Source organism: Drosophila miranda, chromosome 2 (genome assembly GCF_003369915.1).
Source record: "Drosophila miranda strain MSH22 chromosome 2, D.miranda_PacBio2.1, whole genome shotgun sequence".
In the NCBI taxonomy this organism is placed as follows: domain Eukaryota; kingdom Metazoa; phylum Arthropoda; class Insecta; order Diptera; family Drosophilidae; genus Drosophila; species Drosophila miranda.
The window spans coordinates 8447792-9508388 of record NC_046675.1 but is presented as its reverse complement, the minus strand read 5'-3'; the positions used below and the strand labels follow the sequence as shown (position 1 = coordinate 9508388).

The following is a 1060597-nucleotide window of genomic DNA, read 5'->3' as shown; positions in this document are numbered from 1 at the left end:
ATAATTGGATTTTTTGTTATTTTTGCAGCCATTCGAATGGCTGAGTGATAGCCCAGGTAAAAAAAGCAAAATGGTGCACTTTCGTTTGCCAATGCATTGGCATGATTTAAAATGTTTGGCTTATGGTCGCCAATAACAATTATAAAAGTTGTACGAACAAATGCGAGCGGAATGAACCGCCGAGCTCCCAGAGACCCCTGCTAAAGTCTAACTATTCCTGACATCCAACAAAAGTATCTCGTAATGTCACGTAGAGGCTGATAATTAAATTGTATCTCTCTGATGGGAAATTAATTCAATTTTATTTCCTCGAGCGAGCATAGAACACTTAAATATATACGAGCAAAACGACACACACAAATAAATGAAAAACATTCGAAATGAATGCCAAGCCAAAGAAGATGACAAACGAGAGATGTCCGGAAAGTTTGTGGGGAGCGGGAAAGGAAATATTGCCAAGATTAAGATTATCCTTCAGAAATTATTCCGCACCCTAGACCAACAACAAGTGTTGTTTGACGAAGCTCGAGCCATACAGAATGTCCTGAAATTAATGAGACAACTCTCGTGGCAGGATCCTTTCGGTATGCGCACTTTTATTTGATTTGTCGTGAAAAATAAACCACACGCTGCTCACTTTTCTCTTGTTTCTCGACCTCTTACCAAACACCGTCGTGCTGCTACGCTTATTGCAATTTACTGACTGCGCACGTGACAAACGAGCCGCACGTTCCCCCCATTGTACGCGACCAGCTCCATATCGCACATACGCAGCGTGGTCCCCGCCAGGAGAGAGTGTGGCTTGCTTGGGGCCAGAGCCAGGCCAGATCTAAACGAGGAAAAATCACCCATGTCTTGCTTTCTTGCAGTGTAGTCGCAGACATTAATTTGGGTAGCTCGGTCATATTGCAAATTGATTTTATCCTACGCATTAATTAAAATCATGTTTAAGCCCAACCAGAGCCTGGCGCACAGATAGAGATAAATCACAATGGAAAATTACTTAGCCTGCTAAGCATATTTGATATTTTGACAATGCTCATGTATGTCCCGATGCTCATATATACACACCATATACAAGCATATGTAAGAGTACATACTGGCAGATTGTTTGCCGGCTACTCAATTTATTCTGGATTGCTTGCATACTCGTAGCTGGAGAGGACAGCAGGGAGCACCGGACAGGACGTAGCACACAGCACACAGAAATGCAAACATGCATCAGCATCTTTTGCTAAGCTGTCATATGATAGGACAAATATGGCAACTTGCTTGTTTGTTTGCCTTGGCATTGACAGGACCCCCTACCGCCACCCCAGCCCGACCCAGCAGTCAGCAGTCAGCAGTGTCTCTGACTGGAGAGTGAAAATCATTAATTTGTATTACGGACTGCAGCTGCAGAATACTAACTACGTGCTCGAGCCAGCTTCGACCAGCTCAAAAAACATTACCCGGCCGCCGAGCAGCTGAAGGCGTTCTTAAATGGCACACTAATAGTCACGTTGCACGGGTCTCGTCGCCCTTCCCCGTCCCCGTCCCGGCATTGAGCATTACCCCCAGCCCCCTCCCAACAAAGCACAAAATAAAAATGTTGCCGTATCCGTGTTGGCCAAGGGAAAAGAAAGAAATTGGCCCACTATTCCGAGAGCAGAGAACGTGTAAATCGCCGGGAAATAGCGAATACAGCGAATACAGACGCGAAAAGTCACGGAGCCGAGAGGCGCGACGCGGCGGCATGTGTCGGAAATATATTGCCCAAGCAGCAGCGAAACGGAGAGAAACTGTTGGAGCGGCACTGGATGGGGCCAAGATGGAATTTGAAAATGGAGGATACCCAGATGAGATTGACAAAGAAGATATTGAAAAACAAAGCCAGAAACGCTTTAAGCTATGGCCAACAGATTAAGTTAACAAGAAATGGGTTTGCTTCAGATTGAAAGCTCATTTTGTGTTCTTTGGCGATGGTAAACTGATAAACTGATATATAAATATAACATATATAAAACTTCGTTGTTGAACCATCGAATCAGAGATTTAATTTGGCTGAAAAATGTCTGCGTAATTGCCATATTTCCCCATAACTTTAGTTGATGCTGATTATAGGCTTCTAATAGAAAAATTTTTTTAAGCCAATCAAAGACGTTAAGTAGGAAAAAAACATTTCTAATCAAATTTTAACTTTTTGGAAATGAAAATAAATTCAAAAAAAAACAAATAGCATTTTAAAAACACACTCGACTGCCGAAATGCCGTCAAAGAGTACGAGCGCCAGTCAAACCAGAAGGAAGCATATTCTGATTCAGATGTCGCAGCTGGCGAGCCAGATCAAGGAGTTGCGGGACACCTATCAGCGGGTGCACTTGCAGCTGAAGCATCTGCGAATGGTGGCAGGCCAGAGTCAGCAAACAAACAAGAAACGTACCCGCAAACATATCCATCTGATCGTGCAGCAAATAAAAACAAAGCTGGCCCAAGAGCAGGGTATGCTGTCTATGCAGACGTCTAACAGACTGAGAAAAAAGATGAAAATGCTGAAACAAGTGGCCCACAAGACTCCTCAAAGCTGGAAGTCTTTCAAGTACGTCATCAGGCGCTTGGACTTGGCAATGTCTGGTCTGCTGCCCATAGAGCTGGCTCTCAGCACGGCCCCCAGACAAAGTGTCAAGCCGAGGGCATCAACTGATGTGAGTCTTGGACACTATCGTGTGCCGTCACCAGTAGATAGAGCCAGTCTGCGCTCTTCTTTGCCACTGTCCATAGGTGTTTTAAAGGAAGCTACTCCTAAGATCCGCTCCGTTGAAACATCTCTGACCACGCTAAAAGAAGAGCCCAGGCGGAGCCAGACTAAAGAGAAAAGCTACAATCGCCGGCGAAGTCGTAAACGAAAGTCTAGTCCCAGGCCCAGAGCCAGACCCAAGAAGGCTGAAGTGAAGATAGACAGTGAAGTGCCTCAGGATATCACGGTGAAGGCGAAGCTGGAACGCAAGAAAAGCCGCAGCCGAACCCCGGGTCGCATTCAGAAAGATTTCAAGAAAAAATCCCTCTCAAAAGGGACTAAGAAACACACTAGAAAAAAAGGATCTGCCATTACCGCTAAACAAATCTCTCAGTCATCTATTTCTGACACGGAAAGTTTTAGAAAGTATATGAAGATTCCAAAGATTCGGACCATTGAAGTTGAGCCCGAACCCGCGAAAACTAATGCAAGTGTCGCATTTTATATTGATCCTTATGCCCATCGCTCTTACAACGCGTCTTCAAGTTCCTACAACTCGAATGTATCAGAAGCGTCTGCAATAGACTCTTACATTAGCTCTATTGGTTCCGTACAATATTCGAGCAAAGGGTATAAAAAGCCGTTTAATCTCAATAGCAGGTTCAGCAATACTGATGCTCTTATAGGAGAGACAAAGACAGGGTCTAAAGAAAGTCTTCACAAGCCTTTGGACATAATGGCCTGTATCCGAAGTGCCATCACCATCAGCATGACATCCTTAATCAGTAAAGTCTCCGTTAATTCCGAGGTCGATGATGATTTGCTGGAGGAGGACAACCTACGCGCGGACAGGATTAAGAAAGAGTCCCATCAGCGCCAGAAGCGACTTCAGCACTCACCCAGCCTCACTTATCATTCCAATATCCAAATAGATACAACAGTACCCGAGCCCGTGCACGAGCAGCCCGAACTTAATGTGGCAGAGCTGCGTGAAGGCTGGGAACGATATTTCGCTGAGCTGGAGAAGTCACCCATGGAGCTGTTGCTCGAGCAGCGCCGCAACGAGAAAGCCGCCCTTGAAGTCCAGCGACAGGAAGCCCAGCTGAAGGAAGCCGAACGACAGAGACGCCTGCTCGAAAGGCAAACCAAACCATGGCGGAGGAGGCGGACAAAGAAAATGGTCCAAGACGACGTCCCGACGTCTGGCCTCGTTCCTCAATCAGAGAAGGCGCATCACGAAGTGTGCCCAGAGTGCGGAATGTCCTTCTGCTACTCGGAACACAATGAACGCCCAATTATCGTCACCAAAGGCATGATCAACAAGTTTAAGTATTTCCGAGCAGGCTGATTTTGTGAAGTTTTAAGATTAAAATTAAATTGAGCGTTGTCTGATTTAATTGATTTTTGTGTATTCCTGTTGCCTATGGATTGGCCGGTTCATCTAAAAACTGATGGGTTATAGATATGCACATAAGGTAGAGCCTTGCTGATCGCTGTCCTAAAGCATACCGGCAGCCACCTTTTTGCTCAGTGAAATCTATAGATCAAAAGAAATAAATTTCGCAACATTTTTACAACCGGTATTTGAGTTCAGGGTTTAAAGATGTTCATATCGCAGTCAAAGAAAATAAAGCAGGTGTGTCTTTAAAACTTCCAGTCAACTAGTTCTTGGAGATTTATAATGCTTATACAACCCAATTTTTGGTCGTTTAAATTGAAATATCTCAACCAGATAATAATATCAGCTATCATTGTCGTATTGCAATCGAAATTGGCCCTTAAATTCCAATAAATATAGGTTTGACTTGTTGCCAGGAGAATTTTACCTTCTTCAGCTTCATACAGCTTTAATACAATACAGATTTATATTTTGGGATCGTACCTCTTGCACCCATGGGAGCACAGATGAAACGACAAAGCCAAAAAAAAGTGTGCTGACCATGTCTTCAATCAGCACAGCGGAGCAGAGAAGAGCAGAAGCGAAGGATGCGGCTGAGGCAGCGACGTTTTGCACTAAATTGAAATACTTTTTACGACTTCCGGTGTTTTGCTGAGCTGCAAACAGTTTTTTGTGCTGTGGATATGTGTGTGTGCTTCATGACAAATAACGGCTTATGTATGTACTTCTTCCCTCTCCAACACACACACACACACACAGAGAGACTTTTGACCCGCCGCTCTGGGCCACAGCAACAATGTGTCTTCGTTTCCGTCATGGCTGCCATTTCCGGCTAGCGAATTTCAGTTGAGCTTTTCCCCGAACGTTTATTAAAAAAAAACAAGAAGGAAACCAGCCTGAATATAACGCCATGAATGTGGGGAACTATCAGTCTTTCGTTGCTCATATGTATTCATGTGTATGTGCCTCTGTGTATCTGTGTATACGTATCTGTATGAGAGAGTAAATTGATTGAAATGACCAGCGGCGGATGTGCTCGGGGCTCTGGCGCCCAGCGGAAGGAAGGGCCAACAACTTCAGCCACTGCCTGTTCATTGCTGTTCACTCTGCTTCTTGTATCTTGTATCTTGTATCTGGTTGCTTGTTCCTTGTAGCTCTTTAGCTCATTTTCAGTTGGCTTTTATTTTCATTTGTCAGCCAGTTTATTGCCTGGTCTGCCCGGCCCGACTCTGTTGATTTTCTGTGCGCTTTGTCGGCATTTTCTTGAGGCTCAACATATATTTTCCTACTCTTTTTTCTTTGCTGTTGCTATTCGTTATTTTCTTTGTTACTGGGCCTAAACGTGGCTGTCCAATTTTCATGATTGCCATTGATGTGTGTGGGTTTTTGTTGTTTTGCTGTTGTTTTTCTGTTTCCGGTTGCCTGGTAACTACTATCATTATCGTCTACTGGCCAACGACTGAGAAGGGGGACCGGGCCGGACCGGCTGAGACTCGGATTTATCAGACTCCAAGTTTCGACTGCTTAATTTGTTTGGAATTTATGAGCTTTGATTGTTTGTCCTAGCCTCTTGTAGATGCGGCGGCCTTCCAACACAGGATTTGTTCGAAAATTAATTAACTTTGGCTCGTATTGTTGCTGTTTTGGTTCGATGTCGATTTATGCTAACTGCCCCCAAAAGCCCAGCTCAATTAGGGGGAGCCCCGCAAATACTAGATGTAAGACTGAGTTTTATGGATAAACAAGAAAATAAACAAAAATAATGCTAAAACTTTATCGTTGCTTTGCCATTGCTGCAGAGGCAGATGCGGAAAACTCAATTGAAAAGTTTGCTGTTCATTTCCGGGTCCGAGTGCTGGCTCCAGAGAGGATGCTGGCGCGGCTGCACGCGGATGCTGGAAAGCGGCAGCCGATGGCGATGCCGATGCCGATGGCATTGCCGGAAACAGGAGGTGTCGACCGGCAGGGAAATGCATTTGAATCTAATATGGCGTTCAGTTTTCCGCTTTCAGAGTTCAGAGAGCGCCAGAGGACACTACGTGTACGAGTGTGTCTCCTCTGCTCTCGCATTGGGATCGGGAGGCTACATCCTCGTTTGTGTCCGCCCCGCCGCTGTTTCCCGTTGTGCATAAATTAACTTTGTCCCCTTTTATTCGCTTTAAATTCAGTTTTTTCTGCGTATCTCCCACAACGGACATCGTCGACGTCATTTAGCTCGTTCCCGGCGCTTTGTTAATTCAAAAAGTTTTAATAATTTTACTTTTAGACAGCGCTGTGCTCGTGCTCGTGCACTACAGAAAGTGAGCAACAAGTGGAGTCTATCCTGTCTGTCTCCTGCCCCACGTTTTGGCTGGCTTGTTTTGCATATTCTAGTGGGGCTCCCGCTCCCTTTGCCCGGCTAGTGCGTATCTCCTGTGACGACTTCTGTGGGAGTATCTATTAAAGTAGTCGCATAAGGAAACTTTGCCAGCAACAGCAAGAGAACTCGAAAACAAATGCGAAAGAAAAGTGTCTTTGGGATCTAGCTTTAACCTTAAAGCCCTCTCTTTCTCTCTGCCGTAGAGCACTTGTACTTGATCCATCAGTAAATGAAAACACTTGACAAATGTGCTTCCACTGACAGGCTGATCCATAAATGCCAGCCACTGACCACATGAACGCCCCCAGCCCTCCTTGGCTCTCGCTGGCCACTCAAGTTAATTCCAAGCGAAGGCCCACACACATGGACATACATAAAAACGACAACGAAGCACTTGAAAGGCCCAGGGAGGAGGAATAGGAACAAAAGCCAGGGCTGGAACTGAAACTGAATGTGGACGTGGCAGTGGCAGTGGAAGTGGAGCATCTGTTCGCCGAAAGTGGCTGCCACTTATGTTAGTGTCGCGTGTTGTAGTTGTACTGTTTCTGCTTCTGTTTGTGTGGCTCTTGCTACTTTTTATTATGCTCATAATTTGTTAGAGTTAGAACAGTAACAACATGACAGTGACACACACACACCCCATCGTAGTTGTTGTTGTTCACGAAACAGTAGCCAACATCGTGACCCAATTGGCTCTCGGTGGGGCCATACTGAACAATCAGACATTGATTAGTTGATCCAGCAACCACCACCCACCCACCCACTGGTGGGTGCATCGGCCGCAGCGCAACTCAATCAGCAATTAGTCGGCTCGAAAATCCAAAGTTCATAATTCAAAATTGGCACACGCAAATACACGCGTATACATCCGCACTAATGGAAATTTATGGCGCTGTGGTTGAGTGCCTCGCGTACTCTTTCCAGTGCCAGATCGCTGGAAACCCATAGAAAATTTTGCAATTTACAAGGGCACCCTGCACGGACTACAATGCTGATGATGATGATGAAGTGGACAATGCAGCCCATAAAGCACATCGTGGACCATAGATTAGCCTCCAAGTGCCCGAGTTCCGGCAGTAAAAGAGCTCCAGATCGTTGACAAGCTGAATTAGGGCTTCAGCTGGTCAGTGTCCACAATTGTCCAACCCGAAATGCCACTCTCAAACCAACTGAAGTGTGGTGCCCCTGCAACTCCTTTCCATGCCCACACGTGCACTGCCTTCGCCCGAATTCATTCCATTATCATTAATCGATTTATGCAAATTTTCGACCAAAATACAAACCCTTACCCTTGGAAGAAAAACAAAGCTGCATAATATTGTATTGTTGATTGAACCGCACGTCAAAATATACTTTGCAGAATTTATTGCTTGGCCAGTGCTGTCATAGGGTTTGGCTTTTTAGCTCAAAATCAGCTTGATTTTACTTTACCGAATACCTATAAATTGAGGAACATATTTGGCTTAAATTCCCTCGGATGTGGTCTGCTGCTGGCCCATTGATTTCCACTCACATCCGAGCTGGAACATTGCCAATTTCATTTTGAATATAATATGGTTTTTTATCCAAGCTACTTTCCAAGTACACAAAACCGGCATCGCTGGTTAGATAATTTCCTCTCCTTGCGGACTGTTTCAGACTCCCATATAATCCGTTATACGCAGCTGATGGCCATTTGTTTATGCATTGATAAAAAGCGAATGAATTCTAAGAGGACTCTTCGGGTGTTGCCATTTTTGCGTGGCCTTTGCATATTAAGCTTATGTTTTATCGTTTATGGCGCTCTGACACTGACACACGCATAAACGTATGTATATTGCCCACATAATTTAACAAACATTTTCATTTATATGCGTGTCTCACTTTGGCCATGTGTCTGCGTATCTGTGCCTGTGACTGTGTGAAACATTTATTGCCACCGACTGGTCAAGACCCACAAGCCAGGAGCCATGCTGCTGGGGTCTCAGAGCTGGGCGGCTGCTGGCTGCCGGCTCCCTGCAAATGGATAATTCCGGAGTATGCGTCCGGGCCCACCAATGAGGCGTACTTAATGATTATTGCATTTGTTACTTTTATTTATTTATATTTATTTATCTCTTGCGCAGGCCGAGGCCGCCGCCGGCACTCGCTTTGTTTTGGCCATTACTTTTATGGCTCAAAGGGAGTCCAAGTACATGGCCGGACTTCCCTTTGTGCCCATCCAATTGTTGAGGCCCCCGCGTTATTATTTTATGTATTTGTCTTTTACTTTTTGGTGCGGGGGTCCCGGCTCTAAGCGGCTTAGCTTAGCTAGTGCCGCGGGAGATTTGGGCCTACAGAGCATCGACATTTATTGCTGTCTACTAATGTCGTGTACCCATTTGTTGGGCATTTAAGCTGGCGCAAGTTAGCCTATCCGCCGGTTCCTCTGGCCGAACAATGAACTCCGCAGATACGTACTCGTATTAGCCCCGCTGACCTCTTTCGGTATACGAGATACGAGAAGCTTATAAATGCTTCGAACAAATGAGCAAAAATTGCACACAAATGGCCGTGGCTTCCGTCCGAGCAGCAAAAGGATAGTGCGGATATGGCGGGGACAGCTGGCTCTGGCCAAACATGTCGCCATCTTGGTGGGCACTCAAAATAAATTTGAACAAAAAGCACAGCAAAGCAGAGGACAGGACCGACCGGACCGACCGGACCGGGGTCCCTGACTCATATTTCGGAGTCCCAGCACAACTTGGGTTCTTCCCACGACCCCGCCCCCGCCCCCACCGCACGCCACACGCCACACGCCACACATGTCACGCCAGGATGACATGGCCATACGAGTATAAGAACTGCAGAAGTGCAGTCGTTGCTCTTCATATAAAATTTCGGTTTGGAGTTTTGTCTTCTTTCGGTTGTGGTTTTTCTTCCTCCGCTCTCGAGACTCGGGCTATCATTTAATGTTGCATTTCTGTGTCTGTTCGTTTCTTTTGTGCAACCAAAATTGGCTTAAACTGTTGCAAGTTCATAAAACAAACAACTAAATTTGAAAAGTTGCAAGTGGCATCCAGAGCCACAGCCAGAGCCACAGCCAGAGCCACAGCCACAACTCCAGCTACAGCAAACTTTCCCATTGCCGACGACGACGACAATGATGTGGCCTGAACTTGAAATTTACGTTATTTGAATTATCAACTTCAGCGCTGTGGCGACGTCTGGCCAAAAACTTTCATAACAAAGTGAAATTTTTCTCTTATATCCAAGGAGTTTTCAGTCCACTCCATGGGGAAGACTTGCAGCAAGCTGCTGCACTGCCAATGCTCTGTGTGCATATATATTTTAAAGAATATGCTTTTCATACCTGTTACTCATGGACTACAAAGGTGTGTTAAGTTTGTATAGATAAGAAACACAGAATGGACTTTCAACCAACCTTTTCGAAGTCAATGGAGATTTCCCTGCTTGTATACATTCTACTACTTCCTAAATTAAATTTACTGTGTCCGCGAAACTGGATCATTTCTTTGGTGACAGACTCTCATTTATATTCTTTCGTTTCCTTTCCTGCATCAAAAATAAACTTGGTTCCAACTGCTAGGCATACAGGCGGGTACCTATTTTTAAAGAAAATTCTCTGAAAAGTACTCTTACTACTCTTGTACGTATGTACAAATATGTAGGTTGCCAGTAGCATTATTTCCCATTGGTGCGATGTGTGGCACAAAGTATGCCATAATTCGGCAAAGCAAACACAGTACAAAGTCTCGCCAGGCTCCGACTCGTGTGTGTAATTTGGGCTTAAGATGGCCAACAAAGTAGCCGCAAGAAGAATTGTGTTAAGCGGTTTAAATGTGAAACATTGTTGACGTCCAGCTTCAATTATTGGATTTTCCCGTACACTAAGACTAAGGAAAAATTATGGTCAGCTGGCAGCGACATTTGTGGCCGACTTTGCTGGATATCTAAGCCGCTTAGCCGCAAATTATTACTTATAGGTTTAATCGAAATGAGTAGCTTACTGTGAAGATACTTTAAAGATTCTAGGAACAGAGACTAAATTGGATAATTTGTACACGGGCTCATACTATGTAGCCGTTCTTATTTATTCATTTACAAACATATTCCTGGCTTTATTTATGTTGCATTAAACTATAATTTAATAGTACTGAATACATAACAAATCAATTTATAGATTGTATAAATTGAGTTTAAAAGGTGTTTTATGTTTTATGTTTTTGTTATTTGTTATTGCCAATATATGCACACCAACAGTGATTGTGGGAATTTAGGGAACGGGTATGGTATGGTATCGTGTACGGGGGAGGCATTCACGAGTATGGGCATTGTCGGGTGGGTGGTTAAGCAGCGTCTGTAAATACTTTAGAGTAAACTAGATTAAATATGTGTATGTCTATATTCATATAGAAATATAGAGGGGGCTGTATAGTAGTTAATTCTATTCCTGATTCAGGTTTTTGATCACGTAATTAACAATAAGGGCAAATATCGCAAAGCAGATGACGATCACCAGGTTCGAATAGACAGACTGCCAATTTAGATAGGAATTGCGCGGGCTGTCCAGCAATGGCGCTACACTATTGGCCACCTCCCTGGCAAGAGCATCAGCGCCATCGATGCCGTTCGCGCCATCGTGAAAGAAGGCCGCGTTGGCTGGCTGGTTTGGATTGGCGAGCGCAGCTCCTCCGTTGGCCATGCCATTGGCTGGCTTCGATGCGTCCGATGTGGATGCGGTGGCAGCACCACCCGCTGATGCCGCCTGGGTGCCCTGTAGCCGCTGCTTTATCTCCTCGACAATGTCGGGAAAGAGCTCACAGAAATTTGTGTTGCGGAGGTTAAATGCTAGCGACTTTTGAGCAAACACTTGCTTGTCGTAGTTCGATGACTCAATGGAACCCAAAGTTGGAGTGCTTTCCAGCTGGAGGACATGCAAAAATAGTTTGTTTTAGACTCCGATCAGTCGCGGCATTTCACAGACTCACCATGAAGCTTAACAGACCCGTCAGAATGGTGCCCACACACCAAGTGGGGTTCCAGGTGTCCGGATGAAAGTCTGCACGGAGGAAACACCATGACTAAATGAATCCAAATTGCTTATATTTGTTTATAGCTACCCGATATGCTCAAGCACAGTCGAGTGTTGGTCTTGAAGCGTCCGTTTGGGGTCGTCATGTAGATAGATGGCGGCTTGAAGGGGAACTCGCGTGGAAACAACAGTGTTCCGTGGTAGTAGCCGCCATAGTAGGGCGAGTCCTCAGGCCCCTTCACGCAGTAATGCCACTCCAGTATGTTGTTGGGCAGCGGCTCGGCTGTGATGTACGGCAAGGGATCGCGCTTCAGGCGCATATAGTCCTGCTTCATGCGCGACACGGCTGTGGGCTGTTTACGGCCAGGCGCGGACGACGAAGTCATGCTGTCTATTTAATTTTTAGAGTATTGGAATTTCCTGAAATGAAACTGATGTATCGAACACAAAATTAGAATTTTCGAACACAAGCACACTTGTTCCTTGGTGCCAGATATGTAGATAAGAGCAGGGCCAACTGAGACCGAAACAAACACGTGGCCCCCGAGTTATTGCCATTGAATCGAATTGCATTACTATTATACAATGTACATACGTACCCTCCTCCTACAGCCTACAGCAGAGCTGCCCACTCCAGTGCTCGAGTAATGGGACTCGTCAGGGGGCTTCTTCGGATCTGTTTACTGTTCCGCCGTGCATGCAGTCCAGTACGGCTCGCGTCCCGTCCCGCTGGGGCTTGCTTTGTTGATGTCAGTGTTGCCGTCGCCGTCGCTGTCGCCGTCGGAGCTGGGCAGTGCGATCTCCGTTGTTGCTACTGTTTTGTTGCTAATTGCAAAGAATTACAGCTGCTGCCTCAGCGAAATTGTGTGGGAGAAAACAGCGCACTCACACAGACAGGCCGTAAATTATAGCTGGATTTCGATTTCTGCGCGGCCCGCAACTGCACTGCTGTCTCTTAGTTGGTTTATGATTCTAAATACTGCAGTATTAGTATGCGATTTTTAGTTTTGGGCGATTTTCTGGCATTATTTTCTATTTTTGTTATAATAAATTTCTCCTGACGTGCTATTGTCAGTGTGAGCGCGGATTTATCGATAAAATATACCGTCCGACCCTCAGAAATATACCGAAACATTTTAAAAATATACCGTAAATATACTGACGAATTCAAGTTCTATTTTACATATTCCTCGTTTTTGATATTCCGTCGAATATTACTAGATAGATAAAACATTTTGCCATGCCCACATAATTTTATACGATTGATAAATCAATTTTCTATTTAACTGGTGTATTCTTAATACTTGCTTTTATTGCATTTTGTGTAAAAAGAGGTTTTAGCGAAATAAGTCAATCAAAACAAACGAAAAAGGAAATTGCTCAATTTTGATATTTCATTGAATAATGCTGACTAACTAAATCTCTCAGGATGAATAAATTTTCTACAAGATTGGATAGTTTTTAATTTTTTAATTTTGATATATACGTTTTATAGTGACATCTAAAAGGAGTGTGTATACCAAATTTGGTTACTCTAGCCTTAATAGTCTCTGAGATTTGTGGATGCCTCAGATTTTCGTCCTTTGCGGGGGCAAAGGGGGTGTGGCGAAATTTTGACACAAAACGGTCAAGGTCCGATATCACAGGAGTGTGGATACCAAATTTGGTTGCTCTGGCAAGATCTGAGATCCTTGAACTCATATTTTGCAATTGGCAAAACCGACCATGAAACCTGTGTGTTAGAGAGAGACAGAGCGAGAAAGAATGAAATTGTTTTCTTGATTCTGGCTATAATAATTATACGATCTATTTCAGATTTTTCCCTCTAGAAGATATAGTCATCCTCTACGATTCAGCGATTTTCTGTTTTCTCGTATCTTTGAAATTGTGGATGCCACAGATTTTCGCCCTTTGTGGAGGCGGAAGTGGGCGGGGCAAAGTTTTGAAATATTTTCGTAACAGTGACATATCACAGAAGTCTGGATCCAAAACTTATAGTCTTTGAGCACTAGGCGCTGATAGGGACGGACAGACGGACAGACGGACGGACGGACAGACAGACAGACTGGGCTCAATCGACTCGGCTATTGATGCTGATCAAGAATATATGTATATACTTTATGGGGTCGGAAACGATTCCTTCTGGACGTTACACATATCCACTTTTACCACAAATCTAATATACCCCAATACTCATTTTGAGTATCGGGTATAATAATTTGTAATTTTATTGTATTTAATTGAAATATTTGGACGTTTGGTGGCTTCAGTGCCGACAGCATCGAAGATGCGAACAACTAAATATACTTCAATGTCTCACATTAAGATATAGGAATCAATGAATTATTGTTTAATTAGTTTATAGTTATGGTTTAGTTAGTATGACATGAGCGTTGGAGTTGGTGCAGCTTTAAATTTAAAGTAGGTCAGCCTTTATTGAAAAAGAGAAATTATAAATACAACGGAAACCGGTGTCGTACTATTAAATGATATCCCCAGTACGAACGCCACGGCGAATGGCCCAGTGGTTGGGATTCTTGATTACTTGTAAGGCGCTCAAGCCATAGCCAGCAGGAAGTACATGTGACTTCTTCAGACCTTTCAGCAACGGTGATTCCTTTGGACGCGGCGGTATTGGCATATTTTGTTTAAAAGGTGATACATATTCCTCCTTCACAGGCTTGGTGTGACGGAAATAAGAATCCAAGACCAAATCAAAATGTTGACGAGGCGACCAATAGCACTTTGGCTGAGTGTTCTGGGAGTTGTCAGTGTGCAAATTCTTTTGCTTGGCCTCATCATGCCGGTTGGTGTTGGCTACTATGCCTTCTTTCAACATCGATGGGGCTGGATCCATACTGAACACCTCAACACTGGGCAACTCATATGGCACTGGAGGCAATTTTCGGAGACTGTTCTTCTTCGAACACAGCTGCCAATTAGACAATTTGTTTGTTACTTTCTTTCGTTCTATAGATTTCGATTAACTTACAGGAACTTCATCTTCACTGCCGGAGTCACTGCGACACGACGACGAAGCGTAAATAAGATCGGACATTTCGCTCCCATTGAAGGAGTGAAAGGAAGAGTCGTCTGAGTCGGAGTCACTCATGTTGGCTTTTGATCGGATATAGAGTTCTTTTAAATTCTAATTCAATTACTTTGCGCAATTTACGGCGTGTCACCAGCAGTGTGACCGATCCTTAGAAATATACCGTTTAATTTTCAAAATATACCGTATACATACCGATGAAAAAAGAATTTAACCCACTTGCATCCTCTTGAGTTCAACCGCGAAAAATAATACTAAGAATAATTATAATAATTGCAGGTCCATCATATCCTTCATCTGCACATAAAAATAGATCGCGATATCTTTCACCTAAACTGCGCCAAAATTCTACAAAATTCATAATTTTCGTGGGTAGTATTTCAATAGCCGATATTCGGTTACATTAGTTTATCCCATTGATTGATTTTCTACAAGATTTGAAAATTGTAGGGACTTCTTTTATTGGATTTGAGTATATTTTTTATATACTCTCTAGGTTTTTTTTATTCTTTTATATACCTTTATAAATGAAATCACTAACCATACAGAATATACTGTATGGTTAGTGATGAAATTTAATAGATTGATGAAATATACCATTATATACCTACATATATACAGTAAATATAACTTCACTAAATTACGACGTCAAATATACTGTAAAATGGATATATTTTCGATTACCTACCGGTGCTAGCGGTTAGCGACCGTTATCTTCAAAATTGTGAAATGGTTTTGAATTTGACTTTGATTTGCCAGAGTGTGCTCCAGAGTGTATGGAATACATACAGAATGCCCCACTTAATGAACAAAACATCTGTGTGACTTCGTCACACAAGCAAAACGAGTGAAAGAGTTCCAATCTCTCGCAGTTGGTCTTTCAGCTGATAAAAAACACACACACACCCAAGACCCCATATAGCCGTATGAACCAAACGATAAGCACCGATCATTGGGTTTGCTGTTTGCACTTCCAGAGGGTGTAAAGAGGAATGGGGGTAGGAGATTGCCTTATCAATCTACGCGGCGGCGGCTTGTTTTTGTTAACAATCACAAAACAGTTGCTGCTTCGAAGGCGCAAAGTGCAGTCCGTCCGTGATTTGATATTTGAAAATGGCATCGATCGGAAAAATCGGATTCCTCGGGGGCGGTAACATGGCCAAGGCCTTGGCCAACGGATTCCTCTCAGCCGGTGAGTAAGGTATTTCGCCACTGCCCCGCACTCTTGCAAAATATTGTGCTCCGCTCCACGCAGGTCTGGCCAAGCCGAGCGGAATGATTGCCAGTGTCCATCCCGCGGACAAGGTCTCCCTGCAGGCATTTCAGGCCCTGGGCGTGGAGACCGTCGTGCAGAACGCCCCCGTTGTGGAGCAGGCCGAGGTGGTCTTCGTGTCCGTAAAGCCACAGGTGGTGCCAGCTGTGTTGAAGGAAATCAAGCCGCTCAGCCGCGGCAAGCTGTTCCTATCCGTTGCCATGGGCATCACCCTGCAGACGATCGAGTCCAGCCTGTCGCCGGAGTCGCGTGTGATCCGCGTGATGCCCAACATCCCGGCCGTGGTCCGCTCCGGCTGCTCGGTGTACGTGCGCGGCAGCCAAGCCAGCGATGCCGATGCCCAGATCACGCAGCGCCTCCTCGAATCGGTGGGCACCTGCGAGGCTGTGGACGAGTCACAGCTGGACACGGTCACGGCGCTGAGCGGCAGTGGGCCTGCCTACGTCTTTGTGATGATCGAGGCCCTGGCCGACGGCGCTGTTCACATGGGTATGCCGCGGGACCTGGCCTACCGACTGGCCGCGCAGACGGTATTGGGCGCCGGGCATATGGTGCGGGACAGCGGCATGCATCCCGGGCAGCTGAAGGACAGCGTAACCAGTCCGGGGGGCTCAACAGCAGCGGCCCTGCGGCAGCTGGAGCTATCAGGTAAGTGCGAGTGACGTCGAGAACGTCAGCGCTGATAGCTGGCCCTCGCTTATCGCCGAACCAAAGCTCAACTCACCCTCACCTCTCCTCAATGCCGATGTTGTTTCTAGGTTTCCGAGCAGCGGTTGCGGGCGCCGTGGAGCAGGCGACGCTGCGCTGCAAGCAGATCTCCGGCCAGCAGTAGACGTAGACGCATTAGATTTGTTTATATTATTTATAGGCTACCATAATTCGCATGATTCTGTACAATATCGAAGGTCTGTCTGCGGTAGACAGAGCCGCAGAAGATTTCCTGATAGTAAAAAACACTTTGCTCCAGTCATTGGCTACTGGTCCTCTCCTACTTTTTGCGCTTCTTCGAGCGGGCCAGCTCGTTGAGCTCGCCCTGCTGCATGGAGGCCTCCTGGTAGATGCGCTTGACCTTCTCGTGCCGCTCCTTGTCGCTGTAATTGGGGGAAAAATATATGAACGGATTATAGAAACTGAATCGTAAACTTCAAGGACAAACCTTTGCAGCTGCTGCTTGAGCTTGAGCTCCTGCACGAAGGCCGTGTCGCGACGAATCTCCCGGATGGCGCCCTTCTTTTCCCGCTTGATCTTGTGCAGCAACTTGGCGCGCTCCTCCTTCTCCTTGGACATCTTGGGTCGCCGCTTGTCATCGTAGACGGTCTCGAATCGCGGCTCCAGCATGCGCAGGGCCTTGGGCTTCCTCTCTGCAAGAGCCACGGGCTTCATTTTCTGCTCGGCCAACTGTTTCGCCAGCTGGCTGGCCTCCCTGTGGTGCTGGTGCACATGCTCGGGATATGGCTTGAGGCGCAGGCGGGCGAGCAGGGGAATGAACGGACTGGCCAGATAGCAGGCACCCGTGTGTTGCCCCACCAGCTGCAACGCCTCCTGGATCAGGCACAGCGCCGTGTCCAGGGCGCGCACCTTAAAGTCCAGGGTGATTGTGTGAGTGACCAGATCGGCGGCCTGGAGCTTCTGGTGCTCCAACGCCTTGCTCTCTGCCGTGGCCGGAATGGCCAGCAGCTTGCTGAAGGGTCCGTCCAGGTCGAAGGGGGGCGTTACCACCAGCTCGTCGGCGTCTCGCTTGGGTATCGCGATGTAGAGGATGCCCTCGAGGAAGTTGAACACGGAGGGCAGGAAACGCTTTGACTGGGAGCCGAATTCCAAGGCAATGGCCACCACAAACAGGCCCATGGCAATGTCCTGACGCGTTCGAACCCGCGCCCTGGACAGGATGTGCTCCATGAAGACGTACGTGGGCGTGGCCACGGGATGGCGAAAGTCGGAGGTCGAATACACATTGGAGACCAGCTTGAAGTAGATGAGTGTGTCCAGCGTGGGATATGTCTTGCTGTTCTTCCGGTGGTCCCCGAACTTCTCCTTGATCACGTCCAGCAGGGCGCTGGACATGCGCTCGGGGTTCATCTGGGTGAGCGTGTACAGGTGGGGCATGAGGCGCGAGAGTAGCTGGAAGTGCTCCCGGATGTCCTGCTCGCTGGCATCCTCAAACAGATCCTTGACGTACTGCAGCAGGAAGCAGTAGAGCTTGACCACATTCTCGCGATTGACGCCATCCAGCTTGGGGTCATTGCACTTGATGATCCGCTCCACAATGGTGGCCTGCTGGGCAGCAGCGTGCTTGGAGAGCAGCTCCGTGAAGTCCTCGTAGCTCTTGGGCATTTTAATGGTGAAGGGTATGCTAGAGTCCTCGGTGGTTGCCGGTGCCTTCGGTTTCTCTTTTTTGGGCTTCTTTTTGGTGGGCTCAGCGGAGGCTTCCTCTGTCTCGGATTCGGCCTCAGACTCGTCCAGATCACTGTAGTTCTCCGCCTCAGACTCACTGTCGTCCTCCGACTCCTCCTCTTCGCCATCATCATCACCGTCCGCCTCCTCATCTACGTCTCCGCTGGCCTCCTTTGCCGGCGCCTTGCCATTCAGGTGCGTGCCCAAATTGCCGTCCAGATCATAGGTTAGGGTGTCGTCGCCGTCGTCCTCCCCACCGGCCACAAAATATCCATCATCCAAGTCATCCGCTGATCGATGCTTGGGCTGTGCACTGGCCGCCGGGTCCTCCTCGCCCTCCGCTCGCATGCGACGCAATCGCTCGTTCTCCAGCTTCTCGAGACGCTCCGCCTCCTGCTTGGCCAGCTCGACGGGATTGATCAGCTTGTCTGTGACGCTGCCGCGCGGCTCGAATATCATTTCCTTCAGCAGCTTGTCATAGGCATCCGCCGGGGGCTTTGCCTCCTGCTCATCCTTGGTGGCCTTGGCCACCAGCGGCAGCAGCAGCTTGTAGTTGGCATCTAGTTTTTCCGTGAGGTCGTATACCTCATTCTTTTCCTTGTCGATTTCGTTCTTGCGACGCTTCTGCTCGGCAATCATCTCGTCGATGGCCACCTGACGATCATGCGGGCTGGTCTCATTATCATCGCCACCGAAATGAGCAGCAGATGTAAAGTCGGCTAAAAAGGACACAGGAACACACATTTCAGTTAAAAGAGGCTGTGACAACCTTTTGGTTCTTTTTACCATCCAGAGCCTCGTCGTCCAGCTCTTCGTCGTCGGAACGCTCGTCGCGGTACTGCTCAATCTCCTCCAGCGTCTGTCCCCTGTGCGTCAGCAGCTCGTCGTCGTTGAGATTAAACTTTTGGGCCTTCTGCGACGTACGCACTTGGGACATCTTCTCTGCCAGGTAGCGAGCATTCATCACCGACTCCGTCAGCTGGTCGCCGCTCAGGTGCCTGCCAATCCGGTTATCCTTGAATTTGTTCGTCTTGTGCTTCACCGCGAACTGTTGGCCCAGCGTCTGGGTGCGCTTCTGCAGCGCCTTGGAGCGCGCCACGCCTGGCATGCCCCGGTCATGCTTGCAGATGCGTCCCAAGATCTTGAACTTCTCCTTATTCACATGCACATCGAATGGATTCTGTCGCTTCGCCGATTGGGCTGTGGCACTGTCGAAGGGATTGCTGGACTTGACCGTCTTCTTGGCATACACCGCATCGGCGTTGGCCCGTTTATTCTTCGCACCCATTGCTTAATTTTTACGGGAGTTAAGTCGAGTTCATTTGGAGGAAAACAAAATACTTGCAGCACACGTGCAGGTTTCAACGAACTTAACCCACTTAAGCCCCCTCTATTTAAACAGTGGAACAACTTAATACCGCGGCAAATAATTCTGTTTGTAAATTCTTCTTGTAGATCCATCCCGTTTGCTTTACATCGAAAAAAAGGACCACGATATATATAAAATATGTATATATATATAATATAATATTATCTCTATCTTTTTTCACCGCTTTCCAGCACTCAATCGATGTCTGAACGTGTATATGCCGCTATCAAAGATGGCGTCACTTCTACGGTGTCTGTGTGAACGATTCTAGCTGCCGCTGAAAAAATTAATATTTCTCGCATAAAGTTTAACTACCGGCCGCCTTACCCAATCGAAAAGCGTTAATACATACTTCCGGTGTGATTTACAATTGAAATTGTGCCTGTGCGTGCGCCAGTCGCTGTTAAATCCCAACGCAAAGGATTGTGTGTGTGCATCCAGAGAATTTCGAGGTGTGTGCATTGCAGCGCTTTTTTTGTGTGTCCCCATAGTACCCCCGCATCCTGTTCAGTCGTGTGTACCCGCAAACATTGTGCTAAATTATATAAAAATAAATTGGCGAAAAAGGAAACAAAAAAGAAAAAATTCTGCTAGTGGAATGCCATATAGAGCGACAGCGAGAGAGAGAGAAAAAGAGAGGGAGCGTGAGCGTGAGAGAAATCGATGACGATAGCTTTGTTTAGCTATCGCCCTCGATACACCGCTCTGCAGCGCAGTAAAACGGTGGCGTCAAGGAATCCCTTGCAGTATGACCGTGCTGTAGTTAACCAAATACACCGAACGCTACTGAGTGCGAGAGAAAAGAGACGCCGCGCAACAACAATTCGTGGTGAGTTAACCGCTACTCAACTCACCACGCTCTCACCCAGAAATCTAGCACAGTGGTATCGAAATTTATGCCTTTTAAACCAATCTTCCTCCGGTTTCATCGCTATTTGAAATATGTAAAATGAGTGCTCAGGATGTGGCATGCCACTGCATCCTCTATTCCCGTTGTTCAATCGTGTTAGAATCGTACATGTCCCAACTGAGGCGGTGTGACTCGTCGTCGGTGCGTGTGTGTGTGTGACTCCTCTGTGAGCAACCCCAAAACGTACCCATTAATCTGTACTACAACATTTTTTCGCTACTTTTACTATGTCACAACAAAAACAAAAAGTTTGTACAACAATAGCAATGCAAAAAATATTTTCATGAACTACTCGTTTCGCTGTGTGTGCGGTCGTTCTCTCCCCATAAAGTATATACACACACATATAGAAGAGAGAGCCCAGCGAAAGAGAGTGGGAGAGAGCCTGAGAGTGAACGGCAGAGGAAAAAAATATATCGTCTCAGTTGCCGTATGCGTATGCCGCCTTCGGTCGTCGGTTTTAAAAGATATAGAAATCTTCTATACCTCCACACACTCCACACTCTCTACCCGCCGCCGCATAATAGAGCGCAATCTGTTTAATCGGTCTTAACAGCAGAGAAAAATATCAAGTAAATCACCCAAATCAGAAATACAAAAGAATACCAGTAGCAAATAAATTTGTGGTGAATGCAAATTTTTCAAGTGCGCAGTATAGCGGCGAAATTCCAGACGCAATTTGGAGTATTCCCAAAGTTTTAATAAATAAATAAATATGTAATTACACACTCAAACACTCGAATGGACACACAAGCCCAAAATTCAGAGAGAGTGTGTGGCTACAATTGAGTTGATTTTTGGATTTTATATATGCATACCCATACATGCATATATACATGTATATTTTTTACTTATATTATTTTTAGAATATCGATTTTGTTGGCCGCCTCTAAACGAGTGTCTGTGTGTGTTTTGTGTCTCTCCCCTGCCTTCGTGCGGTTGTGTGTGTGTACGAACTATACATATTTGTGATAAGTGTGTGTAGCATCGTCGGACAGTAAAAATGTGTTAAGAATTATGTTCATATAGACATAAGTTACCTAATCTAGTGCAGAAGAAAGAAGAGAAACTAAGAAAAATCAAGTAAAGCGAAATAAATGAAAGGAGAAAAATGCCTCATCAAAACAGCTGCGCCGCTCTCTCTCTCTCGCTCTCTCTATCTCGCTTTCAAGTCTCACCTCATGTCTCCCCACACTCGAATGTCTTCCTCTTTCTTTTCACACACGCACTCACTAACTCACACACACACACACACCATAGTGCGCTTCTGCTTTGTGCTTTTGTGTGCGTGTGTGTTTTGCCTTAACGCCACATCGTATTTACATGTGTTGACCCCACTTGGACCCCATCTGCCTAACCGCATCTTCTTCCGCTCCCCTCCTTTCCCCATCCCACCACGCGTTGCGCTGTGCAAAAAAAAGGGGAAAAAACTACAGTTTTAATTCAATTACAGTGCTCCCAAAACCAACGATAGTTAAATAACTGCTAACAAGAAGAGAGTACACTGCGCTACGCCATTATCTACCGTGACGTCGTATGCCAATTAGTGGGAAAAGCGAGACAGGTACGACCTACCGGAATTTGATAAATAGCTGTTAATCGAAGGAGAGAGAGAGATAATGTAAATAAATAAAAATACGACCATGGATATCTCCACTCTACTCTCCAGTTCAATAGCTGTTCATAGAAAGAGTACTCTACTGCACTCTGCTCTCCAAGTAAGGGCAGAGCGAGACGTGGACCCGTGGGCCACAACAACGGAAGTTTACATCCATTTTTGGGTCTCCAATCTCTCGATTTGCACGGCCGAACAAAGAACTGGTTCTAATTGATTGAGTGATTGAGTCGCTGAGTAAGGGGCTATATGGGGAGACACCACTGTGTGGTGCGGTGTGGTGTGCTGTGGCGTGGTGTGGTGTGGTGAGGTGAGGTGGCGGTTCCAGAACCTGCTCGACAAATTAACAAGTTCTCCAATTGACACATACAGGGGCACATATTGTCCGTTCGTCGAGCCTACTGTTTGAAATTAACATAAATGTGTCAAAATGGTAAATAATGTCCAGGGGGGCAGCCCCCTCCCCTCACCATCCCACATTGGACAGGTGACAAGGCCCTTGCAACAGACCAATGTTTGACAATATAATTAAACCATTAACCATAATATATCGCTCGCTCGCTCTCTCTCTGTCTACACCCGGATTAATTATAATAATTCATGATACTCCGAAGAGCACATCCCAACCCAAAAATTGAACGTGACTTGTATGCAATTAAGGTGTTTCTTTGGAGCTCCGTCAGAACAATAAATACAACGAAAAGAACGATAACGAACGAGCGAACGGAACGTATGCAAAAGGCAGACAATTTCCAGTTTTTTTTTTAGCTGTGCGATCGATCGATCCCCGGGATCCAAGTGTTTTGTTTGCCTAAGCGGGTTTGTCACTTGCTATTCCGTGCCGCACTACTGCCCCACTGCATGTCTCTGTGGCTGTGTGCGTGTGTGTGTGTGCTTGTGTGTGTGCTTCTCTCTCTCTCTCTCTCGTTCTGTGGCCCAGACTGGGCTTTGACGTAAAAAGTAGATACGTAGACAATTGAAAGCATTGATTCGTATGGGAAAATACAGAGTATTCTTTTGGCTCCCTATAATCCTATTTGCATGAAATTTTTATAAATTTCTTGTACTCTCCCTTTAATATATCTCGAGGGTAACCCACATTCTGGGTGGGGGGGTCTCTACTTCCAAGTAATTTAAATGAATTAACCAAGTCGGTCAACTGAAATAAATGCCATGCCATCAGCATGACTCCCCCGTTTGTGCCACACACACACAAACACACACGCAGAAGACAATTTGCGTTTCCATTGGAGATTTCAGTGAAGCGGAATTTGTGGCCATAAATGCCTTGGGAGGAGCCACGTATGAAAAGTGCTCCACATTCTCCAAAGAGGAGCTCTATTAAGTCCCTCTCCTCCACCTCCATCTCCTCCCGGGGGCGACCTGCTTGCCGTCTGTTCACCTTCTCTCACGGATGTTCATTTGGTTGCAACTTCAACATTTTCTGCCTGGCTGCAGCGGTTAAAGAGCGTGTTTAAAGCCCCCCCTCTCCCCCTCCATGCCCCATATGCCTCTCTCTCTCTTGGTTGCTGTCTGTTTTGACACAACTGACCTCACTTTTTGCCACTCATTCTGTTTGTCTTTGGATTGCAGATGCCACATGGAACAGCAGAAAGACCTTCTCTGGGTCTCTCCACCTGCTTCGTGTTTTCCCCGTCTGTTTACATCGTTATAGAAGGGCGATGGAGGGGGAGCCGGAGCCGGAGCCCCTTGTCTGCTCTAAAAATAAAGCACAAACTCCATTGCAATTGACTTGATTTACACAGTTTTCTCCATGTTTTCGCATTGCCTGGCATTTTCCATTGAATTTTCTGCAAATATCTATCAAAGTTCTTGGCTCAAAATGTGTTATTTAATCTGCAGCAGAAGTTCTTTCAATTTGTTGGAAAATATTCGATTCGGATACCCTCTGGGAATAGAGCTCCTGTTTGTTCAATCGAAATTCTGTTTACTTGTTTGTTAGAGAGATGAAAAACACTCGTAATATTGGTAGAAACTCGGAAACAGTCGATGGAAAAAGCTAAAAACATACACGATTTTTCACATGGAGATAAATTCACAACCGCCTGAGCGCAGAGGGCAAATGTTTCTCTCGTTATAATTAGATGATTGCTCCCGCCACGCCCCCAGATTTCTGGCACGTCTCGCTAACGAGTGGCACAATCAGCTGCTAGTGGGGCAGTGGAACGTTAAAAGGCCTCCAGATTGAGAGACCCCCAACGGCAGCATCCAACAGTTTTCAGTTCCTCAAAAGTGGATCTTTTGGTTTCCTTCCTGTAAGAGTTCTTGTAGAACCCCCCTGAGGAACCATTAAGGAAAACTATTCGTACATTCAGTCCGACTGCCACAAACTGTAGAAATATTTTTACATTTTCTGTCCCAGACACACTCGAATTTTCAGCTTTTCCTTTCGCTTTTCTCCCGCTGCTTTCTACCTTTTGCCGCAATTAATGACGTTTTTCATCGCTCATAATATAATTTTAGACGCGGGGGAACATTTTGAGTGCCAGTAAAAAATCTTTTTGCTGATTTTTTCTTTCCGCTGAAGAATTGTGGGGAGGGAGGGGGTGTGTTCCGTTTTTCTGCGGGGCATCCTGTGGCGAAAACCCGTGCGTCGTCGGTGGCATCGTCGTCGTCTCAAGTGCAGTTCAATGTATTTTTGTAATGTTCTTAATTTATTTTCAGTGTTTATTTATAGCATACAGAATATGGTAAACGGAAATTCCACAGCTGTGCATGAAATCATTTGACCTTGAATGGGTAGGATTCAATAGTATTTCAATGACTATTTAGGGAGTACCCCCTCCCCCCTTCTGTTGGGTTCCTTCTGTTTCCTCGAGTGGCGTCATGGCCGTTAAATCAATAAAAAACAAAAAAACACTCGGTGGAACAGTTCGACAGACAGACAGACAGCTGCAGCAATTAAATAAAATCGCACATTGCACAATTAATAATTAGCACTTGTTTGGCCACCAGCGAGGGCCCGAGAAGTGAAACAAGTGCACCTCCACCCCACAGGTGGGCCAACAGCCACTGGTCTCCCTCTCCCCTCTCCCCCTCCCTCTCCCTCTCTGTTTGTTTGTTTCTTTTTGGTTTTTTCAGGTGGCAAGAACACCTACCATATGGCTATCTTATCTTTCACCTGAGATACATTTTTACTTATTTTCTGCGCTTGATTGTCTTTTTTTGTAGTCCACTGTTTATGCGACATTCATATTTTTGTGCTGATTTTTGATTAGATGGGTGCCACGCCCACACACACACAGAGGCATACAGCCCCCCGACTGGTTATCACAGCTCAAAATCTCTTAATTAAAAAATAGAAGAAAAAATACAGCCAATAGATTGCGAAAAGAGAGAGAGGGAGAGGGAGAGGGAGAGAAGAGAGATGTGGGCAGGGCGCTTTTTAATAAAAAAAATTTTCCATGCTTTGGCATTGAATTTGCATTGTGGCATATATTTTACAAAAAGTAGTACGTAAATCTATAAAATACCTGCTGCCTATATACATGTATGTATATAATACATATATACATACCTACCTCTATGGGTGACGCGATAGGTAAATGAAATCATTGAACTGAAAGGCGGCGTCTGAAGAACAGAAAATAGAAACTCTAGAGAATGATACGACTATTGGGATACCCATTCACCAAAAGAAGTAAACGAGTAAAGAACGCAACAAATAATCTCCCCCTCCCCCTCGCGTTTATTTTATTTCAGACCGCAAAAAGCTTAGGCGCTGTTTACACTACATGGTTTCTGTCCGAATGCAGGGAAACTCCACAGCCGAAAAAGCGGTGTAGTGTAAACAGAGCTTTGGTTCTCTCACAGAAGATCAGGCGATAGCGGTTTGTGCGAGAGAGTAACAGAGAGTGAGAGGGCGACATTGCAGTCGCTTGCCGTGTGTTTGTGCATGTCTGTGCATGGAAACAGGGAGAAGGAGGAAAACGAGAAAAGGAAGAAACTAAGCTGCTGCTGGGCGGGCGAGCCAGTCTTGAGGGCAAATAGTGTTTATACGAGGATCCGATTGTGGGGAGAATAGGGTGGATATATTATTTAATATTCCTCCCACTTTGCGTTCCCCTTAATATTATGTTTCCTTTCCTTTTCTTGTCTTTCCTTTTTTTTTTAATTAGTGAAAATGTTGTGTCTACCCGACAACGCACCGTGTCTCAGCGTTTAATTATTTAATTAAATTGAGGAAATTGTTGTGACTGCTGTTGTCTTGTCTCATCTCTCGTTCTCCTATCCGCTCCACCCTCTGCTCTGCGCTCTCTGCACCGCGCTCTGCTCCGCCTCTCTACACCGCTCTCTGCTCTGCCACTCTGCTCCGCTGCTCTGCTTCGCGCTCTGCTCTGCTCTGCGATTTGGTTCGTCTGCTTTTCGTGTGTTTTACGGTTTCGTCATATGTTTTGTGGCTTTGGCTTTTGGGGGCCCTATTCCAAGAGGAAAAAAGGAATGAAATATTGTTACACCCCCTCCAATGCCAGCAGCAGCACATAACAGTCGTCGGCTGATGCAATTAGCTTTGTGCCTGTGCCTGTGTCTGTCGCTGTGCCTTTGGCTGTTGTCAACTAATTTTGTGGCTTTCTACTTTCCATTTCCATTGGCACTTGGCGTGGCTCTGCCTGTGCTGCCAACACCAACAATAAGTTACATCCAATGTTATGTAAACCCTAGAAGACAGATGTTATGACAGATGTGTGTGTGTGTGTGTTACTTGACGACTCTCCGAAAAAGCCCATCCACTCGATAAGAACTGTTTAGGCACTTCGAGGCCAGTACCAAGGCAGGGCCAAGGGCCAAGGGCCTCTTTTACATGCAGGATATAACCAAAGCTGTCCTAAACGAACGGCCACATTCGCTTTGAATGGCAAGCCATTCACGTGTCATGATTGCATGTGGAATACGCCGCTTAATGGAACTGTTGCATTAGACGTTTAGTAATTGATGATATTACAATAACTACAACCCATAACGACTCGTAATTATATTAAGTATTCGCCTGCGGTAGGGTATTTTATTGTAATTTTAAAAATTAAATAAAAAACAACAGATCCATTGTCTAACCTTCTCTAAAACAGTACCTAGAAACTGCACCGAATACCATCTTTTTGATGATGAATCAACGATTAAATGTTGTGAATGCTGTACCATAGGGTGGGTGGGGTGTTTGGGTGAACCAATTGATTCCGTTACTCTCTTCCATTACCTCTGCTTCAAGGGTTTTAGTTAGTAGTTCCTTTGAAGATGGGCGATATCCGCCAATTAACGGGAACTCTTCTTCGGGCATTCCATTAGCCAAATCTTCCAGGGAACCGGGACCACTCCTCATCTGCTCTTAGACCCTGCCAGTGCCTCTCACTCGGCTTTTCTTTAATCATTTACGAGGAAAACACACATCGACATTGCTGCTTGACCCCATTGGGTTTTTCCAAGGAAACTTACTCACGGCTTTCCCCCCCTCTCTCTCTCTCTCGCGAAGAGCTTTCCATTTTCACTCTCGCCGAACGCATTTCACTTTGAATAATTAAACATAAATACGTGTACATGGAAAATCGTTCAATTTTCAAGCCGTGTTGCATCGCACTTGGCTCTTTCCTGACGTCAACATCCGCACGTGGATCCGCAATTATAATTGCCCTTCTGCACGGCTGCTGGAAAATGCGTTGCCAGTCAATGGCTGTGGGTGGGTCGACCGCCTCTCTGACGTACTCGCATCGGGCTTGTGGATTTGAATCTGGCTTTGAGTGTGCCACTCCAAAAATAGATGTAGAATGTTCTGCAGTTGTCGGTTCTATTTTTGGTGGCCCATAAATGTCGGCGGGCCCCCGCTATGACACTGCTTGGTCCCCCTGCATGTGTCCTTTGCAGGAGCAGTGTGTTATGACTAAGAATATCCTTTGTATATCCCTGGCAAAAGGCGAGGGGGGGGGCATTATGATTATGAACGAGAAGGATGTGTTTCTGGGGAGACACTTTACACAGATCCTTCGTCAGCTTGGGCACATTTGTGGAATGTACGAATTTCCCCATAAGCGAACGGCCACACATTCGTTTCCTCTGAAACCACAAGAGTTTTCGGATATTTAACGATAAAATCACGAAGAAACATTTCCGATTCCTATGGCCCTAATGATCCCATAAGGTCATGATCCAATGGTTTGATGTTGGATCAAAAGAAGGGATACACATATTCCATATATAGAAATAAATATTCTTCTGTAGGGGGTATCAAATGCCTCGAATCTTGTTATTTCTATTTTCATTTGTCGCATTGCGTGCGTTGATTACATTTCCACATTTTTCAGTGACAGAGGGCTAAAAGGTGTGGTCTGGTCTGGTCTCCCTTTGGCTCTGTCCAGGTGTGGCACGTGGCAGCAACGTGTGGCAGCGTTCAGCGTCAAGTGGTGCCTATCAATAAATTGAATCCTCTGCTTGTCAATTGTGAATTACTAAAAAGCATTAAGCCCTCGAAGGTGGGGAAAAGTCCTTGAATTGCTTTTCTTTTGTTTCCATCTCCCCCTCTCCCGTTTGCTCACCTTTTATTCCATTTCCCCCCCGTCCTGCGGATGCCATTCCGCTTTCTTTCTACTTTCTTTCATTTGTTGGCTTCATTTCATTCTGGATGCCATTCGTATGCGTTGAATGCAAATTTCCCATAAGCGAATGGATACACTCTCCATCTCTCTCTCTCTCTCTATCGTTTCTTGGATTGGCAGGACACCAATCGATAGTTTGGCCTGCCATTTAACTGTGAAAACTTCAACAATTTCCAACGAGCTGCCAACTTTTTTTGCCGACAGTTGCCTCCCCCTCCCCCTCCCCTCCCCTCCATCCTTTCCTTTGGGCTGTTGTTTTCGACTTGTGCGACTCCCTGAGTGCTGTAAATATTTAAAATTCATTTTACTTGCAATATTTACCCCCAGGAGGAGTGACCCAATTCCCATTGAAATCTAGATCTTATAATTTTGTTAGAAAGGGGGCTTTTCGGTGTCTGGTGGGGCCTGCAAAAAATAAAAACCAAATAAAAAATGCAGGCACGCCAACGGAACGACGAGTGGGGCATGAAATGTAACCGAAAAGGGGTTGGGAGGGGAGGGGAGGAGAAGCAGCAGCCGCCATCTTCCAGTTTTGACCACCCACCCGATCCACCGTCCTACTCTCCGCCACTCTGCCCCTCTGCCATCCACCCACATGACATTTACAATGTGTTTTCCCTCGATGTGTGTGTGTGTGTGTGTGTGTGTGTGTGTGTGTGTGTGTGTGTGTGTGTGTGTGTGTGTGTGTGGCGTGGCGCCTCCTGCCTTGAGGGCACACGCAGCAGCAGCAGCGGCAGAGTCGTCGCCGCGAGAGGCACTTTCGTGTGGCGAAAAACTTTCGCTTCTGTTGCAGCTCCATCCTCCCCCAACCACTGCTGCCTCTTTCTTGTGGATGCAACAAAATCGTATAAAACTTATTGTTCCATTTCCTTTAGCTTTATGTAAATTAAACAAGGCGCATTTTTCGCAGCAAAGACTCAAAGCTGCTGCTGTGGCACGTTGCGTTTTTCACCGATGATTTTTGGGGAAATAAAGAAATTTTTCACCAAGAAAATATTCAATAAAATGCAATAAAAATCAACTTTAATAATGCCAGAATGGGAATATATTTAAAAGAAATATTTCACAATAAGTGTTTCACCGATGCTTTTTGGAGAATGCAATAATAGCGAATGCAATTTTTCACCAACGAAATATTCAATAATATGGAACATAAATCAACTTTAATGGAAATATATTTCAAAGAATTATTTCCATATAAAGAAATATTTCACAATTATTTTTCCACCGATGCTTTTGTAATTTTTCATCAATTCAAATATTTCATCGTTGAAAGAATAACATTTTTTTTTGTATGGAAACAGTATGTTTGGTATTCAAATATTTCATTGAAGGAAATCACTATACCACATCATTTCCAGAGCACAAAAACCTACTAAGACCGTGTGAATATCAAACGTTTAGGTGCCTCGTACCTGCTGAGAATCCGACGATAACTATCGGTAGTCGATGGCAGTCCGCGGAATGAAATAAACTCGATTATATTTCAGTCTTTATGGCATATTAAATTACAGAAAAGATTAATAGTTCTCTTCACTTTATGCCCCTACAATCATGGGATGACAATGGCACCACAGAGTCGCATTGTAATATCCATCGATAGCTATCGAATGATTTACCAACGCGAAAAAACCCCGCATAGCAAAAGGGCCTTCAACAAAGGATACCAGTGGGTATGTGCGATGTCCTACGTGCCATGAGATACATGCCACATTTCCCCCCCTCTCTCCACCACCTCTCCCTCTCTCTCTCTATGCATATGCAATGTCGCTGGCTGGATGCTGATTTGATTGATTTAATGATATCAATACAGCCACAGAGCCACCACACATAGAGGGAGAGGGGGGTGCAAAGGGATGGAGGGAGGAACACGACCCAAGGGAGGTCAAGGTTTTGAATTTCCAGTGCGCATTGGATGAAAATTCTATTAGGACCGTACGGTGCCGCCCACAATTCCATCGATCGAATGAGGGAATGCTTTCCTCGATAATTGTTGCCTCTGCGTGGAAATGGAAATCAATTTCATGCATGCGAGATTATGATGGGATGATGGAGATTGTACGAGATGCTCTCTCTATCTCTGCCTCTCTCTCACGAGACACGCAACGGAAGGCAGCCTGTAATTTTATCGGAAGAGAGAGGAGTCCCTCCTGTGAAAACTGTTTAAGCATTTTCCACCCATTCTAGTCACGCATTGCTGCTGCAACTGACGAGAAATGAAATTCTCAACCGTCCATGAACTCTTTTTTCCCCCCGCCTTCCCCCCTCGTCGTGTGAGGATTTTCTGTTTGGGGTGTGAGATTCCTCCCATGGACAACGGCGCGATGTTTACTGCGTAGTTTTTCCAGCATTTTCCTCGCATGCAGTTCCTGAGACACGTTTCAAGTACGCAGCGAAAGCGAAAATGAAAACAGTGCGCAATTTTTACCCCCACACGAGCCACCCCTCCCTCCCCAAGGCGGAACGAGGGGCTAGATGGAGGAACCTTTGTGCTTATCATCTCTCAAGCGGACATTATCATTGCTTTGCCTTTTCCCGTGCAAAAAGCTTAGACTTTTCACCTAATAACCGTCGCAAATATGATGAAAATGTCGACAGAAATTTCACTGAAGCGGCACAAAAAATGTAATATTTGTTAGATGATTAAACCGCATTGGAAAAATACAAGAAAAATGGAATTTAAATATGTTTTTAGACGATAAAAAGCAATGAATATTTATTTAACAAAAGCAAGTGAGGAGGTTTCATTTTCGCAGGCTTTTCTTTGTGTCAAATAAACACTCAAAATTGTAAAATACCCACGGAAAATATTCAGCGAAATACGAGTAGAGCAGCGATGTTGTTTTTGGATTCGTGGGAACGAGCCTCGCTTCCAGACTTGAGTCTCACGAAGGAATACGCCCAGTCATGCACACGCCTGAATGTTGTTTTGTGCTTTCACGAGGTCTGGGCATTCTCCGAAATTTCGGCTGGCTTGAATCGGTTTTCGAGGAACAAATCTGGGATTAATGGAAGCGATGGCGAAGCCTCCAAATCGTAGAGGGAATGTATTTTGCTTATTTTCGAATCTTTGTTGCCACGATTATTGATACAGAAATACGTATCAACTTTCCATACAACCTACGTAGGTATATTTACATTTGTTTGAGTGGAAATAGCAAATAGTTGATTCTCAATTGACACCAAACAGCAACTGTCGAAGCAAATATCTATTCAGCTATCAATTGAAACATATTCATTAAATATTTGCACTTGACGCCAGTCCCGAGAACACTTAAGGAATAATCAATAAAGAAAGACGTACATTAAAAGGGGTTCCCTATAAAGATTGTGGCACTTGAATGAGGAAAGATCATTAACAGATGAAATGCTAAACATTTTGATACTCATTCGAAGATATTTCTTTATGGTAAAAAGGTTGAGATGTTCCTCAAAATGCATCAAAAATTGTGCCTAAATATGGAAAAAACTTTCGATTGCTTGAGTTCTTTGGACCAATAAAAACCAATAAATCAATAAAAAAAAACGACCAATAAAAATGGTCTTCAACGGGCAGATTGGGTTACGTGTAGGTCAGGGTTTTGGCCCGACATTAAACCAAAACAAAGCGACAATTGACGACAATCGTTGGTAGCATTTCCAAGCCTCGAAACAGTTTTATGGCTTATTGATTGTCTTAAAAAAAAGGAAGAAAAAAGACACGCAATGGACATGCGTCAGGAATACATCGTAGCCATCGCGCCCTGTGGCATGTGGCATGTGGCATGAAGTGTGGAAATGGAATAGAATTTCCACCCCGGCGTGAGTGGGCGACCGACCGACCGAGGGTCGAGGGTCGAGGCGAGTGGCTTAGTCATTAGATGGCCTGGCCGAAACGATGAGTGGTGGCCCACTCTAAGCGGCGAAAAATCGTACAAATGCCAACACGAAAACAACAGCGAAACAAAGCAAAACAAAACAAAACAAAAGCGAAGAGGAAAATAGAGAAAGAGAGTGAAAAAGTGGCGAAAACTTGTCTCATTATATATTGCAAGAGGCGCCGCCCTGTGCCGAGAGCACCCTGTGGCACAGGGTATTATGGTTTTTGGAAGGTGTTTGATTTTCGATCAGCAAAAGCCAAAGCCAAAGTGTGGCATTGGTCTGTAATATCACAGATCCATTACCCAACGTTCACATGTGAATGCCAATAATTCGTAAAAACAGCTGATTGCGTGTTACAGGTGTTTTTTCCCCCATATTGATGCCTTTTTTGTGGTTTCCTTGCAAAATATCCCGAATCTCTCTCTGTTTGTGTGATTCGAAACGAATGTATCCGTTCGCTTATGGAACATTTTGTGCCTCAAGGGTATCCAGCGATTCGGCCATTTCCTCTTGGGTTTTTGTTTCTTCTATGATGAACTTTTTTGGCCCTCACTACAATGTTTTATTGTTGTTTTTGCTGTTGAGTAAATAATGTCATAAGGTCACACACACACACAGAGACACCCCCTCCCATTAAAGGGGGTGGGCCCCCACTCCCAGGCCTAATGGTCAGCCATTCATCGCGCTGCCAATGTCCATGCCGATGCCAATGCTGTTGTTGGTCATTTGTCTCGGGGCTGGGCACACCCTCCTCCCCCTCCCACCTATCATTTTATATAAAATATCATGAAATAAATGAATGGAATGGAATGGACGCTATCTCTCCCGATCTATCCGATATATTTAATGCCACGATGGGGTTCTCTGTTTGTTGTTTTGTTTTGGAGAGGGGCTCGACCTCCCACGGCGAAGGTTATTCAGATAAATTAAACCAAAGACACTGCGAAAAGCAACGGCCACACAACTTTTCTGTGTAAACAAGCTGATGAGGTGTACGATGTACATATATGTACATATATATATGTATATGTTTACATAATGTATATGTATTCTGTGGAAAATTCAATTCAATCGCATGGCGAAAATTGTGAATCGCAAAGGCGGGGGGAGGCCCAGGGCTCGACTTTCAGATACCCAATATTTTATTGTACCTATTTTGGATACATTTTGGATTTTTTACATCTGTATCTTAACAAAATATTAGATATTTTTGTTTACAAATATGAAAAAAATGTAAAGAAATGTTTTTAAAGTTAAAAAAAAAAATTTTCAAAACTTAAAAAAAAAACAAAAAGAATTTCAAAATTTAAAATAAAATGTCAAAATTTAAAATAAAATTTTAACAGTTTAAAAAAAAGCAGTAAAAAAATTTTATTTTAAAAAATAAATATCAAAAAATCTTCAAAAATTAAAAAAAAAAAATGTAATATTTTGGAATGATTTTTGGAAAATATGTAGAGCAGATAATAGTTTTCTTTTAATGATAGCTCCACTAAAAAGGAGCCATTTATCTTTTAAATGGTGGAAACCACACATATTTTTGACATTTTTAAGTCCTAAAAATTGTCTGATTGTGATGATTTTTGGCAGATGGGGGGATAATATCGTTATATGAAACGCCACGAGAAAGAAAGAAGGTTTCTTTGAAATGAAAGAAATTACAGATATTTCAGTCTTTGCTTTAGAAACGAATACGAAAGAAAGCTCGCAAGAGGCCATTATATTTTGCAGCTGGAGAAGGTATTTATGGGGTAGGTTCTGGTCTTTAGGGGAATCGAACAAACCCTCGCATCGCGTGGATATACCCAGCACTCTCCCCTTAACGCTGTATGGAAAAAAGGCAGCTGGGCAAACTTTTTCTGTGTGTGCCACTCTCTCTCTTCCCCCCCTCTCTCCAGCCAGTTCCGGTTGGCCAACACACACAAACACACGATGTAGCGACGCGCCCACGCAGCAGCGGCAGGCAGGCAGGCGGGCGGACTGGCAGGGAGGCGGACAGGCAGGGAGGCAGCTGTTGGCCAAGTTTGATCGCATTTACCTGTTTGTCACTCATACGCCTTGTGGTTCCTGTCTCTGTGTGTGTGAGTGTGTGTGGGCCATGTTTAACATGTTTTTCACTTGGGAATCGACTGCAGGCCATGGACTGCTCGCATGGCATCCGAGGTGTTTGACTTGCAGTTTTGTGTGCCTCCCGCGTGTCCCTCCCCTCCACTGCACTGGAAAATTGAAGTTCATGCAAATGAAGCCTGCTCCTGGTGCGTCCTTCATTTCTGGCTTCATTTCCGCTTTACATTTCCTTCGCGATGAGACAGCCGCTGCCGCCCCCACTCAGTGTTTCCGGTCAATGGCTTTACCGGGGGAAAGGCATCCTAAATGAGAATCAAAATGGAATGTGTAAATTTAATTAAACGCCGCGGCGTCTGCTGCCATTTGCCGCAAGGACTGAGCGGCTCCTTCAGCCATTTGCCGCAAGGACAGAGTGGCTACTGCTGCCATTTGCCGCAAGGATTGTGCGGCTCTGAGGCAGACTTTTCCCAGTTCCAAGAGGGGCATGTTAATTGTCAGGACTCGGGCCAGTCACCAGTCAATCATTCAAAACCGTAAGCCTTCGCCTGGCAACCCCAACCCGTCGGGCGGTGCTTCCCTCTTCTTGGGGCCTCTTATCCGCCTATCAGTTATCTCTTATCTGTCAGCACAAAGAAATCAGAAATCACAGTCCCCGAACACACACACACACACACCTGTAATAAAAAAGAGCTACGATTAGATATAACCTTCATATATTTTATATTTTTTTATCAAAGTTCTGCCTTGGTTTTCGGGTTTGTGGTTTTTCCCCGCCCCTCCTCCCAGCTATCTATCCGACAAGCCTTTTAATGTCAATTCCGTTTACTGTATTTCCATTTGCAGTGCATGTGATGCCAAATCAAAAGGAAAACACATAAAATATAACCAAGCAGCAGCAAAAGCCAAGACCGCAAAAGGCCAGTGTCCGCAGAGAGAGAGAGACAGAGGAATATGTGAAGGATTCAAACCATTAATCGATGTGCCATTCAGGAGCAGAAGCAGCAGCAGCAAAACCTAGAAGCTAAGCCGAGACGCGAGAGTATTATCCACAAGAGAAGGCGCAACAGTGCAACAATCCCTCCAGCAACAAAGAACCTGAAAGCAGCAGCAGACAGCAGCAGAAGTGGCAGCAAACAGAACGTAAATCTAGAAACAGGTGAGTGCGATTCTAAAACGTTTTCAAGGGGAAAAACTAATGAATATATTCTCATATTTTCGTGCAGTGTAAATACAACTGTAACGAATTTAAAGCAAGAAAAAAAACACACTTGATGTCCCCCCCAGACGCTCGTTGATAGATGCCAAGATAAGTCGCTACCGTCTCAACACCGCCATCAACATCACACAGCAACAGAAGCAGCAACAACTGCAACAGCAACAGGCGCAGCAGCAACAGCAACAACAGCAGCAGCAGCAACAGCAGGGTATACAGAACAGAGAGAAGCATCCGCCATCCCATCAGCATTTGTTGCCATTGGAGGAGCAGCAAAGGAGCAGCAACAGCAGCAGGACAACAGCAGCAGCAGCAGCCGAGCAGGAGGAGCTCTGCATAGGCGGCACCGCAACCGGCAGCGGCAGCAGCAGCTTAACCAAAGGTCGAGGAAACAACTGCAAGACGCCAAACTCTACTGCAAAAGTCGCCAACATAACACATAAAATTTTCGGTTGGCTACGCAAATCGCGAAACAAACGGCCAGTCGAGATCCTAACAAGCGATTTCGAAGGCGAAGACGGCGACGGCGACGAGGGGGAAGGAGGAGCAGGAGCAGGAGTAGGGGCAGGAGCAGCACCTGGGAGTGCAGGTGGGTCAGGTGCAGCGGGTGGTGCAGCCGATCATCAGCAATTTTCAGTGGCAAACGTTCGATATAAAGCCGGCAAGCTGAATACCACACAGACAGCCACGGAGACCACCACCACCGCCATCGATTCAAACGAACCCAAATCTGAAAAGATGTCATCGGGGGGCACGTTTGTGGATCGAATCGACCCGTTCGCCAAACGTTCACTCAAAAAGAAGGGCAAAAAGAGTCAAGGTTCCTCGCGCTACAGAAATTCACAGGATGTTGAGTTGCAGCAATTGCCGCCGTTAAAAGGTACGCTGATCGCTGATCTCTGATCCCGTAGGAAGTCCTGGTTAATAATAATTCCCTGCCTTTTCTTTTGTTTTGTGTTTCCGATAGCCGATTGCTCCAGCCTCGAACAGGAGGAGCTGTTTATACGAAAGTTGCGTCAGTGTTGCGTATCATTTGACTTTATGGATCCCGTGACGGACCTCAAGGGCAAGGAAATCAAGCGGGCGGCACTCAATGATCTATCCACCTATATAACGCACGGGCGCGGTGTGCTCACGGAACCCGTTTATCCGGAAATAATACGCATGGTACAGCCAATCCGGAGGGGGGGGGGAACTAATCTTTTATAAGGAAATATCATATTAAATCAAACATTTTTGTACACAGATTTCTTGCAACTTATTTCGCACACTGCCGCCCAGCGAGAATCCAGATTTTGACCCAGAGGAGGATGATCCAACATTGGAGGCCTCGTGGCCACACCTACAGCTGGTGTATGAGGTGTTCTTGCGCTTCCTCGAATCGCAGGATTTCCAAGCAACCATTGGCAAGCGTGTGATCGATCAGAAGTTTGTCTTGCAGGTGCGCAGATCTTTTCTATACAAGATCTTTCCTCTATCATGACTTGTTCTATTTGACAGCTCTTGGAACTATTCGACTCTGAGGATCCACGTGAGCGTGACTTTCTCAAGACGGTGTTGCATCGCATCTACGGAAAGTTCTTAGGTTTACGCGCTTTTATACGAAAACAAATCAATAACATATTCTTGCGATTCATCTACGAGACGGAGCATTTCAATGGTGTGGGCGAGCTCTTGGAAATACTCGGCAGGTGCGTTCGAAAATTAGTTTATTCCTTCCCTCCTCCCTTACTAATGGTAACCCTCTGATATGCAGCATCATCAATGGCTTTGCCTTGCCACTGAAGGCCGAGCATAAACAGTTTTTGGTCAAGGTCCTGTTGCCGCTGCACAAAGTCAAATGCCTGTCTCTATATCATGCACAGCTGGCATATTGTATTGTACAATTCCTAGAGAAGGATCCATTCCTTACCGAGCCGGTGGTGCGGGGCCTGCTCAAGTTCTGGCCAAAGACGTGTTCCCAAAAGGAGGTCATGTTCTTGGGCGAAATCGAGGAGATACTTGATGTGATCGATCCGCCGCAGTTTGTCAAGATCCAGGAGCCGCTCTTCCGGCAGATTGCCAAATGTGTCTCGAGTCCACACTTTCAGGTACGCGACAGGACATCCCGAAATTGATCGTAGACTGAACGTATTTTGATTTGCAGGTGGCTGAACGCGCTCTATATCTGTGGAACAATGAGTATGCCATGTCGCTGATTGAGGAGAACAATGCGGTGATTATGCCGATCATGTTCCCGGCCCTATACCGGATCAGCAAGGAGCACTGGAACCAGACCATCGTGGCGCTCGTCTATAACGTATTGAAAACATTCATGGAAATGAATTCAAAGCTGTTCGATGAGCTCACCTCCAGCTACAAGGCAGAGAGGCAAAAGTATGACCAAGTCCCTCTCGTTGGAATATATATATTAATAATATTTGTAATTGTTTTCGCACAGGGAAAAGAAACGTGAACGGGATCGCGAGGAGCTGTGGAAGAAGCTGCACGAACTCGAATCGAATCGTTCCAATGGGCGCACCGCAGGCGGCAGCGCAGCTGCGAATGCATCGAACAGCGCATCATCATCCAACGCGGCGGCGTCCACGTCCTCCCAACTGCAGCCACCATCTATCAGCACAGCCGCCATTAACTCTCATCAGCAGCAGCAGCAGTCGAATAGCAGCAGCAGCGGCAGTCTGTCCAGCGGCGGCGCCGGCGGCGATAATAATCCTGCGACCACAAATGCAAAAATCAAACAGGATAGGGCGGATAACTAAACGGGCAAAGCACAAGCGAACGCAAGGCATGCGCCCGAAAAAACAAAACTAACAATAAAGAAACGAGAGCCGTAGAGCGCAGTCCGTCGGCTAACACGTAAAAGCATCTCTGTCGTTCCACATCCCACACGTAAGAGACAGACAGACAGACAAACAGACAGAGAGAGGGAGGGAGGGAGGAAGGAAGGAAGGAAAGAGAGGCGATAAATAGTTATACTAAAAACAAAAACACATACATATGCTAAACTTTAAACACAAGAAAATATGAAACTAAACACTAAAAAAAAATGTATACTCGATTGACGAAGACACCAACCAAGCGGACATCAGCGGAGGAGGAGGAGGAGAAGGAGGATGCTTGAGCGGCTGTTGAGAGGAAGAAGGATGGAAAGGAGTGGAAAGCGGAAACGGAAGTGAAAGCGATAGCCCTGTCTGTGTGTGTGTTATTTTTAGAAAGCCGAAGCTTCGTCGAGTGCGGCATCAATGGAAATCTATATAAATAATATATCTTACACCTAAACAAACGACACGACACACACACCCACACTCACACCACACATAAACACCCGCGCACACACACACACACAGACACACAAACACACCCCCACAGACACATATAAATATATATATATTATAACAAAACAAAACAACAAAACAAAAGAAAGAAAATATTATTAATTACGTTTAAGCATAAAAGAAAAAGAAAACCCAAGTTGAATAAAGAGAAAAAATCATGTTAGTAAGTGAAAAAAAAGCAGAAGAGAGCCGATAACTATAACTATAACTATGATTGATTGATTGATTGATTGATTGATGATTGATTGTTGAAGTAGATGAACGAGCATTGAATTATTATTAAACTACTAAAACATACTACTGCTAACTAGAAGACCCTAACCCCTACCCTAGCATATAGATCAGCGCCATCCCATCCCATACCGAATCAATACCCAACCCCAAAAAACACTTACTAAATATATATATATATATCACCTAAATGTTCACTGTGTGTAAAATAGTTGAAAGCTGCGCTGCTCTGATGATTGATTTTCCTGATTTTCCAACACACAGATTTCCATAGAACGAACGAACGAACGAACGGCGTGTCTTAGTCCCTGAATTGTATATAAAATGCAGCATCCATGCAAACGAAACTTTGTTACTTAGCTTTAAGTGTTGCACACACACACACACACACACACACAAAAACATACGCATAGCCACTCCGTGAAGACTTCTCTCGAACATACAGAAAATTCCAATCATTTGAAAGCCCCAGCTTTTAGTACGTTGTTTTAGGAAGAGCAGCTGGCAGAAAATCTATGCATACGATTAAGTACAGAATTATATATATCCCCCCCATAATCGATGGATCTATATAGAGATGTATGTAAGGGAGGGAAAATATTATGAATTGTAAAAAACAACCAAGCAAATGTTAGTCTATATAGAAGAGCCACACGGTTATGGAAATTGAAAACTGTCATCTACTAAACGCGATATCTACATATATCCTATATCCATCCTAGACACCTAGCACACACACAAGACGTTTCTCTGTGGAAAGCGGTCCAGCTTCATCTTCAGGAAAGTCCTTTCGTTTCAATTTCTTCGTGGAAATGCGCACAATTGTCATTCGATTTGCTAAAAAAAAAAACAAGAATAATTTCATTTGTAAATAAATCTAGCTAAGGTGGAAAACAACAACTGTGGGGGGATGGACAACCAATGGACTGCTTTCCCCGGCCTCTCAAACACACACACACACACACACACATACACTCACTTAGGCGCACTCACTCATATATTATTGAAATAAAAAATATATAAAATTTATATATTAACAAAAAAAAGAAAATATACTATACATAATGTATGTTTGTTCATTCAACTCTCACGCCCATTGCAAAGTATAGAAGCATGCATTATAGTACATATAGGAAGGAAGGATGGAAGGAAGGAAGGAGGGAAGAGAACTAGGAGAGACAAAAGGAGGCGCAGATGAGATGCAAGTTCTACTAAAGAGGAATGGAATGTATCTCGTAATCGCGTAAAGTTCATATAATATTAAAGATAATTGTGTCTGTGAATCGTGAGTTAATATACACCATATAATATAATGCAACAACTAAGAAAAACCTAAAAGAAAACATACAGCGTTAGCGTTATTATTATGAAAAAATATGTTTGTAAAACGTGAATGAGAATATGGAAGCAGCAGATAGCAGAGTGAGGGGTAAACCGAATCGTATAAAGAGCGTCGCAAGAGCAGGAGAAAGAGGGGAAATTGAGGGAAGAACCTATACGGCCTAAATACTAAGCAACGTGTGTAAGAAAGTTTTGCATCTTTATATTAGCGTGTAATTAAACGAAATTAAAACCGAAAGCTAAAGAGCGAAAGCCCAAGGATAGCCATTGACAAGCAATAGACACTGAAGTTAGGTCTTAACTGCCTTTAAAGACGGAACACACAGAGACAAACCAAAAAAAACCAAGAACAGGACCACAGGGAGAGTCCACACAGCAATATCGCGTAATTCCTAAACCATAAAACACCCAGACACCAGGCACCACCATCCCCCCGTCTCCATACCATGGCATGGCCCAACCATCTCTAGTTAATGTTTGAAGAAGCTCACATAGGATGCCAATCAGAGAAAAAAAAAACAAAAACGCAGCATTATTATATAGAGAATGATGAAATGTAAAAAACAAATGTTGAAATGAAAAACGGATATAGAATTGTACTCGTTAAAGTCGAGCATAAGTGTCCCTTCATGTAATAATTTGCGTTCCGTTTTGTATTCTTGTGATCGTCGTTTTCCGTTGCACCCTGAGTTAATCAATCGGTTTAGTATCTGTATCTGTATCTGTATCTGCTTTCAATAACTTGTATGGTAAACTTAACTATAGTTTCTATTATTGTATTTATATGTACTATGTATAAACAATAAATCGAGCATGTTAAAATGTAGTAGCCAGTATGTAGCTATGCTTAGGATCGGACAGATGATGATGATGACAGATCATGATGATGGTATAAGCAAAAAATGCAAAAGCAAAACTCGTTAAGTACTTTTAGAGACAACAACAAAAACCCTGTACTAAAGAAGTGTACTAAAAGAATAAAGTCGCATTAACAACGTTGCAAAAGGTAAACAAAAAAATTAAATAAAAAAATAACTTAAAGAACAAAAAACCCCAAACCACAATAAGAGCAAAAAAGATAGTTAAAGCGCTTAAAAACAATTTAAAAACAAAAATACTATGGATACTAACAAATCGGATAAGTGGATGATGGATAATGGAAAAATGGAAAAATATATGTGAATTATGTACGTATTTTCTTATGTTCTAGACTTGTATAAAAGAAAAGAAAACCTATCTTATATGATGAATGAATATGATGACACATGCTATTATTATTAATCTTTTAGTTCTGTTCTGCAGGACAGTGTTGTGCGAGGATATTTCGATATGTTTTCATGGATTGAAGGCACACTGTACTACACACACACACACACAGCCAGACACACTCACACATACATACACTCACTCATACAGGTACACAATCAATCACTCAATCACACAACTAAACAAAATCTTATGCTGAGAGTAAATATAAAGAGTAAATTATAATTACACACACGAAACAAGATATGAGAAAATAAATGGGAATAAATATATATATATATGTAGGTATACATACATAAATATATATTTAAACAAAAGTATATATACATTCGAAGCATTCGAAAAAACACACAAAGTTTTTTTAGTTGATTTGCTTTCGAGACTCCAGAAACAAAATGAAATGAACGCGAATGAAGATGCAAAAACCTAAGGGCAAATAAATGCGCAGCAGAAGAGCAGCATAAAAGTAAAACAAAACAAAACAAAATTGCAAAAAAAAAATATTTAGCTGCAAGCAGAATTAACCAAAAAATAAAAGGAATAAATGGAAAAAAAAAAAACAAAAATTAAAATATAACATGAGAAAAACACACAAGCAAAATGCATGAGGATGGACATGAAAGCGGCGCGAAAAGAAGCAAAGAGATCAATCAACAATAAAAAAATTAATAAATAAAAAATATAACAATTTATTTCGTTTTATTTTGAAAACTGTACAAGCGATGAGATGAGATGGTTGTGTGGCGGTCAGCTTTTGTATTTGGGCCTGAAAGCTTTTTATACCCTGTATTTGTAGAGTCGAACGGGTATAGTCGTTTTGGAAGAAGGTTGAAACGAATGTGTCCGTTCGATTATGGGCTATTTGTACAGCTAAACAATGTCATTGGGTCATTGGAAGACCCATCTAAAATTGTATAACTGTTATGTCGAATCCGGAGGCGGAATCGTTTAAGCCTTGTTTTAGAGATCATTAAAAGCCTGTGTTGGTAGCCTTATGGGTTGGCGCTTTATCTAGCAAAATACCAAAAACCATAACTTATAGATTGCATTTCCTTTTAGAATATAGTATACAAAACAAGTCAATCTTTATTTCCACTAACCTTAAGCTTTATCTGACACATCGAAAATATTTGACCAATAGGTGGCTCCCATTCTAGTCGCTTTCATGTAGCATTTAGCTTTTCAGCTTTTGAGCTTTTGCAACATCGCCACAAAAGCCAGCAAATGCAGTTGGTCGCTGCCGTTGCAAAAGTGCAGTGCCGTCAAACGCAAGGCGAGAAAAATCAATTTTCAAAGTTTCCACCAACTCCTGGGCATCATCCTTGATGAAGTGGGAAAACTATTGTGATTTCGTGGCCGGATGCTTTGGAGGTAAGTAAATTGAAACAGCAACTATGAGGGAAATCCAAGGAGTTGGGAGATGCACAACGAGAGATGCGGAACGGATGACGCAATGGCTGTGAGCCAGATGTGTGCCACTTGTTGAGAGAGCACCAGCCAACGGGCGCCATGGTCAAGTTCACGTGCGGCGCCCCTGATCCGCGAGGCTTATTTCTGTGTGCGGTGGTCGAATTTTTTGGCAGGCAGCAACATGCAACATGCTACTTGTGAGCTGGTCATGCGGCATGATGGGAATTTTAATGAACATTTTATCTATGTACGGCCATCCGTTTGATCTCATCCGCACAGGTGCCTGCGGCGTGGTGGTGGCCCATCCGCTCGACACGATCAAGGTATGGCAGCAGGCATCCAATTCCTCCGTCCAGACGGCTGTCCATCAGATCTACAGACGCAACAATGGGGTAAGTACTTGGCAGATCGCAGGAGACTGGCCGGTCAGCAATCCTTTTAAAGATCAACGGTTTCTACAGGGGCATGTTCTTCCCATTCATCTCGACGGGGGCCATCAACTCGCTGCTCTTCGGTATCTATGGCAACCACCTGCGGCAGCTGCGGAAGGTGTGCCACAGCGACTACCAGCGGGAGCAGCTGGAGTACCACAACATGTTCCTCGCCGGATCGGTGGCCGGTTTCGTGCAGTCCTTCATCGCCTGTCCCATGGAGCTGATAAAAGTTCGCCTGCAGACGCAATGCTGTGAGTGCTGCAGTCATTCCCATTCGGAAAGAGTTTGATAAATCCTTCTGTTTCAACAGACTATAATGACTATCTTTATGGCCAGCGACGTACAGCCTTTGGCACATTCAAACGGATTGTCAAGACTGATGGCCTTTCTGGTCTCTATCGGGGTCTCCTGCCCATGATGTGTCGGTTAGTACGAGAAGTCCCCTGAAAATGCTTCATCTAATCCCTGTTTCTCACAGCGATGTCCTGCCCTATGGCATCTATATGCTGGCCTACCGTCAGGCCGCTGATTATCTGAACACACGAGACTTTGTGCGCAAGCGGCGTAGCCATCCGGATGGCTCGAACGTGAATCTGTTGATCACCACATTGGCCGGCGCCTGGGCCGGGGTTATCTCTTGGGTGTGTGTCATTCCATTCGATGTCGTGAAGACGCTGATGCAGGCCGACGAGAATCACAAATTCCGCGGCATCTTCCACTGTGTAATGGTCAACTACAGAGCCTACGGATGGAGGAGCATCTTTCGCGGCAGCTGGATGCTGGTCGCCAGGGCTGTGCCCTTCAATGCGGCCACCTTCTTGGGGTACGAGTATGCCCTGGAGTGGTGTCATACGTACGATAAAAGGAGCCTATTTGCAAGTGATTGAGAGCTTTATCTAGTTTTTTAAATATTTATATTCATATTTACTGCACATTTATTTTGCTAATAAAACGATTTGAAGCATAATTTGAATTCAAAAGACAGTAGCAGTGCTGCAAAGTGCCTGTTAATGGCTGTTTATCGATTATCAACCAATTAAGCAATGAACCAATATCTATCAATCCATCAATATATCAATTTATCAATCAATCAATCTATCAATCAATCAATCAATTAATATATCAGTCCATCAATCCATCAATCTATCCACCAATTAATCTATTAATCTAATCCATTCCATCAATCTATCAATCTGTTAATCTATTAATATATGAATCTATCAATCTGTCAATTTATCCATCTATCAATCTGTCATTCTCTCAATCTTTCAATCTCTCAATACATCAATCTATCAGTCTATCAATCTGTCAATTTACGAATCCATTAATCTATCAATCTGTCAATCCATCAAGCTATTAATCAATCAATCTATCAATCCATCAATCTACCAATCCATCAATCCACTAATCTATCAATCTGTCAATCTATCATTCCATCAATCTGTATATAATATAATATTGTATATGGATATAAATCTTTCAATCCATTAATATATCAATCCAGTAAGCTATCAATCAATCAACCAATGAACCTAGATTGATAGATTGACAGATTAATATATTTACATATTGATAGATTGATGTATTGACAGATTGATATATTGAAATATTGATAGATTGATGGATTGATATATTGACATATTGATATATTGGCATATTGATATAGTGATATGTTGACATATGATAGATTGAAAGATTGATAGATTGACAGATTGATGGACTGATAGATTGACAGATTGATAGATTGATATATTGATAGATTGATAGATTGATAGATTGATCGATTGTAAGATTGACAGATTGTTAGATTGACAGATTGATAGATTGATATATTGAAATATTGACAGATTGATGGAATGATAGACTGACAGATTGATAGATGGATTGATGGATTGATAAAATCAATGGATGGATTGAAAGATTGATGGATTGATTGGTTTATTGGTTCTTTTTTTCATTGGTTCATTGATTGATTGGTCATTGGTTCATTAGTTGAGTGGTTCATTGTTGTGCACCAAAATCGGGGCAAAACCAATCAAAGCAATCGCCGTAGTACGAAAACAAGTCAAGTGTTTAAAACTAGCTAGTCAAGTAGAAAATTGATTCATTAATCGGATAAAATTATGTGGGCAGGGCTGAGAGATCTAGATAGCTAGTAATATTCGACGGAATTTCAAAAACGAGGAATATGAAGAATTCATCAGTATATTTTGAAAATGAGACCGTATATTTCAGTATTTATTTGAATCGGTTATAACCGGTAGGCAATATAAGTCCCATTCTAATCGTATAAAACTATGTGGGCATGGCTAAATTTCCTATCTAGCTTGTAGTATTTGACGGAATATCAAAAACGGGGAATATGTATAATAGAATTCGGAGTTCATCAGTATATTTACGGTATATTTTTTTGAATTCAATGGTATATTTCTGAGGGTCGGACGGCATATTTTGTCAAAAATTCTGCGGTCACACTGTAGCCAACAAAAACAATTTGTACAAAAAAATTTTTCAAGACGAAAACATCGCGAACGCATATTTGAAGATTGAAGATAAAAGATTGTGAAGAAAGTAAATAGTGCACGGTTCGTTGTTTTTTGCGCTGCGATTAACGCGTGTGCCTTTAATGATGTGTGTTAAGGCATTTACAGCGCAATTTTCATGCGGTGGTGCTCGTGCCCCTCCAAAACTTAACAGAAATCTAATGCAGAGGCAGCAAGCAGATACTTATGCCTGCTCCCTGCTGCTGCTAAACAATTAATCAAAAAATAATGATGACTGCCCAAGGTGCCAGTGGAAGTGAATCGAAATTATATTGCGCACAATCATCATTATTAGTACGAGTATTATGTGCAGTTGTCTGCGGAGGCGCGCAAAGTACGGCCAAGAAGTCGTGGACAGCGGAGCGCTGCTGCTGCTGCTCGACATAAGGCACAACGGTGGTGCGTCGGTGCACAAGAAAGGCAAAAGAAAAACAAACTAAAACAAGGCCAAGAAGGCCAGAGAAAACAGAAAAGGAAACAAAATACACAAAGTGTTCATCATTATCGAAGTGCTTCGCATAGTCCCCCCTAAGAACGCTACACTCCTCCCCACTCGATTCAAATTACGTGGCTCGTGGCAGTGGACAAACCTGCTGCTGCAAAAATCTGAATCTGGATATACTGTACCGCGCACCCACCCCCGTGAACGGCACATAGCTTCAGATCCAATAGGAAAAAAAGGAGTACAAGAATCCGAGGAACAACCACCACCGAAATGTCATCGCTCAAGGTTGCCGTGAGGGTTCGCCCCTTTAACACTCGGTAAGCGGCGGGATTAGAGTAGAGTGTTAGAGAGTGTTTGTCCAGACCAGCGATAAAGTGGATGTTTATAGAACGCCCCCTAATGCGTGGGCGAACTGTTGCATTTCCTCTGATTAAATTGAGATTTACATATGGCTAGAGTTCCCTCAATAGGAGCAGCTTTTCGATTTGCAAGGCCGTCGACTGCCACGGGATTGCCATAGAATTTATTATTGGTTAGCCAACTATTACTTGGGAGAATGGCGTGTAATGGCCTGTAATGGCGTGTCTGAAGTGGGCTTGCCCAATGTGTCTGTCTGTCTGCCTGAAGCCCCATTCTAGTACCGCTCTTTTGTTGTTGTTTTAATTCTTCGAACCGCCAGCGAACATTTACCTTTTTTTACTCTTTCTGTTATTGCTGTTGTGTCTTTATCTTGTCTATCTGTGGCGCAGCGGTCATTGCTTTTGGCACAGTTACTTGCGTACAAAGCGAAAGACAGACAGAAAGAGAGGACAAAAGAGAACTGCTGCCAAACAAAGAAAGATGGAAGGAACCCGTGTAATGATGTCATTCATCTCCTCGCACATTCGATATAAAACTCGCCAAAAACATCACATACATAAGCAAAATATAAGCTATTTTTTTATAGGTTTTCTCTCGTGTGTTAATTGTGCCTGAAACCGACCAAACAAACAAAAAACTGTAATTATAATAGCAACTCCCGCCGGGGGCTCCGCTTTGAAGTTGTGACATCATCGTTATCGTAGTAGTGGACTTATGCAAAGCACTCCACTGTTGCCCAGATCCATCCATTGGATTCCATTGGTTCATCTGTGTTTGGTTAGCCTCCAAACGGGCACATTTCCACGGCTCTCCTCCATCGCAGTCATGCAAGAGTGCCGACTGAATCGACCGAGTGTTCGCAAAACAAAAAAAACAAAAAAAGGAAAAACCTACAATAATTATCTACAAGTACGAGTATGTTTATTGCACCCAAATTTGATTCGTAAAAACACTCGCACACACATCTACGAGTTTTGAGCGAATTTTTAGCACGAATCCGAAACCAAAACAAGTTCCCATATTTCTCTCATAATGGATTGTATATGCCTCATGACTCACGGCTCAGACAAACAATTTTTGTTCGTTTTTAGTGGCTGCATGAATGTTTAATTTGAGACATGAATCAACGCTGTCGTCTCTCGGAATTGTCAGTACGAACGAATGCACAACCCAAAATCCCGCTCAAGCAGCTCTCATTCCTGTAATCTCTGGCTCTGGCTCTGGCTCTGTGGATGGGATGTCTGCTCTCAACAACAGGCCAAAGATTAACGAATTAAAACCACTCAAACGCACTGAGAACCGAAAAGTGCCATAGTCACAGCACAGCAGAGCAGAGAACGGCCAAGTGGAGCAGCGCAATCATGCCACGCTATGGGGCAAAGAGAGGAATGACCTAAAACTGCCGCTTGAAATGGGACAAGACATTGCAGTGACTGCAGAGAATGAGAGTGAATGTTACACCGATTCGTAAATACCCTTGTAATGGTCGAGAATGGAAGGAATGTTTGCTTTGGAAAATGGATCGTTTCGAGGCGGAAGTGACTGGCAGCCTGGGTTTCTTTCAACTGCTAGCTATTTTGGTTTTCTCTGCAATTAACAACGAAAAAGTCTAGCAAAAACTCTCACGTCTCTGGAGAGATGTCCGCTTAAGATAAATGATCTTGAGAGTAAAAAATATAAATGGGGAAAAAGAGATTATTTCTTTCAAACAATAAAGTAATGCCTTTTTCTAGTCCCCAATATAAATATGTATTTGTTTACTTTACGTACTTGTGTAATTCCCATTTCTGGGTAAGCTTATCAGCAATTAATTCATCCTTCAAATGTTCAGAAAAGTATGATACAAAAAAAATTGATAAAAAAAAAAAATACTAGAATGATACAAAAATAGCTCTAAAGCCGAGACGAGATCTATTTGTTAGAAAGCCTATTAATTTTAGAATTAAATGATTTAATTCATTTTGTAAATAATAAATAATTCTAAAAATACTAGCAAAGGACTAAAAAGCATTCTAGAATCGTACTTGATCACTACTCAAATAATCCTAGAAAAATACTAGAAAAAATTACTAGAAAAACTACTATAATCTTACTAAGGAAATCTTAAAAAAATTCTAATAAATTCTGGGTAATAAAAACCGAAATAAACGTAGAAAACTACTGGGATATTGATACCAGAAAACTCCTAGAGGAAATTATATTGGAATAATACTGCAATAATACAAGAATAATACTACAATAATACTAGAATAATTGTAGAAAACTACTGGGATATTGATACCAGAAAGCTCCTAGAGGACATTCAAGTGGTACCAAAAGGAATACTAAAATAATAATAGAATAATACTGCAATAATACAAGAATAATACTAAAATAATACTAGAATAATTGTAGAAAACTTCTGGGATCATACTCTAACAAATTCTAGTCGAGATGCCATAGAAAAAGGGCTTGGGACAATTGGATCTACATATATACTAGAAATCGTATACTTTTTTCGAGTCTCTCTTTTCCAATAGGGTTTCCTCTCTTATTTCTGATAGATATGACCCCTATGATAGAATAGAGTTCTGAAGAGGCAGCAGAATGCTCTCTGGCTATCATTCCATTGAATTGTTTGTGTGGCATCGCGGATGATGGCTCTTCTGTTTATTTTCTTGAATACTCGAGTATATACCATGCATCTGTGTGTGTGGGGGTGCCCCTATGAACTCAAGTCAACCGGTTCCCCGTTTCCCCGTTTCTCCGCTTTGCCCGTTTCCCCTCCATCTTGGAACGAACGAAATGTTCTATGCCTTGTTTTTCCGTCTCTTTCATTTGCGTCGCTTTTCCTTTTGATGTTGCAATCAAGTTTTCCAGCATTTTATTATGCCCTGCAAACCGGATTTTCATTTATAATTTGTAGCTGTCGCCCGATCACAGAGCTCCAGAGCTCCAGCGCTCTAGACTGTATTTGGAGCTGCTTGTGCCACTGCCAGTGGAATATGTCAATTGGTTTGCATGGCAGGGCAGGGCAGGGCAGGGCAGGGCAGGGCACCTCCAACGGGTGGCAGAAAGGGGTGGGAATTTGTTTAGGGCATGCAAAAATCGTTAATAGGAATATTTATGAGCTGCTGTTGTTTTTTGTTGAAGTAAAAATAGCTTTATTCCGACACGGAAAGTCGTTAAAATGGGGAGATGGAAGTGAAGGCAGGGAGCCGGTCGGAAAGTTATATAAAATCGCAACAACCAAGGCCGCCAATTATTTCAAACAGATAATAAATGAAAATGTCATCCGCTCATCTCTCTTTCTTTGTTGCAGCGAGAATGACATGGACGCACAGCTCATCATGGAGATGGAGGGCAAGAAGACGCGCCTGATGAAGCCCCGGCTGCAGTCGATCCGCGATGCCGGACGGGACAATCATCATGACTTCACCTTCGACTACTCGTATTGGTCGTTCGATGCAGAGGATCCGCACTTTGCCACCCAGGAGCAGGTGTACAGCGATCTCGGCAACGATGTGGTCGATTGTGCCTACGAAGGTGAGAGACGCTCCACCCCGCGATGGCACCCCGCACCCCATTTGGATGGTTGTCTGTCCCGTGACGCATTAACCTCCGCCCAACTAATTGCCCCCCGTTTTCACGGGGTCTGTGCCACATGACAGCTAGATTTTTCCCATTAGCCACACACAGAGACACCCACAACAGCCGAGAGTTTTCTCTTTTTTCGCTTTTCTGTTTGCCTGCACTTACGGTTTTGTTTACATTTTCTTTGTGCGTCTGCTTATTGGCTTTGCCATGGCTGAAGGTGGGGAGGGGGAGGGGGAGGGGGATGGTTTCCCCCAAAATGTTCCTTATTGTAAACAACATTTGGGTCTAAAAATAGGAGCTCCACTGTACACACAACCCAAGACCAAACTTCGACTCGAATGAATCTGTATGCGCCGCTTTGAATAATCATGCAAATTTCCGGCTGCCGGCTGGATGCCACTCGAGTGGTGGAGGAGGAGTCATCAGGCTGGGCGCCCCTCTGGCGGCCTTGGGGGCTAGATTTGATCGATTGATGGCCACCGCCGGAGGTGGGATTCGGTGCCTGGGTGTCACGTGCCTGGCAAAGATTTTCCCTGCAATTAATGCGTAGCTTTTTTTAACGCGCTTTCACTTGAGCAAAAACTAATTTATTATTTCATTGCAAACCTGCAAAGGAAGGCAGACTCTTTGGATACCCTTCCAAAGACTATGAGCAACTCCTTTGTTATGGTTTAAGCCAAAGAAAATCAAAAGAAATTCAGAAGAAAAGGCACGTTTTATTCAGCAGGAAATGGCTTCAAGGGTAACGAAACTAAGCAACAAATAAAACTAAAACTAAAACAAAAACAGAAACAAAAAACAAAAACTTTCGCCCACAACAGAAACGGAAAATGGCAAGCGAAATGGAACAGCTGTCGGCTGCTTGAATGTCGGCTGCCTGGCGTCTGCTGTTTGGCACGCTTTCAATATTGAATTACAAGCAGAGGCCGAAGATTGGCCAACAGGGAAGTGGATGGGGCATGGGGACTGGGGAATGGGGCATGGGAATGACAAACATTTGAATGAATTATGCAGTTAGGAAAACAAGCCATAAACAAACTGCATAAACTGCAAGTGGCGTCCCACTGCCTCCGATGACTCGTCTCGAAGTCTCCGCCATGTGGAACGAGGGGACTGCCTGCCTAAACGCTGGACAGATGGCCAGTTGTTGTTGCGCCACTTGTGCGGTCTCAGATGACACGATGGAAAAGCTAATCTTACACACCTGCCTGAGCGCACTTCTGTTAACCGCCCAGTGGGCGTGATATGTCTGTCTATCCCCCACTCCACGGGGCGCCACGCCACGCCATTCCACTTTCTGTTTTTCTCGACTCCCTGTTGACGGACACTTGATGCCGCAAGCGGGGGGGCGCCTAGGCGCCAGAGATTTCGTCACGACTTTTTGAATGCAACATCTTTGACGGTGAATCATCAGTATTATGACATCAACAATGCCATTTATGGTGCCGCGAACTCACAAAAAACACTATTAAGTGGATAATTATCCTTGAGACTAGCAGCGTCTGCTATAGATAGAAGAATGCTTGGGGGTTGACCCTAAACTTTAATGGGATCAGTGTCAGTGCAGATAATTCAAATCTCACAGTCACAAAAAGTGGAAAATCAGCTTATCTGCCATTTCCACCTTGTTCAAGTTCATTCCAGCAATTTCCAGTTGCAGCAGAGACCCCATAATCGATCTGTCTGGAAGATCAATACTCTCTAGAGCTGAGGTCTTTGCTGCCATTGAGCAAAAGAGCAGACATTGCGTGTGAATGATCCCTCCGCTTGCAACAGAGCTTCTCCACTGACATGCGCTGACAGAGTGGGAATGTGCCATTCCCATGGACACGCTCGAATGAATGGGTGGTAACCTTTTAACATTTGCTTCTTGCAGGCTACAATGCATGTGTGTTCGCCTACGGACAGACGGGCTCGGGCAAAACCTTCACGATGATGGGCACGCCGAACAACCCGGGACTGATACCGCGCATCTGCGAGGAGCTGTTCAATCGCATGCGCGTGGGCCAGGAATCGGGCACGGGCTATCGCACGCATGCCAGCTACCTGGAGATCTACAACGAGCGGGTGAAGGATCTGCTGGCGGCACAGAGCACCGGGCATGGGCTGAGAGTGCGCGAGCATCGGAGTCTGGGCCCCTACGTGGAGAATCTGTCGCAGCATGCGGTGTCCGATTTCGATGAGATTCAGGTGAGTGAATCTTGAGTGGATCTTTTAATTATACTCATTATGTACGTCCCTTGCAGGAATGCATTGCTCGAGGGAATGCGCAACGCACCACGGCCAGCACAAACATGAACGACACGAGCAGTCGCAGTCACGCCATCTTCACGATCACATTTGTGCAGGCGGTCTTCATGAATGACATGCCAAGCGAGACAGTCTCGAAGATCCATTTGGTCGATCTGGCGGGCAGGTGCGTAAGCGGAGCATGAAGCTCTAGAAAGCGCAATGACTCTCCTCTCCCCCTTCTTTATTTGGTATTTAGTGAGCGTGCCAATGCAACGGGTGCGACGGGTCAGCGCCTGAAGGAGGGGGCGCACATCAACAAGTCCCTGGTGACGCTGGGCAGCGTCATATCCGCGTTGGCGGAGCAGACGAGCGCCGCACACAACAACTCGACGTTGGCCACAACCCCGAACAGTGCCAGCAAGCGGGTGCTGTACATACCCTATCGCGACTCCATTCTCACGTGGCTCCTGAAGGACAGTTTGGGTGGCAACAGCAAGACAATCATGATTGCAGCCCTGTCCCCAGCGGACTGCAACTACAGCGAGACCCTGAGCACACTGCGGTACGCCAATCGAGCGAAGAACATCATCAACAAGCCCACAGTCAATGAGGATTCCAATGTGAAGCTGATTCGAGAGCTCAGGGAGGAGATCAACAAGCTCAAGTCCATGCTAACGGGTGACACAGTAAGTCAGAAGTCAGAGGACGGCAGGATGTTTCCGATTGGTTCTGATTACTCTTTTGTTCTAGCAATCATTGCAGCCGTCTCTCAAAGTATTGGCCGATCTCCAGAAGAAGGAGGCACAGGAGAAAGTGCTCACCGAAGAGTGGACGGAGAAATGGAAGGTGGCCCAGTCGATTCTGCAGGAGCAAAAGAGCCTGGGTCTGCGTAAGTCCGGTGTGGGCGTGGTCCTCGACTCAGAGATGCCGCATCTGATTGGCATCCACAACGATGTGACCACCGGCGTGACCCTGTACAGCCTCAAAGAGGGAGAGACGCGCATTGGCACCGAGGAGGCGGAGCTGTCGCAGGATATCGAGCTGGCGGGCGATGGAATCCGGGCCCAGCATTGCAGTATCGTGCTGAAGGGCGGCGTGGTTACGCTGCATCCCTGGCCCCTGGCCCAGTGCTGGGTGAACGCCCATTTGATTGACGAACCCAAGCAGATCTCGCAGGGCGACATCATACTGCTGGGACGCACGAACATCTTTCGCTTCAACAATCCCGCGGAGGCGGCCAAGCTGCGCAAGGACTTAAGTCGTTCGCAGCTGGACATGTCGCGACTGTCGCTGATCACGTCGTCGAAGGAGAACCTGCTCACGTGCAGCATTTATTCGGACGAGGATGGGGCATCGCCCTATAAGCGCCCCGAACGGCAGTATTATCCTCAGCGTCCCATGTCGCGGGACGATCCAGAGTTGCAGGATGAGAATCGTAAGATTCTCGACACCATCGAGAATGCCTTGAAGCAGCTGAATGTGGTAGGTGGATGGGGCGAATGCAGTGAAGCCAAGAGAAGGTGATAACCCATTCTGTTCTCATAGGAACGCGTTCAGATGCACGACCAATACAAGACGAAGGTGAGGAAGCTGACAGAGGAACTGATACGCCTGGAGCAGGAGGAGATGGATGGCTTGCAGCTACTGAATTGTCGCGAACAGGAGCTGGTTGCCCGCAAGGATATGCTGCTGTGGGAGAAGACCAACGAGAAGGTTCAGGTGCGTCTCCCGGATCCTTACTGTTGCATGCAATCTGAATGGATTGATCTTTTGCGTGCTTGTTATGTGCCTGTCTATCTCTGGCTGCCGTCTCTTTTCTCTCTCTCTCTTTCTGTACTTATCATTTCCTATGTTCTGGCTTTTGTTCCTTATGATTTTTCCGTTCGTTCCATTTTCGTTTTAGATCGACATTGTGTGTAGACAAATTTCAGCGTTTCAGACGCAGCTCGACTCTAAGAAACGCGATTTCTCCGAGTATGTAGCGAAAGAATTGCAGGAACTGCAAGATTGTGGCAAACTGGATGAGGTTTGTTCTTTGTTTTTGTTTTAGAACTCGTTTGCCTTGACCTACAGTAGTTAGTCGTAGAAAAAGAAACACCTTAAGTGTCCAACCAAAAATATTAATATAAATGTTTTATAGATGGGCATGAAGATCGAGGAAGGCACTCCTCTGAATGACGAGCTGCTGTTGCAGGTCTCTGATTCGTTGGATCTGTTTGCCGCTCAATTTATTAAGGACACTGTTCGCAGAAATGTAAGGCCCACTTTGAAAAACCCCCCTAAATGTATATGAATCATTGAACCCCTTTACAGAATGAGGAAATTCGTAAACTGGATGAGGAGATAGCCGAAAAGGAGCGCATTCTCAATGCCAGCACCAGCAAGATAGCCAAAGTGGATGAGACCATGCTGGAGATCCAAGCTCAATTGGAACGACTGCGTCTGGAACGCGCCGAGAGCGAGGCCGAGGCGCAGGCGATGCGTGCCAGGAAGCAGACAATGAAACTGCAGCTCAGCAACAAGTCCTTGTCCATGTCCACCTCGACCAGCACAAACGAAGCAGACGATGTGTCCAAATCGGACACTTATGAGACCTGTGATACCTTCCATACCGCCCAATCCAATTTCTCGCTTGTCTCATCGCCCACCATCACGGAGGGCCAACAGACGCCGCTCAGCAACTGCTCCTGCGAGGCAGAGGATGAGGCGGAAGACACGCGCAAGGATGACGACATTTCAGGCAGCAGCGAAGATGCCTCACGCACCTGCACTGCCGGCCCAAGCAGCGGTAGTGGCAGTGGCAGTGTCAGCACTGGAGGTGGTGCACCCAGTGGAACGCCCAGCTCGCAGGCTATTATGAGCGACAGTGGCGTGTGCCTGGACAGCCGAACACAGGCGCTGCTCCAGAATGGACACTTCAACAATTATAAGCAGAGCGTGCGCACCAGTGACGAGGATACGGGCTCCTGCTCCTCCTGTGAACTAGGCCGGCACTCGGATATCTCGCGTCCCTATTGTCCGCTACACTCGCTGCGCCGCAAGATTGCCGCCCAGAAGGCATTGATCATGAAGAACCTCGAAACGGACCTGAACAAGACCCAGTTGGATGAGCAAATTGCAAATCTGCAGGATCTGCAGAGACGCTACATTCAAATGGAGCAGGAAATGCTCCAGAGCGTGCAGGACTTGGAGGCGCACGCCCAGTGCTGTGCCGACGAGCGGGCCGGAATGGAGCGACAGTACGAGCTGGCGAGCTCCATTATGCGATCGAGTGTGATGAGTCCCACCAGCATGGAGGAGTCCACATCGCAAATCTATCCACCCAGCATGACAAGATCCTGCCCATCTATGCGGGAGTTTCGTAAGTAGCAAAGTCTGTCTCTTCCATGGACTTTGGACTTCAATGTGCTCTTCTGTCTCTCCCATTCAGCGGCTGACGGCGATCACTTCATAACGATACCCTCCTTTGTGATGCGTGGAGCTGGCAAGCAGACGCACTACGAGTACGAGGTGCGTATCGCCCTGCCCGATGGAAAACTGAACATTCTTCGACGCTACAGTCGCTTCCGGGAGCTGCATTTATGCATGAAGCACTGCTATGGAGCCAAGGTAGCGTATCACAACGGGAACAGGCATACAATTTACTTATATTATTCGTTGTGTCCACTGTAGATCTCTGCATTACCATTTCCACGCCGTGAGCTCTTTGCGTCGAACAGCGAGCCAGTAGCCAAGCATCGTCGACGCCTTTTGGAGCTCTACTTACGTCGGCTTTTTGTGGTCTGCTCGAAGATACCACAATGCCCGATATATGAGGGACCTGGGGGACCGGGCCTCACGCGGGCCTCTCTCGTCCAGCTGTCGTCTTTTTTCAAGAAGGGCCTGTTCGAGAACGGGAAGCATGGGACGGGATAATAGTTAACCTACTGCTGAATTATCTCCTGCCTACAGTGTGTGTTTTTATTTATTTGTTCTACCTGTTAAGCTATATGAACGACAACATGGACCTGTTTTGAGTAGCTATCTCCCAAGTATGTACTAAATAGAGTAATTATAGAAAAGAGCGAAATAAATGTGTAAGTCCTTAGAATTGTAAGACCACCAGTGTCCTTTCAACCACTTTTTTTTATACATATATACCAATCGTTATTATTATGAACTGTAACTGTAATGGAGCTTTATATTAAACACACACACACACACTTGAAACTCTAAAACTCTAAAACTGTAACTGCCAGTGGCAATGTGTTGCAATCACTGAGATAATTACTAGAACTAAGTGCAAAAATATGTCTGTTAAAATGTCACGTTGAGAATTGTTTAGATTGGTTTGGAATGGTATGGTATGGCAGGTTGGTATGTATTTCGATTTTGGCCCAAGCACTGTTTTGCTGGCGCATTTTAATTAGTTAATTATTCCTCAAACGATAGTTAAATATACAAATACTTCCGAAAGTTATTCCAGTTATTAAGTCTGTGATTATATCAATTGAAAGTTATCAACACTGAATCTGTAACTGAATCTGTATCGTGTATCCAAGCGAACACAAATCCAACAACTGACAAACTCTACAATCTACTTAGGCTTAAGATAAATGTATAAACAGGAGCACTGTAGACGGGTCTAGGTGGGCAGATATTTGGCAGTAGGTTATACGATTTAGCATGTAAGAGCATTTACACTTAAGTTGATGATTGTCGCAATTATTTAGTAAATTAATTATGAGTACAACTTCTGGAAAATGATGAAACAAACATGAAATGTTCAATGTAAGGAAACGCGTTTAGATACAATACTTTATATACACACGATTTATGATATTATGATGATTGCAATAAGTGAAACAATAATAGCGTAAATCCCCTCTCTCGGGCAGGCCAATCCCGATTTACCGATGACAGTAGGTGTGCGGGTGTGCTGGCCCAAAAATATACACAATATACGTAATTATACACAACAAAAAGTGTTTAAATATTGTTTTAATTAATAATACGCGTATTTTTTTGTTCATTTTACATACACATGTAGATGCAATGTAAAGTACATGCACACGTACATGACATGTAATCTACATAGTATTTGAAGCTTAAAAGCTTTTGCTATTATTGAGATCGAAGCGACCTTTTTCCTCCGCCACGGCCTGAAATTTGAATTGCACAAGAATTATTGTATAACCCAGAATGGTGACAATCAGCTGAAAAATAATTGTTAAGAAGGAAGCTCTAAACAACGTTATATATCCAATGTAGTACCCCGCCAAAGTTCTTCAGATTGATATCGAAGAAACCTCCGCAGGTAAAGAGCAGTCGGAGGTGTTGCAGCTGCAGGCAGTATTCCCGCAGGCCCATGGATAGTACGGGAAAATTGTTTGCCACAGACAGGCAACGAATCTGATGGAGAATGCGTGGAAAACTATTGTACTGAAAGGGATTGAGAGATGAGGTTCGGTTCAGGTGGAAATTTAATTATAAATACTCACGGCATTGACGCAACGCTGGCTGAGATAGCAGGCCACTAGAGGATTGATCAGCAGCAGAACACAGTTGCCGAGTCTCACTATAGAAACGACAGATTTTCAGCTGAAGGAATTTAGTAGATACTTAAGAGAGAGACTTACCGTAGCGACAGCAATCAGCCGGATTGAATTGGTTGATATAAGCCCAGTTAACTACGTGCAGAATGGTAAGACCGTTGAACAGGAACAAAAACATCATGGGCAGCGTAAAGTACTTCTCCAGTTCGCCCACCAATCGCCAGACACGGCCGAGTAGCTGCTGATTGCGTCGCAAAGCCACGCACAGAGCCTGCAGCATGTCGCGCTGATTGCAGTCGGCCAGCTCCACCTGCAGCTGCCTCAGAGTGTGACGCAGGCGGAGCACCAGCTCATAAACCATCACCACGAACACGCAATACTCCAGGCACTTCAGCTGCAACATTATTAGTACCAGCTCAGAGAGAATTTTGCTGGGCCAGGACACAAACGGACCCATGGCCTCAATAGTGAATCGGGGCATCAAACCGACCAGCGCGACGAGCCACAGGCCACAATTGGTGGCCAAACGGTAGCGAAAACTGTTATGCCCCGGCTGTCCGCCAAAGCACTGGGAGGCATCATCAATCTCCATTTCCAGATCTGCAATATCCTCATAAATGTGGCCCAGTCGACGGTAGTTCAGGAGCATGTTCAGATGAATGACAATGCCCATGGAGGCGAGCACAACCTTCTGCACTCTGCCCATGGCTCTGGTAAAATCTTCCAGCTTGAACTGTTCGATTTCCGCGTTCAAGGCCAACACATTCACATACGACATACATATGAGAATCCCAAGGAAAAACAGCGAATAAACTCCATATCCCACAATCAAGAACCGCCTCAGACGCCTATTTGTGGTCCTGTCAAAGAAGTTGGGCGGAGGCGTCAGCGCGAACACGGAGAATATCTGCAGATACGGACGAGCTGCGGCCAGCAGACGGCGACGACCCTTCATGTCTACCAAATCCCAAGGAACTGAAACAAGCTTCAAGGTGGGCCAATCGAGTAATGTGCAGTACATTTCTTTAATTAGTCGGATAACGCGGCGCAATGATCGATGGTGGTTTGTGGCTCTATGGCCTTTGAAGATCTTTATCCCAGTGCCTGTCCCACTTCCACATCAAAATGCTGGTAATTTCAATTTTCCTTTCCCTGCAAATGTGGGTTAAATTGTTTTTATCTTGGCTGGGCAATCAGCATTGCGAGTGTGTCTGTGTGTATGTGTGTGGGTCCCCTCTATTGCTATCCTTTGCATTGCAATTGCATCTGCATTTCAATCCCCACTACCCAGCCCCGAACTCTACCTCTAGCTTCAGCTCCATCTGTCGCTTTCAATTGCTCCACTTTCTTGCTTCATTTTCCATTTTGTGCACATAATTGCACTTCTTGTGAGCTAAAATGTGCAAACATTTTCCCATCATACCCATCCACCTATGCACCAGACATGGCCCCCCATTCATGGAAGGCAAATCAAATGAAAACACCCTCAGACACCGTGGCAGGGACCAGGGACCAGGGACTGGGGACCGGGGACCCGCCTGCTAATCCCAGTGCTCGCTGAGTCCCTCGTCGGGTTTGGCAATACATTGACTGGATTAAGTATCCTTTTTAATTTTTAACTACTTCACTTCACTTTGCACAGGGAATGAGAGCCGTACTCGTATTCGTTTCGTCCATCTATGGTTGGGTGGGGGCTTGGCTTGGGTTCGTTTTTTATTTTACTTTGGCTGTGCCATGCATGTGGCCCTTCGAGTCCTTTTCTTTTAAGCTTGATTAAGCACTTTGTGTAACTCTATGACAGGGACATGCATTTGCATGCTGGACGGCCAGGACGCCGAGCCAATGGCATTTTTAATTTTCTACAGCTACATATTCTGATCCAGCTCGAGAGTGGGTCGTCTCCCATGTCCCATTTTGCACTCTCTCTGGCTGAAGGACAGTGGAAATGGCTATGCATTAGCATCTACAGAGCTCTCGTGGCAACAGCACGGTGCTCGCTCTTTCAACGTGCATGATTCTCATTTATTATGCACTGCAGGGATGTAACAATGACTTTGGATTATTGTTTCCTCCCAGCCGCAACAAACAATTGAATACACAATAAAATTAAATAATTTTTAACAAGCCACAGGAAAACGGAAGTCCTCATCCACACACACACACACACAGTCCCGACCATAATAGGCAATCTCTGCTCGTGGCACACAGATACGAATATTGTAGTCAATACTCGTATGTGAATATGTAAATATATACATATACGAGTATGAGTATGAGTACGAGTATGAGTATGACTACTCGTATGTGCCGTGCCTTTGAATATATAGTTTTTTCCATTGGCTTTTATCATTCTTACTATAAATATATTGTATATTGTTTAAATTGCATTAAGTCAAATAAAAAAAACCAATATATACGAGTATGGATTTATTTTATTCGCAAAGGTAAATAAATTCATATAGAGGCAATGTGTTTAAGGCCGCGTCTGTCTGTGTATGTTTCTGCGTTGTCTGCGTGCAATAAACAAATACAATTTTATTATTTATGTATTCATGGCCATTAAACGGATATCCGGGAGCACATTGCGCATTAAATTGCACTGCAAACCCATCCATCTCTCATACCACACCCACTTCTCAGACCAGTCCAGAGGACCCGACCCGACTCGACCAGGCGGCACCCTGCCAAGGCACTCATTGTCGTCTCTACAGGCATCCACAAAGCGGATCACATGGCTGTTGCCATGGCCACCACTGTAATGCACATGTGCAGGCCGAAACAGCAAGGATTCACCGCAGCTTAAAGCCGTGAAAACAAGAGAACAATCATTGAATGCACTTTTTTTTTAAAACTTAAAGTATTTTTATTATTTGTATCGGCTTCCAGAAATTACAGATTTATACACCTGCAACGTTTGTGAAGTGTCTTTCATGATTGAGGCTTTCCGTTCTCTCCGAGCTAGCATCCTTAAGGCTTCCTCCATTCAGATACTGTGTTAATGAGCCCCGAGTGCAGCTATGATTTAATGAATTTTTATTTCAAAACTTTAGTGTTTTCTGGGAGTTTTGAAACTGCAGTTTCCTCTTTGTTCGCCTACTTGGTTCAATGGTGTACTGGCTTGCTAATTACTATACCAATACCCAGCTAAAACTATAGCTAACTAAATTCCCGCAGAGGACTCCACCATCTGCGATAAGCTGCCCCAGAGCAATAAACATTTTGTTATCCGTAGGGGAAACACTTGGCCCAAATTCGATGAAGTTTCAGGAAATATCAATTGACATGGATAAGCAGCCTGGCGGAATGGTAGCGGTGTCTGGTTGTCTGGCTGTCTACTAGTCTGTTCTCGATTCTCAGTTCGGATCTCGGCTTGCGGTCGGTGGTTTTACTTGGTTTGACTTGGCGCTGGTGAAGGTCTTAGTGCCTGCCATCGCCATCAATATGTAATCAATGCTTTCAAATAACTTTGCCATTCGCAACAAGGCTTTGTTCTGTACAAATCAGGAGATGGAGCATCGAAGCAGTGCGCTTGGAAGGAGCTGCGAGTTGGGTGCGAAGCGGGGGTAATGGCATCGCCAAAGCCAGATAGCAAAGGGAAACAATGCAATACTGCGATACGTGGAGTGGAGTGGAGTAAGGATAGGTGCAGGAGTTGAGTGTGTCTGTGGGTGTGGCGGCGTGTGCGGCATGCCCCAGGCGCACAAAAGGGATTTCAATAATACGCGCACAATCTGTGCTGAAAGCTTAAACAATAAAAGTGAAAATTCCACCAAAGCCTTTAGATACCGGGAGGGATAAGAATATTATCAGTGTAGGAGTCCATCCATCTGGCTGCTGCCACTGGCGACGAGGCCTCCCAAAACTCCATGGAAATCTGGGCTCGTGAGGGGCTTCCATATCACGCGACCATCTTCAGACACAGCGCTGCGGCTGAAAGGAGCAGGACAATGCGACATGTGTATCTTCTTCCCTGTTACGAGACGCAGACAATGCAGATTAGCCGGCACCGGGCGGTACCCACTCGAGACCTCTGGGGCGGACTGTCGGGACGCAGTCTAGGGCTGAGACAAAAGCACTTGGCTCTGATTTTAATGAATAACAACATGGAAGAACAAGTGTGGTTCTGGCCAAGTTTAGAAGGCGAGCGCAGGGCAGGCAGAAAGGCAAGGCATCCACATCAATTACATTGCGGTTGGCTGTCATTGCCATGGACACTCGAATGCCAGGAGCACACGGTCGCATATGAATATGAAGCTCACACACACACACACACACAGACACACACACATAGATACAGATACAGGAGCACTCGTGTGGCTGGCTGTACGTAGATATATCGATGAAAATCAATTTCATTGTCATTTTGGAAATTTCTCAATTGGTTGAGGCTGACAACTGAAAGTTTTGTGTTTGTGGCACTGAATTGTCAATATCAGCTCAAGTTGATTTTGTGCCATTATCCTGCAACTGTCGTTTCCGTACGATCCCCGTACGGTTTACCTTTCTGACCTCTTCGCCTGCGGCTTATTGGGCAAATTAGTTTTGCCTGATTGCAAATTGTATGCCCCAGCATGTAGCTCCTTCTCCTGACAGGGCCTAAACGTATCATATCGTATATTATGGCTTCATGCTTTTGACATTTTTAAACCCACCCAGAAAGTACTCCTCCTCACCCTTTTTCCTTTCTATAATCAGGCCAAACCCCTCACATCCTTCCTGTTGATTTATGTTTATGGGCTTGGCAAATATTTGCGCCACTTGAAAAGCATTATGATGATTATTAGCATTGTTTGCCATCGTAGTAAAACTGTCATACGTGTCTGGCTGGGTGGTGCCCAACATTTGCTTGCAATTCAACAATAAAAAAAGAGCAGCAGCCAACAGTCGGCAGCCAACAGCCACTGGGGCTCCAACTGTAGCACTAACTGTAGCTCTGTAGCCATAGATGGAGCTGTAACGGACCAACGTGAAACGTGACCGACGTGATGTTTATGCGAAAACATTTTCCCATCATCCAAATAAGTACGAGTCTCCCCGCCTCCCTGCCCTGAAAGCGAGCAGCATTAGAATCTGACATATACGAATATACTCGTCTGCACATCAAGAACTCTTGCTTTTGGCAAAAAGGAAATTAACTAATCGCAAAACTGAAGCCTAAGTTAGGGGCATCGCGCTTAAAGCGAGGCTTCTTAAACAACATCCTGTCGTTGCCAGATGCTGAAGGGATATGAAACACCATTGGGGTTTATACATATTCATATGTACATATTCTCGTACTATATCATATATATCTGAAGAAAGAGCGCCCAGACAACTGCGTGACAATGTCGGATGCCTCCGTTCGGGACAGACCCACGAGGAGTGGCCTGAAAACTTTTTTAACCTCCTCGAACTCCCCCTAAAAGCCAGCAGCGGCAGCACGGTGGAAAACTTGTCGCGCATATGGTGGCTCCAGCCAGCGACAACAAAAATCGCACCCTTGCCGCCGCCATTTTCAATGTAAATATTTAAACAATAATAAGTTGGCGGAAAAACGCTGAGAAAACTCCTATGTTGCCAGCGCGCGGCAAAGTGTGGCAAAACTTTTGTTATCTTTTCACCATGAAAATGGCACGAAATTGAACAGGAAGGCGGCACCGCCTCTGCCAGGGTGCACAAGGTGGCAAGGGAGTCTATGTGTACATTCGACTGACAGTTGAGAGCATTGCACGTGCACTAATCAGGAGGGATGGCTGGAATGGAGTGCCCATAGGAGCTGGCATATCGCATTTCAGTTTTCAATTAGTGTTAATGTCAAATCAACGAACAAAGAACAGGAACCCCAACTGGAAGGAGCTACAACTACATACAGTCCGGCATGGGATGGGTTACTAATTTTCGGCTCTGTACAACGTACCCATTGGCGTTCAAACAAAGGCATGTTAGTGCATCAGCAAACAAAGGTGGAGCTAGTCTGTGTATCAAGTATCATTGTCTATCCAAACTGTCTATCAGTTCATAAAAAACACATGTTCTATAAAAAAAAGGATAGCTTTGGGCCTGATACACCAGAAAGTGTATTCCCACCTATGTATACCAGTAGAATGAAGTGAAAACTGCAATCTGAGACGTTTGGATGGATTTTCATAAAATTTTGTATGATGAAAATATTCTTTTACGCGATAATTTTCATAATAAAAAATAAAAACGCTAGGTGTGTAATTCAGTATGGTTTAAGGGAATCGAGCTATACCTACTAAATATTTAAGTATTTAAATTTTCCAAATTAATTCTATAAATATGAAATTTTAGAATAGTTTTTCTAAATAACGATACCGAAACAACTTGGGTGACTGCAGTTTTGTATTTTAATACGACGAAAAAAAAGGAGTGCGTGCGTTCGATTTCATGGATTTTTCTCGACTTTCTTAATATATTAAAAAAATTTCTTCTGTGCCTACCTTACCTACGGTGGCAAAGCGGGGCGAATTCGCCAAGAGCGAGAGAGCGAGCTTTTATTGCGCTCCCGCTTTGCCCTAGCCTAACTTACACTAGACTTCATGAAATACTATCCTAATAACAATTATTATTATCCAAATGGCGCTACAAAATATGTGTAAAAAACACCTTAGCCACCTTACCTTCGGTAGTAAGTTAACTGCTTTATTCATACCATAACTGCTCTATAAATATGATCAGAGAAGACTTGCCCTAAACCCAAAAAATGTCATTTGCATAAACGTCAATCATACGCCACGGGTATGTGGGTGCTGATGTTCCACCTTGTTTGTTTCCGCTTCACTGAGTGTACACATACTACACCACACAGAACACAGCATATAGTACGACCCCCTCGAGGACCCCCCGCCCAGGGCAAGCCAGCCATCGGATCCCTGCCCCAACATATGTTCAATGGCATTGGAAATTCAGCTTCTCGATTTGCGTTTTATTTCAAAAATTGAATTTCAGCACTGATTATATTTTTCCTTCTTTTCTTCCGTGCGTTTGGGGGGGCTAGTGTTGGTGGGTTCTGCACATGGAGCTTTGGTTTAGGGGGCTCTCGTTGTTTGCACTCTCTGGATGGCTGCCAAGGGGTGCATAAATAAGCGCCACTCAATTATGCAGACTGGGGGTTGAAGCCGAGCAACCATAATCCTTTATCCCCCTACGTATACCTGCGATACGTGTCGATTTGATTTGCTTTGCAATTTATTTTTGAATTATGCTGACAAGAACCCACCCAACCCATACACCTCGGCACAGTAGAGTACAGCACACACACATCACACATATGGCATCTCCATCTCGTATATAATATTGCGATTGACAAAACGCTTTATTTTTATGCTAATGGAAGTGGAAGCGCGATTTTCGGATATATTTGGATGGTACATATGTACTATACGCACATATATGTCACCAAAATCGATTTTGTTCCGACAGTTACCTTGCGACTGCCGCTCCAAGTGCTTGGATTGAATTTCAAAAAGAATCTCCCTTTATTTTAGGTCTTCTTCATTCGCTGTTAATTGAGCCTGCAATTAGCTGCTCGATAAGAAATTTGTTTTCCGCTCTCTGCGTTTTTTTTTCCATCGTCATTAGCATGGAATTTAAAACCTTTTTTCCGATGTCAAACTTTTGGGGTCGATGCAAATATTTCATTTGAAGTGACACTATGCTGGAAATTTGTCTGAATTTCGCCTTTCGGACTGTTCTGGCTGGGCTGAGGGATGTTCGTTCGAGTATTTAAACGTGGCCCATTACGTTTTATATTGCCATTTGCCTTTGAGGTTTTGTGTGTTACATTTAATTGCAAATTTCTGTTGAAAAAGTTCCACTCCTGTCCTGTCCTGTCCTGTCCCGGTTTCCTGCCTTTTTCGTCTCGACTCGTCTTCATTTTGTTCCCTCATTTCATTTCGTTTCATTTCATTTTGGTTTGGTTTACATTTTCCGTTTGTGCTGCTTCAAATGTTCAACTCATTAAAAAGTAAAACAAAAAACTGCCTCGAGAAGAAGCGAGAAGGTATCTGAGGCATCCATTCCCATTCCCAATTATTGGTTCTCTTTAAATATGGAAATACCTGACGGAAAATACGACAAAAATGTAGTTGGGAGTACCGTCGCCCATGGATAAGTAAATAAATAGTGTATTTAAGCGGCAAGCCACAAAAACTGATTGTCATTTGATTTTCTTGCTCGATGAGACCCACCCCGCGTCCCTACCCTGCGTGCTGAACGACAGGATAATTATGTGTATTAATTACATTTTTATTGGTGTTCTTTCCACACAGAAATTAATTTAAATTAAACGAGAACGGGACAGCGTGAGCAGTTGAACAAAAAATTACTTCGAGTGTAATTAAAAAAAAAACTCCAAACAATTATTCAAAAAATATGGGGAGAAAACACTTCAGTTCGGCGCATGAAAAGCGAATGGAAAGGCTATTAAAAAATGCATGAAATGCCAATGGGGATTGTCGATCGGCCGCCCTGATGACACGGGAATTTGCTCGGCAATTGTAAATCGAAAACGGAATTTTCTTCGCCCACTCAAATTGATGGAAAAATGTCAGCAACAGTTGCTGCCGCTAGTCGAAAATGGAAATTGTTAACGCATTCACTGCCTTAACTGCGAATAAAATTAAAATGGCGAACGCACTGAAAAAATATCAAGTACGCGCACAGTCTATATAGGAGTGCTGCTCTGATATATACGTACGTATATGTACGCATATGTAGGGTGCACATTGTACTTCTGATGGCATAATTTCAATTAAGTTGGCAATTGTTGGTCAAGTAAGCACCAGCCTCTGCCAGCACAGCTGGCCATCGTATCAGGAATCAGCATATTTGTTGGCCACGGCTTTAACCGCCTGGCCGCACATAATTAGTGTCATTGGCAGTCTCCCGCCTACTAGGAGAGGCCAGGCATCGAGGCCAGAGCAAAGCCAGCGAAAGGTAATTTGGGAGCCCCGCTGCAAAGACAATTGCACTTTTGATAAATTACGGGCCTGGCAGCAACAGCTGCTGATCTTATTACCGATGTCGTTAATGAAATATTTCCCAGGCCATTGCCTGTGTGTGTGCGTTATGTAATAAACAAGTGCAAGAGCGCTATGGTTATTATTACGACTACGGGATACCCTTTAAGCGGATTTACTTTTCTCACAATCAGTCAAATCTGCCGAAGGTAATTTCATTTGAATTACATTTAATCATGGAAACTATAATTTATGGAACTTGTTTTCTTCATCTTAAAACAGCTTAGATAACTATCAATGGATAGGTAAATAATATCCTTAAAAGGAATTGTAGCTAAGCGGATTTGGATGCTAACGAGAATGTTGATAAACGAAGGAATCTCAAAAGTATGTAGAAAAAATTATTTGTGTCGCTAGTTTTTACCGGAAATCCAATACTCGTTCTTTAAAGAAAAATAGAGAATATGTATATGTAGCTAATAGTGTTCGAATCTAAACATACAAATACAACACCCTTCAATATCTTTGAACTCCACAAATACCGTGTATCGTTTGTACATTGCGTATACGCACATGAAAAATGTGTCAAGTATGTTCAAGCCTTGAGGGAACAAAATTGAATTGATTGACTAAATATTTATTTATATTCATTTTCAAGCATTCAAGCAATTGAATTAAGCAACTGTCAGATATTTTTTTGAATTTTCTGCTGCCTCCTTCAAACAGCAACAGCAACAGCAACAGCAACAGCAACTTTGGTGTTGATTGAGTTTCTTCCATTTCCGTTTCCGCTGTCCCACTATTTGTGTTAGCATTTCTCCCCGGCACAAAAGAGAGAACTTTTGTTGGCTTTGAAGCTTTCTCTTTTTCGTTGATTTGCAGCTTTTTTTTGCGGAAGTGAAGTGAAAAATGCATTGGCTATAAATCGAGGCGAGGCGGTCGTTCGTTCACTTTGAATGGGTCGCGCGATTGGGCGCTCATTGGTTAACCCAAATGGCAACAAATTAGAGCTCCAACTGTTTTCAGCTTGTTCTAATTCTTCGCCTCGCTGCCCGTTGAAAAATCGAAATCACTCTCGCTGCCGCCTGCGGCTGTGGTTGTGGCTCCACCAGTTCCTGCTCCTGCTGGAGGTGGTCCAGAAGTGGGACCCAGGGCCGGGGCTGGGGCTGGGGCAGGGCCGGTCGCTGAAGCTGCGGCCGGGGCTGGTTTCGCGCTTGAGCTATCATCCGTTTCGCTGCTGTCAACGAAATTAACGCGCTTCTTCTTCTTCTGCTGCTGCTGCTGCGCATCATTAGGCGCTGCTTGTTTGTCTGTCGTCGAGAGTATCGACGTGGGCTTGACAGGCTTTGAGGCGACGCCGACGGGTGTGGTGGTAGTGATGGCGGCTGTTGGCTCCACTTTCGTCTCGACGGGCGGTGCGATGGCAGCTGGAGTGATGGCCAGGGGCTGCAGGCTCTGCTCCAGTTCCATCCCACTCTGGCCATTGTCATTGGTCATGGGATACGCTTCCTGTTGTTCCTGTTGTTCCTGTTGTCCCTGCTCCTGTACCTGTGCCTGCATCTGTTGCAGTTCCTCTTGCGGCGACTGCTGTTGTTGTTCGGCATAAGACCCATAGTCGTAGCTCGCGGCACTGCCATCGTATTCCTGCCCAGCATAGCTGCCATCCGGCGCGTACTGAGCGGCATTGGGATCGGCTATGTACTGGCCTGTGGCTTCATCGTATATGTAGCCCGGATAGGCATTGGGATCATAGCCGGCCGCATACTGTCCGGCCTCGTAGTTGCCGTAATCAATATTGGAGTACTCCTGTTGCATTGCGCCCGCCTCGTCGCCATCAGCACCACCAGGACCACCAGCAGCAGCATCTGTTTCTGGTCCTGCTGCAGCGCCAGCTCCAGCTCCAGCTCCAGCCTCTGCACTGGCATCCGTTGTATACTGCTGATAGTCTGTGGGATTTCCGATTTCGCTATAAAGCGGCTCTGCCGGTGCGCCTGGTGGCTGCTGTTGCTGCTGGCTGGTGGAATCAATGCTGGCGTATATGGGCTCGCTGGATTCGCCATAACTGCTGGCATCGTATTGGCCATAATCGGTAACCTCTGGCTCCGGCTGACTCTCCCTCTGCACCTCCTCTATCCTTTCTAGTGTGTGTTGGTCTGCCTGTTCTTGCGGAGATGTATTGGCTCCCAAATTCTCGAAAAATCCTTGCGTTGGCGCTCGTGTCACAGGTTCTGCCGGTACTGCTGCTGGGGATGCTGCTCCTGTCGCAGTTCCTGTCAAACGTTCGCCGTAAATGGCATTTTCAATATTCTCAATCGACACTCCGGGCTTTGGGTTCCACGAGGAGGAAGAGGCGACGGCGGCGGCGGCAGCCGCGAGTTCGTTGTTGCCGACTGGCGGCGGCAATTGATTACTTCTCGCAAGCTGCTCATCAACCGCAGCCGCTGCTTTTGCCAGTGCCGCACGACTGGCTATGACTTCGTCCAGCAAATCGTTGGTGAGGCAAACTTTAGCTCCCACGGATATGCCCTCACCTACATCTGCATGGCCCCCCTCACCGGGACGCACGTTTTGTTGGCGTTTGTCTCCGGCCGGGCTGGCTGTTCGTCCCATGGATTGTGATGGTGATGGTGATGCTCCTGGCTGCCAGGGCTCATCGATTTTCAGCTCACCAAAGTACGCTTCAAAATTGTGATGTTGTTGCTGCTGCTCCTGGTGCTGCGGATGGAGCTGCTGCTGCTGTGGATGGGGCTGTCTCTGGCCGGGCTCATTATGGCCAACGACAGTTGGTGATTTTTCATACTCGACTTTAGTCACGCGTGAATTTGTCCAGGCAGCCATGTCTGCCACCCCCTCGTGCTCGTGATCCTGCTCTCGACTCCAGCTCCTACGCATCTCCCGGCCTCTCTCTGCTGCAGCTCCTGCCATTTGCGGTTGCCCGCCAACGTCATCGACAGCAGTGGATGCAAGAGTCGTCAGTGGCATCTCCGTTAACGTCATCGAGGAGGACGTCTTTGGCAATTTATCAAATGTCAACGACGATGTTGCCAGTGTCGAGGATGTGCTGCTCAGTTGCCGTGCACCTTTGTCTTGGCCTGCCACCGAACTGGATGTTGTCGTGGAAGCTCCTCCTCCATCTCCACCTCCTGCTGATGCTGATGCCGATGCCGGTGTGGCCCTGCCACTCGCCTCTGCCTGATAATCGCCTGTCAGAGCAGCCTGGCTGGATGTGGCTGCGTTGAAGTGAGTCATGCGCTCCGGCAAATCGGCATTCTCATTATCAAAGGCGCGCAATGTGGCGCGCAGATCGAACAAGTTGGAGGTGCCAAGTGGAGCTGTTCCCGTGGCCCCATACATCTCTGGGTAGTACAGGCCCTGCGGAGGCATGGGCATGGGACCAGGAGCACCTGCACTTGGCGTTGCGAACTGGGGCGTCAGCAGCATGCCCCCATGTGTGGGTGTGGCCATGGCAAGGGTCCATTGTGGAGGAGCTGCTGCTGCAGCCATTGGCTGTGTTGGCATGCCCGCTGCTGCTTGGGGTGGCACCAGCACTTGGATGGGCATGCCGCCACCCACTGCCGCTGCCCCAACTCCAACTCCAGCGCCACTTGGGGCCGTCGCCTGCGTCGCCTGCTGTTGTATGCAACGCAATGTTTGATTCTGGACCAATTTCGCAAAGTACATTTGATATTGCAGCTGCACATGGACATGTCAAAGGGATGCATAGAGACAGAGAGAGAGAGAGAGAGAGAGGGAGATATAACTCTATTATTGATTGACTGGAGTTCATTGAGGGTTTACCTTCATCATCTTAAGCCTCTCGCTGCGCTGCGACATGGCAACGGTTTGCTCATCAATCCGCTCCAGCATATGGACGAGCTTCTTGTTCCGCTCGTTGCGAACGGTCTGCTCCTCGAGAAACTCCTGGTACTTCTGGCGGCTCTTGAGGCGCACGGACTTGTCGCTATGGGAGATGCGATGCGGTTGGGTTCGGCTTTTGGCACACTATCAGGGAATGACAAAGGCTACTTACAGGTCGCTGCGCTTTTGAAGTATTTTGTCCAACTTGTGCTCCAACTGTTGGCGATTATCCTCACTATGCAAAAGGGGAATAGTCATATGTACATACATATATGTATGCAATATATAAGGCGGAGTGGAATGTTATTTGTGAACGAACAGACAGAACGAGAAGCTTATGGAAAGCTGTCTTCCTCAAAGGAGGGACTGCCTGTGACTAGCCGCAGGGCATATTGTATTCCGTCTTAGGAGACTCTCCTCGTGTGCTGTAATTACGGTAACAGTTTACCCTCTCACCTGCGTTGCAGCTTCTCCTGAAGCAACTCCACCTGCAGCTTGTAGTTCTCCAACTCTGCCTGCGGAAACATGGTGTTTCACTGTTGAGGTATTCCTTCGTCTTGGTCTGTTTCTTGGACTCTCTGGCCTCGAACCGATACCTTTGGTTGCCTCGACTCGACTGGCCAAAGGCACTCTCCCTCATTGACACAGTTCGCTTGGCACGGGACCATACCATAAATGCGACAGTGGATTCTATTTTTAAAGGAACCCTACTCGTATTTGAATAGCCGCATTATACTCGCACTCTTGCACCTGTGTTCGATTGGTGGTGTGTGTTTCTCTCTGCCTGGCATTTGTTTTGTTTCGTTGAGGCACGTTGTCATGGCTGCCACTGCCACCGTTTCTTGATGGTTTGGTTCCTTTATTTAGTTTTTTCGGTGGTTGCTTGGCATTGGCCATAGGAACAGGACTGGCAGCGGCAGCTGCTATTGATTTCCCGCTGGGGTTCGGGCTCGCCCAATGTGCCACGCATTGCGAGAGGGGAACTTTCGATTTTTCGCCTCATGAATTCTACATTCCATTGTTCCAGGGGGTACGGTTCCACTAATTACACAGGCGGCCAAGTAGGTCAGTTACATGGCTACAATTCTTAACTTTTGGCTCTGTTTTTTCTTTTGGCTCCCCCCATACAACAAGAAAACGTGAAGAGTCGTCGGTAGATGGGGCCAAGCCGAGAGACAAGGCATTTATAATGCATTGCACGGGACTTGCCTGCACGAGCGACCGCAGCTTCCTTCACTCTTTCAGGGACAGTCGGAGTTCCACATCACCCATCCGCCAACCCTCTCCCGGATGAGTGTAAGCACATGTTGTTGTCGCACCCTCCGCCATCTCCACTCCCACATACACACACACACATACACAGACCCGACACTACCAAAACTTGCTCGGCCAAGCGTGCGGCACCTGAATGTGAATTAATGGTAGCGGCGTCTATCGCTCCGCCGGCCGCAGACAGCAGCAGCAAGGACTCGCACACTTACCGCCACACACCGCTGGCAGGCATCACCATCTCCTGCCCAGCGACAGCACTGACCACTCTCCCTGTTCCTGCCACTGCCACACACAGTTCCGTGTCCTGCTATGGTTCTGCCACTGGCACTGGCTTTACCTCTGACCCCTGCTCCGGCTTGGCATATGCCGGTGCTGTCACGGTGTCGTGGTTGCGGGCCGCAATATAAAATTTTTTGGTGATTTACATGTAACGGGATAACAAACGTAGGCCAGAAGGGTTGAGAGACAGAGTGAGTGAGCGAGAGGGAGGATGGGGCATGTCATAAGTGCGGCGGGTTATCAAAGCGGTTCCACGTTGCAACGTATCACAGTAGAGCAGAGTCGTAGCTGGTGGGGATGCCAGCCCAGCTTCAAGCATAAATCCTAAGAAAATACGCGTGTCAGCCTTGGGGAATTCAATTGATTATCCATCAATCATTCACAAAATTACCTCTCAGGCTGGGAGACATCTTGAAGCCCCCTGCTAGCCACCAGCCCTGACCTTCAGCGGGAGGGACTTGAAACTTGTTGCCAGGCGACAAGGACACACGGCCATTTCTCCTCCCACTGCAGTCGCTAAGCGGCGGCTAAAAGTACGGAAAATGCACACTGCGGAAAGGGTTTTTTGCTCGCCTTTTCCGCGACATGCAAGCGTTGACAGAGCCACAGACACGACCGATTGATTTTCCATTATATATGTGGCAAGCATTTTGAGGTCCTGCCCCAAGGCGGCCAATATTTGCGTATTTATTATTTAGCGAAAGCAATTTGCGGCAAGACCTTGGCGCTATTAATAGTACCCCAAGTTTCGAGTAGGAGGAGTAGATATTGGAATACAAGTGGAATGAAAAGTTTGTCATAATCGAACATTTGCATTGGCTGCGGGTTCTAAATGGAAATTGAAAATTCCATCGGTACCATTTTTCCAGCACAGAATTTATGTGTATGACTTTATGCTGCAACCTTGCATGTGTGTGTGGGGTGTGTGTGTGTGTATTCGAGGGTATGCTTATCAGGCGCTGCACAGCGTCCTCTTTTTCGGGGCACTTAATTTTGGCTGGCATCTTCAGGGAGGGACGAAGAAGGAGTGGAGTGGAATGGCTTGGGAATTTCGCGACCCGAGAGCTTCTTTTCCCGATTTGCAGTCAATGAAGTAGAAAACTGAAAACTTTTCTTTTCGAGTCTATTAAAAATAATGGCAGCTAAAGGCAGAAGCGACCGACAAGTGCGAAAAGCGCCCCATGCCGTCGCCACATGAGTGTGTGTGTGCAACTGACTCTCTCTTCAGTTCTCTTTCTTTCTCCACTTGTGTGTGTGTGTGTGTACGAGACATTGGCGGGCATTAAATTAATGTCGGCCCTGCAATTTCTCACAGCGGCCGGGTCGCAGACCCTGTCGGTGCATTGACCACCACTTGCGGTTGCCTTTAAAATGCTCTATTACCCTTAGGATATATTCATAGGGGGTTCATAGGGCTCATGTTGGCTAATCATATATTATACATAAGTCTTTGTCCGAAATGCTGTTTGACTGATGGACAGATTAGCTGCTTCGTTTTTATAAGTGTATTTTCAACTTTCTTCAACTGATTCGAAGGTACATTCAGACCATGAGTATCATTCTGCCAAAGAACTTCCCATATTTTCGAAGTATTTTCTTAAACTTCGTCAAAACAGTTGCTCTTTGTCTCTTAGGGTACCCTTTAGTCTATACTTGAACTTCTATGTCAAAAAGGTCCTGTACTTGTTGTTTTTTTTGCTGTTGAAACAGTCACTGCGGGCATGCTGGGAAAAGTCTCTGGCCCTGGCCCGAGCACCGCGATTCGTTGAAGCGGAGGAGCAGTGCCGCCGCGCAGGTTTGGCGGTTAATGCGATAATTTAATTGTAATGCGGGTCTGGGAGTCCTGTGAGTCCTGCGCGCCAATAATTTAACTTGCAATCAGCGCGGCATTTATTGGGTTAAACATATAAGCCGGCACCCATGGCGGGGTTAAAGTGGAGCCAGGACCCGGGACACAGGGCACAGGGCACATACTTACATGTACCAAGGAGTGAACGAACCCCAAGGAGCGACTGCAGAGCCAAGGATAACCAAGACAGAGAGAGAGAGCCGGAGAAAGAGCAGGAGCAGCAGCAGGAGCCGGGCAAATAAATTCAACGATTTCTGTGCAATAACGGGGACGAAGCAGTTGGTACGGCATTTTTGCACGTAAGCAACGAGGACGATGACAGCAATGAAATATGCAAGCCGACGCCTGAACCCTGGCATTCTCTTTGGGATCTCCATGAGTCAGTGGCAGTGGCAGTGGCAGAGATGGTCAGGGGCATTGGGGCGCGGTGCGGGAAAATCTGATTTCGAATCGAAAGGCAAACATTTATAAGCTGCTTCTCCTAGCAACAGTTGCCGGGTCAACCTACAGTGAGTCATATTGAGTGGCCTTTGGACACACTCATGGATAAAAGATATCCGCTTCAGTTGCAATGCCAAGAGGATACACCGAGGAGCAAGCGGAGGAGCTGCGGCGATTGCTGCTGCTGCGCAGCTACAAGGACACCTTGGACAAACTGGTCCTTCAGCAGCGGGCTCAGCGTCTGACCGCGCCGAAGCCTCTGTCATTGCCTGCATCGTTGCGGCGACGCCGCAGCTCATCGATGGACCCAAAGCCTCCACCTGAGCGTGTCCTGATCACCGGCAAAATGCTGCCACGCCTGGAGACGCTCTTGGGCAAGCCAGAGGACGAGACTGATCAGCTGGACGAGAGCCTGCTGGATGCCCTGAAGTTTGAGCGGGATATGGACGCACTTCGCATGGTCTTCGAGACAGCAATGGATCAATTGAGGCCAAAGAAGGAGAAAGCAGAAGATGAAGAGGGGGAAAAAGAGGAAATGACTTTGGACCAAGCCATCAGTGATCTGAGTGGCAACAACAGCGAGGAGTCGCAGGCAGTCAAGCAGCTGCAGGAAGCAACGGAAGAACTGAAGCAGCTCAATGAGGAGCTGGAGAAGCAGAAGCGCGACTGCCAGGCTAAGCTGAAGGACATCGAAGAGCGTACTGCCGAAACCAAGTACAATCTCCGTTGCGTCTCGCGGGTCAATGACCTTGAGTACAATCTGGTGCAGCGCTGGGAAGCAGGTCGTATCGCACAGGCTACGATCTGGGGCGAGAACGCCGAGCGGGCCTACCTCCGAGATATCCTGGACTACAAGCAGCGTCTGGCCCGGGAGGAGCGGGTCAGCGGCGAACTGCGGGCCTTCCGGCAGCAGGAGATCGTGGAGCTGCGGCAGTGCATCAAGGACTGGCAGGGGCGCTACACCAGTGACATGCGCCACGTGGAGCGGGAAGGAGAGGCCTGGGAGCTGCGGATCCTCGAGCAGCAGAAACTGCTGCAGCGGCATCGCGAGGTCTACGCCGAGCGGATGGAGTTCGTCCAGGAGTATCAGGCCAAGAAAGACGAGGAGCAGCGGCTGCTGGATCTGCAGGTGCATCGCATGGAGTGCGCAATTAAGCTGCAGGCCTGGTGGCGGGGCACGATGGTGCGGCGCGGCCTGGGACCATTTAAGAAGAAGCCCAAGCGTGGCAAACGCGGCAAGGGCAAGAAGTAACTGAGTACACTGAGCGAAACGATACAGAATAATGTATTTTTAATAAAATTAAAGTTTACTGATGCGGCTTATACATGAGACATTTTCAATCGACGCATTTTCCCTGCGGGGTATCCACCGGAGTATCGTTGGAAAACATATCCTGTAAACGGAACTTTACCATCAATCGACGGAAAGCCTTAAGTGGGCATAAAACTTAATGGATCTGCCATGAGAAACGCATCTCATAAAATGCTCGACAGTGCTTTCTCTCTGTGCACTTTGAGTGGTAGTTTTTGCAGCTCTTTCTGTCCGCTTTATGGAAATTAACTTGTGACTTAAAACCAATTAAAAGTTGGACGCTCTGCAGTTAACACGTCAGCGGTCAGCTACTGACGTCGGCCTTAATGACATGCTGCCATTGTCAACGGGATCTGGCCTGGGTCCGGGTCCGGGCCAGGGTCCGACTACAGCTCCTACTCCGGCTCGGAGCATTGTTTTCGCCGAGGCGATAATAATGGTCAGATGGGTGAGTGCCGGGGCTCTTCGGGGATGTCCGAGAAGTGGCAGGGACTGAAGTTGGAGTTGCATCGGGAACTGGAGCTGGAGCTATTTTGTTTTTCCCTTTTGTGTCCGTTTCTGTTTTCGCTTTCCTTCACTCCTGTGTATTTATTTATCTTTTATGCCAGGAAATGGCCAAAGTGGTTTATTTGTTGGGGCCGCTTTCATGGCCAACGGAATTGTTGTGGGAATTGGGCGGTGCAGCAGTGGCAGGGAGGAGCCGGCTGATGGTGCTTGTTTTCCCGGTGCGTGCGGAGATAAACTGCGACAATTTGCCCATTGAATGAGTGGAACTTTTTCGCCATCAGCGGGCAGCACAAGAAACAAAAGCAAAAGTTTCCCAGGGGATTCTCTCTCTGGATTTTCATTCTCTCTCTCTCTGTGTGTATGTGTGTGTGTGTGCGTGTGGACATTGCAATTTAAAATATAATTAATGGTCGTTGCCGTAATTTATTGAATTTGCATGGCACCAAGGCTGCGATGCTGTCATTTCTTGTTTGCCGTTTGCCAGTTGCCGTTTGCCATTTGCAGCCTCCGGTGGAGGCTCCTGCTGGCTGCCCTCTCATGGCGAGTGTCTGCACATGCACTCACTTTTGTTTTAATACACCGTGCCTGCCCCTGCACCTACTACTCGTGCTCGTGCTCCTTCGTATAGCTGTCGCCTGGGTCCCCGGGAAAACAACAGAAACAACCCAATAATGACTGGGCAAAAGTCCATTTGGTGTGGCAAGGCCTTTTGTTTGCTTGGCGGCGGATGAATTAATGGAAGATGGGGCTGACCAAGGCGAGAATGAGGGCAACAGGCAAACAATCTTTCTCGCCTTTTTCCCCATCATTTTTCTTTTCTGTTTTTCTGGCTATCTCTGGTATGAATGCTCTCCCTCTTCCCTCCTCCCTGCCTGAGATACAGGCGCTTTGTGTGTTGGTCGTGGTGCCTGGGCCATCGCCAACTCATTCATGCTTCCTGCACTTTGCATGTGCCCCCCTCCACCACACCGCTCCGCACCGCACCACACCGCACAATGTTTGCAACTTGAAGAAGGCAACGCTCCATAATGGCTACGAAGCACTTTCCCCCGTCGACCATTCGGCTGTCCCCCGTCCCCAGTCTTGTGTCATGTGCGTTACTTAAAACATACAAAATGGCGTTTGGCCGGGAAAATCCTTTAAAAAGCGCCACGCAACTTCTTGGCCCCTGGGATCCCCCGGCGGTAAGGTGGGAAGCGTGCGGAGCGGTGATGAGAGGCAAAAGGGCCAACTGGGGTGCCCAAAAATTTACATACAAATTAGGGTTAATGAGCAGTGAAATTGTTATTTAACTTCAGTTGGCCCGTTAAGCGCTTTAAAGTGCTGCAGCACGCAGCACTTGAGCGGGAAGCAGGAGCTAGTCTTCAAAATATCTGAATATCGGAGCCACTTTGCGACACGTTTTGGAAATTCTCTTTAGCCTCTGGATAGCCAAGTGACCTTTTAGTGTCAGTTTCGTTCAAAGACACCCACTCATAACAACCCATACACACCCACGCACCCACACACACACACACGTACAGAAGAACAACAAAAATTTAATTAATAATTGTGCGCGCAATTCATAAATTGAATATTGCGCATACGCCACGTGTTCTTAAATTAATTTTCATTTACATTTTTATATTCATTTTGCACTTTTGACTGCAGCATTGGGGAAATGAGGGAGCGCTTACCGTTTCGAGTTTTTATTTAAAATTTAATCAAACACTTTAATTTGATTAACAGCGCACGTCTTTCAATATAAATTTATGGCCGCACGACGCATAATCAGAGACCAGCAAGAGAATTGGGGTAACCGGAGGCGGGAGACCGGACAGCTGGACCGGAGAAACGGAGCACCGGAGACCAGAGACCGAATGCCAGAGTGCTCCACTGACCAGCAGCAGCCGTAAAAAGGGTTGACTGTCTGCCCCGCTTTCCTCCACTCGCACCCCGGGCCACACTCCCACTCCCACACACACACACACACACACACACACACACACACACTCGTACTTCTACAACACTCGATTTCAACTCCCGTCTGGGCTTTCAACACATCAACGCCGTCATTTGATATGCGTGCGTGTGATGGGAGCAGGGGCCAGGGGCGTCTCTAATAGCAGCACGTACGTTTGATAAAATATTTTATTGGCATGTGTGGGTGGCGCGTCCTGACGCCCTGACGGCCTGACGGGTCCAGCGATTTTATAGATTTTTTCTAATGCCCTGAAGCTGAAGGGGTTTCCGTCAGCCCTAGGCGCAGTCTGCAGCATGAAAAACGAATGAATACTCAGCGTATACCCCTCCCATTCATCATTCGAGTAGTCAGCAAGAATTTGTTCATTATAAAATGATTGCAAACCCCTATACCCAATGGTTTGTTGCCTGCTGAGACATAGACAGGCCTTCTGTTCGAGGCTTCTTCTCAGTTATTGAATTTTTTATTTTGTTTGCGTTTTCTCCTTGCATTTTTCATGAAATTAGTGCATCATGTATGCCATTCATAGGCCGATCAGCATTTTGGGCACATAAATCATTTTAATATACAACTTCAGATGCCGTTTTTATTTGCCTACGTGTCTTTTGTGCGAGGCCGGAGACGGGGCCATCGCTGTTTCCACAACTCTATCTCGTCAGGCGAATCTGAAATAAATCTTCCATTCCATTTCTGGTGCACGGAAGTCACGGCCACCGGTCAGCAAGTTTCGGATTTCAGATTTCGGATTTCGGCTTTCGGCTTTCGGCTGGGGAAATGTGTACGACAAATGCCAAACAGTTGAATGCTCTTGGAGCCGCTCTCCTTGAGCACATTCTCGATTTGCTGTCAAATTGCTGCGAGTCTCGAATTCGCTCCGATTTCCCGTTCCATCCGTTCCGCATGCCTCTCTTCTGCTTGGCATAATTCCACAATTAGTTCGAGTCCCGGGAGCATCAAATTTATGCGCACTCGAGGGATCCGTGGGGTATGATGTCCCGTTCATTGAACCTGTCCACGGAGCATCCAAAAATCAACGCACGGCCCACTAAATTGAATTCTTTGTTTTGGCAGTGCCACTGGCAGTGGCACTGGCATCACCAGAATGGGAAAAATAACTTCAAAAAGCAAAGCAAAAGTTTTTAGCAAACGCAATATTCTGTTATTTCATTTGTTTGTTTACTTATATTGCTGCTGCTTTTTGTACACTCGGATAAAATAATCGACATTTGTATTTTCATCATTAAATATTAATAATTTCCTTTTGGATATGTTTAAAGATTTTATAGAAAGTTTAAAACTGAGTTTATCGATCTTTGCTAATTTTCAACAGAAACATTCCATGGCTTTTCTCTTGGTGTAGCTGCTGATGTTGTTCTTGTTGCTGGGGTGCCCGTTTGGAATTTTAAATATGGCGTCTGTTTTGTTTGAAACCGGAAACGAGTGTCTGTCAGTTTATTTGTTTGCTGCCGATGATGTTGTTGTCGTCTCCGTTGTGTCGGCAGCCCCGAAATGAAGTCAAGCAACTTTGCCAAAGGAAATGCCGCCTAATGTGTTAGTTTGTGTGTGTGTGTGTATCTGGGTGTGTGTGAGTGTACAGATGGCAGCGGCTCGGGAAAACGGGGTCTAAGGGTATTACATTTACCAAAGGTTTGATTTTGCTTTCCACCGATGCCATATCCCGAGAGAAACCCGAATAGAATACGTTTTTGGAAATTTTCAATTTCCCGATGGGATAACCCGAATGAATAGGATGCTTCTATGAGTATTTTTTCATAGAAGCACCTCTCGTGAAACTATTTCAAGGACCTTGAATCATGGTTCGATGGTACTTAGCTACCCCCTTTTGCATCTGTGGCTAGCCACAGCTCTGCTTGCTTAGTGGAACAATGGCACAAAGCCGGGGCACACTCAAACGCCCAGAAATATGTACTCGTATACATACAAATGACACAAATTTCCTTTGGAGCTAATAAAGTTGAGTTAAAATTTTAAATAGTCTATACTTTTCGGCACAATCGTTTTAATGCTTATGACGCTGCTGTTTGGCATGCAAAATGCCAAAATGCCGACCGAGTGGAGTGACAGCATCCTGGACCGAGCCCAGTTGGCCGACTTCCTTCCCTTTTGGCCAACTACCTGACATGGTTGCCAAAAACTAGATTTGCCACTCATTATGCCAGGCACAATAAATATTTGCCTATCATTTTGGTATTTGCATTTGGCCAACAAAATTGATGAGAATAGGAATAGGGGTGCTGTGCACTCGGGAGTGCTGCCACAAATTGAATTGGAGCAAGCAGGGGGCCATTAACAAAACGGAATATTGCTTATCGCCATTCGCAATGGTGGTTTTCCCCATGCCGGACCACACCAGAGCAGAACAGAGCCTTCAGGACATGGCACAAACACAAATGTACATTTGATATTTATGCAGATTTTCGTTGCTGTGGTAGGTTCTGCTGCCCTGCCTCGTAATGAGTAGTAGATAAACAAGGCGATAAATTACTGCATTTTTGGGCATTCATTATTTACTATGTGCCACACACACACACACGGATAAATCGAATGCCATAATGTAATATCTACACTTGCAAAAAATTGCATTCATTTCAAACTGATAACGAGAGATCTAGTATACGATATTCATTAAAAAATAGTAGAAATGTATGCTGAATTGATCTTTCAAGGAAAGTATGTTATTGAATTATGTTATACTCCCATTATTTCTTCTCTGTGTAAATATGTACGCTCTTAAATCAGAATCGTCCTTGCTGCTGTCATAGGGCTGCTTTATGGCCGCATTTCCCGGCAATTCAAGCATTACTCGTACAACAAATTTTAATTAAATACAATGTGCAGCAAGCAATGTGCATATGTAAATGCAAATGGCTTGAATGCTTGCGGGGTGGAAAAAAATAAAAAAAAAAACAAAAAACACAAAAAAAAGATAGGGAAAACCAGAAAGCAGGGCATAAAAAAGACGTCAAAGTATTTAGCGCACAATGCAACGGAATGCTGCCGACCAAAGCGCAGAAATAAATGAAGAACAAAATTAAACGACATGGCCACACCATTAAGCGGCACTTGCTCTCTTTATCCTCCATTTTGCCATTGTTCTGCCTCTCTCGCGCTCGCGCTCACTCTCTCTCTGTCCCTGTCTCTGTCCGTATTCTGCTGCAAATTAATAATTCGCACTGACAATGCACTTGCTCATTTGCCATTTGCTGCGCATTCAAATTTGTTTCTTATTTCTTGCAAAAATGTGTGTAAAACAAGCCTGGGGTGGCGGTGGGCGGCAAACGAAATACGAAACGCATTTGACAACCTGCAAACAAACAGAGAAAACTGGAAAGCGGCGAAAAACTGCAACTGGAAATCATACAAATTGCAGCATGTTTGGGGTAGAAAAAAAATTAAGTTTTTGAATGCTTGTTGCTGGTGCCAGCCCGCTGGCGGAGAGTTGTCTCTGCCTGCCGTGACAGATGGGTGGACATTTTGTCAGCGTGCATGAGCAAGAGTCGGCAAAAAACGCAAGAAACATTAAGTTTAGCCAACAAAACGATACTCGAATGCTCTTCCCAAAAGATGTGGTTTGTTTGAGTAAAGAAATCTACGAGAAACACGCAAAAAAGCCATCAAGTTGTTGGTCTCTTTTGATATTAATAGCATGTGTGGATTCGTTTGCTTTAAAAAAAGGAACGTCTCACCTTAAAACCATTATTTCATGGGGCTTCAACCAGTAAAAAGTAGCTTATTTTATTGAATGTCATTCGAGAACCGATGACGGACACCCAATAAGCCCATTAATGGGATCGTATTCGTCTGGATGGCAAACCAGATCATATAGTTAAAATTACTCCATCATAAGGCTCTTACGAGCAGCAAAAAACAAATTGTTGACGCCAGATACAAACAATTTGCAATTCAACAGCTAAAGGGATCAGCAGGGACAAGCGCATTTGCAGCTGGGCGGATGGTATCCTATATATGAATGGGATGCTGGGATGGTTGTATGGTTGTATGGTAGCTGGAGTCAGAGGATTTGGCAGTCCTACACATGTTTGTGTCGAAGAGAGTTCTGTTGGGTTTTGGTTAGTGTTTTGGGTTTTGGGTTTTGGGTGTCTCTGGGCGTTATCAACAGCTGTCTATCTGTGCGTTCCACTTCAGTTGTTTGCTTGTCTGCCTGGCCATTTTTTCGGATGCTGGTTCTTACCATTTGCATTGCACTTAAAACACATTTGTTTTTGTGTCGATTCATCGATTGGTTGTCGCCCTGCCCTCTGCCAGTTCTGTGAAAATTAATGAATTTGTTTGCATGGAATTTGGGCCTCACAAGGACAGGCTTTGAGCTCGTCGTTAACTCTCGGTAAAAGCCAACAATTCAGAGGAAACCCAACCATCTTCATTTAGTCCTAATTACCCGATGCCGATGCCGAAGCCGAAGCCAGTGATTGTTTCTTCTCCGTTAATTGGTCGAGAATTTGTGCTCCCTTTGGCCTTGGTCGTTGAGACCAAATCTCAATTAATGCCACATGTGGCAAACACCTGGCCCAGTACCCCCGCAGACACAGAGGTCATAATTAATGGCTTATTAATTTATATTGTTGCGTTTGCGTAACTTGCGGACTCATTATGGTCAATCAGCAGGCGTCGACTTGTTTTCTCCTTGGCAACTCCCAGCCATTTAACATTTCATTAACAATTTGGAGTACTTAAGCAGTGGATACGAGCATCTTTTGGGGTACTTGCGGAGTGGAGAACGTGGCCAAAATGACTGAAAAGAAACCACTTAATGAAAATATTACTCGAATGCGGGTAAATTGAAAGCCAAATGCATTTTAATGCCGCATTTTCAACTAAAATGAAGCACAAACATCCACATCAGCATCACATCCGCATCCGCCAGCCGGAAGCCGCAATGTGCAATAAAGATTGCAAAAGGGGGCCCAGTGCGTGTTGGTGTTGGTGCTCGTGCAGTGGGTGGTAACGCTGCTGCTGCTTCTGCTGCTGCTGCTGGGGCGGATGCTGAAGCAGAAACTTTGAGCCAGCAGCACGTAAAGATCGTTGCCATTGATTTATGCGCCGCGTGCCACGGCGAGCGTGAAGCGTGCAACAAGCCCCAAAGAGAGAGGAACGACAAGAATGGAGTGACCATGGTGCTCCAGCTCCTGCTGCTTGACGTGTACTCCGAGGCCAGCTGGTAAATAAGTGTGTCAACGTTGGCCCTGGCCTCTACTTAGCTCTTGTTTCGCCAGTAGCCCGTAGCCAGCAGCCAAATGAAGCGCGCCCCAAAGTATGCAACGATTTTTGTTGCTTGTCCCGGAAAACGTGCCCGGAACGCCCACTACGCCGCTCGATGCTGGTGCTGCTGGTATTTTGTGCTGCGAAATTTGATTAAGTCCACGTTGGCGACGAGTTCATTGCGCTCACAAAATGATTCGCTTTACTCGGAGAATCTGCATAATGGATGGAACATGGACATACCCGCACCAGTGCCCATCACGAAGCCATCGAAAGCCACGAACATGGTAATTAACGCACACTGGCAACTCGCTCGCGGTAGCAGTGCGAGTAGTTCCTGTCCCAAAACCTAAACCAATTACAATTGCTGGCCAAAGTTGTGTCTGTCAATGGCATCAATGTTCGATTTTTGTCATACATGACATCCAGCGTTCCAGTTGGTGTGGTGCCACTCGCGAACATTGTCAGGAGTGTCAGGACGCAACTAGAGCGTTGATTGCTGAGCTCACTTATGTAGCTGCATGCAAAATGGAGGAGGCATGGAGGAGGCATGGAGGAGGCATGGAGGAGGCATCGAGGAGGCATGGGCGAGGCTTGCCGAGGCACGGAGTCTCGGCAAACCAAATATAAAATGCAGTCCGTGTAGTTCTGCGAACTTATACCGAACACATATTGAATGTTGTGTCAGCAAACGTGCCGGATACATCGATGTCCTTGTGCCGAGCCGAACTTTCGAAGAGCGGCTCGGAATGTGTTTTAATTAGCCTGGATACCCGGTATAGTCCTGCACTTTAATTATTCATATCTGCCGCAGTGGCCTGGTAATAATATAATGAGCACAAATAAATGATAAATTATGCAGGGGTGTGGGGCGGGGGGCAGGCGCCATGAATGCCAAGGAATCTTGTTAGCCAGGCCAGCCGCCTCAGTCGGGCAATTTGGCCAACATTTGCAGCTGTTGTCGCCGCTGCATGATTTGCATTAGCCACACCCAGCACCGTCTCCGCCAACGATAAGAAAGCACCAGCTCCTTCGATTTTCTTTACACACTCCAAGCACTCGTTTTTTGTGGCCCATGTGATGGGGTGGCATTTTCGTGTTTTTTCTTTTTTGGTGGTCGTGGTGCATGTTGCACGTCATGTTGGCCATGTTGCAGCTGAGCACACAGCGCGCCCACTGATTTATGACCCCTGAGTGTTTATTTGCTGCCTGTGTCCAAAAGTTGCCTCGCGCAGATTTATGTGCACCGAAAGACAAACCGCATGCAGCATCTTAAGGCAAATAAACTGCACTAATAAGTGAAGGAGCAGCGTCCAGGAGTGGCAAGTAGCAACGGGCAAGTGGCAAGTGGCCGGGGCTGCCGGAACTGCCACAGAGTACAAAGCAATAGACAAAACAAATGTTGGCAAAAGTTCACAAAGTTTTGGGGCCAGTGGCAGCATAAATCGCTTTATTGAGCGCGTCAAGCAAAAACTTGCAACAGCCAGAGACTCGTTCGAGTCATAGCCAGTACGAGAAGAAGGGCTAAGCTAACAAGGCCAATAAAGCGTAAAACTTTTGCAGAGCCCAGCCCGAAAGATCCGAAAATTGGCAACAGAAGGCACCGCTCAAATGTCTGGGCTGCTGCCCTGGCCAATTGTTAATGGCTAATTATTTGTAGCTAACGCTTTTCCAATGCCTGCGCCTATAAAAACCGGAGACAAAACCAACAATTTCTTGGCAACCCAACGGGATATTTCTCAACACATTTCACACACACAGAGTGGACAGGCCACGAAAAAAGAGACACCAGCGAAAAAAAAATGCACATAAATTTTACTTAGCCAAGTTGCAAAGAGTTTCGCCTGCCAAGTGGCAAGGAAAGAATTCAAAAGAAGTGCAAAGAGCGATAACAACAATAAGTTGCTAGGATTCCCCAAATGCACAATGCACAAGTGCCACGATAGTTGGCCCATAGTTTTTCCAATGCCAATGCAGCAGACAAGAACCATCCAAAAATTGTCCTCCCCCCACACCCCACCAGCCCATGGCTCTCTGATGAAACGCTCTCAATAGTTGGGGCCCGTTTACTGTCAGCCTTGCAGGGGGCTAGGGGTATGGGTACGAGTGAAATTTATGCCAGTTTAACAAGCAGCTAGCAACAGCCAGGTTCCGTTACAGTTTCTTGCAGCAAATAGGCATAAATTTGCATTTAATGTAGTCGACAAAAACGGCCACAAGAGGCATAGTACGGGACCAGGACCAGGACCAGTACCAGGGCTTGGGTGAAAGGAAAAAATGATCAGCACAAATGCCAAAAAATTATTCTGCTATTTAGTATATAATTTCCGGGAATAGTCTTGGTTGGGTGTGAGGCCGGATCGGGTCGGGTAGCGTCTGTGGTGTGCTGTGGTATGGTTAGGTCCGGTCTGGTTGCAGTCGCCAGGTGCCATTAAAGCCGCATAAATTTTTTAAACTTTTGCAAATTTGCAATGCAAATACCTCACACACAAACACACAAGCAAACACGTATCCATATGTATGTATGCAGCAGGCGTTGGTTGTATTTTCGCGTTTTGCATGTGGTTCCGCAAAGCGTTTGGGTCAGTCTATTAAAATGCAAAGAGCCGCCACTCTATACGTTCTCTCTCCCTCTCTCCCTCTCTCTCTCTCTCTCTCCTATTCTGTATGAGGCTCTCTCTTGCCGGGCGGAAGTCCATTTTGTCTTGTCGTTCACATCATAAATATTGCCGGGCAAAGGCAAATGGCGGCTCTGTTTATGGCTTAGTCCTGTCGGTGTGTTTGCCTGTCTGAGTGTGTGTCTGTGTGTGCTGCCGCTTTTAATGACAATTTGTTGAGGTTTGCATAATGTTTGAACGAATTTCATTTGGCACATATTCCCGAGTCTCGACTCCGTTCAGTCGTCGTAGCCTCCGTTAAGTTGTGGCTCTTCTTTTTTACTCAATTTTTCCTTCTTCTTATTTTCCCAGGGCATAAATTTAAATAATTTCCCCTTTTGACGCGTTCGTTTACAACTTGCCAGTGAAATGGTATGGAGTGTGTGGTTTATGACAGGTTCGGTCGTCAGTGGCGTGGGCCGCCTCCAAGCAAGAGGGGGAGGGTATGCCTGTCTGCTGCTACGAATGGACAGGGAATGGACACCCAGAGTAGCTTTAGGGCTTAGGCCATCACTCAACCATCCAATTTTCAATCAATCTAATCGTTAGAAAACCCCCGCATTGGCCAGGCCGCACCAGCCGCACCAGCCGCACCAGCCACAACGTCGCGAATGTCTTATTCATGGCCTGCGGTTATTCAATGATAAATTTATGGGCATTGCCCCGGGCCCTGCCAACTAATTTCAATGTCGCCGCAAAAGTATTGGAAATCAAAGTTAGTCCATAAAATATGCTGAAAATAGTGGGTAAGATATAGTTATATCATAGTTACATACACTCAAAAAAAAGTAAGCCATATTTGATCAGGAAATTGATATGAAAGTTGTTGACATTACAAAGTTTTCAAGATAAAAAAATGTTAAAAGTGTGTTTTCGACTGGCATATTTGAGCATTAAAGGTACGGTGTTTTTTCAATTGAAAAAATCATGAAAAAATACAACTTTTTTCGTTGCATGCAGCACTCGTATGCGCGGCCACACTTTCATTTTCAGTGCGGTCGTTCTTCTATTTTTTGGTTTATTATTTTCCACACGAATGCTTCGCAATGACGAAAATTTACTAGTCGAAAAAGACACAACAAATAAATAAAAAAAGAGAAACAAAAGAAAGGACTTGTACTAGGACTAGCAAGAAGACGAAGACATCGACAAAGTTGTCGACGCGTCGCCCTCGCTGCTTGTCACTTAAAGTGAAAAACAATTTTTCTCTAGCTGGATAACTGTGTGTACGGGTATGTGTGTGTGGGAGCTATCTGAAAACCAATTTTCGTTGCTAAATTGATGTTTATAGCTATGCTATGTAAGATGACGACAACGATGAGAATGAGAATGAGGATGACGATGATGCGCCAGTCGATGGCTATGATGGGCTTGTTGTGGCCACCGTTCGTCGCCGCTCTCTGATGAAGACAAAGTGCCAGTGCGAATAAACTAAACGCCAAGGCAAGCCAAAAGCAAGTCAAGTAGCTGCTGCAAGGAAGTCTGCCCTCAGAAGCCGGCAATGAAAATCCTTTTTCGACGCGACTCGAATCAACTCAACTCTACTCGACACGAGACGAGGCGAGGCGAGACGACACGACATTACTCCCTCTATCTGGGAGCTGGAGCTTGGTTTGACAGCATTTTGATGCTTCCGCTTGTAATTTATGTGACACTTGCAGTGCCATAGATCAGGGGCTGCAGGGCTGGGGCCAAGCCATGACACGGCTGTTTAGTGTGGTCCTCGTTTTTATGAGGTCCTTTGTGCCAAAGCTTGATTTCCTTGAGCAAATTTGATCAATTGAAATAAGCGATAAGTGAGTGGCAACGACAGGTATTCATGCGCCACTCAATGGACTATTCAGTTAATTAGATGACAAAGGAAATGGATATATATACATACATATACTCGTACGATATTGACTGTATGTATGTTTGTAGGTAGTGCTTAACATGTTCAACAATCACTCTGCTGACGCGTGATGTTGCACTTGCCGCGCACAATTCGAGTTGCATATTAATTGAAGCTCACACACACACATCCATGGCAGTGAGCAGACATTTGATGGGTGGGTGGCGATGAGGGTTTGGCGTGGTGTGGTGTGGTTGGAGGGTTGGCTGTTCAAGTCACGCCTCAGCTCCTGCCCTTTACCGACTCAGTCATCAGCTACTTGCCACTCGCCTTCTTACTTCTGCCTCGTGCCACTTTCCACTCTTCATTGTGAGTAATTTAAAACGTTTGGCTGCGTTCCCTCCACTTCCATTTCCACTTACCATGAATGCATTTGAACTGCTTTTCTCCTGCATACAGCCCGATGCGCTCGAGTCGCACCCCAAGTTGAGTGCAGCACTACCACTGCCATTGCCACAGCCACTGGCATTGCCATTATCTTGGGCATATGTCTAAGTCAGATCAAAGCCATAATGCTGGCAGTGCTGCTGCGAGAGGGGCATAAGTGCAAATGACAGAGATATTAGAGGCAATTAGGTGTCCTCCTCTGCCGAACAGAGTATCCAGGGCCAAATGAATGGCTTTTATGAGAGATTGCTGGAAAATCTGATTTTGCGGTGATCAAAGGGGAATTCCCCCAATGATAGCTACCGTGTTTGGGCATAGAATGTTATCATTATTTAGAAGAAAACAATGGCATGCGTCACCCGAATTACCAAGAAAATGATGTCAAGACTTTTTGTCAGCTGCTTAAACAGCCGTTTCTTTCAATTAGATTCAGTGTCACGCAGTATTAAAATCAGCTCTAGAGCTCAAGAGACAAAACTGAAATGTATCTACCACTCGTTAGACATTTGATCGGATCCGCTTGCAGCTGGCGGATAGAAGGAAAAGTACCAGTATTCAATGAATCTGCTAATCTGCTGGATGTGCTTGGGCCTGGCCGTTCTCGACTTCGGCATCGGTTCCATTGCCCCTGTGAGTGGCATGTTCTTTGAGCTGGCGGACAGTAAGGACAATGATTTCATGGGCGGAATAAAGCAATACCTTGGCAGCCTCACTGCAGACACTCCAGACACGAACTCCAGCCACAACAAAACAGCCGGTGGCCCCGTGGAGGAATCATCAGGCTTTTACGATGAAGTGGACACGGCACTCGAACATGCAACAGATACCGTCGACGGTCTCTGGCAGCAATTTAGAAAGGTAAAACGAGAGCGAGGAGTAGTGGAGTAGAGTGGAGGCATAAACAGCGAGTTTTTTCCGTCTTTACAGGGTCTGCTTAGCCTAATGGGCAGTTTCAGTGGCGGTGATGATGGCAGCGATGGCGATGTTCCAACGAGTACGCCCAGCTTGCAGCAAATGAAGCCAATTTCGAATGAAATTTTTGCTCTTTCAACGGAGGCTCCCATACAAAAAGCAACAACAGATATTCCAACAACAGAGCCACCAGCAGCAACAACAACATCAACCATAGCTGCACCACCAGCAACAACAACAACAACAGCAACCATAGCAGCACCAACAGCAACAACAACAGCAACCATAACAGCACCACCAGCAACAACAACAGCACTAGGAAGTTCATCGACAGGCGCTCCACCAACGACCAGCACATCTGGCCCAATATGAGTAAAGCCTGGTCTACCGCTTGGCCTTCACATCGGATATTGCTCGTCATTGTTTGTTTTTCAAAAAGGTACGTGTACGTATATTTGTACATGAGAAGAGCAAATATATAGAATTTGTGGAATTAATACCGCTATTGTTCTCTGAACTCTTTATTTGCCCAAATGTCGCGAGAGCCCAAGACACAGACAACGTCAACGCGTTGGTCCCATTTCCATGACCATTCCCTGATCAGACATGATTCGATATCGAAGGTGCTTGTCTGCCTTTCTTGTGGTCTTCCACGCAGTGGAGTTTGTCCGATCGGCTCCTATTGTTACACCGGTGGATCTGTCAGCTCGTTATATTACCTTCGATTTAGCCATTGGCTCAATGGCGGATGACTTACCACCAGAATTGGAGATGAAACTGCTGCAGGATCTACTCCGACAGAGTGGTGAAATTTTTTGATAAATTTGAAATTTCTCTCTAACAGAGAATGTTTTATAGGAATGGATTTGATTCGCATGCAGTTGCTGCAACTAAATCTGATGAAACTGTTGGTCGTCTTGGACATCTTCATCTGGCTTTGTGTCTATTTTTACGCAGTCAGCGTCTAATTGGATTATAGATTTACTTATCAAAATACCAAGATACACAGCCGGTCAATAAAATAGACTTAATAATTCTCATTTGTGAATTATGCTTTCGATGAATTGTTGTATTGTTTATTAGAGCAGTACAGTTGACACTTTGCTTTGCCCTATGCCGAAAAATTGGCTTTTTATGCGATCATTCGAATAGACTCAGAGGCTGCGGTTTCAGTTACTGATAAGCTGTACACGGTAAAAGCTGCATTTAAATACCTCTTGCAGTTTTAAATTATTTTAATATACAATGGGTAGTGATAAAGCTCGAACAGTGGCAGAAAAAGCTAAAATATTAGCATATCGAAGGAGTAAGGCAATTTGGAAGTTATAGTTAGTATAGCAACTGTGGTCCGCGTAATACGAAACGCAAACATCTTAAGAGATTAAAAATAAAAAAAACCACCATTTACTGGTACCGAACCCCTTTTTCTGATGAAAAACGCATTAATTTGGATGGAACAGATGGGTTTAATTATTTCTTTCATGATTTCAGAAAAAAGGAACCTAATTTGACCCGTCACCATAGTCCTGAGTGGGGTACAATGGTGTGGAGTGCCATATCTGAATGCCATTCGCAACAAAGAGCTATTCCAAATGTCATTTCCCTACTTTTGCAACATCTTTGAGACATTACATTGGGCTTTTCAGCAAGATAATGCCGTAATACATACTGCTAGAGTGGTAAAGAAATGGATCTCTGTTACAAAAAATTAAATTTTAATTATTTCACTGCGTGGACAATTTATTCGAGCTTTTATTCGCATTCCAATGTGTTTACTTTAGTGCACACCTAATCAATGAGGCCATTATGTCCTCTGCCTATTTAAAATAAACAGTTTTCGGATAATTATGGCCCCATTCACGGCTGGCCGGCTTTTGTACAGCACCTGCCCAGTCTGCGCTAACATTCACCCATTTCCCTGTTACTGTCCACATTCCTAGAGGAAAATGCATTGCTAAATATCGACAGCAGTTTGCTCTATTCGGTTGTTTGTTTGTTTGTTTGCCATTTGAACTTTTAGTTCATAAATATTAACGGCTATTAAAACACACTGAAATAGTCGTCGGACTACGACTACTGCCGGATGGCTGCAGGCCAGGAATTAATTTTAAATTTTAAAACTAACTGCATGCAATTTACGCGCAGTTTTGTTGGCTCTGGCGATCGTGCTGGTCTTGGCCAAAAAGCGATTGCAATGCCAGCCCAATCATCAGGTGGTTGGTGGTCTGAGCAAAGGGCCAAGTGTGAGTCGTCTCGGCCTAATGTTCGTTTAATTAAAAGCGGAAATTGAGCAAGTGAGCAGGGAGTCGGGAGTCAGGAGCCACTGAGTAAGTGGACCACCAGTGGCCAATGACCAGGCAAGCGTCGAGCCGTGGCCAAGTGTCCAGAGTGTGCCGGGCCGGCCTGGCCCGGCAGCAGCAGCAACTTTTTCCCAAGTTGTAGGAAATATTAAAAACGGAAAACACTTTGGGGCAACTAATTCTCTCTGGCTTGCTTTCGCCTGCCCTTTCTTTCTGCTCACACTTTTGCCCTTGTTTCCACATTATTTTATATAAGGTTTTTTTTTTTTTTTTTCGTTTGGCAGCTTTCTTGAGCTCAAGTCGGTGCTGCGCTGTCTGGGGCACTTTAGGAGTGAAGAGTGGAGTGGCATGGCATGGCGTGGCGTGGCGTGGCATAGAGTGCCAAAGGAAAAAGGAAGCAAGGCGGCGCAATTAGCAAGTTTACTGCATGAAATTATGAAACGCTTAATAAAAGCATGCTAGCAAAAAAAGGGGCAGCAGAATATTCGCACAATATATTAAAACTCACTTCCCCATACAAGTGCTAGCAAGTTAATTAAAAGGCTCGCATATTTGAAAAGTTTCCCCCAACATTTGCCTTTGGCCTGGCCATCACCATCATATCGTCCTGGCTATCCAATCCACATCATCAGTGTCAGCATCAGCATCAGCATCAGTTTCGGGATCGGGGCTGCAATTTAATCATGTAAGTGCTGGCAAATTGCTGGCTAAAATTAGAGCCAGACAAATATTGCGCATACGCCTAGTATCCGCGTTAAAAGGATGTGTAGCTTTGTAGCTTCCTCCTCCGGCTTATGCTCTCGTGTTCCCTTCCGTTCGTTGTTTTGTTGTTGCTCCTGTTGCCAAGTTTTATGCTAATGGTTTTCGTTTAAAGCCAAAAGTAATTTATTGTTGTCAGCGAGCGCCATCAAAAATGTTGCTGCACATTCATTATGCCCCAATGTATGTATGTACTCGTATGTATCTGTGTTTTTTCTCTCGTAAATGCGGGAGTCAGTGTTTGTGTGTGTTTTCGGATGTATCTGAGTGTTGCGGCCTGGTATGCATTAAAATTTTAGCCGAGAAACAATACCGGTCCGCTGCCGCTGCGAGCTGAAAAACTTGCATTGAAATGAAGATAGCCAAGGGGAAAAATACAGGAGGCTCACAAAATTAAAAAAATATTTCCCTGCATGTCTTTTGCCGCATGGTTTTTTCCCCATTTGTTGTTTGTTGAATACGAGGTTTTTTTAAGACGCAAATAAAGCCTGGATCCGCATTGTTTAATCCTGTACCAAATTCGGAGTCTTTTTCCTTCTCACCAGCTCGTTCAAAGGTTACTCAAACAAAGGCCGAACCGAATGCTCTGCCTTTGAGCTTGTTTGTACAGAAACTAAATTTAAATATTTTACTTTTTCCTTTAGTTGGGATTGCCAGTGCCTCCCCTCGCTCCATTTTTCTCTCTATCCAATGTGACACGTTCTCGACGTTTTGGCCTGGTTCTCGCCCAGCTGCCCCACAACTATGCCACAAGATAAAACAGCCGCGAACTTTGCAACATGTTTACGGTAAAAACGTGATTTTCGGCACAAAAACGGAGCGAAGCGAGCGCGGGCCAAGCGCTTGACCAAATGTGGCCAAGAGGCGAACTCCGGCTCGAACTGAACCCTTTGCCAACTGTAAATAAGTTGAGTTAAGCGGAGAGGCACGCGCGAGGAACCAGCCACTAGCCCCCGGCCACCGGCCAAGGCGAATGCCCTACCACAGCCATAAAAATTAAACATTTGTAGCTTTGTCACGTTTGTGTTGACACTTTCTTATCACAGTCGGGGCGGGGGTGGAATAAGGGATCTCTCGCCCCCACTCGACCCAGCCTAAATATGTGCGTGTGCGTGTCGGCTTTGACTGCCACTGTGACCCCCACCTGACCCCAGCTGGAATAAAACTTCAGGTGTGTGTGAGAGCCACAGAGCCAACCCCAAAAACACGCACTCGCACTCCCTCACTGACAAACACATATAGCTCCATATGCTGTGCGATTTCATTAAAATCGGGCAAGTGCGGCAACGTGTGTCGATTTGAGCCTTGGCCGCATGACAAATGCGAGCCTTCTGCGGCATAATTTGCGTTTTATAATTAAAGGTGAAGAGTGAATCGGGTTCCCGGCAACCGTCAGCGGCATGATCTTCGGTTTAAAAAAGGTTTCTTGCGTAAAAGAAATCAAATCAAAGCGAAAGGCCCCTTTCTATACTGCCATACTGTGTGGTAATTTTTTTTGCATGCGTTGTCATATTTGGCTTGGGAGCACTTGGACCAACATTGCCAGACCATTCCCATCTCAGTTTCTCTGTTTTTCTTTTGTGGCCCCGCACTCGACACATGCGGCCGAGGGCCTGACCATATTCCTCGGTCTGAGGCACAGGCGCAGACACAGGGACAGGGCACATGCACTCTATTCTGACCAGCTCTCTCGGCCAGAGCTCGAGAGCACCTAATGCGTTGCTCTTGCCCCAAACTGGGGCTCGATAATTTAATTTGCATTTTGTATCCCGGATACTCTAGCTCACATGCTGAGATACATTTTGTGGCTTGAATTTATGACATGCCATTTGAGTTTCGAGTTTGTGTTTGGAGTGGTAGGGTCAAAGTTGGGAGTTGGGAGTTGGAGCACCGAGGATCAGGCTTAAGCTCAATCTAAGGCAAGTTGTCGGCAACTTTGTTGCCATGCAACTTTAATGAGTTGACGCACGAGACTACAGAACTTGACACCCAAAGGCCTTAAATTGAAAAAGTTTAATGAGCATGCGTATTTGATTAAGGCAGCAAGACACTCTCGGAGACACACTCTCTTAGGTGAGAGGCATTTTTGTGGCAGGTGGTTGGGGCATGGTTGCTGTGGCTTCCTTTGTGCCCGGAGGCAATAATGAAAGTTGCAGGGTGCACATTTATTGACAATTCAGAGCTGGCTGTGAATGCTGCCTGCCTTTGACACATGAGACCTAAAAGAAAAAGTGCCCTGGCCAGTAGAGAGAATACCTCATATATCTTTTGAATTTTCTGAAAAGACTGAGCCACGGGAAAACCATGCCGTGTTTACCCGTTTCTCCGATAGGTACTGCCACCCCCCTGCTGTGAGTGGAAGTGTTTAAAAGTGCCAAAGGAAGCTGCAGGGTGACAAAAGTCCTGGGGCGTGGCATTGCCTAGTCCTGGCAATTCAATTAAATGCAGAGCTGCATGAAATACACTTTGAAGGCGAGCAAGGATGAGGAGTTGCCCCAGGCCAGGGGCTTGTAAGAAAGTTCCTTCCCCATTTTCCAGGGGATTTTTTCTGGCTACGAATAAGAAATCCATAAAATGCATCACATGCCATCAAAGGCTCAAAAGTTTTTTCGCCATGGCATACGAGTGCGAGTGCGAGTCGAGAACGAGTGCGAGTATAGGTGCCAGGACATTTATTATGCGGCAGGCGTAGTGCGGATTTTCGGGGCTCGCACAGTACGACGAGTATTTGTCTCAATTGCAATCAAACTTTCTGGTTCTTTCCATTTTGTTCAGTTTCATTCTGTCTTTCTGCAGTCTTTTTTTCGTTTTTTTTGCACGCAAATTGCACCAAAGTTGGATTGACTTGGGCGGGAAATTAAGTTGATGGTTTCCTCTTTGCTAGTCTCCCAGTCTCCCAGTTCTGGGTCTCCAGATCCTGTCCTCCCTTTGTCAGTTTGCTTGAGTGTTTGTTTTATCCGTGGAACTGCTGCTGCTGCTGCCGTTGAGTTGGCAGTCAGTTTCGCCGCCTTTCCAGACTTCTCAGCCCTGTCTGCCTTGTACTTACTTATTTAACTTGCAATTTTGTCAAAATTTCGCTAGCATATTAAAAAGTTTTCGGATAGCTTGTAAGTGGCGCACTTGCCTGAAATAATAGCAGACTCCTGGCAAAGGATGCACTCTTTAATTGTCGGAGCTTAAGGAAATCAAGAGTGCACACAAAACACAGAACAGAAACAGAAGCAGAGCTGAATAGCAAAAGAACAGAACAGAACAGCACAGATAAAGCTGGGCTACAATGCACTCAAGCGCATTGACTTCCAACCAGCTTTGACTTGTGCCAAGCCAAGCGGAGACAGGGCCAAAGTAGCTCTCGGTTGACAACGCCAAGCCAGAAGGAGGTTCGTTCGGTTCAGCCCCTTCTCCATGAAAATCAATTGGGCAATGTGCAAGATGCCACTGCATCTGCCCTTGGGCTCTGGCTCTGTCTCTGGTTTGGCCATGTTCCCCTGCTGGGCTGAGGTCCCAGGGTGCCTGTTTGTCTGAGATGCGGGCCGCAAACCACTCTGAAAGCTGCCTTTCGCATTTTGCTGGCTCTCTCGCGTGGCATTATGCATACGTTTGGTTCCTGTAAATAGTATCATGGGGGAAAAACTGCAAGTCAACTTCTGTTTCCGCTCCGGCTTGCTCCTGTTTCCCCTCTGCGCGGCTTAATAATATATTGTATCGACAGGCACACTAATTGCCAAAATGGTGCACACGTTGCGTATACGCAACATTCGGTACGAGTATCTCCATTCTGTATCATCATACAATAGTCTCATGGAATGCGCCGTTTGTAGCGCTCAATGATTGAATGAGTGTTTGTTTGTTGTTATAGGGCGATTAAATTACGTTTTGTTTGACTAGGGGCATTCCCGGTGGGTGGAATGTGTGGATGAGTGGGTGAGTGGGTGAAATGGTGCTATAACACACAATGCAGATGATGCCAGAGATGAGGTGAGGTGTGGTGTGTGCTGTGGTTATGTGTGGGAGGCGGGTAGTAAATCTAGTACATTTGCCATTTGCATTTCCCCCGTAACAGTTTGTTAAGCTTTGAACTTTTGCAAATTACATGAGTCCTGCCACAGGATGTATGCTGTTTACTGCACTGCCCTTCCTCCTTGTTGTTACCCCATGTTCGTTACGGCTGCCAGTGTCTATGTATGCAGGTGTTTGTCTGTGATAATGTGTCACAATCTGCATTGGCGTTAAACCCTCAGCCAAAGCCCAGTCCAGTTCAGCCCAGCCTTTGGTCACTACTCAGGGCAGGGCCGGTACGAGCATTTGTGCATTTGGGGTTCGTCTACAGTTCTGACACTTTGAAATTGAATTTGTTATCAAATTAGTTGCATCAAATTACCATTAGGCGGCAATTTGATGATGCCACTGCCCTGCGACTGTTCTGCTCCTGTTCCCATTTGTTTTAACAGATTGAGGCATACTTAATGTGTGTGTGTGCCCAGAAAGGCAGGGACGTCAGGGAAGACAGGATAGAAAAAACAAAAAGATTTGCTCAAATAATGCCTCCAGCAATGCTTTGCCTGTGCCATGGCTCCATTTCGCTCCATTCAGACAATGCCAAACATATTGCGGCAGCTGTCCATGGCCCCATCTAAAGACCACACCCCACCACAGCCCGTGTTGGGTAGGGTAAATAGGGCGCGCGCCTGGCGAGACAAGTGCATTACAACGTACTGGGTTATTGATGTATGTTTGCATAATGTTTGCCGACGGAACGGAACTATACCGAAAGGAAAGGAACTGCTACTGCTTCCAGTGGCCCGGGGCAGGACACAGGACATGACAGAAGGATGGGACTGGTAGACAAGAAGTATGCTAATAATGTTTGTGCTTCAATCACATGGAAAAACAATATTGAAAAATACAACTTGTGTGTGGCATCCACGAGGCAATCGTTTAGGGCCAAAGCTCTTCTTCCATTGTTTATATTGCCAGACCGCTTTGCTTGTATTCCTGCTGCTCTGCTGCCATGCTTTCTTCCTTCCGTCCTTCTTCCAGATATATAAAGAGTTATGACAATGTTGTGTCAAAGTGTTATTTGCCCTATTTTGTTGCGGCCCACAGTGGCAGCAAGCAGCAGCAGCAGCATCACAAGCGCGTGTAGATAGCTGGCAAATGATCCCATTCGTTTCGGGCTAGGCGGCCTTGCGACGGAAGATGGAGCGGTTTCTGGTAGCTGCGGTTGATTGAGCAGTTGTCAAGGTCCTTGGGAGCACCACCGACAACCCAGCAGAAGGGGGCATAAGAGAATATGGACATTTTGCTTTGCCGCACGTCGTGCTCCATTCAATGTTTTGTAAATGGTATCCCAAAATTATTCCGATTTGGCTTTTGGCTTTGCATGTTTTCATATCCATGCGGAAAATCTTAATCTTTGCAAAAGCTTTTTTCAAATTAGTCTCAAAGAAGTTCAAGCCCGCAATTTATTTAGATAAAAGCCAAGAGACAGGCCAAAGACAAATTTCGACCCACAACTTCAAGTTTCGGTGGGGCTGGGGGAAAACTGTTTGCATTCATATAATAAATGTATATATAAAATAAATTTAGACAAGCCTGCCAATCAGACAGGTCCTTTCTGTGTGTGTGCTGCATCTGGCTTTCGTGTGCATGTTGATTGGGGCAAATTCATCAGAAAATATGAAAAACATAAACAAATTGCTTGCGAAATTAATTAATATAGCTGTATATGTATTCAGTTCAAATGCAATCGGAATATTGAAATTTAATTGAAAACTCAAAAACATCGCCAAAGATTGCAACACTTTTCCCACCCCACCACGCCACCCCCTCTTAAATGGGACTAAAAACTGCTCTCAAGAGCATTTAAAAATATTTTGGCAGCGGGTGCTGTCTGGAGCTCGGCCAAAATTTCTATTTAGTGGTGCTAATGCTAATGGTTCTTGGCCAGCCAAGCTCGAAAGAAAGGAAAAGAAAAGAAAGAAAAACTAGTGCGAAAATTGCATAGTGTCTTCAGTTCTTCCCATTTCCCGTTCCTCTGCCGCATTGTGTAATACCCGAGCTGTGGGCGGAGGAGCTGCAATTTATGGGAACCGAACCCGGAACAAAGATCAGCCAGCGATTTGCCTTCCAAATGCATTCGGGGTGACAAGTGGCTTCAGCTCTGAGCACACAACCTGTCTGGCGAAATGCAGGTGGCTTGATGTCAGCACATAGATGGGGAGGGCTAAGAGAAAGCCGGTGCAAAGCTATTTGAAAGCCAGAACCAAAAGGCAGGACGAAACATGCGGATGCTGGGAGATGTCCTCTGGCAGATTCATAAAATGAATTTTTTGCTCTCAAAGCACTAGATGCCCAGCAGTATGTTGATGCAAACAGAAAGAGCACTGAAAATATGGCAATCTCTAGGGCTTGTGGGGATGTTTCTGCCACACAATTGCCGATCAAAAAATTAAATACGTGCAGTGCTTTCATCTCGTCTGTTCAAATTTTTCAGCATTGCAGCAAATATTTACACAGATATTAACTGTTTAGTTCAGGTGGTTGATTGTCTGTTTCTTTCTGCCACTGTGTCTTTTTGTTTCTGCCGAGCAAATATAATTTCATTTCAATGGAAAAGTACGCCCGTACTCTGGGGGTACTGGTGTACTCGTGTACTGGTACTGGTGTACTCGTGTATCCAGTATCCATAAATATGGCAAATCAATTGTGCGGACAATTGGCATGGCTCAATTTGCTGTTGACCTAGTTTTAGACAGTTCCGCTTAGAGCATTGGCTGGATTATTGTTTTAATTACAGCTTATTCCACAAATAAACAGGTTATATAAAAAGCTGTGGTCTATTTTTTCTGCTCCTTCCTGATGTTGTTGTTGTTCGCGATAGTTGGGGAAAGTAATTAAAGTTGAATAGCCAGAGGGCTTTGCGCATCATCGAGGGGTTAACTGATATTTGTTTGGCCCTCCATCTGTGAGAAATAATTACATTTTTTGTTGCGCCATGCTTTTAGTTTGTTTCATTTGTTGCGGGGGGTACTACTGACCGATGGATAGATGCAATACCATAATGTAATCGATTGATAAAAAGTTGACACCAGCTTTTTGTTGGATTTGTTTTATTGTGATTAATTTGATAGCTTTGGTATTGCACGAATCATTTGATTCTGCGTTTGGTTAATTGTAATGTCACGCATCGCGAGTGCATTCATGGATGGTTTGTGAATGGGGCATACATATTCATGTCATGTCCTGCAGCTATTATGCCACTTGTCCTCTGCCTCTCACTCGACTGCACCACCTGTCCGTCTGCCTGTCTGGCTGTCGGTGGCGCTATGTTCGTATAATGAACAAACAGATGCCAGAGGCCAAGCGGACAAATATTGTTGCAACTGCTTTCATTTAAAGCAAGGCTCGGTAGCCATTATAGGACCTATTGAATGTCTCTGATGCTGCTACTGAGCGTTATCTATTGCTTATCGCTTGCTCCACGGCGTGCTGCAAACATTGCCCATCCACGCACACGAGACCGGGAATGAGTTTGCCCTGCTGCCAGGTTGCAGTTTGCCTGATTGTGGGTTATTTGTCGTTAATATGCAAACAGTTTACTACAGCCACAACTCATCATAGAGTCCATGTTTGTGTGCGTTCATTGCATGGCTTATCGGGTCTCAACCCTGGCCGTGGCCGGGGTTCAATCATAACCGGAAGCGGAAGTTAATTGTGCACATGTTTAATGCAGTCAATGGCATGGCTGATGGCTTAAGCGCTTTCCGAATGACAACAACAATTAGCGAATGCAAATATTGCTTGCCCCGCGTTTTAGCAGAGATTACAGCCCCCTTAAAAAATTTGTCCCTGCCCTAACAAAAACCCAAAAAAAAACCCGCCTCATAGGAAAAACCGGCAGTCATGTGCAGCAGGCGGCTCTGGCAGAAAAAAAGTAATTTGTCGCTAACCAAGTGTGTACTAACCTCATTTTACTAAAAGCATTAAAAATAAAATGTAATCACATGCTTCATAAAAGTAATAACTACGCATACAGGCACACACCCGAAGGCACACACACTTGCACACATACTCGTAGATACTCTCTCTATCATAGACAGACTCGAGCGCTTCCTGCACTTCAGAACGTGGCAAGCGACTGCCTCACTACGTGTCGCTATAAAAGTCCTCGAGCATGTGTATGCGTGTGTGTGCATCATTGTGTGCTCTACATACGAGCATCTGTATGTGTGCGTGTGTCTGTCACTGCCAAGATACATGAAAGCCATGCCATTGTCTATGTCAAAGAACTCAGGACAGGGGCACTGGCACTGGCACATCCTATGCATTAATGTGCGTGAGCACATCTGATTTTTATGAGACGATTATGAGTTGCTTTTTATTATTTGCCATTGGGGCAAAGTGTTGTGGCAAGAACATTTTCCGTTAGATTGTGATTCGATCTAGAAGCTCTAGCCCAACCCTTAGCCCTGGCCTGGCCCATGGCCCAAGTCTTTGCAAATTCTCGAGCATTAATTAGTGTGACACCAGAAGCTGCTGCCATTGAAGGTGTGTCATCAAAAAGGCTTCTCTTCTGGTGTGTGCAGCTGTCGTCTCTTCGGAAAAAGGGAAATCCTCAATGATGCTGCACACTGTCTGGGAAATGCTGATAAATGCAGTTTCGATGAATGCAAGCCTTAGGGCCAGTAGTACCAAATTTGCCTGATAACCAAAGTGTCAAGTGTCAGAGGGTCAGAGAGTCAACAGCAAATAGAAAGATGGATATAGAGAGAGTCCTGTCATGTTGCATATGACAGCAAAACAGTTGAAGTTTTAAGGAGCTTCCATTCAACAGAGGATTGAGTATTCTGTTTTTCTCAAATTTACAGTAAGCCCCAATGAAAAATTGCTGCTGATTAATGAAGTGCCCTACAAGTTTAGGATTTGCCGCATGACCTGAGCTACGTTTCGCTTCGATTTATCATCAAGTCAAGGCAGGGTCTACTCGTGCGGACATATGAAGAAAGTTGGAAGCATTATGCATGCCCACTTGCGCAGGAATCTGTGCGTGGCAACAATTGCCAGAGGGGCAAACTTCAAACACACAGCCACTATCCACCACCCACACATATCGTAGTATAAGTAGGCCCATGACAGATTGGCCATGCGTGGCCAACAAACCCAAAACATGGCCAGGACCAAGGACCGGGACCGGGACCAGGACCAGGACCAGATCCCTCCCCTATTCCACAACGGTCAGTGGCCGTTGGATGAACTTTATAATAGAATTTTTAAGCATGAATAATTATGTGAAGAAGACTTTTTGCCAGCTGCTACTCCTCGGCTGCTGGTGCTGCTGCTGCTGCTTCTGCTCTTGGTCTGGCTCTGATTGGCCGTTGTCCTTTTTTGATTATGCACGAGCAGCCATCAAATTTGCTAATTAAGTTAATTGGCTTTAATTTAATAAGCACACGGCTAGACTGCCAAGCAGTCTGATGCCCTACAATCGATTCAAATTGGGGCATCCGTTACAGCAGCTTCTGCTGCAAGTTTCCTGGAGTTACTGGCATTAAAGTTCAGGTTAAACTGAATGCCAATCACAATGTAGCTGATCATGCCAAAAAGGAACTGTTAAGAGAAGAGAATTAGAAGAGAATATGTTAATCAAGTAGCCTGCTCACCGTCCCCAACATTTCTGTGCTGATGTAAGCGAATCCTCCGGCACTGAACTGGTATTTCTCCTGCCCCAGCTGGATGCAAATGCGGATCAGTGCGGCATTCAACTGTCCGTTGCGGCGCCCCGTGGCCAGCCTGTAGAATATCGAGCGAAACTTCCGCTGCATCAGGTCACAACGGGAGCAGAGCCAGCAGGGAACAATGATTTCCATCAGCTTGCAGAACTCCTCGGTGGCACAGTCTGCAAGAACCAAAGAAAATGAAGGCAAGAAAGTGTAGAGGATTCTTTAGACTGATACCAACAGTATTGGACGGAGACGCTTGTGTGCTGGATTTTGCTCAGGTAGAGCCAGTAGGGCAGGGCAGCAGTATCCACGAAGAACTTGAGCAACATAATGGACAGACTCCGCTGAAAGTTGCGCTCAATAATGCGGATCGTTTGCCAGAGGCGGCCGTGGATTTGCTGCAGGCGTGAAAGCTTCTCCAATGTGAAGCGGCGCAGGGGCCACAGGTCAAAGCGGGTCAGGTGGAGCTCCACTAGGAGACTGGAGCCAGTCGAACAGAGCTCCTGGTGGAAGGCCAGCGCCACGCCGCAGTAGAGGCTGAACTCAGTGAAGCGCAGCTGCATCACCGCCTCCGAGTACATTGCAGAGAAGACCAGACCTTCGTTGTTGTACACAGCCACACCGAAGAGCAGCAGGAATCGGCTGATCAGGGAGCCATAGATGGCATTCGAGTAGCGGCGAAACCGCTTCAGGCTCACCTCTCTTCCCAGATGGACACGCAGGTCGTGGAGGATCTGCTCCATTTGCTGCTCGATTTCAGCACTACGGTTGCCCCAGAGTATCTCCATCACGATGGTGAAATGGGCGGACATCAATACCAGGAAGTTGGTCAGATCGAGGATGCGGGACATGTGATCGTTGAGGAAGTCGTAGGCGAACTCATAGTTGAAGCTGAAGCGCCAGGAGCTGGCAGTGCCGATCACGAATACCATAAACAAGTTGCACAGAACCTTCAGATAGAAGTGCTGTCCAAAGGGTATGATTCCCAGACATTTCATCGCCCGATGCATTCGGCGCAGCGAGCAAGAGTCCAGTTCGCCCGACATTAGCCTCATGACTGGCACTGGTCCTGCTGCCTTGAGTGCCTGGAGTGCCTGGAGTGGCGGCCACTCGTATCACTGGTCGATTATTTAATTCGCTAATTGAATGACTTTCAATTGCTATCTCCGTCATCTCAACAGTGCATACTAGTATTCCATTAAAAATATGAATTTGCTGTATCCGATTATGACATTAATTTATAAATGTTTCGCTTATGTAATTTCTCACCCTCTGAACTTCTTTTGCTCCTTTGAAACTTCCCCCAGCTGTGCCGCCTGCCTGCCTGCCTGGCTGCTGATAAGCTTCCGTTGTAATCACTTCAAATGACACAATTCCCATTCAAATTAGCATCAAAGCGCTGCCAGAAATAAGTGGAAGCAGATGCCCCTGTGCCCATAAGTGAAATGATTTGTTAATTTCATTACAGAAGGAGTGGGAGAGAGCCAAGGGAAACTCACACACAAAATCTCACAAAGGACGATGAAAATTGCTTATCAAAAATATGACAGGATAGAATGGGGCCAGGGGAAGGAGGCACTCATAAATTTGCATGCCTTTATTGCAACCACAACGAAATGCGAGGGCAGGGAAGAGCAAAGCAGAGCAGAGCAAAGAGAGGCTCAAGCAAACAAACAGGGAAACACACACACACACACACACACACACTTCGACATCCACACTGACGCACACGTTGGGGCACACACTTACATCCGCTTTACTGGTTTTTATGCAACCGCCGTGGCACTTTGTTTGCACACTTGTAAAACACCTGCAGAACGAACGCCTCGCCCTCAGCTGCTGCGGCAGTATGTATGTATATGAAGTAATGACTTAATTGCCTCGCTCTTGCCACACACGCTCCCACAACCCTGCCCTTCCCCATCCATCCGATTGATCCAGCCGGGACTCTTTCGGGGACTTTGCATACGAGTGCCCGAATGAAAGTGGGCTTCATAATTCCGTGCAGGTGTCGAGGGTGCTTTGTCTTTGATTGTTCGTCTGGAGCGACTCTAATCTCTGCCAGCCACAGCCCGCCATCATCCACAGCACAGGCAGCAGCAGCAGGAGAAGGCGTAGCAGAAGTAGCATCTTTAGCCTTGCCACTTGAGGCAGGATCTGTAACTGGAGCTGGCACTGCTTCTGCGTCTGGGCCTGGGTTCAGTTGAAGCAATTGTTCGGCGTTGATTTGTATAATTTCGTAATTTGTATACCAAATTGTGGCCACACATGGGTGTGTGTCTGTGTGTGTGTCCTGGTGTGGGGGAAGCCATTTTGAGGGTAAAAATGTATAAATAAATTAATATGTATATGCAAATACAACGGCTCTGTTACTGGGGAGTTTAAAAAGTTTGCACAGTCCAGATATGTTGTATTAAAATTTAAAATAAATTTGCCATTAATGAGCTAGAGTTCCCCTCCCACAAAACTTTCTTTTTCATAAAGATATTTCCACAATTAAGAGTTAGAACTCTCTCCCTTTTTGCATACTCGTGGAACGCCCCAATCGAGCAGCAAAACAGAAGCAGTTGGTAAATGTAATTATCGAAATACTTGCCACAAGTATGCCATACAATTTATGTAAGTATATATGGATATGTATACAGCTTGCACGTGACCACAAGGATGATGCTGACTTGGAGTTTCTAGGGAGAGTGGTATGGCTGTGCTTATATAACTCTGATTCTGTAATGCTGATGGCTAAACATCAGACACGTGCCTCTGGCACAGATGCTGGTGACGACTAACCCTGGATGGTGTCCTGGCCCACTCCTAGCTCTCATATGTGGCTCCAATGTAAGTCATTTCGTGTTATCTGATTTTAATTTGGCGCAATTTCTCTTTTCGCACCTGTTGTGACCTGAGACTCCCTCCCACCAGCCTCCACAGGCAGCCCCATTAAAAATATGCAAATATAAATATGCTAATTTGCTGAAAATTGATTTTGCAATTTAATTGAAAATTCCAGAGCTGTCTGTGTCTTGTTTTTGTTGTTTTTGTGGTCGTACACGAGTATATGTATGTATGTATGTATTTGTGCTACATGTGGTAGAGTTGTCGCTGCGGTTGTTCGAGCAGCTGCCACAAATTGCATATATACGAACAATACTCGGAACATTTCCATCTTTCGCACATCATTTGCAACTTTTTGATGCTAGGCTGCTTTTAATGGCATTAAAATTGCCAAAATTACAATACGAACACCACACACACATACACACACATATTTGGAGCGGTCCTAAAAATCAATAGGAACAAAGTTCAATAAGAGTCGTTGTTCGAATGGCAATGGCAAATGTCCCAAGTTCGGCATGGGGACATCGACATCGACAGGCCCTGCCTTCCTGACAAAGTGCTGCGCCTGATCTATGGCGCCGGGCCCAGACGGCCTCAATAAATTCCGTTTCGACTTGCAAAATCGAGTCGAGTGTGAAAGGGGCGGGGCGGGGCGGTGCGCGCAGCAAAACATGTGTGATAAATGTGCGGCATTTTTTGAGAGCAATGCAAACATGGCACCTTAAACTACAATCAAAAATAATTGCATTTTTCACAATCCCTCCACACATAATCATTATGAGATATATGTCAGCAAGAAGGAGAAAAAAAATATAAAAAAAAACGACAAGAAAAAGTCAGAAGTCAGAAGTCAGGACAATCCCCGGCCAGACAATTGCAAAAAGTCAGCGGAATGGCAGCTAACATGGTCAGCCAAGTGATAACAACATACAGGCGAGCACACGAGTATCTGTGTGTGGTGTGTGTGTGTGGACCAGTTTGGCAACATCATTTATCTTTTCTTGGCCTCTGGCACACCCAGAGATTCCAGAGTCCGGAGTCGTCTGCAGTCTGCCGCTTGGACCAGGACCTAAACTAAAAATATATATTTTTTCTCTATTGCTATTTATTGCTGAATTCACTTATTTTCGGCATTGGAATGCTTGGACTCTATTTTTCACATTAATTGGCATAGGTTAAGCGGGAATGAGAATGTAGCGGAGTAGGTTCATTGAAATCATCTGAAAACTCAATTGATAGTCGATAGCAAAGGTCACGACGGGTACAATTATCACAACAGCATCAAAAATTAGCACAATTTTTTTTTATGCAGTAGACGAAGGCAATAACGGGGGATTTGAAGCGTAGTGACAGCTCTTGGGTTCGTTTTTGCGTTTTGGGTTTTGGGTTTTTGGTTTTTATGTTGGCCAACTGGCAGACGGCGCAATTAGGCCGTCAAATGTGGCGAGCAAAGGACAGCGACTCTGTATAGTCCCCCAAAATGAATGTCGACAAAGAGCAATCCTCTCCTTTCAGCACTCACAAATATATGCCACACTCAGACATGAAACGCTCTGTTGCCTTTCTGGCAAACAATCGAAGATTTATTGTCCCCAGGCGGATTCCTTGGCAATGTGCGAGTTTTGCAAATTTACGCTCAAATATATTCCTGCCGAAAAGTTATGTGTAGGCGACGCATATAAGTACGCTATACTTTGGCCACAAATCATAATCGATTCAGTGACAGGCGGCCTTTCATTGTCCCATTGGCTCTCTGACCCAGTCCCAGTACTGGGGTGGCTTTAAGCCAGGGACATTGTCACAGGGGCTACCATGCAGGCCTCCATTGTTCCCAAAATTTCATTTCAATTCATTCCAGAATTCACAAAAACTTGTTCATACACGAAAGTCTTGTAAAGTCCTGTGAAGATTTCTCGGTGTCGTGTCTGACTATATAATTACACAATTTGCAGACTTGCTCGATTTAGCTTTACAAGCACGAAACAATTTACGTAGACAGGATTAGTCGACTTAGGAATTGCCTGCTCAGTGTTTTCGTCAATTGTCCTCCTCGATTTTGTTGTTGGTGTCTTCTGGCCAAGGCCAAGGACGAGACAATCTTTTAAGCCGATTTTTATACATGTTTCCTTCTACCTTGCCAACCTCCGAGGGCCGTGTTCCAGTCTGCCCATGGCCCCCAGAATAGCTGCCAATACTCGTAGGATGTTGTGTGAAATTAAGACAGAGATACGTTGAGACAACAAACAGCTCAGATGACAGCCAAGGTGATGGCATTATATTTAGGTGCTAAAGATTTTTGCATGAACAAATGTACGACCATGTAGTGGTAGTGCACACAGAGAGCGAGCAATACGTATCCGAGAACTTCAGTTCATTTCTCTTGTCGAAGCTCTTGCCGGAGCTGAGCAGAGCTGCTTATTGCTGTTTACCATATTTGTGCTTATTTGTTTGTCGACTGTGGCAAATATTTGAATTTGAATTCAAACGTGCTTGACACATAATACTCCGCCCGGAGCCGCCTCAGCCTTCGTAGCCCATTTCGCTGTGCAAATATTTTATGAATTTCAATGCGCCACAAGCACTGTGGAGCAGTGGATGTGGATCGAGGGGTGCGGTGCACTCTCTCTGGCATTGGCACTGGCACTGATTCAGACACTGACTCTGATTCAGAGTCTGGGTTTTGGGTCTAGGATCTGGCACGGGCAGGTGACACAAATGCGCCAGCGAATAAAAGGCAACAAAATGTGAAATTAGTTTGACACGTGTACAAAAATGAAGCTGAAAAACAGCCCGTAAAGAATACAAGTACAACATCATCTGGGCTCAGACAGCTCCAGAGATTTGTGTGCTAGAATCATGTCGTTGCTTAGGCGGAAATGTGCAGATTTCGCGTGAATAATGTTCACATGCTGACGGAATAATCCACAGTAAATCAGAACCACGGCCTACGTTTCTTGGACACAATTAAGTTTAGAGTATCAAAAACCAAAAGATTTCTCATTACTGCAATATTTTCTCGTGTTCTCGATTTCTCAGTTCGATCCTTTTGCAGCTTAATTGTTCTTTTACCTTTTCAACTTAAATGATATACACAATATATACATATAGTATATGAGTCTGATTCCATTTAACTTAAGGTGCTTGGTGCTTGGCGAAAAACCTCTTTGCCCATCGCCCACATACACATACATGTATAAGGGTAAGCCTCCGCCTTTGTGTGGGTTGCTGTAGCTGTTTGCAAGGAAATTGCTACAAGGAAAGTCGAGAGCGTGACGGCCTCGCTCTCGCTCGGGCCTTCTCCGTGGCCGTGGTCGGGGCCGGAAGTGTGTGTGTGCTATATGCGGACGGACAATCGTATAGTCTCGTATGTAAACGGATCGTGCATGCATACACATTTCACCACAAATCTACTTAAAACGCAATTAAGTTGAATGCAAATACTGTTGCCGAGGAATGCTTTTCGCGGCAAGGATGGGCAAGGACAGGCCTTGCTTGGTTCCGGACCCAGGCGATGCAGCCGAAAACGAAACGAAAGCTGGCAGTTAAACAATGAAAGACAGAATAAAGAAGCCGCTGCAATTGCAGTCCTTCTCTCCCTCTGTGCATCAACCGACTAACGTAATTTTCACAATAAAAATATAAAAAAATATTCCATGAAGAAAAGAAAAATAATAGCACAGAAGCTGCCGCACTTGGTAAACAGAGAGGTGGTGTGGTGTATCGCTAAGAGGAGTTGACTTGACTACGGATTGGGTTCGTAGGTCGCCCCTAGAATGGGAGTCCTCCGTGGAGCATATGGCAGTTACCTGGAGGTATTCTTCCACTTTCCACTGCTCCTGCTGATGCTGCTGCTGCTGCTACTCGTGCTGCTCCTGCTGCTGATGACTTAAAAGTTAAATTTGTTTTTGAATAAACTTGAATCAACTTTTGTTGAGAAAGAGAGGAACGAAACTGGATGCAGCATGCTGATGGGTGACTGGTTGGCTGGAAGTTTGGAGGAAGCGCAACACTTCAAGGTTGTTTGGCAATTTGAGAAACATGGCCGGGTAATTGATACAGCTGCCAAACAAAAAATGAGGAGAGAAGTCTCGCAAAATATGGTGGAAATGCATATGGCAAATGGTTTGGCGAGGGCGTGCCAGTGCGTGTGCCCCTCACAAATTAATTGTGCGTGCTCCCAAGCCATGCCACTCCTCGGCCCCGACCTCCAACCTGGCACATGTCAAACTTTTGGCTTTGGCTTTGGCTTTCAATTGCAAAATTTCTAGCACACGTCGTTGTTGGGGCTCATTAGGTACTCGCACTCGTACTCGCACTCACGCCCGTACTCCCTCCCAGGGGCTCTTCTGGGAGTGCGAATTTGAGTTGGATATGGAGTGCATTATGCCTGAAGTTTATAAAGCCGTACACACACACACACACACACACACACACATACCAAGTGATGGTAGGAGTTGGAGAGCCACAGTTGGAGGAGGCCTGAGGTAGAGCCGGAGTCTCAGTACCAAGACATAAACAAACGACCAGGAGTGCAGCCGCCTTTTCGGGCAGCAGAAGCGAAAGGAATTTCCTTGCCATAAATTCACTAAAAGCTTTTGCAACGAGAATTTGTTGCTGCCTTCCGCTGACAACATGGCTCACCTGTACAGGTGCCAAAGGGATGCGGTATGCTGTAGGGGCATTGGCGCATGGCCATGTGGCGAAGGAACCACAGTATCTTGCTGCCACCACGGGGTGCCTGTTTCGTTGCAGTCGGACCATTTTTCTCGCCCCAGCAGCCACCGGTCGGGTCGCTTCCAGCCAACAGCCAAAGCTAAATTTACGCCTCTACCTTCATTATTATTGCACTTTCCCCACAAACAATTGTTGTACGAGTAGTAGTTGAGGAGGAACCACCACTTCTATGGCGGGGTCGGAGGTAAGGACGTTACGTTCCATGGCTGGCTTTCGCTACCGCAGACAATTTGGCAAACGTGCAAAAGAAGTTCCTAAATAAAAGTGCAAACTAAATGAGCATTTAGTGTGTGCGCTCGTCGTAAATTCCTGTTGAAATATTTCTGTCGTCTTACAATTTAGCTGGCAGCCGTGCTTCTTTTACTCGTAGGAGGAGGATCTCCTCTCTTCCTCTCACTCGAGGCCAAGGCCGGAGGGCTGGAAGGCCGGACGGAGTTAGTTTAAAGCTTTAAGGCTTTTTATGGCCACACGGCGTATGCGTTATGTGGAGCCAGAGCCATTCCCCGCCATGAATATGTTTGCATTTTGCATTAATTATGTGCCAGAGCGAAAGGCTTTGACAATGTTGTGCCTGGCACACGGCTACGGCTAGGCACAATAAAATGGGGTAATGAGGCGCAGCTGCCATTGCCGCACACATACACAGATACCCTTGTACATATATGTGTACACCTTTTTATGTGTCTGACAGTCGTTTGGCCCGGATCTGGACCTCAACTGGTCCAACACATACACGCCACACATTGGCGCATGACTTCATTAGTGTAATGAAAACAGAAACTGGCAGCAAAAATGTCAAGGTTGATGCCCCTTCCCTTCCCCATCCATCCATCGCTCCATCGCCGGCCTGTTTCGTGCAAATCGCCGCCAATCCAACGGCTGGTCCATTTTCGAAGGCTTTACGCCGGCCGGGCTGTGGCAGCCGTGGAGCCGGGAAAAAGGTTAACACTTGCAAAATGGCTAGCAAGGACGTGCCCGAGTTTCGTTTTGAATAACAAATTTAATTAGAATTAATACATGCGGGCTTGAGCTACAGCCCAGCAGAAAGCAGCAGAATGGCAGGAAAGAGGAGAAGCAGATGGAGGAGATGGTTCCAGTAATTGGTAACTGCTGCTGAGCCCAGCAATAAGGAGAAAAATGTTCTTGGAATATGCCATTGCCATGCCACTGGGTGGGCTGCTCCTTCATTATTTTTTCCCAGCCAAGAGGCATACTCGTCTGAGAATCAATAGGAATTTGGGACTAATTTGGAAATTACTTTTCGAATGATGATGGAGCTGCATATTTATACGTGTTAATAGAGGATATTATTCTCGTGTAAATGTATGAAAATTACAAATAAGAGCATAGCATTCCAGAGCCCATTTTTGTCTAGTTTTGTAGCTACATCTTGTGGAGTGCTGGGTATTTTATTGTCGAGGCTCTTGACTGGATCATTCTTACTTATTTTCTTTTGAATTTTATGGAATTTTGTGAAATTCAAATGAAAAATACTAAAATCAACTACTAAAACTACTCAAATCTCCTAGTCAAAAAATTTAATTGTTGGCTTCTGCTGCTGCTGATGCTGCTAGCAGCTGCGGACATTTGTCAGAGCAACGCCAACAAGACAAATACACAAAATTAAAGTAAACATGTTAAAACCATAAAAATGCAGCGCCGCAGAAGAAGCAGCAGCGGCAGCGGCAGCAGAAGTAGAAAAAGTGTGTCTTAGTGCACAGCCAGGTCCGACAAAAACTCTGTCCGGGCTTTTCGCTTCGTCTGGATGTTCTCTATCCCACACTCACGCACACACACATACTCCTATGGGAAGGCAATATTTTTTGTGCTGTGCAACGTCCAACAATGGCGGGCGGTGGGTTGTGGGCTGTGGGTTGTGCGGAGCAAAATATGTGAAATCATGAATAAACTGCCATGTGCACAACATTCAACATTTTCCATTGCATGCTGCTGCACAGCACTCATTTCTCCTTTTTGCCTGCATCCTAGGATTCGCCTTGCTCTTTGTGGCAGCTCCTGCTCCTCGTCTCCCCCTTGGCCATGCTTTTGTGCTGCCTCGTCGTGAGGGCGTGTACCGTGTATGTAAGCAAACGCTGAGAGTAATCGCAATAGCCGCGCAGCAGCAGCCCATTGTACGCGGCAAATGCAGCGAAGAACTTGACTTTGCCGCCGCGGCCGAAGAAGATTCTAAGCTGGCTGACTACACAGTCAGTGTGTGTGTGTGTTGCATGCCACTTTGTCCCCAGCCAGTAAGGGGACTGGGGGAGGAATAATTGATGGAAAACCTTTACATTTCTTTTGTTTAGTCGCTGCCTGCCGAAAAGCGAAATATTGATGCCTACTGCCATCATACAAAAGGGGTTTTTCTTCTGGTCGAGAACTTATTGACGCCCTGCCGCCTGTCGGGTGTCGGCAACACATGCTACGCTACCCATGGTAGCGGCGGTCTCTTTGACAGCCTCAAATCACTTGCAGCTTGACGTTAAATCATCCCCACGCTAATACACACACACACACACACACAAGCAAATAAAAATACAAATATACAAATGGGAAAGGGGGAGAAACCGAGCAGAAATACACACAGTTCACACACGCACCCATCCGCATAGAGATGCAGTGCAGTGCTGTGCAGCATTTTGCGTTTGTTCAGCAGTCTGCCTTTTTCCGGTCCTGACTTTTCTTTTTCGCTGCTCTTTTTATGGCTTTTCTTTTTGCCTCGCTTCTGCTGCTTCTGCTCCTGCTCCTGCTGAGCTTTGGTGATGAAGGGTGCAGCTTAAAAATGAATCATTTGACTTTTTCTTATTAAATAATTTATAAGAATTAGTTGAGATTTGCATTTTTTGCTTCCCTTCTTTTCGGGTCGGTTCGGTATCTGCCGGCTGGCTACCCATCCTCCAGCAGTTGACTGTGCAAATTTCTATTTAATTCGAAATTTATTGCATACAATTTTCCTTTCTTTCTTTTTGTGCATTCTGTAGATTTTTATGCCTGGCCTTAAAGTGGCCTTCGTGCCTTGTGCCTTGTGACTGCAATTGAATTGTAGTTTTGTATCTCTACCCCCACAGTCGAAAGTAGTCGAAACATTTCGGTTGCCTGGTGGCTTACTGCATCTGGGCTCTGATTTCCTTCATTAGCCATACGGAGCGTGGCAAGAACAGGAACAGGAACAGCCGCAGAAGCAACAGAAATAACTATAATGCATCACACAAAAAACAGAACAATCCATCTTAAATTGTATACCAAATTGTTTTTGATGCTGTTCCATTTGGTATGGATAGTCGTCTCCGGTCGGCGGTGGTTTTCTATGCATGCGAAATGCGCGTTAATTTTCATTTTCATTTGCATTTGCACCCGCCATTTCCACTGGCTGACGAGCTGCTGCGCCCGGGCCCTATTCGGAGGCGTGGTCCGTGGCTATAAGGACATCATTTATATTTGATATGCTAGCTATTGTTGCATCTCAAGGCAGCTTAAGCTGCCATCAGGGCCGCCATGGAGTGGAGTACGCTGCATCATCGCCAAGGAGCATGGAACAAGGAAGTTTTTCCCCAGCCTGCCTTGCTCTGCCCTGCTCTTTTCTATTGCTGCATCCGTCAGTTCAGTTTGCTGAGTAAGTTTTCAAGTGAGTTAAAACGCATGTACTTAAATCATTGTAATTTCATACCAGACAGCAGGCAGCACACAGCAGACAGCAGGCAGGAAAATAACTATTTGTACCCCACACTCTCTTCCTGTCTCCTGTTAAGTCATGCTGTAATTAATTAACTTTGCTTGCGTAGGAAATTAAATACAAATAACTTTGATATTTGTATGCCAAAATGGATTAAACATCCCAATTTACGGTAAACGATGTTTAAAACTCCTCTTGAACTTTGCACACATCAGACCCCTCATATTCTCGGCAGAGCCTCCTGTAATTGTGCGTTTGATTTCTGTGAACTCTGCACGTCTTGGCTTTTGCACAAAACTGTCTCAAGATAATTAATGTTTGCGGCAGTTATGTGCCTACACTTTGGATAATCAATATTTTAATGATTGAAAAATATTTGAGCTTGACTTGACGGCTTAGCTCCAGATGGCAGGGCAGGCAGGCAGCAGCACGAGTTCGAGTAGCAGACAAATTAAACCTTTGAGCTGTTCAGGGACCGGTTGATTATGGTTCGAAATGCGGTCAGGAACTTAATGTTTGCTGCTGCATTTCCATTATTATTTTTGAATGGGCTGTGGACTGAGCTCCCAAAAATATTGATAAATCTTTGTACACACATTACCATTCTAAATTCCTGGTGCCTTTTGCTGATCCCTGCTTCTGCTGCTGCTCCAGCTTTATGCACAACTCTTCGCCAGGCACTTTGCACAACAAAAGGCAACAAAAGCTGAAGAGTCTGCTGGCAGTCACAGTCACGTCAGCAGATGCCCAAGGGAGGAGGAGGTCCTTTCCAGGGACCTACCTTCTGGACAGAGCCAACTGCTGTTGTTGTTTATGGCTTACTTTCTATTCATTTCATTTCAATATGCATTTTATTTGCTGAAAATGTTTAATCGATTTTATGCAAATCATTTCCCATTTCTTTGCTGCTGCTGCTGTTGTGCCACAGCAAACACTCAAAAACCATTACAAAATAATAATAATAATAAAAATCTTGGCTTGGTCCTTTCGTACTGGCCACAAATAAATTATTTCTGATAGAAAGCCGGCAGAAACGACAGAGAGCCAGAGAGGAAGAGAACGGAATCATCCAGAAAAGCAGGCCGGGCAGAGGCAGAGAGAAAGGCATGCAAATGTATGCAAACAAAGAAAACTTCCTAATGGAATTTTCCACATGTCGGACATATGCATAAAACCTTCTAAACAAACCCGGTTCGGTCCACATCAGGCCAGTGGCCAGTGGACAGTGGACAGTGGCTGTGGGCACTTTAACGTGACCATTTTGTTTGAAAGCACTTCTCACACGCTTGTCAAAAGCTGTGTCTGAAAAACGCCTGCTTCTGCTCTGAGCGCTTACACAAAAAGAAATTTGGCAAAAAGATGGCGTCAAGCTGTGCAATTTGGACAACGATTCGATTTCGTTTCGGTTTTGGTCAGAAGCGGCTCGGTTCGGTTCGGTTTCGAGTGGCTTTTCATTATGATCCAGATACACATTCACATGCATCCGCATATGTATACGCCATGGGGTCTCACACTCACTCCCGAATGTGTGTAAGTAATTTTCGTTGTTGTTGTTGCTGTTGCTGCTGTTCTGGGATATGCTGCATTGCGGTTTTGGTGCAACAAGCTAATGAGTTTGTGGTTGCCAGGACACTGAGCATAATTGCTTTTAATTGCAATCAGCAAATTATGCATACTTGTAGCTGTGGTCGGCAATGCGAAGGCTAAAAAAATGCCCCAGAAAATTTCAATGCTCTCGTAGTATCTAATGAAGCTGCTCCACTAATCCGTTAGGGATCCAGGTACTTTATAAGCTTGTGCGGGATTCAAAACTATTTGCTACCTTCTGTTCACCTTTTTTTTATTTTTTACTTTTTATTGGAATAACTTTTTAACCCTTTACACAAAAGTCCGCAGTTATTAAAATATAAATATTTTGATCTGAGCCCTTCATACCCTTATAGCATTATTCTTATGTCACGTAGAGTAATATTTGAACTTTCTGTACTACTTTCTGCCACATTTCGCATACGCCATGTTGTCCACTTCGCCACAACTAAGCCATATCATCCTTATTTCTATAAATGGCATTTCCTGCGACCTTACCGCCGACGACTTTAATTGAAATCCCGACAAATCAAATTAGACAAACGCAATTAGCTAATCAGACTTAAAGTGTGGCCGGGACTTAAGCCCGGGAAGCACCTAAAATGTGACAGGCGGCCAGCGGCAGTATTGGCCAACTTTTCGCCGGGCTGAACTGAACAATTGAAACAATGGGCCCAGCCATAAAGTTTCCCACCAAATAGTTTGCCAACCCCCCAGTCCCACTTTCTGCTCTCTTTCATTCATCGTTCAGCCTTTCAGCCGCTTAGGGTTTGAGTAATGGAACTTCAAAAACGCAGCCGCCACAAAACATGGAAAGTAAAGCCGCTTTTGTTTGTCCTGGATGTACATATCTCTATGTGTGTGTATGTGTGTGTTGGGGGTCTGAGGAGTGTGATGGCAATTAAGGGGGCACAAACACAACCACAATAGGATTATCAGTTTGTTGCAACTGGCAATAAGCGGCAATGAGTAATCAAATGGGATTTCCTGTTCTAATTGTTATGGCGATGAGGAGACACAAGAGGCTATGTGGATGCTATGTGGACATAGAAAGTTTGTATTAAGTTGGGGAATATTTACCAGGGCATTGATAACTCTTGCACAGACTCTGAAAGACTCTTATATAGAAGTTTTCATGGAACATGGTTTAACTTTACTTTTCAATTATATAAGATAAGTTCAAAAATGGTTTCATTTGTTGCCCTAATTGCAAGTCTCAGACACATTTAAAGCTTTTCCTACGTTATCGTTTCATTGTGCGCCCCTCTGGCTTCATTAATCGATGTCTGATTCTTTTCGCTCAGATAGTAATTGGCACTCATTCATCATATTCAGCGTCAATTATTCCGCCAGTGCATCTGCCAAATGCATCTATCTTCATTTACATTTACAGGGCTCCGGCTACGGCTACGGCCGCCCCCTTAGGATGTTGAAAGTTAACCAAAAAAAAATAACGTCCTCCATAATCTGAGGCGTAATCTACAGTAATTGATTTATCGCTTGGCGCCTCAACGGCAAACAATTAAATTACATGGCCGAAAAAAATATGGAATTTTGTTACTTTCATTTGGGGTTTTCAGCTGGGGGTTACGGGGTTACGCAAACGGCCAGAGAGCGGCAAATCAATTGCATTTGTATTATTGTTTTAATTCACCCGCTCGAAATTTATGAATGCAGGATACTGGTAAAACAAAGGTAAACAAAAAGCTGAACACACATTTGCATTGAAATCCGCGGAAATCCTCGAATAAGTCCATGAAAAATGCAGTTGAAAAATAACTCGTAATGCATTCCAATACAATCGCATTTTATTTTTGTATTCTGATTTCTGCTGTTAATTCTGTTGTGTTTTTTAAAAAAATATTTTGATTATGGCTGTCTGTCGGGTTGAATTCCACTAGCTTTTTTTTTATACTGTTTTTCCCTGGTTTTGGTGTTGTGTAAACATATTTTTTCCCATTCCCTGTAGATATTTTTTATGGTTTGTGCTAAAGGGACTTCTGACAGCCAGGGGCATTGGCATTTGCATGTGTGATTGTAGTTTGTTTGCTTGTCTTTACATTCCACTGCTTTGTGCGTGTGTGTGCGAGAGTTGGGCAAACAGAAACACGTACGCGGATAACCACACAGATACAAACACACACACAGCTACACTCATGTATGGAGCAAATGCTTAGTTCATAAACGTTGACAATTAATTCAGCAAAATGGCAGCCATTCAACTAATTGGAAACGCTTAATGCGAATGTGAAACCAAAGCCCAAACGGCCGTAGCAGACTAATAAAATTATTTGTAGCAATTATATGGGACCCCAGGGGGTGTTTCACACATACGAACATAAGGAGAGGCGATGGCTGTGTGCCCCGATGGATATACTCCGATTTATTTTTCCAAAATTTTCCTTTGCAAAGCGCTTTGACAGCAGGGCATAATGTAAGAGCTACCCCGATCCCTTAGAGATTGGGAATAGTTCGGTCCAGCTGCGATTATTAGCTCCAGATACGTGTTGAAGGCCGTCAGGTCGAGGCAACGCCACCTGGGGCAGGCGCTGTTGTGATGATGAGGGATCTTCATGTCGTAGACCCAATGACGCCTATTCGGATTCTGCTGCATATTTTCTGAAGAGAGTGCCCCATTGATAATGGTCTGAACTGCGGGAATGTTGTGCAGCTCCTGCAGCTCCTCTCGAATCGAAGTTATAAACTGAGTGGGCATCAGTTGAAATTGGACTACCTCCATGATCCCCGAGGCATACTCTTTCCGCTTTGGCCAGTCGTGGTGTAGCCAGCGCACCGCACTGTAGTAGATCTCCATCTCAGAGTTGACACAAATATTGTAGTGGCCCAGTATTTCGCAGACAGCTTCAAATTCTAGGCGGAGGTACTCCTCTGTTGTGACTGCCGAGAGGAAGAAGCGACGTACGCGATTTAGCATCAGACTTTGCAGCTTGCTCCGCCCGTATGAGAGACACTCCAGATAGATCTGGAAGGCCATGCCATCAGTGACGAGAGTCTCCTCGTGAAATAGACTCCACAAATTTGTCAGCAGCTCCGGCATCTGCATGTACTCTGCTGCCATGTAAAGCTCCACAATATCTTTGCGCTTCAGCGTAGAGTCCTGGTGGATCATCCAATCGTAGGCCAGCTCAAATCCCTTAGCTGTGACATCCTTATGAGCTATAGTTAAACCATTCGGGAAGCGTACGTCTTTGGCCAATTTCGTACAGGTCTTGAGCACGGCAAGGTGGCAATTGAAGTTTTGTCCGCGGATATAGACCACGATGTCAGGCTTCTGCTGGTTGGAAATTACCGTATTCATCTGATGAATAATGTACTCTTTGTAATCAGTTTTGCTACACAATTTCTTATCAAAGCCATCTTTTGGCTCACGGTAACCCATTTCCCTTAGCGAACAAGCCGGAATTGGCGTCGTTTCTTCATCTTCGTTTGAGGCATCATTCGGTTCCTTTTGCGTATCCAATGCAGCCATCCATTCGCTTGTCTTTGCTTCATTCTCCTGATTCATATTTATAGTAGTTTATAACAAAATTGTTTGGTAGATTGGAGTGAAAAATCATAGCATATTATGTTTGTTCGCTACTGGATTTGCGGCATTAAAAGGATAATTTGCGGCTTCCAAAAGCCGCAGGTAAACAACACTTAAACTGCATTTAAGGATTGCCCTGGACATGCCGCATTTAGGATTCTAATTCCTGGCAGGCCAACTTTGGGTTTTAAGTGCCCGAAGCTGAAGCTGAAGGGCTTAGTTTTGGGCTTCCGAGAGCGGCTGTGTTTATCTATGGCCCGGCAGCAGTACTCTTGGAGTGCCCTCGCTCATCCGCTCATCCTCACGTCCTCGCACAATCCTCAGCACTCCATCACCTTGGCTCATATTGGAGCCACCGCAAATTCCAGTCATTACATGCAACGATTGCGAGCTGGCCAAGATTTTATGTACCAGCAACAAACAAACAAGTCGAGCAGACAGTCAGGGACAGACCGAGGGCGGGTGAGTGGCAGGAACAAGACTTCTGAGGATTGGCAGATTGTAAGGGGGTAGGGGAAACAGGAAAATTGAGCTTAAGTTGCAATTAAGCAATTGCCTGGCCGACTGGACCGATGTGAATCCTGAGGCTGCTGCTGCTGGTGGTGGTAGTGGTAGTGGCACTCCTGCCTCTGCTACTGAGGAGGGCTAATGGGAGCAAGCAACTCAAGTGGCTGCTAACTCGGCTTTCAATGGATCGCCGACTCCGATTCAGCTGCAAATAATGCAAAACTGCAATGAAATGCGGCCAGCTGTTGGGGTTTTGTGGTCCATGAGGTGCAGTGCCTTGCGATGGGAATTCTGCTCTTCCCTCTTTCTATTTATGTGCAGTTGCTTTCCAATCACCAGCCAGCAAACTTAATACAATATTTAAACCACAAACGTAGCACAATGTAAACCAAAGTAATCTCGAACTCGGCTCCGGCTATGGCTTGGCTTTCTCTGTGGCAAGTGGCACAACTTGCGGCTAGAGAGAAAGAGAGAGAGAGCGAAAAAATAAGGGAAAACAATTTCAGCATTGAGGCAACTTCGCGTTTTTTAAGTGAAAAACTTTCTCCCTTACATTTGGCCGTGGGGCCTGGGCGTGGCCGTGGCTGCAATGAAGCATAGAGTGTGACTCAGATGCAGTTAAAATGTGTGTCTGCCAGGGAATTGTAATGATTTTCGTGGCACTGGGATCTGACCTATAGTGGTATCTCCGAGTTGTACTCCTACTCGCATTGATAGGAAAACTCGCATCACAAATCAATTTTGATTGAATTTAAGCTTTAATGTGTTGGCTGCAGTGACATAAAATGGAGAGGACTGCCGTCCAATGAATTTCAAATTACCATAAACAATTGAATGAGCGCCAAAAATATACTCGTACGCACTCCCCCACACACCCCTACGCACATCCTGCCCGTACTCACCCACACAAATGCTAATCAGCGTTGCTCTCTGAGCTTTATGCTGTTCGGTTTATTTGCGTTGCTCATACGCAGTGTGGGCCGCCACCACCGCCGCCGCCGCCGCCGCTGCCATCGCCGTCGCCATCGCCTCATCGCTAATCCCGGCACGCAGCATCAATAAGTCAAACACGTCAATGGCAAGCAGTGCGTACGAGCAGGCAGAGAAACAATAAGCGACGAGGAGGGAGAGACAATAGAAGAGACAAAGGCCAACAATTTATTGTTGCTCAATGTCGCATTTATCATCACTTTATGCCACTTAATCGAGTCCTCTCGCATTGTGCCATTCGGGTTTCTGGCTGTTTCCGCTCCCACAGAAGATGATTTCAATGTTTACCCTCATCTTAGTCCGACGGGAGGATTTGGTTGCGGAGGGACTTCTGCTGTTTGCTTATTGTTTTTCGACACACATCCGTGCACACACACTCGAGAACTTTTCAGCGTCTTTTTATGGTTTATGGCGCCATTGAATTTTTCGTTTGCTTTCTTATTAAATTATAATTTATATGTGTAGTCGCATTAGACGACACGGCCCACAACAGGAGTACTCTCGCACACAGGCACTTTGTCAATTGTTTAATAGAAAACAAAGGAGATCTGTTTCCCCGAGAGCAGGAGAACACAATTTTGTTATTTATACATGCGCACGGCGTACTCCATTACGACTTTGAATGTTTGTTTGCAGGTCTGGACGTGATGGAAACTGCGATAGTAATATATTAAAGATGGCAGATATCGAATGACTGCCGCTGGAATACCTAACCATTCTATAAGCGGTTAAAGGAGGTTTAATGGTGAAATTTTGAATGACGCTGCTTTTACGAGTACAATTTGATTTTTCCAAACTGTTTGAAACAGTTGCAGTTTTGCATATATTTTGTTATATGCAAATTGACTATTGCTGCCGAGAGAATTATTCGCTGCTTAAAAGCATTCAATGCTAATCCAGTTTGATAATTCAATTGAAATATACAGCCAGTGCGCTCCAAATCACTGCCAACTTCGCTGCTGCTCCATTGCAATCTATGATATTCCCCAAAAACTATTTCATTTTCACTAAATTCAACTAATGCACATGAATCGCATGCAATTGACAAAACAAAAATCTACTAAATGGACCCAAAAATATTCTGATAATAATTAATTGAACAGCAGTTGGTTATGGATTTTATTTTGTCGGTTTTCCATTTCATATTTTATGTAGACCGTTGGAGGGAGTCGGCCGTTAAATCGAAAAAAAGGCACACGAACACACACACCACACAGCATTCTAATTCATTAAATTTGCATACAACTTTTAAGCATATTTTATAAATTTTGTACACACACACTCACATGATTCATTGATTTGATAGGCAACATTTTAATAGCAAATTAAATTGCCATCGGGCAGAGCATAATTTGCGCTCCACCAAAACTAGCAGCGGACAATGATAGAGGAATTAAAGAAGTCTAGTTTTGGATGCCGAAGGAGTGGATACCTTTACAGATCGATCGTTTTTCTGCCACTGATCTTGAGGAGTAAAACGTATTCATTTCTGTTTAAGGTATGGTACCCATTTTTCACAGAATATAGAAGCGGTCGATACACGAAAGGTCCTTCAATGGAGATATACCCTCTACAAAGGGTGTCCTAACCACACAAGCAACAGCTGGCCCGAATTTTACACTTCGTGGAATTATCGAATATAAACACAATAATTGAAAAATAGCAACCAGATAAAAAAATGTTTTCTAAATTTTAAATATTTGTACAATCTATTCAATTTTTGTTATATTCTAAACAAATTTTAATTAACTTCCAAAAAGTAATAATTGCGGATGAGTTCTCTCAACGCAGATTTTGGACTTGACAGCTGCTGCTGCCGGCGTGTAGCATTGCGGGGATTTTTATGTTAATTAAATCTGCGGCCACGGCGGTCGTGATGCCGGTAGCGGTCGGATCGGTTAACCCACAAAAATTTAAGGCCCCAACCTGGTGCTGACATTAATCATTTTACCTTTCAAATGCATTTTCATTAGGCGTGGGCCAAATTGAAAGTTGTCTCAGTGCACATGCCCCCGGGAGCCGTGGCTCATTAATAACCGACAAGAAGGCATAATTCTTTGTCTTCATCTGGGTAACATTTTCTTCTTTTTTTTTTCTTTTTTATGGTTCTTTTTTCTTTGCCGCTTCGGGCGATTTCACGGAAAATCAAGATGCCAAAACGTTGACAGGCTTCCGAATGCGGTGGATGTTCTTAGAAGCACACCTTTTACAAGGGGCGGCGTCATTCAATGTAGAATATTGACCAACTAACGAATTTCCCACCGAACTTGCCAAATGGAGTGCCTTAAACTACGGCCCGTCTGAACTTTTCCAATTAAATCCGTGGCAAAAGTTGTGTTTTTCTCCGTGTGCTAGTGGGGAAACAAGCAAAGTTCTAATGAGTTTATTAATCTGCGATAAATTTGGTCCGCCTATGCATATGCGGGCGGGGGCGTATCGTCGAAAGTTTTATTAAAAGAAAAACCTTGCGATAGTTGTCATAATTTCATGTCAGAGGTGTTTGGGGCCATCAATTGCAGCTCCCGACAACTAGATCATCATTTAGCTTAAGGCCAAGTCTTTAAGCCAACGTAGAGCAAAGGGACATTCAAGCCAGCATCTGGAGATAATTAATCTGCAAAATGTCAATTTATCAATCCAGCGGCCGATGAATCCAATTGAAATTGAAATCCAGTTGAAATTCAATGCCAGTCAGAGACCTAAAATGACTCTTTCTTTCCCCTATTTGGGCCATGAGTATATTGACAGGCTAAACTCAACTCAACAAGCTTTTAGAGCCTGGCCATGTCAAATAACCCGCGAAAAAAAAAGTCAGAGACCAGAAAAAAAACAAAAATTACATCAAAGGGAACGCTAAACGTTTGGAGAAAGCTCATTTAATCAACCGTTGCCCTGGCAACCAACCATCCAACCCCAACCCCCCGGCGCATTGAAAGGAAAATGTCAACTAATTATTATGACAAACATTAAACATCCGCCCCGTTGGCCCATTAGCATACGGGTACTATGGCTTAACTGCTTAGCGAAATTAAATTGAAACGCGCTGTCAATGGTATTATTACAGCCAGAGAAAGAAGCTCTGAGAATCGAATATTAAAACTTAGATTGAAAAATGCATGCCAATATTTTTGCACCGAGATTTTTAGATCCAAACTAATTTTATTCAATTTCACCACGAATATATATTTTAAATATGGGTGTTTCATTTTAGCATGACGGGTTTTTCTGAGTGTAGTTGGAATAAAACCCCATATAAGATATGAATATGCATTTACCCGCCGTGAAGATAAAATCAAACATAAGCAAACAGACTAACATTTAATTTTTTTAAACAATAATTTCGTTGCATTATCCATTTGAAGGAAAATCTTTAGATCAGGATATTTTCATCAAACTGGGGATAAGTGGGGCTAGCAACAGGGCTTCCTGCTATAACCACCTGCATTATGATGGGTGGTTTGGTTGCAATACGCTTGATGGCAATCAGAAACGACTTGATAAGCCAGGAACAGCCCAGCAGCAGGATCACAATAATGTTGGTCAAGACGACATGATCCATGGACCGGCGCATGTCGTGCCAGGAGCCTTGGTTTTGCACATAGAAACAGAAGTAGAAGCACATGACATCGCTAATTAGGAACATGCAGATGAAAACGGCACGGCTATTTTTTCGGGCATATGCCGAAAAAGTGTATACACCCGATATGACGATAATGGATGGAATCAATATCTTGAGTATGATGAGAGCGGTCATTATAAATGGGGAATAGTTAGATATTAGCAGGCGCGAAGTGGTCGGCTTGAAAGCAAAACTGAATAGCCAGTGTCCTGATCCGAAAAAGGATAGATAGAAGTAGAACAAAATGAAGGCGGCATAGTGGTAGGATAGCTTCAAGTGTTCCAGGGGAGTTGAGGGTTTTTCTTCATTCTTCTGTGTAGTTTCGCTCGCATTCTCATTATTCGAATCGGACTCCGGTTCATCCGTTTCTAATATTGCATTATTCTTGGCTTGATTGATTTCAGAATGAATTTCATGGCTCAGCAGAAACTCGGTGATCATCATTTGATTGAAGAGCGACCCCGTTGACAGGGAAAGCAGAGCATGAACCGCAATTAGGTTAAACGAAATCAAATGTAGGCGGCTTTCTGGGGTGTCCGCATTGCTGTATGGCACCGATAAGAATGCATAGCCGAGAAAAGCCCAGAAGGCAACCTGTAAATATAGTGGAACCTGCAGATTATTCTCGGAGAGATAAATGCCGAAGATTCCAATCAGTAGAATGAACGAATTGATCAGCCAAACGCGCATCTGATGCTTGTGTCCCAAGATACATGGTAGGAAGACGGCCAGACACATGCTGAACCCTAGGACATATTCGCTGGGCATCAATTCAAAGCTGTAGTTTTGCTTGACAATCATGAAGCTACTTGGAAGCAGAACGGCGCCCAGCCAGATGAAGAACTTGAGAGTGGGTCGACGGAAACCGTGCCGATTATAGGCAACCGCAACCCCAGCATACATCAGACCGACATGTCTGTTCATAAATGATGTCGCTATCACCAATCCGGCGGGAATCACTGTCCAGGCCAAGTGTGTCAGAGGGTACGGAATGGACATGCCATGCAGCGGGCGTTCGGCCAGAGCCATCGTCCAGATACCGATGGGTAGCAGCAGATAAAAGGACGTCAAGCAGGGCACCCGCTGAAGGAACAGCAAACATTCGAGCACGATTCCCAGTAGCAACATCAGAGCCGTCACCCATGTTTGGAATCCCATCTTCGGCTGCGGCTCCTGGTCCGAAAATTCACGCATCAGCCACACCACCAGACAGAATAGCCAGCCCAAGAATGAGGCACCTATGGCCACTAGCAATGGAGTGTGATAGTAGTCCTGGTAGTAGTCCAGGCACTGCCGGGCCCACCAGGACACTTGCAGGAGAAGTTGCATGGCTTTTTTGACGTACCCTGTCGCTATTAGGTGCTCGATTTCAGTGGGAAGGCTTGCGATCCGTGCCGTGTCCAGTTTCTCATATTTGGGCAGCCATTTGTGAAAGAAGCTGCGTTCAAAGCGCAGCGTCACGCTCTTGGCCTGTGCCAGTAGCTGTAGGACATTCAGGAGCAAAGACTGCCGTTCGTACTCTTCGCTCACATTGAGGAAGCCCAGGGGCAGTGGGGCTCGGTTGTTTATGGGCGGTGGTAGGCCAATCAGGGCTGAAATGAGCGGCGCCAGTTGAATCTGGTTGAGTTCTTGCAGCGGCAACTGGAGTCCATGATCGTTGGCTGTGAAGTTTTGCTCGGTTGGGGGTCCCTGGCGCTTGATACCGGCACCCCAGAGGAAGAAGGGCATTTCTATTTCCGGATCAGTTCCCCCGCCATGGTAGCCTGTGACAAAAAAGAGAAAAAGTTATATATTCTTTCGATGTCTCAAGAATATGCACATACCCGTGTCGGACATGCCATGATCAGAGGTCATCATATAGGCGGTACGACTGTCGTTGAACGCGCTCTCAAACAGATCGTACGTCTTCCGTATTTGCTTCTGTGTTGCATACAGCTTTTTCCGGAACTCTGGCTTGAGCGGTGTGAACACATGACCGGCCTTGTCTAGATCAAATAGATACACCAAAAACACCACCTGTGTGACATTCTGCAATTGTCGGATATTCTCATCGTTGTTCAGAAAGTCGCGGGCCTTCTCGTACACCCAGGTGTCGGTCATAAATCTGCCACTGAAATCCGCTCCTCGATACGTTTCGAACATCGGGGGCTCTTTGCTGAAGCGGGTGAAGTACTCGGCTACCGTTTTGTGTACCCATCCAATGGCAAGGCGGCTGCGATTGAATATCGAGTCGAAGGGTGTGAGATTCCACTGGAAATTGGTGATGGCCGCCTGTGGATCCTCGTTGAAGCCAGAAAAAATGGCAATATGTCCTGGTCGGCTCATTGTCGGTGCAATGCCACTCGATATACCGACCAAACCTTGCTGCTCGAGCAGCTGCCGGATGTGTGGCACTCCGCTGCAGTTATCCGAAAAGAACGACTCTGCCCGCAGGCCATCGGCAATGAATACCACCAATCGATCGGCCGGCGGCTTCAGCCCCAGCTCTGGCAGTGTCTTTTGCGGCTCCAGGTTCTGCACAATAGTTGATTGAAAATATATGTTCATCATGCAGCCAAGCAGCAAAATGTGCACGATAAAAACTTTAAGCTTCCACATTCTTGTGGCGCGTTATTTATTACATAAAATATTCGACGTTTTTAGGTCTTTCTCTAAAACATAAACTCAGTAACTAATTGAATGTGACTGAAATTCCAGGGAAACTCTGATTCAAAGTGCTCGGTCTGAATAGAAGTGTAGGCCTCGAAAACGGAGCTTTTTCATGGGACTAGAGCTCTGGCTCGTCCTTGTCAAGCAATTTCAATTTTCCTCTTGATTTGTTAGCTGGCGGCAAATGTGGCACGCGTCTAGGTTTGATTTACGCGGCTGCAATTCAAATGAGCTGCAAATTGCAGCAGTTGTTGCTTCTCAGAAGACTTCCAATTTAAGACTTTAAGACCATTGACGATGCCACGGCGCGCCGTTCCGCAAATTAAGTGCCTGCCATAAATTGTCGAGAGCTCCGACACCATCTTCGACTCTGTCTGCAATTGTCGTTCGCTACCGTTCAGAGTTTTTGTGTACTTTGATTAATTTGAAACGCTCTCAGACATTCCAGGTGCTTCTTCAAGTGGGGCAAAGCAGCCGCTACTTCAAGAGTACGAGCATTTTGATGGCCAGACACAAAATCTGACAAATTTTGATGTGCGCGCATTTGGCTTTTCGTCGGCAATGGGCTCTAAAGCTAGTTAGACCAAATGGGTTAAAGTCTGGTCTGGATCGCATTGGAGACAAGCGTCTGTGTCTGCCATTTGTCAGTCGAGTCCCAGGCTAAAGTCTAATGTCTAATGTCTGCTAATGTTTCGGCCCACTGACAGTTGTAAGCCAGTCAACAAATGGCAGGTTGTATGGCTGTCGGGCCGACGAACTGCCTGACATTCTGCCCGACTGGCTGACTGACTGACTGGCTGACTGGTCCATCGGGCAATTAAAGGCCTTGTTCTGTGTCTGGCAATGGGCTCATTTAACAGCGAACAAGAGTTAGGCGTTTTATGGTCAACAGTCGCGTGTTTGAAGCAATTGAGAAATTCTATTGAGTAATTGGCCAGGAAAGTCGCTACAGCATCGCCTCTTCTGCTGCATCCAGAGCGCAGGCGCTCTCTCTTAGCTGACTCGTGTCTCGGGTCTCGGTCTCTCTCTGGGTCAGCAACATGTTGTTCTGGACCTGGCCCAATGTGGGTTATCACGGACAGAGCGCCTGCCACAAATTAAACGAATTGTGGCGCAGCATTGGCAACATTTGTTGCCACAATGACCAGAACAGGCAGCAGGAAACGAATAAAATGCCAAATGTTTGTGGTTTGGGGGCTCTTGAACTGCCGGCTCGGCTCTCAAACCTAACCAGCTGAGAGATGTTGGCTAAGGACCTACCTACCCAGCAAATGGCACTCGACATTGCAACAAGAACCCGAGTGGGACTAATCTATGCGAGCCCTGATATGTTGGATTTTGACAACCCAAAGAGAAGCTCTTTAAAAGGGGGGACTAGCACAGCAAAAAGTGTAATTGCTTAGCTCTCTTCACTTCAAAACCAATATCAGGCAAATCAATTACGGCAGCAGCTCGTTTTTCCCCAATGCAGGTTTTATTTTTTTGTTAGCCCTGCGCTCTTTCATAGACAGCTGCGTTTTGTGTTGACAGAACTTATCAACAATTCAATTTCAATAAAAACTCGTGCGTTTCCCTCGCTCGCATATTGTTCGATGCATTTTTTAACACAAAATATTAGGGTCTGGGCGAGAGCAGGTGCGCGGTGGGAAGGGGATCCAAGCCGGGCCATGATATACGAGTATTTTGGGGTACTACGCCACTGGCCTTGGCTGACGTTCGCCTGTATGCGTGCTGAATTTTTGGCATTTGAATTGTCACATCTGGTTGGTGGCTTCAAACTCATCCATCAAATGCAGCCCAGACCGGTCGATGTGCTCGCTCCTCCACAAGGACTAACCCCCTCCATTCGCCTGTCAGCGCTTGCCAATGCAATCATTTTTATTGTGTGTCTGTGGCGGTGTGTATCTGTGAAATAGCGCGCATAACCACAGCGACAAACCGAACGGGGAACTCCCGCTTCGCTTTTTTTCAAACGTTGTGTGTTTGCTTAACGAGGCCCTGACAATGTGAATGTGTGTGAATGTGAGTGCGAAAGCGGCAGTGAATGTGAATTCGAGTGCGAGTGCGAGTGTGAATGCTGGCCAGGCTTAGCTGCGGCTGCGGCTGAGGGCATTGAAAGGCAAACACAATGCGAATATAATTTACGACTCGGACCCGTTAATAGCGTTTTTTTAATAGTTGGCTTTTGTCATGCGAGACCTCTGTCGACCTCTTTCTTGTAATTCAGCGAACAAAATCATATCGAATTAGTTATTTATGACTGGAATAGCTACTGACATTGGCCAGAAACTGATTATTAGTAAAATATATGAACAAATAAATAGATGGAAAAAAATCCAAAAAATTTTCCTTCTTCGCAAAATTTGTATTCAACAACTTCTGGTTGTGCTTGTGCTTGTGCATCGATTTAGCCATTATCCTAACAAGCCGTTAACAAACTAACGAGTTGATAGGAAGTCCTTATGTAAACGCCATACCGAAAAAGTCTCGTCTCGGATGAAACTTCGGCTGACACTCTGGCCAGTCAAGTAGGTCAAAAATCCAATGATTTGGATATTCTGCCACATTTGAGGCTGAAAAAAGGCAACTATGCAGCACAATGGGGTGGCCTCGGGGGACCGGAGCTGAGGTGACATTCACTTTTCAATAATGCAGATTTATGTATTGTGCGCAGAAAGGCGCTTTTGTTGTAACAGAGGCAGAGCCAAAATACATACAGATTCATAATTCGACTGAAATTTAGCAGCAGCACAAAAGTATGCAACACTCAATTGGATTTATTTTTCAGTACAGTCTACTGTGGCAGTGGCAGTGGCAGCCATAACTAAAAGAACACTAAACTATGTGGAAATTTTTGGCCATAGCCTGTGTCATTTCAGGAATTCATTTAATTATATAACTGAATTAAAAACGAATGGTACTATATTCATGCTTCATTTCCCAGGCAGGACTCGCGAATCAAGTTAATTTTGTGGCACATATGTATGTACATTGTACGGATATGCATGAATTGTTGGATGGATTTATTGAAAACTATTTTATAGACGAATATATCCTGTTAATTAGGATCAGGCGAGTGGCAGCCCTTTCTGTTGCTGACGTTATTTCATTTGTTGCATTTGCTTTCGTTTCAAAATTTAATTGGTTATTTCATATAAACTAGTTGCAAATGTTTTTGCCTAGAATATGTCTTGACTCTATGCGCCTCCCCTGTGCACCGCTCGCTCAGGAGGAGCAGCTTGTCAGGGCCTTTGAGCGGCAAAATAAAATAGCACAGCAAAGTGCACTGCTTTTAGTTTTTTGTCCTTTTTTTCTGGCAGCAAACAAGCCGTGGCTGGCAGGGCCATAAGGTACAGCTTCCTCTTTGGGCTGTCAGTGGCATGTGCAGAGACACGCCTCCTGCTGCCGCATGCCGGTACCGCTCCTGACCCAGACCCAGAGTCGGAGTCAGACCGAGACCTCAGACCCATTCCTAGACTCTATCGCATCCCATTCCCATCCCATTCAATTCGGTATGGCATGTGCAAAAGTAAAAACGAAGTTGGGCAAAACTTTTTAATATGCTTGCGAAATTTTATCAAAACTACAAAATTGCAGCAAAGTGCCAAGTGCCTGGGAACTGCAGAAGGAACCAACGACGACGACGACGGGGACGGGGATGGGGAGCGTAGACTTTGGCGACAGCGACAGCAAAGGGCGCAGCGCAGTCAAGCCCATGGAGTTGGCCAAACAAAACACAGTCAAGCGAAACCTTCAACTCAATTTGGCAATCGCATTTCTTGCTCTACTTCCGCCTATTCAACTTGACTCGATTTGCGTGCCGGGCGGCGACCGTCAGCTTCACTCCACGATTACATATGTGTGTGTGTGGTGTGTGTGTGTGGGGGGTGCTGCCTTCCTGCCTGCTGCTCCATGCTTCGCCTTTATGTGTGTTTAAGTGGCAATGCAAATGGCAACATTTTGGCGAGCACTCTTCACTCTTCTCCGACTGACAGTAACACGACATTTTTACATTTTTTTATTTTTATTTTTTTTCAAACTTTTTGTGCCAAATTTAATTGCAATGAAAATGTTCATGCGCTTTCAAAGGCAACCCCATGAAAATGGAAAATGCTCCTCTGTGACAGTTGCCATTGCTTGAGGGCAGAGCTACCAACTGCACATTGGGGGACCAGCCACCACATACTTGTTTGGTAGATGGTTCATGGGAGACAGGAGATGGGAGATGGCGTGGCTGATTAATTGTGCAAATTAATTTAGCATTTACATGCCATGAAAAACTTGCATTTGCGTGGAAAATCGTTGGCCCCAGAAGTGTACTGCAAGTCGAAAGAATGACAACTCTTGTGGGGCTTTGCCTTTTGAAACTTTTCCAACAGTAATTTGATTTATGAAGTGAAATTTGAAACCGCTTCAACTCTGCTTTTGGCCTTTAAATTGTCCTACAGCTTCACGAGAGAGGAGCCGGTTGCCTAGTGAGCCTAGTGCTTCCTTCTTCCTTCTCCCCTAGGCGGGATAGTGGTATGTCAAACGTCAAATGTGGTGGGTGTCTAATTAGCCAGTCAGTCAGGCAGTCAGTCATTTCCTCAATTGTTGCGCATACGCCACGTTGCACGCCCTATAAAGGCCATTTGGCCCACGTCAAATTAACTGAGCGCCATTTACTCTCTGCTTTGCTCTGCTATTGCGATATTGTCCGCCCAGCCACGTTGTAAATAACAACAGGGCCACAAAGGAGATGAACACCCAACGGCTGTCGCTGCCGCAGCTGCTGTTCTGCTGTTTCTGCTGCTATGTGGCATGTGGCATTCATTGCTGTGTTGCCTGGCGCGCTACAAAACACAAAGCAAATGCCGACGTCAGCCAAGTGTAAATCAAGCGCAAAGTTCACAAGACACGATTGTAAATTATACGAGAAGCTCAAGCTAAGCATAAAATGTGACAAAGAAGAGGCAACTATGGCCCAGCCCCCCCCCTAGCTTATTGCCACTAAGGACATGCTGGGACATGCTTCCTCATCATCATAATCATCATATGCTATGGCTAGCTGATCAGCTGCAAACTTTTGGCCAGCCAGTCGCACTCGCAGTCGCCGTCTCACCTTTAAATTCCAATGACAAGAAAAACACCTTGTGCCAAGTTTGTGTTTTGTGTCCTTGTGAAAATAATGTAGCAAACTTTGCTTAGCCAAAACCAAATGGCTACAACAACGGCACGACGAAGAGGCGACACAACTTTTGTATACAAATTTCTATCAAAAGATTAAGCAAAGACAAACAAGTGAAAAGAAGCGACTGCCCCTGCCCCTGCCGCTGCCGCTGCCGCTGTCCCTGCCTGAGAGAACTTGCCATGAAGTTTCCACAGATAACTTTAAATATTTGCCTGTCCTGTCCCCAGCGCTAGTTCTGTATCCATCTGAGGGTCCATCTATATCTACCATTCCATAAGCCCTGGGGCTGTGGCTGTCCCTTTGGCATGTGTCTCGTGTATCCTCTGGTCTGAATTTCTGGCTCTCGCCTTTTTGTTTATGCCCGTTTTATGTTTTGTTAGTTTGACATATCAGTGACACTTTTGCGTTGCAACAATATTTTATTTTATTGCATGGCAAAGTTCTGAATTCTAGGTTCTGGGTCTCTTTGTGCTCGTCATAAAAATACAATTTTTATTCCTGCCCTGCCTGCAAGTTGTAAACATAAATTCTGCAAAGCCGAACAACAAAAAAGAACAGCAACAGAAGCAGCACCAGCACCAGCAACGTGACATAAAATTGAAAACCGCTCAGGCATTTTTTTCTTGGCCGATTCGATTTCTCATATTTTCTTCGAGTCGGAAGCAGGAGTCGTGTATAAGATCTCGTGGCGCGGGGCAACTTTGTCAGCCAACCATCCAGCCGGTCGGTGGGGACAGGTGAGGACAGGACAGGTGCTTGCCAAGTTTCCGCCTTTAGCCAGCAACTTTTGCTGGTAAAACTTTTGGCATACAGGTTGTTAATTTGCCAATGAAAAAGGGCGTTTGACTGTGGCGGCAATTCCCTCTTTCAAACTATTCTGAATACACACAACCGTACTATAATTATTTAGTTAGAGAAAAAAAAAGGTAATGGCAAATGAAAATGAAATATAATTACACGCATGTCAAATGAAAACGACGCAAAATTATTCCTCAAATGTAACAATTAAAACAAATTTTAATTTAATTACATACATATTTATGACAAAGGAAAATTGATTTAAAAATTGATAAAACACACAGTCATTAAAATCAATTTGTATCAGATAAAGCTAATCAGTTAAAAAACGGTGCATAAATCTGTCAGTAGGCGTCCTAGACATGGTCCATTATCTGTTCCAATTTAAAGCGAATTTTTCATGTTTAAGCATTATATTCCACTGAATAATTCATCGGTTTATGTGATGGCGACTTCAGCCGTCATTCAGGCATATCCCAGGCATATCGTATCGCATCCGCGGTCTATATAAATTCACATTCATTATAAATCAATTGTCTGTGTAGTTGGGAACTGCCTTTCCCCAGAGGCGCCACACGGACCCTAGTGATAGAGTGGGGGGCTATGAATCCGTAAGTGTATGGGCAGGAATGTCTGTCTGTCGCAGTCTCTATCTCTTGTTGACACAAATCAAAGCAGCTGCGTAAATCTTCATCAAACAATGTTCTCGTGGCGCCTCCTTTCATTCCCCCCCTAGTAGTGAATCTGGCTCAAGCTCTGTCCGTATCTCCATCTCCATCTCTGAGTCGTCGTTGGCGGTGTCGGCAAAAACGAATGAAAAATACGCCAACTCACGGTCAATTGCAATTAAATTAGACGCAATTAGTGCCGAGGCACGCATCGGGGGATATTCATGCGAGAGTGTGTGTGTGAGATAGCTAAAGATACAGATACAGATACAGATACAGACACTGACATGCCATAGATTACATAGTTAGAAGAGCTGTCGGAAGAAGAGGATTGGATGCAGGATGCAGGATAGGGGGCGATGCGAGGCGATGGCCAGTCATGATTTGCAGTTGAGCTGTGTGCGTCTGCTAATGGTATACTTGCAGATGAAGATACATCCACATCCACGCAGGCGGCGGCGTCGGAGGCGGCAGAAAAAGTATCTCATTAGACGTGCAGCTACATGGCAACGGCCGCTTAACTCATTCATCATCATCAGACAAGGGGCGGGTACGGTATCGGAATCGGGTTCAGTATCGCTCTCGGTCTCGGATCTGTTGGGCTGGCCATGCCATAGACACTAGACACAGAAACAGATACAGATACAGCTACAGATACAGTAGGTTGCAGGCAGGCTGTCCTGCAGCAACATGCGACTGCAGCTTAATTGCAAAATGACCCAATGAGTTCTTGTTGCTGGCACCACGAGTAGTAGCCCCGACTAAGCTGCAGCTCTTGCCTCGGGTAGTGGGACTGGGACTCCTTCTCGTTCGTGTTTAATTAGTCTGAGCGCTGATTCTGTAAGATACACCGAATACATATACACATGACGAGGCACATAATTGGGCCATCTCATGTTGCCAAGGAAGCTCAATCCCCGTGTTCGCTCGCTCGCTCGCTCGCTGTTTGATTTTCCTTTTCATTGGCTTAATATTTCATAGCCCATAGGATGACAGTGGAAATCTGCAGGGGTGCACGAGTATTATAAAATTACAGCACATACACGCACTCAAAGTCGCATTTTTGCCGTGCTCAATCGGGCGTGTCCAAGTGGAGGCACATCAGTCAAAAGGTTGAAGCTGAAGTGCAGCCATCTGACAGAACAGAACAGAACAGATCAGAACCAGGGAGTTTAGGAGGACAATGGGCTGAGTCAGCGGCAAGAAGAGTTTGAAGGCTGAAAGATGAGGGCAGGAGGAACGGGTCCAATAATCACATTACTCGGTATCATTTAATTTCAACAATGTCTCAGCCAGGGTCTCTGGCGCATTTAATATTTCACGATTTGCCGCACGAACGAAGATACAAATACTTGCTCGCACACAAAGATACAAGATACAAGCGCCAGTCAGCTACTTATGACACTTAAGCCCCTATTTATTGCTCGTTTACAGCTGGCCAAGTTCGGCCGCATCATGCTGCCTGCCGCCAGGACTCCTTCTCATTCATTTATGAGGCATGACATCCACTTACAGTTGAAGGCTTCTTCTTCTACTCCGCATCTTCCTGTCATTCGAGAGGGGGGTTTTCCTCTGACGTAGGCGTGTGATGGTTGGCGGTGGCATTACAATGATTAGCCGTAAGTTTCCGTGACACTGACAGCTTTCGCAAGCCCTTACCGAAAGCGAACCAATTTGCATTTGCTGTAAGCCACTTTTGGGAATTCGTGTAGTAATTATTGGTTGAGTCGCCATCAAATTTCCATTTGGCAAGTCTCTAATTTGACTCTTCACTCGACTCTCACTGCTAGTCTCCCATTGCCCCATTTCCCCAATTCCCCCCTGGCATTATCTAACTAAAGTCTCGGATTGCTTTTTAATTGACTTGGTTATCTGCAGTCTGTTTCAATTTAGGCCTTTCGTTCAAAGAACTTTCATTTTGGCATGCCGATATGTCTATCATTCTATCATTTTGTCTCCAATTTTTCATTTCTGTGGGGATTATTTTTCTTTCTCTTTTCTCATATTTTTTTACCAGATGGAAAGGGGACTGGCTCTTTGTTTGCTCTTATGACTTGCCGTTTATTTGCCTGTGCACCGATTATTATATGGGAATTTCTGTACATTTGTCACACACAGAGTACTGTGTGCGGGCCTGTTTTTTGTCATGGCGCTTTTGGTCGAGTGACTGCCACGCCCCCCTGTCAGGCAAACAGATAAAAGAGAGGGCAAAGAGAGCGAGTAAAGGGGAGAGGGGTGAGGGTAGAGGGTATAGGGAGCGACATGTACAACTTAATTGCAGTTTTACATGCTGCAGCCCAGTCCTGTGAACGGCAACAGATGGCGTCGCGTCGCCACAAACTGGGACTGGGTTCTGGCACTGGGAGTCGATTTCCCGCCCAACGAATCATTTTAAAAATCCTGTAAATATTTATGCTCCCCTCGTGTGTAAGCACTGGGACACCTGCCTCTGCCTGAATCACCTGAATCGCGACCATTTAAGCGTTGGCAATATTTCAGGGAGTGCACCGCCGCCCACTGCCCCGCCCCCCAGATTGTAAATGCAAATTTTGCATTTAGCGATTTTCCCCCGCCTCACCGTTTTTATGAGTGATTTAATTCGTTTGGCGCTTTAATTTTTCAAGTTGTGCTGTTCGCAAAAGCGCCATGCCATGTATTATTTCTGCTCTGATTTCGACACTGTCCAACACGGTCGAGTGGTCAGGAACAGAGAGAGAGAGAGAGAGGGAGATCTCTATGGTAGTACTGTGGCACAATGGAAAACGCATGCAGACATAGAACGCCGGTAGATGCTGGATGGCAGCGCGTCGAGTGGGCGAACGAAGGCGCACAAAGACCAAAGTAGCCCCAAATCGGGGGCGTGAGGTCAGGGCCAACGTGATCAAAATTTAGAGAACAAACAGAAGTGGAAGGCGAAGCGAAATATGTGCCAAAGTAATGTGCTGGCAAATGTATGCGTTTCGTTCGGGTGAAGGAAGTGTGACTACCAAATGGCCAATAGTCGGACTCTGCTGCCGGCTTGCCTCTGCCAGTTGTCGCTGCTGTCGGTGTTGGTTGTCTTGGTTGCTTGCCATGAATATTTTTGCGTCAAATACAAAAACCTCCGGGAGTATAATGCTGGTGGGTTCTAGTGCTTTGGCTTTGGACTCTGCGGCAAACTGAAAGCACAATGCGTGCTGTGCAGTTTTCCCCACTATCCGCCTGTTTTGCCCGAGCTCGTGTTGCCTGCCTGCGACACACCACAAAAGGATTGCTCGTGTCTTTTTTCTCTCTATTTGTTTGCTAGCATTTTTGTTTTTCTCTTTTCGTGTGCTCTTGGAGAGGGCATAGTGCTTTTGATTATATGTTTGCTAGGCAAAGCAAGGAAGGGCTAAATTATAAATTACAAATAATCAGCCTGCCACTTTATTTTGATGCGATATCATTTCGAAACTTTTGGTTGTATATATTTTTTTATTGTTTCTGGCATGTATTTTTTTTGTTTTTCTTTTGTTTTCATAGAGAAACGATCGATCTTAAAGAGTATCAACAGATTTACGTTCCGATGCTAACTTTTTCTTTATTTTATGTTGTTCTTTTCTTCTAGTTTTAGCTGGCCTCTTGTTGGCCTGATCTACTGCAGGGCATTGGGCCAGGGGCCTGGTGCCAGGGGTGGGGGGTGCCAAAAAATCCCTGGTCTACTGCTGGATCCTGTCATTGTTGTTGGTAGCTGTAGCTGTAACTGCCTGGCATGGCACGCAGCATATTTATGGCCAGTGGGTCAGTCTGTGAGTCAGTCCGGGGCTGTGTGAAGAAGATTTGTAGCTGCAGCAGTGAAATTTGAAATTGAAAAATAGTTTGACTTTTATGAGCGGCGACCGACAAACGGCAGCAAACCGGCAGCAGACCCAAAAACAGCACAGCATTTGGCCCCAGTGCATGTTGTGGGCAGTTTAATGTTGTGGCCTCATGAGGACACACTCCCCGGAATCCCCGTCTCTCTGTTTCTATATTGCGGCTGACTCTTTCTCTCAATGGGTTCGTGCGTGAGTGGAGTGCACAAGAAGCATTGCCTGGACTGGGCGCCTTTCCGCAGTGTTGGAGTGGCCCCTACATTCCACACATCAACCATCCATCCGTCTGGGGCAGGCACTGTTTGCTTAGCTGCGAATGTATACCGATTCTATAGCGATTGCCTCGGTTGCAGGTATAATTGGCTCCGACTGGAGCTGGTATTAACTTTTGCTTAATGCGACACTCAATGCGAATGGTATCCCATATTTCATAAGCCCTTAGGTCCCTGGCAGCCACAGAGCCGTGCAATCGTCGCGCGCAAACAGGGCTCATCCCGGGTCAGGAGCATCAGCACAGTACACAGATACAGATACTATTATGTACCACGGTGTAGCACAGTGGTTTTGCGCTGGTGTACTGAAAAATCCCTCAGTGCAAACAACACTGGTGCTGGGGGCTGGGCCCCGCCCTCGATGTGGAGCAGCGTGTTCCACTTTTCACTTAATCAAAAAAGGGAAACACCAGCCAAGTTAACTCATAAAAATTGTTGGGCCTGTTTGCGGAATAAAACATAAAGTACCGCCACGGAGTATAAAGCAAAACTGAGAGGAACTAAAATAAATAAAAAACTAATGAAACGAATCGGAGTAGAACCACATACTCTACCCTGTATTCGAGGCCAAAACTAACCAAATTTTAAACTTTGTTAAAAAACAAAAAAAACAATAATTTTTGTTCCCTCAAATCTGTTTATAAAATGACATTTTAATTTGTTATGTGGCACATATACTCCCAGAGGAGCCGCTGCTCCACAGGGTACATAAAAATCTCAGTGACTTTTGCAATTAATTAGCAACAAAATTCCAAACAAGCTCGAAAAAAACTTTAAACTCAGAACGAGCGCGTTGATTTTGCGCAGCCAACTTTTGTTGTTTGCAGTTGCATATATATTTTAGCAGAATATATACATATATAAATATTTTATGGCAGATTTCGCGCCCACTGTTGCTGCCGCCGCCTCAGAGTGCAGCATACTTTCCGGGGCTGCGGTTGCCTCTGACTTCCGGGAGTTGCGCTACAGACGAGTAATTATGTTCCACTAGCTTAAGCGCAACGCTGCCACCCACCGAACCATCTACCCACCCGTACACACATTCTCTGGATGCTGGCAAAGTAATTAAAACGCTTGGCCCATTAAAAATTGTACTCCACGGAACTGAACTCGAAAGTTGAGCCTCCGACTCCGACAGAACTCCCAGCTCTGAGCTCTGAGCTCTGAGCCACGAGATGAACTAAAATAAAAAACAAAACAGCACAGTACAATACAAAACAAAACAACTTTAGACGTCTGCGCAGTGGCTTACATTTGACTTTAATTAGCTGCCACGCCCACCAGGCGACCAGCCCACCAGACTTTTGGCCCGACTTCTGGGTCTGCATTTGTCAGAGATGGCTGCTCCTCCTTCTCTGCTCTGCTCTGTTCTACTCTGCTCTGTTTTTTAACGGTCCACTTATCAGGTCAGTCAGCCTTTTAAATGGCTTATGAAAATGCCAAAGACATTTCCAATATTTCAAGAATTATTGCTGATTTATGAAAATTCCGTTGCATCGCATCGCAAGTTTCTTTCGTTGCACTTTTTAGCTGTGTTTAGCTGCGGGGCAAATCTATTTTTCATGTTGAAGACTTTCAATGCCAGCAGTGGAAAAGTGCGCACAGTAAAGTAGAGAAATATGTGGCAAGGCAGGGCAATGAAAAAGAAAAAAAAAATAAAATAAAAGAGAAGAGAAACCGAATGGGGGGCGAAGCGAATGCAGAGTGGCAGCCAGAGCTCAGCAAAAAACTTTGTATTTCAATCTGTGCAAGAAAGTTACGGGTGCTGTGGCGCTGGCGGAGCTGGCAGCGGAGTGCACGGCAAAAGATTGAATGAGTGTTAATCAATGGTAATGCGTGCTGGCAGCCGAAGGAGGTGGTGGGGCTCTTAGGTAGATCTTCCCAAATATAGCCAGAGGGGCAAAAAAGGTAAGCTGTAAGAGAAGTGTGTGGTGGGTGGCAAGAAAAGAAAGAAAAATACAAACTTGCAATCAAAAATTTTTACCATTTTTTTGCACAGAGTTTTTCTTTTTCACATTGCTGCCGGGGCAACACTGTGAATGTGTGCTGCATCGGAGAGTGTTTGCATTCTTATGCCAACTGTCCGCAGGCCTGATCCAAATTTCCATTTGCATTTTCTTTCTACTTTAGTTTTAACCTGGGAGAAGCGAGCTGGGAAGAGGCTCTTCTTTAATTACTGCAATATGGAATTTGCATACGTTTTCAACTGGCGCTGGCAATTATGCCAAATGACATATCCATATCCATATCACAGGCCCACTCCTCCGAACCATTTATCATCATAAAGGGCACCAAAGAGAGTCATTTCGGTTCGATTGCGCCAAAGTCAGCCTCCCATCCACTCGACTAGACTCGACTCGACTCTGGAATGATTGTGGTGCCATAAATTGCAAACGGACCCGCATCTCTGGAGCAACCACCGCAACAGCTACAGCTCTCCGTCCGTCTTCTCTGTGTGGCTCGTTTCGGGTTTCGATTTCATGGCCAGAGGCTGCCAGAGTCTGGGCCTCTGGATGGTTGTCTCTGTTCTCGGATTGCTGCGCCTTATTGAAATTGGATGCCATTTGTGTTCAATTAGGCTGTACTAATTTGCTGCAACTATCAGAGACGCATGGAGTGGCCGCATCGGGTGTCACCGAAAGAGTTCCATCGCTTTAAGGACTTTAAGAACCTATCACGCCTGGGTGGCTGGTTGGCTTCCCTTCCCCTTCCCCACTTTGCGGTTATTTGATTTAGAATTTAAATGAAAATATTTCACAGCTGACATATTAGCAAATAAATGACGTGCTCGACTGACCGATGTCCGCATTGACAAGCTGATTGATTGTCCTGCGAAAAAGCCACACAGAAAATACGAAAAAAAGCTATCACAAGTTTCAATTGTGTTTCGTTTTGTTTGCATTTCATGGCGAAGTACTAAATATTTTTGGGAATAAATTGCTAAATTCAATTCGCTGCCATTTCACATTGTTTATTTTTAGGCAGATGCCCTGATGATCCCCCTTCCCACCACTCCGCCATGCCAATCATGTAAATATTATATTTTGTCAAGAAAATTAAAATTGAATTTGCATTTAATTTAAGCTTCGATATATATGTACATATATCCTTTAAAATAAATATATTTTATTTATTTTAAAGTATTTTATATTTAAAGTAAAAGCCATAATAAATTAATGTTTAAATCGAAAAAAATTCGAATTCATTTCGCTAAAAAATCGAATATTAAATTTATTAATTATGTGTGTGTTTCTTTTCACTATGCCATTTTTCCCTGAGTATACCTCTTCTATGTCTTTTATTTTTTTTGGGAAGTGTTACATTGTGGTTAGAAATTGAATTTACGCAGTGAATTCAGTGTGAACTATACCCGTACGCTTTCATTTTCACAGATGTATGTATGTTCAGTAGTTATGGCACAGTCGACTAATTATAGCAATTTCACGCTGGATTTTTGCATTTGACATAAATATTGCGATGGCCTGTCAATCAAATCGAATCGCAAACCGAAACGAAATCGCGTCCCATGCGCTTGATTGCATTTCCTTCTTAATATCATTATCAACACGCTGATGCGTTTACCGGCGATAAATTTGATGACATGGATATCAGAGTCGGTGCGGATGCTAACGACGAGTTCAATTCGCTTTTAATTGCATTAATATTGTGGCCGGGGCCAAGAACATTCAGCTGCGCCATTGCCATCGTCGTTGAAGTCGTGGATGCCGCTGTACCCTCTGCCAATCTGCACAATTCAATTTGTCGCCACCCAAGTTGCGGGGCAAGGCAACCAGAGATGGGGCAACCAGACAGCCCGCCCAAAACTCTCAATATCAATTTCAATTTAAGAAAATCTTGCCAGAGCAGAGCAGAGAACTCGCTCTGATTTTCACAGCGAGAAGGGTCCAACTTTGTAGGCTCGAATTTCGTTTTGCGGAATTATTCCAAGATATTTGAGATTCCTCTTAGATTTTGCAGCAGACATGGAAAGAGTTAAATTCTTGGGAAATCTAAGTCAATTCGAACTAAAAGAAGACTTTCCACGGTCCACTAACAAAATGTTCCTTGTAGGATTAGGAGGCTGGAGCACCCAAAGTTTTCGTCGAGGGTATATAAAGGTTGGGTGTATAGGCCCACACACCGATTTCGTTGCCCCTTTGTCGCCATTAGACCCACGACTCAATATTCAATTTCAAGCCAAAAAACACTTTAATGCGCGAACGTGGCCACGGGGCTCATTGGCTGTGACTGAGACTCTGAGTGGGAAATGGAAATGGAAAAGCGGCAGAGAAAGGAAAAGGGAAGCGGTCGCCTCATAACCGTTTGGTTGTGGCGCCGTTCCGCCCCCCTTTTTTAAATTTGGTCTCATTTTTGGCAATTTTTAAGCAATTCAATTTAATTTTATTAGTTTTGGCAAAACTCAAACAACTGGGACAACAATAACAAGGTGCCCCTGCCTCTGTCCTTGTCCCTGCCCCGACATCCACCCTAAAAATTGACCCCATAGAACCTGAGGGAGTATGCTGCATAGATACACAGATACCAATGCAGAGATACCGATTCAGATACATATTTATATGGCATTTGTTATGCTTCTTCATTCGCTGGGTCTATTTTTGGAGATTTTTATTTGTCTCGTCCTTTCTCCGTGCCCGTCTCCATCTCTGTCACCATCACCATCTCGCCATTGACATCCGCTCTCTCGTCCGCCACATAAGTTTTAAGTCATAAAAAGTCCATAAAATGCATTCGTAACTTTTTTTCCCCTGATGTTTTTAGCTGGTTTTTGCTCTGTTTCGGATTCCCCTGACTTAGTTTAGTCCAAATGGTCGTCGCTTCTTGTCACACACTGATATTTGATTTTATTGTTACGATTGACGAAAATGATGTGCCAAATGTGGGACCCAAAGGACAGCGAAGTCTATCTTGTGTGTGTCTGGACTGTCGCCACTGGCCTCACTGGCCGCCTGTCCATCGGCTTATCCCGTTTGGGGTCCAGCAGGCTCCAAGTGAATTATGCTCAAAAGTTCGCCACTTAAGCGTCAATTACTTTTACAGCTTAATTATGCGAATGCGATGTGCGACCCGACCCGACCCGCATGGAGCATGGTCTGAGAGTCATCTGTAAAGTCATCAGCTTGTTACTTTATTCAGAAACGGTCGGATGCCATGTAAAGGCCACATAAAAATCGCATAAAATTAGGCATTATAATACCCCGCGAGTGGGGATGAGTTGGGTCGTGGAACGGGTGGGGGTGGGAGTGTGGATGTAGTGCGTGAGGGCGACGCATTAAAAACAATTTGAAAGTCTCCGCAATACGAAAGTTGCCAGTGAATGCACAAGCCAGAATGCAATTAATTAATGGCATTTAAACGGTTGCACACAGAAGGGGACCCGGGGATTGAAGCTCTATGGCTGCGTTTGTAGTTCTCTCAACTTGGCCCGTTTCCGGTTTTGTTTGAGAGAGAAAAAGAGAGAGGGAGAGAGAAGAGATGGGAGTTGGCATACAACGAGCAAACATTTTTAACTTCCGCACGAAAGCACGTACAAGTTGCTCCGAATGCGCTTTTCTTCTATATAATCCATGTGCAGGTAGAGTAGTGGCGGGGTACATCGTACGGAGGGTAGGGAAAGTATTTATCCATTGCATTGAAATAAATTGTATAAGAAACATTATAAAATAAAAAATATATCCTGGTTATTGTTATTGAAAGGATTTTAATTTTTAATTTTTTATTTCTTATTTTATTACTAAATACCAGAAATGTATAAATATATATATATTAAATTAAAAATGTACCATGAAAATTATGAAAATTGTTTTTTCTTATAAAAATGTAATGTTTTACTTGTTTTATGCCAAACTGGTGAAGATATAGCTAGAGCTGATTTCAAATCTGTCAATGAAGGAAATGAGAAGTATGGAAGTGTAGATCACTTTTTGATTGATCTGCTCTCAAAAGATATTTGAATTTAATTTTTAAAATTTGTTTATACAAATTTTTTTCTTGTGCCAGGATACTCTTTGAAAAATTGGTGTATATACATTTTTTCATTCACATAGGGCAGTTTTTTCGACTTGAATTTTTTTTTAAGCGCATAAATTACTCTTGTTTGCAATATGTGCTATTAACCGACACACCTCTCATACAATATACCTTGGTTGGGTCTCTTCTATAGCCCATTGTTTCAATGTTTGTGCTGTGCGTATTGATTTCGTGGCAAAACTTTGTGTTAGGCTCAATGGCTGCTGCTTCCGGGGAGCCGGGGATTTATATGAAAGAGCAGACTGAAAGCGAGCAATCGGCCGGCAAAAAATAAATCAGAAGACGGCCGAACAATACAGGTGAATAAAAATACAAAACAGCAATTAGCGGATAGAGGCAAGGAATCAATCAACAATGATTTTCACAGGACCAGCGAATGGCGTATGGCAAAGCTCTCCCCGAACCTGACTTTGGCTTGTCCAGCGGCGGGGACTGTCGCATTTCATTTAGCAATAAACTGGACTTTACTCAAAATGAACGAGCGCCAGGCCAGCCTGCCAATGCAATAAAAATGTGGAAAAAAGAGAGAAATGAAGCTCCGGCAGAGCAGAAACCAAAGCCAGCAAGCAACAACGAATCGAATCGAATGAAACGAGTACGAGTGCGAGTCCGAGGCGAAACCAAACCAGACCAAACCAAACCGCCAAGCCAAATCAATGCCCACAAATGGCACCAAACAACAAGGGTGTGGTCTGAAAGAACAGAATAGAGAGGATATAGAGATTTAGGACATCGGAATACCCTGCCAATCGTACAAGTCAACGAAAGGAAAGGATATAGAATGATAGAGCCATGATTACACTACCAAAGCCCGAAACAACAGAAATTTGTACAATCAGAATATACCTGACAATCGGCAACATTAGATCTGCCAACAGACCATCAAAAGTTATAGGTTAATGCCAATCTAAAACGTCCATTTCCAGGCATTCCAGGCAGGGAATAACTGAACAACCGCCGAAATACTCAAACCGAACTATTGGAACTGGCACATACATATATTGTAGGGATGGAGAACGGAACTGAAGCAGAGAGGGAAGTGCCGTCCAGGCAATATGCAGGTTCGTAAATTCAGAGATAAACATAAATCGAGCGTAATTCGGGCATAAAGCGCTGCGCTGCAGCTGCTGTGCCAATGCGACCCCGGCCAGCAGCTGTCCACACGAAAGCGGCGGCCCTGGCTGACTATTTGCACAGATCGATTAAAAATTGAATAGCGGCCATCAGCCGGGTGTGACCCAAACCCTGAATCACACACACGTCCCCTTGACCGATGCGAAATAAAAGTGCGAGTACGGAAAGGAAAGGAATCGATTGGGATCGAAAGGGGATAGGGAATGGGTGGCACTGCGACATGGCCATGCCCCAATGAGCCTGTCAGAAGTCAGAGCGAGGCAAGGCCTGTCGCAATGGGAAATATTACGTGGATGGTCATGGTTACGGCGTGGCTCTGTGTCAGAGGAGTCCTTGGCCCGAACAACAGGTGGCCGACTGCGTCTGTGACTGATTCCAGTGCCCCAGTGCCTCCCAATCCTTTGATGTAGCCATGATTCAAGACGCACCCAATTCCGCAATCGGCTTAAATTGATTGCTTTCCCTTTTTGTACAGGGTCCCAGAGCTTTGTTGGCATGGCCACGCACTAGAAGTACTTATAATTCCCGTTGGAAGCAGCTCAGCAGCAGCAAGAGTCCGTCCGGACTACGGACTACGGAACACTGGGCCAAATCGAGTAGGGAAATGCCTTTAATTACAAATTCTTGAAATGGTTTTGTGCGAAAATTTGTGTGTATGCCACAGCTATGCAGGCAATGTTGGTTGGAAAGCCCAAAGAGTGTGGCAGTGTGGCAATGAGTGGCATCCAGATGTACATACATGCTGCAAGTCTTTAAGGGCTGTCCCTGCTGCCATCAATAAATATCCCCTGCTGACCGTTGCAGCATCGTTTCCGTTGCACGGGCGGATGCCCCAACATCCAATGGCAGTACGATCCAGTACGTTCCAATAAAACGATTTTAAATAAAGGACGTGGGACTGGGACTCCCACTGGTGGCACACCTGCTTGAATTTCCCGTTTTCGGTTCCTCGGGGATGCGCCTGCCGCCTGGCAGCTGCCGCCGCATTGTGTAATTAATTTGGCTGTGATTATGGCGAACAGGCGGCAGCAAAACGATTTGGCACATAGGCATAATATAATGAATGTCCTTGAAATCGAACCGGCAAACATTGCATTATCATCGTCGGGCTGGGCAGCAAATATTGCAATTAATATTGAGCCGCAGTTAAGTCCCGGCACGGCACTCTCGGTCGGACTATCTATCTATCTGTATCTGTATCTGTAGCTGTAACTGAGCCCCGAGGGGTTGCGCTCCGTTTTGTTTGTGTGCCACTTAATGGTGCAACTGCACGCAGGGCCAGCTGTCGAACAGTGGCTTCCGCCCTCAGCCCCGTGGCTTACTGCATTTATGAGTTATTTGGAAAGGACCATGCGACTATAACAAATGAGTACCCGCCTCCGTCCTGCTCCCTGTTCTCGTTGGCTGCGCTTTGTGACAGGAGTCCGTAAAATCGTTTTGGTCCCCTGCTAATTTATCTCCAGCATTTGCCTAATTTATGTTATTGCCGAGTTGTTTGCCCCCCGTCCACGTCCCTAAATCATATTGGCGGACGAAGCAGAGCAGAGCAGAGCCGAGCAGAGCCGAGCAGAGCAGAGCTGAAAGCCAGGCCAAAAATCGTGGCCAGCTTTAAAGCGTCGAAGGACAATTAAAATGGCTGCAAGGGCCAGCAGTACGTAGGTTAAAAAAAGGCAAACTGGGAATAAATAAAATTAACTACGAGTTGCGGTTACACATTCCAATTTGCTGTTGTTGCATTTTATGCGGCTGTGAAAGAGGCGGCTATGAAAATAAAGTGGCCGCCCCTGAAAGCCCGCCTGGACTCCCCCCCGCACTTCACTAGCGGTTCGGTTCATTCACGGCAAAGGCAAAAAACAAAGAAAATACAAAAAAAAACTGGGAAAAAAACACTGGAAAATTCCAACAAATACAATGCGCAATTGCAAAAGCGTTAAAAAGAGCAACAATGTTGTGCCCATGAAGGGGGGGGGGCCATGAGAGTGGAAGTGGGATTGGGGCTGGGGTCGGGACTGGTACTGCTGCTGGATGGAGAAAGGATGCGATGCGGGTTTTGGGAAACCCAAAGGGCATAAAAGCGTATACGGGGAGCTATGGTGTAGTATAGGTGAAGCTCCCCCTTTCACTCTCTCTCTGTCTCTCTCTCTCTCTCTCTCTAGAGTACTCCATGTCTTTGTTGCCTTTCACAATAGTTTGCGTTTTAAACAAATGGAAAGCGTAGCCAAAAATAAAAGCAGAAACAATTTTATTGAAGATTGCGAAACGCACACAATCGCAGAGAGAGATAGAGCTAGAGAGAGAGAGAGAGGGATAGAGAGGCAGAAGCACGCACAGGTATGCAAAATGGAGAAAGGTACGCAAAAATGTTGCCAATCGAAATTCCCTGCCTGTGATACGAGTATTTTTTTCCATTCATACTTTGCATGGGCCATCTCCTAGTGTCCAGGTGACAGGGGGTGAATTGGGGGTAAAAGGGAGTATTACGGCCTTGGAAAGCAGCCACCAGAGCAGACCAAACCATCGCGAATTAAGTCCCCACTTCAAAATGTTCCAAACATTCCTCCCATAATAAAGTGCGTTTTGGCCAGCATTCAAAGTTTCAATTTCCACAGTGGATGATGGCCTGGATGGATGGTGCATGTGTGCTGCACTGTGTTCTAGTCGTAGGTGTAGTTGATTTTTGTTGGGGATGTTGCTCCCTTGGCAGTGTGCTGACAGTGTTTGAGTTATTCCAGCATTTTCGCTGAGCGAGCAACAGACAGGACAGCGGGCCGTGGCAGCAATACGAGCAGCAGCAGCAACAGTCCAACGATGGCTATAAAGTTGCAACCATCCTGAAATTGTTGAGCACACAGGAACACAGCCCCCCCCACACACAGCACACACGCTGTGTGGTACACAGAGTAAATTTATTTGCAGCAAACATCGGTCGAAGCGGAGCGTATGCCCAAAGGTTTCCTCTTCTATTCTGTCAGTGGTTTATTTTCATAAATTTAGATCAAAATTCAAAAACAAAAACAAAATAAAAGCAGTCCAAAGCGTCAGTGTGTGAGGGTAATCATGCGCTGATCCTTTGTTCCTACATGTTACTCGGATGTGTAATATGATAGTAAAAGTTACTCAATTTCGTCCCTAAAAAATATATATTTTTTACCAATTCATTTTAAAAAATAGATACAAAATGAATAATATAAAATAGAGTTCTATGTATGGAGTGAAAAATGTATGAGGTTTTGTCAATTAAGAACGGCTGGTCCGATTTGGCTCAAATTTTGTTCATTTGTTCGTATTTGCTAGGAAAAGGTTTTAACTAAAGAAACCAGCCTGCTATCGCGAACAAATTGATTTTAAAAATTGTTTTTTAATATATCAGCCGTAGTAAGCGAAGAGGCAGTTCCAAACTCGAGATATTATTCTCCATCGAAGAAACAGTCAATTAAATTATTCTCATTTCTTATCCGTGCAACCACAAAAGTACGCCACAGCGAAACGTGTCAGGGCCCTCTAGGGTTTATATATAAATAAATAATTAAAAAAACTAATAATATATATGAATACTTAATTATATAGTAAGTACGACTTAATTCGAATTTTAACTTGGCCATTATAGCATTTATTATTTATTAAAATATTTAAAGAATACGGTTATAGTAATATTTTCATATTTTGTAAGCTGATTAGTAGGAAGATTTAATAAACAATAAAGTAATAAAATTGCCAACTGATAATCTCAATACTAAAAAAAACGAATCAAGAGAAACAGTAAACAGGGACGTATTTTTTCCAGTTGTATATCCTGCACGTTTTCCATGGGAAAGAACAACCGCAATGCAATGAAATTTCAGTTGTGCTCACAAGTTTCCCGGTTCCCCCATCAAACCGCACGACCAAACACGCAGCTCCAGCTTCCGTTCCTCTTGGATGGTGTGGTGTGTGTGCCGCTCCCAAACTTTTATTTATGGATGGGATAGCGCATGCAAAACTATTTGCGGCCAGCAATTTGCACACTTTAAACACACACACAAATGTTTGTAGCCAACACACGCACGCAGCGCAGGATGGGAGGGGCAGGGGGATAAGCAGCAGCAGCGTAAGGGGCGGATGAGCAGATCAACAAGGAGTGCAGTGCCATCACGGCCAGATAAGATCCGAGTGGTCATTAGTGCCATGGTAAACAAAGTGCGAGGCTGTTTTCTATACACCGCCACGGGAGGCAGACCTCTGGAGGGGGTGGCGGAGAAAAAACAGCAAGAACGAACCACTTGACCATAAACAAACTTCACACCTCGTGCTACACAGTGTACACTGTACACTCTGTGAAGAGAGAGACCTGAAGTGGACTGAAATAAACACTTGGCAGGACGGCAGGAGGCGGCGAAGGGTCGTCGCATTGTTGTGTTGTTTGACAAAGGCGCAGGACGACAGTCCACAGCCAGAGGCGTGGCCACGGCCAGCACGGAAAGACTGACAGACGGTTGGTCCGCCAGTCAGCCAGTCAACCACTCGGATATGAAAAGTCAGGCAGGACAAGGAGTGAGAGGAATGAGTAGGCACCGCTGAGCGGCACTAATGGGGCACAGGCCAGCAGGACTCGCACGCACACTCTGACGAAAGAAATAGAAAGGAAAGGGTCGACGAGGTCACTTACCATTTGGACCTGGTTATTAGCCAGCTGAAGTGCCACGCTCCCTCTTTCTCTCTTGCCCTAAACTGATCAATTATCGGTAATTAGGCGCGCGTTTTCAATTAGCCAACTGCATTGCGAGCGTTTGTGGCTAATGAGCAGCACCGCACACATACACTCACACATATCCGAGCTTCATCCACATCCCCGACTTTGAAAAGTGTGAAATTATCAGCGAGAGGTCGGACAGTGACAATTGGCAGTGACATTTATAATTACGAGCAGAGCAGCGTAAAAGCGGCACAAAGGACACAAAGCCAAACACTCAGACGCACTCGCTGGCAGCTACAGAAATCGCTCGATAAAAGTTACCGATTGCTTGCCACACACACACTTGATGAGCACTATGGACTGGGACAGGGACAGGAACAGGGCCACGGACTGGGACACTCCCGAAAGTCTCGATTTATAATGAACAACCGTGCCGAGTGCCTGTGACAGGCGGCCACGCAGGCTATGGGACGAGAAGAGGTGCCCTGTCACATCATCGGCGAGAGAGTGGTGTGACTAATTGTGAACACATTGAAAATTATAAAATCAATATGGCGATGGGTGAAAAAAATGCACTGACAGGCAGCCAAAACACAGGAGGGGGGATCCCTGCAAGGGATGCTCTGACGATTGACCAACCCCAAAAGATTTTTTCTGCCGAACAATCATTATCATTGCAACACAGAAATTAATTGTTTCTTTCATTCGAACTTACAGTTTGTCTAATGTATATGTTCTTTAGCCGCATGGGAACTTTCCTCCCCAATCATCTGCGCCGTCAGTGTATTTAAGCCATCATTTATTTCCCAATATTAAGATCTTTCATTATAATATCAGTCCTCTGCACTCTCTCTCTTTCTATGCTTCAATCATTGCAACAAAGCCATTATTCCTTTCCAAGATTAAGATCCTTCACTTCAATAGCTTGGTAACTTCTAATCCGTATCAGATTCCCATTAATTTGGCAAAGAATCTCTCTCTTAATCAACTCTCTCCTTTCGAATTTTCCCTTAGGGTAAGCGTATGCAGGGTTCATTGATCGCCACACAATATTTCCGTTAGTATCTCCTCTTTTTTCTTTATAATGTGCAGGCAAATGGTTGCCATATGGTGTGGAAGTGCCTGACAACCTTGTTTGTTGCCGTTGCCGTTGCCGCTGTTGTTCCTGCCACTGCCCCAGAGGTTGTCGTTGTTGTCCGTTCCGCTTTTGACACGCCAACATGACCGCAAATGAGATTCTGTTCTGTCTACCTCTCTGTATCTTGGCCTCGGCACAATACACCAATACACCAACACACAAACAACAAACACAGATACCATATACATACATAAAGCGACTGTTCGTTTTGTCTTGCGTTCAGTTTTTGTTGTCGACGCCCACACGCACCTATCGGGCGTCCTGTTTTCAGAGCATCCTGTCAATGACTTTTCATAAGGTTCATTTTGTTGACAGCTCATATTACAGATTTTTCTTTCCCATGGAAAGGTGCTCTGTGGAGTGCGTGGAGTGGACTGGAGTACACGCTCATCGTGCAAATTGAATGTTTAGTGGGGGATGCTCATCAATAACTTGCAATTAAGGAACCCCCATATCTGTTCTGTTCAGGGGAGGTGTGAACCCATTGGCCCATTAGAAAGCATTTTGAAAAGGCAAACAAACGAGCACCACCAATTTCCCTTGCATACATTCTCTCTCTATATCTTTCACTTTGAGAGATTTGGATCTTAGGTCGCACATTTCCCTCATACGAGTATGTATGTCCCACAATCCCCTTGCGGTCTTCCACAGCTGCCCCCTGGTGTCCCTGGTGCTGTCTGGGGTGTGTGTGTAATTTAGATTTATGCGCCCCTCAGCCCTCGAGCTCTTCGCTTATCTCTACATCTTGTATCGGATCAGAGTCCATCTATAACAAGTCAGGCAACGCATTCCGCGTTGATTATGTTTGATTTATATGACAGCCGGGTCTCCCAGTTCTAAGCCTCATCCCTATGAGGGTTGTCGAAGCCTTTGTTGCCCCGTTCCCTGCTTAAAGAGAGAGATGTGTTAATCCATCGGATACTAGGTTGCCAATGGTTTTTGTTTTCCGCTTTTTATCCCTCTCTCTCTCTCTCTGTCTGTCCCTGACTTTTGACTCTCGCCGGCTTCTGGTCTATGGTTTTAATTGAGCTCGAAAGAAAGGCAAAGGGAAAGGGAAAGGCACCAGACCAGGCGACACCCACATAGATGAGGCGACCAGTCTGTCACTCAGTCAGTCAGTCAGCCACAAGGTCCAGCCGTCAATCATTTATGTAGTTCGGTGCGTAAAAAAGGAAACGACACTTTAACGGCAGCTATCACAAAATATATACGAGTATCTTGCGGAGAGAGCGTGCCTCGATTATGGGGAGCTGCTACCCTTTTAAGGGCTTCCAGGAAAACTTCATTAGACTTCTGGAAAAAGGCAAAAGCAAAAGCAAAGGCGAAGGCAAAGGCAATGTAGAGCCCCGGGGCCGAAACGGCAGCCGCTTTTAATGAGCCCTCAACTCAGATTGGATAGGGGATGAGTGGGTGTGGAATGATACGGTGGCTGTGGGGGATGGCGGGGCAGGCACGTGACATGACAGTTGGAGATTTTCTTTATTTTCGGCGTCAAGCTGTGAGAAAGCCTGCTGTTGGATGTTGGGTGTAGGGTTGGGTTGGGTGATGATTTTTTGGGATTGTGAGACATAGAGGAAGTCGTTCAGAGTTGAGATCTTGTGATGCATTAAAATTTGCAAGTTTTGACTTTGGCTTTCTGTGTATGCGCGCATTACTGTGTGCGTATTCCACTGTGCGTGTGCCTGTGCGTGTGCGAGTGTGAGTGACAGTTGTGTGTCAGTGGCACGCGTTTGCCTGCTTTTGGGAGCACTCTCTCACCAAACACACCCACGAAGACACTTTATGCAAATGTCGCTTTTCTGCGTAGCTGCCTCGCGTTTTAATGAGCACACACAGACACACCGAGAGATGCATGCATGCATGCATACAACCACATAAGTTGGGGCAGCCCACACTGCAATCTCATCTTCCTGACGCGCCGTCCCCTGCCTCTGGTTCTCTGGTGGGGGCCGCTCTCCGCCACTGCAACTGTGAAGCAATTAAAACGAAATAAGCAAAGTTTTTCGCCTGGCAAACAATTTTCCAGTGCAACATCCAAGAAAAACGCACAATTGCCACCGCCACGGCACACACAGACAGAGGCTCAAAGAAAATGAAAGGGAGAGTGGGAGTCAGAGTAAAGTGTGCCATGGCTATGCTTCAATTAGCTGCAACTCCTCCCCCTTCATCCCTACAGTCCTCTGCAGCATCTACCAGCTCTATTTTAGGTTAAAAGCCCATTTGCCACTCAATCAGTTTGGATCAAGTATTGTTTTAAAAGCATTTTCCCGCATCATTCTCCTCTCTGTTCACTGACTGCTACCCTTTCCCAGCCTTGATCCTATTTGCGCTTTTCCTTTCAGTTCTGTTCTGTTTTTTCTGCTGCTGCTTCAAGTGGAAGTGCAACACAAAACACCATGTGCATAGGTGTGAAGGTTGCCGCACGCCATGCCACGGGCGTTGTAGCATCAGCATCTGGAGCAGGAGCAGGAGCAGCAGGAGCAATGGCAAAGGGAACGCACAAAAGGCTAATGCCCCGGGCAGAGTGGAGACTGAAATGGCGGCAGCTTCGCTTACGAGGTGCAACAGCCTGCCAAGTGAAAGTATTACAGTAGAAGAGTCAGATGTACGACAACGTGTTCCCATTTAACGCCAGCGCGCTCTTGTTAGAGAACTTGCAGAAGAAGTAATCTCTTAAAGCACTTCTTATATGAATTTTCTGTATTTATGAAACTACATTTTGTGTTGTTTCCACTGGATTTATGGTGCAGTGAAACGTATGTAGGGAATATACTTGCTTACTAGTACAATATTCATATTTATGGAAAGGTAGAACTGAAATCAACGCGTGATGTGCAGCCCAAGTGTTGCATGGATGCGTGCTTCTTATTAAATTCAAATATTATCAATTGTAAATATACTTTTAATTATTATAAGAAATAGGAAACGGTAAGACCTATGTTGAGATCGGAAACAAATTCCTATTCCTACCGTAATCTGAGACCTATTATGAAGAGAGGGATTACACATTGTACACATTGCATATCTAAAGATATACCAGTTCAGATATATCATCAGGTACTCATCATAGAAGATAATTATTTGTTAATTGTTTATTTATTGATTATTTATTGTGGTTAATTGATAGAAATCCAATCTAAATCATTCCGAAGTTTCTTATTGCCAATGATGCACAAACCCAATGAAACAGAGTATATTCCTTTAATTAAATGTATCCCTGACCTTTTGATTCTTGTAGTAATATGGCTAATATAAAATTAAGAGATTCGGTCACTCCTCCTTATTATTAATTTTCAAAGGTGAGAAAAAAGTTAATATTTGTTCTTATATAAGATACAAAAAATGGTGAAGAATCGAATAGTTGTGCCCTAGCTTATTTATAAATATGTACATAGTACAAACATATTATTTTCTTAGGAACAAACTATGTTTCAGCAAAAGCTCTATAAAATGACTTTTCGCAGTAATTTTAAAGAGATCTTATGTATATCCGATAGAGTCGATAGAGCTTTGTCTGCCTGTCCGTCTAATTTGACTCCTAGCTCTCAGATACTATAAGAGATTGATCAGCCAAATTTTTTAACCAAACTTTTGTGATATCACCCTGAATAAGTTTGTTTCACAATTTTGCCTCGCCCTTTTTCGCCCCCAAAAAGAACGAAAATCTGTGGCATCCACAATTCGGAGGATACGAGAAAATCAAAAACGCAGAATCATAGAGAATGTCCAGATCAGACGATGGCATGGCTACGCATTGTGCTGTGTGGTCCCTCTGGCGGAGGGAAGCGAGATAGAAACACACACACAGTGACTGTTTATCGGGTATAAATGTAGAGCAATGGAGGCGATGGCAGCAAATGTTGCCTGCCATCAGTGTGCCACAACACTTAACGAAGGCATGTTGCCAGTGAGCTGCCAACCTATTTGCCGCAGCACCTAACGAAGGAAACATTTGTTGACTGTGTCATGTTGCTGGGCTCCCGTAGTCAGACGGAACCCATTTATTCTAGATATTGTATCCCCAAATAGGAGATTATATACGAGCCTATGCATCCCTAGAACTGGAAACTAAAATAATTTTCGATTAGCAAACTAGAAAACTTAAAAGAATGTATTTGAGTTAAGGTTTCTGCAAGTTTTAATTGACATTTTATTTTATTGTATGAATAAGTTGGAAGATAATTTGCCGGAATGGGCCGGAACAAACATACATATTTGCATATTATAAGCCATAGGAGTGCAATTCTTTGATCCTCTTTATTAATTAATTATGCTTATTTATTACTCAGACAATTCCCTTTGAATCCTAAGCTGATTATCACATGTTGGCGAGGCTTGCGCAAAATTAAGCCTCTGATTGGATGGACAAAGAAAGGATCCCACCTGATGGTGTTATCAGGTGACAATTGATGCCTTAAGATGACCGTTTATTGCCAGGAGGGGTTAACAAGGCTCAAACATACCGATGGTCAGGGGATGGCTCAATTAGGTGGTTAGTTTTGGGTGGATTATGGTTAACCTGCCCCATGCCCGCGGGTTTAGGGGCTTAGTGACCCCATGGCGTCGCGTGAGCTTCGACGAAAGGCTTGCGGGCCACTTGGCTGTCAAATTAGTGCCTTGTTCTAGTTCCGAGGGCACATAATTGGCCTGGCCGAAACTTTTTACACGCAGGCATAAAAGATTTATGGAAATTATGCATGTGTTTTTGTTTATGCTGCTCTCAAATAGAGCCGCAGAGGAAGCTGGGATTTATGAGGGGTCCTAATAAATCACACAGATACACACGGGCACACACAACGACGACTTGAGGACTCGAGGAAGCGCCTCGCTTCGAGTTGTCGCCCATTAATTGGCTGCAAACAAAACAACATTCTGGCAGTTGCCAAAGGTCACGTCTTCGATGGCCGGTCGGTCGGTGGAGGTGGTTGCTGCAACATGTTGCTGGCGGCATTTTCCGACCCAAAACGAGAGAACGAAGACGAAAGAGAGTGTCGCATGCCGAATCTTGTGTGAGCAACGAAGGGCGGAACGATGTGAAAAACTGTGAATGATATGCCCAAGCAGGCAGCTTTGCCCGGCCAGCCACAGCCTTCGTAGCAACAACAACAAGGGCACAGCCAGAGCAAGAGGCAGCAACAGCCGAGCAGCGCAGCAGTGGCAGTGGCAGTGGCAGTGGCAGCTGCTGCGATATGTTCAGTTCTTATCCGTTGCTCGTTTCGTGCTGTTCGCCGTGCGGGTGTGCTCCTCTGCTCGGCCCTTTTCCAGTGCAAGCATCGCATCGCTCTCTGTCCGAGAGATGATAATACCACCAGAAATAAAGCAGAATTTGTTGTCAAAGCTACTTGCAATTTATGTCTCTAATTAGACGACAGCAACGAGAAGAAAAAACAAAAGAAAAGCCAAGACATTACTGCGTGGCGTGACTCTCGGATCTTGTGGAGTGCTGCGCAGCGTTCAGGTCGCGTGGTACCGGGCCCCCACCACCCCCTGACAATCCCTGGCAATCCTGGCCGGTGCCGGGTGTTCCACCGCCTCTTAATTTCGCGTAAAAATAAACACGCGTCAAGCAAAACAAAACACTCGAAAAACGGGATCCTGAAATCCGGTAACGGTGGTGAGCAGCAAAAAAACCAAATAAGAATTGAAATTTAGGCCAAAGCGGATTACCAGACAGCCCACAGTGGAAAAGCGGAAAATAAAGCAAGCCCAAGTACAAGCCGGGAGCAGGAGGTTTTCCTTCAAAGGAAAAGTGTGCGAAAAACGGGCAAAAAAATCACCCGACAAAAAAAAGACACCAAACAATCGGTGTGCGTGGAAAGTGAAAAGTGAATTGCGGAAAAGCGGAAAAGACAGATAAACAGTTGTGAGTGTGTGCAAGGAGTGGGAGGGTAGGCATTAAATCATATGGAAATTTAAGCCCGTCATGCGGACTCATTAACGTTTTTACAGTGGAGGAGCCGCAACCACAGATCCAGCTACAGCAACAGCACCACTCGAGTTGCGTGTGGGTCATCAATTAATCCACTGCCAGCGGTACCACCAACCACAGCAGCAGCAGCAGCAGCATCAGCATCAGCAGTTACAAGCCACAGCTACAGCTACAGCAACAAAAGAGTGAGTTTTCGCACTTAAGTGCCAAAAAAAAGTAGAACAAAAGGCAGCCTCAAAGCGCAGAAAGAGGCAAAAGATATTAATGACACAATAACACACTGCGGTTTCATTTGTAGTGGTAAAAAGCATCTGTATCTGTGAGTGTGTCTGTGTCTGTATTGCAGCAGAGAGGAGAGTGTGGGCGCAACAGTTCGTCGGGGTCAACAGTGGATCTGTCTGTCGCGTGGCAGCATAATTTATCACAATTGTCATCGAGTGAAAGTGCAGCAGCAGCATCCACCAGATACAAATTGTTTATGCAGACATCCTCCCCCTCCGCCCACTTTCCACATACAAATAGCATGTACGGGTCAGTGCATTAGAACAATTGGAACTACTCGTAGTGGCTTTAGAGCGAAAAGTTTTCCTTGTTTTCTGGTTTCTGTTTTGTTGATAAAGGAAAAGCATAAATTAAAGTTACCAACTTGTTGTCCCAGAACAGAGGAGAGGATGAGGCCTTCAAGGTTCTTCTGCCTTTTGGATTAGCACAAGAAACTCATAGACGGGTGGGTGGGGGTCAGTGGGGTGTCAGTGGATGTGGTAGCCCTTTAGCTTACAGCTTCTTCAATTTGCAACTTGCTTACACAACTTGAGAGCCGTTTGCTTATGATGCCAGAGACTTGTTTGTCTTTCAAAATTTCTAGAAAATATTTTCGAACATGAGAATAGTGTATCTGGGATCCAATGGAAATTTGGACACTCTTTACAGCTTTTAAATTGAATACTGATCTCGTCTAAGTCGGGCTAAGGCTCTACACTCCCATGCTCTGGCTGAGGCTTAAAACAATCATCTATCTCGGCAAAACATTTTCTGAGTCCAATCCCTCTGGTTCAAAGAAATTTTCATCCTATCCTCCCTTTGCCAGCCAAGAGGTAACCTTGGCCACAATCCGGACAAATCTTTGGATAAATTTCTGTAAGCGCCTCTCGGCGCCGTATGCTTCATGGCCCAAAAAAAGTGTATAGAAAATAAACCGCAAAAAAAAGAAAAAAAAAAATCGTACAAAAAAAACTGGTATGCGTGTAGTAGAGCGGGTACATATGGCACACATAAAAACCAAATCACAAAATCCAGTGCACCGGCCTGTTCTCTGCTTTCTGCTTCGCCCTGCTTTCCCCCCTGAGACCCAAAACATTATAAACTCATATAAATGCGACCCGCCGCAGGATATTTGCAAAAGCTAGAGCCGTGAACCGGCCCCAGTTTTTGTATTACCCGATCCCATTCCCGGCCAGAGCTGTAGCTATAGGAAGAGTCAGAGAGCTATAGCGAGAGTCGGGACGGGACTGTGAAACGTATGGTCGTATCGTGCATATATGCTGGCATGTCCAGAGCGCAGTCTATTAAAGCGAATAGAAATCCAGCCAGCACCCGCACACAAGCAGAAAGGAATGGAAGGGAAAGCCAAGGAAAGCCAGGAGCACCATAACGCACCCACTCACTGAGTGGAAAATGCGAACAAAACAAGGAAAACCCGAAATGAAACAAAGCGAAACGAAACGAAGCGAAGCGACATACAAACAATTTGCGTAAATAAAGTTGTGTGTGGGAAAAACAGTAAGCAACAAAAAATGAAATTTAGTTAAATTCATAAAAAAAATTCAATTCTGTGTGTATGAGAGCGTCAGTGTGTTGTGTGCGAATTCATATAGATGTGTATGGAGAGGGACAGAGAGAGAGCGAGCACTAGTTTTGGCAGAACAATAAAACTTTCAATACATATTTTATTTGACTTTTCTGTTGCAATTTTATGCATAATAAATCCTCGACATCCAGACGCTGCAATATTTGTCCCAGAAAATGGGAAATATTTGTACTCGTACTCGTACTATTCCTGTGTCCTGTGGAAAATCGAGCAGAGAGGAAAACAATCTGGGGAAAATACTCTCATGTGCGCGACTTATAAATAATGAAGAGATTTCATGCAAATACAGATTGTGGGATAAACGAGTTGGATCGCCTTAAGCGATATCCATTTGCAATTCTATTAAAACAGAATGAAATTAATCCCCGACCGCCCCTCCCGTCCACACATTGATCCATTGCTTTTCTTGGCTGGAATAATTATGGCAATATGCTAATTGCCCTTCGCTTTCCCTTGTGTGGTATCCACGCGTGAGGTGCCTTGGCTATGTATTTTTTCGGAATAGATGAAAATCTATGCACATTTCCCAATTAACGAAAATTACAAAATGCCGTCGTGTTTGCCCCCCAGAACGTGGCTAAGCCGTGATATTAAAACGGTGGCCATTGAAGGCACGTAGAGAGTGCATTGCATCGAGGAGCCTCGAGCCCCAGGTGGATCTGGTGGCTGCATTCTCACGTACCATGCAAATTGTTGCAAATTATCGGCGTAAATTGCATTTGGCTTTAATGAGTAGAAAGCGTCTGAGGCAGGGCTGTCCTGGCTCCTGGCTCCCAGCTCCTGGAACATCCTCCTCCCGTTCCCGACGCCTTCTCCACTCCACCAGTCCATCACCACTCCACTGAAACTCAAAGTTCAATTATGCTGCCGCATCGCCACCCCCATCATAGGGTGTTTCCCAGTCCGACCCTGTCGCCATCGTCGTCGCTTTTTGCCACTGTTTGCATTTAATTTCACATTTCTGCTGCTGCTCCTACTCTGATTTATGTATTTTTCCTCAGCGAGCAGCTAGCAGCCGCCGCCTGTGGAGCGAAGCGACTTTACATATTTATTTTGTATCTATTTCCATGTGGAGGCGTCTCGTCTTCTTGTAGGCTTCGATTTGCGTGTTGTCACGTCGCGGCTTTTCAAGTTTCGTTGCCCTTGTCATGTGTGTGTGTTTGTGTGTGTGTCTGTATGGGTGTGTAAGTGTGCCTGCAAGCATGCCTATGAGAATGTAACTGTGTGCAAATACTCTGCCTCAGATATTTGCGATTCTAATGCCTTTAAAGTGCTTCGCGTGATTTGCATACACATCGATGTAGATGAAGGCTTTCGCAGACTTACGTTGACCTTCCCTCTGGGTCCGAGACTAGGACTGGAGCTGGAGCAGAGGCTGGGCCATGTCTCAATTACAATTCCTTGACCTCTGTCCCTCTGGGAGATCGCTCAATCTCTCTCGAGTGGTCCGGCTTTGTGGGGCCTAAAATTTATTTTGATAATTAGATAATAATGTTATGTACCGCTTATCACATAATGCTAATTGTTTTTCCGAGCTAATTGCCGGCAATTGTTGCAGCCATGCGATGCCTCCAGACAGACGGTCCAGTCTCCAGCCATCCGTGAGTCCGTGGATGCCGCTCTGGCAGCAATAATTTATCAATTTGCGCTGTACGGAGGAGCTCTGTGTGTTGCGGGAGCAAATGAAGCGAGCATGGAAAAACGAGCTTATCTCATGTCAAACATACTTAAGCAGGGGGCAAACACAGCCCAGAGACAGAGGTTGGTAGTGAGAGAGGATACGTATGGCTAACATCGGGAACAATGCTTGTAAAATTTTATTGGCCTTTAATGCAATAGAAACACAAGCATAAAAATATCCAACTGAATGGGAAATATGTATCAACATGAGCATCCTATATAGAGAGCAAGAAAGACAATTGGCCATGGTCGAATGCGATTTTTGCATTAAGCACTGGCTCTAACGATTGCGATTGCATTTACCAGGCAACAATTGCCACACCCACCAAACGTGTGGTGTGGGTGGGGGTGTGTGTATGTGGGCTCCACGATATTTCCACGATATCTGGCAGGAGCTTCGATTAATGTCGGCGTCGCTTAATTGGCTTTCTGTGTTGCGATTTCACCTGGATTGCTGTTGTCGCTGCTGGGTGCGCTCCTTCTGGCGCTCCTCCGGCACTCCTCTGGCGGTGCGATGCGGCACGGATGCTCCGCTCAAGGATGGAGCAAAAAGCACACCAAGAGCATTTGCATTTAGATTGAATTCGGCTGGCGTTTGCCTTTTTTTTCGGCTGTCTCTCTCTCTGTCTCTCTCCCTCTCTCACTTTGAGTGATGCAAGCTGAGGAAATCAAAATCTCACCCACACACACACACACACGCAAAGGCAGAGACACACAAACAAGCGCACACAGATACGAGTAGACAGCTGGAACAATGGCGAATCCGCCATCGATGAGGAGTGGGATAAAATAAAGGCAAAAAAAGAAAACCGCAGCTATCGCAGAATTGTAGCCCCCCACCCCCCCAGGCCGCCGCTCAATTCGACAGAACGTGGATTTTTGTGGCAAATCTTAATTAAATGCATAATTCGTATTTATTATTCAAATGTTTTTGATTTATGCAAAGCGCGTCCTCGTGCTCGTCGTCGATGCTTTCTGTCGTTCATAAATATTAATTCGAATATTTTTAACCCCAAATGTGAAGAGGATATTTGGTATGCCATAGATTTGAAATTAAACAACTATTATTTGCAGCAACTAGTGCGGGAAAGTGTGGTCATAGTTGGAGTGGAGCATCCGATCTCCTGCCATATACACTCACACGAATATCTCTGCGATTTGGCATGCAGTTGAAAAGTGCTTGTATCCCTTTTGAATAAATTAATGTCAAAAGTACTTTGGCTTTTGATATTGATTGATGATTGTGTGCGCCTGTATGAGCAGCGGAACCTTAAAGCTTCTTCCACTTCCATCGAAACAATGGCAGAGCAAAGCAAAGGGCAAAGCCAAAGCCAAAGTCAACCACTTGCTCCACCCACCCAGCCAGCCCCACTTGGAGAGCTTCTGGCACACAGCCTTGCCTCGCCTTGCCTCGCATGCGAGTGAAGTGGCTGCTCTGCTGCCTCCTTGCTTTGGTAAGCTGAAGCTGCAGCTGAAGCCCGAGAGCGTGTGTGCATAGAAATTACGCATAAATAACCAGCCATGAGAATGCCTTGCTTCCGCCCATGGTCCATGCCATACCCCATACCCCATACACCAAACACCATACCCCTTCCCCGTGGCTGTCTGTTGCAGCTTTTGAAAGCGGTTGCATCATCATCCTTGTCATCATCCTCACTGCTGCACCGTTGACAACGCCAATCCGCAGTCAATGACAGCCGGCCCTGGCTGTTGGGCTCTTGGCCTCCTGGTTGCTGCCTTGTTGACATGGCTCCGGCTCTGACGCTGGCACTCGGTCTGGCTCTGGTCTATGCCACACGCACGTGCGTGGCAATATGATGGAGGGGGGCAGCGGGAGCCTTTGTCCCAACCACAGACGCATCAATCAGCTGTGCTCCTTAGCTGCCTTCGATGATATAAAATCATGCGAGAGGAGAGCCCCGGCGAACGTTGCCTTTGCCTTTGTTTTCTGCAACTCCTGGCCTGGGCGTGGCCGTGTAATCAATTACGTGGCTTCATTAATCATGCAAATACCAAAGGCAGATAAAGTGGGAAAAGCAGTGAGAACTGAATCAACAGCCGCATACCCATTATTGATTTTGTCAAGCGTGCTTTTCCTGCTTATCAGCTAGAGCTGACGTCAAAGTCTGTTGTCCTGCTCCTGCTTCTGCTCCTGCTACGCTCTGTTCTGCTTAAAATTAATAAATTTTTCCAACCGACGAAGCCACAAAAGAGGCAAAGACACGACTGTCAGTCAGACAGACGCTGAGTGAGTGAGTAAGTTAAGGAGGTAGTGGGTCGGTGTGTCTTATCGGGAGACATCCATTGTGGCTGGCTGGCTGGCTGGCTGGCTGGCTTGCTTCCCTGTTGTCGAGCATATTTGCATAATTTACCCAGAAACGGCGTCGTTTTGACAGGCAATGACGCCTCGCCTTCTCTATGTGGCATATTCAAGGTTAATTTGTTTCGCCAAACAAACTTTCGACTGCTTCCAAAAGTATGCTAATATTTTTCTCTCTCACTTCGACAACATTTTGAGGCCTTCATAATGAAGTTTCATACCCCTATGCAGATACGCATTAAGCGCACTCACAGATACTCTACGCATGTGTGCGTGTGTGTGTGTCTGCCACATCCACACATATGTACACTTCCATTTGGATTGCGGTTCGTCTCGCTGGGGACACCACATCCAGGGACCAGAAACCAGAACCATGGACCAGAAAGATGTGGGATCAGGGGGGGCTGGGCTGCATTAAAAATGAAAGCCTTTGGAATTCGCTTGTTAAATAAAATTTTATGTAAATGATTGAATGAATTGAATGGAGGAGCGTGTGGGAAGAAGAGGGCCCTGCTCTGAATGCTCTGTCGTTAAAATGCTTTTCAGAGCTGGAGCTCTTTTCTGGCAAAAAGCCTGTTGTTGTAATTGATTTTATTTTGCTTTCAATTGCTCTGCCCGAACACTCCCACACACTCCTTTGAAAAGCCGTTTATCGTGGCCGTGTGGCTGTGTAAATCCACACCTCGATGCACATTGTATGACGGCTCTGCTGCCTTTAAATGTATTACTTTTGGCAGCAATCCCTTAACCGATTCTGTTCTCTCTTTTCATTAGAGACTTCCCCAAAACTTTCTACTGCCGCCAGCTTAAAAGCCTCCAAGTCCTGCGGCTAGTTTTACAGTCCTTTGCCGTGTCCTGTTTCCTGTTGCGCATGCTTTCTTTTTCTTTTTTTTTTGGCTCTTTCGCGGATTATCTGAATGGCGGTGTCTCTGTCTCCTGCTGAGTACTGTTTATGCGACTTAAAAATGCAAATTTACGTTGACATTTAGCGGCACAGGAAGAAGGTAAAGCACTACCACACTTAGGTATGCTATGGCATGAGGAGAGAGACATGGAGGGCGGGTTAGTTAAGTGGACGACCTAACGCTAATTACGTGCAGCCCTCCAAGTGCTCGCTGAACCCCCTTCTTATCTGCTGCCGGGCCACAATACGGCTGTACGGCTGTACGGTTGTATACGCCGTGCCGTTGAGTGCTGGGTTTTACGACTCGCTAATCTCCAGATACTAAATTCCCAATGATGTGAGAGGCAGTACCAAAGTCGAGTTGGAGACGCGACAGTTGTCAGAAATATGCACATACATATATCCGTAATATACGTAGCGTACAGCGTTTGCATGTTGCCTGTACTCTTCTTGTGGCTAATGCGATTTCTGTAAATTGACAGCTACGTGACAGTCCTTACGACTTTAATGACAAGAACAACATGCGTCTGACGGCAACGGCTACATCGATGACAAGCGGGCAATATTTTATGGGCTGGCTGGGAGAAAGGGGGCTGGGCTTGGCTGCCACTCCAGACTGCTTCCCACAGAGATCAGCAGAGGCTCAGCTCTGACGCACAATGTTGGGGTCTGGGGTCTGGGGTGTGTGGTGTGGGAGCCACAACATGTGCGTCTCACATGCAATTTTTGGGTTGTTTCAGACAATCAGCATTGACATTTGACATTTGTGAGCTGCTGGCGCTTGACAGAGTGAAAAGCCGAAGCAAATTGAGGATGCTGCAGCCTCTTCTCAGACGATTGCAAGTGATTGCAAGGGAAAGGAAAAGAAAAAAAATGATAAATTGAAAACTCATAAATTATGTCAAATTATGAAAGCAGAAGAAAGCTGTCCAGATCCAGTCCAAGCCCGCATCCTCGCTCCCTTCTTTGCATCGCCATTCGCCTGCCCTTCGCTGATGATGACGACGTTGTCTGTGGCGTGGCGGGCAGTCGGTGTCAGCTTCGAGCTCGTTGCTCATTTTGTCAGTTGAGTGGAAATATTCTTGACATTTATTAACATTTTCCCTCTAGAGCCGGCAATTAAATATGCCCAGAATGTAACCATTTTTAATGATATTTATTAAAGTAGGTGGTAGCTCTCCAGCCAAACATAAATCATTCTCCTTTCCATATCTCTGTGGTTTTGCAGACGTATCTACGTTCGGGATGTGCGCTTTAAAGAGCATTTAAAAGCAACCTGAATCCGGCTGCTGACCAAAGACTGCCATAACTCAATGTCAATTTGAGAAACGGCAAAAGAACAAGGGCTGGGGAGGGCAGGGTACGACAGGAATGGGGTCTGTGGTCGAGGAACCGCAAGGCAGAAGCCGATTGAACGGGAGAGAAGATGAAGTTAAAGTTGCGCCCGACAGTTGCCAGTGCTTTCCCCTTGACCAGAATGGAATCAAAATATATATATTTGGTATTTAAAATGACGAGTCTCCAGACTCCAATACCCGAGTGTGCTCCAGATACAGCTACAAATACAATACACATGTAGCCGCATCTTGTGGATTTGGGACTCTGGGCATTCTGTTTAGCACGTTGCGATGAGATGATGATGCCGACGACGTGGTGTGTTTTATTTTCGGTAAATGGAAATGGAAATTCTATTATGTAAAACATTCACTCAGATGTCTCTCTCTCTCTGCCGGTCCCTACTGTGCTGTATCCAGCAGATACATTCTGGTCTCCGCTTTGCTCTGCTCTGCGGCTGATGCTAATTTTGATTTATTTAAATATTGTTTCATTTCCTTGAACTGATTTGCTCGAATCTGGTTATTTATTTGGTTTTATTTTTAAAGTGTTTGCATTCTCTCCCGTCTGATAGTCTGATAGTCTGATGGTCTGATGGTCAGTCTCTGTTTGTTTCTCTCTATGGTTTGATTTTAATGTGTTTGCCTGCACTTGAAAGCCTATGCAAATAAATATTTTAATTCGGGCGGCTGACAATGCTCGTACTGTTGCTGCTGAGGTTGTTTTCTCTTCAAAGGCGACAGAAGAATTCCAGCAACCTTGGGGAATAGCCGCAGAATTCTCTTTGCGAGCATATTCCATTTGTAAATTCTGGATAAATGCCTTGCCTTTTTTCTTTTCCTTTTCCTTTTGGGGCTCCCTCGCCGCAGCAACATTTGTCTGGCTTTCCATTTCATGTCGCCCCAGAGGTCTAAATTTATACCAGACGACGCGTCGATTTATGGGGCCGGTGATGCAGTGTCAATTTGAGGACTGCAGATGGATCGACTGAACGTTTCACAATTCTCCTATATGTATACTAAATATATTACTATTCTAATGGATTTTTAGATATTAATTAAAAGAGTAAAACAGGCTGCAGGGCGGGCGATGCTGACAAATGAATAAATGAAAATTTAAGTGCGCCAAAATGTATGGAATAATCATTGTTAATGCACCACGCGCCATCTGATGCATTGTATGCCAAAACAACGTGCAACATTGCCACAATTGCCATCAACAGCAGCAGCAGCGGCAACATCAGCTCATCCGTGGCTCAGCCAGAATTTTAAATGCGCTTTTTGAGCAAATGTTGTAATTAATTGAAAAATGTTTAAAAAATACGAGCCATATGGAATTTGTGTGTTGTGTTGTGTTGAGCTGTGTTTTTTTTATGCCTCTGCATAAATTGAACGTTTAATTATGCGGTGGTGTTGTATGGCAGTCCTCTTACACCTAGAGAAAAGTTTTGTGCTGAAATGAAACATATCCATATTTGAACTAAATATGTTAGTTGTTTTTTTTTTACTGACAAATGAAGAGAAATTAAATGGAATTCGCTTTGATTTAAAAACAAATTTATTATTAAATTAAAATTTGAAATATATTTATCCTAAATATGAAAAATATTTCAATCGAATCGAAGCTCGGTTCAAGAATATTGCTGTATATTTTTTAATCTAAGTGCCACTATTCGGTTCTCAGAGATTTTTTTGTGTGCTGGAGTTGAAATGTAATGTAAATTTATTTTTAAATTTAAATTAAGTCTAAGTGCCACTATTCGATTGTCAGAGATTTTTTCTCCAAGTGTGTTTCTTTGTGTGTTGGGGTTATTATGCAAATTATTTATTGTGTGAATGAAATGTAAATTTTTAATTGATTTAAAAAAATCGTGCGTGGAGCCGTGGGGGGCTCTGCCTCTCGTTCTTATTTTATAGTGAAACTCGGTCACATGTCGAGACACGCGATTTTTGCCATTTGTCGTGAGTTGGGAGGTCCTGCCGGTGGCGTTTTGGGGCAGGACTGGGTGGCAGTAACCGTAACTCTAACTGTAACTGCATCCAAACTGTTGACATTCACGCACAAATTGGATTTACTAACGAGTTGGGGCCGCTCTCCTGGAGAGCCCGGGGGAGACGCTACGCTACTGACGGTTGCCTGCTGTTTGTCACTTTTGGCACTTTTTGTTATCGCATCCCCCTGCCCCCGCCCTTGCCACTCTTCTTGGTTGTCAAACACAAAAAAGGCCACAAAAAAGCGAAGGGAAAACGCGAAGCTTTCGCGCCTGTTATTTATGGCTTCGATTATCCCCGCACACAATGGCCAACAAAGAGGAGCCGGAAAAGTGTTTGCCCAAAGAAAAGGCACAAGCAAACGGCTTGGCAACGACGAGTCGGTTCGTCGGCTCGTTGGCAATAAAACAAAACGCACACGCGTCCCATTCGGGGCTGCGAGCGGGTGCGTGTGGGCATGGTCGCTCTTCGGCTATTTTGGGGCGGTGCGTCCCACATTTTGGGGGTCAAAGGCAAAGCATCGAAATCACAGAAGCAGCACAAGGACATGCCGCTAGGCAGCCAAAGCCGACCCAACCAACCAAAGAGGCTTTACGTATTTTCAATAGTTGCCATTGTGAACACACATACATGCAACACACACACACACAAACGTCCGACCAGCAAACCAGAGGGAATACTGCAGTTGTCTACAGCCTCGACAATGGGATACCCGGTATTTAGTTTCTAAAATCGGAAATCTAGTGTCTACAAGTGATAAAAGTGGAACGATGGAAAGCCAGAGGTTCTGGGAGTCCTGGATAGAAGAGGTAATATATAGTGAAGAATATACTAAATGGCAGAGCTCGGATCATATCCTAATATCTGCGAATTGTGGATAGGATATGGTGTATTCTCTATTGGTTCTTCTATAGCTCCTGGCATCTCTGAGTCTTATGTTATATTCCTTCTGGCTATTGCACATACTCGCACATACATTTGCATGAATACAATATACCCTTGTTTTCAATGACTAGCGGGCATAACAATCAGAGTGAGGGGGAAAGCAACTGGGAAACAAACACACATACACAGACACATGTGACACACAGGACAGGGAAAATCTGTGTATCCTGATTTCAACGTTTGAATTATGATTTTCACGAGTCCTCGAAGTTTTAGTTTGATTTTTGCCTCGATTTCGTCGCTTTTGTGATTGTCGTGTCGCCTGGTTTCGGTCATGGGTGTGGGTCTCGGTCCCAGACTCGCTGTTTTCGGGTCTATCCGGGAAAATTTATACGATTATGGTTCGCCCCACTAATGCGGGCACTTAAACTACACAAACAAAATGGCTTCGCTGGCGCTGTCACTGTGTCCTTTCTCTCTCTCTCTCTCTCGCTCTCTGGAGACTTTTGACCCAGGCCATGTGAAAATGAATGAAATCGTATCGAATGGAAATCAAAGGTCACTTTTGGGATCAATTCAAAAGGAATTGCCGCATTCAAATCGCTCTGAGGCACTTGTGAAAACATCGAGAGGAAGAGGAAGAGGCAAAGAGAGAACAAGGGTGGTATATGCTAGGAGCCACATCTGTACATATGTACATACTCGTATGTAGACGCAAAGGAAGCGGAGGATGTGGCTGCCATAGATATTCAAACTAAATGGCGTCATCTATAACATGAGGGCACATGTGTGTGTGTTGTGTGGGTGGCTTGTCTCTGCTGACTGTCGATAGGAAATGAATTTTAATGATTGCCCGACCAAAACTTTGGCCGTGGCGGATCGGATGGCTTGTTTGTCCCGGCCACGAGCACGGTGGCTGGATTGCTTGTTGTTCTGTTCGAGGCAACCGAAAACTTTGCACATTAAACTGTTTATTTTAAGTAGCCGATAACTGAGAGGCAGCCGCATATTATCTGGCTTCAACTTTGGCCCACGGATGAGTCGCGCAGAGCCGCCCATATGCCTGACACTCTCCCCTGCCTATTGCGGGAGGAGCAGGCAGGCAGGCGCTCGAGTGTTGTGGAAAATGCAAACAATTTTCCATGAAGCGGCACGTGCTACGCCTCAGCCATTTCACTTCTCAGCTGTTGGCAATCTGTCAAGAATCCGCGAATCCGTTCGCCCCTTTTGCGCTCTATTTTAGGCCTGGCTAATTAAAAATCTGCACTTTCGACTCTAGAAAAACTAGAATGCCCAATGCAGAATGCAGAATGCAAAAGGCAGAATGCAAAAGGCAGAATGCAAAAGGCAGAATGCAAAAGGCAGAATGCAGTTAGCCAAATGCAAATGCATTTGTGTCATTTCGTATTTATGACTATTAATTAAATAGCCGAGTGCATTTGCTCCTTGGACATTCTCGTATATATTCGACAGCCGAAGATGCTCCCCCTGCTAATTAGGGAGAAGCGTTCGTTCCCCCTGCTTGGATCGGTAATTGGTTTTGGCTTTTCCGAGAAGAAGGTCGCCCCTGTACCCTTTCTGCTCCCTGCTCCCAATTTACTTTTAATTTGATTTCACAGCGCTTGGCGCTTTGTATATTTTTCTAATTAATACGAAAACAAGTTGCAAGTTGTTTTGTTGGCCAGCAGCCAGGTATTCGCATGCCCCAGCTCAGTGGCACGTATTTTGACCACACCTCGGATTCCCAGTGGTACTATAAGTGGATTAGCACAGCTCTCACTTTCACTTTCACTCTCACTTTCTCCTCTGTCTCTATACAACTGTTTTTATATGTGGATACACCATACGTCGTGTGCTTTAAGAAGGCATAATTAATTAGTTATGGGAGATGGGTTAGAGATACATAGTTGCTGTGCTTTTTGTCGGCGACTCTATCGCCCCGACCCGACCCGAAACGAGCCGACCCGATAAGAGAATAAATAATGAAAGATAAACACAGAGTCAGTCAGGACAACATAAACAGGCCAAAGGGACATCATCTGGTTACAGATTGGGGAGCGGGATGATGGGAGCGTCATGTGTTTGAATGAAATAAGCCTCGTCACGCCTCCTATTTCGGTCTGGCTGCCAGGACACCGCTCTTTTGTTCAGGCAGGTGACCAGCTAAAATCTTAAAGCACACTCTCCCTCTCCCTCCTCGTACATTGTTTCCTTTCTGCCTTTTCCTCGCTTGCGGAAAATTTAATTATTGGCAATTGCAAGTCGGGCGCTTAGTTTTAAGGCCCCTGTTTCCCGGGTGGGGGAAGTCTTGATAAATTAGATATTTAATTCAGAGAATTCAGGAATATAAAAATGGCAGCCAGCGCTCCCCCAAAAGAGAGGGGGCGTTAAATAATTGTTTCTGACAAAGAAAAAAAAAAAAGATTCAACCACGAAAAGGGTTCGCCGACCAAAAAACAAGAAAAAAAGATCCAACAAAACTTTGGGCCACATTTAGCACGTTGTTGTTGCTGTTGCCGGGCGGAAAAAAGTTAAGAGCTGAAGATTATTAATTGAAGGATTAGAAGGCGTTCAAAGGGAAACGAGACGAAACGAAACGAAACGCTCTGTGGCTTACTGCCAAACTAACTTCAATTTAAATTCAAATTTTTTGGGCAATGGCAGGGCAACAGAGGAAATGGTGGGCGGGGCTGGACCGTTGACACGTGTAAATATTTTTAGAAAACTCAAATCGTTTAATTTAATTGCGGCAGCTGTTAATTTAAATTGGTAAAACTTTTGGCGCTGACAAATGCGTCGACATCAATATTAAGCAGAGTTCAGCCAGAACAACAGCCCCGAGCACAGAATTAAAGCCACCCGGCAAGAAACTGTATAAATAAGTAAAGCTTTTTCCACTTTGATTGACGGATGAGCGAGGATGTGATGGGAGAATTTCGCAGCTCAAGGGCCACACGGTCTTGTCTGGCCTAAATGAAAATCTGCGTCAGCTGCGTCACCTGTGAACCAGGCGCATGTTGTCAAATTTCAGGTAAATTTGGTGGCAACCACAGACAGGGCCACAACGCCACGCCCGGCAAAAACAACGTCAAGAAGCCGCCACCACCGGCGCTGCCGCCACGCTGTCGTGCCCGCCCATTTGTTTTATTTAAATAAAGCTGTCAGGGCGTTGGACAGGACGAGGAAGGAGTCTGTTGTGGTGGCGGTGCCTCCTCTGTGACTGACAGCACCAGAGGGTAGGGCAGGGATAGAGATACTGGAACTGGGAGAGCGTTTGTGTCCACCCTTTCCCCAAGGGCCATGTGCGTGCCCCAAATTAGTCCAATGGAGTAGTTTTTTATGTAATTTTTGCTTTGTGAATTTCGGATTTCGCAGGAGAGCTGCTGCCGGAGGGTCCAGTCCAGTCCAGCATCCATTTTCCATCGCTTTATGAATATTGCAGTTAAAACTTTAACTTTTTTTTATCTTTAAGCAGCACACTCCATCTCTGTCTCTCTGCCTCCCAGTTTCTCAGTTTCAGTGAAATCAAAGCCAGTTCTCTTTCAGCAGAAATGAAAAATGGAAGCGCACACATTGTCATACATTGCGACTGGGATACATAGGGAAAAGCACATAAGCGCTGTGCATATAGCACGAGGGCATATAGAGTTTTGCTCCTTTGTTTGGCTTGGCGGCCTGCCCAAACATGAGTCAAACATCCGCCCTGGAGGAGTCGAGTGCGTGCGGATCTATAGGGAGAAACTGAAACGCATGTATACAAAAATTACAAACAGAAAAGAGAGAAAAACTTCAATCAATGCAAAGGACAACGACGCATTGAGGCCAAAAGGTCAGCGTCCGGACGGCCAATATTTATTTAAATAAGAGTCAAGTGTAAAACAACGTGTACTGTGTGCAAAAAAAATCATTTGAATGAAAAAAGATATTCAACGTGAACTCAGACCCATGGCCCCCCTGGTGATTGGAGTAAAGCATTTTTGCATACGCGCTTTGGGCATTAATTTTTAATTTTCATTACAAAGGCCTTCGGCCACAGAAGGGCCCCCTGCCTGCAATACCATTATCCTGCTGTCCTGCCGCTTGATGTCGTGGTAATGCCAATTATCTTGCGAAAAAATAACAAAGCCCTCGACTGGGCTAAATAAATTAGGACAATTATATTGAATTGTCTGATTGATTTGGCTTCCCTGCACACGAGACGATTTCCGTTTTTGCCGGCCTAATTGGCATTTTCTCTGGCCGCTTTCTGCTCTCCGCTTGCTGCTTGGAGGCTGCTGCTGGGGGCGATGTTCTGCATTAATTTATGTTTTTTCATAAGATGCCGGCTGCTGATGTAATAAACGCATAAAGGATATTAATGAGCTGCTGTTTGCTTATCCTGTTCGCACTCTCCACCGCTCTCACGCGCCTTCTCCTTCTCCTTCTCATGCGATTTGCTTTTATTTCAGCTGAAAAGGCAACTAATTGCTTACTTACACACACAAACACACGCACACACATATGCATGAAGAGGAGAAAAGAGAACAAAACTTATTGCTCATGCTGCCAGGCACTGTTCTCGCATATTTCACAAATTGCGCATACGACATGTTAAACGTCTCTCACGCCACGCACATGCACATACACGCTCGAAGTCAGGCCGAAGAAGTCGCCCAAGAGCGCATTATCAGGCCATAGATGGCAGGCAGGTTGCTGTTGTTGTTACACTACTCATGGACTCCATTGTTGAGGATATCATGATTCTGCTGGGCGACTTGAAGCGCGGAGAGAGAAAGAAGAAAGCAAGTCGATAGAGTCTAATTACGCTAAGGATCAGTACCGCTAGGTCTAGAGATAATTATAAAGATATTCCAACAAATCATTGGATAATTCAGTTTCATTTTATAGACTTATAGTGCTCTCCGTCGAATCTTTATAGCCAAAGCCTCATATGGCCTCCTTCGTAGCTATCGATCTAAAAGGGCATCTAACGCTTCGTCCTGGAAACCACTATTTCCTTCATGCTGTTGATGTTGTCTCTGCTTCTGGTCTCGCACTCTAGTTGCCTGCATGCCTCTGTCATAATTCAACTTTTATTTACACACACACACAGAAGTACACAAACACGGGGGGGACACGCACACAATGAAAGTGAAATCTTCCTTTGAGTGGCGCTAAAAGTATGCCGCGTGGTGTAATAACACGCGTCGACGACGGAGAGGAGCTTGAAGGTGGAGAAGACACGGGAAAGAAGAGAGAGCCTTCTGTTGATGCCGCTGCTGCTGCTGCCACTGCCGCTTCTGTGACAGTGACAGCAGCGGTGCTTATGCTTGTCAGACGCATACTTATGATATATCACACGGACACACACACACTCGCAGGGGGAGAGAGAGAGAGAGAGAAAGGGATTGTTGTCGCGCCCTTCTTAAAGCCCTGAAATCGCAGCAGTCCTCCGCAGCATCCACAGCATCGTATCCTCCTCCCTGTCGCCTGATAAGAGGCTGTCTGTTAAATTCGCACTACGTCTATCTGTCGCCTGCATGCGCTGCGCTGACTGACTGCAGCTGAATTTATATACCATATTATATATATTATTTATATTTTATTTTGAAATTTATGCCAGCTGCCAGCAGCCCCGCTTCGCCGCTCCTTATCCGGAGAGTTATGCGTCTTTGACTTTATTGAGCATGCGAATTGCACAATGCATGAGGCAGGGGCCATAAGCCGTGGCCATGGAATTCCCATCCCATTCCCGTTCCCGTTCTCACACACACTCAAGCCCAGCATCAGTCCCAGTCCCAGTCGCATTCCCCGTTCCATTACCATATGGGAATGTTCTTTGGGTTTTTATGCGGCGTTAAATCTTGAGGAAATTGTGTCACATTATGATGAACATTTATGGCAAAGTTGAGCATTTGCCCATAAATTTGTGAGCCTTGATGATGCCCCATCCCGAGTGGGTGTATGGATGGATGGATAGATGGATGGATGGATGGGTGCGGATGTGGGCCCTGGCATAACGATGATGGAGTAGCTGTAGTAATTTGACAAGGCTCAAATCTTCAGGGACGCTCGTGTCTAGGCCAGGTAGACCAAATATGTGGGCCGCAAATGTTGTAGCCGCCCATTTAGGGAGCACCAAACACCTGACCGTGACCGAAGAAACCAATCAATAGGCAAATAAGCAAATAAACAGCCCAACAGCCGCCCGCAGCCAGTTACCAAAATAGGTTACAGATCAGCGCCCGGACCCGACCGAACCTAATTCGATTGGGCCAAACTGTTTTATTTTCGGCACAATATTCGTAATAAATTGGGCAACTAATTCCTTGTTTGCCAAGACTCCTTACTGTCTTACAGGAGCTTAAAGCAGAGCTCCTCTAGGCCCAGGGCGCACGTCAATAGTTGTCAATAGTTACATCATACTTTGCGCACACCAGCAACAACGCCATGGCCAATGGAACTAACTTTTCTCTTCTCCTGAACTGGCCTTCTTGTGTTGCTCTTTGACTGCGCCGTTCTGTGGCACCGACAAACTTTTTTAATTAGCAAATCTTCCACTTGGTGTCATTAAAGTTCAGGTCTGATGCCGGGCAGGGGCAGGGGCTCCCTACACAACACAATACGAGCGCAGTTTGTATCTGCTGCAATCACTACCGAGAACACATTCTTCTCTCCTCTGGCCATCTTCAAGTTAATTAATCAGCAATAAAATATGCTAACCGAATGACATAAGAAGAGAAGCAGCAGTAGCAGGAGCATTGGCAGGAGCCAGCTACCGCTACCCCTTGGAGCCGACAGATGTACCTTTCGTGTGTATGTTGCTTGTCTGAAATTTACTAATGAGCAAAGTTTGACTGGCAATAGCCCTACCAAATGCGTACCGCCCACCCATCTCCCATCTTGTTAATTTATGTGCAGGGCAGAGCCAGGGGACGGAGGATGGTGCATGTCTGTAGGAAAAATGATATATATGGAGAACGGGATAACACAGCCAAGGGCTGAGGTGAAGGATGCGGCCGAGGGCCGCCCTCTGAGGCGTGTCGGCAACAGAAACATCAGGAAGACAACAGACAACAGCGAGCACACACACTCCCTTCCCATTCTCTCCCAAAGTTATTATCTTTTAATCAAAAAGCATCAAACATGGCTGTTGAAAGTTCATAAAAATTTATGAACTTTTTTTGCGTGAGTTATATTTTATTTATGTACGAGTATCCTTGCCTACACACGCCTTACACACTCATACACGCGACAGTCTTGCAGTTGCTCATTAAAAACAGCCCACAACACAAACAGAGGGAGAGTGAGGAGGTCCCAGAATCGGGAACGGAACCCAGTTGTCGCATGGCTGCCGATACAAAATGTTGCATAATTATGTGAGCCGAGCCGAGTCGAGCCGCTTTCTGGGTTAAGGGTAACCAGGCATCGGGGACTCGTCTTCACCCCATTAATGCAACACCATTAGCCCAAAGCCAAACTAACCATGACACCCGCCCAGAGCGGTGGCCACTCGATGAGGGGGATGGGGATGGATGCGTTGGCCAGCTCCTGGGTCGGGTTCGGGGTCGGGGCCGGGGCCGGGGGTGGTTTTATCAATTTTGATGCCTTGTTTAATTGTCGGCACTCGTGTTGCCGATGACGGGGCCAAAACACGCAATTAAAAGGCGCAGCAGCAACATTTGGCTAGGTGATAAAGCCGCACTCAATGGGAACTGGAAACTGGCTATTATTGGCCGATATACAGAAGGTGGGGGTGGGGGGAAGAAGAGGTGTTCAGTTCTGCAGGAACAGTGCGGAGGAAAGGTCATGCCTCAGCTGTGGCTTTGTACATAAATCTACTGCCTTAATTACAAGTCGCCCCTCGAAACGCGCCATTAATCACACTTCATCGATGCGATGGGCCACACATAAAACAACCAATTTCGAGGAGTGCGTCGGCCAAGGGCATTCCCCTCTAAGGGGGATGTAATGGTTGAAGGGGGAAATCGGTTTCCCCTTTTTTCTCTTCTTTTTTTGGTAGTGGTTTACGAGCTCAATTTGCCTGATGCGCAATGCCAGTCAATATATAAAAATTTTATTAGCACTTTTCATATTTCTGCAAGCAGGAGAACAACAGCCAGAGAACAGCAAGAGAATGGCTGGAAATGATTTTCCATCCCACAAAAAACAGCATTTACTCATGTTTTGGCATTTCTGTTTTCTATTTACAGGACAGTGGACCACGACCGGCGCCAGGACCAGCCTTAAATCCCGCCCAAAAAGAAGGGCCATAAAAGCGCCAAATAAACATGTAAAAGCACATTAAGAGTCGGTGTGGGACATTCGCTCGATTTAAGCAACTTTAACTGCGCGGAAAGCAACTCGAACTGATCTAAGTCGACGGTTGACGGTTGACGGTCGACAGGCCACAAACAGACATGCATACGTAAATGGCAGTTGAAATGTTCTTTTTATGGGCCAACTCCGAGCCAAAGAGTACATTGGCGCTTCATTAAAGCCAACGGCGGAAGCGGAAATAGCATTCGAGCAGAGCAGCCATAACAACAGCAGGACCTGTGTTTATTGGCGCCACGTCATCGCAGCATACACAGAAACAAACACACAAACACAGAAGCAAACGCAAAAAACCAACACAACGAGCGGTCGGTCTGCACATGTACAACAACAATTGCAGTCAATTTCGGTGTTGCTGGTGCGGGTGCTGCGGCAATACTCTTTTTTGCTCTTTTGTTTCTTTGACACTTCGGTCAAATTGAAGTTTTTTATATAAATGACGAGACGTTCTCGCGTTTGGCACAACGCACCGCAAGCTAAACGAAATGACAGCCATGCAGTTTTTATTAACAACAACAGTGACAGGAGCAGCGACAACTGCAAGAACAACCAGAACACCAGAAACCAGAGCAACACCCACATCAATGGAAACTACTTCGACACATTGGCAACCGAAGGAACAACCGCACAATTCGCATCGAAAAACACGAACGAGATGCACGTCCGTGTCGAGGTCGTCGCTGTGGATGAGTATGAGAATGCGAATGTGGATGCGGATTCGAATGTCGATGGCGGACAATGGGAGAACGATTTGGGTTGTCGGCTGGATGTTGACACTCTTGATTTGCCTGCAGCTGAACACGGCACTGGCGGACGAGGAGTCTCAGGATTTTCAAAAGAACAGTGAGTATCCATCCGCAACAAAACCATCTTAATAACAATAACATCAAACGATTGGGGGGGACTTCAAACAAATGTAGCTGCAGATACTGTAACGAGCATTGCTTTCTCCTTCCAATTACCAACAAAATAAACATGGAATTCCCTTATGTTCTCACCTGTTTCCAATACCATCTGCGCATCTCGAATATGAGCTGATGGATCTGACCAATGGAATGTAAATGGGAGAAAAACCGGAGGGGGAAAAGAGGAACAAAAAAAGGAAAAGAAAACTATGCCAAGAGGTCATCACATTTCCGCTCACCATATTCGCCCACGTCTGCACAAAACGTCCATCTACAAGACGTATCTGGGAAGCATTTTGTGCAAACTTGCAAATCATGCGACGACTGCCAAAAATCCTTATCAATGTGCGTTAGATAAAACGTGCAGAACTTCTCTTGCCGCGGCATTTTTCAAAAGGAGACCAGAGCACACACAGAGCAAACTTGCAAGCCATGGCCCCACGGCCCCACGGCCCCATGGCATGGCGCGAAAGAGTCAGCAGTTTTGCCCAAACAACTTTATAATTTGCGAGGTCGAGTCGAGGATGTGTTTTGGGTCTTCTTTTGGCCGTCTACGAGTGATGGGATCCGTGCACGGGTGCCTTGGGTGCCTTGGGTGCTCGGGGTGTTTGGGTGTGCTCTGGTGCCTTGTGCTTTTTACGAGCCTCTCAACTGGTTGTTGTGAGTAGTTTACGTGTGTCCCCTCTGCCCCATGTGACCGGGTAGACTTGAGGGCAAATCTCATTTCCCCAGTGTCTGCCCGATTCCCCCATCAGTGTAGTATATAACTTTGGCTCCCACTCCGGCCACGGCTCCTCCCCAGTCGACGACACAAAAACAAATCATAATTCGGCATCGACATCAGCATATTTTCCTTAGGGTTGGTTGTCTGGTTGTCTGCCTTTTGTTGTTGCTCTGCTCCCTGGGATGTGACGACTGGTTCTGGGTCTGGGTTTGGGTCTGGGGGCCTAAAATTTATGACAGGATTTGCCCAAAATCGAGACACATTTTCCAGTATTTTCTATTTCGCTGGGGTCCGTCGATGCATGGGATTTTGTACTAAATTGAATTTCAATGCCTGGATTTAGACATTTTCGGCTTGGCGTCATGCCCGTTTGGCTTTTGTCTGAGCATTTTGGCATTAAATTTAATTACGCCTGCTGCTTTATTAGCGACGGCGACATCCTTGGATGGCTCTGCCTCAGCATTTGCATGGGTCTGAAGGACGCTTTTCCAGAACGGTTTTTGCGGCTCTCTGAAGTGCTATTGAACTCGATCTGCGATTTCATGGATTCCCCGACACCCGTGCGTATCCATCTCTCAGGAACAGCATGTATCCAAGGCTTTTCTTGCCTTGTACTGCCAAGCACACTGTGATGACGCTTTAAGTGGAATCCAAATGTGCTGTGTATCGTTGGCACATAAACAACTCACACCAGTGAATATTCTCTGATGTGTGTGTGTGTGTGTGTGTGTAGGGGAGTCGTCCCAAGTGCCACTCCTGCTGGCGCTGCTGCTGCTACCACCAGTGGCAGGGGACCTGGCAGCGGCTTCCGTTTGTCGCATGAATATTTTCATCATAATCGTCGCTATTTTTATGTTCTGCTGACGCTACAGCCACAACTACAGAAAAAGAACGTTTTCTTTGGTTTTGTTTTGGTTTGGCAATAGTAGGGGATTTCCATGGGGTGAGCACTCATAGGGCGGAGAGTGCCGTTCCCTATGCAAATCTCTTGCTGTGCTGCTGTTGCTTTGGCCTTGGCTTTGCTTTTTGATGGGCAATCAGCACGCTCGATAGCAGCAATACAGCCGTATCAAGAGTGCTTCGACAATAAGATACCCGGCATTATTCAGTGGAGGCCATTTCGGATATGCATGAGCTACTGAAATTAGCTCTATCTTTAAACTAAAAGTAGTACACATATTTATGGCTTATCGACGATTTTTTGTATTGTTTGTTACTACTTCCTGGCAATACAAAAATATTTCATATTTTTATTGTTAATAGAAACGGGTCATTTAAGATTATCCAGAAATTACATACCCCTATTTTTATAGGCTTTCAAGCTTCTGGCTGTTTCTTGCATACCCTCTTTGAGTACCGGGTATAAATATTCATACGAATATTGCCAAAGAATCAACCCTAGGGTTAACAGAAGGGGCAGCAGCATGAATATGAGGCGTGGCGGCTCAGATCAGAGGCACGCCATCAATTGCAATGAAAATATTTACAACGGTCTCAAGAGCTCAACAGAGAGTCAAGATGATGGTTCTGGGATGAACTCCAGTCGGCACTTGGGCCTCCTCATCAGCGCATCATTTGTGTTGTAAATTGATTTTCTGTTAATTTTTATGAACTTCAAAGGAATGGAAAGGCAGAAGGGTGCAGCATCCACGCAGCAGGGACAGCGACACATGCTGTTCAGCCCTCTTCGCATCCATCCAGTGGGAGAGGGCGCTGAAAAATGTCTCGAGCATATTTCCATATATATTTTATTTATAAACACGCGCGCGCGTTCGCAGTGTCAAAACAGCGTCATAAGCGGCGCTGCATGGCGGTCAGAATGGATGGGATGGGGCAGCATGTGTGGCAAGAGGGCAGAGCAGTGTTTTGGCTACAGGAGAAGCGCCACAAGTCAAGTGCAGCAACAGCAGCAGCAGCATCGGCTCTGGAAAACGAAAACTTCGTTGTATCTCTGGAGTTGCGACGCGACGCAGCAAGATGCAAAGTTCAATTTTACATGCTGAAAATGGTAGCTACTGCGGAGTGCGGGAGGGGGACGTACGAGGCATGCTGCAACGTGGTGGGGCACAAAAATACAACAGAGGAAGCACATGTCACACTGCAGTACGTGTACGGATGGAAATGGTAGGAGCAACTGGCGCTGGGCCGTGACAGACGGCAGCGACACGAGAGTGAAAAATAAATGGCATTGAGGAGAGAATGCCGGAAAGGAAGACGAAGACCCAACCAGGGAGGGGGCCACGAGCACGAAAGAATGTCCACCCAAGGTAGAACATGAAAGGGATCCAGGATCCTAACTGAAAGAGTATGAAAAAAGGGGCACTAAATAAAAAAAAAACCCACACATACACACGCACACATACTCGTAGTCGTTGAGATAGCAGAAATGAAATTGTTGTAATCATAAAATGCAACCTCCACGGAAGGGATCGATGGGGGAGGCATTTCGAACAACTTTCAGTTAAAGTTCCATTCAGACAACTCCATTGTTCCGTTCCCATTGTTGCAACAGCGAAAGGGATGGGTAGGGGAGGTGGAGATATGTTGTAAGCGAAGACAATGACAATTCCCTGGACAGGGGCACTTTTCTTTCCCGCCACTCCATGTTTTTCGCACACATTTCGAATTTTCTGTGCTCTTAATTTTCTTTTGCACTTTCCTCCCCCGACACACAGAGTGTTCCTCATAAATATTATTGCATTTTCGCATCTTCTGCTGTGTTGTTTATGAACTGCATCTCGCACTGCCACTTGGCCATGTGCTGGCATCCACCCAATGCTGTCTCTCTCTCTCTCTCTCTCTCTCTCTCTCTCTCGTTGCCATCCCCTGCCACTTGTGGGAAAAGGAAAAGCTTTCAGCGCGAGTTCATTCTACACAACTCAAACAACTTGAACTGGCCGCAACAAAAGCGCTGGAATGGCCACATCCTGTTTAGCGCGAAATTTCAATTATGAACAAACATGACCACGCCCCACAGCATCCCGCCCCCCACTTCTCTGTCGCAGAACGTCTTCCCCAACAGCAAAAGAAAAGATAAAGTAATATTTGCAAGTTTCCTTTCCTTTCCATTTTTTGCTCTACTTTTTTTATTAAACAGAAGAAATCACTTTTGCTCCATTTTCATGGGCATTGGGGCGTGCACTCATGCAGCTGTTTCATTTCTGGTTTGAGGGTATGGGTATCACATCTACATCTACATATATATAGGATATATATGTATCCGTATGTTTGTGTTTTCGTTTGCGTTTGCGAATGGGGGTATTCAGAGTTATAAGTTGGTGCGCGCCCCCGCTGACTACTCAAACGTGACTGGCCAAAGTTTTTCAATAAACTTTAACAAGAAAACATTAAAAAGCCACAACGATGGCACATTTACATTTCCAGTAGCCCCATTTGGCGGTCAGCGACGATGGGATGCGATGCGATGCGATGGGATGCTCTCTCTTCTCTGGCAAAGAGTCAAAGCTTCAACTCCATAAAAGCGGCAAAATAGTTGTGTGAAAAAGCAGAACAAAACTGAACCCATCCTTGGATCCTGTCCTCACTCTTTGGGCTTCGCGGAGGAGGGGCAGGGGCAGCAGCTCGAATATAAATTTCAAATAAAAAGCAAATCTAAGGAACTTCTTCGTCTCCCGCTATGGTGTCAGCTGCTGATGCTGCCACTCCTTCTGCCACTGATGCTTCTGCTGTTGTTGTTGCTGTTGCTGCCACTGCTGCCGCTTCTTCATCATCGTCTTAGGGTCTTGCGCTTATGCCACCCGCGAGGCTGCCACTGGCAGGGTCTTGGTTCTGGTCTCCGCCGCCCCGCTAGTGGCGCATTACGCGGCAACGAAATGAAATAAATATCATTTTATGACTTTTTAACTTGTTTCTCTCGCTAGCGCTTCCCTTTTAGCCGCCTTTAACAAGCGCAATAAATGCAACACTAAGCGCGTCGATGAAGGGGGTGGGGGCCCCATTGGGGCATGGTGCATGGTGCACTGTCGGGCGATAAAACTGTAGCGGGGGCATCAAAGATCTGACACTTGCAGCTGCTATCCGCTTTTATAGTCCCGCAGTTTCCCCTTTGTTGGTATTTTTAGCATTTGCATTTTTCACTTGATTGAGTGCTCGCTCTCGCTCCCGCTCTCGCTCCCGCTCTCGCTCTCCCTTTTCCTCCTATGAGTAATGCTTCCGCTAATCAGCGCTCCATCTGGAACCCCAAACCACGCCGCGCGACTCTCTGCCCGAGTCAGCCAAAAGTCAAAAGGTGCAAATCAGTTAACATTCAACATCGCTCTTGCTGCTATACGAGTATATCCTCTACATCGTTTGCCCTTTTGCACTCTTCCCACTTTCCGGCTTTCCACATCACTTCACTTCACTCCGAAATTAACCCTTCGGGGGCATGGGTTTCGTTACTCATAAAAAATTCAATTTTATGACGCTTTTATTTGTCCACTCCTTGGTTGGTGTCTGCCGCTCCTGGGGGTCTGAATCAGCAATCCTTGCGATAGGACAGGGTCGAAACTTTGTAGTTTAAAGATCCATTCCATTTCGAGGCGTGGCATTTCTATGCACCTGAAATTGTAATCACTTCGCGTCCTTTGTCTCTGTAATCGTAATCTACCTAGTCCCTAATCCCCAAGCGATTAATATTGTATGTATCACGCAGTTAGACAGAGCCGGACACGGCCGGACAATGCATTGACTAATACACGCTTGGGCGCACACCTAGCCATTGGCGATTGGGGGGCGGCTTTTGGGGGGTGTGAGAATTTGTAATTTTTATCGCCGCCTGGCACGCGGCTTTAGAAGATTCCGGAATGGGAACAAGGGATCTTTGTCTCCCTCTCCCGCTCTCTGGTCTTTGTTGCAGAGGAGGAACCGAAGCACATGGACTGTAACATGGTCGGGCGGCCTCTGTTTATGTTTGGACAACACGCCTTTATGATTTCCCTTTGATTGCCGCCAACGACGGTTGGCCGCCCTCCCACAAGCGCCATTAGTCACACATGGGTGTGGGGTGGGGGGGCTCGGACAGGCCTGTACCCTGTTCTCAGAGCCAGGGTCGTGGGGGGCGGCCGGCGAGTGTTTGGCGTTCAAGTGGAAAATTGAATTTATCACTTGAACATGCCAAGCAAACGTTTGCTCGCCCTTTTAGCCTCTGTGTTTCTCTTGTGTTTTGTGTTCTGTTTTCTGCTTGATTTTTTCATGGCTAATTCGCAACAAAATTCCCCGAATCGGTGGCCAAATCTATCCGAGACACGTAATCAACTCGTTTGTGAATATTTTACAAGGGCCCACCTCCGGGATACTATTGTCTGCCCCGGCGGGACGCGCCGTCTGCTTTTTATTTGCTCTTGCAACATTTTCCACTTGGCAGAACGTTCAACCCCTTTTGACTTGGACATTTTTCTGTCCAACAGTTAATTGAAAATTAGTCGGATGGGCGGTGTGTCCGCTAACGGAATTGGGCGTGGCGTGGCGTGGCGTCCGCCTGCAATTTTAGATAATTTGCATTTTTATTAAATTTGAATTTAAAGAACCGCCTGCAGGCCCAGCAAATGGCTGGCCGTCACACAGTTGTTGTCGTCGTGTGCCCGCGCGGTGATTAGTCGCTGGATTTGCATAAAATACTGCCATAAATTGTTGTAAATTGAAAATGGCAAAAATACTCGACTCGTCCAGCAACAAAGCCAGAGAGAAGAGTGCAGAATGCCATAAATTGCATTGGTCGGAGTAAATAAATTAGAACGAATTACATTTGCAGCATTTTAAGGCTCGAATTTCTCTCCCCCCAGCCACCAGCCACCCGCCGATCCCGAATCCGATCTGAATGTCAGTTGTGGTTCGGCCTTTATTTATCGCCAGCGAGCCATAAATTTCTGCAGTTTGTCAGGGGAAGTGCGTTTAATTAAAACAAAAATTATCTAAATTATGACCAGAGCCCAGAGATTCAGGGAGTATTTATTTTATTTCAATTCATTTCATCTGCATGGAGCACCGAGCACGGAGTGGCATAAATATGCACAGATATGGACATATGTATGTATTTTTGTGGGGGCGATAGAGACAGAGACAGAGCGCTCCTGACCAAGGGCAAGGCAAGTCATTTTGGCATGCACATGAAATAAACTCTATTGAAATCGCACTTGTAAATCTAAACACACACACACACAAGCACATAAAAATACACACAGATACACACACACACACTCAATCTTGATGTGGGCCATAAGTATGCAATGCTGCGCATAAAATACAAGCTCAAAACTTGTTTGCTGCTGCGCTTCCTGATGCTCCTCCTGGGGGCTGGGTCCTGGGTTCTGGACTCTGGGACTGGGTTGGGTCTGGTCGTAAATTTACATATTTTGCATATAAATAAAACGGATTTTGTCGCCGGGCGAAGCCAGCGCTGAAATGTCACAGCATAAAATGGCGAAAGAATCGTCAAATAAATACAAAATAAAATAGCTACAAAATGGCCAAAAGAGTGCGCAATAGTTGGGCGAGCAGCCAAAGGGCAGAGTCGCGTCGAGCCCTGGGCCTGGTCTCTGGGCCCTGGGCAGGGGTCTGAGGTGTAACCCCTCCTGCCCCTGGGTGTTGCCAAGTAAGCAAATTGAGTGCGCCACGTCTGAGTTATGGCAGTCTGCCGAAGACGATACAAAATAGCAGCAGCACAAGCAGCAGGAGCAGGAGCACCGATAGCAGAGATCTCAGACTCAGACGCTGGGCTTCTTGGGCGTGGCCGTAAACTAGCGCATATTTGTGATATATGGACGATAGCAGTTTATGCCTCCGAAAGGAGGAAAGAGCCCACTTGAGCCTGGAATCGAACTCTCGTCGCTGATTTGGTTTATGGCTGTGGAAATTGAAAGGCGCAAGTGTCATGTGCACACAGGCAAAGCCGAATGGCTGCAGGCTGGTGGGGGCAACCAGAGGAATGCCCTCCCCTCCGTAATGCTCTTGTTTGTTTTGCTTTCACAAAACGTTTCCATGGTGCCCGGGCCTCCATGAGCAGGAGGAGGGCTCCGGGACAGCACTAAATCATCTAATGCTCACTCTCATTAGCAATCAATGCACAGAAACACAAACACAAACAGCATCAGCATCAGCGATGAGAGCAAAAGGCTGCCAACACTTCACACTCCATTGGAGCCCTCTGCCTTTGAGACATAGGGAAAATGGCGCTAAACACAACACATACATACATATACTCGCATATAGTGAGGGGAGCGGCATGCGGGGGTGGGGTTGGGAACGATTAACAAGCAAATTAGCATGAAATTATTTCAAAACAGGCGCACACAGTAAATAAATCAATTAGGCAAACAGCAAACAATAAAGAAAGAGCCGATTCGGGGAACGAAGCATTGTATACACTCATGCCGATCCATCATCCGACAAGACTTTGTCGGGGATGTCTCAGCAATATTTACTTTGGAATGGATATTCTTTTGGAATCAAAATAAAAGACAGAGAAGTGCATTTATCAGATGCAAATCATATTTCTATATTATACAGTCATAATTTATTATTCTATCACCTATCACCTATGTGGGAGTCGAAAATCTTAAAGATTTGATGGAAATTAAACTGATCAAAGAACGAAACAAACTAAGAAGTTTCGTGGTGTTCCTATAGGTGTAATTCCCTCTCTGTAAGAGTATCAAATGAGCAGTCATCAGCAACAGCAACATCGCCAAGTGATGACTCTTGTTGCTGCCTTCGAAGGAGGTCGGGTCCCGGATCCGGGATCACAGATCGCATATCGCGGGCGGACAGCCGACAGCTGGCTCATTGGTAAACAAAAGCAGACAATTAAAAGCTTTTCCAGCATATGCACAACACATTTTGAGGCACTGCCGAGAGGGGAATGAGATGGCTGGCGAAGCCAAAGCGGGCCAAAAACTGGGCCAAAGTGCAAGGAAATTTGTTTTGAGTTCCCATGACTTACTTGCCTCTGGATCTCTGCATCTGCAGTGCATTTGTCATGGGGCAAAAGCTGAAACTGCTTTTTGGTTGCGTCTCGCTTGATGGCAAACACAGATGCATTTGCAGCTACAGAGCCCCTCTCGTCACATTATTTTAATTATTTGTTTACGCAATGGAAACAACAAACTTGCAGGCGGCACTTGTCTTGTCTTCTGTTCTGTTCTGCTCTGTTCTGAGGCATGCTTCATGGATCGTCGTAAAAAGTTACGAGCTGGAATTCTGGGAAACTGTTCCGAAAACAAAGCCCAGGCGGCTCTTGCGGCGCCTAATTAGCCTTCGCTGTTGCACTGCAGTGGCACTGTCGCAGAGAGGCTTTGGCGTCATGCGAATTTGTCAAATTAAGCAGCAGAAGCAGCAGCAGCAGCAGAGACCTTCAATGAGTCAGCTGCTTGGCATGCCAGTGTCAGAGTTAACGGGCCCGAAAATGTGCAGGCAATTATCATGCCCAGCTGGCAATCCTTGGAATCGGAGTGGGAGTGGGAATGGGAGTAGTCTGCAGCTTGGACTGTGCCAAAAAAAAATTCTGGAGGAGCGGAGTAGCAGGCTTTTTGGCAGGCAGCTGCCAGACAAGGAGGCTGAGTGGCGCCACGAACAGCAGGAGTAGCAGCAGCAGCACCAGACGAATGAAATTAAAAGTCAGAGCCAAACATCCAAGGGACAGCACGCACTGGGCACAGGACCCACGGTGGGCCCGAGGGCAGCAGCGCTACTGAAGCGACACTGATTAAAAAATTGTTTGACAAGAAATCAACGCGACATTTGTCCAACGAGAGAGAGTGGAGAGTGAAGGCTGGAGATTGTCGACTGTCGACTGTCGCCTGTTGACTGTCCCTCGCAAAAATCCAACAAAAACGAGAGAGGGAAAAAAGATAAATACAGAAACTGAAGTCTTGCTGAAGTGTCGCTGTTAATTCGGCGTAAATTTAATTGCCAGCTATAATTAAATTGATTTTCACGCCGGTAGCAACTTCTGCTTCGGTGGCATCAACATCGAAAGCGGCAGAAAGAAAATCAGCAGCAGGAACAACTGAACTGCTGACTGGAGGCATTATTCGAATGATTGCCGTGGCACGGGGCTTTTTTTTCAGCCTGAAGTGGCGCCAAATCAGCTTCAATTTTCACTTTATTTATTTTTGGCGTCACTGGAAAAGGCGGCCCGGCATTTGTCATTCGTTCATTACGGAGTGAAATGTGATTTATTATTTGATGTATAAAAAACCCTGTGAAAATGCAAATATTCGGCATTACTCGGCTGCCTATGACAAATATTTACGCATTGCTGCTGTTTCCGAATAATCCCAAAAAATATATGTATATGTGTCCCTGGGCGCGCCTGGGTATCCCCAGAAGTCTATACATAAGAAACGAAATTAAATTGCATTAAAAACAAATAAAAATAAAATATTTTTGGGACCCCTGTGTGTGTCAGGGGGAATTTCTCGCGGGCAACAACAAAAGCAATCAAAGTACATATAGATTTAGTGTGTAAATATGTGTATAAGGCTTGTGTGTTGTCTATATTTGTTGATGCCAGTACCTAACCCAGGGGCGTACACATTGGGGGTAATTCGGCAGAAGATCCGCTTCAGAATTACTGGAGCTTGACCACATTGAGGCCCAAATTGTTTCCTTTAAACCGATTTCCCTTGGTAATCCCCTCTTGTATGGCTACGCCCCTGACCTTCCTCCTGCCACAGGGCTTCTGGGGCCATGCGGCTCGTTTCTAAAACGGAAAAAACTGGCACAAATTCAAAAATGATTTTTACGCAATTTTACGACAACTTGAAAACGAACAAACTATAAATAAATGGCCCCTTAGTTCGGGGCGAACGGTGTGTCCAAGCTATTTGTAGCTGGTATCTGTAAGATTCTTTCTACTGCTGCTGCTGCTGCTGCTGCTGCTTCTGCCACTGACATGAGTCAGAAAAGTCAGGCGAGGTGCTGCCGTTGTCCCACGTTTACCTACGAAATTTGTGCTCTGCATTTTAATTGAAAATAATAAACACGCTTGTAAATAATGTGCCATGCCCCATGTCAGACCCACAATGCAACGCACAGACCCCCGAGCAGAGATGCTGATGCTGCCCCCAGCTGCCAGTGGTGTCCTAGTTTCGAGGATGCTGCTGTTTCTGCCACTGTTCTGTCTCCTCTCCCGCTGTCCGAGACCGTACATCCAGCTGGAACTACAGCTACAGCATCGGGTCATGTTGCCCAGCATGTGTTGCATGTTGCAGTGGCAGCATCAGCAGCAGCAACGACTGTGCTGCGCTTGCAAAATTATTCTGCAGCAAACCCGTTGCCATATTTTACTTTTTAAATGCCGTGTGGCCGCTTTGTTGGCATTGCTGCTGCCATTTTAATTTATTTGCTCATTTTCACCATTTTCGCCATTTTCCAGCTTCCAGCTTCCAGATTCCTTTTCCATTCTTCTGTGTCACTTCCTCTTTCACTCTTTTACTCTTTCTGCTTTCAACTGCTGGCAAGTGTTTGTTGCAGCTGATTTTGGGGCCAGCAACCGAGACATCCTTCTCCAACAATCCATTCTAGAAAGTTTTGTTACCATTCCATTTGTTACCACCCCAGAAAGCGTATTCGGTTTTCGTCCTGGACATACCACTGGGCCTGTTATTTTTGCATTTGGTTCCAAATTAAAAGCGCATAAATTTGTATAATTCATGGACATGGGGACACATGTAGCAGCTGGTGCTGCCGCAATGCCAGGGGCGGCACGGCACACATTCTTCGCACCCGAAACACTTTGTTGGTATTTGCCTGTTCGCCATAATTGAAATCAAGTAATTTACGCGCCATTAGAGCGACCTGCCGAACCCTTTCGAGGCCTCCTGCGCCCAGCCCAGACCCTGCACTGCACTGCCTGCAATTAACATAATATAAAATTGCAATTTGCGAGGATCTCCCGAAGTTTTTGCTGTTGCTGTTTGTTCTGCTGGATGTTTACTGTTTGTGTTTGCTGTAATTGCGGTGGCTTGCCATTTTAATATGGTTCAAGTGGCATTCAATCAATGGCAATTAAAAAAACTGTTTAAGCCCATAAATATTTAAAGAGATACATGGCCCGATGCACCACTATAAATCAAGTAGAAGAGCCTACGCCAAACATTAACCAGAGCCACAGCTAATTTGCGTATAAATAATGCACGCGAATGCATTTTTGCAAATGCTGCCTAATAGGATTGCTGTTTAGAGAGCACTTTGGAAGTACGATATTTCCGCAGCCACATTTTTATTTCGTTTAGAATTTAATGTGCTTAAATGTTGGGGTGTTGCCATCCAGATTCACCCAGACAGAGGATTGCGGCCCCGAAATCTCCAGAGGCAAGCAACAGTTGCACGAAAAAAACCGAATCACACAGCGAGCATCGAGAGGGCTGAGAACAGCGAAGGAAAGGCGGCGAAAAAACAGCCACGTAATGGCCGACAAGGAGGACAACAAGGAGCGCTGACTGGAATATTTTTCGTATTTTATTATTAAATCACGTAGCCAGTGCAATACGGCGTCCAAAATGACAGCGAACGCATTTTAATTGAAAGCCAAGCCCAGGCTGGCAGCACAGAGAAGGTCGAGAGCGAAAAAAGCTGAAGGCAACTCGAAGCGGAGCCGATGATGAGGCAGAAGCAGGTTCCAGGCACAGTCTGGGAGTGGGTGGGAGTGGGAGTGGGGAGAGCTGAGTCGGGTTCTCTGCAAAAAGGCTTTGGCCAAGAAGTTTTCTAATTGAAAATGGCGTAGCAAAATTTAATTTGAAAACTTTCACTTGCCAGGCTGACCCACAACGACAGCGACAAAGACTCGCCGCCAGATTTGTGAAAAATCGAGAGGAAAAATCCTCGCGAGAGAGAGAGAGAGCAAAGTGCTTGGACATTTTTCGCACTGTGCCCGGAAGAGACCCGTGTGGCGCCACACACTCGCTTATTATTAATCAGCCTGCGATAGAATGTTGAGGAACATTTCGTGCTCTTTCATTCGTGCCGGGCCCCTTCCTTCAACAGGGGCCAAAAAATATTTCGCCTAATTGACTCGCGAACATTTGTTGCTGCTGCGACTGGGCTGCCAGTCGGTGGCGCCTCTCTCTGTGACACTGCCATAAACATTTGAAATTATTTTTAACATTTCTTTTGGCCTCTTTGGCATCTTAATTTCTGCGCTGTGCTGTGCTCTGCTTTTGTTTTTTTTCCAAAAACGGAGTATTGCGAGCAAAGTGCGCAAAAGAGTCGTGTATTCTCGCAGTCGGCAAGTTAGTTAGGTTTATTTCCCCCCAAAGATGGTGGCATTAGGAACACACACACACACATCAACAGTAAACACAAAGGAAGAGAGTGGGAGAAAGTTAGATGGAGAGAGAGAGAGAAAGAGAGACGGGGAGAGAAAGCCAGAAAAAGCAAAGTCAAAGGCTGAACTAAGAAAAACAAAACATTCTGGCATTTCTAATTATAAGTAAATATTCATACTCACATTACCACCATGTACCGTACTGTACATACATATGTGTGTGTGTGTGTGTGTGTGTGTGTAAGGAAAGCACTTTGAAAGTTATTTACACACACACATAGACTCTCAGAGAGTAAGAGGAGCAGCTGTGTGCTGTATGCTGTATGTTGTATGCTGTATGTGGGGGAGGCAGTCATGTTGGCAGCCCGTAATGCATGCTAAAAAGTGTGAGAAAGTACATTAGGGTCACTGACGACTTTGACTACACTACAAAGAGGCGTGGCATGGGGCGTGACCCGGCAGAGGCAGAGGCGGAGGCGGCGGCAGAGGAACGATGCCTGTCCGCAATGGCAACCACTTTCGCTCTCTCAACTTGCAACATTTTGTGGCCATGCAGGGTCGAGTGTGTGCGAGAGTGTGTGTGTCTCTCTGTGTGTTTGTGTTTGCCATAATGTACAATTTAAATGTAAACAATTTGCCCCAACGCGGCATCAGTAGCAGTACCAGCAGCAGCATCAGGAAAAAAAAAATGAAGGAAAAGTCAGAGAAAGGAAATGGAAAAGCAGAGTCCAGCCAACAGAGACAGGGCACAGGCACAGCCTGAACTCGGGCCGAATCAAATATTTAGAAGCCAGCAGTGGACCCATCGAGGAGCGTCAAGCCAGAGGTGGAGTCGAAGCCGCAGCATATGGCAATGTAGCATCTGCTGCTACTGCTACTGCTGCTGCCGCTGTGAATAGTGAAACTCAAATATTTATCTTGGCAATTGCCTGTAATTTGGTTTAGTTCCGACTTGGCACCGTTCTAAATAAACTTTTCATTAGCAGCACCTGGGCGAATCGAGTCGGCTCGTCGGTAGGGGTTGGCCTCCGTGGCACAGGTACAGATATACATTTTTGCAGAGCCAGCACTAATTTCGTTTAATTAACCAACTTATATTTTGCGTAATTGACTTCCATGTGCGTTTGGCTAATGTTTCAATCAAACTCTAACCAAACAGAAGCCGCTTTGGCCACAAAAACAGAGGGAGAGAGCGAGCAATTGTTGGCTGCTTCATTCTCATGTTGCAACAAGCAACAAAGAAAACAAAGCCACAACCGCAGAAACAGCAAAACCACAACGCGCACAGTGCGTACGACGAGTATTTGTATGCGTATGCGTATGTGTAATGTGTCAACCCCAATGTCCCACATCCACAGTCGATCCGAACCGAATCGAGTCGAATCGAATCGAATCGCGCGACACTTTCGCTTTAAATATCAATTGAATAGAACAATTTGGCCAACACATATTTAAACCAGAGATTGCGTAGGTATATTGAAAGATTGCCAACATTTGTGCATGTTTTTCGTGTTAGTTCTATCAACTATTTATTGCCAGTGGCACGACACGGCACACTTAGTGGACGGACGGGCGGACGGACGGACAGCCTTTGAATTTTCAGTTTATTTAGCAAAACGCTTTGTTGATTTTCTATTAGTGTTTTTGCCACACATTTTTCTCGCGCTGGCAGTACAGTGGGCTTTTGTTTTCCCTAAAGTTCATTGAACTCTCGGACGATAGCCAGCCAGCATTTTGCATTGAATGAAAATTACAAAACTTGATTCCTTTAAGGCGAGAGAGGACCCTCAGCTTTAAGCAGCAGCCGCAGCCGCAGCCGTAGCCGCAGCCGCAGCCGAGGCAGCAACAGCCACAAACCGCGTGCAGGCCACTGCATAATTAATGCATCGTTGTCTTCAGGCTGTGGCCTCGCAGGCTGGATGCTGTTACGTGTAACTAGGACTGCTGTGGCTGTTATTCCGCCGTGTTCATGGCCCTAGCCAAATGGGGCACAAAACACTGTTGGTTGCGCCCATCAGGGCTTCTGGTTTATGCATGCAAAGTAACACGCTGCGTATGCGCAATGTTCGCAGTAAACTGAAGGCTTTAAGAGGCCCGAATCGAATATTAGAAAGCCCCATATGGCACGAGTACGCGTATGCCAAGGGGGAAATCAAATGCAACTTAATTATCGTGAAATGCGCTTCCCCATATTCACTTTATTTAAAAATTCATTGGAAAACTCCCACTCAACATTTCCTGCTCGTCGGAAGCATTGTCTTAATTGGAATTAGAAAACAGCCATAAACACTTAGCGCTCTCAACGCATCCGATGGAAATTAATTGATCCGTGTTGAGGGCCTGTCAGATGCATCGATGCACAATGATGCATGATGAACTACGTGGAAACTCCCTTTTAGGCAGTAAAAATTCCGATTCCGATTCGGATTCCCAATTGGAGAGGATGAGCTTGCCTCGCTCCCCATCTGTCTTCCGCTGCGCTATCTCTGGGTGCACTAAATTACAGAAAAACAGGCTAAAAATATCCACGAATAATGCGGTGTGTCAAAACATGACATCAAAAACGAAAGAGGGGGCGCAGGTAGAGCTCAATGCTCTCGGGGAAACCTTAATATTTTGGGGCCCTGATGGTGGCATGGCATACATCAAAGACGACGTCGCTGGGCTGCCAATAAAAGAATTAAATGTAAGCGTAAATCATTAAAAACGAGCAGACGATTGCCGCTAACAACTAGGCAAATGCCAGCGACAATTATAAATAGATTGGTGGAACTCTGGGGAGAGTGGATTGTGTGGAGTGTGGCACATCAAACGAGGCCCTAACAGATCTTTATGAGTTGCTTAATTGGTCCAGATAGGAGACCAGGAAACAACTGCAGCACAAGACCTTTCGTTCTCTCTCTCCGTGTTGGAATTATGTGGCACACTGCCATTTGCCTAGCATATCCTGTCCCATTCATAAGGATTTACGGCTAGGTGTCGTCTTCTTGCACGGCCACATATTTGCTCTGCTTGCCGCAAGCCAAAGCGTTGACAAATTGCAGCAGAGGCAGCAGCAGCGTCGGAAGCGTAGCCATGTTTGCCATTTTGCTCAAGTTGTCAGCGCGAGTGCACGCCGGAAAGTATGCAACGCAATATAACAAATGGCTTGCGGCTTTGTGGGGCAACGAACACAGCTTAGAGGCAGTAGCAGAGGCAGCCAGAGTGTGAGCAAAAAAGAATCCGGTCCAGAGCACAAAGAGCGAAAGTGTCGAACAAATTTCAATAATTTGCTAATACTTTTTGCAGATTACGCGGCTGCATACATTCTGGTTTCATCCGTAATCCTGGCCAGAACTCGGATCGGAGGGGATGCACTCCACTTCTCTCCACTCCGCTGTTGTGTTTCGTTGTGTGGCGCTGCTGTCGAAAACATTTGAACATCAAAGTGCCACGACAACAGCACCAAAAAAATGCCTTTTAAAATTGTTTGCGAAATGAAAGCGTTGCCGAAACACTGGCTGGCCTCTGGGATGGGGATTGAGTCTGGTGGTAAAACCGCTTAAAATTCAAAGTTGAGTGGATTGAGTGGGTCGTGGGTTGGAGAAGGGGGATGGAGTTCGTCCAACTTAAATTGCATTAAACAGAGCGGCAAAATATTGCATGGAATATATTTAAGAGGACTTTAAGGCTGAGAGCCAGGCCAAAGAGCACCCAGCACAGATGATAACTAAATAGGCAGCCCCAAGACGACGCCCCCACATTATTCTTTGCTGTGGGATTTCTCGGCAGGCAGGCAGAACAGAGTACAGAAATAAAAGAAGCCGTTCAGGCGGAAACAATGTGGAAATTTTACAGGTTTCTCTGTCAAATAAAATAACACAAAACAAGGTCCACGGTACACGGTACACAAACAAAAAATTCACAAGAAATCATTTTTCACTAAGAAAAAAAATATAACTGAAGGAGGAACCAAAAAAAAGAAACATCAAATTCAACATCGGCAAACGGCAAACGACGTCGCTGGTGACGGCAACCAACCGGCAACCGGAAGCAGGGCACAACGACAAGAAACATTCGGTGGAGGTGAAAGTGGGTTGGGTATGGGTGGGGTTCTGCCATGAATCGCAGGCGGAAGCTTTGTGTTAAAATAACAAACAATCAGCCGAATCATGCAGGAAGTGCAAATAATAAATAAATATATCGCGCAGAGAAAGCTATTTCTTCTTCAATATCAACCTGGCAGTTTCGATTGCTTTCTCAACCACCCACACACCCGTCCATCCACCCAATCATCCCACCTCCTCCAGTGGGGCGGGCGTCAGTTCTCATGCCTTGCCAATATAGAAGGAACCAGAAATATATATATATATATACATACGTTGTACGAGTATTATTACTAAACTTTCATCTTTTGCCATCTTATTCCCTGTTTCCAGTACCCGCCCGATTGGTCTGGGCCGCCCTGGGCAAGACGGTGGAGCTGCCCTGCGACCTGACGCCACCCACGCCCCAGGACTCGGTGAAGCTGCTGCTTTGGTTCAAGGACACCACCGGCATACCTTTGTACAGGTGAGTAGGACGACAGCAAACTAGCTGTTTGGCTCAGGGAAAATGGAGAAAAAAGGAGGGAAAAAGGGGCAGGGCACAAGGTGCGAGCAAGTGGTCCGTAATCATCCACTCCCTGGGCCTACTAGACAGCCATCCATCAAAAGCGTAAAATAATCGTCAACATCCCTTTTCTTACACTTTACGTGCGAGTTTTTTCCCACTTTTTTTTTCATTTGGCGTGGCAGTTCTCTCTTTTGCGCTCCTGCGCGTTTTTGGCTTATTTCCGGCAGCTGCCAGGACCCCAGGACGGACCACATGTCCTTCTGTGTGTGCCAGCGAATGTTTTCGGGGCAAGGATGCGCCCCGTCATAATCCACTTTGTTATAATAAATGTAAAGCACATCCGATTACAGCTGTCGTTGCTAAAGTGTAGCAAATTTTCACGCATACACGCATCGGCCACGCCCCCCATCTGATGGGGGAGCATACGGATTTTTATAAATTTACGCTGATAAATTTTCAATATAAATTGCGGCAAGAACGGTGTGTCCTGCATGCCAATTAGGAAGTGGGTAATGCCTTCGACTTTGCGTGCCACAGCACCGGGAACGGGAACACTCATTAGAAGTGGGAGAGGGTGGCAGGACAGGACAGGACAGGATCTAAGTCAGCCCCATGCACCTGAAGTGAAGTGGCCGGCACTCGATAATCATAAACAGTGCAGTGCAACAGTGGTAGCGGCAGCAGGGCCAACATCGGTGCCCAGAAATAAACAACAGAGTAATTTGCTAAAACAGCAACAAATTACTGCAATTTGCGCAAAGCTGGCAAAGTCGCAACGTGGCACGAAGCAACAGAAGAGCCAGGGGCAGTGGATGTACTCGCAGTAGCACCCTCAAATGCACACAGACAAACGAACAAACACTCAAGTCGAGTCGAGTCGAGTCGAGTCGAGTCGAGTCGAGTCGAGAGTCGACTGCCAGGATGATGGCTCATGGCTCATGGCTCATGGTGTGCAAATTGAGCGTCATTTTTTATGGACGTAAATTATGCCAGAAAGAGAGGGAGAGAAAGAAAGAGGCGGATGGGTGATGGTGGAAGGTGCCGCAACCTGGGCTTCGGGGCGCAACTTATGCTCTCTGCATATGTTTATTTATGACATCTAATAATCGCTACATGCCCCGCCCATTCACTTAAACATACGACTTTCTCCTTTTGTTTTCGCACAGCCTGGACTCGCGTGGCGGAAATGTGAAATTGGCCCCACATGCGGCCATAGCTAGCGATCTGGGGCAGCGTCTGTTCTTCAGCATCGGCGATAATCCCAAGGATTCCCGTCTGCAGATAAACGATGTTAAGCCCGAGGATGGCGGCGTCTACCGGTGTCGCATTGATTTCTTCAACTCGCCGACGCGCAACTTCAGGCACAACCTGACACTAGTGGGTGAGTGCCGCAATGAATTCATGGCTCCTCGAGTGGCAAATTGATTTCCCCCATTCCCCTCCCTTTATTTCCAGTTCCGCCCGAGGAGCCCCGCATCTTCGATGCCCAGGGCAAGGAGATATCACAGCTGGCGGGGCCGTTCCGCGAGGGCTACGAGCTTTTTCTCTGCTGCCAAGTGAGAGGAGGTGAGTACAACCGCCTGCAGGTTGCAGGTTGCAGCTGACATGCCGTACGCATCTTGCCGCCTGGGCGGGTGGGCTGTCTTTGCCGGAGACTCAATCCGACCGCAGTCTGCCGCATTATTTGCTCTCCCACCGAGAGACACTTGTGTCAGCCCAACGGCTGTTGATTGCCAGCAGCTGGATGTGATGCCCGCATTGGCCCGACCGACACATGCGAGTGTCACTCATAACGCTCCGTACTTATGTGTGTGTGTCTTCTACCTTCCACCTACCTGCAGGTCGTCCTCCGCCCAAGGTCACCTGGTGGCGCGACGACACCGAGCTAATCGGCACCAGCCACACCTCCGTGGAGGAGGGAGCCACCGTAATGGTTAATCAGCTGCTGATTGGCACCACCACCCGCGACTTCTACGGGGCGCGCATCGAGTGTCGTGCTCAAGGCACCCGACTGGTGGATCCCGTCCGGAAGGATGTCACCGTGCAGGTTCACTGTAAGTCCACCCCATCATGAAATTCACAGAAAATAAGTATAATGCGTGTCTCTACCTTAGTGAAACCCGTTCGCGTGAAGATTGTCACACCCAATGATCTACTGACCGCCGGCCATCCTGTGCCCATTCGCTGCGAGTCCTGGGGCTCGTATCCGGCGGCCAAGATTGCCTGGCTGCTGGACGGCGAGCCCATACGAAATGCCGAGGTTACTGTTCACAGCGACAAAGAGGTAAGTACTGCCCCATGGTGTATTCTATGTGGCATTGGCAGGCCCAGTCTTTCTGCCAAATTGGCCTAAATTGTCTGGTGATTTTCGGAGTAGGGCACAAGAAAGTTTTTTATTCTGTATTCTTGTTACCCCGTTCCCAGGACAAGGAAACTTTCCAGCGTTTGACATTTGATAGTTGGCCGCAGTGCTGCTGCGAACACTTACACTTACACACACTCGCCTCGTAGTTACTCTCGTATAACTTTGGGGGCAAGTACGCTGTGCTGTGCTGTGCTGTGCACCGCTTAATAGCTTCAGAGGCGGCGGCCACAACAACAAGGGTGGCCCCACTGAGGCGACCACTGGGTGACCCCAAAAGCAGGGAAAACTTTTGCAGCAACCGCAGACAAACAGAGCAGACACGAGCTGACTTCCCTCCCACACTGGCTTCACCCTTGGCTTCTTTGATGAACTGCTCTGCACAGAAAGTTTCAACTTTGCTCCAAGCTGCACAAATTTGCACTCCACGGTTGAACATTGATTCCGGCTAATGTGCGAATTTTTATTTGGATTTACATTTCTCTTGGGGATGGTCTGAATTTTTTTGCACATCTGGTTCGCATTTATCAGTTTGCATGCAACACGTCTCTCTGTTGAAGCATGTGAATGGGTAGGACAGCTCAGTTTGTGGCATCCATTAGTGCGCTCTGCCACTGCCTTTTTTTGGGTTTCTAATTATGCCATGTAAATGGATAGAGACATATCGGAGCTGGGGCTGGGGCTGCCAAACGTCGCCAGACATTAGTCAACTCGTGCATAGCCGATTCCTGGTGCCATGGCCATCCCAGAGATGGAGTGCATGGATAGGGATAGGGATGACAGAGAGAAGCCCAGCAGCCACTACTCGTTATACTCCATCTCAATGTCCTGTCTCTGGCCTCCGGCTTCGGCTCCGGCTCTGGCTCCGGCTTCGATTGTTGCCAAAACGATGCCTGACTCTGGCTCTGGCTCTGTCGTAACTTAATACCTCGTTTGGGTGCATGGGCTTCCACTGCCACTGCTGTGTTTCTGCTCGATCTGATGCACAAGGCCAGGACAGTCTCGGCTCAGCTCGAAACTCGACTCATTATTTTGGAAACCCGAATAGAGGAATGCAAGTGGAGAGGCCACAGCAGAATCCACAGATAACGAATCGATGCTCATCTAAAAAAAAAACAGGTCATATGACGTTTTATCATTTGGGACAATTTTCATCTTTAATTTAGTGCAATTTTCGGTCAATTACATTTGCATTTTTCTTTCGCAGGATGGCAACATCACGACCAGCATCCTGACACTGAAGGTTACATCGGAGAACGACAACGCCGAGCTGACGTGTCGCGCCACGAATCCTTGGTTCTCTGGCGGCGCCATCGAGGACAAGCGTATCATACGTGTGGCATGTAAGTAGAGTGCACATATAGATTTGCTTCTGCTTCTTCTGGCCGACAGGTGAGCCTGCCCTGCCCAGCCCCTTCAATTATGTCCACAAAGCAGGCACCGAAGGAGTCAGGTCTGCTTTGTAACTGGGCCTGCCGTTGGGTCTGGGTCTGGCTTTGGGTCTGGGACGGACTCTGGGGCCATGGCCAGGGCATTGCCAACGATCAGCTTTGGTGTATCCTTTACACAAACGGCCCAAGGCTTAGTCATCCTTGTGTGGGTCCGGGTGTGTGTGTGTGTGTGTGTCTGAAAGCACTCTCCTTCGAGGAAAGTCCAATTAGAAGCATATTAGGGCCAGAGCCAACATAATTTTATTAAGGGAAAAGGAGCTCGAGCTCGAGCTGGAGCTGGAGCTGAGGCCAAGCCGCTTCGGGGCCATCTTCCATCCACCTGTTGGCCATGCCATGCTCCCCCGCTAAGCTGCTTATAAAATGCAGTCGAGTCCTTGTGCTGTCGCCGTCTTCGACTTGCCTTGATTAAATTTTCACTGTTATGTTTCTATTGCTCATTTTTTGTTTCCTGGCATGGCCTCCATAATATTTGCAACATCCGCTTCCGGCTTCCGTTTTACATTATTCCGACCTTCTCTGCTTCTGCTTCTAGTCCTCCTTCTCCTTAAGCTATGACGAGGAGGGTGAGAAAAAAGCAGTGAGTGCTCTCTGTATTACCTGCACTCAAATCAGGCCGGAACCAACCTCGTCATCTCCAGCCGAGTTCATTTTGGTTTTCATTTTCTGCGGCTTTTTAATAATTCACCCATAAACGTCAGCAATTTTTTTTCCTCTTCTGCCCAGACCCCGCCATTGACATTTGCCCTAAACTCAAGACGGTAGAACGGGAGGCATAGTTTTGTCCACCCTCCCCATCCATGGGGACTGCTTGGGGCCAAGTGGCGCCGACAGTCTCCGACGCGTATTAGATTTTTACAACCGTAACTAATAGTCCCATTTGGCGTGTGGTCAAGAGGCCGTGTAGCAGCAGCAGGATGAGGCCCAAAGGATGTGTACGGGCGGCCCACAACAAAAGGCGCCTGCCCTGCCCTGGCAGCTGGAGTTAAGTACATTACGCAATGCCGTCTGGATCGGACAGGGCTGAGATTGGGGTGGGCGAGGACCAAGGCTGCTGTGTACCGAGAGTTCACCTTATGAGCCATTGCCGTTTATTATTTTGACTTTTATTCAGCAATTTGTAGCGCTCATTAAGTTGGATGCCCCGCACTTACTAATCCACTGTACTGTGTTCCCACTCCAATCTAAAATATTCTCTCCTCTCTTTCTCCCCACAGATCCACCCACCGTGTCGGTGCACTTGGCCAACGAGGATCCCAGTCGTGTGGTAACGCGCGCCGAGGGCCAGAATGTCACGTTCAAATGCCGTGCGGATGCCAGGCCTCCGGTTACCAGCTACTCCTGGTTCAAGAATGTAAGTACTGATGTGGCTACTGATTCTGTCCCCTACCACCACCTAACGACCAACAGCTGACGTGTATCAGCAGACACTTTTCTTATTTTTTTTGGAAATTTTATTATCAATTTTTGGGGCTCCGCAGGCTCTAGGCGTCGGCATTCCTGCGGCATCATAAGCAGACACTTTTGCGGCTTAATTTCATTTACCAGAACTGCCACGCCGAGCTTTAAGACCGCCTCGAATTACTCGGGGGAGATGGCCTTGTGGCCAGCGTGGAACTCCGGCTAACAAATGCTGGACTCATTTTTCAACTGTCTTATAATTGGCTCATGATGTCCATTGAAGTCCATTCGTGTCGCAAATTATTTAACTATTAATCATGCGACAAATAAACCGAAAGAGATTGAGACTGCCGCAATCGTTCGTAGCTCTCTTCGCCGGGATCGCAATCGGAGGAGCCTTTGTTGGCGTGGCTTTGACTTTGTCTTGGGTTTTTATTATTAAACCGCATGATTCTGACATCCTTTGACAGTTTTGTGCACATGGTCACATCATCATTTTTCATAACTAGCAAAAACCATAAACCCAAGTTCATATTTTCTCTCTTGGTTTTACTTTTGCTTTTGCTTTTTCTTTTCCTTTCTTATGTCGCTGCCCTGTCCTCTGGTCCGAGGCATTTAACAAATTGCCAAAATCGTTTTGTCAGGGGACGAGGACGAGGCTGGCCACAAGAAAACTTCTCTTCTCTTCTCGGAATTTGGGGCACTTTGATTTTTGATTTTCAGTTTTTCCATTTTCCTTTTGTCCTGCTTGGCATTAATAGGCAGAAAGAAAATATTTTGCGGGAATTATGAGAAACGAAGCGCCAAATGTGCGCAAAAAAGTTCCGCCAAAGAACTGCCGCAAACTTTGTCACTTCAGGGAGGAGTGCGAGTCCTTTGACGACAGTTGGACATAGAGAATCTCCTTATCGGCTTCGGCTTCTCTCAAACTTTTCGCCTGGTCAACTTTAAAGTTTCCTCAGCTGCAGATAGTGGTCTTAATATTAATAATAAAAATGAAAATGAAATGCCAGGAAGGAATTAAATAAAACGACACACAGAGTTTTGTTACGCGACAAAATGGATCGTTGCACAAGGGCCAGGCCAATGCAATTATAATATTGCTCTCCATCAGCGCTCCAATGCGTTTTAATGAATTTTGCAAATAATCAAATGATGCAACATGGCCAATTTGTGGCGGATCCATAACGCGACATGCAACAGGACGTGCCACAGGGAGTCACACACTCAGTGTAGCTGTCAATATTGTGCGGTGCGTGGGCGTGGGCGTGGGCGTGGGCGTGGGCGTCGGCGTGTTGCATCCTACTTAAGCCATTTAAATTGCATTATTATTATGAATTAATTAAATTCATGCGCAAACGTCAACCTGGATGCTGCAACTAAATATTTAATCGAATTATTTCGAGAGTCAAGCTGCGTTAATGCAGCATTTACATTCGCTTCCGCCTGGAATCGCATCACTTGTCGGCAGCAGTTTCCATTAAAATACTTTTGCACACTCGTCCTTGTCCGAGTGCGCCGAATGCCAAATGACAAATGCCAAAACACACAAAATTAATTTGATTTAATATATTCATTTAAGCTCTGGGAGCCACTAAGTGACCGCATTAGGCCATGCCAACCGCAGCTGCCGTTGCCCCACTGCTACACTGCCCCACTGGCAAGAGCTTAGCATTCAGCTCCATTGCGGTTGCCATTTAGTGTTGCAAGTGTCACAGTGCATGTGTATGTGAATGTGGGTGTGGCCATGTGGCCGCTGGACAATGCAGCAGAAACACCACAAATGGCGAAAAACCAGAAATCATTTATTTTCAAGGCGTAGGATGCAAGTCCTCCATGCATCCTCCATTCTAGTCCATGGATCAATATGGCTTTGCATGGCACTCATAATGATATTCCTGTTCATATCTCTTTTCAGGGCATGCGTATGTCGGGCGAGAGCACGGACATAATGCACTTGACGCAGCTGGAGCGGGAGAGTGCGGGTGCATATGCGTGTGGGGCCACCAACACGGAGGGCGAGACGCGCAGCTCGAGTTTGACGCTGAGATTGCAGTGTAAGTAGATCTCTCCTCGAGATTCTTAATATGAAATACTCTAGACACACTGACACCCACACACACAAATCCATCCATCCAATAAGAGTAAAAGCAACAAGATGAAATAACATGGCGCAGGCCGGAAGCGGAAGCTACAGAATAAAATCAACTTGCAGCCAGAGCGGAGCGCAAATAAAAGTTGCCAACTTTCTGGGGCAGCACAGCGGATGGGGAAATTGCTTAGAAATGATGCATGACCGACCGTCTCCAACTCCATTTGTGTATCTGTATCTCTATGTACCGGGCCCTGTTTACAATTGTTCAAATTTTGTGCTGTTGCCGCTGCCGCTGGCCTTAACAACCGCCATTGATTTACTGACAAAAGTTTTGACTATAAATCCAGCACGCAATTTTTACTCTGGCAACTTTTCCATAAACTCCTTTCCTCAGGGGAGCAGAGCCGCAACAGCACAGCGGCCTTTGGCTATTTTCTGCTGTGATTAATGTGGATATCATAAACCCGTACTACAAGCGATTTGGTTGCATAAACGAGAGAGAAACCTCAGCCACTACGCCACGCCCATCGATGAAGAGTGAGCCTTAAATACATCTCATGTTTCCTTCCAAGCACATGAACATGAAATCGCACAATAAAGGACTACGAGTACGTCTTGTTCCGCCCACTCTTTTGTGGGGCAGGCATTCATCGAAGAAATATTGTAAGGAGTTTTGCGTAGCCTTTGTTGCCTTTCTGACATGGCTTCAACATTTATTGTGTTGTCAACTTACATCTACAACAAAAAAGAAAGCAAGGTCCTTTCATAGTCCCCCCACAGTCGGAGCAGAGTCCGGACTGCCACGTTTCGTCGGCAATCATCGAACCGAAAAGTCGACAATCTGAAAATGCAGTTCCCCTCTCCATAAGCTATACGACAGTTTAAGTAGTTTATATTTGAAATTATGAAAGTTTCAAGTTTCCGTCGCTGCCAGAGAATGCAGGAGAGAGAGAGCGAGAGAGTCTTTGCTTTGAGTTTTGGGCTTAAGGTAACTTTTCTCCACATTTGCACACAGGCACACAAGCACACCCCTCCTAAGCACACACACACAAGCAACAAGTACACAGATACAGACAGGGACTTAGACACTGACAGATGGCTTAAGTATTCGACGCTGAAATGCAGTTGACTTGTGATAAAGGAACGTAGTAATAGAGGTTCAAATGCTTATCTGCCTCGGCGTGACTTACATTTTAAAAGCGGCTTTCAGCGCCGAACGAGCTCCGCACAGGGATGCTGCTCGAAAGTATTCAAGCGCACAGTGTGGCACACAGACAGAAAATGCCTGGGGCCACTGTGCCACTGCTTCCGCATATCTGCCCTCATTTCCAATGTGAGAAGAGAAGTGAAAGTAAGAGCAGAGTCGACGCGGAGCTGCAGGAGTATTGCTTTCCTCCAAAACCACCTGCCACATGGACTTACCCGCTAAGCAACAACAGCGCCAGCAGCTCAAACCCCTCCTCCTCTCATTCTCTCTCTTTCCCTCGTGAAACGGAAACATGTTAATTACTATGCTCAAGGCTATGTAGCTGTAGCTGCCTCGACTTCCCATCGGATTCCATCCTCGTCTTCTTTCTTGTTTCATATTTTTGTGTGTTTTTGCGGCGCCCCCCGAGAGAGAGACAGAGAGAGTGGGAGATTGTTTGCTCTCCGAGGGGGTGGCTCACAAGAAATTTAAAATGGAAACTTTTTGCTGCCTAACAACTCGGGGGTTTATATACTCGCAGTACATATATATTTATGAAGCTCCATCTCTTTGCAGTCTCCCCGCGCTGTAAGCCAGGCACTGAGCAAACATCCATTGGAGCCATCAACATGCACTCGATACAGGTCAAATGCGAGGTGGATGCCGATCCACCGGATTCGGTTCGATTCAGCTGGACCTACAACAACACCCGCAACGTGTCCCCGGTAAGTTTTTTGGCAAGTCTCCGGCAACGGGGGCAAAGGTAGAGGTAACTAGTCTCGAACCCAGATAGAACTTATTGTGCCTGTAATTATGCCTGCGAAACGTGCTGCAACTCGAGAACGGACCCCGGGTTGTCGCAATTACTGCCAGGGATAGAAACGAAACAGGAACCAAGTTCGAAGTCGGTTCGGTCCGCTATTAGCAAAACTTGTGCTAAATACTTGAGGGTTGTCTGGTCTGTCTGGTCTGGGATTTCGTTCGACAATGCTCGTTCGAGGCAAAGGCCAACCGGGAATCGGAATCGGAATCAGGCACTGTACGTGACTGAATTAAAATTTAATCAAAATGTATAAATTCGTTCAGTCCGAATCGGGGGGTGGGACACAGGGTACGAGTCAGCTCTTTGGGAACATACGTACATTCGAGTATGTATATTAAAATGCAAACCGTTTAGGTGTAAAGCACAAGGACCGACTCCGACTGCAGGACTGCAAAGTTGGCATGAAGGCAAATAGATAGATAGATACTCCTTTAGATATAAGAGCGCGGGAGAGACCCCGGACCAGACCGGACCTGACCGATCCGTGTGTGTGTATGTGTGTATGAATAGCTGAGCAAACGAACCGAAAGACATGCATATGCGACTGGGACAGCTGTGCCCAATAAATAAAGTAATTCATTTACCACAAAAGTTATTTGAAAATCTGCACGAAAATCCGTAGAGCCACAGGATGACTTATCCAGTCTCCAACTCGTTTCGTTTGCTTAGCAATAAAAACTTATTTGCCTTCAAATATTTATGCTCGCCTGCCTCCGTTTGGGTGCCTGGGTCGTGGGTTCTGGATTGGGTTCGAGCGCTGCATCTGATTCCGCCTACGTCTGCACAAAGGCCACCCTCCCATGCCCCATGAGAGAGCGAAGCCGAGTCGTAGACCACTCTAATCCTTGGGCTTTGGGCCCTTTCTCTCCCTTACAGGTGCTCAACTCGAGGATACAATCGAATGGACTGGCCAGCACGGTGACGTATCTGCCGCAAACCGACTCAGAGTTAATAACGCTTGCCTGCTGGGCCAGCAATGCGGTGGGCCGCCAGACTACGCCCTGTCTGGTGCACATTCTCCCTGCAAGTAAGTAGAGGAAGTTGTTGCCCGAAGATGCCGGCATTTACCTCCATCTTCACCGCAATTTAAACAAGACGCCAGGAAAGACGGTGATGGTGATGGTGTCTGTTTGGGTGTTAGTTGGTGCTGGTGTCGGTGTCGGTATCCGTGTCGGTCTGAGTCTATCTCTTATGCACACATAAGGATCTACTTACATAATTGGCGAGTGTATGTGCCGAGAGGTGGGGGGCCTTGGCCACTGCAAGCCCTGCCCCCTGCTCTGCTCCTGCTGGGCTCTGACTTTGGCCAAAATGTTGCCAAATAATCGTCGGGTTGGACTCCCTGCTATTACGGGGGAGTACTGCGATGATGCCAAGACTATACCGAATCTGGCTGTTATTAATGCAAACTGAGGGCGTGGCACTGCATCGTGGCAAGCCTGTGCGCATAGTATTTGCTGCAAAAGTGGCGTTTTAAGGCTGGCAAAATGTGGCTCTCTAACGGGAGAGCTGCTCTTAAATGCAATTACGGGTCTGCGGGCCCATTAAGCCACGGCTTCACTATGACTATGACTAACTGCTATCTGTGACCTCCTCTGTCTCACTATCTCTGTCTCTGTCTCTTTCTCTCCCCACCGTAGATACGCCGGAGGCACCGAAGGCCTGCGAATTGCGCAACGACACCATTCTGGAGGTTGTCTGTGTGGCTGGCAGCGATGGCGGCCTCTCGCAATACTTCATGCTCGAAGTTGTGGGCGGAGATCTGCTGTACTCCAGCGACTCATCGACGGGCCTGGGCCTGGGCCTGGGCCAGGGCCAGGGCCGGGGACAGTTTGGCGAGGCCGTTGGCCTGGGCGACAATGAGATATCCACGCTGAACGATCAGGTGAGTGTGCAAGAGTTCCTGTCCCCAATCGAGTTATCCTAAGTTGATAAGTTCTCGTAACGAACCTAACAGGCGCATGCAAAACTGCAAATTGCTCAATTAAATTAAAATTTACTTACAATTCAGCACACAGCCGGGGGGTAGAAGCAGAACTAAAACCAGAAACATCAGCACAACCAAAGAGGGTTTGGAGCACGGGTCCGAACAGCAATAATTCACTTGATATCCATATGGTCAATTTGTGTGCATGTCCTTTGACTTTTCTGCTTGAATTATTAATAAATATTTAGGGGCCAGTAGTCGCTGGGTTGGGATGGGGTCGGAGTGGGTTATGCTGCTACTCAACTCAAGTGTAAAAGGGACAACATAATTAATGACAAGAGTTCCCCCCTCACAAGGCAGAAGGCGAGCCAAAGCCCTGCACTACGATGACATCTCACTGCCCCAGTCCCCTCTCCCTTTATGGGAGGCAATACCCTTTTTCCCTTTCTGGGCGAGCCAGCCGAATGCATGCTGAGCTATTAAATTATCCCTGTCACTCGTAAATGAGAATATCATATGAAAATTTCATTTCGTTTCATTTCGTTTGGCTGCTTTCCGAAACTGGAGTCAGTTCTGGTCCGTGGGCAGTACGGGCAGGATGGTCCGAGGGGTTTGACGGGGGCTTACTGATGAAGCGCTTGCCGGGGCGAGTTTATTAGCAAAGTAGCCAAGCGCAAAGCTCATCAGGACGATGATCACGATGATGATGATGATGTAATGATGATGAGAAGTCCCACTCAGGACTCTGGACAGAGTCTGATCCACGCATTGGTCCGTGGGTTGGCTGCTTTAAAGTTTCATGCTAGATAAAAGACACACACATCCCCACTCACATCTGTATATGTATACAGAGACCCACAGCCCTACAGCCGCACTGGGGAGGGGAGAAATGGACGCCGAAGAGTGTGGTGTGTCAAGTGTAGAGTGTGGCGGGGGCGGAAAAGTGCCGCAAGGACAACATAAATTACTTACGCTTACTTGAGTGGGAATTTGTGCGTAACCAACGGAGCTCACTCGATTGTGTCCCATTACGGCAAACGGATATTCAGTTTAAAATTTCAGACACTGTCCCTCCGACTCGGACTCGGACTCTACTCCTGTGTCTGGTCCTGTTTCGGTCAGCGTATCCTCCTCTACCGGTACAGTTGTGCTTTTTGCTGTGTGGCTGATTTGATATTTTTTAGGCATGAATAATTATTTATGCGCTGGGTTTCTGTTTTGGGCCCCCCAAAAAGTTAAAAATACAAGACATACTTGGCAGAGTCTTCACATAGGAGCTCCTCCATATGGCGGGTAAATTATATATGCGCCCGTTGTCATTCGCATCCCAAGTAGACGTGTACAAATGTATCTGTATCTGTATGTGTATCTGTATCTCATTTCAGGCGACATCTGCACCCATCATGCGCATGCAGGAGAACAGTCCACAGTTTCGTTTGAATAATTTAGAGCCGGGACGTGAATATCAATTTTTAGTTTACGCCGTCAACGCCAAAGGACGAAGCGAACCGCCGGTGGTGATTGAGCGCGTACGCGTGGCCGCACAACTGGGACCATATGGTGAGTATCCCCCGAAAAAAACAAGAACCAAAACCCGTTGAGAAAACTAAGCAGAAAAAAGAGAGAGCTGCCAGCCACTCGTACTACTAATCACATAAAGAGTGAAAGAAATGTGCACCCGGTTACAAGTTTGTGGGTCACTTTCTTTTCTGGGGCTTGGCCCGGCCAATAAAATAGCCTGAGAAGGGGCGCCAGATCCCTGAGTCTTTGAATCGGAGCTTGTGTCCCAACCAGCTGGGGACGGAACTGTCTAATTCAACGCTTGACTGCATTTTCAAATCAACGCAAGTTCGGGGAAATCGTCTTCAATCAGCCGCCGCGAAAACTTCGCACATGGCTACCCAGACACACACAAACACACTGACACACACAGAGCGCAAACCTGGAGGAGCATCTCCTGGATGCCAGAAGTCCTTCTGCCATCCTCGCTGACAGACAGCCAGACAACCAGACAACCAGCCAGCCAGCCAGCCAGGCAGGCAGGGGGGTTAGCCTAAAGGATGGGCCGCCCTTTTCTAATCCACTGACTGAGTTATGCAGTGGAGCGTAAAGCATTTCAGCATTTTCCATCAATTCGTTGAGTGGGGCACACGCATATTACGTATACGCAGGGGCGTGCCGCAACAGCCTCTTCATTTTGCCCCAGCCTAACGACATAATGTGACTCGACTCTCTCTCTCTCTCTCTGTGTATGTGTGTGTTTCTGGGTGAGTGGCACATGTGTGGCACTGTGTGTGTGTGTGTGTGAGTGAGAGCGAAAAAGCGTAAGCGGAATTGCTTCAATTTTCGTTTTGCTTAACGGCCACCGTAGACACTTTTCTTTTATTGTTCCTTTAACATTCTCCATCCGCATTTGCCGTCTCTTTCTCACTCTCTTTTACTTACATACTTTCCTACAGTCTCCCGCACAAGTGTGCGTACACCACTACGAATGCCAACCAACAATGCTGTCATTATTTTCATGTTGATTTTTATTTTTATCTGCATTTCCATTACCATTTCCACTGCCATTTGCTACTGCCTGTCTGCTGCAAGAGGAACCGAACCAAACCAAACCGAGCTGAACCAGGTTTTTGGTCCATTTTTGGCCATTTTCATTTTCGTTTGTGCGCCGCCCCGTACCACCCGTTAACCATAAATCACTCATATTGGCCCGATTTAATGGCGCTAATTGCGTTTGATACGCAAATGTTCGATTAAATGCGTTTTCGTGCGCTGACCAATCCAATCCGAGATTCGATTCAATGCCGAAACTTAGTTACAGAAAACAGCTGCCGAGAATCGGCCCCCAAATACAGTTAGTCCCGTATGTTAATGCTCTCGGCGGAGTCCTCTCTCCCTTTGTTTGTCCACGGCTGAACAACACAATGGCGGCTCGTAAATTCAGCCTCTGAGCAGTGGCTGTGATTACATAGAGCAAGCGCCGGAGACTATGGACTCTATGGATGGCGCCTCTGTCGGGAGGAGGCTGTCCTAATTTATGCGGAATTTTAACAGCTGGCTTTGGCCCAGTGCCTGTTCCTATGCCTATTCCTAGTCATAGCCCACGCAGGCGTTTTTATTTAGGTGGAAACATGGTGCCTGGGGATCCATTCCGATCCCCCCATCACCCCTGCCACATATGTGTGGCGATAAATTCAAGCAAGGTCGGACGAGCAGTAGCTACCTACCTAACAAGATTTTGCAAATAAATAAGATGGAGGCAAATCAGCTGACGCTGATTTAAATCAGTTTACGCAGAACTCATCAGGAGAATTTATTACGCTGCTCCTCGCGGCGAGCCAGGGCAAAGAAAAAGTGAAAAGTATCAAGCAAAGTGGCCACTTCAGCTGGGAAAGCATCTCAGCATCGGCCATCAAAGAAGAGCGGAAAAGATCCAACAAATAAATAAGCAAATGCTCTGCTCTGCCTGTATAATGGAAGTACAAAAAGGTAAACCAAAGCCGAGGATGAGCCTGAGACTGGGACTTGAGCAGAGCAAACTGATTAAAAAACAGGCAGAGATGATGACGAAGATGCCGTGAACCATGGCAGATCCGGGGGGCCAGTGGCAGGGCAAAGGCCAGGCAATAACAAGAGGCAAGAACAAAAATTAAATTGAGCCGCAGGTGTAGGCAATTTCCACTCAAACGCTCACTTCAAAAGCCAAAAGGATGGTCCGTGCCAGGTCTGCCAGGGCCTGGCTGCATGATGTTGGCAATGTTTCAATTCCGGAGCCGTTGCTTTGACGGCCCGCAAATGGAGCGGAAATGTTGCTCTGCCAAGGAAAGAGCACACCAGAGCCTGGCATTAACGAATGTCTGGCATAAATCTTTCCCGGGGATCATCTTACAATCAGTTCGCCTCCCTCTGAGAGGGAGCAATGGCCTCCGGCTCACTCGCACACACATTATGTTGCAATTTCCGCCTGCTGGAAATCCAATAAATATAAACAATGGCTACTCCCCCGCCTCACATGTGGCTCGTAAAATAATTGCCGCAGATTTTCGTGGCAAGTGGCATCAGCTCTAATCGTCAGTAATAAGCGGCCAAGGGTTCAGCTTCGAGTTCTCTTGATTTCCATAATTCCTTATTCCTTATTCTCTTCGTAGTTTTCGTAGTCTCAATTTTCAACAAAATTTCCCACTGAAGCAAGCTGAAGGCCATGGGGCATGGGACGTGGGGCGAGGGCGCAAATAAACAAGCAGGGCGTGGCATACAGTCAAAGCAATCAGTTAAGCAACGGAAAACGTAGCGACAGAACAAATAAATAAATAAACGACGAGTGGAGAGGCAAACACAAATCAGCATCCAAATAATTTCAAGCAAATAACAAATCATTGAGAGTCGTCCCAAAAACTATCTGAAGCTTCCCACCTATGGCACACAATCTACGTACGATTTAATCTCCTCTATTCCATCTCTTTCCCCAGATGAATCGCTGCCCGACGACCCCACGCCCGCAGAAACCACGCATCATGGAGGCACCGGCCCGGGGGGCAGCAGCAGTGCCGCCGGAGTGGGCACTGGCGCCAGCATAGGCAACGGGCCGGAGAAGCAGTCCACGCTCCTGATACTCGCCGCCACCGTTGTGATAGGCGCCGTCATTGTGACGTCAATTATCGTGGCCGGCATCGTCGTCGTCTGCCGGCACAGGCCGCGGCCACCTGAGCCCCAGGAGGTGCGCAAAAGCATGCGGTGAGTCCTGGTTCTTCTTTCCGATTCCTTGCTTCCAGCATCTGTCCTTTTGGTTTCTATCTAGCCCGTAGAAAAACTAATAATGAAATTGTTTGCTTCTGGCATCCGCTAGTATCTCTCTCCGTCTGTGTGTGTGTGCAGAAATAATTACGAAATTATTTATGTGGAGCACGTGACTGACAGCAGTTCGCTCCTTCTTCCCGAGAATTCCACGGTTATGCTTATTACTGAGAATGTAATGTAATTAAATGACGGCCGGACCGCACCGGGCAGAAAGGAGAAATGGAGGCTCTCAATCAATTTCCAGCAGGCCTCTCCTTCTTTAAACTCGGGGCCACATCAAAGGACGAGCGAATCAGGTCCGGCTAATGTCAGGTTCATTAAAGACGATCGCCTAAACAGTTTGAGGGGTCAATCGATTAGCGTGGCAATGGGTGGGTGCCAACAAAGGGCACGCACCTGCCCAGTAAATTATGCTTAGTCTGTAATTAAATTAATTAAACCTGCACCTGACGCCCACGACTCACCAGAGGACAGAGCCAAACAGAACAGATCCTAGAAAAGGCCAAAGCCAACCCGAACGAAGAGAACGAGCACCGGAAGCAAAGGCAGCCGCACAAGTGAAACTTTCCATTTAAGATAGGAAATCAGCGCGGAAGGGTCGTCGGTCGTCTCCCATTGTGGGTGGGTAATTAAGCAGCTGCTTAGCTGTAGCTGTGGCCGTGCGGTGTAGAGCAGTGCCATGATGTGGCATGGATGGGTTCCGGGTGGCTTCGAACTCTGTCAACTGTCTGCCCGGCTAATGAAAGATAAACATGCAATATAGCCAGCATGCCTCAGACCTCTATTGTATCGATGGTGCAGGTTGATGATTGCCCGGATGATGGCATGGTCCGGATCCGGACCCATACACAGACACATACACAGACACAGGCACAGACACAGGCACAGACACAGGCGCTGCTCCAGTTGCGATGACTTTTTTTCTTGAATTTTGCTGCTGCGTCTGCTGATTGCTCAATAATGAATTCAGGCGACCGAACGACCACTTCAAAGCGAAACAAACCAGCGAAATATTAATTATAGTTTCTGAAAATAATCAACCCGCCGCCAGTCACATGCACATCAAAGCGCGACAGCCGCATGCGGGTCATTAAATGGTCATCCCAACTGTCAGACGCCCTTCCTCCTCCTCCTCCTCTCCACCCCTTTACCGATTCCGGTCTTTGCCTGAATAATATTTCAGCATCACCTGCTTGCAGGTTAGCCATGGCTGCCTCTCTCTCTCTCCCCCTCCTCCATTGCCTGGTCCCTGCCGACGATTCCCATGTGCGTCTGTGCATAAATTTTAATGATTTGCCTTTTGCGGCAAAAGTATTTGTGCAAATATTTGACGCGTGCGTATGTGTGTGTGTGTGTGTGTGTGTGTGCATGTGTATCTTTGCCCCGAAAGTCCCGACTGATAAGAGAGTGTGCCCCCTGTAATTAGCGTTCCCAGTGGCAATTGGGGGCTTATATCTAATTTACTACGTACCATCGAGCGGGCTGATTGAAATTAGAAAGTCCCAGCGAGAAATGGAATTATTTTGGCAATATTTATTATTGCAGTGTGGTAGATTGCTGGTGGCATAAATTCATTAAATTCCGCTTCAAAGAATTGCAAATAATCCGCATATGCAGTATGCCACGGCCACTAAATAAATTATGTTTTCATTTCCACCATTTTCCACTCCCATTCCCCCGTTCCCCCCATCGTTGGGAAAGTTTCTGCTGCAGTTGCTCCCCAGGTGACTGTCGGCTTTGAATGTTGCTGTTGATATTGAATTTTTGGGTTTCTGGTTTAGTTTTTTTTTTACCAAAGTTTGCCAAGCTGTTTTTCATGCGACATTAAAGCGGGGGCTCTGCCTTGGGAACTATTACCAACTTGCCAGAACCGACGCTCCGGGCAAGGGCGTGCAAACTTTTAATAGATTTGAATAAATTTCTGTTTTTTTCTACCCTCTCTCCATTTCTGTAGGCCTGCTCGGAACGATGTGCCCAGCATGTACATTGAGGAGGACGAGCTGAATGAGCTGGAGGAAGGCGGCGGTCGAGCGGCTGAGATCCGAGCGCGCGTAACGCCCGTTACCTCGCACCTCTGCGGCGGCGGTGGTGGCGGGGGCGGGGGCGGGCTGATGCCAGGAGTCGGCTCGAGTGGCGGTGCCATTGTGGGCGTGGCTGGGCCACATCACTACATCTCGGAGAGCTTCATCCAGTACGCGCAGCCCAGTCTAAACGGTACTATTCCAAAATCTATACTCAACAAGCTGTAGTTCTAGCTGTAGCTGGTAGCTTAAGTTGTACTTTTACTTGTACTTGTAGCTGTAGTCAAGTAGCCATCAATTTATCTATCCATCCACCTATCTATACATCTATTTTGTATGCATATGTCTGATAATGCATCCCACTTGGTTTGCTCAACGAGTTTTCAGTTTGCAGTGCAGTATGCACTCAATATTAATTTGTATTCGTAGTTTTAGTTGATTGATTTGCCCAATTGAATTTGCTACCATCTGTACATACATACATACATAGTTCTCCTGCACACACACACACACACACATATTGCCTGTATATACACCATACACACTCTCACACAGAAATACCACATAGACAATCTTTGATTCTTTTTGTTGTTTTGTAGCCAATATGTAGATTAACTTAACATCTCCTATTCGGAATGCAGCCAAACGAAACGAAACAAAATGAAAATGAATAAATGCGAAAAGTGAATGCAATTGGAATGCAGAAATACACACATACTTTTGTTTTGTTTCATCTGACAGACAGTTTGCCCGTCGGTTAGTCTGATATAATTATTATTTATTTGGTTTCATGATTCTGGTTTTATGTACAGGAACTAATTTCGCGTCAAGTATTTTTGCATGAGAGTGGCTCCATTTTGACGGATTTGCACATTTTCCCAAATGATTTTGAAGGGGATCTACGTATCTATCAGTTACATATATACGAACTGATTTTTTTGGCTTGAGCTGGCGCTAATGATGCGGTCAAATATCGAGTGGGTTGCTAGTTGCCAGCCGGCAACAGACACACATGTAAAATGAATTGAAAAACCAGTTGCCCTTTATTTAGCATCCGCAAAAGTAGCATTTGACACACAATTTTCTAATTAGCGCTGATCAAAGTACAGTATTTCATTTAGTTTCATTTAATTTGAGTTGAATTGAATTGGAATTGGATACGAGTCACACAGCAATTGGAAGCGATTAGTTCAAGTATTTGGAAAGTTATTTCGCATTAGCAACGGCACCTGAAGTACGAGTATGCTCTCCTCTCCACCCACTAGACGACACAGCGTCCCCTGTAATGCCTCCTCGTAGCATATAGATCTCTATCTCTCTCTCTCTCTCTCTGTCTCTCTCTCTTCTTGTCACACTCCTTCTCCCACTCTAGAATGTATGTATGCCTTTCTCTATCTGAGTATCTTTATAGATATATTGCTCTGTTGCTCCACCACCCCATAGGTAACGAAACCCTTTCAACTCACAAGCTGTCCTAATCCTCAACTTGAAGTTGTAAATACCTAGCCCAGTACTTAAACCAATGTAGTCCCCCCAAAAAACATATACGTACAGCGTTGGGCAGCAAAGTTACTCCCTGTAGTAGCTGCTACGATGCGACTAACGAGACTCACTGTGTTCCTGTTATCCTGTTATCCACCCAGGCGATGTGCTCCTACCTTTGCTTGTAACGTCCAGCCAGCCGGGCAATAGCGGCTACCGCCTGGCCTCGCCCGGCGTCTCCACCACCATCTCGAACGTGGTCGTGGCCGTGCCCCAGACCCAGGCCCAGCCTCAGCCAATTGCCACAGCTGCTGCTGCTGCTGCTGCTGCCTGGCCGCCCAAATGTATGCAAAGTAAATTTTATGTAACTAAATCTGTGCAGCAGGCTGAAAGGCAACAGCCCCCACTTAAGCAGAAACTTGCCCAGAAACAGAAACAGAACCAGGCCCAGGAACAGGAACAGAAACAGAAACATAGCCCGAACCAGAAACAACTGCAGTTGCAGCTGCAACTTCAGGCCCGAACACAGATGGGCTGCCATGTCTAAGCCATGCTGCTGTCCGCTTGGGGCATTGGCTGTCGACAAGAGCTGGAGCTGAGTCCCTAAAATATATTTAATGAACCATTCCGAGACCATGGCATAGCTTCATTTTTGCTTCATTTCACATTTTAATTTGTCGTCCATTTAGAATCCCAGCTTATATTCCTTGTTGCAATGCTGCTTGCCGCTTGCTGCTGCTGCAACATTCATGCATCCACATGTCGCTCATCCAATTTCCTTTATTACCTTTGTGCATCCGAAACTATTCTGCCAGATTCCTTCTCATGGTTTATCTGCAATGCAAATGAAAGAAAAATTCCAGAGAATTTTCATTCATTTGCTAAATTTAGCAATGATTACTGATGGAGCGCCCTTTGAAAGCTGCAAACCAGAACACTAGTCAGATGAAGGTATACCGAGATATAAAATAAAAGCTAATTGAAGTTTATGAGTTTTTTGACAGCCATTTTTTGGCCAAAAATAAGACTTGGCCTCTAATGCAGGAGGTGTGGGGGAAATACGAACAATAGCATCAGAGGATGCAGCAGCCAAATATTTTGTTTAAAAAGGATAAATGCTGAAGATCCCAGCTCCAAACAGAGGGGCAAGACGATGACAGTGACGAGCCATGGGGCATGGGGCTGTTTGTGCAGTCTTTGTTTTTCGTTGACATTTGTGTTTATTTCTCTCTATTCTGTCTGCCTCTATCCTCACTTTCCCCCATCCTCCTGCAGTGGCAAGCCTTTTGGACGTTTTGCATAAATTTTTGAAGCGCAGGACACGCCGGGGTAAACAAACATATGTACACGACTCTCTCTCTCTCTCTTTGCCTCTGTGTTTGTTTGTGCCTCAGACAGCAACAAATTTAGCAAATATTCTACCGTTCCCACTCTCTGTGCCCCTGTGCCCCTCTGCTTGCTGTGCGAGCTCATGCAGACTTTGTTTTAACTTTGAATTGCATAAATTTTAATTATTTCGAAAGCACTAAATTAAAACACAAAAATAAGCACAAAGGCACACACACACTCGCACTGGCACTCGCAAATAGGAACCGAGAGAGAGGGAGAGAGACATGTCGACATGCTGGCAAATGCAAATATTATTTAATGGGCATATGTGTCGTATACGTGATATTATTGCTAACACAACATGGGGCCCCACCTCGCATTCAGCCTAGCCCAGCAGCCCCGCAGCCCTGCTGCCCTGCAGTCCTGCGTGGGGTTCAAATGTCACAAATTAGCTAAATTTGATTTTGTCAGCGATTTAATTTTATATTTTCATTACTTTTTCCCCCCGTTTGTCTTCTTTTTTCCTCCGCTTCCGCCTGCCTGACAGCCTCCTTAATTTATGTGTGTGCTCGGGGCATGCGGGGGTCTGACACGACACGAGTCAACACACACACACTCATACATTTGGCTGTCAGGCGGTGTAGCAGGGTGTATGCATATTCGTAGTGCCCTTAGAGCGGTCTTCGTCCCCTCTCTCTCCACCCAGCAGCACATAAACCAAGTCAACTGGCTTACAAGACCCTAACAAGTGCCCAAGTCAGGCTGAAGTGAACGCTGTAGAACGAGTAGCTGTTACACCAAGACGAAAACTAAAGGAACACACAGTTTAGGGGCACTTCTCGATGGGGATTACACTGCCCCAGAACGCTGTCCCTGTCGCTGTCAACATCTCCTGTGTCCTGTGTCCCGTGTCCTGTCACTTGAAGCTGAAATAAGAGCTTGAGTTGCATTTCTGCATTCTCCAGCACCCACATACAAAACATCTTCAAGTATTATGCTATATTTAAATGCATATATTTGTATTTTTCTCTTTCAAATGCTTCTTCACCATGCTGCAAAGTGAAATTGAAATAAAGAGCAGCATACATACCAACTTTCGCCGCTGTAACTCGCGGCGGGGCGGGGCAGGCAAGTAAGCTACTGGAACGACTGCCATATACTGCCATCCTTCCATCTTGGCAGTGGCTGTCATTAGCCAACATTTTTAATTGCATATGCTAGTCCCTCTTGCCCTCATCCTCTGCTCGCACGATTCAGGTGCTGCTGGGACCCCCGGCCCACCCCTTGGCTCAGTCAAATTCGTTTGACTTTTTATGCCCCACAGTCGTCCCTGCCACGCAGAGTGTACGAGTGTATGTATGTGTGTGTCTGGGTCTCTGCGTGAGAGATAGAGGGAGATTTTTTGTTTCATCGTTTGCTGTTTTTTTTTTGTGCACATTTGTTTCATTTCATGCTGCTCCATTCATTTTGCTCGGCATCTTTTTTGTCTTATTGTTGGTGTTGTTTGTCTTGCCGTTTGTTCTGTTTGTCTGTGTGCGAGTCAAGAGTCGCGACGTCGACATCCCAGCGTCTGAGCAACATTTGTATAGCCTTCGTCCTTGTGCCATCCCCATCGTGTGTGCCTGTACGTACGAGTATTTGTGTAGTAAGTAATGTGAGTGGGTTGTGTAGGTTGTAGGTTTCTCGTGCACTTCAGCGGCACTCGTCTAATTAGACAAAGTTAAGACCCAGCCACACACAGACACACACAGAGAGAGACAGCAGCCACTCGAAATGAGCACACGGTACCATTTTCTCTGGCCTGGGAGTGCGAGCATTATCTTTAAGACTCCTTAAAGCATCCCTTCAATGGCGGCACACACGCTTTATACTCGCACTTTGATGTCTGTGTCGTCGTAGTCCCGCAAAAAATGCCACAGAATTTGCTTGGGCAACATTGTTTATGTGGCCATACGCACCACACTCTCACCCACATTCTTCCCACTTTTCCTCCTGGAGACGCAATGTCAAACGGCGTTCATTCATTTGTCGCCTCACTTCCGCTTCCTCTCTTCGCACCACAGTCTTCATAGAGATATCCATACTCTGCGAGGAGGTACTATGATGTGGTCTATGCACAGGAGGATGCACCTTGGAACCATCTAGAGGTATATTGTACATTTGTACATATATTATTGATCAGTTTTAACTCGGATGAGTCTTTGTTGTCATGAAAGTCTGACAATCTTCACAGCTTTCTGTGTAGTTTCTGTTGACCATAGTGTCTCCCATAGAATCGATCAATCGGTAAGTGTATTAAAAGCTACTGTTCTTGGTTTTTGTGTTTCTACCACTTTGTTGGATGAGGCCGGGACATCCAGGCTGGCAACATTTTTGCGACTTTTGACATTTTTTAATGCTGTCAGGCATGGCGTGAAAGTAAACGTGAAGGGCACAACCCACATACACTCGGGGGCCCACACAGGCCACACACACGCATAGTAGGGCTGCCTTAGTTTGTGCGTCTTTATGACTCAAAGACGCCACACAAATGTGACATAAAAGGCGATAATAATAAAATATCACAGGACAGGGTGCTCTCGCTCGCCAAATAACAAACTGCAAAATCGTAAACGACAAGCGGGCTGGCGCTCAGGATTCACTTGTGCCTCGTAGTCGGACCACAATAAAATGAATTCCGGCATAAATTCCAATGAAATGTGCCATAAAAATTAAGAAATTGTTGAATTATTTTATGTTTACGAGCGCGGTGGGTGGACAGGGGGCAGGGGACGGGTATGGGCATGGGTATCGGTAGGGACGTTTCCTAGTAAAGTGAATATTAATATTGAAATGTTGTTCTGTTGTTCCGGTTGGTGCTGGTTCCTGGTGCTCGCTCTTGTTGTTTGTGTGTCGTTCGATGTTGCTGCTTTTATTAGTTGTTATTTGTTTTCTTATCAGCGCACAAATGGTCACGCTTTTGATATGTAATCGTAATCGTATTGTGCTAATGGCTCTCTTTTCTTTTGCTGCTCAAATAATAATTTGCAACTGTGTTGTGATGTCATTTTGCAAGAAATATCAACATCCCAAAAACGAAACAATCCAAAAACTAATCGGTATAAACATTTTGCTTTTGTTTTCCTAACATACACACTCGACCATTTCTCACTCGCATAAATTTACGTCTCTCCCAACCACATTCACACACACACACACACATTCTCAAATACATATGCTTCCCCCATTGCTGTTGATTTTGTTTTATACCAACCTACAAAAGTGTATATTGCAGACCCGGATCTGATATTGCCGCGCGGCGAATTGGAATTTACGACCCTGGATCCCACGCTGAAGTAATTGTAAAAAGTAATAATAAATATCCGCCATAGTGAACAACAGCCACAATAGACACACACACACACACCCACACACACACAGAGATACTGTTACAGATCCGCGGTAAGGCCTCATAATTCACGGGCATTTCATTTAACATAGCTGTAAATTTTTAGCATTAAATTTAAATGCATTATCGCAAGAAGGTAAAACGTACTACGTACTGGTATCTGCAAGACGTGCTCGAGGGCATAGGCTATAGGTCTAGGGATAAGCCACCATTTTGTAATTGTCAGCCATTTAAGTGTCATACGAAACCCAGAATCAAAACCGAAATCGAAATACTGCTGCTCTATAAATAAGCTATAAATTTGTAACAAAAATCAAAAGATTAAACTTGTAAATAGTATAGACAAGACGACAACCATAGATACCACCCATGCATCTAGAGGGATTCAGAAACGGAAACTGTTGCACCATCAATTGTATATAGAGAACGGGCAAACATTAATCAAACTGCATTTAAATGTTGAATATTAACTGTAATTAATGAACAACTAGTCGATAAGCAATTAGCCAAATAAGCCTTGTGTATTTAAAGTGTAATTAGGACTCCCAGAGCTGGAAATACTGGTAATAATCAATGTAAATGCCAGGGCCACCTCTCTGCCTCGGGGCAATACTCAAACGATGGACAGTGCTCGTGTGTAAGAGTTTGCGAATCCAGCAGCCGTTTAAACAGTCTATGTATGTCTGAATAGCGATAGTAAAATCCATTAGTCGTTAATGCCACAACTTGTTACTGGCCAGCAAATTAAAATGTTACCAATGTGTATTTCTGGGCCCCAGGTCCAAGCCATTCCGACTTACTCCGACATTTTTCCGCTCATCTCTGGCTCATCTCTGTACGAGTGTCTGTGGGCCAGTTCCAGATGCTATTTATACCAATTCATGAATATTCTATTACCATAACAGGCTGAATCGAAACGGAAATGAATAATCAAGACAGCACCAGAGAAAACACATAGAAAAACCCTATGTGGGGGCGATGTTCAAAGGATAATGAATAAATGCCGAATACATGTCGAATGGCAGCATCAAAAGAGCCCGTTACGAGAGCATCGAACCACAAAAAGAACTACAACAACAGCCTGCAACTATAAAACTGAATTCATTGTAAATGTTTTAAATAACTAAGGTAACCGAGCAGAGCAGAGCACAGCGGAGGAGAGGAGAGGATAGCAGAGCGTAGATAATACTCGTTATAAAACTAATAATAATAATTGTAATAATAGTACGGCATACAGTTTACACAATACTCCAATGTAATTCGAATTCTTATTTCAAATATACAACAAGAATAAAAGCAAAATGGCAGACTAGAAAAAATATACAGTGCGTATGCGTAATAAAATAAATTGATATAAATATACATATATATATATACAAGAAAACAGGGTGGCGGGGCCGCCAGTCCCCACCACCCGTTCTCTGTCTCTGTCACTCTGAACAAAACCAAACTGATTGTTTTTAAGCAAAAGTTAGATATAAAAAAAAATAAGTAACAAATAAAAAAAGAAAATAAAAATGAAAAGAACAACACAACTACGAAAGTGAAATACATTAGATGTAAGTCGAAACTACTGAGTGTGTTAATAATAATAATGAATACTGAATAAATAAACGAAAATTCAAGATAACTAAACATTGAAATTAATTCCAATTGCGGCACTCGATGGAACATCAAAGCGAAGATTAATGCCGGAAAATGCCGATGCCGACGCCAACGACGACGCCGACCCAATCCAGTTTGTCCAACTTTGGCCAAGGGTTAAGTGTTATTAATGCCGAGCAAATCCTGTAGCTGCAGTCCTGATTGCCACTTGAGGCGCGTAATCGAAACATTGCCCAGGCGGTGGGTCAATGAAGACCCGCCTTCATTACTCTGTACAAGCATTATTCGCTCCTGCCCCAAAGCCAAGCCCCCTCAGTGCACCTCCTCTCAAAGCCGATTTACGGCTATTCAGCTATACAGAGAGCTTCAGGGGGAATGGGATTGATGCTGCCGGTGAAAATGGGTGGGTGGCCGGGGTGATTAAAACAGTTCCAGGGAAATTCGACGTCGCCTGCGCCAGAGCCAGTGCGAAAGAACAGAGCGGGCAGCCGTGATCCGGGATCCGGCTCCTAAGAAGGCAAAGTTTGCAACGAAACTTTCTGCGAATGCAAGTCTGTTTGCCTTAATTTGTTGCACACCTTTCACAGAGCAGAACTTGTGGAGGATTCTTGTACCATTCAGCTTGAAATCTATTGGTAATGGAAGTCGGTCCCGAGTCTCCACGAGAACCTTATGAGTTCCCGGACATTATGAGGCCGCAGCTTAATTTGGAAATGTTACTTTGAATCTGCATTGTGGTCTTCGAATCCGAATCCCAATCCTCTGCTGAAGTGCTGTTCTCTGTAATTTGGGTTGGCACGTGCGGATTTACTTTTCACTCTACTTTCCAACTCACCTTCGTTTCTCGCTGTTGCTTTTGTTGTCATTTTTATGGCTGGCTACTGGCAGTTGGCAAGAGCTTTGACTGCAACTTTCTGGGGCAATTGCCAAGGAATTTGAAGTGCCACCCAACCCTAAACGCACTTTGCAGCATCGAAGCTAAAAATAAAGCCACATAAATCCGAAGATTTGCCCTCAAGTGCGCAAATCGAAATGGAATCCCTGGGTCGCTTGCCTCTGCTCCTACTCCTGACCGTGTGCCCTCGTGCCCCGGACAGAGAGTGACTGCTTAGCCCTCAACGTGCTTAAATAAATTAAACGCTGTTCGGTCGACGGGGCCAAATCGTTGGCATTCATAGTGGGCGGGACGGGTAGCGTCGGCCTGTCACTGCTCACGGAGGCATGCTTAGCCCGGACAGTGCTGTTGAAATATTAATGCCACAAGCGAACCAGCCCGGACATGGACATTTCTCGATGCCACTCGCGAGAGATCATAAAAGCCAGTTTGGAATTCAATTAGCAGCTGCACAAAGGCTCCCTGGCTCCCAGGCTCGATGCTCCCTGGGATGTCTTGGTGAAACTCATAACGCCATCGCATCACACTATCGACTGGCATCGATTGAGTGCAGCGATTATTGCGATCGCTCGCTGACAGCTGCAGTTGTAACTGCCACTCGGAGAGGAGGCTGTCAGTGTGCCGGGTGCCTGGTGCCTGACATTCATGGCTGCCATGCCATAGGAATGCCATCCTTTCGCGCAAGCCTCCAACATTGGGGCGGGGGCTACAGAAATCAGTGGAATGCCGTAAAAATGTTGGCTCTCTTTTTTTTGTGCCAGCTTGTTTGCGCTTTCCTTGTCATCGTTGGGGGCTCTGGGCAGATGCTGAAATAATGATACCGGCGCCTGCAAAGCGAGCAATCATCTCGAGCGTCGGCTGTGCGCCTACAACGACGAATCTATGCCAAGGACATATGTAGCCTGCCACTATTGTTTTGGCCACGTTTGCGCGGCTGAGTGGTTGTGTGGCTGTGTGCCTTTGTGGCTGTGTGCCTGTGTTCTTCTCTGTGTTCGGTTCAAGAGTGCGTTTTTGTTAGTGAATAGAATCCCTGTTTCAATTTAGACATTTTCAACGTTTATTTAGCGACTGTTTTAGACTTAAATCTACGCGGGAACGAGAACTGCGAAACTCTTTAAATGCGAAATTTATGCATTACACTCTTATAATTTGATATTTAATGAAATCAGTTTAAGGCTGCTCCTGTTGCTGCCACTACCACTGCTCCTCCCCCAGCTCCGGTGCTCCTCGATGGCTTATACAATTTAAAAATCGCGACGCTTTTTGTATGCGATGCAATTATTCTCCATTTACAATGCACTCAGCGCGAAAGTAAGCAAACAGACAAACAACGGCTTCAATGGTTGGCTCTTTCAGAAGAGAGGAGGGGGAGTGCGGTGCCGCACCGTACCGTACCGTACCAGCGCCCTGCAGTACAGGGTCGCGAAAGCAGACAAGTAAATAAAATTGCAAATAAAGTAAAAATGTTGAAATGCCAAAGAAATGCACGGTACATATTTTACATTTATTCATTCGCTTAGTCTGATTCTGAATCTGCTTCGGCGTCAGCTTCTGCTCCTGCTTCTGCTGTTGCTCTTGGTGCTGTTCCTGCTGCTGCTGCTCCCGCTGCTCCTGGTCCGCCTTCTCTGGTTTTTCCTCCTGCTGCTTTTTGTAATGTTTGAGTACAAAAGCGACGATGGGCGGCATGTCCTCACGCCTGTCGCCTAGTCCTGGTAAGCCGAGCGTTAATAACAACGCTTATCTGTGGCATTAGAAGAAGTATACCAAGCAGCAGTAGCGGCCACCCACCCCCACAGAACCCCACCCCAGCCCAACCTCACAGCGACAACGACAAAGAATGATAATGAAAAACTGAAATAAAAGCGCAGCGGCAGCGCCAGCAGACAAACAAACAAGCAAACGCAAAAAAAATAAGGAAATTTTAAAAAAAGAAACAACCAAACAAAACAGAATGAAGGAGGAGCCCTCGCACCGGGGCCCGGGGTAAGAGGAGCACATAATTTAAGCTGCCGTTACTGCTGCTGCTGCTGCTGCTGCTGCTTGCAACGCTGCTGGCGTGACAACTTCAACTGACAGCCGCAGAGCAGCGCCATCATCCATTATCAGCAGTTGGCCATCTTAAAGTGCAGCACGGGGCAGGATCCACACACGACTCGACTGGGATATACCCCGGAAGTGGTCCAGGGAGCAGGAGTGCAGCAACGCCTAATATGCCTTCTTCAACCTCTTCTTTTTTACATGGTTTTCCGCCAGCAGCAGTACAGGAAACAAACGAAAAAACGGCGATGTACAGCGGACAACGGGTGGTCACAACAACAGTGGCAGCAGCAGCAGCAGCATCAGCGACACAAAATGTTGCAATGGCATTGTTTTAATGCATTTGCAGCAACAACGCTAGCAGGGGACGCAGGGGGGATGCGCGGTGCCGAGGCCAGTGACGAGGGCTGATGGCAATGGCAATGGCGGACTGTACGCACTGTATGCCACATTACGTATACGGGTATGGCGAGGCGGCTACTTGCCGCCTGGCTCGCCCGCAGTATTCCCGCATTGCTGCTGGTGCTGATGCTGCTGCTGGTGCTGCTTCTGGTATTGTTTGTGCGACTCGATGGCACTGCCGTGCCCCGAGGAGTCCTTAACTGTGAACGTCACATAATAGCGTTTATTGCTGTCCAACTTTTCCGCTGGCAGTGAAATTAGTTGCTTATTCTTGCCATGTGACAGCTCCAGAGCAACCTTGTGGTTGCAGCGGCTGCCACCGCCACCGCCACCGCCACTGCCGCCCATGCCGGCGGCCCGGCCGCTGGAGGCACGCCCACTGGTGAGTATTTTTGGCAGAAAGAAGCTGCTCACGCTGCCGGTCTTCTTGTACTGTCCAAAGCCAAACTTGGGCATCGTATGGTGATTCATCATGGGAACTGCAATATCAAGATGGGTAGACAGACACATTAGATTAATGATCAAGGGCGATCATTGCCACAACTGGGGGCACCACTCCGCTCCAGTGCAATGAATTGCCAGCTGCCAGAGCTGTCAGAGGCGCCTCCTGTCAGGTGGCGTGGACAACACTCTGCTAAATTGCATGCAATCGTAAAAACTAATAAGAGAATGGAGCAGGGTGCTTCAATTTCACATCTGGAGCTGTTTCTGCTTCTTCTTTTGGTCCTGCTCGTGCTACTCCTGTCTGACACTCGTCGCTCACAACCCATTTTCGTTTGCCGGATCAAAAGCGTTCTCAGCTGGGGATTAGTGTTGCCTCGACTTTCTGCTACTTTCAACAAAATAACAGTATATAAACAGCAGCAGCAGCAGCAGGAAGTGGCAAGAAGGACAGGGAGGGGAGAAGGGAGAAGCCCGGGGCAAACAGACGGGGCACAAATGAATGCGTTTTTAATTTGGCATAAGCCGGACGCATCCTTTTGAAGAAGAAAGCATCCATCCACAGAGAGCGAGCGAGTGAAAGATGTAATAAAAGTTGAAAGCCAGAAAGCCAGAAAGCCAGCAAGCCAGAAAGTCGGTGGTCCCGAGGATTTTTTAATTTGCCTCGCACTGAATAAACTGCTCGTAATTAGGATTTATATTTTTATGCCCCCGGCATCTGGGGCATATCTGCTTTGAATTCGAGTGTCCGCCATATTCGCTGCGACCCCACGCTTGACCCACTGCTGGCAGCGAGGGAGAGGCCGAGGAGGCAGTGAAAGTGTTTCCAGCTCCCGGCCAAGCGATTTGACTCGGGAAGTCCCATTCTGAATGCCTTGGACTGGTGCCATTTTTCACGCTTGCACACAGCCGTTTAAAGCCCTCAGGGGTCTCCTCTCAGAAGGAGCAGTGAGAAATAAGAAGCGAGAAGCGAGACACGAGACAACAGAGCAATGAGAAGAAGCCTCGTTTTCTCATTCACTTACTGTAGGCGGCACAAGGAATGCCCGTGTAAGCGTGTGCTGCATGGAGGCACCGATGCGTCTTTGTGGTGCACTGTAGAGCCTTCTCGTAGGCATTGTAGTCCGGACTGAGACGTCTCTCCGCCTTCAAGGAAAAGAGAGGAAATGCATGAAAGAGTGTCCACCAAAAGGAAACGGAAAGAAACTGTAGCACACCTCCTCGTACACGTCGTTGATGTTCTGAAAGTTGTTGGTGCCCGGCTTCTGGAGTCCCTTGAGCGTCTCGTACAGGAAGAGTTCAAAGTTCTTGAACGTGTACTCACTGAAGTTGTAGCGCCGCAGCCTGGTGCCCGTCTCGCCGTTCAGCAACACACACGATTTGTGGTAGTCGTCGACCGCCCGCTTCACGAGGACCGCCTCGTTCAGCTTGCTAGAGCGTATCTGCAGCGACTTGAGCTCCAGCAGATGCTGGAAGATCTTGCGCTCCATGTAATATCTGCGGATGTACATAAGAATGAAAAAGCAATAAAGAACGCTGCCAGCCCCAAAAGAAAAGCGCAGCCAGTGGCACCCTCTGTCCCATCCTTATCTGTCCCAGCCCCGTCAGAATCATCATCAGTATCAGTATCATCCTGGAGCTTTGCGAGCAGCTAGCGCACAAAATAAATGTTGGCAAATGTACGTAAATTGTCATTTTGATATTTCGCGAGGCAAACAAAGACACAGCCGCCTGCTGTGCCCCACAAAGACCTCGAGGAGGTGGTCCGCATCGCCCCCCATTTTAGCCGGCTCAGAGGCCAGAGGCCAGAGGCAGAGGCCCGCCCAGACAATGCGCGAGCGCAATAAAAGGCATCATGTTATTAAAATTTCAAAAAATACTAAAGTGCGTACGCGGAAAAAATTCTATTAATAATTGAGCGGGCAAAAGGCAGAGAGGGAGTACAAGTAAAATTAAAGCCAGCAGCGGGGCTAGGGGGTGCCATAAAATGTTATTAGAAATTATATTAAAAATTAGGCAAATACGAAAGAGAGAGACAGGGTGAGAGAGAGAGAGAGAGAGAGAGAGTGCATACTCGTTTAAACAGCATATTAAAGGAAGGAATGTGCAGCACTCTTTAAGCACTCGAAAGTTGTTCCTTAAAACGTGCTCGGAGGCCGACAACTTTTCCAAATCAACTGGCAGCATCGTCGTCATCGTCATCGTCATCCGCATCCTCAACCGGTTGGCAGAGAAATGCATTTTACCGAAAAAACTAAGCAAATTTGTCGAGTGCACTCGGATCGCCTGCTGCTGCTGCCGTGGAGCGTTTTGAAAATTGTTTATCCAGCGAGCGGTAAGGCTGCCAGCGGAGTCGGAGGCGGAGGCGACCGCTTGACACTGCTCGCCACTTGGCTGCGCTACGCGAATTTGTGCAAAACAATTTGACTTTGAAACAAAAGTTCATTGGTCGCCGCGCCCTCGCCACCGAGTGGGCGGGCAGGGAGAGCTGAGAGGCAGCTAATAAATAGCAAGAGGGCCGCCAAGGTAAGAATGCTTGTGAGCCAAAAACTGCGTAATAAATTGGCCGAGGGCCCAGCGAAATCCCCGGAGCGGCTTCAAAGCGGCCAGCTCTGGGCCCTGGGCCTTGTGCCGCTCTGCTGGCCATCCTTCAGCTTCCGCTTGTTTTGCTGCTGCCACTGCTGTTTCCCTCTCTGCTGTTTCGTTCTGTGGTCATCTGCAGCACCATCTTCATCTTCATCTCCATCTTCATCACCATCTTCCATCTTTATCTTGGTCGTCATCGTCATCGTCATCTTCATCGTCATCGCTTGTTTGCCGAAGCGCTTTTCAATTTTACGCCTCGCTTTTGGCTCATCCATTCGGTTGTGCCTGAGTTATTTGCAAGTCTTTCTCTTTGTGCCTGCGCCACCGCCTGTGCAAATACTTTTTGCCATGCTGCTGTCCTTGGCACATTTTTTGCTGCCGCTTCTGCTTCGCACCTCCTGCCTTTCCCTTTTGCTGTTGCTGTCGCTGTCGCTGCCGTCGCTGCTACTGATTTCCGTTTCCGCTTTACGTTCGCTTAGTACAACTTTCATTTCGTTTTCTTGTGCGGCGTTGATTTTCTGTGCTACATTTGCAACTGCAACTGCAAGCGCTTCCAGCGACCGACCAACACAGATGTCTGTGTGTCCGACCGACCGACTGACAGCCACACCCACGCCCCCGCCCCCACCCCGTTCCCGGCCCAGCCCCAGCCTCAGCCCACGTCTTCCTGTTTGTGACACAAATGTGACAGGCAAAAAGTGCACGCACCACCAAAGTGGATGAAGTGGAAAGCCCGCCAGCGGCAAAGTCAGCACAGTTGATACTGGCAGAGGCTGAGGCTGAGGCAGAGGCACAGCATAGGCATAGTGCTGCTCTGCTCTGCTGGAGCGCTGACAACGCCAGTGACAACAAAATGCAAAGAAATTAAGCGCTGCACAAGTTGCAACAACAGAAACTGCCCGCCCGCCGGCAATTTGTGCGGCACAAATAACAAAAGCGAGGCAGAACCTTTTGCCAAGTGTTAATGGTCCGACAAGAGGCGGCTGCGGCATCAGGATGAAGACGAGCACGTGGCCTGCATACAGCTGCATGGCTGAGCAGGTTTCCAGGCTAGCAGGTGAGAGAATTTTGCCTTAAAATCGATGACCGCCAACCCGCAAAAAGTCTGCGGCTGATTTGAAAGTCGCTTCGCTGTCGACTTCTTGGGTTTCCCAAAAAACTTTTCCGCTTCATTTTTCATTACGGCTATGTTCCTGAGCTCAGGCTTCAAACTTTCGCAAGTGCCGAGGCTGAGAGCAGAGCCACTGAGAGCTCTGAGAGCTTTATCGTCTGCCTCTCCAAGTGGCTGAGAATCTCCAAACACTCGAGGAGGGCGAGCCAAACTTTAAGTAAAATAACGTATTTTATTTGCCATATTGCACGTTAATTAAGTCCTGGATAGTTTTGCATAATCAACGTTTAAAATCGGCCAGAAAATATGCCTAATTGCGTAACGGCCGGAGGAAGAGAGGGAGGCAGGCAGGAGGGAGGCTATCCACAAGGACAACCGATAAAACTCGGGGCCGAAGCCCCGAAACGAAATCCAAATATTTAACAATGTCAATTACGTGAGCGCACATTATAAATCCCAAATCTCACCTGTGCTGCTGGGACACACAACCGCCCACCGACACTCCCACACTCCCACACACCCACACACACACGCACCGCCGGTAAGTTATTTGTTTAATTTATGCGTCAGATAAAATTTTAATCTCTTTGGAGCCAAAAGCGAGGAGGGAAAATAAAGTTAGGCGAGCAGCAAGACCAGCATTCATACCAGGACCAGGACCAGATCCAGGTCCAAGTCCATGGAAAAACAGCATGCGAATGCAAAATATACGAATGCGAATAAAATGAAAAACAAAATCTCTATTTACACACTTTTCATAGGGAGTGGAGTGGGGGCATATTCTACTGGGAGCTATGGATTATGGATTCACTTTTTACTTCATTTTAGACCATCGCATCCCATCGCCTTGGCCCCAAGTAAATTCTATTTGGGTTTTCTTTTTTCCCCCAGATTCCTTCTGTGTGTTTTTCAAGAATTAATTGACTCACTCTGTCGACTTGTTGAGGAAGTTGTTCTGGCAAAAGTTGCCGGCTCAGAGAGGCTGGGTCTGGGTCTGGGGCTGGGGCTGCGCTGTGCTGTGCGAGACACTTGTTTGACTTTCGGTTTTCGCGTGCATTGCGTATACGCCGCATGGTGCGTATTTGCCGAAACCTTAACATGGAACGCAAATGGTCTTGTTCTTGGCCTTTCAGCTACACAGTTTCTCGTGGCTCTGGTTTCTGGTTTCTGGTCTTCTTTCCGGCTTATGCAAACAGCCGAGTTAAATATTTTCATTAGTCAAGTGGAAAGAATTATTTATGAAATGCGCTAGCCGGCCGGATTTTGCTTTTGTTTTTGTTCTGGCAGAGAGTTTCGGTTTCTGTTTCGTTTCTGTTGCTTTTCCTTTTTTCGGTTTGGATGTTTGCAAATTTATTCATGGGCTACAAGGCAGATTAGCAAAATTAATAAAAGTCAGCTTACGCTTTTTAATTAAGTTTTGTGTGTGGCACGGCTTATGCAAATACCACAAATAAATACAATTGACTTTTAAGTTTGAGACTTGAGCGGCGCCCGTGGCTCGTGGCTCGTGGCTCGGGGCTTGTGGCACCAGAAGAGCAGCGTGTATTGATTCGCCTCAAACAAATGACAAAAATTCAATTAAACCGAGCACACGAGAGCATACCGGCTCTAGGGCAGAATTTCTCTGCTCTACGCATCGCTAGTGGCGGCTTATGGCCAATTTCGGGGGCAAAATCCTTGGGGGCACAAAAGGATTTCCGGAACAAGCACGCCAACGAAGAGCGAACACAAATGGTAATTGCCCTGTAGCCTCCTCCCAAAAATTCCCCCGCTAATCTGCACTAATTCCATTTACAATTAGCATTAGCGAGTTGTAAACGGAGCCAGAGACCGGGTTTCTCTTTGGTTTTCACAAGGACTCCAGTTGCAGGCTTTTCTGGCTGGTTCTGGCTCATTTTCATATTTTGTTCAAGTTTCTGCATAAACAAAGCAACACACCGCAGGTGGGCCGGTCGGCCGCTTCTTGGGGAGGCGTGTCTCGTGTCCCGTGGCCCGTGGCCCGGTCCAGTCCAGTACTGCCGTCCGTGCACCTAATTAAAATGCGCAACTCTTTGCCGGAAATGAGCATTTCGGCTAATGACAAGGGCGGACGAGATTTGGCGGGAATTCGTTCGTTAGCACTGAAATTCTCGTAAATCAGGAGGGATATTGCGAGTAGTGAAGTGGAGGCTGGAGGTGGGAGGCTTTGGATGCCATGCTGCTTGGCGTTGACCTAATTATGATATACGTTTGGCGGTCTTCTCTAATCGTTTGACCCCTTGGCAAAGAATCAACGGAATACATTCCATTTCGTCTAATTAAGTCGCCCGAAAAAGACATGAAACAGGATAGAATATTATTAAGTACTTGTCACACCGAGACGATGAGGCCAATTAATTTGTCACAGCCACCAGCCATACACACACACTCCGTGTGACCCCCACCTGTTACGGTTAAGCGTTGAGACGGCTGCCGCAATGGGCTTGGGCTCGACCCCGACAGTGGGTCATAGTTCATGCTCAAGTACATGGAAAATGAACATTAATGCCGCGTTTATTGCCTTTAACCGCATTATAATAACTTTAAAGCGCGCATTTTTATGGCGAACGGAAGCCGGGCAATTTATTTACTGACCAAAGCAGCGCAGGGCAGAGCAACAACAATGGCCGCGAAGGCGAAGGCGGCGCAACGGCTATATCCCAGCTCGTAACAGAAACCCCAAAAAGGGAAGAAATGAGAAATGTTGCCCAGGCTATTAAATCCCTGACTAAATTAACTTTAAGGCGGCCTGGCTTGGCCTGGCCTGGATGGGGCGGCCTCCAGGCAGTTTGATTACATTAAAAGGCCACGGAGCTGAAGTGCGCGCGTGATACAATGCGGAGCGGAGCCACTGGCCCGGGCACTGGGACATTCAAGTTGATTAAAATCAAGCATCAAGTAAATAAATCTAGAGCCGAAAAGGCAGGGCAGCGCAGGACGCGTAGGTCGCCACTAACTGCCTGGAGATTAATTTAAATGAATGAATCTTGCCATCAAGCAACTCTCATGGCGAAGCGACAATCTCGGCCACTCACTCACTCACTCACCTTCGGATGTTGCGCTGAATGGACCTCGTGACGGCGGCCATATCGCAGGCGCCCTTATCGCCGGGCTTACGATTCTCCAGGCGACTGCTGCAGGACCGACCGTCGAGGGTGGCATAGATGGGGCGCCGCGGCATGGCCGTGTGGGCCGACCGCAGGGTGGGAATTTTGCTTCGCTCCGCCCGCGGACTGGGCTCGAAGCCCGAGTCCTGATCCTTGCTGGTCAGGACAGCATTGCCACCACTGTCGCGGGTCTCCTGGGCATTCTTCCAGTTGCTGCGCGTCTTCGCACCGCTGCGCACGCGCTTCTTAAGGCGACGCTTGCGTCCGTTGGCCATCGCATCGTAGACTCCAGCGGCTCCAGTAGCATCACTGGTGGCTGTGGCGCCATCTCCTGCTGCCCCACCCACGCCATGACGATTGCCACTGGTCAGGAAGCGACGCAGAGCACTGTCGTGCTCCGGGTCAATGCCATCGATATCGTCGTCGTCGTACTCCTCCTCATCGTATTCCTCATAGTCGTAGTCCATCTTCTCCAGCTCCGAGGCACTGGGCAGCTTGGTCGCTGAGCTGCCGTCGGCCACCACTTGAAAGACTTGATTGTTGTTGCCGCTGTAGTCGACGCTCCGTCCGGGGCGCGCTGCACGCTCCAGGTCCCCCACGGATTCGTCGCTCTTCAGCACATGGAAGCTCGATTTGCGTTCAGTGGCTAGTGGTTCGTCGGAAGCGTTTGCTGCGCCCTCAGGGGCTCCAACTGGGTCATCGTCCGCCGAGTCGGAGGGCAGCAGTGTGAACGAACGTCTCGACTCCTGCTCCCGTTGCGGCTGCTCCTGGGACTGGGTGCCGGCTGGAGACTGCGCCGCGACTGGGGCTGGGGCTGGGGCTGGCGCAGGGCGTGGTTGCTGTGCGGTTGGCGGTTTTTTCGGCTCAACCTGCGGCTTGGGTGGCTCTGACGGGGGAATGGTGGAAGCCGTCATCTCCATCTGCTCTCGATTTTTGCCAGCAGATGCTGTTGAAGCTTTTGATGACTCCTCAGCTTTTGGTGGCTCTGGCTCTGGTGGTGCCTCTGCGGTTGTCTGTGGCTTGGGCGTTTCTCCCCCACCACCACTGGCTGGTGGCGGTGTGGGCGTGGCAGGTACAGGGGGTGTTGACTCTTTCTCTGGCACGGGAGTGGGTGGGGATTCTTTTGCCACTTTTTCAGCTTCATCTTTAGGAGCTACATTCTGTTCCTGGTGCTCATCTTTCACCTCTGCTGGCTGCTCTTCGGTGGAGCTCTTGGACTCACTGCTCAAGGCAGTGGCTGCTATTTTGATGACCTGCTCAACCTCCTTGGAGACCAACTGTGTCTCCTCCTCGCTAAGCTGCAGCTTGGCCTCCGGCTCCTGCTCCTGCACCTGCTCGACCTCTGCGGCAGGTAGTTCCTCCGACGACTTAGATGTCAGCTGCTCGGCATCGTGATGGACATCGACTTGTGTCACCACGGACTTGGCCGTCTCTTGCTCCTCGTCTGTCAGCTCCACGGCATGCGATTCAACCACCTGTAGAGTCTCTGGTTGCACGGACTTCTCGCTCTTGGCGCTCTGGGGCGGCGACTTGATGAAGGTTCTTTCCTTGTTGGCTGTGGACGGTGGCGTTTGGAGTTTGACAGCAGATTGGGGACGATCCTTGGCACTACCCGACCCTTGCTCTCTTGCAATATTTTCTCCATTGACTTCAATCTGCTTCCTCGAACCCTTCACTGGCGATGCGTTGGACTTGTTATCCTCACTGCCATCATCCGCATCGCTATCATGCTGCTCTTTCGATCTTCTGGAAGATGTGGAGCGCTTTCGCGACACCACCCGCTCCTTCCGCCGCTTGTGGTAGCAGCAGTTCTCGCAGGAGTCCTCGTCGTCCTCCTCCTCGGCCTCCCAATCGCTGGAGCTGGCATACCGTTCCCTGGACTTGCGGCGTCTGATCTCGATGTTGCTCTTGGAGCGGCACAGATCGCTGCACTCCTCGTGCTTGGACTCGCCACAGCTGCTGGTGCGTCTGCGGAGCTGCCGCCTCTTGTGGCGTCGGCAAACGTGCTTCAGGCGCTGCTCCTTGCGGTAGGTTTCCTCCGCACAGCTACAGTCCCCCTCCTCTTGGCCGTTCCCATTGCCATTACCATTATCCGATTCGGATCGCTTTAGATACACGACATACTTCTTGGAGCTGCGCAGATCTTGGACCTCCTCTTTCTCCACATACTTCAGGGGTCGCACCAGATCTGCAGCGTTGGCTTCGTGGAACGGATTGCCCCGTCTGGTGGTAAGCTTCACCTTGTTCGAAGGCTGACCGCCATTTGCCTGCAGGAACTTGGCCGTCGAGCGGTGTCCTCGCTGCAAAGCCCCATCCAAGGGAGTCAGAACCAGGCCCCTGGAGTTGCGGTAGACGGCATTCACATCCCCTCCGTAGTCGAGGAGGAGCTTGCACATGTCCGTGTAGTCGTTGGCAGCCGCAATGTGGAGCAGACTCCTTCCATCGTTGCTGGTGGTGTTCACCTGCTTGGACCTCTGGGCGAGCAGCCATTCCACGAGCTCCCTCCGACCGGAGGCAGCTGCCTCGTGGAGCGGCAGATCTCCCTTCGCATTCCTGAGCCAGAGATTCGCTCCTCGCTCTTTGAGCAGCTTCAACGTCTCGAACTGTCCCTTGGCGCAGCCACAGTGGCCGGGCGTCCGTCCCTTGCGATCCTGTCGATTCGGATCCGCCTCCAAGTCCAGCAGACGGGCTGTGGAATCGGCATGGCCCAGGGTCACGGCGTAGTGCAACGCCGTACAGCCGTTAGAGTCGATGAGGTCGGTCGGGGCGCCGCAGAGGCTGATCAACGTATCGATACACTCGGTGTGCCCACGCGAGCCGGCGCAGTGTAGAGCCGTGAGTCCATCTCTGAAAGAACAATATGGGATTTATTATTAGAGCATCTTTGGGGACATGAATCCATTGAACCCACTTATCGGCACTCTCCACACGGGCACCCGCCTTCACCAATGCAATCATCGCCTTGGCCGATCCCGCCGAAGCAGCCCACAGCAGCGGCTGTCGGCCATCCTTGTCCTGGACATCGACACTGCTCTGAGGATGGGCCAGCAGAATGCCGAGTATCTCTAGGGCCAGTTTGCTGGAGTTGGACTGCTGCTGCTTGCTGTCGTAGCTGGCCCCGCACATCTGGGCGGCATAGTGCAACGGAGTCCCGCCATTCACATCCGGCTGGGCGACGTTTGCTCCGGCTGCCAGGACAGCGCGCAGGGACTCCACCTCGCCGCAAACTATGGCAAGATAAGTTAAGGGATAAGTTTATCAAAGTTAACATCAATCATTCTTCCGGGGAACTCGGGAACACTCACCAGTTGCCCAGTGCACCACCGAGTGACCCTCATTGTCCACCGCATTCACATCGGCTTTGTTCGCTAGCAGCAAATTGACCATGGCCAAGTTGCCCTGAATAACAGCCAAGTGAAGCGGCGTGAAGCCATCTTCATCGGCGGACTCCAGCAGCTCGGGGGCTGCGATGGCGATGCTGGCGGCCGCCACGAGGTCTCTTGTCTGTTCCAGGTCCTGCGCGGCACAATAATGCAGCGCGTTCCGATTGCTGCGGTCCCGTTGCCGCAGCAGTTGGGGCTGCAAAGGATGGAAAATGGAAGATGGATATAAACGGAGGTAAGATCACTGTAACGCTTATTAACAGGTTTTCCGGCTCAAAAATTAATTATTCCGCTCAGCATTCACTTGTCGCTAGTTGATGATGGAAAAGCGTTTCCACCTGCGGAGCCGCCAACCGCCTGCAGCCACGGCAGGCGCACCCGATTAATAAACTAATTAAAATGTCATTTGCATATTGCATCAACTTATGCCTCATCCAATGTGGCAGCAGAGCGACATTTGCTTCCGACATGGTCTCTCTATCTCTTTCTCTCTCTCTCACCCTTGCGCCGTTTTGCCGATGCCGTTTGGTGCCGGTGTGCTATGTTTGATAGATCGCGTAATTGTGGCGGGCCAAAACCTTAATTGCCAGCAAATATTTTTACAAAAAATACTTTATATATAGGCTTGTTGTTTATTTAACCGGCCAAGTTGTTGTTGGTTGGCCTGATTGGTTGTCCGTCTGCCTGTCTGGCTGCCTGCCTGGTCGGTCGTTTGGCTGGTTGGTTGGTTGGTTGGGTTGATTGGCAAAACGAAAGCAATTATTTTTTCCAAACATATCACGCCCCTGGCCAGGAACGACACTCACACGCGTTAAGTGCCGAATGGGAGAAGTACTCGCCAATTAATAATTAAACCATCCAGATACATATATTCACGTTAATCATGTGGAAATTATTACCCAAAAGCAATAAAATAATGTGCTGAATGAAAAACGCGTCCGATAGCCCGCTGTTGGTCAGTAACTAAAGCAACAGCACACAGGCAACGGCAACGGCAACGGTAATGGTAGTGGTAATGGCAACGGCAAAAGGTAAACAGACGGAAAGCGTCGCCTGGAAAGTGCAAGTGTCGGACGCGACGCCTGGAAACGGCCAAAAGCGGGTTGGAAAACGGTTGTTATGGGCAACGTGGTGAGTTACCACTGCACTTGGAGAAACTACTAGTCGATTCTCAAGGATATCGACAGGTGAGTACACCATTCTCCCATTCTCAAATGGGATATGTGTACATTTTTAATGTTGGCTATATTTTCTTTGTATCAAAAAATACATCCTTTATTCTTGAGTTAACTGCAGTCTGACGGCAATGGAAAGGTGCTTTTTGCTGCTACTTTTCGTTGAGGGCTCACCAGATTTGCGTTTGCATTTTTGGCGCGCAAAATCACGTCAAACTCCAGGGGCAACGAAAACATGTTCGCCGAGCGACCGTTGGAGTCGTCGCCATTTGCCGTGCACTTTTCTGGCGTGTCAAAACATGTCAAGTGCACAAAAAATACTGTCGCCGCCGCCGAAAAGTATGCTAAAACTTTGCCCCGCTGCTGGCAGGAATTCGCAATGCGACGACAGCGACGCGGACAGAGGCAGTGGCAGTGGCAGTGGCAGTGGCAGAGGCAGCACGCAAATGTAAAAGTGAAAATGTTGGCAAATCGTCGAGAATTCACATGACTAGAGAAAGACTGAGGGAGTAAGTGAGTGAGTGGGGGAGTGGATGGGATAAGGAGAAGGATAAATAGACCCCAAGAGAGAAGAGAGAGTTTTACCCCCGACTGCCTCTCTCTGGCATGCGGGTGGCGCTTATTAGGCTTCCGAACAAACTTTTGATGCGGTCCTGGGCTAAGTTTTGTTCTAATTTCTGGCCTGCTCCTGCGACGCCAGTTCCACTTTCATTTCTCCGTTTCCACATTTTCCCATTTCCTGCCACTGTTTATCTTTCCGGCTGGAATGAATGATTGACTGTGTTGCTTTTCTAACCAACAATCAATTTCTACAATCATTTCGGGCACGCCGGATTCTATTTATATCAGGCGCCAACTATCGCGTGACTCTCGTAAAACTGTCCTAAAGAACCACCACCCGCCAACCCACCGACCCACCGACCCACCGCCCATTCTTCGATGGCTGCCCAATTTATTGCAAATTTTATTGTGGGTCGAGCCAGGAGTTCGATGGCTATGAAAACTAAGGCAAAACTCTGCCGAAAAGAACAAGAAACTAAAAGCAAAAGCGTTAAAACTTTCGACTCTTAAGACATTCCGTATTTGCGTGCTGCACAGAACAATGGCATGGCATGGGCGTGCTTACCGAAAGGGGATAAGAGTGTACGTCAAGGACTCTGAGGAATACCCTAGTTTGTTCCAGCGCCTCAACAGGTCTGATGTATACCGCATTGCCAACCGGTCCGATATACCCCCAAACTGATTTCTGATTGCCTGTGATCTGGTATTTGACTTTCTGGGGAGTTTGAGAGCCAACATCAATATTTAATGTTTCACTTAATTTGCAGTTGGCATAGGACTCGGGGAATGGTTGGCTTGGCTTTTCCTTTTGGATCCCTCATATTTTGGCCTTTGATTGAATCGAATTTGGTTTTTGCGGCTGTGGCTTCATTTCCTTTTGTTTGCCCCAAAAAAAAACTTTACGTTGCCTGATTTCTTTCGCAGCAGCACCAGCAGCGGAGGGAGGGCAAAATATTTACAATGAAAGATTTTTATTTTGTGCTTCCGCTATCTGTTCTTGGCCCTGGCCCTGGCCTGGCCCTGGCCCTGTCCCTGGCTATAGCCCCTGTATTGTCCGGGTCTGCTGTTTGTTTCTTATGGCGCGGCGGACCTACGCTGCTGTCCGGATTATGAATAATTCAAATAAACTGAAATGATACCTAAAAACTTTGACAGCCCGGTTGCCCCTTCCTTGTGCCCTTCCTTCGCCTCCTGTTGTGCTGTGTTGTGTTGTGGTGTGGCACAATGAAAAAAGAATGATGAGGCAAGATGGGAGTCGGGGGCAGCGTCAAATAAAGTTCTCCTGCTGCTACCGCTGCCGCTGCCGCTTGCCGTTCTCTAGCTGCTGCTGCTTTTGTTATTATTATGATGATGGTTGGTGTGATTGTTGCCACATCGCATTCTCTCTCCCCCATCATCATCATCACCATCATCATCAGCATCGGAGACTGGAAGTCCAGTCCAACTTCCCCCATTGCCTGCTTCTGTTGGTGTCATGCAAATTTGCATTCAACTTTCTACATTCACCCAAACACAGAATGAAATGCGATAATCAAATACGACCAACAACCACCACGGGCTCAAAAGGGAACAGCAACAGCAGAACAGAACAGAACAGCAGCAGCAGCTGCTGCTGGCCCCCACCAGGGTCCATAGATAGATAAAACTTTGGCATTGCCAGATCCGAGCCCCAGTAACAGCCTCCCTCCACCCATCCGATTGCCCATCGCCATTCGCTGTTTATGCCATTTTAATAGTTCTTTAAACAAATAAAACGTGCCCTGGCCGCACAAGCAGAAATACAGGAAAACAAAAAAACCAGCAAAAAAAAACAGCAAAAACAGGAAAAACTCTAGAGGCAATAATACAGATCGAATTGTCATAACCAATGGAAAATATTACCCTGCCAACCGCTGAATGAAACAACATCCTGCTGATGTCGTTTAATCCTTTAAAACAAACGTTGGGAGCTCTTGATTTTCTTTTTTCATTCGCAGATAAAAAATATTAAAAATAAAAGAAGAAAAAGAAAAAAAAACTGGGTCATGGTGGCCCTAGCCGCACTTTTAGTTTCAGCAGATTAAGGGCCAAATGAGCTACAAAACAACCCAACACAAAAGGTGAGCATTAAAACCTGGAGGTAGGATTTATGATAGCCATCCAATATCCAACATCCAACTTCCAACATCCAGCAAATGCAGCAACAGTTAGGCCCCCCTCCGTATGGACATAAAACACGAATTTTTACGGCCCTGTCCAGGTCCAATCCTAAGCTGGAATCGGCACGTTTTGTTTCTGCTGCTGCTGCTGCTGCCTTTAGGACCTTCCGGGCATCCGGGCGCACTCTGACAACCAAACTTAAAACTTCCTTTGGGCTTTTTATGCCCAGCAGTCTCCCCGTTGGGGCTTAGGGGGGGAAGTCCTCACTCGCATGGTATCCTCGAGAGTTTATGAATCTAGTAAGCCAGCCACAAAGACAGAGGGAAATAATTTGTATTGGTCTGCCTAAAAAAAGAAAAGATATTCAGTATTTGCATAACTGAAGCGACAACTGTCGTCGTCAAAGGACTTTCAGGATATGAGAAATCAAAGCCTTCAAAAAAGAGGGCGGTGAAGTGTGAGGATGAGGATGTCTCTGTTGTGGCCAGTGGTCGCGCTTGTGGCATGACTTATTATTCATATATCGTAATCCATTAACATAACAATGAGATGGAAGCTGGTCACAGAAGTCATGAACTCAACTCCTTTGAATATTACGCATACGATGTGAGGACCCCCCCCCCCCCCCCCCCCCACCGGAAAAAGAGTATGAGGTTTATTGTTTACTCGGAGGAAGTGCGTACAAATATAAATATAAACATAAAACATAAATAATAATGAATGGAGACGCAGCCGCCACTACAATAGCAGCTGAGAGAGCACCTCCTAGAGCTCCTGGAGCCTGGACTCGGCACAGGACTCTGCACAGCACTCTGCTACATGATAATGCATAAAAAATAAAATACATGCATGGCCTGAAAGCCATGAAAGGGCACAAATGGCAACTGGCATCCGGGAGCGGGTCGGGCTCCCCACAGACCGAAAGTAGGGCCAGTAAGGAAAGCACAGAGAGCCGAGAATTCGAGTTAACGCTTCGTTGGCCAGCACATCCGCCATAATTATGTGTGACGCGACAGCAGAATGGCACATTAAAAGGTTAGAGCAGGCCGGAGAGAAAGAACAGAGGGAGCACAAGCAGGAGACATGCCTCTGGCTAACCCCCGGGGAGTTGCTGGAGCCAAAATACCGGAAACTCTTTTGCAGGCGCCTCGGGGTCGCCCTGTGCTGTAGTGTCCTGTCCTGTCCTGCTTAAGATGTCAAGTGACCACCACCAGAGGCCACTCACAGACGGCACTCAATGGCAAATTTATGCGGACAATGTGCCATTCATATGTTAATCACATTTACCCGGCCACTGAAGATGTCTTTTAATTAATGTAAGCGGCCAAGTGCACAGGTAGGGCCACAGCCCCAACAGCAGCAACAATGGCCCATAAAGAGAGCACCTGCAATTCCATTGGCAGACATGGGGCGTGGCAACAGCGTCTCAAGACGCCAGACTAGCGTCTGCTACTGCCTCTGGCCCTGCCTCTGTCTCCCCCTTTTGCTGCTGCGTCGCTCTTGCAGCAACTATAATTTGCATGCTCGACAGACAATGCTCCAGCCACAGCTACAGATACACCGCAAAAAGAGATAGACAGAGACAGTGATAAAAGAGAGAGAGAGAGAGAGCAGATGAGAGAATGATGCTCTCTGTTCTCTAACTGTTGTTGTGGCACCTTTTATACTTCTAATTAGTGCCACGTTGCCGGCTGCAGCAACAATGGCGGCTGCATACATTGCCGTTGCCGTTGCCGTTGCCGTTGCCTCTGGATTCAGACCCTTTGTTGCGGCTGCGGGGCTCCCTCTCCCGCTGCTGATCCTTTAGGAAGCGTTTCACGGTGCAGCATTCTTAAGTAGTTTTGGCAATTATTTACAGCTACTTTGGCTCAGAGCCCCAGCCATGCCCCAGCCGTGCCCCCAGCTCTGCCCCTGCCCCTACGCCTGCTCAGCAGCACTTTCTCCCCCTTTCATCCGCTTTAGCCTGAACTCATCAAAAGGTTTGCCGCACGGATTATTATTATGCTATGTGCCATGTGGCGGGGTTACTGCTTCCAGCTTCCAGGTTCCGTGTCTCGTGTTCTGGGGATCCATGGGATTTCGTGTGCTTCGTGCTGCTGCTGTGTAGGTAAACTTTCGCATAGTTTTTATGCCGTGCAACGGATTAACAACAACGGCAAACTTTCATTTTGATCTACAAACTTTGTTGGCGGTTCGAGCTGCCCCACCGCTCCACTCCATCCATCCATCCGCTGGCATCTCCATCTCCATCCCTATCCCTGTACCGCTAACCAGTCAGCCATTTCAATCTCAGGTGGTAAACTGTTTGCTAAACATCAACAGCAATTTCCATGCTTTAACAGCAATTCAATTCCCGGCACATGCCTCATGCCTCATGCATACTTTAAAGAGGGGATCGGATGCCAAACATGGGCTCGATGCCGTGTCCATGTCGCCTGCATAATTCATTGTCTAAGTTTTTGTTAGTTGTAAGTCATGGCTCAAGTTTTTTGTCTAAATCGAATTAACTTGTAAAATATTTGAGAAACTTTCATCCGGCACTCCGTCCGGCATTCCGTCCGGCACTCCGTTCGCTCTTTCACTCTGGGATGTAAACGTGGCTAGGGTCAATTAAAAATTATGCAGAACCGACCCCGGATCCAAAGTAATTTCCGCAACAGAAACTTTCTCGGACTCGGACTCGAGCTCGGACTCAAACTCAGACCCCACTGTGCACCGAAGCGCATTAAAATTAGTAACAAGCCATGCTCATTTGTGTCAACTTTGACTGTCATTATGCACTCGGAGCAAATATTGTTGGATGCCGAGGCAAAAGTTTTTGGGTACCCCATTTGGGCCGCCCTTTACCGCTCTGCCATTTGGCCTGCCCCTCCGCTTGTGATTAGCCTGCTGGGCATTTCCTTGAGCAAAAATGTTGCAGCAGGAGCATACAAATTCATATGCGGATATCCTATATGTCCTCTAGTCTGTACTGCCACTCCAGCTCCACTCTAACTTCGGCCGGCAACTTCGGCCGGGAACAACTTCTGGCAACTGTATATACGAGTAGTAAGTGGAAAGCGGAATGGAAACTGGCGGCAACCGGCAGACGGAAGTCATTCCCAAAGCCAAACAACAGTGACAGCAAACCCAGGAACCCCAGCATCACAGCATCCAAGCATCCCAATGTCTAAGCATCCAAGGCAGCCGCATTGCAAGACAAATTTCTATGATTTCAGTAATTAATTTTCCATTGCAAAGTTTGACGCACAACCGGCCACGCAGCCACCCAGCCAGCCGGCCAACTGGTTAGCCAACCAAACAGTCTGGCTGTCCGGCGGTCTGGCAGTCTGACGGAGAGTCATCCTCGTCATAGTCCGTCTGCTATTTCTGGTGGTTTCTAATTAATTGGACAGCTGTCCGGCTAAGCCGCCGCATATGGATACCACATACTCTCGTCCACCGTCCACCCACAGCTCAGTGCTCCAGGCAAAGTTGGTTCCAGCCGATTGGAAATGGGGTTTTGTGCTCAATTAGCCACTGACGCTCATTTGGGCCCCAACTTTTTGATGATGACTAAAACCTCAAACCCTTTGGCCTTAATTTAACTGAATGGCAATGGCAATGGCGCTGACTTTTATTTGGACATTTGTGTGAGGCCATGGCGTTTAATTAATTGTATTCCGACATGCAAAACTGTCGAAAATTTCGCTCGATCTCATGCAAATGCCAGAGGTCAATGGGTGAAAGAGTACGCGGCGCTCAATGAGCCAAAAGAAGTCCGCCGCCCAATCAGGACGGGGCAGACTCTAGCACTGATTGCATTCTAGTACGAGTATCTGGGCTGTTGCAGCAATTTGCTTTACCTGGTTGGGCAAACAGCCGAACGATTAATTAAAAATTCAAATGACTGCAACTGAAGGTAAATAGATATTGTGAAATAATCTGACTGTCTGGGGAAGGGAGGCAGGCAAATCAAATGAATGGATGGCAACCAAGGAGCGAACGAGCCATTGCATCGACCGATTGAACAGGGAAAAAGCTACTCCTCTGAATAAATGCGGCAAGGCGGTGGGGTATGAGGAGGAAGAGCAGGAGAAACGCAAACTTTTTCGACGTCATTTTTAATGAATTTTCAACAAAATGTGCCAAACGTGTTGAGCGCCGCCCGTCATGGCACCCGGGTGCATGGCAGGGGGCGGGAACTAAAGTAAAAATTGCAATTAAAATTACCAAGCGAATGCCGGAGTCGTAGCACACGGAGCACAGAGCACGGAGCAGAGCCAAGCAAAAGCACGACACAACGATCCCAAAAGTACGGGGAAGAGAACTCGGCCAAATTGATAATAATTTGCATATTGATTGAAGGGAAAGCAAAATGCCAAAAAGAAAGTGCTCTGAGTGGGTGTAATTAAAAAAAATGTTCACTACGACGACGACTTCGACGGGGCCTGCGACTGCGACCGAAGGTCAATCAATCGAAACTAATGGAAAACTGTTGCAATGGGGAATACATTCTCTAAGCTGTTGTGCCATTCTTGGAGCCTCGAGCGTCAAAATATGTGCATAAAGCATCCCGCATTCAAAGTTTAGCTGGAGCAAAAAAGTGCGTACAGAATTTCAAATTAATTTTCCACGACAACTTTTCAACCACTCGAAGAGGAAAAGCCAGCGCCAGCGCCACAGCTCCGCGAAGACCACACAGAATTCCCATTCGCATTTCCCACTGGTCCATCATACCCTGTAGAAGTGCTTGCCCAAAGGGTATATGGGATTCCTTTAGCCAACAAAAGAGTAAACCTTCCAAAGTTCTTCCATGCAAATACGAGTAGAATTAAGTGGTTTAGCAGAGGGCATGGCCTAGGTCCAGCAATCCGGCAGTTGTTTCGCCCTGGGTCTAATATTATTTGCAACAAACAAAAGCCAACCCATGCCTTGGCATCTCCTGTGGCTACCAGAGCCAGAGCCAAAATCAACTTCTGCAGCTGACTTTTGAGCGAAAACTTTTGCTTAAAGCTGTAAAAGCGAATGGATGGCTGATGGCCAAGCTGCCGGGCTGAGTTCCTGGATAACTGGCCGGCTACCGGCTACCGGCTGCCGGTTGCCAGCGCGCCTGCCTGGCAACGAGGGCCGCAAATCTTAAGTGAAAATAAATAATTCACACCTGCAGCAATCTAGGGAGCCTCTGTTCGATGCTGGGGTATGGCAGGGCAGGGCAGGGCAGGGCGGGGCAGGGCAGGGCATACATAGATAGACATACAATTACCAACTTGTGGTGTAAAACTTCAGTTTCGAACTCTTGGGTAAATTGCGGTTTAAACTTGAAGCCGGCAAAGGTAACGAGAGCAACGAGTGGGAGTGAGCCACCAGTGACCGATCCCGGCGCGGAGGTGGCACAATTACGCCATTAACATTAACTAAAGGCAGTGGCAGTGGCAGAGGCAGAGGCGGGTGCGGTAAGAGAAAGAAAAGCTGGGGGAAAAGCATGAGAAATACACTTGCACAGAGGCAGAGGCAGCAGCAAACAATGCCAGGAGCCAAAAAGTTTTATTTTCTAAGAAATTAAGACTTAATTGGTAAAAACAGCAACAACAACGAAACAATAAAGACGGAGGACAAGATATTGAAGGGAGGTTGGACAGAGTGAGGAGGGAGGGGGGAGGGGTCGCCTGGAAAAACCAACATCAATGAAAAGTTTAAGCAAAACAATAGCAGGCAAGTAAACAAAGTCGATGGATGTTGCCTGAGTGCCCTCTCAGCCCTAAAGAAGCTGAAAAGCCACCATCGACGTGTACTACCAGTGGTACGTACTTATGTATGTATAATCGTACCTACATATATACTGACTCACACAAAAGCCAATGCCGTGTCTACACTATACACTCGAGGAAAAATTATATCTTTTTCCACTTTTATATATATTTCCATATGGATTCAAAGTTGAGAAAAGCTAAAATGGATACTTTTCAACATTTGAAATGAAACCTTAAGAGTAGTTTTCTTCTACACTTTTTCTCTGGGTTTATTCAGCAATATATTTACGTGTCTGTGAGTCTTTTGTGTGATTGTATAAAGTAAGAAGCTTTTACTGTTCCGCTAAGAAGTGCTCGGCAATAGTTGTTACTCATACGCCATGTTGAACACAGAAATAATATCGACAACACAAGAAACCAATAAAACGAACACAACTAAGACAGCCGCTCAAGTGAATTCGAGACAATTGAAGAGTACTCCAGCCATAATTATATCAAAAAATATATATATTTGTATGTATGTCTAGGAGAAATAAAAACGCGAGGCAAACATCAGCCAGTCAGCAAGTGAAAAAGCCACCAGCCAAAACAAATAGACGTTGTTTAATTATTCCACAGAACAGAAAAAAAATACGTCTGCACTCCGTCCGGAGTCCAGAGCGAAAGACGGCAAATTAAAGACATTAAAACTTTTAATAGCTTAGGCGGCCTTATCGAGGCTGACACCAGAATACCAGAGAGTGAGAGAGAGAGAGTGGGAGAGCGGCAGGACGACAGCCACAGACATGCAGAGACAAGAGACAAATTAAAACATGTCTTACAGGCACAAGATATAACTGAATAAACAGCCAGGGCAGCAATAAGCAGAGCAAACAACGATACCACAGTAAACGAACATTAATAATATCAGTCAGCAACTGGCGGCGTAATTACATTCGGATTTACAGAACTCTCTGGGATTTTACCTGGAACTCAAAGCTCTATCTACCTGTATTTTAAATATTTAAAAAATATACCATAGACAGATTGGATTAGATAAAGCTAGAAAGTTGCAGGGTTTTTCAGATGTAGCAGCGGAGTACCTTCCAGCCAAGAACCTATGGTAAGGGTAATGTACATTTGCATAGCGCATACGCACTGCTGCCCAAGAAATAAAGTTGCAATACCAATTTTCCCGCCCTAGGCCTCATTTCTTTCATTTGTTTTTCAGCTGGCAGCCACTGAAAATGCGGTCATGTTGTCGTTGTTTATGGGCCACATAAAATAGGCGGCACAAGTAAGTAATAATCGCCAGCATTTGCCATATTTCACAGGCAAATAAACTGCTTTGCCAGTGGGTGGGTGTGGGTGGGTGTCGGTGGATCAAGGTTAGGCAACCGAAATGTCATTTAGCAATTATATAACCAAGCAAACTGCCGCAGGGTTGAGGCTTGGGGGCGTTCTCATTTAAGTATTTGCGCAAAAAGTCTCTCGCGAACATTGCGCAATGCTCGGGCCAATGGCAATGCTAATGCCGGGCAATTTCACATCAAATTTGGCGTCAATATCAATTACCAAAACGAAGGCACGTCAACTGTCCGGAAATGAAGGCATTTGTCAGGGCTCACAATGGGCGGCGGGCATTCCAATTCGAATACTGGAACTGGCGAATAATTGCAAAACTAGCAACATCCTCCAAAAAATAGGAGAAGGGGAACGTGACGAGACTCCGGACAATGCCAATGCCAATGCTGCCTTGAAAATTTATCTGTGTTCAATTAAAAACTTTTCAAATTTCAATTAAATGTAAAATTGGCATATTTAGCCGAGACGCTTGACGAGTGAGTGAGCGAGCGAGCGAAGGAGCCAAAGAAGGACGACCGAACCGGACGAAATGGAATCAAATCCTGGGAACGAAAGGGAAAGGCGAACGACCATAAAGAAGCAGGAGAGAGAGAGAGCCAAAGGACCATTTACCATTCAGCATTCACCATTCGGCTGGCATAACTAAGCCTGGGGGATTATTTTGTCAATTTTAAATGTCCTGCCATTTACAGCATTCAAATTCAACTCGCCTTTGTTATGCCCCTTACGCCCCAGCTTGTTGTAGAAATGTTTATGAAGCAATTAGGGGCTCTGAACTGTGAACAATGCGCCGAAATGACTGCAACGGAAATTTAAAGACCCCCAGAGCTCCCATACCCCAAAATCCAAGTGGCAGGGGCAGGGGCAGGGGCAAGCAGGAAGCCGAGGCATAGTCCTTCCAAAGCACCGAAAGGGTTTCTGTTTTGGCTTTAACCATTGTGCCGGCTCATCGTGACTGCAAAAAGATTAAAATCTTGTTACGCCTTTGCCTGATTTGGGCCTTTGTTGCGGCACAAAGATGACTGGCTGGTGGCCGATGGCTGATGGTGTGGCTGGCTTTCATTTTTGGGATCGGATCACCCTGCTCTGATCCGCCCTGCTCCGCCTTGGAGAAGTCAACTTTTCCATGTTTTTACCATGACTGCCTGGCCATTATCTGGCTCAGCTGCCGCTAGCCACACTTGAAGTTGGCTAGTTTTTCCCGCTGAACCTTAACACGTGTTTTGGGCAAGCAATGGGGGGCAGAGACGGGCTTGGTGGGTGAAAGATTTCATCTTACCTTGGCGCGCATTTGGGCGAGCACTTGGACAATGTCGCCGCGCTGACACGCATACATAAGAGTGCTGCAGCCCTCGGCGAGACGTCTTTTTATGGCCGACGACTGTGACACTGAATCCTGACTGAATCCTGGTTCGACCACTGGCACTGGCACTGGCACTGGCTCTGTTTCTGGCACGTCCACTCCAACTTCCGCTGCCGCATCCGTGCCCGCATCCTGGCTGTTGCTCGGCATAGCAATGACTTTGTCTGGATGCCCCTGCTGCTGCCTCTTCTGGTGGTGGTGGTGCTGCTGCTGCTGCTGCCTGGCGCGTGTCCGACGTGGCAGTGGACTCTCGAATTGCAAATGCTTTTTCGCGGCCTTCAGACGAGGCGGTTTGGCCGGTCCCTGTCCCGGCCCAGTGCCCGACATCGTCACGCGCTTCACTTCCGCTTTCGGACGCTTCTGCATCCTCTAATGCGGTTTATATTTGTGTTTGTTTCTTTTTCTGCTCCTTTTGCTCTTGGTTAGAGTATACTTGTCTTTGTGTTGGCTGTCGATGGTTTTTTCACTCATTTTTTGCTGCTTTGATGCATTTTTGGGTCCTTTCTTCGAAGTTTAATGAATTGCCACTTGGTTAGTTTGCCCCACAGCTTGACTGCTGGCTGCTAGCTGTTGGATGCCTGCTGAATGCCACCGCCTATGTATAATTAAACACTAATTTGTTTGCTCACAACTGCTTGGTTATGGTTTCGTTGATGCGGGCTCTTCTTGCCGCCGATAGTTTGCGGTTGACGTTGACAGTTTTGCTAGTTCAAAGTAAATACATTTTGGGCTTTTAAGCGTAAACGGAAGAGGGCGGAAGTGCGCGTACAAGGAAGAAACTCTTCGTGTCGCTGGCGTGTGTGTGCTAATATGCGCACGGCTTTCAGTCGAACGCCTTTTAAATTTTCCGCAGAACGAGGAAACGGGAGTAACGCGTGCGCCAAGCCGCGGCAACGGGCTCGTCAATAATTAATTTCGGTTTTTATCAAAGAGTGAGCACCGCGAGGGACAGAGGGATACACATGCTGGCTGACTGGGGAATAGTCGAGGGCCGACAGTCGACAGCGAAATAGACAGCGAGAAGCTCGAGCTCAAGCTCCAGCTTCAAATCCCCACCCAGCAGAACCACTCCACACACACCCTCTGTGCGCTCTGTGTCCTGTGTGAGTTCAGTGTGACGGGGGCGTTGACAGGAGCTGCGGCATGTCGCGCACTAAAGTATGCTATGAAAAATTCACTGTCCCTGCATTTGATTTAAATTTCCCTTTTTCGCACACAAGCGCCGCACAGTTCACGCAATATCAAAGTGAATTTTATCTGTTAAATCGCGTGGAAAATAGTTTTCGAAAAATTAAATTTTTTGGTTATTTTTGGCCACAAATTTCTGTAATCATTTGAATGCGTTCAAGGTGCTTAAGCCAAAAGAAGCTCTACGAAGCAGCCATAGCCATAGCAGCAGTAGCAGAAATCTGCAAAAACCTATCGAACTGATTGCAAAACCAAAATTAAATTATATAAACACAAGAGCGCCAAAGTGAATGGAACTGGGATGGTGAAAGAAAGTGGGAATTGGGATGGTGATTGGAGAATGGTGAATGGGAATGGCATTGAGGAAGACAGGCGCTGCATTGATGGGAATGGCGATTGCCGAGCATTAAACTCGGAACGGCTGCGGCTTATTCCGAGTCTGTTTCCCGGCTTCGATTGTTGCCTTTCAAGCGATTTCCCATCCTCTCCATGCTCACCATCCTCCGCGGATTTACATTTCATTTGCCGACAAGGCGGCTGGCACTGCCGCTGCCACTGCGTTGGAGTTGATGATGATTTTGGAAAGGTTTACGAGGCGTTGAGCAGCCGCGGCGATGGCGGCAATGGGGCAGACGACGGGAATCGGGCTTTTAATAAATTAATAATAAAAAAATCCAAAAAAGAAGAAGCAGCAGTGGGCAGGGAAATGCAATAAAATGTTACTTTTCTCTTTGCCAGGCAACAACAAAAGGCAGTTTGAGTCCATTAGCCGGGGAGGCCAGAAAAACGATGATAAAGCAATCATCAGAGAAACGAGAAGAACGAATCAAGTTTTTCTCTGTTTTGTTCTTAGGCAATCGAGTACATTTTGGAAATTGAGTGGCATCCTAGAAGTGCAAATGGCCCGGGCCTCTGATAATGGAAGTGGGAGTATATCTCCGGGGCGCATTCGGGAGCCCTTCTTCACCATTCGGAGGGAATAACATTATTGCAGAATAGTAATTAAACTGCAGCTGGCACACACACACATACACATACACGCAGTCATTACAGAGGTTACAGTTACACAAATACTTAGTCCTCTCTCTCTCTGTCTCTCTGTGTGGATATGGGCATCATAATCATTAAACTATTTGATGGTGTTGCCATAATTATTCTATTATTAAGTACCACAGCATTTGTCATGCACGCAATGCCAGGAATTTCCTAGGCAATTCCCCCGCCATGTGGCTGCTGCTATAGCTAAAGATATTGCTGTTGTTGTTGCTGCTGTTGCTACAGTAGTTGTTGCAGCTGTTTATAAATGATTAAGCCTGACCCACGTTGCGCCTGCAGGAACGGAGCTGCTTGCCTTGGCCATGGTCCTGATGCTGTCGAAATGTATCTTTGCGGGCTCACACAATGTCTGTGATTGTGTGGCGGCGGCAGCCTCAACTATTCAAGTGTGTTGGTGTGGTTTTCCCACCCACCCACTTACTCTGCCACTCTGTGCGTATCTGTGTGGGCTGTGTGGATGCTGTTAAACGCAAACTTAGCCGCTTGGCAAATAAACATTTTAGCAAATTTACTACCAAACTGACAGCTGTCAGCTTTATAACCACCATCACAAACAATAGCAATAACAAGCATACGAACAGGAGGAGGATGTTGGCAAAGGTGTGCCCAGACCGCAGCAGTAATAGTATTCGCCAAGAGAACGACAAAGAGAGGGAGAGAGAACAGCGACAACAACTAAATACATACACACACACACACACAGGATGGTAGCTAAAGTAGCTAAGCACACAACAACACCACCCTACATTACACCACACACACACACAGGGACACGAAGACACATGGACACATGGATGGGACTGCTGCCAGGCAGTTTCACCCACTTAACACTTCATTGAAAAACCACTCAAAAGCCACTCCACCCACACGAGTGGTGTGGGCAGTGGCAGGAGTAAGCCTCTAGCCTCCTGTACAGCCGTGCAAATAAACGGTTCCGTGTGTGGATTGGATTGTCCTCGACTACACGGCTATGCGACTATTTTTCCCGTGTGTTTTGTGTGTGTGTGTGCGGGACACTGGAGAAGCTTCAGTCAGTCGCTAGGAGATGGGGCCAGTAGTGCAGCTGCTTTATGATCCGAGTATGGAGAGAGAGAGAGGTAACGGTAATATTCTCCGTGCCAAAGGCATGCCAGCTAATTTTCCTTCAGCACAAAGCATTCCATCTCTTAGCAGGAGAGAGCCAACGAGCGTGCGCGTATACTGTCCGCCGTATAAAAAATATACGAGCGAACAACAACAACAACAAAAATCACACAAAATGTTTGACATTTTCCTGAGAAATATGCTACTGCTGCTGCTGCTGTTGCTGTTGCTGCTGCTGCGGTGCGTTTGAGTCTCTGGTTCGGCCATTTCCCATGCTCGCCCTTGGGCGGGATAGAACGTCAAGTGCAGATCTGTTTCGTGCACGGTATTCGGGGTTAATTACACACAAATTTTTGCACAGAATTTATATTAAATTAAGAAAACCGAGTTCCTTTGGCACTGGACTGACTGGACGTGTACATGGCCAGGCACACAGGCTCTACTGGAATCCACTGCACAACTGGCTGCCGCCGGCGCACAGGTGTGTCCGTGGCACAGTGTGAGTGCGTTTCGGACGGGGATCTGGCCGGGTGGGTCTTGGTCTGGTTGCTTGCATGAGTGTATGAGTGTATATTGTATGATTGGTTGAGTATGTGTGCTGTGTGGTCGGTGCATGCTCCGTGTTATTGTGTTGGACGCGACAGTTGCCATGGCGATGGACGATGAGCGAAATGGCCACTCGACGGGACATGCGTCGGTGGTGCTGGCTGCTCGGTCCTTTGCGTGTCAGAGTAGTCCAATCAGCGGGGCAAAGTTTACAAAAGTTCGGTGGCATAATTGGGTTAATACCCATGCCTTTTATTGGTTTTCGATTCGATGGAAATCATGGCCGGCTGGCCGCAGTGGCAGTGGCAGTGGGGCACCCAGCACGGCCATGCCCAGTGAGTGCTTAATGCAACATTGGTGCACTTGATTTACGTGCTACAAGTTGTAGTGGTGACGCAAATTGAAATGGCAAACTGTCAGCTACATGAAGCGCTGGCGCTCTGCTGGCTCTGCTGTTCAACTGCCAAAACAAAGGACTTAACTGCTGACACACTGAGGGTTAAACGTTTAAATTTCAATTAAGTCGAAAGCCCCACACACACTCCACTCTCCACACTCAACACTCCACTCACTCGAGACCAAGACCCCATCAGCTCCATCAGCAACAGCAACAGAAAACGTTACAGCTCATAAATTTCTTGACTTGTGTCGGGATGTGTTAGTTTGGCCGACATACTACCACTCGTGGCAATAGCAGTAGCAGTAGAAGCCAAAGCCAAAGCTAGAAAAAATTTACCAGCAGTCGTGGTGCACGTCAAAGGCAGGAGAGCAGAGCTGCTGGCAGGGGGAGCAGCAGCAGCAGCAGCAGAAGCAGAAGCAGCAATAACCCTGGCTAAGGCGGCCAGTCACTTAAATGCCCCAGAAATAAACTGAAACTGCACACAATGTGCACAAGTTAAGGCAACTTTTGGCAGCTGCATTTGAACACTCACAAAGGGCAGTATTATGTTACGAGCAGCACGAATATCGGATGCCCTTACCCCAAATATAATTGGCAGAGAATTGATGGCTATCCTTGAAGGTTCTACTTCACATTTCCATTGCTGAAGTATTTGACGGAAATGGAATGTAACATCAGTTTTGGGAACCATTTCTACAAATTTGTTTGGTATAATCCAAATAGATAACATGAACCGAAAATGCGGTGTACTCTGTGGGAGAAGAGGACGCTCTTTTGGGGCATGCTTGAGGCGTGGCCACAGCGCTGACATTTTCCGGGCAGCTCGCTGCAGTTCCTTTAATTAAAGTGGAGCAGGCATCCATCCTCTCGCCAGCCACCTTTTTCATGTGCCCCATGATTATCTGGCTGCCCACCTGCCATCGCCCTGCCCACATATGCGTGCTGCGGCTTATGCATTTATGCGACTGAACCTGGCATCTCATTGTGGACTCCTGTACTGGCTTTCCTACCCGTGCCCCTACTTGATGCCCATACCCGTACCCGTGCTCGTACCCGTACCCGTACCCGTACTCGGCTCGTTCCCAGTGCCTTGTGTACTTGTTGATGATGTTCTGGCTAGAGCTGGGGCAGGAGCTGGAGCGCTGGAACACGGAGCATTTGCATGTTTGGTGCCAAGCGAAAAACAACAGACACCCGCATACTAGACACTCGCATACTAGACACTCGACTCGACTCGACTCGACTCGGCCTAGTAAGACACATGCGAAGGACTCCATTTGTTTGTTTGCCTGTCCGCTTGCCATGGGAGGTGCTGGTTAGGTGCTGGTTGCTGGTTAGCTGGTTTTCTGGGTTTCTGGCTGCTTTCTTGGTGGTAGTTGGGGGCTGTCAAGTTGTCAGTTGCCGGACTCAGGAACAGAGCCAACTATGACGGTTGGGTGGATGACTTAAAAGCTCTGACAGGTGCACTCAGGCACGCACTTGCCGCATGCATACGTATACGCATACGCCTAAGTATGCGTATGCCTTATACGTCGCTACTTTGCTGTGCTAATCCTATTGGCACGATGTTGCCACCCTCTGCTATCAGCAACATTGTACCGTATATTCATAGCTCAATTCATGCACTTCCGCAGCGACGCAAACAGACTCCATCACACACCACTTCCCATTAATCCCCACCCAATCTGTCGCTCTGTTTGTCGTTTCATCAGTCACTTTCCCGCAGGAGAGAGTTCCCATTGTCTGACATGTGTGCTGTCAGTTTTCCACCTCCATTTGGCCCTTCCATAATTGGATCAAGGCATAATAATTACGTAGATCAGTGGCCCGATGTTCTGATGCACCCTCGCAGCGAAACGACTTAATTGAACCGAAGGGAGGAAGGTGGCAAACTAAAAGATTAATTATCCCCTACATGCACACACCTGCTCGCTGGGCGCCGCCGATAGCAATTGCCCTGTGGGAAACGCCAAGTGCTGATTTCACTTAATTGCTGACACCTTTCAATGGGGTTCAATTGGGACCCGCTGGGCTCCCTCTGTATCTGTCTTTGTATCGCTCTGGCTTTGTGTCCTCCTATAGCGCTGCATCTTCACTGGCGACACAATTAATTTTCCCTGGCAGCCGTTGCAATTAAATTTTTTCATTAACGTGGGTGCCCCCACCCTGCTATCGCCCCAAAAGCCCCGCAGCCGCAGCAAAGGCGGCCATGCATCGCTAAGCGGCTTTGTCTCATTATCTCCAAGGTGCACGTATGTAAAGGGCGAGCAAATTAAGTGTTGCAATTCCATTGAGATTTTAATTCTATTTCCGCTCACACACACACACACACACACACACTCCTACACAAGCGCATACAAAGGGCGTGCCCTTACCATCTCTAGCTTTGAAGTTCCTTCGGCTTTTTGCTACTATTTCGTACTCGTACTCGTCTCGTACTCGGTGCGGTTTATAGTGCGTATCGCCATCAAAAATAGTTAACAGCATTGAAATGCTTTTAGCTAAAATGCGTTGCGAGCTCTCTCTCTCTCTCTCTCTTTGACTGACTGCGTGGCTATGCGTAAAAAGTTCCAGCCAGAAGAGCGAGACCACACAATCCCCCATCCACCATGCACCCTCTCTTCACGTCTGGTTTAATGCGTGGCAAATAAAATTATTTTAGATTTTATGCTGGGCACACCCATTACACGCCCATGCCCCAAGGGGGCCGCCAACCAGGTGATAATATCGCGCTAAACGCCTCTGCACATCTTGGCAGCGCTTTAAATATCCTGCCACACAGCGCTCCCCATTTGCCCCACCGAATTTCGCAACATACTTATCGGGCAACATAAAGCGGGGCGACTGGGGAGAGAGGCAAAAGTTTAAACTGTTCACAATTTGCTTTGTTTTTTATTCGTTGTTGCCGACCGGCCGGACGGCCCACTTCTCCAAAAAACGGAAACTTTTATGAGAAATTGCAGCGAGCACAATAAATATTTCGTTTGTGTGTTTTTCAAAATATATATGTACGAATGTGTGTGTGAAAATATAAGTTTTTTTTGTGCCATAAATTTTATTAGCATAAAATTCATAAAGCGCTTTTCGAAGATTTTTTTCTTTTTGCCAGCTGCCAGCTAAATTGTTGTGGCCCAGGAGCTTAAAGAGGAGAAATATTTGAAAGATTTGTAGGTTCTTTAAAGGTTCGATAATTATATATTAGGGAGGCGTTAGCCAATCGTATGGAAAATTGATTCCTTAATCGAATAAACTTATTTTTCCTGTAACAATCGCGATGGAAAAGCTCTTTAAACAGCAGTTAACTGAAAAGTAATGGCTGTCCGGCACTGTATATTTCTAGACAAATGTACTTAGATCTCTGAATCTCTGAATCGATGTTTTCTATTAACGAACTAACCCTCTTAAATATCTCTAGCCTTTGTTTAGTTATATATTCAACCAAATAATCACTTTAACTTACCCTGGGAAACAGGTTAAAGTCCCTTTAAAGATCTCTCTTTAATCTTTCTTCAGAACGTGAATGCCATACCACACACTCGTCGGTTGTATTCACTGGTAATTGCTTTTCCTTTCAGACATAGTGTGGCAGGATTAACGCTTCCTCTGTCTCGTGAATGTACAGGACGTGGCTCCTTCTTTGTAGCTTCTGTGTGGGGGGCAACAAACAAAAACTCCCAATGAATTTCAGGGACGGAAAGTCCCGCGAATGAACGAAAGTCGACCGCAGATCTGGGTGGAAAAATTCGGGGAAAACCGCAGCCCATACGAGTGCCAGGAAGAATGCAAAACGAAAAGCTGAATACAAGGGGCTCTTCCTCAGCCACTAAGCCAGCTGACAAGGAGCAGGTGCGACGATGACGCGTCGCGTTTCTGGCCAACTTCGAATCCAAACTGACCGCAAAACATTTGCACTTTGGACTTTATGCCAAGAAGTCCACGACGATGGAATCGGCGGCGGCGGCGATGGTAAAGCCAGACGACGTCGACGGCAACGTCAGCTGCTTCAGCACCAAATAATAACAATAAAAAACCCAACCAAAAGGCAGTTAAAGCCAAAAACGCGAATCGAAAGCAGAGCCTCCTGCGATGCAAGTGTGTGTGTGTGTGTGTGTGTGTATGTGTGTGTGGGGCAGAGGCGCAGTGTTGCAAAGGAAATGATGGACGCGTTGTTGGTGCCACCGCTGCCACTGCTGCTGCTGCTGCTGCTGCTGCTGCTGCTTCTCCTACTGCTGCCGCCGCTGTTGTTGTGCTAATTTGTGTTTGCGGCTTTCGCACATCAAACAACAGCAACAACGAGAACAAGCAGCCAGCAACCGCCTGTTGTTGCTGCTTCTGTTCTGTGTTGCCCCATCGTTGTGGTTGTCGGTCAGCACGAAAAATGAAGTTGACCTGCTTTCCGACGCTTTCAAATGTGGCACAAAGCAGCCATGCCCTCTCCTTCCCTTAGCCGCACTCTCGCACACACATACACGGCCACACTTTTTCGATGGAACACTTCCGAGGAAAATTTGCATAGGCTCGGCCAAGAAATTATGCATGCCTCTGTTGATATTGAAATGCCGAACAAGTTGAACTCAACTCAAAGCCACCCACTCGACCAACCGACAGTCGACAGTCGGCAGTCGAGAGTGGGGCCAAAGCCAAGTTAAGAGAAGTTAAGGAGAGCAAAGCCCCGGGAAAGCCAGAGGCGAGACGGCTTTCACTTTTCCCAAAGAATCGCCATTTGCAGGCGATAAACACGTAACACGGAAGGCAAGCAGAATAAACAAGGCGGGGTCGCAGCGCCGTCGACTTCAACTTCGACGTCAAAGTCAAACAAACGTTAACGCAAAAGGCGACGCCGACGACGGCATGCAAATTTGGCCAAGACGTCTGCTGTGCAGTGCAGTTGACGGCTCGGTCAACGTCGCTGCCCAGGAAGTCGTTAGAGCGGGAAAGGACACGGCAAAGCGGCAACCTTTGTGGGTCAAAAGTTAGGAGCGCCAATGAAACGAAAATAAAAGCGACCAGAAGTGTGCCACAAAAAATAGGAAAAACCAAATGCCAAAGCTCTCAATACCCTTGCAAGAGGAATTCTTCTCATTTTAGTAGGAACACCCGCTTTGCAGTTTTCGCGACCGATCGTTGACAAATCGAGGCGTCAAAACCTAAGAGCTTATTTGAGAGAATGCAGATCAAGAATATGTATACATATATGTTTTATAGCGCTTCCTTCTGTACATTTCACAATACCCTCTAAAAGGGTACAACAATGGAAAGAACAAACAGCGACAAAAAAATAAAAGCAGTGTCCCGCTTTTGACCACGAATAAATCAGTGAGCCAACATTGTACAGGCGAGAACTTGGCACAAATCCATTAGCATTAACACTAACATTTTCAGTCGCATGCATGGCACGAATACGACTATAGAATAATGGAAATCTATTTAGGTAAACTTGGCCAACATACCAGGCCGGGCCGTGCCGTGGTAAGAAAAGCGTTTTGCCTTTGCACTCTTTCACTTTTGTGGCTGTTGCTTAACAAACTGGGCTTTTAATAAATTCATTACTCTGGCACTTTATGGCTACACTCTCCAGCAGCAGCAACCACCCATGATGGCACCACTCATTCCCCCATCTGTGCAGTCTGGTGTGCAGAGAGTCCTGCATTGGTTTAGTGCAGTGCCTGACATTACGTATACGCCCCGTACATTTATGAACAATCAACTTTATAGCCCCACAACGACTTTGTATGTGGCGGTCGTGTGTGCACGACGAGTATATGTATTTCCCCTCTGGCTGCTCCTCCCCAGAGCAGTCCCTGTTTTATTGGCATTTGCACTTGTGTTTGACTTTTCTAAGATATTTTCAATTGGAAGTTATGTGTCGCAGGGAATTGTCTGTGGATCTATGGGCGTTGTCTGCCGCATCCGCATCCGCATCCTCATCTCATGGATGGAAGGGAGGCGCACAGCAATTTAATGGATGGCAACTGACGGATGTTCCTCGGGAAAGGAAAAACAGAGACATCTAACGAGTGCTATTGAATTGTAAACACACATAAATTCCTGCTTCGTGGAAAAAACTTTGATCAATTCAATGGAAATCCACTTAAAGTTTACCAAAAATATACGAATATATTCCATTTTCATTTAATATATAAATAAAATATAGGTTTCTGGGTTGCTTATTGCTTATTGATTCTGCTAGAATTGGAATAATAATAATAAAGTGTATTTAATTTCCCCCAAAATGACATCTAATTACCCATTTGGGCCATTTCCGCCATCCACTTACATCATTTTGGTGCAATCAGAGAGTCGCTCCAAGGTCGGCATTGTCCAAGAGGGCATTTAAAAATGTGTTAGCCGGACAATAGAGAACAGAGCGCAGAACAAACGACACGACAAACTAAAATTTCGCCCGATTAAATCTTGAAATGAAATAAATTATTGTGCACATCGCAGCGTACTGACCCAAATACAACACAAAAACAAAAATGGTGAATCAAGAATGGAGAATGGAGAGTGGGAATGCGAATGCGAATGAGATTGGGATTGGGAATGGAAAGGCGAAGGACCAACGACAAAAACGCTGATTATCGCTAATTGTGCCCAAGGAAATATAAATTAAACGAGCTGGGACAAGCGATACACAAAGAAGGGAACGGAACGGCTTTTGGCTACTGGCTGGCCACTGGTCGACCCTCGCTTAAATTAATTTGAAACGAGTCTTTAAATATTCGCTGCAATTTATTTGATCGATAATTGAGCAGGGCAAGGTTGACGATTTGCGGACAAATTGCCCGGCCTTTGATGAGCAAGAGATTGAGATTAATTGAGGCAAGGCACAAAAGCACGAGCCCAAAAATGGGAGCAGTAGTATTTCCTTTCAATGTCAGACAGTCTCGTCTGGTCGGGTCCATGCTCAGTAAAGTAGTATAGTAGGCAGAACCAGTCAAACATCAACCGAGACGAGTCTCGCTTTAAAAATACAAACAAAAAATTTAGCTATACAATTTGGAAAATAAAAAAATTATGAGCCAGGTAGGCAGGCTATGACAATTGGATCAGACTTTCTGAAAGGCTTGAAGGCTTTCACTGACATCATTTTATTTCTGATACCCAAATAGAAACAGTCGGAGCCTGCGAAGCTGACCAAAATTTCAGTATTACGGAAAATGATAGGTTTGGACAAAAAGAAGCCAGCAAAAGACTACGTTGTACCCAACAATTCGGTTCAGAATCTGGAGAAGCCGGGCTTCTACGATCCCACAATCAACGCAACGGACACAAAGCTCAGCGGCAACATGACACACAAGTGCGCCTACTGCCAGAACTTGGCCAAGAACTTTCTCTACCTGGAGAGTCTCATCCGGAACAACACGGAGTCGACCAAGAAGTGCAGTGTCTGCAACGCCTCTCTCAAGTACCTGGAGCATGTCAATCGCAATGTCCGGCAGGTGTTTGGCAGCTTTGAGTCGGTTATAAAGGCGGATCGTGCGTTGGCCGCAACGCCGCCAAGCCTGCCCAAGTACTCGGTGATGCCCATGCAGCGGGCTGCAGGCGGTGCCGTTCTTACTTCTCAGAAATCGCTCAAGACTCTCAAGAAATCGAAGTCAAAGACTAAGGCCGTAAAGGGACAGAAATTGTCCAAGTCGTTGAAGCCACTTAAGTCGATGAAGTCCTTGAAGTCGATCAAGTCTGGAAAGATAAACAAATCGCTCCAATCATCCAAGTCCAGCAAGAGCATGGGCAAGAGCAAGCACCAGCTGAAGACTGGTCCCAAGAGCCAAACCGGCCGCGGCAAGATGATTCTCAAGCGGAAGTACAGGAAGACTGCGATCAAGCCACCCGGCGGCAAGATGTCGAGCGGCGGAAGTCTGTACCGCAGTCTGGCCGCCAATCGCTCCAAGATGGCTGCCAGTCGCTCCAAGATGTCCACCAGTCGCTCCAGGATGTCAGCTAGTCGCTCCAAGATGGCCGCCAGTCACTCCAAACTGGGCCTCAAGGGCGCCAGCAAGCAGAAGAAGCTGCCCAAGAAGAGATCGGAGGGATTACCCACTAGCATCAACTGGAAGCTGCTGAAGCAGAACATGCCGAAGCGGGTCCCCCTGGTCCATTAGAGGGAAAAAACACTCGGCAGAGACGTAATACTGGTCTTCTTTCCTAAAATTCTCAGTCAAGAAATAATATATACCACTAAATTTAAAATCTAGTATTACTTTTATTTGGGTTTTGGGTGGACGTCAGACTGCAATGAAAAATCACTCATATACATAGGACTCAACTTATTGTTGAGTTTAGTCATACTAATTTTTATTTTGTGAACTACAGAACAGCATCTACAGAACGACTGCCACAAAATGGCTGATGATGATAAGGATAAGAAAAAGGAAGTGGTGGGTATCCTGATATACGCAAAATCATTGCCCCGATCCCTCATGCACTCACTCCACACAGATCGACAATCGGCCCGAGTTCTTTTGGAACTATGTGTCCAAGACCATGCGCCTAAAGCTGGAGAAATGGACCAAACTGATAACCACCAACGAGTACAAGGTAAGCGCTACACCGACTAATTGTTGCCGTGTTGCTGTGTGGTCTCTCAGGTACATAAACGCATGTCCAGTCGGAGGGAATGGTTACATTTCTCCGAATGAATAGAACAAATGGGTTTTGGCCTCGGTGGGGTGTGCATGGCTGAAAAATAAATGTATGTGTTAATTGTCGGGGGAAAAGGTCTCGTGCAACAGATCCTTGCTGCGAATATTCAGGGCCTTTTCAGCGCCTGCGGTTCATTTGACGCCACGCGGCCCTTGTGGCATATTTGCTTTGATTTTGGCGCATTTACAGTTTGCATAATTTTCCTTGGCTGCCGCGGCTGGAAAACGAGTTGTCCCTTTTAGAATTCATAATTTGAAAAATTATGCACCAGGTGACGGTTGTGGTGGTGGTGGCCTTGGGGAACCTTTTGTTTGGTGTACCTTTTTTTTGTTGGCCTGGCCCCTTTTCGCATTTGAATTGCTCGGAAATGTTGGCCCTTTTGTTGGCGTTGGTGCTCTTTTAATTGTTGCAAATATTATTTTTATTTCGGGTGTTGACAAGCACGCAATTAGCGTCCGCACAGTGACTGCCTCGTTTGACCCCGTTTGTTTAAAGATTTTCACTGCGTGCCACCTGGAAACGGTCAAATGGCCAAAAACTAACTTCAATTTTCATTTAACGACCAACCAGGCGCTGGCAGGAGGCAGTCGGCAGCAGTATGTACAGCGTCCAAATATTTTCACAATTTAAATGCTAGTGCAGTGCCAGGAAGGATAGTGGGTGGTGCAGGCTCGGGAAAGCGGCTAAGCAGATTGCCAGCCTAACTGACTTTGGGGCCGCGGCCGGCAGTTTGACAATTTTTCGCCATGCGCGCTCAAATATGCCGCAAACGCAGCTGAGGCCCGAAACTCGCTTCGACCCTTCATTTGTTTATGTCCCACCTTCATGGAGGAGAGGACCTCCGTCAACCAACATCCTATATCGTATATTCCACTATAAAGGCCCACCGCCCAACAATTGTCCACTGGCCAAAATGCTGGGACGTGGGTGCCTCTGTGTTTTTGCGTGTGTGGGTGCACGCTTCGTTGGCCATTTGGACAAAACTTATTAGACACAAGTGTATTTAGCCCATATGCGTATGCCCCGTCTGTCTCTGCACATTCCTCCCTCGCTTTATAGGCTTATGTAACTAACTGCGGGCCAGTCGTCTCCGGGCGGACTGAGATATACAACACACAACGAGAAAAAGAGGATTTTTTATTTGATTGAGTTTTCGTTTTGAGTATTTCATACACAATTTACAAAACTATCTATAAGCCAGTATAAGATCGAGGAAATAAAAGGATTTGTGCATTATACATATAGCAACGGGAATGTGTGAAGGAAAAAAAATTGTATAGGATAAATGAAACCATTATCTATAAGATTGTATAATTTGTATTAACTTATTTTATAGAACTTTTGAAACGTATTCGCACATTTCTTTTTTAATGAGATATGTTCTTTTAATTTTTCGACAAGGATATTTAATATCAAAGTACCTGTAATGGCCGCCAAATCGCATGGAAATTCGCAATATTTACGAAATATTTTGTAACACTCAAAAAATTAATTTCTGCTTTTTCCGAGTGCACGCATCTACATACATTTATCAATCGGATGCCCCGCAGCATTGCCGTTCTCGATGGCGATGTGCAGTTGAACAGAAATAATATTTTGCTGCCATTGTCGAACGGTACAGTGTCCCTTGTCCGGTCCGCCTGGCTCCGGGCTCGTCTCCAGTGGCGACTATGGGAGCCTGGAGTAGGATAGTAGGAGCAGGGCGGTGGACCGGCAACTGTGCGACGTTGCCGCACAATTCCTTTGTAATTAGATAACGTAACAGAGGCATCAACATGGCGACCGCAGCACTTCCGCTCCCGTTGCACGTAGCAAGGAAGTGTTCAGTATTGTGGGGGATTTTAGAGGCCAGGAGGCGTTTACAGGATGCCTAGCTAGGCACTTTTGCCACGCCCCAAAGGCCGCCTCCAATGCACTCGATGGGCACTGCACACATTTTCCATGCACATTTTCTGATTATTTTGCAAAATCGCAACATTTACCGCTGTCCTGCTGTCCTGCCCCTCCTCCTCCTCCTCCTGCTGTCGTTGGCAGTATAATTAGCCACAGTCCCAGCCTGCAACGCGACCCTACACGAAGAGAGAGTGAGAGAGACACCAGTGTGGCACGCCTGCCCACAATCCCCTTGTCGACTTTGTCCAATTTCCCCCAACGTGCACACTCGAATGGTTTTTAAGCGATGCGTTCGCAAATTCCTCTTCGACAGGATCTGATAATGGAGTTCCTGAACGATCCGAAAAAGCATCGCCTGATATTTACCATCAATTCGGGCGGACAGCTGTATCCCACCTACAACTTTCCGGTGAAGCCGCGCTCCAAGGTGGCCTACTTCATACGGAACTATACGCCCCTGACCCTGACCGAGGAGAATATGCTTGACGTGAGTTTTTCCCACATTTTCTAGAGCATTAACCGATAACCGATTTCCATTGTCTCTTAGTCCCTGATGATTGGCGATCTGCTGCCCAATCCATTGGCCAATCTATCAGTGCTGTGCGATGAGGTTTTCTTTCCGCTGCTGAACAACGTCGTCAATCAGGTGGGATGGACCAGTGTGATTGCCAACGACATGAAGACGGAGTCCCAGGAGATGCGCAATGGCATTGCCCAGATGAAGGGACTGGTCATCAATCGGACAATATTCCCCCTCCCCATTTGTATGGATGAGGTCATGGAAGCCGCACCGTCCATCGCCGCTGGGTTCGTGACGCAAATTGCTCTTTTGATTACGCCTCGTCAGAGTTGCCCTTTGCCTCCTTTTTTTCTTTCCTTTTCCCTGCAGGAACATTTCTGTGGTTGATTCCGTGATGAAGCATTCACTCGAATTCATGGTTGTCAAATGGCTCGATTCGGTGGAGGATCTGGTCAATATCAAGCCTGGTGACAAGATATACTCGAAGGAACAATTTCCACTGCCGGAGTCTATTTTTGCCTTCTGGGAATCACGTCTGGATAATCTGGAAAATCTGGCTGATCAGTTGGGCGATGCGCGCATCAAAACGATTGGCTTTGTCCTCGAGAAAATCCAATCAATATTTGAACAGTCCTATCGCCGAATAGTGGAGCTCGTCCTCGAGGCACTGGCCGAGGCCAGGGACATAACGAAATGCCTAGCATCCCTGGTAAGAGGGAGATTTACAAAACAGTCGAAAGGTATCCAACTAATATCCCTTTCAGAAAAAGAAAATGGAAAAGTTTGAGGCGAATGATATGGATGACAATAGATCCGAGATCCGTCCGCTGATGCTGACGGTGGGTCTGGTGTGGGGACACTCGCGGTACTTTCACACTCTCGACAATATGACGCTGTTCTTCAACGCCTTGCACAACTCCCTGATTGAGTGCGCCATACGCACCATAGAGCCCGACTCATTGTTTCAGGGCGACATAGACGAGGCGTATAAGAAGATATCTACGAATATTCAGCATTTGGAGTATTACAAGTGGGTTTCTGTTCACATTGTGGGATGAATTCCCAATACCTTACCTCCTCTCAACTGCAGATCCATCTACAAAGAGTGCCGCAACTCTCTGAAAAAGTTCAAAATAGGCACCACCTTCAACTCCCAGGACTGGACATGGCATCCCGAGAAAATCTTTACCCGATTGGATGCGTTCATCGAGCGCCTACAGGTACTGAAGGAGATGTTCAACACGGGCCGCGACTTCATCAAGCTGGAGAAGATTGTGATGGGCGGCCTCAAGGGACGGCAAATCACTGCTGCACTCGAGAAAATCCTGGATGAATTCAACACTAACTACCGCGAGTGGACCAACATACAGTACAACCCATTGGATCCGAACGCTGAGGGCTCGCAATTCGAAGAGGATCGCTTGAGTTTTAAGGAAAAAACGGATACTTTGGAGCGCATGATAGCGTTTCAGTTTGAGAAAGCCCTCGAGGACACACATGACTTGCTGCTGGGCGGTATGCTGTTAATGCGGCCTATCATCAAGGCGCACATGGATCCCTTCATGCACGTCATAGTGGATGATTTCGAGGAGGAGATCATGAATGTAAAAGAGGACTTTAATGAGTTCAGGGGCATATACATAATGAAGGGAGTGGATGTAAGTAGATCTTAACGGAATTACATTTTTCATTATCTAAAGTTTCGGTTTGTTTCCACAGGAACTTCCCACCGATGATTGTTTCCCAAAAGTTTCCGGCGCTGTGTCATTTCTCAAGAAACTGAGATATCGCATAACCGCCATGAATAAAGAGCATGAAATGTACGAGTATCCGTAAGTATTTTAGCCAGGATTTCCAGTAGAACATCACCCTTATTATATATTTTTTTTCCTCACCTTTTTCTGCAGACTTTTCGAAAACGAACGCGGTGCCAATGTCATGGAAATCTACAATCTAATGCTGAATGAAATCGATGAGTTTATTCAGCAAATATTAGACAATTGGATGGTGGAATGCTGGCAAGGCATTCAAGAGGATATGGCTCTGAACCTGCTGCTGAAGGACGAGGAGGGGCTTATCAGTGTTAATTTTACCGATAGACTGAAGATAGCCTTAAAAGACATCAAAGTGCTGCGATTACTCGGTTGTGAGATGACTCCGGAACTGATGAATTTCTTCAGCCGCGAAGAGCAGCTCTGGGTGGGCAAAATTAATAATAAATTATTGGATTTTTACAGGTGCTAATTATGCTATTTCCTCCGCAGCAAGCCCGCATTAAGCTGATGCGCATTGCCGAGTGGTACAACGACACCAATGAGCGTGCCCATCCCACTGAAAAAGGTCTGATTGCTGCAGAAATGTCTATGATTGAGCAGCAAATGGCCCCAATGATTGAATCAATAACATGGAATGAATTCAGTAAGTTCCATCAGTTAAAATCCCGTTAGCAGATACTTAGTCTGTACTTCGCATAGGTCAAAGATTCATCGTGATGATCTTCAAAATGGTCAAATATCTGCACGATCGTCTGGTGGCCGCTCAGGAGAATCTGCAGGCCATAAAGGATAGCATACGCTCCTGGGGCAAGGTGCCGCTCTTCCAGCGAAAGGATCTCAATCCACGCCTGCTGCTCCACACAGACCCACGGGAACCCATCCTGGAGGAGCGTGCGATGTTGGCATCCATTACCCAGCGACTCATCGACCTGCTCATGTACGTCAATCTGAAGCTGTTCTTCGACATTCCACGGCGCTACACCCTGCCGCCTGGGGAGCACGGCGAAGAGGAGGACGACGGTGATGGCATTTGGCCGCCGCTTGTCAGTCTGTCCGTGATGACCACGGTGCAGGTTAAGAAGAAACATGACGGCGAGGAGGAGGAGGATGAAGAGGAGGTCGAAGAAGAGCAGTCGGAGAGTGAGCAGGAGGTCATCACTCCGTTCCATCGCTACGAGCTCCTCAAAGGCGTCAGCGAAGAGGAGCGTCAGCTGTTCCGCGAATACGAGTTATACGTCGACACCATTATTGCGGAGAGTCTGCTGGATGCCGTTATCACAAGCACCACATACCTTCGTATGGAGGTTGAGAATCGCTATGAGAACAACTCTCCCATCTTTGAGATATTCATGGAGCTGCAGGAGCCGAATGTTGTCTACTTTCTTAACCTGGATCTAGCCTCCAAAGCGGGATTTTCGGTCTTTGTGGACACGATATTGGGCAACATTACCGATCAGATGCGTCTCCTATATCGCGTGGCCCAGGATCCACCAGAAATCACAGGGGAGGACGCAATGAACTTCTTGGGTGAGTCCAAGATTGATTGATTTAAATTCATAATCTTAATCTTTAATCTTCCATAGATGAGTTGGACGACAAGCAAGATCTGGATAGGCAAATCAGTGATATAACCAACAAAGTCAAGATAGCCCTTCAGGCTATTCGCGTCCATGGCAAAGGATATATGGAGTACTCCTACCTCTGGATATGGAACAGGCAGAACTATCTCATGGAGGTGAAGAAGTACGGCCGCAACCTCACGCTGGACGAACGCGATGCGGAGGCTGAGCTGGAGGGCAGCTCGGGTGTCGCTCCTTTGGGCACGGACTTCCCACCGCTCTCTGTGTACAAGGAACAGCTGGATAAGTTCATAGCGTTGCAGGATCAAGTACGCACTTGGGACACCTATGAGGACTTTTTCGTGTTCTTGCGCCTGAATATGGGGGGCTTCAAGACGTCGGTGCTCAATTTAGTGGGTCAGTGGATCAGCCTCTTCAAGATGGATCTCATCAATCGCGTCAAGGACTCGCTCAAGGAGCTGCAGGACTTTGTGGACGAGGCAAATATAGTGCTCAAGGTGGAACTGCAAAAAGACGACTTCGAAGGCCTGATCAAGATCCTTTCCGTCCTGAATCAAATCAACGAGAAACAGTTTATCTACGACTCAATGTTTGAGCCCCTCAAGGAGATCATCGATCTGCTGAAGCAATACAACTACGAGTTCAAGGACACTGAACTGGCACAAATCAACGAGCTGCCAGATGCCTGGATGAAGGTCAAGCGTCTGGCGGCCACCACAAAGCAGCTGATCGCCCCCATCCAGAGCTACCAGGTGGATCTGATCGAGAAGCGCATTATGCTCTGCGACAATATGGCCAACACTTATCGCAAGAAGTTCGTGCTGAAGAAGTTCTTCAATGTCCCATGTCCCAATTGCTACGATTTGATCGATCAGGCCGACTTGGAGATCGTTGCCCTGGAGGAGCGGCAAAAGAGTCTCGCGGAATCGGCTGTTCTGTTCGAGCTGCAGGGTCCAGACCCAGCCAAGATCGAGCTGTGTCGCAGCGATCTGAAACTGGTGAAGATCATGTGGGACTTTGCCATCACCATTCAGTCGACGATCAACGACTGGCAGAAGACCCCGTGGAAGAAGATCGACATAGAGACCATGGACCAGGAGTGCAAAAAGTTTGGCCGCGAGCTACGTGGCCTCGACAAGACCATGCGTACCTGGGAGCCCTTTATCTTCATGGAGGCTTCGCTTAAGAATCTTATGACTTCTCTCAGGGCCGTCACAGAGCTGCAGAACCCCGCGATCCGCGACCGTCATTGGATCGAGCTGATGCAAACCACTAAGGTGAAGTTCAGCATGGACGACTCCACAACGTTGAAGAATCTCATCGACCTCAATCTTCACGAGTACGAGGAGGATGTGAAGAACATCGTGGACAAGTCCGTGAAGGAGATGGCCATGGAGAAGCAACTGCGCGACATAGCCACTGCCTGGGCAACCATGGAGTTTGGCAACGAGATACACGAGCGCACTGGCCTGAAGCTGCTCAAGGCATCCGAGGAGATGATCGAGATGCTGGAGGATCATCAGGGGCAGCTGCAGAACATGGCCTCCTCCAAGTACATTGCCTTCTTTGAGACCGAAGTCCGCTCCTGGCAGCAGAAGCTCTCCAATGCGGACCAGATCATTGGCTCCTGGTTCGAGGTGCAGCGCAAGTGGCAGTACCTGGAGAGCATATTCATTGGCTCCGAGGATATCCGCTCACAGCTGCCGGAGGACTCAAAGCGCTTCGACTACATAGACAAGGAGTTCAAGGCGCTGCTGGCCCAAATGAATTCCGATCGCAATGTGGTCCGCTCCACAAATCGTTCCGGCAGCAAGCTCTACGAACATCTCGAGGGTCTGCTGAAGATGCTCCTCCTCTGTGAGAAGGCATTGAACGACTACCTGGAGACGAAGCGTTTGGCCTATCCGCGCTTCTATTTCGTGTCCTCTGCAGACTTGCTGGACATTCTGTCGAATGGCAACAATCCTGCCGCAGTATCCCGCCATCTCACCAAGCTATACGATTCGCTGGGGAAGCTCAACCTCATTTCTGGGTCCAAGAACGCCGCTGGCATGGTGGCCAAGGAGCTGGAGGAGTACGTGCCGTTCCTGGACAACTGCGACTGCAGCGGCAAGGTCGAGGTATGGCTGAATCGTGTCACCGACAAAATGCGCGACACGCTGAGGGATCAGCTAAAGCGATCCCTCACCACCTACGACCACAAGCCACGTCATGTCTGGATCTTCGAGTGGCCCGCCCAACCGGCCCTGGTCGGTACACAAATTATGTGGACGACGGAGACAAACGATGCCTTTGCCAAGGTTCAGCAGCGCTACGAAAACGCCCTCAAGGACTACAACAAGAAGCAGGTGAATCAGCTGAATAATCTGATTATGCTCCTGCTGGGCGACCTCACGGCTGCCGAGCGGCAAAAGGTCATGACAGTGTGCACCATCGATGTGCACAGTCGTGATGTGGTGTCCACGATCATTGCCAAAAAGGTCGAAGTGCAGACGGCCTTCCAGTGGCAGAGCCAGCTGCGTCATCGATGGGATAACAAAATCGACGACTGCTTTGCCAACATCTGCGATGCGCAGTTCCGCTACGACTACGAATATCTGGGGAACACCCCGCGTCTGGTGATCACACCGCTCACAGATCGCTGCTACATCACGCTGACCCAATCCCTGCATCTGGTGATGGGTGGCGCCCCGGCTGGGCCCGCTGGAACGGGAAAAACAGAAACCACGAAAGATCTGGGACGAGCATTGGGCATGATGGTGTACGTCTTCAACTGCTCCGAACAGATGGACTACAAATCGATTGGCAACATCCACAAGGGCCTGGCCCAGACGGGCGCCTGGGGCTGTTTCGATGAGTTCAACCGCATCTCCGTGGAAGTACTCTCCGTGGTGGCTGTGCAGGTCAAGTGCATACAGGATGCCATCAAGGCGAAGAAGCAGACATTCAGCTTCCTCGGCGAGCACATATCGCTGCGTAACACCGTGGGCGTGTTTATAACCATGAATCCTGGATATGCGGGTCGAGCGGAGCTGCCCGAGAACCTGAAGGCACTGTATCGACCCTGTGCGATGGTGGTGCCCGATTTTGCACTGATTAGTGAAATCATGTTGGTGGCCGAGGGCTTCCAGGAGGCACGTCTGCTGGCACGCAAATTTATCACCCTCTATACGCTGTGCAAGGAGCTGCTCTCGAAACAGGACCATTACGATTGGGGTCTGCGTGCCATCAAGTCGGTGCTGGTCGTTGCCGGTGCCCTGCGGGTGAGTCCTCGTCTAACCCGAAACCTAACCCACTCGTTTACTCCTTCACTCTTTCACTCGCTCTCACTCGATTCTGGGAGCCATAATTAGCTGCGCCAGTAAAGTGGGAGAATGACCTACAATAAGATTTAGTGTGCTCTCATGCAACTAAACTTAATATTTCACGTACATTTAACCTACGGTACGGGTACGGGTACGGGTACGGGTTAGAGTACCGGTATGGGTAAGGGGTACGGGTTTAAATGTCGTAATTTTCCCATTGGCAGCAGTCGCTCCTCCACTTCGCTCCTTCGAGGCACTGCACGAATGTTTTACTGTTCCCCAAAGTTTGTCTCAATTACGTGCGTGCCAGACTGCCAGTCAGGACGCTGCTCATCCGCTCAGTGGTGGCCGAGAGCCGAATATTAAGACTGTAGCGCATTTCTCAGCGAGCGATGCGACCCGCAAACCTCGCATCCCGTTTGTCATTGGCAACTTTTTAATTAAAAGTTTCATCCGAGTAATGGGATATTTGCACTGCGAAATGCTACGAGAACCACGGACCACGGACTACGACTACAACAACGATACGTACCTCCCACAGATACTTGTGTGCAATATTTGTGGGTGTCGCTATCACTATCGCACATCGCCCATCGGCCATCGTCGCCTTGCCTTGCCTTGCCTTGCCTTGCCTTGCCTTGCCTTGCATTGGCTTGCCTTTTCCTTTGGCTCCTTTCCTTCATTTGCTACAAGTATCTAATTGCCAAAAGGATTTGCAAAACTTCGACCTTATATAACGGACTGGGATTGACCTCCCTATCCCTCTCTCTCACGCCTCATTCTTCCGCTCTTGTTGGTGTTTTTAGCCCCGGCAAACTTTTTGGCCAGCAATTGCCAAAACTATGCCCAAAACACACAGACTACGGCAGGGCTACGGCTACGTGAGTCCGGGCTAATGAGCTGCAAAAGTCACGCGCACAATTAGTTGGGTAAAGATTTTAATTAAAGGTCACATCGATTTCTTTTCCCCTGTATCTCCCCTTTAGCGCGACGATCGCCAGCGGCCGGAGGATCAGGTGCTGATGCGAGCACTGCGTGATTTTAATATCCCGAAAATTGTGACCGACGATGTGCCCGTATTCATGGGTCTAATTGGTGACCTGTTTCCGGCCTTGGATGTGCCCCGAAAGCGTATCATGGAATTTGAGGCCGTCATCAAACGATCGGCTCTTGACCTAAAACTGCAGCCCGAGGATGGATTCATCTTGAAGATCGTTCAGCTGGAGGAGCTGTTCGCCGTGCGCCACTCTGTGTTCATTATTGGCTTTGCCGGAACGGGAAAATCTGAAGTGTGGAAAACGCTGAACAAAACGTACCAGAACCAGAAGCGAAAGCCCCACTACAACGACCTCAATCCCAAGGCGGTGACCAATGACGAGCTGTTCGGCATCGTCAATCCAGCCACGCGCGAATGGAAGGACGGTCTGTTCTCGATTCTGATGCGCGACCAGGCCAATCTCGGAGGCACGGGACCCAAGTGGATTGTGCTCGACGGAGACATTGATCCCATGTGGATCGAGAGTCTCAACACGGTGATGGATGACAATAAAGTGCTCACGCTGGCGAGTAACGAGCGCATTGCTTTGACCAAGGAGATGAGACTGCTCTTCGAGATCGCTTCGCTGCGAACGGCTACGCCGGCCACCGTATCGAGGGCTGGCATTCTGTACATCAATCCGCAGGACTTGGGCTGGACACCGTTCATCCAGTCGTGGCTGGGAACCCGCACCAATGCCAGCGAGGTGGCCACACTCAATGTGCTGTTCGACAAGTATGTGCCGCCACTGCTGGACATCTTCCGGAATCGACTCAAGTCCATCACACCCATCTCGGATATTGCGCGGCTGCAGATGACCTGCTTCCTGCTGGACAGCATGCTGACGCCACAGAATGTGCCCAACGATTGCCCCAAGGACTGGTACGAGATCTACTTTGTGTTCAGCATCGTGTGGGGCTTTGGGTCGTCACTGTTCCAGGACCAGATCATCGACTGGCGCAACGAGTTCAGCAAGTGGTTCCTCAACGAGTACAAGGCCGTCAAGTTCCCGTCATCGGGAAATATATTCTCGTTCTACATTGACAACGAGACCAAGAAGTTCTTGCCGTGGACCAATCTGGTGCCAGAGTTCGAGTTGGATATGGATATGCCGCTGCAATCCAATTTGGTAAACACAAATGAGACCACACGTCTGCGATTCTTCATGGACACCCTGATCGAGGCTGATCACCCGTTGATGCTGATCGGACCGCCTGGCTCTGGGAAGACCATCCTGATGAATGCCAAGCTGAATGCCTTGCCCACCGAGAAATATGCGGTGACGAATGTGCCATTCAACTTTTACACCACTTCGGAGATGCTGCAGCGCATCCTGGAGAAGCCGCTCGAGAAGAAGGCCGGACGCAACTATGGTCCCATTGGCAACAAGCGTATGATCTACTTTGTCGATGACATGAACATGCCCGAGGTGGACAAGTACTTTACCGTCCAGCCGCACACGCTGATCCGGCAGTTCATGGACTATCACCATTGGTACGATCGCCAGAAAATGACTCTGAGGGACATACACAAATGTAATTTTGTGGCTTGCATGAATCCCTCGGCGGGTTCCTTCACCATCGATCCACGACTGCAGCGACACTTCTGTTCCTTTGCTGTGAAGTGAGTCACGAGAAACATTACTCAGATTATTTGTTCAATTGATTGATTTTTCCTCCTCCTGCCACACAGTCCACCCAGCCCGGACGCCTTGTTCCACATCCTCAATTCGATACTCTCTCAACATTTAAACAACCCCGCCCAGAAGTTCGACAAGACAGTCGTCCGACTGTGCGAGAGCATGGTCACAACGGCCATTACGCTGCATCAGAAGGTGGCGGCCACATTCCTTCCCACCGCCATTAAGTTCCATTACAATTTCAATCTACGGGATATAGCCAATATATTTACGGTGAGTTTTTTTATAGAAGACTGCAGGAAAACATGTTGCATGAGGCACTAAAAAGCAGCACTAAGAGGCACTAAGCTTGCTCTCTGTTCTTCAATGAATTGGTCAGCTGATTCGGTCCGCAGAATCCAATAACAAAATAGATTGGATCTTGGTATTTTATAGTCTCTGATAGAAAGAAATTCCTTTCACGCGAAGACAAATATTCATTAAAATTTACATTCTTATTCAATTTTGTTTTGAATGAATTTATAGACATCCTTAGTCGTTAAAAAGGGTATAATTGCAGCTATTAAATTAATATTAATATCTGTTCTTTCCTCCAGGGTATTCTGTATGCCAACAACGAGACGTGTCCAAATTTCAATTATATGATCCGCCTGTGGGTACACGAATGCTATCGGGTCTATGGCGATAAGCTGGTGGACTACACGGACATTGGAAACTTCAAGAAGATCGTCGCTGATTGCGTGCGCAAGGGCATTGAAGGAATTAGTGAGGAGGTGATTTATTCACAGCCGCAAATTTACTGTCACTTTGCCAAGGGATTGACGGATATCAAGTACATGCCCATACCGGGCTGGGAGAGGCTTAAGGCACTGCTGGAGGAGGCCCAGGATCGCTATAACGACTATGTGGGTGCCATGAACCTGGTACTGTTCGACGATGCCATGTCGCACGTGTGTCGCATAAGTCGCATTGTAGAGTCCTCCAGAGGATATGCCCTGCTGATTGGCGTCGGCGGTTCGGGCAAGCAATCCCTCACTCGTTTGGCGGCATTCATCTCATCGCTGGACGTGTTTCAGGTGCAACTGACAAAGGACTACAGTGTCAATGACTTGAAGGTGAACATAGCAGGTCTTTATGCGAAAGCTGGCGTCAAAAGCACAGCCTGCTGCTTCCTGATGACTGACTCCGAGGTGGCGCGCGAGCAGTTCCTTGTGCTGGTCAACGATCTGCTGGCATCCGGAGACATTCACGAACTCTTCCCCGACGACGAGGTGGAGAACATTGTGAATGCCGTGCGCAACGAGGTGAAACAGCTGGGTATCGTGGACAGCAAAGAAAACTGCTGGAAGTACTTCATCGAGAAGGTTCGCAGTCTGTTGAAGGTGGTGCTCTGCTTCTCGCCTGTGGGGGCCACGTTGCGAGTGCGATCCCGAAAGTTCCCAGCTCTGGTGAACTGCACCACCATTGATTGGTTCCACGAGTGGCCGCAGCAGGCCCTCGAGTCGGTGTCCATGCGGTTCCTATCCGAGATAACGGTGCTGCCCAAGGAACTCGCCTTTCCGGTGTCCAAGTTTATGGCCTATGTCCACAAGACGGTCAACGATATATCACAGGTTTATTTGGCCAACGCCAAGCGCTACAACTACACGACACCCAAGTCCTTCCTCGAGCTAATTGCTCTCTACTCGAAGCTGCTGCACGAGAAGGTGAAGGCCAATCTGGATCGCCGCATTCGTCTGGAAAACGGCCTCATCAAGCTGGCAAGTTGCACCAAAGAAGTGGATGCCCTGCAGGATGTCCTCAAGGTACAGGAGGTCGAGCTGAAGATCAAGAACCAGGACGCCGACAACCTGATTGTAGTGGTCGGCACAGAGAACGAAAAGGTGTCCAAGGAACGAGCGTTCGCCACCAAAGAGGAGAAGAATGTGCGGCAAATCGAAGAGGATGTCACGGCCAAGGCCAAGCTCTGCGAAGAGGATTTCCTGAAGGCACAGCCAGCCCTGCTAGCTGCCCAGGAGGCGCTCAACACCCTCAACAAGAACAATCTGACGGAATTGAAGTCTTTTGGCTCTCCCCCAGATGCTGTGGTGAGTGTCTGCGGCGCCGTCTTGGTGCTGTTCGCCAGCAAGGGCAAGATACCCAAGGATCGCAGCTGGAAATCGTGCCGTGTCATCATGGGCAATGTGGACAAGTTCCTCGACAATCTCATCAACTACGACAAGAAGCACATTCATCCGGACGTCATCAAAGCCCTGCAGCCATACATTAACGATCCAGATTTCAATCCAGAAAAGATCATATCCAAGTCCTCGGCTGCCGCCGGTCTCTGTTCGTGGGTCATCAACATCAATCGCTTCTACGACGTGTACTTGATAGTGGAGCCCAAGGAGCGGGCCTTGTTGGAGTCGGAGAAGGAGCTGCAGGATGCCCGCGACAAGCTAACGGCCCTGAACAAACGCCTCACCGAATTGGAGGAGCAGCTGAATGTCCTGCAAATGGAGTACGACGAAGCCCTGGGCGAGAAGCAAAAGTGCCAGGATGAGGCCGACAAAACGGCCTTTACCATCGATATTGCCAATCGCTTGATTGGAGGCCTGGCCAATGAGAAGGTCCGCTGGACAGAGTCCGTCAAGAGGTAACACAAATTGCAGCAACAAAAATTACATTTAATCGATTTCATTTAATGAACTTTCTGCCGCGAATAGCTTGACATCTGGCATCCGACAACTTCCTGGAGATATTCTGATAATTTCGTGCTTCATTTCGTATGTGGGTTGCTTCACCCGCGCCTATCGCACCGAGCTCCAGGAGAAGATGTGGGCGCCAGCCTTCAAGAACAGTGAGCCACCCATTCCATCGACGGACGGCGTCGATCCCTTTGACATGATCTGCGATGATGCCCAAATCGCCGAATGGAACAATCAGGGACTGCCAAGCGATCGCATGTCGGCGGAAAATGCCGCAATCCTTGTGCAATCGGAGCGCTATCCGCTCATGATCGATCCGCAGCTGTAAGTAGTAGACTACCCCTAAGTAACATATTTCATCTAATAAAACTCTGATCCACAGTCAGGGCATCAAATGGGTGAAGTCCAAGTACGGTGCTGGTCTAGTCGTCCTGCGACTCACACAGCGGGGATATCTCGATCAGGTGGAGAAGGCTGTTAGCAATGGCAGTGTTCTTCTGATAGAGAACATTGGCGAGAATGTGGATCCCGTGCTCAATCCGCTGCTGGGACGACAGCTGATTAAAAAGGGCACCATTCTGAAGATCGGTGATCGTGAGATCGACTTCAATCCAAAGTTCCGACTGATTCTGCACACAAAGCTGGCCAATCCCCATTACAAGCCCGAAATGCAGGCTCAGACGACACTGATCAACTTCACGGTGACCCGCGACGGTCTCGAGGATCAGCTGCTGGCGGAAGTCGTGAAGGTGGAACGCCCCGATCTGGAGTCCATGCGTACACGACTGACCCAGCAACAGAATCACTTCAAGATCACACTGAAATTCCTCGAAGATGATCTCCTGGCTCGCCTTTCATCCGCTGGCGACAATGTGCTGGAGGATGTGACTTTGGTGATGAATCTGGAGAAGACCAAAAAGACGGCCGACGAAATCGAGATCAAGGTGGCCGAAGCAAAGATCACTGGTGTCCAGATCGACTCGGCTCGTGAGGCATATCGCCCGGCTGCGGAGCGTGCCTCCATTATCTACTTCATTCTGAATGACCTGTTCAAGATCAATCCCATCTACCAGTTCTCCCTGAAGGCCTTCACCGTGGTCTTCAACAATGCCATGCTGAAGGCCACGCCCGCCGAAAAGCTCAAGGATCGAGTGGAGAACCTTATCGACTCGATAACCTACTGCACCTACGTGTACACATCCCGAGGCCTGTTCGAGCAGGACAAGCTCATATTCCTCACCCAAATGTGCATCCAGATCCTAGTGACGGCCGGCGAGGTGGAGCCCATTGAGCTGGACTTTCTGCTGCGATTCCCCTACATGCCCAATCAAACATCCAACTTTCCCTGGATGACGAATCTCGGCTGGGGCGGCATACGGGCGTTGAACAATCTGCCAGCGTTCAAGGGTCTGGAGAAGGATATTGAGGGCTCCCACAAGCGCTGGAAGAAGTTTGTCGACTCGGAGAGTCCTGAGAACGAAAAGTTCCCCGGCGAATGGAAGGGAAAATCGGCCATTCAGAGATTGTGTATTATGCGCTGCATTCGTCCTGATCGCATGTCCTATGCGATGCAAACGTTTATCGACGAGAAGCTCGGCTCCAAATACATAGATGCACGATCCGTGGAGTTTGCCAAGACCTTTGAGGAGTCCAGCCCCGAGACGCACATGTTCTTTGTACTCTCACCAGGCGTGGATCCACTGAAGGATGTGGAGAAACTTGGAAAAACTCTTGGTTTCAGCTTCGATCACGAGAATTTCCACAGCGTTTCGCTCGGCCAGGGTCAGGAGATCGTGGCCGAGAATGCCATTGAGACGGCCTCACAGAACGGCCACTGGGTCATCTTGCAGAACATTCATTTGGTGGCCCGCTGGCTGCCCAGCCTTGAGAAGAAAATGGAGTCCTCGCTGAACAATGCCCACGAGAACTACCGACTCTTCCTAAGCGCCGAGCCCGCTGGCGATCCACTGATGCACATTCTACCACAGGGCATCCTAGAGTCGGCCATAAAGATAACCAATGAACCGCCCACGGGAATGATGGCCAATATCCACAAGGCCCTGGACAACTTCAGCGATGAAACCCTGGAGATGTGCTCCAAGGAAACGGAGTTCAAGGCCGTTCTCTTCTCGCTGTGCTACTTCCATGCGGTCGTCGCCGAGCGCCGCAAGTTCGGGCCGCAGGGCTGGAACCGTAGCTATCCCTTCAACGTGGGAGACCTCACCATCTCCGTGTATGTGCTGTACAATTATTTGGAGGCCAACACCCGTGTGCCGTGGGAGGATCTGCGCTACCTGTTCGGCGAGATCATGTACGGTGGCCACATCACAGACGACTGGGACAGACGCCTGTGCCGCACCTATCTGGAGGAGTTCATGCAGCCGGAGCTGATCGACGGCGAGCTGGAGTACTGCCCGGGCTTCCCGGCACCGGGCATCCTCAAATATGCCGGCTATCATCAGTACATCGATGACAATCTGCCATCGGAGAGTCCCTCTTTGTATGGCCTGCACTCGAATGCCGAGATTGGATTCCTCACCACCGTCTCGGAACGTCTCTTCCGCATTGTGTTCGAGCTGCAGCCGCGCATGTCCAGCGGCGGAAGCGGTGGCGGCGAGTCCGTCTCCCAGGAGGACATCACCAAGGGCATCATTGAGGATCTGCTAGACAAGATACCCACACCGTTCAATATCCTGGAGCTCATGGGTCGCGTGGAGGACCGCAATCCATACATAATTGTCGCCTTCCAGGAGTGCGAACGCATGAACATGCTGATGGCCGAACTCCGGCGATCTCTCAACGAGATCGATCTGGGCCTCAAGGGCGAGCTGACGATCTCGTCGCTTATGGAGGACCTCATGCTGTGCCTATACATGGATCAGGTGCCCGAGCAGTGGACCAAGCTGGCCTATCCCAGCTTGCTGGGTCTTCAGTCCTGGTTCAGCGATCTCATGTTGCGTCTACGCGAGCTGGAGGGTTGGGTGGCCGACTTCCGGCTGCCCTCGTCCATTTGGCTGGCGGGCTTCTTCAATCCCCAGTCACTGCTGACGGCCATTATGCAGCAGACGGCGCGCAAGAACGAGTGGCCTCTCGATCGCATGTGCCTCAATTGTGATGTTACGAAGAAGTTTAAGGAGGAGTTCACGTAAGCGAATCTACCTGATCCACTGATCGAGCAAGGGTTTAAGTGCCTCTCCACAGCTCTGCTCCACGCGAAGGTGCCTATGTGAATGGCCTGTTTATGGAGGGTGCTCGATGGGACATGAAAATGGGCACCATCACCGATGCCTTCAACAAGGAACTGTTCCCGGCCATGCCCGTCATCTACATCAAGGCCGTCACCCAGGACAAGCAGGAAACGAAGAATATATACGAATGTCCAGTCTATAAAATTCGGTATGTCCCCCTACCTCTAACCACAAACGATGGGCCCGGCCCACTCCCACTCCCACTCCTCTCTTCAGTCCACACTATTCACTGCCCAGTGTCCATCTCTAATCGCCGCCGGATGTCCGCATAGAAATTTGCCTCCATTGTTTTTGTGTGTTTCTGCTGCCGGACTCTCGTTATATTTGTCGCTGGGTTTTTTTCGGGGGGTCGGGGGATCCCAGGGGAATCTGGGGGTATTCTTTTTTGTTCGAGAGTAGAGCTTCGTTGTTGTCAGCATTCGCTTTCAATTTCCTCATCCACTCGAACTAACATCCTTCCGCTGACTTGTCGTCATGGTTGCTCATTCATGGCCATTTTCGCAGTGTCTGCGTTCGTCGTCCTCGCTCCGCTCCGCTCTCTGGTTAGGGAGGGGTGGTGGGCTCTCTGCTTCTCCGGTCAATCGTCAATCGTCAGCAGGGCCGCCTGTCCGTGTGTCAATCAATTGTGAATTGTTTATTGAATGTTATCGTTGGACTGCACACAATGCCACTAACAGTCCCGTCCAGTCCAGACCAGTTGTTGGCACTGGATCTGGCATTGCCTTCGTTTGGTTTTTTCCTTTCTAGCCATCATCATCATTTTTTTTTTTTTTTTTTTTTTCTTTTTGTTTCAACTCCTGGCAGTGGGGGAAATCGGCGGGGACTTACGGCTGGGACGACTGGCTACTAACATTGTTTACACTGTCAAACGCTCTATTTTCTATTTAGCTTTTTGTCTAGATTGTACAGATGGAAACGGCGGGCGGCGGGCGGCGGGGTGGTTGTCTCCCTTTCTATTTGCACGCTGATCGATTTGTTCTTCAGTCTGGGCACGGGCATTGGGCCTTTCATTGAGTGATTTGGCTGGGGGAAGTGTCTCTTGTTATACCCTTTAAAGGAAGACTAGTCCATCCCATCTAGGTTTAATCTGCTCACAAGTACGTTCCAAAAATATCCATAAAATACTATCCATAAAATTGATGTAAACTGCTAATATGTAAGCACTCTATCAGATAAGATCGATTGACCTTTAAGGGTATCAAAAGCCGTTTTGCCATCATTCCTTTCATGTTTTAAATAGATACTGCAGCCCAATGGTCTCATAAATTTTGTCCAAATGGAAATGGCCTTCGTTCGTAATGAAATAGTGTTGACTTTTCTCATCCACACACACAGACACTCATTCATTGAATCGCGGGTCCTTAACAAATGCAAGAGATTGCTTTTAAACGAGAACGACGCCATGCAGTCTGCTGCCCAGCCTCGCCGTGGTCTCCGCTGGCAGCCATGTGATGATTTGTTCGCCCATAATGAAACTCATCAGCAGCTATCGAGCACGAGTATATCCAGGCAGGCAGTCGGGAGTCGGGAGTCCTGGCAGTCGGGGCTAAAGGGTTTATCCATAAAGTACTACAAGTTGTGCGCCCAGCGATGCAGCCAAGATCGACGCTTGGCATAAATTCAAAAAGTCCCAGCGGCAGCGGCAGCGGCAGCAGCACGACTGCCACTTGCAGGGGAAAAGCATAGTAAAAGCATTTTACAGTTTCATTTTTCATGGCTCAGCGCCGTCCCGATGTCCGATGTCCGCTGTCCGCTGTCTGACGTCCGCTTGCTGCCCGGCTTTTGTGCGATTTACTTAATTTGAAGTATGCCGGGTCCAGGGCTGGGTCCGGGTGCCGAGCGCCGAGGCCATCGAGCAATTCCTTTTAAAATCAATTTGAGGTTTATTTTTCTTGCGGCTTTCTTCTGGCCTGGCCTGGCCTGGCCGCTGCCATTCTGTCCCCATCGATTCCATTTGGCTTCCTTCGTTTTCTTTTCAATGTTTGACTTGGACTGTCACACTATTTATGCACATCCCTACATCCTTATATTCTTACTCTTTGCAGACTCCGAGGACCCACTTTCGTTTGGACATTTAATCTGAAGAGCAAGGAGAAAGCCAGCAAATGGACCCTGGCCGGCGTTTGTCTCCTGCTGCAGACGTAAGAGTCTCCACCAACCAGCAATCCCAGCAGCCTATTCCCCCAGCAAAGTAAACTATGTAAAATAATCTGCGTTATTGTTAAATATATATTAAATTGATGGATGAAATGTGCGTGTGACAGCAGCTTTTGTCAGCCTCACGGTCCAGCATCAGGGGTAAGGGGGAAGAGTAAGTTTTAAGCTGAGGGCAAACAGCTTGTGCAAATTCATTAACAACAGAGCCCTTCCTCATTCCAAAAGACCCATTCCATCCCAGCACAGATTTCAACCGCCACAGAAGGAAGCCCGCAACAGTTGCGGTTGCCTCTGGAAAATGAGGGCAATGCATTTGCCCCGAGGGCCCCAGAGAGTTCCCAATCCAAAGCAGCGGGTTGCCAAGCCCTTGTTTTTGATGTGACGCTGATATTTAAAAGTGGAGTTCACATCAAAGTTACACAACGAACGGTCCGTCCCCATCCTACTCATCATCATCATCATCATCATGAACAGCAGCAGCATCAGCAAGCAGGCCACCACACAAAAATGGGGTATACATAGGGTCGTATATATGGCAGGGTGACTATATTAGCAGCATTACCCAATGGTTTTTGTATGAAGGTGTCCAAAATCTAACCACTCGTCGGTTGGGGAAAACACTTTAGTTTAGTTTCCCCATGCAGGATAAGCTACTTCTGAGGGTATGCCTTCCAAATTATTTCAAATTCTTCAATGGAAAGAGCAAATCTTCAAGGACCACGACAGGGCATCCTTAGGGTCGGTTCGAGTGGCATCTGGGGCAAGTGTTCCTGCCTCTTTCCATGTGCAGTACTTGCAGTAATTGCGTAGCATTTTAACTGTGCTGCACTCATAGCCTGCTACTGCCACTGCCACTGGTACTGCCACTGGTACTGGTTTTGGCTTTGTTGCTGCGGGTGCTTTTTGCAGCTGCAACTGCAACTGGAATTGCAACTGCAACGAGTTGCTGTTTGCTGCTCTTACTTGACACATGTCAGTCAGTCACTCAAAGCGCTTGACTTTCGAGTGAGAGAAGCCAGGCGATGCGGCAGGCGACTGGGATTTGGATTTGGATTGGGATCCGAGCTGAGATCGAGATTACGATTGCGAGGAGAGTGTGAAGCCATAAATTTAAGTTAATGCACAGCAGAATAGGGCACTTAAACTGTCAGTTATGAGGCCGCCATTCGATCAAAGCCGAACATTAAGCATACGCCATGATGTACGTACGGGGCCATTGGCCATCCTCATTATTTACAGGAATCTCTCAGTAGCACTACCGCCTACCCTCCCATCCGGTCGAATGCTGATGTTGACTTATGAACTTGCAGAAAACTTGCAGCAGCAAAACGGAAATTACATTTCGCTCACTTCGTGTGCAATTAAAGTCGAGCGGGGCTCGCACGGGAGCGAACAGAAACTTTTCCCTTCTGAAAGCGGCATTTTGCATTTGCATTTGCATTTGAAAACGCGGCGGCACACACTTTAAAGTGTTTCTGTTAATTCGAATTTGAAGTTTGATCGATATGTGGGGCGTGGATGGCATGGCTGGCAGCGGCTGGTTGCGGCGGCCGCCCAATGGCCGCCACCTGGCCCGGCCCACTCGCTACCGGATTCCATTCCACCCGGCATTAGAGGTCACACGGAGCGGCTCATGGGCACCCCAGTCATTTAGACGCCATACGCCGCGGCGAGCTGTTTGATTTTCTGCATCCGCAGTCGGAATTTCCACTACGACCAACAGACCAACCGACCAATGTCCGATGCGGCCGGTCTGGTCAGCAGCGATGAGGAAGGTGGCCAGCCCATCGGCTCCATGGGCGGCGATGGGCTGCCGCATGGCCAGCGGGACTATAGCGATGCCCGATTGGAGCGTGTGGCCGCCTACACAACGACCACAATGCGCCTCAAACCGGATAAATGGACCAAAATGATGGCCAGCGATGAGCTGCGGGTGAGCGTACATTTTACTCTGAAACTTTCTTTGTGTGCATCCATCCATCTGCCCCACAAACCTGCCATCTGTAACCGCAGCGCACTGTTCTGGACTGGCTGCATGGGCCCACACGCGTCCTGGTCATGACGCTCAGTCCGGGCGGTGATCTGGTGCCCAGGAGCTGCCTTAGTGACTTGTACCATCAGTATACTCTCCATCAGAGTTCGCGCGGCGCCGCCACATCCTCCTCCTCCGCCTTGGGGCCGCTGGAAGACGATGCCATGGCCACGGCAACGGCAGCTGTGTCTGCGGTGGTGGCCGTCACACCCGGCGCTCTCCTAATACCCCTACCGCCAGCCTCCTCGAGCTTCACCACGCTGGACGGTGTGCCACGTGGCAAGTGTGCCTACTTTATACGCCGCAGCAGTACGGGTGCACCGCTAACAGCGGCTAATTTCCCATCCAGCGTGCTCTACGGGGACTTTCCGGTGCACAGCAAAATCGAGACAATGTCGCTGCTGTTCGATGAGGTGGTGCAGCCGCTTCTTGAGAGGGCCCAGACCGAGTGGCCGCTGATTGTGTGGAAGGATCTGCAGGCGCGCATAAAGGAAGTCCGGAACACACTCACAGAGGTGCGTGCAGAAAGTGTAGAAAGTGTTCAAAGTGGGGGAGGCAAGAGGGTATCGTTGCCCAGCTGCCACAGATGTGTTATCTCATCAAATTAATCTAATTGAGTGTAGTGGGGCAAGTAGTCTTCGAGGGGGGGGACTAGACTCGACTCCACTCCACTCCAATCCATGCCCGGCCATTGTCTTGAAAGTATTTCGCTTAATTGGCAAAACTTTTCATGTGTCTATAGGGCGATACACACAAATACATACCAACAAATACCAATACATATATACTTTATTGTTATCCCCCACAGATTAAGGGGAAAACCAACAATCGCACAATTTTATCGTTATTAGTTTCGCCAACAATCGTCGAGGAAGTGTTTGCCCACGTGAACCAAGGGTAAGTTCAGAGCCCATTCAATGGCCATTGTCTTTGTCCCATCTTCATCTCCATCTTCGACTACGATTCGGAGTCCAAGTCTTGGAAATGTCGCCCCTACAGCGATGTTTTATTGTTTATAGAGGAGAGACAAAGAGAGAGAGAGAGAAGGCTTATTAAATTGAATTTCATTGGACCAACTTTTCGCATGAATTGCTGCAAATTTATTTGGTTAGCAATTTTCCAAGAGTTTTCAAGAGTATTTACCCCTTTGGCCACACACAGAGATGAAGACGTGGTGGCAGTACACAGTACTCGTACTTTGATTACCAACGAAAGCCTAATGGTTTTTCCTCAGTTGCAAAAGGCTTTTAATTAAATTACAATTATTTAAGAAAAACCTCGTACCATGGCCAATCAGGGCACTGGACGATAATGGAATTTCCAGGAATTTTAACTTGCATTTTAGTGAATGTTCTCTCAAGCTTTGTGCCATCTCTAGCGCGATGCGAAGTGGCTCGTTGGCAGCGATATATATATCAAGAGGCAGTTTTCCATTCACTTGAAAGGCCAATCAATTAGGCCCAAGCAAATACTTGAATTACTAAAAACTCAATAACCAGCAGCCAGGCCCAAGAGCCAGAGAACACAGCACAGAAACTGAACAGAAAATAAACAATAAAATCAAATTGATTGAGATCAAATTTATATTAAAAATTGCATATAAAGAGAATGATAGAACCAGGTTTTGCTAACTAAAAGCAAACCAAGGGGTTGCTGCAATCCAAGTGCAAATTTGTTTTCAATTGGGTCAATATAATGTTTTTTTCTCATTAAAAAAGTTTCCCCCATTTGGCCAAAAAGTTGGGCATTTAATGGGATTCCAAATAAAAGCAATGTCCCATTCCCAACCCCATTGCCTTTGCAGGGACTTGCTACCCGCCCTGGAGCCAAAGTTTCGGAATCTGCTGGAGGAGATGTTCATCAATTGGACCACCCAAATGCATGACATTGTCATTGAGCGTTCCGAGTGCCAGGCCATCGGCATGGCCGCCCAGTCGCAGGCCAAGCACATCACGGTGGTGTCGATGCCTGCCCAGGAGATTGGCTTCTGGACGAACCGCAAACTCAATTTGCAGAACATCTACGAGCAGCTACGCGAGGCCACACACAAGACTCTCGGCCAGATCCTGGAGCGCATCGAGTCCGTCTACCATCAGCCGTATGCCAAGGCATTTCGGCAGCTGGTCGCCGCCTGGGTGGAGGCCCAGGATGTCTCGCTGTGGCTGCAGCCCCTTCTCCGGCAGACAGCCGCCTTCAACTCGGTGCAGTTCAGCAATGGCCACGAGCTGATTGCCCCGCTCGTTCATGTGGTGCACCTGGTGTGGAGCAATGCACGCTACTATCGGAGCACCCAAAGGATGAGTGTGCTGCTGCGATGCATATGCAACATGCTGGTGCATCGGGCCGCCGAGGACCTGGAGTTCCCACTGCTCTTCCAGGGCGATGCCGACGAGGGCCTGTTGCGTATCAATCGCACCAGCAATGTTTTGGAGTTTTTCAAGTGAGAACCCTCCGGCATCTGTCTGAAGTTTTCGTTAGCTTTTCCCCATTTCCCAGGCAACGCATGCTGCAGTACAAGGAGAGGTATGCCAGCAGCCAGGTTCTGTTGCCAGCCCTCCCTGGAGCCGGTGCCACCACCCACTCGCCACCGCCCGACGATTTGCAGCAGTTGTGGCGCTTCTGCAACGAGGATGTGTTTGGCCAAACACTCGATGGCTTCTTGGCCCAGTTGTCGGAGTTGCGGCAGGTGTTCGAGGCAGCGGTTCAGTTTCAGCAACTGGAGAAACTCGAAATTGGCGGATTGCGTGGCAAAATGCTCACCGAGCGCATCCGAGAGGTAAGACAACACTCTTCAATTACCGAGCACCGCCAAGTGGCAGAGTCATTTAACAATTTCCCTCTCTGCGCCATCGCCATAAAGATATTCAACGAGTTCAAAGTGCTCTTCGAGCAATGGAGCAACGTGGACATCGATCTGACGGCCCCGGCAGCCAGCAAATGGAAGTGCTTCAAGCGCGAACAGGCGCTCTTCTTTGAACGCATGCAACTGCTGGAGCAGAAGTTGGCCACCGTCCTGCTGCAGGCCTTCGAGCAGTGCCACAGTTGGATGCACCTGCTAAAGCTGTCGCTGATGTTCGGCTGCCTGCTGCAGCGCAGTGCCGTGCAGCCGGAACTGGTGCGGATTCTGCCCCACATTCTGGCCATCTACGACTCGGAGCTGCAGCAGCTGGAGGGGAGTGTGGCCGAGGTGCTGCTCGGCTACGAGATTCGTGGCCTGGCTGCCCTTCCAATGCCCTTTAATTTCCCCCCCATTGCGGGGGCCATGATGTGGCTGGAGCAGCACATCAACTGCTGCAATGAGCTGGGGGCCAAGGAGCTGAATCAGCTCATAGAGAAATTGTAGGTATTCCGGGCCACTAAATAAGATATCCACCTAATATCCCCTTTGTCCAGGCTGTTGGAGAAATCAGAGCTGCAGAGGATGCCGCTCAAGTGGGACTCTCTGCTCTCCCGTCGCAACATTCTGACCACCAAGCTCAGCAATCTGCAAATGAAGATCTGGACCACTTGGCAGGGGGGCATCGACAAGCTCATTCTGAAAGGACTGGATGAAGCAGTCATCGCCCAATCGCTAGATGACCGACAGCTGCATCTGAATTTCTCTGTGGCTCTGTTTACCCTCTTGAAGGAGACAAAGTATTTGTCGGCCCTGCAGGCCACTGGTTGCCTGTCCGGCGATCTCTTTCAGCTGCCGAAGGAGCTGCTGTCGCTGTACGCCCAGCGGGATGCCTATTGGGAGCGACGCATCCGCCTCATAAAGATCGGGGAGTTCTACAATGGGATCCGGACGGGAGAGTGTGCCGCCGCCGAGCTGCAGCTGATACGCAACGAGCTGGCGGCCATCGATGAGCAGGTGGCAGTGGCCTGCGACCAGTTGACTTGGCGCTGCTACGGTGAGTACTTTTCTGTGGGAGGAACCTTAACATTCCAGCCGGCCATTCTCTCCTCTCAGATGAGCCGCTTATAGCCAGCATTTTTGAGCAGAGTCGTGACCTGTTCGCCCGTCTCCAGCAATCGCATGACAATCTGGATGCCATCCTGGCCAGCATGCGGCGCTGGAGTCGAGAGCCGCTGCATCAGCGAAGTCTCTATGGCAGAAATCTGCTGGATTTACGCCACCAGCAGGAGCGTGTGCGTCTGCGGCTGCTGCAATGCGATGAGACCAAAATGTTGCTCAATCGCCTCTTGATAGCCAACTTTTGTTTGTTTTTCAACTACGAATCGCAAGAGTTTCAGCTGTACTCAAGAGATCTGAGTGTCCAGGAGGTGAGTGAGTCACTTTAAGAGTCGTATACTAGATGCAGGATGTTTGTCTCTCTGTTTCTCTGTGTATCCAGTTTGTTAGGGAATTCCCCGAAGAGCAGCGACGGCAGTATAACAAATATTTGGCCAGCGTTGATCAGTTGATTGTCCGCGAAGTGCGACAGGCCATGAGAATCAGGTTTTACAAATAACAATACATATACCCCCGAAATCACTACCATCCATCCATTTTAAAGCCCTTCCACTTGCACCAGCCAATAGCTAAGCAGGCAACAAATTTATTAATTTCCGACACGCTGCCAGCAGCAGCTCCTTTTATGTCTCATCAAAACTAATCAAGTAAATGAGCACAAAATTGCACTCCACCCAAAAACCCAAAAAAAACCGCAAATACGAAAAGACACCTTTGCAGAGAAAGCAGCAGCAGCAACCACACCAACATGCAACATGCTACATGCAACAGCAACAGCAACAACAAAAAGCATTCATGCGTCAATTGCATGTTTCACTTAACGGCACTTTTCGTGATTGCATGCAGACGCCAGTCAAGCAGAGGGTGGCAGAGGTGCCATGAACAAACTGAAGACTAAATTTAATTTTCGCATTACTCATACGCCGTGTAATTCAGTTTAGAGTATTTGTACAAAGAAATGACAGCAACAGCAACAGCGAGGACTCCTCCGTTGTCTGTGGCGGAGCCAGGGGCCACTTCAGCGACTCCAACTCCGTCTCCGACTGCGACTTGCACAGCGAGTGTGGCAAGGTTAGTTCTACAGCAAATCACAGTGCCACAAGCGACAGCAACCGCAACAACCGCTACAACAACAGCAATAGCAACAACAACAGCAACGACAACAACAGTCAACGATGCTCCACTCTTCGAGGTGAAATTGGAACTGACGGAAACGGAAATACGCTTTTCGCCAGCCTTTAATGCAAGTGTGGAAAATAATTTTCAACAAATTGTCGAGCAGCTGTTGCTCGATATAAAACAGACATGCGACTGCATGCCAAGAATTGTGCCTGACAATGCCCTGTCAGAGGATGATGAAGATGATAACGATGAGAATGATGATGATGATCCGAAGACAATGGAGGAGGTCGAGGAGAAGGACAAGCACCAGACCGTGCAGTTTAACCTGCTGCAGGCAGCCAAGGCTTATAGCCAAAAAATGGAATGCCGTGGTATTACACACCTCCCCTCCCCCTTGCATGCTTTTCACATTTTCAACGTCAACGTTCCCTCTCAGTGTCCCCCGCAGAGGCAGGCTTGGATGACTTGGAGATGCTGGAAAAAGCCATACGCGATGCTCTGGATGATACGGTTCGAGCCGCATTGACTTATGCTGCCAAATTCAACGCCTATGCATTCCTCTGGACCCAGCAGAGCGGCGATGTGTTGGCTGCGTGCATGGTGGCGGCCAAAGAGCAGACACAGCATGTCAGCGGCGGCGGCTATGCCATCATGGAGACATTCAAAAAAGAGGTAAGCCAAATCCCCAATAATGCCAAAATATCCGAGGGACAAAATGCCAAGAGACACACAAGATTCCGCTCCGCAGCGGAAGGAAAAACATATATTGGTAAGAGCTAGAGTCGAAGAAGAGGGCCAGAAAGACAGACGAACAGACGAACAGACGGACGCTAGAGACCGAGTGGGTCGCTCGATTGGCAACCACACAATTTACGTTGTGTAGCCCCTGAGACCAATAACGCTTGATAAATGCTGACCATTTAGGGTCAAATGTGTTGTGTGCGGCCGGGCCAGAGCCAAAATCTGTGCTGGAATAAGCACCAAAAAGAGATGCTTGGGCCGCCACATGGCGTCCGTCGCTGACTTATGCCCGGATCCTCCAGCAGCAACAGCAGGCAAATCGCCGACGTATGCGTAATATTTTCTTTAAACAATTATCAAACGCCCCGAAAAGCATCCAATAAATAACACAAAAGGCGCACCACACACACTCGTGCATTCATGCCACATCATGAAGGGGAAGGGGGCAGCACAACAGAACAGGCAGAAGAACAACAAATCATGGTCAAAGTGCATGGACATGGACGTGGACATGGAAGGCAAGGCGTGTGAAATTGGGTGTTGCCCCAATAAAATGAGAGAGAAGTTGCCCCGGCAAGAAAAACCGCCAGTAGCGCAAGAACGAAGTCCGAATGGCCTAATGCTCTCAACATTTCATTTAATTTCCCTTTCAAAAATTAATGCCAAACACGTTTACCCTTAACGTCTCTAAATGGAAGTAATCCTTAGGAGGGATATTAGCTGGAGTGGAAGGGGGATATCTTATGGAGGATATACGAATGTTTCCGACAGGCTTCAGGCTTTAATTCAGTGAATCATTCGGGAATTAAGTGGATTTCTTATGGGAAAATTCAAGAATTCGTGAGATTTTGGTAGATTTTTCACACCAATGACAAGTACCATCACTAGCACAGGTCCATTTTAGTAAGTATTTACCGAACAGGGCTTCCTATTTGTTTTGTTTTAATTTTTATGTTGAGTAAAGATCTTGAAAAACCTAGCAAAATTTGAGTTAATTCAAGATATTCCTGTAGACAAAAATACCCCCGTAGAACACACGCCCGTCTTCGTTCGTGGAATTCAGTTGCGTGTCGCAGTAGGTCATATATTCAACGATACCCTAGCCCAAGAATAGAGCACGAAAAATCACTGACCGGCATTTTATTTATGACTAGCCATTGAGCTGCCTCTGGGGCAGCTGGTGCGCTTAATAAACCCACGCCACTACCAACAATATATACAAAACACCGTATACTATACAGCATCCGGGGCTTAGTGTTGGGCCGCATTGTGCGCACACATATGTGGAAAATTAGCAAATAAATTAGGATTGGGGGGGCCAGTCAAATGAAGTTGTCAACGCCCTGGAGCACCCACCGTTCTTGCCCCCACAGATCGAGCAGTACAGCGAGGTGCACGAGGCGATTGACCAGATGGAGAATCGGGAGTGCATCAATGGCTGGCTGGCCCTGGATCTGAAGCCCCTCAAGTACGGTCTGCTGAATCTGGCCTGCAAGTGGTCGCATCTCTGCAAGCAGTGGCTCCTCCGCTATGTCCAGGGCACCCTCAAGGTAAGTCGCACCTAAAAGGGGCCTTGAATATAGCTAAAACTTCCTCCATTTGCAGGAGCTGAATGCCTTCATTGCGCGCGGCCATGAGACGTTGCAGCTGCATATTGCACGCCAGGACTTTAAGGCGCTGCTTCGTGTTCTGGCCATCATGGCGGAGATACGTCAGCGCGAGCCGTACGCGGATACTGTTTTCAAGCCGCTGAAGGACATCATGGCCCTGCTCAAGACCTACAATGTGGAGTACGAATCACAGCTGCTGCGCAGCATCGAACAACTGCCGCAGCAGTGGCAACAGCTGAAGCAGTGCAGCAGCGTCAAGCAGGAGGCGCTGCAGGACACACGCTTCCACCAGCAGCAAAGAGTCGCCTCGCTCATTGGCCTGCACACGTGCCACTTGCAGCACTATGCCAGGCAGTTCCAACGCATGCCGGTGGGCTGTCTGTCTGTCCTGCGTTTAACAATATCTGATTCTGAATTCCTTGCAGTTCTTTCGAGTGCCCTGTCCGCAGGTGTACGATGCCTGCGACGAGGTCTACGTGCGTCTCCATCGCTTCGGCAGACAGCAGCGTCTCTACACGCGTTGGGCGCGACTCCTCGACATTGCGGCACCCGATACGACCACCCTGCAGCTATGCGAAGTGGAACTCAGGCGAGTAAAGGTATCGCCATCTGGAAGATAGGAAATTAAACACGCGGCTTCATCGCGGTGATTGAGTCATACATACGAGTACATGCTCCTAAATATCCTCTGTTTTGATTCCCCCTCTCAGCAATTGTGGGACTTTGTTCGTGTCATCGAGTCGTGCATTGTTGATTGGCATGCGACACCTTGGCTGCTCATCGACACGGACGATATGGAGCACGAGTGCAAGAAATTCACGCGCGATTTGCGCACCCTCGACAAATGTATACGCGACTGGGCGCCCTATGTCTACATTGTGGGTGTCCTCCGGGAGCTGGTGGCCTCCCTGCGGGCCATTACCGAACTGCAGAATCCAGCAATTACGGAACGCCATTGGCTGGAGCTGATGCAACTGACAAAGGTAAGCATAATGGACCGACATCAATGGTGGGGCGAGGTATGGGAATCTATGCGGTGTACGTTGTGTGTGTGTGTGTGTGTGTCTTTCCAAATGATTGAGCGACCCAACAATGGAGGAATGGAGCTTGCAATCTGCCCCGACTGCCTGACTGCCGGCTGATGTCTCTCTTTGTGTGTGTCGGTGCGCGGCCAGCAGCAGCAGCAGCAGCGGCTGCACAATGGCGCACATTGGGCAAACACATTAGCAGGTGATGTGTTGGCAAACGCCAAACGGCAGGAGGATGACAGGAGGAGCTGGAGCTGGAGCTGGAGCAGGAGCTGCTGCAGGCGAGCAACTTGTCACATCGAATGACGCAGCGTTAACCATGTTGTGGAGCCGACATAGACATCATCGGTGCCACTCGATTTGTAAGCCAACAGTGGGATAAAGCAGCGCAAACAAATTCGGTTGCACGGGGGAAAGAGTTTACTCAAGGATATACATATATACATATGTATGCATCATCGGCTTAGAGGCAGCTCAGTCAATTCAAATCAAGACGAATAATTGAAATGAATCACTAGCTAAACTCCAATCAAATCTCTTTCGTCTTCCCGGTCTTCTCCTCGACTTGTGAGCAGCTAAGTGGACAGCACCGAATGGAGGAGCTTGTAAGTGTATATCCAAATCAAAATACTAATCCTTAACCTTAACAGACGCCCGAATGAACATTCAGTTATCAAAGCATATGCCAAACTGCTGGCATTTCTACGGATTAGATGCATTATTTAATTACCAAACAGCCATTGGACCGAGCTCTGAACAGAACTTACAACAGGCTTAGCAAGGGAGTGGTAGATTCGATCCTTAGCCTCGGGCCGACACAGGAATGCAGTCTGGGATGCTGCTGCTGCCTCTGTTGTTGTGTTCTAGTTAATTAAGTCGGTCGGAGAGCAGTCAAAATATGCGTAATTATAACGCATATATTATGTTTGGTTTCGAAATGCATCTCCAACAATTATATACAGCAATTATAGGCTTGTTAATGCCAAACAGAGATATGAGTACTCTAATTGTAGTGCGTTGCAAGCCCTGCCAATGTACTCAAATTACTGATGAAATAATTAAAATATTCGCCCGTTTATGCACTCACCCGCACAGCTCTCGTACAAATGCAACAAGTCGACGAGCCTCGCCCAGCTGCTGAGGCTGCAGCTGCAGCATCATGAGGAGGACATCAAGAACACCGTGGATCGCGCCATCAAGGAGCTGACCGTGACCAAGGTGCTCGACGAAATCAAGGCCACGTGGGCGCATCTGGAATTCGAGCTGGAGCCACACCAGACACGTCCCAGCATACAGCTGCTCAAGGTGTCGGAGGAGCTCATCGAGACGCTGGACGACAACCAGATGCAGCTGCAGAATATTTCCACATCGAAGCACATCGAGTACCTGCTCGACAAACTCGGCCACTGGCAGCGTGTCCTCAGTGGCATCGACACCCTGATTGTCAACTGGCTGGAGGTGCAGCGCAAGTGGATTTACCTCGAGTGCATCTTCATCGGCTCGGCGGACATCAGAGCCCAACTGCCGGCAGATGCGGCCAACTTTGAGCGCATTGATGCCGACTTCACGGTGCTGCTGGCACGCGTCAGTGGAGTGCGGGTCGTTATGCAGGTGGTGCTGCGGCACGAGGACGTCCTGCCCCAGTTGCTGCAACTGCAGCAGCGTCTGGCCATCTGCGAGAAGGCGTTGAACGATTATCTGGAGACCAAGCGGCTGGCCTTCCCCCGCTTCTACTTCATCTCGGCCGCCGACCTGCTGGACATACTCTCCAACGGCAACAATCCGCAGGTCATCGATCGCCACCTCATCAAGCTATTCGACTCGATTCTGAGGCTCCAATACGAGACCAACACCACCCATGCCGTGGGCATGCACTCGAAGGAGAACGATGAGTACGTGCCCTTTGTGGCGGAGCAGGATCAGCCCGCCTTCATCGTCTGCAGTGGCCGTGTGGAGCTCTGGCTGCGCGCCATCATCCAGCAAATGCGGAGCACCCTCCACGAGCTCTTCCGCAGAGCTCTGCGCGCCTTTGGGGAGAAGCCGCGCGAGCTCTGGCTCTACGATTGGCCAGCCCAAGTGGCCCTCTGCTGCAGCCAGATCAGCTGGACGGCGGATGTGAATCGATCGTTCAGCTGCATGGAGGAGGGCTACGAGGGCGTCATGAAGGAGCTCCACAAGCGACAGATGGCCCAATTAAATGCGCTGATCAATTTGCTGCTGGGAGAACTGTCGCCGGGCGATCGCCAGAAGATCATGACCATCTGCACCATTGATGTGCACTCGCGGGATGTTGTGGGCAAGATCATATCCTCCAAGGTCGACAACTCCCTGGCCTTCCAGTGGCAGAGCCAGCTGCGCCATCGCTGGGACGACGACCAGGCGGGCAGCTCCAGCGGCGGGGCAGGCACCGCCATCAGTGCGGGCGGCGGCGACGAGGATTGCTTTGCCAACATTTGCGATGCAGAGTTCCGATACGCCTACGAATACCTCGGTAACACATCGCGACTGGTCATCACACCGCTCACAGATCGCTGCTACATCACCCTGACGCAGGTGAGTCGCGTATTTACTTTCACTCTGCACTTAGGAAATCGATTTGAAGTAAATACGAGTCGTCTGGCGGAGAGGGGGCGTTAATGGGTTTAGCAGCGGAAATCCGCTACACATGAAAAGTCCATGGTCGGCTTTGAATGATTGAAAGACCGTCTCCCGTTGCTTCTGAAGTCCATTCAAGAAACAATCAACCAAAGAGAAAGCGAGTGAGGGGAGTGAAAGAAACTGCCGGAAATTCAATAAATTTGCACATATTTGCGCGTGTAATTACCGCCATTTTTTATCAAACAATTGCATATTTCACGCAGTACGCACAATCAGATTTTATCTTTTTAACTCCCATCCCATCCATAATTTATAACACACGTGTTAAAAATATAAAGGGCAATGTCTACCCTTAAACTCAGGCTATGAATTATGTAAATATGTACATATGTATATGGAAGAGTATATCGTATATTGTACTTAAATAGGGCCATTTTCTCATGTTCGATTTAGGACTTACCAATCAATTTTCTCAAGTTGTGTTTACATTGATATTAAGAGAAAACATAGGTTCATTATCCTGTTAAATATATAGTACGACATATATATAATATACTTGAACACAAAACTCAACTGATCCTGCACTTCCAGGTTAATATTTTCGCGATCATTTTTAATAATTTCACAATTTCCACGCGGCTTTTTGTTTATTTAAAGTGTGGCCAGATCTCCGATTTATTTTGCATTTTCTTGGCGTTGCCACAGAGTTCAAAAAAGATCTTTGCGACCAAAGAGAAACAACATCTATGGTCGTATGACATTAGCCTTTGATAACTGACTATTCGCAAAAACACAGAGAGCCTGATGGAAAGAGCATGCAGTGAGAGCGAGAGATATATATGCGTCAGCTTGGCTTTCCAGTTGATCTGGGACTAGCACTGCGGCAGACATTATCAGATCCAATTTTGCTGGCTGACTGGCTTTGTGTGCTGGAAAACATAATTTTGTCAGAAATAGAGCCTCAGTTCTTCGACTGATAGCCGGGGGACGTGTCTATAAGCGGCTATGAGAACTAGTTTTGCGTTTTGTCTCTCATGCTATCTCTCTCTTCGTCGCAAAGTGGTGTGGAACGGCGTGATGTTATCTCTGCTATCTCTGTCTCTGCATCAATGTTAGCAAAGTCTAATACATATCATACGTCTATAAATCTAATTGTTCCATAAGTCTAATTTCTTCATAAATTTAAGTGGATTGGATGACCGAATTCTTAAACAGCTTTCGTGCTTAAGTCGAATTAATGAAGAGGTTTTTATAGTCTTTGGTATAAACATCTTCTTGGCGTTGCCACAGAGTCCCAAAAGGATGTTTACGAAATTCGTGACCAAAAGAGAGACGAAGTTTACCTGTTGCTGCAAAAAATCCAAGTGGATTCCATTCATGGGCATAATTGTGTGTGTCAGATATAGCCTTGAGACTCAACCAAGTATTTTCCAATTAAGCAATAACTTTCAATTGATTGCCAAATATCCTGGGGCTATTTAAAACAGCCCCACAGACCGGACGACCGGCCCCTGGAAGCATCCATTAACAACGCACCTTACCTTCCGTTGCACGCTGCAAATTAAACAACTCGTTAGTGGAAAATAAATTTCCCTTGCAATTTACATATGCCACCTTTCTCGCCGCGCTGCCGCATCTACCAAAATTGCGGGACGATAGTCCTTGCGACTGCGACTGGCGGGTGCAACCGCTGGACCTGCCGGCACCGGGAAAACGGAAACGACCAAGGACCTGGGACGCGCGCTGGGCGTAATGGTTTATGTCTTCAACTGCTCGGAGCAAATGGACTACAAATCTTGTGGCAACATTTACAAAGGGCTGGCCCAGACCGGTGCCTGGGGCTGCTTTGACGAGTTCAATCGCATCTGCGTGGAGGTGCTGTCCGTGGTGGCCGTTCAGGTGAAGACCATACAGGACGCGATAAAGGTACTGGGCCACGAGGTGGCGACGAGGAGCGTTTGCAAATTGATTTTACCCACCACCTATCCTATCCCGCTTCTTTGCCATGCTGCGCATTGATTACTTTTCCTTGGGCCACCTTGTCCGTCCTGTTGTGGATGCTGCTCCTGTGATGCTGTTTCTGGTCCTCCGCTGTGGACCTCTCGTTCCTGGTTGTTTTGCGGCCACTGCCTCTGTTCTGTTTACAGATGCATAAAACCCAATTTATCTTTATGGGCGAGCGCATTTCGCTGGAGCCGTCGGTCGGAATTTTTATCACCATGAATCCGGGCTATGCCGGCCGCACGGAGCTGCCGGAGAACCTGAAAACATTGTTTCGCCCTTGCGCCATGATTGTGCCGGACTTTGCTTTGATTTGTGAGATTATGTTAATGGCCGAGGGCTTCCAGGATGCCCGTCTCCTGGCACGCAAATTTATCACCCTCTACACGCTGTGCAAGGAGCTGCTGTCCAAGCAGGATCACTACGATTGGGGTCTGCGCGCCATCAAGTCGGTGCTCGTGGTGGCCGGCACACTCAAGCGCGATGACCACAGCCGGCCCGAGGATCAGGTGCTGATGCGGGCGCTGCGTGACTTCAACATACCCAAGATTGTGACGGAGGATGTGCCCATATTTATGGGCCTGATTGGCGACCTCTTTCCTGCCCTGGACGTGCCACGGAAACGGGTCTTTGAGTTTGAGAAAACCATACGGCGGGCGGTGAACGAAATCAAGCTCCAGCCGGAGGAGGGATTCCTCATGAAGGTGGTGCAGCTGCAAGAGCTCCTGGACGTACGCCACTCGGTTTTCATTGTGGGCAATGCGGGCACGGGCAAGACCAAAATATGGCAGACCCTTCGCGAGACCTATCGCATTCAGAAACTGAAGCCCGTTTGCCATGTGCTCAATCCCAAGGCTCTGTCGAATGATGAGCTGTTCGGGATTGTCAATCCCACGACGCGCGAGTGGAAGGATGGCCTGTTCTCTTCGATAATGAGGGAGCAGGCCAATATGCCGCCAGGAAACCCAAAATGGATCGTTCTGGACGGGGACATTGATCCCATGTGGATCGAGAGCCTCAACACACTGATGGACGACAACAAGATCCTGACGCTCGCGAGCAACGAGAGGATTTCCCTGAAGCGCGAGATGCGCCTTCTCTTCGAAGTGGGACACCTCAAGGCAGCCACTCCTGCCACAGTCTCCCGTGCGGGTATTTTGTACATCAACCCCCAGGATCTGGGCTGGTCGCCGTGAGTATAAGGACCTCTTTTGAATTTTGAAATTTATGTGTGCTTTCCCTGCAGCTATGTTTCGTCCTGGCTGGAGACGCGAGTGGATATGATTGAGCGTGGTATCCTCACGACGCTGTTTGAAAAGTACTTTCCCTGTCTCATGCAGCGGCATCGTGACTTCCGTCGCATTACACCCATCACGGATATGGCCATGATTCAAATGACCTGCCATCTGCTGGAGTGTCTGCTGGACACCGATGACAGAGGTGGAGCAGGGAATGGGGCCACTACTGCCGTCAATCCTCACAGTCTGCACCATGGCGAGATCTCGCACGAGTCCGCTGAGATGGCCCTGGAGACGATATTTGTGTATGCCACCGTCTGGAGCTTTGGATCGGCCCTGCTGCAGGACATTATCATCGACTGGCATCGGGAGTTCCACAAGTGGTGGACGGGGGAATTTAAGGATGTGAAGTTGCCCAATCAGGGCACTGTGTTCGACTATCAATTGAATGTGCAAACGCTAAAATTCCAGGCATGGTCCGAGCTGGCCGCCCATGACCAGCAGCAGCTGGATGGTCAAATCGATGCCGAGATGCCATTGCAGGTGCGTGCTTGACCCATTTGCAAATAGGAGAACTAATCATGCACAGTAAGCCTCCGGGCACACAGAACGTGCTCATTTCAACTGCAGAGACCACACGCCTGGCCTACTTCCTCAAGCTGCTCATCGACCGCAATCTGGCCTGCATGCTGGTTGGCAGCTCCGGCTGCGGCAAGGGCGCCATCTTCCGTGAGCTCTTCAGCAAATATGCCAGTGACCAGGAGCTTCTTGAAATCGCAGTGACTGCTGTCACAGACAGTCATCAGCAGCAGCAACAGCATCAGCATCAGCATCTGTCCAATCCCCCATTAGGCGCAGGCGGTGGAGGAGCCTCAACTGGAGGGAACGTACGCCGGACGACATCCTCCTCGACACCGCTGCTGACCACAGTGCAGGCGACGCACTTCAACTTCTACACCACATCGGAGATATTCCAGAAAATGCTCGACCGTCCGCTAGAAAAGAAGTCTGGCCGCTGTTATGCCCCCAGTGGACCCAAGCGACGGCTTGTCTACTTTGTCAATGACCTGAACATGCCGGAGGTGGATGAATACGGCACCGTGCAACCGCACACAATTATGCGACAGTTCATGGACTACAGGCAATGGTAAGAGTGTGTGATAATTCCTCCACCGCTGCTCTGATTACTCGACTTTCATCCATTTCCATCCACTACAGGTACGATCGCCAGAGGCTGCAGTTGAAGGATATTCGACACTGCCAGTTTGCGGCCTGCATGAATCCGACGGCTGGCTCCTTCACCATTGACCCACGCCTGCAGCGCCATTTCTGTGTGTTCTCCGTGTCGCAACCGACCGAGGACATGCTGCAGTACATCTACTGGAGCATTCTCAACGGTCACCTCGAGAGTCCGACGCAGGGCTTCAGCAAAGAAATACGCACGATTGGCAGTCTCCTGGTGCGTGTGGGCATTGCCCTCCACCGACGCGTGGAGTACGCCTTCCTGCCGACGGCCGTCAAGTTCCATTACCTTTTCAATTTGCGCGACCTCACGGGCATCTACCAGGGTCTGATGAACAGTGTGGGTGCGCCGGCCTCGGCGGGCGGTGGGCCCACAGCAAACGTGTATGGCGGCACCGTCTGCAGCAGGCCCTCAGAACTGATCCGGCTCTATGTGCACGAGGCTTTTCGGGTCTATCACGATCGTTTGGTCGATCCGTATGACATCAAGTCATTCAAGTCTTCGATTCGGGACATATTCAAGAAGGACTTTGAGGACTTTGACGAAGAGTTTGTGTTTGCAGAGCCCCTGATCTACAGCCATTTTGCCCAGTCGCTGGTGGACCAGAAGTACATGCCGCTCAAGAGCTGGGACTCGCTCTATCAACTGCTGCTGGAGGCCCAGGCCAGCTACAATGAGGTGGTGGGCTACATGAATCTAGTCCTCTTCGAAGATGCCATGATACACGTGTGCCGGTAAGTGGAGCACCCTCCTCCCTACTTCCCAATGGCTCAGCTGTATTTTTTTCAGGATTAATCGCATTCTCGAAAGTCCACGGGGCAATGCCCTGCTCATTGGAGTGGGCGGATCTGGAAAGCAGACCCTCGCTCGCCTGGCTGCCTTCATCTCGTCGCTGAGTGTCTCCCAGATTCAAATCAAGCGCGGCTTTGGACTGCTCGATATGAGGGAGGAGATCGCCAGTCTCTATATGAAGGTGGGCCTCAAGAATCTGGCCTCGGTGTTCCTCATCTCTGATGCCCAAATACCCGACGAGTCCATACTGATGCTCATCAACGATTTGCTGGCCTCCGGTGAGATACCAGAGCTCTTCAACGATGACCATCTGGAGACCATCATCAATGGCATACGGAATGAAGTGAAGCAGAGCGGCACCCTGGACACCAAGGACAACTGTTGGCGATATTTTGTTGAGAAGGTTCGACGGCTGCTTAAAGTGGTTCTCTGCTTCTCCCCCGTGGGGCAGACGCTGCGTGTGCGGGCCAGAAAATTTCCGGCCATCATCAGTCGCACGGCCATCGACTGGTTCCATGAGTGGCCAAAGAGCGCTTTGGAGTCCGTATCCCAGAAGTTTCTCAGCGAAATCAGCAGCATTTTGGAGGTTCGTATTCAGTCTGGGCCCCGGCCCTTATTTATGCGTCTGTCGTGCACAATTTACAACTGAAACCTGTCACAACGGACACTTAAAGTCCCCCGTTTTGCTGACCTCCTGTTCGTCCATTTATACACACAGCCCGCGCTGGTGCCGCCCATCGGTTGCTTTATGGCTTACGTCCATGGTACCGTGAATCAGATATCGAAAATTTATCTACAGAATGAAAAACGCTACAACTACACGACCCCAAAAACTTTTCTGGAATACATTTTCCTCTACCGCAAACTGTTGGTGGACAAAAACGGGGAGTTTGCCGAGCGCATTGCACGCCTCCAGAGCGGCATGGCGAAACTGGCGGAGTGTGCCCGTCAGGTGGACACCCTGAAGGTGAGTAAATGATGGAAAGGGGCACACGAAATGGATGGATGCCACACGGTTGCACATATGTACACTATGTACCATGAATGTGCCATGCGACGAATCCGACTCACAGACGATACGGATGAGTTTATGCCTCGAATAATATCCTGAATAGGGTATGCTGAAACAGATCGAAAGGAAACTTCAATTCGGGAATATTTATAGTAGTTAAACCGATGAGAACTTCCGCCAGTTCTATTCATTTTTACTGGGTACTCGTTGAATCGATCATTTTGTTATGCATCAGCATCACTTTTCCTGGCGGCTTTTCCTGGCCCGCACAATGGAGCCACCCGATCCGGTGCCAAGGCGTTGTCGGCCATTCAATTAGTGCGCTTAATTGAATTGTTGTTGTTACAGCAAATCTGCTGTCCATTTTCCACGGCAACATCAATGGGTGTAACCGGAGAAGCGGAAGGCTGGACACAGAGCTCTCTGTCGTTCTTTTGAGAGTTTTCAGCGTCGTTTCCGGTTACGTTGCGTATACGCAATGGAAAAGCAATGGCGTGGCGGTCGGAAAAGGGGTGCCAGAGCGAGAATAGAGCGCAGCGCGGCCAAATGTTATTTAAACTAATTGAATTAAATTGAATTTTCGCTTCAATTAAACAAACGCCGGCTCAGTTTTTCCCGTGCGCATGCTGGGTGGGGGGCGCCCTATCGGCCCTGTCGATAGTCACATATACACGGATATATAGTATATACTGTTTCGAGATTGTATTTGTCTGGATGCGCCCGCAATTTGTGCGCAAAAGTTGCCTTTAAGTAAATATTGAGCCATCGTGCCGGGTCTTTAATTATTTTTCAAACAGCCGGGGAAAACTTTTCAGCTTACTCTGGTTCTGATTTCGATTCCGAATCTGTTCCTGAGTTTGGGTTTGAGTTTTTATTCCTAATTTTACCCCCATGCACACAGCATCAATTGGCCATCCAAGAAGTTCAGCTGGCGGGTAAGAATGCGGCCGCCGACAAGCTGATTGTCATCGTCAGTGCCGAGAGCGAGAAGGTGAAGCGGGAGCGTTACATAGCCTCGGAGGAGGAGAAGCGGGTCCGCATCATCGAAGAGGATGTCTCCATCAAGACCAAGATGTGCGAGGAGGATCTGCGGCAGGCGGAACCGGCCCTGGTGGCCGCCCAGGCAGCACTCAATACCCTCAATAAGAACAATCTCACCGAACTGAAGTCCTTCGGCTCCCCGCCCAAGGGTGTGATCAACGTGTGCGCCGCTGTGATGGTGCTGCTGGCCACCAATGGCAAAATACCCCGCGATCGCAGCTGGAAGGCGGCCAAGCTGATGATGGTGCGGGTGGACCAGTTCCTCAACGATCTGCTCAACTACAACAAGGACAACATACACCAGAATATCATAGAAACGCTCCAGGAGTATCTCAAGGTAAGCGCGAGTCCTGTTAACACTCCATCGATTACCACCAAGTGATTACTTCACTGCAGGATCCCGAGTTCAATCCCGACAAAGTCGTGCAAAAGTCAGTGGCTGCTGCTGGTCTGTGTGCCTGGGTCATCAATCTGTATCGCTATCACCAGGTCTTCCTGATAGTCGGCCCCAAGCAGCAGGCCCTGCAGGACTCACACCAGGAGCTACTGGAGGCTCGCGAGCGCCTGCAGTATCTCAAATCGAAGATTAACAACCTGGAGGCCAAGCTCGCGGAAATTCAGGCCGAGTTCGAGCACGCGGTGGCCGAGAAGCAAAAGTGCCAGCGCGAGGCGGACAAGACCTCATTCACAATTGACCTGGCCCATCGTCTGGTCAACGGACTGGCCAACGAGAATGTCCGCTGGCGCGAGTCCGTCCAGAGGTGAGTGTCGAGTGCGTCGGTCTGGGTGCGAGGGCCAGTGCGGGTGTCCGAGTCCGTATCCGCGGGCACCGCGAGTGTGTTGCATTTATGCGTAATCAATTATTAAATTTAATTTACATTCTGTGTGCGGCCGCAATCGCAGTAATTGCTTTGCTTTCCACGTCCCCTACCCACCTTCCAGCGCCATCTGTTGAAGGTAGTGGCCTGAACCGCGGTGTGCCTCCTGCACCGCCTCCTTCGGCTTCTGCGGCAACGGGAGTTTCGCTTACTTGCGGTCCACCGCAGCAACAAAAGGCCGTAAATGTTATTTACTTGCGCTCATTTGGGGCACTACAAGGGTCCCCGACCCCGGTTCATTCGGTCGATTGCAGGCACCACTCCATTGGAGGCAATGAACTATCCGCCATTACACTCCGAATTGTGTGCTGCGAAATGAAATGGATTTACGCTGCAGCATGCAGCAGGCAGGAGGCACAGACATTGTCAACCCGAGTCGCGACTTATCCCATCTGTTGCTCGCAACATTCTCTGACGTGGCGTGATACCCCGCCATGTGCGCAACGGTTGCCCAAATTCCATCAAATTGCAGTTGACAAGCGTGAAAGCACGGGGGAACGGGGGGAGCTCAAGCCAAACAGCGACACAACTTCAGGGCTAAGCCCTTCGCGATTTGAGAACACGTCAATAAAGTTTGCATTTCCCTGAGGAAATTCCAAAAACTCATCATGAAAAATTTACTAAAAAGTGTTTTCTAATTGCAAAATGATCGGTGAAGTCGGTTATGTTTTGCCCACGATATGCCCAACTTTAGGGGGATTTTTAGCTATTTTTAAACCTCATCAAAATCTGAATTTCCATTGATGCAAAAGCATAAAAGCAATAGTAGTAGTTGTGCACTCCCCTACCCCGCAATTACGTAAACGTAAATCTGAGCCAGGGCAGAGCACATGCAATAAGCACTCACAAAAATCGTAATCAAATTCAGATGTCAATAGCAATAGCTGGCCGTGCACACAACACGCACTCCGACGCCTTTGGCTGCCCATTGACTGCCTGACTGGCCAAGTGCACGGAAAGAAATTATGATATGGTAATGAATGAACAATGAACATCGAATTCGAAGTTTTAAATAAATAAATTGGCATCTCTATTATTTTACTACCCAAACCCAAACCACCTTCAAACAATTCCTTTCAAAATCGCATCCGTACAAATAAGCTACACCTTGATCTAATATAAATTCATATTATAAATTTTTAATATTATTATTCTTATCAAATATTCAGATAACAACAGTTTGCTTATAAGCTGATTACTGTGTGAAATGTCTATAGCTATTTTGAAGGAAATTAATATTTATGAAACACTATATTACCTCCTGAATATCTGGATAATTTTGAATGGGTTTTTTCCCCGTGTGGCTCGACTGGCTTTCTGGTGCATTCATTGAAATTCAATTGAGTGCGCGTGCAAGCCAAAAGAAATCCGCAAAGGGCATGGATGATGATGATGGTGGGTTAGGGTCTGGCAACGGGCTGAGGTGTTGAATTTTTCGCACCTAAATAACTGCAAAATTCACACAAACACAAACGTGTGTGTGGTCAGGGGCCGGGGCCGGGGCCGGGGCCTGTTCCGGTACGACCAGAAGACCACACAATCGGGCATCGTCAGCAGTTAAATCGGCAGGGGAGCGGAATTGGAATGGAAATGGTTATGGGGTATGGGGTATGGTATGCTGTAAATGCATATAAAATACGTATTGAATTATGAAAAATGAAAAATTTTCACAACTTCCACGCCTGGCTGCTGGTCTATGAATTTGTGGCATGTAAACCAAAAGGTATGTGGGTATGTGTGTGTGTGTATGTGTGTGTGCCTTAAATATACAAACTAATGCCCCATTGAGTGCTGCACTGGCAAAGGAGCAATAGCCTCCGTCCGCAGTAGCAGCACCGACAGCAGCATTCAGTGGAAGACTTTACATGCGAGAGAATTGTTCAAATATTTATGGAAATATAATTTGACCCCCAACTGCAGTGTACCCTGTACTTGTGTAGTGTGTGTGTGAGTGTGTGTGTGGGTAAGCTGCTTTCTGACTCTGACTTGCATATAAATTTCTGCATATTTGACAATGACATTACACATACGCACAGCCATCAGAGCCAGCACAGGAGATATGTGTGTCGGATGTGCAATATTTGTTAGCCAACTTATTGTTGTTATTTTTGATACTGCTGCTGCTGCTGCTGCTGCAGGTTCTGATGGCATTGTTTTGCCTGCCTTCGGAAAATACTCGTACTCGTACTCGTACCTGTGTTTTAAATGAAAATTCTCTTATGTCACCCGACAGGTATTTTAACCAAAAATTCCATAGAATATCTTTGGAAAAACAAATATTGCATCCAAGGCTTTTCAGTGTTTTTCAGGAGCGCAGTCAGAAGGGATCGGAGCGAGTGTCATCAATGCCGATAACCGAAGGTTACAGTCAATTGAATGATATTCGAATATTTGCATACCATATTTTCTTTGGCAACCCCCCCAAAAATCTGCCACACTGTGGATTCTATGGGAATGCCTGTGCAATTATTAGATTATTCAATTACAAAGCATTATTTACAGGACACTTTTGCGCATATAAATGAGCATAAATCATTCTCAAGTTGCAGTTTAAATGCTTGCTGGTGTGTAGGGCTTTGCTTTCAGTAGAACACTAATTGAAAATATGTACTTAAGCCGCAGCAACGATAATACGATAATACTACCTCCTTGCTCTTGTCTGTGACTTAAATTCTGTTCAGATCCTGCTCATCCTTCGCTTGTCTCTAATAAAATAAGCTAAAATATTTCAATAATAGTTGGCATGCAGCAATTTCTGATAATTTATGCAACCACTTCTGGCGGGATGAGGGGGAGCAAAGTAGGGGCTTCCGCTTCCATCATCGACATTGTCAGCAACAGAGGCAGGCACAAGCAGCAACAAGCTTGCAACATCCAACCTCTCCGACATCATTATTTTTTCAATTTCCCCTCATTTCAATTTAAATGCATCCCAAGACGAAGCCGAGTGCCAAAGGCTGCAGCGGATGCTGAGACGCCTGTAACCTTTGGCTTCCTGCTCCCCCGTAATTTATACGATTTGTTAGCATCAAACGGAATCCGACCCGTTCCCTCCAGCCCTCCAGCCCCCCAACCATCGTTGCTTCTTTTTGTACTTGACTTTCCCTTTTCCGCTTCCCGCTTCCCGTTTTCCCCCCCGTTCATTGTCTTGCCAGTTTACAAGCCAAGATTGGAACCCTGCCTGGAGATATACTACTAATTTCCTCGTTCCTGTCGTACGTGGGCTGCTTCACGCGCCGTTACCGCGAGGAGCTGCAGCACAAGATGTGGCTGCCGAACTTTCGCAAAATCGATGTAAGTAGCCGGGCACTTTCGCCTCGACAAGAACCGGGATTTACCTGTCAGTGTCCTCACCGTACAGCCGCAGATACCCCACACCGAGGGCGTCGACACTTTGGCCCTGTTCTCGGACGATGCCCAGATAGCAACCTGGAACAATGAGGGTCTGCCCATGGATCGAATGTCCACGGAGAACGCCACCATCTTGCAGTACACGACGCGATGGCCGCTAATGATTGATCCACAGCTGTAAGTGCGATAAGAAGGATTAAGAAAATTGTTAAAATCTCCCTTTTTGCAGACAAGGCATCAAGTGGATCAAGAACCGCTTTGGAGCATCTTTGGTTGTGCTGCGCCTGCGGCAGCGTGGCTTTCTGGAGGCCCTGGAGAAGTGCATCTCGCAGGGCGATACTGTGCTCATTGAACAAATCGAAGAGTCAATGGACACTGTGCTGGAGCCCTTGCTGAGCCGGGCGCTGATCAAAAAGGGTCGATATCTGCGGATTGGCGACAAGGAAATCGAGTTTAATGCAAATTTCCGGCTCATACTCCACACGAAGATGGCCAATCCGCACTACAAGCCGGAAATGCAGGCCCAGACGACCCTGATTAACTTTACGGTGACGCCGGATGGCCTCGAGGAGCAGCTGCTCGCGGAAGTGGTCAAGATTGAGCGGCCGGACTTGGAGCAAATGAAAACGGAGGTAACCGTCCAACAGAACAAGTTCAAAATCTCCCTAAAAGCCCTCGAGGATGAGCTCCTGGCCAGACTCGCCTCAGCCGGCGAGAATGTGCTCGATGACCATGCCTTGGTACTGAATCTGGAGAACACCAAGCGCACCGTGGATGAAATCGAGGCCAAGGTGCGGGAGGCTCGTCTCACGACCCTGCAGATCGACGACACGCGGAACATCTATCGTTCGGCGGCCAAGCGGGCGGCAATCCTGTACTTTGTCCTCACCGACCTCAACCGCATCAATCCCATCTACAAGTTCTCGCTGAAGTCCTTCATGCACGTCTTCCGGCAGGCCATCGCCCTGGCGCCCGACTGCAAGAACTACGAGAAGCGAGTGCTGCACCTGGTCGACTCTATCACCCTCCAGACCTACCGCTACACGCTGAGGGGTCTCTTCGAGGCGGACAAGCTGACCTTCACCTCGCACATGACGCTGCGCATCCTGATTGCCGCCGATCAGGTCTCCAAGGATGAGACGGACTTCCTGCTGCGATACCCCCACGATCCGAGCACACTGTCGCCGCTGGACTTTGTCGGGCGCAGTGCCTGGGGCGGTATTAAGTCGCTGACCCTCATCGAGCACTTCTACGGCATCGACAAGGACATGGAGAACTACACGAAGCGCTGGCGCAAGTTCATGGGCAGCGATACCCCCGAGCGGGAGCAGTTCCCGGGCGAGTGGAAGCACCGGACGCCGCTCCAGAAGCTGTGCATTGTCCGAGCCCTGCGGCCCGATCGCATGACCTATGCCATGTGCCAGTTCGTTGAGCAGACCATGGGACGATCGTATGCGGAGGTCCAGACACCGCCGTTCAATGCCATCTTCAAGGACCTGAATGCGGCGACACCAGCCTTCTTTATACTCTCACCCGGTGTCGATCCCATCCGGGATGTGGAGTGGTTTGGCCAGAAGCAGGGCTTCCACGCAGAAGCCGAGACGCTGATTAACATTTCGCTGGGCCAGGGCCAGGAACTGCTGGCCGAACAGGCCATACACCAGGCTCTGGCCTCCGGTCAGCAGTGGGTCATCCTGCAGAACATTCATCTGGTGGTCAACTGGCTGCCGACGCTGGAAAAACTCATCGAGCGCATTGTCCTGCAGTCCGAGACCCAGGGGGAGTCCAATTTCCGTCTCTTCATCAGCGCTGAGCCGGCCCCGGATCCGCAGTACCACATCATACCGCAGGGCATCTTGGAATCGTCGCTGAAGGTGGTCAATGAGCCGCCAGCTGGGATGGCCGCCAACCTCCACAAGGCCTGGGATAACTTCTCTCAGGACGCGCTGGAAACCTGCACCCAAGAGGCCGAATTCAAGTCCATTCTGTTCGCCCTCTGCTACTTCCATGCAGTGGCCGGGGAAAGGCGAAAGTTCGGGCCCCAGGGCTGGAACAAGATCTATCCGTTCAACATCGGGGACCTCATGATCTCGTCGAATGTGCTGCATAACTATCTGGAGGGTAGCAATCGCATACCGTGGGAGGATCTGCGCTACCTTTTCGGCGAGATCATGTACGGGGGCCACATCACCGACGACTGGGACAGGCGCCTCTGTCAAACGTACTTGGAGGAGCTTCTGCAACAGGATCTCATCGATGGCGACTTTGAGCTGTGCCCGGGATTCCCAGCTCCGCCCAATCTCGATTTCGAGGGCTATCACTCCTACATCAATGAAATGCTACCAGATGAGTCCCCCCTGCTGTACGGACTTCACCCAAATGCGGAGATTGGTTTCCTTACCACCGCCTCTGAGCAGCTGCTGCGCACCATCTTCGAGCTACAGCCCAGAGAATCGGAGCTGAGCTCCCACTGTGGTGCCCCCAGGGAGGAGCTCGTGAAGATCATGATCGATGACTTTCTGGACAAGCTGCAGGACGAGTTCAATCTGCAGGCGCTGCTCAATCGGGTGGAGCGCAAGACCCCCTTCGTGGTCGTGGCCCTTCAGGAATGTGAGCGCATGAATGCCCTCATTCGCGAGATCAAGCGATCTCTCCGCGAACTGATGCTGGGCCTCAAGGGAGAGCTGACCATCACTCAGGAAATGGAGCGGCTGGATCACGCAATCTTCTATGACCATGTGCCTGGGGCTTGGGCCCTGCTGGCCTATCCCAGCATGCTGGGCCTCCAGGGCTGGTACGCGGATCTACTGCATCGCATCAAGGAGCTGGCCGGCTGGCTGAACGACTTCAAGCTTCCATGCGCCATCTGGCTGGGTGGATTGTTCAATCCACAGAGCTTCCTCACGGCCATTATGCAGGAGAGTGCCAGGAAGCACGATCTGCCACTGGACCGCATGCTGATCAGCTGCGATGTCACCAAGAAGCAAAAGGATGATGTCACGTAGGACCTTCTTAACTTTTTTTTACACCAATCTCTATCTGTAATCTTTTATCAGCCTTCCACCTATGGAGGGTGCCTTTGTCCATGACCTGTATATGGATGGGGCCAGCTGGGATTGTCAGCTCAACTCTATTGTGGCCCTGCATCCCAAGGAGATGCTCTGCGCCATGCCTGTCATCTACATCAAGTCCATTGTCCAGGAGAAACAAGAGCTGCAGCGTGTCTACGAGTGCCCCCTATACAAGACCAGGTGAGTGACCTTTTTCCCTACGGAACAGCTATATTATGCATATCTCGGATTTGGTTTCACTTCCAGGTCGCGTGGCAACACTTATGTCTGGACATTCAACCTCAAGACCCGCGAGCGTCCATCGAAATGGATATTGGGGGGAGTGGCACTCTTATTGCAGCCATAAAAGCGAGCCGCGCACTTCACTCGTCCATCCGTATCTACGCGTAGCATTTCGTATCTACTAACCAAAGTTCAGGCATCGCTCGCGCACACACCAGACGTTTCCACTCGAAATGACGAATCAATTAGTAGATAATTATTTATTAACTTTTAGCGCCTCCCCACTCCATCCGCGGGTCGTGTCTCGTCTCGCGCAACGCACGTGAAGTTCGCGTAAATATGACGAAACCAACAATATATGTATCTTATCTGACATTAGTGGAACGATGTATTGCGAATAGTTGAATGTTGCTAGGGTAAATTCCTCGTAATTCCAATGAGGCAACCTGTTGTTAATACATTTTGCTCTGCACAGTTATTGGGAAGTTCTATATCAATCCCCAATAATACAAATGAATAAAGTGCCGCCTATGGTTTTTATATTATATCTAGGGGAAACTACTAGGGTAATGCCCCTCAGTACACTCAGAGACAAATGGTAGACTAAAAAGAACATACATACACGCATATTTAAAAGAAATTATTATTAATTTTAAACACGAACATTTCAGTTAAATGTATTCAAAATTCATATTTAATCGAAATATACAAAACTTTAAAATATATATAGTATACATTATATTTGTAGAAAATTTATTGATCTAAATATGAAAATATTGAATTTTAGAATGAAATTTATTTATTTTAAATATAAAAATAGTCAAAGTTTCAAAATCTTCGGGTTAATATTAATATTTCAGTGCTTTTTTCTCTGTGTGTACTAGAGCAAAGATTCCATCAGATAGATACATAGATAGATAGACAGGCAGAAAAGCGAATCACGTGCCAATGGATGGTCTCAGAAGTGGTTCAAGGTCAAATGTGGGCATCCTCAAGTGGACTTTGGAGCAGTCTATGTTATAGACAAGATCTGATCAGTATGCAGATAAAACATTCCCAAAAAAGTTCCAGCAGCAGCACCTGATCGAAACGTTTATATGTGTATAAAAATACTTGCCAATCGTGCTCTCGACTTTGACCACCAGTTGCCCACGTGTGCGCATAATTACCAACGACTGAGCACTGACGTAATCGGCAGACAAAATCGTTTCACAGTTCTATTTGCCAAAAACAGCCACTGGACGATCACGTGAAGTGGTCTACCAACCCAACCCAAGCAATCAATGAAAGTAAATTCCTCCCATCGGGTGCTTACAAGTCTTCCAAATGTCTGCTGATAATGTGGGGCCTGGTATTTGCTGTATGTTGTTTTTGTTTTCAGAGGAAAGCTGACACGCTGCAGCTTGGCGGGGGGAAAACTACCGACTAAATACAATCGAAAGGGAGGCTCGTCACCCGAGTCATTCATTAACGGCGTGATCTGTTGGAGATTATGAAATGCTTACGTCTAAGCCGGAGTCCGGGAGGCATTTTTGTTGACATTTCGCTGTCTCTCACAGCAGCCACAGGTAGTACTTTCACCTTTAACCCAAGGAACCCCCCGCAAAGTACTTTCGACGCGCCCCTGTTCCACCTGTTCACCTGAGCGGCGTTGCCAAGGGCCGAGTGGTTTTTTCGCCAAATATTTGCGTTCGCTTTGAAATTTGTGAAATTCGAAGTGGGTCTGCGTCTGCGGCTGTGTATCTGTATCTGTATCTGTATGCATAAATAACTCGCGCTGGGAGTATTCCCCGAGCACGAATGCTACGCGTGACACATGAATGGTCGGGACCCATCCCGTTGCGCCCCACCCACCAATGGGCCGCCCAAGCGTTCCTGAAGATCACGGGCACAACATTTTTTCCGCGCACAAAGCACATTTGCTTGGGGTTATAGATAAAAATTGCCCCGGTTCCCGGCGAGACGTCGTTCTGTACGTAGAACAGGCGTTTCTGGTTGAAATCGGTACGGACTCCCCTATCGCAGCCGACGACGCCGTCGTCGGAGTCGTGGCTCTCGTCGTTTGCCGCCGCTCAACAGAAAAAGTATTTAAACGAGAAATGATTCGGTATGACAAATCAGAAGTGAAATAATTGTGAAACAGCAAGCAACAGGCTGTGCGAAATCAAAACGGGCCGAAACAGACGTGAGATTCTTCTAAAAGACACAGAAAAAACCCACAAAGGTGAGAGAAATGGCGAAATTAATTCACAAAAATATCTGGGGCAAATACCATTGCCAAGGCACGTAGCCACCCACCAGATAGATATATAATATCTAGAGACCATGCCGATTCATCGTGAACTAATGTCGAGTTTCCGGTTTCGCTTTTAGAAAAAGAAATGCCTACCGCCACCGCTGCCGCACATCTGCCCATTCAGAAGCGGAAATATCATGAACATAACGGCGAACCAGGCTGCCAGAGTCTGGAGGAGATGAACCGCATGTTCCGCAATTTCTGGGATCCCACGGCGTACTGGGTGTGCGATAATCAGGGCACACGTGCCCGCCTCCAACGCTGCCCCAAGTCTCAGCTGTACTCCGAGGAGCTGGGACGGTGCGTCCACTACACGGACTGGTCGTGGTCGGACTTCAAAGAGCCACCAAGCCGGCCCAAGGCCACCAGCACTCAGTCTGTGTCCACTCAGTAGTGTCCTAGTCTCAATCCTAATTCTAGTCTAGATCTATCTTATTCTAAGCCAAAACCACAAACATCCTCAATTAGCATTAAGTTATCTTTACAAAAAACCTTTATTTTTTCAATGAAAATAAGAAAGAAAAAATCAGTACAAAAATCAGAGTTACTTGTGTTCAACAATTTCCTGGGCATTGTTTACTTGAATCGTAAATATTATATATGGGGGGAATGCAGAGTTCCAAAAAAGGTAGAATGTAGAGGACGTTGTAGCAAAACCATATTATAAACCGAGGCATATAATGAGCTGCCCGAGAGGATCATTTGAGCTAAGGCTTCGAGCTAGTTAGAATTTAGCTACTTTTTGACTAAAATTAACTGGCATCGCATGAGGCCTGAGTGGAATGTTATCAAGACAATAAATGGGCATGGATACTCCCTAAATCAATTTGAGATGAGATACTTTTCTCGGGTTGCAGGGAGAATAAAGAGAATAACGTAATGTGGACTTTGATTCTGCCATTAGCTCTGACTGACTACTTGAATAACCGAATCTCTTCTGGGAATATCCTAAATAAACTCAAGACTCCAAGGGTTCGCTCGTGGACTTTTAGAGCTCCACATTGACGCCCTGACCCTGCTTGTTGATGACCTTGAGCTTCTCCTTTGTTGGAGGCTTCGTGTCCGCTGGAATGTGTTCCTCGATGGGCGCCGGTTTCGTAGGCACTGTGCGCTTGGTCGTCGAGGCAGCAGGCTTTGGCGTTGTCGTGGTCGTTGTGGGTGGTTTAGTTGTCGGTGGCTTAGTTGTTGTTGTTGTCGTCGTTGGCCTGGCCGTTGTCGTTGTTGTTGTTGTTGTTTTTGTCGTTGGCCTCTTTGTGGTAGTGGTAGTTGTAGTCGGTTTTGGCGTGGTTGTCGTTGTTGTGGTGGTCGGTGCTGCCTTGGGCTTTGGCTTGGACGTGGTTGTGGTAGGTTGCGGTGGTGCACCAAAAGATGCCTCCAGACCATCGCCCTCGGTCCTCACATTGCGCACCTTCACCGTGGGCTGTTTGGCCTTGGGTGACTTGACGCGTGCCAGATATTGATTGAGTGGGGAGCCCAGGTAGAGGTAGTCCTGGAACTCAAGGACATGCGAGATGGCACCCACCGACTTGTCAAAGCCATGCAGCGATCCTACAATATTGCCATTCCAGTCCACACGCACCACAGTGGTGCGCTTGGGCGACAGCAGAGTGATGCTTTCCAAGTGGCCCACAAAGTGGACGAAGCGCTGCGAGAACTTGTTCGGATACACGCTGTTCAGGTACCGGAAGGGCAGTTCGAAGAAGGCCAGCATGCGGGCCAGGAACACGCGTATGGTGGGGAAGCGTGCAAATATGTTAAAGCCACTGGGATGCTCGCTATCCGCGCTCACGACCAAGGGCACCCAAATGCCCTCGCCATCGGGCGTCAGATTATCGGGCAAACCGGGCAGACCATCGACAAAGACCTCGCTCTGACCGGCCTTGGCTCCCTGCAGGTAATACTTGGTCAGGCGCATGGCTCCGGTCTCGGCCACCACAAGGAAATCCTCGTTGGGGCTCAACGCAATGCCATTGGCGAAGGCCAGCTCGTCCAACAGCACCTCGCTAACATTCTTCGCGCGATTGTATTTGAAGAGACTGAAACAGAGAGAGCGGGAGAGAGTAGCCATTAGAAAGAGCATTAGAAACCGGTTTCGGCAGCGGCTGCTACGTTCATTCATTCGCAGTGTGGCACTCACCGGCCCGAGGGATTGGCGAAGCTGGTAAAGACCACGTCTTCGATGGTAAAATCAGACGAGGAGTCCGTCCAGAAGATGTCCCCCTGCTTGCCGACGGCCACGGTATTGAAAATCTTCGCCGGACGCTTGACTTTGCCGTCCAGCTCCTGTGCCGGCGACACCAGCAGAGTCTTCTTGTTTGTCTTCAAATCGACTTGCCAGATGCCGTAGTAAGCATCAGCCACGATCAGGTTATTGCCCTGCGTGTCAAAAGCCAGACCCAGCGGACGGCCACATCGCGACTCCTCATAGATGTCCTCTGTGGAGAAATTAAATTTTAGCTGCAGGATCTATCTGTCTGTTATTCCTTTACATACCGCAAGGCTGTCCGATCTTGGCCACATGTGTGACATGGCTGGCAGATAGCTTGATGATCTCACCGCCATGAATGCCGGTGTAGATCTCATTGTTGCGGGCTATAAGACATTCGGGGCCATATACACGCCCTTCCAGCAGACGCTCAGCGCCATCCAGGTGAAAGTTCGGCTCCAGCGCCCCCTTCAGTTCTTTGGGCGGGCTCACACTGTATTAATCATGCGTAAGCACAGTCAATAACAATAGATAGACACTATTTAATCCTTGAACTTACATAAATTCTTTGTAGGGGAAAGTGGTGCGAGGCGGCATGTTGGGCAGGATTATAACTATTAGGAAGAAAACCATGAAATTCATGATTCTCAAACGCAAGGCTCGAAGCAGGCCCATGGTTGGTGTGTTGTGCGTCTGCCGATTCTAACAACAAATTAAACAAACAGCGTTTAAGGCAAGATACCGAAGAAAAAGCGACACGATGGCAAAGTTCAACAAGGAAACACAATAGTCATTGTGTGAGACCGGTATTGGCGAAGAAAAACGATAAATAAAATACCGCTTAATACCAGAAAATCAGCCGATAGTATTTAGCTGGGAACGAAATATTCCATATTTCGCTAGTGAATTTGTTCATTATAATTTGTATTACTTGAATAATTTATTCATAATTTTAATATATTTGCAAATATGGATCTCTTTTTGCATCATCTTCCTTAAGCGCCATTGTACAAACCGCCAGTCCCACAGCTTGAATATTTAACAGGACCATTTTGAAACAAATTTATAAAATTTTCTCTTGGCCACACCTTGAATTATTAAAATACTAAATACCAGACTGCTATCGATAGCTTGTGTACATATGGGAACACGGAAATTGCGTGTTTTGGTGTTTTTGTTTTGAGTTAACGTCGCAGTTGAAAATTGAAAATGAGCGATAACACAGCCAAGGAGGAAACTTTCGGAATGGACCACGAGCAAGAATTAAACATCAAGCAATACTCCCGCTGCAGCAGTGCGGGCAGCACCCACACACCCAACTCCTCGGCCCACAATTCGGGTACACTTGCGTTCCGTTGCCTTCCGGGCAGGGGGAGCAGATAATGCTGGATGGCATTGAATTTCCTCGGGGTCTTTTGCTATCAGCAGCAGCGTTTTATTACACAGCCTTCTCACACACCGTCTCCGTCTCTCCCCTGTCTACACACAGATGATGACGACGATAGTGGCGGCGATGCCAGACACTCGACGGCGGCCAACTCGACGCTCAGCTACAAGGAGCGCAGGCGGGAGGCACACACCCAGGCGGAGCAGAAGCGACGGGACGCCATCAAGAAGGGATACGACAGTTTGCAGGAGCTGGTGCCACGTTGTCAGCCCAACGACTCCTCGGGTTACAAGCTGAGCAAAGCGCTGATACTGCAAAAGTCCATCGAGTACATTGGCTATCTGAATCAGCAGAAAGTCAAGCAAGAGGACGAGGGCTCAGCGCTGCAGAAGGAGGTGACTGCGCTGCGGATCATCAAGAATGGGTACGAGAATATGCTGCAGCATCAGCAGGCCAATCCAGGGCCAGAGGAGGCCCGCCTCACAGACGAGGCGAAATTTCAAGTGGTTCGTTTGCATGCTGAAAATCTCAGTAATTTCATATTTTTCTCTAACTCTCTGGTTACCCGTGCAGTTCCAGGCCATCTTGGAGGAAATGTTCGACACATTCCAGCACATACCGATGGATAATTTCAAGCAGTTGACCACCGGCATCATACCCTGGCTGGAGGAGCACTGCAAGCCGCATATTCTCCGCAACATCCTCAGTCGCACGTTGCAGCAGATGGCGCAGGAGGCCCACGAGAAGCAGCAGCAGCAGGCCATGGAGCAGGAGACTGGCGAGGGTTTCAGTTGATCGCAAAAATAGTTTAACAGCTTTACGTTCGATTTAAGATCTGTTTTGTTCATTAAATGCGTCATTTGAATAGTTGTAAAAGCGTTGCAAAAGAAAGACTAAACTAATAGCAGCTAATGATTACTTTTTGGCTTATACTCGTGGTAGATATCCAGATTAGATAGAGAGCTAGTGGCTCTGTGACTGCTCTTGTAGCTGCCGCACCAGCGCTGCCTTATCCGCGGACTTTAGCAGCTCCAATAGCTCTAACAGCACGTTCAGTGTGAATGGCTTGAAGCGACGGACTCGCTCAGTGACTTCCAGCGTGGTCACCAGATCGTCAAAGAACTTCTCCAGACGCTGCCCGCTCCACACGTGACGTGCCTCGTGCTGCAGCTTGTGCACGCCCGCTGTCAGCGTGTACAGCAGTCCCTCGTAGAAGTTCTCCTCCGTGAGATGAGCCGCCAGCTTGGCGCTGGCCAGCAGCGCTACCGGCAGTTCGCAGCGGAACTCATGCGAACGCACAAAACAGGTGGCCGCCAGCTTACGCACCTGCTCGCACCTGTGCCGCAACAGACGCCAACTGAGGCGCCGGAAGCGTAGCAGCCTCGGGTCTACGTCTGAGCCGCCTGTGTGGGCGGTGGTGGTGCGCAGGTGCTCCACTTTGGAGAGGAATCCCAGAAAAAGTATAATGGAGGAGGTAACCACCTTTCGCCTGTCGCAGCAGTCAAGCATATGCTCGCAGGCTCTGGGCAGCAGGCAGACCAGCTCGTCGTAGTTCAGCTCGCTGGGCTCCCAGACGGGCCGCGTTTCGAACTCGGTGGCCTGTCGCTGGCCCACCAGTTTGCCCAGACTAGCTCCAAACAGCTGCAGGGCCGCATTGGAGATGGTCCATTCGGCGTTGTCGATGTGCTCCATGGCCACCATCATAATCTCGTTGTAGTATTTGCACATGGCCGGCCTCAGCTCCGTGTCCCGCACCAGGACGCACAGATAGTGGAGGACCAAGGCCTCCCAGCGGTCGTGATTATCGTCTGTGACATTCGGACGACTTTCCGTAAGCCTCTGAAGTATCTGCTGAACGGCTCGGTGCAAGATCAAACGATGCCGCGGATTGTCGTTCTTCAGGACGTGCAGGAACATGATGGCAAAGCCAGCGCCACGCCGTGTGGTGCTCACCTGCCGGCTCTCGGCGAGCAGCTCCCGTTCGAGGCACTCGTGCAGCAGTTGGAATCCTTTATCCTCGCTCTTCAGTGTGCTGGTTATGCCACGGGTGAGTCTGCCAATGCTCAGGCCACCGGACTCAATGGCGCCCTTGTGGCGGCAGCGCGTCAGCACGGCCACATTGATATCCAGGCAACGGCGCAGAGCATCCCAATCGGCCTGAGCCGCTGCATCCGTTTGGAGCAGGGAGCAGCCCATGCTGGCGGCCAAATCGCAGCAGCCTTTCAACGTCAGCCAGAAGCTCATCAGCAAGTACTTCCCGCAGGCCTCGGCATCATCTTTGGCATCAAATGCACTCTCGTTGACCAGCAGCTGAAGACTCTCGTCCATGTCCTGGAAACTGGGTGCCATGTCAGCCTCCTCCTCCGCATCCGCTAGTCTTCTTCTGGCGTTGGAAAGATTCAGAAACTTCAAGATGCCATTCAAAATGCGTTCTAGCAGCGGCAACAGATCTTTGATTTCTTGCGACTCCTTGGCTGATCTTCCTCCAGCTTTGACCACCTCATCCAGCACACAGAGATACCCAAAGAGATTGCCTCCCTCTTTGGCAGTGATCAGGGGATCCTTTAGGAAGGTCTCCAGCTTCTCTGGCAACCGCCTAACACATTCCCTGTACAATCCGCTTCCTGTTTCCTGCTGGCTTTTGACAGCCAGCTGGGCATAAAGCGAGACGAGGGCACATTCATCCACATCGGAGCTGGAGCAAAGGGCCAGGCAACGCTGCACACACTGCTCAGTGTTCACGTGACCCAGTTGCAGGATCAGCGAGACAGTCAGCTCGAGGGCATCGTCAAAGCCTTGGGGATTGTTTAGAGTTTCAAACAGCTGCTGGGCCACCAATTGAGGCCGGAATACACCTCGATCGAGCAGGAATGCGCCCATTTGCTGGTTCTGCTGTGTGCTGCACATTTTGGCATTCTTTGCGACATGGTCGGCGTACAACGATCTGTTGAGGATTTCCAGCAGCTTTAGGGCAAAGATTTTCGGCTGATAGACCTCGCAGTGGATGTCCCGGTCGATCAGCTCCTGCAGCTGCGAAAAGAAGCGCTTTATGTTCTGTGCGAGACCATCCACTCTCACGCCGTTGGCCACCTTAAGCACCTTGTGAAAGTGCTTGGCCGTGTGGTTAATGATTGTGGGCATCTTGCCCAGCATCGTGTTGCGGAACTCAGAGCTCTCCACACTACGATGGCGTTCGATAAAGCTGTGGAAGAACTCCAGGCAATCCTCGACCGCAAAGTTGGGTAGATTTTCGACCAGAAACCGAAATATCAGCAGCTGGGCTTCCGTCTCGAAGTGACTGCAGTTGGTTAACAGTTCCGTGCTGATCTTGAAGAAATGCAGCTTGGAGGTGGCGTAAATCTCCTTCGCGAACATGCTGAATATGAGTATCAGCCGCAGTTGGTCGTTGGGCGAGCGCACATCCTCGGAGCAGGCCAGAAATTCCACAATCCGCGGATTTGATTGCAGAAGCTCGAAGAGCTCATTGCGTTGCTGGATGCGCAGGAACCATTGGGAGTGAAAATTCTGTATTTCGGCCACGCTCCCATTAACCAGCAGCTCCACACTGCCGGCCAGTAAGGCGGGGGATCGCTGATTGCTCAGGCTCTTCACCGGATACTGACTGGCTGCCCGCAGACCCTTGTAGCTCAGGCTGAGCCGCAGGCCGCTGAAGAACTCAGACTCGCTTTGGTTGCTCTCAGCCAGGAGATCTGGCAGGGAGTGCCAGTTTAGTATGCCACTCAGAAGATAGTATTTGTTGCGGTTCGTCCACGGCCAGAACTGCATAATCAGGCGGAAGTAACAAAAAGCTCGCTTCTGCTGCTTGCAGCAGTGATTGAATAGCGTCAGGGCCTCCTCGCGCGACCCCGTCTGGCTCTGACGCTGCAGGCAGTGATAAAAGTGTTCCAGTTGCAGCGGCAGGAGCTGCAGCTGCGGGTACTTCTTCACCAGGAGATTGGTGGCCTTCAGCACGGGTATCAGACTCAAGCTGTTCTGCGTCAGTGCTGCCAGTATGGCTGCAATGCACTTCTCTTCCAGCAGATCCGCATCCAGCCGCTTCCAGTGGTCGGTGAGCAGCACGGACTGCAGCATCAGGAATGCGATTGGCTCCTTGCAGGTCAACCGCTTCGGCAAGTCGGCAAAGTGCTCATCCTTAAGGGCGTATTTGTCCACAATATGGTAGTACACACGAAAGTTGATGTTCAGGGCGGCCTGGTTTGCCCCGCACGTGTCGCCCTGCGCAGCCTCCTCCTCCGCTCCGATTTTCTGGGCCAACTGGCGGGCCGCCTCCTCGGGCTGGACATCGCCGAGAGTCTGTAGAGTGTTATAAACCATTAGATCCGAACGGTAGAGACATCCTGACCCACCTTTAAGTAGGACAGACAGTCGCTGTGGCTAATTTGCGGTGTTTTCCCGGCGGACGCCATGCCCAAAAACGTACGAGAGTATGGAATGAAACGTAAGCGGAATGTGAAGTGTTACGTAGTGGAATGGATCGATACGTAATTTATTACGTTGAAATACAAGAACACATGTTTCTAGAGAACCGGTAGTACGGACATTTTTATACCCTATTGCCTTTAATTAATATTAAAATTATGTTTTCCAATCGCTAGAACTGCGCGCCAAAGTCGAATTGTTTAAAAGTAAATGAGTGCAATCCTGTGGAATAAAGCATGTTTGGAAGTACGATTTAAGAAAGCGAAAATTAAGTCCTAGGACTCGGACCAGCCAGAATCGTATCCCAGAAGGACACGTAAAACAATATGGAAAAAAGAAAACATAATTACGTTTCAGAGCAACTGGGAAAACAGAAGCAAGTGTTCAAATAACGTAACGTTTCATGCTCACCTACGCTTAATGCTTTTAGCTATTTCTGTTTAAACCTTATTTTAGAGGAACGACTATAAAATCGAATCTAAAAATCGAAGAATATGATTTCCGATCATGGATAGAGAACGATTAACCCATTGTCGATTAACGATTAATCAAATGGGTATTAAAATACTATCCACGAAAACAATGAATCTGGAAGAATTTGATCGCAGTTCAGGTGAAAGAAATCGTGAGGTAAAGAGGAAGGATAAGAAAGATCTACAAAAAGCTGAAGTTGTTATCCTGCTTAAATAAAGAGGTTTAATGTGATCTTAGTTCTTTTGTTAGTGGTATATTTTGAAAATGTGACGTACCTTTCGGTATATTTATCTTGTCGATAAGTGAGACACACATATATATATACACATAATATATATAATGGTATATTTGGTCAATTTCATGAATCTATTATATTTCATTTTCAACTGTATATAGAAATCCAATAAAAGCAAGTATTTAGAATAAGCCGGTTAAGTAAAAAATTGATTAATGAATCGTATAAAATTATGTGGGCATGGCAAAATGTTTTATATAGCTAGTCGAACAACTATCCTCTTTTGTTTTTCTTTTTACGCAAAATGCAATAAAAGCAAGTGCTTAAAATAGACCAGTCAATTAGGAAATAGATTCGCTAATCGGATAAAATTATGGGGGCATGGCTAAATGTTCTATATAGCTAGTAATTTTTGACGGAAGATCGAAAATGAGGAATATGTAAAATATAACTTGAATTCGTCAGTATATTTACGGTATATTTTTAAAATTAGACGGTATATTTTGGTATATTTCTGAGGGTCGGACGGTATATTTGAACGATAATCCCGCGATAACTGCACTTAACGATAACTGCACTTCAAAGATGGCGAACGATACGAGCAAGCTACTGTTGTCTTCACAACAAGAAAAACCCAATCATTATACGTAAATAAACCACCCAATTATCCTTAAAGTGTGGAAACTGAGCTTAGCAATTATTCTACTTGTGCAGCTACCTGAAGGAGTTCCGCGTGGAGCAGTGCCAGTCGTTCCTGCAGCACAAATGCAATCAGCATCGTCCGTTCATATGTTTTAATTGGCATTTTCAAAATCAGCGGCGTCGGCGACCCGTTCGTAAACGCGACGGCACCTTCAACTACAGTGCGGATAATTATTGCACCAAATACGATGAGACCACAGGCATCTGTCCCGACGGCGACGAGTAAGTATCCTGGGCATTACAAATTGCGTCGCCTCTGGGAACCAGCAGCACCAGAATCTGGGGATGAGACAACGCCAGCGAAACGACGTAGTATTTTTTCGTTTACTCTTTGTGCTTCTTTCGTGTGTGTGTATCTCTTGTCTTCGTGTTTACAAACAAAAAGTTAGGTGCGGGTGTGTGGGGGGAGCGTAGCGTCTAGCAAAAAGTGAAATTCAAATGCGTGTGTGTGTATCTGCGCGAGCGTACATGTGTGTGTGAGTGAGTAGGGTAGGCGTAACCTACGACGAGGCCACTGTCGCCCACAAAAGTGAAAGTGATTTCAGCAATTGTGCGAGCGAAGGGAAGTTCTAATCCGCCTGTGGGCTGTGTCTCTCCGCCGGATGCTGATGCCTGGACTTGGTGGTGGTGCTGGCAAGGTATATTATGTAGATGGTGCGGCGTGTTTCAATATGTGTGTGAAAAAATGTGTGCGCGAGAGAGCGTGACTCTGGTCTGCCTTACCTCAAGTTTAATGTATCTTGTGCGGTGGTTGTTGCTCCGAAACTCACACAGACGCACTCACACACATGCATACGGACAACACAACTGCTACAAGTGTGCGTCATTGTTGTTATTGCGTTTCGCTTTTGCGTGTTTTCTTCGTTTTATTTTGATTTAACCCGGCAGCTTGAAAATGTACAGTTATTGTGAGGGCGAGTTTTTGTTGAAGCTTTGAGAGCGAGATAGCAAGCGTTGGGCGCAAGGTGTATGCATAATGGGGTGCTACACTCTCGATATTTCAAGTGCATATACATATGTTTCCCATAGTATGCTACCATCAAGAGTGCGTTTCCTGGGAACTCCTTACCCTGTATGAATACACTTTGGCAAAGAATAATACGCAATTACAATTTCTGCGCACAACAGCCATTTTGACCCACACTTGATATGTGTGCGCTTTCTCCTGCTTCTTTCTCCTGTACCCACGCAAAGGAGGGGAAACAGCTGCGTGGGTATTTTTAGCCCGGACCCAAGCGCACGTCACTAAATTCCCCTCTCGTATCCACAGATGTCCCTTCCTGCACCGCACCGCTGGCGACACCGAGCGACGCTACCACTTGCGTTACTACAAGACATGTATGTGTGTCCATGACACGGACAGCCGGGGGTACTGCGTCAAGAATGGCCTGCACTGCGCCTTTGCCCATGGAATGCAGGATCAGCGGCCACCCGTGTACGACATCAAGGAGCTGGAGACCTTGCAGAATGCGGAAATTACCCTCGACAGCAGCAATGCCCTGAATGCCCTGGACAAGGAGCGCAACTTGATGAACGAAGATCCCAAGTGGCAGGACACCAACTATGTGCTGGCTAACTACAAGACGGAGCCATGCAAGCGTCCGCCACGCCTGTGCCGACAAGGCTATGCCTGTCCACAGTATCACAACAGCAAGGATAAGCGTCGATCGCCCAGGAAGTTCAAATACAGGTGTGTCAACCCAATACCAACCAATACTCCTATATAACGTCTATTTCTGCAGATCAACACCTTGCCCCAATGTGAAGCACGGCGAGGAATGGGGCGAGCCGGGAAATTGCGAGGCCGGCGACAATTGCCAGTACTGTCACACACGCACTGAACAGCAGTTCCATCCGGAGATATACAAGTCCACCAAATGCAACGATGTACAACAGGCCGGCTACTGTCCACGCAGCGTATTCTGCGCCTTTGCCCATGTCGAACGTAAGTTGCGATCCTCGAATGGCATTTTCTGTAGTTTTCAAAGCTTTCGGCGCTGTTCTCCACAACCAGATTCTGTAGGGCCCATCATAGGGATACAGATATTTTGATACCTTTGAATTAATGTTCTGTTTGTCTTTTACTTGCTTCGCACCATCCAAATCGCGAATCAAAAAAAAAAATCTAAAATCTTAAAAAAAAAAAAAACCCCTCAAAATATCAATGCATCAATCAATGCTTTGCCGCTGTGCTGCTCTGTGTCGCTTCTCCATAACTCCCACCACTCCACCCAAAACAAGTTTGTGTAATGGCCGATGAGAAGACGTGGGAACATGAACTTTCGCTTCGTGACCTCATTTCCAACGCCTTGCCCGACTTACAGCCACGGGATGTGCACCATTTGGGCGATAATGTACGTATTACCAGTAACCAGTTAACCAACCAGTAAAAATCCAACCCATTCATGCATATCCTGTGTATCTATGTGTTTGTAATCGTCTAATCCTCCCATACTACCCCAACATTACCAACAACATTACAACAGCCGCGCTAATCCAGCTAACGATCATATCAGCTAATTGTTTAACAAATCAATCCCACACAGAAACCTTTGGCGTTCTCTCTCATTGCTCTCCTCGATTTTTCTCTTTGTTTCGTTCTCTTCGTAGTTGTTGAACATTGAACATGGTAATAGTACCAATAAAATGTTGGTAGATGCTTTGGAAAATACAAGAAATTCCAGCAAATTATTAAATTTCTCACGACCCCTGGACAGTCGTTGTGAGTATTTTGGGGTGAACCTATAAGACATAAATATGTACAATATATTCAAGTTATTCCCTATTCTAAATGTTGGTTGTGGACAAAATGTCAGAGAGCTAAAGCAGCAAATGCCGCAAATCCGCCTAACTGTAACTCAAATTTAAATGTATGTATCTATCTTCACTCTTTGCAAGTAGCTTGCTCACTGGAAGATCCACGCGAGAACTCACTGTCGTCGAGTCTGGCCAATACTAGCTTATTAACACGTTCCTCGGCGCCAATTAACATTCCTAATACGACACTAAGTAACTCAATTAATGGTAAGTGAAACAAACCAAGTAGCCGAACGTGCCTGCCTAATGTCTAACAAATGGGTTTGTTTCAATTTTCGACAGATTTCAACTCGGGTGGCTTTGCCGTCAACATTCCCAGCAGCTCGCTCACCTACAGTCCAACCAATCACGCCAATCTCTTCGCCATGGATGCATTCAACTACGGCGGATCCAACAAACTAAGCAATTCGCTCTCGGCTGCCACACAGAACGACAACAGCCTTTTTTTCCCATCGCGCATCATGTCCCCTGGCTTCGGCGACGGCCTGTCCATTAGTCCATCGGTCAGAATATCCGAATTGAATACCATACGTGACGACATCAATAGCAGCTCGGTGGGAAACAGCTTGTTCGAGAATACCTTGAATACGGCCAAGAACGCTTTCAGCTTGCAATCGCTTCAGTCGCAGAACAACAGCAGCATCACCAACGATTTGCTTACGAAGACCGCCCAGATCCACAAGCTGAGCAATCGATATGACGATGTGGTCTGTAAATTGAAGATTGCTGAACTACACCGCGACAAGGCCAAGCAGGAGGCCTTGGAGTGGAAGGAGCGCTACGATCTGGTTCAGATGCAACTCAACTTGCCGGCTGAGCTGCGAGACTTGTCCATTCAGAAATTAAAGCAATTGCAGGTGATATACTTGACTCTGATATGCCGCCACCCAGTGAGATTCAACATAATCTTCGATCTTCTTTCAGTCAAAGCTGCGCACCGATTTAGAGGAGGTTGACAAAGTATTATATTTAGAGAATGCAAAGAAGTGCATGAAGTGCGAGGAGAACAATCGCACCGTCACCCTGGAGCCGTGCAATCACTTGTCCATTTGCAATACTTGCGCCGGCTCGGTCACCGAGTGCCCCTACTGCCAGGTGCCGGTGATGACAACACATACCTAGAATATGTTCAATCAGCAACAACGCGGCCACAACTGGCCCTTTGGCTGAGAGATCGGATATTAACACGCGCCCATTGCGCGAACAGCATGACAATGTGCATGACACACAAAAGTAAACTTTAGTTTTGTAAGCGAAATGTTGAAACTTCTGATCGAAGGCACATGTCAAACCTTTCTAATGAGTTATGTATACTTCAGCTCTATGCAAATTAATCATGAATATTAGCAATTACTAGGCACAAACTATTAATTGAATTAGCTAGCTGCTCTAAACAATTAAGTTATATATTTTACTTTGTGGTATTTTACTATGAATTTTTTTTTTTTTTTTTTTTATGAATAACATTGAATCGTATCTTATAACTTATCTCTTATATAATTATATATTTTTTCAATTTTCGTTGTATTCAATCTACTGCACGAATTTGCAATATTTCTCATTTATCCATTGATTTTTATTTTGTTTATTTACTCGTCGATCTAGCTATAATTTTCATTGAAATATGCCACATTTTCAGTCATATTGTACTTTTCACTAGTATTATCTAAAGAATTATGAAATGCGGAACCATTACAGAATGTAATTGGCTTTCGATATGATAACTATAATGGTATATTAATTTTTCTAGACACTTTTAGCAATTGACTATTAACAAATTTATAGAAAACAACAAATTGATCAAGTTAATGAAGATTTAACATTGTAATGTCGCGTGAGACAGCAGTAACAAACAGCAACAAACAAGAAAACCACCAGTGATTTTATATAAGCCGATTTTCAAAACTATATTTTATATAGTATGTACTCGTATGTGTGTTTCAATCTTGTGAAAACGACAAAAACAAAATAATCAAGCCAATGACCCCCCAGGCCAACAGTCATAAATTGATGTAACTCACGAATCATAAATCTTAGTCTGTACTGAACATGTATTTCCCCGATTGTTTAACTGCACAAAAAGTAATTATAGAACATAAAATTGATTTGCAACTGAATGCGACAACGCTTTCCCTAATGATATGTTCATTTTTTTATAGGGCTTTTTAATCCATATGGATAGCCGAACACACAACACAAATTACCAACATTCTTTATATACTCGTACTCTTATTAGGTTACTTTGTGATTTTTCTAGTGCTTTAAGTACTTATTTGCAGCTGACTCTCTTGATTTTCATAGCCCCCTCAATGGACGCTTCCAATGTAGCAAAAGCAAAAGGCAAAAGCAACGCAAAACAAAATGTCAATGTCAGAAAATAGTTGTTAAGATATATGAAATTATTTGAAAGCATTTGGCTTATGGTACAAGAACGAATATGAAATATACTATATAGATCTACAATATATATATTTATGAAGCATTTGGACACAGATTTGTGATGAAGGAAGTATAACAATAAATGTAACTCGATACAGCGAATCGAACACAGTTTAAAGAGAAAATGTTAACCAGAATTAATGTAAAAACAAACCGTCTTCAATAACCATTGTATTTTTTTGTGCAGCAATATTGTAGTTATCAAGAGCAATTTACTGGTCGCATACGACAAAGTTGAATGAGCAAATGTAATGTATTGTTAGTTAGTTTGAAAGAACTACATATGTAATCGAAACGAAACGAAACGGAAACGGCGAAAAGAAAGTGAAACTGTCTTGTGAATGAATTGGAATCGCAGCTGCAAAGGCATTTATGGAAAAACAAAAGCAAAAGCAAAACTACGACGATATACAAGAATATATAAGAACCCTATATACACGAAAAGCAAATATATGTATGTATATTATATATTATTAAAAAAGCTAACGAGAAAAGGCAGCGCAGCGCAAAGGCTTTTATCTCTGTGTGTGTTTGTACTGTGTTTTTGTAGGGAGAAAGCCAAAAGCAAACATTTTGAAATACAAATTATTATAACAAAACAATAAATAAATGTGTGTTAAATGTAAATGCTTTAATAGTTTATGATATAAGCGTACACAGACCACAGGTGGAGAAATATGAATGGAGAAATTGGTTTTATAATGGAGCTGTTGAGTCGCAAATACCAGTGCGTATACCATACCTCTGAATCTTTCTCTGAGAATATCACTGACTCACATCGATTCCGACACTGTTTGAACACTTTTGCTATCATAGTTTATGAAACTTTACACACGAATACTCTGGTATATCAAACGAAACGACTAAGGGACGTTCGTTCTATCCTCGAATCGAAAAAGCAACCAATGCAAATGCAAGGCAATATTTGAACATGTCAATCAATCCATTTTTCACGCGATACGATATCTCAACTGAAAAGAATCAAACCAGAAATCGGGAACACACAATATATATAGTGTGTACCAATACACACACATCTATATATTTATAGACGAAGCATGTATTTTGTATACGCTACTGTAAGAGTGATTTTTATGTGATTTTGAAACTACTTGAATATGTGATCCAGAAATATATGAAAAAAACATAAAAAAAAATGAACGAAAAACCCAAAAACAAAGCAAAATATTTATATGTAATGCTCGCATACTCGCGACAGCAAAACAGCAATAAAACAAATCATATTGTAAAAGAACTTAAACTTCAGCAAAAAAGAGATAATGTTTGAAAGCTCCAGCTCCATTTAGAAAACAGAAGAGGCGAAGAGGAGAGAGTAATCGTATGAGGATGAGGATGAGGAACACACATTGACAAAAACGTAGAAACAGAAAACAGAAAACGATAAATGTCTAAAATATCAAATTGTAATATTAGATAGCGTTTAGGGTTAGATTACGATGACGGAAACACAATCTAAGAAGGAATATGAATCACCAGAAAGCAACAAAATACAAAGGCAATTCACTAAAATTAGAACAATAAGTAAATATTTGCTACCAACTGTTTCATCTAGTTAATAAATTAACAACTTAACAAATTGTAGACAACTGAAAACTAAGGGTTTAGCCTGATTACTGATTAGTTAATCAATGCAATTAGCAAACAAAGAATACAATTTTGGACACCGAACATGAATTTTAATGACGAAATCGCAGAGACCGAGCAATATGCAACCGAGAGTACTGTCTGGAATTTTGAATAAGTCTACAACAAAAATACTAACCGAATGGAATTTTGCAATATTGCAGACACACCCACACACACACAATACAGAAGCAACAAAGTAAGGGACACAAATACAAGTGTAAAGGAAATTGTTTTTTTTTTCTAGAATATACAGACTGCAAATGTGTGTCAAGATCTACAGAGAACTAAGCAGAGAGAACTTGCAGAACTTTTACTAGAACTAAATGCTGAACTAGGATTTGAGACCAAACCCCTCAAGCAGCTCTACAGGTCATAGGCTATAGGTAAACTAACAAATACTATAGTATATTTATATACCTATGTACAAAAAAAAAAAAAACCTATAGATATTATTCCTCTTTTGCGGTTCGTGTCTTGGCTAAGGCTCGCTTTAGTTTCGTTTGAGTTTCGCTCTTGCCGAATCTGTCGGTCTTTAGTTTGTAATTATTATTTATATTCCATAATACTACGAGCAATACTCATTTCCTTGTCTTATATTAGGCCCCCATTCTTTTGGAATGACTTTGGTTCGTTCTTGACGTAGTTGTACCCTTATCGGGGACTTATTGACGGAAGTGGGGCCAAAAGCATTTAACTTTTATCACACGCGCTTTAAAGTGCATTCTTGAGACATTATAAAATCTTAAGACCGACAAAACTTTGTTTATCGCCCCCCCCCCCCCAATAGGTTTCTACAAAAATATATTTTACTGACTTTTTCCTGTAGCGTGACTCTTTCGCTTTGTTTGCAAATGTTGTATGTTATTGCAAAAATTATTAACTAAAATATAGATATACTCGCATACAGCGGGATCAATCAATTTGCGTAGGATATGTGTTAGTGTTTGACGAATGAATGACAAAGAAACAAACAATAGAGACTCCGACTACCAATACCCTTCCACAGAGTGTAGACAAAGCAAAACCCACAAAACAAATTCAATTATTACTAGTTATGCCCACAGAGAATATAATTACAACAAATATATATACATAAATGGTATTATACATAAACATATTATATGATAGCGTTATCAAATTATTATCAAGACAATTCTTGTGTAGCAATTTAGTTATGTATTTCCAAGAAAACAAAAGCATCTGCCTCAAATCTATATACAACATCTGCGATCCTACTATGTGTACATGGGCAATAATCGAATGACACCCATTTGGGCATTTGCTGAGGAGAGTAACTACTATGTAAACTATGCAATTAACAAATTGATAAATACAAATTACTATTTAAAATGAAAGATTAATAAAACTGTGTTTAAAGCCAGCCCCAGCGCCCTCCGCCTCTCCGTGGTTTATTATATATCCGCCTCCTAATTTGTTGATGAGAATGCTGCAGTTTTTTCATACACAATATCGTTCCTTTTTACGTTTTTTTTATATATTTTTTTTTTTGCAGTCCGCAGACAAGACAAAAGCCAAGGCGCTTGGTTCCCATGCGTGATTCCAATCTGGCCCAACAAAGAGCAGCGCAGCGCAGCGCAGAGAAAAGGGCAACACGGGTATAAAAGGTAAAGAAGGCACAAGGCAGAGCATCAGCAGCAACAACTCCAGAAACTCGTAAGAATTTTAAAATGCACGATAATCGTTCAGTGATAGCTAAGCAAGCCGACAATGCCTGCCCTGCCCTGCCCTGCCCTGTCCTGGCCTGGCCTGGCCTCCCTCCCCGACCACTTTAACCTGAGAGCCACATCCGAGGAACAGAGTCAGAGATCCAGGCAGGGAGCCAGTTTGAAACAAGGTACGATCTGGCTGCTTCTGCTGTGGCAGCCACAGCCACTGCCGTTGCCGGTTGCCCGTTGCCGTTTGCTGTGGCAGCGATATCGCCGCGTTCGCGCGTTAAACACAAGCGCAACAATTTTTATTCTGTCAGCGAACGCGTGCCTGTATTTGTGTGGTCCCGTCCTCAAACTGGACTCAGGCTCTGGACCCCCGGACTAAGGGCTCCTTCTGGGCCCGACTTCTGCCTGCCTTCTGCCTACCCTCCTTCTGATGATCTTGCGTGGAGATCTCACGCGCTTGCGCCTGCGCCTGCGCCTGCGCATTGTGGCCCTGGCACACTGCAATGGAAACGATCGAGCATATTAGTGAACCCGTCTCATTTGTACTGTGGGGAGGGGGGCAGCACCGTCCCTTAGGTAGCTGCCTGGCATATAAATAGGTTTTATGAGCGCAAAAGTGTTGCCATTTTTCATGTTGGCCAAAACGGACTGTGGGACACCCTCTCCCTGCGCACATGCATCCGTAGCACCACCACCAACTATTTTTAGATGTTGGCCAAGTGGACATGGACATGTACAAGAGCATCAGGGAACAGAACAGATCGCTTGCTGAACGGAACAGGGATCAGGCCGTGGCCGAGGCGAAGGCGAAGGCGGAGGCCTCGGCATTGGGCTCGGGATCGGGATGGGCATCAGGGATTTCGCGTCGTTTCGTGTTCATGTTCTGCAGTGTTTCGCACGCTGCACGCTACACGCATTTCCACTCGAAACTTGTTTCTGTTGCTGTTCGCTGGCGAGATGTTGCAGGAGATGTTGCCTCCGCCCGCACGCCCCGCCGTGATTTGTAACACGATACATTTCGCCGCCGTTGACTGGGGGATCGGACTCGGGGACGGGACTATGGAAGCTGTGCCACAAGGCGGTGCCACAAGAGGGGACTTAGGACCGCAGACCCGCGTCCCGGGTCCCGGGACTCGGGACGGATCCCTGCTGCTTCTAATGCATTTTTCAGCTCTTTTGCATTGGGCCGGCTCCAATCGGCTCATTAGGCATTTTTAATTTGACAACGCGCGCAATTTATGTGGGAATTTCGCGGCGTATATTTTGAGTCATCGTCATCTCAACGAAAGACTTAGGCAACGAACTCGGGGCAGTTCTCGGCGCAGCATCTCTGCTCAAAAATCAATTTTCAATTTGCTGCAGCGGGACCCCGGGACATGTGCTACCTTTGGGCCCTGCCCTGCAGACGGTCCTGCCTGCCGCCAGGTTGTTGTCTGTTGCCTGCTGGCTGCTGCCTCCACAGCTCCACAGATCAAAGCCAAAGGAAGGAGAGCGCAAAGCGACCCCAAAAACAGAACAGAATGACGAGAGAGATGAGGTTGTGCTGTGGTGAGTCCAAGCTCTTGATACTCTGTTGGCCAATTGCTTGGATGCCATTGGTATTGAGTCCAAGTGGAAAATTCGAAGTATATCAACCCTGGCTATGAGAAGCTTCTTCATTACTTACCACTTACTACAGATTCTGATCTACCATGGATATCACGAGGAATGAGGCACTTTGCGCCACAAACTTATAGTCCTAATGGATCCTGAATATTACTCTTTACAAATAGATCCCGCTTGCGTGCATGCCCAAGGAAAGGGTATTGGAAATCTATTTAACCGACACAGGCGTTGACGTTGATGTTGGCCTCAACTTAACGAAGTGTTGCCTGGCAGTCGTTGCCACAGCCCCGCCCCTCAGCCCCCTTAACTTTTGACTGGTGGCAGGGGCTGGCTGTGGCAGTGGCTGCGGCAGTGGCTGCATTCCGCACTTGCGGTTTTTGTGGCCGGGGCGGCATGTAGCCACGAGCGGCGCATAACAAAAAGGGAGTATTGGCATTTTGAAATTGAAAACCTTCGAGAAGAGATTTTCTAAGCCCGAAAAGCAGTTGAAAAAGAACTGGCAAAGAAGTGGAAGGAAGCTGGAAGGAAGCTGGAAGGATGCTGGGAGGGCTGGAGGGCTGTGTTTCTACTGCTGTTGTTTCACCTACGAAGTTTTGTTGGTGTTTGCTGTTGCAAGTTGTGTTGGTCATCAACTTTCCATAATCGGCGCGCAGACAACAAACAACTTGAGCCTTCGGCGCGGCCCGCCCGCTGGGGCAGCCGGCAACAACAGTAACAGCAGCAACAGCAAGAGGAGAGCAGCAACAACAAGAGCAACAAGCGCCACTTTGCTGTCAATTCAATATGATAAAGCAAACAAATATTAACCCACTCCAAGTGGACGCATGTGGCTGCTGCCGTCTCATGGCACTTTCTGACAGCCCAGCGACACTCGAGCCGAGTAGAGCCGCGACCTGGGGATCTGGGATCTGGGACTGTGGGAATGTGGGAATGTGCCACGGTCTCCCCATGCTCGTATCCACAGCCACACAGACAGCCAGAGAGAGACAGATGATATTGCCACGGCTTAAATGCTGTTCCAGGCCATAATGACTTTTAATTTTTATGGCACTGGCTGCCGAGGATGCCGATGCCGATGCCGCTGCCGATGCCGATGCCCATGCGGATGGATGCACCATCAGCAGTGGCAGCAACAGCAACAGCCTCTGCAGCAGCAGCAGCAGCAGCAGCGGAGCTTAAGTCGCATATAATTCAAGTCCATCAACGCATGCGCTTCACTTGACCACCGCCATGATACACATTTAAATACTCATACTCGCATGTTTGCTGTCTGTCTGTCCGTCCGTCCAGAGGAGCTCCTCATCGCGGTGCCTGTCGCCTGTACGGCCACTTGAGAGGGCATCCATGTGACTCGTCTGCCTGGCCCTAGCTCTCAAGATGCTCGAGAGGGCTGCTGCAAAGGCTCGGCTTGTTGTTTAATATTTTAAGTAAGTGCTGCCGCTTGGCTTTGTGGCAAGAAGTTGGCTGCATCTATGAGGGGGGGAAGGGAATGCCATTTGTTCCCAATGAATCCGGGGGCTTATGTTTGAATACCTATTAAAACTGAAGTTTTTAAAATCAAATCTTGGCATACATATCCCCATGTTATTTATTGGTCATTTTTTAGTAAGAAATCCCTTGCAAAAGTCACTAGAATACGCTCTAATATCCATGGAATGAGTCCGTCACCAGCCGCATGTTTCAATGTCTATCGAAGGTTTGATTTGTGGATAGGCTGCGTGGGCGACACGGCTGGAAAATGTTGAACATACTGGCTGCATTTTTGTGGTTTTGTCTCGTGCAAAACAACTGTTGGCCAAATACGCGCCGCATGTGGCCAAGATCTGCCCTTCCTCGGGGCAGCCAGCACTGCTTACTCACGGTGATCGGAGAGACTGTTCCGACTGACGTTGCTGTTGCTGCTGCTGCTGCCTGAAACCGCATCGATCGCTGCCAGCTGATAGCACAATGGACCCAGGGAGGCACAATGATAACTATGCCGCTTACGACTTTTTGACTCTCGTGCCGGCCAGGATCAAAAGGCCCAGAGTTGACAAATGTTTGTACACACACTACGAGTAGACAGAGAGCGAGAGAGAGAGCGTGAGAGAGAGATAGGGAGTAATGGTGAGAGACCCTTTTTATGCTGTGAATGTTTATGTTACATGCCCATGGCCCATGGCCCCTGGCGACTCTGCACGCCTTCCCCTTTTTGCTCCCGAGTCCCATTCAGTGGCATCTCCTTTGTGCCGGACGAGAATTCCAGGGAATGCCGGAGACACGTCCTCCCGTCCATTTGCCTAATTTCTATCTCTAAAGCAATTCCCCAATGGCATTTCACTTGGATTTATGTGAATTAAACAGCCTCTCACTCTCTTTCGTTCCGTTCCGCCTTTGAGCCAATACGAATCCACATCCAAATCCCTGGTAGCCGTAAATGTCAACATCCATTAGAGACCTCAAACCGTTAGTGGCATTTGTCGCACGCTATGAGGCCGCAGCAGAATGAGCAGCAGCAGTGGCAGTGGCAGGCAGTCGGAGGCACTCAGGGGCAGTCGGAGACAGTCACAACAAGAGGCCAACAACTCGGGGCATGATTGAGTGCCTGCTTCTTGGAATCAAATCGAAATCAGCATTGGCCTGATATGAGAATTGGGACTGTGATCTGTTGTGATTGTTGTGTGTGGGTACCCCTGCCCTGCCCCGTGAAAAGGGGTTCCACAGTGCCCCTTGGATTTCGTCGTGTTGGGCCGTAAACCATAGAAATATTCTCGTAAATATTAGTTAGTATTAGTTATTAAATGAAGCCGACCTTCACAGGAGATGACCGAGCAACAAACCGGTGCGACAGGCCAAAGCACGCGTTATGGCCATTATCTGGTTAATTATGTGGCCAGCAGCTTATTCTCTCTCTCTCTCTAATGTTCTCTCTCTCTCTCTCTATGGGAAGCTGTGCAGTCGAAACAAAAGACTTTGGCAACAAACTTGCCATCAACCAGCAGCTAGCAGCCAACAGCTCTGTGACCATAAAGCACTTTAAAAATTCAATGAACCCCAAGCGAGAGCGGCATAGTTGGGTATACTTAGAAGTTGTGTCGACTATAAGATGCTCTTTAGCATATTTTATTTAATTTTTCTGTTTATTATACATTCCTATGTGATGCTAAATATAGGTTATAGATTATTATGACTACCAAAGAGATGGTACAAGGAAAGATGTCAAATCTAGAAGGCAAGGACAAAAACATGTATGAAACCTCAGATGAATATGGGAGAATGGTTTTAAAATATTCTAAGGGAACCAACTACCCTTTGGATATATGATATAGATTAGAAAGAAAATATTGGAAAATATGAGGAATATTTTTGGACTAATATTAATTTAAAATTGAAATTCGTAGTCATGATTAGGCTGTGCAAGGAAATACTAAAATTTTTAAATAACAATTTATTTTCTTCATTGATTTCTGTTATCTCTTTAAGCATTTTCCATATTTTTCGAAGCACTATTGTATAGGAAATATGCCCTGAATCCGCTGAGAGTGCATTCAAAAAAGAAAACCAAAAAATACAAGTTTCATATCGAAGTTTTATGATCGAAACACCAAAAAAAAGGGGAAAAAAATGAGTAAGAGAAACAGAAAGAGCAAATCAAAAGCGAACCCATGGCGTCGGTGGGAATGGTGGGAAGCCAAGTGGTGCCCCAACAGCCACCATAGGGGGAAGAGGACTCCGGCGAGGGATGGCAAAGGCAAAGGCAAAGGCACAGCCAGTTGGCCAAGAGAAGCAGCAGCCATGTTAACAACTTCCATTAAAAGAAATTAAAAGCAGACGGAGATGTCGGCTGGATGAGGACGCGCCATGGCGCACAAGCACAGAAAATGGCGTTCCATTTGCCCCTGCCTGGCCCTGAATCTGCCAGTGGAATCCCTGGCTATACTTAGATGGATGTGGCAGGCATTCCCCTGTTTGTTGGCCAGCGAATCGTCTGGACATTTCCGGTTCTATTGGTCTACTGGTGGCACTACAGGTTGCCATTAAAATTCAATTTCGGTTTTTTAACGTACACACTAAAGAGCTGTCGTCCCATTAATATTCACATAAATCAATGGCCGGGCCCCTGGACCAAATCTAATTACAGAAACTAATCTTTGCCCTTTTATCTTCTTCTTTTTTTGGTTATTTTATTGTATTTACGAAAGAGCGCGGATCTGTATGATCATGATTATGATGCTCCCCATCTCACTCTCTCTCTTTCTATCTCTTTGTCTCTCGCTCTGTGTCTGTATTTTCCTGAGAGTTTTTTCAAGATACTTTTTGATCGGGTGGTGTTGGTGTTGGGCCTCTGTCGATGCCATTTATTCATGCTCATTAAGTGCTGGTGCGATTGTTGTCTGGGCCCCGGGATGATCGGTCTCCCCACCCGTTCACGTCGTCTCGTCTCACGTTGTCTCTGCCGTTGTTCACGGTGTGTTCATTCACAAATGAGCGCCTTAAGCAGCTCCGCCCCATATACACACACAGATACACAGATACGCACACACACTGTGCCACATAATGAGTTGCCGCAATACAAAGAAGCTGGAAATTTATGTGGCAGCCACATAGACACACAGACACTCTCGAACTCTCTCACACACACACAGCACTCTGCAGACTCCAGCTTCTTTGTGGTATGGTTGTTGCTGCTTGGCTGCTCTTACCGCTGCCGCTGCCACTGCCCCTACCCCTGCCTCTGCCCCTGCCCCTACCCCTGACACCAGCAGCCTCTGGCCCTGGCCGGGCACAGCCCCCGCCGCGGAGCCAGCTTCTTCATCTTTAATTTGGTTCCGTGTATCTTGTTGATGGCGTTTTGCCTTCTCTTATATCTTTGCCGCCGTTCCAAGCGTTCATTGCTATTGAATGTTGTTCCTTTTCTTTTCTTTTCTTTTATCGTTCTCTTTCTTTTCGTTTTTTGTTGAAATTATGCTACGCCTGGCATTCCTCTGGTGGCCCCAAAATGGGGAGGGCAGATCCCATAATGGTCGCCTCATCGATGGGCTAGCCGATCAAGTTCCGTTACAGGTGCACTTTGAGATACAGATACAGATCATGAACCAGGCTCTGGATTCCCTTTGTTCTGCTGTATCATCTAGGGGGAGTCTGTCTCTCTGTCCGTCTGTTTGGCAGGTGACAATTCCTTGGACAAATAGGGCAAGCGTGTTCCTCAGTTCGCGCTTATAAGTGACACAGTCAATACTCAAGCATCACCACGCAGCAGCACTCAAGTGCAACCGCAAAAAGCCCCAACAAAAGACCACAGGTGGGGGCGGGAGAATAGTTGTAGTCTGCGGACCCGAGTTCAAAAGGTGCGAGAAATCCCTGCAAAGTTGAATATGGGAAAGCAAAGAAACAGCTCATGCGAATGTTAATCAAGTAAGAGCGATATATAGACGATATTTCAACTAGAAGATACCTGGGAATCTTGGAGACTATTTTAATAGAATTTTCCAGAATATAGAGGCCAGCTGTAGCTCTTAAAGAGTTTATGAATTCAGATCTTTATAGACAGACACACTCGCTTATCAAAAAAATATACTCTTTTCTAGGTAGAAATCATTACACAATCAATTATGAACACAATATACCCCTGTGCTCAATGAATACCGTGTATAATTAGCAAAAATCAACAACAGATGCAAAGATACATCTGGCGAGTGAGACCCGAGCGTATAGCAAATTTACTGACCATTTGTCGAGCCCACTATAAAGGCGGTTCCGTTGAAAAATCAATCAATTTGCAAATGCATACATATGTACATCGTTTTTAAAAATAATTTGCTGTTTGTCCAATCTGTTATGGGGGGGTATAGCTTTAGTCTGTCACTATGTACATATATTTATAAATGTATGCGTCAAACGGAAACTGTACCGATTAGATGTAACGATTTGTTCAGCCATTTATTGGATTGTTTATAATTAGGTATATTGATTGCTAGACATCCTGTGGTCATATCTAATCGAAAAATTCCGACTTCCGAGCGTTGACATTTAATGAGTCATTACGATGACATAATCGGGAGGACAGTAGCTAGAAGTTTCTGCAAGTTTCTCCAAGAGCGAAGCCAAAAGCAAAACCAAAACCAGAAACTTCTCCAAACGGAAGTGGTTGTGCAGTGGCGTCCGAGGGGGAAGAGCAGTTACCAACAAAATGCTGTAATGACAAAGTGAGGAGCAGCAGCATACATACATACACACATAAATATACATATATACCGTATACTGCCATATACTGGAGGAAGAGGTGGCGTGGCTGCTGCAGGAGCCACAGATGATCAAGAGGAGCAAGAGGAGAAGACAGCGGGGCCACACAATACACAAAAAACCGGAACATTATTAATTTACAAGCAATAAACCGAAACCGAACCGAACAAAACGAAGAAAGCCAACGGAAAAATGTGAACAATGAGCAAAAAAAAAAAGAAGAAAGAAACAGAAACAGGGAAAGAAGGAGAGCAGGAGATCGGTAGTAAGAGCCAGGCCAAAACCAGAGACAGAGCCCAGAGCCCACAGCCAGAGCAGAGGCGGCAGCTAACAAGCCACAAGAGTCGAGAGTCAATAGTGCAAGTGTTAAGAGAAATTGCAGCCGAAGATGTGGCTGAGGATGAGGATGCGCCATGGGTGTATTGGATATGGAGATGGCTCCGATTGTTCCTCCATATAACGCACACCAATGCGGCCAATTGGCAACACCAACACACACACACACACACACACAATAGAGCCCATCCATGGCCACAATGAACCATCATCCAACATCTGTTGCCCCCCCTCTAGCGCCTTAGCATCGGCAGGGAGTACATAAGGCCCGAAAGCCTATCACCAATACATAAGTATCGCTCTGTATCGTGTGTGTGTGTGTGTGCTGTCCTGTACGGTTGTCCCGCTTGCACTTGGGCCGTGTGAGAGCCAGCATAAAAATGAACACCAGAGAGCCACGATCGTGAGCCTGTTACCAATGAAGCGAGCCACCAACACAGCCACAAGCGGAATGAACCGCTGCGATGAATGTGTGTATCTGTGTGTACGCAGCGACTGGAAAGGCGACTGCGGCGGCGGCGGCGGAGGCCAAAGGTTCTTGAAAGCACCCTCGTCCGTCGTACTCGTACTCTACGCGCACTCCGATTCCGATATACCCGCTCGCATGTACGCTGGCTCTTCGTGCGCTCGGAAATGTCATTTGTCAATCACAGTGCGAGCGCAACGGTTGTCCGAGAGAGAGCTGCCAGCCGCTGTTAATGCCCAACGCTGCTAACACGGCTAACACTGCTAAACAGTTAACACTCACTCGACTCACGATTTGAGGAAGTACGATTGCCAGATTACCCGAATACCCGATTACCAGGTTGTGCAAATTGGGCAAACCCCCGGAATCCGAATCCGAGTCCGAATCTGAATCTGAAACCGAATCCCAAGCCGCTAAATGCCAGCAGTCGTCGTTCGAAAATAGCCGATAAAAGAAAAACCCAGCAGTCTCGTCTGCGGAGTCTCAGTGTGTCTCAGTGTGCCAAAAGTGAAGTGCTAAACAACCAAAACCAAAAATCGAAAAGAGAAACAGCAGATTACACACAGAATTAAAAGCAAACACAAATATAAATAATGGATAACCACAACGAAGTGCCAATGTCCATGTCCGTGCCCTGGGCCAGCGCCGCCAGTGTCACCTGCCTTTCCCTAGATGCCAAATGCCACAGACCATGTTCCAGCTCCATCTCTGCCTCCGCCTCAGCCTCGGGTTGCGCCTCTGACTCTGCCGCCATCGCCACCACAAAGTTGCGCCACATTGCGTATACGCAGCGTTGCAGCACCAGGTTGACCATGCTGATGACCGTGCTGCTGCTGCTGCTGCCGCTGAGCTTTACGCCGGCGCACAGCTGCGGCCCCGGCCGGGGTCTGGGACGTCGCCGGGAGCGCAACCTCTATCCGCTGGTGCTCAAGCAAACCATACCAAATTTATCCGAATACCAGAGCGGTGCCTCCGGTCCGCTCGAGGGCGAAATCAAACGCGATTCACCAAAATTCAAGGATCTTGTACCAAACTATAATCGGGATATTCTATTCCGGGACGAGGAGGGCACCGGCGCCGATCGCCTGATGACAAAGGTAAGTCCATTCATGCGATACTATATCTTTCATTGATTGATCGATTGCCCCTGGGGTGCCCCTTTCTATTAAAGACGTGGGGGCTAGGCTAGGCTAATTCCCCACCAATTGCGCACTGCTCTGCTATACCATCCAAAAACGCACTACATTGTCGCGCGAGCCGCCTAGCGTACCTATCAGCGATCGGCCGATCGTGCAAGATTATGATTGTACCCCCTCCAAAATCACCATTGATAACCGCTACGTGTGTACCACCGTACTACCGAAACTTGCAATTCATCGACGCATTGGCTATTTATATAATTTATGGGCCTATACGATCTAATGGGAGTGCGACTGCGAGTGCGTGTGCGTGTGAGGGCCATAAAAGGTGGCGAAATGCTCATATTAGTAGATGGATCGACAATTATGATTAATTATGTATCTTATCGGGGCAACTGCAATTATTTTCGCGAGTGCAAAAACAGGAAGACCGATACTCGAAAGCCAGGGCAACTCCAGATAAGCAAGGAATTCGCCAGAACTAAGCCATAAAGCCACAACGGCACCATTTCCTCTTGACCGATCCGATGCGAATCTAAACAAACAAGAGTACGTTCAACAACCTCTGCTGTCGATCCGTCCTCCAATTGATCCGGCCAATCATCATAAATCGTTCCATTCCAGCTACGCCACGAATGCGTTTTCGATTTCGCTATAAACAACAAACAATGTTGAATATGATCGATTAAGGGGACGCTCGATGGCTCCTCCTGTCCAGCCGACCTCCCTGCCCTAACACTGCTCCTTCTCCTCCTGCTGTCTAGCGAGGCACGCGAGCATTTGCCGCTTATCTGAGGCGTTTGTCTGATAAGAGTCGCACCTGGGAGCAAACTGCAGCCGAGTGCCAAGTAGCTTGTAGCCGTTGACACCCACACCCACATCGTGTACGGTTATTTGCAAACACATGTAGCTACATGTTTACGATTATGAGTACTTGAAAAACCATAGAAAGGGCGACAGAGATACCCTGGGGGAACCATCGTTTCTCAGATGCACATCAGTTTCGTACAAGAACTTGTATGCAGGTTAATCCCTCCTGTGGCTATGGCCAAGATCAAGCAATCCGACCAAAAGCAAGACTTCCTTTCATACAGTTTTGTATATAACCAAAGCAAAGATTCATTGCAAACATCTGATATAAAACATAATACCTTTTTATAGGGTATGCAAGACACCAGCAAACACAACAAATTATGGCAAAAAATAACTTTTGAGCTCGCAAATTATCTTATCAGTCGCGAATGGGGGTAGCAATGGGACTGTAGCACAGCAGCGGTAGGGGGTAGGTGGTAGGTGGGTGACTCAGGGAATGAATGGCTTCGGCTGTTTTTGAAAGTGTAAAAGGGCTTAAGTAAGAGCCAGCCCCAGCAATTCTAATTAGCCGACAGTTGTTCTGCTTTCCACACAGGCATTATTGCCTTAATGTAAGGCCACTTTGGCGTCACGGGCGCCACAGTCTGCCCCCCGTAAGAGCCGCGGCATTGGCACACTTCCCAAGGGCCTGCGCGCTTATCGCATCGCAAGAGTTTTCGTTTCGTTATTTTAATCAGATTTTAAGTGCTAGCTGGTTTTTCCAAAATATACAATATTATCTTCGATAAGCTCCATAAGCGGGCTATTAACGATTTTTTTATGGGATACTTCCAGTTTCCTACGGTCATAATTTGAGAGCACTCCATCAGCAACACAAAGAGTACTTTATCTTTATATGGCATATAGATTGTGATTACCTGGAATAGTTGCTGTTAGAACAGTTGATTTAAGATTATATTTTAACACCCATTTCATAATTATTGCACATAATATAATTATACTAATAAAATGGGGATCCAGAAATAGCCCAGACATTTCAAGATTTCCTGCGTAGATCTTTCTATTTTCGGAATGCATACTGTAGGTACTCTAACCGATTTGGCAAAACAGTTCTTTCTCGGGTTTGGACTTCACCTACTTATCCCAAATGGCATTTTCCTCTGCCACGCGCCCCTCGGGGGACGAACGGCCATTAAACGGCTGGCAAAAACAGTTGGCTTCAAGCCTTACCTTGAATTTGATATGCAATCGGCGGGGCCCAAAAGTATTGAAGCGTTTCCAGAAACGGAGCTGAGAAACAATTAACAGTTGCACTGCACGGCAGCCACGGAGGCAGCGACCCGGTGACACCGGGCCATTGTCTCCGGCAGTCAAGGACGCGCCGATGGGCCAAGGCCATCCCAGCATTTGACTGGAATGGCCAAGGACATCCAAGACCGAACGGGCACGCATAAAATTCCCGTTGTGGCAGGGCAAATATTTACAACGGGCCACCGTTCCGCTCTCTGCTACCGAACTCTCTTCTGTCTCTTAGTGACATTGAGAATTGGTAACACAGCCATAGAGAGAGAGAGAGAATAGAGGTTGCTGAGGAGGAGAGGGTGAGTGCAACCAGCAGCGCAACTAAATTGTATTTTATGTGGAACGACTGCGGATTCCAATTTGGATATAATCGTACTCAAACATAAACGGAATATACGAGCCGACCCGGTGCTGTGCGTGAATTTCAGTTGGCGAACAATTCGTCTCGTTTTGGCCATTACGCAGTGCCTGGCCTGGGCTATGGTGTGTGGGTGGTTGCATAAACAAATTGCAAAAATTCACAAATTGCCATAAAGTACTAAAAATAAAACAACGAGGAAATCTGGCAAAACAGCAGCCAATAAACTGCTCAAACTTGTGACAAGTCATTGCTCCCCCAACCACCAACCACCAGACCCCCAACCCCAACCCTAGCCATATTCCAGCCTCACTCAGATACGGAGTGGCGTTGTAACTCCCGGTAATTACAGGTAATGTGTTCAGTATGTATGTATGGAGTATGTGGCATGCCTCGGGATTAGACAAGCAACAGAAACCGCAGGGAGAGACCGCCACCGCCACCGCCATCAGGGGCAACCGACAGACAAAAGAATGCGTCAAAAGCCGCAGCATAAGTTCTAAAATTTCATAAATTGTAGCAACAATGGGGCCTGAGGGCAAAGCCAATGGGTAATCCGATATGATTATTGACATGCATGCAGTCCACCAGTTTCCCAGTTTCCCAGTTCTCCACAGTCCTCCTCCAGTCCCTCCTCCCCCCTCCAGTGGTGCCTCCAGACGACATGCACATCAACATCAACATCAAATCAACTCAAATCAAATCAAAGTAAGCCCACAGCTAAGGCATTTTAATAGAACATTATGACTCAAAAATTGATCCTATTATGACCAAAAAAAAAAACGAGAGGGAGAACAGAGAGAGAGAGAGATCTTGTGGGGGAGCATCCATCGATGATGTCAGAGTCTCAGTTTCATTTTCAACTCAAATCAAATCACGTCAAATGCTGCGATAAGCAAAACTTTGGCATATTTCGTGGGAACATTCCTCCACTCCATCCCATGACATCTACCATCTACCATCTACCATATCCCACAAAGTAATCAAACTTATCAAACAAACATCAGTCAAAGGCAAAGTGGACAAATTGCCAAATGGCCTGCTGCTGGGTCCCCAAGACACTGCCGCGACTGTCCCCCATATCCCTTCGGCTGGATCGTATCTATAGTGTTTGTATTTGGTTTTTTGGTGCTGCGAGGCTTTTATATTATTATTAATCAATTTGATACTTTTACGAGGGCACTCAAGCGCAAATGTTCAAGGATTTGCTTGGCCCCAAAATGCCATCGATATTTGCTTTGGCTCTGCCCGAGAGCCTGGGTCTCTCGTGTTTGGTCTTAGCTTTTGCTTTATTTGCATAAAACTTTTATGAACTTGCTTGCTGGCGGAGAATGGGATAAAGATGGAGCTGGAGATGGAGATGGAGATCAGCGATCGCGTCGCGGCTATCACATTACTGCCGCGAGAGTGACTCACATTTCACATGCTGTTCGCTCTCTCTCTCTCTCTGCGTCTCCCGATTCTTGCCAGTCATGGTAGAGGGGCACTGGGTCGGGGGATCCACATCCCCATCCACCATCTGTGCCAATGTGCGGCTCATAACTCATCATCAAAGTTAATCACACATCAGGGATTATGGCGCTTATCATTTAAGACCCGGTCCCGGGCTCTTACCTGCTGCTGCTGCCTCCTCCAAATGACTTTTGCTGATCCTCTCTCTCCCTTGTCTGCGTCTCCCTCCCTCTCTCTGTGTGTGGGGGACATTAAATGTGGCAGGGTGCAGTGTGTTGCAGGTGGCGGGGAATAGGCCTCAACTGAGATTTAATTTACGATTTCTGCAAATTAATAGCATTTAATTAATAACAATAAAATGACGCCTTTGCTTTTATGGACATTTATTTGACATGAGATTTACGAGCGAATATGTGTGTGTGTGGGGGAAGCCCCCCCTACCAGGCCCTATGCAATTCTGAGATCAAAATAATGCATTTCCTAATGATTAAGCGGAAGAGCAGTCATGTCATTGATTGAGAATTCCCAGTGCCCCCCCGTCAAAACAGAAGCGTTCGGACATTAATCCAATAAGCCAATGCAAAAGGCTTCCTTCCCTTTTTTTTAATCATTCCCCATTTATATTGACAGCCAAAAGGCAAACAAACAGACAGGAACGTGGAGCGGATACCCAGATTCCAGACTGCAGATGGGGACTGGGGACTGGGGCTCGGAGCAGAGGTTCCTCAGAGTTACGTATACGTAAACAATAAATAAATTACTCGCAAGAGTCAGTCCCATTTTCTGATTAATTAAAACTTCAGTTTTTTGCTTTTCGATTTTCAATTTTGAATTCTGTCGATTTTTTTTCTGCGCGCTGTAATAATTGCGCTGCCATCGCATAAACAATCAAAGAACCGCCGATGGTTTATGGGACTGGAGCTGTGAATAGATTTGCAACACAAATAAACAGAAATGGTCTAATGGATAATGGAGCGGCGGATTGGCATTGGCCCTGCACTTGAATCAATCAGAGTATCTCCATCTCTATACCACCCTCCAGCCTCCATCCTCCATCCTCCTCTTTGGTGGCGCACAGTTTGCCAATTAAGTGAGGAAATCTGTGCTCGAGTGGTGGGCCACACAGAGCGGGGCGCTGACTGACGAGATAGAGAGAGAGAGAGAGAGCGAAACTCTTTATGTTTTTGTGCCCCCTAAGTGGCTAATACCCGGGCCACAGGGTCTCTCAAGTGGGCAACGCAGTTCATCCTCCATCCCTCCATTCCTCCGTACCCATCCGACATCCTCAGTCGATTCTCCTTCTCCTTGTTCGGGGGCTGTTGACACACATATGTATATAGTAGTGTATCGAGTGGGTGACGTGATTTCTTGGGTATACCTTCCTTTTTTCAGTGTTCTTTTGATTATATCCTGTGTCGTTGGCCTTACTGCTTCCTCAGTTGTAAGTTTTCGCTTCCTTTGCGCTTCCTTCGATCGCAATCAGTGCACCGGCCAAGCCGAAGGAGAGGGAGGAGCAGAATCAAAGGATATGCCATATCTGCTTACACCATAGAGCACGTGCAACATGCATCTCTCTCATCAGAAAAAAGGGGTGACACACACCGACTCCTGGGCCCTGGGCCCTGGGCCCTGGACACTCCTTGGAGTACCCCTCTCTTCTCTGTACCTCTACCGAAACGTAACTTAATGCGCACTTGAATTATGTCGTTAAATTGTGTCGTTTCCTAATCGGTTTCCCGGGGCCACAAGTAATCCGAAACGGGCCTCAGTCCCCCAGTGGATGGGTACGCAGGAGTTGGCAAAAACAAACAAAGGATTGGCTGGAAGAAGTCGCCTCCGAGTGCGACTCCCAGCTAATAGCCAGGCTTGGAAACTTGGCGCTGGAGTTGGAGCTGCAGTTGACTTGGCCTAATGATGATGAGTGCCTAATAATCTTCGTGCCATAATAATTTTGCCAGACCATTAAAAGCGTCAAATTGGCAGCCAGCCAGACAATTTAAATCAATAAAACTGCAGTCGACGGCAATTAAAAACGCATCAAGCGGATAGCCATAGCCCCAACACAAACCGAAGCTGAACAAAATATACAAGATATATATACACTCATACAAGATAGAGCCAAAGCCAAAAAACTAAAGACACGCCAGGCTATAACACAGTCAAATGCAGGGCGTGTCCCTGGGGCCCTTGGGTACGAGGGGGGAACGGGGAGGGAGCGGGGAATTCGGAATGGGGCTGAGCAAAGTTCACACCTTGTTGGATGTCTAATTAATGCAGCTTTCGGGAGTGGGGGGATCCTACACTGGATCCATACACCCCAGTGCATAGGCCTATTTACACTTGACGCTGTTGTCTAACGGCCACTTACAATGCACACACATTATTTAGCCATCTTTTTGGGCCGCCGACGCCGCCGCCGACGACGGCCAGGCCCAGGCCCAGGCCCAGTCGATTCTGTCGGTAAATGTTTACCTTACGCACCCGTCGGCATTCACTGGGATCGAACAGTCCCCAGGCGATCACTGGGATCGGGAATCGGGGATCGGAAGATCTGAGATCTGAGATCTGGCCGTTGTTTGTTCATTGCGCGTCGATTCGAATTCGGACTCAATGCATTAGCATGTTGGGCAAACATCGTTGTCTCGATGCTTAAGACAAAAGCGTTTGCTCTCCCATACCCCTTTTCCTTGCCTCTCCTCTCCTCTCAGGCTCTCTCGCGTCTCGTGTTTGCTCTTTGGCGTTACGCTTTTGTGCTCATTAGCACAGTGTCTGCCTCTCGACTGGTTAAGCCTTTTAATAAAGCAAAGTTTCAGCAGCAGACCCCCAGAGACAGTCCCAGTTCCAGTCCCCGTTCCCCGTTCCCCTACCACTTCCAAGCAAATATCATTGAACTCTTCTTGGAATGCGCTGAATGCGGTTGTGCCACCACCTCAATTTGCCACAGTTTGCGGCTGTTGTGGTGGCCGCTGGTGGCTGCTGTGTGACAAATTCAAATATTCGTATTTTGGCCAAATAATAGCAAACACCGAAGCAAATACCGATACGGATCCACACCCGAAATCAAAACATAAGCCAGCCAAAAGGCAACAAACCGATTTCTGTTGTGGCTTGTTGAAAAGGATCTGGATCTGGTCGAAAATTGATTTTACGCTGGCTAACAAATATTCTCTGTGTTTGCACACAAAAGGCAACATCCTGTCACTGTCTTAAAGTCGAACCCCGAACCCCGAATCCCGAATCCCTAGTCGGAGTCGGAGTCCGTTGATAATTGATTTTTGTGGCTGGGCTCAATCTTGAAGATACTTTTTTGGTTCGCTGTTGCTCAGTTTTTTTTCTTCTTTTTTTTGATTTTCGTCTCTTTCAATATTTGCATAGACTTATACGAATCCTTTTTTTGCTTGATTTGTGTGTGTGTTCTCGTTTCGAGCTGTGTTAAAAAATCAAATGAAAATGCGCCGACAAAACGACAGGGAAATGGGAAAAGCGATGATGAGGCTAGCACCCACCACATTGGCAAACAAAGCGTAAGCATTTTCATATTATCGACAGGAAGAACAAAGACCCACAACGACAACAACAACTGGCAGAAAGAAAAGGGAATAATAATAAAAAAGGTCTTCGGAATATCTTTAATATTTACCCAATGGCCCATGGTTTAGGGCTGGCGTGGGTTAAGGCTCAGGCCAAGGTTAAGGGTCAGTGTTTGAACTGCGCGTAAGCATGGGCAAATAAGCCTTTGGCCAGAAAGGGAACTGGGCAAACACTGCTCTTGCTCTAGCGCTTGCTCTCTCGCTTGCTGGCCCTGTGTTTGTTGAGGTTGCAGCAACAGGTTCAAAGGATGCGCGGCCCCGGCCTGGCCGGGCCCCGACGACGATGATGATGATGATAAAATAAATAGAAATCGGAATAAATATAGGGAATACGTGTACCGAGAGTCTCGGGGCTCAAAATGAACGCGTTGGGCCCTTCTGGACCTCCGCCAGAATGAACGCCCAAAATGCCCCGCCACAGCCATGCCACGCCTCGAATGCGTGCGTGAGAGAGTGCCCGAGCGATCGATCGCACACACGTACGCGCACTCTCTGCTCTCTATCCGTCTCTGTCTCTGTCTTCGGCTCTCCCTCTGGTTCGCCCTCTCTCTTTCTGCGATGTGGTGTGGTGTGGTGTGGTGTGGTGCGTGAATTAAACATGGCGTCTTATTATTAACAATACGAGTACTTAATTGATTTCCTTTCTCTCCTTCTCTCACTCGCTGCAGCGCTGCAAGGAGAAGCTGAATGTGTTGGCCTACTCCGTGATGAACGAGTGGCCCGGCGTTCGCCTGCTGGTCACCGAGAGCTGGGACGAGGACCACCAGCATGGCCAGGAGTCGCTGCACTACGAGGGCCGTGCCGTCACCATCGCCACCTCCGACCGGGAACCCTCCAGATACGGGATGCTGGCCCGCCTGGCCGTCGAGGCTGGCTTCGATTGGGTCTCCTATGTCAGTCGGCGTCACATCTACTGCTCCGTCAAATCAGGTAAGAGATGCTTCCCTCCCTTCTCGTATTGTAAAGTGAATGGCCAAGATGGGTGATGGGTGGGCTGGTGTGGAGCTGGTGCAGTCGCTGTGAGGGGGGCTAGTTAGCCAGAAGTGACACTAACAAGCGTAATTTCGCATGTTTGCCCCTTGCTGAACTTACAGCCGATCGCTAAGCTGACAGGCGTTGGCAAATTTCTTGTTTCATTCTGCACTGCGCTCCAACAAATTAGCCACGGCTGCAGTCCCAGGTCTTCCAGTCTCCAGCTTCAGTCCCACGAAAGAAAACAAGACAGGAAGGCATCCGAAGCAATTGATACCCTACCAGATCGATTGCAGCCATCGAGCCATCACATTTGTTTGGAATTACTTTAGAAACGAACAAGTTTAGTCCTTGATTAGAATTCTTTTGGGTCTTTGGATCATTAGTTTCCAAAGCAGTTACATGGCATAATGTTTGATCTTTTGGCTGACAGAAAGTTTCCCATCTATCATAAGGAATCCTTATAGGTATTCCCAATTTATATCATTCCTTTTGAGCATATGTAGAACATCATTAATGCCTTCCCTTCTGATAGAGTATAAAAATAAAATAAAAATGGGAAGCAGCCAAAGCAACAAAGTCCAAAACCGGACTCGAGCTCAAAGTCGGACGCGGGACTCTCTCGAAACTCGGATCGGATCGGATCGGGTCGGGTCTATAGTAAGAGAGGCGGCAACTCCGACTAACCGCATTGGGCTGTTTGTTGCTGCTGTTGTTGCCGGTTGTTGCCGGTGGTTGTTGGCTGTTGTTTTGACATGTTTAGGTTTGCGCCTGTCAAATTAAACGAATTGATGATACGACACCCAAAGCGTTTCTCAGGCAACCAGGCAACGGTTGAACGAGGAGGAACCAGCGACCATCGGGCATCGAGCATCGAGCATCGAGCAGGCAAAGATGAATTAAATGCCGGGCTAAAACCTGAGCGCGGGCCTAATTGAAAAAAAGAATACAGTGAACATTGAAGACTAAGAGACTGAGATTGGGACTGGGACTGGAACTGGGACTGAGGCTGTGGCTGGGAGATTGCCAACAAGTTAGCATCATCAGTTAAGAGAGTATAGGTAGAGCGTTGCTTGTGTGTGAGTGTGTGTTGAGCTGCCATTATGGCCAGCAACCAGTTTTCCCCGAAACATAACGAAACTGCCCCAAAGACCGACAGGAAAATGCAGCCAACCAAAACGGGCCAAGACAATTAGGTTTTTCTTGCCAAAGATTTTCTCTCTCCCCCCCCCAGCCGGACCACCATTTCGCATTTCTTTCTCTCTCTCTCTCTCTCTCTCTCTCTCTCTCTCTCTCTCTATTCTCTTTTGAGAGATTTTCCCTTTTTAAGTTTCCGTTTTCCCACACACACACAGGGATACCCACACCCACACGGAGACACACATTTATTGCGAGTAGTTCTGTTGTCGGTTGTTCATTTAATTTCCATCTACAATTACATCATGCCACGCCCCATTCCCACACACGCAGCAGCGTCGCCTCCTCGCAGGCGTCGTCGCGTCACAATATTTTGACTTTGGTGGCGGCTCATAAAGATGAAAGGACCAACACGCAGCAGAAGAAGAAAAGGAAACGATAGGCGATGCCCAGAGTGTCCTTGCTCATTGATTCTAATTGCTTATGAAAGGAGCCGCCGAACAGCACATCTTGCGGGGGTCCGGTCCTGGCAGCAGATCCTGCTGTCATTCTGGGCCCTCTCTTTCCCTCGCTCTTTTCTTGTCTTGCCCACAAAATCAAAAGGTCAGCCGACAAACGACAAATGCCGAACAAGTGGCAAAAGGGCAGCCAGGATACAACAGGCGGCTGTGGCAGGCCATGCCCTGCCTTGTGTGTGGTCCTGTCACCGTCACCTAAACTGCCCCTGCCCCTGCCCCTGCGCCTGCCGCTACCCCATCTGACCATGTGTGTGAGGCACACAAATGGTTGCGCCTCGAGGGGCAAGCTATCAATAAATTACGAGGCGATTGATTGCTGATAGGCCGCTGCACATAAACCACGAGCTTATGACAGTTTTGGCACAGCCTCAGAGCACGGCCTAGGCTAGGCCTCGACTTCAGCTTCGGCTTCAATCTCTCTGGCTCTCAGCCTCTGCTGGAATCGGCTGCTTCGACTTCACTCTCTCACAAGTTCGTTGCCTAAGTCTTTTGTATGTGGCCTAAACAGCAGCGGGCCACAGCGACGAAGAGTAATGGCTGTAAACCTTTTTGTCGACACTAATTTTTTTTTCCTTTTTCCCCATTGCTGTTGCTGTTTGGTGTTGTTGTTGTTGTTGTTGTTGCTGTTGTTGTTGTTGCATGTGTCGCGCGCGCGCATTAAGGCCCCAAGCGTGCTGTTGTTGTGGCATGTTCATGTTAATGCTGTCCAAACGATCAGTCACCAAGCCAGAAAGACATACAGCCACACAGGCAACGAGAGACCACCGCCACCACCACCACCACCAACAAGTGGTCCGACGAGCGAGCGAGCAGGCGGCTGTCCTCTGTTTTGTAATAATTTATCAGTTTAGTCTTCACAACAAAGATAAAATAACGATAATTTTAACCACTTTAATGGTTTATTAATTTATGACCCTTCAAGTTCTTCACTTTCCACTCACCGCCGACGATGACGACGACGACGACGACGACGACGCCTGAGATTTTTCTCGTTTCCCTGTCTCCGTTTTTTTTTTGTTTTTGGTTTTTTCGGACGTTTTGGTTTGGTTTTCTGTTACTGGTTTTTTGGTGCTGTAGAACGAAGCAGCTCTTTAGGGGAAAAAGGTAGATTTCACACCAATTTTTCTTGTTACTACTGCCGCTTCCTTTCCTACTTGTGGCCTTTGTTTTCTCTGCACTCCACTGGGTCTCGGCTTTTGTGGCTGTCTTGTCTACTGTTCTTGGGCTCCCGTCCCGACCCCATCGATTATGGGTTTTATAGACCGCTGGTCTGCTCGCTGACCATACACGAGTATGTATTTAATCCGATTTTTATTGTTTCTACACTTTTGTGTGTCCATCTGTCTGTCTGTCTGTCTGTCGATCTGCTTACCAAATGCATCAATGGGAATTTGGAAAACTGGGAAGGTGCATTTTCATTGGAATTTGGTTGCAGCAGCAGCAGCATGCAACAACAACAACCACTACAAAGCCACTTTATGGCCACTCATTATAATAAAGCGCACGGTTAGTGGTCGGCCTTTTGGTCTGGAATTTTTAATTTGAATTTTACAAGCAGCATTACGGGACAGAGGAGGCGCTTCGGGTGTGAAATATGTTGCCGCCCGCCAGAGGTGGAGTTGAAGGTGGAGAAAGTTCTAAAATGGCTGCTGCCCCGAGATACATATATCCCACAGCCATATAACCAACCATCTGGGTGGGCCGATTGTGCACCCTGTAACCCAATATCTATTAATGATGATTAATGTAGCGGTGGCGGTGTCGGTACTCGTACTCGTACTCTTATTGTTTAGGTGGGTTGCCGCATGTTTGGTAATTGCGAACAGGTTGGCCAGAAACACAGAAACATCGCCAGAGGGCGATGCTATGGCTGGGAAAACAATCCAACAATCCGCTACCTGGCAGCACATCCCTATTTATCCTTTTTGGCAGCTCCGAGTCGACGAAGACCGTAAGCTGCTTTGGCTCGAGCGAGAGCCCCGGAGTTGGCTGATCCCACGGCTAATCTTGTAGGAAAAACAAGATCACAATTTTGCACACGACTGCTCTTCTCCTCTGCCGCTGCCTTTTGTGTGCGCGTGTGTTTTGCGGATGTTATTGATATGCCGGGTACTATATATCTTTTGGCAGAGATCAGAGATCGAGGAGATCGAACAGATCGCATTAGGCTCTGGGCTCGTGTGTTCGTTCCCTGCTTGTTGGCAAGCCGCAAAAGGCATTCCTTTCAGTCCTTTCTGGGCCATTGTTTCGCTTTGGGCGGTTACTCTGGGCCAGCCCCGGCATTGCAGCCATTCAAAGGATCTGTGAAAACCTTTTTGACTTGTTGGGTTTGGCAATTGGATGCTTAACGCCAAATTAGATAAGGAAACTAATGCCATTACCTGGCTGCTCTACTGCCTACTGTATAACTGTATATCTCTAACCACATCCTTTTCTCTCTCTCTTGCAGACTCCTCGATCAGCTCTCATGTGCACGGATGCTTCACGCCCGAGAGCACTGCGCTGCTGGAGAGTGGCACTACAAAACCGCTCAGCGAGATCTCCATCGGAGACCGCGTCCTGAGCATGGGCTCCAACGGGCAGCCCGTTTACAGCGAGGTCATCCTCTTCATGGACCGCAACCTGGAGCAGATGCAGAACTTCGTGGAGCTGCACACGGACGGCGGTGCCGTCCTGACCGTGACCCCCGCCCACCTGATCAGCGTGTGGCACCCGGAGCGCCAGCAGCTGGACTACGTCTTTGCCGATCGCGTGGAGGAGCTCAACTATGTGCTTGTCCGGGATCCGCAAACGGGCGAGCTGCGTCCCCAGCGGGTCGTTCGTGTGGGCAGTGTCCGGAGCAAGGGCGTGGTGGCCCCACTGACGCGCGAAGGCACCATTGTGGTGAACTCGGTGGCCGCCTCCTGCTACGCGGTGATCGACAGCCAGTCGCTGGCGCACTGGGGCCTGGCGCCCATGCGCATCCTCGCCATGCTCCAGTCGTGGATGCCCGCCAAGGACCAGCTGCGCAGCTCGCAGACGGAGGGCGTCGTGTCGCGGGCAGAGCAGCAAAACGGCATCCACTGGTATGCTAATGCCCTTTACAAGGTGAAGGATTACGTGCTGCCGAAGAGCTGGCGTCACGACTAACGCCACAGAGAGAATCCCAGAGCGAATGATGCCGCTGCGATGCGGAAGCGATAATTGTATTATATTTTGTAGTTATGTATATGCCTAATGATTAATGTATTTCAATGTTAAATATGATTATTAACGATCGATACTATTTATTAACCACACACACACACACACACATCTACACAAAGTTCATACAAAAAGAAAAGAAAAGAGCAAAAGAAAACAAAAAATTTAAATGGAAAAAAAAATACTGTTGAAAATGATGTCCTTGACTTTTTTTACCAACATCATAGCTATAAGTAGACAATCCTCGGCGCAGATCATACAACGAAAAGATAGAATAGATCATCAAAACTACATTTATTGGCGATCGATGACCCCCGAACCCGAGCGTGAACCGTTGACTGTAGACGACTGTTATTTTGTATATTATAATGAAATTGAATCGGATAATTTATTGAAGTGCGGCAGCGAGCTCTTAAGTAATGGATATACTCGTCTATATCGTATTTGTATATAGAAGAAGCATTATAGTGACTGAATATTTTATTGTAATTGTGTATATAATACTTAAATAGTTAACTCCGTATTTATACTTAATATTAAATGAATTATAACGAAATTGTTTGATAAATCAAAAGTGTTTTCTTATTGATCGTCGTTTATAGAGCTAGTTCCCTTCAAACTGTAAGAATTTACAATGCGGTTCCTTTTAAAATGGCTAAAATTCAAACAATTTTTGAATCTGGATCTGATGTTCCCGACCAAGATCGTTTAGGTTTTATCCATGATATTGATTATTTCATGTTTTTATATCAACGTTCACGTTTTTATTCAATGAGCCGCAAAAGCAATTTATCACTTAGATGTTTTTCTTGGACCATGGTGACCTATCATGGACACCTATCGTCGATGTTAACAAATCGCAGCAGAGCCACCTGTAGAAGGTATCGATCTTAACGTAAACGCATGAGAGACACCTGATTTCGTTTGTTAACGTCATGTCAAGTTCTGTTTATCGCACTAAACTATCGGTATGTATGCACTACGTCACCATAGGGCTGTTAGATTTGAAAAAAATCAATTAAATTCTTAATATGAAAAATATATATTATTTTCTATCCCACAAAATATTATATTTATATGGAAATGGGGCGTCATACCTATGCACAGAACTTAACTATGCAGGAAAGGACCATATATTGGTCACTATACTATACTTTTGTCTACCTGTCTCTCAGATAAAATGATAGTATCTGTTAATAGGTAACTAACAGCAGTATAGCAGCTATAGAACATTCGGATTAGCACTCCATCAGTTTAAATTCAATAAAGTTTGAGCCATATTTCATTGATATTTTGTCGTATCAAGAATAAATTCAAGAGTAGATGTTCAAATTTAAAATATTTTTTTAATTTGACTCTTAAATTGCAACTTTTAGGTCTGTACTTCAACAGCAAGAACAGACTATTGCAGATACGCAGTCAACGCAGAAGCACAGCAAAGTAAGTAAATATTTGATTTCAAATAGAAATCTATAATTTTTCTAATAAATGGTAACTCACAGGCCCATCAATAGCCATGACCAAACTATTGCCTATTCTGTTCGCCTGCTACATGCACCTCTTTTCGGAGAAGAAGGCTTATGAGAACCAAACCTATTTGGGCAGCCTTATATTCTTTCTGTCTATGATGGATCTGCTGTACGGCAACGAGATACTACCCAAGAAATATTGCCGTATGGGTCGGTTGTTCAAGGTAATGCTGGAGACATTCTTTGTCTGGATCATAAGTGAGCTGACCATGGGGTTTTTCTGGACTAAGCTAGAGGGTTCTATATATTTTGCTCTTCGTTTCATCACTGAGGCAGATGGCACTCGTTTCTTTCTTTTGGAGGTGATCACCGTGTCACTAGGTCTGTTGCACTGGGGGATGATCTCGGCAGTCACTCATCAACAGTACGGTCTCTATAACTTTCTATTAAGTACTTGTTACAAAAAAATTCGTGAATTCGTTCGCTGTTGAACAACCTCGGCCAGCTAAAATTAAAGGGATATTGACGAATCCACGAAAAGAACTCCATCTAAATTGAATGTCTGGAGACTCTATTGCAAAAGGACAAGTTGCATTCATGTCAAAATTGTTTTTTTCAAAATAAAAGTAAAAAATAAAAATAAAGATCCATTTATCAAGCACAAATACCGATATTTCACTGCAGTCGATAGTTTTTCGACCGTTGCGGGCAACATTAATTTTTCCTCGCCACATTTTCAGCTCAAAAATGTCCATACATTCCATACTCATTTTGTTGGGCCAGACTCATGTGCCGTGAAATCGAGCAGCACTGTTCCCCAACATGGCGCGGACTGAGCTCCATTTTGCATACCCTGGGGAAATGATGTTCTAGAACTGAGATAATGTTTGTCATCCCAGGCTCCGTAGGTTACAAGATACGAATCATATGCATCAAATGCAAGAAACTAATCATAAATGCATGAACATGTCTAAAACATATAAATTTGGGAAAATTAATTTTTTTATTACGTTTTAAAAACAGTTTGGAAAACCAGATCTTCATATAAAATTATCGAAATAGGGTATAGAAAGGCCTATGCACGTAACCACTATGTATGTTCGAGCAACATTGCGACTGTTTTTTCGTTGAAGTATTTCGCTAAAACTTCTTTTTACGCAAAATGCAATAAAAGCAAGTATTAGGAATACACCAGTTAAATAGAAAATTGATTCATCAATCGTATAAAATTATGATGGCATGGCTAAATGTTCTATATAGCTACTAATATTCGACGGAATATCAAAAACGAGGAATATGTAAAATAGGACTTGAATTCGTCAGTATATTTACGGTATATTTTGAAAATGAGACCGTATATTTCGGTGCTGTTCTGAGGGTCATACTGTAAAAACTGGTTTTCGCCGCGCTCCCATGTGGTGTTTTTTAGTGCTAAATGGTATTTTTGTCAGTTATTAATTTAATTTTCAATTTTATATAGAAATCCAATAAAAGCAAGTATTTGGAATAGGCCAATCATATATAGAATGGATTCATCAATCGTACAAAATTGAGTGGGCATGGCTAAATGTTCCATAGAGATAGTATTATTCAACGGAACAAAGAATTGGTCGTTTTTTGAATCGAATTTAAATTCGCCGCAGTTCGCCGCAGTTCGCTTTAGCAACAATGAGTCCCATTCCATACACAATGCTGCGGCAACATTTACTTGAAAACCGTTTTTTGGTCAAAATAAAATACTTACAAGCAATTTAAAGAAGCAATCTTGTAAAAAATGTATTTATCTATGCGATAAAGCTAAGTGGGAAAATCTATATAGCTTGGCAATACCCGATTCGCCGCAGTTTCGCTTTAGCAACAGTAAGTCCCATTCCATACACAAATGTTGCTAATTTACCAGCAACATTGCAACTGTTTTTTATTGAACTATTTTGCTTAAACCTTGTTTAGTCAAAATACAATAAAAGCAAGGACTAAAAACTGGCCAGTTAAGTAGAAAATTGATTCATTAATTGTATAAAATTATGTGGGCATAGATAAAGGCCCGGTTGACAGCATTTAAATCCTTGTCGCTCACATTCAAAAAAGTTCGATTTGGCGCGCACCACTCGGTATATTTTTCAAATGAGACCGTATATTTGGGTATTTATTTGAATCCCATTCCATGCACAAATGTTGCGCATTCCATACACAAAAGTTGCAGCAACATTTACTTGAAAACCGTATTTTAGTCAAAATAAAATACTTACAAGCAATTTAAAGATGTTAGAAAATAGAAAATGTATTCATCTATGGGATAAATTTAAGTGGGCAAAGCTGAAAACTCAATATAGCTTGAAATATCCGGATTTGGCAATACCCGGTTCGCAACAGATGAGTCCCATTCCATACACAAACATGTTGCTAATTCCATGAACACATACCCTGGGGAAATGGATGATATAGAATTGCGGAAATGTGTTTCATCCCATGCTCTAATTAATGCAGAAACTAGTCAGTATCTATTTTAATCAATATTTTGCAATTAGTGGTCCTCTTACAGAGACAAAGAAGCGCTACAGGGATCAGGTTTTATCTACAAATAACTAATCAAATGCATGAATAGACCAAAAAAATGCAATCTAAAACAAGGCCTTTATTAATTACATTTGAAAGCAGCTTGGAAAACAGCATCTTAATATAATATTAACGAAATAGGGTATAAAAACGCCCATGCCCTGGTTGACAACAAATGAGTCTGCAAATACCAGCAACATTGACGTCACAACCTGCGACATTGAACATTTTTGTTGAAATCGTGTTTTTGTCAAAATAAAAAACATGCAAGTACTTAAAAATAGTTAATCTTGATCAAAATTGTTTCAGCAATCATATAAAAATATCTGGCCAAAAATAAAAGATCTATATAGCTGAGAATCTTTGACGGAAGAAAGATTAACCAAGAATTAGTCGTCATAACCGGTTCAGAACAATGAGTCCCATTCCATGCACACATGCCCTGGGGGAAATGGATGTTATAAAATTGTGAATACGTTTGTCTTCCAAGGCTCAGTAGGTATCAGGATCTCTATAAATATATACAAGATACTAATAATGTACTTGAATATGTCTAAAGAATATCAATTTGAGAAAAGCTCTTTATAAATCACGTTTCGTCTTCATATAAAATTAACAAAATAGGGTATACAAAGGCCTACACGCAACATAGCGACTGTTTTTTTATTGAACTGTTTCGTTTAAACCTTTTTTTACGTAAAATCCAATAAAAGCAAGGATTAAAAACTATCTAATCTTGTAGAAAATTTATTCATCAATGGGATAAAACTATGTGGGCATTGCTGAGAGATTTAGTTAGTCAGCATTATTCAATGGAATATCAAAATTGAGCAATATGAACGAATTTCCTTTTTCGTTTGTTTTGATTGACCTATTTCGCTATTTGTTTTTTGTTTGACTTATTTCGCTAAAACCTTTTTTTACGCAAAATGCAATAAAAGCAAGTGTTTAAAATAAGCCAGTCAAGCTGAGAATAGTTTAATTATTCGGATAAAATTATGTGGGCATGGCTAAATGTGCTATATATATAGTAACATTCGACGGAATATCAAAAACTAGTAATATATAAAATATAACTTGAGTTCGTCAGTATATTTACGGTATCTTTTCAAAATGAGACGGTATATTTTGATATATCTTATCAGTTGCTCACAAAACAACAAAAAACGCGCGAACGCAGCAGCACAAACAAAATCTGTCACAGTTTTTCGCAATATAGTTTGTCTCAATATAGTTTGTCTCAATAATACTAAGTAACGTCATGCTCTGTGAAGATCAACTGATGTCGGTGGACAACACACCAATCAAGGGCTCCGTCAGCCTGAATTCCTCAGCGTCCTCCATTTCCATAGATGTGAAGCCCATTCGGCAGAGCTGGGCCCAGGAGGTCCGTGCAGAGCTGGGGCACAGTGACGAGGTAGAAAGGACGCGCTGATCTTGGCTGAGACCACACCTAACCATCATATCCAACATTTTAGGCATCCACTTCGCTGAACAGCAGCGCTGGCAGTAGCAATGCCGACCATGGCCAGGTAATTGTGAAGAAGGAAGCGACAGAGGTAAAGCTGGAGCTTGAGGTTGGAGGTAACCGTGGGATGGCATTCGAGTTTCTGGATGATGTAAATGAGGTAAAATTTGACCGTCTGCTTAAGGAGGAAAAACTAAAGACCCCCTACAAACGACGCCACTCGCAGACGCCTCCGACGAATGAAAACAGTCGCTCCAACAGCCCGAACAGCAGCTTGTCATCCGGCAATGGTGATGCCAATCCCAAAAGCAAGCAAAGCAAGTTCAAGGGGCACAAGGAGGAAAAACGCGTGCGCCACAACAGCTATACATCGTCGACGTCATCATCCTCTTCGTTCACCGAGGCTGATCCAGCCGTATTGTCGCGTCGTCAGAAGCAGATCGATTACGGAAAAAACACGGCCGCCTATGAGCGGTACACTGAAATGGTGCCAAAGGCCACACGTTCGCGTGAGGATCCTCGCACGCCAAACAAATATGGAAAGTACAGCCGCCGCGCGTTCGATGGCCTGGTCAAGATTTGGCGCAAGAGTTTGCATTTTTATGATCCGCCTACCCAACGCCGCGGCGATGGCGATTCCAATTCCGACTCTGATTCAGATTAGGAAAACAGCAGAGCAGAGCAGAAAAGGCTTTCGAGTGGTTAAATGTTTCAAAGGGGGTAATGTAATGATTACTAAAAATAAGTACAAATTCTATGAATCTAACGCATTAAATTTACTATTACAAAGGCGTCGTGTACATAGAATTGTTACCATATATGTTTTGTTGAATAAAATGGCGTCTACATCTTCAAAATTTCTACCTGAAGAAATTGGGATTGCCTACCAAAAAAGGATAGCACATTTTCTACAGGGAAGGGGAAATCGTGACCGTGTGTTCTCTTTGTGAACGAGATGGGGCTGTCCACTTGCTACTTGCCAAAATTTTAAATTTAACAATACCAATTATATTTAGCTCAATCCACACTTTGATTTAATGTACTATGAATATGTAAAGGAATATTCTTATATTTCCTTATTACCGCTTTGCTTTTGAGGGAAAAGCTAGATCTAACTGAAAAGACGCCAAGAAGGGCAACACTGCTCGCGAGTTGTTTGTGTGCTCATTTCGTAGCATGTGTTTTGGTTTGAATTATTTCATTCCTTGCGAAATATTACACGGTGCAGATGTTTCTAAAGCCATACAGACCCAAGAGCAGTGCGGCCCTAAAGGGTTCGGAGAGCAAGAAGTTCCGACAGCGCCTGGAGTTGGCTTTTCCCAATATTTCCGTGGATCAGCTGGTGCCGGCAAAGGCTGCTGTCACGCACGTAAAGATTCTCACCCATGGCGGTGTCCAGAGCATTGTCTACTGCGTGGACAAGCAGCCCATGTTCTTTGAGCTGGATGGCGGACAGCTAGTGCCCACATTATACGCAATGTGGATCATACCCAGCATTTTGCCTTATTACACGACACACGAAGGCGTCCTGCCAAAACTCACCAATGGCGCCGACCTGATGCTGCCGGGAGTGGTTCCACTGGGCGTTGGATTGAGCATGTACGGACACTACAAGAAGGGGCAGTTGAGTGGGTTATTGGCACCGTCGTCTGTTAAAGCTCCCTAGTAACCTTTTCTGTATTGCAGTGGCCGTAAATCTAACCAACAACAAGTCGGCGGTGGGTGTGGGACAGTTGGCCCGTTCCAGTGATGACTTGTACATGTGCGGTGGCCATGGAGTGGCCGTCAAAATGTTGCACTTATTCGGCGACAAACTCTGGGCCCATGAACCCAGTCTGGTGCAACAAATACCGCTGGTGAGGACCAAAGCCCTGTCGACCGATGATTTTCCTGCCCTCGGCGCTGAGGCGAAACGAGAGAAGACACCAAAGGCCGAAGTTTCGGAGGCGCCTGCAGCACCAGATACCTTTGCATCTGTGACACAGGCAACGGACGGAGAGGAGCTAGAGTCCGGCACCGCTTTATTGTCTCTGGCTGAGGAAGATGACCACGATCCCGCGGACACAGCGCCGGCAGCAGAATCAAATGAAGTGCCGCCCGAGTATATACTAAGAAACGCCTTTCTGTCTGCACTGAAGAACAATGGAAAGAAATTGCCACTGCCCCTGCTGACCAGCAACTTTTACCGACTCTACGTGGTGAACGAGGCGGCCGAGCAGATCGATCTGAAGAAGACGCGCTACAAGAAACTGTCCAATTTCCTGGCCGATATGGTTGACCAGGGCTTCATTGTTGTGCGAGAGGAGAGCAAAGGCGTGGATAAGATTATTTCGGTGGATCTGGAGCACCCCGAGCTGGTCAATTTCATAACAGACGTGAAAGCAAACGAAGCGAACGGAGCTGCGTCCGAGACGCCCCTGTTTCACTCGGAACTGAAGGAAATGTACATAGTGTCGGATGTCACGGCGGCCTTCTTCACGAAAATGAACTTCAAACGCGGCGAGGGCATCCCTGTGGGTCAGGTCAAAAAGATTGTGCGCGAGTATGTGGCCAAGCACGGACTGCAGGATGTGAAAACCAAGCTGGTGCGCCCGGATGAGACACTGCTGGAGCTGTATGGCAATCGGGAGGGCACGCTCAGCGAGGTCTGCTCCCTCATAACCAGCAAAATGGAGCACTCATATCAGATGTGTAGCGGCAAGGACACGAGTGGCAAGCCCATGATACAGATGTCGCTGGCCACGCGCTCCGGCAACAAGAAGGTGACGCTGGTGAGCAACATCGAGGCCTACGGCATCATCCTGGCCGAATTCATAAAACTGTGCAAGCAGGGAGCCGCTGCCAGCACCAGTATTGTCAAGTTGCCGCATCAGAAGCTCGAGCAGCTGCAGATCCAGGGCAACCAGGTGCGTTTTGTGTACACGCTACTCACGGAAACATACAAGGTGCCTCCCAAGTGCATATTGGGTCTGGAGCTGGCGAAAGATGGCAAAAAGAACAAGAAGAAGTGATGATGTCTGACAATAAATAACGCGTATGCCGCCGTTGGAGCCTACGTGGTTGTGTTACAATAAATTATTTATTAACTGTAGAGTGGGGGAGATGAACCATTTTAACTGCTACGAGAACAACAACAACGATTATGGTTATCATGAACTAAAGCGTTGTCAGAGCATCGTCTGATAGAGCCGGATCTGTGTGGTTTTTGGTTTACTTGGCCTTGCCCTGGGCAGCGACAGCCTCGATGGCCTTCTTGACGGTCTCCTCATCGCCGAGGAACTGCATGGACACCACTGGCTTGAAGTTCTCGTCCAGCTCATAGACGAATGGTATGCCAGTGGGCAAGTTCAGGGCCATGATGGCGTCCTCAGACAGATCTGGAAAGATAAGGGGCATCGTTTTTGGCTCATTCAATTTCAAGTATATGTCGAAACTCACTATCTAAATGCTTGACGATGCCACGCAGACTGTTGCCGTGCGCTGCGATCAGGATGCGCTTGCCCTCCTTCATCTGGGGAATGATCACTTCGTTCCAGTATGGCAGTGTGCGTTCGATGGTCAGTTTGAGCGACTCAAACTGGGGGAACTCCTCGGGCTTGGGCCCATCAGCGTAGCGGGGATCCTTGACAATGTTGTCGTAGTAGGCGTGTCCGGGCTCCATTGGTGGTGGCGGTGTGTCGAAGCTGCGGCGCCAGATCTGCACCTGAGCCTCACCGTACTTGGCGGCAGTCTCCGCCTTGTTCAGGCCAGTGAGTCCACCGTAGTGACGCTCATTCAGACGCCAGGTCTTCTGGATGGGGATCTCCTTGTGGCCGCTGGCCTGCAGAATGCTTGCCAGGGTAACCTGAGCGCGAGTCAGCACCGAAGTGTGGGCCACATCGAACTCCAGACCAGCGTCCTTCACGGCCTTGCCCGCGGCCTGAGCCTCCTCCTTGCCTGTCAATCAATTAAAATTAAGTATACGCCATGTTGGATAACTAAAAGCACCTTACCCTTGTCGCTCAGATTGGCATCGTACCAGCCGCAGAACTGATTCTTCTGGTTCCATTCGGACTCGCCGTGGCGGACCATCACAATCTTGTACTTTCCACCCATATTTGCTGATCGGAGTAGGCTGCGAAAAATTGTGTATACCTTTCGGGGCTGCTTATAACACAGCACTGTCGCTTTTCTTTCAATTTGCTCAAATATGACCTACAAGGGGCCTCCTCAAGGTCGGACTTGTCAAACGCGGCACCCGGTTGCATTTTAGTGGGTGGATTTCGCGGGTTGGCAGCCCACGCCGCGCAACAAGTTGGCAGCCACGTTTTGTGTGTTATCAACGACTGTGCCATCTCTAGCTGTGTTTTGATTGCAAAGAAACTCTTTTTTGTTACATTTTGACGAAAGAATAATTAGTTTTCTCGTTAGTTTTCAATTAAATCATGTCCGTCCCGGTAACTGCCCGTTGCAGCTGGACCCAGACCGCTGGAAAAGAGCTGTCCAAATTGGTGCCCACACTCCTGTCCGATGACGATGTGTTTGTAAAGTAAGACAAAGGATTTCACGCCCCACAAAACTGGTTTACATATTCAATTATTGTACATACAAGTATTCCTTTGTCCACAGGCCCGACCTAGATGACGTGGTCAATGAGAATCTCGCTGTCCTGTTTTCCAACAATGATGTGCCGCCACCGCCCTGCGAGCTGCATTTTGAAATAGTTCCTCGTTTCAAAATCGCCGCCCTCACGCTCGTCTGCAGCGCGCCCAAGGTGGAACTATTTTTAGGCCCATTGCAGGAGTACTACGAAACTATCTATGGCATTTGCCTCGAGGAAGATGACGACGAACTGCCGATACGCCCCTATCGCTATGATATGGAAATTGATCGCTCCGGCATTGCGGTTATAAATCTCAAATTGCTGACATCGGCCAACGAAATCTGCGTTTATGGAGCCATCCTGCATGTAGCGCCGAATCCGAATGGCATTACCACACAGCTGCAGCGACCTGTGGACTTGCAAAAAGTCCAGGAACTGCTCCAAAAAGATGGCACTGGCGATAGAAAATCCAAGGCAGAAAAGCGCGGAGAGAAGCTGCAGCAGTTTATGTCCCTCATGAAGGGCTGTACGACGCCGGCGGAGACGCCATCTACAGTCAAAGCGGAGGATCTCGGGGAGAAACCGCCGCCGGAGCTTATGTCCCTGATAAAGGGTTGCACCACGCATGCCGAGACGCCACCCCAGAGTGTAGCTTCAGATTTATCCAGCCTCCAGTCGCACATTGACAGGAAATTCGAGCAGCTAGAGCAACTGGTGACGAAAAGACTGGAAGCGTTTGAGGTTCAGCAAACGGATAAATTGAACCAAATTATTGAACTACTGCAAAGTAGGAACTGACATCTCGAATCTATACCCAAATGTATTCATCTATTGTTTTTCTTGTACATCATATCATACCTATATGTATTTGTATTTTTCTGATACGCCCTATGACTATTGGTGCAACTGTTTCGAATGTGATTAAACGAAATTTTCATTTCCATGACTAAATTTACTTTCATTCGTTTTTGATTGTGGATTGCTGTTCCTCCTGATGCCCTCGCTCTTATCGTCACTCTGGATGCGAAAGCGGCGAAGCGATTCTGGGTTGGACTCTGCCTCCACTCGTCAAGAGGTCAAAGTGTTGCTCATAGAAAGAGTTTTCCCGACAGTATATTACATAGAAATAGTAATTTTTATTATCGTTCAACCGCCATACGCGTTCCACATGCAGCACATTGGCACTTCGACTCCATTGTTGTGTGCAGGTTATCTGTTTCCAAGTGTCTGGACTACAATTTACTTTTGTTTTATTTTGTTTACAACTTTTATTTTACGTCTTATCTGCAGTGGCGGGTATCAGCTGTTCTAGAGATGGTCGATGGACTATGGATAACCCACTGTTTGCCTTTCTTCAGACACTAGCCATATCGTATAGAGATGTGCCAGTTCATACACCGAATATATCGGGTCTTCAGGGTCTTCAACTCGTATACATACTTGCCATCATTTGTCTATTTCACGTTTTCTGATGCGAATGAGAAGAAAATAAACATATACACACACATGCATACTTTCAGGTTCTGTCTCTTAGGCCGTATCTGGGATCTAATCCACAAAGTTCGCTTGCGACATGTTCGTTGTATGAACTGTATGCACATCTCTATACTGTTTGGTTAGTGGTTCAGAACTTGGTCGAAACGCTGGGTTGGCTTACAAGTTCATCATAATGACCAAGATCAACAACAGTCAAGGCCAACCGGTACCTTAATGTTCACTGGCTTATTTCTAGTTTCGCTTTGATAGCATAAAGATGCAAATAAGTCCTCGGTGTGCATTGGCCATTGGCGGCGTTCTAGTGGGCTGCTGCAGTGGCGGAGTCTTTCTGGAGCTGTTGGTAAAACTCGATCCCGGCATTGGAAACCTCGTGACCGCGGCGCAGTTTGCATTTATAGCCTTGGAGGGGCTCATCTTTACATCCCGGCTGGGACAGGCTCAGCGTAACATCAGCCTGCGGGACTATGCCCTTCTGGTGGCCATGTTCTTTCTGACGAGTGTGTGCAATAACTATGTGTTCGAGTTCAAAGTGTCCATGACTCTGCACATGATCATACGTGGAGGCTCCCTCATATCCAACATGTGCTTGGGCACAATTATACTCAAGAAAAGGTATCGGTTGCGCCAGTACATATCGGTCGTCATGATTAGTGTGGGTATCTTCATTTGCACGTACTTCTCCAGCCGGGATTTGCCTGGCCACAGCATCGGGCAGAGCGGCGCCACCGATGCAGACGTATGGCGGTGGCTTGTGGGCGTGACGCTGCTGGTTCTGGCCCTTTTCGTCTCTTCGTACATGGGCATCACCCAGGAGCTGCTCTATCGGCGGCATGGAAAATGTGCCCGCGAAGCCCTCTACTACACCCACCTGTTGCCACTGCCCGCCTTCCTTTTAATGCACGACAACATACGGACCCACTGGCGGCTGGCCTGCGAGGGTGAGACGTACACACTGCCTCTGCTGGGCGTGGCGGTGCCACTGATTCTGCTCTATCTGCTGGGCAACGTTCTCACGCAGCACCTGTGCATTAGTTCTGTGTATGCTTTGACCACCGAGTGCAGCTCCCTCACCGTAACACTGATCATAACCCTGCGCAAGTTCATTTCCCTGGTATTTTCGATCGTTTACTTCCGCAACCCCTTTACGATCTACCACTGGCTGGGCTCCGTGATGGTCTTTGTGGGTACCCTTATGTTTGCCGATGTCCCAAGGCTGCCAGGAAGCCGGAGGGCTGAACCTTTGAAACGCGACTGATGAGTGACGACTGATCTGGTTGAGATTTGCATTCCAATTTACAATCCATTTGCATTCCATTTAATTCGATTTACATTTAAGTACAAGTACGGGTATATATGGGTAGGAATTACAAATTATAAATTACAAGGCTCTCATAATTGTAATGAAATAATAATAATAATGAACAAAGTACGAGCATACATTAAAAAGTACAAGAAAACATCGATACGATACGAGGCAAGCGCTTCAGCTTCAGCATTGGACGGACGGTGGCCGTCGTTTTTTTCTTTTTTATCTGTCTGCCAAAGGCCAAAGGCCTTCTTTGGCGAAACTCAAACATTAAAACACTCGATATACGAGTATATATAAATACTAAATATAAATGCATTGGTTGCCCAAGACACGAACTTAAAGGTAAATGGTACTCGTAATGCAGTTGCAGTTGCAAAATATTAGAATAATACTGCTGCAGCATTGATCCAGCTAAGGCCGCCCGATCGTGCTTACGTTTCTTGGGCCTCGAGCTTCAGCCACTCGACAATCGACTTGTAGTTGCGGTTCATCCAGTCCACGCTGGTCTCCACCTGTTCGACGATCTGCTGGATGGGCCTGTCGTAGTCCCAGTGGGCATCCTTCACAAACTCCTCGAATTCGGCCAACTGGAACTTGGAATTCATGCGCTTCGTGGCAAACTTTAGCAATGTGTGTATGTTGGATATCTGCGATCCCATGCTGGAAAGAAAAATCAGGACAAGTCCCCTATTAAAATCGTCAAATCATCACGCTGGTGGTGGTTCCTTACTAGGTATTGATCTCATGCCAGTTATTGCGTAGGAAATCAAAGGCTATCTGCTGGCCCACCACCGTATTGGAAACAGCAGCAAAGACCCGAAAGACATCCTGTTTGCGTATGTGCTGGCCGGCAATGCCACGACGCAGATAGCGATAGAGCAGCCAGGGCTCCTTGGAGCACCCAAGGGCACTCAGCAGCAGCTCCTTCTCTGCCGGAATGCTGGTTTTCAGATACCGCTCGAAGGCAAAGTCCCATTCGTATTCGGTGCCATATTGTATGGCTGAACAGTAGACAACACCCCGCAGATTGGGACCAATTCTGTGGAGAAAGAAATCCATTCTTTATGGTCACATTCGATTGATAAAAGTTTGAGGATTTCCTTACGGATTGTTGGCATCGGGATTGGGTGTTTGCACCCAGTTTTGGAAATGCCTATTGCTCTCGGAGATGCACTCCTGGTGCCCCAAATGGCAGGCCATATTAAGAATTTCCGAACGTTTCAACAGCAACAGTATATCCTCGCTTTCCCTCTGCGAATCCTTGAATCCCACTTCATCATAGACCTTTCGCAGTTGTTTCAACAGGTAGTTCTAAGGTAAGAAATCCTAATAAGTGAACAAAACTCTTAGAGATGTGCCATCCCATACCTTAAGCAGATCATAATCGCCAGAATTGACAAACATGGAATCTATAAAATTGAAATTCGTGATTGCCGCCTTCCACGGCACATGGCCTGTCTCGTGGCCCAAGTAGCGGGTGAGATTCATGGCCGTGCCATAAGACAGGTACGAGCCACGTGCCAGATTCAGTACATCGTCGATTAGTTGGGCCCGATTGGCCGGTGCAATCTCCTCAAAGCGCTTGGGATCCATTAGATGCTCGGTGACGGCTCGCCAGTTGTCCAAATCGTAGTTGACGCGATAGTAGCCCGTCTGCTGGATGTTGAAGATGAACCACTTGGCGGTGGAAAGATTCCGATTCTCCAGCTCGTACTGCTTCGTGCGGGGCATCCAAGTGGTGGGGCGGGTGTTGGCAAAATTCAATTCCGTGTCGGTGGTAAAGGTGATGGGTATCCACCAGAGCAGGCCCTCATCCTCCTTTGTGGTGTTGGTGTAGACGAAACGCACTTGCTCGAGCCGAATGGCATTCGTGTTGGGATGTCGCGAGATCTTCACCACCGGATAGCCCGTCTGCAGCGTCCACGTGTCCATGATTTCCTTGACACTGGTGCTGTGATCCAGCAGACCAGAGGATTTCGCCTCGTTCGTCAGGAAACGCCAGAGATCGTCCTGCGTGGCTGAGTTGTAGGCCCTGCCAAACAAAATGGATGTTTGAATTGAGGAGGGGAATTCTTCAAAAGAATGTAGCACTTACATCTCCTGCAGATACTTGCTGAGTCCGCGGCGAAACACTGGATTGGTCAGAAAGTGTGCCATCATTCGTATTATGGCCGATCCCTTGGCATAGGATATGCGATCGAATATCTCGGATATCTCCTGCGGATTGAACACCTGATGGGAGATCTTGTGCGATGAGGAAAGTGCGTCCAGCTGGAACACCGTCTGCAGTTCATTGACAACAAACTGGTCCAGCTGCTTCCACTCCGGTGCCACGGCATCCGCCGTAATGTACTCCATGTAGCTGGCAAAACCCTCGTTCAACCAGATGTCCGACCACCAGCTAGGCGTCACCAGATTCCCGAACCACTGATGGGCCAACTCGTGACCCACCACCGAGGCCACACGCTGCTTGTTGTTCGCCGTTGCCACACCCGGATCGTACAGCATTGTCGTCTCGCGGAAGGTAATCAATCCCCAGTTCTCCATGGCCCCCGCCTGGAACTCGGGCAGAGCGATCATGTCGATCTTTGGCAATGGGAACGTGACATTGAAGAAGTCCTGCAGGAAATTTAGTATCTGGGGAGCCACGCTCAAGGCATATTCCGCTGACTTAATGGCATCGGCCCGTGCCCACACGGAGATGTTGCCCGAGGAGATGTGCGTAAAGTCGGATATGGCATACGCCACCAGATACGTGGACATGGGCAGCGATTCGGCAAAATGATCCCACACATAGTTGGCTATGGTTTCGCTGTGGATGCAACAGAAGAAGCATTAGTGGGGCTCTTTGGCATGGTAATCCCTGAAATCCTTACTGGTTATTGGTGGACACAATGGGCATATTGGACACAGTGGTCATGTTACGGGGCCGGGCAATGTGCAGCGTAAAGTTTGCCTTCAGAGCCGGCTCATCGAAGCAGGGAAAGGCGCGTCGGGCATCCGTGGCCTGGAACTGTGTGGAGGCGACCCACCTGAAAGCGGAACCAGAATATAAACCAGATGAAACCTCCCTGCAGGACCCTAGACCCTACCTCGTCTCATTGAGCACCTCGTAGGAGCTGCGATAGAATCCCTGCAGGTAGTCCTGAATGATCCCATCGAAGCGCAGATGCACCACATATTCCGCTCCCTTCAGCAGCTTGTCGTACAGCTCGATCACAAAGAACTGCTTGGCCCCCACCAGGTACTGTTTGTGTATCCGCAGAGTGTCCTTGTCGAGCTCCCCTTTGGCCAGCACCCGGTAGACGGCTGCATCGCTGCGCGAGATATTCAGCTCCTCTGCGTGCATGGTGATGTTGTAGCAATCCTCAAGCACTCGTATGCGGATCTGCACGGTGCCGGCGAAGCTAAAGTTGCCGCTCAGCTGCGGCACCAGTGTGATGTTGTACTTGAGCGGCTGTATGGAGCGGGGCAGGCGCACATCCCGATCGTACTTGGGCGGTCCCTCGCTGTGGCCGTGGCGCAGCTTGTGCCTCAGATGGACACTGGTGCAGACAATGTCCTCGCCGCTCGTCAGTTGGTCGCATGTGGCAAAGTTGTAAACAATAAGGCCCACGGCCAGCAGGGTGCACAGAAAGAAGGCGGACAATAGCACGGCTGTGGTCAGGGACAGGCTGTAGTGTCGGCCCTGCCGCGAGAAGCTGGTCGTTGTGGTGGTTGGAGCGGATGCACTGCCAGAACGATTCTCCATGCTGAGATTCTCGTGCAGGGGCATCTCCTTGACGACCATCTCGAGTGCAAAACGATTCTGCAAGACAGGAAGAAGCTATCGATTAGTAATCAGGATCTGGGCTACACCACTTCCACTTCCACTTCCTGCCTGTTGTAGTGTGGTGTGGTGGCAGCAGGTAATGTAATATCCAGCTGCAGGTTGCCTGCAATCACGACAGTACGAGTATTATTCTCTCCATTTAAGTGGTTTCTCTCTGGTGGCTCTGTGTCATGTGTCACTGCCGATCAAACTGGGCAGCCCTTTCCCGTTTTGTGGCTGGCTAAAGGAAGCGAAGCCACAGGAAAAAAGGGTAGCCCGCACCACCGCCATCAGTTCTGCCTGTCTGTGGGGTAAGTAATCGTTTAGTTAACGAAACCTGCGAAGGGGAGTGGCCAAGAACGTAACGCTGCCATTAGCTCATCCCCGCTCGCTGTATGATTAACAACGGGTAGCAACAAATCATTCATTGTTCATGTAATGCTCGTAGAGACAATCCCTCAGGCAGACAGCTAAAGATATATTCAACTGTCGCTTTTGCTAGTCCCACACCGCAGTTATGTCACGCAATGGGTTTTTTTGTTTTGTCGTTAGATCCACAAAGCTAACGCTCTAAAGATCTACATAGATACTCGTATATTCTACTTACGAGATTCGCATAACCATTCGCCAAACAGTGTTTTCCCGTCAACGTCATTTAATCGTCTGATATTTCCCCACTAAGAAATTCCGCTGGCAACTTGTTCGAAACTGGTCCAAGCAACATAATAATACTATGGTTTAGTGGTCTGCGTTGGTAATTCCATATTTGAAACGAGGAATCACTTACGCTTATCGAAATTTCGGCAGACCAAGGGACCTTTCTATGCATTCGTATACTGCTATAGGGGGCCATATTTTATTTCTACATAGAAATACACAGAATGTGTCTTTAAGAAGACAGAAAGTTCCAGGAAAATACCTACAAACATGTTGAATAAAATTGAATTGAGACTCGACTCGAGACGCACAAGCGAATGCTTCAAAAGAGAAGGCCGGATCTTTTTTTATTGTTGGACTACTACCAAATTCTCCTTGAATTCTAATAGATTCAGATATTTAAATCCTTGATCAGCTTGAATCTAACCATGTCCTTCTTTCCTGTCTTTCTGTCTGTATAATCTCGAGGATTTTGAACACTTTAAGAGGTATGAAAACGACATTAAACGATTAGAACATTGTTAAAGATTAAGTGCCTTATGGTCGAAATATTTACTATATTGTACATTCAATAACAAAATGTCAATCACCCTAGGTGGTGGGGGGCGTGACCTTTCATCTGCAATTCAGCGAGAGATTACGGGGGCTCAACAACAGACCAGAACAGAACAGAACAGAATGTCCGAACTCCCGACGTCATTATCAATTGGCAAAAGTTTAAGTTTGAGAATAAATTGAGGAGCGCAACAACAGCGCCATAAATCAGCTTATACGAACGAGCAGAGCGGAGCAGAGAAGAGCATTCATGCAAATATGTCCGCCCCGACTAATTGAGTTATGACATTAATTTGATCAGCCACTTTTGCTCCTCTGCCTCCCCCTCATTCTCCTGCTGTTCCTGTTTTTTGTTTTTTTTTTGCAAATTACAGCAATTAAACGCCGACAACTACTACAGAAGTCAATCCCCCTGACCCGATGCTGACACGATGGCTGACCTTCATGGAAATAAGGCTGCAAACGATATGACGCCCATGGGGGGATGGGATGGGAGATGAACGGGTGTGGACTGACTCCCGCTGGGGATCCAATTTATGGCTATATTTCATTGATAAACTGCGTACAAGCCGATGGCGAGGCGATGATGATGCAGCCATATGGCCATACATATATTTGTAGTCAATTAATTAATACAAGGACATGGATGCCGTAGCGCCTTTGCGTCTGGCAGAAAGAGAGAATGTGATTTTTCAGAGAGACAGAAAAAGGGGGGAGGGTGGACAGTGTGGTCTGTTTCACCGGCTAAACGAACATGTAAATATTGCTTCCGTCTCTCTCTCTCACACCCACGATTAAGACATTAAAACAAATTTAATCGCTCATCGCTGTTCCTCTCCTCTCCCAGTAGCAGCAGCAGCAGCATCAAACGGACACCAATACCAATAAAGACAGAATTTATTGGGCGCTGAGCGATTTCGGACGTTCGTGTGGGTGGGGGGCGGTATGCATGGGTGTGTGTGCCGGACACAAATGAAGAACTGATCTCGGGTTGGGCGCCTCGATAATTTGCACTACTAGTCTAATTGTATTTCGAGTGTACCAATATGATTTCTACAAATTTGTATATGCAAAATATTATATTATTATTTTTTCAATGAATATTTGCGATCATAAAAAGACATGCCGACCGCCAAGGAAAGTTTTTTGCTTTTAATTTATGGATCCTGCGTGAGAGCATAATTATAATAGAAGAGAGAGCGAGAGAGATGCGATCTAGCGTACTCTGTAGTCTGGGAAACTGTAAATATCTTTTAATCGTTTCCAGATGCCGCCAAGTGAAGCGCAAATCCACCAGCAAACAAAAACTTGAAAACGGCAAAAAAAATAAACAAAGTTGAAAGTGTGCAGAAATAAAAATTAAATTAAATGAAGTGTTGATTAGTCAATTACTTTCCCACACACGGCCACACAAACAGAACATTTACCTACACACACACATTCAAACGCACTGCGTCGAAGAGCAATTCGAAGAGCAAGAGCAAGTAAGCAACGTGAGAATAATTTAATTTACCGTTTATCCCTTCACTGGTTTCGCTTGTTTACTCTTTCACACCTTTACTGTTATGTTGGAGACAACGACGACACCCACGCAAAAGTGCAGTAAATCGCATTTGAGTGTGGTCACCCACACATAAAAACCACAAACACAATTACACTGGCAAGAGAAAATTTATATATGTACGTGCATATATTCGAATAAATATTTATGTATATGGCCGTAGTGTAGTGGGCCAAACTTTTTCAGGCGCACGTTGTTGATTGATAATTGAATTAAATCTTAACAAATCACACTTCCCCAGCACTTGTGCGCCGGCGTGCTGAGCTTGCAATTTGTACCAGCGACCACGACGTGGACCACGACCGTTATATGTACCGAGCAAGAGAACACAACAACCGTTAAGCTCAACGGCTGAGAACAGAATGCCAGGCAGCCCATCAGACCGTCGCCAGCTTCACCATCAGCGCCAGCCACAGCATATCAGGTAGATCGTGAAGCTCATGCGAAATAATGTATGTGCGTGGGTGGCAAAATGAATGTGAACATTATATGAATTGAGTAAATATGTTTATAAATACAAAGTCAATAATTTAAACATATACATGAACCAGAACATATACATAAAAGTAACGGTTGAATCGGAAAGCTCTAAAAAGAAGTGCTGCAGGGTGACCGTTTTCGGTATGTTTTGACGTTGAAATCGAAAAAGATATCGGTATATCTCATCAAGCTTTCGGTATATTACGGTATATTTTAAAGTTTTCGTTAGATCAGCTGTAATGTAAAAATAATAATAAAGAAAACTTGTTAAATGCATTTAAAAACCGTTTATGTGACTGTTGGAACCACAAAATTTGATGCGCTCATTAAGGCCGTAACGTCAGAGGCGGCTCTGGAAGCCCTGCAATCCCGTGAGTGCCGCAAACTCATCCTGCAGCATGGCAATTCCGAGCCGGTGCCAGCGGATGTGTCTCGACGGATAAGCCAGCAATACGGCATCCAATTGGAGCAGTACACGTTTCGACCCAATATTGAGGATATTAAGGCCTCCGATTTGATCATTGGCCATGCCGGTGCCGGCACCTGCATGGATATATTGACCAACGGCAAGGCTGGACTCATTGTGGTCAACGACGAGCTGATGGACAACCATCAGCAGGAATTGGCCACGCAGCTGGCCTCCGAGCAGTACCTCCACTATTGCAAACCCAGCCAGTTGGCCGTCCAACTGGCCACTCTGGATTTTGCGTCGCTCAGAGCCTACGAGTCGGCCAGCGAGAATATGCTGAAGTTTGTGAATGCCCTGGACGAGCTGATGGCCAATCGATGGTCACATTCCGCCAACAAATAGTGTTTCTTTTGGTGCTGACCCTTAAAGCGGGCGTTTTGCTATTTATTTATGAGTATACAAGTAGATATAATAAACACGGCAGATGACGACTACATAGAACATTAATCGATTATGTACTAGCATTTAACACACGTGCTTGGGGGCTATAGATATAAATTCACGATTATTGAACATTAAAGCGTACATATTTTACGTTTTTTTTTTGTTAAATTCAATTTCAATAGATCAGCTTATTTGGAGAGTTTTTCTAATTATAGCTCAATGAGACTCTCAGCATGCTTTGGTTATCGCTGTTGCTGCTTTTGTTCCGGGGTCTTCTACTCTTCTACTGCAGCAGATCCGTTTTCGATTATGGCATCAAATGAGAACGGCTGGAAAGCATAGCCCTGACCCTTGTAGAATTTGCTCTGGAACTCGACCCTAAGGAAAGAGGTTTGTTAAGCAGTTTTCTTTTGAATTGGAAGCACGCCACTCAAAACCTACCAGTGCAGACGCAGTGTGTGCAAGAACGCCGACAAGCCCTCCATTAGCACCAGAATGCCCACAGTGAGTATGGCCCAGAAGCCAAACACACAGGTCAATATGACGCCGCCGAACCAGCCCTCCTGCTTCAGACCAATGGACAATACCATGGTCCACAAGACCTCTGCCAGCTCTATGGGGGTATGCAAAACATTTGTCATCCATTGGGGGATCTCTTATTGGGAGAACTTACGTGCATGGGCTAGGGAGAGTGCCCACAAACGCAGATAGGAGGCAGTGTGAGAGACCGAACCCAGGACATATTCAATGGTGTGTATGCTCTGGTGTATGAATATCTCCGACATCTCCTCCTCTTCTTCGTGGGGTCCGCCGCCGCCATGTGGTCCGCCATTGGACACGCCACCAGTCTCCGCATCAGATGAGGCCCCAGCAATGGGCTGAACCTGTGCAGAAAGTGCAAGAAAAATTATGAGATTAGAGTCAGTGGATGAAGGGGGATCACACAGCAAAACACACAAGGGAGTAGTACTACGACACGACTAACCTCTTCCTTTAGTATTTGAATTGGTATTTACGTGTGGTTTGGTTTGGTTTAGTGGGAGTGGGAGTGTGTTCAATGGGAGGACAAAGCACAAATAAACGAGAAGCGGTTAGTATAAGTCTGGAGTCTGGAGTGCCATGTGGAGTGATGTTGTGATGATGTCTAGATGCGGTTGAATGCGTGTGAGTCACTACTTACATTGGCCAATTTGCGGGCCTGCATGATTAGCATGGGTTTGGCAAACAGCATGATGGGAATACAGCCGAGAGCCAGCAGAACGAACAGCACTTGGACAAAGTGCTGGCCCCAGAACATGTACACCCCGCATTCCGCGGGCGCAGCCTTCGGTGTGTTGAATAGCACCATGTCGATGAATGTGATCAGAATCGAGGGGGCACAGGCCTCAGAGTAGGGTTCTGTAGGAGGAAACGTTGTTTAATTGAAGAAAAAGTAATCTTTTTCGATGGAACCTACTCTCGTTGGTGGCCGCAAACTTAATCCATTTGATGAACATCAGCAGAACCATGTAGAAGAACAGCAGCAGAAGGAACATCAACTGGGGAATGAACTCGTAGATCAGGGAGATCCTGTTGCGGAAATAGGTGTGATTGTGCCAGCTCATGACAACGCCAAAGACCATGTGTATCACGCCGAATATAATCGAAATCTTCATCTTGTAGGCATTGTGGAAGATGATCTTATTGGATCCCGCCACCTGCCAAATCGGATCCATGCCAAACGGATACGGCGAGCCCTCGTAGTCCTCCTTGGGACTCAGCTGCAGATACTTGTTCTCCATCACCGTTGACTTGTTGTACGACATCTGCCAGTGGGAGCCAAAGATGTTCAGCGACTTGGAGAATATATCGTTGTAGATCATGCCCGTGTACATGGAGAATACCCCCATCAGAAATATGATGTAGCGACCGCCAAAGAATATGTTCCAGATCTCGTTGTCCGTCTTCTGGGCCGCGAGGCCCTTCTCCTTGCGTATCATCCACAGGCCGAACAACGCCATAATGGCGCCATGGCCCAGATCCCCGAACATCACCGCGAATAGGAACGGGAATGTGATGATGGTGTATGGGGCCGGATTCATCTCCCTGTAGCTGGCCACTCCGTACGCATCGATTAGGGCCTGGAAGGCCTTGGTGAACTTATTTGTTCGATTATAGGTGGGCGGATTCTCGAATGTCTGCATTCGATTGAGAATCGGCGGCACCGACGAGCCCGATCGCTCTGTACCACGTCGCAGGGCCAGCTGAATGGTCTCGATGTCCAGCAAGGGCACCCAGCACTCGGCAATCAGACACTTCTGTGTCACATCCAGATTGAAGAGATTCAGCGTGTGGTAGATGGCCTTGATCTTGCGCACCTTCACGAACCAATTCTTGAGGTTCTTGGCGGCCGCAACCAGCACGCGATGGCGATGATCTTGCGTCTGGCCCAGCACCGTGTTGAGGTCCTCGATGCGCGTCATCACACCCATGGCCATTTCACGACGATCGGCCGGGGCCTCTGGACAGGGATACAACGTGGCACGGAAGCCCTCGCATATCTTCTTGACGCGCGTCTTCAACTGATCGCCCTGGAAGAAGATGATGAACACCGACTTGTGCACCTGGTCGCCCTGCAAATGGTTTTGAATAGGAGGACTTGAGTACGGTTTGATTCTCTTAATCGATCGACCTACATTTGTGGGATCCTCCAGCGGTGTCTCAATCATGGCCTGGCGCAGGAACACATTGCCTCGACAGGCGCGCCACAGCATCCGCTCAAAGGCCGGCAATCGTTCGCGCAGTATAACACCAGCCACAAAACTAAGGAAGATACAGATTAGATACGGATTTTCCAAACGGAGGGGGTAGGACATTCAACAGAGAGAGACATTCCGGTTATTTACGACAAAAAAAAGGAAAACTAAACTCTCAAGCACAAAATTGACCAATGGAACACGCGCGCAGCACGAGCAAGGAGCATGAAATGAAGAGATCGAGAAGCGACCAAGGATCTTCTTGGGAATTGGACGGGTTGTAAGACGTTAGCGTGTTGTATTGGGGGGGGATTGGGATCGGGTGAGGTGTGGGGTGCGAGTGCGGGCGAGCGAAGCTAATGGCATGGTCTCTATATACAGCGACAGAATCGATCGGTACGAATACAAATACAAGTGGATGAGCGAGCGCTTTTTTTGATCGATTGAGAATGAGCAGTATTATTGATTGATTGATTGATTGGATTCCTAGACTATATCGGCAGTTAAGAGATGAAGAGCTTTGGTAGGGGCACGGGTACCAACCATGGAAGATAATCCTCACGTTCATTCGATTTTTCCATGTAACTAAATATTTGAAACCAAAGATCGGTTTTGTTTTTTTGTTTGTTGTTTGGACATTTGGAAAAGTTTATTGTGTGGGGGAAGAGAGGAAGCATAAGAAGAGAAGGACGTTTGATTTAGTTGTTGCTATTCTTTGTTTTTGGGGGTAGGATTTGCACAGAAAATTATTGCTTGAAACCAGACTCCTTCCATGCGATTGGAGCTGTTATTTGGATGTTCTGAGGGAATGGATTGTGGATTCGGTTCAGTTCGGTTTGGTTCTGTTTCTGTTGAAGCGCGGCAGTGGCGGCTTTGTTTTTTTGGCATTGGCGGCGGCAGTAAGCAATAATTTTGTGTGGCATTTGTTGAGATCGTACAAAGTTATATGGTTATATGTATAGTATATAAAAAGTTGTAGTAGGCTATGCGAAAGAACATATTTCTTAGGCCGATTCGGTGGAATGTGTGTGTTGTGCCTGCCAAATCCTGGATACGTACCCGAGCTGAACGGGGCCCATGGAAGCACCAGCGGTGCGCGCCTCATCGGTAATAAGGGCGCGCGTCATCGACTCGGTGGTTTGGTTCACACCGCCTTCTTGCTAGAAATTCAGGTTTTCAAAATGTGATTTCGATCTTTGCTTTTCGGCTAGGCATTTTACATAAGCTAAGTAGATACAACTTATGGCTAGTTAGTAGCTCGCTGGTTAGTCAAGAACCGCCTCCAAATTAGAATTTATACGAGTCGTATCGTGTGGATATGTGTGTGGATTGTTTGTTGGGGTTGGGTTTGGACTCTGGACAGGAGAGGGGGATAGTATAGTTGAGCATAGCCAAATGGATAGAATGGAAACCGACACCACAGCAAACGTTATGTAGATTATGTGCTTTTTTGAATTCGATTTTTATGTTTGAATTCGATTTGTAAGCTTCGATAGCCAAAGCCTATCGATACCGGAACTAACGTGTGGACAGCATACCGATAGACAGTTATTTATGGGACTGACACATACATACACACAAACACACAAATATATGTAAAATACTTTGTAACTGTACATATGGAGATAACACCTGGTGGGTGGGGGGGGACAAGGAATAGGCGGAACAGAAAAACACACAACTAGCTTCGGGCACCGACGCTTTAGATACCCTTGCAGATCGGTAATTGAAATCTTTTCGTTATTGTTGCTTCTATGGCACTGTTTATACAACTGGGAGACTTTTTATGCATAGAAACAGACAAACGGAAGGACAGAATAGATTTATAGAAAGTGACACCCTCTGCAAGAGTATCATAGAACAGCCGAATTGGAGAAGAGCAGGAGTGCGAGAACAAGAGCGAGCAAGAGTCGAGTTTGGTTTTTCTTTCTTTTTTTTTTGGCGATTTTTTGGCACTGAGTTTAGTTTTCCCATATTTGTTGTGTGGGGTTTTGCTTGTTGTTGCTGCTGCTGTTGTTGTTGGTTTTCCGACTACAGCAATATTTACCCAAGTTTCAAGTTCTGGCCCGGCTGGCTGGCACGCACCGCCTCCTCGCCCAGCAGCTGCGCCTGCTCATCCTCGTTCTGATTGTCGGCCATCTGCAGAAGGCGCCGATATTTGTTTGATGAATGGGGGGCACTCGACTGGTACACCGTGGGCACCGACTGACAACACAACCGGGGCGGCGGCGGCAGAACGGGCAGGACGGGCAGTACGGGGTGTGTGTGTGGTGTGTGTTGTTGTTTTTTTGTGTGGGTTGGTTTGGGTGTTTTTTTTTTTTGGTCAAGGTGTGGTTGGATTGATTGGATATATTGATTGATATGGAAAAACAAAACGAAAAAACGAATCATAAAATAACCAAAAAAAGCAAAAAAAGATCATTAAATTAATACTAAACAATAAGGAGAGGGGGGTCGGTCCTGGCAAACAGATAAATAATATATATATACATATATATATATGTACAGATTCGGCATAGTTGGAGGAAAAAAGCATTTGAGGGATCGAATCGAAACAAATAAACATTAACTGATATCTAACTAACACACGAGAATACAAAAAACAATTACAGTAAGTATTTTGTACAAAAATCAAACGAAGGGGAAAGCACATATCTCGTTTGAAGGCAGAATTGTGCCAAAAAAAAAGAACTTCACATCTGAGGGATGTGCCAAGAGTTGTGTTTGTTGTGTGTTGTCTTGTGTTTCTGGACTCAACCGTGGAATTGGGGCGGGGAATAGTATAGAGATTGCTTATGAAACCAAAAACCAGAGGCTGCTTGCCACACTTGTGTTGTCGGTGCAGGTTCTCGGGTTATTGCTTAGAAAAGTTAGTTAGTTTTTGTTGTTGTTTTTTTCTTTTCTTTTGAGACATAGTATGTTAATTGGAAATTAGGAATTGTCCGACGACTGGGACTGGTTTAATTTTTGGGTTTAGTGCCAACCTCCGCCACGTACTAAAGCTGCTGCGAAACCGCATGCTTACCTCGTCGAAGAAGACCTGCGTCTTGCGCAGAATATGCTTCAGTTCGGTCAGCTCCAGAAAGTTACGTTTCAATGCCTCGGCATTCTGGTTGACTTCCCTCAGCTCGTTCTCCAATTTCTCAAAGGTGGCCTGTAAAAAACAGACGTGAAGAAGCCATAGAAATCCATACATGCTCTTTCATTAGACTCTAGAACTCACCTCCAAGTCGATCATTTCACGGGGCTGTGGTGCCTCGGGACTCTCGCCCGTGTCGAGCATGGGAATGCCATCCTTCTTGATCTCCTTTTCCAAGTAGCGCAGCTTGCGCTCCATCTCATCGCAGCGGCGTACCTCATTGACGAACTTGCGCTGGAAGGCGTTCACATCGGGATTGAGCTGAGAAATAGATAGCAAAATAGGTAAATCCAAGATTCTTCGGACATATTGGAGGTACTCACATCACGGAACTGCACCAAGCCTAGCTCGCCCAACTCCGACACGCAGGCGTAGGCAGCCTCACTTTGTAGGAAGAGCTGGCACAAAGCCATCTCCTCGCTACGGAACAACGAACCCATATTTGCAGCCTTAAAAGCAACGCCTGATTACCGATTTTCTGCAAATTACATATAAATAAAAATGCGTATATTAAATGAATCATCATCAGAAGACGAGCAGTTTAAAGTTTGACTGGGACTCATTGCTGTGCGGCTATCTTAAATTACAAGAACACTGGTCTTTATATTTTTGTTGCCCCGCTCGTAATACTGATGTGATTATCGTGAGAGTGAGTGGTACTTGTCCCCGTCCAGACATCTGCATAATCAGTCCACTGCCTCTATACTATATCTGTATGTGCGACAGCCGATTCGGTTTCTATACCCCATACACATATTGATTTTTCGCTGCTGCAGACAAAAAGAAAGTGCTACGTTGTACCCCGCACTCGCACTCGACCCGGATGACATTTAGTTCCGCCCCTTTATGAGTCACAAATTCACTTAGTTTTTCACTATCCAGCGAGCTTTTCACTCGCAATTCATCCAGGAATATTACTGTTGTATTGAATATTCAAATTACCTATTAGTTTATAATATAAATAAATAAATATTTTCTGCACAAAATTCCAGCAAGCGATTCGACGAGTTAGTGATGTGATGCTGTATCGATGACTCTACCGATACTATTGATGGTAGCAATGGGATCTTTGCCATCATATGATATTTTGAAAAACACTAACAATCGGCACTATCGTTTGCAATTCATCATTGAGCGCTTAGCAAGTTGTGCTGGTGAACGCGCTCAATGATGGGTGTTTTTAAGTGCCGTTGATGATTTTGTCAATAATTGGCAGAGTAGAGGTTTAAACATATCTGCATCCCAATCACTGAAAGAACATTTACAATTTAAATTTGGACCCTCCTGCCACTATCGATACTGCAATATCGATATGATCGTGCACACATACTCGAACATATGACAGAACGCGAAACTTCAAACCAAAGCGGCGGGGCACAAAAAAAGCAACCAAACATTGGGGCCATATTGGAAAATAATCAAATTAAACCAATTTAGCCTGAATGAGAAACGAGCATGGACCGCACGGTAATTGCACCCTGGAAGGCCGAGGAGAAGGAGCAAAGCGAGAAGCTGCACAAGAAGCTCCAGGGCCTGGCTCTACTCTATCCAATGGGCGACGAGATGCGAAAGCTGCTCTCCTGGGACATGTTCCTCAAGCCGAATCAGGCGGCGTTCTTTCAGGTGATGTACTATCTGTTCCGTTTGCTGGATCCGGCGGAGTTCAAGCGGCGCTTTTTCTGGCCAATTATTGACAAAAAGGCGGAGGCCAATTTCCGCTCCTGCACTGTGGATTACCTGAAGCACTTGAACGAGAAGCATCAGCTGCAGTGGGCGAACATCAAGTCGTATTTGGTGGTCATGCCCGGTGGCCATAAGTTCATTAACTTTATGCTGGACCTTGTCGGCTTTGTGATCCAGGAACTGATCAAGCAACGTGAAAAGATCTTACTCGTGGACACGAGTCCATCCCATCTGCGGGACTTGAATGTCAAGGTGATGGGCAGGCAGAATTCCCTCCTGAAGGAGTATGCATCGGCGTATGTGGAGGAATTGGAACGGAATGCGGCTCTTCTGCGAGAGAGTACCCTTAAAATCAGACAAATCATTTCGGAGATTTCCGTCATCACGGAGATACCCGAGAAACATCTGTACGACAATGTCTTCCTGGAAGAGTTTGTGGCAAGCAATCGACTGGCTGTGCAACAGCAGATATCTGCGCCGGCTGCCACCAATGCCAAACTAGAGTCACCGCTCAGGGACCTCAAAGAGAAGATCGAACGCTTCCAGGCCAAGCAGGCAGAGCACAATCAAAACAAAGCAGCCATGGACCAGACATTAACCGACATGCGCCAGCTCCTCGACAGCGATGCTGAGCCGATGTGCGCCTCCAAAGTAGATGCCCTGGTGGGCGCCTTCAACAGAGTAAGTGATACGATTGCGGAGCAACTGGATGCCAACGACCACTACAACGAATCCACCGAGTTCGTGACCAAAGAACTGCAATCGCTGCGCCTTGAACTGGCGGAGATGGAGAGTCAGGTGACCAGAGTTCAACGGAAATTGAATGCTCGGCTCAGAGAGGAAAAGACCGGCAGCAGCAGCAGCCTTCATCAGGCGCAGACGCAGCTTCAACAGTCAGTGGCTGGCACTCCGCGCCTGGATATGCGCGTCCATGGCATCGCCATGAAGCTGGTGTCCACGCCGCCCATTCGATTCGATTTGGCCAGCGGTAATATGCGCACGGCGCACGTCCGGCTGCCCCTGCAGGATGACTTTAAGGCCAAACAACTGGACACGTTCAGCAACAGTTTACTGGGTATACAATTTACATTCCCATTTTGTCCATTGTAATCATAATAATGCTTTAACTTTAACCTCTTTAGCCCCTGCACCGCCACGATCAGCGCGCGAAATGGAAGCTCTTGACCAGTCCAGTGATCTCAGTTGCACCCTGAACCGATCCAGGGTGGCCAATCCCATGCAGCTGTTGCGCACCATAGGCAAGTCCACGGCCAGACCCTCAGTGTCGGTCACGCATCAGCAGCAGCAGCAGCAGCAGCACAATCTGTCATCGCTGGGCAGCAAATGGAAGCAGATGCAGGCCTCGTTCGGCTTTGACGATGCCCCAGGTGGAATTGTTGTGCCCGTGCCCACTGAGGTAGCATCCCCTGCAGAATCTTCCCCTACCGTCAGCGAGCCATTGACTCCGTCGAGCTGCAATGATTGCACACGCATTGAGCGCATTCCCCCCCGGTCTTCCAATGCCAACAGCTCGCTGGTGGCCAAGAGTGCGGCTGTCAGGAAGTTGCTGGATCTCTCGCGCAATGTCCAGAATCTGAGTACATCGCCATCGGGCCGGCTGGATCCGTTAGTGCCCGAAACGCCACTCCACGAACCGATGCAACAACAAATAATTCCACGCGTTCTGCTCAACGACCGGACAATGGATGTGAGTGCAGTGGTGGTCTTCAGTGAGATTTTAGTTCAGTTTTCATGGGGGTTTCTGTCTTGCAGCAGTTCGAGGACCCCTTCGACAATAAGGAGAATGAAATGAACGCCTTGAATGATGAATCGAAGAACTTTGCTCTTCAGCTTCACGTTGGGGATGACCTGCTCGACACCAGCGATAGCGTGCTGAAGGATGTTTCCATGTAGCGACGGACTGGGGGCAATCATAGATACCCGCCGGCTTTGTGTGTTTGTGGCAGTATTTAATGTTTATTATTTGATGTATTCGAAATTTATAAAACTTATGTTCTAGCATTTATCTCTTGTCGCACTTTCGCTCTGCCATACAAAAATCAGACTTTCCAATGAATGAAACACTGAGCATTTTCATGGAAATGGAATGGAATGAGGGTACAAAGCGAAACCAAAAAAGTAAACAAAATTGCATGGGAATTCAATTTTATTAAATTCGATATATGATGTCCAATTTGGATGCAAAAAATCAAATGGTTCTCGAGAGATATGTGTGCTTGTTTTTGTCAGTGGGTCGGCACGGCCCTATCTTGCGGGGATGGTATACAGAGGTGCTGCTAAACGGCAAAAATGTTATGGTATTGCTGCCGACCACTGGGTGTAAATGTTTTTTTTCTAAAGGTTTTATATTGCTTTTGGTCTTTAGTGTCGTATGCGCTTATCACATGATGTCCAGACAGACGTTTCCTTCCTCCGTCTTCGTTTTTCAACTCAAATTTACATAGTGTTTAAGTAGTGTAACTATAAAGGGGAGATTAGAGATTGGAGAGATTAAAAGTACTGGCAAGTTCTGTAAAAAAAAGTTGCATTTGTCATACATTTCATGTAAATCTTATTGCAGCTCTACTTCTCGTCATCCTCTGAGGCTTTGAGCAATGGGGCTCACAACCCAATAGATAAGTTATGGGATATATGTAATAATATTTATAAATATATGTATATAGATGAGTTTCCATTATCTTTTAGTTTGCACTGTCATTTCGATTTTCCTCTATTTGCTGCGACGCTGACGTGGCGGCAGCTTGTTCTTCTTTCCTAGAATCTTCATTAGCTGCTTGGACATAAAGAAGGGCTTTTCCGGCGTGCCATCGTTTCGCTCGCAATCCTCGAGGAAGCACAAGAACAACGTGTCCACGGCCGTCGAGTAGACGCCAAAGAACACGCTGGTTATGAGAAAGGCTGCTATCACGACGACTGTGGTGGGCACAGCCCTATGATGGAGCTGCACAATGGCCGGATTGTTGGCCAGAAAATAATAGGTGGCCACGCCCGCACCGGCCGTGAGCAGCAGCTTGGATATAAAGAACAGAAAGTCGGTGACCTGATCCAAGGTTATGACCCGCAAAAAGTTGCGCATTATCAGATTGAAGGCATCCTTGGCGCTGGTGCAAAAGCTCTTGCCATGGATGGCGCACATGATGTACGCATTACGATTGAGGAACTTCAGGAATGTCTCCAGCAGCCAGAAGAAGCAGCGCATGCAGCAGAGTATCGCCCTGGTCACCGCATTGTCGTACTTCTTCAGCTTCTCATTGATGTACTCCAGCACCAGGCGGATGAGACGCACCACGGCCAGGATGAGCGATCCAAAGGCCAGCGTCCCCAAATGGTAGAACGCCGTCTGGCCGAAGGCTCGTGCCAGCGTAAAGTAGGGCACATCGCGCTTCTTGAACGTCCAATACCAGCTGGCAAATGTGGCCGCCAGCACCATGTCGCTGAAGGCAGAAATGAAGAAGCTCACCCAGAGGAAGCCGAAAATGTTGTAGAAAATGGCCCATTTGATCAGCGGCGGATTGTCGATGTCCAGGAAGCTGCATGTCGTCTGGGAGCAGGCCACTCGCTGCGATTGCTGGAAGAAGCCGGTCGTCGAGGCCTCCGGATTGTAGCAGTGCTTTTCAAACAACTGCGGATCGCAGGCACTGCCCACCGTATAGTTGATGGCTGGACCCTCGCACACACAACGCTCCTTGGTCACTTCGCCGGCTTCGTTCAGGCGCTGCACCATGCGAAACGACAGTTGTCCTATGGAGCCCAAATAGAGGCCCACGCCGATGGCAAAGGCGATCGCGGCTATGAAGAGCACCCACGAGAAGATGGGAAAGAAGACGGTGCTGAAGACACTGCTGACGGCCTTGCTGCCCTCCTTGGTCAGGGCGATGGCAATGCGGATGCGCTTCCGCAGGACAATCACCAACAGCAGGATCACCACAAAGCACACGCCCACGAAGATGGACAGATAGAGCCAGGTCTTTTGGTTCTGCAGAACATTCTTCACCGTCGACTGCAGATTGAGACCATGTATCGGGACGGTGGGCGTCTTCTCCCAGAAGATGTACTGCCGGACGGTGTAATAGATGGCAACCAGAAGGCCGGTGAGGACGCCAAAGATGGAGAACCACAGTATGGGCGCCGAGAGCCAACGCATCAGGGCAATAAACACCAGCGAGGCGATCAGAGTACAGAAGCAGGCCACCAGGATAATGGACCAGGAATTGACAAGATCCTCGACAATCTCCTCACCCAGTCGCTGGGCATCGTGGGTGCCGTTGTAGAAATGCGCCACCAGGTTACCGACCATTTTGGCCAGCCGCGTGTCCGTTTGTTTCATCTTCTCCTTGATCACGGCATCGTTCAGCCTTCGTCGGCACTGCACCGCTGGCTCTTCTTCCACCGGCTCCAGCCTGCCGTTCGATTGCGGCAGCACCAAAGCCTGAGACATGCTCAGAGCCATGGCTTGGGCCTGCAGTTCCGGCTCCGACGTGGCATTGCCAGGCAGCATTAGCTGGCGACGCGACCGACCGCCCTTCAGCAGAAACGAGGGAATAAACTCGCACATCTGTGGCGAGAACTCGAATAAGCAGCGATTGAGGAAGGGCGCACTCTTGATGTACCACCGAGCGCAGAGATTCTGATCGATGGCTCGCTGCATATCGCCCTTGCTGCGAATTTTCGCCTTGTGCTCATCCGTCAAACAGATGAGGCGACTCCTCAGCTCCTCATAGCTCAGGCTGTCGTGCATGGTGTCCCAGATGAACGTTTGTGTGGGACAGCTCTCCACGCATACCTGCAAGGGATCAAGGTTTAAATTTCAGGCATCTCTACTCTCATGGATCGTATGAATCACTACTTACTTGTGGTGTGGGGCAGCCAGTAATCGGCACGAGCGGGTCAATGCACTGCTCCAGATTGAAGAAGAACAAATTCTTCTTGTGCAAAACAGGCGAATCGATGCCGCACTTCTGATTGAACGAGTCCGTCGGCACCATCAGCTTGTTGAGATCGCCATGGGTGATCGCATAGTGGGCAATGAAGCCCCAACCAGCCAGGAAGAGTACAAACAGCAGCAGGCAGGGCACATCCGTGCAGCTGCGATCCCGCTGACGTGGTCCCTTGAAATTCCGATCATAGCGCAAGGGCTCGCCATACTTGTTCATCAGTTCCTCGCTCTCTGTCATGTTGCCTGTGCCGCTGCGTGTGCTGCTGCCTGTTGCTGTAAGAGATCTGTGGGCGAGAAAATGGAAATGAAAAGAGTTCTAGTGATTGAAATCTTATCATCTATGGGCCCTTTTCTCGGTTGTTTGTCTGTGTAATGAGTCTCGCGTCTGCGAAAAAAAACAGTTCATTTGTAAATACATTTCCGTCAATGCGTCATCGTTTCTAAAATGGAACCAAACCACGAAACACAGAGACACAACGACTACCAGTACTCGTACGACATAGGTATATGCATATGTACATACATATGTACCTATGTATTCGTATAGCGGGTGTTAGAAGTCACCTCACCGGTACTTTTTGTTCTCAGTATTTATTGTCTTTTGTACGGCATATACAGGGTACAATGATTGATACTTACACATTAAAGTATTCTATGTTCGTGGGTATATCATTGCATTATAGTTGTTTGAACAGACAACAGCGAGTGATCTCATGTTAAGGTGGTCTGCCAGGCAATGTCTGTTTTATTCAATTATATTTTGTTATTCCAGTATCCATCTGGATTCTTAAGTTCTCAGAGGTTTTGTAATCAAATAAATCAGAGCTTTCAGTCATTTGAATTTTAATTATCATTTGGGCAGTGGCCGAGTGAAAATCAACAAATAATAAATCTGTTTTTTTATTTCTTTCATATTAAATATGTTTTTCCGGAATTAATAACCTGATTTTTAAAAGTGTACGCTTTATTTAGTTTCCGTTTGCTTTTTTATGCCCTTTCAGAGAGTCTTAGGATTTGGCAAAAATGCCCAAGCGAAGGCAGCAGAAGAGAAGTTCCAAGAATTGAAAAAACAACATACATGTCGTGTGCATGATGCACGACTCGAGTTTCGCTGTTAAGAGTTTTTGGTTTTGCCGTTTTTTGTTTAGATCAAAGAAATAATTAATTTAGGAATATTCAATTGGATATAGCACATGTCCATCTGCTATGTAGTCCCACAGAGATTCCGCCAGGATCAAATCTGGTCTCTAGTTACACTGGGAACAGATACAAAGGTTGCTCTGACTCAACTGCAGGGTATCTAGCACTTCGGTTCCCCTAAGGCTGGGCAATTCATTCGTTCTTCTTGTTGCTTTTGGCATCTCTTTTATCGCTGTTGCATGTCAATGATGCGAGATGTCGCTGTTCTTTGATAATGATCGTGAACTTTGAGACGACGACGAGACGAAGACAGAGCCGAAGACCGAGATCGGGAATGATCATCGGTAAAACAGCAGCGCCGCCATTTGGCGTGTCGCAAAATTGTATAATGACGCATTAAAAGTGAATTAAATTCGTACGCGCAACTTGTTGCTATTCATTATTTGTTGGTTTTTTTTTTTGCGCCGGCCACTGCCCAAATGGAAAACCAGTTGAGCGCCTGAAATGGACGCGTTTTTAAACAAACATTTCGCTTTTCATGGAAAATTCGTTGGACACATTTGGATTTCACAAGGCGACACATGTTTTCAAGGTCATTTACCGCGAATAGTACCTTTTTGGGGCTTTGAAATTCCGGAATTCAATTAAATGGAGAGACACGTTGGTCGACACTTGTTTGCATTGGGATTCCGTACCGCGTACCGCGAGTACTTATGGGTCTTACGCGCGGAGTCTGATAAAAGAATTCTGTACTCAGAAATAGATTCTTATCGCTGATGATGTTCTGCAGAGTACTATTTGCTCTGTTTTCGCTGGCCCAGGTAATTGCTAATGGAACGCATTACTCACCTCTGGCGGCTATGCGTGATGGCTTCTCTTCCGTTGCAAATGAAATGGAACAACCAACCAACATAAAAACAAGACAACAAAGAAGCTCTTTCTTTACTGGCGCGCCTGCCCTGTATACGTGTGGGCGGGGGACTGGAGACTGCTTTGTTTCATTTGATTCCTGTGTCGTTCAGGGCCTTCGGGCGAAAGTCACAAAACGATGACCCACCAGTGGGGGGCGGGTGGCTCCTTTCCTTTGTTGGTGGAGAGTTTTAAAGTACCGTACGTTGCTCTTTGAACGGCGGTGGCGGTCACTTGCACTCGAGAGGGGGGGACTGCAAGCATAAAGGCAGCATAAAAAATATATACATAGTATGTGTGTATTTGTAAAAACGAGTGGCTTGGGACCACTGCACGGTACATGACACTGCAGTGGCACACTTTCATTAATTGCACAATTCTTATCGCTTTCATTTGATAGTGGCAGCAGAGCCAACCACCAATTTTCATTAATAACAGCTTGCAGTTTCGACCGAATTTCTTTGCATGCAACTATTTATTGGAGTAGAGCACCCACAGACATGTGTATGAACAAAAACTCACGTATTTGCTCCAATCCACTTGCACTAATTATAAGCAAACACTTGGCGTAGTTACGTGAGAGGCAGGCAGCCCCACAATAATACTGAGAGAGACCACAAAAATCCAAAACACTCAGAGCCCCCACTTGCTAACAACTTTCCAACAGCTGGCGCTGGCAGGGCTGCGCACCAGTGCGATTTGTCCAAAACAAACCAGAAATGTGCATCACTAACGAGGGCTACAATAACAACATCAGCTGGTTGCAATATTTTTAAAAATATTAAGTGAATTTCAGGTAAGTGCATCCAAACTATCGCTCAGGGGCTCTAGAATTAAGCAAATCTTGTTTAAATGTACCCAATAAAAGTATTTATTTTGTAAAGCAGAACACATTGATTGATACCGTCAAGTGTAAACCGTTCTCTTATCACAATCATGTATAGAATTGATTCATCAATCGTACAAAATTGAGTGGACATGGCTAAATGTTCTATATAGATAGTATTATTCAACGGAACAAAGAATTGGTCGTTTTTTAAATCGAATTTGAGTTCGCCGCAGTTCGCCGCAGTTTCGCTTTAGCAACAATGAGTCTCGTTCCATACACAATGTTGCACATTCCATACACACTGTTGCGGCAACATTTACTTGAAAACCGTATTTTAGTCAAAATAACATACTTTAAGATAATTAAAAGAAGCAATCTTGTAGAAAATGCATTTATCTATGGGATAAAGCTAAGTGGGAAAATCTATAGCTTGAAATATAGGCAATACCCGATTCGCCGCAGTTTCGCTTTTGCAACAATGAGTCTCATTCCATACACAAACATGTTGCTAATTCCAGGCACACATACCCTGGGGGAAATGAATGTTATAGAATTGTGAATACGTTTGTCTTCCAAGGCTCAGTAGGTATCAGGATCGACATAAATAAATACAAGATACTAATAAGGTACTTGAATATGTCTAAAGAATATCAATTTGAGAAAAGGTCTTAATAAATTACGTTCGATCTTCATATAAAATTAGCGAAATAGGGTGTACAAAGGGATATACACACATCACGTCTTCAAATACCAGCAACATTGCGACTCTTTTTTGGTTGGACTTTTTCGTTTAAGCCTTTTTTTACAGTAAATACAATAAAAGCAAAGATTAAAAACAATCCAATCTTGTAGAAAATTTATTCGTTAATGGGATACAATTATGTGGGCATTACTGAAAGATTTAGTTTGCCAGCATTATTCAATGGAATATTAAAATTGAGCAATATGAACGAATTTCCCTTTTCGTTTGTTTTGATTGACCTATTTCGCTACTTGTTTTTCGTTTGACTTATTTCGCTAAAACCTCTTTTCACGCAAAACGCAATAAAAGCAAGTATGAAGAATACACCAGTTAAATAGAAAACTGATTCATCAATCGTATAAAATTATGTAGGCATGGTTAAATGTTCCATATAGCTAGTAATATTCAACGGAATATCAAAAATGAGGAATATCTATAACAGAACTTGACTTCGTCAGTATATTTACGATATATTTTGAAAATGCGACGGTATATTTGCGAGTGTCTGACCGTACACGGTCACAGCTGATAAATCCACGGCCCTCCCTGACCATCGAATTCTCTGACTGGCGGAAAAAAAACTTCGAACGTGAAAAATGGATCGGTAGCTGGGAAAGATACTTTTAAGCGCAAAACTGAAAAAGCGCGTATTTCATGCTGTTTAATGTGTCCTACTTAAGTGCGATTAGCCAGTGTTTGTGGTCCCGGATGCACCGAATATGCGACTTGTATTGTTTTTGTGCCGGCAAGCGAGTAAATTAAACCGAAATTTTTTTCTTTCCCAAACTGCAGAAAAGTGACAAATAATCCGTGGCCTGCATCTGCAAGCGCGCGGGGGGCGGCCAGATAAAGAAAGAGCAGAGCGAAAATCGCTGTTGATTAACTTTCGGGAATCAAAACCGAGGGCCCGTCGCGTTCGCATTTGTTTATGTTTTTCTAAAGATTGTTTTTGTGTGTTGAATTCCTGCGGTTCGGTTGCAAATAATATAAAAGGAGAGTAAAAGTGAAAACAGGCTGCGGCTAGTTGTTGTTGGTGGTGTACGTGCAGAAACGGAAAGAGACACATCCCTCCTCGTCCCCCGTCCACCGTCCACCGTCGCAGGAGAGGTGGGAGAGGAGTGCGAGTGTGAGTGGTCGTTGACGTTGTTTTCGTGTGACACACAGAGGAGAAGAAGAAACACGCGGCGCTGCTGCTGGCGGCGGCCTCGCGCTGCTATCATCCAAAAGGGCGGGAAGGCAGGAAGCAAAGAAGGTTCTCTTCTCTCGTGCGTGTGCGTGTGCGCTTGCCGCTTGCTCGGAAATGTCGAGGGGGGGCGAACATAAGCGTGTCTCCCTTACTTCAATCATCCAGAGCGAATCCGTGTTCTCGAGATTCGGCAGCAACATATTGGAGCCGGAGGTGCCGGCCGTCCAAAACAAGCCAGCAAAGACAACGAAAAGCATTCGCATCAATCTCAAACTCTTCGAGACGGACACCGTCAACTATCCAGAGTTTAATTATTCGAAGCTATTGTATTTGGAGAAAGTATGTACCCCCTCCCCTGTAGGGTATCCAGTAGCTCTCTCAATGCTAAGGCTTGGTTTTGTGTTACAGAAAAAGGCCAAGAAGCTTAAGCTAAAGACTGGCAACGGTTTCAGCAGCAGCGATCCGTTTGCCGACAACGATGACGATGTTCAACGCATTGCCAAAGAGCTGGAGGCCAAGTATGGCACCGCCTATGCCAGAGGACGTGGACGCAACAGAAGGGAAGATCACCGGGACATTGGCGTGGGCTACGATGACACCGACTCCTTCATTGACAATTCAGAAGCGGTACTACACATTTGACCAAAACTAAATCGAAATTCTGGGCTAAAAGGTTTCCCATTTCCCTTTTGCAGTACGATGAAATCATACCCGAGGAGGTGGAGACCCTTGAGGGGGGCTTCTACATCAACAGCGGCGCCTTAGAGTTCAAACCCTTGACCAAGAAATCCTACACCACTCGAACGGATGCGATCATCAAGATGCCAGAGAGATCGCGCAAGCGCATCGTCTCCTCGAGTTCCGAAAGTTCATCCTCTTCTTCCTCCTCATCCTCGTCTGGCGAGGATAACGAAGAGAACAACAACGGATCGGATGGTGATGGGTCATCAGACAGCGAGTCGGAGGAATCTGACGATGATGATGATGATGATGATGAGGAGGACTCCGATAGCGAGAGCCTGGACGATGGCGACTCTGCGAACACAGCAAAGTCCAACTCCAATGACAAGTACAAATCCAATCATCAGTCAAAGAGAGCGAAGATCAGCTCTGGCGGTGGCGGGTCGGGTTCTGGGGTAACCAAATCCAAGTCAAAGTCAAAGTCCAGTGGTTCTGGGTCCAGCACCACCAGCACCACAAAGCCCACCAAAACGCTGACCGTGACCTCCTCTTCGTCGAACTCGCCGCGACCCAGTGCCGTCGACAATTCCGATTCGGAGGTGCGTCAAGCGCAGGCCCAGGCCCTCAAGAAGGTGGTCAAGACCACGACCGTCAAGGACATGCTCAAGGCCAAAAGGGATAGCTTCCTCAAGTCACAGAGCGGCACAGCTGCGGTCAAAGGAACTGTCGTCAATGGCGAACTGAAGTGCCATTCCACGGATGATCTGGAGACCAGCTGTGACACCGACTCCGTCCCAGATCAGGCCACGATGGATAAAACGCCCAAGGGCCAGGGCCAAGGCCAAGGCCAAGCTGGTGAAAGTATGTCTCTCTCTCGCAGAGATATTTTTAGAGATAATATTGCTATTTTATATTTGTTCCCCCTTAAAGATCTGCGAACGGCTGACACGCAGCTGCCGACATCCCTGGACGCGGATATAGTGAACACCGTCAACTGTTTCAAGGAGACGGTCAAAAGCCGCGACATGTGCGGCAAAAAGTTCACGCTGGACAACAATCTCAGCTCCCTGCTTTTAAAGTGAGTTTTCTAGAGACATCTGACAAGCACTGCTAAGCGATAAATCTTTTCTTTTCTGTAGGGTCTACGAGGCACTGCTTTGCACGGATCGAAACGAGCGGAATATGGTCTTCTCGCACATGGAGTACCAGCTGCAGCTGCCCAAATACTATATACTGCGCAAGGGCAAAGCACTGCGGTCCAAGGAGGAGAGGACGAAGACAACCATTGCATTGGAAAGTCTGCGGCGTGCGGTGTCCGAATCCATGCCGAAGGCAATAGCCAGCTACGAAGTGGAGCTGCATCATTTTGCAGAGCAGGCGTAAGATAACTGGAATCATTTTCCCTTTAGGTTTTCCCTCATTTCTAACACATTTGCAGAGCGGCGGATGTCAATTCGGAGGTGCCGCCGAAGATGCCGCGCAAGAAGTTCCAGTGGACCAGCGAGCTGCGAAACCTTTTGTTCAGCGTCTATCATGCACGCTGGACCTCCTACGCTGTGCTCGGCAAGCGCAAGGATTCGCTGGAGGACTTCATCAATGGTTATATGAAAGAGAAGGTCGTAGAACTGTGGCCCATGGGCTGGATGCGCTACGATGAGCTGCAGCGTGAAATCAACCGCCAAAAGAACTCCATCAGAAGGTCCACAGAGAAGACGAAGACTGCAGCGAAACCAACGGCCGCTGCTGCGGCTGGCACTCCAGAGCCACTGCCACTGCCGCAGGCCAATAATTATATAAGACAAGTAGTGGACGAGTTGCCGCCAGGAGGAGCAGGACCAAGTCGCTCGCGCGGCAACTCGGACACGGACTCAGCTACAAGTGCCTCATCCAATAGCCTGAAGCGCAAACTCAAAGAGCAGCCAACCGGCAAAACCACCAAGCCACCGAAAACAAAGATGCCAAAGCATCAGCAGCACCAGCCGCTCCAGCAGCAGCAGCCCCCACCTCAAATCCAGGTCACGCCGGCTGCAGCAGTACCTGTGAGTGCTGCTGCTGGCAATCTGGAGAGCCTTTTGTGTATGCCCAGTACATCGGCTCAGGCGGCTGCCTTGGCGGGAATGCTCGGCGATCTTGCAGCATCCACTAGGACATCGGACCAACACCAGAGCATGTACAATCTCATAACAGCGGCAACGCTGGCAGCTGCCGCCGGCAGCAATCCTAGCATCACGACAATCAACAGTCAACAAACAGGCAGCATCTGTAGCAGCAGCACTGCAGCACATTCCAAGGTGATCAGTGGAGCGCGACCATCGCCGCATGTCATCAACTTGGATGACTACCGGTGTCCCAGCGACATCCTGCAGACATCAAAGCAGCTGGCTGCACATTCCTCCACCACCATCACGATCACGCCCAAGCCGACGCCGACGCCCGTCATCACCAGCACCAACAGCAGAAGCAGCATCAACAGCAGCACCAGCCCCAACAGCGGTAGCTGCATCTCCTACGCCACTCAGCTGCAAAACTCTTCGGTCAATTTGGAGAGCAGCAGCGAATCGGATGGCGTTGAGATTGTGGGTGTCTATCCAGCCGGAGCAATGGCGATGGCAACGGTGACAGCGACAGCGAAGCCGCAAACCTCCAAAACAAAGACAAAGACTCAAAGCAAGGGAAAGACTGCCACTGGTACAGGCACAGCGGGGAAGGCCAATGGAGCGTCATCAGTACTGGGCTTCAAAACGGACAACATGTATATCTACAACCACAAGGACAACAACAAAAACAATAATCATCACACTGCCAAAGTGGGTGTGGGTGTGGGAGTGGGACCCAGTGGAGGGATGACTGTGGGTCAACAGCAACATGTCTACGATCTCAGCAGCAACGCCCAAGTAATGAAGACGTTGTCCGACCTGAAAAACCTTGAGAAGCATATGACACTTCAAAATAGTTGGCAAAACCATTTTTCCGTGTCACCAAGCGGTGGCGGCGGCGTCATGAAGGGTGGAGCCGGAACCGGAAACGGTGGAGCTGGAACATCATCGCATCAATGACCCTTGCTTAATGCCGCACAGCCATCGAAGGCACCAGTGTCGGCATTCTACAATCACGAGGCGATGGCAGCAGCCCTCGTCCTCTCCTCGATGAGCTCCTTGGCCAGCTATGATCATCAGTTGGGTCTACTGAACGGCAGCGGCGGCTCTGTGGCGGTGCCCGTGCCCGTGCCGGTCTCTGTGGCCAGTAGCTCACATCATGGGGGTTCCGGTTCCGTCCCACTAACCCATACACTGCCACAAGTATTTGTAAAGCCCTCCCCGCCTTCAGCTGCCAGCGAGGCAGCAGCCAGCAACAACACCACATCCATCTTACAACAACTGCCAACGAAGTTCGTTTAGCATAAGTCCCTCTACCATCGGATAACTCTGGGGTTCGTCGGGGAAGATGCCTCCATCATCTTGTAAACTGTGTGCTGTGCAGGTTTCATTCAAATTAAACAGGACAGTAGTCGACAGTAGAGTCCTCGTCGAATGCTCAAGCATTTTTGTACCGAAGAATGTGTGCGTGTTCGTTTCGTTTCGCCTTTCCTTTTCATACAATTATAAATATTTCTAATTATACATATATACATCCAACATTTTGTCGTTTAAGGAAGAATTAGTCGAGTCGTGTGTAATTTTTACTTTTTCGGATCTAGTTATTTATAGCGAACCATTTTTATTAAATAAAGGAGAAAAAAATAAGTTATGTAAAAACTCAAACGCCTTCCTCAACTATTACACACAGCATATAGGATATATACAGATATACATATCGATATTAGTTCTGTAGACCAAAAAGATAATGCTAAAAGACCCCCAACACATGACCTCTCTCTGATAACACTCCTCCTGCTCGATAACTTAGCCTAATTTGTAAAAGATAACACAAGTGCTTTGCCTTGCTGTCGCCGGGGGAAGGCAGCAGCAGCAGCCGGTTCTCACTTGATCCAGCGCAGCATAGAGGTGGCGGCCATCCGCACCATGGCAATGGTGGACTGTTGGGCCACTGCCGGCATCAGATTGGGATCCGCCAGCTCTGGCTGTGGCGTCAGGCTGGGCACCGACTCCCAGTCCAAGCGCAAAGAGTTCTCATCTGCAAGGAAGAAACATGTATTTATATCCTTTGGAGCTCTGCTCTCTACACACCTTCCGATTCGGATTCTGTGGCCGTTTCAATGCCAATTAGTAGAGAGTCGACAGATTTCATGAGCGGCGCATTTGTCACATCCAAATGGCCAAAGCGGCCCAGGTCGCTGCGCTCCAGATCGAGTATGGCCAAAATGTTCTCGAGCGTGTGCTGTTCGTTGAGGGCCCGCAGCTTCACCTGCTGCGTGTAGGCCAGATACATGATGTTCGAGTTGACGCGGGATACCTTGCGCAGGAACTGCTCCTCGTTGAGCAGCTTGCGGCAGAAGTCGCCGTAGGCAATCTTGTGCGGCAGTCGCACATTCAGATAGAAGCTCAGCAGCTGAGTCAGTTGGGCCGTGTACGTGAGGGCGCCCACAATGCGATAGGCCTCGTAGCGACTGGGTGTAATCTCATTGGCCGTGGCCTTTGGCACATCGTCCTTGTTGTCCGACAGCCAGTCCAGGTAAGCAGTGTAATCTCCATTGGCCGGCAGCGAGGGCCCAACAATGCGGTACTGCACCTCGCTGATGCCGCTGCCATGGAACACCCACTTGCCACGTATATACGAAGTGTTCTTGGCATCCGCTAGAGCCGCAATGGTCTCAGCCTCCTCGCTGCGCTCGTTGCTCATCTTGCGCTGCTGCTCGTCCTTCAGCACCACCTCTGTGATGGGAAAGATGTAGGTTACCAGCTGTTGGATGCCCCGACGAGCCGTCTGCTTGATGTTGTCCATCAGACCGAGATGCGTGTCGCGCAGTTTCTCGATCTTCTCGATCCGATCGAGCACATAGTCCTCCAGCATCTTCACTTTGATGGGATACTTGGGCAGGTTCTTGCGCTTCTCGGCATTCGCCAGACGCAGCTCATCGCGCCGCTCGCCCAGCACCAGCAGCCGTTGTGTGGTGCTGCCGATCAGCTGCTGCAGCAGCTCCAGCTGTTTGCGCTTGGCTTTGATGGCCATCACGCGATTCTCGTTCGACTTGTGTTGCTGTATGAGGCGTTCATAGCGATTGCTAAATGTCTTCAGACCCGCCTGCAGATTGATATACCGTTGCTGTTTTTCCGACAGGCTGCAAAAAAAGATAAACCCATGTACTTTACAGAATGATTGAATGACTGTGCACAGTGTTGTAGCAGACCTCTCGGCTCTTTCGGTGGCGCTATGAGTAATGTTTCCATTTCTGACGCAATTGCGACAGTGGAAGCGTGTCGCACTGCAGCCGAGACACAAAGGACATCGCAGACCAACTGCAGCAGAAGCAGCAGCTGCTGAGGTTTCCTTTACGCTGCTGCCTCCATTTGGCTTCTTCTTTGTGTATCCTGTACCATCACAGATGTCATCGTCGTCGTTTGTCGAGGCACTGGATATTTGAAAATTCTCTGGGGCTTTGGAGCTTTCATCGGAGCTGGAGCTACTTGCCATTACAGCCAGAGCATTGTGTTTTCGAGTTTCATTTAATTGCTATTGTTATTGTTTTTGCAGGTTTTCCTTTTTTTCTCTTTCTCTCCGTGCGATATCGATACGTATTGCCACACTATCGATAAATACGATTATTGGACAACTTTGACATAAAAATTAATCGGTAAAAATTACTATTTTGACAGGAAACTATAAATTTGAAATATAAATAAAATGGATATAGTTTATTTTATACCATTTTTCTTTGCCGGCATAACAAACAAAATTTAGACAAAATACGATGCAATTATTGATAATTGATAATTAAAAAGCGAGCGTAGTAGTTAATTCCCAGGTTCTCCACTTTGGTGGGGCAGCAGGAGGTGCTGGACCCGATACAGAGGCGGAGACTCATCCAAGTGATTTTCAGGCACTTTAATCTGCATCTCACCTTAAAACGCAGCCACTTGCTGGAGCGAGAGATTGTGAAACTCTACCGATCGCAAACAGAACAAGGCTGTCGTGACTTTCGAAGATCTACAAGCATTCTGGTAGTCTTCCGCGTCTCTCTGCAATCGGTGTGGCTGCTCCAACGTTCTTAGCTGGAGCACTCATTGTGGGGCACTTTTTGCCCTATTTAAAGATATGTTTAAAGTAAAGGTGCCCCAAATCGGTGTCATAGTGCCCGGATTTCGCCATTATTCTCCACATGTGTTCGAAGACTTGGAAGCCTCTGTTTCTTGCAGGCGCCACTTTCAAACACGGAAAAATTTCAACGAAAAGTTCGACCAGTTTTTATAGTTTTTATTTTTAATTTCGGAAGAGATTTCTATAACCAAATAAATCAACTAGCAGGTTTGAAAGAAACAAAATCCAATGGTGCTGCTTAAATTCAAACCATTCCATTTCACTTTTCGATTTGTAATTCGGTGCATTAATTTAGGGACAGCGTATGTCCATTTGTTTTTTTGTTTTTTTTCGTTGGACAGTAAATTTAGCTAGCTTCGGGTCTTATCCTGTGCGTGTGGTTGTGCCTATTTCAATGCAGCAGTGGCCTTGCCCGCCTTGCCGCCCAGCACTTTCAGGGCCGCCTCAGTCACATCGGCCACTCGGGGCAGAGCATTCGCCTCGAGCGTCTTGGCGTAGGGCATGGGCACATCCACACCGCAGCAACGCCACACAGGGGCGTCCAGTTCGAAGAAGGTTTGATCCTCCATGATGCGAGCGCAGATCTCAGCTCCAACACCTTAAAATGAAACGAATTAATATTTATTTAGGGTAGTGAGAGGGGGATCTCCGAGCTCTTACCGTGCTGGGGCCAGCCGTTCTCAAGAGTGATCAGGTGGTGGGTCTTGCGGACCGAGGCGAATATGGTCGCCGTGTCCAGGGGACGAATGGAGCGCAGATTGATAATCTCAGCCTCGATGCCCTTCTTGGCCAGATCGGCGGCGGCCTGGAGTGCCGTCTCCACTGCCTTGGAATGCGCCACAATGGTGATGTCCTTACCCGGCCTCATGATCTTTGCCTTACCAATCGGCACCAGAAAGTCCTTGTCGAGGATTTTATCGTCGACGGGGAATGCAGTACCGTACATGAGTTCGTTCTCCAGAAACACAACTGGATCGGGATCCCGAATGGCAGCCTTGAGCAGGCCTCGTGCATCCTCCGTATCATAAGGGGAGATCACCTTCAGGCCGGGGCAGTGCGCGTACCAGGCGGCAAAGCACTGAGAGTGCTGGGCGGCCACTCCAGATGCGGCCCCATTGGGGCCACGGAACACGATTGGTACATTGACGGCGCCAGCGGACATGTAAAAGGTCTTGGCAGCAGAGTTGATGATCTGATGATGGCAGGGAAAAATTATGTTTTCAATTATTTAAGGACTACTGGTAATCGGCGATTGTATCGTGGGTCTGTAAAGGTGTGATGGGTGATGCCTCCTCTTCCCTGAAGCTGATCTGATGTCCAATTCAAGTTAATACGATGTGCATTTTATTGGTTAAACTTTCACTTAATGCCTAATTTCTGCTTAATGATAAATGCGGGCAGGCGTCGTCCCTTCCAGAAGCGGGGCAACGGGTTATCGTTGGCCTGCCGCAGGATCTCGGCCACATGCTGCTCAGCACTGAACGATTCCGCCTGCTTGATCTGGGCCATGAGCTGTGCCTGGAACGCCTTCTCCTTGCGCATCTCGCGACGCTGCCGAACCTTGGCCCACTCGAACTTCATCTTGCGACGCAGCTTCTTCAACTTGTGCTTCTTCATCTTGCGTCGTCGGATGACAATGAGGCGGGCAGCCTCCATTTTGTCGGGTATTCTCTTGCCCAGCGGCGGAGAAATGATTGTTGCATCGCCCACGCGATCTTTGTGCAGGATATCGTTGATTTCCGTCAGCCAGGTGGAGCGCGGACTTTCTATGATCTTGGGCAGAGGCAGCTGGCAGTCGCCAATGGGAGGCTTGACAGACTTGAGTATCTTTGCCTGCACATAATCGGATAATATGGGGGTGGAATTAGTCAAACGGTACAGATTCCGGATCTACTTTGCATTGCTTTTTGTGGTGGCAGGAGCCGCTCAACCCATATTATCCCATTACGCGCCGCCCTCTGGTATTGTAATGAACTTGAATTGGACTACGAGTATTAGCTAGCTGAGTGGGAGGGGCACATTAACTGGAGTTTTCTCTTTGGCAATGAGATAATATGAGTATTTAGGCTACTGCTTGTGGTGGGAGGGAGTAGTGTATGGCGTATGTGGGGGATGGAACACTCACGTGATCAATGGCCTGCATGGCAAAGTTGAAGGTCATGAACTCGCAGACGGGACGCAGACCAGCCATGGCGGCACCGACAGCAATGCCAGCGAAACCCATTTCTGTGATTGGCGTGTCGATGATGCGTTTGTCGCCGTACTTCTTCCACAGTCCACGGGAAACCTATAAACAGATAAACGCCAAATAAGAGCTTGAATGATCCAGAGTAAACAAATCAGAAGGGACGGTATTATCGCTGCGTTATCAGCGTACGAGTCACACACATTTTGCGTGACCTTGCCAATTACAATCACGCAGCCACCGGTAGGTAGACGGTCGAGACACGATTCAGATTCATTATCAGGCACGCATTTCTTTCCCTGCCCTGCCCCTCGACTTGTTACTGTGGCCCCAGTGCATCAGCTGTCACCGCGAACTGTCAATGGCCGCTGCTGTTTACGTAATCGGCAAGGGGGTAAATGTTGCGAGGGTTTTCTTTCGCTTACCTTGTAGGCACCGTCGTACTGGGCCACCTCCTCGCCCAGCAGGAAGACACGGTCGTCCCGGCTCAGCTCCTCATCGAGGGCACTGTTGAGGGCATCGCGCACCGTCATCTGCTTGGCGGCCAGCACCTTGGGGGTGGTGGAGAACGCACGTTGGGCGGCGCAGGCTGCCTGTGTCAGTCTGGAGCGCAGCATATTCGCTTAATTGATACACACACTGGCTATATTGCAATCGGATTCGTTTCCCAGCTGCAAATCCAATTCGGAAAATGCTATTATCTAATGCTGGAGACTAAAGGAAAAAATATTTTTACGCACCGACTGTCGCCCCAAGATTAGTGTGACCGCGGAATTAACGTTAAAATCTATCGTCCGACCCTCAGAAATATACCAAAATATACAGCCTCATGTCAAAAATATACCGGAAGTATACTGACGAATTCAAGTTATTTTATACATATTTCTCGCTTATGACACTCCGTCCCTGCCCACAAAATTGTATCCAATTAATGAACCATTTTTCTTCTTAACTGGTTTATTTTAAATAACTGCTTTTATTAGATTTTGACTCAATTTTGGTTCAAAACTAGCCCACGTAAGCCCCCTCTATTTAAATATTTCTTCTTCTAGATCAATCCTACCCATCCTTTTTACTTACAAGAAGAACATTGATATCTTTCACCTGAACTGCGATAAAATGATTCAATTGTCAATATTTTCGGTGGAATATTAAAATACCCCCGTGGCTTGCAATGGGCTAATCGTTCTCCCGCGAACTATTGGAAACCATATTCCTCGATTTTGATATTCCTTTAGCAAAATTGTATGTGTCATCGTAATATTTACGGTATATTTGGAAAGAACATTTCCTAGAACTATTTCAAATTATGTCGTTTTTACCACTGACTTTTGTTTCTTTTCTGTTTTAAAATATGCTTAAATTCTTTAGAGGAGGACTGCGCCGATTCTGTTGTTTTGATGCAAAGAAGTCTGCCGTTGGTCGACTGAGTAATATTACGAGAATTTGGTTTTCTCCACTGCCCGCGAAATCCAAATGGATTAAACCATGCTGCGTTCTTTACCTGGAAAACGAGATGAAGAAGGAGACGCACATTGTTAAAGTTCTTGACGGTGTCTTGGTGGTTTTATACAACAAGTCTCGGGATAAATTAATTTTTGTACGGCAGTTTAGAGCTGCAGTTTACCAAGCTCAGATGAGCCGCAAACAGCCAATCACCAATGGGGATGTGGATCTGCAAAAGTTTCCGCCGGAGCTGGGCATTACGCTGGAGCTGTGTGCGGGCCAAGTCGATAAGGACCAGAGTCTGAAGAATATAGCACGGGAAGAGATTCTCGAGGAATGTGGCTACGATGTACCCGCCGACAGCATACAGCCGATTTTTCACTACAGATCTGGCGTGGGAATTTCAAGCGGCGCGCAGGCATTGTTCTATTGCGAGGTGTGCGATGAACAGAGAGTATCCGCGGGCGGTGGAGTAGACAAGGAGGTAATACAGGTCGTGGAGTTGTCGCTGGATGAGGCTAGGGAGCTGGTCAAAACAGGGATGACGACAAACGGCGGACCGGCGCTGCTTGTTGGCGTGATGTGGTTTCTGCTCAATAAAGCTCAAAAATCTTCGTAACGACAACCAAATATCAGTGTGACCATTTCTTATAAGGATTTAAATGTCATAAAGCTTGCTCGCAACTGCCATAAGCTTCTGTTGTTATTGGGTGCTGGGCATCAGCTGTCTCCCGGAAAATATATTTTTAACACCATGGAAAACGTATCGAAGATCTGGTTGGGTCCGCTGCCCGCTGACTCCCCCTATGTGAAGCCATTTCGTATGTACTACATACAGAATGGCGTGGAGAAGAACTGGGACCTGCTCAAAGTGCACGATAGCGTGGCAATCATTTTGTACAACTCAACGCGGCAGAAGCTGGTGCTAGTGCGCCAGTTCCGTCCGGCGGTGTACCACGGTGTCATCGCCAGCGAGCAGGGGAACTTTGATAATGTCGACCTCCAGGCATTTCCGCCCTCAATTGGTGTGACCTTGGAGCTGTGCGCTGGGATTGTGGACAAATCGAAGAGCTGGGTTGAAATTGCACGAGAGGAGGTTCTCGAGGAGTGCGGCTTCGATGTGCCCGTGGAGCGCATCGAAGAGGTCATGGTTTATAGGTAAGTAGGTGGGACATATGACAGCCGAAGCTTACTTATGATCTTTTTATCTCCTACAGATCTGGTGTGGGTGCTTCGGGTGCCAAACAGGCCATGTACTACTGCGAGGTGTCCGACGCCGATAAGGCCAACAGCGGCGGCGGTGTGGACGATGAAATTATTGAGGTCGTGGAGCTCTCCCTGGACGAGGCCAAACGCATGCTGCAGAAAGGAGCTGTGAACAACAGTCCGCCCAGCTGCCTGATGGGCCTTTTATGGTTCTTTGCCAACAAGGCACCCGTTAAGGTTTAGATAAAACATCCCCCATTGTTGACTCTGCGGAGATAAGACGGACGTCTCGGTGATAAGGCGGGGGACTGTTAACACACTTCAAATGCTTTCCAATTGAATCATGTGAATGAATGCGCCCAGCGCCCAAGTAAATCCAAAATTCAATGCCTCACGAGGCTATGTAAAGTATAAATATTTTCCTACATGAGAGAATAAACTTTGTTCAGGCAGGCACTCGCATGAATTCGGTCAAGTGGAGGACTCCGATCCGACTCCCACCTTAGCGGCAAAGTGCATAAATCGCTTATAAATCAAAATGCCCCTAGCCGCAGAGAGCCGGGAGGGCGGCCCGAGACACAGAGCTTCTGCTGCTGCTTCTGCGGCTGCATCTAAACGGGTTCCGCACCGCGTTCTTCCCTCGCGATTCGATCCGATCCAATCCGACTCGTGGTGTGCAGTGCTGTGCTATGGCGTGGCGCAGCGCGGCGGGGCAAGGTGAGACGAGACGACGCTGTGTGCCGTTTTTGGGGCCCCTGTCAGGCAACGTGTTGCGCAGCTCAGGTTACTTATTTATACACGGCCAGGGACTTTTAGCTGCCGGGCCTGCTCCTGTGCCTCCGTCGCGCCACCATCTGAAGATGGAGCGGAGCACCACCGGCCTTTGCTTCAGCTTCAGCTCAAACTCCAGCTCCATCTGCATCTGCATCAACGACAGAAGTTCAGGCGGTCATGGTGAGCGGTGGCGTGGAAATTTATTTACTTCAGAGCCATGATTTGGCAATATTTCAACATTGTAATAGAATTTCTTTCTTTCTTTCTTTCAGCCTTTTCAAACTTGACTTCCTTTTCGGCTGCAGTACCTCGTCCCCCCCCACCAAACGCAGCATCTTCCCCACTCCACTCTTCCCGATCCAGAGGCATGTGCGTGCATTCGATTTTCAGCAGATAATCAAGGCCGGTTCTTTGTTGTTGTTTGTGGCTGTTTGCTTGCGTGTTAACCTCATGTAAATTATGGCCGTAAGGCAGGGCCGAGGAAGGAGCCCATGGCCAGAAGAACCAACAAAAATGCGAGTGTTGAAATTATATTTAATTTGCATATGTTGAAAGAGGAGCAGGAGCAGGAGCGGGAGCAGGAGCTGGAGCAGCAGGAGCCACAGGTCCACATGCAAATGAGTTGAGGGAGTTCTTTGCTCGGGGATCAGGTGTTGTCATGGAATTTGTCATGGCATCGCGAACAGATCCTGCCCTCAAATGTAATGAATGAATGCCGGTTTTTCCCCTCTGCGATTTCCTTTGATTTCTCTGGCTGCTGCTTCGCCATCACAATCATCTGTCGCCTGTCACTTGCTCCCGTTTGAAGTGGTGCTCCCTGCCGCAGAGCTCTCAGTGCTGCTGCAGTGCTTCAGGGCTCCCCAAGGTGCAGAATGGATGCCAGCGGAGCCAACTGATTGCCTTCTGTCTGCGAGTCTGCGGCAAGAGTTGCGCAAGTCCAAAGTACAGAATTGCAATTATTTCATAATCACGTCCCAATTTATGTGGCCCCAGCGATAGGCCAGAGATTGCCATTTCGAATCAAAAGCTGTGGCTGCTCTTCTATTCCTTTGGACCGTGCTGACCTCCAGTGGCCATTGGAGTTGGCTGAGAACCAAAGCGCCCCGGGCACACAAAATGGAGTCCGCACACGAAACAGGAGCAGGAGGGGCTGTGGGCTGTGGGCGGGGGCCTGGGGGCTATGGGGATGTGGTGGCGGTAGAACGGGAAGACGGAAGATCAAGAAATCGCGATCATGAGTCCGGCTCGGTTTCAGTGCGCATGCGAAAATTAAGTGCAGCCAGCAACAATCATACTCGTACCAACAACATCGAAATTACCTGTAAAACAGTTATGGCTGTTGCCTATACACTCGCCAAAAGGGTATAAGGACTTGGCCAGGACTTGTGTCAGAGGTAGAGAAGTTAGCATAGGAATGCTATTTAGCTTTCTCTGGCAGAGACCTTTCCTTATGCTGACATAATTCTAGACATATTTAATATTCTTTTGTAACTGCCATTGGATCTACAAATCGTTCTATAAAGGGTGTCCAAAGCTTCGGCAGACCCGAAGCCTTTCTTTCTTTCACGTCGGGTATTGCTGCTGCTTCGGCTGCCGCTGATGCTGCTGCTGTGGAGCAATAATGAAATTTTTTATCGGATTTGATTATAAGTTGGCCAGGCCTTACCGCCTGGCCACCCCGCCGTCGTAATCTGCCAATAAGAAGAAAAGTACGAGTAAGTAAGGTAGGTTGAGTCGGGTTGGATGGTCTGCTGCTGCCTGGCTGGTAGCTAGCAGGGAATGGGATGAGGATTGGGTTTGGGTTTGGGTTTGGGTTTGGGTTTGTGTTTGGGACTGGGATTGGGAGCAGGGTGGTGGTTGGTGATTGGGGGGCATGACAACAACTATGTAGCCGCCGCCGCTCATTGATTCCGCCTGCCGTCCGTCGTCCGTCGTGATGCACTTTAATGAAATGAAATCTTATACTATCATGAGCCGCATGAACTGTAAAGCTAAAGCCCAAGCCAAAGACTGACTCGAAGCTGGAGCTGGAGCTGGCGGTGGAGTGGTGGGGAGGGAGGGGAAGGAGAGACGTCGAAGTCGAAGTCCGAGCCAAAGACTGGCTTTGGCTTTGGCCACTCAAAATGTATAATTATCTGGCGGTTTTATCCGTTTGCCAATATTAAATTTCTCATCACGCCCAGAGCGGGGCCTGAGAGAGGAAAATGCAGTTGCAGTTGCAGTTTTGGGTTCTTGGGGCTGCAGCGCTGTGGGAAGGAGTGGGGTGGGGTGGGGTGGGGGGTGTCATGGGCACGGGCGCCGTCAAACAATTAATAAAAGGCCAAATGTCTGCAATGAAATTTATGCTGCCGCTGCCACCGATGCCACCGAGTTATATATAGGCTTTGGATTTCAAGTGGTTTCGAGTCTGGGCTTTTCCTGCTCCTGCTGCTCCTGTTACGGCTGCTCTTGGTGGGCAAAAGGAAATGGCTCTGGCTTTACCGTTTTAATACCCAGCGGACTTTCTAAAATCGCTGCCGCCTCTGCCACTGCCACTGCCACTGCCGCTCCAGACCAGCTCCCCGGCACAGGTACACAGGGCTTCTTGGGGCGTTGTTCGGTCTGCCAGTCGTTGCACCTTGCTGGGAGACTTGCCGCAAGGTGCGCCATCGGACAGATCGGACAGATTGAGCACAGGAACGGATCGGAACGGAACAAATGTGTGTCATATGCTTACCCATGAGGCATGCCACCAGCTCCGATTGTGATTATTGCCAGGGGCCATGATTAACTTTGGCTTTATCAATTAATCAAGCTCCGTTTGCATTGCAATTATTTATGCTGTATGCTGGGAAATTTTTTCCAAAGTTACGAGTCGGGAGGTTGTCAAAATCTCTCCTTTGAGATTTTCAAGAGGGACACAGTTCTTTACAGTATGTTGTTTTACCTATAAAAGGGGCTCTCTTAATATTAATTGGCAAAATAAAATGGTAGAATCAGTTAGGTTTTTGCACAAGATAGGGAAACTCAGACCAAACGCTAGATATGGAACTTTTCCATAGAGGGTTCTTAAGGGAAGTGCCCCTTAAAAAAGGTTTTATTTTAACAGATCAGAACTTATTTCCCCACAAAGATAATAAAAAATACACCAAATCCCCAGCCCTTGACCCCACAGCGGCTCCATTTTCCAGCATCCACATCATCGACTGTCAAGAGCATTTTTGAGCTGGTGCTGTCGTCGTGCACGTGTTGCCATTTTAATTACCCGCAAAGTGGCAACAAATATTTTTGGCCAAATGCGTGTAATTGAAATTAAGTCATAAATGGCTAAAAATGCGATCGGGCCGATCGTCCGAGCCGACCGACACACATTGCACACAAAACGCGGCTAGAAAATATTAATGAAGTCGGCCCGGGCCTTAAGAAGCCGGGCCAGATGGCGAAAAAATTTCACACTCTCGGCTTTGATTTATGACAGCGCTACGTTCATATATAGGAAAAGCCCCTGGAAGGAAACTTGATGCCTTGGCTGAACGGGCCAGTGGCTTTCAAACTGGGCACAGTTGCACCTGCCTGGTGAGCTTCGGGTCTTAATTACGGGAAATTGTTGTTGGCTCTATGGCTCTCTTTCATTTGCTTCTCTTTCTATAAAGCTCTCTTACTATACAAATAGCTTTGCAGTCCAGCGCTCTCTTTCTCTTTGGTTTCCTATTTCTAGTCCATTCTCTTTTAAGCCCCGCATCGCTGGAGGCGCTCTTTGCCGCTGGGTTCTCTTAAGAGTTTGATATGGTGGTGCTCCGCCCACCTATTCGGAAATGGAGAAAACCCCCAAAAGCCACAAGGAAAGTGCTACAATGCTTTGCTATTTGCTCTAATTACGAAGGTCCCTTTAACCGGATCATATACTCAAACTGGAACGGTAATGAGATGAGCTTCGCAAAAGCAAAAAAGCTATGGAACTCCCTTAACAAAGCTTTCCTGCCGCTTATGTTCTGACTCATACAACAGCGCCTCTTGTGTGGCATTCCAATGAGGATGAGGGGGCAGCGATCGAAAGGAGTGGAAGGAGAACTCCTTAATGACATTTCGATGAGCATTTAAATAGAGATTTCTTCAGTCTTAACAAGGCTACAGATGGACCGCGCGGGCACACAATTAAAAATCATTTGCATATCAAACCGAAACAACAACAACAACAACGATAAACGGAGATGAAGCCAAAGGCAAAATGGATAAAACGGAGGATAAGCGGAGAACAAAAGTGAAACTCGGACTGATCTTGTTGATAAGAAGAAGAAGGCAGGCCGGGCCAGTCGGCCAGGAGGAAGGCCGACCGGCATTAAAAGTCAAAGTCAAAATCAACAAAGCACCGAGATGGCCTAAACAAGATCCTGATAAAGAACCAATACCAATCATGCATGGTCCCAAACAGCTGCCACCGGCGACGATGACGATGACGATGGAGACGACGACATCCACATCCACATCCCCAACGTTGACCGCAACAACTTTGTTGCCCGAAAAGTTGTTGAACTTAACGCGAAATCTGGTTGTTTGGTTGTGTCTGGCCCTGCGCCTGCGCCATGCGCCTGGGAAATTAACAAAAGAGTAACAACAAGAACACACCAGCAAACAGCAGCCACATTTCGGCAGAGCCCAAGTGGGATCCACATCCACATTCAGGTCTGGGGATGGAGCTGAAGCTGACTCTGGAGATGGAGATGGGGTCTGGGAATGCCGATGTCTACGACTCTGTATGCATTTTGAAGGAGTTGGAACTGACTTGAGTTGAGTTTAACAGACAGCGAAAGATCGCTGGTTCGCTGGTCGGTTCGGTTGGGTTATCTGATTTTAATTAAACGGCATCGCATAATAAATTATCTTCATTAGGGTTACCTTGGGGGAGCAGCCCCAGAACAAGCCGCAGCCCGAAACCGAAGCGAAACGAAACAGAAAAGAATCGTATGCCCGATTCTAGTCGGCCACCAATACGAGTCCACTCCATTCGTAAACCCCATTTGTGCCCCCCACCTTTTCCTGATCCATAAATCAAAAACGAACGCATGCATCCCCTTGACTGCAGTGCGTGTGTTCTCCTCCCGATCCACACTCCCCAACATCCCACTCTCCCCATCTCAGTGAACCATCCTTGGGTCTGGTCGCTCGGTGCTCATGTTCATTAATGAAAAACCGGACCAACTGTCAAACAGAATCTGCAAATCATTCGACGCGACGGCTGTGCGCCGTTGACAGTTGGAAAAGCGCTATGCCGCTGTGTCCAGGAAAAATCAACACATGCTTAGATAATCAGATAAAATAAAGAATAAAAAAAAAACCCCAAGGAAAAAAGTGCAAACGACAGCTCAAATTGGTAATTGGTACAACACGAAGAGTGTATGTTCTTTCCGAAAGAGAGGAGAGCTATAAAGGATTTTCTCAATGTTTTTTAGAGATTTTAAGTCGAATTTTATGGGGATTTGCTTAACAAAGTTTCAGATTAAAGATGGAAAGGTTCTGGGGAAAATAATGAAGAGACTTCTTTCTACAGAATATTGTAGGAACAAAAACACTTTCAATAATCGAAACTAAGAAAAATTACTTGTCTTTGGTTTAGAATTGATTCAGATAAATTGTTATAGATAAAGGAAATAATTTAGTATTCAACTTAAGGATATTTCTTATCAAGGAAGGTCTCTTTTTAGAGACCAATAACCATTAGCTATACTAGATTTTGTTTTGTAAATTTCTAGATCAAATATTCCCCTTCAAAGTCCTTTGAGATACTTCTACTCCATATTTATCCACGCAAAATCAGACCAATAGAGTTTGAACCCGAATAGATCGTAGTTTAAGAATACTTTTAGCTAAATAAGATCTACATATATTAAGGAAACACCTGCTACCAATCTTTAATTTCAGATCTGTTTCGTAAGAATCTTCCCATGCAAAGCACCCCGACAAGCAGATCTAACTTCAGGCTAAGGGTATGGATGAAATCAATCGAGTGAAGAGTTAACTGGAAGTGGGGCACAAACCGGTTGCACATGGTCAACTGATTGACGAGTTGCGTACCTCAGATGTGCAGCTAACACGCACACAGGTGCGTGCCACTCCAAGTGTGTGATTGTGTTTGTGGAGTTCTTGGAGTCGCGGACGAAGCTGGAACTGTGGCTGGAGCTGGAATCATCAATAATGGCAGCCAAAGGAAGCGCATGTACATGTCCATGTAGCGCTTAATGATCTTGAAATCGAAGTTGCATTAGCATTGAATGTGCCCCAAGCAGTCGCAGCAGCCGCAAAATGTTTCAATTATTTGTAAGCAGCCGACAGCAGACAGCAGCCAGCCGGCAGACAGAAAAAGAATGAGCAAAGAGTAGAAGAGCAACAACAAATTATGAATAATCGAGTTCATTAATCAAGTGTTAATCTTCATGCATGGTCCACGGCGCATTACATGGCCAAACACCGAAAATAATATGAAAATACACAACCAGAAACCAGCCCCCAACAGACTCTTGGTCAAACCCTCTCTCCAGCCTCCGGTTTTAAGCGATTCAAGATCCGAGAGTCCCGTCCCGCGAAGCCCAAATCTCTAATTTATTACTTTTCCAGCATTTTGCTAATGAAGACATAAAAACCGCAATCAAATTAAATATTTTTCTTCATGGGAACAAAATGTAAACGGTCCGCATTACTCATCCAAGTCCATGTCCATTTCTTGGTTAGAAATTGTTGTGGCCATAACCTTGTGTCTGGCTACCAACTGGAACTAAATGGTTTTGGCGCCGCGTTAAAGCCCTTTGTCCCACACCGAATCGAAAGGAGAATCTAAAACCCATAAGTTCTATAAATTCGTTACAATTTGTATACACATTTTAATCAAAAACTGTAAGAATTATAGGTGTGGCCATAGGTTTCCTATAGTGAAGGTTCTGATGATGAAGAAATCAACGAAGGAGTTATTTTCCATCAAGCAATTTCTCAGTATTGTGAAATAAGAGAATTTATTTTTAAAGAATATAGTCTTCTCGTGTTGTTTTGGGATGGTAAAGACTTTACTTTGTGACCAGGGGAAAAGGTGTTCTTAGGTTCAGCGATCCGCCCAAGGGATCTGCCCGTATCAAGAGCTTTCACTGTAGAAACCAAAGAAATCTCTTTAAAAATACTTAATGCCACATCGCTTAAACATAAAAGTTTTGAACGGAAGTCGTTACTCCACTCGTTTCCAAACCTACTCTATAAGAAATCGAGACCTCCCTTTTGTTTTTATGCCCCAAACAACCCCACTCTTGTGACCCGAATTTTGTTACGAAAACAACCGGAATTAACTTCCAATCAAATGCAAATGGTTTCACCAGCAAAAAGAAAAAATCTAAAAATTGCAGAGCTTAAGTCTCGGAGCCACGCCCAGCCAAAAGCCGGGCCTCATACATAGCTTCCTCATTTCACATAAGGCAAACAAAATGCGCCCTTTAGGGGAGCCCTCGGCGGAGCGGCAGATTATGGCTCCCCTTATTAAGGCAGCATAAACCCAAATTAAATTGTCGAATTAAGGCAACATCTTAACGGCCGGAGGGGTCTGAACAGGGCTGGTGGCAGAGCAACGAGTTATAAATTTAAATTAAAACATATACAATAAAATGTAAATCTCGTGAAATAATAATAAACGTCTGCGAGGCGACTCTAAATGATGTAAAGCCCGCACATTTATACGAGTCCGAGAGAGTCCAAAGTCTCCGGGGCTCCATCCATGCCATCCATGGAATGGATCAGCTTGAGCTCAAAATTTTCTGGCTTTTGTTGTTGCCACAAATTATATGGTTCGGGCCGCAAAACTGGCGAATTATTGTGCGTACGTAAAATATGAATTACACATGCGCCAGTCCACAGACCTCGTCAGAAAGGAGAGGAGATGGGGATGGGGATGGGGATGGGGCAAGAAATTAAGTTAAAAATAAAACTCAAGTTGAAGACCAGCTCGAAAGGTAACAAAAACATGCAGCTACAACTACTGTACGCAAACACAAACAATACTCGCACCAAAGAAACACCAGGAAAGCCAGTAACAAAACCGAAAAAATTTACAAGTCACTCACAAACACATACGTGGGGCAGGGACCGGGGCTGCATAGCAGGTCCCAAGCCGAAGTGGAAGAGGAACCAGACGACCCAGGAATATGTGTAAAAAAAAAAATCAAATTAAACTTCATACGGATCCCGCTCTCGGGTCTTCGAGAAAATATAAAGCTCCCAAAGTCCAAGAACCAGAGCACATCGCAAACACAGGAGAAGAAGAGAAGACCAACTCGAACACAGAAACACACACGAGTTATAAAACGTGCCTTGGGATGAGTTCTAGAGATGGTAGCGTGAGGGTAGCGTTAGAGAACGTGCCATGGTAGATGGGTTTCAGAGTAACTATATATCTTGGAATGAATGTGTATCGAACGCAATCCAAACATATTTATTAACATCTGAGCAAATAGAACAGAATATAGATAGAATTTATCATGAAAGGAAGTCTCTAAAGTCCCTAAAACAAACCCTAAATACAACTTGTGATGCCTTGGGTTGTAAATAAGATGGAATCGTAATGGATCTTGACGGACCGTGTCACTAGGGGGCAGACTTAGGGATCTGCTGAAGAATTTTGAATACAGTCTCATAAGATTTAAGCCACATTTTTTGTTTCTTAAAAAGAAACGAAATAAAGTCAAGAGATCTGATCGCTTGTAAAATTCAATTAATAGAATTTGAATTAGTGGATTTCAAACAGCTCTAAGTTCAAGTAAAATCATAGAAATCTTAACCGATTACTATATATCGTTTAATCAGCATTCCATATTGGGGAGTGCCCCCTTCACGCGCCCATCCCCAGCTTGAACCTCAGCGAAGCGCATAATCCAAAGAACCCAAAGAGGGCCCCTAAGAAACATTTGTGAGTCGAGCAAATAACACTTTATTTCATTCATTTAACAGGTTTCATTTATGAGCGGCCAACAACACCAAGAGGCAGTCCGTCAGTCAGTCAGTCAGCGTCCAAGTCAGCGTCCGCGTCAGAGGCCCAATGGTCAGCATACAGAGCTCTCGGGCTCGGGCTGCTGCAGCCCGATCTGGCAATAGAGCTCAGAGTCAGTGCCAGACTAGGTAATGTTCCCACGAAACAGGTTGTGGCTCCACAGCGCGGTCCACGGTCCTGCCACAGTCTCGTGCAGCAAAACTGAATCTGAAGCTGCGGCTAAAAGCCGGGGCAGAGACTGATGCTGATGCTGACGCTGACGCTGAAGTGTTGCGCCTTCGTGCATGGCCGAGAGCTATGGGCCACCGCCACTTGGACCGTACCGGGCTGGGCATGGCTTGCTTCTCTTATTTTCCTTTTTTTTTTTTTTATTTACAGCTATGTGCGAGCCGGAGCATTGGGTGTACGAGTGGTACGAGTATATGGCCATGGGCAAGGCAGGCCGCGTCAGGGCTGCTGCAACTGGAAGCTGTAGCTGGTAGCAGCACCTGGGGTTGGGTCGTCCGATCGCACTTACTGCCGCCTTACTGCTGCTGCAGGCAACGCCAAATCAAAATCTGTGCACAATTATGGCCTACACATCTGGCCAGGCCGGGCCGGGCCGGGCCGGTCGGTGGCCAAAGCCAGTCTCCGGCTGGACCGATCCGATGCTCGTGCTCCTCATAAATATTTAACGAGTTTCATTTTTAGCCAGCATTGTCTGGGCAGCATTTGCAACATTTGCCATTAGAAGCGAAGACCCCATCGCCGGACGCCTCATGAGCTTCCAATTAGTGTTGGATTACATATTTGTAGCCCGATTTTGTGGCATTGTAACCAAATTGGAACATATAAATTATGGACAAATTCGGTAGGAAATCCAAGCTGGATAAATGGAGAGTATTACAGAGACAGACAGAGAGAGAGAGAGAGTATGGAGAAATACTCATTGTTGATTATAAGTTCATTTTTGAAGCATTAAAATTGGAAATTAAATCGCAATGAATCATCACAAATTGATCCCGAATGCTGGTTCAATTTAACGCCTCGAAATTGTTATAAATAAACGAGAAATGTTCCGTTTGGCTGGCCGGCTGGCTGGCTGGCTGGCGGACATTGTTAGCAAACAAATTTCATTGTACATGAGAAACGGATTTGTTGGCTCCTCTTGTCTCTACGGCGCAATCCATCAAAAGAGAAATGGGGAACCGAGGAACCGAGGAAAGCCGCGGGTTGTCTATCCCTTGCCCTTGCCCTTACCCGTACTCTTACCTTTGCCTTTGCCTTCTTTCTGGTGTTTGGTGCTCTGTGCCTATTAATTTATTGTTGGTATTATTGTGTGCTGGTAATCAACACGTTCCTTTGATGACCTTGCACTATACAACCATCGATCGTGTGATAAATCGAACGGAAATCATTAATAATCAAAAAGCGTTTCTTTGCCTAATGACTGGGATCGTTGCTGGGGCCGCAGATAGCAGTACTTATGTAAAACGTTAACAGCAATTTGAGTTATGATGATTTAAATGTAGCATCTCAGGCACGATAGAAAGGTTACCAACCCAAGCTGATTTCATTCCGATTCGCATTCCAATGGATGGCCGCTGAGTCCCCCGAGAGCCTCAGACACTTGACTCTCGGATCCATCGAGTGGTGGTCAGGCGGCGATGAAAGTTCAAATCACATCGATCTCGCCGGCTCCCCATCTTTGCCTGATGTAACTCTCGAGTATCTGATGGCATCTGGCAAAAGCCTGTCCGGGGCATTGGCGCGTCTTCGTTTGGCGTTTTGTTGACAGCAAAATTGCAACTTCAGTTTCCTCCACTTGGTCGGGAGTCCCCTCCCGACTCGTCTCGTCTCTCCTCCTCTGGGTTTGCCTCTGTCTTTGGCTCTGTTTCTCGATCCATTGTTTATTGGTTTTCGTTTTGGCTAAATTATATGGCAGCCATATAAAAAATATCAAGAAATGCATATTTATAAGCATTCAGGCAGAGGTGGAGGTGGAGGAGGCAGGAGGCAGGAGACCGACCAAACAGAAACTCCGGCTCACGTTTTCATTTGCCAGAAGGCAGGGAACATGCGATGACAAAACGACACGAAATCCTTTTTTTTTCCTTCCCGATGTGCTTGTTGTTGTTGTTGCAGTTGTTCTTTTAGTTGTTGCTGCAGTTGTTGGTGTGGCAACAACCGCCCTCCAGCCGCCCCTGAGGTATGAGGCATTGTTGTTTGTTGTATGACGGGCTGCGACGCTTTTGACATGATCAGACATTTCCACAAAAAAAAAGAAAAGGAAAGAAAAAAAAGAGGAAGACTCACACAAAGCCAAACCGCATCAAGTGCAGTGTGCAGATCTCTCTGTCCACACAGTTCGATGCCCATTCCGATCCGGATCCCAGAACGATCCCAGAACGATCCTCACCCCATTCTGTGATCTGCTGCTCCTGCAGTTGTTCGCTGGTTGTTATTGTTCCTACTTAATGTCTTTAATATTCATGACCAAGCGAAAGTAAGCGACTTTGTCTCGATCGTGTCCAGCAAATCGAAGTCATCGAACGTTGATCGCACAACGTGTCGTACCTCTTATTTGTTGTTGTTGCTGTTGTATCGCAACAACATCGAAATGTCGAAATGCGTGTTTTGGTATCTTCATATGAAGTTGTGGACATTTACAGGTATAACGATTTACTTAAGAAGCCTGGAAGTGCTGGGTCTTCTTTGGCGGTAATAAAAGTACGAAAAGATCGCTGATCTTGTGTTGCAGAACATTATTTTGGTTAGTAGATGTTGTTTAGGTAACTGTTACAATTAGTAGCAGGATTATATGAATAAGTTATCGTAAATAGATTTGTCTGTCTCTAAGAAAGAGTCTCTTAGAAGAAAGCCCATTAGAAGATCCGTAGATCACCACCGTTGATCACCTTAAAGTTTTCCAAAACTCCAAAGAGATAGAGAAATTGGAATGGAGATCCGTATAAGATCTTGGCTGCTTACTACCTTCATCAACTTCAAATATTCGTTAATATCAAAGAGATAAAGAAATTGCAAGATCGATTTATTATATTTTATATAAAGATTGTAATCTTTGAGAATCTTTAATCTGTCAGAAGTGCTTTAAAGTATTTTGATCTATTATTTCGCATAAAGATCCTTTTATGATGAAAAAAGCTTAGAAAGATCATGTGATACATGTCATATAAAAGATGTCCCATATAGAACATAGACTTTGAGAATCTTAAGGATTGTAAAGTATGAATAAAGGATTCTAAACGATCTTACCTACTGAGACATAGACTTTGAGAATCTTAAGGATTGTAAAGTATGTCTAAAGAATTCTAAAGGATCTTACATACAGAGAGATTACAATACATTTATTTGCCCTGTTTCTGGGTCTTTCACTGCACTGTGGATGTGTTTCCACGTTTCAGAGATCTGTTATTTGATATACCATAAGCTTACTTATTAGAAAAGTAAGCGTATCTTTCAGTCGACTGCTTATTTCTTCTGGCTGATTAAATCGAACGCGTAATTCAGCCCGGTCTGTGCCTTGTTGAGGGATTGATGTCTTAGCCCCGGCACCGGGCACCCTGCAACCTCCACCCTACCTCCATGGAGTGTGCCCGTGCATGTTTATGAGCTTTGATGTTGCATGTTCGTGTTTTTGTAGATGTGTGTGGGAGTTTGTGGCGTCTTCTTCGAGGGATCAGCGATTAGTCAACCCATGAAAGACAAAGCCCAAGACCTTTGGATGGGCAAATCCGAGACTTTGGACAGACATTTGATCTAACAAGGCTAACAGCTGCTTCGTTGCCTCTGTGCCACATGTGTGTGGTGTGTGGTGCATGGCATATAAAGCAGCTACTTCCGGTGGTCTGACCAATCGATGGAAATGCTTTGGCTCTGGCTGTGATTGTTAACGCTTTTGAAAACTTTCCAAGAACTCGGCTCTTTCAAGACGTCCATCAGTTGGTCAGCAGCAGCAGCAGCAGTCTTGAAGACTCTCTGAAGCCTCCCGTTTGATCCCCCGTTCGGCTTGGAGCCCACTCCAAGCGCTGTCCAGTGGCCAGAAACACACCTTCTGGGGGCTGCTGCCTGTCTAGCCAGCGGCAGGGGCTACGCCGACGGGCGACCGCGACCTGGTCGAGTCACGACTTCGGAAAAAAACATAAAAATATCGGCGGCAATAAATAATAACAACGATTTTCCAGACTATCTACCAGAGGCCGTTGCGGACGGGTCCGGGGCCGGGGCCGGGGCCGGGGCCGGGGCCGAAAGACCAGATAGAGGAATAGCTGGCCCCCTGGATGCAGCGGAGATACGGGAGTGGAGGGAGGACTCCTATGCATAGGAGGACTTCATAGTACGCCTGTTGTGGCATTTGCATGGCACTCTGGATTTTTATTTATTACACACTCTTACATGGACGGACACACTCCGGCTCCGGCTCCAGCGCACACTCATACACACACACACTGGCGTACACATGTTTTTTTTGGCATTTTATTGCCGCGGCTAATTTGCCATAAAGAAAGCGCCAAAAATTATTTGTTACCAATAATTTTGTTGCCTTTCTGGTTGTGTCGTTCATGTTTTTTTTTTTTTTTGGTCAGCTTTGAATTATTTTGCATTGAAAATTTGTGCGGCATTAGCGTGAGAAATTCTCTGCGGATCGTTGTCGCTTTTGATATTTGAGACCGCACGCAGAGTCAGGGTGGGGCGGGGTCTGGGGCAGGGGCAGGGGCAGGGGCTACCATCTGCCTCCTACCACCCGCTGCGACGGGTAGAGGCAACGCGTCCGAATGAGGTGTGAATTATCTGAGCGGGTAGCTCTTAGGTCTCACCGTCTTAGATGTCTCATATATTTCGATTAAGCTAGTAAGAGCTCGTACAGCCTGATATTCCGACTAAAATATACCTGGCATATGCAAGGATGTATTAGAAAATGATATTAAAGAATATTAAAGAGTACTGCAAAGGAGGATTGTGGTTGTGTTTCTGTTGTACAGAACAAGAGGTGCATATCCAAATTATTCTGAATATCAAGACTTCTTCTTAATTCTCTGAAGATCGATCATATCTGCTCCATTGAGTTTTTATTCTTACTATAGCTTCTCAAGGCATATACCTTTGATATTTTCCAGTACAGGGTACACAGCCGTTTATGCAAATAAATATAGAATGAGCTTCAGAGCTTCGGAGTGCTGCGGGCTGCCTGCTGGGCATTTTGACAGTTTGTCGTACTCTTGGCCATCAAACTGCCGTTAAGTTGCCGACTTTATTGGCCTTATGGCTTCAGCTGATAATGAGAAGCGCATTTCTAATCGATCTTGGAGATCCCAGATCCGATAGATGGTGGATCCAACTTGTTTGGCATAATTCACGACCCATTTGGCCAACGCCATTTACTGACATTTGTGGCTTGTTTTCGAGTTTCAACTGCCACATAAATTTCCACGGCTGCCAGCCCCCAAAAACCCCACCGAACCATTGGAAGACATTGGAGCAGCGAATGGCAAATTCTAAAATGTATAATCGTTTGGTGGAAATTTGAAATTTGAATTCCTAATGACATTTAGTGTCCATAATGATGGACATTTGTTTTATAATTTCATTAGCCGCTTGTCGGCTATCGGCCAGTGCCATAACTTACCCTCGGATCGGGCTTTGTTGGGGCTCCACCATTATAATTGCCTTTTGATTATATTTCGAGCAAAAAGAAACACACAGAGACGGACGGAGATTTGCATAAACATTTTATTGTTAAATTAATAAAAATCTTGTCAAAAGAAAAGAAACCGAAAATCTGCCATTCGATATCGGAAATCGTTAATCTGTAAATCTTTTTTGAAACAGCGACAACGCCAGCGATGGCGATGTTTTATGAATGTTTATTACATTTCCACAAAAATTGTCGCTTGTCCGGGGTTTTTATTGTCTGTCGGCTCCGCTGACAAGTGCTACATGTTTTTTCGCTCGTTTTGATTTGATTTTGAATTTCGATCTCGATTTGGATTTGGATTTGGATTGGCTCTGTTTTCTGTTGGCCAAATTGCATATATGCATAAATTGATTGAAAGTTATGGCAGAGACGGGGCGAATGTTTCCACTAGCATAGTATGTTGGACGATGATCTGTGGGAGATCTGCCATGGATCCCAAGAAGTGTGTAGTCTTTGGGGGCATGTCACTCCTCTCTGTGTTGCTTAACCTTTAATAACCTTGTTGCTTTTTAGTGGCACAGCAGCAGCAGCAGCAACCGAAACCGAAACAGCTAAAACATTTTCTGCTTAAGGAAAAACAAATTGACAAATAACATAACCTCACTTAACCCAGGCTGCAACGCCTTTTTGTTAGCCAAAATACCAGTAGCAGCAGCAGCAGCCATGCAACGGCGCCTGCAACGCGCTGTGCGGCAGGCAGGCAGTCCGGGAAAACGAGCAGGAAAAAACAGCTAAAACTGCCTCCAAGGTGGAGTCGGGGCGGTGGCTGTTTTAATTAGATGCCTCATGGGAGTATCTTTTTGCCAACCTACTGCCACTCTACCACTACAGTGGGCCTAATGGTCTTTGGCTCTGATTAGCCACAGAAGTGGGGTTTCAATTTGTAAATGCGCCATTGGACATTAAGTGGATAAGAGGGGACTTTTGAGAATTAAGGAAACAACCCAGTTTGTCGGTGATTATTTTAATGCTAAAAGTTCTTGATTAATGGTCCTTATTAGGCTCTGATCATACACTTTTTATTCTTTAATTAAAGGTGTGTAATTCTTTCCTGGCGATTGTTTTTAAAGCTTCAAGCTGATGGAAGAACTTATGGGAAATATTGAAATACTGATTAAACTTTTCTGGCGGTAGTTTTTGATGTTAAACACTTTTGATGGGGGCTTTTTAATCTTCTTAATCCATGTAGAACTCTTATACAATTATTTACTTATTTGTTTTTAAATTAAACGAATAATTCTGCTAAAAATAATGTTTCTTCTTACCAGTTTTATAAGTGGTTTGTCATTACCAATCCCTGATCAGATGATAGGTCCTTCAGCTGAATATTTTAATGACTTATTGTTGACTTTGATAATTCTAAGATTATTCTTCATTTATCTCCATTGAACCTTATTCCGATCTTCTGTGATGCATATTGAAATTCTTCATAGGCTAACAGAAAAAAAATTATTATCAATGCTCACATTAAGGATAAATATCACATTTGAGGTCTTAATCTAACTGCATCTATCCTAAATACTAGAACCCCTAACAATAGTCTTACCCTGTAGAGATCTCACTACCCCTTAACACACCCTGTACACGCTGCGTATACTTAATTTTGCGAGCGACTTTCTATTACTTTCAGTTACATTCCGCTGCTCCTTTTGACCAAACATTTTCCCATTGGCGTCTCACTGGCTCTCCTCGAAAATTGCACTCTTGTTTTGGCCATTGGATTTTTGTAACTTTTTTTCTGTTAACAACAACACGAAACCATGTAATGGCGACAATTCGCATACGCCCCGACAGCCAAACAAAAAGCCACAAAGAGCCAAAGAAAATGGAGAAAAAAAGGAGAAACAGAAACGTAACCGAGTCACCGAAATAAAAAGGTTAATTGAGGAAACATCGGTGGACGGGCGTGATGTGAGCATCGCCCAAGTTGAGGACCTCGATGTGATTGGAGAGAGGTCACTGGGGTCCTACCTGGAGTCTCCTATAGCCAGCACACACTGTACCCGTCGAGCTCTGGGACTCCGACTGCCTGTCATCGTCTTCAGTGGCAACTTGAACTGCCGCCCCGAGGCCATCTGCCCCAGGGCATCAGCAGGAGGGGGCTGGGGCTGGGGCTGGGGATGGGGATGGGGCAGACTGGGTGCGGTGGGTGGTGCTGTGGGAGCTGCAGAGCTCCTCCCTAGCGTGCCTGCCAATTGGAAAACAATACCGTTTCGCTTGTTTTCGCTCAGTTCCGTTTGATTTACAATGCAACAGAAAAACCCAAAAACAAGCCAAACGTTTGTCTATTGATTGTTTTACGAGTAGCCGTAGCTGTGGCCGTGGCTGTGGCTGTGGCTGCAGCTGTGGTTGTGGATGTATCTGTGGTTGTGGCTTTGTGGTAGGTAGGTTGGATCCGTGGCAAGCCAGCCAACCAACATGGACGCCATCATCGCCGCTGTTGCCGCTTTCTGCCGTTGCTGCGCTGTCGTCAAGCAACGAAAATATTTCGCTTTAGCCGCACGAAACTCTGTTCCATCCCGAGAGAGAGAGAGAGAGAGAGAGAGAGAGAGGGGAGTCATTCGCTACTTGCTAACAACAAAAGTGTAACACAAAATCCGTGAGTCGATTTCTGCAAATACTCGTACATACATCCCATCCGCCATGCCATACCCAAGCCATTCCATTCCATTCGCATCCATTGGCTTGGTTTTTCAATTTTTTAAGCTTTTCAATTTTATTTTATTTCTATTTGTCCCCTCTCTCGCTGCCTCTCTCTTTCTCTCCTTTTGGGAACGTGAGTTGGGCGGCGATTTACTTATTTTATGGCCCACTGCAATCGCTCTCAACTTTTTTATAATCCGCAACTTGTAGTTTTCGATCTGCGAACTCATTTCGCTTGAGAAGTTCATAGAACTTGGCCTCCACCTGAACGCCCGCCCGCACGGTGCCCCATGCCACCAATAACCAAATCATTGCTCAATCGAAAAGCGTCCATAGTGCTCACGATTGTGCCACTTATTCGGTCAGTCGATAGATAGTCGATAGCCGATAAATTGGCTCGGGTCTCGAGATGATGATGGCCGTGGCTATGGGGATGGGCCCTGGGCCTGGGAAGCTGACGATCGTTTTGATTTCCAACTTAGTTCGATTAAATTTGCTGCTTTAATGAAATCATAAATTATGCCGCCAGTGCCCGCAATGGTTGCCCTCAAGCTACAGTGGGACATGGGAGGTTCATTCTTAGAGGAAGTCCGGGGAAAAACTACACTAAATGATGTACAGAGCCTGCAATTGGTAGAGATTGATTGTTCAAGAGGAGTAGCTTTCCCCTGAAGATCCCCTGAATTGTTGGATACTTTCCTTGTATCTTCCTCTAGACCTTTAGATTCAATCTTGCCCCACTGTGCCTCCCTAGTGGTGCTTGGCCTGCTGACCGCCCTGGCCGCCCGCTTGGCCAAAAACCTATTTGCGGTTTAATCGAATTTACTGTCCGGCAGGGCCTGCCAAGCGAGAGAGAAAGAGGAGGGGGATGCCCCAACCTGGGACATCACTTGTTGCAAGTGGCTGGAGTGCAACCGTTAAGAGTTGGACGAACGGAAGGAGTTGTGGAACGGACAGATGGAGGCTGTGGCATGTACGATAGGATGTGGATGTGGATGTGGATGTGGGCTTCGATGCGGGTTGCACATTGTGGTTATTAGGGGAAACCAAATTCGGCATTTTGTGTCGCTGCCATTATGATTGCATATTTCAATTTTGGGCAACAAAAGGCAATTTTTATTTGGCCAAAAGGCTCGGGGACTCGGACATGAGTCGTACATGAGTCTCTTGGACTGAGAGTGCAGCAGTGCACTTAACTATTTTTCCGCCTTTTCGTCATTAAATTTTAATTGTGTTTTCTGTGAACGCCCATTTCGCGTTGAAGTTTTTGGGGCTGGATGTTAGAGCTGAGCATTTTGTGGCCGTGGAGGGGATCGATTTCATTTACTTTCGAGTGCTTTGAGTGTTAACTGTTTGCACAAACAACGGGGATGGGTTGGGTTTGGGTTGGGGGCACAGGCAGTGCCTGCCTGACTGCCTGCCATCCTCTACGAGTCGTCAGAGTTGTTTGTGCAGAGTCAACAACATGGCTTTTGTTTTTATTTGCAATTTGTGGCTGACTTGCAGCAGTTGGAGTCTTACTTCTAATTACGAATTCCTTACGCTTCGTTCCGAGGTGCTGATGCTGGTTGCTGGATGCTGAGACTGGGACTGGGCACTGGGAATCGAATATTCCCCATACTTTTTCAGATTTTTAGCATTTAAGCGTTAAAATTTGTTTGAACAGCGTCGGACTGCGTGTAAATAGAAAACGAACAAAGCGCACAAACAAAACAAACCAACAAAACAGACTCCACAAAAGAAGGAACACAAAGAAGCGTGAAGAAATGTTTTTAGTTACGTTTTGTTTAACCCATCCACACACTCGCACTCGGAGTCGCCCTGGCACTCGCCCTGGCACTCATAGACTCACACTCACGGGTGTCCCGTACGGGTGTACATGGAAATTCCATCAAACGCACAACAAATATGAGTTTTATAAGCCATGAAATTATAATTTGACTCTCGAGTGGTAAGTGGCAGAGTGGCAAGTGAGCAAACTGCATACACCACACAGCCCTCTGCCGCCGCCACCCCTCCCTGCTCCAGCTCCATCTAATCCACTATTTGCTGATCACATTAGCTCTCCGAATAGACTGGAGTGGAGTGGAGTCGACTCGGGGCGACGCGAGGCGAGGCGTGCGAACCACGCGAGTTCGTCGAAGTCCGGAGTTTGGATAGAATGACCGCATCCCCGCTCCATCCATGGCCCAACAAAGACGATTGGATATACCCTATTCATGAAGGACAATTCGGTATGCTACTCGTTTTGATTAGAACATGTTTAGAAAGTGCCTCGAAGTCAATGATCGTATAAGAATAGAAATAATTATTGGAATAAGAATTAAAGTTGCATGTTTTAGGGATAGGGATAAGGATAGGATAGGATAGGATAGGTATAGGTTATCAAGTTTGCACTGTTCTGAATTATTGTATCCGCTTTTAGATTAGAGCTCATTCATTGAGTGGGTTATTTTATTAAATTAAATTGGGGAGTCAAGGTAGTCCATGGTACTTATTAAATGATTTCTTATAATTAAATTTAATAATTGTATAGATTCAAATATACTTAAAACATTTTTCTTTAAGCAAGAAGTAAGCAACTTTTCATATCCAACAAATGGCATCACCAGGAGTTCAATAATTGTAGAATTTTCTCCTTCTTGTAATCCTTTTCCCATAATCCTGTATAATGTTAGGTAGGGCATTTGAACTTCGTGCATTTCTGCAGGCCACGAGCAAATACGAGTATCTATTTCTTCATTTCTAATTAAAATCGCCACAGAAAGTGTCAGACCCTTGCCGCCGCCATACTCGTAAACCAACAGACATTTGGGTCACTGTGGAACCGATTCTGAGGCTTTGGGGATCTTGGACATGGTTAGGGAAGCGGTAGAAGGGAACAAGCCGGAGGGACAGTGTCGTTTTTTGGGGGCCCCGTAATCTGGCATGTCATCGCCTGGCAGCTTTCTGTCTGAGCCTGAGCCTGAGTCTGAGTCTGAGTCTGCGTCTGCGCCTTCCACGAAAATGTGCGACTAATGAGCCGCCAAACCGCGGGAAAAATGACAAATTTTCTGCAGTCAGCAGCGGCAACAGAAGCGACTGAAGCGGCAGTCAGACAGCTGGCAACGATTTGTAGAGCCGTTTAATATTTAAAACAAAAGACTGAGGCAACAAACCTCGAGCTACAATCATTTCCAGAGACCCGGAGGGGCGAGGGGCAGGAAAAACACATAAACCACCAAACGAAAAGGCACGAAACAAACGTAAACGGAACATTTGCCAGCTCTTTGGGGCCCTGCTCCTCGCTGGGTTTCATGTAACTGCCATTTTTAACACTTAAATGAGGCAGAGAGCGAGCAGTGGCAGGAATCGTCTCTGGTCTTCTGGCCAAATGCAAATGAACCCCCAGCGGATCAGGGCCAGACAGAAGAAGAGCCAGCCAGCCCGAAACCGAGGCGAGAGACAAGCGCGAAATGGCAAATGGAGCTGCCTGTTTCGGTCTGGCAAATGTTCTGCAAAACAACTGTGGGGCTTCAACTCCCAACTAATTTAATTGATGATTCCCATTGGCAGACATCTCGATGTGGTCACAAAGAGGTGTCATCGCTTTCCTTGTGGCAGTTGTCGTCGCCATTGTCGTCGTCGTCGTCGTCGTCGTCGTCGTTGTCGTGGCAGCGAGAGCATGTCAACGCCGTGTTCATTAATGTCAAACCAACAAATCGAGTCAAATAAATTGAGGCTACGCGACGTTTAATTAGAAGTAACCAACCATCCAAACATTCAAACATCCAAGCGATCCACAACTTCCGCATTGGGTATCCCAAAAATAAGTAAGGGAAAAGAAATGGGGGGAAAAGTAAAATGTATAAATCTTAAGCTGCAAACGCAATTCGATTGGCCGATAAATGCAATAAATCCTGCAGCTCAGCCTCCACTCCACTCAGACATTGAACTTGAGTCGAATGCGGACTCTGGAAGCCAGAGCCCAAAGCAGATCCCAGATCCCAGAGGCAACTGTTGGCTGGTGGCTGGAGGCTGCTGCTGTGCCAGCAATCATGCGTTAATTTAGTTGCATGTGAAGATTAATTAATTTCCAACATTTTTACGGCCTTCCCTCCGAATCCCCAGTCTTCTGTCTATGTTCTTCGAGGCCTCCCAGCCAAAAACAGCGGGTGTTGTCAGGACTGCGAAATTGCCAGAGAAGGTTGAGGAGGTAGGCGGAGTGGTAGAAGCTGTAAACGTTGGTAGCTGTAACTGGCAGTAACTGGCATTTTACGGGCCCCCAGAAACGAAATCATTTTGTTCGAGGCCAATAAAAAAGCACATTTGGCCAGAATCAACAAAGTCTCGCCAAGTCTCTGGCAGCAGACAAAGTTGAGAGTTGCTTTCGATCATAGCTGCGACCATGGCTATATTTACATAGAATTTGCTGTTGAATTGCTGCTGTTGCTCTTTCCACAATTTCGAAATTCCATTCCCAAGAAGCAGCAGCATTGGGGAATGTGATCCTACCCTAATCCACACTCTCGACTCGAAAGGAATCAGAGGCAGAAGGCGACTCCTCCAAGCACGCAGCAGCAGCAGTTGCTATCGGAGTCGCTTTTGGCCAATTCGAACCTCTTCAAAATCGCATGTTTGCAACTGCAATCGAGCTAAATGGCGAAACGTTACCCATATGTCTATATGTCTACATGACTATCTGTCCGTCCGTCTGTCTGTCGGCCCAACAGCCCATCTCTGTGTCCGCCTGCTGGATCGTTGGTTGCAGTCGTCCAGTCCAGTCCAGTCAGCATGTTTCCTCTTCTGGTGTCTGCTCCTTGGCTTAGTTCTTGGCTTCTCTTCGCATTGTATTTATGGCTATTCATTTCGTGATCTACTGATTTCGCATGTGTTGGATGGGAATCCAGAACAGAGCCACAGATCTCTGGATGAACTTGTAGCCTTTCGGCTCCATGGCCACGTACTGTGCAGCAGCCCCAAGCCTGAGACTCCACACTCGCTGAAGCAGAAGGAAAGATACAAAACAGATACAGATATATACGAGTAGATACACATTTCTTGGCTGCAGTGTGGAATGAAATAAAATAGAAATCATTAAGACCAAAAACACACATAGTAAATCTCATAAAGAATTTGTGGCAATTTCCTGTTCGATGATTTTAATGCCACAACAACCTGGGAAGCAGCAGCAGCAGCAGTCCCCTGTCCACAGAAGACCTTGGCCAAAAACGTATCGGGGACCCTGGCTCTGGTGTTCTCGTCTGAGTCATGTTGCCGCCGCCCAATGCTCGTGGATTGGTTATTTCTGTTCGGGTCGTGTGCACAGTTCATCATCGGAACATAAAAATTCACTGCGTTCGTAAAAAACAAAAACCCAAAACGTACGAGTAACCAAAAATCTTCATCTCATGCTGATGAGAAGAGCTCCAGTTTCAAACGCATACAGGCACCCAAAAAAATCGAAAGATCGAAAAACCGAAAAAAAAATAAGACCAATGCAAAGAACACGTGAGAAAATCTCACCCGAAAAAAAGAAGACAGTCGTCTCACAGACCAAAAAAGATTCCCTCAGCCAAGAACTTGAACGATTTTTATTTCTTGTTCAGCGGCGACTAGGGCGACGATATCCATATGGTGACGGCAGAATCTCTGGCCTCTGGGCCCTTTCTTGTTGCTTTCCGTTGGCTTTTTGTTAGAGTTTTTTTTTTATTTTTTATACATACAATATATTCTTCTTTTTATTTATATTCCCATCACAACTGATTGCGCTTCGGTCGATGCGATTAGTGTTAAAAGGTATTAAAGCGGCAAATGCACAACACACGCAGAGCCCGGGGAACAGGGCAGACGGAGGGGTGCGGTGCGGTGCGGTGCTGCTCTCTGCTCGGTGGAAATGGGGAGTGGGAAATGAAAGGCAACAAAACGTTACAGTTGCCACTGTCCCACTGTGGCCCGCTTTTTTCGTTTGTCGCCCATTGTCGCTCAATTTGACACTGCACTCCGCGTCCCCCGTCCACGCGGCCGGGTCGTCCCCAACATCATCGTCGCCGCCAACGTCCGCAGTAAATTTGTTGTCATTTGATATGCGAGTCATGAGGATTATTAGGTTCAGCCGCCGAAGAGAAAAAATAAACGGCCATGCGACAACCAGACCATATATCGAGGGGGGATTCAACAGTTTGCTCATGGCATAGGTTTCACTTTTTGGCGATACTTCTAGTGTTTACAAAAAAATAAACTTCTGAATTTCTATAATTATTCCATGCTTCGGTATTTGAGAGTTTCGAGATAAGAAATTATACAAAATTCAAACAAGGATTCCACTTAGTCTATACAAAATAAATATTCTTTTGGAAAATTTAAAAAATTAACTATAAGTGGAGTATTCTATCTGTTGTCCTTGCATTGAAAGTCCCTCAATATTGGTTTTACTAATTTTATAAAATAGTGATATGCACCTCGTACTTGTTTTTCCTAATGAATCCTTTTTTTTTAGAAAAATTCAGTATTGGTTTTTTATTTATTTCTTTAAAATAATTTAATTGTCATTTTCTTAACTGAATTATTTCGAGGTTTCGTTGTATGCTGTATGCCTTCTCTTCTCAATCTTTCACTTGCTTTTTCTAACGTTTTCATTGAAAAACAAGAACCACCCTCGCAGTCGTTTAAGCCAGCACAAAGAAGACATTTGCCTGTGTCATTGTGGAGACAGCAATCCCCTCTAGTCACCGGCTCAGTCTCATTCAGGGGGCCCAGTCCAGTCCATTCCCCTTTCCATTTCCCCCCAGCGACTTCTTCATCCTCATGATCATCATCATCATCATCATCATGGTCGTTGTCACCATCAACGGGCTGTCATTATTGTCGTCTTTATGGTTTTATACTTTTTTAATTTGGAGCAAACTGTCGTTGAGAGCCGATCTGAATGTTGTGTTGGCCTGGCCCGAAGCCCGAAGCCCGAAGACCGAAGACCAAGAGCTGTGGCTCGTTTGCTTGGAATTCTCATTTTTGGTATTTGGGTATTTGTTCCTTTCTATTTGGATTTTTAGATTGCTTTTAATTTGAGTTATAGAACGTTGCTCATTTAAGCCAGCATAAATCGAGATTTGGATTCTTTTATGTATTTATTTTACCATACAATTTACACACTCCATTTGCTGTCCCCAGAGAGGCGAGATCTGAGATCTGAGTCTGAGCATCTCCTCTCAGTTCTGTTGTTGGCTTTTCTTAGGCAGGTACGCACGCACTTCATTAAGGCTTTGTTTGCCAAAGGTGTCGATTGGTGTGGTGCGGCGTGGACCTTCCTCGGGAAAGCCATATTTGTCATCATAAATATGTGGAAGGCAGACACAAAAGACTTGGGCCACAAACTTGGTCAAAGTTATGCGGAGATCGGGATTGGGAGATTGGAATGGAAAGAATCAAAAATCTGACACCTCATTTTGTACTTGGTAATTTCTCAATAAACTTCTTGAGCCGCGCGGATGCGTGGGTAGAGTAGATCTTCCACCATAGTACAATGCCATGCCGTACCACACCATGGCATTCGTATACCATTCAATCCCACTCGTGGTTTAGTCCAGTCATTAAGGGAAGGAGAGAGGAGAGACCACCGCCGGAGACAGGCGTACATACACTGAACGTGGTTAGATTAGATCAATACAAGTGCCACCGTCCCCGGATCTGGGGCTGGGTCTGGGCCTGGACCTCGGGCCTGGACATGGACATGGACCTGCCCATGGTCATGGATTGGGACTGGGACTGGGACACGCGGACATGGGGACGTTTGTCGATGTGTCTTTGCGATAGGCATTTAAATCTCTGCTCTGTTCGTTCGGTCTTCGTTTTTCAGCTCGTTTTTCAACTCGGTTTTCTACAGTTTTTCTGTTTTTCTCTGGTTTTTTGCCTGCACCTTGAGTAATGCCGCTGCTTGTGTGTTGATTTTGCACTCGAATGTGAAACGCAACGCGGCTCAAGTGGAGCATAGCATAAAGTGCTTAAATGTTTTCGATTGTTGCTGTTCTGCTGGCCGAGAACAAACAGTAGGCACTGTCAGACAGTCAGTCCGTCAAGTCAGCAACAGCCAGCCGCACTGTCGGTGGCAGTGGCGGTGGCGGTTCTTGAAGGTTCTTTATCATTTTGATGAAATCGGTAACCTGGGAATGCGTTGCACTTGTAATCTTGAAGCCTCTGCTCGACGACTTTTCCGCCTGTCCATCTCTCCATCTCTCCAGCCCCGAGTCCAATCCCTCAAAGGTCTGGGCCATGGTCTGGGCCATGGTCTGAGGCCTGCTTTGCATGCATCCTCTGTTGAGTGAGTGAATTATGTGGCCAGTGTCTGGCCGAGACTGCGACTGACATGTCTCTGGAAAATGGGCCCATAATGAAGTGTATTTGCCTTGCATTTTTAATCATCTCCGAGCTGCCACACTCTGCTGCACTGGCCGCACGTTGGTCAGCTCTGTGGGCCTGTTGCAATTTGCAATTAAAATTCGGACTCAGATTAATATAATGCACGTTCAAATGCTGTTTTGGTTTTTAGTTGGGCTTTCAGTTGCCCCAAAATGCGGCTGCTCCAGTTTTTCGTTGTTGTCCGCCGACCATGCCGCGACTGTAAATGTTTTCAAAATGTTCACAAAAAACAAAAACATTGTAACTGCTTTAAGCCAGAACAAGTTTCCTCTGGCGGCTGCTACTGCTGTGAGGCGACCGCTGGTGGTGGGATTTTATTTATTTATAAGTCTTATGGTAATCGCGAGACTCGACCCGTAGTCGCTTCGAGGCGTAGTCGCTCTGAATTACCCGCCAAACTAAGAGCCTGACGGGGCCCGCAGCCAGCACTTGTCTAGAATGGCAGCTCAAGGTGAGAGATGTTGTGTGCCGAGAGCCAAAAGTGTAGCAGGTAATGGAAATTTATTACATTCGATGGATGTTTGGCAAGGGATGTCAATAAATTGACTCAGCCAGAAGGTCACCTCAAGTGGGGAGTGGAGTGGAGTGGGAATTGGAATTGAAGTTGGAAAAGAGTTTTACTTACTGAATTGTGGATCAGCTGTCAAAAGCAGGATCTGTCATTTTGTACCCATAATCTCAGATAATGAAATGGCATGGTTTTACTTTTCACAGAACCTACATTTCCGTTCGCTGTAGAGACGTTTTTTATAAATCAGATAATAAACTTTATAAAGCGAAATTTATAAAAAGATCAAAAGAAACTGTATAGAAAGAAAAAGGGAGAATTTATGCTCATGTTATAATTTTAAGACAAATTTTATCTATAAATATCTTAACTTATCTTATTTTTCTACAACTAAATATGTATACATATATCTTCCAATCATGTCATCCCATGTATGTCATTGATATATTATTATAGTCATAATTATTATTATAGACAGAGTAAACATAATTTTAATTAAGGCCAAAATTATACTTTGAAAATAAAGACCTTCAAAGAATAACAACATTAAAAAATATCACATGAAATCAATATAAATTTGTATGGTTTAACCCATTTTCTATCTGCAAATTTACTATAATCCCACGACCACATCTTATATCAGACTTCCCAACCCAACCCAACCCAAGATTACTCATCATAACTCGCCAAATCTCAATATTTTTGCATTGACTAAGCAAATACTACGGCTATAGGTACCTACATATGTATATACCATATATCGGTCGCCACCGCGACCGACCGCCCGCCCGCCCTTCTGCTCAGGTGCCCAGACGCCCCCACTTATTGTGTTTCAGATGTTTTTGCCTTTTTTGACTTCATTTACAAAATCTGTGCGTGCGCATTTCAGTCTTTGGTTGGTTTCAAGCCACGCAAAGTGTACGTTAATTTAACATTTAACTCGTATTTTACCAGTTGTTTATTCGAAGCTCATTTTTCTTCCACTTGAAAGAGAAACGTATTTTCTGTAAGAGTACGGGCATTTGACACATTTTGCATTTTAAGCGTACCACAAAAGTGTCGTATTTGTTGGGTAAACACTAGGAAAAAAGGCCCAAAGAAAAGCCATAATCAAACAAAAGAAAACCCGAGGCGAAGCTTTTAAATCTCTGGCTTATTAACTTGTGGATGCTGTGCACGTGAGGTAGAGCATGGTGTAGATTTGTCACCTGGCTGCCACAAAAGGTGGCGTTGACAGGAGGAAAGTGTTGCCGAGACAGAGAGAGATACCATCCGAATGCAGATTCTGATTTATGTGGCATGTGCGTGTCCTGGCGTTGTTGGTCGTCTGCACTTGTCCCACTGTGGCTGAGCTGTTGCTGTTGAATTTGTTAATCAATTAGTCATAATTTACGGCTCCACAATAATCAGTGGACCCTCGAAGGCAATGAACTGAGATCTTGCACTTGTTGCACCGTCCTCCTCACTCTCAGATACAAAACGATTTCAGGCCTGTCCCTCTGCCCCCGTCTGTGTGGCAAAAACACATTTGCCACAACGCTAATGATGCATTGTGGCTTGCATGTGTTGTCCGGCCTCCCCTCCTGTAGCCACCCCTCTCTCACCCTCATCTCTCGCTCTTTTTAGCTGGCTACAAAAACAACTTAAGCGTTTAACACGATCTTCAATTTGCGCCGAGCAAAATATAAGAAACAAAACCGCAAAAAAAACGCCAGCCAACACACACTGAAAGAAAGGAGTAGACGGAGGGCCCAATGCAACAACAGAAGGAGAGGAGCTGCAAGAAAGTCGTGCAGGGCAGCGCCAATTGGCATATAGCTACAGTGGAGATCCAAACAGAAGGGACAGCAGAGCAGAGCATATTTAAGAGGGACAGATGTCAAAGATAGAAGTGTGGAAGTACTTTCAAAAACAAAATGAAAAAGGAAATTGTACAGAAAATATAATTTACAAGTTTGGGAAGCATTCAAATTATGTAACACTCTCAGGAATGCAGTGTTGGTTAGCATTAAAATGGTTGAAATATTGAAAAACCGAAATTTGAAGGTTAATTGAGTGTTGGTAAATATAGAAATGATTTCAAAGCAGGAACTCTATGGAATACATTTTGTATATAATTTTTCTTTTAATTTTTGTTTATTCACTTCGTCTAAATCCTTTCCGGTTCATCTCTAGGGAGTGTCCACTGTATGTGCATAGTCGGGGATGCACCAGCCATATAAGCAATGCCTCATGCTGTGTCGTAATCGCAAGTTCGTTGCCTAAGTCTTTCGTTTTGCCTGCCACTAAATATATCATCGATGCGCCCGCGCCTCTCGTCTGCACCGCACCGCACCGCACCGCACCGCACCGCACCGCATCCCTCTTGCCTCACGGAGATTGCGGCTTTAAAAATATGTTGAGTTAAGCTAAACGATGCAGCAGCCTCAGCCTCAGCCGCAGCCGCTGCAGCCAACGGAAGGAAGAGGGGGCAGGCACGGAATGAATCGCATGTATACGCCCATCAATGCTGCCACCGCAGTGGCAGGTTGAAATGTTGCGCCAAGTCCACGGACTGGGCACGAAAGCGAAATGGAAACACAAGGATTTTTATGCCAGCTCGGCACCCTTTGGTGGCTACGTCTTCGTTGTTGTCTGCCCCATGCTTCGTTCGGCCGGCCTCTTCCTCCTGCGACTGTGACTGAGAAACTCCTGCTGCAGCACCAGCTCCAGTCTCAGCCTCAGCTTCGACTCCGACTGTGGCAATCGGATCGCGTACTTTGTGCTGTTCTACACGCATACAACAACAGCAGCAACAGCCCAGCGTCAGAGACAGTGGCAGAGATAGGGACAGAGACAGAGACAGAGACAGGAACGGAGGCCGGGTTGCAGCAATGAAATGCAGGTGCTTATGGCCTCCGTATTGGACCCTGCTTCGGTGCCCCTTTTGGCCACTTTGTATGCCTCGGAGAGAGTCTTGTACGAAATTAACTACAAACAGCAGTACAAAATATTTTAATTAAAAATTCCTAATCGTGTGCGAAGCATTTTTTATCTGATTTCAGTTTGCCCCACGCCACACACCACACCACACCGCCACCGCCACCGCCACCACCACCGCTGCAGGGTCTCCACCGTCTCCACCTTCGCCACCAGCATCAGCAGGAGCAGGAGCAGCAGCACCAAAGTGAAAAGGCTAAAAATGTATTAATAAGAAAAACGCCAAAAGGTTTGCGTGTGTGGAGGATCCCATCTCCATCTGCAGGCTTCCCGCCTGCCCCCATCTCATCTGATCTTGCCAGAGAGTACTGCCGGGTCCCGGGTACCCAGGTCTGGCCCCAGACGTATAATAAATTGCATTTGCCTACCCGAGGAGATGCAGATATGAGCCCCTGCATTGGACCCGTCTCTGTCTCTGTGTCTGGCTCTGAGTGTGTGTGTGTGTGTGTGTGGAGTTTGGTTGCATGCAACTGCAGACGACTGCAGATATTTTTGCATCTAGATACTTTTGGCAGTAATGTGCGAAAATTTCATTGGGTGTCGAAAAGTTAAGTAGTGCTCGCTGCCGCTGTCTTTGCCTTTGGCTCTGTCTCCATCTCCATCTCGGTCTCCGTCTCCGTCTCCGTGTTCCGTCTCCGTCTCCGTGTTCCGTCTCTGATCGGGCTCTGTCTTTGGCTTTCGTTGTCTTGGCCCAATCTGGTGTGGCTGCAGCGCTGCCGTTTACATTTAATGTGAGAACTAAACATTTGGCTTTTGAGCCTTCAATTTGTATTAAGTTGTTTGCATCCTCCACTCAGACGGGTCGATGCGACGGTGACTCCGGACTGCTGCATCCCAGGCAGCAATGCGCCTCGTCAACCGGCCAAAGAGAGGGGGAAAACTATTCGCGATTGCTGGAAATTGCTGCTGCCACGGCTTGACCATGGAAAATTGCTGCATTTGAGTAGAACGACTGTTATCAATTTCACTTGGCTAATTGGTTTCAAATTTATGGACCTGTAATTGATATTTATGTTTGTCCTCTCTTTACGATGCGTTGTCAAACGGTTGGTCGGCCACAACCACATCCACATCCCCATCTAGCCAGAGCCACAGCCACAGAGCCATAGTGCAACGGCAGCTGGAGGAGGCATGCCTGCGTAATTGGTCAAAGTATTCTGCTATAAATCCTCGACTGGCATTTACTGCATCGGCTTACCTGCGATAGAGACCCCCAATAGATCGGCTCAACCGGGTCTGGGTAGCCCAAAAGACAATTTAACCATCCATTCAAAGAGCAACGAGTGAACGGTTATTAAACTGCCACCAGTATACAATACATACGTTTAATGGGTGCAGATTGTAGGAGAGGAGTCCTCTTTTTGGCTTAAAGATACTCGACTATTCGCAATGGCTAATTACATTTGGTTAACTTTGCTTCAAGGTCAGGGTTCCCATCACCATCTGGATTCTGATAAAGGTAGAGGGCAGTGGCGTCTCTTTTTCCAAAAGAGGATAGATCTTCAAAGAATTAAGAATTCCTTCCTAGTTCTCCTATAGTTTGACCAAAACAGTGAGCCATTTGTGATACCCCCAATGTTGCCTACGCCACTGTTTCCACACCAAGGAGGATTGGGGTCTTCCTGTTGGTCGAGAATTAGCATGCAAGCCCGAAAATAAAATTCGTTTTGTTCGAATCTGTTCTCATTTTGTTCCTCTGGTCTGGCCACGGCACGAACGAACGAACCGAAAACAAAGAACGCGCTAATTAAAAATGCTAAAAGTTTTAAGCTCTCCACATCCCAAACCCAAGTCCAAACCCAAATTCCAGCCTCCTTTTCAGCTGTCCATTTCGACTGGGATCTCAGACTGAGAGCTAAGGCTACTCCGGCTGATGGGCTCTACTCTCTGCTCTCTGGTCCCGATCCCATTCCATTTCCATTCGCAATGCGATCAGAAGTGAATTTCTGTCCGGTTTCTGTTTCTGTTTTTGTTTTTTCTTTTTTTTGGTTTTGTTGGGTACGTTTTTGTTTTTTATTTTTGGGATCTTGTTGGAGTAGTAAACACCGCACGGCTGTCGATTTCTGTTTGCTGTCAGTTGGGTCTGAGGGCTACACTCTGGGGTGGGGCATGGCATGAGGCAACTGGAGACCCTGCCGTGGCACAACCATTCATCTTTAGTCGGTTCGAAGGGCCCCGTTTTCGGCATTGGCTTCAGTTGGTCATTTGTTGGGGCTGGGGTTGGGGTTGGGGGTTGGCGTGTTGCTTATCCAGACGATTCTGTTTCTCTGTTTTTCTGAAATTTCCAATGAAATGTGGAAACAGGACTCAACATGCAGAGTTTATAGGTATTTTAATTAGTTGAAATTTCTCGGTGGCTACATGGGAAAGAAGACACGAAGGTGCCCCCAGAAAAGGGACCACCTAGGTAACAAATATCTTTCCAATGTAACACGCATAACTCTCGGCCCCAAATGAGCAGCCATTATTTCCTTTCGTAAATCTAAAAAATTGATCAAAACCTAATGAAGCTTAATCAGCCCGAAAATCCCCCCATAAATGAAGCGATTTACTCTAAAAGCAATCTCATTTGGGGATTACGATCTCTCAAATGAGCGAGGAATTCAATTTTCCAGAAACGAAAACTAAAATTAAAATGTCGACTTAGGTCCAGAACGAGACGTCGAGAAGGGCGACACTCATCCGGACAGTGACAAGTGTCGTGTCCAACCCCGACTCTGCCTGCTTTTGTGGCAAGGCTGCCGCAGTTTTTATTGTTTGTTTAATTGCGGATAAATGGGGTGGGGTAGGCGTGTGGCTGTGGGCTGTGTGTGTCTGTGTGTAGGGTGCAGGGGCACTTGAAAATTGTAACAGCAAAAATGATAAATGATTTGCAGCATTTAACCCTCCACTTGCACAGCTGTTGGGTTTCGGATACTGGCGGGTTCTGTGCGTAACATTTGCCGCAAATCAAAGGAGGAACCGCTGATGGCGGTGGTTGGGTGGCTGGCAGCATTCTGGGGTGGCGGGAGGGTGGTGGTTCGGTGGCTTGGTGGCTGGGTCTGGTTGGGCTGCCTTTGGTGCACTTACAGCCACGAAAATGTAATAAAAACGTGCGTCTTCACTTCATGTAAATCATGTCAGGCGGCGGCGAGTAGCGCAGAAATATCTCCTTGCTGTTCCCGGAGCAGAAGCCGCAGTTGCAGCACAAATGAGTAGTCTGTGGCAAGATCATCCTGACCGCAGCGCAGCAGAGCTTGCACTGTGATGCTGTGCGATCACAATCACCAAAATGCTGCAAAGGTAAGGTGTCCCAGTCGGAGTCGGATCGGGAGTCGGTGTGCTGCAGTCCAGGGCGTCTCTACTGGCACTGGCACATGGACACATGGACACATGGGCACTGGCGGTGGCGTGAACGTGCAAACATGTTGCACATGAGAGAGGCTGCCGCTAAAGTACTTGTACTTGTCATATTGTTATGGATTTATGGCAAACACGTATAGCGCTATAAAAATGACATATGCACGTGTATGGGTTAAAGTATGGGTTCGATATGCAGCAGCACCCATCCCCAACCACCCCCCCTCGTTCCTGCCCCACTGCCATCTCTCTCTCGCTGTCTCTCTTTCACGCTTGCTGTTGCACATGCGGCACTGTCGAAGCGAGAGACATGAGCACGCGCAGCCATCTCGATTACCGCTTGCGTCGGCGCAATCCATCCTCCCTCTTCCTGGCGGCAGCACCCCCCAGCCTCCATCCCAGTGGCTGCCCCTTCCGCTTGCCACTAATTAATCGCCTTTGTTCGTGTCATAATTCGATGCGTATGAAACATGTTTGCCTTACTGATTTCGCAATTGCATTTCGTTGTGGCATCGTATGCCTAGGGGTGGATTTAGGGTTAAATGAGGCATGCCACGAGTCTCTACAACCCCCCTCGGAACTATCTCCTGCTGCAATGATGATGATGATGAACATGTGTGAGGTTCACAGCGGCACAAGTGCTTTGGTTTCTGGCGAGGTGGTGCATGTTTCTGGGTCATGTCAGGTGGTAACTTTGATGGATGGATGGGCAGTTCATTGTACCCCACAGAGGGGTGAGTTTTTAAAGTTTTTATTGCGGTTAGTAGAGCGAATCGATAGCAGGATAGAATATCTCACAGATAACATTTTTCAGGGGAGTATCTGTGCAAACTGTAAACTGAAATCTCTTGACTGAAATTGATCCTAAGTCTTCAGTAATTAATCAGTTTATTATTCTGCTCAGGGTAGTTTTGACGATCATTGGAATAATAGAAATTTCTGATAGGAGGACATATGTATTTTAGGGAAGATTCTCAGTATTTACTTAGCAATTGGAATCTTTAAATGAAGCTTTAATTTGGTCAAAGTGCTATAGAATTGTACGATATTTTATGACAGGTCTACAACCAAATTTGTGTCTCTTGTTAAGTATATGCGTTCAAAAGGTTCCTTTTTGGTGCACATTACATCGATTCTGTATACACCGCAGGGAACCCGTGTTCATAAAAGGATATTTTAGATGGTATTTGAAGTTCTTAAAGAAAACCATATATCCCTTTTCACGAATGACCACAACTCAAGGAGGACGTAGGCTAGACTTCCAGCGCTTAATTAGTGTGATATTCTCGTGTATTTCAAAGTCAGCTCGGAATATGTTTCACCAAGATTCTTTTAAGAAAATACTTTATCCTTTCTTTTATCAGCTCTTTGAAGGGCTCATAGATCTTACAGACTGAAGGATGTCTTTGATGCTCTTTTGTACTTCCCCAAAGGAAGCTTCTGCAATCTTGTTTAAGTAAAGACTCCACCTTTAAACTGAACTTAGACCCAATTCCCAGTGTTTTGACCTTAGCGTTGGGTTTTTGCTTCAAGTACCCGTAACTTCTCGCTAAAAATATGGCCCATAAATCTTTTTGCCCGGCACAAAACCAATAAAAGCCTACATAAACCACTAACCTAAGGCAATGTTTTATGCACCTCCAGCTAAGGGCACAACCGCGAACCACAAACCACAAAACCGCCACCACTGCAGCCTCAGCCTCAGCAGCAGCAGCAGCGGAAGCAGAACCACAGCAGCAGTCGGAGGCAGAGGCAGAGGCAGAAGCAGAAGCAGCAGTCGTAAGGAGGAGGCGGAAAAAACACTTGAAAAATCTGTCATAAAATGTTGAGTGGTGTAAAACCAACTGCTTGAAATTGCCAACATATTTGCCTGTTTGTTTAATGAACTCAACCAACTGGTTGTCCTACGGGGGTGGTGGTGGTGGTGGTGGTGGTGGTGCCTGCCTGATGAAGGGGGTGTGTTCCGTTCCTGCTGGGAGGGTAGGTCCGTCCCTGTACTGATTTTGATTACTCAATATGTTTGATTTTATGGATTTATGTCGCCTCTCCGCTCCACTTTTGCATCTGTCTGCTGGCCAAAACTCCTCCATGTGGCAGCAAAAAACCCAAAAATCGCCTCAAAACGAAAGCTAATTTCAACAAAGAAATGCCATTAAAGCCGAACAAGTGTCCAACTTGCGGCCAACACACAACACCAACTCGAATTATGAGAGACGCACACAAAAGACACCTGTAAGATGCTGACCGTCTGTCTGTCCACCTGGGAATCCGCAGTCCTCACTCCTCACTCCATAGTCCGCAGTCCGCCTCCGCGTCTGGCTCTGTCTCTGTCGCTGTGTGTGTCTCTGACTGTGGCAGTGGCTCTGGCTATTAGCTGAAATCAAAACGAAAACAATGTAAACCACAGTCGGCTACAAGCCAGCAAAAATAATATCTCTGGAGACTCTGGTGTCTCTGGAGTCCCCCGACTGCTGGCCACCAACGCAAAAGTTGTTGCTGGTGTTGTTGCTCTGGTGTTTCCCTGGTGTTGCTGCTGTTGCCTCTTTGCAGAGGGTATTTAGAGTTTTTAAAGAAGTTTGCAATGGAGAGAAGGAAGGATTTTCTAGCCACATGAGATTCATCCGAATAGTTATGTATTTAACCAAACCATTCCTTCATAGACATTCCACTTGTTGGTTTTGGGAGTATACCAATTGGAATACACAGCAGGAAGGAGAGTTCTACATCAGATAAATGGTAAGGTGACACTTGGTCGGCATAAAAGAAAAACTTTTGGTAGGAAAATTTACTATTTCTACATTAAAGAGCACAAGCTCTAGACGAATATCATTACTTATCACGCTGACTACAGACTCTCCATTTATCATTTATCTCCCATACGATAGATCGTCAGGAAGGGTATCTAAAGCGTCGATAACAGAAGCCTCGTGTTTCTGTTTGCTATCTTTTGTTGTTGCCTGTTGCTGGTCGTCGCCTTTTAGCCAATTTTGATATAACTGAAAGCGTCAATTATACGTGAAATTTATGATGCCGTGTGAAGAATAACACCAACTTGCAACATATTTGGACATCGCTATGGTTACTGTTGTTGCTGTGGCAGTTGTTGCTGTTGCCGTTGTGGGTTGTTGCCGTTGTCGCCGTACAATTGCCGCTCTGGGCTCTCTGTGCTGGCAGATATGTACCTTGATAATGGGCATTGTAGTGCAGTTTTTCCTCTTCGGGAACTGAGAAAAAAAGATGACAAAGGAGCCACAAGCCGCGATGCGACGGCTGCCCCCAACCAAGGAACCCCAACGCCGAGGTACGCCCACCAAAACGGGATGGAGGGATCGACCCCAATAGCACAAATAGCAACATAGTCACATAGCAAATGGCCAAGAGAAGACATTTTGGGCACACACCAAGTCAATTTGTTTTATCTATTGTCGAACAAGAGTCATGTCACAATGGCCACAATGAGATTTACTACACTCTAAAAAATATATAATCAGCAAGTAAATGATGAAAATCAATTGGGAAATTATCGGAATAGTAAATAGAGTTGAGAGATATTCCAGTGTCATACAGAAAATATTCCTATAAAGTCTGCATAGCCTGAAAATATAAAGGCCATAGATTTATTTCTACATCATTCATCTAAAGAACATTATATGGAAATTCAATTAGAATTAGAAATTGTAAGCTTAATTTTCTTTCTGTGTAACTGTGGTTATTGTCGTTGTTGCTGCTGCTGCTGTTGTGGGCAGACAACTGTTGTTGCTGCCGCTGATGTTGCTGTTTCTGCTGCTCCTGCATTGGTAGCTGTTGCTGCTGCCACAACAATGGAGCGGCAGCGGCAGCGCAAATCAGCAACATGATTCGATATTTAGATATGCGCCTCAAGAAATATGAGCCGCTAACAACAACAGCAGCAACAGCAACAACAAAGATGCTGCCGCTTCAAGCCTGTCTTTTAGCTTGTTGGCCGCATGTAATTGCCAAGTTTGTGGCTTAAGTCTTTTGTTTGGGTCCCCCTCGATTGGCCGGTTGCATTTAAATTTGATTTATACACACTCGCAATGCATATAATTGGATGGAAGTCGCCGCACCATCTCCGTCCGCGCAGCCAATAATTGGCTAAAAACCCACTCCGGGCCATGCCATGCCCACCCCCACCCCCCCCATCACCCGAAAATATTAGCCCAAAAATCATTGTGGGAGGAGAACCATTGACCAGGTGTTAATTGCCGACCCATAAAACGGGGAGCCCTGGGGCAGGGACTAGGTCTACAATAAGTAGAGCAGAATGCAGGTCTGGGCCTTCCTTCCTGGGCTGCTGCCATGCAGCAGAGCCGTCGTGCCGCCGCGTCAACGTGCCACCATGCACCCGGTGACCGTACGTACGGTGGCCGCATTTATAAACATAATTAAGTTGGAATCGTAAAAACCACAAGGGAATAAAGATCGCCTCGGGCTCCACCGGCCACGCATGCGTGCAGCCGAAGACGAAGACGACGGAAGCTTCGGTTTCGAGAGCAGTAGTCGGAGACGCAGACGCAGGCGCAGGCGCAACGGCAGCCGTACAGCGGCTCGTACTCGTAACTCCATTAACAAGTCAGGAGCCCGGGGCTCTATGGCTGGACAACCAATCAGCGCCTGCCTAAAGAGCACACATTAAAGAGCAAACCGGTTCACCCAGAAGAGAACGACGTGTGTGCCCCGAGAGAGAGAGAGAGAGATAGGGAGAGGAGAGAGAGTGTCCCCGAAGAGGGAGACTCCAGAGAGACTCCGGCACTGAATCAAGCGCTGACAAAGCCATAGAGCGGATCGGAGCACGATTGTGCCCCTGCGGCAATCAGTCGCGACTCGAACCCTGAAGCGCACGCAAGCAGCGAAAAGCAAGCAGCGGAAGCTAGAGATACTATACCCATACGATTCCGTTTGTGCTTTGGATGGTACCACCAGTGCTACCACCATCTGCAGCTGGCCAACGCTCTCTTAAGCCACCACTGCTCTGTAGTGCTCTCGCGTGATTTGCTCCGCCCCCCGGTGGATGTGGATTGAGGCTGCCTGCTCGAGGGCTGAAAATGCCGCAGGATTCGGTTAACGATTCGTGGCGACGCGTTTAGTCGAGCGCCGTGCTTCAAGCGGTGATGAGTCCACATTCTGCAACGGTAAATCTCAACGAAAATTGGATTATTGTGATCTGTGAACTGTGAACTGTGATCTCTCCTCTTCCACCCCTCTGTCCCAACAATTGTGAAAGTGTTAAGTGTGCTACAATCCCCCCACGCCCCCCTCATTAAATTGCTGGCTGATTACAACAAATGACGGCAAAAGCAGCCAAAGAAGAGTAATCGAAAAGAGCAAATGGAAAAGATTATCATTAACAACCAACAATCAATCGACATCTTTCACATTTCTCCGTGCCTATGTTTGTGATTATTTTTTCAAGATTGAGAGCTGGTGTGTTGTGTGAGAAAAGCAAGCGGAAATAATTCTCAATTAAATACAACATTAAATACAATATATATCAAAATACAATGCCATCACAAAATAGTGCGGAAAGAAAGAAGAAAGAAATCAGAGAGTGAGAGAGAGAGAGAATGAGATATATAAAAGTAAAAGTGCAAACAATGTGCGGTGGCCCCACTGTCGTCCGCCGAGTGTCCCAGTGTCCCCACTGTGCGGTCCATTGATAAGGCGGGCACACACTCACACACACACACACACACACACACACACGTACATTCGATTGCCATAGGAACAGTCGCAACGAAATGGAATTGAAACGTGCCAAGTGAAAGAAAGAAATGAAAAAGAGAACACCAGACCAGAACAGCAGATAATACAAATAATAATAATACAAGCCAGTGATAGAGGGACTCCAAGTGGGGGTGGTGTGCCGCTGTGGCTGTGGGGCATGGGAAAAGCCAGAGATCGAGAGCAAGAGAGCGAGCATTTACCATATGGCATGATTCCGTCGTTATGCGGATCGTTTCATTCAAGAGTCCGCCCTGCCTTTAGAATTCTTTGATAACTACGGGGATTTATCCGAGAACTGGTCTCTCGAATATACCAGAAAATAAAGAGTACCCTGGAAGAAGATAATATACGAGGACAAAAAACAGAAATAGATATTGAAATACTTTAATTTAGAGTCTAAAAAGTCTGAAATTGTAGAAATATTATTAAAGTCAAGATGAATAATATTCACTACCCAAATTATTATCTCCCAAATCAAGAGCATTAGTTTCTGATAAGTATTCCATATTCCACAGAGGAGATAGAGCATCCATTAGTTCCCCATCTGCATCCCAGTTGGATGCACTCATTCATCATTCCGCAAATTGCTAAAACAGTGTGCACCCTTTCGGTGAAAGTTCAGGGAGGGGGGCGGGTAGCAAAGAGAGTAGAGTGCTCCATGGAGCAGCATCCATCCACTTGCAAAAGCCACTTCCGGTCATGCCTTACAGCAGCAGCCACAACCGCAGCGGCAGTGGCAGCATCTGAGTTTCGATTCAAAGTCAACGACTTCCGCTCCGTGGCGGGGATGGGGCTGTGCGAGGAGAAGGCCTCAAGCAAATTACTTAATTAAATGGGCAATTAACACCCGGCCATCATCCGCCAGAGGGTCCCGAGGATTCATGGGGCGCCTCAGGGGAGGCAAAGCAACCAAAAGGCTGCCCCAAGGAGAGTGAAGAATGAGTAATGTGGGCAAGAGTGAAAATATCTGTAAATTAATATGCGCACAAGATGCAAATTGTTTTGTGGCCAAAGACACGGCTCCATTCCACCAGCAAAGGCAAATGCAGAGGAAGAGGCAGAGGCCGAAGAGGCAGCAACAGCAACGGCAACAGCCATCGCCAGAGGCAGCCAGCAACAGGCAGTGCAACAGCAGCAACAACAGCGTTAAATTAACATAAATTGAATTGCATTTGCATTTGCTGCACGTTGCTGCCGCTTTTTGCGGCTTGCCCTGGCAAAAGTAAATGTTGCTGCGGTTGCAGCCGGCTTCAGATGGCGGTGCCACTTGTTGCTGCCGATTTGCGGTTGCAACAGCAGCAACAACAGCAAACTGCGTGTCAATTAGCGTTGATGATGCATGCGTCAAATGCATTGAAATAGATTTGCACCACCAGCAGCACTTGGCAGCCCGTTTCAATTCCATTTTGTTCAACAATTATTTTGTTACAGCAACATCCAAGCCACAACAACAACAACAGCAATAAAACATCGCCTATCAAGTGGGAAGTTTATGCAAAACAAATGAAAATATACTAAACGAAAACCCATACAAACGATGTACGAGTACGAGTACATATAAATAATAATAAAAAATAATTTGTGATAACAACATTAACAAAACAAAACAAAACACACCCAACGGCGGAAAAAAAGTGAAGAAAATGATACAAAATACTCGGAATCCATTGCCTCCACAAACAGCGGCGAAAACAAATTGAAATTTCTGTGCACAAATTGAAAATTAGACAAGAGCAAAGAAACCAACCAACAGCAATAGCAACAAAAAAATCTCCATATATGGGCTAATTAAAGAACCAACTCCGATTTACATTCTTTGTGCAAACAGTCCCCTCCCCCATCGAGATTGTCGAGAAATCGGTCCAAACCAGCATCACGCTCGCGAACCGCCCACAGAATGTACACAATGTTTAGGAAACATTTTCGGCGAAAATCAACAGAATCGCAGCCATCATCATCTGCCACATCATTGGCAGAAGAATCAGCAGCAGCATCATCCACAGACAGCCTGAGAATGTCGACGACAACAACAACAACAACAACGACGCAGAGACAGAGGCAGAGACAGAGGCCCAGGCAAAGGGAATTCTCGGCTCTGCCATCGACCATCAGCGATTGTCGATCATTAAAGTCTGCCTGCAACTTAATTGCTTTAATTTTAATATTGTTAGTCCATAAGGTAAGCCAAAACAAACCCCAGAAAAACAGAGCAAACAATTCGAAAAGCTATAAGCCTTAAAGCGAAATATATGCGGGTGTTCGAAAGCAAAGTTGATTCAACTTTTTGGTGAATTCCAAAATGGCCAAAGGCCCACAGCGCCGGAATTATGATGGGGGACGTAAATAATGATGATTTGGTTTAATACCAATTCAGTGATTTATCAATTTTGAATGCAGACGGGTTTCAGTGTTTAATAGGGATCGCTTTTTTATAGAGGCAAGGCTTGCAGATTGCCAAGGGGCTGGCGGTGATAAAATAGTACTAGAATATTGTGCAAAATATCTAAAAGGATAGGAAAGGAATAGATCCGTTTTTAAACAACATAAAAGTCAACTTATGAATTTATTCTGCATTTATTTTACTCAAAAATATGCAATATACGATATAATAAAATGAATTTTCCCACAAACACTGAATTGATCTTTCCCATGGCAGCTGTGCATAATACTGTGTAATTTATAGTCCGATTCTAATCAAATTTATTCCTGATTGCCTTGGAACTTTAAAAGTTCCACATTCTGAAAGATTTCATCACAAAATTAGACTTAAACAATAAAGACATTTCCCCACTTTAAACAAATAAGAAATGACTAAGAATTCCGAGGACCCTTTTTGAAACCGATCCAGCCGATTAGTGGGACGAGCTATCTTTCAAAACCATCTTTCCGTGATGGTTCCCACACCAGGTTGACCGTCCGCGACGGTAGTCCGGGGGCATAGCTTGGAGTATTTGGGGTGTAGCCGCCATAAAGTGTTACACAAAGTGCCTAAACATGTATTGAGATGCCAACAGAGAGGCCCCAAGCCCAACGGCCCGAGCGGCAATTAAACAGGCAAAGAGGCGCAGAGGCGCAGAGGCACAGAGAGGTATATAGCAACGATATGCGATAGAGAGGCCAACGGCAGCCAGCGAACGGTTCAAAAATACATAAAAATTAATCGCTGTTGCAGGGGGCACGAGGAGAGCTGGGCAGGCAACGGAGGAAGACGGACACACCATAAACACAAACAACAATTTGATTAATACGCAGGCGATCGCGAGAACCAGCCCAAGAGTCGGACATTAGAATCCAAGAAGAGAGAGATCTCCCATCAGAGCCAGACTCAATAGCAAGGCATGGGTATCCATGGGTATGGGTATGGGTATCGGGCATGCAAGACTTTGGGGCAATCAAATTGATTACACACATTTATCTGCCGCCAGAGCAGAGCAGGCCAGGAGCAGGCTGAATCTGGGGGGGATTGAGTGCATTGATTTAGGGTAAGCGAGGCGATAAAAGTCGCCGGCAGCGTCGTCCGTCCGTCCGTCCGTCCCTCCGACAAATGAGAAATGGATGCCTAAATGGTCGGCGGACAGAGGCGGACTGCGGACTGCGGACCGTGGACTACCGCTGCAACTATTTAGTTGTTAATGAAGTAAATAAAAGTTAAATAAGTATTTTGTAGCGGCGATTAATGGTTCACTTCCAAGGAAATGCTTTAAAGTTGCCTTCAGCTACTCGTAAAGATCCACTCTGATCAGCCCACGTCAAGTCGAATTAGCCCAGTTTTTATTTTTTTTTTGGTAGGAGCTTCGCCAGAGGATCTCTCTCATTTGAGCTGACATTTATTGATCATAAGCTGCGTATTAAACGAACTGAGCGGCAGATCCCAAAAGATGCGAAATCAGAAATGTGAAAAATAACCAAAAGCCCCCTGCCTCTGCCCCTGCCTCTGCCCCTGCCCCCGACACATTCGAAAGGCAGTCGTCTCGAGGCAAATGAGTTGGCAAAATGAGCTCCCACGATGCTGGATGCTGGTCCCCGTGGATACATCGATTCGATCGCATTTATGGCCAACAAAACGTTCCGTTTCTTGGGCAACTGCAGGTTTAATTAAAATTTCATTTAATTTCACATCAATTTCGTCTGGCGGCTTCATTAAGCGACCTGTTTACATGTGGCGCCGCATCACTAATTCCTTTAGCATTTTCGGGGGCCATGGAGGGGCTTTATCTAATCGAATTGATTACGTCAAAAGTTTGTCTCGAATATTAGCGGATGCATCCAGGGCCCAGAGCCCAGAGCCCAAGAGGCAGAAGCAGCTGCACTTGCCTCATGAATGAAGAGTTCCCAAAAGAAATGTGATAAATAAATAGTAAGCAGGCCTGAAACCGGTTCACCGGCCAACAGATCTCTCGATCAAGAATCCAATCAGCCCCAGAGTCGGAGTCTTGGCCAAACAAAAGGAAATCTCACATGAAAACGCTAAAAGAAACCAAAGAACAGGCAGAGCAGAGGTAGAGGTAGTGCAGGAGGGTTTAGAGGAGCAACCAGTTGCATTTGATTGATCTATGGCATGATCAACAATGCATGCGGCTGGCCGGCCACATCAACTTCGAGATGGAGCCTCAAGATGGAGCTGGGAGCCGAGAGCTGGAAGAAGTTTTGGTTTTTTTTTGTTGTTGTTGAGGCACAAGGTGCACAGGTGCAGGTGCAGGCTACGGCTCAGCTACGACTATGGCAACGGCGACGACTTTGGCTCGAACTAAACTGGCTAATGCCGTTAGCCGGGCCGGCCGCATGGCTAAATTGCAATTTATTTCTAATAAACTTATCAACACTGCCAGCTACCAAAGCCAATGACAATAAATTTACTGAAATATGAAACCATAAAAGCCAGAAGTCCAGGCCTAAAAGTTTTCATTAGCATATTTTTCACGAAGCAGAAGCAGAGGCCTCTCGGTAGAGGCCTTAAAAATACAAAGTTGATGTTCGGAGGAGGACGCAGCTTCCAGATTCAGATGCAGCAGCTTCCACTTGGCCAGTTCCTAGGAGTTCTTGGCGGCTAAATTATGATAAGCGATTTGCCTGAGAATAGTTAAACTTTATGCACCATTTATCAGAAGCGTCTTGGAGCCCGTGCGAGTGCCGCGGCGATCTAATGTGTTATTAATTTTATGGCAAATGCTCGTATCGATAGGCTTTTGATTTGTGGCCAGAGCACCACAATTTCCACTGCAATATTCAGGTCCTCTCTCTGCCAACCGGCTTCCTCCCCTCCCGTTGCCTCTGCTGACGGCAGACAAAGGCATTCTAAATTATACAAACTGTTGGATATCTCGTTTGATTAAGTGAGCCGAAATGCTGGATTGGTCCACACTCCACTCCACTCCACTCCAGTCTTCAGTACAGTTAAGCGGGGCTTTTGTGTTTGGAAAATATTTCTCATTATTTTCGTGTTTCATTTGCTGCTAGATTTATCAAAACGCTCCTTTCATTTGCCTAACCAAAAACTCCAATGTCTATTTCTGATTTTCACCTCTTGTACGCGAGTAGTATTCCCCCCATCCACCATGCCATACCATTTTTTGTGTTTTTAATTAAAACCTCTACCGCGGAACCCAATCAGAGCGCCCTAGGTGGCTTATTAGCTTTTTAGAGCCCCAGCCCCGGCAAAAGAGCTGGCAGATCCGATACGATCCGATCAGATCCATAAAGTGTTGAGCATATTATTCGATTTACAGAGTTGGTGTTGGAGTTTGGGGGGGAGGAAATCCAGCTGGGAATGCCTCTGGGATTCACCTATTTTAGGCCATGATTGATTCGAACGATTTGGGGATTGGATTTGTTCGCTTGTTTCCGAGCCCGAACCCCAACCCGATGATTTACCAGCGATTCGATAATCTTGTTTCCCTTCTGTGACCATTCGATAATCATGTTTCTTCTCTCTGTCTTACAGATATCCGCAGCTGGTAACTTTGAGCTGGAAATATTAGAAATCTCAAATACCAACAGCCATCTGCTGAGCGGCTACTGCTGCGGCATGCCCCCAGAACTGAGGGCCACCAAAACGACGGGTAAGTTTGAGATCTCAATAAAAGAAATTCTTTAACTGAAAGTATATTTTGTCTTAATTATTAAAGATTAAAGAGCTTTTACTTTCTCCGAAAATTGCTTACAAGATGTTGATGGCTTTCTGTGGAATTTTCAATGCATTTCCTTTACCAACTTTATGGATTTATCCTGCCTTAACTTTACTTAAATATCACATAACAAAATTGCACAACATCTAGAAGAATTCACTTGGGTTTTGTTGAGGTTTCCTCTCCATATTCTGTATTCTTTATTACCTCTTCTCTAGCCCCTTACTCTTTAGAGATCTTAAAATATAGATCAAATTTTTGCTAAAACATCGCACAGAAAGTAAAACCAGAACAGTTCTATATTCTATACGAGTATTACTTCATTCCTTAAATGCTATCTTCATTCTAATACATGGAGTATAATGCTTATCTGTCCCAAAAAAAAGAGGCGGTCAAGGTCTTTTGCCTCGCTTCTATCAGAATTTGCATTCTTTTGTTTCATATTTTTTTGTTTTTAATTCAGAGTAATTATGCAATCTCCGACAACGAACTTTGTACATACATCTACACGACTCTATATAGTACTTACGACGAGCATATGATAAAGCATGAACCAATGTTCTTCCTCTTGCAGGCTGCTCACCATGCACAACGGCATTCCGGCTGTGCCTGAAGGAGTACCAGACCACGGAGCAGGGTGCCAGCATATCGACGGGCTGCTCGTTTGGCAACTCCACCACCAAGATACTGGGCGGCTCCAGCTTTGTGCTCAGCGATCCGGGTGTGGGAGCCATTGTGTTACCCTTTACATTTCGATGGACGGTAAGTTTGGTCTAGTCTATTACTTATCCTCCGCTTCGTTTCGGTTCGCTTCGTTATCCCCTCTCTGCCACTCGTGCTCTCTAACCAAATGCAAACGCACGCTTTTGGCACGAGCTATTTCGAGCTCTCATTTTCGCTGTGGGTCTAGTTAGAGGGGTACCGTCTCGGGTCTCGGGTCTCGGTTCCGCCTGGAGAGCACCAGAGCGGAGCGAAGCGATAAGCCCGAGCCGGCAGCAGAAATGTGAATGAGCTGCCAGCCCGTGCCGCGACTTGCAGTGATAAGAATATCCACACATTCGAGGGATATATCATCTATCAAGGAGGGGGTGTTCAGAATTTCTCTCTCTCTTTTTTTTGGGACACTTCCTGTGGCCAAAAATTCCAAGCTTTTGAGCTATAATCTGGCGTGAAAATCGGCTTAATTCTGTTGACCATTCGAGAGCATCTTTTTATGCCATTTTATTCATCTTCAGCACCATATAGCCCTTCTGCTGTATAGATTCTCCAGTCGGTAGCCGAAAAAAAGCAATTAAAAATTGTGTTTCATGTTTTATATTTTTCCCTCACTTCTTGGCCGGCTCCTAAGCGGCTTTCGGTTAATTAAGTGAGCATAATGCGGGCTTATGACTGCCAAAATGGTAAGAAATAAAGCGAACAAGAACTGTGAAAATACCAACACAGCATACAGCATACAGAATACAGAATAAACGTGGCCCAAGCGATCTGTGCTCCGTTCTGTTCTGTTCTGTGTGTGTGGGGGACATTAACTCGGTTAAGGTAAAAAATGTAACCTGACTGGGGTGGCTTGTAGTCGCGGAATTGAATTAAAGTTTTGTTCGAGTATCTGGCTATTCTGCTGTGTTCTTGCGGAGCTAACTTGGCTAACAATTACACGCCTTGGCCCGGCCCAAAACTAATGCCAAAGGCAGTTGAATGCGCAGCCGCAGTCGCTGTTGACGCTAACGTTGGCATGCGCATGCGCCGTCGTTTACATTAGGCAGGTCTCCCTGTGGTGTTGGTGGAGAGGAGGAGACGCGGAGACGCGGAGGTGGTGTTGAGTCAGTCGCTGTGGAACGGGCATGCGTCAGAGTCTTGGGTCTTGGTCTGGGTCTTCGTCTTGGGTTTGGGGCTTGGGTCTCTGCCTTGTTGCTGGTTCTGTGCCCCTGCCACCGCCATCGAGCCCCCGACTGTGCCCCTGTGCCGCGCGAGTCGTGGCCTGAAGTGCGGACAACCTGTTTCGTGGGAACATTACCTTGTCGCGCTTGTCGCTCGGCCGATGGCGATGGCGATACGTTACGCTTCGCTTTGGTTTCGCTTTAATCTTTTGCTTTTCCTTTTGCCCAGCACCAGCACTGAGCGCTCAAATGCTCCACACATGTGCTGGACCCATGGACTCCATCGACTCCGACTTCGACTGGGTGCCGAAACGAAACCTGGCAAATGTTTGCCCTGGCTGGTGGCAAATTCTGCATACTACGGTACTGGGGCTGGGACTGGGACTGGGGCCTACAGACAGACTGACAGACAGTCAGACGATCAGGGGGGGGGAGAGGGCGAGGGCACCCTCAAGAAGCCTTTCACAAACTCATGAAAAATCTTCAAAAAATCACCTGAAGAAAACAGAGTCTGTCTCTCTTTTCGGAGCTGCCGAACTGGGGACCAACAATTGTCCCACTTTTTATTGAATGACTTCTTTTTTTCGACTGATGATTGAGTGAATGGCATGTTAAAACTTATAAACATGACTTAGGAAATACTTGAAGCTGAAGTTGGTTCCCTCGAGCAGCGACTATATACAATACTTGTAGTGGTAGAGGTACATACATCATAACATCATAACATCATCAAGCCTTCAATGTAACTGTCAAACACCAGAGATCTTGTGTAGGGCCTGCTCCTCGGCTCCTCGGCTCTCCGCTCCATTGAAACATTGGAACTGCTGTGGAGGCCAAACAGAAAAATCCACAACAAATGAGTTTCACTTGACAATATTTTCCAACTGGCTTTTTCGAGGCTTTTTGGAGTGCGCGTGCGCAACCATTGAGCATTCTCGAGTGGAATTTGTGGTGCCTCTTTTGGGATGGGACTTGTTCCACTTTTTTACCCTCTCAAGAGATCAATATGAATGACTGCCCAAATAAAACTGAGTTTCGCTTCCAATACATTTTGCAGCCCCCACAAATGCTACGAATACGAGGCTTTTGTTTCTCTACTCAAAAGTGCTTTCGTTTTGGACCTGAGACAAGGTTCTTGACATTGTGTTAACAGTTCAGTGGCCAATCCGGAGAGACTTGAGGATTGTCTCGATAATTGCTACTTGATTTTTGGGCAAAATAAAGGGTTCCATTTTCCATATTAACTATTGTTGCTCTCCATTAATCCCAGGCATCTGTCCATTGGCTCGTGTTTGGCTCTCGTTTTGATGAAATCTAAAACCAAATTCAACGCCATTTTCAATTGATAAACTTCCTGCTGGCCTGCTAGATTTTAGCTCGAGCCACCGGAACAGACCCACAAAATGACAGCAAATACTCGCATGACAATGATATGTCGACGTATCCGACGGTGGGGAAATTGAATTGAAATTTGAGACGATCCCCTCTCTCGGTGGGGCAGTGTCATCAATTGCGGACGGATGGCTGGATGGATGGATGGATTTGCAAACTGTGTCAAGTTGTTCTGGCTGTTGCAATTAGCCAATGTCTGCCTGGGACTGATTTAGTGTCGCGTCGCCAGGGCAATTACATGGGAACAGATCTCTGCCCTCCTCCAGTTGCAGTCTCCGTCTCTCCATGGCCGCCTCCCACTGCTAAATGAGCATTTCCTGGCATCCAGCGGCGGCATCCCAGACAACGTCGTCGTTTAATTGCTTTTTGCCCAGCGCGAAATCTTCAACGGCTGCTCCAAGTCCAAGCAATTACAACAAACGGCGAATCTTCAATTTTTATAGGGCCCATGCAAAGGAGGAGCAACCTTCTACGACTACGACAACAAAACAAATCTAAACTGGAAAGGCAGGACACCATTCAGGGTCGAAGCTTAGATACTCTTAAAGATTAGTTGATAAAACTTTGATCAAATGAAGCTATAGCTATAGCAAACAGATTTTGGTGCTCTATAGATCAGTCCTATAGCGGTTCTTTTTGGAAGCAGCTTTTGATAGAATTTTCTATAGAAACAGACAGTTTTTCGAATGATCATTTAACAACAGATCTTGGATCTATATACTCTTTAAAGAGGCAGAAAAAAAAGCAGGAACGTTGATCAATAATACTCATATACCCGCAGCAGTTCATGGGTTCAACGATGCCACCTTTCTCTGCTCAAAATCCTAATATCCCCCCATTAAGGGTATCAAAATAAAATGGAATTTTTTGTTGTATTTTCGTTTTGGCCAATTGCAATGCCATGGACATCGACATGGACACGGCCAGGCGATCTTGCTGTTTAGAAAGTCCAGTCCGCCTTGGACTAGGTCTTGGAGTGGAGGAGCCCCCACCGTGGCTGGCTTTGTCTTCTCTCCTGCGTGAAATTAAAGTATTTTTTGCTTGGATCTTTTTTTCGTTTTTGTATCTGTTTGTTTGTCCGTTGTCTGATCGCTTTGTTTGTGTCTGTTTGTTTGTTTGCTGGTTGAGGAGGCGCTGTCTTCATTTGCATGGGGCATGGGGCAAGGGGTTGGGGCAGCAGTCAGCGGAAAGCGACTTGAGATTAAACTGTCCATTAGCGTCAACGCAAAGTCAAACTTGAAAACCCCAAACTAAAGTTGCATTTTCCCCACTCATTTCGTTATTTTTTTCTGCTTTTTTCTCTCTGTTCAATTACAGAAGTCGTTTACGCTGATACTGCAGGCGTTGGATATGTACAACACATCCTATCCAGGTAAGTGCGGTGGCAATTGTGGGCTTGTGCGCTTGTCGACGAGGCAGGCCTCGTACCCGGCGGGCATTTGGCTTAATTAGCCAAATGGAGGAGCCAGCGACGACGCCAGTTAGCCGCAGACTGAAAATGGTGCCAACAACTAACTAAATTCTCTGTATTCCATTCTCCACTCTATGGCCAACTCCTCCGCTTTGGAACGCCAACGTTGATGCCACCAACAACGACGACAACTCCGAATCCCAATCCGACGACGACGACAACAACCAATTGTCATGCATCCAATCCAATCCTATGCCATCCTATACCATCCGACAAAAAAAAAACACACACACACAAAAAATGCAGATGCGGAGAGGTTAATTGAAGAAACATCATACTCGGGCGTGATACTGCCGTCGCCGGAGTGGAAGACACTGGACCACATCGGCCGTAATGCTCGGATCACCTACCGCGTCCGGGTGCAATGCGCCGTTACCTACTACAACACGACCTGCACGACCTTCTGTCGTCCGCGCGACGATCAGTTCGGTCACTATGCCTGCGGCTCAGAGGGTCAGAAGCTCTGCCTCAATGGCTGGCAGGGCGTCAACTGTGAGGAGGCCATCTGCAAGACCGGCTGTGATCCCGTCCATGGCAAGTGTGATCGACCCGGCGAATGCGAGTAAGTGGTCAAGTTTTCTACATTGTAATTATGCCACACACTCCGCTCTCCACTCTCCGCTCTCCACTCTCCACTTGAACCCCCATTTAACGATGTGATTATGACACTTTTTGCATCTGGCCAACAACTTTGGGGTCGCTTAATGGCCCTGGCACCGCAGATGGGGCCGGGACGGATCGGGGATCGACACACTGTTATAATGGCCAGCCCCAAGAGAGCAGAGTGGTTTTCTTTTTATGCGATCAGAGTGGCAGCCAGAGAAATGGGTTCTATAGCTCCAGGAGGGGGGGGCCACTTGTTTTTTTGTGAGCCATCAACGGATGTGTGAAATAGCTGGCAGAGTTTCTCTCACATGAGATGAACGGATGCAAATGATCTACCAGACAGATCGAATGGGAGAGCAGTACAGTACCTGGATCTAATCGGGCTCCTAATCAATCGCCAGCTGAAGCGGATTCCGCATTCCTATTCCTATTCCCAGTCCGAATCCAATTCCTTATTAAATTGTTCTCACCCGGGAACTGCCCATCGGGAGATAACCCGAATAGCCTTGCGGCTAGTGTTAGTGCTATAAAGTTGTAACCAACTATATAATCTGCAATCAAGAGCCAGAGTCCCAGCTCTGGGGAGCAGTGCTCAAGTTCAGTCTAATCAAACGCCCGCACGATAGCCAATGCTGATCGTCTCCTTTGCCCGCCCCATGGAATGGTCATGCACAGACGGCTGCAACATGGAGCCACAGACACAGCCGCAGCCACATCCACATCCACAGGCGGCTGTGGCACGAAAAAACGTTTGTGTTCCTGCAGCAGGAGTGCTGTTGTTGTTGTTGTTGTTGTTGCCGTTGTTAATGTTCCAGCGTAACACAGAATACGTGAGCCAGCGGCCATGATTGCATTTCTTGGCTGGCATCATGATGCGCTCCTTGCGCCGCATCTCCCCTGGCCCTGGCATTGGTCCTGGCTCAAACTGCGGCTGTGTCTGTGTCTGTGCCGATTCTAAATAGCAATAATTAGTGTGGCCTAGAAACCATCAAAGAAAAGAGCCTGTCCAAAGCATCTGCTCGCAGAGATTTCCGCTCTCTGGCGGAACAATTATAAGCCAGAAGAAAAATTACTTTGCTGTTTGCACGTTGCTGGCCCATTTGCGAGCCAGGTCGAAAGAGAGCTTGCAATAGATTCGTTTACAGATAACAACAGGCTGCTGTTTTAATGAAATCATAAATTATGGACATCGAACAACGATGTCGACTGTCGACTGTCGGTTGGGCTGGGAGGCCGGGAGACTGGGAGTCTGAGGCCCATGCCTGGCGACTGTCCTATCGCCGGCAACGTCATGCCCGGAGCTTGTAGAGTTAGCACCTTGGTTGGCGGCTGGCGGCGATAACTGGATGGCCGGGCAATTTAACTTTGATCCCTCTGCACTTTGGCGTGTTGCGGCGATAAAATCTTGGGAGCTGAAGGAGCCGCACCAGGAACAGCAATTGTAGAAGTGGCAGCAGCCACTAGTCGGCCACTTTAGCATTTGATGCATCAAGGCCAAAGATCAAAGTGACCCAATTCGGTGGTGGTTTTGGCCAAATGCGTTCCCAGGCCAAATTGAAATGTCTGCGAAAAATGAATGATGGGGCGAATGTTTTCCCAAGATACGGATTGAACCTTTATGGATAACCCCCCCCCAGGAGACCAATCCCCTGCTTCCCTTCCAATTAGGCCAACCCATTAGGGTTCTCTACGCTCAATTAGTGCCCAACCCCAGCCCCAACTCATCATCAACGTTTTCCACATCTTCTTTTCCTTTTTGTGGCTCCTCCTTGGACGCTGATCACAGATGCCGACCCGGCTGGCGGGGCCCGTTGTGCAACGAGTGCATGGTCTATCCCGGCTGCAAGCATGGCTCCTGCAATGGCAGCGCCTGGAAGTGCGTCTGCGACACCAATTGGGGTGGCATACTGTGCGATCAAGGTAAGTGACCTCTCTCCAAGCAATTACCAGGCACATCTGGCCGATGCTGGCCGAAGCTGGCTGGGAATGGGAGGCATCAGCATCATCGATAATATCGGGGCTGTGGCCGGACAGCGTGGCCGAACATATTTCATAGTTTTCGCTCTGCTCTCGACAGATTTAAATTACTGCGGCACCCATGAACCCTGCAAGCATGGCGGCACCTGCGAGAACACCGCACCGGATCAGTATCGCTGCACATGTGCCGAGGGCCTCTCGGGCGAGCAGTGCGAGATTGTGGAGCATCCGTGTGCCACACAGCCCTGCCGCAATGGCGGCACATGTACGCTCAAGGTAAGCCCTCAATTTATAGACATTTTCGCAGTGCCATAAAATAATTTAATATCCCGCCGCCTGTCTATCCTCGCTCTCTCTCTCTCCCTCTCTCTCTCTACGAATACTAGCAGCCGATGAATGCAACACGACCGCCAGTGTATCGCATCATGCGTGGCATGAGCACTTCCATGGGCAAGCCGATAAGCCGTCGCAATTCAATACGGAGCCTGGCCAATCTGCGCCAGGAGTCGCAGAATGGCAGCAGCAACGGCGGTGCCCTCGGCTCCTCCCCAGGCCTGCCACTGACGCCTCTGGCCGCGGAGTTTACTTGCGGCTGTGCGGCCGGCTGGACGGGATCGACATGCGAAATAAGTGAGTTTTGATTTAATTTTATTCTGCAGCACGCGATTAGCCACAGCCACAGCAACAGCAAACAGCTCCAGCTCCAGCTGGTGCTCCTCTTGGCCAGCAGCAGTTGCCAAAGCTAGTTGCTGCTGCCACGGCTGCTGCTGCTGCTGCTGTTGCCGCTCGATCATGCAATTGAGCACACACGCATTTGACTGTAGCGAAATGAAATGAAATGAAATGAAACGTAGCACGCACAGGCGGTCAGTACTCGTATTGTTGTTGCCGCTTGTTGCCGTTTCTTTTATTAAGATTGCTGTTGCTGTTGCTGTTGTGGCACGGTGGCCCGCAAATTTGGTTCGATTCGGTTTTGCATTCCAATTGGAGCACGACGGAAACATTCACCAGAAACTATTTGCCAGCCAATGCAATGCAATAAGGCTGTAAGCTAATTGAGTTGCCGTTCCCAAAAGCGAAAGATTGCTAAGTAATTTACGGCCCTTTCAATTGTTATTGGTAGTAGGAGATGATCGTCGGCGAGCGTGTAATTTGTGGCACCCCCAATTGATTGAAGTCCTTTCCGTGGGAAGATCAGGAATATACCCCACCTTTTGTGGCCTTTTGCACTGGCCTAATTAAATTTTGTATTTCTTAAGCACTAATTAAAGTTTAAAGTTTACCTTAAATTCCCGACGAGATGGGGAATTCCTTGCTAATGGCATGCCAAGGGTCAGAACTTTTTTGGGGGCGCTTCTTATCAGTCCTACCACAAAACAAACAAATGAGTTGCGTGCAGCAGCAGCAGCAGCAGCAGCAGCTGAGCCAAGAATGAGAAGAAGGAAGCGTCCAGCCAAAGATTTCAGGGAACCGATAAGCCAGGCACGCAGACGCTGGTTACCAATACTTATAGGCCATACATATACTCGTAACAATCCGCACGTCAGTTCAATGACTCGGGCTTGAGCTTGGGCTTAAGTCGGGGCTCTGGCTCCGATCTGAACCACCTGCTCGATGGTGGGCACCGCAGCATCTTCAACAACAAAATCAACACATTTGCACTTCAGCTGGGGATGGCACTTAACCAATCTCTCTGTTTGCCTCTCTTTTTTCTCTGTTCCCAGATATCGACGAATGCGCCGGAGGTCCCTGCGAGCATGGTGGCACTTGCGTCGATCTAATCGGTGGCTTTCGCTGCGAATGCCCGCCCGAGTGGCGCGGCGATGTCTGCCAGGTGGACGTGAACGAATGCGAGGTTCCCCATGCGGCCCAGGCCGTCTCGGCCAACACACTGCTGACGACCACCATGGCCAGCGCCGCCATTGGGAGCAATCTGAGCAGCTCGGCTGCTCTGCTGGCGGCGCTGACCAGTGCGGTGGCCGCCTCGAATGCAGCCTCCACGATTGGGCCCTGCATCAATGCCCGCGAATGCATCAACGAGCCCGGCTCCTTTTCGTGCCAGTGCCTGGAGGGCTGGGGCGGTGCCACGTGTGCCGAGAACCTTGACGATTGCGTGGGCCAGTGCAAGAACGGTGCCAGCTGCATCGATCTGGTGAACGACTACCGGTGCGCCTGCGGCCCCGGCTACTCGGGACGCGACTGTGAGACGGACATCGACGAGTGTGCCACCTCGCCGTGCCGCAACGGCGGCGAGTGCGTGGACATGATTGGCAAATTCAACTGCATCTGTCCGCTGGGATACTCGGGCTCGCTCTGCGAGGAGGCCAAGGACCACTGCACGCCGTCGCCCTGCCTCCAAGGACGATGCCTGAACACGCCCGGCAGCTACTACTGCCACTGTCCGCCGGATCGCGCTGGCAAGCACTGCGAGCAGTTGCGTCCACTCTGCTCGCAGCCGCCCTGCAACGGTGAGTAGAACATAGACCTAAAGGAGGTCTTCCTCTTGGCCATGGGAACCGATTCTCGTCCCCATGAAGACGTCATTAAGCCCATCAATCCTGTCTTGGGCGCACTTTTTGCCGAGAAATTCCCTGATCCTAGCCGCAGCTCTACAATAATAAGCCTAATCATGTCTTCTCAACAGAGGGCTGCTTTGCCAATGTCAGCAGCATAGCGACAGGGACAGCAGCAGCGTCAGCGGCAGCGTCAGCGGGGACAACGACCACGACAACGACCATGACGACACCGAGCGGGCTGCCCTGCAGCGGTCATGGCAGCTGCGAGATGAGCGACGTGGGGACCTTCTGCAAATGTCATGTGGGCCACACCGGCACCTTCTGCGAGCACAGTGAGTAATCTACCCAGCGGCGGGAGAGACGGCGAAACGGCAGAAACAGCAAACTCATTAACTTTCTGCAGATCTCAACGAATGCTCGCCGAATCCTTGTCGAAATGGCGGAATTTGCCTTGACGGTGACGGCGACTTTACATGCGAGTGCATGTCGGGTTGGACAGGTGAGTCGAGTCGAGTCGAGTGGAGTTGAGTTGAGCTGCGTCTTCGTCTCAAGACGAGCAGCGAGGGGGTGCGCTTTAAGCGGCCGCCAAAGTGAACGTCAAAGCGTTGCAACAAGTGCAGGCCGCTGCCTGGAATGGGATGTGATGTGATGTGATGTGTTAGGCCTTCCTTCCTTCCATCCTTCCCATGCCGAAGAGTCGCATACCCTTGGGGGGGCAAAAGTTGAAATTGTGTGAACAAAATCAGAGGTGCAGATTATCGAAAGTAGTCCTGCCAGAAGCCAGTGAGAGTCGTTCTAAAAGTTGAAGTGTGGATGCTCTTGAATGGCCTCGAACATTAGCTGTCGATTGCCTGCCTTTCCAATGTTGAAACGTACTCTTTTTAGTTAGAGCATTAAAACCTGCTATAAGCCGACTGGCTGGCTGGCTGGCAGGCGCATTATCAACGCTTGGGGGGCTCTAAATGGGCGCGAGAGACGAGAGAGTCGGCCACGTTAAGAGCTCACTCACACACGGCCGCTGATCGAGTCGGTCGCATTTATTTGAACATTGAAAGTTGGCAGTCATTACGGCTTCAAATTGAAGCGAATGCGCGGCTGAGCTTCGGTTTAGAGCTGGTACGAGTACGAGAGCGCGTTAGTCGCAGTCGCAGTCGCTTGCGATTGTAGTATTTGCCACATGTGGCAGAGCCCCAGACCAGACCAGACCAGACCAGACCGGGCCAGCACCTATGGGGGGTAAAATGTAGCCAAAAGACAAAGGCAAAGGCAAAGCCAAGCCTCGGCAATGATTTATATTTGTTTTTAATTTGCGATTTGCATATTTCACGCGTTTCGCTTTTTTGTCACAGATACAGATATAGAAATTGAAAATAGATTCGGCTACAATTTAGATACAGATACAGATAGAGATAGAGACACAGGAGATATGGCCCCACATCGATCTATGTCAGCACACTTTTACTTTTCCAATTAGTTCAAGCCATGGCTTGGCTGGGTCATGGCAATCCTCTCTCCTCCTTTCCAACGCGAAAACAAAAATCCCACAGTTCGTTGCCTAAGTCTTTCGTTTCGTTTTCCCCTGCAGGCAAGCGCTGCTCGGAACGGGCCACCGGGTGCTATGCCGGGCAGTGCCAAAACGGAGGAACCTGCATGCCTGGGGCGCCGGACAAGGCCTTGCAGCCGCACTGCCGCTGTGCCCCCGGCTGGACGGGCCTGTTCTGCGCCGAGTCCATCGATCAGTGCCGCGGCCAGCCGTGCCACAACGGCGGAACCTGCGAGTCGGGAGCGGGCTGGTTTCGCTGCCTGTGCGCCCAGGGCTTCTCCGGACCCGACTGCCGCATCAACGTGAACGAGTGCTCGCCACAGCCCTGCCAGGGTGGGGCCACCTGCATCGACGGGATTGGCGGCTACAGCTGCATCTGTCCACCAGGTCGCCATGGACTGCGCTGTGAGATATGTAAGAGAGAGATCTTGGACCTATGCTGGCAGAATGATTTCTGTAATCTCGGTTTATTTTTCCATAGTGCTATCCGATCCAAAGTCTGCCTGTTTGAATGCCAGCAACACCATCTCCCCCTATGCGGCTCTCAATCAGAGCCAGAACTGGCTGGACACTGCTTTGTCCGGTCGCAGCGAAGACGATGAGCACTGCAATGCTTGCGTCTGCGAGAATGGAACCTCGCGCTGCACCAATCTCTGGTGCGGGCTGCCCAACTGCTACAAGCTGGATCCCCTCTCGAAGTCGTCGAATCTGTCGGGTGTCTGCAAGCAGCACGAGGTGTGTGTGCCGGCTTTGAGCGAGACCTGCCTATCGCCACCTTGCAACGTGCGCGGCGATTGCCGGGCCCTGGAGCCATCGAGGCGTGTCGCTCCCCCCAGTCTGCCGGCGAAGGCCAGCTGCTGGCCCAACCAGGCGCTGGTCAACGAGAACTGTGCACGACTCACCATCCTCCTCGACCTGGAGCGGGTGGGCAGGGGCGCCTCGGTGGAGGGCCTGTGCTCGCTGGTGCGTGTGCTGCTGGCAGCGCAGCTGGTCAAGCAGCCCCCCAGCGCCCGCAGCCAGGAGCCGGGTCTGCTCATGGTGCTGTGCGATCTCAAGAGCGGCTCCAATGACACCGTCGAACTGACAGTGGTAAGTGATAGTAGACACAGTCCCATTATTTCTAGGAGTACTACAATTTTCGATTCATTGCAGTCCTCCAGCAAACTGAATGATCCACAGCTGCCGGTGGCCGTGGCCCTGTTGGGGGAGCTGCTCAGCTCGCGACAGTTGAATGGCATCCAGCGTCGCAAGGAGCTGGAGCTGCAGCACGCCAAGCTGGCGGCTCTCACCTCCATTCTGGAGGTCAAACTGGAGACGGCTCGAGTGGCCGATGGATCGGGCCACAGCCTGCTCATTGGCGTGCTGTGTGGCGTCTTCATTGTCCTCGTGGGATTCTCCATATTCATAAGCCTGTACTGGAAGCAGCGCCTGGCCTATCGCAGCAGTTCGGGCATGAATCTGACCCCGTCCCTGGATGCCCTGCGCCACGAGGAGGAGAAGTCCAACAATCTGCAGAACGAGGAGAACCTGCGCCGGTATACGAATCCCATCAAGGGCAGCACCAGCTCCCTGAGGTCCACCACGGGCATGGAACTGAGCCTCAATCCCGCACCAGAGCTGGCAGCCACGGCGGCCAGCAGCTCGGCGCTGCATCGCTCGCAGCCGCTGTTTCCGCCCTGCGATTTCGAGCGAGAACTGGACTCCAGCACGGGGCTGAAGCAGGCGCACAAGCGCGGCTCCCAAATACTACTGCACAAGACACAGAACCTGGACATGAAGAAGAATACGGTGGGATCGCTGGACAGTCCGCGCAAGGACTTTGGCAAGCGATCGATCAACTGCAAGTCGCTGCCGCCGCCAGCCTGCGACGATGGCGTAGATGTCCTAACCACTGTGATGGTCTAGCGGGGCCGGCTCTGTGCCGTGATCTCACCAACCGCCCAGACCCCGCTAAAAAGTTCCAATTGCCAGAGCACGGGCGCGATTTCCAAGTGCATTAGTAGTGTAATTGCAATAGCAAATAAGTCCTAGGGGGTGCTCTGACAACTGATACGAGTATGAGGAGTGGAGTGTGGAGAGTGGATGATTTAACAAAGTTAGGTTCAAGAAGTGCTCCCACAGAGTTGTGTGTCCTTGCAGAGGCCCAATTAGTTAGTTAGTTAGTGTGCTAGTGTGTTAGTTAGTTAGTTAGTGCCGCTCTACGGTTAGTGTAATTCCGGAAAACTCTTCTCTTCGCTAAGCAACATCCTACACAGTGTGATATTTAGTGTAACCCAGACGCGCATTTACTATACATTCATTAAACATTAAAGCGATACCATGCTCGTAGTTCTGTACATAGTTCTCATGGGTGCGTCTACGATGGATGATAGATGGTTAGGCTAAGCTGTAAATACTGTAAATTAGCAGTTACCGTTATTGTATTTTGTCTATAGATATCCCTAGAGCGTAAGATCTAAGCCCAAGCCGCAACCATGTTAGACTTTAAAAGTTGTTTGCAATTGTACGCAATAATTATAGCATAAGGAATTACGGATAAGGCCTAAGATTCAGCAGATTTTGTATTGTATTATACGTCGTCGTGTGTATGTGTGTAGTAATATTTATTTATTATTTTAACATTGATCTAGCAGCAATAAAGCAATACCAATAAAGATAGTAAAACGATATAACAAAAAGTGGTAACATTTTCTATAACTGCAGTGAAAGTATGGATAATGGGAGCCAATCAATGCATTCCAGATCTTGAAAGAGAGCGAAGAACTTGTCCCCCTCTATCGATAGCATTTCCTGTCGATCAGAAATATGTATGTTCGTTTGCCTGGGATCGCATTTGAAATATGCGCTAATTGAATGTGAAAACCAAATGCAAGTTGGGTTGTTGGGAACTACAATGCCAGAGAGGAGACAGCCAGCGAGCCAGAAACCCCAGAAACACCAACGAAACAGATCAGAAAAAGGCCCAAAGCAGAGAAAGCGAAATCGGGAATTGGGAATCGAGCAATGCATTTTGCGTTGTTTGGTTTCTAATTAAAATACCAAAAAGAGCCGAGCCAGCCGACACACACCGAAAACCTAAGCTCAACGGATGATCAAGGTAAATGGAGGCATACAGACAGCAGCCAGCAACCAGCAGCCTTCAGCCTCCATCGGGGGTGTAGAAGGGCGGGAGGAGGGTCCTCCAACGTGCGTAAATTTCGTCAGCGGTAAACTTGGCTCAAACAAAACGAAATGGCCGCGTTGTGTGTTGTTAATGAAGCAGAAAATGCCAGGAATTTTCGCTTGATTGTGGCTGCCTGTGTCTGCCTCCCTGTCGCCTTTTCGCCTTCAGTCTAAAGATCCTCTGAGTGTTTTATTTAGTTATTGAACAGTGGTATCCTGGACCCTGGTCTGGGCTGGCCTGGGCTTGCTCTCGGTAGCCGGCCGCTCTTTTGGGATCCGCCGCTGCCTCCGCAAGGCGAAATTTTAGCGGAATTTTTGGCGCTTTTTTTTTAGTTCTTTTTTCTGCGCTCCGTTGATGTTTCGGTGGTTGCTGTCTTTTTTTTAATTAACGCGCTATACGTTTTCGACTTTGAAGGGCCACAGAGCGCTCATGATGGGCATATAACTCATTGGAATTATGGGGGAAAGAGCAAGAGCCGAAGAACAGGAGAAACCAGACAGGCGGCGATGTTGGCCAAGAAGAACCAGCCAGAACAGAACGTACATAAACTTTATCCGTCTATAATCTAAATATGTTTCTCTCTGTTGCTCTTTTCGTTGTTGTCGTGGCTGTTGCAACAATTTGCTGCAAATTGAAAGCCAATTACGTTGTTTGCAGCATGCCAAGGCAGGCAACATCGATGTGCCCAGGTCCAGGTCCAGGCTGAGGCCGAGGCCGAGGCAGAGACCGGTGCCAGGCCAAGCCATGCCATACCATACCACAGCCTGGCCACAGATCCACGGCAGACAGGCAAAATTGCGAGGCACACACAGCTCTTGTAGACGACATAAATATCAAATACAGGTCCATAAATTTGAAACCAATTAGCCAACTTAAATTGATAATAGTTGCTGTTACCGCCGCTGTAGCTGCTGCTGCTGTTGCTGCTTCTGCAGATGGGGATTCAGGGCATGGTCTGGTCTAGCATTTGCCTATTGGTCGCAGGAAGCTGTCGCCAGTGATGCTCTCCTCAACAAGATCGCTAATGGCAGTGCCATTCGATGACATACGTCGCTCGTGGTGAGCCGGCAATTTTCGTTACGTCCGACAATTGCTGGCCATATATGTATGGGCCACAAAACTGCAACTGCCATTGCAATTGAAACTGCAAGAGAGCGTCTCATATGTCTCATGTCGTGCCTGTCGTGTCGTTCTAATCACAATTGCTGCCTCCTCCACGGCCTGCGACTGCTGCTGCTGCTGCTGCGCCTTTTTATGGCGCTTTTATGCAAAACAACTTAATTTCAATCCCCAATCCGCTTGCAACAATGCGGCGCGTAAAATATGCACTCGCCGCGAGGCAGGCAGACAGGAGAAGGAGCAACAGCAACAGCAACAGCAACAGCAGCAGCAACGACAGGCGAAACGAAAGACTTTGGCAACAAACTCGTACAAATGTTTTGTCCATTTGCCTGTGTGTCGAGCTGTTATAGAAAATTATCTTAAACTGATTTGATATATATTCAAATAGGCGATGTGCGACACATGTTGCTGCTGTTACATGCAACATTTGCCGTATTTGTTGCACGCAGAAGCCAGAGGAGCCACAAGCAGCAGCAACAGTGTCGTTGCCAGGTAGCCAGGTCGTTGTTATTTGTATGAAATGCAATGGATAACATCGCTTACAGTAAACGTTTAGTTTGTGTTTTAATTAAAATATTTTCATTTCCCCCCCGCCGGGAGACGGCCGGTAGATTGCAGCTGAAAATAGCAGACACGTTGGGAGCGGACTGCCTGGCGACTGGATCAAGATCCAGGCACATCCGTGTCGTCGTGGCCGACAAGTGGCATTTATAAGCAGCATTATAAACTAATTTAGTTGGCCAATTGATTGGCTAATAGAGCTTCAGAAACGGTTGATAGAGAGTAAAAGGAAGAAGTGCCCTTCTTCTCTTTGATAGAATCTCAATTAAAATGAAAAATATGAACAGCATTAAGAGTTAATCCTCTGAGCAATTTAGTTGCCCCCCCACTAATTGATTAGCTCTGCGCGGTGGCACACGGGCACCTCCGACAAGAAACGCGTAACCCTAATAGCCAAAAACAATGAAAAACCCGTGTCTGAACTGCGGCAGAACCACGCTTTGTAAATGTCAGAGGCGACATTAATGTAGCACATTTATCTAATTAGACAAGCGTTGGCCCAGCCGTTCGGGGAGCTCCGCTTAATGTCTCATGCCAAATAAATTAATCAGCTAATTGATGAGCATAAATTACGTGTATGCAAATGAGCTGGGATCTTCGCTCGGGCCACTCCACTCGCTTATTGATGGCCAAACTGAATTAGATTGGCCAAATGAGCCGAGCAGAGATCTGGCAATTATGTCAATGGCGGATGGCCACCCACTGCGAAAGATTGGGCCACTCTCCACTCTCTAGCACTCTTTCTCCAATCGAAGTGCAGCGTACAACTCAATTAATAACAATTTCTGAGAACAATAAGGCAGGAGGCAGGAGGCAGCCAGGCAGTCAGGCAACCAGGCCAGGCAATCCTTTTTGGCCAACATTTGATTATCTCTTGGCGGCTCTGGGTCCGTTCGAAGACCCTGCCGCTATCGGGTGCTGCCATCGAGGCGGTCGGTCCGTCTGTCCGTCTGTCCGCCGGTCTGTTCGCAGTGTGGCGGAATTAGCCGACTCTCGCCTGAACTGAACTTTGGCGGCGGTGCACGAGGTCGTGGCCAAATTGCCAGGCCATGCACAGCGGAATGTTTGTTGGCTTTTTTCATTTTCTGTTTTGTTTGGGTTTTAATTGAAACCCGTACGAAATGGAAAATAGAAAATGGACTTTCAACTTGCCAGCCGCGCTGGCTGGTAAATTAGCCAACAGACTATTTCTAATTTCTGCGGCCCAGGTTGGGACCCAGGTCGGAGTCGGGGCCTGCCCTGCAGTGCATTGCAGAGCATTTGGAAATTTATGGCGGGCCAGGCGGTGTCGAAAATAGCGCCAGCGACAGGCGAGCGATGACGACCACGACGACGGGGACTACGACGATGCGAGGCTGATGTTGATGGCTTTTGCAAGTTTAAGTTACTTTCTAATAATGTAGCGAAGACAACAAACAGCGATGCGATGGCAAGATGTGGATGTGGATGTGGATGTGGCTGTAGGATGAGGATGAGGATGCATTGCACACGAAAGTCATAAGCGCAGCCGAGGCAATTAAGTTCGAGCGACAAGTTGCGCTGCTGGAAGCCGCCAGGAAACTCTTGCCCCAGCCTTACCGCAGCCGCAGCCGCAGCAACAGCAACCGCAACGGGCTGTTGGGAGGGTGTGCAGCTGTTACATGTTTATGGCTCGAAACGGATTGCACGTAATGGGATTTGCGCTGAGCGACAGCGATAGCCTGTGACTGCGACTGCAACTGCCTCAAATGCAGCCACTTCCCCCAGGTTCAGCATCGGGTTCGAGTTCGGGCTCTGGCTCTGGCTCGGGCTCGGCTTCCACGGCAGTTTCGACTCCAGCGCCTGGCTCAATAAAGCCGATCGCATTACCAATTAGGCGTGCACACTCGGCTAAACAGCCTCCTCCTTGTTGGCCAGTGGAAATTGAATTAGTTGTCGCTGCATATGCGTGACTTGCCTCGGCTCAGAGCCACACAGAGCCACAGGTCTGGTTCGGTTTGGTTCGGTCTCGTACGTACGTATGTGTAAACATTTTTTACACTTTGCCACATTCCTGCGTCGCGCGCATAAATCAGCCTGTGCTCGCCTGTCAATCTGCAACTGCAACGCCATTGATAGCATCGACGCCGTCGTAGCCGTTGTCGCCAGAGTGGCTTGGTGGTGCCTTTTAGCAAGTGTTCGGCACCTGGCTGGGTGTGCGCTAGTTGTGGCTTTGGCTATGTGGCCATGGTTTCTGTGCCAATGGGAATTATGGCAAGTGGCTGGGGATCCTGTTTAGCCATTTCCCATCACCATCTCTACACTCTCCAGTCATGCGAAAAATTGTAGCACCTGGGGACTGGGGGAAATTCATCTCTGACTGATTGAGAGTACAATTAAGCCTTGAACAACGTATGAAAATGCGCCAATCTATTATCCATTATCATTATCTATATCGTTAGTTGAAACTAAAAGTAAAACCACAATTTACCAGATGCCGGATCACCTCGAATCCTTGATTAATCTGCTAGTTTTCCACGACTTTCCCAGAAAGCACTGGCCGCTCCGTGAAAACCAGATGCGCTCGTTGATCAAGTGCGAATACATTTCCCCCAGGGCGGGCACGACATGGAATTGGTCGCCGATACACCGATGCGTCAGCACATTGGTGACGACCCACTGGCAGGAGACGTTCACAAAACTGGATTATTAAAGTCAAAGCAAACAGATCCGATGCCGGACTTACGGCCACTTCGTGTTCGCGCAGCAGTTGCCTCATACTTTCGACCAGCTCCAGGAGCAGCTCAAAGCGCTGGGCGCCATCGTCCAGCATGCGCAAGGAGAACGCTAGCGAATCGATCACAATCACTTTTATCTGCACAACCCAGGCGGGGATCTTGAGTAAACAATTCAGTGAACACGCATATATTAACATACATTTGGATGGGCAATCAGGTGACGGTATGAGCTCAGGACGGTGGCCATCAACTGGACTGCATTGGGACAGCTCACGTAGTGGACGTTTTGCAGCATTTTGGACGCCTGAAAGTCAGGTGCTCTCTGCTTATACTCCTTCTCCAGGTCTTTGGCCAGTTCTACGGAAAGACAGGGGATACATGAACACTGCGGTTAAGCATTTTATTTAAGAACAACACACCTTGCAATCTGTCGGGATGGAAATCCTGTCGGGTATCTATGAAAAGAGCAGCACCCTCCAGTCCGCCAGCGAATTTCGGTATTTGCACATTCAAGCATAACTGCAGGCTGCAAAAACAACAATCATACTTCATTCAACACAACAATAATCATAAAAAATAAAACTTAATTACCACATTTTTGTTTTGCCGGTACCGGAATTTCCAACCAATTCTGTAATTTGGCGCAACGAAATTCCTCCGCCCAAATGTCTGTCCAGACTTTTATGGCCCGTTTCTATCTTTTTTGATTGTCTTTCTCTTATTAATCTGTCTAAGCACGATTTATTAAATAAATTTATGTTATTCGACGACAAAAATGTACTTTCCATTGCCGCCAAAAATTAAACATATCAACAACAACAGCTGTTCGACACAGCTCTTGCAAGCGCTGGCTGCTATAAAACTTTATTATACAACACTTAAAAGAAACTAGTCTAGTGTAATGATTACCAGCATACTATTACTATTAATACTGTATAGGGACTGTCTCAACCAAAGTATATGAATCGATTCACAAACACTTAATTGTAAAACAAAAAAGTTAATAGCCCAACTATTTAATTGTTACTTTATAGCGTATATGAATTATTGTACTTGACTGGATTTGACCGGCTCAATTTCGGTTTTTCAACACTCACTGCCTTGCAGCCCTGCACCTGCCATATGTTCTCTGTTTACAGCCGTTGACTTGCATTGTAATTCGTGGTTTCTGCATTGGACTTTAGTCATTGAAATTCAAAATGTTCAACATTAAACAATTAGCCACTCACCTGTATCGCCAGTACGAACTGATCACGTGCATCAACATGCTAGAGCCATGGGAGAGGAAGCTAATCAGTGAGTAATTGAATGACTTTAAATACGATACGATTTTGCTAATCGAGATTATGCATTTTCTAGATGGTTTCTTCCTAGTTGTGCTGGCACTGGTGTTCTTCTCCAGCTGCTGGTATCTACCCAACTATATGCAAACCCTAATGGAGTTCATCACTCCCCTTGCTTGGTCTAGTCAGTCCGGAAACGCAGCCTATGTGGCACAGAAAATGGGTACAAGCTGAGCTTCCACCCATCTACGGCCATAACAAACCCAAACACTAATACTCCCCAATTGAAAGACAACTAGAATTTAAAGAAAATGTTATTGTGATTTATTTTGACTGGTCCAGAATCTGTAAATACTTAATTGTGCCAAACCAAATTCTTTTAACCCACTGCACAATCGTTTTCCTGTACCGCACAATTAGAAACACAGTCTCCACCAAGCGCAGGGCGGAGGTGTTGAAGAACAGACCCACCAGACCGCCTAAAGAGACTGCAAGGAGAGATTTGAGCGTTAATTGGAGTGCCCGTCTATGCCCTCCGCTGCTTACTCAAGAAATCCAAAATGGTTTTCGCCACCCGGCGAACATAACGCTGAGTGGGAAGCTCCACTAGGGCCACACGCACTTTGGAGATGTCCTCCGCATCCTCATCGTCGCTGGAGGAACAGAGAATCACCATTAAAAGAGATGAATATCCCGACCATAGGCCACTCACTTGTCCGCGGAGTTGTAGATAATGTTGTACTCGGGCTCCTCGCATGCACTCATGCACTCGCAAGACTTGCGCTCCGTCATCAGTTTCTGCCTGACTTTGGTCAAGCAGATCAGGCCACGATAGTCGCAGACGGGCAGGGAATTCTGGCCGGGCACAGCCATAAAATGATTGGTGCAGTTGCAGTTGACCAGCTGCAGGAGCACGGTGCACTCCACCACGCAGCCGGAGTAGCTGTAGAACTCGTAAATGCCCTGGCGGTCGTCGACGTGCTCGTGGCCATAGCGACATCTTCGCTGCTCTGAGCTCAGGTCCTGAACACTCTCGTCGTTGTGCACCTCGATGACGTTCAAGACGAGCTCCTTGAAGTGGCCCAGCAGCACCGTCTCACGAATCATTCCCTCGGATAACTGAAACGGCACATCGATGGGCGCATGCACATACAGCTGGACATCGGCGGCAGCATTGAATGTGAGATGTCCAGGACCCGTCATGCGATTGTTCGTGTACTGGACATGGGCCACCTTTCGAGCCTGGTGGGAATTGAAGGAGTAGCACAGTCCGTACTCTGTGGGCACGGGCAGGAACTCATCGCAGCAGTCGAACAGTTCATTGAGGTAGCTACAGTTTAATATCAATTGATGGCACTTGGTGCGGAACTGCAAGTCAGCAATGTGAATGTGAATGGGGGAACACTCTGACTGGCTCTCTGGCGACATACCACTTCCAGGAGCAGGGTATAGTTTCCGGGACAGCGGAGCTTGGCGCAGTTCTCGCAGCTGCTGCAGACGCCCCGGTAGAACACTATCTCGCTGATGAAGTCATCGATGTGCATTTCGTGCTCGCTGCCAAAGTGGGCGTCACTCAGTTCCCAAATCCTTTCGGCGTTGTATATCTCACATACGGTTATGGCCGGAAAGGTAGAGTTCCAATTGAGACTAGGCAATGGCCTTGAGTGGTGGGATTTGTGTGTAATTTAATGGCAGGCAACTTACTAAATAGTGTCCAAGTTAAAGGACACCGACGAGGAGATGTAGCTGTGCAGCAGTGACAAGGCGACATTGCCAAAAAATGGCAAGGAAAGATAAAACGTCGCAAAATAGAGTATCCCCTTCAGAGCCAAGCCCTGAAAGCGGTACCAGTTCATTATGCACCGTCCAGCGGAAAAATACAAACCAAACTGTTGCCCCAGGAAGTACTGTTGAGAGAGCTTTTGCGGCGTGACCTTTGGAACAATAGAACCGATTTCAGTGTCGGATATCCATCAATCCTTTGTTCCAGTGCGTGTCCTACATTAGAAAAGCAGAACTACCCTGGTTTATTTCCATGGATTTAGTTCAAAGACGGGTCGAATGACTAGCATATAATGCCATATATAGTATACTCGTACGTATATAGTATAAATCATATTTGAACATATCAAATTCGTAGGTCAGCAAGGCTATTAATCATTTTGCTTTAAGAATTAAATAGATTAATTCTTCTGGGCTTTCCCCATTCCGTAATTGTTATACTAGTATTAAGATTAGGTTTTAGTGCCAAGATTTAGTCTCATGCAGTTTATTGCTAACCGCAAATTATAGCATACCAATCGACTTGTTTTATTCTTCTTTCATTGTGACTCAGTGCTCAAGAATTCGTATCTATACTAAATTGCATGATAATAAAGAGATAAGAGAACAATATAGGAAAGAAATCCCTGAGTTGCTGTCAGAACTTCATGTAATTCTTTAGGTCGTTCTGGGAAATCACGTTTGTGTTGCATGATCCACGATACACATAGATATATGGGTTCAGGGGCACGCGATGAAGAATGACTCACTTGACCGCAAAACTAAGCTCCTGTCGTTCAAAACTACATATGACTCAATCATCGCAAGGAGCTGGAACCGATCAATTATCACTGCGGTTTCATTTTCGATCGCCCCCGTAAGTGATTCCCATCTGGGTTCCACAGACAAAGCCTTGAACTCACGGCACATCATATCTTCATATCTCCACATGAGTCAGGTCTAGGCTTGGGTAAATTTCAAGCCAATTAAATTTGTGAATTATTCCCTAAAAAAAAAAAACTACGAAAGCAACTCATCATGTACTTTCACGTAAACACTAATTGTCTCGAGATTCCCATAGATGTGAAGATTGGAACTGCGTCAGAGCTTCAACAGAAATTCAAACATAAAACTAAACCTCTTATGGGGTCCTAAGAAAAATAAAGAATATCCCTTCATTCATGCTTAAAATATATTTCAATAAACCTCAAGATATAAACATCATAACAACATCCAACAATTGAATAATTCTGTAAGTATCATATGTATATACATTTATATATTATATACTAAGGAAATCTCTAAAAGTAATAACCAATAGAACGACTCATTGATCTAAAACCAATGTAAATTTCCTAAGGGAACCCAAGAATCATAAGGAATATATCCATTATTCAACAAAAACCTCAAGATATGAACCAGAAAACCCATTCTAAGAACCTTTCAATTGAAGTATGATCCATATATTATATATACATACTTTATTTACAAAAATCTATAAGTATCTATGGCAAAAGGCTGTTAAAGCTACGGACATAAATAATGCGAAATAGAGGGGTGGACGGTATTCTTTAGGGTCTGCCATTCAGGGAGCACAGTATTAGTATAGGTTCTGCGTTATCCATGGTAACATGTCGATGATGTTGGCAAACACGCCGGGCTGGTTCCTGTTGCTGCCACACCGCTGGCCGCCAAACGAGATGACGCCGTACTGGACGAAGCGGTAGTTCTGCTTGAAGCGGTGCTTGAAGAACAGCGGCCCGCCGGAGTCGCCGCGGCAGGTGTGTGCGATGCCAGAGCCGGTGGCGCAGATATGGTTCTCATTGACGGGGGCATTGCTGTAGTAGCTGCTGCAAACGGAGACATCCTTGCGGGTGATCAGAGCCCGCTGCTGTATGGAGGCAGCGTCCTCCTTGTCCGTGCGACCCCAGCCGGCAATCAGAAAGCTCTGATCGTGGGCCAGTTCCTTGGACTTATCGTCGATGGGCAGGCAAATGGGTGCAATGTGCGACTTGGGCAGGACCACGTTTCGATCCAGCTTGATCAGGGCAATGTCATTGTTGATCGATCCATGCGTATAGCCGGGATGGACGCGGACATCGTTGACGCCAAACTCCTCGTAGGGCGGCTGGCACACCCTATGAACTCCACCCAAATACGTACAATCCTGCTCATGGGCCAGATCGTGCTCTCCCAGACGCACTCCAAGCCTGCAATTGGGGATTTGGGGTTAAAGAATTGAATCCGATTGTCGTTTCGAGTCTCGAACTTACAGTGGAGGCTGTTGCACGATGCAATGGGCAGCGGTGAGGATGAAGCGATCGGTGATCAGGCTGCCGCCGCACAGGAACTGACGTCCGGAGGTCTCGTACTTGAGCAGCGCCACCCAGGGAAACTCTCCGGGCTTTGAGTTGCGGCCGCCACTCACCTTGGGATTGCCCCTGTTGCCGCATTGGGTGACAGAGTCGAGCAGCCGATAGCCCTGCGGATCGATGCGGTTCAGGTTGTCGGAGACAGCCCGCACCGTCTTCGTGGCGGTGGGCCTTGGTTCACTCTGTTCAGAGCGTGTACTAGTCTCGCCAGGGCAGCATAAATGGAATTCCTGCAGAAACCCAAGGGATTAAAGTGGGAGTTCTCAATTTTTGAATGTTTTTCCTGGACTTACATCAGTCTCCCCGGTGCACTGCATCTGCCGCATTTGGTTCTGCACGCGTCGTGGTATATTCCGGCCGTAAATGTCGATTAGCTGCTTCACAAAGCCGCACTCCTGCGATGGCACACACAGGCCCGCGACCCCCACAGGTGTGACGCAACTGCTCTCTGAAAGTAAACGAAACTTCCGGTCACGCCCATTCCAGACGACCTCTAACCTCTCTGAGCACTTACGTGTTAGCACCAGCTCCGGCCAGACGACAATCAGCAAGATGAAGCTCAAGCTTAGGCTGAATGTGAATATGGTACCCATCCTGTTCCGTTATCTGTGAGTGAGATTTGCTATGGGGTCAGTCGGTCTATCTGCTGCCGCTTGGTTGAAGAACAGAAACCAGTCTCAAGTCGGATATATATTTATAGTGGATACGAGACTACTGGTGGATAATAATGTCCAACATGCGCGCTCAGCCGATCAATGTGGAATGAGCCGCAGATCGTCGTGAGCCGAGCTTTTGTATCGCTCTCATCGCTCGGAGATCGTCTGGACCGTGTGCTCGGGGGAAGCGCCAATCCAGAATGCATAATTGCCCCGCGCAATCCCCAGTTCGTATAGCCAACAGGTTTACGGCTTACAGTGGCTGAGTGCCTCTGCCTGTGTTAACGCCCCAGATCTGGGCTCAGATTAGCTTCCACACTTGAGATAGTGCCTCGACTCGGCTATCGCTACCACCGTGGGAAAAGCGATTAAATTCCAGGAAACCCCCCATCGAACACCGATCACTCTCCCTAGCACTTGAACTATTCTAGAAAGTTTTCTCTATGACTCTCTCTCTCACTGGCACGCGTCGCGAGAGAACCGAAGCCGTAGTCGTAGTTGTATCGAACAGATGGGCGAAACACCCATTATAATCGGTACTTTTTTCCCGACGTTGAATTAAAACGTTTTCTAAATGTAATTTCTATCGCAAGCTTCCCACTCACACGCCCCATGGGAGGACGGACACACAGACAGCCAGGTACTCGGGTTGTCTGTGTGTGCTGCCTTCAAAACTCGTTCTTTTGGATGCTCGTACTCGTATGTGTAACATGGAATTTCCAGATCTGAAAACCCCAAGAGGCTATGGCTATGGAATATCAAACGCTTAATTCGCAAATGCGTGGAACACACAAAAAAATCCCCCAAACGTTGTGGTTTGCCAATAAAACAATCCTTCTACTATTGTCAGCTGTCAGGCCGTGTTGGGTTGGGCTGGGACGCTCCCATTAGGATAGGTCGGAATGGCCCACGGTAAGTAAGGGTTCAATCAATAAATATATAATCTAATCGTACAGTACATAATTAGATTGTGTATATCCCCGTTAATAGGCGGTGTCTGGCCATTATTGAAGTTGGACAATCTCTGATTTAATGAATAGCACTTTACCCTCAGCATAAGTACTATACTAACTATACTATACTATACGCCTCGTTGCCTTATAATACTGATATATCAATATTCATAAATAATGAGAAATTATTAACCGGATATGCAATAATCTTTGTTAGTAACTAAGCGATAACCATGGAATAATGATCAAATATATATTAATGATTCACTAGAAAAGTCGCGTTGCCAATTTTTATCTTTATATTAAAGATACGAATGGGAACTAGAGATAAAGACTTGCTCTGCTCAAAAAATTACTGTTAAAATATGGGGCACTCATTTTATTGTTTTTCTAAGAAAAACGTATCTCTAAATATAAAATACTCGGAAACAACGCGAGCAATCATGAAATCAAAGGTTTTGACAGTTTGCACTCATGTTTATTCTTTATACATAATATATATCTATAAAATAGCATTCCAAAATCTGGAGGTATAGGTACATATAGATGGTTTATGGTTTAAATTTAATTAAAAACCACATCCCATCTCAACAATCCCCCATTAAAACCACAAACTTGTGAATAAGTTTACGAATATGAATATAATATAATTATATTTGGGTTTCCTAATTACTTAAATACACAATAATATTGGGTGTAGATCATTCTCTCTATTGCCGTGCATCGATTCTCTTACAGGCCGTGGCTTGCCATGGTGTCTGTTATCCATTGGACATACTCGCCGACATTCGTGTAGAGGCCGGGAAGACTCACTTGGCCGCAGGAGACGACACCCTGGCTGACGATACCAAACTCCACCATGCGAGGGGCAAACTCTCCCAGATAGCGGGAGGGCGCCTGCAGGGGGCCACCAGAGTCGCCCTTGCACGAGTCCTGGAGATCACCGCCGCCGACGCACAGCTGCGTTAGGGGCACCGAGCGACGGAAAGCCTGGGAGCAGGCCGAACGTGGCTGGAGGGGCACATTCGCCTGGAGCAGGACATCGGAGGAGGAGCCATTCTCCGTGGTGCCCCAGCCGGTCACAAAGTAGGTGTTGATCTGCTCCGCCTGCTGCTTCAGTTCATCTGTAATCGGCAGGCAGATCGGTTTGATGTGCTCTGGGAAACGAAGAGAGATGTTGAAGCCAAGGATGGGTGGGTGGTTGATCGATTGAGGACTTACTCTGGAAAGGAACGTTTCTCTTCAATCGCAGCAGGGCAATGTCGTTCATGATCTGGCGGGCATCATAGTGCTCGTGGATGATGTACTTCTCAATGCCCACATCCACAACAGGCGGCGCACACTTCTTCTTGCGTCCCTGCTGTCTGCAGTCCTCCTCCGTTGAAATGCGATGCTCTCCCAGTCGTATCTCATCGCTAGAGCAGAGAAAGGCAACACATTAAATAGGAACAACCATAGATATTCATATTTTTGTCTTACAGATCATCCTGGAGTCCATGCACACAATGAGCAGCAGTCAGTATATAGCCTATAAAGAAATTTAATCATGAATTTCAGGTAATAAAAAGTGATCTCTTTGAGGGGACCTACGCTCTGAGATGAGGGCACCGCCGCAAAGGAAACGCGGCTCCCCGAATTGCTGGTAGCGCAGCAGGGCCATCCAGGGCCTGGACGACAGCTTCACCTCGTAGCCATTGGCCACACGCTGGCTCAGAAAGTTGCCACAGTCGAAGGTCTCGTTCTTGAACAGAGCCATCACCTTGGAGTTGTGCTGGATCTGGGCAGCAGGACAGCAAAAGTGGCGCTGAAAAATCACATAGGATCGGGTCGGATAAGGTCTTGCATCAGATCTTTGCTGTGGGATGGCTTACCACACTGTTAATTTCCCCGCAGGAAGCCTTCTGTAGATAGCTGGCATAATCGGCTGGCACACTCTGGCCCGACGTCTGGCTCTCCGTCAGCCGTTCCTCAATGTCCTTGCACGAGGAGAAGGGCATGCACTGACCCGACTCCCCATTGGGTGTAGTGCAGTCATCGGCATAGTCTGTAGATTGTGTTTCAATGTTAGCTAAAGGCAATAGGCTTGCAAATTCATTCCTCGAACCTGCTCCAGCGGCCTGCACACCGAACACGAGGGCAATGCCATAGACAACGACAAAGCATCTGCTTATCATTTCAGAGAACTGATCGAAACGTAGCCGAAACCTGTAGTAGTCCAATGCTGAAAACTTCTCAATCTGACGCTCAAATCTCGACTGGCAGCTGCTGATCTCAGAGCTCAAGTTTTATGCCTGAGAAATCCACTCAGAACTCAGGTTGAGCGCCTAAAAAATCCACTCACAGCTCAGGTTTCATGGCTCAGAGATCCAGTCAGAGCTCAGGTTTTATGTCTCAGAGATCCACTCAGAGCTCAGGTTATATGTCTCAGAAATACACTCCGAATAGCAATCTCTGAGAGAGAACCAGATCTATAAGCGTGGACATCTCTCCGATCATTAGGAGATCTCCATTGTTAGCACGAGATTTGCTCTCTTTGTGGTCAAGAATAAATATAACAATATATGGAAATATCCAAATGCGACGAAAACAAAGCGACTTTATAAAACTAAGCTTTTGTCTCAGAACTTGTATTGTCGACACATTGGTTCTCCGCTCTGAAAGCTGCCCTATCAAAGCTCCAACGTCGAGAGTATTCCATTTCACTCAAGATTATAGAGAAATGGTTCATTAAATGAAGGATTCCTACTATAAGAAAAGGGCATATACAAAATATATTCCTGCAAATCGAAGAGTAAACTTAAGCCACATTTGAGCTCGACTCTCAGCTCGGAAAGCTGGCTTGAAGAGTGTTAACCTTCACTCTATATTAAAATATCCATAGTTGATTTCTGTTGTTTAATTTTTATTGTTTATAGCACATCATCAAATCTAGTCAATTGTACAGTGGCTGAATCGGTCCGATCGATTGGGGGATGGGGGTTTCTCTATATTATATCATTGATAGTACGAGTAGTAGTACATTTAGGCTGACCTTGTGTAACAATAAATTATAACAAAAGCTGCTTAACTGCGTTAATAAATATCAGACATGGCTCAACAACAAACATAATCGATATATGTATGCCCGCACGGATATCCCACACAGGATACACGTGGGACAACTAAACAAAACACGAATCATAGTCTCTATATCTTAGTTGGGTGTTCTAAACGGATATTAACAGCTGCAAATTAGTTGCTTTACTTTTTGGGGTCTTTTTAGGGGGCTTGTGCTCTCACCAGTTCTCGGAGCTGTTTAGCTTGCTGTCTGTTTGGCCAATTGTTCTAGGCGGTCGTGTTGGTAGTGGGTTGGTTGGTTCATTGCTTGCTTGGGGGTTTGGTTGTATAATTTATAGAATCTCTTCGCTTTCTGTATGGCAACGAAAGGGAAACATAGCAATAGATCAATCAAACAATTGTCGAATCTCTCAGTTATTAGTTGTGGGTGAGATTGTTATGAGTAAGCAGTGGTTTTGATATAAATATTTGATATATATATATAAGTAGCTGTTCGCTTGATGCCGCCTTCAGAGTTAGTAACAGATCAGCAAGAGAGAGAGGGAGAGCGGGACATTCAAAGGGCAAGCGAAAGCCGAGAGAGAGAGAAAGAGTATTGCGGTTAGGATTAGCAAATCAAAAGCATAGCACATAGCAAATACATTTAGTAGTAGAATTAATAGAATAGGAATACTGCATTTTTCAGAGTCACCGTCAACGTAATAGTCATCGTCATCGTCGCAGTCATTGTTATCGATCACAAAACAATAAACATTGTAATTTATACAAAACTAAAAACTATATCATAACATACATATATAATACTATTATATATAAGAAACATTGAAAAACACATATAACGATTATTCCGTTGCGACCGTCGCTCGAATTTCTACTTGTAATATGACTCAACGCTTTCTTTCGTTTTAGCAGGTGCGATATTATTAACAAAGAGTGCTCTCGTCGGGCGGGGGTCACCAAATGGGGAGCAGCCGTAGTGATAGAACCGTAGAACCATAACGGTGGCTGGTTGGTTGGCAAACGGAGGCAAACGAATCAATCGCAGAACATATATATAGAATAGCAGTTGAAATTTTTTGTGTGTTCTAGATGTAGTAGCTTTTGGTTAGTAGATTGGTTGATTGCTTGATTGGTTGGGTTTGGTTTGGTTTGATTTGGTGCTGGATGGTGAACGAACGCTTGGAAGTACGAGTAGTAGTAGTAGAAGTGGATTAGGAGATGCAAAAACATAGAGTAGGTAGTGCCAACACGCTTGAACTTGAACGCTTGCTTATTTGATGGCGGCAATGAGCGGGCTTTCTTCGCCTGGAACAGAATGAAAGAGAGAAATCAAAATTAGTAATCACTTTTTTTTCCATAGAGCTTGGTGGGCACTAATTCACGAGTCTTAATGTAGGGCATGCGCGGCCAGGTCCAGGTCACGGGCATCGAGCACTCATAGTTGAAATTATACAGCTGATCCTCCAGCCACTTGCGCTTGTCCTGCGGCTCCGGATAGGTGGATGCCAGACCTAACCACAAAAAGAAAACATGTAATGCAATCATAGTATGGAATATTTAGGGATCAGACCCGATTCTTACCCTTGTCGTAGGCACACTTGGTCACACCAATGGCAATGTTCATGGACACATCACGGATGTTCTCCAGCGGCGGGTACAGGGAGCCGCGCTCAATGTCGCTGGACTCCGTAAAGTTGGCCAACTCCTGGGCGGCAATCAGGAACATGTCATCGGGTATGTGATGCGTGCCCGTGCAGATAACGCCCAGACCGACGCCCGGGAATATATAAGCATTGTTGCCCTGGCCCGGATAGTACGTCTTATCGCCCACTTTGACCGGTGGGAAGGGCGAGCCCGACGAGAAGATCACGCGAGCCTATGAACGAAACAATTTATAAATAAAAACGCATAGGCAAGGACTTTGCTGATTCTTACATCCGTGTTATGGTATGCCTCGTCGGCGGTGCATTCCGCCTTGCTGGTGGGATTGGAGAGGGCGAATATCACGGGCCTATCGTTGTGGTCCGCCATGGTGCGTAGGATCTTGGGCGTAAACAGGCCGGGACAGGCCGATGCGCCAACGAGCACCTGCCAAAAGAAAAACAGTCGTATGTCAGCAAAATGTCAACAGGTTTCCTGAGGATTTCCACTTACATTTGGCTTAATGGCCGATACTATCTGCTCGAGATCCGCCATGGGTTCAATGTCCTTGGCATAGTTCACTTTATGACCCTCCAGGTTGCCCACTTTGCGGGTGGTGGTCAGCAGACCGTCAATATCTACCATGTAGATCTTATGGTAAGCCTCTTCGATGGGCACGCCCTCGGCCACCATGGCCTTGACGACTAGATCGGCAATACCGATGGCAGCCTCACCGGCGCCGGCAAACAGGAAGGTGTAGTCCTTGAAGGACTTGCCGGTGATGCGCTTGGAGGCATACAATCCAGCCACAGCCACGGCGGCTGTGCCCTGGATATCGTCGTTGAAGGTGCAGTAGTTGTTGCGGTATTTGTCCAGGAACCTAAATGCATTGTGATTGCCAAAGTCCTCGAACTGGATGAGGGTGTTCTGCCCGTAGCGCTTCACCACCGCCTCCATGAACTCATCGATGAAGTCGTCGTACTCGCGTCCGACCACACGCTTCTGGCGCAGACCCACATACAGGGGATCCTCCAGCAAGTCGATGTTGTTGGTGCCCACATCAACCACAATGGGGAGGCACTGGTGCGGCTTGATGCCAGCGAGGGCCGTGTATAAGGCCAGCTTGCCCACGGGAATGCCCATGCCGCAGGCACCAAGATCTCCCAGGCCAAGGATGCGCTCGCCATCGGTCACGCAAATGGCACGCACGTTTGGCTCCGGCCAGTTCTTCATCACATCGAAGATGTGCCCGCGATCATTGAAGGTGACAAACAGGCCGTGGGGACGCCTATAGATCAGTCCGAAGCGCTGGCAGGCCAGGCCCACGGTGGGCGTATACACAATTGGCATTAGATCCTCAATGTTCTCGGAAAGGAAGCGGAAGAAGAGCCGCTCGTTACGATCGTGCAGATCGCTGAGATACAGATACTTGTTGAGCGGCTCTGTGTAGCGATTCACGGCGATTTTGCACAGCTGTAGCTGCTCTTCCTGCGTCTTGAAGCGCGCCGGCTGCAGGCCATGGATGCCCAGAACTTGGCGTTCTTCCAGAGTAAACGCCAGACCCTGGAAATAGTAAGATATTGCTTAAAATGTGTACCTCTTGGGCTGTTAATGGATATTTTACCTTGTTCAGACGCGGATCACGGATGTGATCGATGCCTCGCACCTGCGATGGGCAGATGATGTCGCCCACCACCTCATGATACCGACGGGCCTCGCACAATGCCAGAGCCGAGACAGCCGGCGATGTGGTTGTTCCTGCTGCTGCTGCTGCTGCAGTTGTGGAAGTGCCGCAGCGGCACAATTTCCCAAAAGTTCCACACAGACTGCAACGGAAAAAGGGGAGGAAAATTGCACATAATTTATCAGTTTGTCAATTGAAGAAAGGCAATCCTAAAACCCCCCCACTGACGATGATGACACTCTTGACATTGCCACTGGAAGAAATACACGTACACATCAAATATAATGCCATACAAGTATATACATATATCTATATATACATATATAAATGACCATTTTCAAGGTCTCTATCAGCTGGTTTTTGGTTTATCAACGCATGGGGGCATACCATAACAGAAGAAAAGTAATGCTTTCTTTGAATGCAGAAGCTTTTAATACCCTTTGCAGATCGATGATTGCTATGAAAGGTGTTGGATCTATTTCTACAGGTTCGATTACGATTAAATCTTTTTGAATCATAACACAAAAACATTCAGTTTTTCTTATAAAGACTTGTTTTCGATGATTCGATATAGATGATTTTCCAAAGTTCAATTGAAATATTATTAGGAACAAAGAAGTTATTTTGGCAGACTTGTATAAATAATACTATTGAAAATGATTCCATTTATGCTTTAAAAAGCCGTAATCAAAATCATACTACCTTCTGGAAGGGTGTAATACGAAAAACTGAGGGTAAACTTAGTCACATTGCGGAAAGCCCCTTCTCCTCTCCTGAGATAAGAAAGATAGACGGATGGATATCAAAAAAACATGGCGATAAAGTATGTACATACATATAACATATCAATTTCTGGTATTATTATTTAAACAGTTGTCGCTAATTGCAGAGAGACAAAGACAGAGAGAGAGAGAGAAGGGTGACAAAACAGCAAAAAATATGTACATACATATGTATGTATGTATAGTCGTGTGACTAACTTCCCTTTACGGTTCATTGATGAAATCATGCTCTCCAGATCGTTGTAGTTTTATGATATAGTGGAATCCCGTTAGTGACGTTATATTGTACACATCAGAAGCGCATGACGCCGCCACGAGACTATGTACCCCCTCGTCGGCCGCCCCCCTTCTGCTGCTGGTAATGTAACTCGACGAGAGAGCTTCTGGGCTGATAATTATCGAAAGAGTTGCTAGGGGAAGGTCTGCGGCAGAGGCAGGGGCAAATGTGTTTAGGTAACGCTATCATTTCCGTCAGTGGAGAACGATCGCTGCCCTCACATGAGCCCAGAGAGTGCTAAACAATTTCGCATATCTGCCTCCATCCAAACCAAATACGAAAGACGAATAAGTGCGTGTCAAAAAATGTTTTTGAGTGGTTCTGTAGGTGTGTGTGTGTGTATACAGTGGGGCCCACAACTATCTGTACGCCTTTAAAAGTCCGGTTTTTTTTATCGTATAGCATAAAAACTATTGTCCCTTTAAAAAACATTTTTTTCCTTGTTATTAAGTAAATTTGCCACTCAATAATTCTATAAATCAACAGGTTAAATCCTGGAAGTGATCTGTTGTAATCTTTCTAAAAGGCTCAGAATAGAGAGATTTAATCTCAATCTTTTTTTGTATTACTTCCTTTTGTGTTTCTTGACTAAAGATTATGGGTTTATAAGCCTTAGACTGTCTATGGCCTCTGGTATTTTTACAATACAAAAATTTACTCAACTTTGTCTGGTGTTAGGGCTGTGGGAATATATAATAGACGCACTGTCGATGTGTAGGGCGAGAGCGACAGCTGACCAAGCGGCCGCGCAGCCCCCCATGTTTGAACTTGAGCAGGAGTCAACGTACTCTTATTGGATTTTCGGCGTGCGTCAGCTATCTAACGGTCTGTCAGAGAAAAAGATGGTAAGTAGACCACTCGGGGGATAGGGGGCGAGAGCAGGACAGAAGGTGCGCAGCGCGAGAAACATTTTGTTTTTGTGTTTTTTTGATGAACTTGGCAACGAAAAAAAGTGCTTACAAAAGCACAAAAACACCAGCAACAGCCTCATTAAGAGGCAGAAGAGCAGAAAAAAGCCAACACATCTGTCGGTATACACACTAATTTTAGAATTTTTGCCAGTTTCGACCAGACAAGCCGTTTGAATGTATATCCATGTCCATGAACGTGAAGGTGTCGTGTCGCCAAATTGTTGGTATTGATTTTTCTCAGCTGTTTTTGCCAGGGAATAGACAGAGTGAGAAGAAGAGCGTAGAGTGCAGTCGAATCTTATGCAATGCAGAGGAAGAAAAGTAAAAAGGAGGATGCCAAAGAATGTCCGATCAGCCAGCAGCAGCTGTGAGAGGAAACGAAGCGGGTCAATGCCAGGCCATGTGCGAATATGTGTACATATGTATATCCCTTGGTAAGCTCTCACGAGTGTATGTGTGTGCGAGTGAAAGCGAAAGCTGTGCAAAGAGGGGGGGGGGTGGAGAGCAGATGTCTTTTGGCGGCCATCCGTCTGCCTCGTCTGCCCCGCGACGACGACTAGGTCACTGGGCTAACAGCTGGGGCAGTGCCTGCCACTCGCCATGTTGCATAATGCCCCAATCCTCCCAAAATCGTGTAACTGTAACTGGAGTCGAGTCCTTTTTGCATTGTCTTGGAAAGCGCTTACCTTGGTCGTGAAAACATTTTTGCTTCCTCGAATTGCTTTTTTCGATGTTAACTTTCGGAAAAATTTATTGCTTTTAATAGATTGACACTTATTCAAACTGCTACACTTTTAATACTTTTGGTTAACTTTATTTTCGTGTCGTGCGGAACGAATAGAAATAACGACCACCCTTAAATTTCCAGGAAAGGAATTGCTTAGAGAACGCGCGGGCACAACAACCACCACTAGCGCGATGCCGATTTTGAATAACTAAAAAAAGCTCAAGTTTACGATATATCAATAAATCGGAACCGGAACCTTAAAATATACCGAAACAAACCGTCTCATTTTCAAAATATACCGTAAATATACCGATGAAAAACGAACTTAGCCCACTTAAGCCCCTTGATTTAAGCACTTGATTCAATCATGATTGGTGGCTAATCATGTGGCTCAAATAAGGTTTAAACAAAGAAGGTCTAAAAAAATGTATCTATCGAAATTGATTTTGAAATGCAGCCACACTAGATCATATATATTTCATAGAGATGAGCCCCTTGGTTCATTCTGAACTAGTTATTTATGTTGGGTGAACCAACGAAAATTACTTGATTTATGAGAGAAATATGTCGAAATAAAATTTCTGCTGGGTAGCAATAGAAACGGTTTCTTCTGATAAACGCATAACATGCTCTCTGAGCATTGATCACAAAAATTATATGATCACTGATCATGATACCTGAAATTTGTGAACGTATCAGTTCCGTTCATCAAAAAGATGTAATCGGAATTATAATAATCATTGGTTGGTACTAAAATACCAAGCGCTGGAATGTTTTCGATATCGATATAACAGCTGACAGTCTGGTAATTGTTTGTTTTCATGCTGGTGTTTTTTTTTTTAAATGGAGCAAAGTAATTGCGTGCAATCAAGTAAGTAATTTTGTACCAAGATAGTGCATCAGGAAAAAATTGCATTAAAATTTTCGCTGGACCCGCCTTTATTGGCCTCTAAAAATTGCGCTGCCAGTCTCGAAGAAAATATGGCAAGGCATACATTCCGTTTTGAATCATACGCCTGTATGACTTTTGCCAAAGACTGTATTATTTGCTGCAAAAGTAGGCTGAGTAGGCAACAGGCCGCGGTCCCAAGTCTTGGAAAAATCCCGCAATAGAATAGGTTTTTAGTCCCACATGCAAAATCTTCGTATTGTGGTATTTGGTGGTCAATCATTTAATAATCCCTTTTGCAGATGACGAGAGAATGTGGAACTCGAATACCACACAGCTACTACTCCGAATGCTTTTGGATAGGATACAAAATTTTCAGAATCCGATGAAAAAAAAAAGGGAAGTGTGGCAGAGCATTGTGCTAGAAATGGAAGAGCATGGATATAACGACCTAATCCCCGAGCAACTTGACAGGAAGTATAGGAACTTGAAGAAGACGTATGAAAAGATCAAGAGCGATAACAGGGTCTCTAAGTGGGAGTACTTTGAGAAAATGGATGCCATTCTTGGCAACCAACCTGTAGCAAAAAGCAAAAAAAGGCCAAACACCGAAATGTTATATCTCAATGAGCAACCGGAGGATCAGAATGATGAAGATGATGCTTCGAATTCCGGCAGTACGAACTCAAAACACATTAAAACTGAACTGAAGAAAAATTTGGAGTACAGTCCAATAGCCTATAATTCCAACATGACTGATATAGAGGAGAGTTCGTTGTCCCTCAGTAACTGCTCAATTGTAAGTACAATTTCGATCATTGATTGCTTAAATGCTGAGCCAATACCCTTTTGACAGCCGAAAAAAAGTCCATCGCATGGTACGACTTCGAATTCCAGTGCCACAGTAAACATTCTCCAGGATCTCGTAAAACAGGCAAAAGAAGTCGAAGAAAAGCCCCCATTTAAAAATATTGAAGTATTGACCTACTGGGACTTTCTTTTAAATGATATGCCTCCAGCGGTAGCCAGAGATGCTCGTCATAAAGTGACGAATTTGCTCCAAAATTACGTCAGCTCCAAGCAAAAAAAACCTCGTAGAGTTTAATAGAATATAATAAAAAAAAACATATTAAATTATTGTTGCAATTTGTTCATAGCCAGTGGAACCATAATTTGGGATTTCAGGAAAAATTAGATTTTGTCCATTTTTAGGGCGTAACAACCGATACCAATCAATGAAACGCAAAATTGAGCAGCTTTAAAATATATCGATTCATCGATAGTACCATCGATTGCTCTTTCAGCTCTATCTCTTCGCCCATATTTAGCCATTCTGCTTTTTGTTTTTGTTTCGTTCCTCGACATGGGCATTCGCATTCGAAAAAAACACTTTAAACTAAACGAGCAGCTTTTAAATATATCGATTCATCGATAGTACCATCGACTGCTCTTTCAGCTCTATCTCTTCGCCCATGTTTAGCCATTCTTCTTTGTGTTTTTGTTTCGTTCCTCGACATGGGCATTCGCATTCGAAAAAAAAACTTTAAACTAAACGGACGACGCCGCTGACGACGGAAACGGCAAGGGCGGATGAGTGTTGCGCGAGTTTAATGGTTTTTTCGCTCCCGAAAAGCCAGTTTCTCCACATTTCGTTAAATATATTTAAGAATTTTTAACCAAAATCGACGCAATTTCCGCCTGGAGAAATGCAGTTGCAAGTGTAATGTGCGGGAGTGGTGTGGAATAAGGAATAAGCGAGCAGGAAAAAGTCACGCGTGTGATGTGTTGTTGTGGCTGCTACGAATCGAAAAAAAAGTCAAATCCAAAAGGCAAAGTGCAAAAGGCAGTCAAAAATTAACACCAGACAAGTCGTACAACTAGGCATGAGACAAACCCAGAATTTCGGAAAAAAATTATAAAAGGTGTTAAGTGAAATAATGTGCATTTAGAGGTGGAATCGCGACGCAAAAGGCCCAAAGCAGCGCCAGCAGGCAGCAGCAGTTGCTAAACATATTGAACGTAGTGTGGCCAAGGCAGTAGAAGTAGTGCCGTTGTTGTTGGTCGTGTGTATTTCTTTGTTTTGTTTGGTTTTCGTGTTCCCCCGCTCCATATCTTCTGTCGCGCTGACACTCGTTCGCTGCTGAGTGTTGGTGCGTGCGTGTGCAAGTGTGCAAGGACAACAAAAACGCACTTCATTGGAAGAGGAAGCGATTGAGAGCATCAACAGCTGTGGCGGCGCTGCAACTGCATCGCTCCTACAACCACAACAACAACGATGGACACATTTCGCAAGTGGCTGAACAAACCCAAGGTACAGTAAACGGTGACTCTGATAACCCAAATCATAGTTTCCCTCTTATCACCTCTCGCACTGGCTAAATATATAAAGAGAGAGGTAGAGAGGCGGGAGAGTTGTAATTAATTAAGAGCAGCGCAACAGTGCGAATGGTGTCAAAGCAACTCTGCAGTGTATGTGTGTGTGTTGGTTCGTTTGTTAACTGTGTCGCTGTGACGTCAGCGTTTGCTTTGGCCCTGGTACAAAGCATGCTCTCCTCTCCCGCTCTGCCTCTCGCTCGGTCATTGTGTGCCAGCTGGGCTTTAACCGTTGCTGGATGATTAATTCGCTGACGCTGGCAGAACACGGCAAACAGCTACAGCACACAGGCACACATACAACTGCAACAGTTGCATTAGCATTTTGTTTTTGCACCATGTGCGACGAGTACGTGTGTGTGTGTGTAGTGTCTGTGTGGAAACCGCATTCACTGCATTCGTTCCAGTCTCAATTCAAATTGGAAATACACTCTCACACACACACGCACGCATACATGCTCACACGCACCAGAAACAAAAGCAGAAAAATGGCGCCAGCCGCCGCCTGTGTTCGTGCTTGCAAATTACAAGTAAAACTAATTTATGTATCTACGTCTGGGGTAATTTTGGATCGGATCTGTTCTTGATACTCGCGCTACTCGTACTCGTACTCGTGCTTATGGGTGCAACGGAAAATAACTTGGAACTTTCCCATATAAAAAAACAAAACAAAAACAATGTCAAAGTAGTTTGATGTGGGCATCCGTAGCCTCGGTTTTCCAGTGATTGAGTAATTTATTTTTAGATTTTCGGCGGCATTCAGACGCGATTCCATCACTGAATTCCACATTTCATCTATATATAGCTTTCTCGTTTTCTCCGCTTGCTGCGTTGCTGCCTGGATTATGTTGTACCGTTAGAAGGAGGAGGAGCGAGGGTCGCCTCCAAAAATAAAAAATTGTGGGAAGGGGCCCCCCTTTCTCATGGGGAGCGAGCCTCTCTGTTTCTGATGGCCGATCGCTCGTCAATCTGTCAATCCGCTGACATTTTGATTGCCGTCGCCAGATTTTTGAGTGTACCTCCGAGGAAATCGAAATTTGAAGCAATTTACACGTAAATCTACAATCCATTCAATCGGAGGCAAACACTACATTACATTTTTGTATGAGTGTGTGTGTTTGTGTGCTATACGACGACGACGATGACCTCGGGTTACCTGGAGGTCAGTGTCGACATTGGCTGGAAATCTCATTGTGGAAATAACGAAGCAAACAAACAGATGTTTCCAAAAGGTTCTCAAGTTTTTCAAGAAGAGGTCTCCGTAGATTGTCTATACATATCCGTCGTTAGATTAGATAAGATTGATGAAATGATGGGGATTGTGAAAGATCGATGGGAGTGGTAATAGAAGGAAGCAGCGATTTCACAATGTTTCCATATTTGTACACCAAGAGTTTTACTTTTTAAAATTAGAGTTAGACCAAATCGAGTAAATGGGGGGTTAGAGGAGGCTAAACTATAACTACACCATAACCAATAAATAATTAGAAGAGTAATGTTGATAAATCAAAGATATTACTAAATTTCATTTTTATGCTTACCAATGATTGATTTTCCATTAGATGTAACTACATTTTTCTCGAATACTTGAATTTGAAAGCATTTTTCAACGGAAAATGAGGTTTTCGAAATGGAATCAACTGTTTCTTGGCTCCAAATCTATCAAATTCTCTAGTCTCCCCTTCCTAGTTCCGTCTGTGGTTAACTTTTTCTTTTATTAATTTATTACGCTCTAAATAGATTTAAAAATTTAGAAATACAACATTTTCATTGCCTCACTTTCCGGATGCCGCCTCTTTTCTGCTTCTCTTTTGTTAATTAACACACTTCTTTCTCTCTGCTCCCCCTAATCCCCCACACCCCACCTCCCTGTATTTCCCCCCTTTTCAACACAATTGCAGCTCATAAATAACGGTACGTTTTCCTTATTTTCTTGAAAAAACGTGCAAAGCAGTGCAAGCAGCTGTGCGGCTGGCGGCTTACCTCCAAACGAAATAGAAAATGCTGTGGAGGCCTACGGCAATTTCTGCTTTTCTTTTTTCCCGCTACTCTTCTTTCCCCTCCATCTCCACTCCACTTCTATGCGGTGGCTGCTCTTCTTTCGTTCATTCATTGACTGACTGCACACAGTTTTTCCGCACCCGTTTCCTGGTCGTCGATGTCTTCTTCGTTTTCTTCTTCTTCTTCTGGTTTTTCTTTGTTTTTGCTTGCAACTTTCTTTCTTCTTTGTGTAGAGATGCGCTCTCTCTCTATCTGTCGAGGACGCGTCTTCTGTCTTGGTCGAGCATCGAGATAAACCGTAATTTAATACGACGACAGCGACTTGCATTTCGAATTTAATTTTTGATGTCGAAAGAATGAATCGAAAAAAACGTGTTGCCTGTGTTGTCTTTAAAATTAGATAAAATTCCAGAAATATCTTACGACAAATTTAATAAATGTTTGATGAAATTTAGCAATTTTGGAATTTTATTCAAGAGAATAACCATTTTTCTTGGTTTATTCCAATGTATATTTATGTGAATATGAATATTAAAGTAAATTAAAGTATTCCAACACGCGACGCGCAATAGATTCCATCGTCTCTAGCCAGGCACTATTTACACGTTAGCCTTGTGCTCTACTCGTACTCGCGCCGGATACAAATAATTAGTTATGCCTATGCCTATGCCTCTCCCGCTCTCATCGGAACTCCCATTGCAAACTTCTTCAAGTACAAACGTACACACATATATTTTCCCTTTAAGGGGTATAATGAATGCCTTGCAATTGTGTGCGAAACCCACAGCTGACAAGCGAGTGAACCTCGTAGTCGTCGAAACAATGGTTTGTGGAGGCTGAGAGAAAGAGGCGCAACAGCGTTGCCTGCAACCTATAAAAACAGAAGAAAAAAAAAACGAAAACCAAAAAAACGCGATACGGATCCCAGTCAATGGGGCACCGAAAAGGCAGCGGCACGCGCCACAGGCGATTTTAATTGATTATCAGATTACCAGGCAGCGGCCCAATCTTTGGGCATTTTACAGAAGGAAGACCCCACATAGTATTACATCATACCACGCCTTATAGCATATATAATTTTTGCATAAATATGTAATCGAAACACGGCCAACGGTTGATATATAGGAAGTACTCTAAAGCTAAAGCAAACAATTTTCAATTCAATTGCTTTATAAATGTTTAACGATCAACGTTTCACGAGTGCCAGTATGAGTATGTTTGTGTGTGTTTAGAGATTTGTGAATATATCACAAATAGTGGGTGCGGGGGTCTAATGATATTCATTCGTTGCGGCAGTCGTCTGATCAGTATTTAACACATGGGTTTTTGCGACTATTGCCCATCGGTACCATCCGGGATATTCCAAGCATTAGTAAAACTTTATATTTATCGTGTTCTCTGTACCCTGTACTCGGAAGGGTATGTGTTTACGGATTTTATTGGCTATTCGTTTCATTCACATTCGCGGATGTTAATCTTTTCACTGGGATTGTTAGGGTATCATTGAAATTGTTTCTCTGTTGGTGCCATTCAAAACTAATATCCTCTCGTTTATGGGAAATTTCTACGAAATCACTTACTTGTGAGCACCTGGACCTCCAGATAGTCTCTAGCTTTAGGAACCACATGTTTATTTATGGAATCTCAAGTTTCAATCTCTTGCACGCACCAAATATTTTTTTAAAATCTCTAAATCTTTAATTTTTTCTACATTAATAATATTATTGTAGCAGCAGATAAGCTGCAGTCTGTATATCCTATAACATTTTTGCCTTATATCCTGTCTCTCAAAGTTTCCTCTTTAATGTTCATTGTTTCCTCTCTTGAATCGACTATCGCCTTAGATCTTTCGATATATGTGTCTGTGATGCCTCAGCTTGAAATCTAATAAAATTTATACGCGTTTTTCCTGTCTGTTTTTTCCCCCCTTCTGTTTCTCATTTGAAGTTGGCATTGAATTGTTTTATGGCCAACAATTCCAACAACGAAACAAAAGCAAAGCAAAAAAAAAAGTGAAATCTATTGGGCGCCTAGCAAATGTACAATTATTTTTGGGCTCTTTCGCTCGCCCTCTCTCGCGCGTGTATCTCGGGTTTTGAGAGCATGTTGTAAGCAGAGTTGGCTAAAAAAAAATTGTACAAAAAAAGAGTAAAAATGGTGTGCAATTAAAGTCGTTTTCTGTTGCGTCGTCGTCGTCGTCGTCGAAATCGTCCATTAACACAATAAACTCTGACTGTGAGGCCTCTGAAAGTTGAGGTCTACCGAAAAAAGCCAAGTTTTATTTCTTATAAAGAAAACATCATGAGTGGGCAAAATGGAAATTACAACAATGCGAAACGTTTAACAATTGGGTTTAGGCAAAGGGCCATGAAGGGGCGGGAGGCGGTAACGAGGCGGTCATGGAGGGAGGGTAGATCCAGTACAGAAAAGTACCCAGTGCACTAGAGAAGTGGATAGTAGAGACATATATGCGGTAGATAAATAGGGAAATACCCAATAGATAATTTTCACGGAAATGTAGAGGTGTTTCCATTGAAAAAGCAGATATCCAATATCCCACAGAAAAGTGGGGGAATATCCCCTCAGAAAAGTACAGATCCCAGATAGTTTTTCTATCTTTGCTTTGTTGGAGTATCTGAACAGATTTATTTATTTTTGTATGTATTTATAATAATTTGTATATATTAATTTTATATTTATTTCTTTTTTATATATATTTTTTATTTTTTTATATATATTTTTTTTTTATTTTTTTATATATATTTTTTATTTTTTTATATATATTTTTTATTTTTTTATATATAATTTTTTATTTTTTTATACATATATATTTTTAATTTTTTATATATATTTGTTGTATATATTTTTTATATAGTTTTTTAATATATTTTTTTGTATTTTTTTTAATTTATTAATTTTTATTAATTGTATTAATTTTATATGATTGTTTTTTTTTTAATTATTATTATTTTTTTTTTAAATTTTGTATTTGTAATTTTTATTTTTATTTTATTAAGGGATCCCTGTTTTAATAAGAGCTGAAAAGGTTACAACATAGGCTTTAAAATCGTTTTCTTTGATAGTATCTAATCGTTTAGGGAAACAATACCCAGAAACCGCCTCAAATGAACGTTTTCGTTGAGGCACATTAAAATGATTTAAAAGTATATTCCACAGAAAAGTAAAGCTATACCCTATGAAAATTAGAGCTATAGCAGATGCTGATATATTGCGAATATATAAATACTATATCCCACACAGAAAGATATACTATAACCCACCGAAAAGGAGGTTACTGGGGGGAGAATCCACTCCGACGGAGTAGTTCACGGAGGTACTTCAACCCGGTAGTCGCCTAGTCGACTGCCATCTGTGGCATCTGGCATCATTTTGCATTTTGATGAAATTCACTTATTTACGCTTTCTGAATCCGAGATAAAGAGTAAACAAAAAAAAACATAAACAAAAAAATGTGTGCGATAAAGAAAAACCTGATTTATGTCTGAACAAAAGGTAGGGAAAAGTGTGCAAAAAAAAAAGGAAAAGGTAAAGCAGTGTCTTTAAGGCAGAAACAGCCGCCGAATGTCAGTCATAATGGTATGCTCATTGCTTACAGTGCGTTGCATAACTGTAAAATGGAGATACTCTCAGATATCTTCCATGACATGCGGATAAACCACATTTGTGGGTACATATTCCATCTATCTCTGTATATTCTCTGTGTGTCATGAAACGCACTGTACTGTACTCTTGCAACTGCATTTGTGAATGGCCACAAACAAGAAGCAACATTGTCCACGTCTGACAGATTCAATCCAATGCCACACAAAAGTATTCAGTATTCATGAGTGTGTGAGTGACTGCAAGAGTGAGTGAATGAGTGCATCAGCGAGTGTGCCTGCCTGTTGCTGGGCCGCGTGTGCCAACAAAAGCAACAACCTGTTTCTTGCGGTGCATAATATTTGGGCCATATTGACATGTGCCGCCGTCGCCGCTGCCATCGTCGTCGCCACCGTTAACGACTTGTGCTCTGAAAACTGTCCCCATTTTCCAGTTGTTGATGTTCTAGTAAAGGCCGTTCGAGGTGGGCCACAAATGTTGACTCTACGTGTTACGAAAGCCTCTAGATAAACAGATAAAGACGGCGTAAAAACCGCCAGTAAAGCTGGAAGATTGAAAGAGTTTTCCACTTGAAATAGTATTCTCTTTGACAAGATCTATAGCATTGATCCATAGTATTGTTTTTCAATTTCCTGAAGGTTCTCTTAGATAGTATACAAGGTACAATAAAGTAGCCAAGAATTTACAATAGAGGGTTCCTAAACGTATGATTTGATGAAAGAATTCTTTGAAACGATAGAACTATCACCATCTTGAGGAAGACTCAAAGGATACGCAATAAATCTGCAGATTCAAACAGATTTCAAGCTGAAAAAATGTTTTCTATCTTGGAGGAAGAATCTGGAACAAAAGCAAAGGGAAACCAGCATTGAACCAGCGTTAGCCTAAAGAAAACAATATAAGAGTTCCCTAAGTTTTTTCTTTGATAGTATCTAGTCGTTTAGGGAAACACTGAAAAAATTCCGCTTAAAACCTTGCAAATAAATCAGAGATTCGCCATACGTGGTATTTCAATGGAAACAGTAATACTAGGAACCTTCTGGAACTATGAATTCCTTTAAATTTCAACAGATTTTCTTGGATATCATCGTATATTCGTAATGTAATCCCCACCGAAATGATGCCCCACTGGCACTGTTGGAATGCCTTAACTATTTCATTTCTGTTATAAACGATTTAATAATCATTTTGTTGTTGAGGAGAACTTGTCACCAGAGAGAGAGAGAGAGAGAGAAGAAAATACTGGAAGCATTAGCCCCCAATCGCCAGTCCCCAGTCGCCTGGCAGTGTCTTTGTCTGTTTTCGCGTGTAACTTTTCCACTGAGCGCGGGGATCTATTAAAAATTAACACAAAATTAGTTGATAATACGAATACGAATACTCATGTGGCCCAGGCAGGGCCCCTTTGTTCGAGTGTTGCGTGCTCTCCTGATACCCTGACATCACCCTGGCACCCTGCTTCCCTGATCCCCTACTTAGTAGTGGACTTTAGTGACGCATTAAACGGCGACACACAGTAGCCGCTCCCTCCCTGATAACGCGACACACACGTACTCCCAACACGAGCTGGAGGAGGAAGGGACTGCATGGGGGATTGATCGGGGGCTGAAAACATGAATATTGTAGGCCTGCCAGCTCTTGAGATGTTCTATAAAAAGAGTGAAATTCCAAAGAATATCAGGGGTACATCGGGAATCGTGTATCGTAGGCGCCTGTGCCTCGAAAAAAACGTTTGAACACAACTCAAACGATTTGAGTGGGAATAGATTTCGAAAACTTGGAAAAATTACTCCAAACTTAAAAAATATCAAGAATTCAACTTAAAGTATAAACTAAAAAATATAATATCAAGTACTTTATCGATATTTTATGTTAACCCATTCGATATACATATATATATATAAATAATTTTTGGCTGTTCCCATGACTCTTGAATATAATGGAATTTTCCCCAATGAAAAACCCCAATCGGTTTCAGCTTTTCAGAGTAGAGCACAAAAGTAGGGCGTGTTCTTAATGTAGGGCTTAGATTATTAGTCTGTCTGTCTGTCAGTCATTTGAGATTGATTGAGAGGTATTACAGGAAATAATTAAACGATACGATACGATACGATACGTTGAAAAACAATTGCGATGATCGTTGTTTTGTCAGCTGTTGTAAAAAAGGTGTAAAAAGGGGTGTATATCACATATAATTTATCTAGAGATTAGTTGAGTTTTCATCGCGATGTTTCCTCATTGCTAGAAAGAGTGTTGCCACTTTTTATGGGAATATCCATAAATATTAACCTTAAACATTGATTGGGATTTTGCCCCTTTTGCCACTCCATAAGTTCCCCAAAATCGTACCGCCCAAGCACCCAACCAACCCACCTTTTATGCTATCTGTATGTTTTATATATTTATGTAGATATTGTATCTGTATCTTTTGGCTTCTTGCGATAAGATTATGCAACTGTTGCACGGCATTTGGTTTGCTGCTTCGTTGGTTTTCCCTTTTTTTCTCTCTCTGTGGAGTTTTATTGAATACTTTTTCAATATTTGCTTGTCAACTTAATCCGCGCGTATTTGGTGTGTAAATTTCCTGCCGAATGAAAAAAATATTATATTTATTTCATTCCGTGTGCCATATTGATGGATGGACAGCTGTCTGTCTGCTGGGTAGGGGGGGGATCTCTGATTAGAGGCACATTCCAATGGGAATCCACTGGGATTTCAGGTTCAATGCAGGTCAAACATTGCACAATTGCTCGATGGATGAATGGAATGACCCCCCAAGGCTGTTGGACCACTGAAAGCGTAGCTCCTCTCCAACGATCCGATCCGATCCGAACCGATGGTTCATTGGCTCCAAAATGTGCGAGAGTGGCCGGCAATATGTCAATTGTTTCGTTACGGTTTTTTGCAGACCAGACACCAAATACAAAATAAAAAACGCTTTTCCAATGGCCAGGCGACCGACCAGTCTGTGGGGGTAAAAGTAAAAGCGGTGAAATTTTCACATTCACATTCACGAAGTGCAACAGCCTTCAAGTAGCGCCGGCGCTGCATCGATGCCTCGTTGCCACTCTCCTACTTTCGAATGGCAGCAGCTTCAATTGTCGATTGCATTGCCGTTCCACTTATTACCTAATCCCTCCCCAGACAACCAGACAACCAGACCACCATACCACCAGACGTTGGAGTAGAGTGGAGTGGAGCCCTACAGGGGGGAGAGCGTTTCAGTTATCAGACAGACGTTGCATAAGGCCGCAGCGACGCGACTCTCTTTTGCGTCCGGCATATCAATGAGAGCAGCCGCCAATACGGGGGGGAGATCGGATGCGCGTGTGGACAAACAACGCCCACGTACCACACGTACCACCACCCCACGCCCCCTGCCCCCCAGAGAAAGAGCACACCATGTGGTGGCGGCATTCGCGGCTCCATGCGACGCACTTTAACCTCTTCAATGGGTATGGATATGGAAATGGCAAAAGGAAAGTGAAAGCCTTTTGCGGTTGAACTTCTTTATCATGGGTAAACCTCTAAAAGATTCAAGATTTATTGACAAACGTGGGGCTTATGCGTATTGAAGGTAAAGATTGGAGCTCTACCTATTTGATTGAGAACATATTGAATGGAAAATTATGGGAAATTACTACAGCAAATTGTAAGGCAACACATATTAACCCTAACCAACCCCATATTAGCCCTTACCGATATTAACGCTAACCGAACCCGATATATACTGCGATAAGAGGGATATCGATATTCGATAATCAACAAGAAAAGAGAACAGACGTGAAATAAAGAGATTAATAAAAAACTTAAACCAAGAACCGCGCCACAAAATAAACCCATAGTGGAACAGGGCTAGGGATAGGGCACTACCATATCATGTTCTGAAATTGATCCATCACTAGATGTCGCCACTGTTTTTGAGTATTTGAGCCTCTCAAGTGAATGCATAAACAAACGAGGGGGAACGTTGTGAGTTGCTGCGGAGACCGCAACTCTACAGTTATACCCGATACTAAGTCAGTATGGCTCTCCTCCGGCAGACGCCGCTAATATTAAACGACACGACAAGGAGTGCGTGCGAGAGAGACAGAAAATCAGTCTGAGCGTGACGTCGGGCGCTGCGCAGCCAGTGCAAATTGATTTGTTCCTTTTGGCTATAAAAATGATCTGATCTGATCCAGATTCAGCAATCTGATATATATGATCATTATCTATGATTCTGCGTTTTTAGTTTTCTCGTATCCTCAATATTTTGGATGCAACAGATTTTCGTCCTTTGTGGGGGCGGAAGGGGGTGGGGCGAAATTTTGAGATAACATTTTATAGTGAGATCTAACAGGAGTGCGGATACCAAATTTGGTTACTCTAGCCTTAATAGTCTCTGAGATTTGTGAATATCCCCAGATTTTCATCCTTTGCGGGGGCGGAAGGGGGTGTGGCGAAATTTTGAAACAAACTCGTCTCGGTCCGATATATTAGGAGTGTGGATACCAAATTTGGTTGCTCTAGCTTTTATAGTCTCTGAGATCTAGGCGCTAATGTTTTACTCTAAGCAAAGCCGCCTATGCTACGTGTGTGTTAGAAAGAGACAGGGCGAGAAAAAATGAAATTGTTTTCTTGATTCTGGCTATAATAATTATACGATCTGGTTCAGATTTTGCACTCTAGAAGATATAGTCATCTTCTACGATTCTGCGTTTTTAGTTTTCTCGTATCGTCGAAATTGTGGATGCCACAGATTTTCCCCCTTTGTGGGGGCGGAAGTGGGCGGGGAAAATTTTTGAAATATTCTTGTAGCAGTGACATATCACAGAAGTCTGGATCCAAAACATCGTTGCTCTCGCTCTTATAGTCTTTGAGCACTAGGCGCTGAAGGGGACGGACAGACGGACAGACAGACATGGCTCAATCGACTCGGCTATTGATGCTGATCAAGAATATATATACTTTATGGGGTCGGAAACGATTCCTTCTGGACGTTACACACATCCACTTTCACCACAAATCTAATATACCCCAATACTCATTTTGTGTATCGGGTATAAAAACATGCCGTGTGCGTAACAAGGCTAATTGCAGCTGGCGCCTTACTTTTCTTCCATGAAAGTCCCCATAAAGATCACCCTTTTCCCCCCTCTAAAATCCCCCTACAAGCGTTAATCACAAAACTCATGAATAAGGTATTTTGCGAAATCCACAGCCTATCTGCGGATCTGTTTTGGATTTCGTTTCGGGGTTCGATTTATCAGATCTTAAACAGGCATCGTATAATATAACTGGATTCCCATTCCAATCCATTCCCCACCTGTTGGGCGGAGCCCGGCGTGAGATAACAGAAAAAACAAAGGGGAACAAAAAAAACATTCGCTTTGGCCTACGTTTATCGATTTATTCCATTGCGACATGTTTTTTTTGTGTCGTGTTTTGGGGACTCATGAATATGCATTGGGGTTAATGGATGGCGCCACCTCCCCCCCATTTCCTTCATCTCTTTTGGGGATATTTCTCTTTCCTATGCTCGGGGCTAACTCTCTTTTTCTGTCTTTGTTATATTTAACTCTCTTTGGTTCTTCATTTGTTTATCTTCACTCTCCTCGGTTTCTCTTTCTTTATTCCCTCTCTTTTTGTTCATTACTTGATCTCCAATTTTTTCTGGTTTCCACTCATTCGCTCCCTTTTTTTGGAGATTATTTTATTTATATATATTTATATATTTAATTGGGATTTGTTTAAGTTGTTTTCAATTTTTTCGCATTGATTTTTCCTTTGTTTTAACTCTTTTCTAGTACCTCTCTTTCTCTTTTGATTCTCTCCCTTCTCTCTTCTTTCTTCTATTGCATTTCCTTTCGTTTTCTTATGTTTTGATCATTTTTGTATGCAAATTTGTATTTTTTTTTTCCGTATAGTTTTCGAAATGGAATAAATTATGACATAATACCCTACTCCTCCTCCTCCTCCATCCGATCCGGATTGAATCGGTTCGATCCGCACATTAAGTTATAATTTCTGCTGCGGTTCGTTCAACCGTCGAACCGTCGATTCGGCCAACTCTTAAATCCCAAAATAAATGAATCCTTAAATGCAACAACAACGGACTTCCTGTGTTTGTTCCCCTCGATATAAAGGGAATCGAAATTTGTATAATTTTTATGCTTTGACTGAAAGTTGATTGCACTTACTCCCCGCCCCCCAAAACCCCCCCCCCCCCCCCTCTTCGTTCTTGACGGGGTATATTTGTCGGGTTTATACCGGTTTTCGGTTTATGATTGGTCTTTGTCTTTGAGAATCGCGGAAATGTCAAATATTATTCCTCTGAGAAGTGGATCGAGATCTCTCAAAATTATGGTTGATTTGTGTGACAATTTTCTTGCTTTTATTTACACAAGAACTACAATATTTTTTTACTCTGATATTTTTCAAATTATATTTTTTTGTTCTTACTTTTATTTTTCTAAAATGACCAAATTTTTCTTTATTTTATGTCATCTATTTGTGTATTTTATTTTCCTAAAATGTCCATCTTTTTCTTGACTTTATGTTCCTAAAATTTCCATCTTTGTCTTACATTCATTTCAACCAGAATTTTCTTCTTTATCTTAAATGTATTTCCTCCAGAGTTTTCATATTTTGTTAGACATTGGATTCCTGTAGAATTTTATTTTTTTTGTTTCTTCACTTTATGTTCTTAATATTTCCATCTTTTCCTTCACTTAATCTTCCTAAAATTCTCATCTTTATCTTTCATTTATTTCAACAAGAATTTTCTTTTTTTTTCCTCCAGAATTTTCATATATTTTTGACATTTATTTCCTGAAGAAATTCAATTTTTTTGCTCAAAAATGTCCATCTTTATTGCTTAATTTTCATTAAATTTTATTTCCTGCTGTGTTTCCGTATTTTTATTTTTATTTCATGCGGAATTTTCAACCCTTAACTTCTTAATTTTCAATCTTTGATCTTTTTTTGTGTCCTATGCTTCATATACTATAAATCTTAATTATAATTATAATCTATATATAAATATAGGCACCAGCCTAAAGAGACTTGTGTTTTCTGATTTGTTTATATTCATTTGCCTGTTTATCAGGCTTCCCCACGTTTATTTATACATACATATATGTACCCTGTGTATATAGTGTATTATATTGTACGATTTTTGTGTGACCGTGACTCAGTTTCTCTTCCAATCTTTTACACTCTCCTCTCTTTTCTCTTTCTCTTTATCTGTGTCTCACAGAGAGATGTACATATGTATGTATGCCCCGTCCTTAGCCTACTAAAAATGCCCACAGAAAGATGCTGTAATCTCATTTTTCAGTATAATATTGGCAATCATTAAAAGTGAAAATTGTCTATATGTAATGGCTTATATTCATTTGATTATTCATTCAAATTCCCAGTAAAAGCATCTTAATGCTTTCTTTTTGTGTGGATTTCCTCGATATATCACGCAAAGTAGCCGATATATAGTATGCCTTATCCAATAAATTACTCACTCATGTGATTGTTTCCATTGTATTGCTTGTTTTGTGTATCCTGAAACACTTTTTGCATTGTTTATCCTTTGTTGAAAGACTGAATATCTTGGGATGTAGAACAGAAGTTGTCTACAGATTAAAGAGCAATGCTTAGGGCTTAAGGAACTATGGAACTTTTGCTAGGAATCCAGTTCTATGAAACGGAAGCCACTTTTAAAAATATAGAACTAAAATTTGTTGAACAATTATTGCCTAAAAGTCCCAAAAACAGTCCCGGAACATTACTTCGAACTTTAAGGGCTCTCTCACCTATAGAAATCGAAATTAGTAGAGTTGGACTTCGGTTGATTCTCTGAATCGAAACACATCCCATGTAATTGAATGCCTTGCACTCTATAAAAAGGAAGTCTCAACATTATTTTTGGCGAAGCAAAAGCCTTAATATAGAAGGATCTTCCACCTAAATAATCCTACACACCTACTGTACGTATTTCGCATAAGTGAAAGGTCCCCTTGGGGGGATTTCCTTGCCTATTGAATTACTATTGTGGGTATATAATTTTCCAAGTGCAAAACGATGCATATATCATTTAAGGGCGTGAACCCAAACGTCATATTTTTTTATGGGTTTTTTGTAGTAAATTGTAATAAAAACTGTTGCTCTGTGTATTCCGCATTTCAAAGCGGAATCTATCACGTGAGATGCAGTGATTTATAGCCTGTTTTGCTGGGGTTGAAAACCCATAGAAAACGGAGAGTTGCAATCGATAGTCGTACTTGTAGTACTCGATATATATGTATATTTGCCGTCAATTAAATTACGACACTTAATTGTGCAGTTTGTTTGCAGAAATTGAATTCAATTTAATCGTTTGAATAGTATCAAACGATACCCGAGCCGATGGATGCTGGGGCATGCCTCCACCCCCCTCCAGGTGGACTGTCCACAAATTGGTTCGTTAGAAGGTCGCGGCATCTGTGGCCCCGTATTTTCACCTCTCATTCCTCATATTCCCCATTCCAGATGCAGTACTTTTTCTTGTTAAAGTCTTTTACTCAATTGATGGCTGATTGAAAATAAAGTGAATTCCATACGCATCTCAAAAATAGCAACAAAGAATAATATTCAGGGTCACGTTCCGCTGTCTGCCATCCGTGCAAGACACTCCTGGGCTGGGAATCCTTTTGCGTCAGCAACAACTTTGAACAAAAGCCTCGTGCCGCACAGAGGAAGAGACTAGAGACGAGACACAGGGTCCTTGGCTTTGTCCTTGTTCCCCTCGGCGATGGGTGATGGCGATGGCATATCAAGGCTTCCACCAGGCAGACGCCTGTTGCACGTGGCACACGAGGCCGTTTCATTTCTGACGTCAAAACAGAAATTGTGTCCTTAATGTTAAGGTTATTTGCAATCACTCCTGTGGCATATTTCAAATGGAAATCTATTCAAATTTAATCACAGAAATTTTCCACAGAAATTGGGATCAAAGACAGTTGAAAGCTTGTACATTTTAAGGTTTCTTTGGACGGGGAAACTTCTGTAGTATGCATACCTTTATCTGTGACGTGAACAGAGCATTCCAACATATGGTTTTCACTGCCATACTATCAGTATTCGTCTCTTTTCCAGTTGCCTTTCGATTCGTTATCATCCCGAAAACAAAAACAGAAGCTTGCTCTGTGGCTATGTGGCCTGTGCCTTTCAATTAGTTGATTGGACACAAAAACCAGTTGAAACAATTATTAAAATACCTCAACAAAAGCATTTCCCACTCATACCTTATGCAAATAATCTGCTTTGTGTTTTAACTGAAACCAGAAACTACTAGAAACTATTAGAAACTTCTAAAAAAAATACCTTAAATATTTCAAATCCAAATTGCAGTGAACGAAAAGGTAGCTGAACCTTTTAGTACTAGAATGTTTGAACATCTGTGTAAATTTCAGATAAAATTCTTGATTTCTGAGTGCTAAACGAATGTTATAGTCCCCCGAATAAATATGATAATGGGTTGTATGTGGTTCCCCTTATTATTACTCCAATTTCAAGCAATCTTTCAAGCAAAGTTTCACTTCGAAATGTGATGGAACTTTCGTTGGCAAAAAGTGTTGTTTATTCCGCCTTGCAAATCAATTTCTCAAATGTTTGCTTCGTTGGACTGGCATGCCACTTGCAAATGTGAGGTGCAAACATCTCCCACTGTTTCCATGGGGTCTGGGGTCCCCTCCTATCTCTCGTTGCGATGATATTCCTCATGAATAAGTCACGAGAAAGCGTCATTTCCTCTCATTTAAAATTGAAACAAGTGCCCAAAAGAGAGCCTCAAAAAGATGGCGGTATCCTTGGAGGTACATATCTCATTATTCTCCTCCCCCCTTCCCCCCCATTCGTGGCTGCACCATGTGGGGTTGAGCGTTCCGCTTGCCTCGAAACGAGCTTAAAATTTTTAATTACCATTTAACTTTTTTGTCGGTAGTTTGTCTGTCTGTCTGCCTGTCTTTCTGCTGGTTGTTTCCTCCGAATAGTGGGGAAGGGAGGGGAGGGTCGAGTGATGCGGCTCTTTAATTACGTTTGGGATTTGGCTAAATATTTTTAATGCATTTATGAGGCATGTAAAGTGCTTTTGTTGCTTAATGCATTATTTAATTCAAGGCTGTTCGATATTTTATGGTGGAATTTGTTTTTACATCATTTTCATCGCGTACTGCTTCGATTAACCCGCTTTCGATACAGATTTTGGTCATTTTTACCAATGATTTATGGTTCGTTTATCTTCTTTCGATTCTTTATCGATTAAACTTCTTTAGATAAATATTTATTGCGTTTTTTAATATAGTTTTGATCGATTATTGCATCGATATACATTTGGTGTATATTTGTGGAAGGGGCATAATTTTTATCGATGAATGTTTACCTTCTTGTTTCGATTTTTATCGTTTTATCAGTGATATGCTTTTTTGTATCGATTAACCCTCTTTTTGGGCCCACATTCAGCGCAAAGGTTCTATGATTATATCGATTATTTCTTACGTATTTATCGATTATTGATCTTCCGATACATTTTCAGTGCAAATAAGCCCCTAGAAAGCTTTCCTAAGGGTAACTTTCAAAAGATTTCGCTGTATTTCGATTGAAAATAAAGTATTTCTGAGACTTTCACTGTCTTGGGATCACTTTTTCCCATAATTACTGTGCCCCCAACGTGGGTGTAGATCCCCACTGTATAGCTTTCACATTATTTCGATCAATATTTGGACAGAACGCAAAAAAAAAAAAAAAACAATTACTTTGACTGCTGGCTGCTCCAATAAATTAGCTGTTTGCTCATATGAGTGTGTGTGTGTGTGTGTGGGTGTTATCTGTATTACTCGTACCTTATCCGTATGTAGAGTGCCATACTTCCACTCACTTTTCCAGTTTTATTTCGTTGTCCCTAAATTGCGACGCTAATTAATGGCTACAACGACGACACTTACAAAAAGTCTGGTTCACTGGCGTCAACACACCGTTTTGGCCAAACAGTGTTGTCATGACGGCCAGAACGAGAGAGAGAGAGAGAGAGCGGGAAATGATGGCCAGAACCGGAGACAGAGAGTGAGAACTGAACGAGATGGCAAGAGCGAGCGAGAGAGGAGGTGCTGGGGGGAGAACGTGTGTGGCACTGAGCGAAGCGTGCGTCTCCAGTCATTGAACTAGTCATGGCCTTGCCTCAACCTATAGTATTCTCAATTTCAAAACGAATGTTGTGTGGTTTCCCACCTTCAAACATTTCCAGAAACATTTTCTGCTCATTAAATTGTTGTTTAAACATCAATAAAACATATTACCCTTTTTCGTGTGTGTGTGTGGTTTACCTTGAGGCCTATGGTCTTACATATGACGAAATCATATCGAACCACTACAAATACGAATACAATTTTCTGCATCGATTCATCGATTTGCTGTGTGTGAATCATTCATAGACATTCACCTGCAACACACCGGAATATGTAGTGGGAAGAGGTGGTTGTGTTGCGGCTTTATCGTGTAACTGGAAATCTAGCTAAAAGTGTAATTAACTGTTCTCATTTTTGTTGTTGTTGCACACAAATTTCCCTTGAATTATTTATTTGCTTGAATCAGGTTCTAACAGTTTGTAATTAAAGAAGGTGAGGCCGAAGCGGAGACTTTTGGGCACAGTTCTTCGACGTTCACATGTGAATGGCACATACAAACAGCTGATTATCGGTTTTTTGAAGCAATAAAGGAATCCTCCCCAAATGGTTTTAGTTTTTCCCACAATATTGGAATATTACCAAAATATTCACCCAGACTCTGTTTTTCATTTTCACAAAAGTTTACCAATTTACTTTTGAAATCACATAAAATAGGGCTCCCGTTTTCACATTCCGCCAGATTTCTTCGTTTTCTTGTCGTAATTTTGTTTTAAAAAATATACAATTTTGTTAAGCATATTTTTTGTGGTTGCCGAATAGTGTCTGTGTCCTTTATGAAACAAATTTGTCCGTTCGCTTATGGGCAATTTTTTCAGCAAATATACGGTCTTTCGCCCTTCATTCCACGAATGTTCCCCAATATAGAATCAGGTTATAAGTAAACCTCTACAGAAATCCTGCAAATGCAAATGGAGAGTACGACTGGCACCTTCTCTTGAATATACCCTGGCCTGGCAGCCTGGTAAACCCCATTTCCATCTCAGTGACGCTTCGTCGTCGCCTGCTGCGCAGTTTTGAAGGCAAAGAGTCAACGATATTTGGATTGGTGTTGGTGTTTACCTTTATAATAAACACATTTCGTACAATTTGTTTCCTTTCCCCTTTCTCCCCCTCTCGATATTTAGCTGATCTAAGCGGCCTTTCCCCCTCTGATCTTACGGCACTCTGTGTACTCCGTTTTATACCGTTTTTGTTGTAGTTCGAATTTAAAGAGAGCAAAAAATCAAGCAGAGAGAGCGCACACACACACACACACACAGACATGCGAAGGAGAAAACAAGTTCAACTGCCGATAAAACGCTGTTTATTGTTGTCTCTCTTTGGATCTGTCCCCTGCTTCTGTATAGATCTCTGCTTCTCTCTCTCTCTCTCTCTCTCTGCTGCTCAGAATCTCGTGCTTTTGGGCAGGCAGCTCCTCTGCTTAATTGCAGCCACGTGATTCTGCCGATGAATCCATATCATTAAAATTCGAATCACCATCTGTGCCCTGTGTTGCATGTTCGATAACAAAAATGTATTGTTGTTTGGGCTCCACACCGAAGTTGGGGGACCAGTGCATTGCATCATCTTTAGTTTTCTTCGCTTGTTAACACCTCTATTGTTGGATTATTCAACTGCAGACGAGGCTTGCGGCTTGTAACGACCCACAAGAGAGCATTACATGAACAGGCATTTCCATTGCTCCATTAATTCGTTTGATTTAGTAGTTTTTCAGATTTCTGGTTAGTATTTGGTCACAGGTTTATGGCAATCCTTTGAACAAGTAGTACCACTAAAATATATGGTATGCACCTTTCTAGCACTTGTGAGTTATATTATGGTATTATGGGTATTCTGCCCAAAGCAAAGCTAAAGCTGTTTGAAAGCTGACTTTAATCTGCCTTGGAACCCAATCGTTAGTAGAAAAGTCTTTCCATGAAAACCCTATGCTTTTTCTTAACACTTCTTAAGATAACTTCTATAATTTTGCTATAATGTGATGTTACATTATTCTGTTAACAAATAATGATTTGAATTCAGAAATATCGATAAAATAGGGGTTCATCCCTGTACGATTTGGGTCTATCTCGGGTGAATATGCCAATAATGATGAGATCGTTTGCAGTGGAGGGCTATTCAAAGATAGTTTATCAGCGGCTGTACACTTATCCCCGATACTCAGTCAGTAGTTGGTACAGAGTATGCCCATGAAAGGCCCATTTGCTCCTTCTGGTTATAATAATGAGTACTAGGCGTCAAACAATACAGACGAACAAGCAGACATGACTATATCGACTCGGCTAATGATGCTGATAAGGAATATATATGTATACGTAGTGGGGTCGGAAACGCTTCCTTCCGGTTGTCACACAAATCGAATATACCCCTCTACACTCCCAATACCGGGTATACATGGGATCCCCATCCTAAGCTTTACATATGGATCGTGTTTAGTCCACTATCTACTAAAGATACCACCTCTCAACCGACTTTATATATACAATGAATACGTGATTCGATGATTTGTTGTGAAATCCAACAAAAAACCCAAAAAAAGACAACAAAAGCGGAGCTCTAATTAAACGTCAGTCTGTGTGACAGCGTTTCTACGTGTCTAGTGGATCTCGTGAATCATCGTCACCGCCTACGCCGGGGTATCATCCGCCATGCACTTGTCACACGCTCTTTGCGGTTCAGCGCGATGGCCCGCCCTCTCCCCATACCCAACCCCCTCTTGATAATAATTTGCACTGCAATTGACTGTGGGGCGATAAGCCTTATCGTTGGAACTTGTTACTCATCCATAAATATCCGCATTTCCCCCCACATGCACTTGCAGGCCGATGACAAGTCGCTGCTGGCGCGCTTTTTCCATGCCGATCGATCGCTGACGGCGGTGGCCAGCGAACTGGACAGCTTCGATGGACGGGCAGAGCCGGATCGATGCTCCCGATTGGTCAGCAGACTGCGACAGAATCAGGTAGGATAGGAACAAGGAGCTTGGTGTAGAGGTGTCTCGCCGTCCACTAAACCCCTTCTTCTTCTACAGGACAAGGTGCTGTCGATCACGAATCTGATTATGGAGGAGCTGCTCGGCGAGGATCGTGATCCGCGCGCATTTCGCGCCAAGTTTCCCGAGGAAGTGCTGCAGGAGAATCTAGCCGGACAGCTGTGGTTCGGCGCCGAGTGCCTGGCGGCCGGCTCTTCGATCATGAATCGTGAGGTGGAGAGCAAGGAGATGCGACCTCTGGCCCAGGCCGTCACCAAGAGTCTGGGCAATGTGCGGGTCCTCCTCAGAGATCAATGCCTGCGGAATAATGTCCCCAACAGCAAGACCCTCCATCTGGACCTCAACGACTACACCACCGAGCAGCTGTACGAAAGCCTGAAGATCTTCGATCGCCTCTTTGCCGAGTTCGAGCTGAGCTACGTGAGCGCCATGGTGCAGGTGAAATCCCGTCACGAGTACGAGATGCAGCAGTGGATCGGTGTCCTCTTCTCGGAGACGCTGCAGCGTGCCCTGAAGATCGGTCTGCTCGATCAGGATATGGTGGATGCCTTCGATCCGGGTCTGATGTTCTCCATTCCACGTCTGGCCATTGTGGCCGGGCTTGTGGTCTATGCCAAGGGGCCGCTCGATATGGATATGCCGGGGGATCAGCTGTCGGAGATGTTTCGTCCGTTTCGCACGATCCTGATCAAGATACGGGATCTCCTGAGGAACCTCAACAACCAGGAGCTCTATCAATTGGAGAAACTCTTGTGCACCAATGAGGATATCAACACAAAGGTTGGAATCCTACGGATATATCTTTTATTTATGGTTTTTTAATGGTGTTTTTCTCTGCCTTTCAGGTGCCTGTGGGCTCCAGCAGCATAGAGGCACCCACTCCAGAGCATAGCTCCACTCCGACAACGAGCAGCAACAATAACAACAACAACAAGAGCAGCAGCAGCAGCAGCAGTGGCACTGGCACTGGCCCTGGCAGTGGTGCTGGAACTGTGGAGCGACTGGTAGATCAGCGGAATAACAACAACAATCAGCAGAATAGCAACGAATCAACGACGTTGCCGCCACGCTCTCCGTCCATGTTGTCGCTATCGGCCAGCAGTACGCCCACAGCATCGCCGGCACCATCGCCAACGCCCTCGCATTCGATTGCCTCCACGACATCGTCGGCGGCCAGCAGCAACTCTACACATCCCCCAGCCGATTGGTCAGACGGCGATGACGAAGATGAGGATGAGGAGGAGGACGAACTGGAGGATACAGAGGATGATACAGATGAGGAGCAGCTGCTCAAAGACATTGTGGCCGCGGATTGTGCCTCTGGGTATCTTATACCCAACACGAATCTGGGAAATCTACTGCAACCGCAACAGGTTCCACTCACGGATAACTTCGTGGCCAGCGAAGATGATGATGAGTACGGAACGGGGGACCAGCAGCAAGAGCAGCAGCAGCAGCAAGAGCAGCAGCAGCAGCAGCAGCAGCAAGAGCAGCAGCAGCAGCAGCAGCAGCAGCAGCAGCAGCAGCAGCAGCAGCAGCAGGGTCACAGAAAGGAGGACGAGGAGGAGCCCAGTACGAGCGCTGCATTGCAGCGGCTGCGTATAGCCAGCAGCGATGACAGCGAACCACACAGAGACCAAGGAGAGACAATCAAATCGACAGAGGAACAGGAACAGCAGCAGCAGCAGGAACAGCAGACCCTCCAGAGCAGCCGCCAACGGCATAGTCACAGTCACAGTCACAGTCATCGCCATCATCATCGCCACCACCATCATCACCATCACTCGACGCACCAGCAACAGCTGCAACACCAGCCACACCATCATCAACCGCATCCACATCGTCTGACACGCAGCGGACGTAAGCGATGCAGCATGGAGGCCACCGTGGAGGTGGAACAGCAGGAGCAGGGCCTGGCCAGTGGCGACACTAGTGCCGCATCCTCGCTCTCCGACGATGTATCGATTGCGATGCGCAACACCACGGCCCGCCTCAAGTTCAAGTGAGTTTTATTTGCTTTGTAATGGAATTTCTCCAATAACCCTTAAATCTCTGTTTCCCAGGAGCACCGAAAATCTACTGCATCGTCTATTCGTGTGCATTGCTGGCGTTGCCGATCAGCTGCAGACGAACTTTGCCTCCGACTTGCGGCAGATATTGCGCAGCGTGTTTCTCATGAATATGTCGTCCGTGGAGGAGGAGCAGATCGAGATACCGGAAAAGACAAAGGAGTCGGAGCTGTTCGAGTTCCGTGCCTCCGAAAACGATGTGATACAGGAGAGCGCCGGCTCCAATCAAAGCATTTACTCAGCCGAGGAGGTTAATCCAGAGCTGGACAATGTGTTCAGCGCTGGCTCCCGTCACTCTGCCGGCGCCACAATGCAGCGCAACAACACCATTGATAATCCGAGCAGCAGCAACACCAGCAGCAGTTCCCCCACGACTCGCAACCATGTGACGCGCAGTCGAAGTCTGGGTGATCAGGAAACTATTGCCAGGAGCGTGCCAGCGCCTGTGCACCAGCAGGAGCAGGAGATGCAACAGCAGCAGGAGCACCAGCAGCAGCAGCACCAGCATCAAGTGCAGGTGCAACTGCAGCGTCAGCGCAACAATTCCGTGGGCAGCAATACCCCCTCCAGCGCCTCATCGACCAGTTCCAGCTCCGAACAGAATTCCCCCGTGAGCACACGAAACGGCAGCAGCCGTCGCCGCCTGCAGAGCAACAACGAAACGCAAATGCCTTCGTCCACATCGACAGCAACAGCCGCGGCAACACTTGCGCCGCCAGCCTGGATACCCGATGGCAAGGCGCCACGTTGCATGTCCTGCCAGACGCCCTTCACTGCCTTCCGGCGCCGTCATCACTGTCGCAACTGTGGCGGCGTTTTTTGCGGTGTCTGCTCGAATGCGACCGCCCCACTGCCCAAATACGGCCTCACGAAGGCAGTGCGCGTCTGTCGCGAGTGCTATGTGCGCGAGGTCCAGGTCCGCTCCTCCTCCACCACCACCACAAGCGTCAGCGTCAATGTTGGCGTTCAAATGCAGAGCCAGGCTGGACGAGTGCAGACGGCGACCGCCTCTTAGGACCGGCCATTGGCGCTTTGCGGCGCAGCTGATGACCAAAAAATAAGTGACGCGAGCGGACGACGGCGAGGACGAGGGCGAGAAGATGGAAAAGCAAACTGTGAAACGCAATTGTTCTTCAAAAATTGTTTTCTTTATTTGATACGTAATCCTAAACCTAAATCCATGCACAAAGCGAGAGCTTGCATAAATAGATCGATCAGATATATATACTATATATAAATGACTATACATAATCAATGAATTATGTATATATATATTTGTTTTTATCTTCAAAAACAATGACCAACCACTGAGCGGGTAATGCTTCGATTTTCTGTCTAAAATATAAGACTATACGAGTATATGCGTATATATATATTTAATTGGGTTCATATCAATTCAGACTTGTCAACAGATGGCGCCAGCTATAAGTTTGGTCGTGGCCAGCATTTCAATAGAAGATCGAAGAATACGTATTCGTTTTTTGTTAGTCTTTACTTTTCTGTTGCTGTTTCTGTTTATTGAGGGCTTACGGGAGCACCTAGCTCTAGCTTTAAAACATTGCAAATCTTTTTGTCACTAGCCAAGGTCCTACGATATATATCGGGACAAATATATAAATATATATATCGTATATCGTATAAGTGTATATTTTTCTAGCATTGATTCGATGAAGTATATATAGGATGATCACGCGATGATAGTAGCCGTTAATTGTAGCAAAAATTTGCGAAACATTTTTTGTGATTTATCGTAATTTTCGTATGTATTAATTATTTTATTTGTAAAACGCGTTAGTTCGTTCGTTCGTTCACCTCTTTCTTGACTTTCGATGGCATATTGTATGGTTGTCGTGTAATCCGTAATCTGTATCTGTGTGTAATCGGAATATGGAGTCCTTAAATTTCAAAAGTATTTCAAAACAATAAATAGTAACCGAGTATCCAGTATCCAGTACCACTAAAGATACATATATACAATACAATATATATATATTTTCTGATCCAAACTTGTATAAAACAAAACAACAAAAAAAGTGTAACAAAACGAAATAATCTGTAAACATCTCTGTTTAAGAAATATATGCAATTTTATGCTTAAATAAAATCAAAAAAGAAAAAGCGTTTTTATTGTGTTGTGGATCACATCTATGCTTCTAACTTGTGAGCAGTTTTCATTGTAAGAATACTACATACAAAAACAATATACATGTTGTTTACAGGACGAGGCTTAACTCGAAGCGTGCCCACCGCTGTTTTAGATCTATAAGATCTTCAGGAATGGAATACCCATTGCCATAAACCAAACGATATTATTGGGGATACATATTGTAAGGTTAGGTGAGGGTTACCTAACCTAACCTAACATATTGTGAGGTTAGAGCAGTAGTCTGTCACGTACAAGTACAAGTCTCACTGGCAAAGAGACAGCGTTGGATAGAATGAGTGGAAAGCTAAGCTAAGTCACACTGGAAGAGAGAGAGAAAAAAAGAGTGTGAGGCGTGAGAATCAGTCACGCTGGAAATCCATTTTCTGCATTCTGACTATCAACATCGATTGTAATAATATTTGGGAATCTAGTAGATGAGAGTCTTCAAAAGTTGTACAAGCCAAGAATTATCTCTCAGGATTTCAGGTCATCATCTTTCTGGACTTACAAATAATTATCTTGGGCTAAAAGGATAATCGCTAAACAGGGAAACATCCCTGAAGAGGTCTAGTAGACCTCTCTGAATACATCAGAATCATGTAGTTGGTATTGATTTAGTTTGAATTCATTCATTACACTATTCGTTTCAATTGCAAGGGGAGCTTATTTTTCCCTTCTTACACACACACACCCCACCCACACTCTTTCGTTGCGTTTGCACCTTTTGTGCATTCAATTCGTCCATTTCTTTGATTTTGTTTCCACCCCGTTCATTGCCGAGAAATGTCCGCCCGAAAGCGCAATGCTTCCAAAACCCGGTCTACCAAAGTCGTCGTCCCGGAAGAGCCAGAGGTGCCATTGGAAGAGCTGTTTCCGGACAAACTGGAGGTCGCGCAGCTCGATCTCATTGAAGATTTAGACGAGGAATTCTTTGCCACATCCTATCAGCTTGTGCAGCACCTGTCGGCGCGGCAAAACTCCGTGGCGTCCAAGGTCAAACGATATGTGGATATTCTGGCGAGGATCCATTCCCGCTATGTCAGTGAGGTGGAAAACGGCGTGGCCATGCACGTGAAGGTGGTGATGGCAGACGAGAAGCTGGACCTGGCCCTGCGGACAACGGCCATATCGGAGGCGATGATGGAGAAGCTGCGTGAGGCCCTGGCCGACTCCTGGCGGACCACGGACGCAGTGAAGCATCGGGAGGCCCTCATGCAGGATCAACTATCGACGCTCGTTCAAGGCGCACCACGTCTCACAAGGGCCGAGGCCCAGGAGAATCGTCTCAGTCAGTAGGTTAACTGAAAAATATCCAAGAAGAGTGTCCTTTCTAAGGATTCTCCTTGTGCGATTTTCAGGAAGGAGACCCGCATCCGTGGCATGGTCTACAGAGAACGCGACCGTGTGGCAGGTGAATTGAAGGATTATCAGAAACGTTTGGAACTGAATCGCATTTACTCCGAAACTCTGGACTCGGTGATCCAGTCGCTGCGCGAGACCATCGCTGGCCAGCAGTTTCGCCTCAAGATATTGGAGTCCGACAGCTTCAAGGTTATATCCAAGCATCGCAAGGACTGCGAGGTATACGAGGAGAGAATTATGTCAATGCAGAAGGAACTGGATGCAGCCCTGCAGACCCTGCATATATTAAAGTACATCGAAAAGGAAAAGTCCGAAGTGATGGCCATGAACGACAGGCTCAAGTTGACCAATGAACGTCTCTCCCGCGAGAACTATACGGTGAGCAGGACATTCCACCACAAGCAGGAGGAGAAGAACCGTCTGGTGATGAACCTCAAGCTATCGGAGGACATGAACAATGCCCTTCGCCGGGACAATGAAGAGCTGGAGGCCTATCGGCGCAACGTTGATCGCGATCTGAAAAAGAAAACCGACGATGCCGTGCTGCTGGAACGTCGCTTCATTCAGCTTGTCAAAAAGAACTCCGACTTGAATGATCAGATCATAGTTAAAGAGTAAGTCTCCTCTTCCAGGGTGGATACCACCCTAATGATCCTCCCTTCCTCACTCTGTTGCCAGCAACGAGATCAAAGCCATGGAGAAGAAGCAATCAATAACGATGGCCAAGCTGGATGAGATTACCCAGCAGAAGGACGACATTAACCGCGCCCGGGGCAAGCTACAACTGGAGATTGTTCGCATTAATGATGTGGTCGCCGGACTACGTCATGGAATGGCCTCTATTCGATCTCAACTTCAGGATGTGAATGTCGACCTCTTGCGGGCCAACAAGAAGCTGGACGAGAAGGAACTGACGGTGCAGAGGATTACCCGGGAGAAGCGAGAGCTGGCCGTGGAGATCAATGAAGCGCACAAGAAGATCGAGGGCATAGAAGGTGAGGCATTTAAGTGACTTCTGGGATCTTAGGAACCCATTAAAACCTCCTTTCGTAGAGACGCTGCAGATAAAGACCGAGCGACTGGAGTTTATCCAAGAAGAGCTGCAGCGCAAGCATCAGGATTACATGAATGCCAAGAAGCAAATGGAGATCGCCCACTCGGAACGAGTGATGCTGCTCAAAACGATGGACCTGTGCTCGCGCGATCGACAGATACTGCAGGCCTCTGTGACGCGGCTGACGCACCAGATCAACCAGCTAACTGGCACGGTGGCCTCGAACGAGAAGGAGATCTCCTCGCTGAGTAATCAGATCGATCAGCTGAAGAGCACCGTCAAGCAGAAGCAGAACGAGATCCACGGGAAAGACCGGCTGCTGAGCAACACGCGCGTCGATCTGCACGAAATGAAGATCCGATTCGAGCAGGCACAGCACACGATAGACGAGGACGAGAAGCGCTTCAAGCAAATCTCCTGCTCCCTGGACGAGGTGAACAAGGAGAAGAGCCTGGTGGGCCTGCAGATGGTGAGGCGCAACGACGAGGTGCGGCTGCTGCGCGAGAAGGAGTCCATCATGCAGTCGGCCATCGATAGGGGCACGTCGCAGTACAATCAGCGGCTGGAGGACATTCGCCTGCTCAAAATGGAGATTGTGAACTTGCGAATGTCCCACCAGTGCATGCAGCGGGAGGTGGGCAACAGGGCGGCCATGCGTCAGGATGTGGTGCGGCTGGAGCGACAGCTCATGCAGGAGCGCGTACGTATCTCTGCCTTCACATCGGAGATGGCCAGTCCCTTGCACATTCATCGCTGGCGCGTGATACTCGGCAAGGAGCCCCGACGCTACGAGCTCATACGCAAGATCCAGGCCCTGCTCAAGCGCAACATGCGCCTCAGTGTGGAACGCCTGAATATGGCCAACAAGCTGCAAGATTCGGAGCGATTGTTCGAGACCTTCAAGGCGCGCATCAAGCACATGCCGGATCCCAGTGTCCGGGAGAAGCTCTGCACCCAGCAGCGCATCAATCGTCAGCAGAGAAACCAGTTGCGGGTCATCAAGGCCGAGCTGATAATCAACGAGATCGATCTGAAGAGCCGCGACTGTCTCATCAAGGAGTGCCAGACCAAAATGAAGCAAGAGGGCCAGAGCCAAGCAAATCTTGAAACCGTCCACAAGCGCTGCCTGGAGAAGTACACGGAGCAGTACTACGCCGAGAAATCCTCCGTTTCCGCCTATGGCGACTGCAAGAAAAGAAAACTGAGTGTCGATGGCAGCTGAGGTTTTATTGTGTGTGCTGCTCCAGCCGGCTCCAGCTCGTAACTCGTGATTAAAGCAAGGTGGTGACCATCTTAAAGCCCGCTCCCAGTGTTCGTGGCAGCTGTGGGGGCGCCGAGTAGCAATGGGCCTGCATTTGCTCTAGGATCTGGCGTTCTTCCAGCAGCTTTTGCTTGCGTTTCTTCTCCTCCAGCAACTGTGTCTTGGTCATCGCCAGATTGAGGCGCATTTCCTCCAGCTTCACGACATTGGACTTCTCGTCCGCCTCCTTGACACTCAGCTCTGCTTTGAGAACCCTCAGCTTACGCTCCTTGGCGGATAGCGTGGCCTGAAAGGAAAGATTTAATGGATTATGGATAGATTCAAGTGGAGTTTCCCACCCACCTTGACGCTGTTCAACTCCGCTCGCACCTTGTGGCTGGGCAGCTTCAGCATAAACTCTTTCAGGGCCGCATACAGCTGCTGGGCCTCGTTGAGGGCCCGCTCATGCTCCAGGGCGGCCACGTTTTGGGAGAGTAGCTGCTTGCGCAGGATCCGAATGCGTTCGAGCAGATCCATTTTCTCGGGATCCTTGCCGCTGAGCAGACGCCAGCGGTGCACATTCATCGGCGTGACCATTTCGTCCTGCAGGGCGCGAGCCTTGATGCGCTCCTGATTAAGCATGCGATGCATTTGCAGAAGCTCCTGCCGCAAGTCGGCTGCACTCTCGCGATCGGCACGCAGCACATCGCGTTCGGTGCGTAAATTCTTGATCTCCACGCCCATCAGCCGCATATCGTCCTGGCACTGGCTGCACTGACGCTCCGCCTGGTCGTAGACCGTCTGCAGGTTTTCCAGCGTGTGCTTCAGTCGATCGTACTCCTCGTTGCGCTTGGTCAGTGCCGCACTAATGGCATTCTTCTCGTTCATCAGGTTGTCCACATCCTTGCGCAGGCGCGACAATCGCTGCTCGTCCTCCTGCAGTGACTTGGCATGGCGATCGTTCTCCTTCCGCTTGTCCAGCAGCTCGGCCTTCGTGTGCTGCTGCCCCAGCTGCGCCTGTCGCACCTCGTTCCGCAGCAGTCGGCGCTCCTTCTCCATGCGATCGATCTGCAGCTGCAGCTTGTTCAGCTCCCCATCCCGATAGGAGATCTTTCCCTTTAGCTTCTCGATGTGCGACTGCAGATTGACCAGCTGGTCGCGCAGTTTCTGTCGATCATCGTCGGCCAGCTGGAGATTCCGCTGCAGACTCTGCCGCTCGTTGGCCAAGACGTCGTGCTGCTGCTGAAACTTGGAACACCTGGCCTCCAGATCGCTAATAGTGCGCTTTAGTTCGATCTCGTAGTTCTCCTTCAACCGCATTTCGTCTGAATAGAGGGGAAGCATGTCTTAGAAGCAAATCAGGACAGATTGGGACAACATTTACTCTGAAAGGCATCCAGCTTATCAATCCAGTGTTGGATTTCATCCAGCTTCTTGGTCTTCTCCTTCTTCAACTTGTTGGCGTCCTCGTTGAGCTTCTTCAGCCTGATGTCCATGGTGGTGATGGTGTCCGTTAGGGCACGCACCTCGTGCTGTGACTCCTGATGCTGGGCGGTGATCTGCTCCAGCTGTTGATGCTCCGCCTGCAGGTCCCTGCGCAAAACATCCCGCTCCTTGGTGAGATTCTCGTTGTGCTTCTCAAAGTGATGGACTACCCGACGCATCGACTCCAGTTCCTTGTCCTGGGTTCCCAACTGTGTTCTGTGTAGCAGTAGCAGTAGGGTGTGTTAGATGCATTTTGAAAATCCTGCCACTTACTTGAGGCGTATGTTCTCTTCTTCCACCTCACGCTTGGACTCGTCCAGGCCTGCGTATTTCCGGGCAATGGTTTCCTGGGACTTGGCCAGCTTTCCATTTTCCTGCCGCACTTTGATCAGCTCGTCCTCCCGCACCTTTAGCAGGTTAATGCGCTGGTTCAGGGCTCGCTTGTTCTTGTCCCGCTCCTGGACAGTGTACTCCAGGTCTACGGTAAGCTTTGCCAGCTTGTTGCTCGTCGCATTGTGCTGTGTATTCAAGTGCTCGAGGTTTGTCTTCAGCGACAGAATCTGCAGATTCTGACGGACTTTGACTTTGGTTAGGTGCTCGTTGGCGGACTTCATGTGGGAGATTTGTTCCTGGTACTTGGTCTCATCGCTCTTCATGGTGGCCAGCTCTTTGGTCAGAGCATCGCTCTTTCGCTTCAGATTGCAGGCATCGGTAGAGGTTTCCTAAACGAAGAATAGATTCTGAGGCCGGAAAAAAACCTCCCTAGAGTCCACTCACATCCAATAGCTTCACCAATTCCTTGTTCTTGGCTTCCAGTCCCTCTATGGTGCTATCCAGCTCGGCTGTGCAGGACCGCTGCATCTGGAGGCGCTTGTTCAGCTCGTTTATCTCGGCGGTGAGACGCTCCCGTTCCTTGCCATCGTCGCGCTTGCTCATGGCCAGACGCTTCTCATTCAGATGGGCCACCATTTGCTCGGATTCGTCCAGTTTCTCGCGCAGACTCAGCACCTCATCCTGTGCGGACTGTTCCCGTATCTGAGCGGCATCCTTCTGCTTCCAAGCACCCTCTGAAAAAGAGATATATGTAAGTAGAAAGTTCTTCTGTGGCTACACTTGATGCACTCACCTATAACCCCACGCAGCTCTTCAATGGTGGCCATGTCCAGCTTACTCACACGAGCGGCATTCTCCAAACGCCCTTCGAGAGTCTCGATCGTCTTTTGCAGCTCCTGGGCGCGATCCCGCTCCATGCGGAGATCGTTCTTGTACCGGGTGCCGCAGATGAGCAGCCGTTGCACATTGTCCGCATTATTGGGAGTGTCCTTTTGTCGCAATGCTTTGGTGGCCTGCAGATTAAAAAGACATTAGATTGAATTTCTGGCTTGGAAGACATTGACACCTCACCTCTGGTATCTTTTCGCCCAGTTCTCGGTAAAAATCATCATCGAAATCATCTGGCACCAGCGGCTCATCTTCAGAGCCCGAACCCTTCGACATCTTCCTGTTTGTGGTTCTCGTCTGTAAAGTTATTGACAAAACCCTTGTCCTGGCAACAAGTTGCCATACCGGCGCACAGAGGCTGCCAGGGGCAACGACAACAGGTTATTTTGTTGATTAGATTTCGTCATTTATTGTAAACAGCTGTGCAAGTGAAGCGTTTGTGCTCTTAGTCGTTATGGAAACAAAGATAATCTATCACTTAAGTTATCTACTATATTTATGGAAACTTTGGAATATCAATTATTAATACACTAGACTACGCGCTGAAGACGGAACACAATTATTTGCATACTGACATTGCACTTAAGAGCAGGAATGCCACTAAATTGACTGTTTTTTGACATCACAAAAGTCCCTAAGGACACTACGGCCACTCATCCACGAAGGAGGCATCGTGGACAGTGTGAAAGCTGAGGCCATTGCCCTCGGGCTTGTGCCACGAGGGCAACAGAACTGTGCGCCAAAAGGATCTGCAAGTAGACTCAATGAAAAATCAGTCCGTAGCCGCAGGGACTAAGACTCTCACCTGCCACGCACAAGGCCCAGGAATATTTTCCAGTTCTTTTTGGCTCCGAAATTGTACGGATTTATGTAAATGCGTTGCTCTTTGAGGAAGCGTTTGCGTTCAGCCTCGTTGATGTGCGACTCCACGCTTGTCTCGCCGCGGGTGATTAATTTCGCATGCCAGGCGCACAGAGTGCCCAAGGCTATCACCACGGCCACATTGGTGAAGGCCATGAACCACAGGGCCTTTCGGCGGCCAGGCGATGGGGCATCTGTGTCCAGAACAGGCGTGGGCAGATTGTGTACGGCTGGTGGCAGATCAAACTCATCGTACTCATGGGGATGTGTCTACAAGGGCATATGGATAAAAAGATTATAGATAAAACATTAAATATTCACTCTGCGATTCTTTAATGGAATTACCACTGGAATAATGTGTCCACTGAGGTTAAACTTCACTGGCTGCCCCACTAGGGGCTCGAGCTCTGTCCAATTTTCCCCGTGATCAAGCCAAAGGTACTTGTACCCAATCTCCAGGCCGAACAAAATGAGAAATAGGCAACCCAACGTGGTGTAAAACATATAGAGGAAGAAGTAGCGATGATTTCCATAACCCACACAATTGTTTAGCCAGGCTATGTGGAAAGAACACACTCAAGCGATCAGGGGGTTGGTTGAAAGTTGATATACGTACGGCAGTGGTGATCCATTTTCAGCACACAACGATTGCACACCGAACAATGATGGGTCCGTGGCGGTTTGGGAGTCACACACTTGCCACACATGGTGACTGCCTCCACCAGCAATACACCCTCAGGCGGATAGCCTGGCGGTGTGATCACAGCCATCACATAGTGGAATATGACATTCAAGAGCAGCCAATTGCCGACGATTAGAACAAATGCCAAGGCCAACTGGCCCTTGGCCAACCAAAAGGGGAACCCAATCCAATAGGCAATGCTGACGACGGCAGTGGTCAGACAAGCTACTCCGATCACAAAGAACTGAAAGAGGATTCAGCATGAGCATAATGGTTAGCAGTATATGGTTCTATCATGTGTACCGGTCCCAGGCAGTGGGTGTAGTTGTCCACAACCCAAAAGATGGGTGTCATGCACACATCCGAGGCATAGGAGCTGTTCATATGGGCATTGAAGGTGAGCGAGTGCCAGCAGTGCTTCATGTAGGACCAACGCAGCCGACACGACGAACTAAAACAATAACAAAACAATTACAAACGGTTCCTCCAGCAAGAAGATGCGACTTACAGCAGCTCCTGCGTGGAGTTGCCACGCCACGTTATCCGCACCATTGCGGGGAGGTTTGTTTATGTGCTCCTGCTTTTATAAATAATTTATAGCATTTTTTATAAACAAATGCGGTTATCAGTGTAACCGCGGATTTACCAATAAAATATACTGTCCGATCCACAGAAATATACCCAAATATGCTGCCACATTTTCAAAATATACTGTAAATATACCTTGAACCAATTGATTTAATTTGAGCAAAAATCATCTGCATAATGATATAATTAATAAATTTATTGAATTTCAGCTTAAAGGTATATTAAAGAACATGTGGTATAAAAAAATAAATATTTTAAGCTCGTTTGTTTTTATCGGTATGTTTTGAAAATGAGAAGGTATATTTCGGAATATTTCTGAGGACCAGACGGTATATTTTATGGAACCAGCGGTCACATTGTTGTTTTTTTTCTTTTTCTCTAAAAAGGCCGAAACATATTTGCACTTTTTTTTTTTAAATAAAAAGCAATTTAGTTAATAACAAATTAGAATGCGCTCGCGCACCAGAAGTCGCAGTCCACAAAGACGTCGTGAAAGGCGTGAGGAACGCTCTCGCTCCGACAGAAATGTGAGCAACAAGCCGGTGCGCCGCCGGTCGCCCTGTCGCAGGAACAGTTCCGTTTCCCAGGCACGCTCCCGCTCAGACAGACGAGTGAGCAACAAGCAGGATCGCCGCCCCTCGCCACCTCGCTCTAAGGAGAGGGACAGACTTCGTCGCAATTCACGCTCGCCCCATTCAGGTAGAAAAAATGAACGCAAGCGACGCCGCTCCCAGCAGAAAGTATCAGCACCACGACGTCGTCGCTCCCGCTCCCGTTCTCTATCATCGAGTGAGACCAGCAGTGAGGGGAGCAGCAGTGACCCCAGGTCCAACAGTGCCAGGGTACCGAAACTACCGCCCAAGGCTGTGGATCGCTGGCCCAATGACCGCTTCAGGGAATATAATGAAAAGAGCAAAAATCCCTTCAAAGGTTGGATTTCTGGAGGCAAAAGCTTCATGGACGATCCAGCGGAGCCATCTACCCGATCATCAAACTACAAAGGCCGTGGAGGCGGTGCGCCTTCCTATTCTGACACCAGAGCTGGCGATGCTCGTCGCGAACAACGTGTACGCATTGGCGAGGAGGGCGTACTAGAGGTTTGGAGCAAGAGCCCTACACGGGCTGAGCTAGACGATGTGAAACTTGTGAAGGGCTCCTACGTGGGTCCGAAGAAAAAGAAGAAGAAGAAGGGAAAGGGCAAAAAAAAGGATAAGAAGTCAAAGAAGAAATCCAAAAAGTCAAAGAAGAGAAAGAGCAAGAAAGATTCGAGTTCCTCAGAAACATCTTCATCGGCGTCCAGCTCTGGGAGCAGCGATTCCAGCGATGATAGCTCCTCCAGCGACAGCTCAAGCTCTGAGGGCGAGGACGGGGACGAGTGGCTGGAGAAGACGGCCGAGGGCACTAAAAAACCAAAAAAGAAGTCTTCTGCCTCAAAAAAAGACAAGAAAAACAAAAGGAAGAAGCGCAAGTCTGACAAGGCTGCAAAGTCCAAAAAGTCATCGTCCGGCGGAAGCAAATCACGGTCCAAGGATGGAGGCAACAACGACGAGGATGTGGGCCCATCACTGCGCCCTTCTGGCAGCTTGAACCAAAAGGATTTCGGACGCGCACTGCTGCCAGGAGAAGGAGCCGCCATGGCTGCCTACATAGCCGATGGCAAGCGCATTCCGCGTCGTGGTGAAATCGGCCTCACATCCGATGAGATCGCCAACTTCGAATCCGTGGGCTACGTGATGAGCGGCAGTCGGCACCGCCGCATGGAGGCTGTGCGTATCCGCAAGGAGAATCAGCTGTACTCCGCGGACGAGAAGCGGGCCCTGGCCATGTTCAGCAAGGAGGAGCGTCAGAAGCGGGAGAACAAGATACTGTCCCAGTTCAAGGACATGATTCACTCAAAGCTCCAGGCCAAGGACAAAAAGTAGACGTACAGCAAATATGAAACCAAGGAACAGACGGAAGTTGTAAAAAGAACAAAAACAGATTTTCGTGTAAAAATAATGTAACATTTAAAAATAAAACACCCTGTTCCATCCGCCGAAACTTTGGTATTTTGTATTTTGCTATCGTATGGTCACACTGCCGTATTGCCGAAAACGTGGGGTTAAAAAACTCAGCAAAAAAGTGTCCTAATTTAATTGATTTCTAATAAAATTACATAATTACATGGTTAAACGGCATTAGTTAATTAGCAACCATCGACCTTCATCTGGAAAAGCGACAATTTGTGGGAAAAGTAGCATTTTGTACATGCTAAACGCGGCAAAGTAGAAGTGCCCCTCGAAGTGCAAGCGAGATAGCAACACACACGAAGCGCAGAGCAAAACAAAGTCCGCTAACCGGCAGATAAGAAGAATATGGTTGTGTGTTGGCAAGAAGCAGAGGGCGAGAGTGAGAGTAAATGAATGATAAGCCTCCAACGACAATTGAAGCAGCCCACACACCCACACACAGACAAGCCCTTATATAAATAACACACACACACTCTACTTGCGGCGCTTAATCAATTAGCTGGACACTGGCCGAGGAGGCTCCGTAGTTCATTTCTGTTTCGACCGTCGACAGTTGCGTGCGTAGATAGTGTTTGCCGTCGGCTGCGGACATCACATCACATCATCATGCCTTCCAACGAGCTGCAGTCGCCCACCAGCGAAATGGTTCTGCTCACCCCCAGCTCTGATAATCCGCCCAGCATTGTTCCCGCTGCGGGGGCGTCAGCAGCTGTCAAGGATCCGCAACGCGAGGGCTCCGCCGAGTCGGACAGCAGTCGCGTGGTGATGAAGAAACAGCTGGGCCTGCTGGAAGGCGTGGCCATCATCCTTGGCATCATCTTTGGCTCTGGAATATTCGTTTCGCCCAAGGGTGTGCTCCGAGAGGTGGAATCGGTGGGCGCTTCACTCGTCATTTGGGTGCTGTGCGGCCTGCTGTCCATGATTGGAGCTCTCTGCTACGCGGAACTGGGCACTGCCATACCCAAGTCGGGCGGAGATTACGCGTACATCTTCGAGGCATACGGATCACTGCCGGCTTTCCTGTATCTCTGGGATGCCATGATGATATTTGTGTGAGAGTCTCTTTTGGTTTAATTAGATTCACTCGGCTTCAATTTCAGATGAGGTCAATTAATTAATTGAATCGCTGGAACAGATTAGATCACTGAGGGACGGGCTGGGCCGGGCTGAGGCACGGGTTCCGATCGACATGGAAACAACCAGTTTGTAGTTAGTGCGTGCTGTCTGTCAAGGTTAAGCCAGCGATTTCATGAAAACAGAAACACATTCATTATCACCTGTAATCTATCACCGGCACGGTACCTACACATCGAAACGCCACAAATGGATTTATTGTGGGGGACCATGCCATGTCTGTGTTGCATTAACTGTTTTACTGTTTGGTATTTTTGCTATTTTGAATCGCCGATAAGACCAAACATTCGTTTGCATTAAAGTCTGTGACAATAGAGAAAGATAATGATCAGAGATAATCTCAGAATTCAGCCGGAGTAAACTTTCCAACGATTCGGTTCGATTTGCTTATCTCTTCTCTCTTTTGTTTTTGCAGACCCACGACGAATGCCATAATGGGACTGACGTTTGCATCCTATGTGCTGGAACCATTCTTCGATAGCGCCTGCGAGATACCGAAAATTGCCCTGCAGCTGCTGGCTGCCGTCACTATATGCTTCCTCACCTACCTAAATTCGTACTACATGAAAGTGACAACGAAGATGCAGAACATCATCATGTTTACGAAGATTGCCGCCCTCGTGCTGATAATTATCGTTGGCCTGGTGTGGATGCTAATGGGCCATGTGGAGAACTTTGATAAGCCCTTCGAGAACACTCAGACTGACCCCGGAAAGCTGTCGGTGGCTTTCTACTCGGGCATCTTTTCGTATGCCGGCTGGAACTATTTGAACTTCATGACGGAGGAGCTGCGCGACCCCTATCGCAATCTGCCACGTGCCATTTACATTTCCCTGCCTCTGGTCACCGGTATCTATGTGCTGGCCAATATGGCCTATCTGGCAGTTCTCTCCCCATCCGAGATGTTGGCATCCAATGCCATTGCTGTGGTGGGCATCACTTAACCAATTGTGTGCATCAATCGAAGGCGGATTATAAAACACACTCTTCTCTCTTTTCTCTCTGCAGACATTTGGCAATAAAATTCTCGGTGGCTTTTCTTTGATCATACCCGTCATGGTGGCCATCTCTGCCTTTGGCGGCCTCTCAGTGCACATTATGACCTCGTCGCGCATGTGCTTTGTAGGCGCCCGCAATGGCCACATGCCGGCGATTCTGTCCCACATCAGTGTTAAGAGCTATACTCCCCTGCCGTCGCTGGTCTTTCTGGTGAGTGTGGCCCACAAATTGGCGCACAAAAGAAGTATTGGAATTGCCTTGTAATTGGTTCTGTTCTCCCCTCCCGTTCGTAGTGTTTTCTCTCCATTGTGATGCTCGTGGTAAGCGATGTTTATGTACTGATCACCTATAGCAGCATTGTGGAATCGTTCTTCATCATGCTCTCGGTGTCGGCTGTTCTATACTTCCGCTACACACGCCCCTGCATGGAGAGGCCAATTAAAGTGAGTTTAGCCAGCGGTGTGGAGTCATGAATATTATATAATCTATTTCCATTCCATTGCTTGGTGGACAGGTCTCTTTGTGGATACCCGCAGTGTTTGTCGTCGTCTGCGCCTTCCTTGTTGTCGTGCCCATCTATGTGGCGCCCTACGAGGTCGGAATGGGTGTATTAATCACCCTAATTGGCATACCATTCTATTATGTGGGAGTCGTGTGGCAGAATAAACCGAAATGGGTGCAGCACACGATTGGTGAGTTCTTGCGCTCGCATGTGTATAACATTTTTACGGGTTTATTACGTTTGCTTTTATAGACTCTCTGACCTACACGTGCCAGAAGCTCTTCCTGTCCGCCAAGGAGCAGAAAGAGGACTAAGGGACTATAACAAACCAGAAACATGCATCACATGGACCACATCACGACTCAGTGGAGATAAAGTTTAACCTTTTCTATATTTATATTTACAAAGCAGCTGATAGGAGATATGTGGAAAGAACTTTCCATCCAATCGGTGAATCTACCAAAAAAATAACCAGAATAAGCAAAAAGTCAATATGTAACCGTGTGACTTTCTTGAAATTAAGTGAAATCTTTTATATTTATATGTACATCTACATACAGCGTTGACCTTAAGTGCAAAACACGTCGAATAGTAGTTTTTAGTTTCGACAAAACGCTTCTTAGACCTTATTTCGACTGATTTTGTAAATTCTCGACCAAAAAGTCAAAAGTCAAAAACTATTTACCAAAGTTGGAATCCTAACCTCTAAACCTGCCATTTAAAGCGGTTCCTTGACCAATATTTTGTTGCATTTGAAATTTGTTACTTTACACGATGTTTGTCCCCCCCTTATTTAAATTATTCTTTATGGTATTTAATTAATTATTTGCAATTGTAATAAAGATTTTGTACTTTTCATAGTGACTTTTAGGCGCTGCCCGCAAAAGTATGCCGCAAGATCTGGCCAGGAGATACGGTAAAACACTCGATAAGGCATTCTTCAGGGAATCAATTGTAAAAGTTAGGGCAACAAAATCCTATCCGACAGCGTCCCTCCGCTAATCAATTATAACTGATAATCAATGTGTGGTTTACCTGGAACGTTTTCTATTTTTAAGCCCCCGTGTGGACAGGGAATGCGATTTCTGGCCAAAAATAAACTCCCCTCTGACATTTCGGACATGTCCGTGGGCGGCGGGCAGCATGACGCCAGCACTACTTATATCTGGCTACCGATAGAGTATTCCATACGGAGCACCAGACCCCGCGTTCGCGTCTATATATGTAGGTGTTTTTAATTGATAAAACTGTAGCGCGTATTGAGGATGCCTGGCACGGCGTCGCGTCCCGCAGGTGCGCCGAATCTATGCATAACTAGTAGGTGGAGAGAACACGCCGATGTGTGCCCGTCCGCCTGTTTCGCTGGCCTAATTTGTATGCGCCAGATTTAAGCGCCCCTTTTAATGGTTTTTTAAGCATATGCATGGGATCGGGAATTTACTTATTACCAGACAGATCGGTCATAAAATCGCGTCAATTTGAATTGGATTCTGATGATAGCTTAATAATTGAGTTATTGGTACGTTCTGTGAATACACAATGATGCTTGGAGAGTAACTACTTGGTTAAACGACTATCGCTAGTCTAGTTCTAGTCACAAGTCCCGGTGGCTGATAAACAACAGTTTACTTAAAAGTTGCTAATTGCAGGCACGTGAGTGCTGTGCCGCCACACAAAAGGAAAAACATATTTGATTAATTATTCCACCACTCGTATTCATATTTACCTACATATTTGCCGAGTGGCAGTTGACTTAGTTGATCGATTCGAAGGCGTAATCTAGCAAATAATGAGGTGGTTTATCTGTAGATCAGTGTTTTGTCAGCAGTTTGAATTATCAATTGGCCTGGGTGGAAGAAGCCCATCGATGTGGGATAATGATGGGGCAGTCCTTTGTCCAAGCTGCTCATGTGATAATCACACGATTGTTTGCTGGCCGAACATCAAAGATTGACACCTTTTTGGGCAATGATGATGATGCGAGGCTCTAAACAATCAGAATCGTGTTCAACCAATTAAATGGACCAGCGGAAAGCCAAGCTGAACGGACCGACTAGAACTGGTAACCAAAATTAATGGCAATACGAGATTAAACGATTTTAATTGGACTGGTTGAGTGTCAGACTTCTCCTGGGAAGAACCCCAAATTCAGCAATATGGCCCACTCCAATGGAAGTCCGCTGTAAGCCTTGGCATTCAAATTCCCAGACATATCGATCAATTCCAACTACTTGACTTCGCGTGGCTGTGCATAGCCTATCATAAAGATATAAATAGCTATCAGTTTGTTCTATATGCCATTTACGATTCCCACATTCTCATGTAGATCACGAACTTCCTATACAAGTGTAAATGCGACGTTACAGATCGCTCGCTCACACAAAAAACTAGAGTTTTTCGAGCGTAAAAACTGTAAAACGTGCGAAAAACGCTCAATGAATTTGTTCTGTTTTGCCCCGATTGCTGGCGACGGATGTTCGGTGGGCTCTGAAGACCCCGCGTTCAATTAGCGGCTTTCGGCATGACGTTGTCGCGACTTGTTGGCTTAGTAACGGCTACCACCAAGAACACCCCCGTTCCAGCCCCGTTTTGGCCTTATGCAAATAAATAAATCAGTAAAATTGTATGCAAAACAAAATATTATCAAAAATGATCGAAAGCAGTTACCACTCTGGTGTTTGCCATTGGCATTAGGTGCGAATTATGACGAATTTTTCCGTTTGATTTTGACAATTACACTCGCACTCGCACGCCCGTGGGATCGATTCGGTCTGTGGCCTTTGCCCGGGAGGCTCTATCGGCAGGCGGCTCTTGCCACGTCAAGTATACGCAGTGTGGTGCATCAATTTCGATTTTTGTTCATTCTATTGCACCTTCCCATTTCTCCGATCCCCAACAGAGTTACACAGGCAGCAGAGTACTCCATCCATCCATCGGTCGATCGATCGTCGTCGGCGGCGGCTGTTCGTGCGCCTCGATGTCCATGTGTGTGTGTGTGTGCGAGTGTATCTGTGTGCGGTGCACGCGCTTCGGGCGGGGATTTCAGCTTTCGAATTTTCAAGTAGTTCGTTGACTGCCTGCTGAGGAAGTTGTGAAGGTGCCTCGCAAACGGAACGTCCGCGCAGTTTAGAATCTGTCACCCGATCGTAAGGTGCTACAATCGCTTAAAAGGAGCTCAGTTCTCATTAAACAATAGATACATCTAAATAACAATAATCAACTCAACCATGAAATTGGCTATAATATTCGAAGCTTCGTTCTTGGTGATCTGCTGGTCTCAAGGTAATTATTAAGTTCAAGGATACGGACTTAAAGTTAAATTTCTAATGTGTAATGTAATGTGATTCATATTGTTTTTGTACGATAGTACAGAAATAGCGACCATAAATCGATATCTATTCCGTTGAACTTTCGTCGTTTAATTATTGCCAGATGTGTGACACCTCATGCTCGTATCTATTACGAGTATATACGTTGGCTGATTCGGCGGGTTCCCCCTGTCATTCGCGGGAGGGATCTCGGCATTAACAGTCATAAGTACGCACTCCACGAATCTAATTTCGAGCAGTTGAATGGTATTTATTACACTTGAAACTGTCAATTAGTACATTTTATGGCAACCCATTGATTTTGATAGATAGCATAGTCATACATGGTGCGGCCAAATGCTTAGATTGTTCTATTATGGGAACTTGCGTAACATGTAAATGGTATCTTTGTATGTAGATAACATTTGATTGATTATAATCGGAAGATCTCTAGGATCCTTAAAAGTAATCTTTAATTTGATTATACGAGCGTACGAACTCCACAATCTATTTTATCTACGAGTACGAGTATCTATCTATTGGCGAAATTTGTTTACAACACACTTGTCACAAAATAATGAAATTAAATGGTATATGTACTTGGTGGATGACATAATATCTAATGGTCATAGATGACAGGAGAATAAATTGAATTAATTGATTACCCAACCAATTTGATAAGCACGCCACAAATAAATAATATTCATAATATTATAATAAATAAACCAACTAATTAAACTAATTTATCAAACTGGGACTCGTATTTCCACAAACAGCAACACCAAAACGTTCTGCAGACACTCTCTCCCTCTCTCTCTCTGTCTCTTTCCCCATCGCCGCACAATGGAAAACAGTGTCATATGATATGTTAATTTTGATCGAAGCTTTTCAAACAGAAATTATCACCAATCACATGCAAATTAGCCTTTAAACAAGTATTTCCTTTCGCCTTAGCGGAACATTTCATGGAATTGTTCGCGTAACTTTCGTTCGCTAGCTGTGAAAATTAATGAAAATTATTTGCGCTCATTATTATCTATCGTACAATACTACATATATCTAAATCAACACTGCGATATCTAATTTGTCGGCCAGAACGTGCCCTTGGGGCTCATGCTCTTTGTGCCTTCTGTGTGTTGTTTTCCCATAGATTTAGCCACTTGTCTGTCTGTCTGTCCGTCCATTGACTGCCGCAGAAAAACATTTCATATTTGTTTGCTGTGCCATCTATTATGCCGTAATTCACAAGTGCTCCTACATGTCAGAGATAGGATCCGCGAGAAGGTCGAAATGGGTGTGGGGTGAAAGACACTCGGCACGTGATCGTTCAATACGATGACGAGGTGTCTGCAAATGGGGAAAACACTTTAATCGGTGACCATTCCAAGGGGGAACAGGCTTTGTCTCATTAAGGATCATCTTGCTAACCAAACCCTTTACCGATGTCCTTTCCAGCTGTCAGCAGTCATGTGTTTGGCTACTCGGAGCCCAACCAACGACGCTGGGCCCGCCACCATGGCCACTGTGCCGGCAAGACACAGTCGCCCATTGCCATCACCACGAGCCGGGTAAGAGGCCGCCTAATTACCTCGTAAGCCCACTAAAGAAGACAACTAATCGGCCGTAATTATCCCTTTTGCAGACCATACCCGTACATATGCCTGCCGTGGATATGATTGGCTACCACAACCTTCTGCCGTATCCCCTGAAAATGGTCAACAACGGACACACGGGTAAGTGGAGAGCGAGTGAGAGAGAGATAGACGTTTGCCCAGTGACTGTTGATTGATGGGCCCATGCTCTTGCAGTCTCCATCGGTATACCCAAGGTCAATGCGAGCAACGCGGAGGAGGACTTCCTGCCCTACATTCGGGGGGCGAAGCTGTCCGGCGAATACGAGGTGGAGGGCCTGCACTTCCACTGGGGCGACAAGAACAACCGGGGCTCCGAGCATGTCATCAACGACATCCGCTACACCATGGAGATGCACATTGTGCATCGCAACAAGAAGTACGCGACTATCGGGGAGGCTCTCAATCATCCTGATGGCGCTGCCGTTCTCGGATTCTTCTTCAATGTGAGTACAGATTTGAGAGGGGAACAACAACGCGAATGATTTGTTAACCCATTACGTCAATCTACCCGAATCCCCACAGCTCGACGAGGACGAGGGTCAGGGTTTGGTGACCATTAATCGTCATCTGCATTTGATAGCCGACGCCAACCAGGAGGCCACCCTCAATGTCACCTTCTCCCTGTCATCCCTGATAGCCGGCGTCGACGTGGACAAGTTCTACACCTACAAGGGTACGTATCCAAGGGGGTGGGGGCATCTACTATTAAGCATCTATGTGCGCACCCAATTAGCATTCAGGCGAGGCTCTAAGTGGAATTGAATGCCCACTGATTAGATGACAGCGAATCGATGTCAATAACAACAGATGTTTATCCAAGATGACACGTCTCTATTAATCCCTGGCTGTCTCTGGTTTCATTTTAGGTTCCTTGACAACGCCTCCCTGCTCGGAGGCCGTCACCTGGATCCTGTACTCCGATCCCATTCCCATCTCCCCGAAGCAGATCTCTCGCTTCCGTCAGCTGTCGGACACGCAAGATGGGGCGCTGGTGGACAACTTCCGAACCCTGCAGCCGGTGGGAAATCGACGAATCTTTGCACGCACCGGACACGTGCGGCACACCTCGATTGCGGCCCTAAAGCACGAGGGCGACTATCTCAAGTACGACTGGTTCTACTGAACTCGAACTGTGGCCGGATGTAGCAGGAGCACTGTGCCATGCCATGTTTAGGTTACCTTCTAAGATTAGCATTTATTACTCGTACTTTACACTAACAGTTAGCCGTAAGCAGCTGGAACACCATCCAGGGTATAAATTAAACAAACACTCTTCTTCCTACGCGATCATTTCCGTCTTTCGGCCGTACAGGGCCAGGGAGTTGGGTATATCCTCCACGAAAAAGTTGGCGGGTATCAGATTGAACACCTTCTGCAGCAGCTTTAGCAGCGTCCGCTCCACAGTCTCGGCGACCAGAGGACGCAATGCCTCGAACAGATCCCGCCAATTGTCGTTGAAGAACTGATTGGTGCCGCGCTCCACCTCCTTGCTGTGGCCATTGAACAGATTCTCCATATTGGTCTTCACCTTTCCGACCTTCAGGCTCACCCGCACCGATGTCACGTTGTAGAAGGTGTAACCGCCCTTCTCGTAGAGGTGTGTCTTGGTGCTCATCAGTATGTTAAGGTCATCTACATATCAGTAAGGCTCATTTGTTTAACTGTGACTGATTTACCATTATACAGATATATATTTACCTATTTCCATGGACATGTTGCCACCTCCTCGGAGGGGCACTAGCAGAATGCGTCCGATCATTTTATATTTGCAATCCAAGCGCATTGTTGGCAAGTAGATCTTTGTCAGCCAGCTAAAGTCCTTTTTGCTGACCCTTGAATAAGATTCAAATCAATCCAATGTTCCACACCAAAAACCTCTACGAAACAGCTTTTGTTCGCTCTCGATATGCGAACACTGTTGCCAAGTGCAAGGCAATGCAATCGATACTCACTTGCTCTCCTTGATCACCATCTTGCCAAAGCCGCGTATCAGCATCTCCGTGAGATTGGCCGAAATGGTGGCAATATCGCTGTTGTCCTGCTTGAACACCAGCTGATCCTGTTTCATGGGGTCAATGGGTCCAAAAGATTCATCTATCTCGGGTATACCTTTCGAATGAAACATTTCCATTAGCGAGGAAAGTTTTGATAAGCTGTAGCCTCACCTTTGATTACCTGATTCATGAATTTCTGAATCGAACGTGTTGAGCAGTTGGTGAACTCGGGCTCATAGATCCGACACGATTCAAGGTAAGAGGCTGTAATATAAACAGTTTCCGCATTAGACAAGGTGCAACATGATTTGAGGTAATTTTCCGACAAGAGTTAACCTTTGTCACACCCTCACACACACACACACACACACATTAACGATGCACTTACGCTTTTCCGTATAGAATTCGACGCACTCGATGCCGTCGAGAAGCGTCATCAACATGCCCGCGCACAGCAGTAACTCAATTATGTACATTGTGAAAAGTTGTCACTGTCAGTATCACAGTTAAAGTCACCGCCTAATCGAGTTAGTCGCAGTTGGCGAATGAGAGATAACTCGCAGCGGAGCTGGCTTTTATCTGGCCTATATATATCCGATGTGCATGTGGGGCCTGGCCACCTCCCGACGACTCGAGTGCAATTGATGAATTGAGTGTGATGTGATGCCTGGGTAATACCAGAATCGAGGCATTTTCATTTACTACGTTTACTTAAATGTATTCCATATTTATATTATACGAGTACTTGCAGCAACCGTTGTAGTCATTGTTGTTGCTGGGAAGCTGTAGCGACTTCACCTTGCCACCGAACACCGAACACCGAACGAACCGGTAAGCTAATTTAATATCTACTTGAACTCGTACTAGAAGCTGGAAAATACGTCGACTGAAAGTGCAATATCACTCGGTTCGGACCTAGGTAAACGTAATTGCTTAAGTCAGGTAGAGAAGTAAAAAATACTTGAATTTTAACGACCATAATAAAAACATTAAATGGCCAAAGCCTCGCCTCTCCTCTGACATCTGAGTCCGCAAATGATCTGGATGCTCATTTTGAGAAAATTACCAACGTTACTAATGCCAAAAGTATTTCCATCATTGGACTAAGCTACAGTGGATATATGGAGTGCAGTTTATGATGTAAATATTATCACTAGATTATTTTTATTTTATGTTATTTTTGCATATGAGAGAGTGGATTTCTGTTAATCTAGTTCGGCGGAATATTTTGTATTTGACCGGAGGTTGTGGCTTCTTAATCTTCCTCTGCTTCAAGCTGCCCCCCCCCATACCGCCAGCGTCAACTGTCTGCCCCTCTGCCCTTGCAGATATCCAATGTGTGACTCCCGCCAAAATTAATATCATCTTTTGACTAAACTACAGTAGAGTCCAGTTTTAATTATCGCACTCGACGATGATGTAATGGCCTTGTAATGAAAATAATAGTTGCATTGGACTTTATATTTTCCATTTATTTATGCAAATGAGAGAGTGGGTTTCTTTTACTCTATTTAAAAGGGAATACTTTAGCTTGCTAATTCTTCATTATTTTAATTTCTATGAAAATTATATTGATACGAATCTAAAAGCAAAGTGAGTCGTAAGCCTTATGTATATCTATTACGTTCTATGGAAATATGATTTTGACTTTTTCTGAGTTTATTGTAGATAAATCATCATTATACTCTATTTTCTGTTCCATTTAATTTCTTTAGAGCATGTTTAATTCGTTATATTGTATATTCCCATTGTATAGAACTCTTTTCTATGCCCTGAGATTGCATTTATTTGGCGCTCGGCGAGGGGAGCGCACGCTCTCTGAGATAAGCCGGGAAGACCTCTCCCCACCCTTGCCAATTGCACGCACCAAATGAGCTTGGTAGACCTCTTCTGAGGGAACAATGTTTCATTATAATGCCGAGACATTGCGACATTCGCCTGCCTTGGTGATAAGTCTCATTAAAACGGATGCTCTATATACATACAAATGTATGTACTCGCTTATGTGTATATATGGGAACCAAGAAGCGTTTGCAAACTTATGAGTATTTTCTGATTTTTGCTAAGGCCTCTTTAGTCACATTTCTAAATGGATCAGAGTCAGTTGTTGGATATTTCTTGAGCAATCATGTTGATTGGTAAAATTTTGATATTTTCTCTACTTATCGGATTCTTAGAGGCCCAGATCTGCGAGGTGAAGCGGTTTAGCAGTGTGAATGGAAAGCGTGTGGTAAGCTGATCAGTGGAGTCTCTTTCCACATCCAGTAATAGAGTCTTTTTATAGGAAAGGAAAATACAAACCTGCTGCAGGGGATACCGACGATTGGGAAAGGGGCCAAAGATTAGATGTGTGGCCACCTGCCAGCGGAACTGTGGGAGTGGCACGTGCTCCAAACCAAATGTTTGCACCTGCAACAGTGGATACAAAAACTTTAACAATGTCCCCTCTAATCGGTAGGAAGCTCCATATATTATATACTTAAGATCTGATTGGATTTTCCCATCCCATCACAGTTGTATTCCGGCCTGCAAGGGTGGCTGCAGCAAGGGCACATGCCAGTCTCCCGGACGGTGCGTCTGCTCCAAGGACCACATTCTGGACACCGCCAGCGGCAACTGTCTGCCTCACTGCCCCAGCGGCTGTCCCAACGGCAGCTGCGTACTGCCCAACAAGTGCAACTGCAACGGAGGCTACTCGCTGAACGCCACCAGCCAGACATGCCATCCCATCTGCGATCAGAACTGTGCCTCGGGCAACGGTGTCTGTGCGGCCCCTAATCACTGCGAGTGCAAGAAAGGCTACTTGCTGGACAAAGAATCTAAGTCGTTTATGTGTCGACCAGTATGCAGCATGGGCTGCGATAACGGGGTTTGTCGCGCACCCGATGTATGCGAGTGCAAGAAGAACTACCAGAAGGGACCCGATAGGAATTGCGTGCCCATCTGCGATTACGATTGCATGAATGGCAACTGCACGGCGCCGGACGTCTGTGAGTGCCACAAAGGTTACTCCCCCATCAGCAAGTCGATCTGCCTACCCGTCTGCAGCGGAGGGTGCCTGAACGGATTCTGTGAAGCGCCAGATCTCTGCACGTGCAACCAGGGCTATATGAAGCAGGGTAGCACCTGTGCGCCAGTTTGTGAGGGAGGATGTGAAAATGGCCTTTGCGAGTCTCCCGGAACGTGTACCTGCAACAAAGGATACGGGAAGGAGAGTGAGAACAGATGTGTTCCCATCTGCGAGGCCGGATGTGAGAACGGATTCTGCGAGTCTCCCGGAAAGTGTTCCTGCCACGAAGGATACGCAAAGGAGAGTGAGAACAGATGTGTTCCCATCTGCGAGGGCGGATGTGAGAACGGACTCTGCGAGTCTCCCGGAAAGTGTTCCTGCCACGAAGGATACACAAAGGAGAGTGAGAACAGATGTGCTCCTATTTGTGAGGATGGATGTGAGAACGGATTCTGCGAGTCTCCCGGAAAGTGTTCCTGTAAAGAAGGATACGCAAAAGAAAGTGAGAGCAGATGTGCTCCCATTTGTGAGGACGGATGTGAGAACGGATTCTGCGAGTCTCCCGGAAAGTGTTCTTGCAACGAAGGATACGGAAAGGAGAGTGAGAACAGATGTGTTCCTATTTGTGAGGATGGATGTGAGAACGGATTCTGCGAGTCTCCCGAAAAGTGTTCCTGCAACGAAGGATACGCAAAAGAAAGTGAGAGCAGATGTGGTCCCATTTGTGAGGACGGATGTGAGAATGGATTCTGCGAGTCTCCAGGAAGATGTTCTTGCAACGAAGGATACGCAAAAGAGAGTGAGAACAGATGTGCTCCCATTTGCGAAGGCGGGTGTAAGAACGGATTCTGCGAGTCTCCCGGAAAGTGTTCCTGCCACGAAGGATACACAAAGGAGAGTGAGAACAGATGTGCTCCTATTTGTGAGGATGGATGTGAGAACGGATTCTGCGAGTCTCCCGAAAAGTGTTCCTGCAACGAAGGATACGCAAAAGAAAGTGAGACCAGATGTGCTCCCATTTGTGAGGACGGATGTGAGAATGGATTCTGCGAGTCTCCAGGAAGATGTTCTTGCAACGAAGGATACGCAAAAGAGAGTGAGAACAGATGTGCTCCCATTTGCGAAGGCGGGTGTGAGAACGGATTCTGCGAGTCTCACGGAAAGTGTTCCTGCAACGAAGGATACGCAAAGGAGAGTGAGAACAGATGTGCTCCCATTTGTAAGGGCGGATGTGAGAACGGATTCTGCGAGTCTCCCGGAAAGTGTTCCTGCCACGAAGGATACACAAAGGAGAGTGCGAACAGATGTGCTCCTATTTGTGAGGATGGATGTGAGAACGGATTCTGCGAGTCTCCCGGAATGTGTTCCTGTAAAGAAGGATACGCAAAAGAAAGTGAGAGCAGATGTGCTCCCATTTGTGAGGACGGATGTGAGAATGGATTCTGCGAGTCTCCCGGAAAGTGTTCTTGCAACGAAGGATACGGAAAGGAGAGTGAGAACAGATGTGCTCCTATTTGTGAGGATGGATGTGAGAACGGATTCTGCGAGTCTCCAGGAAGATGTTCTTGCAACGAAGGATACGCAAAAGAGAGTGAGAACAGATGTGCTCCCATTTGCGAAGGCGGGTGTGAGAACGGATTCTGCGAGTCTCCCGAAAAGTGTTCCTGCAACGAAGGATACACAAAGGAGAGTGAGAACAGATGTGCTCCTATTTGTGAGGACGGATGTGAGAATGGATTCTGCGAGTCTCCAGGAAGATGTTCTTGCAACGAAGGATACGCAAAAGAGAGTGAGAACAGATGTGCTCCCATTTGCGAAGGCGGGTGTGAGAACGGAATCTGCGAGTCTCCCGGAAAGTGTTCCTGCCACGAAGGATACACAAAGGAGAGTGAGATCAGATGTGCTCCTATTTGTGAGGATGGATGTGAGAACGGATTCTGCGAGTCTCCCGGAATGTGTTCCTGTAAAGAAGGATACGCAAAAAAAAGTGAGAGCAGATGTGCTCCCATTTGTGAGGACGGATGTGAGAATGGATTCTGCGAGTCTCCAGGAAGATGTTCTTGCAACGAAGGATACGCAAAAGAGAGTGAGAACAGATGTGCTCCCATTTGCGAAGGCGGGTGTGAGAACGGATTCTGCGAGTCTCCCGGAAAGTGTTCTTGCAACGAAGGATACGCAAAAGAGAGTGAGAACAGATGTGCTCCCATTTGTGAGGACGGATGTGAGAACGGATTCTGCGAGTCTCCCGGAAAGTGTTCTTGCAACGAAGGATACGGAAAGGAGAGTGAGAACAGATGTGCTCCTATTTGTGAGGATGGATGTGAGAACGGATTCTGCGAGTCTCCCGAAAAGTGTTCCTGCAACGAAGGATACGCAAAAGAAAGTGGGAGCAGATGTGCTCCCATTTGTGAGGACGGATGTGAGAACGGATTCTGCGAGTCTCCCGGAAAGTGTTCTTGCAACGAAGGATACGCAAAGGAGAGTGAGAACAGATGTGCTCCCATTTGTGAGGGCGGATGTGAGAACGGATTCTGCGAGTCTCCCGGAAAGTGTTCCTGCAACGAAGGATACGCAAAAGAAAGTGAGAACAGATGTGCTCCCATTTGTGAGGACGGATGTGAGAACGGATTCTGCGAGTCTCCCGGAAAGTGTTCCTGCAACGAAGGATACGCAAAAGAAAGTGAGAACAGATGTGCTCCCATTTGTGAGGACGGATGTGAGAGCGGATTCTGCGAGTCTCCCGGAAGGTGTTCCTGCAACGAAGGATACGCAAAGGAGAGTGCAAAGAGATGTGTTGCCATCTGCGAGGGCGGATGTGAGAACGGATTCTGTGAGTCTCCCGGAAAGTGTTCGTGCATCGAAGGATACGCAAAGGAGAGTGAGAAAAAATGTATTCCCATCTGCGAGGGCGGATGTGAGAACGGATTCTGCGTGGCGCCTGGGCTGTGCTCGTGTATCGAAGGTTACATCAGGATCAGAGAAGGCACCTGCAAGCCCTATTGCCCAAATGGATGTTTTAATGGCTCCTGCGTCGCTCCCAATGTTTGTAATTGCGAGAATGGTTCTGTCTATGAGTTCTCGTCAGGAATGTGTGTCCTTGAGAAGAATGATTTCGCTGACGGCCGAAGCACAGATTATCTTGGATCTGCCACCTCGACTACTAGCTGGTACGACGAATCCACGGATTCAGAGCTTTCCTCCTCGATACCCGATCTGTTATTTTGGTGCGAGAAGTTCTGCTGGAACGGGACGTGCATTGAGGAGCAGTGTACTTGCGAGCCAAACTACAAGCTTCACAGAGACGAAGGGGACGATGGACGGCTTCTGTGCCTCCCAATTTGCGAGATGGAGTGCATCAACGGGTACTGCCTGTTTCCCGGAATGTGCGCTTGCTTCGATGGTGCCGAGCCGGCTGCCGGTTACCTGTGCCAGCATCTAGACGGATCGGGCACGGGGGAGCAATCCTATGGCCAGATGAGCGGCAAAAACCGATTGAAATGGCTGTTCATTGCGATCGGGATCGTTGCGGTGGTTTTGTCCATTGTCATTGCGTTTCTGATGTGTTATATCTACAAGAAGCGTAGCTATCGAGTGGACAAGAACGGTGAGATACCCGAACAATATCTGACTTTTTCTTAATATATTTTTTTTTTTCAGAAAAAGAATTTGGAGTGTACTTTTCTGCGAATAAGGTAGATGTCATTCGAGCTTGATCTTCAATTTTAAGATCACGCAATTCTCTCATTATTAAATAAAGTTTAAAGTGATAAGATGTTTCGCTCATTCGAATTGCAAATTGTTTGCTGGGTAAAACCGACCTGATTGCTATTGATTGAATAGATCTGCTATACGGAGTGTCATCATAAAAATAGTACACATTTATTGCCAATATTTCACTGCCTTTCAGCAAAATTCTTAGCTCAAAACTGGAATATATCAATTTGGCATGGAATTGGATCCACTATCACTACCAGCCGCAAGTTTGGAGCCATACAATTCCTGAGGGGTGGGTATGTCTTCCACAAAGAAGTTAGCTGGTATCAGATGGAACACCTTGGACATCACATCGAAGAGAATGTTTTCGACCGTTTCGACGATCAGCGGTTTGAGGGCCTCGTAAAAGTCCCGCCAGTTGTCGTTGAAGAACTGATTGGTGCTGCGCTCCACCTCCGGGCTGCGGCCGTTGAACAGGTTGTCCAGTTCGGTGTGCACTCGGGAGAGCTTTAGCTGGACACGCACGGACGTCACATTGTCGAAGGTGAAGCCGCCCTTCTCATACAGCTGCGTCTTAGTTAGCAGCATTATGTCCAGATCCTCTATGGAAATGATATTCTGAGTTCCGGGCTGAGTTTTAAGGTGAGAACACTTACCGATCTCTATGAATATATTGCCAGAACCACTCAGTGGTATGAGCAGAATCCTTCCGGCCATTTGGTACTTGCCATCCAATCGCATTTTGGGAAGATAGATCTTGGTCTGCCAGCTAAAGTCCTTCTTGCTGACACTAAATGAATCACTATTGATGGAGTGTTCTTTTGACTTGGTCCATCCACTTACCGGCTCTCCTTGACCTTGGTTTTTGCGAACCCCTTCACCACAAGCTCTGTGAGATTGGCTCTTATGGTGGCCACCTCATTGTTATCCTGCTTGAAGACTATGTCTCTTACCCGCATGGGATCGAAGGGACCAAAGCTCTCGACTACCTCCGGAATCCCTCTGTTCATTTGGTCCAGAAGTTTCTGCACGCTGTTCGTCGAGCACTTGGTGAAGCCAGGCTCGTAAATTCGGCACGAGGGCAGCCAAGATGCTGTGGGTTCGTTAGAGTCCAAGTAGGGATGAGCAATTTGAATGACGGGACTTACGCTTCTCCGTGTAGTAGGCGACGGCTGCCACCATCACATCCAAAGCGATCTCATTTAGGCACAAGATGGCAATTAATCCACTACAAAGCCCAAAAGACCTACGGCCATGGCGCGTGCTGCTGCTCATGCTACTGTATCTTTGCACTTCTGTATCTAATATCTGTATTTGCGACTGAGACAGCGGCTCAGAGTTACATTAATCGGTGTCACGACATGCAACCGACTAGCTGGAGGCAAGCTCTGGGCCTCAGTTTTATTCTCATTCAGCGAGCATTCAAGATCATAGATCCGAGATCCAAGTTTCGAGCTGCGACAGCTCTCAACTGGGCGACACACAAACTCATTTGGTAGCAGCTTACAGCCATTTAGTTTGAGCACGAAGCCGGGGCTAAATGCATCTGGTTGTGTGTTTAATTTCATCTATTTCCTGTCCTAACCGCCGGTTACAATATTATTAAAAGTGAGAATTATATTATTGTGTAGAGGTACTCCTATTATTATAATGTTACATTAATTCTAGCGTAGTATTCCCTCAGTGGAAGTCTTTGATGAAGTAGCTGGCTGGTACATAGGCGAACGTCTTTCTCATGCGATCGAGGAGTACGCCTCCGACAGTTTGCTCGGCAGCAGGACGTAGCACCTCGTAGAACTCGCGCCAGTTCTCGTTGAAAAGCGTGTGGGCACTGTCCTCCAGGGGCTTGTTGCCCCCGAACAGATTTTGCAGCTGGATGTGGAATTGCTTGATATCACGGAAGGAGATTTTCAGACTGTCCACCTCCGCGAAACCCCCCTCGGGTGTGACGCGTGGCCTGCCCGCCATTTCCAGATACAGCAAGGCTTTCTCTGCGGATTGGAATAAGCTTAAAGATGGTCTAACAGTTGGCTAACTAGTCTTACCAGCTTCAAAGTAGCCGCTGCCACGGCCATTGAGGTTCAGGGCAACTACATGGCCTTTGAGTTTGTAGTCGAACTGGAAACGGAGCTTCGGAACGAAGACCAAAGCCTTCATCACGTAATGTTTGGGGTCAAAACTAAAGAGTATACGTTTGCTTGGATTAACATTTCACCAGAAGATGAAGCAGTAGTAGATCCTACCTGGCCTCTTTGATCACTGCTTGGCCAGCTCCAGTCACATATACATTCTGCAGATCAGCATTGATGGCTATGGCCTGGCTAGCATCTTGCGAGAACTTCACTCTTTTGATATGCAGAGGATCCAAGGATCCTAACGCATTGTAGCCAGGTATGCCGTCCTTCCACTGATGGAAAAGCGCCTGCAAGTTCTGAGCCAGGCAACTATTGAGGCTTGGATCGCCAACAACGCACGGTGTAAGGAAATCAGCTGCAATTAATTGGTTATTTGGAGACTGATTTTACGTAGAATCTGCGAGCGTTTCTTACGTTTCTGGGCTAGATATTTTGAGCCATTTGCAGTGGCAGTAAGTACAACCAAAATGATCAGAAACTTGGCGATTTTCTCCAGCATCTTTAGACCTTTAAGCTAAAACAGTTTGCACGACTTCAAGGCACCGAACGAAATGCGATTTCGGTCTGGAGTCTTTGTGTTTTATTCAAAATGAAATGCTAAAATCTAGATCTTTTGTATCCATTTCATTGTTTCGATGTTTCATATATATTTTAGAAAACATCTTTATTCTCTCTTTTCGGTACAATTAGTAAGTAAACAAGTTTTTCAACATTAGACTTGATGTGGTCGTACAGGGTGTCCAAATGAGTTGTGGCTTGACATCTGATCTGCTACCCTCTAACCGAAAATTGCACTCACCTTGATGTGACCCTTAGGCCTTTGACTCCACTCTACTACCTTGATTGTAATTGGCGAGATTCTCTCAAGACCTGCTTCTGTACACACACGATGATATATAGATATATATCTCTATTCCATTCTAACCTGCGATTATCTCACTTTCGCTAGAGCTCAACTGGTTTTACAAGACCATTAATAGATGACAACAACTGGTTGATTAGTAAAGTGAGTATCTGTGTGATTTTATAGATCTACTTAGGGGTAGTAGTGGTCGTAGATGGGTATAAATTGCCTCGAGACCCTTTGCTGCAAGTGATGATTGGTTGAGTCAAGTAAATAAGCTGGCTTAAAGTAAAGCTTATCAGCATTAGGCTGTGACCAAGGCTGTGGTTTTTAAGGCTAATGAACTCTCCCCAAACATTGGTTCTAGCTATTACTGATCAAACTGCTGGCTTGTCTTATGATCAGGCAAGTAATCTTTTGAACAGTTGCAGTTGTGGATCTTTGGTATTGGTAAATGGCATGCTTTTGCCTATGTCAAGCTTGCTTCTGAGGTAACTGACTCTTCTAGAATTCACAAATAGTATATTAGCTCGAAAATACGAGTATTATACCAGACATAAAAAAAGAAGCCAAAAATCATATTTTTTCTCATTTCTTTTGGCCCACTGCTGGCAACCAGTTTGTGCCAGAGAAACAGGCATTGACTAGGTCAGTGGACTACAAGCCAAATTTTGTTTGCAGTTTTTTTTTTTGACAGCTCAAGAGAAATGGCCGAAAGCAACACACAATTTATGTACATACTGGCTGTGGTGGCTGATGGAATTACGTTTAGTAATTGGGTGGCCGGCTCGCTGTTAGCTGTTTGCTGGTCTCTAGTCTGGCTGGTGATTGTAATCGATTAACGTCTGGCTAAGGGGAGAAGTGCTTTACATAATTGAAATACCTAACAAGTGCAGCACTTCCGTGCACTGAATGTCGACGTCTTGACAGAATTGGCATTCAGCGCTGTGCTCTGCTCTGCTCTGCTCCGTTCTCATTGCGTATGCGTGAGCGGTGGGAGCATAAATTCTGCTCGAGCCAAGAATTCTGTATGACGACGTTAATAACCTGATTGAAAATTGCTTCTCGCCTGACTCCATACCATATACTATATAGCCATACTACGAAAGTGTACATTGAGTGTGTGAGTGGGTATGTGGGTACTCATACGCCCAGCTGGCTGACGGCTTTCGATTTCTATGCTGCATTCCATGGCAGGTCCAAGTCGGTTCTCGTGCCCCGACTTGAAGCGACTCCAAGTCCGAGGCACTCGCTTCGGTTTCGTTGTCGCAGCTGATCGCCGATCGCCCGACTTCCAGACTTCGGTTCACCGTCGAAGCTTTAGCTTATTTTATTTCATATAGTGTTTTTACCCCTCTTGTTCCCCCTCCTTGGCGGGGCTTTGCGAAATGGTGCTGGTGGTATAAAAAGCGTTGCACGCCCTGATTTTCTTTCGAGTTTGTCGTTTCGTTTCGCAGAGTCTCGAGTGCAAGTGCAGAGGCATTTTCTATACCATTTTCATAAATCATTTTTGCAGTGTACATTGCGTGATTCGTTGTGCAACAGAGAGATTGGTGAAAACGATTTGGCATTGATTGAAATACCATAATAACTTGGCAAAATGATGAAATTGGTAAGACCCCGAACCCGACCCAAAAGCCCTTGAAGTATGTTTACAATGCAGAATGTGTCTGGTGGAGTGTGGAAAACAATTTGCGCAGTGAATTTTTAGAATGCATTCATCAGTAAACCGGTTGCCAATGAGTCCGTACACCCCGCCCAACCCTCTAAATGTTGTTTGCAGATCGGTGCTTATGATAAAAAGTGAACTAATTGGTGGTTTATTGGTTCGAAATGTCCTTGAGTTAATCCCCAATTCAATTGTTTCGAGATGTGTCATAAACAAAGCATTTACAGCTGGGTGTAGCCCGAACAGCTAAATAAAGACAATCTGATAAGTCACAACACACTCTTTGTCTTTCATTCTCTTCTCTACAGTCCATTTGTTGGATGCTTTTGCTGTTTGCGGCCCACTGTGCGTATGCGCAGTATCAGGACTACACCACGCCAGTGCCCATCCTCAAACAGATCGACAAGCACAACGATGATGGGTCGTACACTTATGGATACGAGGCAGCCGACAAGAGCTTCAAGATCGAGACCAAGTACGCCAACGGAGAGGTGTACGGCAAGTACGGCTACGTGGATGACCAGGGAAAGGTTAGGGAGATCGAGTACGGGGCGAGTAAGCGTGGCTTTGAGCCCGCTGGCAGCCACATCAATGTCCCGCCACCGACGCTGAGCAACACCAATCCGTACCCACTGGGCCCCAACGAGATCGACGACGGGCAGTACAGGGAGGATCCAGCCGTCTATTACAAGGACCAGAAGTACAACCGCCCCATTGCAGCCAGCAAGTTCTCTCTGGGGGACTTTGGGCGTGGCCAGCAGCAGCAGCCGTCCTATGCTCCAGCGCCGCAGCCTGCACCCCAACGTCCGTACTACAATCCCACCCCGCAGTACTATAATCCGCCCGCACCGCAGCCACGCTACTACCAGCCCCCGGCGCCAGCCCAGAACTACTACGGCCCACAGCAACAGCCGCAGCAGTTCCATCCAGCGCTGCGTAATCTGAATCTTAATACGGGATCCTACAGCATCGATTACACGGGCAGGAAGTAGACGGATCGGGGGATCAGGACAGCATCAGAGAGATAGCGACTGAAGTGTCCGAGGACCATGTCAACTTTTCATACTGCCAAAAAAATCAGTCACTCCGAATATCCCACACATCGGTTACTACTAAAATATACTAAATAAATGTATGTTCTTGTAAATGTGTAATAAACTGACTTTCGAGAGCCGAAGCGTTGAAGAAGTACGATCATTCAAAGTATCTCATTTGGCACTCAATTAAGCAAACTAGTACCAGGTTCCGCTTCAATTAGGCCGCCCCGAAACGAAGACAAAGGCAAAGCAAAAAGCTAACCCGACCATCGACCATCGGCCATCGGCCAATAATCGTTAAGCCATTACGTCAACACAGAATGATCGGGTAAAAACTTTTTGCCGTTTCGGATAGAAAACCAAAGTGGATTGGACCTCCGACTGGAATTTAGTGCACTTATGCAATGTGCTGGCCAAAACCACTTTCAAATGCACTGCCGCCAATGGCCTGACCAGCTGAATGCTGCCCCAAGCTGCTACTCTGTGGTGCTTGGTGGTGCCACATGGTGGTGCCATGCCTTTTGGGTGTGCAGGGGCGTGTACCTACAGTGGTTTAAAGTTCACAGATAATTGGGAAGAAATTGAGTTAATAGAGGTTCATTTGGTTTCCGTGTATTCCAATCAATCTTTGAAATCTTGAAATGGTAATAGCATCAAAGATCATAAGTACAAGCCTAATAGATTACGCTACTTAATAATATTGGCTTGCAAGAGATATTAATTTAATTGGATATTTTCCATTATTTTGTTTGCTGTTTTGGCTCTAGAATACAAACTCTTCAGTTAAACGAATTAAATTTGAATTTAATTTCCATTCCACTGTAACTCTTTGGCAAATCAAAAATGTAAAACGTTTTGCTGCCAGTCCCAGCGCAGAATCAACTCCAGACTGCACCTATTATAACACACACAAAGCAAATATTTGTATATTTTTTGCAGTATTTATATAATTTTGCAGAGCAAAATGAAGGTTTTTTTTTGTTTTGTTTTATTTTGCGTAGCTTTGAAACTTGTCTGAGCGCTGGTCTGCGCTCTGCTCTCGTTGTCATGACCAAAGAATTTCCTTTAAATTTGTGAGCTTTGTTATTTCTGACTTCTGAACAGCTGCTGCCATTGCTGTCCACGTTTTGCTGGAGCTCGTGAAATACTTGTACAAGTGGAAGACATACTCATTGTACAGCCTTAAGTAGGGCGTTATTTTGTTGGAAATGGTAAAATGGATGGGTATATGGTAGCTGAATTAAGTGGACTCCTGTTTGCTTCTCTTCTGCGCAGTCCTCTTTGCTTCAGTTCTGCTTCTATCACTGCTGTGTAAGCTGGGACTACTTTATATGCTTCGTTGAAGATGGTTTTCAGGGCAATAAATATGGAAATTTGAGTAGATTTAATGTGTTTTTTCCGGGAGTTCCGTGAAGAGTTGAATTTATTTGCTGAAGGGTTGCTTCATTAAATACTAAAGAAAAGTATTGCTTCTCTTCTTTAAACTCACTCTTCATAAACGAAGTTCTTTAGCAAATAACTCTCAAGAGTAAGTTCATGGAATATTTTATCACCAAGTACCACTATATTTTGCGACCTCCATCGGCCTTGAGCGAGCCTCTACGCAGCCGCACAAGTTCAGGTGCACGCCCAATTGCCTCCTCTCTCCCCCTCTCTATCTTTATCTCTCCCATTCAATCCATGGGAAAAACCTGACCAGAAACTTGTCTTTAACATGATATTCGTAACAAAGCAAACACACAGAATATAGATCTTACGCACTTGAAGACTGGTACTGGTACTGGGACTGGCACTGACACTGCCCTGCGTCATGGGCGGCGGCACTTGAAACCCAGATAGATAGTTGGAGAGGCAGCAGCAGTGGGAGCCGGGGCGACAGACATGGGCCCGGCGGTTTCCTGGTCTGGTAGTATGTGGTGCAGTTCAGTAACCAGTTTTGTTTCTCGCTGAACTATCGACTTGCAATAACGGAACGAGGGTCTGCCACAGTGTGTGTGGTGCGACTTGCTCAGTCATTAATTCCAACGGAATGACGACGGCAAGGCCACTCCAAATGGATGCAGAATGTTGCAGGGGTTGTCGTTGTTTCTTTCATTAAACGACAATTGCTGACATTACGCATACGCACGGTGTGCCCATAGGAAAATAACCACTGATTGATGACTTCTGTGGCTGCTTTTGAAATGCCATCCAAGTGACCTCCAGATCCCACAGGGAGGCCACCCAATTGGGCAATGGCTTCTGCCCTGGGAGGATTGGCATTTGGCGTCAAATTCGCAACACTTCATTTCACTTCACTTTGTCGGCTTTTTCATTCATTCGCCACGTTGCCTGTCTGTGCTTCACATTGATTCATTTTTCACAATTTATGGGCCCAGTATTTTTGTGATTAATTGTCTATGTCCATCGCAAGGGTCGGGCCCAGCCACGGCCCTATTGCCTGTTGCCATGGCCCCGAACTAGAGTTTTTCGGATGGCTGACAAGTATTGCCTGGATATTTGAGTGTAATTTGTTAAATTTATTAAACTTCTGCCTGCTTTTTAATGATAACAAGTAGTAATTCAATTTAGACGAGTTTTGTTATTAGTTTAGGAAGAAAACTTGAAATTATTTCGGCAAGCTGTGGGTAAAAATGCTCAGAATGGGGTTGGTTTCTAGCAGGGTTGGTTCGTCATGAGAAGTAAGGGAAGGGAGTTCCATAATCTTTAAGTCCAGCTTCTGTTCTTTAAAGTTTCCATTTCTACATTAATCCAATGTCCAAGGAAAAGCTTGCAAAAGCACAGATAGAAGCTCTCTCAGAGAAGCTGTCCAAGCTCTCACCGCTCTCCACTCTCCAGCTCTCCCGCTCTTGATTGCTCTCTGTCCTTTTGCGCTGGCGCCGCTGACTTGTTGGTGAAGTTTTGTGGTGTTGCTGTTGCTGGTGGTGGTGTCGGTGTTTGGTCCGTTAGCCGTTGGTATTGGAGAAATAAAAGGTTTTCTTCCAGCGGTATATAAAGCGAAATACAACAACCTGGGCGGCTCAGTCGGTCGGTCGTCGGTCTCCAGTCAATTCCAGCCTCAACGCGATCTCTCAGTTCAGCTCCCAAGACAACGCTCCACGGAATCGCTCGAGATTACTCCAGTACCGCTCCAGTACCGCTACCCGGTTTATTAGAGGAATTGAAAGTGCTTTGTTGTCTTGGATTTGGATATCAACGAATTGTTGGGTGTTGCCCCGCGAAGGCCTTCTCAGATTGCATTCACAAAAGTTTTTAATCGATTCGAGATAGTTCCAACCAACGGATACAACTTCGGCAGACAACATGAAAGTGGTATGTGTGAGTGGGTGGATGTGGGTCTGTGGATGACTGGATGTGTGGGTGGGGTGGTTGGTTACACATAAAGCACTCATAATAGCAAAGGTCACACGATGGAGCCTGGCTCTTGGTGCTAAATGGTGCTTGGTGCTTGGTGCTGAATGCGTGGCACTGTAGACAGTGGGCAATCAGGTGCTGCTGCTGCTGTTGTTGGTGCAACGACTCCAGCTACAGCTCGAGCTCTGGAGGATTACGTCATTGGATTGCGGCGAGTGTTGTGCAAATATCGCATAATTTGCTATGCAAATCGAGTGAACCGTTAATTTGCTCCCAGCCCCCCGATCGCAATTGTCGAGCAGCCAGCCAGCCAGCGACATTTTCCAAGCTCTCTTGTCTATGGCACCCAATTTGGTAACTGGATTTTGACATAATTTATGGACGAACACAGCTCGTTTGGCAGATTCTTGGGAAAAGAGCACAACAACAAAAAAAAAAAAAAAAGAGCAGGGCAAATAGTTGCAGGAACTTCAATCAGCGAAAAGTTACACTAACAAGCTTGGTCGGCGTAGACTGTAACGCGATGCAATGCGATGCCCATTGCCCCTTCATTTGCCCCTCTGCTCGAGCGCGAAAATATCAAAGGCAATCGCTGGAATCCACTCTGGCTCTGGTTCACACGCGGTAGTCAAGTTTTTGGTCAGTTGGTTTCTGTTTCTGTGCCTCTGGTGCACTAGTGCACTGGGTCCCCGTCCCCATGTGATTGTGTCCGACGCCGACTACGACTCCATGCCAACAAGCCAACAGCTCTGACTCTGTCTGTCTGTCTATCCGTCTATCTTTTCGTCTGGCTGTCCGTTTGCAAGCCAAGGCTGCAGCATGTGGTGCAGCTCTGTGGATAGTGAAAGGTTTTGGCATGCGGAATGGTCGAGCAAAAAACAGCTAAAGTCCGAAATGCCAAACGGGAGTACATAAGAGGCAAAAGCACCTCAGCTCGATTCTTGGCATCGAGGTTTGTTTGCTGTTGGCCAAACTGTTGCCAGCAGCAAACATGGAAGGACTTTGAGTTGTCGTCCTTCTACAGGACAGGGAGCTAAACCATCTGAAGTGGGATTGGCTCTAGTTTCAGGCCGGAATAAGCTGCAGCTTTATCTCTATTGTATAGGTTGCAGGCTCTCTCTGGCTTAGTGCCCGTCCATCTCCCATCTACCATTACCTGTCGTCTGGGCAATTTCATTGGCATTTGCCTGCCCTGGCTGCATCACTCGAACATACTTGCAACACATTTCCCTGGCGTTTGGCAAGTGTGGGAACTTTGGCGCAGCATCACATAATTTCTGTGCCTGCCTCTTTGTTGTCCTCCGAATCTGCCACTGCCTCTGGATTACCCAACACCACACAGCTGGCTGCTGTGTGTGTGGGAGTCAGGGGGCTGCCCCACGAAAATTGGCATTCCTCTTCCGTTTCGTCTTCCATCTTCGGTAGCATTTCTCCATGGATTATGTTGCCACTGCCACTGTTTGTTGGGTATTCAATTAAAACCTGCCCATATCGCGTGTCACTCTCCCTCTGGGTCTGGGCCTGGGCTCTGGCTGTGACTTTATGCAACTCACATAAACGGGTATATCTGTGTATGGTGTGTGGTGTGTGGTGTGTGTGTGCGGAGGGGGCTATCGGTTTCTGCTTGGCATTGAGGGTGTCATTGGCCGGCAACAAAAGTGAAAGGCAGCCTGACTTAAGACTTTTGTAGACATCGTCGCCGTCTGGCATTCTTTGCCGTCAGCACTGTCAAGGTGTTCCGCTGTTCCAGGAAGAGGCGGAACTGGAGGATTGGGGCGGATGGACTGAACGGGTGGCAATTAGCGAACCGGTTACCATTTCACCAGACTATTTGCTTCGTTTCCTTGTAGCTGCAACGTTTGCTCTTTGTCGGCTGTCTGATTGGCGCGGGGCTGGTGGGCGCCCAGGACTATCAGGACTACCAGGAGAACACGCCACGAACTTCCCCAGTCCGCCTGCGTCCTTCTAACCAGGCCGAAGTGCCAAGACCCACGCCAGTGCCCATCCTCAAGCAGATCAACAAGTGAGTCGTCAGCCGTAGTCCGGAGATGATCTTCCCCAGTAATCACTCGATTCTCCCACTCCTCCTCAGGCACAACGAAGATGGCTCCTACACGTACGGATATGAGGGAGCCGATGGCTCCTTCAAGATTGAGACGAAGCTGGCCACCGGCGAGGTGAAGGGCAAGTACGGATATGTCGACGAGACGGGCAAGGTGCGAGTGGTGGAGTATGGAGCCAACAAGTACGGTTTCCAGCCCTCAGGCGAGGGCATCACTGTGGCGCCACCCACTCTGGTCGATGAGACGGCCAAGGAGGAGCCCGACTATGCGGATGAGCCTGTCCAGCGTCCACAGAGGCCATACGTACGCTAAGAATATCTTTTCAGCCACTTTCTCTTCTAATTAATTTGTTTCCCCCGCAGCGTGTTCAGCAGCAGCGTCCTCAGCCACGCCCACAACCACGCCCTCAACCGCAGCCGCAGCCGCAGTATGTCCAATACGAGGAGGAGGAAGTGGAGCCTCAGCCCCAGCCGCCGCGTCGCGTCCAGTATGCTCCTCAGCCACAGCAACACCACACGTCTGTGGGTCCAGCGCCACCACGGCTCCAAGTGCCGGGAGCCCAGCGCACCACCGATGTACTGTACTCCCCGCTGCAGCGACCCGCCCGTCCCGGTCCCGAGCCCGACTATTCCCAGTCCCAGAGCTTCGGCGATGGACCCTCTAATGTCCGGATTTCCCGCCCCGTCTATGCCCTGCCTCCTGCCTCTCCTTCTCCAAGCAGTGCTCGTGCCCAGGGCTTCCTGGCACCTGCTTCCGGTGGACGTCCGCTTCTGGAGCCCGTCGGTTTTGGTCCCTCTCAGGCGCCCGTTGCCCGTCCCGTGCAGCAGCAGTCCAGCTATCAGCCCCAGCAGCAGTCCAGCTATCAGCCACAGCAGCAGTCCCAGCCTCGCAGTGGTGGAGGCGGCAGCAGTCTTCTGGATCAGCTGGCCCGCGACTACGCCCTGCCCCAAGGAAGTGCCCAGCCCCTGCACGATATCTCCTTCGGCTACTACTGAGCAAAAAATTGGTTGTCATGGCAGTCACGGGACATCCGCTGCCTACCAGTCCTCCTCTTCAACACAGAGATTCCTTGCTTTTAGGTCCTATCCGCACAGGTGCACTCTGCCCCTGAGATTTTCTAAGCGATAATTAAATCCATTATTGATAATCGAGGTGATTGAGTTTTATTGAGGATGGGAACTCTTTAAGATGCAATAGATGATGATTGTAATTCTTTCGGCATTGCTTGCTTGAACAAGATTGTTAGCTGGGATATCGAATGGTAGAAATTAACACAATTCAGACACAGTCTTATTTTGTGGACTTGGAGTACGATTATTAGTCTGATTCGGTATTTCTGAACGGTGCTAGTCCTCTGTGGCACCACGTTCTATCTCGAACTGAATAGAAAATTGCTTAAAACCATGGTGCAGATAAGCTGTGATCTTTACGCAGCTCTTTAATCTCCTTCGCTGTTATATCTTTCAAAACTTTAGGAATCTCCGATTATTCCATGTTGAGCAGTTCACATAATTTGTATACTAGATGCATACAAGATTTCTAAAATGATTTTTCCTCCCAAAAATTAGTCTTGTTTTAAAGCTAAAACTTTAAATTTCCTTGGTTATGTAATGGTTTTTCTGTATCCAAAATATACTACACGAATTTAATTTTCGTTTTGAAAATATTGTGGCATACTTTTAGGCAGACCATGTTATAAGTCCACATTGGAGGCAATGAAGAATTCTTTCTTTTCGTTAAAAATATAAACAATGAGTTTCTAATTATAAACAGCTCGAGCTTCTCCTCGATTTCCACTTCAGAAAAGAAAATAATCGAAACATTTGTAATCAACGATTTATTTAATTTAAATACTTAAACGTAAGATGGGGTTAAGTCAATTCAATTAGTGCTTGCTGCACTGTTGGTTGGCACCCGCAAAAGGTTCTAGTGGGTTCATCGGATCGGGAAATGTATTTAGAATGAGAGGGTATCGGGGGAGTTATGGTGGTGGCGGAAGGGCAGGAACGGTTTGACTAACGCTAGGATACATGAAGGCGGAGAGTGCTGTAAAAACAGAATGGGCATGGTCCACAGCTACAGCTCGGTCCTGGTCCGCTACGGGGCTACGTGGCTACGTGGCGACTACTGATGATAGACTGTAAAGAGAGCGGTAAGAGGTGAGAAGGATATCCTGCTGATTTGATGGGTGGTTGCAGGCGGTGTAGACGTGCTCTATGGGAAAAGTGGGTGTGTGGGTGCGAGCAAGCAGTGCAAACAGAAAGGAAATACAGGAAGAGCGAAGATAAATGGGGGAATGGTGCTCGGTGTCTGATTCATGCTGTGCTTTGGGACTCTCTTTTATTTGGCTAGCCAAGAAATTTTTGGGAGCTCAATAAATAATTAATCACGATAACGATTCCGATAGGGATAACATAAATAAGTTAGCTGTAAACGATCTAGGATTAAATGCTGCACATGACTTAGAGGACTACAACTAGGTTCTAGCACACTTTGGTCTCCGGGCTGCTCTTCACACCTCCAGCAGGCGGTTGAACATCAGCGGATCCTGTATCTCGTAGTCCTGCGGCCGGAAGACGCGCTTAGGATGCTTGGGCGCATGGCGACGCACCTTGTAGCCCCCACTGTGACTATAACGTCCCGGCGGTGGCGCACTGTACACGTACTTTGACTTTTGCACTACCGGCGGGAGGTAGTTGAAGGGCAACTCCTTGTGCACCTGCTTCTCGATGGCGTAGTTCACGGGGCCGCTCTGGTGGTGATTCCCCTTCCGCTTGGCCACCTCCAGGGCGGCTATGATGGGCGACAGATCCTTGAGGGCGTTGCTCTTGGTGGCATGGTAGTTCTCCACACGATACTCGTTCACAGCTTGTGGCTGGGGGGCTACTGCTGGAGCCTGTGCCTGTGCCGGCGGCGGATAGTCGTAGCCCTCATTGGGATGCTTCTGAATGTACAGCTCCTCTGCAGTTTGTCCTCCGCTCGGCCTCTTGGCCATCTGATGGTACACATCGGCGGGATTCTTCACTGCCGGTCCATATGCTGCCGTTATCGACTCCGTGTGTGAGAGGGACTCTAGGGTTCCCAGGTTGTTGGGCAGCGGCAATCCATAGCTGTTGTAGACCTCCGCATGCTCCAGCCCCGAGCCTCCTGTGGGCAGATCTACCGTCTTGGAGGCCGTGTACTCCGTCTTGCCGTTGGGCAGCAGATTGAGTATCTCCTGCAGCTGATTCGCCGCCCGTCGGGCCTCGTCATCCGTCAGCTTCGTGTGGCGCCCGTAGATGTTGAAGTCGTTGCTGTGGGCGCTGTCCGCTGCCGGGATGGGTTTTTGAAATTGTTGGATTGAGTGTGTGTTTGTGTGTGGTTTGTGGGTGGTTGTAGATGTTGTTCAGGTGGTTGAGTTGAGGTGTGTATGCAATGAGTGAGATTTCATTAGATTTACCAAATTAAATATTGTTTTTTGCTGTATTTACAATTGTTTTTCATGTGAGTGTATTTATGTATGTATGTATGAGTTTATTTATGCATGTTTTTGTGGTGTTAGATGAATTTAATTTTCTGTACAAATTTTGATATTACTTGTCATGATTTACTCTTTTTTTTTTGTACACTCTCTTCGGCCTGCCTCCGGGATATGATGATTTTTCTTGATGATCAAGGATGAACTCCGATTTTAGTTTTTGTTAGCTTTATGTGACACACGATCTATAGAGCTCTGCAAGGGGGGGAATAGTACATAATTTGCCATATTCATAGTCATCCATTGAAGGTTTTCTGTAGACCATTTAATGGGCCATTAACTAAATGGGTATGCGCACAGATATCAAGTATGCGACATGTGGCCACTGCAAATGGCTCTATAAATAGCTCTACAAACGCTTTTAGTACTACAGCTTGTTAACGGACAGCTACAGTAGATGTGACGTGATCAGTTATTAAATAATACTTAAATCTATTGTATATATGTATATTTATGTACATGAATTCCCTGTTCGATGCTCGCTTGCGCAATGTGTTAAAAAACCGAATAAACTTAGCCTACGAAATGTGTCATTGGAACGCAGTGGAAACAAACCTCTTGGGCCTATCTGGCCATCCATGGATTCAATGGATAGCTAGCAGAGAAAGAGAGCTATAGAGCGAGAGGGAGACTCCGACTCGGATGTCGAGTATTAATATTTACAGTATTTATTTACAATGTATGTGTGTTTGTATGACTTTTGTTTCGTCTTCACGAATTATGAGCCACCGATAATGATGATGCTTTCACTTTCGTCTCGTTGTTTACCAAGTGCGGAAATGGCTTGAAAGGAAGGGAAAAGGGTGTGGCATGTTGGGGGTTGGGGGCAGACTGAGAGCTAGTATGTTAATGAAGTTGAGTGATTTGCGATTGCAGGCTGACGAGACAAGTTAACGCCTTGTGTTGGCCAAAGAGTTGCGGCTGTCAAGAGTTTGCCAAATTGTTAGCAGCATCTTTTAGATACTTTTGTGGAAATTGCAAAGATACTATACACTATTGTTGGTCTATAAGAAAGCTAACCTTTGGGGCATAGGAAGTGGTTCTGAGTGAGTCGGATTTTAAAGATTTACTATATACAATAGGGGTATATACATACAAAGTTTGTTGAATGAATAAATATTTCACTCCTTTCGCGTTCGTATAGTTTTTGCTTTCAAACAAGAAACTGGTATACTCTTAAGCAAATCCAAATCACTTTCAGTAATAACCTTAATCTCTATGATATTTCTGTAGTCCTTGGACATTTCTTAATTACGATATTTACATTTTTAAAACCTAACATATTTACACATCAATCTTTTCTATTATTATTTAAAACTCTTCACCTCTATTAGGTTTATGATATATGTACAGGAGAATGTATTTACAGTAGACCGAAACCACAAAAAGCATTATCTGACTTGTTCAAAGGACTACGCACCATCTTGTCCATAGGCCGATGGCAGATAGTTGCTGGACGGTGCCTCGAAGGCCGCCGAGTGGCTTACGCTGAATGGCGCACCGCCGCCGCTGCCCCCATAGCTGCCTCCCACTGGGGGCAGATACTGGTGCGTGGCACTGCTGTAGGTCGGGGGCTTTGATGGCGGTCCGTAGCTGGCATGGCCACTGGGTATCTCGTACGTGGTGATGGCTGCAACGAGAAAGAGTCATAGTCAGAGTCAGATGCCAAGCCAGAGTCAGAGTCGGTGAGCCAAAATGGGACGCAGACGCAGACCAAACGGGTTGGCTGCAAAAACGAAAGTTGCCGACCAGGTTCAATGCACGCTCCGATTTGGTTTTGGATGTGGAGCTGCCGAGTTGCCGAGCGGAGCAGCTGCCACCGAATCGGAGCTGGAAGTTGTCTCTTCCGTTTTGGATCGCGCATCGGGGGGACACCGGGGCATGGGGCATGCATTGCCTATTAGGCTGGTTAATTGTTATGCATCTAGTCCGGCGACTGCATTGCATAACCAAATGACAATCGCCGTGGAGTTCACGGCCCAATAGACACCATCCATCGGATACTTACTATCAGTATGGATCACGGGGGATGGGGCGGACTTGTGGCCGCTGCTGCCACCGGAAGAGGCACCCGACAGGGAGCTGAGCTTGGCGAAGAGGCCACCGCTGCTGCCGCTGGAGTGACTAGTGGCGTAGGTGTGGGAGTTGATGTGCGCCGAGTTGATGATGGACTTGCCCACATCCGTGACCTTGTCGCCGCCGGCGGCCACCAGATTGCCACCCGCACTCAGGGCATACCCGCTGCCCTTGATCAGCTGACCCTTGAGAGCAGTCACACCGCCAGTGATGGCCTTGACCGCCTGGAAGATGGTGTTCAGCACGGACTTCTTGAACGACCAGGGATCATAGTCCACGGAGTTGCCCTAGAAACAGCCCTAGAAGGTAGAGTGGCTTCGCAGAGAAGAAGATTGGCATTCACTTACATGGACCACAATTTCGTGGGACTTGTAGCTGTCGCCACCTCCTCCATGGCTGCCACCAGAACTTCCACCGGCAATCGAGGCAGAGGCCTGGCCAATGCCGGACAGCAGACCCGACTTCAGGTGCGCCACATAGTCGAAGCTGCCGGAACGCTTGGCTATCTGTGACTCCTTCACACTCTCGCCCTGTTCGTTGTCCAGGTCTGAGGATACGTCCTCCAGCGAGAGGGACTTGTCCGCTGCGGGATAGGCGTGGCACACCAGAGGCAGGGCGGCCAGCAGCAGCAGTCTCACACGGAATACCTGCATGGAAATGGAAATGTTCGAGAGTTAGTTGCATAATCTGGTTAGGATCTATTTGAAAGGTACGTGCTGGCCAAACAATGGCCATAGAAAGAGGTAAAATTCAATTGCCGAATTGTGGCTAGTCAGTTTCAGTGCGGTTTCACCACAAAAAATCCACCCGATTTCCTCATCTGTGCACTCATTTGTCAACTGTCACCCACACAGACCAACAGCGAAACAGTCGCAATGTGCAATCATAATCTACCACTTAATGTTGAACGTTTTGTCAACGCATATACTCGTATGTTATGCATAATCCTCGCTCTGCATGCGGTGTTCCCCTAGTGGTTCACGGTTGAGCGGGCCCAGAGCGGAGTAGGGGCAGGGGCAGAGCCAGGGTGGTGCAGCTTGGCTGCTTTGACTTGCCAGCTTTTGCATCGGTTTCATGCCCCATCGAGCTGTCAATGGCTTATAATTGAAACACAAGTTCCCCCCATTTGATGGCGGTAGATTTTAAACTGAATAAACTGGGGTGCTCTGATTGAATTTGAATGAAATTATTGCGAAAATTGTAGGATAAATTAAGTTACACTTCGAGTTTTCAAAAATGTGAGAGCTTTGATTGAATTAAAATTAAGCTGTTGCAAAAAGCAAAAAGTTTCGATTAAACAAAAAATTAATAAAGAAATGAATTCAGAATTAATTCAGATCGAAATTAAAAGAAATTAGTGCCAATTGTAGGACAAATATTGTTAAATTGGCAATGATTAAATATTACATTCCTACAAAATTGATTTTTTATTGCTTTGCACTATCTCAGTCAGGATATACATTTTTTAAATCAATGGTAATCCCACTAAAAATTATTTATTTAATTTGCCGTCTCTTAAATATATGACAAATATGGTCTATATTTTATTATGATTGAAAGTTCCACGAAATACAATCTTCAAGGAGATCAAATTCGGATCAGAAAATCGATTGAGCAAGGTGCAATTAGTGATATTTATATTTCGTCAAAAATGCTTTTTAAATTGGTTTTTTTTTATGGGTTAAGTGGAACCACCTCAAAGAAATATTAATCAAATTTGCAGCCTTTCCCCGATGGCGCAACCTCGATTATGACTCTCCATATTCATATAGGAGTTTGCGGACAGGGTGTATGCTTGATTTCTTATACACTACGATTGAGATTGGCCAAGCCAGGGTCCAAATAATTGAAATTGGCATACAAATGCACAAATTAATACATATAAGAAAAACCATCATGGTTCTTCTCTTTCTGTGTTTGCGGTCTTCTCGCCAATTGCATAAGCACACATAAAACCAATTAAAAATGTAATAAAATAATAATCGAAAGTCAGTTTTCAATGCTGCAGCGATGATGGAAACTATAATTGCCGATGGCCCAGACGGCGATGTGGAATAAAAATCAATTAATTGAATGCAATACGAGTGCGAGTGCGAAATTTGAATTGAAAATTGAATTCATTCCGAATGAGATCGTTGGCATATTGAACCATTGGCCAATATTTACATTGGCCTTAAGCCATTAGCCATCTTCCCTTTGACTCGGTTTTTTTGCCTGCTCATTGTTGTAGCCAATATTTAACCGCGTCCGAGAGTCTGAGAGTGAAAGTATTGTCTGTGCCGGCTCTCATATCACCCGGTCGCTTGGTGTCTCTTTTTTTGTGTGTGTTCATATTCAATTGGCATATTTTATATTACTCAACTCTGGATATAGTTTCAATACAGGGCTACAGCCTTATCTATACGTTTTGGATTTATTTGAGCACAAAACATTAATTGCGGTAGGTTCAGTTTTCGGACTCGTTTATTGTTTTTACGTGCTTCTTTGCCTTCTTCCTCTGCCTTATTCAAATTTCTGAACAATTTTGGAAAGCAGCCGTGACACATAGAAGCCCAACCGGGTCTGACATAATAATTGTGCATAATATTTTACCTTGGCAATCGGTCAAAGGCGACTTCAGATGGATATGACATAAGGTTCCATCTGAATGAGTGTCTGGTCTGGCGATCAAATGTCGAGTAGGAGAGAAGGTCTTTCGAGTGCAGCGATGCTTCAATTGGGATTTTTGGGTTAGCCAGAGCTTACATAACCAGTAGTAAACGTATCTATTCATGGCTGCTACCATCTCTGTCTCCGTTTGTGTCTGTGGCTGAGAGAGTGCGATAGCCATCACGCAGGTCTGGCTTAGCTAATAAAGTCAGCGATGTGTGGCCAACATAAAACGGGTTTCCCCACAGAATGCCTTGCACTTGAACTTGTTTTGGCCAAAGAAATTGCATAAACGAGATATGGCTGTCGTGGGGGAGGGGCAGACCCATGCACTAATTAGTCCAATATCTGAGGCAACTTTCACTGCAGGATCGACGGCACTTCCACTTACCTTCATTGTGTCTCGGTTTGAGTTGATTTTTATATGTTTTTTGGTAGGTTTAGCTTAAATTGGGCCTTCGATTAGCTGCTTTACTAATCCAGATCAAAATAAATTCACTTTTACTGATGACGTCTGCGTCTGCAACTTTCTTCACTCCACCACCACTTGCAGGCAATTGGCACTCGGGCGGGCCTCAATGGCAACCACACACTTGATATTGAACCACTCTTTACCACGCTTCACGTTTGTTTTGTCATCGGCATTCGCGCAGCCGTTTCGGGGAGAAGACAAACCACACTGAAATTTCACTCGCGACTTTCTTTCACCGTTGCGTTGCGTTGCGCTGCGTTTCGTTCCGTTTCGTTTCGTTCCGTTTCGGTTTCGTATTTCTCTCCCGCTAACTGCTGTTTTGGTATATGGTAAGTGGGCTCCCTCCTCGGCAACGTCTGGGCTCGAACTGTGCTCGGGATCCGGCGGTCTGGGCTCTTTTAAAGAAAACGCTGAGAGCGCCGGCGCGACTGCATTTTGAGCTATTTTTCGCCTTGCTCTTAGCTGAACTCCAAAGAGTTGGCTCTCTTTCATGCTCTTTTTGTCTGACAATTTATTAATGGTTTTTTTTTTGGCAGCTGTTGAGCTTGACACCGCAGAGAGTGGGGGCCAAAAAAGTGGAGGCAGCCTCTTGGCCAGAAAAATGTGCGTGAGTCGACATCGACACCGACACCGACATGAGCGAGTTCAATGCGTTTCGAGTGGCATGGAACCGGCACCATGTTGCAATCTACCAACTGCAATGCGGCTCATTAAATGCTGTGGCCCAAAACGTGTTCGGCTGAGGCAAATCCACCGCCGCTGACTTGGTTATACTGACATGGCCCAATCAAAAGACTGAGGCAACGAACTTGAATAGTTTTTGATCGGTTGAAGATCTGCAAAAGGAAAACTAGAGCTAAACACAACGGGAGGGCGAAACGAAGCCTAACACTCTTATGTGATGAATTAGTCCAATGCCGATCATACTATTCAGATATATTCAAAAGCCCCTAGTTCTGAAATAAGTAATTGTTGAAAAACTCAAAAGAGTTTTTGTTTGAAAGTAATTTCTATAGTGAACCAATAATTTTGACGCCACGTTGCAAAGCAAAGAAAGACTTCTAAAGATCTGGGCCTAAACCTAAGTCAAATTTTATAGCGTTTGGGGTGTTAAAGTCATCTTTTGGTTCTTGGAATGAAACTTAAGTTTTTTTTTTGACAATTCTGCGAAAGACAAATCTCACTTAGCTTGAATTTTCTTCCCCATTCACAATCTGTTTCTCGAAAAACACCTTCAGTAACCCTCAAATGCGAATATTCTTGGCCTGAAGCTCACTTAACATTTCATTTGGGGATCATTGGGAGAGAACAACCTTGAACCCAGACCGATTACAGTGGGCTCACTTATGACTCAAGCCTTCAACTGCAGAATCCGAAAAAACAGAGACCCCGTCCGAGCCCGGGGGCAAGCCATTATCTAATGTTGCCACAAATTGTGGCCCAACTGTCAATGAAGGTTCACTGTCAGTATGTCAGAGGCTGCTGCCAGAAGCAGTTCATTCGTAAATGAGCCAAACAATTAAGGCAAACAAGGCAAAGGCGATTACCTTCTCCACTTTGCATTCAACATATTCCGTGCTGACAAAAGAGCTGACAATTGTCTGGCTCTGGAACCATGGTCCTACGCAGACAAGTGCTGTGTCCACATACGTACAATATCTCCACCCCACAATCCACTCCCAGCTGTGGACAGCGGTTATCTAACCCAAAGTGAAATGGGCCCAGACACAGACAGACCAACTGCAACCGCCAACTCCAGCTGCAGCTCCAACTCCAGCTGCAACTGCAACTGCAAGAGCGAGGCAAAGTCATAAATGCAAAACGCGAAAAGAGCATGAAGAAAACTTAGCCCAAACATAATACTTAAGCACTCGTAGTTAACAAACTGTAAACTTGTTAAAATGCAAAGGAAAACAGGCAGAAGGAAGGCGGACAAGACAGACAACAGCACAGTAATTGAAAATGAAAATATAAGTAAAAGCCCAACTCATGTAATAGTCAGCGAATATATACTAATGGGACACACTGTAATTCCGATTGGGGGTTGGAGCTGCCACAAAGTAAAGTGTTTTTGGCTTCAGTTAGGCAACCAAAGGGATGCCTTATAAAACTTAAAATAGATACCTATTTTTTCTGCTTCAAAACTCTTCACAAAGAAATTATCTTCTTAGTTTATATCCTGTTCAAAAATTAGATCTTTACAAAGCTACTACTGGTATTAATATTCTCCGGAGATGTTTTAATTTAATGGAAAAGGTATTCCGAACTTCGCCTATTTCCTAGCACTCACATTTTTTCCCAACATCAATTGTTTTAATAATTTTTTTAATGCTTGTTTTGCCTACAGTTTATGGGACTGTCAACCTGGCGGCGAGTTGTGAATGTTTCTTTGCTTTGAATAATTTGTGGTTAATACAATTTTCCGATGAACCGACTTTAGTTCGAGTTGATTGCACAGAAAGTAAATCTAATGGAATTGATATCTACGTGTCTTCTATTGCGTATACGCCACCGCCACAATTATGAGAACTAGCATCTGCCACATGTTGTATGATTTATATTATAGAATATTCAATGTATAATAAAGCGTTAAAGCAAGAGAAATGGGAGTCCAGGGTACTCTCATAAATAAATAAATTAAAAAAATGTCTTCAGCCAGAGTTCCACTTCCTGGCATTAAGGCTCGAGATCGGGTTTTAAATCGCGTCCAGCCAAAGTCCGAGACCGAACAGCATGCACACATGTACTATTAATTTTTCGCTCACTTTTCTCGGGCTTTCCTCTATTTTTTTTGGTTTTTTTTTTCCTTTTTTTGTTAATTGACGTGGGGCAATTGCTGGTGCTGGCAAGCAAAATAAACAGGCGAAATGAAAATGAAAATGTGTTGTGAAAAGTTTTCAGAGTGTAACGTGAAATGCGATAACAGGCCGTTGCGCATTGGGAAATGCTAGAAAATCCCCGGCCAGAGCATGGGGCAGCCTCAGCCACCAAAGAGTCCGCTTCCTGGACTTCCTGTTGCCGCTCGTTAGTTGCGCAATGAACTTCAACTTCAAAATTCGCAGCTGCCTCTGCCACTGCCCCTACTGCTGCCGGAGCAGGCGACAAAATATTTTCAATCCATATCGGAAGTGAACCAGTTATTCGGCATTTTCGCTGTCTTCTTATTTTGTTTCTTTTTGGCGGAAACTGATCGGCATAATTCAATTCAATTTGGCACTTTAGTGTGTCGAGGGGATCTGGATCTGGATGTGGATATGGTATTGGATATGGCCAAGGAAAAGTGAAAGCCTGTGAAGCTTTGCACCGATATTTGTCTAGCACTCGAATGAGCGGGGCATCTTTATCTTGCTCCCCTCCTTTGTGGCAGAAGGAGACCCCCGAGTAGCATTCATTTGGATTATGGCCATGATGCAATCGCCTGACAAATTGTGCTTGAGTAATATCAGGTGGTGGTACGACTACGACTACGAATACGACTACGGCTGCTGCTGCTGCTGCTGCTGGTCCTGGTGGCCTGTGTCGAATTTTATTTTCGGAGCCAACGCATAAGAAACCCCCCTCCCTTCCAGGTGGTGGTGGCATGTGCAGCGTTGCATGTCGTGGCTGTGGCGCTGTCACGCCGGGAATTGCATTTGCCAAACGATGAAGTGGTGCGTCCACATTTTTCCCCGCTGCCACTTTAATTGCGGCCAGTTGAATATTTTATTGAATGTGCAATGCAATTTCATTATTTATCCACTCACACACAGAGAAACACACGTTCGTAGGCAGGCTGTCATTAAATTTATTTCACCATTTTCTCGTTAACTTGACCCGGGATCCGAGCGAGTCGCTTGCCCGCTTGACTTGCCGTGACTTTGGTGCCATCACATCACCGCCGCTCGATTAGCCAATCTCTGGGGCCTCCACTCTAGTTCCTCTTTGGCCGTGCCACACACAAGGTGCTACATCAATTAGTGGTGCTTCTAATGAACTTGTTTCCCTACCAATTAATAACTATTAACTTAATTGGATCAACTCATTGGCCAAATGAGAACCACTTTAAAACCACAGCTCTCTGCACACGCAGATTTCTTATTAGCCTGGTCCCCTGCTATATGGGGAGTGGCTAATGTTGCATAATCTTTGAGCCGAAAAGCGCTAAAAATCGAGATAGACACGCATTCAATGCGAGTATAACCAGTTTCCATTCTAGAGTTTGGGTATTCTTTGAATTTTGGTTGAATTCATCGCAAGATTATATTTTTTGATTCATTTGAGATAGATAGGCTTAGATATCCTTAAAATTCTGACCGTTCGTTTTAATTAAATTTGTTAAATTAGTTGGAAATTTTTCATAATTGTGTGCAAGACTTTTTACAGTATGCATGTTAGTGTGGCTAAAACGACTTCCTTTCAAAAAACCTCTCACCAAAAAAAGAGAACTAAATATGAGCGAGTATAACTTGTTTCTATAATAATTCTAAATAAATTAATTGCAAAAATTATATATGTAGTCCTATTAATATTGCATAATATATGTGTTTAAGTTAAGATTTTCTCAAGAAAATCTCAGTGAAACATAGATAACTGCAGCTGATAATGCTAAAAAAATGCCCAGAAACAATTGATCCAAATCCAGACAGAGGTTTTCATCACAATATCCAGTTTTCAAATGTGATTTCCATACAGAACTTAATAATGAAATTATTATCTCAAAAGAGGCCTAGAAATATGCAATACATTTTTCCATCCCTTAAGTATGTAATGAAATATCTTTAAATGGTTTGGAACAAATTTCAACGGATTATTTCCGTGTATGAACTTCATTGTTTCGGCAACTTGAACTTTAAAAGTACTCCTAGAAATACTCTACTAATCTCTTAAATTTAAAAACTACTTCTGCGGAGTACTCTATTGATATGACGTCCTCGGGACTCCGCGATCACTCCGCTGTGGATATGCGATGCGATGACTCCACATGGAAGAATTCCAGCCATGACTCAACTATCAAGAACTAGTTACCCCCATAAAGAACCCTTTTTTACTGGTAAACATTGATAGTGATATTCAAACAATATAAATTAGTCATCAAATTAATTTATTAAGATATGTTTGTTAGTTGATATAAAATGTCCATCAGAACTGCTCTTGTACACGATATTTTTATTGCAATATAGAAAAATTTATTGAAATCGTAATTAGTCAGACTTCGTCATTTCTTAAATATCTCAAACCTCGATAAATGCTTATTGCCAAGGCAAGTTCAAGGCGTGCATGGGCCACGACATCTCGACTTACTTTTATTGTTCAGATTATGCACGGATGCCGGCTCTGGACTGTGCGGTTTTGGCCGAGACTCTTGGAAATACCCATGAATCATGAATCGGCGTCTTTCCCGCCGCTTGAGCCACGCTCTGCGCCAGATGGGGCTATAATCGGCCAGAGTTTGTGACTCCCATGACGCGTGCGCCGGGGGATTTGACGTGTGTCGCACCGCCCAGCATACAAAGTAGGTGGTGACGCCTAATAGACTCGGAGAGCAGGTGAGCGCCGAAAGCTCTGGGAAAAAGCTCACGCTTCACTTTTACTTTCAGCGGCCACAGCTGATCGCATACGAAAGTCGAGCTTTGGCGACTGCGGGAAACTCTACAAGTGCAGGAGTCGACTGACTGTCTAACCTGTTTCAGTCCATCTTTCTTCTTCTTTGGGTTTCGAAAGTATTCCAAAATTCCTGCTAATTTTTAATGATTGATTAACAATAGCTTGCATTTGTCAGGAAGCCCAAACAATTAGCACGGTGGCGGCTGCTGTCGGCTGTAAATAAAATCCAAGATATTTGTACTCTCTAGGTCTGGGCTCTTCTCCTCTTATGACAGCTCTCTCTCTCTCTCTCTCTCTCTGGCCCACTCTCTCATTCTTTGCGATTAAGCTCCGGCTAAAGCTGCACTTGACAATTGTTTGGGGCGCCCGTCGTATGTCTTGTCAAACTTTTTGCTCAGTTGCCTCGCAGTCGCGCGCTCTCTTAGACGCTTTCGCTCCCTCCCGATCGACCCGCTCCACTCCGCTCCGCTCCACTCGTGTGCATATGGCTAATTAACTGAATATCAAAGACTCCCCAAGACGCGCGCGCGCACTCTGGTGGCGTTACATTGTGAAACTCTTCAATCCGATACGGATCGGAAAAGCCCAGAGGCAGATGGTTCTTGTTCCATAAAAGCGCATGCCCGCTGCGATATTGGTTTCACTTTACGCCGGCTAAGGCACAGGCACAGGCATAGGCCCAACATTAAACCTCTCTCTCTCTCCGATCAAAGCAAATCAAAAACTGAATTCGGATTCGAAACCGAAAACAACAACAACGGTTCATCAGAAACTAAAGTGAAAAGCAAACCGACTAATTGAAGTGCCTGTCTTTCACTCTCCCTCCATATCTCGCTCTCTTCGTTTCGCAAGCGTGCAAGGGAAACAAACAAAACGGAATAAAAAGCCCATCGGAGCCAAAGAGCCACCGCACAAAATATTTATAAATATATTAACCAAACGACAACTACGACGGCAGCAGCGACAGCAACGGCAACAACAACAACTACAACTACAACTAAAACATCGTCATTATCATCATCAACAATACTACCACTACCAACAAAAGCCCGGCATTAACATTTAGTCGTGCCAGTTTATTTATTTTATATACGGGTATACGCCAAGCTCATAAAAAGCAGCTACAAAAACTGCGGAAAAAAAAACAAAAAGTTGAAGCAATAAGAAAATCGGTATAAGCCCCAGACCAAGCGATCATCGCCGCCGCTATATACACTTGTACCTGTATACCAAAACCCGACACAGACGGCTGCCCTCCAGAGCCGTCCACAGAATCCCCTATACCATACAGGAGTACGAGAATACAGAGCCGATATCGGACAAGATGCCGCCCATGTGGTACCAGCTGATCAAAATTTTGGTGCTCCTCTTCGCCCTCTTTACCACGGTAAGCCATTATTTTCCGAAATTATTATAATATCTGTTTTGTGTTGTGAGCATTTCCTGTTTCACATACTATCATGCGTCACATTGGGATACACATACAATCACATACTGTCTTTCATACATATGCACATACGTAGTATATGGTTTTTCGGTTTTCTCACTTCATATTTTGTGTCATTTTTGGGGTTACTTGAGATTTTTCCATATACTTGGCAGCGAAGGGCATCCTCGAGTCTGTTTTCTAGAGGAATCGTAGCAAACCTGTTCACAATGCCAGCAACAATTTATTGTATGTGCAATTTTCATGAGCACTTTTCTCTATTCCATGTATCTCTCTAGTCCGGTAATAAATGCATAGAATTGACATTGCAATAATATTAATTGGTATTAATAATTCCATATGGTCTGCACATGACTTGGCAAATATTCGTAATACAAAGGGATGCGATGCTAATCTCTGTGAGAACAGCCCCTTAGCTAAGGGCAATTACTCGGAACTAATGACAAATTGCTGAATTAAATGTCAGTAAATGTGTTTGAAGCGCTAGCGCTTTTGCTACGTTTTCCAGGAAATTCACAAACTACACGTCACAGCACGGCTTAAAGATCAACCAGGCATTCTTAATTCCATTCGGTTCGTGGAAAATCTAAAATCTGAGATGGAAAAACTATCCAATATTTGATAAACGGTTGCGAGATACTCGGGGAAAAAACATTTCCGAGAAATGTGCAAAAAGCTCTGATATAATCAAGTTCAAGTTGGGTGGCATTTAAGATCGGGTTTTATGTGAAAGTCCCACATTGTTTTGGGTAAATTCTGAATGGCAAGGGCCATTTTTTGGACTGTGAAGATACATTATCCTCATTCTATGAGTTTAGTCTCGGCTTATTCATCCCATTCTTATCAAGCTCATTGCATCACCCTCATGCCCCTCTCTCATTGCGCCTCACTTCTGCTGATTACACACGCTCACGATCGCTCTGTCCAGACCCCAAAAATTATTTGCTATTGCAAAACGACACTAAACGAAACGTTTTTTGGACAGCGATGATAAGCGCAGTATAAGGCTTGGGGGTTAAATATAGTAAAGCCCTAGCCCCGGCTATCTCTATTTGAACCCGAGCAGCTGTTGTCAGCCGTTGCCTAGGGTTCGGGTCCTAACTGAACGGCAAGTACTTGTTCAAGCGACTACAATCGACACAGAGAGAGTGAAAACTGCGCTTGCCCAGAAAACAGCTGTTCAAATGTTCAAATACCAAAATGTAGTGTTAAAAAATAGAGAGACGGAGAGAGAGAGAGAGAGACAGTGTGGCAATCAGACAGACAGACAGACAGACAATCGACCGTGCTACAGAGCTTTACTTTTCCCCCAACACACTACGTTGTCCTGGCAATGTTGATGAACCGCAAACACAAATCTTCCACATGTATCTTTCAGATAGTTTGTATCAATAGCGAAATATCGAAACGACGTGAAGCTGAGGCAGCGGCAGCGGCTGCAGCTGCAGAATTGGCCGCCATGGCAGCTGCCGGAGCTGCGGGAGGCGGAGGCCCTCCCAACTCCACAGATATGTCCGACTTTATGTCCGATAATCTGCTGCACATCCTACGGAACAAGGCCAAGGAGCATCCAGACATACAGGAAGGAAGGGATCATCAGTTGCGGCCGGAGGAGGTGTGAACCCATGGCAGATGCTGCCACATTGTGCCACGTACAACGACAATCCCTTCCAAAATCCAATCCAATCCATATCCCCATTCGTCCTTTGTTTTTCTGTTGTGTTGTGTCAGTGTGTAGTGCGGCCCTCCAGTTTTCCAATTGCCAATCGAGAATAAAGCGTTTTTTCCTTCTTCTGTTTTTGCCATTTTCGCTTCAGTTGCCCGCCAAGGATCTCGATCTAATCATAACTGAGATTTTCAAAGTGACCGACGACGCAGGTGTACATATTTTTGATGTAAGTGTGTCCTTCCCCAGCGCTTCCCGTGCCCCCACATTCCATTCCATTTCATCATATCACTTGTTGGGTTGTTTCTGTTTGTGTGTGTGTGTGTGTGTGTGTCTTTGGTATTTGGTTGGAGAGACTAACACGAGAATTTTACCTGCACAGACAACGATAACGGACAATGCACCCCTCATGCCCATACACACCATGATCGACCACCAGTCCCAGCCCCAGCAACCGACACAGCCACTGTCTAAGCCACAGCCACAGCCACAGCCACAGCCAAGCCATTACCATCAATATCACAGCCTGAGCCAACAAGATCAATACTTCAAAGTGCAGCGCTCACCGGACGGCAAGCTGAATCTCGTCTTTAACGATACGTTCGTCTCTTTGCAGGGGACCAATCCGGCAACGGTGCCAGAGCAACAGGATCCGGCCCAAAGGACGCGACAGCCGCCAGAGAACCGTAAGTAGACCAGTACAGTGGGGTGTGGTCCCAGCTCAGCTACATTTTATACTCGATTAATCGAATACAAGCCCGCAATACAATTAACAACTAAATCGATCCCATACTCACGGCCAACTGCCTTTGGCGCTGCCTAACTTCAGCTATTGTCTTTCCCGATTCAGCAGTCATGCACCACATGAAGACCACCACGCTGCCGGTGATCAAGAGGGATATACCCCAGTGTGTCGAGGATCAAGCCAATCACAAATCCAAATCCTTCTGCACCCAGGTCGAGAACTATCCGGATCTGTCGCTCATCAAGGGAAAACTGTCGCAGAACTTCTCCAATTTCTTCAGTGATCCCGAGCCCGTGCCCGTGGATATCAGTTCGCGATTGGGCCCCAATGATGAGGTTTTCCTGTGCAGGAGCCGTCGGAGGTACCTGTACCCCAAGTCGGGCCTGAAGTCGGACAACACCTGGCAGTTCATAGTCAACAACGATGAGTTCAAGCAAGGCATAATGATCGAAGAGTGCGAGTAAGCAACTGTCAAACATCAAATCATTCCCTCATAAATAAAAAATATTGTATGTTGAATCCCCTTTCAGGAACGAGGAAATGCCCTGTGACTACTCCTTGAGCTTTCCGCAGCGATATAAGCCCATCTGTAAGCAGAACTATGCGTTGCGAACGCTGGCCAGCATCCGCAATACGAGCGGCGAGCTGGATGTGGGACAAGAGTCCTTCAAGATACCCTCCTGCTGCAAGTGTGTGCTCAAAGTCCTCTAAGCGAGTTATTGAGTCGCTCGAGTAGCTGCGAAAATGTGATTTGGAGGTAGGATCACAATTTATTATCCTTCAAACGATTGGAACATTGCAATTTAGAAATTAAGCGATCACTGCAACAAAACGGACGAACATCTGGACTAGGGGACGGCCACTGCATCCACTGCATCTCCGGCCATCTACTTGACTAACTTGCGCAGGGTGTAGCCAACGGCGTAGAATCCCACCAGCTTCAGGGCCATTCCCTTGCTCTCCACCTTCATCTTGGTCTTTAACTTGTTCTCAATATTTCCGAAAAAGCGATCCATTTTCACGAACTGATAAACGGCAAACTTTTGAATAAGAAAATAATTAACTACTGATTGTTTGGTTTGGGGATTGTTGGAAGCCAAAAAATATGAGAGTTTTACGTGTGAATGTTTGAAACAGATTTCACAGAATGAAGAAAAAGGTACAGATTTTGATTTAACAATTGCTGACAGTTTGCATGGCTTACTAGATCAGGAAAATATTCCAAACCTGAAAAATTCGTTTAATTTGAAATTTCTATTCTTCTTTTCGTTGCAGCACAAAAGTTTCACCCACCACAGGATGGCAGGCCAAACTGTCCAGGGGTCGTTGTTTTATAATTTGTATTTTAATGCACAAAACATATGTATAATCCACCCATGGAATAATGCTGATCCAAGGCAGAGTCCGATTTAAGTTAAGGCACTTTAATTTCGTTCTTCATCGAGTCAGTGTAAACATATTCGTGTCATATCTCCGCGACTGGTTTCCCTGTGTCCAGTGTCTAAGCTAAGCTGCATGCAATTATATTGTAGTCCTAGAGTACGAGAAATCATTAGAAAAATGTATGTTTAAAAAAATATAATGTACAATAAATGTATGCAAGTACATGACAACAAAGTAAAGTTCTTTGAACCCGTCAGGGAACCAAAAGCCATGGCAGGGCCCGGCAATTACACACGTAGGAGGTTACCTGGTGGCAAATTTATTTACTTATTAATAATAATAATCATACTGGTAGGTGCCCTCCCGTTGGGCAAACCAATTACACACTAGTGAGTGCAAATACATCACACACATTCCGGGGATATGGCAGGGGAAGGTGGAATACACGTGCCACACTACATTGCAATAGAGTTACGGCTAACAGCGGGGCGTATGCGCGATGTATGTTACTGCATTCATATGTAGAAATCAATATCATTTATCGATTCCGATTTCCCACAATAAACTATGTCAAAGTTAGGGCTAACAATGCAAATGCTTGTGGATTCCCAGTGGGCGGGCAAAGTGCCGCCATTTAATTACTATTATTAGGTATTCTTCCACGTTATTCACTGAGAGAGAGAGGAGTCAGTGCCGTGGCCTGATCGAAACTAGCCATTGGGGAATCGCTCAGGGTCATCAATCATGAACCTCCGAATAGCTATAAGCTAGTGTACAGCATGTGGAAGTCCATATCAATTAGCAACTACCCATAGTATCTTTCCATAAGTAATACCTAATATATATGGTTTCCCATTGCAATGTCATTTATTTTCTCATTACGCCACTGGCCTTTGGCCATCGGATTGGATTGTGGTCGATTGGTCTCTGTTCGTGCGAGGCTTGGATTCACAAAAGAAAGTATGTGACGCTTCAGAGTGAAATGAGGTATACCCTAGAGAGGATTCATACAAGAGAACGTCTCAGAGTGGGAAGACTATGTTGTCGTCTTACAGACTTCAAGATGAACCTGTTTTGATAGCTTTATTTACACTGTTCCTGTGTTATTCTTACGGAAAATCAATGGACTCTTTCCCTTACGGGGTGTGATGGAACGTACAACAATAGGGACAACATGCTAGACAGTCAGACACTGTCAGAGCTGTGCCTGTGCCTGGGCCATGGTAGTGGTGGTGGCGGCAGAGCGAGGTCCTCGTTGGGCTCCACGTAATTGCCGCGGCACATTTGCATGGCCAAAGGAGTTAATGGGGGTTGCCTGATTTGTTGGTTGTAGTTCTGCTTTTGTTGTTATTCGGTTGCTGGCACTAGTGCTGGTGTCTGTTGCCGTATTGGTGGCGTATAAATACGTTCTGTTGACGACGCTAGGGCTCCAATACGCCGGTAGTCGGCAGCTCCGTCCAGTCGCCTGCAGCACTGTCTCCACTTGAGTCGATTTTTATAGAGTTGTTCCTTGCTGTGGCATTGGCTTTTTTCCTTCTCAGTGCTTGCATTATGCCAAATTATGCAATGGCCTAAAAACTATCAGAACTGCTCAAAGACACTCAACTGTTTTCACTTTCTCTAAGACTGTAAATCCACACTGATATCGAGTGCAGTGCGCAACATGTGGGCGATGTGACGTGTATACAGATGAATAGTGTTCAGTTATCGCTGCTCATTGAGATGCCGTAAAGCGCTTGGAAAAATCACAGAGAATGCACTTATCCGTCGACTGAGTCATTCGAATGGCTGGCAGGGGCACATCAGAGCACACGACCACTGACGACATGGATGAGCGTAATCGCATCTGGACCACGGGCAATATAAATCATGGATTCTTCCACGAGAATCTCCAGCAGCAGCCCCTGCCCCTTCAACGACAGCAGACGCCAGGTGAGCCCAGAGACCCGACACCCACCATCCCCCCAGGGGCTATATTCTTTGAAATACTCGTTCGAAGTATTTCAACAAATATTCAATCGAGTGAGTCATTTTGTAGTGCTAATATTGTATTTCTTATAAGTTATGATAATACTTGGTTCGGGTATAATTAGGTAAGTTAATATGGAATTGAATTAGTTTTGAGCATCCGAATTGAATCACTAACCGCAAACCCATTGGGGGGGTAGCACCTAATTCACTTAATAAAAGACTTAGGGAAGTTGAGCATCTCAGAAGCATCGAAGGCTAGGTCCGTCCGCCTGTGGCCAAATAATTGGCAGCCCACTGTTGCGTTCCCATCAGTTTGATTGCGAAGTTTTCCCTTTCCGATGCCTTCAAGGTGATCTCGTCTCCATCATCAATGCGTTCAATCGAGGATCTTCCTGTAATTATCGCTGATTCAATGCTACAGTTCATGAAGTTAATTGTCGCAATGCGATTTCTGGCATTACCTTGTACAGTTTGGTCCTGCCCATTCTTTGGTTTTTGCTCGCAGTGGTCCTTTTCTACATCGGTTTTCGAGATCTTTGCCTTGCTGCCTCGAACACTCATCTTCTGTTTAATTGGCTTCATTTGGCTGATTGGTTGATTAGAGTCCAAGCTTTTTACGCTGCTTCCTTGAACACCCATCTCTTGATTGATTGGCTTTATTTGGGCGATGAATTTTGGAAGATACGAGGTCCGTTTGACAGACCGATGCAATTTTTTGAAGCAACTGTGAAACAGATAGCGACCCACTATGGTGGCCACCAGCACGGAAACCAGAATATCACATATGACGAGCACGTTCTCTATGCGTTTGATTATCCTGCCCTCAAAGCTGGACGCCTCATTGAAGATCTCCATCAAGTTGTATACGTCGTCGGCCATGGCAAACATGTTCATATCCAATGTTGTCATGTTAAACCACATCTTGGGCAACGCTAAAACCTGAACCCAAATTTTTGAATTTTTTTACTGAAAATCTGGGGAACCCTAAGGGGTACTCTGAAAATATGAATGAATGAAGCATGACAGATAATAACAGGATATTCAGTCTCCATTTGGTGTGCATTATCTAGCAGAAACGATTTAAAATGGGTTAAACTATCGCTGGGCACGCAAAAACTTGTTGAGGGCATTGAACCCATTGTACCCATGGCTCTATGCACTTCTGCAAGCGCTCCACGTGACGTGTGGCTGGTGTATGCATTAGAAAGGCGATTAAGGGCGCCAAAGTGCAGGTCATTCTAACGGGACACTCGCAAGTCCAGCGAATGACGCACGGAGTTGCTGTCTCTGTGCCCCCGATCAAGATAGGACAGTGCCACACAGCGACAGCTGAAAAAACACGAAGCTCCATGGCGTTGGGGTTGGGGGAGTGTGTTGTTGTGACAGAAAAATATTGACAGAATTAGACTAATTAGCGTTAATAAAACGTGCCTCAAAGAACACATTCCTCGAAGCCAATTCGGCGTCCAGCGTCAGAGGGAGACGCCAATTAGTGCCTATATTCATCGGAAATTGTCCGACAATCCATTACAGGTGCTCTGAGCCTATTGTCCGCACCTGTTCGTGCCATAAGCAATGGAGCTGCCAATGGCCATGGCCAGGCATCGGCATCGGAGAGCGATCAGGGCAAACAACTGCCTTACCAGCGAGTAAGCCCGAATCTGATTGGGATCCAGTCGAGGTAAGTGCGAGGTCCTAGCCCGATGTCCTTACAATTATCTTCTCTATGCTCTCCCGTTCAGATTTCGACGCAGCTACTACCACAAGGTCGTGCTGGGTGCACTGCTGGCACTGGTAATCATTCTGCTGATAGCAATCATAGTCCTAAGCGTATCCAGTGAGTAGTCGGAAGTTTCAGTTGATCCTAGCAGCCGCATTCTGATCCTCGTTCTGTTTTCAGTTAAGAAATCGAATCCAATTTGTCGCAGCCCGGAGTGCATCCGCTCAGCGGCCAGCCTTATCTATGCGATGGATGAACAGACTGATCCCTGCGAGGACTTTTACAAATTCACCTGCGGCCGTTGGGCCGAGGAGCATCCGCGTCCGGACTCCGTGACCTCCAACGACTGGTTCCGGGAGCGACAGGCGCATATAATGCGCGTAGTGCGGGAGTTCCTTCGATCTAACATCAGCAGCGCCGAGCCGGAGGCTGTGGGCAAGGCCAAGACCATGTACGGAGCCTGCATGGACACAAAGCAGCTGGACGAGCGAAATCTGGAGCCCCTGGTCAGCTATCTACTGCGCTTCCAGCTGCCCCTCCTGCCCACATCCCTGAATCTGACCTTGGGCAGTGAATCGAAATATACAGCGCAGGTAGCCAATGCCAGCTACAACTGGCTAGAGTCAATGGTGGCCATCAAACAGCATCTCAGCATGGACCTGATCATTGGCTTCGATGTGTTTCCCGATCCCTTTAACCGTTCCATCAATCGTATAGCCCTGGGCACCCCCGAAACAGAATCAGCATTTCCCTTGTAAGTTTAAGGATAATCATTTAGTTGAAAGAGTCTTGAATCCCTGAGTCTTTTATCATTCGTGGCAGCAACAATGATGATTCGCATAAGCTGCTGCGAAAGATCCACCGAAAGACCATATTTATGCAGAACAGCGACGAGGACGACAGCGAGGACGATCTCGAGAGCGAAGAGGAGGAAGCGGCCAAACAGACGACCTCTGGGATGTCGGCCTACCTCAACTATATTCGCAAGGTCATCGAGAAGTATTTGCTTTACGTGGATCCCTATGTGAATCAGGAGGAGGCCACTGTGGGCATCTCGCAGCTGGTGAAGCAAGGCGTTAAAGTAGCCCGGAAAATCCACGAGGTAAGAGCGCCGCAGAAGGAGATATTGCCAGAAGTAATCCCTATACCAAATTCCAGTTGAAAGAAGATGCTGAAAACTCAACGAAGCCTTCAAAGAACCCCGCAGACGATATAATATATATATCGCTGACGCAACTGCAAAATCAGACGGACAAGAACATTGCCCCGAAGACATTGCCCATCTGGATGCGCTACATGGAGCTCATCCTGAAGGGCACCCGGCACGAGAAAAACCGCCAAATGACCACCAATCTGACCATCATCACCAGCCAGGCGGATATTCTCTACCTGCAGAACGTAGTGGAGTATCTGGAGGAGACTCCACCGTCCCACATTGAGTCCTACCTCTGGCTGAGCACCATCGAGGAGCTGGTGCTGCATACCACTAGCTCCATGCGTCTACTCCATTCGGAGTATATGCGGCTGGCCATCGGCACTGAGGGTAGCACACCACGATCCCTCTACTGCGCCAATGGAGTGAACAGCCTCTTCGGGATGGCCGTCAGCTATGTCCTGGCCGACGAGGAGTTCACCAGGGTGAAGCTGCCGCGCGTGCAGCGGATGCTGAGCGACATACGACGAGCCTTCGATCGCCTGGTGCGCTCTACAGCCTGGATGGATGCGGCAACCAAGCGAAAGACGATGCAAAAGTCCGCCGAGATGAAGAGCTTCATTGGCTTTCCCTCGTGGCTGAGGAATGGCACGGCTCTGAATGCATACTACGAAGGGGCGGAGGTGAATGCCAGCATGCACCTGGAGAACCTGATGGGATTCGTGCACTGGCAGATGATGGAGAAACTGAACGAAATGGATAAGCCGGAGCCAATTGGATGGGCAACGTCGCCCTCTAATGTGAATGCCTTCCACACGTTTCAATCAAATGCTATAAGTGAGCGTGGCCCCGTCCTGTCGCCGAGCCCTTAATCCTTATTGTCTTTTCATTTGCAGCGGTTCCCATTGCCATTCTCCAGTATCCGTTTTATGACCTTGGTCTTGAGTAAGTCTCTCCACTGCAAAAACACAGAGCACTCCGCACTCCAACCGCCGAGCACCAGCACCTGTCATGTTCCAGCCACCATCCCCCAGCACATAGTAGTAACCTAATGCATTTCTGAAATAGCATCTGAATCGTTGTGTCCTTGTTAGGGCATTGAATTATGGCTCGATTGGCACCATCCTGGGGCACGAGCTGACGCACGGCTTCGACGACAGCGGACGGCGTTTCGACAGGGACGGTAACATGGTCGAGTGGTGGTCCAACCAGACAATCAACGAGTACGTCAACCGTACGGAGTGCTTCGTGGAACAGTATAGTCGATATCATCTCGCGGACATTGATGAATACGTGAGTATTGTGTGTATTTATGGCCATGGCTCATATGAATCATTTATGTGATTGTCCCCAGATCGATGGGGAATTAACACTGGGCGAGAATATTGCCGATAATGGAGGGATGCGGGAGGCCTACTACGCCTACCGCCTCTACGTCAAGGAGATGGGACGGGAGCGATCGAAGCTCCCAGGCCTGGAGCACTATACGCACGAGCAGCTCTTCTTTATTGCGTTTGGCAATCTCTGGTGCGAGACGTACACTCCAGCCGCCTCCCGCTATGCCCTCAGCGACTCCCACTGCCCCGGACAGATGCGACTAAGAGGAGTGCTATCCAATTCGGAGGAGTTTGCGAGGACCTTCAGGTGTGCACGTGGCTCGGCCATGAATCCCAATCAGCCCAAGTGCCGCATTTGGTGATGGGATCCCATGAAATTGTTTCGTAAGGGGTAACAGGGGAAAAACAGGAACAGTCAAGTGATTTTCTACATCTTTGTACTAGGATTAGGTTTTAGATTTTAGATCAATTATACAGGTGTCTATTGCACGGTTCTTTACGATTGTGCAATAAATGGTAAATGCTTCACAACAGAGCTCAGTACTTAGGATTGCAATTTCCCTATCCCTCTAGGGATCCGCCGCACACATATTTATATACAAACTGTCTCTCATTTTGCATGTATATACTCGTTTTAATTGATTATCTTTAATATACATTCATTAAATTTACAACGATTCGACATTTACAATAGTACACTTAAAACATTCACATTCACACACAGATACTCGTACATACAGACAGACAAGGTGTCTGTGGGAGATTCGGTTCTTTGGTTGCATACATCTGTCATCTTCCGTCTTCCATTTAGAACTCCGTGCAGTTCCCGTTCCCTCCGCTCACATGAAACTCTCCTGAAGCCGGCAGTCTCCCTGCCAGAGGCAGTGCCTCCTCTGGTGGGGCAGCTACCGCAAAACTGTGGTCTCTGCACATGAAAATTGGCTCTAATTCGAGGAGAAGAACACATGAAGAAGGTAATGAGTAAAGGCAGTGCTTAAGGATGCTTAATGCGTACCGCTTGCATAGAATTCGCTCGTAACTTTCGCCTTGTGCTGATGTATGTGGTGCAGGTGTTCACACGATGCAGATGGAAGGCCTCTTCGGTTCCTTCGTCGATGATGCAGCAGCCAGCGGAGGGTAGATACAAGAGTAACGAAAAAAGTTAGCAAATTTTGTATGCCTCTGTATATACATAATCAAAAATTACAAATCAACAGTCAAGTGTTGCGGTGCTGGTCATGCGACAAGGTGCTTCTTGAGTGTCATGCAATACTCGTAAGTAGGCTAGAGAACAGAATGAAAGGAACAAATCTAAGGCTACTACGGACAGAAAGAACCGCATTCCCAGACAGACAGATAGAAAGATACTCGTAGATGGTACAGACAGACCGAGAGACAATAAATTAGATGACAATTAGATGTTCAAAATAAGTAGATACTAGAAAGAGAGAGAGAGGGGTGGCACCTAATTCGTATTTTAGGTTTCCTGACTAGACCATCACCGTTTCGGCGATGGTACTTGAAGGTCATCTCACCGGTTGCTTCGTAGCTGCGTTCGCCGCGGCTGCGCAGATACCGATGCAGACAGCAGCAGCGACGCAGGCCGGGCACGCGATACATGATCTGGAGGAAGCCACCCCGGAATCGGGCATTCATATAGCAGTAGATGATGGGATTGTAGCAGCTGTGCGACATGGCCAGCCAGTGGAAGGCTAACCACACATAAGGTAGGGGCTTCCATTTCCCAAACTCCTCGTCGTTGAGCAGGAGCTGTCAAAACAGATGATGTAGACAGTAAAGTAATGAACTCCAAACCCACCTGCAGAATGTTGAATGGCAGCCAGCAGATGGTAAACACAATCACAACCGTCAGCATCATCTTAATCATCTGCAAGTACATAGAGAAAACGGAAGTATGACTAATTTATGTGTGACACTAAAGCCCAAGTGGAGTATATGTATGTATGTACCATACCCAATTACAGTGCCTATTTATAGGACTGCGGTCTGAGTCTCTTGGACTCGGGCACACACCACATCCATTCACGATTTACGACCTTGACCTGCCGGGCCTGACTCTAACTCTGACTGTGTCGCATGTGGCGACATTTCGCCCTATCTCGGCCATCTGTCAAGCCGTAAAGTCTATGGCTGGAGAAGTCCCCTCCATAAAACGAATATAACTTTATTTATATCAAGGGCCAATGACTCGCTTTTATGGCCACTTGAAACTAATTTTTATCGAAGCATCTTCTTTAAGTCGTTCGACAGCAAAAGAGTTTTGTCCTACGGACGTTCCTCCTGTATTCCCACTCAAAGTGGGAAAATGTACATGACCTCTGGCGACTAATAAGGACTTTCTTTGTCATGAGTTATGTCGTCTTTAAAGAGTGTTTCTGAAACATTAAATAATTGAAAATGCAATTCTACATGACTATTACATAGCTCCTACAAATATCTATATGTCTGTGACACGTTATCGCTAGCCAAAAAGTATGCAACACTTTTTGGCCAACAGTGTGTGGAAATAATAGCTCTAATATGCTTTAAATATTGTTTTGTTCTACCGCTTATGGTCTTTGATTGTTGTATTTTATCACAGTTTTCCTGTAGTCTATTGGAAAAAGTGAACCCCTTTCCTCGTTCCACCCCTTGGCAACCATACGATACTGCGATTCCTATTTGTCACGCACAATATCTATAAAAAATTCGTATGGCTTTGTTTCGAAAGGATTTTGTTTTATTTATTAAGAATTCCCGGTGACATGTGACAGCTGAAGGTAACTACCCGTGCGCGTTGGCAGGGGAAACGTGGAAAATCCATACGAATTTAAGGCACAAATGCCGTAAAAAGTTACCCAACTAATCCAATAGTTTAGGTTTTTAGGTTTCATCGGGCTGCAGCAGAATCTCGAATATGACGGCATAATTTAGTTTTATGATGAACTCATTGGGCACGTCTCTCACGTGACCACCTGAGCTAGACATGACATAAAGGTTTACGGCCCAAAACGAATGCACGATAAAGTTGTTAAAGCCAGTTGCCCACTTGGCCAATAAAGGGGAACGACGGCATCTCAGAGCCAGAGATAGACGAGACTGAAAAGAGCAATTGCAGAATGGCTGCCGCTGCTGATGATGCAAAGGGTATCGAAGTACCAATAAACGAATCATATGCGAAGCCTTTATTGAATTCTGATAGGAAATGGCAGCACAAAGGAATTGGATTCCCATGCAGATATTATCGCATTATTGCCCAGATAAATATCTGATTGCCAAGGGAATGTTGCTCAATAGCCAGCGATTATGAATTGATGCAATGGTCGGATGAATTCGAATCTATATCCTCGGCTATTTACCAAAGTCAGCATCTGGTGACAGTTGGTTTTTAAACGCATTTTAAGGCATTTTTATAAAGCTACTCATGGAGCTAATGCGGGCGACTGTGTCCTGGTCTCCCTTCGAACTGCAGTTGCCAGGCGGCTATAAACGAGTGCTCAACGAGGCCATTTGATTCGTTTTAATGCCTCGTTAGTTCGCTCTCGCATTGGCTGGCTTGCTGGCTGAGTGTTAACAATGCAAACATTAAGTATACGCACCGCTGTTCAGGCGTAAAAACACGAGACGCAAACAAAGTGAAGCCAACTAAGCTGGTAATGAATGTTTATACAAATATGTTTTTGCTGACGCCTCCGCTGGGACCTTGTCTGCGTGTGCCTCTCCGTCTGTGACCTTTGGCCGGGGCATGTGTCCGCTGTGCATACAGCTTTCCCTCAATCCAGCCGGGCTTGTGGGTGGAAGCTGCAACGTCATCCATGGGTTTGGGTATCAATGGCTGGCCTGCAGCTAAGGTGTCTCTTGTAGAGACGGCATACTCAAGTCCATTACTCATGTGGCGTATGAGCTGCTTGGAATTTGCTGCCTGCGGCTCTAGATTCATCTCTTTGGTAGTTTGTTTTTTGGTCTTTAAGCTTCAACAGTCTCACGACTTAATTGGCAGCAGCGTTCGTTGCCGGCATTAGCCACAATAATATCACACTTAGTTTTGCTTTTCTTGGTTTTGTTTTGGTTTTGAACCGGTTAGCAGTCGTGGTAGCGCTTCTCCTTCGGCTGCGGTTACGACTACGGTTATGGGTACTACAAGTGTCATGCCCGCCCATCAAAGTTAATGCCGCGCAGAGGCTTACATAAAAAATGAGCTCCAGTATTCCAGTACAGTCCAGACCGTGCTGTAATTCATCAAAATGATTTCGGTTTAAGTAGGGACCCCAGCCCACACCCACGAAAACATTAGGAACTGGGCCATGAAAGTGAGAGGAGAGAAAGGCTGACAAATGAATTTTGATCCACTCTGGCTCGGAGAGAATACCCCCAGAGACTGAATGATATTTCGATTTGAATAGACGCCTCTCCACTCTTCGCGATGAGGTGCAAAGCGTTCTGCTCTTTCGCCAAGTAATTCACTAATTAAATTTCCTGGCACGTCCACGACTACCAAATGGCTTCTGCTTTCGGGGACAGGCCAAAGCCTGTCCCTGTCCCTGCTGACTGTCATTCGTTTTGTTTAATTAATGAGAGGAGGGCGCCAAAGTTGATTGCTTTTTAAGTGCACAGAATTTGATTTATACATACAGCACATGGCAGGAGGAGGAGGACTGGTTGTCGAATGCAAAATGTTTGTTACGATGCCGAAACTTTCATCTTACGAATACGAACGAGTACCATGGGTAAAAAGTAAGTAGTTTTATGTTGGTCTTTTGGCTTTTCGCAAGATTTAATTTTCTGCCGTTGTTTGGTTTAGTTTCTCAAGAGAAAGAGGCCCTAAGCGGTGAGCTGTCCAATCAACAAAGGCGCGGTAAGCGCATTAAACGATTTTGATTGCAACTTTTGGGCAGGTCTCGTAATTTTTATTATTACCCGTACGTCGCTGGGTTTTTTCCTGTGTTCAGCTTAATGCCATTGAATTCGGAGGGGTGGGTAGGTATATAAAAACAGTTCGCCGAAAATTGAAAGCAGCATTTCATTCACAATTGGAAATCTCTTTTTTTGGCGTGGGAGTTGCCTTGCGAACACGATTACGATTACACAGTGCCTCCAAAGCCAGACGCAAACCAGTTTCCAGAAATAAATGCATGTCGGGACCAGTTAATAATTACGACTGGGAACTAGTTCATTCGACAGGCATCCGGCATGGCCCCGCTACTCGATTACCCGCTGATATCTGTTTTCGACTATTAATCAATCCATTTGGCTCATCGATTAGCGCGTGCCCCTGGCTCTGGCTGGTCCATCGCCCAGTCCCAGTCCCAGTCACTTGCCCAACTCTGGAACTGACCTGTGGATGGACCCGCAGGCCGCCCCGAGTTGCGGTAATTGAAGCCACATTTAATTGCCAGACAATTGCGAAAGTGCCAGGTGAAAAGGTGAAACAATGTCTGTACCCAAAACCCACAACCTGCAACCCGCAACCCAACCGGGGCTCAAATTGTTATCCATGAAATAGCGAAAAATCAAACGGTCATTAAACAATACCGTCGACGGGCAGCTCAACTAATCCGCAACTAATTTGCACAGCAATTTCACTCAAAACCTAGTGGTTTGACTTTCTCAAGAAATGGAAAAATTAATGTGGCGTGGGTTCAACTTAAATTAGTTTTTGACACAGCTTTTTTCAAAAATGTTCCATAAATTCTTTGAAGTCTTTCAAAGCTCAAGGACTTGTTTGATATTTTTTGATTAGTTTTGAAATGTTTAAATTCTAAATATTTTGTATATTGGTGAAAATTGATTTGATTGAAGGCTGTTGTGAAAGGTCAAAAATATTGAACCTATCCAAAAAATTTTGGATATCTTTGTTACTCCTATATGGCATTTCTTTAAGCCAAAAATCGATAATGGCGTTCAAGAATTACTTCAATGAGAGCCACAAAGTATCGTTAAAATCCAAAAGTCATAAAAAATAATCAAATAAAAACGAGAACAACGAAACACGAAACCGACTAAAAATAGGAGGAGACCAAATGGAATTTTTCTACGTTTCAATTAAATCCAAGGAGGTTTATGGGGCCAAGAGCAAGGCATTGACCTCCAAAAGCAGGAGCTAATAGATGGTAGATGGGAGGTCTGCGAATGGGAAAAGGAAGAGCTCCCTGAGCTGAGCCTTCGGGGTAAGCCATATTGGGCGATAAAACCACATAAAATTAAAGGCAAGAAGTGTTTGACGGGTTTTGATGAATCGCCATGACGGAGTTTTTGAAGTCGAAGTCAGGTGGGGAAGAGGGGCTTTGTCTGCGGACTCGTACGTGAGGGGACTTTTACTTTTACGACTGACATACATTATAATTAACACAGCTCGGTGGGCGGTGTGTGGCGCTGGGGAGCGGTATGGGCTGGGTGCGGTGCGGTGCAGTGCGGTGTGAGGTGCGTGAAGGGGCGGTTCAGGAAACGGCCCAAGAAATACGCGCAATTAATTAAAGCGTCCAAAGTGTCATAAACCAGGGACTCAAGGGGGCAGCGAAGCCCTGCAAGAGCTGTCAATTAAATGAAGAAACCGAAACCGTGAAAGTCGAGGACTGACCCATACTTGTGCTCCATGTTTTGCTCCCCCTCTTTTCCTTTTTACCTCGCTATCTCTTTCTCTGTTGGCCGCACGGAAGTGTTGTGCCTGCGATTTATTGTGGGCGTGTCACTTGCAGCCGGGAAAACACTAAAAAAAAAGCCCTCGACGCCACAGTGGGGGAGTGAAAAATAAAGGTCATAAAATTGTTCGTTTATGCCACAGCATTTTCGGATAAGATGGGGTGGCGGAGGGGTTAGGGTCTTACGATAAAAGAATTTCGTGTCCGCGAGTCGGGCCTTTCATATTTACCTTATGGCCGCGTACAAATTGAATTTTAAACATTTTCGTTTGCACATAAATTGCTTTTACTTCGGCCTGGTCCTTGCCCTCTTTGGGGTTTATGCACATTTCTGCTGACATACATTTCGAGGGTTTTTCCAGATCATTTGCCTTGCAAAGTCTTTTTTTATTGGAGGGGCGGCCAGCACCGCGAAAAGCAGTCTAATATGTTGACTCGTTAGACGAATCCTTTGGGCACAAGTTGTGCTCTTCAGCTGAAGTTGGAACTCATCTCAATCCAAAGGTGACATTGTTGTCTTCTCCCACATAAAACTTCCACTTGAGTCCAACTACTACCGCAATGGCTGTTATCTCCTGCATACTCGCATAATAGATTTTTGCGGTTTCTGTACAACGTTTCCTTTAGCTGCATGCAAATGTTCAGGTTCTCAAGTGCCAAAGGCATGTAGCCCAAGAAAAATTTGGCTAGCTATCCGGAAGAATGCAGGACCTGAATCCTGCCACAATAAGGGGGGAGGGAGTGCGCCACATCCCCGTTCCTGAACCAATCTGGGACAATGTTGCGGCCCCCGAAACTTTACAAATTGCCTCAGCTGAATGTGGGCGTGTGTGTTTCGTGTGTTGAGGCTTTTCCTATGTTTGATTTATAGGCTGCCCCCGCTTCTGTCCTGTCCTGTTGCAGTGCTGTCCAGCCCTGCCCAGTCCTCCGGAACACACCCCCACATGCAAAGCAATGTTTATGGTGTTTTTGTCCAGCAATACGCTGGGCGGACAACACGTTCGAACTTTTACGAGCCGGCTCGAAATGCCCAGAGTACGCTCCACGTGCACCGTGTGGCATGGCAACTTTAGTGAGTGCATCAATGATATTGTTTCTCTCGTATTTTACGACCACCAACGGACACACACTTGGGCAGAGGCTCAACAACGAACGTCTGGTACAAGTCCGAGGAGGAGTAATTAGAAAGATGGAAGCTCCTTGAATGCGAATGCGAATGCCCCGAGAGTGGCATCCATGGACATCTGTCGGTTCATCATGCGGCTTTCAATCGGATATTGTGTGGCAGGGCAAAGCCGTGCATGACGGATTGCCATTGATTGTGCGAACACTCGAGCCACTCGAGCAATGGGCCTCCAGTGTTTGGTGTTAGCCCAGACAGGCGGAAGCAAAACCATATGCCCGTAAAATATGATGCTGGGAACAAAGGCACAGGCACAAGCGGCACAAACCGAGCCGAATGATGCTGCCAAGACCAATACAGTCGGCAGCAGACAGTTAAAGGTAGCAGGCAACACCGTGGCATCTCCAGTAACACCGCCAACAACCGCACAAAAGTGAAAGTGACAAAGCAGAGCAGCAAAGAGGAAGAAGCTCGAGCGGCAATGACAATGCCAATGCTGTCTGCTGTCTGCTGTATACTTAAGGCATTAAAAACATTGTACCCCAGAGAAAGACAAGACACACAGGCAGTACGTAAAATTAAACTAAACGCAGATGCAACAAAAGGCAAAACAAAAGCAAAAGCAACAGTTCGTCATTAACAAACTAAGCGGAAAGATCTTCCTCTGGCAGCTACCAGTATATGTTGTAGTATTCCTCTCGCAAAACACCGACTAGAAGTTGGCCGAAAGATAAAAGCCTCACTCAAAGAAAAACTTTCTGCAATTTTGCACATTTCCAGCGCTCGGTGGGGGCGGGGTCGGGTGCGGCGGAAAAGCGCAATGCTACAGATACTAAAAGAGTTTTAAAGTTTTCACACTTTTTCCATGGCATTCCCACAATTGCGGTCTTAAATGGGGGTTCGAAAGAAAACTTGCCATTCAAACGATTCAATTTAATTAAACGGATGGCTATTGCGGGTCAGCTGTGGCACTTTTGCCCGCTAAATCCCACAAAGAAGTGTGCAAACTAGAGAGAATTATGTTCATAATGTGAAGAAATTACTTCTTAATTAGTTTCGCAAGTCTGCCAAGAACTTTTCCCTAAAATGCTTAATTATTTGTACTTCCCTTTTTTGTTGGGGATAAGCATAAATTTAGCGAATAACTGGATTAGATGGAACCTAATTGTTTGAGGGAAAAGTAAACTGTGAAAACGGGGTCAGCGGAAAGTTAGTTAAGGGAAAGTTGAAAGTATAATCCTTAGGGAGCTCAACCAAAAGGCCATGAAAGATGAGTGCTACTGGGTGGAAAAGTTCAAATGAAAAATTCAAGACACTGTTGTTTTTTTTTTCGTAATTTTGTCACCGTTGTTTTTTTTTATTGAGCATAAAGTACTTATTCTAGTATAATTAAAATATATATATATTTATGTGTATGCATGGAGCATTGTGTCAAGCCCCGCTAAATCATCTTCTATATCATCATCATCATTATTATCATCATCATTATTATCTTCTTCTGCCATCGCTCTTTCGGGCGCCCAAGCGAGGTTCCCATCCAAGGAACCCGCACTCGTCGCCTATTAGCTAATAGAATTTTCAGGGCAAAGTTTAGGGTTTTCAGACTCTGGTCGGACGAAGTGCGACTGACAGATGGAAAGATATGGAAAGTAGTATAGTGGGAGAGAGAAAGTGAGTTTGGAAAAGTATTATATACAAAAGACATGGGCGGAAAGCACTATCCCATTTGCGGGCGTGGTTGGGGCTAGCGATCCGAGCGGAGACTAGCCCCGTTTTGGGGGCATGTGGCTGTGTCGGGGACCAGAAGAAGGGACACATGTGTGGTAGAAGATCGTCACGTTTCGGGTCAAGTCGCAGTGTTTGTGGTGTTGGTGGTCATGCTGATGTGTGGTTAATGTTGATGTCGATGTGGTGGAGATTCTGTGAGAGAGTGGGGGGCGTGTCAACGACAGGACTAGTCAGCAGCTTGAGCCGAAGTTGAGTTCGAAGTTCGTATGGTAGATGGTGGATGGAGAGATTCTTAGTAGGGGCCGGACTTGCCGGGTGGGCCGTAGTTGCTGGACGGGGCCGAGATGGAGCCGCTGTCGCCGCCGGTGAAGCCACCATCGCCGCCGGTGGTGTAGCCGCTGCCAGAGTTGGACTGAGTGAAGCCACCGCTGCCGCCACCGGAGATGCCACCGGAGATGCCACCTGAGATACCGCCAGACTCCTTCTGGGTCTTGTACTTGATGAAGTACACCTCGGGCTTTGAGGGCTGTGTGGGTGCCGGTGTGGGGATGACAATGTCCTGCTGGTCCTCGGGCTTCTTCACCAACACATAGACCAAGGTCTTCTCCTCGTTCTGGGGCTGCAGGGGGATGACTGGAGCCTGGTACGAGGGCGGGGATGGGGCCTTAATGAAGATGATCTTGTAGTGCTTCTGCGACTGGCCAACTGGCAGGTTGGGGCGCTGACGCACTTCGTCCTGCTCTGGTGGCGGCACATGCACGTAGATGTGCTTCTGCACTAAGGTGGTGCCACCGCCGCCGCCGCCGCCGCCTCCACCTCCGAATCCGCCAATGCTGCCGCCTGCAAAGTGAATTTAAATTATAGTTAACTCGGAATCGAAGATGCACTCTTTTCTCACGCACCTCCTCCGAATCCGCCACCGGAGCTGCCGCCGAATCCACCTCCGAAGCCACCGCCTCCTCCTCCTCCGCCACCGGAGCCGCCGCCGAATCCACCACCGAAGCCACCGCCTCCTCCGCCGCCGCTGCCACCTCCAAATCCACCACTAGAGCCACCTCCGAAACCGCCGCTGGAGCCACCTCCGAATCCTCCACTAGAGCCACCTCCGAAACCGCCGCTGGAGCCACCTCCAAAGCCGCCGCCGGAGCCACCGCCGCCTCCGGGACGGTTGTAGTTGTAGCCGGCCTCAGGACGGGCCGCGGCCAGGGCCAGACAGGACATAAGAATGAAGGCTTTCATGGCTGCTTAGTCACGGGTTGAGTGGACGGAAAAGACGCGTTGCTTGGATTCTCTTGGATCTTGGGTCACGGGTTCTTAGAGACTCGGATTCTCTGATTCTCGGTTACGATCTAACACGCACACACTTTGCACTGGCACTATCACAGTAATCCTAGGTCTGTGGTGTGTGTGGTCGAGTGTGTTTTTGGGTTGTTTTGGGAGAAGACAAGACAGAGGTATCGAGTTAGGACGATGATGCTGGAACACTGCAGGATTGCTGTTGTAGAGCCTCACGTTTCTGTATCCTCGACTGCTTGCTCGGATGTTGTTTATTAGACCAAATCAAATGCTTCACTGACGAACCACTGCAGCCGCATCATCAATTTATACAGAAATCCAGCTAGATGCACAGCACGGCAGCGGCGGCTGTGGCTGTGGCTGCCTGCCACAGAGCGCGGCACAGCGGACACCAACACCAACTCCAACACATTCGCAGTCCAATGGATGCGAGAGGGTTTTTGCTATGCTCATGATGATGTTGATGATGATGCGACTTTTGGGCACTGCGCATGCGTGGCCAGGCCAAGCGAGCTGGCCAATAATGAGACTCTGCTTTTGGCCATCTCTCTCTCTGAGTCTGAGTGCGAGTGTCTGTGGCTGTGCCTCTGTCTGGCATCGGGGTTAACGTTGGCGTCTGTCTGTGTAGGCTGCTGGCAAGTGAAACCGAAATTACCGCACAATCAACTTATTACAGCACAGCAACAACAGCTTCACTTCGCTCTACCAACGTTGATTTCCCGTTGTCGGATGTACTGGAGAGTCCGAGTCAGACTCAGTGCCAGACTCTCACTCTCTGGCCAAGTCTCTGGCTCTGGCTCTGGCTCTGGCTATGTCTCTGCTCCAGTCACAGTCTGTACCCAATGTCGTGCACTTTCGCTCTCACCGCTGGGCTCTAAGGCCTGGGACCTGGACTGGGATCTCGACTGGGTCTCGGGTGCCGCACTTGAGCGTCAGCTGGCCAACAGAGCAGGCGACTCTGGCTTTCCTTTGGCTTGGAAATTTCTGCACACGCTCACGATCACGAGCGGAGGAAAGTGAAAATCAAAAGAAAATCCCCCGATACTGCTGCTGTGCTCTGCACTCGAATGCTAACAATGGCAATTTGAATAATTTTCGAGACTTGTGCGAGTGTTTGTGGATTGTCTTTGGGTTGCCTCTGGGACCATTGTGTTGTGGGGGGGAATTTATTTTCATATGACAAATGCGAATACGTGCTATGATAGATGACTGACTGGAATGAGTGTATGTGGATGTACATAGATGTGCCTGTGAGTGTTTTTATGAGTGTGCAAGTGTGCCACTGTGCAAGGCCTACGATTCAGAGATTTGCCGAAAAGATAATTCATTAAAACTGGGTTGGTCGTGTCTGGGGTACAGAAGTATAAATTGTCAAACGGGATTAGCCTTGGGACTAGCCCCTAGTCAAAAAACACTTCCTTCAACTTCCTTTTCCATAACAATTACATAGATTTTAGTGTTTCTCCAGGGGTATTCCCGTATTTATTCAGCATTTATATCTTTTTTAAAATTAAGTTTATGCCTCTATATAATACCTATAAAATACGATTTTTTCTTGTGGCTTTTTCCTGCTTGAATCATCTTTTGTATTCTTCATTCACTCTTTGCTATTCAGTCGGTTAATTGCGTTAAGTTTAATGAAGTGGTCTGGCAGATCGAACGAACTTAACGTTCAATGAACCGAAGATAATGGCGAGAAAGGTGTGGGATAAAGTCGGTGAGAGAAGAAAGGCAAATTGTCCGAACGCTTTTTCAATTAGTTGCCAATTTTCGGGTCAGCAATTTCATGGGTTGAGATGAGGTTTTTAATTTTTTTAAAAAACTCTGCCTTTCCCAGAAATGAAGCCGAGAAGTCTCAAAGAAGAGTACAATGATGGGATTGTTTCTTGATTTAATTGAAAATCAAATAGGAATAAGCCCCAATTTTAAACAACCTACAAATACATAAATGTATTTCACTTTTTGACACTTTACAAGTCTTTGTTCGACGACACTCGAGTGCTTGAGCCACTCAGCAGCCCACTCGATTACTCATGTTCGTGGCTAATGGATTGGGGCTTTCTTCAATCCGGCCAATTATTTGCGAGTGGTATTGAATCTAGCGGATTATCATGGTTATAAACGGCGCTTGACTAACGACCATTGCGGATTGGATAGAGTGGGTCGGGTCGGGCCTATCTAATTATCCCCCAAGCGGCCGACTGGTAAATCCATCAGAGGGAAAACAAATCTTCAGTTTATGATTAAGATGCCAAATGGCTGAAACCCGTTGTCGATCGGAATCATAAAACTAATAATAATAAAATTAAAAGGCAACTGCAGTCAGCTGTCAATGGAAATGGATATGAGATTCGTCCATGCGCAGCATTTCCTGCCAAAACAATTCCCGTGCAGAGTGCAGATTTCACCTTGAATCTCTCAGATCTTGCGTAACCAAACCAAAGCTCCGAGCCGAACTTCGGGCCAAATCAGAGCCAATGGCCAGACCAGGCCAGGAGCCAGCCGGGCCATATGCAAAAATCGTTTTCGGCTAACGAGCGACTTTTCGTGTATTGACAGACTTGTACAAGCTGCTGCATTGCCAAAATAAATAGCTCCACTGCAATGAACCAATGTGGGAAACGGAATGCAATTCAATGTCGAAATTAAAGCCAGACCGAACACCCGCAAAGCGCTACAGAGCAGGCTGCCACATTTGGAGCAATGGGAATGCAAATCGGGATCCAAGTTCGAGTTCGCATCCGATTCCACGCTAAGCGGTTGCCTTGAAGTACAGATCAAGGCTAAGGCTGGCTAATTTTATTCGCTTTCTGTGGCTTTTGTTAGGAATTTCCAACACTCAAATGGTTTTTCTTTCTCCTAAACTTCCGAATGCCGTTGGGGGAAAAGCGCCAAAAGCGCAGCGCACCAATCGCCGAAAAAGAAACCGCAATGCTGGCGATAAATCTCACGCTAAACAATGTGGCCAAGAGCCAACCGTCAATGGGGAGTATCGGGGCTCTGGGGCCCAATGAAATATATATATATAAATGGGAAGCATCTCTTTGGGGATATATGTACCATCTTTAAGGGCAATTAGTTGACTATAATTGTGGTATTTATGGGAGGTTTAAATGGTAAATTTATTTAATTACTATGCAAATTTATCTCGCTTAACCTCTGCCTCTCCACTGTGCAAATACGACTTGCCGCCGGGCCGCGGCAAAGTGCTCCCCGACAGCTCTGCAGATGGCTGAACTTTAATCGAAGAGAGCTGCCGCCTGGGGGAGGGAGGCAATGCTTGTTGCATAAAAGATGCAATGCGGCTTCGGCTGACTGTGCAATGCTTCCATGACACTGAAAGATAGCGCTGCCCCACGCTCGGCGCACGCAACGGGAGCAGCTTTAGCTCATCCCTATGCAACGGGAGGGATTTCGATGGATAGTGGTGGTTGCTATGTAGATGGTGGCTGGTGGATGGTGGCTGCCGGATGGCGGGTAGGAAGCTGGCGACGACGACGACAGTTGTTGCTTCCTGCATCTATTGTCGCTTGTTATTGCCAGCGGGGATTGGGGCAAAGATGGAGGATGGCTTTGGCGATGGCTTTGGTGGCATCTCCTCCGTCTGCCCAGCGCCACTTCCTGCTTGTTAAGCAAACGAAGAGAGCAAGAGAGAGACTCAGACGCAGACAAAGACAGAGACAGAGACGTGCAACGTGCAAATTTTTTGATTGTTGAATACGAATTTTGTTTAAGTTTTGTGTAAATTTTTTATTTGGTTGCAGCATGAACGGTTTTTGCCGTTTGACTGCTTCGCTTTTACATTTGACATTTTTGGTGGCACTAGATGTGGCCTCTGCTGTTGCTGCCGCTGTGGATGTTTCAGATGTTGTAGATGTTGCCGCTGGCGCCAAATGCATCTCCCATCTGTCCACGATGGTATCATCGTTGGATAGGCAAGATTCAGGCAAGATTTGCAGACTTATTATTTATTGTATGTTTGTTTCTCCGATTGTCTTCGATGTTCGCTTCAATTGAAAATGTTGCTGCTGTTGCAGTTGCTGTTGCTGTTGCGGTTGCTGGTCGCTCACTTTTAAATGCTAATTAGTGTCAGCGACTTTTTGCTGAAGATTTCGGTTTCGGCCTCCTCGTTTAATTGTTGACCATTTGGCAATTTAAAGTTGCCCCGAAAGCCACGTTGCAGCAAATTGTCTAAGGTCACCGGCAAATGAAAATGTTTATGTCCGATAACGAATAGGCCACTCGGAATGGTCCCTCGGAGACTTAGACACTCGGTCAGGTGTCTCTTAGACACCCGAAATATCACTGCAAGCCTTGTCTTTAAGCTTGGCTCAAACCGTTTGTCATTAACCTTCGCTCACAGCCGGCAATTAAAAGTTGTTTCGTGTGACTTGATAAAGTAATTTGGGATTTGGATTAGTTTGTGTCCTCAACAGATGTTGGCTTAACTTTGCATATAGTTTTCTCTTAAATTAAGGGATAAAGGTCCTCTAAATTTTGGCTTAAAGTTCCACAGGATGTTTGGATAAAAGTAAAATCCAATTTATTTGCCTCCTGAACCTGCTCTGTGCTCTGTGCTCGCCCATCCAACCGCATTCCAATTCTATTATAAGCAAACGGTTCGCAGAACCATTTTCCTTTTCCACTTTCCTTTTAGTTGGGAAGGGCTTCGAGCTGGTCTCCTCGATGGCCCCCAACATCAGCTGCTGACTTGCAATTTTTTGCTCACATTTCAGGGGCCACAAGAAGGAGCTGTTAATTTAATTGCAGTACGTGTGAGCGTGAATGTGTGAGTGTAACCGAATGGTGCACATGGGTAGACCAGTATTCTTTTGAGCACATTTCAGTCGTGTGGCGCCGGGCATTTCTGCTTGAAATTCGCATGACTTTCAGCCATTGAGGGATGTAGTCGTGTGACCGTGTGGCCATGTGATGGGGCAGCGCACTTTTAATATGCATTCGTCTTCTAATGGGCTGCAATTTCCGTTGAATGTTACATTACATCCAATTTGCTCGCCAGTGTACGGACACCCCTGACATTTGTAGGAGACAACAAGGCGACAACACCCCACCATTGCCTGCCTTACTTTTCAAGCTTTTCGGGACCTTTTCAGGATCTAACTGGCAAATGGAAAATGGAAAAGTCGTGTCGCGCGGCAAACACATTAATCATGCGGTTGCAGTTGCACTGCACACGTGCCACATGTCTCCCCTTATGGAGAGCTCCGCGCAGTTCACACATTTAGCAGTGTTTGAAGTTGCAGGCAAACACTTGGCACCACAAACTTATCCAGAGCTGAAAGTTGGAGCAGCAGTTCTCTAGGAGTTGCCGCTTCTCACTTGAGGTGGCAGCCAGCTGGGATCTGACATAGTAACACGACCCCGAGTCGAGCGGGCTGCAACAACGGAAACGAGTTTCGGTTTCCTTTCAACCGAAGGCGCACGCCTTGACTGCCAAAAAGCAAACTCAAGCCCAAACCCAAACCCAAACTCAAATTCAAATTCAAATCCAAATCGAAAGCAAACGGCGGGGAAAATCTGGGTCGGTGTTGCCTGCAATTAAATGCATTACGTTGGAGGCGCCCGCCCATAAATGCGAATGGCTTCATAAAACGGGGCGCGCAGCATGTCGTATGCGTAATTTTACAAATAAAGTGCAATTCGAGGCGCAAGGCTGGAAGCTGCCACCGAGGCTCTCGTCGCTATCGTCGCTCTCGAAGCGAAAACGTGTGAAAAAGAAACTTTTAGCTGCGATTCCAATTGTGCTCCAGCCTGCTCTTTATGTCTGCCCGTATCGTAAAAGTTTAGTTAATGAAATCGTAAAAGTCAGGCAGCATTGAGGGAGAAACAATCAAGCCGAGACGCCGCCGCGTTGCCCGGATGAAGGACGACTTGTGTCTGCGGCAACAAAAGATACCAGCGGATGGATTATGCATTGAATGCCAATGAGGTTCGCCCTCACACAGATTTGCATTTGTCGAAATTGAGTTGCACTCGTCAGCTACACGATTATTTGCAATTGATTCACTCGGAGTCCGGAGTCGCAGCCGGAGATGGAATTTTAAATATCTCTGTTTCACAGCTCCCATGGAGTCACCCCCCGCGCCCCCAGCAAATATGCAGCGAAAAAGTTGAAATTGTGGAAGTTGGAGTTGAAGAGAAATCTTGAAATTGGAATTGGGTTTATAATGCCAATTGTAGTGTAATTTTGCTCTGGGGATCCCATGGGGCGGGTGGGTTAAGCTGTATGGGATTGCGGTCACTGAGGCGATTGTGTCTCTCCAAATGCATATTTAATGGGTGACAATCGCTTGGTGACATCAAAAAGGTTTTCCAAATTTGTTTGCGCATTTCCTGGAACCAAATTTGGACGCAGCAGCTGCACGTGCCCCAAGCCCAACGAGACACTCCGTCACGTGCGATTTTCGCCCCATCGATCCAACATTGCCTTTGCATTTGCATATCTGTCGAAATAACTCATCAAAGCGTCAGCCGTTGGAGCCATCTACGAGTACTCCTCCTCCGAACGTGGCCAATTCCGCTGGAGTTGGCTTTGTGGGCTGGCTATGGGTCTGTGACTGGAGTCAGAGCTAGAGTTAGAGTTAGAGTCTTGGATACTTTGTGTAATTTGGCGCGTTGGCAACTGTGGAAGAAGATAATGCAAATGGTCATTAGGCGCAGAGTTGGATTTGCAACTTTATTGGCCGGCTTATGTAATCGTGTGTCTTGTGGCCAGAAGAAACCACAATTATTTAAATTGCGCTGTCGAAGATGTAAAGATGCGTGGCCAGTGCCAGTGCCAGCTCCAGTGCCAGTGCCTGTGCCTGGCATTCCTTTTACTTTTGCGGCATCCCAAAAACAGACTTAGCACCAGGCATCTTTACGTATATCTTGGTATCTTTTGTATCTTTCCATTGTTGCGTGTGGCAACAGAGTTTCCTTGGCTTCTCGCTCAAGTGGTCACTGCATTCCTCTCCATAATTCTGCTTCTGATGTCACAGATCTTTGCGGTTGGGTACACTCCTTGAACTCCTTAAAGCATTCGAGGAGACTTTCAGAATCTGTCATTGTATGCGTTTGGAGCCTTGAATTCATTTGTTGAAATCATTTTAAGGGCCTTGTAATTGAGTTTGCCAGTGGAAAAGCATTACCAGAGTGAAGGGAGCACGACGGCACCCACCCCACCCCGCTGTAAATTGCTATTAAATTTCGAATGCCCATGAAAATCTGCTTCATCCGGACCATCGCGCAGCAAGGAGCCAAGGATCTCTCCAACAAGTTTCGGCACAATGTAATTGAAGTTGACAGCAGAGCAAAAAGTTTGGTTTTTGTTTAGGGTGGGAGAGGGGTATTCGTATTGTAAACAAGATGCGAAACACGAAATCATATTTTGCGCAAATGGGTTTCAGTTTTCACACTTTTGAGGACGCCACGACTGAGACAACAGACGGAAATCTGAGGTCAGAAGATTGATTGAGCGTAGGCATGCCATGGCCCAAAGCCATTCGTTTCCAGGGCAGGGCCAGGGGCGGTGCCGGAGCAAGGCCAATGGGGAAAACACTTTGGACCAAAATAAACAGAGAGGAAGCCAAAAAAAAACTTGTTAAAATCAATTAAGGGCACCCTCAGCCACTGACAGACCGAAAAGTGAAAGAACGGCCGACAAATGACAGTCGAATCAAAGAGTGGAGTGGACCATCGCTCGGTTACGCAACAGCACCATCAGGATGCAATCGGAATCAAGTTATGAAAGATGAGAGACTGCGGCAGTGGTCTCTGCTTCGATTGAAGCAACAGAGTGCAACAGAGCGGCGCGATAATCAATGCGATTTATGGCGACTGCAAAACGCGTGGCAAACGCGCCAAAAAGGATTCACTCCGAAGACCGGCTGCCGGGATCGATCGCCCCCAACTCCCTCACCACATCTGCATGGCCCCCGAACCCGAACCACCGCTGCAGTCCTCGCCCTCGTCGATTAGGTAAGCGGCCAGTCGAAGCGTAAATTGAGCCAAAGATAAACGACCAGTCCCGGACTTCAAACAGAGATTGAGATTCCCATCGGATCTGGCAAGGCGAACTTTACTTTCGCTTTTGCGGTTAAGACGCGGCTGAAGACGATGCCTGTTTTATATCTGTATTTCTTCGGGTTTTGTCCGTCTTTGGCCGCGACCAATATTATTCACTTTGCAGAGGCTCGTAATTAATGTGAATGCTTAGCCGGGATCTGAATATGCCACTCTGAGTGGCAGTTGCATTACTCATTTATCTGCAAAGGAAAAGGATTTTGTACCAGGCACTTGTTCACATTGAAAGGGTTACATGTCCACTTTGATAACTGCTGGGAGTGGGAGGAGGGCTCATCTGAGGTATGAAGATCTGAGGGCACATCTTAAGTGAGGAGACCAATCAAATCTCGCGCGTTTGGAAATTTTTTATTTTTGATGTGAGTGTTCAACATTGCTGATTCTTATAACACAGAATGTTGAACATATCACAGTCTTTGGGACATCAGGTTCATAAATCTATCCCTTCAGAGTTCCCGTCCCTTCAATCTGTAGAGGGTATCCAGAAAAAGCTCTGAGAATCGAATATTTACACTGAGATTTGGAAATCGGAATAAGAAAGTTTTTTACTTATATTTTACAATTAATATTAAAATATGTTATTAAATATATTCAAATAGATTAAAAATTTAATTAAATATAATATATAAAGCGTTTTATATTTTGGTTGGATATCGACAAAAAAATCTTTTCACTTTGTTTTTTTTAATTAAAAACCGGTTATTTAATTTAATTAATAAATTTTTTTTCCATTTTTTGCCACTTGCTCTGATTTTCCACTGTCTATACATATGTATATCATAGAGGCATTCAATCTTTAGACAGTGTAAGGCTTATTCCCTCCCTTTCGCAGTACACCTGTACAGTACATATATATCTAGGGTATCCACCTCTCGTGGTGATTTTTGGGTTTCAATTATATCAGTAATTTGATTTGGTGTGTATTTGCATGCAAATGTGGCTGCCGTTGCTTGTTTTGCCTGTTTCTGTTGCCTCAACTGGTGCTGCTGCTGCTGCTGCTGCTGCTGAGGTTGTTACTGCATCTGGTGTTGTCATCGTTTCAGTTGTTAAAGCACTCCGAAACCGCTTCAATTGGCAGCGCAAATATTAATGAGCGAACGTGTCCGAGATGTTGACGATGCCCGACGGGGCAGGCGATGGGGCGGCCACGACTTGGTATGCAATGTGGTGATAATTGTCCCTTAACCAAAATGACTTAATCGAAAATGCGGAAAAGATGATCAATGGGGAGAAAGATAGTGAAAAGACAGGGGCTTACATCATTGGCCTGAGGCATACAAGAGAAAGAGCGCGTATTCTGTGGCAAGGCCAAGTCATAAAACACCAAATTGCAGGCAATTTAAACACCTCCAAAGCGATAAGTCCCAAGGCACTTTGCCACCTGGCATGGCAGCTCACGCACTTGTGTGATGAGGGACGCGGACACCAGACCGGACCTGGGGCACGCCAACGGATGCGGGGCATTATTTTGCGTGAAAAATGTATAAACATTTGGCAAGTTTCTTTCGAGTTTTAGATACATCTACTGACTGCCGATCCGCCCCAAAACACATCATCATCATCGACTAACACACACATATTGAAAGACAGGGAGACAGGCAGACACACGCACTTGACACGCGGCTCGATTAGGAGCTTATGAAAATTGCACGAGGCACGGAAAAGGTCACTGGTGGAACTGGTTTCGATCTAGCTGCCACGGATTCGCGGATTTTCCCGTAGTTGCCACAACGAATCGAACCGAAACGAAACGAAACGAAACCGCAAGTGGTCGCATTAACGAGCTGACCATTTGTAACCTTGTAGACCTTGCCACAGTTGCAGGCTTGCGAATTTGCAACAGCCTGCCGGCAACCCACAGTCCCCCACCCATCCCCCTGCCAAAATCACAGTCCACAGTCTGGTTTTTGGTCTGGTCTGGCCAAGGCGAAGGAACCCGCTGAACATTTAACCTTTCGAATGGGGAAACGTGTCAGGAAGTGCTCTGGCATAACACCAGACCCAAGGCGAGCCCCATCCAAAATCCAAAGTGCATTCACAAGATACAAGATACAACTAGTCGTATAGTTCGTACAGTATGAGATAAATTTGGCCACGACTTTGCCCTGCAGCAGGAGACAGCCAGAAATTTACCAGCAAAAATATCGCTTTTCATAAGTACTACCACTTTTTCATATAATATATGTATGGTTTAGGATTTACTTTGCTTTAGTGTTGTTTTTCATCAATGTTTTTGATTTGCATAAAATCACCTTTAATTGGATTACTCTTTCATTGCTTTAGCTATAAATACCATTGGAATAGTAATCGGTTTACTATGAGAACCTACACGGCATCTTTTATGGCTAACAATTTTAATTGTGGGATAATCAACTTTTGTGACTCATTAAACGGGGAATTGGAAGCTCTTGGTGTAATTCAGGAAACCGTTTGAAAACGTTTTCCTATAACTTTTGCAATTGTTTTATGAAGAGCAGAGATCTTGGTAGTATGCAGAAAGGACAAGCTACCTCTTGCCAGCTTTTACAGAACTGGTTCTTCGAGTTCTTGCCAAAGTCGTTGAATCGTTGTCTGTGATTAAGTGGCCGACGTTCTTCAACTTGTAACCAATTTCTGGCCTATGGCTTTCCTATTTTTCCTCTTCCTATTTTGGCATTACATTTTCGATTGGGCTCGCTGGGAAAAGCTATCAGCCAGCCAGTTTCATTTTCCTCGCAGTAAACAGCGTGTCCAATGATTTCCCATGTGCCTGAATGGGCGTGGAGGACCACAAAAATATGCACAGGGAAGGGAATTCCAAATGTCAAGATGGGTAAGTGGAAGCCTGAAATGCATGGCCAATGCGGCTGGCTGGGCTGGCTGGGCTGGCAGTGCCATTAGCATTAGGATTATGTTTGGATTTCGGTCACACATGCAAGCCCGAGCGCGTATCTCGTGGATGCATGCAACGATGCGTTCCGTGTGCCACCGTGGCACCAAGTCTCCCGTTGCTTATGCAACGCCGCTGCAACGGTGAATGCTTGTCGCAAAACTTTTACGCAGTTATGCTAAACGATCACATTGTCGAGGCAGTTAGGCGCCGCCCTCTAATTGCCATTCGCACGAACGCATCTCCCAATGGCCAGCCGTGCATCCGATGCAGAAGCAGCATCTGTATCTGTATCTGCACCTCGAGTGCGTGCTCATGCCCCTGGCTGAGAGACTTTAATCAACCGGAGCACTCATTACTGCAATTGCTCACGTTTTAATTAAGCGGACTGGGGGCGATGCTGCTGCTGGCCAACGGCAAACATTCAGCACCACACTTCACTCCACAACACCACTCGGGGAACAACAGATACACTCTATCTGTAGCTCACGGATGCATCTATGTATCTGCATGGCCACACTGCATCGTGTCGTCTCTGCTGGTGTCGCTCCGCGCTGTCTCTGTGTGTACGAAACATGCAGAACCGTTGTTTGTTTTTCGGGCAAAAGGAGAGAAAGTGCTCTTTATTTTTGCCTGCTTCCTTCGGCATTTCTTTTGGTTACCCCTCGCCAGAGAAATGGCCAAAATAAATTTTCCCAGCCAATTTTTTGTTTTTCTTTCTTTGATAGTCTTGTGCTAACATCTTTCATTACTCAGCGAAACCAATCCGTTTTTCGGCCCTTCAGTTGTGGTTTCAATTTACAAACTCTGGAATTCGGAATCGTGAAAGAGGAAACCGAACAGCACTAGAAGGAGCTGAAGGCTTTGGCTAACCGTTAAGCACTACAGCCCTTTTAGTTGATTCAATCTTAAAGTATTATTCCAAAAGCAATACAGTACAAAAGGTTATGTTCAGATGCCTATATTCGATTCCCCGATCACCATAATCCTATAATTCTATTGAATCTTTCTTTGAGTGCAAAACAAAAACCCAACGAATTGGGGGAAGCCCCTTCGGTAGCACGCGACATTTCCGTAAACGGCAGACAATGGGACAATAGTAGAAAAAGTCACACAACACAGCAGACGACACCTTAATAGCTCCATAAAACGTAGCAACAATATCCACAAAGGCACCGAACGCACTCCCAAGACCCAAGGAGGGATTGAGGCTGGAAAAGGTCGGAGATGCTGCTGGGTCATGAGATGGGGTCCGAGTCGATGATAGCTCCCATTATTCCCGTCATGAGAGCCACTAGGCCATACGTATGGGAACGGGAGACGGGGTTCTGGAATGATATTTACTGTTGGAGCGGTTTATTTGAAAATGGCGTGACAACAACCCAGCTCAACCGTGCCACAAAAAGAGACTCTCCACTTGGGCCACTGGCCACTAATTCACTTCACAGTTTTTGGACTCCACAAGCCAGAGATGCGCTGCGGTACGCTGCGGCTTGGCCCCGGGCCGGGCCATGGCTTTAACAGCACGACGAACGTGCTGCCTTCCACTTAAGGCTACAAATCATTTTGCGGCAGATGGCAGGGCAGGCAATGGGAATAAAGTTTTTGGAAGGGATGGAGATGGAGATGGGGATGGGGATGGGGATGGGATGTAGATATAAAGTTATATGTGGATGGATGTACTCGTACTTCAACTAGTGTCTGTGTGGGATGGGAATTGCTGGCAGAAAGAAAACAAAACTCGCACACACTCCCATAGGGACACAGATAAGGATTGGCCTGGCTGTTGGCTATTACGACACTTGGCAACTGGAAGATTTATGCCGCAATTACCGCAAGTGTAAACTAATTACGGGTTTAAAGTGCCAGCAAAGAGATAATGCCGCCACACAACAAAACGAAAGCAAAGCTGGCGTTGAAGTTGACTCCACTTCTGGTGGCACTACTGATGCTGCAGCGGCACCTTCTGGTCATTAAGAGCTACCACCAGCCTCACGCCATAGTGTAGTTCAGTGGCTATTAACTGACTGGCTTATCAATTTGAGTTATTTCTACGTCGAATGGAGGAAAGTTTTGAGGGCTTTCATCCTTCATTCCCGCCACTTTTCGTGACTGCCATTTCTCAACTCCAGAGCTGGCTACCTGTTGGCCTTTTGATTGCTGTGCCCCTCTGTCTGTTTGGCCCGATGCTATCATCCTGCCAGCGCGGTAACAAATGAAAATTCAGACTGAAAATTAAATGGGGGAAATGCTCCCGTCGAGGGTGTGCTCTGTCAGACAAATAAATGCCCAGCAGCCTTTGTCCGCTTCATGGTGTTGTTCACATTTTAATTACAACGGCCTCGGTGTTGCCTCCATTGGCGCTGCCACAGGTTGGCACTGTGCCACGGCCCAGCCCCTAAAGGGGGGTAATGCGGTGCCAAGTGGTATTTCGGCTGGCAGCATGATAATCTCCGTGATGACACGGAAACCCCTGCCTGGAGCGCAGATGGATGATGTCTCGGGTTATGGGTGGAGCTGTTTTAATGCTAATCTATTTGGCTGTGTCTGCTTCGAGTCTCTTACAGCACTAGTTGCTTGGGTTCGCATTATGGCATTATGAATTCATAACTCTTTGCTGCATCTTAATTTGAATATTTGTATGCTAAGATATGACTGCACTAAATGCACAAGAACTATCAAATATTTTGTGTACAATCTTAAAGATCAAAGCTTAAACCATAACTCCAAGCGTTTCCCATCTTTGGTCATCAGACATTTGCATTGGACAAATGCATTTGGCTTGTTAGCTGTCGCCATCGCCTCCATTCATTGCGTATACGCAATGTTATATTACAGCCTCCGTTGATTGCAGCTGCCATTTGATGTGCTCATCTGGTTCTGGTGCTAGCTCTGGCTCTGGCCAGTGCACTCATGTAAATGGACTTCATTAGACTGGTTCGCTGCATTGATGTTCTCACTGACCCCGAGAGGAGGAGAACGCCTCCCAATTGTGCCTGCCCCATGCTGACATCAGCCGGGCCGGGGCATCTTCATTAGGGGCACACGCTTCGGAGGCTGATCGGTTTTAGTGCGTCACTGACACGGATAGCTGCCATGTCGAATGCAAGTCCAATCCGAGTACCTTTCACTTTTGTAGAATAAACTTGTTCGAACTCCAGCCAAACAAACACAGCCGACAAACAAGCAAACAACACTGGAGAGGCAGCAGCGACTGGCAGAGGGGCTCGGGCTCAACCGACAAGATGTTTCTTTATGCAACACAAGAGCCACAAAGGCAACAAAGCAACAGTCGATGCAACAGATGTAACAACAAATGCTCCGACAGCTGTCGGCCAAACAGCAGCTACCGATGCCACACCAGTAATCCCCTCTCCGACTCGATGACAGTGCTGCAAGTCATGCTGCAGAGGATGAGGATGCCCCTCGCCAAAGCTGAAAGGAGGTATCTCAGACAGTTTTGTGGATTTTTATTCTCCTCCGAAGCGTTGCAAGAACGCCACTGAAATTTATATACAGGTTGAGTCAGTTCCTTGAGCCTGGGAGCTATTAGAGTCTCTTTTTAATTTACGAACATTAATTGGTTAATTTATTGTCGCCAACACCGGTGGCGGCAGTCCGGCAGGCAAAACTCCTGCGCCGTTGCGCCACAATAAACACGGCATTTAGTCTTATTGATTTAACCAGAAATTACAAATACGAGAAGAAAAACGAATGGCCGAAATGGCAGACGGATAAATTTTATAGTCGAGGGCAAACAGAGTTTCGCTGAAACGGGCCCATAAAATCGAATGTTAATGTTAATGTCTTTCTACGTGTTTGCTCAATAATTGATGGACACCGACCCAAAGCCAATGAGCGTCAATGAGCAGAATGGACATTATGCAATGCTCATTAGGAAATGATTCCAGTCTCGAAAACTCGAGTCGAATGAATAATGAAGATTAAGGAATGTCAATGTTTGGCCAAAGCTCATAAATCATCAGACGCAAACAAATGTGAAACTTGGCCTTAGAATCGTAAGGAAATTATATGAGAAATCCCATGAATGATAGAACATACTCGTATAAGAAGACCAAGTTTTCCTACGATTTCTAAATCATAGGACATTTGGGAGTACGAATAGATTTAATTGCATAAGTTCTCAATTTAAAACCCAAAAAAGTATACTTCAGGGACTCTTCCGGAGTTCCACCTTTTCTCATAGAAATAGCAATTATTTTGGCAACATTTAACTTCAACAATGGCTATGTTTATATTCATTTCACGTGTGGTCTTTTTAATAATTTTGGCAATCGCAATTTAATTTCAAATTGTAATACCATTTCCAGACTATATTAAATTTCCAATTACCCATATATCAATAGAGAAAGTGCATATATCAATACTTAATTGAGCTACCAAACACCACGTGGCCCCAACAAACTATTGGGAGCCACAGGAAAATGGAAAAATAAATGTTTGCCATGAACTATTGCCGGCAATATTTCAGCCTCAGTTTTGCACAATTTCTAGAGAATGAATTTGAAATTTTTCACCCAAGCTTCAGACTGCAATTGGAGTTGACAGACAGGTAGAGGCAAACAAATTGTTGTAAAATAAATCAATGGCATGGAAAGGGCTCAAAAGTGTATTGGGAAAAGTCATGGGGCAGAACCGGAATTTCAGAGAGAGGCGGATGGAGAGATGTGAACTGGAGGAGGGGGGTGCACGACTAATTGCAGCCTGTTGCTGGAGATGCTGCTGTTGCTGTTGCTGTTGCAGCTGCTGCATCGGTGAGTTTTATCTTTTAATTTGCCACAAAACGCACAAAGTGCAACCCTGTGTGTGGGTGTATCTCTGTGTGTGAGTCAGCAAGCGATGCAAGCGAATCCACTGGCCAGGCCTGGGAATCCTCTCACTTTTTTTCACATGCACCGCCCATTGTGTCGGTATGGGTGCTGCCCCTGCCGCCGTTGCTGCTGCTGCTGCTGCTGCTGATGATGAAGATCCCAGCTGGCTGCCTCACTGGGTGCCTGATGCTGCTTGCTGGATATGACACAGATTACGTAATACGAAATTAACATTTTAACACAATTCAACAGAAAGAGAAGACTGCGACGATGCAGCCAGTGGCAGTGGCGTTGCAATGTCTGCAGCCGGAGAAATAAAAATGGATGAAAGAAAAACTCAAAATGGGAACCCGTTGCGGGACTGCAGACTGAGGAGTGTGGAGTGTCCGCCTCTCTTTGGACCTACCCATGTCTGGCGATGGGTCATCAGTCTTTGTTTCGTGGCATGGTCAGCGAGCATCGGGCCGGACATCGGGCCGGACTTTGGGCCGGGCCGGTCCGTCCACGGGGGGGCTTAGTTATCAGGATGATGATGCTACTGATGGCCAATACATGAACACTCTCGGGCCGTAAGTTACGCCTCTTGCAGTCAATTATGCAATTAACGTTTTGCATCCAAACAAGAAGCAATCGCGTTAACAGCATCGGATTCCCCGCCAAATGAGCCAAGTTTCCTACACATTTATTGTACCGGCCAACACATTGACAAAACATACTCAAATGCAGACTCGAAGATGCAGTCGCCTCCGGCCTGGGCGACGGCCAGCTGCCGCAAACCAAAAATGAAACGAAATAAGAAAATACTGATACTCAATCCAAAGTTGCAATCGCCTGTGGCTGTGGCTCTGAGAGACTGTGAAGTGTCATCGCCCCTGGTCGGCAATAATACTACCTCCGTTTCCCTTTCCCTTCACGCTTCAGACTCATATCGTGGCTGATTGTTTTGCCTTATTGTACGGTCTGTATGGGTGTGTTTCCCAGCAATTAGATGGACTGTGATTTGCAACTCGTGCAAACGAATTTAGGAAACACTTGACAAATATTGACAAAGTGCCACCACAAAAGGGAATGCAATTTATGAATACAGTCTTTTTTGCTGATGATAAATTGAAAATCACTTACGGCCCAACGTTCGTTGAATGCAGAAAATGTGTAAAGGAAAAACTATGGTTGATGTGTCACTTCTGGTCTTTAATGAACTATTTGATGGAATAATCATGCTCTTAGGACACCTAAACATGATGATTGATTCGGGTGATGGCTTTAACGATTGCTTGAGATCTTATTATATTCTTTTTCTATGATACCACGACCTACGTTCCACCATCCTTCTTTCTATACCCCAAAGACATCACGTATACACTACATGGCACCATCGCTCCCCATAACCACGCTTCGTCCAACAATTAATTGGAATATTACCAAATAATCGTGTAATTTTAAATTGATATTTAACAACAAGTCGACAATTACGACCACGAGGAAGCCCGAAAAGTGAACCAAAGACGAGTACCCCTGGGGAGAGCAAGTACGTGTAATTTGCTAATCATTTTTGAGCTGGCGATTGGCAGAAATGTTTGAAAGACGTAAACATACAAGGAGGAAACTGTCAACGGTAGTATCAGGGGGGGGCGGAGGATAGGCGGACGAAGGGAGGCAGCCGGCTGGCCATGAGAAAATGAGAAATCCAAGTCAGCAAAATTGTTGTCGGGTTAAGTAACCAAATAACTGTTTGAAGCCACTCGTACTTTTTTTGGGAAACTGCATCGAAGGATGGTCAACTCAACCGTCACAGGAGGGCGATGGTGGGGCCAAATGAATCGGAAAAAGTGAATGGCAGATGAAGCTGCAGTCAGTTGTCGCCTCGGGCTCGAATTGGGTAACATTGCACCGCGCAGTGGGCGAAACTGTCAGCCGCTGGAGCGGCTGTGGATGGGAGATGACAGAGTCCCTGTCCGCTGTCTGCTTTCTGCCGGCAGTCATTGGTCTCTCATTTGGGCCCTGTCTTTGTTCTCCCTCAAATATGGCGATTATAATTACTGCTGACTGACGGATGTCCACAAGTACATATTGGCCCGATGCAATGAAGCGTAGGTTTTGATTGCCGGCCAAAGAGAGAGGAGCCCCGTCCAGCTGTGCGAACGAATGGCCAGGAAAGGTCGTCATCTTCATCTTCATCGTCATCGTCATCGACAGCATACAAATTTTCACTCTCAGCTAACTGGCTTTCTTTGTGTCGTCGTCGTCATCGTCATCGTCGTCTGGCAGAGGAATCTCAGCTGCACCATTGGCCACAGGCCGAGGAGGCTCGTTTGACAACTGGTTACGTGGTCGTCATTCCACCCGCACCAGCACCCGACCCGACCCGCACTCGCACTCGTAGTTGCAGTTGCAGTTGCAATGATTTCCTGGAAGACCAAACGCTGGATGCCATCTTCAGACGCAGTCGATGTCGATGTCGAAGTCGCAGCCTCAGCCTAGGCCTCCAGCTGGCAAGTGTATAGGCTTCGGAGACCCATGTACCAAGTACGAGGTGCACCGCATATATCTCTACTCATTTATTTGGCTGAGGCGCTGCAAGTTTATTGTAAATAGTTGCTGCGCATGCGCCGTGTGATTATGTGAGCATTACATGCCATTTGGCACGCTGCCAAAGACCCAGCCTAGGCCCAATCCCAAAAACCAAACCCAAACCCATACCGAAAACTCGTACCCAAAACCATGATAGCCGTTCGTTCAGAGGAGCAGGAAGCCAGCCTTGCCACGCTTGCTCCTCATTGACCCCAGAAATGAGGCGGGGGGGGGAACAAAAAATGCAAAATCAATTTGAAGATTGCTGCTTCGACAGCTGTCGTCGTGCGGCACAGTCGCTCGAGCAGCCTCCGTGGATGCCGCAGTTCGCGTTCGAGGGTGCACAGGTAGTGGCAAGGTGCTGCTATTGGGGTTAAACTTTAAAGTCAATAAAAAAGCTCAAAGGAGATGGCTCGGATCGATTGAGTCTTTGATACAACTTATGCAACGACTAGTTGAGAGAGATTCAAAATAAAGTTGTAAGCTGTTAAATCATAATAAAAAAAACTTTATTCAAGTCTTTCCAGCAAACTAATTCTTTGAAAATTCACTGAGCAATGCAACGTTTAAATCATCTTTTTTGTAGATTCCAATTCCTGGAATTCTTTTTGACTTTCCTCTTGGATTTGCAATTCAATCAGGCATCATCAGTATGTCCGAACAATGCCAGCTGCATGTAGAAACACGTTCCCCAACTGCCCAGAGCAGGGGCACAGGAGCGGCAAATAGGAAAACATTTTAGCATATTAAAGGGCCCTTGAATGCCAACTACACTAAAGGGAAAAGTACAAGCAATTGTCTTGTACTTGGGACAGGCGTACAGGCGTCCCTTCATGCCCCGATAGGCAGCCAAGGCACTCACCACCATATGTTCTTCCCCATTTTATTTAATCCCAAAGCCATGGGGGGGCACCGACTAATGGTTAGGTCCTTTTTTGGAGGAAATTAGTTTTTGCGGTTGGCAGATGATTGACTTACCTTGCGCTTGGAGCGCGCCATGCGCTGGTCCCGGGAGTTCTCCGCCTCCCCAGGCGGTCGCTTGCCCCAGACGGCGATGGCGATGCGCGTGTAGGTGAAAATGAGCACCAGCAGCGGCACGACGAACTGCAGCGTGAAGAGGGCCAGTGTGTAGTAGTACTCCTGAGCGCTGGACGGCCACATCTCGCGGCAGATGTATCTGAGGTCATGGCCGAGGACATGGCCGAAAGGAGGTTGCATTTGCGTGCAGGCCATAGAACGAGAGACAAAAGACACAAGCCAATGAATTAGTGTGGGGCTGGCTACTACTCGTAGGGGATGCGTGGACGAATCTGCTGGCTCTCAACATCAGCTGCCACACAGAGGATGCAAGGACGCACGGACACGCCCGCATTCATGGCTGAGTGCGCCATTTCATTTTTATGCCATTCCCTTCGTTAGACCGTGAGCTGCATGCCACTCGAGAGCCAGCCGTGAAGGAACTGTTAAATTGTTGCAGGGTTCCTATCATCCTAGGATGCTGCCCCATTGTGCAGCTCCAGGGGCTGCATCTGGTCTTGAGGGCCCTGCTGCCGGACAATGGGCCGCCGGCAACAGCCGTTGTCCTGTTGTCACAATTAGACATGACGTCTAGCTTCCACAACGTGCCTGCCATGTCTGAGCGGAGAAGAACTGTGGTTAAGCAGGCTTCAGATGAGTTTCCTATTGGCATTTATATTATACTTGATCTTGGCCCGCCTCCCGCCTCCCGTCACTCTTCTCCCTGCTCGTTTCTCCTATGAGGAAAAGCTAAAAATACTGTCGAGAGCAGTCCATCTCTGATTAGTGGCAGGCAAAGAAGAAAAATGCTTGTAATATTTTTTATTTGCACGCCACTCAAGAGCGACTGTTTTCAGCATCTCAAACAGGAGGTTCTCTTAAAGTTGAAGTCATTCCAAATGGCGGCAGTCAAGTATAATGCCCCAAACATCCGTCTACGCACGAAGTCGTTTCTTTAATGCTACATTTAGTACAGTCGAAGGCACCCCCACACACATGAACAAAAGCTGGAGCTGAAGATGGATGTGTGGCAAACAAACACTGCAGGATGTTCTACCATGTTTCGAGTGGCAGCGGTACTTACTTCTCGCATTTCTCGTGCCACGCCGATGTGGGCATGACGAGGCGGGAGACGACAGGTATGGGAAACGCGGTGGCAAGTGCAATAAACCAAACCCCGCCGATGATAAATTTAGCATAACTGAAACGACAGAGAGCGAGAGGAAAAATTTATAAGTGGCTCGTAAGTACATCTGATTCGTCTCTTAAATATTTAAAATTTCTGTTATTTTCATACTCATGCTTTCCACTTATCTCACCATGCCCCAACCCATCACCGGCTGGCAAATGCCTGCGTAAATTCTTAAACAGTTTGAAAATTTCCGACACACCGTGACGTATGAGTGATGCCGGTGCGGTCTGTCTTTCCTGTAGCTTATCCGGCGGAGAAGCGAGCGTGATAAGCGAGCATTTATGGCGCTGCGGTACGGTAGGGTTGGCTGGCAGTGGCAGTGGCAGTGGCGTCGTGGCGTGTGCGTAAATTACAGACACGTTGAATAATTATCAACCGTATTTACTTTATGGCCTCGCAAATATTTGCACAACAGGACTCTCACTCCCGAACCCATACTGACGTGGCCTGGGGTGCCCAAACTCCCTCCCCGCTTCATAGCCATGTTGAACCTCCATTAAAAGTCGTCCGGGCGTGAAATACTCACGCCAGAGCTCTTCAGCTCCACTGGAGATGGATGGCAGTGTGAGTGACACCGGCTGATGGTCTAGTGGTCGAGTAGTCGAGGGAATGGCAATGCCGTATCGTATTTAGTTACCAAGCAAATTGACGTTTTCAATGCGTCCGGCAAATGGCCAGCATGGGTGCTTTGGATTTTCCGCAGCGTCAGGGTTTTGGATTACTATTTAAACCAATTAACACGAACCGGCGAGCCATTGACGCCGCCTCCAGGGAGACCAGCGTTTCGGTCAAGTAGACTCCAAAGTGGGCCTAGCAATGCAAATAGCCAAGCGGCCACTTAACGGTGTGCGGGCACGCCACTAAGACGTCGAGACTTTGCACTTGAATAAAATACTTGAAGGAGGTACTTAAGCAAAAGCTAACGAAGGAGCTTAGAGTGGAGCTAATACGGCACTTCACTGCTTCTTCCTTAAGAAAATCTACTTAAATTTAACATTTTAACTTTGCAGCATTGTTCCCAAAACAAAACCCTACAATGGGTTCCAGTGTTTAAACAAGTTTTCAATTAATTTTACTGGCCATCAAAAGTTTCTCGTAAACTGTTTACAGACAAGGCAATAATAGTTTGCATTAAACAGCATTTCATGGTATTGTGGGCGAAATGAAAAGTCAAAGGAAAATCATTTCGCTGGAAACCCCACCGCGTCCCCCACTTACCGCTTTGTGATGCGAGGCCTGAGAGGCCACATAATGGCTATATATCGATCAATGCTGATGGCCACCAAAGTGTAGGCGCTGACTAGCACAGACACCGCCTGCGAGTAGTTGACAAAGTGACAGAGCACTATGCCAAAGGGCCAGTAGTTGAGGATGAACAGCGAGATGAAGGAGGAGGGCACGCAGAATAAAGACATCAGGATGTCGCCGAGCGCCAGGTTGGCGATAAAGTAATTGGTGACGGTGCGCATGCGCGGCGTGGACTGGACGATATAGCAGACGGTGCCGTTACCGATCAGCGCAAATATGAAGATTGGAATGTACAGCAGGTAGACGGTGCTCTTAAAGTAGACGCTGGACCAGACGTCATCCGACGAGGACTCCGTTTCCTCGCAGCTAAAGTTCATCAGGACCGTGACATTGAAGTGCTCAAAGTCCAGGCCATTGAGCGTGGTCGTTGAAGCATAACTGTAGACAGCCTCTGCATCGCGCACATCCAGCTCGCCAGAGCCGGCTGTGGCGTTGTACAAAAGCGAGGCAGAGTCTGTGAGTGAGAGGGAGACGTCCGGGTAGTCATCCTCCTCGTTGCGCAGCAGGGGCTGCTGCGGGGCTATGTAGTAGAGTCGCTCGTCACTCAGCTCGCTGCCGGCCACCCGCTGGCTGTGCAACAGCAAGCCATTGTCAAACTCCATTCAAGCGCGTCGAGGGGAACCGCAAACTCTTAGAAAACTTCCAGTCGTTGAAAACTTTTCTGTCTCCTTGTACTGCGGTTCCTAGAGTTTCGTTCTACTCGTCAGCATTTTGGCCAAAAGTCCACGCTCTTCAAAGTTGCTCCCAGCTCCTACTATCGCTGGCAATCTGCAAGTAAAAAGTTGGAGGTGCAATTAGCGGGAATCTCAAAATGTGCTGCACTACATTGCGGCTACTTAATAATTTGCATAATCTGCTTGAACAAAAAGCATTGCATACTTTCAGGCAGTAGTCGGTATAAGAGTTTCGGTATAATTAAAGAGGAAATTTATGAATATATACGTTCATACGTTTGTCGATGGCTCCATGGTAGAAATATAAAATGTACATCCATGTCGCGCTCTAAGGGACGCACACCACAAATTGCCACTTTCACCTTCGTCAGCAACTTTAGCATTTCATTATCGAACCCAATGGAACAACAATCCAGAGATAAATGTCCCATCTGATTTGGCATTCCTCCAAAACCGCAAAAGCCACTTGTCCGTGGGGTGCTATTAGATGATTATATTCTAAGTAGCTATGACCACCTCCAAGTGAGTCTAATCTTGTGCCGATAAGTTTTTGCCTATAAAAGATCCAGTTGTCGACCTATTCATCAATCAGTTTTCGGTACTAAAACAAAATGAAAACCTTTGTTCTTTTGGCACTCTGCGCACTTGCCGGTAAGTCCTTGTAATCATACTCCTGATAATGGTTTATATAGCGAACTACAATTATGTCTGACAGCTTCGGCATACGCCTTGGACGAGGCTGACCGCGTCAATGGCGAGAACGGCTGGTACGTTCCCCAGCAGGACGGCACCTTCGAGTGGGTGGACAAGGATGTTGCAGAGGATTGGATGGAGAAGCAGGAACTCTTGGAGTCTCGCGGCCTGACCACCGTGCCCGTCACCTTCTACCTTTACACTTCCTCAAACCCCACCAAGGGCCAGAAGATTAAGGCCAATTACAATTCCATCAATAACTCCAACTTCAACTCCGGCAACCCCACCCGCTTCGTTATCCACGGCTGGACTCAGAGCTACACCGCTAGCATGAACAAGGACATCCGCGCCGCCTGGTTGAGCCAGGGAGACTACAACGTGATCGTCGTTGACTGGGCTCGCGCCCGTTCCATTGACTACGCCACTTCCGTGATGGCCGTGGCCGCCACCGGAAAGAAGGTCGCCAACATGATCAACTTCCTGAACTCCGACTTCGGCATGTCCCTGGACAACCTCTATGTCATCGGTCACAGTCTCGGAGCTCACGTCTCCGGCTACGCCGGCAAGAACACCAATGGCCAGATCTACGCCATCATCGGCCTGGACCCCGCACTTCCCCTCTTCAGCTACAACTCGCCCAACAAGCGTCTCAGCTCCACCGACGCCTGGTATGTGGAGTCCATCCAGACCAACGGCGGTAACCTCGGCTTCCTGAAGCCCATCGGCAAGGGTGCTTTCTACCCTAATGGCGGCAAGACCCAGCCCGGCTGCTTCCTGGACGTCACTGGCGCCTGCTCCCACGGCCGCTCCACCACCTATTACGCCGAGGCCGTCAGCCAGGACAACTTCGGAACGATCAAGTGCGGCGACTACCAGGCCGCTGTCAACGACCAGTGCGGCAGCACCTACAGCGGCGTCCGCATGGGAGCCGACACCAATGCCTACATGGTTGCCGGTGACTTCTATGTGCCCGTGAACAGCAATTCCCCCTACGGCATGATTAACTAAACGAAAATAAATGAAAAGCTTAAAATCGATAGATCCATTGTAGAACTATAGAGGGTAGAACTAGGGACTTTAGCATATGACATATGTGCATAGGTCAGCCGTCACCAACATCTTGAAGTTTACCCATGCGTCCATCCTCACATTGCCACTTTCAGAATTCAAGCAATGGATGAGAGCACAAAGAAACCAAATGAAATATTCTTTGTTTCAAGAGACAATGAAGGAGGGGCTCAGGGAGATTTCATTCATCTTCGGACCAAGAACAATGCATTCATAATTGAAGTATAGTACAATAGCTCTACAAGCTGTTTCACTGATTCTAAACAATCGTTCTGTATCAATAATTTCTATCAAAGAGACAGCTCACACCACTCCATCTCCAATAAAAGCCAACTGAAATTAATCAGCAGCTATATACATACACTCGTAAGCTCTCAAGATGCTGTTGTCTAGGCAACTAGAAAGATGATGAAATAAACTCTAAAAATAAAGCTTGCAAGTTTATTTAAAGCAAGGTATTAATAGAAAATGACAACCCATCGAAATCAATTAAAAGTCTACTCAGAAATCTAAAATATTAACAGAACAGCACGAGTGCCCCATACTCGTATGTGTACTTGTAATTTAAACTTTTGCCTTTCGATACGTGTACAAGTTGCCTTCTTCATCTCTTCGGATCTCATCTCATTTAATTTCATATCATTTGGGCTCAGTTCACTTGGTTTTAATATCTCGTTGAATAAACTCTGAAAACAACTGACAGACAACTGCCTTCTTCCGGCCACCCAAGAGACGCCCAACAGCCCATCATCCAGAAGCCAGATCCAGAGACGAGTGCTGCAAGGGAAGGATAAGGTTATCAAGTGGGTAAATTGCTTATCTCAGCGCAATAATGAGGCCTTCGACGGGGTCGGAATAAGACCCTTCCGAGTGCCGAGTATGTGCGTGACTCGGTTGTTGTTATTTCTTCTCTCTCTCTCTCTTCCTGGCGAGCCTGTGCCTTCTGTTTTTTATCAATTATCTTGCCGCATTCCTCGACTCCAGCATCTGTGCCAGCGAACCCCAAACACACATTTGTGCGGATTTAAAAGGTTTGACATGGCACAATGGCATCTCAGGCCTTTTCCGGCAAAAAGTGGGAGAATTTTTGTATATATGCAAAATATTTTATCTTAGATTTCCGATAAACACTCTAGAAACTTAATAAAAAAAATGTTTGGATGTTCAAACCATTGAGAAAGGTGTATATTAGATTAGCAAGGAAGACACCAATGAACTGGGTCATTGCTAAAATTAACTTGAAGAACCTTAAGTAAGCGCCTCATTCTCTGTCAAAAAATATAGAGTATATGGTATTTTTTGTAAGAAAACATCACGTATACGCACCGGTTTTTATGTCTTCTTTAAGAAAACCTCATGAATGTTAATTATTCATTGAAGCTGAAATAAATCGAGGTCCTGGCCAAAATGTAATTGCGAATTCAATTCGAAAAAGGATTAAAGTCCGAAAAACTATGGAAACTTATCATGTTTTATCGTATAATTTCTTTGGCATGCCAGCTTAGATTTAAGAAGAATCTTAAATCCAGCGAATTATGAATTAAAACATACACCAGTCCTAAAATTATGGTTCCTATAAACTTATATTTTAGTTATGGACTCTGGGGCTCCACTTGCAAACAAAGTTCCTAGCCCAAAACATCGCTCGCACATCATTAAACATGCGACTGGCAATCGAAAATTTTCCCATCGATATATACACACATACTCGTATATGCAGCTGGTTTGGCAGTTGATTAATGAACAGCTCATCAATTTTGTATTAACAAGACATGGAAAAGTGTGCCCTGAATGCCAAAAGCACGCAAAATAATTACATGCTGGCGAGAGCCGCTCGCTCGTCGTTGAATATTTTAATGGCTTCAGCCAATAAAATACAACAAAATATTGAGAAAAGCAGGCACCAGATCGAAATGAAAGGAGGAAGCAGGGCCCGCAGGCAGCCGAAGGAACATGGAAATAAAATGCAAAATATTGACGGGTATCACGTACACAAATAGGAGTATATGTGTGGGGCACAGGAAGCCTAATAACATCTTAGATTTCCAGACAAAGCATAGCCAATGCGGAGGGCGGGAATGGAATGAAAAGCAAATCAGATTTTTTGGGCTTAGTTGGCGCGTAATTCTGTTTAGCCGGCTCTCAGACTGAAAATTATGTTCGGTGGAAAAACAGCAGCCCACAACAAAGGCTTCCAACGAAAAAAAAGGCTGGCTGGAAAAATCCTAAATGGTATTTCATAAATTCAATTTTCTGAAGAGCCACAGGGGGAAAAGCAAAATGAAAAAAGCACTGCCAAAAAGGTACAAAATACTTAAGAGAAAGCTTTGGACTTATCACAGACCTTCGTGAAAAGCTGGAGCATTTGATTAAGGAACGCAATATAGCGACAGTCCAGATATAAATATCCTATCTGATTCGGCATTCCATCAAAACCGCAAAAACCACTTGAACTGGGGGTGCTATCAGATGGTTGTATTCTAAGTAGTTAGTCCACCTCCAAGTGAGTCTAATCTGTTGACGATAAGTGGCCCGATTCGGCCTATAAAAGACAGCGAAACCGACGTATTCAGCAATCAGTTGTAGATTGTAGAACAACATGAAGACCTTTATTCTTTTGGCACTCTGCTCGCTTGCCGGTAAGTCCTTGTAATCATACTCCTGATAATGGTTTATACAGCGAACTACAATTATGTCTGACAGCTTCGGCATACGCCTTGGACGAGGCTGACCGCGTCAATGGCGAGAACGGCTGGTACGTTCCCCAGCAGGACGGCACCTTCGAGTGGGTGGATAAGGATGTTGCAGAGGATTGGATGGAGAAGCAGGAACTCTTGGAGTCTCGCGGCCTGACCACCGTGCCCGTCACCTTCTACCTTTACACTTCCTCAAACCCCACCAAGGGCCAGAAGATTAAGGCCAATTACAATTCCATCAATAACTCCAACTTCAACTCCGGCAACCCCACCCGCTTCGTTATCCACGGCTGGACCCAGAGCTACACCGCTAGCATGAACAAGGACATCCGCGCCGCCTGGTTGAGCCAGGGAGACTACAACGTGATCGTCGTGGACTGGGCTCGCGCCCGTTCCATTGACTACGCCACTTCCGTGTTGGCCGTCGCCGCCACCGGAAAGAAGGTCGCCAACATGATCAACTTCCTGAACTCCGACTTCGGCATGTCCCTGGACAACCTCTATGTCATCGGTCACAGTCTCGGAGCTCACGTCTCCGGCTACGCCGGCAAGAACACCAATGGCCAGATCTACGCCATCATCGGCCTGGACCCCGCACTTCCCCTCTTCAGCTACAACTCGCCCAACAAGCGTCTCAGCTCCACCGACGCCTGGTATGTGGAGTCCATCCAGACCAACGGCGGCAACCTCGGCTTCCTGAAGCCCATCGGCAAGGGTGCTTTCTACCCTAATGGCGGCAAGACCCAGCCCGGCTGCTTCCTGGACGTCACTGGCGCCTGCTCCCACGGCCGCTCCACCACCTATTACGCCGAGGCCGTCAGCCAGGACAACTTCGGAACGATCAAGTGCGGCGACTACCAGGCCGCTGTCAACGACCAGTGCGGCAGCACCTACAGCGGCGTCCGCATGGGAGCCGACACCAATGCCTACATGGTTGCCGGTGACTTCTATGTGCCCGTGAACAGCAATTCCCCCTACGGCATGATTAACTAAACGAACAATAAAACAAAAATCTAAACCAACTGAAAAATCTCACTCAATTCGGGAAAATCGGTGCGAGAAGCGCGTTTAAGCTTTGTGTGGGGCAAACATCTATTTAAGTCGTATATTAAGGCGAATATTATACCTAAGACCTTAATGGTCTTCCATAAATTAAACTTCCAGCTACTAGAGGCAAAGCAAAATGGAAAAGGTGATGCGAGAAAGGTACAAAATTTAAGCGAAAGCCTAGGACTTTTCACCAAGCTTTTTGAACATCTTTTCATTGCCCAATTTGTGGGCGAAAATGCCTTCTAAAAACCCCACACAGCAGGTAGCCTTTCGGGGTGGAAAAGTATATCTTAAGTTGCCACAAAGCGTGGGGCGTCCAAATGCATTTACCTAGGCTCAATGGCACTGCAGTGGAAAAAGGTTAGTATCCAGCTGCTACTAAAAAGCCGGGAAATGGTGAACAAAGCTGCGTCCTTTAGGGGCAGGAAATACTTGTGGAATTTCGCATCTCAGCATTTGCTCAGCCAAGACCATGAATGAAAATACATTTGCTGAGCTCGTTCCTCTTTTTCTCGGTGTGCTTGTGCTTGTCTATGTCGGTCTTCAGTCATGACTGATTTAGCCTCAGCCCCAAAAACCGCATTTATCTTTAGATATGTCGTCAGAAGCGTTTTGCCACTTTTTGCGGCATGTTTGTAATTATAATTAATGAGCAGCCATCAGGCGGAATTTTGCTCGGGGCAAAGTCAACAGCCACAACATCTACATTGTAGTTGCCTGCCACCACGCCAGAAAAGAGGGAGGGATGAAGCTTGTGTGGCAAGTGGTTAGCTCTGTCTGCTCCTGCCTCTGTCTCTGTCTGTTATTTAAATACGGAGACGTCTGCCTGGCAGGCAGTCCTTGTGCCCCAATTAGCCCATGTCGATAGATGGCTAGAAGAATGCCAAGTGCAAATTTCCGTAAAAGTATGTGCAGCTTACTATGTGAGGATGAAGATTGAGGATGATTGCGGTCGCACGGCTCTACTCCAGATAGTTAATCATCTGATGGACTATATATGGCGCGCCTGAAGCACCTCGAAAGATAAGGTACTTATATTCATGTCATGGTTAACCTTCACCCCGAGAGAGCATTTTGAATTCGCCACACAAAAGAACAACAATATTTATTTGCCTCAAATGCTTATTTATGGGCACAGGAATTTATTGTTTTTTCCGGCCCCAGGATGAAATTGAATTTTATTGTGGGCCAAGATCCCAAAACCCTATTATGCCTGTGTCGACCCTTGATTTGTGGATTTGTGGCTTGAGGTCCGTCCGCCCAAAGCCAGTGGCCAAATGCGATTTCCAGCTATCGCTAAGTCCCCAAATGTTTCTCTGATCTGTGGCCCACTCACGATGACATAATCCCCCGCAAATGCCGGCAAAGTGAATGCGCTCCCGTGGGGCAAATTGGATATGCAAATTGGCCCGTGTTGCCATTTAATTTGCTTAATCAAACGCAGCCGAATGTTTATCAGTCCCCGGGCACGTGCCACATGAAATGCGACACTTTTCAAAATGCGATTAATTTGAAATGTTCATTGAATCTGTCATCGACTTCGATGCCACCCAACTCCTCGGGGGCTTGTGGTTCTGCGGTCCTCTGCTTATGTGGTCCTGTGTCCACAAAGGCAACTCCGGGCAAATAAAATAAGGGCTGGGACTTTTGGTTGTGGTTTCTCTCCCTTTTCGTGGTCATATTTGCGTTATTAATTGAATTAATCTTGCTGTGGAACAGCACAAGAGTCCATCAAACGGTGCCTGAAAGTATGCAGCAGATTTTTCCCGATGAACAAAAGTGATGTAATTTATTTTCAAGCACCCCAATTAACGTGATACTCCAGGTTAAAAACAAGTGAGAAATCAATTAATGCCCAGGTGCCAGGTTAAATGTACCGAACAGAACTATTGTTACAGGGCAGGAAACATCAGCTGGAAGGGCTTTCCTCACCGTAGATACGAGTAGATTCCGCTGCGAGATACGGCAAGCCGAGGCACCTCAAAAGCAATGAAGTGTTAAATTAAATTCCCATTTAATGGCATAAACAATTAAGCCCACTTGTCGTGGCTTACATGAGATTACGTTGGACAGCGGTCAGTGGTTCTATGGGTGGTAGAGGGCCTCCCAGTGTAATTGATAGCTGCCGACAGATAGGCAAAACCCGCTGGTTACGTCCATTCTTTGTGCGATTCGGCGCGGGGGGTACTCGTACTTTTGACGCGACTAGGTCCCATTGATCCCAAAATAAACCCGAATTACCATGGGGCCATTCCGGCTAGACACTTGACAGACCCCAGCACACCACAATAATAATATTCGCGAATCACGACGGAATGAAAGGCAATTGAAAAGTCGATTGAAAGTCAATCAACAGATAAATATGCCACCTGATTCGGAATCCAAAAAAAACCCTTGCAGAGGGGGTGCTATCAGATGGTTATACGTATGTATATTATAGTAAGGTCCACCACCAGGCGCGCCTAATCTTGAGCAGATAAGTAGCCACCGGTTTGCCCTATAAAAGAGCAAGGTGTCGACCTATTCAGCAATCAGTTGTCGCTTATACAACAACATGAAGACCTTTATTTTTTTGGCGTTCTGTGCTCTGGCCGGTGAGCCTTTAGAATCATACCCCTAAACATTCCTTAACTAACGAATTATCATTATGTCTGATAGCTTCGGCCTATGCTTTGGAGGAAGCTGACCGCGTCAATGGCGAGAACGGCTGGTACGTTCCCCAGCTGGACGGCACCTTCGAGTGGGTTGACATGGACGTCGCTGAGGAGTGGATGGAGAAGCAGGAACTCTTGGAGTCTCGCGGCCTGACCACTGTGCCCGTCAAGTTCTACCTGTACACTTCCTCAAACCCCACCTCGGGCAAGAAGATCACCGCCACCACAAAGTCTATTGATGCCTCCCACTTCAACGCTGCCCACCCCACTCGCTTCGTCATCCACGGCTGGACCCAGAGCTACACCGCTAGCATGAACAAGGACATCCGCGCCGCCTGGTTGAGCCACGGAGACTACAACGTGATCATCGTTGACTGGGCTCGCGCCCGTTCCATTGACTACGCCACCTCCGTGTTGGCCGTCGCCGCCACCGGAAAGAAGGTCGCCAAGATGATCAACTTCTTGCACTCCGACCATGGCATGTCCCTGGACTCCCTGTACGTCATTGGCCACAGTCTGGGCGCCCATGTTGCTGGCTATGCCGGTAAGAACACCGACGGCCAGGTGCACACCATCATCGGTCTGGACCCCGCACTTCCCCTCTTCAGCTACAGCAAGCCCAACAAGCGTCTCTCTAGCGATGATGCCCACTATGTGGAGTCCATCCAGACCAACGGTGGTACTCTCGGCTTCCTGAAGCCCATCGGCAAGGGTGCTTTCTACCCTAATGGCGGCAAGACCCAGCCCGGCTGCACCCTGGACGTCACTGGCGCCTGCTCCCACGGCCGCTCCACTACCTATTACGCCGAGGCCGTTAAGGAGGACAACTTTGGAACCATCAAGTGCGGCGATTACGAGGCAGCCGTCGCCAAGGAATGCGGCAGCACCTACAGCAGCGTCCGCATGGGAGCCGACACCAATGCCTACATGGTTGCCGGTGACTTCTATGTGCCCGTGAACAGCAAGGCCCCCTTCGGCATGATTAACTAAATAAACATGAATAAAACCTAAAATCAATCTGACCCAAACGATTTCTGAAATATCACTCAGGAAATGGTTCAGGAATTGCCTTGACAGTTCTTCAATGAAATTCTCTATCACGCCAATCAATCCATAAACCTTGTTGTCGTCCAACCACCTATTAAGATAGCCATCGTTTACGGTGATTGAGATCGTAAACTAGTCCTCGGCATCGAGAGTTTGTGGAAATTTATGACTGCACTCCAGCACTTCACGTTGATTTCCTAGCTGATTTATCAAGCAATGTTCAGTAAATGTTTTATTGTAGTATGGCTCTACCAAAGACTGGTTCTACTGTATACTTATGGGGGCTTATCCATATGGTTACGAGTATATATTTAAAAGATTTGCCAGTTATCCAAAGAAGGGAATTTGTAATGAATTTATAGACTTTTCAATTATAGCGAAATTTATTGTATGCCTTTGAAAAAGATGTCAGTCCGTATAATTTGCTTAGGATTTTCTCGCATATGAAGTACGGTCTCTCTTGTCAAAATCAATCTTGATATCTTTGTGATGAAACAATTATTTTTTTATTTTTTTTCTTCTAATCTGTAAGAGTTTTGTTTTAACGTTTTGTCGCTAAATATTTGGCACAATATTTGAAAACATTGCACAAATCCTTTTAAGCTGTATTAACATTATATTACGCATTCACCGATCAAATATACATATGTGAAACTGCGACACACATGTATCCCTAAAGATGATTCAGCTCGCTTGTTGGCAGGATAGCCAGTGAAAAATAAAAGGATGCGTTTAATAATAATTAATTTTTGGTAAATATTTCTTAAATAATAAACGATTAAGAAACGATGTTGGAAAACAATATTCCCTACTTGAAAATAGTTCGAAAAAAATAAATGATTGCTTCACATTTCAAGCCGCTATGATTACGATCGATCACGTAACGTATCAGAAACTTCGACACTTGAAGTTAACATTCCATTCTTGGACCACTGTTATGGTCTTTATTATACAAGTACGGGATATTCCCAAAGATACACCTTATCTACCTCGCTGTGGGTAACTCCACAATCAAAAAGTTTGTCCAAATATAGCTCTAAGATGTTTATTTCTATAAAATGGCGATTAGCTGGGGGTCTATAAAACGCAGGAGTGCCTGACACTGGACACCACAATTGGTAAGACCGCAATATGAAAGTGTTCTTTGTTCTAGCAGCCTTGTTGGCAGCAGGTGAGTTCTCCGCAAAGAATCCACTAAAAGGACATTCCGGCTAATATAAGTACTTGCAGTGACTGCCCTGCCCATTGAGGAACGCGTCAATGGCGAGAATGGCTGGTTCATTCCCAAAATCGATGGCACCTTCGAGTGGATGGACCTGAAGGACGCCGAGGAGCTGCTTTTCAGCGGCGAGCAAATGGAGGGCCGCATCAGCACGAACGCTGTCAAATTCTACCTCTATACCAAGTCCAATCCCACTGATGGTAAGGAAATCACGTCCGATTCATCCTCCATCGATGGATCCCACTTCAACAAGGACCACAGCACCCGTTTCGTCATCCACGGCTGGACCCAGAGCGCCCAGGATGAAATGAACACCCGCATCACCAAGGCCTGGTTGTCCCGCGGTGACTACAACGTGATTGTTGTGGACTGGGCCCGTGCCCGTTCCGTTGACTACGCTTCCTCTGTGCTTGCTGTTCCCGGAGCCGGTGCAAAGGTTGGAGATATGATCAAGTACCTGAACGAACATCACGGCATGTCTCTGGACAGCCTGGAGGTCATCGGCCACAGCCTGGGAGCCCAGGTCTCTGGTTATGCCGGCAAGACCGTTGGCGAGGGTCGTATCCACTCCATTGTTGGTCTGGACCCTGCTCTTCCCCTCTTCAGCTACGATAAACCCGACAAGCGTCTCTCTAGCGATGATGCCCACTATGTGGAGTCCATCCAGACCAACGGCGGCAAGCTGGGATTCCTGAAGCCCATCGGCAAGGGTGCCTTCTACCCCAACGGCGGCCAGACGCAGCCAGGATGTGGTGTGGATGTCACAGGCTCCTGCTCCCACGGCCGTTCCGTCCTGTATTACGCCGAGGCCGTCACTGAGGACAACTTCGGATCCATCAAGTGTGGCGACTACGAGGCAGCCGTCGCCAAGGAATGCGGCAGCACCTACAGCAGCGTCCGCATGGGTGCCGTCACCAATGCCTACATGGTTGATGGTGACTACTACGTCCCCGTTAACAGCGATTCTCCATTCGGTAAGATTGGATAGAGACCTGTGCTCCATAACAGGAACCCAACAAATAAAAAGTTCTAAGCCCAAGTATCTTTGTTTTTATACCCGATACTCAAAATGAGTATTGGGGTATATTAGATTTGTGGTAAAAGTGGATGTGTGTAACGTCCAGAAGGAATCGTTTCCGACCCCATAAAGTATATATATTCTTGATCAGCATCAATAGCCGAGTCGATTGAGCCCTGTCTGTCTGTCCGTCTGTCCGTCCGTCCGTCCGTCCGTCCGTCCGTCCGTCCGTCCGTCCGTCCGTCCCCTTCAGCGCCTAGTGCTCAAAGACTATAAGAGCTAGAGTAACGATGTTTTGTATCCAGACTTCTGTGATATGTCACTGCTACAAAAATATTTCAAAACTTCGCCCTGCCCACTTCCGCCCCCACAAAGGACGAAAATCTGTGGCATCCACATTTTTAAAGATACGATAAAGCCAAAAACGCAGAATCGTAGAGGATGACTATATGTTCTAGAGTGTAAAATCTCAACCAGATCGTATAATTATTATAGCCAGAATCAAGAAAACAATTTCATTTTTTCTCGCTCTGTCTCTCTCTAACACACAGGTTTCAGGGTCGGCTTTGCCAATTGCAAAATATGAGTTCAAGGATCTCAGAACCTATAAGAGCCAGAGCAACCAAATTTGGTATCCACACTCCTGTGATATCGGACCTTGACCGTTTCGTGTCCAAATTTCGCCACACCCCCTTCCGCCCCCGCAAAGGACGAAAATCTGGGGCATCCACAAATCTCAGAGACTATTAAGGCTAGAGTAACCAAATTTGGTATCCGCACTTCTCTTAGATCTCACTATAAAACGTATTTATTTATTTATTAAATTAACAAATTATCTGTTAATAATGGTACTTAGTTACTAAAGGCAGAAAAAGATAAGTTAAAAGTTAGCTAAATTTAAATGATTATAAATATTGCATGCAATTAGTTTAAGAGACAGTTCAGGGGATAGGGTTAGACAGAGGGAGTTATAATTATGGCATAAAACCCTAAAAGGTTCATGATCAGCATAATTAGACCTACATATGGGTAGACGGATAGGCCTAAAAGTACGGGTAGGTCTGGATGGAACGGCCAAGTCAATCTGACCCAAGAGAGTTTGGGAGTCAACAGTCCCAAGAAGGAGCTTGTGCACGAACATTACGCCATTGCATATTCTGCGATGGTGCAACGACGGCAGGTCAATAAGATTTAGCCTAGACCGGTAGGGTGGCAAGATTCTTCCCGAGTCCCAGTTAAAGTTCCGAAGGGCAAAAATTAAAAATTGCTTTTGCACGGATTCAATAACAGCCTGCTGCTCTTTATACTGCGGGCTCCACACACAAGAACAATACTCCAATATAGGACGTACTAACGAGATGTACAGTTGTTTCGTAACGTACGGGTCGTCAAACTCCTTGGACCAACGCTTGATGAACGCTAAAACACCCTTAGCTTTATTTACAGTTGCAGCTATATGGGTGTTGAAACACATCTTATGATCAAAAAGGACTCCGAGGTCATTTGAACTCGAAATTCGCTCAAGGACATGATTTCCTAGAACATATGAGACAAAATGAGGAGCGCGACGGTAAAATGTCATAAGTTTGCATTTGGAAAGGTTCAGAAAAAGAAGATTAGTTGAACACCACAATAGTAGTTCACTTAGATCAAGTTGAAGGCGTGTGTGCAAATACCAATCAGAGTAAGAAAGACAGATTTTGACATCATCAGCATACATTAGTGTAGTAGAGTATGTTATAACTTGAGGAAGGTCGTTCACAAATAAAATAAACAGAAGCGGGCCCAGATGACTTCCCTGTGGCACACCTGAAGTAACATTAACAGTATTTGACAACACGTTAGAAAACAAAACACGTTGAGTACGGTTAGAGAGATAGGACAAAATCCAATCTAGAAGATTCGTTGGGAACCCTAATAAGGAGAGCTTTTGAATAAGCAGAGCATGGTTCACAGAATCGAATGCCTTGCTGAAGTCCGTAAAAACTACATCCGTCTGCAAACCAATTTGAAAACCACGGTGGATTAGGTTAGAAAACTCAAGAAGGTTAGTCGATGTTGAACGATGTCTGAAAAAACCGTGTTGCGACGGAGATATCAAGCTGCAACAAAGATGTTGCAGTTGCCGGGTGACCAGGAACTCAAGAAGCTTCGGGATGGCGGAAAGCTTTGCGATACCACGATAGTTTTCAATGTTTGATCTTGAACCTTTTTTGTGAAGCGGAATGATGTAGGACTCATTCCAAATTACTGGGAGACAAGACTGTTCCAAGGAGAGGTTGAAGAGAAAGGTCAAGGGCTTGCAAAGGGACTGGGCACAGTGTTTTAAGATGCAACTTGGTACCTTATCTGGACCCGCAGAAAACGATATGTCCATAGATGACAAACCTTCAAGAACAACGCTTTCCTCGAAAAAGGGCAGAAAAATACTGTTAGCTTGAGGTAGCTGGTACGGATACGGAGTGGATGCGTTGTAAATATGAGACGAGTACGTTGTTTGGAAAAAGTTAGCGAATAAATTTGCAATACCAACAGCAGAAGCTTCTGTTTTGTTCTGGTAATGAAGGGACGGAGGAAAAACGTTTGACTTGCGCTTAGAATTAACGAACGAATAGAATTTTTTAGGATCACTACGAAAATTACTACTACATTGTGAAAGGTATATCTCAGAATTTCGCCCCACCCCCTTCCGCCCCCACAAAGGACGAAAATCTGTTGCATCCACAATATTGCACATTCGAGAAAACTAAAAACGCAAAATCATAGATAATGACTATATCTATCAGATTGCTGAATCTGGATCAGATCGGATCATTTTTGTAGCCAAAAGCAAGAAATCAATTTGCAGTGGCCACGCAGCGCCCGACGTCACGCTCAGACTGATTTTCTGTCTCTCTCGCACGCACTCTTTGTCGTGTGGTTCAATATTAGCGGCGTCTGCCGCATGAGAGCCATACTGACTTAGTATCGGGTATAACTGTAGAGTTGCGGTGTACGCAGCAACTCACAACGTTCCCCCTCGTTACTTATCTGAAAATGTTCTCCTATAAGAATGTTTTGATTGGGCTATGTTTTCCCAAAAGCGCTTTTTGTGGTATTCGCAGATCCCTTGTTTATCCAAATTGAACTAATTATATTTGAACGTTTATATGCAATTACTTCACCATCAAGTGTCCGATGCGACACCAGCAGAAGGCTGTTACGCGCGGATCCCAGGCAGGAGTGCAAGCCCCTCTCCCGTCCAACCACCGACGGAGAATTAATGTTGTGGAAGCAAATCAAAATGAAATTATTTTTTTAATACATGTGTGAATCTGCTAAGATATCAAAAGGTTGGACACTTCAAGCTAAACTTCCTTTCTTGTCCTACTCGCTATGGTCTACACCTGTACATGTAAGGGGTATTCAAAAGGGGTACCCCAAAAGGTTGTCAAAGACCTGAGTGTCCAAGCTACAACTCACGTAGAAAAGATTTCTTTGATTTTTCTGGTTATCAAACAAGCTGTGGACATGAACTTTTATCAATGATAATTTTAATCCGGGTAACGCCACTATCTGATCATTAGACAAAAAAAAGGTCTTAAGTGCTTACTTGTATTAAAAGGCGATTAGTTGAGGGTGTATAAAAGGCTAGGAATAGCCACCGAACACCACAATTGGTTTAGCCCCCACCATGAAAGTGTTATTTGTTCTAGCAGCCGTGTTGGCAGCAGGTGAGTTCTCTCCAAATATTCCACTAAAAGGACACTCCCGCTAATAAAAACATTTGCAGTCAGCGCCCTTCCCGTTGAGGAGCGCATCAACGGCGAGAATGGCTGGTTCATTCCCAAAATCGATGGCACCTTCGAGTGGATGGACCTGAAGGACGCCGAGGAGCTGCTTTCCAGAGGAGAGCAAATGGAAGGCCGCATCAGCACGAATGCTGTTAAGTTCTACCTCTATACCAAGTCTAATCCCACTGATGGTAAGGAAATCACGTCCGATTCATCATCCATCGATGGATCCCACTTCAACAAGGACCACAGCACCCGTTTCGTCATCCACGGCTGGACCCAGAGCGCCCAGGATGACATGAACACCCGCATCACCAAGGCCTGGTTGTCCCGCGGTGACTACAACGTGATTGTTGTGGACTGGGCCCGTGCCCGTTCCGTTGACTACGCTTCCTCTGTGCTTGCTGTTTCCGGAGCCGGTGCAAAGGTTGGAGAGATGATCAAGTACCTGCACGAACATCACGGCATGTCTCTGGACAGCCTGGAGGTCATCGGCCACAGTCTGGGAGCCCAGGTCTCTGGTTATGCCGGCAAGACCGTTGGCAAGGGTCGTATCCACTCCATTGTCGGTCTGGACCCTGCTCTTCCCCTCTTCAGCTACGATAAGCCCGACAAGCGTCTCTCCAGCGATGATGCCCACTATGTGGAGTCCATCCAGACCAACGGCGGCAAACTGGGATTCCTGAAGCCCATCGGCAAGGGTGCCTTCTACCCCAACGGTGGAAAGAAGCAGCCAGGATGTGGTGTGGATGTCACTGGCTCCTGCTCCCACGGCCGTTCCGTCCTGTATTACGCCGAGGCCGTCACTGAGGACAATTTCGGAACCATTAAGTGCCACGACTACGAGGATGCCGTCTCCAAGGAGTGCGGCAGCACCTACAGCAGCGTCCGCATGGGTGCCGTCACCAATGCCTACATGGTTGATGGTGACTACTACGTCCCCGTGAACAGCAAGGCTCCATTCGGTAAGATCGAATAGAGACACCTGTGCTCACCCACTTTCACTCAATAAATTGATAAAAAGTTGTTCAAACCAAGGAACATATCTTTGTTTTGTATCTGAAAACACATAAAGTGTTGGGTCTAGGAAATATGTATGTACATATGTATATATATATATATGGAAATATATAAAGACACGACTAAATCAAATTTGTTATTGATCGGTACAGTTTCGTCATAATTACTTGATTTCTACCTATTATAGGAAACTGAAATAAATGAATTAGGTCCCAGCCGAAATGAAATAAATGAATGAAAAATGTTCAAAAGCTACTGTCCAAAAATTTGAAGATATTCGTAAGTTGTAATACAACAATTATTCCAAAAGCTCTTCCGATTTCAGTAAACACTTAATGCAATTTTCCTATAATTATTTGTATTCTCCTATGGATCGAATCATTATTAATGTTTTAATAAAGTCTCAAAAAGGAATCCAGATACCCAGCGACAGATCAAAAAGGGGACCTCTGAACCCTTTTACGACATATACCTGTACTAGCGTCAAAGTTCTAAATACAACAATTTACATTGACATCTTTACTTATCAGTTAAGCTGGGGAAATGAGTTGCTATCAACTAAAGTTCTAATCTTAGTATCTCACCATTATCTGATCGTTTCAAAATGAGATTTCTCAAGTGCTTTCCCATATATTATTCGTTCGATTATTAAAAAGTGATTAGCTTGGACCTATAAAATGACAGAGGCTCCTGCCGCTCTACACCACAATTTGGTCAGATTACAAAATGAAAGTTTTATTTGTTCTCGCCGCTATACTGGCAGCAGGTGGGTTCTATACAAAATAACAGGATGAAAGAACAGTGCCCATAACGAGACGATATTTCCAGCAAGTGCCCTGCCCATTGAGGAGCGCATCAATGGAGAGAATGGCTGGTACGTTCCCCAGGCTGATGGCAGCTTCGAGTGGATGGAACTGAAGGATGCCGAGGAGCTGCTGGCCAACGCCGAGGTAATGGAGGGCCGCATCAGCACCAATGCCGTGTCTTTCTATCTCTACACCAAGTCTAATCCCACTGATGGTAAAGAAATCAAGGCTAAGGCCTCGTCCGTTGATGCCTCCCACTTCAACAAGGACCACGGCACCCGCTTTGTCATCCATGGATGGACTGGACGCTACACCGATGACATGAACACCCGCATCACCAAGTCGTGGCTGTCCAAAGGAGATTACAACGTGATTGTTGTGGACTGGGCACGTGCTCGTTCGGTTGACTACGCTTCCTCTGTGATTGCTGTTCCTGGAGCCGGTGGCAAGGTCGGCGAGATGATCAATTACCTGCACGAGCATCACGGCATGTCACTGGACAGCCTGGAGGTCATCGGCCACAGTCTCGGAGCCCATGTCTCTGGTTATGCCGGCAAGACCGTTGGCAAGGGTCGTATCCACTCCATTGTCGGTCTGGACCCTGCTCTTCCCCTCTTCAGCTACGATAAGCCCGACAAGCGTCTCTCTAGCGATGATGCCTTCTATGTGGAGTCCATCCAGACCAACGGCGGCAAGCTGGGATTCCTGAAACCCATCGGCAAGGGTGCCTTCTACCCCAACGGCGGTAAGACGCAGCCAGGATGTGGCGTGGATGTCACCGGCTCCTGCTCTCACGGCCGTTCCGTCCTGTATTACGCCGAGGCCGTCACTGAGGACAACTTCGGAACTGTTAGGTGCCACGATTACGAGGCAGCTGTCTCCAAGGAGTGCGGCAGCACCTACAGCAGCGTCCGCATGGGTGCCGTACACAACGCCTACATGGTCGAGGGTGACTTCTATGTGCCCGTAAACAGCAAGGAGCCCTTCGGCAAGATTGAATAGGAATGACAATAGGAATGTGCCTACTCATTGAGTGAATAAAATAAAGAAAAGAAGTTCAGAAGTCTATGTGTACCACTATTATCTGAATCAAGATACGGAGCTGTGGGGGTTCTAAACGCTGCCAGCGCCCCAACTATCTTTTCCGTACGTCAGAGATTGGGGACAGGCCTCAACAATCCTCCAATCCTACTGAATCAAATCTGAATCGCATTTGCAAGGAGCTTTGTTTGGCTGAATGGGAAAGTGTTGTTTTTAATAGATAACTTTTGAGTTCAAGTTACTTGATAGCTGTGGTTATAAGGATGTAGATAAAACCAAGTGGGGACGTGTGGCGATTGACCATAAGTGAAATCATTTTTGTCTATTTATAATATTACGATTATTGGCAGATATCTAATAATGATTTCACAACAAGTAACTGGACGGATTGATAACACATTCGATTGACTACGACGGAGTGTAGTTGCTGTGATAATCCCTCTTCGATGGTGGCGAAGCTCGCGTCATTTGTAACGACGTAACCATATCAGGAACGTGAACTACTTGGGCGTACACGGGGCAGAAATAAAACAATTGAGATAAACTCAATCAAGATGGACATTCTACTTAGTGCAAATTGCCAAAAACACATGTTCCGCTCCTCAGTCCGCCGCCAACCGATTGCGGTTTGCGACCCTTATCGGGGATGTCTTGAATGGCGTGAGTGGCCATCCAGTGTCCGTATCTCGAGTGCTGCGCTTCAAAGTGCCTGAGATTCGATCTGGCGCGATTCTGATCCATATAAAGGGAACGCCTTTGTCAGCACGGATCGTCAGTTGAACGTGTCTTCGCCATGATCATGAGACTGCTTTTGGCTTTGGCTTTCTGCCTAGTGGCTGGTAAGAAGTCAAATCTTTCGAGATCCAAGAAGTCATCTAATAACCCGCCGCTTTCCCCCCTACAGTTAACGCCGTTGAGGTGCGCGAGAATGGAGAGAATGGATGGTATGTGCCCCAGGCCGATGGCAGCTTTGAATGGATGGACAGGGATGTGGCCGAGGCCTATCTAGAGGCCCATGCCGAGAAGGAGGCACGCAACGTCCTCAACCCGGTGACCTTCTACCTGTACACCCAATCGAACCGTGGCTGGGCCCAAGAGATCAAGGCCTCATCGTCGGTGATCTCTTCGTCGTACTTCAACCCCAACAACCCCACTCGTTTCACCATCCACGGCTGGTCCTCCAGCGCCGACGAGTTCATCAACTACGGTGTCCGCGATGCCTGGTTCTCGCACGGTGACATGAACATGATTGCCGTCGACTGGGGCCGTGCCCGCTCCGTCGACTATGCCTCATCCGTGCTGGCCGTTCCCGGAGTCGGCGAGCAGGTGGCGACTCTGATCAACTTCATGCGCGACAACCACGGCCTCAACCTTGACAACACCATGGTCATTGGCCACAGCCTGGGCGCCCATGTGTCCGGCTATGCCGGCAAAAACGTGAAGAACGGTCAACTGCACACCATCATCGGTCTGGACCCTGCCCTGCCCCTCTTCAGCTACGACTCGCCCAACAAGCGTCTCAGCTCCACCGACGCCTGGTATGTGGAGTCCATCCAGACCAACGGTGGCACCCTCGGCTTCCTGAAGCCCATCGGCAAGGGCGCATTCTACCCGAACGGCGGCAAGTCGCAGCCCGGCTGCGGCCTTGACCTCACCGGCTCCTGTGCCCACAGCCGCTCCGTGATCTACTACGCGGAGGCCGTCACCCAGGACAACTTCCCCACCATGCGCTGCGGCAACTACGAGTCCGCTGTGTCCAGCAGCTGTGGCAGCTCCTACAGCTCCGTGAAGATGGGTGCTGTGGTCAATGCCTACATGGTGTCCGGCGACTACTATGTCCCCGTTCGCAGCGATGCTCCATATGGCATGGGCAACTAAATCGATTCACAATCACAAATAAAGTAAGCAAAAGCTCTGATCGCTTAATGATCGTCACTGAAAGCTATCGAACAGTCTTTGATAAGGGTACTCTTGTAAGAAAGCTCTGTGTGGGGAGCTTTTTCTGTAGGGTATTTAAATCTACCCGATTAGAGACGATCTAATCGGTGAATTGTTGTTGCTGAGATTTCGATTGCGTATAGATTAACGCAAACAGAAGGTATAAATGGGTGCGACAGGTGTTGCTGCCGAATCATTCAAATTTTCCATGCGAACAATGAGTCTGTGCTTTCTTCTACTAGTCCTCGTGATAACAGGTGAGACATTGAACTACAGTCGGGACATTCGTGGCATTCAACTGTGATTCGAATCATTTTTAGTGAGTGCCTGGCCCATTGAGGATCTGTCATTGCGCGTGAGCGGCGGCAATGGCTGGTATGTGCCCCAGAAGGACGGTGCCCTCCGGTGGGTGAGCAGAGCAGAGGGCGAGCGAGATTTGGCCCACTACGAGGCCCAGGAAACGATCATGGGTCGCCTGTCCACGAACACGGTCAATTTCTATCTGTATACGCTGCGGAACACCAACACGGGGCAACAGATCAAGGCGAACCGTGACTCCATTGATGCATCCAACTTTAATCCCGAGAACCCCACGAGGTAGGCTGTTCCTTTAGATCCGATAATCAGAGTTAATCCGGAACAATGATCGCTTTTCAGGATCACCATTCACGGTTGGAACTCAAACTATAAGGATGGTGTAAACACGAAGATTGCCGCCGCCTGGTTCCTGTCTGGAGACTATAATATGATTGCCGTCGATTGGGTTCGCGGTCGCTCCCTGGAGTACGCTTCTTCCGTTTCTGCTGCCTCCGGAGCCGGCAAAAAGATCGCTGCTCTGGTCGATTTCCTGGTAAACGAATATGGCATGTCCCTGGACACCCTCGAAGTGGTGGGCTTCAGTCTGGGCGCCCACGTGGCCGGTCACACCGCCAAGCAGGTCGACTCCGGAGAGGTCGGAAAGGTTGTCGGTCTTGACCCTGCCATGCCTCTAATCAGCTACAGCAACACAGCGAAACGTCTCGCCAGCGATGATGCCCGTTACGTGGAGTCCATCCATACCGCCGGCGGCACCATGGGATTCACCAAGCCCATCGGCAAGGCTGCCTTCTACGTCAACGGCGGAAAGTCCCAGCCCGGCTGCGGCATTGACATAACCGGAAGCTGTGCCCACACCCGCGCCGTCACCTACTACGTCGAGTCCCTACAGTTTAACAACTTCCCCACCCAGCGGTGCGACACGTACAAGGAGGCCAACAAGAAAGCCTGCGGCGACAAGTACAGCTCCGTGCTGATGGGTGCCTCAGTGAACATTTTTGTGGCCGAGGGCATCTTCTATGTCCCAGTGAACAACCAGTCCCCCTTCGGTCTGGGCGAGCCGCTTGACGACTCGGAAGGCTCCACAACTGTGGCTCCTGACACTCCTACAACTGCCGCTGATGATGCCACAACCGCCGATGGAGAAGATGATTCGACCACTGCTGCACCTGAAGAAGGTTCCACCACTCCAGCACCTGGTGGCGAAGATGATTCTACCACAGCTGCACCTGAAGATGGAGGTGATGACTCTACAACTGCTGCCCCAGAAGATGGAGGCGATGATTCTACCACCGCAGCTCCTGAGGATGGAGAAGACAATGACTCTACCACAGCTGAGCCTGAAGATGGGGAAGATGACTCCACAACTGCTGCCCCGGAGGATGGAGGCGATGATTCTACCACTTCTGCCCCAGAAGATGGAGAAGATGATTCTACCACCGCAGCTCCAGAAGATGGAGGTGATGACTCGACCACTGCCTCACCTGAAGAAGATTCAACCACTGATGCACCTGAAGAAGATTCCACCACTTCTGCCCCAGAAGATGGAGAAGATGATTCTACCACCGCAGCTCCAGAAGATGGAGGTGATGACTCGACCACTGCCTCACCTGAAGAAGATTCAACCACTGATGCACCTGAAGAAGATTCCACCACAGCTGCCCCAGAAAATGGAGAAGGTGATTCTACCACCGCAGCTCCTGAGGATGGAGGTGATGACTCCACCACTGCCTCACCTGAAGAAGATTCCACCACTGATGCCCCAGAGGAAGATTCCACCACAGCTGCCCCGGAGGATGGAGGAGATGATACAACCACAGCCGCTACCCCAGAAGATCCTACCACAACAACTGAAGCCCCAGAAGATCCCAACACCCCAATAACCGATGCCCCTGGAGAGCGACCATCAACCGATGCCCCCGAAGACAATGATGTCCCGGGCAGCACCAAGAACATCTACATTTTTAACTTGTTCCTGATAAACGTTAAAGTCAACAAAAGCTAGACCTTTCTTAACCAAATGCCCAGAACCGAGGGCGTGTTTCATTAACTAATAAATTCAAAGCAATATCGCATTTCTCCGTTACCGTTCAATTAATTGGAGGAAAGGTCCTTTCAGGTGGACAAACCACAGCACTAACGACACGCCCATACCCTTAATGGGGATTCATTCCGATTTTAATTACGAATACGACATCTTTTGAAGTTTAGGCCAGTTACAAAGGAAGGCAACACGGTGCTGCCGTGACGCACACCCACATTCCGGGTTGAGTCAAATCTGATTGCTGCGGCTACTTATCGAGTGGTCTAGCACTCGTACATTTCCAAAAACACCACGTATTTTTTGGCATAATCTTTTTAAAAGAGCTACTGATTAAGAGGCAGCAACAGACATTTGTTGTGTTATCATATTGGCAGCAGAAAAGTCACTGCTGCCTTCTCATCGACAGGCAATAAAAACTTTGGCCAAAGTCCCAGCCACCAAATGGTACTAGCTCAATCATCAACTTCCCAATTAATTAGATTTATTACAGTAGAACTTATAATCGGCGGGGAAGTCGGCAAATCGAGATAATTTATTGTGCATTAGGGCTCTCATTCTTACTCCTCCTTCCGCTCGCCATCCACGCAGAAGTGTTTCTCGTCGATAACACAGCCCCCAATTGTGGTCTCGAAGTAAGTGCCACCAGAACATATCTGTTCCACGAGCTGCCCGTCGATGCATTCCAGATAGGCCCCACAGTCCTGGGGATCCGCCACCCGTTTGCCCTCAACGCATCTGCCCTTGGCACTTGACACACATCGGCACTTGCTATGGCAAATGTTTTGGTCATCTTCTAAGCATTCCTGGACACCTGGATGGAAGTATTCTCCGCTGCCACAGTTCTTGGCCACAAACAGCCCATCGACACAGATCAAGAATCCCCCACAGTTTGCGGCATCCTGCATCAGTTCGCCCTCTGAGCATCTTTCCACCAGCGACACACATACTTCATCCTGGTCGATCAGGCAGCTGCTCTCTGTGGCATTAAAGTAGCTGCCAGGATCACACTTCAGTTGCACAAGCTCCTGGCTTATACACTGCCGGTATCCGGCGCAATCTTCGGGATCTTCTTCCATATATCCCTCGGTGCACTTTCGCACAGTTGGCAGACAGATTCCGTCCACGTCGATCAAGCAAAGCTCCATTTTGGCATCAAAGTAGCTGCCACTGGGGCACTGCTCTTCCACGAACTGGCCATTGATGCACTTTAGGTATCCGGCGCAGTCGTTGGGGTCCACATCCAACTCTCCTTCTGTGCAGTTTGCGGGAGGCGCTACACAGATGCCATTCACATCAACAAGACAGATCTTGAGGCTGGAATTAAAGTAGCTGCCGCTGGAGCACTGTTGTTCCTCGAGGTACCCATCGATGCACTTTAAGTATCCGGCACAGTCATTCGGGTCTGATTCAAGCTCTCCTTCGGTGCAATTCTCGGAGGAAACACAGACTCCGTCCACATCAACAATACACATGTTTAAATTCACATCGAAATAGCTTCCTTTGTTGCACCTCTCCTTCACGAGAACGCCATTCACGCATTGAAGGTAGCGAGCGCAATCTTCGGGGTCCCCACTGAGCTCTCCATCGTTGCACCTCTCCTGCTGAGGAGAACACGACACATTGCCATCCACGAGACAGATTTTCGATATCAGATTAAAGTAGCTTCCAGGCGCACACTTCTGCTTCACAAAGTCGCCATCGATGCATTGTAGATATCCTGCACAATCCGCGGGATCCTCTGTCAGCTCTCCCTCGATGCACTTATTGGATGCGGGCGAACAGATGCCCTTGTCGTCGATGACGCACACCTGATAACTGGCCTCGTAGTAGGCTCCTGCGGGGCACTGCTGATGGAGGATGACCGAGTCAAGGCACTGAAAGTAGCTCGCACAGTCCTGCGGGTCGGCTTCCACCGAGCCCTCCATACAGTTGCTGGAATCCCTACTCATGGCAGCCAGCGATGGCCACGGCATCAGGCATAGCAATGTCCACAACGAACACACTATTCGAGGAGACAGAGTGTTAGCGATATCCTGGGCAATCTGAGGGCAAATCCTTCTCCAATCTCACCGTGGTAAAACATCCGCACTTGATGTGACTTCATTTTCTCAGTTCTTTTGTATGAAAAGGCAAACATCGCAGAATGCGCTTTTATATGGCAGAGCCATTACCATAATGCAATGGTTGTTCCGCGTCCAGTGTTTGACAGATAAGATCGAATACTAGACGTTATCTTACATCTGTTACATATAAAACTCAAGAGAACTATGCAAGAGACAGCAGCAAATGACTCAACGGAAAGTATTTTCTGAATAAGGAAATAGGAGAGGGAATTCTTTGGAAGCTCAGGTCCCATTCCGAGTCAAAAGGGTTATCACGACCCAAATTCAAACGATTTTTCAGAACCCAAATCTGAAATATTCAACCAAATGAATGACAATACTGAGGGCTTCTGTAATGTAAGGTTGAATTCAAGCTGAAGGGTGATTTGCATATTTTCTTTGAGTAAAATATCCCACTTGTTCGAGCTTGTTTCCGCTTGAAGTTCTGCATATGGTCGACAAATTAACATCATAAAAGAAGAGCCCTTGGGCATTTGTTGCTTTTGTGAGAAGGTCGCACATGGCACATCATCTGTCAGTCGCCTTCGGGGCTCATTATTCACTTTGCCCAGCGCCGAGACACGTCCTTAAAGCCTTTAAGCTCAATGGCCAGACACAATCCGTAGGTTTCCAATGCTTAGGCTCACTATCCGCTCCGTTAATTTATCAAAGCTCAACTCATTTAGGGTTTTCGGTTTTACTTTTCGCTTGATTTTGTTCGATTGTTGTAGGCACGGAATCCCTTTTGAAAATTCCACTAAGGCTGTGGGCTGCGGTCGTCGAGCCTCGAGGTCAGGGCCGAAAAAGACAAGCAAATATCACAACCATCTGTGGCAGCAATAAATATTCCGTTTGTTGCTCAAAGGGAAATGGTTGCCCTTTTTTGGGGGGTGAAGTTTCCAAAACACGCTTGTTGAAACGTTTTCCCCAAAGGCCGAAAGAAACACAGAACTAATGTTTCCTGGCCACCTAATGATACTCGTCCTCGGGCAAAAGAGCGCTTGGAAGTGTGTCAACTAACAATTGTCAGAGCCCTGGGAATAGCCCTCTCCCTAGCTTCTAAGTTGCATTTTTCCCCAGCAAAAGCACATGCCACTGAAGTGATATTGAAACGCCATTAGCAAAACTCCGGGCGATGGGATGCCATTTCAGCTCTATAGTGACCCCGACATAGTGTTATTTAACAGCTGAAAAATTTCACAAGTGAAAGGCAGTGTCACAGCTCTTTCGTGAAAATTAAAGCAGAAAAAAGTGGCGTACTCCCTCACCCTATAATTTCTTTGAAGCAATGCGAAAGAATTCCCATAACATGCCAAATTTAGCTGAATTAATTTTTGATTACATTTTATTGCAGGTTGGGCGAAGGGCGGTGCGGTTTGCTTGCGTGGTCAAAAAAGGTTTGCTTTTCGCGTTGAGGCTTGAAATGAGGGAACAAACCGCATGGAAGTGGTTTGCGTTTTCACATTTCCACATGCATGAATTCATCACTTCACTTGAGTTCTTGTTCTTACGCAAAAGTTACAATCGAAAAACGAAATTTGAATTCGGCGAATCACTTAAGGCTGCCAGCGAATTCCTATTACAGACTGTAAAGCATATTTGGATGATGTAACCGAACAGGAAAAGTCGTACCAGCCTGGCCGAAGGGCAAATAATGGTAATCATTTTGGTAATTCCTTATACTTCAATGGAGGCACTTATATGCTGCCGAAATATTACACATACGCCCCATTAGCAGGCAGCCAATGCGAGAAGTTTCCTGCTTGTTGCATGAAAATCTCCTTTTACAGTCTATTTATAAGAAAATTTGCATATCATTGGCAGCCAAGCTCCAAAGCGAGGATGAATCTCCGCGCCAAGAGCCGGAAAAATGAATAAATTCTCCAGCAAAATAAAAAATTGCAGAATGACAAGGAACTTTGCGGCAAAGAGCAAACTTTAAGGCCAAGAATTTTTAATATTCTATTTTTTCGCTGCTCCGCTTTGAAGGCATCAATCTCTGGCCCGAAGTAAACTGCATCTTGCTGATTTTGTTGAAGGGATTATTTTGAATTATGTATATTCAAAAGATTCAAAGGGACTATGAGCAAGCATACGCCTCTCCCAGTCCCCTTCCATCGGGTCCTTTCTCCTAAATCTCATTTTATAAACACCGACGGCTTTCCAGTTTTTTTTTTTTTTCTTGGGTGTTGTGTTGTTTCTATCTTTAGTCAGTCAACTATTTGAAAGTTTCTCCCCTGGCGTGTTTTCGTGTCTATTTTGTAAATAAACAAATTCAATTTGTTGTCATGTCGTTCCTCTGGTTATCTTGCCACAGTGTTATACAGTGTTCTTGGCAGCGTTCTAAGTGCTTTGAAGAACAGCGAATGGTAAATGGGAGCGAAGCACCTCAAAATAACAACATACAAAAAGCTGCTTATAATCTATGAGCGCACGAGTATGTGCGTATGCGAAACTTTTTTCTGTTTCCCATTTAATTTTGTTTAGTTTGCTCTTTTCAATGTGATTTCCGATCAATTTCCCAGCATCCGCCACCGCCTCCCACGTCCCACGTCCCCGTGACCGTCCCCGTCCCTGTCGCCGTGGAAAACCCAGAAGTATTCATGAGCCTCAACTGCGCTGTGGACACATATTTCCTCACCTCCATTGGGCATCTTTTGCTCTTGACCAAAGTTTCGGGCCAGGAATTTTAATACAGGCGTTGAATTATTTGTGCAAAAAAAAACCCCGAATCGAAACGAATTGTATACACAAGACCCAGGATTTGAGTGGCAATTTCAATTATGATTCGATGAGTGGTGAATGGAAAGCAAAACCAATTTCCCCAAAATGAACTGCTACGGAAATATGTACGCAAACAAGCCCCCCTGATTTGTTCAATTTACTAGTTGCAATTTGTGATATATATTTTTGTATTCATATTCGATAACCTAATATTAAATTGGCTAAAATATTTACAAAACTAATTTGCTGGAAAATGTAGAAAATATAATTTAATTGGAATTGGTTTTTTGATATACAGATATACTGTTGTAATTATATGAATATTTCATGCTTGTATTTGTAAAATTATCATTTTAAAAGCCATTGTTTTTCGAAAACAACAAATTGAACCATCAAAAGAACCATGAAGAGACCCTTTGGGACTATGGAATGTTTGACTCTTTGGAAAGAATGCTTAGCTTCTTAAAGATTTGCCAGACGAGAGAGTAAATGTGGGTGAAAAATGGACCTATTTTGTCCATACCCCATCGATAATTTCCACAATATTCTGTCGACTTTCTGTTTATGTTTTAGTAAGTATTTCAAATGCCCATAAGCTCAAAAATGATTTTAAAAATTTCAATAAATTTTCTTCATTTTATAATAGGTAATTTTTTAAGTTAAAGCTGTTTCAATTTTTCAATGTATTTTCCAATTTCCGTCTGCCTATTTCCCGCCATCACATTTTTCAAATATTCCTTTATTTTTTTAGCACACTTTTTCACAATTTAAATGCACTTTTTCCGGCATAAAACCTTAAACTGAAGTACATAAAATGGGCGTGACAAGTGGGCGGGGAATGGGCATGGGGAACGCGAATTCGTGTCAGAATCGCGCTGTCAAAAAAAGCAAAGAATCAGCAGGAAAAGAAAACCTAATAAAAAAGGCTGAGAAAAAGCGGCTGTCTGACATTGAATTGATTATTATTTATGATGATGCTGGAAATGATGGGGAAATGCCACTGCCGTCGTTAGGTAAACAGAAGTACGAGTGTTCCCGTCGAAGTGTTCAATGTGTCAATATTGATTCTGGCAGCTCTCGCTTTCGATCTGATTATCTCCGAGCATATGTAAATGCCAGGAGGAGGCTGGAAGTGTGGACTTTATAAATAAAACACAGTCCACGGCGGCAACTGCGATACATTCAGTGAGGACAAGACAAACAGATAAACCGAGGCAGACAAGCCATAAATCTCAGCCGCCCGACGCGCGTGGACATTAAAGCGACACATAAACCCGGTCAAAGTGTCAGAGCAGTAAACAGCACAGAGCAAAGAGCACAGAGCACATAGAAGGAGAGGACCAAGACCAGGACCAATGCTCAAATCCGGCCCAAACCAATTAAAGCCGTCGTTCAAAGAAGGCCTTTGTCCCTTTAGTGCCGCCCAAAAAACGGCAAAGAGATTCCCCTGTAAAATGGATGGCGAAATACACGTTCACCTGCAACACATACGAGCAAACGTAAGAGGATTGCGTGCTGCATAATTTATAATTAGCCTCCTCTGCCATGCCACCTTTTGTTGTCGCCCTCTGTCAACGAGAGCCAAATGGATGGCGGACTTAGCGGACCGTCCATCCGCTTACTCCTACTCGTACTCGTATCATGCAATATTTAGCGCTGGACTGGCGACAACGCTGCGTATGCTTAATACATATATCCCCAACTTAAAGGAACAAACGGCTGATTGATGATACTTCCGGCTAAGGCCACGGATAATGTAATATAAGTAAAAAATTTGCGATGAAATTGTATCTCGCATTTGTGTCGAATAAAGGGAATATCCAATCATAGCCGTCCAGGTCTTAGAGTCCAGGAAGGAGATTTTTCTTTAAGCCAATCAGCTTATTGGCAGACAGGTGTACTCTATGTACATGATACCAACTACAATTGCAGCCAATCAGGAATAGTTTCTACTCTAATCGAGCTGTTGAAATGGGTCAAAAATTGTATTTGACAGCTGTCTTGCAGGTGCCGCAGGGAAATCAATTTTGACACTTTGAGGAACCTTCTCACGGCCCTTAAATATTAATGAAAAAGGGTGGGACTAGTCTGCCATTAAATTCTGGTCATGTGCCACTGAAACCGAGGCCCAAGCGAACCTGGACATAATGCCACCCAGAACAGATGCCAAGGAGAATGTGCGAAATCTGACTGAATGCTAACAAGCAGAAACAACAGAGCGACAAGCCCGATGCCAGCGCGGAGGACAAGCTGATTAGCAGGTAAATAAAGCTCATTACAACTCACCTAGTGCCGAGCCCGCTTTCTCCTCCAGCGGCAGCGGTTCTTCGGAACTGCAGCGGGGCGGAATCAGCACCCCCCGGGGAGATGTTGGCCGGGACAGAGGCGTCAATGACAATGTCAATGTCAATGGCAGAAATAATGAACCGAAACAATGTTGAACAATTTCACATTCGAGCACTCACTTTTATCACTAATTGTCACTGGAATTATTTATGCGTACACGTATTACGTATACGCAGTGTTCGCCACTTGATGAATATTCGCAGTTTGTTAATTGTTTATTGGTTATTGCATCGCGTGCCCGTCTTCAATTGAATCGAATGGCTTTTTTATGCGTTTATAAGTCCCGATTTCGGACGAGTCGAGTCGTACGTGGGCCGCATGGAACTAGTGCCTAAGCGAATGAGAACGCCCACCATCGGTGCGAATCGCACGAACACAGAAAGCGTACTGAATGCGGCATCCGTCGGCAGTTGCTGTGACTCTGACTGGGTGGCAGTGCCAGTGGCAGCGCCCACGAGCCCTCCACTGCAGATCAGCCGGACACGAAGCTCGGGCACGAACCACTTGAAGCCCCACACTCCTACTCCTGGTCCTGGTGGGCGGCGCAACATGTTGCCATCGCTTTGCGCAGGCACCGCAATCAACTGTTGGTTTTGGCGGGAAACGCTGGGCAACATGTTGCACGCAGCTACAGCCACAGCCGGCACAGGGCAATGAGGAAGGGCATTAGCCAGGCCCAGTACTTTGCTTTGGACCTACCGCAGAAATTAACAAAACGTAACGCAATTAAGCGAGCTGTAAATCCGTCAAGGTCGGCTCTTCGCTTAAAGGTCAATTTTCATTTTGGCCGGCAGCACGAGTGCGCGTATTAGCCATCATTAAATCACTGAAATGCGAAATACGTGCAGCTTCTCATTTGTCTTGGATAACAGAGGAAAAGAGTGCAATATCATACGTAAAGAGGAGAAAGCATTTCCTTGATTATGGGTTGGCATACAACTTTCAAATGGCCGGAAGCTGGGGAGAAAGAAACAAAGAATAAAACATAAGAATGAAATAATAGAAGCTGATCAGAAAACCACAGGTGAAGGCAAGGATAATATTATAGCGTCGAAAACGGGTTGATTCTCTGGTTTGCATTATTATGAAATTATTTTACAGAGATAAATACACTTTTACACTGAATCTTTACGAAATCTAACGACTAATTCGATAAAGATTTTAGATGAAACACAGATGCTGTAATATTATAGGGGAAAGATTCACCCTTGGGCAGTACTTCAGATTCTCTTCCTGATTAAAGTCTTATAATATCTTTAGCTAAAGATTTTTAATCTCCCTCGACCACACCTTATGTTTTTTTTTTCTTCTATAAATTCGATTTTTATTATCTACACAAATTTAACAACTTTAACAAATTTTACAAACGTGCAAATCAACGCGGGGCGTGATGTGCATGTGTGTGTGTGAATGTGTGTGTATGCAGTGCATGGTAAGGGGGAAGGGTGCAGGGGTAGGGATAGGCGATAGGGTATGCATTCATATGGACATTAGACTATGACAAACGAGAAATTGGCTAAGACATCTCCCTCACCGTCGTACGATCCTACTTCAACTTCTTAAGTAAGAAGCGGTTGGGTGGACCGTAGTTGGTGGCGGGAATGTGAGCCTGGCGCTGCTCCTGCTGCTCCTCGACGATGATGGGCGCCATGGAGGGCTCCTCGATGGCCAGGGCGGCGGGGGCAGTGGCAGGGGGCAGGTACTGGTTGGCGGGCGCCGACAGAGTGGTCTGCACCTCCTCGCCAGTGTAGGCGGGCGCCGTGGGCGGGCCATAGATGGCTGAGGGAATGGCGGCGGGCTGCTCGATCTCTGGCTCGGGAGCCAGGGTGGTGGGTGGCAGGACATCGGCGACTTCCGCGAGCGGAGCAAAGTCCTCGGCGGTGGCCTGACGGGGCTCCATGTCGGCGGGTGGGGGACCGTAGACGGGAGCCTCCTCCTTCTTGGTCTTGTACTTGATGAAGTAGACCTCGGGTTTGGATGGCTTGGTGGGTGGTGGCGTGGGGATGACGATGTCCTGCTCCTGCTCGGGCTTCTTGTGCAGCACATAGATCAGGGTCTTCTCCTCGTTCTGTGGTGGTGGTGGCACGATGGGAGCGCGCAGAGCCGGCGCCGATGGGGCCTTGATGAAGACGATCTTGTAGTGCTTCTGCTTGGGTCCCACCTGGTGGTGCACACGTGGCTGCACGGCATCCTCCTCCTCGAAGTCCTTGGGCGGCACATGGACGTAGATGTGCTTATGGATCTTGGTCTCCTGCGGTGCGTTGTTGTAGCCGCTGGCATGCTGCACGCCCGACAGGCGATGGGCCATGTTGTAGCTGTCATCGTAGGAGTTCAGGGGCTCGGCGGCGGGAGCCACCTGCTCGAGGATGGCGTCCTGCTGCTGCAGCTGCTGCTGCTGTTGCTGCTGCTGCTGTTGCTGTTGCTGCTGCTGCTGCTGTTGCTGGGGAGGCAGGTAAGTCATTTGTGGCTGTGCCTGGAGCTGCTGCACTGGAGGCGGGGCAAAGTTGGCGAACGATTGCTCCTGTGGCAGCGTCTGATAGATTTGTGGCGCAACCGGATGAACTAAGGAAGAGAGAGGGGAGTCTTAATGCGTGTCACTCTCCTCCTTCTCCGGGTACTACTCACCGTTCAGTGGCAGTGCCCGCTGGCTCTGCTGCTGGGGTAATCCATGGTAGGCATAAGGCGATGGTGGTTCAGGACGAGCCACAGCTCCGGCGACCAGCGTGGCCACACAAACGACAAACAGCGACGAGACACGCATGGCTAACGACTGCTCCTGGCGATGATGATGACTGTAACCCGTAATCCTTTAAAGCTCGATCGATTGACTGCTTCGATGGAGAAGCTCGAACGTCGACTGATACTGATGACAGCGCCGCGTCGGGCATTTATATGATTCAAGCGACGGAGCGTCGGAGACTCGGACACGCTGACTGCGCCACCAACAATCTCAAAATCTCATTACAAAAGGTAAACGGAAAAAATGAATTTAATTAAGCATCAAAAGAGATACACAAACACACGGACCGAACGAGAGCGAAAGAGTGACCCGAGAGTGACAGAGAGAGAGAAATTAGAGCAATCCCAATGGAGACAAAACCCCGGGCTGTAAATCCATTTCGTTGGCCGTTAGCCGAGGCGTCTGCCCCAGCGGGTGGGGGGGCGAACGGTCAACTATAGAGAATGATGAAGAGGCATGCCCCAAAAGCTTCCTCAGCATCAGCTCATCCACACTAGCCCTGGGCCCTGGGCCCTGGGCCCCGGACCCCGGACCCCGGACCAAAGACGTTTTGTGTAACACTCTCACAGTCATCTTGTATCTTGTATCTGAGAGCCCCACTACGATGCAGCAGCAGCAGCAACCTTCGGATGAGTGCGCCAAGTGTTATTTTCACAATTGGAGCGCACTCGAGCCGCTGTCTCGGAATCGAAAGTGACCCATGATTACGCACTCGCCACAGGCCCCCATTGACGGGAGTTCATTCATGTGGCACCAACATCGAACTTGTTCATTGAGCTTGTGGACCCAGCCTGGTGGTGGCCCAGGTCAAGTGATTCCATGGAATTCGAAGATAACAGATAATCCAGTTGGGTTCAGGATTAGGTAATACGACCTGATGCAGGAACTCCCCTCAGAGGTACCCTCAATGGTGGAAATGGGTCTGAAATTAAATCCTCTGCGTGTGTCCAGGATTTGTTGGGGCATAAGGAGGATAATACAAACTTTTGTAAGAGGTCTTGTAAAAGGTTACGTAAAATGAATACCACATGGTAAAGGAAAGTTCAAAAGACTAGTGTCTTCAGTTAGAATACATTTCAAGAATTTTTTAAGTACGTTTGTCATCAAAAACCTTCAAAATGGTCCTAACAAAGGGTACACAATTCCCATGGAAGGAACCTCAATCAAAGACTGATGCCAACTGTCATTCATTGCCTCATTCTTACCTACCGAATTTCCCAATTAAATCTTAACATACTTGAACATAAATTCAATTAATTGAACAAGAAAAAGAAAACAAAAACCGAAGGGCTTTTCAAGGCCAGGCACATAATTTCCTCCAACTGTCAACCGGCGACAGTCGACAGTCGACAATCGGCATTCAACCATCCACCATTTACCATCCACTTTCAACACCTACGACAACAATTACGAAACAAACGTAACAAAATCAAAATCAAAATCAATTTTATAATTGAAGCCAAGCATGTGGCATGAAAGAAAAAAATAAGTCGAAACAATAAATGATAAAACAAAACAGCAGCCACCCAAATCAAGTGAGTAGCATGCGGCGTGGCACCGCTCTTGGGTCGTAATTGGATTTGGTGCACACCGAAAGATGGAAAGCAAATAAACCGAGTCCGAAGACACTTGTCCACTTGCTGTCCACACACAAATCAGAAAACGTACGAGTAATTGCAGCCGCCGCATCGGGTCCGGGAGAGAAATGGTAAGTACATGTAGGTACATGTCCATACAACACGACGGACAAGAAGCTGGGGCGTACTTAATTGCAACAAGGTTGCTTTACGTCACCCGGCCATCGGCCATCGGACGGAATCGATTGGAATTGATTGGGAATTGGTGCACTTGGCCCCGCGCTGAAGAAGCCGCCACAGAAGGGTCCATCTCCAGAGAGAGAAAGAGAGAGTGGTAGAGAGTGAGAGAGTAAAGGGAAAGAGATAGTGTTGAAACCCGAAAATCAGGTCACCTGTGCAGTAGCCACAGCCACAGCCACAGCCAGACATCCATTGATTCGCACCGATCGCCTTACCCTTCGCCTCTTGGCATTGGCTTCACTTCTCGTGCCCTTCGCTGGTGCTTGCTGCTCCATTGACATTGCCGCCGAGTCGGGGGGTATTTCCAATCGAGGAGCTCAGCATAGATGGGCCAGAGCTCGCTCGGGATGCTCCACTCGACGACGTGCCACTTGTTGCACTCAAGTGCCACGCACAGCAACGGCAACAAAAACGCAGAAGCTTTGGGGCTTTGTCATTGAGATGTGAACCCACAAGTCGATTAGTTGGCCAATGGCATTCGAAAAGAGCATTCCACAGATGGACGATTGGCTCCACAGAATGCGTAGGTCAAATGATGATAAAAATAGAAACAAGCCTGTGTCAATTGTTGGCCAAAAGAAGGCTGAGATACAGTGAGAGATGAAGCTCCGACTGTAAGAAACCTCACACAGAACCAATAACGACTCGATGAATGAATACTGCTTCAAATGAAACCCTTAAGCAGTCTCCTTCTCTTTCTAACCACAAATGAACTTTAGATTTATCAATTTGACATCCACCACATCCACCTGATTGAAATAATTCCTAGAAATACCTTTTGGCACAATCATTTTAGATTTCATTTCACTCCAACAAAAATGTATTTTACTTTTACCACAAATTATAGGAAAGGAAGAGCAAAGCGGAAAGATGCAAATCATGGCACAAGAAGGCTAAATTTATCCGACAAATGTGTGTTATACATTTACTTAAACGCTTCAACCTACATAGGGGTAAAATTATGACAAATGGCGAATGAATGTAGCCGACTCCGCCTCCTCACTGGCCAGACTCCGTGCTCTCCATCTGCCATCCACGTCCACTCTTTGCCAGGTGCCCCAAAGATGCGTTGACAAATCGCTCGGCTAAATGGTTTTGCCCCGGAGCTGCATAACGATGATGATTACAGTGATAATCGCGATCGGAGGCAGCAGCACCGTCGATTATCTCGTTAATTAGAGGCAAACACCAGGTTAGTTGACCAGTTTTCGCACCAGCCGCCGCAAGGGGTGTCCCACCCATCAAGGTCATTCGATTTTAGCACAATTATCGAGCCTCCCCTCATCACTCCTCACTCATCATCCCAGTCCCATCCCCGTCTTGGTTTTTATGTAAGTAACACCATCATCGGCAACGGCCTGTGGGAAGTAATTAAAATTGGAGCAAGTCGAGCACTTTTTTATTTCTCTGGGTGGTTGGGTGGCACTAAGAGTGCTTCAGGTGGGGGTGGGTGGCCGGCGGGTCTCTATGGTGATATTAATGAGGCTAATGCGGCGGTCAAAGCAAATTGGATTTTGGGGATGGGTCCCAAATTATTCTATTCCTTTATACGAGTATAGCCACAGAATTAAGTGCTGCGGATTAGTCATCAAAGTGGCAGGTAAAAATACAATTTAATTGCGCCGCATACTTCAAGAAAGGAGTTTCAGGGAGACTTCTGACGCGTTTAAGGAAGAGGATCCATAAAACTTATTTCGAGTCCATTTCTCAGTTCAGCTCCATATGTCTATACCCTTGAGCGTCAAAGGTTGCCCTATTGAAGATCACTGGCTGCGGAATAATGGTCTTCCACAACGGTCAATTCAGTGTTGACATTGAATTATAATGCCTATTGAAACCACCAGCAATCAAAGGCCTATTTATAGAGGCATAGACGTGCATGCGTACCACACTTATTACCAAGCAAAAGTGGAGTGCAAGCAGGGGAAATAATAAGATGGTTAGCGGACAAAACAGCTATACGCTTCGAGTGTCACTGACAGGCGGTCCAAATGGCAGAGTGAGTGCCCCAGGAAGGGTTAAGGGAGCTGTCGCCACGGATGGCACAGCTGTCAGCCACCTCAAAGCTCTGATGACAAAGGCTACTGGGAAATTGATTACTTTTACCGATGCCCAGACGTATCTATCTCTTATATCGGTATCCGTATCTCTGGCTGCTGGGAGTGAGATTGTGTGCGTGGTTTGGGTTTCATTGAATTAAGTGCCTGGCTAAATGCTGTGAGCCGTAATTTGTATCTCGCAGCTTGTTTATTTATGCTGTCATCTCCTATTGTTTGGCACTAGTTTGCCCATCCCCCGCCTCTCCTTCCCTCTCTTCGCTACCAATTTGTTAGCCATTTGCAGTGAAAATTGCTTGTCAGGCCGCTGTAGTCTTTTCGTTTTGCCTTTTCATTCGGACTCTTGCGCTTGTGGGCCGTCATTTCTGTTTGCCAGCCTAGCTGGCAATTAAAAATATATTTGCCCGCACTCTGCCATTGTGGAGCACTTATCGCCAGGCCCTTCCCCCCTCGCACCACCAAGCGGCACCACCACCACTTGACCAACTCCAGTCGTGGTCAAAGTGGTTAAAGCGCAGTCGAAGGATTTGTACAAAAAACGAAACATTTTGGAATTTCTGACAGCATTTCATGCGGACATCGAGCATCGACGTTGCCGCGGGAGCACTTGTCGTATAATGTATGTACTTCATGTGCGATCACTAATACTCGCTGGCGCCCTCTAGATGTCAGCTTTTGCCTGCCGGCTTATCAGTACTTCGCCTCCCCCTCTACCTGCTCCTCCCCTTCCGCATCTGCTATAAAATCAAGCAACGAAAGAGGAGGGAAAAGTAACAACCAAACAGCTGCGCAGAAGCCAAACAAAATAAAACACACACTTACGAAGAGTATATGGAGTATGTAGGTAGGCCTGATAAGGGCCTGGGGAACGACTTGCGGAATACCTCTATGGAAGTTTGTTGATGTTTCTTCTTCTTAAAAAAACAAGAATTAAGAAAGAGCAAAAACCTAAAGTGAATGCAAATTTGGATGCTTTTACGATTCTTACAATGAATAAACGTAGAGTATCTTAACAAAAAATTCCATAACATACAAAAATAGTTACCTAGAATTCGTTCCTACAAATTTTATAATATTTTTGTATATTGCGGTTACGATTCCAAGTGGCGTTTGATTGTCTATTTTTTGATTACGGATTGAAAAGCTTAAAAAAATTACGAACTAATTGGAAAATTTAACTTATAATTTAGAAAACCATCTCTACTTAATGCTGTCCAATGAAGTATGGTACTCAGCCAGTCGGTAGACTTTAGAGGTATGCTTATGACTATTTGACTAGCTCCAATGAAAAGTAAGGTAAGCAAAGAGACTCTGAGCCTCTATAAAACCCACACATCCTTTGCACATGGCATCGTACAGGGTATGACAAAAAAAAAGTAAAAGTAAATACGTAAAAACAAAAGCATTCGTCTCTGCTATCAACTGCAGCAAATGAGCGACGGAGCACGCCTCAGTTGTGCCTCAGACGATCGCCGAAAAGGTATCCGAAAGCTCGCCCGCACTCCCAACCCCACAATAGAAGATCTCTCGCAGTAGATACGGAATCTGGAGGCAATGCAAACGTTCCAACACAACGACAGTCAGGTAGGGTAATTATTTTGGTTTATCTTTGAGTGATTACGAGTCGAACGACACACAATCGCCCAAAAATGTAGCTCATTTTGGTGCAGCAGAATCTCCGATCACTGCCCCTGGAGCTGGTCAAGCGGCATGCGGAGCACGTGGAACTGCTAGACCTGAGCTATAACTGTCTGAAGGATCTGTCCTGGCTGGCGGAGTTCGAGCAGCTGCGTCATTTGGTGCTGGACAACAATCGGCTACACGAGGCACGACTACGGACATTGACACAACCCCTGCCACAGCTGGAGGTGCTCATGCTGAACAAGAATGAGGTAGGGTCCTTTCCTTCTTCGTTTCAGAGTCTCTTACACGCGTTTGGCATTGCAGTTCAGTGACCTGCCCTCAACAATGCGACTTATCCGACGACTATTTCCCAACCTGCAGTACCTGAGCCTCCACGGCAATCCCATTTGTCCAGATGGCCTCGAGCTTCAGCCGTTCTCTGGGTACTTGCGCTACGACTACGAGTACTACAGGTAGGATTGACCCCTCTTCTATTCTGGGATCTGAGTTGCCAGTTCATTGTCTTCTCATTTCACGCAGCAATTACATTGCACAGTCACTGAACAAACTGAAATTTCTGGATCATGGTCTGGTGCAACGCAGCTATCAGTACGAGAGTTTTCCCATCAAAAGCTACGGCAAGCAGCTGATAAAAACAACGAGCTTTTGATACGACTATTCGATAGAATCTTCGAAATGAAATTTTTATCCTAAACAGAATATCTATAGATGGGTTTTGTTTGTGGTTGTGTAAAACTAAAGAATATATTGTTATTTATATTAAATAAATCATTTTAAATGTTAAAGAGCTCGTTTTTCTATATATTCAATAAGATATCTTTAAAATATGCATAAGGCTAAAAATTCTACACCCTGTATAAGAACAAACGTATAAGACCAAAGCCAGGACGAGAACCAACAAAGAATAACGTTTGAGACTTAGCCAAGACTAAAACCACATGAAAGCTTACATTCCAGATGAAGAAACTGAGCGTAAAATGAATTTGATGATAAAACACAATCCATAAAGGAGACTACAAAAACTTTGAGAGCGTAAGCTGTAACGAATTTGGAATGCACTGCAATGAATATAAGACCAGTTATTGATATAATGAATTAAGAGTACCTTTATCCAAGATGCCTTACAAAAATCCAAAATTAATAAAATAAATGTATTTGGGAAGAACAATCTAGATAGGTGGGAGTCTGAGGGGAAAGTTTCTTCAAATTCACCTAGGACATGGACCCTTAACAAACAGGTTTAGAAAACCTACATGCCCTACGCGTTTCATATCATTATAGGGTGCTAATAAATAATACGAGTATGTGTCTGTCTTTCAGCCTGCCGGCCGGCAAAAACAGAAATAAACGACAATCAGAAAACAGAAACCCTGATAGCAGCGATGGAAGCCTATAAAAGCAGCATCTGGTAGCTTTTTCAGTTTCAGTTTCGCGACAGAAGCTCTCCTCCACTATAGCTCCAGTCCTCGGTGCCAGCAGCAGTTTATATACATACATTCTCCATCAGTATGGCCGATCCCAACACAAAGCCCAAGTACACAAAAGTGAGTACATATATAGTAGAATACATTATATTTTGTTGCCAATTGCATTTTGTATGCAATAAGTGTTTTGCAATTGATTAAACAGCCTTACACCTGTTTATGCCTGCTGGAACAACTTAAACAAACTTCAGATAATAATTACTACATATACGCGAATAAAACCCAAACTCTATCGTGCTTCTAATGGAATACCAACTTGTTCCGAACTAGTTTGTGTCGCAATTTTCGAATTTTTCTCTTTGATTTGCGTGTGGGTCAGCGAGACATACCCACATACAGGGTGTTCTGTTCTGGTCGTAATCTTTTCTGCTGTATGACACTCAATAAACAAATCTGCCATTGCTCCGGCGATAATAATGATGTGGTCTTCTGGGGCAAACAATACTGATAACAATACACAAAGTATAGGGGGTCCTATGCTGTTATTCGAAGACACTGATACGGAGGAGACTTTGACACCACCTTTTTGTATATACCTAATGGGATTAATGGGTGGTGCGAGCAGATCTCTTATAGGACACAGAGTGAATAGGGTCAAAGTATTATCGTGCTGTCATGAAATATGAATTCATCTTTCGAATGCTCTCGAATTTGAATACACTTTCTGATAGAATTTGGGTTTTCTTTTCTCCCGAGCAATGAAAGTAATAGATTTTGTTAAAAATATAACTCTCCCCCAACTCAAGTGACTTTCATCCAATTGAATTCATTTCATCTGATTCAATCCAATGTTCTTTATGAAACCTCAGCCCTCAAATCCCGTTAAAAGCATTTATTTATATCTGTTATTGTTCCATTATAACTTTGAATCACTTCCAAATACTACCTAAACGAGATGACTTTGTTATGTCAACAGTTTTGTTTGTTCGTAAAGTTGACAGTTTGGGATCGTGACGGAACTTAAATATTACATTGCTTACATTGTCGCGTGTCATTTGGAAAATTGAAATGGGGCAATCAAAGTGCTGACAACTTGTTGGGGCACACAAAGGCTGTTATCCCTGAGATTATAATCAGAGAGAGAGAGCGATGGGCAAATTGCACCAATTACTGGCATACCATCGCTCCAGATTGGGTAGGAGTATGAGCAGATCTAATCATAGTTTTGCAAACTGCCAGCCCCCCCATCACTGTGAGGTTGGGTAATGGGTCCTTGTTTCTACTTTGATGACTGCTCATTCATAGCCTTCTATTCCTTCATTCATTCCCACTGCAGCTCTTTATCAACAATGAGTTTGTGGATGCCGTCTCTGGCAAGACCTTTGCCACATCCAACCCAGCCACTGGCAAGGAAATCGTCAAAGTGGCCGAAGGAGACAAAGTGAGTCAAAGTTCCACATTTATAAGGCACCCGAACTAATGTGAATTATCTTTGTTCAAGGCTGATGTGGATCTGGCAGTGATTGCGGCCAAGAAGGCCTTCCATCGCAACTCCGATTGGCGCAAGTTGAGTCCCCTGCAGCGCACTAATCTGATTAACAAGTAAATATACATATACCCGTCCCCTTTTGTCCAGAATCAGTTCCCATTAATCATAACTTCCTTCTAGGCTCTGCGGACTGATGGAGCGCGACAAGGAGTTTCTGGCCAGCCTGGAGACCCAGGACAATGGCAAGCCCTATGCTGAGGCCCTCTTCGATGTCACCTACTCGATCCTGACGCTTCAGTACTATGCCGGCTGGACCGACAAGTTCTTTGGCGACACCATTCCCGCTGGAGGTTTCACCTCGATGACGCGCAAGGAGCCCGTGGGCGTTGTGGGCCAGATCATTCCCTGGAACTATCCTCTGCTGATGCTGGCCTGGAAGTGGGGACCCGCCCTGGCCGTGGGCTGCACCATCATCATGAAGCCGGCGGAGCAAACGCCACTCACCGCCCTGCACATGGCTGCCCTGACCAAGGAGGCGGGCTTCCCAGCGGGCGTCATCAACATCATCAATGGATTCGGGCCCACAGCTGGAGCGGCCATTAGTGAGCATCCGGACATCGCCAAGGTGGCGTTCACCGGCTCCGTGGACATTGGTCGCATCGTGATGCAGGCAGCGGCCAAGTCTAACCTCAAGAGGGTGTCCCTGGAGCTGGGAGGCAAAAGTCCAGTTGTGGTATTCGATGATGCGGACAGTAAGTACCGCCTTGATTCCCTATCTTCTTCTGGCCTTAACGCATATTTGATCCTTTAAGTTGACTTCGCTGTGGAGACCACACATGAGGCTCTGTTCTCCAATCACGGCCAGAGCTGTTGCGCCGGCAGTCGCACTTATGTGCATGAGAAGATCTACGACAAGTTCGTGGAGAAGGCCGCTGCCAAGGCCAAGGCCCGCAAGGTGGGCAATCCTTTCGAGGAGAACGTACAGCAGGGTCCCCAGATCGATCAGGAGATGTTCACCAAAGTTCTGGGCTACATTGAGAGCGGTCAGAAGGAGGGCGCCAAGCTCCAGGCTGGCGGCAAGCGGATCGGCAATGTTGGCTTCTTCATCGAACCCACTGTCTTCTCCGATGTGAAGGATAACATGAAGATTGCCCAAGAGGAGGTGCGTACATTGAGATCCTCTTTACAAAATCATCTTTTAATGGATTCACTTTCCTACCCACAGATCTTTGGACCCGTTCAGTCGATCTTCAAGTTTAGCAGCCTCGACGAGATCATCGATCGGGCCAATAATGTCCAGTACGGTCTGGCCGCCGGCATCATCACCAATGACATCAACAAGGCACTGAAGTTCGCCAACAATGTGGACGCCGGCTCCGTCTGGATCAACTGCTACGATGCCGTGCTCCCACAGACGCCCTTCGGTGGCTACAAGCACTCTGGCATTGGTCGCGAGCTGGGAAAGGATGGCTTGGACAACTATCTGGAGACCAAGACCATCACCATGAAGCTGCTCTAGACCCTAGACAAACACAGCTTGATCCTTCGTATACATAACGTTTGTATTTTATTTGCACAGTTTTTCGGTTGTCAGACGGTTAGAATATTATTGCATTTTCAATAAAATAAAAAACTCTACTGTTAATGTTTCTTTTAAAAGATTATAGTCGATCGCCCGACTAGGGAATGTCGCTTAGCTTTTGGAGATTGTCGGCTTTGGATGGATTGAAATGTTAAAAGTTAAATAAAGGTCTTTAACGAGATTCGAAACTAACGAATCCAAATTAATGAGTGATACATATGTACATACATATATGTTCATATGTTAATGCCTGAAAGTATGCTAAAATATCTTTATATCAAGAGCCATTAAATTGACACTGAAATCGTCCAACAAATCCACTTTGTTCCTTAGGTAAGGCGACATTTTCTAAACTATTTAATTCTGACTTCGAGGCACGAGTTCGCTTAGACTCCTCTATGGGAGAACGCTAAAAATTAGACTAAATTCTGGATAAAAGGGACAAATGATTACCCCTATTTCCAGCTATTCCCTAGCACTTCACTTCGTATGTATATAAAAATAAATATAAACCTGAGATTGCCATTCGTTTTGCCACCCTTTAGGCCAAGCTGGTGACCCCAACCGAAGCTTGGGGCTGGCCATCCAGAAGCGGCACCGCCACATCGCTCAAGTGCGACCTGGCACTCTGATAGTCCTCCTCGGATCTGGGCCTTATCTGCGTCTGGTGCTGCGGACTGCTCTGCTGCACTACCTCCCTATAGACGGGCTGAATGGGAGCCTGGAAATCTGTGCTCGGCCGATGGTCAAACATCTCATCGATGTCGACCAGCTGGAAGTCCACGGCGAAGATGAACCGCAGCACCATCACTAGCAGGGCCATGATCCACAGCACCATACCAATCACATAGCTGCAGCGAAAGAGCTGCAGATACGTGTCGTGGGAGACATTGTGCTCGTGCACGATGGGCCGCAGCAGGGCGATGGCATCCCCGCAGCTGATGGCAATGGGATCGGTGAGATTCTCGCGGAGTTGTCCGCACAATTGCTTTAGATGTCCGTTGGTTAGGATAGTGTAGAGAACGCTACCAAGGCTCATCACGGAGAAAATGATGATGGAGGGCACCACAATGCGCCAGGGTTTCGGCAGGACTCTGCAATGGTGTAGGATGGATGTTGATTACGGCATAGAATATTATAGAAAGATCATACTCACGAACTCTTTTTGCTGCCCGTCTGGAAGATCAGACACATGGCTGTCCAGATGATGGCCACAATCTCCGATATAAGAGGAAATGCATATACGAACTGTGCGCCAATCCCAGGATTCCAAAATGTGGCATGTGTATCCAAGGACACTAAAGGGAAAAGCTTGTGAAAGATCCGAGGACCAAAAGGGATTGATATGTCTAATGCTTACTGCTGGCCAGGAACTGGCGATCTGCCTCCGCATTGAAGACAATCTTGGGAGTCGGCGCCAGCGTTGTGGTCAAGGCCTTCTCTTCATTATTTTCAGCTATCAAACGCTCCAACCGTGGCCGGTTCTCCCTCGACTCGTAGATATGTGGTATCTTAAAGGTTGGCTTTGTGGTTTCTGCAAAAGAAAATACCGCTAGAGAATGTTCTTCTGAGAAGATTCCCTTGCAATCCCTTACGGCTATCGCTCTGCAGCGAATCCGGTGCTACATCCTGAACGGAATACTTATCCCCATAGGCCTGCTGGGTGGCTTTGATATAGTCCCGATGTAGGATCTCCTTGCTGCGGTTATCCATTTGATCGAAGTTGCGCTCACGGAAAATGAGTTTGGCACTGACTATTCCTTCGTACAGATCCCCGGATATCATGTGCAACGAAATGCTCCATATTATAGAGAATATTGCAATGCATACCATAAGGCATATCACGGTGTCTGCAAGGGAAGAAATATGTGTTGGAAGATTGTTAAATATGTTAGAGTTCAATTTATTTATCTCTTTTGTTTTTTGTGTAAACCTCTGCTAAACCTTCCATATCACCCTGGTACAATCAAATAGTACCCCAAAAGGTAGAATATATTTACAGGGTTCCCTTGAATTGTTGAATAATGAGAGCCCTGTGCGAGTATCTGTGGAGCCCATCAACTCTTTTCATTCATTTAACTTGTTATCCCCCTTTCTGTTATATCTCCAATGGTGATAATGAATTCGTATAAATAACCTCTGCCATTATTAAGCACTTTAGGCACATTTCCATATCAAAAGAGCCGCTGTTGACAAATTTGAATTGGAAATTAACAGCTCAAGTATATAGAGAGCTATATATGGATCTGCAAGGAGCCGTTGATCAAGTATATCATATGAAAAGCATTGCCAGCAATGGATTACGACATTATTAATGTTATTCATAGAACGAATCAAATATTGTGCGAGTATGTAAGCTGCTCGTAGAAGGTTAGCCACACGAGATGAAATATTGTTTTCTCGCTATGTTTTGTTGGACATGTTTTTGACTGGAGCGGAGCGGAGGGTGGGGCAGATAATTTATTTGGCGTTTTTTTTTTGTTTCGTTTGTAAGATTCAGTTAACTGTGAACTAGTCCCAGGTTGTGGGGATTCTCAGTGTGTGCGTGAGGTTATATCTGAGGCTATGATATCATTCTCGATGAACAAATTCAAGATGACGTCGATATCGTGACTGCTGGCCAATAAAATTCATTTCAATTGATGCAAAAATATTCGCACTGATGCTTTCATTTCACATGATTCGGGATACAAATTAAAACAAAAGAACAAAATACATACACTGCAGAGTCAACAAACAGATTCGCGGGAAAATATACGATTCCGAAATGCGGAAAAATATGCGCCTGATGGGTCGGTCGAATGTTATATTACCAATTCCATTTTACAGTCCATTATGGACAGACGAGCTTTACAATTTCCCCATACACACTCGTATATCATAGCTGTATAGATCACGGAATGGTACCACAATTTTCATGCCCCAAGTGCTTTGAACGCATTAAGCGGAATGGTTCTTTTTTTGTTTGCTTTTCGGATGGGCACAGACACCAGCACTCATTTACTGCGTTGCACGATCCCCCAGAGAGTGGGACAGTCTCTCTGAGGCATGACATCATGTCGCCCCTCAGCTCTGGCTTGCGTCTGGGTCTGGTTCTGGGCACTGGGTGCGGGCAAGCGAGTAGTTTCACGAGTCGTTAGCGGGGCTAACCACTTTCGGCCAGTTTTGGTAGCAGAATATGGCCCAAAGAGTAGGAGCTTTGTAAAGCAAACTATAAATAAAGATTACCAAATGGTTTGCCAGATAGAAGCGATAGATACGATCGAGAAATATTGGGGAAGCTTCCATTGCCAAGGCTGTTAGCAATTTCCCCTGCTTACAGTGTTTGTTTGCAGATCTAATTGATCCCGGAAGTTTTGCACTTAAGTAACCCAATTTGTTAATGCCATTAACAGGGGCCACATGGCGTATGCGTATTTTCGATGGCGCCCACTCAAACAAACTTTCCACTTGCCACCACTTAGCAGCGGGCCAAGAGATGCAACAGCTTGAATGTTTATTAACATTTCGGGCAGGGGGCTTCCACGTCAGAGCCAAGAGGAAGCAATGTGCGAAAATGTTTATAAGCAACCGAAACGAACTTAATATCAGCAAATTTATGTAAAGGCATTAGGGCCATTTAGCACCTTTTGATGAGGCGATTGAGGGTATACAAAAGACACAATGTTTAGCACACTATACCAGGGGGACTTGGGTGATATCGGAGTCACTTTTAAGAACGGTTGTCCCTGGCCAGAGTATATTTTAACAGGTGCTTGTAACCTGGCTAGCAAAAAACCTCGAAATAAATATAAATCGATTTTGCCCCACTGTCACATGTGAAAGCATCTGGGAAGCTTCCAAACATTTTCCAGATACTCGTATAATTTACTCGGACTGTTTATTGCTGCTGAAAGACGCGCCCCTTGCAGAGCAGCCACCGTGACTGATGGACAAATGGTCTTACAATAATTGAATCGAACGCTGCCTGTCAGTGGCAGGGAAGTCGTTGGATATCTATTTGAAACTTGACATTCGAAATGTTGTTTTGATTTTATTTTAGCTTAGGTTTCACCTTCTTCTTGCGCCAGTGAAGGTCTACCTAAAAATATTCCAAGAACTAAGGGCGACTAAGGGCCATTTGAATGTTGTACATAATTATTTATAGAATATGTAAGGAAATGAATATCCGAGCGAATAAAAGAATGAATCAACGTACGGTTCAAATTGCGTATATCGCCAGTTGTTAGCTTTCCCTGTTTGTACTTTTTTATCAGCTCCATTGTAGCATGTTTTTATGTGATTTATTATGTAGGAATCGTCGGGATTTGCGGCTTCCGTGGGATGCCAGAGTTTATCAAATTTAGTTTGAATTTTATTTTATTTATAGCGTATTTAGCACATCTTTTTTTGAACAGATTTGTTCGCTCTTTTGTCCAGCCTATAGTCGAAAATAGTTTTTATTTCACATTTGTTTGCTTTATGGTCCAAACGGGCAATATTTTATGGAGCCAACTGGCAGAAAACATTAAAAATTAGCGCACAGAAATTTATTAGAAAAACAATAAACAGTTTACGGACAGGCGGGACGAGTACATTTTGATCGTAAACCAAATTCAATCAAGCAGAAGAGAGCATTTTCTATTTTTACTATAATTTTGTTGGTTTTTTTTCGCCTTGCTTCTATTCCGTTGAGCGATTGGAATAATTGAAATTAATTGATTTGGAATTAATGTGGGAGAAGAAAAATGGTTTTTGTGTGTGTGTGCGCGCGAAAGTTTTTCAATTGGATTCGGAACACCTTTGGCTATCAATTTACATTTGGCACACCACTGAGGTTCAAGTTTTCAATTTACTACTTTGTATTTTCATGCCGCATTACGTATACGTAACGAAACCGAATCTAACACCTTTTTGTGCTCGTTCTCGAATATCTACTCTAATTAACCCCAGGGGCTCATGGCGTGTCCGTGTTGTGGGACACGGTTTTTGGCTGGGAAAAGCGTCATTCGTCTAAGCCCACAATTCCCGCCCAACACACACTCTGCACACACACACACACAAACAGTTCAAGGTCATGCCTTTTTCGGTTTTGGTGGGTCTTTTCGATTAAGCATTTATCTATGCATTATTACATTGATATTTATATGTCTTTGATTAGCATAAATCGGTTTAGGGAAAGACACCGTTAATTGCCCAAGCCCCCCGTAGAGAGGAGAGCGTCTCCGAAAGAACGAAATGGCGGACCGAACTCCGTAGCGACCGACCGACTGTGCCGTTCGTGACTCTTTCAGACACTAAGGCGGCGCTGAAGCCAACGACGAACTGTGGAGCATTCTCCAGCTGAAAGTCCAAAGTATATTAGTGCAGGGTGAGACTGATAAATGAATCTCTATGATATAGTGATCCAAAGTGGACACATTAGTAGGTAGCAGTAGTATGATACCCCTAGTCCCCCCGGAACATGTAACATATTTAAATAATTAGAGTTCTTTCTCTGCCTGCACACAATTTTCCATAAATATCTTTATGGCCACAAACTCATACGCACAGTTATCCGGAGAGGGAGTAGGAATGCCCCACCCTGTATAAATACACCTTGAGCCCCATACAACAGTCCGTCGCTCTCTCTCTCTCCCTCTATGGGAAAAGAGAGGCGTCTTCGGTTTTGTTTTGATTTCGCCATTTTGCAACTAGTTGCTCCCGCACCTACCCCTCTCCCAACAGCTCGAACCTATGTTTTTATTTGGCTTTCGCTTCTTTCTTGTTTCTGTTTTGGTTCGTTTCCTACGAGTTTGTTATTTTTCGTATAGGCGGTGGTTCGTTGGTGGGGCGGGGAGGGGAGGGGAGGTGAAGTTTTTATGCGTGGGAAGGGGACAAACTGATTATTTTTTTATGTCAATTGTTTTTCTCCCTTTTGTTTTTTGTTTCTGATTTGAAAACATTTTTGTGTTGATATTTTGTTAGATTATGAGTTTTTTACACGAACAAAGTGGGAGGAGGTTAAGAGGTCCCAAACGACGTTGTTTGTTTTGTACTGTATTTTTTTAATAAACACTCAAATAATAAAAATAATTATGCGTAATCGTGGAACAACTACAATACTTATACCAATGATTCGAAGCAGTTGTCGTTGCGATTCCGGAAGGATACGATGAAGTCTATCCAGACTATGACTGATATTACTTTGTATTTATTTTTAATTACTTCAATTACCCCAAAAATGAGCCCTTACAGAAAGCTTTCTCTATAAATATGTACTATACTCTTTCGTACTCGTCTATCTATCCGCACTTTATCAACAGCGTTTAGCTAAGTATCTTTATTGTTCCTTTCAAAACAAAGTTTATCACTTAGTTCGTTTGGTGGTCGCGGCTACAACTTTGTAAATTTGTTTTTGCGTTCCCCTGCCACAAAACCACATTTCAGATTAGGCCTATAATTGTATACATATTTATATCATTCATTTGTTACTTGTATCCTTAAATAGAAACACGCATAAAACACTTAGTCCAATAATAATCATCGTTGGTCCTGCAGTTCCACGTGTATTTCATTTCCCTATCATTTTGTTTCGGGTTTCGGCTGTTGCCATGGACGCAATTATCGGCGATGACCTTGAAAAAACACGCCGCTTTTTTCATGTCCAAGGTGAGCCTAATTAGCGGCCACAAGGCAGGCCCAAGGACTTGACTATGGACGAGGGAGTGTGTGTATATGGAGTAAGCCACAAATCGCGTGCCGAGCAGGCATCTAGATTGAAACTTCATCTGCCATTTGCTATCCCCCCACGGGGACCCATTGCGTTCTCAGGGGCATTTTTTTAAAGGCTTTTACACAGTTTAATATGAATAATTTTCATTTAGGAACAATAAAGTAATGTCATAAAGAATTTATGCTTAAAAAAACAATTTCGATACAACTTTTCCGTTTTGCTTCCTATGAAAGAAGTTTCATTGATCTATGTGGAAGCACACATGCCTTACATATGTTCACTAAAGTTTTCCTAAATTAGAAAACACAACATCAAAAGACCGCAAAGGAAGTCCAACCAGATGCCGTGGGGTCTCTAGTTTTAATCACAATAGTTTTGATCACAATCTACTTACTAAATTGCACCATAGAAACGATTTTTGTATCAAACATCTGAAAGAGTAAACCTTGGACATTTCTTGCTCACTTAAAGGACTCGCAACAGATAAACAATAGTTTCCCATTTAAATAAAAATATATTCTTAAATGCAAGTCGGTTTATTTTTAGCTTATAAGATTGTATAGATATGTAATGATATCATTTTCTTGAGATCCAATATTTAATCTAGATAACATGTTCACAGCAATGTTCAAATATTTGCTTAGCGATTTCCCAACTGGAGCAGCCATCCCCACAAGTAAATAGAATCAGAAACACACACAGCACATCATAATAGGGCTTCCACCTATAGATACCCATGCAAATAGGGGTTCCAATGCTCAAATGTTGAAATTGGCGATGACGTCGCCTGTTTATGCAAATCCACAATGTGGGCCTACAGGCGGACCTAATGCGACATTTCATGAATTTATTACAGCGGTACAGGCAATACAGATAGACAGAGAGACAGTACAAACAAAGCGGAGAATACAATGAGAATACTAGGGGGGATTTATGATTGCTAATCGATCATATCGACGTTGCTCCAAGGAGCGGTTCACAGTTCATAGGTGATGCAATCGACCGTGGCTCAACGCGGCGTATGAGTGATTTTCCACTTACGTTCACAGCGCACCACCTCACGACGAGCCTCACGCGTTAGCATCTCGAGACTGTCGCCTATCCTCCGTATCCTCTGTGGCGTACGCCCCATCTCTGGCAGGGCTCCAATCAGAGATCTCTGGCACATCTTATCTCACATTTAATTTTAGCCTGGTTTACATGAGGCAAACAATTAGCAAAATGGCTATGCAAAAACCCAATACTTGGCTGCGCATTTCGGGGGCTTAGATTTGCGATTTGAGTTTATCTTTGGAAGCAACACGACGACGTTGAAGTGGCAGCAAGAAAAACGTTCACACGACACGACCGCTCGACGAGAACTGTGCGGCAGTCAAGCGGCAGCGCCCGGCCATTGGGGGTATTTCTGTGCAGGGGAAAAAATTATAATTCGATGGCGTCACTATCCAGCGGTGGTTACAACAGAGATCCCCAGCCACATTCAGACAGCCTGCCAACCTGCCAGCCTGCCAGCCAGCCAGCCTGCCGGTTTGTCTAGTCTGCAGGATGAGGGTGCATAGCCTAGCCACCCCTAAAAAAGGATACCACCAAAAAAAAAGAACAAAACGAAGCCAATGACCCCGTCAGAGTGTCTGTGCCACGGCCGAATGAGTGTCAGCCGTGCGATTGCGTGTCCGCTAATTACCACAAAAACATTAAACAACATCTGGCCCAAAAACAGAAACACACCTGAAGGAAGGCCCAGAAGGGAGGGTGGACTCTGCTTAAGCCTTTTTCTTTTTTTTTTGGTTTTCATTGTTATTTATTGTACGAAAAAATACTCGCGACTGTTTCTCAAATAAATTAGTAAATATCATAAGTATATTGCAATTGTAAATGTAGGTTGTATATAATGCCATTTACTTGGATGTTAGTTACAAAATTTTCACATACTTTTTACTTTACTTTTCGATCGTTTCGTTTCGTTTCGTTTTGCTCTTACAAAAATTTCCTTAATGTTAATTGTGTGTTAATTCGACTACAGATTTCATAAAACATTTTTGTGCAACAAAAACACATTGCCATTAACTTTTCAGTTGCCCGTATTACATTTTAAATACAAAAAAAAAATTAACATGTATGTAAATGTATATAAATATATCAATTTGATCAATTCGTTAGAAACAAAGCGAAAGATATACATAACGTATCTCTACGATTTGTTAATAAATCATCCATGTAACAATTTCAGTTTTTTACACACAAATAAAAGGCCTTTTTGGGTTTGAACATTGTTTGTTTTTGAGTTTACGAAAGGGCTTTGTGGGGGGAAGGGGTATGCTTAAGACTAGGGTGGTGGTGGGGGATGGGGATGTATCTATACATAGAGCTCAGTTACATAATACTAGTAGTAGATGTTTGCTTTAAACGGGCAGCAGAGCAAGAGACTTATATACCTATACCTACTTAAAGGGGATTTGAAATTTTTGATTATTCTTGCATTTTGTGCGAATTTCGAATTCTTTGATTGGGTAAAAGATAACATACAATAATGATCGAATATAGGAGTAATATTGGATAACAGTTTGCCTTGAATTAAACGCATACTTCAGCTGCTCAGCGAAATGCAATTAGATCATACTTTCTGCACTTAAAGCTAACGATGAAACATTACATCAAATTAATCAAAGAAATCGTAAATCATGAACATAATTGAGTGCAGCGATTAAATACATAATTCATAAATCATTTGAGTGGACGTAACATGGTAGCAAAATCATCAATAAATACGTAAAAAGGATACATATGTATATATCTTAAATGCCTAATAAGCTAAATAAAATTCACAAGTACTTAAAACACAGTGTGATCTTGGAAATGGAGGGGCATGGAAAAGAGAGTAGCATTGTATTAGGCTTAGCAACAAATAAATAGTTAATTACATTAATTAGTTAGACTAAATGGAAAGCGAATAAAGAAATAAATTACAATAATTAACATAGGAGGAAACGTGTTTCGCAATACTTTTGTTGCAGAACTCTCCGGCATCTGTTCGACTCTGTTCATGTGTTCTTCATCGTGGGATTGTGCATCGCCTGGAACGAACTGTGGGTGGGGTGGGGCGGGGCGTGGGGAATGTTAGTATTGGGAATCGAAAGAATAGGAGAAATATTATTTAAAGCGTCGATGCGGCATGGTTGGACTCTCGGGCGGTGTATCCCCGCTGGCAGTACTGCTGCCACCCCCAATGACAATCTGTTGCAGCGAATGCTTCTTGGTCACACTCTTGAATGGTGCACCCAGCTTGCGGGAACCGCGGGGCGAGGTGGATATCATGCTGCTGGCCGCCGCTGCTTCCATGGCCGCCGTTGATCCTGCCGAGGCAGATGGGGCAATGCCCAGCATTGGCCCCGAATCAATCGAGGCCTGTACCCAACCTGCAATCAGACCAGTTGTCCATCAAATTATCCTCTAAATCGACTTCGACTTGCCTACCTTTCACTGAGGCGCGATTATGATCGAGTAGAGCCGAGGCCAGGGGCGCCGCCGAGCTGCTGGCATTCGATTCCCGCAGCATTCCCAGCGTGGACAAGGGCATCGGGTTGTAGATGCGACTGGCGAAATCCTCAAATGTAGTGCTCTCCTTGTAACGCGACGAGACGCTGTCAAGCGAACGATTGCGCTCCTCGTAACTGCAAATAAAAAGGAAGCACAAGTCATTGGGATGCTTGGATTGAAGGTTGTGTCATGGACTCACAATTGCTGGTAGAGCGGCAGGGCAGCGCGCTTCGTTCGACTGGCATTGATGGCTGTCGCCCGGATGAGGGTGGCCAGGCAGGCGCCGTTGACAACGCTCTCGTTGGCCAGCGGACCGAACCAGGGCACCTCGGGCTTCCGGTTGATGGTCACCCTGAACAGGCCGTTTCTCAGAGGATAGACGACAATAAGGACATCGCAGAACTCTGTTGGCAGGATGTCACGCCGGTAGTCCCTGTGGTGCTCGCTCCACACAATGTGCACCTCATCGTTGCCCAGATGTCGCGTCTTTAGCAGCATCGCCTCCGATGAATCCGAGGGCATCCTGGTGGCCACATGGTAGACAACCTCCAGGAAGGGGGTGGCGTAGTAGGGCGCCGTCGCTCCGCATCCCTGCCGCGGCAATCCCCCCAAGAAGCCATTGTGCGTCTCCAGATCGATCTCCCAGCCCAGAGCCGACACGAACATCTCGTAGGTGCTGCTGCCGCTGGTGTTCCGCAGGATGCTGCCCTTGTCCTCCTGCCCGGCGCCCACATAGATGACGGCCATCTTGTGCGTCTCGCGACACTTCTGCAGATCCACATTCCTTAGCTCTCGCATCAGCTTCTCCGTCCTCTGCAGCAGGTGCGTTCGCGAACGCCGCTCCCAGCCAGCGAGTCCCAGGTGCGAGAAGAGCAGCCGGCAATACTGGAAGGGCATCTCCGTGCGGGTGGGTAGCGAGTCAAACGAGGCGGAGGCCGAGTGCAGGGACCGCTGGTCCACCGATGATGATCCATGATGCTGCAGCGATGAGCTGGAGCCGGCGTGCCGCAACGCTGGCGAATGCGCCCGGGCCGTGTGCGTCACAAATTCCTGTTCGAGCAGCCGCTGGTTCAGGATCACAGAGATGGCCTGTGCCTCCTGGTTGTTGCCCAGCGCACTGCTGGTCGGGGCATTCAGCTGGGCGACATTGGGCGCCACACACTCAGGACTGGTGTGCCCGATGTAGGCCAGCATGTCGTCCAGCTGGTCCAGATCCGGTGCCATGTCCTTGGCCAGCGGCAAGACTCCAGCCGGCCGATGGCGCAGTGTGTGACGCGGTAGCTGCATCTCCACTCCCATCATCGAGGACGCCATCGAGTCCAGCGTCTGCTGCTGGTGCTGGTGATGGAGCTTTGGCGTTGGTCGCTGCGACGTAGGCTCCTCCGTCTTGCGCGGCTCCGAGTACAGTATGGAGGCATCCCAACATGCCTTCCCATTCAGATCCCGCATGAGCACACGCACCTGCTTCTCGGCGGTGACCAGGCCGGCGGTGATGCCGCCGCCGGGCAGCTTCAGCGTCGGCAGCTCTATGAAACTGGCCACCAGACCCGAGTTGAGCATAAACAGCTGCACATTCTGGGCACTCACCACCGAGGGTAGATCCACAGAGTCGCGTCGTGTGTCCACCTGGCTGCCCAGGGCCGACCCGCCAATGTCATCGTGCTCCTCCACCATCGAACTGAGCCGCGAGGCTCCAATGCCCATGGGAAAGTGACCGATGTGGGTGACCAGGTGCATGGACACGGCCTTGGCGCACAGCCGGATCGCCGTGATGCACGCCTGAATGGTCTCCGACGTTTGATAGGTGGCCTCCGGCAGTCGTCCATCGCCCTGCAGATCGTCGTGGGCAATGTGCATGTCGAAATCATCGTCGGCCGTCAGTTTCACCCGCTCGTGACGCGGCGCCCCGGACGCCACTTGGAGGAGCACGCGCAGCACTTGCAGCACCAGTGTGTCGCCGTTTTCGTTGAGGGGCGCCAGCATCAGGGTGGCGGGTATCGCCATACAGAACTCCCCCAGGCAGAGCATCAACGATGTGAGGACCACCTTGTCCGAGTCCTTGGGCTTCGAAACGTTCTGGATCTCCAGGGCCTTGCACAGCGCCGTGATGATCAGCTGGGGAACGCGCTCTATCGCCGCCAGCTGACGGCCCCGCTCGGCACACAGCTTCAGGGAGTCGACGGCCACCATGGCAATGGTGTGATGCTTGAACTGGAGCGCCTGGAGCAGCACCTGGAGCACTTCCTTTATGCGAGGATTGAAGTTCTTCGACTCTTTGGGATGGATATCCTTGGGATGCGGCACTGCCTGCTGGAAGGGCACTGCCCGGCCCGCGGCAGAGTTCGTCGAGGGCTGGGAGAGGCGCTGCAGCAGCCATTGGCCCAGCTGGGACAGGGCTATGCAGCGGGCCTTGGAAGAGGGCTCGCGACGCGCACAACGCAGGACAATGTTGAGAATGTGATCCTGCAGATCGGGGCACTCCATCAGCTCGAATTTCTGTGGCGAGGGCTGCAGCACGGGACGCGGCAGCAGCGAGGACGGATAGCAGAGCAGGGATCCCAGCAGGGCTGCCACCTCGGCCCTCGGCGTGCTGCGGGTGACCTCCAGGGAGGTGAGGAGTATGGCACTCGCATGCACCAGATCGAGCAGCAGCAGCGTGTGTCCCGGCAGGAGCAAGCTGAGCAGCCGCGGACCCTCCAAGTACTTGAGAATGGCATAGATGAGGTCGCGGTCCTCTCCAGTCAGCAGCTGGTGCAGCGCATGATAGAACAGCGGGAACTGCTGCCGGCCCACGGCTCCGTGGAGGGCCAGAGAGCAGAGCAACTGCAGCGCCCACAGCTTGCCCTTCTTGAAGGATCGATCGAGGGTGAGGGAGCCATAGCACCAAGGCGCCACAATCCCGATCGGCGGCACAAGTGTGGGAGTCGGCGGCGTGCTCTGGTTGTCCGTGGATATCCCTTGATTCTGCTTGATCTTTATCAGATTCTGTGTCATCTCCAGCAGATGCATAAACACCTGGGCGTGCAGATCCGCCTTTGGTATGCGATTCACATCGCCCAGGGCGCCCAGCATGCGCTTCCACATAATCGAAGTGGAATCCGGGTGCCAGCCCTCCGCTGAACCCCCGAGGATGATGCAGCGACGACCGGACATGCTGCCCGATCCACTGCCGCTGCCATAGCTCCCGGAATTGGCATCATCCAGACTCGCGTCGATATGCAGCTGGGCATCCTTGATGGATCCCCCTTCGATTCCACTGCTGGCCGTTGGCGACGGACTCCGCGACCCCGCCCCGCTCTCATTGTCGCCATCCTGGTAGCTATCCGTCTCGTCCGTGTCGCCTCCCTTTCTCGCGGGTATCGCTGCCAGCGAGTCCAGCGACATGGCCCGCCTCAAGTCCTGTGCATTCGATGCTCCACCACCACCACCACCACACTGCTGCATCCGATGCTCCCCCAGCAGTTGCTGTGACTGCTGCAGAGGCTTCGGCTTGGGCGTGGCTGCTCGTCGTCGGCGGATGCGTGAGTTTCTGGCCGCCGACGCTAAGCTGCCCTCGCTATAGCTTCTGCTCAGCATCGGGGTGAGGGGAACAGGTCGCGATCCGTGCCCTGTGCCACCCTGCGATTGCGAGTGCTGGTGGCCATGGGGCCGTGGGTGGTGCCCCGAGGGCAGCAGTGCAACCTGCGAGGCCTCGTCCGAGCGACTGCTGTTCGACTCGGCCAGCGATTCGCGCTGACGGCTCTGACTGCTGTTGCTGATGGCCGAGCCAGCGGCGGGTCCGCCGTTGGCCATAGTGCTGCTGCTGCCGCCCGATCCCTGCCACACGGTGCCGATGCGGCGACGTTTCTCTGCCCGACTCTCGGCCACGCGATCCAGCGGCAAGTCGAGCAAACTAATGCCGTACGTGTAGCGCGAGAAGACGCGCGTCAAAGTCTGTATCGTTTTGTTCCACTCGACAATGAGCTCCTCGCGATGCGTCAGCGACTGCAGGACATTGAGGAACTTCTCCCACAGCAGCACATTCACCGGGACTTTGGTGTGGGCCCGTATCCAGGTGACAATCAGCGTCTGGAAGATGGCCGATCCCAAGATGCCGCCCAGAGTGGCCGTCTTGGGTGCACCACCACCACCACCACCAGCAGCACCACCTCCCCCAATCCCCGATCCATGATGATGTTGATTTTGATGCAGCACCACGGACGTGACCTGCAGCAGGACCAGCAACAGCTGCTCCCACGTGCGCGAATCCATGTCCGTGTTCATCACCATCGTGCGATAGACATTGAGGACCTTCTTGCAGATCTCCGTCTGCTCCTCCAGCGGCGTGGATCGATAGTTGCGTGATCGTGCGGGGAAACAAATGTTCAGATTGGCCGTGTTCACGAGGAAAACGTTGGCAGCATTCGTCACAAACACCTACAAAGCAGAAAAGACTCGTTGAAGGAAGATCCCAAGGATATGCATCTCGAGACGCTTACCTGTAGTACGTTCTGCCTGCCGGCTCGCACGGCCAGCTGCTCCTTGGAGTTCGCTATGGCGCCCACATAAGAGGGCGTGCGCAGTCGCTGGCTACGTGGCGTTCCACCTGCCGTCGAGGCAGACGGCGGATCATCGTTGGGCTCCAGCAGGAACGGCGGTGGCGTCTCCCCCGTCATCCAGTCCCGATACACCGCAATGGCCGTGCGTATGGCCTCGATCTGCGGCTTGGAGGTGAAGTTCAGGAGGAAGGCCTGGCGGTAAACCTCGTGGACAAAGTTGATGTTCTCGCGACTCACGTAGAAGACATCCCGTACGATCAGTCCCTGCTGATAGCCCTGCAGACGCACATGATCCACATCCTCGATGTGGAGCGTGCAGTCCAGTCGGTGGCTGAGCAGACGCTCGTGGGTGAAACGCGACACCCAGTTAATGAGCACCACCACACAGGAGGCCATGACTTCGTCCTTCTTGTTGATTGATCGCATCACAGGCATATCCAGGCGGGGATTGTAGATCGAGCAGGTGACATCGAAATTTGGCGAGAAGACGGGCAGGAAAACATCCATGAAACGCTGCAGCAGGAAGGCAAAGGCTCGATGATCCTTCTGCGCACGATTGTCGCGCCATCGCAGACACGCGGCCGTGTGGACCATGCTATTGAGCAGCACCTCGAGTCCATCGCGGGGATCTGGTGGCGCCGACTTCTCGCTGGAGGATGGCGGTAGCAATGCCACCAGCTCTGAGCTCTGCACGGGATGGGAGAAGGCATTGTCGTGAAAAACGGACGCCATGCCGCCGTCTGCCTTCATATTCGGATGTGTGAGAAAGTCCGAGGCGCTGAACTCCGTGTCGGGGCCCATCACACCCTTCTGAGGGACAATTAGGCCGGGTATCAGATCCGCATACATGGCATGCACATAGCCGGGTGCATTCTCGCCCAGCGTCTGGTACCACAGCAGGAAATATCTGTGGAAAAGAACCAGCACATTAGAGGAGACCAATTTGCTGTTGTGTGGGACTCACCTGACGCCTTCCCTTCTCAGCTTTGGGGAGTTTCCCAGATGCAACAGCTTGGCCATGATGCGGCTGAGTGAGTGGCACTGCCAGCGACGGGCCAACAGCTCTGGCAGCAGGCACAGAATCTTCTCCAGCAGCCATAGTGAACCGTCTAGCTCCTCGCGATGCGCCTTGTGGACTGCGAGATAAAGTTTCGATTACAAATCAATGACAAATTACACGTTTGAACCCATTTTTGGCTCTAGCTAAACATTCCAATGGAGACATAGACATGGAGATAGAAGATGCATGTGGTGCAGATAAATAGATACGTAAATACAGGGAGAGAGATACAGAGAGAGAGGAGTAGGGCATATGGACACATGAGAGTATGGAAAACTGATTTTCAAAGCAAGATCTTGGGCGGATGCAAATTCAATTTTGTATCAAATTTTGTATCAAATAGAAAAACCACATAAACTTACCAATATGAAACGGAAGTTCTGCCAGTTAGGGGATTTACAAAAAAACACAGAGAGAAAAATATATAGAGAAATTGAGAGAGAAAGAGAGATTTTAGGGTAAAAGAACAGAAGAATGGAAGACAATTTAGAATATTTGCATCTCATATGTTTTTCGGCTACTATTTATCTCTACTATTTAATGGGACTAAGCATTAAGATTAATGGAAACCCAAACATAATAAGAAGCTCAGTCCCCCATTTAAGGTCGTCGCAGTTTACTTTTTGCTTTGCTGCTTAATTGCTTGAAAATAAATCGTCGGTAAAGATACCAGAAAATTAACCGAATTTAAGTGGGCCAAAAAAAGAGAGGGGAGACGGTTAATACTTTCGTTGAGACTGAAGTTTGGATACTCTTTCGAAAGATCGTTTCATGAATAGCACATTTCACACGGGACTGGCCTAAAACAGCTGATTTTCTGTTTAAAAGCAGCCAGCTTTGGTAATATAGCAGTCAGCACTATTAGGTACTCGACAGGCCACTTACAAAATTTGAGTTGATCTGTTTGTGGCAGCCAGCTTTGGTAATTTCATAGCAATCAGCACTATCAGGTACTCGCCAGGCCACCTTCAACAGTTTTATAGCAGCTAGCTTTGATAGTTTCAAAGCAGAGTTGATCGCTTTATGTTAGCCAGGTTTATAGTATTCATAACAGTCAGTTTTGCTATTTTAAAATATTTCTGTTTTTGGTATATTATCTCAACAAAAAATATCAAATATGCCATTCGCGGGGAAACTCGAAAATCGCACCCTCTAGTGTAACAGACATTAAATAGGTTTTCCCCTAGGGTTGTTTTCGAAGAGTACAGATTTCTCTTTACTAAAAAACATATAAACAGATGTGAAAAACATTCATTAAAAACAAAATGTTTAAAGTACCCAATGTAAAGGGTACAAAACACTCCATATTTGGGGCACCATCCAATGGATAGGGTACACAAGACACTCCGTATTTGGAGCACTGCCGACGACCTCAGAATTAAAGTTGAAATTACCTTTCTGCTTTAGGTTCGCCTCCGCCTGTATGAAGGTGTCGTAGAGTATGAAGTACACATGACTATAGTTGGTCTCGAACAGCGACTTGGACTCCTCAAGCTCGACATTATCTATAAAAACAAAAAAGAAAAAAAAACGAGGACAGTTGTTGAGAGATTGCGAGTACAAATTGCATATTGCTTAAATACAATCCATCAAAGGTTTCTATTTATCTATAGGTTCCCCCCCACCCCGTTCCAGGTTCCCGCCAGAAATAACCGATAAGAGCCGGGGCACAAAACAGCAGGCAGGTCCTAAAGGCCGCAATCTGAAGCACCTGCCGGCGCACTGATAAGCTTTAGAGGGAGGCACCACCAACCACTGCAGCAAATCCAATCCAGGCGGCCAAGCCAATATCTCCATTAAGGAATTATCTATGGAAAACCACGCATGACGATGCACAACAACAACAAAAAAGCTATTAAAAAAAAGAAACACGTTATGATGGGTGTTCAGGGTTCCAGCAATTGTTGTTGTTGCTGTATGAATCATTTGTGGAAGGAGGAGAGAGATGGGCGGAGGGAGAAGGGAGGAGTGCCGGCTGCTGTCATCGGCAAAAGCACACTGCAAAACAGAAGAAAGCTAAACAAAGAGTAAAAGCCAAGTAAGAAACCTCTGAGAAACCGGTTTCATAGAAGGCCAAAACGAAGATGTCTGCCGCTTTGCGCGGCTGATGATGATTATTGTGTGGCAACAACAACAACACAACAACAACAATAGGCTGCAACAATTGGGAACGCTCGCTCAACCCAATGGGAAGAATGTGTAATGCGTGTAATTTGCCAAGGGACAAAGGCAACTAACAACAGTAACAGCCGGAGAGCAATAGCTCCGGCACCTGTTGGAAATCGTTCGTTCAGTGACACAAAAAGAAAGCCACTCAAAGTCAGAGTCAAGGAGGAGGCGGCAGGCAGAAGGCAATGGCTAGAAGGGGGGGGCTATATCTACACGACTTGAACTGAAACTCGTCGACAGCAGTTGCCGTTTGGGTTATAGCTTCTTGTGCGCTCTGTTCGTTTATCATTTAACGTGGTTTTTCACACATCCCGCCGCTTGCCACATAGCGGAGTATATCGGAGCATCGGAGCATGTGTGTTGTTTTTTTATTTGCATACATTAATGTTGCCTGATGGAGAGAGATAGAGAGAGAGAACTGTGTGTATGTGTGTGTGTGTGTGCTTTGTGTTCTTTTGCGCTTTGCGCCCAACAGGAAATGGCCAACGCTCTGGCGGCCCCACTTATGGTCTGTGGGCTGAACGTCATTGAGCGAACAAAAATGGTTCGAGCGACACCCACCTGCCTGCAGAGGCTCGGACAACCATTCGATTCAATTCCGACCAGTTCCGACCATTGCCATTGCTTTGAATGCAAATAAATTATGAAATAATTAACACTCGAATCACTGAACCGCCAACGCAGTGGACACAGAGGTCTCTGGTTTCTGGGCTCTGGGCTCTGGGGACGACCTTACCCAATATCATGCGCAGATGTCGCAGGCGTGAGGCTGAATCCTTTTTGCAATCCTGTAGCTTGGCCGTCGACTTCTTAACGTCAGCATGCGATTTTTTGGTAAACATTTTTGCACCTTGTGTTCTCTATTGCTCAACGCAGAAAATTGCGCACACAACAGGCAGGGGCTGGGGCGCAGGCACAGGCACAGGCATGTGGGGGTATACACTTTCTATTTGCTATTTTTTTCAGCTATTTATTTATACGCGCACGCTAACCAAAACACTTTGTCCAGCGGAGCGCCCCGGAGAAATTATTAGCAACGCCCGCTCGTCCCGCTTGTCCGCTCGCCCGCTGACGTTGCCAGCAGCAGCAGCGCAAAGGGGGTGCTTGGGAGGCTTTTCTCTGCTGCTTTGGTCGCTCTTTCTGGTGGTTTTCCCGATTCTATCTCATCTTCGATTATTCACTGACACACACGGCGGACGCGAAATAACAATTGCAGGCCAACGGAGACGATTTTACAACCACATTATCGTACATTCCAAATTTAATGTTTTCTTTTCTTCAAATGCGTCGCGAATATATCGTATATCGATAAGAAATCGAACTTAGCCCACTTAGCCCCCCTCTATTTAAACATTTCAACGATTTGAGCTAAATGGCGGCAAATAAATAAATTTCATCTGAGCAAAAAAAAAAACATGACATCTTTCACCTGAACTGCGCTAAAATTATTAAACTTGCATTATTTTTGGTGAAATATTCAAAGACCCTTAGCTCTGCCCACATAGCCGTATCCCACTGATGAAATAATTTTCTACAAGATTAATTACTTTAAGAAACTCTCATTTGTTGTAATTTGACTAAAACAAGGTTTAAACAAAAAATATTCAAAAAAAAAAACAGTCGTAGTGTCGTTATATAATGTTGCTGGCATTTGAAGACTTGTTGCGTTTAAGTCGGAGTATAGCTTTGGATACCCTATTTTGTTGATTTGATATGAAGATACTATTTTCCAAACTGTTTTTAAAACGTAATTAAAAAAATTGATATGTTTTAAACGTATTCCCGCATTTGATTAGTTTCCTGTATATCCTGATGCCGATACTCATTATTGGTCTCTGTAAGAAGACCGCTAATTGCAAAATTTCGTTTAAATACCTTTCAAACAGAGACTGACTAGTTTCTGCATCCATCAGAGCCTGGGATAACAAACATTTCCGCAAGTCTATAATACATATCCTTTACCCTAGGGTATGCAGAACGTTGCCCATGTTGTGGGACATGGCTGCTCGTTTTCTCGGCACATGAGTCTGGCCCATACAGCACTCATTTTTACCTACCGATTCAGAGAGAGCAACAAAGAGAGCCCCAACCGATTTGAATAAAGCAAAAAGAGCCGAGTGGTGCGCGCCAAATAGAAATTGTTTGAAAGTGGTTCATTCGCCGTTTATACGACAGAATATCGTGAATTAGAATTTAAAATTGGAGACTTCCATTCAGCTCTGGAAATAGCAAGAGCCCAATGCTTCTTACGATTCAATACCTTTCTAATTTTACCAATTTCGTTGAGTTCGCCAAAGCAATTACGATAGATATCATTGAATCAGCGATAAGGACTAAGCGTAATTAAACGGCAATTAAATCAGTGGCGCGGGAAAAACCCTTTTCCACCCCAAGTTTAGTACAATGGAATACCTCAAAGGACAAACAACACGATGGGTATTACCGGACTTCTTGAAACGGCTACTACCACGTCGCTTTAACCGCTGGAAATTTCAGAGTAAAATTGTGCTGCCCTGTCTTACCATAACCATTTTTCTGAACACTCTGTACGGAATTTACTGGGGTCGTTTTAGTGTAAAACGTCAAAAGTTTATATTCTCGAAACCGGTGGCTGTCTACAGCGTTTTGGTGGGCTTGATCTTTGCCGTGTACTATGTGTGGGAGGTGTATGATGAGTTCACAAGTGGCCGCATCAGCAGCAGGGACACCATTAAGATATACTGCTACATGAATGTCTGCATTTGTCTGCTCAACTATGTGACACAGTGGGGTATCACAGGTAGCATTCTCCGTTTCCAGAACAGTGTTCCACTTTTTCGAGTGTCCAATGCCCTGGACATGTCGATGATGATAGTGTGGCGAGCAGTCCTAGATGCTGTCCTTAAGATGATACTCTGTCCGTTGATTGTGTACGTAACATTGATACTCTACCAGAATCGAGCCCATCCGGAGATGGAATGGACCAGTAAGACGTCCGTAAAGACCATGCTGCCTCTGATAATATCCAACCAGGTTAACAACTGCTTCTTTGGTGGCCTGGTGATTTCAAACTTAATGATTGCCGCAATCAATAAGCGGATACGCAGCATTGTAAGGGAGGTGAACATGATGCAGACGCCACTGCAGATGGAGCTTCAGAAGCCCTACTACCGCATGCGACGCTGCTGCGAGCTGGCCAACAGTCTGGATAAGCTGGTCATAAAGTATGTCCTGACTGTTTCACGGTCCAGGGGATATATGCGGTTCACCGACTGGTCCATGGTCATGTCGATGGTCATGAATCTGATTGGCATCACTTTGGGATTTTACAATCAATACCTGGCCATTGCCGACTATTACATCAATGAAGAGCCTTTTGATCTGTATCAAGCCATTGTTCAGTTGGTTTTCCTTGCGGTGCCGTTCATGGAATTCATACTGGTATCTCGTATAAGCAGTCAAATGCTGCAGGAGGTAAGTGCTTCCCGTACCCCAAGAACTATCTATTTATATGGTTATACAATATTTAGAACAAGAAAACTGGAGATCTCTTGCAGCGCATAGACCTACAGTATGCTGATGTGCGTTTCAGGCAAGTTGTCAACTCCTTCTGGCTACAGGTGTCCACAATCGAATATAAACTGATGCCTCTGGGTCTCCTGGAGCTGAACAGCTCGTTGGTCAACACAATTTTCGCGGCAGTCACTGGATTCCTGTTAATCCTGATACAAAGTGACCTCACGCTGCGGTTCTCGCTGAAGTAGAAATAAGAACGTCATTTTAATTCAAGAATATTTGATATTTACGAATCAATAAACCAAAAGAATTATTGTTTAAAAATATTCCACACTCCAACACGATTAACGATTATTGATATATGAACTAGGTCCGATTCAATCGAACTGGTTCGTGCGAGAACTACGTGACGTGTAAACGCTGCCGAAAAGTCATTTTAGTTGTTTTATTAACGTTTTTTAAGTAAGTTTAACAATAATGGGTTCGTTCCGCCGCGACAAAGAGGAAGAGGATGACGGTGAGTAGCAATTTAACGCCCAGAGCTTACTAATCGCACAGCGCGAAGAGCCACAACGACCGATAAAGGGGAGCAACTCCAGCACAGCTCTGCGGAAAAGGTGCTCCGCTGGCAACCAGCAGTGTCCACACACAGATAGACACACACACACTAACACAGAAACCAGCAAATATATATACAAAAAAACAACAAAAACGAGTACTAAAGTTATTAAACAAATTTGTATGTACTGACGGAAAACATGAAATATTTTTCCTCCCTAAAAAAAAAACGCCCAGGCCCGACAAATGCATACCAGAACCTGGAGAAGACGTCTGTGCTGCAGGAGACGCGCACGTTTAACGAGACGCCGGTGAATGCCCGCAAATGCATTCACATTCTCACCAAGATCCTATATCTGATCAACCAGGGCGAGACGCTGGTGCCACGCGAGGCCACCGACTGCTTCTTCGCGATGACCAAGCTGTTCCAGTCCAAGGATGTGGTGCTGCGTCGCATGGTCTATTTGGGCATCAAGGAGCTGAGCTCGGTGGCCGAAGATGTGATCATTGTCACCAGTTCGCTGACCAAGGATATGACCGGCAAAGAGGATCTGTATCGTGCGGCTGCCATTCGTGCCCTCTGCAGTATCACGGATCACACCATGCTGCAGGCCGTCGAGCGTTACATGAAGCAGTGCATCGTGGACAAGAACGCCGCTGTATCCTGCGCCGCTCTGGTCAGTTCGCTGCGTCTCGCCACCACAGCCGGCGATGTGGTCAAGCGTTGGGCCAACGAGGCCCAGGAGGCAATGAACAGCGACAACATTATGGTGCAGTACCATGCCCTCGGTCTGCTCTATCACATTCGCAAATCGGATCGCCTGGCGGTCTCGAAGCTGGTCAACAAGCTGACGCGCAGCTCCCTGAAGAGTCCCTATGCTGTCTGCATGCTGGTAAGTGGCGGAAAGCAATATTTTATGGTGGATATTTGATTAACGAATGTTTCTTTAGATACGTATTGCCTGTAAACTCATCGAAGAGGAGGATATACCCTCGGAAGAGCTGTCGGACTCGCCTCTGTTCACCTTTATCGAGACTTGTCTGCGCCACAAGAGCGAGATGGTCATCTATGAGGCAGCCCATGCAATTGTCAATCTGAAGAACACCAATCACCGCATGCTGTCGCCGGCCTTCTCCATCCTTCAGCTGTTCTGCAGCTCGCCCAAGGCCACGTTGCGTTTTGCTGCTGTTCGGACGCTCAACAAGGTAGCCATGACCCATCCGGCAGCGGTGACCACATGCAATCTGGACCTGGAGGGTCTTATCACGGACTCCAATCGATCGGTGGCTACTCTGGCGATTACCACGCTTCTAAAGACCGGCGCCGAGTCCTCGGTGGAGCGTCTAATGAAGCAGATCTCCACATTTGTGGCAGAGATCTCAGACGAGTTCAAGATAGTGGTGGTCCAGGCCATCTGTGCCCTCTGCACCAAGTATCCCAGGAAGCACACTGTCCTGATGAACTTCCTCAGTGGCATGCTGCGCGAGGAGGGCGGTCTGGAGTACAAGACATCTATTGTGGACACCATCATTACGATTATTGAGGAGAATGCCGACGCTAAGGAGTCCGGGCTGTCGCATCTCTGCGAATTCATTGAGGACTGTGAGCATGTCTCGCTGGCGGTGCGCATTCTCCATTTGATGGGCAAGGAGGGACCCTTCGCGGCCACGCCCTCGAAGTACATCCGCTTCATCTACAATCGTGTTATCCTGGAGAGCCCCATTGTGCGGGCGGCTGCCGTTACCGCACTGTCCCAATTTGGAGCCTCCTGCCCGGCTTTACTTACGAACATTCTTGTTCTGCTTGGCCGCTGCCAGATGGATCCGGATGATGAGGTGCGCGACCGTGCCACCTACTACTTGACCATCCTCAACACGGAGCGAGCCGATCTGTATAAGAACTACATTATTGAGCGCGAGAACTGCTCGCTGGCGCTGCTGGAGAAGGCTCTGGTGGATCATTTGAACGGCGATCTCGAGAAGCGCTTTGACATTTCCGTTGTGCCCAAGGCCGCCACCGTTGTCCGAGCAGAGATCAGCAATGATGTGATGCTGGTCACCAGCGCCCCACGCCCGCCGAAGATCACACGAGAGGAGGAGAGTGCATCGCGGTTGGCCCAGCTGCCGGGCATTCAGGTGCTCGGTCCCGTGCATCGCAGCACGGCACCCATACAGCTGACCGAAAGCGAGACGGAGTACACGGTGCAATGCATCAAGCACATCTTTGGGAAGCATGTGGTCTTTCAATTTGATTGCCTCAACACACTGTCCGATCAGTTTCTGGAGAACGTGCGCGTGGAGTTGACCCTGCCCGAAGGATTCACAACCAGAGCCGTCGTACCATGCCCAAAGCTGCCGTACAACGAACTGCAGACCACATATGTCATTGTGGAGTTCCCACCGGATGCGGGCAGTTCCATAGGTGAGTCGATTGTCATCCACTGGGTCCTCAGAGTGTGCTTATGTAGTACTCAATGCTCTCTTCTCTTTCAGCAACCTTTGGGGCCACGTTGCGATTTGTGGTCAAGGATTGCGATCCTAACACCGGGGAGCCCGACTCGGAGGAGGGCTATGATGACGAGTATATGCTGGAGGACATGGAGATCACAGTGGCCGATCAGATACAGAAATCGAAAAAGAATAACTTCCAGGTGGCCTGGGATGCAGCCGATAGTGAAGGTAAGAATGCAATCCTTTGAAAATTCACGGCGGAGATCTCTAATGAACGTCTATATATTTCTGCCATCCCCCAGAGTGGCTGCAAGCCGAGGATACGTTTGTGCTGTCAGCCGTCACTACGTTGCAGGATGCTGTCAACACTATTATGAAAATCCTTGGCCTGGGCTCTGCAAATCTCTCTGAAAAGGTGCCCGAAGGCACACACCTGCACACGCTGCTCTGTTCGGGTACAAATCTAGTCCGCAGCTTCTACTGAGTCGTATCTCAAATCTTTTGTATTCTTTGTGGCATTTTTCAGGCACCTTTAGAGGCGGCGCCGAGGTTCTGGTGCGGGCCAAGCTGGCACTTTCCGAGGGCGTTACGCTGAATCTGACGGTGCGCAGCACAGATCAGAATGTAGCAGAGCTAATAACAGCGGCCATCGGATAAGACAGCGAGCCATGCAGGAATCTCGTCTGGTTTCTGCGTGCCGTCAATATAATCTAAACAAACACAACAACTATAAAGAGAAAAAGAAGAACCCTAAAAATTAATCAAAAAATTCATAATTTTTAACGTTTAAGTGATTGTCTCTGTAATATTTGTGCCCAACCCCTCCCCCCATTGGCGATTACCTGCCAGCAAGCACTCCATATGCAATGGCTTTGCCAGTGGCGTACACAAACACATTCTTTGAATTGAATTTGAACATGAATTGTTATTGCCCAGACGGGGCCTGCCTCCATTTTGAAAACGTAGGGGTTTTGTGTAGCATCCAGCTCCAGCATCATTTAAATTTTAAAATATATTGTATGTATATGTTTATGCCCCCCAATTAGCCTGGCCTGTGCATTTAGCTTAAGTATAAAACTATAAACTATAATAAATGTATATGCAATGCAATCAGAGTTGAACTTGAGAATTTTATTGTCCAGAAATTGCAAAAATCCAAAATTGTGTGCTCAAGCACACGCTGAAAAGGGGAATTCCCGTGAATAGTAAAAAAGAAACAATATGCATGTCGTGTGCATAACTCAATCATTTTAAGGGCGACTCTGAGTTTCTCTGTTGTTTTTCTGGACTGAAGCCTACCATCGATTTGAAACATATTTTACCCAAAGATGAATTAATGTAACGAAGATTTCAACGCTCTGATAAATTTGTTGGCTCTGCAAATGATCTAGGGATCTAAAAAAAAGTGGAAATTATACAATTCGTGACGATTCGTGGCCAAGAAAATTTGAGAGCCACAAAAAGAAATTCGATATGTGAAAAACTCATTCTTACTTTATTTTTTGTTGTTTATATTGTAGTTTTATTTAATTATAAATAACTTAAAGTTGCAATATCCTAGAGTACTTGTTTTTGTTTTTCCTATTTTTACAAATTTGTTTTTGCCTTTTTTGAATCGTCTGTCCATTTTCGCTGCGCTCTTTTAACATTCGTCTTAAATTACAAATTTTTATATATCTTTCGCATGAATTTATAATTTCTTGTGCTTTTCGATTTTTGTTCGCAGTCGATATCCTCCGCAATTCTTTGCTATATTTAATTGTGTAAAATGTACCATCAGACAATCAATCAATTATTTAAAATGTAAGATTCACACGCAGGTATAAAAAATAAAATAAAATTGATATTAACAAATAACACACACAGTCACGCACTCACACACGCCCGCACATTTGCAGCAAAATTTCACAATGATAATTTCATTTCGTTACAATTTGTATATATCCATCCCGTCGTCAAATGGTGTCGTTCTTTTTTTTTATTATTTAAATATGTCGTTAGATATATATGTATATATATAATTATGTCTGTGTGTGTGTGTGTTTGTGTATTTGTCTATCTGTGTGTGTGTGTGTGTGGCGATTTTCCCCCATTTTCCCCCCGAACAAAAGCCCAAGACCAGACGCTTTTGACGGCCGTGTGTGTGTGTGTGTGTGTGTTTCCTTAAGTTTTTGTCACATTTAACGCCTATCAAATTTTGCTTTATATTACAAACTAGATTCTAGATGTTCCTTAGCTTGGTTTTTGATTGCCCTGATGCGCCAAGCGGGGGGTGCACACACACACTGCGCTTCGTCTGGTCTGGTCTGATTGCTCTTTTCTTTTGCTGAACGAGCAGACATATACACATTACATTTATATTACAATTAAACATATTTCGTTTACAGATTTCGTTTAGGTTTTTTCTTTTGCGCTTGCTTGCGCTTAAAGAGGATTTGGGATTTTGAGCCGGATTTTGGATCCTGGGAGCCCGGAGCTGAAAGTCACAACACTGCTCCGGCACTTTAGTTCGGCCTCGGCCTGGGCGGCATCCGGGGGTAATCGCGGGGAAGGGGGGGGGGGGGGGACATGACTTGACTATTGAGCAGCTTATAAATTGTACAATTAAGATAGTAGAGTATGCTTGGATATTTTATACAGTGAGTGAGTGCTAGCTGGTGTTGGTGGTGTTGTTGCTGGTGGTTGATTGATAGGTTCCTTCGCTGCTGCCTTCCGTAGTCCGTTCCTCCATTCCGCTTCAACATTTGAACTTGACCATGGGAATATGCTTGGAAGACACACACTTGTCGCAGCACCACTCTGCAAACACCTCCTTGTTGAGCATTTGGAAGGCCGCCTCGGTCAGCCCCACGCAGGTTCTGCGATTGGAGATTATAGAGAAAGAAAAAAGTATAGAGAGAACACAAAGATTCAGGTTTAGTTACGGGGAAACCCTTTAATGATTATAATGCAGATTCCGCTGGCTGGGTAATTTACCTGTGAAAGAAGAAGTTGCATCCGGATTCACAGAACACGGCCTCATCGTTGTCGTTCACCTCCTTGTGGCACATGCCACACGGATATATGGGCGGCGCGTTGGGATTCTGGGGATTGAAGACCATCGGCTGCCCAGGCGGATACATCTTGCCACCGCTCATTGTCATCGGCTTGGGTCCCACTCCCATCGGTCCACCCATTGGCCCGCCGCCGCCCATGGGTCCCATGTTTCCCATCGGTCCGCCAGGACCCATGGGTCCTCCGCCGCCAAACATATTGGGTCCGGGGCCACCCATGGGACTGTGATGATGGTGGGGATGGGTGTGTGCGTGATGAGGCGACATGTGCGGGTGTGGGGGTCCGTTCATGCCTCCTGGTCCCGGGCCTGGTCCTGGCACACCGCCCATATGCCCGTGTCCCATATGCGGACCCGCATTCCCGTGCGGTCCGCCCATCATGTGGGGATTGGGGCCGCCGCCGCCCATGTGGGGAGGCATACCGCCTGGTCCACCATGCATGCCGCCGCCTGGTCCACCGGGACCCATCATATGGGGCGGGGGTGGTCCACCCGGATGGTGGTGCGGATGATTCATTAGCTGCGGGTGCGGTGGACCAAGATGCGATGGTTGCTGGGGCGGCAACATCTGATTCATGCCCATGCCAGGGCCGTGCCCATGTCCATGGACATGCCCGTGACCGTGACCGTGCCCATGACCGTGACCGTGACCGTGTCCGGGTCCATGACCAGGAGGACCGCCCATGTGCTGCTGCTGCTGCTGTTGTTGTTGTTGTTGGTGCTGCTGTTGTTGTTGCTGTTGCTGCTGCTGCTGTTGTTGTTGTTGTTGTTGTTGTTGTTGTTGCTGCTGTTGCTGCATAGGAACATTCGGGTTCATTTGCTGGCCCATCATGGGTCCATTGTTATTGTTATTGTTGTTTTGTGGACCATTCGGACCGGCGGGCGATTGGAGAGGACTGGGACCCGAGTTGGGCATGCCCGGACTGGGGCCGGCACTGTTCAGCGAGTGATGCGGTGACATGGCGGGCGGCGCTGGCGAGGATGTAGGCACTGACGTGGACATCGATGAGGCGGTCGTCGCTGTCGATGTTTGCGTGGGCGTCGACCCCGTTGCCGATGCCGAGGAGGCGGCCGACAATGAGGGGCCATTCGATTGCAGCGACGTGGGCACTCCGAGACGGCCACCGGCCGGCGACAGATGAGGATTTTGATTGTTGTTGCTTGCATTGTTGCTGTTGTTGTTGCCGAGCATGTTGTTTCCCGGACCACCTCCTCCTCCACCGCCGCCGCTGTTGTTGTTGTTGGCGGGAGACATGCCACCTGGTCCGACGAGGCCACCGGGCCCAGGCCCAGGACCTGGACCGGGTCCACCTGGCATATGACTGCCATGATTCGTCGGTCCATTGCCCAGCGGACTGTGCAACGGGGGCGGACCCATCTGTCCATTGTTCATGGGTGGCTGCGGAGGTTGTTGTTGTTGCTGCTGCTGCTGTTGTTGTTGTTGCTGCTGCTGCGGCCCCGGACCACCTGAAGGCGGTCCAAGGGGACTACCAATGGGATTACCCATCGGCGAGCCCATCGGCAACGAATTCATGGGCGAGTTCTGGCCAGGACCGCCAGCTCCTCCCATGGGAGAGCCCTGCATGGCCCGCTGGTTGGGTCCGTTCGGACCACCGCCCATTGGCGAGAGTCCTCCCATGCCCATGTGATGTGGTGATATGCTTGGTCCTCCCATATTGCCCATTGGACTCATTCCGCCCATTCCAGCCATGGCGCCCATGGGACTGCCCATGGGCACGGGGCCACCGGGACCAGGTCGTCCGTGATTCATATGCGGCGGCAGTCCCACTCCAGGGCCGGGTCCCATCGCATGCGGATGCATTGGACTCATGCCACGCATTGGCGGTGGACCGCCCATGTGATGCGGGGGTCCATGGGGATGTCCCATCGGTCCGCCCGGATGGTGCGGATGCATGTGGGGATGCATATGCGGTGGGCCACCGCCCATGCCCATGCGATCCTCCCAGTGCGGATGCGGATGTCCGCCGCCAAAGTGTCCAGGTCCTGGACCTCCGCCCATTTGGTTCATGGCCGCCATCGCCGCGGCGGCCGAGCTCGACATGGCCGAGACCTGGGGGCTGTCGTCAAAGGGATTCGAGGCAATAATGGTGTCTCCGAAGCCGCCCATCGGCGGCGGCGGCAACAGATCCTGCGGCGTTGGTGGTGCTGATTGTTGCTGCATTGAATTGGCAGCGGCGGCCGCAGCCGCTGCCGCCGCCGCCGCTGCCGCAGCAGCCGAGTTGGCCGCATTCGAGGTTTTCCGCCGCTTCTTGGGATTGCTCGGCGCCGAGATGATATCCGACGGAGGCGGCGGTTTGAAGTCAGGCGGACAGAGGCCGCCTGCTGGACCCGGCAAACGATATGGCGCCATACCGAGATTATGGGTCATATTAGAGGTATTTTTCTTCCGAATGGTGGCAGCTTTTTCTTTAACTACGGGGGGAAGAAATTCTATCTAAGCGGCGTCGTCAATCCCTCGCTGGAGATCTCGACGCGGGGTGAAGAAATTAGAAGATGTAGCCCGCGGGTGGTCAGCACCCGATGACGGATGGAGTGATGCTGATGTTTGCTGGTGGCTGGCTTTACGGTGATCGCTGATCTGCTGCTCTCTCACTCGACTGTTATCCACTTGGTGCGGCCTGGGACCGCCAAAAGCATATCGACCTAAGCAAAAGGGCAGAGCGTGAGTATTTTTTGGCTGTTCAATACTCAATTATTTTCCACATATTTACCGAATCATCTTAGCACAAGAACAACTGAATTTTCAAAAACTATTCCCAAGAAACGGCACTCCGCACACGGCACACGGCCACGGAACAACGGCACAACGGCAACCTTTGCAATTTGGAGCTGGCAACTCTACGCGCGCATGTCGTCAGCGTTGGCAGCGTCGTGTTGTCTCGAAAGCGCCAAGCGCAAGCAGCAGCAGCACCTGCAGCGGCGGCCTGCAGCATACAAAAACAAATATGCACTGGATCTTTTTCTTCGTTTATTGCAATTACGTGCTGGCTTTACATTTATTTTACTTCCGATTTAATTGGTGGAAGCCTCCAGTGGACGCTGCAATGCGCGTTGTGTTGTCTTTTTTGTTTTATTTTCTCACACAGCGCCACTATAGGCTCTTCTTCTTGCCAGCGATTTTATGTTCTCTTTGCACCACCGCCGCGGCAGCAAATCGCTGCGTTTGGCCTTTAATTGCACCACTATGCGGTATAGTGCCCAATATTTAGCACACGATAATGGTTAGCGACAATTATTATTAAATAATACACACTTTTTGTACTTTGCACGCGATTGGGTTTCGAGGTTTTCTTTTTTGTTGATGGCCGCTGCTGCGCTACTGCAGCATCAACTTTTAATGAGTAGCGGATTTGAGCTGAGCCGCGTTCCAAGGTAGCACACACTTCCGAGTATCAGTGGGGACGCACTGTGTCGGATTTTATCATTAATGCATCTAACTTTGTTTATTTTGTTTAATTTTTGCGTTGGAAGAGCGAAAAAATATAAATAATTTTCATCGCCTGCCAGCCAGTGTGACCGTATTTCGCGGAAACCCAAAATGCCGGAATTCCACAAGACGAAAAGAGGGACCAGAGCTGCAAATGCGTCTTTGCCTCTCGATAAGAAGACAATTTAATGCAAAAAACTGATGTAACAATGCAAAAAACACTGTTTGATTGTTAATTGGCTATTTTCAGTTTAATTAAATAATAATTGCAAACATTTTCAAATGATTTCTCCTCTATTAGATCCTACCGATAACCTGTTCTGTTATCAATGGAATCCCATCTCTAGAGAGGGTGACGCTTGCTTATTTGGCGCTGTTTGTTTAAATTTTTGCAATTTCTTAATTAAAATCGAAACAAACTACTGCAGGATGTGGAGCAACTTTGAGGCATCCCCTTGTGAAGATGAGACAATTTCGAATGTGTTCTCCTCGAGGGGCATGTTCCGGATTAGCAGCGAGGAGGAGGTAATGGCCGCAATTCAAACGAATTAACAGTTAGCTATGCTACAAATTTTTTATTTGTAGGTCGAGAAATACCCAGAGGTTTTGGCATCAGTGCAATGCGGCAAAATGGTGATATCCATAGACAAGAGCCTCCTGCTGCTGGAGGACGAGCTGGTGGCCAAGTGCAGTTTCCTCAGTTTCAGTTCCCAAATTGAAGCCATTGCCATCTCCAGCAGCGGCAATCTGATTGTGTGCGGCCTCAGCGATGGCGAAGTGCATGGTGTGTTCATCAAGGGATTGCTTCTGTTCAGCGTTTGCGTGAACCTGGAAGATGTGAGCCTCTCGGGTGGTGGCACCTTCAGGAGCATCCATCAATGCGATCAGCGATTTTACTTCGCCTGCAAAAATGGCAGCATCTATGGGTGAGTCATCGCATAGAGGGATTCCTTTTGACTGAAATGACGGAAGATTCCTTCTTTAGCTTGAGCGAAATTGATGAAGCCACCTTGGAGTCTGTGGCGAATATAACCCTCAATGACAACGAGACGATTGCCTGTGAGAAGGCCATTCTCGACGATGTCACCATCAAGCGGATTTCCAAGGGCCGCCCGTCGGTAAGTGTCGACTGCGCTGTACTCTTCCAGCAGCTGTCGCCGGCTGGTCACATTTCCGCACAGAATAATCAGGAAGATCGTGGTGCCGATCACGGCTTGATCATCTACGGAGATCTGGGCACGGCAAACTTCAAGACGAATTCCAATGATGTGACCCGCATTAGTCTGCCTGCTGATTATGGCAGCCTTAAGCATATCTACAATCTGGATGGTTGTGTGTAAGTTCTGGAAACGATAGTCAGCCGTAGGCTTGGTCTTTTATTCTGCTTCTCTGTTTGCCTTAGGATTGCTCTGACCACCTCCGGTCATCTGCTGGACATCTGTCCGTACACGCGCACTGTGAATTTGTGCCAATCGTCGCAGGGTCGGAACTTGTTGATCGAGGATTTGCTCGTCATGGAGTGCAGCGAGGAGAGCATTGAGCTTCAGATACTAACCAAGCCAACGGACGAGGGACGCTTAATGAAAATTTTGGAGTATCCTTGTAAGATATATGATTTGTCAAGCTATGTGTTGGTTTATCCTTGATGATCCTTACAGCTCTGAGATGCAAAAATGAGGTGGAAGTGCCGGAGCATGCCTGGCTGGTGCGCCAGCCAAAGTGTGCCGTAAATCTTTACTATTTGGCAGCCAAGGAGGCAAACAAAAGCAGCCTGCCCTCCATGGTGGAAATGATGCTCGTCTCGGAGACGGATCCCAGTGATCGGTTCAAGAAACTCGTGGCCAAGGGCCGGCTGGAGGAGGCAGAGGAGTTTGGCAAGCAATTCGAGCTGTGCCTGCAGCCGATCTTTGAGGCCAGGGCCAAGCGCATTCTGGTGGAGCTCTGCAACTTCGATTCCCATTTGAAAGCCCCCGAGGGGGATGCCAAATTCCAGACCCTTCTAGAGTTGCTCTCGCAGATTGAGAGTAAAGCGTTTATTAAGAACAATCGCATGATCAATCTGAGTTCGCGACACATTCTCGAGCGCTATCTGCGCGAGATCCAAAAGCGTTTGAGCTTCGAGGTGAGATTTTAGTCTGGGATTTATTTGCTGGTGGGTTCGTTCTTAAATGTACTCTCTTTCCAGGAGGATGAAGAGGATATGCTGGAGATTGACGAGCAACTGCATCGTCTCAAGACTCTGGCCATCACCGATCCGTACGAGTGCAACAGCGATTGGCAAAAGTTCATCTACGAACACAATTTGGTGCGTGTGGTCAAGTCGCTGTTCAACACCGACATGCCCACGGCCTGCCTCATCTGGCGCCGGCACTCGAGCAGCATTCTGCCGCACCTCAACGAGGATGAGCTGCGCACGCTGCTCGGCTTCATACCGAGCAACACCAAGCCCTTTAATATTATCCAGTGGCTGCAACAGTTCATTCCGATGGTCAGCAATACACATCCCAGCATTATGCCATTCATAACCGACTGGAGCATTGAGATGACGCGCAAACTTCAGTACAACCCGCATTGGCCGAACATTGGACTCGAGTTCTCAACCAAAATCTTTGAAATATTCGAGGAAATTCAATTTACATATTCGTGAGTTCCATTGGAGCTGGACAATCCTCAGCTTTTAACCATATACGATCTGTGTTTACCTTTTTGCAGCGATGTGCGACGGCAGCAGGAACGGAATGTGGGAAAGCTGCGGGACCTGGTCAATGCCCTGCAGGATTTGTTTGTGCTGAAGACCAACTACAACATGGTCTTCACATTGGACCACTACATGCAGGACTCGATTGATGCCACTGCCCTGAGCATACTGCAGCATGTACAGCTGGATAAGCTGCAGCGGCTGGTGCAGGACTTTATGTACCCCATATTCCAGGAGAAGGGACGCCAGCCGCTGGCCGTGATCAAGCAGTACATCGCCCAGCTGGTGGCCAGTCGTCAGTCGTCCAGCAAATGGCTGGAGCGTGCAATGGCCTGCATCGAGCTGCTGCACAACGAGGACAGTCGCTTGGAATGCGCCCTGTCGGTGCTGCAAAATGCCCCTGTGCCTTGGCCCGAGGCCCTGGGGCCGCTGATCAAGCTGCGCACCTCCACGCACCCGCTGGCCATGAAGATCAATGCCGAGTACGAGATACAGGTGATCAAGATCATGAAAGTCAAGTACGGCTGGCCGGCAGACAGCTCGGCGGACATCAATCTGGAGCTGTTCATGATGCGCATCGTGAAGCTGAATCTCCCGGACATGCTGGATGATATTCGCACACTAACCAAGGCGGCGCCAGAGATCTCTGTCAGCGCCAATTTCAACTGCTGCTACCAGATGGCCAGACGGGGACAAATCGAGATGGCCTACGAGTTCTTCAAGGCACTGGGCAGCGAAAAGAACGAAAAGCATCGACGCGATGTGGTGGAGATCTTTGCCAATCTGCTGGAGAACAGCTCCTCTGCGTCGTTCATCAACGAAGCCAAAGTCCAAGAGCACCTGAATGCCCTGGAACTCTTTAAACTGTTCCTGCCCCACGTCGAATCTGTGTACGAGCGTCGCTACCTGATCATCAAGCATCGGTTCCATCTACGCGAGAAATTCAACATTGAGCTGAGCTGCAGCGGCGAGCTTATCCCCCTGCTTCGGCGGCACGAGCTCCTTGACGAGGCCATAGAGCGGATCATTGAACGGGCTCAGGCCACGCTGAATGTGTCCGCCTTCATAGCCAGCGAAATAAGCGAGCTCTGCACGGCCCTGGATCTCTCAAAGGTGTTTGGGCTGCAGCGGCTGTGCCAGCGTGTGGCATGTCTGCCCCTCAGCTGTGCCTTGGCCTACCATGTGCTGGAGTTCATCGATTGTGAGCCGGGCAACAGCGGTGACTTCATCAACCTGGCATTGGAGCTGATTGTCCAGCAAATTGAATCGGCCAAGGGCCACAATCAGGGTGGGTAGTGCATCTAAAGGATGTCTGGAATTTGCTTATCTCTTTGCACCCTTTGCAGACTCTCCATCCTCGCTGCAACTGATCACCGAAAGTGATCCCCTGAGCTTCCCCCTCGCGTATGATCTGCTGACGTCTGCCTTGCTGCATGAACGCAGTCGTCGACTGGATCTTGTGGATTTCATAAAATATATTCGTGTGGCTGTCATTCACTATCCCTTGGATGCCATCGAAACGTACTACAATGACAAGGAGCAGACGATCAACGAGCACATATGTCGCGCCCTGGATGGCACGCCAATGGCTCTGGGCGAGACAACGCTCAACTTAACGAGTGCCCTCAATGTATCGTTTGATGTGAAGCCTCTGTCGCAGCAGCTGCTGCCGCCGCCATCAGCGAAGAAACGCTACTCGGTGTCCATATTCGATGAGGTGGAAGTGCAGCCAGTACAGCAGCCGCAGAAGGAGGTAGTAGTCTTTTGTTGATCCCCTCAGGCAAGATTTAACCCAGAGAGATTTGTCCTGTTTGTTGCAGAGGAACATCAGTGGTCGCCTGCCGATCGTCAAGTTCTTGGCACGCACTCTCCTCGTGATGATTACTGAGACGGAGCCAATAAATTCACTGCTGATGCAAGTGCGCCAATCACTGGCGGAGAATGTCAAGGAAGACATCGATGGGGCACGCGCCGACTTCTTTGTGTCGCTGGAGTATCTGACCAAGGCCAAGGAGCACGATGTGTGGTATGTGATGTCGCAGTATCTGCTGGACTATCAGAAGCAGAACTGCAAAAAGAAGAGGATCATCAATGAACGCTTCATCACGCTGCAGCTGAGGCGGATATTCCGTAATGAGATGAGCAACAAGGATGCAAACTTCCTCGAGCTGTTCATCATGCTGGTGGCCGATGGCGAGTCCGTGGCCATGCTCGAGAAGCTCTCTACGGAGGTGAAGACCGATCTGCAGAAGATCAACTTCCTAACGCTCTCCGCCATGTACAACGAGTACATTGAGGATACGGACAATTTGGAAATGATACGCGCCAAGTGGGTTTACAAGCTTAATTCTTCATTCTTCTCTCTTCATTTGGTTAAATATCTTCTGTTGTTGCTTGCAGGCGCCTCAAACTATACTATTACCTGGAGTTCTGCCAGGTAGATCCCCGGATCAAGGGAAAGTTCAATGCGGACATGGACAACATTGAGCATCTGCTGAAGGAGTTCCACAACAAGCTGCTCGACGTGGAGCTGCTGGAGCGCATGAGCCGCGACTTTGGCTTTGACTATCAAAAGATTCTGATCACCCAAATTCTAAGCATACTGAATGCCCAGGAGCTGCGGTTCGAGATCAAGCGGGACACCTTCGGCGACGAGGAACTGGTCATGCTGAGCAGCGCCCAGGAGATGCAGGAGATGTGCCAGCCGTACATCAATGAGATCAAGAATGTGGAACTCTTTACCTCCAAGCTAAAGCAGTTTATCGAAGCGGTGCGGTTCTCAGCTCGAGAAAGGCACGCCTTCCTCTAAGCCCTTCCCTTCTTTTGCAGATCAACATATATTTCTATGAGCTGTACATGTGCGTCATCAACATCTTGATGTTCTTTGATGCTGCCCCGAAAGAGATGGAGATCTGGACAAATATCTTACACTTTCTGCGCCACAAGATGATCACGCTACGACGCAATCGTCCGGGCCAACTTGAGACAGACATGTGGCTCAAATCGCAGCGGGATAATGGTGTTCTACCGAAAATCGCACGCTATCGTTTGCCCTTCAAGCCGATAGTCGAGCAACCGCTGAAGGATATACTCGGTATGTGGCTGAATAAATAGACTAGGCTTACGGCCCTCAGTGGGGCTATTCGTAGGCCAAAATGGGGGATCTCTCATTTATTCTGGCTCCTCCTACAGATAGTGAACTGAATGTGGACAACTGTCAGAGCTGGTTCCCGCTTATCCAAATGTATACGGCCCTCAAGGGCTCCAAGGACAGTAACCAGAACTGTGACTACTTCTGCATGTCGGCCGTGAAGAATTCAATATCCGAATACAAGTCCAAGAACGAGTCGGAATCATGGAGTCTGCATCCCACAAACAATGCCTTTCTGAAGTCCATACTGCGGCTCGTCAAGAAGGTGCATAATCCGAACAAGGCCTTTCTCATACTCTACTTTGTGTCGAACTATGCCCCCGATGGGGCGGACATGGTGGAGGCCTCCTACGAGTGCTGGAACTTTATCAAGGAGAACGGCCATCTGATCACCGATGCCAAGAGTCAGGAGCAGGTGGCCAAGGTAAACCGGCGCTATCCCATGCAGAAGACACAACACTTGCTGTATATCTATGGCCTGACCGACGAGAAGCTGCTGCGACTGGTGGAGAATCCCACGGAGCTGATACACAGCCTGTACCACCACGAGCTGATCATCAAGTCCAGCAAGGTGGACATCAATGCCTTGGTCACGGAGATAGCCAAGCTGCGCGATCTCAATCTGGGCTCCATACAGTTCCGTCTGCTGCAGAAGTGGCTCTCGGTGACCATGGAGCCGGCTGATAGCACTATGCTGGAGGACACATTTATGGAAGATCAGAACTGGTCCGATCAGACCGGTGGAGGTGACAGCAACGGCAGCAGCAGCAACGATGATGCCAGCGAGAATGTGGTGCGTGCATTTTACATACTCAGCAGCTGGCCGAAATCGGAGGCGGTCAAGTTTCTGGTGGGCCTGATATTCAAGGGAGGGTAAGAAGAACATAGAACATTTAGTATTTATGGAACATATGGCAAGATCTCTCTATCTCTATTTGTGATAGCTCCGTGAACACCTCCACCCAGCTGCAGATGTACGAGTGCTATTCGAAGCTCAACGATGGCAGCAACTCCTTCACGAACACGATCAGCCAGCGACAGTTTATCACGATCAAGTGCGTCCACGAGCTGAAGGCCCTCGGCTACAAGTCGAACATTGACAAGTTCGCCGATGACCACTTCAACAAGATCGATATTCTGAAGATTATATGGCAGCGCAATGCTGAGAATCCGCTCTCCCTTGAGGTGATGGCCAACATATGTCTGGGCTTCGATATACATCTGCCCAAGATCTGGAACGGCATCCTCAAGCGTATGGTGATGTTTCATATGCTGCGCGAACTGAATGCCCTTCTGGATATACTCAGTTGTAAGCCACAGCTGCTGCATTTGGATGGACTGGCTCTGGCCTGGGACTATGTGCTCTGTCATCCACTGAAGAATGCCGTGCAGACGCGCTCCTTTGCCCAGGAAGAGCAGCTCAACAAGACCCTTTTGCGGCTGCAAGGCTGCCCAGTGGTGCATGCCCTGAATCTCATACAGTTTGCCGAGCTGTGCATCCTGATTCATCGACCCCACATGGCAGCGGCCATACTCAGCTTTTGTCAGAGCTCAGAGCAACGCGAAAAGATCAAAAAGGTAGGTTTACTATTGTTAATTTATAGCAAGAGAACTGTCTTAAAATGTGAATGTATTTGCAGCTAATTGCTAGCCGCCTAGGGGAAAATCTACGACAACAGATACTGGATTTGGAAGAGGCTGGCCTGCTGCCTGTTGTGCTTAACTTTGCCCTCAAAGAATTGAAGCTCTAGGCGTGGATGTATACCTCTCTTATCCTTCTATTCTCAAGGAAATATAATAATAATAATCAGTGTCAGTCTATACTCCGTCAAGTAAAGACGCGCCAAATCTAAGCAGCAGCGAGCGCACCGAAATCCAACACACAAAACCTAACACAAAAACATTTAAGTGCACAAAGCAAACTCCCAAAAAAACCAAAAACAAACACACCTAACGAACAGTTACAAAATTAAGTGCAGCGGGCGTCAGCCCTAGCCTACCTGAAATGTCGCGACCACCAGACCCAAAATTCCACGCACCGTGGGACAAATCATCGTTTCTCGAACCTAAATATATTACAATAAACAGAACAGACAATAAAACCTTCGAAAACGTGTCCCCCTTCATTATCAAAAAAGTCATTGACTTCCAATGCGGAGGGGAAGTTGACTCAGTCAAGAAAATCAGGGACGGTTCACTTCTCATTAAAACAAAAGGAACAGCCCAGGCAACAAAGCTCCTGAAAATCGTAAAATTCCACGACTTTCCTGTGAAAGCATCAGAGCACAAAACCCTTAACTCCTCCAAAGGTGTCATCTACTCCAACGATTTACGCAGCATAGAAATAGAAATCATCAAAAGCGAACTCAAAACACAAAAGGTCATTGACGCAACTAAAATTCACAAACAGAAAGATGGCTTACTCCAAGAAACCGGACTGATTATCCTCACATTCGATACACCAACACTCCCACAGCATATTATGATAGGATACGAACGAGTAAACGTTCGCCCCCAAACGCCTCGCCCCCTCAAATGCAATAACTGCCAGAAATTCGGTCACCCAACCAAATACTGCACAACCACCAAAATCTGCAAAAACTGCTCCGAAGTACACCCCGCCGACGACGATCTATGCTCCAAGCCCAAATTCTGCAGCAACTGCAAACATAACACCAACATCCAAAACAACCACAGCCCACTAGACCCCAAATGTCCGGAATTTCTCAAGCAAAGAGAGATTGCAATTATCAAATCTTCCGAGAAAGTAGACTTCTTAACCGCAAAAAAAATATATTTTCAACGCAACACACACCAATCCACACCATACGCCGAGATAGTTGCAAAAACACAAACAGTAACATCGACCCCCAACCACCCTTCATCATCATACAACACTCAGACCACACACTACCAAAGGCCAATTACTAACTACGCAGACATCTCAGACTCAAACACACACCCATCCAAACCAATACAGCAACCCACCCAAGAAGAAATGGACATGGACACAGACCTCGAGGCAACAACTAAAACCAAAAACACGAAAACCATCCCAGATACCGACCGCAAACTCCGAAGCTGGACTAAAGAAAAGGACAAACTCAACCTAGTCACCAAGCCACTCAAGGCAAAAGATAAATCCGAAAAAACAAAAACTACAAACCTAGCGTCACTATCCAACAACACCCTTCCTAGCCAAATATACAACGAAGAAGAACTCTAAATAATAACAATAGTATTAACACTCATTTTAAGCCCCTTAGTAGAAAATACCAACACTAGTATGCAACTTAAAATTATGCAATGGAACATACACGGCTACAAAAACAACTACATTGAATTACAAAGTCTCATGAAATCATATAACCCCCTAATCGTTGCCCTACAAGAAACCCACATATCCAACCCCAACTATCTTCCTATCCCAACCAACTATTCAATATACTGCAACTATAACCAGCTTAATGCTTTTGGAGGCACAGCCATCCTCATACACAACTCCATACCCCACACCCAAATCCCTCTCAACTCCGACTTTGACGCAGTAGGTGTCAACATCAAATCCAAATCCAAAGTCAACATCATATCCTCATACATCTCCCCAAACAAACCCTTCAACGCCCGCAATCTACATAACGTCCTGACCCTAACCACAAACGACCCCTAGTCCTAGGAGACTTTAACAGCTGGCACCACTACTAGGGCTCACCTAAGGCCAACACAAGAGGGAAAACTTTAGCCTCCTTCCTAGACCATTCCAACTACATCCTCCTAAACGACAAATCCCCCACCCACTTCTCAACACACAAGACATTCACCCACATTGACCTCTCCCTAGCATCAGCAACTATTGCTCCAGAACTCCTCTGGGAAGTAATAGACGACCTCCACGGTAGTGACAACTTCCCCATACTAATCTCTCTCTTCAACAACCCATCCCTCCCAAACTTTACCTCTAAACCGTCCTTCAAACTGAAAAGAGCCGACTGGGACCTCTACCAAAAACACATCCATAAACTCAACTTCACTACCCAAACAAGCGACAACGTCAACAGGGAAATCGCTCTAATTAAAAAAAAAATAATCCAAAGCGCCCACCTTTCCATCCCCCAAAACACCACTTTCTCCCTCCCCCGTACCGTTCCCTGGTGGAACAAAGAACTAGCAATCCTTAAAAGTTTAAAAATCACTAAATGGAAAAAGCTCAAACGAGACATAAACAACACCACCTACATAGAATATAAAAAAGCAAATGCCAAATTCAAAAGAGCAATCAGGGAAGCTAAACAGAAATCGATTCTTGATTTCACAGCCCAAATACACCCTACCTCAGACACATCCTCAACATGGTCTAACATCAGACGACTATGCGGACTTTACCCTGTCAAAAACATTCACAATATCTTTAACCCCCACACCCAAACAGACACAACCAACCTAACCGAAATAGCCAACTCCTTCGCCCACACGTGGTCAGAAGAAGCTCATGATCGTAATTTCTCCACAACATTCCGTTCGAACAAATCCCAAACAGACTCTCTTATTAACTATACCCCAACTCCATCAGCACTAGAAATCGAAAAGGACATTACATTCATAGAATTCTCATCAGCTCTGTACTCCCTGAAAGGCCACACCCCCGGCCTCGACCGAATCTCATACTCCATGATAAAAAACGCACCCCCCACCCTCAAAATCAGAATAATAAACCACTTTAGCAAAATACTCGACTCATACATCCCACAATCGCTCAAACTCAGCCTAGTCCTCCCGATCCTAAAACCACAAAAACCACTAACAGACATAAAATCCTACAGACCCATATCACTTAATTCATGCCTAGCCAAAACGCTCGATAAGATAGTGGCAAAAAGGTTGTGGTGGTTTGTTTTGAACAACAAATTAATTCACAACAGCCAACTAGGTTTTAAAAGAGGCAAATCGGTAATAGATAGTCTACTCTACGGAGACCACCTAGCTACCAGAGCCATCGCCCTAAAAAAACATCTCACCTTAATATCCCTTGACTTCACCAAAGCTTTCGACAAAATAGGAATCCACTCAATCATACAACAACTAAAAAAATGGAAAGTAGGTCCACGAATATTACAATACGTCATAAACTTCATGTCAAAAAGGAAAATCCTGGTGAAAAGTGGCTCGAACCTCTCGAACACCGTCCCACTCCCCAACGGCATACCCCAAGGCTCCCCCATCTCAGTTATCCAACCCCCTCTCCGAAATCTTATCCTCTCACAAGCAGATCAAATTCAGTGCATACGCCGACGACTTCCTCCTTATCATCCAACACAGCAAAAGGAAAAGCCCCACAACCGACATCCAAACAATCCTCAACCAAATAAACAGCTGGTGCACTCAGTCAGGTGCAGACCTATCCAAAGACAAAAGCCAACTTCTAACCTAAATTCATTACTGGCAACACATCCATCAACCAAAACAACTCACTCAGACTACTAGGCCTCACACTTAACTCTAGATACAACTGGAACTCACATATCAATAAACTCAAAATAGACCTTGCCAAGCCACTGGGCATTATCAAACACCTCTCGTCCTTAAAATACAACTGCCACACCTCATCACTTGTACAAATTATCAAATCTCTAATCATATCCAAAGTCGACTTCTGCCTCCCCATATACGGTTACGCACCAAAAAGCCAGCTTAACCGCCTGAAATCTACGATTAACGCAGCAACAAGAGCCGCCCTGGGTGCATTCCGCACCACACCCACTAACAACCTTCTATCCGAAGCCAACCTACACACCTTGGAAAACAAGCGAGATTTTCTAACTGGCAAAATATTTAAAAACCTCATCCACGCTAAAGACACCCCCCTAAACTCACTCCCAAAAAACCAAAAAAAAAAAAAAACACAGACTGCTTAGCACGATTGACAGAGCCAAACAAATATCCCAGAATAACCTCATACCGTTCTCCCCGATTAAAACCTCCAACACCAATAAATTCAACATGACAACCATCCTTAAAGCAACCAACATCACCCTATCCAAACACGATAAAAACACCACCCCCCCAATAGTCTTCCACCAACTCTTCCACTCCATCAAATCCAACCTCCACCAACACACCTTCCTATACACAGACGGGTCCAAAGCAGCAGGCATTACCAGCTATAGCATCTGCAATGAGACATCAACCATAAAATCCGGACTACTTCCACAGTACTCCTCAGTCCTTTCCAGCGAAATCATAGCTATCCACGAAGCCATTTTACTAAGCCGCAACAAACGCGGAAGATACGCTATCTGCACTGATTCACTCTCCTCTATACCCGCAATTACCAATCCCAACAATTCCTCGTACTACCCCACCACAATCCGTAACCTCGTCACCAAACTTTTCCCAAAAATAACAATTATATGGATACCTAGCCACATTGGCATAAAAGGGAACGAAATTGCTGACACCGCAGCCAAAACTACTTCCAAACTACCCCTCATATATACCCCCAATCATAATTCTAACGACATCTCACTATTCCTTAAAAAAATCTTCATATCTAAACAAACAGACCTCCTCACTAAGACTTCCCCCTGGTACCAACAAGTTATCAACCTATCTTCCACTCATCCTCCCCCCAAAAACCTAAACAACCTTAACAGAAGACACCAAGTCATCCTAAATAGATTGAGACTAGGGCACACAAGATTCACCAATGCCCACTACATGGATAAAACATCCTCCAACGCATGCCCACTGTGCCACAACCCAACCATAGACATAAGACACATACTATACACATGCCCGGCCCTCTCTCTTCAAAGATCCTCAATATTCCATAACACCGACCCCATGTAATACATCTCCAACCCTAACAACAAAAACGCAAAAATAATCCTCAACTATCTAGACCAATCTAAAATCATTCACTACATATAACCTCATAAACAATCATCCCTGTACACATACATATACACAATTAATATTTTAGATAATAATTCCTCCACAACATATAATAACGTATAGAACCAACCCTGTACATATGTATATAAGTACATACATCCTCAAACGTATAATAATACTATAGTGAGCTTAAGGCCTCAGCAGCTATAGCCCCATACCCTGTTAATACCTAGTTTTAACTATTTATTAGCTTTATATAATAATAATAATAATAATAATACATTGAATAATACGATTTATTTCCAAAGCAAATTAAACACATCCATGATCGTATCGTAGATCATGAATGTAATAGCCACATCGAGACAGACCCTGCCCAGGCGCGGCACTGTTCCTTTGTAAAAGGCCATGGGACCCTCCTGACGTAGGACCTGAATGGCGCAGTCCAGTGTGTTCTTGTATCTGGCGGAATCGAAGCTCTGCATTCGTGTCTTGACCACATCGAGGGGATTATTGCCAAACACCGATGCGGCACCGGCAATGGCTCCAAACACTCCAACCAACGGTTTTGGCACCGTCTTTGTCTTGTCTCTGCCAGTGTACAAGTCCTTGAGCGTAAAGAGCACAAAGAATCGAATGGCCTGATTGGAGCCCTGCTTCATCACAGTGGCTGGCAGTCCCTTGTAGATCCCACCAATTCCTACAGCAACAGAGTGGCAATCAAAAATAGACGTCTATGGTAATCCTAATGATAGTTACCGTCACTCTTGACGATCTGGCCCACACCATGAAACAGTCCCTTGTACTTGGGCTTTGCGCTTCGTTGATCGTTGATGAAGCGCACCTTGATTGTCTCCATGGGTGTGACGGCCACCACCGCCTCGGTCATGCCAGCCAGCATGCCGGAAAAGAAGCGTCTTGTCATGGTCAGCCCGCCACTCTCATCACGCATCTTATTGCTGAAGAACTCAAAGGCACCGAACCTATCCGCAGTCGTGTCCATTCAAATGATCAATCTATATCCGTATAAGAGGCTCCTCCTGCTTACCTGGCGGCGCTTTTCGGTATGCTGCCCAACAGCAAGACGCTCAAGCCTCGATAGAGGCCAAAGAATCCATTCTGCTTGACCGTTTTCTTCACACAGTCGGCGATTCCATTGAACTTCTTCATTTCCCCCTTTTCGTCCAGCTGCAATTGGGTCTTCACGAACTCCGTGGGATATGTGATGAGAATTTCCAGCCCACCAGTAATACCTCCGGCCACAATGCCTTTTAGCCCTTTCTCGCCACTGCTGGCTGCAACGAAAACTGGAACTGGCGACTGCATTACTATTTTTTTTTTTTCCAAATCTTTCCCTAAAATATTTTTAATCTAGTGAGTCGAGCTGGAAAAAAAATTTGACAAGACCTAATAGCCCAAGTGACAGTTAGTTTGACAGTTATTATTCGATGCAGCTCCAGTATCGACCTGGAGCGTCTTTTTTCCCTATTAACGCCTTCTCGCAATTTTAAGTTTAATTACCAATTACCAATTATTTAACCAAAGAGCTGCAAATTGTGTTAATTGAGAAAAATTCGATTTTCAAATTTAAAATTAACAGCCTGTCCGATGACGTCATATTTATCGCTATCGCTGCACAGTGGAAACACTGGTTGAAAAAAGCAAGCAATATTTAAATTATTTACGTACAAATGGTAAATCTTAGCTTGAAACCTGCTTTATATATAATTTATTTGTATTCCTGTTGGGTCTAGGTTCTGCTCAGAATACGCTTTGGGTGCCATTGTTAAATCATTCGATTGTGGCCCACTGTGCCCATCAGCTGTTTCATCCAGGTGATGGAATTTTTGGCAGACAAAAAAGTGTACATTTAAAGAAATATAAAAATGCTGCGTTCGCTGTTGGGAGCACGTAAGTGCTGGGGTTTGGTCAGCAGAGCTGCTGGCCAGACCAGACATCGCTTCGAGGTGTCGCCCGTTGTCTGTACGGTGTCCAGGTGAGAGTCGAATCGATAAAGAAAATCTTGAAAGATTTGCAGATAATCAGATGTGTATCTCCCTCCCAGCAGACGGCATTACTCACCGCCGACGCACATCAAGCAATCGGCGGTGGCCAATGATTCCGGCACCATGGCCGAGAGTAAGAAAAACTGTGCCATATTCTTTGTGAACGCTTTGTCACACCTGGATTTTCCATTGTAGTCAAGCTGGAGATGATGAAGAGGTTGGGCCTGGAGCCGGGCTATCATCCGCTGCCCAAGTCGCGCGAGCACTTACTCAAGTATCAGCCCAAGCTGGAGGATCTGCCGGCACGCGCCATGCAGGACTCTTTCACGTCGGCCATTCTACCCCTGAGCACGGACCGTACACTGCAGGACAAGTACGTGAACTATCTGGGCAGTGTGCGCTTGGGCAGGCTGTTGGAGGATATGGACATGTTTGCTGGTACGTGGGGAAACCATCAAAAGGTCCATCAATTTGCTCAGCTTTCCATCTTTTCCAGCCTGGTGCTGTCACAAGCATTTGAAGCTGCCCAATCTCCCGGAGGGTGTGCATCTGCCATATACGTTTGTGACCATACTTGTGGATCGCATTGATTTCACCAAGCTGAAGGCCTCCGGCACCGAGGATATTCGTCTGTCTGGTCATGTCTCATGGGTGGGCACCAGCTCCATTGAGGTTGTGGTGTGGCTGGAGCAAATGGTGAATGGCAGCTACCAGAAACTGACGCGGGCTCTCTTCCTGATGGCCGCCAGGAATGCTATCAACACCGGGGCGGCTCCAGTAAACCCCATTCAGCCGGCCAACGATGAGGAGAAGGTAATCCTGGCCGGAGGCAAAGATCGCAAGCGTCAGCGCCAGATCCGTTGCGCAGAGTCCGTCTTCAATGTGGAGCCCAACGATCCCGAGCAGACGCTCATGTATCAACTGTACAAACGGACCACGCCCAGCACCACTCTGGAGCTGAACAAGCGCATTCTGCCGCCCAACTGCCGCTGGATGTCGGACTCGTACCAGATGAGCACCATACCCTCGTTCCCGGAGCATCGGAATCACCATAACCGAGTCTTTGGGGGATTCCTGATGCGTAGCGCCAGCGAGATAAGTTGGGCGGCCGCCTTCCTCTACTGCAAGAAGCGGCCCAAGCTGGAGCACATCTCGGACATTAGCTTCGAGAAGCCAGTGGGTGTGGACAGCTTCATCAAGATGACGGCCTATGTGGTCTACACGAACCTCAACTATATGCAGATCATGACCGTGGCGGATGTGCTAGACACGCAAACGGGCAATCAGGTCACCACAAACACATTCTACTACACCTTTTCGGCGCCGGACACAGTCACCGAGGTGTTGCCACGCTCCTACCACGAGACCATGTGGTACATCCAGGGACGCCGCAAGTTTGAGGCCAGCATGGGTCTGAAGTAGACATCTGTAGTAAAACACAACCCAATGATAATTAACCGAGGCTAAATGATATGATATGATATGAGATAATAATTGATATTCCCTGTTCTCTCTCCAATGTGTTAATTAAATGTAATCCTCTAATCTGATAACTCGTCCAGGGCCGTACAGAGGCTGTTGTGGGCCCAAAAAGCTTTCCCATTCAGATGTGCGATTAGATTCGCACTAGATCTCCCTGCGCGGCCCTCTGCTGAGGCAACATCTACGTCAATTTCTGCTCTACCAATCTAACTCTCAACGTGCTCACCGTCTCTCCCACTCTCTGAGGTATTGCATTGCACCTGCTGGGCGCACTGCAAGTTCTCTTTTTGCAAATGTGTTTTGTGTTAATTACGTGATAGTTTTTCAACAAGCAGGCGAGACGGCAGTGTCAAGCACACAAAAGGCAAACTACTCGGAAAAATGCATCGTCTGATAGCTCGTGGAGCGTGGAGAATTCTGGCAAAGAGAAACACCACCAGAGGATCGTTAATGCCCTGCGCATTCTTTGCCAGCCACAATCGCAGGCAGTATGGGACGAAGAAATCAGAGGATTCCCCCGGATTCAAGTTGACATCCGATCACTGTTCGGGAAACCTAGCGGATGGTGAGTACAGGTGCTGACAAAAGTGGAATGAAGAGTGTTCTCTCAAAGGTCCTATCCTCCATCTGTGCACAGTCGCGAAGAGCATCCGCGAACGGGTGGATGTGGATTTCGGCTACAATACGGTGCCCAAGCCGCGCGATCATCTCTTAAAGTACCAGCCAAAACTCGAGGATCTACCGACACGCAGCATGCTGGACTCCCACACCACGGTCGTGCTGCCTCTTAGCTCGGATGAATATATACGGGAGCGGTATGTCAACTATTTGGGTAGGGTTCGCATGGGACGTGTCATGGAGGAGCTGGATATGATCGCAGTGTGGCTGTGCCACCGCCATGTGCTGCTACCCAATCTCCCAAAGGACGTACCGCTGCCATACACGTTTGTCACGCTTCTTGTGGACATGGTGGAGTTCAGCAACATTGAGCGACTCAAGGCCAATTATGACATACATCTGAGTGGGCACATTTCGTGGACAGGCCGCAGCTCCATGGAGACCACCATCTATGTGCAGCAGCTGGCGGATGGCGAGTACATCGATGTGACCAGGGCCCTCTTTCTGATGGTGGCACGCAATGCCACCAACACGGGCTCGGCCCCCGTTAATCCCCTGAAGCCAGCCGACGAGACGGAGAAAGCCATCTGGAAGGAGGCCGAGAAGCGGCAGAAGCAGCGTCGCGCAGCGCATACCGAATCGGTGCTCAACTCTCCGCCGCGCGAACACGAGCAGGCCATTATGTATAACCTGCTCAAGCGCACCACCATACCGGACAACATGGATCTCAATCGCCGCGTCCTGCCCCCCAAATGCCGATGGATGCAGGACTCGCAGCAAACCACCATGATATCCCCATTCCCAGAGAATCGCAACGCCCAGAATACCATATTCGGGGGCTATATTATGCGGCAGGCCGTCGAGATTAGCTTCATCATGGCTAGCATCTATCTGCGCGGCCGTCCCATACTCCATTGCATCTCCGACATTAGCTTCTTGAGCCCCGTGAGGGTAAACACGTTCCTGCAGATGACCGCCTATGTGGTGTACACGAACAAGAACTATGTGCAGCTGATGACGGTGGCCCACATCTGGGATGTGCAGAGTGGCGAGGACAGGACCACGAATATCTTCTACCTCACCTACAAGGCCGACAAGATTGTGGACGAAGTGCTGCCGCGATCGTATCGCGAAATGCTCTGGTATATTCATGGCAGACGAAAGCTACTGGCGGCACTCAAGCTGGACCCGCAATACCCAGATGAAACCAAGGAGACCGATGCAAAGCCAAAGGCGACTGAAAATAAATGAGACGCACTTAGTTCTTTCATACCTCGACACAGAGTGTTCCATTTTGTAATGTTTATTTTACAAATCTTGTTGTTTTTGTAACCAGCGGGCTTGTACAAAGTATTTAAAAATCCTTAAATTGAAGTTGCATGGTGGTCCACCGCTTAGAAGCGCATGCGGTGTGGGTATTGGGAGGAGTGCAGGGCGAACATGTTCTGCAAGTACCTTGCGAAGTATTTACCCTGGGGATGGGCCTTGATGAGCTTCAGCAGGGCACCGTCCACCTCCTTCTGGTCCTTCTTGCGCTGCTCGTTGGGCACGAAGCGCTCCTTCTTAGCGGCAAAGATGTCGGCCTCACCAGACTTCTTGTCCTTCTTGGCCTTGAGGCGGCGGAAGTAGCCGTCGTTCAGATGCTCGGGCACCTTGTACGAGCCCAAGTCCACACGCGACGATGTGCCGATGACGAAGCGCTGGGAGATGCGACGCAGTGGGCACGAGTTGAGGGCGAAGGGTCCGGTGACCAGGAGCAGGCCGGAGTTCAGCACCTTCAGCAGGACGACGCGCTTGCCCTGGTGGCGACCAGCCAGCAAGATGAGCACGGTACCGGGCTTCAGGTTGCGGCGAGTGTTTCGCTTGTGCTCGCTGAAGTTGGCCTTGGAGACGCGCTTCTTCACGAAGGTCTTGGTGGGGTAGTTAGCCTTCGACTTGTTCAGGAAAACTGTGCGCTCACCGCCGTTCTTGGGGCCACCGATCTTCTTCACCTTCGTGATTGGCACCTTCTCCTTCTGCACCACTGGGCTCTTCTTGTCCTTCAGGCGGTACAGGGCACGACGCTTGTACATCTGCAATCAAAACAAGCACACACGATCAGCACGCTGCAGCAGAAACATATCCATCCAATGCGGTGGGGCTATGGCACCACCACGCTTTGTCACCCAGGCGTCACACCGAAGCGAAACTTCAATTGCCGAGTTTTCAATGTGTTTGGAACGCTACTCACCTGAGCCTTGGAGTAACGCAAGATTCCGCCCTTCAGGTACGAGTTGAGGGGGTGCTTCTTGCCCTTCTTGGCCGATTTGGCGACTTTCTTAGCTTTTTCGACGGGTGCCATTGTGGAGAACACGTGTACACAGCACAAAATTTATTTAGAAAAGGAGGTTATGTCGCTAGAGCTGGACAACCATCGATGTTTCCATCGATGTCATCGATGTTTTTAGATTTGATTAAATTTACACTAGAAGCATCTAATAGGCCATTTACACTATTATTAATATGTTTGATCGAATCATAAAAATCATTAAAATTAAAAGGTAATACTTTAAGCTTGAAGGATTTATTTTTGCTCCTTTTCCCTCAGCCGCAGCGATGGGCAGAACAGGGAGAAAACATTAGGAAAATCGAACAAACGTAACTGAAAAGCAACCATAACTAAACTTTTTGCCACCACTAGACCACCCTATGCTTATCCTATGTAAAAAAAACTCAGTTTTACCAAAAACTCAATAACTCAACGTAGTGTAAAAAGGTATTTTATAATTTGTAAATTTTATGTTTTAGTGTTTACAAAAATTACAACGTTTTTTTAAGTAGATACATATTATAAAATATATGTATGGACATCGATGTTTTGCACCCAAAACATCGCAAACATCGATGTTTCTCCAGCTCTATATGTCGCGCACTAGCAGTGTGACCGCGGACATATCGTTAAAAAATATCGTCCAACCGTCAGAATTATACCAAAATATTTTTAAAAATTACCGTAAGTATACTGACTAATTCAAGTTCTGTTTTACATATTCCTCGTTTTTGATATTCCGTGGAATATCTAGATTTTATTCCATTAATTAATTATTTTTCTACTTCACTGGCATATTTTAAATACCTGCTTCTATTGGATTTTGGCTCAATTTTGGTTCCTCAACATCAATATAGCGTATGATGAAAAACCGAACTTAGCCCACTTAAGCCCCCCCCTATATATAAATAGTTCAACTACTTGAGGTAAATAGCGGAACATATTAACGGTTGTAAGTTCTTCTTGTAGATTCATGCCATCTGTCTTCTGAATTAAAAAAAAAAACCACAATATCTTTTACCTGAACTTAGCCCACTTAAGTCCCCTTTATTTAAACAGGAAAAAAGCTTGAGTTAGGCCGCGAAAAATAAGACTAATAATAATAATAGTTATTTTTGTAGATCCATCTTATCCTTTCTCTTTACTTGACAAAAAAAAAAAATGAACTGCGCTTAAATTCGTTAGGAATATTTTGGCACCCACTGGTCGGCAATGGGTTAACTGTTCTCTGTCCATGATCGGAATTCCAATTCGTCGGTTTAGGCAGGACCCTCAGCCCTGAAGACATAATTTTATCAGATTAACGAATTAAAAATATGAAACGCTCCCAAGTATTCTTTGATATATGTACACAATATCAATCTTAAATTTTCCGATAATGTCGATAGCACTATCTTCGAGCAACCCTAGATGGTTATTCGACGCATTTTCCAGCAATGACTATCGACAAATACATCTTATCGAAATCGAATTCAAATTGACAAACTTTTGAAATTGTGCTGAAAAGACTAAGACAAAAAAAAAACTGATATTGGTTACGATTTAATAATACTTTTTTCCATTTATTTTTTGTAATGTGTGTACAATCATTTTAATCACGATTTTCAGTTGTTTTCAAACAACGTTATTTTTGTTTTAACACAATGATCCATTTGTTCATGATTTTTTTGGGACGCCACTTAAACTAAGACCTAATTACAGGCCGTGAATTCGAATAAATTAAAATGAATGGTTCATAATATACAGAATGATTACACTTTGCGTCCGGTTAAAATTCGTAACTAATCCTAAGGCTAAACCTCAACCAATGCTCTCGCAAAAATTAAGCTCAAACTTTTCCAATGAGGAAATGATAAAACTAAAAAGTATACCTATAAATAGAAATATGTGTTGGATCTTAGTACAGGGGTTTTGTACTTTTCCCCTTGAACTTTCAACATAAAATAATTGTATAAAAATTGAGATTTTTTCATGTTGTTGTTGATTGCAAATATTTAACTAACTCCGCGCTAAATAAAATGTAAGATTTGCTAGTTTTAAAAATACGAAATACATGCAAGTATTTTTGAAATCTCAGCCCGCCCACCAGCCGCACAGCGGGGGCGTGGCATGGTGGCAGTCGACGGCATTTAAACAAAAAACTTAGCTCTAATCTTCCGCATCCGATCCCGTATCATCGGTTTCATCATTATTTTTCGCTTATTTGTCAGTTTGCCCTTACAAAAAGTTAGACTAAGCTTAAATTGATTTCACATCTTGTTGCTTTTGTTTTTGTTTGTTTTGTTTCTCAGCTTGTGGTGATTTGCCAGGCAATTGAACACATTTATCTTTCGCTTAAATATACGTATGGGTAAAGTAAGTTCGCTTTCGCCTATTTTCAGCGCTTGACGTTCGACGGTGTGTTCCATTACAGAGCTGAACTTTCTCAAAACTGAGTATTGCCAAGAAGAGGAAATGTACTAGGGGGAATACGAATCTATTGCACAACTGTTGGGGATTGTTGGGGATCGTTTAAAGTTTAAACAAAGGAATATTTACAGCAAATTCCGCAGGTTTTATTTTACATTTGTCATCCGAGTGTATCACGTATCGGTTGGTGTTGGGGTGTGGATGGATGGTGGTACTCACATTTCGCTGGACTCGTTAGCTGCACTTTGGGGTGTGGGAGATGATCCCGGTCCGCGTCTTGCTGCACACACACATACACACACGCACACGCAAAAAACAAAGTTAAATAAAACATTGGATTTTGTTGTAAATACTCATTGAAAAGTGTCTGCCACTGTGGCCGACACAGTGGCAAGCGCATTTTATTTAAATTTACAGAAAAAGTGTCGGATCCAAGGATCCTATGTGAAAGCCCCTTTTTTCGGGGGAAAGATGTTAAAAAAAAGAATTTGTAAAATTTCAAATCGTTTTTATGTTTCTCTGATCAAATTGATCTCATCTGCGGTAGTTTTTCTTTTATGTCTGTCTATGCTCTCCACACACGCTCTCTTTTCTAGTTTTCCTTCTACATATATATCTCTGTACATCTTGCTAAATAATGCATCATAATTTCTGCTTAAAGTTCGCCGCGCTTCAAGATTGACTTGAATTTCGGTTTTGCGGTTCGAATTTTGCTGGTTTTCGTAAACTAAGATTTAGCTGATATTTAATATACTAACCCATATGTTTGTTGGTCTTGTTTTTGCATAGTTTTTACAAATCGTTTAATAAATTAAATAATATTATATAACAAAAAAGAAAATGTAGATTCTTGTACAATATAGTTAGGGGTAAAATATAAAAAAGGATCACCGTGTTTATGCTCGTCTTCGAGCATCAATACGTTTGATTGATTTAGTGATTGTTTGATTCCTGGACCGAAGCTGTCTCTCAGAAAAAACTGTTCTATAATAATAGATTTCCTCACAGAATCGCATGATAATGAAAGTTATTTGTATTTTCTTTTCGGGCGGCAAATGGTTTGGTTTTCTTTTTTGTTATACAGAGAAAAATCTACTAGACACACACTACTGGTACAATATCGTGGATTTTCTCCTTTCATAATTGATTTCATTTAATTGGTATTATTATTGTTAAGAGTTCTTAGTCAATATAGGCGGCGAATTATATTTTTGTATAGTTTTTTCTACCGATCTTTTTTTCTTTATCTTTTTTGTTTTTTGAGCGCGGCTAAAATTATGGATATCGGTCTGTCTATACATAGAGAATTTTTGTACTTTTTTTTTTTTAAGATTTTATGATTTTTTGTTGGTGTTTTTATGGGTCCTTTGATTGGGGATTGTATAGCAGAACGAATAAGAGCGGCACAAACATGGGGAGAACATAAAGATTTTAAAACTAATTGGTTTTTGTGTGTTTGATGATTTTGATGTTTTTTTTTTGTAATGTTTTGTTTTTTGATATATTTTTTTTTGCGGTTCTAGCGTTACCACCAAAAAATTGCATTCCCATTCCAGAGTCTGGTCTTGTTTTTTTTTGTTGGGGCTGGCAACTCTGCAATCGTTTCCTCCTTCTCTCTGATCTCAAATAATGATCCGGAACGCCATCAATCTTTTGTATGATGGTCCGCAGCATTAGTTTTTGTTTTATTTTTTTTTTGTAATTTTTTTTTTCTTTTGATTTTTTTTCACGTATTTTTTTGTCTGCCGCAAATAAATTGAAAAATAGGTGCCTCTCTAACGTGCGCCTGGCGACGCATCTCTGGCAACCTGCTCTAGCATAAGGAGGCAAGGATGTGCTACCTTTCGCTCTCCGCCTAAAACTCAATTGTTTCTTAAATGTTAGAACCAGCGGTAATTATATATATGTATATGCCAAAAGAATTATGATGCAGTTTAGCAAAATATACACACACTCTCTCAATCACATCTCTATCTTCCTCTATGCACGCACGCACACGAAACGCTCACTCAATCCACACACTGGCACACACACACACACACACAATTGCGTTCTGGCTGCAGCTCATCCTTTGGCCTCTCTTCTTCCAAGGCAGGGGGATATATGTGTGTCTGCTGCCGCTGCCTTGCATTCCAGGAAGATGGCGGCTCCATTGAATGTGTGTGCGCGATGTGCCCGCGTGCGCCTCCGTCTCCGTTCCGTGGCTCAATCCTGCTCCAGCTGTTGTCTTGCAGTGTGGGGTGCTGCTGGGTGGCTGGATACTAACATTGTTCGAATATTGGAATTATGGGTGAAGTCGGCCAGTCCTCCTCCTCCTCAGAGCTAATGCTCTCGGTTCTGCAAAAAGAGTAGCGAAAAATAGTTCAAAAATGTGTTCGTTGTGCAACAACATCTGATTGATTGGCCACAACAAAACGGGGCAATTAGTTAAATGGGGGCCCCTGTTCAAGTTCAAGTCGAAGGTCTCTCCCCCCACCCACCCACTCCATTCGTATCAGCTGATTATTTGCCAAGCCTTTCGCTCAAGTGCAATATTCACGTATACAAAAGTCGCCTCCGAATAGTGCATTGAACTCGCCAAATGTTTATGACTAACGATTCGAAAAAAAACATTTCACTAAAGTATAAGATAAGATAGAAATTAAGAGAAAGAAAAGGCAACAAAGAAAGCTGGCAAAAAAAAGAAAGAGGAACACATTCAATGACATTGAACATGCATTCTAAGTTCATTGCTAGAATTCAAGGACAGAGACATCAACAGCTGTCTATTTGAGTGTGTTATATCATTGCGAACGGAAGCAGACGCTGGTGATGAAAGCAGACGCTAAAGCCAATATACATACGCTGTATATAGTACATACACACGCATCTAAAAGGGGAAGAGATCTGCTATGTTATAACCAATACTGAGGTATTTTAGACCATTAAAAGTAGCATAAAAATGTCGACATTTGGGATGTTAATTTAAGAAATTATTTTGCATAAATTCCAAAACATTTCTAACATTTGTAACGTTCCATGATAGTTTCTAAAACTATTTGAAATTGCATTTGCTTTCATTACTACTCTTTTTTCCCTTCGGGAAGTTGATATACTCTCCTCTCCTCCCGTTTCCCGGACAGCCCAGGGGTATACGTGCGTGTGCTGCTGTTATTTCGATTCGATAAGATTGTTGCCGAAATAAAAAACAAAAAACCTACGTATACACGCGCACGCACACACCGACATAATGTAGGTCTATGAGCTAAGCAGAAGGGGGCGGGGTATGGGGCGTAGACGGCTGGTCGAACGAGCCAACAAGTCTCATGACACCGTAGGCTGTTTTGTTGTTGATATTTTGGGTGCCGTGCCTGATAATGGAATCGCTAATATTCTAGAAACTTGTTTACGCCAAAAAACGTTCATACGCTCGCTTACATATTGGGATCGTATATACACACATATAAATCCTACATGCATGTATGCGTGAGTGTGTCAAACCATCAACAACAAAAGGAAAAACACTAAAAATACAATTTCTATGGCCATGTTTTGCAGGAGAAATCAGATTGGAAGGTGGAAAGGGCTAACGGGGATGGGAAATTTTGTTATTAGAAATGAAAACTCACCTTGAACGCAGGCCATCGTCAAGGGCATTGGAAATGCCTTCCTCAATGGTGGGCAGGTCGGAGGAGAAGCGATTGATCGGGCGCAAGACGCGCAGCGTGCGACTGGACAACTTCCAGACAAGCCGTTGCTTGTAGGGCGCCTTGTTCTGACCATTGTAGTGGGACAGAATGCCCGAAACACTGCTAAAGCCGCAGGTGAACACGCGATCGGGAATCTACAAGAAAAGGGACAACAAAAAATAATTAGAAATGCGCACTCCAAAGATCTCTGAAATGCCGCGTCTAGACAAACACTCACCCTCATGTACTGCTGCAGGAAGAGAATATATTCAAAGACGTGCTTTAGTTCGGGACTGCCGCGGGTGTACGACTCCTTGATGTGGAAGTCCAGATGCAGGCAGATGAGCACCAGGGCCAAGGTTGAGGGCGTGATGACGGTGGTCTTCACGTCGCACAACAGAATCTCCAGGCGGTTCTCCAGCTCCTCCAGCTTGATCAGCTGTTGGAAGAACTTGAAGAAATCGCCGCCAATCTCCTTCGCCAGGTTGCGGAAGAGGGCATAGTAGATGCGCAGGTAGCTCACGGATGTGATTGGTGCATGTCCCATCTGGACACCCAGCTTGTTGGCAATCACGCCAGCCATGCGTTCCAGATCGCCAGCGGTACAACCACACTGTACAACAAGATCAACATTAAAGCCAGCTCTTTTTGGAGTAAGGGTTTCCAGGAACTCACCTGAGATATTGTAACCAGATCCTCGGCAGGTATGGGCTTTAAGTCCAGCTGCTTGATGGCCAAATGGAAGGAGGCCACGCTCATGCAGGCCATGTGCTTCGGCTTGACAGCCATGCGGTCCAAAAAGCGATCGACCAGGCTCATAGCCGAGAAGAGGACATCGGATGGCAGCTCATACCACATCTTCAGGCAGCGCAGCACGTACGCGGATCCGTCACGTCCTCCGGCAGTCACCTCGCGCTGGAAGAAAAAGGAGCACTGTTAAGCTTCAGGGGGCGGGGAACGGATCTCGTCGGGACCTACCCTCGACTCCTTGGGCAGCAGGAGGACTGTGTGATACTTGTCCTGCAAGACATCGTACTCCTTGAGAGTCTCGTAGAGCTCGTCGGAGGTGAGAGCGTGCAGTTGATCCTCCAGCTGCTTCTTAGATGAAATTGGTTCATTGCCGCCGACTGCTCCAGCCTCGGCCTCCAGATCCAGTTCCAATTGCTCTTGTTGCTGTTGTTGTTGTTGATCGTACTTCTGATATTCCAAGCCAGCAGCACCCGGGGTCCCGTACCGGCCCTCGTCCGCAATCCTCATCCAATCAGTTGGCATCTCTGCATTGTGGTCCATGACATTCCCCATCTTGCCCCCAACCGAAGCCAAACCGGCGGCGGTAGCATTACCGCTGCCGGCAAGAACAGCTGCAGCCGCTGCCTGGGCCGATGTCGAGGGTTGCTCATCATCGACCAGGATGGCGTTAATGCTGTTGGCGTCCATGTTGTTGCTGCTGCTGCTGCTGGTGGGGTGCAAGGCGAATCCTGACATAACCGACGACGACATCGATGTCCTCTGCTGCATCAACTGCTGCTGCTGCCGCTGCCGCTCAACCGCCTCCAACTGGCAATAGTACTCGATATCCTGCTCCTGCTGGTACTGGTATTGGTATTGGTACTGCTGCTCGTAGTGGTTGGTAGGTGGCTGCTGCTGGTGGTCTTGCTGTTGCTGTTGTTGGTATTGGTATTGCTCTTCTTGTTGTAGAGTATTCTCCAAACCACTATCAACGGCGGCGGCGTATTCGGCGGCAGCAGAGTAGCGTACAGGGACAGACATTGTGAGGGCTGGCCTAGTACCTGTGTTGGTGGTTTTAAGGTTTCGAATTGTGGTTTCAAGGAAATGGTTTTTTATATAGTTAACGTAGTAACACCACACTCTCTGAGTGACTCTCTCTGTCTCTGGCGAGCAAGAAAGAGACACAGCAAAAAAAGTGCCGTTGCAAAAGAAAACTAGGCCACACACAATATGCGTATGAGGAGGAGGAGAAGTGGAAATGAGCAGGATGTCTCGCTTTCGTTCTCGCAGTCCTCTCTCTCTCGCTTGTTTGACTTTTATTTTCAGCTTTTTCTTAAAAAAGGAACAACAATTTCAAGCTTCCCAATCTGAGGGCGATATCAGCGAATGATACTATCTCTCTCGCTCGAAAGAAAGCTCACTCTCAATCTACAGCTCGAATTTGTTGGTGTATATTGTACACAACAAAGGAAACACCTGGCGCTTCTCTCTTTCGTTCTCTGAGAGAGCAGTATGGAAACTGACGCGCTACCGAAAATAAAACTAACTGTTTGCTACTTGTAATGCACACACTGGTCGCAGGGCTCAGGATTCCGTTGAGAAACGGATATGCGTTGCACTCTTCTGGCTATACGGTTAAGATATAGCAGCTCTGTGACCTTAATGCAATTCTTTCAACAATTTGCAAACAGAGAACAAACAAAAACACCCTCAACAATGGCTGGACAACAACTTTTTTTTTTAGTAGGCAGTGTACCAAAGGACAATTTAACGATAGCAACGATTAAATGGATTATTGTTGTATCAGTCGGATTTTGTCTGGCGTACGCTGATCTCTTTCAGTTGTTGTTGTATGTATCTCTCTCTTGAGAGAGAAATATCTATAGCGAAAAACTGAATGTAGGGGCAAAAGCGCTTGAAATTACGGTTTATTATGTGTTCGCTCAATGCTTGTCACGATAATAAAACACTTGCGCTTGGGCCAACACTGTTTTTCAACACTGTTACTGTTACTGTTACAGTTACAGTTATTTGTACATATGTATTTTGCAAAGCTCGGTTTAGAGAGCTTCTTCTTATTTATTTTTTAGCTTGACGCTTTTACGATTTCTTTTTTTTTGGCTATATTCAAAATAAACTTACTCGCTGCAAAAGGTTTTTGTTTGTTTGCACAATTAAAAAAAGTAAAATATTATTACAGTGTTTCAAAAATAAAATGGCATGATTAATGAAATGGGGGTTTAGCATGCATGCACAGTGCAATGCACTTCTCTGACTGATTCTGTTTTTGTTGTTGTTGTTATTTTGTTGTGTTATTTTCGTGTTCAATACGTTTCAACGAACTCTGTCGACGGACTGGTGGGGGAAATCAACCGAAAACCTGCAAATTTTTACACCTGTGTGCATCGAACACAGTGGTACGAGAGCCATTTGTATCGTCCATAAACCTGCTGATGATGATGATGATGACATTGGAATACATTTTATTTTGAGTGACCGATCGACCTCAACAGCGACACATTTTCATTCTAGTCGCGCCCGACACAAGGCTGTGGGCGGACGGGACGGGTGGCCTCAAGGCAAACCACGTAAATAGATCGAGATATATGTACATACATAAAAATGTACAAGTATCTTGCAGGCAAATTATTTCAAGTCTTACGACAGATCAAACATGAAATCTACATATAGCTAATAAATACTCAAAAAGCAAACTTAAGCTCCTACTAAGTGCTGGAATATCACTTCACACTTCCGCCAGACGGGGCGGCGTTCTTTCCCAAAAACTTGCGATTAAAAGTCGAACAACAAATGAAAACCTAAACAAAAAGCACTTGAACAAACTACACTGGTAAAAAGCTTCCCCCAGACGCCATTTTGTTCTAGATTGAACCGAAAGAAGAATGAGACGAGGAGAAGCGGGAAAAATTAGTTTGTTTGCTGCTCATCTTCTTCCGAATGCTTTCTCCTCTTTGAAGCAAAACAAAAACTTCAAATCGTGTAAACAATTGGATGATAAATGACATAAACTAACCAAACAAAACCGAAATACCCACAGCCACTCGAATATGAAATCGCAACCGAGTGAAGCTGTTGGCATACAACAACAAAACTACACAGCCCAATGCCTGAACAATTGCCTCCAGATGTTTCGAATAGGATAGGGCCAAGAGAGTGATGATAAATACGATGGAAGTACAGCCGCCCAGCAGATCGCATAGATATTTATAGATTCGATGGGATTTTAGACTCTGCGAGGCGTTGAGGAAATAATCCCAACAATGGCAGGGTCCGTCCGTGGCGCCAAAGGTTTTTCAGACAGTAGCAACCTCAATTTGAATACGAAAATAACCACAAAACATAGCAATTTAAAGCATTTAACCTGCTTCATGGCTAACCAGATAAGCAAGGCTGCTTATTAACAAAACAAACAGCTGTTAAAGGCAACGTAACTACTCGTACGCCAAGTGCATATATCTGCGACGAGTAAGACGAATAAAATATTCAGAAATAAGTAAACCACCACGAATTTTCGATGACTTTGGGTTTCAGTTATAATGGGGTCACACTGAAACCAAAAGACCGCGCCCTGAATCATCTTTTCCAAGTGACATTCGGTGGCCGATCCACAAAAATGAATCAGATGCGGGCTTCAATGACGCATCGGAAGAGTCGTCTGAAAGGCACCAAGGAAAATGTCTGCATTGAATCACACACATCAGATTCAAAAAATACTTCCGTTTGGGTTTGTTGTTTACCAATCAGTTCTATTTTTAAGCTCAAAAGCACAGACAGTATCAAAACAACAGCAGACAATGGTTAAAGCCAAGTTAGCTGGCAATTCAAGGTCGGCCGCCCACCAAAAACTAGTTTCGGGGGGGAAACACAAACACACACACATCAATTGAAAACATCACAAAGCTTCTGTTTCTTCAGTGCATGACTGGCATTAAGCGATCGCAGCTTAAAGCACTCAACAAAAGCTTCCCTCTGTGCCCCCCTACCCCTCTCGAAAAAAACGACCAGTGATAACGGTAACAATCGCTTGTAGGGTTAAAGTTCAACTGTTATGTTTCTGGCTCTGTTCCACCACAAGATAGAGAGAGTGAGAGGCAGCTAGCTAGCCATAATAATAGCACACAGAAATCACCCCACCATAATATCCCCCCCTCGCGCACCCATCATACAGGTACCATTCCTTCAAAATATGCCATGTACAAAAGTTATCGCTCTTTTGATCTTAGCCAAGGTTTTCTGCTCGACTGCAGTTCCAACAAAAACCAAAATATTTAAAAACTTTTTTTTTTGTCAGTTTCCCAACTGAAATTTTTTTCCTAGTTTCTGTTTTGTTTTTTTTTTTTGTCGTTTTCCTTTGCTGACGCAAAGCACGTACGCACACAGATACAACGACTCTAGATGTCTCTATCTGTGAATGTGTGTGTGTATGAGCTATGGCCATATATAATATTTTTGTGGCAATGTAAAAAAAAACACAAGACAACTTAAAAAAATTTCACTTTTTGACTACTTCTTTAACGACGGAAGGCAGCCGACATGGGGCGTGGCCGTTACCTCTGCCAGACAGGTGTGAAATAGTTTCGGCGGTAAGTAAAAATTCCATAAAGCTGCCGCCGCCTGCAATTGAAAGCATTGCGTTTCGAAAACGAAAGTGAGATTGTTTATCTCTCAGGCAAAGACGCAACTCACTAAATATTTTTCATATTTCCCCCCCAAAAACAGATAATCACCACAGAGCGGGGATGGCAATTGTTTTGAAGTATTACGTTTTAGTTTTTCGTTTCGCTCTTTACCACCTTGCTTTCGGAGAGGAGAGCGAGCCTTTCGAGCGAGCAACAAACCGTTTATTCATTTATCATCGTCATCGAATGAGTTTTCGAATTCGATGAAGGTCAGGCAGGTGACAGGCGGGAGAGAGTGAAAGAGATATATCGATCGCAAGAGGGAGAAAAATAGAGATGCAAAGAAAGACTGGAAAATGACTGGAGTCACGTAGTCAAAGAATGGGAAAATCCACCTTCCACGCAAATGGAATTATCAACCCCTGGAGGGGGGGAAAAAAAAGGTGAAAAGAAACTTTTGACTTTGGTTTGGGATATAATTAACAGAAGGAAATTGTTCAGTCAGCTTATAACAGGGTTGGTTTCAGCAACCCCCCGAAAAGCATCAAGTTCCACCCCGCTGACAGGCGTCGGGTGAACATTTATGTAAATAAAAACTGCCGCCACCAGACACCCAGGGAAACAAAGACTCAACAGGGGAAGGAGGGGCAAAGACGGGAGCCTGTGCGCAGGCGCAACGCCAAAGGCAGCAGCTGCTACACTCCTCTGGCATGTGCTGGAATAGATACGAATACGAAGAAGAGGAAATTTATGTTCATTTTCCGGCAAACAAAAGAAAATATCTCTTTTTTTTTTTGTCCACTCCCTCGGCTTCCTCTGCCCGCTCCTATAGTAAACAAAAAAGATAACCTTAAACCGAAATAACAATAGTGAAGCATCCAACCGATCAGCGGGCATTGTCCTCAATCTCTATCCCTCTTGCTCCCCAGATAGTGAGCCTCATGCCATCCCTCTCACTCTCTTGTTCCACAGAGTGTTGGTAGTGTAAAGGCATTTTCAAAACTGTCCCGCCATCGGCGATCGACCTTTGGGCGGGCAGAGCATAGCGACGAGCGCGTCTGTTTCTTTCCAGTTTTGCCAGTTCTATTCCATTTCTGCTAGTTCCGACATGCACGGTACTATCGGTCGAGTGTCTCGACTGTCTGTCAATGGAACCTATTGAATACAATTTGCATTGCCTATTATCTATTATTGCCGGTGTACCCTCAGACACATAGTTCAGAAACTACTTCAAAAGCGGACTGTTCATTATCATCGGAAATGCAATTTTCCGTCGAGGCAAAGTCTCGACTTTTGGGCGATCGCTGAGCGTGTCCAATGGAATGATAAGCATGGGCTAATCGTACAAGACTACTTTGGACTTTGGGTCCCCCCCAAAAATTTAGCAGAAGCAAACATTTCCAGTAGAGGGAATTACTTTAAAGGTTCCCTTGTGGTACTGTGATTCACTGAGGGACAAAGGAAGTCCACATTTCTGTACCAGGGATTTTCTACATGGCGTGTTGAGGCTTACGTCACTGTAATTGCCTGCTGGCATTGGAATTTAACTGCACTTTAATTATACTCATAGTCTTGTCCTAGACGGACAATTATAGTTTGATCATAGGTAAATAAATGCCCTGAACCGACAGTTATAGATAGATAAGAGACACCCACATCCAAAGTTCCCTGGCGGAACATGCCATTTATGTAGATGTCGGTGATACTGATAACAGATAAAAATGCAATCCCCATTTGGCAATGTCTCATGATGACTTATACTCCGTGGAACAACGGGCTTATCATCAGTCGGACAAGAGAGGGCAGGGACAGGACAGGACAGGCCAGGCCAACATTTCGTAACATTCCATGACGTAAACGCAAGCTCGATAAAGCAATTCGATCTTATCTGCCTTTATTTTCAGTTCCACAAAAACCCATAGAAATGCCACAGAGAGGCAGACAGCAGCAGCTGCAGGGTGCAACAGCGCCGGCAGCAGCTGCCTCTTTCTCGCTCTCAGCGGTTCAGGGATATTGGAATTTTTCGTCACCTTTTCAAATTACGGAAAAGGGGTGGGCCCTACAAAAAGTCGATGGCTTGGCACGGGCTGGTGTTTGGGGGATTACCGGGAAGAAGGGTTGATTGGTTCAGTTGAGAGCTTTTTCTGGTAACCATTTGATATGCTTATAGCCAACTCTTTTGGGTTCGATTTGTCAGCTGGTGCCCAGCCAAAAACTGGCAATTCAGGCATTAAATTTCACTTTTGGCCGACGCATTGTCGCGTCAAATGTCCGTTTTGCATGAGAAATTTGACTTGTTCGCAAAGCCAAGAAAACAGGTAAACAGACGGATGGGACGGCGCCTTCCTGGTCCTAAACCGCAAGTGAAATCTTAATAGATGACGGTTTAGGGGCAGACGTCAGATGGATTACGGTTAATTTAAGGGCGGACATTGGCTGTTCTGCCTTCCACTCTTCCCATCCGTTCCATTTCAAACGAAGCTGAGACAGAAGCAAATACGAAAAGGTAGATTTTTAACCAGTGGGAAGGGGAATAGAAGAAAAACAACGGTACAGCAGTAACAGCACCCACGCCACACGAACACTCACGCACTTTCTGTATTTGTGTGTGTGTATGGTTGGAGGCCCCCCTCATTTTTCGAGCGTTTTTAGAGGCTATAGAAACTATCAACAAATTAAGCAATTTTGTGTGCTTGCAGAGCGCTCTTTTTGGTTTCTACGGCTGCGCAACAAATTGAAATCAACAAATATGACCCAGAAAACAGAAAAACATCGCTGAAGGTGAAATCAAGCAGAGGAAGAGAGCCTGCAAAAACAAGAAACTCAGACAACAGGCAATACATGTTAATTGTTTTCGAAAAGAAACAACTTGTTTTCAAAATTATCCAAAAGTTATTGAAACCAAACAGCAGCAAGGAGAGCTTTATAAAGTATTTCTTTATATTTTGGCTGACGCAATTTCAAGCCCGCACACACCATACCAAGCTTTTGCTTATGTGTGCGAGTGAAAATGTATGCATCTGCATTGGTATGGGGTATGTATGAGGCAAAAATCCAAATGGGAACACAACACACACTCAAAGGCCTTTGTTTTCAGTCGTCTGTGTTGGGAGAGGAACGTTGGCGATGGAACACTCCAATGATTGTGGAGAGAGAGAAAGAGTGTATAAAACAAATGGGAAGATGAAAATGTAGAATAAAGAGGGGGAGAAAAGAGGAGCAAACAATTGACGTAAAATGAAAAGAATAAATAAATACATTTTCGTATGCAAATATAGAGGATAGGCATCATCTTCACAGTTCTCGCACGGGCAAGTACAACTGTACTTGGGAGTGCGTCTAAATGTATTAGTTTGATTAAAACAAGTTGCCAAACAAAGACCGCCCTCCTCCAATGGCTGTACAGCTTGCATAAAAAGCATAGCCCCACTCACATACACACGCACACACTCCAGCCCCTGAGCCCACCCTCTTCTCTAAACAACAACCTATGAATAGCAAGCAGAGAGACCTCAAAACTGACTCTCTCGCACTCACACACAATGACAGCCAAACAGCTGTGAAACGGAATGAGAGTGGAACAAACACGTAAATTATTTCTTCATATGTACGCGTAAAAGTACTCGTATGTATGTTAAATTCTGTATGTATGCCTGAATTTTATATTATTTTATTTCTTTTGGCAAACAAAACATCATCCGAGACTGAAAAACAGTTTGCCAAACCAGATTGATAGATAAAGTGTGTGGAAGACCTTGATTTTCTTTTGCAATAAGACTTAAAATAAAATTATTTGAATTATTTGTTGCTTACATTTTTACAGCCATTTTGTTGTTTTCTGTTGCGCAGGAATGTTGAGATGAATTATTTTATTTGCAAATGGTTTTTATTGCACTTTGAAAATATTTATGTGAAGAAGTTGTAGCCTGGCAGCTTGACTGATTGATTTGTTCTTGTTAAAAAAGTTTCGCTATAAAACTCGTTTTTTCGGCCATTTACGCTAGGTTTAATTAATTTGTACTGCAATTTCTATCACAATTGAAAGTGTTTCTTGTTTTCTGTAGTTGTTCTGGGGCTTAGGCCAACATTTTCTCCTTCTTTTGATTGTTTTTCGGATCGATTTTTCCCACACACCAGATAAAAAGTGGTTGGGATTTTTCTCACATCAGCTGCTCTTCATATTTCCGCAGGTTGGGTTGCATATGTGTCTGAAGGCTCTTTTAGCTACGCTTTGCAAATTTGCAAGAAAACATACGTTGCTTTTGCAATGAACTGGCTTTCAGCTGCATAAAATTATACAAAAATTTCTATTTCTATGCAAACACACACATAAAAATGACACACACTACGCGGACAGCTCCCTAAACGGTACTTTTCTTTGTTGTTTCTGGTTTCGGAATGCCAAATAGCTTCGAGAAAGAGTGTGACCGCGCTTTTGTCGATTAACCCACTTGGCCCCCTTGAAATGAAACAAAGTGGAACGAAACGGTGTTTGGGCCGCGATTCTAGTGATTGTTGTTGCTAGTGATTCGTACTCATGTTGCTGGCAAACCGGTTACTATATGTCGAGTGTGGACGTTTGTTTACCCTACTTAAAGTTGAAAAGTCCAATAACGATTTATTATGAAATTATCTGATTCATGCAAGGAAATGGCATTGACAATATATTCATTTTTTGGGTTTTTGGGTTACCAAATGAAGTATTCCAGAGTACTTCAAATTCAAATTTTGACAATTCTGCGCCCATGTTGCTGGAAATCTACAGTCTCCTCTCAACTGTAAAATCAGTATTATCAGTGGGTATTAGGACAACGAGGTAGCGCTCATAAACATCTCCATACAAATTGCATGTTGCTGAATGCTACGTAGCGCCACCTCGTTGTCCTCATACTCGTCGCACATCTGGCATCTTAAATACCAAATGGGAATTCCGACCACTTTTTAGTATTATAAGACAAGGCGCCAAATTCAAATACCTTTTTAAAACAAAAAAGATTTTGTCAAATATTCTTTAATCTTTCAAGGTTTTCCTTAAGAGGAAATGGAAACTTCCTATGCACATATTTCACAATCAATGGTAATGCGCAAATATTCGGCAATATATACTATTTATGTACATACATATGCATGTGTAAGCGCAAAGATTAGAGGTTCGGTTCTAAGACGTTGTTGATAAGATATCGAAGAATGGGATAGCAGTTTTTTCGTCGGAAATGCATTTGCCGTGGCCGGCCTTCGAAAGGGAAACTTGGTACTGTTACCAAGCGCATTTTCAAGGGGGTGTGGGGGGGTATGGGGACCGAGATGCGAGCTATTTCAGGGCCCCAACACACACAGTCACGCTCTTCTAGAAATTTGTGTGGCACGAACAACAACCTGTACACACACACTTGAACACATAACTTGTATGGAAAATACACATGTATTGAAGATATGAATGAATCGGACGAAAGGCCGTGCGTTGCTAGGAGAATATTTCGATGACGCAAAACGCCAAATATGGCCTCAGGTGCACATCTTTAATTCACCGGTTTTCGAGTTTAAACCTTAAATTTTACTCAATTTCGTCATCATTCATGCACACACACACACACTCATAGAACGATTTCCTATTGGAGTGGGAAAAAAAAACGCGTGGCGTACGTGCGACTTTCCAATTGATTTTCTAGCCAAAAGAGTCGTTTTTCCGTATTGATAACACTTTGAATTGATGATGGGTGGTTAGTGAAACTGTTTTATATCCACTTACCCGGATGCCTCTGTTTTAATCAGTATTTGCGCTTCTTTTTTTCACCGGGCCGAAAATTAAATCTTAAAAGGTTAAATTCAGTATGACCGGATTTATGAGCGGGCCTATCGATCACCGTCCGACCGCCAGAAATATACCGAAATATACGGTCTCATTCGCCGAATATACCGCAAATATACTGACTAATTCAAGTTTTATTGTACATATTCCCCGATTTTGATATTCCGTCGAATATTACTAGCTATATAGAACATTTAGCCATGCCCACATAATTTTATACGATTGATGAATCAATTCTATACTTGATTGGCAGGTTTTTAGTCCTTGCTTTTATTGTATTTTAACTAAAACAGTGTTTAAAAAAAATAGTTCAACAAAAAAAACAGTCGCAATGTTGCTAGTATTTGAAGACAAGATGCGTGTATAGGCCTTTGTGCACCCTATTTCGTTAATTTTTTATGTAGATCAAACGCAATTTATTAAGACCTTTTCTCAAATTGATATGTTTTTGACTTATTCATGTGTATTATTAGTATCTTGTATATATTTATCTCGATCCTGAGCCTTGGAAGACAAACGTATTCAAAATTCTATAACATCCATTTCCCCCAGGGTATGTGTGCATGGAATTAGCAACATGTTTGTGTATAGATTGAGACTCATTGTTGCAATAGCGAAACTGCGGCGAATCGGGTATTGCCTATATTTCAAGCTATAGATGCCCACTTAGCTTTATCCCATAGATAAATGCATTTTCTACAAGATTGCTTCTTTTAATTACCTTTACGTAATTTATTTTGACTAAAATACGGTTTTCAAGGAAATGTTGCCGCAACAGTGTGTATGGAATGTGCAACATTGTGTATGGAACGAGACTCATTGTTGCTAAAGCGAACTGCGGCGAACTGCGGCGAATTCAAATTCGATTCAAAAAACGACCAATTCTTTGTTCCGTTGAATAATACTATCTATATGGAACATTTAGGCATGCCCACTCAATTTTGTACGATTGATGAATCAATTTTATACATGATTGGCCTATTCGAAATACTTGCTTTTATTGGATTTCCATATAACATTGAAAATTAAATTAATAGATGACAAAAATACCATTTAGCACTAAAAAACACCACATGGGAGCGCGGCGAAAACCAGTTTCTACAGTATGACCCTCAGAACAGCACCGAAATATACGGTCTCATTCGCCGAATATACCGCAAATATACTGACTAATTCAAGTTTTATTGTACATATTCCCCGATTTTGATATTCCGTCGAATATTACTAGCTATATAGAACATTTAGCCGTGCCATCATAAATTTAGCCCATTGATGAATCAATTTTCTATTTAACTGGTCTATTCTTAATACTTGCTTTTATTGCATTTTGTGTAAAAAGAGGTTTTAGCGAAATAAGTCAAACAAAAAACAAGTAGCGAAATAGGACAATCAAGACAAACGGAAAAGGAAAATCGTTCATATTGCTCAATTTTGATATTCCATTGAATAATGCTGACTAATCAAATCTCTTAGCAATGCCCACATATTTTTATCCCATTGATGAATAAATTTTCTACACGATTGGATAGTTTTTAATCCTTGCTTTTATTGTATTTATTGTAAAAAAAAGGTTTAAACGAAAAAGTCCAACAAAAAAAGAGTCGCTATATTGCGTGTAAGCCGTATATAGGGCTTTGTATACCCTATTTTGTTAATTTTATATGAAGATGAAACGTGATTTATAAAGACCTTTTCTCAAATTGATATTCTTTAGACATATTCAAGTACATTATTAGTATTTGTATATATTTATGGCGATCCTGATACCTACGGAGCCTTGGAAGACAAACATTTTCTCAATCCTATAACATCCATTTCCCCCAGGGTATGTGTGCATGGAATGGGACTCATTGTTGTCAACCGGTTATGACGACTATTTCTTGGTTAATCTTTCTTCCGTCGAATATTCCCAGCTATATAGATCTCTTATTTTTGCCCAGATAATTTTATATGATTGCTGAATCAATTTTGATCAAGATTAACTACTTTTAAATACTCGAAAATCTTTTATTTTGACAAAAACACGATTTCAACAAAAATGTTCAGTGTCGCAGGTTGTGACGTCAATGTTGCTGGCATTTGCAGACTCTTTGTTGTCAACCAGGGTATGGGCCTTTGTATACCCTATTTCGTGAATATTATATAAAGATACTGTTTTCCAACCAGCTTTCCAGTGTAATTAGTAAAGATTTTGTCTTAGATTGCATTTTTTTGGTCTATTCATGCATTCGATTAGGTGTTTGTAAATAAATCCTGATCCCAGTACCAGTTCTTGTCTCTGTAGACAGACGATGAGCTGCAAAATATCGTTTGAAACAGAAACTATCTAGTTTCTGCATTAATTGGAGCCTGGAATGATACGCATTTCCGCAATCCTATAACATCCATTTCCCCCAGGGTATGTGTGCATGGAATTGGCAACATGTTTGCGTATGGAATGAGACTCATTGTTGCAATAGCGAAACTGCGGCGAATCGGGTATTGCCTATATTTCAAGCTATAGATGCCCACTTAGCTTTATCCCATAGATAAATGCATTTTCTACAAGATTGCTTCTTTTAATTACCTTTACATAATTTATTTTGACTAAAATACGGTTTTCAAGCAAATGTTGCCGCAACAGTGTGTATGGAATGTGCAACATTGTGTATGGAACGAGACTCATTGTTGCTAAAGCGAAACTGCGGCGAACTGCGGCGAACTCAAATTCGATTCAAAAAACGACCAATTCTTTGTTCCGTTGAATAATACTATCTATATGGAACATTTAGCCATGCCCACTCAATTTGGTACGATTGATCAATAAATTCTATACATGATTGGCCTATTCAAAATACTTGCTTTTATTGGATTTCTATATAAAATTGAAAATTAAATTAATAGATTGATGAAATTTACAAAAATACCATGGGAGCGCGGCGAACACCAGTATTTCTACAGTATGACCCTCAGAACAGCACCGAAATATACGGTCTCATTTGAAAAATATACCGAGTGGTACGCGCCAAATCAAACTTTTTTGAATGTGAGCGACAAGGATTTAAATGTTGTTAACCGGGCCTTTATCTATGCCCACATAATTTTATACGATTAATGAATCAATTTTCTACACAATTGCTTAGTTTTTATTCATTGCTTTTATTGTATTTTGACTAAAACAAGGTTTAAGCAAAATAGTTCAACAAAAAAACAGTTGCAATGTTGCTGGTAAATTAGCAACATTTGTGTATGGAATGGGACTCATTGTTGCATAAGCGAAACTGCGGCGAATCGCTATATAGATTTGCCCACTTAGCTTTATCCCATAGATAAATACATTTTTTACAAGATTGCTTCTTTAAATTGCTTGTAAGTATTTTATTTTGACCAAAAAACGGTTTTCAAGTAAATGTTGCCGCAATATTGGGTATGGAATGGGACTCATTGTTGCTAAAGCGAACTGCGGTGAATTCAAATTCGATTCAAAAAAACGATCAATTCCTCATATTCTTTGTTCCGTTGAATAATACTATCTATATGGAACATTTAGCCATGCCCACTCAATTTTATACGATTGATGAATCAATTCTATACATGATTTGCTTATTCGAAATACTTGCATTTATTGGATTTCTATATAACATTGAAAATTAAATTAATAATTGACAAAAATACCATTTAGCACTAAAAAACACCACATGGGAGCGCGGCGAAAACCAGTTTTTACAGTATGACCCTCAGAACAGCACCGAAATATACGGTCTCATTTTCAAAATATACCGACGAATTATTCATATTCCCCGTTTTTGATATTCCGTGGTATGATTAATAAATTTCCCTACAAGATTGGCTAATTTTAGGACCCCATTTTACTGTTTTATTTATAAAATAAGGTTTAAGCAAAAAAGGTCAACAAAAAAGACAATTTTTACATGTTAACTACACTGTAACTTCATATTTGGTACATGTGGAGCTAATATCGATGCAAAGTATCGTGGCGTCGATATGGCAGCACTAAAAATGGCCGCCGCCGATACTTTAGTGGCAGCCCTAGCCCCATTTGACAGCTCACACACACACACACATACACGGACGTTCACACACACAGCACAGGCAGTTTGATAATAGATAAATATCCGGAATATATAGATCCGATCCATGATATAGATCGAACTATAAATTTCCAAAAACCTCGGGCAAGCAAGAAGTGTGTAGAGTCGAAGGAGACCAGGCGTACGCCGAGCAAGATGAGCCAATTGGGTGGAAAACTGGATTCGCCAATCTAAGGAAAATAAACTAACAAATAGTTGCAAGCAACTGTGGGAGAGCAGAAACAAACAAAGCTCGGACTCCACTTTACTTTGTGTGTGTGTTTGTGTGTGTTCGCTAGCGTTTATATCGCTGCAGCAGGAAAAAACCAGCAGAAGGAGGGAGGAGGCAAAGCAAAGCATTTGGTTTTTGCAAGGAAAAGCATAGCCGCCACCTTTGTAATTACGCCAACTTTGTGGGAGTTCAAGTTTAGCTGCGCGCCTGTGTGCGTATCCGCATGCGTGTGTGTTTGTGTTGAATTTGTGTATACGCGTGTGTGTGTGCGACACCCCCCAAGCCTAAGCAAAACACACGCATACACAGACAGCCACCAGCCCAGCCACACGGATTGTGTGGGTCGCCAGGAGCAGGAGGAGGAGGAGGCTGCTGCTGATTTGCGTTTCCCCCTTCGCTTCGTCTGGTGGCGTTCACCGGTCGCGGCAGCACCTTGTGGCCATCCGCTGGATACGGATTTTGTGACGGCGGCGACACCACAAACGCCGAAGTGGATGCCCATGCACGCGGTGGCCTGGGCATTGCCCAGGACTTTGGCATGGGTGGTCCCGGTGCCGGTCCGCCCGCCCACATGTACGGCGCCGTAGCCCCCCAGGACAGTAAGTTCTCGCATTTATTCTTTTCTTTTGCTCTCCAATTGGTAATTTGTGTATCCTTCTCAACAGTTATTGTCCGGGACATGGTACAGATGCCACCGCCTCCGCCCTCGAATGCCCCCACATCGGCGGATGCCTGCCTGAGCATTGTCCACTCGCTGATGTGCCACCGGCAGGGCGGCGAGAGTGAGGGATTCGCCAAGCGCGCCATTGAGTCGCTGGTGAAGAAGCTGAAGGAGAAGCGCGACGAATTGGACTCGCTGATAACGGCCATCACCACAAACGGAGCCCATCCGAGCAAATGCGTGACCATCCAGCGCACTCTCGACGGTCGTCTGCAGGTGAGCGATCTATCACTGGAGCGCCAGTCCCTGACTTGTATGTTGTGGTTTGTGGCGTGCCTGTGCCTCTTATCACACCTGGTTTACCCAGATGTCTCGACTCTGTTTGATTTCTAAATTTCCGGCTTTCTGATAGCGATAGTTTTCTCTTCTCTTATCTGGAAACTGAATTTAATTTTCTGTTTGCTTTGACAGGTCGCCGGACGCAAGGGTTTCCCGCACGTAATCTATGCACGAATCTGGCGGTGGCCCGACCTGCACAAGAACGAACTGAAGCACGTCAAGTACTGCGCCTTTGCCTTCGATCTCAAGTGCGATTCGGTGTGCGTGAATCCCTATCACTATGAGCGCGTCGTCTCCCCGGGCATCGATCTGTCCGGCCTCAGTCTGCAGTCGGGTCCGAGCCGCCTGGTGAAGGACGAATACTCAGCCGGACCGTTGGTCGGGGGCATGGAAATAGATGGCAACGATATTGGCACCATTCAGCATCATCCCACGCAGATGGTGGGCCCCGGCGGCTATGGCTATCCCCAGGGACCAGCTGAATATGGTAGGACTTTGTATTTTGAGATATTTCTTAGTTTGATTTCTTATAATTTGATTTGATTTCATGTTCATTTCGTTTTGGGTTCTTTTTATGTTGTGTTTTGTTCCTTATGATCGGGGTTCTCGTGTAGTCGGCGATGGCAATCCCCTGGGTGCAATGTTCTCCACTGGCCGAACAATACCAAAAATTGAGCCACAGGACGGTGTAGCTGGGTCACGCAGTTCGTGGATGGTGCCGCCGCCGCCGCGGCTTGGCCAGTCATCGCAACAGCAACAGCCCCCGCCGTCCCAACAGCAGCAACAGCAACAGCAGCCGCAACCACAATCCCAGGCAGCTCCGCACTCGCTTTGTAAGATTTTGTTTTTTTACGTTTTTTCGTTTGATTTGGAGGGAATGTTTCTCTGATCATCTGTTGGATGGTATTAATCTCGGTTTTGTGCCTCGTTGCAGCTGTACCTCATGGCATGCCGGGCATGCCTGGTCCCATGAATCCTGGCCCAGTTATGGCGCCGCCACCCCCGCCCCAGCAAGCACAGAATCCCCAGGGCAATGGAGTGCATCATGCCCAGGCCAATTCGCCCACAGATCCTGCCTCCGCAATGGCCATGCAGCAGCAGCAGCAACAACAACAACAGCAGCAGCAACAGGCACCGGGTGGCGTGCCCAATGGACCGAATGGTGCAGTCAATGCCAGCGGAGGCCCAGGCAGCGGTGGGCAGTACTATGGTCCACCACCCACATCCAACCAGATGCAGAACGTGGGCGAGAACAAGTTCAGTGGCAGCGGAGGTGGCGGCGCAGGTCCGGGTTCAGCCGTTCATCCGCAGCAGAATGGTTATGTATCGCAGTCGGGATCCGCAAATGCAGCACCACCCTTTGGGGCACCACCACCCACCTCCCAGCAACAGCAGCAGCAGCAACAACAGCCGCCATCCGGTGTCCAGGCCAATTCATCAGCTGGCGGGACACAGGCTAGTGGTGGCAGTGGAGCTGCCGGTACCTGGACAGGTCCCAACACTCTAACCTACACACAATCCATGCAGCCGCCCGACCCGCGCTCACTGCCGGGTGCCTTTTGTAAGTGGATGAGGATGATTCTCCCTCTCTGTAATACGTAATCTCTAATCTCTTTCCCACAGGGAACTCATCAATGCCAGGTGACCTGGCCTCCCCACAGCAGACGCCGCCACAGCAACAGCAGCAGCAACAACAGCCCCGTTTGCTCTCCCGTCAACCGCCGCCGGAGTACTGGTGTTCCATTGCCTACTTTGAGCTGGACACGCAGGTGGGTGAGACCTTTAAGGTGCCCTCGGCCAAGCCGAATGTCATTATCGATGGCTATGTGGATCCCTCCGGCGGCAACCGCTTCTGCCTAGGAGCACTCAGTAACGTGCATCGCACAGAGCAATCGGAAAGAGCCAGGTAAAGGCCTCTACTATATATAATTACAGGAGGATCACTTATTTCCATGACACTACTTCCAGGCTGCACATTGGCAAGGGCGTTCAGTTGGATCTGCGCGGTGAGGGCGATGTCTGGCTGCGCTGTCTCAGCGACAATTCTGTGTTCGTACAAAGCTATTATCTGGATCGCGAGGCTGGCCGAACGCCTGGCGATGCTGTGCACAAGATCTATCCGGCGGCATGCATCAAGGTGAGTGCCGTGCCAGGATTCAAGCGATTCCTTAACTTGATTTCCATAATTTTATCAATTTTTTAAACAGGTGTTTGACTTGCGTCAGTGCCACCAGCAGATGCATTCGCTGGCAACCAATGCACAGGCAGCTGCGGCAGCACAGGCGGCCGCTGTGGCCGGTGTCTCCAATCAACAGATGGGCGGAGGCGGTAGAAGTGAGTAGCCAGAGAGTAGCCTCTCTCGTAAACCCATAACTTATCTGGACCATTCCATTATATTGCAGGCATTACTGCGGCCGCTGGCATAGGAGTGGACGATCTTCGTCGTCTCTGCATACTGAGGCTGAGCTTCGTCAAGGGCTGGGGCCCAGACTATCCACGCCAGTCGATCAAGGAGACGCCCTGCTGGATCGAGGTGCATCTGCATCGTGCCCTCCAGCTGCTGGACGAAGTGCTCCACGCCATGCCTATCGATGGGCCACGGGCAGCTGCCTAGGACCGACAGCATTCATATTTATTAACCATAGCAACAACTGCAAGCACACAACATGTCTACGTTTAAGGATCGAAAGTTTGGAAGCAGCTGCGCAGTGAGAGATATTTGGTTTTTGATTTGATTGCAATTCTGATTATGTTTGCCTTTAATTATTTAATAATGATTTTTATAAAAAATTGAAACAAGTGAGCAGTTTGTAAGCAAGCATCTAGTTTTATGTACTATATTTAAATACATACATACAATACACGCACCCCACACAACACCAAAATGATAGACAGACGGACGGACACACAGCGGACAGGCAAGTGTCTGTTGCCTTGCCCTTTTCCTGCCACACGACACGACAGACCACAAGAAGCAAACACAGCATTACACAATCATCATTAACCCATCCCGCATAGAAACAAAGCCAGCCACGATTCAGCATCAATTGCACCACATAAATACATACATACATATGATGTAAAATTCAACATAAATAAGGCAAGCGAAACAAGTAGTTCGTAATAAATAAGTTTAATAAACAGAACATAAACCAAGTGTGGATCGATTTGTGATTATTCTGCAGCATGAATAGGATCCAGCCGACGTCTAACGATTGACTATACACTATAGCTCTCAATCGTTAGCTGCACCTGCTTGTCTAACCAGCCAATCCACTCCGTGGTAATCTCACGCTCCATCGTAACCTCGTGGAAGACTTCGACGCGTCCGGTTTCCACAAATTGGAAGCTCTCAAACAGGCGGAGGGACACGGCGTTGTCCATGTCGATCTTGACCTCGAATTTGTTCAGTTCCAGCTGGGATTGGGCGTACTTCAGCATGAGGAGCATGGCCTCGCGTCCGTAGCCTTTGCCCCTCGCCTGGGGGTCCGCTATCATTATCTCCGCCTCGGCCACCTTCTGATTGGTGTCGGGTTCATGGCGCAGAAAGATATTTGTGTCGCCCACCATGGCAGCAATCTCATCATTGTCCCGGGCATAGATATCGGCAGCGAGGACTATGAAGGTAAGTTTGTCGGTGTCCTGGCGCCAACTCAGCTGCATCAGGTACTCCTCCGAGAGTGTCATTTCCTCAGAGGCAGTCAGCTCCCGCAGAGTCTCATTGCTCATCCAGTCATGGTATTTGGGTACATGGCGCGCCTCATAAGGCACAAGGACGACTTTTTTGCCCAACAATTTTGTTTTTTCATTCAGACGCATGTTGGTATCGATAGTCAATAACACACCTATCGATATAAATCAAACAGATGTAAACAGAGTTGTGTGGATGCAATTTTTCTGAAAATTTGCACTTAAACTATGGAAAAATCCAAAATATCTCGAGATTGCCGCGCTTGCGGCAGTTTTATTTACAACGCCACATCCAAGAACCTCTTCCAAGAGCCTGACAACATAATGCTGAATCAAATTGAAGCCCTAACGGGTTTATTTGTAGGTATCCAAATTTTAACACGTTCAGACGAACTGATGGATTGGGAGGTCTACAGCTCCACTTATCCGTTCCAACCGACTTTTTAGCTACTCGAGCAACCGAATTTCCCAGCCCGCATTTGCGGGCCCTGCGAGGTGTCTCTGAGGGAAGCCGTGCGCTTCCGGGAGCGTGTCATCCAGACGCAGAAGCTGCTCCAGAGCGGTTCCACCGAGCCAGAGGCTGTCGAGGAGATCTACTTGGACGCAACTGGACACAAGTCTAAGGAGGAAGCAGATGAGGTGTCCGATTCTGAGAGCGAGGAGAAATACGACAGTCAATGTGGGGCGTCGGTAGAACTGGAGCCCCTAGAAGAGGATGAGGATTCTGTTGTGGTGGCACCGGAAGATGTGAAGCTTGATTCGACTCCTCCAGCTATCGGTATCGAAACGAACCCAAAACTCGCCAGAAGCCAAGCGCCCCCACGTGCCCCCACCGTTTACGCATCGATGACGTTTGCGGACAACAGCAAGAGCCGGAACCTGCCACGCACCCAATGGGACAAGCTCACCGAGGAGGAGACGGTGGCCCTAAAGCGGGAGCGCCGCAAACGAGACTGCATATGCGAGCAGTGCGGCCGGCATTTCTCCTGCCCCAGCAATTTCAAAGTCCACCTCCTGCGGCACTCGGGAGTGAAGAATTTTGCCTGCGAGCAGTGTCCACAGACATTCTATACGGCCCATCTTCTGCGGCGCCACGAGATGCTGCACCGGGGCGAGCGTCCGTTTCCCTGCCAGTACTGCAATATGTCATTCAACAACTCCAGCGGACGCATCCAGCACGAACGCATGTAAAGGAATGGAAAACCTCCGAGGTTGCACTCTTGTCTGATGTTAACTCTTGTATTTTTAGTCGCCACACCAACATCAAGCCCTACAAATGCACGGAGTGCGACAAATCCTTTGCCGTCAGTGGAAAACTCAAGGCGCACATGCTTAGCCACACGGGCGTACGGTCTTTCCAGTATGTTCTTCACCGATTTATGTATGGTCATCCATTTTAAATTTTATCTTTTGCAGCTGCGAACTGTGCAAAGTGTCGTTCATACGTCGGCCCCATCTACAGGCCCACTTCCGGTCGAAAAGCCATGCCCAGAACTCGCATGCCCAGGAGTCCGCAGCCAAAGCATTGGAAGTCGATGTTGAGACCCTTCTTCAGTAGAATCTCTAGATAAGCATAGTTTGTAATGTTCCAATTAAAGTCATATATATAGTTGAGAAGAAATCTCGTCGATCCACCTATTGCTGGGAATGCTAGGAATATTTATATTAAATTTGCAATTGGATGACTTTTAAAGGTCTGCCGAAATCCCCAGTTCAAATGATCCGCCTACCGCAATGATATTCAATAAATATTGACAAAATTCCGATATATTGGTCAGCGCCATCTGTTAAAAGTTACAAGAAACGGGAGTTTCAGTTCAGAATTGCAGAATACAGAATGATTTTCCACCGAAAATCGCTTTGGAAAAGTTCTTAAAGCTCTAACACAGCATTAAAGCTGAAAATTTATTGCTGTACCAACATTTAAGTGAATTTCGAAGGAGATATCGATATGTACATATCGATATGTGTATATGGTATACACATTCTGATAAGAACGCAATAAACAGTTAATTTTTGTTGATTACAAAAAACGTTATTTTTGAGTTAAAAATGCCTTAAAGAACGGATCAAAAGTGCCACGTAGAACTAACCCAGTGCCATAATGTGTGAGAATGGAGCAAAAATCAAAAACCAGCCCAGAATTTTAAGAAGACCGCAACATAGCCGAATCTAATCCAGGAGAATTTGCAGCGACCACACACCCACACCCACACGCACACCCTCCCACACACAATGTCAAACGATGTGCAAATAGCATCCGACGCCAAAATTGGAACCGAGGTCCACCGGCGGAATGACAAGCAGCAGCCCCAACACCAGCGGGAGGTCACAGGCATCTCGAAGAATGCAGCTGGCAGCGTCGTTGGCGAAGACATCGAGTATGTCTTTGGCAGCATATCGCCGCGGGGAGGCTGCACCAATGCCAAGCACCTAGTGGGCTCCTGCCAGCCGGAGTCGCCAGAGCACACGCCGCGCGACACTACCGAGAGTGACATCAATATTTCGAGCTGCTCCACGCTGGACATTGTCAATAAAGTAAGTGACAGCACATAGTATATTTGTTTTGCGGTCTGTGGCTGGGTTGCGTGGCGCACAGTGCGCAGATGCGTATCGAGTCGAAGGTCAAACTGCAGCGGAGAATGCACCCACCAGCAGCGGCAGACGACGTAATAGCAAGGGCCAGTAAAATTTTCCACTGAGGCCATGATTGCGGAGCAACTGCTTCCGCGCAGCCTGAGCTGCATGTGCTGCAGCGACACACCTCCTGTTTCCGGTGGCGTTGGTGGCTTTGGGATTCAGCGCGGGGAAAAGCGACACAGCTGGGAATACACTCTGATGGCACAGCCACTGGCCAGGCGACCCATTAATGTGATGACTATATGCCCGCTTCAACAGTTACTAATTGCCATGTTTTCTTGTGCTGCAGGTTGAGCAGTTGTCGGTGCAGCAGCTGGAGAACCGTGTCCGCGAGCTGACACAGCGCTTGCAGCAGGCGGAGCGCCAACTGTCGGAGAGCAATGCGGAGAGGGAAATGTGCCACAAGCGTTTGGAGGTGGTCAGTCAGGCGCACGAATGTCGCATCACAGAGATGCACTGCGTCATTGCGGAGTTGAGCAAAAAACTGCGCTCCAAGCAGGATCATATCATAGTCGAGGAGCAGGAGCCCGAGGGCAGTGGTAAGCCTAAACACTTTTAGAATGGTAAGTCTCTTACCCACAAAGTCTCCACCCTTTTAGAGCTCAGCTATCAGGAAGGTTCTGTGTACAACTCGGAGCTGAACCTGACCAATCCAGATGCAGAGTGTCAGACAGAGCCACTGGAAGATCTCTATAGCGCCGCTAGCGTGGACAAAATTGGTCTTAAGCCACAAGAGCTCGGTAACAAAGGACAACTGGACGCTCTCCAGGAGGAAGTTTTGCATTTGAGGGCTAAGATCGCTCTGCTCCAGTCAGAGATTGCTACCAAGGACACTGCGGTCGTTGAAGAGCAGACCAAGGTGGACTTCTTTGCCTGTGAACAAGAGGCCAACGAGAGTGGACAACGTCTTAACGATCTGAATGGTATGCGAAAAGCCCAACCTATGTATGGTCTGCTCTGCTCTAATCCTTACCGTTTGCAGCTTGCGTTTCTCTGACCAGCCCGCAAAAAAGAGTGCCTGCCGTGCCCAAAATGGCCGAGCGGGTTAAATTGCGCTGCGCCAGCAAGAACGAACAAGACGAAGAGCCATCTAGCGATGCCCACACGGAGCTAAGCAACGAGGTAGGTTGCTGAATCCCTCGCGTACCCGCCCACTGATCATTCAATTACTTTCAGCACATCAACCTGGTGGAGCATTTGGTGAGCGAACTGAAGGAACAAAACTCTTTCATGGACAGCATTATGGAGCCGCTGCACCTGAGCAAAGACCTAGAGCCACACCAGCGGAAAATGGAGTACCTCAAGATGCGAAACACAATTCTGGCCATGACGCTGGACGAGTCAAAAGAGCACACAGAACATTTGTACTTGCTATGTGGCAAATACGAGTCGAATGCGGTGGCCCTTCAACTGGCGCTCAACTGCAGCGATCGCGCCATCGAGGCCTACGACGTGATGCTGGCACTCTTGGAGACCAAGTAAGGCCTGGACATAGCTTTGCAGTCTCCTCTTCCATCTTTCTAAATTCATTTCGAAATCTCTAAATTAGGTTGGCGCTTCTGAGCGATCAATCGGCGGCAGCGGAGGAAAGCCGACGTTCGGTTGAGGCGGTGGCCAAGCATCTGTTGGCCCGCCTGGACAGCGAGAAGAATGTGTGCGAGAACAGTCTGGGCCCGTGGCAGCACAATATAAATCTGGGCGAAGAAGATTACCCAAAGAGTGCCCGGCCATGGTGTACCGACGATGACAATCGTCTGCGCAATCACGTCTCGAAGCTCAAGGGCCGCCGCTCGACCGTGCAGCATACAATTGTCAATCTGGAATCGCCATTTAGCGATGTGTACGAAAGGAAGCGTCTGGCCTTGGAGAAGGGGCACGAGTTGCGGGACGAGTACAAGAAGTCACCCATCGATTTGGATACGGCCGTAATCATGCAGGAGCTGCTCGAGCTGCAGGACGAGAATGCCGAACTAAAGACCAAAATAAATGAAGCGGAGCAGGACCGACAGCATTCCAAAGAACGAGTGGCCATACTGCACGTTGCCCTCCAGCAGCTGCAGCTGGCGAATCGAGTCTCCTACTCGGAGGCCGAGCATTCAGCTCTCACCGAGCAACAGTTGGTCGAGGCGCTAACCCGCGAAACAGAACTAAAGGGTCGCCTCCAGACGCTTCTGGCCAACTTTACGTCCTCGCAACGAGCCTCCGAGGAAAAGTACGAGGAGCTGCAACAGAACGTACGCGAGCTGCAGCAATCGAATCAGTAAGTATTTGCCATTCTAGCTGGGCTGGCCGACTATCAGATTATTAATGTATGAATGTCCTGCAGCAATCTGGGGCAAATGTTGGAGGTCAGCAGACGCAAGTATCAGGTGCGGGTAAATAAACTGGAGCAGAGGATTGCAGACTTGCGGCTGGACCATGAGCAATGCAACAAGCATGTTCCTGAGACAACGCTGTAGATGTAAGGATGTCTATATACTGACCGTCACCCCAGGAGTGGATACTAGGGGCTGTGCGCTAAGAATCTGTCTCTCCCCGATCATATCGCTTCTGCTACCGCTATTCCCATCATTATCCGAGGCACCACCCGCTCAGCATCCATCCTCTCGTGGGTGGTCGGTCAGGACCAAGACAGTATCACGAATGTGCCATGCGACTAACTTGTAGCCGGTGGCAAGGCCCCGCGGCGAATCAGGCTGGATAAACTACATACATATTTACGTACACATATAAACACGGTGCCATGGGAACCAAGCTCCAAGTGGTATCTTATTAGATGGGAGGAGCTGGCTTCTGGGCGCCACAAGCAATTACATATACATACGATTTAGACAAAACTAAGAAGTTACTCACGACGCGTACACGGGAATCCTATATTTATACAATGTATTCGCATTATGCTGCTTGTTATTTGAACTCTATATGTATTTAAACTTGTACAAATTATATGTCTACTGAATCCTACGTTCATTCACTCATTGGAGGATTCGTCCTCGGCAGCATCATCACCATCCCCATCACCATTAGCGTCCCCATCAGCGCCACGTACGTCTTCTACGTTTTCTACGTCTCCATCTCCATCTCCGTCGCCACTAGCACTAGCACTAGCACTACTGTTGCTATTGATGTTTCCATTGCTCTCAGAGATGTCCTCTTCGGCATGTCCATTTGTGTGCTCCGGCGTTGGTGCGGTGTCATTAGCGTTGGTCGGACCAAGGGTTTTTATGTGTTCGAGGGCGGCCTGAACCAGCTTCTCGAGCTCCACACACTCGGTTTCAATCTCATAGTTCTTCGATACCAGCAACACCCAGTGGGCGTCCAGAGAGCGCAGCCTCTCGCCCGCAAGCGTCTGCGCCTGCTTGCGTTGCCAGTTCACGTCCTGTATGTCCTTTTTCAGTTGCTGCAGCTGCAGCTGCGCTTTGGCCTGCATGGCCGTGAATACCTCCAAGTAGGATTTCCACGCTTCCGTGCCGTAGTCCAGCAAAAGTTCCAGATTTAGCGAGCGCACACACTGGTGCTCCAGTTGAGCCATGGAGTTTTCGATGGCCTCTTGCCAAGCAGACACCTCTCCCAACTTGCCAGATGGCGGAGGTGGCAGCTCGTACCGCTTCATGGAGAGTGTCTCCATCGGCAGGCGATTCTGTATGCGCTCGAATTCGTTGACCATCAGCGGCGTCTCGAAGGGCGAAGTGGCTGGCAGTGGCAGATGGTCCAGGTAATTCTTTGTCGGCCGGTAGCGTCTGCACTCCTCTTCCACCATGGCGAGCGCCTGTCGGCAAAAATCAGTTGTTAACAATATGTATTAGAGAAGCTATGATCTAACTTACCGATTCCCTGACGCCAACGTCGTCGTACCCATGGTCAATGTAGGGCAAGGCATCCACAATAACTTCTCCAGCCATTTATAATTCAATTTTTACAGATAAACAAAAGTTTCGTTAGCAATAGTATGACACTAAGAAATATACCAAATATACCGTCTCATTTTAAAAATATACCATAAATATACTGACTTTTTAAAATTCCGTCGAATATTTCTAGCCATTAATTAACAAATTTTCTTCTAAACTGGCTTGTTTGGATCAATTTATGTGGGCATGGCTAACTGTTCTATCTACCTAGTAATATTCCCCGGAATATCCAAATCGAGGAATAGGATTTTCCATCCTTGACGGAGAACTATTAACCCGTTGTAAACCCAGGCTTTGAACTATTCAAATAGAGGGGGCTTAAGAGGGCTAAATGCGATTTCTGATATACGAAAGCAACCCTGTAATGCAAAACGTGGCAGCACGGTCATTTCCGGCGACCTTCCCTCTTTCTTTCTCGTTCTTCTTAATAAAAAGAGGACGGTATCTGCGTTTGCAGAGTATTTAATTCCACTTACTGGGCTTAAAAATCAACGAACATGGTGAGAAAGTGTGCATCGTTAGTGCCTGAGCCGCCGCAAACTTCATTGACGTGGGTTTTACACACAAAACAATAGGAAAACAGTGAAAATGTGTCGTGAAATTCGGCCTAACCTCCACGTGTTGTGTGTAGTGTGTGGTGGGCGACGGCAGTGTGCGAAATGCCATGTTATGGTTGTGGACACTCTTAAACGGACGCTTTTGGTTTTTGTTTACAGAGCTTAGGCAACGCCAGGCCATTGGTCTCCGTGTACACGGAAAAGAATGAGGCTGCCAAGGACAAGAACATCTGCCTGCCAGCGGTGTTCAAGGCACCCATCCGTCCGGATGTGGTCAACGAGGTGCACCAGCTGCTGCGCCGCAACAACCGCCAGCCGTACGCCGTGAGCGAGCTCGCTGGTAAGTGATTCCCTGTGAGTGCTTGTTGTAAAGAAGGAGAATAATGATGTGTTTTTGTTTCCACCAGGTCACCAAACCTCTGCCGAGTCGTGGGGTACCGGTCGTGCCGTCGCACGTATTCCCCGTGTCCGTGGTGGTGGTACTCACCGTTCCGGCCAGGGTGCCTTCGGCAACATGTGCCGTGGTGGACGCATGTTCGCCCCCACCAAGACCTTCCGTCGCTGGCACCGCAAGGTGAATGTCAACCAGCGCCGTTACGCTCTGGTGTCGGCCATCGCCGCCTCCGGCGTGCCCGCCCTCGTGCAGTCCAAGGGTCATGTCATCGACGGTGTCTCCGAGTTCCCATTGGTCGTCTCCGATGAGGTCCAGAAGCTGCAGAAGACCAAGCAGGCTGTCATCTTCCTGCGTCGCCTGAAGATCTGGGCTGACATCCAGAAGGTGGGTACTGAGAGTCGAAACGATACTAATCCAGCCCCACAACGCGTAAACAACTGACGAGTAGTGACTGATTGTCAGTCTGTTTGCGTGCTCCTTGGAGCATTGGTGCGTTGCCAGAATAACTGCTCTCCTAGGCGTTACGAGTGTAACCTGATTCAAAGTTGCAGACGTTTGCAGTGGAGAGCCACAGCCCATCTTTAGCATCACAAGCTAACAAATAAGTATCTGGAAACTAATTTGCTTGTTTATGTGCCCCATCAACAGGTGTACAAGTCTCAGCGCTTCCGTGCTGGCCGTGGTACCATGCGCGACCGTCGTCGCGTTGCCCGCCGTGGTCCCCTGGTCGTCTACCACAAGGACGAGGGTCTGCGCAAGGCTTTCCGCAACATCCCCGGCATCGAGACCATCAATGTCGACAAGCTGAATCTGCTGAAGCTCGCCCCCGGCGGTCATGTCGGTCGCTTTGTCATCTGGACCGAGTCTGCCTTCTCGCGCCTGAACGATCTGTTCGGAACCTGGAAGAGGCCAGCCACCTTGAAGAAGGGCTACAATCTGCCCCAGCCCAAGATGGCCAACACTGACTTGTCCCGTCTGCTGAAGTCGGAGGAGATCCGCAAGGTTCTGCGCGATCCCCGCAAGCGCGTGTTCCGCAGCGTCCGTCGTCTGAACCCATTGACCAACGTGCGTCAGCTGATCAAGCTGAACCCATACGCCGAGGTGTTGAAGCGCCGTGCCGCTTTGGCTGCCGAGAAGCGCACCGTCGCCAAGGTTCTGGCCAAGGCCAAGAAACAGAACGTCGAGCTGGCCAAGTCGCACTTCGCCAATGTCGCCACAAAGGCTGCCGCCAACCGCGCCAAGCTCCTGGCTGCCCGCAAGAAGGTCGCCGCCAAGAAGCCAGCGGCCAAGAAGTAAACTTACTTTCCCCAAGTAATGCAGACACACTCTTTTATATAATAAATAACAAAAGTTGTATGAATTTTATTCATAATACAGTGCGAAAGTAATTACTGATTAAACAATTTAGTCTTAGGCCATAAGTACTTACTGTTGCTCATTTTGCTGTGCTCCGTTCCGCTCTCTCACTCTCTCTCTCGTTGATTGAGAGAGACCCTGTTATCAGCTCACTATCGCTGGCTCTCTGACGCCTCTGTGTGTGATAACGGCAGCAGCAGCCGCCTTCGGGATGCCACGGAATCGGCTGTGGTTATCTTCGTTCACCGCCGATCTTGGTCGGCCGTGTATAAGTACTCTGCTCGTAATATATGTATGTGGCATGTGCATACAGAGCGGGCGCATACAGACTTACTGTCACACGTTAATTGGCATTTAATTAAGCGTCAACGGTGGACGGCCGCTGTTATTCCACTGTGTACTCTCGAACCGCACGGTCCGACGCTCGTCTGTCGCGCATAAAGCACCGTCCTCAGCCATCAGCCCTCAGCACAAAGGCAGAAGAAAGGACGCGAATTTGATTCAATTAACTACGAAACAGCGAAAAAAGTACATACACTAGTGGCAGAGTGGAAAACCGGTTTAAAAGACTGCACAAGTTCAGCTGTTTCAATAAAAATTTGCTGCGCTACACTGCGGTGGATGGTGGATGCTGATAGCCAAAAGGTGGTTTTGTCCGTCACCGTCTCATCTCGTGCGAGAGAAATTAAACCAAAATCGGAAAAGAGCAGAGCAGATTCGCAAAATCATACGATATTTTTTATGCACAACACAGTCGGTGACGAATGGCGGGTGGCGACACGAGGGGCGATGTCTGGTTATATTTCGAGTAGAACGCAATAATACAACCCCCACCACCATAGGCACAGAGTGGAGTGGAGTGGAGAGGAGAGGAGAGGAGCTATCAGCAAGCATCAGGCGAGAGCCGGAGAGAGCTAGAAGAGAGCGGAACGTCGCTGGAACAACGCTCAATGCGCGCCGTTTTGTTATTGTTTGTACAGCAGCAGTAATCGGAACGGTCCGGGCATCATTTACATATATTTTGCACCGCCATTGGGCGATAATTAAGTACTAGCTAGCTGCTCTGCTGAAAGGGACACTGGCGCACATCTTCTGGACACCGAGACACTGAGACACCACGCACTTCCGATCACTTGGCCGGCGGCTGATTGAATACAAATTCCGTTGAAGCCACACCAAGACAAGACAAGGCAAGGCAGGGGAAGCATCAGCATAATCATGCTATCGACTGTCTTGAACTTTGCCCAGCGTGTCGCTGAGATTTCTTTGCTCGGCGGCATAGAGATTGCATCAGTTGCACTCATCGTCTACTATGTGTTTGCGAAAACGAGGTGAGTGTTGTGTGTTGTGTGTTGGTGGCCACAGTGGCTGTGGATGGAAGCCAAATAAATCCTACCCGTACGGTGTACCTACTGTATGTACTACGTGTGTTCCTCTTCTGCCAAGTTCAAGTAATGTGCTCCGTGACGCAGGTGGGGGCTGGGAAGAAGAAGCGCCGTTATTTATAGACACCAAAGCGAGCGCGGAACGGGCTATCCAATGCATGCTAAATGGGCATGTTGTTGATATTGTAATTGTCGCCGCGCAGGTGGTTGCCGCATCGACTGACTCACATCGCGAGCGTGCGAGCCCTTCGTCTGCATATTTAACACCGCGCGAGCCACAAATGTAAATTTCCGCACATCATCCACGTGCCAACATTTCGCCGATTGGTGATGGTGACTGCATCTAGGGGTCATCTCGTTTTGATTTTACTTTTCATAGCTCTTTGCCTTCCTGCTCGCCCAGGGGCCCTGCCTCCGTCTTTGTTGCAGCAATTGTGATAAGAACCAACCCGTTCGTCCGAATACTCTTGGCAACAATTATCGTAATTAAAAAGTGTATTTTCCCAATGTGTGTAGATTGCGGACTGTAAAATTAGCACTCAATTATTTGCTTAGGATTTCGGAATCGTATTATTGTTTACCTTGCTGAATGTTTAATCGGGCAGTAAAGCTATCTCGCATTCCCCCCCATCAACCCATTTCGCTGGAGGGTCACAAAGAGTACGTCGTATGCCTTGTGAAGTACCTAAAACTGCTTCCAAAATTGGCTTAGAACCATAAATATTACCTTTAATCGAATGTCACGGCAGGTCGAGTACGCGCGCAGCGCGCAGCGATCCCGCACAATATATTATATATACTATACTTATATAAAGCACTAAAACACTTGGCTTATCCCATACAAATTTTCCACAACATGAGATGAATATTTTTACTAGTTGGACCTAACGACCGATGAGTACACTATACATACTTTAATTAACTTAAATTTGAAAGTCCTGACGCTGGCCGCCTGAGTTTCTCACGGACGAGCGATGCGTCGATGTGGACATTGAATGCTTTGATTTCTTTGTTCCAAAGTCTACTTCCGAGTGCATACAGAAACTCTCCACCAAGTCATCCGATAGCGTGTTGTCTGTTGTGGGGTTCTCGGAGGGAGTTCGGGGACGGAGGCCGTGGCGACTGTTGCTGTGGCCCCTGGCTGCTATATATTCGCTTGAACTTAAGCTGGCTTCCAAGCTGTCCACCGCCGGTCGTTCGTGAAAAGCAATGTACTCGCGTAGTTCGGCGATGCGTTTCTTCTCCACCTTCGTTTGCTGATTCAGCTGAGCCTCCATTTTGGTGTAGCCGTTGAGCTTCAGCTGCAATTCTTCATGTTGCTGCTCTCTGCGCCAGAAGTGAAGGTTGTCGGATGATCTTTGCTCGCTTTGGAACTTGCTTATCTTCCGGTAGAGCTGGAGAAATTTAGTGGGGTCCTGGAAGTAGTTGGCCACACCGATGGGCATGTCCCGACTAATGGCGATCGTCTGCAGTGGGTGCTCGCACATTGGGCACTTCTTTTCGGCAGCGCAAACTGTTAGACAGGGGCCACAGAGAATGTGATGGCATCGCGTCAGTTGGAACGGTATGGTCGGCTCAACGTCGCGTCTCCTCGAGCACTTGTTGCAGTGCACACGAAACATCGCCAGGACAGTTGTGTATATTTTTGATTTTAACAAGCTTTTAGTGGCGTGACGTCTGGTTAAGAGTGGAGTGGGGAGTCGAGAATCTAACGGATCTTGGGACAGGGAAAGTTATCTGCAGTGATCTGGCAGCACTGTTTGGGCGGTAAAATTCAAAGCTTAGCGATATTTATCTGGTTTATGAGAAAACTTATGGGCATTTTTATTATTATTCCATTTAGTAGCAGAAAACAAGTAGCATCAGCTGATTTTTTATTTCGATGATTCCATCCAACAATGGCGGCTCAAAGTTCAATTCTGTGCCATATTTTATGAGGCAACTATACACTTATCAGCAGCGCTACCACAAGCACTTACTTTAAAATGTATACTAACTTTAATCCACATACATATGTATGTACAATGTACATACACATGTGCAGAAGTATAGGGTATTAAACTCAAACAAAGTTGGACTGTAGACCCCTCTGCAATCGAAAGAGGTGTTGTATTTTTAAGCAATTTGAAGCAATCGGTGGTTAAGTGGAGACCAAGGCGACTGCAATACACATGCTTAAGAATTGATAATAACTGATTGTTTTGTTCTTCGCAGGGCACCCATCATTATCGCCAACTTGTTTCCCAATTTGAATCTGAGCTACCGCACGTCTTTGGGGAAGATCAATACCATACGCAGCGATCTGTTGGTCACGTTGCGCTCAACGAATGTAAGTGTGACGTGACTCTTATCATCAAAGCCATCATTTGAACCCTGCCTCAGTACGAAACTGTGACGCAAATGCTCAGTCATCGCTGATAAGCCTGTCCATTCAATGAATTACAAATAATGATAAATTGTATATTTTATCCTGCGTTGCCACCTAGTCCGGTGTCACCTGCCAATCGTAATCGAAAAAAGCCGGGCCAGAAATGTTATATTTTGTACTTCGAATCTCTATTATTGGCAGCGCGTAAGTAAGAATCTCATATTTATAATGGCATTGTATGGATTTAAGGCCCGTGGCTGGTTCGAGGTAAAATTTCATTCACGAACATCAAGTATATGCACAGCAATTGCATCACCGCAGTGTTCCCTGATCTCGTTCTCGTTGTAGGAGCCAAAAGTGCAAAGCTCTGTTGCACATGGAATTGGCACCCAGAACATGCTGGAGCTGACGCCGCACGCTGGATACAAACCGTTCAAGGGCTATTTTGATTGGGGTGTGATCTTCCCCTATGTCGCGCAGGTATTTCGCAGCGAGAAGTTTGAATACCGACAGGTAAGCGTCGCGAGATCTCTGCGCCCCCAGTTTGTACCCTTAATAACCTAAACACGCACGCTGCAGGTTACCGAAATCGTTCAAAATGATCCCGCACTGAAACTTGCGATTAAGCAGGCTGCCGAACAGGATCTGCGCGAGCAGCGCTATGCGCAAAACGGCCATCGACTACTCACGCGCAACGTTAGCGGTGATCAGGAGGAGGAGGACGAGAGCAAGGGCATATCGTACCAAGCTATTTTGCGCAAGCAGGAGCAACGTGCCATCACCATACTGAAGGAAATGGGCTCCACTTTAAACAATGGCCTGCTCGCCTTTACCTCTTGGATTCTGTACAAGCTGTTGCCATGCTTCCTGTCTGGCGTCGTGACGAACACTAAACAGATTGAAATGCTCAAAACCGCATCGGAGCGGTCGCCCGGTACACCGTTGATATTTGTGCCACTGCATCGCAGTCACTTGGACTACATCATGGTCACCTTTATTCTGACCAACAACGACATACGCAGTCCCCTGGTGGCCGCTGGCAACAACCTGCAGATTCCCGTCTTTGGTGGACTGCTCCGTGGTCTTGGGGCCTTTTTCATTAAGCGCAAAATCGATCCGGTGGAGGGGAAGAAGGATGTGCTCTACCGCGCGGCACTCCACCTATACCTGACCCACGCCCTGAAGCAGGGCCACAATGTTGAGTTTTTTATCGAGGGCGGACGAACGCGCACGGGCAAGCCGTGCATGCCGAAGGGCGGCATCCTCTCTGTGATTGTGAATGCCTTCATGGACGGCAGCATTCCAGATGCTCTCCTAGTCCCCGTTTCGGTCAACTATGAACGCCTCGTCGATGGCAACTTCGTGCGCGAGCAGAAGGGAGAGAAGAAAATCCCAGAGTCCTTCACAAAGGCCATTTCAGGCATCTGGAAGGCGCTCAACTCCAAGTACGGCCGCATGCGCATTGACTTCAATGAACCATACTCGATACGCGAGCTGGTCAATTCGTTCAACCAAATCGCCAACGAAGATGGCAGTGCCAAGATGTACAAGCCTGTAGTCAAGTACGCACTCATTGTGATCTAATTTCGAGTTTATTTTACCGCTTGAATCTTGTAGAACTCTGCAGCATAACCAATCGACGTCCTCGCTTTATGGCACCGATGTGGTGTGTGAAGAGCATCGCAATCTCATCGAAAGCATCTCGCGGCAGGTAGTCTTCGACTGTGCAGCTGCCACATCTGTGATGTCCACCAATGCGCTGGCCTTTCTGCTGCTCACCCGCTACCGCCAAGGTGCCGAGGAACAGTTGCTGGCCGCAGCGTTGGACGATTTGCGCAATTCGTTGTCCGGCTGCAAGGACATTGGGTTCGCAGGCGAATCCTCGCATGTCTTGGAGTACGCCTGTGAGCTGCTAGGCTCAGGTATCTATTAGCTCTAGCCCGGAAATTCCCCCTTATACAGCTGTCATTTTGTAGGTCTGGTTTCCCGCACACGTAACGAGAACGGCCGCATGTTCATTCGTGCCGTCGACTCAGTGGAGAGCGTCATCGAGCTGGCCTACTACTCGAATGCGCTGGCCCCGCACTTTGCCCTCAATTCGATTCTGATGACTACGTTCCATTCGCTGCTACCCGAGACCCCGGGGTCATCCAACACTGCGGCAGCCGTATCGCGCAAGAAGCTGATTGAAGCGGCACTGGAGAACTGCCAGATATATCGCTACGAGTTCATACTGAACAAGCCCACACAAGTATTGGAGAACTTGCTGGATAATCATCTGAATGATCTGGTGTTCCGTGATTACATTAGATTGCCAGAAGAGGTACAGCTAAATGTCCACTGAAGTCCAGCACTTGTTTACATCTTTGTACGTTTTTCTTTAGGATAAGGAGATCAATTCTCTAAACAGCTATAGAGGCAGGAACTTTGCTCAACATATAGACGTCGACGATGATGACGACTATCTGTATGTGGAGAACAACGAGAACGATTATGAGGGTGCCAAGCTGCTTTTCTGTAGCGAAACACTTCAGCAGCAGCGCAACATCTGCGAGGTGCTGTCACCATTCGCCTGGACATACTTGACGGTGGCCCAATCCCTGCAGATACTTCACCGAAACTCTATGCTTGAGTCAGAGTTTATAAACTTTGTTATCAACGATTTGTCCGCCAAAGTGAAGCGCGGAAGCTGCATCTATGGTGGGTATATCAAACGACCTCCTACGATCTGTGTAAAGTCTGACTACGTTTCTATTTTGAACAGCTGAAAGCATATCTACCGATTCCGTGCGCAACTGTCTAAAGCTTTTAGAGAAGTGGTCTGTGATTGAGGTGTGCAACCAGCAGGGTATGCGCCTCATCTCTCTCAACACGCTCTACGAAATGTCGCGGGATAGTCTCAACACGACTGTCAAAAAGATAGACGCCATTGTGCCAAAATTAAATGCTGGTTACTTGCAGATCAACCCCTAACCAAACAATATGGTGTTGATTTATTTTTCTCACTCGACTCGACTCGCTCGACGTGTGGTGTGTGTATAGTGTATGTATATCCCCACTTAAGATTACAGTGCATACTCCTAGATCTTACCGACTAAAATATGTCTAGTTTTATAGTCATACGAGAGTTACCCGTATACGTACGTAAGTATGTATGTATGCCAAAGTGCTAGCTTTAACAACCAACGAAATATATGAACAAATTCATTCACATCATTCAACATACATAAAGCATAAGGCATAAAACAAAGCAAAGCAAAGCAAACAAAATGAAAGTAAATACAATACAAACTATCTAGAATCGACTCCTATACTGAACTGATTGAATAAACTTTATAATTTTATATCCTAGACAAATAGAAGACTTAAAAACATTACGTATGGTATCGTGTTTTATTTTGAAATGAAAACTAATTCTTGCGTGACCTCACTCATTTGTCGGGTATCTGATAAACGTAACATAAAAGGAATAAATATGCGCGTAATAAAAAATAAAAAATAGTATATATCGTCCTCATCGGTTGGTATCCATCCAGCCATAAAAGAGCGGCGCAATCAAAACAAACAAAAAAAATTACAAAAAATATCCTCGCTTCCTTCCGTTTTACTGATCCTTTTTAGCCTCTTCGAGCTCATCGTCGGCGCTCACGTGCTTGATCTTGGGAACAGACTTCTTTGCCTTCTTGGCCGGAGGTACATGGATTCGAATGGCAGCTCCTCTGCTGCGTTGCTGTTGCTTCAGCTTTACATTGCTGGGCTGCATACAGAGATAGAGATCGATTAGGAATTTGAGATTGGCCTGAAACAAACAAACGGGCACAACTTTACCTTATCTTTAAGCTTGCCGCCTATCTCCCCGGAACAGCGTTCCGAGCCACAGTGGCAGGCTTTCTTTTTGTCATTCAGCAGATCATCCCATAGATAATTGAACGTCAACTCCGTCTCCTGCATTGGCAAATGGAATGATTATATTAGCTTGAATTATGTACTTGAATGCGTTTTTCTGGCAATGCCTACCGCTGGAATGTCTTGAATGGCGAAGAGTCCCACACGATGGGTGCAGTTGACAGTCCATTTTTGTGAAGTGCAATTGGGCTCGCATGAGTGATTCATGAAACGGGCCAGGTTTCCCTTTGGGCCGGCATCGATGATGAACTCCTTCTCAACGCCAAGGAAGTAGAAGTTCTCGTCGCGATCCTTTTGCTTCCGGAGCATGCGCCGTTGGAACTCCTCTTGATTGATCACCTCCCCCACATACTCGATGATGAAATCGCCCTCGGCGATGGGCTCACGACAGACAAGCCCGAATCCACGGGCATTCATATAGACCACATCCATGCGGGGCGATTTGCGGGTCTCAAACATGCGATTTTCGCATCGGTCGCCGCACCGACAGTACTCGGGATGGCATTCGTTGAACAGCATCCGATTGAGGCAGTTGGAGTTGGCGCCGCACGGATGCTCATCCTCGGGCCGGCAATCACATGTGCTGTGTTCCTCCGAATTCGTGATGAACTTCACCGGCGGCACTGCCTTGTTGATCCTGATTTTCACATATGGTTGCGGATTCAACTTAATACCGCGCGCAACCATCTGCTCGTGGCGCCTGGCCTTGGTGATTTTCAGAAATCGCGTGGCCTCCTCAATGCCGTTATAGAATTTTCGGTGCAGCTGCGACCTGGGCTTCAGCTTCTCCCCAGTATCGCCCTCGATATACAGGTAGACACGTCGTCGTGGTATCCATCCGTGATCGTGGGTGCCGAAGAATCGCACCACAAACTCACTCTCGCCGTGGGCCTTCTTGAGAATGTTGTTCGGTATCTGCGTGGGCGGCAGGATTATGGCCGGCCACCACCGAAAGTTGTTGAACTTTGCCCAAACGATCTCCCCATAGAGCGGCAGTCGTCCACTCTCGCACTCCTCGCAGATGTAGTTCTCGTGCTTTTTGATCGGTACCTTGCGACAGCCCGCGTGCACGGCAATGGGACAGGTCTCGCAGCACAGCAGTTCCCCGCCCTTGACGCAGATGAAGCACCACAGGACATTCAAGTGGGCATCGTTCTTGGCCACATTGTGTCGCGGGCAGATGAGGTTCGTGGTGGTCAGCATCCGGCTGCCGGCGGGTATGCAGCGCGAGTCCTGATGGTACGAGGCTGGGCATTTGACGCAGCGCGTAAGCTTGCTGCTGCCCACCGGTAGGAATTTACGGGGATTGTCCGAGACGCACGTGTGGCAAACGTGCAGGGGGCAGCGGGTCAGCGAGCTGCTGGCGATCGCCTGTGGCCAGTATTTGCAGCATCCGGCATGGTATTGGCGGCCGCACAGGTTTTGGCCACACATTATCATCGTGCCGTCCACTGGTGTGGCTTCCTTTGCTTCGCTCGAGCCTTCTTTGAGCGGCGAGCCGGGGGACGGCGAGGGGTATGCGGGCGGCAACACCTGAAGGCAAATGCAACAGCTTGCTTCTCCGTTCACATTGCACTCATGGCAGATCACTTCAAAGGTGGGAGCAGTTGGTGCAGCAGTAGCGATAGTGGCTAAAGCGTCCGGCGCATCGCCTGTTATGTGCTCCGCTGCGGGAACGGGCCGCGTGGTGGAGGAGGATGTGGACACATCTTCCAAAGCTTTAAGCTTCTGTCCTTCCTTTTTGGATGCGGGCAGGCCATTCCTCTTGCTCTCCAGGCAATCGGCATGCATCCAGCTGTGGCAGGTCCGCGAGCACTGCAGCAGATTCGAGCCGGTTTTGAAGCAATACTTACAGACGGTGCCGCGGGGGAGGCCGCGGAATAGGTACTTGCTGTCCAGCTGGAATATATCTTCGACCACCTCCTCGATGGGCCGATTAACTGGCTTTTTCGGCTTGGAAATTTCCGCAAGACGCATCTCCGCACCACCGATGGTGCTGGGTGTCGGCGTACCACTGGGCGTGACCACTGGTGTACGGCTTCGTCGCTCCACCAGCGTTTTCAGGCGATTGGACAGCCGCTGGGTGGTGCCGGTGCCCCGTTCAACGACTGCCGATCCAAGCTGTTCCTGATCCATTTCGCCGTAGGCCAACTCTCGCTCTAGTTCGCGCAACTGGATCTGCTTCAATGACCAGATATTGCCCACAACGGCCCGCAGCACCTTTTCAACTTTCTCGTCGTGACGATGGACCATCACATATTCCTGGATCGCATCGAATAGCTGACGAAACTCTGCATTCTCATAGATGCCCCCCGAATTGGAGGGAGTGATATTCTTCTCCGCGCCTGCCACACTTTCCGATGGCACGGTGCCGCCGCCAGTCTCCGCCTCAGCTCCTTTGCTCAGCTTTCGTCGCTTGGTACGCATCTGACTCTTCTTGACGGGCGAGAAGGCGGGACTTATGGGCGTCTCTGAGCGCTCGCGCTTCACGTTCACCAGCTGCAGATGGGCCTTGGCATGCAAGTTGTCTGTGGAGTCGTACAGGCTGCTACCCACATCCGACGTGTCCTGCGTCATGGAGTTGGTGCGCTTCCGTTTCTGTTTGTTAATGGTTCTGAAATGGTTCGAAAAGGGACATTGATTAGCTGTGGTCTCTGGGTCTCTCTTTGGCGTGTCTACTCACACAACGCTCTCATAAATCTGATAGAACTTCTCCAGTCGCTCGGAGTAGGGCACTTGGGCCACCAGCTGGGCCTCGTCGATGGCCTGCCGCCAGACATCTAGTTTCGTCCGCTTGGGCACCATGGTTCGGTACTTGCCGCTCCTGTTGCCATGCTTGATGCGCACCTCCTCGCGCTGCTCCTCGTATGCCTTGAGGCCGGCAAAGCTCAGGAGATTCTCGGGCTTAATCCAGTTGCGCCGCCCGCTGTCGGCAAAGAAGCGCACATGCACCTGGATGGGCAAGGGGGCGTTGTCCGTCGACGTGCGCTGCGGATGGGCCGGAAGGTTGCCCACAATCTGACCATACGGATCCGGGCATACCATACACGGCCAGAAGCAGTACGAAAATACCTTGCCCCAATACAGATCACCCACCTGATAGGTGCCCCAGCCCGGATCCGTAACTATGGACAAACCCTTGGCGCTGTCCAGGCTCACCGAAGATGGCGACTTCACGTATCCGTTGTCCTCTGGCTGCCGGAAGGCTGTCGGGCTCAGCTCCCCAGGGGATTTCATGTCTGTTGATGTTGCCGCTGGCAAGGCAAACCCCAATTCAGAGTCTGGGTCTGGGTCAGGATCAGGGTCGTTCGGTTCGCCAGTGGACTCAATGGTTTTGCTACTCGTATCGGTAGGCTCGCCGGGCAAGTCTTGTGCGTTTTCGTTGCTTAACGAAATCCTGCTGCTACTGACCACATCGCAGGAAGAATCCCGAGACTCCGACTCGGAGTTTACATCCGTGCTGAGGGGGACGGTGTCTTCGATTTTAGCAGCGGAGACTTCTTTTGGTTGTAAATCGGTTATTTCCATTGGCTCTTCCCTCACAGAAGGAACTTTCTGTGGGGACTCTACCATCTCTGAAGTAGATTCTTCATTTTGTTTTTCAATTTTGTCATTTGCTTCTTCTTTCTGATTTTCCGCGACTAAAGTTGGTTCTTCTTTTTTAACCATCTCTGTAGTCGCTGCTTCCTCTGTCCGCTTTTCCATCTCTGTAGTCGCTGCTTCCTCTGTCTTCTTTTCCATCTCTGTAGTCGTCTCTATCTGTTCTATCATCTCTGTAGTTGTTGCTTCCTCTGTCCGATCTTCCTGCGGACTCGTTTTTGCAGCCCGCTTCAGTTTACGTCTCAGATGCAGGCGGGTGGCTAGAGGTGCCACGTCTTCAGGATCTGTTTCGAAGCCTGTGCTGTTTGGCGAGCTGGCGCCATTTTTCATTAGAAGCTTTTCGATGGGGCTTATGTAGTTTTTGCTTTCACTGCGATCTACCAGCGGTGTCCCTTCCAAGGTCTTTGGTGATTCTGTTGCCGCGTCATTGTCCCTGGGCTGCAGCTCGCAGTGGTTGTTGTTGTTGCTGCTGTTGCGGGCTGCTGCTTGAGTGAGGCGACGACGCGTTGTGCGCACAGTGTCGTCCGAGTCGGACAATGGCGTCGGGGAGTTGGCATTCGCATAGCCAATGTATTTTGGGCTCAATGCCGACTGCAAATTAATTAAATCGCGCTTTCCTGTTAACGTAAGGCATACACACACAAACACACACAAGAAAGCATATTAGCATACGAGCAAAACGACTAAAAGTAAAAGTGTGTCATAGTGGGTACTTACTGTTTAACGCTGAGAGACGCTTCTGTTTTTTTATGGCGAATGGCGCGTTTTTCGGACTCAAAGAGCCATTCAAGTCGTTTTCGGTTAACTCTGTCACAGAGTCGCCACCATGAGCCACAATTTTGCTGCGTTTTCTCCGCTTCTCCTGTACCTTTTCTGGATGCTCCGTTATCTGGGATGCTACGGACTCGGCGTTGCCTGCAGCCGCGTCCCCGGTAGCTGTACCCCCATCAGCATTGAACGATACATTTGATTGGGCACCCACACCATCCGTTTCCGAGTGTGCACCCGCACTTATCTTCATTATTCGTTTAATTTACTATACTTAACAACCAAATTCCACAAAACCATCAATCGAAAGAAAACCAGCGCTTCGCGTGCGCCAAAATTTCTATCGCATTGCAACCATGGCCCAGTGTGACCGCGGATTTATCGCTAATATACCGAAATATACCGTCTCATTTTAAAAACTGATGCATTCAAGTTCTATATTCCTCGATTTTTATATTCCGTAGAATATTACTACCTATCTATAACTCTCAGCCCTGCCCAAATAATTTTATCCAATTAATGAATCTATTTTCTACTTGACTGGCTTGTTTCGAATACATGACTCTTTTTCTTGCTACGGCGATTGCTGTTTTTGCTCCTCAACAACAATATAGCGTCTCGGATGATGAAAAACCGAACTTAGGCCATTAAAGCCCCCTCTATTTAAATAGTTCAACTACTTGAGGTAAATGGCGGAAAATATTAACGATTGTACATTCTTCTTGTTGATCAATCCTGCACTTTCCTTTTACTTATAAGAGAAACATTGATATCTTTCACCTGAACTGCGCTAAAATGATACAATTTTCATTATTTTCGGTGCTATATTACCAATTTTAATAGTCCGATTTAAAACATTTTAATTGTAATCGACAACCATCACTAGAAAAATTTCTATGATCACAAAGTGTAAATCTGAAATAATATAAAAATACTAAAAGCAGATTTTAGATTCGCTCGCTCGTACGCCCACCTTTCGACAACAACTCGCAGCGCTTGTAAATTCAATAGACGATGGACGATTTTGTAAAAAACCTCATTGAGGAGGTGAAATCGCAGGGCGTTTTCGACGAATTTCGTTTCAACTGCTGTCTAGCCGATGTGGACACCAAGCCCGCATATCAGAACGTACGCAATCGGGTGGAGACGGCAGTGAACGACTTTCTGGCCAAACAACGCTGGACGCCAGACACAAACAAGGTCCAATTGCGGGAAAGACTGCGCAAGCATTTGCTTGAGTAAGTATTTTGGACGACCAGCAGGCCTGAAAAAGCCAAATTAAACACTGCAAAAATTTCAGCTCGGATGTCCTGGAAAAGGGAGTGGATCAGATCGTGGACCAAGTGGTTAATCCGAAGGTTGCCACCATATTTGAGCCAAAGATCGAAAGCATTGCTTACAAGTATCTAGGCATCACACCGCCGACTCCGCCTACCATTGCCCCGCCACCAAGGCCGACGCTGCTGCCAGCGCCGCCGTTGCCGCCATATGCTGGCCACATGAACGGCAGCAGCCTGCTGAATGTGCAGACCACCTCTGCCAGTCTACTGCCCACAGATCTCGAACAAATCAGCCCCGACTCTGACCGCGGCACAGTGCATTTCGATGGAAAGGACGACAGCAAAGATGATGACCTGCCGCCGGGTGTGGATGATAGGAACTATGATGACGACACTTCGCCCTCATTTGAGCCTCTGAGCGAAGACAAGCCAACTGCAAACAAGGAGGATCTGAACAATGGCTCCTTGAACACCTTGGACTCGGTGAATGGTGCATCGCAGGCCTCGCAACTGTCGCAGGTATCCAGTGATAGTCGCCTCACCATTGCCTCTTTCTCAGAGTCAGTTGTGGATGGGCAGCAGCCAACGCCCACCAGCAACAGCGTCGAACTAACCCCAAACATGGCCGCTAACATATCAGAGGAGGCGCAGATGCCAAAGTTTAACGAGAATTCCAATGATGCTGCAAGTGGCAGGGACCACTGCAGTCGGCCCTTGCACTTTGACATCAAGCAAGATGCCATTACATTCGAGGGTAGGCATACAATAATGTACTTTTCCATTTGTATAATCAATTTTCCATACATTGCAGGCACCGAACGCAGGAATTCCGTGTCGGAGAACACGAACGGTGCCTCCCAGGCTTTATCCATTGAGGACGCCATTATGTCCGAGCTGAAAGCCAATATTGAGGATGCCAGTAACATCTCCATCGAACCTTTGTCTGTGCCTGCGTTGGAACCTCGGGAACAGCCAGCTCTACCCAAAATTGAAGCTTTTTCAATGCCCCAGCCACCTCAGACGCCACCACCACCGCCACCGCCAGCACCTGAAACGCCACCGCCGGCACCAGAGACGCCACCCCCGGCACCCGAGGCTCCTCCACCTGAGCCTGAGGCGCCTCCACCTGAACCGAAGACCGCTCCACCTGAACTGGAGGCCCCTCCACCTGAACCTGAAGCAACTCCACTTGAGCCTGTACCACTCCAATTTGCATCTGAGGCGCCAACATCTCCTCCAGAGGACGCTGCACCTGAGCCTGAGACGCCTACACCACCACCGGCACCTGAAAACAGCATTGGATCATTCTCAGAAGCGGTTGCCCAAGATACCACTCCCAAGATAGATAAAATCCCAGAGGCTGAGTCGAATGGATCGGAAATCGAGAGACAGGAATCGCCACTGCCACTTGCCTCTGCCACGCATCAAGTAGAAGAAGTGAAAGAAGATGTGGCCGCGAAGCTGCCGCCCCCGGATGATGTTGAAACCACCAAAGATGACGCCACAAAGACGCAGACTTCCGCATCATCACAATCGAAGAGCAGCTCAAAAGATAAGGACAAGGAGAGGGATGGACGTCACCATTCGAGCAATTCGGATGATAAGCAGCGACGCAAAAGCCGAGAGCCGAAGGATCGCGATGCTGATCGCAATCGCCATAAATCGCAGAGTAAACATTCCTCTAGCTCCAGCTCGAAGCAGTCATCCTCGCACTCTCACTCAAGCTCCAAGCACAAGAGCAGCAGCAGCAGCAGCTCCCAAAAGGACAAGAGCTCTTCTTCAACCTCGTCGAGTAGGACTCATCGCGAATCATCGTCGTCAAAGCGTTCAGCTTCCACATCCTCGTCACGCCACGACACCTCGTCCTCACACAAGAAACACAAGTCAAGCTCATCCTCGTCCCGCTCAGACCGGGACAAAGAAAAGAGCAAAGACGGCCAGAGCCAGAGCCATCGCAGCCATCAAAGCGGTAGCAGCAGCGGCTCCTCATCAAAGAAGAGAGATCACGAGCGTAGTCGTGACCGTGATCGGAACAAATCCACAGCTTCCACAAACTCCACGAGTGCAGCGCCCCCAGTCGTGCAGGATGATCACAGCGAAATCAAGGCAAAGCTACAGAAGCGCCGCAGCTCGGACTCTAACGATGAGGGCAAGCCGCCACCCAGCTCTGTCGCCACGCCCCTACCCGATCCTGGTACGGCTAACGAGAAAACTGATGCGCCAGTCCAGTACGGCAACAACTCGAATGGCAACACAAATGGCGGTAGCAATGGTGCTACCGATAGCGCTGGCATTTTGAGCATGTGCAGCAGCGTAGTCAATGTCAGTGATATTCTACAGCAATCGACCACCAGTTTCATTGAATTGTGTGCCCCCGCTTCTGGTTCTCAGCCAAAGAAGGACGCGGATCAAGTCGAAAAAGAACCAGAAGATGTGACACGGTCTGAGCCAATGGAAACCGAGCTAACGCCAGCAGAGCCTGCCAAAGAAGAGGAACAGCAGCTGGATATAGAGCTGGGAAAGGACTCGCCTGTCGATGAAGTGTGTAAAGAGGCCGATGAGATTTCAATTGATTTAAAACAAATGGAGGAGCCGCCCATAGACTCGGAGGGATCCCAAATAGCTGAAAAGGTATCAGAGGCGGCATCGGCCACCAGCTTGGAGAACCAGACCGACTCTTTGGCTGAAAAGCAGCCGATTTCAGCAGAGTCTAGCAAGCAAAATAACGAAACTGAAACAGAAACTGAGGCCGGGGATACCATACACTTTGAGCCAAACACTGAGGAGTTCAAGGCACGCCTGGAGCTCATCAATCGACTGATCGAAGAAAGGGATACTTTGTTGAACGACTTAAGTGATGAGATGCCCAAGCAGTTGGTGGATGTGCGTGTTTTAAGGCGCACGAAATCAAAGCGTAGTTTGGACGGCGGCGACGAGAGGCACGAAAAGATGCGCGAGACGACACCGCCGCAGCACATAACCGCGAGTAGCAGCAGCTCGTCTTCAGGCAGTCCCGTGAAAAGGTTGCGTCGCAACGAACCGAAGGCCTCACCCACGCCCTCCGACGGCAGCATCAATTCCAAGGAGAACGAAGCAATAGAGAAGCAGGAGTCTGGTGCGTATTTGTCATAGATTAATGCTCCTTCGAGTAGCAAAACCTCCTCTCATCCTCTCTCATCCACATTTTGTGATCTCTACCTCTGCCTCTGCTTTCTTTCCACATTTTTTTGCTCAAAAATTACTATGCGTACAAGCAGTTGTAGTACTGCTCCCCGAGGCCGTCTAAAGTCAAGACCTATCAAAATAAACAATATTTCATGTGGTGGGTAAGCACTTCTCTCTCGCATGTCATTCGATCTGCTCTTGGGTGGCCGAACCGTTTGCCTTCCGTCTCCAAATTGCTTCCAAGCATATCACCCAATTAATTTGCGTGCTTTTGTTTATCCAACAGACCAAGGAGTGTCCGCCAAGCGACTCAGCCAGAAGCTCTGCCAGCAGCAGCGATACACCAACGATGATCTCTACAAGCCCCGTCCAGTTCTGTCGCAGCGCTCGCGCCGACGTGGCTTGGATTCAATCCTCTAGCTTAAACAAAACAAATCAAAATGTTGTGGGAAAAAAAATAAAAAATAATAATGCAATTGTTGTTGAATGCATTTGACAGAAAAACAATTCCACAAGTGTTTGTGTTTCTTTCATTCTGTTTTAATGGGCAAATTTTCAATTTTCCAATTGTTGTATTAGTTTTGTTTTTGTTTCTGTTTTTGTTAGAATTTGTGGTAACAATAAAATTGTAATTTTACATCCTACACTTTGCAGTTTAAGAATAAGTAAATTTATAGAATTACACATGTATGTATATACAGTGCCTCGAAACTGAATAGGATCCACAATTTTCAAAAGTCGAACCGATATATCTCTTCAACCAATTTACCGATTTTGATAAAATAAATTTTTATTTTAATGATTTATTGATTGTTAAAGAATTAGGAAAGTTTGCGGTCTCCAGGATACGTATTTATGACACTTTTTTCGAAAACAAAAAATATCTTTTCATATTTAAGCAAATTTTTTGGAAATTTAACAAAAACCACCTGTCAACGAAGTGCTGTAGGGCTGTAGGCTGCCCAAACTCGCATTAACACCGGATTCTTCCCTGATTTTGCTGCAGAAGGCGGTAGGAGCTCTAATCGCAAGCCTGGCTGCTCTTCTTTTCATATTTGTACCATATTTTGCTTCACTAAAAATAAAAAAATTAATGTTTTCCTTTTGGAATCGTCTGATTTTGATGCATTCTTGCACCGATTGGTTCCAATGGGTTCCCGCCACCCATTTCAAATCATTTGGAGACTGAAAACTTTTCTGTTTCATACAAATCATCATCAAAATCGTTAAGTTGGTTGAAAAGATTTAGCGACTGTACTTTTGAAAATTGTGGAACCTATTCAGTTGAGCGGCACTGTATATATGTATATATAGTAATGCATATATATTAATATATAAACAATAAAAATAACAATGAACGTAATAATATAATGGTTTTATTTATTGTGTGTGTTTTGTGTTTTGTTTTTTGGGGACTGGATTGCTGTTGCCCCCGACACCCGCTGGCACTTGACTGAGGCTATTATTTGGATATTCTAGAAGCTAGAACAAGACATATTTATTATGTATGCGAATACGGTTTGGGGGCTTTCAATAAACTCAATCAGTCAGTCAAGTGCCAGTGGCAGGGCCAGGGGCTCTACTCTACTCCACTACATTACAGTAATGTGGTACCCAAAGGTTGGTTGGGTAGGTTCCTGGGGGCCTGGAATAGGAGGGAGCTGTATAGTTGTTTGCAGGCTCTCGTTATTATAAGTATATACTATATTTTGTAACATCTCAGTTTGAAGATGAAAGTGTAATTGGATTACAAATCATTGAATTTTTTGCCTTTTTTTTGGGAAACAGTTTATTTTGTTCTGTTTCCTGCGTTTTTGCGCTTTTGTTGCTCTCTTGCCCTGGCTTTGCTCTTACTTTACAACGATCAAATCAACAAGTATATGCATAATATGTATATATATACTTTGAAATTTGTTGTTTGTTAAAAAAAAAATATATCGTAAATCATATATATATTGTAATACACAATGTAATGGTAATATAATAGTACTTTACACAAGGGTTCCACTCAATTCCGAGCAACATAGATACAAGTTATTATCATCATAATCGTAATAATTATTTTTTCCTTTTGTTTTTTTAACAAGAATATTTTGCTTTTTGCCTATAAATGAAATTTGTTTTTGTTTGGGTGTGTGTGTGTGTGTGTCTGTCTGGGGGGTGTGGATGGGGGTGTTTTTTTTTTGTGGGGGGAGTGTGAGAGCGAGAGTTTTTGTGCAGAACAACAACTACTATTTAACCTCCGACTATGGGAGTGATAACACTCTCTCACCGACTCCTCGCAGAGTATTCATACAAACAGCTGGGGAAAAAACGAGGCCAGAGGCAATACAGAGGCTTGGGCCAAAGGGAATGGGGGCGGCAGACGTTTCAAACGCCGTGTCCACGCCAAACTCCACAAAACAGACTGACTCCTGCACCTCTGCCGCCTCCAGCCACCTTTCCCCGCCGCCAACTAATAGCTATGCTTATGTGTGTTTAGCTGTCGCCGCTGCAAACGTGTCGAACGCTGGCCGCCTCGCTTGCGGCCACGTCCTCGCGCACAGTCTACGTACTGGAGAAGCCCCGCTCATAGGGGCTCTTCACTTCCGTGTGCCTCGTGTGCAGATTTATGGTGGGCGCAGCGGTGCGTGTGGACAGTTCACACACCGTTTTGATGGCACCGGCTGCATTGACTGTGGGCGGCGTCGGATGCAGGACAGCGGGATCCTTCAACGTGCCGGCAGCAGTATCCACGGCCAAAGATTCGGTCGCCAAAGACGGATCCTCATCGGTTGTGCTCTTCGGCAATACATAGGCCGTTTTGCGGGGCTCTTGTAATTCGGAGCGGCCCGTAATTGACGATTTATATTGATCACGGTCGAGGCCACACAAATAGAACTTGAAGAACTCGTATGTGGACCAGCAGATGGCCGTCGCTGGCATCGAATACAAGACGCGAGCAGTCATTCCCTTGAAGAAACCCATTGGCCCAGCCATATGGTAGATCTGAAAGTCAAACAAAGTCAGAAAGTCCCTTCGGCTCAGACGTATATGAAATACCTTGCGACAGGCCTCGATCATGCCTTTTGTTAGACCCGTTTCCTGTGTGTTTAGCAGTGTTTTCACCACATCCAGGGGTGTCGTTATGGCCGCTGCACAGGCACCCGCCGCTCCACCCGCCACCATATGCACTGGGGGATTGTATCTGCGATCCAAATTGAGCTGCAACGTAAATACGGTGTTAAAACAAGTTCTTCTCCGAGATATGTATATCCAGCATCCTTAAGAGGTACTCACTTTATTCTGGATAAACTCATATGTGGTAAAATGTATCGTCTGATATGGTATATTCATGACCAATTGGGTGCTGTAGGATCGATAGAAGGCCTTGAAGCCCTCCTTCCGATACACATCCCGCATGCACGTGATGACCGATGAATAGGGTGAGTTGTACATTTGCATTCGCTGCTTGATCACCTCCGTGGGATTGGAGATAGCGTCGTGTATGAGAGTGGCCACAGCCCCGGAGATAACTGTAACGGCAGAGCATTAGCGATCATAGTTCATGGAGGATCCATCGATCGTTTATATAGAGCAGTCCTAACCGTAGTTAAGGTGGTTTAGTGATGTGAATTTAGTCAGCATTTCCTTGGTCATCTCGTAGGCCCCGAAGTAGAGAGAATGCGCTGGTCCTGCACCCACAACCACAGCACTGGCACCACGAATGGGTCTGCAAACGAATCATTTAAAAGCTTTTCCTCCAAATGGTAGGGGTGTCGTAGGTGCTGCTTACCTCAAGAGACCCTCACGTGTGATCATATTCTGAAAGGTTGACATTATATTCATGTTGGATGCTGATGTCAGGCTCTGCATTCGCGTCTGTAAATAAACAAGAAATACTTTAGTGTGCATTAAAAATGGGGATTCCGTGTGTACCTATTTATTAAGTTATTTATTGATAAACTCGTTTCTATGAATAATTAACGATTAACCCGTGGAATAGCTATCACGTTTATACACGTATAGAATCTAGGGTTCAGCAAATAGAATTTCTTTTTCATAGCTTGTTGTGCAATGTCATTATTACTCATGATATACCCCGGAGACTGCCCAACTGAAAGACGGTGATGAACGATACTCGTTCACATACATAAAATATGCATTTCATCGTGATTCAGAACCGAGAAAACACTTTTAATTGTGCCACCATATCGCTTTAATAGGGAGCTTTGTCTACGAAAACGAATTAGCTAGGCCACAAACATTTAGCAGTCGATCCCCCCATATTTAAATCGTGGAATAAGTACATACGTACTATATAATGCTAGAGGTGTGCCAGCAAATCAAATCAGGCTAGAACCACATATATAATAGATGGCTGGGAGTGTAGAGTGGAGAGCACAGAATCCCACATAGCGTAAATTACAGGGACGTGAGGTTTGAGCGAATCAGATAAGATTTCCTGGAAAACAAATACATAACTCCATTGCATTGTATTGTTTACATGTTTTAGTGGGGCCCCGACCCCACTAGTATCATCTGTCTGAGGGGTGATAACACGACGGCCATTCAAGGTGAAGAAAAACCCATCCAATGAGTGGCTCTTGTCTCTCGAGTGTGGGCGGAGCAATCGGAATACTGTGCAAAATCATAATTAAAATGCCACCGAATGAACACTGAACACGGGGGGAGAGATTACATAAAAGGGTGGGGGGGGGCCTGCTGATAAAAAAATAGCATCGATTGCGAGAGCGTAGACCGGCATTCTCAATGCATCATGTGCCTCCGATAAGCAAAAACCATCACAGATAGATTATTTATAAACAGCAACCAGCGAGACGGCAACAATGCGAAAACTAATAATAATAATGTGAATAAAAGTGCTTCAATTGTTGTTCAATTAAATGTAGAGCTCTGCTGGTGGTGCTGTTGCTGCTGCTCTTGATTTCGTAACTCAATGACTCGTCAAGCAAAACGCCGGGAATCCCGACTTTACTTGGGCGTTACTTTTGGCACCAGTATTGCCTGTCACGACAGCAGAATTCTTAGGAGCTTCGGGGAGTCCGATTGACGGACACATATGGCCAGTAAAGAAAATCAATATCTCTGCTCGAACCGAATTGCGTGAAAAATTGTTGTATATAGTAGCCAGCAATGGAATCTAATTATCGGCGGGGCAGAGGCAGGCCTTGTCATGCCTTGCGGATGATGTACATATGTGCATTTTCAATAGCATATGTACATTATATGCAAATGTCTTGACATCGGAATTGCATAGGGCACGAACGGGGAGCTCATACGATAATGACGATCAAGCTATCAGGACAGCGCACATAGCAAATCTCGGGCATGGAGTGGTGGGGGGCTAATCTTATCGGCCAAAGCGTAAACCCACAGAACGTGCTCTGATAAACGCACAAACCAGCTGAGTTATGAGCGCCACAGCTACAGGGCAAATACCACCCGCAATAGTCTTCGAGAGCCAAGGAATTACATCACGATTATGCCCGAGCATTGGCACAGACGGACATATAAAAATATTTCGATTGTGTACACGCATTTGTGAGGTTATGTGGTGGCTCCTCTTCCGCGGAAACGTCTCTCACCTTAACAGAGTCCAGCGGATACATGACCACATGCTCCAGCACGCCAGCGATGGCGCCCGCCGTCATATTTATGCCGACACTGGTCGTCGGCAAACTCTCGTAGTCGTCGATATTCATGGCTGTGGCTGTGGCTGTGGCTGCCCTTGCAATGGGTTCTTCTGTTACGAACGCTTTGATGCTCCAATCCACAATCTCCAACCAGTTCTGTTCTGTCCAGTGGCAAGTGCAAGCGAAACCGAGGAGACTCACAGACCGCTTGTTATTGGCGTTTCTTTTGCTTTGGCTGTATGCTTTCTCTGCCCGTTTGTCTTGCGGGCAAACTTTCGCACCGAGCAGCTGATAAGGGATTACGATTACACCACGCACAGTTAATTATTTTGAACGCACGCACAAGAGGGCGGGGATTGATTAGATTCCGATTTTTGGTCTTGTTGAACCTCTGGCCCGAAGGACAACATAAACGATTGGTATTTGCCGGCGTAGTTGAGAGGCACTGGTCAATTTTGTTGTATAACACGGACTCCGCAAGTGGGGGGAAATGGGTGGTGTGGTGATGTATGATGTATGAATGGGAATACGGAAAACTATTAATTGACACTGCTGCTGCTGCTGCTGTTGCTGCTGCTGTTGCTCCACCTCCACGCACAACTCGACACGACTAGCATCGACGAAATGTTGCTCTGCGGTGTCTGCCGATTGGGTTTCTTCGCTCGCCCCAAGTTTCGAGTGTGCGGGGCCTATTGCGCTGTGTGCGATCGTCGTTGAGGGGTTTCGCGGTTGCTGCTGCCGTGGCGCATGCAATCAACTGGGTACTGGAGATACAATATTTAAATTTAGATATCCTCTGATATTGTGTATTGACAACTCACGCAAACGGTGAATGATTGCAGGAATCATTAAATTTCGAGCCCGACTAAATAACGCATTCGCGAATGTGTTGGTGTGTTGTTGTTGTTGTGTTGATGTTTTTTCTAAATAATCGATGCTTGGAGGATTGACACCATTAATAAGTTACGATAGTTGATACGATAGGTATGAAATATATTAGAAAAATCTAACAATCGAAATTGAAACGCAACCATAACTTTTGCCGCCATGGAGAGCATATTACTTGATTTTAATGTTCGGTTTAATATTATTAGCTGGATAGAACATTTAGCCATGCCCACTCAATTTTATACGATTGATGAAACAGTTTTTTACTTACTTACTCACTCTAAATAGTTGCTTTTATTGGTTCTTGTTCAAAAAAATGCTTTAGCGTAAGAGGTCTAACAAAAAAAACGAAAGCGGATAGTCGTTGCTATAACAATTGAACACAATTTTCATATTCGGTTGAATATTACTAGCTAGCTAAGAGCCTCAGCTCTGAACTCATGATTTTCTCCGATTGATAGATCAATTTTCTACAAGATATGCGTATTTTAGGGACTCCTTGTTATTGGATTTAATTTAAAGGAAGGTTTAAGTAAAAAAGTGTAACAAAATGTACAAGAAAATGAACGGTAACAGAGCGGTAAATTAATTTTATTTTGAAATTGAGCCGAGCGCGTTGAGAGCGTTGCTCTCGCGCTGTGTGATTGTTATTTCAAAATGACAATCACACCCGTATTTTTAGTTTAAGAAAAGATTTAAAATCAAATAATAATACATATGTACATATGTACATATGTATATTTCGAAGACTGTTTCGGAAGACACCACTCTTCCTCATCAGCGATCTTTTCTTTTTCAATAATGAAAAAGATGGTAAATCGGACAGTCTACATTTCTGTAGCCATTGGCATATTTTTATAAATTAAAGGGCGATGCGTGCTTTTCAGCATTTTGTAAATATTTTCTATTCACAAAAGCCATCTTTTATTATTCCCTTAATTTTTTTTGGCATAAGGGCTATTCTTTTCAGAATATAGCTGCCCTTCATGCATCCATTTCCTTTTATTTTTTTCGATTATTTCGAAACGCTTTTTTTCTGCTATTATACATTTATTGGTATTCAATTTATCATTGAACCACTTATAGTTCGTATATACAAACACTTTTATCAAGTGCTTTACGATTTCCCGTCTATGAGAAGCACATGGACTAGAATCCGTAAACCACTCCAAATCATCCTTAACGCATTTTTCAATAATATTTCTTGCAATATTTTTTTCGCATGGAGTGGTTTTGAAACATTCTGTAAATATTTGAATATGCTTTAATGAATGTTCAAAAAGAGCTTGTGTAGGATTTTTAATTCCACGGATGCTCTTTCCATCAGGAACTACTATTCTTTCACAGATTGTACATTCAATGTTCAGTTTGCACAGAACAATTCCCAATGTATTTCTTACAGCAGCGAATTCCGCAATTTTAGCAATTGGGCGATTCAAACTTTCCGTTTGATATACAATTAATCCATGCTGTTTAATGGAATTTTGGTTTACGTCATCCTCCAAAGTTACCTTTTCAGGTATTTCTAGAGGCAGGTGCTGAACCAACTGAGCTGCTGTTGGGCTATCATATTGCCACCCAATTTCTCGCTTTAAACTATTAAAATATTCTTCCAGGGAATCTTGGTTGAAACCCCTGGTATTTATTTTTTGAATATCTTTTATTTCTAAAAGATCTTTTGAAATTTTATTGATTCTTTTGCAAGTTTCAATCAGCCTTTTCAGGCAACTGGCTTGGGAATCTGTTTCGGTTATTTTATGGGGGCCGAATTTAATCTTTCCCAAATAACTTACGAATTCATCCAAGCGATTGGTGAACGTTTTATTGGCACGGAAATATGTATTGTTCAATACATCGAAACCATCGTTCATACTTTTTAAAAACATGGATGTAGCAATGGCTGCATCCTTGTCTTCAAAAGTATCACGATCAGCAAACATTTTAATGCCTGTGCTGACCGTATTCGAAAAAACATGAACAGCCAATTCGGCGGTATTCATTCTATCATATCCTTGCGGATTGATGTGCTTTTCCGTAATCTTGGGGGCCAAGCGAAAAGAGTTTAATGAATCGACTTCATAAAACTTTTCGATCACTTTCCATGTCGCTTTTCCGACTGGTGTAGTTATGTCGTGTGTCAAGAAGTTATTTCTAACACTCTTGAATAAATGTACGTAATCGCACACGAACTGAGGCACTGGCGGATTGATCAATCTTTCACGGTCTATTTTTTCAAGAGCCGCCGCCTGATCGCAGACTATAGCGCGGACATTTAAGCCGGCTGCAGTGCAACACTTAACCGCCTGACCAATGGCTTGGGCGTATTAGTGAGTTACATTTTTGTTAACAAATATTGAGTTAACAAAATAGCCCTCTAACAAGGAATGTCAACATTATAGTGGCTTGGGAGGAGTATTGTTCCTTATCGGAAATTCCGTCTCCCAGGTCTACGTAACCAATTGCCCGGTCAACATTGGCAAGATAACCTATTTCTGGTTGGATGATCATTTCATCAAAAATTAGTGCACAATTTCTGTGACTCTCATCCATTTTTTGTACAAGTTTCTTCAACTTTTCAATATGTTCGCCTTGAAAGCCTGGCTCAAATACTTGGAGTGGCGGCGAAACACATTGTTCTTCTTCATGAGCCCTGTTCGGGCTCAATGATTTAAGTTGAGAAATTTCTTTCTATAAATCATTTATTTTTTGTAAATAATTTTTACTATCTTCACTTTGGACAGTGAATGCGTGCAATTTTTCATGCAAATTTTTAATTTCCTCTTTTAGGGAAATATTTTCCTCATTTAGGGCGTTACATTTCTTTTCCAGAAATTCCGGATTCTTGAGAAGAATATGTATCTTCATTGTAATTGATATCATTATTATCTATTGATAGATCGGCAGTTTTGTTTTCAATATCTTCTATTGAAACAATGCCTTTTTTCGCCTATTGCTGAGCGAGTTCTCAAACAATGGCTTATGTCCTAAATGAACAAAAATTTAAATGAAAGTAATTAGTAACATTTTAATATTTTAATATTTTAGTAACAATAACAGGGGGAACGTTGTGAGTTGCTGCTGCGGCCGCAACTCTACATTTATACCCGATACATAGACAGTATGGCTTCATTAAACGACAAAGATTGCGTGCGAGAGAGACAGAAAATGAGTCAGAACGTGACAAATTGATTTGTTACTTTTGGCTATAATAATAATCCGATCTGATTCGGAAAGGTCAAACAAATGAAACGTAAAAAAACGTAAGACAAAAATTGTTCCAATTGCTCAATTTCTTTATTCCGTTGAATAATGCTGACTAACTAAAATCATTAGCTCTGCCCACATAGTTTTAGGCCATTCATGAATAAATTTTCTACCTGATTGACTACTTTTAAGTACTCTCTTTTTTTGTATATAGTATAAAACAAGGTTTAAGCAAAAAAGGTCAACAAAAAAACTGTGGCAACGTAAGTGAGTATGAAATGTCACGTCAACCGGAGTTTGGGCGCAGGTATACCCTATTTCGTTGATATATATGAAAACTGGTTTTCCAAGCTGTTTTAATAAAGAAATGATCTCAGATTGTTTTGTTTTGGACATATTAATGCATATGATGAGGGTCTTGTAGATATATCTCGATCCCGATACCCATTCTTGGTTTCTGTAAGAAGACCAAAACCTTAAAAATATAGTTGAAATACCTTTATAACAGAAACTGACTAGTTTTGGCCAAACATTTTCTCAATTCTATAACATCCATTTCCCCAGGGTATGCAAAATGTTGCTCAATCCGCGCCATGTTGGGGAACAATGCTGCTCGATTTCACGGCACATGAGTCTGGCCCATACAAATTGAATGTTGCCAGCAACATAAGACGTAAGAAAACGTAAGTGAGTAAGTAAGGGAAATTGTTGAGCTGAAATTGTGGCGGGGGAAAAATCCCTCCACGAATAGAGGATTTCCCATCACACATTCCAAATGTGTTGGTGTTGGTGAGGCCAAAAAGGAATGTCAAAAACAGCTTGCACGGCCATTCGATAACTCAGTAATCGAAAGGTCTTTCCACTGCAGATTTTTAGACAGCGTTTAGGGAACTTTTCTAGTATAATTACATTTAAATGAGAGTTTTTTTTAATTCTTGGGTAAATGTCTAAGTACGAATTGGGAAACGCATTTATTTTTGCAAATTATCGGTCACACTGGCAGAGTTTGTGTGGAATTCGAATGTAGAATGTAATGTAGAATGGAATTTAGTAATGACATTTGGAGGCGTGTCCGATCGCTTTAATCGAAATTTGACTCAAAATCAGAGCAGAGCTTTTTTGTTGACCTTTTTTCTTTAAACCTTATTTTAAAAGCAAACCAGCAAAATGGGGTCGTTAAAATTAGCGAGTATTGTAGGGAAATTGATTCGTTAATCGGATAAAATTATGTGGGCAGAGCTGAAAGATTTAGATAGCTAGTAATATTCGACGGAATATCAAAAACGAGGAATTCGTCGTAATAACCGGCTGACAACAATGTACCCTAGGAAAAAGGATACTATAGAATCGATAATATGTTTGTCAGCCTCTGTTTTAAAGCTATCACAACGATATTTATAAGCTTATTGTCTTCTTACAGAGACCAAGAATATTTATCGGGATTTATATACAAGACACTAACCATATGCATGAATATGTCTATAGCATATAAAATTGAGAAAAGGCCTTTAATTACATATAATCTTCATATTAAATTAACGAAATAGGGTATACAAATACCTATACTACGGCTTACACGCAACATATCGACTGTTATCGACGGTTTTTTTGCTAAACTATAAATAAAAGCAAGGACTAAAAACTAGCAAATCTTTTAGAAAGTTTATTCATCAATGGCCTCAAACTATGTGGGTAGAACTAAGGCCTTTAGTTAGCCAGAATTATTCAACGGAACATCAAAATTGAGCAATATGGTTTCCAATCCTTGACGGAGAACGATTAACCCATTACCAGCCAAGGGGGTATTTTAATATTCCACCGAAAATAATGAAAATTAAATCATTTTAGCGCAGTTTTTTTAAATTTAGCGGAAAGATGGCATGAATCTACAAGAAGAATTTAGAATCGTTAATATTTTCCGCCTTTTACCTCAAGTAGTTGAACTGTTTAAATAGAGGGGGCTTTAGTGGACTGAGTTTGGTTTTTCATCATACAAGACGCTACATATAAAAGACGACGCGGCGGCGTCATTTTGTATGAGTCGACTCGAAATTTTCACTTAAATCAAAAACCGGAGCCAGCCTGGAACTGTTGTGACGTGGCCTTTCGCCAGACTTTTATCGTTCCTAGTAAATCAAATTGTATTTAGAATGAAATACTATCTGTTGCTGGGGCTTTTGCTCGTATCAGGTTCGTTTATTCTTGCCACGCTTCAGCGCCAATGGCCAATGCCGGTGCTTTAACCTAATTTTGTTTGTGTATTTACTATTCGATCATTACTGCAGGCATAAGTCAAATTGCGGCTGAAGATGAGCCTAGTGCCGAGAAAATCGACCTGGATTTGGGTGCATTCAAGGAAGGTTCCAGAACTGGTAAGTGACGCCCCCCCACCTGCAAGGGTAGTACTTGGAGTTTTTGGTACACGTCAGCGTTAGCAGTACTTACCCTTGACGCCATGGTGTTGACGCCCCTTATCTATAATATGCATATGCCTTACCACCACAGATGCTGAGACCCTGAAGCGTGAGGAGGAAGCCATCCAGCTGGATGGACTGAATGTTGCGCAGCTAAAAGAATTGCGCGAAAAGGTATATATGGTACATATGTGCTGCTTGTATGAATATTTATTAATTTTTTTTTTGCGTATTTCTTTCGTGGGCAGGCGGAGAAGTTCACTTTCCAGACAGAAGTGAACCGCATGATGAAACTGATCATCAATTCGCTGTACCGCAACAAGGAGATCTTCCTGCGTGAATTGATCTCGAACGCCTCCGATGCCATTGACAAGATTCGTCTGCTGGCGCTCACCGACCGAAAGGAGCTGGAGAGCAACCCCGAACTGCACATCCGCATCAAGGCCGACAAAGAGAACAAGGCGCTGCACATCATGGACTCGGGCATTGGCATGACACACCAGGATCTGATTAATAATCTGGGCACAATTGCCAAGTCCGGCACTGCTGATTTCCTTTCCAAAATGCAGGATCCCAGCAAGTCTGAGGGTGGGGACCTGAACGACATGATTGGCCAGTTTGGTGTGGGCTTCTATTCGGCCTTCTTGGTCGCCGACCGTGTGGTGGTCACCACGAAGCACAACGACGATAAGCAGTACATCTGGGAGTCGGATGCCAACAGTTTCACCATCACCGAAGATCCCCGTGGCGACACACTGAAGCGGGGTTCGATCATTTCGCTGTACCTGAAGGAAGAGGCCCAGGACTTCCTGGAGGAGGAAACCGTGCGCGAGCTGATTCGCAAATACTCGCAGTTCATTAATTTCCCCATTCTGATGTGGTCCAGCAAAACTGTCGACGAAGAGGTGCCGGTGGAGGAAGAGGCCGTGGCCGAGCCAGCAAAGACCGAAGATGACGTGGAAGATGCCGAAGAAGAGGCCAAGGTTGAGGAGGCCGCTGATGACGACAAGCCCAAGACAAAGAAGGTGTCCAAGACCATCTGGGACTGGCTCCTCATCAACGACAGCAAACCCATCTGGACTCGCAAGCCGGCCGATGTGACAACCGAGGAGTACAACAACTTCTACAAGAGTCTGACCAAGGACTCGAGTGAACCCCTCACCCAGACCCATTTCATTGCCGAGGGTGAAGTTACTTTCAAGAGTTTGCTGTACGTGCCCAAGGTACAGCCATCCGAGTCCTTCAACCGGTACGGCACCAAGTCCGACAACATCAAGCTCTACGTTCGTCGTGTCTTCATCACCGACGAGTTCAACGACATGATGCCCAACTTCTTAAGCTTCATCCGCGGTGTGGTCGACTCCGACGATCTGCCCCTGAATGTGTCGCGTGAAACGCTCCAGCAGCACAAGCTGATCAAGGTTATCAAGAAGAAGCTGGTGCGCAAGGTACTTGACATGCTCAAGAAGCTCGACAAGGAGTCCTACGAACAGTTCTGGAAAGAGTTCTCCACCAAGTAAGTGTGGCGCATCCATCTTTGATGAAATATTTGCTCACTACTCGCATTATCCGTTTTCTTAGCATTAAATTGGGTGTCATGGAGGATCCCAGCAACCGATCTCGCCTGGCCAAGCTGCTGCGTTTCCAAACCTCCAACGGCAAGGGCGTTACCTCCCTGGCCGAATATGTGGAACGCATGAAGTCGAAGCAGGAGCACATCTACTACATTGCCGGTGCCAACCGCGGTGAGGTGGAGAAGTCGCCGTTCGTTGAGCGTCTGCTGAGCAAGGGCTACGAGGTGCTCTTCCTAGTCGAGGCTGTTGATGAATACTGCATCTCGGCCCTGCCCGAGTTCGATGGCAAGAAGTTCCAGAACGTGGCCAAGGAGGGATTCAAGCTCAACGAATCCGAGAAGAGCAAGAAGAACTTCGAGACGCTGAAGAGCGCCTTCGAGCCGCTCGTCAAGTGGCTGAACGATGTCGCCCTCAAGGATCAGATCTCCAAGGCTCAGGTGTCGGAGCGTCTGAGCAACTCGCCATGTGCCTTGGTGGCTGGCGTTTTCGGCTGGACCGGCAACATGGAGCGACTGGCGATGTCCAATGCCCACCAGAAGTCTGACGATCCTTCACGCAGCTACTACCTCAGCCAGAAGAAAACTCTTGAGATCAATCCCAGGCACCCCCTGATGCGCGAGCTGTTGCGTCGCGTTGAGGCTGACGAGGCCGATGACTCTGCCAGGGTTATGGCCGTTATGATGTTCCGCACTGCCACTCTACGCTCTGGGTACATGCTCCAGGAGACGGCCGACTTCGCCGACAGCATTGAGAAAATGATGCGCCACACACTGGGTGTCTCGGTGGATGAACAAATCGAATTGGATGAGGATGACGACACTGCCGAGGATGATTTCGGAAGCCAAGAGAACAATGAGAACATCAATGCCGAAGACGACGAGGAGGATCAGCCCCATGACGAGCTGTAAGCCCCCGCTGCAGGCGTAGAGCAGATCCCACATCATTTGTACATAGGAGTGTGGAAGTCAGACTGAGTTTATTTACAACACCGGGGCGGGCGGTGCCGCGGGAAGCAGCCGCCGTTTCATCAATATTATCCCCAGACATGTCTTTAGTTAATAAGTCACGCAATTTCGTAATGATCATGTGGGCATCTCCACTAAGCAGTCCAGACAGCTCTCCATTAGATAAAGGCATACTTGAAACATTCGGCCGGAAGAAGGTTGAACTAGTAAAAGTTTTATTTTGATAAAACCGAATAAGAATGCATGCATGCGAAATAAGAAACAAAACAGGATTCCAACACAATAAAGAATACAAACAAAGAGTGTGTTTTAATCAGTACTCCAAATCCGATTCTTGAGGCTCTTCATTTACGGCTTTCTGGTATGTGCTGTATTCCAATTGGTCCCTGATCTGTTGCACTGCCTCCTCAGCGGTATCAAAATTGAATGTGTCCATAAAGAGACGCACAATCCACAATGGCAGGAGAGCATTGATCTGTAGCGATGCATATGCCTGTCAAACGAGAAGTTATCAGTGGAGATCAAATCACAGAGTGTTCCACTACCACTTCCACTTACTGAACGGTTGCCAAACACTGTGCCCAGTTTCTCGAGCATGCTGACTTCAACGTCTCTGCGCATTATATCTATGACGTGTACATGCTGAATGCCCATAAATTTATCTGTTCTCTTTTGCCGATTTTCCGTAAAAAAATGATTCAGGTCGCTTTGGTACTTGGAGAATGTATTCAAAACCTCTTCTTTCTCCATTTTATCCATTAATCTGGTGGATAACACAATCTTAGCTGTAGGTGAATGCATTGGATTGCAAAACTTACAGAATATCCACCTTACGCGGACATGGACCAAGTCCTAGCGCAGCGACCGCCTCCATGGGATCGGGTTTTGATGGCGACGAATCTTTCCCCTTCCCATTGGCAATCACTTTCTCTGGCGAGACGATTTTTTTAGTCTTTGTCTTCCTTCTGAAAATGAACAATTAATACAGCTTTCTAAGCCAGCAGGCTTTCTATTCCATACCCTACGAAGAAGTCATCCAAATGACCTGGACGCGTTAGTGAGCGGCGGGGGCGTCCTGGGGGACTCGGCCCCACAGAGCTGGGCCTGGAATTCCTGCGTTAATATTAGGCATGGCATAAATTGATTCACACATTGATGCTCACTGCGATTCTATATGCGTCCGTTTGCTGGGCTTCTTTTCACGTGAAGAGCGACCGCTGTTGGAGGCTTTTTCTTTCCCAGAATGTTGTGAAACGGATCTTCGACCCTTGCGCTTCTCCTGACCGCGTTCTACCTCTTGGTTACTGCAAGAAATTTAATTAACTTCTTAGTGCATTTAGGCTGTTCAATCGGCTTACATTGAAAATGATCTTTGCGTTCGTTTAATTGACTTCTTTTCAAGCGAAGAGCGACCTCTGCTAGAGGTTTTAGATCTCTCAGAGTCTTGTGATTTGGATCTCCGAGAGCTCCGCCTCTTTGCAGGCAAATTTTCAACCGGAGTAATGGACTTGTCCTTTTCCGTCTCCGAAGCAGGTTCTATCTGTTGGTCTCTGCAAAAAAGTGAATTGAATTCGTAGCGTATTTCAGGAAATAAGATTGGGGATTACATTGAAAGAGAACTTTGCGTTCTTTTAACTGGCTTAGAGGGTTTATCTTTCTCAGAATTTTGTGAAATGGATCTCCGAGGGCTCCGCGCCTTAAGCGTCTCCGGAGCGGGTTCTTTCTGTTTATCACTGTGAAAAATTTATTTAACTTCATAGGGAATTTCATGAGTCAAGCTTGGGTCTTACACTGAAGGTATCTTGTGCATCCGTTTGTTTGTTTTATTTTCGCGAGAATCATGACCGTGGCTGGTCTTATCTTTGTGCACTTTCTTAGCCTTCGCTTCATGGTCGCTGCAAGAAAGGTAAATGAGTGCCCATCACACGTGGAGTGGAGTTTTCTATGTCATTCACAGACCTGGCTTTTGATGCTACGACTTCGCGTTTGATGGAAATTTCGATACCCTTTCTCATATTTTTAGTATCTTCTTGCGCTATATATTCGAGCTTTACATTAAGAGACAGGTCATTTTTCGAGAGTGTAACCCCTGGTAAGAGTAGCTGGGAGGCTGAATGCCGATATTCGTTGGAATCCACTCGCACTTTGATGTGGTCAATGAGGAGGTCGGCATGCACATTTTGAGCGTCCTGCTCCTTCTCCAGCAGGTCCCACAAGCCGCTCTCAACATTGGTCCAGCGGGCAGGCGTCATCCAGTGATAGTCACATAATTTCTTGCCAAAGTGGTTTATCTGGCTCGGCAGCACTTTGGTGCTGCAGATGACGCGGTGCTTTTTGTACTAGAAATTAATAATAAACTAGTTAAGTACCGAAGCTGGGTGCTTCTCCACCTACCTTATAGGTTTGCATTACAAGCTGGTAGTCACCGGCGGCATTAAAGGACATTTTATCCAACGTATTGGTGTTTTTAGTAAACAATAAGCGTATCTTTTCTGCGTTCGCGGCAAAATAATGAATTTGCGATTTCAGAGCTGCATTTCTTCTTCTTTTGGCCGATAACGATATGTAAGCGTTGCCAGATGCAAGACAATTTTCAAATTGTTTTGCGCGTAAATTTGAAATCAAACGAATGTCGACTTAATCAATGAACGAACGCTAGGGGATCTTTTTAGTGGGTTCCTGATTATCAATCGCGTTTAACATAGGTCAAGTATTGTAGAGAAGCGTTTGTTTACTGATCTGTGTGCCAATAAGACACGATTATCGGACGCTGGCTGGCCTGCCGAGAGAGGAATAAGTAATACGGACTCGGATTCTGTCCAGTTCTTAATCGCGTTCTGAATTAAACAGTCGCAGAGACGTCTGAGCCATAGGTTGCGCGTGCTTGGTTATTTTATTAATTCAAATCGATCAATGACGATTAGCGAAACTATATACTGCGTGTAGTGTGTGTTGTTCTGATTCTGATTAATTTATGAATAGGCGCAAAATGTTTTCGAGTTCGAGTCGTACTATGACGGCGACGTTGTGGGGAGTAGTCCTAATTTACATATCAGTAATATCAGAGTTCAGAATTCAGCCATGTGAGGCGCGGACCGTCGCAGATTCACAGGAAAAGCCCGAATCCATTGAAAATACACTCAAAGATTCGTCAGCGGAATTTCTGAGAACCTATTCCGACCGCATGAAGTCGTACATGAATGTCAGCGTGGCGCCGTGCGACGACTTCTATGAGTACGCCTGTGGCAATTGGCAGCACGTGAAGCAGGACAGGCAGTCATCCCATAAGCGGAGCAACCTCCTGGATATCGGGTACACATTGGGCGATGTGGTCGAGCTGCTGCTCACCAAGAACTCGCTGGCTATGGATCTAAATTACACCGCCGAGCTGCTGATTGCACAACGATTCTATAATGCCTGCCTCGGTGCGGATCTGTACCCGCTGCCAGCGGCCGACCCCGCTTATCTGGCGCTTATCAGGTCGATAGGTGGTTTCCCAGCCGTCGACGGTGAGGCGTGGCATGCCGCCAATTTCAGCTGGTTCAACATGAGCGCCCACTTGACGAACTTCGGCATCAATGGACTAATCCACGAGAAGATCCTGCCCCAGTATCCATTTGTGCCGTACTTCAAGGTGCCGGAACTGGGCTTCGACTATATCGTCCACAGCGACAACATCGCCAGCAACGACACGAGAGGCTACAAGTTGAATGAGAAGCGAATGCGTGGCTACCTCGAGGCCTACGGCCTGTCGGAGGAGAAGGTTTCGCAGGTGATTGCGGAAGTGTTTGCCTTCTGGCATGATGCCCTCGTGGTTATCGATCGTTTCGGTGATGATCTCAAAGAATGCGAAGACCATGCGGAATTGAACGATATTCCCTCGTTTTCTGAATGGAGCAGCTACTATGCGATTGCCTGGAACAGCACCAACTTCCCCAAGGAGAATATCGAAACATTCTGCGACTTCTACTATGTGGAACTGGATAAGGTTTGCGCCAAGCACATGCCGGCAGTTGCCAACTATTTGGCCATGCTCCTGCTGTACCGCATGGATGCTAAACTGAAGTCGGCCAAGTACCAGAAGGAGCACTGCCTGCAGGTAGTGCAGTACTCACTGCCATATCTATTTGATAGGCTTTATCGCGTGGTAGGTGTTGCTATAAGATCGGATCGGCCAGGGTACATAACGTCCATTAAACGATATCTTTCCATTTGGTCTGCAGGAATACTTCTCCGAGGAGACAAGTGCAGAAATCTCGGGCATTATAAAGGAGCTGCGCAAGAGCTTCCGATTGATGCTAGAAAATTCCGAGTGGCTGGACAAGGAAACCCGAACAGAAGCACTGCTGAAGGAGATCAGCATCGAGCCGCGCATTGGTAGCTTTAGGGACGACGGGCTCACCGAACGGCTCGTCCGAGCGGTCAATAACCTGACTATTGTCAAGGACAGCTTTGCTCAGACGAACATTAACCTGAAACGCTTTATCACGTACTTAAGACGGTTCAATGGCCACCATTTTAGTGAGCTATCGAATGACACGAAACCCCTCGAGCTACTGTGGAGCATGCAGGTCAATGCGTTTTACTATAACCTAGACAATACCATTTACGTGATGGCGGGCATACTTCATCCGCCAGCCTTTCATCAGTTGTGGCCGAACTCCCTAAAGTACGGCACAATTGGTTATCTGGTGGGGCATGAGCTCACGCATGGCTTCGACACAGTCGGCTCCATGTACGATGGCAGCGGCGCCCAGCGCAACTGGTGGTCGAAAAAGTCCAATGCGGTGTTCAACGAGCGGGCCGAATGCTATGCGGAACACTACAGCAATTACCTGATACCAGAGATCAATCGCAAGATCAATGGCAACCAGACCAAGGACGAGAACATTGCTGATAGTGGTGGTCTGCACGAGGCCCTTGCTGCGTATCGCAGCTACATGAAGCAGCAGCACCAGCACCTGCAGCAGCAGGAAAACGAGACGCATCTGGATAAGAATGAAGAGCAGATGCCTGGCCTCGATCTATCCCCAGAGCAGCTGTTTTTCCTGGGCTTTGCGCAGCTGTGGTGTAATGCATACGAGGAGGAGCACTACTGGGAGGAGCTGTCGAACGAGCATACAATCGACAAGTTTCGGGTTCTTGGTGCCGTCACCAACAACGAGGACTTTGCCAAGATCTACAACTGTCCCGTTGGTAGTCCCATGAATCCTCACGCAGAAAGATGTCGTGTTTGGTAGCGCAGCTGATTGCGAATCAATTCAGTAGACCGCTGATAAGCACACATACTTATTAACGAATAATTAGTTCAATAAACGCTTGTCGAATACTTTTTTTCCCCAGAAGCCTTCTACATGTATTTGTTTGTGTTTCCAGATTTAATGGGCGACTGGTTCTGAGGATTTGAACGCATCCGCTCCGCGGTAGTTCTCAATTAGCAGCGACTTGTAGCGTCGCAAGTGCACACTGAGACCCTCCTCGCGTTCGCTGGCAGAGAGTATGGCGACACGTGATATTACCAAATGTGAAGGATTCGCCTGACTAAAGCCGCGTATCACATCGATTTCATCGCCAATATCCAGCTGAAATGAAGGAATCATTAGGGAAAATTCTCTAGCCACACGAGTCCTTACCTGTACGCTTTTCTTCTGCAGCTTCTTTCCATTGACTCTAATCTTGCTCTCATAGAAATTCAGTTCAACTTTGCTGTGGGAAAGGAAAAGGTGCATTGAATAATACTTTTGCATTATTGCCCCTTGGACACGACACTCACTTTCTAGCCATCCCTAGACCGGCCTTGAGCAGAAGATCGGCGCGCAGCGAGTTCACCTTGGTCTTGACCACCTTGGAGTCGCGCTCGTCCTTAAACTCCTCGTCCGCTTCATCATCCGTGTCCAAATCGTCTGCTGTTCTGGATGATTTTCTATCGTATTTTCGACTGACGCTGCTGGTATGAAGTGGTGCCTGAATTCTGGGTGAGATTACATTCGGTAGGGCTGCTGTTTTGTTAGCCAAGCTACTAGCCGGGGCAGTCGCGTATTTTCCGAGTCGTGATATTTGCCGTAAGCTGCGGAGCATTTTTGGAGCGGGGAGGTCTTAAAAATTACGATAACAAAAACCTAGAAACATAACCTAAAAACTACAGCTGATTGGTGGCGGCGTTGCCAGCTATCATTCGGTTTTGCTTGGCGGCTGTTGTTTTTGTTTTTTGTTTCGCTTCTTTTTGGGTTTCTTGTCAGGATTCGGACGAGTTCGGTGGACACTGACTGGACGATATCGTTGTGTGTCGGTGGGCAAAAAATCATCCTCATCGATGGTTCCTTCCGCTGCCTCTACTTCCATGTGCTCCACATTTTCCTCTGAGTCGTCGGGTATCGTTGATTTGGATTCCACTTCTAGGTGGGCTTTGGTTTTGGCTTTCATGGCCAAATTACTGAGAGCAGCGCCCAATTGCTGGGTCTCCACCTGGGTATCGATTTGGTCAATCCTTACGCATGACTTTTCACTGGACCACGATATGTAGTCATCGTTCCATTGCTTTTCCGCAACCACCTTCGGCTGCTCCAAGGCCTTCTGTGCTGTTTCCTCCCGCTGAAGATCTTGCTCTTTCGCCTGGCGCTTCTTCAACGACTTTTTAACCGTGGGAGGAATCTTTTGTGGAGCTGGCTTCTGGCGGTTCTTCACCCACTGTTCCAGGTCCAGGCTCACAGCAGACAAGTCCGTAGGCAAAACCAAGGAAAGTGCTCGTACCCCGAAAATTTCAAAGGTTAGCTCCTCCAACTTTGGCTGCGCATAAATAGGAGCAGTTGGCACTTTAACGGCGGCACTGGTGGCTATTAGCCGGATGATATGGGATGGCCTCAGACTCAGCGAGACAAAGACACATGAGAAGCGTCTCGAATTAATGGCTCGCAAGGAGCTCTCGAGGCCGAGATGTATCTGATGACGGGTGGCAAAGGTCTTAACTGAGTGCTCGCTATGTTTTATGGCCTCCAGCAAAATCTGACGAAACTGCACCACTTCATCATCGGCGAGAACTGGGCTGCAAATTGAAAATGGTCAACTGGCGATTGTCTCAAGATTTTAAGAGCTGCTACCTGTGCTGCTTGTATGGATTGGCCAATATATTTCGTAGCTTGGGCAGTACCTTCCTCTTGCCCTTCGCTTCCTTTTTCTTTATGCTGGCCAAACTCATATTCTAAAAATCGAGCCTCGTCTGGAAATAAATAATTAAAATAAAATGTGTTTTTGATTACCGACAGCGTTGCCACCCACTCTACAGGTTTCGGCGTGGCCAGAGGTTCATCAAATAAAACGCGGTCTGGATTAATTTTAAACTGTTTATTTTAAATGTTTTAATTTTACTTTTCACAGCCAATACGGTTCAGGTCTTGTATCTGAGGAGTATCGGAAATTAGTCGGATTTGGCTTCACAAAATCTTCAACAAGGTCCGCGCTCCTGGGAGTAGTGGTTCTGATGGCTTCGGTAGTGGTTTCCTCTGATACGATTGTGCTCGTCTCAATCTCAATATTTGTATTTTCTGTAGTTGTACTGTTTACGAGGTCTGTGAAGTCGTCCGGTTGGGGAATGTATATTAGATTATCCAAATATGTTGTAGTTTCAATGCCTGAAGTTGTGGAAATAATGTCCAACACTGATGTCGAAGTCTCTGGACTTTCTGTCGTAATAAGAGATGGTTCCGTTGTGGTTTCTGATGTTTCCCAGGATCCTGTAGTGGTTGCTGGCCATTCTGTCGAGTCTAAAGATTCCTCTGTCGTGGTTTCGGATACTTCTCCTGTCGGTTCCTCCCTGAAAGAGACGGCAGTGGTGGTGTCTATGATCGGAGTTGTTTCCCAATCAACGATGCTCCATGAAGTGGTAGTCTCGACCATGCCAGTGGTTGATTCCGGAATTTCTGTACTGGTGGGACTTTGTTCTGTTGTTTCCGCTTCCATAATTGTAAACTGCGGCTCTGACGTTGTAGTTTCGACAGTTGTTTCCTCTGTGGTACCGTCCAGATCGAAGATATTGCTTGTTGTTGTGGAGATTTCTTCAGTAAAGTAGCTTGTAGATGATTCCGGCTCAATTGTAGGTTCAATGACTGCCTGAATCGTTGTTGTTTCCCATTCTTGGCCAAACGTTGGGAGGGTTAAATTATGTTTTCCAGGTTTGTATGGCTCGTACTTCTTTACAATATATGGCTTGTGATTCTTTATGTATTCCATGGACAGTTTGGTCCATTCATCTCTATCAAGAATGGAGTTTAAATTCCCCCTTTTGATATCCGTCTGAATTTCCACAGAATAATGTGCCATCAAAAGAAGAAAACACAATTTTTCTATGAACATCTTGACGGGCCAAGCGGATACTTTTGACTAATTCCTTTTGCAAATTGCGGCAAAATATAAGCCAAAACGATCTACCTGTTCTCGACTTTTCACCCCCAAACTGGTCTACCTGTACCTGTCATCAGAAAGGTCCAAAGATGATAATCATGCGCCATTAGGTATATGCAGATTTAAGCATAAATATTCCCGCCAAGGTTACAGTTTCTTACGTCTGGTCACTCTTTTATTTATTGCAAATGCCGGCTCCAGCTGATTTTTGTTATCGATTTCAGCAGAATAAAATTTATCGGCGTGCTTGAAATCCGCGTTTTGCGTGAAAATAGTAAAAATATATATTTGCATCAAAGTTTTTCCTCTAATATTTAGAGAAAAACATTATTAAAAGTGGGATTGAACCTTGGTAAGTTATCTCCGATACAATAGCATCTCACACAGTGCCGCACTGCTCGGTGGCTGTAAACGTTTACATATTGGCAGAGGCCGGCTGAGTGTACAGTGAATGAAAATAATTTTCTATTAGATCTGCAATATCATGGATTCCGATTTATACGATGAGTTCGGCAACTACATTGGCCCCGATCTGGATAGCGACGAGGATGATGACCAAAGTATCTATGGGCAACCTGACGTGCAGGATGACCAAGATGTAAGTACTTCCAATGGCAATGTACTCGAAGCATCATTCTCAGTAATTCGCTTGGTTGGGTACACAGGACGCCATGGACGAGGACGAAGCAGAACCGCCAGAAGATGAGGACAAGGAAGTGACAGCGGTTGTACTGCACGAGGATAAACGCTATTATCCTTCGGCCGTGGAGGTTTATGGTCCGGATGTGGAAACCATAGTGCAGGAAGAGGATGCCCAGCCACTGGACAAGCCACTCATTGAGCCGATAAAGAAGCTCAAGTTCCAAATTAAGGAGCAGGAACAGCAGGACACCACATATGACATGGAATTTATGGCTGATCTAATGGACACGCCGCCACTCATCAGAAACGTGGCACTCATTGGGCACCTTCATCACGGCAAGACGACATTCGTTGATTGCCTGATTCGGCAAACGCATCCCCAATTCGAAACCATGGAGGAGCGCTCTTTGCGCTACACAGACACGCTCTTCACCGAACAGGAACGCGGATGCAGCATTAAGGCCACCCCAGTCACCCTTGTTCTGCAGGATGTCAAGCAAAAGAGCTACTTGCTGAATATTTTCGACACTCCCGGTCATGTTAATTTCTCGGACGAGACCACTGCTGCCATGCGTATGAGCGACGGCGTTGTTTTGTTCATCGATGCGGCAGAGGGTATTATGCTGAACACGGAACGCTTGCTAAAGCATGCTGTACAGGAGCGGCAGTCCATTACCGTGTGCATCAACAAGGTAAGACAGTACCAAATGCCGCAAAATAAAAGTTTTTAATGCTCATCATCTATGGCAGATTGATCGTCTCATTCTGGAGCTCAAGCTGCCGCCCCAAGATGCGTACTTTAAGCTGAAGCATATAGTAGAGGAGGTCAATGGGCTACTGAGGTATGTAGGCCTAAATGTACCTAATAATTTGTTCACCAATATCCTTTCCGTTTAGCACATATGGCAGTGCAGATGACAACCTGTTGGTGTCTCCGATTTTGGGCAATGTCTGCTTTTCCAGTTCGCTATATGGCTTTTGCTTCACCTTGAAATCGTTTGCCAAACTCTATGCGGACACATATGAGGGCGTTAACTACATTGACTTTGCCAAACGACTCTGGGGCGATATGTACTTCAACAGCAAAACGTAAGTGCATCCTCACGTTATTAATTAATTATTATTCACGTAACTTATGGACGATCTATTGGCAGCCGAAAGTTTTCCAAGAAACAGCCGCATAGCTCTGCTCAGCGTAGTTTCGTGGAGTTCATACTGGAGCCCATGTACAAGCTGATTGCCCAGGTTGTGGGCGACGTGGACAGCACGCTGTCGGACACGCTCGCCGAGCTGAATGTACGCGTTTCCAAGGAGGAAATGAAATCGAATATGCGGCCGCTGCTGCGACTCGTCTGCAATCGATTCATGGGTGACTGCAGCGGTTTCGTGGATATGTGCGTGGAGCACATCAAATCGCCACAGGAGAATGCCAAGCGGAAGGTGGACCACATTTATACGGGGCCAAAAGAGGGGGACATCTATCGCGACATGATAACCTGCAATCAATATGGCACACTGATGGTCCACAGCTCGAAGATGTATCCCAACGATGATTGTACCTTTTTCCAGGTGCTGGCACGGATTGTTTCCGGCACCCTGCATGCCGGTCAGGAGGTGCGTGTTTTGGGAGAGAACTACACGCTTCAGGATGAGGAGGATTCCCGAATACTGCAAGTCGGTCGACTGTGGGTGTTCGAGGCTCGGTATAAAGTCGAGCTAAACCGAGTTCCTTCCGGTAATTGGGTCCTCATTGAGGGCATCGATCAGTGCATCGTTAAAACCTCTACCATTGTGGACATCAATGTCCCAGAGGATCTCTACATATTCCGACCACTCAAGTTCAACACTCAGAGCATTATAAAGATTGCCGTGGAGCCAGTGAATCCCTCGGAGCTGCCGAAAATGCTCGACGGTCTGCGGAAGGTGAACAAATCCTATCCGCTGCTCTCGACCCGTGTCGAGGAGTCCGGTGAGCACGTTATCCTGGGCACAGGCGAGTTGTATCTGGACTGCGTCATGCATGATCTGCGCAAAATGTACTCGGAGATCGACATAAAGGTGGCCGATCCTGTGGTAGCCTTCTGTGAGACTGTCGTGGAAACCAGTTCCCTCAAGTGTTTCGCAGAGACGCCAAACAAAAAGAACAAATTAACCATGATATCAGAGCCGCTGGAGAAGGGCCTGGCCGAAGACATTGAGAACGGAACCGTTTGCATCAGTTGGAACAAGAAACGCATCGGAGAGTTCTTTCAGGTCAACTACGACTGGGATTTGTTGGCCGCGCGTTCCATTTGGGCATTCGGCCCCGATTCAACTGGTCCCAACATTCTTGTGGACGACACCCTACCCTCGGAGGTGGACAAGAATCTGCTGACGGCGGTGAAGGACTCCATTGTGCAGGGCTTTCAATGGGGAACGCGCGAGGGTCCGCTCTGTGAGGAGCCCATACGAAACGTCAAATTCAAGATACTCGACGGAGTCATTGCCAACGAGGCTCTGCATCGCGGTGGTGGCCAAATCATTCCCACAGCTCGTCGCGTGGCCTACTCTGCGTTCCTCATGGCCACGCCACGTCTAATGGAGCCGTACCTATTTGTTGAGGTCCAGGCGCCCGCAGATTGTGTGTCGGCGGTCTACACGGTATTGGCCAGGCGCAGGTGAGTTGAAGGAAATACATACAAAATGTATGACAATTTTCACCCGAAACTTCATATTCCTATTCTTTTAGAGGCCATGTGACACAGGATGCCCCCGTTTCCGGTTCACCCATCTATACGATCAAAGCATTTATACCCGCCATCGATTCGTTCGGCTTTGAGACAGATCTGCGAACGCATACCCAGGGTCAGGCATTCTGTTTGTCAGTGTTCCATCACTGGCAAATTGTGCCCGGCGATCCCCTGGACAAGAGTATCATCATTCGGCCGCTTGAGCCCCAGCAGGCATCGCATTTGGCACGCGAATTCATGATCAAGACACGACGCCGCAAAGGCCTCTCCGAGGATGTGTCCATTAACAAGTTCTTCGACGATCCCATGTTGCTGGAATTGGCCCGTCAGGACGTACTCGTTAACTATCCGCTGTAGAACCACGAATGAGTTAATAAAATACTTTTAGATCTAGTTTCTGAAATTTAAGTTGATTTTATTTTATTGCCTATGGGGGCCCAGGGAGCTTAAACAGTTTATCCGAGTATGCTCAATACTCCAGAAAATCGAGAGAACAGAGCAGGCGTCGGACAAAGTGTAAATTATACCAGATACCATTTTCATCAATCGTTCGGTAGTGCTCAATGTGAGTACAGCAAACAAATTTTTGAATTAATTTAGTTGTAAAAATAATAATTCCTATTTTCAACAGACTAGCTGCTATTTTCCCTCCATCTATTTACAATGCCTCACATGATGACGACCAGAAAACGCCAGGCAAGCCGTACAGACAACGAGGCGGTCGGTGCTCCCAAGCGGCGTAAGTCTAAACCGAAATTGTATTAACGAATAATAAAGATAAAATGATATTTTTCCTCACAGCTTGCTATCAGCCAAACCGTGGTCGCCGTCAACAGAGCCGGGACAATAACAACAACACAAAAGCCAGGAGTCTGGTGAGCCGTCAACAGAGCCGGGACAACAACAACAACAAACAAACAAAATCCCAGAGTCTGGTGATGAATTCTGGTTCTCCAGAGCCGAAGGATGGCAGCAATAACGGAACAGTGTGCCGGTATACAGTGAAAAATCCAGAGCCGCAACAACCAGAACAGAGACTAGAGCTGTCACCTTTTCGTACCGATCAAATTTCTGAGGTGGTATCAAAAGAGGAGCCCAACGAATTGCATACCCAAGGCCCTAATCCCACCCAGTTCTTGATTATACAGACCAGTCCAAATAAGCTGTTTGTGTTTCAGCAAGTGGCCAACGTGGTGTCAGATCGCCCTTTGGTTCCGCTAGTCCAGGATCAAACAAATCTTCGCTTGCAATCATTTGGAATTGGAATTGGACGACTTTTTTGGAATATATTGAAACACAACATCGCATCGTACATCAGAGGCTTAGAGCCAAATTGAAATTAATAAAGTTATGCCAGATATAGTTGAATCATTATTACAAAGAGCTAGTTAACAGTTATCTAGACTGAAGTGATGGAATGATAATCTCCATTCCTCGTGAAAATTGAAAATCATGAAAATTGGTAATCATTTAGCACAGTAGAAAGTTGTATAATTTTTATATTTTGACATTTTATTCAATACCAATTTATATGGGCACTAGAGCCCTGCATGAACTGATTCAGTATTAGCTTCGTTCAGTCCTCCAGAATCAGCCACGATGAAATTATAAAAGGGACCACCTAACCCACTTTCGGTTCTTAAGAGAGCGCTTTGAGACCATTATTGATGAGAAAGAGAAGAACGAAGGTTGCGAAGAGCAAGAACGGACCACCTTGTTTTATTTCATCATGGAATTCGCGATTCAGCTTCGAATTACTCGATTGAACAAGGCAGGTCTCAGATCTTTCAAATTTCGGTTTTTTTTCTCGCTCACTTTTCATTTGAGTTTGTTTTCCGGTAGAGCACGACAAAACTGGCTTTTCTGAAAAATATTTACATATTTCTGTGTGTAAGAGTACGTTTTCTTGCTTTACACTGAAAAAAAAAGTGTTTCAAATAAAGCAATAGAATGTTTTACACTAAATAAAAGAAAAAGCATACTCTTGTCCGCGTACCACTAAAGGTATACAGTATTTTGGGTCCCACAGCCAAGCAAAGTGTTCTCATTGGTAATTAATGATATGGCCAGCACCTGACAAATGCTTACGGAAATGAATGAGGATTTTTAATGGTCGGATCAAGCTTCCTTCCAATAAATCCAAATGTGTATAGCCGAAGGCACATGAATTCCGTATTACATATGGCTTAAGTCGTTTCAGAGACATTCGAAACAGGATTCGTAGTGTGTATGGCTGTGATTTTATCAACACAGTGGATATATTTACTAGAGCCCTGCCTTCTGCCTCTAAATTCTTGACAAATCGCGGTCCATCGAGGGTATGGTTTTTTGTTTTCGAGATATTTGTGGCTGTATTTTGCAAATTTAGCTTTACAGAAAACTGGCTAATTCTTTTGATTAGTACATCTCTGAAACCTGTCCCGGTTTACAAAGAAAATTTCTCATCTAAACGCCTGTGTTGCTGTCAGAATTTGGAGGCCAATCGATTAATAAGATTTACTATATTTACTAGATATTTATTTGAAGCCTTTGTCTGGTAATGACTTTGCAAATAATTTACATAATAGTATACAGAAAACAGTTATGATGCTGGTTGGTCCGTCCCTACTCGCCATTGCCGTTTTGCAGGACCTCCGACTCGTAGCCCTCGCCCTGATCCTCCTCGAACTCGAGCTCATCGTCGGCTGTTGCTTCCTAAAAAAATAAAAAAAGGAAAAGGTTTCGAGTAAGAAATTGCTGGACTGGTTTTAGATATTGTTCAGAAAACGCACCTGGTACTGCTGATACTCGGATATCAGATCGTTCATATTGCTCTCCGCCTCAGTGAACTCCATTTCGTCCATGCCCTCGCCCGTGTACCAGTGCAAGAAGGCCTTGCGACGGAACATGGCTGTGAACTGCTCGGAGATGCGCTTGAAGATCTCCTGGATGGCCGTCGAGTTGCCAATGAATGTGGCGGACATCTTGAGGCCGCGTGGCGGTATATCGCAGACGGCCACCTTCACATTGTTGGGTATCCATTCGACAAAGTAGCTGCTGTTCTTCGCCTGCACATTGAGCATTTGGGTGTCCACCTCCTTCATGGACATTGGACCTGTTAATTGAACAACAACAAAAAAAAACGATTGGTATCGGGGGTAAAAAATCCCATCGCCTTAGTGTCTCCACCAAAACAGTGCAGTGCTCCCACCCGCATTGTCCCGCATTTACATCAAAAGACAAGTTGGCTTTAATGCGTCCCAAAAGCAAATCCCCAAATCCCTGAATATGAAATACTAAACGGATTCTAAGCCCCAACAGTGCACTTTGCCACCTGGTCGGAGTTGGAGTTGGCGGAGGCTCTCAGGCGGATAGGGAAAGGGACAGGGACAGGGACAGAGGCTGGGGGGCCACCTTGACACAAACAGTCCCAGGAGGTAACTAAAAAAGTTGTTTAAATTCCTTTGCTGGCATGTTTTTTGCTGCTTTTGTTGTTATTGCTTCCGCTGTTGCTTCTGAAGAACACATTTTTTGTGATTAATTATTTTGCAAGTATTTCTGGCAGAGCCTGAGCCAGAGCCTGAGTGGACGCACAGAATCGTGCGAGAGAGAGAGAGGCAGAGTTCAGGGCCCCAAAGTCACGTTCAAGCATGATTAGTTAGGCTTGGGCTTGGGCTTGGGATTGGGGCCCGTGTCAGGGGGCGGTAGGTCGGTGGTCGTAATTCCCCAATGGATCTTGAAAGTAAATTTCTAATTACGCGCGTTTTGCGAGTCATCAGTCAAAAGGAAAGGCAGAGGCAGAGCCCAATCCCAAAGCCAAAGCCAAGCGCCAGGACGATAGCGAGAACGAGAGGTACACAAGGAATAGCAAATGAAATATTATGCGGCATACTTTCGGGCGCCGCACACCAGTTTATTAATTTAAAAATTAGCGCCAAGCCAAAAAAAAGAATGCCACCCTCGGTGGGGGGTTGGGTGGCAGGCAACGCGGAAGGCTAACAAATTTGCGCTACGTGCGCGTTGACGGATTGCAGCCCTTTTACCCGCCAGAGCCAGGGCCAGGGACAGGGCCAGAGCCAGGTTGCATTAATCATTTTTAGTGGCGCCCATAAGTAGGCATTCTGTTTGCTAATAAAATTGTCGCTGTTGCCCCTTGTTTCTACGTGCCCTGCGGCAGCCCATGGCCCGGCCATAGGACAGGTGCGCCAGCCACCAGTTGGCCCTGACAAAGTGACAAAGTTTCACGGATAAGCCGCCACGGATGGTTGCCCACCACCCGTTAAGATGGATGGATCCCCGCGTTTGCCTTTGCGTTTGCGTGAAAGTGTTTCGGGCTTGTTGTTAAACAACTATTTTTCTTCTTTGGACCAGCCCCCCCCTGTTGGGGGCGCGGACAGAAGGTGCGTCAACACGGGCTTTGGTTGGCCACTCACCTCGGAAGATGCAGGCACACGTCAGGTAGCGTCCATGCCGGGGATCACAGGCGGTCATCATGTTCTTGGCATCGAACATCTGCTGGGTCAGCTCGGCGACGGTCAGGGCGCGATACTGCTGCGATCCCTTGGCGGTCAGTGGGGCAAAGCCGGGCATAAAGAAGTGCAGACGCGGGAATGGTACCATATTCACCGCCAGCTTGCGCAGATCGGCGTTCAGCTGGCCAGGGAAACGCAGGCAAGTGGTTACGCCAGACATTGTGACCTGTTCGGAGGAGGGGGAAATCTCAATTAGTAAAGCATTTCATTTGATGGTTGGTTTTTCTGCCAATCCGTGGGGGTCCATTTGTGCTCCTTTTGCGGCTGCTACTTACGGACACCAAGTGGTTTAGATCCTCGTAGGTGGGCGAGCATAGGCGCAGGCTTTGGTAGCAAATGTCATACAGGGCCTCATTGTCAATGCAGAATGTCTCGTCTGTGTCCACGCACAGCTGATGCACCGACAATGTGGCATTATACGGTTCGACCACCACCTCTGACACCTGGGTGTCCACCGTTCGATGAAGGATTGGTTGGGTGGGGAGAGGGAAGGGGGACAAAGAAAAACACCAATTAGACACTTACAGAAACCAAATGATTGAGATCCCCGTATGTGGGCGATGATAGCTTCAGTGTGCGGAAGCAGATGTCATAGAGAGCCTCGTTGTCAATGCAGAAGGTCTCGTCTGTGTTCTCCACCAGCTGATGGATGGAGAGCGTTGCATTGTAGGGCTCCACGACGGTATCGGATACCTGATTGTTGTTGTTGTTGTTGTTGTGGGGTTAGGCGACATGCATGAAAAAAGAAGGCAAATAAATGTTGTTAATTAGCAAACCTTTGGCTTGTGGGCAAAAGATATTCAATGTTTTCGGCTGGGGATGGTCCCCAAAACTCTCCCAATCCTTTGACAAAGTCTGCAGTTTGTGTCAAACGATTTGCCATTCGTCTTTGGACCAGAAATTCCAGGCAATTTGCTTGCGACATGCAACATGAAAAATGCATTCCCGCCCCCCAAAAGAGGCTGCAATTCGAATGCACTGCCTCCTGCAACTCCTCGTGCAACAGCATAGACATGGCCCTATAGTAGATGGATATGGATATGGGCATGGGGCATGAGATGGGGGTATGTGTCGGGCCTCGAGCGGCACTCAGGCTCCGAGTTGTTGCATAAATGCAGTTGCATGTTGCACAAACATCCACAATCACATATTCGCATACGCATACAAGTGTGGGGGCAAGTGTGGGGCAAGTGTGGGGGTGTGCTGCAAATTGAAAATTATGTATAATCTTTGCTTTTGCCATCTCTATATTTGCTTGGGCAAGATGCATTGCTCCGTGTCCATTGAGGTCTCGGTAGGGTGGGGGAGAGTGCAACATGGGCGGGGCGGTATCGAGGTTGTGGCATGCGACAAACTTCAGTTTCGAGTCTCAGCTTTTGGGGCTGTATGCGAAATGTGTGTACACATAAATTGTGGCAATTATTTAATGGTCGTCCCAAGCCAGCCCTCGAGCGATAAGGTGGACACACACACACACACCTGTACAGTGGACACACACACACACACACACACACACACACACACACACAGTACATGCAGTTAATACTAATGAGTTATGCTGGGGCATATGCAATGTGCATTCAACATTTTGTACCCAAATAAGTATCTGTTGTATTTGTTGCTGCTGCAGGATTTACGAGTGTTTGCTGCAGCAGCCCTCCTGGCCATCTGGCAGGTGCAAATCTCCATACTGGCCGTGTGGCATGCCTCAAAGGGTATGCATAAATAACGAAGGCCATGCCGAAGCTTTAATCATATTTCAAAATATTTAAACAGTTTTTTGTTTAATGCTGAATATGCATAAATTGCAGCTGTTGATGGACAAAACTATTAAATCTATATGTATTTATATATATTTTATATATTCGCATGTCCAGTGGTGTATTAAGGCCGTGTTATGGAGTGACAGACAGGCATGTGTCGGGCTGGGCCGCAATAAAATGACCGCCGAAGCCAAAACATTGCGGTAAGCCGACCGACCCCCCCCCGATTCACGGACCCATAAATAACGGCCAGCCCAATGGGAAGGGAAGGCAAGGCAAGGATGAATTGGGGATAGGAGGGAGAGGACAGGATGGGGGAGAGAGTGGTGGCTCCCACTAGTTGGCGTTCAGCCGTGACGGTAATAAATTTAACCCACACACACACACACAAATTCCAAATGTAAGTTTCGTCCTTAAAAATCCATAAAATTTATTGTGTCAAAATGTTAATTTCACGCCTCAAAGGGCTCGGAACTTCTGGCAACTCGGATCGGATCTTCAATTCGAATATTTCAACAGGTTGGTCGCGGTATCAGGCCATAAAATCGATTAAATATGACAAAGTATTTGAGGCAAAGGAAGGGTAGATCTTTGGTTAACATAAGATTTAAAGGAGAGCTGTAAAAACCCGTTAAAATATATGTATACACGTGTATGTATTTCTCTTTCTGCAGAAGCTTAGTTTATCTTTGATTCTCCTTCTAGTAATAAGGTGACGTCGTCCGCTTTGGCAAGGACCATCCACTCTCTCTCGGCGCACAGAGAGACAAGCGTTAGAGAGAGATGGCAAACGTTTCACGTTCTGTACGCTTGCATGCCTATTGATGGTCCTCGAAAGAGAGCAGATGTGCTGACGACGTCGCCTGATTACTAAAATCATCCCCGCTCTTAGGCCACGCTCTCAGCACATACGAATTGAAAGAATAACGGATTACTCTACAGCGTAGTTTCCGTCTTTGCCTGTTGATCCTCTATCTATACTTCTATCCTTTACTGTTGGAACTTCTGTTTTATGGTGATCACTACCTGTCAGGACCTGGAGATGTTCCGTTGACAATCAGCCTATATTGAAATATGAATGTGAATGTGCCCCCGCGGGAGTTCGTTTCTGCCGCCTGCCAATTTATTTTGCACTTAATTAATTTAATTAAATATCCAAAATGTAATTAAATGCGAGAATAACGCCAATGAAGGCGTGCCACGTACCACGCACCCCCGTGGCACGTGTTTATGCGAGTATATATTATATACCATCCATAAATTATATGCAACTGGGTTAATTAAGCAGACAATTGAGGCGTGTCAAAAAAAGGCAACGCGAAAAAAAAGATGCGAGGCGTTGCCAGTTAGGAACAGGGCCGTGCCCCGCCCACGTGTGGCCCTGAGGCCTCCTCCTTGCCACTAAATTGTATCAAAACTGCATTGCCAATTAGGCTTTAGCCGCTGGCCCGATGCTCGATGCTCGATGGCCGACGGTCGATAATCGATGGCTGGCGATGGCGCGCTAATTTTGCCTGCAAATTAATTAGAATTATTTGGACAAAGCCGTGAACCCGGAGCGGGGTCCGGGCCGTGCACAAAGCCCGCCAATTGAATTTGGCGTATGAATTGCATAAATAAAACAACATTTGTGGCATACTTTCGGGCGTTGCGGCTTTCGTTTGCTAATTTTTGGCCAAAAACGCGTGCAGGTGTAATACGCTTGCGGGTCCACCAGGCCACCCATTGCCAATGACACCGTGGTGGCAACACACAAAAAAAAACCCCCCGTAATTTGTAAGCTGATTTTGCTAAGCGGATTGCACCCGGCCATGGGGCTGATGAGGATGATCTTGGGGCAGGGGCAGGGGGCAGGGGGCAGGCGAGAGGCTTACCTTCGGCGAGGGCAGAACGGAGAAGGAGACCATAATGCGATCCGGATACTCCTCGCGTATCTTGGAAATTAGCAGCGTGCCCAGACCAGAGCCAGTGCCGCCGCCTAGAGAGTGGGCCAGCTGGAAGCCCTGGAGGCAATCACAGCCCTCCGACTCCTTGCGCATCACCTCCATCACGGATTCGATCAGTTCGGCTCCCTCTGTGTAGTGGCCCTTGGCCCAGTTGTTGCCTGCAAAGAGCGGTAGAGCACAATTCACCATTACTCATCTAATCAATGTACAGAGAGGGAGACAGGACACCACAGCACAGCACAGCTGTGGACATGTGGAATATTAATTTTCATCGTCATCCGCAGGCAATTTCATAATTGCAATTATCATCAGTACACAGCACACTGCTGGATGAGGAGCAACGTACTGCCCGAGGCAATTGACCAACATCAACGCACTGGGAGAACAATCAAGCGGCTCCCTGATAAGCACTGGGTCTGTGATAACAAGGCCGCCTGGTATCTGGCTTGTACCTCGTTCGAGTCCTCATCATCGTCCTCGTACTTATCAAAGCAATGACAAAAGCCGCACAATGTTCGCTGCATGTTCCACACACACACACACACACACGACTGGTGGAAACAAAAGCCAGGCACGACATGCCACGCAGGAAATGGTCGGGGGGGACGGGGTCAGGGGTCACGCTTACCCGCTCCGGACTGTCCGTAGACAAAGTTGTCGGGCCGAAAGAGCTGGCCCATCGGCGACGAGCGCACCGAGTCCATGGTGCCCGGCTCCAGATCGATCAGCACGGCGCGTGGCACATACTTGCCGCTGCTCGCCTCATTGTAGTAGACTTCCAGGCGCTCCATCTGCATGGCCGACTCCCCGTGGTAGTAGCCATTGGGATCGATGCCATGCTCATCGGAGATAATTTCCCAGAACTGCAAAAAAAAATATAGAACATTAAATGGGATTTCAAGTAATGGATTTAAGTGCTGCGAAGTAATGAAACCCCGGAACGGCTGATGTATGCAAATATTTGCATATGTACACTCGGAGAAAAATATATGAAAAAAATGGGAACAAATTTCTCATTAAAATTTAATTTTTTTTTCTTTTTTTAGTTAGGAGAAGATTTATTTATAAAATAATAATAATAATAATATTTCTCATTTAAATGAAATATTTTTTATATTTATTTTTTTATTTATTTTATATTTATATTCCCAAAAATCTAACATATTAAATTTATTTTTAAGTGTTTTGAATCTATATTTATTTAATTATTTTTAAAACCTTTAAAACAAAACCAATTCTATTTACTTTCTCTATGTTTTTTTTTTTTTTTTAAACTCAAATATTTCATTTTAAATATGAAATATATTGTTATGTTTACTTTTTTATTTATTTGTTATTTAATTTCCCAAAAATCTAAAATATTACATTTATTTTTAAGTGTTTTGTATCTATATTTATTTAATTATTTTTATAACCTTTAAAACAAAACAAATTTTATTTACTTTCTCTGTTTTTTATTTAAAAACTCAAATATTTCCTTTTCCCATCTCTGCGTGTGTATGTGTGTGTGTCTGCTTGTCTTTCTCTCACGTGACGTATGCGTGTTATTTTATGACAGCGAGTGCCCCTCCCCCGCCATGAAATTTTCGTGCAAATTTCATTTCTTTTCCTTGTTCCCTCTTCTTTTTTTTTTTTTTTTTGTGCTGCACACAGAAATATTATTTTACAATCAATGGTTCCGCATCGTATCTGTGTGCTTGTATGCCATTGCTTTGGCAATCAATGCATATAAATACGAGTGTCCTTTTTACATGGCTCTTGGTTTTATTGGCGCTCCCCGCCCCCATCCCCCCTCCCGGTGTGGCCCTACGCCTGCTATCTGTTGTCGATTTATGCGCGTGCATATGCTGCATACGATATCATACCTACCGCGCACTCAACGCACCAGAGAGGGTGCATCGTGTGCGATGGAGGGAGAGAGGAGCACTTTACATGCCGTGAGCAATTTCTGTTGCATACTTTCAGGGGCCCGCTTCCTTTTTATTTATTTTTGTTGCTGCTGCCGCTACTGCTGTAGTGTTGTTGCCGTGTAACGAGCGGGAATAATTGAATCCTTTTAGGTGTTTTCACATACACACCCACACATACACACATAACGTATTTATATTGGATATCGCCACAGCCGCTCCCGCTGCCTCCTTCCTTTCCAAATTTATTTACACAGGAATTTTTCTTGCCTGCCGGATGTTTGTTTTTTTTTTTTTGTTGCTTTTCTTTCTGTGTTTCTGTGTATGGTGGCCCCCCGTTCGGGTTTTCTTTATTTTTCATTGCACAATACGCTTGGCGAAACATTTCACGTTTGCTGCGCATATGAATTTCAAATTTTTAAAAATGTTTCAATCGCTCAACCTCCACCCTCTGCCACCCCCCCTCTCCAGGTGAGTCCAGGTGAGCGAATGGGCGGGGACTGGGAGGGGGAGTGGATGTGGGTGTACCCGTGGTGCATGGGCAAAAATGCTAATTGTGAGAAAATCGCAATGTGCGGACCGGCCTCTGCGCGAGTGCTCCCCATTGATCGAAATGATTTTTAATGGACTTAAAGGCAGCCATCACTCGAGTGGGAGAGAGAGAGATGGCCAACGGCTATGAATTCCATTTGGCCTTATTTGATTCGCCATCGTTCTCTTACTTTTATTTTCCATCTGTCTGCCGCAGGGCCCGAGGGACATGTCGGGTCAGATTGATTACCAAATATGAATTTTGATGTAAAACACCTGAAGCAGACTTTTTGTATTAATACAATACAATTTTGTTGTTGGAAAAAAAAACCAATATCTACTGAAATTCTGTCGGTTTTGTGGTTTGAGATTCTGTGTAAATTTTATGCGCAGGTTTTTTGTTGTAATCTGCAATCAGTCTAACAACAAAAAATCCGTTAAAACTTGAATTAAAACTCGAATCAAACAGCAATCAACTGTGTCACGCACACGACATGTATGTTGTTTTTTCACTTTTCTATTCGTATTTCTATTCTTGGACATTCTCTTTTGCAGCATTCTCTTATGCCTCTCGAGACGAGGAGCAATCCACCGCGTCACGCACACGACATGTATGTTGTTTCTTCGATATTCTCGGGCATTCTTTTTTGAAGAATTCCCTTTTCCGTCTCCAGTCGAGCAGCATTCTTCTGCGTCACGTACATGACATGTATGTTGTTTCCTCATCCTTTTTTGCAGAATTCGCTTGAGTCACGCACGTGCCATGCATTTGGTTTCTTAACTGGCCTCGAAGGTTGACGAAGAATCGTAGCATCTCGTAGCAATGAGAGCAGTAGAAAATTGCAGTAGATATTCTGTTCAGATATTTTTCAATCTGGGAGACAAGCCAATCAAGAATGAGCAAACGAGTGAAAGTACATCCTTCTTGATGTTTCAACATCATAATACGACTTCGAGAGGTTCTAAAACGTAACCGAAACCAACCGAAAATGGCTTAAATTATTCATGGGAATTCTGATGTGAAGTTTTCGAGCAGCACTTTTTGATACCCGTTTACATTTGTGAGTACTCGTATGTACATTCATCCGTGATCCATAAATAGTTAAGTATCCTGCGCTAAAGCGCTGACAAAAGAGGAACCCAAACGAGAACAGCGGGGGCTACGGTACGGGGGAAAGGTGAAAGTTGTAAAAGTTGGAGAAAAAAATAAAATATGATAACGCTTGATTGCACATAAATGCTTGTGCCCCCAAAGCTTATGCACATGCTGTCACACACACACACCCACTGCTGCCCTTTTCTGCTGTGGATGCTAATCCCAGAGCCGCATAAATGTTTACTCTGCTGCCGGTCCTGCTGCTTGAAAAGTTTGTGCTCCTCCATTGGCTCTTAGACACGCAACAATGATAACAAGTTCGGGCCAAAGACTAGAGCCAAAAGACAACAAGAAAAATCGCTGGACGGGAAAACTTTCGAGTGGTGGAAAGTTCTGTTCCTGGCCCTCGCATGGAAATATGACACTCAATTGTACGCTCCGTTGGACGCTTTTGGTTTGACAATAACTTTGATTTGCCTGCATGGCAGGCCACCCCTTTGGCCACCCGCATCTCCCCACCCGCCACCCCCCACTTGTTGCCTCTGGGGGAAATTCAAATGTGTGTTCGATAAGCGTTTTTTGTTTCCTTTGAGATCTACTATTCTCGGGGCATAATTTATTTATGAAAACTTTTCTTGAGCTCTTTGCTCGTCAGCCCTGACGCTGGCTTTTTGACAGACCGAGAGACATCGTCTTTTTTGGGGGGTGTTTGTGTGTGTGTGTGTGTGTACGTTTTGAAGTGGGTTGAAGTGGCCCAGAGACAGGCCATCAAAAGATATCCTCAAAAGTCAGGGGCGGAGGGACAGAAAAAAAACAATTACCGCTGCCTTCATTTGCTTAAAACTTTTTGCCGGTCTGCGGTCAAAATTGCTTAATTACAAAATTGCGTTCATGTGAAAAAGTCCGAGGCGAAAAAAGGAAGTTAAAAACCTGGCTAAAAATACATAGAGAAAAAAAAAACCAGGGCCAAGGGACGAAGGACGAAGAAATGATCAAATTAAAAGTAAACAAAGAGCTGCGTGCGTTGACCAAAGCGGCGCCGTTTTGTGGCTCCGACTTGAAAGAAATCCAAAATTAAAATTCCCAAAGCGTGTGCACCAGAAAGAAAAAAAAAGAGAGAAAGAAAAGAAAACCCGAAACAAAAGTCAAGTGGGGGGAAAAACTTGCATAAATTAATTGCGGCAAGCTTCTAGTTCCTCCGGCAAACAAAAGGACAATCTAGCGAGCACGCGAGATGCGGAGAGACGCACGACGCACGACGCACGACGCCGGAAGTGCATGTCGCACCGGAAGTGCGCGCTGGGAGCGCTGCGATGGCGGCGGGATTGGCTGCGTGGCTCGGCAGCTGCGTTTGCATACGAAATGTTTTTGATGTTCAGCCGCCTCGAGCGACTCGCATAAACAATCAACAATTGCAGCAATAAATATTAAATGATGGCCAAGTTTGTCTCCAGGCGCACGGATTTCACAAGCAAAAAAAAAAAAAGGAAGAAAAGATTTCTTTGGCTAATTCACTATTTTTCTGTATTTTGTATATTTCCTTTGAAGTTTTCCGCTAGATTTAATTATGTTAACAGCTTTAGAGCGAAGGACATACCACACGGCCACACGTTACCTGTTTCACCGACGGCAAACTTTGCCATTCACAATGTATTTCTCTCTATTTCACTATTTTATTGTTTTTTTCTATTAAATTTAAATATGGTAACATAATTATGTTAGAAATATCCCAAAACGGATTTATTGGGCAACACATTACCTTTTATAGCGGCGGTAAACAGTGCCATTCACACTATTTCGATGTATTCCTTTATTTTCTAGATATTTTATTGTTTTTGTCCGCTAGATTTGTGTATTTTAACAACAATAGAGCTAGAGACATACCAAAATGGAATTCTTCGGCCACAAATTCCCTCTTTCACCTTGCCATTCACAGCATTTCGATGTATTTCTCTATTTTCTGTATATTTGATTGATTTTTTACCAATAGATTTAACATCGTTAGCAGCATTGAATCGAAGGCCTTCTTCGCCTGTACGATGCCTTTTTCACCGTCGGCAAACCTTGCCATTCACACAATTTCCCTCTATTCCACTATTGCTCGATTTTCTATCTATTTGATTGGTAATTTCCGCTAGATTCCACCAATTGAGCAATAAATAACAAATTAAATGTAATAATTTAGAGTCTGACATCCCAGAAAACGTATAAAAATTCAATTAAAATCTATAATTAAAGAGCCATAAGTTTCGATAAGTAAAAAAATAACATTTCTAATTAACATTCAGGGCATTCTCGGCCCGGCACGCATGGCGGCATAAAAATCATTAAAAATACAAACCGCATATGGATTTGCAATCACTGGAGGAGGGGGGGGGGGGGGGGGCCTTAATGCCACACACACACACACACACAGACGCGTGTCCACACGTGTCCTGTGCTCGGGCTGGCTTCTTGGCCCAGCCCACGGCCTGAGCGCAAAAACTAGAATTTCAATTCAATTTTCGGGCCACGGGCATTAAACTAATTATAAAATAATAAACAGGATTCCCGTGCGCATTTCGATCATTTGCCAATTTACAAAATGTGCGACAAATCCGCGGCGATTTTGGGGGGCGACCGCCAAAAAAGCGCTTAAAATGCGAAAGCGCGAAACAAGTTAATTTATTTTAATTTTTGCGCCATTCCATGAATATTCCATGTGGATGTGGTAGATGGAGGAGCGAGTCCTCGTGGAGTATTGGTGGGAATTGCATTTTTGGTATCCATTAGAGTAATGAGCTTTGGCCGCGAATTGTGGCGGCCACAGAACCCTTGTCAATGCCATAAAAAAACGAATGAAAATTCCAAAATAACACACACTCCACACTCCATTCGGTCCATCCTCTACGCTTGCAACTTAACGGCCGCACATCGATGGATGACACTTGCCAGTCGACGGGCCATAAACCATTTTGGAGGGCAACAAAAAGAAAGAAAACCCCGCCCTTTCCCCCTTCCTACCCCCTTCGGATACAACAGCTCCATCTGCGTGCACAGTCCCTGCGTCCCTCCATCCCTCCGTCTCCATCCGTCTCTATTGGACTGCTCAAAAATGCAATTTATGTGAGCGCCAAGCGAAAACATAACGAATTGTACCCCAAACTACGTTTAATGGTAGGGGATCAACCAACCCTCCTCCCCCCCTCTACCAGAACGGGTTGAGTGGGGTGGGGGGTGGCCTGCTGTAAGCATATTTTTTGTAATAACACTAAAAGGATCTTATCGACAGTTTGACAGTTATACCACGGCCATGTTGTCTTTATTGGTTAGCATCGTTTAGGGCCATAAAACAGAGAAAATGCCACGGCTGTAGCCTGCTTTAAGGGGCGGGATACAGCATGCTTTTTTGGTGGGCGAAGGGGCTGGGGGCTGGGGGCCAGAGAACATAATTAGACTCTCACGTATAGGCCTTTACCAGCGCAATGAAGCAATTGCCAATGCAGCCTGCAATTTATGGCTCTATCCGTGCGAAAGCCCCGTGTGGATCGTGTGGCACGTATGAGAGTTCGTTCGAAAAATGGCCACGTTTTTTCTCTCTCTCTCTGTGTGTGTGTGTGTGTGTGTGTGTAAATTACCCTTTGTATCTGGCATTCGGCAGCTGCATTTGCAATTGTGCATTTATCGTCAAGTGCATCAATTTAAATGTGGCCACTAATTGTCATTATCAGTGCGTGGCACGGCCTGGCGTGGCGCCTCGTTTCTCTTGCGCTCTCCCAACCTCTCTCTGTTTTTATTTAACAATTTTTAAGGTTTTTTTTGTGGCATTAAAGTGCCAATTGGTTGGGCTATTCGTTCAGTTCAGATCAATTCCAGGCACAAACTAATTTAATCAACATCTTGGAGGAGGCTGGAGCTTGCTGGAGGAGCGGAGAGGAGGCTGGAGCTTGCTGGAGGAGCGGAGAGGAGGCTGGAGCTTGCTGGAGGAGCGGAGAGGAGGCTGGGGCTTGCTGGAGGAGCGGAGAGGAGGCAGGAGCTTGTTGGAGGAGCGGAGAGGAGGCTGGAGCTTGCTGGAGGAGCGGAGAGGAGGCTGGAGCTTGCTGGAGGAGTGGAGAGGAGGCAGGAGCTTGCTGGAGGAGCGTAGAGGAAGCTGGAGCCTGCTAGAGGAGTGGAGAGAAGCCAGGAGGGGCATCTTGGCTAAAGACTCTTGTCTAGAGCTCCTGGCATATGCAAATATTTGTTCATTAGTATTGGTCATTCGGCTTTCGGCTTATTGTGTGGTCAAATACATGTACACTGCACACATACGTGTGTGCGTGCCTGCTAGGCGCGTGTCTGGGTGCAAGGACATCGATGACGCAGTCTAAGTGCAACATCAAATAGCTTTTAATTAAAATACGCATAACTCATACGCCCCGTCGGCCCCGTGCAGAAGCAGGCAAAAGAGACTTCTTCCGATACAGAGATATTTATAGATATTCCACCTTTCCCCCCGCTTAGGTTAGGGGTCAAAGCTGTTGTGCCTACCCTCGGCTATTGGTAAATATCAAAACAATTGCTTTTGCGGGTTAACCAGGTGATGGCATCTGTCGACTCTGCGGTTCGTTCTACGCCGCATACGCATTTTGCTGTCAATGCAATGGGGAATATACATATGTATCTCTATCTCTATCTATGTCCTAGGTATGGCTTCATTTAACGCACACACACACGTACACAGTGGCTCTCAAACAATTTCAATTGAGATTTCAATAATTGTCGATTTAGATATGTAAATATTTATTGTATATTTCGTTGGTGCCCGAGACCTGCCAGCCTATTGACTTAACTAATGTGCATATGGTGTGTATGTCCCTCTCCCTCTGTGTATCTGTGTATCTGCGTATCTGTATCTATGCGGTGTGTCTGTGTTTAGTCTGGGTTATGCGTGGCTTCGATTGTTTGCTACTCTCTGGCCACAGCGTAGGGGGCAAATATGGCCCCGAAAATCAGTTTTGATTTGCGCCCATGACGATGATGATTATGATCTAAGGCCTGCTTTGGCAAAAGTATCTTCTAGATACTGAATCGATCCCACAAATTGTCAAGTAGGTGGCCGGTGGCCCTGAAGGGTTGCCAAAATATTTGCTAATGGCCCCTTCCCCTATGTTCACATGCTTTACGACTGGCGTATGCTTATAAACGACTCTCGACTTGCACTTTATCATTTTTTGGGGGCGGTGGTGGGGGGAGCAAAGAGGGTAATAATAATAATAATATTTATATGGTGAACGATATGAAGTTCATGCCTTGCAAAGTACCGCCACCCAAAGCTGAATAAATAAACAGGGCCCGGAGTGGAGGAGCCGCATACTCGTTAGCTGTGCGGCATCACCATGTGGCATCAAACGGCAAGTACCTGCCCCCTCTACCCGTTGGGGGGCAGGGCCATCTGAGGCAAAAGCGAAACCAGAAACGAGGGCAAGGCAGTGAAGTGAAGCGGGGGTTGATGCGTGGGAGGAAAGCGAATCCTTTTGCAACTGTTTCGCTAATGATCCTTTTCCTAATCCTAATCCCCATCCTGATCCTTTTTGAGAATCCGCTAATGATCCAGAAACCTTTGCCTTTTCGCGACTTTATCTTTAATTACTTTAAATATTTGTGGCGCCACATGTGGCGCAAACAGCAGTATTTTTTGTATGCACTATGAAGTGCTGCTGTGTGTGTGTTATTAATGACAATAATAGCATTACTACCACTACTTTTTTGCTGTTGTGTTTTCTCAAGTGAAGTGCCGCCACTTTGCCATCAAAATAATTCCTGATTTTTTATGATCTGCCGCTTAAATATTTGTTCGACATTTAATGCAAAAAACTACAGACCCCCCCCCCGCGCGGATAAAGAACTGAACAAACTTTCGCTCTATTAATCAATTTCGAAACACCATTTTGTATCTGAGTATCTGTGTATCCGTGTATCTGCGACTGCATTTGCTGATAAAACTTGGCCATTTGCCGTGTAATGGCATATATCCTATACCAATTTGTATGATTCCGCATTGGAATTAATTTTTATTACGTCCAAGCGTGAATTTCCCTTTGACCATTTTGATGGGCTTCTGCCTGGGTTTTTTTTCCCGCCGCCCCTCGGATGCTGTGTGTTTCTTTTTTGCCGTTGTTTTAATTGCCATTTGGAGGCAAAATGCCAAATAATTTATGTGCGAATAAAAACATATAAAAAATCCAATTAATATTGTTTATCAAATAGACCCGAAATGAAATACGAAACAGCGACGCTGCGACAGCGCGTATGCAAATACAGAATAAAATTGAAAAAAAAAAGGAAAAACTTCGGTGTGTAAAATGTGCTGCCCAGAGAAAGGACACACATGCAGATCCTGCTGCCATTCCTTTCGTCGGCTATTCCGAAACTAATGTGTTTCAGAATCCAGTTTTATAATTGGATTGGAAATCGCTGAAAAGCACTCTACAAAAATAATGGCAGGCGCTCAGCAGAGAGGGAAAATAATATATATTTTTGATTAATTTGCTTTGGCGCCAACTTGACAGACCACAAATTTAAATTATATTTTGATATACGAGGTGTGTCCTGTGCGGTGTACATATCTGCAGAAATTTTTGGAAAATTTTGTTGTTGATTTGCGCACCCCTGCCCCGCTGCCCCGCTGCCCCCACCGCCATTCCGACTGTATTCCTACATTTTTGGCCAAGTTATTCGCTTGTTTGTGGTTTTGTTTTGGCGGGTTTCCGATTTCTTGACTCCCCTACCCCCCTCCCCGCTGCCTGTTGCCCTGACACCTGCGCCATAAATTATAAAACCGATGCTAATCTCTCAAGGACACACACAAACACACACAAATGATAAATATTTTGACCACATTGGTTTTTAATGAGGTTTCCAATTCACATTTGCGGGTTTTATTTGTATTTGGTTTATTTTCCATACCATTTCGGTGGGTATGCACCTTTTTCAACGGAATTTGAAATGGGAAAATAGTTATAAAAGAAAGGTATTTTTTTTTTCTATGGAAAGTTCCTTAATCTCTCTCTCTCTCCCTCTTTCTTCCTGTCACACTTTAAAACCTTCACACACCTTCATCGAATGAAGCGAATGTCCATTGATTCGCTGTTCAAATTACCCATAACAAAATGGACACATTCCAGGCGAATGACTTGAGACAATTGGCAGAGGAAAACGATGAAATCCCAAACAGATGTTGAGCAGATAGAAAGATACGATAGATGGATGGTTAGATTGAAAGATAGTGTAGATTATGCAGTGTACAAATATTTAAAAATTGTTTAAACTTATAGACATTTTTGGGTTCCAGAAGTATTCCATTTTTCAAGGAATTGCATTGAGAAAATCGAAATATTGAATCGACCATCGGCTGTTTTTTTTTGGTTTTTTTGTGTTAAACTGAAAGGGACAATTGACAGTCACGTGTTAACGTCGACAGGAAGAACGAATGTGAACCGGAACTATCGACTATCATGAAATGATATTTTAGGGTATTTCCAAATTCCAAATTTCTCCACCAAAATTATCCCCGTATTTATTTCGTGCACGTATTTGCCTGCACAATTAGTCAATGCAATTTTCAGAAATAATACAGAGCGAATGAAACGCAATGGATTTCCATTCGCACAATAGAAAAAGCATCGAAAAGAATCTTGATTATTTTTTGTAGTTTTTGCTTCTTTTATTTTTGGCTTAATTATGTTTTTGCTTTGCAATAAATTTTGGTGCCGTTTTATCTGTCGGGGGGCTGCTTATCGGCTCGCAGGACCCTGTGCAAGGAAGCAATTTGTGGGCCAACAAATCCAAATGCATAAATAATTCGCGGCGAAAAAAGGCAACGCGTATTCCAAGTGGCTTTATGCCGAGAATTGTATTATTAATTTGTACGTAAATACGAGATTACAAGAGTGCAACATATATTTCAGGGATATCTGCTATCTGCCAGAGAGTGCAACAGCGGCAGCGGCAGCTTCGCTCGTGTAATGCGCAATAATTACAATTTGTGGCATGCAATTTCAATAATATAAAATTACCAAAGTAATTGAAAAAATGTGCAAAAATTATTGGTAAAATAAAGGAAGGGCAGGGCAGGGCAGGACAGGGCGGGGTTCAGACAATTGCTCTGAAAAACAATGGTACGAGCTTGGCCCGAAAGTATGCAATTTGCACATTTGCCAGAGTGGAGTGTGGCATGCAGCAGCAGTGGCAACAGGCTGGGGCATTAAGAGCCACATGAGAAATTAATGAGCAAAAGAGCGGAATGCTTTTTAAAAGTGTTGAATAAATAACAAATTGCCATTTGCCGGCACAGGACTGGACAACCTGTCGGACCGAAGCGGCTTATGTGTGCTAGCCACAAGTGCAGCTGCCACATGCCACACACACACACACACACACACACACACATGTACTACCTCAAGGTGGGTTTTCTCTGCTCCTCTCGCTCTCCCTCTCTCCTCCATGTATTCCTAATATTTATGCAATGATGGTTTTTCGTTTGATTTTGTTTTGTTTTTCCTTTTGTTCAACGATTTGCATGATGCTCAAAGCAAAATCGTAACGAAGCAAAACAAAAAAAAGGAGAAAATATATACATAAATAAGTAATTTTTATACTCCATCATGCCACAGAAACAACAACAGCAATGGGGCAGAGTGTATGTGTGTGTGTGGAAAATATTTATAAAAAATTCCCTTTTGTTTATTCATAATCAGTTTGTGCAACGAAGCGACGTCCAAAACCCATCCTGCAACCTGCCACGGATCCATACTGCGACCGCGGTTGCAAGCCCTTTCTCTATTGCATACATCTAGGCGCAAGCAGGGTATATCCAAACATAGGGTATGGCCAGCTAACTTGCAGGCACTCGCCCTACCCTACCTTTCCTTTCGACATACCTTGAACGCAAGGACTCGGGCATATATCCACCTGTATTTGTGTGCATGTGTGTGTGTGTGTGGAACCTCATTTGGTATGCATAAACGCATTTTTATGTAAATTGAAAAATATTTCGCTAAAAGAACGAAAAAACAAGAATATTTTTTATATTTCTACCTTTTTTTTTAAAGAAATTTGTTTTTTTGTGCTGCCGCCCTGCTGCACACTGCACTGACCATGCCCTTGCTTTGGGAGTATTATTTGCTGTTACCTGTTTTTGGCTAATCAACGGCACTCTCCAGAGAGCCATGGCCAAGACGTTCTCTGTGGGGCACGCGATCTGCATGTGCCGTATATCGGGCCTGGCTGTGGCCCCGATGTGCATTTGACAGAATGGCCATCTAATTGGTGGCAATAGGGAGGGGAGGGGCATTACCACAAGCATCTAGGTTGCAATTACACTCTCCAAATGGATGGATGGATGGAAAGATGCCAACTCAGTTATCAGCTGCTTGTTTTTACGGTCCCGTCCTTGCCTCCACACCAATCCGGCATCATCCGACAGCCGCATGAAAATTGCATTTGCATACGACCGGGCGTATTACCTATGACGTGCCCCAAAGGATCTGTCTCTCTGTTGCCACCACCCCCCTATCATATCGGGTAACCATAAAGAAATTATAGCTACGATAGTTTCCTGGCAGCCAGGCAGCCCAGCGCCAACGCTTTCGATAATTCAATTTTGTGCATTATTTTGGTGCTGCTCGATGATGCCATGCCCCATGCCCCATGCCCAAGACCTTCCATTATAAGCTAAACAAATGTAGCCTGAGGCAGGCTCACATAGATACACACACACACACACACACACACATATTGGAGTGTGGAGGAATTTGCATGTCGTTGAGGCCACGTTGAGGTTCCGTTTTCCGCTCCCCTTTGGCCTGGCTTATTCCAGTCTTTAATTTTATTGTCTCCTGCTTTGGGGTTTTCTTTCTGCTTTTCTTTCGTCTATAAATTTCATCCGCACTTTCCCCCATTCGACATTTTCCCTTTATCTTTATGTGGCATGCCCATGCCCCAGCCAATGCCTCGTAAATAGATTTTCCCCTGTTATTGTTCGCAAAATGATTTAGGGAAAATTAGGTTTATGTAAATAATGAAAGGAAAAAGAAGAGCACAGCTCTGGCTGCAGGGCCAAAACATCCTTGGCCAAAATGCCTTCGCTATGCCACATATGTGATCAATTTTCGGTGGCGTCTGATGCACACCGGAACAGGACCTAAAGGCATTCTCATAAAATGAAAACTCAATGTCTATGCCTGTCTATGTATATAGAAGATACATGGGGATGAGGGAGATGTTTCGAAAGCCAAACGATGAAGTATTTCATACAATTAAAGCTGTCAGAAATGGCTCAAAGATGGAAGGAAGGAAGTCCTTTAATAGATTTCGGAGACTGATGATTTTTAGTAGGCAGCCTATGATTCCACCTGTGGCAAAGATCTACGCGAATGGTTTTTCCAGAAACGATCTTTCGGTGCACAAGTAGATTAGGATTTGGGCAAGGTCCTTCCCACACACTTTGACCGCTTCTGGGACCAGTTTGAGACCTCCTTCTGGGAATTATTTGGTGCTATTTTGAGTTGTCACAGCCTCCTCTTTCTAAAGAAAGTAGATACATTCCCAAAGCCTTCGTTTATTCCATTTCTTGAAAGGCCAGTCCAATATTTTCGCCCTAATTACAGATCTCCTTCATTCATTTGTCCATTCACGGATGATTCAAATATTTATTTAATGTTTAATCAATCTGAAATATGTTTTTCTATCTGTTTTTTGCCGCCAGGTCGGTTCTGTTTGCGCATTGTCCTTTATCGCCACAGCAATTAGTTTTGCAAAAATTTTCCTGGCAAACAAAACAAAAAAGGAGAGAATAAAAAAGGCGCTTTGGCCATTTACGCTGTTGTGCATAAATTTCACTATTCAATGCACGCCACGTAGGCAGTTTTGCATAAATTTATTATTTGTTTATTCTGAGGCTGCGCCAATAATTCACACTGACAGCCAATTAATCAGCAAAAGGACATTCAATTAAAGCTCGGCCAATCGGGAAATCGACAGAGTTCTGTGCGTGTGTGTAAAAAACCCACATTAATAGGAGATGGCCACAAAATACCACAATATGTTCCCTATTATTATTGTAAAATGTAATGCCACCCAATCTATAAAGTTTCGATAAGCGGAAAATTGCATAAATATTCATAAATAATTGCATATATTTTTTAGATCAACAAAAGGCCCGCCGCCACAAAGGTTGCAAAATATGATGGCTGTTTTTTGGGGGCGTAATGGGGTGTAAGAGTACTATGTATAAAATGCAATGGGCTTGGCCGAAAAAGCCTTTTGTATCGGGGTAAAAGTGCGTCCTAATTAACCCAACAAATCACGAAAAAAGTGCGGTGTCGTGGTGTGTGTTTATGCCTTTACACAGGCACACACACATACTCGTGCAATTAAGTGGAAAAGCGTGTAAAAAGGGAAAAAAAAGAACAAAAAAAAAAAGAGAAACGTAACGAAATATGCAAACGGGCGGAGAAAACTGCTCTCTGGGAAATGCAGAGAAAAGACACACACAGGAACAACAAAAACAACAAAAATAACTGTGTCAAACGTCAACGACTGCCCCGCGTAGAGGTTGTTGTTGTTGCTGGTAATTTTTTTTTTTATTTCTATATATACCCTTGGGGATTGAAGGTATTATGATTTTTAGAAAATGTTTGCAGAAGTATTTGCCAGCAGAGAAAATGTATCTGCAAACTAAATTCCGTTTTATACTTCTGTTCTGGTAGAAATTTCCCCCTTCGCTAGGAAGCACTGCTTGAAAGCAGTAAATCAGCTGTTTATTGCCAGTCACAAGTGAAGAAAATCATCTGTTTCTATACCGTCGAGGATTGAGGGTATTATGATTTTTAGCAAACGTTTGCACAAGTATTTGCCAGCACAGAAAATGTATCTCCCTTCTCCCTTCGCTAGGAAGCACTGCTTGAAAGCAGTAAATCAGCTGTCTATTGCCAGTCACAAGTGAAGAAAACCAGCTGTTAATTGCCAGTCACAAGTGAAGAAAATCATCTGTTTATTGCCAGTCACATTTGAACATGAAATACCAAAGGAATCAAGATTAGCCGCGAGCGACCAGGCTGTGAGAGTATCTAATGCTTCGACTACCTGACTTGCCTCTCCTAGCCTTTCCTTTTTGTTGCTTGTAGCTTGATGATTATGTTGTTGGCGCCGCAAATTGTGCGAGTTAATGCTAATGCGCTGAATTAGCTTAGAATGGGCAGTCACTCCGGGTTTTGTTTTTTTAGAATTTACAAGAATGTTTTCATTCCATTTTTCGACATTTTTAATTGCCTGCCAACATGCACGCAAACAGAACAGAAGTCGTGGGACGGTGGGTATGCTTCTCTGGCTCTCTTCTGGGACGTTCCATATCTGAGTCTCTGCATAAGTCCCCGTCCCCGTCTCCGGGGGTGTCGCATGAAATAGCTGTGAACACTATGTAATTGCTATTTTTGGGTTCTAGTTCTTATCGCCTCCTTAGCCCCATTGACAACTAGTTATGTTTAAAGTTTTGTAAACAAGCCAACTGATTAGAAGAGGGAGGCATAGTCTGAGTCACTGTGTTAGATACATCAGCTACAAGATACAGATAGTACCTAAAAGACCCGCTTCTACCGCCTTGCCGCCTTGGCGTCTTAATTACATGTAGCCAGGTGCAATTGGCCAGCTACCTTTTCGAGTATTTCAGACAAAAAGTGAGGAAATAGTTTTCTAGGTCTCGTTCATAAAGCCATCTGCTTGCCCGTAAATGAGTTTTGATTGTTGTGAATTCAGTCAACTGTGGTGTACTACAATGAGAATGAGCTCGGGAATTGAGCACAAGAATGCCGTGAAAAACTATCCCAAAACAAGTTGTGGCACCACCACGACATGCATAAACCTGTTAATGACGAGGAAGCTTCAAAGACACACACATACAGGCAGACAGACAGACAGACCTTCGTGGAAGTTTCAGACAACCTTCCAGAAGAGTATGTAACTGTTTTGTTTGAAAACAGTACAGTGTATAGTATTTAAATAAACTTGTTACCCCGATTAGATTACATTTGAGCTAGATCTACTTATGGTTTGTTCCAACATGGTACGTTGAGATCATCATCATCCAAACCGCTTTGCTAATTGTTTACACCTGACAGAGGTCGTTTGACACGTTTGCCTTGGGTTTGCCTGGGGATTTTATGGTCTTATATGGGCAGCATTTTGTTCCCAGGCTGCGAAAATGCTCACATTTTGTGCGTGCTACTGATACGTTGTGTATGTCGTCTGTGTGTATGCATATGTATATCTCCCAACGATAAGATAAACCCTAGAGCTGGCACTATACGCGGTCCCATTTCGTTTATTTTATGCTTTTTTGCAGTTCTATAGTTTCCTCCAACTAACGGAATTCTCTCTCACTCTCTCTTGTTTTCTCCCCGCCCCCCATTTCAATTGCCGACCAGCTGCAAATCTGAGATACAGAGCGCATACACAGAGAGAGAGAGAGAGAGTAACCGGAAAGAGCGACAAAATCAGAGAGCGAGCGCGCGCAGAACGTTTTGCTGCTTTCTCTCTTTCGATTCGATTCTGTTTTATAATTAAACATGTGAGGTTAGATACGTAGCGAAAAGTCAGAGAAAGGTGTGTGCCATGATTTGTGCGGTCTCTAATTGAATATTAATTATACGCACCTTTGAACCGATCTGATTGCCGCACTGGCCCGCCTGTAGATGAACAATTTCCCTCATATCGAAGACTGTTTGTTGCTGACACTAAAAGTTGTATTGTATCGATTGAATTGACGGATACACTATCAATTACTCTCTCTTGCAGATACACAGAAACACAAATACGCACTCGCGGAAGACCAAATTTATGTCAGATTTCGGGAAGCAGTGATGCAGCGCTTGTTTAGGTTCAGAATTCGAAAACGGGATCTACTTGCGATCGTTGCGCGCGTTCACTTTGAGAAATCAAACGGAATGAACGGGCGGGCAGAGAGACCAGAGAGCGAGCGACCCACAGACAGGGAGGGAGTACAGTGCCAGCGATAGGTAGAAAGAGCGAGGTTGGCAGAGAGAGAGCGCTGGGGCATACCACAGATAGTTGGCAATGCTGCCGGCTGAAGATGCCGACCCATAATTAGGTGAGGTATTTCCAGAGAGTACTCTCATGATAATTTCATATTTTTCGGTAGATCGTGCTGGCACACAACGCACTCTCTATGGAAGAGAGGGTGGAAAAAAATGTGAACCTCGGTAGTTCGGGAATCCCTTACCTTTTATTATTACACCCTGAGACGAGGCATACAGAAATGACGTGGTGCCGGCAACAGAGCCAGAGCATTCAAGAAATAAGTAGTTGGCAATGTTGTCGACTGCAGAGGCCGACCACAGTGTATAAATATTAGGTGACTCAATCCCATAAAAGGCTCTCACAATATTCGCCTATTCTGAGAAAAAGGTGTGGCAATGCAAAGCCGTTGACAAATCGATATAGCGTGAGTGAGCCCTCACCTTAAATCGATTCACCTTGAGCCAGAGCATATACAGCGAATACTTGTTGCCGGCTACAGAGAGAGAAAGCATACTCAACAAATGCATAAGTATGTATGTTGCCGGCGACGACCTGATGAGCCGCAGCAAGCAGCGTGGGAGAAACAGAGACAAAAAACGCAGCTTGGCGACAGCGCACTATGGTCCGAACGACCACTTTTGTTGGCCAAAATTAATAACTCCCGAACCAAACAAGATTTCGTTATTTAGTTTTTTGAATTGGGTGTGGCACCGCCCTTTTTTTTATAATGCATATTTAAATTATTAGTTAGAATAGTCCTTGTCTAGAAGCAGGGCTAACGCCTCATTAGGTGAGATAGGTGCGGCTTTCCGACTGGGTCCTGTACAGCCTTACGAACTAATTTAGCATTCTCTGGGCATAAAGATAAGAGTATTGAAATAAATGCCTCGTTTTCGTGCGGCCATGCTTGCCGCTGGAATCAATAAATTGATGTTTCCTCCCTCTGATACAATAAGATCTGCAGCCTCCATTCTTTGTGCTCTGCGACCTTTTTAAGGCTTTGGCCTCTTTGAATTTGACCGGCATTTGTTCCGTTTTGTTGCCAAACGATTAAAAATTTTCTTGCTGGTATCTTCAAAAGCTTTATTAATTTCATATGATATGTCACCTTAAGAGCCGTTTTCAAATAATTCATAATTTTACCCTTCTCTAAATTCCATACGGCAAACAACTCTGCATTTTCGAATTTGAGTTTATGATCTATTACTGCAAATTTCAAGAATTTTGGTGAAAAGTGGCATTTCTTACTATATAAATATCAACAAGAATTTATTAATCTACGACACACAAAAGTTTCAGGGTGGGACACCCTTCCAAAAATTAGTTTTTATTACAAGATGAAACATATTGAATGACTCACTTTAACCTACAATTACACAGACATCACAACTACTAGATACAGTTCACAACTCAAAACAAATGATTAAAAACAAACCCGACTGATTAAGATTCATCACAAAAATTTAATCAGGTCTCGGCGTTCGTTCAAGTTTTTGTTGTGCGTCGGTGCGTTCAAGTGCTTTACAATAACAACAGTTGGGTTGAGGGCCAATCTTTTTGTAATGCAAAGTGATCAAAACCAGGTTTTAGTTTTGACTTTTAAAAATTAGGTTTTGGCCAGCAAAAGTGGTCGTTCGGACCATAGTGCAGTGGCGGAATTTTTGCCTTGCCCACTCCCGCTGCCCGATGAGACATCTTTATTGCTTGCGTGTTTCTTGTTGTTTCTGGCTTTCCACTCTTTTCTGCTGAGATTTGCCGGTGTGTGGTGTCGTTGCGGGCGCCAACGCTGCAATTTGCCCTCTCCATTCACGCTCGGTTGGACAGCAGCGAGAGCGGGAGCGCAAGAAATGAGGTGATGACACGTGAACGATAGGTAGGTGCAAAGAGCGCCTCATTCTACATGCGACATGCACGTGTAGAACTTGACATGGCTACATTACATTTAATCAGGCTCTGGAAAATCTAGGAGATTAGTACACATGCACTTACACATGCATACACATACACAGATGGAAATTCCACAGAATCATTATAATTTTCCTCATTACGGTTGAATTTTATTGCCCGTTGGATCAAGGAATGTCTGGAAATTCATCATGGAACACTGTCGTCTACCTGGCTTATATATTTCTGCTGATCGTAAACCTTTTTCTTGTTTTCTGTAGGGATATAGCAATTACAGTTTTTATTGGGGGTGCAATATGCAGCAGCCCCTGCCCCGAAGCTCTACGAGCATTGTTTTAGTAGCCCAATTGTTGCATTGTTTCTTTGATAAACGATGCATAGAACTTGACACTCATGTAGACGTCGGGCTTGTCGGACTCCCCGCACTGATACGTCCAGGAGCTGATGCCGCACACCTCCTCCATGAGCAGCAGGGGCCCGCCAGAGTCGCCGTCGCAGAGGGTGCGATGGTCATAGCCGCCGGCGCATATCACGTTGGGCGGAAGGGTGCGGCCAATGCTGCGCTCGCAGGCCATTCTTTCCACGATTGGCACTCGCATGGTGTGCAGTCTATTGCGGACTCCGAGCCCGGATCGGCCATCGATCCCAAACCCGGCGACGGTTACAAACTCCTTAGGATAGAGCTGGGAGTTACAGACTTTGGCATAGCCAATGCGATTACTCTTTAACGGTAGGAGAGTCTTGCCCACGGCCAAGTCGGCTATGAACTTAACTTTCTGATATTCGGGATGGATCTTGATCTTTATGAGAACGTTCTTAATTGAGGTCTTCGTGTGGCCCTCGTACTGGTTAGTGTAGCCTGCCACCACATGGAACCATTGTGGGTTCCCTTCGTCAAAGCAGTGGGCAGCCGTCAGAATGTGTCGCGTTGACAGGATCGTGCCCGAGCAGATGAGCTTCTTCAGGTAGAATAACTGGACACCGAAGCCGCCAAGGCTACCGCTGCCCGTTTCTTTCCCATTGAAAATTCTTGGCTGTATTTTTGGCGATGGATCCTCATCTTCCGAAGCTCTGGCGAGGATTAGTAGACTCAGCCAAACCAGGGCAAACATGTTTAGCTAATTTTAATGGAAAAACTGTCGCTTCAAGTGGAGAAACTTTCCATTTTGATGGCTCCGTTACCGTGGTGTGCCTCTAAATTGATTCGTTTCTGTGTCTGGTAACGAAAAGCTGATTATATGGTATGAAATGTCATATGCCATACGAACAGCTAACTGTTAGTTAGCTTAACAACAAACTATCTTAATGAAAAGTGTATATAAAATTGAATCATTTTAAGATGAGAACAGAGGGTCGCACAAGTACAATCACTGCCCAAAGAGGTTGCGGCCGACTACGAGGGGACTTTTCCATCAGAGCTTGGAGTCTGTGGGCCGATTGGGAAATATCTGTATCCTTGGAGCATTTTCATGGGTCTTTTTAGGAAATCGCGGCACGTTTTGTTGCCAGTACATTTGCGGTTATGTGCTCATTGCAACACACACACACACACATATGTATGTCTACGCATTCAGAAACAGACACACACAGATACTCGCATCTAAGCGCGTTTGGCTGTGTGTGTGCGTGCGCCTCTTACCAAATTGTCGATTTTATTATTTGTGTTTATATGATTTTTCAGCTGTTCTGCATTTTAAAGTGTGCGGCTGCTGAGGGTTGGGTTTTCCCCCAGCAGCAGCAGCCGCACAGCATGCGAGGCGCGTCTCCAGTCTCATTTCTTATTATAATGTGAAAAATATCCTTTTACAAATTCAAAATGTTGAAGTGTGCGATTTCTTTTGTTGCGTTGCCGATTTTAACAGCCAGATTGAGAGAGACATCCCCTCCCCCACTAATGGTATTCTATGGCAGAGCATGACTCTGGGCATCTCTCTGTGTCCCTGCGAGCGTGTGTGTGTGTGTGTGAGTTTTCATAGGACCCGAGTGTATTGTTGTTCCCTTCCTGGGCCGATCACGTAAAGGTTTCGCTTACACTCGCTTGTAGTTTAAAGGAGCTGTCCAGCCTCATCGAAATATTTATCATTATGCATTGAAATATCTGGCGCATCATTGAGTTGCAATTTTCCTAAATTCTGCATTCGTTACGCCCAGTGTCAGAGGCTACCAGCTATTGCACTGAGAGAAAAGTGGCATAGCCATATCTATAGATGTACAAACATAGTAAAATTAAATAGAATACTTTGACTAAAAAAATGTATAAAATACACTTTAAGAATAAATATATTCTATTAAATGTGCTGGAAATTTATTTAATTTAAATATGAAATATGTTTAGATCAAATAATTTCATATAAGTGTCAAAATGTAGGTGAAATAATTTAAATTTTTATATTTCCACTTTACAAGCTACAAGTTAATAACATAAATTTGTAAAGATTCAGATTTTTGTTCCTTTTTCTCTAGGTGTAGAGAGGAGGCCAGGGATTTTTAAAAATGAAGAAGAATTTGTTGGTATTACTTGATTTAATGTGTTTCTTCATACAAATTCGCAATCTGTATCAGATAATTACACAGCACTTTTCATTAGTAAAAAATTAGGTTGTAGAATGGGAGGAGTCGATCACATCCTCATACTTAGAATTTACAGTATACCCCCAAATATTTTTTATAAATTAAAATTGGCATTTGCCATTATGATATCCAAAAAAATTATTGAGTTGAAAAGAGAATTGTATGGCCATCTCCTAGGATTCTTTATTCGTATCGATATAATAGCTGAACGCGAAGATATATCAAGCCAAAGTTGACGTTTTATGTTTCTTCAATTTTCCATTTTATAAAATTTATTTTTGTTTGGTATGGTCCCATTTTTAGACATTTGTTCTTTAGTGGCAATCACTACTAACAAAACACGCTACATATTATCAAAATTGTCCAAAGAATGTCAAAGGTGAAAAATTGTTAGTAAATTTTAGAATTTTACTGGTGATCGGATTGGATCTATTCACTCGTCTTTGGTATTGTCTCTAAATTTCTGTATTTTTTCTGTTGGGGCTTGCACCACTTGCCCTTGTCCATCTCTAATGGCTAACAAATGTGGGGCTCTCTGCGCACTCATCGTTGCGGCAGTCTGGAGAAAGCTCTTGAAAATTGCTTTTTGATTAAACGGACGCTACACTCCATGATGCTCCATCATTCATGTGCGAAGCTCCCACAAGACTTGAAGTTTGGGCGACCGCAAAAAACATTGAATTGGGCGTTGAAGTGCCCTCAAAGTTGCCAAACCAATCGAGTATTTTGCCACTGTACTGCAATCTATGTTAAGAGTTGAGCTGGGTTTTTCGTATATGCATGTCACTGCCACATTCGATTAAAGCATGGTATGCTAATTTGATTCAAAAATTGTATTCCAATCGAACCGAGCCCCATAGGTTCTACCAACTTTTGCTGGAAATTCATTTCGATTGCCCATTTGTTTGTACGAGTAGTATTTTTATGCTGGCCTGGTAAAAAGGGATTTCCAGTGTCAGCAAAGCTTTTATTAGTTTAGTTTTTGAAATTAAACGTATTTGCATGTCAGGCTGTCACTCACATGGATTCAATTCCAAGTGGGCAAAAAAAAAAGCAAAGAAAGGATTCAGCATTTGCATCTCTCTCTCAGGCTGTTCGAGAATATATGTAAAATATAGTTGCTGGTTTTATTTTTATTTTATTTCTTTTTTTTTTGTTTTTGTCGCAGTCGACAAATGTTATAATATTGTTGCTTGATGCCTTTGCTGTCTTTTGTTGCTGAGCTGTTGCCTGGTGCTGCCATGGCAGAGTGTACAATTTAATTGCTTTTTGGGTTTTTGTTCCGTCTGTCACACTGGGCCATGTGTGAATATGACAGAACTGCTTGTCGTCTAACCATTTTTGGTACTCGCACTGCACAAAAAGAAAATCGAGTCTAACAATTTCAAATATCAAAATTTCACGCCCTTTCCCAAAAAAAAAAAAATACCAAAACTGGTGAGAGCGAGAGTCTGGTATAATATTTTCCTTTTAACTGAAAAGCTAGAATTTAATTGTCTTTGGATGTACACCAGAATGTGTAGCGTATTCCATTGGGATGGTGGGGGGAGGAGGCAGGGTGTCTCGGTGGTGTCAACGGAAGCCCTGTTCTCACACTGTTTGTTAGTTGGCTGCCATCGAAATTCCGGATTCAACAGCAAAGTAACCAAAATGCAATTGTTTTGCAATTGGCATTTTGACCACATTCTGACACCCATCCCGGCCATATGCCCGCCGCCGAGCGAGTGTCAACATCAGCAGCCACTGCGAAAATGGCGCAAAAACTATATACGCAAGTGCACCGATAGATATATGTGAAGTCTGCGTAATTTAGTTAGCATTTGAAATGTTTTTTCCATTGGCAATCCACTCGGTACGAGCGACAGACAGGCATTTGGCATTAGGCACAGTACAGGACAGGACAGGACAGGACACATTCTGTGTCGATATGCTGAAAAATTCTTAATTGAAAATGAATTTGGTTTTTCGGAAAAATTTTCCCTCTCTTTTCTTTTTTTTTTTTCGATTGTTTTGCTTTCTACTAATTCGGCATGTTTTGTGTTTTATCTGGATGTGATGGCAGATCGAACAGCGAGGAGAAGAAAAGAGGGAGAGAGAGGCGCACGAGGCTCATACGAGAGTATGTGGACAGGACGGGGACATTTGCATATTTCAGAGCCGACGAGAGCTGTTATCCTTTGGCACAGCTGCGCTGATGTTTACTTAGTGTCGCTGAATCCGAATCTGAATCTAAATCAGGATGGGCCCCTCTGTATCTGTATCTGCCTCTGCCTCTCACAGATACGGATATGTGCATGGTTGGATACAAAAATTCTAGTCTACATATTTGAGTTCGACAATGAACGGAGCTCCATAAATGCCTTTGCCTGTGTCTCTGAATTTGATGAATGTGGAAGGAGGAGCAATTGCATAGAGCACTCCTACTCCCCCTCGCACTCCTCCAGCTGTATCCGTATCTGTATCTGTATCTGTTTCTGTATTTGTTGTGGATGGAATAGACGGCTGCATGGATGGACAGGTCCGGAGGCCTCATCTGTCTGCAGCCATACTACTATTTGCCGTTATGCATGCAAATTGCACTAATGAGCGTCACAAAATTTTGCATAGACAAATGGCCGTGCTGACCAACCTCCCAGAAACCCCCCCCAAAGGCCACAACGAGCGAGAGGGAGAGAGAGAGCGGGGAGTCTGTGCTTAAAAGGTTTTCGGGGAAAGCCCTTAAACGAGGTCGACCTTCCGAGAAATGAAACCACAAAACTTGGCCAGGATGCGCTCTCCTCTCGCCAGCTGAAGGTCCAGCAGTTTTCACGCACGGTCGCGTCGTTCACGGAGCTGTGACAGTTTTTTGGCTGCTGTTGTTGCTGTCGTTGCTGTTGCCACTGCTGCAACATCCACTGCTGCTGCTCCTGCTCCTGCTGCCATTTTTGCTCATTAGAGTAAATGCACTTAATTAGAGCATGCCAGACCCCATTGGGGGGTCTTTACCAAAAAATAGGAAGAAAAAGGAAGAAAAAAGGAAGAAAAAAAAGAAACCCCACATCCAGCTATGATTACGCCGTTCTTAATAACAAAGATGGGAAACCGGACAACATGGCCCCACTCATGGAAGTGCAAGCGGCGAAAAACAATGCAGTTTACAAATAAATAAATGGCTAAGCGAAATGCGACAAATGGTTCGGTTGGGTTGGGGAAAATGGCTTACAAAGTTGCGCATTTTTAGTGGTCGCTCCACTCTCCACTGCCTGGACTGGCCCGTAATTTGTGTGCGATATGAGCGGAACAGGACCTCGAACCACGGACCACGGACCAGGGAGTAGGTACTTTGCATTTCGCCGTTTCAATTGTTGTTTCACATCATTAGCGCCGTCGAGTGTGACCACAGCAGATAAAGCACTTGCAAGTCCTTGATTGCTGCTTGTGGAAGCCATTAAAATTCATTAACATTGATTGCTATGCTCAGGATTCTTTATGTCCATGGACTTTGTTGCCCGGCCCAAGGATCACAGCAGGATGTCTGCTTGGAAAGTCTCTGCTGCACGATGATCGCTGGCATTTGCAAAGTTCTGTCGGGCTTCCAAAAATTGGTCTCCGGTCTCTGGTCCTCTGGTCATTTCAGTGCTGCAGCAGCGGCAGCTCCAAGAAGGAGTCTGTCTGCCCAAGGCTGTGCCAAAGCCAAATGGTGCAATGTGCGAGGGGAAAATTGTTTGCCTTTTGCTTGTCTTTGTCGTTTAATTAACTAAAAAATTGCTTTTTTAAATAGTTTCCAGCTAAAAGTCAGACAGAAAGAGAAGGAACGAGAAAGTGGCAGCGGGCAAAGGGCCCGAGAGGGGCTCGTTTCCGCTGGGGCGACTCTCTATTAAAGAAACGCTTGAATAATTTCTGCCTTAGGCCAGTGGGGAGCAGCCATTGGAATATTACGGGTATGCCTTGCCATTTGCTTTGACGCTCGCTCGCTTTTAGCTTATTAGATGTTCTGTTTCTGTTCCGTTCTGTTCTGTTCTGTTCTGGGCCTTCTGCTTCTGCTTTCAGAACGCACTTTTCCCCCACTCCACGCCCACACCCACACCCACACCCTGGGTGCTCGTTATGTAATATGTAGTATTAAAAATGAATAAAACACTGCTCCTAGCTGCTGCTTTTGTTTGTAGTGGGAGCAACGCCGCCTGTTGTTGATTGCTTAAATATTCTCTTTTGGTTACTGGAGGAGTGTGCCATTTTTTCACACATCCCCCCATCGCCTAACTCCCCGAACTCCAACTCTCGGCGGCTCACTCCTACAAGTAGTTGTAATCCAGCGCATATCTCCATTAAATATTCGCAATGTAAATACATAAATACTTGAGTAAGACGCTTAACCGGCACACACACATACACTCATTCCACACACACACACACAAAGATTCTCTCATTCACACACAGATCCTGCTGGGTGGCTGGGTAGAGGAATTCCAGTGCCTAGCTTAGCGTAGGCTTTGCCGCCTGGCCTCTCCATCTCTCCATCTCTCCATCTCTCCTGCTCCTCGCCTTTCCTTGTTTGTGCTGGAATCTACTTAGCATTAGTGCATGTACTTGGGCTTTGTATTAATTTAACTGAACAGCGTAAGAGAGAGAGAGAGACGAGAGATAGAGAGAGAGAGAGTGGGTGGTGGTGCCTGATTTTCTGTGTAGTGCCGATCCCTGGAGTGCCAGTAGGTGAGTGAAACTTTGAGCCGATTGAGGCGGCGTCAACTGACGCACATTATAATTAAATTTCCAATTTCAATGCCGATTTGGAGGCCGCTATACTAAATGCAGGAGGGGCAGGCATTCAGCTGTAATGCGACCTAATTTGGAGACCATTTTGATTGGATTTCGATGCAGCGAACAATTCGCCAAGTTAGTAATTACGAGTATGCATAATATACTATCCTGTGTAGTGAAGTTTTTACTTTTGAAAATACATACATGGAGTTCTATGAAGGGAGAAAGAGGGAAAGAGCCTCCAATTCCTATCCAATTTCTCATCAAAATCTCTTTTAATGTTTAATACTTTCTGTATATTTCTGTTCACAATCAGGGTTCTTAAACTTCTATTGCTTTAAGCTTATCTGAAGGTTTAGACCTAATATTATATGATAATGCTGCTAACGTGGAATTTCTACCATTCTGATAGGGTTTTTCGTGTGGTCTTTGCAATCATCAGCGTTTCGTCTAGATGAATATTCCTAATTGGATCGAAATCTCGCAGAATACTGGTAACAAATAATCCTCCATTGACCTTAAGCATCATCTGCATTCCCATTAACTTTTTCAGCTCTACAGAGGAGAAATTTCCTTGAAATTTTGTGTAACAAATGTTAAAATCGAATAACAAACCGAAGAAATATCGCCATTGCAGGAGAGTGAGTAATTGAAATCTTCTAAATTTGAATCCTTTAATGGAAGCTCTACCATCTCTATATTTCAATAATTGACAATATTTAGGATCTGAATAACAATGGTGAGCTGTCGACCAAGATTACAGGCAAATAGTAGAAGTCTTTGATTAATTTTCTATCGATAACTTTAGTTGCAGTCCATTTGATTGCATTATTTGTGTGTTCTCATTCAAGAACCTATGGTAATTGGAACACCGTCATATGTGCTTGTCTTAATTGCTTTGGTCCTTCAAACCTAGTCCCGGTGGCGGTCAGGTACACAGCGGGTCAAGTACTTCGCCTATAAATAAATATAATTCAAGCAATTTCCGCTGCAGTGCTGGGGCGTGTCCACTTGCCACCGCTGTAATGAAGTGCCCCAATCCACACAAACACACACACACACACACACAGACACACACATGCATGCACTCACTCTCACCTGTGACGTGTACAAATTGCGTCACTGTAACTCCTCATTTCGGCCATTACATCGTTCCCTCTTCTGTTTTTTTTTTCCCAGCTCTGGCTTCGTCTTTTAACTACTTTGGCTGGGTGGCTGGGCGGCTGGAAGGGGGGAGGGGGTCTGGTGGGGCAGAACGCAAATTTTTCGGTGCATAAATTAAAATGCAAATCCTCCGCATGGAAAATCCCCCTGTAATTAACATACATTAGCACGAGGAAATGCAAAACTTTTCTTTCCATTTCTTTTCACTCGCTTTTCTCGCTGGTTTCTGTTTCTCTCCGTGGCAGCGCACTGCCTGGGGTCTGGTCTCCTCTGTGTACCTATGTTTGTGTGTATATTTTCGTTAATTTCTGGACAATGACAGTTAGGTGGTAATGTGGCCAGGGGTTGCCCCAAACGGGAGCGGGGTGGCAGTGGGCGCTTGGTGTCTGCGCCCTAATATAAAAATACAGCGGATTCAGGGCAGGGTTCATGCATATGCAGAATTTCTTGTAGTTCCTGTTGTTGGTATGCAAAAAAAGAGCAAGCGATGGCCCATGGCCAAAAGCCAGAGCATACACTCGCACAAAAAAGAGGGCTATCAAGCACTTTCTCTTGTATCCTACATATTTCAAGACGGATGAGTCCTACTTTTAAGCTCTACTTAAGACTTATTTTAGGAACTTTTATGGCTGGAGTTTTATAACAATTCAGGGACATTTTGATCTTATTTTTGGAAGTTTATTGCGATAAGAATTCTTGGAACAGCTTTTATAAAATTTCTGTACAAGTTTATTTCTATTCCAGCTGTTTTTTCTATTTAAAACTTTTTTCTTTTGATGATTATTTTATTTATTTTACCTTTAGTAAGGGAATTCAGACTTTTCCAACGTCTTTTTCTTTGAGTGTACAGACACACACACACAGATAATAAGCACACACACACACACTCTCCGTGTGAAACACAGAGAATCGTTTACGTAATGCACATAGGGTTCGTGTACTCGTATAATGAGTAAATTACACAATCAGCCCTGTCCATTTTTCGGGCCAGAACTTGCGCCTCACTTGACTTTCTGCCGGACTTTTCATTTTTCGTCTCTGTTTTGGTTTTTTCTCCGGCTGCTGCTCTGTATTTTTTTTTTGCCTGTTTTAATTTGCAGCTCGATTCGTTTTTTTTTTGTGCTTGAAATTTTTCCACATGGAAAATTATTTGATTTATTTCCACTTGGACACACTGGCACTGCAATAAATCTTCGTTCAATATGCCAGAGAGTAGCAGCACAGCGGGCCGCAGGAGGAGGACTCTAGGCACATATGCATGGGTGTATGTGTGTGTGTGTGCCCAAGGACATAGCGGCCATCTCATGTGCGTACATGCAGCTCTGTGTGTGTGTGTGTGCGTGAGAGAGGAGCGTACACGCAGTTGAGAACTAAAATTTTATTTAGTGTTTAGTGCGCCTCTCTTGACAGCTGCAATGCAACAACAATTGCAAAACTTCTGCACAAGAATGTTCGTGGCCAAAAAATACAATAACTACAGAAGCCAGAGAGAAAGAGAGAGAGAGGGGAGGGGCCTGCACAAGGAGCAGAAGGAGCAACCACAGTAATGCTTTCAATTTTCTTCTTGTGAAAATTTCGGAGCAGTAGCTGGAGCTCCCGGGGCAGGCCAAGGACTGGAATAGGATCTGTGGAGCAGGGACCAGGGACTAGCCAGGGCCAGTCTGATGGGCACGAGTTATGCTTTTGAGGCTGCGGCTGCGACTGCGGCTCCGGCGTCACCAAAAGCTGCCCAGACGTGCTGGCAGGTCTATAAAATGAAACTTTATTACACATCACACTCAGATACTCACACACACACACACACACACACACAGAGAGAGAGGGGGGGCTATGGGTGCAGCCATTTTGCAACGTAATTGAATTGTTTCAGGCTTCCTTCCCTTCCGGCAACACAGGCAAGGGTCAAAGATAAACAGGGGCTGAGTTTCGGCTGAGAGAATTTCACACATGGCACACCCCCACGTCGGCCACGACCACCACCCCACCACCACCACCACCACCACCTTTTCCGACCACTTGGCTTCATTTTCTTTTCGAGTGAAAATTTGCCTATGCTCTCCGGCTCTTACTTAAGGTTTTTGTTTTATTTTTTTTTGGCGTTCCTTTGGCAATTTAATGAAATTTTATTATTATGAACAGGCCCATTAAAGTTTATTGTGCAGTGGGCGGTAGGTGGCAGGCGGCAGCCGGTTGGGGAGTGTACGAGTCCTGCGGCTATTTGTTTGGGATCTCGCCCAGAGCGGCGTGGTGTTTGTCCCAGGTTAACCGCCAAAAGTTAGTGCATAGCCGGGCCCAGGCTCCAGGCGTTGAGGGTGCAACATTAAAAGAATATCTGAGAATCATTTGACCATGAGCTCAAAGGAATTCCTTTGCAGGCAGCAGGAACAGCAGGCGGGAGGGGGCAGTGGTTCCTCGCTTTTGAAGTGGGTTGTAAAACAAGGGCGTTGGAGCATTAAAATAAATACAAATTAAAATATTTCCCTCGATGTGTGTGTGTGGGTTTTGTTCTCTCTGGTCTCTCTCTGCATAGACCAGAAATTGTTTGAATGAAATGGCCTGGAAGGGCTCTTTTGTGGCAGGGGGCATGTGGTGTCCAAAGTAGTTGACGCACCCGAACCCACAATTAAAGCCTGGAACGGGGCTGGGGGCATTCAGGTGTATGTTTCTCATTAGTGAGCAAGAACATATTTTATCCAGAGCTCTATCCTGGCTGAACTTTTAAAAGGTTGACGCTCATGAATCATTTGTGCGATAAGCGCTTGGATCTTCATCAAATATGCCACAAAACCGATGCCAAATAAATACTCGTGTATAAATTAATGTTTTAATTTCACGCTCATGTAAACATTTAATATTTTGATATGGGATAGGGACAGGAACGAGAGGTTTCCTTTGTTTGCTTCGGAACTGAAATGAAATGGAATGAATGACAGTCAGAAGTTGATTGGGGAGTCCGAACGTAGCTTATCATCAGAAAACTTCTGACATGATAGCTGTGACGAGTGGCCAATGCCATGTACCTGTACTCATAACCCAAAGACCTTTGCAGGCAGAATGATTACAAGCCGCTCAAACCACACAGCAACCATTACCACCCATTATGCCCCACCATCAGCACCACAATCAAGGAGAGCTGCAAAATATTCAAACCTTTGCCGCCTGAATGCGCCACCGGCATCGTCCTCGACGACTCCTCGTTCTGGTGGCGCTCCTCCTTTGGCACGTCTCTGAAGTTGAGTTGAGTTTCATTTTGCCTTTTGTTGCGCTCGACTTGAGCACAAATACCGGAAATTGTTGTCAAGATAATTATTGTTATTTGTTTTTCCACAGAGAGAGGCACAACATAAACCAGCAACAGGGCTGGGGCTGCGGCTTTCCCTGGGACTGGGACTGGGACTGGGGCTGGGGCCGGGGTTTCGACGCCTTGTGCCTTGTCCTTGTGCACCCCCCACGCCTTCACCCTTCTTGCTCTTGGTCCTGACTCCTGGCTGCTTTGTTTTTGGTATGTTCATCAATCTGGCAAAAACATCAAAATTCGCCAGCACTTGATGGTGAAGTGAGCACAGAGCTTGGCAGAGAGCCCTCCCTGTGCGGCCTAGAGGGGAGAGAGGCAGAGGCAGAGGCCAGTGCTGGAGGAAACCAGCGTATCTTTGGCCGGGGCAACGTGCAATTTGCGGTTTTCCGACGACCAGTGATAGTGGCAGCCCAGTGACGGTGCCCATGCCCGTGCCCTGCGGCGGTGCCCCTGTGGTTGGCATCAAACTTTAAGAGTTGATGGAAGGAAGTACTTCAAGGCATCCATCCCCTTGGATGGGCCAACTGATTAAAATTTGAACACTTGATTGATTCTGAATCTGCCAGCAAACGAGCCGTGCCTCAAGGGTTGCCTCTTGGTTGGGTGCGGTGTGGCAGTGGCAGGGGCAGGCACTTGGCAAGTGTAGCTGTAGCTGCTTCAAAATTTAATAACTAAAGCAAAAATATTTACCTTTTGAGAACCGGAGACTCGATGCACTTCATCGGCATGGCCTGCCACCCATCCATCAGAGAGTGTTGTGTTGTGTCCTGTCGTTGTGGCAGGATTTCAAGAGCTGCAGGCATGCGGGTGCTGGTGCGGGTGCGGGATCCTATCGCACTTAAGATGGAGTTTCGTTTACATGCTTCACAACTTGTTGTGGTTGTTGCTTTTGTTGGGGCTCGTCACTGCTGCATCGGTCTCTTTGTATCTCAGCCTCAGAGTGCACTTGACATTTGAACTGCGACTGTCAAAGTGACATTCAGGCATTCGGCAGGCAGGAGTAAAACGAGTCCCTTTCCAGCTATCGGCTGGCGGCTGGTGTCTGCCACCGGGTATTCAATGTAATCACCGACGGAAAGTTTTACGGCTTTTAATTAACCCTCCGCTTACGGTTGTACATACGTGGCATGTTCGCTCCCTAGAACATACGGTCGGTCCCGTTCCGGCACGAATATCAATATTATTTCCACACAGCGGAGTGGGAAAGGGCAGGGAAAGGAGAGCGCAATACCGAAATAAAACTTTAGTAATTAGCAAAAGGAGTTAACTGATTTTACAGAAGGCCAGTGGAACACCGAAGGCAAATGAAGCATAGCCCGCCCTAAAGCGCCCCCCTGATAGGGAGGCACCGAAGCTAGGCATACCCTAGCCATGGAAACCATGAGATTATAGGGAACCCATATTAGAAGGGAAGTCCATCAATCCATGCAGAAGAGTCTGTTCGAAGTTTAAGGAGTGCAGGCAAAGATCTAGTCGGAATCATTGTACCCGTCTGCAAAAAGTGTACCAAAAAGGACACGAAACGTAATGAGGCGAAAGAAATACAAAAAAAGCAAGAAGGAGTAGCACGAATAAACAGCAGGGGGGACAGCGGACCCCAACAAAAGTCACAGAATGTGGCGGAAAGCATTTAGCGCATTGCGGAGTATCTCCACCCCCTCTCTCTCTCTCTCACTCTCTCTCTCTCTCTCTGTCTAGATGAAAATATAACGGAATTAAATTAATTACAATCATTATCGCCTGGTGCACCTGTCTGGGACGGGGAAATAGGGTTAACCCTTAGCTCATGCCACGAAATGTTGCAAGCAGATAATTTTGCTTCATTAGCGGAAGCGCGACATACACACTCACACCATCAATAAGCAATTAAGTTAATTTCTTCCTGCTACAGGACTCTGCGTCCGACATACGGACTTTTGTTTGCTAGACTCGAAAGTAATTGAATCGAGATTTTTTGATTATTATTTGCTGACAAAATGGATTCCAGGCTCCATGTGTGAGCGTGTGTGTGTCTCAATATTTCATTTGTCACGCCCAAGAATTGAGGAGAGCTCAGCGAAAATGCCCAGCAGGAGGGATAACCTCAATTTACGGCCAAGCGAATGGGTTTTCTCTCTCATTCATGGATTTTTCACAGACCAACCGATTCTATTCCCATTTCTGTCTACAAATTATTATTTGTTGTTTAATTAAAACTGCAAATGTCATCCGAAAAATGCTGAACAAAACTAAAGATACACATATCTGCTGGCCGAAAGCTATTGCCTTCAGTCGACAAAGATACGAGTGTGTCACAGGACAAAGGCAAGCATTCGGCTTTTGGCCATGACAGGTTTTTTGGGCAGAAGAAGAGTTTTGTAAATAAATATTTATGACCAGCAGCAATGGTATTAATCGCATGCATGTAAAAGACAATTGTAATTTACTGATAATAAATATTAGATGCTCCCAGCCACAGCTACCAGCCACAAAGGTGAAGCTGTCCTCTCCGAGCCGACTCTTGGCCAAGAGCTTAGCCCTGGCTTGAGCCCCGGCTATTGCATGTATCTGCATACAGATGTACATGTGTATATTTGTACAACTTGCACAAACGAATGCCTCACTAATTACGACTTACATTATGCATAAACTACGGCTGGCCATATAAATCAAGTGTGAGGCGAAAACTAAAAGTTGTATACCCATACCCAGGCCCAGCCCCACTTCCATTTCCATTCCCATTTCCATCTGCATTTGAGTTTGGGGCCTTGTTTTAGTTGCATTTGTGTTGGCCGGCCCGTGTGTTTGCTATTAATTAAGTTGGAAATAGCTACACGCAAAAGCACTCTTAGGCGACTATTTTTGGGCAGCATGCATGATGGCCGGCGAAAAGCAATTAAAATGCTGCATTCGCATTCTGAAATGGCTAAAAATTGAGGTGGTCGAGAGGTGCCTAATGGCAGCCATCGGTAGCTGGCCAAAACAAATGCAGCTTGTTATCGACGAGGGCAAAATGTGTTAAATGGCGGGCCACACCCATCCGAAAACAAAAACACAAAAAAAAAAACAAGAAAAACGGAAATGGAGGAAAGAACAACTGGAAGCCAGGTAGCATAGAGCTTCACGCTCAATTTACAAAGCTCATGGAAAAGTGCTGGCAACGATGCACGCGGCGTATGCGCAATGTTCCCGTGCTCCCAGATGTGTGATGTATTTTCTCAAAATATTTGCACGCACTCAGAGTGTGTGCATGTGTGTATGCTTGCCTGTAAATACAGCAATTTTAATTACAGTGTAATTAGCGGCACGAACGGCACGAAGAAAGGAGCAATGACGGAGGTCGTGCATGCCCTGAAAGGCAGCGGCAGAAAGGCGAATGGCGGGGGCGTGCAGCACAAATTGCACGACAATGAATTCAAATCAAACAATGTCTGCTATAATGGCGACATTATGTGGGCACAGACAGCCGTCAGTCAAATGGAAAGCAGGGCAGAGAGCGGAAGGCAGGGATGGGCAGAACCAAACGCACCATCCAAAAGAAAGTCAGGGCGTAAAAAACGCAGAATGAAAATGAATAACCCACCATCGAAAGAGAACTCCGAATACCCTGCAGAATCAGCCTGAAGTTGAGCAATATCCATATACGACACAGGAGATTCTCTCCTTTTGATACGCATTTTCTGCCCATATTTTGATATTTAAATTAATGAATGAATATCTATACTTGCCGCATGCCAAGGACCCTGTGAATGTAATGAAGGTGACATCGAGAGTCACGGCAGTCTGACGCCGGACTGCTCATCCGGCAAACAAAGCCTGCACTGAAGCGTGCTCATCGAGTGCCTCAGCATCCAGTTCCTGCTCCTGCTCCAGCTCCAGCACCTTCCCTCTGCCCTCTCCACTCACCAATCTTCATTCCACTTCCCCCTTTTTGCGACTCCCTGTTGCTGGCTGGCATCATGACTGGAGTTTCTGCTGTGGCGTCGCGACAATCTTTTGAATCTCGAGTACTTTGGCATGTCATTCGCATTTTAGAGCAGCTAAGCTCCAGTGATAAGCAGCGAAATTAGATTGAATGAAGGTGCAGCCAGGGAGAGGGGCGACGGCCAGGGCCAGGGCCAGGGCCACGGCTAACAAGCATTTTGGCTTGTTGTTGTCACAATTGGCAGGGCAGAGCATGGCCAGGACAGACAGTGAGCGTCATCGTCATCGTCTACGCAGCAACAACCCTCCAGCTGGGTACAAAAGTCATTCGGGGGGCCAAAAGCCACCCTCGACAACGTTGCTCCTTCACTTATTTCAATTATTTCGCTTTGTTGCTGTTGCGCTTTAAATATTTATCAATCACAGGAGTTTGTTAACTTTTCACCAGCCCCTCGGAGTAGTCTCTACTTGCCTCACGTACCAAATTCATTTCACGGCTGTTGCTGGTGGCAAGGTCTTACCCCCCAGAAAAAAATTGCAACTTGTGTGCTTTCAATTTGCGTTCATGGCCTGATCCCTGCTCCACGCCAGAAGTTCCTTATTGGGCCCCAACATGTCCGTAAATCAGCCTATCCAGCGCCAGCGTTACGGAACTTTTCCAAAGCTATGCCGAAAATTCCTGGCTTATTGTTTTTCCAGCGGGCGCTTGCGGGCGGCTTAGTTGTCAGTCCTGTGGCCTTGAGCTAAGCTGCCACTGTGGGCGCCTCCGCCCTAGCGAATTCCATCCCCTCCGCTCCCGCAAACAGAATACCTCATTTCCCACTCATTAATAAATTTATGCAGTTCACTCGGCAGCTCCGGCACCCGCACTGCGGACTCCAGTGCTATGTTTATTAGCCATATGAAATATGATGTTCATCCCCCATGTCTGCCTGGTTCTTTGTGCCCCGCATTGTCTGCCTTCGGCCTTCTGTGTACATATTGCATACCTTATGGCGCACACGCCCCCATAATAAAGTTACAGGTGGGAGACGCGTTGCGTAGGGCATGGGTTCGACTGCAGGGCCAGGCATGGGCATAACAGGCAAAAACCAGGAGGCTCTTCTTTCCTTTTCACACAAGCCTTCATTGTAGCGCTCTCGAAAGTCGGTTTGGCCGCACATTTACCTGCTATCACCTGCAGCTAAGAAAAAACGTGGCATAGACTTCTCTGACTGACTGTTGCTGGATGATATACGCAGTGGTACGAGGGTTGGCCTGCGCCTGGGCCTGAGCACACTTTTACTTCAGTTTGAACTTAAGCACTTCCTGTTTGATCGGAAGCGCCTCGGGGGAAATTGAAAAAGGCACTTCAGTGCCGGCGACGGCTAAAAAAAAAATTAAGTACAATATGGAGCACAGGCGGAGGAGGACAGGCCAGGGGCAGGACAGAACAAGACAGAACAGGACAGCTTGTTAGTCAGTCAGCCAGGTAGGCAACCATTCAGGTGTGCAGTTGTGCCGCCAGACAGACAGGCAGGCAACAGGGTGGGGCCAACAGGGGGGCCAACAGGATGAGGCCTCTTTCAAAATTATATGTAATATGGGTGCTCCTTTCCTTTGTACGTATATTACATATATATCTGTATCTGTATATGTATATGTGTTTGTGTGCGTAGTTCATTTTGCTGGAGGAACACTGTGTATCCTTGTTTTCCTTTGTGTGTGTGTGTGTGTGTGTGTGTTACCTTCTTGTTTTACATTTTGGCCAGAAGGAAGTATTAAGTTTGCCTAAGCAGGAAGCTTGTAAGGAAGAGCAGGTGATTTGCCAAATAACCTTCACTGCCAGTCCCTCAAAAACATACTGTGCACCCCCGGCCAGGCCTTCCCCGTTGGCCAAATTATAGCATAAATGGCCAAGAATATCATGAGGCAACAGAACCAACAAAATACAGCGATAATAATATCCACCGCAAATGGAGGCCCATAAAAAATAAATCTCTGCCATTATGTCTTTATTAACTGGCGTATCCAGGACTCGTCTCAACTATTCACCACATGTGTTACACCTACACGGAGATGAGAGGAAGGGGAGAGTGGGGAGAGTAGCGGAGAGGAGGTTATTAAAAAGATTTGTCCCTTTGACTCGGCGGACATGGTCAGCAACATTTGGCAGCAGCAGCGTCTTAATGGGCTCACAATTGTGACAACTGCCAAGATGTCGTTGTTTGTTCTTTGCGGCGGTGCGGGGGGTCTTACGGATGACACTTGACGGAGCTTAGGCACAATTGCTGTGACAGCAAGGCTGGAGCTGGGGCTCCTTCCATTCATGTGTGGCATAAATGTATTTAATGGTCAGCAAATATGAAGTTAACGGCTTATTTACAACAGCTGCAATCATTAGAAGCAATTTGGACGGAGGGGCCTAAGGGGTCTCCACGAAGGATTAAGTCTTCAACTCGGTTTTATCCTGTTGAGGACATTTCTGATGGTGTGAGAAAGAGAGCTGGGAAGATACACCTACCCCTACCCCTACCCATACCCACCTTGTGGCTGGCGCATATTCAAATTCCATTTAAGTTTTTTCATTATGAGCCTCGCAAAAGGAGTCGAGTCGGCAGGCCGCCTAAGGATTTCGCTTTGCATTCAATTTACTGCCTGAAAAGGCTGACAGGACCCGCCTGGCGGTGGGTACGACAAAACCCATTTTCAATTTTTGTTTTCATTTCCGTTCTTAATTTAAGAATAATACAAATTTATATTCGCATTTTTCCGCCAGCCAGCCAGCCAGCAGCCAGCCGCAAAACGAGGCAACAAAGTACGAGGAAAGTTCTCCTGGCTTTCGGTTGATAATTGTGTTCTTCTGCTCTGCTTTTCTGCTTGTTGCAGTTGCATTTACTTGCATTTTGTTGCATTCTTTATGCAAATGCGCATCAAATTACATGGGAACCAACTTTGGAAAGCTCCTAAGGCTCCCGGGGGCGGGCGCCCTTTATGCGTTTTTATGGCACGTGACGCAGTTGGTCGCCTTGACTTGTTGCCCATGCCCATGCCCATGCTGCCACTGCCACTGGTTCTGCCTTTAGTTCTACGTCTTGCCACTGCCATTGCCCCTGGCTCTGTAGCTCTCTACCTCTGTTTGCTGCCTGAAAAGTACCTTCAACTGGCTGCAATTGGCATGCAAATGTACGACATCGATTAAAATTTTATTACACGCCATGTTGCAAACGGGGGGGGCCGGGCCGGATCGGGGCCCTGACATGGCAGGGCAATAAATCAAGTCGAGTTTACAGGTAAAGCCAAAGAAAATTGTCAGCTGACAGGACGGGATGGGATGGGATGGGATGGGCTGGCAGGGCGCAATGGCTTCGGCAGACAGTCAACGAAATGCGACAGGAAGGAGCTGCTCTAAGCACATCAAATGTGGGATTTAAAATGCCAAACACACAGCAACAACAACACAGACGAGGACTCTATCTGCAGCTCCATCTTTTCGTCCTGCTGCTGGCAACATAGCCACGTTGTCCTCGTTGTCCTCGTGGTCCTCGTGGCCTTCCCAGCTCCAAGCAGCAGACACTTGATGGCGGCACTCTTAAGGTAATTGAATTGAGTGAAATGTTGTCGCTCTTGTTGTTGCACTTTTTTGTTCTTGTTGGTGTCGTCGATGAGACGGATATTTAGAGGGCGATAGGAGGAGAGCTGTCCTGCCAGCGAGGACAACGCATCGTCGTCGCCGAAGAAGGACAAATATTTAATAGCGCTCGTAAAGGTTACCAGGGGCAGGATGCAACATTATGGCCAACATATTTCTACAATATTCAATTTAATTTTGTCAATGTGAACTCGAGCAGCAGCTCGAAAGGTGAGAGACATAGTTGCATCCCCCTCCCCCAAAGGATTTCGCTTACTTTGTATGCGGATCAGCGATATGGAATTGAATGCAGCTCAGCAAAGATTACCAGTGATTGGATGGTTGCTAATGGAGACTTCAGAGCACAGATATTTAAGGATTTTTAATTTCAATAGAAGCACTTCTCATTGAAAGACCAACACCCACCTACCGATGGTTGCAGGTGCAGATGCAGGTCCAGTGATTGTAAAGAGTTCTAATGGACACTTTTGTGCCCCAAGCAGCTTTGGGGAGAGTCCTGCTTATCAGTCTTGGGCTCTAGTTCCCAGAACGAATAGGTAATACTGAGAGCAGACACAGCCGCAGACAGATACCATATAAATGCCAGCTGACATAAGAAAAACATCGTCGGGCTCCCATTTAATGAGAAGCGGAGATGGTGGGGAGTATGGAATAATAAATATTAAACAATAAACAAGCGCATACACAAGGCCAGTCCAGGACAAATCAAATGGGTAATTGAAGCAGCAGCCGCATGTGGCAGTGGCAGTGGCAGTGAGAGTGGGAGGGGCAGTCCCCCCCACCTGTTCTGTGTGGCAGCAGAGGAGGACTCTCTGCTTATAAATAAAACATGGAACAACATGGATATGTGTGAGTTTGAGGCAAGAAGTATTTCTTGCAGCCACATAAACTCAAAAAATAACACAATCCGAAACGAAATAACAAAAAAAAAAAACGCAATGCCAGAGGACAAGCGAGGGATTTGGATGGGATGGGATGGTATGGGATGCGGGGGGTAAATGGGGTCTGCACTGGGCACATGTCGGGCCATGTATGTATACCAATTATACGGGTTATTATTTTCCTTGTACGAAGAGAGGGGGGAACAATTTTCAGCCTGAGGCAAAGGATTTTCAATTTTTGCTAATCTCAAATGAACAAACAAGTTCGTTGCCTCCGGGATTGTGCGGTACTGGGCTACTGGAACACTGGGCAACTGAGAACCGAAGTGGCAGCTGAGCCGGGGGTATTGTATAAGATTTACGGACACATTCCAATAGCCCTCCGCACATGCACGGACAACCCAGACAGTTGCCGTAAAATGACAAAACAATTTATGCCACATGCATGGCGAAAATCGAATTTAATTAGAAAATTGTTGAGGCCGATTCGAGAGACGGAGAGGGAGGACAAGGACTGCAATTGAAGTCGAACAGGATATGCACGTATCACAGGATGTGCTGCGGTATTGGCCACACTCACACAAACACAATTGCAATTGCCCATGTCCCCATGGCCACCTAGTAGATCGAAGCAAAAAAAATGAAAAATAAAAATAAATACAAAAAATATCTTCAATTTATTTTGACAACGCGGACAAGGCAAATAAAACAACAAAAAATGTCGAAGAGAAATGAAATTAGAGCAACGCATCAAAGGCATGCACATACACCAGAATACGAGTATATATATATAGTTTTAATGGTTTTAGTGGCCAGAGAAAAATGTCAAAAATGCAATGAAACTATTTCGAATATCGCCAAGATAGAAACACAACAAAAGCCGCTCCCCAAAAACTATTTGTGTTGTCACGTGCCACGTGGATGGGCGATGCTCGATGCTCGATGCCCGATGGGCGGGCCAGCTCGAAAAGATTTTCGACCCAAACAATTTTCCTACGTGACCATACAGGCATACAGGCGGGGGGTATTCGTATCTCCATCCTGAATCCTGTATCTGTGCGGCATACGTGATGTGTGGTGGCCGGTCAGCATTGCGCTCAATTGCACGTAAAGAAAAAGCCACAAATTGAAAGGAAATAATGCCGAGCGATTAGCGAAAAGTAATCATAAGTAGCGCTGTGCGAAATACGTTTTTGAATTTACAATTTCGCCGGAAAAATAAGAGTAGATTGGAATGGGTTGGATGATTGTTTCAAATATCTGTGGGGGATCTGTACTCATTTAGCAGGATGTGATCATTAACATTCTGCCCTTTGCTGTTCGAGCATCCATCTGAATCAAGTCTAAGCCTCATATTTATCGAAACATATCCACTAATGCCTGAGCTAATGTCCTGCTGAGCAATAAAACCTAAAAATATGACTCATGACAGGCAAGGAACACAACATTGAAGGGGGATTTAATGAATGGAAAGGCATTAGTAGTGGACCGAATTTGTTCCGACCGATCAGCGGAAGTTACTTTTGGTTTCTCGACCTCTGGATGGACCCCCGTTTTTGGCGGCGCCCCTGCTCTGTTTGTTAATATTACTAAGCTCTCACGGCAGCGGAAATTGCTTTGTGCCTTTCACTCCAAATGCTGCAATAAACATCGAAAGCCGTCCGAATGCCAAACGGGCCAGGGTCCGAGTGCCCGGACTAGTGGCACTGCCAGCTCTTTTGGCTCCCCAGCTGTCAGCTCTTGGCTCTTGGCTGCTGGCTGCTGGCTTCCAAGCTCCAAGCTCCCATCTCCCTGCTCCCAACTGTCCCAGCTACTACATGGCTCTGTCCAGTTAGCTGGCAGCCCAGTGGAGCGCAACGCCGGCCCAGACCAGGCCGCACGCTGGGCGGCCACTGACTTCGTGGCTCCTGTCCGTGGCTCACAATGGGAAAACACGGCGGAAGCGCACAATAAATTGCTTATTTATGGCTCAGCTTTTGGCCATAAGAAACACGCTGTTTTTATTGTTTTTAATCAACTCGAAAAGATTTGGCAAAGCTTATAAAATAGACGCTGCTGTGTACACGGCGATGGATGAGCTTCCGGTGCTTCTTGTTTTTGTTCTCGTGGATCGGAGTGGAGTTCACGTTGTTTCTGGACAGGAAATAATTTTTTGCTTTCCAGTTTCGGGGGGATGGCTATTGGCTGCTAATGCCTCACTCGGCCCCCGTTAAGCAGTTGGCCGTGTTGTAAAATTTAAATTTATGACAGTTTTAAAGTTGGCCCTCAGTGGCAGGAGGAACCCCCCCTGGACCAGCTTGAGGACCGGACCGCTCAAAGGCATTGGCCAACTGTTTTCTGTTCTGTGTGGCTGCTTCCTTTTTCTAACTTTGTCGCTTTGTTTTCTATGCAAATGGAGGCAGCAAAGTGCACAGCACCACCAGAAGCATCAGAAGCACTAGCAGCACTAATAACAGCAACCAAAACAACAGGAAAGAAAGGATTGGTTTCGGTGCCGAGGCACTGCATACCCTTTGAGTATGGGGGAATGTTACAGGTTTGAGATCGAGGTATGTGATCGTCCCTCTGGCAGGGGGCTTGCCCCCTAGTAAACAGAATTCAAGGCCACAGGTGCTTCCATAGAAATCGTGGTACCCACTGAAAGGGTATCAGAACAACAGCTACTGAAGAGCACGCGTCAAAGGCAACTATTGTTCGGGTACATCGGTGCATGGAAGTGTATGTGTGAGAGAGAGAGAGCGAACTCTCTCTCTGTTTACACATTTATGCATTTTATTCATTTAGTTATTTATCTGTGAATCCTGGGACAAAGTTGTACCGCACACACACACACACAGACACAAAAGCAGGCACACAAAAGTCCCAACACAAACAAAGGATGTCAGGCGAGATGGGCGTGGCAGGTTGGACCAACCGAGCTAATCGCCTTTTTGCTGGGGCATCTCTCTGTACAGCTCCATGGACTTCTATAGCGCCTCCAACTCTCAGTCTTTCCTGCTGTCTGTATCTCTGGTAAGTAGTTTTGAATCGGGGAATGGGGGGGGGGGGGGGAGAGCAAGAGCAGCCACTCAAATGATTAATTAAAGCACCGCAGGGCGCTGCCTGGTCATGCAAATGGCAACCGAAATGAAGCGACTGCACCAGACACGAACGAGCCCCACTCCACTCCCAGAGATACATATAGAAGGATAGGGAGTATCTGTGTATTTATTTACTTTGCCTTTTCGACTGCAAACAATTTGCGAAAATAATTTAACGCTTAATAAAAGCGAAAATCTAATAAACCTTTGAGCTTTTTGTGGCAACAACTGAGAGCTGGAGCCGCCTAAAAGTATGCACTGCAATGTAATTGCATTTCGTAGAGCTCGTTCCCCGACCAGGCCAGGCCAGGCCAGGCCAGGCCTTTGCTTCTGCTGCTGCTCCTTGCTCTCCTTGTGGGCTGCTGGGCGTTTCCGCCTGGCATGGCCGGGCCCGGGTTGTTCACCGTGAATGTTGGTTAATTTAACTTTGGTAAATTATGCGCAGAGCCACAGCCACAGCTACAGCCAGGCCGAGCATTGTACCCGTAGTAGTCGCAGGCTGAAAGCCGAGGGTCCTAGGGCAGGAGGGTCTTAGGGCGTGTGTGTGTGTTGTTCGTTCTGCTGTTTGTTGCTTTGAAAATTTAATTTCTGACCAGCCCCCGAACAACAATAACGCATTGGCCATGACTAATTTAGTGCTAATTTTGCACGCATTATGCGCAATTAGATTATTAATGGCAACATTTGTTCGCCAATTATCAGCCAGCAAGCCGGCAAAAATTTTAATTAAAATGCTTCACGTTTTGTTGTTTTTTATTCCGCATCGAAGGCGGAAATTACAATTTGGTGCATTGATTAGCTCATTAGGCTCTGATTGAAAAACGCTTGACAATAAAACAACCGAAATGGTTTTTAATTACCAAAAAATAAGAGAAATTAAAAATTAAAAAACTCCATAAAAACAATGCTCAGAAATCACATTTGTTAATTAAAAACACGAGTACTCGTGCCGGCTAAAAGGGGGCCATAAAATTCGGGAATGCCATAAATCCGGAGAGGAACGAAACACGATAAGGGCGAGCCAAGGCTGCCTCATTAATGGCCGGAAATACGAAAAACCAAGCGAGCTGCTGCGTGCCGTGTGTGTGGCCGCATCCAGCTATCGGCCATGTGGCGGCTGTGGCACAGGTGAGCTGCAGCTGTCAGCCGTAACATAAGATTCGCTTAATTAAACAGACAAACCCAGGGCAAGCAGCAGGCCGGCAGCTGCATTGACAGCTTGCGGCGGATGCACATTCGGTTGGAGCACAGAGCGTTGCCTACTTTGGGGCGCACTCATTTCATACAAGATATCAGCGTGTGGAAACAGCAAAGGTCGATTAGGGGATACACTTTCTAGAAGGTTCATTAAACGAAGAGAGGGAATGCACATCCCCAACAATTCTGGGTAACATCCGGCACACCTGATGGCTCTTTCCCACCTGTTAACTGGACAATGATGCGTGTTTCGTGCGAGTTATTCGAATTTTCCGTCACAAAGCCTCAACATCCAGGTTTGATCTTTGTAATAGACTTCGAACAAGCCTTTTGACTTTCCGCATTGGAGAGTGGTATATCATCATTCAGCACAATGCCAAATCAGAGCAGCAGCTCACACTCGGTGTCCACTTTCGGGCAGCGCCAACAATGCGAAAATCCTGCGCTGGCTCTTCCCGCTGCAGCTGTACGTTTTTGTCTAATGGCTTCCGGCCCACACACACGGACCCACCACACACACACACCCCACACACACACACCACACACAAACGCACTTCACGCACGACTGCTTAGCGCCGCGAATCTTTGTTTTCTCCAACAACTGTGCGCACTTCCGCTTTAGTTTCAGTGTTTCGCTTCTTTTTTTTTTTTTTTGCTGCTGTGGTTGTTGTTGTTTCGTGCCGTTGACGGGGCCTTTCAGAATTTTCAAAAACTTATCCACAGTGGCGTCGGAGTTTTTCTTGTTCCGAGTATGGTACGTATCAGTGCATTGTTCGGAGCAGCGGCACATAATGGACAGGGAGCGACGTGGCTGCACTTGGAACTAAGAGCATTTTGCAGCTTTTTCCCAGTGTCCTCCGTTCTCTGCCTTTGTTTTCCGTGCTCCAAGTGGCTTTGGTGTGTCAGATCTGCTGCAGTTTTACAATGAGCACACAATTGACCAATGGCATGGGAATGGAATTTTCTTTTCGCATTTTGCCTCGGTATGTGACAGGCGAACCCCATGCTTTTTGGTTGCTGAACAACTCGATTGGAATTGTCCACATAACTGCGTTAAGATGATCCACGAATATATTTTTCTCTAGAAATTTGCCAGTCAGATCTTTAAAGTATTCCGACTAGCATCCAGCCTGACTGAGGGCTTTTAATCAATTTTATTGCCAAGAAAAAAACGGAATTTCTGCCATTTTTTTTTTGGTTCTTTGCTATTATTACATTTGTTGTTTAAAAATGCAAATTTATACATAACCCCGGCAGGAAGTGGAGCCAAGTCGGGCAGACATTTGCTTGATTTATGCGCCAGTTGATGACGCCTCAATGGAGCAGGAGAAGGAGCAGCCGAGTCCGGGGTCCATAATCAATTAGCAAGTGCCGTGGGTTCGGTGCGGTCACAAGAATGGCGATGTCCTGGCCTTTGTCTTGGGCGCACCATGATTGAGTGGGGCGGGGTGTGGCACCCGCAGACACATTAACTATAAATCCACGTTAATTTAGCGCCGGCAGAGCAAACATGATGCCAGAAGCTATGGCCATAAAGAGCCACCTCACGCCCCGCTTAGATGGCACGTGCAGTTGCATAAGTTTATCAAAAGCTCAACAAAAAACAAAAAAAAATACTACTGAAGAGAAGAGAATAAAAGTCAGAGATCTGCAGAGGGCGTCGAGTGCTTAACGGTAAAGATAAACTGCGCACGGGGCACAAATAATGTCTGGAGATGAAATTAAGCCGCAAAAGTAAATCACGACTCGCGATGCGCACGAAATGTAAATAAGGCCACATGGTATGGGGAATGGGGCACGGTGCACAGTGTATGGTGTTTGGGAATCCAGGAGTGGTAAGAGTGTGATGAGCCGTGCTCAATAATTTAGGGAAACTGCAAAACCACAATGGGCCAGGCCAGACCCGGCCAGGCCACACCTTGTGCCTGTTCCTGGGCCTGTTTTGGGCCAACCGGTGGCGCCGCCGCCGCCGCCGTCTCTCAAATATTTATGAACCCCCCAGCAAACAGACAGAACAACAACAACAACAACAACGACCACATCAAGGAGTTACATGGGGCAGAGAGTGGCTCCGAAACTTTAGTGATTATTACTGACGTGGTTACGTGACTGTTTTGGAAAGTGTCGAAAATGCGGCACGCGGGAATTCCTCTCGCCCAAAAGAATTCCCCGCCGAAACCCTGGCCAGCTGCACATTATTAACAAGTTTTGTGTCTCGGCTCTGATTTTTCTGTTGCCTGTTGAGGCAACAGTCGTAAAAATAAATCCACTAGCCAGGAATTCGAGTCAAATATTTATGAACTCGCCGCCGCCGTAGTCGCAGCCGCCGCCTCCGTCAGAATTTAAGGCGAAAATTGCTGTAAAGTGCCATCAGCGCTATCAGCGCGGCATTTAACACTAATTCATAATAAGATGTCGTTGACAGTTAACCCGCGCACGTGGCCAAGACTGCTTCCAGCTGACAATGAAATTTTTACGCGTTGTCCTGGTTATCCTCACTGTTGTCCTGTCCTGTACTGCTCGAACCGGCTCTGCCCGTCTCCTGTCTAACGTGATGAAGGCTGCGACCGCAGCAGCTCTAAAAACTTTTTTAAAACCCAGCCCGAGCCCGGACCCGGACCCAGTCCCAGACCCCGTCCCAGCCTGAAAAACAAGCCAAACATTTTTCTATATTTTTTTATGGCCCTTCACCTCTTTGTGTGCTGCGGTTCTTTCGGTTTTGTCCTTTCGGTCTTGTCGCGTCTCTGGACGTTTGTTTTATGTTGTCTGTCTATATGCTGCCTCATTTTGGCTGCGAGTTCCTCTAGCTGCGGCTTCCTTCTGCCACATTGTGGGGTAAGCTTGTGGGAGCCGAGGGTGGAGCAGAGGTCGAGTCTGCTGGGATGTGCGGCGGAAAGCTGTCATAAGCAGATAAGCTGCCGCAATAAGCCCGACCAGGGATATATTTGCTCTGATTTACGAGATTCGCTTTTGCATATGGTAATCTGCCCTCGAAAACCAGATGGTAAGGTAGACGTGGAGCGTTCAATGAACCTACAAATGTGGTGAAAGTGTTACCGCAGTTACGGGGGCTTACGGCTCTCAACAAAAGAGTTAGAGATAATGCAAGCAGATCATTCTGGGGATCCAACCGTCGGATCTCTGAAGCAAGCTTAAATTGAAAACCCTGTTCTGCAGCACCACCCAAAATGCAAAGATCCTTCATTACCTTCTCATTTCTCGCCCGACTTTTCGGTTATTCCCGCTGAAAGCTCGACTAAGCCAGAAGAGGTCTCGGTCTCCCAGCTTCCTTGCCATTGTCCTTGGTGCTGATGCTGCTGCTGCTGACAGGGTGAGTGCAAAAATTAAATTTAGATTTAATAGCCGACAACCTAGCGGGACGGGCGGTTGGGGCGACAGAGTTTTGGAGCATTGTTGGGTGACGGGGGTCCTGGAGTTCTGGGGTTCTGGGGTGCTGGCCGCTTGCACTCGATGCGCCAAAAGGTGGAGCCAAGCATGAAATTTAATCAACAAAGTGCAGCAACTTTTTATTCTTTTCCACTTTTATTTTGTGCTGTTGTTTTTTCTTTGCTTTTGTTTTAGCTGAAAGCGCGCAAAATTGTGTTTGCCGTGGCGTGTTTGGTGCAGCTGTTTTTGTTTTGTTGTGCGTGTTGCTGTGTGGCAAGCAACCTTAAAATATGTGTCGCCTGCGTGCTTTGTTCTAATACAACGCTGGGGGTTTTGGGTTTTATAGTATAAGCATATTGTGCATATCCTGCCGTCTGCTGCCAGCCAATTTATTTATTAAATTCTGCATGGCTCCGCGCTGCGATTTCGTTCTGACACTTCTGGTTGCCACGGCGCCGCATTCAGAGCATCTCGATTCACATTTGCTCCTTGGCCTGTGCTCCTATCCTCCTATCCTTCTATCCTTTGCACTGCCAATTAAATTGGATTAAAAATTCCATTTTCCCCTGCAGCAGAGCCGCTTGTGGCTGCTCTTTGGATATCCCGGAGCGTGGCTATGTGCTACGTGCGCTGCTATCAAATATCGCGTTCGGGGTCTAATCAAAAAAGGGTAACTGCATGGCATTTTCGCGTTCATAAGCAAATGGTAAGCCAGCCAGAGCCGAAAAGTATTCGGCGCCCAAGACACACGCTCTCAGCTGCTGGAGGTCTCTGGGGGCTATAGAAAACAAAAAAATGACTGACGGGGGCAATCGAGAATCCACTCGTTATGCCCCGAAAGCGAACGGAGAGCAGATAAAGTGATGGGGATGTTGGCGGTGCAACCTCGAGTTTTGTTAGTTTTTAATTAACTTTTGGCTGCAGGCTACAACAACAAATCAACACACACCCAAAAATATAGGTAGATACATATGAGTGTATGTGTATGTGCGTGAACGCCTACAACCACAGACCACACACCACAGCCCATCAGGAGGCTAAGGGCGTGTGGGTGGAGACTGAAGTTCATTTTGTTAGAATCACAAAAGTACAAAATGACTTCAGCCAAGCGATTGGAAATCATTTTGTAATCATTTCCATAACTTTTCATATCTAAAACCTAAATGACATTACATGGAAATTAATTGCAAATTCGCTTTAGTTACCCGAAACACATGGCAGCCATTCAAAACTTTTAAATTGTTCTAGCCATAAAAAAACAACAGAGTTGTCTTTCTTTCTTGTTTCGTTTTGTTTGTTTTTTGGATGCCTATGGCTGTGGCTGCAGCTTTTCCTGCATTGTTAACTTTTGATGTTTTAATACACTACAATTAGGGCGCTCTGAGCCGGGCGAACAGTGAACAAATTGTAACAGAAACTGCAATAATTTTTAACGACATGCAACCCGCAGTAACAGGAGCAGTAGCGTTGCCGCGGTGGAGGGGGTAAATGATGAACTGCGGCCAGCGCACGGGGCGTATGAGCAATGGCCAGGCATTAAAGCACGCGTCCACGGGGCGGACTCCGGACTCCTGAAAAATGAGCAGAAGGAAAAACAATGGGCGAGCAACAAATTTCGCACTGATTTCCTGCGGTCCTTTGACGGGGAATGTTTTAGTTTTTCAAACTGTTTTCAGTAGTTGACCCTCCCGCCTCTGCCACTCTGCCACTCTGCCCCTCATCAGACTCCTCCCTGCCATGTAGTGGCATTTGTTTGTCTGCATGTTCCTGATGTTTGTTCTTGTTTAGTGGTGTTGTTATACCCTGCCAAAGAGCATTCTAATGCACCAGAAAATAGAATCTCGAAATGATGCTCCTTCTTGATCGGAAAGCCATAGTCGGTCTGGCCATTGCCGTCGGTATGTAAATATAAATCAAATATTACAAGCTGCCAAAGGGTATCCAATCTTTGCCTAAAGCGACGCTCGTATTACATTCATACTTTTTTGGTGGCTGTTAAATTTCTCCTATTTTTATTTGCAACAGAAAATATTTGTATTAGTTATAGTTATTGTTTCTCTAGTACCCGGCTCTGCGGAGTGCGGAGAATGCGAGTTGCATGTTTGCATTGCTGCTGCTGTCGTAGTTTGTTGCACAACAAAAGTTAATTAATTGAGTTTGCAAAACTTTTGGCCATAACATAAATTTAAATTGTGGTACATAGCGACTGTGATTTCGGCTGTGCTGAGCAAACCGGCCACATGGCTTCCGTGATGCCACTTGACAGGGTAACTGGCCCCAGGGTATTTGCCCATTCGACTACTCTCCGTCCGCTCATCCGTTGAATTTATTTCCTCTGCCGCGGATGTTTATAAAACTGCTTTTTCCACCAGGCAAAAGTGCACTCTGCAGTCATTTAGGGCTGTTGCAGCCACTTCATTGCCGGCCTCATACTCTCAGATTCTGTGGCAAAAAGTTGCAGCTGCAGCTGAGGCCAGAGTAATGGGGGTGCTTGATGCTATTTATGAGGTGCTCCTCTTATAAGCACTTGACCGAAACACCGCTGCAACAAAAGTTAATCAAATCTGCAAACAAATTTATGTTAACCGCATAATCATTGCGTCTCCTCATGGCTCTTTCTCTGTAAATGGAGATGGAGACATGAGGCATGTGTTCCAAGTGCCGCTTGTCACGTGAAATCTTTATTTATGGCTTTCAATAAGTTGCCACAAAACGAATGCTGAGAATGCGTCAGGAGCTGGGGAAGGGGGAGGGCATGCAAAAACCATTAAAGGCATTACGGGACTGCTATTTCTCCCATTTCTCTCAGCCCACCCAAAAACTGTCCCCAGCCACAGTGGCGACTCCTCTCAATTTTTCCTCCGCTTGTTTTTATTTACTAGCTTCGTTGTGCTCGGCTCCTTTTTTTTATTTTTCGCGTTTGCGGCAAATTAAAAACGATAAATTTGCACGGCGCATATGTGAAGAGTGCATCTCCGGGAGCCACGAGGCTCACAGGCAGCTTCCAGAGCTTCCAGCGCATCCAACTGCCACAGACAAATCCGCGTGCATCAAGCGCCAGCTTGAGGCTGAGCCCGGACCCGTACTCAGGCATGGCCCCGGGGACAATGCTGACAAATAAACGCCAGAGACGGCAGAAGACAAAGCAGAGCCGCGCCAAACAAATGGCCAAATAAAAGCGTCGCTTCAGCCACGGAAATTGCTTTGCATTGTCATTGCTGTTGCTGTTCCTGTTCCAGTTACTGTTTGAATGTTCTCTGAAAAGGGGGGTATCATGACTTTGATCGGATCTTGGCCAGTTTTAACAGTTTAGTTATCTCTGTTTATGGCTAAATATCAGAATAGACTTCGAACAGACCCGTCCTGGCTGCTTTAAAGATGATGGTGTTAAGGTGGGATCACTCGTCGTATACTTGACGCACCTGATTGATGTTTAGAATCCCTAATTTTTAATTAACAATTAAACTATGGACTATGGAAATATATCCTTAAATGCTATATGTTTAAGCTATATTTCAGGGTATACGGAATCCCAAGCCAATTCCCATTTCCCTATAAACCAATGGACTTGAAAGGGTATCTTCCGCCTTCCCTGCCTGTTGTGCCGTTCTACGGAGCTGGGCCTGTGAAAAGCGCGAGCGACAAATTTTTAAGTCATGACTGGACAATAACAATAAAACAAACGATGGGCGGAGTGGAGTCCCGGGGCGCAGTGCAAAATAGTACAAAATATTCTTAAGCCCCGCTTCGACCGGGTGCCCTGTCGGTCGCTGGTCGCTGGTCGGTGGTCGGCGGTCACTGGTTAGTGGTCACCGTATGCAGGGAATAAATTCGCGGGCTTTTCGGGCGGCAAGTGCCACATAAATTCTAAATGCATTTGCCGGATAGGCCACACACAAGGAGCTGCCGGTTGCAAGGAGCCGCGGGAGACGGAAGTTTGTCCAGGCTTGTCGTATATGGATGGGTAATGGGTAAATTCCTGCTGGAATTTCAATTGTAAAATGCTTGTCAAGTGCGAATTGCTGACCGCTTTGTGGGGGCTGAAAGTATTTGTAGCCGTCATGAAGATATCCCATTTTGGAAAGGAAGCGATCTTAATCCAATTTGTATTCATATTTCCATAATTACCAGCAATAGATTTTTATGAGCGCCATAAGTACGGCTTATCTACAGTGGCGTAGAGCTGCAAAGTCAAGGAAAATACTCGTATCCGACTTGCATTTAACCCTAATGCCAGTGTCAACATATTCGTTGGTCGTTGGGCATTGGGCAAATATTGATATATAAAAGCATGGCTCATGGCATAGATTTAGCCAAAACCCTGAACCCCACCGCAAAAAAACGGAGCCAAATGCGTTGCCAACAATCCAATGACAACAAGAACAATAGGCCAGAAAAAAAACAAAAAACAAAAACAACGTGGCAAACAAGGCAATTACAAAGTGCCAAAATGGCACAAGCCATAACATTCCCGACCATCTAAGCTCCCCCCCTGACACTCTTATACCCTTTCATTCCGATTCAGCCCGTTCCGAAACCCCAAAAACAAATAGCCAAAGCCATTTCAATGTATTTAGCCAGGATCGGGTTCACATATGCATAGCCAGCGACCCCATGGAACCCATGGAAGCTGCTGCTGCTGCGGCTTTTGCAACTGACTCTGGCCAAAACTGTCATCAATTTGGCGACTCTGCATCTGCCCCTGTGTGTGCCGTGCCCCAGTGTGTGCCGCACAGTGTATGCCAGTGCATGGTTTGGGCCACACAGTGTGGGTCCCAGCGTTTGGCCAATGGCCATATTGACAATATGTATTGAAACTCACTCAAGCTATTAATGCTGAAAGCTTTTACGGCCACTTCAGGCGGCATCAGGCAGCAGGCAGCAGGAGGGATCTGGATCGGGATGTGGCTGTGGCTGTGGGATGTGGGACGTCCTGGGGGGGACGACCGCAGGCAGGCACCAGCTGGTGTCAGACTCAAAAGTGGTTTGTTCTCCACTTTTTTTCTTAGCCAACTAGAAAAAACATTAGCCAAAATATAAACATGAACTTTACATTTGAAATATGAGAGTGTCAGACGTTTTGAGAGGCCCAGAGAGAGTCGCTTAATATTTAAAGGATAACTTTTTCACTCGGCTCTGCTTATGGCCAGACAGTGGCTGGGTCTGCTTTTGGTCCTGATTTCGGCCAGAACGCGTGTTAACTGTGAAGATGTTGGACATGGCAAATGGTAGATAAGGCACGCACCGACAGCCGCTGTCTGCACAGGACGCACAGCTGGCAAAATAAGCGGAAAAACTCCGTTTAGCATCAGACACGATACGATATGGCAGGATTTTGGATTGGGGAGGAGCCAGGAGCCAGGAAGGCTTCTGCAATTGCAAAGTTAACGTGTCAATGGCAACCATTGAAGCGTTTTGCCCCCGCCATCAAACCCGCCAAGAATCCAACAGCTGAATATACAGTGGTCGGGGGGAAGGGGCACGCGGCAGCATAGATAAAGGCACGAAAAGAAAATGTTGTCTGGGAAAAGTTCTCGAGAAAGTTTCCCTTTAACTTGAACAATTGACTTTTTTTTCGTTTGCGGGACAGGGTCTGTGGCTGGCTCGCTCTCCACCGTTCGGGACACTTGACTGGCGGCCAAAGCCAACCGGTTGCTCCACCAAGACCTTCCAGACCAGCCGTTCATCCATCTCTATCTATTGGCCTCTTCAGCGCCCCCAACAATTGGAACGTGGCTGCGTTTTTCTTGGCATTGAAATGTTTGCAGCCAAGTTATTGTTATTGTTATGCGAATTGCTGTTGCTTCTGGTGTTGCAGGGTGGCGGCAATGCTTCCTGGCGGTGGTGTGGCAAATCGACGTCTTCAACACTCGAGTGAAGCGATTGCTGCTGCCTCGTGCCCCATGAAACTGTAAGCGCAAAAGTTTGCTTTACTTTTGTGTCACGCTCTGTTGCTTTTGCCAGGCAACGTCCTGGTCCTGGTCCTGGTTCTGGCCCCGGTTCTGGTTCTCTTTCTGGTCCTCGCCTCCAAGTCAAATTGAAAATGTTCTCATAATTTCTGGCTGTAAAAGATTTCAATCGTGAATCGTGGAACTTTGCGTTCGAGTTTACTTTTTACTGATTTTACAATTGATTTTAATACACACCCACAGCTGAAGAATGGGGGGGGTGGACTTGGACCGAAAAAGTTGTTCAAATCTTGTCGATTCAATCGTGCAACTAATTGAAATTTTTGTTAATGAATTGTTTGAGAAAATGGGCATTAGCTTTTGGTTTATTCAGGCCGTGCCGAAGTCCACTTTGATTAGCATAATGAAAACGAATTAAGATCCAAATAAATGAAACAATTCTTTGACATTTATATTTGTTAAGTATTCCGGGAATCATGTCGTTCAGAGTGGGAGATGAGCTACAAGCAAACAGAAAAACAAGGCCACGAAAGTGAGACGACCCTAATAAAGCCATGTCACAGACAGTCAAGCTGTTCAGACCCAATCCCAATCCCTAGCCCAATCCCTATCCCTATTCCGAACCCAATTGACGCCTCCATCCACAAGCCAGACCTCTGTCAAATCTCTGAGCAAAACGACAAATGAAGAACCCCCCCCAAAAGGACCCAAAGTGCGTGGCAATGTCGCGACATTTGCCGCTTAACTCCTGGAAAATGCTCTGATTAGCCAGCATTCCATGCCGGCTGGCAATTGAAGTGCCCGACCGTACGGATTGCGACGGTGGCAATCCTCTCCAGCTGCCATTTGCTGATGAGCTCGGGTTTCAAACCATAACAAAGCGAGATTTTAGGGATTTATGATGTTGTCCCTTTGGGTGGTGGAAGCGGACACATTTTCCGTCAGGCCCTTTGTTTTTCCATCTGCCACTCACACTTCCATAGAATTTCCACCAGAGTTTGGCATTCCTTTCGATCTGCTTGCGTTCTGTTGGTTGTTTCTTTTGCATGCAGACAATCAAATGCTTGTCGTTACTCATACGCCATGCTGTCCGCTCGTTAGACGGCTAGCCTCCTAGAGTCCCCGCGACCGCCATTGTTGTTGTACAAGTCTGTGCCCACACGCCCATCATCCTCCCACCTAACAGCACGACCGCCTGTAACAATATTTATTCATGTTAATTAAATTGTGTGAATATCACAATTTTCCATATGACTGCGCACATTTATTGTCTTTCAATTTGCGGCTGTGGTTTCAGTTCCACTCTAAGCGTTGGCGTTGGCGTTGACGTTACCCAGCAATATTCTGAAAGGGGATTTGTTTGTTGATAATCCCATCAAAGTTCTATTGTATAGGGTATGCCTCTGTCGATTGTATATTGTTTTGTGGTTTACCTAACCATTCCTGGGCTATGATTTGGTTTTCCTTTGTGCACAGGCCTTCATTAGAGCCGGTTCTGACTCAACCTCTGGCTCTGGCTATGGCTCTGACTCTGACTCTATGATTTCCCTCGCTTAGCTTTTATGACTATAATCCTGCGACTGCGACACAGGACCGTGGCTGTGGCTGAACCTGCAACGCATGCAAAAATAGGCAATAATAATTTCTGTTCAATTGCCACTCGCCTTGGCCGCAAATTGCACGCAAGTGACGACGAGGACGACTCCATGCCGGAAACTAGTGCCAGGCCAGTCGCCACGTTGCCGCAGCTGACAAAATAATTTGAAAGCAATTTCCAGCGCCAAATGTCCCCTGTCACTGGCCCAAGGAAAAAGGGAACAATTTCCAGCAGCAGATAAAAAAAGGAAATTGTCAAATTCGCACTTTGCTTTGCCTTGAGAACGAGAATACAATTTTTGGGCACACTGCAATAATATTTCAATACGTATTTTGGCAAATTCAAATTTTGGCCAACTGCAGTCGGAGATCTGGGCCGGAGAGCCCTGCGCTCCACAGAGCTCTACGACAGCGATAATTTCCCCCAAGAATGCAGCATTAACACGAGACGCAGATGGCCAAAGGGCCAGCCATAGAGTGGATTAGATGGAGGGCAACAGGAAGGGATTCGATGGAATGGGATTGGCTGGGGTGGTGCAGAGTAGAGTGGAGTGGAGTGGCCTGTGTGTTTGTCATATTTGCATGCGCCACTAAAAAGGTTTCTGGCTGCTGGCAAATTGATCCCAGCTCACTGGCTTATGAAGGACACGGACAGAACTATTGTCTGGGCGGAGTGAGAGCCTTGGGGATCGTAGGACGGCAGATAATAAACGTTGCTGCAACTCGCACAAAAGTCGAAGCTGTAGCCGTGGCAACGAGCTCTGTGTCTGTAGCTGTGACCGTGCCAAGGAGCTGTGGCAAGAAGCTCTGGATATATGTCTGTGGAGCCGTGGCAAGGAGCTGGCTCTGGAGCTGTAGCAGGCAACAACGCAAAAAGCCAACTCTCAAAGGACCTGTGACAGGATAATGCATGCCTGCATTTTAGATGACAATAATGCATTTTTGTTTTAAGGGTAATTTTGCAGAATGTTTTCCACGCTCTCTCTCCCTCAGTCGCCACTGAGCTTGCAACAGACATTGGGGAATTTCAGTATACAAAAAATAATATATGTAGAAAGAACTTTTCTTTAGATGTCTCTCTAACTTTCAGCAGAGGGGAATATGCAAAATGAGCCCATCAAACGTCACCCGAAGCCCGGCATAAACCACTTATTGTATCCTTCGCACAACTATTTGAAATATGTATTAAAATGGCCCGAGAGTGGGGAAGTACTTAAAACTTTTGCAGCTAATTAAACTCGCGTTGGAGACGCTGCAAGACGCTCTCCTCCGGGTGCCACTCTTTATGGATCTTACATATTTTATGGCACAATAATTTTTCAATTAAAGCAACAACCATTTTGTGTTCTGCTCTGCTCTCTCAGCAATAAATGAAATGTTACCGACCAGCTTCGATGGCGCTCTTCCAAATGAACAGATACTTGCTGGCCAAAACGGAGGAAGGAAGAAGACCGAAGGCAGAGATGCTTTTAAGTATTTGTAAATTATGTTAATGACAGCACATTGACTTTATTACGGCCATCAGCCAACACAGATACTTAGAACTTCGCCAGAAGCTGGGCTACAGAGAGAGCTAGAGATAGGGAGAAAACCACCGAGTAATTGAGATACAATTTCTGTGAAATATTCGGATACCAAAAGATGACAGCCCCCGCAAGCTGCTGGTAAACCACATGCACTCATTCAACTCTTTAAAGTCTGGCTCGGGAGTGGAATAATTTATGGCTGGGCTCCAAGCCATACATCACTCGGTTAGACATTGGTTAAAGCCACTTTAAAGACTTTTCCTTGGCAGTTAATCGATTGCAGTGCCTGTGCCTGTGCCCCTGCCCCTGCCTTTGCCTGTTCCCCAACCGCTATAGAGATTAAGTGAAAAAGTCTGCACAAATACGGAGAGAGGAGAGGGACCGAGCTGTGTTGTGCGTTTCCGCCGGACACGGTGACGCTCAGCAGCTGGCTAGGTCTGTGCCGTGTCTGGGGCTAATCCTCGACAGGCACGTCCTTGTGCTCAACGGAAATCGCCATTCAAAAATTACGTTCGACGCGGCGGTGAGGCTATAGAAATGGTGGTGTCCTATGGTCCCCACATGCCACATGGAATGTGGCACGGCAACTGTGTTTATTTTTCATTTCCTTCAACAGATGCCACATGCCTCTCTCTCATCCTTGGACATCCTGGGTGTAGAGATCGTCTACGGGCTACGGCACTTGATAAATAAACAAAGCCGAGAACTTTTGGGATTCCCCGCCAGCGGCCACGGGGATGACAATGTGTGTGGGTCTGGAGTCTGGTGTCTGGGATGGTATTCCACTCTTTGGGGTCGTATTTTTTCGTCACTGACGACTAATTTGCAAGACAATTAGAAGGTCCCTGGCCGGCCCGGGACCCAGACGCTCGCTAATGAAAGCGCGCGCGATAAGAAAACTTAACAAATGTCAAATGGGCTGCCGGCAAAGATGGAAGATTCGAAGGCGCAGGAGGACCGAAGGGGACGACAGTGCCGCCAGGCAACGTCTGCGCTGAAAAGTAAAGTAAATGTTTACTTTGGAAATCTGAAATTTGCATAATTTGCCAAAGAACTCGGGGTCCGTTGACTGCCGTCTGCCTCGATAAAGGCAAAATAATATTCATAGGTTTTTGGATGGATGGCCAGAATGTTTGGGGGGCACTTTCATTTGCATTCCATTCCCCTGCTCCGCTTCCGAGAGTGTCACATGTGTCTAACCAGGATATCGCCGGGACTAGAGCGATAGTGTCCAAGAGCTGTCAAAATGGACGCCGGTTGCAGTCGGTTGCTGCGGGGGCCATCGAGCAGGTGTCAGGGCGTGCATTGTCAGCTGTTTTGGGCGACGTTCAACAGGAGAAAAGGCCCTCCTCTCACACTCTCTGGCTCATCTTCGGGCTCGGGCTCGACCTTTGTGGTAGTTGTTGTTGCGTTGTATCGTCATTTTTGCAGCCGAGAGCGAGCCGGAGCCGGAGCCGGCGTCGTCGACTCGGAAAATTGCGATACAAGGCTACAGGGAAACTTTCGCTCTCGGTGAGCGGCGCGCCTGGTGAGCGTCGTGTTTATATTTTCCGCCTGTTGTTGTATCGAATTTCCCTCCTAAACAACTCGTAAACAAAGCGCAGAGGCGTCGGGGGTCTACACTGGGGGTCGAGCTGTTTAAATGATCTTCCGCGGATAACTGTACGTGCAATTGTGTCCGCCATTTTGTCTGATTCATCGAGTAGTTCAAGCATCAGCCATGTACTATGTCCGGGCACCTCCCATTTTGGGATACATAAGCGCACATTTTGCTATTTTTACATGGCCCGAATCAGACTCCGCCTCTGTGTCGTGCGGAGGGTATATGCAGTTCACGTGGCACTTCTCACTGGGTGCCGTCGGTGCACTGGTATTGGTGAGTATCTGTGCAGCTTGCAGGAAATCGAGAGAGCGCACTGCTCTGGCCAGTGCTCTGTTATTCTAGCGTTTCGGTGGTGGATTGTGACAGAAGAAGGACTAAACGAACTACAGGAATGCTCTATAGTTTATACGGCAAAGGGCTTGAATGGATTTCAAAAGATTTTCATAGATGTTTTGGTGTTTTAAAATCAAATGAAAACGTACCTAAGGACTTTTGAGAGCTATAGGAATCGGTCAGGAAAGGAGTTCTGTGTTTTAACAAAGGATATGCAGTTCAAAAATCAGTTTAAATATCCATCAGCTCTAAGAAAATATATTTCTAAAGAACTGAATTTATAAAGTTATTTAAAATGGTATTAGGTTTAAAATTGGGAATATGATTATTAAGAAATAAGTGGCGATTTATGGACGACAGATAGATAGATCGCAGAGTGCATTCAATAATCCCAGAGCCGAGTGTAGCTCATCCACCGACTAAACTAGTGCCACTCCACAGCCTGCCGAAGGGCCATCAAAACAGAGAGCACATAGCTCTGGAAATCCGACCTGAGAGATACTCGTACTGGCAGCCAGGACGAAGACGAGCACAGATGTTGATACCTTGGGCTGCTCGTCGTGTTCTGGTGGTTGCTTTCCCTGCTCTATGTTCTAGCTCTCTCTCTCGGCTGGCTGTATGTCTGTCGGTCCGTCTGTCTTTCCATGAATATGTGTAAATTAGCATATCAAATGCCATAAATGGCGTTTATGGGGAGGACGAGTGCGGCGCAGGGCGTGACACTCTCAGATGTGAGTGTATGGGTGAGCGTCTCTCTGTGTGTGCGTTTATATTCCATTGTTACTCATACGCCGCGTTGCACGAGCGAATGAGCGCACGAAGGGCGGCGCGACGCTGGTTGCGGGGTATGAGAACGATTCAAAGCATTGACGTGGTAAGGAACCTGCATCCATGTGTGTGTGTGTGCGAGTATCTGTGATTTAGTTGCATGCGATAATGTCAACCACAGAGCGAGCCTTTGAAGCACCCTTCCTCCGACTGACCCGGTTGCTTGGGTTGGCTCGCCTTGCGTGTCCTGCATTGGACGTACTATGAGTGCCTGTGTGTGTGTGTGTGTATGTACGATGGGTCTCCGTTTTTTTTCGGTGGTGGTGCAGCTCTGCTACTGCCACTGCCACTGCCACTTCTGCTGCTGCTGCTTCCACTGCTGCCGGTGGACGCCGATTGCCGCCGACTTGGCTCTTCAGTGTTAATTCGTCGACACGAGGCGCTGCTTTCAGCTAACAAGTCATCGTTTGACATCTCAAGCAATTGTCCTCGAACGTCAGTGATTCTTGTGCGTAACTCTTCGTGTGTCACGTGCCTCTCCGGCCCACCTCTCGGTGTTTTTTCTCTGTTTCGTTTGTTTGGTTGCCTCTCCGAGCCGCGAGTTTTGTTGTGTGCCTCGCCAAGGCGGAAGCATAAAATTCGATACAACCCAAAGTGGGGCAACGGCAACCCCACAGCCGGCTGCCGAGAGCCGGCCTTGTGCCTGTGCCACACAGTGTGTTTGCGTGTCTCTCTGTATTGGTGTCGGCTGAGACTCAGAGGAGCTTCGGCCACGGCCCAGAAGCAGCGCTGCATTCCAGAGAGTGTGAGTAGTAGCCCCCCAGCCCCATCTGCATGCCATGCATTGGCTCTCCTTCTCTCTCTCAGCGCTGTGTTGTGTTGTGCTTCTGTTGTTGACCTTGTTTAGGTTTTGCCACAGCTGCTACGGCCACAAACACGCCATCCGCCATCTGAGGGCCAGAGTACTAGAGGTAGAGCGCATGTGTAGATAGTTTCAGCACAGAATGATCCTCTATATAAAGAGGATGCCATTATGGAAAACAACTAAACATGATTTACGAATTTGTAACCAGAAATGTATGCAAATTATTAAGATTAAAACTAGCAATATGTATTATCTCTGATTGATTCGATTGTAATGAAGTCAATATATTTTTTCTTTGATTAACCAGGCTCTTTTTTTTATATAACAGAGAGATAGTTTTTAAACGATTTATAGGAGATTTCCACAATAGAAATGGTAGGGAATATCAGCCGCAGTGGGAAAGAGTACAAGAACGATAAGCTTTGGTTAAAGAAACATTTCAGGCCTCTTTTTAGACAGGCAATTGGACAATTTTTTACAGAACACACATCACCATCAGCTGAACTCTAATTTAATTCATGATTTATAGAAAGTAAAATACATTTTTAAACTTTTGAATGGCATAGTAATTGGGAGCTATTGACTTATACATACCAAAGCTGAGAAAGCCAGCTGGACCGTTGTGTGTGTGGCTATCTGGCTCCTCTCCACCAAAGCGTGCACACTGCACGAGGAAGAGCGTATGAGAGAGAGAGAGGGAGCGAGAGAGAGAGAAAACGAATGAGCGCGTGGAAGGCGTGTGAAATTAAATTTTTTCCTTCTGGCCATAATAATGATCAGATCTGGTAGATTATTTTTTATGATTTTGCGTCGGACGAATCTACAGACGGATAGATAGACAGAGAGAAATGACTATATTGACTTGCCTATTGATGCTGATCAAGAATATATATAGTTTATAGAGTGGGATACGCTTTCTTCTGGGACTTAAATCTAATATACCCCTGTACTCTTTGGGTATCCGGTATAAATAGATTTTTGGAGTATATTGCGAACTCTAAATATGAGGATAATCATTTAGGCCTACAAAGTGCAATTTGTTTGTGGGATGAAAGATCTTGTTTACATACATCTATTATAAACATATGTATTTCAAGACATTGATGGATAAAAGTTCTTTCTCGAAATAAAAAACAAAAAGTAATTAAACTTAAAATTGAGTGTCCTGCGTTGTCCTGAATGAAATCCCATGTTTTATTGTACTACATGTATGTTCGAATGGAACTCGAAAGGAATTTCTAATTTCAAGCTCATTGCTAATGCATTTATAATAAGTTTCGGGATTACATATTTAAATACCAGATTTAAATCACAACCCTTCGGGTGGCACACCACACTCCTTCCGATCCCAAAGCTCGTCCCCATAATTTATGTAAAAACTTTATAATCCAGGAGAGATTTTTTGTTGCAGGAGCGGTTCATTAATTTATGAATATCAAATTGCATTTTGACATTTGCCAACAAAAACTATTTAAAACTTGTGTCCCCTCACACCCACACTCTCCAACCAGAAGAGTGAGCGCTTAAACACAATGGCCTTGGTCTCTGGTCCCACCCAAGCATCCAACCATCCAACCATCCAGCCCGCCAATCCTCCCACTATCAACGGTCCCTTTTTCACCTCCACCTCCATCTTCACCTCCACCCATTGGCAATTCAGTTTGATTGAAGCGCCCGCATGTACAGAGCATTTTAAATATTTACAAAGATATTTCAAAAAACGCTTTTGGCATGTTTTGTTTTCTGTTTTCCTGTTTTTTGCAGTCCTTATAATTGTTGTTGTCCAGAGGTCCCGAGTTCTCGAGTCCCTCCCCAATGCTGCTGAAGTGTTTTGCTCACTTTTTGCCCGGCAGTGGAACCCCTAGTCAAAAAAAAACAAAAAAAAAAAGGGAAAACGAACTTCAAATGTGGCATGAGGGCGGTCTGTTGAGTGGAGTCGAGTCATGGTGGTGGCGATGACGATGGCGATGGCGGTACTGCTGGCTGGGGCACTTGAGAGCGGAGCGCGTGTGTCCTTTTAGGAAAGTGTCAAAAACCGTTGGTCAAAAAACCGTATGGCAATTATTCAACACAATTGAATATGAAGTGTGGCAATGGCAAAGGACGAGGACGAGGGACAGGATGAGGCTGGGGCTTGGCCAGGGACATGGGGCAAAAAGTTGCAGCGCTTGGCAAATAATGAAAAATACACCCACATCAGTATTTTTTGGCTGTCTGTACTCGCACACACCCACACAAATACACAGGGACACACACACAAACACATACTCCCAAAAAAGGACCAACACTTTGGCACCCTTTTCATGTGCCCCTTGGTTTTGTTGCTGCTGCCGTTGCTGGTGTTGTTGTTGTTGTTGTTGCGCAGTTGCTGGCTGCCGCCTGGCAATTTTTCGGTGATAAAATATTTAAATTTAATTAAGGCCACCAACGAGCAGCAGCACGATTTCCGAGCCACTGGCAAAGGGAAGATGAAGTGGACCCAGAGCCAGAGCCAGAGCTAGAGCATCAGTAGCAGTAGCAGTAGCAGTAGCAGTGCCGCTACCACCATCAACAGCAGCTGGACCTTTGACCCTGCATCCTCACCCAACCACCCTCCCCACTCTGGGGGCGGGGCGTTGGTCCTTTTTGCGCCTTTTTGCATTTGCGTGTAGTGCGTTTTTTGAGGCTTACGGCCGCTGGCCGGCAAAGAAATTCATTAAAAATTTTTGCTTTGATGCTACCAAATTCTTTTTACAAGTTTCTTTGTACTTTCGGCCTTACGCCCAACCGACTGTATCTCAAAAACAGCAGCAGCAGAAACAACAATGATAAATACTTTCAAAGGACTTTAACTGTTTGTGAATGTCCTTGCCAGGGGATTACGTTTTTGGGACTAAACCCCAATTTGGTTTTGTAATTAAGCTCCAAGGCCACAAAATTCGTAACTCCTCGTCGTCGTAGTACTTATGTATTAGATACAATTCCCAAAGATTTAAATTGAACACGATTGCTGCAACAAATTGTTGCCAAAGAGCAAAAGTTTGTGTCTTTCTGGCATCTTAATCTTCCGAAGGAGTCACGAACTTATTCCGTGTTTCTTTGGCGTCTTCGGAAACTAAACTATTCTGTGGCACTGCCACCAAACTTTTGATCTTGAGTTGTGCAAATATTTTTCATTATGCGGCCGAAGTATTTATGGAATTATGGTAATTTTATATGGAAAATAGTTATCTTGCTTGACTGCCAAAAAAGGGGAAATTGAGAAGCATTTTAATTTTGATCACCTGAATCGAGGGGTTAAACAGTTTTCTTTTTGGAATTCTTAAGAAAATGGTTTTAGAGTGATTGCAGTAGTTAATTAAATTTCTCTGCTGTTTATATTTTTGTTATTATTATAATCTGGTTTTTAGAACTTATGAAAGTTTAATGAGCTCTAGACTATTTTCGACCCACTGGAATGCCCTGAAAGCCTCAGAAACTACCAGACATAAGCGACACACGTCCATCCAAATGCCTTTATTGAATTATGGGAATAATAGACAATAGATATTGTTGTACAAATTTCCTATACCCATAGCTGGCACTGAATCGGTTCATTGAAAATCGCTGCTAATGGGAAACCCTCTTCAAATTTCCATGATGAAAATTGCAGTCAAGTATGTGATTGATTCCTGATCCGGACTAAATCTATTTGGAAGATGAGGTTCCTGCTCCTGTCCCGCACGGTCCAGCTAGGCATTTTGACAATTAGCCATGGCCCACTGGCATCAGTCCTCTGCAGGCGCCCTCTGATGCAATATTCTATCTGGAGAAATGCGCCTCGAGGCAATGGAAACCATGGCTGGACAGGTGTATTGTTCCTGCACCCTGTGTACCTGTTTTGTCACATTTAAAATTCTATTGTTTGCTCTGCTGGAAAGATTCGTTTCTGGCCAAAATGCGTGCACGTAGGCCAGACGGAAGGATGGATGGACGGACGCAGAAGTCAACAATGGAGTGTGGACAGAGGCATGCAAATTGTTCAGAGAAGCCAAGGGGTAGAGGTAGAGAGACCAAGGCGTAGCCAATTTTTCTTGCATTTGCAGGGGGCTTCAAGGGGAGCCTGCCTGCCTGAATGGGGTACAGAATTGGAAACTTTTTCGGGCTCTGCTGGTGGTGGTGGTGTTATTGTTGCTACTGTCGGTGCTGTTTGTCCAAGTTGCCATTTCAAGCGTGTTGCAATGAAAAGTAAACTTTTTCTACGCACAGCATGGCCGGGGCTTGGGGCACACTCGTACAACCCTGCCTGTCGCTGTCGGTCCTAGCGCCCCGCTCATGGGCCATGGAACTGCACAGAGAACTCAACAGGCGCACACGGGGCGTATACGAAATTAAAATGCACTCAGCTGAAAAATTGGTTTTCTCGTTCTTGACAAACTTTGAGTGATTTCTGAAAGCCTCTAACGAGTGTCAGCCCCTCCCCTGTTCTGAGGGCGGGAGCAGCGTGGGCGATGGGCGACTTGGAAAGTAAGCAACAAGCAGCAGCCGGAAAAGGGAAAACGGAGAATGGAGAATGGAAAACGGAAAACCAGCTAAAAACAACAACAGTAAAAACAGCGATATGTAAAGATGTTTTAATTTGCTGAAGGGCGTGCAGAGAGCGCGAGGGAGAGAGAGGGTAAAATCGGAAAAACGAAGGCTCGACATTGTTTTTGTAAAATTGTTTTAATAAGGCGAAAATTGTAATCAAGCGTACTGACAGCAGCTCCCTCTCCCTCTGTTCTCACAAATCATAAATTATATAAAAAGTCAAGGGTAGGCGAAGACAGAGAGGCGCCCCACAAATTTTCTTGGCTTTTTCAAAATCAATGTAGCAACAGATGTCGATGTTATTATAAGAGTGTTCTCTCTTTTCAGTTAACTTGAGGGTCTTGTGGCGGGAAAGATAGCCAACCTGTCCAACGGAAATTCGGCCAGTCCCGCTGCGGGACTTGGCTTTGTGGGGATCCTGCCGTGCGCCCTCCAGTGGCAGGCCTCTCCGTCGACGGGCAAGGCACCGAAGCTACTAAACTACGCCGCTGCCTCGAGAACAGGCAGCCAGCCCTATGCCATGCCCTCCTCCTCGAGCAGCAAGAACTGCTGCGGAAACGAGAGTAGCCAGCCGCCGCCTGCGTCTGGTTGCTGCCAGGACTGCCGCTGCTGCAAGCAGAGCTATGAGCACTTGCCCGAGCCACGGCTGCAGCACCAGCAGCCGCCGCCTCCGCTCTTCGAGCATCACCAACAGCCGCCGCCACCACTCTACTCGAATCAACAGCAGCAGCGGCAGCAGCAGCAGCAGCAGCAGCAGCAACAAGTTAGCTGCATCACGACCTTGCAGCAGACGACAACCACCCAGCAAATGCAGCAGCTTCCTGCCACACCTGCTGCAGGCTACGGGTATGGAAATTGCCTGGTTCCGCATGTGCCCGAAACTACAACGACAACAACCTCAAACACATACGTGAGCAATCCCATTCCGGATGCAGGGCAGCCGGTGCAAGCAGTGCGGCACTGCCACACGAATTGCAGGGGAAATGAGACCTGCAAGCTGCAACCATGCAGCAATAGCACTCACCCTGCACAACCGGCCCAACCAATGATCTTTCTTCCCTTCATGATGCCCATGCAACAGCCGCAAATGCCGTATCCGCCCCCCTGTGCAGCTCCAGAAGATTTCAAGCCCCTGATCCAGGTGAAACCAGCTCCGCCACCACCACAGCCACCGCCTCCGATCAGAAACTACCAGCAGATGATTGGACAGCCCCCGCTGCCTCCGTATCAGACGCAAATCCTTCCCTGTCAGAAGCCAATCCGTGCTGCAATGTCGACACCGCCACTGCCGCCGCTACCGCCGCTGCCTCGGAGTGTCCAGACCTTGAAGTCCGTCGCTGCAACGGCTATCGACGCCTACCAGAGGGTGAGTCCTAAGCAGCACTTAGTCAATAGCTCTGCTCTGATCCGCTCGGGGCCTGTAAACTGATGCAATTTGTTTGTCGCAACAGAGGCACGGACAATGCCACGTATACTAAATATTTATGGGCGTGCTCTGGTGCTCTGGCAGCACTGCCAAACTCCAATTTACATAAACATAAAAGACAAGCAACATCAACTGCAGGGGCACTCTTCACGGAGCATCTGCATGCATGTCGGTGAGATTTAGCGCAGCGACAGGACACAAAAAATCAAAGCTACTGGCGAGGGGCAAATCCGAAAAGTACAAGCGGAAGTGAAAGCACATGAGGTAGGGGCTTAAGAACTGCAGAGAGGGAGGGGTGGAGCTGATGGAGCACGGCGAGATTCGGCCAAGCACGGAAAAACTAATGCATAACCTAGTAAGATCATCAACACGAAATTTTACAGCAAACTCATGTCCAAGAATGTGGAAATAAACTTGGTCTTTTTGTAGTCGTGGCGCCTCTATCTCTACCTCTGCCACTGGCACTGCCACAAGCTCTTCCTCCCTTCCCTCTCTCCAGTGTTGTCCTGCGCTCAATGACTTTTGCATTTAATATGAGTAAAGAAGCGCAGGACACAACAAGAAAGTATAGAGGTAGAGGTAGAGAGGTACCGCACGACAAGGAGCGACAGGGAGCAGCAAAGAACAGGCTAAAAAGTGAGCTGGACTTGAGGATTGGATTGGGGCTTTGGCTCGCTCTCTCTCCACTGCTGGCCAGCGACATGCAGAACGTGCTGTTTAAATTACGTTGCTGTCCTGCAGATTTCAGATTTCAGGTTTCAGGTAAAGGCTCACCGAGTCCGGTGCAAGGACAAGCAGATAGCAGCGTCTGCCGTCGGTTTGCTTTTCTTGGCCGTGTCCAACGATTCGTTCATTTGATAGCCTTCTGCTGCTCTGCTGCTCTGCTTGTGCATACCAGATAAGTTGGTTCTGATTAAGAATCTGCAACACCAACAATTGCGCACAGACACAAACACACACAAATGCGCGACGTCAACGCTTCGACATCCGTTTCCTGTCCATGTTTGTGGGAGAGCACAGAGCTTCCTGCTGCCGAGTGGTCACTCTCAATGTCTTTCTTTATGTGGAGAGGGGCTGCCGTGCCAGATTACAATATAAAAATTCATAAGTTTGCTACCAGCAATTTTCATTTCATATTTCTGATGACAAGACCACTGCCATCCTCCATGCTGTCCCTCTTTGTGAGTCTCTCGTATTCTCCTGCTGCTGAAGTGAAATATGTTTTACATTTGAAATAAACGTAAGCAAAATGCACATCACAGTCTCTCGCATCCTTAATGCTGTTCATTCACATGTGCTTAAGTAGTTTTATTTACGAGAAGAGACTCGCCCAACTCGTTGTGCAAAGCGCTCTCATGGGCAGGACTCGTCTTTATCCAGCACATTTGTATGTTAAATCTTTCATGAAATAAATTTCTTTTTTTTTTCGACAGTCCGTCCTGTCTGTCCATATCTAATATATCCCAAAGATGCTCTGTTTTTGGCATACTTTCGAGTGTTTGTATCCGTGTGCTGCGGTCTTTCTAGACCTTAACAATACTTTGCCTCGCCTCGGCATTCGCTTTCATTTGTTCCTCCGTGTGTTTCCGGAAAACCGAGCGCCTTATCATGCACAAAGAAAGCATTTTATGTACTCTCTTTAATGTTTGTACTAGCCCATTGTTATAATGTACTCCCCCACACATGAGTGGTAGCTATGTGTCCTATCTTCTCTCCGTTTCTCCGTCTCTCTGTGTGTTTGTGTGTGTGTGTGTGTGTGAGTCCGGGTAAATCCACAATGATTTTGATGCCTGCCCCCGGGCCTGCATTGGAAAGCTTACCCGACTGTTGCTTCTGGCTGCTGCTGCATTTCAAATCACTTGAGGCTTCGGTGCTTCTCCTCTCTCCCACTTGACCCGCCCCAAAGCATTATACTGGAAAAACAGTTGGTTGCCATCTAATAATTGTTCTGCTCATATTCCATGTGCACTTACGGAGTATTTCAAAGCGGATTTCGGTGTTAGAGTTCGAGTCGCTCTCTCTGTCTCTGTCTGTTGATGCATTCGAATGTTTTTTTTTAATGTTTCTCATGTGGTGTAGATGGGGGTTTAAAGCTGCCTAAGCTTTGAGATGGTTCTCTTTGAGGTGTACTCTCAAAATCTCTTAGATAATCCCACTTCCTGGAAACGAAAGGCTTTACTTATGATATGGTAACGGGGACAAAGTAACTGTGGCAGTCAAAGTGGCTGAAAAAACAAAGCAGAAAAAGGAAAAGTTTGGTCAAAAAAACCTAAAAATGATAGAGATTTGTTGAACTTTTAAAAAAGGTTTTGGTGGTATATTGCAAATTCAAAGTATGAGGAAGTGATCTACTCATCCGGGCCTGCAACCCAATTTTTTTTAAAGTGCAAAGTACAAAACGAGGGGGAACGTTGTGAGTTGCTGCGGCGACCGCAACTCTACATGTATACCCGATATTTAGTCATTATGGCTCTTCTCCACCAGACGGTGCTAACATTGTACGACACGACAGAGAGGGCGTGCGAGAGAGACAGAAAATCAGTCTGAGCGTGTCGTCGGGCGCTGCTTAGCGACTAATTTTTTACGTTTGGCTATAATAATAATCTGATCCGATCCAGATTCGGCAATCGGATAGATATGGTCATTTTCTATGATTGTGCGGTTTTAATTTTCTCGTATCTTCAATGTTGTTGCCACAGATTTTCGTCCTTTGTGGGGGCGGAAGAGGGTGGGGCGAAACTAGTTAGTTTCAAACTTGTCAAGGTCCGATATCACAGGAGTGTGGACCAAATTAGGTTGCTCTAGCTCTTATAGTCTCTGAGATCCTTAAACTCACATTTTGCAATGGGCAAAGCCGACCATGAAACCTGTGTGTTAGAGAGAGACAGGAGAGAGAGAGAGAATTAAATTGTTTTCTTGATTCTGGCTATATAATCATACGATTTGGGTTAGATTTTGCACTCCAGAAGACATAGTTATCCTCTACGATTCTGTGTTTTCTGTTTTCTCATATCTTTGAAATTGTGAATTCCACAGATTTTCGCCCTTTGTAGGGGCGCAAGTGGACGGGGCGAAGTTTTGAAATATACTTGTAACAGTGACATATCACAGAAGTTCGGATATAAAATGTCGTTGCTCTAGCTCCTATACTCTTTGAGCACTAGGCGCTGATAGGGACTGACAGACAGGGCTCAATTGATGCTGATCAAGAATATATATCCTTAATGGGGTCGGAAACGCTTCCTTCTGGACGTTACACACATCCATTTTCACCACAAATCTAATATACCCCAATACTCATTTTGAGTATCGGGTATAATAATTGTCGCAATGTATAGGTATTCTAACTGAGGTCTCAGAGAACCTAGAGAACCTCAGAGAGCCTCCATTGACGTCTAAATTAATTCCAGATATATAAAGAGGGGTTTAAAAATGGTAAAAATCACCTGACTATGCGCAATCCCTCATTCAACATTATACTCCATCACACAGCCAAGAAAATAATATAATTTCGACAAAAAGCGTTTCCTCAACGACTAATCAATGTGTAAAGCCTTTGGTTTCATTCAATCTCCAATATTTACTTTTCTCACTCACAGAAGTAGTTTCTGATTTGCAATTTCTCATCATTTGCCAATAATGCGATTCTGGGTGCTCTTTGGCCTGTCTTGCTACTTCCTTTTTGGTTTTTGCCAGCAGAAAGTACATTTGGCTGCGCGATAAAAACAGCTCGGGCACTTCGCACTCATTCGACACTTTTTTGTTTGTTTTTTTTTTGTGCCCGATCGTGGGCAAGGGGCTGCCAAAAAGCATTCCCAGAATCAGAAAAAGGCAAAATGGAGAGCGAGTCGACCCCCATACAACATCACCAATTTGGATGGTCTGTTGAAAGGAGGCAAAAAAAAGGAGACACTGTTGCCAGTGCAGAAAGGGAGAGGCCAGAGGTCCTAGAGAACCCATCGGTTGGGTGTGGGAATCGTGGCTTAATGGACCTGGGTTGGGGTGGGGCAGGAGTCGGGAGTCAGGAGCCAGGAGTGATGCGTAAGTGAATTCATATTTCATATACCGCGTTAACGCGCCAACAAAAAGCAGACACGACACACAAAGGGAACAGCATATTCCGAGGGCCGGAAAGATGTGACTCTTCTGGGCGGGGGGAGGTCCATACAAAATGCGTTGACTTCATTGGGAAGCCATTGGGAAGTATCTGTAAAAAGTATCTGCAACCGATGCTGATGCTGTCATTATTTTTCTTAAAGAAATGGGAAACGAGATGAAATGAAAGCCGGGCATGGGCATGTCCTTGTTCAGGAGGCAGCAAGGCTGCAACATCGTTGCTGTTTCTTCAGAAACAGAAGAAATTTGATAGCCGCACCAAAGGATACAATATCAAAGGACTGCCTTGTGGCCAGCCAGCGACAGGCGAAAAGAGTCGAAGGAAACCGTTGACAGTCAAACTGGTAAATTGGACAGCAGCATGGCAGCATGGCAGCGGCAAAGACAAAAAAGGCAAAAGCAAAAGGCATTCGAAGACGCAGAAAAACCGATGCCAAAAGCGCAATCCAAATCAGAACTGTGCTTGCTGCTTGGTGCTTGGTGCTTGGGGGGTAGTACCACTGAGTGCTGCAGAAAGCTGCCTGCCCCCCATTGTGGCACACTCATGGCCTTAACAGTCGCACAGCTCCGCTACTGTGGTGACTTTCTCGCCTTTCACAGAGCTCCAGCCTGTAAATGCTTCACTGCTCCCAAGGGCAATCCCCAACATCCATAGTTGCTGATCTCACCAAACAGCATCTTGGGGCCACAGACAGAGCGACAGCCACAGCCACAGCCACAGCGCTGTTAATTTAATCTGCGGACTGGCCGCGAGGTGGCGTTATTGCTGTTGAAGAATGGCTCGAATTTCACCGCATCCGACTGTCCGTGGCCGTGGCCGTGTCCGTATCCCTGTCCGTGTGTGTATGTGTGTGTGTGTGTTAAAGTGCGAGTGTGCCACGCACTGAGCTCTCTCAATCATCGTCCTGCAGATACAAAGGAGCCCAGCAGCAGCATCAGCAGCCCAAGCAGCCCCAGCAGCCTCTCTCTTCTTGCCTTTGCTGTTGCCACTTGAAAGCTTTTACCACAATGCCATACCGAGTATCTGTGTGCGAGTGGTGTGTGTCTGTGTGTGTGTTTGCGTGTGAGCCCCGTCAAGTGCTTCTTTGTTTCTCAGTGACGATGTGGCTCTGTATGCGAGGGCGCCAAATTTCAAAAGCAGCCGTGCAAAAGCTCTTTTTTTGCGTTTCCATTCCAACGGTTTATTTTGCGCGACACTCGACAGGCACCGGCACGGACGTGCACGTGGACGTGGGCGGGGCGGCGGCGGGGGCGGGTGCAGATCCTTTGAAAGTGTAAACGCTGTCAGCCGCTTCACTTTCAATGGGCGGCCCGCGAGGCGTACGTACACTTGATACTACGGCCACTGGATAAATGCTGTGAATTTTCCACGGCCATACAGCCATCCTTTTTAAACTCTTTTCAGTCCTAATTTAATTTAGCGTTAACTTGTTCTGCTATTCCCAGTCTCTGTCTCCGCTCTGTTCTACACTTTCTTTTTTCTTCTTTTTTTTTTTTGCTGTTGTGTTGCCTGTGTGGTTTCTTGCTAAGGTCAAACCGCCAGGAACAGCGCGAATTAAATGCAATTGACAGTTGCAATTTCAAACTGGCTGTCAGGGCAAATCCCCAAATACCGCACAGGGACGCCGGGCCGGGCCGGGCCGTCTGTGGCTCTGGGGAAAAAAGTGCAAGGATTGAGCAGATATAGAGAGCGTGGGAAGAGCGGCTCTGATCCAAACTCTGTTGTAACACAATAAAATCCAACCTCAACTGACACAAAGAAAATGTTTTACCGAAATCTGGAGCAGAAGGAAATCGCTCGTGCGGCCCGCTGTCCAAGGGGGCGTGGCATTTCGTGTCGTGTTTTGCTGTGTTCTGCCGTGTCACTGGCAAAGATAGACAGACACCACGTAAGCGAAACAACAACAATGCCGGGGCCAGGCCACCACACGGCTGTCAAATTAGAGGCATTCAGAAGCAGCACCAGGAGGCACTCTGGAGGCAACTTTGTTAGCAAAAATCCAGCCAAAAGAATGAAAGATGTGTACTATGTAATCCAAACATTGTCCCTTCCAAGGTTATACCGTGTTCTCTTCGAGTGTTCAATCAATTAATAAAACCGAGTAATCTGCCCAGATTTCACTGCATAGCACTGCTGCATACTTCATTGCGGCAATTATATTGTAGAATTTATAGAATTTAACTTGTGTGCCGAGGTCTGCTTAGAATCATCGAGTGAATTATGTTAAATATTTCGAGTGTGCATAATCTGCATATCTAGTGAGAAAATCACTGCCGCACAGATTTAGTGTTTATTGAATCAATCATTCTGGTTAACTGAGCAATTTGCGCAAAAGGCGTTGATTCATATTGCGGCCCAGACCCAGGCACCACCTCGGCCAGATGATCAATGATAAATGATAAATGATAAATGCCTTCCCCCTAGTGCCGGCCCACTTGTCTTCGGCGTAATTGAAATGCCTTCGCATTGTTTAAATGAAAGCCTGGCAGCTTCGAGCCTTGGCACTTGGCATATGGCAAGCATTCGTCTTGAATTGTAATTTAGTTGCATTGCATTGAAAAACAATAATGGCCCGTAATAAGAAGCTGCCGTATGTCAGGTGGGGTTTGGAGTTGCCACAAGTTGTGTGTGCTGTTATGGATAGCTTGAATGTTGCATATGTGAAGTGGACTGTCCAAAATAAATAACAATGTCTGTATGAACTGTGCACTGAGAGAATTCCTGAGAGATATTCCTGAAAGACCAGAAAGACAACGAATATAGGATCGATTCATGATGTCAAACGCATGTTTAGAGGGTGTATTTGTCTGGTTTCCCTATAGATTATAGCTCGTCTGTTCACAGTAAAAATATATATGGATATTTTATGGGATATATATATATTCTGCAGATTTTGGTCTTGGACTTTCGCCTTTTCTGTTCTCTTTTGTGACTGTAAAATATTTTCCAAATATTCCTGCAAGGCTTATTTTGAAATTTATTCAATGGCAAATATCAAGGAAAACATTACCTGTGCCACAGTGCTGCTTCTAAGCCATCGAGGAGGAGCTGCAACAAAAGCGATGCCGATGAGTGGGATATTAGTATGCTGGGACCACTGCAAAACAGCAACACAGCAGCTCGAAAGTTGCACCGAGTGGCGTTATGGACAGTGGGTGGTGGGTGGTGGGTGGTGGGTGGTGGGTGGTGGGGGTAGAGATGGGGAAAAAGAGACTCAAGTTTCATCCTGAGCTGCTCCTAATGACTGGCCGAACCATGTGAGTTGTTTGTTTCATTTCGTTGCATTTTGTTGGTCAATTAATTTGCATGTCGTTCGGATGGCCGTAACTAACGAGAAACTCACCGAAACGCCAGGAGTCTCGCAGATGGTCATTTCATTGCTTCATTAAATTAGTGTTTTGTGGTAGCTTTGACAAAGCGGCTGTCTGTCACTCACCTGGTACCTCCCTGCCCCACAGTTACCACTCCCCTTCCTCTACCCAATTGAAGCCCAACCCGGACTGGCAGACTCGTTACGTTGTCATTCCTTGAGGGGCCGTGTTCCGGCTTGTTTTGTTTTGTTTAACTTTGGCAACGTGCACGAGCATCTTTATTTTCAATAACAAATAAAAATGTCTTCAGTACAACGTAAAATAAATTGCAGCCACGAGTCTCTGGGTTCTGGAGGTGGGTCACGCTTGGGGCTATCCCTCTCCCCCCAGCCGACTCTGCAGGACTGAGGCTGGGCCTGTGGCCGGTCTGGATTCCAGTCCATTATATTTCTGGGTATTTCCGTTGCTTTTTCGGCATTTAATTGGCCGTATAATTGATTGGAGTTGTTGTTGCCGGTTTCTTGGTATTGGATCTCCGTCCGCTCCCTTCCAACTCATTATTTTGGGCGTATGTTTGTGTAGCAAAACATTTGAAAATACCGAACGACACACCATCAGCCAGCAGCCAGCACAAGGGGCAAAGTTTTCTTTTGCTAAACTACTGAATGGAGCCGACTCGTGGCACGGCTCTATAAATTTGTATTGTGTTGGCTTGTACGAGTATTCTGTGGTACGTAATTAATTATATTTGCCTGCCAGCCTGCCTGCCTGCCTAAAAATGTCAGTCGGTCTCTAATTATTATTATTCCAGCAAGGGGGAGCCCCTCGTCCAGTTCCAGCGATGCTCGGGGGTGGGGCCCAGGTCCGCATATCTTTTCTCCATCGTTCATTGGGCTCTGGTTCACAGGTTGTTTGACATTAATTGATTTATTTGCCTTTTACATAAATTAGGCGCTGAATATTTGGTTTCATGGCCGAAATTGAGTGCCTCCATTGAGCAGTGCTCTGTGATGGTGAGAGTGTCTCTGATATCACCCTCTTTAAGCATTAAAGATCAGATAAATTTTCAGTTCAGAAAGAAAACCACTAATTAATTAATCAGAGACATGTTGTGCGATAAAAAGCATTGCCAAATATGAGCCACAAAGTATCTGAGGCCAACTCCTGGCTGGGCTGCCTTCCTGCCAGTTAGATGATGGCCAAGCTCCTGTTTTTGAGCGAAACAAAGTCCGTCTCCCGGGCACATCAGCCGCAGTCTCGTACTCATTCGCTTTGGCGCTCGCCCAGCCGGAAAAATACATAGATCGAGAGGGCGAGAGAGAGCGGCAACAACGGCAATGGTGGGTGGGTATGGCAAAAAAATGAACAACTTTTTGACAGCGCAACATGCAAAAACAAATTACCAAACAGTCAAACTGTCAATTACGGGGCAATTAGTTGGCTTCGATTAAATGGCAGCCGTTGTTGCCTGTAGTGGCTGTCGTCGCTTAATCCGTTCTGGGTTCATTTTCAATGGCCCCCCCACCCCGACCCAAGAACCGGCCCCAGCGCCGTCTCTGGCCATCGACAGGGGGGACTGCAAATATTTGTGGCTGAAAATTAATGCCTGACAAGCCGGGCAGAATGGAGAACTTTCCGTGATAATTGGCCAATTGCTTTGGTCCCGAGCAGTTTGATTTATACCTGCTCGGTGGCTGAGACTCTGGCTGAAACGATAGCCAGGTGCATGCATCCCCAGCATCCCCAATGGCCACTCAAGCGGCCAATACACAACATTTACAGCTTCGGAGTGCAGCTTGCTGGGCCTGGGCCTGGTCCTGGGTCCTGGTCCTGGGACTGCGCTGCTGCACTCTTGGCCCTGGCAAGTGATAAGAAGATAAATGTGCACATAACTATGTATGCACTCGGCTCCTCTGCCGTGCCGTACCTGCTGCGGCTAATAAATTCATTCCGAACTGATATAAGAAATGGAATTTGAAAGTTTTATGAGCATATAAAACAGCAGAGCAGAACACAGCAGAAACCACGAGCCTCCGATATTGCAATAAGCCAGCAGGCCATAAGCCCGAACCTGGGATCCAGGAGGGAAGGATGGGCTGTTGTTTGTTTGTTCGGGCTGTCCATGGGCTGGCAGATGGGAACTGGAACTGGAATTATGAGCGATGTCGCAGTCAGTTTTGCTGCCTCTTGGACGCAATCTTAGGCCCTGTCGCTGGCTCTGCCTGAGCCTCGTCTCCTATATGCTGGCAACATTTGGCATTGCTCATACGACGTGTGGTCTCAATATGCAATGTTGCGTGTCTTTCCGGCACTGGCTACCATCCCACTTCCGCAGCAGCAGCATGTGTGTCTGTGTGTGTGTGTGAGCTGCATGCTATCTACTGCACTGCACTTTTGCCGATTGATGCCTTTGGCATGCTTTTGTGTTTGGCTTCATCCTCATCTTCATCCTTACTCCCGAACCCATACCCAAAGCAACATCCATCCGCACCCCATCTCCGCCTAGGCTCTGAGTGATGTGAGGCTTAATTTATGGTCCGGACTCGCCTGTTGGCCCGCTCTGCATACCGAAATGGCAAACGGCAACTGTCAAAGCAGGCCGACCCAGCCATTGCAGCAGGCAGGAATGGCCACTGCAACAGCAACAGCAACAGCAGTGGCAAAGGCAGAGGCACCAGGAAGGGCAAATGCAACTGCAACGGCAGATGCAGAGGGATGCATGAAGGAATGGCAACTGCAGCCAGGCAAATTGCATGACATTAGATTGCCGATTGCCCTCGAAACAGCCGCCGCCGCCGGCGATGAGGCGCTGCATTGTGGTCGTATAAATTGCATTGCATACTCCGGCGCGCCACTAATTATGCGACCGAGCCCCTCGGTCCCCCATCGCCGGTCCAGCCTCATAAATATGTATTACAGCATATACTTTCACCTGTCGCTAGGCGCGTCATCAATCAACGTCCATTATGCAAAAGAAATGCAGCAGGAAACGGAAGTGTGGCACATGTAGAGAGAGCGACACGCATCGCCAAAGGGATCACGTCACGTGAGAGGATAGAAAAGACGGGAGGCCTTGGAGCCTCTTATAATGAACAGTAAGCCCCGCACTCTCTTTGCATATTTGATAGGTCTGCTGGTCATTAAATTACAAGCAATACACCGACTTTGACGTCTCCAATTTCGGGCAAGGAATAGGAGTGGGGACCAAGTCATGTTCCTTTTGACTTGGCAGACAGGCCTGTCAAATTCCCCCAGTACCCGTTTTCCCCCCTCACACACACACACACACACACCCATCACCATGCTCATCCCACCGCCCGTCTTCCTGTCAGGGGCAACAACAAATAATAAAATGTTCTGCGTCCGGCCAGAGCCAGACCGCCTGCTTTCTCCTGCTTTCATCTCCGAATCGGGACAGAAGAACGAAATAATTTAATTTTGCCTGCCATGTTCGCCGCAGGCCGTCGCCCGCTGAATTTGTTTTATTAAAAACTGTACACTATGCTATACGCACACACACCCAGAGAGATGCAAATGCAAAAAACAAAAAAAAAATGAAAGAAATGAAATCAAATACTCAAAAATGAACAAATAAAGCAAAAACCAAGACAGCAACAGCGACACAACACCAAAACACAGAAAGCCGGCCCTGAACGAGAGAGAGAGAGAGAGATATTCGTTTTTCGAGAGGAACAAAAAGGAGGAGGAAAATTGGACAAAATATGCTGCAGAGTGGAGGGGAAAGGGAGAGAAAGCAGAGCAGTTATATAATTTCTTTGCAGATTTCCTTTGACGGTTTGACGGTTATTTAATTTGGCGGATAACTGGAACACGAATCCCACATAATCCATATTCTGTGAATCAATTGGGGCCACAGTCTGCCACAGTATAAATTCGAAAGTGGATGCTGTATAAATGTTGTAGGATCATTTGTCTTCGTGCCTTTTTTTTTTGGCAATGGTCCACCAATGGTACAGCGCCTCTTGAAATCATTAATTTCGAATATTATCCCGGGCTTTTTCCCTTTCTCTCAATCGTAAATATTACTATTCATAAATTTCAAATAACTTCAGTGCCATTTAGCGGGGCATAAATGCTCTCTATATTTAATTTTTTTTTCCGCTCCTCTCTTTTTCATCTTCATTGGTGTGTGTGTGTGCTTTCTTTTTTTTCCCAGGCGTGTGTATCTTCTTTATTGGACAAACTAATCATGACCCTTTGTGGCCGACACGTGGCCTGGAAACGGGGGACAGCAAATAATGTACGCTCTGTGGGCCAGTCGATGGCCGGAATGGGAATGGGAAGGGGGGTTGGGGGGTTGGGGGGTCATTGCCAGCATCCCATAACGCTGAGCATATTTAGAGTCCCGTCCGGGCAAATCCTTTAAGTGTCATTCGGTGGCCCCAGCATTCGGATAGTCCGACAAATAGTTTACCGTATTCTGCCCTCTGTTTTTTTTCGTTGTTCTGTTGTTTGTTTGTTCACTTTTTATTCCTTTGGATTCGCACATTCGGACACTACTTAATTATGTTCTTAGTCCCTTTTATGTCACAATTTTCATTTTGCCACATCAAATAAAGTAAATGTCCGGCCGGACGACAGGGGCTCGCCAGGGGCTTGCTCTGGCTCTCGGTTAGGGTTCGTTTCGGGTGTTTGGGTGTTCTCCTGGCCACCGCAATTGTCGTGGCAAGGTAAACAAATATGCGTATATGGCTGGTCTGCTAACTACATTGGCCATTGGCTGCAGTCCTGGCCTGCCTGATGCCGGGGAGCACATGGGGGTTGGTTGCGCTGCTGGGGGAACAAATGTGCCTATTTGTAGCCCTGGTGTCTGCCTCCCCCTTTGGTGTGCTATAAAATTCCGGACGAAATGGACACTCGGACTTTTAATATGCTCGAGTAATGTCTGCATTAACAGAATTCATTTGCAGGACATGGGCCATACCCCATACCATATCTACCATACCAGTGTGTGAGAGTGTATGTGCTTGTGTGTGTGTGTGTTGGAGAAAACAAATTTATGTCGTGCTACTTGCTGAAATTGGATTTCTGGCTGCTGTTTCCCCCAGTAGTAGTTATTGTTGTCGTCACATCGTTGCTTTTTAGTTGGACCTACAGCAAAACAAAAAAAAAAGGGAGAAAATAAGGGAAAAAGAGACAGAGCTTCCACAACAGGATACAGGATTGCAGGAGCAGGTTGGGGCATTTGTTTCTATTCTGAAGTTTTACTACGTGTAATCCTTTTTCATGAACGGACACTTGTCGCACGGTGTGTCCTTGGCATTAGTCTCAGGATCATCGTAACGCTACACTTTCTCTCTCTCTCTCTCTCCCTTTCTCTCGGAGTCGGAGTCGTAATCAAGTTGAATGCTTCAATTAGGAAATGTCTCCCGCAGCGAGTGCTCTAAATTAGAATGGCTTGGCACGTGTCCTTATTTTTATCCTTATCTATTTATGTGTAATTTTAATGGTCCATCACTTGGCTCCATTGCAGAATGGCAAATTGCCCAGGAACCTGCCCGCACTGCGTGCCATGGAAATGGCCCTGCGTACCAACTCCTTTGCTACGCCAAATGCTGCAACTGCCGGCACACCGAGAGATGAACAACTGAAGGACATGGCGGACAGTGACTCGGAAATGGAGTACATGCCACCGCTGCACAGTGAGTACACACACACACACAACGACAGTGGCAAATTCAATTAAAAATTTTTGAAACTGCTCCACCTGCACGTGCGTGACGAGCTTCTGACGAGGACCCAGCGATGGTCAGGTGGCCAGTTGATTCTAGTGTCAGCGTCCAGCGTCAGTGTCAGCCGTTTCAATTTACTTTTATGTCTCACAGCCTTATCGCGGCGCAAATTGAAATGAAATCTTGACACAATCAGCATGCCCTATGCCCCATGCCCCATGCCACTGACATGCACGTACTGCTCAGATTCTCCACATACAATTAAGTTAAACGCTGACCATCAATTATGGGACGAGCTGCCTCTAAGCGGTGCTGGCAGCTGGGTGCCGCCGCCGCTGCCTGGCAATGGGAAAAACTTTTCAGCCCAAAATAAATATATTTATGCCGGCAGCAGCACCCTGAAGATGCCGCAGGAAGGGACACGACAAACATACAAGTCAAAGCCAAAGGCAAAGGCAAAGCCAAGCCCAACCTAAAGCGACAAAAAATTGTCAACTTATGCGAAAGTTCCAGTCCCTGTCCCTGTCCCATTCTCAGTCCTCGGCTCAGTTCTATTGTCGCTGTCTTTGGCTAAAGATGGTATCAAAAACTTCTGGTCTGGAAACGCAGCTGAATGTCGGCAAATGTTCTTCAGATCTCTTTTACTTCCCTGTTTATTTATATTAATATTTTTATCATTTTATTATGACTACAAATGTGGAGGACAAGCCGTGTATCCACCTCTAGTGTGCATAGCGGAAAAACTTTCTCGGCCACAACTTAAATTCACTTTAGTTAGTTGTTATGTAACCGTATAAATGGCCCTGCCGGTGGGCCATTTACATTTCGCCTATAAATATGATTGAATAATGAATATATAAATCAAATGAGAGTTTTCCGAGCCTCGCCTCAACGCACACGGGTTTCATGTGTCCATATTTTAGCCAATTATGTAATCAATAAGAGAAGATCGCTCACAGCAATTAATTCTGGCTAAAAAATAAACATTTTGAATGAACTATTCTCGGAAAAAAAGTATTTTTCTCGAGGGATTTCGAAAAATACTGATAAAAACTCTTAGAGAGAGAGAGAGTTTTGAACATTAAAAATTTTGAATGAACTATTCTCGGAAAAAAAAGTATTTTTCTCGAATGAAACGTATAGAAATATATCCTTCTAAGAATGGAGGGATTTCGAAAAATACTGATAAAAACTCTTAGAGAGAGAGAGAGAGAGTTTCAAATGGTATTTTTTTTAGTGGAATTTTAATGAACTATTCTCAGAAAAAACTTGTTAACGGGGATTACTAACAATTCCAATGAATGCTACATAAACAATATAATAAAATAGATTGTTGCAGAGATTTTCTAGCCTTCACGAGAACTGTAGCTCATACTTTCCAGGAAAAGTCTTGATTAAATGAAAAGCTTTAATGAATTCACAAGAAGTGACTCTGAATGGGGAACTGGAAAAGTAGATTTCTCCAGAATATATGTTAAAGGGAATTCTGTTTAGCTCTTTTTTAAAAAGAGAAACTCGTAAAATACCAATGAGGAATACCAGATGAATCTGCCTCATACACCAGGTGGCAGGCATATGATGGACCCGCGGCTCAGCCTCGTGCCCCAGTCCCCCCAGCCCCTCAGGCAGCTGCTGTAAGTGCTTCGCTTTGCAGCTGTTCCAATTTTTAGTGTAAATAACCCCGGCAGCAGAAGCAGCCTTGTTTTTGTCCGGGCATCACCCAATGCTTGAGTTTTCCCAGCTGCAGGCCCTGCCTGCTCCTCCCTGGACACGCTTTCCCCTTTGGCACACTTGTCAATATGAAAATGTGGCACCATGCCTCTACCCCGCTGCCACTTGTGCCTGTCGCTGCCGCTGGCGGGTGCTGCTGCTGCTGTTGCTGTTGCATTTTTTCGCTCACCTGAATGTTTGTTCAGTCAGAAAGTTTTGATTTATTTACGGCACAAGTTTTACATTTTACACGACACTCGCCTCCAATTACACGCCGCTGACGCTGCCACTGCCGGTGCCGGTGCCGGTGCCTGCCACGCTGCCTGCGTCGCTGCAACCAGCAACCCTTCCAACTCGACTCATTTACACCTCAAGCAACAACCCTCAACATTGCAGCAGCAGCAGCAGCAGCAGAGGCAGTGCCAGTGGCAGCAACGGTAGTAAAAAACTAAAAAAGTAAAACAGAAATACTTTCCTTCAGATTTTAATCGCTCACGTGAGCCCAACCTACTCCGTGTGAGTGTGCCTGAGAGTGTGTGTTTTGTTCGAGTGTGTGTGTGCCTTTCGCAGCTGCTGGTGTTTGTATTTTTTACATATTTAGTCGCCGAGCGGATAATGTGTCACCATGCTGCCATCGTCGTCGTCGTCGTCGTTGGTGTTTTACTTTCAGTTCAGACTGTTATGGTGGCCATCGTCATTGTCGTCACGGTTGCGCAGCTCCACGAACTTCTGCATTTGCATAATGCACTTGCTGAGAGATCCGGCAGCCAGCCACTAGCGAGAGTATGTCCCTTTAATAGTTCAAAGCTGATCAAATATTCAATGGAAAGAGCCCATGGGGGGGAAATCTATGTATCTGTCTATGTATTTAAGATCAATTCGTAGCATAAATAATCAATATAGCCAGCAGAAGTGGATCACTGTTACTGGTAAGTGATTTCTTTCCTCTTTTTTCGTTACTGTTTATTTCTATATATAGATTTACGATATGCGTGCCACAAGTTTTTCCTTTCAAGCCTTCTTGAAGGCTTGCATGCCACAAAACCCGATATCTGTTACACAGCCAACGGTGCATCGAGTGTTTGTGCTTGTATTTTGGCCCATGAATATGCAACGCTATGCAGCACGACGCGTCGGGGGGGCCAGCATACATATCCTTTTTGGGGTAAATCGATCAGAGTCCGCTGTGGGGCAAAGTAAAATGTCGCCATTCGCTGCATCTCAGCGGCACTCACTCATCTTTTGCAGTGACCTTGAAGAGACTCTCACACAGCCACGCACAGCCCCCTTCCTCATTTGCGTGACCAAAACCAGGGCCATTTGCAACTCAGTCGCCAGCCACTTTCCACATTGCCACAAAATGTTCCTCAGACTTTCGTCCTCATCTTCGTCTTGTCCTTTGCCTTCGCCTTTCCGTTGCCTTTTCCCGCGTCTAATACGCTTTTGGCCAATGTAACAGTTGCTAAAATGTTTTCTATTGTTTTCACGCTCAACAAAAGGCAGACAATTAGTTTTCTTAAACGACAAATCAAGTAGAAATTAAGTGGTGGCGGGTAAGGGCAAGAGCCAAAGCCAAATGCCAAGGCAAAGGCACAGGCACAGGCAAAGGCAGGGCCTAGCTGCTGTTCGTTGTGGTTGCTGCTCCTTTGCCTTCTGGGGGTTGGTGGTGGCCGTGGTAGTTCCCTGGTTGTTTGGTGAGAAAGGGCGCTCGAATGATAACAAGACAAAAGTGGATTATTGGCTCTCAAGAGCACATAAACAATAGCATGTGCTGCTCTCAGTATGAGTGTGTGTCTGAGCCTTTGTTTGCTTGTCTATTGGTGTGGCCTGCCCCCATTCTCGCGTCTCAAGCGGCTCAAGCGGAGCTCAAGCGGCGGCTCGAACCACTCTCGCCCCACGACTTAGAGGTTTTCGCGTAATGAAGAGTGATGTCTGTGGGGGGGGAGGCGGCTGTAATGCGTCTAATCTAAACGCTGTTAAGGATACCCACAGCCCGAGATGCACAACAGAGCCCCAAAGTCGAACATCCCACAGAGTGACGACACGTATAACACCAAAGGGTAACCATAATTGCTCCGACGATAAAAGCAGGGAAATTACCTCTTCGAAGGGAATTCGAATTCGCTTAGCACGGACCACAACCAATTCGAAGATGCGAAATGCGCATGACGGGGAGAGGATTTTGGATGACAATGTTCGGGGATTGCTCGCTCGTTCTTTTGGTCGTCGGGTGGCGGGCCGAGCGAGGACACTGCTCGGGTATGCCAAAAAGGATTTCGACGCGACGGCGACGCCGGCAGAATAGTGGTAAGCGAGCCGATATGTTGACTATTTGTGAGGCAGACGAATGCGCTTCGCTTTCAGTTTGAATTGTGTCCTCGTTAAGAAAGGATATTCGTTACATTGTTGTTAAGTTGTTATTATAATTTCTCAAACCAACAAACCAACCGACAAACCAAAAGCCAACAACTGCTCGATAAAGAGAATTCAAAAAATAAAAAGCCCCCAAAAACGTAAGCGAAACTCAAACCAAAAATCAAGGAATCAACGACGTGTGCGACTCATAAATAAAATAAAAAATACAAATGAAATGCGAACTGAAGCCGAAAAATAATCTTATAAAAAAAATATAAATGCAAAAATTAAAAAAAAAAACGAGTTTTCAAAACAGTTAAAATAAATATTTTCTGTATGAGTTCTTAGTTTTGTGATTTTTGAGTGTTGTTATAGTTTCCATTGGTGTTGAATATGTGTTTTTAAGTATAATTTCTTTAGTGTTTAGATTATGGGTGTTCTTAGGTGTTCAGAATTCAGTGAAATCTAGAGTATATGTATATTTTATTCTAGCTGCCAAAAGACTTTCTTTGAACCAAACTTGCTTAATGTTTTGAGAGTTGTTCAGTTTTATATTGAATACTTTTCGAAGATTGATCTAAGATTTTCTGATATTTTGAAGAAAATCGATTTGAGTATCGTAGTATTTTGGAAATATTTAATTCGTTTTCGGGTTTCTTGGTCTCGTTGTCGCTTTTGCTAGCATCGATTTTAGTCGCTATTTACATAGACTGCCACAACCGTCTCTGCGTTCTGCGTGCATGTGTGTTTTGTTGCTCCCGCTGTGTTTTTTGGCCACATTATGTACAACAACAGCAGCAGCAGCATAAAGGAACACTGGCACAACAGCGGCAACAACCATAGGAGCCTGCCACTTCGGCTTATGTGGCACATAAACCGACAACGAGCAGCCAATAAATGCTGCCGCCAGCCAACGCCGACTGCCGCCGACATCGCACTGGGGCTCCTTCCTATATAAAAAAAGGCCATTGCAGTTGTGTGCGTCTGTCTGAGTGTGTGTGATTCATACTTACACACACACACACACAGATTGTTGTGTTGGTTTTGTATTTTTGGTGTGTTTCATGCACTCGTCCTCGTCCTCGTCCTGGTCGTGCTTTTTTGTGTGTCTTCTGGCCGCGAGTGCTTCCTGACTGTGTGTGTCCTGTCCTGGCTTTTCCAAATAAAAATATAAGTTTATATTTATACATAGCATTTGTCTGTCCCGCCGTCCCTGCCTCCCTCCGGTCTTCCATCCCCTTATCCCTTTGTGAGCATGGCGCTATAAAAACCGGAAGCGTTAGACTGACGTCGAGGCTGCGCCTGATTCTGACACTTGCCAACACTTGGGGCGTACAGGGTGACAGGGTCTGGGGTTTCTGATGCTGCCACTGCCGGTTTCTCTGTCTTTCAGGGTGCGTCTGTCGTAAAACCCATCTCCGTTTCTTGTACGTACTCGTACTTTTTTGGCACTTGTACTCTCGTACTCTCTGCTCCTTTTATGATTATTGTTATAATTTTTTCGCTGGCTGAGCTGTCTGTTTCTGCTTTTGCCACTTAGACATTGCGTTACGCGCACTTTCGATGTCTACCCTCCCCCACCCACCCATCCACGCCTCTAGAGGACTTTCCCGCATAACTTTTTATTTTTTGTTGGCTCATGTTCCGCTTTGTATGCGGAGCGGAGCACACAAATCGTAAAATATTAAATTTAATTTTTCAAATGATGTGTGAATGGCTTAGTCCTGATATATGATAATGGTTGTGACAGAGCCCAGGCCCATGCACATCCCTCCAAGAGGCACATAAAAAAGGCAAGACTTCAGTTTTATATATGTTTTTTTTTTTATTTTGGGGGGGAATGGAGGGAAAACAGCACTTGTTCGAGCATCAGGCAGAAAGTTAATTATACTTTTGTTTGTTCAGCATTATCCGTTTCTTTGTTTATGTTTCTACTTGACAGAATATTCTTAGATATATGGGAATACCGATGTTCCATTGCATATTTAATAATATTTTGGAAAGTTTTTAACAATCGATTTAAATTATAGAAGAATCAACGGAATTTCCGGCATTTTGTGCATGAGAGATTCTGATTTTGAATTCGAAAAACCAAATGAACTTTTTCAACACAAATTTCATTGGTCTGTGATAAGTGAAGGTCAAGCAAAAAGAGCGAATTTTTAATGCAAAATTAAAAAGCAACCACAAACAACACGAAGCGGAACAAACAAAACAGCAAACGGAAAGGAAAACCGCAGAAAGGCAGCAATTCAAATTAGTAAAATTGTAGAAATTATTTAATGCCTCAAATGATTTGCGCATAAAACTCGACAGCATCGGCAGCAGCAGCAGCAGCAGCAACAACAACAGTGCGGTTTCACACAAAAAGGCAGCTATAAAAATTATTTAGCCAAATTATAACACAATTTATTTGCATCATCAACTGCAAGGCGGCAGGCAGGCACTTCATTAAACATCAAAGCAGGCTGTGTTTAACCGCAGAACGTGCGAATTCCACACCGCAATACCAGCAGTTACAGCAACAGCAGCAACAAAAGCAACACCCACGGAAAGTGCAGCTGAAACAGGAAACGGAAACGAAAACGGTAGTACCATGTTGGCCATGCCCACTCTGATGATGCCAGCCACTGCACAGATGACGCTCAGCAGTCAGCCCCTGTCGGTGGGCGCCAAGCCGTACGAGACCAAGCTATTGGCCATCCACCAGACGCACTTGCAACAGCAGCAGCAGCAACAGGCGCCCTCCCAGCAGCAGCAGCAGCACCAGCAGAACGGCAAGCAGCAGGCCCAGCAGATGACCATCGTCACCACTCAGCAGCAACAACAGCAGCAGCAACAGCAGCAGCAGCAGCAGCATCCCCAGTCGCAGTCGCCACACCTGCAGCAGCAGCACTCGCAGCAGCAGCACTCGCAACAGCAGGCTGTGGCCGCAGCAGCCGCCGCTGCCGCCGCCCACCATCAGCAGCAGCAGGCGGTGGCCGCCGCCGTCTGTGCCGCCCAGCAGCAGGCGGTGGTCGTCCAGCAGCAGCAGTACCAGATCCACTCGCAGCAGCAGTCGCCCCAGCAGCAGGTGCTCAGCATCTCGCCCAAGCAGGGTAAGCCAAACACCCCACCACCAAACGATACAGATATGAGCATATATAGTATACGTGTATCTAATTGTCATGGCCGATATAATGATGGTAGCGGTAATAAACTTCCCCCAGACGTGAGCCAGCTCCTTTGGGGTAATGGATGGAGAAAGGCTTTAAGGTGCAGGCTCGCCCCATTTGTTTACGAGGCATTCCAACACTTTGGGGCACTTATCGATTGCGTTTTATTGCCGGCTGGGGCCGGAAGAGGCTAGGACTAGGCCTCTGCTCAGACGAAGGAGTCCTTACAAATTTCACGAGTTTTACGAGGAGCTCGAGCAGCAGTTCAAGTAATGCTTTTTATGGTTTCGTCGTAAAACGCCGGCCAAGCCTCTAATAGCCATCTAATGTTATTTGGCCTCAAAACGAGGGCCGCGTGTTTGTCAAAGTTTACGTTTTCACTTATGCTCTTGTGCCTCAAAACCCTTGGAAACTGAAGACCCCGTATCCGTAGCCATAGCCGGCTATCACAATTATAGACCATGCAGCGGCGTAAGGTGTCTGTCTTTGTGGCTGTGCTAAATCAAATAGAAATCAATTTGAAATTATTGACAATTTCCACATTGGCATTGGCTCAAGCAATGCCTTCGCTTGGATTCGATTCTGATTCCGATTCCGGCTCCGGCTCTGATTCTCTGATTTTGTCATAGCTGGCATTCTGACTAAACGAAGGGCAAACACACTGCCGCACACATAGAACAAACAGAAAAAACCTATAGACAGAGACAGAGACAGCGTGGGAGGAAAAGTAAATACCAGAGAGGCATCCACAACAACGTTCTTTCTTCTTGCCACAGGCAGGGGGCAGGGGCAGAGGCGTTTGTCTGTTGTTTCGTACAGGGCAAAGTGCACTCGGCAAACAGCAAACGGTGGCCAAAGACGTTGAGGAAGACGGCGGCACACAGACACAGGATACAGCCACAGACTGCCAATTGTGCCAAGTTGAAGTGCAGCGGACGGACGGACGTCGTGGCGTATACGTAACATTTAGACGCACGTCCACACTTGACCCGTTGAAAGGCACAGAGCTGCGAGAATTGAAAATCGAAGCGGAGTTTCGTCGGGTGGCGGGGTGGCAAAAGTTTTGTTTGCAAAGTTTGCTGCTGTTGCTTTGCGGCAAATTTGTTTTTAAATTTGCAGTCCGAGTCGCCCAATGTCGAGTGTCTGTTGAAATTTTCAATTGAATTCGTTGTAAGATGCAGAAACAAATTGCCAAAAGAAAAAAGGGGGGCCACAAAGAGGGAGAGAGCTAAAAAGAATGTAAAAAGTTGTCGTCATTGCGAAGGCAAACAACAGACAAAGGCTGGCGCATTGGCAGCAACAACGAAAAAGCGTTTCCAGCACTGCTGCCAGCCGCAACGGAGAGAGAGCGAGCGTTGAATTTGGCTTATAAAGTGGTCCCCGACGAGGAGTCCGTCTCTGAGTCCCACCCGCCGAATGTCGTCCTTTGTTAGACCGTAAGGACGTTGACTGATGCGTTCGCCAGGCGTTGGCACAGCTGCCAAGTAGCCCTCTGCTCTCCGGGTCTGTCCCCTTGTGGACGTGGGATGGACGTGGGCGGATGGGAACTTTAAACAGGTGATCGATTTTTCTCTTTGTCACTTTGGCTAAAAACTTTTCAAATAAAATTTAATAAAATACGATGTGATGTGATCCGAGGCCAGACGAATTTAATCCGCTTGCAGGCGGCTTGCGACACCTCTCTTGCTGTGTTTGTTTCACAAATGAAATATGGCATATTTAAGTTATAAAATAAAATAAAATAGAATAAACGGCTCACACATTACGGCAGTTTATGAGCCTATTTTGCAGCTCCTCCTAGCCGACATTATTTCAATTTATTTTTGCGTTTTTTGTCGCTCTATCGATTTGCATATTCATTCATATTTAAGGCATTCAATACTTTTTTCCTCCTATTGAATACATAAGCATATTTAATATTTATTTAAAGCCAAAGATAGAAATAAAGCACACAGATGTGAATGAATTTTTAGATGGAAAGCGTCGACGGATTAAATAAGTAATAATTATTAAAATTGCATACCACTTGAGAATTATTTCGAAGAACTTACTGAAAAACTATATACGAGTACGAGTATCTACGATATTTACCCTGAAGAGGGCATTTGCAGTCAAGAGCGGAGTAATTACCAATTATGTACCAATTGTCTACTTTAAATTCTGAAAATAAATTCAGTTCAGGAGCTGCTTTTGAGTTAATGTATTTTCCGCTTACCCGAGCAGACACAAAGCCTGAATCGGAATCACAATCAGAATCGTGTGCGAGTGAGTGTCCTCCCATTCAATCATCCCACTCACTGCTCACTAATGGTAATGATGATGATGATGATGATGATGATGATGATGATGATGATGATGGGGCGACGATTATTATTGGCAGGCGTCGCATTGCATGCCGAATGCATTTTGTCAACCTGCCCATCCCCCATAGCCCATGCCCCAACCCGCAGACTGTCATGCCGCCTGCTAACTCATCGCCCATTACCGTCATTATTGTGGCCGTTAAGTACGTTTGCTGCCATTATCGAGGGGTCTTGTCGCTGGTCGTGTCTGCGCAGTTATGCTTTAAATATGCCAACTGCGTCCTCGATGGCTCCTCCTGGCATTTCCCTCGCAGTTCCACGCTCTGATACGAGCATGCTGCTCTGCTCAATGGTTTTTAAAATTGAAAACTATATATCAATTGCCTAGGCGAAGAGCATAGCATAGTTTGTCCGCCGACAGTCTGGACCGGGGCACCAGTCGCCGCCACTTGGCCATTGTCGCCTCCTCCATGTGCCTCCTCTTGCTTTTGTTGTCTGGCTCTGGCTCTGGCTCTGGCCCTGGTCCTCTGGGTTTCTCCAGTTTCAGCTCCGGCGCCTGCTTCCATCTGTTACATCTTCTCTCCTATGGTTGTTGCTGTTGTTGTTGCGCCGCCTTTCTTATGGGCTTTCATTTATTTGCTATTAACCTGTCATTGTTCATTTTTATTATTGTGCGGTTTTTATGCCCCGCCTTTTGCGCTTTGTCTGCCGCTGTTGCTGTTTCTGTTGCAATCCCGTCTCGCGGCATTTTCCGCCACTTGGCAACTCTGCACACGACTCTGCACAAGTATGAGTATGTCTAGTCATGTGTGTGAGTGTTTGAGTGTGTGTGTGAGTGTATGCCTGCGTGTGCAATAAATTGTTATTATCGCTACGTTGCAGCATGTCGTCGTCCTTTTGGAGGACAAGCCGTGTCCACCAGCTCCGGCTTCGCTTCTGTCGCTGTCGCTGCCATAGCTTGTCCTTTTCGCTTCTGGCCGTCGTCGACAGGCAATGCAAAAGATTTATAACTTTTATTATTATTGAAGCTTATTTGCCGTTTAATACTTGCCGCATTTATCTGGGCCCCGACTTCAGCCCAGCTCAGCCATAGTTTACGACTGGAAAATCAATCATACGCCATGCTGACGCCGAGTCAAGCCAAGTCCAAGAGCGTCACCTGCCAGGCGTCTCCCTGTCCCTCTGCCTGTCCCTGTGCCTGTCTTCTTGTATTCATTTTTCACAAACAAGAACAACGACTGACACTCATTGATGTTGGATGTCATTAATGTCTTTGCCCTCCTGTCTATTCGCTGTCCACTTTGTACCCGACTTGGGTGCAGGACTTGAAAGCAGCACAGGAGTGTGAAGAATACACAAAGCACATCAGTCTTACATACGAGTATATGGCGATATTCCAGAGTTCAGAGAAGTCCCACAACGCGGCTGATTGGCGGGGGGTAACCGGCAAGAGCTCTAAGCCGGTCACTTAATTTAGAGGGAGGCCATGTCCAAGTGGACTAGGAGATTAGTATGCCCGTCGGCTGTATGGCACAACGTCCAGCGACTGATGCCTTGTTATTAAGCGGACGCTGCAGTTTCACCCCACCTCCACCACATCCACCTTCACTGGCAAACGCCAGTGGCACGGCACATCCATACACGGTCGGACTTGGAGAGACGGCCAGCAAAACTTTTAACAAACGTCACTTCTCCGATTCGTTCGAGTTCCGTTGTTGGTCTAGCCATCCTTCTGCTTCTGCTTCAGTCTTTCCCTCTTTCTCTCTTTCGCTAATTCTCTGGTGCACTTTTTATTCCTTGGCTCTTTTGTTTTTTGTTAAATGCCAGCAAACAACAAAAGCAGCATAAGGCAGTTTGGACAGCCGGGATGAGCATACAACTACGTAGCTAATACTTTAGCAGCCGGATTAGGTTCAATTGGAGCGGGGTGGAGGTGGAGGTACAGCGGGCTCTGGCCACACAGCAGACCAGGCCGGCAGTCGGGAAACAGGGAAAAAAATCTCAAGCACACACACACACACTTTCAGGGAAAACAGAAAAGAGGCTCAGTGGGGGAGAGAGAGAGAGAGAGAGAGAGAGAGAGCAAGGAATAAAAACTGTTGTACCAAGCATTAAAGTTTAAACGTTGGTAAATTCCTACAGCTTCCGCTTAGTTGGACTTCATGACAGTCACTGTGGGGACAATGAGGCGCTTGACTGGACAATGCCAGGCAGTTGTGGGGCTCTGCGAGTGGGTTCTTGTGTGCGGTGTGGAGCGGTGTGGTTTCGGCTGCTGGGTCTATGGTCTATGGTCGTATCGTCATATGGTCTCCCGCCAGGTGCGTCAATGTGCGTGCTGGGGTGCAGATTAGAAAAATCGATCAAGTTGCACATGCCTGGGCCGAAGGACACGCACCTGGAGTATCAGTTTTCGCTCTTTAAAGCCTGCTGCAGGATTCGTTTGGGTGCCATCATTTTGAGCCTGTCATTTTGTCTGTTATACTGCGGGCACTGTATCCTTTGCAATCGTCAATCATAATCAATATTTTATATACAACATTTTATATGTCTGACAGAGAAACATGCAAATGCACGGTATGTCCTGCTGTTCCTCTTTCTGTCTGCCTGTCTGGCGGTCTTCCTGTGTAAAAAATCGATGTTGTCAGCAGCGGCGGCTTTAAAGACCGCTTTCCCTTGAGGTCAGCTTGGGGTCAGGCTACAGCAGAGTAGAGCAGAGCAGAGCCGTAGCGAGGCGAGGCGAGTCGAGCCTGGCAGCCATTTTGCAATTTTGGTTGCACTGAGCGCCGCCTTTCGCCTTTGTCTTTGTCTCTGGCTGGCGCCTGGGACTACCAGCCACAAGGGCACAATGCAGTCAACGCATTTGACAGTGTCATTCCAGCTGGCAGGGGCGTAGTCCTGGCAGGCATCGGGCTCGGGATCCGGCATTCACATCAAAGAGTGTGTATTCCGGCAGTAGACATGGAACGCCCCTTCTTCTGATGCACCCAACTACGCTTCTGGCTTCTGGCTGCTGGCTGGTCCATCGTTGTCGTTATCTTCGCCATACTCTGGCCCTGACCATCGTCAACAGCATCCTCGCTCGCTCTCGGTTGTGTCGCCGCTGCTCAAATGACTAACAGCAGATGGGGCGGCGACCGCACACAAAAACCCACAAAGCCACATCCGTCTGTGCCCCGCTTTGGTCTCGTTGGGGTCTCCCGGGCGGGGGCTGGAGCTGGGGCTGGGGCCATGGAGCATGGCCTTTTGTTCCGCAGCTGCCGCGTGACCAGGCCAAACAAGCAGCCCGCAGATCGTGCATCTCCTGCAGCCACCGCCACCGCCACGGCCTCCCCTCTGCCTCTGCCTCTGCCTCTTTTGTGGCACCCCCGGACTGTTGCCCGTTCGCTGATTTGTATATTCCGTGGCAGCATAATTTATTGATTGAGTGTTTGGCCAGTCCACAGCCACCTCAGTGTCCCCTGGTTCCGATTCCGACTTTCAATTGTCATTGCGAATATTTCTCTTCATTCTCTGTCTCTCTCTCTCTCTCTCTCCGTTTTTTGTTTCCGTTTTTGTTTTGCTTCTTCTTTGGGTGTGTTTTTTGTGCTGCTGTTGGTTTGATTTTGTCAGCTACGCTTTGTTGCGCTTTTCGCCAACCCTGCTCTGCTCTGCTCCGCTTTGTATCCCAGCACCAGGAGCATATCCAGAGCCCTCTAACCGCCGTCTCCGCACCGTTGAAAATTTAAATTGGTTTGTTTTGTACTGTGGCGGCTTCTGTGTGTATGCTCTCCATGCCCCATGCCCCATGTTTCTGTTTCTAGCTGCTGCTCTGCCATAAAATTGCAAATTGCAATTCGTTGCCACGACTCGTTGGCACGTCCCTGCCACGTCCCTCTGCCACTGGTCTTCGTCATCCTCTCACCCACTCAAGATGTCTGCCAGACATCAGCGATGGCATCTCCATCTCCTGCCTCATGTTGCGCATCGTTGACAAAGTTACGAGAAACTGTGGTAAATTTTATTTGAATTTCCTATGCAACTGCCACCGACCAGCAGTCACGCTCCAGCTCCACAGCTAACTCTATATCCAACTCCTTTTCTTCTTCACTGCCACTAACCCCAGCTGCTCCTGCTGCTGCCCCTGCCCCAATGCAAAACCGTAGCTTGTTGGTTGCTGGCAGCTCGTTGCGGCTAGCAAGCGTTGATGAATGAAATGCAGTTAACACCCGAAAAGCGTTGACGCTTCTGTTGCTGCCACAGCTTCTTCTGATTTGTCTCTTTCACTATCTATCTCTCTCTCTCTCTCTCTGTGTGGCGCCAGCTTGTGCGCAATTCGGCTTTGTGCGCTCCAATTAATCATGACTCGGGGCCAGGATGGGAATGGGTGCCAGGGCTTTCATCCCAATCACTTTCTGCTTCATTAATGATCGCAGCCAGCCGCAAAAGATAAGAGTCGCAAAACAATTTTTAATCATAATGGGATCAGGACCGGGCACAGCCCCTCCCTCGCATTCACCCAGCTCAGAGCCAATCTCAGGCCCATACCCAAACGACTGGGCCCAGGGCCTTGTCAAACTTGTTGAGGCCTCCTTGAGGAGCCCGCATCGGCAGGAGCAGAAGACAACACAAAGACAGGACAACATGTCGAACAGGCGGCGGCGGCGGCGAAGGCGACGTGGAGGTGTTGCCGTTTAATGATAACAATAAAACAGCTCAAACAGCGAGAGGAGGCATCAATGTCACATATGTGTAGAAGTGGGAGAGGGCGAGAGAGAGAGAGTCTGGGGCAGAGTTTGTTGTGGCACCAGCAACTTTCAACTTTTACGGCGCACGAGGCGCAACAAAAATATAAAAGCATGAGGGTGTTTTTTTGAAAAATTGCGACAGCAGCAGTAGCAGCAGCAGCGTTAAATCAAAAAATTATATAGTCATATAGTCAGGAACACTCGCGCACTCCCACACACACACACACACACACACACACACGAATACCCATACTCAGTCACACACACATGACGGCCATAACAGGAGCAACATGTTTGATATTTAGGTGCGGGTACCGGCTCCACCCCTAGTGATAAAAGCGATAGGAAAGAAGAGCTGGAAAAGTGGCTGGGTGCAGGAGAATCACGGGGGAAGGCGGGCGGCCACGGCTGGCAAAAATTAATTTATAATAGGCATCCTTTATGAGATGACAAGGATGCTGAATAAGATAATGGCATCAACGAGAAGCCCAGCACCAGCCCCGGACGAGGCAGACAAATGGCGGTGGCGGAACAGCAAAAGGCGTAGCCCGGGCGGTCCCATGTTTTGGCAAATAACGAAATTACTTAACGCCGAAGAGAGGCAGCCACCGATGAAAGCCGAAAGAAAATAGGATGAAGCTTGTAAGCTGTTGCTAATAAATATTTAAAAATGTTTTTCGTGTTTTCCTTTCTGCCTTATCTACGTTATCTGTATGCTGCAATATGTATTTCGGGGTAAAATGAGAAAATGTGATTTAAAGCGCTCAGATTGTGGGAAGATCCAGAGATACAGAGCTGCAGGGCTCAGTGTGAAGCAGCAATTAATTATGCAATGTGAGACAGGGACTGCAGGCTAGGGGGGCTGAGCTGGTCAAGGCGGGACGGAGGGTTCGTTGAACTCTTTGACGGTTTACCAGGGGAGGGAATTTAAGCGCTTTTGTCTCTCGATTTCGACACCTAATTCAAGATTTATACCTGCCTCGTCTATCTCCAAATGAACTCGGCATATCTGCTTTCAATTTAATGTGTCTCATATACTGGAGATGCACAAGCAGTCCCATGAAACCGAAAATTTCGCAGTGATGGCTGATACAAGGCGCCCTGGCAATAAAACGTATTTTATGAGCAAATTATGTTTATTAGTGCGTCAAAATGTCAACATTATGCACGACAAAATACATATTAAAAAGAATATATATATAAAGAAAGAAGGAAAAATGATGCTCGGCATAAGATGAGCAGAAAAACACACTCCAAAAGATACACACCACTCACACCACAAAGAAGAGGGTCGTAAAAAGTACGTTGCCTGCATTTTGGTAGACAATTTCCAGAGTAAGGTAATTTCCTCACAGCCAACAACAGAGTGTTGGTCAAAGTGCAGGAAGCCAAAGGGCAAAAGCCACAAAAAGTGAATGTGATGCAAGATGCAAGAGGCAAGAGGCATGACAAGAATCTGCAGCTGCAGCTGCAGGCATTGTAATGCTGTGCCCTTGCCTGTTGTCTACATTGTGTGGCAGCAAATATAATTCGATTTGCAAGCTACCCGCACACATACAAAAAGGGACCCCCTTCAAAACCCACAGCAACACAGAGCGCACACGATTCGAATATGAAAATGAAAATCATCGTAAAATTTTCTGAGCAAAAAAAAACCTTGTAGGTTAAACCCGGCAAAGCCAACGAACCGGGCAACAACAAGCAAATTACAAGAGCGGATCGCATCTGGGGGATGGCAAGGGTGGCTATGCCACATTGTTGCATCATAGAACGCGCCGCGATGCATGCTAAAAGTAATGCACAATGACAAACGCTTCCCCAAATACGGCCAAGCCCCCATCTGGCCCCCACACACACACCCCATAGACACAAAGACTGGGCCAGCATATAAAAATAGTTTCAGCCAACGATTGCCGGCTAGGAGGAGCGACTGGTGACCCCCAAGCCCCAAGCTCCAGCTCTAGCTCTAGCTCGAGGTCCCTGCCCGGTTACAGCCCCCACCCACTTGCAGGAGGAGGACTAGGTGTAAGGTGGCGACTGCAGGCCACGCAGTGCCAACGCGCATGACGCGGTGCTCCTCCAACCGCCACCGCCGCCTGGCTGGTTCCCTCACTGGCTGACTGGCTAGCTGGATGGCTGGCTGGCTGGCTGGCTGGCTGGCGGAAGCTGACGAAATGTTGCCGATGAGCATTGCTAACGATGTGGGCAAAAACAACGCCTACACAACGACGACGGCCAGGACGAGGAGGACTACGATGACGATGAGAACGACGCCGCCGCCGACGAGGATGCCAGCAACAAAATTGCAGCTGGCCAAGTTGCTTTCTCCACTTTCTTTCTGGGAGGGAATTGCATTATCTGCTCGGGTGTGTATGCCTGTCTGTCTGTATGTGTGTGAGTGTGTGTGTGTGTGTGTGTTGCGTTTTTATTTGCCGTCTGTCTTTGTTGCTATTTTCCATTTTCCAGCTTCGGCTGCTTTCATTTTCTTCCGCACTGCCCCCAGTTTTTGGTTTTTGCCTCGTTCGTTGCTCGTCGGCGGTTGGGTGCAAAACTTTTAAATTAGAAATTTTTGTTAGTGGCGGGTTCTGTCGAGGAAGAGGAGGGGAAAACACAGTGAAGTGTTGGGACGCCAGCACTCAATAGTTTTTTACACTTTGTTAGTCGGTTAGTTTTTGTTTTGTTTCGTTTTTTCCGCCGTGGTTGTTGTTCTTGCTGCATTGTGGTTTTCATCGGCACTCGCCAGTTGCTATTAATTTTTAATTTTTTGTACTCGCCGCCCCCTCTCCCAAACCCCACCGCGTGCCATGTACCACAGTTTGCGGCAGACATACGCGGACAAAAGTTTATAATGCAATTTGGCGGGGTGTTAGCTAAAGCAAACAGTGGGTGATTCGTAAGCAATTTATATTCTATTAAACGAAGAAGGCCCATTGGAAATTGATGAATTTATAAGCCAAATAAACGAAAGCCATCAGCAATTGCTGAGCGATACGATTGCTGTTTAATGGCAGATTGGATGCCCCTTTGTATGCCAATACCATTGTGGCTTAGACCCAACCCCATCGCACCGTTCCACCACCACCACCACCACCACCACTACCACCAACGAGAAGCATTAACGTTTCGTGCCCTGGAAAGTAGGCAACACTTTTTTGGCGTCTTTATTTCGATTCCTTTGTGCCTCCTCCTGGATGTTATTACCTATTTGCTCGGGCTGCCGCTGTCGTTGGCTGTGCCACGAGTTTAACAAAAGATGATGTGATTGAATTCCCCCCACAACAAAAAAAAGAACTTGAAGCCAGAGATAATTTCGGCAATAGGCGTCACCTAATGGCATTCCCCAAATTGTTTGTTGAACAGAAGGCGTCCTCGAATGAGAGCTTAGGAGGGGGAAATGCCCCAAGAAGCTGGCCGGTCTTGGATTCCTCCCACATTCACAGATACAACACATACACGCACAGATAAACAGGCACACAAAAAACGTTGTCATGCTGCCAAGAGACGCGGGCAAGACGATGACAAAAAAAAAAAGAAAAAACCCAACAACTTAATACCCAGCTGATGCCTATTAAGCACAGCATTTGTGGCACCCCCAAGTTTGTACCGCTCTCCCCTCTGCACCCTTCCCGTTGGGGCCCCACCCATTTAGGCCAATGCGGATCTGGAGCCACCGCTGTGCAGCGCTGCGTGTGTCTTGCCTTGATTTTGTGGCTGTGATATTTTCATTTGCTTGATTTGTTTTGGCATAATTTTGCCTCGAGACGAGTCTCGATTTTCTTCGCTTTTCTTCCATTTTTTTTTTTGTGTGTGTTCCTTGGGAAAGCTTCAGTAAATAATTGTGAATTTTGTGTGTGGGTTTTATATCGGCTGGGCCTGGGCCTGGGCCTGGGCTTGGGTGTGTGTGGTTGGCATTGGCAAACCGCAAATCAGCATTTTTTTGCCAAGTGGGGAAACTGAATAATGGCCTCCCCGGCACACATTAAGCATTCGCCGCAGTTTCTCATCCACCCACAAAATCCCCAATTCCGGTCTACCGCCTGATTTGGGGTGCCAGGGCCAATGCCAATGCCTCGGCTCAAGTGACGATGCACACGTAGCAACAATAATTTCAGCTAATTGCTCTCTGAACAGCAATTTAAATGCGAAATGAATTCTGTGCATTGCGTGTGGCCACACACACACACAAATAGAGAGAGAGAGAGAGAGAGAGAGAGAGAGGAAGATAGATAAAGGGTCGAAGTTGGGAAGGCCAAAAATAGTTCCCATTCATTTCATTTGTAGCTGCTGCCACTGATGCAGAGGGGTGATGCGAGGCTGCTGAATCGAGTAGCTTTGGCAGTTGTAATAAAATTACGCATACGCTGCGTGCGCCGACTTCTGGCTGCATATTAAAAACGAGTTTGCCAGGGCCCACAGTTGGGGTGCCTGCACTCACAAAAACCCACTCAGACAGTCGGGGACGGACACGGACATGGACATGGACACGGACTCTGGTACTGGTACTGGTACTGGCTCTGGCTATGACCCACACCCGTGTCCGGCCATAGACCGTCTCGTCATACATGACGACTGTGACTTTCATTGCAATTCATATCTAAGCGCAGACGTCGCCTGGCTCGCAAAAATAGCAGAAATTAAATTTGTCTCTCGACTGACAAATGTCCCCCCAGAGAGGCTAAAACCAGAAAAGTACTCGACGATACGTAAAAGTCAAGTCAAATTGCAGGCGGGGCAGCCACCGGCCCGGCCCGGCTCGGCTCTTTCATAAGTCAGCTTGTAATGTTGTTAAGCATCCAAAGATACTGTCGCTGTAGTGGCCACAGAATGGGAACGATAGGGAGGACTGTACGAGTGCGAGTACGAGTGCGAGTACGAGTACGAGTACAAGAAGGAGGCAGAAGGCTGGCAGCACACACACTCGCTGAGCTCCTCTGGTTATATCTGCAGCTTTGTATCTTTAGTGCTGGCGGCGGTTGGCGAATTGTTGGGGGCCAAACGGAAAGTCGGAGCAGTAGGGAAACTTGAAGTTGGTCCTGGTGCGGGTTCAACCACTGCTACTGCTTCTGGTTCTGGTTCTGGACCTGGTCCTGGTCCTGGTTTGGGGCTCAAGAGCAGCTGATGTTGATGATGATACACACTCAAGTGCGCTTTGGGTACAGCAGTTGAGTAAATACACAAACACACTACACAGACCTACACACACGCACGCACAGCTACACAGATATACACCCAAACACACACACACAATCTCAAAGAGAAAGCTATATGCGCAATATGGCGTACTGGGACCCCAGACCGCTGTTGACGTTGACGTTGACTTTGGCGCTCTGTAGCCGCTTTTACTTATTTATGCCAATTTTTGGCTTGAACGTCTCCCTCTCTTTGTGTCTGTGTTGGAGTCTGTGTGAGTGCCTACCACCGGATTGAAGCTCCCGTTTGTTGGCTTCTATTTAAGCATTTAAAGCAAGATGCTACGTGAGCCGCATGCCAAGATATACGTACCTCTCGTACACTCGGAAAAGTTCCAGGGAAACTGGCAACGCCAAGAAGTCGTCTCAAGCGGATGAATTTTATAAATGTATTAGGAGCTTGTCATGTTGTATTAGACCCTAATATTTCATACAAATTCAGCTCAGATTGAATGCGGTAAAGAATATTTAGTATCTCTGCGGTGCTCGCTCGCAATACTCGCAAAACGTTTCCGCTGACTGTAACTGACTTATGGATCTGGGGAGGAGCAGTTGTTCAAATGTTTTTAAGAACGCGACAAAACCCAGGAGACATCGATGAAGTCCGTATCTATCGGCCCCTCTTCCCATTCCAAGCCAACGAACCAGGCAGCCAGCACGAATTTAACCAACTGAAATCACTTGGGAATATCGCTTTGGCGTTGGCTTTGGCTCTGGCTGTGGGTCTGCTCTGCATTCGCATTGGTTTTATTTCATTAGTTCTGCGCCAATTTAAATATTTAACGAACATTTCGAATTGATATCATTTGCCGGCAGCTTTAAATTGACAAAAGAGAGTTAACCAGAGAGAGGGAGAGAGAGAAAGTGATGGGAGAAATGAAATGAACGGGCCTGTGGCATAGATTAAATTTCCGCTCTTATGAATGCGCGTGGCTAATAGAAACGATGGCGGTTCTGTGTAGAAGGGGGCAGGGGGCAGGAGGGGTGTGCTGTGACAGCAGCAACAACTCCTACAACAGTTGCATATATTTTGAGCTAGGTTTTGTATACCCCGCTCCCCGCTGACTCCAGCATCGGTCCTGCCCGGTCCCAGGCTGGCGTTCGTCAGTTTCAAATGTCCGAAAAAAGAAATCCAATTTGCCGGGCCCCGCGCTGGCAAATGCCCCATGGACATGCGTTAATAAAAAATAAAAAAAGAGAAAGTACAAAAAACCATGGGGGAACTGCACGGATGAACAAAAAACTGGCGACGGCTGCCTGGTTTCGGTCTCCGGCCGTGCCGTAGAGTGCCGTGGAGTGCCGTGACGGGGACGAGGCCATAGCCAGGAACGTGTAGAAAATAAAAATTTCTATTTAAATGGCAAAAATCAACAAATGCAACGCAAAACAATCTAAAACACAAATCGAAATTAAATGACCGCACTTGCACACAAAAGCGGGCTACACACGCACACACAGTCGTCCACATAGGGATAGACACACACAGATCCAGATGCAGACACACCCTCACGGCGAGAGGCAGCTGGGAACATGGCAAAAACAAGCCACTCGTTCCAAAAACAAACAAAAAAAAAAACAAAACAAAAAAAAACAGAAAAAAACGTGTAGAGAAAAAAATGCCCAGCAAGTGACTGAAATAAAGTGCAGCAGCTGCGCAGCTGGCCAAAAAAAGGTACGGCTAGAATGGTTTAGGTAGAGGATTGGAGTGGTAGGGAGGATGGGGACGGTCAGAGGAGCGGCCGGCTTCCATGTGAGTGAGCGGCGAGGGGCAGAGAAGGGTGCTACTAGACGCGGGATGTGCAATTTCAACATTTCATTCAGCGACGACGAGTTTTGAATTTGATTTGTTCGCGTTCTTTTTTTGTTGTTCGTTTTCCCTCAATTGGGTTATTGTTGCTGTTGCTGCTCACTCGAAACTGGGGGCAGGGGAACCCCCTAGGGACCTTGGCTTTGATCCATGAAATGTTTTAGAGCTGTAAGTCTTTAATTGAAATTTAAATTGAGGGGTCTTTACCGTGAAAAAGCTCTTCGTGCTAGGATCCAAGATTGTATTACAAGAAAGTGCCAGTATTATTCGACAGATTTATACTTGAAAAGAGTTCAATAAGAAAATTATATCCTGTAGAAGCTGATGCTCAAAACTGGATCACATTTAGCCTTGACAGATTTCGAAAGGAAATTAGCATAGTTCCAAAGGTTGGATCTCTTCAACAAGGGCCTCCAGAACGTATTCCCATCCTTGACAATGACCTCAACATTGTTGGCTCAACACTTTATCTCTCTCTGTCTGCTGTCAACCAAATTAATTAACTGTAAACGTGCCAAACCAAATGAAGTCACTGGCTAGCTGTGAGAGAGGGAGAAACCAGTTCGCAGAAAAAAATAAATAAAACCCAGAGAAACCCAACCCAAGTGGCAAAACGCTTTACAATTAACAGTCCAACGCCCAGCTCCATGAACTCGAGCCGAACCTGAATCCGATCCCGATCCCTAGCCAAGCCCCCGCCCTCGAACTGTCTCCCCGGTTAGACGCATATGTACAGGTCATGTCCGGGAAAAAAGGGAAAACTATAGCAGTGTTTCGGGCGCCTATAGGGACACTGGCAGTGGGACAGAAATGGAGCCCGTCCCGGACCAGGCACCTCCATAAGTGTGGATGTATCAACACCTACACACAGGCTAACAGACACACACTCTCGCCGAAAGCACAGACAGAGACAATAAGTGTAATGGATTTGCCGGGTCAGAAAGAGAGAGCAAGTTGCAACGGAAAATAAAAACGGTAACCGCAATTTGAACCAGGTTTTTACTTGCTTTACATTTCGTGGCGCCCCGACAAATATGCAGAATGGAATAGATGGTCGGTTGAACGGTTGGGCGGGTGGTGATGTGGGGTGCTGGGGGGTGGGTTTACGAGCATACCTGCGTCGCGTTTACTTTCAACATGTGCCACAGAAGCAGATACATTTTCGAAGGGGGTGCTCGGCGGGTTTGTTTGTCTGCAAACGCTTACAACAGCGTTAAATGGGGTTCATTCTGGGGGTTGACTGTTTCGAGAGGCTATATATATGTATGTGGCTGCTCCACCGAGTGGGTGCGTGTGTGCCTGGGCCCGATATAACTAACCAAAAACCAATGCAAACACATGAGGACGGTCCGAGTCAGGGCTGTAGAGCAATATAGATTCTTTGTATCCCCTTTTCCGACTTTCGACTCTGTTTTGTTTGGACGGGCGGGCGCTTTCGCTTGTTCTGGCCGTAGAAATGTTGACCGAGGCAACATACGCAATTTCCATTTCATTTTCCATGTGTGTGTGTGTTGTGTGTGTACTTTCTAATGTATAAGGCCACATGTTCGTTTGTTCGTCTCGAGAGAGAGAGCGAGAGAGAGGAACCGAACGAACCCTAATGCATTCCTTGGGCAACTCTGGCCTGCCTTTTTTCGATTCTTGATACGCAAATTCCTTGTCTCCGTCGCCGGTTCTGGTGCCGGCACCGCTTTTGTCGTTACGGTTCCCTGTCCTGTCCTATTCTGTTCTATTCTATTCTGTTGTGCTGCTGCATTGTCTTTTCACACAATTGTCAACACAGTAAATGCAAATGGCAACCCAGCATTGAGAGCTGCAAAATTGGAAAACAAGCGCCTACTGGCATTTAAATGCGAAATTTGCACGCGATCAGCAAGCGGAATGGGCCTACGCCTACGATGCCAGGACAACGTGTGAGGGCCTGATTGTATTATAAGCAGGGAACCAAGCCCCAAGCCCCAAGACCCCATCAATCCTCCCTCCTCTGAGGGTCCTTCTGTGCCACATTTAAATCAAATTATTGACATTTGTTTAAAGGCAACGCAGGCGACTTGCATACAAATGACTTAAATTTTGGCCAGGACTTAAAGTTTCGAAGAAGCAAAATCAGCACTAAATGCGACGCAAGCCCTTTGCCCGGCTGCCTGGCTGCCTGGATGATAAGAGCCGGACGGACGAGGGAGAGAGCCCGGGGCGGGGACTGATTGGGGAAGTTGCCCCGGGGGCAGCAACCCTTTGCCACATTTGCGTTTGCTGTTGCTGTTGCCTCTGTTGCCTCTTTGCCTTTGTCATGTTTTGTTTTTAATAGTTACTGAATCTCATTAGAATTTAGATGAGTCTTAATGAGTCATTGTTTTACACGTTAGACGTTGGGTCGCGACGGAGGACGAAGGACGAAGGACGAAGACGACGACGACTCTGACGCCGGTGGCAACAGAAGCAACAACAGGGGGACACACAGGGACTTGCGAAATAGTGCACAACTCGGAGTCGTACAATAACCCAAAAGTTTTCGAGTCAGAGGCACAAAAAGGTGGAAACGTGGTTGCCAGGCATGCCTCTTTTCCTGCCCCACCCACAAACTCACACACACACACACACACACACACACACACACACAAATACCTACAACTGAGACGGAGAAAATCGCAACGCGCGGCACAACACAATGAAATTTTCATTTGATCTGCGCTACGCGACGACTTGATGAGGCTGCGTCCTGTCTCCGGCAGCCAGCACCCCACCCGCTTCCACAACCGTCGGGGCCACAGACCAACATAGCATCAGCCATTGCCACAAACGAAATAGGAAGAGGTGGTTGCCACCACCAGCAGCAGCATCGTTGTGGCAGCTACACAATACAGACGACGAAACGAGTGACTGCCTCATTTAAGTGGCAACTTAAATGCCACGCACACTTGCGGAAATGATGCTGACTCTACTCCTGGTTCCTCCTCAGATAACCAAGACACTCTCCGGTACGACTCGACCTGGCAGCCAGTGCCAATGCTATTCTCAAAGGAAAAAATGTGGTAAAAGGATTGCGGCTTTGCAGCTTGCGGTAATCAACATTAAAAATCAGCATTATCATCAGCCCAGGCGGCGTCTAATGGTGACAATGACAGCGACAGGAGACAAGAGGCAGGAGACCAGCATAAGGATGGGGCAAAGTTGAAAGTTGAAAGTTGAAATTCCTTAAAGTGACTGCAGTTTCATTAGCGACTCAAGTTGATTGGCTTTGCAGAATGTTCCACAAACAGAACAGCACCAGCACCAGATGGCTGCTCTTCTCCTGCCCTGCTGCTGCATTCGAAGTGCTCCAGCATTTAGTTGGGGAGCGTAATTAAGATGAAATTAAAGCGAAAAGTTTGCTTTAAGTTCGCCTTGCCTCGACTCTTACACTGGCCAAACGCTAATTAGATTTTTTAGTTTTCATTTGGCAGCAGAAGCAGCAGCAGTCCACGTCCATCTAGACCCTCATGCTGGATGCAAATGAATGAAATTAAAAGCACATTATACTGTATAATGCGAGATGATTTGAGCTAAGCAAATTTAATTTAAAGATTTGCTGAGCCAAGCCAAGATGCTGCCCCACAGCTTCAGCTTTAGCTCCAGCTAAAGCTCCCCGTCCTTAAGAGTCCCAGTCCCAGTGCCAGACCAAGTCCAATGGCGTGTCATATATCAAAGCATATCCCCCAGATAACCGCAGTGCCAAATTGTGGGCATAAGTGACTCTCAAAAGCACATAAATGTGGCAGGGACCTTCTCATGGACTGACGGACGGATGGATGGATGGATGGAACCCACTGATTGGTATGGGATGGGTATGTGTGGTATGGGGGTATGCGGCATTGATCAAAGTCATAAGTCAGCGGCATACAAATCTCCATGTAAATATCCTTTTACAGTTGAGTTGTCCCTTTTAGGGACAGTCCAGGCATTGGCTCAGTGGTCTCTGCAGGACGGCCATCACAGCACGTCTAAGCAACTGGATTATTAACATTTCAATATAATTTGTGTTTGTGTGTGTGTGCGGCATTCATATTCGTAGGAGGGTCCGGTTGGTGTGGATGTCGGATGAGAACCCAACTTTTTCCTGCTGACGACTGGGAAAATTAACGCGCCTCAGGACTTTGATCCTTTTTTTTTATATGTGTAGTATATGTATGTATATTTGCCAATCCCAGCCCCCCCGCTCCCTGCTACGTGTTAGTCTTCTGTATTTGCTTACATATTCATCAATTTTTGGGTTAAGTTGTGGGCGGGTCTTTGCTGCGGGTCCCGGTCACGGGACTGTCTCTGCGGCCCGCACGTTTTGCGGTTGCTGGCGTCAAATTGTTTTGCTTGTTTTGGGGCTCTCACATGACAGCGGGCAGTCCCAGCAGTCGGTCAGCTGGTGGTTTGCCAGCCGCCAACTAAACGCTTTTAGCTCTAATGCAGTCCAGTTTCCAGCTTTGCCCCAAAACAGTTCATAATTGCCATTAGCCCATACGCCATGCGGTCTTCTATATGGCTGGCAGTCAGGCAGGTAGTCGACCCCCAGCGAAAATCGGACAAAGGGAATCGATAAATGCGATTGCAGTGCGTATTATCAATAATATATGAAAAACGATAGCTATATATATATATAAATAATGAAGTAGTGATTCTTTTGTTGGAAAGTTTGCTGCGAAAGTGTCCTCGAGCGGCCTGTGCGTGTAATTAAACGTTGCAGCTTATGTAAGACAAACAGGAAATAAGGTTTAGCACAAACGCATAAATAACAACAGGGGGAAATCAGTAAACTCTCTCGTACGTACAGTGGGGAACATAAATAAACGCATACACAAACAATGAAAGCGGATAACATAAAATTTACAACAACTAAGACCAACAAGAACAGAGGCAGAGGCAGGGGCAGAGGAAGGCCGAAGGAAGGCATAAAAGTGGATAGCCATAGTACACACACACACACACACATAGTAGGAAACGCATACAGTCGCACACTGAGTAGCTTCCGTCTTTAATCAAATGGTACAAGGGGGCGTGTTGCTGCCTGGCTGGCTGGCTTGCCGGCTGGCTGGCAACACTGCTGACACACTTAGTCCAACCGACTTGAGCCGACTCCACTCTCGACTATCCTTGCGACGAGGTTGTTAACGCTTTCCAGGCAGCACAGAAAAGCAAAGGTACGGGACAGGACAGGGCACGGACAGGTGCGTCCTCGGCAAATATACAAAACACTTGTAACTTGCCGTACGCCTAGAAAGGATTTATGATTAATTTATGTGCTCATGTGTGTGTATGCGCTGTATGCATGGACGAGTATGTATGTAAAGGTAAGACAACGACAACGACAACGAAAACGAGCCGAATGAAATGATGGTAAAAACTTAATTAACTCATTACACATACGCACCGTTTTAATCAGCAAACGAGTCGACAGGGAAAAACGGAAACGGAGACAAGGAAAAGAAATGAAATGAAAGGCAGCAGCCTCGACGTACACCTGGGTCTGCTGCTCTACGGGTCTGCGGCAACCGCTTGACATGCTGACACCGAAGGCAATGTGCGAGGCCTGGGCGCTGCCAATCGAGGGCTTTCGCGGTGCAAATTTAAAGCAGCCTTTGACTGCAAATAGTGGCCGACTCGTTTGTCTGTCTCTCACAGACGCAGACAGACATATATAATCAAGACGAGGGGTAGCGGAAGGACCTCATACGTGCATTGCGTATAGTCGTCCTACGTACTTCCACGAGCCTGCCAGTAGTCCCCCAGTCATTCGCATGTTGCGTGCATGCCTCAATCGGCGGCCCTTGCCTTTGAGTTGACGTTGTGCAAAAGGGCGAAAGCAATAACCTGAGCACAGTTACAGCAACGAGCGTCAGCCAGGCAGCCAGTCAGCCGGAGGGAGCCAACCTGCGCGACTGACGATTGATTTACAGTAATGGTAACTACTCGAAACGAGCGGAGCAGGGCAGAGGCGAGCCCATGCACCAGCAGACTCGACAGCCGAGGAAACCCACTAAGCCGCTCGCGGACCCCTTTCGACCTTTCGACTGCCTTCACAATGGGCTCATTAACGGTGGCGTATACGCAATTTCCAATTAAATAAAAAGTGTGCGAGCGCACACATACATCTGTAAATACATATGTATATTTGTATGAGGTAACATACGTGAACACGCACAGATTTACTCGTTATGGCTGGTGTGTGCGTAAAAGTATGTGTGTTTAAAAGACCAACATCGCAGTCAGAGAACGATGCCTGATGACGGTGGTGTGGCTGCCAACCAGCGCCCAGCCCCCAGCCCACAGGTCCGTCTCCATCAGTTCCGCCCTGGCTGCGGGGAAATTCCTTTTAATATTTATTTAACACAAAAGCTTTCCGCATTTCGCTTTTGCCCAGCGCTGCGGCGACGCCATCGCCAACGACAGCAACGGCAACGGCAACGGCAACGGCGACGCTGCCGTTAATTTTTCGCTTTGCTTTTCATTTTCGCAAAATTACCGGAAATGTTAATTTCTGCACGTGCAGCAGGCCAGGCCGAAGGACATGCAGCAGTGGGGCAGGCAAGTCGGTCGCCGGGTCGAAGTCGAACCGCCAGCGTCGTAGTCGTCAGAGCAAGTCCCTCGCCCTAGCCCCAGTCCCACCCTTAGCCCCAGCCCCTACTGAATAGTGCTAATTATTTAGGGTAAGAATTCTCTCAGTGTGTGTGTGTGCGAGTGAGAGTGAGTAAGTGAGTGTGGTGGTTGGGGTGACCCCCAAAAAATGTTCCACTGCATTGGCCCTTAACCCATTACCACCCCATGTGCGTCGCTGTGGGCTGGCTATGCCTCTGCTTTGTGTCTTAGCTTTGGAGCCTCAGCGCTGAGCAAAACTGACACAAGAGCGCACGAAGGACAATGGCAACCGACAACGACAGCGACGAGGACGACGACGACGACAGTCGCGACTTTTTCTGTGCCAAAGAGACAAAGCACACAAAAATAATAATAAATGATTGCAATTTGTGTATGTGTGTGTGTGTGTCCGTGTGTATATATGTATGTATGTGTCTGTTTGCTTTGCATGTGAGAGGCAACCCTCACCCGCTGCACTTGTGTTTGTGCAGCCTGCATGACAGCGAGAGGCTTTGAGTTTGTGCACTCGCCGCATGTGGCATATACTCGTGTATATACATATACACGTACAGAATAGATATACAATATACACACGATGTTTGGCTCGACGAAGCCAGAGATTCGAGCGTGCAAAAGTTTACTTAGATGAATGGGTTAATTAGTATTAATGGCAGGTTCTTCAGAAGGAAAGTGAACCAACACAAAGGACAGGCCGCATTCGGAAGATGTGACATGATATGATATGATGACATGAATGAGTTGGGCAAAGCTCTCTCATTTTCCATTCGCTTCTTGCGAAAACTAAAACCATCCACGGGGCCAGCCAGGCTCTTGTCAAGTTTTTTGAGCCCGTCATCAGCCAAGTCTCATCAATCCTGCGAGGCTTCTTTGTGATTTCAATTAACTTATCTCTGCTTATGCAGCATAAAATTATATATGTGAAAAACTTTTCTTTCCCCTTCCTTTTTTTTTGTTTTGTGAAAATATGCATTAAAGCAGAAGAAGCGTAAGAGAGCGGAGGGGGCAATAAATTGCGATATAAAAGCGCATGACTTGAGATTCCTTTTTGATTTGAGTTTTTATCAGGCGCATATTTTTTGAGACTCACGATGTGCCGCCAGGGGCAACGGCAACGGCAACGGCAACGTCAACCCTTTCCACACAGCACACAGAAAACATCACTTTGATACTTTCTCTGATTTCCCATTCTTTCTCTTTATTTTTTTGCAGAACAATTCCACATCTTTGTCGGTGACTTGAGCTCAGAAATTGAAACTCAGCAATTGCGCGAGGCATTCACACCATTCGGCGAAATCTCGTAAGTATTAAAATGCAAATTTTCCATTTGCCAGTTAACTTGGAATTGCCTTTATACACAGTCGTACTACTCCCCTTTTTCCTTTCCTTTTCCAGTTCCACTTTCATTTTGTCATTCTTTTTTTCCTTTTTTTTTGACAATTTTCCTGTCACACATTCCCTGATTATTGGCAGGCGCGTGAGAAGGAGGCTGTTCCGTAAGCCGCTTGCCGGAGAGCATAAAAAATTCATAACCGAGCGGGGGAAAAATGAATTTATGCAAATTTCACTTTTGGCGAACTCTTTTCGCTGCCACTGTGCGCTCGAAAGTACACAGAAATTGTCGCCTCGAACCGAAGCGGCCCCGTCTCGGTTTTGCGGGTTGCCACCACAAAAAAGATAGACCGTCCGGACCCAGTCCCGTCGCAGGCCCAGGTCCAGGCCCAGGCTGGTCATTCAAATATTTAAGTTGCTATTTTCGGCATGAAAAGACTGGGTCCACCATCAGAAACAGAACCACCATAGCCGTACCATAGCCCGTAGCAGAGGCAGGCAACCGGCAATGGCAGCAGCATCGAAAACTTGGCTTAATTAACTTCTGTTTAATCGCAAAGTTTCGAGTCAAAATGTTAGTCTGCCTCTTGGGACTGCTTCCAGCCCGGAGGCGGCTTATCAAAAATTACGCTAAAGTATTTGATTTTGGGATTTCTCGCTTGTTTGGATTCGCTTCGAGATTCAGTCAGCCAGTCAATCAGGCAATCTGCTCATCCAAACTGTTGTAACCCTTCTCTCTAGAGGGAGCGGAGGCTGAATTTAAATTTTAATAATTTGAAAATCATTCTAATGATTATGACCCTGATTCGGTTAAAGGATTTTTGGTCTTGTGCTCATTCAGATCTCCTAATGAGCAGAGGGCCTGTCCCTGTCCCGGTCCCGGTCCCTGTCCCATCCTTGTCTCTGCCAATATGAAGACATTCCATTCCCAATTGACAGCCGTATCGATGGCTACGCATTTCAGCATTATTGAGCAATCGATTGGCACCTTTCTGATACATATCGCTGACATCATTATCACCGATACTAGTACATGTCGCACATCGAAACAGGCCCATGCCTGGGGAAACGACTCGAAGAGCCACGTTGCGTCCTGATTATCTCAGAGACAGAGACAGACTCGTAAGGGGAGACTGGGACAGGCGGAGGCAGAGAGACTCCGCCAGTTGTTGCTGTCTTAAAGAACTTTATTTTTCTTTGGTTTTTCTTTTGCGTGAGTCGATCTGGTTGCCGACATGTCAAAACGCTTAACGCACAAAAGTCGAAGGAGGCCCGGATTCGGTCGTGCGGCTCCCAGGGATCAGGACCCGTCGTCCGACTTTCTTGTCAAAAACTTTTATGCGTGCGCTGCGCGTTGTTTGCCCTTTTTCCCCATTGAGGCCTGTTGTTGTTGCCTGGTTTTGGCATTATGTTTGGGGCCAGGGCGCATTTTTGTTTCGTTTTGTTAAATGCGCGGCGCGTGTGAATATTTAATAAGTCGCCCGGCTTTTGGCCTCCCTTCACCCCCACCCCCCCAGCACACCACCAAATCCCACACCACCCCAAAGGCCAGGCCAGGCCCAGGATCCCTCGGCATTTTACTTATAATAATCATAAAAAGAAAGAAAAAAAAAGTAGCCGGCCAGCGTCGTCGCCATCGCTGCCGCCGCCGCTGTGGTTTATGTTTCATAAATGAAAAGTAAACTGCAGAACTGGGGGTAATTGCCAAAGTTTCCTGGCAGCTCCTGGCTTAGTTCTGGCTCTGGGCCGCGACCCTAGTGTCGGGGCACCCATTGCCGAAATGAGATGTCGTAGAATTGCTGTGGGAAATCAATTTGGGAGTCGGAAGTCAGGCAATTGCGCGGAGTGGCCGGCCGTAAGTGACCAAAATGAGCGGAATCTTTTATAGTTATGATTGTAGTTCGATTTGGGTTGGACGAAAAGGTTTACGACCGAAATTATTCAAATGAAAGCAAAAAACTTCAATATCATGAATCACACAGCCCAAAATGCCTTGCTCTTCATCCTTAAAGCTCCGATGACTTGTTCAGGACGCGTGCCTTCTTGGCATCTGAAATCCTCATCAGCCGCTTTCGTTCGCTTTCTCATTCCCCATGTCGTGCGGCCAAGCAAACTGTAAGATAAATAAAAAGTTTTCAGCATGAGGTCAGATTTCTAATTTCCGAATTACAAGAGACCACGAGGCCACGCCCACTTCGCAAACACAGACAACAGGGGGCGGGGGATAGAGCAGAGAAACCAGAGATCCGACCAGACCAGACCAGAGTGCACACAAAATATATTTGTATTTTGTACTCGAACGGAAATATTTGAACACGTCGGCCAGACCCACGCCCACCCACGCAGAGCCTGGGGAGATGTCTTTATTAGGAATTTGCATAAATTTTAAAGTTTTGTCAAGTTTTTTCTTTGTTTCCGCAGAGGGTGGAAAAATATTAAAGAATGTCTTTAATGTCTTTGCAGCGACTGTCGTGTGGTGCGCGATCCACAAACCTTGAAGTCGAAGGGCTACGGCTTCGTGTCCTTCATCAAGAAATCGGTAAGTACTATCAGCAGCATTAGCATATTTAAGTGCATATTCATGCAGTTACTTTCCTCATTCCCTTTGTGGCATTTCTTTGCACCGAAATCTTGCTCTGATTCTGATTCGGATTCTGACTGTGTCTCTCTGTCTTCATTATCGCCCCACAGGAAGCTGAAAGCGCCATTACGGCCATGAATGGCCAGTGGCTTGGCTCCCGTTCAATTCGCACGAATTGGGCCACACGGAAACCGCCGGCGAGTAAAGGTAAGGAAATCATGAGTGTCACCTGCCCCCAGTGTGTCTCCCTTCCCTCTCCCTCAGGCCGAGGAAGCTTCCGGTGTGCGTACAGCCCGGACTCACGGCCAGGGCCAGACATATCAAGCGGCATTGTTGCTGTTGCTGTTGCTTTTGCTGGGAGTCGACGCGTCGTTCTTATTACAGGAAATTATGGCAATGAATGCCAAAGGTAGCCCGACAGGGGAAAGCCAGGACAGGGCAGAGTTCGGGTGAATTTCGGCGAGGTTTCGGGGCGTCATTGAAGGACCCCGAAGCCGGGAACCGGGAACCGACAACCGTTTGCTATTTATAAACGCCGCACACAATTTTCTGCCAGATTATGTTTTCTTAATATTTGTCCTTTCGCTCCCTGTAAAAATGAAAAACCGCACGCGCTTAATTTCCGTAATGGGCTGTACCCAATTTGGTTTAAACTTTTTCAATTAGTCGCTGCGAGTCAGGGACACGGGACGAGACCCAAAAATACATAGAAAGAGGCGACTAGAGCGGCATTCAATTAGGGATCCCAGCGAATCAATTTTCATTTATTTTTTCGTCCCGGCGGCACACGCCCCCCAATTTATGACGGGGCTCGTTGTCAACCGCATATATATCCACCCAACTGTAACCGTAACTATATCTCTCCCGGCGTAATCATTATTAACAGCGTACAAACATGCTCGAGGAACGGAGGAATGGAGGAACGGAACCCATGAAGCCGCCACCGTTCGTTCGTCTGTTCTGTTCTGTTCTGTCCTGTCGTTAGTCTTTCATAAATCAAAACTTAACGCATATTTGCATGTTTTAACATAATTTTTATTTGTTAGACACACACACACACACCCTTAAGAGAGAGAGGGTAAATCAGATAAATAAATTTTGCCAACACGAAACTATTATCATAAAAGGCACATACACATAGGGGAAAATTTCATGGTTATACAACAAACATTCGGCATTCTTTAAGCAACACCCACACACACACACACAGATACAAATATTCACACAAAGATACACAAGGATACACCCTCAAAGACACACACATAGAAACTATAGTTGGAGCCAAGGTGGAATTTATCGTGCAAAGGCCTGAAATTGTTGAAGGGTTCGCATTTCGGGGCTAGAACCGAACCCCTGCCAGGACAGGAGGCCGTAGTGTACTCGCATAATATTTTCCCCTTTGCATTTATATTGTTGTCATAAAAAACGCCTATGAAAGCTTAAGCGTATTTTTATTGGTCTCATTGTTTATTGGACTATGTCACGGTTTTGTCTGCTCGGTTCCGTTCCATTCTTCGTCGAGGATTGGCTAGAGAGTGGAGCAGGATCGGATTCCGGGTGGGCGGTAGTTCTGGATCCTGTAATACAAGTTATTATTAGCAATTTGACAGCGAAATAATTTTGATTTTTTGATCGCCTCAAGTGCTGCTGAGTCAGCAGCGGCCCAAAATCGAAGATGTGGTTATGTCCCATTCGGTGAAGGGTTTTTATGTGCCCGCTCGCATATGTACGGTACATACGATACATATGTATCCCTATATGGGATAGGGATTTTGGTTTTATGGCCTGCCTAGTTGTTGTTGCTGCTGCTGCTGATGTGAAGGGGGGGATTGTTGGATGCTGGCGAACTTTACGATTTGTAGCACTCAACTCATTTCGCATTTGGCATTCCGGCATTCGCATTACCTCATGTTTTACGCAGCCACTTTGCTCGATTCTTTGGCAATTCCAGCCCCGAGTTGGAGCTGGAGTTGGACTGGCATTTTTATGTTTTAAGCAGGCTGCACATTTTATGCTCCCGGCAATCAGTCCACCGTCTGCCATCCTTCGCCCTTCGTTCGCGTTTAGTGAGCCACTCATGTGCCACCCCTCTCTCTCTCTCTCCCTCTCTGTATGTGTGTGTGTGTGTGTGCTGCCCCTTTGTTGAAAGAGATTTACGATCCGACGCAATTGCGCATTTTACAGTTGTGACAATTTTGGCGTCGCTTTGCAATTTCGTGCCTGGCTAAAAGTTTTTCCCTTCTTCTTTTCTATTTTCGGGGCTTATAACGAACGCATTTTGGCGCTTTCCTTTTTTTATTGTTCAAAGGCCGAGAGCCCGTGGCGAAAGTTTTTACAAAGTTTTACCTTTGTTAACCGATTACCTGAGATTCTCGCCTCCATCTCCACTCTCCACGGCAATGCATGGCCATAAATAAGGGCCAAAAATACCAACAAGCTCATTATGGTAATAACTTAATTAACCAGAAACAATATGCCGACGACAGCGGCGAACAAAGACAACAAAGACGGCGAATGTTGTATGACAAATTTCTTTGCCAAAACTATTTGACTTTTGACTGCAGAATGCTTCAGCAGGAGGCGGAGGTGAAGCCGGAGGTGTGCTCTGTATGTGTGTGTTCGTGGGGGCAATTTGGTTGAATCATTTTTGGGCGGAGTGAGACTGAACCTATGTGGCCTCGTTACCTGGCAGTCACCAGCCGAAGCAATAAATCAAAATTTTATGCAGAGTCGAGCACAATTAAGTACAAGTTTATAAGCCTGAATGCATTCCTGGCTGGTGGGGGGCGGCTATAGTAAACTACGAGTAGCAGAAAGAGTCAATGAGTGAGCACGGAAAACGAGAAAAATAACTGAGGCTGAGAAGAAAAGGATATGAGAGATGAGAACGTCATGGGAGCTTGAAGATCTTTTGCTTTGATGGGTTCTGTTTTAATTTAGATCTGAGATCTATTTTCCTTTTATAGTTTCAGTCACAATCATTTTGTGAAACAAATAAGTCTGCGTTCCAATTCCGGGTGATTTGCGAGTATTTCTATATATTTTGGTTGCCAACACGCGTCAAAATTAGCACATAGCCACGCCCATGCGAGACGCCCTCCCAAACACCAGACCCCGGACCCCCCCCAGTCACCGAGAGAGCGAACATTCCTTGCATATTAATTACTTTTGAATTTTCTCAAGTGCCGGCCCCGGCCCAGTTCCCGTCCGCCCCTAGGCGTTGTTGTTTTTGCGACTCCGTGTAAAAATGTGAATTATTTATGTTAATGATTTGGTGATTATTTCATGATTTAGTTTTACATGCCTATAATTGCTCATTAAAATTTCAAATCGTTAGGAAAAAGGGAGCACTCAAAGCAGCTGGCCCCCCCCCTCCTGGCCTACTGGTCGGCCGTACAGGTACTAGTATTTGGTAATGTAATGGCTCCTGGCTCCTGGCTGGCGGACTGAAATTATTTGTGGGCTCGGCTGTGTCAGTCCAGGCCAGAAACAGAAACGGCAGAGAATGGAGTGGAATGCACTTGCTGTAGTTTGTCGTAGACAAAAATATGCGATAATTATGGCCACGCTCCCGCACTTAAATGGGGGGCCGAGTGTTTTAATTTGCGGCGGACATGAAATGAAACGAAGCGAGCAGGTACGGGATCTGGGATGGGGTTCGGGATAAGATCTGGGGCTAAGGACTGTCCACCAGCAAGCACTCATTCTGTAAATGGACGCCTCAAGGCTGAGCACGTACAGGAATATGTGAAGGGGGGAGGGCCGCTTGCTGCTTGCTGACTGCAGTTTCAAAATTTAATTACACGTATTCAAAAGCGTAAAAAAGAAATTAGAGAACAGAAAATATAAAAAAGGGAAAGGCCATCTTGTGTGTGGCCGATAAGAAAGATACCCTTATGGATTTATCGGCACTATTGATCATCTGACATACACACAACAACTGATTGACACTCCATCGACTTCTCTATTGATATTGAATAGGAAACACATATCAGGATCATTAGTCTTCATTTGTAGCATTTAGGGAGAATAGTAATACCTTCAGAAAGGGTATATCAGAATAAAGCGAGGGCAACACAAACACAAAGCAAAGTGCAAATTAGTGAAACATGGCGCTCAAAACTATGCAATGCCGTTTGCGTGTGGCAAAGTGTATAAGTGGGAGAGAGCGTGGTGAGTGTGAGTGTGAGTGTGTCTGTGTGTGCGTGGCCAAAGCGCATACATTTGTGGCGAAAGCTTTCAAAAGTATTTGCGAGCTTGTTAGTTTTTCGGTGCACCCTCGCCAGGAAGCCTGCCTCTGGTTATGTGCCCCCCAGTGCGTGTGTGTGAGTGATTTTACCTCGGTGTCAGTGTGAGTGTGCAACAGCGGTCTATAGCAATCCTGTTGCATGTCATTGGGCCATATTTTTGTGTTTTGTTTGGCATGTTCGCTGCACAGCCCAAAACAAAACCAATCCCGGCAACCAGCGGCAGGCAGGCAGCTCTGCAATGGCATTTTGATGGGCCTGCTCCAGGGGATGGGGTGGAGCAGGATAAGTGGGAAGTAGGGCTGCAAGCGGAGGCCATGTTAAGTAGGCTGTTGACGCCATGTTGAATCAGTTCCGCAGAAGGTAGAGATAGGCTGGCACAAGATCTTAAAATTAATCTGAAGATGGCTTGAAATTAGATAAATCTTTGTACTTCATTTGTAAATTGATCTAATCGAATCTTACACTAAAGTAGAGCACCTTTATGTTTATATGAATCACGCCAGTTTCAAGACAGCTCCATTTTCACATCGGGGTCACCAAAAACTAGCGAGCTTCGTCAATAGCTTTTGAATTGAAGCTACTATTGGAATCTGTTAAGTACGGATGCACATGCTGGCACTTCCCTTCACACGTCCACCTAATCGATCCACCACAATCTGAGTCATTAGTGAGGGATACAATGGGAATCGTGAACCGTGGTAGGTGAGCGTGGAGTTGCCTCACAATGGGCCGCAGAAATGTTTCAGAGCTAAACAAAGACATAAACACGCAAAGCTGACATTATTTTTAAAAGTGCAAATTTAGTTTTAACCTCAAAGGAAGTAATTAGTGTAACTTTTGCATACAAATACGTGCATACATACCAAATACTCGTATACTCGTACGATCCGAGCAGGAGCCAACATCAACAGCAATCAGGGTCTCGTTCTCGTTCTCGTACAGTGAGGGCAAAAAGCACAGCACGGCAGCCCAGTATACCCCGACAATAAAACGGCATACGAAATATGTATATATCCGCAAAATACGTATAATAAAAAATGCAATAACAACCGCAACAATTTTAAATATGCAACAACAATGGCGGAGAGAGGTACATGGTATCGTGCCACCACAACCACCACCACCACCACCCACTCTCTGACACACACACACACGCACAGATGCATACTCACACTCGAGCATATTGACTAAGTGCATGCGGTTATTTTAATTACCAAAACGTTGCCAGCAGAGCTGCCGAGGCGGAGGCACATTTATGTAGCTCTCGTTGCCGTCGCCATTGCGGGTAAATCCGTTAATTAATTTGCATATTAATCATGCAGTTGCTGTACAAAAAACAGTGTAGGGTGTGGATGGAGTTTACACTGTACAGTCACAAAAAAGTTCTGCCCATAAATATCTTTTTGAGATGGACACATTAAAATCCACCACAGCGTAACACTTGGTCTCACCCATTTCCGTCTGTTTTTTCTGTTTTGTTTTTTTTCGCAGAGAACATCAAGCCGTTGACCTTCGACGAGGTCTACAATCAGAGCAGTCCCTCCAATTGCACCGTTTATGTGGGTGGCGTTAACAGCGCCCTCACCGCCCTCAGCGAGGAGGTGCTCCAAAAGACATTCGCGCCCTATGGAGCGATACAAGAGATTCGGGTCTTCAAGGACAAGGGCTATGCCTTCGTGCGGTAAGTAGAGCTATAGATCCTTCATTACCCTACGTCTGATTTACTTATCCTGTAAAACTTTTTTCTTTGCAGCTTCTCCACCAAGGAGGCCGCCACCCATGCCATCGTCGGGGTACACAACACAGAACTCAACGCACAGCCCGTCAAGTGCTCGTGGGGCAAGGAGAGCGGCGATCCGAACAATGCCCAGACCATCGCCACCCAGGCACTCAATAGCGCCGCCGCTGCCGCCGCCGGGTTCCCATACGGCTTAGGGGCCACTGCTGCCGCCGCTTACGGCCAGCAGCTGGCGGCCACCGGCTGCTGGTACTCACCCACACCCACATACCAGGCCTCCTCGGCCACGGCCACAGCTGTGACCCCGGCGGCGGCCAGTGCCGCTGCTGTGCAGAACCAATTCCTGCAGGGCATCCAGGGCTACCACTTTGGCCAGTACGGCGGCTATCAGCAGGGATATATGGGGTAAGAGACTCGACTCTCAACAGGCTCGTCAGTTATTGCCATTGTCATTGGATCTGGGCGCAATAATTTTATTAGCTGATTTGCCTGTGCGTCCCGAATGTTCCGTTCCGAGTGTCCATAATATCCCGTCCGAATAATGTGTGGTGTATAGGAATCCCCCTCCACCCACTTTGGTCTGTTCTTTGTGAAGTAATTGAACCGCCACCGGGGATCGACTGCAAGTGCAGCCACGACAAGGGGAACGACAGCATGACGGATGACTGAATTCATTTGCTAATTGCGAAACTTTTTCATTTGCACCATCGCGACTCGTCGGTCTGCGGCCGTATGAAATGCATTTCCGTGTGTGTCGGGCTGTCAACATAACGTGCTATTTGCATCGCAGTCGCGTAAATTTGTTTTCCCTGCTCTCATTCCCATTCCCATTCGCATTTCCATTCCTTGTCATCTGTCGTCTGGCTGTGATAATTGTGGCGCACACCACGCGCTCCAGGGACCAACATTTTTGTACAGGCAGATCAGTAAATGTGCTTTCCCATTCCCGCTCCCGCATCCGGCCCCCGTTTCCGTTCCACCAACTCAACTCTGGGCTTATGTGTGTGTGTGTTTCGTTCTGTTTGTCGTTGCAGCATGGGAGTGCAGATACCGGCCACCTGGCAAGGCGTCACCCAGGCCCAGATCTCTCCTGCACAGCAAATGGCAACGGGCGTGGCCGGGACTGCCATACCGCAGGCCGCCGGTGTGGTCGCCTACCCGATACAGCAGTTCCAAGTGAGCCCACAGGTATGTACCAGCCAACACTCAGATACTCCGTACACACCATACACTCGTACATGAACGCTGCCCGAGAACATTGAAACATTTTTCGTACATTTCTGGTACATTTCTCGTACGTTTGTTGAAAGTTTTGAATGCATTGTTCGACTTTTTATTCTTTCAATTATTTATTAGTTTTTCAGTTACAATCAAAATATTCCAATTATTTAGGTATTTTTGCTTATATTATTGTTCCGCATTTGGGTATCGAATGTAGATTGAAATGTTGTAAATGCATGCTATCGAATCAATGAATGTGTTTCGAATACAGCTTACCGTAATATAAAAGGTATTTACGAAATATTCGGAAAAGGTTTTGGTTCATTGGGTTTTTAGTTGTATTTTAAAATGTAGTAAATGAATATAATTCAGTCCATTTGTGTTGGCTTTTTTCGTTGTGGGTAAATCCGCATGAACTGCATATGGATCTGCTTTCGATTTCGACTTCCATATGCATACTCATACTCGTATAATCCTTAAAGTGCTCGGTATCGTCAGATACGTATACGTAACACTCATTTGCCAGTCTGTTTGTGCGTTTATTTGCTAATCCCGTGCTCTAGCATAATTCGAAAGCGTTCTCTCTGGAAAGCAAACAATGTGAACACAATTTATTATTGCATATCAAATGTCGTATTGTTTGTTTCTGTAATCGAATTCTGCATACACCGTTTTTTTTCCTGCATTACAATTAATTTTTTTCCGACTACTACTTTTTTCCAATTTTGACTAACACCCATATTATTTTTTAAGGTTTATCCTTTACTCTTGCAGGCACAGTAAGCGCAAAACCAAAACACGAATAAGCCAGTTAAAAGCCAAAAAATACCATACCAAATTTTTCTAGTACAGCTGCTATTCTGAAACAGAAACAAAACCAAAACCAAACTGAGCTGTAAATAAAATGCGAAGCGCAGAACCCAAAAATTGCAAAACCCATTGATGGCGATTTTAGACAGCTGCACCCCGCCCCAGAAAAATCTATGCTAAAGCTAAATGCAACACACACAAACACACACCCAAACATACATACATAATAATTATACATATACCTATAAATATATATATATATACATCAAAAATAGAGCATAAAAATATCTGTAAAACGGGCAGCCAAGGCAAACAATTATTATGTATATGCAAAAAGCAAAGAAAATCGAAAATATTTTTAACCCTAGTTGCTTCCACTCGAAACACATACATACACAGACAGAGCCCACACACTCAGATACACCCCATGACATTATGCAAACATAATTTAATGCTTTATGTAAATGTGTTGGAGCATGCCGCGTATAAAAAACAACAATAATTAATTGAGGGACAAAGCAAGAAGAATTACATGCAAAAATGTCGTACATACTCGTAAATAAAATGGATCGGTTTGACGGAAAGCATAAACTGAGCGTGTGGTGGTTGTATTCTGTGCCTAAATCACACATACACACACACTCAATGCGTCTGGCGCACACTAAAACAAACAATATCCACACACATACAAATCAGGCAGGGCAGCGCGACATTAAATTAAAATAAACATAATTAAAAATGCGTTAAAATTAATTACGCGCACACACACACACACACTGCCGCATGTAAATATTTATTTGTGTGTGGCTGTGTGTGTTTGTGTGTAAGTGGGCAAACAAAAATCCTGCCAGCCTTCATCCCACCTCAGTTTCTTATACCCCTTTCGAAACCGTGGCAAAACCCAGACCAGACCATATTGTACGAGTATTTTGCCTACTTTTGAACCCAGTTTGGTTTTAGCCTAGCAGCAGCATACAGACACACACAAAACGAAAGACACACATAGCACTAGTGCCTATAACTATGATAGATGAGGTGAATATTTTACTAAACGCAGCACTGCAGCAGCCCACACACACACACACACGCTTAGAGACTACTGCCAATACTCGTATATGTACTTGTTCGTACTAGTATGCCAATCGCAATCGAATTGGCCAATCCTTGTCATGTCCGGCTACCATTTTCCTATAGAACTATCGCACTTTGATTTGTGATTGATCAGCAATTGAAAGACAGGTTCCTATAAGGTCTACACACGCACACAGACACAAAAGACGCACACACACAAGCACTCGCAGCTGAAAGTATCTGACTAACTATGAAATATGAAGAAGGCATTAGAGAGGAATAGGAAAACGAAATCCAAACGCAATCCAAACGCAACCACCCAATCCAGGACAGTCCAGCCACAAAAATCCAGAAACAAACTTGTATCTCTCTCTCTCTCTCTATATAATTTTGTTGTTGTTTACCCTTCATAAGGCTTCAGCAGCTACAGCAGCTAAGCGTTTAATTTGTTTGAAATTTGAATTTAATTTGATAATGATTTAAGTTTTGCCTTTTTTTCAACAAGCTTCATGAGAGATTTGTATGTAAAACAAAGCAGCCGCCCCACATAAGCAGACACAAAAATGTTTCAACCTCACCCAAAACATTTAAACCCCCCGCCCCCCGTACACACTCTTATTGCCAATGTATACTCGTATCTTGTTCATGTGTATGGTTTTATTTCAGTTGCCAGAAGAGGAATGGCTAGCTGCAAATATGTTGTGTTAGTTCTTTGTTGTTTAGGCCAAAACGAAAACGAAATCGAAAACCAAAACGAAACCCAACCCAAACCAATACCAAACCGAACCGAACCGAACCGATAACTAAACAAAATACGCATATAGCTACAGATATATATATATACTATACGTATATATATAGTATAGTAATATAGAGAGAGAAGAACTCCCCCATACACAAGTAAAATATATTGAAAACAATCAAAGTATGCCATCGAATGATATTAATTGATATTAGCTAATCGAGCATAGCCGTAATAAAATAGATATTATCACATAATCATGTAAGCGAACCAAAAATAAAACACTTCAATTCAGAAGCAGAAGCAAAGCAAAAGCAGCAGGAGCAGCAGTCACAGAAATGAAACATTAATAAACTAATTATCCAGAAAAGACAGGGACAAAGAGGTCCCTCACAGACAAGAAAACGATACCGATGATACCGATACCGATACCTAAGCAAGCATTAATCAACTTATAAATAAAACATACACACACGAAAATTGCTAGAGAAGAAAACATGAGAGACAGCTACACTAGAAGGATACTCGCACAAGACAGGGCAGTGTAGACACGGTAGACACGGTAGCAGTCCTTCCCGTTCAAGGAAGCCTACAGATAAGGTACATATTGAGTAAATGGCAGTACATGAATGTGAAACATAATAAAGCCGTTAAAAAAGAGAAACTAAAAGTGTAGCATATATAAATAGATATAGAGATGGTTGATATATATAGAGTATACAGCATATGCATTAAACAAACATGCTTATATAACATACTATACAAAAGCGGTATTGATAGAGAACACTCTCACTCATATACTTACACCCACTCACACTCCCACTACCACTCATAGGATGCATAGGAATACGAGTACTTGTACACGGTATTTACATACAGAGAAGAAAAACTATGGTCATATGGTAAATTATATTTATGGCATATTGTGTTGTATGTGCTGGATGATAAATCACATATAGATGTTCAAAATGAAAACCAATTAAAATGATGACAACAACAAATAAAAATAAAAAATCATAAGTAATAGAAATAGGAATACAGATACGGATACACATGCATATGCAACGGTTAAATTAAGCTTCAGATATTTTCCAGGGACAGAGGTCGGGCACAATTTGCATTTGACACGCCCCAAATTCCAAATTGTGACTGTTTGGGCGGTTTTTTAGTGGAATTTTTGGCAGCAGAAGAGGCTGAATAGAAAGGAATAGAAAGAGCATTTAGTTACTTGGGTGTGGCCCGAGCACGAGTGCGATATATGTATGTATGTATGTCTATTGATAATCGAACACACAAACACATACTCGTAGCCTAGTATGGATATATTTTTGTGTTAGCTAGATGGTAGGATGATAGGATGCTCACTCATTATGATTAGCCATGGTCGCCGAGTTTTAGCCGCGGATCGGAGGCAGGAGGCCGGAGGCAGGCGGCAGGAGATCCACACACATGTAACTGTAGACACTAGGGGCAGTTGTACTGTACTATATTTAAATGTTTTTAGCACTAGAAATTAGAGAAACTACGAGAAGCATTGCATGTTTAACCAGGACGGCAAACGACTTAGATGTAGATGTGATTTTAAAGCGGGGTGGGATTGGATTGGAGTTGAATCGACTGGTATCGGAGCGATAGAGGAGCGATAGAGGCACGAAGAGAAATGCATTTTTCTGTTGTCATTTCATTTTCTAGACATTTTTTGTTATGTGACAAAACGCGGGAAAGCAAAATTCATAATGTTGTTGACCAAACAAAAAAAATATAAATTAAAACCGAAGAAAAATAAAAAAACAAAAAATAAATTCAAAGAGAAACCAAAACTGTTTCGGAGAAAACTAAAATTTGGCTATAAGAAAACGGAGACGAATGAAGAAAACAGAAGTGAAGAACATTTATAAGAGCAAAAGTTTATAGTTAAGGAAAAACAAGAAAAAAAGAAAAAAGAAAAACAAAAAACAAAAAAATATTATCGGTTTGTTTGTTAATGTTTGCGCTACATATCAGTAAAGAGTTAAAAAATGGGTAGTTGGCACATAGAAGAACTAGAGAAGAGTTGGAAACTAAATAGGAATTACCAGTAGCTGTGGAAAGCGAGAGATGATCCAACAGGCGGACGACGACGAACTAAATAATATACAAATAACAAATATATATATATGAATAAATGCTGTAACTGTATGTATTTATGTTGTGTATCTACGAAATGTGCTAAGACATTTATATACGTCTATATATATAGTATATATACATACGCATACATATATATTGTGTATGAACATATACAAAGTATTTATACACAAGTGAAGACCCACAGAAGCAACCCAGAATCCAGTCCAGCGGGACCTGGGCCCCAGAAAAGTAGTCAGTAGACAGACCCCAGTAGACACCAAGACACCAAGATACCAAAATACCCAAATACCCAGATACCAAGAGAGAAGAACAATATTATGAACTACATATAGCAGCACATGGTCAGATGATTGCAACTCCCCATACATCTCAGGTTCTGTTCCGATCATACCAATCGTTAATTTGATTCTATTCATGTGTTCGTTTGGTTTGAGCTCAAAGCAAAGGATTCCACACACTGAAATGATTGTAGTTATTAGCCATTAACTACAATTACAAATTAGTCAATTCGAAGTGTAATTACTGAAATGCTGAAGCTGAAGGAAATGCAGGAGCAGTTAGCAGTTAGCAAAATTTTGTCACACGCAGCGCGAACGACAGGACGAGTCGCTTTCGGGGCACATAGCATAAATTAAAACTAAATGAAATGAAATTAAATGAAATGAAACGTAATGAAATGAGATCAACTTGCAACCAGGCAGAACCGAAATCAATCAAATAAAAGTATTATCTAAGCTACAAAACAATTAAACCAAATACATAGATATATATAGTACTATATACGAGTGCATACTATACCATATACATACATATATGTACAATATGCATATGTGTTGTATGTTCAAACAGATCCCTTCGAGGCAAATGGCAAATGAATACTAATTATCCGAATTCTGAATGTGTTTCCGTACGTTTAATTACACAATAATCTAGATACAAACCAAGCAGAACAGACCAGAGCAGAACAGAACAGGATTTAATTTGAAGGCAGCCACAAACCCAAATCAAATCGAATCAAATCTGAGAAGCATATTTAGGTACATAAATACCTACCAATTAGTGTGGAAGGGATACGATTTCAGCAGAATACTCGCATTAGCGTAACACTAGACTCTAAACTGTAAAATGTACTAGCCACGAGAGCCGGTGGAACCAAATCAAAGAGCCAGGAGGCAGTGCAATAACCATAACATATTTTTATGCAGTAAACCAAAAACAAAAACGTTCGAAGTGCATGTTGTGCAATTAAAATTACACTAAGATTCCAAACAAATCAAATACAAATGTAGAAAAAAATCAAAACGATGAGCAAACAACCAAAAGCTGCTAACAAAACCAACATTCAAGGGAAACCGAAAAAAGCGAAAGCGAACGACAGAGTTTTGGAGAGCATTCACACACAGACCAGAAAACAGAATATACACACACACATAACCACATCACACACACACATACATACAAATACACACCAATGCATATATAGATATCGATATATATATATATACAGACGTAAAATATGATAAGTAAATAGCAAATAACTAAAGTAAACAAAGTATAGATATCGACTGCAGTATTGCAAATATTTTGTAGAAATTTAAGCATGTTTGAGTGTGTTTTAGGACAAGGACTAGAAAACACAAAGGGCAAAAGGCAAACAGAATGGGAAAAATCGAAAATATTGTAGCGGAATACAAACAGCAAAAACAACAAAAATAACAAAAAACAGCAAGAACAAAGCCGAAATACCATTGGAAACCTAATGCATAAGCTAAGTATTAAATATACACGAAAACGGAATCTATATATATATACATAAATCTATATATATGTATATGTATATATCTATATATATACAATATAAATATGGCATCGGAAATCACACACACACACACACACAAACTGCATTTGCATAAGAAAACACAAACACACAAACACCACACAAAAGTGAAAAAAGTAACGAATATTAAAGAAAAGTTAATCAAATTAAGCATAACAAGAAACCATTCAAAAGAAAAAGTATTTATAGTTGAAAAAATACAAAAAAAAAACAAAAATAAAAAAAAAAACCAAAAAGGGACAAAAACCGAAAAGAGAAGAAAAACATTTTGGTTGCGTATTTGTATACCAACGCGCCAAAAGAAAAATGGGAAATCAAAGAATATTATACAAAAAGAAAATTCAGCATATAAATGTGGAGCTGTACGCTATGGGAGATGGTCCCAAGTGCGGGCTACCATTATAAGTAGGGGAAGGTTTTAGAGCTAGACGCAGGGTTGCTGCTGCCAGTGTTGCAGGACGCGAAATGCATAGAGAAATTATACATAGGTGACAGCAAAACACACACACACAAGAGAACAAAAAGAACAAACGACAGACGATTGCAAGATGGTAAAAGAAATAACAACTGCAACATAGAAACAACGGAAATAAGTAAATATACCGAATAAACAACAAAAATTATATTATGTATACATAAATATATTGAAAGAAAACAAATAAAACGAACAAAAAAATTTTGTAAAAATAAAAAGTACAAGTGCGTTTTTATCCAGTTCAGTCTGGGAATTTTAGGACATTTATTTTCAGGTTTCTAGAGTGAACACATCACTCATAAGTAAGCAACGAATTCAATATGATCGTTTCCGTGGCACCTCAAGCACTCCCATTGATGAAACTCTAATCATTTGAGAGCTAAGTCCTGGACAGGATTCTATTCGTATCGAACGGTGTCGTTGATATTTTTTCGGATATGCGATTCCAGCCTGGTTGGACTTTAATAGTTATTAAATCAGTTTGTATCAATGAAAATAGTTTACGTAGTAAAGAATGTTGGATATTTGGGAAATCTTTCAAGTCCCATCATATACAAAATCAAGGATTTTGTTGCAGTGTGACTGTTGATCTGATCTCATGTAATGACTCTTAAAGGTACAGTTTACTTCCGTTTATTATTGCATCTTTTTGTACCATTCTCGGCATTGTAGAATATTTGTACCCTCTACGGAGGCCGCCAAAAACGTTTTCGAAGTATAGAGGTCAACCGGCTCGTACAGCATCCACCAACATAGTAGAAGATTTTGCATTTTTTATCGTACTTTATAGTCCTGGCATACGGCAGAGTCCCTGGCTGGTTCGTTGTAGTCCCTGTACGAACTCCCCGGAGCCATCTCTGCTGCCTCGCTTCCGCATACCACTCATGGCTATCGCGGGGTGCTTCGTTTTTGTGCGAGCAGCTTTCCATTTACACAGATGACACGGAGAAGACGTTCTGCTACTTATGCGTATGCCCCACAGGTGAGTTCGTTAAAAACATTTATGCCTCGGATGGCAGCACCAGAACCCAGCCGCAGCAGCCCGGACCTGCCACAGTCCTCTTCAGTTTTCTCCTCTGGCCTGTCCCAAGCCTCACCCCACGCGAATCCCACCAAGGATGGATTGTCATAACAAAGGCAAAAGACAACACGTGCAACAATAACAAATCAAAAATTTACAAAAACAAAAAAACGACAAAATGCTGCGGGGGCATGGAAAATACAGAAAGTATGGAAGGTAACGGTCGGAAAGGCACGGAAAGGAAGCGCCCAGCAAGGGGAAGGCAGCGCACGGAGAAAATAACCCGGAAAAAAATGAAAAGCGGAGAAAAATGTTTAAAACATATTTTTTTGCCAATTCTTTTTGTTGTTTTTTTCGCGACTGCTGTTCGCTTTTTGCCCCGTGTCTTGTTTCACATTCTGCCGCAGGTTAAAACCAGCAGACACACACGCACACAGAGGCCCGAACCCTCCATTTATATTTATTGTGCACGCGTGTGAGTGTGTGCGCTATTATCGCAAAGATTTCGAGTACACAAACACAGGCACAGACACACGGATACGGATACGGACACAGATCGGGACAGATGTTTGTGTAAATGTGAGTGCTGTGCTGTACGTCTCTTCTCCGCTCCATGACGGCTGCATTTTTAAGCAACATATGCGGCGGGGTTTTTACTTTCACTTCCTCGAAACGTACATATGTGTATGTATGTATGTACATGGAAGGGTGAGTGTGGCGTGTGCGTGTGAGAAAAATAATGGCGCTATGTTTGATTTGCATTGCAAATCGGCGTAATTTTGCAAGATGTCTTCCTATAAGAGAAACAATATGTTTTATTTACTTACATTTGACTTTGATTTCACTGTGTCATCCGCAACCCTCGACGTTTTCCGTCCTTCAGTCTTTCTGTCTGCCTGTTGGAGGCGTGCACATGTTGACTTGAATTTCCTTTGGCTCTGCGTAAGCCAAAGAAAAGAAGAGAAAAACAAATAAAATAAAAAAAAAGTGAAATCTAAGCTTAAGCAATAGCTGGGAGTAGAGCTGAAAAAAATAAATTGTTTGAGTTGGAAATGCTGTGTACACACAGAGAGTAGTATATATATTGGTTGAACCGCATGCTGCGTAGTCAAGGCTTTTGCTGGGGGACTCTCGTACGCCACATTCCAGTCGGGTTCGACTAAACCAAAATTGCTCAATTGATGCTCAAACTATCGCAGGAACTAATGGAAATCAAAAGCCACCCTGGAGGTGAACAGATACAGACCCATTCAAAGCAGATTTTTCGTTAACTTGGTCGGTACAGTCCAAGAGTGTTTTCAGGGAGTGTGTCCAGGAACTTAAGAAGTACTCAAGGTATAAAATATAGAAACGATCTGGCCTATCCACTTAGCTCAGATGTCACCTCAACCAGCACTCCGCGATATTTCAGCAGACATTATGGCCGCCGTCAAGTGATGTCCGTCCGATGTCTGGAACTGCATTGTGTGGCATGCCGACATGCCACCACGTGCATTACCTGGTACACGGCATGGGGCTATGCTGCTGCCGCTGCCGCTGCTTGCTGTTTAGTTAATAATTCCCGTGCATGGGGCTGTCGCCCCCACTAAGACGAGGACGACACGTGAATAAGAAGCATTTTCTGCATAACAGGATATTTGCAGAATATCAAGAATGTATCAGCAGCAGCTGCAGTCGGATGTCACTTGGATGGCAGCCGGGGATGAAGATGAGTGTGAGGACGAGGATGAAAAGGACGTGCAGCTGTGTGACGGAAACCGGAAATGCGCAAATAGCAAGGCACTGAAGATTTTTACGCTCAGCACGACCAGAAACAGCATCGGATAGGGCTCTGGCTCTGGCTCTGGCTGTGGGGCCGCATGCAGAGTTTCAACAGTGTGGCTCGTTGCCTGAGTGGCTGCATGGCCATACTCGTATCCTCCTGCTAGCAGATTAGACACTCAACAGGACAAGTGCAACAATGCAAGTGGCATGAGACAATGCCGGTCGACAGCAGATATGCATTTGCGTGTTGTGTCTCTCTCCTGTGTTGTGCTCTCCGACATGGACATGGCCGCAGTGCCAGGAGGCTATCCGGCACAAGAGTAGCACGACCAACAGCTGAGTTTTCGCAAGAAGTTTGCACTGACCAAGGCTCTAATTGGGCCATCTACGAGTCCAAGTTTCTCGCCGGAAGCAGGAAGCCACAGAAATTGAGTGAGATGCGCCGAAAAATGGCCAATACACGATATATCATTACCATAAAAGGTTATTTATGGGCATGGACATGAGAGCCATGAGGCCCCGCAGACCAAAGACTTCTCCGTGTTTCTGGTGCGACGCGACCGCATTTTGGAAATGGCATATTACCGGACACTTAGCGCTACCGGACGGCTAACTGATACAGATGCCACCCCAAGGAAAACACGTGCCCTCGTCCGGGCAGACGCGCACTCGGGCAGGACAACCACAACGGGGCATAATGAAGCAAACAATTTTTACAGACAAACATCAGCATAGGAGCAGAAGCAAGGGGACAGCAAGAGCACAGCAGCAGACTGGGATACAATGTCCTGCATCGTTACAAGTAGCCGAATATCCTCGGCTCATAACACAAAACAGAACAAATGTCCTTTGCTGATAAAGCCTCATAATAAATGTCGACCTTTCGTTTTTCCATTTATATTATCAACTCAGGTACCGGCTGCACGGGCACCGAGGGGCAGGGAGCAAGGACGCAGGGGCTATGGACGAGAAGGATAAAAAGAGGAAGCTGTAGGAAGCTGGCTGGAACAGGGCGAGGTCTCAATGTGGCTGCTGTGTGCTACCTGCAACATACATACTTAGTATATTAAAATTTATAACAAACAATGCGCACCCCCAAAGAGGCTTGTTGGGCGAACACAACATTCGAGATGCCCTAGCCGTGACGAGAGGCTGATGATTTGATCAGCATAGATGAATAGATGAATATATATCTTCTGCGAATTTATCTCGGAGAGAAACCTTGATATGATGGTAAGTCAATTTATTCAGATGAAAGCGAAACTAATGATCGGCATCCCTTGCATTATCCAAAACAACAAAAAGAGCACCCTGCATGCAGTACTAAACTTTTATTTTTATCACTGCTCTTTTTATAGAGCTGGGCAAAGGGCGAATCAAAGCTTCCTGTGCCTGACCAAGAACATGGCGGAGCAAAGGCACCTGAATTTATGTTATTTCCTTGTTGCCGGCACATCAGATAAGCTAATAAAAAATATTATAATTATATATACGTATACCTGGCGGAGAGGAGCTCCGAGAAGCTCTAGATCCCCTTGAAGGGCACCACCTGATACCCTCCTGTGGCCTGTCCCGTCCCGTATCGTCCCGTCCCTTACCGTGTGTCTGTCTGTTCTGTCTATCTGCCGCTGTCAGTGGCCAATGGGTGGGCCGCAGCGCCTTGGGCTGTGCGCAGCTGAAGCGAAATAAGCCATAAGGACAATTTAGACTTTGAAGTGCCATTGCCATGCGAACTTATTTTAATTAGACGCGCACACATAAATGCTTAACGCTCTTGCCGCAGAACGCCTCTGCGGTGCCCCAGAATGGGGCAACTTCTGCTCCACCTTCTCCTCGTTTTCATCCGCCTTCACCTCAGAGACAATGCGACCGCAACATAAAAACAGGTGGACAGCCTGTGGGCCTGGCTCTGTCCATGGGCTCTGTGGGGGAATGTGTGCCGTGCCGTGTCGTGTCGTGTCGTGTAACTCACATTAACCGATGCCATGCAATGCAGCCATAATAAGAGGCGGGCACAAGTTTAATTAGTGCAGCCAGTGAGGCCAAAGGTAAGCGGAAGCCTGTGGCCAACGTTGCGTATGAGCAATGTGTGTTCGTGTGATAAAATGGCCATGCCGCATCCAAGGTTGAGTCAGAGAACGGGTGTTTGTGTATCTGTGTGTGTGTACTTTTATTGCTGTCATCCATCTGCGAAGTAAAACTCTTATGGTCATAAAACTCTAGAACGCATAGGACGCGCAGAGACAAAAGCCAAAAAAAAACGGTTCGAGGATTGCCTGAGACCACAAATACAAAAAAATCCCAGAGTGCTGAACTAATAATGGCACCTGTCAAAATTCGTTAGCCTGCAGCCAGAACAGGAGCAGTGGAAGTTACAGAACCATAGAGTGTTACAGAACCAGAGACAAGATTGAGAGGGAACAAAGTTTGGTCCGAGTGACGAGACTCCAGCGACATTCATAGTGATGTGGTTTGGCAGTTTTGTGTCATTTGTTGAACATAACCCACCCATCGGTAGCTATCGCATTGCACACACAGGGACCTTGAGTCGTTCACTCGGATATGGCTGATATGGTTTGAAGGACGGTGAGAAATGAATGAAAAAAAAAGAGAAAGCAATCCCATCTCGCCGAAGACAATGAAATTTATCACCCAACCGCAAAGGCCACAAACTGCAAATACTTGGTACTACAACAAAAACGTGACATCTAATAAAGGTCAGAAAGGAAGGTGGTGAGAAGGGAGTTGGGGGTCAGGTGAATGCTTTGTACACCCACGAGTACGTATATGAATGTGAAGTCTAAGACTGCGCTTTAGTTATGCATTTTATGGGAGACCTTGCCGGAGGTTTTTGATGGCTCTGTGGCTCTGCTCTGGGATTACGGCTATAACGCGTGGCATAAAGTCTTCTTGGCTGGGATTCCTTAGTTAACCCTGCCACAAGCTGTATACCTCTAATGATGACCATCATCTGGCTTTTTTGGTTAAGCAAAAACTATAATCGTTTTTGGGGGATGGCAAAAATGACGCCGTGTTCCGACAAAGCCGCAAACACTTCATGAAACCCAACAACATGAAGTCGGAGCAGCAGGAGCTGGTGCTGGACACGACATGTGTGCCACACGCATGCGTTGCATGCCAATGCTGGTTGCCATATAAACAGAATAAGAAACTGCATAGAATTTGCAACGGCAATGAGTACGGACTGGGATGGGGACAGGGCCAGAGGATAGCGGCAGCTGGCCAAAGTCGAAGGAAGTCTGTTGGTAGCCATGTCAACGGCTAAATGACACTGGGACTATGGCCCAACGTCCTGCTGTGTGCGGCTGTGTGCCACTTCCGGTGACAATGTGCAACGGTGGCAAAAGGAATGAATGCGACGACGACGACGACGTGCAAGTGAACGAGCCGGATGAATGGTCAGTGGCAATGCACAAAAGCCGGCGACTCGATTTGGGATTGCAACAGGAACAGGGATAGGAATAGAACCAGGACTATGGGGAGCAATGTCTCCTCCTGATTTTTTATTTGTCTGCGAATCCAAAACAGTTGCCATATGGCCAATATTTGAAATACATGTGAATATTTCCCCGGTCAGCCTTGCCCTTTCTCATTCTCTGGCAAAATTCATATCATTCTTGGCTGTCCGACTGTCTGTCGCTCTACCATGATTTATGAAGAAGGGACATGTGTAATTTAAAGCTCATAAATTTGTCGTTTCACTGTTAAAAGAAAGCCGTTGGCCAACTGTTTCATTTCCATTTGCGACCCTTTTCGGGCATGGGACAAACAGAATTACAGATCAAGTATATAGCCGCTTTGCTGTGTCTCTGTTTGGCTATGTCTTTAATGATGCCACAAAAGCTGAGCTAAGCTGCGAATATGCAACAATAAATTCCATTAATTGCATTTTATTTCGATTATCTGCGACCACAGACTCCTCTCCACATAAATGTCAATTGCGGTCATTGAATATTTGAGTGGTCCCCGCTTTGCCATCCCCAGCCCCATTTCCGCATCTAATGTCTAATTTTTGCTCATTAATTTCATTCAACATTTTTATGCATTGTCATAAAACTCATTTTATGGGCCGCACGCATATCGTCCTGCCCCACATGTGTCCTGTTGTTTGCCTAATTAGATTAGTTAGTCGAATTCCTTGGGATCCTTGTGAGTTTTGGCTGGTCATGATTCGGATGATTTCCTCTCTGACAATTGACTTTTGTCTGCTACTCTTCGTATGTGAGAAATTCCAGGTCCTAATTGGTTTGTCTGTGCTTTTATTTTGGCCAGCTTTCTTTGCCGGATATTCTTCATTTAATTGGAACATTTCCCAAGCTGCATTTTGTCTATTCGGATCGAAAAATGTTCGGTGCATTGTTAATTAATTAAATGGCAACAGAGTCGGATGTTTGTGCTGCAAGCTCGTTAAAAATCATGCAGGTTGTGATACTCGTATCATTGTAGGCCAGTGCCGGATCCAGTGGCGGTTCAAGCAAAGGGGTAGCACAATGCTATGTCTGAGCCCCTCTTGGTTAATCGCTGACTATGGAACGGACGGAACTATGAAGCAGAGTTATATATGAACACTCTAAGCTTTTGTTCGTTCTGAGAAGCACACATATGAGCACTCGTCTACAGAAATCAAGCAGAAATGGTCCAAAATGGTACGTTATCAGTGCGTATACTTGATTTTTATACGCACACTTAAGCAAATAACTGCAGGCATTATTTCAAAATTCGAAAATTAAAAGTAAACAACATAGAGCCAGAGAGGTAGTCGGGCGGGCAGGCAGACAGGCAGGCATCCATCCATACACACGCTGCCATAGCAGCTGGCCATAAGAAAAATACACACATAAATGCTGAGAATTCCCTGGAAAAGAAGAGAACATTGATGGGAGGCGTGTCGCAGGCGGAGGCGGAGCTGGGAAAAGTTTTAGTATAAAGTGATGCGAAATGTTTTCCTTGCGAATTTACCTTCAATTTATGCATTTATGAATATGTAAGCACATTCGAGTCCTTGCTCTGCTGCCGGGCTGTGTGAGTGCAGTCAAGTGGCAAGCAGGCATACAGATTCCCACATAAACAGACGAATACACCTATACGCACCCACACCTTCACGCACACACACACACACACAAGCACACATGCCTGCATTTATGCACATTGATTAATAAAACGCATTTGGCTAAGAAGTTTTGCGCTCGAAAAGCATTCATTCCCATTTCTCAGCCGCAAGACATTTCATCTCGTGATGCGCAAAATCAGAACATAAAATATTTATGGCTTAATGTTTTATTTGCCGCCCCGCCCCTTGAGAAAGGAATTGATAGAGAGCTTTAGATACCCTTCTGATCTATTTTATCCATAATATGATGTTGTGATAATATTTCGTGTGAATTATCGTTCGAACTGAAGGACCAGTAAAGATTAACATAGTACCCTCTGAAAGGGTGTACAAATTATTCTGACCATGTGCAAAAACAACGAATTTTGAAAATGCAAGCATCAAAATTTTCATTTTGACCCCAAGCTCTGGCTGGCCGTGTTGTGGCAAAGGATTTAATTTGGACTTTTTTCGTAAACAGATTGTTTATCATGGATTTACATGCGGATAACTATGAGGAGGCGTGTGCGGATGGGGTGGGAGGGTGTTGCAACATGCAACTGAACTTTGGGCAGTCGAAAACAATTTCAAATCAAAAGTTAATCAATTACTAGCAAAGTCGCAAAGTGTCATGAATTTAACATGACAGCGTCGCACTGCCACTGCCAGCACGACAACACGCTTTGCATAAAACACAAGTCAGTCGCCCCCGAAAATCAATCGGTCCCAATGCCGATGTCCCGATGTCCCGATGTCCTGATGTCCCACCCACATGTTCGGCAATTAGCGTGACAATTTGAAAGGTTGAAAGCCACCTTTGCCCGAGCGTCAATCATTCTTTTTCCTGCCATATTTGCGGCCATTAAATTGCGTATACGATCAGGTTCCCATCGATTCGCATCTATCCTGGCAGAGCCGTAAAAGTGGAAACCCTTTTATGGCTACTCATTGCTCATTACGCAAACAGCCCCGGAAAAGTCTCAGCAGAGTCGGCAGCGTGTTTTCTCCGTCAGTTTTAGTGACTGTAAAACGTTTTGTTGATTTTCCCTGCCTGCTCCCCGACGAAAAAACATAAAACAAATAAACTTTCCGTTGACATTTCTTTACGACAATCAATTTATGACATTTATGATAGGCAAATGGCACGCGCTAATCAATGCGTCGTCAACTTTGCCCTCTGCTCCATATCCCCCAAAAACTGACAGTCGTTACGCATTGTATTGTAAACGAGGAGGGTTGGGTTGGGCAGAGGATACAATACAATGTAGGCCTAATAGTCCTTTGCCACGATACGGGAAACGATTCGTGTTGAAAAAATTAAATGATCATTGAGACAATTGCCGAACAAGTGGAAAAAGTTTATGTATAATTTCACGACAGCGCCCCGGACCAAACCCAAAAGCAGATAAGCAAACAGTTTATTGGGTGAAAAGAGTAATCCATTGGGAGAGACTCTTCAGCGGTGAGAGCCATCCATTAGATTCAGATAGTTTATGAAATCATGACTATTTTAAGCCAGAGCAGACGCAGGGATAATTCGACAAGTAAGAATATGCTGCTGGCGAATATTAGTATAATCCAATATTCAAAGGCAATGCGATGCGGGTTTTATTGCTTGTCTATTGGTATGCAAATTACTTGTTAAAATAGTTTATGGCTTCCCCCTGTCACAGGAATGCCTCTTAAATATACTATATGTGTATTTTCAGGCATCTGGAAAAAGTTTTTTTTTTCTGTTTCGGTTTGGGATTCGGTTTTGGGGCAGTAAACCGATTTGCTGTCATAAAACGTAGTTCTACTTGCGAATGTATTAAATCAGCAGAGTGTGTCTAAGCGCGGATCCTTATGCGGGGTGTGTACTTTGCATAAATCCAAGCCCCCAGCCATAGCTGGATGTCCTTTAAAAGCCAACAACAAGAGCTACATAATAATGGCAATAACAATAAAAGCCCAGAGGACATTTACACGCACTCCAACTATAACTACAAGTGAAACAACTAGCTGAAGTCGGGCCGAAGGAGCCCATTGAGGCACGCATGTGTATGCGTATTGGAGTGGACGATAAATAAATTAGAAAGTTGCTAAAGAGAAAAACGTTGAAATGTCAACGGAGTCAAGTTTTCGTTCCCGAGCTCATTGTCACCCTAGTCCTAGTTTTCGTACCGGGTCGGACAGCAGCGACACTGATACCGCTGAGGCCTAGCAAGGGGGTGAATGGGGCAACGGCGGGGAATGGGAACGAAAGCGACACCGTTGTCGACGCACTGCGACATAATGGCGACCACTTTGCGTTTTTATGCTTAATTTACTTAAAAGGACGGCGGGCCTGCAATGCCGCACCGAAGTGCACTGATACATGGACGCGCCCCAAACTGTTATGACTTAGGCGCAAAGACATGGAGGGGACACGAACACGAACACGCAATGCAATGCGACCAGAACTGGACTGGGCCTGGGGTACTCTCTGGGTGTATTTTACATTTCACGCACAATTTTCCATGGCACGCAATTTGCCGCTTATGGTACTACAGTGTGGCTGTTCTGTGCGGCAGGGGCCGCCTTTGTGGCGCTTTTGCTATTTTAAAACGTTGCCCCACACATACAGGACACCAAATGGCGGCGGGATGGGGCTGAGCTCTCGACTCTCATATCACATGCAGAGCGGCACATGCAGGCGACAGCTTAGCGAGTGCTAAGCAAGTCTCCGTCATAGTCGCATATTACATCACTCGCTGAGTGACTGAACCCAATCCAGTTCATCCCATACAGCCCCGACCCATCCCCGACCCCGACCCAGCCCCAGTCACAGCCCCAGCCCCTACTTGGCCTTTTCTTCAGCCATGTCACGTTGTTGTTAGCATTCCCAATGAGCCAGGACTGGAGATGGGGCTGGGGCTCGGCTGGGGGACGAGGACATGTGCGTGGCAAAATAGTTGAAATAGTTGATGCGCACTTTTCAGCGGTTTCGAATTGGGCTTGGCCCCTGATCCCAACCCCCGCCCTGTACGAAACTCCACCCCTACAGAACGCATTTCTGTAGAGACAGCCCCGTTGAATTGTTAATAACATTTTGGGGAGTCACGCATTTAAATGAGGCTCACGTACGCGGACGATTTGTCACAAAATAATTTTTACGACTTTACGACTTCATTGCCAGTGACCAGAGTCAAGCCCAGTCCCACACCCACTCCCAGTATCATTCTTAGACCCTGGAAATCTGCAACCCTCCCAGATAATTGCTTTGTTGTTGGTGTCTCTGCCGACTGCCGAGTGCCGACTGTGACAATCATTGTTCGATTTACGGAGCCGAGTGTAAGGTACTTTGAGCGCCACGGGCGGTGTCCTCAAGGTTGGCGTGTCAGGGCTCACTTAAACCTTTAACGCCAACTTGGCTAGCATTAGGTGGCAACTGTACATCATTATACACAAACATCCAACACACACATACAACTCAAAACCCAGCCACAGAAAGATACTCAGTTATTGTGGAGGGAGAGTCGTCTCGGGCACGGCTCATGCCTGATTGCATTTGCTTTGATTCCTTCCCGGGCCCGGCCTTGTCGGTGTCTCAATAACAACTGCAAATACTCGCCGAACGTGAAAAGTTTCCCCTCCAGTAGTCGACTCAAATCAACTAAAGTCGATTTGGTGGCTGCGGCTGCGGTTGCCAAGCAGCGAGCGAACTCCGCAAATGAAATTAAACGCATTGCCATTTACCCAGCTGTCGATGTCTTATCCACGGCCCCAGCTCCCACCCGGTCTTACGAGTATCCCCATGTAGTTCCAGTCCCGAATATGCATAGACCCACTGACAATGTCGAATTTAAATGACGTGCGAAACAAGAATTTAATTTTCTACTTGCGCTCTGAGCCCCAGTCGCAGCCGCAGTCCCAGTCCCAGCCCCAGTCCCAGTCCCAGGCCCGATCCCAGCTCGAGCGCTGTTCAATTTTTATTTGCTGCCTCGTTCCAGTAGCCGGGTTTCGTCCTCGTCGATGTCGTCGGTTACCAGCTCACATTCGCTAGACGTTTGGCACAATGACAAATTTGCAGCGCATGTTGTCTCCCAAAAAGAGTGGAGCCGTTTCGAAGGGTTGGGGACTGGGATGCGGCTGTAGCCAATGGCGCGGCATTCGGGTTTTAGTTTCAGTTACCCTTCGTCGCTTCGCTTGCGGTTGTTTGTCTGCCAAAATGCGTTGCCTACTTTTAGGCGGGCATAATGAAATTCCAACTTTTGACTTATTGACGACGACAGTGTGGACGAGAACGAGGAAGCGGAGGAGAAGTAGAATGGAAACGAGGACAGCCAGCCCACGACCCGCCCTAGCCCTGTCCTCTGTTTTTGGTCCTCTTGTTGTGGTTACCGATGCCGATGCCGACGCTTGCGCTCTACCTATAACTGAAGTATCTATGGAACATGTTCCTTAGATGAACGAAATTCGGACGCATCTTCCACATTCTATATCTACCAAAACTATGGCTCTTTTTCCAAATTGAAGCTCAGATCGGAATTTGATTCATTTTCCATCCATTGAAAGGCTGCTGACTTGCTGTACACTTTTCACTCGTTTCAATTACAGTATCAGACATAACTGACAAGCAGCTCATTAGATGACATAATACTTTCATTAAGACAACAACAGCCACCGGAGAGCAAAAACGAGCTGGAATTTCCATCGATATTTGTCAGATCTGAACTGTACAAAAGTGCGCAGAAACAAAAGCTGCTCTACTCTCCTTTCAAACGAAACTCAAAGCTATGTCTCCGTTATCCAGTTGCATGTTAATTAAAAACATTATTCTGCAGGAGAGCCTGTGAAAGGGGTCTGGAAACACGAGACAAGCTGATAATTAAGGCCTGAAGAGAACTCCCCTTTGTGTTCGGAAAATTAGTTGCATTTACAAATAACTTTAAATTGGCCAGGGCCAAAGCCGAAGCTGTTGCCATGTTAAGTTTCCTTTCAGTGTTGACCATTCCGATTCCGATTCCGACTCCGAGTCTGCAGTAATAACCAACTGCCAACTAATTTAGTTGCCATTTCCCAGAGGATCTCGAGACAGAGATTCAGAGATGGTACAACACAAGCTACATGCAGAGACGAGACCCTGGCGGAGGGCTCTGGCGGCGAGCACTTGTAATGAATGTGCCAAAAAGTATTGTGCATAAATTTGCGTTGCCTGTCTGCAGGCGCAGGAAATTGCGCAATTTTCTAGATGTTTTCACACCGCACAAAGTGGAATCAAAATTTTTGTGAATTTTCCTTTGGCACATTTTCGCCTTTGTCTTCGAGTAGACCAAGAAGGGGGACAGCACAGCCGGAATCACGGCTCACTGGGCATTATAATGTTCGTTTACAGTTCCCGAACCTCGATTCGATTCGATTCCCGCTCGATGGTACCTTTAAAGCCATACACATCCGCGCCGCGTCGCTCGTTTGGCATTCAATGAAAATTAATTTTAATTGACTTTCGCTGAACTCGGGGGCGGGCTGCTTGGGGCATGTCAATATTTACATGCCACGCATAAATTATCTACACATTTAGGCACACGCATTAGGCACCACAATGGCCAATTTCCGAGTCCGAGTCGAGAGCCGCTGACCCGCGGCTAGTGGCCAGTGGCCAACGGCCAACGGCCAGTGGGCAGCCATCAGCCCCGGGCGATAGCGACCATAGTTGAGCAGCTTATTAACAGCCCAACACGCACGCAGGCTAGCACGGCAAAAAGCACAGGCAATCAAAATTATCCTGAACAGCTCTCCATCCAAAGCCCAAACCAGCAATGGTAGGCGCCACCAGGACCACTCCCACGACCAATACAATCCACACGCCCAGACGGGACGCAATGCCATCGAACTTTTACGCATTGTTTATGTTAACAAAATGTGAATAAATGAGCCGTACAAACGACAACGACGCTGAGGAAAGCGACAACAAAGGGCAATTAAATTTCAGGCCGAATAAAGTCGACAGGACGACAGGACAGGACGCGGGCTAAGAACAACAACAGGTGTTCAGGTTTACAGCGTTGGCTTAGCCAACAAAAAGAAACACAACACAACACAAGAGAAAAAAAAAACCAAATAAATCAAATTGGGGCCGACAGGCACCCACCCACCACCAAACACACGCACTACCCCACCACCACTTGGCTGTAAGTAGCAGGACTTGACCGGCAGCAGCAGCAGCAGGACATTGTGTATCGAACGTTTTATCGCTTATGCAGCCACTTGGTCGTCGTCGCCGTCTCCGTCTCCGTCGCCATCGCCATCGCCATCATCGTCGCTGTTTGCTCAAGTGGCTCGCGTGTTAATTGTCGAGGAATGTGCATAACACGGCGATAATAATGAACTCCAGCCGAACCTTAAGCCCCAGACCCAACGCCAGACCAAAGCTCCTGCTGGGGCAGTACTCTCTCTAACGTGCTCAGTGACAATTCAAAATGTACTGTCCAAATGGCCGGCAGCGCTGTGCCGGAGGTGGAAAAACAGTGGCCAAAGTAACGCATAATAAAATGGAGCAGAGAAGGCATAAATAAAAGCAAAGAGTCCGAAAAGGAAAAGCGAAGAGGAAGTGCGACTTTGCCACGCGCCTCAACCAGAGAGTGGGGGAAAACGCACTGGGGAAACTGAGGTGATCGATAGTACAGGAGATACTATGTATATAGGGTCTTTTATTTTCACTATAGAGCCTTTATTGTTTGTTTTTTTCTTTTCTAAACGGTAGAAAATGCAAAATATATTGCTTAGAAGTAGTGGAATATGCTGCCATACAGCTATTATGGTATTTAACTTCAAGAAAACACTCAAAGCATATTTTTCGCGGTTCTTTTTTAATTGGTTTCAATTGCCTTTAAGCGAACAGGAAGCATGACATTGCCCTTAGCCACTTAATATTGGAGAAGTGGGGCTGTTCCACTGAGAAGAAGAGTGATCAAAAGTTGGGAAATGTTACTCGGACATGGTCTGTATCTTCTGCCCTGTTCGTTAGATCCTGTCGTCCATTAAATTCACTTCCGTTTACTTTTATCGCTTTTAATTTCGTTTATTTTTTGCTCCCTTTGGTCTTTCTGCTCTTCCTGCCCCTCCATGGGTTGGCTCATTTGTCGCCGTGTGTTTGCTCGTTTATTTTATTTAGCAATTTATTTCACACATTCCCCATTTCCCTAGCCGACGGTATGTCTTGTGGTGGCTACTGTTTTTAATTTTTGGCTATTATGAGAGGCAGGCCGTAAGGAGATCGAGATCCCAACTCTCCCCCAAAACGGGTGGTTCCGGGACCCACGGAGGACCCAGGGCAGGCCAAAATTATGGCCACACATATAAATTGTCAAGCGACCATTCATCTTGCAGAATAAATGTTGCAATTTGTTGGCTTTTGCTTTGCGCGGCTGCCCGACAGAAGATGGCTGCTGCTAGATAGACCCCACTTCCGCTTCCTGCGAGGTCCATCCCCCTCCCCTACGCACAAAAGTATGCGACGTTTTTTATTCAGCCTCTCACCATCCGCTTCGACTTTATGCGCGCACCTTTGCTGACCGCTCACGGGGTTCGGGGTCCTCCGGGGCGCCGACCCCAAACGAGGGCTGTAAATTTCATTGCAATGTGAGACTGCGAGTGTGTGTGAGAGACAGGAAGACAGTGTGTGTGTGTGTGAGTGTGTCAGTAAGCGTGTGGGGCGACACAAATAACTCAGAGTTTGCAGTGCTGCTGCTGTTGGCTCTGCCGGGTCGCTGCCTCGTCGCCCGGGCGCCTTTCATTAGACGGAACTGGAACTGACTTTGGCCTCTGCCTCCACTGACCATTTGCGGGCATATATTTGCGCACAATTAATTATTATAAATGTCGTGGTCTCCGGGCCCTGGCCCCGGTCCCGGTCCCTGCCCCGGTCCCGGTCCTCCGTCCAGCTACAAAACCAGAAACCGTACCAGTAACAGAACCAACGCCGGACTGCAGGCGAGCGAAATTGTTTATGAGAATTTATGATTACAATATTAGTGTGTCGCACTGTTTCTTTTCGCCGAGCACTGTCCCCAGTCCCGTCCCTTTCCCTGGGAGGCTGTGTGTGGCCCTGGCCTTTGTCTTTTAAAATATAGCTGCATGCGTTTTATTTATTGTTCTGGATTCGCTCGGCAATTGCATTCCACGGCTTGCCGGACGGCAGGACTGTTGCAGGTGCCGGCGCAAGTTCCCATAGCCATGGCCGCAACCACATCCATCTATATGGCAAGCTGATTATGATTATCGCCTCTTTATCCCATATAATGTTTACGTGGCTGTGGGTGTTTGCATTGGCACACGCATTGCTCACACACATGCTCGTGTGTGTGGGCTTGGTGTTGATATGGGTATTGATACCCTGTTTACAATTGATTTCACACGACTTCATTCACGTTTATTCAGGGGAGAAACTTTTTAATGCCTTCAAGTGCAAACAAACCAAGCGATACACTCACACACAGATACGCATAAGCACACACACAGCCAAACGTACATCTATACGGAATGACAGCGACAAAAGGCCCCGCACCGCACTGATGACATTTTCCTTTTCCATTTCGTTTTCTTCTCCGATTTCCTCCCCCACTCTGATTTATATTTACTTAAATGATCTTTTATTTATTTACTCAACGATTTTTGATTTATTTATGCTTTCTTTATTTCGTTCTGTGTGTGTGTATGCATTTTCCAAGAGGGCTTTCCATCATTTCCGTGAAGCTTTCGGTGGGCTCTACTTTGCGCCCCACTATGGGTTTGCCAAAGAGGATGGACCTCTGAAAATGCTAAGGCCTTGGCTGGAGAACATTATTTCCACATTCATCATTGCAACATTTTTCGCTTGAACACTAATTTGGGTACCTCGTCGCCGTCACAGTCGCCGTCATCGTTGTCGTTGCCCCTCTGTCAAACTTCATGCAGCTAATTATGCGCTAAGTAGACACCGTAACTACAGCAGCAGCGCGCCGCCAGGAACAACCAGGCTGTGGGGTGGCCAGGGGATAATTTATGGCCACGATTGCAGCCAAAAATCCTTTGTCGAAAAGTTGCAAATACCTGGAACTTAGTGTTGGACTTTGAACTGGCGCGTAACGTTCGCAAGCACCGCGCCCAAATATGATAAATGTTGTGCGGAAGCCAGTCGCCCCACTGGACGCCCAATGGACAACCCACCAATCCGCCCCACTCTCTGCATGGACCCCTCTGTGTGGCAACGCAGTAACCAAGAGCCCCGTCAATACGCAAATATGGGAGCCATCTACGACCGTGGGAGCGGAATCCGCCACGGTTGGACCCCAGGAATGGATATCAGCAGGGGGATGGGGAACGGGAACGACATCTCGGGCTCTCGGGCATTGTACGGCTCTTTGTGCAAGGCGGCTTTGCATGAGGGACGGACTGGGACTAGGCCTGCGACTGGGGATGAGGATGGGCCTCGATGTAGGCGTGTGCTAATGCAGCAGATAAACACTGCCAAATGCCATGAAAATCTTTGGTTATTTGTCACAGCGCGTGGCCATATCTGCGTCGTGTGCCAGAGACGCACACACCATGTCCAGCTATCCAATGGAGAAGGAAATTGAATTATAATGAGCTCGGCTTTCCCTCCAACACGCAGACTCTGGACCAGAGTTACCAAAGGAAAGATATAACTTTTTGAGCGCGACATTTTTAGTTTTCGGCCCTCGTCGTTTCACACGCTGCCAAAACGTTTCCGCTTCCGCTGGCAGTCTCAACTTTTTTACACTGCCTCCCCAGTTCTTGTATATCCCTTTCTGTTTTATGTTTTTGGGGCAAAATAAAGTTCCGCGCATGCCAGAAGCGTTGACACGCCGAGAGGCTGGCCAAAGCAGAAGCTGTACTGCAACTTTCGCTGAAAGTTGAACTTTAGATTGGCCGCGGACATGAAACAAACCGGAAACATGCGGCCACACAAACGATGAATCGCGGCCAGGGTTGCACACTATTAGCCCTTTGACTTCTCCAGGGCTGCTACTATGTGCCATAACACATTCGAAATATTTGCAAATAGTAGAACAATCCTTCATCAATTGGTAACCTCAATGCTTAGCGAACTGAAGTTTTAAGTAGGAAAAGTAGAGCAAGTTTAAGCATACAAAAAAGTAGAACAAGTAAGTACGTACAAGTAGTACTTAAAACAAAAGGAAAGCTCCATAGAAACGTTTTAAATAATAAAAAACTGGTGGGAGCATAACATTTCAAAAAAACAAAGCTAATTGCTCACTCTACAATTAATCCTATACTCATTTTTTTCGAGTTCTTTGAACAAACAAAGGGAATGTATTAAATTGTTTTTAATTGAAAATTTCAACGAAGCTTCATTTTCTTTGATATTTCAGACGGCACGATGGCTGACACATATTTAAAGAATTACACTTTGCCAGAGCCACTCCCCGACACCTCGCCTTGCCATTATCTCCAGGGTTGCCTTGGCAGTTAAGTTTGGAAAACGCGTGGAAAATATGCAGTCGGCACGAACCTTTCTGTCCCGATCCCAACCCTATCCGACCTTATCCGACCCTGTTTCGTTCGTGCTGGTAGCGAAGCTACTCGAACTCATTTGGAAATTTTTTTTTTCTAATTACTTTAGGGATTAATTTGGAGCAGCCCGCAAAGTGCACAGACACACACCCCAAGGTATTTCCATACAGTGCGAAGGACAGGGAGGGACAGTGAGAGACAGGGATACGGACCTGTACGAGCAACACGTTTCTTTACTTTTAATTTCAATTACTTTCATTACACGAGGCAAATGCGTTCAAATGAAGCAAAACAGGCAACGAGTCCAGGGCCGGAAAAAAATCATAATAAATATAAATAAATTTCAGGGGATATACAGGGGATATATGTGTAAGCATAGGTGAGAGACACATGCGAGTACATGTGAAGGGTACCCGTACCCGAGCATTTTCCACATGAAAGTCGTAAAAAAATGTACGATTACTCGGGAAAACTCGAGCGTAGAAAAAAGTTAACTTATTAATTTTCATAAGAGTAATTTTGTGTATTTTATGTTTGATGAGTGGTGTGTGTGTGTGTGTTGTTTGAGTAGGCGTGCAGGAGGAGCCAGGAGTCAGGCCAAGACAAACAAACAAAATATGTATAAAGGCCACCACAGCAACAAATGGTGGCTGGTGGTGGCCGGGGGGGGGGGGGGGGCACCCTGGCGCCGTTAAACGGTTAAGGACATGCAAAAAGGGCGCGCTCTGATGAGTTGATGAAGTGTTCAACGCCTGGCTGGCTCCACGGGGCACGGGGCATGGTGCTACGCTATAGGACGGGGCATGGGACATGGGGCATGAGGCATGAGGCATGAGGCAAGGCAGCCCGCGGCGCAAATAAAAAGTCAGGTTTTTAACTAAATGACTTTTTGTTGTTGTGCACACGCATTGCTACACACAAACGCACTCACAGTGCGGCAGCCTGCATGTCGGTGGTGCGGTGCCTTGTATCGTAATTATTTTGATGGCGGCAACCTTTTTACACACACACACAGTAATATTTGTGTGTTTGTAGTTGCCCAAATGTGTGGCAGCGTTAAGTAAAACGGTCAGGACCTCACCTTTCCCCCGGTAACCAGTACCCAGTGCTACGGGTGACGGTGACGGTGACCCAGTGGCCCCCACTGAACGAGGACTATGTGTGTGTGAATGTGTGTTGTGGCTGTCTCGTTGATTATGCGCTGATAACAAATTATTCACTTGGGAGCACACTTCAGCCGACTTTGGCAAACATATACCCAAACTCACACCCACACATCCACACACACAGACCCATACTCGGAGCCTAACACGTGTAGGTTTGCCTGGCTTACATGAGACCATTGGCTTGCGAGAGCTCCTATATGTACTCACGCCTCTCTCTCTCAGGAGCTCAGGAGCAGGGTCCCTGCCCTGCGTGCCGAAAATTAATGAAAAGCCGCCATTGCTACCGCCATCGCTGTCGCTGCCATCGCTGACGTTGCCTATTTGTGGTTGCTTTTTGTATATTTTATTCGATTACCCGACTCCGAGCAGTTTTTTGTTTAGCCCCTCGGTGACATTGTGATAAGAATCAGCGTACTTTTTAGTGGCATTATGCTCCGGGCATTATGCATACGCAGCGTGGTCATTGGTTATAGCTGAAAGCCTCTTGGCCGCTGAACACTTGAGTACGTATTCAGATCTGCTGATAATACCTCAATCAATATATCGACGTGAATGGGTATATAAATATAACAAAGGAAATGGTTACGAGTCAAGGGGTTGACAGACCCCAGTCCCCCCAATCACCATCCGATCACGGACCCTCTCAAAGCAAAGCAGCAGATCACACACACACACACAAACACGTATCAAAATTGGTCAAATCCTAAAGAGCAATAGCTGAAGCCGGAGCTCGAGCAGTATCCAGAACGGACTCATAAAAATAACAGTTCCAAAATCAAACGCTTGGCGGAAATAGACAGCACAACTTCCGGGCACAGACACAGGGCCGCTGATGGGCCAATAAAAAGGACACAACTGGCCAAACGCCCCCCAGAGAGGCTGGGTAGGGACTGGGGCTGATTCCCGCCCGAGTGTTGTTTTATTATGCGAAACAAGCGAAGGAACAAACAAGAGGAATGCCAGCAAATTCGTGTTTAAAAAAAAATAGCAACAAGAGTCGATTGGGGGTCTGTCTGGGCGTGGCAGTGTGGAAGGACAGTGCGGATTGTGGGCCAGCTGCGACAGCCGTAGAACGAGTCGCCATTTATCTTAATCTACCTTTTAACTTATCTCGTTGCTGGGTTTGAACTTCTTTTCCTTGGCCAGAACGGACACACAGTCCCATTCAGCAGTGTCTCTCTCTTGAGTTGATGCCTTTGGCGATATCTTTGCTTTTGTTGCAACAAAAATCAATTAATTATTTATCACTTAAACTCTCCGCCACTTGTCATTATGTCATTGTTTGCTCATTGCCTTGGGGTCTTGTTTGGAAAGAGGAGTCTTGGGCGACCGTCGTCGCGAGAAAACGAGCTAAAATTTTCCTTGCCTTCCGACTTTATCAATACTCAATTGAGAGCCGGGAGGCCGAGGCTCTGGCCCTTAGCCTGGGACTTGGGTTGGTCCTGGAAGCAGCAGCAGCAGTGGTATTAGCTGACCCCATTGATGTTTGTGCGCTTAACTTCTTGCCGGCAGTTTGTCTCAGCGGGCCTCTGTTCCGGCTCTGCTTGTTACCATTACGAGTACGAGTAAGAGTACGAGTGCGATGCCGATGCCTGCCAGCAGTTTTTCTTCTTATTTTATTTTACTTAATACTTATGTTGGCATTTTTTCTTCGGCTTCTTCCGATGCCAATGTCGTCGCTTTGGCCTTTTGCAACAATCGAAATCCCAAATTGACAAAAAGAAAACCAATTTAGCAGACAACGACAACTGTTGTGGCGAGTGGTCGGTCTGCTTGGATGTGGATGTGGATGTGGCTGCTCCTCTCGCTTCTGGCCATCTCTGTCGCTGGGCGGAGTGGAGTCAAGTTGAGTCCTCTCATTCCCAGCTGTGATAAATTCATCAGGTGAATGTCAAAGCATTGCGCAAATATGCTGCCCTCCACTCCCACTCCCACTCCCACTCGCACTCGGTCCCTGCTTCCCTGGTCCTTCTTGATGTGGCTGATGCTGACTTTGGCTTTGGCTTGCTGCGGCTTGGCCTGTCGCCGCATCAAACGACAATTGAATTTGCCATGTTGAAAACTTGGTCGGCTGCCACCACAATATCGAACCCTCGAACAGGAGCAGGAGCACGAGGAGGAGCAGGGACAGGAGATTGGGCCCGAGATGGAGCAGAAGCTGGGAACCCAGGCAGGCACAGGCACAGGCAACAGCAAGGACATGCAGAAGCATGCCACATGCCGCACATTCCTTGGCCAGGCCAGTCGTTGTTATTTATTTAGTTTTGTTTGCCATTGGCATGCCTTCAATTAATGTCAATTCGTTTTTAAGTAAGATATCGATACGAGGACGAGGACGAGCACAATCACAATCACAAGCACAAGCACAAGCCTGAGTCCAGGTCAGGACACAGCGCAAACTCGTTCTGGGCTCTGTTCAGGGCTCTGCTAACAACGAAACGCATCAAACTCAAACGAAATGAAAACGTATGGGCCAGGCCATTTGTCTATATTTGGGCCAACTAATATACCCAATATGGCCCCCCAGCTGGGGCCAGGTCAGGTGATCAGCCCATCAGCCCATCAGCCCCGACGACAGTTGATGTGTGGAAATAAACCTAATGCTAATGTCTTGTCCTCCTCATCGTCCTCGTCATCGTCATCGTCTATCGTCGTCTATCCAGCAGAGTTCTCGTAGACTGGTCTCGTTTGGTCTAATGGAAGGGTAGCACAAAAATATTTTCCATTATGTTTGAATGCAATAAATTACCTGTAAGGGCAACGACAAAAACCACACACTTTCCTTCCCCGTCAGTATTCAGGAGAGGGTCGAATGGCAGCAGGGAAAGGGGACATATGTACGCACATTAATTTACTTTTGTTGTCACTTTGCCAGTGGGCCACATTCGAAGTGCGCTGCCGGCAGGAAAATAAAACAAATACCCATACAAATGACAAGGCAGCGAAAGAGGCAGAAATGGTAGAGAAGGAGTCGTAGCCAGAGATACACAGAGAAAAATAATTAATAATTTGCTTGATAAAGCTAAAAATAGTGCGCCCCTAAAAGATCATTTTCGAATTAATTGTTTTGAAAAATGTACAATTTGTCAGTATTCACTTGAAATGGATCTTAATTTGTCCAAGTGTAAAGTTGGAGCTATAGTCAGGACCAGGGATTGGGCTTGGGACAGCGACAGAAGCAGAAGCAGAGACAGAAGCAGAGCCAGTGCAAGGAATGAGGTACTGTGGACATCCTTATGGGGGCTGGGGGCTGGGGGCTGGGGGCTTCTGGGCTCCTTGGTAACCCTGCCAGTTTGATATGTAAATGTGTGGCGCACACATTTCGGGCCGAATGTAATGGAATTGTATGACATTACTTTTAATTAAAAGCGCACAACATTTTTGGCCAGCAAGTTGAGTGCCGGGCTTTCAGCCTGTCTTTCTCTGTGTCTCTCTCTCTATGTGGCTTTTCCACTCTTTTGGCAGCTAGGTGTGAAGTGTTTTCCATTTGGGAAAATGGACACCGGACAGCAGACAGCAGCAAAAAGCAGTCACCGAGGGGTTAAAGCCGGCCAGCACTTGTTGTTAGACAGCTGCCAAGTCGAAAAGATGCTCTATAGCCATGGCCTCCACCTTATAGACTTATCAATTGTATTTAATCTAAGAGCAGCAACGGAAATTGCAAGCAATTCTGTTGCAATCAAAGAAAACGGTCAAGTACTCGAAACAAACGTAGAACAAAACCCTCAACCTTTTACTAGAATACATACAGCAGAGCCCATATAGAGAGAAAGAAAGAGTGGATTGTGGACTGCAGATAAATCTGGCGTTTAGCGGAAAAACTCATCAATAAATGGACCATCAACTGAATGGGAAGGACTCGTTGAACCGTTTGTGGAAAATACTGTGACATTTTCTTCATTTCGTATAAGAATTGTGCAAACAAACAATGGAAACTTTCTATACTCGTTCGTACTTCTCAAGTGCATTGAAAGAATCAAACAATCCAAATACGAGTAGAACCCCACCACACCCTTTCCCCTTCAGATCTCGGTCTACTGATTCTGTGGTTAAAATAAAAACAATATCGTATTGTTAACCTCTTCCTCCTGGGCCTCTGCCTCGCACACACTTTATGAGTTTCGCGTAAAAACCCAAAAATGGCGAATAATGCGAATCACGTGGTCCTCTCCCTGTGTGACCTGCCGCCGCAATATACACTCACAAAAACCAGCGGGAAGCGATACTTGTGGATGGAATGGGTATGGATGTACAAAGAGTGCAAAGAGCATGGGCCCTATCGCACAATCAACCATTACCGAACGCGATTCCAGTTGAGTATTTGGGTTCCATTCGATTCGTTGCGATTCGCAGGCAAATCATAAAAACGAATGAGTAAAATCAAATGGAAAATCAATGAAGCCAGGCCATCAATAGCAATCCGGGGGATGGATGGGAGAATGGGTCGTCGTCAGTCGCGGTTTGCATAAATTCCGACATGGCCGAAAAAAAAGAAGGGCTTGCTGGTAATGCAGCACTCGCATTACTTTTATTTGGAAATGTTCTCCCAAAACGCTTTTAATTGGGCTGCATGGGGCATCATCGCATCAGCGTCGGGTTCTTTATGCAAAAACCAACAATGGTTCTGGTACTGGTACTGGTACTGGTACTGGGGGTAGATTTCCCCTCTCAATGGCCGTCTCGTTCTCGTTTTCCATTCGACCGCTGAACCCAAAATAATTAAAAGTATTTGGCGTCTGTAAAGTAATTTTTAATTAAGTTGAAGTGCCCCAAAAGTGCGTCGTACAGGGTGGGTCTGCGGCATAGAGTGGTGCCGGCGGCGGCTCTGCTGCTGTGCTGCTTTCGTAGGTTGCTTATTACCGAGCATAAACATAAACAATTTTAGAAATTAAATGATAATTTCAGAATATTTACATAATTTTATGCATTATCTCTCTCGACGGTGGCCAAAAAAGTCCCCAACCACCCGCCACCGAATCATTTGCTGTTGTTGTTCTCTTTTTGCAGGTTTTCATTTTCACGCCGCCAAAATTCGGTTCGGATCATCTCGGACCTCTGGCCGTTTTCGTTGGCTTATGAAATTTCATTGTTTTTGGCCGGCAGTCCGAAGGATGCTTCTTTAATCTCAATCCAAATGATTGCTATCAGCGCAGCCACCAAATTGATTTTAGTTTCATTTACGTTTCCGGCTCCTGACGGCCTCGCTCGCTACCCGGCACAGGACTACTGTCCGAGTACGTCCTGCTGTCATTGCATTTGGCAGAGCTTTCGCATAAATATTTATGACGGAAGGCGGACGGGCGGTACCAGGACCAGGCTCAGGACCAAGACCATGACCGCACCGGAGCGAGGCGCGGCATCAAATGGCGGCCCGGTCCCCCCAATATTGGATGGCGGCCAAGTGCAATGAAATTCTATTTGCGCCCCGTTTCTGCTTTCGTTTGAGTGGATCTCCTTCGTCTCCCGGCGCGTTGCTATTTTTTTGTTCGCTCTTTCCGTTTCAAGTTTTAATTAAGTGCAAATTAGAAGAGTGTACCAGTGGCACTTTTTTTCTTGCAAGGGAAGCCAACTTGCCTCTACTTGATGGAGAATAAGAATTTAATTCCACACCATTATATCTGAACTATTCGGTGGGAGTGATATATACATCAGCTCACATTAGGATCTTCCTTCGCCCCAGATCAGAGTGTGCGAAAACTTAATTAGCAAACATTTTTAATGGCAGAAGCATCCCCGCGATGAGGACGAAGTGGAGCAGTGGGGCGGGGGAACATTTTAATGTTCTTGGCAATTTGGTTATAAATTACAACTATTATTTTAATATTTTCACACATTTTGTTCGCCGGCGCCCAGCGTGGAAAATGAGTGAGGAAAATGGAAAATGGAAAAAGGGAAAGCGAGAGCGAGTGTCTGGTAATGCTTGCTGTAAGTAACATTATTTGCACCTCCATGAAGCTCACAAGCAGCCGGCAATTATTGAAATAAATTTACGAGCTTGAAACAAATTATGGTAAGGAAATGGAAGAAGTCAGTCCTCCCCCCATCCCCCATCCCCCATTCCCCGCCACCACAGACCCCGAACCAGAACCAGAAGCAGCAGCAGAACCACCGGCAGAGGGCAGAGTACCGTGTGAGCAGCTAATGAGCGAGGCAACGAAGGCAAAGTGAAATGAAGGAGTTGGAAAACGTAGATGGAGATGGGAAATGGGTGGGGGTCTGGGGCTTGAAGAGGCTGCCACATTGTTATGAAACTTTTGCATATGAATGATAATAAAGGGGTTGGGTCTTTGGTGGCAGCAAGAACACATTAATATGCTGCATAATTATGCGATAACCCCGTTATGAGTGGGAAGAGTGGTACTCGTACTCGCATTCCCAGTACCAGGCATCTTCTATCTGTCTCCTTCTTCCTTCTCTATGTGGCTCTATGCGCTTCCCTCGCTCTCTGGATGGGGCTAAGTTTGAGCCAAACATAACTGAACAAAAAAGCAGAGGCTGAACCCTACTGAACTGAGATGAGATGAACAGAACATAACGCTACATAACGTTAACGCTAATGATGCCACCAAGAATAACAACAGCAAACTCATTGCAAAGGTGTGTACCAGATGTATGTGTGTGTGTGTGTGTGTTTGGTTGTGTGTAAGTATTGGGTGTTACATGCTGCAAAGTACTCCCCAAAGTGCCCCTAAATGCAAGGAATGACAGTCATTTCATATTTGTTGTACTCCAAGGGACGTGCGCTCTCTCCTGCCTGCCCCGTTCCCGGCAAAGGCTACGCACACACAAGGATCTCGTGTCATAAAATTAAATACTTCACTGGAGAATTAAATGCAGTAAAAAGTGGGCGTGACGCGCACCCACAGTCCACAGTCCACACAACCCCAAACAACCGCACAGACACAACAAACACACACCTTCCTTCATCAGGTACGGCACGAGGTACTTCAGTATTAGATCCCTGCCCCTGTCCGAGTGGAAAGAGGGCAAAGCCGGGGCCAAATGGGACATACACAAGTCCTTGTAAATACCTGGGGCGTTGCTCTGGCTGACAACTGTAAAATAAAGCTAATAATAAGTTAAAAGCTAAAAGTCTTTTCATTATTACGATTATTACGGATTGCCTGTTGTCCTTCCTCTCCCCCTGGCTCTAACTGGGAAAATGATCTCTCTCTCTCTCTCTCTCTGTGCTGCTCTTGCTGGTAGTCGCTTAGAGGCACGTAGATAGATTTAGTGGCAGCATTGTGAAACGGCACTAATAAATACATAAACTGCAAACGCCGAACAGCAAACGGCAACTGGAGCTGCAAGCACATTGAGCTCTGCTCTACCCCCAGCCATTAGAAGTAGCTCCAATTCCCAGTATCCCGTCCAGACCCAGAGCTCAGGGTCCTAAGCTGGCCTGCGTAGAGTCGGGTCATAAAGTATTGTAAAGGTGTATTAGCTGGCCGTGCTTTAAGCCCACTCTGGGCTTGGGTGTTGACCACACACTCTCACTCGAACCCACAAATCGCATTGCTGGCATATTGACGTGCCAAAGGATTTCAGCCCGGTCTGTCAAATCGGGGACCGAGAGATGCCAACCGCTTACGTACCACGCGAATTGAAATTGATGGCAGCTCCACTTTCCACTTTCCTCTCCCAGCTGACCGGATCGACTTAGGGCTGCCAACTGAGCATTTTAGGTTGGACAGCAGCTTAAAATCAGTGCTCCCCTCCCATGTTATATTACTATATAATATTAAAGGCACAAAGGACTTCCCCGATTCCCTTTGTTTCCATCCATATCTATAATCCATACTTAACGACGTTCATTTGAGTATGGTATGCATTTTCCCAACTCGACCGCATGCACGAACACAAAAGCTTTGTCATTTTGGGATCTTAGAGACTGTCTCATTCCGCGGGCGAACACAACCATTCATCACAGAAGGCATCCATCCGTTCAAACATCCATTCAATCCGTTTGCAAGCGGCTGCCGTGGCCGCTTTCCCCCATTTGGATCGACATGAATCGAATTGCATTTGGCCGGAAATTGCATGTTCCCGATTGCTATAATTAAAACTAACTAGCGCTGATTTAGCCAAGATGTTTCATTGGGGTCGGCCTGGGGTTTTTGGGGTTTTGGGGTTTTGCGAGGGCTTCGCGTTGACTGTCTTGTCTTGAGCAGGCGGCGATGCGGTTTTGTTAAAATTACATTCGCCAAAGTTTTATCGCAGCAGCGGCCCCTGCCCTGCCTCTTGCCTCTTGCCATTGCCAGTGCCAGAGCCAGTGGTACTGCGGCAGTGTGGCATGATATCAGCGCCGTAATTAATTGCGGCCGCTGCATTTCAGGGTGGCCATGGCAATTGTGGCGTGCAAATTAAAAACCAGCAAGAGAGCGGTTGTTCTACGAAAAAGTTGTAAAAAACAAACACTTTGAAACACCAACCGAACCGGGAAAAGAACCACAAAAAACGACACAGGCAATGACAGAGCTTCCCTCTGCCAATGCCCCAGGAACAGAACCCGAGTCTGTTGTGTTGCCTGCCAGGAGCAGGAGCAGGAGCGGGAGCGGGCATCGATAGACAAATAAAAATAGGAGTACATATAATAATACAACGAGGGCGAACCGCGGCATATCCTGTTGGCAATTTACGGTTAGGTGGGGAAAGGCGAAAAGTGAAAAGCAACACTCAGCTCACTCGTGGCCGTGGGGCTAGCAAAATGTCTTCGATTTCAAAGTGCTCTGCTCTCCATGCCTGTTGTGTTGTGGTTGCTGCAGCCGCTAATGGCGGTGCGGTGGCTCTTGACGACAGAGGCAACAATAAAGACGAATGCGACACGGCAGTTCCTGGAGGAGGACAGGACACCAACTACAGAGCAGAGAGCGGCCCAAAAGTGTCGCTCCAAATTGAGTGGGAAAGGCAACAAATCACATCAAAAACATATTTGAATATTTGCCGTCACTTAGCTTTCAGGACGAGCTGAGCCTGCGGTGGTGGAGGGAGGGTTTTTTCCAGAAGGGTGGCAGGAATATATGTCCAGGGGCCTAGGGGTCGTATAGCCGCTTGGGCTCCGGTGTCGATGTCGCTACCAGTGTTTGACTAAGCGTCAGGGAGGCGCAGTCAATGAAATCGACACTTTTCCAGCATGCAAGTGCTGAAGAAGCTTTCAGCGAAGGGTTCAATACACTGCGCCAAAATGTAGACCGCTTGTAGATCTCAAGAGGGGCTATGGCGAAAAGGACAACGTGTGGCTTTCGCGCAGTGCAGGCCCTGCCGAGTGCTCGATGATAAAGAGGTGAAATCTGTACAGTTTACTTTTGGCCCGAGCTGGTTCTGTGTCTGAGCTGTCTCTCATTTTTCGGTAAGCAAAGCTTAACCGTTAGCTGACACTTTGTATACAGAGAGCAGTGACAGTGGGGCGGGGCGGGGCCAGCGCAGGGCCTACCCACATCCACCTGCCACCAAATGGGGCCCGTTCCTGCCTTACCACGATTGTGACTGTGTGCGTGTGAAGGTGCTGTTTACATGTGTATTGTGAGTAGAATGCCTCCGGCAAAAGTGTACATTACGAAGTTTTAAATTACACAAGCACACACACACACAGGGCCACAAAGGAAAGTACAAAGACAGTGTGTGAGTGTGCGAAAAAGAAGGAGAGAGAGAGAGAACCGCAAGGATATGTGGTGGCCTGCGCGCGTCATGCTTGTTATTTGAGAGGGTATCACGATTTTCCAAAGATATTTACAACGCAGAGAGAGAAATTCCGAGTCTATAGAGAATGCCAAGTAGATGATAGACCTGTATATCTATTATCTTTGTTCTATATCTCTCTATATAACTATGCATATCTTTATCTATGATAACTACACCTTAAGCGTTGAATCTATCTCCATTCTTGCTGCTGGCAAATCAAGGATCCATCCAAAACTACATCCATATACTCTTTCTACTATATTATGCAGAAACAACAGCTTTGGAAGGGTATCTACAGCCTCGGCGCTCCCAAAGGTGTCCTTTCATGTCTTCATGTCTTCGTCTTGGCATCGGTCGTCACGTGTTTGAGTGTGTATGTGTGTGGATATTCCTGACGAACCGAGTTGGTAATGGAATGAAATGGTGGGGGGTCCGCAAAGCGAGTCCTGCGGGGTGTTGTATCAATGGCAACCCTGGGATTGGCGGCTGCACGTGTCAAAATTTGCGCAAAGGATATACAAAGTAACTCATGCTAATTTCGCCATTGTTACTGGCAGAGAAAGGGGGCCATCGATTTGTGTATAACATATATGTGTGTGCTTGGGTGTGCGGTTGGGTGTGAGGCCTTTGTGTAAATTATAAAGCGGCACGAGCGTCAGATAATGGATAATGGTTAAGTGGAGTGGAATTGTAAATTATATTAAAAACAACTAAATCCTGTGCGTTGATGAGTCAGGAATTGAGAACCTCTACTATGTATTATGGTTTGTTATCTGCTGTGATATTTACAGCAGAACATGCCCCCGGGCGACTGGGGTCCTGACTGGGTCAGGGCGGGCTCCGACTTAAGCCTTAATTTCGTTTCGTTTCAGAGGTAAGCACATTGACAACCCGTGAAAGGTACACACAGATGCCATTTGCTCAGCAGCTTTCTCCTCCCCCTCCTTGCCCGAAGGCTTTGCATATTTGCATGCAGATACATTCAGGACTGCAGCTGTGCTGTGCAGTGCAGTGCTGCAGAGTTTTCTGTGACAAAGTTGCAATTTCCGTTTTATTCTATCTTATTTCAGAAGCTGGCTTCTAGTTACAGCAGATACGAGTAGTAGGCAAGTAATGGAAATGGCAGCGGCAACGGCAACGGCAACTGCAACTGCTAATTGACTGGCCTATTTCCGACCTTTGACTTTTCGAAGTACATACCCAACACCACCCTGCACCACCACCTTGCTGGGCAAATACAATTTGCGGTTCAATTTGGTTCGGTTACCCACATAATTTGACCGCACTCAAAGTGCACAACTTTTTAAATGTCAAGTGTCGGAACCGAACAGTACGACAAAAGGAAGCCAGTGCAGGCAGCTTTGTCTCCTAATTGCCAATGGCATTCACTGATAATTTGAAGCGCCAGGGCTTCCTATAATTATTGGACGTGACGTCAAGGCCGGCATCTCTCACATGCGTTGATGGGAGCTCCTTGCCTCCAAGAAAACGTATAGGGAATAGCGGCTAAATGCCTGCAATTGCTGGAGGAGGGTCATAAGTGGAGCAGTGGCTTCCATTCGTTTCCATTTCCATAATCATTATCAAAACTTTTCTGTGATGGTATTTCGTACCTCTCAGAATAGAGGAATGGGTATTCTAGACATCTCTCCCGTACATGTAAATATTCTTTTAATCTTTGATCAGATATTCTCTCTCCAAAATATCAGATATTGAAATAATGAGATTCATCCGATCATGGGTCTTGGCAGCTTGGGTACCCTTTAGTCGATTCTTCTGCTGAAATTCCATTAGTTGTTTTCTTTGCCTCGTATGCATGTGTGTGTGTCTGATTTAAGCGGCCTTGTGGGGGGTGGGTGTGTCTTAGATGGCAGCATCATCGTCAGAAGCAGAAGCAGTAGCAAGAGCAACGGCAGCCGCCGCACTTCTTAAAAAAGCAATTACATTAAAAAGGATATGGTTGTGGCAGCAGCCCTTTTTGCTGGGTGGCTGGTTGCCTGGTTGCCTGATTGGAAGGAGAGGAGCATTCTGTAGCTGCCGCTCACGTTACGTATACGTTATCGTAATGCCTGCTTACGTGCTGCTGCTACTGCTGCTGCTACAGGACGCTACAGGACGTCTCGTCTTGGCGCGTCGCGTCCGCTGAGTGTGTCTCTTAAATGTTCATTAAATTGGATTTTTAGTGCGCATCGTAAAAAATTCAAAGCGCCCATTTAATTCGGCGCCAACAGCTACGAGTAAGAGTACAGCAGCAACAACAGGAGCAGGAGCAAGAGCAGTAGTCCCGGGCCTGGATTGGCCGAAAAGTTGAGCAGAAGGTGCCACAGCGGAGGAGCAGCCAGAGCGCTCGCTGGCGCTTGGTCAGCACTTCAATTCTGGAGGTCATAAAAGCACACGAGTCGCAGGTCGTGTAGGACTGCAACTGGGACTCCGTTTTCGAAGACGTAGCCGATCCAAATTGAAATATTTTGCAATCCTATTGATTTTCAGTTTAATGATGCGCTGCATATTAAATGGCCAATGCAGGAACTGCAGGTCTCCCCTCCCACTCCCCTGCTCCTGGCTAAACTCCACCCACTATACGTAGTCGTTGTCATTATGTTTGAGGGACGTATCCGAGAGCGGGTCCAGCTTAGTTTTTTTTTCTCCTCTGCAATTCGGTCGAATCGGGACTGGAACAGGGACTGGGACTGCGGGAGCATCGTGGAAAAACCTTTTTACGGCAAATTGTGCTGCATTTTAAGCGGAAATGATGCGCGTCCTGCGGCATCACATCCTGGCCACAAAATGGCTGTGCCTTCTACACCCCCCCCTCCCCTCTCCATCTCCAGCAGTTCCCGCACTGCTGTAAGCCTTTTTTTGTTGGTTCTTCTTTCAGCAAAATATTTGCATATTCATCTCTAAACAAAACACCAACTTTTCCGGGAAAGACAAACGGCAAACGGCATGAAAAAATAAAATAAACATTTGAAAGAAGAAAGCGGCAGCGGCAGTGGCAGCAGGAAGGAGCAAAGTTTAATGGCCAACATGGCCATGACCAGAGCAGAGAAGAGCGCTGGGTGCTGGGGGCTGGGTCGGTTTCGGGGCCCCCTGTTGCAGGTCATCTCTAGCTGTTGGAAGTGGCCCATTAGGCGGTCGCCTCCTGGCCGTCATGCCAAGCTGCGGCATATTGGCAAAAAATTCCAAATAATTGACACCAGCCAGCCAGCAGGCAGGCAGCGACGTCTGATGTAAAGGATGGCTATGCGATGCGATGGGACCTGAATGTTTTGTTGCCCGTTTTTTGGTGCACCTGCGTGGGCAGCATCAGCGATGTATTTTCTAATTGCCTTATCGCTTTCAGCGTTAACAGGCGCCAGAGCGCGAGGTCCTCAAAGTCCTTTGACGATGAGTGGACACTTTTGAAGTTTGGTCAGAGGAAAAAAAGGACACACACCCATCGAGAAAGGAGAAGCAGTGTTAATTGCAATTTGACTTGGTATTTCGTGTCGTGGACATTTTCGAAAACTGTTTGCATTTTCAAATGGATTTTTGGCGCTTGCCTTCTGCCGTCTGAAGCAGAAATATTTCATAAGTGTTGGCCAAAGGGATCAATTAATGTCATCCATCGCCGACGAACCGCATCACCGATCGCGTTTCCATCTTTGATTGCGGTATCGGCGGTGGGTGAGTCGTCTCCCACCTGCCATTGGCAATTAATGCACAGCGACAAACTGTTTGACATCGAATATCATGCGCATGGCCAAGAGCATAGCCTGAAGCAGGTCTTGCCATTTGCTTAATTGCCAGAGATAACCTCGTACGAGTTGGGGTCTCCACCCGACTGGGGGTTAATTGAAAAACCGTCGCAGGAAAAGGCATAATAATTGTAGACAACTTTAGAGACACCATAGAACAGAAGAAGAAGAAAACCCACCTTCGCTCACATGCAAACTTTCCAACACTTTGCCGCCTGCCTGCCTTGAAAGATGGGGCACAGTGGGCGAAAAACTTAAGGATACACTCGTGTGGCTCCTCGGGCTTAGTCTGTGGGCGAATGGGATGGGATGGGATGGCAGGACAGAAAATTTATGGCATTGACCACAAAATGTGTTAGTGAGAGTCCGTTCCGGTCTACATGTGAGTGGGCCTGTTGGTCCTGCTGCTGCTGCTGGCTGCAGCTAAAACTTCACTTTGTCAGTAACTTTCGGGAAAAGTCTAGCAAATGCGCTACTAAATAAAAATTTATGCTGGACGACACACGTCGTCTACACAGAGACAAACACATACACACGAAAACTATTGCAAAGACACTTGACCATTTGCACACTTATGCAATTATGAAATTGCCATAGAAAGTGACACTTTTATTCGTCATCCTGCCAGCCATTGTCCTTTTGGTTGGGCAGGGGAAAAAATCAAGAAAATTGCGCAACGAAAACTCTTAACAAAGTCATTTGGTCCAGATGCTGCCAGTTAAGTTAGTGAGAGCTACGAGGCGCTCTCTCCGTTGGGGGCGACCGAAAAAGAACAGCCGCTCCAAATACTTGTTCTCGTGGAGGGAGCGTGGAGAAAGTTCCTTTGGCAAAGCAAAACACATGTGGTTGAGGCGTCTGAAGTGTGGGCTTCGACCACTGCGAAGGGTTAAGCCAGCGGCCTGGAATTTGGACAGAATGTGCTGCTACTTAAGAGGGGCACCCAGGGACAGCGTGGGCTGTGGGTGGGTGGGTGGTATAATAGATGGGCACCCCGTCTTCGTGTCCTGTGTGTGTCCCAACGCATTTCGGACACTTACTGTAATTGTCTCTGCCCCAGCAGGGAGTTAAGGCGGCGCAAATTAAGTGCAGAAAGCGATTACAGACCAAGTGTGGACTGTGGACTGCGATTGCGATTGGGGGAGGAAGTGGAAAGGAGTCGTCAAGTGTCGCAGTCATCCTCAGGGTCAAGGCGCAGCATTTGATGAACTTGTGGAAAGAGTCCTTGTGCCCGGATTGGTGAAAGTGGCCTGGCATCCCATGGCTGAGTGGGTGTGTTGTGGGGAGAGGGCCATCAGCATAACTTTGGCACAATATGCTGCTGCGCCACAACTTGGTTGAACTGCGCCAAAATTTAACCCGACTTTCGGGGGCAGTTATTTACTTATCTAGGCGGACACGTGGCCAAACAATTGCTCTAGTTCTGCTTCTTTCTGGCTGCTTTTGCTGTCCGTCGCTGTCTGTCCCTTCTTGGCCATTTACTGTTGGCTGTGACTGTGTCAAGCGAAAACTTGAAAAACAGTCAACTGGTTGGAGATCTCAGAGCTGACTTTTCCTTCCCTCATTTCCGCAGTTTGTAGGAGAGCGAAGTTTATTGCTCTTTTTCAATCAAAAGCTTTACTCCACATTCGATTCCGTATTACGCATTTCAAGTGAATGCATTCATATTTCTCAGTGGCCCATCCTTCAGTTATGAACTTCTAAAATGCAGCTGCAACTGCATCCGCAACTATTGGAAGAGTTTTGTGTGCCACACTTGCACCATAACTAACTCGGGGGCAAGTGCAAGTGTTGGTCAGAGTGGGCACCATGTGGCTGGGCATTTACAGCCATGTAAGCAATGCTTTTTCTTTGTTCCGTCTGGTGGCAGTGGCAGGCAGCCGAGGAGTCCAGCCAGGGCTGCCGGGGCAGCGAGGGCAGCCAGGGATGCAGTCAGGCAAGCGGAAACTCACAAAATAAATGCAACATTTGGCAGCGCCTTCCATGGAAACCGGAAAAGTGGCTGCTCCTTGCGCGTGTACGTGTATTGGTGTCGCTACTCTGTGTCTATAAGTATGCTAGTATGCGTGTGTGTGTGTGTGTTATGTCTTGCTTAGGGGGATGCTATTGCCTTGGGACACCCTGCTGCTGTCACATTCTCAGCTTGCCTCATCTTCGGCTCCTGCCCCCATTTGCGTCTTCATTCAGCAATTTCCACTTGCTGCTTTGGTAACTTTTGGCCGTCTCCTACTCTCTGGCTCCAACTCTGCTCTGCTCCTTTTGGCTGGTTGCATCTTTTATTGTTTCAAATTTTATTGCTGCATCAGTTTGTGGCAGACGCAGACTCTGACGCACTCGCCAAGCAGCTCAAAGGGAGCAGCAGCTTCCTTTTGCATTTTTCTTGATGCCTGTCCAAGTGGAGCAGCGCTGCTGCTTGTTCATTTTGTTCTTGTGGCACATTTTATGGCCAGCAAGTTGGCAGCCCTGGTAGCAGTGCTAGTGGCAGCCCTTCCCAGACAGCAGCAGTAGCAGCAGCTTCTAATCTTTTGATTATGTACGACATACGCATATGGGTTGCATTTCGAACTTCTGTCAGTGTCGCCGTCGCCGTCGCCTTCTCCTTTATCGATTTCCTGCTTTATTTATGGCTTTATCAATAAAAATTATAAGTTATTGTTATAGTTGTTCTTCAACTGATGGTTCTGCTGCACATCTGTAGATGCTGCTGCAGTGTGTATCTGTGTGGCATAGCCAATCGCTGTGCACCAAACTGCAAAGGTCAGTCAGTATTGCTGCTGCCGCTGCCCCTGCCGCTGCCGCTGCTGCTGCTGTTTCTGTTTCTGCCACTGTTGACGCTGACATTGCTGACGTTGGTGTTCGCAACTTTATTTGCACATCCTGTTCTTCCCTCCGTCGTGGGCCGCTGTTGGTATTGGGATCCACTAGGGACCACACGTCCAACCGCGCCAATGTTTGTTCTTCTTGTTGCTGTTGCTGCTACTGCTGCTGCTGCTGCTGCCATGTTGCGACTGGCGCTGCATCTGCATCTGCATCTGCAGCATGGCCCGTTGTTGACTTTGTTGTACGCGTATGTTTGCAGCGCTTATGCAGCCTGCGTCCACATGCAACCTCCATCGGGGGCAGAAGAGCAGCGGCAGCAGCAGCAGCAGCAGCAGCAGCAGCATCGCCCATACAAAGCGCTTTATGTTTGCCTTTAATTTGCGTTCGGCGCCTTGGCGAATGCAGTGATTTTTTTTGTTTATCTCGAACAATGGAAGGCGGCGAGGGGGAGAGCATAGCAGGAAAAGCCATCATAAATTCAGTGTTCAATGATTTAAGAAGCTCATTGATTTAATATACGATTTCCAGCGCAATTTATGACATTCGGTGTCCTTTTAAGAGGTGGATATTCCTTTAACCTACTCGTATGAGATCATGCAGTTGGCATGATTTTCTTATGTTATTTTCTTTTTGCTAATGTCAATAAACAAATTTGCTTTGAGAAATGTTCAGTTTGGCTATTTTAATGAATTATTAGCCATCATCAAAGTCGATAACTCATTAAGGATAGTCTGCACTGCATACCATATTGCATATCCCATTATGGATTTTCCGTTTCGCTTCCCTCGCACACTTTCTCTGTCGGCCTGACCTCTTCATCGCTTTTTTGCGCCACTAGCCCCTCCTTCAGCATTCCTTTCTCTTACTGGGCCAGGAATTGATTGAAAATCAAACCAAACTCTCGAGCTTTTTTGAGCATGTTTGAGTTATGCTGAATGCATTGTAGCATAAATATAAACACAAACAGAAATGCTTCCCCACCCATCCAATCACACACACACACACATACAAATGCATCAGCAAGATGGCCGACAAAGAGAAAGCAGAGAGGGATACGGCTGTGGGGGTGGCGCCGGAACCTTTGGAAATTCAAACTATGAAACAGAGCAAGAGCAAAATGTTTGCAAAAGAAATGTAAAAGCAGGGGAAAAAACACAAAAAAAAAATTGCATATTAATTATGTTTTGCTGGCACAGTTCCACAAGAGGGAAATGTGGAGGGAGGGTGTAGAAAGAAGCGGGCAAGGGATAAGGAGGACAAGTCGCATGGATATTTCTACACGGTAGTCGTAGAGAACTGGGTTGTATATGTTTTATTGATATGTTTGGAATAGTTTCAGATGCTTTAGATAATGTAATTTCTGTAGATCTGTTCGCAAATTTGAGGCATTAAGGTCCACCTTAGTATTTTGGCTATGTCGTCACAAGTTAAGGCTAAAATTTGTGGCGTATGGGTACAGACTACATTGCCAAGATTCAGAATAGGGAATCAGTTATCCACGAAAGCAATTGGAATTTGTCATTTCTTCTTATTGCCGGATGATATATTGGATAGCGGGTATCTTGAAGTCTGAATACCGACTTTAGTTTTCTCACTTGTTTCCTCTTTGAGCGTTTTGCGTTCGGCTCTCTGGGGCGGCGGAGGCTTGGCGTGGCCGATGGGGGGACTCACAGGTTCGGGCTGTGTATTGGGGGCGCGCAAAGTGTTTCTTTCTGTGTGTGTGCGCGGTTGTAATGTGTACCTATACCTGTACCTGACTTCTATAAACACACACCGATACACAGGCATGAGTATGAGTGTACCCCCCAATGCAATAGGTATATCTCTCTCTTTCGTCTTTCTCCCTCGCCTTGCCTCGGTTTGCCATTGCATGCGTGTGTGCATCGCCTCAAAGGTGTTTGTGTTTAGCCGCATTCTGTTTGCTTACAGTTTTTGCATGGCTTTCAACGGACATACATTCATACACATACATAGCTCCCTCACACGGTAGCTCATTCTCCTCGATGTTTGCCATTATCTTACATGGCGCTGGGCGCTCTCCTCAGCACTTTTTCTGCTCGCTCTCTCGCTCTCGCTCTCGCTCTCTCTCTCTCTCTCTCTCACTCTGGCAAAGGCAACGGTAACGACTGGCAGCTAAAAATGGAAAATGGAAAATTGAACAGCAACTTCTGCTCGTTTTGCTGCCCGAGCGAGCGGAAGTCCACACTATATGCTGCCCCACAGTCCAGGCCCACGCAATGTTTTCCTTTTGCTGCACACAAGCCCATCAGGGAGTGGCAGCGGAGCAGGGAGCATCAGAAGGAGCAGGGCGAGTACACAGGGGCAGATGCAGGCGGCTATCAAACTGCAAGGTTAAGCCATAATGAAAGTAAAATGATGTACAAAATTTTTGCCCCCGCTGGTCCAATGAGAAACAAGGAGATTGCAAGCAGCACGAGTTGGCAAGTTGTGCCGCAGCATCGTCACACATTCGCAGTGTCATCAATTGCTGGGCGAAATGGGGGAGTGATGTCGAGGTCGCTGCCAGTAGAAAGCTAGGTGTAAATTCCGCCAGGTGTGTTTTGCCTTATTTTAGCTTTGTTTCTGATTAAATCAGCATACAAAATGCAAACAAATTAAACAAGATAACGAAAATGTGCGTGTGAGCATGTCGCAATTGCGTGAATCTCAATCACCAAAAGCACGAGATGGACGAAATCAACAAAGACAATTTTTCTATAAAATACTTTCTTGAGGATCTTTCTGTACTTTTAAAAATCGCACTCAATTTGTGCCCATATCTGCAGCTGCAACTCTTAATTGAACCTCATTCCACCGCTCCTCTGGCTCTGGCCTCAGGAAAATTAATTACATAAAAATACGCCGCAACACTTTTGGTTACCGTTTTCTCGTTTTTCGTTTTTCGGCTTTTATTTAACCATATTTTCAGGCGAGAGCCGGACGGTGTTGGTGTTGGTGCTGGTGCCTGCCCCTATGCCCCTATGCCCCATGTGGCTGGGTGCCAAGGATACTGTCGCTGGCAGTGCAGCGTCAAGAGTTCGGTGCGTGTGTGGCATGAAAATCTCATCTACGAGGGAATACTTATCCCTGTGCACGAGTATGTGTGTGTGTGAGTTATGTATGTGCTTCGATCCGTCCATTGCCTTTATTTGCTTTCGTGCGTTTATCGTTGCCCCTGCAACGGCGACGGCTCCGGAAACGGCAACATGACGAGGCACATCGTCGAGGCTGCGTGCAGTTGTTTGTCTTTAATTATGTTTGGACGCGATGCCATTTTTGCGCCTTTCAGGACCTACTTATGTGCGTTCCTCGACGGAGCTGAAACTCTACACGCCTCTACCTTGCCAGCGAATCGGAGCATTGTCCTCATTCTGTTCTGTTCTGTTCTGTTCTGCTCTGCGCTGTTCTCCTTCTGTTGCTTGCAGTTATTATACAACGCTGCCAATGGCGGTAATAAAATTAAACGATAACATTTCCTTTTCATTTGCGCACGCATCAAATTGGAGGCAACGTCAACCCATCGCGACACACTCGAAGACGAAGAATCCTGCCTCAGACGGGCTAATACACGGCTTTCATCGATGTGCCACAGCCAAAAGGTTGCAAAATTTTCCATGTCAGATGCATGGAAATTAATTAAAAGAAGCGATCGGAAATATTGATTGTCTGTACAGGGCATAGGACACACTTACCATTGAGCCGCACGGCTGCGGCTTCGGTAATTTTAATTGGCAGTCGAAGCTTCTGCGGACGTAAAAATGTTCCTCACTTCATTTCCGGATGGTAGTGCAAGCAAATTTACTTCAGGCAGGAGAGGGAGAGAGGCCCCGAGGAGGAGAAGTAGGAAGAGTACCAGTACCAGCCGCTACAACTGGACAGCTTCATTTCGCGACATTGCATGTCAAAGTGAAATATTGGCTGGAGACATGTAATAAATTTTAAAATTTTTTATTATGCGTTGCAGCGCAAGAGAGCGAGTGCGGTGGTGGGGACAGGCCAACGCATTGCCGCCAAAGTGGTTTGCACGGCTGCCTGCGCGTCTGTCATGCGTGCCACTGCCACATACAGAGGCACACACATACTCGCTCACAGAATGTTGTTGTTGCTGTTGTTGTTGTTGCCACTGTACTGATTCAGCAGCTCCTCAGTGTGGCGTGAATCGTAAATCAACGATTTAGGCGCACATGCAGCGAGCAAGGCATTTTTTAACAATTTTTTTTTTTCCTTAGTCTCTCTCTCTTTTTGCCATTTGACATTTTTAGGCCCACAAGGATTCAAGGTGTGGGAATTCGTAATACCCTGTAAGCCATGGACAATTATGAAAATCTATGGAAAACTTGGGTTTGTAGATCACCGCTTTGTAGTTGCAATAGTGTGGCTTATGTTAGTATTTCTAGAAACTTGAGGCAAAGGAATGCTTTCTATGATTTCATCGTCTGAATTGCATGTGCAGCCCATTCCTGCGGTTGCAACGACCTAGACCATTGGTAATTTGTAAAGCATATACAACATTGCGTATACGCAATATCGCGTCATTTTCACACACGCACACAAGGGTCACACCGTCAACACATCAGCCTGATACTTTTGTTCCTGTTGTTGCTGTTGCCGCAGCGTCAGCGGCATGAGAGCCGCCTTTCTCATGGCATATTGATTTGATGCCCAGGCGCTATGTCGAGAATTTCCATTAAATTTGCCTACCAACAGCAAGGCGGCCGACGACCGATACACAACACAGCCTAAAAAGAAAAAAAAACAAAAAATGGATGGGGTAGGGGTGAAGTAGGGAAATAGGAAACTTTACAGGCATTTCCCATTAGAAGCGGCGACGCATCCCTAACCACGTTAAGCCCGAGGTCCTTCCCCTTGCAGCATCGGGTATCGGTATCCCTTTGCAGAGCACGGGTATTGTGGGGTATTGTGTTTTTGCAATTTCCAAATCGCGCGAAAAATTGCGTCGCCATCAATCAGGGGGCCAACGGCACGACGAAACAAGCGGCAGTGTAAAATATTAAATTGGCCTTTGTTGCCTAATTGAAAACATAATTAGCCTTAATTTATTAGCTGGCCACGCAGTGAGCTCCCAGCTCCCAGCCGCCATGTAGCCCAGATACACCCAGAGCCAAACCAGAGCCAACCCAGCCAAATCGGTGTGCGAATAATGTGTTAAATCTATCGATTGCAGTCTATCGTTGTGTGCTGCCAGGGCAAAAGCGCGTCAAGAAAATCTGCGCAACGTGTCGATGGGGTCGTGTTTTTGGTTGTATTAGAGCTACACGGTGCGGCAGAGGGGTTCAGGATGGCATGGCTGCCTGACATGGCCCTAATTTAATTAATCCATGCAAGCGTACTCGGCAAAAACTTGAGCGGCTTGCTGGCTCCACTACACTAGGCTACAGGTTTGGGAGCGAATCGGTCTAGGATTCCAAGTATTACTGTGGATGTTTAGGATAAAATGAACATTACGTTGCTCCGTGGTAAAGTGATGAATTCTTAGAATACTCACTCATTCAAAATTGAAGGTGTAGGCAATAGAGTAGACTGTTCTGTGTACTCAGTCGGTGTATTCATAAGGAATCAATCTCAGTATAGCATTCACAGAAACTGTAGCCCAAATTTAAACCCGATTCTGTGGCCTTGAGGATTAGTGTTAACCCCTTTTGAGATTGCCAACGAATTAACCCGAGAGTGCTTTTAACATCTTCGTTGGGTTTGCTGGTGTACCTCTCTCTCTTTGGTATTGATGTAGCTGTTGCTAATACCTTAACTAAATGTATAATGTTGCTGCTCCTGGCCTCGATCCTTGGTAAAACTTGCGCTGCGCTTAAGCCAATCTGGTCTGGTCTGGTCTAGGCTGGCTGTCCTTGGTGTCCCGCTCTCGTCCTGGCTTGGGTATCTTGGGTATCGTGGTGTCGCTTCCAGGCGCAGTTAGTTAATGCTGCACATTATTTCGACAGCAGCGCACTACAGCAACAATCTTGGATACTTTTTTCGGCATCGTACTCGTAGTTTCGCTTGGCAGTTTTCTTTGGCTGCCTTGGCTCTGCCTGCCGCTGTTCCTGTCGCTGCCAGGAGGAGGACTAACTAGGTTTTTTGACAAGCTCATGCATGTGACTTTGTCGTTTATAACTGCCATCCGATGTGCACATGTATTGGCGTCCTGGCTGTCGCTTCTTCACTTCACTTCTCTCTTCTCTTCTCTTTTCTGTGTATCTGTGTGTATGTGTCTTCGCTGGCGCTTGTAAATGTCTGCTGGTGCAAAAGTCTTGTATCCTTTTTAGCTCCTCTCGCCTCTACTGTCGTGCATTCATTTTAATTTTGAAACTTGTACTTCCCAAGCAGCACACACACATATGGGCTCAGCACCAGCACGGGCCTGTCTGTGTGTCTGTTGTTTCTGTGTGTGGAAGCCGGCGTGTGCGATCCATATTACTTCCGGTGCACGTTACGTATACGCCAAATGTTCCGCTGCCTGTTTCCTTCTCTTTGCCACACACAACTAATTATTTTTCGCTTGACAATGAAAATGTTTAAGTTTAATTAAATGCATATTGCGCTGTGCTTTCTTTCTGTCTGCCTGTCTGACGGGGCATTCTCCTTTTCTTTGCTGCCGTTTACTGCCTCGTGTCTCGCTGTCTTGGCTGCCGCACCTGATGCTGCACTACTGCCAACTGCCACTACCACTGCGTGTCTCTGAAAGCAACAGTAACTTTTTCTGCAGTTGCTGGCCGTAAATTTATGCTGCTTGTTCTCCTCAGTCGGAATGTGTTAAGTGTGCTCTGGATTGCCTCGAGCCATGTTCATGGATGGCCATTCTTTCAGCAGCCTTGCCATAAATTTGAAGCTCTGCAACACACAAGTAATGTTCAGCTAATTGTTGCAGTTTCAGCACTGAAAAGGCAACATTTTTACGTACTTTTGATGTCGAAAAATCAAAGAGAAACAATATACATTGAGTCGTCTACTCAACGTTTGTTAGCTTAAACCATATCAACCATATCATATGCCTCATCCTTTCCACAGGCAAGCCCCTTAAGCACTGCTTATCGGTACCATGACACTTTGCCATCTTTCCAAGACATCGACTGAAATAGCTTGACAAGCCTCCGCCCAAAAAATTCCAGCTGTTCCAGCTCCTGTTCCAAAAAGTAAACCCACCTGCTGGTCTGGGTCTGAATCCCTATCCTAGCCTCAAATATGCTTTGACAAACGAAACTATTTGTCTTTGAATGACTTTAGCCAAAAAGTTGCCACTGGGGACATTAGAAATCAATAAACATAAAAATTCTTGAATAACGATGCGGATGCGGGTTGCGGAACTTGGGATGCGGATGCGGGAGGCAGTAAATATTTTGGCCCCAGTGGCGCCACAACTCTGTTCGGAGAGGAGACGCCTTGCGGCCACACTTGTCATGCCGTTGATAAATTTTTAAGCTGGCTCTAAACACTCTCTAAGCACAACTCATGCAGTTTATGCCCGCAAAGAGTTCGTGGCGAAGATACACACATATCCGCTCTCACATAATCGCCAACTCACTTTGAAGGAAGCACAAAAAATTATTCTAAAATTCTTGCAAACAATTTTTTAGAACTGGAACAGAGCCGAGCCCCTCGTGCGCCCTCCTCCTTGGCCTGGATGTGTACTTTTTGGTACTGACTGAAACTGGCTGGCACTGCATACATTTAGGCGCAGAGGCAGAGCCTCTTGAGCGCGTCGGAATGGTGTGGTGTGGTGTGGTGTGGGATGGGATGTGGCTTGAGTGGAGCTGAAGCTGTAGCTAGAGACTAGAGACTGGAGACCGTGTTTGCCAACGTGTTTTTGGTGTCGCGTCCATGTTGGCGTGCTAATGTTTATAAATGCTCGGAAGTGTTCAGAGCTCTGCACTGGATGGCGGAGCGGAGAGGAGCCTTTTGAATATTTTAATATGATTTAATATTAAACATCACTACGGTAGAAGGAGCTCTCCGCCCTGTGTGTGTGTGTGCGTATGACCGAATAGGGATCAAGATAACAAAGGATTACAAAATGCTTTCATTTGCGTCGCCAGGCGCCGGCCTGAGATGTGAATATTAAGTAAATGTTTTGAATAGTTCCCTACCAAGTATTTGGGTTAAGATTTTTTCCGTCACCCTTCCCGACAATCACCCGGATATATGTATATACACATACTTGTGGTATATGTATGTGTCGCCCGATTCAATTGCCAGTTTCTCGGCTTTTGGGCCCGACCGAAGAGCAAAGCGTGTAAAGAGCTCAAATAAACGCATTTTAATTCAAAGTTTTTGGCTTGTCTTTTGTGCGGGGGGACCTCTGCTGCCCTCTACCCTTCGCCGGACCGCCTGCTTATGTGTTTGCGTTCGCCATTTTGTGTGCGGTTGAGCGTGTTTGTTAAAAGCTTTGAAAAGATTTGCCATGTAATCGCATGCGGAAAAAGGACGGCAGGACACAGGCAGGCGGATGGTATACTCGTACGATGGGTTGGTGTTGAGGTGGAGTGGGCCGGGTGGGCAGGACATGGCGCGCCAACATGTTAAATCGCTTTGATGACATTGTTAATTTGACATACTTGGGTTTTTCGTCCACCCCCCCAACTCCCCCTACTCCCCCTACTCGCCCTACTACTCTGTTGTATCACTTGACTTTAGCCTGTTTGTATAGGCTTTGATTGCCACATAAAAGGCATATATAAAATATGAATAAAAACTTTTGTAGTGCGCAGCACAATAAGAATGATAAGTTGGACACATGACAGGGCCAAAGGCATTCCATAAACGGGATACTCGTACCAGAATGTGCATAATCACTCTGTGGTCGTCTCTCTCTTTTTCTCTCTCTGTGCAAATAAAATGCGAATAGTTTCTGCCATTTATGGGTATTGCTCTAAGAGGAGCCAGAAGAGCCAAGAAATTTAATGGATAAGCAAGAGATAAGTTGTAAGACCAGTGCAGACCCTGACGTAAGAATCTCCATGTAATACGTTAAGTAAGTGGGAAAAGTGTATCAAATGACACCCGCAGGATGACGACTACAGTCTCTTACATATGTCTGAGTACAGCTACAGTCTAACTACATGCAGCTGCAGACAAGAAGACGAAATGTAGACAACTTGTCGTCATGTTGGCATCCATTGCTCACTATGGCTGGCAGACACACTGCCTGCCTGCCTGCCTGCCAGTCTGCCAGTCTGCCTTGCTGCCTGCCTGAGTGACTGGCTGGCGATGCCGGCGGCAGGTGACAACGCCACAATGCCATAGGCACCAGAATCTCCGCCACGCCACCAAGAATCCCAGCTTCTGTGTGGCACAAGGGGCACCAACAGCAGCAGCATCAGCAGCAGCAGCATGCTGGAGGGGCGCAATCACACATGCTTTGGCTTGTAGCCTGCCAGGCACTGGCACTGGCATTGCGTTGTCTTGTCTTGTCTTTTCTTGTCTTTGGCCCTATATGCTCATTATGTCCGTACAAGTGTGAGTGCATGAGCATGTACATGTGTGCACTGGGAGTGGGTGTGTGAGTGCGTGTGAGAGCTGTACTAGTGCCTGCGTGTGTGGTGTGTGTATGTGTGTAATGGAAGCTGTTTATTCGGCAACAAGTTCCTTTCCCTACCCACAAGGTGGAGGTGTTCTAGATACCCTTTCAGAGGGTATGCTGCCTGTACATATAAAAATAGTCTTCATCTGCATCCACACACGTGTAGGTGATTATCTAGTGGCACACATTTATTGCCTAACTTCTTATCATGGGATACCATAGGACTGTTGGGTCTGCCAGTGTATTCAAAGCTTCGGTTTCTGCTCTGCACTTTCTTTCTTGTTTTTCTTCTGTTCCCTTTTTTTTGGACGCCTGAGCTGGCCAGAAGCGGCGCTCGTGCGCTGAATTCTTCTTAATGAGCGACATCAAGTGTTGTATTAAATGTCAGTTCTGTGCTTATGTGCAGCTCTATATCTATCTTTATCTCTGTGCAGCTGTATGTCGTGTGTGTGCCCAGCCTTTAGCCTATCCAACCGCCCCCGCCCCCTCCCAGTGGGTGAGTGCCGGGCAAGTATCTGTAATAAAATTTGTAATGAGTTGCAGGCACGGAAAAAGGATTTTTGAGTGCAATTTATTTTATTTCAGCGCTTTTATTTTTATTTCCTTTTTCGCTTTTGCCTCGCTTTCCTTTTGGCATATTTTTATGGCGCTCACACACACACACGTCTCCCTTCCACAGATACGGGTTCGCACAGATACAGACATGGGGACTTGGGGAGCAGATACAGATACAGCTACAGTTGGAGAGCTTCTGCCGCTGCTGCTGCTGCTGCTGCAGCTGCAGTGCGATGGTGATGGGGACGGGGACGGGGCAGCTGCTTTTATGCTCTCCGGCTATGGCATGTTTATTTCTGTTTGTATTCCATTTCTTATGATTTTTAATTACGCCCCCCGATCCACGCCCTATACCCCTCTGGTGCCATAAAACGTTGCATACTTTACGGCGCCCTGCAGGGGCCAGAGGATTGCGATTCCGATTGCGCCCCGAATCTGTATCCGTATCTGGAGCTGAAACTGCTGCCAGACTGAAGCTGAAGCTGAAACTGAAACTGAAAACTGCAGATGGGCAACTTCATAGAGTTGCAAATTTATCGAATGGCCAAAAAGACAATTCATTACACGCTTAGCCATGGCCAAAACGCTTTCCCTCCGACTCTCTCTCCCTCTCTCTGAGTATATTCTCCCCATGGGATAAAGCAAAGCATTTGCATTTGAGATAATTGCCGCAGCGTTTTGTATGCATAGCCGTTGGCAGTTACAGCTCCAGCTCCAGCTCCAACTACAGTCTAGGGCTATGGCTATGGCTATGGCTTCACTGCGATTGCCGGACAAGTGCGTCACGAGCTGGGCCATAAATTTCGCAAGAGGGGCCCGCATGTGCAGGCCCAGCGACCCAGGGTCAAAGAGAGCAAGCCAGAGTAGGAGCCGGAGCCACAGTACGGACACGGACACGGACACGGACCCGACCCCGAACCTCCGAACCCAGTCTGTTTACAGTCATTGCTACAAATTGACAAATTCGCTGTCGCCTGTCACAGTTTCTTCTCACTCTTTCTCTGGGGAAATCCCGGCCGGGACATTCTCTTTGTGAGAGTGTGGTCGGTTGGTTGGTGTGTGTGTGTGTGTGTGTTTGCGTGTGTGTGGGTGGGGTTTCGGGGCGGCTGGGACATAAATGATAACAGTCGCAAAGCGCTGATTCATTTACTAAATATTTGCATAGGCGGCCTTGTCAATGCTGCTGGTCGTTGTTGGTCAGTTGGTCCGCTGGCCCGATGCTCCGTTGCTCCAATGGTTGGGATATCAGCGTGTGATCGGACACAGCGGCGCCGACGACCATTTTTTTGGGCTATATGTGTGAGCCCCCGGGCCAGGCAGGTCCCGATCCCAGGCCTCTCCCACTGGACATTGCGCAAACATGGCTCAGATATGTATGTTGGTCAAGATTTACGATTGGCGCATGTCAAAGGCTTAATGCGTTTCATTGTCCTCATGGCCATGCCCGAGCCCCCAGCGCCAGCCCCCTACCCAACGAATACGCCCCTTTCTACGCCATCCCTCATTCTGCCTATTTGCTCAGCTTTATTAAAATCCTCAGCTACAGATTCAGCTCCAGCTCCAGCTTCAGTCCCGTCCCCTTTCGGGCCTTTCGTTTGTCCAGCGGTTTCTTCATTAATTAAATGCGTTGTCCATCGACGAGGAGAGGGAGGAGGAGGCTTTTTCGTATGCTGCCCGCTGACAAAAAGCATAAATATTGTTATGCATAAAAATAAATAATAATGAGACACACACACATACTGTATCTGTGTGTTTGTTGTACGCATACAAATGGCGAGCACATGTCAGCCATTGAGAAATGTTTGACTGGCTCCCGAATGAAAGCGGAAAAGCGGATTTTCTTGCGGTGGCTGCGAGTGTCGGTTCTTAAATTTGATTGTATGCAAATTTGCCTTCATCTCTCTTTCTTTCTCTCTCTCTCGGTTCCTCTTTCGGTCATATTTTAATTAACATGTTTACAGTGGTGCAACGCCATTTGCCATTGCGTGATTAAGCAATTTAATTGAATTCATCGGACCGCAGGGGTATGCGAGCAGCTACAGTGCTCTGTGTAAGTATTCCTCATTAGTCTGTCACAATTTCTGTAACAGATTTCTTTGCAACCCATCCTTAGCCTCGTCATGCCTCGGCTCCTGTGGCACAAGGACACACGTTCCAAATTTTAGCTCATTAAATACTTCAACCTTTGCTGAATACGCCCACACACAAAAAAATACACATACACGAACACACCGTCAAAGGCCACAAAAAGTAGAGGAGGAAAATAAAAGTGGCAAACATTTTGAGGCAATTTCATTTCACCCAAAAGGCGAACAAGTCCCCATCCTCCCGCCTCCCTCCTCCTTCCTTCTGTCACAGATCACAGTCACAGCAACAAAGTACAGAGATGGGGTGGAGGGAAGGGAAAAAAAGCAAAAGTTAACCACGTTGTCATGTTGCCATGCTTAAATTATAATGAAAAGGACTCTGCTACACGCACACACACACACACATACATATCTGTGTTAGCCCGCTTGTGTAACCTTATTTTGCCCTAGAGCTCTGCTTTCTTTTGGTCCATGCAGCGCCCACTGAGAGAGCAGCAGCAGCATCAGCGAATGCACAAGTCGATTTTGTCTCATTGAAGGTTGTTTGTGTCCTCCCCTTTCTCCTCCACCTCCACCTCGTCGTTGTCGTTGTAGTTGTTTTCTTTTTTTGTTGGGGAGTGTTCCGCACATTTTACTCCTGCTTGGACGCCACCGCCACTCCACTCGATGGGCGCTCTACGGCTGCTCTATGGATGTGCTGACTGGCATCACTTACCTCTCGGAAATGGGATCATCAGCCTGCCATTTCCTAGCGCTCTGCTTCACTACACAACAGTCCCGTCCCAGACATTTGGGGCCAAATGATTGTTTATGTGTGTGCAGCCCTACGAGGCTGCTCTCTTTGTATACCCTTTGTGGCAGGGGGTATTACGAACTCCGATACTATTGCATTCCACATCCGATTGTATGGAAGTGATATATGCATACCAGTTATGTATTTTCTTCTCATTGAACGAGGTTTGCTTGAAAAGTGTCCGAATACCAAGTATCTTATAGTCGGAATGTCGACTAACTGTGTTCGTAGGGTGTGTGTGTGTGTGTGTGTGTGTAGCCCTGTTGTCACTGTTTTTGTAGCCATACATATTTAATATTTCATATGTCTGCAATGATTTCTGTACGCCTTTCCAGCTACCACCAGTCACCAGGCACCAGGCAGGCAGCGTCCCTTGACGCCTCGCTGCGTATTATATTAAGTCCAAAATGAGGCTCCTGATGACGACGAATTGTCCTCGTCTTCGTCATCGTCCTCGTCCCCTCCTTCATCTTCATCTTCATCACCATCACCATCTCCATCTGCTGGGCTTGGGCTCCTCCTGCTCCCCCGTTTGTCCTATCGTTTGTTTGCCTTCTGTCACTGTTTATTTGTCACTGGCCTGGGCCTGGCCTAATGCTGCCTCCTGCTGAAGCCCATGTGTATTTCATTTTGCTTTTGTTAGTTCCGGTTGACTTACGCGCCATGTTGACTGCAATTTGTATGGAGCACGGTCCCCGTCTCGCTTGGTTAGACCGGAGAGAGCAGATCTGAGACCAGAGCAGAGCTGAGCTGAGGCGAAGGCCACACGCGTGTCCTTTAAGAGTACTCCTGCTGTATCCAGCGGCTTTAATGCAATTTTAATTAGGCCATGTCCCGGGGGCAGCACCCGATTCTCAAATCTCAAACAAATTGACCATCGACTTAGCCCATAAACTCGCAAACTCAGAAACTTTCGCTTCCCTTCGCTGTGGGGCATTTAGTTACACCTACACGGGACGGGAACTTAACGCTTCTAATATATGCGCATACACGGGATTCCTATTCCAGGCCACCCCAGCCCACCCCCCACCCCCCACTCAACCACCTGACCCACCTTTCATCCACGCCAAATCATAAGGAAAGGCAAAAGTGGCTTCGCCTCCGCTTCCGTCTCGGGTGGAGCTGAGAAAAATATGCTGCCTGCCTGACTGCTCCGCGCCACTTCCAGGTAGCAGCTGGCTAGCTAAAATCACTGGCAGCTTCAGGTAAAAGCCAACTAGGAAAAGTCAAAGTGTGTAACCCAGCCACGCCCACCAGCCAACCAGCCCACCAGCCCACCAGCCATAGGCCGCCCACACCACTCATGAGTGCACAGGACAAGGAGTGCACTTTGCGCGTTGTCCTAAGTATTTCAGAAAATTTCATTGGTTTCGGCTACGCTTTGCAGCTCGAACATAAATAGTTGAGCACTCGTTCTCGTTCTTGGACTCCGACTCGGACTTGGACTCGAATGACTGGGCGGGGCAGGCAACTGAGGCAGGATGTGCAGTGCAGTATATACTCGTATATACGCATAAAGTTTTCACTGCATAAATAGTTGTCGACAAAATTTCGCATAAGTAGGCGACGATGCTTGGCATGCAAGTGTAAAAGATTCGCCCCGAAACTTTTCTACCCAAATGTGGCTAATGAAAAGTTTGCCCAGCGGGTAAGTCAAGTCCAGAGCTCCAGAGTGGCAGCACAGCCACTCCAGCCCGAGATCTTCCTCGAGCTATTCAGAATGCATAAAAGACGATTCGCAAGATTTTTAATTAGTTTTTCGGCTTTTCACTTGACACATGTACGACTGTGTTTGTGTTTTACAAATGTCTGGCTACGTTTTAATCAATCGGAAGTTGCTAAAAGGTTCAACGTTCATTTCTTTTTATTTCCAAAAGGAATATTCAGATACTTTTTGCAGATGATAGAAAAGAGGTATCCTGAACAGACAGAAAACAATGATCAATCAAGAGTAGAAGGCTAGAATTGTCTATGCCAAATCGTAGGCCCATTCCTGTCTGCTTATTAATTTGCAGAATTCTCGAAACGGAGATTCAAATTTATGCTGCATTTTGCCTACTTACAGTTCCTATAACAGCTCTGATACCGGAGGGCTAAGTACGGTGCACTAAGCAGAAAATACTGGCAAAGCAAGTAAGCCTTCTGATAAAATCAACAGAGCGGCTCTCGTCCTACTCCCACACACACCCACACACACAAACAATCATAAGCAGCTTGGTCCTGGTTGTGGGGTCTGGCACATAATATGATTCGGAGATTTCATTCGTTTTGATGGAGATGGATTAAGTGTGAGTGAGCATGGAAAAATGACCGAGAAGCATTAGAGATTTCCATGTTTGTCCCTCCCACTGCCCACTGCCCACTGCCCACTGCCCACATCCTTCGAAGCAAACGCAGCTGCACCTTCACCACATACGAGTACTCAAACAGGCAAATGGAATAATCTAAGAGTAACTATGCGATGTTTTTGTGTGCTGCTGATGACTGGGTGAAACTTTTTTGCCTTGACGCCCCAAAGGAAAAGTATTAAATTTGGAGAAATGCACAATTTCATCTGCCAAGAAGACTTTTCACTGACTCCACTGCGCCCCGTGGGCAGGCACCAGCAGCCCACTTTCGAGTGACTTCCGTTGCCCAAATCCTGCAAGCTGCTGCTTCAGATCTTTGCTCTGGCTGGCTGGCGTTTTGACTGCTTGCTGCTTGGCCACTAAAAAATTCCATTTGTAAACGGCAACCGCATTAAACCAAACTCATCTCCGGTTGTTAATGACTGCCGCCTGTGGACGAGTGAGTGTTAGTGTGGGAGTGGGATCCGATTCGGAATCGGAATCGGAATCGGAATACGCTCAAGCAGCCAAAGCGGAACCCGGGCATTAACTCTGGGCAGGAAGTACAGTTCTCCACTTCTCGGCCTCACATTTTAACCAGTCGCCAAACAATTGACGCAAATGAAAACTGACGCCCGATAACTGGGCCTGCACCGTCCATTGAGTGAGTGAATGAGTAAGTGAGTGATGGGAGATGGGAGATGGAAGATGGGAGACCCACACGCAACCGCCGTTCGCGAGGTGAATCGATTCACGGCCCGTAAATGATACAAACAAGGTGGCCAGTGGCTGTGGAAGGTTCGCGCTGCTTGTTCCGACTGTCAGTCAGAGGCAGCCAGCGCGCAGCAGCCGCAAATTAGTGCAAAGTGCCACCCGGACAGTGGGGACGATGTCGATGTTCCATTGAGGATGCTCCCCAACTCCCGCCTCCCGACTCCCGACCCCTGTCCACGGTTATCCTTGGAGCGAGCTTCTCGTTTTGTTTGTTGTGGTAAGATTTGAAAGTTGATTAATGAATTCAAAATACAGCATGCGGAATGATGAGAGGAGTGCAGTTGCTCAGGAGATGGGAAGTGCTTCACCCAAGCGCTGGTCACGACTGCCGGAGTGTGCGACTCGATGCCGGGATGCCGGGATGCCGTGTCCGGGTCTGGGTCTGGGACTGGGTCCGTGGCCAGCCAAATGACAGACAGACAGCATTTTATGTGCCCGGGGCCACTGGTCGGACGGAAATGAATAAAGTGCGAATTTTTGTGTTCTTGGTCTCGGTTCTCTTTCTGGTCCTTGTTCTCTCGTCCTCTGTGCGCTTTCTCTCACGCTCATTCTGTTTGAAGAATGCAATTTTGTGATGAAGAAAAATTGATTGTCGTCGTCCACGTCGTGTGGAACAAAACGAAAAATGAAAAGCAAAAAAAGGGGGTAGGAAGAAGGAACGAACCAAAGAGAAAACTCTGCCGACACAGTCGCACAGTTGTAAGAGAAAAAGGAATTCCCAGACATTGCGGACAGGTTCATGAATACGGCAGGGTAGAGGCATGGTGGGCGGGGAGGGGAGGCAGCAGGGAGCGGTGTACCCGGAGACGGCGACGAGAGTCTACCCGGCAGCTGGAGAGAGCGGAAAAAATTAATATTTGCTCAAATTGCGGCAAAGAAAAATCGTTCATTCTAAAGTTCAATAGTGCGTGAAATAAATTGTTTCCGTTTTTAATTTGCCATCAGGCAGGCAGGCAGGCAGGCATGCAGGCAGGCAGTCCTCCTCCTTGGATTCCAGAAAGCAGTTTTAAGGTCTTAAATTTTAAAAATCCAAGTAAATGGAAGCTGGAGAATCCGCAGCAGCTAAACGCAATATATAGTATAGGAAAAGGGCCCACAAATTCCTACAAGAGTGCGCAGTACCTTAAGAATTCGTGCAGCAGTCTAAAGGTTGCAAGATTCAACGGTTTTTTCCCAGCTGCCTCCAAGGCATCTGCCGAAGAATTTCCGCAGTATAGCTTCGAAGATCCTAAGTCCTGGAAGTCTTAAAATGCATTTTTAATAGTTACAAGTTTTAAGCTTTGAAAGCTCTGCAATTTTAAAGGGCATGCTCGCGCTGTGACTGCATAAGGCATGAGAATTGATAATCAATTTGTCACTTTTGGCCCAGTGTTTTGCATACCAAAACTCAATTAAAACATACGCAAACACTCACACACACACACACACATGCACATGCATAGAGACAGACACAGTTACAGTTGTACTTACACTTACATTGATATAATTAAAGTTCAGAACTGCAGCTGCGGCTGCGGCTGCCGCCGGCTACCAAATGCAGAAATTTATATGCGCCGACGTCGCAGTCGCCGTCGCCATCGCCATCGCCAGCGCATCGCTTCGTTCTATATATTTGGTATGAACAATATTTTTGCATGAATTATGAATTGTGTAAATTGTAGACGGACGGACGGACATTGACTCTGCTGTGGGTCTTAGTGTGAGTGTGCGTGTGCGTGTGCCTGTTCCTGTGCGTGGAAAAGCCAGCAAGTTCGGCTTGCCAGCCGGGGTACAAAAACTTGTCGCCAATGCTGCCAAGTGGCGTGCTGGCCCCATACCAAAGAAGTCCCCCAAAACCAGACCAGAGCACCATCTAGACCAGCGCCCAGACCAAAGCCGGAGATTCCCTTGCCAGCTGCGTTTTGCCTTGGGGGGGAATCGGAGCCCCGGCACAGGAGATGGAAATGAAACTGGCACTGGAACCGGAGCATGATGGAGCAGAGCTACAGATACACATAACTTTACAGCTGGAGCCTACAGACGACAAAATTTAAATCACTGCGTGGCCTCGAGTGCTTTTTGTTACAATTTACGCTTTATGGGTGACATTTTACAATTTACTTTGTCGCAAAAGCACTTTGGGTGCCATGCGAGAGGAGAGTCAAAGCGAAATGGCCAATATAAATTACACAGTTATGTGCAGTAAGTGTAACTCTCTCGCAGTCTCGATCCCCCCTTTCCCCCTGTGCTCTGTTCTCTGTGCCACGGCTGCAGCTACGCTACTAATGTCCGCCGCACCGAAGTAACAAAATATTACTTAAACAGTAAATTGTGCCAAAAGCTACAGCTTTGACTGGAACCAAGACAGAGACAAACCGATGGGACGCGCCACTTCCGGCTGGAGGCGCTTGGCCATCGAATGGCCAAGGCCAGCTGTAATAGCCCTATAAGCGGCATTCCCAGCCAACAACTGAAATCGAGAATGAACCATAAATACTCGGTAATTGGGAACTATCTAATCAGCCAATCGGTGGATAAAATCTATAATTGTAGCAGAGGCTATAGCATTGATTTGATGATTTCTACGAGCATCGGATAGACTTATTAAGAAAACTAAAAGATGCCCTTCTTCTTGCAGAAAACTGTGCATAAATCTTGAATCTCTTTCCTTCAATTTAAATGTACGCCCTAACTCATTCGTCGAATAAAATCGACTTGGATCTGCATAACTCTTGCTGCAAATGTTCACGCCTTCTCTCTTGATTATTGGCAGTCATAATTTGGTCATGCATACGCGTTGGCAACCAGCGTTACAGTCGCAAATTTGAATTATTCGAGTTATTTCGCGCTACATTAAGTTGGTTACACTCGCACAAAAGAGCTACAGATCCGAGTATACGGAAGGGGGCACACCACTCACACAAAAGAGAGGCCTTGCTGGCTTTATTCGAATGCGATAATTCATACCGGCATTTCCTTGGCCATCTCCAGTGCAGATTTATCTGACTGTCTGACGAGCTCTCCATCTTACTCTCTCTCTCTCTCTCTCTGTCTCTTTCTGTGTCTGGTTATTCCCCATTTTAAATGCCACATTTTCAGCTTTTTTTCGAAATAAAGTTTTCCGTTCCGACTGATTCAGTGTTTGCTTATTCCGTATTTTTGTGCGTGCGTGTGATTTTTGTATGATTTTCCAGAACTCTCTCTGGGTGGCGACAACCTTTTTGCGAACAGTTTTAGCACCCATTTGTGTGTTTGCCTAAGAGGCATGTTTGTGTTTTTGTGTGTTTTTGTGTGTTTTTGTGGCTAGTGCACATTTTAATTAAAAAATATTAATAATTAACAGGGCAAACAGGCAAACGGGCCTCAAAGCGATGCTGAGTGTATCGGAGTGGCAGTGGGTGTGGGGCGCGTGGATTCGGTCGCTTTGGTCACATAATTTCATATCTGCGTAAAGTACATTAAAGGAGCATAAAAATTCATTACGCAGCGGCGGCGGTGGCAAAACAGCGCTGGCAGTTGCCCAAACAAATTATCGTTAGCCAAGTTAAAAGGCAAATGGCTACGGCACTGGCACCGGCACTGGCACTGGCATCAGCGGCGGCCTACAAGCCATGTCCACATCAGGGAAAGCGAAAGAGAGTGAGGGAATGGCCACGGGGGCACACTGCAGCCCAAACAGCCCGGCCAACGGCCACGCTGAGAGCAAGGAAAACAAAAACTGTGACACACCGCAGCCCAAAAAAATGTACAACAATCCCCCCGCGCGCCCATGTGGATGGTTGTGGATGTGGATGGGTATGTGCCGGCACTGCTGTAACTTTACTGATGCTGTAAGCTGTAACCAGAGGCTGCAGTCCCCAGCCTGGTACTTATTTTCATTATCTGACACACCTATTTAAAAATGTAAGTCTCCAAGTGTGACCCCCATTAGGTGGCGCCTAAAAGCCGGCCGAGCAGGCAGAGCAGGACACCGAACGGACATGCATATATAATTTACTTATTTAGCTTTTTAGTGGGTTGTTTTTTCGGACAAAGGTCCGGGGTCGTCTTTAGCTTGCGAACATGAAATTATTTAGTGGCAGTGTCTGCCCTTCTGCCGGGCAGCCATCAACGTCCCCGACAAATCGTCCCAGGAGGCGCTCAAAACTGTCAGCCATTGGGTGTTGTCCTAAAAGGTGCTTGCTCACATCTTCACCCGTGGATTGTCCATCTCTGCAGCATCACCATTACATTCTTCACCTCTCTATACAAACATTTCCCTAACTTCCCGCATAGCTTTCCGCCATCGTTTTCCCCCAAAATTCATTCCCTTTTCAGCTGTCCTTTGTTTTCGGCAGTTAAAATCTTGAAAGGGACTTTCCATGACCCGTCTGACTCTCTGTTTCGGTCCAGTAGTGGTATGTTTGCTGTGGTTTGCTCTTTCCTGGGTTTGATTGGGGATCGAGTCTGATTAGATTTTGCCTGAAATTAAGGTAAATTAACAGAGCTTACAGGGTAAGCTACAATAATAATAGGATATAAAGGTTTTGGGAAGACATCAATTATGTGAGGTCATTCTTGAACTATTAATGTGAATGGGTAAAACAGGGATCAATGAAAAATAATCACTCTTAACTATAACCTGTACCTACAATGTAGCTCCAGAGGAGCTGAATTCAGCTGCTTGAAACTTAAGTCCTGATTTAATCTCTTCCTTCTCTAACTGCTACCCTAATTTCCTGCTTGCACCACCGTCAAGCTCATTCCAACCTCAAGTCTGGTGCTGTCATCTTCCACGGAATATCAAGTATACGCTCTGTTGTGTCCACACTCCTCGGCGACGGGTGCGGCCCTTCACTAAATACCTTAATTGGCTTTAACAATGCCTTAATTTTCTGCTTATATGTTTGAGGGGGCAGACAAGTGCTGGGAGTACAGCAACAACAATAGTACCCAATGCGCTATTGTTCTGTCGTCCCTCACACAGATTCTCATACACACAGACAGCATACTTATGTGCATGGTCACAGGTCACACTCACACAGTCGTGCACTCCATTATAAGCAAATATTTTTAGCCTCATTTCAGCTAAAGACGCTTAAGCACGTTATAACTTTCCCCCTGATGAGGTTGTTGTTTCTGCCAAGCACTCATACAATCATACATACACTCGCAAGCACACGGACAGACACACAGATACAAAACTGGCGCTGATTTACCTAACAAGCGCAGCTCGAAGAACAAAAGGCAAAAGTCAGCGCGATGGAAAAGGGAATCCTGTTGTTGTTTTCATTTAAAGTGATTTAAAAAATTCAAAGGGCAATTGTTAGAACAAACACAGTTACACTCACGCACACACACACACACACACACACACACAACAAAAAGAATCAGCCCTTGTCCATCAGAGACAGAGTAACAGAGAGAAAGAGTCCAAAGAATGGAGCTCTCGGCTCGCCTTTTGCATCGCTCTGAAGGGAGACATTGCTTCTTATTGTTAACGTCACTTTGGTTGCTACGGTTCTTGTTCCCTTTCTTGTTGTTGCAATTGTTGGTACTGCATTTAAACACATGCAACACACACACACATACAACCACCCATACATACAATATGTGTAAGGAATAGTAAAAAGGGTACAAAAGACACTCAAAGCCCGTTGTCCGCTATCCACGAATTCACTGCCGTTGCCCCTTTCACATACTCCGTCGACTCGAACTCTCACTCTCACAAGGCAGGACAGGGACTAACATATTGTGTGCCAGTGTGTGTATATTGTGTGACGCTAATTATACCTAGTAGTAGTAGTCCCTTAGGGCATTCCTATTGTATTCGAGTAGGTTCTTGTAATAGAAAGAAATATAGGACATTATACAATGTTTAAAATCATAAATACTTGTAAAGGTGTGGCCTAAAAAATGATCAAAATTTCATCGCTTATATAAACCAATCCTAAATAGCGGGTATATCACAGTCGAGGTACCGACTGGATTATTTTCCTTTGTACTTTTGAAAAATACGAGCAGAACAATGATAATGTCGCATGCTAAATTACATGCAATTATGTATTTTTACTTCTATTTTTCTGCTGGCTTTTCCCCCTTTACTCCCCGTTCCGTGAAACATTACCTCAACGCCCTGTCACCGCTGTCAACGCCAAAGTATGTTAATAACAAAAACAATAGCAACAAGAACAAGGATACAAGGATACAAGAAACAGCGCGAATGAAGGGGAATACCAGGTGACTGCAACTGACACTGCATCTTGCCGTTTGTTATCCCTGGATATAATTATGGCTTGGAAATGGCTGAAGGGGGAAGAATAGTTCCGATGTACATATGTCGATGTGGTTAAAGGATACAAGATATACTATTAAAAGCTACATACCAAACCTAACTCTAACCCAGCTCGAGAACTAGTGCCAACAGAATGGAAACCCTTCTCACATTTCCTGACATTTGACTGTCTGGCGTCTAACATTCGCCACCAATGCGTGGAATTCTCAAACTGTACAAATACCATCTTCTCAATTAAGTTGGAATTATGCAAGTCAAATTTTTCTGTGGTTGGATTCGTGCTCAAAGCTGATTGACTGAGAATTTGAAGAGTTAATTAGACCCAAGAACTGAAGGGAACGTGCCAGTGAAATCATTTCAGCGTAAAGGCTTTTCAGATATTCTGCTAATAACAGTCCTGGGTATAACAGTTTAAGGCAAAAGCCCATAAAAATACTGGGAATTCTGCGGCTAGACAGCATAAAGAACATTCTTCGAAATTTCTCGAAAGACTTGTAGCGGCAAAGAGAAATTAACATAATAAGGGAATTTCCAAGAGTTGATAGGGAATATATTTTACAAATATTTAAGAATAATATTCTTGTTTAAATTTACAATATTTTCATTATATTCTAATTACATTTATGTGAACTAAGAAGCTCAATGAAGTCATGGTTTTCTGTTTGAATTCAAATTTGGCTGGGAATTTCCGCAATTCCTCTGCTTGAACCAGCTCGGATTCTGCGCCTTGTTTCGAAACTGACATCGAAACCGAGCCGAAAAAGGACGAGGCACACGACCACAGGACACGACGGCGTTGTGAATGGCGCCCGGAGCGCAGCGCCGGCGATGTGATGATGCCGACGAGGAGGGACAGAGAGCCGTATGAGACAGCAGCAGCAGCAGAAGGAGCAGCACGTAGACACTGGCGAGAATGAGAGCGAGCAATTCGTGAATATTTCATGAACGAACGCGTCACGGAGCGACGAGAATAACGGTATTCGGTCGCAAACGGTACTGTAAACGATGGCAATGGCGGCGATGGCGACTCGTTCTCGTCCTCGGAGAGAAATGTAGGGAAACGCATCCAGTCGTTGTCGTCGCCGACGTCGCTGTCGTTGCCGCCGTCGTCATTATCGTCGTCGGCAGAAGGAAAATCGCCTGGCTCTGGTCTTCAGCCGTTGCCGTTGCCGTTGCCACCGCCACCGTCGTCGCTGTTTGCTCTTGCTGCCGCTGTGCTGTCGTTGCCGTTGCCGTTGCAGTGGCAGTGGCTGTGGCTGTGGCAGCAGCGCCTCTGAATTTTTGGCCAATGCGTGTGCTGCTGGCGTTCAGTAAGAAAAGCGTCGCCCAGCGGTCTAGTACGAACGTATACCGAACGCCTTGTGTTCTTCCTGTTCTTTGGGTTCCAACTCCGTTAGCGTATAGACGACGTATATCTGAAGAGAAGAGATACGAGTGGTGTGTGTGTGCGTTGATCTCGTCTCTTTTTGGTTCCGGTGCGTTACTCCAAAAGAAACAGAAAATCTGAAACTGCGAACTGCTCTGAAAAGCATTTACCATAATGGCAAATTATTTGTGGGGGAAAGTGCTCTACAAATGATCTATTGATATCATGAGATCACGCCTGCCTTACTTCTATTATTATTCTGATCCATAGTCTGTGATGTCTTTAAGCCCAGTTTCCCAGTGAGGGCTTCCACTGTCAGCCACAAACTTTTTGGGCGACTTTCATTAAACTTTGACAAATGTTTTCAGATGATTTTCCTTCAGTCAGTGACTTCTAAAGTTCGCTGCAAATTTGCGCGCGACGAAACTCATTTGTGGAAGCTGCCGGCTAAATAATTGCCAGCAATTCCTCTTCTGGGAAACTTTAGAAACCCAATCCCATTCGCAATAGATTTTTTTTTTCCTTTTTTTAGATTATTATTATTTTCTACTCCACTCTTTGCATGACATTCCGAATAGCAGACATTCAGACCGTCTCGTACGAGATGTTCAAATGACAGGAATATTTATAATTTCCGCTAGGGGTTCTGTGTCAGTAGACACAACAGCAACTAGGGATATAATCGTTGGATATAGAGTGGGAGAAATAATTTGCGATTACTGGCAGGCAGAAGGCAGCTGAAGAAATCCATGAAACGATATCCAACATAACGAAACGGAACGGAACGGGCCAAAAGAAATTACAAGCCAAGTGCGCTTGAGTTCGTGTATTTCCGGTTGAACAAACACATAAGCGAAACATAAAAGAAAGGCGAACGAAAATTATAAAAATACTCGTAATAAGTCAGAGCAGAGCAGCACATGCGAGACGAACACGGCCAGAACCAGGACGAGCCGTAACGCAACCAGAAGGAGCAGAGCAGCCAGAGCAGAGCCATCAGCATAAGGCAAAGGCCACAAGGAAAAGCTCGAAAAGTGAAAATACATAGAGAGTCGGCAACTAGCAACCAGCAGCCAGCACCCAGCAGCGAGCATATTTCATAAGTTTACAGGAGCAACACTCGCACTTATATATATAAAACGATATATATATAGAAGTACATAAGTATATATATATATTTAAAAAAGCCGGGAGCGAGCCAAGAGAAAGCAACCCACAGAACTAGCCAAAGCAAGAGCCAGAGCCAGAGCCAGTGCCACAGTCATTGCATATGTGAGACGGTGGCGACAAAGGCGAACCCACGACCTTTGGCACACAGTTCAGGCAACTGCAGGGAGAGGTCAGCGAATCAATAGAGGAGTCGAGAAACAGCGCGCAAAAGCCCTAAGGCCGCCTGGATATAGAACACCCGTAGAAAGCGACCAAAATTCACTCGCAAATTATGCTGACCATGTCCACTCTGATGATGCCAGCACCGACTATAGCTATGGGTGCACCGCAGATCACAATGGGCCCCCACAAGCCGCCGGAAACGAAGCTCCTGGCCATCCATCCAGCAGCAGCTGCTGCCGCTGCCGCCCAGCAGCAACAGCAGCAGCAAACGGTGACAGCTGCTCATCTGCAGCACAATGGCCAGCAGCAACATTCCCAACAGCAGCAGCAGCAAATGTCGCAACAACAGTCGGCACTGCAGCAACAGCAGCAGCATCAGCAGATGGTTGGCAGCAACTCCAAGCCAGGTGAGTGCGGATCGGATCTGGACTGTCAATAGTTTTTCTTTTTTTTGGGTGGGGAATGTCCTCTGGCTTTCGTGGCATTAGTCGCCTCCGGTAATGGTGTTGCATAAATTAGGAAATGTCGTTTCCATTTCAGCCCGAGAACGTGTCTCGAATGGCCTAGTCGATGGTGCCAATGAATCGATTTGGTTCTGGGAAAATTAAAACCACTTTTGAAATGACACACATAGTTTCATTTGAGTGTACAATTATTGATTGATGCATACTAAAATAATAAATAAATAATTCGTAAATACACTTGGAAATGAAATTTATAACTTTATCTATTCAATATATAAAAATTGTCAAGATTTTTAAATCATATAGAATTAATTTCCTCCGACTTATTATTGACTAGTTTTATCAATTTAATATCCAGAACATTTTGTCATCTGCTATTACAACTATTTTTTTTTATTTATGTGCCAAATTTCTACTACAAAATAAGAGAAAGACCAGCTTTATTTATGATTTTTGGCCAGTCTCTTGGTAAATTTAAAAAATGAAGAGTCTCTGACAAATAATTCTGGCCACACACAACATTTCGCAATCAAAAGACATTCTCTGCCACGTCTAAACAATAGTCTACCTTTGACTAGAAAACAATTAAAAGTATCCCACACAGAGTACCTATATCTATGTAAACAAGAGTTTAAGTATTCCAACCCATGTCCCGACAATAGCCAAGCAATTACATTTCTAGAAAGAAGACACCTGAAGGCAATGTATCTGTGTAGGAAAAGTCTATCATATTTATAGAAATTTGTATGCGTCATGGGGCGAAATCATCTAGGCAACACATTCAATTAATTGTCTCCCCCCCCAGAGGGGCATAGGAAATTTTTAGAATTCCAATACAGCTGAATTTTCAGAGAAATAGTATTACTTTCGGATATTTTTGAAAGGGGGAAAATTTTCGATGCGGCAGCAGGAAACCTCAAGCTCTGCTTTGGCAAATGCCAAGCGAATGACCAAATTCGTACACGTAATCCGAAAATAACAAAATTCGAACACGCATTTCCAAGATGAATTATTGTGGACAGGCTCCCTCCGCCCTCCAACAGCAGGCAGGGTCCTGGGAAGCCCCAAATGTCAAGCGGAGGCATTACAAGCATAAATATCAGTTACAATTTTCATATTTTTAGCCACAAATGAAAAATTTGATACAGCCTCGAAAGAGCTTGGTATGGGGACTGCCACTGGCACTGGCACTGGGACTGGGACTGGGATTGGGACAAAGCAAGGAAATTGCATAGTCGAAGAGATTTACAACTTAAAAACAACTTAAGCCGAAACTTGGAAACAAAAAGCGAGCCGAGGCAGGGAAAGGACCAGTGCCAGTGAAGAGGCTTTTCTCCGAATGCTAGCTAGGCCTGCCACAGCTCCAGGACCTCCTACACCCTCGCCTGCCACATCGTGACTACGGTTGCTAATGGCAGAAACTATACAGAAATAGACACTGGCAGGCATAAAACCGGAAGCAACGGCACAGGAAGCTGCATGAAAATGAAACGTTGCCAACGAGATGAGCATCCTCCTCCGCCTTCTGACTTTCGACTGTAATGAAAAATGGAAAATGACTACTAAAAATAGTGGAAACTTGAGTGTTGTGTTGGTATATTTTGTGTGTGTGTGTGTGTGCTTATTTTTGTGTGGCTGTGTGTCCGTCTATCTGTTCTCAAAAGCAAGGCAAGAGCGCAACTCGAAAATGAATTTAATTATGGCAAAAAAGTGAAAATTTCCACACTTGAGTCTGAGAAGTTTGCCTTAGCCCAAGGAAGTGGTCGGAATGGGTTGCAGATTGGGATGCGGCCGGAACTAGAGCGGGAGCCGAGACCAAGACCAAGACCAGGCCCAGCACCAGGCCCAGGCGTTGATGAGCGTGAAAAGTGTGAGAAAATTACTAGACAACACAAGGCGAGGCATAAATAAGAAAACCGACAACCCCTACACCTAGTCGGGGTGAAAGTGAAGTGTCTGCCAGTCTGCCAGTCTGAGCATTGTGTAAGTTGGCTTAATGCGAGACGGCTTAGAGGAGAACAGAGGAGACTAGAGCAAATGATGGCCAGAAAAACCCCCGTTAGTTTCTTTGGTTTTGGTTAGGTAGGGAAATGGAAATGATACGAGGACAATTGACTTGGAGATGAGACCACTTAGTTACTAATTAGCAGAGTTGGAAAAAGTCGACAGTCCCACACAGAAAAGCAAACATTGATTACCAGGCAAAATGATTGCAAATTGAAAATTAAGCACGCCGCTGAATTTCCAATTCAAATGGGGAAAAAACGACGGTACGCAGACGGTGGAAAGCTGCCGGCAAACAGACACATGCATATAAATTTGTATATGTACGTATTCAGTGCCAGGACCAAGACCACTACCACTACCAGTACCAGTATCACTAACAGTAGTGGCAGAGGCACACGGTGCATGAACTTTCGAGCAGCACTTCTACACAGAGAAAGAGAGAGAAAGACAGAGAGAGAGGCAGTGGCAGGTTACACCTACATGCCGCTGCAAAAACAAACAGCGACTGCGAGTTTTGTGAAGTGTCGCAACTACAACAGCAGCAGCAGCAGCAGCAGCAACAGCAACAGTACCGGCAGAACCTGCAGCAGCCAAGCCAACAAGTGCCACAGTAGTGGGCTGTGGAAAGAGACCCATCCACAGCAGCCCAACAACATCCACAGCTACAACAATAATTGCCAACTACAGTGCCAGTTGCTTTCTAGAGAGAGGTAGTTCCTAAAGAAGATTGGATTTTTGCTGAAAATTTGCAAGAATATGGCTGCTTCTCTCATCATTAGATCTCTAGGTTTCTTAAAATTCAATCTCCAAGTCTCAATCAATTTCCAAATAGTTCTTCTATATAAAGCTTATCCTCTTCATCTCACTCGAGCTATTTCCATCCCAATTATATCCGACAATGCTTCTGTGTATTTAATTTTTGGATCTGCTGTTTAACTATTTTAAACAGGTTAAATTTTCTGTTAAGAAAGTACTATCACCCAAATCGGTATTTCTTTTGAGTTTTTGTGAAATGGTGAAATGTAAGTCAAATCCTTTGCAGCCAATTCCCACTGTAGGACGTAGCACTATTATCTGCTCTTGCCGGGGCTCTGCCTGCCGCTCTCTGCACTTGGCTGTTTTTCTTTGCCGTCAATTGGAAGAAGAACTACCAGCAAGCAGCAGCCAGGAGTACGAGAAGCGCGCTTTACTTTCGCTCAGGCGACGGCGACAGGAAAACTTTTAAATTGGTTGGCAACACTTGCAGCTTACACACACACAAGCAAGCACACAGACACATATAAACACACCCACCCACTAACAGTCACATGCATACTTAATGTTTGTTTTGGAAATGAATTTGGCAATTTTTGTACTGCACTGCGGGAGGTGCTGGGTGGATTGGTGTTTGGGGGGTATGGGTGTGGGTGTTGGTGTTGGTGTTGGTGGGATGCAGTAGGGGAGGAGTCACCGTCTGAGTGGCAAAACGGAGGCGAGAGACAGCCAGGCAACACCTCAAAGTAATTTGCCAGCAAATCATTGGAAAGAGTCGACTCCCCACTTCCAAGCTTCAGGCCAACGAAGGAGCAGAGCAACGCTACGGCATCAGCCCAAAAGTATGCAATGCCGATTGCGATACATACAAACATACATGCACACAATCATAGATGGTATACACTCGGAGAAAAAATACGGAATATCGCATATTAATAAAAGATTTGCTTCATTGGTAGCATTTTTAAGTTCGAATGTTTTGATAAACTGAGAAATATACTGAGATACTAGGGGATGGAATTTATTTAAACAACTCAAATTTCTGAAATTTTTTTGTTGGTGTACGTTCATGTGGGCATATGTGTATATGTGTGGGTAAAAAACCACTAAAGTGAAATGCATTTATCGACCGCAAAGCGTTCGAAATGAAATCTGTTTAAAGGATTTTAATACCCCAGCAAGAACGTGGAGTCTGTGTAAGGAATCGAACTGGTTGGTGGCTTGCTGGCTGGCTGACTGGCTGAAAGGTGGGATGGGTGGCTGTATGGCTGCATGGTTGGGTACTGGGGGGTGGGGGATGGGGATGGCCACCCAGTGCTATACGGGTGGAACACAAAAAGTCAATGAATTCGTTTGGCGAATTGAAAAATTAATTCAGTTGCCGTCGCTGGCATTGATAAGGAGAAGCCGAGCAGGAAAAACTTTTACACGCCGCTTTCATTTTATGTGTCTTTATCTTAACGCTCTCTCTCTCTCTCTCTCTCACTCTTTCTCTGTGTGTGTGTGTGTGTGTCTTTCTCGCTCTTTCCTGATAAAGTGTGCGTGTGTTTGTACTTACTCACACACTGGCAAGCTTTTTACTTACTAATGATTTCTCATTTCGCTTACGGTATTTCTCTCTGGTATTTGTGCTTTTTGTCTTACTCTGCGTTTTACAGCTACACCGATATACACATACATATATACAGTAGCACGAGTAAATCCTTCAGGGATACAGAACCACCCAGCCACCCATCTGGGACTGAGGCCAAATTACTCACTGACGTTGTTGTGGATTTTCCCTCATTTTGCCCCCAAACGCTTTTCCTCTTCACTGGCAACGGCGATGGCGATGGCAACGGCAACGGCGACGGCAACAGAAACGAAAAGCGAAGGAAATTAAGCAAAAAGCGCAAAGATTTATTTCGCTTTGATCAAAATTAAATGAATTGATTTTAATACGCCCCGTGGGCAAGATATTTCCTACGCTTTTGCAAATGAAAACGCATAAAAAAGGTGTTGGTTGCCCTTGTGGGCGTGGTCCTTCCCTCTGTCGCCGGTTGCCGGTCGCTCATCCTGGTCTTGGAGCTCGTTGTGAGCTTTATTTTATGCCAGCGGCCATTACAATTGAGTAGCTTTAGTCCTGCTTCCGTGTGTAGACGTATCTGTGTGGCCCATTTGCATAGCGATTGGTCAGGGGATGGGGCAGCGTCTTCTTAAAGTGAGTCGATAAATTTAAGCTGTGTTAAATAGAAACTGGGGATATGCAACTGGGTAATAGCTACAGAGTAAGACGGACCCGCAGTTTTAAAAGTGGTGAAATTTGTACAAATTCCCATAGACATTAAATATAAAATATTTTCTAAATAAAACATTGAAAAAAATCAGGGATCGATAGTTGAAAACTCATCTTTTTCTGGATGGTATGTCCCCCCTTGTTCCATTTACTTTGATTTTATTTCATTTGATTTTTAACATTTTTTGACCTCCCTTTTATACCTTGGACTATTTTTTACTCGGCTTTTTTACATTTTTTGTGCGGGGGTTTTTTTGCTGTAGTTTCCTGTTGGTGGCAGCAAATGAAAAGTTTACATTTCATTGCTCAATTCGACATTTGACATTTGGCAGAGCCATAAGCAGCGACAGAGGCAACGGCATAGAAAATGAGGCTCACAGTTTTCGGTGCCAGGTTTTTTTTTTGTTGCACAGTCTCCGGCATTGAGTCGATTTTTTTCGGAAAATACCGACAATTGACAGCGGCCTCGTTGTTGTTTTCATCGCTTTTGTCGCTCTTTGTCTGAGTTTTTTTAGATCTGGGTTTTGTCCCTTGTTTGGCTTTGGCCGTGCAATAAAAGTGTCTGCAGATCGTCCGCTTGTTGCATGGTGTACATATAACAAATGGCTCATACCTAAATCCGATTGGGCTCGGAGGGGGCACATGCACCCACTACCGGGGCACTGGCACTCCAGCAGCACTGGTCAACACTTTGGTGCAATTTAAATTTCATGCATTTTTCATTAACTCTGAAAAATAGGCGACCACTCGACTGGGACGGGCCTCCTCCATTACCCAACGACAGGGATATGACCTGTGTGGTGGGACTGGGGGTAGAGAGCCCTCGTAGAGAGAGCCTCATCTTAAATGCCCATCTATTTTACTGCTGCAGTCCCACATAGTACCAGGCCCAGCAGCACTTGAGCTCTAGAGGGCCGAGGCCCATTTACATTTTCGTACTGCTGCCGGCCCCGCGCTGCCCACTGTCCCAAGCCACCCGAATCCCCCACTCAGATATATAGTCTATATCTTCCACTCTTTCTCTTTCAGTTCGTATCGATTTTGAGTGTCGCCTGCCATTCAAATGGTTTTTATTTCGCATTTATGTGCCCCGACCCAGACTTGGCCCTGTCCTGGTCCTGTCCTGCACTCATCCTCAATCTTTGGCGGGTTCCCGTTCCCCCAGTCCCAGCCACAGTCCCCGCCCCAGCCCCACCCCCAGCCCCTGGGCTGACTTTGGCACGTTTTAATGCATTGGCCACAGCAGGGCTAAGGCTCCAGCCCCCGCCTCCTGCTCCTGCTCTACGTGTGCGCGTCTCCCTTAACCCTATACTGCCTGCCACTCGCATTGTTTTGCTCGTTTGGCATTCTCCTCTTACTCTTAGTCGGTTTTTTGTTGGTTTGGCTCGTTTTTATGCCTTTTCCAAAACTTTTGCATAAAGTCATTTGGGGCGTTGATGGAATTTTTGAGCAGAGTCCTTTCCCCACTCTGCCTTCGTCGATGATCGCAGTGCATGCCATATAGAGTGCTGCTGCCCCATATAAAAAAGGAAGAGTGTTTAGTCCTGAGCTAAATTTTATGAGCTGTGCGTGCGAGTGCCGCCGTTCGACTTTGGTCTCGTTTCCCCAAATGCTGGTTAGTACTCGTACGAGTACTCGTACAAATAAAATTATAAAATTTCGCATAGTTCTTTTGCCCAAAAAATGTTAAGCTGAAAATAAAAACCAAATTTTGGATAAATAAAACAAACTTTAGGTAAATAAAACATGGTACACGCTGGCCATGGCTCGGCTTTCGACCATAAAAAGTGCTAAGTAAACACATGTGGCAGGACGAAAAATACACCCTTCCCAGTCCCACCTCTCTCCAGTCCCCACAGCATTTCCGCACCCGCAAAGCAAATGCCTGCACATAGTGTAAACACATAAATTTATGCATTTTCAATGGAGAGCTGTTAGCATAAATTTACGGCCCAAAAAAAAGAAGCAAAACTAAAAGAGAGAAAGGGTAAAATCAACGATGGGGAGGAGCTGCTTTTTTGGGTGGGGTGTATGATGGCCAGCAACAAACTGTACAAAATGTACAAAAGTGCTTAACAAAACAAAACCAGAACTGAAAAGAGCCAAACAGAGAACTGGACAAAAATAGCGTTGAAGCAACGCAAAGCAAACATTCGAAACTCCCGTAGTCGGTAGAGGGGGGTCGGGTGTGGAGCAGCGGAGTTGCCTCCGAGAGCGAGAGACTCGACACAAACGGAAAAATGCAAACAGAAAGCAAATACGGCCAAAAAGGCAACTCAAAAGGGGTGAGGCCAAGGGTCGAGTGGGCGTACCAAGGGGAGTGGTAAGCTGTACCCCATCTGGGGTATGTTCTGCACAAAAAAAAAACCTGAAGCAATTCGTGGCGCCCTGTCCTGCTTTAAAAACCTTAACACATTTACAATGATTGAATCAATAAACGGCGACAAGTGCGTCTGTATTGTGCAGCTTTCGCTGTACGGTTGTATCTGTGTGTGTGAGCGGGGATCTATTTGTGTACCGCTAACTGCTGCCAATTGGCAGTACGATACGAAAAAGCACAACGGCAGCGTTTTCGACACTGACGGGCTACCATTTGAGAAGGACATGCATTGCAATTCGTGTGAGTTTTTCGTGAAAATTCTCAGGCACGAAAGGAACACAATAGGAACGAAACTGTTCCCGAAAACAGACAGGAAATATAGAATGAGGAATATTGTCAGATAGATTGTGGAAAGTATAGGTAGTACAGTGCTGGATCTGTTGATCTGTTTGTGCGGTATTTGTGCATATTCATCGCGCGTGCTCGTGTCCTTTTTGCCGGCCATCTTTAGTTTCGATGCGTGTCCCGCTGTTATTTTTGCATACTGGCATTCGTTAGCAGCTGACAGTACGGGTTGGCAGAGGCAGAGGCGGAGACAGTCGAGCAGGCAGCTGGATGTTTTTTGTTGGTTGTGGCAAGCGCTTTTTGTGAGCCAGTGTTTGCGTTTACGCAGGGTTTGGTGGGAGGAGAGGACTGCGGCCCACTGCATATGGCAAATGTTAAGAGCTTTGCTTTTGCCGAAAGCAAAAGCCATAGCCATAGCACCCGCTGAGGATCAATTGGTGGTGCAGGTCAAAGAATCAGAACTGAAACATTAACGATGGTGGGGTGGGGTGGTGGTGGTTTGGGTTGCAGGCCAAAGTTGCGACTCGTACGAAAGCGCTTTGTCATGGCTGGGGAAAAAGTTTCTCTAATTATACATATCAGAAGCCATGACCATTTCGCATTCAGCGCTGCCAAAGAGTTGAAGAGAAGCCGCAGAAAACAATTTGCAAACTTTGCGAGTACGGATCTGCGGTGGCTCTTTGTCCCTTCCCTCCTTTATCCCCACAAAAGAAAAGAAAACTTTAAAAATTTTCATTGCACTTTTCAGCGCACAAGCTTCGGGGGGCCAACCGGAGTTAGATATGTCAATGAGCACGCACGCAGAGCATCTCAGGCAACTTATCAATTTTTTCATGCACCCAAATGGCAGGAAAGGGGAGGTAGATGGGAGATGGACAAAGGAGGAGGCACTGTCTGTACAAACATTTGGCTTTGGACGGGGAAGCAACGGCAGAGAGTCAAAACGAAGCGGAGATGCAGTCGGAAATGCCATTGAAAATAGTTTAAAGTTGCACCAAAAAGGATATTGAGCTAAGCCAGTTGCGCGCAGGGGCTTACAAGAAGGAGTAGCAGCAGCAGCAGAAGCTCCTCTGTCTCCTTTCTATCTCTACGAACATGTGGATGCGGTGCCCATGTGCTCTGTTGGTTTTCTATTTGCCTTCGCATCGTCCTAGCTCCCTAGCTCCCTGGATCCCAGGCTCTCTGGCTGGCTGCTTATGGAAATCCGCATGATGATTGCATATCCTTCGCCTGGCATGGGAACGGAGACGCTGCCATATCCCTAATGCCGCCGAAAGTTTGCGTTCATTTGGCTGCTGCTTTCCTTTTTTTTTTCTTCTTTCAAATACCCTTCCATAGTCGAGGCGATGCCGAAGCAATGACCAGATGTCTGATCACTGTATCACTGTCGAAGCCGACGATCTGCTCTGCCTTAGAGCCAGTACCATACCCACTTTTATTTGTGTTCTCATGACTAAGGAAAAGGGGGTCCCAATCGGATCACTGCATCAAAAAGGTGTCACTGGTAAGGGCATCTGAAGCGTCAGTACTCGAAGCTGGCTTTCTATTTGTCTCTTCTCTCTCTCTTTTTTTTTTTGCTATGCTTTCAGCTGAGAAAACTTTTGCTTGGTTTTTCCTATTTTCCTTGTCGGCGCTGTGGCTTGGCGGCAGCGTCCTGCCAAAGTGTTTCTCTTGCATTTGAAGAGCTTTTTCTTAATGTCACTTATGCATAAGTTCCTATGAGTTGGCCCCCCTCACACACACACACAAACACACACGTATGTGGATGTGGATGTGGATCCATAGCCAGTACCAGTTCCAGGCTCTGTGCTGGGTGCAAGCTCACTCATGTTTGCATGTGGATAAGTGCAACGAGAGAGGAAGCGTCCGGGGAGGTCTCCTCGCAGGAGGACGACATATGTGCCCCAGTGTGGCTCCTTCGCCGCCTCTGTGTGTCTCTGTGTGCGAGTGTGTGTGTTTGTATTTGAGACTAACTTGATGGCACATCCTCTATGGGGATTTACAAGTGCTTAGTTCTATGTCGCAAAAAACGCTTTAATATTATTATATTTTCTTCTATATACACTTGCTGCTGTGTGTGCTGTTTTCTTTTCTTTTTTCGTTTTTTTTTTTGGTTTTGGCTGCAGCTATAATCAAATTAAACCAAATGAAATGAATATACGATACCACAAAAGGCCATACAAATTGAATGCCGGAATTTTTCTTTAAGCATTCCCATTCCGTTCCCTCCACTCTGCCACATGGCATCATAAATAAACGCTTGCACACACATCTACACGTACACGTACCCGCCCATGGGTGCCTTGATGTATTACATGTGTTGGCATTATTTACTTAACTCGGCTCTGCTCTATTTTAGCCGCTCCAAAAAGCCAAGTCTACTTTGGCTCCCAGGCCAGACCAAGACCATGCCGCAGCTATTAGTGCAGCAGCGACGCCAGCCGAGGCAGCAGCGGCGACAAAACAGCAACAATGCCACTAGCCAGACCTATCCGAGGATGAAGACATTAAGACCCAGCATGCGTTGCCCAACACACACACCCAAACACACACCCATAAACACACCCGAGGGGGAGGGACAGGACGAGGCCGGAGCCGGAGCCGGGGCAGACATTGGTGGGCGTAAAGAGAAAGAAATATAATGCCAACATAACATTTAATCCAAGAAATTCCATATCATAGTCAGTGGGGAAGCCAGGAGCAGCGGCAGGCTGCCGCAGCAGAGCACATTTCGCACCGTGAAGCAAAGTCAGATGAATAGGTGGAAAAAGATAGTGAAATATCTATAAAATGAACAATAGAAAGGTACGAGTTTTGGTTTTGCAGAAGACTGCTTTACACCTGTAAAACCTACTAAGAAGAATTTTTTAAGTCAACTTTCCCTAGCTTTACCTTACCTGATGCACACACTCTGTCCGTCTTTCTGTCTGTTTGTCTGTTTCCCCTCTTGGCCTAATGCCTGGGCGATCAGTGCATAACCTGGCGAGAAAAACCTCCTACTTTAAGACCCTGACGAACACTCTCGTAATGTTTATTTCCACTGTGCTTACGAGTATCTGGACAGAGTCGCAGGGACTGGCCCTGGCTCTGGCTCTGGCTATTGCTCTGGCTCTGGCTCTGGCACACTTAAATGGTGCACGAGAAAAATAGAGAAGAGAGAAGAGTACGAGAAAGAACCGTGAGCAGACTTTTAGCAGCTGAGCGGAGCTGAAGCCGAACTGAGCCAAGCTAAAAGTCGTGGCTGAGACTGGGAGCTGGGGAATGGGCAAACGGAAGGAAGAAATAATCATAAAAATTATTTCAGCACACACACCCATTCACCCCCAGACAGAGATGTGTACGTAATGCACATGTTTGTGTGTATCTGTGTGGGTGATCATAATGTTGCAAGACGTCTGAGGCAGCCGCTGGGAATCTCTTCATTTTCGATGCCGTCGCAGGATTTACACTTTAATGGCAGCCCAGACCCAAGAAAAGCGGCTGAAGGCGTATCTGCCTTTTTTAATTTTCTTGCTTCATATTTCCTATTTAGCCAGGGATCCCTGTGTATGTTTCAATGTGTGTGTTAATGGGTCTCGTGTCTGAGGCAAAGTAAACACAAAAATTGATATCCCGCCGTCAGTTTTAATGCCCTATGAATGTCGGTTAATAAACCTTTGCCCCCCGCACTTTTTGTTATTATTTTTTAAACCACATTTAATGCTCATCTTTTCTCCTTCTCACTTCTTTTTTTTCGTTTGCAGGTAAGCCATGCGTCTCGACTAGCCATGCCCTTTCGAGGAGTTCCCCCCTCAGAAAATTATGATTGGAAGTCGTTTTAAAGGCCGCCAGGGGGGCAACCGGCGGTGAGTTTCAAAAGCATCATCATCCAAGCTCTGTTACGGCTACGCATTCGTGGCAATGTTGATATATTTTTTTGGATGCACCCTCAGCCAGAACAAAGGCCCACCTCGATACGACGGCGTTAACATTTAATTATGCCATTTTCATTTCCGTAATAAAATGAACTTGTTAGCCCCAGATAATGGTAGGCGGCATTTAGATGTAGATGGCGAAGAAGCCTTTGTTCTTATGTTCTCATTGCCTGGGCAAATTATCATTGATTTGGTTGCTTAATCTAGCCTGACCGTCTCGAATCGAGTCGAGCCGAGTCGGGCATTAAATCGAATTAATTTCAGGTGTTCCCAGACCGAGCAGCCAGCCCATTTGTCCACTCACCGGACCGCACCGCACACCAGTTACACCCTCCGCCCCAGACGACTGTCCTTGAGGAGTGGCCATTTGACATTTGTCGACAAAACGTTTACATTAAATGTTTTGCCATGACCATTGCCGGTTTTCGGTTTGCCTGCCACTGGTTTGGTCTTCTCTTTTCCATTCGGTTTCTTTTGTTTCGCCTCGCCCTCACATTTGTACGATATTATGCTTAGTTTTCTTGCCCTTTTGCCAATGTCTTGGCCCTGTCTACGGGGCGACATTCCTGAAATTCTGGGCATTGTCCGGAAAAAGCGAAAGTGATACAGAGACGAGACAGACAGAGAAAGAGCAGGCGGACAGGACAGGGCCGAAGTTGAGACATTTGCGTGGACAATTTCCCTGAAGTGGAAATAAGATATTTTCTCTCAAAAGAAACTCTTGAGCAGAGGGGGAATATTCCCGGAATGGAATTCCCGAATTGGTATATGCTTGAGATTTAAATTTATTTGCGTCCAATTCGGGGAATGTCAAGAACATACATTAGTCAAACCCAATGGCAATGGAAACAAATGCAATTAAGCACATCACCCCATGGACCTTCGCCCATCAAAAATCACTCAATTTGAAATTTTGTGTTGCGTTGTGTATTGGCTCCTTCGACTTTGCCTTCGGGTCCGGGTCCTGTACGCTCCATTAAACGGCAAACAAATGCTGAAGCCCGCCCCGAGGTTTGTACGCAAATTTTTTAATTTATTGCATAAAATGTTTTCGGGTTTTCCCTCTATGCCTCGAAAGCCACAAAAGCCAAAGAAATTGTTTCAATTTGTCATGACAATTTCTTTGAAATGCCGCTGCTGAGGAATGCCCGCCCCTGTTCAGGAAACGAACGACAAGCGGAGAGATGATGGAGCCAAGGGGAGGTGGAGATGGTGATGGCGATGGCGGTAGCGATGGAGGCCATGTCGTCTGCCATCAAAGCACTGAATTCAATTTGGTTTAAGGAGCCGCCGAGCCGCCCTATTTCTTTGGTAATTTCCACAACTTCTTCCTAGATCCCAGGTCTATGTTGCCTGCTTTATTTGCTCGGCTGTAATTTGCAATTTTCACCTTGCCTTCCAAGAAAAAACGGAGAGAATCGTGGGAAGGAAATCGTTGAGAGCTAGGGACGATTATTAAGAATGTGGCCTGGGTGGAGTGGGGAATGGGATTGGATGGTCTGGGGCTTCCGAGAGTTGACAAATCAGCGGCGCCTTCCAAATGACGTTAAAGGCAGCTGAGCTGATCCGGGTCCGGGACGGGGATGGGGATGGGGCCGTAATGCTTGACTGATGCTGATGATAATGGATGAAGTCGAAACCAAGGCTGCCATTTGGCAAGAGTTTTGCAGTAAATCTGACATTTCCGTTTGGCATAAATACGAGTAAATAGGCAATGCCGATGCAGAGCGGCCTAAAACCGATCGCAATCTGTAATTGCACCAATCCAAACTCATTGAAGGGCGCCACAAACTGTGGGCAGACTCAGAGACCTCAAGTGCAAGACGACTGCAAGTGACCCAAATTAATGTTGCACAACCGTAAACAATTGCGGCCAGCCCGAGAGTTCAATCAAAGCCGAGGCTCGTGCTGCAAGGCTGAGACAGACCTTGCAACAGCAGCATCGGGCTGCCACTCAATCGACTGGCAGCAAATGAAAAGCAACCTGTCTGTGAGAGGGAGAGAATAACCCGATCCAAAAATAAAAAGAAACAAAAAACACGTGGTGAAGGCTGGGGAAACCGAAAGAAACCAAACCATACCGGACCAGAACCAGGACAATAAATCTTCAGCTTGAAGCGTTGGCATCGATGATGCGACTTTAAGCTGCTTAGCCGCCGCCCCCATCTGTGTTCTGAGCCCCATCCGCACCATGCGCCCCATCGCCCCATCGCCCGTCCATTTGGAAGCCCTCGTTTGGCTTGTGTTGCAATTTCCGCTGCGCCGTCGGGACGCATATTAGCTGCCTGCCCGTCTCTCTGTCTGTCTGTCTGTCTGTCCGTCTCTCCGTTGGGTCTTAAATGTCCTGGAAGCCCCTCCCGCGGCCCCAGCCGGACAGGCGACGGAAGCATCACAGCGGAAGCGCAAGAACAAAGTAGCTTGATCCGGACAGCTCGAGAGCCCCAGCCCCAGCCCCAGCCACATCCAGAGCTCCTGATGCAGGCTGCATCTATAGCTGATGACTGGTCGCTGGCAGTCGCGGATGTAGCGATATGATTGGATTATGATTATATTATTTATTGAGATGCCAAGCTTGAGTGTTGGCTGGTTGCTGGAGGAAGAGCAGAGGTCGTCAAGCGGATAATGAACGGTGGCATCTTTGCCTTTTTTTTTCTTCTCTTGTTAGCTTTCTCCTTTCTTTCTTTCTTTCTTTGTGGGCTGAAGTTGCTCTGTTCTTGCTCTTCGAATGGCAGGCAGACATGCAATCAGCCCCCGGAATCTTGGCCAGGCCAGGACAGGCCAGGCCAGGCACTGTAATTGGCCCTTTTATCGCATCTACCGTTTGGGCAATTAAAGTTAGTTTGCAAAGTAATTAAGACGATTATGTGGCGCTCAAGTATCAATAAGCGCCAATTATCCAAGCATTTCTGCATCGATTGTTGCCCACTTTTTCTGTGCGGCTCTTTTGGGGTTTTTCGGCTGAAATAATTTTGTTAGATAATTTTTAAGCGCCACTTAAATGATTGCTTTTGGGGCTAGGCCAAGTTGAAGAACACGGGTTATGTAAATGGTAAAATATATTTCATTGGATGGATGAGTCGGGACACAAGCCAAGGACTGTTGCAAGGTGTAGCGTCTGTGGAAGTTTCCTTCGCTCCGTTCCTACACATTTCTACAGCCGAAAAGAAACTGTCAGAATCAGGCGCACATCTGTGGTAAATGCAACGTCAACCGAAAAGCATGCAACTGCAACTTAGACTTTAGCTTCACTCAATGACGGGCGTCAATCAAGCAACTTTTGCCTTTTCCTAATGAACTCCAGTGCGGGATCTACTCATTTGAAAGTCACTCGGCTTAATTCGAAGCACTGCCACGCCACCACCCACCCACCCACGCCCACTACTATCTGAAGAACTACTAATTCCCGAGCACTCGTCTGTCTCTATGGCAGTGTCAGAAAGCCAAATTTTAATCTGTGATGTTGCCAAAACTTGATAAAGAAAGTTCAGTCTTCAGTGCCAGTACGAAACGAGTGTGTATGTTGTATGTTGTATGCCACATGCTTAGATGGATGCCGCACACCCAGAGGACTAGGACGGGAGCGAAGCTGTGACTGCTGTGCTGTTCTGTGCTGCACTTTGCAGGCCATAGCTCACTCTGACAACCCAATCCCCCGCCATCTATGGCAATTCATACATCTGCTCTCTGCTCTGGCTGCAAAATTCCTGTGCGTCATTGGGAAAAGTTACGCGCATCTTCCAAGCCCCAACCCAGTCCCACTTCCAGTCGCAGCCCCAGCACCAAGACCCTCCTGCTCAACCCCTTTTGGAAAAAAAATATAAATCTTCGACTTTAGTGTGTTTGCTTTGGGTCTCGGGGAGGGTGCTAAAAAGCATTTGTTATCGCCGCAGCAACATAAATTCACTTTTGTAATTATTTCTGGTATTAGTAGCTGAGGTAACAGGAGGAGAAAAGTCAGCCAAACGAGTGCTGGGCTCTGACCGAGCTCCATCATGACACCAAGCAGTGGCTCTGCTCCGAACCATTTATCCAGAGTTACCCTCTGCCAACACTCTTCCTTCCTTAGAAAATGGACGGCAGTCAGATTATTTGCTGAAGCTGAGCTGATCAACTGAGCAGCCATCTACCCACCCACCCAGCCACCACCCTACCATAGCCTCTCTTAGATATAAAGCAAATGAAAGTTCTAAGGTCGATATTCCGACCTTATGATATCCACTAGACCTTGGGAACTATTCACGACTCGGCTATAGATGCTGATCAAGTATATAATCCTAAAGGGATCCGCAATTCTTCTTTCTGTCTAATTCAGTATACCCCTGGAAATCTAAGAGTACACAGCCCTTCCAACACATACACAGGCAGAAAGCAACAACTTTAAAATTGAATCAATCATTCTCACTTTGATGCACATCAGCAACAGAAGCTGCCTCGTTGCCTCGACTGCAGTTTTAGCCAAAAGAAAATGGCTCATAGGCGAAATGGCTTGGTCACGGCCAGGATGAGGAGAGCGGACTGGTCTGGACTGGCAAAGGACCTGGGAATGGGGCAGGAGCAGGAGCAGAGCTTGCGTGGCAGCATAAGCTGTAACTATAAACAAGCAGCTTATGTGTGTTTCAGTCGTTCGTTTTCTGCTTTTTGCACTGGGTGTTAATTTTTGTTGGTTCATGAAGTCGTCGTCTTCCCTGCCCTTTACAGAGCTACTCGTACTGCTGGCCGTGCTTAAACACTTCTCCACTGGGCTCCTCCGGCAGCTGTGCGCAGTTCTAACGAGCAAAAACTAATAAATCCCCACGAAAATGGCTGCGGAAACGGAAGCCGTGTGTTGTGTTCTGCTGTTCACAGAACCCAGGCCCAGACCCAGACCCAGAACCTTGTCCGGGGGCCGAAACCGAATCCGAATCCGAATCCGTGTCCGAGTCCGAGTCCCAAAAACTCAATCCCCGGCAATGGGGCTGCTTGTCCTAGCCATGTCTGTGATGTGTTTTCTTGCTTAATTCTTATTATTATCCCTGCCATTATTATTGCTGCTGCTGTTGTTCCTTCTGGCGTCTTTCACAGATTTCTTTAGCCTCTTGCATACCCTTCGTGAGGGTATACACCGCAGTAGAGAACTCAGTTTTCTCAGACGAGTCCACGCTAAAATTGTATTAAAATTTGCCTGCAGATATCACGGAAATAATGGAGGGTATTTTGCGCTTCGGCCCCTCAAAGCCCTCAGAGGATTCACTTCTTTTTTCATTCATTCTTTAGCACTTGTCTCTCTGCCCATCTGTGCTCTTCATTCACGTTCGTGTTGCTTATCGTTTGCTTGTATTATTATTGCCATTGCCATTGCCATTGCCATTGTTCGTTGTGGATGTTGATGGTGTTGCTCTGTTCGTCTGTTGGTCTGCTGGCTGTTGTGGTTGTTGCTGTTGGTGTTTGTGCTTTGTGGTGTTGTTGTCGTGCAATAGTTCATTTTAATCTAGCTGGAGGATAATGCAAGAAGGATTCCGTAATTTAGCCTCGCCGTATTCCCTTTTCCTTTCTTCTTAGCAGCCGGCTTTCACGGGCCGCGCCATTTCTTTGTCTTCCATTATCAGACGGCTATATCTGGGTTCTTCCTGTTGTTCCTGCTGTCTGTCCCTTGATTGTGCAAAGTTTGCAGTGAACTCAAGTTATAATAAATTTCATCATTGTTGATTGCTTCGCATTTCTAAAGCTGCCCAAAAACTTTACCCACTGCTCTCTCCTGCAAAACTGTTTTCATGGCCCTTCCGCCCTGACCCCTGTAAATATGTTTGAGCCGTAATATGATTATTTCATCGCCGTTTTTATTTGACTTTCAACTATTCGGCTGGAGCATCCTCGACGGGCTAAGTGGCCCGGCCAGGACCGAGCACCCAGATTTAGTTGAATGCAGTTCCGGCTGCTTGGGCAGCAGCGGCTTTAACTTTTTAAACAGTTTGTCACATAAATTAATTGCCAGCAGCAAAAACTATTGCGACTAAAAATGATAGCAGCAACTTTTCAGTCACGTCTGCCACATGGAACATGGGGAACATGGCAAGCTGGAGTGGAGTGGAACCACTTCTCTGCTCCGTTCTCCTCTCCACTGCCACTGCCACTCTCTGGTGGAGGCGATTGCGTGCTTCACCAACAGGACAGATTCGCAAATACGTTGCGAATATCCCCCATTAAAGTGTTTGGTAAAGTGGATGTTTCGAATTAGATCTTTAAAATCAGACTTCCTCTCTTTACATTCCATAGTGTTGGCATTTTATAGGTATCTATTTTCGTAGAAATTAGCTTATGCAGTCCTCGTAATTACCATTACTGCGACAAAAGAAAATGAAAGTAATAACTTGCGTTTAAGGCACTTAAAACTGTTGAATTTTCTCTGGACTCGCTTTGATATGATTCCATGGAGATATCAAAGCAAGTTTCCATATAAAACTCTCTCATAAATCTCCCGCCCAATGCCCGGCTCTCAATTACACATCAACGCGTTTACGCAATGACCAGCCAGCCCCTGCTGCTGCTGCTTCCCCTTTTTGGCACCCATCACAATCCATTCCCGGACAAACTGCAAGACAAACTTTACAACTGCCCCAGCAGCAGATCCAACAGCTGAAATATATTGCACAACTCTGAGAGAGAGAGGGAGAGTGGGGTTTTTTTTCGGATGGAAAGAGGGAAAAGGGACAACAAACCGCAAACTTTCCTTTCGCTTTGCAGCTGAACTAATGAAACATCAGGGCACACGCAGCGCCAGTGCTCAATCCAAATGCAAAACAACAAAACAAGTACAAAAAAAAATCGAAAAGAACGCGCAGTTAAACTAATTAGAATTTGAATTTTTTTCCTTTGGAATGATTTTTTTGTTATAGTTTTTAGTTGGCGCTTTGATTTGTATACATCCATTGCCCTGAACGGATTGCAGTGCATGAATTTGAAAAGTTTTGAGAGCGAAATACATTCAAAACCGTTCGTGGTCCATTGAATGGTTGCCATGACTGAGAGCAGGTCCTGTGAATGCCACTGGCCGAAAGTTGGACGACAGCCGCGCCGAAAGGAGGATTCATATTGGAAACTTTCCTCTCGCGTGTGTGTCTCGACAACAGAAATTCAATTGCAAGCCAAATGAATGGATGTCGCGTTGCCAAGCGGCACTTGAAATGGATGAGAACTGGAGCCAGGGCCAGGAGCCGGGAGCCGGGAGCCGGGAGCCGGACTAGAGGCATGGTCAGTCTCTGCAGAGTCCTGACCGATTGACTCGAGGGGACAGCCAGCCTCTCGAGTGCTTTATTAAGCCCTTGTATCCAATTTCGCAACGGGGCTCAAGTGGCTGCCACCCCGACTGGACGACGAAAAGGACAACCTACTAATTTATGGCGTTCCATTAAAACTTGAGTTCAATTGCCAAAAAATTTCATAAAAATTTTATTTAAAAAACAAGAAAAAATAAAAACATAAGAGATGCGCAATCAAGTTTATTACAACCCAGAGACAAGGGGGGGATAGAGTGGAAACTAGAGAGAGAGAGAGAGAGAGAGAGGGAGAGAGGGGGAGAGAGGAGTAAGCCCCACGTCCTTGTCGCCTGGCTGGCGTCATGGCAGTCCTCCCCATGGGTCCCCAATTCCTCATGCCCCGCTTAGCTGCATTTTGGCCATGTCCTGCGCAGTTCATTTGAGCCAAAATGAAATAAATTTAAATATATTTTTACTGCATTTTGCATAAAACAAAAAGATGCCTTGCTGTGCTTGCTCTTGGTCCTGGGGTTCGCGATTTGGCTCCACTCCTGCTGATTTTCCTTGGCGCTGGGTGGGAATGGAAGGGCTGATGGCTGGGCGTTTGGTCGTCCGGCTTTTATTTTCCGGCCGTTTGCCGTCTCAGCTTTTCTGGCCGTCTTTTATTGTTGTAGTTTTGCCGTCTCCGCTCTGTTTACTTATTTACTTTTGCGCTTTATTATTCTCCATTAACTTGACAAAATGAACGAAGACAGAGGCAGAGAGAGACTGAGACAGAGTCCGAGGCGTGTCCTTCATCATGAAATTAAAAAAACCAACAGAAGAAAAAACTCAGAGCGAAGGCACATCCGAGCCAAGTTTCCTTCAAGTCAAAGATTTCCAGCCCCAAAAAAGGATTTCCCTTAGATCCTGTGTCCCGGGCCTCTGCCCAGCGAGAAGTACCTGGTATCATAAAAAAAACCAGGCTTCCAGCTGGAATAAATTTTCATATTTTGATGGCAATCAGTGGAGGGCGGAGACTGAGAGAGAGAGACTCCCAACCAAATTAAGTATATCCATCCCATCCCCATGCTGGGGCTAATCCTTTCGGCAATTTCAGTTCGGGTTTCTTTTCGCCCAGAGGATATTGTAATTTATGTGGCTGGAGACTTTGTCCTCCACTCTGGTTGTTGGCGAAATTGTTGCGAATGCTTAGCGCCTTAAATGAGTTTCTGCTCTGATTGTGTTTAATTTTGACGCTGTTGTGGTTACTGGCTGTTGTTGTTGTTGTTGCCAGCTTTATTACCAACATGTGTACAGCGTTAGAGACACAAAATGCTTATGCAAATAAAGCCGTTTCGGGTGTGTGTGTGTGTGTTTGTGTGTGCGGAAAATGAGAGCACAAGCGACATTTCCATTTCCATCTCCATTCCCATTGAGCATCTGTTAATGTACAAGGGAAATAAGTGAAGAGAAAGAGAGGGGAAGAGAGAGAGATATGCCTCGGCTCGTCTCTGTCTCTGAGCCAATTCGACTTTAGCAACTTTCACAAAGCCCCAGCTCTTGTCTTAGTCCAATTCCCAATGCAAATGCCATTCAGACACACACACAGCCGCACTGCCAGAGAGAAGAAGTACACCCAAGTTGGATATTCAAGTGTGGCCAACTTTTCAGGTTTTAATTAGCCGACGGCTAGTTAACTTAGCCCCACTTTGATTCGACCCGAGTCCCATCCCAGAACCCACAAACCAGTACCCAGTACCCAGTACCCCCGACCCACTGCCAACAATTTGCGCACGCCTCGCATGTTATTTTGCCTGCATGCATCCAATTAAGAGGTTTGTCCCGCCTGGCCACACTCCTACCTCCTGCCTCTGCCTCCTGCCTCCTGCCTCCTGCCTCCTGCTTTGTTCTGTCCTGTCCGGGGCTGGCTGGCCCCTCTGCTTTTTTGCCCTACTGCATTTTAAGTGAAAAATACTCAGCGCTATTTTACTTATTTAGTACGTAACTACAATTTACGCCATGCATCTGCATATAAAATGCATTTTTTGCAGCATTTCTCTTGACTTTTTGGATACCCTAGCAGAGGGTCTGCACTGTGATATGAGAGAAAATATGAGGCCGTTTCTTTCCTATGAAGAGACAGCGTATGCAATATATTTCTGCTGGTCTGTGGGTTTCTAATGAAACTTGTTACACAGTTTTCAAAATACCTCATATATATGAGAACGGATCACCATGTCAAATCGCGGCTTTACTTATAGTCTAGATCGCGATATCTTTGTATCGTATATATTATCATATATAACTTATTCAGGAACAATCGTCTTAGAACCAAAATTATATACAAGTCTGATCGGTATATCATAAAGAATCAGTTATGTGAAACGAACGATCTCCAAGGGTACTTAAAGTTTCTGCTCCGAGAGCAGGCCTTTCTTTCGCTCCTCCATTTTTTGGGTTCCCTGTTTCGGAGGGGCGGCACGCCCCGTTCTTGCACACACACTCGCACAGACTTATTATTTATATCCCTCTCTGTCTCTCTCTCAGGCTCACCATGGGTGTCTGTGTTCTGGTGTGTGTGAGCACTGCCCTCTCTCAACTTGTTTTTTATGTACTTGCTGCTATTTGCCTTGCCAAAAAAAAGAAGAGAAAAAGCAAAAAAAAAAAGGATGAAAGCAAGAGAAAATGCAAATAGCATGAAACACAATGCCCAGGCGCCTCCTCAAGTTCCTCTCTCTTTCTCGCTGACTATCGCTGTCTTTTTCTCACCCCCCTCGCGCTGTGGTGGCACTGCTTTTTCACTTAGCTTCTCGTTTGCGGATTTTTGTGTATTTTGAATGCATTTTCAGCTTGTACAAACACACTCATGCACCACGCTCTCAACTGAATCCTTGCACGAAAAAAAAATCTTGCCAAAATCTCCCCTTTTTGTTTAAACACTGGAGTGGCACCGCTCTTCCTTAACATTTGATTAATGAATGAAAAACGCTCTGGCTGTTCATTTTTGGCAGCTCTGCGAATATTGCGCATACGCAGCATTGGCCCCCAAGCCGATTGCCAGAATTACGCCATCATCGATTAGCGGCAGGCTCCCTGCCCCCTGCCCCCTGCCCAAAGGCCCCAGCTCCCAAGGCCTTAGTTGATAATAATAAACTTCCCATCAAATGAAAGCAAAGTTGTTGGAAAAGTTATGACACAAACACAGGAAAATTAATTATGGATGTGGAACAGACAGAACTTCGAATCTGCGACCATCAACGAGCCATTAAATCGCTGTAAACACGCAGCCATTAAGTATGCGTACTGTTGTACGCAAAACCGGCAAAGCTTAAAACCAATGCATCTGCACTAGTATCCCGGACTTTAAGGTCAAACAAAGGGCTTCCCACACAGCCAGCGATGTGGCCGCAGTCGAGGACTGTTCAGAAATTGAATTGTAAGTAAGGCACAGACGGCAAAAGAAATGCCTTCGCATAAATACGAGACAAAGTGGAGGGAACAAAAATACAAAGAAAAAAGTCGCAGTCGCAGTTGCCGTAGCAGGCGAAGTTGGAGTCGGAGTCGGAGTCTGTGTCGCAATCGAGGAAGCCCCACATCAATTCAGGGATTAAGGACACTGATTTCATTTACTTTTTATTACCATTAAGCGTAAGTTGGCAGAATGCTGTGAACTGCGAATGCGGCAGTTTAATAGGAAGACCCACGGACCGGCCGGACTGTATCGAGTTCTGAAATGGTATTGAAATTTAAAGCCTCTCTGCTCTTGCCTCCAGCCAGCAGTATATCATCCAAAGCGTACGGACATCTCCCTCGCGCGCTCTCCCTCTCTCTCTCTCTCTTGAGTCATTAGCTGCGCACCATTAGCGCCGGCGACACAGGCCCGTACACCCCATAACAGGGACTCGTACACCCCATGGCAGGACCCAAACAACATTGTACTAGGGCTGTAGCTGAGGCTGGGGCTGGAGCCCAAAATCGTGGCTCGTTATTATGGCTGATAACATTTTTACGATGCCGACAATGACATGACATGATTTTTTGCGCCCTGTCTCCAGCTCTCACTCTCTGAGGCCTACGCCGCCTCCATCCACCATGATCGTCCCAGTGGCTGATGCTTCAATGTCTGGGACCAAGGACGAGGGACCAGAAACGATTTTTTATGCCGCCCAAAATGACGCAGTTTTATTGCGCTCCGGCCGATGGACCCCGGATTTTATTCTCCCCCTCATTTCTTGGGGATTTTTGTTTTTTCCTCCGCCCCTCCGCAGAGATTTTCATTTTCATTTTTAAAGCATTAAAAATCGCTCATAAATTTATTGTTAAAGTTTTCCCAAGCGCGCCACAGAAATAGAATAAATAAAAATATGCTGCCATGGAGCTCCTCGAGTTGAGTGTTGGATTGCTGGGTCTTTGATGGGGCCACGAAAGCTGCTGGCATTAGTTCCGCGCCCATTTGGAATTGAAAAAAACATATTTTTCTGAATTTTTATTAGCAGTCGCCGCTAGGAGATTGTTTTGCTGGCTGCAAAAGAATTGAGGAGAAAGAGAATCCAAATATAATTCCTCCCAAAAGAGCGTCCTACGCAACACCTATAGTATTGAGTGCGTCCCCATCCCCGCAGGATCTTATGAGCTTAACTAATAAACAAGTCAGGCATAAATTAGCTACAAATTATAGCAACAGCAACAAGACAATGTTGCAGAGCGTAACATGTGTCTTAAATATTATGAAATTAATTGGCATTAAAAGCCAAAAACACAAATATAAAAGCAGCAACAACAGCAGGAACAACAAAGTGAAAAAAATCCATACACAGAGGTTCCATATTGAATGTGCATATGTACGTATGGTGGGCCATGCGCCGTGGTTACCTCATATTCTCCTCCTAATGGCGGGGGCGGGGGCAGTGTCGTGGGCGGAGCCATGTTTTATTAATGAATGGGCGTGAGAGCCTGTCTGTCTGCTTGTATGTGTTTGTGGGTTCTTGCATAATTAATAATAAAACTAGGCTTTTGCTGCTATTATTTTAATTATACACTCATGAGGCGACAGCGGCAAGAAACAGCCACAGACTACAGTCAGATCCAACAAGAACAATTAAGAATGCTACAGTCGACATTTCGACTATAAGATACTATTCGAAGAATCCATTTCCATAGGAACTTCGTAGGAAGGTTCTTTCTGTGTGTTACAAACTTAGACTTGAAAGCAATACGACCTAGGAACATTGCTTTGTTAGAATATTAAACATTATACTTCGGCATTTTACCGAGCCTGAAACTAGAAACAGAGCAAGCATTCCTCTAATAACAACCCTTTTTTATACATATATATACTTCTTGTATACCCGTGTGTCCATGCGTATCTGCATGCACACTAATATCCTAATGAAATTTCAATTCAATATTGTGGTTGTGCATCTCTAATGCTCCGACAGCCTGCCTGCCGCCTGCCACCTGCCTCCTGCATCAGATCCCATGCCTCATGCTCTGTGTGGCACTTTCGGTTCAATTAGAGCATCGAACACAAACACAAACCCAATTCTCTGGCTTTCGCCTGGTGCCGCACCAGCTACCAATAAATTGAAATTACTCAAATGGTTATTTAATTTAAGCACAGAACATTATCGGGCAATGAGAGAAATTTGTTTTGGTCCAAATGTCACGTACCCATCGATGATGTCGTCTTCCATCAAATGTCAGTGTCAGGTCTTCAGCATCAACATGAACATGGACACACCATCGTAGCCGTTGCCGCTGCTGTTGCCGGTGCCGGTGCCGGCTAATACCCGAATGAACCACAAAAACTGGAACACTTGGTTCTTGCCTCTTGGGTATTCCGGGTGTACTGCAAAATGCATCACTGGATCGATTTGCCTGACTTTGCAGCCACTTAATGCTGTTTGCATCCCCTTTCCGCCTCGGACGTTTACTCGGTCCGTTGCACATGTCGGCCAGAGCAGACCACACCACACCGCACCACGGATTTGCCCTTTGGCTCAGTCCCAAGCTCAAGCTGAAGTCCTGGCCGACAGTCCGTCATTATTATAATTTCTGTATTTGCACAAATGTCGCCCGGACGTCGCCCGACCGCAAATTGCAATTGCCAATGATTATTGAATTAAGTTAAACAGCGTTTGTCGTGGTGACTCTCCTTACCCTAACCCTACCCTACCTCTAGGGGTTGGGTCTCCTTCATCTAATCGCCAGCTGTTGTTGGCCTGTCACTAACCGCCTGTCACCAGGACATTTGTTCTGTCTGTCCCTTGGTCCTGGTCGGGGATGTCGTTGTCGCCGGCTCATTGCAATTGAACTTCCGCTGCGCTTGCGTATCAAAGTCTGTCGTGTCCGTCTGATTGACTTCCGTTGTCTACGTTTGTCAGCTTGGCCATTTTGGTTTTGCCTCTTCCCACAAACACACAACCATACGTATAAGTAACGATAGATAGATGGGGACTGAGACAGAAGGCAGTTAGGCCAGAGAAAGAGTAAGAGAAGGAGAAGGAGAGAGTGTGATGGCATCAGTTGGGGAGAAGTCGGAGAGAAACAGAGCTGCTGGATTTCCTCACTTATTTGCACTTTAAGTGAATTGTTTGCTTGCGTTTTAACGCAAATGCAATTATGCGCTGCCAGCGTCTGGGCCGGGTCCGGCTCGGGACGGAGGATGTCTATGTTGTGGCCCTGGCAAATGCAAAGCGTGTTCTTACTAATGTTTGACCATTAGTTTTTGTTGTAATAGTTTCACTAGCAATTTCTCACTTCTATTTGCTTGCCACAGAGCCAGCAGAACCGAAGGGGGCAAGAGAAGAGTGGCCAGAAGTGGGAGTGGTGCACAAGCTTTTGCTGTTGCATTTCGCTTTTGTGGCAATTCAAGTGATATTGGCCAAGTGGCCAACTGGAGCTGGTCTCCACTTATAAATTGACTTTACCACACATTAAGGACATGGGAGAAGATTAGATTGATGAGCAGAAAAACACAAACGTTGACAATGTGAGACTTTAAGTACATAAGAAATAGGTCTTCAATTATATTGATGTTCTATCTGTGGGAAACCTTCAATAATTATGCTAATTTAAAGGAACTTTTGGAGCCTCAACGTCTCCTCTAATTACGTGCTAGAGTCTGGCAGTCGGAAAAGGGAAGCCAACAATTAAACAATAGCAGCCGCAGAAATATTTTCATCTGTTGTACCTACTCGTACAGCTCTACCTCTACCTCTACCCCTACCTCTGGCAGAACACGGTCATTACAGAGCGCAGACGTATGAATTGTAAATGTAATTTAATCAGACATGAGTGCAACAGCAACTGCGGCATACTTGTGTGAGTGTGCGAGGATAACGTATGTATAGTATGTGTGCGCCATGTTGGTCCTGGCAAATATTGAAATTATATTAGGCAGACAGTGGAGGAGGAGCCTGGAACAAGAGCTGAAGGAGCCTTAGGTGGAGGTGGTAGCAGGAACAGCATTGGGTTTCGGAACATTCCTGAACAGCTGAACAGAGGACGTGGAACCTCCTTACCCTGGCTAGACACAGGCGGACTTTCGGTTTGTTGCCACACGGCAATAATTGTTAACAATTTATGAAAATGTCTATTGGCGAAGGTTTCCTGAGTGTGCATGTGTGTGGGTGGGGGGATAATTGTTGTTCGTGCAACGCACAAATATATATATATATGTACATATGGGGCACTAATTATATAGAGCTACTGGAGCACAACAAGAGGAAAGCAGCAGAGCCTCAAACCTAGCTAGGACTCTGCTTCGAAACAAAGCGAGCGGCCAACGAGGCGTGTAAATTGAAGTTGTCGCTGCAACAATGCCCAATGAATGCCACAGAAGCAGGGGCTTCCACCCTCTTCCCCATGTATGTACATATCCATGCATACACACAATTAACACCGATTAAGGGGGCTGTGGGTGGGAGACCAAGAAAAGTGGGCCCCAGTAAAATAGTTCTACAGACACATGGCATGCATATATGCATTTAATTAGCAAAGTTGGGGCTACGGCTATGGCTACGGCTGTCATCCACAATATAATTGAAGTGCCTGCCATCCTGGACCAATCTTCGATGCTCTTGGTACCCCCAAAAACTTATTGCTTATCAATCAACACAAATTGAGGATATGAAATCAGCAAAAGGAACAACACAACAGCAGGGAGCACGGGACACACGGAGACACACACACAGACAGAACAGAACAGGACACAGGCAAAGGCAAAGGCAAAAGGGAGCAGCTGTTGCTCGAATATGGGGAAAATATGAATGTTTATGAATAAAAAATGAGGACCCTTTCCCTTCGACTACCACACAAGGATCTCTTTCCCACACTCTGGCTTTCCTGCCTTTTCTTTTTTCTTTTTTTTTGTTTGCCAATTTGAGCTAATGCCAAAAAGTTGAGCTTTGTTAAGCAATCGCCTCGTTGACCCAAAGGTTGTCATCTTTGCATCAATTTTGTGAGTGGCCTGACCTTTTCCTCTGGCTGGTAAATAGTGTAAAATCGTTACTTAGGCGGGATATTTATACAAATGTGTCTATTACATTAAGTGACATTCTTGGGCGGTAATTACCTGCTTTGTTGGACTTAATTGTTGTCCAGCTGAGAAAAGCGAGAGAAAATGAATTCTCAATTAGTTTATTTCGTTGAATCACTTGATCAAATTGATTTCTTTAGAAGCAGTGATAGTGAGCCAAACGATTGGGAATCATATATCCTTATATTTCATATTACAAATATCCTCATCCTGGCACGTGTCAAAGTCTTTGCCGACCGCTTATGAAATTTTTATTGTGTACGCTTCTCGTCTTTTAATATGCAAATCGAAAAGTTTTGCAATAAAATTACATTAAAGTACAATTTGTCTAAGCGCCATCGTTGAGGATGAGGATGAGGATGTGGATAAGGACGGGGATGAGGATGAGGATGAGGATGAGGAGCAGGCCTTAAGTGCGCGTCCCGGATGGATATTCCGGGCCCTCCTCGATCCGAGTGAATCAATCAACTGCGGAAATTATGTTAACAGCGGAAAAAGTTTCTTTCCGCAAGAATAAGACAAGTGTGTGTGTGTGTGTGTGTGTGTGTTCGTGTGCATGTGGCAGCCGTTGAGAGGGACTTCAATTGTAATCGCAAGTGTGGCTGTAATATATCATCGACTGACCGCAAATGGGATTCTGCAGAGGATGAAAAAAAGGAACTGAAAAAAAATGTGTCTTCTATATGGGGTTGGGGATGAGTGCGGGAGAGGGAGCTTACAGTATACATCAATGTCAGAGAGGAGGACCACAGCAGAGAAGAGCCAGGGCTCAGGCTAATTATTTTACATTAAATTAAATAATGATTCACTTGGCAAAAACGACACGAAAGGAGTGCCAAAAGGTAGCTCAGATCCTGTCTTCTCCTCATTTCCCCTGCCTTTCTCAAAGGCAAAGAAATCATTGGGGCACGTGACGCAATTTGCATAAATTTGGAGCCCGGCCCGGCCCGGCCCAGCCCGGCCTCGTCGACGTCTTCGTCGTCATCGTCACGGAAGCCAGCGCGTAATTTCAATTGCGGTTAAACAGCAGCCAAGTAGAAAAGTGGCAAAGTGGCTGCGGGACAGGAGCAATCAAGCAACCAGCAGGGCAGTGGCAGTGGCAGTGGCAGTGGCAGCGGCATCCAGCTAGCTAGGGTTGCCATCGCCGGCCAACTGTAATGCGAACATTATTGAAAACGAAGCCTTTTTAAATCGATAGAAGAGACTATGTCCCTTAATGGTCCTGGAATTTATTGAAAAATTATGAAAAGTGCCGCCTGTCCCGGTCAGGTGGCCCACATCCAAACGACTTGGGTCTGTAGTCCGGTCAGAAAGTTATTTCAGGCCCGTCCCAACGACCGTCCTAAACAAACATTTGGCCAGCCGAAACATATCTATATTTTTTCACTGTATTTTTTGTCTATTTGCTGTTGGATTTCTAATGAATTTCTGCTGGCCCAGGAGCCAGGTCCAGCCCCCAGCCTTTAGGCTGTCAGTGTTTGGCCAAAGATAACGAAAAGCGCTTGAAGTGTTTACTTGCGACAAATTGATGTGTTTGCATAAGTACGAAATAATAAATTAAGTTTTCGCCTTCTCGCCCGCTGTTGTTGTTCTGCAAAAGGCTGAGTATGTGAGATAAGTGAAACTATATAGTGTGTGGATAAATACGCTGACTAGTCCACTAGATCTGCTGGTGGAATGCAGGAATAAATAATAGAATCCTAAAGGCGAACTCTAATTAATTTTCATTTCTCTTGTGCTTATTCTTGCAGGTAAGTTCTCAATCCATTGCCGAGGCCATTAGCCGACATCCCCATTCGGTGGCAGGACCCCACCACTCTGCCCACGCTGGGGGCAGCAGGTACAATGCTGAAGCCGACTTCCAGCTTAAGTAGCATATACTCGTGAGGTAAATGTAAACTAAATCTCAAGAACCTCTGCGCAGGGAGTGGGTAGAGGGTAGTGGCTGAAAAAATAGTGCCAATATTTTCTTAAAATAAAAACAGACGCTTTTAGGACCAGGAGGATCCAGCCAGAAAAAGAACCACAGCAGACCCCCAGGCAATATGCGGCGGCTAAACGTTTCCGTGCACGCGAAAGCTCCGGGCCACTCTAAGCCACCCCTAACCCACCTGAACCTGCCTCAAACAATCCCTTCCCCCCACACCCACAAAACTCATACCAAACCTGCCGCAAATGCAGTTCCCGAGCACGCCGTACAGACCCCACCCGACCCGACCAGACCATTTCTTTACACTTTTCGTGTGCATTCATATTTTTTTCTTCCTTTCTAACGTTAATGTGGCCACAAATTGAAAAAGAAGCATGCAGCAAGAAGCGGCGCAAGAGGCAAAATCAAAAGTTGCCCCAAAGGGAAAACCAAGGGTATGGAGATGGTGGCAGTGTGCCGGGTAGTAAGGGGCAGGATAGGACAGGACAGCGCACCTGAACTCAATAAAAGCTTCATTTTAGTTTGCTCAAGCAGCAGAAAAGTGGGAAAAGAACGCGGAGACGCGCGGCGGGAAAACAAAAACCAAAAATAAATTATTTAAGAAAAATATGTTTTACATAAAAATGGAGCCAAAAGAGAACAGAAAAGGGCAGAAACAAAGGTGGAAGGAAGCAGGGCTAAATAAACAGCAGGACGAGAGGGAAGGGAGACGAGTGAAAAGAGAAGAGAAGAGAAGAGAAGGAAAGAAAGAAGGCTAAAATAAATGGCATGCAGTTGGAGCGTTGAAAATTGCAAAAGTAAACTACTGGAAGGAGGTTGGATAGAAGGGAAGGATATACAATATACATAGTACATCTCGAAGGGAGAGTGTTGGATAAACTCCTGCCAGAGGGAAGGACCGCAAAAAATAAAGCATGAATTCCGCGTTAAGGCATCGCCAGCAGGCAGCAGAAACAGTTGCATAAAGTTGTAAAAGTATTATGAAATTTCAAATAATAACTACGAGTACGAGTACATCCACATAGCCCCGGCCCCTGCTCCGGCCGCGGCTCCGAGCCGGAGTCGGAGTTGGAGTCGGAGTGGATAAGTTGCAAATAAAGCAGCACGTTAGGTTTTTAACTTTTTTTTGTTGCCGCTTGCCGCTTCTGCTGGTTGTTTTTCTCTGCTCTTACTCTGCTGGCTGGCCTTTTTAATAATGCACAAGGAAAAAATCCATAAAAAGATATGGCCACTATAAATGTGTGGCGCCTATAAAAGTGAAAGACCAACAACAAAACAGAAACTGATACTGGAATTGGAACTGGAACTGCAACTGGAACAGAACCCGAGGGTCAATTTAATTCCAATGAAACATCTGATGGATCTTCGAGAGACAACGCGATGATCAATACGAAATTCCATAAAAAATTGCGACATTGCAATTCATTTCTGCATACAGTGTTGACTTCCGGAGTGGCAGGATTATCCCATCCAGGTGGCATCAAAAAGAGCCATAAATGTTGCAAATGTCAGAGCAGCAGCCCCCGCCCCGCAAACCCATTGTCAGTGGTCGCACAGCTGGCAAATGCAAAGTAAATAGGATCGGAATGGGCACAGAGGCATGGAGAGTGGAAAGTTAGGACCTTAGTGGGAGTATAGCAAATGCCTTTATTGTTGAATTATGAGAGAGCTATTTAGAAGCTATATATGAGTCCATTTGTTGGGGAATTGTCCTCTACTGATATGAGACTTATTTCCAGAGATCGTCTTATAGCAATATTTTATGATCTGCGAATCACAATCAACAATTTGGTGACCACCTCTAATTGGCCTTCTTCCAACTTTTATTTAATCTAGCTCCAAGATCTAGAACTACCAACATTATAAATGTTCGGAGTAAACGGGTTAAATGGATATTCCAGCAGTGTTTGGGTTTTAGAGGACAACATTTTGTATTCATTGGTCTTTCCTCTCCCATAGTGCCTCTTTCCACTCTGTATGTATCTCTCATTCTCTGGGCCTTGACGTCGTGCTGGGCTCATTTTGTTTCTTCCGTTGCATAAATTGAATATTTTGACATATGTAAGCGTGGCAGCAACAGTCCAACCACGCAGTCAGGGGGGGGGCAAAAAGGGAGGCGACAAAAATGAGCACAAATAAATTTACATGCATGCAGTTTTTGGTTAAACTGTCAGACCACAAATCAGAAATACACTAACACCATGATGTTTGTCCCATTGTTTCTGCCCCACGCTCTGTATTTATATGAATAACTACGGACAAAAGTGGTGGCATGACCATGGCGGGCGCATCGCACTACAACACACCACACCACACCAGACCCCAGCCCCAGCCCCAGCCCCAGCCCATTGTCCCCCCCCATCATCAGTGAAAGGATGCTGGGGGGCTGGCGAGAGATTTATGGATGCGAAGCGTTCTCTCTTCTATTGGTGGCCTATCCGTTGATGTGTGTGGGTGTATCTTTGTGTCTCTCTGTGTGGGTGGATCTGTGCGGAGTGTATCAGTGTGAGTACATCTCTGTGTTGCTTTATCTGTGAGAATGTGCGGCCTGCTGCATGCTGCATGGATGTCATGCACTCTATATTTAATGAATGCCATAATGACTGCAATGCAACGCATGAAATATTTATAGATGTACTCGTATCCTCCCATCCTCCCCCCATCCATCCATCCAGCCACCCATCCATCCATCCACTCGGCGCTTTAAGTGTTTACTCGAACTGGCTTTAAGCCCGCTGGCAAACAGCTGCCCGGCTCCGCGCTCCGGGGTCCGGGGGATAACTATCCGTTCGGAATTTACATTATCCCACTTCTGTCCCATTTCTGTCCCACCCACGTGGTGGCTGTTGTTTCTCTGCGGCGGTGGCCGCATTAAAATCCGTAATTTTCTTTAATAAAGCCGCACAAATTTAATTAACCAGCATGCAAATGCATTTACACCTTAATTATTAATTGAATTTAAATACATAAATACTGCCGAGTGTTCGATGCTGTCCCATCCGCTATATGCCCCCGTACCTCATGCGACTATGAATACACCGACAGACACGCAGATCTCCAACACAATATTTCCAACTTTTCATATAGTGAAAAAAATTGGAAAAAGTTATTGGTTTTGCTTTTGTTTGTTTTGGATTTTTAATTTAAAATACATCGTAACAATTTTTTCATAGCAGTATAGCAGCCTTCGGTTTTCGCTTACATGATACCAAAAAGGATAATAAGAATCGCCCCCCGATATACATACAGTTTTGTTAGCTGTAGGCATTATTTTGTATTTTTTACAGTCGAATTTAAATTGTATTTAACTTGAATTATTGTTAGTTTTATGGTTTCTGCGGTCGTGTTCGGCCAACAAAGGAATGGATCCATTATATTTTTTTATCGCGGCCAAACCGCGGCCATGTAATAATTATACAATTTGCAAACTGAAAAAATTATACATATTTGGGGAAGGACTGCCCTGCTCTCTTCCATCACCTTCGACAGACAGACAGTCAGACAGTCAGACAACAATCCGTTCCATGCCAATGCATTTCTCTAGATTTTCCCATTTAAATGCATTAATTTACTTCATGGCAGACTGTGGCATTCGGTTCAATCTGACATATGCATTTCATTCCCAGCGATTGTCTTTGTAGGCTCTCGACACAGGGCCGCACAGCGATGCGCCAAAGAGTAGGCAACTATTTATGAACTCTGTATTTGAATGTGTGGGTATTCATTGGTGTACGTGTGTGTGAATGCGAGGGGGCTAACTGTCAACGGCAACTGTGTGGCAGAGTAATGAAACCACGAGGAATGCAAACCAGAGAGTCAGATACAGTAGGCATCGGCCGAGCAAACAATAAAGAAATAAAGCAAAAGATCCTGAGGCCGAGGCTTGAGATACTCTGCTCCAGACTAAATTCTACTTGTTAATGATATCTATAAGGATCTACTCGTACGTTGTGTACAAACCAAAGGAGTAAGTAAAGGCCCAATAGAAGGAGCAAGGAGAGACCAAACTCAAACCTCTTTTGCGTTGCAAAGATCGGATACGCTTTTGTAGGGTATAACAATGCGTGACGAAAGCATAGCGTGGCATGATTCAGAGTCGGAGACGCAGACGGAGACAGAGACGGACACGGACACGGAAGCTCGGTTAGCGGCCTGATGAACGCCGCCAACTGGCGCGCGTGGGCACGCTGTGGCCCTGCGCAAATGTCATTATGTAACTGCGTATAATTAACCGAAAATCGTTTAAATGCGCGAGACCCTGCCCCGCATCGCCCCGCCTCGACGGCAGCACTGTGCAATTAAAAACGCTGGATGCAGATTGCAGGATGGATCTGTGGTGGCGCGGTGTGGTGGGTGGTGTAGAGAAATTAAGCGGAATTGCCAGGTGACAGAGTGGTGCAGAGACGCCGCAGAACTGTGGAGCAAACAGCATTCCATTGCGTTCCATTGCAGCAGTGACAACGTGTTTACTTTGACATTAAATAAAGTTGTTTGGCTCTGGTGCGGAGTGTTCCCCGAGTTCTGGGGTTCCACTGGTCCGACATGATGGCACGCATAAATAACAAATAAATCATTTATGGTCAGAGCAGAAACATTTATTGAGGCGCACAGCCAGAGGGCGACGCAGAGACACAGCGAGAAAGTTGAGGAAAATAAATTAATTAAAAGTTTGCAAGGCAGCAGGAGGACAACCAATTTGTCTCGATGCAAAGGGGGGGCGGGGGCGGGGACTCACACGAACACTCACATATACTGGAAGAAAGCCATGTACAATTGCCATGAGAAAGGCATCTCGTCGCTGCTTCGATTATTGCACGCTTGCCTGCGCTCGCATAAATGTCAAATTGAGGACACGAAGTGCTGGCCCGGGATTGCAATCAGCAGCCAAGTGCAAATCTTTTCACTAGCTCCGATCTGCGCCCTGCCGCTGCCCCTGCCTCTGCCCCTGCCTCTGCCTCTCCCTCTGCCCCTGCTCTGCCGTACGATGCTACATTCCTTACTCATTTGCAACTGTTGCAGCATGCTTCTGGATGAATATCCTTCCAGAGGGTATTGTGATTCGGGTATATAGTACCCCAGAGTAGCCCAGTATCACAGCTTGCCGCGAAGGGTATTTAAAGATTCGTTTCGCAAAACCCGAGACTTTCTCTCTGGTTTTTAATTTGTCTTAAAATTTTAATTGCAAGGCAGCGCCGTCGATGATGGCAGGCGAGCGGGCGGCATACACTTTCATTTCTTATTGACATGTCAATGCACCGCAGCGCACGGCGTTACGTACACATAAATATGGCTAAAAGCAGGAGGAATTCTATGCCATAGGCAGCCGGCAGCCTCCAGCCTGTAGCCTCCAGGCTGTAGCCTGTGCTGTGTATGGGGCAAAGTGGTGGTGGTAAGCGTTGTTCTGGGGCAGGCAAGAAAATTAATTAAAAATGCGCAACAAACTTGCGAAAAACTTTGCTCTCGTTTATGTTCCACTTGCTCTTGGTTTTTCCTGTTTGTGTGCAATTTAAATTTCGCCTCTGCTTCTTTTACCTATTCTACTATGTATTTTTGTTGTGTTGTAGTAGTTTGAATGAATTTAAAAATGCAAGAGCTAGTCAGAGTAGAACAACAAGTTGAAGGCCTCTGCCTCTGCCTCTGCCCCACATATGGGTCTGGGTCCTGGGCTCCCCCCTCTTCCCTTCATTTGTTTGCCGTTCTGTGCTTATTTTAGCATACAACTTTTGACGTTTCCTCTATGCCAGATGCTTATCAATAATTTATTTATAAGCTTCACCTCAAAACACATGTTGTCAGTATGCCATGTTGGCCTCAACACGCTGTTCTCTCCTCTCCAGCTCTCCTAATACTATTTTACGGCCAGAAGAGTCTGCTAGTTGCGTTGGCAGTTTGGCTAACAAGTTTCTGCCTGCCACGCCACCTGCCGCATGCCACATGCCTCCGTGCCCTCCTTCTCACATGTGGAGGAAATATTTGCAGTCGTTGGCTCCTGGCTCGTGGCTGATGGCTCCTGGCTCCTGGACTGATGCTGCCTCTTGTCCTCTTGTCCTTGTTGTAGTTATTGCTGCCACAGTCGTCGGAGTTTGCATAATTTATGATTTCGAAATGTGTTCATTTAGTTTTGCAAATTGTTGACATGAACAATCATTAGACCGTTGCACAGATTTCAGCATCATTTCATCCGTAAGGGCATTGAACGTTTTGGCTCAGAACTATGTTGAAAGGCGCCTACCAGCAGCACTGCCTGCATTGGAGCAAAGTCAGAGAGAATCAGTAGCATTTGAAGTCTTTGAAGTGAGTTTTTAGACTTGCTAATTTGTGCTACACAAGTGAGTGAAGTGACTGTGTGACAGACACATTTCGCACTAGAATCAGTCGTGCTTAAGCGGGCCTGACTGTCAGTCAACGCCAAATTCTCTATATTTGGTTGCTAAACAACTTAGGAAGTTGACACTTGCCAGGGAAAATATTTTCATCAACAACTCGACGAAAAATTAGCAAGTGTCAAAGATAAATAAAACTCGGGGCTGCCACTGCCGCTGCCTTCGCCTTCGCCTCCGCCTCCACCCCAATGTCGGGGGCCGGGTCTTCTTCAGGCCAAAGTATTTATTTGCCTGTTGAAATAGTGTCAAACTGAGTGGACTCTTCACATGCGGGAAGAGAGAGGCTCCTTCCAACTGTCTTGCCTACTCAATCCCCATATTCCCACCAGCACCAGCCCCAGCCCTAAAGAAAACTTGACTAACTATGCAAATAAGAGTGGCGTGTGTGTGTGTGTGTGTGCCACAGCACCACCGCCAGTAGCAGTAGCAGTAGCTATGGCAGTGGCAGTAGCACCAACCCCCTTTGGCGACAGTTGGCGCAGAGTAAGTGCAGTTGGTAGAAATTAAGTAAGTTTTTAGCTGCAATTTTTGCCGAAAACTATGTCAAGTTTGGTTTTAGTTGCCAGCAAAGTTTTTGCTTAAGAAAATTGTAAGTATAAGTATATCAAAGGAAGCTGGAAAAGCGCGACTCAGGCTCAGACTCAGACTCAGAGCCAGAGCGAACAGTGGAGACACTAAGCAGACGTCGGGCGGAACCTAATGAATTTCATGCATGACATGCAAGGCACGACTCAGGCTCTGGCTCTGACTCAGACTCAGACCCCGACTCGGGCGGGGCTGCCTGCCGCTTAATTAAAACCATTAGGCGTGAGTAAAACTTAGCCAGAGAATCAAATTTGATGGGTGGCAGTGGCATGGGCATGGGCATGGGCATGGGTGTGGGTGTGGAAGATAGAGATGAGATCTGATGCAGGGAGGGTATGATATGGGTGAGTGAAGAATATCCCATCCCCCCATGCAGCAGCAGCCAATTTACATAGTTTCTTTAATGTTTGCTGCATAATTTTCACATTTTTCAGTGTCAAAACTATGGCTGCATTGTCTAGGAAAAACTGCTAGCGAGAGGAAAATCTTTTGCATGTTTTGGTCATATTCTAAAAATAATAGCACTGGGAAGCAGCCAGTCCCCGCCAGTCCCTGAGTGTCGTCCGGTCAAGTGGGTGGGCACCCACTTGGCTGACCCCTTCGGGTGGATTTTTATGACTTGGCGGCAACGACAGATGCAGCATATGGTGTGGCAAGTGGCAGGAGGTTGGGCCGGGGGTGTGGCATGGAAATTATAACATTTTCCTGCCCGCAACAGAAAACGAAAGCTTAACAAATTTCCCCCGACCCAGGAGCATTCGACTAATTTATTAGCAAAAAAGCATTTGCATTTCGAAGAAGTGAATACGGTCCCAGAAGAAGCTCTATTTCTATCGGCTCTTATTTCTTAGGAAAATGCTGCAGTTACGGATCATTACTTCATGCGAATTCCATAAATAGATCGAAATCCAAATCCTCTGTGTAGGATGCATCTGGAAAAATAATGACGCACTCAGAAATGAAGTTGCTTCAGTTTTGCGTAAACTTTCCGCTCGAACGGTTAGACAAGATTGCCACATTTCAAGGCTGGGCCACGCGTTGGGAAATAAAGCTAAAAGCTCGGCAGGATATCAGAGCCACCACCAGAGAGCCAACCGCTATGTTGGCTTCTTAGCCGCTGAGCTATGGCCGAGCTAAAAAAGTTTAATTCAAAAACTTGTACAAAAATGCACATTTAATGGAAATTTACTACCTGAAGTCGCGTCAACGACAGGAGCAGCAGGAGCAGCCGCAGCAGCAACAAGGGAAACCCGAAACAAGCGCCACAAAGTTGCAATGGACATGGAGGAGGAGCCGTGGCAGGTGGATGCAGAGGCGTAGTACCAGCATAATACAGAGTAGCAGTAGCATTAGCAATGGCAGGAGTAGAATCAGGCCAGGAGAAGCAGCTGGAGCCAGGAACAGAGTGAGATAGAGCCAGAGCAAGAGCAGAGAGCAGCAAAGTGTTAACGGTTTGTTTGTGCGCCAAATGGCTGCAAAGGAGGATGGGGGACAATGATGGAGCCAGGGCCAGGGCCAGGAATGTTATCCTGCAGTTGTCTGCCTTTGGCCCTGCGTAGCCGGAAACGGAAATTGCGTAGCGCAGCCAAGTGCGTTGCAGTGGTACCACCAAGAGGCAGCGAGCCGTAACATGGACACCAACATTCAGTCGCCCCGACCCATAGAAAACGGGGTGGTGCGGCACAGGTGCTGCCGGTTGCTGTCATTAACGTGTTTTGTATTTTTAACGCGTGGTGATGGTAATGGTGGTGGTGTCGGGTGTCGGGAAATGGAGAGGAAATTATATCTGTGTATGAAATGGATTATCTCGTGGATAAACTTGAAATGATGGAACAGAGGAGACTGTGGTTGATCTGCGATAGGATTTGTCTAACAGCTGAGAGGTAATTGTATCTGTGCATCTATTAGATATATCCACACAGCAGTAGAGTATAATCCACCCCATCCATAGGTCCATAGAGGAGGAGAAACTTTAATTGAATTCGTCGTGAAAGCTCCCCTCATTAGCATTATTCGCCATTATATTCCTCCTCTCCTTCCTTGCCATCAAAGATCATCCAATCAGCTCTTAACTCTCGACTCTTTAACAATGCCAAGCCATTTGCGAAACCGAATCAAAGCCAATGGAAATACGAAAACTTTTTCATGTGCCACATCCTGCCCAGAGCAGTGAAAAGCGTAAAACGAAACGAAAATGCGAGGCGAAAGCAAATGAAAATGGAGCACTCCATTTGCTGGACCAGTCCGGGGACCAGTCCTGGTCAGTCCCCGTCCTGGCCATGTGCAATCCTGCTGCCGCACCGCAAGAGCCAAACAAATAAGAAATTAGTTGATGCCAAGTTGTTGCAGCTGCAGCTTCAGCTGCACTGCCGTTGCCTCTGCCGAATGGGAGGAAAATAGCAAACAGCGGGGCAAAAAGGAAAAAAAAAAAAAAAAAAAACTTTTCCGCTAATGTCTTAATGTAAAAGTTTGTTAGCCCGCAAGTGGGGGGAGGCACAACCTACCTGTGTATGTGTGTTGGGGCAGGGCTGGGCAGGGCAGGCGAGGGTTGTGGGTGGTGCAACTTATGGCAACTTTTTAGCGAGCACGTTTGATTGAAATTTGTGGCAAATTGCTTGAAGCTGCAATGTGGCCAGGCCAACTTGTAATGGAATGATCAAACTGCCATCAGTGAGAGCTGCGCTGGCAACATTGTGCGCGGGTATCGGGGATGAGTATGATGGGGCAATGAGGCAATGAGGCATAAAAGGCACACCTCTATTCGCCCCGCCCATGTCCACGTCCACATCCACGTCCACCCACTCTTATCAATCCACCTCAAACAACCCATTCAAATTGGAAAGGAAGGGTGGAGAGTGGGACAACACACACGTATCTGCAGTTTGTGCAATGCAATGGCAAAATGGCAACAGAACAGCCAGAGAGCCAAACAAATTGCCAGCCATTACCAGCCAGAAGGGTAATTTTTACTTTGCAGCTTTTCCAGGCGCTTTATTTGCCAGCCAAATTTGTACGAATTGCAGCAGCAGAGTGGCAGCAGCATCATCAGTTGTAAAAACCAACAAAGCTATTCCAAGAGCTACAGCTACAGCTACAGCTACAGCACCACTAGAACCAGAACCAGCGATAGCACCAGCAATGGCACCACTCGAGCTGGCTGTCGATTTGTAATAGGTGATTTGGCAAAGGAAATTGAGACATCAATAAATGTGGCTTGGCTTGCCTTGGCTCTCCTTAAGTTGGCTCAAAGGAGGGCGTGGCCAGACCGTATACGAGTGTGGCAGAGAAATAAAGGAAAGGGAAATGGGATAGGGAGCGAAGTATCAATAGGAATCAAAGTAGCCATAGGTTAAGGGTTAGGAACTTCCAGCAATATGCAAAATATAGCCGGTTTCATGCGTAAAAACGATTGGCAATAGCCTTTGTGGTTGCTATGGGTCTATCGCACAATCTTGTCGTTCTAATTGCCCAGAAAGACCTTCACTGGCAGTCATTCTGTGGGTCACATTGAGGCACTGCCTGCCCCTGTCGCTTGCTGTCTCTTCAGCTTTGATATTGCTTCATTCGCTGGGCTTGGAACTTTTGAGGTTCTGGCCAATTGAACGTTATTGCCACGATTGAGCAATAAACGTGGCCAGGACTTCTCCACTGCGGCAAAAATGACAATTTTATGAAGCTTCCACAATCACGGGACAATAGAAGAATTTAGTTGGAAGAAGGCAAACAAGGAAAATGGAATGCTACCTGAACCACAGCGTTGTACAATGTGAAACTGTCCACGTTTAAGCCGTCAACAATCAGAGGGAAACATGGCAATACAAAACATCTACATAATAACTTTATCCAATTATCCATCGACGGCTTTTTTTGTCCATATGCTGTCACTGCAACCAAGCAGAAGGTTAGATTAGGGACAGAGAGGCGTGTCTACATAAAATGAATGAAACCCCTTCTTTCCGCTGCTTCGAGATGAGTTCTATGAAAGTGATTGAATGGAGTGGCATTTGCCACATATTTATGTGCAACTGTTTTTTATCTCAGAGAAAAGATTATCGAAATCCTCGCAATCAATATTTTTTGATATTTTAATCCGCTGTTTTTTGTCCCCACTCCGTTGTGTGTATGTGCATTGATTCCCTGCCACCAAATGAACGACAATGAAGTGTAATCAATGAATGTCGGGCCTTTAAACTGGGCAAAAACCATAAATAATATTCAAACAAAAGCAGCTAACAAACAGCATCATCCAAAACAATAGAAAACAAACTCATTTCCACACCAAATGTCTGCGCAAAACATTAAAATAATCAGAACAATCATAATTGAAAGCGGGGGGAAAAAAAAACAACACAGTAATATTAAAACCAACTATCAGGATCTGTTAGAGAAGAGCGTTCGGTATGGGAAATGGTTGGGAAAATCGTCTGGCATGTGGACAATTTCCTGCAGACTTGCCGCAGCATTATACACGACAATATAATCTGGCGACAATTTGCGCCTAAAAGTTGGTTGCAAATGCAAACATCCTCCACAAATACTCGCATGAAAAACACATACATATGTACAGTGAATCTGTGACTGTGTCTGGCCGACTAATATGTGGCTGTAGCTGCACTCAAATTTCCACATATCATTTAAAATGCATAAATTCTGCCGCCTGTAGCCTGCCGGGCATTACACAATTTTCGTTAACAATTTTCTGGGCCAACACGAAAGTGTCGAGTGTTTGAGTTGCGCCCGAGAGTTGTCCCGGTAGCCAAAAGCAAACAATGGCTTACCATACCCGTACAAGACAAATACCAGAGACCAGGACCACGACCACGACCACGACCAGGACCAGCACCAGGACCAGGGTGCCTTATATATTATTTGCAGTCAAATTAAATCTAACAGCTGTGAATGTTACATGTGTGCAGGCCTCCTGCTCTCCGGTTAGAAGAACCAATTTCGAGGGGAATACTCGTACTTGTATGAATTTTTAATAAAATTTGCGAAGCGTTGTACGAGTAGCCTCAACTTTTGTTCTGCGCTTCTGCCGACTTCTGCGAAATGTTTCTGCTTAATTAAGTATGCTAAAAGGGGGCGGGCAATACGCCCACACCCACTCACATGCGGACGGAAAGTAAAAAGCAAGAGAAATGAAATGTCATGAAACGATGGGAATAATCAAATTAATTTATATTACATCATATTCATTTGACCAAGGCACAAAGCCAGACGCCGACTGTCTGCTCTGCTCTCTCCCTCTCTCTCTCTCTCAATTTCTCAAAGCCACCGGAAAGCAGGCAGCTGACAAAGTTTGACTGGTCCTTTCACTGGACATAGTGGACACTGGGACACTGGGACATTGGGACTTTGGACAAGGGACAAGGACAAGTTGAGGCAATAATTTACACAAATTGGCAATTTTGCTTGCCGAATAATGTCCGTCAAGTCGGGCGACGTAAAAGTCAAAATTCGGTCAAAACTTTTGCCGGCGACTCGTCCCCCGTCCCCCGTCCCCCGTCCCCGCCCGTCTCGACCCGGAGAACTTGTTCTCACTTTATCGCATCTTTATCGGCTCCAGCTCGACAAACACGTCGGCGAAGGAAATTCAAATGATAAGAGCGGGTGGGTGGTGGGCGGTGGTTGCAGGGCATTGCGCGTTATGACAACATAAACGATATTTACTTTTTTGTGCCGTCGCCGTTGCCGTTGCTTTTGCTATTGCCATTTCGGCTGCCATTTCTTTTTTTCTTTCGATGCCTTTTATGCGGAGTTTTGCTTTCACCGTTTCTCTTTCTCCCTATCAAATTCTCCACCTCTCTCCCTCTCTCTCTCTCTATCTCATTGTATAAGGCCAAAACTTTTCGACTGTTTCTCAGTGGCGTTTTCTTTTGGGTTGCTTTTTTCTACTTTTTGCTATTTGAAGTACTTCAAAGATTTTAGCATATTTTATTTGAATACTTTATTTCGTAAAATGCGTTTCTGTGTATGTGTGTGCTAAGAGAAAGAGAGAGGGACATAGAAAGTGGAAGAGAGATAGAAAGATAGAGCGGGCGATTGTGTAAGGGGGGAAAAAAAGAGTGCGAGGGAGCTAGAGAGCGTCTAGGAAACGAACGACATGACTTTTTCAGCTTTGTTGGCCCCTCCTCCTGCTCCTCCTCCGCCTCCGCCTCCTCCTTTTCCCTCTCCCATATCCGCACTTCTAACTAGTTTCTATGTCTTTGGCACAAAGTTTTTCCTTCAGTCGTTGGGAAATGAAATTTTTGAAAATTTTTCCGCGGGGAAATGAAAAAGTTTGTCCTGGTGGACACAATGCGGCCGGGCTGGCAGTGCCCTCGATCTTTTCAACCGCTTGCTTGTCGCGTCCCGTTGGTCCTAGTTAATATTACGCATACGCCGCGTCTGCCCTTTTGACTTTTCTCCTAGACCCGAGACCCTGAGACCGCTTTCACTCCACCATTTGCGTGCCAATGTGTTGGGCAGAAGGCGCAGCTGCTGACGAAGTCCCGCTCCAGGACCAAGACCAGGACACGGAGAATAGAGCGCACAGAGAGCAAAGCGTGGGATAAGCAATAAAGGATAATGTCATTCAATGTTTTGTGTCTCGCGCACACAGCAACAATGAGAACAGCAACAACAAAGCGACAAAGAGAAAGAAAAGAATAGAGTTGTAAGCCGAGGCTTAAGATACCCTTTCAGATCAATCGTTCTTTCGAAAATCATAGATAAAAGTCTTCGTTTTTTCCTGGTGATCATTCTACTCCTAGCCTATAAAGCTGAGGGTGGAAACAGATGGAGAGAGCAGAGAGAGAGAGAGAGCGGTGGAGAGGGCATATTCGATGTAAGTCTGATTGCCTGTCTACTATCATAATACCCTCTAATAGGGTATGGAAAGCGGAAACGCTTGCCATCATCAGCGTCGTGCTCATCCCCCATCCGCCGTCCCATCCTCGTCGTTTTGGTCGTCGTCGTTGTCGTTTTCGTTGTCATTGGCAATAGTTTCGCCCCCGACTTTGTTGCCGTTTTCGGCTTCGTCTTCGGCCGGCAGCTCCAGCTCTACTCCTCCACAGACAATAGTCAAAAATGTCTTCATGTTCAGGGAGCGAGGAGCATAACGGAAATTCGCATTTGAAAAATACTTTCTTCATTTAACAACAATGTAGGGTAGAGACAGCGCGGAGGAGGTGCAAGGACACACACACACAGTGGCGTGGCATGGCAGGCAACACACTGCCTTGGTGGCAAAGCGTTGGCATTACTGTAAATCGTTTTCGTTTTACGTTTCATAATGACAAAGACACTGGAACTGTGGAACAGTGAAGCTGTGTAACTGAGGAAAGCGTACTGCCAAAGGAAAAGGAAGGGGAAGGAAAGTGAATCCTGTCGATTGACAGACAATGGGCGGAAATGGAAAGCGAAGCTCTCAAAATAGGAACAGCAACAACAAAAGTAACATAATAGTGCAACAGAGACGAAATGTTTTTTAATGAGAGTAATCGGATCGATAATTTTCCTCGAACCGAAAAGCTTTTCAAGAAGAAAACAATATGAGAATGCTAGTGGGATTATTGGAAATTTCTGTGGGAATTATTATAAGATTTCTATATAACTTAATCCAATTCGATTGTCTCCATTTTTCTACTCGAATTTTATTGAACAACTTTTCAAATAAATGCAAATATGGTTGGAAATTTGATTGCAGCGTTCTGCTACAGAGCTTTTGCTTAGATTGACAGGGAATATAATATGTATTACAGAAAAACAATTGCTTGAACGCTTCAGTCTGTCATGTACTGGTACATATGCCAACTAATACAATGCTGACAAGAAGGCGACAGCTCATTTTCATCGTCCTCATCAGGAGCAAGCTCTCATCCACAGCAGGGGCAGGAGCAGGAGCAGGAGCATTCCGAGCAGGTGCTGGAGCATGGAGCATACCCCAGCAGGACATGCGGTGACATTTTGCTGGAAGCGTTTCACAGGCGCGGAAAACTCGTATTTAAATCTAATTTTGTCACCCAACAAACAACGACATGTCTACGCGAACACTCCCTGCAACTGATGCTTCTGCTTCTGCCTCTGTCTCTGCTCCTTCCCGGTGGTGCTCGTGATGGTGGTGTGTGCTTTTGACTCACTGTAATCGTGATTTCCTGTGCAACAGACGGTGTCAGAGCTGCGGCAATCCAGCCAGGATGATGCAGGCAGTCACTCAGAGACCCAGTGAGAAACCAAGAGAGAGAGAGAGAGAGATATATATAGGGAGATGGCGGAGAGCGGTAGATACTATGGCCAGGGTGTTGTTGTTTTCTGTTGGTGCCTTTGTTGGGCGCGTTAAAAATGTCACAGCGCATTGCATACTTATTGGCGCATGTGTTAATGCACCACCACCCCCTCCCCAGCCCAGCCCAGCCACATTCTAGAGCCCTTCCCATCAGCCCTGCCACAGGCTAAATGTTACGCGCTGGATGCATTTGCGGCTGGGGAAAATCCTTTCGCTTTTTTTCTCCGTTTTCTCTGTTGCATTGTGTCGAGCGCCAGCGCCGTGCCGCATTCGACGTTTGCATATTCTCGACGCGGGGTTTTTTCCCATATATACGTATACCTTTTGTGGCAGGTGTTTGAATTAGCTTTCTGTGGGTTGGATTGGCCGGGGCAAAGCGGCAGCACAATGGCTTGCAATTGCACAAAAGCTTATTAGGTTTTCCCTCCAACTCCCCCTTTTTTCTCTCTGTGTATGCCATTTGGTTTCAGTTCCCTCTCACTCTAACTCTGTGTGTGTGTGTGTGTGTGTCTGTGTGTAATACTTTTTTACAACAAATAATGCGCTTTGAGGTCGCGTGCTTCACGTGTTTTAATCCATTCGCTTTCAGGATCTACACCAGCTCTGCTCTGCTCTTTCCTGCACCTACACCTGCTTCTGCACCGGCAACGCTTTTAACTTTGTGGCACTTTTCCGCTTCGCTTTTAGCGGGCTGGCGGCGGGGCGGCTCCGAAAAACCATTTGACAATCCAAACTACAAAGCGGAACTCGACAGACCCCAAAAACTATGAGACCCACAATGTTGACTACGATGTTTGGGAATCGTTTGAATAGAAAAACATTTAATTTTACCTAAAGCCATATAGAAAATTCTAATTTCTAAAAGACTCAAATTGTTCAAATCAAAATGTAAAGGTAGATATGGCTTATGTATATATGTATGTTTAGCTGTGAGAGTAAATAGTGCTGATACTAATTATAATGCCAATACAGTTAGATCACAGCTTTTATAGATAACAATTTAAACACCAGTCACTCGTATGGAATGTGCATGGGTTATAGACGATCTTTATACTCTTCAATTAACTGTGCCCAAAATATTCTTCCTAGCCAAACCACATCTTTAATTTCGAATAGCAAATACTACTACTCGTTCGCTGAACTCAACTGTATTCAATTTCCCTGCAAAGGGTTAAGAATACGCCGGGATGCAACCTATCGGACTATGCCATGAATTATATTTCGACAACAATGAGTGGCTAACGGTAGCTGTGGCTGTTGCTGGTCCTGGTCCTGGTCCTGGCCAAGCGGATGCGTTGCCAATGGCAATAATGTGGCCTGGACCACTTCAACAGCTGAACACGAGGTGCTTTGTACAAGGAATTTTCAGCTCGAGTTGCTGTTGATTTAATTCAAGAGGCAATGCATTTTCCCAGTCAAGTGTTACATGTGAAAAATTCTGGGCAATCCGATGCTATTATCCTTCATCTTTTTTCATCGCTTGCCATGGGGCAAGCACTGCTGATGGTGGTGGTGGTGGGAGGGTAGAGGAGCATCGTAATTGCTGGGTTGTTGGGTGATGAGATGCACAAGCGAGTGAAAGGCATTGTAACATAATTTCCGTACAAAATACATCAAAATGGAACATCCAATTGAAATCTCCATTTTCATATGTTTGCATAGCAGTCTAAACGATGAGTGACCCACACACACACACATATGTAGATGTGCAGCCATGTTGCTGTGGTTAGTTAGCATCTGTGTTTGTATTTGTATTTGCATTTTGCATTTTCTGCCACCCACACACATAGATATATACATATGTATATGTATAAAGCGGGAGACATAGAGTGGGGACAAGCGCATAACGGAGGCGTACACATGTCCATGTCCGTCACATTTGTCGGACGCCCATGTATTAGTGTTTACCTCTGCTCCACAAACACCCTATCCCAATGCTTGCACTCCATCCTGATGATTTTTATAGGCGATAGATGCTTCCAACATACCTCCTGAAAGGAGGTATTCTTAATCACAATCAATAATCGAGGCACCCCCTGGAATGGTGAAATCATTCTGAAATCCCAGAGGGTAATATTAGTATAATTTAAATTATAATTGAAATAATTACCAGATTATATGCACACTCTCGGGGAGCAATGGGTATCCTTACAGCCTGTAGACTATACCTATGCGCTTTGTTACCAGCTTTTTCTGTCGATTTGGCCCGGCACATTTGTGTTTGTTCAGCTACTTTTGCGGTCTGCCGCTTTTCGCGTACATTTCAACCACATTTGTAGTCACTCCGGTTTCAGTTCGCGCATTGGACAAGCGCCAAAAACCTAAAAGAACCAAAAACAAAAATAAGGCAGGAACCAAACAAAAAAGAGTTCAAGTGGTTGAATGGCGACAGGGCAGTGGATTGGCTCTTCTAACTCAAGCTCAAACTACGAGCATTTATAGTTCCGCATTCGTCACACACTACTATTTAAACCAGATATTTATCGATGCTTTATCGCTCTCCAATCGCTAATTTATGGTCTCTAATGGGAGCATCAAACTATTTCGATTGGCACACTGCAGTTAATGCGACATCATTCCAAAATATTTTACAACCTTTTTGGAATTTGAACAGCAACGTTTTAGGAGTTACATTAGGAGTGCCGTCAAATTGATGCGAATTACCATACAAATCTATAATTTCAAACGAAATTAGTGCACACAAATTTTTATCGCAATTCAATAGGATGTTCGGGACATATTTTTCTTTGCTCTTGACTGCATGGGGCGTATGCGCAATTTGATGTTCTCGAAATTCAATTAAATTTGGCAAATTAAAGCGAAACTGGAAATACTGAAGTGAAATTTAATTGCATGGGGCAACACCAGAGCGTCACTCGGCACTCCCTGTCCTCGGTGTGTCTCTCTCTCTGGGGAGGGTCAGGGCGAAATGCAGCACGTATTTATTAGCTGACGTGCATTTGACGAAGGTCGAACGAACGCGTTCCACAATGAGGTTGTGCTGGAGGATAGGGGAGGGAGGATGAGGGAGGATACGAAGGCTCCCGGAGGTCGCTGATTGACTCACGATTATGCAATAAAACAGCAGACGACAAGCAGGACAACACTCAAATCCCCACAGAGACAATGGCCCACAGACCAAGATTCTATCTCTCCCCCTCTCTGGCTATATCTACCATTCTGACGCTCTCCTTCGGCCTGGCTATATCTCTCTTTCTCGCTCTATCTTTCCCTGCGAAGGTTTCATTGGCTTCATTTCGGCACCAGCTTTTGAAAAGCTAAAACTTTTTTATGTCCAACTCATTAAAAATGTGCGCCAATGGACTTTATGCAGGCCCGACCCAAAACCAGGGCCAGAGGGATCCTTCATTCAACTTCCAACAAAAACAGAGGGTCTAGCTTGTTGTTTTTTTTGGGTGTTTTCTCTGGGATTTTTCGCCTTTTGCCTTCAGATTTCATGAATGAGAACGGGGGCCAAGCCAACTTGAATCCAAAAGCCAAATGCAATTTCCAAGTTTTTAATGTGCGAAATTTCTAATTTAAGATTTACGATATTTTTATGTCGAATTACATTTCCCGGTTCCTGCTGCTCCTGTAGCTGCTCCCCCACCCCTGCTCTCCTGCCACCCTGTTCGTCCTGTTTTTGATGTTCGCTCATTTTCAAGCCCTGGTGTTTGGCTGCGAATATTCCTTTGGCCATTAGCTTTTGGCCGCCTGCTGTTGGGCCGAATTTTTTAATGGATCGACTCTTTAATTGTGGAGCCCCGATGCGTAATGCCCTGGCCCTGGTACTCGAGCTCTGAGCTGCAGGGCCTCGTCTCCTCGATGGGTGGGGGGTGGTCTTAATTATAGACACGCCCAAAGGTCAATGGTCGCCTTTTGATGCAAATTTTATGGACTGGAACTTAATTGGCCCGGACCATTGGGTCCGGTTCATCTCATAGACTGGCCAAGCGCTGGCAAAAATAAAATAAAATACACCAAAAAATATATCTGCCGCCGGCAAATAAAATGCTCTGTTCAAATTGTTTTGCCACTGACCAAACAACAACAATTTGTAACGGACAGATTTAATGGGGCTATTGCTGGATCTGATGGGTGGATGGGCGGATGGGCTGTGGGTGCAGTGGGGCTCTGCTTCCTTTTTGGTGGGGTGCCTGTGTAAATGCATATCCGATTGCAGCTGCAGTTTTGTTAGTTAGGGCAATAAATTGTTGTGTGGGGTGGGGGGACGGGGAAAAAGCGATTCTAGGTTTGGGGCTTTTTTAGGGAGAATTTGTCAGATGCAGAGATTGCATAAAATAAATTGGCCAACGATTGATTTGGGGGATTTGCCATACAATTTATTACCGCCGCGATAAAGGCATTCGAGTGTCAACATCAAAATGGCAACATTCCACGCGGCATGCAGCATGCGGCATGCGACATGCGTAAGGTCAAATTTTTTTCCGGGACATGCCACGTAATCCTTTCGCTTAAGGTCACATTTTACAGCACATTAGGCCACATCAAAATCTTCCGCAATTTAAACCGCTTAAGTGAAAAGCGACGACGAACGAGCAGAACACGTGCTCCTGGCCGGACACAGAGCAGTCCTTCCGTCCCTGCGATCTCCCCCATGGCACTAGATTCCAGGGTTTTCCCCCGAAAAAGAAAACCACAAAAACCGTATCTCAATTGCAATCACTCAAAACAACGGAAATGACGCTTAGCACAACTTCCTGTCGCTCCAAAAGGACAGACAGACGAACGGACAGAGGACGAACAGGACGAACAGCTACGGGACGACGCGCAGCTGAAACGTGGCCATGAGCAGGAGCTGCAGGAGCTGGTAAAACCTCCCTACCCCCGCCCTGTTCAGAATTGTAATTCATGTCGCTGGGGGTTTTCTTTTTTGGCATATTTGTCAACTCTGTTTCCACTGCACACATGATGAGGGACAGGGGCAGGTCGGGGGTCGGGAGAGTGGAAGTGGGTGTCTGCCACGCCTACCACCATCACCACCGACTGGCTGGCACATTCAAGTGCAATTTCCTTGTAATGCGAAACTATGTCATTTTGGCACGGACGCGAGCCGAAGAGCAGCACCACTCCCGGACTAGGACAGCCGCAGAGTCCATCCACAATCCCGAAACCAGCAACTGGGCATGGGCCTGGGCCTGGGCCTGGAATAGGACCTTCACCAGAGACACATATCCTGGCAATGAGTGGGCAATAGATAGTTGGTCTCAGCGCGTGCATACAAACATGACACGTTGCCGGCTCTTGTGCCGGGCCATAGATGCCACTCGTGTCCACCTGCTCTCAGCTGTTGGCACATTGCAATCTGAGCCGGAGCAGCAGAGCACCAATTCCTGGCCAGGGGACCGGCAATGGGAATGGGTGTTCCGAAAATAGTCATAGACCCATAGACCCATAGACCCAGGGCCATGCGGCAGCAACCAAAGTGGCAACGAGAGTGACAAGCACAGCCAAGCAGACAGGCCAGTCTGCAGAGGAGCGGTGAGTGGAGCGGAGGCGAGGGGACGGCAGACACTGGGCTGGTAGCCCTTGTGACAGGCGGCATTTGATAATGTCAAGCCCCAAATCAGCAACAGACACCGACCACGCCGACGAGTCAAATGCCGCTGACCGAACCGAACCGAGCGGAAACCGAGTAAAGGCTGGGGCTGGGGCTGGGACGAAAGGAAATTGTACGTTGCGATTTCAGACAGTTGCCTCTTCAGGCAGGAGGCAGACCACCACACACATGGGGATCTCAAGTATCCGTCTGTCTGAGCCATCATCGGCTCTGGAGCACGACTCTGGAGCAACTTGGTTTGAGCTGGACACGTTTTAATTGGCCCAACATTTGTCTTTCTTTTTTGTCTTTACAGAGCAGTTTCACATTTTTGTGGGCGACTTGAGTGCCGAAATTGAGACACAACAATTGAAAGACGCATTCACCCCATTCGGAGAAATATCGTAAGTAGAAAATTGTAATTAAAATCAAAGGACAATTTTTGATAAGGGTTTAAGCAGAGCCGTGCCAAGGGGGGGCCACGGGTGCACAAATTAGAGTCGGCGAAAAAATATTTCACAATGAATGCAAGAAGAGTAATGTTTTAAATAATATTTAAGCTATCATTTGATCTTAAGTTAAGTACAACAAAATGGCAACAAACGACATATTATGTTATTATTTTGTTACAACTAAATGTTATTTTATTTCCATCCAAAACATGTTGGATGCTTGCTTTCCTTGGCGCGGCCCTGGGTTAAAGTTAAGTAATGAATATCATATATTTGTTCAGCTGAGTTCAGTACTTACTCCTTACTTACTCCTTCTGTTGTGTTTTTTCGCCTTCATTTGTATCTGTGGTAAATGTAAATGAGGAATATCGCCGTAGACACAGCCGACAAAATCAGTGCTGCTACACGAACTATCAAAACCCAGTTGTACCGGCGTCTTTCTTCATTGGGCCCCTCATTCGTTGGCTGCGGCATAATACAAATCGAATGATAACAAATTTTCACACAGAATATAGAAAATATAGTAACCTTCCAGTTTTTGTTTGACAAGAAAAGAAAAACCGATTACAAAGGGTGTAATATCTTTGTTGATTGGAGTTCAAGCTGCGGCTTGACCAGGCAGGCATCTTCTTTAAGGTACGTTTTGGTCTTCTACAGGTTCAAGAGACCTTTAAGGATGACCTGGTTTGACAGGCACATGTCTGTCCTATCCCTAGTACGCAACTATTTTCAGCTACATTATATTCCGACTGGCACATTAACTTCAATCAAAGAACATTTCGGCACACTTGTGCGGCCCCAAACAGTAAATTGATAAATAAACATACAAATGGTAAATAAAGTCCTGCCTCTGAGTCCGACTCTGTCTATGCCTCTGATTCCCATTCCAGCGCCTATCTACGCCTTAATTTATGAATAATTAGCGAGTCGAAGGAAACCGCAAACCCAGCAGCAAAATTATTTCTTTTCTCCTTCCCAAAAGCATGAGTGAATGGACCATTGAAGCCCTGCCGCGGCGAGGGGTAGCGGTGGTCCGGGAGCCCTGAGCAACGGGCAATAAATTAATAATTTAATTTTCGACTTTTTTGTTTGAGCTGAAGCAGGGTGTGGGCAGCAGGCGGAACAGCCCATCTCCAGCAACAGCCAAATGCAATGGGGAGCTGTGGCAAGCCACAAGCAGCTGTCGACGAGCTGTGGGACGAGGCACGATGTCGGGGCAAACAAACGCCCAACGAATGCCCCAAAAAAATATTAGAGCAGAACAAGTGAAAGCAAATAAAACGGATTTGTACGAGTATATATGTATGTACATAAATATATATGGACATCCATCCAAATGTAGGCCCGGAGCTCAGGTCAGTAGCCAAAAAGACATCCACCCCTCGCTGGAATTGGTAGCTTGTTTCACAGGCTTTTCATTTGCCACTTTCTTAATTAATGAGCATCAGACTGGCGACTGCCTCTGCCACAAGGTAGGGGCCGACCTTTTTCCCTTTCCTGCCTCTGCCTCTGCCTCAGCCTTCGCCTGTGATTCTGATGCCATCTTTTACCTCGGCTTTCGTTCATCGTGACTCTGCCTCTGACTTCCTCCCTCCCCTCCACCCATGTTGTTTGCTCTCATTTCTTGGAGACTTTCAGCTGGCTCAAAACGTTGAACTCATTTCGCCAGAAACTATTTATTCGAGTGCAGGGAACCAAATGTACATTCAACATTTTTCGAGGGCTTGCCCTTTTGAAGTTCCTCCCTGGATTTTGGGGCGCGTTTTGTCCCCCCGCGGCTCTCCATGGGTAAATAGTGGAATGTTCTGTTCCTTCCGCATGTTTATTTTATGGCCAGAGCGCAAATCTACGAAATAATTACATTTTTCATTTACACCTGAAGTGGCCCCCGCTTTGCTTCGGTTATGTCCTGTTCTGTTCTGCTCTACGCTGCTCTGCTCGGTGTTTTGCCTTGGGGCTTAGAGGGAAACGGAGCTTCAAAGATTGCCATTCTGCCACGAAGAGGACACCGCCGTCGATGTTGTCATCGTCGTCGCCGTCCTTTGCCTTTTAATTTATTGCTCCTTATTTTTTGAGTGCTCGCGTGGGAAATAATCGCAAATATGTCGACGTCGTCGGTGCTTTCTTCCTCTTACCTACTTTTCATCATCAGGTTAACAGCTCTCGTGGGTGAATTTTCATTAAGTCCTGCATAAGGAGCAGAAATTTATACAACAATTTCACCCTACGCCTTGGGCACTCTCTGTCTCTACCGCTGCCGCTGCTCTCCCCCTTCTAGGATTTAATTAACCGACTTAACTTTCAAACAAACAACAAAAACTTTGCCATGAAATGCAAGTGGTTGGTTTTATCTTAAGATTTATATAGATATGTTTATATTTATGCAGGTATGTGTATATGCTGAAAGTTTCTGTGGTTTTTCTTTGTTTCATATCGAGGAAAACTCATTAGAAAAGTCGAGCATGAGTGGGGGGGGGACCACGGAACAAAAGGAAATGTAATCCTTCAATTAATTGTATACCTTTGATATTCTCCCGACTCGTCCTTAGAAATCATAATCCCCTCAAAATAATTAGGTCCCTTTGAGTTTCCAAATCAATCAACACCCCGCCCCTACAGGGCCGGGCCCTCCTACTAAATCATGCGCCACCTCGTGGCCCCAGGAGCACACTTGTCTGATTTCCCATCAGCGGATCGGATCGCATCGCATGATTCGCCACTCTGCCTCTTATTGCTTTACCCTTTGAGCATTAATGCTCGAGTATAATATACCACATGGTAGTTCTGTTCCATTTAATGGGCTAGCGCCGGCACCACAATCCGATTAGACAATATAATGATGTGGCATTCCATATCCAACTCCTCCTCTGAAGACGGCATTCTTATAATGGCCATAAAACACATCGCCTAAACACATCGCAAACACACAGAGGCAAAAGCCTATAGCCAGGTCCAGCCCTGGTTCTGGCTCTGGTTCTGGCTGTGTGCTTATTTTAATGCAGCTAATTAATTATTTGGCTGGTCAAAGGATCAACATAAAATCCAAGTCAAGGGGCCCCGACACCATTCTCAATGCTATAGGCAGTGCCTCCTTGTGCTGCCCAATTAGTTAAATTCGGAGAAACCCATCGATTGCAGCAACACCAGCAAGAAAGACCGAGACATGAAGTGCCTCCTCCTCGTTGATGGCACTCGTACAAAGCGGAAATTCAATTATCCGGCTGCGGTACTCCGGCACAAATTGCGTCCGTTTGTTTGATGCAGTTGCCGCAAAACCAAACCAATAGACTCGCACTCGTACCAATGCCTCTGATTAATTACATGCAATATGCTGGGGCTCTCTGGATATCCTTATTCATAAATAAATAAAGCGAAAGATAAAACAAAAGCAGCCCCGGACAATGGGGCAATTTGATTGGAAAGGCCACGAGCCATATTCCTATTCCTCTGTCCGCTATCCGCTGACCTCTGTCTATCCCTTTCCCTATCGACGTACATGGACACGTTCGGCCAATATTCGAGATGATGATTGGTGCGGTTACTCATGATATTGTTACCATCCTGATCAAATGGATTTATGTGAGTCATGACCCATGGCCCTCGACTCGGTCGGTAATTGGCATCTTTACATTGTGTGTAACAAAAGGATTAACTAGGCCTTTGTACAAAACTTTGACACAATATCTGCGCAGGAAGGGGGACACATTTTTCCAAATTTTACACAAACTTGTAAGGCTCTTAGGTGCAAGAACAGAAAAGTCCTTTTGCGAGAAAGCAAATCAAGAAGATAATAGTTGATATTAGTTCGGGACTGCAGGAAGTGAAAATAAACCCTATAGCACCATAGCCTTTCATTTTTTCGGGAGTTACTTTTAATGACACTTGGGAAAGTTTTTGATTTTGGTTTGCTGTCTGCCCTCCTGTCGGCGACATCATTACGTTGATTTTTCTGGCGGATCGGGACGGGGGGCATATAATTTTGTCCCTCGATTGGGGCGATGCTGAAAATGAGCAAAACTTTCAACTTAATCTATTCAGAAAGTTGGCTCAGCTTCTGGTCCTGGGTCCTGGGTCCTGGTACTGCTACTGCTACTGGTACTGCTACTGGTCCTCTGTACCCTTCTGCCGCGGCCTTTTCATAAACTTCAAAATGCGCTTGTGCACGTCTCCAGTTCGACTTTGACTTCGACTTGGACTTGGAGCAAGTGCAGCAGCGGCAGCAGCAGCGGCAGCGGCAACGGAAACCAATGATCGGCGACAAGTGGGCGCCCGACTCACTGCTGCAACGGAAATGGTGGAAAAAGTTGAGAGAGAAGCTCCAAGTAGGCGTCGGCTTTTGTTGCAAGGCGGCGAATGACAAATCAAAATCGCATTCAAATGCGACGCGGCGTGCAGCGGAAGTTAATGCGAAAAACTTTTGCCCCAAAACGCGGCACAATCAGTCAAGCATCTCTCTCTACGGCTCCACGCTGCAGTATGGGGGGTGGGGGGCATTCCTGCCTCCTCCTAATCCTCCATCGCCTTTCCTTCACTTCTTGTGCGTAGTGTGAAAAATGAGTGTTGCCAGGCTTTGGGTTGCAACCGCAAAAGCCTCGACACTTTTTTTTTGTTCCGCCTGCGACGATTTATATTTGTGGCAAAGTGTCAAAAGTTGTCCAAGGCGAAAGTTGCGTATCGAAATCATTGCCAGATCGGGGCCAACTGTCGTCTTTAAAGCAGCAACAAAACTCCAAAGCCGAATGCAAATTAAAGCAAATGGAAAATGGAAAATGGAAAATGGTTCATGGTTCTGTAAACTTTATAATACAATTTTAATGGGGGTTGAGTGCAGGAAAGTTTGCACAATCATTAAATTGCTAAACGATTTTCATTTTCAATTTGTACAGACTTTGTATCAATAAGCCACGCACAGGTTTAATGTTTAGATAATAGACAGTGGCCGGGACAGAGGCAGGGCAGCCCTTGGGCATAAATTTATTTAATTTACTTTTCTGCTGCGGCAACTTTTTTGGTGCCGCCGACACTTGGGCCACGGCTGCTCTGAGGCAACTTTTCACATAAAATACGCATTAATTCATTAAAATTGACAAAAGGCGAAACACGAGTGCCATTTCTGACTGGAGGAGCTGTTGGCGGTGGTGCTAAAAGCTCAATGACTCCATGGCCAAGTGACTGACTCTTCGACTGAATGATTTCCAGACTCTGGCACTCAATGACTGCCAAACACTCGGACTGAAAGACTGTGGGTCTGTGGGAATATACGACTGAACGAAAAACAAATTTTGATTGACTGACTCTTGGACGCTGGAACTCCGTAGAACTGAATGAGAGCTTGCTGGTCTCACTGCTTGCCTGAGGGACTAACTGAATGACTTAATGCCGGACTCTTGAACTAAATGACTGCCTAACTCTTAGAGACTGGAAGTCTGAATGACTGCCCTGCTCTTTGAATGAAGGACTGAATGACTGCGCCCGACTCTGGCTAACTTTTGGACTGAATGACTGGGCCTCACAGCCTCACAGACAATGTCTTGCCCTGCGTTTTGGGGCCAACTAAACGGCGCTCTGTTGGCAAGCCAAACAATTTGCAAAACGGCGCCCCGCAGTGGCTAAATGTATATAAATAAAAGTGCTTCGCTTCTCTCTTCTCCGGCCGTGGAGGGCAGGGCAGGGCAAGGCGGCGCCTTTTAAAATTAAATCAACGGAAATAAAAGGGACAACCAGGGATAAGGGACAGGAAACTTTTTTATCGCGCCAACAAAGCCGCGCCAGAAATTATGCTGCAATGAAGACGACAACGACAACGAGTCGTCGAGCGGCGTCGAGCCCTGGACTGTGGATGTGAATCTCTGGGCCCTGTGGATGGGGATGTGAATGTGGATGGGGGCTGGAAAAGTGGCGGATTTGGGGCGACAATTTTTGGCTGCCGTTTAAAATGGCACTTTGGCTGCCTGTCATTTGCAGGCAGCGCGGCACAAATTGAATTTAACTGCAGTTTTTCGGGCCTCTTCTTGGGGTCTGGGCTCTGGCATCTGGGGGGGCCCCCTCCATGTTGAGCTGCTGCCAAAAAGCGGCTCAGAAACAACTTGGAGCCGACCCGACCCGAGACCCGCACATATGTTGAAAGTTTATCACTTGGGCAAATAAAAATTTGCTTCTTCGCTCCACTCCACTCCACTCCGGTTCGGCCTTGGTCTAAACTTTTTGGCTACAAATTTATTGGCAATAAATTAACTGCCATTAAAGTAAGCGAATAAAAAATGGCTGCCAACGCATAAATCCCACAAAATAATTTGACAAAATGAGTCACACAGATTGAGTGGCCCCCATTTTATGATGGGCCGACTGCTGCTCGGTCCCCACTCCTCAGTCGCAGTCACAGGTGCAATTTCCACACGGAAATGTAATTTTAAAGTACTCAACGACCTCTGGAACGAACGAAAGCCAAGCCCCAGTCCATGTCCCTTCCAAAGTTGGTGTCGAACAAAATTAACAGGGAGGCGCGCAAAGAGGACGCACAAAATAATATAATCAGGGACCAATAAAGTCAACGGTGCAGCTGGCCTGCTCTGCTCTGCTCTGCTCTGGTCTGGGCTGGTCAGGTGAGGCTCGTGCCCCCCTTGAGTGACACTCTGCGGATTCCCGCTTCCCTCCCCCTGTGGGGGTTGTGTGGCTTTGGCTGTGGAGCAGAGTGGAGCAGCAAACAAGAGAAATCTAATCAAAGCTAATCCAACAAAAGCGAATGGCGGGCAATGTCAAGCGCCTTTTGTTTGCCAAAAGTAGCGTAAGCGCGGAAATTTGCTTGGCCAGAACAGAGATGGTAGAATGGAGGTGGCAGGTAGTAGGTGGAAGGTGGTAGGTGGAGAGTGGTAACATTTATTTAAAATACAAGCTATAAAATGAGCTGCCGGATGTGGGTGCAGATGGGGAGATCTGCCGCAGTCGAGTGCTGCTCGGGCTGTCTGAAGTCTCGAGTCTGGCAGGTGTCGAGTGGCATGTAATTGCCGGACAAAGGTACGCCGAGGAGTGACGGTGAGAGTGAGGGAGAATTAAATGAATTTGATTTACGTTTTTAAAGCCAAATAAACGCCTTTCAATGAAGTCGAAAGTGGATCCAGAAGCAGAAGCAGGTGTAGGAGCAGGAGCGAGAGAAGAACCACTAGGGACTCAAGCCTCAAGCCACGTCCACGCCGTGCCGTCTCCTATTGACTTTGTCAGTGGCGCTGGCAGGACAGGGGCTGACGTTCTGGTTGGCATTGGTCTGGTCTCTGGCAAAATACTCGAAAAACCACCGCAAACACCTGACGAGCATTCAGTCGAATGCCACCTGCCTTCCACCTGGTGTTTCTCTCTCTCTCTCTCTCTCTCTCTATCTATATCTCTGTTTCTCCCCCATCCACGGCCGCTGTTTACATTGAGTGCTCATACGCCCTGTTGCCTCGTTTCGTTTTGTCGTTACATTTTGTCCCCGCTGTAACGCCGTACGCCGCACGCTTTCCTCGTTGTCATTTCACTGACAGTAGGTAGGTAGGTAGCGCCGTGCTCACTGATTTCGCTTGCAAATTAATGAGAAATTAGAGACAATGCCAGAGCAGGAGCCAGAGCCATGGACAGAGGCGAGGACGACGGCGAGCCATAGATAAAGTCGGACCTACAGATACAGTCGGGGCCACAGTCAGGTCCACAGATAGAGCCAGGACCCAGAAGCCATTGTGTCCGTGTCCCGTCCGCTTTCATCGTCGTAAAAAGAACATTTGTGCTAATTTAGAAAAAGGCAAATTTGGACAGGACTTCATTACGGCAACGTAACGGCATTGGCATTGCTTTCGGCCCGTTCCTTGTTTGATTAATTGAATTTGTCTGGGCTTTAGCTGGGGGTTTCCCTTTGGTCTTTTCTGCCTTCCTAGAATCTCTCGTGGCATATGTACATTTTTAATATTTAAATTATTTTCCCGTAGATTGATATCAATTTAATGTGTATTTTTGGGGCCAGGCACAATTTGCATAATGTCTATTTGATTTGCATTTTGTTTTTGGGGGTACATTGGGAGTACGGTCTGATTGGGCCGACGGCCCGCCCTCTCTCGTGCCCCAAACACACAATAGCGTATTGAATGCATTTCAAATTAATCTTTTTCACTCAAAGCCACAGTTCGTTTCGCAATTAAAATTAATTAGATCGTATGAACAGAAACCACTCCTTTGCCTCCTTAGACAAAAGGTTGGGTTGGGGTCAAAGGGCCCACCTTTGCCGTGGTACCTGCCTCCTATGCGATGCATTGTAATTTTACATTAATTTGCATATTAGACGCCTGTCATGGCGGAGCAGAGAAAGAGAGAGAGAGAGAGAGTGACATGTGTGTGGTGTGTGGCGCGTGGTTCGTGGTGGGGTGGGGGGTGAAACAGTGACGAGTCGATTAATTGCGTTAGATTATCAGCTTGGCACACACACATGCACACACACAGATACACTTACACAGAGACACGCTTAATTTGTCCTTTGAGCTAATTTCATTTCTTTGTTGTTATTGCACACCGCACGAAGGACATTACGTTTCCGGGGCCTGCCATGAAACGGAATTATAATTTAGCTGCCGCCGATGCCGCCGTAGCCACAGCAAAATCCTCGAGCGCAAGCTCTCTAATGAAATCACCAGCTACAAATGGCTCTCAGAGGGCAGGAGTACCCCTAATGGGAGCTAGGGGGCTGTAGGGCCTACTGCGGAGATGTGTTTGTACAGCTAAACAGCTATGCATGCCTAATGTCTGTATTTAACTGGGCATGAACCATGAGCAAAGTCTGCTCTTTGGGTTCTGAGGATCTGGGTACGGCCGTAATTATAGCAACAACATTCCCCGCCCACTCACACCCAAACTCTGAACCCAATCCACCCCTACATGGAAATTCACCCACTCTCACACACCAGCTAATAATCAACTTACGCATCTGCACTGAAATATAAATGACAGGAAGGTAATTACAACCTCCCAGGTCGAAGCCTTATATACCCTAAAGGCGACATAAAGCCAAGAATTTCTAGAATCTGGGCCCAACTGGTTCACCACAGTATTGGGAACATATATATCCCCTATATATACATCAAGATGCAAGCGACAGTTGAAGCCAGATATCCTCAAAACAGACAGAACATTACGACTCGGATATGATTATTAAAATAACTTTTATGCAAGTTAAGGCTCCCTCCTCTGGAAGGGTATGTCTATGTGAGTACATGGCCAGGATAGGGCGTGTGGCCCCCTTCCCTTGTCATGATAATGCCAATTTGTCTGTGCCACATGGCCACGCGCTTTTTATGATTAAAATAGGTAATAAAAATGTGCATGTGGGAGGGGAAAAAGAGTGGACGAGCGTGTGAGGGGGGATATGTACGGCAAGGAGTGTGAGTGTGTGTGTGGCCCGTGCTGTTGTCTAGCTGTCATCAGAAGAACGGCCTCGTGAGTCGCGCTCAAATTAATTAAAGCAAATAGAAAAAAGTGAAGCGCGAAGCCACAACAAATTAAATAAAAACGTTGGCAATTTATAATGCGAGAAGAGATGGAGACCTCCAATTCCCAGAATGGGAAACCCATGCCAAAGCAACACCAGCACTTCCATGAAGGTAAATTAAAAATGTTAATTTGATTCCCCATTTAATTGTTTGCCTTCTGAGAAAAACCTATTCGGAAAACTGTACAAAGCCGAAGAGTTATACGGAACACCGCTAGGCATAACCGGAATTTCATATTAATCCGGGAAATTAATATAGTTTTTAAAATGAATAAACAGTCTGGGATCTATACCATGGAATCCACTTAGTGCATATGGCATTTAATTATTAAGAGATGAAAATAAAGCCGGAAAATCCTTAAATTCTGACTAAGCCAGTGCCTGTTATAATGCGAAACAGATACCTTTTTGGTTTGATTATTTTTCAGTAACTAAACACAAAAAAAAAGCCATCTATAATATGCTCAAAATATTCAAGAGTAGAAGTAGCATATGGTGTATAATGTAAGAGAAGTTTCACTGTATAATTCTCGAGTCAAGCACTGTCGTCTCGACAGGGGGCCCGGACCAGATGATGCCTGTCGTCCTGGTGTGATGAATCTGTTGATTTATCACGGACACCACTCACTTACACCTACGCAAACTAAGGACACCCAGACACCCAGTGTATGAATATGCATACATATATATAGTATACATATACATATATTTAAAGGTATAGTATATAAGCCTTGTGTTGGAGTGCAACTTATGAAGCAGTCATGATTTTTCCAACTGGCGTGAATTTATTTCCAACCCAGCCCTCAACCCACAGCCAAATGTAGGAAAGAAGTTCATTGGCATCTTGTAACAGCTTCTGGAGCTTCGTGTAAGAGGATAGTAGCTGGAAAGTCGGAGTCCGCTAAAGCGGATGAACGAGTGCCCAGCTGCTGGCCAAGATGTTAAGTCCTGAGACTGAGACTGAGACGAACCTGATTGCTACGTCCTTTCATCGCCTCAGCAGAGCAGAGAAGAGCAGAGCAGCAGCTGTTTGAAAGCTGATTCAACCTGAATGAAAAGGGAAGATAAGGCCCTCGGATTAGGATTCGTTTTAGGTGTCCTGCAACAGCAATCTGTGCGAATAAAGTCACAACTGCGAGCATTAAGACCCAGCCACACCTCAAACTCAACTCCTTTCCGGCTGAGTAATTATGTGCGCCAATGCCAATGCTCCTGCTCAGGTGGAAATCATGTTGTGTATTTCCGTTGCAATTTCGAAATTTTAAACTTGTTAACAGCAAATTGAAGTCATTTCCTGTTGCAACAACAACAGCAGCAGCAGCAACAACTACTGAAGCAATATGTTGCGGCCGTTTTGGTGTTCAGTGCAGCACAAAATAAATGAGAAAACCACAATGCAACACAGGCAACAAACCCACACAGAGAGCCAAAAAGGGAAAAAAAAGAATGCACAAAATGGCAAAGGCACCAAGGACGAAAGACCGAAGCCCAAGCCCAAGCCCAAGGAAAATAAAAATGCCAAAAAGGTACAAAAGCGGAAATAAACGTTGCAGGCGGCAGGCGGCAGTCGGCAGTCAGGCAGCCAGCCAAGGACCAAGGACCACTAGTACCCCGGACAGGATAACCTGTTGACCACGTGCATACTGCAAGCCAACACAAACCCAACAAACTCTCAAGTTCTCTGCCGAAAAATGCCAAGAAAATTGCATTTTCCTTCGGTTTTCGGGAGGTTCCGTTGCGGCGGTTGGGAGGAGAAACATGAAAAAGGTAGCGGCAGCTCCCACTACGACAGTGGCGACAGTGCAAAATAAGTAAAAGGCAGCTGGGAAATAAACTCGAGCATTTTGTGTTTGTCGGGAATAGGCCAGGACCAGGACCAGAAGCAGAAGCAGAAGCAGGATCGGTCGGTCTATGGGGTTCCACAAGTGAAATGCGCGCATCGCGTGCTGCGAATGCAATTTTCGGAGCTGCTGCTGCAAGGCCACGCCCCCGTCTGCGTTAACAATTCGAAAAGGGGGGCTAAGGCTGGAACTAGGGCTGGCGCCGGGACCGGGGCTGGGGCTGGGGCCGGGGCGACAAATGCAATCTACAAACAATGAAATGAATTGTCAAGTGCAAACATGCCACTGACGTGCAATTGCAACGCGTTTCTCAATGCAACAAGCTCTCATTGGCTCACATCGGCCTCACCATGCCCCACTCGCTCTACACTCCTCTCTCTTCGCGAAATCATTTTGCATGTTGGAAAACGCAAAAAAAAGACAAACAACCAAGCGAAACGAAATGTTTGAAAAATTTAGCACCAAATTGCGCAGCAGAGAAATGCGAGCTGCTTAGGCACTTCCGCCGGGACTTCACAGGAGACCATCAACCGTCAAAGCGGGCGATAAAATGTTTTGGCCATGAACAGGACAACAACAAAAAAAAGAAGAGGAGAAAACAACTTTTATGACACTGCAATTTGGGCAAAAGTTGTTTCGGGACAGGCCGCCACTGTGCTGTGACATGATTAAAGCACTACCAACTGGATCGGGAGCTGCTGTTGCAGTCCCACTTGTCTTTTGCTGTTCTTTTCTTAAAGATTTATGGCCCTGGCGGTGCACTCGCAACTCCAGCGGATATCCGGCATGACACGACCAACAGCAAGCAGCAAACAGCAAACAGCAAGCAGGCAGTTGGCCGAAATGCAATGGCCAAGGCGAACCAAGCCAAACCAAAATAAACCAAACCGTAAATGGATACTTGGCAATGGAGCCATGCCATGCCACGTCACTTGTGCTTGTGCTTGTGCTTGTGTGGCAGCTAAAGAATGGTAGATACTCCCAGGCATCTACCATTCATCCAAAATGGGTTCAACTCTCTTTTTCCTCCGAAAAGCTTCTTAATCTTGACTCCATTCAGCAGCCAAGAAGATATTTTCAACAGCCTTTTCGGTTGACTTTGAGTTGGATTTTTGGTAACCAATACATCAGCCGGGCCAGCAACCCACCCACAATTGTTGCTTGGCTTTTGTTGATTTGAACTTTTGTTCAGCATTTTTCTTTTTTTTGGGTGTTTTCGTATTTTTTTCTTTTTTGTTTTTTTTTTTTGACGAAGGCCAACCGGCAGTGGGCATGGTCCACTTTCGTTGTACTGTTATCTTGTTGACATGCCGGACGTTGACATATCCATTTTTTACAAGCCTAGACAGGCTGTGGACGGGACGGTTCTGACCAAGGCCCAGACCCAGACCCAAGGTCCCAGATCCTCGGGCTGCTTTGGTCATTTCTTTTTCTATTTGCACGGACTTATGTTGGTTCCCAGGAAAAGGAATAACAATGACATTGGCCAAACAACATTCATTCACAACGGGTCATTCACTGGGGGTAATTTATTATTTTCCTGTGACTTGATTTTCTGTTTTGTGGGTCAATTTTGGATGTGCTATCCCCCCCCCCCCCCCCCCCCCCCCCCCCATCCATACAAAAAATTAATCAATTTCGAATCACATCATTATTAAATTGCAATAAACGGAAGCCATCTTTGTGGTACATACTAAAATCTGTTTGTTTCTGTGTGTGTGTGTGTGTGTGTGTGTATGTGCGGCACTCACACAACAATTAACACTTGGCCATTACTTCCATTTGTGGCATGTTAATTTGTTGCCACATCGATTGCTGTTGCCAATATGCGAGGCGCATGCACAAGCACGGAACGCATTGTTCCCCCACCAGACACACACACTCCCAAACAAACGGACGGAGCCAGCTCTCAGGACTCAGGACTCAGACGCTTCTGTGTAACAATCTCACCGACAGCTGGCGCTGTTGCGGTTTGAAGCTACAACTATTACAACAACAGCAACAAAAACTACAACAAGAGCAAAGAGAAACAGGATAACGGATGCCATAGATACCCTTTCGGCAGATACTATCTGCTGTATAAAAATATATAAGTTTTTGCACCGCAAATTCTGCTTTTCCACCGATCCTTCCTTTGACAGCTAGAGGGTAAAGAGATCCAATGTTGGTCCTGTCTGCATCATCTCTCTGGAGTTTCAGGGAGAGTTTCAGTATTTGACATTAAACAGAGGAGAGAAAAGTCTTGGGAATAGATGCTGATCCACAATAACATATATACTCTAGAGTGTCGGCAGACATCTGCTAAAAATGTAGAATACCCTCTGTAAGAGTGCAGCACCAACAACCAGAGACAGGAGCAGGAATAGCAGCGGCTTGCTGACAATTGCCTGACACTGGGCAGCTGGTTTATTTGCCACACACGTGGACGTGGCAGCCACCCAGCCTCCCTCCTCTCCTGTCGAGAGTCAGACAAACAGCAGTTGTGTGGGCAGGTGGGGGAAGTCAAGGGCGGAGAGGCTGGGCTCCGGCCATGGCTCCGGGCGAGCGGTCCAACAATAACGCTTGAGTGATTATGCAATTGACAGCTAAATCAATCAATGATGTCAACTACATGCCGGCGACACAGCCGCACAGCAACACAGATACACATAAGCACACACCACTCCATGTTTGTGCCACACACACACACGGATACGCACCCATACTCGCTCGTATTTTGGAAGCAAAACTGGCGGACGGGCGTCCCGACGTCCACGTTGTTTTTGACATTTTCAATTTTTTATGACAAAACTCCAAATTGGTACAAGTTCCTTTTTTCATCACTTCACATCACTACGCTCCCTCTCCCTCTCCCTCCCTATCCCCGACCCGATCCAGAGAGCTTTGTAATATTGATTGCCATAAAAAAGTTCAGTTCCAGCCATTTTGCAGCAAAATGTTTTGTTGTGCATTAAACTTTTCAATTTTTTAAATGTTTTTCCTCCTTTTTTTTTGTGCGGGGAATATTTTATTCTTTGTTCGGCCTGATTGTAGTTACAGAAATTAAATGGCCATCGAGAGTTGGCTTTTAGATGGCTTTAACTTTTTTTGTTGCATTGTTTTTTTTTTACAAATCGCAGGCAATCGTAAAAGAAATTAAGCCAAAACCCGTACACACGTTTCCGTAAAAGTCAGCCAAAAAGTGACACAATCCCGAAATGCGAGACTGATAGAGCGACGAAATGATGACAAATTTGAGGGGAGAGCAGAGCCCACACAGAATCGATATGGGGTCTGGTAGCACGACACAGCTCTCAACCAACAACATATTTGTCAACATATTCGATTGCCGACAATCGGCAAATGCCAACGCACGTTCCCATCGAGAGGGCATTGGCTGGGAGGAGGCTGAGAGCGCGTTAGGATGATAAATATTTCATTTTTATGTTTCGCTCTGGCAAGTCCCATCTCCTCCCATCCCTCCCTCTCTCTCTCTCTCTTGCTGGCTGCGTATCGATGTTGTTTAATTTATAAATATGATAGAGATTATGTTTGTATGTCTTCCGACGGAGGAATCGCAGACCTCCCTCCAGATATCACCCCTCAGGTTTACATCTGGTAAGCGGAAGTGTATGCTTTTGTGTGTGCTATTAGCTACAGAATATTTATGTCTATAGAGTAGCTGCTTCCTGTTTTTGTTGCCCAGACACCCCATCGTCAAGGGTGGCTGGACAGTGGGACAATCCCATATGGAAGAGTAACCTCAAGCTACCCAGAAATTCCATTAACGATTCCCAGACACACTCCGAATCGCATTTTGAAAGGCTCATAGATGTATCTACCCCACTGTACATCCACGTATCTGTGTGCGTGTCCTGCACAGCACATCATCAATTATGGCAACCGGAAGTTACATTTTTGTCTACATCGTATCTTTATGTTGTTTTCCATTATGGCATCCACAAAACCAACAACATTTGTGGATGGAAGGCAGCATGAGAAGACATCCCACATCCCACATCCCGATTCGCCAAATGTCTGCTGCTGCTGCTACTGCGGTGGACTCCCATTGAATAATTAAAGCCTGGTCCCCGGCAAGGACAATGGCAGCTTCCGCAGAGACGTCCCGGCCGTATGTAAAACACAGGGGAACGGAACCAAAACACAAAGCTCTCGAAATAGATTTAATGAAATCATAGGAAAAACAGCGTATGGAATGGAATCACTTCCAATCTCAATGACGCGTAAACGAGCTTCTTCCATCGCTCCATCGTTCCTCCATTTGAGTATTATGTAAATCAATGCGGGAGACAATTTCTAAAAAATGTGTTTACGAACGAAGAACATCTGTTGGAAAAAAAAAGAAAGTATGGAATATTTCACCGACAAGGCACAGATACGAGGGGCTGAGAAATTTGATTTGCTGTTGCCGTTGCCTTTCGCTTTGGAATTTGATTTTTCGTTTTGTTTTCTTTACTCAATCCAACCCATGGGATTTCGCTTGCAGGTCCCCGCTGCTTCCTGCTGCTCCCTGCGATTCCCTGCGATCCATACGAGTATATCCTGCTACAATAAAAAATTTTCAATATTTCTAATACACACAAACTAGACAACATACATACCAGACAGACGGCGAGAGCGGCAGGCATGGGAACACTAAGCCAGGGCAGACAGAGCCGAGTTGCCTAGATGCTGCATTGAGAAGCCATATGGGCATTGTTGCTGCAGGATTAACAGGCTCTTTGCGTCGCGTTGTGTGGCAGGATGCCCTGCCAGGATGCGTGTATTCCACAGCATATGCTGCAGTCTGCAAAGGGCCGATGGTTCGGGCCCTCCGGTGCAGTGAAACCTCTTTTAATACGAAATACCAAAAAGAGATCCCCCTCTCTCACTTTTTTAGGCCGAATAAAGGTATTGGAGTTAAAGAATACTGCCCTTTAAGGCACTAACTTATTGGGAAGAAAGGGTTAAACCTGCAACAGCCAACAGAAAACCAAAACATCAGACACGTGCAGATAATCAGCACCCAAAGGTCCATTCCACTCTGCAAAAACAATACCATTGCAAAGAGAAAAAGGCAAACAAAAGCATTCAGAAAAAGCTGCTGCAATGCACACAGCTTAAACCGCGATGGACTTGGCCAAGACTGGCAGACAGACAGACAGACAAATAGTCAGACAGACCCCATGGCAGTTCAGGGCAATCCCCTGGCCAGGTCAGCTCTCCATTCCATTCCACTCCACTCCAGACACCGCTCAGCGTTGCAAAAGTCAAAAGCATAAAATCCGATAGCTTCCGCTAAGCTAGCTTATTCAAGCGTACGTAGGGCTAATAAAACATTTCTAAGGATTTCGCAAGGATTCACATTGTGCCCGAAGGGGGCCCGGAGTCAGACGCAGGGGCAGCGCCTGAGCCAGAGCCAGAGGTGGGATTCGGATTCGGATTTGGAGTCGCTTGGATGGTCAGCCTTAGAATCTCAAGTTTTATTTACGAACTTTGGGCCATTCACATGCAACGGCTGCAGCTGCTAGCTGCTGCCACAGAGGTGGCAAGAGCATTGAAAGGTCACACTTGTTAACTTGTTGGCGCTCTAAATTATTTCTTAATTGGCTGGGCAGCTTGCAGGGGGAGACTGCCGCTGTCTAATGAACCGGTTCGTGCTGAATTCCAGATCTAAGTTTACATTATTCAAGAAATTTAAGTAGAGAGCTGGTCAGCCATTGTCCCCTGGAACTTATCTCCAGGAAGCGAATCGCACAAAGCCCAGAAATGGCCGCAAAGAAATTCCTCATCGCCTCAGCTTCGATGCTTATCCTTAATGATGCTGTAAAATGTTTTCTCTTCTCTCTGTCTGTAAATTTATCTTTCGCACCGGTCACAGTTTACAGTTAAAGAGAGAAAACTTTCCTATAGGTCAGGCATTTTCCTCAGAGCAATCAAACCTAAGAATCTCCTGCAAATGTTTGAGGCATTTGTCTTGGCTTCTTTGAAGGCATTTTTAATTGCTCCCAGAGCTTGGCTATCAATAAAACTATGAACCAACGATGTGAAATTATGCGCCGAAACTTAAGGGAGACAGACAGAGAGAGAGAGAGAGAGTTTGATACCAAAAATGGATAACGAGCCAAGTTGTTACAAGTTTTTAATGGAGCAAAACAGGAAACGGCGATAGCAAAACAAAAAACTTTGGATTCGCACACAAAAGGCGGCCAGACCAGGCCAGAACAGACTTAGCCAGAGCTAGAGCCAGAGCCATGCCACACGATAGGAATATCCTTCCAGCAGTAGGCAGCAAACTGGCGCATAAACTGCTGAAAAGATGATGAATTTTCAACGACCGACTACATAAAGTTGCCGCCGCGCCGGAGTGAAAGCTGCAGACCCTACACCATCTTTTCAGGCAAAAGCTACTCGAATTTTTTGCCTCTATTTCCCTGTGTGTGTGTGAGTGTCCGTTGTCGGTGTAATAAACAAACTTTTGAGCAAACTTTAGTTCACTACTTTCCCATTTTTTTCTTTTCTGCGCTTTGTGCTTACTTGAGTGGTCCATGTACGACAAGTTTAACACCAAAGGAGATGCCAACACGGCACGCTTAGTTAGCTCTATGTAGATGTCCGCCAGAGGAAAGGAGGTGGAAAGCGGTTCCCGTCCAGTCCATTGACACGGCGGGTTGGGTCGTCGCTCATCTTTGGCATCATTAAGCGACGTTTTGTGGGGGGATCGCCATTGCCGACTGCAACTGGCACTGAGATTCGCCCCAGCAGAGAGCTCTCAGGTGAAGTCGGGCAGAAAGGCGATGCTCCATTTGAGAGGAAGAGAAAAAGACGGGGCGAGCGAGCCACATAAAGCTACAAAGACGAACATTTTATGATTTCATTTTGACTATGGCTCCCTGCATTACGGTTCGGCTCTGCCTCGGTGTAGACCAGCTTTAAGCTGAGGCCGAAAGCGCGGCTTGGTTCTCTTTAAAACTAATTAATCTAAATGGATTTTGGTTGTTGCATATATAAAGCAAACATATACACACACACGGACACTTGTACAGAGTCGAGTTAACTGTAAGCGGAGCACTCAATGAAAGCGAAAAAATGCGAATGGAGAGGGGAAAAGCGAGGAGGAAAACCGAAGCGAACCGCAAGCAATTTGCATGTTTGAAACCGCCATTCCCTCGATTCCCACCGTTCCCACTCCCACCACATGCCCACCATTCACTGGCCATCAACCACTATTGGGGGCAAACACGAAAGGGGCCGACCGTGTGTGTGTGTGGCATCATGCAGGAATCGGGGACAGCGTTAAAGTAGCCTTATCGCTCTGGCATCAGCTCCCAGCTCCAGCTCCAGTTCCAGCTGCAGCCACGGCAGCAACACCAGCAGAAAAATGAAACGAAACGAACCACTACATACCCTTGCAGTCCCTCATCTGTATGATATGGTACACTATATCAAAACATATAAACTGCAATCTGCAAACCTTTTTTTGGATTTGCCAGGACATCGGGAGATTTGCGTGAGGAACATTATATGTACCCTCTGCCAGGGTATACCGACTTCAATGTGGACAGTTTGAAGCAGTTTTATTGACGTGTGTCCGGGCGTGGTCACATGGGGCTGGACGCTTCAGATGGCGATGCAGGAGGGGTGCAGTGCCTCATATAGGAAGGGGTTTGATGAGGGCTGTTGCGTTATAAATAACGCCCGCTTCGTTTAGTCCGGCGGTCGGTGGAAATGCACTTCAACGTTTAGCCTGCGGCTGGCATCAGTTAATGGAAATTATACATTTCCAAAGCCTTAAAGTTTACGGCAGCAGCAGAGATGGCCAATGGGCAATGGGCAAATGGGAAATGGGCGAGAAATATTTCAGGAATTGCTTTTGTCCACGGCAAGCAATAATTCATGTCAAATCAATGCCGAAAGGAAGAGCGTAATGCTATATCTTATATAATTTATTGAACATTTTGGACAACACACACTCTCACGCACACACATTCACACACACACACACACAGAGGACAAAGAAAAGTTGGTGGATTTGCGTGTATGGCAACGGCGCCATTTTAATTTGATTTTACCAGTTTTTTTTCGGTTATGGCTTGTCTATCCGCTGCTCTGGCGTCGCTCTGGCCATATGTGACAGGGCTGACCATTTAAGCATTTTAGCTGATGAGAATCGCAACCAAACCAAGCGAATACCAATTGAGTAAAAGGAATTGCCAAAAAATATGCCAGCAGTTGGAGGCAGCTCCCGCAAAATATAGGCGGCGAAATGTGGAAAGTATTGTATAATATCTGTGGTAAGACACTTTACAACATTCGATTGGGCCAAGGGCAAAATAACTATAGATGAAATGAATGACCAGGCGTGTCCATGTGGCTAAATACAACATTTTAAGAACTAGACCCAAAGGAATTAACCAGGAACTTACCCTTATGAATTCCCCTTAAATTCACTTCGATTTAAACATAAATGTGGGATGTGTATCCCAAGCATGGGAGAATACTTAGGGCAGCCCAGCTGATGGCAGGGTAGGCTCATGGATAGGTGAGGAACATCAGCCAAAGCCAATATTCATAAATGTATTTTAAAGGATTGCATTTTTTGGATTTATATTGAATCTGATAATGAAAAAATTTAATTTAAATATGAAGTATATTTAATTTAATTATGAAATATATTGAATTTCAATATTTTCATATATTCTTTTTACAATTTCCGTACCCGGAGCTCTACCGGCAGCCATTTGTAAATCTAAGGGTAAATATTAAAATTTCTCTGTTTTTATTTTTCTGGGTACACACATACACATAGTATGTACCTATACCATTTTTAATGGGAATTTCCAATATGAAAAGCGGTTAATAGTCTCGAACGATGTTTAGTAATTTTTTGCTAGCTGCGGGGAACCAAATCACGCTGAGATCGATTTCCCAATTGTCACTTTTTTAAGAGCCATTTTCAATGCATATTTTGTTCTTTTTTGTGGGACATCCATATTGTTTACCCCTAACCCATTACGGAGATCCTTGCATTGTTCGATGCACGATGCCCATTGTGTCCATGCGGCGGTCTTTGTGCGGTGCAGCTGTTGGCATTTTTGCGTGGTTTTTGGTGGTACGTCCAATTTTTCTTCCTTTCTGGATGGTATTTTTTTTTTGTCCGCACATCGTTTATTATGCCAAGCGAGAAATGCAATATTTTCTCCTGCGCCGCTACGTGGCCGACAAAAATATTTACAATTTGGCAGCGGAGCGGCGTCCCCTTTAGCAGCCGCACCACAGCAGCAGCAGCAGCAGCAGCAGCTGCTATAGAAACGGAAGCCATAAAAGGAAGCGCTCCACCGACTGGTGGCTGGCGGTGGGGCAGCACACGCCCCTCTACTCCACTCCACTCCATTCCATTCCACTTCACTCCATAAAAAAAGGAGGCCACCATGAAACACACTCACCATTCGGCTAAGCTCAAAAGCGGCAACTTCAATCTTTGAATGTTTTATTTACTGCAAAATCGATATGGTTTTTTCCACGTGTGAGTGGTGCTCCTGCTGCTTCTTCTTTTTCCCGGAAAAGGGCCGAGAGGGAGAGCCGTGTGGTGGCTGGAGGATGAGCGGGCTTAACACACAAGTGCCAGAGGCGTAACGAGTTGCATGCAAATTTTCTGTTCCTTCTTTTTGTTTCTCTTCTTCTCTGTTCTGTTCTGTTCTGTTCGGTTCGGTTCTGTTCTCTGTCCCTCCTGAAATATCACCTCTGTCTGGGCTAAGAGCAAAATTCAATCGCAAAGCGGGGAAAACGCTCTCTTCTTGGACAAGAGTCCAGGGCAAATCACACACCACATAATTTCCCAGTGTGCTGCAGTGTGCCCAGGCCCACTCACACACAGGGAGAAAGGCCAGGCCACGCGTAATGGCTTCTCTGGAATTAGTGTGGCTGTCGTAGACCCGCTGCGCTGCGCTGCCGGCATCCCCAGGCGCATTACGTATGCATGGTGGTGGAAGTGGACCAGCGCTGTCGCATCCATGAATGGTGGCAATGCTGCCTGGACAGGGGACAGGAGCGAGGATGGAGGACGGAGGAGTGAAGCCGGAAAAAAATGGACCCAGAACAGACGACGCGTCGGCACAAGTCAAGCAGCGGCAGCAGCCACAAGAAAGGCAGACAGATGGCCCTCTCTGGAGTGGCAGGAGGTTCAATGCTGATTGCGATCGTTGGCCATTTTGCCATGGAGCAGCACTTCTGTTCGGGGGTCCCATGTTGATAATTCGAAATTTGTATTCCAATCTTCAAATTGTCTACCAAAATGGAATTGATTTTATGCAGATGAGCATGAAATTGTCTCAATGCGAGTTTTGCATGTTAGTGTAAATAAATGTCACGATGCGATGGCGGCGAGGCACAGGGGCAAGGACGAGAACGTGATGAGTCCCCGATTTGGCTTTTCCTTTTCCTTTTGGCCTTCCCTTACCATTTCATTGGCTCTCCTTCCTCTCCTCTGAGTTCCCTTCTCCATTTCGTAGAGTGCATACAGCATCAAAGATGCGACGTTTACGGATTTGTAATTCACAGCAATTCATTCTGCTTCTACTTCTGCCTCTGCCGCTGCTTCCTTCCCTGCTCCTCATTCGCTGTTTCTGAACCCATTTCTGGCATTTCGATTCGCCAGCCGCATATTTCCCCAACGAAAATTTATTACTTAATTCTTGGCCAAGGCGAACCAGATGCCACTGGCCGGAAAATCAAATCAAATAAAAGAACGCAACCGCAGTGAAAAGCTCATAAAATGTTCAAGAAATCCACTTTAAATATTTGGCTAACCAGAAAGCCAGAATTTCCCTTCAAAGTCCTTATTCACCCTCTTCCTCTCTCCATGGCTCTCAAATCAAACAATGCGCTCGCTTGCATTTCATTTGAATTTACAACTGTATTTGGTATTTGAACGGGATGATCGAAGTAGCTGCCACCGCCACCGCCACCGACAGTGCCACTGCCACGCCCCTCTCTATAGCCCCCTGACAGCAATCGTTCAACGGCGAACTAGAAATGGAAATCATCTTCGTTCCAGCAGGAGCTGGAGCAGGCCAATAAAATGCCAGGCCCCGAAGAGGAGACGACACACCACAAACACAAATCGAATAAATATTCTGGCCAAAAAATTTGTTTGTAAAAATGGGAAAAAATTGTGCGCAGTCAATGGCCCCCACCCAATGTGTAAACAGGGCCAACAGAAATATTTCAATATTTCAAACACGCCAGTCAATGGCTGGCAAAGGATGATGACGACGATGATGATGATGATGGGATGATGATGGAATGAATGCTGGATGAGCTCTGTTCCAGGTTCCGGGTTCCGGGTACCCGATTCCGGACTCTAGCAAATGCATTGGCACACTTACTCAAAGGAAATTGAAGGACAAGCGCCGCAATTCATTGATTTAGTGGTATAGATTTTGACTCACATATCAAGGGAATTCCCTTTGGTGGAACGCGATGTTATCGCCTTACATTTGTTTGCTTTGCTGAGTAATTTGTGTTTGCCATTGCTGTTGATGTGTTTAGAATGCGGCAAGGCTAGGCATGGCCAGGCAAGGCAAGGAGTGATCCATTCTGTAAATTATATATGTATGTCCGTCTGTCCATCGGGCGGGGGTGGGCACATGTGGCCCAAGAGTGCGATTCGAGGGCAGATAAGGCGAGACACTTAAAGTGCGCAGGAAATTGCAAATTGCTAGTTAAGACATGGCTACACGTCTATAAATATGTGTTCTTTGGCATTTCAAATGATAGTTTAGCTTTCCCAATGTCTATATTTGCCCGTGCGATACAGGAAACGGGGCATACATTCAGTAGCAATAGGGGAAAAGCTTACTCAATCGAAATCCTTTCAGCTTTCTGCTTTTTCCCATATCTATCCACACTTATCAATGGCACTGCCTGGCACTCCCATACCCACTGCCATGCCGCAAATGCATTTCACAAAAATCTCATGCATAAGTTTACGAGTATATCCCAAGTTTCGATTTGGCTATAAATCATCTATGCAATTTTAATTCAAATACAAAAGAATTTTCCATACATCCGGCCAATGCAGGGGGATGCAGTGGATGTGGAGATGGTGCTGGAGGTGGAGGTGGAGGGGGTGCATTGTTAGCATAAACCAATTGCAGAAGCCGAACTAGTGGCGACTCCACAACTAATGCGCTCAACGCGCGCCGCAAACATTCCACTCGTTTCGTCTCGTCTCGTCTCCTCCCCGCAAACCCACTCCGTCGTGCTTCGTGCATCGAAACCATCATCAGTTTCGGGCCAAAAGCTACTCGGAGTCCCGGGCCAAAGGCTTTGGGAATAAAGCCAAAAAATATCGTACGAGTACGTACGTATAAATAACCGCATTTGTGTGTGCCTCCTGTGTGTGTGAAATATTTTGTTTAACGTTTATAGTTTTATGCACTTAAGATAGCAAAATATTTTCCTTCTCCTCTCTAGTTGAATTTATTTTCGAGTATCAGGCACAGAGCTTAAGCCAAAAGCAAAACTTTTGCCAATGTTTGTAAAAAATATATTGATTGGCCTGAGCTGAGAGCGGGGAAGAGCCAGAGGACAGAGGAGCAGGAGAGGCCAAAAGGGTATATTCATATACCCATTCATAAGGGCAGATCCCTCTTATTATGTTAGTATTTTCACTAGGAATTGAAGGTTTCAAATGAGTTAAAGATTGAGGATCTAGGAAAGGAGGATGAGTCATATCACTCCTTGGGCACTCCCATCAGTGCGAGATGCGAGGTGGATCTTTATTGGCTTGATCCTCACGCTATCTTGTATTTTATCAATCCCGTAAGAGCATTTGATATTCCATATTTAAAATCCCTTCTCCTGCTTCGCATGTCTTTTGCCTCTGCCTCATATGCATCTGGGCTCTGGCCGCATCCACATCGTCGCTCAATTCTTTGGGCAAACATTGGGTACAGCTGCCACGCCCCCTGCCACTTCACCGCCTCCTGCTGCTGCTTTTTTGGAAGCTTCTCGTGCATGATAACAACTCTGTGTGTGTGTGTGTGTGTGTGTGGAAACACACAGTTTGAGAGCCATCGATGGAAAGTGCAGGCTCTGACTCCAGCTCCCGCCTCCGCCTCCGCCTCCACTGCGGCAGTGGCTGTGGCTTGGGGCAAAGGTTATATTTGTTTTCTGTTAAATGTTCAAATATATTATTGCAACATGCAGGGGAAAGACAGGAGAGAGAGAAAGAGGAGCGGGAGAGCGAGAGAGCACTTGCAGACATTCTCGAATTCGTATTTACATGCAAGCAGGAAATTGTGCTTCCCTTCCTTTCCGCCCCCCCCAATCAACTTCCTCTCCTGCTCCTGCTCCTGTCCGTCTGCATGTTAAAATATTCAAACAAAAACGTTATGAAAATATGAACTGTGATGTTTATCGATTGTGAAATATGATATGCTCTGGGGATCCGGGGGGACTACTGGCTACACCAGTCTCAAAGGAAGACACACACACAGAGGTATGGATGGTTGCATGGCCTTTAATTTGTTAGCACAATCCTATTGGCAGACGGGCGCTGCTGACAGGGATCTTTCGTACAACTTGTATGGAATATCTGTGTGTGCTTGCCTCTGTGTTTGTGTTGGTATTGGTGTTTGCATGCCGTGTTTGTATGTTTGTTTGCGTGCAAGCCAGACCAGAGGCAGACCAGACTTGGCCAGAACAGTCCAGACATGTCCAGTCCCGGACCCACACCCAATCCCTATCAAAGCCAGATCAGAACGAACCCCATCTGTTATGGCCCTTCCGCCCCGAGCAAATGCAGTCCCAATTCCTTTGGTGGCTAATAAATATTAAAGTTTAATTAAATATGTTTTTTGTTCGACATTTTATGGGCATATCGATTGAGGGACTCGGCTCACAGTCCCCACGAATCCCCACCAAATGCAATCGCAATGTAATTTCGCAGTTGGTCAGCCCTCCCCACCTAACCCCCTATAGTGGCGGCTCCATAAATTTTTCAACCTTGAGGCGACGCCACCCAAAGCCGAACGAGCCAAAGGCCATTAAAATACGTTTCCAGTTTTTTTTCTACCACTTAACATGAAAGCGGCCAAAGGGGTGAGGAGGGGGAGTTCGGGACACGGGCTAAACTAAAACTCATATTAAAAATTGACTTTTATCGTGATTTACAATCAAGTTGGCCTTTTTTAAATGCCGTGGTCGACATGCGGGTTGCCTGCTCCCGCCCAGCTTGGGCTCAAACCCGTCGACTCGGCCTGGTTTCCCTACCCATTAGCCACTACCAACTCTCCATTCGCTTGTTGTTGCTGTTGCGGTTGGCCAACAAACACACACACACACAGTTGCATACATGGAAAGCTGGGCCAGAGGAGAGGGCTAAAATATTTCTTCGTGGCTTAGCCCGGACGGGAAAACATATTTAAGCCGAATGCTGACGCCCCGATTCTCCAGCAGCAGCAGGCAATGTGTGCAGCGTCCACGACACGACACGTGGTCGGGTAGTGGCAGGGGTAAATCCCCTTAACCACTAGCCCCAACCCCAACCCCGGCACCACACCAAATACACACTGGCATCCTTGAAGGCGCTGCCGCTGCCGCTGTCGCTGCCTCCACTATCTGCACTTCCATTACGAGTAGGAAATCCCTTTCGAACGTAGGTTTTTCCTTCTTCCACGCTTCATATTTCCTCACACGTAATTCTATTGGATTTCCTATGTCGACATCGACTTGGCCTCTTGACTTTTACTTGGCCAGCGCTCCACTCTGGGTTTTTTTTTTTTAATTTGCTGAAGGGGTTCTCTCTGGGCCATTATCCTTGGGCGGTCCAATCAACATTAGGAGATAATTTTAAATAGCTTTAATAAACGATGGTAAGCTGAATTTTAATTATTTTTCTTAGCATGGCATACCATTAAGATGAACAAATTACCCAAGATTAAAATGAATTTCTCACTTTCTGTATCTTCCCACAGAGACTGCAGAGTGGTGCGTGATCCGCAGACGTTGAAATCAAAGGGATATGGCTTTGTCAGCTTTGTCAAGAAATCGGTAAGCCAACGCAAAATGTTGCAACATCAAAAGCTGCCCAGAAGCCGAGCGTATTTCAACAGCAATTAGAAAATGTTTCAATCAAACTCGCATTAGTCCCATGCACAAGTTTAATTTTCTAAGTAATCAGCCAGACAAAGCAGCTGCTCTCCGCTCACATCCTTGGGACTAGGGCTGCGGCTTCGGCTTTGGCTTCTGTCTTTCCAATGAAATGAAATCTTAATTAAAACAGTCTGAAACTTTGGCTAGCAGCCATAGGTTGACAAGCCTCCGGCCCCCGGTCTCCGACAACTTAACATATCAAAAGACACCTGTGGCTTTTGTTTTTTCCCCATACCTTTGTAAAAGATTTAAGCCTGCACTGCCTTCGGGCGAGTATTTTGATTTTATTTTCTACCCAATGGACACACTCGTATATTAAACGAAGGATGGATCCTTCGGCCATTTTCTAGGGGAGTCACGCATCTGAAACTGATTTTTTTATGGCCGCAGATGCAGCGTATCCCACGGCTGTGGTGCCAGAAGCAACCCTTGAACCCTGTAAACATTTACACATCATATTCAATATGTTTAAACCGCAGCTGATAAGGGTCCAAATGGGGGGATAGCAGGCCTCTGGCAAGACTTTCTCTATGTGTGTGTGTGTGTGGGTGTTTTGTGATTGAATTTCATGTGCTTAATAGGTAGAAAATTCGACAAAGCGCAGACAGGGAGTGAGGGGGAGGCAGCATCAAAGACAGAGCTTCCAGAGCCAGTGCCAAACGAATTGCGTGTCAGTCAGTCAAGCAGAAAAAATGCGCAAGCTTAAGGCTTAGACCCACACACAGCTACCCTGAGACACAGATACATGGCCAAATTGAAGAGATACTTTGCGGGAAAAGCCAAATACTTAAGCCAAATCAATACTGCAGTCAGTGGCCGTGGCAGAGGCAGAGGCAGAAGGCAGCGACCTGACACTACTCTGACAAGAAGGCGTAAAAGCCAAAGGTGTGCCGGCAAGTCAATTAAGCGGCAAATGCTCAAAATTGTTAATTAAATTTTCATGCTAATGCCGCAAACTGTGCTCCAGCCCAATGCTTGAATCGGGATGGCACAGATGAGCGCGGATTGAGGCGTGGGGGTCCTGTGGAACAGGTCGTGTGCAAATACAACTTAATCTCTGACACTTGGAGGCTGCCAGTGCCACTACCATGCCCACACATCGCCGGCAGCTGTCATTCAAATATATGTTTAAGCCCAAAGTCAAAGTCAAAGCCGTTTGGGAACTGACTTGTTTTCGATGGAATTATGGCCCCGTCCAATGGTGCGTATACTTAATGTATGTGTTTCCATCTAGATAGCTATACACTTGCAGAGGGTATTATGATTTTCACCAGATGTTTTCCATGCAGAAACGGAAGACATCTGAAGCTTTTAAAGTGGGGATAATAGCTCTTGGTCAATCTCAAATTACTGATGCTTTCATTCAAAATATTCTAGTCTGGATTTTCTGGATATTCTGTATAAGACCGGGATCTTCTAGAAATACCCAATTCAACGATTTTTAAATTCGAAATTCCTTCAAAAAATGTACTTCTTGTGAAAAAATAAATATTTCTTTTGATTTCCTATCTGTGGTATTTTTGAGATTGATGGCAATCAATTAGCCATCAAGTGTTGTCCAGAGACTGGACAATCTTTAATCAAACTCCGCCGTGGCTGCATGACATTTTCAATGACTTTTTTCGGAAACCCGCAAGATGCAACATGATGCATATTAAGGCCAATGTGTGCGGAAGGCTTTTTAATTTAAGTGCACATGCACATGACAGGGAAGAAAGACAGACAACAACAACACCAGAATCATAAAAGATACATCTGAGGCAAGTGCGGGCGAGTGGCAGGAGAGTGCAGGAGTGTGGGTTAACCACCGGCATTGTGTGTGCCGCGACAACGGCAGCGGCAACAACGGCAACAATAACAACAAATGATAATAATGCAACAATGAACCGCACAAGAAGATGATGAAAAGAATGAGGCATGCAGCATGCAGCATGCAGCCTGCAGTACGCAGTACGTAGCCAATGCCACTGGTGCCGCCGCCACTGCCGCTTTTGCTGCTGCTGCTGCTGGTTGAAGGTGGTTGTGGGGCAAGTCGACATTATATCTTGTTCGCTGCACACATTGTCAATTCGTTTTCGTTGTCGTTCCTGCTGTTTTCATTCTTTATTTTTCTTGCGTTGTGGCAACTTTTAAATATATTTAAGTGCATTATACAACGAAAAATAAGTAATAGTGTGATGTCTGCGCAAAGGGGAAGAGAGAGCGGAAGAGTAATGCGATTAAATGCAACTCAGGCCCTGGTCTTGGTCCTGGTCCTGTTCTTGGTCCTGGTCCTGAGCCTGCCTTTGTCTCTATAATGCCGGCAAATCAGTTTTGTGTCGCAAGGAAAGCCGGCATTCATGGTGGCGCCACCACTCAAGATGCATGAACAGCCTGGGCTTGTTTCTGTGTGTTGGGCACGTGGCATGTGGCATGCAATAATATGTTAATATTCGTTGGATGTGTGACAATAGCAGACGCCGACAGTCGAGCATCGAGAGTCGAGAGTGTGGCAGGACATTAGCATTTTGGGAGGAGCTTAAGAAGGAGGCGCTGATAGCGTTCCCTGCTACCATTTCTGTTCCTGCCGTTGTTGCTCCTGTTCCTTCTTTTGCGGTTGCTGCGTCTTCTTTGAGTCCAGATCCTGCTCCCCACCTTCCTTTGATGTCTTCTGTGGCTTTTGTTCCTGCTCCTGCTGATATTGCTCCTCGGCTGGCTCCATTGCTCTTTCTCCTCCTGTCTCTTCTCTGCCATCGACATGTTTATTGCGTTTAATGTTTGCGTAAATTTTTGTCCGCACTTGTCGTTGTTTTTTTCCTGTGATTTATGATGCTAATGACACGCCGCGCCGGCAGCCCCTTGCTTTCGCTCCTCATGCAAATGCTCAGTTCAGGCTTGCCTTGATGGTTATTAAATTATGGCAATTTGTATGCGTCGTCAACGGTTGGTAGAACGTACGTACGTACGGATAGGGGGAGAGCTGAGAGCTGGGAGCAGATACTCTTGGCACCCTCTGCAGTGTTTATTTAAAACATGTTGGCAAACAGTTTGCGTTAAATATTTTTTTGTGGTTTTTCGGTGACGGCTTGAGCTGCTTTTGGCATTGGCAATTGGCTTTGTGCGAAAGCCTTGGCGATTGGCAAAAATGCCATAAGCGCGCCGGCAGCGAGAGGAAGTGCAAAATGAAAGGAACTATGTATTTCTTCCTTTTCCGCTTGCAGCTCTACTACCAATCCCAATGCACACAAACGCACACACACACACACACACACACATGCCATATCCCGCTCGTTCTCTGTGTATGTGCAGTAAGCCATTCGAAAAATAACTTTTCAATTTCCGCAAAACCACAGAAAATATCAACTTTGCACAAAAATTTAATAAAACTTTTCGCATAAATAAAATTTGCATTAAATCAGCTGCAAGCGACAGGGCGGTGAGGGGGGACAGGAGGCGTGGCATATCGGCTTAGGAAAGGCGTGTGCGGGTGTGGGTGTGGGTCTGGGTCTGGGTGTTTGTGTTTGCAAAACGCATGTCGAGAAACTTAATTTGAAATATTTGAGTTTGCCATTTGGTCTGTGTGTGTGCGCTTCTTTCTTCCTCTTTTGAGGTTTGCATCGAAACTAATCGAGAAAGTTCAAAAATTGTAGCCACTCTTCCCTGTCGTCGGTAGCCGCCACCGTTCGCCCCTTGTCGATAAAAAGTGCACCATAAATAGCTAACAAGAAAGGATGGCTCCGGAAAGATACTCGTACTTTCACAGGTCGGTGCTAGTTCCTATGGCGGATGTACATAGTACTCTCTATTTTTAATCGATTGTTGCTCTTCGATATTTCTGACGAAATATCATTTTCTCAAAAGGAAATTATTTTCTTATCGTTACACAAAGTTTCCTTAAAGATCTTTGCCTGTAACTTCCCTTTAAAGAGTCGGCCATTCTGTTCGTGATTTTCAATTTATTTATTTTCAACATTCCGGCCATAAATTTGGTGAAGCGTACAGAACTCGGTAAGGTTATAAATATAAATGGCCTGGACATTCATTTTATGCTTTCCATAATAATTCAGAAACTAGTGATTTGAGGACTAGGGCCATAGGGACAAACTGCCTACACACGCATAAGCCTGAACCCTAAAACCCTACCCCTCACCACCCAGAGGCAGCAGCTATAAAAAAACCATTCAAAGGGGGGGGGATGGAGGAGGGTGAGGAGGAGTGATTCCGAATGGGAAACAAGGGCAGGGCAAAAACTGACATACATAAATAAATCCCATGGAATTATTTCTTGACAAAAGTGCGTTCTAGCGTGAAATACTGATTTTTTGTTGGTCAACAACCGCCCGCCGCTCCGTCCAGTACTCTATATTTTGTATGTGGCAGGAATGGTCAAAAATCGAAAATCGTTTTGGCCTAAGCGAAATGAAAACAGTTTTTACCGTTGACTGGGCCCCAGACATGATTCCCCGAAAGAGACAGAATCCCAATCGCAGCCAGAAACCAGAGTCGGAGCTGGAGTCGGAGTTGGATGACTAAGGACTCTCGCTGCCATATCTCCTTCTTATTTCTTGGCCACATCGATGTATGTCCTGCTCTTTGGAATGCGACAAATGGGACAACATTTCTTCGAGTGTGCAAACGATTTGCCACTTGAGCTGTTTTATAAATATCAAAAAATCATCATCAGAACTCGTACAATTGTGCTCGGGAAGGAAGCTATCTCTCTTTAATATCCAACTGGGGGACTGGGATGATGTCGTACCCTCCTGATACCGACTTTCACGCTTATCTAAATAGCCACGTTAATGAATCTGACCGAAGAACAAAGCTAAACCGGCTTAGGAGTTGGCCAGGAAAAAACCTTTTACTCTCGAATGGGGGAAAAGGGACACTAAATACTTGGTGTCTGGTGTACCTTTTTAAGGAACAAAACGGCTCCTCAAAAGAAAAGAAGGCAGAACAGTCTTATTTTCCCCACCCCTCAAATGTGTCGGATTATCCCCTTTTTGTATGTGGGTGTTGGTGTGGGTGAGGGTGTGGGTGAGGCTGTGTGTGTTTGGGTTTGCCTTTTTTTTGCACCTTCTTTCGGCTACAGTTCTTCGTATTCCGGTTGGCCTTTTTTCGCTTAGGCACAAAACCATTTCCTTATTGTTTTAATAAACATTTAAAATGTCTTGCTCTCGACTTACGGCTGTATACACACGAAACGTTAGCCACAAGCAGCACAGGACAGCACAGCACACCATTCTGCCCCCATTTTGTGGCAAGCGAAATTTTCGGGTCTTGGGCTTGGGTCGATTCCAGTAAGAGATCCACATGGAAAAGTATGACAAAACCCTTTTAAACCACTTAAAAATTCTTCAACTTACTTTTGCTTTTCTTCATTCGCTTAATGAAGGTATTTCGCCTTTTTGGTTTTGTTGCTTAAAACTTTGGCCCTGACCCACACCCACACCCCCATCCACTCCCACCCACCGACTCATTTCCGCTTCGACCACGGCTCGTTTCGAGGAATGGGTAATGGGAGGGACTATATCAGGCATTAAAGGATTCTGCGCCTTATCAAGTAATCAATATTTACAAAGGGCCCAGTCTCCGACTTGCACCAGAAGTTTTTGGCCGCCAAATTGAATCTGTACGGCAAAATGTTCTTAAATTTTGCAGAAAGCCAAAACTTTTCCGCCATCCATGTCCATGAAAATTAATTAACTTATCCCAAAAGCGGAAGTTGTCATTTAGAAAATTTTCAAGTGAATTGTTCATCGCGTGTCGCGGGAGGCGACGCGACACAAAACTTTTGACTGTCCAACAGAACAGCACAGCCTGAGAACTTTTAATCAAAGAGGAATTAATTTGCCAACAACTCGATTTGGAACTGGAACTGGAACTGGAACTAGGAGTAGAACTAGGCGTGTGCTGCTCCTGCTATTACAGCTGTTTTGCTGGTTGTCACAGCGACAGAGCGGAAAATGCTTCAAGTTTTCCGCTCCTGCTATTAGCTGCCAATTTGCCATTCACCATTAATTAATTTCCCTCCTCCGCCCACACAAACTACAATCGACTGCAAACAGTTAAGCCACACACACACATACACACAAAGAACTTTTCGTCGTACCAACTGTCGATGGGGGGGGACAGGGACAAGTAGTAGTCAAACCCCAAGACGGTTGCTTTCCATTGTCGTCTGGCGGCTGCCGCTGCTTGACCCAATGCTTTTCCCCCAGTAAATTTCCAATTAGCTTACATATTCTCTGAGCCAAGTTTTGGGCCCAAATTGGTGGGGTTTTTCGGGTGGAGGGAGTGTTTCATAAATAGTTTGCCAAGTCGTAGTGGGTGCCATATTGCGGTCCTTAAACTGCCACTCGAGCAAGATGAATTGGCAAATGACTCAAAAGGTTCTTGAACTTCCAATTGTTATATAACCAAGTCATTACGGTGGCTCAATGTTCTTTAAGCTCCAGCAGACTACCTTTAAACCGTCTATTTTCGAAGCAATTTACCACCAAAATGATAGATAAAGTTTGCCAGGTTCAAAGACTGTCAAAGCAACAAAAACTGCTCGACCAAAAATGTCCATTGCAGAAAAGAAGAGAAGTTTTTGTCTGGCCAAAAAAGTTCCCTCAACAAACACGTCCATCCCTCGAAGGGCAAGAGAGAAAGGGAGAGCAGGAACAGAGCCCCATCTAAGCTGACCGTTTGCTTAGACAATTTTCATTGACACATGCAATTGCAATTGCAATTGTGCAAAGGAATCCGGGGGAGCTGCTGCACTTGACTGGACGTCAGTCCCTGAATAAGTCCTGAAGTCTCAGCAGCAGCAAATATAAAATGAGTACCGGGTTACTTAAATCTAAAGTTATAGTATTTAAATGGCATTTTCTGCCCCACAGGCAATCGCGGGGGGGACTCCCCGCGGTGGGGCACTTGAGTGGGGGATGTGGCCCTGTTTGTAAGTGTATGTGTGTATGTGAGTGTGTGTGTTGCAATCAACGATGCGTATCGCTTAAAAAATGTAAAATTTATAGTTTATGCAAATATGAAAAATGCAACTGGCAATGCATAAAAATGCGCACGCACGCAAACTGAGCGACAGCGACGTTGCAACGCGTTGCCTGGGCCCAAACGGGCATACTCGAGAGTACCCACACATGCCACACACTCGCACGCACACGCACGCACACATTCAGACATTAAATTATGGCCAAAGTTGGGCGACAGCTGCGTGGTTTATCGCTGACGGGGCAGGCGCTCGATTGTTGACTTTTGCTCAAGTGGTTAAAAAATTAAAGGTGCAAGCCAAGCAGCAGCAATCCAGCAATCCAGTACATACAAAACGAAGCAATTCAAACGGACTCGGCAGAGATATGATCAGTGTAAATAGGAGATCCCTATTTGGGGGTCTATAAAATATCAGTTATGTATAGAACTTTTAAAACCACTTCGACATCCATTTAGTCGACGGTGGATTGGCTATGTTCAAACTTTCCACTCATAGACAGAGTCATTAGCCAAACAAGATCCGTAGTCCTGTGTAAGCTCTTCAAAAGTTTGCCTCTCCCAGAGTCTACTTCCGGTTTGGGAATAACCGTTTTTTCAGCCGCTGCACGTCAACGCTGATTTCAAGCGTGGCACGTAGCACAGCCAGAGAGCCAGAGACCCCTGCACAAAGCAGAAGGAAAATTAATGAAAAGAAAAAAGGCGGAAAACCCCGAGGTAGCTGGATGGCCGGGCGGTGGGTGGCAGGGCGGTGTGTGCCTAGTTACAGTTACTGCCAACCACAGACGCCGACTCCGATTCCGTTGCCGTTGCCGATGCCATAGCCGAGTCGGTTGCCATTTAAAGAACGTGCAATGAGCAGCTGCAACGTCTGCAGCTCGGCAAATGCCATTATTGCATAGCTATAGCATCGGTTCTGGTTCAGACTTGGGCGTGGGGCGAGGGGTTCGGTCTAGGTCTGAGGTCTCATGGTGTGCCGCAAGTAAATTGCTATGAAACGCCCACCATACTGCACTCTCCAGACATCCCCGCTTACTCGACTAGAGAGAGAGAGAGAGAGAGAGTGGTCTGGCGGTGCATGCATGCAAGGACCTTCTGCCAGTTGCAATCATTTTGGCATGAATCACGTTTGATACGCACGAATTACCTTTTATGCGAAATTGAAATTATAATTTGTGCACGGCCTTGTAAATGGTACGTATAGGAAAAGGCACTCCCATCAACGTTCCTCCCGGTGGCTGGTACTTTCTTTCAAGTAAATCAAAAGGCAACCGAGCAGCAACAATGTCGCCTGCTTTCCCGCAAGGAGCAACTTTTCCGCCGCATCGTCGCAATTGTTTTGCGCTCTTCTCTTTATTTATTCATTTTTTGTGTTGCTGCCGCTGCTATGCCGGCTGCTGCTTTTCCTTAACACTTTCTGAGCTGTTTGTTTATACATTTTTGGTTGGCCTCTCAGCGTCAGCGTCAGAGGCACGGCACTCCCTCCTGCTGCTGGTTGCTACAGTTGGCAGAGAGAGAGACTTAAGTAAGCGGCTTAGGCGGCTAGACAAACCCCCGCAAATGGCGTTGGGCTTTTAGCTAATTGCTCTCCATTTAATTTGGCTCGTTGCAGGAAGCGGAAACCGCCATCACTGCCATGAATGGGCAGTGGTTGGGCTCGCGCTCGATACGCACAAATTGGGCCACACGAAAGCCGCCGGCAACCAAGGCAGACAGTGAGTATACCCGTCCATCAGCTCATCATCACAGCCCCATTAGAACCCCACATCCCAACCCATCCCATTGTCATCTCAATCCGCTTTGCTGTCGTGCCTCTTGCAGTGAACGCCAAGCCGCTGACCTTCGACGAGGTGTACAACCAGAGCAGCCCCACCAATTGCACTGTCTACTGTGGCGGCATCAACGGCGCCCTCTCCGGCTTCCTCAACGAGGATATACTGCAGAAGACTTTCTCGCCCTATGGCACAATACAGGAGATACGCGTCTTCAAGGACAAAGGATATGCATTTGTTCGGTAAGTATTCTCATTATGGGGCAGGCCCTAATGATCAGGCAATCGTTCAGCGATTCACCCGCTCTCCCTTTCCCGTTTCCCAGAGTAAAGAGCACCTTACAGCAATTACCAACTAAAAGTAGATAGTTTCTATAGTAGCTATAGGCAGTTCGGAATTCATTCTGCCAAATATATACCCTTATAGAGAAAAGGTTGCACAATCTGGCGCAGAATAGAATACTTTCAAGTTTTTGATGTTTACTACGTTCCAAATCTCTGTTCGAAACTATCCTTCCCTTTTCCAGGGTATAAAAACGAAGAAGCAGCGGCCATTGTGTACTACATTAACTCTTTGTTACCCACCATTTTGATTTCTCTACCTCTACCGCTACCTCCATCCATCCATCTCCATCCGAACTTAAACCGACTCCTCTGTCGGTGTGCGTGTATTGCGGTCTGCGGTGTCAGCGTCGCGTATTCCCATTGTCGTTGTCGTTGTCGTTGTCGTTGTCGTCGTCGCTGAGTGCACGCCATATCAATGTGTGGCGCAGCGCCCAAGCCCAGCCCCAGCCCCAGCCCTTACCCGAGCCCCAACCACCAACAGCAGACCCCCCAATACCGATCCCAGCCACCCGCCGTTAATAAATCAACAACACTTTTACACCCAACAACAGCAACAACGACGAGGCAAATTTGAAGTTGCAAACAGAACAATGAACCGCAATAACAGCGACAACGATGGCACAAAAAAAAAAAAGAAAAAATGCCGGATAGCTTACTTTGGTCCAGAAAAACCCCGACATACCCTTTGCAGTCCGCAGACTAACATATTCTGAGAGCCAGCTCTTGTTTGTTCCCATTGAAGGACCAAATTAGGTGACAATTTGCGTATGAAACATATATTTGATGAGTTTCCTTTGATTAGTAGTTTCCTCTTTACCAATGGCAGGCATCTTTGCAGTTCTGAAACGCATTCTTCTGGTCCACATGGTAATACCTTTTGGAAGGGTATAGCAACTGCATTGAGCGGGCCAAAAAAAAGAAAAAAACTGCTGCCGGGGAGGTGGCTGCAGATCGCAGCTGCCGTCACGAATGCTGATAGGGTTTTAATGGCAGCCGTTGGCCCACGACGAACAGAGTTCAACCCACCGCAACAAGAGAGCTGGCGGTAGCAAGGGAGAGAGAGGGGGAGAGAAGATAGTGCAGGAACGGGGGCGGTGGTAAGAGGGGGCGGTGCAACAGTCAAGGGAGCGAACGCATTGCAGTTGTTGGCTGGCCATGTCCATGGGCGCCTTTTGTGCCCTGCTCCAAAACTCATTTGTGTGTTGCAAAACGTGATGCAAAAAACCAGAGAAAGTAGGCGAAAGAGATGGCTAGGGAGAGAGAGTGAAAGAGAGAGGGAGCAGCATTGTTTGGCATTTTGTAACATAATGAGCTCGGGGACTACAAGTGGACCCAGGCAGCAGCAGCAGCAACAGCAGCAGCTGCATCAGAGTTGCCGTCGCAGTTGCTGCATCATTATAACCAATCCAGCAACAGAAACAGCAGCAGCAACCACCACTGGAACCAGCAACAAAACAATTCCACAGACGCTTGTACCACTTTTACGCTGCTTTTGTTCTGCCAAACACCAACTTTCTGCTGCTTCTGGGTTAAACGGAAATTAAAGCAGGCCAATCTGCTAACTGCAACCTTATCCTTATCCTTATCCTTATACATATCCCCCACTATGTGAATATATACTCCAATTCCAACTCTGATTCCGATTTCAGCTTTTCCACCAAGGAAGCGGCCACCCATGCCATTGTGGCCGTCAACAACACGGAAATCAACCAGCAGCCGGTGAAGTGTGCGTGGGGCAAGGAGAGCGGCGATCCCAACCATATGTCGGCCATTGCCGGCCAGGCCCTGGCCCAGGGCTTTCCATTTGGCTCCGCCGCGGCTGCAGCAGCTGCAGCGGCTGCCTACGGGCAGCAGGTGGCCGGCTACTGGTATCCACCGGCACCCACATATCCCACTGCGGCCCCGGCCAGCGCCCTGCAGCCGGGCCAGTTCCTGCAGGGCATGCAGGGCTTCACCTACGGTCAATTCGCCGGCTATCAGCAGGCCGGATACATGGGGTGAGCACTGAGCACTGACTGCTATTCTGCGGAGAGAGAGAGAGAGAGTGCCAAGCAGTGGGTAAACCAATCCCTTCTTCCAATATTTTTATTTCCAGAATGGGCGTGCAGCTCCCGGGAACCTGGCAGAGTGTCCCAGCACAGCCGCAGTTGGCGGGTGCCGCTGCAGGCACGGCACCGCAGATCACCCAGAGCGTGGGCAATGGGCTGCCCCAGGCAACCGGAGTGGTGGCCTATCCCATGCAACAGTTTCAGGTCAGTCCGCAGGTGAGTGGGTCATTGCTGGCCAGATGATGGCTAACGATTGTGAATTGTGCTTGTGGCTCTCTTCCAGCTTGCGGAGGACGAGTGGCTGGCGCCTAGTTTGCTCGTGTAGCTGCCATGAGGCGTGGCCATGTATCCCACACAACAACAACAGCAACAGCAGCAGCAGCAGCAGCAACAGCAACAACAGCAGCAACAACAGCAGCAACAGTTGCAACAGCCACAAGAGCAGCAGCAGCAACTGCCACTGTTGACCACGTCCGGCGAATATGTGAAGGAGCCACATTACCAGCAGCACCACCAACTGCAACTGCAACCACCACAGAACCACCATCACCAGCAGCAGCACCAGCAGCAGCCACACTATGTCCCGCAACTGTATTATCCCTCCCACTGGGTGCAACAACAGCAGCAGCAGCAGGTACAGAACAACGAGCAACAACCACCAGCAGGAGGGGGCATAAATCAAGTGACCCAAGTCTATGGATTGCCAGAAGTGTGAGAAGATTGCAATTTTGTTCATAGCTGATGCTAGTCCCAAAGAGATTGCCGTAAATATATCCATGAGAATACATAATTCAAATGCAATCCAAAACGAAAAACAGAAAATCTAATCAAATTGTTGATGGCTGCATAGATTAAGCATTCAGAAAGGCAAGAACAGAAGACAGGCGGCCAGAAAGTTCAATAGTCATAATTAAAATTGATCTAATCAAAGAAACCGAAAACTGAAAACCAAAAACCAAAAAATAAAAAGTTATGAATGTGTGTTATTTGTGTCTATTTTTGATGGAGCTACCACCCAACCATCCACGGCAAAATGGTGGGTGGATGGGTGGATAATGTGGCCCATCCAGTAAAGAAAACAAACTCTAAATGTATTTTAGTAGGGTATAGAAAGAAACACATAGAAGTACATATGTAGGTATGTACATATATACCAGAGTAAGAATAGAGTGGGTGCTACATATATAACGGACGTGGTTATGATTATTTACCAAAGGCTTGTTGTCTATGAATTACGTTTCAAAATGCAAAATAACAAAAAAAAAAGGCAGAATACCTACAATCTAAGTGTACTTTAAGCTGAAGGAAAACACATATAGTCTGTAGAGGGAGGAGCAGAACGCAGAAAGATCTTTGAGAGCAGAGTTATGTTGACTGAAAATTAATTTTTGAATATTGGTCCTACCTTAAATGTTTCCCGATTATTGCCATGACTTTACTCACACAATATTGATTTCGTTCCGAAAATCATTCCGATTGATGTGCATAGCATAAGGTTGAGGCAAGTAGTCGTATATGTAGGCGGTGGGGTGGGCAAGTCGAATGTGCCACCACTAGCTTCAATCAGTTGATTCACAAATTATAAGTGTTTATCCAGCAGCATTACCTAGTGGAAAATATCAAGATATATGTAACTGAGCTAAGCACACACACACACTCACACACCACAAATCGAGTAGTATAATTGCACCGAATACATACGACATTTAGAGGAGGTTGAGAGGCAGAGATAAATATATACAGATACTCCTAAACGATGATATCCATAGAACAGAGGCTACCACACAGCAGCACACACACACACACACACACACACTCATAAGGTATTCAGACAAGAGATATTCATAATGTATCTGTGTTTGTGTAACGTGTAAATGTATTAAGAGAAACCTACTATAAGGCAGAGACAGTCGGAGGGCAAATCTAGCGAAATATTTAGAGAAAAAAAGAAAAAGAAAGATAAATACGAGAGAAGAAAACGTGTAGCAAAAGCAAAATAGTCAATGTTTAGTTAAGGATCATCGTAAGTGTAACTGTAAAACTATACACTAAATGTAAACCTAAACACAATTATTTATGGTATTTACAAAGGCATGAAAAAACTTGTCATGCTTGTCATGAAAAAATAAAAAACCAACAAAAGAAAAAAATCCAAAACGAATACAAATTGTAAACTATTTTTTACATACCAAAGAAACTAAAACCAAATAAAAACGATTCAGATGATAGAAGAATATAAATCAAAAAATTAGAACACTTTCAATTGGATGGATAGGATGGTAGGGTCTGATTTCTATAAGTTGTGATGAGAGAGAGCAAAT

General features: G+C 46.3%; 116 protein-coding genes and 2 long non-coding RNA genes across 195 annotated transcripts; 67 read left to right on the top strand and 51 right to left on the bottom strand.

The window, feature by feature from the left end:
• Window positions 1–10526: 10526 nt before the first annotated feature.
• LOC108157160 (ubiquitin-conjugating enzyme E2 J2) lies at window positions 10527–12581 on the bottom strand. Of its 2 annotated transcripts, XM_017289071.2 has the most exons (5): window positions 12378–12581; window positions 12088–12313; window positions 11577–11919; window positions 11445–11515; window positions 10527–11380 (listed from the first exon to the last, which is right to left on the bottom strand). In XM_017289071.2, the coding sequence occupies exons 3-5, from the start codon at window positions 11872–11874 to the stop codon at window positions 10901–10903; spliced, it is 849 nt and encodes a 282-aa protein (XP_017144560.1). In that variant the 5' UTR covers window positions 11875–11919; window positions 12088–12313; window positions 12378–12581; the 3' UTR covers window positions 10527–10900. The 2 variants fall into 2 exon arrangements, with proteins under 2 accessions (XP_017144560.1, XP_017144559.1); XM_017289070.2 differs by having other exon boundaries at window positions 12088–12581.
• Window positions 12582–13881: 1300 nt separating this feature from the next.
• On the bottom strand, window positions 13882–14705 carry LOC108154226. The gene is made up of 2 exons (XM_017284452.2): window positions 14481–14705; window positions 13882–14420 (listed from the first exon to the last, which is right to left on the bottom strand). Exons 1-2 carry the CDS (start codon window positions 14598–14600, stop codon window positions 13971–13973), a joined length of 570 nt encoding a protein of 189 aa, XP_017139941.1. The 5' UTR covers window positions 14601–14705; the 3' UTR covers window positions 13882–13970.
• Window positions 14706–15557: 852 nt separating this feature from the next.
• Window positions 15558–16783, top strand: LOC108155585 (pyrroline-5-carboxylate reductase 3). The gene is made up of 3 exons (XM_017286494.2): window positions 15558–15732; window positions 15796–16461; window positions 16572–16783. The coding sequence occupies exons 1-3, from the start codon at window positions 15654–15656 to the stop codon at window positions 16643–16645; spliced, it is 819 nt and encodes a 272-aa protein (XP_017141983.1). The 5' UTR covers window positions 15558–15653; the 3' UTR covers window positions 16646–16783.
• Window positions 16662–19707, bottom strand: LOC108155583 (nucleolar protein 14 homolog). The gene is made up of 3 exons (XM_017286489.2): window positions 18994–19707; window positions 16970–18926; window positions 16662–16904 (listed from the first exon to the last, which is right to left on the bottom strand). The coding sequence occupies exons 1-3, from the start codon at window positions 19493–19495 to the stop codon at window positions 16802–16804; spliced, it is 2562 nt and encodes an 853-aa protein (XP_017141978.1). The 5' UTR covers window positions 19496–19707; the 3' UTR covers window positions 16662–16801.
• Window positions 19708–19801: 94 nt separating this feature from the next.
• Window positions 19802–38881, top strand: LOC108155584 (serine/threonine-protein phosphatase 2A 56 kDa regulatory subunit epsilon isoform). 4 transcript variants are annotated; one of them, XM_017286492.2, is made up of 10 exons: window positions 19802–20028; window positions 21940–22050; window positions 35478–35790; window positions 35858–36727; window positions 36815–37014; window positions 37094–37288; window positions 37348–37538; window positions 37604–37937; window positions 37994–38223; window positions 38288–38606. In XM_017286492.2, exons 4-10 carry the CDS (start codon window positions 36586–36588, stop codon window positions 38604–38606), a joined length of 1611 nt encoding a protein of 536 aa, XP_017141981.1. In that variant the 5' UTR covers window positions 19802–20028; window positions 21940–22050; window positions 35478–35790; window positions 35858–36585. The 4 variants fall into 4 exon arrangements, with proteins under 4 accessions (XP_017141981.1, XP_033246120.1, XP_017141980.1 ...); XM_033390229.1 differs by lacking the exon at window positions 21940–22050; XM_017286491.2 differs by lacking the exon at window positions 21940–22050 and having other exon boundaries at window positions 19802–20405.
• Window positions 38882–43240: 4359 nt separating this feature from the next.
• On the top strand, window positions 43241–44831 carry LOC108154315 (solute carrier family 25 member 45). Of its 2 annotated transcripts, XM_017284574.2 has the most exons (5): window positions 43241–43391; window positions 43710–43822; window positions 43875–44115; window positions 44175–44289; window positions 44343–44831. In XM_017284574.2, the coding sequence occupies exons 1-5, from the start codon at window positions 43346–43348 to the stop codon at window positions 44749–44751; spliced, it is 924 nt and encodes a 307-aa protein (XP_017140063.1). In that variant the 5' UTR covers window positions 43241–43345; the 3' UTR covers window positions 44752–44831. The 2 variants fall into 2 exon arrangements, with proteins under 2 accessions (XP_017140063.1, XP_033245161.1); XM_033389270.1 differs by lacking the exon at window positions 43241–43391 and having other exon boundaries at window positions 43763–43822; window positions 43892–44115.
• Window positions 44832–47122: 2291 nt separating this feature from the next.
• LOC108156287 (kinesin-like protein Klp98A) lies at window positions 47123–57035 on the top strand. Of its 2 annotated transcripts, XM_017287664.2 has the most exons (12): window positions 47123–47169; window positions 50514–50737; window positions 52665–52978; window positions 53035–53204; window positions 53277–53706; window positions 53771–54502; window positions 54566–54739; window positions 54924–55046; window positions 55161–55274; window positions 55334–56381; window positions 56451–56629; window positions 56693–57035. In XM_017287664.2, exons 1-12 carry the CDS (start codon window positions 47123–47125, stop codon window positions 56933–56935), a joined length of 3798 nt encoding a protein of 1265 aa, XP_017143153.1. In that variant the 3' UTR covers window positions 56936–57035. The 2 variants fall into 2 exon arrangements, with proteins under 2 accessions (XP_017143153.1, XP_017143154.1); XM_017287665.1 differs by lacking the exon at window positions 54924–55046 and having other exon boundaries at window positions 56693–56935.
• Window positions 57036–58107: 1072 nt separating this feature from the next.
• On the bottom strand, window positions 58108–59509 carry LOC108153972 (putative gustatory receptor 98b). The gene is made up of 4 exons (XM_017284068.1): window positions 58639–59509; window positions 58501–58577; window positions 58274–58441; window positions 58108–58215 (listed from the first exon to the last, which is right to left on the bottom strand). The coding sequence occupies exons 1-4, from the start codon at window positions 59507–59509 to the stop codon at window positions 58108–58110; spliced, it is 1224 nt and encodes a 407-aa protein (XP_017139557.1).
• Window positions 59510–67783: 8274 nt separating this feature from the next.
• Window positions 67784–72213, bottom strand: LOC108157682 (RNA polymerase II degradation factor 1). Its single transcript, XM_033389966.1, has 4 exons — window positions 71829–72213; window positions 71545–71607; window positions 71313–71475; window positions 67784–71207 (listed from the first exon to the last, which is right to left on the bottom strand). The coding sequence occupies exons 1-4, from the start codon at window positions 71897–71899 to the stop codon at window positions 68547–68549; spliced, it is 2958 nt and encodes a 985-aa protein (XP_033245857.1). The 5' UTR covers window positions 71900–72213; the 3' UTR covers window positions 67784–68546.
• A 3130-nt stretch (window positions 72214–75343) lies between these two features.
• Window positions 75344–76471, top strand: LOC108153973 (dynein regulatory complex protein 9). The gene has a single exon (XM_017284070.2). It carries the CDS (start codon window positions 75344–75346, stop codon window positions 76463–76465), a length of 1122 nt encoding a protein of 373 aa, XP_017139559.1. The 3' UTR covers window positions 76466–76471.
• Window positions 76472–90662: 14191 nt separating this feature from the next.
• On the top strand, window positions 90663–91143 carry LOC108154431. 2 transcript variants are annotated; one of them, XM_017284700.2, is made up of 2 exons: window positions 90663–90885; window positions 90942–91143. In XM_017284700.2, the coding sequence occupies exons 1-2, from the start codon at window positions 90690–90692 to the stop codon at window positions 91049–91051; spliced, it is 306 nt and encodes a 101-aa protein (XP_017140189.1). In that variant the 5' UTR covers window positions 90663–90689; the 3' UTR covers window positions 91052–91143. The 2 variants fall into 2 exon arrangements, with proteins under 2 accessions (XP_017140189.1, XP_017140188.1); XM_017284699.2 differs by having other exon boundaries at window positions 90664–90888; window positions 90942–91141.
• Window positions 91144–102634: 11491 nt separating this feature from the next.
• LOC108153974 (putative gustatory receptor 98a) lies at window positions 102635–103919 on the bottom strand. The gene is made up of 3 exons (XM_017284071.1): window positions 103103–103919; window positions 102805–103040; window positions 102635–102751 (listed from the first exon to the last, which is right to left on the bottom strand). Exons 1-3 carry the CDS (start codon window positions 103917–103919, stop codon window positions 102635–102637), a joined length of 1170 nt encoding a protein of 389 aa, XP_017139560.1.
• A 6044-nt stretch (window positions 103920–109963) lies between these two features.
• Window positions 109964–119219, bottom strand: LOC108153975 (kelch-like protein 2). Its single transcript, XM_017284072.2, has 3 exons — window positions 118139–119219; window positions 113034–113208; window positions 109964–110045 (listed from the first exon to the last, which is right to left on the bottom strand). The coding sequence occupies exons 1-3, from the start codon at window positions 119217–119219 to the stop codon at window positions 109964–109966; spliced, it is 1338 nt and encodes a 445-aa protein (XP_017139561.2).
• A 4817-nt stretch (window positions 119220–124036) lies between these two features.
• LOC108157683 (GPI ethanolamine phosphate transferase 1) lies at window positions 124037–127439 on the bottom strand. Its single transcript, XM_017289849.2, has 2 exons — window positions 126180–127439; window positions 124037–126119 (listed from the first exon to the last, which is right to left on the bottom strand). Exons 1-2 carry the CDS (start codon window positions 126952–126954, stop codon window positions 124108–124110), a joined length of 2787 nt encoding a protein of 928 aa, XP_017145338.1. The 5' UTR covers window positions 126955–127439; the 3' UTR covers window positions 124037–124107.
• A 28490-nt stretch (window positions 127440–155929) lies between these two features.
• LOC108157009 lies at window positions 155930–220335 on the top strand. Of its 5 annotated transcripts, none has more exons than XM_017288811.2 (18): window positions 155930–156852; window positions 175842–176808; window positions 194278–194410; window positions 195619–195833; window positions 195908–196018; window positions 196294–196506; window positions 196567–196736; window positions 198022–198157; window positions 199480–199616; window positions 201582–201720; window positions 203521–203669; window positions 204644–204794; window positions 205408–205652; window positions 207080–207254; window positions 210167–210431; window positions 212449–212708; window positions 214159–214341; window positions 218601–220335. In XM_017288811.2, the coding sequence occupies exons 2-18, from the start codon at window positions 176451–176453 to the stop codon at window positions 218663–218665; spliced, it is 3105 nt and encodes a 1034-aa protein (XP_017144300.1). In that variant the 5' UTR covers window positions 155930–156852; window positions 175842–176450; the 3' UTR covers window positions 218666–220335. The 5 variants fall into 5 exon arrangements, with proteins under 5 accessions (XP_017144300.1, XP_033245193.1, XP_033245192.1 ...); XM_033389302.1 differs by having other exon boundaries at window positions 155930–156626; window positions 156688–156852; window positions 214159–218669; XM_033389301.1 differs by having other exon boundaries at window positions 214159–218669.
• A 1912-nt stretch (window positions 220336–222247) lies between these two features.
• On the bottom strand, window positions 222248–246763 carry LOC108156534. Its single transcript, XM_017288042.2, has 7 exons — window positions 246530–246763; window positions 234222–234495; window positions 233828–234143; window positions 230857–233763; window positions 225312–225591; window positions 225120–225240; window positions 222248–224132 (listed from the first exon to the last, which is right to left on the bottom strand). Exons 1-7 carry the CDS (start codon window positions 246761–246763, stop codon window positions 223729–223731), a joined length of 4536 nt encoding a protein of 1511 aa, XP_017143531.2. The 3' UTR covers window positions 222248–223728.
• Window positions 246764–257800: 11037 nt separating this feature from the next.
• On the top strand, window positions 257801–259079 carry LOC108156535. The gene is made up of 2 exons (XM_017288043.2): window positions 257801–257912; window positions 257999–259079. The coding sequence occupies exons 1-2, from the start codon at window positions 257904–257906 to the stop codon at window positions 258989–258991; spliced, it is 1002 nt and encodes a 333-aa protein (XP_017143532.1). The 5' UTR covers window positions 257801–257903; the 3' UTR covers window positions 258992–259079.
• Window positions 259080–259139: 60 nt separating this feature from the next.
• Window positions 259140–279465, top strand: LOC108156533 (dynein beta chain, ciliary). Its single transcript, XM_017288040.2, has 19 exons — window positions 259140–259267; window positions 259329–259427; window positions 261739–261912; window positions 261973–262232; window positions 262315–262654; window positions 262710–262975; window positions 263036–263603; window positions 263665–263777; window positions 263853–264144; window positions 264210–264363; window positions 264420–265247; window positions 265304–268563; window positions 269592–271264; window positions 271334–271553; window positions 271877–273915; window positions 273986–274291; window positions 274350–277112; window positions 277169–277363; window positions 279261–279465. The coding sequence occupies exons 1-19, from the start codon at window positions 259232–259234 to the stop codon at window positions 279358–279360; spliced, it is 13686 nt and encodes a 4561-aa protein (XP_017143529.1). The 5' UTR covers window positions 259140–259231; the 3' UTR covers window positions 279361–279465.
• A 2098-nt stretch (window positions 279466–281563) lies between these two features.
• Window positions 281564–308026, top strand: LOC108156532 (dynein beta chain, ciliary). The gene is made up of 29 exons (XM_033388916.1): window positions 281564–281919; window positions 282213–282301; window positions 283209–283844; window positions 283901–284180; window positions 284265–284743; window positions 284798–285297; window positions 285357–285670; window positions 285742–285845; window positions 286296–286849; window positions 286936–287153; window positions 288596–288772; window positions 288828–289202; window positions 289258–289431; window positions 289543–289815; window positions 290956–292413; window positions 294118–294384; window positions 294606–295651; window positions 295706–296240; window positions 296306–296844; window positions 296916–297674; window positions 297730–298318; window positions 298451–298699; window positions 299646–300122; window positions 300182–300546; window positions 303819–303957; window positions 304025–304191; window positions 304244–307015; window positions 307071–307265; window positions 307332–308026. The coding sequence occupies exons 1-29, from the start codon at window positions 281569–281571 to the stop codon at window positions 307429–307431; spliced, it is 14181 nt and encodes a 4726-aa protein (XP_033244807.1). The 5' UTR covers window positions 281564–281568; the 3' UTR covers window positions 307432–308026.
• Window positions 308027–309422: 1396 nt separating this feature from the next.
• On the top strand, window positions 309423–310230 carry LOC108156875. Its single transcript, XM_017288604.2, has 2 exons — window positions 309423–309531; window positions 309681–310230. The coding sequence occupies exon 2, from the start codon at window positions 309689–309691 to the stop codon at window positions 309995–309997; it is 309 nt and encodes a 102-aa protein (XP_017144093.1). The 5' UTR covers window positions 309423–309531; window positions 309681–309688; the 3' UTR covers window positions 309998–310230.
• On the bottom strand, window positions 310079–312604 carry LOC108156874 (adipocyte plasma membrane-associated protein). Its single transcript, XM_017288603.2, has 4 exons — window positions 312369–312604; window positions 312097–312302; window positions 311741–312038; window positions 310079–311639 (listed from the first exon to the last, which is right to left on the bottom strand). Exons 1-4 carry the CDS (start codon window positions 312482–312484, stop codon window positions 310592–310594), a joined length of 1668 nt encoding a protein of 555 aa, XP_017144092.1. The 5' UTR covers window positions 312485–312604; the 3' UTR covers window positions 310079–310591.
• Window positions 312605–312936: 332 nt separating this feature from the next.
• On the top strand, window positions 312937–314100 carry LOC108156720 (max-like protein X). The gene is made up of 3 exons (XM_017288370.2): window positions 312937–313148; window positions 313299–313702; window positions 313770–314100. The coding sequence occupies exons 1-3, from the start codon at window positions 313019–313021 to the stop codon at window positions 313989–313991; spliced, it is 756 nt and encodes a 251-aa protein (XP_017143859.1). The 5' UTR covers window positions 312937–313018; the 3' UTR covers window positions 313992–314100.
• LOC108156718 lies at window positions 314019–317673 on the bottom strand. Its single transcript, XM_017288369.2, has 2 exons — window positions 317564–317673; window positions 314019–317510 (listed from the first exon to the last, which is right to left on the bottom strand). The coding sequence occupies exons 1-2, from the start codon at window positions 317621–317623 to the stop codon at window positions 314160–314162; spliced, it is 3411 nt and encodes a 1136-aa protein (XP_017143858.1). The 5' UTR covers window positions 317624–317673; the 3' UTR covers window positions 314019–314159.
• A 1211-nt stretch (window positions 317674–318884) lies between these two features.
• On the top strand, window positions 318885–326389 carry LOC108156288 (RING finger protein unkempt). 6 transcript variants are annotated; one of them, XM_017287668.2, is made up of 9 exons: window positions 318885–318992; window positions 319060–319269; window positions 320318–320737; window positions 320790–320992; window positions 321289–321401; window positions 321658–321769; window positions 321949–322071; window positions 322147–322721; window positions 322789–326389. In XM_017287668.2, exons 1-9 carry the CDS (start codon window positions 318931–318933, stop codon window positions 322984–322986), a joined length of 2016 nt encoding a protein of 671 aa, XP_017143157.1. In that variant the 5' UTR covers window positions 318885–318930; the 3' UTR covers window positions 322987–326389. The 6 variants fall into 6 exon arrangements, 5 of the variants coding, with proteins under 5 accessions (XP_017143157.1, XP_017143156.1, XP_033245878.1 ...); XM_017287667.2 differs by having other exon boundaries at window positions 321946–322071; XR_004472083.1 differs by lacking the exons at window positions 321658–321769; window positions 322789–326389 and having other exon boundaries at window positions 322147–322240.
• Window positions 326390–336353: 9964 nt separating this feature from the next.
• LOC108157171 (protein hedgehog) lies at window positions 336354–351271 on the top strand. Its single transcript, XM_017289090.2, has 3 exons — window positions 336354–337352; window positions 345578–345839; window positions 349986–351271. The coding sequence occupies exons 1-3, from the start codon at window positions 336849–336851 to the stop codon at window positions 350663–350665; spliced, it is 1446 nt and encodes a 481-aa protein (XP_017144579.1). The 5' UTR covers window positions 336354–336848; the 3' UTR covers window positions 350666–351271.
• Window positions 351272–351989: 718 nt separating this feature from the next.
• On the top strand, window positions 351990–352853 carry LOC108154385. The gene is made up of 3 exons (XM_017284649.2): window positions 351990–352159; window positions 352222–352446; window positions 352525–352853. The coding sequence occupies exons 2-3, from the start codon at window positions 352236–352238 to the stop codon at window positions 352677–352679; spliced, it is 366 nt and encodes a 121-aa protein (XP_017140138.1). The 5' UTR covers window positions 351990–352159; window positions 352222–352235; the 3' UTR covers window positions 352680–352853.
• A 3035-nt stretch (window positions 352854–355888) lies between these two features.
• On the top strand, window positions 355889–357069 carry LOC108154735 (histone RNA hairpin-binding protein). Of its 2 annotated transcripts, XM_017285103.2 has the most exons (3): window positions 355889–356161; window positions 356223–356372; window positions 356439–357069. In XM_017285103.2, exons 1-3 carry the CDS (start codon window positions 356006–356008, stop codon window positions 356874–356876), a joined length of 744 nt encoding a protein of 247 aa, XP_017140592.1. In that variant the 5' UTR covers window positions 355889–356005; the 3' UTR covers window positions 356877–357069. The 2 variants fall into 2 exon arrangements, with proteins under 2 accessions (XP_017140592.1, XP_017140591.1); XM_017285102.2 differs by having other exon boundaries at window positions 355890–356161; window positions 356223–357069.
• Window positions 357070–357267: 198 nt separating this feature from the next.
• On the top strand, window positions 357268–359287 carry LOC108154732 (eukaryotic translation initiation factor 2D). The gene is made up of 2 exons (XM_017285098.2): window positions 357268–357840; window positions 357899–359287. The coding sequence occupies exons 1-2, from the start codon at window positions 357441–357443 to the stop codon at window positions 359221–359223; spliced, it is 1725 nt and encodes a 574-aa protein (XP_017140587.1). The 5' UTR covers window positions 357268–357440; the 3' UTR covers window positions 359224–359287.
• On the bottom strand, window positions 359273–360398 carry LOC108154736 (phosphoglycerate mutase 1). The gene is made up of 3 exons (XM_017285104.2): window positions 360205–360398; window positions 359651–360148; window positions 359273–359589 (listed from the first exon to the last, which is right to left on the bottom strand). Exons 1-3 carry the CDS (start codon window positions 360305–360307, stop codon window positions 359423–359425), a joined length of 768 nt encoding a protein of 255 aa, XP_017140593.1. The 5' UTR covers window positions 360308–360398; the 3' UTR covers window positions 359273–359422.
• Window positions 360399–360489: 91 nt separating this feature from the next.
• On the top strand, window positions 360490–361749 carry LOC108154734. The gene is made up of 2 exons (XM_017285101.2): window positions 360490–360740; window positions 360821–361749. The coding sequence occupies exons 1-2, from the start codon at window positions 360637–360639 to the stop codon at window positions 361590–361592; spliced, it is 876 nt and encodes a 291-aa protein (XP_017140590.1). The 5' UTR covers window positions 360490–360636; the 3' UTR covers window positions 361593–361749.
• A 651-nt stretch (window positions 361750–362400) lies between these two features.
• Window positions 362401–363571, top strand: LOC108154733 (UDP-xylose and UDP-N-acetylglucosamine transporter). 2 transcript variants are annotated; one of them, XM_033388965.1, is made up of 2 exons: window positions 362401–362903; window positions 362976–363571. In XM_033388965.1, exons 1-2 carry the CDS (start codon window positions 362548–362550, stop codon window positions 363544–363546), a joined length of 927 nt encoding a protein of 308 aa, XP_033244856.1. In that variant the 5' UTR covers window positions 362401–362547; the 3' UTR covers window positions 363547–363571. The 2 variants fall into 2 exon arrangements, with proteins under 2 accessions (XP_033244856.1, XP_017140589.1); XM_017285100.2 differs by having other exon boundaries at window positions 362402–363571.
• A 19-nt stretch (window positions 363572–363590) lies between these two features.
• LOC108154727 (aminopeptidase N) lies at window positions 363591–370589 on the bottom strand. The gene is made up of 8 exons (XM_017285090.2): window positions 370137–370589; window positions 366693–367408; window positions 366477–366632; window positions 365696–366412; window positions 364969–365632; window positions 364706–364911; window positions 364331–364639; window positions 363591–364260 (listed from the first exon to the last, which is right to left on the bottom strand). The coding sequence occupies exons 2-8, from the start codon at window positions 367388–367390 to the stop codon at window positions 364032–364034; spliced, it is 2979 nt and encodes a 992-aa protein (XP_017140579.1). The 5' UTR covers window positions 367391–367408; window positions 370137–370589; the 3' UTR covers window positions 363591–364031.
• Window positions 370590–370864: 275 nt separating this feature from the next.
• On the top strand, window positions 370865–371667 carry LOC108154737 (UDP-N-acetylglucosamine transferase subunit ALG13 homolog). The gene has a single exon (XM_017285105.2). The coding sequence runs from the start codon at window positions 370936–370938 to the stop codon at window positions 371473–371475; it is 540 nt and encodes a 179-aa protein (XP_017140594.1). The 5' UTR covers window positions 370865–370935; the 3' UTR covers window positions 371476–371667.
• LOC108154728 (V-type proton ATPase 116 kDa subunit a) lies at window positions 371482–378430 on the bottom strand. Of its 8 annotated transcripts, XM_033388962.1 has the most exons (13): window positions 378334–378430; window positions 377715–377869; window positions 377476–377652; window positions 377278–377406; window positions 375312–375412; window positions 374796–374837; window positions 374193–374319; window positions 372974–374129; window positions 372698–372915; window positions 372503–372508; window positions 372191–372401; window positions 371959–372130; window positions 371482–371895 (listed from the first exon to the last, which is right to left on the bottom strand). In XM_033388962.1, the coding sequence occupies exons 2-13, from the start codon at window positions 377829–377831 to the stop codon at window positions 371793–371795; spliced, it is 2559 nt and encodes an 852-aa protein (XP_033244853.1). In that variant the 5' UTR covers window positions 377832–377869; window positions 378334–378430; the 3' UTR covers window positions 371482–371792. The 8 variants fall into 8 exon arrangements, with proteins under 8 accessions (XP_033244853.1, XP_033244852.1, XP_033244855.1 ...); XM_033388961.1 differs by lacking the exons at window positions 374796–374837; window positions 375312–375412 and adding an exon at window positions 376300–376457; XM_033388964.1 differs by lacking the exons at window positions 374796–374837; window positions 375312–375412 and adding an exon at window positions 376300–376391.
• A 192-nt stretch (window positions 378431–378622) lies between these two features.
• LOC108154731 (augmin complex subunit dgt6) lies at window positions 378623–381100 on the top strand. 2 transcript variants are annotated; one of them, XM_017285096.2, is made up of 3 exons: window positions 378623–380149; window positions 380217–380782; window positions 380848–381100. In XM_017285096.2, the coding sequence occupies exons 1-3, from the start codon at window positions 378847–378849 to the stop codon at window positions 380986–380988; spliced, it is 2010 nt and encodes a 669-aa protein (XP_017140585.1). In that variant the 5' UTR covers window positions 378623–378846; the 3' UTR covers window positions 380989–381100. The 2 variants fall into 2 exon arrangements, with proteins under 2 accessions (XP_017140585.1, XP_017140586.1); XM_017285097.2 differs by having other exon boundaries at window positions 378626–380149; window positions 380851–381100.
• A 123-nt stretch (window positions 381101–381223) lies between these two features.
• Window positions 381224–386754, bottom strand: LOC108154729 (CTL-like protein 2). 3 transcript variants are annotated; one of them, XR_001774999.2, is made up of 5 exons: window positions 386603–386754; window positions 386021–386334; window positions 383946–384315; window positions 381633–383878; window positions 381224–381555 (listed from the first exon to the last, which is right to left on the bottom strand). XR_001774999.2 is itself a non-coding variant. In XM_017285095.2 (4 exons), exons 3-4 carry the CDS (start codon window positions 384267–384269, stop codon window positions 381806–381808), a joined length of 2397 nt encoding a protein of 798 aa, XP_017140584.1. In that variant the 5' UTR covers window positions 384270–384315; window positions 386021–386334; window positions 386603–386754; the 3' UTR covers window positions 381224–381805. The 3 variants fall into 3 exon arrangements, 1 of the variants encoding a protein (XP_017140584.1); XR_004471870.1 differs by lacking the exons at window positions 386021–386334; window positions 386603–386754 and adding an exon at window positions 384671–384752; XM_017285095.2 differs by having other exon boundaries at window positions 381224–383878.
• A 1435-nt stretch (window positions 386755–388189) lies between these two features.
• LOC108155648 (yemanuclein) lies at window positions 388190–393247 on the top strand. Its single transcript, XM_017286597.2, has 6 exons — window positions 388190–389176; window positions 389246–389464; window positions 389533–390379; window positions 390449–390596; window positions 390658–390897; window positions 390957–393247. Exons 1-6 carry the CDS (start codon window positions 388952–388954, stop codon window positions 392572–392574), a joined length of 3297 nt encoding a protein of 1098 aa, XP_017142086.1. The 5' UTR covers window positions 388190–388951; the 3' UTR covers window positions 392575–393247.
• Window positions 393192–395228, bottom strand: LOC108155649 (beclin 1-associated autophagy-related key regulator). Its single transcript, XM_017286598.2, has 3 exons — window positions 394827–395228; window positions 393706–394757; window positions 393192–393652 (listed from the first exon to the last, which is right to left on the bottom strand). The coding sequence occupies exons 1-3, from the start codon at window positions 395108–395110 to the stop codon at window positions 393498–393500; spliced, it is 1491 nt and encodes a 496-aa protein (XP_017142087.1). The 5' UTR covers window positions 395111–395228; the 3' UTR covers window positions 393192–393497.
• A 645-nt stretch (window positions 395229–395873) lies between these two features.
• Window positions 395874–398765, bottom strand: LOC108155650 (pyruvate dehydrogenase E1 component subunit beta, mitochondrial). 2 transcript variants are annotated; one of them, XM_017286599.2, is made up of 5 exons: window positions 398660–398760; window positions 398345–398590; window positions 397860–398021; window positions 396395–396926; window positions 395874–396332 (listed from the first exon to the last, which is right to left on the bottom strand). In XM_017286599.2, the coding sequence occupies exons 2-5, from the start codon at window positions 398534–398536 to the stop codon at window positions 396121–396123; spliced, it is 1098 nt and encodes a 365-aa protein (XP_017142088.1). In that variant the 5' UTR covers window positions 398537–398590; window positions 398660–398760; the 3' UTR covers window positions 395874–396120. The 2 variants fall into 2 exon arrangements, with proteins under 2 accessions (XP_017142088.1, XP_017142090.1); XM_017286601.2 differs by lacking the exons at window positions 395874–396332; window positions 396395–396926 and adding an exon at window positions 397056–397567 and having other exon boundaries at window positions 398660–398765.
• Window positions 398766–398811: 46 nt separating this feature from the next.
• LOC108155651 (uridine diphosphate glucose pyrophosphatase NUDT14-like) lies at window positions 398812–400001 on the top strand. 2 transcript variants are annotated; one of them, XM_033388239.1, is made up of 2 exons: window positions 398812–398936; window positions 399291–400001. In XM_033388239.1, exon 2 carries the CDS (start codon window positions 399436–399438, stop codon window positions 399982–399984), a length of 549 nt encoding a protein of 182 aa, XP_033244130.1. In that variant the 5' UTR covers window positions 398812–398936; window positions 399291–399435; the 3' UTR covers window positions 399985–400001. The 2 variants fall into 2 exon arrangements, with proteins under 2 accessions (XP_033244130.1, XP_017142091.2); XM_017286602.2 differs by lacking the exon at window positions 398812–398936 and adding an exon at window positions 398995–399164.
• A 62-nt stretch (window positions 400002–400063) lies between these two features.
• On the top strand, window positions 400064–401023 carry LOC108155652 (uridine diphosphate glucose pyrophosphatase NUDT14). Its single transcript, XM_017286603.2, has 2 exons — window positions 400064–400523; window positions 400583–401023. The coding sequence occupies exons 1-2, from the start codon at window positions 400120–400122 to the stop codon at window positions 400812–400814; spliced, it is 636 nt and encodes a 211-aa protein (XP_017142092.1). The 5' UTR covers window positions 400064–400119; the 3' UTR covers window positions 400815–401023.
• Window positions 401024–401092: 69 nt separating this feature from the next.
• Window positions 401093–402159, top strand: LOC108153976. The gene is made up of 2 exons (XM_017284073.2): window positions 401093–401525; window positions 401618–402159. Exons 1-2 carry the CDS (start codon window positions 401261–401263, stop codon window positions 401740–401742), a joined length of 390 nt encoding a protein of 129 aa, XP_017139562.1. The 5' UTR covers window positions 401093–401260; the 3' UTR covers window positions 401743–402159.
• Window positions 402160–438736: 36577 nt separating this feature from the next.
• On the top strand, window positions 438737–459831 carry LOC108156955 (protein serrate). Of its 2 annotated transcripts, none has more exons than XM_017288732.2 (15): window positions 438737–439054; window positions 441078–441825; window positions 445588–445705; window positions 446346–446533; window positions 450358–450412; window positions 450758–451073; window positions 452904–453037; window positions 453195–453370; window positions 453484–453724; window positions 454819–455562; window positions 455739–455942; window positions 456014–456109; window positions 457196–457567; window positions 457635–458242; window positions 458306–459831. In XM_017288732.2, exons 2-15 carry the CDS (start codon window positions 441544–441546, stop codon window positions 459056–459058), a joined length of 4287 nt encoding a protein of 1428 aa, XP_017144221.1. In that variant the 5' UTR covers window positions 438737–439054; window positions 441078–441543; the 3' UTR covers window positions 459059–459831. The 2 variants fall into 2 exon arrangements, with proteins under 2 accessions (XP_017144221.1, XP_017144220.1); XM_017288731.2 differs by having other exon boundaries at window positions 453481–453724.
• A 4522-nt stretch (window positions 459832–464353) lies between these two features.
• Window positions 464354–465512, bottom strand: LOC108157571 (DNA repair protein RAD51 homolog 3). The gene is made up of 5 exons (XM_017289692.2): window positions 465287–465512; window positions 465115–465221; window positions 464895–465052; window positions 464704–464832; window positions 464354–464636 (listed from the first exon to the last, which is right to left on the bottom strand). Exons 1-5 carry the CDS (start codon window positions 465481–465483, stop codon window positions 464460–464462), a joined length of 768 nt encoding a protein of 255 aa, XP_017145181.1. The 5' UTR covers window positions 465484–465512; the 3' UTR covers window positions 464354–464459.
• A 300-nt stretch (window positions 465513–465812) lies between these two features.
• Window positions 465813–466352, top strand: LOC108157587 (serine palmitoyltransferase small subunit B). The gene is made up of 2 exons (XM_017289711.2): window positions 465813–465991; window positions 466055–466352. Exons 1-2 carry the CDS (start codon window positions 465895–465897, stop codon window positions 466210–466212), a joined length of 255 nt encoding a protein of 84 aa, XP_017145200.1. The 5' UTR covers window positions 465813–465894; the 3' UTR covers window positions 466213–466352.
• Window positions 466292–467861, bottom strand: LOC108157588 (degenerin unc-8). The gene is made up of 5 exons (XM_017289712.2): window positions 467683–467861; window positions 467409–467625; window positions 466691–467346; window positions 466525–466631; window positions 466292–466466 (listed from the first exon to the last, which is right to left on the bottom strand). Exons 1-5 carry the CDS (start codon window positions 467832–467834, stop codon window positions 466303–466305), a joined length of 1296 nt encoding a protein of 431 aa, XP_017145201.1. The 5' UTR covers window positions 467835–467861; the 3' UTR covers window positions 466292–466302.
• Window positions 467862–469172: 1311 nt separating this feature from the next.
• On the bottom strand, window positions 469173–470858 carry LOC108157050 (phenoloxidase-activating factor 3). Its single transcript, XM_017288868.2, has 4 exons — window positions 470626–470858; window positions 470405–470559; window positions 470013–470341; window positions 469173–469949 (listed from the first exon to the last, which is right to left on the bottom strand). The coding sequence occupies exons 1-4, from the start codon at window positions 470702–470704 to the stop codon at window positions 469340–469342; spliced, it is 1173 nt and encodes a 390-aa protein (XP_017144357.1). The 5' UTR covers window positions 470705–470858; the 3' UTR covers window positions 469173–469339.
• Window positions 470859–472341: 1483 nt separating this feature from the next.
• LOC108157051 (serine protease grass) lies at window positions 472342–473986 on the bottom strand. The gene is made up of 6 exons (XM_017288870.2): window positions 473825–473986; window positions 473592–473764; window positions 473311–473524; window positions 473200–473248; window positions 472942–473135; window positions 472342–472877 (listed from the first exon to the last, which is right to left on the bottom strand). Exons 1-6 carry the CDS (start codon window positions 473892–473894, stop codon window positions 472453–472455), a joined length of 1125 nt encoding a protein of 374 aa, XP_017144359.1. The 5' UTR covers window positions 473895–473986; the 3' UTR covers window positions 472342–472452.
• A 615-nt stretch (window positions 473987–474601) lies between these two features.
• On the bottom strand, window positions 474602–481004 carry LOC108157049 (NADP-dependent malic enzyme). 3 transcript variants are annotated; one of them, XR_001775154.2, is made up of 8 exons: window positions 480759–481004; window positions 478043–478244; window positions 476932–477981; window positions 476713–476865; window positions 476359–476653; window positions 476124–476288; window positions 475000–475129; window positions 474602–474944 (listed from the first exon to the last, which is right to left on the bottom strand). XR_001775154.2 is itself a non-coding variant. In XM_017288866.2 (7 exons), exons 1-7 carry the CDS (start codon window positions 480773–480775, stop codon window positions 475110–475112), a joined length of 1902 nt encoding a protein of 633 aa, XP_017144355.1. In that variant the 5' UTR covers window positions 480776–481004; the 3' UTR covers window positions 474602–475109. The 3 variants fall into 3 exon arrangements, 2 of the variants coding, with proteins under 2 accessions (XP_017144355.1, XP_017144356.1); XM_017288866.2 differs by having other exon boundaries at window positions 474602–475129; XM_017288867.2 differs by having other exon boundaries at window positions 474602–476082; window positions 476160–476288.
• A 558-nt stretch (window positions 481005–481562) lies between these two features.
• LOC108155599 lies at window positions 481563–482816 on the top strand. 2 transcript variants are annotated; one of them, XM_017286521.2, is made up of 3 exons: window positions 481563–481670; window positions 481991–482487; window positions 482545–482816. In XM_017286521.2, exons 1-3 carry the CDS (start codon window positions 481643–481645, stop codon window positions 482791–482793), a joined length of 774 nt encoding a protein of 257 aa, XP_017142010.1. In that variant the 5' UTR covers window positions 481563–481642; the 3' UTR covers window positions 482794–482816. The 2 variants fall into 2 exon arrangements, with proteins under 2 accessions (XP_017142010.1, XP_017142011.1); XM_017286522.2 differs by lacking the exon at window positions 481563–481670 and adding an exon at window positions 481841–481917.
• Window positions 482817–483172: 356 nt separating this feature from the next.
• On the top strand, window positions 483173–507211 carry LOC108155604 (lateral signaling target protein 2 homolog). Its single transcript, XM_033389819.1, has 5 exons — window positions 483173–483999; window positions 503700–503840; window positions 503910–504650; window positions 504716–505872; window positions 505934–507211. Exons 1-5 carry the CDS (start codon window positions 483964–483966, stop codon window positions 506952–506954), a joined length of 3096 nt encoding a protein of 1031 aa, XP_033245710.1. The 5' UTR covers window positions 483173–483963; the 3' UTR covers window positions 506955–507211.
• A 1478-nt stretch (window positions 507212–508689) lies between these two features.
• LOC108155601 (cilia- and flagella-associated protein 58) lies at window positions 508690–511799 on the top strand. Its single transcript, XM_017286523.2, has 4 exons — window positions 508690–509377; window positions 509444–510061; window positions 510126–510442; window positions 510501–511799. Exons 1-4 carry the CDS (start codon window positions 508869–508871, stop codon window positions 511721–511723), a joined length of 2667 nt encoding a protein of 888 aa, XP_017142012.1. The 5' UTR covers window positions 508690–508868; the 3' UTR covers window positions 511724–511799.
• On the bottom strand, window positions 511645–514739 carry LOC108155602 (cilia- and flagella-associated protein 58). The gene is made up of 7 exons (XM_017286524.2): window positions 514631–514739; window positions 514353–514572; window positions 514004–514293; window positions 513500–513948; window positions 513126–513442; window positions 512105–513066; window positions 511645–512048 (listed from the first exon to the last, which is right to left on the bottom strand). The coding sequence occupies exons 1-7, from the start codon at window positions 514721–514723 to the stop codon at window positions 511773–511775; spliced, it is 2607 nt and encodes an 868-aa protein (XP_017142013.1). The 5' UTR covers window positions 514724–514739; the 3' UTR covers window positions 511645–511772.
• A 180-nt stretch (window positions 514740–514919) lies between these two features.
• LOC108155603 (palmitoyltransferase ZDHHC16) lies at window positions 514920–516648 on the bottom strand. Its single transcript, XM_017286525.2, has 6 exons — window positions 516499–516648; window positions 516294–516441; window positions 515925–516234; window positions 515654–515865; window positions 515253–515578; window positions 514920–515196 (listed from the first exon to the last, which is right to left on the bottom strand). The coding sequence occupies exons 1-6, from the start codon at window positions 516540–516542 to the stop codon at window positions 515091–515093; spliced, it is 1146 nt and encodes a 381-aa protein (XP_017142014.1). The 5' UTR covers window positions 516543–516648; the 3' UTR covers window positions 514920–515090.
• A 298-nt stretch (window positions 516649–516946) lies between these two features.
• Window positions 516947–519175, top strand: LOC108156499 (NKAP family protein CG6066). Its single transcript, XM_017287995.2, has one exon. It carries the CDS (start codon window positions 517028–517030, stop codon window positions 518498–518500), a length of 1473 nt encoding a protein of 490 aa, XP_017143484.1. The 5' UTR covers window positions 516947–517027; the 3' UTR covers window positions 518501–519175.
• LOC108156498 (large neutral amino acids transporter small subunit 1) lies at window positions 519173–521610 on the top strand. Its single transcript, XM_017287994.2, has 6 exons — window positions 519173–519639; window positions 520137–520650; window positions 520730–520930; window positions 521014–521163; window positions 521235–521412; window positions 521475–521610. The coding sequence occupies exons 1-6, from the start codon at window positions 519194–519196 to the stop codon at window positions 521534–521536; spliced, it is 1551 nt and encodes a 516-aa protein (XP_017143483.1). The 5' UTR covers window positions 519173–519193; the 3' UTR covers window positions 521537–521610.
• A 1506-nt stretch (window positions 521611–523116) lies between these two features.
• Window positions 523117–527446, top strand: LOC108157628 (carbonic anhydrase 2). 2 transcript variants are annotated; one of them, XM_017289767.2, is made up of 6 exons: window positions 523117–523284; window positions 525986–526098; window positions 526173–526263; window positions 526339–526607; window positions 526687–526837; window positions 527031–527446. In XM_017289767.2, the coding sequence occupies exons 1-6, from the start codon at window positions 523242–523244 to the stop codon at window positions 527285–527287; spliced, it is 924 nt and encodes a 307-aa protein (XP_017145256.1). In that variant the 5' UTR covers window positions 523117–523241; the 3' UTR covers window positions 527288–527446. The 2 variants fall into 2 exon arrangements, with proteins under 2 accessions (XP_017145256.1, XP_017145255.1); XM_017289766.2 differs by lacking the exon at window positions 523117–523284 and adding an exon at window positions 524297–524504.
• LOC108157629 lies at window positions 527340–528741 on the bottom strand. Its single transcript, XM_017289768.2, has 5 exons — window positions 528547–528741; window positions 528330–528422; window positions 528117–528273; window positions 527863–527996; window positions 527340–527796 (listed from the first exon to the last, which is right to left on the bottom strand). The coding sequence occupies exons 1-5, from the start codon at window positions 528632–528634 to the stop codon at window positions 527444–527446; spliced, it is 825 nt and encodes a 274-aa protein (XP_017145257.1). The 5' UTR covers window positions 528635–528741; the 3' UTR covers window positions 527340–527443.
• A 1496-nt stretch (window positions 528742–530237) lies between these two features.
• LOC108157503 (fibrillin-2) lies at window positions 530238–534951 on the top strand. The gene is made up of 4 exons (XM_017289602.2): window positions 530238–530388; window positions 530443–530612; window positions 530673–534772; window positions 534826–534951. Exons 1-4 carry the CDS (start codon window positions 530287–530289, stop codon window positions 534879–534881), a joined length of 4428 nt encoding a protein of 1475 aa, XP_017145091.2. The 5' UTR covers window positions 530238–530286; the 3' UTR covers window positions 534882–534951.
• Window positions 534952–535016: 65 nt separating this feature from the next.
• On the bottom strand, window positions 535017–536265 carry LOC108157504. Its single transcript, XM_017289603.2, has 4 exons — window positions 536031–536265; window positions 535726–535975; window positions 535539–535672; window positions 535017–535484 (listed from the first exon to the last, which is right to left on the bottom strand). Exons 1-4 carry the CDS (start codon window positions 536155–536157, stop codon window positions 535105–535107), a joined length of 891 nt encoding a protein of 296 aa, XP_017145092.1. The 5' UTR covers window positions 536158–536265; the 3' UTR covers window positions 535017–535104.
• Window positions 536266–536394: 129 nt separating this feature from the next.
• LOC108157505 lies at window positions 536395–537575 on the bottom strand. Its single transcript, XM_017289604.2, has 4 exons — window positions 537432–537575; window positions 537126–537372; window positions 536928–537061; window positions 536395–536873 (listed from the first exon to the last, which is right to left on the bottom strand). The coding sequence occupies exons 1-4, from the start codon at window positions 537514–537516 to the stop codon at window positions 536563–536565; spliced, it is 777 nt and encodes a 258-aa protein (XP_017145093.1). The 5' UTR covers window positions 537517–537575; the 3' UTR covers window positions 536395–536562.
• A 1712-nt stretch (window positions 537576–539287) lies between these two features.
• On the top strand, window positions 539288–540724 carry LOC108154300 (DNA translocase FtsK). Its single transcript, XM_017284554.2, has 2 exons — window positions 539288–539473; window positions 539839–540724. The coding sequence occupies exons 1-2, from the start codon at window positions 539462–539464 to the stop codon at window positions 540520–540522; spliced, it is 696 nt and encodes a 231-aa protein (XP_017140043.1). The 5' UTR covers window positions 539288–539461; the 3' UTR covers window positions 540523–540724.
• Window positions 540725–543581: 2857 nt separating this feature from the next.
• LOC108154324 (tyrosine-protein phosphatase non-receptor type 23) lies at window positions 543582–547135 on the top strand. The gene is made up of 4 exons (XM_017284585.2): window positions 543582–543879; window positions 545772–545944; window positions 546014–546287; window positions 546347–547135. The coding sequence occupies exons 1-4, from the start codon at window positions 543871–543873 to the stop codon at window positions 546977–546979; spliced, it is 1089 nt and encodes a 362-aa protein (XP_017140074.1). The 5' UTR covers window positions 543582–543870; the 3' UTR covers window positions 546980–547135.
• Window positions 547136–547817: 682 nt separating this feature from the next.
• On the bottom strand, window positions 547818–555054 carry LOC108154323 (loricrin). 3 transcript variants are annotated; one of them, XM_017284584.2, is made up of 5 exons: window positions 554618–555054; window positions 551925–552224; window positions 551510–551864; window positions 550922–551131; window positions 547818–548122 (listed from the first exon to the last, which is right to left on the bottom strand). In XM_017284584.2, exons 1-5 carry the CDS (start codon window positions 554621–554623, stop codon window positions 548109–548111), a joined length of 885 nt encoding a protein of 294 aa, XP_017140073.1. In that variant the 5' UTR covers window positions 554624–555054; the 3' UTR covers window positions 547818–548108. The 3 variants fall into 3 exon arrangements, with proteins under 3 accessions (XP_017140073.1, XP_017140071.1, XP_017140072.1); XM_017284582.2 differs by having other exon boundaries at window positions 547820–549293; XM_017284583.2 differs by lacking the exon at window positions 554618–555054 and having other exon boundaries at window positions 547820–549293; window positions 551925–552230.
• Window positions 555055–560674: 5620 nt separating this feature from the next.
• Window positions 560675–565756, top strand: LOC108157203 (protein spaetzle). 17 transcript variants are annotated; one of them, XM_017289142.2, is made up of 8 exons: window positions 560675–561668; window positions 563107–563343; window positions 563546–563623; window positions 563777–563947; window positions 564011–564080; window positions 564248–564599; window positions 564670–564896; window positions 565415–565756. In XM_017289142.2, the coding sequence occupies exons 1-7, from the start codon at window positions 561606–561608 to the stop codon at window positions 564848–564850; spliced, it is 1152 nt and encodes a 383-aa protein (XP_017144631.1). In that variant the 5' UTR covers window positions 560675–561605; the 3' UTR covers window positions 564851–564896; window positions 565415–565756. The 17 variants fall into 17 exon arrangements, 16 of the variants coding, with proteins under 16 accessions (XP_017144631.1, XP_017144628.1, XP_017144627.1 ...); XM_017289139.2 differs by having other exon boundaries at window positions 564224–564599; XM_017289141.2 differs by having other exon boundaries at window positions 560676–561668; window positions 564245–564599.
• Window positions 564890–565178, bottom strand: LOC108157204. The gene has a single exon (XM_017289152.2). It carries the CDS (start codon window positions 565153–565155, stop codon window positions 565027–565029), a length of 129 nt encoding a protein of 42 aa, XP_017144641.1. The 5' UTR covers window positions 565156–565178; the 3' UTR covers window positions 564890–565026.
• Window positions 565757–566971: 1215 nt separating the features above from the next.
• On the top strand, window positions 566972–572320 carry LOC108154352 (endothelin-converting enzyme 2). The gene is made up of 9 exons (XM_017284617.2): window positions 566972–567454; window positions 569027–569174; window positions 569236–569330; window positions 569394–569967; window positions 570036–570315; window positions 570372–571203; window positions 571263–571311; window positions 571461–571659; window positions 571721–572320. Exons 1-9 carry the CDS (start codon window positions 567307–567309, stop codon window positions 572063–572065), a joined length of 2670 nt encoding a protein of 889 aa, XP_017140106.2. The 5' UTR covers window positions 566972–567306; the 3' UTR covers window positions 572066–572320.
• On the bottom strand, window positions 567553–568501 carry LOC108154353. 2 transcript variants are annotated; one of them, XM_017284618.2, is made up of 2 exons: window positions 567955–568501; window positions 567553–567897 (listed from the first exon to the last, which is right to left on the bottom strand). In XM_017284618.2, the coding sequence occupies exons 1-2, from the start codon at window positions 568412–568414 to the stop codon at window positions 567749–567751; spliced, it is 609 nt and encodes a 202-aa protein (XP_017140107.1). In that variant the 5' UTR covers window positions 568415–568501; the 3' UTR covers window positions 567553–567748. The 2 variants fall into 2 exon arrangements, with proteins under 2 accessions (XP_017140107.1, XP_017140109.1); XM_017284620.2 differs by having other exon boundaries at window positions 567553–567885; window positions 567955–568500.
• Window positions 572321–572333: 13 nt separating the features above from the next.
• LOC108157038 (RYamide receptor) lies at window positions 572334–634995 on the bottom strand. 3 transcript variants are annotated; one of them, XM_017288852.2, is made up of 8 exons: window positions 634534–634994; window positions 604273–605130; window positions 602947–603063; window positions 601824–602022; window positions 573523–573591; window positions 573169–573473; window positions 572719–572810; window positions 572334–572647 (listed from the first exon to the last, which is right to left on the bottom strand). In XM_017288852.2, exons 2-8 carry the CDS (start codon window positions 604962–604964, stop codon window positions 572511–572513), a joined length of 1611 nt encoding a protein of 536 aa, XP_017144341.1. In that variant the 5' UTR covers window positions 604965–605130; window positions 634534–634994; the 3' UTR covers window positions 572334–572510. The 3 variants fall into 3 exon arrangements, with proteins under 3 accessions (XP_017144341.1, XP_017144343.1, XP_017144342.1); XM_017288854.2 differs by having other exon boundaries at window positions 572523–572647; window positions 572719–572801; window positions 573239–573473; window positions 634534–634995; XM_017288853.2 differs by having other exon boundaries at window positions 572523–572647; window positions 573239–573473.
• Window positions 580811–583691, bottom strand: LOC108157047 (pupal cuticle protein 36a). The gene is made up of 3 exons (XM_017288863.2): window positions 582705–583691; window positions 582095–582588; window positions 580811–582032 (listed from the first exon to the last, which is right to left on the bottom strand). Exons 2-3 carry the CDS (start codon window positions 582429–582431, stop codon window positions 581485–581487), a joined length of 885 nt encoding a protein of 294 aa, XP_017144352.1. The 5' UTR covers window positions 582432–582588; window positions 582705–583691; the 3' UTR covers window positions 580811–581484.
• On the top strand, window positions 605643–606766 carry LOC108157041 (pancreatic triacylglycerol lipase-like). The gene is made up of 2 exons (XM_017288857.2): window positions 605643–605687; window positions 605752–606766. Exons 1-2 carry the CDS (start codon window positions 605648–605650, stop codon window positions 606735–606737), a joined length of 1026 nt encoding a protein of 341 aa, XP_017144346.1. The 5' UTR covers window positions 605643–605647; the 3' UTR covers window positions 606738–606766.
• On the top strand, window positions 609355–610515 carry LOC108153982 (pancreatic triacylglycerol lipase-like). Its single transcript, XM_033389109.1, has 2 exons — window positions 609355–609436; window positions 609501–610515. The coding sequence occupies exons 1-2, from the start codon at window positions 609397–609399 to the stop codon at window positions 610484–610486; spliced, it is 1026 nt and encodes a 341-aa protein (XP_033245000.1). The 5' UTR covers window positions 609355–609396; the 3' UTR covers window positions 610487–610515.
• On the top strand, window positions 613066–614219 carry LOC108157040 (phospholipase A1-like). Its single transcript, XM_017288856.2, has 2 exons — window positions 613066–613137; window positions 613202–614219. The coding sequence occupies exons 1-2, from the start codon at window positions 613098–613100 to the stop codon at window positions 614185–614187; spliced, it is 1026 nt and encodes a 341-aa protein (XP_017144345.2). The 5' UTR covers window positions 613066–613097; the 3' UTR covers window positions 614188–614219.
• LOC108157045 (phospholipase A1-like) lies at window positions 614749–616499 on the top strand. Its single transcript, XM_017288860.2, has 3 exons — window positions 614749–614996; window positions 615314–615415; window positions 615475–616499. The coding sequence occupies exons 2-3, from the start codon at window positions 615376–615378 to the stop codon at window positions 616452–616454; spliced, it is 1020 nt and encodes a 339-aa protein (XP_017144349.1). The 5' UTR covers window positions 614749–614996; window positions 615314–615375; the 3' UTR covers window positions 616455–616499.
• On the top strand, window positions 620108–621298 carry LOC108157044 (phospholipase A1 VesT1.02-like). Its single transcript, XM_017288859.2, has 2 exons — window positions 620108–620197; window positions 620257–621298. Exons 1-2 carry the CDS (start codon window positions 620158–620160, stop codon window positions 621234–621236), a joined length of 1020 nt encoding a protein of 339 aa, XP_017144348.1. The 5' UTR covers window positions 620108–620157; the 3' UTR covers window positions 621237–621298.
• LOC108157046 (phospholipase A1-like) lies at window positions 621992–623156 on the top strand. The gene is made up of 2 exons (XM_017288862.2): window positions 621992–622043; window positions 622106–623156. Exons 1-2 carry the CDS (start codon window positions 622004–622006, stop codon window positions 623083–623085), a joined length of 1020 nt encoding a protein of 339 aa, XP_017144351.1. The 5' UTR covers window positions 621992–622003; the 3' UTR covers window positions 623086–623156.
• LOC108157043 (phospholipase A1) lies at window positions 623856–625067 on the top strand. The gene is made up of 2 exons (XM_017288858.2): window positions 623856–623963; window positions 624029–625067. The coding sequence occupies exons 1-2, from the start codon at window positions 623918–623920 to the stop codon at window positions 625000–625002; spliced, it is 1020 nt and encodes a 339-aa protein (XP_017144347.2). The 5' UTR covers window positions 623856–623917; the 3' UTR covers window positions 625003–625067.
• Window positions 625214–627452, top strand: LOC108157037 (polysialoglycoprotein). 2 transcript variants are annotated; one of them, XM_017288851.1, is made up of 4 exons: window positions 625214–625319; window positions 625383–625659; window positions 625720–626795; window positions 626922–627452. In XM_017288851.1, the coding sequence occupies exons 1-4, from the start codon at window positions 625229–625231 to the stop codon at window positions 627380–627382; spliced, it is 1905 nt and encodes a 634-aa protein (XP_017144340.1). In that variant the 5' UTR covers window positions 625214–625228; the 3' UTR covers window positions 627383–627452. The 2 variants fall into 2 exon arrangements, with proteins under 2 accessions (XP_017144340.1, XP_017144339.1); XM_017288850.2 differs by having other exon boundaries at window positions 625215–625319; window positions 625720–627452.
• Window positions 627924–629535, bottom strand: LOC108157039 (tenascin). The gene is made up of 2 exons (XM_017288855.2): window positions 629492–629535; window positions 627924–629423 (listed from the first exon to the last, which is right to left on the bottom strand). Exons 1-2 carry the CDS (start codon window positions 629523–629525, stop codon window positions 627979–627981), a joined length of 1479 nt encoding a protein of 492 aa, XP_017144344.1. The 5' UTR covers window positions 629526–629535; the 3' UTR covers window positions 627924–627978.
• A 1144-nt stretch (window positions 634996–636139) lies between the features above and the next one.
• On the bottom strand, window positions 636140–637435 carry LOC108153977 (transcription factor SPT20 homolog). The gene is made up of 2 exons (XM_033390250.1): window positions 637219–637435; window positions 636140–637155 (listed from the first exon to the last, which is right to left on the bottom strand). Exons 1-2 carry the CDS (start codon window positions 637352–637354, stop codon window positions 636140–636142), a joined length of 1152 nt encoding a protein of 383 aa, XP_033246141.1. The 5' UTR covers window positions 637355–637435.
• A 5215-nt stretch (window positions 637436–642650) lies between these two features.
• Window positions 642651–643550, top strand: LOC108154384 (leucine-rich melanocyte differentiation-associated protein). The gene is made up of 4 exons (XM_017284648.2): window positions 642651–642791; window positions 642863–643099; window positions 643155–643303; window positions 643371–643550. The coding sequence occupies exons 1-4, from the start codon at window positions 642762–642764 to the stop codon at window positions 643498–643500; spliced, it is 546 nt and encodes a 181-aa protein (XP_017140137.1). The 5' UTR covers window positions 642651–642761; the 3' UTR covers window positions 643501–643550.
• Window positions 643551–644267: 717 nt separating this feature from the next.
• Window positions 644268–647402, top strand: LOC108156052 (aldehyde dehydrogenase X, mitochondrial). The gene is made up of 6 exons (XM_017287325.2): window positions 644268–644395; window positions 645612–645716; window positions 645777–645877; window positions 645945–646516; window positions 646577–646926; window positions 646990–647402. The coding sequence occupies exons 1-6, from the start codon at window positions 644360–644362 to the stop codon at window positions 647281–647283; spliced, it is 1458 nt and encodes a 485-aa protein (XP_017142814.1). The 5' UTR covers window positions 644268–644359; the 3' UTR covers window positions 647284–647402.
• LOC108156053 lies at window positions 647306–655392 on the bottom strand. 3 transcript variants are annotated; one of them, XM_017287327.2, is made up of 6 exons: window positions 652461–652634; window positions 651545–651840; window positions 648942–649196; window positions 648707–648880; window positions 648503–648644; window positions 647306–648440 (listed from the first exon to the last, which is right to left on the bottom strand). In XM_017287327.2, the coding sequence occupies exons 2-6, from the start codon at window positions 651606–651608 to the stop codon at window positions 647888–647890; spliced, it is 1188 nt and encodes a 395-aa protein (XP_017142816.1). In that variant the 5' UTR covers window positions 651609–651840; window positions 652461–652634; the 3' UTR covers window positions 647306–647887. The 3 variants fall into 3 exon arrangements, with proteins under 3 accessions (XP_017142816.1, XP_017142817.1, XP_017142815.1); XM_017287328.2 differs by having other exon boundaries at window positions 651545–651766; XM_017287326.2 differs by lacking the exons at window positions 651545–651840; window positions 652461–652634 and adding an exon at window positions 655082–655392.
• Window positions 655393–655869: 477 nt separating this feature from the next.
• LOC108156051 (probable Rho GTPase-activating protein CG5521) lies at window positions 655870–666670 on the bottom strand. Of its 2 annotated transcripts, XM_017287323.2 has the most exons (8): window positions 666081–666670; window positions 664570–664680; window positions 663538–663555; window positions 663080–663251; window positions 662056–663022; window positions 657777–661993; window positions 657515–657711; window positions 655870–657456 (listed from the first exon to the last, which is right to left on the bottom strand). In XM_017287323.2, the coding sequence occupies exons 1-8, from the start codon at window positions 666184–666186 to the stop codon at window positions 657191–657193; spliced, it is 6054 nt and encodes a 2017-aa protein (XP_017142812.1). In that variant the 5' UTR covers window positions 666187–666670; the 3' UTR covers window positions 655870–657190. The 2 variants fall into 2 exon arrangements, with proteins under 2 accessions (XP_017142812.1, XP_017142813.1); XM_017287324.2 differs by lacking the exon at window positions 663538–663555 and having other exon boundaries at window positions 666081–666669.
• Window positions 666671–667738: 1068 nt separating this feature from the next.
• On the top strand, window positions 667739–669107 carry LOC108154783 (putative gustatory receptor 97a). The gene is made up of 2 exons (XM_017285170.2): window positions 667739–668797; window positions 668854–669107. Exons 1-2 carry the CDS (start codon window positions 667748–667750, stop codon window positions 669085–669087), a joined length of 1284 nt encoding a protein of 427 aa, XP_017140659.1. The 5' UTR covers window positions 667739–667747; the 3' UTR covers window positions 669088–669107.
• Window positions 668770–669581, bottom strand: LOC108154786. Its single transcript, XR_001775003.2, has 3 exons — window positions 669387–669581; window positions 668894–669078; window positions 668770–668826 (listed from the first exon to the last, which is right to left on the bottom strand). It is a non-coding gene; the product is annotated as an uncharacterized LOC108154786 (long non-coding RNA).
• Window positions 669216–672963, top strand: LOC108154779 (coatomer subunit gamma). The gene is made up of 6 exons (XM_017285163.2): window positions 669216–669356; window positions 669635–670290; window positions 670349–671819; window positions 671891–672076; window positions 672151–672303; window positions 672375–672963. The coding sequence occupies exons 1-6, from the start codon at window positions 669317–669319 to the stop codon at window positions 672503–672505; spliced, it is 2637 nt and encodes an 878-aa protein (XP_017140652.1). The 5' UTR covers window positions 669216–669316; the 3' UTR covers window positions 672506–672963.
• A 591-nt stretch (window positions 672964–673554) lies between these two features.
• Window positions 673555–678462, bottom strand: LOC108154780 (protein pygopus). Of its 2 annotated transcripts, XM_033388162.1 has the most exons (4): window positions 677633–678462; window positions 677137–677564; window positions 674825–677097; window positions 673555–674706 (listed from the first exon to the last, which is right to left on the bottom strand). In XM_033388162.1, exons 2-4 carry the CDS (start codon window positions 677287–677289, stop codon window positions 674586–674588), a joined length of 2547 nt encoding a protein of 848 aa, XP_033244053.1. In that variant the 5' UTR covers window positions 677290–677564; window positions 677633–678462; the 3' UTR covers window positions 673555–674585. The 2 variants fall into 2 exon arrangements, with proteins under 2 accessions (XP_033244053.1, XP_017140653.1); XM_017285164.2 differs by having other exon boundaries at window positions 674825–677564.
• A 205-nt stretch (window positions 678463–678667) lies between these two features.
• Window positions 678668–686309, top strand: LOC108154777. Its single transcript, XM_017285162.2, has 14 exons — window positions 678668–678873; window positions 678934–679274; window positions 679334–679684; window positions 679751–679950; window positions 680007–680470; window positions 680534–680991; window positions 681061–682334; window positions 682393–682799; window positions 682867–683375; window positions 683447–683816; window positions 683876–684140; window positions 684239–685070; window positions 685142–685775; window positions 685838–686309. Exons 1-14 carry the CDS (start codon window positions 678778–678780, stop codon window positions 685946–685948), a joined length of 6312 nt encoding a protein of 2103 aa, XP_017140651.1. The 5' UTR covers window positions 678668–678777; the 3' UTR covers window positions 685949–686309.
• Window positions 686310–691366: 5057 nt separating this feature from the next.
• LOC108154784 (putative tricarboxylate transport protein, mitochondrial) lies at window positions 691367–692462 on the bottom strand. Its single transcript, XM_017285171.2, has 3 exons — window positions 692137–692462; window positions 691848–692071; window positions 691367–691788 (listed from the first exon to the last, which is right to left on the bottom strand). The coding sequence occupies exons 1-3, from the start codon at window positions 692412–692414 to the stop codon at window positions 691385–691387; spliced, it is 906 nt and encodes a 301-aa protein (XP_017140660.1). The 5' UTR covers window positions 692415–692462; the 3' UTR covers window positions 691367–691384.
• A 429-nt stretch (window positions 692463–692891) lies between these two features.
• On the top strand, window positions 692892–694644 carry LOC108154782 (acyl-coenzyme A thioesterase 9, mitochondrial-like). 2 transcript variants are annotated; one of them, XM_017285168.2, is made up of 4 exons: window positions 692892–693084; window positions 693154–693227; window positions 693290–693532; window positions 693591–694644. In XM_017285168.2, the coding sequence occupies exons 1-4, from the start codon at window positions 692975–692977 to the stop codon at window positions 694514–694516; spliced, it is 1353 nt and encodes a 450-aa protein (XP_017140657.1). In that variant the 5' UTR covers window positions 692892–692974; the 3' UTR covers window positions 694517–694644. The 2 variants fall into 2 exon arrangements, with proteins under 2 accessions (XP_017140657.1, XP_017140658.1); XM_017285169.2 differs by having other exon boundaries at window positions 692893–693084; window positions 693157–693227.
• Window positions 694645–694724: 80 nt separating this feature from the next.
• Window positions 694725–696655, top strand: LOC108154781 (acyl-coenzyme A thioesterase 9, mitochondrial). Its single transcript, XM_017285167.2, has 3 exons — window positions 694725–694822; window positions 694912–695141; window positions 695214–696655. Exons 2-3 carry the CDS (start codon window positions 694958–694960, stop codon window positions 696443–696445), a joined length of 1416 nt encoding a protein of 471 aa, XP_017140656.1. The 5' UTR covers window positions 694725–694822; window positions 694912–694957; the 3' UTR covers window positions 696446–696655.
• Window positions 696460–697582, bottom strand: LOC108154785 (60S ribosomal protein L6). Its single transcript, XM_017285172.2, has 2 exons — window positions 697425–697582; window positions 696460–697266 (listed from the first exon to the last, which is right to left on the bottom strand). Exons 1-2 carry the CDS (start codon window positions 697533–697535, stop codon window positions 696589–696591), a joined length of 789 nt encoding a protein of 262 aa, XP_017140661.1. The 5' UTR covers window positions 697536–697582; the 3' UTR covers window positions 696460–696588.
• Window positions 697583–700249: 2667 nt separating this feature from the next.
• Window positions 700250–714798, bottom strand: LOC108155605 (cyclin G). 2 transcript variants are annotated; one of them, XM_017286528.2, is made up of 6 exons: window positions 714698–714798; window positions 704558–705369; window positions 704255–704494; window positions 703818–704192; window positions 703520–703734; window positions 700250–702248 (listed from the first exon to the last, which is right to left on the bottom strand). In XM_017286528.2, exons 2-6 carry the CDS (start codon window positions 705347–705349, stop codon window positions 702173–702175), a joined length of 1698 nt encoding a protein of 565 aa, XP_017142017.1. In that variant the 5' UTR covers window positions 705350–705369; window positions 714698–714798; the 3' UTR covers window positions 700250–702172. The 2 variants fall into 2 exon arrangements, with proteins under 2 accessions (XP_017142017.1, XP_017142018.1); XM_017286529.2 differs by lacking the exon at window positions 714698–714798 and adding an exon at window positions 712762–713354.
• Window positions 703236–703701, top strand: LOC117186880. The gene is made up of 2 exons (XR_004471748.1): window positions 703236–703376; window positions 703449–703701. It is a non-coding gene; the product is annotated as an uncharacterized LOC117186880 (long non-coding RNA).
• A 4011-nt stretch (window positions 714799–718809) lies between the features above and the next one.
• On the top strand, window positions 718810–723215 carry LOC108156482 (mothers against decapentaplegic homolog 4). 4 transcript variants are annotated; one of them, XM_033389328.1, is made up of 9 exons: window positions 718810–719658; window positions 719725–719996; window positions 720192–720546; window positions 720674–720892; window positions 720994–721620; window positions 721683–721965; window positions 722028–722196; window positions 722267–722393; window positions 722459–723215. In XM_033389328.1, the coding sequence occupies exons 1-9, from the start codon at window positions 719598–719600 to the stop codon at window positions 722671–722673; spliced, it is 2328 nt and encodes a 775-aa protein (XP_033245219.1). In that variant the 5' UTR covers window positions 718810–719597; the 3' UTR covers window positions 722674–723215. The 4 variants fall into 4 exon arrangements, with proteins under 4 accessions (XP_033245219.1, XP_033245221.1, XP_017143448.1 ...); XM_017287959.2 differs by having other exon boundaries at window positions 718811–719658; window positions 722462–723215; XM_033389330.1 differs by lacking the exon at window positions 720674–720892.
• LOC108156484 (N-acetyltransferase 9-like protein) lies at window positions 722850–723903 on the bottom strand. Its single transcript, XM_017287962.2, has one exon. It carries the CDS (start codon window positions 723876–723878, stop codon window positions 723279–723281), a length of 600 nt encoding a protein of 199 aa, XP_017143451.1. The 5' UTR covers window positions 723879–723903; the 3' UTR covers window positions 722850–723278.
• A 10-nt stretch (window positions 723904–723913) lies between these two features.
• Window positions 723914–725370, top strand: LOC108156483 (transcription factor Ouib). Its single transcript, XM_017287961.2, has 4 exons — window positions 723914–724109; window positions 724197–724936; window positions 724999–725109; window positions 725166–725370. The coding sequence occupies exons 1-4, from the start codon at window positions 723978–723980 to the stop codon at window positions 725305–725307; spliced, it is 1125 nt and encodes a 374-aa protein (XP_017143450.1). The 5' UTR covers window positions 723914–723977; the 3' UTR covers window positions 725308–725370.
• Window positions 725371–725724: 354 nt separating this feature from the next.
• LOC108155093 (colorectal mutant cancer protein) lies at window positions 725725–729353 on the top strand. 2 transcript variants are annotated; one of them, XM_017285717.2, is made up of 7 exons: window positions 725725–726287; window positions 726679–726928; window positions 726989–727312; window positions 727372–727511; window positions 727566–727867; window positions 727939–728649; window positions 728716–729353. In XM_017285717.2, the coding sequence occupies exons 1-7, from the start codon at window positions 725985–725987 to the stop codon at window positions 728846–728848; spliced, it is 2163 nt and encodes a 720-aa protein (XP_017141206.1). In that variant the 5' UTR covers window positions 725725–725984; the 3' UTR covers window positions 728849–729353. The 2 variants fall into 2 exon arrangements, with proteins under 2 accessions (XP_017141206.1, XP_017141207.2); XM_017285718.2 differs by lacking the exon at window positions 725725–726287 and adding an exon at window positions 726423–726620.
• Window positions 729279–730357, bottom strand: LOC108155095 (pre-mRNA-splicing factor SPF27). The gene is made up of 2 exons (XM_017285720.2): window positions 730217–730357; window positions 729279–730158 (listed from the first exon to the last, which is right to left on the bottom strand). The coding sequence occupies exons 1-2, from the start codon at window positions 730289–730291 to the stop codon at window positions 729361–729363; spliced, it is 873 nt and encodes a 290-aa protein (XP_017141209.1). The 5' UTR covers window positions 730292–730357; the 3' UTR covers window positions 729279–729360.
• A 331-nt stretch (window positions 730358–730688) lies between these two features.
• Window positions 730689–732625, top strand: LOC108155094 (60S ribosomal protein L4). The gene is made up of 4 exons (XM_017285719.2): window positions 730689–730800; window positions 731017–731197; window positions 731265–731635; window positions 731900–732625. The coding sequence occupies exons 1-4, from the start codon at window positions 730798–730800 to the stop codon at window positions 732545–732547; spliced, it is 1203 nt and encodes a 400-aa protein (XP_017141208.1). The 5' UTR covers window positions 730689–730797; the 3' UTR covers window positions 732548–732625.
• Window positions 732626–732981: 356 nt separating this feature from the next.
• Window positions 732982–739734, top strand: LOC108155092 (glycerol-3-phosphate acyltransferase 1, mitochondrial). 2 transcript variants are annotated; one of them, XM_017285714.2, is made up of 8 exons: window positions 732982–733938; window positions 736207–736321; window positions 736709–736873; window positions 736940–737922; window positions 737978–738282; window positions 738337–738683; window positions 738745–739060; window positions 739125–739734. In XM_017285714.2, exons 1-8 carry the CDS (start codon window positions 733826–733828, stop codon window positions 739331–739333), a joined length of 2553 nt encoding a protein of 850 aa, XP_017141203.1. In that variant the 5' UTR covers window positions 732982–733825; the 3' UTR covers window positions 739334–739734. The 2 variants fall into 2 exon arrangements, with proteins under 2 accessions (XP_017141203.1, XP_017141204.1); XM_017285715.2 differs by lacking the exons at window positions 732982–733938; window positions 736207–736321 and adding an exon at window positions 736473–736627.
• Window positions 734696–735710, bottom strand: LOC108155096 (RING finger protein nenya). Its single transcript, XM_017285721.2, has one exon. It carries the CDS (start codon window positions 735612–735614, stop codon window positions 734916–734918), a length of 699 nt encoding a protein of 232 aa, XP_017141210.1. The 5' UTR covers window positions 735615–735710; the 3' UTR covers window positions 734696–734915.
• On the bottom strand, window positions 739735–744979 carry LOC108155091 (probable histone-lysine N-methyltransferase Mes-4). The gene is made up of 5 exons (XM_017285713.2): window positions 744584–744979; window positions 742950–744483; window positions 740378–742880; window positions 740189–740305; window positions 739735–740117 (listed from the first exon to the last, which is right to left on the bottom strand). Exons 1-5 carry the CDS (start codon window positions 744885–744887, stop codon window positions 739965–739967), a joined length of 4611 nt encoding a protein of 1536 aa, XP_017141202.1. The 5' UTR covers window positions 744888–744979; the 3' UTR covers window positions 739735–739964.
• Window positions 744980–745456: 477 nt separating this feature from the next.
• Window positions 745457–749586, top strand: LOC108156114 (flocculation protein FLO11). Of its 3 annotated transcripts, none has more exons than XM_017287414.2 (5): window positions 745457–745872; window positions 745935–746668; window positions 746726–749029; window positions 749172–749240; window positions 749366–749458. In XM_017287414.2, exons 1-4 carry the CDS (start codon window positions 745649–745651, stop codon window positions 749198–749200), a joined length of 3291 nt encoding a protein of 1096 aa, XP_017142903.1. In that variant the 5' UTR covers window positions 745457–745648; the 3' UTR covers window positions 749201–749240; window positions 749366–749458. The 3 variants fall into 3 exon arrangements, with proteins under 3 accessions (XP_017142903.1, XP_017142902.1, XP_017142901.1); XM_017287413.2 differs by having other exon boundaries at window positions 749172–749236; window positions 749366–749457; XM_017287412.2 differs by lacking the exon at window positions 749172–749240 and having other exon boundaries at window positions 745458–745872; window positions 749366–749586.
• Window positions 749587–749658: 72 nt separating this feature from the next.
• LOC108156115 (mitoferrin) lies at window positions 749659–755644 on the bottom strand. Its single transcript, XM_017287415.2, has 7 exons — window positions 755537–755644; window positions 754668–755479; window positions 752855–752940; window positions 752667–752791; window positions 752359–752594; window positions 752122–752283; window positions 749659–752067 (listed from the first exon to the last, which is right to left on the bottom strand). The coding sequence occupies exons 2-7, from the start codon at window positions 754782–754784 to the stop codon at window positions 751627–751629; spliced, it is 1167 nt and encodes a 388-aa protein (XP_017142904.1). The 5' UTR covers window positions 754785–755479; window positions 755537–755644; the 3' UTR covers window positions 749659–751626.
• A 5184-nt stretch (window positions 755645–760828) lies between these two features.
• On the top strand, window positions 760829–764060 carry LOC108154900 (endoplasmin homolog). Its single transcript, XM_017285349.2, has 5 exons — window positions 760829–760997; window positions 761093–761179; window positions 761313–761395; window positions 761470–762737; window positions 762803–764060. The coding sequence occupies exons 1-5, from the start codon at window positions 760958–760960 to the stop codon at window positions 763701–763703; spliced, it is 2379 nt and encodes a 792-aa protein (XP_017140838.1). The 5' UTR covers window positions 760829–760957; the 3' UTR covers window positions 763704–764060.
• Window positions 763959–766314, bottom strand: LOC108154902 (uncharacterized protein CG4951). 3 transcript variants are annotated; one of them, XM_017285352.2, is made up of 10 exons: window positions 766155–766312; window positions 765720–766099; window positions 765551–765655; window positions 765368–765493; window positions 765119–765310; window positions 764924–765064; window positions 764781–764873; window positions 764579–764725; window positions 764319–764523; window positions 763959–764253 (listed from the first exon to the last, which is right to left on the bottom strand). In XM_017285352.2, the coding sequence occupies exons 1-10, from the start codon at window positions 766203–766205 to the stop codon at window positions 764074–764076; spliced, it is 1620 nt and encodes a 539-aa protein (XP_017140841.1). In that variant the 5' UTR covers window positions 766206–766312; the 3' UTR covers window positions 763959–764073. The 3 variants fall into 3 exon arrangements, with proteins under 3 accessions (XP_017140841.1, XP_017140842.1, XP_017140843.1); XM_017285353.2 differs by having other exon boundaries at window positions 764781–764864; XM_017285354.2 differs by lacking the exon at window positions 765368–765493 and having other exon boundaries at window positions 766155–766314.
• Window positions 766315–766439: 125 nt separating this feature from the next.
• LOC108154901 (neprilysin-2) lies at window positions 766440–769019 on the top strand. Its single transcript, XM_017285351.2, has 2 exons — window positions 766440–767907; window positions 767984–769019. The coding sequence occupies exons 1-2, from the start codon at window positions 766735–766737 to the stop codon at window positions 768998–769000; spliced, it is 2190 nt and encodes a 729-aa protein (XP_017140840.1). The 5' UTR covers window positions 766440–766734; the 3' UTR covers window positions 769001–769019.
• Window positions 769020–769078: 59 nt separating this feature from the next.
• On the bottom strand, window positions 769079–769935 carry LOC108154909 (mitochondrial transcription rescue factor 1). The gene is made up of 3 exons (XM_017285361.2): window positions 769534–769935; window positions 769394–769466; window positions 769079–769342 (listed from the first exon to the last, which is right to left on the bottom strand). Exons 1-3 carry the CDS (start codon window positions 769836–769838, stop codon window positions 769139–769141), a joined length of 582 nt encoding a protein of 193 aa, XP_017140850.1. The 5' UTR covers window positions 769839–769935; the 3' UTR covers window positions 769079–769138.
• LOC108154905 lies at window positions 769914–771045 on the bottom strand. Its single transcript, XM_017285357.2, has 2 exons — window positions 770858–771045; window positions 769914–770802 (listed from the first exon to the last, which is right to left on the bottom strand). The coding sequence occupies exons 1-2, from the start codon at window positions 770953–770955 to the stop codon at window positions 769932–769934; spliced, it is 969 nt and encodes a 322-aa protein (XP_017140846.1). The 5' UTR covers window positions 770956–771045; the 3' UTR covers window positions 769914–769931.
• A 1334-nt stretch (window positions 771046–772379) lies between these two features.
• On the top strand, window positions 772380–775936 carry LOC108154899 (116 kDa U5 small nuclear ribonucleoprotein component). Its single transcript, XM_017285348.2, has 7 exons — window positions 772380–772509; window positions 772630–772755; window positions 772823–773491; window positions 773550–773641; window positions 773697–773888; window positions 773954–775456; window positions 775528–775936. The coding sequence occupies exons 2-7, from the start codon at window positions 772642–772644 to the stop codon at window positions 775883–775885; spliced, it is 2928 nt and encodes a 975-aa protein (XP_017140837.1). The 5' UTR covers window positions 772380–772509; window positions 772630–772641; the 3' UTR covers window positions 775886–775936.
• Window positions 775937–775998: 62 nt separating this feature from the next.
• LOC108154908 lies at window positions 775999–776902 on the top strand. Its single transcript, XM_017285360.2, has 3 exons — window positions 775999–776093; window positions 776160–776267; window positions 776330–776902. Exons 2-3 carry the CDS (start codon window positions 776192–776194, stop codon window positions 776863–776865), a joined length of 612 nt encoding a protein of 203 aa, XP_017140849.1. The 5' UTR covers window positions 775999–776093; window positions 776160–776191; the 3' UTR covers window positions 776866–776902.
• Window positions 776903–778014: 1112 nt separating this feature from the next.
• Window positions 778015–801247, bottom strand: LOC108154903 (tubulin beta chain). Its single transcript, XM_017285355.2, has 7 exons — window positions 800950–801247; window positions 784377–784611; window positions 783677–783906; window positions 780565–780732; window positions 779941–780205; window positions 778300–778622; window positions 778015–778222 (listed from the first exon to the last, which is right to left on the bottom strand). The coding sequence occupies exons 1-7, from the start codon at window positions 801004–801006 to the stop codon at window positions 778133–778135; spliced, it is 1368 nt and encodes a 455-aa protein (XP_017140844.1). The 5' UTR covers window positions 801007–801247; the 3' UTR covers window positions 778015–778132.
• Window positions 801248–803369: 2122 nt separating this feature from the next.
• LOC108154907 (seminase) lies at window positions 803370–804385 on the bottom strand. Its single transcript, XM_017285359.2, has one exon. It carries the CDS (start codon window positions 804349–804351, stop codon window positions 803575–803577), a length of 777 nt encoding a protein of 258 aa, XP_017140848.1. The 5' UTR covers window positions 804352–804385; the 3' UTR covers window positions 803370–803574.
• Window positions 804386–843112: 38727 nt separating this feature from the next.
• LOC117187468 lies at window positions 843113–848646 on the top strand. The gene is made up of 2 exons (XM_033390228.1): window positions 843113–843628; window positions 848564–848646. Exons 1-2 carry the CDS (start codon window positions 843113–843115, stop codon window positions 848570–848572), a joined length of 525 nt encoding a protein of 174 aa, XP_033246119.1. The 3' UTR covers window positions 848573–848646.
• Window positions 848647–848659: 13 nt separating this feature from the next.
• On the top strand, window positions 848660–908341 carry LOC108157243 (nucleolysin TIA-1). Of its 3 annotated transcripts, none has more exons than XM_033389284.1 (9): window positions 848660–849602; window positions 862585–862753; window positions 891860–891947; window positions 894443–894518; window positions 894671–894767; window positions 900302–900491; window positions 900564–900953; window positions 901583–901736; window positions 902544–908341. In XM_033389284.1, exons 1-9 carry the CDS (start codon window positions 848757–848759, stop codon window positions 902550–902552), a joined length of 2019 nt encoding a protein of 672 aa, XP_033245175.1. In that variant the 5' UTR covers window positions 848660–848756; the 3' UTR covers window positions 902553–908341. The 3 variants fall into 3 exon arrangements, with proteins under 3 accessions (XP_033245175.1, XP_017144702.1, XP_017144703.1); XM_017289213.2 differs by lacking the exons at window positions 848660–849602; window positions 862585–862753 and adding exons at window positions 866853–867006; window positions 868879–869946 and having other exon boundaries at window positions 904317–908341; XM_017289214.2 differs by lacking the exons at window positions 848660–849602; window positions 862585–862753 and adding exons at window positions 866853–867006; window positions 868879–869946 and having other exon boundaries at window positions 902523–908341.
• Window positions 908342–968241: 59900 nt separating this feature from the next.
• Window positions 968242–1058687, top strand: LOC108157642 (nucleolysin TIA-1). 4 transcript variants are annotated; one of them, XM_017289788.2, is made up of 9 exons: window positions 968242–968385; window positions 969041–970053; window positions 1020518–1020605; window positions 1046963–1047038; window positions 1055725–1055827; window positions 1055934–1056126; window positions 1057878–1058225; window positions 1058324–1058492; window positions 1058560–1058687. In XM_017289788.2, the coding sequence occupies exons 2-9, from the start codon at window positions 969756–969758 to the stop codon at window positions 1058599–1058601; spliced, it is 1317 nt and encodes a 438-aa protein (XP_017145277.1). In that variant the 5' UTR covers window positions 968242–968385; window positions 969041–969755; the 3' UTR covers window positions 1058602–1058687. The 4 variants fall into 4 exon arrangements, with proteins under 4 accessions (XP_017145277.1, XP_033245548.1, XP_017145278.1 ...); XM_033389657.1 differs by having other exon boundaries at window positions 968242–968423; window positions 969045–970053; XM_017289789.2 differs by having other exon boundaries at window positions 968242–968423; window positions 1058324–1058480.
• Window positions 1058688–1060597: the final 1910 nt, after the last annotated feature.

Coding starts and splice junctions, on each gene's coding strand:
- LOC108154729 (XM_017285095.2), bottom strand. CDS start 384,269: ATGACAGAGAGCGAGGAACTGATGAACAAGTATGGCGAGCCCTTGCGC. Junction 383,879..383,945: donor CTGGCTGCCCCACACCACAA/GTAAGTAGTGAT, acceptor GATCCCTTGCAG/GTATGCGTGGAGAGCTGTCC.
- LOC108156533 (XM_017288040.2), top strand. CDS start 259,232: ATGGCTGATGATGATAAGGATAAGAAAAAGGAAGTG. Junction 262,655..262,709: donor CGAAATGCCTAGCATCCCTG/GTAAGAGGGAGA, acceptor TATCCCTTTCAG/AAAAAGAAAATGGAAAAGTT. Junction 265,248..265,303: donor GGACGCAATGAACTTCTTGG/GTGAGTCCAAGA, acceptor AATCTTCCATAG/ATGAGTTGGACGACAAGCAA.
- LOC108157204 (XM_017289152.2), bottom strand. CDS start 565,155: ATGGATCGCTTTTTCGGAAATATTGAGAACAAGTTAAAGACCAAGATG.
- LOC108155093 (XM_017285717.2), top strand. CDS start 725,985: ATGTCAAACGATGTGCAAATAGCATCCGACGCCAAAATTGGAACCGAG. Junction 726,288..726,678: donor CGCTGGACATTGTCAATAAA/GTAAGTGACAGC, acceptor CTTGTGCTGCAG/GTTGAGCAGTTGTCGGTGCA. Junction 727,512..727,565: donor ACACGGAGCTAAGCAACGAG/GTAGGTTGCTGA, acceptor AATTACTTTCAG/CACATCAACCTGGTGGAGCA.
- LOC108157629 (XM_017289768.2), bottom strand. CDS start 528,634: ATGTACATAATTGAGTTACTGCTGTGCGCGGGCATGTTGATGACGCTT. Junction 527,997..528,116: donor ATGGTGATCAAGGAGAGCAA/GTGAGTATCGAT, acceptor ATCTTATTCAAG/GGTCAGCAAAAAGGACTTTA. Junction 527,797..527,862: donor CAACATGTCCATGGAAATAG/GTAAATATATAT, acceptor ACTGATATGTAG/ATGACCTTAACATACTGATG.
- LOC108155585 (XM_017286494.2), top strand. CDS start 15,654: ATGGCATCGATCGGAAAAATCGGATTCCTCGGGGGCGGTAACATGGCC. Junction 15,733..15,795: donor CAACGGATTCCTCTCAGCCG/GTGAGTAAGGTA, acceptor CGCTCCACGCAG/GTCTGGCCAAGCCGAGCGGA. Junction 16,462..16,571: donor GCGGCAGCTGGAGCTATCAG/GTAAGTGCGAGT, acceptor TGTTGTTTCTAG/GTTTCCGAGCAGCGGTTGCG.
- LOC108155599 (XM_017286521.2), top strand. CDS start 481,643: ATGGAGCAAAGTAATTGCGTGCAATCAA. Junction 481,671..481,990: donor AAGTAATTGCGTGCAATCAA/GTAAGTAATTTT, acceptor TCCCTTTTGCAG/ATGACGAGAGAATGTGGAAC. Junction 482,488..482,544: donor CCCTCAGTAACTGCTCAATT/GTAAGTACAATT, acceptor CCCTTTTGACAG/CCGAAAAAAAGTCCATCGCA.
- LOC108155651 (XM_033388239.1), top strand. CDS start 399,436: ATGAAGAAGGAGACGCACATTGTTAAAGTTCTTGACGGTGTCTTGGTG.
- LOC108156875 (XM_017288604.2), top strand. CDS start 309,689: ATGCCTACCGCCACCGCTGCCGCACATCTGCCCATTCAGAAGCGGAAA.
- LOC108157009 (XM_033389302.1), top strand. CDS start 176,451: ATGACAGCCATGCAGTTTTTATTAACAACAACAGTGACAGGAGCAGCG. Junction 199,617..201,581: donor GCTACTCCTGGTTCAAGAAT/GTAAGTACTGAT, acceptor ATCTCTTTTCAG/GGCATGCGTATGTCGGGCGA. Junction 204,795..205,407: donor GGTGCACATTCTCCCTGCAA/GTAAGTAGAGGA, acceptor TCCCCACCGTAG/ATACGCCGGAGGCACCGAAG.
- LOC108154732 (XM_017285098.2), top strand. CDS start 357,441: ATGTTTCTAAAGCCATACAGACCCAAGAGCAGTGCGGCCCTAAAGGGT. Junction 357,841..357,898: donor CTACAAGAAGGGGCAGTTGA/GTGGGTTATTGG, acceptor TCTGTATTGCAG/TGGCCGTAAATCTAACCAAC.
- LOC108157505 (XM_017289604.2), bottom strand. CDS start 537,516: ATGCTGGAGAAAATCGCCAAGTTTCTGATCATTTTGGTTGTACTTACT. Junction 537,062..537,125: donor GCAGTGATCAAAGAGGCCAG/GTAGGATCTACT, acceptor TATACTCTTTAG/TTTTGACCCCAAACATTACG. Junction 536,874..536,927: donor CAGCGGCTACTTTGAAGCTG/GTAAGACTAGTT, acceptor TCCAATCCGCAG/AGAAAGCCTTGCTGTATCTG.
- LOC108157503 (XM_017289602.2), top strand. CDS start 530,287: ATGTTGATTGGTAAAATTTTGATATTTTCTCTACTTATCGGATTCTTA. Junction 530,389..530,442: donor GTGTGAATGGAAAGCGTGTG/GTAAGCTGATCA, acceptor GTCTTTTTATAG/GAAAGGAAAATACAAACCTG. Junction 530,613..530,672: donor AACAATGTCCCCTCTAATCG/GTAGGAAGCTCC, acceptor ATCCCATCACAG/TTGTATTCCGGCCTGCAAGG.
- LOC108156498 (XM_017287994.2), top strand. CDS start 519,194: ATGCCTTCCAACGAGCTGCAGTCGCCCACCAGCGAAATGGTTCTGCTC. Junction 520,931..521,013: donor TGCCGTCGCTGGTCTTTCTG/GTGAGTGTGGCC, acceptor TCCCGTTCGTAG/TGTTTTCTCTCCATTGTGAT. Junction 521,164..521,234: donor GCATGGAGAGGCCAATTAAA/GTGAGTTTAGCC, acceptor CTTGGTGGACAG/GTCTCTTTGTGGATACCCGC.
- LOC108156532 (XM_033388916.1), top strand. CDS start 281,569: ATGGCCACGGCAACGGCAGCTGTGTCTGCGGTGGTGGCCGTCACACCC. Junction 288,773..288,827: donor ATGTCCAGGGCACCCTCAAG/GTAAGTCGCACC, acceptor CTCCATTTGCAG/GAGCTGAATGCCTTCATTGC. Junction 289,203..289,257: donor GGCAGTTCCAACGCATGCCG/GTGGGCTGTCTG, acceptor AATTCCTTGCAG/TTCTTTCGAGTGCCCTGTCC.
- LOC108156051 (XM_017287323.2), bottom strand. CDS start 666,186: ATGTTTACCAAAAAATCGCATGCTGACGTTAAGAAGTCGACGGCCAAG. Junction 664,681..666,080: donor ACATCTGCGCATGATATTGG/GTAAGGTCGTCC, acceptor TTGTTTTTATAG/ATAATGTCGAGCTTGAGGAG. Junction 661,994..662,055: donor GCAGGCAGAACGTACTACAG/GTAAGCGTCTCG, acceptor TCTGCTTTGTAG/GTGTTTGTGACGAATGCTGC.
- LOC108156288 (XM_017287667.2), top strand. CDS start 318,931: ATGGCGAACGATACGAGCAAGCTACTGTTGTCTTCACAACAAGAAAAA. Junction 319,270..320,317: donor ATCTGTCCCGACGGCGACGA/GTAAGTATCCTG, acceptor TCGTATCCACAG/ATGTCCCTTCCTGCACCGCA. Junction 320,993..321,288: donor CGCCTTTGCCCATGTCGAAC/GTAAGTTGCGAT, acceptor ACCCAAAACAAG/TTTGTGTAATGGCCGATGAG.
- LOC108156053 (XM_017287326.2), bottom strand. CDS start 655,208: ATGTGCCAGAGATCTCTGATTGGAGCCCTGCCAGAGATGGGGCGTACG. Junction 648,881..648,941: donor TTCGCTGCAGAGCGATAGCC/GTAAGGGATTGC, acceptor TTTCTTTTGCAG/AAACCACAAAGCCAACCTTT. Junction 648,441..648,502: donor ACGGGCAGCAAAAAGAGTTC/GTGAGTATGATC, acceptor ACACCATTGCAG/AGTCCTGCCGAAACCCTGGC.
- LOC108155584 (XM_017286490.2), top strand. CDS start 36,586: ATGTCATCGGGGGGCACGTTTGTGGATCGAATCGACCCGTTCGCCAAA. Junction 37,938..37,993: donor TCTCGAGTCCACACTTTCAG/GTACGCGACAGG, acceptor TTTGATTTGCAG/GTGGCTGAACGCGCTCTATA. Junction 38,224..38,287: donor TACAAGGCAGAGAGGCAAAA/GTATGACCAAGT, acceptor GTTTTCGCACAG/GGAAAAGAAACGTGAACGGG.
- LOC108156114 (XM_017287412.2), top strand. CDS start 745,649: ATGGACGATTTTGTAAAAAACCTCATTGAGGAGGTGAAATCGCAGGGC. Junction 745,873..745,934: donor CTGCGCAAGCATTTGCTTGA/GTAAGTATTTTG, acceptor CAAAAATTTCAG/CTCGGATGTCCTGGAAAAGG. Junction 749,030..749,365: donor AATAGAGAAGCAGGAGTCTG/GTGCGTATTTGT, acceptor TTTATCCAACAG/ACCAAGGAGTGTCCGCCAAG.
- LOC108157243 (XM_033389284.1), top strand. CDS start 848,757: ATGCCCTCCTCCTCGAGCAGCAAGAACTGCTGCGGAAACGAGAGTAGC. Junction 862,754..891,859: donor GTACATGCCACCGCTGCACA/GTGAGTACACAC, acceptor ATTTTTTTGCAG/AACAATTCCACATCTTTGTC. Junction 900,954..901,582: donor TATCAGCAGGGATATATGGG/GTAAGAGACTCG, acceptor TTGTCGTTGCAG/CATGGGAGTGCAGATACCGG.
- LOC108156115 (XM_017287415.2), bottom strand. CDS start 754,784: ATGAATATCGACGACTACGAGAGTTTGCCGACGACCAGTGTCGGCATA. Junction 752,595..752,666: donor ACTAAACCACCTTAACTACG/GTTAGGACTGCT, acceptor CTGCCGTTACAG/TTATCTCCGGGGCTGTGGCC. Junction 752,284..752,358: donor ATGAGTTTATCCAGAATAAA/GTGAGTACCTCT, acceptor TTTACGTTGCAG/CTCAATTTGGATCGCAGATA.
- LOC108154728 (XM_033388961.1), bottom strand. CDS start 377,831: ATGGGTTCGTTGTTCCGTAGCGAGGAGATGGCTTTGTGCCAGCTCTTC. Junction 377,407..377,475: donor GTGAAATGATCGACTTGGAG/GTGAGTTCTAGA, acceptor TGTTTTTTACAG/GCCACCTTTGAGAAATTGGA. Junction 371,896..371,958: donor CACACACTGCGTCTGCACTG/GTAGGTTTTGAG, acceptor CTCTTTCCTTAG/GGTCGAGTTCCAGAGCAAAT.
- LOC108155649 (XM_017286598.2), bottom strand. CDS start 395,110: ATGGCAAGTAGCTCCAGCTCCGATGAAAGCTCCAAAGCCCCAGAGAAT. Junction 394,758..394,826: donor GCCACCGAAAGAGCCGAGAG/GTCTGCTACAAC, acceptor CTTTTTTTGCAG/CCTGTCGGAAAAACAGCAAC. Junction 393,653..393,705: donor CACAGAATCCGAATCGGAAG/GTGTGTAGAGAG, acceptor TCTTCCTTGCAG/ATGAGAACTCTTTGCGCTTG.
- LOC108154909 (XM_017285361.2), bottom strand. CDS start 769,838: ATGCTCCGCAGCTTACGGCAAATATCACGACTCGGAAAATACGCGACT. Junction 769,467..769,533: donor GGTCTAGGGATGGCTAGAAA/GTGAGTGTCGTG, acceptor CCTTTCCCACAG/CAAAGTTGAACTGAATTTCT. Junction 769,343..769,393: donor TGCAGAAGAAAAGCGTACAG/GTAAGGACTCGT, acceptor CCTTCATTTCAG/CTGGATATTGGCGATGAAAT.
- LOC108157642 (XM_017289788.2), top strand. CDS start 969,756: ATGCTGACCATGTCCACTCTGATGATGCCAGCACCGACTATAGCTATG. Junction 1,020,606..1,046,962: donor ACCCCATTCGGAGAAATATC/GTAAGTAGAAAA, acceptor ATCTTCCCACAG/AGACTGCAGAGTGGTGCGTG. Junction 1,047,039..1,055,724: donor TCAGCTTTGTCAAGAAATCG/GTAAGCCAACGC, acceptor GGCTCGTTGCAG/GAAGCGGAAACCGCCATCAC.
- LOC108153975 (XM_017284072.2), bottom strand. CDS start 119,219: ATGAATCAGGAGAATGAAGCAAAGACAAGCGAATGGATGGCTGCATTG. Junction 113,209..118,138: donor CCAATCTCTAAGGGATCGGG/GTAGCTCTTACA, acceptor TTCATTTTTAAG/CTGCACCCTTCATCACCAAA. Junction 110,046..113,033: donor CTGCATCTCTATGCGGATGG/GTGCGTGTGTGA, acceptor TCGCACTCCCAG/AAGAGCCCCTGGGAGGGAGT.
- LOC108154352 (XM_017284617.2), top strand. CDS start 567,307: ATGGCTGGCAGGGGCACATCAGAGCACACGACCACTGACGACATGGAT. Junction 569,331..569,393: donor CATAGTCCTAAGCGTATCCA/GTGAGTAGTCGG, acceptor TTCTGTTTTCAG/TTAAGAAATCGAATCCAATT. Junction 571,204..571,262: donor GTTTCAATCAAATGCTATAA/GTGAGCGTGGCC, acceptor TTTCATTTGCAG/CGGTTCCCATTGCCATTCTC.
- LOC108157040 (XM_017288856.2), top strand. CDS start 613,098: ATGAAGACCTTTATTTTTTTGGCGTTCTGTGCTCTGGCCG. Junction 613,138..613,201: donor GGCGTTCTGTGCTCTGGCCG/GTGAGCCTTTAG, acceptor TATGTCTGATAG/CTTCGGCCTATGCTTTGGAG.
- LOC108156287 (XM_017287664.2), top strand. CDS start 47,123: ATGTCATCGCTCAAGGTTGCCGTGAGGGTTCGCCCCTTTAACACTCG. Junction 53,205..53,276: donor TTGGTCGATCTGGCGGGCAG/GTGCGTAAGCGG, acceptor TTTGGTATTTAG/TGAGCGTGCCAATGCAACGG. Junction 56,382..56,450: donor CCCATCTATGCGGGAGTTTC/GTAAGTAGCAAA, acceptor TCTCCCATTCAG/CGGCTGACGGCGATCACTTC.
- LOC108156499 (XM_017287995.2), top strand. CDS start 517,028: ATGCGCTCGCGCACCAGAAGTCGCAGTCCACAAAGACGTCGTGAAAGG.
- LOC108154899 (XM_017285348.2), top strand. CDS start 772,642: ATGGATTCCGATTTATACGATGAGTTCGGCAACTACATTGGCCCCGAT. Junction 773,642..773,696: donor GAGGTCAATGGGCTACTGAG/GTATGTAGGCCT, acceptor CTTTCCGTTTAG/CACATATGGCAGTGCAGATG. Junction 773,889..773,953: donor ATGTACTTCAACAGCAAAAC/GTAAGTGCATCC, acceptor ATCTATTGGCAG/CCGAAAGTTTTCCAAGAAAC.
- LOC108155091 (XM_017285713.2), bottom strand. CDS start 744,887: ATGAAGATAAGTGCGGGTGCACACTCGGAAACGGATGGTGTGGGTGCC. Junction 744,484..744,583: donor GCGTCTCTCAGCGTTAAACA/GTAAGTACCCAC, acceptor TTACGTTAACAG/GAAAGCGCGATTTAATTAAT. Junction 740,118..740,188: donor GCGGCAAGCTTAAAGATAAG/GTAAAGTTGTGC, acceptor CTCTGTATGCAG/CCCAGCAATGTAAAGCTGAA.
- LOC108155092 (XM_017285714.2), top strand. CDS start 733,826: ATGCTATCGACTGTCTTGAACTTTGCCCAGCGTGTCGCTGAGATTTCT. Junction 733,939..736,206: donor TATGTGTTTGCGAAAACGAG/GTGAGTGTTGTG, acceptor TGTTCTTCGCAG/GGCACCCATCATTATCGCCA. Junction 739,061..739,124: donor GCGCGGAAGCTGCATCTATG/GTGGGTATATCA, acceptor TATTTTGAACAG/CTGAAAGCATATCTACCGAT.
- LOC108155094 (XM_017285719.2), top strand. Junction 731,198..731,264: donor CGCCGTGAGCGAGCTCGCTG/GTAAGTGATTCC, acceptor TGTTTCCACCAG/GTCACCAAACCTCTGCCGAG. Junction 731,636..731,899: donor TCTGGGCTGACATCCAGAAG/GTGGGTACTGAG, acceptor CCCCATCAACAG/GTGTACAAGTCTCAGCGCTT.
- LOC108154905 (XM_017285357.2), bottom strand. CDS start 770,955: ATGAGTTTGGCCAGCATAAAGAAAAAGGAAGCGAAGGGCAAGAGGAAG. Junction 770,803..770,857: donor AATCCATACAAGCAGCACAG/GTAGCAGCTCTT, acceptor TTCAATTTGCAG/CCCAGTTCTCGCCGATGATG.
- LOC108155603 (XM_017286525.2), bottom strand. CDS start 516,542: ATGGTGCGGATAACGTGGCGTGGCAACTCCACGCAGGAGCTGCT. Junction 515,579..515,653: donor GTGGACACATTATTCCAGTG/GTAATTCCATTA, acceptor ATGCCCTTGTAG/ACACATCCCCATGAGTACGA. Junction 515,197..515,252: donor CTGGGCCTTGTGCGTGGCAG/GTGAGAGTCTTA, acceptor GTCTACTTGCAG/ATCCTTTTGGCGCACAGTTC.
- LOC108156718 (XM_017288369.2), bottom strand. CDS start 317,623: ATGGCGTCCGCCGGGAAAACACCGCAAATTAGCCACAGCGACTGTCTG. Junction 317,511..317,563: donor ACTGTCTGTCCTACTTAAAG/GTGGGTCAGGAT, acceptor AACACTCTACAG/ACTCTCGGCGATGTCCAGCC.
- LOC108154780 (XM_017285164.2), bottom strand. CDS start 677,289: ATGACCCATAATCTCGGTATGGCGCCATATCGTTTGCCGGGTCCAGCA. Junction 674,707..674,824: donor TGCAACTTCTTCTTTCACAG/GTAAATTACCCA, acceptor CTCCAATCGCAG/AACCTGCGTGGGGCTGACCG.
- LOC108155583 (XM_017286489.2), bottom strand. CDS start 19,495: ATGGGTGCGAAGAATAAACGGGCCAACGCCGATGCGGTGTATGCCAAG. Junction 18,927..18,993: donor GGACGACGAGGCTCTGGATG/GTAAAAAGAACC, acceptor TGTCCTTTTTAG/CCGACTTTACATCTGCTGCT. Junction 16,905..16,969: donor CTCAAGCAGCAGCTGCAAAG/GTTTGTCCTTGA, acceptor CCCCAATTACAG/CGACAAGGAGCGGCACGAGA.
- LOC108154779 (XM_017285163.2), top strand. CDS start 669,317: ATGGGTTCGTTCCGCCGCGACAAAGAGGAAGAGGATGACG. Junction 669,357..669,634: donor CAAAGAGGAAGAGGATGACG/GTGAGTAGCAAT, acceptor AAAAACGCCCAG/GCCCGACAAATGCATACCAG. Junction 671,820..671,890: donor GGATGCGGGCAGTTCCATAG/GTGAGTCGATTG, acceptor CTTCTCTTTCAG/CAACCTTTGGGGCCACGTTG.
- LOC108153973 (XM_017284070.2), top strand. CDS start 75,344: ATGCCAAGAGGATACACCGAGGAGCAAGCGGAGGAGCTGCGGCGATTG.
- LOC108156874 (XM_017288603.2), bottom strand. CDS start 312,484: ATGGGCCTGCTTCGAGCCTTGCGTTTGAGAATCATGAATTTCATGGTT. Junction 312,039..312,096: donor CAAGATCGGACAGCCTTGCG/GTATGTAAAGGA, acceptor ATTTCTCCACAG/AGGACATCTATGAGGAGTCG. Junction 311,640..311,740: donor TTCGCCAATCCCTCGGGCCG/GTGAGTGCCACA, acceptor TCTCTGTTTCAG/TCTCTTCAAATACAATCGCG.
- LOC108154782 (XM_017285168.2), top strand. CDS start 692,975: ATGCTGCGTTCGCTGTTGGGAGCACGTAAGTGCTGGGGTTTGGTCAGC. Junction 693,085..693,153: donor GTTGTCTGTACGGTGTCCAG/GTGAGAGTCGAA, acceptor TCTCCCTCCCAG/CAGACGGCATTACTCACCGC. Junction 693,228..693,289: donor TTCCGGCACCATGGCCGAGA/GTAAGAAAAACT, acceptor TTTCCATTGTAG/TCAAGCTGGAGATGATGAAG.
- LOC108154734 (XM_017285101.2), top strand. CDS start 360,637: ATGTCCGTCCCGGTAACTGCCCGTTGCAGCTGGACCCAGACCGCTGGA. Junction 360,741..360,820: donor GATGACGATGTGTTTGTAAA/GTAAGACAAAGG, acceptor CTTTGTCCACAG/GCCCGACCTAGATGACGTGG.
- LOC108156534 (XM_017288042.2), bottom strand. CDS start 246,763: ATGCCGAGCAACAGCCAGGATGCGGGCACGGATGCGGCAGCGGAAGTT. Junction 234,496..246,529: donor TCGCCCAAATGCGCGCCAAG/GTAAGATGAAAT, acceptor CATCCTTTGCAG/CCCCAACTGCTGCGGCAACG. Junction 225,241..225,311: donor TCAACGACGTGTACGAGGAG/GTGTGCTACAGT, acceptor TTTTCCTTGAAG/GCGGAGAGACGTCTCAGTCC.
- LOC108157160 (XM_017289070.2), bottom strand. CDS start 11,874: ATGACTTCGTCGTCCGCGCCTGGCCGTAAACAGCCCACAGCCGTGTCG. Junction 11,516..11,576: donor ACTGTGCTTGAGCATATCGG/GTAGCTATAAAC, acceptor TCCTCCGTGCAG/ACTTTCATCCGGACACCTGG. Junction 11,381..11,444: donor CGGGTCTGTTAAGCTTCATG/GTGAGTCTGTGA, acceptor CATGTCCTCCAG/CTGGAAAGCACTCCAACTTT.
- LOC108157628 (XM_017289766.2), top strand. CDS start 524,450: ATGAAATTGGCTATAATATTCGAAGCTTCGTTCTTGGTGATCTGCTGG. Junction 526,264..526,338: donor GGTCAACAACGGACACACGG/GTAAGTGGAGAG, acceptor ATGCTCTTGCAG/TCTCCATCGGTATACCCAAG. Junction 526,838..527,030: donor CAAGTTCTACACCTACAAGG/GTACGTATCCAA, acceptor GTTTCATTTTAG/GTTCCTTGACAACGCCTCCC.
- LOC108155652 (XM_017286603.2), top strand. CDS start 400,120: ATGGAAAACGTATCGAAGATCTGGTTGGGTCCGCTGCCCGCTGACTCC. Junction 400,524..400,582: donor GAAGAGGTCATGGTTTATAG/GTAAGTAGGTGG, acceptor TATCTCCTACAG/ATCTGGTGTGGGTGCTTCGG.
- LOC108155095 (XM_017285720.2), bottom strand. CDS start 730,291: ATGGCTGGAGAAGTTATTGTGGATGCCTTGCCCTACATTGACCATGGG. Junction 730,159..730,216: donor ACGTTGGCGTCAGGGAATCG/GTAAGTTAGATC, acceptor TTTTGCCGACAG/GCGCTCGCCATGGTGGAAGA.
- LOC108157051 (XM_017288870.2), bottom strand. CDS start 473,894: ATGATAAGCAGATGCTTTGTCGTTGTCTATGGCATTGCCCTCGTGTTC. Junction 473,765..473,824: donor TGTGCAGGCCGCTGGAGCAG/GTTCGAGGAATG, acceptor CACAATCTACAG/ACTATGCCGATGACTGCACT. Junction 473,525..473,591: donor GCGGGGAAATTAACAGTGTG/GTAAGCCATCCC, acceptor GTGATTTTTCAG/CGCCACTTTTGCTGTCCTGC.
- LOC108154385 (XM_017284649.2), top strand. CDS start 352,236: ATGACCAAACTATTGCCTATTCTGTTCGCCTGCTACATGCACCTCTTT. Junction 352,447..352,524: donor ATTCTTTGTCTGGATCATAA/GTGAGCTGACCA, acceptor TCACTGAGGCAG/ATGGCACTCGTTTCTTTCTT.
- LOC108154902 (XM_017285352.2), bottom strand. CDS start 766,205: ATGTCCTTTAATGCCGCCGGTGACTACCAGCTTGTAATGCAAACCTAT. Junction 765,656..765,719: donor GTCGTAGCATCAAAAGCCAG/GTCTGTGAATGA, acceptor CCTTTCTTGCAG/CGACCATGAAGCGAAGGCTA. Junction 764,254..764,318: donor CAGTGTTTGGCAACCGTTCA/GTAAGTGGAAGT, acceptor CTCGTTTGACAG/GCATATGCATCGCTACAGAT.
- LOC108157571 (XM_017289692.2), bottom strand. CDS start 465,483: ATGGAAAGTACATTTTTGTCGTCGAATAACATAAATTTATTTAATAAA. Junction 465,222..465,286: donor ACCGGCAAAACAAAAATGTG/GTAATTAAGTTT, acceptor TTGTTTTTGCAG/CCTGCAGTTATGCTTGAATG. Junction 464,637..464,703: donor TGCGCGAACACGAAGTGGCC/GTAAGTCCGGCA, acceptor GTCTCCTGCCAG/TGGGTCGTCACCAATGTGCT.
- LOC108156483 (XM_017287961.2), top strand. CDS start 723,978: ATGGAAAAATCCAAAATATCTCGAGATTGCCGCGCTTGCGGCAGTTTT. Junction 724,937..724,998: donor CGCATCCAGCACGAACGCAT/GTAAAGGAATGG, acceptor TTGTATTTTTAG/TCGCCACACCAACATCAAGC. Junction 725,110..725,165: donor ACGGGCGTACGGTCTTTCCA/GTATGTTCTTCA, acceptor TATCTTTTGCAG/CTGCGAACTGTGCAAAGTGT.
- LOC108156482 (XM_033389328.1), top strand. CDS start 719,598: ATGGGTGGTCCCGGTGCCGGTCCGCCCGCCCACATGTACGGCGCCGTA. Junction 720,547..720,673: donor CCAGGGACCAGCTGAATATG/GTAGGACTTTGT, acceptor GTTCTCGTGTAG/TCGGCGATGGCAATCCCCTG. Junction 721,966..722,027: donor GAGCAATCGGAAAGAGCCAG/GTAAAGGCCTCT, acceptor CACTACTTCCAG/GCTGCACATTGGCAAGGGCG.
- LOC108154785 (XM_017285172.2), bottom strand. CDS start 697,535: ATGGCACCCGTCGAAAAAGCTAAGAAAGTCGCCAAATCGGCCAAGAAG. Junction 697,267..697,424: donor TGCGTTACTCCAAGGCTCAG/GTGAGTAGCGTT, acceptor TTTTGATTGCAG/ATGTACAAGCGTCGTGCCCT.
- LOC108157047 (XM_017288863.2), bottom strand. CDS start 582,431: ATGAAAGCCTTCATTCTTATGTCCTGTCTGGCCCTGGCCGCGGCCCGT. Junction 582,033..582,094: donor CGGTGGCGGATTCGGAGGAG/GTGCGTGAGAAA, acceptor TTCACTTTGCAG/GCGGCAGCATTGGCGGATTC.
- LOC108154737 (XM_017285105.2), top strand. CDS start 370,936: ATGCATTTAAAAACCGTTTATGTGACTGTTGGAACCACAAAATTTGAT.
- LOC108157683 (XM_017289849.2), bottom strand. CDS start 126,954: ATGTGGAAGCTTAAAGTTTTTATCGTGCACATTTTGCTGCTTGGCTGC. Junction 126,120..126,179: donor TCATGGCATGTCCGACACGG/GTATGTGCATAT, acceptor TTTTTGTCACAG/GCTACCATGGCGGGGGAACT.
- LOC108155648 (XM_017286597.2), top strand. CDS start 388,952: ATGTCGAGGGGGGGCGAACATAAGCGTGTCTCCCTTACTTCAATCATC. Junction 389,465..389,532: donor TCATTGACAATTCAGAAGCG/GTACTACACATT, acceptor TCCCTTTTGCAG/TACGATGAAATCATACCCGA. Junction 390,597..390,657: donor CTCAGCTCCCTGCTTTTAAA/GTGAGTTTTCTA, acceptor TCTTTTCTGTAG/GGTCTACGAGGCACTGCTTT.
- LOC108154384 (XM_017284648.2), top strand. CDS start 642,762: ATGCAAACGTTCCAACACAACGACAGTCAG. Junction 643,100..643,154: donor TCATGCTGAACAAGAATGAG/GTAGGGTCCTTT, acceptor TTGGCATTGCAG/TTCAGTGACCTGCCCTCAAC. Junction 643,304..643,370: donor TACGACTACGAGTACTACAG/GTAGGATTGACC, acceptor CATTTCACGCAG/CAATTACATTGCACAGTCAC.
- LOC108154901 (XM_017285351.2), top strand. CDS start 766,735: ATGAATAGGCGCAAAATGTTTTCGAGTTCGAGTCGTACTATGACGGCG. Junction 767,908..767,983: donor TTGATAGGCTTTATCGCGTG/GTAGGTGTTGCT, acceptor TTTGGTCTGCAG/GAATACTTCTCCGAGGAGAC.
- LOC108157682 (XM_033389966.1), bottom strand. CDS start 71,899: ATGTTTCCGCAGGCAGAGTTGGAGAACTACAAGCTGCAGGTGGAGTTG. Junction 71,608..71,828: donor CAGGAGAAGCTGCAACGCAG/GTGAGAGGGTAA, acceptor CCTTTTGCATAG/TGAGGATAATCGCCAACAGT. Junction 71,208..71,312: donor AGAGGCTTAAGATGATGAAG/GTAAACCCTCAA, acceptor GTCCATGTGCAG/CTGCAATATCAAATGTACTT.
- LOC108154903 (XM_017285355.2), bottom strand. CDS start 801,006: ATGAGGGAAATTGTTCATCTACAGGCGGGCCAGTGCGGCAATCAGATC. Junction 783,907..784,376: donor CTACGGACAGTCCGGAGCGG/GTAAGCGTGACC, acceptor CGCTCTTTGCAG/GCAACAACTGGGCCAAGGGC. Junction 780,206..780,564: donor ATCTCAATCATTTGGTTTCT/GTAAGTGTCTAA, acceptor TCCTCCGAACAG/GTCACAATGTCTGGCGTAAC.
- LOC108155602 (XM_017286524.2), bottom strand. CDS start 514,723: ATGTCGAAGGGTTCGGGCTCTGAAGATGAGCCGCTGGTGCCAGATGAT. Junction 513,949..514,003: donor AATTGGTGAAGCTATTGGAT/GTGAGTGGACTC, acceptor TTCTTCGTTTAG/GAAACCTCTACCGATGCCTG. Junction 512,049..512,104: donor CGGAGTTGAACAGCGTCAAG/GTGGGTGGGAAA, acceptor CTTTCCTTTCAG/GCCACGCTATCCGCCAAGGA.
- LOC108156720 (XM_017288370.2), top strand. CDS start 313,019: ATGAGCGATAACACAGCCAAGGAGGAAACTTTCGGAATGGACCACGAG. Junction 313,149..313,298: donor CTCCTCGGCCCACAATTCGG/GTACACTTGCGT, acceptor GTCTACACACAG/ATGATGACGACGATAGTGGC. Junction 313,703..313,769: donor ACGAGGCGAAATTTCAAGTG/GTTCGTTTGCAT, acceptor TTACCCGTGCAG/TTCCAGGCCATCTTGGAGGA.
- LOC108153972 (XM_017284068.1), bottom strand. CDS start 59,509: ATGAAGGGTCGTCGCCGTCTGCTGGCCGCAGCTCGTCCGTATCTGCAG. Junction 58,578..58,638: donor GGCTGATTGCTGTCGCTACG/GTAAGTCTCTCT, acceptor TCGTTTCTATAG/TGAGACTCGGCAACTGTGTT. Junction 58,216..58,273: donor ATCTGAAGAACTTTGGCGGG/GTACTACATTGG, acceptor ATTATTTTTCAG/CTGATTGTCACCATTCTGGG.
- LOC108154226 (XM_017284452.2), bottom strand. CDS start 14,600: ATGAGTGACTCCGACTCAGACGACTCTTCCTTTCACTCCTTCAATGGG. Junction 14,421..14,480: donor GCAGTGAAGATGAAGTTCCT/GTAAGTTAATCG, acceptor TCTAATTGGCAG/CTGTGTTCGAAGAAGAACAG.
- LOC108156052 (XM_017287325.2), top strand. CDS start 644,360: ATGGCCGATCCCAACACAAAGCCCAAGTACACAAAA. Junction 645,717..645,776: donor AAGTGGCCGAAGGAGACAAA/GTGAGTCAAAGT, acceptor TCTTTGTTCAAG/GCTGATGTGGATCTGGCAGT. Junction 646,927..646,989: donor TGAAGATTGCCCAAGAGGAG/GTGCGTACATTG, acceptor TCCTACCCACAG/ATCTTTGGACCCGTTCAGTC.
- LOC108157041 (XM_017288857.2), top strand. CDS start 605,648: ATGAAAACCTTTGTTCTTTTGGCACTCTGCGCACTTGCCG. Junction 605,688..605,751: donor GGCACTCTGCGCACTTGCCG/GTAAGTCCTTGT, acceptor TATGTCTGACAG/CTTCGGCATACGCCTTGGAC.
- LOC108157588 (XM_017289712.2), bottom strand. CDS start 467,834: ATGAACTGGTACCGCTTTCAGGGCTTGGCTCTGAAGGGGATACTCTAT. Junction 467,626..467,682: donor TTTAACTTGGACACTATTTA/GTAAGTTGCCTG, acceptor GCCATTGCCTAG/TCTCAATTGGAACTCTACCT. Junction 466,467..466,524: donor AACCATTTTGGATTTCTTGA/GTAAGCAGCGGA, acceptor CTCTCCTTGCAG/TCTCTTTAGGCGGTCTGGTG.
- LOC108157203 (XM_017289135.2), top strand. CDS start 561,606: ATGCCGCCCATGTGGTACCAGCTGATCAAAATTTTGGTGCTCCTCTTC. Junction 561,669..563,106: donor TCTTCGCCCTCTTTACCACG/GTAAGCCATTAT, acceptor TGTATCTTTCAG/ATAGTTTGTATCAATAGCGA. Junction 564,600..564,669: donor ATAATGATCGAAGAGTGCGA/GTAAGCAACTGT, acceptor ATCCCCTTTCAG/GAACGAGGAAATGCCCTGTG.
- LOC108157037 (XM_017288850.2), top strand. CDS start 625,229: ATGGGTGCGACAGGTGTTGCTGCCGAATCATTCAAATTTTCCATGCGA. Junction 625,320..625,382: donor ACTAGTCCTCGTGATAACAG/GTGAGACATTGA, acceptor AATCATTTTTAG/TGAGTGCCTGGCCCATTGAG. Junction 625,660..625,719: donor AATCCCGAGAACCCCACGAG/GTAGGCTGTTCC, acceptor ATCGCTTTTCAG/GATCACCATTCACGGTTGGA.
- LOC108155604 (XM_033389819.1), top strand. CDS start 483,964: ATGGACACATTTCGCAAGTGGCTGAACAAACCCAAG. Junction 503,841..503,909: donor GCAGACTGCGACAGAATCAG/GTAGGATAGGAA, acceptor CTTCTTCTACAG/GACAAGGTGCTGTCGATCAC. Junction 505,873..505,933: donor ACGGCCCGCCTCAAGTTCAA/GTGAGTTTTATT, acceptor TCTGTTTCCCAG/GAGCACCGAAAATCTACTGC.
- LOC108154315 (XM_017284574.2), top strand. CDS start 43,346: ATGAAGTGGGAAAACTATTGTGATTTCGTGGCCGGATGCTTTGGAG. Junction 43,392..43,709: donor CGTGGCCGGATGCTTTGGAG/GTAAGTAAATTG, acceptor TCATCCGCACAG/GTGCCTGCGGCGTGGTGGTG. Junction 44,116..44,174: donor TCGCCTGCAGACGCAATGCT/GTGAGTGCTGCA, acceptor CTGTTTCAACAG/ACTATAATGACTATCTTTAT.
- LOC108155096 (XM_017285721.2), bottom strand. CDS start 735,614: ATGTTTCGTGTGCACTGCAACAAGTGCTCGAGGAGACGCGACGTTGAG.
- LOC108154900 (XM_017285349.2), top strand. CDS start 760,958: ATGAAATACTATCTGTTGCTGGGGCTTTTGCTCGTATCAG. Junction 761,396..761,469: donor TAAAAGAATTGCGCGAAAAG/GTATATATGGTA, acceptor TTTCGTGGGCAG/GCGGAGAAGTTCACTTTCCA. Junction 762,738..762,802: donor TGGAAAGAGTTCTCCACCAA/GTAAGTGTGGCG, acceptor CCGTTTTCTTAG/CATTAAATTGGGTGTCATGG.
- LOC108157038 (XM_017288852.2), bottom strand. CDS start 604,964: ATGGAGTTTGACAATGGCTTGCTGTTGCACAGCCAGCGGGTGGCCGGC. Junction 603,064..604,272: donor AGGCCTCGCATCACAAAGCG/GTAAGTGGGGGA, acceptor CTGTCGTTTCAG/TTATGCTAAATTTATCATCG. Junction 572,811..573,168: donor AAACCTAAAATACGAATTAG/GTGCCACCCCTC, acceptor TCATCGACGAAG/GAACCGAAGAGGCCTTCCAT.
- LOC108155605 (XM_017286528.2), bottom strand. CDS start 705,349: ATGTCTGTCCCTGTACGCTACTCTGCTGCCGCCGAATACGCCGCCGCC. Junction 704,495..704,557: donor TGCTGCCCAAGGAGTCGAGG/GTAGGTCCCGAC, acceptor TTTTTCTTCCAG/CGCGAGGTGACTGCCGGAGG. Junction 704,193..704,254: donor ATCTGGTTACAATATCTCAG/GTGAGTTCCTGG, acceptor CTTGTTGTACAG/TGTGGTTGTACCGCTGGCGA.
- LOC108154784 (XM_017285171.2), bottom strand. CDS start 692,414: ATGCAGTCGCCAGTTCCAGTTTTCGTTGCAGCCAGCAGTGGCGAGAAA. Junction 692,072..692,136: donor ATACCGAAAAGCGCCGCCAG/GTAAGCAGGAGG, acceptor GACTGCGGATAG/GTTCGGTGCCTTTGAGTTCT. Junction 691,789..691,847: donor CCAGATCGTCAAGAGTGACG/GTAACTATCATT, acceptor CTGTTGCTGTAG/GAATTGGTGGGATCTACAAG.
- LOC108154735 (XM_017285102.2), top strand. CDS start 356,006: ATGCTCTGTGAAGATCAACTGATGTCGGTGGACAACACACCAATCAAG. Junction 356,162..356,222: donor AGCTGGGGCACAGTGACGAG/GTAGAAAGGACG, acceptor CCAACATTTTAG/GCATCCACTTCGCTGAACAG.
- LOC108157050 (XM_017288868.2), bottom strand. CDS start 470,704: ATGGGTACCATATTCACATTCAGCCTAAGCTTGAGCTTCATCTTGCTG. Junction 470,560..470,625: donor GCCGGAGCTGGTGCTAACAC/GTAAGTGCTCAG, acceptor GTTTACTTTCAG/AGAGCAGTTGCGTCACACCT. Junction 469,950..470,012: donor ATCGTGCAACAGCCTCCACT/GTAAGTTCGAGA, acceptor CCCCAATTGCAG/GCTTGGAGTGCGTCTGGGAG.
- LOC108156484 (XM_017287962.2), bottom strand. CDS start 723,878: ATGCGTCTGAATGAAAAAACAAAATTGTTGGGCAAAAAAGTCGTCCTT.
- LOC108154727 (XM_017285090.2), bottom strand. CDS start 367,390: ATGGTCGTCAAGGAGATGCCCCTGCACGAGAATCTCAGCATGGAGAAT. Junction 364,912..364,968: donor GCGATTATGATCTGCTTAAG/GTATGGGATGGC, acceptor TTCTTACCTTAG/AACTACCTGTTGAAACAACT. Junction 364,640..364,705: donor AATCCCGATGCCAACAATCC/GTAAGGAAATCC, acceptor CTTTCTCCACAG/AATTGGTCCCAATCTGCGGG.
- LOC108154783 (XM_017285170.2), top strand. CDS start 667,748: ATGGAATACCTCAAAGGACAAACAACACGATGGGTATTACCGGACTTC. Junction 668,798..668,853: donor GCAGTCAAATGCTGCAGGAG/GTAAGTGCTTCC, acceptor TACAATATTTAG/AACAAGAAAACTGGAGATCT.
- LOC108153977 (XM_033390250.1), bottom strand. CDS start 637,354: ATGCGTGTCTCGTCGCTGTTTGTCGTTTGTGTGGCCACGCTGGTCGCC. Junction 637,156..637,218: donor GCGGGCACTGCCACTGAACG/GTGAGTAGTACC, acceptor TCTCTTCCTTAG/TTCATCCGGTTGCGCCACAA.
- LOC108157504 (XM_017289603.2), bottom strand. CDS start 536,157: ATGAGCAGCAGCACGCGCCATGGCCGTAGGTCTTTTGGGCTTTGTAGT. Junction 535,976..536,030: donor CGCCTACTACACGGAGAAGC/GTAAGTCCCGTC, acceptor ACGAACCCACAG/CATCTTGGCTGCCCTCGTGC. Junction 535,485..535,538: donor CAATATATTCATAGAGATCG/GTAAGTGTTCTC, acceptor TCATTTCCATAG/AGGATCTGGACATAATGCTG.
- LOC108154324 (XM_017284585.2), top strand. Junction 545,945..546,013: donor ATCCTCAAGCAGATCAACAA/GTGAGTCGTCAG, acceptor ACTCCTCCTCAG/GCACAACGAAGATGGCTCCT. Junction 546,288..546,346: donor AGCGTCCACAGAGGCCATAC/GTACGCTAAGAA, acceptor TTTCCCCCGCAG/CGTGTTCAGCAGCAGCGTCC.
- LOC108157049 (XM_017288866.2), bottom strand. Junction 476,654..476,712: donor AGGCATACCATAACACGGAT/GTAAGAATCAGC, acceptor TTTCGTTCATAG/GCTCGCGTGATCTTCTCGTC. Junction 476,289..476,358: donor CAAGTGTGCCTACGACAAGG/GTAAGAATCGGG, acceptor TTTTGTGGTTAG/GTCTGGCATCCACCTATCCG.
- LOC108154431 (XM_017284699.2), top strand. CDS start 90,690: ATGATTCGATATCGAAGGTGCTTGTCTGCCTTTCTTGTGGTCTTCCAC. Junction 90,889..90,941: donor GGATCTACTCCGACAGAGTG/GTGAAATTTTTT, acceptor AATGTTTTATAG/GAATGGATTTGATTCGCATG.
- LOC108153982 (XM_033389109.1), top strand. CDS start 609,397: ATGAAGACCTTTATTCTTTTGGCACTCTGCTCGCTTGCCG. Junction 609,437..609,500: donor GGCACTCTGCTCGCTTGCCG/GTAAGTCCTTGT, acceptor TATGTCTGACAG/CTTCGGCATACGCCTTGGAC.
- LOC108154908 (XM_017285360.2), top strand. CDS start 776,192: ATGCCTCACATGATGACGACCAGAAAACGCCAGGCAAGCCGTACAGAC. Junction 776,268..776,329: donor GGTCGGTGCTCCCAAGCGGC/GTAAGTCTAAAC, acceptor TTTTCCTCACAG/CTTGCTATCAGCCAAACCGT.
- LOC108157043 (XM_017288858.2), top strand. CDS start 623,918: ATGATCATGAGACTGCTTTTGGCTTTGGCTTTCTGCCTAGTGGCTG. Junction 623,964..624,028: donor GGCTTTCTGCCTAGTGGCTG/GTAAGAAGTCAA, acceptor TCCCCCCTACAG/TTAACGCCGTTGAGGTGCGC.
- LOC108157171 (XM_017289090.2), top strand. CDS start 336,849: ATGGATAACCACAACGAAGTGCCAATGTCCATGTCCGTGCCCTGGGCC. Junction 337,353..345,577: donor CCGATCGCCTGATGACAAAG/GTAAGTCCATTC, acceptor CACTCGCTGCAG/CGCTGCAAGGAGAAGCTGAA. Junction 345,840..349,985: donor CTACTGCTCCGTCAAATCAG/GTAAGAGATGCT, acceptor TCTCTCTTGCAG/ACTCCTCGATCAGCTCTCAT.
- LOC108157044 (XM_017288859.2), top strand. CDS start 620,158: ATGAAAGTGTTATTTGTTCTAGCAGCCGTGTTGGCAGCAG. Junction 620,198..620,256: donor AGCAGCCGTGTTGGCAGCAG/GTGAGTTCTCTC, acceptor AAACATTTGCAG/TCAGCGCCCTTCCCGTTGAG.
- LOC117187468 (XM_033390228.1), top strand. CDS start 843,113: ATGTACGATGGGTCTCCGTTTTTTTTCGGTGGTGGTGCAGCTCTGCTA.
- LOC108155650 (XM_017286599.2), bottom strand. CDS start 398,536: ATGCTGCGCTCCAGACTGACACAGGCAGCCTGCGCCGCCCAACGTGCG. Junction 396,927..397,859: donor CCATGCAGGCCATTGATCAC/GTGAGTGTTCCA, acceptor TGCCATCATCAG/ATCATCAACTCTGCTGCCAA. Junction 396,333..396,394: donor GAACGGCTGGCCCCAGCACG/GTAAGAGCTCGG, acceptor TTTCATTTTAAG/GTGTTGGAGCTGAGATCTGC.
- LOC108154353 (XM_017284618.2), bottom strand. CDS start 568,414: ATGTGGTTTAACATGACAACATTGGATATGAACATGTTTGCCATGGCC. Junction 567,898..567,954: donor GCAGGACCAAACTGTACAAG/GTAATGCCAGAA, acceptor GCATTGAATCAG/CGATAATTACAGGAAGATCC.
- LOC108153974 (XM_017284071.1), bottom strand. CDS start 103,919: ATGAGGCTAATGTCGGGCGAACTGGACTCTTGCTCGCTGCGCCGAATG. Junction 103,041..103,102: donor AAGCGTCTCCGTCCAATACT/GTTGGTATCAGT, acceptor TGGTTCTTGCAG/ACTGTGCCACCGAGGAGTTC. Junction 102,752..102,804: donor GCACAGAAATGTTGGGGACG/GTGAGCAGGCTA, acceptor TTCTCTTAACAG/TTCCTTTTTGGCATGATCAG.
- LOC108157039 (XM_017288855.2), bottom strand. CDS start 629,525: ATGAAGTCACATCAAGTGCGGATGTTTTACCACG. Junction 629,424..629,491: donor AGTGCGGATGTTTTACCACG/GTGAGATTGGAG, acceptor CTCCTCGAATAG/TGTGTTCGTTGTGGACATTG.
- LOC108156955 (XM_017288731.2), top strand. CDS start 441,544: ATGTACACAATGTTTAGGAAACATTTTCGGCGAAAATCAACAGAATCG. Junction 457,568..457,634: donor TGGACTGCGCTGTGAGATAT/GTAAGAGAGAGA, acceptor ATTTTTCCATAG/TGCTATCCGATCCAAAGTCT. Junction 458,243..458,305: donor ACACCGTCGAACTGACAGTG/GTAAGTGATAGT, acceptor GATTCATTGCAG/TCCTCCAGCAAACTGAATGA.
- LOC108154777 (XM_017285162.2), top strand. CDS start 678,778: ATGTGGAGCAACTTTGAGGCATCCCCTTGTGAAGATGAGACAATTTCG. Junction 680,992..681,060: donor GAAATTCAATTTACATATTC/GTGAGTTCCATT, acceptor ACCTTTTTGCAG/CGATGTGCGACGGCAGCAGG. Junction 682,335..682,392: donor GGCCAAGGGCCACAATCAGG/GTGGGTAGTGCA, acceptor CACCCTTTGCAG/ACTCTCCATCCTCGCTGCAA.
- LOC108154731 (XM_017285096.2), top strand. CDS start 378,847: ATGGACCGCACGGTAATTGCACCCTGGAAGGCCGAGGAGAAGGAGCAA. Junction 380,150..380,216: donor GTTCAGCAACAGTTTACTGG/GTATACAATTTA, acceptor TAACCTCTTTAG/CCCCTGCACCGCCACGATCA. Junction 380,783..380,847: donor TCAACGACCGGACAATGGAT/GTGAGTGCAGTG, acceptor TCTGTCTTGCAG/CAGTTCGAGGACCCCTTCGA.
- LOC108157045 (XM_017288860.2), top strand. CDS start 615,376: ATGAAAGTGTTCTTTGTTCTAGCAGCCTTGTTGGCAGCAG. Junction 615,416..615,474: donor AGCAGCCTTGTTGGCAGCAG/GTGAGTTCTCCG, acceptor AAGTACTTGCAG/TGACTGCCCTGCCCATTGAG.
- LOC108154323 (XM_017284582.2), bottom strand. Junction 551,865..551,924: donor CCCACGAAATTGTGGTCCAT/GTAAGTGAATGC, acceptor GGCTGTTTCTAG/GGCAACTCCGTGGACTATGA. Junction 551,132..551,509: donor CCCCGTGATCCATACTGATA/GTAAGTATCCGA, acceptor TTCTCGTTGCAG/CCATCACCACGTACGAGATA.
- LOC108154907 (XM_017285359.2), bottom strand. CDS start 804,351: ATGTTTGCCCTGGTTTGGCTGAGTCTACTAATCCTCGCCAGAGCTTCG.
- LOC108155601 (XM_017286523.2), top strand. CDS start 508,869: ATGTCCGCCCGAAAGCGCAATGCTTCCAAAACCCGGTCTACCAAAGTC. Junction 509,378..509,443: donor CAGGAGAATCGTCTCAGTCA/GTAGGTTAACTG, acceptor TGCGATTTTCAG/GAAGGAGACCCGCATCCGTG. Junction 510,443..510,500: donor GAAGATCGAGGGCATAGAAG/GTGAGGCATTTA, acceptor CTCCTTTCGTAG/AGACGCTGCAGATAAAGACC.
- LOC108154736 (XM_017285104.2), bottom strand. CDS start 360,307: ATGGGTGGAAAGTACAAGATTGTGATGGTCCGCCACGGCGAGTCCGAA. Junction 360,149..360,204: donor TGCCAATCTGAGCGACAAGG/GTAAGGTGCTTT, acceptor ATTGATTGACAG/GCAAGGAGGAGGCTCAGGCC. Junction 359,590..359,650: donor CATCGTCAAGCATTTAGATA/GTGAGTTTCGAC, acceptor TTATCTTTCCAG/ATCTGTCTGAGGACGCCATC.
- LOC108154733 (XM_017285100.2), top strand. CDS start 362,548: ATGCAAATAAGTCCTCGGTGTGCATTGGCCATTGGCGGCGTTCTAGTG.
- LOC108154781 (XM_017285167.2), top strand. CDS start 694,958: ATGCATCGTCTGATAGCTCGTGGAGCGTGGAGAATTCTGGCAAAGAGA. Junction 695,142..695,213: donor TTCGGGAAACCTAGCGGATG/GTGAGTACAGGT, acceptor ATCTGTGCACAG/TCGCGAAGAGCATCCGCGAA.
- LOC108157587 (XM_017289711.2), top strand. CDS start 465,895: ATGTTCAACATTAAACAATTAGCCACTCACCTGTATCGCCAGTACGAA. Junction 465,992..466,054: donor ATGGGAGAGGAAGCTAATCA/GTGAGTAATTGA, acceptor TGCATTTTCTAG/ATGGTTTCTTCCTAGTTGTG.
- LOC108153976 (XM_017284073.2), top strand. CDS start 401,261: ATGGCGTGGCGCAGCGCGGCGGGGCAAGGTGAGACGAGACGACGCTGT. Junction 401,526..401,617: donor CAGAAGTTCAGGCGGTCATG/GTGAGCGGTGGC, acceptor TCTTTCTTTCAG/CCTTTTCAAACTTGACTTCC.
- LOC108157046 (XM_017288862.2), top strand. CDS start 622,004: ATGAAAGTTTTATTTGTTCTCGCCGCTATACTGGCAGCAG. Junction 622,044..622,105: donor CGCCGCTATACTGGCAGCAG/GTGGGTTCTATA, acceptor CGATATTTCCAG/CAAGTGCCCTGCCCATTGAG.